Source organism: Diorhabda sublineata, chromosome 7 (genome assembly GCF_026230105.1).
Source record: "Diorhabda sublineata isolate icDioSubl1.1 chromosome 7, icDioSubl1.1, whole genome shotgun sequence".
NCBI lineage: Eukaryota > Metazoa > Arthropoda > Insecta > Coleoptera > Chrysomelidae > Diorhabda > Diorhabda sublineata.
In genome coordinates, this window is record NC_079480.1 from 24,461,757 (window position 1) to 25,558,725 (window position 1,096,969).

Below are 1,096,969 nucleotides of genomic sequence, written 5' to 3' on the forward strand. Positions count from 1 at the left end.
CACAATTTTTATCTGTTAAAAAGCATGTCTTGTGAAGCATACTTCAAACAAATATGGTAAAGAAATCTTTTTTATCTAATATTCAAACAATATTTTTATGAGTGTACAAGTTCGACTTGTAATTACTTCCTAGAACACATTTTCCAAGATATACTCGAGGTTCTCAACTTCGTTGGGATGTATTGCCTCGTTAAGAAGTTACAAAGAAGCTCCACACAATTAACTAGATTAGATGTAATGCTAGAATTTACTAGAGTTCACTTTGTAAATTATAATTTGTCAATCAAGTAGTTGATATATTATTTTTTAGACAGTCAACTGGATTATTTTATTGAATTAGTTGTGAAATATGATGTTTTATATAATAAACAACAATTTGTAAACATTTGCACTTTATACTGAAACCTAATTTTGTTTAAAACTTATCCTTTTGGATTTCTTTTCAGTATAATTTCCTGAGGAACATCCTTGGACTTTTGTCTCGAATTTGGAATTCCATATTTCTTTCAGGCCTTACGTGTGCAAAATGTTCCTTATAATGTGCCCTTTCATGAATGAATTTGTCATAAATACAAATTTACAGACTCGTTTCAAGGATATAGCTTCAATTTATTCTGGTTCGAGAATTCACAAACACATTTAAAAATACTTTTTTCAAACGGTATAATCTACATCTCTCGATATGAAAATGTATCTGCCACGAAATCCGTATAATATAAAAAACATTGAAAACGTATAAATGAGAAAGAAATATCCATGAAAATACAGATTTTAATGGAAAATGGCTTTTTTCAAATAATAAAACACGTAAAGTCTTCGTTATAATATAATTGTAGGCAGGAACGATTTATATTGTCGGTCGTCCGCGTGCAAAGATCTAATGTTTCATTTTTACTATTAACGTCTAAGAACAAAGATAAAAATGTAGATGAAATTTGATAATAATAGTGAAGAAATACTGAAAAATATATATTTTATAATTAAAAATAGGAAATAATAGTATTTACTCACTAAATATAATCTTATATAATAAAAAAATTGATGATTTCCATTCCGAGTCCGTTCAGGCGTTCTACCCAACCGATTTGCTTAATTTTTTTTTAATGAAAGGTATTGATGCACAGATCAGCCATAAACCATCGAATGCGATTTCCCCCTGTACATTACTTATGGGAGTTTTTCACATACACACGTTCTATCCTTAATATCTCAGGTTCTATTCAAGATAGAGATTTTGTTTTGGTTTAAGAACACTCGCTGGAATATCCTCTTTCTTTTGAGTTTTTGAACACGTAAATCGGTTGAGTTGGAGAGGAGCTAGGCGCGGACATTCAATGTGGAGTTATGGATTTTTGTAGGTTTTTGGCAATTTTTCTACATTCAAAGATCTATATCTCAAGTTCTAATATAGCTGCAGAGTTAGTTTTGGCTTAAGAACACTCGCTGAAACACCTTGCTTTTGAGTTTTTGAACACTTAAATTGGTTGAGTTGGAGAGGGGCTAGGCGTGGACATTCAATGTGGAGTTATGGATTTTTGTGGGTTTTTGGCAATTTTTTTACATTCAAAGATCTATATCTCAGATTCTAATATAGCTACAGAGTTAGTTTTGGTTTGAGAACACTCGCTGAAACACCTTCTTTCTTTTTAGTTTTTGAACACTTAAATTGGTTGAGTTGGAAAGGGGCTAGGCGTGGACATTCAATGTGGAGTTATGGATTTTTGTAGGTTTTTGGCAATTTTTCTACATTCAAAGATCTATATCTCAAGTTCTAATATAGCTGCAGAGTTAGTTTTGGCTTAAGAACACTCGCTGAAACACCTTGCTTTTGAGTTTTTGAACACTTAAATTGGTTGAGTTGGAGAGGGGCTAGGCGTGGACATTCAATGTGGAGTTATGGATTTTTGTAGGTTTTTGGCAATTTTTCTACATTCAAAGATCTATATCTCAAGTTCTAATATAGCTGCAGAGTTAGTTTTGGCTTAAGAACACTCGCTGAAACACCTTGCTTTTGAGTTTTTGAACACTTAAATTGGTTGAGTTGGAGAGGGGCTAGGCGTGGACATTCAATGTGGAGTTATGGATTTTTGTGGGTTTTTGGCAATTTTTTTACATTCAAAGATCTATATCTCAGATTCTAATATAGCTACAGAGTTAGTTTTGGTTTGAGAACACTCGCTGAAACACCTTCTTTCTTTTTAGTTTTTGAACACTTAAATTGGTTGAGTTGGAAAGGGGCTAGGCGTGGACATTCAATGTGGAGTTATGGATTTTTGTAGGTTTTTGGCAATTTTTCTACATTCAAAGATCTATATCTCAAGTTCTAATATAGCTACAGAGTTAGTTTTGGCTTAAGAACACTCGCTGAAACACCTTCTTTCTTTTTAGTTTTTGAACACTTAAATTGGTTGAGTTGGAGAGGGGCTAGGCGTGAACATTCAATGTGGAGTTATGGATTTTTGTGGGTTTTTGGCAATTTTTTTACATTCAAAGATCTATATCTCAGATTCTAATATAGCTACAGAGTTAGTTTTGGTTTGAGAACACTCGCTGAAACACCTTCTTTCTTTTTAGTTTTTGAACACTTAAATTGGTTGAGTTGGAGAGGGGCTAGGCGTGGACATTCAATGTGGAGTTATGGATTTTTGTAGGTTTTTGGCAATTTTTCTACATTCAAAGATCTATATCTCAAGTTCTAATATAGCTACAGAGTTAGTTTTGGCTTAAGAACACTCGCTGAAACACCTTCTTTCTTTTTAGTTTTTGAACACTTAAATTGGTTGAGTTGGAGAGGGGCTAGGCGTGAACATTCAATGTGGAGTTATGGATTTTTGTGGGTTTTTGGCAATTTTTTTACATTCAAAGATCTATATCTCAGATTCTAATATAGCTACAGAGTTAGTTTTGGTTTGAGAACACTCGCTGAAACACCTTCTTTCTTTTTAGTTTTTGAACACTTAAATTGGTTGAGTTGGACATTCAATGTGGAGTTATGGATTTTTGTGGGTTTTTGGCAATTTTTTTACATTTAAAGATCTATATCTCAGATTCTAATATAGCTACAGAGTTAGTTTTGATTTGAGAACACTCGCTGAAACACCTTCTTTCTTTTTAGTTTTTGAACACTTAAATTGGTTGAGTTGGAAAGCAGCTAGACGCGGACATTCAATGTGGAGTTATGGATTTTTGTAGGTTTTTGGCAATTTTTCTACATTCAAAGATCTATATCTCAAGTTCTAATATAGCTACAGAGTTAGTTTTGGCTCAAGAACACTCGCTGAAACACCTTCTTTCTTTTTAGTTTTGGAAGACTTAAATTGGTTGAGTTGGAGAGGGGCTAGGCGTGGACATTCAATGTGGAGTTATGGATTTTTGTGGGTTTTTGGCAATTTTTTTACATTCAAAGATCTATATCTCAGATTCTAATATAGCTACAGAGTTAGTTTTGGTTTGAGAACACTCGCTGAAACATCTTCTTTCTTTTTAGTTTTTGAACACTTAAATTGGTTGAGTTGGAAAGGGGCTAGGCGTGGACATTCAATGTGGAGTTACGGATTTTTGTGGGTTTTTGGCAATTTTTTTACATTCAAAGATCTATATCTCAGATTCTAATATAGCTACAGAGTTAGTTTTGGTTTGAGAACACTCGCTGAAACACCTTCTTTCTTTTTAGTTTTGGAAGACTTAAATTGGTTGAGTTGGAGAGGGGCTAGGCGTGGACATTCAATGTGGAGTTATGGATTTTTGTGGGTTTTTGGCAATTTTTTTACATTCAAAGATCTATATCTCAGATTCTAATATAGCTACAGAGTTAGTTTTGGTTTGAGAATACTCGCTGAAACATCTTCTTTCTTTTTAGTTTTTGAACACTTAAATTGGTTGAGTTGGAAAGGGGCTAGGCGTGGACATTCAATGTGGAGTTACGGATTTTTGTGGGTTTTTGGCAATTTTTTTACATTTAAAGATCTATATCTCAGGTTCTAATATAGCTACAGTCTTCGTTCTTCTCTTTTATAATGATTTCTGATACTTAAGAATTATACAGAGTTGTACTTAATATAATAAGCGAATATAATTTCAGTAAAATAAAATGCAAAGATGAATTTGTTCCTTCAAAGTTTTTCTTTGTAATTTAAAAATTAGAGTAAACGTTTTTTTGAAAATAAAGCTGAAAATATTTTTCAGGAAAAGTTGTTAAGACTATTTTTTGTTTTTGTTGCCATAATATAAATGCAATAACGTAAAAACAGTAAAATCATAGTGGAAAATAACTTTTTAACTTCATATTTATGACATTTTCTTGGAAAATTCTAGCTTATCAAGTTTTTTCTGTAAAAATTTTTTGTCAACGTACCATTGTTTTGCAGAACATAAGATGGCTGAAATTAGTAATTAGTTTGTAGTATTTCAAATTAAAATACAATTTGAGTAATTTTCTTATGCATTTGAGGAAATTTACTAAGATGAAATGTATTTTTAAAATCTTAGTTGAATAGTAGTTATACGAAAATGTTAATCATTTTTAAACATCAATCTGAAGATTCACAAAATTCTTAGTATTTTAATTTACTATGTTTTATTTTAAAATGACGATAAAATTTTGTGTCACTATAGAAACACTGAATAGATGGCGCTTGCTATGCCGTTTGCATTTATGCTTGAGTCTAGCACACTTTTTTTCATTGAAGTATATCAAAACAAGATCATTCTGCCCAAAACATTATCTTAAGCGAGACAGAAGAGAAGTGCAATTCCCATATGAATCCGGTATTATAAAAAAAATTTTATTGAATATTCAAAGTGAAAGTGTGATGTTAATATCATCTCTGACAGGCATTTCTAATTAAGATATACATATAATCTTGTTAAGAATGTTTTGATGTAACTTTATCTTTCTAATGGTTACTGTTGGCAACAACGCTAATGACCAGGTGATTCCTTTGTTAGTTATTATCGTCAAAGTCAAAGCAAATTAATAGGCGCGCTTATCAGGGATATCGTTAACGCCACAACAACCGTGTGAATTATTTAGACTAAAGAAAATAATCCTTTGGCATATAAAGATGAAATGTTGGAAGTATTGAATACGAGGGGTGCTTAAGAACTTTCCAACTTAACAAAGACTAAGGAACACGATATGTTTTTCATCGTTTCTATTTTTCAAACCTATACACTTAGTTCAGTCGTGCTCTAACCTTTTTAACCCTTTAAGCGCATGTGAAAATATATTTTTTTGAACTTATAGTCCTGACATCTTGTCTTCAGCAATTTGTCGTGGAGGAAATTTAGTGAAGGATTCGTGGTAACTTTTTTGAAATCACCATCTAGCTCGTAATGGTTCATTTGGTTAATGGACTGTCATAAATAGAGTCGATTTTATCAAAATTGCCGTTTGGATAATTTCCTAATATTCTATCAGTTACCTTGCTAGCTTTTAACTGAACAAAGTAAAGAGAAATCTGTATCTAGTTTCTTTTGAAGTGGTGTATGATAATTCTCAAGTTTGACTGTTAATGAAGTTCATCTGAAATTTGATTGAAAAATAATATCGTTGTAACCAAAAACTATTGAAACTCCTCATCTGCATCCCTGAATTTTAATAATTTCGGAAATCATTTTTTATTAGATCTACGAAGATATATTGGAGAATTCTTAGCCTACTATATAACTAAACAAAATTTCAATGTTAAAATATTTTATTACTCAACATATTTTCCTCTTAATTGGATATATTTATTACAGCGAACTTGCAAAAAAAATGTTTCTTCCTGCTCTGCAAAACCAGACCTCCACAGCTTTTATTACCTCCTCACTTTTTTTCAGTTGAGGAAAAGATGATAGTCGGACGGAGTCAAATCTGGTGAATAAGGGGAGTGTTCTAGTAATTCAAACCCCAAATTTTTTGCGTGGCAATATGAGATTTGTGTGCAGGGGCGTTGTCCTGCAAAAACAAAAGCCTTTAGATAGCTTTCCGCGTCTTTTACCTTTAATTTTTTCCCGTAGAGTGGTCAATAATGTCGAATAGTAATCACCAATTATTGTTCTACCCTTATCCAAAAAATCAAACATGATTACTCCATGGCAATCCCAAAAAACTCAAGCAAGAGCTTTTCCAGCAGATTTTTGGACACGAAACTTCTGAGGTCTTGGAGAACCATAGTGTCGCCATTCCATCGATTATTGCTTTGTTTCTGGATCGTAGAAACGTACCCAAGTTTCATCCATAGTAACAATTCGGTTTAAGAAGTCTACATCGTTTTCAAATCGAGCACAGATCGAACGCGATGCTTCTACCCTTGCACGCTTATGGTCAACATTCAAACATTTGGATATCTAGTTTATAGCAATTTTTCTCATGTCGAAATTGACTTGAACTATATGATAAACGCGTTCGTATGAAATATTCAGTGGTTCAGATATCCGTTTTAGCCCAATTCGACGGTCAGATAAAATCATGTCATGAAATGCATCGATATTTTCGGGGACTTAACAGAAACTGGCCTGGCGAACGGTTGTCAACTTCAATAGAAACTTTACCTCTTTTGAAGCTTGCATTCCAATTTTTCACGGTCGCATACGAAGGACATTGATCACCAAGGGTATTAAGCATATCTTCGTAAATTTGTTTACCCCTTAACTCTTTTAAAACAGGTACATAGTTGATGATGGCTCGATACTCCAATTTCACAATTTCGGTGGACATCTTTTTTCTTTTAATTTATTGTGTAACTCCAGTTTACTTTTTTGACGTCAAACTTTGCACTGACACTTCTAATAATTTATTGTTCGTTGCTATGGTAACGCAATATTTTGTTTATGCATGGAACTGGACTGGGCTAACTAGATATCTAGCTAATACATCCTTGTACATGATAAGCACTGTATATTGATATTTCCGAAATATAAACTGAATAGACTATTCACATAAACTTTTATTTTTTTTTAATTCCACAGAAAAGACAGAAAACTTATGAAACAGTGTTTTGGCACTGTGGAGTCCTTAATTTTTAAATTTGTTCCACATGCAAACAAAGGAACAGAATAATGTGTGGATTAGTTTTATTAGTTTAGTATTATTAATTTCTCAGTTTTTATGTTTTCTAGTCTAATGAAATTTTAAATCATAGTGAAATCGCAACAATTTTAGACCCATCCTCAGTTTTACGTGACGGATGGGTTCCGATCAAATTCGTGCTAAGCGAAATACGCGTATAACAAAGCCAATGAAATAACAAGCAATATTCATTACAAATTACTTTTATTCCCTAAAAACTTGTGGATTTTTTCTTGCGCTCAAATAATAATTTTCTTTTCGTGGCAATTAACACCGTTTTCTATGGATTGCTGCAGATATAAAACACGGTTGATATCTCTGTCCAAACTTTCCAACATCTCAAGACCAGAATATATTTTTGAAAGAGCCTCGATGATACTTTCTTTCCTCTGACGGTTCTTTTTCGTTTATTTGCATTGCCAATAATTCTTCATCGCTCAAAGGCGCGCTATCCGGTTGCTACGTATTCTCCGAGCTCTACGACCGCAATACTTCAAAGCTCAGACCTTTCCATCATATCTTCAACCACTTGTCTTATAGTATCTTGAACTCGCAACTGTCTGCTTGGTGAATCTACCACATCAGGCCAGAGGTTTTTTCAAACTCCGTTCATACATCTCTGCTTCACTTCATTCTCCAAACTGCAACAATTTTTTGTACAGTATTCATAATGTTATAGGACTTTCAACAATCACGAATAGATTGTTAATAGTAAGCCTTGAAATTTGTTGTAGACCCCTGGTATGAAGGCTGTGGCATTGAGGTGGTATTGGGTGGCAAAACCATCACCTCTACTTCAAAACCTCGCGGTGACCTCAATATTGGTGGATAACTAGGTGCCTTGTTAAGAACTAAAAAACTTTTGGAGGCAGTCCATCACGATTGCAGTACTCTTTGACATTTGGACAAACGCTGTTTGTTTACCGGTCGGAAAAACCTCTATTGTTACCCAGGCTTTTCCATTGGATCGCCAAATAACTGGTGAGCTATTTGTATCAGTGCCGCGTATACCGCGAGATGTTTCCGACTGATATACCATCCAAAGCTTCAATTTGAAGTTTCTAGTTGCATTTCCCCTAGAAAGAAGATCTAATCGATCTTTGGTTGCTTTATAACCACTTGCCGGCTTTTCTTCTTTGGAAATAAAAGTTCAGAATGGCATCTTTTTCCAATAAAGACCGATTTCATCTACATTGAAGACGAGGGGAAAAGGACATTTTTTTCGCAGTATATAATTGTATAGCTGGGTAGGCAATTGGAACGCAGCTGCTGTATCTGCGCTTGCTGTTTCGCCAGCTATACAAATGTTAAGCAAATTCAATGCACTCATTTTTCAATCCAGCCTTTGCTTGCAACGAAAGATGGAGCATCACCTTATTGCTGTTTAAGGTTGCCATATAAAGAAATCGCTTTACATTAAATTTTAGATCAAGATTTCTCTCCAAATTGTCTCGCACAATTTTTTCTCGAGCTCTAGTGACCATTAAACCACGTAACAGAAATAATAATAATCTTCTGCACATATCGGCCCCTTTGAAAGACTGGACTTTCAAAACGAGCTAATAAATTAGCAACAGTTTGTATACTTCAAATATCTTCATTCTAAATATGGAGTAAGCAAATTTTTGTCACTGAACGTTCAAAATTCCATTGGAAGAATTTACATTCACAACCCTAATGTTTTCGTAGTTACAGGGGTGTATTATTCCCATGGGCCAGCTGAGACGTGAATATTGTTGCTTTCTACTACTACCTACTTCTATTATGGATAGATGAACTTCAATTCTGATCTAGCTTGTAAAGTCTGGTTTCCAACGGTTCCAAAAATGTTAGATTATCTGTTGAAGTCGTTGATAATGAGACAGTCTTCCTGTTCGTATTTGAATCATGTCTTGTTGAGGTTTGCTGTTCAGAACGTCTCCATTTAAATCTTTGAATGTAAGGTACGCATTGCCAACGATTCTTTTCATATATTTGACAAGCTTGACAGCTGCCTCCAGCTACCTTAGGCTCTTTGACATTTCGAATCAACAAATTTTTTTTAGTTCATTATTGGTTCCCAAAAAGTAACTACAGATATTGAGTAAGATTGTGTTACAAATTCCACGTCTATAAATTCGTTACAATAAAGGAAACACACATATGCAAATTAAAATATGCAAATCATTTACTTAAAATACGCACAAAAATGTTAAAAATATGTAAAATATTTGGGTTTCCCTAATTATAATAATATCCGCACGCCTATGGATCGTCGATTTCCTTTCCCCTCTGACCCGAAACGGTCGACGTTAATGAGTCGCACTCTGAACTTTGTTGTCAAGAGATCTGGCTTAACTATTTCAATTTGATGTAATTTTCTTTCATATTATCACATGCATATTTTGAATAGCAATGGTAATTGCAATCTCAATTGGAAATAAATTATTTCCATTGCATTTTCCACACATAAAAATAGCTAATAACTGTACAGAGCGCAGCTAAAATACACTGGTAGACAAAAAAAATCTTCTAGTTTTAACATAAAGCGTACGAGGATGGTTTTAGAAGTACCTGGTCTAACCTAGGGATGGCGGTAGTTGTTTGAAAAAACCACTGTATTAGAGAGTTTTAAGTTTGAAGATGCCACGTTGTTTAGTATTTGTTTGGTAGCCATCAATAGTGAATGTCTTCAGTGAATTTGTTTACATGGAAAAATTGGTCAACGTTATGTGAGATGTTTCATCATCACTTTACACTCGAAACAAGAACAATCAAAAAAATGGACGGAAAAGGGAGAACCGGCTCCAAAGAAGGCAAAGACCTTTCCATCTGTAGGTAAGGTCAGAGCGTCGGTTTTTTTGGATGCGTGTGAGATAATTTCCATTGACTATCTTGAAAAATAAAAAATTATGAATGGCGAATATTATGCGAACTTATTGTAAGGTTAGAGCGAAGAAATCAAACAAAAAACGGCCGCATTTGGGTAAGAAAAAAATGATGTTTCATCAAGACAATGCACCAGCTCACCAAATTAACCTACGAAGATGCTCAGAAATCTATTAGTTAGTACATTAAATATTAGGAAAACAAAATTTTTTTATCTCTATCTCATTTTATATTATTATTATGGATTAAATCTTCCCTATCAAAAACCAAATTGCCCATCATACCTAGATCCTATCATCTTTGGTACTGAATTTCCAGTGTTCTGATGTCTTGAGGAAACCTTCTATCTTGATCGCCATTGACAGCTCCCAAATTCACACTTACGAACGAGTTCCAGATTCTCATGTTGGGTGAGCTTTTCGATAAAATTAGTCCAGCAAATTTTAATTTGTAGCCCCATAAAAGTATTATCAACTTAACTAAGGAAAAACTTGTACTCTTTACCTAAATCCTTCACAAAATCTTTCATAGTACAAATTTGAAAGGAAGCGGAGGCAAAAGGTCATTTTTTAGTCGAATTTTTTGAAGAAAAATTAGACTATTACGGTAGGCATGACTAGAAGAAACATGAGGGGCACATCATTTTTCCCATGTTTTGAGACCTCCTGAACACGATTATGATGGTTTTTCGAATGTCTGTAGTTTATATATATACCTGTTTAAGCTACAATTCTTATTTTCGTCTCTCGAGCAATTGCTATGGGTCCGATTTGGTTCAAAATTAGCATACATGGCTTTTTTGGCGGCGGATTGATGTTATTAGAGTTTGGTTGAAAACAAATGAATATTTGGAGGGGTCGCAGTGCAAAAAAAGTGGTTTTTGACCTTTGCTCACCTCTGCAGGTCAAACGAAAAGCGACTGAAAAATGAAATTTCACATGTAGGTTCAATTAGTTGCGAGATGATTTCCTGTCTAAGGTCGAAACTTTCCATCTCCACCCCTCTCCATTTTATGGTCATTTTTGTTATATTTTCTAATTTTTTGGCCAGAAAAAGTTTAACTAGAGGGTTCGAACTTCGAATGCAAGTAGGGGTGATGTTGAAGAATTGTCTTTCTCAAGTTCAAAGTTTTCTTCTTCAGTTCTTCTAGCACAAAACGCCCGAAATCATTTTGATCGTTGTAATTGTTGAACTGGACCGCTTCCTATTTAATGAATAATACGAGTATGATCGTTGCTAGGGTGATTTTTTTTACTTCCCATTTTCGAAAGTTCTTGTCTGTCTTCTTCTTCTTCTTCTTGTAGTAGGACGAGGTCCTGTCATGTCTGTCATCTGCCCTCTTGTGACGCCGATGTCCAGCTATCGTACCAGCGTTTTGGGGGCCTACCGATTGGGCGTCTTGTGTCTGGTTTCTATGTTTTGGCCCATTTGGCAATCCGTTCTGGAGCCATTCGTTCTACATGGTCTCTCCATTGTCGGCGTCTTGCTCTTACCCATCTAACGACATCTTGTACTCCCAGTTCTCTTAAGGTATCTGTGTTGGATATTCTATCGTGGAGTGTGGTACCCTTTATTGTTCGTAATATCTTCATCTCTGCTGTTCTCATTTTTCTCTTTGTTTGTGTTGTGTCTGCCCTTGTTTCTGCGGCATAGGTTAGTATGGGTCTGATACAGGTCTTGTAGATTCGCGTCTTACTTTCTATGCTCATATATTCATTTCTCCATATAATGTCCCGTACTTCGATATTCTAGTTGCTTTCTTGATCTGCTTATCTACCTCGTCCGTTATATTTCTGCTGCTCGTTGTTTCTACGCCCAAGTAGTTGAAATTCATTACTTGCTTTATAATGCGCTCATTTACTACCAACTTGCATTTTATTGGGTCTTTGGATATTACCATGCTTTGTGTTTTCTCGCATGAGATTTGCATGTTAAGTCTCTGTGCCGTCAGGTTAAATTTATGAAGGAGGCGTTGTAGATCGTCTTCATTTTCAGCTATAAGTATAGCGTCATCTGCGTAGCAAAGGATTCTCAGGCGACGGTTATTCATTTCGAATCCTGCATTAACTTCGTTTACGCTCTCAATTATTTGGTCCATTATTACGTTGAAAAGGCATGGGCTGAGGGTATCTCCCTGTCTTATGCCGGATGAGACTTTGAGTTCTCTTGTTAGCCCACAGTCTGTTTTTATTCTTGTTTTGGTGTTGATGTTAAGTTGCCTTACTAGATTTGTATAATGCTTCTTGACGCCTTTTTGGTTTAGTCGGTGGATTACAACGATGTTCTTGTCTGTATGACAATTTTTTCTTTCTTGTCAATTGGAATTGAACAAGAGGGTTCGAGACCACCGGGTCTATTGAAATTATGAATTTTCATTCGAGAGAGAGAGGTAACTTGTGAAATGAAAAGTTATTGAGGAATAGCAAATATTCCATATAAAGAAATAAGATTGAGAATTGATATCATTTCCAAGAAATTCATTTTATGGAAAGATTTGTTTGTGTATTAGTTAAATTCTTCATTCGACGAAAAATTCGACTTTCGTGATGGAGCTCTCCTGCTCACGGCTTTTTTTGTATTTACATTTTGATATCAAAGTTGAAATTCTGATATTTTCGACCAAATTTGCTTCACTGCAAAACAAACAAAGCAAACTGATGTTTGTTAAACCCTCTCTAAAATCCCTCTCAAATGTTCTAGGTTTGCGATCAGGTGATTGATGATCTACCTCATCCTAGTTGATAGTTCCCGAAAAACTTTATAATTTTAAAGATATCAATTCCCCAAATACAAAATCTTTATTAATACCTGCTTTTTTTTAAATATGCAATTGTAAATAAAATCTATGTATCTGATTGAGAAAAAGTACTACAAAGTATAATTCATATCACATTTATTGATCAAAATATCGAGTCTACTATAACATAAAATAAATTACAGCTGCCAGTCTTCAGAACAAATAAAAATAGAATACAGATAAAAAACATTGAGTTTTAGGTTAATACACAATAATACATTTTATATTTTTTCATATCTAAATCAGTATTCTCTACCACGTGTCTTATTATCATCACAAATATAATAATAGCGAAGCAAAAATTCAGTCCCATTGTTACGACGTTATCTTTAAAAACTCTTGCGGTTTTTTGACAGCAGATCAATTTTCCATCCATTGTTCTGAAACAAAAAGTTTCACTTTAATAATGATCAAAAAGAATTTAGTGAACGCCATGTTTTAAACGAAACTTTTCCCTGTTTTAAGGTTATGTTTCTTATAAGTTATAAAAACTCAACGAATCAAAATTTACTTTACTTCAAACGACGTTTAAAATCACCTTTTTCAACGTTATGAAGATGTAAGAAGAAGACTTCTCGTATATTATCAAGTTTCAAGTATTTACAGATGATATTATGACAGTTACAATTACAATACTAACCTATATCTCAGAAAAACAAACTAGAAAATAATGCGTCAAGTTTGAAATAGTATAAAGTCACTTTTCTCTGATTCTTTGATTTTTAGTTGGTCACTAGGGCTGATCAAAACGATCTTGCACGACTGTGCACGATTGTATTCTAATTCTAGAAGAATCTAGAATCATTTACAATGATCTAATAATTCGAACTATTTTAGTTATTATAGTAGAATTGGAAGTGGCTATTTGAATCTACATTTATTATTATTTCCTAAAAAAGAAGCAGAAAGTAATGTTTCTAGCTTCGTTTACAATGCAAAAAGAATTCAAGGAAGCGACTCGATAAACCCCTCTGATTGACGTTTCTCATGATGTTAGGTTAGGTTCATAGTCATATTAATTTGATTTAATTGTTTCAACTTCGGGAATATAAATTTTTAAACAATCTTTATTCATAACTTACATAAATTACTTATATATTAATTAGTTTCTCTTGATTATTCTTCATTATCGTTGTGCTATACTCGGGTGAGGTTTTTTCGAATGTCATACCTGAGATAGCTAGAATTGTTGCATAAAAAGCTGCATCATGCTGCAATTATTTGTCCCTGATTCTTTGATAAAAATGGTTTCATTGAATGAGAATAGATGAGATAGATTTAGAAGACATTTAGTTTCAGCAAGATAATACAACGGCAAACACTCCTGTTTGGAGGAAACACTTCTCAGAACGTTTCATCTCAATTAACTCGATCGCCCGATTTGTTCCCTTGTGTTTATTTTTATATGAGATTTATTGAAATCCCGTGTTTATGTGAATCGTCCAAAGGTCCTTTAATATTTGAAGAACAGCATCCAGGAAGAAATCAACAACATAACCACTTGATATACTCGAAAGAATCATTACAAATTGTGTCTAGATTTTGGGACGTCATTTATGTTGTTTTTCCTTTCAAAACTATATAAAACTAAACTTTAGATGTGTACCTACATCGTGAAAACAGAATTAAAACTTTCTAATTCATACGAGATGATTCTGGAAGTACCTGGGCTCAACTAAAGATTTCGTTAGTTGTTTGAAAGGCTCCAAAGAAGACAGAGACCGTTCCATCTGCAGGCAAAGTCATGGCTTTTGATCTTTTTGGATACGTGTGAGATAATTTTCATTGGCTATCAACGACGAGTAAAAACGCAGCATTTGGCGAATAAGAAAATTTTTCATCAAGACGATTGACCAGCTCACACATTCGTTATTGAAATGCTCAAAATTAATTAATTAAAATTTGAATTGCTACCTCATGCACCCTGTTCGCCAGATTTAGCCCCCTAGGATTATTTTCTGCTCACACTCTTAAAAAAATGACACGGTGGTCAAAGATTTTTCAACAATGAAAAGGTGATGACGGTAGTTAATAGCTATTTTGAGAAGCTTAATTATTCTTATTATAAAAATGGAGAACGTTTTCTTTGTTGGGCAAGGTACTAAAATAGGAAGTGCCTAGGATCGGCCAATAGACTGAAAAGATTCTGAGTAACGATGTTAGTAAACAAATTCTCCCATTCTCCAATAATTTTTTCAAATTAAACAGTTTTTTAGTACGATTTTTGTTTCTATTTTTGAAAATTCATTTATCTCGGTAAACATATCAAAGTGATAATCTGAAATAGCAAAATAAAAATATAGAAATCATTGACTGAGTATCTGTATTGTATTTTTTTATGGCTCAGTTCCTTTTTCCTGTGATAAATCCAACAGCAATTTTCCTTATACAGTACATCAACCTCACTCAGTATGCCAAGCTGTAAAATATTTTTACTGAATAAATTTTTTTCCCTTATTATTATGAATTAAATTGAATAGAATACAAAAAAAGAAATTTTCCAAGAAAGCTTCTTCAATATTTGAAACAAAATAAAATGTTTCGTATTTATATTGTTTCATAGAAATCGTTATATTAGTAACGTTGTTTTTGAGCACACTGTATCTATCAGTAGTTTGTTTGGGGTAATATCTTGCATAATTGAAATGAGTATTACTTTAAATGTCGTAATGCAATAAATAATGCCATTAATTTTATTTTTCATGATTATGTATAGTACACAAACTACTTTATGTATATAATTAAGATAAAATATATAATTGTTAATGCAAATGTTATTAAACCTTCAAACACTTTTTACTATCTAAATGCCACTTTATAAATAAATATAGTGAATAAAAAAAATTATAGAACGAATATATAAATATTTGAAATATCTACATACGATGTCACTTAACGGAAAATTTGAATAAAAAAAAATTAAGTACACAAAACTTTTTTTCAAGAAGACGCTTACTCTGAATTGAAAGAAACTAATGCAGGGGTACCACAAGGAAGTATACTGGGACCGGTCCTATACCTTTTGCGAATGACACTGCATGTCACTGAGTTTCTAATGATTAACCATGATAATTAGTAAATAAAAAAACAACTTTTCTTCAAAAATAATAAAATATTAATAATATTTTTGGAAAATAGAATCGACAAAATGAAGCATTTAATCACCTCACATTAAACACCAAATAAGCCGATCAAGAAAGCAACTAGAATATCGGGATATTTACGGGACATTATATGGAGAAATAAACATATGAGCATAGAAAGTAAGACGCGAATCTACAAGACCTGTATCAGACCCATACTAACCTATGCCGCAGAAACAAGGGCAGACACAACACAAACAAAGAGAAAAATGAGAACAGCAGAGATGAAGATATTACGAACAATAAAGGGTACCACACTCCACGATAGAATACCCAACACAGATACCTTAAGAGAACTGGGTGTCGTTAGATGGGTAAGAGCAAGACGCCGACAATGGAGAGACCATGTAGAACGAATGGCTCCAGAACGAATTGCCAAATGGGCCAAAACACAGAAACCAGATACAAGACGCCCAATCGGTAGGCCCCCAAAACGCTGGTACGATAGCTGGACATCGGCGTCACAAGAGGGCAGATGACAGACCTGACAGGACCTCGTCCTACTACAAGAAGAAGAAGAAGAAAAAGACATTAAACACCAATCAGAAAAGCGCGACGTCACACCTCGCGAAAAGTTATATTGTAACTGTAATTTTCGTATAAAGTGACCAGGTTATTTCGAGTTTTCAGCAATTATTGTTGAATTACTAAAGTTAGTTTTTAGTTTAATCTTGAAATACAAGTATATTTTGTCACGAAATCAGGATTTAACAAAGTAAACTGCAGTAAATTTATTAAAAATAAAATAAAATTATTTAATTAGCAGTTACCAATCAGAGAGTCGCATTTACCCACTGTGGAATGAAAATACTTAACTGATTTTGAGGTTAGCGAATACAAAGTTTAATTACTTTGTACTTTCACATTTGGGCACTACACAATATTTATAATACGAGGAATTCATCAAGACGCCATGACAGTCTTGGCCTTTTTCGCGGTCAATTTCAAATTCATTTCTAAAAACTCAAAATACTAACGTAAAAAACCTATTTTTGAAAAAATAATATATTTTTGGGGTGAAATAGATGCTAAGCTATGTTTTTCTAATTACCAAATTTTATCAACTAGCCTATTTTGGCAGTAGGTAATGACCATAATGAAACGACAAGAAACCTGCAGGTCTCTGTTCCCAAAATTAACAAATGGACAAAACAGTGGAAAATAAAACAAACTTAACGAAGCAAAATCTGTCCATGTGAACCTTAAAAAAATGAGGAATCAACACATTCCCATTAGCTTAACTAATACCCAAATACCATATTCTAATACAACAAAATATCTGGGTATTACTTCCGATGCTGAGCTATGCTGGAAGAAGAAAAGAGAAGAACTGGATATAAAATTTAGAAAAATATATTGGCTGCTCTGACCATAAACAATAAAGTGCTCTTGTACAAACAAATACTTAAGCCAATTTGGACATATGGCTTACAACTTTGGGGATGTGCCAAAAAGAATAACTTAGACATAATACAAAGTTTCCAGATTAAAGTGCTGGGGAGCTTAATAAATTCCTCTTGGTACTACAGTAACAGTGATCTCCCCAGGGACTTGGACTTAGAAACTGTTAGTGAAACCATCAAAAGGTTCGAAGGAACCCACTAACAACGACTTCTACACCACACCAACGTTGAGGTAATCCAGCTCTTGGACAATGTGAACCTGAACAGAAAACTTAAGAGGACCAAACGGAAATGATTGTTAGAACCTAAGTATTGCTAAAGAGACCTTAGTTAAGTTTACAAGTAGTAATTAAGCTAGAATCAAATTACTCATTGATATATTTTGATCGAATTGTAGTAAAATATCCCTTGAAGGAATAATTTTATATATAATAAAAACATTTCTTTTTGGAAACTTCGCTTTGTTTGTAATTTCATGAAAATTAAAAAAATTGGGTGAATCTTGGTACAATTGGCATTTAGGAATGATTTACAAAATGTTATCCATAAGTTCTTGGCTTCATATAGTAAATAAATTGTGCGTATTCTAACTTACTAAGACCGCTGTGTGAAAAAAATATCAAAAAAAGTGTGCTAACTCGATGCAATTAAACAAGCGGGGTATAAACATTTTGAAGAATCAAATATTTGCTTTTGGAGTGAAAAATTTCTTAATAAACTTTTTACCGAAAAAATTAAATATGTAGGTTATGGTGCAAAAATAAATAAAAAAAAATATGTAAAAATTATTAGTTCAAGAACGAAATTTTGTTCTAGTAAATCATAAAGTTTTATTTTATCATATATTTCAAGCACCCTGTATTTCAATAATATTGTATCTGAAATTACTTGGTAAATGTTCTACAAAAAACTTTTCTTTATTGAACTGATTCCAGTAATAATTTAAAAAACTTCATTACTTTTTTTCGCAACAAAATTTGGGGTTTGATTAAATGTTTTAACATATTAATCTTGTTTAATCACCACAACATTTGAAAAAGTTTTAATGAGGATTTTATTAATAAATTAATCTGCTTTAACAATATTTTATATTTATTTTCAGTTTTCCGCATGGAATTGTACAAATTGCAAATTTGTAAAATTCTATTGGTAAATTTAAAAATATAGGACCATAAAAAACATATGTGTTTGAATTATTTTGAAAAAAAAACCTGCAACCACTATAAATTCATTGATAATTGATCTTGAAAATGGGGTAGTGGAAATCGCAAACATTATTACTTCGAAGTACAGGGCGTTTCAATAATAGGACTCAATAAAAATATCCGAATTAAATATTTGAAAATACAAATATGTTTAACAATGTCAATATTTATATATAAACTATAATTATAATATAACCATGTAAGTCAAATTGTACTATTGGAAGAAAAGGAAAGAACATCGATTTACCACTCTCTATTTCAGTCTACTCGCCACTAAAATCAAAACTTATTATTCTCCTTCTTTGCCGTTCATATCACTGCACTGGACACTTCATTTTGACACAATTGAAATAGATTAGAGAGAAACAGAAAATGGTATACCGATGATTTTTCTGACTCTATCGCCAGTTCGGGGCCAGCTCATCAACATCAAGTTGTGAGTGAGATTATTGAGTGTTTCAAACAAGTTTTACGAAGACAATTCTCAGAAGGAACCAACTGTAAACAAATGGTTTCAAAACTTCCGAGAAGAAGTTAAATAAAAACGCCCGTCGACATCGAGTTCCAATGAAAATCTTGTGGATTGCGGGCTTGTGTTTTTAAGACCGTAGATTGATAGTCTGAATGATAGTTGACGAACTGTCAATCTATTTAACTCATCTTAATTCTGATACAAAAAATTGAAATGAAAAAATTATGTACGAAAACCGTACCGAAGCTCTTGACTCAAGAACAAAAAGGTTGAATGCTGTGAGTATTAGCTGGATTAGCTGGAAGCAGAGGAAAGAGGGGACTTTTTCAACCGAGTCATCACAGGAGATAAATCCTGGTTTTACAGATTCAATGTGGAGCACAAAAGACAGTGAACGGAAATGTTTACGCTAAAGTTTTATGACGTTTCAGAGGTCGTGTGGCCCTAGTTCGACCGGATCTATCGTGAGGAGACGAATGGATTCTTCACCCACCTTATTCGCCAGATTTAGCCCCTTGTGACTTCTTCTTTTTCCCGAAATGTAAATTTGTGTGTTGGAGGCAGCACTTGGGAGATGTGAAAGTCATCAAGACAGAAACGACACGGAACTCAACAGCTTCGCAACTAAAGACTTTCAACAATTTTATCAACAGTTAAAACGGCGTCGACAGAAGTGCATCTTCCTTAGGAAAACATATTGTAATACCTGAATAATTGTAAAAATGAAGTTGTTATTCAGCTTTTCGACTTATTTTCCAGATAAACCTCAATATTAGTTAAAAGTATCAGCAGAAACTGGAACTCCCATAATAAACATTTTAATATAAAAAATTGGACAATTAAGAAAAATAAAATTGAAAGCAACAAGGTAGATAGTGGTGGAATACCAAAAAAAGGAAGGAAAAGGAATATTGCGAAGAAATGGACTATCAAGATAGTAACGACACATTAAGGAAAAATATTCATAAGATAAGATTCCGTAGAATAAAAAATGATCATCAAAATGTAATTGAACTGGAATCCAATCGAGTTTCAAGCAAAGGAACCAAGAAAAATCTTGGTTATGTAACCATTTGCTATACCAGACTTAACGATCATCATGAACGAAATTGTTTTTTTTGACTCCAACAAAGAGCATTAAAACAAAGTCTAAACACACTATCCAGTATCCAAACTAGTCTTTGATCAACAGATCAATCCTACCTGTGCCAAAGCCTTCAAATCGATTAGAAAGTTGGGATTCTAAAACGGAACTTGTTCTAAGTCAGTACGATAAGGTATCTGAAGATAGTGGTGCAAGTTATGAACCATCCATTTCAAAATTGACATAATTTACATGATGACTTTGATTTAAACGATTTAGTAGGTGATTTGAATATGTATAAAAAAACATGCTGAGTTTTGGGGTCTAAATTTAACGAATGGATTTAACTTGCATACATAAAAAGATCTTATAAATGAACTTCAAATATCATATGAAGCTTTAGGGTATAATATGTCTTCAAGAATACATATCCTGGACATCTGGACTTCCTTTGGTGCTAAGAGTGACGAACAATACGAGGTTCCATCAGGACATGTAATGGAGAAGCGCTCTCAAGGGAAATTGGGTTCAGGAATTCTAGCAAATTATTATTATTTTTCTGAAGTCAAGTATTCACGAAAACTATAAGTATTTTCATTCACATGTTATTGTTTGATGGTCCTAGTACATTCAAAATTTGATATAGGTTTTCCTGTGACAAAAAAGTTAAGCAGTGTGGTTGTCGTATTTTTGATTTTCAATTGAGCTTTTTGGAAACATCGTTCACTATTTATTTTATACCAATATTATTATTATGTTATTGAGGGTAGAAGGTCAATAATAGATTTCTCATAAACATCTATAAATTTCTTAGTGTTTTATGACTAGCTATATCCTATAGGTTCCGGAAGCATTATGACAGGAGGATGTTTTCGTTTTATGTTAATCTTTTTTTTATTCCGAAAAAATACTCGTCCTTTTTTCGTTTACTGATTCATTTCCGCGCAGTTAAATACGACGTTACGAGGAAAAAATAACTAGAAAAACTCAATTGTTGATGATGATTCGTTACTTTGAAAGTCATGTAAACATAACAACGTTTCGAGCAAAAAACAAATTTCGATGCGTAGGATGATGGTAAATTCGTACTATTAATTGGAACAAATATAAAACAAAATAAAAGCTCAAATAACCGACATCTAAATTGATCTATTAAATCTTTTTAATTCTACCTGAACGTTTTTTATTTGTAAGTTCATAGTACAGATAAAAACTATTTCGAGATAAATATGTTGAATTCGTAAATCACCAAATGACGTTTAAACTAAAGTTTGTCAGTACACGCCATCTATGAATCGGGAAACGAAATCTGTAGCTTAAGCCGACGTTCGACGTTTAAACCAAAGTTTATGAATACACGCCATTTATGAATCGTAAAACGAAATCTGTAGCTTAAACCAACGTTTGACGTTTAAACTAAAGTTTGTCAGTACACGCCATCTATGAATCGGGAAACGAAATCTGTAGCTTAAACCAACGTTCGACGTTTAAACTAAAGTTTGTAAGTACACGCCATCTATGAATCGTGAAACGAAATCTGTAGCTTGAACCGACGTTTGACGTTTAAACCAAAGTTTGTAAGTACACGCAATCTCTGAATCGTGAAACGAAATCTGTAGTTTAAACCGACGTTTGACGTTTAAACTAAAGTTTGTCAGTACACGCCCTCTATGAATCGTGAAACGAAATCTGTAGTTTAACCGGCGTTTGACGTTTAAACTCTACTTCAAATTGGTTTTTGCAATCTCGGAGCTGCAGTGCATCTTTTATGAATAGTGAAATTATTGTTGTGAATGAATAATATGTTTGAATTTATAAACATTACAGAAAACGAATCACTTGAAAATTGCAAGCCCTTGCACAAAACTAAATACATTTAAGCTTTAAATACAAAAAAAAAATATATAAAATTATAACTTACCTCAGAAGCATTATTGTTAATTTAACGTTATTCTATAAATAAATTTATGTGGAAATGTGATTGTACAATGTTTTTCCGGTACTAAGTAAAATTCTGTTTCAATGTTAATAACCTTGGGTCACTCAAAGGAAGTCGTGCGGCTACTAACAGTATAAACGGAATAGAACGCGTGTGTAAATATTAATATGAAATTGCATACTTTCACCGATTCCATAATCTATTACTCAACTTATGATAAATAAGAAAGTATGATGTTTATTATATTGTGCTACTTAAATATTTATTGTTTACTAAATTTGAACAAAACAATACTAATACACTATTATTTTTTGGTATTAATTACAATATCTACATTTTTATCAAATGGATCACCATATATATTTTGTGCTGTTAAAAATCCTCAGTTACAGTAAAAAGTTTAACGAAAATAGTGCAGGAAAATATTTATCCAAATCATGGTGCAGAAAACTTGATATAACTGAAAACAAATCTTTAAATTCATTTCAATACAACAAGCCAAGCGATTTTTAAAACTTTGCAATCCATTTTGCAGCATTCCTGACTGCTCAGCTCTGTGGTAAGTGACCTCAAAAAAAATAGTCGAAAGGAATCATGTCGGGTGATCGTGGGGGCCATTCTATAAAACCACGCCTTCCAATCCATCTTCTGGGAATCAAATTATTGCCTCACCACATACGCTTAGTGAGGTGGGGAACCATCTTGAAGTAATAGCAAAGCTCATTATTATTCCGGAAAAGGAGAGGTCTGACAACAATGTAGATACCACCATAATACCAGTATTTTAAATTTATAAAAATCGTTCAAGCCGTTTCTGCGATAATTGAGGCGTTCCATATATAAAACTTACTCTGTATAAAGCATTCGATTTCAAGCACCAGCAGCTGCAAGGTTTTGAATTATGGTGTCACGAAGATTGCGTACAATTAGAATTTAGCATGGGTTGCGTACAGCCCACCAAGTTCATGTTTGACGAGGGTGAGACCCATTACGTAGCGGAATTTGAAAGACCAAACTGTTAACTAGAAATATTTGAATCAATCAATAAATCAGTTCTTATTTACATAAAAATTACTAACTATATAAAGTAGTGTTTTCATTAACAACTAGTACTTTCAGCAGTTACAACATTTCAATAATATATAGCCCACATATGTTTTTAATTAGGTTAGGGTTAAGTTTTCTTCGCCCGTCACATTTTACTGCCTGTGCTGTACGCAATCTTAGTTAAATTCTAGCTGTAACAAATCTTTACTGTACGAAATTTTCGTTTTTTAATTATATCTATAATTTAATTATATCTATAATTGCACGGTATTTGACTGTTCTTTTTAGTTTTGCAGAGCCCTTTTTAGAGGAGGCCCAGTCCCTAAATACTGTCACCTTCTTGTTCACTAGCCATTAGTAACTCGTGATTTTAACGTGCTACCAAACATTTAATATGATTCAAAATAAATCTTTCTTTGTCATTTCTAGAAGATGTCTACTCCATTTTAACAACCCAACAAAATTTTTAATCCAACAACATAATATAAAAATAGTCATACCAAAAGAAAGCTTTAATATTCGAATTATAGCCCATCGTATTCTATGGATCTATCCCAATGATTGGCAAGGTCTTACAGACCTTGGTAGAACCATTATTCGAACTGTTATCTGATGATGCAAGCTCCGGACTAATTACTGGATACAAAAGGAGTTCACTATCAAGTTCTTTGATCTTGTTCCACGTAACTGAACCTAGATATTTCCCATATAAAATATTATATATTCCCATCAATTGTCCACTATATACCTCGACATTGATAGCTCGACCATCTGGAATTATTTCGAAGACACACAATAAGAATTGTAGCTTGATAACTATGTAGTGTACCTTTAGAAACATATCGACGACTTATAAATGACTATGAGTCATTGAAAAGCATTTTTTTTTTATTTTACACCCCTCAAATTAGTTTACACGTCAAAAATTCTTGAATGGTCGTTAACCCGTTCGAACGAATTGTTTTTCTACTTTTTTATAACGATTTTTCATTATCATTCTCAACTGATTCATTTCTTCTGTTAAATCCTTCACAGCACTCGTAAATAATCTTCAAAGTTACAAATTCTCAACTAGATTATTGCGTTTTTAAAGATACTAGAGACTGTTACAAAAATCCTGCTCAAACCTACTCTATTCGCAAAATGCGTAAATATCATTAATTGATTATACGAAATCGAACAATAGGTGGCGTTAATTAGTATTTACGAATATTAATGTTTGTTATTTTTTGTTCAAAACCAGTGGCAATTGAAAAATTAAATGTTGATGTTGTTGAAGTTTGTTCTAAAATGGAAATCACTCTTAAAGGTTCACGTTGGGTGATTTTTTATGATTATAAAGAGACTTTACAATCGCTTCGGGCAACTTTTAGTGATGAAGCACCATCAGAAAAGACCTTTTATAATTAGTTTGCAGATAAATGTCGAGAAGATCAAGTTGTCATTCCAAAACACATCGATGCTGCGCCCAACATGATTAGAGAAGATCGAAACGTAACTTACAGGCATTTCTTAGGATATAGCAGACTGCAATTCAATCGATTTTGGATGTGAGAAATATTATAGATGGATTCCGCATAAAACGAATCAAACAATTAAATAATTCAATGGGTAAAACATCGAGTTAATGTTTCGTTGCCCGTATTTACCCAATTTATCGCCTAATGACTTTTTCTTTGTACACCACTGTCAAACAAAAGATACACGATCATCGAATTCCATCACTTCAGGAAGAAGATTTTCAAAACCATATTTCTACAATTTTGGTTTCAGAGTTGGAAAAATGTCTTTAGAATTGGTTTGAGCGTATACAAAAATTTATATTTCGAATATTTCGAAAAGCAATTTGTTTCGAACTTGTTATTTTCATGATTTATTACTTCACGTGCTTTCCAAATGATATTTAAGTAAGTCCACCGCTTTTGTAATAGCTTGCTCATAATCAAAACATCACCCTGTGTTAAAAAATAATTCAAAAATCCAAATGATTATAGCATGATAAATAAAATTATCAATAAAATAATAATACCAAGTACGATCCTTATATTATTTCAAGAATTGCCTAATTGCCTTACCGATTTGTATTGCCACCATAAAAACCGAAAAAGGAACAGTTTCGAACTGAAACGAAGCACTTCAGCTTTTCAGGAGGTAAACTACTGTAACTCGACCGCGGTTTTATCGCTATCTCTACATCTCTATCTAGATCTAAATGTGTAACAACGGTCGGCGTCGGATATTGAGGTTAGTATACATTTTATTAAAGGATACACAGTGACGTTCCTTTTTTTTATTTACAATTTATAACCTAGCGAAGTTTGGTTTCCAAAAATAATTCTACATAATGTTCTTCGCGGTCTATTTTGATGAATGAGAGAGTGATAGAATGATGAAGAATTCGTACTCCATAGGCGTATCATTCCTTTCAGTTAAATAAATTAATTCACAACTTTGTAAAAACTATTTATTAACAGTGGTTTCCATAGCTATAATTAATTATATTTATGTGTGTCACGTCTCACCAATAAAATAAGAAATTTGATAAGTTAATGGAACTTCAAGTATCTAAAGGACATGTGGAATCGCTTAAGTAAGACATTGAGGACGGTCAGTATACAATATTGTATAACTTAATTTATGATTAACAGATCTTAAATGGTTCCCATCAGGAGTGGTAAGATAATTAGTTGAAGGTGAAAAAGCAAATGATAGAAAAGACAGACAAACATAGTTTTTATTGACTTCAGAAGTGCTTTCGATTCAATAAAAAGAGAGAAAATAACAGAAGAACTAGAAAGACAAGGAATTCTAGAGAAAAAATTGAGAAAAATAGTAGAAATAATACTAAATAAGAGGAGATTACAAGGCATAACATCAGAAAAGACATACACAAATAAAGGCGATCAATAAGAAGCAAGCAATTACGGAGTGGAAATAAATGAGGAAAAAACAAAATGTATGAAAATAGGGGAAAAACCAGAAGATAGATCAAACCAACTGAAAACGAAATAATTAAAATATGAAACAGTATCGACGTTTGACTATTTAGGAATAACGTTGTGACAAACAGCCAGAAACAGGATAAGGGAAAGGATACAAGAAGAATATCAAGCCTATGTAAGGAACAAAAAAATAATAAAAAACATAATCAAACAAAACAAAATAAAAATGTACAAAGTCCCTAATAAGACTAATAATCAATTATACGATGGAAACAACAGTAATCAACAAAAGGGATGAAGAAGAACTTAAAAGAACCGAGAGAAAAATAATGAGAACTATAACAGGTCCGAACACAAAACAGGGTGGAGAGAGAAAAACGAAGAAATAGAGAAGGAGCCGAAGGTACAAGACCTTAACTGGGTTGAGCATATAATGAGAAGAAAACCAACTTAAATGTTACAAAGAATAACGCAATGGACCCCATTGTGGCCAAGGAGAAGAGGCAGGCAGAGAAAGACTTAAAGAATCGAAATAAAGGAGAACATAAGAACACTCAATATAGAGAACTGGTGGGCAAATTCCGGAACCGAAAAGAATTGAAATTAATAACAAAAGCAGCCAAGACAAACGCTAAACCATAATGAAAACAAAAATAGAAAACGTGGAATAATCCACGTCAAAAAAGGATTTTAAAGCGCTATAAGCGATAGGATTGAAAGGCTTGATGATGATGTTGATGATAAGACGTTACCCACCTGAAGACGATAACTTTGTTATTGAAACGCAGGTCAGACAGTGTAATTGTGAGGAATATTTATGTCAAGTTTTCTTGAAACCCAAGATTTTCCATCCCTAATTGTGCTATAGTATTTGATATGCAAGCTTCCATAGCACAATTATCAATTTGTTTTGATATTCCATTCGAAATTTGAACAATGTTATCATTATACCGAATCTAATGTAGTGACTTATAATGACATGATCATGTTTTGACCTATTTTCAAAAATTTTTCTACAGTTATAGTGACATTTTCCATTGATACTCAATGACGTTAGGCGCTAGCCATCACTAGTTGTACTAAAACACTTGATATGGATGTTTGAACAATTTTTTTCACTATTTAATGTTACAAAATTTTGTATACTGAACACACTGTTTACATTACCACTACACCAACATTCACAACTACACTGTTTGATGTACGTTTCGATCACTAAGTAAACAGTGTGTTCACTTTGAATATCAACAACGGTTACAGAAATTCCAAATTGGTACAAAATGAATGTCTTGCATAAGAACATTTAATTCAATCTCAAACTGAAAAAGCCAAGTAAATAAACGTATAATAGAATTTCATCGTACCTCCCGAACTTCTTAGAGCTCATAAAACAGTGACAAAGTTCATAAAAAAATCCATCTTATCTTATATCCTTAACATTGTTACGATTTGAGTAGAAATTTATAGTCAAGAAAAAGCTATTCACTTGTTATATCATAATTCAAAAGATTGAAGGGTTTATTTATCAAAAATGCAACGATCACGTAGAGAATTTCGAGACGCTCAGAAGTGAAAGTTTGAAAGATAATTTCATCTATTTAATAAGATATTTCAGCCTTAACAAAGAAACTAATGACTAGTATAGAAGATACTTAATGACTTTTATATTTACGTACACAGTGAATAATAATTTAGATACAATCAATAATTATTTACCACGTCGTAGAACAAACTTTCATGCAAATCTATGCAGGTTCATGAAGCACACCTCATTTCCTTGGTACCCTGGATTATGTGTAGCACCCAATGGTAATATTTATTTTTACATGAAGTTGATCACGCAAAATGGAATTTATTGTTGCGGAGCACCAAGAATCAATTGATCAATTGCATTCATCTGGGATATTCTCAAATCAAACATCTCACTTTCATCAATGTTACCAGTAATTACTTAAGAGCAAAGTCTATCAGCACCAAGCTATATCCGTTCTTAATACCAGGTGCTCGTGAATGAGCCTTGTAACCGTTCAAGACTGTTCTAGACATAACCGGAAGAACAGTTTAGTTCATAGCACCGAAGAATAAATATTTTGAAAATGTTTCAGATTTATCCGTATTATTTCTATCCCATCTTCCTGCTGGGTCCTTTACAGGCTCGAAGTGGTTCGTGCACGGACTATTTTTATTGGATTTGGCTTATTTAGTTTCGAATTCATATGCATAAATCCGTGATTCGTTGCTTGTTACTATCTTAAGACTACATGACATGATGCAAGACAACGCTCAAGAAATTACATGCAATTGACATTATGCAAGCTTCTTTGCCATCGCAACATGGTTGCCACCAATCAAAATCCCATAAGTAATAGTAAACAATTTCCTAACCTCATTTTTTATTTAATATTATGTGATCGGATTAAAATGAAGATAACAAAACTAGGAAAAGTAAACAACAAGGGCACTCAGACGATGGTGAGACAGGCCCTGGAATTAAATGAGAAAATAAAATTTTTTGATAGAAACATTTGAAAAATTCCAAAAGAAAATAAAACATAAGATAACAAACCGATATTAGATTACATTACACGTTGTCTTACATCATGTCCAGCAGCCTTTATAGACGTCTTTTGAAGTATATCTTTGCACCAATCTATACCAGATTTTTTTGAGCCATTGACCAATTATGCTGTACCCTACGCAAATAAATCTTTTTGACATTCAAATCTTCAATCTCACGGTATGTCACATGACAATCTTGCAATATCGATTTTGGACGATCTTCACGGAATTCATCCTGTAGCAAAGTACGACCACGATCAAATTCGGACAACCAGACAAACACTGTAGCTCGAGATGGAGCTTCATCACCAAAAGTTGAAGGGAGTTAATCGGCACAATTTTGGCGGTTTAGTCCATGTCGAAAGTCATAGAAAATCATCGCACGAAAATGTTCGAGATTTAATTCCATTTTTTGACCAAAATAAACGTTTCAAGTCAACAACTCAAATAACTTAATAGCAACCCTCGTAATACTGCTCGAACCTGGCCAAACTACTGATTCATATATTTACTATCAACAACTCGTCGGATTACCATTCCTTCCAGTCTCTACAAAATACTTTAAAGCTGATGATTGAAGAAATCACTGAAATTCAAAATGATTAAATTGCTCTGTCATCAAACGTAATGTAATTGTAATTAAATTCTTTCCATTCGACTTGTCGACTTGTTGAATTTTGTAATTTAATTTTATTTGAAGCCAAGCTACAAAAAATAATGAATTTAAAAGAAAAGATTATAAAGTATTGTGGTTTTTTATTTTGGACGAGTCAAATTTTCAAAATAAAAATTATGTTGAAGCTAAAGCTTTTACATTCTCTTTAACCACTTATCTATTTGCTTTTTGTCGTTCAAAGCGTCCATTTTTGAAAGCTACTGTTCATCAGAAGCTGTACAGCATATGTGGTACCTCTGTTCTTTGTACAGTTTCACCTTGAAATGGGGCTTAATGGCATAACATCTAAGAGTTGTGGCTTTTAAGTAACTACAGAAAAAGTACGCATGCTCTAAATGCTAGCGACTATTAGCTGTTTAGCTTGAAACCTACTCTTTCACCGCGATATCTACCGTGTCAGTAGACAAACCAGTATAGCCGTGCCTTCGTTTATACAAAGGGTGTTTTTTTCGTAATAAAAATGTTTTGGTCCATATTTGGTCTAAGGTCCACCCATATTCATCCAAAAACGTCTAATAATTCATGAGATATTTGTAAAAATCTGCATCTATTCAGTATTTCCCACCTTGTATTCGTTTATCTGGTTATATCTGATACAAATTGAATATTATGATAACAAAAGCTTCGTAAGCCTTCAAACGATATTGTGAATAAATGTAACCAATACAAACTTTTATTCTTTTAATGATTGGTAAACATTTATACAATACATGTTATTTGAAAAATCATTATTCATGAACAAACGTAGTGAATGGAGAATTTTACGGGATAAATTATGGATTTATTACACGGGTTATGAATACATAGATTCGTTCTCGTGAATTTGATCCCGAGATGAAATTTGTATCATTAATTTTATGTAATTCTATGAAGTTGCGAATACAATCGAACTTGATTACATAACGTAGAAACCGGGGAAAGAAATAAATTAGATACAATTTAAATATATCGCAATAAAGTGCATGGAACTTCTTGTAAGGTCAAAATATTGTATCTGATAATTCATGTCCGTTTTTCTTTTTACTTAATGCAGTGCTTTATATTATAACTATCAATACCCATAATTAACCTACAAGATATCTTATCCATTCCTGGTTTCGATAGAATACATTGGGAGAAGAAATAATAAACAGCTCTAATGTCTTGAGCGACGTCCTCTTAATGTTACTGCTACTGGTACTCAAGTTTTCAGATATGGCAACACTGATGTAATTATGTCAAATCTGACGTTGTCAATTTAAACGGTGTCATGTGTCAGTGCTCTTTAAGTTGTTTATAGTTACTTGAAACATCAATCTTGATAAAAAAATGGAATTGAATCATTAACTTTTCGTACGATGATTTTGGATTGAAAAGCAGTGTGTCGATGAACCAGAGATACCAGATGGTTAGAAGCTAAAATCGTGAGAAACCGCGAAATTCCAAGGAAAAACTCCTGAAGTGGAAAGAAAGTAAATAATACAAACATGAACATAGCCCAAGTGAAAAAACTCTGAATAATGTATGAAAGAGACCCATATAGGACTTAAAAATGGGCCCAGTATAGGCTCAAACTTGGACCAAGTATGTACAGCTCTAGCCCTAGCTTGGAAGCCATTATTGGCCCAGGCTTGCAAGCCTGGACCAGGCCTGGTTGCTTGTGAAAATAGATTTTCAATAAATGGCTGAGGTCGGGTTACTCAGAATTCTGCCAAGCCTGGCTGACACTATAGGATGGTCAAGGTCGCGTTACCCACAGTTCAGCCAGGCTTGGATGAATATTGGATAGCCGAGGTAAGGTTACATAGAGTTCTGCCAGGCCTGGATGACTATAGAATGGCCTGGGCTAAATTGCCTAGACTTCAACCAGGCTTAGGCCATTATTGGTTTGCCAAGACCGGGTTTCCTAGAGCTGGCCCAAGCTAAGCCTCGTCGTTAAAGTCCGGGGGCTCCCACATCCCATAAAATAAATTTGTTCAGTCCGAATCTGAATAAAATTTTGAAATACATTGCTATGGAACTTAATTTATTTGTTAAATATGTAAAGACGGTCAATTTGTAGCAATGACCTTGAGATTTGTTGAGAGGAACCCCTCAAACGTTGTGGTTTTAAAGCAATTTCTCAACTAAGCTGTGAAAACATTCTTTCGGTATTAGCACTGGACTACGTTGAAGTTCAACTTCAAAATATTATGATGTTATTTGGTACTATTCCTATGGTTGAATCTAGTGACCGCATTTCCTACGTGATCTGTAATATTCGTTTTCTTTTAGACAATGTAACGATAGTTCGCTTCATCTCTCGTAGTTCACCAATCACCCTGTTTCCTCAACTCATGAATAGGCCCTATGGACTCTCGGATACTGAATTTGCCTGGCATCCCTGCAATAAATTCACCTCATGTTTCACTGGTTTTCCGAATTAAATCGTGATCGCACTTCGCGACGGGAAGATCGTTCTAAATCGGCAGTTGTGCCAGAAAACATCGATAATGTGCGTCATGTGACATACCGAGAGATTGAGACATACTTGGGCCTAAGTTCCACTCGCTTACATTAAATATAGCATGAAAATTTGCTCGTGCTGGATACCGTATAATTTGAAAATCGCTTGAAAAAAGCTCGTTTAGATTGGAGCAAAGAAATGCTGAGCAGATTCAATTGCGGTACTTCAAAAGACGTCTATAAGATCATGGCAGGCAACGAACTCGATGCTAGGCAACGAACTCGATGCTAGGCAACAATGTGATTCGCATTTTCGAAAAGGATGCAAATTGCTAATACAATGTAAAGATTTCTGGAGCTGCTTGGCATAATGAACTATTTTCATTACCTATTCCCAATTTGGCTAATGAGACATTATCAATTTCTCGCCTGGCACGGCCGGGAGTAACTTTTGGAGTCAGTAGCGAGAAAACCAAATCTGCTAGGACGGATCAGAGTTGACTTACGCAGCTCAAATAGATTCAAGAACAGAAGGAAAATTACATGAGCCCAGGAAGTTATGAATACTACGTCCATGAGTGTTTTCAGAATAAGATAAACTTGGATGAATGTGACAAGAATATGAAAATGGTTTAGGTGCCAGATGAAGGATTGGCTCTTTTTGTTGATGCCAAATTGACAACAAGAGTTAGTAGCAAAAAATAAGAATAGAAGCGAAGTTAAAATACCAAAAGTTAGATTCAAATCCCTTCCCGATCATACTACTAAAAAAAATATGGAAACATAAGCGGATGCTTTCGACGTTACTCCCCTTGATATGTCTCCCTATTTAGTATAGGGTTGCGCTGGAAGTACCATACATAGCGTGTACAAACCTTGCTGGCCGCCTTGGGCACTCAAACAATAAACTTTTGACATGAATTGACTGAATTTTTGTACACTTTTTACAGTCCTTCAAATGAGAATGCATTAATTTTTGTAAAAGTCAGTAATTTGGGACATTTTTTTCCCATTCGTTAGTCTATAGTACCTCTGTAACATATATGAACTAGAGACTCTTCCTAGAGAAGTGGTATTAGGTTTCATTTGAAGGTTAAACTGATATTCAGCAACAAAAAAATAAAGACCAATAATTATATTTCGGGAGTTTCAGATTTCATTTAAAATGAATTTGTTTCAAATCAAGAATTAACCTTTGAAAAGAATCATACTGTATAATAATAGTTTATCATCCCTTTTATATATTAAAATAACAAAAACATCGTTATTAATGTGTGTTGATTCAAGAACATCACAGAATTGATTTTCTATTTTATATGCTTAGGTAATTCAACAGTTCTTATTAAACGTTGTTGAGTTATAGATCGATTCAAAATGTCGAGAATCTATCCTATTAAGTTTTTGGATAATAAAAACTTCAACAACGCTGATGTTCAATTCATACGTAAGCTTCATTAATATTTATTATTCTATTAACTCAACTAGATAAATATTTATAGTTCAACAACCATTCGTTTATCTTTTACTTGTTCACCTTTTAAGACTTATCGTAATTTCCTCCCAAGCTATTCACATTCGCGTCTTTGTCTCTTGTTTGTTCCATAATGTCGATGCAAACCCTTCTCACCTTTTGGACCAGTAGATGACCTCTTTTCATCTTCGGCTACTGACAACAACTAACTCCCGAACTAACTTCTCTTTCTCAATGGTTCCAGTATTACCATAAAGTAACATCTGGTGTATGAACAAAACAGGGACCTCGAAGAGGTTATAAACTTAAGGTGTGAGCTGCTACAGAATCAAATTTGAAGTCATCTTCCCTGATAAGTGAGATTGGGAAGAGGAATCTTTTAATTTCCTAACCTAAAGGACCAGTTTGGTGCATAGATGGGTACAAGACACAATTGGGAGTAGAAAGAGTTTTTTGTAACATTTCTGAAGCTCGGTACACTAACCACAATGCTTTTAGTAGAGATTCATGCAATAACAAATTCTCGATTCAATCGGTACGTGGTACAAAACTATATCAAGCATGTATATATGCTGGTGTCCAAGGAAATTGAAGTACGCTATCCGGTTTCCCTAATACTCTAAATTTAATGGAGTTTTCCGAATTGGTGACTGGAGCCCACCGGCATGCCACACACCAAAACGTTCTTCGGAGGTTCATGACGAACATTCTCTTCCAACTAGAAAGAAAGCCTGATTATTGAGTCGATTACTGAGCATTGGTGCTCTAGTATAGGTCAAAGCACCTCTAGACCATAAGCAACACGCAAAACGCTCGGTATCCAATATGCAACGACGATGAGGAAGCGCAAATAAAAGCAGCCAAAGAGTCGGATGTTCAGTAGTTTTACATAGCAACATATTCTAATTTGTTTCAGATTTGTTGTATAAAATCGGGAACGTTCTAGGCCTCACACCAATAGTAACTAAAAGAAAAACTAAGTCAATCGTATTTAAATATATTTATACAGCTATCCTGATGACAACGTTGCAAGTGCTGCTCATATATACTTTCTACAGAAAGGCCAAAAGATATGACAATTTTTCACTACATAGGATCATCATCAATGGTAACGTATGTTTTCGTTTAGAATTTGCTACTCGCGTAAGTTTTTCAACATTTTTAAGTTATGAACATGGAAAACAGGTTATCTAAATGAAATAAAGCGATTTTCTCTTCACTTACAATCCTGAAGCCTGCGTCAATCATCTGTTGAAATCTGTATTATCTAAAAATAGTTGGGTAATGCAGTAACCGTCAGTTTTTAAGAACAAAGTCAATTGCATTACAAAAAACAAAAATTAGAGTAACCTGGTGCACCGAGCAGTAACTCTGGAGCCAGAGCTACTACACAGATAGATTCTTCACCACGAAAATGAACTAACCCATTTGTCGTTAAAGAGACTAGTCGTTTTTGACCAGTAGACATACTGGAACCTCGATACCACCCAGATATAGCTCTGGTGGACTTCTTCTGGCTAAATATAAATTTTCTTGCAAGGTTAGTAGCAATGGATAAGTCATGGATCCATCACTTGACCAAAATACAGAGTAGAAACATCGAGGCTCTCCTTTGCCAAAGAAACTCAAGGTGTATCTTGGTAACCGTCAGTTTTCAAGAACCAAGTCAATTGCATTACAAAAAACAAAAATTCGAGTAACCTGGTGCATCGAGCAGTAACTCTGGAGCCAGAGCTACTACACAGATAGATTCTTCACCAAGATAACGAACTAACGCATTTGTCGTTAAAGGGACTAGTCGTTTTTGACCAGTAGACATACTGGAACCTCGATACCACCCAGATATAGCTCTGGTGGACTTCTTCTGGCTAAATATAAATTTTCTTGCAAGGTTAGTAGCAATTGATAGGTCATGGATCTATAACTTGACCAAAATGCAGAGTAGAAACATCGAGTTTCTCCATTGCCAAAGAAACTCGAGGTGTATCTTGGTAACCGTCAGTTTTTAAGAACCAAGTTAATTGCATTACAAAAAACAAAAATTCGAGTTAGCTAGTGCACCAAGCGCATAAATCCGTTCGACTTCCTGCTAGAATTTCGCGTTTGCAGCCAGAGCTACTACACAGATAGATTCTTCACCACGATAACGAACTAACGCATTTGTCGTTGAAGAAATCAGAAGTTTTTGACCAGAAGATATACTGGAACCTCGATACAAGGTTAGTAGCAATGGATAAGTCATGGATCCATCACTTGACCAAAATACAGAGTAGAGCTGCTACGACGAAAGATTCTTCACCACAAAAACGCGCCATCTCATTTATCGTTAAAGAGTCCAACGTTTTTTGACCAGTAGAGACACTGCAACGTTGCCGATTTCTCCGTACAACCAATATCAACCTCCGGTGAACTTCTGTCTATTTCTCACTATAAAAAAACGTTCACTATTGCCGAAGATACAACTTTAAACATGAAAGTTTAGTATATTTAATGCCTGATTTTGTAAAACTACTTGCAAAATGTAGTCACTGCTTATCATATCAAAGGACTCTCCGGAAATTTTGATCTGAATGTGCGGAAACTAACCCGGATCACGTTCATTGTTGTTCGGAAACTGATCGAGTCAATCAGGTAATCATATGATAGGTACTTTTCTATCCTGGTAGAACAATGGGTGAATGCGATCACCTGAGATTTGGAGTTTTCAAGATAAAAATAGTTTACTGGTATTAAACTTTAGTGCAGTGGGTAAATCGTTGATAACTGCTCTGTCTATAAGAATTATTAAACATCTAGAATCTATGAAACAACTAAATAAATATCATGGAAGAAATGACAGGCGAGAAAGTTCTTGTAAATCATGTTTTAAATTTGAAATTTCCACCGCAAATTGAATGAGACGTTCGGAAACTGTAATCTTAATCTGGTTCTGGGTTAGGATCCGCAATCAGCTGACAATCGGTGGGGAAAATGTGTTAACCATAATAGAAACTATACCGAATAATCACATGAATTTTTGTGTTAATTTGTTATTATAAACCAGTCAACGTTGAAGTGAATCATGCTTTAGTCTTCTTCTTATGATCAATTTAATAAAAATGTTTTGTTTGTATTTCCAGGTGCTTTATCCGTTTCAGAGGTTTGCTTCGTTTTTAGAAGTATACTCGGAAGCGTCAAACTTCACCCGGATCATTGGAAAAACTTCTTCAATTCATTAAGAAAAATAGACGAAATCATTCCTTCTGACATATATCCAATAAAACCTAACAGATTTCTACTATTATCGATAAAAGTTACCTTTTACCACGTGATATTTTTACTAACCATAACTTACGAAGCATACACCACAACATCGTCCGTTGTTTGCTTCGTTGCTTGCAGAACGATACTTTATCTGGAATTCTTCGAACTTATCTTCATAAATAACATATGCGCCATATTGAAAACCAGATACGTCGCGTTAACTAAAATTGTTGAAGATATATTCGATATTAATACACGTAGAAGCGAAGAAACGCGCAAAATAGCTCTAAAAAAAGTTTTTTCCGCTTACCAATATTTATACAAAGTATCCGAAGAGTTCGAAGAAATATTCGGGTGGCAGATATTTTTGATATTATTATACACCGTCATTGCCCTTCTTAATCACGCGAACCGAATATTAATTTTAATAAAAGAAACGAACCAAGTGGAAAATCTACAATATAAATATATAACACATGGATTCATTCATCCTGTTATATCTATAGTGAGTATTATACAGTGTGGGAATAAAATGTAATTTTCTTCGAGACGTTTTATATCGATTTCACACAATTTTGTTTTTCTATATATAAATAGTTAGATTATTTAGATCCTACTAGGCAATTAGAGGTCATTAGGCCAATATACGCAGTTAATATCTTCAATGTGTAAACAGCGTCTTAAGCATTATATAAGACAGACATCTCAATATTTACAAAATAGATTAAAAAGTCATCAAAAAAACAAAATAACATATCCAATTCAGTCAATCAATCTCTTTTATGCCAAATATGCCATACAGAAGTCGATATAAGTCAAAAGAAAAAAATGCAGCCTCAAAATGAATTTGTTAAACGTAATTACAAAAGGGATTCGAAAAACGGTTACTGTAAGTTCTAATTGCGCAAAAAATTTAGTATTGTAATAGTAGCTGTATACTTTCTGTCTATATTTGAAATAAAGGGGGGCGCACCTACCACTATATTGCGATATTAAAGAGATATTTGACTCCAGAGAATCAAGAATAGCGAATACGAGAACTTTGATCTCGCAAAACGGAGCGACCTAACACACATCAAACGACTCTATGGCGGCTGTGTGACAGATGTTTCCTGCAAGACTAATTTCCAACAGAGGTAATAATATCCCTTGACCTCCACGTAGCCCTGACTTGACGCCTTTTGATTTTTTCTATGGGGACACCTCAAACATAAAATCTACATGAACAATCCGAGGGAAATCAGTGAGCTAAAGGAAAGTATCCAACAGGAAATGGTGGCAATCACCCCAGATTAATTAACAAGAGTTTTCACAAATCTGCGTTCACGTTTAGAGGAGTGCCGTCTTCAAGAGGGCCGTCATAAAATTTCTGCATTTATCCATCAACTGAGATAGGCAACCCTATCGACCACAACATATCTAAAAAAATTCCAAACGTTGGTTTGTTTATCAAATCTGCATGAAAAACAAAAAACTAATATTGTATCAATTATATACAACGTAAAAGATTAGTTAGGTGTGTAGATGTAGTTAAACCGAAACAAGATATACCTCATCTAATTGACTGGATTATTTTGTTTTGTTCTCGAATGACAATGAAAGTGATCCGGATTACTTTCCGAACATTGAGATCATGATCCGGTTAACCTTCATAGTTTCCAAAAAGTCGTTAAAACTATGATTGTTTCTATACAAATTCGTAGGTCATTTTTTCTGTAATCTTTTTATTGTACGTTTTCTCGACTGTCTAGTTAATAATTTACCACGAATAGAAATATATTCCGGCGTCGTGCTTTCTATTTATAGTTCGAAGAAGTATCCTATCATTTGTCAAACTCACAACTCAAACTCATTCTTTATCAACTATTGGAGACAACCACATTGCCACCATTTTACTTCTAACCTCTTCGTTTAAAGATGTTTGTTTTTAGGTGACAACGCTGGTTTTAGTCATGTCATGCGATATGGTAGAAAAGAGCTCTGCTAGTGTTATAATCACGTGCCATAGGCAATTGATGCACTTAGAGAAATCCCCATTGCGACACGACCTTCAATTAATAACTAAATACATGGAAAAACTTAAACCTTCGTTCACGGCTGCTGGATTTTTCGAAATAAATCAAATGATACTAGCGAGCGTATTCACATCTGTAACAACTTACTTGATTATCATGATTCAATTCCAGTAGATACGAGTTTCATAATTGATATCACTTTTCCTCAATTTCCATAATACTCTAGAAATATGGCAACATACGCATTTTAAATTTTTATAGTGTACCAAAGACTTATAAATGATAAAATTTGAGAATACTGTAAAATAAATTCAAACCAAAATGCATTGATGATAATTTCAATTTCATATACTCTGAAACAACAATGTTGCCAAATTTTTATTAATTTTATTTAATTACATTTTATCACACGTGAAATAACGTACATGAGTACAACGTACATCCACCAGGAGCTTTGGCGAAAATGTAAAACGAAAAACCAGAACTACTGAAAACAAACTTATTACACTGACAAGTCCAAGAACAACAAAAAAGAAGAAGAGGAAGACCAAAGAAAACAAGGAACAACGTGATAAGAAAAGTTTTGAAGAAGAAAAAGTTGACGTGTACGAAAATTGTATACAATTAATTTATCAAATTTGGTATATGTAAATTGTTGTTTCTCTATAACCTACACCTAGGGTGTAAAATAAAATGATTTTTACCAGACGGGTTTTTCAATCCAGGTGGGAGGACATCTAAAAATATTTGCCTTGAAGAATTTATGGATTCATCAACCCAAATAACAGCTCAGATCATTGGATCTAGGAATATGCCTTTGAGTACTTCTACAGTGAAAAGGAGATTGGAAGAAGTTGGCAGTGAAGACGTCAAAATAAAATTAAAAGGCTGCAGCGGTGATGAATCAAAATTTGAGGTTTTTGGGTCCAAGAGAAGGGCGTTTGTTAGTGAGTCAAAAAAAGAACGGATATTAAATCCATGCGTAGTCCTGACTGTAAAACACGTCGGAGGCTTGGTGATGGTTTTTGGAAGGCGACTGGATACCTGGTAAACATTGAAGGAACTTTGAACAAAGAAGACTATAAAAAATATTGAAGAAAAATGTAGTACCTACGTTCTGGCCAGCTCTTGATCGACAAAAAATTTATTTTTCACCATGATACCGATCCCAAGCATTCCTCGAAGATGTGCAAAGAGTATTTAAAAGATTTGGAAAGGAAAAATGTACTAAAAGTAATTATTTAGTGGCCCGACTCCAACCTGATTATTGTGGGGGACAAAATGAGCAGGAAATTAGAAAGCAGTGTCCTGCTTCCACTTCTTATCTTTGGAATATCCTAAGAAACGAATAGAACCAAATAGACGACGATTATTTGTCCAAATTCTTACTGAGAATGTCAAAAATTTATACTTTCATTATTACTTATCTGAATATGTTACTTCAAATGAAAATATCAAAATCGATCATTTTTTTTTGTTATTTGTTGTGTGACACGCAAACTACAGGGCGGACAAAAACTTTTGACTAGTAGTGTATATAAAATAAGTACTTCTACAATATTCAGCCTTTTGTGTTTATATGACAACGTTGCTTTAATCGTAATTGTTGAGATCAGTGAAAGAGAACAGTAGATTACAGTTACCGTAAGGTAAAGAGAGATATTTATTAGTCAGTGTAATTTCCAGTAGCGTATCGTTATGGTAAACAAGAAAAAGTTAATACGAACTTTTAAATAAAATGAAAATATATAATAATATATTTAATTAATATTCTACATAACAAAGAAAAGCAAATGAATCCTATTTGGTTATTAAAAATATTCCCATAGTTTCGGTTTATATTACTGTCAAAGACTTGATTGAAAGTATAGTTCTGTGGTGATAAATTGTTTGAATGATTAGAATGTGATTTCTTCTTTCTTATACAAGGTCTGGCTATTAAAAACGAAACCTCTATCCACATTATCTCGAAGTCTTACACTAAGAACTCCAGAGCACTACACCTAGGAACGCTTGAAATAGAAGAAGATCTCTGGCAATCACAGCCTTCCCATATTCTATACTTTTTAAAAGCAGTGGGATCAATGGATCTCATATTTGTTGAGGTTATACTCAATTGACAGTTGTGAAAGCTGAATATTCAAAGTTTCTATTCTTTTATTGATTTGATTTAAAAATATAATTTTGCTTCAAAATTCAATTGGTGCTCAAATTGATATAAATCGATAGATTTTTTTTCTCTACCCCATTTACATTTTGTTTGCGTAGAAAAGGAAACGAACAAAGTAATATAACTTGCATCAACGAAATACAATCTTATGTATCCATCTCATACATATAAATTACATTTTTAGTGTCAATACGTAATGAAACAATATAAGTAATCAAACTTTATAATTTCGGTTTGATGGTGGGATAAAATTGTTTTAAACCATTTCCAAATATAGGATCGTATCGGTTTTACAGGTTATTTCAATATAATAACACAGTCTAAATTGATAAATCTGTATAAATAATTATTAAAATAATATTATAATCAGTTTACGTACCTTCAAAATATCTGAGGTTAACGTTAAATTAGAGAAGTTAAATAAGAAAAAGAATTGGATGTACCAAATTTGAGTTAAGATTCACCTTGAAACTCTAAATGTAAATGATGTGTAAATGAAGTTTGTTGCCACGAGCGCTATCGAGTGGCATAAATCACCGAGTGAATAATAACTCTTTATACGCGGGTAATAAGTCGTGTGACTGACACATAGGTAGCGCTGGCATTGACAAATCGATATGACGTTTATGAAGTACCAACTTTCAAAAGACTATGTGTTAAATTTTATGACATTTCGGTTACTCATAAAAAAGTGACAACCAATTGCTATTGGTTTGCTGAATTTATCCGTGGGCTTACAGACACCGATGATGGGGAACGTTCTGGTCGCGACAGAAAATGGGATGGGATGCGAAAACAAATAAATTTATGAAGCTCCAGATACCGATTATTTATTTGATGATGAAAGTGGCGATAATTGTTATAACGCAGTTATTATGAATTAGGAGATTCGTTGCTAATACATATTTCGGAAACGAAAACCAACGTCTAGTGTAGTTTTTGTATCAAACTACATCAGTTATTTCTGCAAATCTGCTGCATTACGCTCTCCCAGCACTTCTAATTGACTATTTTTTGTAAATAACGTGCACTATCCAGCCAGTTGGAATAAACACGTTTGGTAAAATGCCGGTCGACATTACTTCCTATTTAAAATCATCCGAAGCTCTTTACTGGTCACTGCTTTCGAAGATAGCGTCTTTAATTGTGAATTCAGGAGTGGATATGACGAAGGTCAAACGATATGGAGGATGGAGGTCATCAGCGTTTGATGAGGAGTACATTGAAGATCCATTAGAAATAACAATAAAATTGTTTCCAATCTATGTGATGAGTTTCCTGTTGCATCAGCAGTTGTACATCTTCAAATAGCGATAAACAACACTCTGAACTGGTATCATGTTCAAGTAGCAATAATACATGTCAAGATGCTTTGAAAAATCCGTTATCTTTCCAAGAAATCTGCATACGCAACTGTTCTAGTTTTTAATCGTGTCAGCTTAAATTATAAATGTCATTCTCAAGATCGGTTTTATAAAAAGTATATTTTTTCTTATGTTATTTGTGCTATTTGCCTTTTTGTCACAATGTGACTTGTTAACATTTTGAATCAAATAGAATAAAGAGAACAGAGCCTAATAATTTTCAATTTAATTTTAATAATACAATTTTCTTGGACTTTGCGATGCAATTCCACTGAAAATATAATTACTTTAAATCCTTACTCGGTTGATAATGTCGTTAACAAAGCCAGTTCATATATGCTGGTGGGTATTTTGATCTTCAAATAAACCTGCTTTGTAATATCGCAGGCAATGCGGCCAAGTTGAAATGAAACTCACGTAGTTGCACTTGCTCCACATACTTATTAAAGATCAATGCAACGCTAGCACTGAAATGATAATGTAATATTCCAAAATAACATCTAAATGAGTCAGTAATGAAACAAATCAAACACATAATCTGTGTATTCAAATATTTTTTAAAACACAAACATGTAAAACTAAAAAAACATGCTAATGCTGTAAGATATATTTAAATAAACCGCCAAAATCTAAAATCACAAGTCATTATTGTGAATGACGACAACAGAACAAACTTAAAGCTACATTACACTACAGTACACTATAGAACGCGTATCATAGATAACATATATTATACGATAAAAACTGTTTATCTCCATATTAAAATTTTTGTAACTTCCCTAAAAAGAGTTTGGCATTTGTGTTGCTTTTCTAGGTTATTCATACTCCCTAGAATATTTAATTACTGCGTAATCATATGGGCGAAGGCTAGGAAAGAAGAATAACCTAGCCTTACTAAAACAAAACACAAACCGGAAGACTTTAAGTTTTATCTATATCCAGGTAGAGTAGCTACCGCCCTCTAACTACAGGGGGGCCCATGTAAAAGTTCTTAAAATAGTACCCACAATATCACAGAAACTCGGTCACTTCTTCTCTTGATACAGAAAAGTTTTCGATACAGAAGCAAAGATATTTTTTTCATGAATTAGGGGTTGGATCGAGGTATAATTTTAAAGTGATATTACACATAAACCCCTTTATTTTACAACAAACAAAACAAAGAAAGAAAAAACATGGTAAAATTCCGATATTCGGGAATTCCATTACTTTAAAAAATTATTACTCATAAAATTCAAAGTTTTCCGTTTGTAGTAACAACTAAAAGTTAAAAGAAGTTTTTTTAAATTGAAACATCGAAGGACCTCTGTTGGTCAAGAATATCAACCCCAGATTGTTTATCGGTAGCAACGACTTTGCAATGTGAGCTCTTTATCTCGGGACTATGTAGCTTACCTCTTCTGGCTCATGTTACAAAGGAGCAAGAAAAAAAAGAGCCTCACGACAAGGGGATATTTTAGAGCTAATATCATACCAAACTTCACGAAATAATAGTCTCAAATCATTGATAACAAATCAAGTTTCTTTCGACAAATTTTTAGCTCTCGAAATGCGATTGTTGCAATAGTTTTACTTAATAGTTTCGATAGTTCATACATTAATCTATAGTTATTGATAGTTTTGTTTTTCTTCTTCATTTATACCATTATATTCGTAGGGTAAATTAATAGCCACTGTCTCTTACGTTCTTAATTTATTTGTACACAATACACTACACTAACTTATAATAATTCACTTTTCACTATCACTTAACTAACTTGAATAATTGATTTAAATTTTCGATTAATTTACTAATTCGTCTTGCTGAAATAAAGGAACAAAACAAATAAATAAATAGATCTTTCTAGAAATTATTCAAAAGAAACAATGTAAATAAACCGATTGCTATAAAAACAGATGTAGAAAAACTAAACATCAAACGAATTCCGCGGTTTATAAAAAGTCGAAGAGCCTTCACCAAATTTTAGAATTTCAATACATCTAGGCAGGGCCGGCTCTAGAGCGGAGACACATTCGTGATAATATAGTCCTAGAGCAAGCTACCCCCATGTCTGTATCCTACATTGTAAAGTCGTAGAATTGTTTTATATAGTTACTTTTATTTTTAATTTGTTACTTATTGCACATTTTATATGTTTGAATAGAAAAATAATCAAAATACTAAGTGGATAAAACTATATTACATATTGCAATGATTTTCAGCATTCAAACATCACAATAAATAAAAAAAAAGCACAAACATTTTCAAAATTTTATGTTAATACAATTATTATAATGTTAATATCAAAACTGAAAAGAAATAATAAATATGTATAATCAAATGCACATTTTTATTTTCAAGACTCAACTCTGCTGCTGTTGTTGCTGGGCAACTTTCATTTCAGCAATTTCTACTACAGCGTCTCTGATCTTGCTTTTTTCCAAACCTAACCACTGAATTTTTTCCATCTGCTCTGTAACAAATTTCACTTTTCTTTGGAAATAATCTTTAGCACCTTCAACATCCTGTAACAATTTTGCGTAAAAATACGAGTTTTTAGAAAAATAAATCAATACACTTACCTTTTCTACATAATACCTTGTTCCTATATCAATAATAACATTATTAGTATCATGAAGTTTACCAGGGACATACATCTAAGAATACTAAATTAAGAAAAATATTTTTATTAAAAAAAAGATTGGTAACTAAACGTATAAATTTTACATAAAAGGATACAGATCCAGTTAATGGAACTAAAATTTCTTGTCCCTCAGATTGTGGTGTAATTTTCTCCAAAGCTTCCCCGGAATTTTGATATTTCCCTTGTGCCATTTTTAATGACGCCAAAGATTCTTGAAACAAATTCAATTCCTGAAAATTATATTGATATATAAAACCATACTTAACATAATTATATTCTTACTTGATCCAATTGTTGTTTCAGTTGATACAATTGTTGTATATTTAATGTTGTAAGATCGATCTGTTGCATTCCTTTTTGTTCTGTTGCCGATATTTGGGCCATATTTATATTTATAAATTAGTAACGAATTTGTTAGAATTATATTTGAAAGAATTGAAATTTAGTATAACCTAAAATTCAACGAAGCGCAATATTCTTCTTCTCTTCATCATAAATAGAGCTACTCTTTAGTATTACTACTAGTCAATACAAAAAAATGAAAAATTGAAAAAGTTCCACAATTCAAACTATTTTTAAAAAGAATTAAGTAGATAATTTATTAAAATCAAACCATGTAATTATTAAATATATATGAATTAAACGTTAGTGATTAAAAACGAAAGTTGAAGGTTTTTGTATCTATGATTGTCATTTGGGTTAAATAAAAGAAGAAGTAGTTGTCGATATTATATTTCTACAAATCATATTAATAAAAATATTTGAAAATGTTAATTTCTCGTGGCCTAACGACTATAAAAACTCTTAAAAATTTGAGAACAAATCCAGTTAATCAAATAGTACGTCATGGAGGTCATAGGTATTTTACACACTATACTTAGTATTCATAAACATTTAAGAACGTTATGTAATTTTGTTATTTTACTACATTAAAATATTTTTAGTGTTAACTACCGATCGGGTGCTCCACCAGCTTCTAAAAATTTAATTTATGTAGCAGAAGGTGTTCAAGGTTTTATGTGGTGGTGGATATTGTGGCATTTATGGACTGAACCCGATCATATTTTGGTAAGTATAGTATAAATTTAAAATCAGTATTCTCATAATTAGGGAATATCGTTTTTTAGGGCGAATTTCCTTATCCGGATCCCACCAAGTGGACTAATGAAGAATTAGGAATTCCTAGCGAATAAAAAATATTTTGTTATAGTTTGATTTAGTAAAAATATAATTTTATTACCATTCGTTGATTTTTATGGGTTACTACCTGTGCTGTACAAAAAGTATTTTGGGAATTATACCAACTAAAATTGATAAACTCCCCCTGGACCTAAAATTTTGTTTTTACACTTCATATGAGGTGTGGATCCAAGGAAATTAAAAAAAAAATTTATTTGAACAAAAAATACGAAAAAATGTTTTGTGTGCGGTCCAAGAAAAGTTTATTGCTAAATGCTTCCACGGGGTCCAGAGCATGATGTGTTAAGGATTTCTACAAAGTATGCTGATAACGACAGTCAGCATTGAGTGGTTGCACAGCCTCAAGTTTTCGACTATAACAAAGGCAAACCTTCTATAGATCCATCTCATCAAATGGCAAGTTACAACACTTCTTTGAGAAGGATGAATGTCCAGATTCTTTATAAAAGAATAACAAAAGTTTTCAATTTAAAAGCAAAATTTACTAAAGATAGGTACAGGTAACGTGGACGTAGCAAAAATAAAAAATACTCATATATAACTTGAATTGTGTTGAAAAAAAAAAAAAATATATATATATATATATATAAAGGTTTTTTGTTTTACAATTGAAGATCTTGAAAAAAAATCAAATTGTAGGATAATTTTTCAAGGACTCAGAACGGTCCAACAAAACTGTAAAACACTTGAATATGGTCTCTGGGATGGTGTGGAAGGTTTAAAATAAAATACCTTGTGTGGTCCATAGGCTGGGCTGTCGAGAAAGTTCATTTACGGGCCTATGGACCGCACCGGGGCTCAATGTGTTAAACATGTGAGGTATGAACAGATCAAATTGTTGGTTTAAGTGAGAAAAAATCGGTAAATATGAATTCTAAGTACACTATACGTTTCTAATGTTTCAAAGTTATTTCTTTTTATTTTATGTAGCATTTGAAAGTGTGCATTATGAATTCTAACATTGTATTGGCTTTCTTAGAACAAGAGTTCATGATACAGAATTTTTAGAAATTTGAGAATCAGATGTTTCTTTCAAACTATGATTAAAGGCTGTTAAAACCTGGTATCTACCTGATGATGTTTGGTTTCCTCATGTATATGTTGATATACATTCAAATCACCTGCACATCGAGAATTTACTAAATTTGAACCGGCGTTATATATTGTTGATACAGATATTAAACAATAACAGGGTTCAAGTAAGTAATGCCTGATATAACCTTCGTAAGTTTTGAACAAAATTGTCGGACAGTAACAGTCAGTACGATTAGTTAACAGTATTGAAACATAATAGCTTAACATGTAAAATAAATATATTTTTATATGTGTAGAATTATCAAAATATGACAAATAAAACAACTAAATTCCAGTACAAATTTAAACTTTTTCACTTTTGCGTCATTTTTGCCAACTTGATGCCTTTTTATGTCAACTTTTACGTTGACATTTGTAATGAAAGTATGTGTATAATAAAGTGTTAGTGGAATCATTATTTGTGTATCAGGGGAAATTAGATTCTAAGCGTTGGTAATCATGTGGAATTGATGTAAGATGTATAAAATAAAACAGAACACATTCTTTAGAACCACGCTAGTGCACGTTCTTAATCACCAAACATACAGAACTCATAAAACAAACAAAAAAAGGTAATTTGAATATCTTAGCTAAATGTTGTAATACAAGGAAAAACAAGGTTAGAAGAAGAATGTAGAAGAGCAGCCTAAAGGGATGATACAGCTGCAAATCAAAGATAAAAATATGAAAAAAAATACCAAATAACCAACTTTATTACATAATTTTACAAGAATTACTACAATGTTAGGCACGTTCTATCTAGGGCACATAGCATGTCTACCACCATCAACAGGAACAGTAGCTCCAGTGATAAAACTAGAATCCTCGCTAGCCAAAAAAATAATTGTTCTAGCAACTTCCTCAGGCTTACCGGGTCTACCTAAAGCATGAGTTTCTTGAGTTTTTTTCAAGAAAGCCTCATACTGTTCTTGGTTCATTCCTCCTGCAAAATCAAATGAGACATGCCAATTAAAAATTGGAAGATTCACTTACCTCGTTTATGAAGATTAGTTATAGTAACACCTGGATTTACACAATTCACCCGAACTTGCTTTGGCGCTAATTCTAAAGCAACACATCTAGTAAACTGATCCACTGCAGCTTTAGACATACAGTATGCTAATACTCCTGGAAATGCTCTTAGACCATTAACACTACTGACGTTAACGATACTGCCTTTTGATTTAATAAGGTGTGGTACAGCAAGCATAGAAAGGTGATACATTGATCTTACGTTGGTGTTCATCAATCTATCATACTGATCGAGAGTGGTGGTTTCAATGGTACCTACAAGTTTTTCTTTTGATGATTTCCTTATCATAATTTGGTTTACGAATATATTTATTTATTACAAACATTCACCTGTTTCAAGAATACCAGCGTTGTTGATTAGAACATCTAGTTTTCCAAAATGTTCAATAGTTTTATCTACGATTGCTTTTGTATCTTTTTCATTGGTTAATTCCCCAGTTAGTAATAATGGAATAGATTTTGTAGAACAATCGGAAGCAACTTGTTTCAAGTTATCCATGTTTCTACCGGCTAGTGCGAGTGTCGCACCTAGACCAGCAAATTGCTTAGCGGTAGCGGCACCGATTCCTGAACTAGCACCTGTTATTAAAATTACTTTTCCTGCGAATGCCATTTTGAACCGATAGTAATAATAATTTGATATACGATCAAATGTTATTGACAAATATTGGTTATATTGGTGAGTTCAATAAGTTTTATCTTGTCACACTTGTTGATTAACTGTTCGTTTGTGCTTTCACAAAAAAATATAAAAGCTGGCTTTGAAAAATATTTGATTTCAGATTAATGAAAAAATTTGTGAATTTGTTTTTTTTATTCGTAGTGTACTAAAGTGATATAAAGGTTATCAGATTACGAAATGCCTAAATCTCCGTTAACGGGTTTCTAATAAGATATGGTTAGAATCAAATATTGTTTATTTGGTAATGTAAAATTGAACATATTCAGGAATAGTTTAAGACAAAAAAAATATGAATAAATTTCATAACATTTTGATTTGCGCATATCAATATATAGTCACCGGCATAAAAAGTGAACACGAAATTGTATTTTTCTCAGTAAAAGTAGTAAAACCACCCTTTTTATATTAATTAGGGGTATCTGACTATTATAAACGCTTATCTACCTGATCCATCACTTATCAGTTAACCAACGTCAACGGGTATACATTTCCGTTAAAAACAAACAAGAATTCTACCTGAAACGGACACAACAGTGATAAAGCTACTCAAACGGTCACACAAGGCCAGAGTTTACCATCGTTATCAAGAAACTGGTAACATCCATTGAAGATGCGGTTCTGGAAGACAAAGGTGAACACCCGAGAAATATGGCCGATTAATTGTCAGCACATTGCTAAGAAATTGTGCCGTCATTGATATTTAAGTTCAACAGAAGCTCAGAGAAACCCGAAGAGTGTCTGTGAGTGGCTAGACAATCAGAAGGAGACTTAAAGCAGCTAACATTGAGCCAAAAGGCCAGTTACTGGCCCCAAATTAACCCCAACCCACTGAGCAGTCCGTCTACGATTTGCCAGAGAATACGTTAATTGGACTGACGAACAACAAAGAAGAAATTCCGATAGCGAGCTATATATATTCAATTTAGCATTTTAAACCAAATAAACGTATTTTTGTATCTACAATCCATAAATTAGAGATTGGAAATTTTTGATAAGTCGTTCTATACATTTAGAATTTTCACGGTAGCGGCAATGTTGATACTGATATGTATTATGGGCTGCCAATAATCAACCTCAAAGTATACTAACCTACGAAAGTGAACACCATAATACATCATTTTCAAAGTTTCTTATTTTGTGGTTATATTCTAGTGTATTTTAAAATATTGTGCTAAATGAACGTTTTAATATGCCTTCCAAAGGGCCATTGGTTTGTTTAAAATGTGAAACAAATGAATCACCTCTCTGGAAGAACGCCGAGAATCTAGGAGCTATTTGTTTAGATTGTATTAATGAAGCAAAAGACAATTTAAAAACTGAATTAGAAAACGATGACGAACCGGACACGAAAATAAGTAAACGGAAATTGAGAGCTACAAGATCTTATAGGACGAGATTAAATCCTTTCGCTGTTCCAAAAATATCTGCGCCCAAAACAAGAGGTCGAAGAGCATTGTTAAAAAAAACACCTGTTAAAGCTCCAACGGCAGTAGCAACGACCGTTACAAGTGAATGGGTCTTTTATAAAGTGAGTGTTTATATTTTTAAGTTATTGTTGCAAAATTTCAACTGTTTGTAGGGACATTACATTCAAGTTGGAGATATTGTTTCTCTTAAAGATTCAGAAGGCGATAAATATTATGCTCAAATAAAAGCTTTGATGACTGATCAGTATTGTAATAAAAGTGCCGTTATAACGTGGTTACTTCCAACTCAAGAAAGTCCTCCACCAAATGAAACATTTGATGCTGCTACTTATATCATAGGTAATTGAAACATTATTGAAATAATTGTATTATTCAAGAAACATCGTCTGTAAAGCCCTAAAATCTCTATTTTTTCAATAGGCCCCGAAGAAGATATATCAAGAAATTTAGAGTCTATGGAATTTGTTATGCATGCTCCCTCGGATTATTATAAATCAAGAAACACTCCGTATCCTTCTCCATATGCAACAGCTGAACCTGGGTATATTTGGGCTTCAATTGACTCTTTAAAATCAATTGGATGAGTTTTATGGTGGTTTATATCATTTGTGTGATTCTTTATTATATTAATTTTTCTTACAAGGGGTATCAAATATGAAAATATTTTTATTGTATATTAATTTTATTAATAATTGGTATGAAGATTTAATATTTTTTTATTTCCACTAAAACTGACTTGAAAAATTAATAATAATTCAATTTTAAACATTTTAATTTGTTTTAAAATAAATAGAAATATAATAATTTACTATTTATTAATTAGGCGAAAATAAAATTTAAATCATTGAAAAATATATTTTCAAGCTTAAGATATCATGCAAAAACAATTAAAATACTTTATGTTTATTTAATATTGTTTATATACAGCAGCTATGTTGTAAAACTTTTCAAATATTTATGAAGAAAACATGTTTTATTAAATTAATGGGTACATATTATGAAAAACAATATATAATCAAATTTCACCAAAAAAATGAAATCATTTATCACTATAATGGGTAGAATTATCAAAATATCACTAATAAAACAACTAAAATGCAGTACAAATTTAAACTTTTATCACTTTCACGAATTATGGCACTCATTTTTTATCACTTTCACGAATTATGGCACTCATTTTCAAGAACCCCATATAGAAGAAGCTGACGACACTATAAAAATTCGCTTATCATAACAATATGTATAAATAAAAAGGACATGTTAGTTAGTCAGTCATTTAGTTGTCATATAATTAAACGTAAATTTTATTGTTGGGAATTTCTAAATGTAAAGTAGTAAATAAAGTTTTTAAAAGTGATTTTCCACCTTTGGTGATTTATTTGGCGCAGTCAGTAGGATATTTCGGGCCGAACATTCGATTTCATATTAACGATTTACCGAAATAAATCGAACACTTAGCTACATTGTTGAATTATTGTGGAGGATATTTGTGCAGTGAATTACCATATCTTTGGACTCCCCCGTCCACTGAGGACCTGTTCAAGCCGCTACCAACTATTAAACGAGATCTGGGACCCATATTGCCCAAAATCTGCGAGAATCCAGTTGAGTTCTCATAGCTAATAAGGCATGTTTAAAATCATCCTTTATGTTCTGTAAGTACAATTTATGAATTCTGAAGTAACTCGAGCATGCAATAATTTATTATTAGAAACCACTAGTGACTCTAACCCGAGAAATTCAAGTGGTACAGTAAGTAATCAAATAGATATGGTGGTACAATCTTTCAAATGGGAATATTCAAATTGTATTCCTGATTTTGACGGAAATCCAAATGACTTGAATAGTTTATTTGTTGAACTCTATAATAGCAAAAATAAAGGGTAAAGCTTAGACAGTAATTAATATTCAAACATGTAATACTTGGAACGAATTGAAAGATGTCTTGATGAGAAACTTCTCGGATCATTGAGATGAAGTATGTCTAAATAGGGATCTCGTAATGCTAAGACAAAGTTCTAATGAAAGCCCACAATCATTTTACGATAAGTGCTAGCAAATTTTGAATTTACTTTGCAGTTATGTAAATTTACACGAAACTACAGAAGAAGGTAAACATTTGAAACGACTATTATATCAAAATTTAACTTTCTGGGTTTAAAGAAACTACAATACGTTGTATGAAACCAACTTCGTTAAGCGAAGCAATGCAATTTGTTTTACAAGAGGAAAACGCGCACTATTTACAAAATTCATCGAGAAATAATCATAGAACACAACATTTTAAACATAACTCGAGACCAATGTATGATTTCAAACCTAATTATTAACCACCTATTCAAAATCAGTATAGAAATTTTAATTCGCCCAGTTCCAATTCACAAACATTCAATTCTCAAACTCCGAATAATTTCCCTTCACAACCAATCCCAATTAATTCAAGAACTACACATAAAAATTTTTCTAGAGCCTCACAAGTTTTCAACAGGCACAATCAAAATGTAAACGTCTTCAGGCCAAATCCGAACGCAAACTTACCCATGTCCATTAGCGCACAAGCTACCGCTCCAAATATCCAAAATCAACCAATATATAAAAGGCCGCCGCCATCTACAAATAATTTTATACAATGTAAAGGGCCGAAATGTACTTCTGAAGAATTATATCTTCTTCTTCTTCCTGCTGTGTATAGGCATCATTGCTTGTTTTTCTTCACGTCATTGCCTCTGTTCAGTCACCTGGGAGGTTGTCACTCCATCTTTTCCTAGGTCTTCCAAGGCGGCTTCTTTGTCCTGCTGGTGATTTGTCCCTTGATATTTTCACAATTCGTTCTTTCGTCATGCGGTCAATGTGCTCATTCCATTTTATCTATCCATTAGTGTTCTTCCCGCTATTCTTCGAACTATTTTCATTTCTGTAGTCTCCAATATCCGTTTCGTTTTAGAGGTCTCAGGTCGAGTCTCTGCTGCATAGGATAATATAGGTCTGATTGCGGTCTTGTATATGCGGGCTTTTGCTTCAGTTCGAATGTATTTATTTCGCCAGATTGTGTCATTTAGGTATGCTGCTGCTCTTGAGGCTCTTGTAGCTTGGTTTCTTACTTCCGTCTCCACGTCCCCGTGTCCAGATATTTCGATTCCCAGATATTTAAATTTCATTTCCTCAAAATGAAGAATTATATAACGTCGATATTCAAGAAAACTATGATCCCGAAGATTGGGAATATTTTAATAATAATTACGATGATTCTGATTATACTACTTATCAACTTGATAGAGTAAATAGAAACGAAAATTTTCGTTAAGTGCCTCGGAAAATTTGCCTATAAATAACAGTCCTAAAATACACTGGATATCGTTTATAACAACCTCGGTTATAACGACGTATCGGTTATAGCTACCATATTTTCCGGACCCGTGATTCTACAAGCCTTAGCAACGCATTTTTGATCGGAAATAACGACCTCGGTTATAACAACTCATTTTGGTAAGACCCACCAAATTAAAAGATCGGTTTTAGCGACGCCGTGGTCCGAATCCTTAGAACTGCCAACCTTAATAAATAAAGATGTCTTAGCAGACTATGCAAAAATTGACGAGGGTCTCCACACGGAACAAGATATTAGTGATGAGGTCCTTATCAATGAACTTGACGCCGATATTGAAACCGACAATGGAGAAGAGGATGAAGAAGAACAACTTGACATCCCACCGTTAACCGACGCATTGAGGGCGGCACAACTTTTGAAGAAATTTGTGATGTGTGACAATCAATTTTGTACTCAGAATATAAAATCTGGACTTGATAAAATCGAAAAAAAAAATTTCGCGCGAGTTTTATCTAAAAAAATGTAAAAAACAAAAAGTTATTACCGATTACTTTTCAGCTCGAAATTGATTTTCCTTTTATTTATGTTAATTATTTTAAAAAATTAAGTTTTATATCATTATCAATAAAAAATTCTATTATTATTATGTTGACAATGTGTAATTGATTTAACAAAATTCCTATTTCACATTTGCTTAATGTAGATGTCATGATCGATTATAACGACGATCGGCTATAGCGACCAAATGTGCCTGGTCCATTGAAGGTCGTTATAAACGATATCCAGTGTAATACCTTTTAATAACGTCAAATCAATTGAATTACCTTATATCATTTTACCCGAATATAATCTAAAATTTCTCATAGATACCAGATCTAGTCGATCATTTATAAATCCCGACATGGCTTTTAAATACTATTCTAGCAAAATTAAAAATGATCCTTTCGTAGTAACAACAGTATTCCAAAAGTCTGCCAATAAATATAGAGCCGACATTCCGGCCTCAAACATATTTAACCTCTTGAATCCAATAAAATTAAAATTTTAACTTTTTAAATTTCATAATGTTGTTGGACTTATTGAATTAGATAATTTAAAGATATTACAAGCAAAACTAAATTTCCAAGAAGGATTTCTTGTCACTCCTTGGATATGTTCTAACACAGGGGTGTCCAACTTGTAAGGCACCAAGGGCCAAAACTTAAACCTTTGATGTGGTTGCGGGCCATATAATAATTTTGTTAAAGTAATAACAAAATAATGTAAGGTATAAAAATAATTAAAACATAAAAAGAGTATTATATCTTTTATTGCTCATCGAGTACGTTTTTGTAAATGAATGGAAAATTTATAATATTTTTTTTTGAGAGCTAAGAGAAACATTGCAATAATAATGAAAAGTTATATCTAATGTGAAGACTGTGGTCGATCGGCTTCATCCACCAATGAGGAAATGTCTACCTCCAGTTCAGTTGTAGACAGTCTCATGAGACGACGTAAGGAAGAATCGGTGAGGTTGCTTCTGTTGTGGTTTTTAATGTATTTCATGGAGGAAAAGGCACTTTCACATCTATATGTGCTTCCGAACATTGATGTAATCTTCAGTCCAAAATCTCGAAGATTTGGAAATTTCTCTTTAGACAGTAATTTGAAAAATTCATGTCCCTTTTCTTGTCTGGTGATTAGGAACATGTCAGCTTGAAGGTCACATAACTCAATTTGTAAGTCGGGTGGTTGATATTCAATGATTGCTCCAAAAGGATTATTATAAAGCAGTAAACTGCTTTTGAGACTTTCGATTACTTCAAATCTTGTATTGAATTCAACAATAACTTGTTGAATTTGTGAACTGCAGCATGAAAACTCAATATTTTCCTCACTATTGAATTCTTCTGCTAGTTGCAGACAGCTAGGGAAGTATGTCAGGTTGTTCTTTTCCAAAGCATGTTTAAACACGCTCAGCTTATTCCGAAATCCGTTTATTTTTCGAATTAAATCTGAAACCGTCTGGTTTCTTCCTTGAAGACTCAAGTATAAACTGTTAAGATGATTAGTTAGATCTGTTAAAAAAGCTAAATGTCTTAAGAATTCTGGATCCTTAAGCTTTCTTTCCAGTTCAGTTGTGTCCGATAAAACGTATTCATTGAGGAATGCAGGAATTTCCTTCTTTAAGGCAAAAAACCGTTCAATGCATTTTCCTGCACTCAGCCACCTTACATGGTTGTACATTAGCAAGTCTCCATACTCAGCCTCTGTTTCCATTAAACACTGCCTAAGTTGCCTGAGTAGAAGGGATCGATTTCCATCTCTAATCTTATTTATAATCTTACTCACGGTTTGAAAAACTTGACTGATTTTCCACATAAAGCTCCCCGATGTATAATACAATGGATTGCAGGACAAGTAACACCATTCTCTCGAAGCAGACCAACTAATCCAGTTTTTTCACCTGTCATTGATGGGGCCCTGTCTGTTGCTATGGCTGAACTTTTATCGAAACCTCCAATTCTATCAACTGCTTTCTTCACAGCCTCATAGATGTCTTTTCCTTTAGTCGTTCCATAAAGAGGGCAGATATCAAAAAACTCCTCTTTAAAATCGTCAAAAGTAGTCCGCACAAATATTAGGAGTTGACTAACATCTGATTGATCAGTGCTTTCATCCAGTCAAAGTGAGAAATATGAACTTTTTTTAACTAGGCTAGGCAAAGACTTCTACTTGCTCACCCATAGCAACTATCCTTCTTTGTATGGTTTGATGAGAAAGTGGCACTGATTGAAATTTCTCCGCCATTTTAGAATCTTCAAAAGCTTTGGCCATTTCAACGGCACACTTTTTAATTAAATTAACATCAGTAAAAGGTTTTTTTGCCTTTGCTAGCTCAAGCGACACGGCATTTTCATGTTGTAATGTACGTAAGGATAAAGAAAATATAATCCTCTCCGTAAAACATTTCGCGGGCCACAACGAATGGCATCGCGGGCGGGATGCGGCCTGCGGGCCGCCTGTTGGACAACGCTGCTCTAACAACAATATTAAATAAATCTGACAGTACCGTATCATTAGATTTTTCAGAACCATTTCAAGTAGAAAGCTTTGACGAAAACGAATTACAAAACATTGCCCTAAATAATATTGACTCATACAATACACCATTAGACCTCAAGAAAAAAAGGAAAAAATATTAAAGAGGGCGAACCACTATCATTTACAAATAAAATTAAACATAACATACGTACAACAGATGAAATACCCGTATATTCAAAAACTTATTGGTAACCTTTTGTACATAAGCAAGAAGTTGCTAATCAAATTAAAAAAATGCTAAATTCTAATATCACAAGGCCTTCAAATTCACCCTAGTCTTCCCCTATATGGGTCGTAAGCAAAAAATTAGATGCCAGTAATCAACAAAAATGGAGGGTAGTCATCGACTTAATAAATTGAGCAATTGTCAATACTTCTCTACAATTGACCTAGCTAGTAGGTTCAAATCGAGATGAAAGAAAAGGATATTGAAAAAACAACAGTCAACACTGGAAATGGCCATTGGGAGTTTTTACGCATGCCTTTTTTGGATTGAAAAATGCGTCAGCAACGTTCCAGCGTGTTGCCTACAATATACTAAGAGGTATACAAAACGACATTATTGTGTATTCAACCTCCTTACAAGAACATTTATAAAGCTTAAAGACGGTTTTCCAGAGACTCAGAGAAGCAAACTTTAAAGTACAACTGGATAAATCGGAGTTTCTAAGGAAAGAAGTCGCTTAGCTAGGCCACGTGATTACATCAGACGGAGTTAAGCCGAACCTTGAAAAAAATCAAGAAATATTTGACTATCCAATTCCTAAAACACCCAAGCAGCTAAAAGGATTCTTAGGATTGCTTGGATACTACAGACTTTGTACGACTAACCAAACCTTTCACGAAATGTTTAAAAAATGGTGGAAAAATTGAACTTAACAACGAATACTTGACGTGTTTCGAGACTTGTAAAACTCTATTGACTAACGAACCAATATTACAATATCCAGACTTCAAAAAAACCTTTAATCTTACTACCGACGCTTCTAATGTAGCACTAGGTGCTATCTTATCACAAGATCTCCCTATAGCGTATGCTTCAAGAACACTCAACGACTCTACAATTGAGAAGGAGCTGCTATTGTTTGGGCAACAAAATAATTTCGTCCATATTTATATGGCAGTCAGTTCAATATAATAACAGATCATAAACCTCTCGTGTGGTTGAACCAAATTCCAAATTACTTCGTTGGAGAATTAAATTAGAAGAATTTGACTATAAAATTTTCTATAGAAAAGGCAAATCAAATAATGTAGATTGTTTATCGCGAATAGAACTCCATACTAAAGATACCAATTCATTTTGGAACGATAAGACATTTTGGAGAGATGTCGATGAAATTTTAGGCGGAACATCAAATTATTACAATAACCCTAGTACGTCCGAACAAGTGAATCAAACCTTAAATATCCCTTCACCAACTACCATTAAACTAATAAACGACACCACGATAGACAATACAATATAAGACAATGACGATTTTTCAATGATAGTCAACATTGAAGAAACAATTGCAGAAGACGACATTCAGAAAAACTCTAGCGACCAAAAAAGATGTAACTGATAGCAGAGATACAATAAATTCGAATTATGATGTATAATTTCACTAATCCGGCACTTCGATAGATCGGCATGTCCAATAATCCGACACCCTTTGCCCACGCCTCCCTCACCCCTCTATACTTGAGCACTTTGGTCACTTCGTCGTCGATTAGCAGTCTAACCCCAAAACTTATCACGTGCACGTGCTAACGTATTTGTTTTTATAGTTAAAAATGTCAAATAAACGCAAACACAAAACACTAGATTTGAATGATAAAATGGAAATTTAAAAAAAGTTATATAGTGGACAAAATATGTGTAAATTGGGAAAAGAATATGGTGTTGGGCGTGCTACTATACACGATCTTAAGAAGAAAAGGCAAAAGATAGTAGACCACGTTAAGACAATGGAATCAGGGCCAGGAAAGCGTAAAACACTAAAAGTTGGCGATTGTCCAAAGATGGAAAACGCTCTTTACTTATGGTTCATACATCGGCGTTCTAAACACACTCGTATATCTGGAGAAATTCTGAAAGCCAAAGCAATCGAATTCTATAAAAAAATTACCCAAAAAGATGATTTTCGTGCGAGCGATGGATGGCTGGATAAATTTAAAAAACGATTTGGTATCCGTCTATTAACCATATCGGGTGAAAAATTATCAAGCAACGAATCTGCAGTACAGCCTTTTGTCGAGCATTTTAAAAACAAAGTAGAAGAACTGGGTCTTCTTCCTGACCAAATCTATAACGCAGACGAGAGTGGTCTGTTCTGGAGACTGTTGCCCAATAAAACGTTCGTATCTGCTGAAGAAGCAAGTGCACCAGGTCGTAAAGTGAGTAAAGATAGAATCACATTCATGCCGTGTTCAAATGCTACTGGAACACTGGAGTTTTCAAGAACATTTGTCTGCCAGTCTGCTACAAGAATGGTTTCATAAAGACGTTGTCCCAGAGGTCAAGAAGTTTATGAAAAGATCAAACTTGCCTATAAAAGCTTTACTCGTACTTGACAATGCTCCAGGCCACCCAAATGAACAAGAACTTCAATCAAGTGATGGGAATATCCAAGCCATCTTCCTACAACCAAACTGCACACGTTTACTGCAGCCGAAAGATAAAAATGTTATCCAAAAAATAAAGTCTTTGTATAAAAATAAATTGCTGATCCATATTATATCTCACGATGGTGATGTAACGCAGAGCCTTAAAGGATTGAATTTGAAGGTTGATGCCTGGAAGTCTGTTTCTCTTAACTTAATCCAATCTTCATGGAAAAAGTTGTGGCCTACTATGATTGATGTATCAGAAACAGAAGAAACAAATGAATGGGATACTGAGGATGATGTGCCTATTGCCGATTGGGTTCAAAATCTATCAGAAAAAGGATTGGAGACAAGTGAAGAAAATTTGAATTCTTGGTTTGAAGGAATCGAAGGAACAGAGGAAATTATGACTGATGAAGAAATTGTATGTGAAGCAGTACAAGAAGAAAGCTCTGTAGAAATATTGGAGCCACCAACTACTACAACTGTTGTAAGAGTTAAACCAGATGAAGCATTGATTTGTTTCAATACCTGCATAACATGGGCAGAAGAAAACGGTATATCTGCCAAAGATATTACAATTCTTCGCAACAAGCGAGAAAAGGTTTTTAAAGCAAGGACTACAAGTTGCACAAAAGCAGACCTCAATTAAGAATTATTTCAAATCTAGTTAATTACATGTGTACTTACATGCCAATTTAAAACATTACATACATTTATTCTCTCTATGAAATGCTTTATTTTATTTATTACCTATGACTTTTTCTGTACAACCCAGTAATCCGAATATTCCAATAATCCGGCACCCTCCGGTTTTCAATAGTGCCGGATTAGTGAGATTACACTGTATAGGCATACCGTCGATTGAATGTGCTGTTAATTATGGCAAAAATCAAATATTCCTTAAATCAGTTTTACATTCACCCACAAAATTAAAAAGAATCGTTTTATTTGGCAATAAAAAACGGTTCTTGGTTCAGTTATCTAAAAATAATTTTGAAAACGATGTAATCAATCTTATTAAAGAATATATAGTTCCAGATATTCAATATTATCTATACGAACCATTCTCAGCTTGCTTGCAAAAATATTTCATTTCATCCATAAAATTGAAAAAATGTTCCATAATATTACTAGATGTCACAAACAAGGACGATATCAAAGAAATAATAAAAAATTATCACAAAAGTAAATGAAACCACCGTGGAATTAATGAAACCCTTCAAAGAATCAAAGAAAAGTATTATTGGCCGGAAATGAAAAAATCTATTCAAACATTTATTAACGAGTGTGAAATATGCCAACAGTGCAATATGATAGGCATTACGTAAATTTGAAAATGAATTTGACACCGACCGCAAATAAACCATTCGAAATCGTTCACATAGATTCCTTCACTTTTGAAAATTCAAAATGTTTAACGATAGTTGATAGTTTTTCTAAATATGCTCAAGCACACCATTTAAATGCACTTTCTGGCACAGAAATAACGAACAAATTGATAAAATACTTTTCCCATCACGGTATACCAAATCAAATTATTTGCGATAATGGCACGGAATTTGAAAATAAAGTCATTACAGAATTACTAAGATTACACAAAATTAAAATTCATTTTTGCTCCCCTGATCACCCTCAATCGAACGGAATTATAGAACGATTTCATTCAACGATAATAGAGCATTTGAGACTATTTAACTCAGAAGGATTCTTCAACACACCTATCTTCTTCTTCTTTTTCTTCTTCTTCTTCTTCTTCATCTTCTTCTTACGTTAGGACTAGGTCCTGTATTTTCATCGAGGGTTTACCAGGAGTAGTTGGGATGCCGAGGACCAGCTTTCATACCACCTTATAGGTGGTCGTCCAGGAGGTCGAGTTGCAATTTTTGCTAACCGTTCATTTGGCATTCTATCAACATGGTCTCTCCATTCTCTTCTGCGGCTCCTTGCCCATCTTACCACATCCTGAATATCGCACATGTCCCTTATTTCTTCATTTTTCTTCCGATCGAGTAACGTATGTCCTGTTATTGATCTCAGAGTCCGCATTTCTGTTGTTCTTAGGAGCCGTTTAGTGGTTGTGTTCTCCGCTCTAGTTTCTATTGCATATGTCATGACCGGCCTTACGCAAGTTTTATATATTCTAATTTTAAATTTTGTGCTCATGTATTTATTTCGCCAAATTAAATCTCTAAGGTATCCTGATATTAATACTGCCTTCGTTGTTTGTGCTTTTACTTCTTTCTTTAGATTTCTATCGCTTGTTATGTTTGTCCCTAGATATTTGAAGGACATCACTTGTTCTACACTCTGATCGTAGATCGCTAGTTTACATCTTCTCGGTTCTTTAGATATTTTGTTTTTTTTTTTTTGTGGATATTTGCATGTTGTACGTGCTATTGTTGGAATTTATATAGGAGCTTCTGTAGGTTATATTCGTCTTCCGAGATGATTACTGCGTCATCAGCATAGTATATTATTTTTATCTCTTTGTCTCCCATTCGGTATCCTCTCCCGGCTTGCTTTACTCTGCCTGTGATATCGCTGGGTGGACTGAGTAGCTCAGTGGTTTCATAGCCGGTCCCAAGCCCGGATAAAAGAGGAGGGTTCCAAGTGAGGCTAGCGACCTGCTTGGGTAAAACAAAACAAAGTGCTCAGAAATCCAACGGTTTAGCCTCGCCATTTTTTGAGATAAATGATCGGATGTTTATTTCATTATAAAGAAGAAGGTATGCCATTAATAATGGAGCACAACATCAGCCAAATGGACGCCACGACTGCGCTTACAGGACCATATCCTTTTCATGAAATTTTCCGTAAACAAATTGCAAAGCGTCTGCCCTATGTCCTCGATAGCCTCACGAATTTCATCTTTGAGGTCTTGAATCGATGCTGGACTGTTGGCGTAGACCTTATCTTTCACGTGGCCCCAAAGAAAAAAGTCGCAAGGTGTTAAATCACAAGATCTCGGTGGCCAATTGCGATCACCTCTTCGAGAGATAACACGGTCCGGAAATTTTTCCCGTAAAAGATCGATGGTTTCGTTGCTTGTGTGCGCCGTCTTGTTGAAAGTAAACGTTGTCCAAATCAATACCATCCAATTGCGGCCATAAAAAATCATTAATCATCTCTCGATAGCGCAATCCATTCACCGTAACTGTTGCTCCAGCCTCATTTTCGAAAAAGTAAAGTCCAATGACACCGCCACACCATAAACCGCACCAAACAGTCACGCGTTGAGGATGGAGAGGATTTTCAATAATAACTCTTGTGTTTTCCGAGCCCCAGATTCGACAATTTTGTTTATTGACGTAAACAGCAAAGACACGACGTTTTTGATGATCGGACGGCTTGAGTTCTTGTGCTAACTGAACTTTAAGACCCAAGTCTTTATGCAAAATACGGTGTAATGACGTTTGTAGAATGGCTAATTCCAAAGAACGACGAGGAAAGGACAAACCTCGGTTTTCTTCAACACTTTGAGCTACAGCCGCAATATTCTCAGTTGTTCTTGAGCGACGTGCACGGGTTTTATTCTTCACATCACTAACTTGTCCCAACAGCTCAATTTCTGTATGCGGTCCGAGAAGGTGCTTCACGACGACCCAAAAATGTTTTAGTTTCACGAACCGTCTCTGCCAAACTTTCACCTTTTTTATAGTGAATTTTAATAATTTCAATGCGTTGTTGAAGCGTGTATCGTTCAATTTTCATTAATGGCGTAGTTTCTACTTGTCAAATGTCAAAAAATGACAGCTTCAAAAGTGACATTTACCGAAATAGCGGGCTGTTCAAAATAACACCTCTTATTAGAAAACCCTTTACATTACATTCGGTTACAAAATTAAAACCATTACTGACAATGATTCATTCAATATCGCGATCGATAAACTTCTAATCAATGATTATGTTAATAAACATAAAGAACGTTCTAAATTATTGTATGCCAAAATCAATGCTGATTTATCTAATCAAAAAGACAATCGTTTAGAAATCATAAATAAAAATCGAGAAATATTTGTAGCAAAAAAATTTTTCAAAAAAAAAAGCAATTTTCATAAGCCGGTTAGTATCAAATTAGTAAATACCAAGCCCAAAGTACTCACGACGACAAAACACGGAAAAATTCACATGAGTATGCCTTTAAAAAGAATATATTCATTAGACACGCAATTATCATTTCAGGTTACCCGGAATGCTCGGATTCAAAGAAATAATTACACTTAGAAACCTCCAAGATAATTCTGGTCTACTACCCGCGAAACTTGGCACCGTAAAAGTAACCGAATACTAACACTCAATATTTTATTATTATGATATAAATCCCATAGTTATACAATTTCAAAATTTAAAAAATAAGCAAATACAAATTTTTGATACTGCAATCAGAAACAAAATTTGTCAAAAGGAAATAACTAATCACAAACATTTCTTAAGCTTTGCGGAAAGAAAAATAGAAACAAAAGTAGCAGAATTACTACCTCTTGAAAACAGAACCAAACGAGGGTCAATCAATGGCCTCGGTTCAATTTTCAAAACTATTAGTGGAAACTTAGACAACGTCAACAAAACCAAAATCAATTAAGTGATAAAATAAAAACCCAAAATTCCGTAGCAATATCTCTAATAGACAACTTTAGTAAGAGTATTCAACAAATAAACCAAAATCAATTTATACTGCAACGCAAATTGGAAACAATCGATTCATATATAGGAAATCAATCCAACTTTGACACCAATACCTTCCAAATCTTGAATTTATACGAATTATTAAATTCGATATTACAAAATATAGCAAATTCGGTATCATTTGCAAAAGCTGGGATCATACACCCAAGTATAATAAAACCTCGTGAGTTGTTCAAACTTTTAGAAAGACTATACAGTAATGTCAATAAAGATCGAGTGCCTATAAAACTAAAAATAAACAATTTCCCATTTGTGAAAATTCAATAAAAGTCTCTTATTACATAAAAAACAACAAAATCACATATATTTTACATGTACCTGTAACCTATGCTTTTGATTTCGAACTTTATCATTTGTATCCCATACCAATTCAGAGTGAGAGTCAGTTGAAGGTTATTATTCCTCAAAATAAATTTCTATTAAAAAATGAATTGTAACACAAACTTTTGGATGAACCATGCGTAAAATTAGCTAGACAAGAATATATGTATCAAGAGCTGAGCCTACAACGAGTTGACTCCAACAGTCCATGCGAAGTTCAACTTCTAGATCTCAAGACCTCTTCCACCGGCTGTCAGATGCTCCTAAGTAACTCTCAAATATTATCGTCGTCCTTCCCAAGAACACAAACATTAGATTAAGCTGTCATCAACAAGAAGAAATCCTCAACTTCATTGGCACCTACCTAGTCACTATCCCGGCATCCTGTCAAATTATCACGGACTCCTAAGCTATAATAAATAACAGCCCCATAGAAGCTGAACGCCAACACATTTTTATCCCGAGATTGTACATACCCAATCATGAATATGTCATTAACGAGATTCCTAATTTTAGCCTTCCAAAAATAGACCTGGATGACCTCAACACCCCCCAAGAAAGAATTTTCAGGAATACTCCAATTTTTAAGACTTATACACCTCCCTATATTCCAAGCACTTGGACGATAATAATTTACTGTCTCCTAATCGTTCTATGTTTATACTGGGCCCTTAAAATAATTCGACGCCAGAAACCAATCCAAGAAAATCAATCCGAAGATGTTCACCTTCCTTAGCTGCACCCCACGGAAGCTGAAACTTCAGGAGGGAGGAATTATGGCACCACAATTTTCAAGAACCCCATATAGAAGAAGCTGACGACATTATAAAATGTAGTGTAAAGTAGTAAATAAAGTTTTTAAAAGTGATTTTCCACCTTCGGTGTTTTATTTCGCGACATTGTTGCCGGCTTGATACCTTATTATGTCATCTTTTACATTGACATTTGCAATGAAAGTACGTGTATAATAAAGTGTAAGTGGAATCATTGTTCGTGTCTCAGGGGAAATTAGATTCTAAGCGTTGGTTACCATGTGAAATCAGTGTTGAAGATTTATTATTATTAGAATTTCTTATTTTAGCCTTTATCGTATTTCATTTGAATTTAACAAATAATCGATTCATCTGTATCGATTTTATCACAAGTTAAAAATAAAAACTTCAGTCACTGAATAAAATCTAAATATTCAAAGTGTAAAGTTATCAGGGGAATTACATTTTAAGCGTTGGTAACCGTGTAGAATCGGTGTCGTAAGATTATTGATATCATAATTTTTCATTCCCGCCTTTATTGTTTTTCTTTTGAATTTTATAAGTAATTGGGTATCGATTTTTTCACAATTAACTTCAAACTTGATTTTGAAAAATACATACTAACAAATGGAAAACATCTTTAACATGGCAACGATGTAAAACAACTGTTATGCTATTTGTTTTTCATTTAATTATTTAAAAACAATTATTTTGGAACCCAAATCGGTATAATTATCGATTATCGATCGAATAATGATATTTTTTGAACATATGATTGTATTCGAATACATAGATAGTTATTAATTCATAGGTGAGTTTGAAACATTTTTGATAGATGGCGGCAGGTACACTGTTTGCAATAATACTTGAGTCAACACCAGTTGAGGTTCTTATTTTTCAAACAAACATCAATAATATATCGACATAATGGGGAGAGATTTATACAATTAAAATTGAAATATTAATTGTAACTCGTAATATCTTCAAAATTAAAGAATTTCATCTTGTTGGCAAAAAGAATAGTTTGTAATACAAAGGATCGTTTGACCTAAATACGTTTTTATTTGTTATAAAAATCTTACTCATACACCGTTTACTATCAATTGTTCGAATTGGCGTGTAATTTGGACCTCCTGTACAGATAATAGCAATGAAAAAAATTTCTGTGACGGATTTTTAAATCGGTAATTAGAAAACAGTTGTTTAAAGTATTATTTGTTCTCGACACCCGTTTTTAAAGTTAATTCCTTCCTATAGCAATAACGATTATCAAGTAATGTTTTATTCATATTAATTTCACAAACAGATAATAAGGCCAAGTTATAAATCTTTAACACATATGGTTTTCGAAAGGTTTAATCATACAGGTGTCTTGTAAAAAGTTTCTGCTGTTAAAATTATAAAACAAATGATTTTATATACAGGTTCTGTTAGAATTATTTGTTTTATAGTCTTTGGTAATTATTCACTTTCATAGTCACCTGGTTTTTTGGCTCTAGAAAATCGAAAAATGGATGGATTTTAATGATCTTGGTCTCAAAATGTTCCATTTTACGGCGGATTTATAAAAAAAATTAGTAGAAATAGCTGGAATGAAAAGTTCTCATAGTTTTACTGTTTTAAATCGTAAAGAAAACGGTTTTGCAAAATGATCCTTTACAAAAAATTATCTCATTATCAGATAAAGTTCTTATATTTTTTTTGTATTCTACATAAATTAATAAACAATTTAAAAAAAAATCCAAAAAGAATGATTTTTTCAGTTTTTATAGCTTAAAATGAAATCGATGAAAAACAATCAATTTTCGTGAATAGTTTCGTACTATATTTTTCAATGTTAATAGTTTTTGGACCATTAAAAATCGAAAAATAGATAAATTTTATAATTTTGGTCTCAAAATGTTCCATTTTACGACGAATTTATGAAAAACACGGGGGTAGAGGTTGAATTCGCGGTTTTTAATAGTTTTAAACCTTAAATAGTAGAAAAACTTTTTTTTTTCAAAATATTCATTTTTTTATGTAAATTGCGAAAAAAAATATACGAACTTGATTCCACGACGTCAGAAACAGTTACGAAGGATTATATGTAGAAAGTCATTTTTTTTGCATTTAAAATCATGAAACTGTAAAAAATATTTATTTTTTTTTTATTTTCGTATTTTTTTTATAAATCTGCCGTAAAATGGAACATTTTGAGACCAAGATCATTAAAATCCATCCATTTTTCGATTTTCTAGAGCCAAAAAACCAGGTGACCGCGAAAGTGTATAATTACCATAATTTTTTGTAAAGGATTATTTTGCAAAACCGCTTATTTTTACGATTTAAAACAGTAAAACTATGAGAAATTTTCATTCCAGCTATTTCTACTAATTTTTTTTATAAATCTGCCGTAAAACGGAACATTTTCAGACCAAGATCATTAAAATTCATCCATTTTTCGATTTTCTAGAGCCAAAAAACCAGGTGACCGTGAAAGTGTATAATTAATTAGTCTTTTAGTAATGTATATGAAATTTTCTTGAAATATAATTGTATTGAACAAAAAATTGATTTTTTATTATTGTTTGACCTTGAAAATCCTATTAAGCCAGTGGCGCTACAAGGACATGTGCCCATTGTCAACAACCGTACAAACAGAAAATTCATTTGCAGGTAATTTATTATACAGGGTTGTTGAAAAATTAAAAACAGCGTTTTCATCACTTATATGGATTTATTTTAAAATCACTTTTATAATTAAATTATAATATGTATATAAGATACATATGGGCTTGACCACTACTAGGAGTGCCACTTTGTAGTATTTGCATACTATTTACGTTATGAAATATTTATTACAATATATGATACGGTATTAACATATTTTTTTCTTTGCGTATCATAATATTATACTTGAGGAATTATTTTACTAATATTACACAAAATCACATTTTTCTTTTTGAATTTTTATGTACACAATTATATAGGGTGTTGTCAGCATTGAATTATGAGTGAAAAAATGTTAACTACCTTCTGTAAACACGGACAGCAAGCAAAAGGAAAGAAGTCAATTTAAACATCCAAGTATGACTCGTTCTATTTTGGTTGTTGCATTCTTTATTAGAACCTATTGGGTCGTACGGTACCTCTCATAGCCAATTCCTGATAACCACATAATTTATATTCTATATATAGGGTGACCATAAATGTCCTAGCCTGGACCGGGACATTGCGGGGGGGAGGGGGAATCCTGTGTAGTCCGAAAACGAAAACCTATAAGGTAAACCGGTACCACCCTAAATGCAGTCACCTACCTAATACCGTCGTTGATCTTTGATTCTTATTTGTACAAAGTAAAAAGCTATATAAATATTTCTCAGTCTGCATCTTATTCCAAAAAACAAATTTCATACATTAAAATATTTGGCGGAGGCTATTATATGGACAAAATAAGAATTTAAAATCAATGGTGTTAGGTAGATGATCGTAATTAATTAGGGCGGTTTACCTTAGACTTTTTGGGAATGGGTTGAGTTTGTTGTTGAATCAAAACTAGAGTTATTTATTTTCTTCCAATTTATTGTTCCCACTGTAGATAAAACATATAGTTTGCTTTTAATTATTTAGTAATATTTGTAACTTTGGCTACACATAGAGAGTCTGTTGAGTTAAAAACTTTGTTTGTCTGTTGGACCCCCTAGTCTGTTTGAGGGTCCAGCCTGCTCATCAACTTTATCTTTATCATACCAAAAGTACTTTTGGGAAGAACTTATCTGTCTCAATACATTTTTGTTTTTCAGAAGCATCTCGTAAAACTGGTCACAAGTGTATTTAAAATTTACTCGAAGACGTGATTTTTCAGATGTCCACAAATTGTTTATAATAGAAAAAACTCTTTCTACGGGAGCACTGGTTCCTGGCAAACACATTGCAAATTCAACTACTGTCAAAATAGCATCATATGCAATGTCCTCACTATTAAGCTTTGAAAATATTTGCTTCCATCTCTCGTCAACAGGAGTTTTAGCCTTTGTTTTGTCCAGTCTGTTCCATTCCTTTATGTTTTCAGACACAATCTCTTTTACACACTGCCACTGGTCAAAGAGTTTGGTTTCTTCAGCTTGATCCTCAGATATTTCCTTTATCTGCTTAGCATTTAGATTAGACAGGCTGGTCTGGATATCACTCCATGACGGAACTGTTTGTAGTAAAATCCACTGCAAGTTTTGTACGCCACCGAAGCTCGATTCCCATTTGTCAACACATGTTTTGTAAAACTTTCTCACAGTTGTTTTAAAGTCTTGGACATTCAGTTCTCCTTTCTTCTCTAAGTCTAATATTAGTGTTGGAATAAATTCCTCTTCCTCTCTAGATTTCATCACACTTTTGAGTGAGCTTATGCGCCAAGCAACTTCAGTAGCTGAGATATTATCTTTCCCTATCTTCAAAATGGTATCTTCGAAAGTTGAAATCTGGGATGTCACAAACATCAGCCATGGCTTAAAACATGGAATTTCAAAAAGCTGGCTTATAAAGTATGGACATTTGTCCTGGGAGAAAAAGTAGGACTTCAGGCCTACAAATATCTTCAGAATGCGTGTAATAGCTGGGCCAAGGGACAGAAAACGAGTGTTTCCATGCTCCAGTAACTTTGAGTATTCCACTTCAACAAACTGACAAAATTCTTTCAGCTCTTCTGTTCTAACGGTATAAATGTGAAAGTATTTATACACTTTAACGGTGAAGCATTCAATATCAAACAGCAGAGTGTCGACAGCTGTTTGAATGCAGTTGTGGACTGTATGGGCACCGCACCCTACTCCGATTATCTCTTTCCCTACACTTTGTTGAAGGTGTCGCCACACATTATTCTTCCCTTTTCTAGCGGCCCCGCCAAAATTTGTATTAGTGTTGTCAGCACACATAGCCATCAATTTTTCATTGAGATTTTTTTTCTTCACTAGTTCCTCAAGCACTAGTCTCAGATTGTTCATTAGGCAGTGACGAAAATGAAATAATTTTAACGTGGACTCCAGATAATGGCAAAAAATAACGAACAAGTACAGGAAAACATTTTTCTGCTTTTTTGTTTGAGGCGTCTATGCTGAGAGAAACAGACCCACAAGAACTCATCTCTTGGTTCACTTCATCAATGGATAACGGCGCCAAGACATTACACACGATTGCCTCACTTTTGGTCTTTCCGGATGAATATTTTGGCTCATAAAGCTTTTTAATCAGTTTGGAAAGACAGTCATTTGACCTAAAACTGTGTCCATGAACAACTGTATGATAAGCAAACATGCCTTCTTGTGCAGAAATTTTATCATCGGTGTCCTTTTTCAATATAAAATGTTGCAAAGTAGAAGAACTTCTGGCAGCTTTGTCAGCATCTTTATGTTTTTTCGTTTTTGTATGTTGAGTAATATTATTTCTTCCTCTATGAGCGACAGAAAAATGGACACCACAGGCTTGGCACACTACTTTTGATCTGTCATTGAAAACACGTAACCGTTTTTGCTGTTTTGAGAGAGACATTATTCACATTACTATATGACACTTACAAACCACAAGTTTACACAGACGAAGTTCACAAAACCGAGCACACGTATACGACTGTACTTGTACACACAGAGTTAATACATCAGACCAGACTGGCGACTGCTGGTGAGTAGCGAGAACTCTTGACTGGCAATGGCGGCTGTCACCGACTTACGCAGGCGCGGCGGTACAGTCAGTAAGAAAAGCTATGCTCTTGGCGAAGTACAGTCGCTGCACGCAAATATGCCCGAAGCAGCACAGAAACTAGTACAGTTTTTAATACAGTACTGACTGTATTCCAATTGCTGTAAGCTTTTATAAGATACGATGAAACTGTTGATAAGTAAGTTATTTCTTAGATTTGTAAAAATATTTATTTTTAGCATTATTTCATTGAAACCGGGACATTGTAGATTATTTTCGGAAACCGACGGGACTGCCAAAAAAGTGGTCTAAAACGGGACTGTCCTGGCCAAACCGGGACGTATGGCCAGCCTGTCTATATACTTTTTTATTAACAGCATTTAAAGCGTTTAAAAAATGGTAGAAAGGATTTTGGGCGTCATTTTATAAATGTAGATGAGAATTTGGTCTACTACCACGAACCTGATTGAAAGAAAGAGGTTATGTGTGCTCCAAAGCTGGCTAGAGTTAAGGAATCGGGCAAAAAGTGTTTTCATCAATTTTTGGTAATACAAAAGTAATTTTTCTTGTGGATTACCCCCCACACTGGTAAAAAAATAAAAGCATATTATTATTTTAATATGTTGAATCAACTGAATGTGAAGATTGTTCCAAAAAAGACGTGGTTTGAAAAAGAAAAAAATTTTCAACAAATTTGATTCTCCTTGATTTTTAGATGTATGCATATAAAACAAATTATCAAAAGAAAGGTTACAGCAAGCGTCTCTTTCAAATTGTTACTTTCTGAGATGGAATTCTCAAAGTAGATCACTCGAATAATTATAAAATAATTCAGTGGAAGTAAATTGAACTATAATATATCTTTCAAGTCATAAAATCACCTTTTATTTTATCAGATGACAAAGATTATTGCATAACTCATATGGTTTTCTTCGATTCTTTGTTTCTAACCATTATTTTCAATAGAATCTTGTACATTTTCATTATTTAACAAATCTACTCTGCTTATATTGGTTTCTTAAACAGTTTGTGTGGAAAGGTGTCGTGGAAAAACCAGTTTTCGCCATTCCAAAGAAGCTTTTATTAATAGCTATGGAGGGTAGAGGTAAGGAGAACCAGGGTCTGTATACTGGAATAGGAGAAGCTCAGGGCGATTTTCAACGCCATCTATGTTGCCGGTTTATATCTAAAAGCTTACTTTTTGGTGTTTTATTTTTGAATGTTTGTCAATCTGGATTCTGAAACTAAGTTGCAATCATGCATCGAGAAAGAACCAAGATTATTGAATGAACAACGTCCATCTTACAAAGTGTATAAAATCTTTGCAAAGGTGTTTGATATTGTTTGTTTATTAGCTATTTGCATTTTTGTGCATTGGAAAGTTATTATTTGTTGCGAATTGTGCTGTCGTGTTTATTTAGTCAATGGGAGGTGTGAATAAAAACGAGTACGACGAGTATTTACTTACTAGTAAAGTGTAACGAGTATTTAAACTCCAAGTAAACCGATGTGAATAAAGCGTCGAGTTTACTTGTGACCATGACAACTGAATTCACAAGAAAGGCAAGTAAATACTTGTAGCGCCACACAGACTACGCATCATTTCCTGTTGTGACTTGTTCTGTTTTCGCCGCTAAACTAACTTTGACTCCCCGTCATTACTCACAAGTCATGTGTCGTTCCCGTTTGTTTTTGTCCTCTTGCAGCTATATGGATGAAAGTAGTGTGACTTCCGGTTGTGATAATAGAGCTATTTTTGTAGCGTTATTGAATGAATTTAGTGTTGTGCTAAATAAATCTATGTTGCCTAAAGTTGCATCTGCTAAAGAGAAGGCATGGGGATGTTTAGCCGACCAGTTTTCGAAAAACGTTAGGAAGCAAACTAGTGTTGGACAGTTAAAAAAGCTATTGAACAATATGAAAACCGCAGTCAAGAAAAAACTGATGTCAACGCAACTGGAAATAAACCAATAAAATTGTTGTCATGGGAGGCAGATTTCCTAAAAATTTGCGATTCAAACGAGAACCCAGTTTATTGCAAAATACCTGGGGCTTCATGCGTTGGATTGGGAGCAAGTTCTACGTCGCCATTGCCTGAACTCAATGAGGAGAATGAGAATAGGGAAGACGAAGATGACCCCGTTGACATGTTAGCATCAAACCAGCCCATTACACCAGTGACTTGCATACGTAAGAGTGATGCGTCGAAGTTGAAAAAAGATAAGAAATTGAAGTTGAACCTAAGAGCTGCACAACACAGACGAACAGAGTCCGTTGAACAACGCGTTGTGGTTGAAGAAGACGATGTCTTAAAAGAATTTTTGTTGTTGAAATAAATTGTATCCTTGTATCCTGTTTCCTTTCCTGAAATATTCCTTTTCCCTAAAAAAAAAAAAATATGAGTAAACAAGTAAAGGCTTGTTGTGTACTAGAATACACGAATAAGCATAAGCATAAGCGATAAGGTAAAAGTAATATTATTACTATTTATAAACATAAAAATATTTAAATTTTGAAATCTAAACGAGAATAACTCTTTTCTTTCTAGCTTCATTAATTTGTATTTAGGAAATCTTTTTGTTGAATGGTTAAGTATGTTGAATGATTTTATCTTTATTTTACTATTTTATAGACATTTGCAGAATTTGGTTGCAAAGAATAAATAACCCCAAATTAATGCGTGCAGATACAGTATTATCATCACATAGAATATGTAATATTCATTTTGAACCAATTTATAGAATCTCCAATGGCAGGTTAAAAAAACTTTCACTTCCAACTCTACATTTACCTGGTAAGTACTTATATTTACTGTGACAAAAAACCTCTTATGAATCCTAGTGAAAAATGATGCAGAGGAAAAGAATGGCCATTTCTGTTAATAGTTTACGAAAAAGGTGAAAATGATATTTTTTGGGTACATTTTCAACTCCAAAAAAGGTGTTATGAATTGTAGTATATTATTTCCACAAAAATCTGCCTGTTAATTCTTCTAGTCATGTAATCAAGATGCTAAATTGTTTGAATCATTGTACATTTTGGGTATAGGCATGACTCAACCACTTATGGCAGTTATAATCAGGTAGTTATTTGAAAACAAAGAGAAATGGATTGATGTGTTTAACATCTGGGGAGCAGGCTCCATGTTTCTATTTCATATTAATAACCAAAAGGCTTATTCAATAATAATTTTCTATAATGTAGTTGTCCAATTGTTTATTTTTGCTTAGTGATTTCCTTTTTCTATTGAGATTAATTGAGACATTTTTTAGAATCAATTGCAAGGACTAGTTCCTCTATCAGCACCTTTACTGGTAGGTAACAATCCAATAGAGGGAACAAAAAAAACCTGTTAAGGTGTACACAAGGAAGCGATTATTTCAAGCCCCTGTTGAAGAACCTTGTAAGTATGAATTCAAAATGGCAATATTTTTATAAATAATTGTAATAGTTGTAGACACAACTATTGATACTGTCCACATAATAAATTTGAATTGAACCTGAAGTCATGAATTTAAATAATTTATAGGTAGCTCCTCGAGTATCCTGTATGAACCATCAATATCGACTAATATGGAAACAAATAAACTTGAAGGCCACTCGACTGCGACAGGTGAGTATAGTCATATCCTTTCAGATCGAAATCAACCGAGGAAACTTAATAAGAGACGTAGCCCCTATCCTGGGAACATTAATATTTTGCGACGCAAAGTCAGTCGGTGGAAATCAGGTGTTTTTCTGATAAAATTTTCGAAAGATTGTCCCAGTTAATCAATCCGTTAGGCATAAAGAAACAAATATTTCGTTTGGAGGATTTGCCAGACATTTCCTCAATATTTTGTTCGGATCACAAGGATTATGTAAATATGTTATTAGTTTTAACATATGCATCTTTCATTACATAGGTATTATTAATAAAATTTTGAAGAGCAAAGATCAACAATATAAAGACTATGATGTTGTGATGAATATGGCATATGTTAAATATAAGAAAGACAACGGTAATTATTAATTAACCACGGTTATAAAATCAGTTTTTTATATACCATTGTATGTACCATGTACAAACAGAAATATTTTTTAAACACGCCAACATCTCACTTTTGTTTGTGGATATAGTTATAAAATGTCAAAAACAAAATAAAAATTATAATAATCATCCTGTGTTTGAATATTCCATCTACCTATATCTTATATAAACCATTTAATTGTGAAATTTAGATGGTGAGACTTGGTTGTCACATAAATTGTAAATGAAACTAAAATATTTCACAAAATACTTCATTTAAACAGCATTTTAATTTCAGGTATTTATATTTTCTTGTAAACAACAATATTTGAATTTGATATGTTAGCGAAATGAAAGTATTTCCTATAATACTTTTGTTTCATTCTCAATTTGAAGCGACAACTAGCTTCGAGCATTTAAAATTACTCGAGTTATTTTTAAATTTCCCGCGAAATTAGCATGGATATGAACCTTAGATCAAATCTTTTTTCTTGGTACGAAGCCAGTTCGAGAGATGTCGCTAGGATCGAACTTTGTCATCAAATTTTTATACAATGGCAGATCCATCTCTGTGCTACAGAAAGTGTCCATCAAATTCTTTACGTTAGGGAGGCGTTACTATCGCATGAGTGTAAATTTTAACTAAAGCGCGAAATTCAAGAATAAGGACAGAGAAAGAAATAAGTGATAATTGACACTTTCTTTCTAGAACTTCACAATAATTAACATTCAGCGTTATCTCAAAGTAGCTTTTCTAGGTTATTTGTTGTACTACGTGAATAGTTTAGATTTTGTATACCAATATTTAATTAGCAACTCTAGTTATTTAAAATGTTTTAACACAGTATACTACACACACACACACACTTGCGCGTGAAAAAGCCCGTCCCTCTAAGCATCCACCCCCGGATAAATCCAAGAGTGGGTGCGAAGAAGGACATTCCACCACCCCCTGTTATTTCGAAAGGTCCTCATCCTCTTTCGCGTCGCAGTTTCGCGCGTAGACTCCTTCCTCTCCCCTGAGTTCTATGGGAGATTCTTGGATGTCTATCTTTTTATTAAGAGATTAGCCTGTTGGCTATACTCTCTTGGCTTCTTGGTCTGGACGTCTTAATGTGTGTGTGTGTGTGTGTGTTTCGCTGCCTCGGGTAAACCTCTTCCAACCTTCTTCGGCAAGAAAAGATCTAATCCGAGTGGTCCTTCGCCTTCTCTATAGCTGTCCCCGATGTATAACTCTACACTTGCTTATGAAATGCGGAGTTACCGTGTCGGGGGGTGTCCTCTTGTGGGTTGTCTCTGAAAACCTAGGATTGTGGATAGAAAATTTTTTTTGTGTTTTTGTTTTTTGTATTTTTTTTTGGTTTTTTTTTATACTAACCTAACCTACTACTACTACTAACCTAACTTAACCTACTTTACCTATCCATCCAATTGTCTTCTGGGCCTCTTGTGTTTCTCATATTCTTCTTTAGTGTAGCTTATGAGTTTCCTCAATTCTTCGTTGGGATGCGTTGCCTCGAATAGCTTTACTGCCCTTTGGTCCATAATGTCCAATACTTTTTCAGGTCCCGTTTCTCGGTATATTTCCTCGCTACTTGTTGTCCAGTGAACATTTAGTGCTTGTCTCAGCGTTATGTTTTGTTGAGCCTGTATTCTTCCTGTTTGTTTTGCACGTGTGTCCCCAGGCAACAGAGGCGTACGTTATAATCGGTATTATTATACTCCTGATAAATCTGAGTTTTGTTTCCGTCTTTAACTTGCTTTTTCTATCGATTAATCCGCATAGTCTTGCTCTCGCTTGTCTCACTTTGTCGACAGTGTTTTCCACGTGTTATTTGGCCTTTTTTGTCCACTGGATTTCTTCATTGTTAATTTTTATTTTCCGGTCGGGCTGGTGGCTTCTTTTTTTCTTGAAGAGAACTGCTTGGCTTTTCTCGCAGTTGACTTGTATTTTCCATATTTGGACCATTCGTCAATCTCTTTTGCAGCGTTTTGGAGTCTTTTCGTGATGTTTTTCACCTTAACGCACCTCGTTGCTATTGCGGTGTCGTCCGCATATAGCGCTGACAAGGTGTTCTCCGATTTCGGGATGTCTGCTGTGTATATTATACAGCATTGGTGATAGTACCGCTCCTTGCGGTACTCCCATACAGTATACCTCACTCGATTTGAGAGAGGTCATTCAAATAAGACGGACGGAAGACTGAACTAAAGGATCATATGCTATCTTGTCCGACAGGAGCGCCATTCTGGTCAAATTTTGAATTATAATTTACCGTCTACAAGTGGACAGTTTTTAAGCTATTAAGCCCCCATATGAGATGGTCCTCCTTACCTCTACCCTCCATATTAATAACCTTTCTTATGCTTAACTTCAAAAACTTTCTTACTGCCATCTATGGAGCAATCCATCTATTTCTCAGCTGTGGCGACAAGAAGATTCCGTACTAACCACAACAAACTAACTCATAGTTACATTTCCGTATTAGTTAAGCCCATTCAACCGACTGCAAACAATAGTCCACCATATAGCAGCAATTTGTGTTGAAGCTCAATCTTAAAAAACATTTATTTACCTTACAGTAATCAAGAAAGTGTTGAGATTTCCTGAAATATGGCCCAAGGTACTCTCAAAATGCTTTTTGGCATTCCAAAATAGTGTAGATTTAACGCAGTTTATTTTTTGCCACGTTATTTAATTGAATACAAACAGGTAGACGAAAAGCGAGATGTTTAGAATTCTGTTACGAGATTTTTGATTCATTTGATATTAAACCAAAAAAAAAATTTGGTTCTCATATAAAAATAATCTGTGACATGATCTTCGATTCAATTTATCTTTTATGTATGGCATATTTATTATTTTATCATACACAATAACAATTTTTTCTTCCCATAACCTTCTGCGCGGACAAAATCCTACCCGAATCTGTTCCACATAACCAATTACAGCAGCGAAAGGCACCATATGGTTGTCACATTGTTTTACGTAATTCACTGCAATGGATTCGAATTTGGTCGAAAGAATTTAATGAGAAAAATAAATGTATGTTTGTTTACTTCTCAGCGAACAAATTGTAACGTTTCGTGAAGCAATATTTCTAAGTATAGTAGTGTGAAAGAATGCAGACCAGTCTATGAAAAATAAAAAAAATTATATGACGACATTTTTCAAATACGTAGTAAAAATTAACACTCGGTTCATTTAAAAAATATGTCAAATTATAAAAAGATTATAGATGTTACTACTCATTGTTTTTTTTTATACAGTATATACAGGGTAATTCGTTCTACTTTATTTTTGTTCATATATTATTTACGTTTACGGACGGGTATTTTAGTTTCATAAAAATACACAATGGTCAAAAATATACAGGTTAGGTCAAGAGCTACCGTGTAATAGTACTTTTAGATGTAACATACAAAGATCTGGTAAAAATATTTATTTACAAATAAACTTTATTAGGAGTTTTTTGATAATTTCACAGATTTCTGTAGTTTAATTTAATCAAACACGAGACATGTGTTCTTCGGATGCAAATTGGTGGCATTTGCAGCAATCTCACCTGTAAGAATTATTTCGATTTCTTGAAAATATGCTGCAACGTCCCACATAATTTTCCCCTGAAAATTTTCCATAAGTTGTTGAGTTTCTTCAAGACACATTTGATCTACTAAGTCTACGCCTATTTTAGTTTTATTGTCGAAGATTAGGTAATTATCTAGATTAGGTTACACCCCTCCGATTTCGTTAAAATTTTAGTATGAAATTTCAGTTAGAAAATTACGCTCAACAAGAATATATATATATATATATATATATATATATATATATATATATATATATATATATATATATATATATTCTTCGCAAGATCTGTGAAGTTTACGGACAAAACATAATGAGTGATGGAATTGTAAGGAAATGGGTGAGAGCATTTAAAGATGGCCGCACAAATGTGCATGATGAAGAACGGAGTGGGCGTACTTCGGTCGTTAATGAAGATTTGGTGCAGAAAGTGGACGAAAAGGTGAGAGAAACCAGACACTTTACAATTTCATCATTGTGCCACTACTTAATATTCTCGTAGTCTTTTGTGTTGCATTGTGACCGAGAGCTTAAAATACCGGAAATTGTGTTCACGTTGGGTTCCAAAAATTTTGACGGATTTGTACAAAACCCAACGTGGTACCGTTGAGCGGTACCACGATGAAGGTGAAGATTTTTTAGACCAAATTGTTACTGGTGACGAAACATGGGTGGCCTACGTCACACCAGAATCGAAACAACAAACGATGGAATGGCGACATTCATCATCACCCAAAAAAGTGAAGTTTAAACAAACAATTTCTTTCTGGAAAATCATGTGCACAGTTTGTTGGGACAGAAAAGGAGTATTGCTAGTGGAGTTTCGGCCTCGTAATGAGACAATCAATGCAGCGTCTTATTGTGAACAATCTGCGTCGTGCAATCCAGAACAAAAGACGTGGCAAGTTGAGTAAGGGTATCGTTTTGCTGCATGACAATGCCCGTCCACATGTGACTAATCGGACCAAAGATCTCATAAAATCTTTTCAATGGGAAACTCTAGATCATCCTCCCTACAGTCCTGATCTGGCGCACAGCGACTACCATTTGTTCCTGTACTTGAAGAAACACTTGGGCGGTCAGCGTCTTCAAGACGATAACGAAGTCAAAACAGTTGTGATACAGTGGTTAACAACTAACGGGGCAGAATTTTATAACGAAGGTATTCAAAACCTGGTTCCACGTTATGACAAGTGCCTCAATATTCACGGAAATTTTGTAGAAAAGTAGATTAAGGTACAGGCTTTCATATAAACATAAAATTATTGCGATATCTTTGCACTTCTTTTTTTAATTCCAAAACGGTACTTACTTAAAAAATATGCCTCGTACACTGTTTTACACCAAGGGACTCGAAAGTATAGATGAAATGGCTTCAATAATTTTCAAGCGAATGAAAGAATCTGGAGAATTGAAGAATTTGAAGAGGATCCACTGGAAATTGAATAAAATGTATTAAACAAAAATGATCAAAAATCAAACAGGGAAAAAGGCTACTAAGTGACTATTATAAAAATTATCACTGAATCAACTAATATATACATATATACAGAAAATTCAGCATCTAAAGATAGGAACTCCAAGAAGCTCCAGAAAAAATGCTGCCCAGATCGGGATAATTCAAAAGGTAGTGGCATTGAGACTTGTTACCTTTAAATGAGTGATATATATATATATATATATATATATATATATATATATATATATATATATATATGTGTAAAGAAAAATATAATTTTCTTTTGCGTGTTATTTTGCCGAACGTCACATAAAGTCCGTTTGTGACAGATGATCTGTCACTGTCATCGATGGGAAGCAGGGCATAACCTCGAATGTCGTGTTGTGTGATTGTGTGCTGGAAAACAATTTCATTTTTAAGTTTATTTTAATTTGTGATCTTGGAACAGACATTGTTAATAATAACATCAAATGTCGTTTCTTTTCTTACAGGTATGAAATATTTGTTTAGTACTAAATAGGTGCATACTTTTGTTTCATGTAATTTTTAGTTTACATGTTAATAACAATAAATTTCTTTTCTTACAGAGAAACACAATTGTGTTTGATTGACTGTGTCACCAAAACCACAGATATATTGGAAATTGTCTTATAAAACGACATTTATTGTCAACAAAATGGAAAAGTTGAAGTTTACTTTTCAAGTGAAACCAACAACAGACGGAAAGTCAAACTATATCGCCATAACCGCAATTGTGACTGAAGATGAAAAATATTTCCTCATTCCTGAAGAATTCCAAGCTATTTCACAGCACACATATATTCAAACTTCGAAAACTTTTATCACAGTGAAAAATACATTAAAAAAAAGACATCAAACTAGAAGTGTTTGGATAAAAACAACAGAGGATATATTAAAAACATATGTTGATGAGGATGGCAATATGATTTTTCAGAACCAATTTCTAGAGGAAACTACCAAAGAACAATTGACTGTCGTAAGCAAAACGTGTTCAGAAGATCCTATAGCCAAAATTTTAGAGAAATTAATAGAAAACCAGGAGAAAAAAGAAAAACAAAGCATAAAGAAGCTAGCTGACAAGTTTGTAATTGAAAAATTTGATGGAAAGAGTTCAAATGCAAATCAGTGGATGGAAGTATTTGAAAAAGAATGTGAAAGGTTCAATGTATTAAAAGACGAAGAAAGAATTGAAATCTTTAGATTATTTCTTGAAAAATCGTGCACTGATTGGTATTCTTCCATGATAATCAAACTTACCTTACATTCCGAGTGGTTACAATGGAAATCGAGCTTTATACAGACTTATGCAAATAAAGGTTGGACTACTAGCAAGTATGCTTTATCGTTCAAATATCAATATGGATCTTTATTAGAATATGCAGTTAAAAAAGAAAAACTTTTACTAGAAGTAAGAAAAACAATAGATGAAGGGACACTTATTGATATAATTGCCGCCGGCTTACCAGATTTTATAACTGATCGAATCAACAAGGAAGAAATTTTACATACTAAAGACTTGTTTAGTGAACTTGGAAAATTAGAACATTTGGTTGCAAAGAAAAAAAATAATAATAAAAAAAATATTAAAAAAAAAGACGATACCAAGCAAGTAAAAGAAAAATGTAGTATTTGTGAAAAATTAAAAAAGGGTGTACGCTATCATTCAGAAGATTCCTGTTGGTTTAGAACAAAATCAGATACAGAAAAGGATAAAAAGCAAATAAAGCTCGTTAACAATTCAGAATTGGAATGTGAATTGCAGTGTGAAGATCAAAAAAACTAATAGTGCCGCCATTGATCAAAGTCAAATTAGTACTCAATAAGAATGTTAAAGTTTTTGGGATCTATGACTCAGGCTCTAATGTCTCATTGATAAATTCAAGATTGTTAAAAATAAATAATAAGGAAACCAGTCTCTACAACAATACTAATTTGAAAACGATTAATGGCGTTAAAAAGGCAAATGGCATAATTACAATAGATATAGCCATTTTTGATGTGGAAAAGAAAATGAATGTTTTTGTAATAGACAAGGAAAATTTCGATTATGACTTCTTAGTGGGACTAGATTGTATAAAAGAGTTTTACCTAGTTCAAAATGCAAACTTAGAAATTAGTCAGAAAATACCCATACAAAGAAGTGGAACAGTTTCTAAGGAAACAGATTCAGATATAATTTCTATAAAAATAAAATCTGATAATTTAATAAACTTCAATGAAGGCATATGTGGAAAAGACTTTCAAATTTGTATTAATCATCTAGACTTTGAAAAACAGGCATAGATTGATGAATTAATATCAAAAAATAAGTCAGTATTTGCAAAGGACAAATTTGACATAGGAAAGGTAACGGATTATGAAGCACACATAGACCTGTTAACAGAAAAATATTGTAGTAAACGTCCATATCGTTGCACAATTGAAGACAAGAAAGAAATTGAGAATCAAATTGCAAAATTATTGGAAAAAAATATAATAGAAGAATCATATAGCCCATTCGCAGCTCCGGTCACATTAGCATATAAAAGAGAAGAAGATAAAAAATCAAGATTGTGCATTGATTTTCGAGACTTAAATAAAATAGTTGTGCCTCAGTCACAGCCATTCCCTCTTATTGAAGACCTAATATTAAAGACAAGGGACTGCAAGTTTTTCTCAACACTAGACCTAAATTCAGCGTTTTGGTCTATACCTTTGCGTGTAACTGACAGATACAAAACTGCATTTGTGACACAGGAGGGGCACTACCAATGGACCTGCTTACCATTTGGATTAAAAACATCTCCAGCTATATTCCAGAGAATAATGTGCAATATCATACGGAAGCACAAGCTGGAAGAATGTACGGTATGTTTTATCGATGATATTTTGCTATTTTCAAAATCATTTTCGGATCATGTAAGGCATCTAGAACAACTCTTTCAAGCAATTAAAAGTGAAGGTTTGAAACTAAAATTCTATAAATGCACATTTGCAGCGGATACAGTCAAATACTTGGGTCATGTGATACAAAATAATTCAGTTAGACCATTGAAAGACAATTTAATATCAATAAAAAATTTCGCGATTTCAAAGAATCAGAAAAATGTGAGGCAATTCCTGGGAAAGATAAACTTTTATCATAAGTATGTGCCAAATATAGCAATAAAGTTGGAACCATTACATAACCTTTTAAGAAAAGGACAAACCTTTAACTGGACCGAAGCATGCCAAGAGTCATTTGATGAAATGAAACAAATATTATGTTCTCAACGGGTATTGACAATCTTTGATCCAAACCTACCTATTCACATATACACAGATGCCAGTATACTAGGAGTAGGAGCAATACTAAAACAGCCACAAGGAAATAATGAAGAAAAACCAGTAGCATATTTTTCTAAAAAGTTAAATGAAGTCCAAAAAAGAAAGAAAGCTATATATCTGGAATGCCTGGCAGTCAAAGAATGTGTAAAGTATTGGCAACATCTATTAATGGGTAGGAAATTCATTGTCTTTTCAGATCACAAGCCATTAGAGAACATGAACATAAGGTCTAGAACTGACGAAGAACTAGGCGATTTAACATATTACTTATCACAATATGATTTCCAAATTAAATATTCTCCAGGAAGATACAACACTGAAGCTGATTGCCTGAGCAGGAACCCAGTGCTTGATCCAAATGAAAACCTAGAGGATCAGTTGAAAGTAGTGAATACAATAACACTAGAAGATATCTTAAAAGATCAAATTAAAAATGAATATATACAATGCAGAAAAGGAAAGTTAGTAAAAAGAAATAATGTTTACTACAAGCAAGTAAAGAAAAAGGAAAAAATCATTATATCAGAGGAATTGAGCATAGAACTCATGAAAAATGTACATACAGATCTAGGCCACATAGGAATTAAACAGATGCAGAAAATGATTAACTCAGTGTATGCAGCAGAAAATATGACTAAAAACATAAAATTAATCTGCGAGGGTTGTATAGTATGTTTAAAGAATAAATCAAGAGGACATAATAAATATGGACTGATGTCTCATTTGGGTCTTGCTACAAAACCTTTTCAAATATGCTCTATTGACACCATAGAAGGTTTCGGAGGTTCCAGATCAACGAAGAGATATTTACACCTTTTATCAGATCATTTCACCCGATATGCATATATTCTAACATCAAGTACCCAAAATGCAAATGACTTCATAAAGCTGATAAAGAATTGTGCAGAGAGTGATAACATTGAATTGTTATTATCAGACCAATACCCAGGTATCAACTCTAAGGAATTCAAGAGATTCTTGGATGAAAATAATATTCCCATAATTTTTACAGCAGTGAACTCTCCTTTCTCAAACGGCTTAAACGAGAGATTAAATCAAACATTGGTCAATAAAATAAGGTGCAGGATGAACGAACGTGACAAGAAAAAAGCATGGACATCTGTAGCTCACAGTTGTGTACAAAAATACAATGAAACGGAACACACTGTTACTGGATATGCTCCAAAGTACCTACTTTATGGCACAGATGTCACGATTTTGCCAAATGAGCTGAAACAAAAGAAGTCTGACTACGATTTAATACAGGCCAGAGAAAAGGCACTAAAAAATACAATCAAATCACATAATTACAACAAGACAATTTATGACAAAAACAGAAAAAATATAGACCTCAAAGTTGGTGATACTGTTTTTGTAGAAAATGGAAACAAACTCAATAGGAAGAAGCTAGATGAATTGAGACTTGGACCCTACAAAATCATAGAAAAAATTTCAAACTCAATCTTCAAGATAAGCACTGACCATAGAAGATCAGAGTCAAACTTTTTCCACATCTCGAAGCTAACGCCAGCTCCTGCCTACTTTTGAAGACATGCATGTGAAAATATAGTCACCTATCTTCGCTGGGAGGGGAGATGTAAAGAAAAATATAATTTTCTTTTGCGTGTTATTTTACCGTACGTCACATAAAGTCCGTTTGTGACAGATGATCCGTCACTGTCATCGATGGGAAGCAGGGCATAACCTCGAATGTCGTGTTGTGTGATTGTGTGCTGGAAAACAATTTCATTTTTAAGTTTATTTTAATTTGTGATTTTGGAACAGACATTGTTAATAAAAACATTAAATGTCGTTTCTTTTCTTACAGGTATGAAATATTTGTTTAGTACTAAATAGGTGCATACTTTTGTTTCATGTAATTTTTAGTTTACATGTTAATAACAATGAATCTCTTTTCTTACAGAGAAACACAATTGTGTTTGATTGACTGTGTCACCAAAACCACAGATATATTGGATATTGTCTTATATATATATATATATATATATATATATATATATATATATATATATATATATATATATATATATAGGGCGCGGAAATCATCCCTTCGGGTACTTTTATGCGTTTAAAGAATCGAATAATTGTAATGATTTTTCAGTGATTGTAATATTTAAATTAATCGTTGTAACCTAACCTAACCGTGTGGTGTAATTAGGCAATAAGTGCATTAAATGGCACTTAGTTTAATCAAATTCGAATAGATATACAAACTGTATGTAGAATCATCGCTTATTTTATTTATTGTCGACCATCTCATCAAGAAAAAATCATAGAAGATAACAGCAACCCCAGCTTGTGATTGGATTTCATTTTGTATAGAAGTAGGTAGGTTAGGTTAGGTAAGGTTAGGTTAGGTTAGGTTAGGTTAGGTTAGGTTAGGTTAGGTTGTTGAGTTTCTTCAAAACCTCAAAGAACAGTTGCACGTTTCCTATATTCCACAGCCAGTTCTTTCAATGTTTATCTAAATTGTATTTGTGGGCGTATTAGCAAAAGATGCGATAAATTCTCGTCTTATTGTTTTATTTGCATTGTAAACACATAAGGCATTTATCAGAGATGTTCAACAAATCGTAGAAAATTACTATAGGCCATCGTCTGGAGTTGCTTGCACCATGATAACTTCAACACATTTGATCTACTAAGTCTACGCCTATTTTAGTTTAATTGTAGGAGATTATCATTTCCGGTTTTACCCTTTCTACCGATTCTGGATCAATTACATCGTCGTGGTGCATACTTACGCAATTAACACAATATGACTCTAAAGTTATTTCGAGCTAAAATCCAAAAATAGAACTTTTCTTCAAGGTACAAAGTTTTACAAAGTTTCAATCAGTGGGATACTTGTAAACGAATTGTCCGTCGTAATGTTTCAGTTGGTGACTTGGACTGGCTGAACGAGTCTGCGTCAACCAGCGCGAATATCTTTAGAACGTACTTAACTTGTTTGTTGGGAATGTACTATCGGAACGATCAACGACCTCTAAGATATTCGCTTGCAATAAAGTTGTTTTGGAAATTTGCTAGAAACAGCTCAAGGATTTACCTTATTGGTGCGAGTTTATCAGTTGCTTTTCTTGTCAATTATATTATCAAATCTTATCACTCATTTAAAGGTAACAAGTATCAATGCCACTACCTTTTGAATTATCCAGATCTGAGCAGCATTTTTTCTGGAGCTTCTTGGATTTCCTATCTTTAGATGCTGAATTTTCTGTATGTATGTATATATTAGTTGATTCAGTGATAATTTTTATAATAGTCACTTAGTAGCCTTTTTTCCTGTTTGATTTCTTCTCCAGATTCTTTCATTCGCTTGAAAATTATTGAAGCCATTTCATCCACACTTTCGAGTCCCTTGGTGTAAAACAGTGTACAAGGCATATTTTTTAAGTAAGTACCGTTTTGGAATTAAAAAAAGAAGTGCAAAGATATAGCAATAATTTTATTTTTACATGAAAGCCTGTACCTTAATCTACTTTTCTACATAATTTCCGTGAATATTGAGGCACTTGTCATAACATGGCACCAGTTAATAAATACCATCCTCATAAAATTCTGCCGCCTGACTTGTTAACTACTGTTTTGACTTCGTTATCGTCTTGAAGACGCTGACCGCCCAAGTGTTTCTTCAAGTGCAGGAACAAATGGTAGTCGCTGTGCGCCAGATCAGGACTGTAGGGAGGATGATCTAGAGTTTCCCATTGAAAAGATTTTATGAGATCTTTGGTCCGATTAGTCACATGTGGACGGGCATTGTCATGCAGCAAAACGATACCCTTACTCAACTTGCCACGTCTTTTGTTCTGGATTGCACGACGCAGATTGTCCACAATAAGACGCTGCATTGATTGTCTCATTACGAGGCCGAAACTCCACTAGCAATACTCCTTTTCTGTCCCAACAAATTGTGCACATGATTTTCCGGGCAGAAATTGTTTACTTAAACTTCACTTTTTTGGGTGATGATGAATGTGGCCTTTCCATCTTATGTTGTTTCGATTCTGGTGTAACGTAGGCCACCCATGTTTCATCACCAGTAACAATTTGGTCTAAAAAATCTTCACCTTCATCGTGGTGCCGCTCAACGGTACCACGTTGGGTTTTGTGCAAATCCGTCAACATTTTTGGAACCCAACGTGAACACAATTTCCGGTATTTTAAGTTCTCGGTCTCAATGCAACGCAACACAAAACATTACGAGAATATTGAGGAAAGTAGTGGCACAATGATGAAATTGTAAAGTGTCTGGTTTCTCTCACCTTTTCGTCCACTTTCTGCACCAAATCTTCATTAACGACCGAAGGACGCCCACTCCGTTCTTCATCATGCACATTTGTGCGGCCATCTTTAAATGCTCTCACCCATTTCCTTACCATTCCATCACTCATAATGTTTTGTCCGTAAACTTTACAGATCTCGCGATGAATATCGATCGGTTTTTACGCCTTTAGCACTAAGAAATCGTATAACAGCCCGTACGTCACAATCGGCGGGACTCACGATTTTCGGAAGCATCTTAAACACTCAATAAACAACGTACACAATGAAGAATCAGACTGTAATGGCGTCAGTACGTAGACAAGAGATGTAGGTAACCAGCGCGCATGTGTGGAACGCCGACCTTGGGGTTGCGGCGGCGGAATCGCAAAACGGTACTTACTTAAAAAATATGCCTCGTATTTAGAACAGTTACAGAGAAGTAAGTGACTGTGCGCGTCATCTCTTAGGAAAGGCGTTAATTAAAAACTCACTGGTCTACGATCGTAGACCGCGCGTCTAACGAATGGTAATAAACAGGGTTAAAAACAGATTGAAGAAAATGTAGGAGAGTACGAAGGAGGTTTTAAAGCAGGGATATTGCATAGAAATAAGCATATATATGTAATATGGTAATCAAGAAGATTATTAAAGAAGTCGAAGAAAGGGAAATAGTGAAACGAATAGAAAAAGACAGTAAAGCAGCAGGAACAGTGACATCTCAGGAGTATTGTACACACATTTGGAGTTCGGCTTCCAAGCATACTCTGAGGATACTCGACTCAATACAGTAGAGAGCAATTCCACTTACCGGGATCCAGAGACAGCTTAAAGCATTGTATAAAGGTCGCTAGCTTGACACTGTTTTACCGATACTACCACGACAATTGCCACAAATCCCACTTAGAGCAGTATTTGCATGATCTACTCAACAGGTAGACGTGGTTCATGAACACCGAGTTCGCCTGCAGATGCTCAGAATCAAATCAATTTATCGTTGTTTGGAGAAGCGCAAGCCTATGGAATAAGCTACCAAGGCACGTATTTCTCGAACACTATAACATAAAGAAGTTCAATATCCATATCCACAGGCATCTCCACACGACAAGCGCTACTAAAACTACTCGAGTATGTACTAAATGGACCCAGAAACTAACACCGTCATGTGAAACCTGGACAATGAAGAAGAAGAAGAAACAGAAAACAAATATTACATTGTAGCTTTGTTATGAGTAGTTTTTCTTCTTTATCTTCTCACTCGATTTGCTAAAACATCTATAACAAAACCTGTTATTGTGACTAACAGATACTGAAGAAAGAGTGATATTATTCAAAATTTATTTTTCTTATTCTATAAAATCTTAACTGGCGTATTTTAATGTATGATGTCGACCGACTAACCGAGATTAATTTAAATGGGAAGAAAGGACTCGACGACTGGAGTTGTCATTTACAATGAATGACTTCTCACTTTGATAATGACAGATGTTGCTGCTGAAATCCAGTAGATATGGAAGTGACTACATTAGCCTCGCTTATAAGAGGTTGAAGCGTGACTTGATAACCACCATCATCTGTAACCAGAGAGGACCCTAACTGCGACTGATTCAACTACTTTCAATTACGGTCAGCATGTATACTAGTCACTAGTTATTCCACAAAAGTTACATACTTCTTGGGTATCAGAATAGCAATTGGCTGGTTGATGAAACGTCGACCCGTTTTGCTAATTCCTCTAGAATGTTTCGGCTTCTTGGTTGAATAGATTCTCCACTTCACTTCACTTCACTTGACGACGATGAACACTTGAAGGAATAGAAGCAGACTTGATATACCTTTCCAGAGTTCGAGTTATTTTTGTCAGGATAACTAGGAACTTTCTTCCCTTCTTACATAAGTCGGAAATTCTTGTAAACATATTGACATTGTCCTAGTTCAGGTCTGAACGATAGCAATTTATCGGGCTGATTTCGTTCATAAATTTTGGATTTTTAAAGGTTATCCTGGTCGTTGGCGTATGTCTGCACAGATTGCTCGACTTTAACTGACAGGTATTGCACACAACTAAATTGACCGAGAAGGAAAACTCGACGCCTGGAATTGAATCTGTTAGAATACCTGGTATTACAAAGATTTAATCTTCAATATTTATGAAGAAAAAGGAAAAACGATAACTTGTCGATTTTATACTGATGTGTTTTCGCGTTTGTTGGCGTCTGCTAATCCTTAAGCTAGAAAAATTATCCTGACTGTATTACTTTAATCACCATCAGATATCGGAAAAAAAGAAAGAAGTCGCAGGGCTGTGGTAACATATCTTTTATTGGTCTTGGATCATTTGGTGATATCCTCTGTTGATTCTGGTGCTTTTTTCAGGATCGGATTGAAAAAATCATTTTTCAGAGGTTTTATATTGCGAAATCTTTAAGTTGGGTACATACTGCGAGCTGTCAGTACACACCTTGACCGGTCTACCTTCTAGGGCTTCGTTTTTCACCTCTTCACGCACTTTTTGAATATTTTCCAAATAATAAGTTTTAGTCACTAAATAGCTAAATTTCCCACCTGAGTTGAAACTAGAGACTTCGATTCTAATCCTGTAGGGTACTAAAAATGTGGAATGGAAATTATAACAATTGAATTCCATAAATTTTATCCAATATTGTATCTGCTATCTGTTTTTATTATAGTTTCCAATCCCCTTGTATACCGATTTTTCTTTATGTGGAACTTGTCGTTGACCAACTAGATTATGACCCACAGAGCGCCTCATAGACTTTCCAAGAAGGTTACACAAATGGTTCCTATATCAAATGACATATAAGGAAAAGGTCCACTCATAATATGTAGCCCACAAGCATCTCGTTCATGTCCCAATAGAGATCTCACGAGATCGAACCGAGCCGTGAATGTTGATGTCCAGTAACAGTTGACTTGTACCAGTCCGATCCGATTGGCAAGATAATTCTCGGTGGTCAACGGCGAGTTTAGTGCGAGGAAGTGTTGAAGATGGGGTGTGGGGCCGTTACTACGATTTTTATTATTACTTGTTTTATTTATTTAACTGATTCTGTTTTATTGGATGCAGGTAAGATTTTTTTTCGTGTGAAATTTTCGATAATTAATAACATTGATCTAAAAAAAAACCAAATTTCCTGTTAGACTTCTTTATAGACTTAATTTAAGGTATTTTTTTATGGAAAATTTGTTTCAAAAAAAAGTAAAAAGTGAAGTTTTGATATATTTCGGTCTTTATAAAAATATGAATATTTAATATAAAAATATGTGGTTACCACAAAACATAATTTTTCTTTAGTTGTTACATTCCTAGAATATGTAGCAGACATCAATTAAATTATTCGTAATTGCTTTAAATTTTTTAAATTGAAACTATCAATTTTACTCAAATTATTTAGATCTTTCTATCATTATCATGTGTGGTAACCGTTTCTAAATTTTTTTTTCTTGAATTCTATAACTGAATTCATACTCTTTTTGATATTTCATGATTTGTTAATGCAGTTTTATTTTTTTATCCTATTTATGATCTTTTAATCTATTTTCTAAATTCAGATATGTCTGTCCTATATAAGTAGCGCCACAATCATTACAAGGTAATTGATATGTAATATTATTTCTTGTGTTTTTGGGCTTTTAGATTGTAGTTTAGTAAAATATTTTGATTATGCATTAGGTCCTTCATTACTCATATTAATTTATTTATTGAAATAATTCAATAGTTGTTGAGAAAGTCCTTTTACATATGAAAATATGTTTTGATGTTTAGTTTCTGTTTGGTCAGAATCTATTTATCCTTTTTTTTTAGTATATATTATTATATATTTTCAGGATAATAATTCTATTTTCATGTGGTTTTTCCTATTTATATAGCTAAGTATCAAAATTCAGGTTGACATAGGATGTTTTTTGAAATTAATTTCTTATTAAAAATGACCTGAAATCAAGTCTATTTATCAAGAAAAAAAAAATGTTCTGCAGTTTGTTATTTTCGACACATGAAAATTTATTATAAAATTGTTATTATTATTGTATGGCAGTGGGAAATCTGCCATAAAAATCACCGAAATTATTAAAAAATTGAAATGAAATAATTATATTCTATACCTTTGCATTCTTCTCGTTTTTTGGTTCTAGAAAATTTAAAAATCAACGTTTTTGAGTGTTTTATTTGTAAATATTTATTTGGCGATGGATTTTTGGAAAAATAATCTAACTTTAAGATTAATTAAGTGGTTTTATGGTTTTATAAATATTATCATAAACGCATTTCTTTCAATAATTTATAAATTTTTTGGAAAGCGTCAATCGAAATTCATATATTTTTCAGTTCATCTAGACATAAAATAAACATTTTGAAAAAAAAATCATTTGATATGTTTATTTATTGATTTTTAGCGATTTGATTGAATTTTATCAATATTTTTAAATATGTTATACCATTTTTATAAGACCTTTTCATCGGCGCAAAAGTTCTGTTCATCGAGCATCTTCTTGATGTCCGAAAATAGGAAAAAGTCGTTTATTTTCCCGAGGCAAAGTCCTAATTATATTTATCGATACCCTCAAAGGTATTTTTTGAGCTTTATTAACATTTGAAATTCATACGGATTTAATATCTATGCGACAGCCTATGAACTTTTCAGCACACCTAATATTTCCTTGAATCACTCGAAAAAATGAAAATTCACAAAAAAATTATACACAATTGATTTTTGTTAATGTTAATTATCTTGAATATTTTCAATAATATATCTTAAGCCAAAACTAACTCTGTAGCTATATTAGAATCTGAGATATAGATCTTTGAATGTAAAAAAATTGCCAAAAACCCACAAAAATCCATAACTCCACATTGAATGTCCACGCCTAGCCCCTCTCCAACTCAACCAATTTAAGTGTTCAAAACTAAAAAGAAAGAAGGTGTTTCAGCGAGTGTTCTCAAACCAAAACTAACTCTGTAGCTATATTAGAATCTGAGATATAGATCTTTGAATGTAAAAAAATTGCCAAAAACCCACAAAAATCCATAACTCCACATTGAATGTCCACGCCTAGCCCCTCTCCAACTCAACCAATTTAAGTGTTCAAAACTAAAAAGAAAGAAGGTGTTTCAGCGAGTGTTCTCAAACCAAAACTAACTCTGTAGCTATATTAGAATCTGAGATATAGATCTTTGAATGTAAAAAAATTGCCAAAAACCCACAAAAATCCATAACTCCACATTGAATGTCCGCGTCTAGCTCCTCTCCAGCTCAACCGATTTAAGTGTTCAAAAACTCAAAAGAAAAAAGGTGTTTCAGCGAGTGTTTTTAAACCAAAACGAAGTCTCTATCCTGAATAGAACCTGAGATATTGAGGATAGAACGTGTGTATGTGAAAAACTCCCATAAGTAATGTACAGGGGGAAATCGCATTTGAGTATAATTTGAGAATGGTGAAAATTAGATGGAATCCGATGGTTGATGGCTGATCTGTACATCAATACCTTTCATTGAAACAAAAAATTAAGCAAATCGGTTGGATAGAACGCCTGAACGGACTCGGAATGGAAATCATCAATTTTTTTAATATATAAGATTTAATAATATTTAAGAACTTTAACCGCTTATTTGAAATTCAGAAAAAAAACTTTAAATCAATTCTTTTACAACTACGCGGGTTGAAAGTGACTTATACTGACAAATCAGCTTTTGAGGACCCATTTTCTTGGACTAGTATCACTTTTCGACGTTTATTTTTAACTTTAAAATTATAGGAATTGCACTCGGTTGTAAAGTGATATCATAGCTCAAACCATTAAATAAATTGGATCATAGTCCGGTTCACAACAAGTTTACAATAAAAAAAACCGTCAATATTAAATAAATATTTGAAAAGTCCTTAAATTTTACACGAGAATCTCGGTAAAGGTCTAGCAGATGGAAAATACTAAGTGAATTTTATTGGAACCTGTTTTTTAAAGCTGTATAATACTGAGTAGCCTGCTAGCTTTCTTTAATATTGGCGCGTGTATCTACTACTATTATCCTAGAATCCTAGAACAAAACAACTACAAGAGAAAACATGCTACATTGCGAATGGTTATTGCATCAATCAATCCGTTAATTGCTAACCGAAATCAAGTGGATGAACAGCTTTTTATGAGCTTTCAGACAACTCGAAATCAAATGCTATCAAAAACATTACTAAAAAACAATTTGTATTTATACCGTTGATTTTATTTTGGATCCTCGGTATAATTTACCAGCTTTTGACGCTATCATTTGGAGTAAAGATTTGAAGACAATAAGTCAATAAAAATTTGAAAATATACGTATTGCAATGCATGAACTCCTGTCCTAACATAGAGGGAAAGGTAATAAATAGAAAAAAACTTTATTTTCACACATTTTCCAAACGTCTGACGCAAGTGCATTTGCAACAGTCGCTGTTAAATATTTCACACTTGGCGTTCAGCTTTGCGAACAAAAAATAATCCAACGGGGACCAGATCAAGGCTATATGGTGGATGTTCAATATCTGTGTACAGTAGCTTTGGAAATCGAAGCAGTGTGGACTGAAGCATTATCTTGGAGCGCAAGCGCACATCTCGGCTGATTTTGCCGCGCGTTTTTTTGTTAATTTTTTGACGTAACTGCCTCAATAAGTCAGAGTAATATGGAATGCTCACGGTTGTATTTGATTCCTTAAAGTCAGTCGCAGTTCCAAAATATAGTAGTCATCATTTTTTTTGCACTTTTCGTTACCTTTGCTTTTGATTGGATTACACATTCTTGGTTCTCGTTGCAAAGCGATGTTGGTTTTGCACTACGCTGTGAATTCGAAGCGACCATCTTGCACTAATTTTTGTCATATGTAAATGCTCATTTAGGATTCTTAGAGGACTTGTTTTGAAAATTCCAGTCTGTGTGTCAATATCTTTTGTTTTTAGGCGCCGGTCACTTATAATTATTTCTTCCAATAACTGGAGTCTTCTGGAGTAGTCACCGTCACGTGGGTCACCTTCTAGTTTTTCATTGTTGAACAAAATGAACACAAGTCCACAAGTGAACAGCTTCTATTCTGTTTTTGAATTGTGTCGGTGTTAATCCTTCTTTAGTCAATATTAGCGCAATTGTCTATTTGAGACATTCTTCTTCTTGTAGTAGGACGAGGTCCTGTCAGGTCTGTCATCTGCCCTCTTGTGACGCCGATGTCCAGCTATCGTACCAGCGTTTTGGGGGCCTACCGATTGGGCGTCTTGTATCTGGTTTCTGTGTTTTGGCCCATTTGGCAATCCGTTCTGGAGCCATTCGTTCTACATGGTCTCTCCATTGGCGGCGTCTTGCTCTTACCCATCTAACGACATCTTGTACTCCCAGTTCTCTTAAGGTATCTGTGTTGGGTATTCTATCGTGGAGTGTGGTACCCTTTATTGTTCGTAATATCTTCATCTCTGCTGTTCTCATTTTTCTCTTTGTTTGTGTTGTGTCTGCCCTTGTTTCTGCGGCATAGGTTAGTATGGGTCTGATACAGGTCTTGTAGATTCGCGTCTTACTTTCTATGCTCATATGTTTATTTCTCCATATAATGTCCCGTAAATATCCCGATATTCTAGTTGCTTTCTTGATCTGCTTATCTACCTCGTCCGTTATGTTTCTGCTTCTCGTTGTTTCTACGCCCAAGTAGTTGAAATTCATTACTTGCTCTATAATGCGCTCATTTACTACCAACTTGCATCTTATTGGGTCTTTGGATATTACCATGCTTTGTGTTTTCTCGCATGAGATTTGCATGTTAAGTGTCTGTGCCGTCAGGTTAAATTTATGAAGGAGGCGTTGTAGATCGTCTTCATTTTCAGCTATAAGTATAGCGTCATCTGCGTAGCAAAGGATTCTCAGGCGACGGTTATTCATTTCGAATCCTGCATTAACTTCGTTTACGCTCTCAATTATTTGGTCCATTATTACGTTGAAAAGGCATGGGCTGAGGCTATCTTCCTGTCTTATGCCGGATGAGACTTTGAGTTCTCTTGTTAGCCCACAGTCTGTTTTTATTCTTGTTTTGGTGTTGATGTTAAGTTGCCTTACTAGATTTGTATAATGCTTCTTGACGCCTTTTTGGTTTAGTCGGTGGATTACATCGTTGAGTTTTACTCTATCGAATGCTTGCTTTAGATCTACGAAGCATGTGTACATGGGTTTATTGTATTCTATGGATTTCTCTATCAACTGGCGTAATATAAATATTGCGTCTATAGTGGATCTGTTTGGGCGGAAACCTTGTTGCTCTTCTGAGATGCCTACCTTAGCAGTTATCTTATTTGCAAGTATCTTGGTAAATAACTTTAACACACTACTAAGTAGCGTTATGCCTCTGTAATTCTTCGGATCTAATTTTAAACCTTTCTTGTATATAGGTATAGTTATACTAGTTCTCCATTCTTCGGGTATTACTCCAGTTCTTTCTATTTTATTGTACAGTTTTATTAATTCTTTTTCGATTTCAGGGCCCCCGTTCTTCAGTAGTTCATTTGGGATATTGGCTGTACCTGGTGATTTTCTATTCTTTAGTTTCTTTATGGTTGTTTGTACTTCTTCTAATGTGATGGTTTCTTTATTTGAGACATTGTTCAAAACAATTTGACTGCGTCATCGTTCGAGCTGTACTAAAATAAAATTGATCCAAGCAGCAAGTTGAAACTTTGTGTAAAGCTTGTTGAGATTTGTCACATTTATCTGAAAAATCTGCTATTGACTAAAGTTAAAATAGTGAAATAAGAAAAAGAGTGAAAGAACAACTGGTAAGAAGGCAAAATATACAACATTTGTTCCTAGTATACTATAGTTGTGGACTCTCAGTTTTCCATCTTGAGACGCGATGGCGAGGTATTTCCTCAGTATGCAACCCACCGGCATCAAGGATTGTGCCAGGCTTTTATGTTTAAATGACTGAGTTGAAAATGGAAATATTGTTGGAACAGTTAGATAAAGATAATTATTACTACCAAAGTATCAGAAAATAATAGTCTCGTGGACCTTTTATGTTTTTAATTTAAATTCAGAAAATTTTCTATATCCATAACAGAAAAATTGCTTTTCTAGCCAGTAAACTCCCTACAAAGCATTGAACGAATTTTTCCACACATTGCAGCCTTATAAGAAGTTTCCTTGGAGGCTCGTCTTCATCTGTAGCTGGATATTCTGCAGAGATTCCCAGACTTCTTTAAAATATTAAAAATCATCTTTGAATTCGTAAGCACGCTTCTCCAATTTCCACTTAGGAACGCGGAGCACAACCTTTACCTACCTACTCAACGTTCAGAATTAGTTAAGACCTCAATATTTTACAATGCAAAAATATGCACAATCACTTGCCATTTCAAATCAAATCTTTATAATCTTTTCCCACCTTTCGCAATAATTTGCGGGCAGATTTACTGGAAAGTGCCTTCTACTTTGTAAACGACTATTCTAATAATAATATTTGATTCCGTGCATGTTGCATATTGGTTTAATTTTGCTATAGACTTCCTCTTTGAATAATTGGAATTTCATACAGCCGTGGTTTGATTAGATTCTTCACGAGCATCTGCAAATATCTCTTGGAGAGTTTCGAATTTTCTCCATCAAAAGGTACAAAGGCAGAATTCATCAAATGTATCTGTACCCTCTTTGGCAGAGTTCTTGTCATTTTGTTTTATTTCTTCGGGTTCACTAGCAGTCAGTTTATCAACAAAGTCATCATCTTCAATAACAGAGTAGGGGTCGAAGTCACTGTCATCATAGATTTAAATTAAGAAGTTAAGAAATACAATAAAACTCACACATAAACAAAAATATATGAGACTGGTAACCAGAAGACCCCAAGGGAGGTTGTTTACTTTCTATACAGGACCTAACAGACCGGTTAATGGTGTCAATAGTGTAAACACATTACAGGAATACCAACTGAATTCATATACGAACGAAATGTCCCTAAAAACTGTTTTATCTAAGTATCTGGTTAATAACTGAGATATAAGTGAAATGTTATCTATTATACCATAATACGAGGGTGTAGTCTGTAGTCTGTAACTTAATAATTATTCGTTCGACTTTTTTTGCGAGGCAAGACAAGATTTTTAAGTAGGCAATATTAGTTTCAACGTCCGGCCTAAACGCCGAGGTGCAACTTTACGAAAATAGCAGTTTATTTCTGTCAATCTTATAATAAATAAGAACAACTGTAAATTGAGTTTTTATTACACACATCCGGATATGTGAGAACTAAAATTACCTATGCGTTGATTCATTTATTAAGTATATAAAATTGTGAAGCAATTAAAAATAATAGCTATCAACACTACAAAGTTGACTCACCGAAAAACAAAACAGTCTAGTTCAAAGAAAAAAAAATGAATCAATGCCAAAGACTAGAATAGATACGCTTTTCTCCACCCAAAGACTTTTAAGTTGATATTTAGGTCATGATATATTTTTAAAAACGATTGATTATGCAATTTTCCTCTACAACTCGATGACAAAATTCATATACATATTTTGAAGTAATGGATATTTAATATAAGGTTTTTTATACGCAATTAAACAGACATTTTGTGTTTTGTCGACTGTGCACAATACGTAGTCTGCTTACAACTACTGTATCTCTTAGGCCGGATTTCTTCACTTCCTAATAAAGTACCTACTAACTATTATTTACCGAATAACCAAAAATTCGGTTTCTTCACCTTCTGATAAATCAAACCTCCGAATAAATCGAGTTATTTTCCAAATAAGTTATTGGGTAGTAACAACTGTCGATTAAAGAGTTTAGTAGAAACTTTACCTAAAATATTATACATCAAAAATGGTTTGTTGATGAGGTATTGATTGAGGAAATTCCAAAAGAACGAGTTTATTATTTATTATTTTTTGACCGTTTTCTTTTTCCTTTCTTATTAATTATCTTCAATATAAACTATAATTTTCAAACCGACACATATTTCTCCAACTAGCGACTACTTCAACATAACCTTAACAAAACATGTGCAAATTTAACTAAGCATAGATAGTTGTCATAAACACAGATTATAGAAACGTTTTTTTGCTTATTTCTTTCCTTATTCAATACATGGACGATTGCTATATAGGCATCTTTCATAGTGTTACCAACCTATTTGTTGAGTACATAATAAATCGACAAATACTTATTAGTTAGTTCGGATTTAAACAAAACAAATTTAAAGAAACTGTGGACATTTATTCGACAATTAAAAGTTCTTACTAAAGTTATGCGGCTAATAACTATTTGGCACTTTATTAGAACGGACTTGGCACCTATAGGCACCTTAGACTATACTTGGCACCTCTTTAAACTAAGTTGGAATTTCAGGAACCGTTTCGATAACCAAGTTATCGTCTTCAGAGACTGAAGCTAAACAGTTCACCTGAAGGTATAGTTCTTCCAATATCAATTGCAGATTATAAAAATCCTCACCGAACATTTTGTTTGGTTTATCTAACATAGACGTAGACACCTCATTTTAAAAATTTATTATTTTTATAAATACTTCGTATTCTTTAAAATGTAATCGAATCATTATAATAGATAGATGCATTTAATTGTAGTTTTACTTGGAACTTGGAAAAAAATCATTATCATACCTTGCTACAAATGAATATTAAATTATAAAACGTGAATAGACGAGTAAAATGTAACTGTCCGTAAGGGAGTTTGGTTTAAATGGGATACCAGTGAATTGGGCCGATTTTGTACCCCATCCATCCGTTTTTTCTTGAGAAAAACGAAATTTCAAAGCAAAAATCATAGAAGAAAATAAATTCTTTGCCAATAAAACAAAAAACATTTCAATTCCAAAGTATCTTTAAAAATAATCATGGTAGTTAGAAGAGTCACCATTTGATTGAATTATGTTGGATTGTAAAGAGATACCACATACTAATCTTCTTCTTTGATAACATATTCAACACAGTTTCTCTAAAATTCTTGGCGGTCTGCTGCTAGAACTTTCTTTACGAGTTCTACAACCTCTTTAGTCATTACTCGAGACTGGTTACATTATAATTTTACGTTTGCCCATATTAACTCTATAGGGTTAAATATACAATACTAAAAAGGTAATTTGAGAATAGTATAACCCTGCTCTTTGCACAACAATATAATAAATTAGTCGTTTATGGAACGTCTTATTAATTTATCATGTCATAGTGTGCATTGCGTCGCTATGGATATTATCTACCGAAGATTCTTCTACAGTTTGATTCAAAAGTTGATAAGAGGTATCTAGAATAAAGTATTGGTAACCCCAAAATTACCAAGACTGTCAACACAGTCATGAACATCTTGTCGCCAAGGGAAAGAGAGTCTAGATCAGACGTTTCCACCGTTTTTCTTCATAGTTTCAGTACATCTCCTTCTGATGCGTTTCTGTTATGTTCTCAAAAGGCGTCAAAAGATATGAAGATCAGATCTAATTGATAGACATTTACTTATAGGCTTATCGAGTCTACAATGCATCCTTGGAGATTCACCTGGACCACTTTAGGAATTATTGAATTAGAGCTGACAAGATTGAACATAATCCTTCTCTATAGGCGTTAGACAACTATGGTAGAGTATTGGAATATTTAGACCGAGTTTAGAACCAAAGTTTACTGGTTTGAAATGAGCGATTCGGTTATTAAAGAATAGATTGATAGGATGAATTGAAGCACCTGGTTTTCTGTGATGTAACACGTGCAAAAATGCTCATCACATGTGAAGCAACTTCATATATCTAATCAATATTTTGTGTAATTGAATTTGAAAAATTTTGAACCAAGTAATAATATATTTTCTAATGAAATTCTCATCTTTGTTTACAGGAAAAACCAAAGAACTAGAAGGTGTGATAAACGATGACCAATTCATAGTATCCTTAAGGCATATAAAACCGAGAAAGAGATCCAGGGGTTTGCTGGAAACTCTATTCGCAGTTGACTTTCCGAATAGTAACAACAAATTTGCTCTTCTTTTAGATAGGAAAGTTAAAAAAGGTAGTAAAATGAATCATTCCGTAAAATTAATAATCATAACATAATTAAATCGGTTTTAGTGATTGTTGAAACTTTAGAAGATGGCCGAAAAAGATCACAACATTTTACGGTAGATCCTCTAGACGAAGATACAATTATCAAATCTCTTATATTAGAAATTAATCAAATACAACCTGGGGCACACGCCACTTTATATTTAGATTGCGATTCTTACGGTATGGTAGCTTTACCTAAAACGTTAAAGGAGATGCACCAAACACACAATCATCCCAAATTAGAAGTTGTAAGTGGAAAAACTAATATTTTATATTCAAATAACTATATAAAATAAGTCGGGTTTTCCTTCCTGACGCTATAACTCCAGAACGCACGAACCGATTTCCACGGTTTAGCATTCGTTGGAAAGGTCTCGGGCTCCGTGAGGTTTATAGCAAAGAAAATTCAGGAAAAATTCCAACAGAAAAGCGGGAAAATCTTTTTTCACATACAGTTTTATCTCTGATACATAGCATGTACTACAAACCAATATAACCAATATAAGTCGATCAAGATGTGACATAGCTTTGGCGGCGTTAGCATCATCTGGAATTGCGGCGACTCTTCTAGATGGCGGTAGTACTGCACATTCTGCGCTTAAGTTGCCACTCAATTTAAACACAATTGGTACTCCAACGTGCAATACTTCCCGATCCAGTGCAACGGGAAAATTGTTGATGCAATGCACAATGGCACATAAGAAATCACTTGAAGCACTTAACTTCACACTTGTCATTGCGAACGCAAGGCGAACTGGAAATTGCAATCGTTTGAAATCAAACGGAAGATCAGTCGGAATCATTCGAGGAATACATACATTTTCACCTGCGTACTTTCCGTTAATAATGGTTGCCTCAATCAAATTCGGCATAAGTCTTTTACCGAAAGTCGAGTACCTTTGCAAAGTCGCGGTGGATTCAAATAACGCAATATCACAATAACTGTACCAACTTTGAGTTGCAAGTTATGTGGTGGAAATCCTGGTAACTCCAGAGAATTCAAAAACTCAGTTGGATAATTTATGGAATCAACAGATTTGTATGTCACCAAATAGTCAGCAATTTTTGATTGAATGGTGAAATTCGGTGCGTGTACATCAGTATTCTCTGCTGCAAGAATTGCTCGTTGACTTAACCAAGCTTAATTCTGATAATTCTCACTAATGTTTGGGAAAACATTTTCAATAAGAGCTAATTGAGAGTCTACAAATCGGCAAAAGTCGTTGGTAAGAGTAATTAATCCAGATGTCGCATCAACTGGAACTTTTCCATTTCCAACAGCTAACAATTGTTTGGAAAATTGTGCAGCATTTTGATCATTTTGAAGTTGAACTCTCATATTAGTGGTTAGCGATAATGTTTTTACGTTATTCCACAAAGGTGATGCCTTCAGGCAAGCATTCAATTCATCTGCAGGCGTTCCACGGGGAATTACTGGCAACATCTGCCTGAAATCGTCTGCCAACAATATCATCAAGCCGCTAAAGATGTTGTTATTTCGCCGAAGATCCTTCAGTGTGGAGTTAAGTGCTTCAAGTGATTTCTTATGTGCCATTGTGCACTCATCCCAAACAATGAGCTTGCATTGCATCAACAATTTTTCCATTGCACTGGATCGGGAAATATTGCATGTTGGAGTATCAATTGTGTTTGAATTGAGTGGCAACTTAAGCGCAGAATGTGCAGAACGACCGCTATCGAGAAGAGTCGCCGCTATTTCAGATGATGCTAACGCCAAAGCTATGTCACATCTTGATCGAATAGTGGCCAAAATCAATGAAATGACAAATGTTTTCCCTGTTCCTCCAGGTGCGACCAGGAAGAATAGACCACCAGTATTATTGTCCACCGCTTGCATTAATGTTTCGTATCCTTTTTTTGCTGTTCATTCAGCAACTGCACATTATTTCGAACGAATTCCTGCAATGTATCAACATTGTATTGCAGCTCTCGATTTAATTCTTGGTTGAATGCATCGTGCATCGATCTATTTGGCGCAATCATTCCTACTTCATTCAGTAGCTTGTTTGCAATAGTCAAGCATTGATCCTCAATCAGTATCAATCCGTCATTGTAGATTTCATCGGTTATTTGGATGTCAGGATTATCCGTTTGAATACGCAAGCGATACAAGATATGTTCACATATGTCGACTTTGTATTTGTTCCATAACTGAATTGGTTGTGAAGGAAAACATGTAGTGATGATAATTGCGAAGAGCGTTCGTATTTTTTACACAGTTCAACTTACCACCTTAAAGACAATTGCCTGCTGTTGAAATTGAATAAAAATTTGCCTAATACACGTGATTGATTTGATGGTTTCCAATTTCACAGTGAACACAATACCGGTTTGTCACATGAAATTAACTGAGCAGAGAACAATGAGTAGCTGTCAAACAATGTATCACGCACCGGCACCATCTATTTAAAATATTGGTTTGTAGTACATGCTATGTATCAGAGATGGCGTTGTATGTGAAAAAATATTTTCCCGCTTCTCTGTTTAATTTTTTCCTGAATTTTCTTTGCTATAAACCTCACGGAGCCCGAGACCTTTCCAACGAATGCAAAACCGTGGAAATCGGTTCGTGCGTTCTGGAGTTATAGCGTCAGGAAGGAAAACCCGACTTATTTTTATATAGTAGATTGTATCTCATGCTCATAAAATTAATTTCATTTGACGTTTTGTTTCAGTATCACGAAAGAAAATATCAAATAGAAATCGATGGCCATCATCGGGACTTACGCATGGTATTAAATAGAAATGAATGTCCAGTTTCCATACAAAGCAATCTGAGCAAAAATTACGAAAATTATCTCAACGATAACGATCTTAGTGATGATCCCAACGTTCAGGCACAGGAACCAGATTATGATCAATATAGAAGAGGAGGAGAGGATCCATACAGGAGGAGATCCGAGGATCCTCAAAGGGGAGATATTCCGTTGATATCCCAGCTCGAAGATTGTAAGTTTGTAATTTTTTTTTTAACTGTTTATCCAATTTTGGATAACATAATTGTTTAGTTGTCGTTTTCAATTACCTCATGTTGGGTAACATATAGAATGAAATATGAGCAAGATTTAGTATTGAAATTAACGCAAAATGCTTTAAGGTATGAAAAATTTTTTGATGACAATTAATGACAATAAAATTTTCAGTTCTGCTCTTATAACAACAGTCAGCAATCTGCGCAGATCATCCCAAATCTCAAAGTAATTATGCCCGATTTTCCACTGTTTCTTAGCCTTACTTAACACGTCCCAAATATGTTCAATTTCTTCTTAATAACAACAATAACTTGTTCATTATTTTGATGTTATGGCGTCCCTACATAGAGTTATGACGACGGGCAAGCTGAGAAATGTTGGCATAGACATTTCCTAAGCTTCTTGGCGACTTGAAGACTGATTATTTCAATTCTTGAGCGTTCAAAATATACTACTTGATATAGGAAAAATTGACAATTTTTTGGTGATATTCAGCCGCAATTTGAACAAGAACCGATCATGCAGCATAAAAAACCTTACAGGTGCAGGTAAACGTGCACCAAAGTTTTTATTAGCAGTCGTTTTGGATTTCTAGCAGCACTGCACCTATATCTAAAAACATATTTTTTGCATCTCAATATTCTACCTTCAAATATATAGAATCCTCGCAGAGGATGCTACTTTCTTTTCCAAGATGTTAGCTCTACTCCATTGAGGTACCTAAGACTTTTGCTGAAATGAACAGGACATTTGCAGAGCAGATGATGCTACTTTTGTTTGCAGAATCTACAATCGCCTTTCTCTGCCTATAGTTTTAAGGTGATATATGACCTGTCATCAGTTTAATGTTGTTACGGAGCAGCTCTAAAAGTTCCACAGGCTTCTTAGTTGGTGTGGAGTATTTCTCCAGTAAGACACCATCTAATCTTTTAGCCATACGTTCAGCTCGTCTTTGATATGACACCACATACCTAAGGCTCTGATTCTAAGTATGTCCTCATTGCCTGGTACACCCTGGTAGCCTTTTCGCCATATTGGTTAGCTCTGTTTTAACTATAGGGTAAAAAGGAGGAAAGTTCAGCAGCGCCTCTAAGAGAGAAACATGTTAATTGACATATTGATAATTGGAGTAACATAATGGTCATGGTAGAGAAGAGAATAAGAAGGAGTAACATTTTTTGGTTCTGTACCTTATAGAGTACGTTTAGAACTATCTTTATATATCGAAATATCGAAAAACGCTACTAACTAATCTTCACCACCTACAACACCTGTTCACTACAAAATCGAACAATTCGTATGAATTAACGAATTTTTTTTGTTACAGCTGGAATTTTGGATCGTCTGAACCTACTCATCGAACGCGTTAATTTTGAAGTGAAAAGGTGCGAAGCTACAACTCAAGCAATTGATAATCTACGTCGTCTAATCGAACAATGCGAATTGTGCAAACCTCAACCTATAAAAGTACCAACTTGCGAAACACATCCGCCGAATTGTTTCCAAGGGGTTAGATGTTATAATACCGAGCAAGGACCTAGGTGTGGACCGTGTCCAAGAGGTTATGTAGGTGACGGTGAGTAAACCACTTGTTTCCTAAGTAAACGTTCTTTTAAAGCTAAAAAGACGAATTGAGGTTAACAATTTCCCTAGTTGGGACTCCAGATATATCTGATCGTTAGCAAATACTTGATGGTGTCTTGTTGACTTCTCTAATGCAATGTTATGCAATCTAATCCTTCAAAGACATCTCTAAATTTGGTAGAGCTATTTGTTTCCTTTAAAACACCTCGATGAAGAATATAGTATGTAACATTGTTTGTATTCTGCACACATCGCCTACATCTTCATACTTTTTCATGGTTTTTTTGTATTCTCATTAAATTTTGGTTATCTTATGTACTCTCTTTCTTATATCTTAATTGATCATCGTTTTATTATGCCTATACTTTTATTCGAAAGACTTTAGTCCAACAAGTTGAACTAGATTCTAATCTGGATGAGACTACCCCTTCGTTATCAACAGTAAAATATTGGAAAAACGAGTTTAAACGAAGCCGTACGACCTGCGAAGACCAGTATCGCAGTGGTCGACCAAATGAGGTTACGACTCCAGAAATGTTGAGTTTCTGAGACCATCATCGTATATTGTAATTTTTCTGTTAACATTCTTCTTTTATCACTGCTTCCAAGCTCCAAAATGCCCGCATTTGACGCCGAATCTAAAGCTTGTTTCACACGAGTCCGATAATCAGTGATCGGTCTTTAACATGTTAACCATAGCAAATTTTCGAAATTTTCGGCGGAAGGAAAACTAGATATGACAGAATGACAGACACTACTTGCAGTTGCTGATAAGAGAATAATAGATACTCTCACTTGTATCTGTAGAAGACTTTTCTAAAAGCATTTTGAAGATTTCTAAAAGTTTTGGTTATGTTAGGTTAGTTTCTATGATACGTGACATTTTATTTTCGAATTTAAGGTAAATATATTTTATTTTCAGGATATACTTGCACTCCAGGACGTACTTGCGCGGATAATCCTTGCGCTCCTAACGTACAATGTACGGATACAATTCGAGGAGCTCAATGTGGACGTTGTCCGCCGGGTTTCGAAGGGGATGGCTTCACGTGTACGAGAATCAACCCTTGCCAGTATAATCCATGTGCTCCAGGTAAAAAATAGTTTGAAATTTTTCGCTTTTTTATATACTTCGTATTAAATTTAATCAAAAATTTTGCGAATGTAAAAAACATGATTCTAATTTGATAATAAATTGTGGCTTTTTAATTCAAAATTTAGTTTTATTTAAACGGCAAGTCGTGAATTGATATTTATTTGCATGATTTTTAATCGTTATTTTCATTGATTCTCTTCTAAAATAATCTGCTAGTTTGACCAATATACATTTTAGAAAAATGTACTTCCATATAATTTGAAATATCACAATTCAAACACATATACATGGAACTACAGTTTATTCATGTCAGAATTCAGATTTCTAGATATTTGAGGTTATGAATACACTTTATTACGTTTGAGGTTATGTACAGAAGATTTGTTTTTACTACAAGAGGCGCTGGTGTTGAGTAAAGCCTACAAAATGTCAGATGTCACTGAAAATCTGTTTTCACGCACAAACCTATTCTCGGAGACAAACAATTGAAAAATTGATACTATAATATTAGTTTTTATATTTGATTTTAGGGTATTTTCAAAAATGGTACGATGAGAAAAAAATTTGTGTGAATCCCCCGTCGCATATAGTGAATGTACTTGCATCCGCTTTATAACATTATATAATTACTAAACTTACCTACATTTTTTTATTATACAATATGTGGGTAAAAAATCATGCCTTCAAAAATTGCCCCCGAAAAGTCCAAGGGTACCCATAATTAATACCATAAACCAATGCCCTTCCTCCCATGGTATATTCGCAAATTTCAAGGGTAGTTTAGCGGTTTCGTACCCTTCGAGACTATTATTCAGCTTGCTTTAGACTATAATTGTGCCATGTTAAAAAAAATTGCTCGAAACCCAATTTTCACGAAGATTGAACTGGTTTTTGTATATTGAGAACCACAAGGAGAAAGTCTGTCAATACTATTAGTCTTCCCACGGTTAAACTGTCATTTTGAAGCCTTGCAGAGGAATAATTCCTATATCAGAGCCCACACCAACAAATCCTCCTCCTTATCCTACCAAATTTAACCAACGAATCTCTCTGTCTCTCTATCTAGGATGTGTAAAGTTGTACATAACTGCCAATTGTCAAATTTCTATTCCACATTCAAACAAAATGATAATAAGCAAGTTAACAAAATCAAGGACTTCCTGTATATATTTATATTTTTACGTCACGTGTTTTTGAGACGTTGATTAACATTTTCTTTTATTTTGGAATAGGTTGTGCTCCTGTATGGAACAGACCTCGTCAATGAAGGAACTTAGAGAGGATATCCTTGAAATCTTTGGATGCAGATAACAGAAATAATTTTTTAAAAAAATTAACTAACAGCACCTTGCACGTTTAAGTACAACTAAATGTATAGATTTTAAGCTAATTTGCTTGAACTAACACCACATTTTAATACACGTTTGAGATAATTTGTACGTTGGAAGATACGTTGATTTATAATTCTCGTGCTGAGCGCAATACTTCTTCATTTTCATATCCCTGGACATTTTAGATATAAATTTTTTCTAGTTTTCACTTCCGTAATTGATAGTTATCAGCAATACTGTTACTAGATTTAGAGCTAGACACTATTAAAGGTATGTTGAAGTATAGCTTTCAAGCACTTTGTCAGGAACTAGCTCTCACTCTATAACCTTGTAATTATACAGTTACTGCAACAAATAATGTCCAGTGGTGAAAATAAACATTGTGGGTTGCATTTGTGTAGGTATGTTACACAATATAGGAAAATAATATGCATAATTGTAATGTCAAGGTAAATGCAAATCCACTATCAATACGAAAAGGCGTTCCTTTCGTTTTAGGAAAGGATGTTTTGTTTACAAATTAATTATTAATCATCAAGGTTATAAGATTGTACACAGTGTGTCTATGAATAATTTTCACTATACATATTTCGATATTTTTATAAATTATTGTATTATCGCTAGTTGAATTTAATACTTGAAAGTAATTTACATAAATTAAATATATATTAAACTCTTAAAAACAAAATTAAAATTACCTGAATATTTCGCGCCCACTCTTCTTTTTCGTTCATCTGTCTCATTCATTATCCACCATATGATCAATCTGGAGAGTACGTGGTCTCGTTTATGAGAGAGACCAGCCAATCCAATCGTTTCCAATTTATACGTGTAAAATTGTATTTTTCCTAAGTAATAGTTCTTCAGTTGATATATCTCAATTCTACAGGTGTTTGAAGCGCAATTTGAGCCCAAACAACATTTATTTGATATTTGCGGGGTGAAGGGAAACGTAACTATGCTTGACACACAATTCTCAAAAACGAAAATTTGAAACTTGCGTTTAAAGCATGTCGTCCACATACATTTTGGTACAGCAAATAGATTAGGTTATTTCGTGATTAAAAACATCGAAATATTGTCGTAATTGACATTTGTGTATGGAGATTTAATTGCTTTGTTATTTATGAATATCATTGGCTATAAAAATGGATATAAAACAACTTTATTAATAATAATTTTAATGTAAATAACGCAATATTTGTTCTCTATGACAATATGGCGGCTAGCTGCGTTTTCAACCTAAAATGACCTATACCTGAACTTTTGATTCACAGTTCTCAATCTAGATGGGATTGTTAGTCATCTATATAACATATCTGAATAAATATTGAATCGTTTTGCTCTTTTATTCCATTTTATTCCGAAAGTTTTTAAACTCATAGATATATTTTCTTTACACATTGTTTTCAATAGTTGAATAAAATTAACTTAGATCAATTTAGGGCACTTTGTATAAAAAGTATAGAGTTTCAAAAATTCTATCTAAACTGTATCATACTTCATTTGTGAATTATTAACATATTGATGTGGTCAAACTACCGGACTACGGCAGCTTAGTCACTGCGGTAGTTCAAAACGTTTCATTTTCTGTCATTTTGTTTGACAAACAAACTAAAATAGTTCCCGCTATGAGACGAACATTATAAGAGAAAATAAACCGAACTGGAAAATGTATTTTCATTTTTCATCACCATGACTAGATTTGTCTATAATTCACGAACGAGGTATTAATATGTTTCAAAAGCAGTGGTTTTTTCTGGAATATAATTTATTAATAAAATATTTGAACTATTGAAAACACCTGATTTTTTTAAATATTTCTAAATAACAGTTTAAATATAAAATATCTGGTAATAAGAAATCTGTAACTGCTTTATCTCTATCTTTATCTCTTACTAGCAACATTCATTTCAGTAAATTTCGAAAAAAAATATTGTCAATTATTCTCTTATTACCCTAAGTTTGTTCTTAGTGGACAAAAATTGATGAACGAATTTCAGAAGAATCCACTGATTATATACTCAAAAATTGATAATTTTGATATTTATTTTAATTAGTGATATTATACAGGGTCGGTTTTAGTTTATAATTGCAATTAACTGATTTTATATGTGTCAATATTATTCAATAAAAATATTTTTTAAAGATGACATAGATTTTTTTTTACAATTCGTAGGAATAATATCAAAATTTTTAAGAAAATTTCTTCTCAAATTCACACCCAAATTTCTCGAAGATGTTTCTATATTTATTGAAGAACTTAAAATTTTGATGATGATCAAAATACACTCAATGGAGAATTTTGAATGCTGAAAAAGAAATAATAAAAACAAGTTACATTTTTTTTGTTTCTAGGATCTATCTGTGTGCCTGTTGAAGAGAGTCCTTACTACCAATGCCAAGGTTGTCCTCCTGGTTTTACAGGGAACGGTACTAAGTGTCAAGATATAGATGAAGTAAGCGTCATAAATCAAAATCTTTCTTTTTATTTTTCGTTCATCTTTTTTGTATTTGTTCTAGCTCCTATTTGTAAATTTTTGTTATTTTACAGCTCATATTTTTCAAAATTTATTTTTTGCTCAATACACTCGTGAGCGAAAAAATCGACTCAAGTCATATGCTTGTGGTCAAAAGTTTCCTAACAAAAAATCTGTAGCTTCCATTTTTTTTCTCAGTTGTGTTATTTGTTTGGTTAAGAAAAAATATCAAACGAAAACGAAATGATAAAGAGATATAATTAACGGTAAAAAAATATTAGCTTAAATTCGACAAAATGATAATTTATTTGAAATTAACCGAACAATATTTAGTGCACCCTCCCCTGGCCCTAATAACAACTTCCAATCGTTTTTTCATGGATTGAATAAGTTTGATCTAGTGCGATGCTCTACCATTCTGCAATGAGAGCCATTTTGCGGTCAGATTTCGTGGCGGGTGCACGACTTCTAGCCCAAACTTTTCTCTTAAGTTCATCCCATAAATGCTCGAAGGGATTCAAGTCCAAGCTACGCGCTGGTCAATCCATAGCGACAATTTCGACATCTTGTAAAGTACGTACGTAACCTGCAGTACGTAGACGGGCATTGTCCTGTACTAGGATGAAATTTTCGCCGATGAAACTAGTACATGGAACGACGTAATTCTTAAAAATTTCTTCTATGTATCTGTTCGACCTGCTCCACCACTAGATTTAATAAGAACCAACTCGATATTTGCTTATATTGAAATGCCCGTCCAAACCCACCATGAACTTCCTTCAAAAGCTAAGTTTCCTTTTATGCAATCCTACGCGAATCTTTCTACTAGTTTTCTTCTGCTTTATGGTTCAAAGTTGGCTGCCTTTAGTCTTCTTCTGACTATTCACCCACTCATATCGATTCCACGTGGTTCTCTGAGCTCTTGTTGATCTTTAGCACCAGTGAGAGCCCGATTCGGTCATCTCTCTTTCGGAAAATTCGACTTTGTTCTATTTTGTTATTAACCTCTAATATTAATGATTTATTTTAATAATTATAAGTGCGACTTAGTTCAACCGTGCGATCCACGTGTCAGTTGTCATAATTTGCGCCCAGGATACAGATGCGACCCGTGCCCTCCTGGTTTCCGGACGGAATCTGATAGTCAAGGTATAGGAATCGAAGAAGCGCAAAGAAGAAGACAAGTATGCATCGATATAGATGAATGTTTAGAAGGAAGAGTATGCGTACCACATTCTGAATGTATCAATACAGAGGTAAGTAACATATTTTTAACAATTCTATTTTGTGTGTGTTTTTATACGGTGTGCTCAATAATCTGTTTTCTGTAGGGTTCTTACCACTGCGGTCCTTGCGAATACGGATTTATTGGTAATCAAACCATTGGTTGCGTTCAAGGAGAAGGCTATTGTCCTAGTGGGGATAGATGTGATATTAACGCCGCCTGTCATAGCTTGGGTTGGAATTCATACGCTTGTATATGTAATACAGGTTTCGCTGGAAACGGTGTATATTGTGCCAAAGATACGGATCTTGATAGATGGCCCGATATAGAACTACCATGTAATGATAAATTCTGTCAAATGGTAAGTGATTGAATAATCAATTGATCATTTGTAGAAAGTTTTTTTTTTCCTTTATAAATAATTTCAATTGATATCTTTTCCATGAAGGATAATTGCAAGTATACACCCAATTCTGGACAAGAAGACACTGATGGTGATAGAATTGGCGATGCTTGTGACGATGATCCTGATAATGACGGTGTTAAAAATCAGGTAAATCTAAATTTTGAGTATTCAAAATTTCTTTAACTATTAGTCTGTGAGTTACTTGCTGAATTCTTCACGTCTGTGATTCCTTTTTTACCCTCTTTGACACGTGGGGAATTTATTCAATCAAAATATACACAGCAGAAAATTAATTACGTAACAGATTAAAAGCAAAAGTCATTCGTGTCTGGTGGTAGACTTACTATTAACTGGTCTCCCGCTACCCCTTCTTTGAATATAAAGCGAGCAGATCCGGCATTATCCCTAAATGATTGGTTCGTTATAATTCTTAATTTCTTCTCTACTCTTAATCTTCAGTCATCTTCTCCTAGTCAGAATTCACTATTCAAAGAGATAAAACATTACAAGGCATCCTTCATCTTGGAAGACAATACTTTGTAACTTTTCTTCACCTTTTTTGTGATACTGCAATGTTAGCTTCCTCGTATTTTCTCTGTTTTCTTTTCCACTTATTTCCTGATTTAGTCCACGTTAGTTCCAATATCAATCTTCACCTTTTTAACTGTCATTCTTCTCTTTTTTTTAAATGGAAATTTCTTGGTTTCTTCTATTAAACAGTCGTCATTAGATATACATAGTCTTACTGTCCATATTCCTTATTATCTTATTCATCGTAAGTTTTACTTCACTTTTTGATTCCTATTATCTCTAACTCATCAATTCTAATAAATTTTATTCTTTCTTCACCCTTTTTAAGTTACTTGAGTTCACCTTTTGAAGAGTCAGGTACAATTTTTCTTCAATTTTTTTCTGATTTAATCCTCGTTAGTTCCAATATCAATCTTCACCTTTTTAACTGTCATTCTTCTCTTTTTTTAATGGAAATTTCTTGGTTTCTTCTATTAAACAGTCGTCATTAGATCTACTCTTACTGTCCATATTCCTTATTATCTTTTTCCTCATAAGTTTTACTTCACTTTTTGAATCATATTATCTCTAATTCATCAATTCTAATAAATTTTATTCTTTCTTTACCCTTTTAAAGTTACTAGAAACTTTACCTTTTTAAGAGTCAAAATACAATAATTTTCCACTTCTTTCCAACTTTCCTTTTTCAGTCCACGTTATTGCCAGTCTCGATCTTCACCCTTTTAACCGATATTCTTCTCTTTTGTTATGTAAAATCTCTTCGTTTTTTCTATTAAACAATCGTCATTAGATCTATTTCCATTTTCCTTATTTCTCTTATTCACTTTTTGAATCTTATAAACTCTCATTCATCAGCTCTGGTAAATTTCATTCTTTCTTCACCCTTTTTAAGTTACTAGACTTTACCTTTTGAAGAGTCAGATACAATTTTTCTTCAATTTTTCTCTGATTTAATCCACGTTAGCTCCACTCCCTATCTTCACCCTTTCAACTGTCATTCTTTTCTTTTGTTAAGTAAAATTTCTTCGTTTTTTCTATTAAACAATCGTTATTAGATCTATTTCCATTTTCCTTATTTCTCTTATTCACTTTTTGAATCTTATAAACTCTCATTCATCAGCTCTGGTAAATTTCATTCTTTCTTCACCCTTTTTAAGTTACTTGAGTTCACCTTTTGAAGAGTCAGATACAATTTTTCTTCAATTTTTCTCTGATTTAATCCACGTTAGCTCCACTCCCTATCTTCACCCTTTCAACTGTCATTCTTTTCTTTTGTTAAGTAAAATTTCTTCGTTTTTTTCTATTAAACAATCGTTATTAGATCTATTTCCATTTTCCTTATTTCTCTTATTCACTTTTTGAATCTTATAAACTCTCATTAATCAGCTCTGGTAAATTTCATTCTTTCTTCACCCTTTTTAAGTTACTTGAGTTCACCTTTTGAAGAGTCAGATACAATTTTTCTTCAATTTTTCTCTGATTTAATCCACGTTAGCTCCACTCCCTATCTTCACCCTTTCAACTGTCATTCTTTTCTTTTGTTATGTAAAATCTCTTCGTTTTTTCTATTAAACAATCGTTATTAGATCTATTTCCATTTTCCTTATTTCTCTTATTCACTTTTTGAATCTTATAAACTCTCATTCATCAGCTCTGGTAAATTTCATTCTTTCTTCACCCTTTTTAAGTTACTTGAGTTCACCTTTTGAAGAGTCAGATACAATTTTTCTTCAATTTTTCTCTGATTTAATCCACGTTAGTTCCACTCCCTATCTTCACCCTTTCAACTGTCATTCTTTTCTTTTGTTAAGTAAAATTTCTTCGTTTCTTCTTTTAGCTGTCGTCATCATTTTCTTATAATTTTTTCTTATCAATATTACTCCTTATTCATTATTTGAATTCTAGACTTTCTTATTCATCAGTTTTCGTTAATTTTCTTCACTTTTTTCATCCTTTTGAATTGGATTCTTCTTTTTTTGGATAGTAAAAGTTATTTACTCCTTCTCTCAAAATAGATGTTTCTTAAAATTCGTCTATCAATATCCTAAAAAAATTTTTTTTCCATCCATTTGTAACTAATTTGATCTTTTTTCAATTTCTCATTATTTTTTAATAATCTTTCACCATTTATATACAGTGTATTCCACAATTAATTAACTTATATATTATATTAGGATAACTGTCCATTGATAGCAAATCCGGATCAAAAAGACACCGATTACGACGGTGGAGATAGCATAGGAGACGTTTGTGACAATTGTCCTTACGTAAAAAATCCAGATCAAAGCGATATTGACGGCGATGGCAAAGGTGATGCTTGCGATGAAGATATAGATAACGATAGAATCATTAACGAGAGAGACAACTGCGTTAGAATACCGAATTACGATCAAGCCGATAGAGATGGAGACGGAGTAGGTGATGTTTGTGATAACTGTCCTTCAGCCTACAATCCGGGACAGGAAGACATAGATGAGAATAACGTTGGAGATGTTTGTGATTCTCCCATAGATACTGATAAGTAAGTGAAATGATTAAATTAAACTATTTGATTACTTGTTTACATTCGAAAGTAAAAAAATTGTCTCAAATAACTCATGACACATGAAAACATAGAATAAGCTATGGATTGACCATCGTATAGCCCGGAATTGAATCCTATCGAGTATATATGAGGCGCTCATTTAAGAAAGGGATAGCATCGAACAAGATTCAGTGAAGAAACTTTCTTTAATATTAATTATAAACCTCTTTCATTGTTAATGATTCCTTTTGATCGTTAGCAAGCGATTTGAGTCGTTTTTTTTTCTCACGAGTGTATAAATGCTTCGTAAACTTTAGTCTAGTTATAGTATCTCATTTGCTTTCAACTTTTGCTTCCTTTCATCTTCAACGGCACTAATTAGCACCAAAAGTCTTTCTTTTACCTATCCTTATTATAATTTTAACTTTATTGCTTTTTAATTTGTGTTGTTCATATTTTTTATTGTTTTGTATATATGTTGACTTGTGGATTTTGTTTTCCTTTCGTCAGTTTCTTTTTCTATCTAATTTCAAGTCTGATTATTCTTCTTTACTCTCACTGACACTGTGTGATTTCTAAATTCTTCTTTCATGATGTTAGTGCCATTATTATCGCTACATATTGAACCAATTTTTGTGCCGGACATCAATAGATAACGACAGCTGATTAAACTATTTGATTATAGAGATGGAATACCAGATAATCACGATAATTGCAAACATATAGCAAACCCTAATCAGTTAGATACAGATAGAGATGGAAAGGGGGACGCTTGTGATAATGATATTGATGAAGATGGAGTACCAAATAACATGGATAACTGTGTTTACGTTTACAATCCGGATCAATTAGATTCTAATAGTGAGTGTATAAACCACTAAACCCAAAAAAATATATTTAAATCTTTAAACTAGTATTTATTTGATTCTAGAAAACGGACGTGGAGATAAGTGCGATAACGACACGGACGCTGACCACGTACCTGACATAACGGACGTGTGTCCTACGAATTCATTGATTTACCAGACTGATTTCAGTAAATACCAAACGGTCGTATTGGATCCTGAAGGTGAAACTCAAACTGATCCGATCTGGGAAATATACAATCAAGGAGCTGAAATCGTACAAACGATCAACAGCGATCCAGGATTAGCTGTGGGACACGATACTTTCACAGGAGTAGATTTCGAAGGAACTTTCTTTGTAGATTCTGATGAAGACGACGATTACGTCGGATTTATCTTCAGGTAATATTGATCGAATTATTATTATTATTATTAAAAAAAATGTATTTTTGTTTTTGTAGTTACCAAAGTAATAGGAAATTCTACGCGGTTATGTGGAAGAAACATCCTCAATTATATTGGGAGGCCGAGCCGTTTAGAGCGTTCGCCGAACCTGGTATTCAGATAAAAGTGATTGATTCCGAAACAGGCCCGGGAGAAGTACTTAGAAATTCATTATGGCACACAGGAGACACTCCCAATCAAGTAAAACTCCTTTGGAAGGACCCGAGAAATGAAGGATGGAAAGAAAAGACTTCATATAGATGGTTCTTGATACACAGACCAGTTATTGGACTTATTAGATTGAAAATATTCGATGGGGAAAATATGGTTGTAGACTCTGGTAATTTGTTCGATACAACTCATAAAGGAGGAAGGTTAGGAGTTCTTTGTTTCTCGCAACAAATGATTATTTGGTCCGATTTGGCGTACAGATGTAATGGTGAGTAATGTACAATTACTTCGTTTTTTAGACTTTTTACAGATTATATTTAACCAATTGAACCACTATATCAAATCGAATATAAATTTTCACTTTGTTATGTGGAAAGACGGCAAATTCCAACCTCATCTCATCTTATTATTGCATATTTTGAAACTATATTTGATCAAACCAAATTGTAGAAATTTTCGTTTCTTCAGTTTATAATGATTACATAAAATTAGGTTATTTGCTGTAACCAGTCTGAAATTGCTTTCATCACAGAACGTATTGTTTATTTTAAGGCGTATTTTCATGAGTCTATTTAAATTAAACAATTCGAATCGTTTGATTTGACTGGATTTCTCGATCGTTAGTTTTTATAAGCTGAACGGCCAATCCGGAATTTGATTCACATATTCAATTTTCTATCGATTCAGTAATCGATCTGTGGAATTGTGCCTTCATTGTGACTGATCGACTAAGCCCTGATGGGATTTATTATAATAACATCTGGTGAAATCATACTAGGTTAGGTTATTTACTATAACCAGTCTAAACTGCTTTTATCACAGAACATATTCTTTGTTTTAAGGCGTATTTTCACGAGTCTATTTAAATTAAACATTTCGAATCGTTCGATCTGCGTTAAAAGCGTTTTTCAATAATTAGTTTTTATAAGTTGGTCATATTGAAGTGAAATGCTGATTAGTAATGTGATTTTGATATTTATTTTTCTATCGGTTCAGTTATCGATCTATGGAATTGCGTCTTCATAGTGACTGATCGATTAAACCCTGAATCTGATGTATTATAATAACATCTGGTGAAATCATATTAGGTTAGGTTATTTACTATAACCAGTCTAAACTGCTTTTATCACAGAACATATTGTTTGTTTTAAGGCGTATTTTCACGAGTCTATTTAAATTAAACATTTCGAATCGTTCGATCTGCGTTAAAAGCATTTTTCAATAATTAGTTTTTATAAGTTGGTCATATTGAAGTGAAATGCTGATTAGTAATGTGATTTTAATATTTATTTTTCTATCGATTCAGTAATCGATCTGTGGAATTGTGCCGTCATTGTGACTGATCGATTAAGCCCTGATGGGATTTATTATAATAACATCTGGTGAAATCATACTAGGTTAGGTTATTTACTATAACCAGTCTAAACTGCTTTTATCACAGAACATATTCTTTGTTTTAAGGCGTATTTTCACGAGTCTATTTAAATTAAACAATTCGAATCGTTCGATCTGCGTTAAAAGCGTTTTTTTATGATTTCACCAGATGTTATTATCACTATAAGTCTTGTTGCTCATAAATTTTCTTCCTAAGTAACCTTTGAAGTACAAATCAATTTATTTGCTCCTATGATAAATAGTGCGATACATATTCCGAAACAAACTATTCCGATTTTTTCACAAAATTACCTCATATATTCCAATATTGGATTTCTTCCTTATTTTCCAGATAACGTTAAAGAAGAAGTATGGAGAGAACTATCGCCAAGACAACAAAATAAGGTTAAAATTGACAACGTTGGTGCGTACAGCATTAAAGCTCCGGAATTATAATTTCATATTCAATTTTTTGTTAACCATTCAAATTTTTAAAATAAATTAACAAATTTTTTGTTGAATCGAATATCAATTTATACTTAATCAAATTGTTCGTTTTATTTAATTCCTCTATAGAAAATAGTTCATAGTAGAATCGTGGGTGGTCAAAGGACTTTCTTGACATGATCAAAAGCCGATGACTTCGAAAAGCTGATTAACGAATTATAAAATGATTCCCGACTAGCTGAAGGGTCAGAAAATCCCGTGGTTTGATTCCACTGCCAGATAAAGACCGCACGAAGGCTTCAGTTTACGCGTCAATGAAATACAGCAGCTGAAAATGGTATCGGGTTGTCCCTCTCGACTCGCGGCCAGCTGCAGGTATGATAGTCCCTTCGCGTAGCCCTACAGCGGGTGCAATGTTACTGCCACCAACTCGTTTTTCGATAGGCGCAGCACCGAGGTACTAACAGGATTCTTAAAGTTATAAACCTTGTGAGGAGGAGAGCTGGAGGTCGAGGCAACCTGAGGATCCGGGGCCGTTACACCTTGAAGCGTCCCGACAGTTTTGAAATTTCTTCTTTTTTGTTCCTCTATGCCATGTGTCAACGTTTGAAAAAGCAGGGATCGATGTTTTGACATCGGTAGAAACCGATACTTTGGGGGTAGTGAGTTCAATGAACCGTGTTTGCTCAGTACTCTCGGGGTGAAGAGAAGGATTTGTCATGGTCCCTGTTCTTGAAGGACCTTTGATATTACTCCTGACAGGAAGACTAAAAACTGATAAATATTTTGTGTGGAAAGATAAAAAAGATGAAAGATAAAATGATTTGTAATTTGCGTCCTTTCAGGGATGAAACTGGCGTTATAAAGGTGGAAACCAAGATTGCTGAAAGGGTTGATTGAAGTCATTCTCGACACTAATTCAACTTCTCTACAATCTTCTTGATAAGGGATCGAATTAATTTAACTTCCCCCCATTAACCCCATAAAAATGAACCGTCCTTTACACCGACACCCTCCTATTGCCCACGTAGGCGCACCCGAGGCATACGACCGGGATTCCTCACAACCGTCAATGTCCAACGGCTCCTTGAATGGGAAAAATGAAGTTGAACACGTAAATAACTGAGAGCTGACCTCGACTTTGACAGTCTCCAGAATATACTAGAACGTCCAGAAGGCTTCAGATGGGACTATGGATTCTTCGAAAAGTACTTGAGATATTTTAGAGAAAAAAAAAACAGAAAATCAAAATTATGAATTCTTTAGAGTGTTTGCTTGAAGATGCATTAGATCAAACCACTAACTGACTTGAAAATCATCCTTCGACATTAGTTGAAGTTAAAGATATTGTGAATGACAGCTCCAATCTTAGAGTCTTCCCTCTAAGTCTTAATTTCAATCAATTTATTTGGTCTAAAAGAACAAGCTCTGACTTTAAAAGAAAGAAAAAATGACTTTAATTCATAACATTGATACATATACATAAGTATTCGAAAAAATGAGCGAAAACATTTATATATTTGTCATTTTGTGTGTCATTTGTCAAAAACAAGAGAACATTCATTCGACTGAATCGAAGTGTGAACCATTTGATATCACCTTAAATAACAGTTCCAGCTCCATTGGTCACATTCTCCCCTCTCGATCAGTTCAATCGTGCGCAGCATCTAAGAAAACTGTTGATCTACGCCAAAATGGCGAACGTGGGGTAGACAATCGATTTTCTTTTCTTGTTTTTTTTTTCCGGTAATGAGAGTTGTTTTGTATTGTTTGTGTGGTGATAAGAGTAATATTTATGTCTGTTTCTGATACAGCTGAAACTGAGTATTTTTGCAGTTTTTTCCTTATTAATTCTGCAAGTAAGATTTTCACTGAGGCGCTCAAGTTTATCAAACATAAATGAGTACGAGTACTTTTCAAGATTACAAAGTGATAATCCAGTGGTAGCTGAAAGACACAAAGACGAATTTGAAGCTTGAGGTGGAGTTCATTAGATGAAAACTGCTCTTCATTCCAATTTACTTGCTTTTCAGACTATATTCACCTCTTATCTAGTCACGTTTCAGGGAGGAACTTTCGCACTTTTTTAAGTAGCAACTCTTCAAGAATAATTTACCCCACGGCGGCCATTTCTAAATTGGCATCAGCTGATTTTAACAATTCGTTGGATTGCTCTATTGCAGAATCTCTGTATCATACATCGGGTGAAATATGTCACTACAATTAACACTCAGAAGGGGAGCACAGTTTCCAAATTAATATGAAGTACTGAAATCAATTTAAAAAGTTGAACTCTTGACTTATGTAAGTTAAAAGTAAAGGAAGTTATGGGAAGTAGACTGGGGTGATATCTAGTGGCGGTCTAACTAAATAAATTAGACATCTATAGTTATTAATATGAATTGAAATAAAACACTTTGTCAAAAAACAGTTTTATTTATCTATAAAATAAATATTAAATTACAATACTACGTTTATAAACTTGAATTTAAAAATTTGATTTATGAATTTCTGTTAGATAACCATCAAAATAACTCAAATCAATGGGATATTTACATGAAGTGAGATGGGAACTTGACTTCGATTGAAAAATAATAAATATTACTTAAGTTATTAAATAATTTTGTTTATAGAACTTTTAACTATAATAAATAAACATTTTTCTTAGAATTTGCGTAAAAAAAAGGAAATTGTTGAATGTTTTGTCGATTTTGAATGAAAAATCTGCATTACAGTTATGACAAGATACCTTGTAACGAAATGAATTTAATTTCTTGTATTTCATTCTATAAAAAAATACTGATTGATAAGTGGATATTTTTTTCAAATATACTAATTAATTTTATACAAAAGTAACGATTTTCTGTAGTAAAAGATTTAAAATACGTAGATTTACGTAAAAAACGTTGAGTTGACAACGCTGTTTGGACGTACAACCTCGCAGTTTTAAATTCCTATGGCTTCGTTTATAAATTTCATTTTGATGATTTTTAATTGTGAGAATGAGTGTCATATTAAATAAAAAAAATTTGTTTATAATTCAAAATATGAGCAGTTAAATTCGATAGGAACGTGAATAAATTATTGCAAATATTGATAATGTATCTTAAGTTATAAGGACTAGAAAAACCGCTCCACTTAATTACGAATGATAAAATGGCTGTTTAAATATTTTGTAAAATATCAGTCAAAAGACGTTTTTGGTTGATTATTGTTTTTCAAGTACTTAAATAACGACGTTATCGGTTTTCGAAATTTCTACCATTTCTTGTGGTTGTGTATTTATGTTATCAGAATCTGGTAAAGTGCCTAATTCTCCAACACTCAAGTAATCCACCAATTGGGCACCCAAACAATCGCACATCACGTTAATAGTAGTCCTGAATCTATCACTGAAAATCAATATAAATATCCTTCAACATTCTCTTAAATGGATTCCAATCAAATTAAAAATAACCTCAAAATAACTTTTTTTTCGCATATTTTTCTATTATTTAAATGATTATTAGTTTAATTAGGATGTCAGATATACATTCAATTAATAAATTGATACTCACAGAAGCCAATCTACTGCTATGATGTTAATTACTTCCTCAGAAGGGAGACCAACTGTGTCAAGTACCATCACCATAGTGACGAGACCAGCTTGTGGGATGCCGGCAGCTCCGATACTCGCAGCTGTAGCCGTCACACTATAAGTGAATTTTTCGCGATTATATATGATTTATATCATCTAGATGTTATATAGGGTGCCTAATAAATAATGTCTATATCCAATTTTCACTTTTTTTATTAAATCGAACGAAGAAGTTCAACAAGCTCTTCGAGACCTTGGTGAAACCATTCTTTCGGCTCAGATGGCATGGATCTGAATAAATATATTTTAATCTGACGGTACAAGGTCTGGATTAAATGCTGCTTTTGTTTGATTTAGTTTATAATTAATAATCATAATGAACAACAACATAAAAAAATAAAAACATTACACAACTAACTTACCAAACAGCAACCGTTTTCCCAAAAGTTAAAGGAATATTTTTAAGTTGAGCTATGAAAATAGCAGCTACTGCTTCATATAAAGCAGTACCGTCCATATTTATTGTAGCTCCAATTGGGATAACGAATCTGGTTACTCTCGGATCAACGCCCATTTTATCCATAGTTTGGATACTAATCGGCATCGTTGCTGAACTAAATATAATTTATACTCAATTAGTGTTTCGTAGAAGTTCACGTCTTGAATAAATCAGAAATTTGTGATTGGAGAATGTGTGAGTGTGAAACAAGATGTTTTGGAAGCAGTTCCATGCTTAAAAGGCGAAAGAGGTTTAAAAATAGTGAGTAGTTTTGTTCAACAAGTAACTGCAACAAATTGTTTGTTTTGTGAATGAGGTTGCTGCATCCAAAAAAAAATGATTAAGATGAACAGGCTGATGATTGTATGATACTCAGCTTGGCAAAATGGCCGGGATATCTCCCACGACTATTCACTATAAATATAGTTTGGAGGTAAATGGAAGGTAGGATGAATTTGAGGACAGTTTGTTTTACTTTAGGTTTCACTGAAGTTAAAAAGTGACTATCAGAACTTAAAACAGAATACTTTTAAATAGAATGTAATATATCGAAAGTTTCCAGCAAAAAACGTCATACAAAAGTCGGCATAAGATAACAAAGAGATTCGAAAAAGGGTTCAAATTTATTTACGGCAACGTTTCTCAATCGAGAGGCAGGTCAATTTGTCCGCGAAAAGTTTTAAATTATTCTTCAACTGCAATTCGAAGGTCGGGAAGGGAACGTGGCCTTCCCGCAAAAACGCTGTCCTTGAGAAGACCCTACAGGAAGAAATCACAAGGTGTCAGTTCACATGAGCGTGCGGGCCCTCAATGAATCCTTTTCTGCATATCCATTCTCCAAAATTAACATTAAAAGGTACCTCCGCACACATAACGCGTAGTGTGGCTAAGCTCCATCCTGTATGAAATGATGATATCCATTTGCCCACGTAAATCTTCGAGCATTTCCGGACAAAAAAGTATGGACCCGTGAGACTTCCCGCATGGATACCTGCCCATACACACACCCCAGAAAAGTTAAATTATTCTTCAATGAAGACGTAAAGATTCAGGCCCTTCCAGTAAACGCAGTTAAGCCGATGGCCGTACCGTTCATCTTGAAGGTTGCTTCATCCGATTACAAAATGAAACGCTGGAGCTACAGATTATCCTGACTGCAATAGCAAAATTCCAACGCCACCACCACTGTTTCTATATTTTTGTTAGTGGTTACAGATACCGGTAGTCCAAAACGTGGTGTGTCGACAACAGAGCCCTTTTGTTAGAATTTCTTGTACGTATTCATTCTGAAAATGCGTCTACTCGACGTGTACGTGTTATCATGACGCAGAACCACTGTCAGCATGATAATGCTTCGTTTTTATCTTAGTTGAAAGCGTTGCTAGACGATTTTTCGTTACCTGGCTTATGCCGACCTCTGTATTCTAGTTACCGATAAGTTTTATTATATACGTTTTTAAAAATGGCGATCATACCTGGAAGCTGTTCCGAACGCAGTAACCAACACCTGACTGAGCTGTACAATGGTTTTGAAAGGTAGTTTTCTTACAGCAACGAAATAAATTATGGAAAGACTGCCGAAACCGTGTAAAAATAATCCAGTCAAAACTGTCGCGAAGTATAATCCAAGTCTACCAACGAGATCAGCGAAACTTACAATTTCTAAAACTTTGGCAGCTACTAGGAAATATACTCCGATTGGCGAAATCCTAAAACATATATTGATCGATCAAAGTTTTTTATTTATAATACATGCCATGAGTAGAAAAACAGTATAGATTGTATTTTTAACTTTAATCGACCCGTTTCTCTCTAAACGCAAGCAATAACAGAAGCCGAAAGAAAATATTAATTAGTTTCTTAGACAGCTGCTTGCTACAAGTATAAGTGGCGTTTCCAAGTGTGTGGATGAAGCTGGATTTTTTATTACCCATTAAGGTACACATCTGATATCAACGTGATATCATTACCTCATGCGTTGGGTATACATACAGATTCTTCAGCAACGTCTCCTTTGTTTAGCTTTCTTTTTGGTAATGAGGTCATTCATAACGATAAAAACACACAGAAAAGGATACAAATAGTAAATTTCCTTCGCTAATTTGCATACATACACATACACCACTGTGTGCTGCAACGTTCGTTGAGAGAACTGCCGGATAGCGTGCTTCGTGTGTGTCAAAAATTTTTGCTTACTACGTCACTACGTCTAGACATAAATCATGTGCGTCGTAAAAAATTTGAGATGTGGACCCGACTTTAAGACTCATCATCTCCACTGTTTACCAATGAAAACATCGAAACGAAAACATGAAATATTTCTGCTAGACAGTCTGCGATAAGCAGTGGCTTCGCTTGGTGAGATTTATTTAATTCATAAACTTCTTTAAATTAATAGAAATATGGCGTTGTTTAGACCATGGGTGAATTAAGACAATGAAATTGCACAGTGTAGTGTAGTTTTGTCAAAATGTGGTTTTAAACAAAAAATAAACTGAATAAATGGATGGCAATTACCGAATCGTCAAGGATAATTCGATGGCGACAAGATAATTTGCGTCATATAAAAGACTACCGAAGGTCTAATAGACGAATGGGGTACAAAAAAGGCTCAGTTCATGTCTAGTACCCTGTTTAAGCCAAACGCACTTACAAACAGGTACATTTTACTCGTCTATTTACGTTTTATAAAAGTATTTATAAAAATATTATATATATAAAAGGTGATTCTACGCTTAAGGTAGATGAAACTTTGAGGTTTTTCTTTGGCAGGTCAAAATTACTCAAAATAGCGCAATAGATTGACACTGTGGTGAAAATTTTGTTTCTATTGCTTTGAAAGGATGACTTGTAGAAGTGCCTTTCATAAGAATTTAAGAGGTATTTGAAAATGTTTGATTTTAACTCATACCAAAATACAAAATCCTCGACGAAATCCGGTATTTTTAGCCAAATTTTCTGGTCTGTACAAGCATGAACGAAAGCAAAATCATGATGAGTATTCCTTTGACTTATACCATAGAACCCGATCGATCGCTTAGAATACTGGCGATTATCTGCGATACGAAATAGCTTTTTTCTACGACCGTGCGTTTTAACCCACTTTCCCGCACGCATTTTAGTTTTGAAAGTAAAATTATGCAAATTTTGACCTTATTAGATAGTTTTTTACTTCTTCTTCAATCTTCTTCTAAATTAAACCACATTAAACCAAATAACTCCGCTGGACCGACAATTCTTACTAGTCTACAGAATGCAACAAATTGTGTTTTCAATATTAATATTTATAATAATTAGTAGTTTTTAGTTGAAGTTTTGTATATTATTATGTTTGTTGGAATAAGATAATTTTTGAAAAATGGGTCGTTGTATATACGGTCGTAGAAAAAATAATGTTCCCAACTCATGCGTAAAGTGTCTTTCCCTCACTTGACCGCTTGCCCGAACAACTGCAGTCGCGTGCGGAAAAGTATCACTTTCCGCACTTGTTAGGAAAATAACTATAGTCGAAAAACCTACTATCGAGCTTAGCAGAAACATCTACTTGCACTATGAGATCATGTGACAGGGTAGTAAAAACAAACGCAGCTCATTAATCTTCAGTTGTGGAGTGAGGATTTCGGTTGCTGTTCATGTAGCACTAAATATTTTCTTATTCCCCCTACTTCATTCTCGGTCTACCAGTTCTACACTTATATTCTATTTCCAAAACTTATTAGAAATAAATAAATAAATGTAGATACCTGAGCTAATATAAAATAGTTATTTTCCCAACAAGTGCGTCTGCAGTTGTCCCGGTCAAGTGCGGGAAAGACAATTTACGCATGAGTTAGGAATATTATTTTTTCTACGACCGTATATACAAAAAAGTATACCAACCCATTTTTCTAAAATTATTTTATTCCAACAAACATAATAATATACAAAACTTTAACTAAAAACTACTAATTATTATAAATATTAATATTGAAAACACAATTTGTTGTATTCTGTATACTAGTAAGAATTGTCGGTCCAGTGGAGTTATTTGATTTCAACTGGAAGGTAGATGACGTCGATGAGGATGGCGTCGGCTGCAGGTCGCATGAATATGACGATGACGGTGACGGCAACGGTTTTAAGTCATTTGGCAGGTAACAGCTCGGAATTAGTTTCATTTGCAGCCTTCAAAATGCCTTCGGAAAGTTCTTCGTCGGATAAATCCATTAATATTATTGTATCGGATTCGGTGGTTTAATTTAGAAGAAGATTGCACTTATTCGGTCACTTCCAAGACGTTTTGATCAACTTTGACGTTTTAGTGACAATTACATGGTTATATAAAAAATATCTGTATTATTTTATATTTTCAAAAAATTAAAAATGCTACAAAAAACTAGAAAAGGTTTAAATTTTATTTGATGGACTATTTCGTAAATATTTATTTACCTGTAGTAACAATAGTTATAATCTCAGAAGTAAAAAACTATCTAATAAGGTCAAAATTTGCATAATTTTACTTTCCCGCACTAGTGCGGGAAAGTGGGTTAAAATGCACGGTCGTAGAAAAAACTTTTATTGGTCTTTCATAACCATAAGCTGTACAGAACAATAGAAAAATGTTTGGAGTGGTTAAAAACCCTGGTATTAAAAACGAAAGCTAGAAATTTCAATTCCAAGAGTCTCTTCCCGATCAATTTCGCCACGAAGATACGATTTTACGTTTTTCCCGTGTTAACTTTAAAAAAGAAACAAGCAAAAATAATACAGGTTTATATCTATACATCTTACCAAATTACCCAACTAGTAATTGTCATCATGGTCTCGCTGAGTACGCTGAAAAAGTCCAACAAAATTTTCGCTCTATCGCCCATTTTACCTAGGGCAATTCCGAAAGTGATCGAAAAAACAACCAAACCCAAAACGTTCGTTGTGGGTTCATAACGTTCTTCGAATCTCCAGTATTCGTGTCCCATGTTCTTTACTTAAAAATTTCGTATTCATTTTCAATAGTTTCTTAAAATTTATCTTACTTACCAGTGTCGTTTTTGGGAAGTGTCAGGAACGTTTGAGACTGAAATCCAATAAAAAATTTCAAAATCCAAATGAAACAATGTATTTCATCCATTTACGTTAAATTCTGCCGGTCAAAAGTTTTTGTCCACCCTATAGTTTATGTGATATAAAACAAATAATAAAACTGTAATTTTGACATATTCCAATTTTTGATTCATCGATGTAAATCCCTTTTACTTTTATTGTTTCCGTGTACAATTAATGCATTTTCTATAACAATATGCTTTTCAGGATATTCCTAAGATAAAAAGTGGAAATAGGACACTGCTTTCTAATTTCCATGTCCATTTTACCCCACTGTGATAATTTTTTCCTACATTCTTCCTTTCCAATTCCAAAAGAATGCTTGGGATCGTTACCATACTAGAAGAAAATTTCACCGCCATCAGGAGCTGGCCTTAACGTACTTCATATCGTTATAGCCTTTTTTTCTTCAAAATACCTTCAATTTTTACCAGGTCTCCAGTCGTCCTTCCTCCAAAACATCCTTAAATCATCACCGGGCCTCCGCCTTATGTTTTACAGTCGGGATTACTTCTAACATCCATTCTTCCTTTAATATGTCACAAGCCTTCTTCTCTTAAACTCCAGAACTTTAAACTTTGATTCGCGACTCCATAAAACTCTATTCTACTGTACATGCATCCAATTTTTATGCTGCACTGCAGGTTAGTCTCCTTCAATCTCCTCTTCACGGTAGACGTACTCAAAGGTAGATCTCTAGATTCATTGATCTGAGCTTCTACATCTGGGGCCATGAATGATAGATCACGTTTACTGATCAAAAGGTTTATCTTCAGCTATTGTGGTTTTTCGAGGCCGTCTTCAACGTTTCCTATTAGCTCCTGGTGGATGCATATTTTTTCACGTCGTAGTCCACGGTACGTCAAAGTATTTTTAATTGGTGCGATCACATTTGCCTAGACTATGAAGACTTGAAATTACTGCACGTGCTTCAACCGATAATTTTTGGTTTTACCCATTTTAAAATTTAAAAGTCTGAATTTTCGAGAACGAAAATAATTCATATACTTACGAATTTCACACCAAACCACTTGGACCTTCACTTGATAATATGAAAGAGACATTTGTTAAATTATCATTTTGAAATTAAATGAATTTATTTTAAGGTGAACTAAAACTTTTAACCGGTAGTGTGAATCATAAAGCCGGTTCTGTTTTAATATGTTACCGAAGCTAAATGCTGGCGGATGTGCCGGGTATTTTCTGTTTTTTTTTCTTAGATCTGCTCACCTTCTTTGTGAGTGTGTGTTTTTTTAAACAATAACTAAAAACGCCTTTTTGTTTGTTTACTAGAGATTTCCAGAAATCAAAGGTTCTAGAATGTGTTTATAATATATAAAGCGAAAGTCTAGCAGTCGTACTTGTGTAAACTAACTTCAGTCTCTGAAGACGATAACTTGGTTATCGAAACGCGTGTCAGACAATGTGTTGTTGTAGTGGTAGTGTAAGCAGTATTCAGTAAGAATATCGCCAACGGTTCCAGAAATTTTAACTTATTCGTACTTGTATATAATTTATAAACATGCGTTTTAAAGATCTTTATATTGCTTTATATGTTGATATTCTATTTTTTTAATTGTTCCTGTAGACCCCATTTGTGATAAAAAGGTTTCTCAATGTCATACGTCAAACATACAGTTTTTTTTGTATTTATGGTAAACAGTAATAAATTGGCCAAAAGTTGAGATCATAAAATTATTTACAAAAACGGTCCATATACTTTTTTCGCGGAGATATCGCAATGTAGTAAATACTTCATCAATCCGACACTATTTGAAGCTATCTTAAGTAAGGTATATCGCAAATGCGATGAGATATCGCAATTTAGTAGATACTTCTTCAGTCCGACACTATTTGAAGTAAGATATATCGCCATTGCGCTGATATATCGCAATTTAGTAAATACTTCTTCATTCTGACACTATTTGAAGTAAGATATATCGCAATTGCGTTGAAATATCGCAATTTAGTAAATACTTCTTCAGTCCAAAACTATTTGAAGCTATTTGAAGTAAGATATATAGCAATTGCGCTGAGATATCGCAATTTAGTAAATATTTCTTAAGTCCGACACTGTTTGAAGCTACTTGAAGTAAGGTATATCGCAATTGCGCTGAGATATCGCAATTTAGTAAATATTTCTTCAGTCCAAAACTATTTGAAGCTATTTGAAGTAAGATATATAGCAATTGCGCTGAGATATCGCAATTTAGTAAATATTTCTTAAGTCCGACACTGTTTGAAGCTACTTGAAGTAAGGTATATCGCAATTGCGCTGAGATATCGCAATTTAGTAAATATTTCTTCAGTCAGAAACTATTTGAAGTAAGGTATATCGCAAGTGCGGTGAGATATCGCAATTTAGTAAATATTTCTTCAGTCCGAAACTATTTGAAGTAAGATATATCGCCATTGCGCTGATATATCGCAATTTAGTAAATACTTCTTCAGTCTGACACTATTTGAAGTAAGATATATCGCAATTGCGCTGAAATATCGCAATTTAGTAAATACTTCTTCAGTCCGACACTATTTGAAGCTATTTGAAGTAAGATATATCGCAATTGCGCTGAGATATCGCAATTTAGTAAATATTTCTTCAGTCTGACACTATTTGAAGTAAAATATATCGCAATTGCGCTGAGATATCGCAATTTAGTAAATACTTCTTCAGTCCGACACTATTTGAAGCTATTTGAAGTAAGATATATCGTAATTGCGCTGAGGTATCACAATTTAGTAGATACTTCTTCAGTCCGACACTATTTGAAGTAAGGTATATCGCAAATGCGCTGATATATCGCAATTTAGTAAATATTTCTTAAGTCCGACACTGTTTGAAGCTACTTGAAGTAAGGTATATCGCAATTGCGCTGAGATATCGCAATTTAGTAAATATTTCTTCAGTCAGAAACTATTTGAAGTAAGGTATATCGCAAGTGCGGTGAGATATCGCAATTTAGTAAATATTTCTTCAGTCCGAAACTATTTGAAGTAAGATATATCGCCATTGCGCTGATATATCGCAATTTAGTAAATACTTCTTCAGTCTGACACTATTTGAAGTAAGATATATCGCAATTGCGCTGAAATATCGCAATTTAGTAAATACTTCTTCAGTCCGACACTATTTGAAGCTATTTGAAGTAAGATATATCGCAATTGCGCTGAGATATCGCAATTTAGTAAATATTTCTTCAGTCTGACACTATTTGAAGTAAAATATATCGCAATTGCGCTGAGATATCGCAATTTAGTAAATACTTCTTCAGTCCGACACTATTTGAAGCTATTTGAAGTAAGATATATCGTAATTGCGCTGAGGTATCACAATTTAGTAGATACTTCTTCAGTCCGACACTATTTGAAGTAAGGTATATCGCAATTGCGCTGAGATATCGCAATTTAGTAAATACTTCTTCAGTCCGACACTATTTGAAGCTATTTGAAGTAAGATATATCGCAATTGCGCTGAGATATCGCAATTTAGTAAATACTTCATCAGTCCGGCACTATTTGAAATAGGGTTTCAGCGTAGTTCAGCATGAAATAACTTCGAATCCCTAGACCACCATTTAGAGACAAAATTAAGTAGTCTTTGAAGAAGTTTCCCGATAGAAAATTCTATTTTAGTTAGTCACAAGAAGAGTACGTTTTCCGGGTAGAATGTTTTTATCCAATTACGTGATTTTGGAAGTAAAACTATCCTTTTAATGATATAAATAGTTTTGGTATTTAAATATTTGTTGACTTACCTGTGAAATGCATGCTTGTACAATATTAGGAGGAAACAAATTCCTGAAAAATAGAGATAAAATCATTATCATTGATAGCTCATATAAAATCGTCAGAATGATGGGAAGAGAAACTGTTGAACTTCGAGAAAAAATTCTTGCTGTTGCAAGACTGTCGCCTCTTGCTGATGTTATTTAAAAGCGAATCTTCACTACAGAGGAAAGATGAATAAGCTTATGTATACTTTATTCTGGATTGGCGGATTACCGTACGTTGACTTGGATCACTGAATGAAGCCTTCGTAAGTCAAAAACACCTTCATCGAGGTAGAGGAGTTTGTGCGCTTATTGCTGTCTAAGATGCCCAAAGAATTCCTCGATACTGACATGAGAAAGTTTCAGGAGAGGTGGCAAAAACATCAAAAGAATTACCTAGGAAAATTTTTATAAATATTTCCGATAATTCGAGCGTTAAAACTAACATTAAAAAGTGAAATTTACATCAACAAATCAATAACTGGTCGCGAAATAAGTCGAGGCCAAAGAGCAATAAAAGATCCGGAAAAAATTGATATTTTTTTCGTTATAATAACTTTAGCAAAGCAAGACACCCTGGTCCTATAAACATAGAAACTAAATGAAAAATATAATCAGGGAAACCACAGAAAACTAGCGACATCTAGGAGCAACTTCTGTGGTGCTCGGACGTCACCAGTCTTCACGACTTCGTTGAACCCGAACAAAAAGGTTTGAATCAAATCGCGGAGTTTGATTATTCTCAACCATCAACATCCATCAGAACTAGTGAAACAAACAATAAATCAATAGATTTCACATCCGATGAAAGTGATAAAGCTGCAAGATCATCATCAAGCAGTCCCATTCCCGGTGAAGCCGAATGTAAAGATGAGAGCAAAGAGGAAGAGGGCTCTGCTCAAGTAGCACTAGATGATTCAGGTACTTGGCCTAGCATTTTAACAAAAAAAATATATTGATTTATTGGTAGAATACGTTCCCAAACAAGTTGCAGATTTCAAATTTTCGATTGATGATAGTGGCAGAAAATTTTGCTGTTCATATTATAACAAAATTTTAGTAAACGGGAAATTGTATTTTTTGTTTTGCATGTAAATTATTCAGTAGAGATAGTTTAACACAACTTGTAAGTACTGGCTTTTCTGATAGGCGTCAATAAGCATGAAAATACTCTAAAACACGTTAACTCTATAAGATCAAGTATATTACTTACCTAATAAGATCCAATAGAGTATCCTGAGTGAGTACGTGTCTAGTAACTTTCTCCGATGCATCTCCGGTCCATGGAGTGGCTCCTACTCCGGGTCTTATCGTCAATACCAAACATATTCCTAACACTACAGCGAAAACCGTGGTTGTCGCGTAATATAATATAGATCTGATGGCTATTTTTTTCGATAAACTCAAATCTAAAGAGCCAATCGCTTGTATAACCGACGACGATAAAAGCGGTATTATGAGACATTTCAACATCCGAAGGAAAATTTCCCCGGGAAAAGCTAGATACATAACGTCCCTTTTGCTCCAATGGTTGCCAGTTGTAGCTCTGATTATAACGCCGGTCAAAGTCCCTCCTACCACTCCTGCTACCGTTAAGATTGTGAGCAAATTTCGACGGATAAATAATTTTTTACCCATTTCTGAAACAAAAAATTTTAATAAGAAATAGTTTATTCCACAAGTGAAAAGATAAATCGTGTGACTAATTAAGAAAAACACATTTTTTTGTCAACAATCGATTTTATTCATCAATTTAAACTCCTTCAAGAGAAATACAATCATTCCAACGCTTCTCTAACTTCTCGATGCCGTGCTTGTAGAAGGATTTGTCTTTTGCTTCAGTTTTAGCAATTGCTTCTGCATTTGAGCTGAATGTCTTACCGGTGAGGATTTTCTTGAGGTCAGCGAATAACCAGTAGCCAGATCTGGACTATACGGTGGATTAGAAAGCACTTCGAGGTGTAATTCGTTCAATTTAACCATCGTTGCCATCGACTTGTGAATCGGTGCATTGTCTTGGTGAAACAGTAGATTTTTCTTTAACATATGAGACTGTTTTTTCTTGATTTTCACATTCAAACGATCCAACAGCTCTATGTAGAACTAGCTATTGATTGTTTCTCCTTTTTGGAAGTCGATGAATAATATTCGATGCGCATCCCAACTTCCCAGTTGACTGTTGTACCTTCGGACGCTTCGAACGTGGTTCACCGGCGGCAGTCCACTAAGATGAAGATCGTTTTGATTCCGGAGTGAGGCGATGAATCCATGTTTCATCCATTGTCACATATCGACGTAAAAAATTTAATTTATTACGTGTAAACACGGTCAAACACTGCTCTGAAGGTTGTGGTTTTGATCGACTGTGAGTAAACGCGGCTCCCACTTTAAAAAAAGCTTTCTCATGGTTAAATTCATGCATAATCACAAACACACTGCCTTCTGATATCTTTACGGCCTCAGTTATCTCACGCAATTTCAATTTACGATTAGATAGAACCAATTTGTAAACTTTTCTATGTTTTCTGTAGTAACCACCTCAATTGGACAACCAGAACGTTCACCATCATCGATGTCTTTACGAGCACATTTAAATTCAATAAACCAATAACAAATGGTTCTTTTCGATGGAGAAAAGTCCGGATAACACTTTTAAAGCAATTGCTGAGCTTGTATAGTGTTTTTTTCATCAAGAAGCAATGATAGATTAACACACGAGATTGTTTTGTTCAAAAGTAGCTTCACTTAATGGCTGTCACTTTTTTGACCAATCAAAATGTCATGAAACTTCTCACATAGTTTTTTGAAAGTTGGTATTTCATAAACGTCATATGTTTTTACAATGGCAGTGCCATCTGTGTGTCAGTCACACGACTTATTGAGTGGTGATATTTTACGCCAAAGCAACATCGGATCTAGATCATTCTGAAAGCATTGTGGTATTTTTGGAATATTTTTAGACTATTTACTTGATTTATCGAAAAGATAGACACCATAGAATATGGCTTATCAAGGAGTAGCTTATTTAGTACTAAGTCACGAACGTATACAAGGTAAGATGAAACGTTGGTGGCAAAAAACAGCTTAATAGACGTTTGAAGAAAAATTCTCGACATCTACGCATATTTTAAGATACTAAGAATTGTTATTAATAAAATTTTTATACGGTTATTCGGTTTAGATCGAGGATATATTTGAATATAACAACTTTTATCCTTATGTTCTAAATTATTAGATAAACAATGGACAATTGGTCCAATTTTCGTATTATCTTTTTCAAGTAGTTATTGTCCTTGTTTCTTCAATGAATTGAAACGAATTTATTGACTTTAAGAAGGGTTCGAAAATTGTGTAATACTAATAAAGTCTTCAGTTTTATGTACAAAAGAGTAATAAAACTTAATTAATAATCCAAATCTTAATAGATTGATTTCAAATATTATTACAGAATTTTCTAAATATTTCCTAAAATTTTCACACATTTCGGTCTTTTTTGTTCTTTTATAATCATAAGTTGTACATAACAATAGAAAAATGTTTGGGGTGGTTAAAATCCCTGGTATTAACAACAAAAGTTAGAAATTTCAATTCCAAGAGTCTCTTCCCGAAAAATTTCTCCCCGAAAATACGATTTTCATTAGTCTTTCACAACCATAAGTCGTACAGAACAATAGAAAAATGTTTGTTGTGGCTAAAATCCCTGGTATTAAAAACAAAAGTTAGAAATTTCAATTCCAAGAGTCTCTTCCCGAAAAATTTCTCCCCGAAAATACGATTTTCATTAGTCTTTTATAACCATAAGTCGTACAGAACAATAGAAAAATGTTTGGAGTGGTTAAAATCCCTGGTATTAAAAACAAAAGTTAGAAATTTCAATTCCAAGAGTCTCTTCTTCTATTGTTCTGTACAAGTCGTACAGAACAATAGAAAAATGTTTGGAGTGGTCAAAAGCGCTGGTATTAAAGATTGCATTGCCGTATTAAAATATTTATAAGTACTTATTTGCCAATAAAAAATGATCGCGATTTAAAATAGATCTTTTTTATGTTTCAGAAATTATAAAGTTATTCGATCGACAAAAAATTGAAAATGTCTACTTGTTTCAATTTCTGACAGCTTTTCAAAATATTTCCATATTTTTTCAATGAATTCAAAATAAAAAAACTAATAAAATTGTTCTTTAAGTTTTACTGAACAATTTTTGAGGTTATATAAAAAATCAATAAACAAACTTTTTTCATTTAAACCGAAAATTGCGAAAAAATGCCTCTCCATCCCTTTCAACCCCCCAACATTCAGGTATTGGACTTTATTTCTCAAAGTTCTTGAATCATTTTTCTACCATTTTTCCCGCTGAGTTTCCCTTGTTAAGAATTTTTTTAACACATGGTATAACGTGATTTTAACTTCCATATTTTTCTATAATCATCACACTTCAACAAATTCTTCTAACTACCAAATATTAGATTCAAATTATCATGTATATATCAAATTTTCGCTCTAAATATCATTTCAAACCGGTGTTTAATATTTCACGACCTGTATAAAGGTTCATTTTTCAGACCTAATTTATTTTTATTGGAAATTTCCTGTAGAGCGCTGGTATTATATTCAATATTAGCTATGCAGAAAACTAAGAGATAATAAATTAACAAAGTGTACATCGACGATAAAAAAATGGCTTGCATATTTTTATTCGCCATTTGCTTTTTGTACAACTTACATCATTCCATTAATCTACTGTTATCTCATTTAAATATATTCATTAGTCAACAGTAATTAGTAAAATAATATCCTAATTTATAGTAAATATCAGTCCAGTCAGAATGAATTAGCAACATCGCCAAATATATCTTATTAAAAAAATAGCTTTTAAAATTCAAAGAATATTTGAGGTTATGTATGTAAGCTTGAACCTAGACAGTGTTTGAAGAATGGAGACTATTATTATTAAATTATAAAATACAGAAAGGAATGACTCTATGAAATTTTTTTAACAAAATTATTATTCGGATATCTGCTTGTACTTAAAATTCTCCATAAATTGTTTCAAAAATATGATAAATTCGATATGATTACTTATTTCGATTTATAACGCTTCCTTCAATTTCCGCTGTTGCCGAACGTTTTTTCTCTCAAATTGAATTATCTGTCACCAGATATTGAAAATAACATTTTATTGAGTAAATTAAATAAAACAGCATAAAAAATTTGTAATATGCTGCAAGTTACAGGATGTAATTTTCGATAATGTCCAAAATGGGTTATTTTATTACTTGAAAATGTTAATATAATTAACCGCATAAAATCAAATGTCAATTGCCAAGAAATGAGTCATCTTTATACCTGTGTCGTAAATATTTATAAACATTCAAAAATATGAAAAAATGTCTATAAATATGAATAAACATGAAATATAACTAATTGGGAATTAATATGTATAAATATAAGTGAATATGAATTAATACGAATAAACATAAATAAATGCGAAAAATTATGAATTAATATTAGTAAAAATGAAAAAATATGAATGACTATGAAAAACATGTATAAAAATCAATAGATTTGAATCGACATGAATAAATATGAGTAAATATTAAGAAATATGACTGAATATAAATAAATATAGATGAATGTGAATAAATATGAGTGAATATGAATAGATATGAATGAACATGTATAAAAAAACAAATACGAATAAATATAAAGAAATATGAATAATAATGAATAAACATCGATAAACATGAATTAATGTGATTGAAGTGAATAAATCTGAGTGAATATGGATTAATTAACATGTATAGAAATAAATTAATACAAAGAATTATGGCTAAAAATGAATAAATATGGTTTTATATTGATGAATATTAATAAGTGAATTCGAAGGAATATGACTCAATACGAATAATACGAATAAACATAAATAAATAGGAAAAAATATGTGTTAATATAAGTAAAAATAAAAAATATGAATTAGTATGAAAAAACATGTATAAAAATCAATAGATGTGAATCGACATGAATAAATATGAGTAAATATTAAGAAATATGACTAAACATAAATAAATATAGATGAATGTGAATAAATATGAGTGAATATGAATGGATATGAATAAACATGTAAAAAAATGAATAAATATAAAGAAATACGAATAATAATGAATAAACATTAATAAATATAGATAAATGTGATTGAAGTGAATAAATATGAGTCAATATGAATGAATTAACATGTATAAAAAAGAATAAATATGGATAAATATTAAGAAATATGACTGATTATTAATAAATATAGATGAATGTGAATAAATATGAGTGAAAATGAATGGATATGAATAAACATGTATAAAAAAGAATAAATATGGATAAATATTAAGAAATATGACTGATTATCAATAAATATAGATGAATGTGAATAAATATGAGTGAAAATGAATAGATATGAATGAACATGTATAAAAAAACCAAATACGAATAAATATAAAGAAATATGAATAATAATGAATAAACATCGATAAATATGAATTAATGTGATTGAAGTGAATAAATCTGAGTGAATATAGATGAATTAACATGTATAGAAATAAATTAATACGAAGAATTATGACTAAAAATGAATAAATGTGGTTTTATATCGATGAATATTAATAAGTGAAGTCGAAGGAATATGAATCGATACGAATAATACGAATAAACATAAATAAATAGGAAAAAATATGTGTTAATATAAGTAAAAATGAAAAATATGAATTAGTATGAAAAAACATGTATAAAAATCAATAGATGTGAATCGACATGAATAAATATGAGTAAATATTAAGAAATATGACTAAACATAAATAAATATAGATGAATGTGAATAAATATGAGTGAATATGAATGGATATGAATAAACATGTAAAAAAATGAATAAATATAAAGAAATACGAATAATAATGAATAAACATTAATAAATATAGATAAATGTGATTGAAGTGAATAAATATGAGTCAATATGAATGAATTAACATGTATAAAAAAGAATAAATATGGATAAATATTAAGAAATATGACTGATTATTAATAAATATAGATGAATGTGAATAAATATGAGTGAAAATGAATGGATATGAATAAACATGTATAAAAAAGAATAAATATGGATAAATATTAAGAAATATGACTGATTATCAATAAATATAGATGAATGTGAATAAATATGAGTGAAAATGAATAGATATGAATGAACATGTATAAAAAAACCAAATACGAATAAATATAAAGAAATATGAATAATAATGAATAAACATCGATAAATATGAATTAATGTGATTGAAGTGAATAAATCTGAGTGAATATAGATGAATTAACATGTATAGAAATAAATTAATACGAAGAATTATGACTAAAAATGAATAAATGTGGTTTTATATCGATGAATATTAATAAGTGAAGTCGAAGGAATATGAATCGATACGAATAATACGAATAAACATAAATAAATAGGAAAAAATATGTGTTAATATAAGTAAAAATGAAAAATATGAATTAGTATGAAAAAACATGTATAAAAATCAATAGATGTGAATCGACATGAATAAATATGAGTAAATATTAAGAAATATGACTAAACATAAATAAATATAGATGAATGTGAATAAATATGAGTGAATATGAATGGATATGAATAAACATGTATAAAAATGAACAAAAATGAATAAATATAAAGAAATACGAATAATAATGAAGAAACATGAATAAATATGGATAAATGTGATTGAAGTGAATAAATATGAGTGAATATGAATGAATTAACATGTATAAAAAAGAATAAATATGGATAAATATTAAGAAATATGACTGATTATTAATAAATATAGATGAATGTGAATAAATATGAGTGTATATGAATGAATATGAATAAATATGTATAAAAATGAACAAATATGAATAAATATTAAAAAATATGAATATGAAAGAATAAACATATATAAAAATAAAAAAATACGAAGAATTATGATTAAAGATGAATGAATACATAAAAATGTGTGGAGTATAATAAATATGCGATATAGATGTGAGTGAATATCAAATGAATGTAAATCAACTTGTATGTATATGGCTTAAAATGAATATGAATAATCCGAATTCGGAAGAGAAGAAGTAAGCAGGATGTAAATCAAAGAAAGGCGTTGTTTGCGTCGTGAAAATTTTTATAATCATAATTTTCGCAAACAAGCAACAACAATACGAGGTGTGAACCAAAAATGTATTAAGATTTATTTTATTAAAAACGAAAACGAATAATTTGAACTAATCAAAGCAAAGTACTACCCTTGGTCAACAATTTACTTTCCCCAACGTTGAATCATTGAGGTTTCTTTCGAAATAGCTTTTATCTGATCTGTTTGTTTTTTGGAAAAAACAGAAGCCGCATACTGATAGGAACACTTTTGTGGGCCAAAATCTCGCGATTGGAAAGATGCTTTCGACTTATTTCTTAAAATAATACATAATTTGTTCTATTTTGCATATTTTCTAATTCTTCACTGACCCTCTACTATGTAATCGGTCATGTCACTAGTAAATCTTTACTAGATTATCGCCGTAGAGGTATTTTGACATTTAGTGGATTCCTTTAGACTTTTTTTAACTTTAAATCAAACTTTAGTAACTTATAGAAATGCGTTCACTGTATTTTTTATAATACCTCGTATAAGTGATTTATTTTGTAGATTCGAATTTATTTTTTTTTTCCTTTTGTTATTATATGTAAAATCAAAATTAGTTGAATTTGTTGTTAACAATGTTGTTAGGAATAGGAATAACAACAGAGATTCATTTCGTTGAATGTGTTAAAAATGAACGTTAGTAATGAAAAAAATTTACCTAACCTAACCAATCTCAATATGAAATTGCTATAACTCTCTGATAAAGACCGTTAAATATTTATTTCCATTGTATATTAATCGTCTGAAGTGCAAACGATGTGAAAAAAAAACCATAAACAACATTCATTAAAATGATTCTTGTGAAAAAAGTTACCAGCTTTAGAAAAATTAACATAAATCATCAAAAATTAAATTCAAAGTTTCTTTCATGCGAGAAAATACGTGAAATTTATACAAATACAAATCCATATAACTATTCAATAACTTCGACCAAACCAATTTTGTTAAATTAAAAGTTTGTTTGATTCAAATCACAATTTGTATTTAAAAAAAAACTGATTATAAAAATTCAAACTCACTTAATCCAAAGTATTTCCGGTGGGCAATTGGGAGCAATTAGATCTGGAGGGAGTACTTCTGGAAGGGAACAGGATCACACATCAACTGTTATCACATACGCAAAACGAACCCCCGCCAAACATGCACAAACCGGCTTGCGAACTGCGCTTGGATTAATGCCGTAAGTGGCGGAGATGGCGAACAAATTTACAATTGGCGTTATTGTGATCCCACCAAATCTTGCAACATGAAATTAAAATGGGGGGATTCATTATTATTATTATTATTACTATTCCGCAGGATTTACCAGTCATTTATACTGTTGATCGGTTTTCAAGTTACAGGATGTTACACGTATTTTCGTTTTAAAAATTTTTTTTTAATTGAATGAATGTAATAACGAAAATTTGATTTAAAAGGTGAAATAATAACATTCAAAATAATTCATAAAAAATGTTACTATTACTATTATCAAAATTTATAAAATGTAAACAAATCAGCTAGGATGTAGTTTTATTAAATATTATATAATAAACATTTTGAAATAAAAGCTTTATCCGAAATATTCGCAAAAAATATATTTCAAAGATCTATCCATTTAAACACTATACAGGATGATTTCGTTCGTTTTGTTAATGCCGTACAGATCGGATCAGTTTGTGCATCGCTACTTTACGTCAACTGATTTGAGATATGTCAAATTATTACGATTCATAGATAGTTCTATGAAACATGTAATATTGATACGGCTAATAAATATCTAATAGCATACAAATTTATTCATCTCATCGTCAATATGTTCTTAGTCATATATTATATTTCGATTATAATTTCAAAGTTTTATTTTTCGTCAAATTTAATTATTGAACACTTAACTTATTCTATAAAAGACCAACAGGAATAGAAGAATACGACTTTTGGTTGACGTTATAAATTGTCATGTATAAACTCATCTGTCATTTGTTTTTTTGGAAAACATCAACATAGAGAAATAATACGATTAATTGATAAAATGCCCAAAGTTCGGAGAAGCAAAAAGCCTCCACCTGAAGGTTGGGAACTGATAGAACCGACTTTAGATGAATTAGAACAAAAAATGAGAGAAGGTAATTAATTTTTTTATAATATATTTCATTGGTGATGTTATTTCGATGTTTCAGCTGAAACAGAATCTCACGAAGGAAAACGAAAAAACGAATCATTATGGCCAATTTTCAAGATTCATCACCAAAAATCAAGATATATATTCGATTTATTTTATAGACGGAAAGCTATTAGTAGAGAATTATATGAATATTGTTTAATGGAGAATATAGCAGATAAAAATTTAATAGCTAAATGGAAGAAGCAAGGATATGAAAGTCTATGCTGTCTAAGATGCATCCAAACAAGAGATACCAATTTTGGAACAAATTGTATTTGTCGTGTTCCCAAATCTAAATTGGAAGAAGGTAGAATTGTAGAATGCGTTCATTGCGGTTGTAGAGGTTGTTCAGGATAGAGAACTAAGCGAAATCTTGGGTAAAATATGTTATTTTATACATAGCAGTACAGTTAAAAACAGTCTTTTTCTAGTAACTAAGTATCCTTAAGTTCTTATTAACGTATTGTATTTGAGTGTATGTTTATTCCACTAATGCTAATCATTGTGAAAATTTTTGAATAAAACATACTTTATCAGCTTGGTTTTTGATTTGTGTAAAATCTCTAATAATCTACAGGAAATAGATGCTTTGAATCCAGATGAAATAGAGGCTTTCTTAGTATCAATTTGGGAAAAATAATCTTCCAGATTGAGCAATGATGCCCTTAAATCTATTTTGTCCTAGTTTTGAAACTCACCTTCCAGTAGCACCTTTTTAATTAACCCCATTATATCTCAACTCCTCTCAAACAGTGTCAATAGTCAAAAAACAAACTATCAAGTGTTTTTTTTTGGCAACAGTACCGTTTAAGAAAATCTGGAAGGAAATACAGCTTGTTTATGCTAAAAATCAAATATATGTTGGATTTAGAAGTTACAATAGATCTTCTTGGACGTGATCTAATCCAAGTAGGTACTACCAGATTAATTCTCTTTTAGTTTCTTCCATAACAACCTTTTTATACAAGAATTTTACTGTTAAAATTATATTCAAGTCCATGTTGTAATGTCTTCGTTATAGATTCAGAAATAAGGATCTTGGCAATAAAAAATATATTTAGATGGATCTGGCATTAGATTCAAAAATAAATAAATCTGATATAAATAAAACAGCAAGAGATGGACCAACATAAAGGGGTTTTTTTCCTTCTGGCAGGCTTGAAACATTTTGTCTCTATGTTGTAGTGTCTGTTATAGATTCAGAACTAAGACCCTCAACAATAAAAAATATATTTAGATGGATCTATCCGTGAAGTCTTCTGAGAATTGACGAGTTTTCCAAACGGCATTGCCAAGTGGAAATACATCAAAAGGTGTATTTTCATTGCAGTGTTGATATTGTTTCACGACTTCAACAGTCCTAGGATGGAATCTGGCATACAGGAAATCTGACCATACATTAACAGTTTCTTCTAAATTATAGTTTTTAGTCAAAACTTTAGTAGATTGTACGGGATCTTGCAAATCGCGTTGAAATTTGTTTTTAATTTTACTCGGTGGAGAGATGGACCAACATAAAGGGGTTTTTTTCCTTCTGGCAGGCTTGAAACATTTTGTCTCTATGTTGTAGTGTCTGTTATAGATTCAGAACTAAGACCCTCAACAATAAAAAATATATTTAGATGGATCTGGCATTAGATTCAAGAAGAATCAAACCAAATAGATGAATCTCACAAGCATTTGGAAAAATAGCAAGAAATGAATCAACAGAGAGTTTTAAACTTTTTCCTTGTGATAGGCTTTTCAGAACTACAATAACTCATAGAAAAAGTGAATTTTTAAAATATAACAATCAAATTTTGTCAAAAATTTATTTAAATTATATTTATAATCTTTACATTTCCAGTATATTGAAATTCCTCTTAATTATTTGTTAGTCAGTCAATTACAATAAATAATTATCTTCGTAATTTTCTCTTAAAGTAAATAAATTATCCAAACACTCTTCATAATCATCTTTATCAATTCCACCGCTCGAAAACTGATTAAATTTCGCTATTTTGATTTTTCTCGCTTCGGTATGTAAAGATTCCAACATATCCCCAATTTCAGATCCGTTATGTATCCCCGCAAGAAGTGGTATACTCTCTATTGCTGAAAAAAATTTAATAACAAGAATTTTTCTCACTGTAATTTAGACTTACGGAAATTTTCTTGCTTGTTGCTACCATTATTATTAAAAAATTTAGGAAACGGTGTTTTAACACTTAAAGGACTGTGCACAACCGTTACATTATTGGCAGTAGCTTCTGTTGTGTAAGATAAATATAAAGATAACATTTCTTCTATCGTATTACATCTATATGCTGGCAATTCTATTTGTTTACCAACTTTTTCCATTGGTTTCTTCAATTTTTCCTCTTTTATACCTCTTAATGTTATATGTTGCATCAAACGACGAATACCTAAAAAAGAAAATAGTATAACATTGAATACCATGATAATTTTTTTTTAAAACTCACCCAAGTTACAACTAGGTGTAATACTTTGGTACAAAGGTCCGTTCCAGTTATCCAAACATTCGAGAAGGTCACTATTTTCTTCAATTTGGAACGGAATTTGTATACTAGCTGCACTTGCTTTCCTTTCGTTTATAGTCAGATCTGCAATAAGGTCTCTTAAAGTAAATGATGAATTTTTTACTCTATGTTTCAATGTTATAGTATCCAAAGCAGCTGCTAGAATTGCACTAGAATGATATGGTAGTGTATGCTAAAAATATTTTATTAAAAAAAATTATAAAAGAAATTGTTCAATCTCACATTATACTTCAAATTGTTGAATTTCCGTTCAGGTCCTGGTTGTCTCCAGCCCTTACTACCAACACTCAAAGGCACAAACATTGAAGAGTACATATCAAATTGATTAAAACTCAAAGCTAAATTAATTACTCTAACTGAGTCATTTAATATTGATTGTGATTTTTCTATTTGATCATTTATATTTGGATAACTTGATGGTAAAACTGGAAAAACTAAAACTGATTTTCTATCATATTCGTCTCTAATATACTCTAAGCAAGATGAGGTCATGCCAGAGAAAGCATTGGTACAATCTGTAAGAAAATGGAAACCCTGAAAATATAAAATTACTGAGGGACAGTAAGAAAAAAAATACACTACCAAGCAAAAGAAATGTACAAAGGTAGTTTGGAATAAAATGTAAAAAACAATGAAAGGGCTAATTTTAATGGCATCATTACCCCTTGGTATTAAGCAAACCTTCCATTCACCCTCCCATATACTGGGTCATGATTATTAATGCCAAATAGGCAAATTTGAGTGCATCTAAGAAAATTGTATTCATTCATTTGTCATTTTCCTAGTACAAACTTTAATTATTGTCTTAAATGTACTGGGATTTATTGAGATCCAGTTATAGAAACTGGGCCTCAAATCAAACTCTCTGAGTAGTTTTTTTGTTGATAAAGCCACGTAAAATTTTGCTGAAGTGAAGTAAACACAAATAAACTTTATCTTAAAAGCCTCAAGTTCTGGTTTCCATTAGTTTCATATCTATGGCCTACCAAACCTGGGACATGCCTCAGGGTAAAATAACAAAAAAGTTTAGCTTCGATGGAAAATTCACCCAAATACTAAGCTGTAGAAGTAAAAGAAATGTACACAAACAACTCTATAACAGCAGACAGAAGTGGAACAGGAGTGGTAACATACCATATTTTGTGCAGAAATGTATGCAATTGAAAAATGACCTACTAATACTAACAGGAGTCCTAAAGGGACACTTTTGCCTCAATGGACACATAAAGATGCTAGACTTAGCAGATAATGTGGTGGTGTGAAAGATGATTTTTGACATGTAAATTAAGTTACAGGGCTTACTACACTTACTGAGAGCATTTCCTGTATTTAGACAAATTTTCCTAGAGTTTGTTTATAAAAATTTCTACCCAGACAACAAATTACACATTAATTTTGCTTGGGTGTGTGTAAACTGAACAAAAAACTAATTTTAGGATAAATGATAAAGTTATTCAATTTTATATAGTTTGAGAGAAGTGTACAAAGAACCTTCAATTTAGTACAGAAAACATAAAACTGTAAAATATCAATTTCAGTCATTTAAAATGAATAAATTTGAGATTAGTTTATACAATAAATATAATAATGGAAGTATACACAGATATACAATACTTACTTGGAAATTATCACATTCCTCTATGTAATTTCTGATTTTATCCGTGAAGTCTTCTGAGAATTGACGAGTTTTCCAAACGGCATTGCCAAGTGGAAATACATCAAAAGGTGTATTTTCATTGCAGTGTTGATATTGTTTCACGACTTCAACAGTCCTAGGATGGAATCTGGCATACAGGAAATCTGACCATACATTAACAGTTTCTTCTAAATTATAGTTTTTAGTCAAAACTTTAGTAGATTGTACGGGATCTTGCAAATCGCGTTGAAATTTGTTTTTAATTTTACTCGGTCCCGCCTGAACTTCAATCGAATTTTCTTCCCAAATAACATTTTCTTTAGAACAATCAGGTATTGGTTCATACAAGTCCCCTTGTTCAGGTAATGATCCTAAACTGTTTTGTAAATCCACCAATAACAATCTAGGAGTGAACGTGACTTCTCGCTAAAATGTCCATTAGTGAAATGAATCAATAAAGATAAAGTAAATAGAAATATAGGATCCTTTCAGTTTCAATTAATCATTTCACCTTGTTCGTAATCCCTTCGCGATATAGTACATCATGGTTAATTTCTGATGGATTATCTGAACCGTATTGAAAACTTAATTCCTGAATATTCCACAAATGTGCTCCTACGAAGTTTGAATAGTGACCTAATTGTAAAGTTAGAATCTCGCTTCCCATTATATGGCAAATATATTAACTACTAAGATATATTTATATTTGAAATAATTTGTAACAATAACAAAGCTAGAGGTTATGTGATTACAAAGAAAACATGTGCTTTCCCAACCATAGAACTACACTTAGGCTCCTAAGGAAATATGCACTATAAAAGTTTGCGGATCGATGACTTTTCCCACCCACGAATGACACTTTTGAAAGGGCCATAGCGACACTAAACTGATTCGGAATCACACCCACGAAAAGCTAATGTAAAAAAAATAAATACTATTAAATAATTGGTGTGAAATACATATTTTTAATAATGAAAGCCAATAAAAATCTAATGGTTATATGGGGAATCAGGAAAATATTGATAATTCGATTCTTAATAAAGATCACTCTTAGGATACATTAAATTAAAATGGCTAAGTATATATAACAATATACACATAAAAATGATCAAAAATCTAGAAAATTACCATTTGTTATAATCAAATACGTGATTTACCGGTGAACTGGGTCTAATAGAAAATGTAATGAGATTCACATTTTTTGCTTATTACTTTCACATTTAAAATATAATGTAAGCTATTTCAAATGTTTTTATCATATGGTAATTTAATAAAACGATATTGTTTTCCAGACCATAGACTTAAATTTGTTTATACTATTCTGTTTGTTCTATGGTCTTCAACCCCACCATAGCGAAGCGGATGTACATTTTGTTACATTGGTAACAGTGTTATTGAAGCTTTCATCGAAGGCGAAGATAGTTGGTCGTCAAAGCTAACCTTCATTTTTTGCTGTACTCGCTTACACGTTTTTATATTTTGTGACGAAGTAATTAATATAAGCCCAAAAGTAAGTTATGTTTTTGTTTATTTACTTTACTCGATATTATATTTAATACTTTTTGATATATTAGGGGTTTATAAACTGATCTAATGTTTTTGGGTCCGTAAGCGGCGTTTTGCCTCGTGGGTTCAGAAAATATATTTAGGATCAAATAATGTTTCAACATAAGAAATATATATTTAGTTTATTGTGTAGTGTCGTGTGTAGAGATTTTTTGATATAGAAAAGTTAAAAATAATTTTTATATTAATTTTACTTAGGTGTTTCTGATTTACTTTAAGATATTCCATATTTCAATAGACCCGAATGCATTGTCTTTCTTATTTTCAGAAATGACTGACGTTGCACCAAAAACTCCTAATAAAAGGAAAAGTCAAGGTGGTAAGTCGGAGTCTCCGAAAAAAATTAAATTAGAAAATGGGCAGACACCATCTCAAAAAGTTGGATCAGCTAAGAAACAAAAGGGACAGACACCAAAAGTGCAACATCCCAATAATACACCTAAGTCTTCTCCAAAACCACAAAAGTTGAAGAATACGCCTAAAATTGGAAAAAATGAGGATACACCCAAACAGATGAAGAAACAACAAAAACAAGATACACCTATGCCCCAAAAGGGTAAACAATCACCAAAACAGCTCAAAAATAAGCAGTCTCAGCCTCAAAACCAAGTTATTGTTGAACAAATACAGATAAATCAGCAAAAGATTAAAACTGAAGTAGTTACTGATAAAAGCAAAAAACAGAAGAAAGGTGAACAGTCCAAGGTAGCTCCGTTCAAGGGTACATCACAAATAGAGCAGCCAAAAAAGAAATTCAACAAGAAATCCATAAAACCTGAAGATAAATCAGATTCTCCTAACAAAAAATCAATGAAAACAGCAGACAAATCAGGTTCTCCAAAAAAAAGAAAATCTATGTTCTATAGTATTAAACAAAAAATGCATTCAACGGATGCTAATGATAAACAAGAAGCTATTAAAATCATAGAAAATAAGCTTAAAACTATGGAGGGAAGAGAAAATCTTTCTAAATCAGCAATGCGTAAAATAAAGGTGTTGAAGAAATTTAAAAGGATAGCACAAGGTGATTCTGTGAAACCAGAACAATCAGAAACGAAGAATGCTCATCCTAAATCAGATGCAACAAAAAGAAGGGAAAGGAAAAAGAACGCTAAAACAGCTACAGAAGCAAATGTTAAAGCTAAATCAGAATCTGTAGTATCTAAAAAGAAACCACTAGTCCTTAAACCTGAACCTATGGATGGTGATGATGATGACGACAGTGAAGAAGAAGTGCTTGTAAATAAGAAAATGAAAGCTGAAAATAAAGGTAATGAAAGTGAAGAAGAAAGTGATGATGATGAAGAAGATGGTGAAAATGATGAAGAAAGTGGAGAAGAAGATGAGGATGACAAAGAAAGTGGAGACGAAGGGGAAGAGGAAACTGATGATAGTGAAGATGATTCTGATTAATTTTTATCAGATATACTTATTATATAAGTAAAATCAAAATAAAATGTATTTGCCATTAATTGATTTGGCTTATATTATATGTTTTTATGTGAATTACATTTTTTTGATAGGTTATTTATTGTTTCATTTCCAATATTGACCATTTCCACATAATGCTCAATGACTATTTGGTTTTGGGAAAATTGTCTTTAAGAAAATATATTCATTTTGCAGTTTTATAGTCATTTTAATTCGATTTAATTCACGTTCAAGGTGTATATGCAGGGTTGTAACTTTTATTATTTTCATTTTTTTGGGAGTAACAGCATATTCAATGTTTCAGGTATGAGTAATTCGAAAGCAAAAAACCTTCAAAAGACGAAAAATTTTGGAAATTCTACAAAAAAGCGTAGAAATTTTGGCTCTATCAAAAAGAACAAGCAAAATAGTTCAAAGAAAAGGATAAATGCCCAAAAAAAATTCAAAAAAGCCAAAGAAACATTGTTAAGTGATGTAAAATTAAATATGGAAACAGGAAAAACTGATCAACAACCACAGACAGTTGATAGTCAACAAGTAGGGGTGAAAAAGTCAAAAAAAGATCAGTTTTTTCTCTTGAAACAAAAAATTAACTCCTCAAATGATGGGGATAAACAAGAGGCTATTGAATTAATTGAAAAAGGTCTGAAGGCTATCGAAAGTAGAAAGGAATTAACTAAAACGGCGAAAAGGAAAATGAGACAGTTAAAAAAAATTAAAAAATCCGCTGAAGGAGAAGTGACACCAGTTCCCTCAAAGAACATCAACGCCAAATCAAAATCGACTAAACGACGAGAAAGAAGAATTGCAGCTGCAAAACAAAAAGCCGAGAATGAAATCAAAACAGAAACCGGTAATGAAATGGAAAAAAAATAAACTTTTTATTTTTTAATGTAATTAATTCAGGATTAAACTTTAAATAAAATAAAACATTAAATGGCACATTTTATTTAGGGAGTTAATTTATCACTTTAAAAGGGTGTTGTACTATCCAGTGTTAAGTGTCTCTAAAAAGGATAGCTCCTATGAGGAAAATCAAGCTTTAGAACATTAAAATTTGCCCCAAAATATGTTTTAATTAATAAAATACGAAATAACTTTGATTTGATAAAAAAGACCAGTAACGAATAGATATTTTCTCACCTCAAATCTTATACGATTCTTCAAGACTACAGAGAACCCTCTTTAACACGGTTTTGTTAACCACTAGCATTCTATTTCATTTATATAACTCGAAACCGGTCGAAAATAACATTTTAAAAGTTTTTATTAAAATATGAAATCTACTGACTGATTTTGATTTAAAAATGCCCGGTCAAATGTAAAAAATTGCTCATCATTCGCAAATATAAAAAAAACCGATTGTGAACTTGTTGTTTTGGTTATCTACCTCCCAGGAAAATGACAAAAAATTGTGAAGAACAACAACAACAAACAATTTACAAATAAAAGGAAAAATCATAATTGGGATTCGTGTTTCGGCTTTCAAGAAGGTAACACGTTGGTAAGAAAATGAAGTATATTAAGTGCAACCAAGTGCCATTTTAGAAGGATAATTGGTAAGTGAGCTTATACTAATATAAACCTTTGTATAGAACAACCTTCATTCCTCCATTTCTTTTCCATCTTAAAAATTTTTGTTCTTTTTTTAATATATTTAACAGGGATAAACAGGGCCGGATTAAGATTTATAAGGCCCGGAGCTAAAATAATGACGGGGCCCCCTTAAGGAATTCGAAAACCCGGAAAAATTCACAAAATAATATCAATACGTTAGATTTATGGTATCAACACATCAAAAAATACAGAATGATTTCCAAATGATGGGGCCCTCTTGGACCTGGGGCCCGGGGCTATAGCCCCCCCAAGCCCCTAGCTTATAATGGCCCTGGGGATAATATAAATTAACAGTCAAGGGAAGCAATGGGAGAAAAATGAAAGGTATAAAAATCGCGAAAACGTAATACAAATGAATGCAGAAGAAATTGATATCGATTGTCAAGAACCGGCAGGTTCGAAAAAAGACAAACAAAATATAAAAACTAGTGATAAATACTCGTATTTAGACAAAGCACCGTTCGAAGTTTATATTGAGGCAGGTTCGGAAAATAAAAATATTTGAAACTATAATTATCTCACAATTGCTAGAGCAATCTTTGATTAAAAAATAAATAATGTTAAAAAATAAATAAAAAAAGGAAAAACTGGATCAGTGTAGAATTTTCAAAATATACCGATGCTAATGAATTTTTGATAAATCAAGAAAAAACATTTCATGTGAAGGAATAGTCAAATACATAGACACATCAATTTCGGATGAAATATTAAATAAATATTCACAAGTAAATGATGGGGCTATAAAAGTTTTAGAAGCAAAGCGATTTCCAAGGAAAAAGAAATTCATAGACCGGGTAGATTTAAGGACGAAAACAACAAATAATTCGAAGGATGGTGACGAAGAAACTAATAAGGTAGAATTAGTGCCAAAAGAGACTATAAGATATACGTTTTCGGGAACAACCCTGCCGACAAGTGTGAAGTTATGCGGAATAGAACACAGAGTACTACCATACATTATGCCAATTTTACAATTTACTATTTAAACTGCGGACATATAAAAAAACACTGTAAAAACAAAAAGAAAAAATGCTTGAATTGTGGAGAAACACACTTAGAGGAAGAAATGATTTCCCAAAAGAAATCCAAAGAGAAATACACAAGAGAGATTTATAAGAAGATACGACGAATTCCCGGAACTGTCTGGCAATCCGACAAAACAAGACAACGGAATCACAATAAGCGAGAGAAGAAGCATATATAACAATCAAAACACTTCTAAAAGAAACACTTTCACATAAATAGTAAAAACCAAAAAAAGGAAACCCATTCACCAGGTTACGATAAGGAAGCTCATCAAGGGGCCTTGATAACTCCCAATGGACTAATAATATATCATCAGAAAGAGACTAACCAACAACAATCCCCAGCATCAACATACTACATACCACCCTCGATGGTAGATAGTGAAGATGAAGCAGATACTAAAACATTAAGTGAAAATCCAGATATGTTACATGAAATTATGAATACGGCTAACAAACTTAATAAATACGATAGGGAATATACGTTCCAATTTATGGCAAGGCTACTGAACAAACCAGGAAACAGAATCTTCAACAATGAATCACAACGGAAGCACGAAGGAGATGATAAAAACCGAGACCAAGACGGAAATCAAAACTTCAAAATAGTACAGTGAAACATTAGAAGAACCAGAGCAAATTATGATCAATTAAAATTTTTACTATATGAACTAAAACTACATGTCATTTTATTGAACGAAACATGGATGAACGACAACTATCTTTTTAATATCAAAAAGACAAGGCAGAACCGACGAATATGGAGGAATTTGCACCCTTTTGCACCCTCATTAAAAAGGGTATAGACCATCGTATCATCAAAAAGCAATATTTCTAAAACTCTACAGGTAATAACAATTACGGTACCATCATTAAAAATTAATATAACTAACGTATACAATCCAGCAGAACAAAAATTAAACGTAAACTTAAATTTAATGCTCATGACAGCATGTGGGGATGCAATGGTAATGATGCTAATGGCAAAAGAATTAAAGAACTACTAGAACGCGAAAATTTGATAGTACTAAATAATGGCAAGTACACACTTATGGGGGAGCACAATGGCAACCCATCGGCACTAGATTTAACCATTGTATCTAATAATATCGCAAAAAAAGCAATTGGAAAGTATTTGAAGGCCCAGGTGATAGTGACCAATTCCCCACCATCTGTGAGTTTTCTAATGGAACGAACTTTATGAAGGAGGTGATATACGAAAGAAATTTAAAAAAAGCCGACTGGATCTCATTCAACCAAGTAATAACAGATAAATTGACAGAAAAAGAGGAAAATTTGGACTACAACGATTTTTATGACACCCTAAACGTAGCAGCAAACGAAACTATACCTATGAGTAAGATAAGAATGAACCAATCAAAATATGCAGCTTGGTGGGACGAGGAATGTTTCGAACTAATCAAAAAACGTAAAGAAAACATCAACAAATTCATAAATTCACCTAGCTTGGAAAATAAGATTGAACTCAAAAGGATAAAAGCATATGTAAAACTAAAATTAAAAAATAAAAAGAAACAATAATTTTGAGAATTTAGCAGTACTATCAATAGAGAGACAGCGACCAATAAAATTTGGAAAATAATGAAAGGCTTCAAAAATTATTCTCAGAACAATTACACTAACTAATCTTCCGAACCATCAAATAGCAGAGAAAATTTTAGAAAGCCTAACTATTTGTAATATCAACCCAGAATTCAGTCTAGCAACTTGTAATGACAAGTTTGAACCGATAACATATAACGAATTCAACAACATAATTTGAAGGAAAAAAGACAAAGCAATTGGGAAAGATGGAATCGCCTACTCGATAATTAAAAATCTAGACCAAAACACAAAACAAACTGATTCCGATAGAATGGAAAGAAACCCTAATACTACCATTTCTGAAGCCCGGAAAAAATGCAGAAAACGACAACAGTTACAGACCTATTGCTATATCATTATTAACACATTCTGTCTTAAAAGCATTCACCGAAAAAAAGCTCCTACTAGCAGTATTCGTTGACTTAAAGGCAGCCTATGACAGTGTCGGCCTACATATGCTATACAACATAATGAGTGAAATTAAGATAAGAAACTTTATATTTAATTTATTCTGCAACAGAAATTTATATGTAAAAGATACAGAAGGGAATCAAATAGGACCAAAAAACAACAGTCAAGGCTTAACCCAAGGCTCACCCCTGAGCCCAGTCCTTTTCAACATCTACACCAAATCAGTACATGATATTAACAAAATATTCAGGATAATACGCCGACGATATGGTAATTACACTAGAAGGAACGGATCGTCAAAAAATGATCAAAGAAATGAATAAATATCTGGTTGAATTTCATCACTGGACTAACAGGCATAACTTTCAAATATCCACTGACAAATACGCGGCAATAATTTTCAGAAACAATAGAAGAAACTGGGCAATAAGTGAAAATATTAAAATAAACGGCAAGGAAATTGACTTCAAGGACAATATTAAATATTTAGGGGTAATAATGAACAAACTCTTAAATTGAGGATCATACATTCAACACATTGAAAACAAAGTAAACAAGGAGCTGTTTGTGGAACATACTGGGGAGCAGATCCAGTTACATACTACTATATAAAGGATTAATAAGATCTCATCTAAATTATGCTTCTACTACACTTAAGCCATACAATAAAAAACACTTGATTAAACTAGATCAAAACCAATGTAAGGGACTGAGAATCATAACTGGAACCATGAAATCTACTCCAACTAATAGTCTTTTAGCAGAAATGGCGTTAGAATACCGTAAAAAATTATTAAGTACTAAATACTAAATATACACAGAAGATCAAAATCCTTTAAAAGAATTAACTGACAAACTTTGGGAAAAGTGTAGAGAAAAAACAGGGTACTGGAAAAACAAAAAATGGCCGTACCTAATTCTTAATGTACCAGCCGAAAGTTTTAAAATAGATAAAGAAGACATTTGTATACATTTTAAAGAACAAATTAAAACAGAACACTGGAAAAACTTATTTGCAAACAGAGGAAAATGGTTCAATTCGATTCAACACGAGTTCCCGAAAACACCTTTCTTCTAAAAAATTCCATTTATAGATAGAAGGCATCTAACAATAATAAGCAAACTCAGAACTTAGAATTGGATTTGCTACTGATCCATACTGTATCTGTGGACAAACGGAAGATCTAAACTACATTTTTTTCGGATGCCCCAGTATCGAACCCCCAATTTTGATTTATATAACAAGCTAATTGAACTAAAAATACCTACACCAATTACGTTATCCAACATTTTAACCAGAGAAAACTACAACATTATAAATCTAATCATGAAATTTATCAAAATATACAAAATTGAAATATAAACAAAAATAATAATTATAATACAAACAAAAATAATAATTATAATACACATATACATTTAAAACTAAATATGAAAATAAGTCAAAAGAGAATCCTTCCTATTAAGATCCGGGTCCTAAGCGAGGCTACATCCCAAATGTGAGAAATGCTCGGCCGTTGCTCCTGAGCTAGAAGAGTTTTAACCTTGTTGTGATTGTCTTTTTTTAACATGTCTAGCTCACAAGAAGAACAGAAGATATTAAAAAAGAAACAGAAAAAGTATAAGCTTTGCAATTTTGCATAGTTGTTTGAATATTTTGGAAAATAACACTGTGATATTTGATCTTTTAATTGTATTGTATTTTGTTTCATCATTAAAAGTAATTCTTCATAATCTCTTCTTATATTCAACTTATTTAATGTATCAACACGTCGGTTATAATTCTTATATTCATTTAATTACTAAAAATTTCACCTATACAGTTCTAGTCACTGTAAATGTAGTATTATGAGTCACCTCTTAAAATTATAACTGAATATATTACCTCAGTCTGGTCCTTCGAGCCGGATATGATCCAGTAACGTATGGGAGACCATAAGGACCGATTCCAAGACTCCTATTATCCGTAACGGCGTTTTATAGACATATTTATTTCAGGAATAGGTGATTCGTTTTGAAAAATGCGTTTTGGTTATTGAAGGGAAGGTAAACTAGAAAGTTTATTTTTGCTTCTTTTTATTAAAACAATGCCCCGATAATTATCATTTATTTTATAAATAAATCTTTGTACATTTTACTTTCGAATTGTACCTCTAGTGAATTGCTTTTATTTCTTAAAATAGTGATTGAAAACTTAGGCAATATTTTTTTAAGGAAAAAAATCATGTTACACGACAAAACAACATCCACTCTTTTAAGAAACAAAATTGAAATATTTACATCAAACAGGATAGAAAAAAAACGAACAATGTAAACATATAATAAATTTATATATATATCTATATATACACACACGTTTTCATTTTGAAAAAAAAAACAAAAAAAATCTGATTCTGTGTATCAATATTTTCATATTTCAGACGATAAAAAATAGAATGACGATGGTGAAATTCGTAAAAAACAAATTAAGAATCTAGTTTTGAATGATTAATTTCATCCAACAACGTTATGTGGCCATGGGGGGCCAAGAACATATGGGAACGAAGCCATAGGAACATACTGATACGAATTAACTTACCAGGTTTTCTTTAAGGTATACACCAAATAATGGAACATTCTGAAGAAATGTACATTGACAGATGAAATAAGTACGACATGTACAGGTAACTCAAATTTTTGTGATTTTACCCCCAGAAAAGTTAGAAAGATCGTCAAGGTATACCTCTTTGCCTTCATTCATGGTACTTTTTAAAAATGGAATAAATGAAAATTGTCTACATTAAATGACCGATTATTCTATATAAATGTACATTGATAGATAAAATATGTACTACATATGTAAGAAACTCAACTTTCCATAAATTTAACCCCATGAATGTTTATAAAGATTGCCTTCGCTCATGGTATTTTCCATAAATTGAACAAATAGAGTATGAAGCTGAAAATCGTAAACAGTAATTAAAAATATTGTATAACAAAACATGTAGTACAAACTAAGACTATTGGAATATCAGTACCAACATGGACTATCAGTATCCACGGATTTGATCTGAAAAATCTGAATCAGCAAACAACCTTGGTTTAATTATTATAGAGTAATACAACCACCATATGAGAGTAAACTTTTAATGTGATTTATTCAAATCCAAAAACTTCTTCCACAAAGATAGATAGATGTAAACAAAATCTTAATTCAAAAAATTAATAACCGAATATATAAAAAAAAATTATTGTCAGAATGCAATCTGATCTAAATGAATTATAAACAAGCAAAAGAATAGAAGGGATAGGAGGTATAAAGAACTGCGGAAAATCTAGACGAAAAGTTTGAACATAAAAAATTGAGAACTTAGTACAAACAACAAGTATATTTTTTATGATTCCTGTATTTGTTCTTACCGTCAGAAATATTTAAATAATAATAAATCCTTATAGTAAAAAAAACACAAAACTCAACAGTTCGACTATGCTATAAAATAAACTACTTATATCAAAACCCACCCCTGAAGTTTCCTCGGAAATTGTTACCTCCTCTTGGAAAAAATCCTCTGTTACCCCTGTTATTCCCTCCTCGATTACCCCAATGTCCTCTGAAGTTACCTCTGAAATTTTCTTGGTGAAAATTCTGTCCTTGGCCGCCTCGACCTCGTCCTAGATAACATAAACAAATAGAAAAACGTTCATGATGAAGAAACTGAAAAATTTACCTCTTTTAATGAAGAATCCTCTATTTCCTCTACCTCGAAATCCGGGACTACCTCCAGGATGTATCATAGGATGACCCATCCAATGAAGCTGTTGAGGATCCATATCTGACGGAAACGTTTCGTCTGACCAATTATTCTCATCGGTATTTCCTTGACTATTTACGGACATAAGATCTAATTCCTCGTCGCGCATCCACGGATTCGGATGCGGTACAAGTCCCGATTGACCCATCATCATAGGAGGCGGTTGTAAAGGCGGTGGCGGAGGTAACGACGAATTCATTGGTGGCGGCATTAATGGAGGACCTACCAATTCATTGAAATTCATCATGGGAGGAGGCGGTAAAAGCATAGACGTATTTAGAGATTCTAAAAATATAATTATATTTATATTTAAATTCGCGTATTCAGCTTAAATCTACCTTCTAAATTTTCCATGTTTCCAAAATCGCCGCTTACATCGGTATTGAGATCATCGAGGAAATTATTAGTATCAACGTCATCGAGTAGCTCCGGTAAAGGTGGAGGCGGTTCCAACAAGAACGACTGATCGTCACTTTTTGTACCGTCAATGATCACCTACAAAATAATAACACGATATAATGAAGCACGAATATACAAAAACAATAAAGGAAAATTGAAGAGGAGCTGAACAGAAGAAATGAATATAGCAGGGAAACAACGAGGAATAAGATAACAGGAATTAAGAAGAAAGACCCGGGATAGGAAAGAATGGAAACAGCTGTGGGAAAGGGGGCCCACGTAATGACTCATCTCCAACAAGTTTTACAATTGAAAAGGTAGAAAGGTATCAGGATAGAGGTAAGGATAAATAATTAGAAGGTGATTACAGTTAATCACAAAGTCTAAATAACAATAATAACTAAAAATGTGACTAGAAGTAGGTAGGAAACGATTATAATTAAAAGTGTCCAGAATTTATTATGGCCATAAAAAAGTGTCTAGAAAGAAATTTTGGCCATAAAAGTGTCTAAGAGTGATTGGGGAAATTAAAAATGTGTCTAGGAAACTAATAATTAATTGTGAAATTAGTTATCAAAAAGTATCTAAAAAATTATATTAATTCATAAAAACATATCTAGAAATAAATAAGATACAATAACAATTAGAAAAATGTTAATAAAGCGATTGTGGTCATAAAAACTGGCTAGAAAGTGATATTAATCATAAAAAATTGTCAAAAAAGTCATTGTAACCATAAAAAGTTTTTAGAAAGTGATTGTAGCTATAGAAAATGTCAATAAAGCTATTGTGGACATAAAAAAGTGTCTATAAAGTGATTGTGGCGATAAAAAGTGTCTAAAAAGGTAATGTAATCATAAAAACTTTCTAGAAAGTGATTGTAGCCTTGTGGAAAGTGTCTACAAAGTGATATTGGTTATATAAGTGATTGACGCCATAAAAAATGTCTATAAAGTAATTGTGAGCAGTAGAAACGTGTCTAGGAAACTATAATATTTAATTGTGGAAGTAGTTATCTAGAAAGTACCTAAAAATTATATTACTTAAAAAAACATCTAGGAAATGATGATTATTGAAAAAAATAATTAGAAGGTGATTCCAGTTGTTCACAAAGTCTCCAGATAACAATAATAACTAAACAGTGCCTAGAAGTAGGCAGAAAACAATAATAATTGGGGAAATTTCTATAAAGTTATTGTGGTCACAAAAATTGTTTAGAAAGTAATTATAGCTTTTAAAAATTGTGTAGAAAGTGACATTGGTCATAAAAAAGTGTCCAGGAAATGATTGTGATCATAAAAAAGTGCCTAGAAAGTGATAGTGGCCACAAAAAAACTGTCTAGAAAGTGATATTGGTCATAAGTGTCTAAGACGTGATTGTGGCCATAAACACTGTCTAGAAAATGATTATAGCCATAAAAAGTGTCTAGAAGTGTCTAGAAAACGAAAATAATGTTAGTGGTTATTGGTTATCTAAAAAATAATATTAAAAAAAATCAATAAAAAAATAGTTAGAAGGTGATTGGGGATAAATAAAATATATTTCACCTTCAAGTTGTCGTGTTTGTGCCTGCCTTCGTCGTCGCTCATATCCATATCGACATTCTCCGGTGAGGAAACTTGCGGCGGCGAAATCGATTTTTCTACGGGTAAAAGAGACGGCGGTTCGTGATGATCTTGAAATTTCGTAGGTGGCGGAGGCGGCGGTGGAAGTTTTAATTGATCCAAATTGAAACCTAACCTATAATCTTGATCCCTATTTCTATGAGATTGAACCATCGGTGGGGGTATCCTATAATCCTATTAAAAATATTCATAAATGATTCAAATTAGTTTCATTGTCAGCTTAATCCAAAGCTCTCAATTTTCATTCTTGCAATCAGAGTAGTCTTATTAGCTTGTTGATATCGCACAAAACCGTTTACAAACAATATAAAGTAACGAATTGTTTGATTGGAGTTTGTGCTAAAAAAGGGTAAAATGGTACGTAACCTACCTGGTCTGTTTGATTCCACACATCATCTGGTAGAGAAGTTTGGGAATTCGATTGACCAGGTGATCCCGTCAGACTTATAAGATTTCGATGATCCACATCTTTAGTTCCAAGACTACCCATAGAATCTTCTGGAAAGTAAATATAGGATTTTAGAAGTTAAACCAAAAATTGGAAGGAAAAATATGTCTGTACAGTTTTAGTAGTAGTTTCGAAAGTATTGCATTCTTTTTAAACTTGATAACAATGTTGATTCCTGAGTTTTTGTCTGTTCACATTTGCTTTAGTCACCAGATTTAGCTCCACGAGAATTCTATCTAAAAGATAAAACGTTTTGACACCATTCCTATCAGAACCGATGACAATCATTCCAGATATGCTTTATTAATTCCATTTGATATCATATGATAAATTCGTCATGATAACTTACCCAGTTCGTTAGTTATTCCAGGAAGAACTCTATGATCTACATCTAGCACGCCACGTGGTATTATAGCATCATGATACTCGATAGGATTATTGTAACCTTCTTTTTCGAACATCGGGGGACTTTCTGGTGTATCTAATAAAAGATATAAGGATCTTACATTTCTCAACTTCTTTTTTTTTCAAGTGTCTAATAATTAAATGAAACAATTCATTTAAATAAACTGAATAGAAGAGTAAAAGTCTGTATAGGATTTCGATGAAGTTTGGCGTAAGAGGCTGAAGTATAAAATAGAAGATGTACTTGCATATACAGTTCTTCGACATCTTAGAATCTCACAAAGTCACTTCAGAATTAAACAAGAGGAAGCCTATTTTGGTCTTGAGAAAATTGGTGCAGGAATGCCACTGGGCAGTGTTTCGAGACCTCTTGTAGATAAATAGTACATGAATAAATTAGAAAATGAAACTTTAAGCTACCTGTGTAGACAACTGTAGGAACTTCACCAATAGAGCTCAACAATACATATTTATATACTTAGATATAACTTTCGATGCTGTATAAAAAATGTATTGGCTGATCTGAAGGAATTCCACTCTGCCTGTACACAACAAGATTATGGGTTATAAACCTACCGTCATACCCATCTGGTCTTATGCTATTCATCTATGGGGCTGTGCTATTCAAAGTAGTCTACATATCATCCAAAAATTCCAGAACAATGTACTAGGGAACAACTTGGTAGTCTCCACAAGGTTCTGGATATAGACACTGTTCACCAAATTGTAGTCATGAACTACGACTTCATCACCATACCGATATCGATACTGAAGGAATAGAGAGGAGGATTAAAGCTTTAGTGTTGGTGAAGTGAATCTGTTTAAAGCAGAGTGTGTGTGTGTTGAGGTTAAGTTAATTAGTGCACAAAATGTATCAGAAATTTAAGAATGCTTGTAGCTAGCTACACAGTAGCAATTTAAATTAGCTATAAATTGCTGATTGATCTTGAAATCAGATTGTAATGTAAATACAATGCCGCCGTGCAAGGTTAATTCTACATTCCTTCCATCATCCTGCTCTACTGTCTGCTATTTCTTGATATCGGAATTTTTTCTGTTGTCTTCAGTAGATTTAAAAAAAATCGAACTACAGTTTTAAACTTGTGCTTTTTTTACCTCCCGGTAAAGATTTCTAATTTCTTTATGCACATACTTTTCTTCCATTGCTTCTAGTTTATCATCCTATATGTTCTTTTCCGCAATCTGCTTATGCCTGTTTTTTTTTTGAATCACATTTTGTTTTGTTGCTATCTGTATTTTGATTAATTAGTCCGGTTCCTCTTCTCTAACATCAATCTCAAACATCAATTGATCGTCAAACCAATCCTTTCTTGTGCTTCTTTTTGCCTGACCTACACATTCTTGCAGGGTTTCTATCAGTGTGGATTTTATTGTTTCCATTCTTCTATATCTGGATTTTTATTCAGCTTTGTTGTTACTGGGTTTTCTTTATCCCTTCCTATTACTTCACTTATTCATAACCTTTAAACCATTGCTTCCAATTTCTCATCCCCATTTTCTTTTATTACTATACATTCTTGCACGGTTTCTATTAGTGGTGATTTTATTTGTTTTTATTTCTTTATTTCTTGCTTTTTACTTTACTTTTCAGTTTGCTCCTATTAAATTTATTCATAACCTTAATTTTTGGTTTTTTGATGTTTGGTATCTTCTGCTTTATTTTAGTTGTAACCAGAACACGATCTGAGTCTGCACCAGCCCCCCTGAAACCACAATAAGCACATGGCCTGTTTTTGTATTTCCTTATGGTTCCTGCTTTTGATGTCCATTTTGTTTTCATAGTTCAAACTAATGACCATCTTTCCATTTTCATTGCTAACCTGGTGTTTACTTTTTCCCCCTGTTACATACTTGAATTTTTCTTATTTGCCTACCTTTGTATTCATATGTTATTTTAATATTAAAAGATGCTGTAAATAAGAGTTTGTCATTGGAAGTAACTGCACAACTAACACTGGAGGCTGTTTTAAATTTTTTTTGTGGAATTATAATAAATACTCTCTTTGTAAGTTTGTGGTAATTGGAGAGGAGCTTAGGTCCAACAAATTCTGGTAGTTTTTGACCCCATCAGAAAGCTCAGGTTTACAAATTTTTCAGAGAAACATCCCCATTGCTATAAATATTGACTCAATATTGTGGTATTGAAAAATGTCAAAGGTGCTACATTTAAAAGAAAAAAGGATGCGAAGAACTTTTTGAAACCATCAAATTATGGTATTTTTTTGAAAATTAAAAACACTAATACCCCCATATTAATTTTAACCAAAGAATAATTCACACAATTGACAGGACCTTGAAAAAAGTGTACATAGAAGACTTTTAATTATATATACGGTGTGTGTTCATAAAGTAACTCAACATTTATTAATAGTTTTCAAAAATTCAATGAAGAAACTAAATAATTAGTCAACAGACCTGTATCTGGAACTGCCGGTATGCCATTCCAACTAGGATCTGGTTCCCACGTAGAAACTTCATCTTCGGGATTGTATTCTTCACTGGGAGGGTAGGGGTTAGCGCCGATGGGTGGTTCGAATATATCTTCACCAAAATTTTCTTCAGTCGTGTAATTAACAACGTTTGTTGTGTCATATGAGGGAGTCGTATATGTATTACCTACAATGAAAAGTCAATAAATAGTATAAAAATCGATTATTTATAATAAAAAACTTATTATATTCATTTTTATGTTTACCATATGAGTTCGAGTCTGTCGTGGTTGTACCGTAGCTGCCTGAATTACCGAAAGAAACTTCAGATTTTGAAAAAGGTGGCATCGGAGGTGGCAATAAAGGTATATGGCTAGTATCGTAATTGAAAGACTGTTGAGTCGATGGTGTTTCGACTTGCACGGGAATAATTTGTGTTGCCTTCGTTACAGGAGACGTAAACTCGTTTTCCAAACTAGAATCGTTTGTACTATTAAAGTTGCTGACATTACTAAAAAGACTACTGCTGAAATTCTGCAAAAAATTTAATAAAAAATCAATAAATATCGTTATAAATGGATAACGGTGCTCGAACTTACTTCTAAGTTGAAAGTTTCTGATCCTATAAAACTTGAAAAGCCGTTGGTACTCAAAAAACTGCTGGACGCATCAGCACTGGTATTGGCAGTAGTCGTTGGAACTGGAGTGTAATATCCAGCATTAAATTGTAATTCCGCCTTTGGATTATACAATGCAGGAATAACTAAAATTAAAATCATATTTTGGTGAAAAAAATCTGCTCATAAACCACAAGTAGCCAGTATAAATGAATTTTTTTGTGGTTTCAAAAGATTTGTAATCACAATCTGATGTAAAAGGAAATTAATGTTATTAACAGAGTTTAATAGTTTGTATTAATAAAAATATTTCAAAGAACTGTAATGTAGGATTCTTACAATGAAAATTGTGAAAGTACGAATTACCTTCTTTCACATTCGATATTATTTCTTCTGTTGTTTCCTCAGGCAAATCTAAATCAGAATCTGGACTAGGAGATGGGGCATTTACATCTGGAGAAGGTATAGGACTAGTTAATGTTTCTTTATGTTCTTCCAATTTCCTCTGGAAGGTTTTGACTCTGGTACCAAACATTTTATATGCCTATAATCAAAAAATTTACATTCAAAGTCATTTATAAATATATAAATAATAATGTAAGTTCAGTTTAGATCAGACAAAGAGCTGGATGAAATGAAAAAGTAATAAACTCACATTTGCTACTACTTTGACATCTTTTCTGTCGGCCTCTAGTTGTGACTCCGCTTGCTTCAATACACTAATTAGTGTTATCCTATTTTTTATTTCCAATTTCAACGCATTCATATATTCTTCCATATGTGTAATATACACTTCTATTTCTTTCTCTACATCATCCATGTGAGCACGATCTTAAATTAAAATGATTATTAACAAAGTTTTATTCTAAAGCTTCCAAATGGTTTCATTGTAAATTACCTTTCAACGATGTTATAAGCCCGTCGTCTAATTGAATCTTGGGATTATGTTCTTTAAGTAGCTTCAATTTTGTGTCTGTATCTTTCTCCAGTTTAGCACAGTTCTTAATTTTATTTATCACATAGTTTGGCTAAAGTAGAATATCGATACAAATAAAATTAAACTATGTATGTTTATGTTATAAATAAATTAGATATAGTATAAAAAATAAATATAAAGCTGCCCCCTAGCAAACTCCCAAGGTCCCTGCAAGAACTTACTACCCTTAGTTTCTACTGGTATCGTAGCTCCAGCCAGTGTAAAAAAAGGAGAAGACCAAAGCTGCTGAGAGCTCAGTGCTTAATGGTTCCTGATCCTAGGGTTGCCTCGACCTCCCACCCTACTCCACCTAATGCTTTCAGCGCGGAAGTCCGGGTAAAACCTGTTAAGAGGCCAAGAGCCCCTATTTCCATGCCTATCAAACAAAGAATTGGATCCAAGCTGTAATATTGGATCTGTTATAGTAGATGATTGAATCTGTAGTAAGCTGTGAGTTGAGCGAGACAATGGCTTCATGAAAGAACAGCTACTGGATTTCATTTGGCTGGTTAGGAATCATATCCTAATTCATCAAGTGTCTAATCGATTTTTCAAAGGACTTCGCCCTTTGGTATTTCAAGTGGGGCCTATGTGCTTAACAACCCTTGGCTGCCCACTATTTTACCATGAAGTAAAAGTCTTTCACAAGAAAAGGAAAAACCAATTAGGCAATAGAAAAGCTCTATTGCATTTTATATTGGTATATTGTAATTAAGTTGGTTAAAGATTTGATATGTACCTCAAAATATTTTCCTATACTGTAAACCCTATACAATGAGAACTAACAAATTATGACATTCACATTTTGTCTAATGAGCAACTTCTCATCCAAATAAACAGAAAAGTGATAACAGATGAAAAAATTTTAGTTTTGTTATGAGAAAGCAACATAAACAAGATATTACCTTATGTTTAGCACATATCTTTGATAAGAGGAAAGATAATAACAAAAAGACTGATCATGCAAAATAAAAAGCCAGAATAATTATTTACATTTAATTGGTTTAAGATCTTGTGCTACCTTAGAATTTTCAACAATCAATTTTATTATAATGGTACCCTAGGACATTAAAATTCATGTTCCAACAGATTATGGAGGGGAAAAACCTTTAAGTACTCGATTTTCAGCATCACAGATCAAGGATAACTTATTCATGATTTTTTACTACCAAAAACTTTTGACACGATCATCAAAATACTGCTTTTTTTGGGATAGTTGGATTCATAGCTCAGACAATTTTCAACCAATTGACTTGAAATTTTGATATATATTGGAAAATATATTATTTTTGAAAGTACATAGGATTTTTTCTTTATATTGCATAGTTCATATGTTATTAACAATTATCTGACGATTTTTTAGGGAAGTTTTTCAAATTACAAGTGTGCCAATATATCCCAAAAATCCTATGTACTTCTATAGCAGTTATTATAGATAATCAAAAAAATTCATTGGCTCATGATGATATTTTTTAAACCAAAGTTTATAATATTAATAGCAAAACAATTGTTAAAAAGGAATTAAACTTAACAAAGAAGGCATATTAGTTTGCAATACATCATTTTTGTATTAGTTTTTAGTTGGCTTACCTGAAATTCATGTGGCTCGTCATTTTTAGGAGCACTAGGTAAAACACTAAGTAATCCACACAAATCTGATATGAACTCTTCATTATAAACACATCTTTGTTCCCAGATTTTAAATATCCTAAGTATTTTGTGTTTAACCTTTTCATCCCTTGAAAACATATGATACTCAGTGAAGCAATTCTCTTTTCAGTTTAATTATCATATAAAACAACTAAAACCTACCTAACCATTGTTGTTGCTTTTTGTAAAGCGATGCCCCAGCTCTCGACGAATTCCAAATTTCGTCTTTTGGAATATTGAACAACATCGTTGGCTAAATAAAACAGAATAAGTCTTTGTTCAACTTTAACTCGTTTTAAAACGTTTAGCCAAGCATTGACAATTTTTTTGTGATGAACTCTGTTTTGTAAACACCACTGACAACAATTATTAATAGCCTCTTGAGAATCCTTCAAAGTGGTCAGTTGCTTTTCAAACTGTAAGACGTTAAATTCGCCTTCTAATAATGTTTGAGTCCCCATTAGAAATACATTTATCTCGAAAGTTCAATGTTTCTCAAACATTCTACAAATGTTTTACTAGTTATAATACCATAATGCTATTTGTATGGTATAGTTTTATTAATCTAAAGATCATATCAACTAATGTATCCTCAAAAACTACACGTTACACCAAATTGGTATGGACGCCGACTTTTCTGTTTACAGTGCTTCTGTCAGAACAATTTTGAGAATTTACTTATAAAAAACTGTTTATATCAGCATGTATTCACTCAAAAGTAGTTTGAATAATATTTGTATTTCTTTATAATAGCAATCAATTTTACAAAATTAGTTTTGCTGTCAAAATACAAATGCATCCATTTATCAAAATTTTTGCAGCTGGTACACTGCTACCAATTTCTCTTGAAATCAACCAATAAGAAAATCTTAGAATATTCACTGTACTATGATTAGCTGAAAATTTTTAGATGACATTTGTATTTTTTATTATGTGTTACATGTGAAGCTACATTAAAGTAATGGAAATAGCGGAAGATTTTTAGCGTTCAGTTTTGTATGTTCCACGTTTTCAAATTTGACACTTGACACAAGTATAGAAATTTGTTCCAATTGATTCTTGTGTGCCAAGCTCATGAGCGTCGAGCCCATGAGTTTCGTGCTCAAAGTGCTTAATAAATTGAAAAGCAACTATAGTGTTTGGTTTCCGAAAAGCCCTATTTAGAACGGATGACTTGTAGATAAGGGAATCTAATTATCTCTATAAAGTGGGCAGTGATTATAAAAAATGGATGTTTTTTAGTTTTGATAAAATAGAAGAAGAAAAAAAGTTATTTTCTACTATTTTCATTAAGATGCGAAATTTTCGATATTTGTGAATAAAATATGGAATCCGGTACAAATAGAAAGAAAAGGGAAGATAAAGACCTATTAGAAGCAGTTAATTCAAAAAATTTAGACGAAGTATTGGAAAAAGTGAAAGCAATTGATTTTCGATGCCCGTTTCAAAAATGTAAAAATAAAACTAAAGATTTTTCCATTGACTGCAAATTTTGTAAGTGTAGATTTTGTATTAGTCATGGTTTACCAGAAATTCATGGATGTGGAGAGGCAGTTAAAAGGGAAGAAAGAGCGAAAATGGTACATCCCGTACGACAAGTTTCGCAACAAAAATCTTCAGAAAACGCAGCAAAATTAACAAAAAAATTGAAACAATTACAATTAGAGAGAAAAAGTAAAGGCCCAAAGAAAAAATAACAATTTACTATTTTAAAAAATTACCATTGTATTCGAAAGTTATGTTGATAGTGACTAATAGTCAATTACTATTCTGAATTTTATTTTTTATGCTATTAACCATTGGTAAAAAATCATTTTTATGCTGCATTTGGTGCATTTGGTAACTATTCTGTATATGATGTAACAAAAAGAAAACTACAATTGATATACAAAAATTTAATCATTATTTCTCTTACATAAACTGATATATTCATAATAATATAAAACATACAAATAAAGTACTTCAATATTAATAATAGATATTTCTCCAAATGATCCTTCCCTATTTCCCCATTCCCACTAAAGCTTCATCCATCAATTCGTCGTCAGTTATGCCCGGAGAAGCAGATAAAGGACTTCTATTAATCAACGGACTCGGCGCTGGTGATTTTACTATATGAACACTAACGGAAGGAGACTGAGGTATAGGTTGTTGCGGCTTAGCGCTAAAATCCAATACTTCTTCGTTTTTTCTTACATCTTTACGTTCATCTCTAGGCGCCGGTGCAATAAACTTCGATGAAGTAAAATCTATATTTTTTAATAATGTCGACGAAAATCCCATTGGATCTGGATATAATTTTGATGTCGATTCCATTCTGTTGTTATCTTCCTTGCTGCCTGTAAAGGTAACCGAAGATTACACATCATGGAGGAATGGAGAAAAAATACAAAGTGAATTGAAACCAAACAGTAACAGAAACTTACACCTCATGGAAGAATTGAGGGAAAATACAATGTGAAATGAAACCAAACCTTCAAGACAACACTAGAAGCCTTCAACATGTGGGCATACCGCCGCTAATCTGACCCATTAAGGGCTGCAGCTTTCAAAGTCAAAATAGCTATGAATATGGTACAAGAAGAATCTCACTAGTACTATATGGATCTGATGAGAAGGTAGAAGTATAGAATTCATTTATTTAAAAAGTGTAATTGTTTTTATTACATGAATGTTTGGAAGTTCATTTGGGAGTATATCAAGTAAATAAAAAGAACCTCCAAAAAATTTGTCAATGGAGGAGGCGATGCGAGCATTGACTTTCCTGAATGAAGGATATTCAATGTGATAAGTTGCTGATTTGTTAGGAAGACATTAATCCAGCATTGGTCGCATAGAGAAATGGGTTCGTACCATCGAAGACCATGAGAGGGGTGCAAACGTTGCACTAATAAAATTTATGATAGTTTTTTGAGACAACATGCAGGAAAGTCATCAGGAATCTGCTAAAAAATGGAATTATCAGACGTTCGAAATATCGAACGGTTAGAAGACGTTTACATGAAGCAACAAAGTAATCTTTGCTTACCAGAGAACACAATGTTCAGATATTAAATTTTTTAAGACTACATCAGAATTGGACTATAAATGTTTCTGTTCTTCGATGAAACTAGATTTAGCCTTCAAGCTCCAGACCGACGTGAGTGTATCCGGCGAATGCAAGGAGAAAGATTTGCCAGCTGTAATATCCCTCCTAAAGTTTCTTTTGGTGGTAGTTTTAAAATTTTTTGGGGAGCAATTTGCTTCGATGCTCTTACGAGGTCTACAAATGCCCAATATTACTTAGACAACATTTGCCTTTTGCTGGGCCTAATTTTTGATTCATCTCTACGTGGCTATACAGGCTACTTATATGACGTCAATATCCCTTTATTAGAGTGACTACCTAACAGTCCGGATATGAATCCTATAGAATATCTATGGGACTATCTCAAAAAGCGGATTTGAAGTCATGGCCCCCATGTTTCAAATCACAACCAACTCATAGAGGTCACTATTGAATTTACCGGAAGTTTTTGTTAAACGTTTGATATTAGGTATACCACGACGCATGGATGTAGCGATAAGAAGTAGAGGAGGGCCTACGTGGTATTAGGTTGACCCATATGCATTTATTATCTTTTACTAATTTTTTTTTTCAATTTGGTGTTTGATGTATTTCCAACAAAAAACTTTTATGGATAAAATTGAGGTTATGTTAAGGTCATACTCGATTAATTTGTAGATATTCATTATTAAAGTGGTGCGTTAATTTTGTGCAGGAATTTATAAAGATGATACCATTATAACATACACTCACCTTGGATAGTGGATAAATTATGAGGAACCTCCTTTTTCCCTTGATTATCTTCATTAATTTCCTGTAAATTATTTCTAACTGCTGAGTTATCAAATAATTGATTTCCGATGAGATATTTCGAATCGTTTTTCGAAATTGTATCGTATACTTTTTGATCAATTTTATCCCTATTTGTTATATTGGTACCGTCGTTTCTGATCGATTTCTTTTCGTCTGATATCCTAGCAGACAATTTGGGAATTTGAAAATTTTTATCCAACGTTTTGATTCTACCTTCCATAAGGGTGGATTGGGATATTTTGTATACGTTATCTGCTTCTTCTCTACTCAAAATCGGACTAGATTTTCTACTTTCGCGTAACGATGATAAAAGAGATTTTTCCGAATTAGTTTTACCGAATTTTATTTTATCTTTCGATCGATTCAGTTCAATCGATGAATTTAATTTTGGCGAGCTTGTTAATTTCGAATTCGATTTTGATAAATTTGTGCTGTTACTGTTGCATGATGATACCGATGAACTTTTCGAATAGTTGGTCGAGGTTGATTTGGCACTGGGAGAAAAAGTTTTAGAGCTACTACCACTACCGGCAGTGTTGCTACTGGAATTCATCGTTGGGATAGGAGAATATGAGTTTGTTGATTTTTGGACTTGCGGTTTCTTTGAAGCTGGTCCACTGTTAACACCTGGTTTCAAACCGGTGTGTGTTTTCGGTGAATTGGTACTATTGGCTGTAAATAGAAAAACAAAATGATTTATTTATAAAAATTAAGGTAGATGAAAGGAAAAAATGTAAAGCAAAATAATTTACTACAGAATAAATTGATGTTTTCCAAATAATAAGCGAATAGTGTTTCAAGATTTAAGAGAAATTATTAGAAAGTGTAAAAATAGATTCTAGATTATATAATATAGAATATATGCAGATAATCAGGGTCTGTTCTGAAGTAGAACCTGATAGTAGAACCCTACTTTTTTTTAATATTATTTAATAAAAATAGTAAAAACGATTAAATTTTTTTCAAATTAGCACTCTTTCGCTTCTATTTACTGCTGCTTTCAGTTTTTGTACGCCTGTACCGGAATGTTGTTGCGTCACGGCTTGTTGAACCGCCTCTACCGAGTCGTGACAACATGAAATAATGAAAGATTGCGATAGAATTGCATGTACAAGCATATTCAAGTTATTACAAAAAAATTCTAATAATAGTAGCGTTCCTTTTGCATGAAATCTCACATAATTTGAACTCATTTAAGTGTAGCTCAATCAATTCAACATCCCTTTCAATTTTACTCAAATCAGATTCACCTCCCCCATTACCAATGCAACATAACTTTTGTTTTACAGAAATAACTCAAAATCAGTTCAGTTATTTGACGAATGATTGAAAATTTTGAGGTTAGATTTACTTGTTTCTTCATTAGAGCCCAGTGATTCACAATGTCGTTAAGATTTGTGAATTTATATTTATCTCACTTTTTTATCGACTAGTACATTTTGGTTTAGAATACAATGAACTCTCAGTTTGTCATTACATTTGACCCAGCATATCAAAGTGCTGATATTAACTCAATTTGAAATAAATCAGATCATTTGCAAAAGGAAGGCAATGAATAGCCGCTTTCCATTTACATTTAAGTGAACTGAGACACTCAGTTATGCGAGTATCTTATAACCGAATAATGAAGTCACTACTCAGTAAATAAAAGGAACACGTAATGTTAATTAATATTCGGTCTCAAGCTTGCGCAGATGGCGGGTAAAAACTCAGTTAGGTCTTAATTACGACATCTCAAGTGAGAATAATCTGATTTTTGATGGAAACGGAAAACAGCTATCGATTTAAAAACATGTAGATAAAGTGGAAATGATATTTTTCGATGTTATACCGATTTTAAAAATATAGTAAATCAATTTCCGCTTACCTTTATTTACTAAAGCCAAACCGGATTGTTTACCCGACGAATTATCTTTACTTCTAGTTTTATTTATGGTAATTTTCATTCCATCCGAACTAGGTTTGACCATATATTCGGAATTTTTAACGTCTCCAATTTTAACTATACCCTTACCGGATTCGCTCAATTTACTTATAGTTCTATCTTTATTACCGCTCGATTTGCCGGTTAAATCCGATGCGTTATCGCAATGTTGAGCATTCACTTTCAACTTATCGACGATGGCAGATAAAGATCCTTTCCGATTTATCCGAAGTTGATTCGAATTTATTTTAGAAGGATCGACGTTGCTATTCGGAGATGACGAATTATCGATTGCCATTTCGCTTACGTTCGATTCTAACGATTTTGATTTGTTCGAGGACGTTTTGATTTTTTGATTGAGAATGTTAATGGCGTTGGACGTTTTTTTATCTTTGTCGCGTGAACTGTCTTTGGGGCATTTGGATTTCGAATCGGTACCGCTTTTACCGGAAGGTGAATTAGCGGCGTTTTTTAACGCGGACATACTGGGTTTACCGCTACCGGTTACCGATGGATGTTTAGGGGAACTACCCAGATGTTTGGGACTGGAAAGCTCGGTTAGATTTTGTTTTGGACTGCTCGGTATGTGAGCCGGGGAATGTTTGGGACTGTGATGCGAAGAGCTCGATTTGATACTGGATGATTTCATCATGTTAGGACTTAATTTTCCACTTAAAGAGCTCGGTCGATTCGGTACCGGTGGACTGAATTTTCTAGCTGCACTTGGTGAAGAAGGAGTCGAGGCTGGAGGTGATTCTGTCGATTTTAAAGATATTCCGATAGGTTTTGCACTGAATTCTTGTTTGTGGGGAACTTTTTCTGGCGGTCCCATCGGACTTTCGTCGCGTTTTCTCTTCCTTTTCTTCTCCAATTTATTTTTTTCGTCTCTCAACGATTTACTTTTCCTATCCCTCGTTTTTTCTTCGGGATTTTTAATTGAATTCATTACTGGCGTGATAGTAAGAGTATCTGTAACGACTAGTGGATCCGATGTTGGTCTTTTTTCTTTTACCGATGTTATAGGAGTTATACTTATTCCGTGTATCGTTTCTTCCACGTCATTCGGTAAATTCAAAGTCGTTTCTTCGTTTTCTCCTTTAAAATCTTTCGTTGATATTTCCTCCAGATCTAAATCGTCCAAATTTTCGAAAGCTTCATGTTTATCGGTTACATTCAATAAATCCATCGGATCTAAACTAGATAATTCAAGGTCGGTATGAAACCCCAAAATAGAGTTTGGTGTTCTGATTTCCGTTTCTTGTGACACTGGGGTACTTCTCGATGTCGAATCGCAGCTCGACGATTCTAATATATCAGATTCTTCGGTTCCCACCTTCCGTTTGCCACTTTTGTTGCTATCGTCGTGCTTTCGCTTTTGACGCTTGGAATCTTTATCCACATTTTCTAAAAACAGAACAAACATTAACACAAGACAATATTTAATACAATTTACAATTCAAAATAAGAAAAATATCACAAACAATGGGATATTGAAATATTTTAAATAGTTAAAAATAAATATTTTCATCGACACTATTATTCTTTAAACTAGAAAAATTGCATACCTTTTTCTGAAATAGATTCAATCAGGATTTATGATTTTTTATATGACTGTATACAGATTGTTTCACTTAATAACGCATGGCTATAATGGAAACATAAGAAATAGTCACATGTAAACAAAAATGCATATTTGAGAAAATTATAAACAAATTATAGATAATTTTCACTGAAAACAGTCTTTTTCACTTTTCCCTTCGTTGTCTTTTGTAACGTTATCAATTCCAATTCATAACAGCCTGTATAAAAATTAAAAATGAAGAAATTGATCCCCTTGTAAATTATATCAAATTATCAATGTTGCTGTTGTACAGTGAGAGATAAAAGAAATTATCTTATTAGCCTGGTATAATTTGCAAATTTTTTTGTTATGAAAGAAATTTTTTATGCTGCTAAAAACAAAAAAAGTATGCAGTTGCAACTTCTAACAAAAAGTATTGCTTCAAATGTAGTTTTAGCTGACTTTCTTTTATACTTTGAATCATTTCTATGAGGTGTTTATAGTTTTTTTTTTCAAATTTGTAGGGAGAAAAAACAAGCTGAGGTATCCAAAAGTCACATTCTTTTTTATATGGTCTCCCAGTAAACTAACTAAAGGGTGTTAATAAATAGTTCTACCTTTTCACAAGCCAAATTTCTTGAGGTACTTTTCAGTATCAAGGGGGAAAAATCAATTTTTGGTACCCAAAAGTTACATTGGAAACCTATATAGGCTTCCAGTAAACAAACTAAGGGGTATTGATATTGATACAAACTACCTGGTTACCATTGGATTTTTTTGGTATTCTTAAATATCAAGGATAAAAATAAGTTGTTAGTACTCGTAAGTTACATTGGAACTCTATATAGGCTCACCGTAAACTAACTAAAAGGTGTTAATAGTTTCTACCTTGAACAAGTCAAATTTCTTGTGGTATTCTTCAGTATCAAGAGGGAAAAATCAATTTTTGGTACTCAAAAGTTACAATGGAACCCTATATATACAAACAGTAAACAAACTAAGGGGTGTTAATAGCTTCTACCTTGTCACAGATCAAATTTCTCTGGTAGTTTTCAGTATCAAGAGCCTCACAACTTGCCCAATGACATTAAAGGGTCTGAGGCTTCTCCAAGGTCATCTCCCTTTGGTAACATCAAGTGGAGCCTGACGCCTATGTTCTCAAGAGCCGTCTACAATTAACTATGAATAACTTCTGAGAAATTTTAAAAGTAATCAAAATTTGATTTATTTGGATTTTTTTACAAAAACATCAAACTGCCACAGATTTAGCCCGTCAGAGATCTGGAGTTAAATGATTAGAGTCATTGAAAAGACAAATTCTCCAATGATACATCTACATAATCAAATTCAAGTTTTGATTAAAAAAAAAAAAGAAAGAAAATGTGTGCTACGCCCCTGACAATATCTGAATAAATTGTTGGCATAATTGAAAATTAGGTTAAGTTTTCAATTTATTCAGTTGGAAAATTAATCCCGAAAGGTGACTTTTTACCGGGAACATTGTAGAATCTTCAATACGAGATACGAAATGTTTTAGTAAAAAAAAAGAATAGTTTTTTATCTGTTTCAAATTGGTTAACTCACCAGAAAGAATGTTAGTAAGTTCCAAAGTCGTCAGTACCCCATCGGAAGGTGGGAAATTTGGAAAATTTGAGCTCATCATAGTTTCGTTTAAAAACATATCTTGACTTGCTTGCATCATCATATTGTGACCAGAATTTCCTGAAGATTCTTGCTTGATTTTATCGTTTAATCCCCCGAATTCAACTAAATTGGTGCCAGTTGGATCTTTAGGTCCTCCCGGATCACCAGAACCGAGAGGTAAATTAAAATTTTCGTGTCCCCCGTAATGATTCCTTTTCATCGATTGCTGTTCCCATAATTTTATCACAGATCGAAGGGTTATAGGAACTGATAAAGATTTATTCAATATTTTTGAACTTAATTCGGTGGCTATGTCGGGAGGAGGGTGGACAGGAGACGACGAACTGGGACTGTGTATTCGGCAAATAACGTTAGAAATATCAGACAAATCTATCTCTGCGGTCGCCATACTTTCCTCGACTGGATGCTCCAAAGAAATGGAAATGTGAACTGACGAAAGGGCGCTTACTTCAAACATTGTCATATTTTCAAAATCTAAAAATATTTAATTATCATTAAGGTATTTTATTAATTACTAATTACCTTGTTTGCTGTTAGGTCGAACACAACTACTAATAATTGTGTTGAATAGAGCTTGTTCTCTTAATATCATCAAAATACTAGCGACGTTGGCAGGATGTGTGAAAGGAATTGTGGTTACCAAAACCCCTTCCATATTTTTACTTTCTGTCATAAAATAGCAGTGATTTTGATCTGGCAGTGTCTAAAAATAAAAAAAAAACTGCATCAGATAGCAACAAAGGGATGTTGTACTTAATAAAATAAATGTTGAAACTTACAACAAACAGTCCTTTATTGTTGGCAGATTGCATTTTATTGTTACTACATTCGCTTACAATAAGATTAAGCATCGGTTGTACTGGAGCGCTATCTACTTCAGTCCAAGGATATATTTGCTGGATTTTTCTTATCAAAGAAAGACACATCGGGAGTGGTTTATTCAATTTCAATAAAAAACATGCCGGAATTACAGCACTATTCTGACTATTCACAGGTGCGTAAGACGGTGTACTGAAATAATACATTTGAACTACTGAATTATTGTTTTGTATTCAAATAATCCTACATGATATGGAAAATGAGTCAAAAAAGGTCCAGAACTATCAGGTGACCCTAATCAACATAAGATCACCAAGAACTCCTAAAGTATAGTTTTGTTTCCGATAAATCCTATATAATAGAGAAAGATCCAGAAATATCAGGTGACCCAAAAGAGTACTAAATGATCAAAATTAGACCACTGAAAACAATGAAATTGACAAGATACTAAAAACAGAAAACATAGTAAGAAATAATAAATGGTACAAACCCTTGTACAAGTAGAAAGACATCAAGACAGTTTACTGAAATGGTACGTTTGAACTACTAAAGTATTATTTTGCTTCCAACAAATCCTACATGATATGGAAAGGTCCAGAAATATCAAGTGACCCAAAAGAGAACTAAAGGATCAAAATAAGACCATTGAGAACAATGAAATTGACAAGATACTAAAAAGAGAAAACAGTAAGAAATAATAAATGGTAGAAACCCTTGTACAAGGAGGAAAGTAAGAAAATGGAAACATGCCGGAATTACAGCACCATTTTGGCTATTCAAAAATTCGTAAGACGGTGTACTGATATAGTACATTTGAACTACTAAAGTATTATTTTGTTTCCAATAAATCTTACATGATATGGACGGTGTACTGGAATAATAAATTTGAACTACTAAAGTATCAGGAAAACAGATAACCCATATTCAAGAAATTAACAAAATACTAAGGGTAGGAAATTAAAAAAGAAAAACTAAATGATACAGACCCGTATACAGAAAGTTGAGACAGAAAAAAGAAGCAATCAAGAAAATGAAAGTAAAAAACTAGAAAAGCCACAAAGAAAATAAAAAAGAATGGATAAAAGTTTGGAACAGTTTTCAAAATACAAATTATATACACAACAATGGTATCTGATAGATAATAAAATGGCAAATAAGAGCCTTGAAGAAAACAAGGAAGTAACCACAAAGAACTGATTTGATACTACTGAATTACAAGACAAAAATTAAAATTCGAAGAACAAATAGAATTACCACCTGAAGGAAAAAAAAAATAGAGAGAAAAGTTATTGCGAAAGCATGAACATAGACAAGGACCTATAAAAAAACACACAAACGGTTTCTATTTCAGTTTATACACGCATCTGTATTTAAAACAAAATGAATTAAAAATTTTTATATTTTATATTATGATTTCTTACCTTTTACCATTTATATTTTTGTTGACTGTTATCAAAGTTGTTGTTTGTAATTTGTGAGCTGCGGATCCTTCCATACACACAGTCACACTGTATCCCAAATTTTTATTAATTATTGAATCAATATTAATTGGCTCGATTTCATTCTTCTCTATATTCAATAAATCGTAAGGAGATACAAAGTAGGTTAACTTCATAGGATGACCACCTTTCCTTTTTTCCAATATACCAACAGGAGATTTGTGTATTAAATTGAAGGGTTCTTTTATGAACGTTTGCAGTTGTGATAGTGTTATCAAATCTGCTTCTAACGATTCCAAAGCTGTGAAAGCTTTGCATTTAATCTTCTTTTCTGCATTCAATTGGTAAATCGAAGTGAAACCTTCCAATTGAGCTGTAAAATCGCTGAAATCGCCCTTAGAAAGACAATTTACTAATTCGGTGCAGCTTTGTTGTTCCTTTTTACCTTCGTGATGAATTTTTACATCTTCTACTGAACCGGTTGCACCCAGTACTATTTCCAAGTAGAACATATCTGATGAAATGAAAACACCTGAAGGTTCTACTACAAATTTTAATCTACAAAATATGAAATCTAGGTTTAAAAAAAAATCAATTTAAAGTATGTAATTTGAAAATACTGTTATAATGATAATTATTATGACTTGTAGAAAACTAAACAAATAGCTAAATAAAGAAAAACTGGTCAATTTTCAAAGACTAAGAGTTTTTTTAATTTCCTTTATTTTCTAAACATGTTTGTGTGATTATAACAAAAAGTTGTGTTTAAGAATCGGTCTAAAAATGACGAAAATTGAAGTAACCCTTTTTAACATAATGGAATATATTGGAGTTGGAAGCAGACCAGCAGTTTCTAATGAGGAACATAAAGTATTATGTGGACTAGAAGGAGCAAATTCAAAAACTATTAAAAGTTTGTGTCTAGAGATGCCAAGTCTAACTTCCCAGCCTCATGAGATAACAATTAATCTGAGTGATGTAGTTAAAGATTGGAAATGCATTTATTTATGTAAGTACTGGAGGAAGAAATTTGAATATTCCCACGAAACTACCAAAAAGGGACACAAGAGTTTTATAGGCCTCGAGAATACGATTTTAACAACTAGTACATTTGTAGCGCTAGAACTTTTACCAGTGCATGGGTAGTTGTTTTCATCTCGGAAAAGCACTTGTATATTACTTCACTATTTAGACTCAAATTTCAAATATCATTTATAAAACAACAAAATTAATTCGTATTGTGGCTTTGTTGTTCATATATATTGAAGTTTGAAAGAAAATTAACAAATTAGCCGGCAGTTGATTATATGAGTGAGATGGAATTGCATTTATTTATCATATAACTAAGTTAGAAAGTAGGAAAAGTTGTATTTTCAATTATTGTCAAAAAATGTCAAATAGTCCATGAAAATTAAATTTTTTGGAAAACCATATTTTTGATCCGGGCACTAAAACAGTTTTTAGATCTTTCAGAAAAAATATATAATTTTCAATGGTTTTACATATACTTTAGTTATAAATGTGTATTTTCAGCAATTAAGTCAAAAAATCCAAAAATTTGACAAGCGTGTATAAAAAATACTATATTTCCAAAAACCATTTGATATCAGAGATATTACTTTTTTTGTTTTTATTGGGTCCTTCCAGTTTCATATTTCTAAGAAATATACAGGGTGACAGTTGGAATAATTTTTTTTTTTTCGAAAAATTACTCTATATAAATTTATAGTACCTACAATTGTCAAAAGACAATGTTATAATACAGGAATATCGGAAAAAGATATTATCATGGAAAAAATACAACAGCTTTTTTGTGATTATACAATCGTAATTTTTAGATTTTTCAAAAAAATGTATAATATACAATGGTTTTACACATACTTTCACTATAGAAGTATATTTTTGACTATTACGTCAAATAATACAAAAATTTAACAGAACATTTTGATACCAATCAATTGAGAAAACATGTGCCTAAATCATAAAATTTGGATTTTCTGAAAAACTATAGGTTTGATCCAAAAACTAACATGATTTTTACATTTTTGAGACAAAAATATAAAATAATCCACGATTTTTTCTGATACTTTTGCTTTTAATAAATCTAGTTCATAAAATAAAAAATAACAAGTATATTTTAGTTATTAAAAAATAAAACGTAGATTTAAAAACTTCTTTCAACATGTGGATAAAGTAAAAATAATGTATTTCCAACAACTTAAAAAGAGTATGGAAAAAATACAGTTGTAACACTAGTGATTGAAGAAGGAACATTTATTCTGGCATATTTAAACTACAAGACTTTCCAAGCATTTCTCACAAACCAATTGCATTGAATTTCCATTTTATACTCACCCTAACTGTCTTGTTAAACTTTCCAATCTTTCCACCATGCTCTGTAATGAAGTAACTTTAATACAATGTTGTAAAGTGTCTAAACATTTTTGATGTTGACTTTTTTCAACACTATCAGAGGCATATCTCTTTTCCTACAAAAACAAATTATTATAAACGTATTTTACATATTACTTATACAGGCCCTACAAGTAAAGTCATTCTAACATTTTTTGATATTTCTTGTAGACTTTTGCATTGAGAAGCTTTCGATCTCAATTTTTCCATCAATATTTCCAATTGCCAGTCTTTTGCTTTGTCTTTATGCTCATTTTTAATTCCATTGGCTGAAAATAATATGAAAACTAATATTGTAATTCTTTGCATTTTTTTAATAAACTCACCGCTCTGTATTCGATTCATCGTTGGATTTAGTACATTCAAACGTTTTTAATTGCTTTTATTATTTTTAAGTATATCATTTTTTGCACCATGCTCTAAGCACAGGTTTTTTCTACTAAATTCACATCAATAGATTAAAATACCTCCATTATGTTTGCAGTTTATGTATTTATCTCAGTTTCTGTATCGTATATCTGTCACACAGAATAAACGATTAGTAGTAGAATACAAATGATAAACAAAATATAGTTAAGCAATAATACGTGGCGCCACTCAAGTCCCGAAGGCACCTACATAAACTAATTATGTATTAGTATTTCTGAAATTGTCCATCACATAAACTGAGAATTAAATTTATCTATGTCCACAAATATCACTTCACTTAATTTTTTATAAATGTTTCACTCAATGAAAATCAACCACAAAGCTGGTTGCTCTACGAAAGTGGCTCAATCGATATAACATAATTTCACTTTTCTAGGTTATATTCATGACGTCACTAGGTGCCCTAACAGTTTTACTTACATTAGGATTTTAAATATTTTTAGATAGTTATTATTAAAAACTTTATGTACGTTTATTTTTCATTTATTTTTTTTGTAATGTAGTTCGAAATGACTGTTTTTGGCAGTTTTTTGATCCTTTTTTAATAATTTTCAAAAAACCAAGCTATAATAGAGGCTTTTAAAATTCAATAAAATATAGCAAGAAGCACAAGAAAAGCCACCATAATAAAAAATTATGCTGAAATCACACATGAGAAACACATGTATGGAATTAATGGATTCTCATTGACTTTTTATGTACAATTTAAATATCCCAACATTATAGTAAATGTCACTGGATTTTGCATTGTGATAATTCTGAGAAAACTAAGAAAGATTAATGCAACTATAATCATATTAAAACATTTTTAATAAGTCATTTATAATTCACTTGTTGAATCTAATTTAACTGCTAATTCAGTAACAAAAAAAATATACTGACCCATACTTTCCTCGAACATATTCTATGATATAAAGTACCTTTTTCAACCGCTAGGGGATTATTATGACGTACAATGTCAGTTGTTAGTATACAAGGCCGAAAAGGGAAGGGTATTGAGTTTTTAATTGGTACAAAACAATAAGAATAAGTGAAGAGATTTCTGTTTAAAATAAAATGGCTAAGAGCCCCCAAGAAGTAGTTTTCGAAGGATGGCTTACTAAATCGCCCCCAACGAAAAGAATATGGAGAGCTGTAAGTTTAATTATTTACACATACTTTTATCTATAATTCGATATTTTAAATTGATGATTCATATATTATAACAATGCAGTAATTAGGAGTTTTTATAAAGATACGATCTCGTATCATTTTTCCTCAGAATATATTTAAATATTCGGAAAATGATTTCAGTTGGTTCAACTTTAAATTGTATATAGCATATCTTAAAAACCTTTTGAGTAATTTCTAACTGAATATAACAGTACAGGATAAAGTCTGCCGAATTAAAATGAAAATGCATTGATACTCATTACACAAGAACACATTATTTTATATTTTTCATATTATATTTTATAATTATTGCAGGTTACTTTACATATATTAAATTTCAAAATAATACACTACAACAAATTTTTTTTTCATATTGTCAAGTGAAGGTCGAAATGATGTCTTACAAACTAAAAATAATAGTGTCTGCTATTTGTTTACTTTATAAGAGCATATGTTTACATTTTGTCAGTGAGTGTGACAAGGTAAAACTTGCAAGCACCTGCTGATTTGTTTCTTATTCTTTAACTGCAAATTATTCAGTGATTATGATTGTAGCTTAGTCCCAAAACATCTTATTATGAAATTCGTTTATAAAATGTTTTAGTTCTTGCAAATTCTGACTTGTAAGTTTTAAAATACGTCAAACCAAGGAACTATCATTTGAAACAGCATTAATTGCATGTCTTCATAGTTTAGCTAAAAGTAGCTGTATCATTGCGGCCGAATTAAAAATCTGTCGACGTACCGTGGACTACAATGTGAAAAACTATGCAGCTTTGGCTTTGGCGATAAAAAACATCAGTAAAGGTGATCGATGATTCATGGGCTTAGAGATAGCAGCTCAGATCAATGAATCTAGAGATCTGCATTTGAGTCATTCTAGAGTGGGCAAGAAGAGTGGGAGATAGTTTTATGTAGAGATAAGTCAATTTTTGAGATTTTTGGGTCATTTTTGGACAGAAAATGTATCTTTCAGCAAGACAACGATCCCAAGCATTCCTTGAAGTTGTGCAAAGAGAATTTAACAGAATTGGGAAGGAAGGATGTACATTATAGTGCCACAATCCAATGGAGTTGTTGTGGGACAAATGGGTCAGGGAAGCCAGAAAGTAGTTTTCTAGTTCCATTTCACTTCCCTTGAATATCCTGAAAAGCAAATGGAATCAAATAGATAACAATTATTGGTCAAAATTGTTACCCAGAAGGCCAAAATCGTGCACTGAAATAATAAAAGCACAATTACAAAATGTATTTTTATTATTACTAAATTCTAATCTATATATGTTCTTTAAAATATAAATATCTTTTGACTAGTAGATTTAGCATTCCATGAAAATTATTTATTAGATTTTCTTGTGAAAATTATCCTTATATCTCCAGCAGAAGTTTTTTCTAACCCTGTATGTTGACTTTTCTCCTTATACTACTAATCAAATGCAGTGTAAAGTTTTCATAATTGTTCATAGTTTTTGAATTTTATAAAGAGGGATATAATATTACACCATTTTAGAGATGGAGAAGAAGATGGTTTTTACTTACACATTCTGGAGAGCTCCCCGGTCAGTATATTCTCACTTACTACACAGATAGGAATTGTAGAAAGCTGAAAGGAGTCATTCACCTGGACCAATGTGAACAAGTTGATTTAGGACTAAAATTAGATGAAAGAAAATTGAAATTCGATCATGTTTTTGACATAAAAACGCCAACTCGCACATATTACTTAGCAGCAGACACAGACAACGAAATGAGGTCATGGGTGACTTATATTTGTAAAGTTTGCAGTTTAAAACCTACTAATGAAGATGATGGTGAGTCTAACTCAATTTTAACGAATATTCTATCTAAATTAATTAAAATAACTCTTCGGGAGAGTTATGGGAGTGTGGAATGAACATGCATTTTCATTTCACAGCATTAAGCGTGGGTCTTGAAGGATTCTGTCCGTCAACGCAACTACAAACTACTTGCCCTGAAGTAGAAATAACTGAAGAATATTGTGACAGGGTGAAAGTAATGGATCATTTTAATCAGACACCACCTGTAACACCAATCAGTTCTAGTCCTTATATTCCCATTTCGGAATGTATTACAGGGAAATCACCTGTTTTTAATACTGAGGTGAGTTGTTCAATCCATCATTTGAGTTTATAAATTTTTTCTTTTACCTTTGGGATTAGTAAACACCTGTGCGAGTTTGATGTAATAAGAAGCACTTACTATTTATTTATAATAGTTATTGTAAAAATTTTACTATTAACAAATTTTATTTTTATATATGCATATAATACAAAATCAGACAGTCGTTAATAGAGTGAAAGTCATAGAAAAAACTAATATTAAGGTGACAATATGTTTCAATATATTTTTTTTTCATTTCAGGATCTTAAGAAATTGTTAAATTACAGTAAGAATGATTATTTTAATAAAGACCAAGGTGCCTATTATAACGACGAAGAGTTTATAAGTAGAGATTATTTAAATTGTAAAAATGTACAGGAAACTGTAAAATTTTATGATTGTCCAAGGAAATTAGCACCACAATGCCCTCAGTTGTATATAGATAAAGTTGAATCTTGTAGTGAAAAACATGGGTCTCCTTTACAAAGCCCTACTGACTCTGACAGTGTTTTTACTGATGAATATTGGTGTCATAATACACCTTATGAATTGGGTAAGTGAAATATTTTTAATCATTTTATTTTTTTCCTAAAACGTCACCTATTACCTCTTTATTCTTCTTTCACTTACTTACTCTTTATGTCTGTATACTGCGGGAGTGTAAAATTAGAATATTTTTAATTTCAGTTTTCAGAAATATTTTGTTTGTTTCGTGCATTTTTTCCTAAATGTTAAGACAGTATGTAGAAATGTAGATATTTCAGATACATCAAAATCCAAAAAGTCGGAAAGTTCGGATGAAGATGGAAATTTCACTGTAACTAAAAAGTTTACTAAAGCAAATGCACCAAACGACAACATATTGAGACAACCACCACCTAGACCTCCGAAACCTACGCACATTTCCACTAGTATCCCATGTAGTAGTACAACGGTGTAAGTATATTCTTCATGTATATTTATTTTGATCATAAGGGAAAACGATACAATTTGAAATATTATACTTTAGTTTTCCAGCATTAAAAGCTATTTTAATACAGTTTTTATCCAGGTGATTACAAATTCTGCATTATATCTTAAAATTCATACCATACTAAAGTAAAGATTGTTGTCTTTATAATTCTTTTTGCAACTTAGCCTTACAAAGAAGTTCTTCTACAAATTACCTGTTTTCTAGAAGGGGTATTTTCACTACAAAAGCCTTTCATTAAGGGTATGCTTCTATTTTTTAGTATAAAAAGCCAGTTAATACATATGTAGTTGTGATAATAGTTCATTTTGCTAAAATTTTTCTGTCGCGGTGATTAAAATGTGTAATTCATACAGAAATTGATGTTTAAAATTTTAGAAAAGAACCAGAAGTAGTACCCCAGCAAAAAGTGTTAACAGATGATATGTATGACTTTCCAAGATCACATCACGTAGAAACAGAAACCACCACAATGAAAAAAAGACATTGTTATAATAATGCTGCCCCTTCGCAATGTCCAGAGGGTATCATTTTTAGATACGATATCTCCCCAAAGGCAGAAACTTCAACAGCAGTAAGTGTATCAATATCACAATTATTATATAATTATTATATAATATTTATTGTTTTAGGTGTTCCAATATGAAATAGAAGATCAAGAAGAACCTCCATCTCCTGCACACTCTCATTCTTCATCGGCTCCCACTTACTCCAATTTACCCAGTCCTTCGTTAAGTGTCAACCAAACCATGCTACCACCAACTGTAAACAGGGAATTGAAACCCAAAAGAAAATCGTCCGATTCTCATTCGGTTGCTTCCAATCCAGAACCATCTTCTCCTAGAAACGTCCCATCAGTAGATAGAAAATTAAAACCACCGACACCTTTGCAGGTTAGTCCATTTATTTTTTTTTATTTAATGCTAATTGCTTATATTGTTGATTTTAATTTGTGTATGATTCTTCAGGAGGCTCATATGAGGAAACCTTTCCATTCGGAAGAAGAGCAAAGGAAACATCGTGCAGCACCAAGTCCAACTCCAACGCCACTTAATATACATCGATCTCACGATAGTTTATTATCTCAAAACGACGATGAACAAATGTATCATTATCTTTCGGGTAAAATGCAATATTTGGATCTAGATCTCGATGGTGCTAACTCGAGTTTTAGTGGTACCAGTACGGTACCGACAACTAAATCACAAGAAGACACCGTTTACAAAAAAGTCGATTTTATGAAAACTGAGGCGTTTAATCTCACGAGAAATATATTAGAGAAGGAACGACAGGTAAAAAAATAAAAGTTTTTGTATATACAGGGTGATTTACAACCATCTATTAATCTATTATTACGAAAGAAATTATTTTATTGTAGATATTTTTTTCTATAAGGTTTTTTTTATACTTAAAGTGTTTTTGATTTTATAGTTTTGAATGATTGAATTTTCTTTTATAAGTAGATTCGATAGATTTCTATATATTGTACAATTTATGACATATCGCCTACAATTTTTAAATTTTTATAAATCTTTTTCTAATTACATTTTTTTTTTCAATTGTAATAGTTTTAGAATGTTTAAAACTGAAAAATTCTGAATATTTTTATCATTTGTTGGAAAATATCATTTGAAAACAATTTTTTTAGTAGATTTTGTAAATTTTTCGAATCATTCCGGGGTTTTTCAAAATTTTATACATAAATATCTGACAGGATCTCATTCAATATACTAATATTCAATTTTATATACTAAAATTTAGTGAAATAGCTTTTTATAGTTATATGGGGGCCGTATAGACCTAATTACATATTTTTAAATAATAATAATCAATTTGAAAAAAAAAGAATATACTTTTTCAATTAGTCGTCTTAAATTAATTAAAATTGTTTGATTACGTCACTAACCATGAAAAAAGCTATCATAACATACATTATCATACCTATCATAACATACATTATCATACTTATCATAACATACATTATCATACCTATCATAGCATACATTATCATACATATCATAACATTTTGCTGTTTTATAATATGTTTTTCTTTTATATTGATATACTTACACTACATACACTAAACTATTCGCTATTCACTGAATTATCCACTAAAACTTGACTATTCACTAATCTATTTAAATTCGACGTTTACTGAACTATAGTTAAGTAATTCAAAGTGGACCTTATCACAGTGCCGCACCATTATCAATTACTTATTTATGTTTTTCTTTTATATTGATATACTTACACTAGATACACTAAACTACTCGCTATTCACCGAATTATCCATTAAAACTTAACTATTCACTAATCTATTTAAATCCGTAGTTTACTGAACTATAGTTAAGTAATTCAAAGTAGCCCTTATCACAGTGCTACACCATTATCAATTACTTATTTATTACTATAAAGTCTAACCTCATTGAGTTTATCATCATGATAAATTGTTTGTATTTCATATTTATGTCAGTTTTATGGACTGTCAACTTTAACCCCATTTAGGTATCATCTTTAATTATTTATTTTATATTAATGTGACTGTACTCAACCACATCTGCTGATTTTATTTATTCATAATTATAATTGCATGAAATAAGAATCAGTATTTAAGGAAGTTTGTATACTAATACTGTGTTCTTGATAGTTTGATATTCGTAGAGTACGCCAGTCAGATTATTGAAACCAAATGTAACTTTAATTTATTATTAAATTCTCAGTTTGCTAAATAAATTGTTTTTTAAGAATTGATTTATTTAATTCTATTACAACGCGTCAAAAACTCATTTTTGGTCAGTTAACTTTAACAGAACGCTTTGTTTATCGGTTTGTGACGTAGATCATTATCAAGTAACACTTTTAACTGTTTTATTGGAGATTTTGAAAACTATTTTCATTGTTATGTTTTTTTAAACATAATTTATCATATTTTTTGTACAATGATTATGTTATTGTTTATATAGGGTATATCTTACCTTACCAGGATATTTTTCTTCTGCTAAGTAAAGATGAGATGCTAGTTTTTAATTATTTTTATAAAAGTTCTTTATATTTTCAAGTCTGTCATATCAAAATTATAAGGCAATAATTGAAATATATTATAGTTTAATGAGAATGTTTTTTATTGCAAACACCTTTAATTTTCGAAATTATTTGAATTTGCACTAAAATAATTTCTCTATATTTTGTTCCTTCAATAATTTCAATTATCAACAAAATTTGGCGAATTAATTTAAAAACAATTTAGTTCAATTAGTTCAAAAAATGTCGATTAATTTCTAAAACTATGTTCAAAAATAAAGCCACTCGATTATATAACTATTTGTCTTTATTTTTACCTTTCCAGGTGCCAGATAACGGTGCTCCTTATTCCCATTCCTTTCACTATCTTCTGCCTTAATTTCTCTAAAATTTTTCCTTTTTATTCCTTCAATTTCTTTCGTTTTTATTTGCTATCTCAATTATTTTCTCGTCAATCTATCTGTCTTCATTCTTTCAATATTTCCACACCAATTCATCTGTTTCTTGTTGATTTTTTATTTTATTGCTTTTTATTCTGTTAATTTTCATTTTCAGGTGTCTGGTGGAGGTTTCGATCCTTCTTCTACCCATTTCTTTGTTATTTTACCATATTTTTAATTCCTTTAGTGCCTTCCCTTTTCTTGTGTTCAAGTTATTCTAGAATTTTATTGCTTTTTGATGTGTTAATTTTCATTTTCATGTTTTAGATCCTTCTTGTACCCTTTACTTCATTCGCTTACCATATTTTTTAATTCTCTATTCTATTTTCTACTCAAAGTACTCTTGTGATCCGATAGATATCACCATTTTGAAAGCATTTACTGTAACCCTTACTATCCTACCATAAAATTACTTCGTATTCATATAGGGTAAGGTAGGTGATGACATGAAATGCCTTATAAAACATATGGGCACCCTAATGGAACCTGTTTGGAAGATATTTGAGGAAATACTCTCAGTTTAGACATACCTTTAGCTCTAGAAATAATTCTGGAACACCTTGTGTATTATATCAGAATCATACCAAATTTATTAGTTTTGCTGGTATTTCCAGGACTTCTCATTTGGGCTTCCTACATCAAATACTGTCAAAAGCTTTTTTAAAATCAACAAAAAGGATATTTAGATCAATAATTGAAGTCACAACAATTATCGATAATTTTTCTTACCAAAATACACTGCCCTAATATATATTTTTTTTCAATTAAAAATGTTTTTGAGAATTTCCATTCTAGCTCAATCACTTAATTGATCTGTAATAGCATTTTTATCACATTTTCCACCTCGGTTGGTACTTTGTACTGTTGTTGAGTATTTTTTCTCAATTTCCAATAGTTATGGCATTTCTTCAATAAATGAAATATACCCCCCAGGCAAAATTCATTTCAAAAAGGCTCTATTGGAATTAGATCGGGGCTATTAGCTGGCCGTATCATTTTACACATTTTGTTCCTTCTCCTGTGCCCTAGGAGAAATCGATAAATGCCAAATGGGCAAAATCTGAACACACCTGTGAACATAATATTCCAATACTGGTAGTTCAAATGATCCCAGTAAACTGTAGTCAGGATATAAGGTGCATTTGTAGTTGCAGGACAAAATTGAACTTAAAGCAGTGCAACGCTGTTGGAAGGATATAAAGCAAAATAGAAGGAGACATCTGTGACTACTGGTAATTTAAATGATCCCCAGCAAACTGTAGTCAGGATTTGCAAAGTGCTTGAGTTGAAGAATATCTAGTTGCGGGAATAAATTGAACCTCAAGCAGTGATACGCAGTTTGAAGGATATAAAGCAAAATAGACGGACACTTGTGTGACTACTAATAGTTCAAATGATCCCCAATAAACTGTACGGATACAAAATAAAATGAATGGACACGTTTGTGAACATAACATTCGACTACTGGTAGTTCAACTGATCTCCAGTAAACTGTAGTCAGGATCTTTGATATTCTAGTGTTAAATGAGGTCTAGTTGCAGGATCAAATTGAATTTCGAGTAATGAAGTAAAGTGAATGAATACTCTTTCAGAAGAAAGTGGCATTTGGCCCCATTTAAAATTTATTCAACAGATGGTGTCAACAATTAATATAATATTGGACGCTATCAGTTTTTTAACGAAATATAATTTACAAATAAAAAAAAAGAGCTAAACACATTTCATATAAAAAATAATTTCAAATGGTAAACAATATTCTCTAACAGATAGGCAAAATCTTGATATGAAGTGGGGAATTCCCAGAAAATTTTTGTTTTGTTTTTAAAGTGCTTATACAACAGAAATTGCACAGGTTGATTTATTGAATATAAAAGATTTTTATGAAAAAACGTAAAAGGTCGATTGGAATGTTGAAAAAATTTTGTCTTAACTTTTTTAGTGCTAAAAATCGGTTTTCTAATTATGTTTGACTTATTCCCATGTCTTAGAAATGTCTGGAAATCAAATATTGTGCCATTTTTACTTATAAAAGTCTACGATGAATGCAATAGCTGCAGTACACTCATCGGGTTAAGCATATTTATATGTTGGGCAGTGTATTTATAATGGTAGTGGAACTAAATGGCAATAATTAATAATAATTTTCTCGTTTATTAACAATCATTAAATTTAAAACCAACAACACATGGACATATTTAATGTAAAAAGTATTCACAATAAATTAAAACAAATAAAAATAAAGCATGTATTCCTTATACATATAATTTAACTACAAATGTATCTGTCATGGGCATTTAATTATCGAAATTCAGTTGCAAATCATTCAACTGATTTGGACTGGGTGATGCCATTTTGATTGTGATAGGAGTCCTTTGCAGTGATTTAGCGGTAAGGGTTTGTTGTTGTTGTTGTTGGACAGTCGTCTGTTGAGTTCTTGATCTTTGTAGCGGTGTTATCAATTGGAAAGATTGTCCACTTTGAGCTATTGACACGGTCTGTGAAGGGGACGATGTTCGAATGCCTTGTGAAGTTACAGCTTTTACTCCGGAAGTTACTAATTGCGCTAAAAAAATATTTTCCACTAAAAATATTCAACTACAATTCAAACAGCAATATAAATGCCAATTTTTGATACTCTAAATTTCCTCTGTGCCTCTTTCACCCCATAAATAATAATACTGGATGTCCCAATAAGAATTTTCAAAATTTCATATGAGTGTACTTGATAATTGCTATAATTGATGAAGGTATCGATTTTCAATTGATGGGTCAATGGTAATGGGAATTGGGACCCTCAGTCATTACATAACCCAAAATTCACAAACGAAGTTCTCCAAAACAAACGAGGAGGCATAGTGATTTAACACCGACCAAGCCCCTAGTTACTTTCTCATCTTCCTTGAACTGAAGCATTGCTTCCAAACTGAAGCTCTTGAGCTCAAAGAAACTTGCTTCCTATTAAGAGGGGAAAAATCAAATATGTAGAGAGCTTTTGGTTATAAAATCTTCAAGGCCCATTGGACGTTGAAGAAAAAAACAGTTCTCGTATACACCGAAGTAACGATAGTATAACAGAAGTGGAAATGGAAAAGTAGATTAGATGCGGATTCCACCAGGAGAGCTGATGGATATGTGTGAATTGAGTGAGACGTCGCCATCAGTAGCCTCCGTTTCTCCGGCCGTGGTCCGTTAAGCGGCTCAAAGATACTGTCCTATCGGTCGCTTTTTGAGCTTCTTCCGAATGTGGGGCCCAGGAAAACATCTTCGTATCTAAGGTCACTCCCAAATAGTTTATTTCGAATCTAGACTTTATTTCGTCTGACCCGATCTCAGTGGGCTGTCTTGTCTGTATCCGTTTCCTTGTGAGAAGCATCAGCTTAGTTTTTTCCGTAGCGAGTTTAAGTTCGGGATCTGTCATCTATCCCCATACTCCTCTCAATGTCTGAGTAGATTATCAACGGTACTAGTGATATTAGAGGTTATGTTATTGTTATTTAGAGGTATTAATGTTACAAGTTTATCATAAGTTCGGTATTAGCACGTTTTGGTCCCTAGATCGGAGTTTGGTTCTCTTCTATTTAAAACAATCTTCTCACATTTATTCCTTGACTACTAAACAATAGAGTGATCTGTAAGGAGTTTAAGTTAAATAGGGACAAAGGGTCAATTCCTTATAGCCCACTCTATAGTTTAGTAGTTTAAATGTGAAGATTCCAGCCAATGAGGTGCTCCCGCCGGAATTAATTTTCGCGGGAGAAGGTTGATTGGAGGGAATATTTGGTATAAAACAGGTCAAGTCAAGTTATTAGGTTTTAGTTTACCTTCAGTTTCTGAAGAAGGTAACTTGGTTATCGAAACGCGCTTCAGACAGTGTAATTGTGAGTATTGGTGTAGTGGTGGTGTAAACTCACCCAAATTTGAATTGCCGGAATTTGTCAACATAACGGTCTGAGGATTTATACCAACACTATTAACTCCACTAACGTTACTAGTTACAGCTGCTTGGGTAACCGAATTAGAAGTCTGTGTCGTGGTGGTCGGCAGGGTTACTATCAAACTCGCGGGATGCGCTTGTATATTACCGGCGGATGAAACGTTAAGCGAAAGCGAAATTGGTTGTGAGAAACCGGGTAATTGTACTTGTATACCGGGTATGCCGTGTAACTGCGCGATATTTAAACCTTGAACGTTTATTGTACCGCTCGTTTGTGGCGGGGGACTAGATATCGAATTAAGTACGGTAGTATTCCCTTTAGGGGGCTGAACCATGTATTGCTGATTCGGCTTTGAACTTTGAATGTAATGAGTTTGTTGTACGTTATTGGGTCCTAATTTTTCTAGTAATAACGAATTTGTATTGGGTCCTATTATATCCGGTCTGTCCGCCGCCGGAGTACCTACTAACAACGCCGACAGAGCGGATTTATTATCACCAGAATTATTTCCTATTAGTCTTTGGTTAGTTACTTGTTGTTTTATTGGCACCGTAGTTAAATTCGATAAATTGTTTGTATTAACCGAAGCCAACGTTATAGTCTGTTGACCCAAATCTTGCAAATTTAACCGAGAACTATTCAAAGTTATCAAATTATTGTGACTCAAAACTCTGGCGTTAGCCACGCTCGGAATTGTCATTTTACGAGAAACTATTTTTTGATTAACCGCTTGAAGTTGAGGTATTATTTGGGAATTGTTTATGGCGTTCACTACCGCGTCGGTATTTATATTCGAAGCCGGTGAACTGTTTAATAAATTTAATATGGCGGTGTTGCCGGATAATCTGGATTGTTGTTGTTGAGGTGGTTCTTGTAACTGATGTTGGGACGACAGTTGTTGCGGTTGTTGTTGTTGTTGTTCTTTTTTTGCGGATTCTGTAAAAAGGCAACTTTTAAGTGGCGCAATCTTTGGGATCGCATGTATTTCAATTTTTTTAACAAAATTCACTTAAAAAGACAAACGTCGGTTTGTTTTTGGAAAAAAGCCAATTTTTAAAGACAAGTGTCAGTATATTTTTGGAAAAGGCAGTATTACAAGAAATACGTCGGTAAGTTTTTGAAAAAAGCCAATGTACAAAGACACATTGATTAGTTTTTGAAAAAAAAAGACAGTTTTCAGAGACAAATGTCGGTTATTTTTCGTAAAAAGACAATTTTCGAAGCCAATTAGAGGCAATTATTCAAAAAGGCCAATTTTCAAAGACATATTGGTTAGGTTTTGAAAAAAAGGCAGTTTTCAGAGACAAATGTCGGTTATTTTTCGGAAAAAGGCAATTTTCGAAGCCAATTAGAGGCAAATTTTGGAAAAGGCCAATTTTCAAAGACATATTGGTTAGTTTTTGAAAAGAAAAAGCAGTTTTCAAAGACAAATATCGGATTACGTTTGAAAAAATCCCCTTTTTAAGAAACAAATGCTAGTTTTTCTGAAAAATCTATTTTTCGAGACAAACAACGACTAATTTTGAAAAACCATTTTTCAAACGCAGTTTCAATCCAACAACCTAAAAAGCTGATCGAACGTAAAATATAAATTGAAATTATGAAATTATGGAAATGCGGAAACGAATTAAAAAAATTGAAAGAAGTTATTGATGAGTAAAAGATAAAGAGGGCGATGAAAATTTCTAATACTACATACCTGCTTGAAATTGCTGAGCGGAATTCATCAATTTAGTAGCCAAAGCACTTATGGCCAGCTCCTGAGTAGAGGGTTTCGCAGATCCCTGTAAATGACTTTTCTAAAAACATATAAAAAGTATACCGGTATTAACAATTCCAAATAACATGTCATTATATATTAAAGTTAATGATAAAACTGATACGACAAATTACATTTATTCTAGTAGAAAAAATAAACGAGAAATAATTGATTTGGTATATACAGTTACATGGACTGCTACTTTTACTTAGAAACCGGCAAAACATCCAACGGGACTAATATATTCCATATTCCCATGAATGCCTTTATCCAGTTACACGGTCTGCTGATTCTTCCTAACAGAAGGGATAGTTGATATTTTCCATACGCTTTTTTAGAAAATCGAATTAAATTTTTTTCAAAATCCCCTCATCGGTTGACAATAGTCCTAATCGATGTTTTACTATTTTTTTTGTCGGGGAGAATTGGAGCAGGGACAGTCCATGTAACTATTGATTTTTGGTATGGATACATCGTAAGAATAAAGTTGAACTAATGGATGCTAGAATTACCATTAAAAAAAGAAATAGGAGACCAAGAAAGAAATAATAGTGACAAATAAACGGAATGGGGAGGAGGAGCGAGCTATTTCTAAATTGTTTCCAGTGAGGTATATAATAATTTTGAGATATTCCAATTTATTTCAAGGTTTCTTTCTAGTTTTTTGAGTGATTCTAGAATATTTTCTGTTGTTTTAACTCGTTTTGTTATTATAGATTTGTTTTATTTGTTTCAGTGATTCCTAGTATATTTTGAGTTATTTCTGGTAATTTTGAGCTACTCCAATTTCTTATTATTCTGATATATTGGAAGATTTTTTGAGTTATTTTTCAGTTATTTCCAGTAATTTCAAATAATTTTGGGTTATTCCTCTTCCTTTTGTATTTATTAGTGATTCTAATACATTTAAAGAAATTTTGAGTTATTCCTTAGCGATTTTCAATAATTTCAAATAATTTTCAGTTACTTCAATTTATTGGAAGTATTTTCTCAAGTTTATTTGAGCGATTCTAGTATATTCTTAATTGTTTTAACTATGTTAGGAGTTAATTCATGTTTTTTTTTATTTGTTTGAGTTACTTCTGGTACATTTTAATTAGTTACTAGCAATTTTGAGTCATTCCAATTCAGTTTGAGGATTTGTTTTAGATTTTTGAGTGATTCCTAGTATATTTTGAGTTATTTTTCAGTTATTTCCAATAATTTCAAATCATTTTGACTTAATCCTCTTCCTTTTTGAATTTCTTAGTGATTCTGATACATTTAAAAAAAATTTTGAGTTATTCCTTAGCGATTTCCAGTAATTAAAACAATTTTGAGTTATTCCAATTTATTGTGAGTCTTTATTCTAATTTTTTGGGGTGATTCTAGTATATTTTCAATTGCTTTAACTAGGTTACGAGTTGATTCAGGTTTTTTTACTTGTTTCAGTTATTTCTAGTATATTTTAATAAGCTACTAGTAATTATGAGTTGTTTCAATTTAGTTTGAGGTTTTCTTTAGTTTTTTAAACGATTCTAATATATTTCGAGTTATTGTTCAGTTTTTTCCAGTAATTTCAAATAATTTTGAGTTATTCCTCTTCATTTTAGGATTTTTAATTAGGTTAGGAGTTATTTCAGTTTTTTTTATTTGTTTGAGTTTTCCTAGTACATTTTGATTAGTTACTAGTAGTTTTGAGTAATTCCAATTAATTTTCAAATGTTTGGGATGATTCTAATATATTTTGAGATATCTTTGACATATTTCAATTAATTTTAATTTTTTTACGGCGATTCTAATCTACTTGAAGATATTTTGAGTTATTTTTTAGTTATTTCCAGTCGGTTCTAATAATTTTGATTTAATCCAATTAATATTAACTTTTTTAGAGTCATTCTAATATATTTGGAAATTTTTTGAGTTATTCTTTAGTTGTTTCTACTAATTTTGAATTATTCCTCTTCATTTTTGGATATTTTCAAGGATTGTAATAACATTTAAATATAACACGAGTTATTTTTTAGGCGTTTCCAATAATTTCATATAATTTCGAGTTATTCCACGTTTTTTTGAGCGTTACTAGAAATTTCAAGTTATTCCAAATCATTTTAAACTTTTTAAACAAACAAAATGTCCTAATAAATAAAATTTATGGTAGAATCACAACTAAAGTATCGACAGGATATCGAGACTATTTCTCTATAATACATTTATCTGTATAAACTAGCTAAAAAGGTGGATCATATTCACTTAAATCTACTTTAATTTTTATTATTTTTTGTAGATATTAAATTCAAATTATTTTGACACTTTTTTGTTGACCCAACTTTGATACAGATTGATTGATTCATAACTCATACTAGTAGATTGTAACCAAGAAGATTTTATGTTGAAATTCCTATTTTACATATTACTTTCTATATACAGTACGTAAAAAATTTACTTACCAATATCGTAACATTAGAAGCTTCTTGATTTGGTGTATTTAAAGAATTAACAACTGTACCATTCATCGCGACCGCCGCCGTCAATTGTTGTAAATGTTGTTGAGGTAAGTTGGTATTTTGAATGGTATTTTGTAATTGAACTTGTGCCTGCGCTTGAGCTATCCTCTCTTTATACCCCGGACTCAACCTATAACTTATCCTAACCGATTTTCTTCCGCTTTCAGTGAAAATTTCCGTAAATTGGTGGATGTATCTGTTGGCGTTCATACGAGATCCGAGCGAAAACATACAAGCCACGCCGTTCTGTTCGTTCTTTTTATGATCCCTATCTAAATAGAGTTCACCGAGGTATTCTGAATCTGACGGTCTTTGTAATATTGATAATTTAATATGATACACTCTCGGACTACCTTTTTCTTTTGAAGGCATATCCGTTTCAAGGATATATTCTTCTATTAATTGTGGCATGCAATCGTTCGTCTCTTTCGGTCTTTGATAAGGTTTAAATTCGTTTATATTAATTTCTTGAGGTGGGGTTAATATGGGAGAATCTAAATTTGGCACTGGTATATCTTTTTTAATATTGGTTCCTGTAATTTTTGAGGTTATGGAGGAGTTAGCGTTCGATTTAGTTTTGTTCCTCGTTCTAGTAAGAAACTCGTAAAATTCTAAACCGGGTCTATAAGTGAATTGGTCTAATTTCCTTTTGCGATTAACTGTTACTTGTGAAAACTTCTTAGCCATTCGTCGGAATTTGTATGTGTTCCACATTTTTCTCCTATTGTACACTTCTGTTACTTCTTCGCCTATCGTATGGTCAGGATCTAAACACAATCCCGGTGAGTTCGCCATCAAAAGCTGGCTCTCCAACTGTTCCTTTTCTTCGTTACTCCACTCGGGTTTTTCTTCCATTATATTATGTATATCTGCCATAACGCTCTACAAAAAATTATTTATAAATATGAAATATATATTAGATAACGTTTAGGTTTACCCTTTGTGTAGGCTTTAGGAGAACATGGTGGCTATCACATTTAAAATGAGGGTACGCCTGTCTATAGTCTTTAACTTCTGCTATTATACATCCGTTATAAAAAAGGTAACTAAACTGTGGTTCTAAAAGATCCAAAATAAATGGTGGAAGTTCTTCGTTATCAACATATCGAAGGAGATCATCCTCTTCATAAGGCCACGGTTTGGTTTCTATCATATTGGCAGTATCTTCAGTGTAGTTGGGGTCAGAACGAGATAAAGTTCTAAATGCCAGTGAGTAACCTTTATTGCCGGGATAAAGGTTTAAAATCAATGTGTTCAGTCTTTCTTTAGCTACTAATTTTTCTAATAGGAGAGAGTAGTACTTTACATTCTAAAATAAATACTTTCATAAGAACATTCAATAAAATATTATTTATATGATAGTATAAATACTAACAAAAAATCTACAGAGCTTATGGCAGTGAACATTACAAAAAAATTAGGAAAATTGAGAATATTTGAGATAAAAGTTATCATAAGATTATATGGAGGAATTAGAATGAACAAATTAGACTGAAGAATCTGAAATAATAGAGAAATCGATGATATACTATGTAATAACATCATCCAAATCATTAAAACCCAAAGGTTGTAGATGATTTTGCTACATTCAAAGAATGGAGGACAGAAGAAATACGAGTGCCAAAATATACAGCAGGAGGAAAAGAAGCAGACTCCGTAACAGATGGACTGATCAAGTTTACAAAGACTTACAATGATTGTGAGAGGATGTGAACATTACACAATTATAATGCCATAAAAGAATGAGGATTTTATGAAATTTACAAATAAGCCAAACAAAACCAAAGACATGTAAATAGAATAAATAAGAAATGGGAATTAAAAGATTGATAAACCTGTGAAGGTCAATAATCAAAGATAAAAATTTTAAAAAAGGCCAAATTCTTGAGGACAGAATTGATAATACTGTAAAAAGTAGTTTGGTCACTTAAAGGTCCAAAAAGAATTAAAAATTGATGATTTAAACATTAGAATAGCTAAAAAGATTATTAATCAATGACAAGAATTTTAAAAAAGACAAAAAACACTCAGGAACCATTGGATTGGAGAGATTGTTAAGGACACAATAGGCAATACAATAAAATGTAATTTGATCATGAAAGCAAAGGAAATAAACAAGAGATGAGGAAATAAAAGATAAACGGAAGGTCTAAAGGCACAAAAATAATTAAAAATTGGAGATTTAAACATTAGAATAGCTAAAAACATGATTAATCAATGTTAAAAATTTTAAAAAAGACCAAAAACATTCAGAAACAATTGAATCGGGGAAATTCTTAGTGACAATTGATAATACTGTAAAAAGTAGTTTGATACATGAGAAACAATTGAGAGATAAGGAAATAAAAAATAAATAGGTTTAAGAGTGCAAAAAGGTCCATATATAAGTGTAATGCTTTCTATATTCAACTATCAATATTGTTAGGTCTCTTCTGATTTTGAACAACCCTATATATTTTAAAAATATCCAATTATTTACTTCCAAATCGTTTTCCTCTTCCTCCTTAAATTTTTTGTCTTTTTCACAACATTCCTCTTTATGCAATTCTAAAAGTTTCTCAAAAATATCAATAGGAGGCTTTCCAGATGGATTTTCAGTTATTTCTTGTGAAGCAGCATTCACTGCCGTGAACTGTTCTTGATTATTCAGTTGAGATAATTGCGTTTGACTTGTTTTATACCTCTTTACGGAATTCTGTAAAACATCAAAATTTATTAACCAATAATTTATTTTGTGAGTTTTCTATTAACAAAAACAATTAATATAATAAATACTTACATCTCCCTCATCACAAGTTGTTTCTAAGCTTTGCATTTTTATTACAACAAACTTTTATCAACATTGAGATGACCACATAGTCCACAAGTCACCAAAAAATTGTCCTATACCTACAACATATGATAAATCACCTGTAAAATGTGCGTATTTAATTTTAAAAATTAATTAGTTGGGAAATGAAATTCAAAATACTTACTTGGACAGTATATCTATGGAATTTGTAATTTTGGACATGATCCATTGAGTGTTTCATCAAACTTGTGTGAAAGTAGGTCTGTTGATTGCTTGAGCTTGTTTTGTAAGATATTCTTATTTTCAGAATTAAAATTATTTCATTTTTTTTTCAACTTAAATTGGTACTATTTACATAATGACGAAAAAGAGAAAGTTATACTATAGTTTTAACTGAATCGCTATAATTATGATGTTAGTTTTATCTATGCAGACTTTTCAATTTATGATAATTAAAAGTATGAAACGTTTGATCCAATTTAATTATTAAATAAAACTAGCTGGTGAAATATGTATCTATAGCTGAAAAAAAACTTTAAAGGTAAATTTCAAATGTTGTGATGTCTACTGTGTTGTGTATTGTGATAGAAATAATAAATTAATTCAAAATCTAATATAACAAACATAGTTAGTAAAATTGGCAATGAATTTAATGTTACTATCTTATGTTTACAATAGTGTTAACCTAACCCTTCAATAATACAACAATAACAGGTAAAAACATAAATACCTGGTTCAACAAATAGTACTTCTATTTATTCATTTATTGGCAGGAACAAATTATTTCCGTATTTTTATTTTATTTAAAATCTGTAGAGTATTGAATATAGATGATTCCAAATTATAAACATAGCACCATTAATCTGACAACACTGCTGTAAAAAGTGAAGATACCTTGTATCATATGCAGATAGATTGGGATCATAGTTGGGATGATACTACGGTAACATGATCAAATACCTGTTCGTTTAGAACAGGTTTATGACAATTTAAGGAAAGTAATCTTCATCGAAGAACAGCTACTATACTATAAAAAAATGTCTGTTTACATTTTCAATACAATAAAGTTATTCTAAAGTTGTTCTCTCTATTTTTTTTCATAATTGAAACAAACATCAATTGGCTACAGCTATAGCACCTTTCAGTGTAAAATACACTTAACGAGGTATACTGTCATTTAATAGGTAAAACGTCACTTGTCAATGACTCTGACATGACAAATATACTATTTTGTTTGCTTACCAGATGGCCAAAATAATTGAAGTATAGCTGTCAAAATTTGTAACTACGCGCGTTAATAGAGTTTAAATATAAATTAATTTCTTGTAACATTAGAAAAAGAGAAAATATCGATCATGCCTAAGTGTTATGTAGTTCCGTTTTGTATGGAAAAATGTCAAATTTTTAGACTGTAAAATTTAATACCTGACCTGATATTGCTATACTAGTTGTTATTTTGGAGACCACACTCTATATTAGCGCCTTTAGTAGTGAATTTAAGAACGGTGCCCTTCATTTGATAGTCAAAAGGCTTGGAAAACAGTGAAATAATTTCACAAAAATATATGTCAATATGTGAATATCCAAAAGAAACAATTCAAATTTTTAAATTAGAACATTTGGAAGTACGCAAACAAAATTATTTTTCACTAACGAAATGACATAAATAAAAAAAGAAGTGCGCTCTTCTTATATTTTTGTCAAAATGGTCTATTTCTATTGAGTATGTAGCATTTTGATATAACCAATTATTTCATACCACACGAAAGAAATTACATCATTATGACGCTCATAACTAGTGTCATTTTAATTAAGTAAATTTTTGATTGTTAACTGTACATATTTATTAGCAATTGAAAAACTATCTTCAATATGATTGGTCAATTAAATGAAATCTGCGTCAAAACATCAGTTAAATAGTCACTCCTAATAAAAGTGAATGAAACCGGTATTTCTATCTCTTTCCTTCTTTTAATATTGAGGAGTGTTGTAGAAATGGCAGCAGGGGTAATTTTGACAATTTTTTTCAAAATCTACATCTTATTTAATCAATCATTTGCTTGCAATATATTTTTTCAATTGTTAGATTGATACATTTCGCTAATAATATTATATTTTTTTTAGACTCTCTATACTTATCCCGATAACTTTCGGGCTGCCAAAACTCTTATTGCAGCTCAATATGCAAAAGCTGATATCAAAATTGCTCCAAATTTTGTTTTTGGAGAAACTAATAAAACCAGCGATTTTTTAAAGAAATTTCCTACTGGAAAGGTAAGTGCAAATAAACTTCTTTTATTCAAGTATAGAATTAGCTTACGTAAATTCTTTTAGGTTCCAGCTTTTGAGTCAAAGGATGGTAAATACCTACAAGATACTAACGCAATTGCATATTACGTTGCGAATGATGAATTAAGAGGTAAAAATGATTACGATAGAGCACAAATATTGCAATGGATTGGTTTTGCCGAAGGAGAAATTTTACCAGTTGTATGTGCTTGGGTATTTCCTGTCTTAGGAATTTTAAAGAACGATTCTGCAAAAGACGTACGTGTTACAACTTAATTTGTTTCAGCAAGCAATCAAAAGTTGTTTTTTTCAGTCTTTCCAGAGGGTGAAGGATGATATTAAAATTCCATTAACAATTCTCAACAGCCATTTACTAACAAGAACTTATTTAGTTGGAGAAAGAATAACTTTGGCTGATATCGTAATTGCTTGCAATCTCCTTAACGCCTATAAATATGTACTCGATCCGAGTTTCAGGAAACCTTTCGTTGCTCTCAACAGATGGTTTACAACTTTAATTAACCAACCACAATTCAAAGCAGTGCTCGGTGATGTAGTATTCTGCGATAAAGTTGCTCAACTTGGAAATTTGGATGTATCAGCTCAATCGCAAGGTAAGTGAAAAAAAATTTAATTTTGAATAACTAGAAAATTGCAAAAACGAAATATATTTCAAGTAGACATATTAATTTTAAGTTGCAATAACAAATTCAAAAGATTTTTGTGGAAAAAACCTTGAAAATGTATCACTACTTTGGGCTGATAAGGTTCCAACTTACTACTTGTTATTTTTGAGAAAAACCTCAAAATTTTGAATCGTTTTATCTCCATTATTATAAAGAATTGATTATTCATTTTTGGCACATAGACTAGTGACATTATTACTTGGAGTGAAATTTTATTTTTTATATATTTTTATCAGTTACAAGGTAAAAAGTTGAACTTATATATTTCCTTACTGTACTCGCAGTACCATTGCTCTCCCTTCCAACTATGGTTTCTTTGTCCACAGAGCATTATAGATCTTGTTTTGTGTCTTTTTACAATATAAATTGAGTTATATTCTGATTGAAGTATACAGATGAATCAACATTACTGATATACATACTTTATTAACTGAATTAATTGTTATTGTTGGTTATTTATTGCGGAACATTTGTCTAATCCTACTAATGGATATCTTTGATACAAATTTGTTCTGTCACAATAATTTCCTATTTAAAATTAGGCAACATTATATGAATGTAACCCAGACAGAGATACAGCCTCTTGTGTTGGGAACCACTAGGATAGAATTTGATACAAAGTGTCCCTTATTTTACTTAATTTTTGTTTTACCGCTCCTAATGGGAACCAAAGTAATAGTTAAGCGATTCCAAGTGTCCCTTAGACACTTGTAGTTCCATTAACGTATCAAATTACTTACTTTCGTTTTATATTGGTGACCATAAATATAATCAAATTCTAACTTTTGTGTACAATAGGATTTAAGTATTTAAAGTGGTTTGTAAACAGATACGAGATTCTTGATAGTTTTGGAATCTGCCGAATACGGTAGTCAGATTATTAAAACCAAGTTTAATTATTTTCTTGCATAATAATAGATTTTTTACAAAGTAGTTTTAATGCTTTAATACAAAGAATATGGACAACCATCATTGGTTAGCCCGAAGATAAATTATAAAACTGACAAATTTCAAAACCACAATTTGATTGTTATAGTTATTTGTTATTTATACATAATTACCAAGTTTTGAAGGCTTCTTCACGGGAATTACAGTATAAAGAGAATTTTTCTTTAATATTTAAGAAAATCATGTATGAACAATGCTTCGTTTGATTAGGTAAGAGCAAAAAGAAGGAAGCTAAGAAACAAGAACCGAAATCAGAAAAGAAACAAACTCCCAAAAAAGAAAAGGAACCTGAAGAAGAACTAGATGCTGCTGATGCCGTTCTAGCAGCTGAACCTCCAAGCAAAGACCCGTTTGCCGAATTACCAAAAGGGTAACTAAATATTTAAATAATTTGTACTATTTGTTAATCATATATTTTTTAAGAACTTTCATTATGGACGATTTCAAACGCGTTTATTCCAATGAAGAAGAAAGCAAATCAATCCCGTATTTCTGGGAAAAATTCGATCCAGAATGTTATTCAATTTGGTATAGCGAATACAAATATCCCAAAGAACTCACTAAAGTATTCATGAGTTGTAATTTGATTACTGGAATGCAACAGAGATTGGACAAGATGCGAAAACAAACTTTTGCATCCGTGTGTTTATTTGGCACTGACAATGACAGTACCATCTCTGGTATTTGGGTGTGGAGAGGTCAAGACTTGGCTTTCACGGTAAGTCACATCAAAATCATACAGTGACATTCCAATTTAATTTCAATACTACTTTCAAAGTTTGGCAACAGTGTTCAAAAATGATCTATGACATGCAATTTTATCTATTCAATTCAGAAATCAGAGTAATATTTAAAATTTTTCTAAAGTTTCTTCTTTCCTGTTATGTTTAATTATTATAGACAAATATTAGATTAGATATAAATTTTTCTGTCTATTTTTTCTTTCCTGTTATGTTTGGTTATTGTAGACAAATTGAGACATTAGATTAGATTAGATCTAAATTTTTTGTCGATATTTCATTCTTTCCTGTCATGTATAATATTATAGACAAATTGAGACATTAGATCGAAATTTTCCTCTCATATTCCAGGTCCTATTATTTCCATTACTGCTCACTGTTACTTCCGTTACAATTACCCTGCTGGTCCTTAAAGCCTTGCTGATTCAAATCTGGCTTGAAGGACCAGACAATAATTGTTAATGTAGAGTGATTTTGTTTATACAAATTAATTTTAGTTATCACCCGATTGGCAAATAGATTATGAAAGCTATGAATGGAAAAAACTGGATCCCAAATCCGAGGAAACGAAAAAACTCGTAGAACAATACTTTTCATGGACTGGTACTGATAAAGAAGGCAGAAAATTCAACCAAGGAAAAATTTTCAAGTGATTGGAAAATCGATATATGAAAAGAAGTCATGTTTTGTTTCATCCTATTAATTTTTATTTTTACTTAATGAAACTTTTATGAAGTCTACGTTTGTGTTTTATTTTCCTCTCTTTTTAATTCAACCAATACTTGAGAAATTGAATCTTTAAGGTTTTTATTTGATTAAACATTATTTAATCACAAACGGGTGCGATAAATTTAAACACACGCTATATCGTGCTTATCATTTACACACTAACTATTCGCCAACACTTACACGCATACACTTAACATCTAATTTACTTATACAAATATACAGTTTTGTTCACTTTTGTATTGACTTGTCACTGTTCTGATGTATCCACTATGTCATCAATGCCCTATCCTCTCTATATATTGAAATCATTTTCTGGAAGATTCTTGAAATTTCTCGGTTGTAAACATAGCTAAAAAATATCCTTAACTCTACCCAAACCTTAGCTTCGATGGTACAACAGGACTGGCTTCCGGTCTATATCAATGGACGATATTGTAACAATATAAATACAGAATGAGTCAACAATATCTCAGTTTATTTCACACTTGCGTCTGGAACTTAAATATGTTTTAGATTTTTAATATTGTTATAAAATCGAAATCTAACCTTAAAACGCTATTTTAATTATTTATTTCATACATAGAATTTGAAAACTTTTTTTCTTAAACTTCTCTTCCCTCCTATTGTGCGCTGATTTATAGTCAAACAGACAAAAAATTCTCGTAGGGATGACTGCGTAATCATATAGGCAAAGGCCGCATTACAGAAAGAAAAAGAAGACTAACCTAATAATAAATTTTATTATTATTAAAAAATAAATAATTCAATTATTAATACCAAATTTTAATAATAAAGATATACAGAGAAGTGTGACAGTTGTCTCCAAAATCAATTTAATTAGATGAATAATTATTTAATATGATCCTAAAACACCGCTTGAACTGCTTCTGAAAAAGATGTTTTACATAGTTGCTAAGTTGTAATTATTTTCGTACAATTGTTGGCATAAAATAATTGAAAGTAGATAATGGTTACATTACATAAAATAATCATAAGAAAACTATGGAAAGAGGAAATTCTTTGTTACATCTTATAATGGTTTAATTAACATTACCACTAAAATGGGCACGGCACACCAATAAAATACATAGAGATATTTAATTTGCCCAATTTAAATAAAGTCTAAAGTCATTGATCGTGATGAGTCGAAGACTGTATTAAAATAATCTTCGCCGTATGGTTTCATAAAATTTAAAGATCAGATATTTGTTATGGATCTCGATATAGATAAAACAAATCGCCTCTTGTAAATCTCATTAAGATACTGTGCGAAATAATTTATAATGAGCGTAAAAAATGGCTAATCGTCTGTTATTTATAGCTGACAAATATTTTATGAAGGAACTTACAGTTTTAAGTAAACACAAGCTTTTTGAAAACTTGAATATATTAAATTTTATTGAGTAGCAAAAAATAGCTGATGAGCATGACTTACGATTTAAAATATGATATAATAGAATGTATCTTATGCAATTAAAAAGATTTTATTGAAAAGCCGGAAGTAATATTAGTATACGTACTGTTTTTTTATGTATTTGTACTAATTTATTAATAAAGAATTGTTAAATAAAGTGTTTTATCTAATTCTAATTGAGTTTTGGTCCTTCAGAGTATTCCATCTTGATTACGTACTGATAAACTGAATTTATTCTTCAAATTATGTGCACTACTGATAAATAATGTTGACCTAATGGAATGCAATGAAAAATTTTGATTGATACAATAGGACTAAATTTTTAGTTATAATGATAATTAATTAACCTTGCAAAATTAATTTCACAAATAAAATATAAAAGACTACCAAAGAATTCTCTGTATACAATGTCCCTATAAATATATTTTTATTGAATATTACTTGGGAAATATACAATTGTTTTCATTGCACTAGATTTTGTTTATCAACAGTATTGCAGGAAAGATCTTATTCTGTTTAAATTCACGTTCTGACACGAAATATAATCAACGCGCATGCGCCATTAGACAGAGACAGCAATACATAAATTATTCCCTCTCTCTTTCTATCGGCCAGAAGCTCCCAATTGTATGGGCGCCTATAGCATGCCTACTCTATCCGTAATATATCTATGATAAAATACGAAGTTACAAAATATTTTCCTGAAAATGAAAGCAGCACCATCTGTCGGGATGAACTGAAATTATAATGAAATACTTTAAAAGCTCGTAGCGCAGTCTGCCGGATTCAACGTGAAACTTTCTAAGATCAACAATTTATTATTAATTAAATAAATAAACATTATCCATTGGTCCGAATTGTGAATCTCAACTATTCTCGAGACATTAATAGGACATAACAAACAAAACAAAGCAATCGTTGCCACGTTGTAATTTTTTTCTCACAACAGTTGGCATAAAATAATCGAAAGTAGATTATGGTTACATTACGTAAAATGATTGTGAGTAGACAAAGTGAATTATTCATTAAAATTTAATTTTTGTTGCATACGGTGGTAATATCAATATCTCAATAAAACAGATATGACACACTGATAAAATTTTTCACTTTCACATTATTTTATTTTTATTCAATATGACATTGTGAAATTTCTTAAACTGTTTCTAAAAGATTTTGATTACAAGTTCATAAATTTTGTATGTTTGTATTCAAGTTTAAAACTAAATTTCAACTTTCGACGCTCTCTATTGAATAATTATGAAAACAATTGACATAATCACCTGATTTTGACAATAACAAATTTGCCAAATTTTTTGGTTAACTACTATAGAATGGAATTTACATAATAAAATTTGACACTATTGTAACTTGAACAACTAAGCTAATAATTTAGTTTGTAAACTGATTCCGAATCAGCTTAGGTACCAATCGCATGCGCACATACTAAAAATTGTTATTCGCGGTCATAGCATTAAATGTATTTTGAACTACAAAAATTTGGAAAAAATTGAATAACCTCAAGCATAACCTTAAAAACAATAAATATTTTTGCTAATTCTTATATGCTTAGAAATATCGAATAGAAGTGTATAATTGGATTTTCAATTTTTTGTTTCTTAAATAAATTTTTTGATTAATTATAAAGTGTATTTTATTTGTAATTCATTATTACGTTCAGTAGACTATAGTGTATTGTGTGTTGCCTGCATACTGCAATTTCTCTACCGAAACCTTGAACTCCCTGCAAAATAGGGAGTATTCCAAATTGCAATTATCGAGTATGCGCTTTAAAGCTTCTCTTTAGAATATTAGTTATATAAAAAATACAGTAAAAGCTATGTGAAGTAAGTGAGAGAATAAAACTTTATCATTTGTTTGCAATTCTTAATGAAAATATCATGAATATTCACCGAATCACAAGCAAATAAGTAAGTAATAAGTTTTAATTAAATTATGTAAATTAAAGTGATAATATCAGTTTAAGTATTTTTTATAACTTTTATTTATTACTTTAACATAATGAAAACTTCTAATGATTTTTTAATAAAATTTTACCAAATATGGTAATTGTTTTGTGGTTCCGTATTATCCGCCAGAGTTGAGTTATCGATCGAGTCCGTTCTTTTGCTTACGTATTTATTTGGATAAAGTATACGCGCAATTAAGTGATAAGGTGCTTAAAAATGCTTATTCGTCAATAATTTATTTAGTAAGTATACATAATTAACAGAGAATTTAATTTTAGTCACCTAACAATCGAGCTAATTAAATCCATTCGTAAATAATACCAAATTGAACAATTTTTGCCTGAAAAATTACAGAAAAATATTTTTATTTAATAATTTTTGATAAAAATAAGTCAAATCAATGTATTATTCGTAAATTATTGATTCTGATTTAGTTTCTGATAGTTTTCACTTACACGATTGTTTTATCTTTTCGAGGTCAGGGTCTTTCTTCTACTATAGCGATCAATTTATATAAAATTCAATTCAATATACAGTTTTACATTTTGTAATCTATTCTATAATATCTTATTTTTCTTCAATAAAGGTTTTTATGCCATTACAAGCATGAGAATATTTGGATCGAATTCATAAGACGTAACGAAAATCCACAAAAATTTTTTTTTAAAAACAATTATACAGGAGGTTATTTCAATACTATCTACATATACAATCCCCCAAATAACACAATACGGTATAAGTAAATTCTAATATAAGTTCTTTAAATTTATTTTATTACTTTATATAACTATTGTTATGTAATTTAACTACCTCGTATAATTCAGGCTGTGAGTATTGAAAACACTATTTTTTCTATTAATCATTCAATTATTTTATGTTTATATGAATTATCAGGTGATGGATGCACCCGCATTTGAATATAAGATGCAATTTTTTTAAAGGATGTGGACCTACTGTTTCGATATCTGACTGAAATATCATTAAAATCATTAAAAATAAATCCTACATGACCTCCAGCATAACTATTATCTAGAATTGTCAGTCCAACGTAAGTTATAGTTGTGGGATTGTGTCAATCAAACACTCTTTTTAAAATATATTGCGAGCTTTCGATTACTTATGTATTTCATCATCGGGGACTGATTTACGGTCATAGTAAAATGTAAAAATATGTAGAAAAGAATAACGATATGAAAAAATAGCTTACTTCGATCAATTCAGAATTGTGTTGAAGTTTTTTTTCTGTAAAAAATTATCAAAATCATACGAATAAATAATCAAAATGACACGTGACATGAATATGGAGTTTATTGATTTTTTTCTAGCTATTGAAATTGTTTTCTTAATACGTCAATTTTAGGATAGGTTCGGTTAAATAGTTGTGAATGAGAGTGAATTTTTATTGGTTAGATTATTAATGACATTGAGTTTTTTATAGGTTATGAATGATGTTGAATTTTATAGGTAAGGTTAGTTGGTTATTCGATTCATATAAGTTTTTTTTATTGATGTACGAAACGATTCTGTTTTGTGTTCCAACCGACTTAAGTATCGTTTATGGACGATATTATCGAATATCATTGGAACGCTTCCAATAATCGTTTCAATGACGGTTCAGTTTAGCAAGTTGGAACCTGAACCGTAAACACTAAACAATACAATGTTTACACGCTTACTATGAACTGACGTCATTGCATCGCCATATTGGTAATAGGCGTTTCAGCGAGAAGTTTAAACCGAAAACTCAAAAATTCGATTTTGTGATAATAATATAAAAAAAATATCATAATTTTGTATGTCAAATTTATTGGTATGATATATCATTTAAACTACTTTTTCAAAATATGTCAAATAGCCTATCGGACAACGTTATACCTAAGAAGGTTTTTTTTTCAAAATGAGATACTTACGTCCATGATCCGCTATCCACGACAGTTTAATTTTTTCATTATTCTGAATATATTCTGGATATGTTCTGAACCTACATTCCTCCAAGAACAATTTATGAACATCTAAAATTATACTATGGATTCAAAACTAGCTAGAAGAATGAAATGTATTTAATTAATCAGTCGATATTTGCGAATTTAAAGTTAACTACCACGTTTTTTAAATATAATTACGTAGAAAACCACATCGATTAGAGGTTATTTCGTGGTAAGTATTACAAAAAAGATGAATGTACATACGCCATATTAAAAATCCTTCCCCATGTCCGAGCGTAATCAGAACACGTTCGGAATTAGATATCTGTGCTCCACGACCACAGAACTTTAAATACTGAACATGTTTTATTAGCAGCGCGAACGTACAATTTTACACTGCGCATGAATCTGGTGACGGAACATGTTCAGGATGTCTATCTTGAACAAATCTATTATATAACTTGATACAGCGATAAAATATAACCTTAGAAGGTTACCAAGGTTAGTTGAAAACATTAAATACGAATGAATTGTTTCATTATCACTAAATTTTCTTTTTGCTTTTCATTAAATGTATCACAACATTTTTAATGGAATGCGGATGCTCGATACTCAATCAACGCCACAGGAACATAGTAATCTCAAACTGCTCTGATAGTAGAGCTGCCATAGAAGCTATAACGGCTGAAAAAGTGTACTCTAGTCTAGTGCTGGAGTGCAAGAGAGTTCTATAGAATCTGGCGAGTGATGGCTGCAAACTACAGCTTGTTTGGGTGCCGGTCAGTGACGAAGCGCCTCACTCGCCAAACTGGGATCGGCAAACCCATCAATGGGACCTGAACCCGTCCTTGACATATGGCATGAGACAAGTGAAGGCCCATAAAGTGACATAACTTCTAGCCGGACACTACCAGTAAGACGCCATCTCCATTCATGGAGGAGGACGAAACCACAGACTAAGTCATCTGCGAGTGCCCTGCACTCACTCGAGCGCGGGGGGTCTATGTGCTCAACGGCTCCATAGTAGCCCACAACTATGAACTATGAACATATTTGATTATACTGTATGTTTGGAAATTAAACTTTTAGTCAGTTGTTTAAGTATTCCGTCATCAGTTCCATTTGACGTATCCTTTTTTTACATTTTATTTTTTCGTTATTGAATCTCAGTCATATGTAATGAATCGTAGTTCTTCTATTGACTTTTTTGTTTAAAATAAGGTTTGATATTATTACGAATAATTAGATAATTTATTTTCTTCAATTGTAAATCAAATAAATGGCAAAAATTTCTTGTTTGTATACTTAATTTGAAATCATTATGATGCAAATATCGCCACATTTGTTAAAATAGTAGTTATTGCCCGCATAACGATAAGAAACTGTTATCGTGATTAATTCCGGTGAATTTCTATATTTATCAACGTAATTCTAGTTTGAATTTAGGTAGTTGTGATACGTTGACTTAAATATTATAATAAAAAGAAAGAAAAAGTATTATTGAATGCTAAAAGTGTTAAAACATGCTTATAACTATTGAATTTTACGGTAAGTCAAAGAGATGTAACGTCTAGTTGTGGAGATATATATAAGTCAATGCTACGTTAATTAAAATTTCCAAAAAACAAATTTGTTCTCTCTAACAATCATAATAAAATGAGTCATACTTGGATGTTTAAAATGGATGTTTCCGTCGTACTGGCTGTTAATGTAAACTTTGAATTCGCTTGAGCAATCTAACCAAATGTCAAAATCCATTTAAAAATGACAGCCGTAGGATAAACAAATGCTTTTGTTGTAAAATATAAAACAACCGAACTACTAGAAAGTTGATTGTTAACCCCACGGCCGTCATCGTAGATCAGCTGTTTGTATAATGATCCTAACTACAGATCAATACATTTAGATAGAGCATGACATTTTTGTTTGATCTAACCGAAATAGCGCCATCTTGGAGAATAAACCTTAACTACCATACTAAATAATGGTAAATTTAAATTTAAATGTTATTTTACTGCAGCTTGAGAGTATTTGAAATCACTTGAGCTTTTAAATGCTTCCATTTTTGTCTCAGTGTTGAAATTGATTGTAGGAAATAAGTATGCTACAATGTCCATATTGGAAGCTATTGAAAAATGAAAAAGCTCTTGCCATTTATTTAAAAGGGGCCAACTGAACTGTAAGTTTGTTCTTATACTTTTCAGCTGCCACTGGGTTATAACTTTGCGACCTTAAAAAGTATCTACGCATGTTTGATGAACTTAATAGATAATTTTTAACGTACCCATTGACAAATAATGCTACAAAAATTATCGTGTTTTACACACCAAATGAATGGAAGCGTTTTAAATTTGGTAAATTACTTGAAAGCTTACTTGCAGACTGACTAAAAATAATTCAGAAATACTAACTTCACTAAAATAGAAAAAAAGTATTTATGGAGTTCTTTAAACGTCAGAAAACGAAAAAAAAAATACAAAACAGCTCGGGTAAATACGAGGAAATCGATAGTTTACTCCACGACCACCATTTTGACGTAAATCAGCTTTTTGCTAAGATTGGCCAATTGTTGATATCGAGTCGCCATCTTGTGAAACGTTTCAAATCATTATAAGGAAAGGAAAAAAAAAATGCATTATTGCAAAGTAAAACTTGATAACTTAACCAAACGAATTATTTTTATAATCCATTTGCTTAGGTCAAATGATACAATAGTTGCAAAAAAAGCTTGACAGACGCCTGGTCAATTTAAAAATCTCCTTGTTTGACATTACGATATGTTTGTTGTAGGTTAAATGACCGTTGATATTTAAAATCATCGTTGTATGGATTTGATAGATAGGTGACCCTTCCAAAACAGACAAAATGTTTGTGGATGTTGAGAGGCAGCTAATATGCCCTCGACTAATAGATTACCTGACTATAGTCGGGGTACGATACAGCAATAGTATTTCTAGACAAAATACTGGGGCACATGTGCAGGTACTATAAAATAATAATCAAATTTGAAAACAAAAACTCTTCGATATATTATATTAATATATATATTTATAGATTCCAGAGCTTCTTCGGAGATATCCCATTCAAGATCACAAAGATTTTCCTATGCCTTTAGACATGGTTTATTTTTGTCAACCTGAAGGTTGTTCTTCGGTAGGACCTCGAAGGACAGCGCTTAAGGAAGCTTCTTCATTCGTATTTACGTTAACTGATAAAGATTCCGGGAAGACTCGTTATGGAATTTGCGTTAATTTTTATAGACCTATAGAAAAATTACCGACTAATTTAACTGTAGGTAAAGGAAAAGGTAATACAACTTTACGGAGGGATTCTTGGAGAAAAAGCATGGAGAAGAGTTCCGATTCTGCTTTCTCGAGGTAATAACGAAACTAGTATATTTTTAAATTATTTTAATTACCGAATTCTCATTATTGATTTGAAATAACCACTTTTTATCGATCCTACATATACTTTGGACCATGTATTATATCTTGTAGTGAAATTTTTGTAACTGGAATCACTTTTCACACTACCACTACACCAACACCCACAATTACTCTGTCTGACGCGCGTTTCGACATCAAAGTTATCGTCTTCAGCGACTGAAGGTGATTTAAATATCACCAACGCTTCCAGAAATTCCATCTTAGTTGGAATATAATAACAGTCCCCAGGAGTAGTGATTTTTATAGTCAACAAGATAATAAATAAGAAACTAGGCGTAAATACGATTAACATTTAATAGACAGGGCAATTGAGACTTGAAAGTTGGTACTACTTCACGATGTTGTTTAGGTTAGTTTCAGTTTCTCAGGCATCAATTTCGGAATTAAAGTGTTCTATGTAGCGGATGGGCAACTAAAGACGGCCGCCGACCATATCCAGGAACAGAGCTTCAGTAAAAAACATTATAACAGAAGTGGCCCCGGTATGTGCTACACTTAAATGAGTTCAAATCTTCTACGAGGATGGTTCGAGAAGTACCTGGCCTGATACCGAGAATCTTAACTTAGCTACACAGTGTTCCCGGGTCAATTGAGGAGTAGTTTAAGATAATCTGCAGCATTTCTCATAATATTTCTTACATTTTGTGAAGTTACTTTTACATTTCGAGCATCAACTCTTCAACTCTTGTTTAATCTGTTTTGCCGTTGCATGTCTTCTTTCTAAATCTTACCACATCAAACGTATTATTTCTGCTTCATCGACTTCAGTATGTTGATTTCATTATCTTATGCTGCAAATATTAAGAAACGATGAAGACGTACATCAATTAACATTTTAGCGACTACAGAAGTAGCAATTTAGGTCCTAGTGACTCTGAAAAAGATTGTCCAAGCAGAAGAGATTCTGAACCAATAACAACTAACCTTCCTCGATTGGGCGTTATACCAGCTAATGATTCTGAAAGCGGAGGAAGTCATTCGCCATCTCCTAGAGCTAGTCGTCGACGACAAGTAAATAATTTTTGTATCCATAAAGTTTTAATACCGAATTGTAATGGTATTTTCAGAGATTGCGAAATTTATCGTTAACATCATTATGTATTCTATCGCATCATCCATTTTTCACGATGTTTCGAGAATGTTTATTCATCCTCAAGAAATTAATTGATGCTTGTAATGAATCTTCGAACCCAAGAAGAGTTGGCGGTTCTAAACAGCTGTTAAGGTAAATACATTATATAATTATCAATTTTTATTCATCTTCTTATTTATAGGGATACTGTTTGGAGTGTACTGACAGGTCATGCTACAGATACAACATCTTCGATTGTCATTCATGATGTGAAAGAAATTGAAACGTGGATATTAAGATTACTTTCTTCACCTGTACCAATACCTGGTAAAACTAGGTATACTATAAGAATAGTCATTCAATATCAAAAATTTTATACTATAATTTGATTTTTAGAGTTGAAATTGAAATATTATCAACAAGTTTATATGATCCACTGGTGTTTGCGCTACCAAATCATACAAGGTTTAGTTTGATAGATTTTCCTTTACATTTGCCCTTGGAACTATTGGGTGATTATATTACAATCTAATTCTGAATCTTTTGGTAATTTTTCAAATGTTTTTGCAGGTGTGGAGACATGTTTAAAAGTAATGACAATAATTTTATTGGAACATAAAGTAGTTTTTCAGTCGAGGGACTATAATGCTTTGTCGATGTCTGTCATGGCATTTGTAGCAATGATATACCCTCTCGAGTACATGTTTCCCGTCATTCCCTTGTTACCAACTTGCATGAGTTGTGCTGAACAGGTAATTTCCAACAATACATTTATTATACAATTCTAATCTTTTTTTTAGCTTTTATTAGCTCCAACACCATTCGTTATTGGACTTCCTGCTAGTTTTTTAATGTATAAAAAGAATTTCAAGTAAGTATATACACAATGGAATATGATAAGCTCGAAAAAATAACTTTTTAGGTTCATTCATTAATATTAAGCTGTTCAATGTTCTTTATTCTATATTTGTTAAAGTTTTTTGTCTTTTCTGTACTTTGGGTTTCTATTCTACTATATCTAGGATTCTGGTATCTTCTTCAGTTTGGTTTGTCCAGGTATTTTGGTCTGCCTCTGCCTCTTGGCCATAGAGGTATCTTCCTCACTATTTCTGTGGGTTTCCTTCTCATGATGTATTCCGTCCAGTTTAGTTTTTGTGCTTTTATATTCTTCTTTTTCTTTATTTTTCTTGAATCTTCTCTCTCCATCTTCTGTAATATTTAGTCAAAGTATTTTTCTCTCGATTATATTCAGATCTTCTTCCTTTTTATTTATGACTGTTGTTTGCATGGCGTACGCAGTCACTGGTCTTATTAATACTTGATATATTTTCAAACTTTTCAGGTTACCCGATGATATTTGGCTGGTAGATTTGGATTCTAATAAACTGATATTTCCATCCGAGGTTCCTCCATTGCCAGAGCCAGAGGGTACCATCTTGAAAAACCATTTAAAGCAAGTAAGTCGATTCATTTCTTCGTTTCTTGGTAAATGGGATGCATATTAAAATGATTGGAGTTTCTCCTATATTTTATTGAACAGTTAGGATATTGAAATATTGGAAAAGTTGAAAAAATGTCGAAATGAGATGTGGACGTTGGTTTCCAACTATATATCAAATAAAATAGGTTCTAAATGGTTATGGTGATTTGTCTTCCATCTTCAATTTCCTCAAGCATTATTGGAGACAATTTAGACACCTTTGGATATTTTGTAATGTGCTAGTGGTATATCATAAGCGCCTAGGATAGTTCCCTGCGGCAATCCTCAAATAATTTTCATTTGAAATCTTCTGTCTAGTTTCCGAAAACATCAATAAAATAATAATAGACAACAAGATCTTAGATATGAAAAAATAGAAAAAGAAACACTTGAAGTAAAAACAAAAGGGGAAATCATGGAAAAAGAGACCCAAACCAACACCTCGTACCTAAAAAGTAAAAAGAAAAGACTGAGAAGAAGTTTGGTTCCATAAACTTATTGGATAGTTTATGCTTTCCACTACCGATTTATACTTGCGTATATAGAAATCAGCGCACTGTTAACTTTTGACTTTAACTATTTTATTTTTTTCTCAATACTCATCGGATTAAAAAATATGCTGTTTGAGAGACAATTTAATATGCTTTAATGGTTACAAGGTTACAAGAGGAGCAATAGCAAGCCAATCTAGTACCAACTCCTTTGGACTTTCTAAAGATACCGTACATCACCATTTGAAATTATAACCTAACCCAACCAACCCGAACATGGAAAATCAGTAATTAGATAAAGGACGTCGCAAAGAGAGGCCGAATCGAGCGGAAAGTCTTGTATGTTTGGTGGAATTATGAAGGTTTGATATGCTATCAAATAATTCCAGATGGTCGAGCTATCAATGCTGCGGTATGTAATAGACAATTAATGATGCATGAGGTTTTATCGGAGAAATATCTAGGTTTAATTAACCTAAAGTGGGTTCTCCCACAACAAGACAATGCTAAACCACATACTGCAAAAGTTACATAGATCATTCAGTCTGGATATTGCACCGTTGCACGTATTTTGCGTGGGAAAAATGTTGATTTCAAAGTAGATTTTGAAAATCTAAGCCCAAAAATGGTTTTACCAAGATTAGCGTTAAGATTTTTATTATTAACATAAATAGAGTTATTGACAATTTATAACTTAACACTCAACTTCTTAATAATGGGTATAACCTCCTCTTGTACCAATCTCTCATACGATTAGGCCTAGGTCTAATCAAGTTAGCTTTTATTTCTTGTGGGATGCTAAGTAACTTTTCTTCTCCCGAAACAATAAGCTCTGGGATAGAGTTTGGGGTAGGAAGTGGAGGAAATGTTCTATTAGATTTAAGTCAGGACTGTATGCTGGTCACTCCATAATCCGAAAACCGACTTCTGCATTGTAATCTTGCACAATTCTAGCGGTGTGCGGCCTTGCATTGTCATGCAATAGTCGACGTAAGGTAGGTACCACATGAATTGCTAAAATCTCCTCGACATATCTATCAGCGGTTGAACCTATTCTACCTTGAACACGATCTTCCCGAATGGACACTGTCGGTTCGTGCTCCTACAGAAGTTGCAACCCAGATCATGCAGGAACCACCTCCATAAGCACTGTCTCTTGGTCTTCGGTACTTTTTCCTTCTTTGGTGGCTACCATTGAGGCATATTTTGGCATTGTTACAACATCCAATTAAGACGAACCTGTGCAAAAAGCAGGCGTGCTTGCCGATGAGTGGAGTAAGCTTTGGACCAATCGCAGGTGTTTTAGGGGTCAGGTATTTTCCTGCAGTCTTAGTCTTACTACCCACTGACTAGTAGTTACTTCTCGCACATCACGGAGCTGTCGCTGTCGGACTATTTGTCAATGTTGTTGACACAATAAAGCGGTCATCAGGAGCTGTTGTAAATCGCTTTCTGCCTGTTCCAGGTCGCCTATGAAAGGATCCAGTTTCCTCAAAGCACACTCTTCGAACTTCTGCGTGGGTCATAGACAATTGTCTAGCAACTGATTACCAACCAAGTCCATTTTCGATTAAAGCATATTTCTATTTGTGATCTGATGAATTATTTGATAAAAAATATGTAGTTGAAGTCAAAAGTTTACATTGGACCGAGTTCTATGAACGCAAGTGTAGATTTCTTGTGGTAGATCTACTAAAGGTTTAAGACTTATCATCCAAAGTGAAAGTAGTAAGGAAACTGAGTACAATAGACAGCACAATAGATTTTCCAGGTCTCAGTGAATTATCTTCCAATCAAGCAAACATATATACATAAAAATCTTGATTGTATTCTCAATTTTTGATACGATTATTATTGTCATTAATATTAGTAATTTCTTTACTAAAATTTAGATTAGTGTATATATTAGACAACTTCGTATGTAGGTAAAAATAAAAATTTAAAACTATTCAAGAAATTTAATGGTATTTATTGAGGTTGCGGTATATTGCAGGCTATAATAAATTTATCAGCTCCGTCTACAGCAGCTCAACAACTGCAGTCTTCTCAAAGAGAAAGTACATATTTACAAAATACTTTTAGGTAAGTGTAGTGAAAGAAATTGAATGAAATGTGATAAATAATTAATATTTTTTGTTTATAGTATATCGAAAAGTAGAATGTCAGATCCGGAAGATATTCATCAACAACAATCACCACATATTCCAACGGTTCGTCCTCCTTCACCTTCGACTGGTTTCAGTCCTTTCGTTTATGGAAATGATGTTGATTCTGTCGATGTAGCAACTAGAATAGCAATGGTAAGCAGAGAATTTATTTTCTTGTATTTTCATAATACGAAGTTTTGAATCATTATTTTGATCTCTCATTACAATTACAGTTTCAGTTCATATAATACTAATGGAATATCAGATGTTTACTCCAAATTGTTTTAAAAATATTAGTTTTAATCCCAATTTCTCCTCAAACACTAGCTTGAAGGTAATGTGGCTGTAGAACGGAAATAAATCTACTTTTTTGCTGGTTTTGACATGAAAGGAACTTTTTGCTTTGCCCACTTGGGCTATAACTTGGTTACACAAAATATTGCTGTTTCATTTGCGAAAAGGACAGTCGAGACAGGAAAAGTCACTGCACAAAGAAAGCATGGCCCAAGCGTGGATTACCTATGTCTAAAGATGACGGCGGATTCTTATACCTTGAAGAGAAATTTTCCAAATTGAGCTAGGCAAAAATTGTACTGGAACTTGTAGTTTAAAATTTCCATTAATTACAAAGACTTAACCAGTGATCTTTCCTTATTTTTAGGTACGTTTCTTCAATTCTCAAAATCTATTAGCTAATTTCTCAGAACATACACGAACTCTTCGTCTTTATCCACGTCCCGTTGTGGCGTTTCAAATCAATAGTTTCCTTCGATCCCGTCCAAGAACTTCAAATTTTCTCAACAAATTTTCGAGAACCCAAGCAGTGGAATTTTTCGCCGAATGGTCGTTAACACCGACGAATGTCGCTTTCCAAAGGGTTCAAACAGGAGTTTTGGATCCTTCTTTGATAGGAGATAAACCCAAGTGGTACATGCATACTTTGGAACCGATAAAATTCATAGTATGGGACGATAACAGTTCGTTGAATAGTAAGTATGATAAAGATCTACTGGGTGTATTTACAAGTTATACCAATTTATAGGTGCCTTGAGGAGTATGCAAACTGTGGAACATCAACCAACAGACGAAAGCGGTTCTGATTCTGAAGAAGGAGAAAGTACAAGTTCTAGTTATTCATCGTTGAGTGATTTTGTTTCTGAGATGGTATCGTCGGATTTATCACCAGGTTATACTTCTTGTCAAGAATATAGGAAAGCGAACGCACAAACATTCCATTTTTCTTCTAGTATTGACGTTGAAACAGTTTATAATCCTCCATCTCAGCTTCAATATCCTGAAGGTACGTTGTGGCTACTTCTACATTCCCGTGTGCCCAAATGTTTAAACGCATATCATAGAAAGCTTCGTGGTTTTTGAAAAATGACAATTGACAGAGAAGATTCAATTGAATTCCAAGTATCGATGGTCACCATATATTTTCAATGCTATAGGGTTATAAGGAATCTAAAAGAATGTTTGTTGTTACTTAAAAGACAGTTATGCGCATTGTTGTACACGTCTGGGATGAGCTTTTAATTTTTAGGTAACTGACTTTGTATCTGGAGGCTTTTTTGAGATTAATTCAGTTGAAATTTGGCTTTTCTAAGTTTAAATTAGTCAAAAAATAGTTATTTTAAGTTTAGTTTGGTTCATGGGTGACTTCTGAATTTTATTTGATCGAAAAGGGGTTTCTGATTTAGTTATGGTCAGAAATTGGCTTTTCTGGGTTTAATTTGGTCAAAAGATTGTTACTATCAATCATGTTTAGTGGAAAATTGGCCTTTACGAGTTTAATTTAGCAAAAAATTGGCTTTTTGAATTTCAATTTGATCAAAAAAGAGCTACTATGAATTTACTTTGGTCAGAGAGTTATTTTTTAGTTTAATTTGGTTAAATCTATCTTTTTCTGCATTAGGTTTGGTCAAAAATTGGCTTCTGAGTTTGATTTGATCGAACAAGTGCTTTTAAATTTAGTACTGGTCAGAAATTGTCTTTTCTGGATTTAATTTGATCAAAAAATTGTTACTATATATCATGTTTAGTTGAAAATTGGCATTCCCGAGGTTAATTTAGCCAAAAACTGGTATTTGAATTTTAATTTGATTACAATAGAACTACTATGAATTTACTTTGGTCAAAGAGTTATTTTTTAGTTTAATTTGGTTGAATCTGTGCTTTTCTGCATTAGGTATGGTCAAAAATTGGTTTCTGAATTTGATTTGATCGAATAAGTGCTTTTAAATTTAGTGCTGGTCAGAAATTGTCTTTTCTGGATTTAATTTGATCAAAAAATTGTTACTACATATCATGTTTGGTTGAAAATTGGCATTCCCGAGTTTAATTTAGCCAAAAACTGTTTTTTTGATTTGTAATTTGATTACAATAGAGCTACTATGAATTTACTTTGGCTAAAGAGTTATTTTTTAGTTTAATTTGGTTGAATCTGTGCTTTTCTGCATTAGGTATGGTCAAAAATTGGTTTCTGAATTTGATTTGATCGAACAAGTGCTTTTAAATTTATTGCTGGTCAGAAATTGTCTTTTCTGGATTTAATTTGATCAAAAAATTGTTACTATATATCATGTTTGGTTAAAAATTGACATTCCCGAGTTTAATTTAGCCAAAAACTGTTTTTTTGATTTGTAATTTGATCAAAAAAGAGCTACTATGAATTTACTTTGGTCAGAGAGTTATTTTTTAGTTTAATTTGGTTGAATCTAAGCTTTGCTGCATTAGGTATGGTCAGAAATTGGCTTCTGAATTTGATTTGATCGAACAAGTGCTTTTAAGTTTAGTGCTGGTCAGAAATTGTCTTTTCTGGATTTAATTTGGTCAAAAAATTTTTGCTATATATCATGTTTGGTTGAAAATTGGCATTCCCGAGGTTAATTTAGCCAAAAACTGGTTTTTTGAATTTTAATTTGATTACAATAGAGCTACTATGAATTTACTTTGGTCAAATAGTTATTTTTTAGTTTAATTTGGTTGAATCTGTGCTTTTCTGCATTAGGTATGGTCAAAAATTGGCTTCTGAGTTTGATTTGATCGAACAAGTGCTTTTAAATTTAGTACTGGTCAGAAATTGTCTTTTCTGGATTTAATTTGATCAAAAAATTGTTACTATATATCATGTTTGGTTGAAAATTGACATTCCCTAGTTTAATTTAGCCAAAAAGTGGCTTTTTGAATTTTAATTTGATCAAAAAAGAGCTAATAGGAATTCACTTTGGTCAAAGAGTTATTTTTTAGTTTAATTTGGTTAAATCTGTGCTTTTCTGCATTAGGTATGGTTAGGTATGGCTTCTGAATTTGATTTGATCGAACAAGGGCTTTAAAATTTAGTACTGGTCAGAAATTATCTTTTCTAGATTTAATTTATGCAAAGCAGCTTTTTGTTTTAACATTTGCTTTTCTGGAAAAATTTTGAATGTAGTATATTCAAGAATGTGTTTTTTGAAGTTTATTTTGATTAAAAATAGTTTCTATATTTTTCATTTTGTGTAAAATTGACTTTTTTGGCCTTAATCTGCGCAAAAATTCGTTTTTTGTATTCATCGAGCCAAAAATTGTCCCATAAAAGTTCAATTGGGTGAAAAACATGAATTGAATCCATGAAAAATTGGATTTTAAAATATAAATTCCATAAAAAAATAGTTGTTATGAGCCAAGTTCAATCTCAAAAGTTTAATATAGTCAAAAATTGACTTTTATTTGGTTAACAAATAGTTTCTATAAGTTTAGTTTGGTCAATTTTCACAAAAATTCGTTTTTCTGAGTCAGAGAGAAATTTTTTTTTTTCAATTTGATCAAAAATTGACTTTTAAAAGTTTGATTTGATCAAAATATAGTCAATATGAGTCAAGTTTCATCACAAATTGGATTCTACAAGCTCAATCTGTTCAAAAAATAGGTTCAGTTTCCTTTAAAAGGGCTGTTTTCAGCTTAATTTGTTTAAAAACTTCTTTTTCTTGAATGAATTTAGACAAAAAATTGGCCATCGACCTTTGTGTCGACATCGATATCCCTAAATGTTCGCAATTGTTGACCAGTTTCGAAGTACTTGCGTCTCTTCAGAGCGGCGTAGACATTTATCTATATATTAAGAATTTTTTTTTTGTAGGTGAAATTCCAGTCACAAGATCAGATTCTCCCCGTTCCACATCTAGTAGCGAATCTGACGTGAGTTCCCTTTCGTTCAATAGAGACTCAGAACTAGAATTTGGTCATAGACTTAAAGAAGAGGCCGTAACATCTTCGAAAATCGATAGAGACGAAACAGGAAGTAATGAAAATGAATCTGATTCTAATTCTACTACAACACCCAAAACTGTTGTCAGCGCAAATAACGCTAGATCCATATCACCTACCAGTGAATTAGATAAATCTAGTAGTTCGAGGAAAACGAGAAGAACAGTAACGCCGGTAAGTTTATCATCACTTGGAGCTCCAAACACTCTTAGCAATAATTTTTCGTTAGGTTCCTCCAATAGGTCCAATGTTGCAAAAACAACCCAGCGTCGGTAACGTTTTGGCGAGAACTGGTAGCTTCAGTTCATCCGGTAATGTGAGTCCAGTTCCTTTTTCATCAACCAGTAGCATGGTAACTAGACAAAACTCTCAAGGATCAATTTTTGAACATTTCACTTCCCAAGCCAAAGAACTAGTCAAAGAAACTACTAGACAGAGTAGTCAAGACGGAATTCTTGCTCAAATGGATAAGGTACCACTCTCCATTATATTCAATTTATATACATTCTTTCATTTAATGTATCAGTTAGTTTAGGTAAGATCAATATGAGTTTGGATGTCTCAATGGTGATTTCAAAGTTCGTTTGTAAATTGGTAAAAGAAATTATGCAGTACAATTGAAGATCGGTACATTAATGTGGATTGTAGATTGTCTATTACTATGATTCGTAAATTAAACAAGTAGATCACTTGAAAGTATTGTGATGTAACTGAATTGCTGTCAGCTTTTTTACCAAGAAATCTTCTAAGAAATCAATTGGTTGAAATTGGGATTTTGGGATTCGAGAAGAGGTAGTTGATTTGAGTTTATGTATCTTTGCAGTGAAGATGCTTGAAAGGCTTTAGTGACTGCCTCTTTCTAAATGGATGGATAAAAACATTTAAATTCATTTATAACATTCTTAAAGTGATTCCTTAACTAAAATGAGTTTGATCATATAAAAATATCAATATATCTATCATTGAACATATCATGGACTGGTTTTGCTTTGATTGTTTCTTAGTCTTAACCTAAAAAAGTCGAAAATTTTGCGATGAAGCTGAGTTGCTGTCAGATGTGTCGTGAGGTGGAATCAACTGGTTGGGATTCAAGAAGAGATGATTAATTTGAGGTTATGCGGTTCTGTAGTGAAGATGCTAGCAAGATTCTTCTAATTCACTTTCTCCGATTGTTTCTTCTTAGTCTTAAACTAAAGACGCAAATCACTCAATATTTTGAGATGTAGCTAAATTGCTCTGAGCTTTGTTACCACGAAATCTTAGAAGAAATCAATTGGTTAAGATTGGGATTTTGGGATTCGAGAAGAGGTAGTTGATTTGAGGTTATGAAGTTCCGTAGTTAAAATGATTGCAAGGAACTAGAGCTGCTGCTGGTTATTGCAGAGTTTCTTAAAGACTTCATGCAGTGGATTCTTGAAGATCAGTATATCTAGAACACCTTAAATCACACAAAATGGTTTCTAACTACCACTGATAGTGCTATTGTGAACTGATTTTGTGACGGAAGTGTTTTTTGCTACAAGCAGTGTTTCTTAGTCTTCGATAACTTATATGATTTTCTAGTTTACGTCACAAGCGAAAAAAGCAGCTGAAGAAGCTACGAAAAGTGTACAAGTAGCAGGAAAAAGCGCGATAGAAGCAAGTAAAACCGCAACCGCTATGAGTAAAACGACTCTAGATGATCTGACTTACGTTGGAAAATCGACATTGGGGGATTTGACGAAAAGTGCAAAAGAAGCAGTTACGAAGAAAGGTTTATTGAGGGTAATATACACAAATATACTACCAGGCTTGTTTTATTTTAGTGTTTTACATATTTCTAGACTGATTCGTTCACAAAACAAGATCCGGGCTTAAGTAACACCGCATTAGCTACCTCGAATGTCATAACAGGAGCCGGTAGAGATTTTTTCTCTAATATAAGTTCAGATATAAATGGTTTGGCCGTTTCGACGACCAACATGTTTTCTGATTTATTTGGTAGTAAAAAAGAACAAACCAAAGTTGTAGAACAAAGACAGAGCGTTTCGAAGCCTAAAGAATCAACGAAAAGTATGTTCGGACCGTTTAATAGAGGCCCCAAGGGGTTAGCCGAGAAAAGTCCTTTGATAAAACATACTTCCAGAGGACAGGATGAATTGCAGTGGAAACAAGTGGCTGACAAAACTACTACTAATACCGAGAACCAAGCTTTTCTTAAAGATGTAAGTGTACACTATAAAAAATATTTTATTCGACCTTCTTTTTAGTATTTTTTGTAAGTTATAAATCTGGTATCATAATTGTAGGTCATTACAAATGTTTTGGATGGCGAAGGAATCGGTTGGCTCAAGCTGAACCGATTAAAAAAGTTGATGGAGGACGAATCCTATAGAAACTTTGTTTTGAGTAAACTGAACAAGACTATAGATAAAAAAATAGGACCTGATGATCATATAGATGATGTGGTGAGTCATATTTTGATATCTAAATTTAAATTGAATAGTTTATTAACACGTAAGTGAAGTACAGAGCAAACTACTACAAACTCGAATTTCTTAAATTAAGTTGACGATGAAAATCCTTTGAAAGAACTGGAAAATTTGTTCTGGTAGATTCTATAAGTTTTTTTTAAATAGTTTTTCCCAATTAAGTGTTGAATCAAATTTTATACTACTCTATATATAATAATTTTTTTCAACTATAAGTCCTTGGAAACTATTTTTGGATCATATGAACACCAACCGGTTCCAATCTACTAGTATTCAAATAGAATAATGAACTTTTCCACTGGATTTCCACTCTACTCTAAGTATTCCAATGTTTCCTGTAACTTTATCACAACATAAAACGATTAGTATCAAAACAAGAGCGATTAAGTGGATCCCAATCCACAAAAATGATCTGCTTCTAATTTCTTCCATAATAGTTCTTCGATATCTTCGATTGTCACTTCTTTGTCGACCTCTATTACGTGTTCCAATTGCATTCCACTTTATATTGGATTCATTGTTTTTTACGCTGTGATGTTTTCGATTCTTTCCTGGTTTAATAGTGTTGTTTCCGAGATCCGCCTGAGAATTTTTCTTTCTGTGGTGTCCAAAAGTTTCTGGTCTTGTTTCTGATGTAAAGGTCTGATTGTCGTTTTATAAATTTGTGGTTTTGCTTCTTATCTTAGGTTAGTTCCGCCATATTACTTTCTGAAAACATCCCGCGCACTCTATTTGCTCTGGATACGTCTCCATAACTGGTTATGTCAACTCCAAAGTACTTCAATTCAATTGAAAAAATTATTTTTGTGACAAATAATTTGAACTAAAAAAAAGTGTTTGCTATAAGATCTTGGAAGTAAAATGCATTAAAAAGTAATTATAAAGATGAACTTTATGATAATTAAACAAAATTTAAAGGATTGGATTAATCCACATTTTTCAATTAAAAATTGTTTAATAATCTATTATACAGCTCCCCATTGAAGCTAATACTGTAATTATATATTTATCTCCCATATTTTATTTATTTTTGATCAATTATTAATTAATTGTCGAGCCTACTAACTGCGCCAATTATAATTTTCAATTAAAGATTGTTTGATAATCTATTATACAGAAAATTAATGAGATTATATGAAATTATATCACAAACTTGCATTATTCTTCTTCTTAATCATTTGGAACTAAATCTGGTGATTTCGGAGGACACTTAATAGAACCACCACCTCCTATTTATGTTTTTTTTTTTTTAATTTTGAATCACAACTTCAGTTTGATGTAATTCATTTCAAAGTTATATTCAATATACCACTTCTAGAATGTATTTAATTTTGTTATATCATTCAACATTGATATTTTCATATTCTGAGTAGTATTTTTCCAGTACAGTTGGACTAATTAGATCTTATAAATCACGAATTTTTTAGTGCGTGTCCAAACCTGTTTGGAAAGGAACTTTGAAAATATTATTGGCAATAGTTCATGGATTAGAAGTGACTTATAGCAATTTCGGATTGGGTGGAATGGCTTCAGTTTTTCAATTGTGTGAAATAGCCCATACGCATTATTGGTCGAAAGATATGACCGAGAATGTTCATGATATGACACAGGTGAGAATTTAAAACAAATATTTGAACAAATACGTAAATATTCATCGAAGAAGGGCAACTATTGTATTGTCCCTTTCCATGATAGTTTACACTGAATTCCAATTTTTGTCCATTAATAGCTTTACATCTGTAGAGAGCGTCCAAAACATTTTAAGTTCCTCTTTTTTACTCTAAACTAAATTTTTCACTTCTCCTAATGAATCTACCTTCCAAGGACCATATAGATGCTCTAACTGAACCAATGCTATCACGAAATGCTTTATAATATATTTAGAGAGCTATCGGTACTTTCAGGGTCAATTAAACATCATTTACTCCTTTTATTTTTGTCAATTCGGCTTCTAATTTCCATAACATTCATTGTGATGACTACTTCGTTATCTATTCGTAAATCGTAGACATCATAAACCAGAACTACTTTGTCTGTAGAATTAGGTGTGACAATATATCATCATTGATGGTAGGCTAATATATATTAATTGATATTTTCAGAGTTCCAGCCCAAGATCTCCACAAAGCCCAAGATATTCTTTACAATCTTCGGATTGGGATGCTTCGAGGAAATCCTCGCAAGCAGGTAATAGTTCACAACTGTTTATCTTTTTTATTCAATTGTCGATTAATTGTTGAACCTATTGACTGCGCCAGTTATAATTTTCATAATCTAGTAAGCTTTCAGCTTCCTATTGAAGCTAATATTATAATTATATGTTAATCTCCCATATTTTATTTATTTTTATTCAATTGTCTATTAATTGTTGAACCTACTCACTGCGCCAGTTATAATTTGAGAGCCAGTTCGAGTATCATTCCTCCGTAGTGATGCGAATATACTAATACGTCGTGAAGTTGGCCGCGAGTGAGAATGTTCATTTTAAGTTTCTGTCTAGTTGGCATTAGGTTATAACAATATTAATAGAGAAAAGATAATAATTAACTTGAATAAAACATAGTAGAGTTTCATTTCAGTAATGAAACTGAAACAAAAGAAGAAATAATCACAGAAATGACAGACTTCGAAGTTTAGGGATGAGATACTTGATTTGGTTCAATGTAGCAAATTTTTTGGGTTTTATTTTATCTTATTTTATATAACACCCCCAATTTTTGTAATTATTAACAGGTGTTTTATTTTTGTACATTTAAAAGGGGTTACTTGTCTTCTTCTTTTTTTCAGACATCAATCTCTCTTTTGAAAATTTAAAAGGGGTTACTTGTCTTCTCCTTTTTTTAAACATCAATCTCTTTTGTACATTTAAAAGGGGTTACTTGTCTTCTTTTTTTGGAAATCAATCTCTTTTGAACATTTAAAAGGGGTTACTTGTCTTCTTCTTTCTTATTAGACATCAATCTCATACTATAATAGGATCACTGATCTAATAAATCTTTTTTTCTTTATAAACTATTACCTCTATTCTCAACATTAGATAACTTAAAAAAATTTGGAATATATATAAAAAATAAGGAACACTAGAAATAATGAAACAATTAGAATAATCAGAGAGAAACAGCGAGAAAACTAGAAGAATTTGAAATATAAGACAAACTGGAAAAATTAGAAAAAAATTGTAAAACTAGAATTCAAAAAAACAAGTTTTATTTATTTAAATACAGAACCCCCAGAAGTGCGTTTAATTCAAGGCGACGATTCCGACAAAGAGCAATCAACAAGTGAGGTTTTCAAAGACATGCTTACCCAAAAGAAAAATCTACTGTTGAGTAAACTGACGTCTTTCGATTCAGACGTAAGTATAATTCACTATATATTTGTTTTTTCAAATTTCGTCACCTATTTATATGTTCATTTGCAAAAAATATGTACTTAACTTACTTATTAATTGATTATCTAGCTTATAATTTCATCTTAGAGCTTAAAAATGTAAGCAATCGATTATAAATGAAAAATTTATAGTCACAGAAAACAGAATGGAACGAATTTGAAGCAATAATAATTTTTTTCTGTCAGGTTTTGTAGTATATAACATTTTTTTTTGGATATCGTGACATAATTTTTGCAATAGAACATTTATATGTCCTTGGTTTGATGTGTGTTAGGGTGAGAGCACTGTGCATGGTTCTGGAGGTACTCTATCTCCTTCCGCTGGTTCTATAACCATGGGACCCGCTTGCAATCTTAATAGAGGCGGTAATCAGGCTTCGTTTCGATCCACAGTTTCCGATACTGAAGTGGAAACTTTACAGGTAAGTTTCTATACGAATTTTGACAGAAAGTTACATAGAAATAAAGAACTTTATAACTTAACAAGAAGAGATAGAGTGTATTGTATTTATCTAAATCCAATCCAATCGGTGGTTTAAAGAGATTGAAACTGAGAAGTTAAGATCAACTATTAAGAATTTTCCGGAATCCCGATGATGATCTGAAACTAACCGGGGTCACTGATTGAGTTAATTGTATAGGTTACTAAGACGTCAGGTTTTTTATCATTTTAACAAATAAATATATGAATCACCTGGTGCCTGACATCTACGTCGTCTACTGTAGCTGTGTGGAAATTCGTTATGCAATTGGCCGAATATATATCCTGGAGGTTTTCGATATCTTTGAACACGAATGTCACGACGGCGATTACCTGCAAGGTCACTAGTACTCTGGGTAGCTGGTTTATACGTCATCTCTTGGTGCCCCGTGGATATTCGTTATAAAATTGGCCGAATGTCACGACGGCTTGATAAGAGTTTATTTAAAGAGTTTATTTAAAAGTGAACACGAGGTTTTCGGGGAGTTATACTTGCAATCCTCAATAATTAGAACCTGGTAAGCTCTTGTCGTGATAATCGTGTTCAGCAACCTCGAAAACCCTTAGGATAGGGCCGATTTGGCCAATTATACAACGAATTTCCACAAAATTCCAGGAGATGACGTATAAATCAGCCTTAGGTACCAAGAGTGATGAAAATCTGGTTCTGGGCTAGAATCCGGAATCAGCTGATAGATGATCTACTCGATCTCAGATCTTTCCGAAAAGCCCTTCAGGTCTACGTTCTGTTTATTATTATTTATAGCCGTGATTTCCAAATTAATTAGACCTACAGCAATAGAAAAATATTTCTCAGCGCCCCTGTATATATATTTATATATATATTTTTAATTTATACAACAATTAAACAGTATTAATGTTTTCACCCTTTTTAAAAATTGTAGTGAGAAAAGGAGAGGGAAGTAATTGTTAAACTTGAAATAGAAAGAAAATAAAACAGAAGTAAAAGTTTCAAAATCATCGTAATGGAAAGTCTTTTCTTTTGCAGCCAAAATTAATTGTAATCGCTTTCGAAGTTGAATCAATATTTTCCCTTTCTTATTTTATGTTATAACCACTTCCTTACCCTTCAAATTAACTTATATCCTTTCTTGAACCGCTATAGCACGTGAGCATCCACCTGGAAATCAATAATTTAAAGGTATCACATTCATTTTCATATACTTTTGTTGAATGTCTTCAAATATTTTTTCTTATATCTGTAGTTTAGTATTCTCAATAATTGTTTGTTTCCCAGATAACTCAGTTGGGCACTTAGGAAAATAGAAGCATTAAAGCTAAATGTGGATTTATGATACAGGTGTATCCAAAAAGTTACTTGTAATAAACAACTTAATACAGAAAAAATAAAATGAAGAACCAGTGCTTCCGACTGAATGAAGAAGAAACATTTTAAGAAGAGAGCAAAAATTAACAAAAAAAGGCAAGATATAGATAAAGAATTCAATTTGTTGGACAAACTGCAAAAAAAGAATCTCTGTATCTTGCTAGAGGTAGAAGATCTCAGAGGAGACTAGTGGAAGACATTAAAGAGATTTTTGGTGTATTGAATTTGGAGCTTCACATCAAGAAAATGTTGAGGCAACGATGGAAGTAATTCCAAATCGAAAACTATCGAGGAGAATGGTGAAATCGATGATGGAGATCCTTGGAGTTTTTGAATTTGGTATTTTTTGCAAATTTTCTTCCTCCTAATTTGAAATTTATATATGGTACAAGTGAATTCACTTTACTGTAGATACTAAAAAATGAAAAGTCTGGAAATTGAGCAAAGGAAGTTTGAGAAAAACCTTAAAAATGTGAGATAAACCAACAGATTGAGATAAACAAAATGTGTAATAGATTGTGATGTGACTCAATGAAGGAGTGAGCAAAAAAAAAAATAGAAAAACTGGCAATGATAGCGATAGAGAAGATAATAAAGATAAATAATTCACTTGAGCTAAAAAATTTGAGCAATGAATATCAAAAACTTGTCAAAAAGAGTTAAGGGGACCATAGGACAGATGTTCCTTGAAATTTTGATTTTGACCAGTTTATCGTTTATCTTCCATTTAAGTAATTCCAAATTAGAAAATATGTCAGAGACAATGAAATTTATTATATTGCAGTTTACAAAGATACCAAAACAGCGTACCTCCAGTGTATGGTCGAGTAAATCCTCGTTGAGCACTGGATTTAGATATCACGGTGGAAATATAATCAACACTGCTTCATCTCCGAGTCCAGATGGTGTAAGAACTTATTTATTCGAGGGTTTTTTAGCAAAAGACAGATCGACTCTTTGGGATCAGATGCAATTTTGGGAAGATGCGTTCTTAGATGCTGTTTCTCAAGAAAGAGACATGATAGGAATGGATCAGGTAATAATTTCAACCGCTTCTTCATATTTTGATGATAAAAATTGATTTATTTTCATCAGGGACCGCAAGAGATGATGGAGCGCTATAAAAGCTTGAGCGATACCGAAAGGAAGAGGCTGGAACACGAAGAAGATAAACTATTAGCTACGCAACTGTACAATCTAGTTGCAATATTGGTGATGTTGAATTGTAATAAAGAAGAAATCAAAAGGAAAATCAGGAGATTACTAGGAAAGAGCCATATTGGTTTGGTATACAGCCAAGAAGTTAACCAACTGTTAGACCAGATTACACATTTGGTGAGTTTTATTTATTAAAATATTTATTAAAATTTTCAATGGCAATTTGATGCCAATGTTTCTCGGTACTTCTTTCTAGCTGTGCTAGAAGATGAGGTATATTTATTTAATGTTTATATAGCATGGAAATGATATAGACTTGAAGCCTTTGGGGTCGAGACTTCTTCATCGGCAAAGTTTTACAGTTCATCATGGCACCGACTGTACTGGAGATCTTAGGTGAGTGAAAAAAATATATTGATATGCGGCTCATTATTTACTAATCATTTGAACACTTTAGAAATAATTTAATATGTAGTTTGACATTTCCATACTTCCAAACTGAACATTGCGCTCTTTATATTGGAAATTGACATTCTAGACGTTGTTGTATCTATTTTTATATTAGTGTACTACGATACTGTGATCCAAAGGATCTATATTTTCTTGCTGGAGATCTTCTTATCTCTTAGAAAGTGTGGGATTACTTTAGCAAGCAGAGATCTTCGTCTTCTCTTTCGTATTCTCCCAGTATAGTGCTCTGGAGTTTTGTAGTGTATCACACTCCGAGAGAATGTGGATAGAAGCTTCGTCCTCTGCGCAAAACAATCTGCATGGTGTCTTTTCTGTTAAGTTTAGGATCTTAGAATGTCTATTGAGTCGACATCGCAGCGTCCCGACAGGATTACTGCTATACTTAGTTTGATACATTCAGCAGATCTTTTCTGGTTATAGTTTCCCAAAAGGGTTTTTGCCTGTTTAAACCTCTGTAAGTTGTCCCAGTATTTTACAGTGCTTTTTCTATTGTTCTGTAGCTTTTACCACAAAGGTGCTCAGGTCCAATGAAGGGATTATCTGGCGTTATTTTAGCGAGTCTCTCTGATATTTCGTTTCCTTCCACTCCTGCGTGTCCTGGAATGTATTGAAGGCAAACTTCATTCTTGTTGTCCAAGCATTCCCAAACTATTTTGAATGATGATGATGATGATCTCCTGTTTGTGATGATTCCTTTCTAGATTGAACTACACACATTTTCCGATTGCATATATTTCTGAAAAGTGCTTGTTGTGTTGCCCAGTTTTTCTCTGTACAGTACAATTTTTTTGAATTTAATTAGTATTGGACTCGATATCGAATAAACCAAAGCTAAAAAAAAGTTTTTATGAATAAATATTCTTAAATTCAAATTTTTATTTAGGTTTATGGAAGTGAGGGATGACGGTCTAGTATTAAGGTCAGTTAATGGTGTTATTATAGAACGATGGTGGTTCGAAAGATTGGTAAATATGACGTACAGTCCCAAAAATAAAGTTCTGTGTCTTTGGAGGAGGAATGGTCAACAGACGCAGCTACATAAATATTATACAAAAAAGGTATGCTTTAAATTTTGATTTTAGGTAAAGATATTTTTGATAAAAAGATCTGCATGTTCTGAAATCTGGAATACAATAATGCACTTTTTCAGTTGTATACGAGGTTTGTGAAAAAATATGAATTTAAATACAGTAGAAATTTTTTTAAATGGCTTTGATTGCATATTTGAAAGTAATTTTTAGTTCTAATCAACTTTTTATTATCAATATTATTAAATATACTCAGAAAACATTATTTTCTTTTAGTATTATTTGTTATATACTCATAAATTCAGCAATAGGATAAAGCTTCTTCATTTCCACAACCCTCTAGGCATAGTCATGATGAGTTGTTCAATAGTTTCTTCTTCCATACCCCCTCGTATCTCATGGCAACAAGCCATCGGCGTTTGAGGAAGATGTAAATGTCTCACATATTCAAAATTGGGTATTTTTGGAATAAAAGATGAATTTAGAAGTAATGCAATGTTAATCTGACTGTATGTGACCAAGTTGGATTATGAATTTTTCTGAGGTAGGGAATCAGATAAAATTCTTGGAATTATCAATGAAGACTAAAGGTGATTTTGCGCCAAAAGCAATACCACCCTTTATCATAACTCTATCATATAACCAGGTGATGAGATCATGCCCAACAGCTGCACTAGAAGTGATACTAAATCTCCTACCTTCATGCTTAAGGAAGAAATCCCAAAAAAGTTAAGCTTTGTGAATAAATTTCAATACTAAGCTGTAGAAGCAAGCGGGATCAGAACACCAGACGAGAAATGTTATTAAATGGTTAAAGGATTGCTCTAAAACAAAACTAGAATAGGAGTGTACGAGCCTATAACCAAACATTCTGGAAGTGGAAATGGGTCCAGTTCAATCTAGATAGAAACTATCGCAATCAGGACATCATCCTGTCCGATATCCAAAAAGCCATTAAGCTCTAAGCTTCATAATCATAAAATCCAAAATAGTTTGAGAATATCTGGACAATTTAAACGAGTAAGGCAAGAAAAATAAAGTTAAATTGCTATGGATGGGAGTGGAGGGGAACGAAATAGCTGATAGACTTGTTAAAGTAAGAGCAGGCAAACACTTAATAGGGTCTTAGCCCTTCTGTGGTATCAGCTACAAAACAATGGAGAAAGCATTGAAAATAATGTAGATAGGAGTAAAACCAGTAACTGGAATAATCTACAGGGAGTGAAGACTCTCCTGGGAAACTATAACCAGGGAAGATCTACTGAATGTATCTACGTGGGGGGCAACAGCAGCCTACGAATACTACTAGGAGTCTTGTCGAGATATGATCTTCTCGATGAACATCTAGACTTAGCAGATAATGCAACGTGTAGATTCAGTTGCGCAGTGGACGAAACCTCTCTTGGAGGGAGACGCTACGGAATTCCAGAGCTCTAGACCTGGGAGTGTATGAAATAAAAAACGAAGATCTGTGGCAGTTACAGCCATCCCACAACCTGAAATTTATAAAAGGATTGGGATTACTAGATCAGCTGGAAACACTGTGTCCCATAGTCCCATGGGATAAAATAGATATTTTGGGTCGCGATGTCCATGGTATCCGAATAAACATATATACTTATATCCCCTAACTGAAATATTGTGATATACATACCATTCAACAAAAATTTAGGGTAGCTTTTAACTCTCTTCTGTACATAATACACATCTAGGCAGAACTAGAATTAATCCTTACAGATATACTGTTTTATCTCGCAAATATACATGAAGTATTTTAAAAATAATATAAAATAATATTTACTGGCTGTTCAGGTTCTTATATTATATATTTCACTCCTAATTCGAATTAATATTCTTGACAAACCCACTAGGCATATGATGTTTTATATAAAGTCATACATAAAGAAATTCATCCAATATTCGAACAATTGAATAAATATTAGGGTAGTTCTCTTAAAAAAACTAAAGTAGGGATCAACTTCCGAAATAACTGAAAGTCGTAGGCAACTGAAAACATTTGGATAGAATGATCCTTTCTATACAAATTAAAAAAAATATATATTTGTAGTTTTCAATATACGACGATCGTCCCAGAAGGCCTGATCAGGATTATGTGATAGTTACAAATAAACATACAGATGGTTCCTTCGACAAAATTACTGTGATAAAATATAATGGAAACTCCTCGAATCAAGAATGTTTATATACTTTTCCCATTTTCTCCAAGTATTAATATTTTTTCCAGAAAACTTTATGTAAAACTTTGTCGAGGTTTCCCGTTTTACTAATTGTGTTGACGTCGTAGAAATACAATAAAATTTTCGCTATTTCAACAGATATCTTCGTAAAAATTGATATAAGTGCCTCTCTACGAGGATGGTGCCAGCAGTACCTAGCCTGACCTAGAGATGGCGGTTGTTGCCTTAAAAAATACCACTATATTAAAGAATATACAATCTATACAGCATATGTTTCAAATTTGAAGACTACAGGCTGTTTAGTATTTGACAGCCATCAATAGTCAACGAATTAACTGAAAATTTAGACATGAGAAAGATGTGCACAGGATGGGTGCCGCGTTTGCCAACAATATCACAATGGAACAAAGACAGCGTCGTTTCCATCGAGCGTGTGGCAATATTTCGAAGAAATAAAGCTTATTCGTAGCCATGGACGAAACGTGGGTCCATCACACACACAAAATAAAGCTTTAAAGAAGGCAAGATCGTTCCAGCTGCAGTCAAGGTCATGTTGTCGGTTTTTTTGGGATGCGCGTGGGATAATCTTTATTGCAACGTTTGAGCAAAGAAATCAAGCAAAACGACTGCATTTGGCCAAGAAAAAAGTGTTGTTTCATCAAGACAATGCATCAGCTCACATATCCGTTATTGCAATGGCCAAAATTAATGAATTCAAGTTTGAATTGCTACTTCATGCACCCTATTCGCCAGATTTAGACCCCTCGGATTATTTTTTGTTCCCAGACTTGAAAATGAACAATTGAGAGGAGATGTATTCAGTTAATAGCTATTTTGCCGATTTTTATTTTAAAAAGGGTTTCGAACTTATTGAACATCGCTGGGAAAAGCTTTTTTTTCTAAAATTTGTGTGTTTTGTTTGTTGGGTCAGGAACTTCTGGGACCATTCTCGTATATCTCGTCTCAGCCCATCATATACCAAGAACAAAATCATCACGAAATTAAATATATTTTTTAGTGTAAGCAGCTCTATTACTGTATAAAAGATGCAATGGAAAAAGGAGGTGTTGCAGGTACTGCTCCTGAATTGGGAGGGGAGTTTCCCGTTCAGGATATGAGTACCGGGGAGGGCGGTTTATTGCAGGTTTGCATGGAAGGAGTAGGGTTACTTTTTGCAAACAGCAAGGTATTTGTACAGTTTCACTATATCATTCGTAGTAATAATTATATTGTTGTTTTTAGAATTTGGTGCTCATTGATTAGAGCAATATTGAAAAAAAATGTGTAAAAACATGAATATATTGACAATTTTTGTGAATAATAATTGAAAAAAAGGTAAAATGATCATGAGTTTACTGAAAATTTCATAATACTTGAACTTATTAGTTCTTAGACCTTTTTTATTTATTTTTATTGATAGATCATATTGATTTTAGGATTTTTCTTTTTTAAAATTAATTTTTGAGACATATTTTGATGTCGATGGTGATTTTTTAAAAATATTTATTATAATAATAGTTTTTTTTATATAAATAATATCTATGAGCACCAATTTTATCATTTAATATGTCCTTAAAAATATGAAGATTAAAGTACACTCCGTATTTTGATTTTCATGGTTTTTGTTAAATTTTGTTACGTGTCGTTTGATGCGCTAATGTGCATTTGTTTGCAAGGACCACTCAAACTTTCCTATTTGCTCTTGCCACTCGCTCGGTCGCTTTATTTTCATTTTTCTTTCAACATATAATCGATTGGGTAACAAAGTTTTTTTTTCAGATCTCACGTATATCTAAAATCAAACAGTATATTAATGAAGTGTTCAGTAGTTTATAGAAAAAAATGACATTTGAATGTGTTTGTCTTGATTAATAATTGTGCTATTATTTTCCAGCATACAAATTGTAGTATCGATTTTAAAATTCTGGGTTCTAACCTCCACTTTCTAACTATGGTCCAAATTAATACTTATTTTTTCTCAATACTTCTATATTATCAAAAATACCTATTCTGGGGTAAATAATTACCTAGTAGTTTCTTTAGTATACATGGTACAACTTACTAAATAATTCATATTATAAATTCATTTGTATACCATCCTGAAGCTTTAAAATTCTAGATAGTTCGACGTTTAAAGTGAATTTTCTTTTATATGATTAATATTAAGGAGCCTAATGATAATAATTGTTTAAATATTGTGATTTAATTCATATATGATCTTGGAAACAATCCGAGGCTACGATTGAAGAGATCCTCAACGCAAACTTCTATTTAGAAATCATCAATACTTCTTTTCTTGATTTTTTTTTGATATTATATCGATAGTTCTCCTTTATCTGAATTTCTGTTAATTTTTTTTACCCCTACATATTTTTGATTATCCCTATAACATACTTCCTATGCCATAATGATACCACTCATGGAAGCAATTTGATTGTTCTAATTTCTAATGTCAAATTGTTGTTTTTTATATAATTTAATAAAAACCGTGTGTATAACATCTGTCGAAAGCTGGCAACACTGTTGATAGCCCAGTGTCTGTATAACGATGCTTGATACGCCATAGCTTTGTGATTCATGTATGTCTATTTTCAAAAAATGCAGCGTCATTTATTCTATTTAATCATTTTAATTATCTTGTTTTATAATTCAATATCTCAGACAATCATTTGTGCTTTTTTATTTCGAACTATCAACTTTTTTCTTTTTTGAATTCATTGGCAGAAATTTGACGCATACTGAAATTTGACAACATGACAACATAAAGTTGGCGGCGCTGGTGACAGCTGACAGCCTAGAGTCTGTATGACGATGCTTGATACGCCATAGCTTTGTGATTCATGTATGTCTATTTTCAAAAAATGCAGCGACATTTATTCTATTTAATCATTTTAATTATCTTGTTTTATAATTCAATATTTCAGACAATAATTTAGGCTTTTTTATTTCAAACTATCAACTTTTTTCAATTCATTTGCAGATATTTTACGCATATTGAAATTTTGTACGCATGACATAAAGTTGGCGGCGCTGGTGACAGCTGACAGCCTAGAGTCTGTATGACGATACTTGATGTGCCATAGCATTATAAAATAAAATAATTAAACAGAATAAATGTCACTGCATTTTTTGAATATATGCATATATGAATCACAATGCTATTGCGCATCAAGCAGCGTCATACAGTCTCTGGGCTGTCACCAGTGCTGCCAACTTTATGTCAAGCGCACAAAATCTCAGTATGCATCAAATTTCTGCGAATGAGTCCAAAAAAGTTGTTGGTTTGAAAAATAAAAAGCACAAATTATTAGTATTGTTTGAGATATACAGACACTGGGCTCAGATAATTTGTCATTTTTTATTTCAAAATATCAACTTTTTTGGAATCATTTGCTGAAATTTTTACACTCAAATTTTGTGAGCTTGAATGATTCAACACAATAATTGTCACTAAATATACAATGTATGAATTACAACGTGCAATAAGCATCTTCATACAGACTTGTGACTATGACCGGTGTTGCCAAATTTATGGTTTCAACAGAAAATATACACCATATCTTAGAAACGTTAATTAATATAAAAGTATGAGTACATGGTATCATTAAAATGACTAGATACTTTGGGAGAAACATTTATAGTGATATTTGAAATGAAATATATTTCGACATATTCATGCTTTGTGTAATTTTTTTTCACGCACACTTTGTTCTGAAAATTTAGATAATAACTGACAATCTTGTTGATTTTATTGAAGCCGCAGAAATTTATATAAATTCTTGTAAAGAACTTTCCAAATAACAATTTAACGTTCGGTTTCTAAAAAAGTGAATCTTAATCTTTTACTTTGGGCCACTCTGTATGATGAATTAGTTAAAATATCTCTAATATAGATTAATGGATACTGCACTTGGTTCATTCAAGATTTTTGATCTGTGAAAAAAAGTTTATTTTGTTTACATCGTTTTTGGAAATACAGGAAAAGTTTTTTTGTCTTGATTCTCACTAAAAAATTATTTTTTTCACCGTTACTTTTGAAAGGAAACTTTTTTATCCAAATACTTGGCATATTTTACTGCTGGATTTCACTAAATGTCATAGGTGGGGCTCATAAATACGAGGTCGGCTGAAATATAAACCGAAATTTTGCTTTAAAAAACTTATTCAGTTGAAAGAGCTGGAATTTTACACTTTTTCTAGATACCACCTTTCCGGAAGCATCCGAAAGCTTTTTTCGTAAAAACCTTACGGCTTGTCACGTAAATATTCACGAAGGATTCAACCCCAACATTGCTTTCGAATCGTAGCCCGCCAAGTGACTATTTCAATTAATCAAATAAATGAAAGTCACATGGCGATAAATCGGGACTAGAAGGAGGATGTACGTGTCTTGCAGCAATATCTCACTACGGATTGGAATATTGCGTCGTTTTTATTTGTAGAAAGATTTGAACGTGTTTTTTAGAAAGTTATTGTAATACTTCGCGTTTATCGTTCGTTATTCAGTGAAAAAATCCACCGCAATGTGTCCTTTCATGTCTCAAAACACAGTATAACCTTCGATTTAACTGACACGCCATCTACTTCCTTTCTCAACTCCATAGACGCGCGTTTACTCTCCGGAATAAAGTCCTGTGCTCAAGTTTCGTCCATAGGGAAAATCTTCTTCTTTCTGTTCATAGGAGATGCGTACAAACTTCCAAGTGTGTTGATTTCTGCTCAAAACTCAGAAGTCTTGGCATCCTTCTGGATGGAGTTTTGTGGTAATCGAGCCGTTCATGAATCATTGCCATCACTTTTCGGCCTTTTCATACTCTATTGTATTTGAGAGGTACTCATCCCCAAATTCCACAGGTAATTTTGGAAATTTTGACCAAATAACGAATAATGATGCGTTGCACAACAGACACTGGTACATCCTTTTGGCTATTGGCTATAAGTAAACTAAAAAGCGAGATTATGCGATCCCTGCTAATATCTACGCTTCGTAACAAACCAGTTTAACTTCCAGTGCACAAAATTTTTTGCACGTTTATTCAAAAATTCCGGTTTATAATCCGCCAGTATAAAATCATTTTCAATTAATATTGTCTTCGTAGAACTGGGATTATGTTGGTACGAGGTAAAAGTACAGTCATTTGATAAGGCTTTGTCTCACTAATGTAGAATTAGCCCCTTGAAAAATACAAGATGGGATCAAATCAACATGAGAGGATTTATTATTTTGCTAATATATCAATTAAATAGGATTTGTGAGGTATCTGGATAAAGTTGAAGTGAAATATTGGTTTTTGGTAATCAAGACTACTACAAAATAGTTTGGTTTCACGTGCTGTGGAAATGAAAGTGACAAGCATGAATATGTCATTAGAAGGAAGTTTTTTTAAATACAAAATATAAATCTTTAAATGGAACCATATTTTTTGTTTTGTTTATCATGCGATTTTCTATTTTGCATGCTGCTAGATGTGATCTTTTAGCTGTATTAATATTTTAAGTATATCTTCTTGAATGCTGAATGTTTGGTTTTTGATATCATCCTTTATCTATTTCTATCAACTTAATGTTCGACTGAGTGGTCATTATTGCCGATACATATTCGGCAGGAGTTGTCTTATTGAGAAAACTTAGCTTAATAGGAACTTTTGAGATGGTCCTTTTTTGTCAAGTACAGTACTAATTGTTTATTATTATTTTTTTCTCTCTCTCCATATGTCCACGTCGATACGTTGCTGCTGCTTGCAGGACTTTGAGGTATATACATAAATAAATCTAGAGTTATTTATAGTTAGTCTTAGTCGATAGTCTTTGTTTAGATTAGTTGCTTTCCTGTAGATTTCAGCTATTGCATCCTTCCGATTTGTTCACAAACGGCACCGGATTTCCTTAACAGACACGTTTTAAATATTCAATCAGTTTTTCTGCTTGAATTTGATTGAATTGACATCTAATTGGTGTCCCAAAATTAACGCAACATTTGATTTACATAGAAAACACAGTTTTTAGTCTATTGATTGTAATTTTTTTATTGAATCATAAAATACATAAATGTTGCCGAATTTCGTCAATGCAACGTCGAATCTCTTCCTTTAATAAACGCGTGGTTGTGGCCTCGTTTACGTGATTCCAAATAATCTCACAAAAATAAATCTAATGGTGTTAAATCACACGATATAGTTGGCCAATTCTAGTCTCTGAAACAAGAGATACATGGAACCATTTATTGGCCCCATCAATATCATCCAATTTCAGCCAAAGTAACAGTAACTGCTTGATCAGACTCATTTTCAAAAAAGTATGTCTCCAGTCCAAAATTCACCTCAAACATTGTGGCTGCATTTATTTCTCGTCAATCACTTGTGGGTTTTCAGACCCCCAAAAGCGGCAATTTTGGCAATTAACAAACGTATAAAGGTGAAAAATCAGCATTTGTTGATGCTCAATAATCCATTCAAAAAATTTTCTTCACTGTGCATGGTCATCAGGCTTCAGTTGTTATGTTGATTGAATTTAGTAAGCATGGAAATGTGAGTACACGCCGTAGAGAACTTCTTGAACTTCAAAATTCTTGTCCACGATGTCGAATTGACGTTCCTGGATTTTATCGATACTTTCACGCATTGCTTCAATTTGCCATTTAAACGATTTATTTCTAAACCTGTGACCCGGAATTTTTCAATGAATCTCTTCACGTTCGACGATGTTAGAACCGACTATATTTTTGCCAAGTTTTCATTATTTTTGAAATATTGTTCAATAATGAAGACATTTTGTTTTATCCTGTAACGCTCCATTTTTAATAACCCCAAACTGTCAGCTGTCGATTTGATTTTTTTAGTGTTGTCAGCACTTTACTGCATAAATGGCGGCAAATTTAAATCTTGCGTTAATTTTAGCTGAATAAACCACTGACTTTGGATAAAATATTTTTTTGATATATAAAGGGATCAATATGAAAATATTCACTTTACTATTATTCATACAATTCCATAAACGTTTTATAAGATCATCTTTACAAACTAGAATTGAGTACTAGTCACAACTAATTTCATATAGAACTTGGAAAATTATCATAATTTCACTATAAAACACTTTCATCACCATATTATCACGATAACCATTGATTTTACCATGAAATATTGAAAATTGCATTTACACTCATAAAGATACTTAACTCAGATAACCAAATATTTTAAACTAACGAATTTACGTACTACTGTTCAATTACTAACATTTGCAATTTATTGTAATGATTGTTATCAATTTAAATTGATAATTGTGAAAGTATCGACGTTTTTCTTCGCGTGTGTCAGTTTTTTACGTCTTGTAGTTGCAAATGGCTGATCACGAAATTCAACAAACTTCTTCTTCTTCTTTTTTATTGTGGGTGTGGACTAGATTAAAAAAACTATTAACGATGTTAAAGCCAATATTCAAAACTAGAAAACAATATTTATGATATTGTAAAGTTAAAAGAAGAATAAAAAATTGAAAACACTGGATTTTTTTGTAGCTATTAATTAATTGAAATGAAGTTGAGACGGATAAACAAATCTAGATAATATGATACTGAAATTACATAACAAAAAAATATTTTATTGAATAGTGGCCTATATAAATGAATAGATTTAGTCGTAAAACGTGTCGTGAAACCTTTTTTGGTTATCTCACTTAATTTAGTTTTATATATAAATTATTAATGAACCAAGACAAATTAGTGCTGCGCATATTTGTAGCCAACGTAGCTGCTTATTTTTGCGGATGACCTACCGCATGGTAACTAACACTTAAATTGTTGCACAATTTTTTTTAAAACACCGTTTCGACACTAATACACGTCATATACACTCTAATTAGGTACAAAAAACGTAGAATCATATCAACATTATCAAACCATCTCTAAAGTTGCCTAAGGCTCTAAGCACGATCGCTTTTGCGCATGTATATTATGCTTTATTTGTTTACAACAATTTATATTTACAACTTCGACTGAATTTTAACGAGTTCTAGCATGAATTTTGAAAATTTTTCGACAAAAAAATTAAGTTTGATTTTGATTTTACAGTTTTTCGTACGGATAGTCCACATAAGGAAATGTTTCACCCAGAAATCGAATATATTTGTTATAGAAGAATTTAGTAAGTTAATAATAAATATTCGGTGGTTGATTATGACAGATAAATTATTTATTAACATTTTTTTCTATCTTACAGATCCAAAAACTCGACATATTATCCAAAGAAAGTACAAGTCACCAATGGTGAGTAGTATCACATCATTTCTTATGTTAACCGTTCATTGTACCTATTTTTCTCGTTATACACTGTGTTATCACATTTTCACAAAGGTAAAACAATTATTGGTTTCATTTTGTCTATCGGAATTTTCTTTATTTCTCAAATTCATCGCTTTTTCACTTCTGAGCTTTCACTTTCATACTAGTAGTGGCTTTATCGACTTTATCTAAAAGTAGACGACTTTGCACTTATTTTATATGGTGATGCTTTCAGCACTGCCGTTTCAGATACTTCGATGCCATAAATTTCTTTCGAAAATTGTTTTTAGGAATAATTTCTCACTGAAAATATGAATTGATAATTATACAATAGACGTTTAGGCAATTGAATGAAAATGTTATATTTAGAAAACAAACGAGGTACTTTTGTTTTTCAACCTCCGATCGCTCCGTGCAGAAGAGGTCTGGAATACGCTGTAGGTGACTGCGAAGCTCTTGCTTTACACACTCCGCCATTGTTGACATTCGACGTCAGTCGGCGTTGTGCTACAGCCACGTAAACATGTCCGCCATTATTGATGTGTGATTCGTTTTCTACAGGCGGAAAGCCGAAGTTCTGCAAAAATCGATCGGAGAATGAGTAGTTTGTATGAGGCAAACTTCATGATTGATGGTCTAGTGCATGAATGGTGTCAAAAGTTTAGATATAGCCGTAATGATGTGTATGATGAAGGGGACTGAGGACGCAAATCTGTCGTTTCAGATAACTACCGATCTTTTGGTAATGAAATTACTGATTAATACGAAATTGTCTTTTATTTATAGCCTATCGGAGGTTGAAAAAAAAACGGCCGTCGTTTGTTTAGATCCTTAGATGATATTTTCTTGTGTAATTCTTTTCCAAATTGGAATTTTAATGAATTTATTAAGATATAATTCCTTCTATTCACTGTTTTTGCAATAACTTTCTACAATAAATTCTTGAAAACAGAAGAGAAGATATTAGAAAAAACTTATCAGGAAACAGGATTTACTAAAAGGCACTGCGTTCGGTGAGCTGGCAGGAAGGACGGAAATCCGCGACTACAGATAAACACAAGACAAAAAAATCAATTAATTTTTGTTTTATTTAATATACTGAAAATTTTATTGAAAATGACGAGAAAATAGTGTACAAATTGGAGCTCTCAAAGATGACGAATCGCAAATTTCAATTTCCCATTTCAATGATATTTGAACTTCTGTCTCTAAAGTTGGACGAGAAATTTTTTAATCAATCAGAGTGTATTCTTATAAAAAATTTAGAGCTCTACAAAAAAGCTCTCCGACAATTTTTTCATACATTCACCCATTCAAAAGTTATTCAAGGTAAAAGTTGGATTCATATCAAATTTCAACATTCTTTAATTTGCAACCATCAACCAGCGATAGTGGTATCAACAAATCTTGAACGTCAAATATAACCCCGTGTAAGGGATTGCCTTTAGGGCGTTATTCTTCCGAAATCTCCAAATCGGAAATTTTGTTGATTAGAATATAATTTCTAATGGAGGAATCGAAAGAAAACTATCAAAGAGTTATTTGAAATGCCAACGTTCCGATCTTTTATTTGATCTTCATCGAGGCTAAAAATATATTGTACATTATAACTCAAACGTTGATGAAGATGAACAAGTAACCAAAAAATTGTGAAATTAGAAGTTAAACAATAATTAGATAGTTTAACAGTACAAAAATGAATAGGACAAACTGTATATAAGACAAAAATTTAGACTAGTTTAGTGGTTAGTTTTACTTCTAATTACACAATTTTTCGTTTACTTGTTCATCTTCATCAATGTTTGAGTTATAATGTACAATATATTATTAGCCTTGATGAAGATCAAATAAAAGATTGAAACGTTGGCATTTAAAAAAATTGGACAGTTTTATTTTGAGTCCTCAACCCGCAACATCATTCGAAATTACATAAAAATAATGTCGCTGAGAATGTCGATCGGCGGATCCATTCAGATTATTTTCAAATAAAATGTTTTATTTTATAACGTCTTTGGTCGCATGCCATTTTTTTCAAATTTCACCTAAATTAATGTTTTAGTTTGCATGAATTTTTTTTGTTGATTGTAGGCTAGCCATATCTTGCATAATTTCCACAGGATATTATCTATTTGCATGGCACAACAATTAGCCGCCGAATTAAAAAGTAAGAAACTTTTTGTTGGATAATAATTATTTATACTATAATAATTTTTCGTATACCAAGACCTTCAGTTTAGTAAGTAATGTTATTTACATTTATCGATATATTCTCTATTTTTCAGGCTGACCAAATCTGTTACTCGGTATTGTGTGTCTTTTCGTACGTAGCCGCTGGAACTGATAAGTCTAAAACCGTCAAAAAACCAGTAGACGTATCGCAGTTCGATATGACTGCTAGTCTAAAAGTATCCAGTCCAGTAGAAGCTCCTCCTGTATTGACACACATTACCGCCGTGCCTCCACCGCCGAGTCCCGAACCAGGATCCGTTGCACCAATCGGAGGTCCACCGAAATATCCTCCACCGGCGTTACCTCCGGGTGTAGCTCCGCCTGCTCCACCACCTGGCGTTAAAACGATTCATTCTCAATTGTCGTTACCTTCTAGTAAACCTCCTCCTATTCCCAGTAGAAGTATGCAGTCCAGACAAATGACCATCTCTTCTCAACCACCTCAACCTCCTCCTCGACCAAAGTGACATTATAAACGATACTCCTTACCGTTTATTTATGGGGCTGATTGTAAAGGGCCGTCTTGTCTTCCTTGGGTGTGATCTCCGTTTTAGTTTTAGAATTGAGGCTAGAAACATATTCGTTTTTTTGATTTTGATAATTTTTATTTCCTGATACAGAAAATGTAGGAAAAATATATGTAATAACAGGAAATGGATCGGAAAGATTTTTATTTATATATCGAATATTTGATTAATTTTTTTGGGTATATAAAAAGAATTCTCTTAAATAAACACTTTTGTATTTCACTATTTGTATTTCTTTCACAAGTAATTAACAGGAAAATTTTCCAGAGTCGATGGAAAAATATTTTTTGACAACCACTTTGATACATAAATTCCTTCACAAGAAAAAATAGGTCAAAATAATTGAGAAATTCGGTCTCAAAGTTTGTAGTACCGAAAATTAGACGATTCATTTTAATTCCTCTTTGGTCCAGGATTAAAATTTTTAAATGGGAAAAGGGACTATAACATTGAGTAATATTTTAGTGCATCGTAATTTTCTATAAGTTTTCATTTGAAATAATCTGTTAATAAAAATATAAAAACCAAACCTAACCTTTTTTCCCTTTAGATTTGAGGTGGAGGTTAATGTCTGATTCAAGGCTCGCCTGTAAAGTTGTTTTGGAGTTGTGTAGGGTTCACACCTCATTCACACCCTCCTCGTTTTAAAGGAAAGTTGGAAAAATGCTCCTCCTTCTATTATACCACAATGGACCTCAGACAACCAATCTAGATCGAGTTTATCCGTACTAATCTAACCTAACTTAGTTTATCTTGACTATTCCTACTATTTCCTTCTTAATTCCTCTGTGGTCTCTATCCTTGAGCTCTTTTTTTCATTAGTATCAAAACGTAATTGTACGTCATCCTTTTTTCGATCGAACTTAACCTAATCTAATCTTACAAACCCAATTTAATCTAACGTAACCTTTTATAACCTAACTTAATCTAACCTTTTTTTTGGTCCTGAGGTGGGGTGGAAGCTAATGTCGTCCTCACAGCGGGCGGGTGCAATGCTGTGAGTTTGTGTGGGACTCTCACCCACTAAACCACCCTCTTCCTTCCTAAATCTTTGGGAGTTGCGAACGCCGGGAGGACAACAAGTTGTTACTACATAAGCGTAACATAATCTAACCTAAGCTGATTTGATTAAACGTAAACTATCATAACCTCACTGAATCTAACCCAACCTAACCTAATCTAACCTATTCTAACCTAACCTTTTTTTGTCGAAAGGGAATTTGTTGGAGAAGCAATCTTTATAGACACCCGATTTAACCATTTTTTTTCTGATTCTGAACCTCAACTCTGTATGCATTTTCCCATTCTTGTTTATTCCTTACTTCACTGCCTATGAACTATGTCTGTTTACAAGGCCTAACCTAGCCCAACCTAACCTAATGTTACCTAACCTAACTTTAACCTAATCTAATCGAATCGAACCTAACCTACTATCCTAATCCTAATCTTTTACGAGACGGTTCTTCCTATTCTTTAAGAGGATATCCGGAGGCAATTTGTATTTGCAACGATCCTCTTCTTCATTTTTATGTTCTTTCCAATATTCTGAGCTCCCTATATAGTTGTTACCTTTTTTACCAATGCTGGGAGCTTATCTATTTTTTTCTCAATACTTTCTCCCTTGCTCTTCCCAATAACCACGTTCATCCTAGGTCATTTCAGCTACCAGCTAAGTCATCAGCTGTCCTCTTCATTTCCTTGACTTGTGAAGAGTTGCGGGGCTTAGAGAATCATCTACTTCATAGATGAAGCACTTCTTGCTACCATGACGGCAACTGGCGGATCGCTGGAGATTCTTCCTCTGAATCGCTATCAATTTTATCTATCGCATTGGTTTTTGTTTTTTATTTTGTTTCTAAAAACTTACGTAACATATAAGATCACACTCCTTACTAAAGCTTATTAAAGTCTCCCCAGATCCTGTTAAGTTGGTCATATTCTAAACACACTGTTTACACTACTACAACAACAAACAAAATTCTAATGTTTGACGCGTGTCTCTGAAGATGATGATTTGGTAATGGAAACGCGCGTCAGATAGTGTAATTATGAGTGTTGGTGTAGTGGTATTGAATTCAGTATAATCCTTTTAAGCTAATTCAGCTCTGGTTTTGCTGCTATTGGAATTTCATTATTTCTTGTCCACTACAACTAGTTGGGAGTACGCATCATTTTAGAATCAGCCCCCGCGAAACTTACCTATCGGTAAATACATTTTGAGATCGAATTTTCTAACGCCCCCCTTCCTAGAAATTCTAAAAGATATTTTATTCTTTAGACACTAAGAAATTTTTTGTAATTTTTTTAAGTTCTAATAATTTCTTACATACTTTTAGGGAAAGAAAGTTTTTTTTGAATTCCATCATATCGTAAACGAGAATTTTTAAAATTTATGATCGTTTTTTGGGTAGTTTAGATCCTACGAATAAATTTAAACAAATTCGAGTGAGCAAATTGTATATCGTAATAACTATTGTGCCTCAATTATAGTTTTATGTATAGAAGTGTTCTGTATATATATATGAATTTATTTATTTGTAAAAAAAAACATGATTTTAGTGAGCAATACTAGTCACTTTTGTTGTTGAATTATTTAACAGAAATGCTTGGAATGTATGACGTTTTACATGTTAATAAAATTAAGAAAAACATTTGTTTTTTACTTACAAAACTCCCCATCATTCCGGAACTTTAACGACGCAGGAATATCACACCAAACGTATTGGTTATGTCAGCAACTACTTGAACTTTCGCCCCACTAATAGCTATTAAATAACGAGACTACTGATATTTTTATATTATTGTAATATTTTTCTTATTTATTTATATGATTTCTATTCGTTGGGTGAATTAATAAATACGGTCTCTCACGTTCTTAATTCAATTAAAAACTATACACTACACTAACTTATAATAGTTCACTTATCATTATCACTTTACTAACTTAAATAATTTACACAAATTCTTCAATCACTTTCTATTTCGGTTTGTTCAGTACGACTATTTATTATAAACTAAACTAAACAGCGCGAAACAAACTCCCTATATATATATATATATATATAGAATTCTTAAAATTTCAGAAATTAAGAAAACTAAACAAATAAAACAATAGACTGTCCTAGAAATCATTCAAAAGAAACATTGTAAATAAATCGCCTGCTATAATAAAAACTTATATGGATTCAGCGGTTCATAAAAAATATGACAAAGGCGTCGCGCGGCGTCGATCAATACATACCCCTCCTCTACCACTGTATTGCTCCATGGGAATCTTCCATCTTTCGAAATATCGCAGTCTTTTTCTGTGAGTTCCAAGAGGACGCCGGCCCGCTTTTTCTTTCACAGCTTCCATAGATTCAAATCTTGTTCCTTGCAATGCCGATTTGATCTTATGAAATAGGTAGGAGTCGCACGTTGCAAAATCCGGCAAATAAGCTGGGTGGTCTAACAGCGGGGTACTACAATCGACTAGAAAACGTTTGAGCGACAAAATTCAAGAGGGGATTGCTCGTATAAAATTAAGATGGGTGTTTCCTATAACAAAATTTAAAACGTGATGACTAAAATTGAGTTTTTATTCGTTTTTCCTACAAATTCAGTGAAGCTAGAAACATGGAATTCTGTAATGTTTGTGTATTCGCAAAGGACTAACCAAGGGTATTTTCTCACTATTCCTTTTACATTATACGGGACTGCAATTAGCAGCCCTTAATTTATTTGGAATCAAAACTTTTTTTTTAGATAAAGTTTTATGAAATAGAATTATTACTTAGAACACCCTGTAGATTTAGTAGTCGTACGAATGCTTAGAAGTGAAAGGGCGATCCGAACGTGAATCATCTTATCAAAAACACGTGGACAAACATTCACATTGCCTTACACTTGTTTCAAGTTTAATGTGAAATTGCACAAAAATCTGTCGCTTTATTCCAACGTCGATCATTTTTACGGCAAAATAAGAAAAAACGTAGGGCACGACTACACTGGTTTGTCTACAGACACGGTAGGTATCGTATTTGAAAGAGTAGGCTTCAGGCCTAGACAGCTGACAGTTGTGAAACTTTGGCGTATGCGTTCTTTTGCTGTAGCAGCGCTAGTTTCGTTGCTCTACACCTTGTAAGACCGTTAAAGAAAAAAAAAATGAAACGCATGTCTCCAGCATTGTAGATCCACTAAGATACATAGAGATTGGAGTAAAATTGAATTTAACAAGAATTCCCTTGAATTTTTGATACAACTGACATTACAATGACAGTTTTTAGATTGTAAGCAATTTATTTCGTTCTGTTGCTTGATTTTCAACCACAGCTCGTTTTGATCTACCAATATTTCATCGGCGAAATGACCGAAACGCTCAAGACTATCCCTGACATTAGGTGAGGTGATAAAAAAGGATGTTAACAAACAATTATACTGGGCCTTAAGTTGTCGAATGAGTTTTGACGATGCGAAACACCGAATTCATTGAGTACGTTCTATTTAACCTTGACAATGATCTCGTCAGTAACCACTGAAATATTCGTTCCACTAACATTAAAAGATCATGAACGTTGTGAATGGGACTGAAACGCACCTCTTCAGCACTCTCCCACAGCTAAGAACATAGCAAGAAGTGGTCGAAAGATTATGATAATGCAAAAATAGGACATCAAACGCATCGGGTACGTTCCGTTCAATGTTAGCTATGCTCTCGTCAGCAACCACTGAAATGTTCATTCCACTAGCATTGGAAAACCATGAAGTTTGTGTACGGGAGTGAAACGCACGTCTTCAGCACTATAGACCTCATGATTGTACGTGCAGTTTGGGGTAAAACTGGATTTAACATGAATTCACGAGAAATTGTTTGAGTTTTCGACGGAATTGAAGCAGAACATTTGTTTTTTATTTAAAAAACTCTCCCACAGCTAAGAACATAGCAAGAAGTGGTCGAAAGATTTTTATAATGCACAAATAGGACATCAAATGCATTGGGTACGTTCCGTTCAATGTTAGCTATGCTCTCGACAGCAACCACTGAAATGTTCATTCCACTAGAATTAGAAAACCATGAAGTTTGTGTATGGGAGTGAAACGCACGTCTTCAACACTCTCCCACAGCTAAGAACATAGCAAGAAGTGGTCGAAAGATTTTGAAATGCAAAAATAGGACATCAAATGCATTGGGTACGTTCCGTTCAATGTTAGCTATGCTCTCGACAGCAACCACTGAAATGTTCATTCCACTAGCATTAGAAAACCATGAAGTTTGTGTATGGGAGTGAAACACACGTCTTCAACACTCTCCCACAGCTAAGAACATAGCAAGAAGTGGTCGAAAGATTTTGAAATGCAAAAATAGGACATCAAATGCATTGGGTATGTTCCGTTCAATGTTAGCTATGCTCTCGACAGCAACCACTGAAATGTTCATTCCACTAGCACTGGAAAACCATGAAGTTTGTGTACGGGAGTGAAACGCACGTCTTCAGCACTATAGACCTCATGATTGTACGCGCAGTTTGGGGTAAAACTGGATTTAACATGAATTCACGAGAAATTGTTTGAGTTTTCGACTGAATTGAAGCAGAACATTTGTTTTTTATTTAAAAAACTCTCCCACAGCTAAGAACATAGCAAGAAGTGGTCGAAAGATTTTTATAATACACAAATAGGACATCAAATGCATTGGGTACGTTCCGTTCAATGTTAGCTATGCTCTCGTCAGCAACCACTGAAATATTCGTTCGAAAGTCCAAGCGAGTTGATCGTTGGTTTAATCCACATTCGAAACTATCTTACAAAAATGTTTTAATTTCATTTTTTGACCAAGATTGATAATTCAAGTAACTATATACAACTCAAATAGCAAAGTATAGTATTCAACACATAACTTTTTATTATGAATGATCAAGTTTACTTGCGTGAGTTATGGCCTACATTACAGCTCTATATATTATAAAAAACAACAATGAAAGTGAACAATATTTTTAATAAACTCGTTCGGGTGTATTATAAGCACGTTTTAGTAAAGGTTCATGCAATCACCAGGATAAACACATAAAATGTTCTAAAGAATGTCGCTAGTAGAATAATATAATGAATTATATGAGCGAAATTTATGGAATATTCTCGATTATTTTATAACAAATATATAAATTGAAAAGGTTTCATATGGCGCACTGCTTGAAGCTCAACTCCGCAGCAACGTTGGCGGCTAGAGATCGTTCAGTTTACCGCCAACTTCATAACAAACAGGACCTACTGTTCGATATATCCGGGATAATATCAACCGAATTTCGTTATTACGTTCAATTTTTTCGTATTAATTTTGTTTACGGAGATTAATACGAGCGCGTTTTGACTTTTTTTCTCAATTTTAGAAATTCATTCATGTTATAATAGTGCTGTTTACGAAATATCAGACAGACAATTGTTTAAATCTCAGTAAGCACATTCTCAAGGTATGATTTTTCATGAATTTGTTTCCATAGAAATTTTTCTCGCTACAATACTTATTACCCAATACACATTCAATTTTATTTGTATCATAAAATGATAGACGCTTGATATCGTTATAAAACGTCAGATAGGAACAGAAATCTAAAGGAACAAAATCAGGCGATCTCAAATACTGCATCGAGGGAACTCCTAACAGCAATTCTACATTTGTTTATAATATTACATATATAGTAATATTTACATCAGCTGGAATAGATTAAAACTACCCTTTTCTTTGTTCTTTGAAGCTTTTGCAACGTTTATAACAATGAACGGCTTGCTGACTATCTCGGTGATTAACAGCAGTCTACCATCAAGCGATTTTGATAACTTATTAGTATCATTCTCATATCCTGGCTTATGACCAAATAACATCTTTCATATTGTCTAAGAATTAAAAAAGAAGAATCCCAAACTCGTCATGAATCCAACAAAAACTGTCAACTATAATCGCGAGTCAACAGGAATTGTAAAATGAGGTTAGTTAGTCAAAACATCAGTTTATGGAGGGTAGAGGTGAGCAGAATCATCTCTGTTTAATGTTTAAATAAAGTTTTAAAGCTTAAAAATCATGGAGAAGTAGAAAAAACGGAAGTATAAGTTCTATTGTCTTCATAATAGTGGGGATTGTGCGAAAGTTTTCAGTCCTGTGGGCTTAGAATATGACAACTTGATGAAAACGAATAAATATGTCATATGGATTAAAAAAAAATTGAACTGAGCACGAATTTCCGTAAATTTACGGCTGCGATTTGAATAAAACTGAATGCAATTTCACTGAAACGTCAGTGAAAGTGAAATTTATTTCGACGCATTGTTGAATTAGCGCCATATTTTGATGAAAGTTACGTAGCGGTACGAACGACGTTAAGTGGAACGTACCTAATATAGCAGCGCTACCAACTTCATTTATGTCTATTAAATCTAGTGGTTTTTTACGTCAACTGTCATTCCATGAAATTCTTCTATACTTTCCCTTTACTTCAGTAGGTAGCAGATTCATTTGTGGTGATGCATTTAGATTTCATCAAAAATACGCGATGTAAGTGTACATAGAATTGTCAATATTATTCAATTGACAAGAATAAGAACTGTCATTAATTAGTCAATATTCTCTTTGTTAAATATAGTTTACGTGATACATAACAAATATGAACAATACGATCGATTTTGATATTAATATGTTAAAGAACATACAGATGAGTTGATATTATCATAAATGTACTGTCTGTAATTTACATTTTTAGATTTTTGATTTATAGATGTAGCCCTATTTTGCTATTATTATTTTGGTGCCCAATGCGTTCTTTGTAATCATTTCTATTACAAATAATCGATATCTATTTGATTCCATTCTTTACTCAAAATATTCCTCAAGATTACTCAAGATGTAAAGTAGAAGAAGGAGAAGATTGCTTCTCAAAATTTCCTATCCTTTGTCTCACAACAACTCAATCGGGTTGAGGGCGACTGTGGCAGCCAAATCATTACTTTCAGTACGTTCTTCCATTCCAATTCTGTCAAATACAGCTTCGAGGAGTACTTGGGATCGTTGCCAATCTAGAAGATAAATTATTTTTTATTATTATTAAAGTAGTATTAGAACTGATCTCATAAAAACAGGAAAAAGCAATGTCCTGTAGAAGATGGAACACTTATAGACAGTACCAGAAACATTCCACATTTGTATGACAAAAAAGGGCCTATACAGGGAATTTCTATTGGTTTACCAGTAATTTATAATTATCCTTAATTTACTGCATAAATCACTAAATTACCACCAAGAGTTTAGTTTAATGTTAATTTTAATTTTGACTGCATAAACCAAGCTTAAGTTAACCTAACCTTACTTAACCAAAAATGGATCCATTCCTGCTTAATATGCGTTAAGAGACAATTCCCAAACGTTGAATAAATACAACCGCCAACAACAATTATTAGCATTTATTCACTCACTCACCCTCTAGATCCAACTTGCAAGGCACTAAATGCCAAAACTAAAACCTTTGATGTGGTTGCGGGCCATATAATAATTTTGTTAAAGTAATAACAAAATAATGTAAGGTATAAAAATAAATAAAACAAAAAAAGAGTATTATATCTTTTATTGCTCATCGAGTACGTTTTTGTAAATGAAGGGAAAATTTATAATATTTTTTTTGAGAGCTAAGAGGAACATATGCAATAATAATAAGAAGTTATATCTAATGTGAAGACTGTGGTCGATCGGCTTCATCCACCAATGAGGAAATGTCCACCTCCAGTTCAGTTGTAGACAGTCTCATGAGATCACGTAAGGAAGAATCGGTGAGGTTGCTTCTGTTGTGGTTTTTAATGTATTTCATGGAGGAAAAGGCACTTTCACATCTATATGTGCTTCCGAACATTGATGTAATCTTCAGTCCAAAATCTCGAAGATTTGGAAATTTCTCTTTAGACAGTAATTTGAAAAATTCAGGTCCCTTTTCTTGTCTGGTGATTAGGAACATGTCAGCTTGAAGGTCACATAACTCAATTTGTAAGTCGAGGGGTTGATCTTCAATGATTGCTCCAAAAGGATTATTATAAAGCAGTAAACTGCTTTTGAGACTTTCGATTTCTTCAAATATTGTATTGAATTCATCACAATAATTTGTGAACTGCAGCAAGTAAGCTCAATATTTGCCTCACTATTGAATTCTTCTGCTAGTTGTAGACAGCTAGGGAAGTATGTCAGGTTGTTATTTTCCAAAGTATGTTTAAACACGCTCAGCTTATTCCGAAATCCGTTTATATTTCCGATTAAATCTGAAACCGCCTGGTTTCTTCCTTGAAGACTCAAGTATAAACTGTTAAGATGATTAGTCAGATCTGTTAAAAAAGCTAACTGTCTTAAGAATTCTTGATCCCTAAGCTTTCTTTCCAGTTCAGTTGTGTCCATGAAACGTATTCATTGAGGAATGCAGGGATTTCCTTCCTTATGGCAAACAAACCGTTGCATGTACTTTCCTGCACTCAGCCACCTTACATGGTTATACATTAGCAAGTCTCCGTACACAGCCTCTGTTTCCACAAAAACTGCCTAAGTTGCCTGTGTAGAAGGGATCGATTTCCAGCTCTAATCTTATTTATAATCTTACTCACAGTTTGAAAAACTTGACTGATTTTCCACATAAAGCTCCCCGATGTATAATACAATGGATTGCAGGACAAGTAACACCATTCTCTCGAAGCAGACCCACTAATCCAGTTTTTTTACCTGTCATTGATGGGGCCCCGTCTGTTGCTATTGCTAAACATTTATCGAAACCTCCAATTCTATCAACTGCTTTCTTCACAGCCTCATAGATGTCTTTTCCTTTAGTCGTTCCATAAAGAGGGCAGATATCAAATAACTCCTCTTTAAAATCGTCAAAAGTAGTCCGCACAAATATTAGGAGCTGACTAACATCTGATTGATCAGTGCTTTCATCCAGACAAAGTGAGAAATATGAACTTTTTTTAACTAGGCTAGGCAAAGACTTTTCTACTTGCTCACCCATAGCAACTATCCTTCTTTGTATGGTTTGATGAGAAAGTGGCACTGATTGAAATTTCTCCGCCATTTTAGAATCTTCAAAAGCTTTGGCCATTTCAACGGCACACTTTTCAATTAAATTGCCATCAGTAAAAGGTTTTTTTGCCTTTGCTAGCTCAAGCGACATTTTCATGTTGTATGGTATGTAAGGATAAAGAAAATATAATCCTCTCCGTAAAACATTTCGCGGGCCACAAAGAATGGCATCCGGGCCGCCAGTTGGACAACGCTGCTCTAGATAAAACCTTCCGTTCAATTCATAAATCAAGTCCAAAAAGTCGAATCGGAAGTTCACCAATGCAATAAATTGGCAAAATAGAAAATACTACATCTAGGACATAGATAAATGGATTCTACGATTTCGAAAAACGCTAAACTAATATATTTTTTTTAATATATTTTATAATTTGTCTTTAATATTTTTTATAGCCTCCTTTTTTCAAAACCTGTTCAAAAATTACCAGGTCTCTAGTCGTTTTTCTTTCAAAACATGCCTCACTATACTGATCAATAAAATACTTTCACCAGTTCTGGTTTTTCGAGGCCGCTCTGATCATTTTCTATGGCCAAAGCTCCTGGTGGATGCATATTTTTTCACGTTGTAGTCCAAGGAACGTCGAGGTATTTTCAATTCGGCGGCATTGATACAGTTACTTTTGCCTATGCGATTAATGCATAAGATTCGAATACAAAAAATATGTCTTATGGACTAAACTAAATCACAAACACTAAATGACTAATAACAGTTGGAGAAAACTCAACAAATGCGCTCGTATAAAGTATACAAATAACTATTTCGATCTTGCTTTGACAAAATGATATAGTTATATGTATGACAAAGACTAAAGAATATGAATAATAGAAAATCATAAACATTTTATTTATTTAACAATATAATGTACTTAATAATATTTGCAACGTCAATATTAATTTATTAATTATCTGCAAAAAGATATGTTGATTGTACCTCCAGGACAATTATTAATATTTATTGGATTGGATGCAGATGGAATATGTATCTCTATTAAATGTTAATGGATTCGAGTAACTCTTCATCGCTGATGTATTTTTTTTCATCATCATTAATTGTTATTCATTAATTTAGATAAAACGAATAATTTCAAAAAATTAAAAATTAAAGGTTATGCAAAATCATCGAAATGAAACTGTCAACTGTCAACATTGAAGTGGCTTGAGTGACGTTTGAGGAAGTTAGAGTTGTTTACTCCAGGGCGTCCCGAAAGTGTTTTGCAGTACGGAACTGTCACTTTCACTACATGGAACACTCAAAACGCAACTTTCGGTATGTAAATGAATACATAACGAACAACTTTCAGATGGCGTTGTCTAAAAAAGAAATTTGTTAAACTGAATTATTTTGAAATGTAACCAATTGATTCAAGCAGAAAATTCTGACTGGATTATGTGATAGTTGCAGACACAGAATACAGATCGTTTCCCTTACTAATAATTACTGTGATAAAATATAATGGAAACTCCTCGAATTAAGACTGTTTATATAATTTTCCCATTTCCTCCTAGTATTAATATTTATTCCAGAAAACTTTATGTAAAACATTGTCGAGGTTTCCTGTTTTACTAATTGTGTTGACGTCGTAGAAATAAAATGTTTTGTCAGTAGTAGAGTCATGCATCATATTATGTTAAACAAACACATCATTTAGTGGATATAATAGGTAACATGAATGTATATATACATACCAATATATAGGTCGATTGTAATCAGGATAAATTGTAATTTTCATATATAACGACAATAAATTAAAACGCGACATATACTTAACTTATGTCTCGCATCAATTACAGATAAACTGGACAAATACTCGTAAGTTTTTCTACTTTTTCTAACCGATCAATATTTCTTTTTGATATTAGGGACTTATGTCAGAAAATATGTTTCATTTGGATTAGACATTTTTGCTACCTCAACAGATATCTTCATATATAATATAAATATAAATCTTCAGAAGTACCTGACCTGACTTAGAGATGACGGTTGTTGCTCGAAAAATCCCACTGTGTTAGAAAGTACACAATGCTGTTTAGTATTTGTTTGTTAGCCATCAATAGTAAATGATTTGTAAACATGGAAAAAATTGGTCATTTTTAATTGACTCAATACTTTTATTTAGAGGGCGTTAGCCCAACCAATGTGAAAGCTGAACTAGATTATATTTTGGGTGAGACTGCTCCTTCGTTATCAACAGTAAAATATTGGATAGCAAAATTTAAACAAGGCCGTACGTCCTGCGAAGACCAGCATCGTAGTGGTCGACCAAATGAAGTGACCACTCCAGAAATGTTGAAGAAAATCGTCAAAACGCTACTAGATTATCGTCGACTGAAAATACGCAAATTTTTGGGATGCACGTAGGATAAATTTCATTGAATATCTTGAAAAAACTATCAACGAGAATTATACAAACTTATTGCAACGTTTGAATCAATAAATCAAGCAAAAACGACTAAGAAGAAATTGACAATGCACCAGCCCACACATCCGTTATGGCAATGGTCAAAATGAATGATTTAAAGTTTGAATTGCTACCTCATGCACCCTATTCACCAGATTTAGACCCCTCAGATTATTTTCTGTTCCCAGACTTGAAAAAATGGCTGAGTCGTCATAGATTTTCCAGCAATGGAGAGGTGATATGGTCAGTTTTAGGAGCTGATGATTTTTATTATAAAAACGGTATCGAAGTTATTGAAAATTACTGTGAAAAGTGTTTAAATCGTCTTGGGATTGAACTCTAATATTCTTCTTTATGCAGACGATCTAAAGCTTCATCATTTGATATCAAACATTGGCGATTGTTACTTTAATCTGATCTAGATACAATTTGTGAGTAGTGCAGTTCCTCTGAACATTTCAAAATGTAAAACCTTATTTGATTTCCAATAATGTGCTTAAAAGTTCTACAGTAAACTAAATTTTGTTGAGAATATTAATATTATCCTTGGTGGAGCTTTTAGAAAGCTGTGGTGAAAGTTTGACAAGTTTTATCCACTACTTCAAAGCACACTGTTACAACGTTTTAACCTAAACGAATCTTCAAATTTAATTATTAACTTCTATGTATGTTTTTTCCACTTTTAAATTGGGTCTTGGGCTGTGGAGTAGTGTGAATAAATGAATAAATAAAAGAGAGGAGCAATTAAAGTAATAAAATGATTCATATCATCGATCGAAAATCCAATTTTCTTAGTAAATGCTTCTACGAAGTCCTATTTGTCCCACCTTACCGCATTTGCTTCATTTTTCACTTAAATGATTTGTTTAGCTATAGATTTATGTATAATTCATGATAGCATTATATATGAAGTCGGTAAAGATATCCCATGACAATGGTGGAAGCGGATCCAGTGAAAGCCACATAGAAAAATTTACAGCTGACCTGGTACGTTCATTAATCAATGGGCTGTTTTGTTGAGATGAAAAGCGCCTCCTTTATCTTCTGTTTCGTGAATCGTTAGACCGATACAATATTCTCTTACAAATTCATTGTATTGTTTTCTTGTTTTTTAGAGATTAATACATTTGACTGTTGTTTTTTGAAAATAATCGAACGTGTTATATATTTAAAAAAAAATTTGTCAATAGAAAGTTTTTGAATGAGAACAGAGACGCTTTGTGAGATTCTCTACAGAATTAAAAACCCTTTTAATTTGTTTTACTGCATTCAATCTTCTGATTAGTTTACATTGTTCATTAGTAGCTTCCATTTTGATGGAAATAGTGGTTTATATCTCTTAGATAAGAGATTTCCAGCTGTTTGAGCGAAAAGATAATATAAAATAAGAGAATTTTCTTTATTTTACTAAATTTATTAGTCAGTTAAATTGGTTTAGTGTGCAAAGCATTATGTCCTTTGTGTTATTTTTTCACAAAAATTTCGAATGAAATTTAAGACTCGTTTTTAGAATTGGAATACGTTTTAAATTGTTTTACTTTCTCAAAAATTTTGATTAGTTCTTATTGTTTATTAATAACTTTCATTTTTCGAAATAGAAATCTACTTTTTAGTGTGACTTTTTTAATATTTATTAAGAGGAAAATAGGGAGAAAAATAATAAGACGAATATTTGACACTGGCGTAAGTAACGTTTTCTTTTAAGTATCGTTTCGTCTTTAATCTCTCCGCTCCACCGTCAGTTTCAATACAAGCCAATTTTGTTGAGTATTCCATTGAAATATTCGCCCAGACCATCCAGGAACCTCGTCTAAAAGCCACGTTTTCTTTCTGCGTGAATCTACCTTAAGTTTCCAATCCAATTAAAGTGTTCTCTGGCAAATCGTAGAGGGGCTACTCGGTTAATTTAGGGCTGGGCTGGAACTGTTCACCTATTCACAGCGACTCCTCGCGTTTCTCTGAGTTCTTGTTGAACTTGAGCACCAGTAAGTGTGCGATGTGCTAACAATGAATCGATCATCTTTCTCGAATGTGCACGTTTTCTATTTTCGGAACCACGTCTTCGACTGATTCATGTTCAGTAAACTGGCCACTTCTCGCTGACTCTGGCTTTGTCGTAATAAAGTGACCGCTTGAGTTGCTTCATCACAATTGTAAACAAGCATATCGATGACTGTATAAGTTTGAAGATTTCACTGATTAATTTTGAGTTAGTGACTTGCGATTGTGTGTAATGGAAGAAAAAATAGGAATAGGATGAGAAATGAGATGATGAGGTATAGAGAAGCTCAAACAGAAACCAACAGGAAACAAAATAGTTGGAATCTGTTTAAACTGGTACAAATACATGGAAAGAAGCCTGAGAAGAGAAGTGACAAAAGCAAAAAAAAGGAAGAGGAAAGGAAGACCCAGGAAACCTTGGTTACAACAAGTGGCACTGGAAGTGGAAGACAAGGGAAGGATCAGAAAGAGTGGAAACAAAATAGTTGAAATATATTTGAACTGGTACAAACATACGGAGAGAAGCCTAAGAAGAGAAGTGATAGAAGCAAAAAATAGGAAGATAAGGAGAGGAAGACCCAGGAAACCTTGGTTACAACAAGCAGCACAGGAAGGGGAAGACAAGGGAAGGATCGAAAAGAGTGGAAACAAAATAGTTGAAATATATTTGAACTGGTACAAACATACGGAGAAAAGCCTAAGAAGAGAAGTGATAGAAGCAAAAAATAGGAAGATAAGGAGAGGAAGACCCAGGAAACCTTGGTTATAACAAGCGGCACTGGAAGGGGAAGACAAGGAAAAGATCGAAAAGAGTGGAAACAAAATAGTTGAAATATATTTGAACTGGTACAAACATACGGAGAAAAGCCTAAGAAGAGAAGTGATAGAAGCAAAAAATAGGAAGATAAGGAGAGGAAGAACCAGGAAACCTTGGTTACAACAAGCAGCACTGGAAGGGGAAGACAAGGGAAGGATCGGAAAGAGTGGAAACAAAATAGTTGAAATATATTTGAACTGGTACAAACATACGGAGAAAAGCCTAAGAAGAGAAGTGATAGAAGCAAAAAATAGGAAGATAAGGAGAGGAAGACCCAGGAAACCTTGGTTATAACAAGCGGCACTGGAAGGGGAAGACAAGGGAAGGATCGGAAAGAGTGGAAACAAAATAGTTGAAATATATTTGAACTGGTACAAACACACGGAGAAAAGCCTAGGAAGACAGATTACAGAAGCAAAAAAAAACAGGAAGAGAAGGAGAGGGAGACCCAGGAAACCTTGGTTGCAACAAGCAGCACAGGAAGGAGAAGACAAGGAAAAGATCGAAAAGAGTGGAAACAAAATAGTTGAAATATATTTGAACTGGTACAAACATACGGAGAGAAGCCTAAGAAGAGAAGTGATAGAAGCAAAAAACTGGAATATAAGGAAAGGAAGACCCAGGAAACCTTGGTTACAACTAGTGGCACTGGAAGTGGAAGACAAAGGAAGGATCGGAAAGAGTGGAAACAAAATAGTTGAAATATATTTGAACTGGTACAAACATACGGAGAGAAGCCTAAGAAGAGAAGTGATAGAAGCAAAAAATAGGAAGATAAGGAGAGGAAGAACCAGGAAACCTTGGTTACAACAAGCAGCACTGGAAGGGGAAGACAAGGGAAGGATCGGAAAGAGTGGAAACAAAATAGTTGAAATATATTTGAACTGGTACAAACATACGGAGAAAAGCCTAAGAAGAGAAGTGATAGAAGCAAAAAATAGGAAGATAAGGAGAGGAAGACCCAGGAAACCTTGGTTATAACAAGCGGCACTGGAAGGGGAAGACAAGGGAAGGATCGGAAAGAGTGGAAACAAAATAGTTGAAATATATTTGAACTGGTACAAACACACGGAGAAAAGCCTAGGAAGACAGATTACAGAAGCAAAAAAAAACAGGAAGAGAAGGAGAGGGAGACCCAGGAAACCTTGGTTACAACAAGCAGCACAGGAAGGAGAAGACAAGGAAAAGATCGAAAAGAGTGGAAACAAAATAGTTGAAATATATTTGAACTGGTACAAACATACGGAGAGAAGCCTAAGAAGAGAAGTGATAGAAGCAAAAAATAGGAAGATAAGGAGAGGAAGAACCAGGAAACCTTGGTTATAACAAACAGCACAGGAAGGGGAAGACAAGGGAAAGATCGAAAAGAGTGGAAACAACGAATAAAAGAAGAATGTAAACTAAAATTCAAATACTCTGGCGTTCGAAAAGGTATAAAGAGTTCTAGACATTCGATAATTACCAAAAGCCTGTTTGTTAGTTTTTTTGAACTAAGTATAATATATTGGGAGAATAATTTCTCACTAATATTGTCAATTTCAATAAACGAGGCAAAGCGAGCGTTGAATTTAAGGAAAAAATGCATTTTCATACAACGGTAATTATTACCGTGAAGTTATATGATGAATTACCACATTTACTGGGTAAGTTACTTCAGAGATCAAAAGAAACTCATAAACTACCTGAAAGATTCGCGAACTAACCAACAACATCTAGATTACATGTATATTGTGATCCCGGAGGTATTAAACCTCAATTACTCATTATGTGGTAGATCCGAAAAGAAAGATCTTGATTTGTTTTTTGTCTGGAGGCCTATACCTAGGGAAATTGTTTTTCCACCATTAAGCCTCGTTATGCTTATTTTCTTTAAGTCATCACTGCGAAGAGTAAGACCGTTACACTATTTTATGCGTGCTAAAATTTTCGAACGATCTAAGCTTAGTTTTTTATTACATATTTTTGTATAAATGGACATTTATTTAAAAAAATACAAGTGCTTGTTGATTTTTATGAGCCAAAATATAATTATTATGGCATTTCGGTAGGGTCAGATTAAAAAATATCTCACTAAAGACAGATTTGAGGAGGAAATTTATTAGGAAACTTTGTCGTTTTCATGCCGCAGATGATACTCGATTCTTTTATATACTCCCACGAAATTCTCTAACAATATAGGTCAAACGTAATATAAAACTCAAGGGTCATATAGATCCGTACAAGATACAGACGTAAATTTCTTCGAGACGTCAGAAATTTTATTTGATATCTCTCTACCTGTCTCACTCCATATGTATAAGAGAGTTGAGTTCGATAAATGTAGTCCTACTATTTATTAATTTTGTGATGGGAATTGATGTTCCAATTACCCTGTTTGAATTAGTTTTGGTTTCAATGCTAATTAGAAAATATCCAAGCTTTATTTAGGACAAGGTTGTTCAATTTCAAGTACTACTTTATAAATATAGTTTGTGGAAATTGCAATATAGAATAATTCGTATACAACGATATTAGTTTTCATCAACTGATGCATTAATGTTAAGTTTGATGCAGTTTCTTAGCTAAATTTTGATTCTTTTATTAAGCACGTCTTTCCCTTTTTGTTTCTTTGGACTATTTTGCAAAAGAATTAATATCACGTAATAAGTCGTGTGACTTACTAATAAAAAAACATTTTTTGCCAAAAATTGATTTTATTCATCGATGTAATCTCAAAATAGGCTAGTCAGTCACTAGGAGCCATTTTTGGACTATAATGTGGATGAGGAGACAATTCGAAATGTAATTCGTTCAATTAAACCTTCGTTGCCATCGACTTGTGAAAAAGTGGTTTTTTTTCCGACTTATGAGGCCGCTTTTCATTGCTTTTTGTGTTCACACGATCAAACAACTCTATGCGGTATTTGCTTCTGCTTGTCTTTCCCTTTTGGATAGTCCATGAACAATATTCTATATACATTCCAAAATACTGAAGCCATAACCTTCCTGACTGACTGTTGTGCCTTTTAACGATTCGGACATGGTTTAACGGCTGCAGTTCACTCAGATAATGATCTGGAATAAAATAAGCGATCCATTTTTCATCCATTGTTAAATATCGATGCAGAAAATCTGATTTATTACATGTTAACATAGCCAAACATTGATCTGAATCATCAACACTTCGTTGTTTTTGATCTACTCTGAGTAAACGCCTTACCCACTTTGAAAAAAGGTTTTTAATGGTTCATCAAAATTGTAGAAACACTGCCTTCTGATAACTTTATGGCCTCAGCTATTTCACCCAATTCCAATTAACGATTAGATATAATCAATTTGTGGACCTTTTTGATGTTTTCTGGAGTAACCACCTCAATTGGAGGACCAGAACGTTAACCATCATCGGTGTCTGTAAGACCACGTTTAAATTCAGCAAATGGTTCTCTTTGATGGAGCAGAGTCCGGATAACACCGTATAAAAATGATAAGTTGCTTTCCAACTACAGCATAAGCACTCCTTTGAAACTTACAATAAAATTAATAGCCAAGCATTGTTAGTAGATAACTAACAAGGATTCAAATGGGGTAGATACAGAAGCAAATAGTGGTTGTTGAGAATAAAAACGATCTACCTGTTGTATCAATTTAATTCCTCTACCATATCACGCAATTTGATGAAATTACCACGAAAACGAAATTCATAACATCAAAAACATTACTTAGATGAAAACTAGAATTTTTAACGAAGTTTATTCCGCAGGAAATGAAATTTAAGTGAAAAGAAATAAAAATAACAGACGTCGAGGAGAAGGTTAATTATTATAAACTCGATATTCGTTATTTTTCTTTTACTATGGTTATTTGCTTTTGTAGTACGTATTTCTTCCGCGAGACGCTAATCAACCGTCCGAATATACAAAAATTTGAAATCTTGTACTAGTGAATATTGAACAAGTATTAGAGAATGATGAGTTATCTAGGAGCTCGCTTCCGAGGATTTGAGAACGGAAAGGGTTGCTTCGAAATTTGTTCCTGCAGCTTTATCTAATAAACAGAAAGAAGATCGAGTTGAAATATGTCTCATTCTGAAAGAACGGCTAAAAACTGATCCAGATTTCTTGTTAAAGGTGGATAGTCATGATGCTATGGCACAAAATTAAAAAAAGAACACAGTATAATGGTTGAGTAAGGCGCCATTAATTTGCTCAAAAAAGTCAAATCGAAAATAAAATCCAACCGGATTTGCTTCTTTCTTGACAAGAGTGTAAGACGTAAGACTAGGCATTGTTATGTCCTCATGAGTTAAATATTTTTACCACATGCTCACTAAAAATGTTTGATGGGTTTTTGAAATTTTGGCGAAAACGCAGTTGTGGATTCACCATTTTTTCAAATAAAATCTATGCTATTTGTTAATATCATTTTCGATTCTCTTTTATTGAATAATGATTTTTAATAATTAAATTTTAGATAATTTTTTTTGTGATATTTCATTACGTGTTAACTTGCGAACAACCTCTGTTAAAAAGAAAGATCGTTGGGCTTATTTATAGGTTAACAGAAATCGAATATTTCGGAATAGCCCTGATACAGTTGTAGGGCGATGTTTTATGTAATAGTAATAGAAAATAGACTTTAATTGAGCTAAATCAACATGAATTAATGTAATAGACGTCAATTGATATCAAAATATATCAATCGATGTCAATTGAAATCAAAATATATCAATCGACGTCAATCGATATCAATCGACTTTAATAGACATCAATCGACATAAATTAACAAAAATATATTTCAATTGACCTGAATTGACATTAACTGATATCAATCGATATCATTCGACGTTAATAGACATCAATAAAGATCAATTGACAATCGACTTCAATGGACGTCAATCGACATAAATTGATAAAAATAGATTTCAATTGACCTAAATTGACATGAATCAATATCAATCAACATCATTTGACAATCGACATGAATCAATTGATAATCGACATGAATTGATAAAAATATACTTCAATTGATATAAATCAAATGACCTCAAATGTCTTAGATTGTCATCAATCGACATTAATCGACGTTAATAGACATCAATTGACAATCGACATCCATCAACTACAATGGACGTCAATAGACATGAATTGTCAATAATATATTTCAATTGACCTAAATCGAATTACCTCAATGACTTAGATCGTCATGAATCGACATTAATCGACGTTAATAGACATCAATTGACAATCGACATCCATCAACTACAATGGACGTCAATAGACATGAATTGTCAATAATATATTTCAATTGACCTAAATCGAATTACCTCAATGACTTAGATCGTCATGAATCGACATTAATCGATGTTAATAAACATCAATTGACAATCGACATCAATCGACATAAATCGACTTCAATGGACATCAATCGACATGAGTTGACAAAAAAATACTTCAATTGACTTGAATCAAATGACCTCAAATGACTTAGATTGTTATGAATCGACATAAATCGTCATGAATTGACAAAAATATACTTCAATTGACCTAAATCAAATGATCTCAAATGGCTTAGATTTTCATGAATCGACATTAATCAACGTTAATAAACATCAATTGACAATCGACATCAATCGACATAAATCGACTTCAATGGACATCAATCGACATGAGTTGACAAAAAAATACTTCAATTGACTTGAATCAAATGACCTCAAATGACTTAGATTGTCATGAATCGACATAAATCGTCATGAATTGACAAAAATATACTTCAATTGACCTAAATCAAATGATCTCAAATGGCTTAGATTTTCATGAATCGACATTAATCAACGTTAATAAACATCAATTGACAATCGACATCAATCGACATAAATCGACTTCAATGGACATCAATCGACATGAGTTGACAAAAAAATACTTCAATTGACTTGAATCAAATGACCTCAAATGACTTAGATTGTTATGAATCGACATAAATCGTCATGAATTGACAAAAATATACTTCAATTGACCTAAATCAAATGATCTCAAATGGCTTAGATTTTCATGAATCGACATTAATCAACGTTAATAAACATCAATTGACAATCGACATCAATCGACATAAATCGACTTCAATGGACATCAATCGACATGAGTTGACAAAAAAATACTTCAATTGACTTGAATCAAATGACCTCAAATGACTTAGATTGTCATGAATCGACATAAATCGTCATGAATTGACAAAAATATACTTCAATTGACCTAAATCAAATGATCTCAAATGGCTTAGATTTTCATGAATCGACATTAATCAACGTTAATGAACATCAATTGACAATCGACATCAATCGACATAAATCGACTTCATTGGACATCAATCGACATGAGTTGACAAAAAAATACTTCAATTGACTTGAATCAAATGACCTCAAATGACTTAGATTGTCATGAATCGACATAAATCGTCATGAATCAACATAAATCGTCTTGAATTGACAAAAATCAAATGACTTAGATTGTCATAAATCAATATCAAGCGACATCAATCGATGCCAATAAACAACAAAAGACATCAATCAACATCAATTGACAATCGATATTAATGTGAATCTACATCAAATGACCTCAATTGATATGAATAGATGTCAGTCGACATCAATAGACAGCAATTAACATTAAATTACAATCGACTCCCATTGACGTCAATCGATATGAATTGACAAAAAATAGAATTCAATTGACATGTATGGCGTCAGTCGATGTAAATAGACATCATGTATTATTGCTTGTCGTCAACATTTTGTTGATTAAGATGTTCATGAGGTTGCAGGAAAACCGCAAATATCGAAGAGCAACTTATTTGTATCAGTGATGCACGTTTATTTATGTTTGTAGTACATTTCTTCTTTCTTCATTTTTTATTATGATGCAAAAGTAACAACAGTTGAATAAAAAATATTTCTATTGAATATTTTATGTACAATAAGATCCCTTCCACATTTTACGAACTCATGAAACGACTTACAAATTTCATTAGCTCGAAAGTTCAGTTGTTCTTCAAGTTCCTTAAGAAATCTCACATCTTGTGCAATCTAAAACTTGTTGCTCCGCACTTCTTCAAGATAGCTTCAAATGACGCTAGAGAAATATGTAATAAAAAGTTTTTACGCTTTTTTATAATCAAACGAGAGTTTGAAAAATCCTTTTCTTGTGAGGAGCAGATTCAAATCTACAAGCTGCGGTTGATAGTTCGCGATGAATATCTAGGTTCAAGACTTGGAATAGCCAATTTATTTCTTTTTCATACTTTAATCCACGAATACTGTCAATAAATAAAAGTAATAGATACAATAATAAGGAAAAAACTCATATACTCATGCATAAAAAATTCTTACAAATTTGGAGAACAGATCATCAAAGTTTATTTCTTCCACGCACGAAACGAATAATTTTACACAGATGCAACACTTCCATATGGCACAAATAAAATCAAACACACTCTATTATAGTACATTGTTATTAAGTTTATGTTATCTTGAAGTAGACAGTTCGGAAAACCGCGACAAAATTTACCATTCTAAGGATTATCCTGTATTGAATACAGCGAACTACTCCAGTTGTACACGCTACTGTATTAAGCCGCCGTGGTTCATCGTAGGTTATGGAAAGAGCGCGTAGAGCACTTCAAAGAGTTGTTCATTACAAGATCACTAAATTATTTTTACCAAAAAACAAAGTAATTTAGTGTTGTAGCTTCTAATGGTTAGTTCGTGAGATGATTAGTTGTAACAACTTCTTTCATTTCTTCAGCTTATCCATTGATAATTTTCTGTGCTTATCATGAAGAAAGTATAGAATTTTCATCTGATTTCAATTTTTCTGCATATGATACGTTTAATAATTTGATGTTATTGTGAAAATATTTTTGTTGGGTTTAAAACTAGCTATGAAAAAATACTAGTTACGTTTGATGTTACGTTTTACATGTTTTGTAAGCCCTTTTGTACAATTACTGTAAACATACACAAAAAAACAAAGGGAAATTATGACCTTTGTCTATGTTAATGTGTTGGTAGAGCATAAACTTTCAGTGTCAGGTCGACGTTTACCCAAGAGTTGGATGGTTCACAAAATCAATACCACGAACACTGTTGTAGCATTCCGTATTATCATGGTATCTTGATTTCGGTACCTCGTTTTTTACAAAAGGTGACGCATTTTTAATTCCGATTCTCTAAAATTATTTCTCTTAAGGTACTAATGGTTTGGATTCTTAATAGTAATGAAACTATATCCTTCTCATGAAATGATTTGATTAGAATACTATTACTGTAGTCTTCTTAACCCATTAACGCCCAAAAATTTTGTTTAAATAGCAATATGCTATGTCAAAATTTTATTTTGAAGAAAATGAAAAGACTTATTCCAATTTGTGATTCATACATAAGGTACAGTTGCTTATCAGGATTTATAAATTCACCATAATCGTGAATAGCGGCCATAAACATTTTGGCCACCCACGAAGCGGTTGTATGTTTGAAAAAGCAGCTTGGGGTCATTAATTATTGACTTTTCTCAGATTAACGTTTCACTTCGCCTAAAGGCTCTGCTTTATCATAATCCGTTTCCATGGTAACCACATTATTGTCTTGATTTTATAAAACCCACGTTCTTCTTTTTTGAAAAGTTTTGTCGTCTTGTACATTCTTCTTTGTGTTCTCATAATTCATAATTCGCGAAACAGTTATCGAAGGAAACCTCAAAGAAGTTTCTGGTAGAAAGATCTTAGACAGAGAACTTAATTCTCTAGGTAGTCACCGAATCGGACATATTTGGCACTATGATGATTCTTGCATCATCAATCGATAGCTTGATATGAAAAATTCTTTATTGCTTCAACTTTTGATGGAGAAAAGATATATGTTTCTTGACATTAATACAGGGATAAGTATAACATGAAGATCTTATATCAATATAGAAACTATAATCGTTGTTTTGTGCCGAGAACAGATTTGATTGTTCCACAATTAAACTAACAATATCATCATTAACAATTTTATTAAATACTTCAGCAAGATTTAGATCTTCTTACTTACTTCCGACTATTCATATTCATAGTTCTTTAGGCTTCTGTTGGGAAATAATCGTACTGAAAGAAAAACGTCATCTTCAAAAGCATCGTCACTGCTTTAACATCGTCTTCAACGTGGCCAGGAATATCAGGAAGTGACTTTTATTTGATTTGACAATCGACTGCAGAAGGAAGACTTACGAAATGAAGATCACCAGTGCGTTCAGACAAATCTATATCAGCGATGGCTGCAGATACTATATACTATATGAATATAAGAATGTACAGGAACTGGAAATATTTTTCCGTTTTCTGTGTAAAAAGCAAGCTCAAGAGGGTAAACCTCAAAACATTTAATAAGTGATTCGAGTGATGTCTGCAGCCTGGAGATGCCTGTTGATATTGAACTTCTGTATTTGGCCACGTGACCATGCCAGGACATACTGCTCCCAAATTCAACACCCAACAAATAATGTCGCAGTGCTAAGCCTGGGTATTTGCTGCATTAAACTCAATCAGATTGCTTGTACTCTACTGCAGAAAGTTTTCAAAACCGGCGAAGCTGTAGATCGAGTTTGCAGTTCTGTGAAGTAGATCGTTGATGTACAGAAAAAAGGGAGTCGGTGATTGGGGGACACCAGTGTTGACCACAAACCTTTCTGAGGTACAAACATCAATAACGACTTGGTACTATCTTAATTTATTTAGAACGATGACAGGCAAAATCCTGAAAATACTTCGCTATGTCCAGAGATTCCGAATATTTCTTTATAACTTCAGTCTATACATAGACCAGGAAATCCTCAGTTGATTTATGTTAATGAGTCGTATTGAGGGACGCTGATGATGTTAGTCAATGGCTGGGACTAAAGTAATCGGATAGTACTTTCTGGGAACCGTCATTTTTTCCTTATTTTTTGGATGGGTTGAGACCGATCAAGTTACCAATTTGCAGGGTACGATGAGGTCAAATGGGTTAAGAGATACTTAGAATTCAAAGTCGTTAACATGTTGTGGGGAAATAGCTGTTATGCTCAATAGTCGAATTGCTGTTTTTTTTTTATTTCGAAACTATATTTTTCATATAATTCTCAAAGATATTTAACATACTGACATTTTTATTACACAATATAATGTCAGAATGAAAATTCTGCAGTTTGCTAATGTAAGTAGCTTTATTGATAGTATATTATCTAAATGATAGTTATCAATTATCACTTTGTTACTTTTACAGCTAGTATATATAAAATTTGTCCGTAATAGTACATTTTTCCCCACCGAATACGAATTTAAAGGTGAGCCGTCTTATTTCGTTTATAAAAAACGCGTCACGTAAAACGGAATCAGTAAAAAGTTAGTTTTATAGCTGAAACTGCGGCGGCCCAGCACTGAAAAATTAATATCGTACAACAGAGTTGTCGCACATAAAAATAAACTAAGGGTCGCACGCTTCTTGCCATTATATTCAAGTGTTTAATGACTATCACTTTAAGGGAAATTGGAGTAAGACGGGCAAGTTCAGAGCATAATAAATTAAAGACTTGTATAGTGAATATAAAGCAAAAGGACCAGTACTAATATTGACCAATATTCCCAGCTTCAGCTTTATCAGTTTTAAAAGGGTTAAGTTTTCATTTTTATAGCTAACTGATATGCCAAATATTTCGAATTTTACAAATTTTCTTCATCTACTTATTGTTTCCGAGACAAAATGCAGAAGCGTTTTTGATTGCTAGGAGATGTAATTTAATAGATCTCCAATAGTTATTTAATATAAAGTTTCCTCCAATTTCAATAAAATAACCTAGACATCATCGCCTCATTGACAAAAATCTTCGTTGAATAAGAACTTTGAAATCTAATGAAATGATTGGAAAGCTCATCACATGGTTTTGTTCAAAAAATAATTTAAAGTTAATTAGTCTAAGCGAATTGCAAATTCGACAGAGATGCTTTAGAACCGCAAACGACTGATGGGAAATATTCGTAGGATGATGGGTATTCAGCTTATAAACGTCCGTAGTCAGCGTCGCATCGACAATTTTAAATTGGAGTCATTTGGGATGTTGCCAAATTTTTATTTGAATTATATTTATTCAGTTTTTGAAAGATAAAGTTGAATTATTTTATTGCCAACAAAGTAACGAAGTAACATAAGTAATTTTCTAACACAGAAAGAGTTTTTTATCAATTTCCGAACGTCGCATTATATTTTTACAGTGGAAATTTTAAATTTGAAACTTATGAAAATCTTTCATTTTTATTATTAGTTTTGTGAAACAGTATCTAGCAGTTTATGAGAAGAAAGCAGTTAAAGAGAACGAGCCCTTGGGATATAGAGAGAAAATTTGTTACGGGAAAAAAAAGAAAGCACGGGAAACACAAAAAAAAACGTTTAGAATTGGTACAATGAAACAAAAGAAACAGGAAGGAGAAATATTTGCTGAGCAGTTGCCAGAATGATGTAGATACTCGAAAATTCCAGACAAAGAAAAAAATATTGAACCAAAGTAAAAAAGAACTTGAAGCAGTCAAAAATATAAATAATTAATTAAAAATTTCAATGATAATGAAAACAGAAAATATCACAAAGTAAGCAAAGAGCAAGTGGAAGATGCAAGCCGTAAACTTCTAGCTTGATTAGGAGTGCTACAATAACTGTAGATAAAACAGATCTTCCCCACTAATATAAAAGTTGAACGACAAATCTCCATTGGTTGTAACCCCCAAGGTAGCCTGAGCTTCTTGGAGTTGTAATCTTCATCTGTGTCATGCGTGTCTGGGAGCTGCTTTGATGTTGCGTTTTTCTTACTAAGGCTGGTAATGCAAACTTTTGGCGCGTGACCTTTTTTTGAACAGAGTTTGTAGAAAAGCTTCTTTCGATCTATATAGCAATCGTTTGATCTATTGGAGGCCGAGGCACAGTTGAAACAAAGACCGTGAATACCTAACGCGCGATTTTTCGTTGCTGACTCTGAGGTTGCTGACTTTTTTTTGTCGGATGGAGAACGGTAGTTATGGCATGGCATGTTATATGTGGCATTTCCAAGAGTTAAGCTAAAAACTACGTTGAAAGTTATTCCAAATGAAAATTCTAGACAAATCCCGCTATATAGTATGGAAGGAAATATTAGATTAAGTACGGATAGTCTTTGTTGACTAGTTATAACAAATATCAAAAAATTGGAACTTGCAGCAAATTTTGGAAAGATCCAAGGTTTCGGGAAGTGTTTTCCCCATCATCAGGGTAACTCCAGTATAAGTGGAGAAGTAAATAAAAATCAAACATTGTATATAACACGAAATATATTTTGAAGTCAACTAACGTTCAATTTGAGGATGAATTCCTAGGTGTTGGGTTAGGTTAGTAGTAACTCCGTGTTAAAGGAGTTAAAACTATCTGTATACGGCATAATAACTAAATAGTAAAATCATGAAAATTTCTACGTTTGGGTTTCCGAATACGATCTTTTTAACTAAAACATTGTCAAAGATGCAGATAGACCACGATCGAATCCCCAACAATTTGAAGGTATTCGGTTCACTTTAAGCAAAAGTTAATCGAATTAAACCATTTGTGACAATTATAAGATGTGCTAAAAAATTTTATTGAAAATTAAAGGCCAAAGAAAAATGTTTATTTATAATTTCATTAGTCTTGAGACAACATGGGCCAACAAGAGATATAGGGGGACAAACAGATATTATACCGAATCTTATTTAACAAAGTTTATACGACAATAGTAATATATGAAGGAAAATAAACTATATTCCGCCTTATTTTCCACCATTACTTTGACTTTTTAAGTGTTTTATTTTATGATTCGTTTCAAAAATTTTAGTTGTAGATTGACAGCAATTAAAAATCGCCGTAACTGCGATGCGGTTAATAACAAACAAAATCCACGATTTTTTTTTTGATATCCTCCTCGTAAACAAACAAATTATTTCTAAATTAGTTGAATCGATAGTCATATATATTAGTTGAATGATAAATGATTTGAGTTACTAATAATAAACAAAACAACTAAGAGTTCTCAGAAATGTTTTAAAGTAAATGTTCAAAATTTTCGGCATAGATTCAAATACGTCTGAACCTGAAAGTATACATGGATTTGCCTTATTTTTCATCCCTGGATGCATTAAAATAGAAAAAACCGGGTGGTTCTGTTTAAAAAAATGAAGAAATTTGATATTTATAAAGTTAAAGTTTGAACACTTTTTATACACACCCTGTATATAATGCAAAATTTTTCAACATAGATTGAGATACGGCTGACTTTGCTTAAAGCAACTGAACTGAAACCATTTTCATATCTTTAAGGATATCTCGTAAAAAATAATTTATAAAGATCTGCAACGGTCAAATTTCTTACAAAAAATAAATAACTCAAAAAGTATGCATTTTTCGAAAAAAGTTTGTAGACAAAAATATACTAAAATTTTACATCGATTTCAAAAATGTATTAATATACAGGATGTTCTATTTAAAATAATAAAGTTCCGGTTCTACCGGATGCAGGCTATCTTTGAAAATATTTCAGTTAAAAAGATCGTATCCAAAAACTCAAACGTAGAAATTTTCATGATTTTACTTCAAGTATTTTGCCATATACAGATAGTATTAACTCGTCGTGTATAAACCAAAACAAAAACTTGGAGCATATTTTGGAAAGTGAGAACTCTTTATTATTCAAATCACCAATTCATGCTTTTTATTATTTTGTGAAAAATATTATTTATTTTCCATCATTTGATCAGTATTTGAATATAATTTCTAAAAAACTCAATTTACCAAAAAATTGTGTGTGTCAGCTCCGACGCACGACTGGAGTTTACTCCTTAATTTCGATAGTCTAACCAGACGCAAAAAGAGTTTATTTAACTTAAAAAAGATTGGTTGATTGCCAAAATATTTTGGGCTTCCTTCATTAGTTTTTTTTAATCTGTAAGCTCGCTGTCTCTCGGCTGGAGTTTTTGGAGGTTTAGATTTTTTCCTAGTCAAAAAATATAAAAAAAATTAGAAAATTTATAAATGCATAATTATAAAAATTTTAACCGACTTTAAGAAAATTGATAAAAAAAGGTTTTTATAAACATTTTTTTTTAATTATTATATTCAATTTTTTATTTAAAATATAATATTATCTTAATAATTAACAAAAATGGTTATAAAAAGATAATTATGTCACTAAATCTTTCACATACAATAATAAATAGTACATGAAAATTATTTAAATAAGCTAAAAAATAACTTTTCGAAAGAAAATTATATAATGAAAAAATATTGTCGATTTTTCTGATAATATTATCGAATTATTGACTACAGTTGTTAATATTTAAAAATTATTTATAAATTAAATCATAATAATGTGGAAGAATTTATAGACATCGACAAAAAAATTAATTTTTGGTTAGGTTAGAAATTTTCTATTTTATGTGGATGTGCTCGATAATTCATATTGGGTTGATTATCTAATTTTATGTGTTGTTTTCAAATATATATTTATATGAACTACATCGATAGTTATTAAAATATTTAATAAATACAAATTGCACATGCTCATACATATAATACATATAATACATACGTACCTTGCAACCACGTGTTTGTTAGATGTTCCGGCAATATCATCTACACCTCTTTCTGCCATAGTTATTTGAAAATACTTTCAGTCCACTTTAACGGAACACAATGATAATAAAACTTCACAATGACAGCAATATAAGTATGTTGACACTGACAAATTAGAAAGTTGCGCATCATAGGGTGCGCACCAAAAACGTAACGAGGTCATTCATCGATAGATTTTACTCCTCACATTTTTCTCATACCGGGCCCCTTATATATGCAAATCGATTCTTAAGGAGTAAACTCCAAGAAGACCTAGCAAATCTTTTCCAACCAGGTACTAGTACTTATAGATACAATTTCAAAAAAACGTTAATGATCCAAAATCGTCAGCATTTATTGAATGAACGATTCTATTTTGCAGATCCTTATGGTCGTTGATACTTTATATACAGGGAATTTCTAATTCCATACCTATCATTATAATCAGGGTGAATATTTCCCATTTAAATTATTGAAAACAAAACAATTATCCGACCGAAATTTGAATTTTAGATACATTTAGTATTAGTTGTTAAAGAAAATTAGGAATTTAGTTGAATAGATTGCGTGTATTTAACTTTATACATGTCATGATACAAACAGACTTCACGATTGAATAATACCAGAAATCATAAAACTGCCTTAACATTTTCGTCCCACTTTCAAATTTATCGTTACCGTTATATGTCATGCCATTTACTTCCGAGATACTAGAAACTAAAATAGTAACAACACAAATTTACAAATTCCGTTTCGACTAATTTGAATGAAAATAAAAATAGAAATAAAAAAATCAATGTAAACAAACATATAAATAAGTCTATAATTGAAATCTATATTTATATATAGACAAAAAGAAAGTACACGCAGCAAAAAAAACTGTGCATATACACCCTAACTATAAGACCTGTTTCACACGTATGCGCTTCCATTCGGCTCGGTTCGTTTTCCGTTGAATACATAACCTCATAAATGTATTTTGGCGTTGAAGACGGCTCCTATCTTCACATGGAATTCATGAAATGATTTGGTCAAAATCCTGAAGTATTTAAAAAATTTATTAGCTTCGGAAAAATAGTAAAAATGCTCCAAATTTTTACTGCAAAGTGATTAAAGGATACACCCAATGAATTCCTATCTTTCTCATTGGTGTTTTCATTCTTCTACATTGTACAAACATGGCCATAACTTGCCTTCTCTGCACGATTACTATACCATGATGCACTTAGCTTGATAGTTTATTTTGTTTTTTATTAGTTTTTTTATGAGACGTGTTTTTGCATTTTATTTCCATTACTGTCTATTACTCTTTCGAATGCGATGTCTACCTTTTGAGCAGACAAACCAGTGTAGCAGTAGCCTTCGTTTGTATTGGTGCTAATAGAGCAACGGATTGTTGTGAAATTTCCCATTAAACGTAGAAAAACTGTAACTGAAACTTATATTTTATCGAAACAAGTGTATGGTACGTGTTTTTAAGGGGTTCAAGGCTTCTAAAGATGGCCGACAAGTTGCTTCACGTTCGAGTCGCCTTTTCACGACAAAAACTAATCAAAACATAAAAAAATTCTTGCATGAGCATTCGGGTATACGAAAGTTGTGTTCGCTGTAGCTGCTTCGTAAGCTTATAATCGACCAAAAACAACAAATATGTTTTAGAGCAGCTTTTGGAGATACTGAAACGTAATAAGCCGAATTTTTGCATCGACATGTTTAAACGACGAAATCACCGACAGACAGCCCAATTTATATAAGTACTATAATAAAACTGACAAAATTTTATGAATTGAACTTTGAATTTCTTCCGTATCCATCATATTCAGATCTTACCCCTAGCGAATTTTTCCAGTTCTCAGACCTCAAGAAAATGCTCGAGGGATATAAAATTGGCGCTAATTAGAGGTTATAGTTGCAACTGAAGCTTATTTTGAGGCAAAAGATAAATAGTACCATGAAAATGATATAAAAAAATTGTATGAACATTATATTGTCCTCGAAGGGGAATATATTGATAAAAAAATCAAATTCTTTATGAAAACAGACGTTTTCTATAATAACCTACGTACTTTTTAAGCTCTTTATAAAAAAAACGGTGTTATATAAATAATCAATTAATAAATTTTCTTTCAATATATTTACTACAAACAGCCCCATCTTCCTAATTCTCACTGAAGTATTTTCTCACTGACATCTAGTGTCGGCGTCCCGAATTCAAAGTTTCGATGTGATCGTGCACAAAAGTGTATAAATGAAAAGTTTTATTTCCAAGGAGTTCGCAAGAGGTCGCAGTAGTAGAAAGGGAGTTTATTTCTTAATTATTGATTGAAAATTTGTAGGATTTCCGGGTGAAAAGGGCGTGTATTAAATAGCTTCATGTAATTATTAAAAGCCGATATAGAATAATACTTCGTAATATATGGCTGCGGGAAATCATTAAAGGAAATTGAATTTATTAACTATGGAAATCGATTATTTGAAAAGTTGTTTACATTTTTCGAAATGCTAGTTTACTAATTTACGTCATTAGCCTTTCTCTTTTTGATTTAATATTCGAATAATCGATTTAAATATGTCATTTAACCTTAACCATATGATATAAAATAGAATATGCATGAATCTACAGGGTGTGATATTCTTTACGATGTATTCGTGAAGTAACTTACTAACCAAACTATCGGAGCTAAAACATATTTGTTTTTTATTTAATTTCCGATATTTATTACTAAATGTAAGTTACAATAAATTTTCTACCTTGATGATAAAGGTATAAGTGATATCAGTGAACAAGCTTGACAAACCCTTTACACAAATTGTATTCACCAATGATTGGAAGTGAATTGTGAATTGACATCGACGTCAGTTTGGAAGCGCCGTTCTCCAAGTCACTGCTTCAGTTCAAGGAAAACATGGAAATCACTCAGTGCTAAGTCGGAACGGTATGGTGGGCGTTCGAAAATGTCCCATTGAAATTGCTGAAAGAGTCGTTGGGTTACTCAAGGGCTATGATGACAGGCATTGGAACAGAAGTCATGTCTCTTTGTTACTTTTAAATAGATTTCCTTAAGTTTCACAATATGAATCGACATTAATTGTTGTTCCAGGCTGCATAAACTCCACAAGACTTATTACAACTCATTTTGAGCTTAAAAAAAGTTGTCATAACAGAATTTTACGGCTGTTGATTGTTCGTGCGAATTTTGTGGGACTCTTTGGAGAGTTTTTGGGCATCCATAGTTGTAATTATCGTTTCGTGTCGGGCGTGGCATACAGATTTCAGAAAATCTTCTCCATCAATATAGTAATGGTGAAGAAACTCCAAAGCTGCACCGATTCGGCGAGTTTTGTGGTTTTCATTTAACATTGTTGAACTCAACTCAACTAGAAATTACGTGCTGGACTCTTCAGTGATAGAGTGTTTGAGTGCAGTTGTCTAGTGAGCAAACCAATCACCTGCTGCATTCCTGGTCATCATAGAGTGCATTCGGAGGTTGTAGAAGACATTCTGGATTACACTTTGGTATTTTTACAATCTTGATGGAGCCTACGAATCATTTAGATGATACTTTTGCGTAGTAGATGTTAAATGTTTCAATTGAAATAAAACGTGGAGATACTCAGAATTACAGTCTACGAACTGTCCGATTCTACATAGTGAAAATATCTTTCGGGCTATTTATGCCTCTAAAGTAATTCCCATACAGAAAAAATGATGTTGCTAAATTTACAGCAATCGGGACCGTCTACCTGTATAGTATAGCTGGGAAAAGCTTTGTGTTGGTCGTCGATAATTACCTAGGTAATCATAAAGCAGCAAATTATGAAGAAATGGTGGAAAATATGCTGAGAAACTTTCAGACTTTAGGAGCAAATATGAGGATTAACCATCTAGATAAATTTGCGGATAATTTAGGAAATTATAGAGAAGAACAGGGAGTGCGGTTCCACCAAGGGAAGAGATCAGGGTCGATGTCGAAAAAACATATAAAAGGAAAAATAAAATATATTTTTGACAAAAAAATTGAACTGAACCTTATAGAAGCATTGTTAATTTTATGAATTCTGTGCATATATACACCCCAAAATCATTTTTATATCTAGGGTATAGTGAAATTTTCTTTATAATTATTTATTCTAGAGTATAATATTTTCACACTAATATACAGGGTGTCCCACGACGAGTTAAAACTATCTGTACATGGTAAAATCATGAAAATTTCTACGTTTGGTTTTTCGGATACGATCTTTTTGAGTGAAATATTTTGGCCGACTTCCAGTTCTACCGGGAGACGACTGTAATTTTGTTATTTTAAAAAGAACACCCTATATATTAATACATTTTTGAAATATAAGTAAAATTTTAGTATACTTTTGCTTAAAAACTTTCTGAGTTATTAATTTTTTTGTAACAAATTTGACCATTGCAGACCCTTTTTACGAAGAAATCTTCAAATATATTAAAACGGTTTCCATTCAGTTGTTTTAAGTAATGTCAGAGGTATTTGAATCTATGTTAAAAATTTTTCATTTTATACAGGGTTTGTATGAAAAGTGTTTAAAGTTTAACTTCATAAATATCAAATATCTTTATTTTTTTTTAATTGAACCACCTGGTTTTTTCAATGTTAATGCATTCAGTGTTAAAAATAAGACAATTTCATGTATACTTTCCCATAACTAAACCTTACCGTTATCCAGATATTGAATGTATTCTGTAAATTTCTAGAGATGGAGGTGCAGGTCAATAACTGGTTTAATTGGAACTTTTGCTTCAAATAAACCGAATAGCTTCAAATTTTTGAGGATTCTTTCATTGAATAATGACAGTTAAATAAGTGTCATTTATTATACAGCCTACTAAAAGTATACACAATAAATTAAAACGTGTTCAAAAATATAATAATAATTAAAAATCTCAAATATCTCGAAAACGACTAAAAGTTGGAATAGGATTATTAAATTTGACTTGATTTTTTTCACAAACCTTCACAAGATAAAGAAAAATACTTTTTTATTTTTTAATACTTGTATCAACGCGTCAAAATAAAATTTAGACCACACCTGCATCTCTAAAAATTTACAGAAACTATTTAATATCTGGATAACGGTAAGGTTTAGGTAAAGTATACATGGATTTACCTTATTTTTTATCCCTGAATGCATTAAAATAGAAAAAACCGGGTGGTTCTGTTTAAAAAAATGAAGAAATTTGATATTTATGAAGTTAAACTTTGAACACTTTTTATACACACTCTGTATATAATGCAAAATTTTTCAACATAGATTAAGATACGGCTGACTTTGCTTAAAGCAACCGATTAGAAACCATTTTCATATCTCTAAGGGTATCCTCGTAAAAAAATAATTTATAAGAGACTGCAACGGTCAAATTTTTTACAAAAAAATTGAAAACAAAAAAGTATGCATTTTTCGAAGAAAGTTTTGAGACAAAAGTATATTAAAATTTCACGTAAATTTCAAAAATGTATTAATTAGCACGGATTCTTCTTCTTGTAAACTAACGTGTGACTCGAGCTTAATCCACGGTATATATCTAGAATTCGTTTAGCTTCATATTGCTAGGATATCAGCCATTATTGATCATATTGTGTCATTAGTTTCCCCTTCGTGATGTAAACACGCTGGGGAAAACAAATATCACTAACCCTTCCGGTGTTGGTCATCCAGATTGTTTAATGCACCACCATAGAACAAACGCGTCGTAATTTCGGGTCAAATGTATCGAATTTTGTACTGAAATGATTATTTTTATCTCAGCGGAATCGACATCTCGTTATCTACATGTCCATTATGGAAAATATACTGATTAAATAGAGAAGATCTTTTTAAAATATTAATGGACATGGAGCTAAAAGGAAATATACAAACAACCAGGTTTTATCATTTTACGTTTCTAATACACATTCTCGTTTCACTAGTAAACACCGAAATGATTTTTATTCATGTTGGTTTATTCTCATTAACAATATATGATATTTTTTTTAATCACGTTCAGTTATTTTGTCTGGGAACAGAAAATAATATGAGGGGGCTAAATCTGGCGAATAGGGTGCATGAGGTAGCAACTCAAACTTTAACTTATTAATTTTGGCCATTGCAATAACGGATGTGTGAACTGGTGAAACAACACTTTCTTCTAAGCCAAATGCGGCCGTTTTAGCTCGATTTTTATTCCACGCCCATCAAAAAAAACGACGCCATTATCTTGCCTGCAGATGAAACGGTCTTTGCCTTTTTTGGAGTCTGTAAAGTGATGGTTATGAAACGGCGCAAAAATTTGTCTTTATTTCTTTGAAACATTGCAAAACACTCGATGGATACATCTTCACGGCGCTGTTTTTGTTCTATTGTGAGCAAATATGGCACCCAACTTGCGCACAGCTCTGTCATGTCCAAATTTTCAGTTAATATGGGATGTATTGCACTTTTTGAAATACTATATTTGCTAGCTAGTGCCCGTTTAGTCGACTCGACAATCATCCAGCACTGAACATACCTCCTTCTCTTTCCATTATCCTCCAAAGGATGAAGTGACACCATTTATACTTAATACAGCAGTTTTTTCCATGCTTGCCTATCCTGTACAATCTTTTCGGCATGATGCAGTCTCATATTTATTAAGGGTTTTGTTTGGTCTACCCATCTAATTGGACATCTACCTCTTGGACGCTTGCCTTCTACTTTCCCTTCTATAATTAATCGTTCCATTGTTTCTGATCTTCTAGCTATACGTCCCAGGTATTGCAGATACATACGGTTTATCCCGAATAGCAGTCTTGTACATGGACCAATTTCTTATAATACGGTTACGTTGGTTCGGTGTTTTATCCATGATGATATTCTATAAACCCACATTTCGAAAACTCTATTAGGTTGCAATTGGGAATATAAGAACATCAACTAGACGGAGTTTCGTTGTTTTCTTGATAGATTTGTCTTTTCATATTTTATTTAACTTGGTAATCGCTGATCATAGTAAGACGACGGCGTATTTCGCTTTCGCATTTCCCAGTTTGGTAATTAGGGAACCGAGATAGTTAAAATTGTTTACCAATTCGTAGCCTGCAATTTCTGATGTTTGTGGAGAATTGTTGTCCGACAACTGCAGATGCGCGTGAGATAATTTTCATCAACTATATTTGAAAAAGGGAAAACTATCAACTGCGAGTATCATGCGAATTTATTGCAAAGTTTAAGCGAAGAATACAAGCAAAAATGGCCTTATTTGGTTAAGAAGAAAGTGTTTTTTCATCACTAGCTCACTTAACCATTATTGGTTAACCAGTATTGGTTTGTTGTGCCAGGCCTTTTGGAATCGTGCTAGAGGCTCTCTGCTTTATAAGATTATCGCCCTAACGAGATAATCATCTACTTAGTATTTTTGAAATATAATTAACTATCAATTTTTTTAACAAATATTCTTGATTATAGGTCCAGGAATAACTGCATGTACTTCTTTATTTTGGTTAAACCCTTGTACTAAAGTTTTACTCACTTGTATAATTCTTGCTATTTTATTTTTGCTCTCGACGGATTCTTCTACATATTTTTGAGTCACTGATGAACTCTTCTATTCACCATGCCGTTTTAAAACGTTGATATCAGCCCCAGCGTTGGCCAACAGCAGCGTTGACGAAGTCTATCTGACACAATGTTCGGTATACTTTTCTGGATTCTCAAGATTTGAGGAAACGTATCCTCTACATCGTCTACTTCTAAATTATAAATGTCTTCCCTTCGAAAACCTCCAGCATTGCCAATTAATAAGATAACTTTCATCAGTAAATAGTCTTTGTTGGGGGCGTCCCTTATAAATGTTTCAACTTCTTCTAGGTGTTACTTTCGCATTTCAAAATGGAAATTTATGACAAAAATTGGGAAATAAATGTATTAAACTAGTTTACATAGTTTTTTCTCGAAAATTTTTTAAAATCAAAATGTGAAGAACCAATTACGTCACAAACATATCCTAGAAATGTTAAAATTTTCAATATCGATTGAGCTTGTTAAATGGAATTATCTTCAGAAGTGCTCAAGAAAACATCTGCTTCTGATTGCATCAATTCAAATTTCATGTTATTTGGATACAGAAACATTTTGGAGGGTAGAAGATTATAAAATTAATCGAATAATATTACTGAGTTGAATATTTCAACTATGTTAGTGAAAAAAAGGTGATTATATTCTCTTAGGTTTGGTTAATAAGCAGAAATGATTTCCCAAATGGAAATTATAGGTATATACGCAACTCCTTTTCTCCTGATTACGAATATAAATACTTCTGTTGAGAAACTATTTTTACTTATGAAAAAATACAAAATATGTGTACAAATGGCCTAGAAATATTGTGCCTTGGTGTGCAATAAACAGTGCCAACTAAACAAACTGCTCGATTTTTCCCGAAGTTGAACTATTTGGGAAGCAATATTATGGTTCAGATTTAGTTTATCAATCATTATTCTAATTTTGTTTTCATTAATCTCGAAAGTTTCAGTATCATAAAAATAAATTTATTCATTTAGGTACGGCCACAATAAAGTGTAGATAAACACATCGTTGGACGATAACTTGGTTGTCGTAAGACAAACAGATTAATTTTGAGTTTTAGTGTTGTGATACCAGTAGGTTCAGTAGAACACGGTTCCGCCAAAAACTCCATCACCGCTGGCAATAACTTTTCTAAATATTTTCTCGTGAAATTAAAAAATATATGCTTAACAATCTCATTAAAAACCAATGGTTCCCCAAACGTTAACAATTTAAATGGTTTTTCTTATACTTTCCTTTTGTTTACAAGAGTATGATTATTTTTTCTGTTGATTATTTCTGCTGTAGAAAGTGGTGAATGAACCATTCGTATTGAAAAATGAGGGTATTCTTTCCGTCTTTGTAGCACATGTTGATGTCTTTACCGGTTCTTTTTGAATTATTTGACAACGAATTTCAAATTCACGTGATGCTTCTTCTTAACATTTTTTCCAATTTTTTGAAATCATTTTCTTGTTTTATGAAAATGTGCGGTTGATTTCAAATATAATAACGTTAAATTCCACATTTGATTCAAATCAATGCAAAGTTTCCGATTATTAATTCTCATTTCATTTCAATCTCTCTCCTGAAACTCTCATGCGGTTTAAAAAATAATCATTTTGCATCACAACTCTATTCTCATGTAAAGGTGTAACGTCTTGGTGAAATAAGAGATAACCTACAGAGTATATGGTATATGTTATCAATTTATATTATATCTATAAGAGAAGGATCCATCGTGTATAGTTATATTATGAGATGTTTCTTTGTTTTTTATGAAAAAAAATGACTAAAAACTAAGATGTCACACGTTTGACTTAAGTGTAGTTGGATATGTGTTCCATGTTATAATTTAGGATTTTTGTGAGAATGGTACCGCAGTAGATGTGTCGATATTCTCGGCAGCATTTACAAAAAGAAAGATCCATCCAATACACAAGTATTGAATAAAAATTTGATTTAGAATTCATAAATCATAATCTTATAAAACTGTAGCTAGATGTCTGGGTCATCTCCAATCATATTCTGTATAGATTAAATTGCTATAATACAGTTGTGCTACATTCTTACTTGAAGTGGCCTGTTTGATATGGTAGGGGCAAAGAATTTACTACTTGTTTCATTTCTATCAGATTTTCATGTTTTCCACGCACACATTAAATTTAATTTCACATATCATTGCTGATGAGGAAAGGAAATCAAAACATTAACACCTATGGATGAAAATTTTTGAAAAAAAAGTATTGAGAACATATTCTCAAATAGAAGTTTTTTATTTTAGTAAACCTGTCGCAGAAATTTTGGAGAAAAGTTTTTTGTTACAGCAGTAAAGCAGTAAAGTTGTGCGTATATCGGCTACAATATCACGGGTTTGGTTATAGTGGAGAAAAATTAAAATATAAGAAAATAAGGCATACCTATATTCTTACCTCCAAGCTGTACAATCTAGCACTATCTTTAACCTCTTTTAATGCAGCCTGCATGTCGTAGTCTCTAATATCCATATCCATAACATCTTCGATTGGTTTGGATGGTAGTCTACACTTTGTTTTTTTTGAAAAACTGGTAACTTAGAATAATGGGAAATGTTGACATTCTCATTAACCATAATCATTGATTTGACTATCGAGTATTTAGACCATTATGAAGAGTTATCCAATGTTTTTGACTGAAAATTTAAAGTTTGAGAAGAATGCTTCTGAAAAACAACTGTTCTTACCACATCAACATCAGCACTTTTTACGTGCTTTTGTCTGCCTTTATTTATAATGTTACCTCAGAGACTTTTGTCAATTTTTATTTTTTTAAATAATGAGAGAATAATTAAAAGGGCCATTTTTCAATAAGATTTGCAAATATCACATTTCATATTTCAATATAATTTTGTTATAAGTCCGCGAAGTGAATTAGTACGAGATAGATGTTTATGGACGAGGCGACGAAGGAGCCGAGTCATGAATATCTAATCGAGTACCGTAATAATAACTTTTTGGTTTTAACTAAAAAGCATAATTATATTAAAATATGAAATGTTATATTTGACAATTTTACTGAAAAATAGCTCCTTTGATTATTCTCTTATTATTTGAAAAATTAAAAGTTAATAGAAGTTACTGAGATAACATTGTAGACAAAGATTTTTTATTTCTAATCGATTCAAATGGGATTTGGAGACTGTAAGAGTACTGTAAAGTACAAGATTACCGTAAAGTGTCATTTTCCGACTCAAATCAATACTGTATAGTCGACTTTACAGTACAGTATGAACAAAACATATTACGATATCCGTGAAGTTATTATTATAGTACTCGATTAGATATTCTTGACTCGGCTGCTTCGTCGCCTCGTCCATAAACATCTATCTCGTATCGTACTGAATTACTTCCCCGACTTATAACGTAAATAACTAATTCTGATATCGAAAACCAACTAATAGTCGGAGAGCTGGTCGCAACTTCCATTAAGGTACTTTCACAAGGCTGAAATTTTTTCTATATGTTATTCAATATATTTATGTAAGTAAAAAAACAACTTCTGACAGGGCTAACGCAGTTGCACTGTTTTTTGCATATTGCAAATTTTTTATTTCAAAATTTTGAGTATAAAAAAATTACCAGATGATTTGCCCGGTTACACGTATCTGTAAAAGTGATCGAAAGCTGCTAATCACAAAAAAATTTTTTAACTTTAAGTTTGTCAGTTGCACCGCTGCTTATTTCGGAGCAAGTTGACTTAGTCTACTTTACTAAGGAAATATTCAAAAAATGTATTTTTATACTATTTTTGGATACTTGATTATTCAATATCCGTTTTTAGAATCAGTTTTCTTATATTTTTTTCATATCTCAGCTACATTATTGTGATCAGTTGTTGTGCGTAATAATTTTCTATAATTAACAAAAGAGAAAAATATACTTGTTTTCATCAATTATGGGAGTGCAAGAAATAATCTCTGTGTTTTGTTATGAAAAAATAATAATAAATTGGTTAAAATTGAACCTCAGATTTGAGATATAAATATAGTTATATTGTTTTACCTGATGAAATAAACTATCATAGTGAAGTTTTCTGCAATAATGACAAAATATTCGTCGGCCACCGAGCAAATCATCCGGCAATTTTTTTTATACTCAAAATTGTCTAATTAGATACATTTTTTTAATTAAAAAATGAATCCGATCAATTTAGACATTCGAAGTTACATAAATTCCCATCAAGCTGAAAATCAGTAAAATTGTTGAAATTGAACATAGAATTTGAATGTTCTCAATCATTTCTGTGTATAGAAAAAATTTTATTCAAGGTAAAAGGTCAAAAAAATGAGTTTTAAGCAAAACGGTGAGTTTTATCATAAAAATAATTCAGACAAAAATTGTAGATTATAAAATTATCTACAAAAAACGTATTAGTACTTTTTTTCCTGCAAGCCACTGTTTCTGAGATATAATGATTCAAAAAGTTGTAAAAGTTTTCGTATTAAATAGTTGCACCGATATATTTTCAGCAGTAAACTTTTCTTACAACATTGAAATGAACCGAGACTTGTTGTGAGTATTTGTTACAAATTTCTGTTGACTGGCTGGAATTGTTATAAGTTCATCAAATAAATTATCAATTGACGAAGATGTTGCTAAAGCTCGACGATGTTGTTCTGTAGCTTTGGTATTTCTCGTGCAATTATTATAACCATTAAATACGACAAGTGAAACGTTATAACTTTTACAACTTTTTGAATCGTTATATCTCAGAAACGATGGCTCGTAGGAAAAAAGTATATATATGTTTTTTGTAGAAAATTTTATGATCTACAATTTTTGTCGAAGGTATTGTTATGATAAAACTTACTATTTTGCTGATAATCGCGATAATCTTTGACCTTGAATAAAATGTTTTCCATACACGGAATTGATGGGGAACATTCAAATTTTATTTTCGATTGTATTTTAAACAATTTTACTGTTTTCAGCTTAATGGGAATTTATGTAACTTCACTCTTATTTTTTAGTCTAATTTGACCGGACTAAATTTGCAATATGTAAATAACAGTAGTTATTGTTGCAACCGCGTTAACCCTACCAGAAGTTGATTTTTCTATCTTAAATATATCAAATAACATATAGAAAAAGTTTCAGTCTTGTGAACGTAACTTAGTCGAATTAGCGACCAGCTCTTAGACTACAAATAGAATAACATCTTATTAAGGACACCACTACGACAGATGAATGATTACCTCAAAATCGATAAATTACCGTAGTTTGCGAAACTTTGTTGTTATTATTAATAAATTTCCGTATTTGATAATAATTTGTATTCAAAATGTTTTATAACAAACTGATGATGTTCTAGAACGAAAACATCCCATTGGACCGCCAATATTCAAACATTTATTCTTCTAGTTTTATGAGGATAAAATGCCATTAGTAACAGAAAATTTACGATTATTATGTCGGCTGTAAAAACTCACCAGAACTGATGCTATAAAATTGTCGTAAAAATGCTTTATTCCATTAATTTCTCTATTTTGAATTGTTCTAGATATATTCATTAAAACTTCCGTCTATATAAAATAATGTGAAGAACGTAATTGGTTTGAATATTTCCATTTAAAAGCGACGATATATTCAAAAAGAATTATTTTTGAAATTCTAGTAATTTGATGAATACCGAACTCCAACAATCTTCACCATACCCGTTTAGTTCCAGTACTTATTTCATTTTATAAATAATTTATTGTGTGTAATTTGTGCGGTCTTTTAGTATCCACCCGCTCTCATTCATTATCCTAATCTAGTCAATAGAAGGAAACTCAACAAGGATTTACAGGGTCGCTCTTTTTACGCTTAGGTGCTCATCAAAGCGACGTTGACAAGACAAATAGAAAACGGTTAGAAAGGGGATGGATGCTCTGCTATATTACGGGAGAATAAGTTTATTGTTGCTGAGAGGTACTATAGAAAGAAGTTATTAAATATTTTTCATAAATTTTGAGTGACTTAAGATGACAATTAACGTTGAGGTTACCGTTGTAATAATAACAGTAATTACTACTAGTAGAGAACGATTTTGCGAATCAAGTTCGAGACTAGTGAATTTACTTATTACCTGGGAAGTGTGAAGCAAAATTTATTCTTGGTTTTTTATTTAATTTAATTCAATACGTTAAGGGGGTCCTCTAGTTTCTAGGTTGTTTTCTTCGGCCTTTTCAACAATTTTTTACGAATGAACCATTGGAATAATGGTTTTTGCTTAATCTTTATTGACATTTGAATAAGCTTCACAATTTTTTTAAGTCGGAATATATAAAATAAGTTATAGAGGTCAACAAGAAGACCTCAATTCGGAGAGGTGCTTGACGGTCATCAATATTGGGGCTGTTTTGCTTATACGAAATCAAAACACCGAACGGCATTTTAATCTTCATATTTATAAATGAAGTGTTTCTCTCTTAGAATGAAAACTATCGTAGCAATCGTAATAATCTTCGCTGGCTCATGACATAGTGAAGATAGTATATAAATTTGAACAAGATCGAAACAGTAGTTTATAAAATATCGTGGTTACCGTTGCGAAAAAAGCGTTTGAAAGGTCGCTTGTGATTTATACTAAAAGTTTCATTTCAATGTCAAACTGTCCCCTACAAATAAGAGTACAAAGAAATCTGTTAAACGTTCACTTCAGAATTTTTATTTTGACCAAGTTTTTCCGCTGACATCGATGTAAACGAACTGTCTTGTTCAAAAGTGTGCTAGTTCTATGCGAATAATCGCTTTTTAGCTAGATCTTCACATCCTTTCATCAACATGTTGAAAATTATTTTCAACATGTTGATGAAAATAACCGACGCTTCACGGCGTCTGTCAACGGCTCCCGCTCCCCTTTACTTAGGCCTGATTCACAAAAACTTCCGGTAGTAGTTAGATTTAGAAATATCAGTACGAGTACAATCGTCAGCTCGCCCCGTTCCAGGGTTATAACTTGTGAACCACTTCGAATACCAAAAAATCCTTTGGCATCCATTTTCCCTTAACGTGACATTTGAACACGTGTTCTTTCTCTGTGTGAAAGTAATATTGTTTGACGTTTCTTCATTTATTGTAGAGCGGGATTGTTTGAGGTAGATGTTTGAGGTAGATGAAGATGGCATACATATTAATTTGCAGTGTCCGAGATGCTGCAGCTGGGTCTTGGTGAGAGGATAGGACAGCAGTGTCTTCTGCATATTTCGGATCCTAGGCTCATGAATAACTCAATATTATTCTAGAGGCGCGTTTCGATAACCAAACTAACGTCTTCGGAGATTAAAACCTATTAACCTATTTCATATTAAATTTTCCCACCCATGAACCGTCCACTGCGAAAAATAAAGGGAAAACGGGCAAATTTCTTCGGCGGGAATCTTCACATTTATTCTTTGATTACTAACTATAAAGTGAGCTGTGAGGAATAGGCCCTTTGTTCCTATATAAACTGCTCCACGTTTAACAATTTCAATGCTTTCAAATGCATCCAACAATTTAATACTGGATGAATTTTTTAAAAATTTTACATTATTTATATTTATTTTATGATTATGTGCTCTTTAATCCGGACATTAACGGATCTCTTAGTTTGCCCAACATACTCTTTTAGCTGATTGTGATTGTGACGGGAATTATGCTGGAGATGTCAGTATTGTAGATAAAATTTTAGAATAAAAAAATATTTATGTAGTTTTTTCTAATATTATGTGGTAAATAATTATGTCATATATTGTCAAAGGCTTGTGTTATGTCCATAAAGGCAGTGGAAAATGGGTGAATTTGTTCTAGGGTACTGTGCTGTGATATAAAGCCAAGCTGGTGGTTAGATATTGATAACTTATTCCCCACGTTTCTCCAGCAGTAATTTTTGAAGTAGTTTGGACATGTTTGGTGGAAGACTTCACTTTTTCAGTTGCTTTTCCCGTCTTTGGTATCAGATGACTACATTCCATGATAGTGGAAAGTTGCCATCTGCATTAAATATCCGTTTTAACAAAGTTTTTCTCAGTATAAAGTTTTTTTAAAATGTATTTCTTTAAAAATGGGATATATTTTTCCGTTTTTAGCAATAACTAACTCTGTGTTTCTCTGTGTTTTCAAACTACTTTTTTTGATACGCGAATTTAATATATACAGACGTGTTGATTGTTGTATCTCGATTATGTACGTCTAGAACTGCGCGCTTACGTAGTTCTCACACTAACTCTATTTTTCCTACTCTCGTGCAAAGGATATAAGAAAATTCAATGGCAAACCTAATCAGGATAATCAGACATTTTGATAGAATTATGGTATCGTCGTTAGTCTTTGAGAACTATGCGGAGGTTAGTTTGAATCTCAACCTTGAAAATAGGGCGAAATCGGCGTCAAGAAGTCAGTTCCAAACATACAAACACAGGTGGAGTTAATGGAAGCACGTTCAAACGCCAATTTTAACTTGGTTTGTTCTATATGCTTCATAATTTTCCAATAATTCCACTATCCAGTCTTGTCTTTCTTTATCGCTAATTGTGTTGGTCAATATTTCGTAAGATTTCGTTGCATTTCGGGTTCTTTTACCTAAATATGTCCGAATTATATTATTACGAACGCGTCTCCACCTTGGAGTCGCTCCTAACTAGATGAAGTGGAATTTTAAAAGTCGGTAACGGCGTGCGGAGCCTTTTACATACTTTTTATAAATCACGGAATTCCTTTGATGTTTGTTTTATATAAGTAGTTATATTATATGTGGTTTATTCACATTGTTTCTTTAGAATAATTTCTAATAAGGTTCATTTGTTTTGCTTCTCTATTTTCTAGAACTTTTAAAAATTCTTTTCGGATATATATCAAGAGTTTGTGTAGCGCAGTGTAGTTAGTTTATAATAAATAGTCATAGTGAACACAACGAAATAGTAAATTAAGGGAAGAATTTAAATAAAATAGTATTACTGATGAGTTAATTATTATTAAGTTTGTTGAGTGTAATGGAAAGTACTTACATAAATTAAGAATGTAAAAGGCAATTTTTTATAAACTCACTCCACGAATAGAAAGAGTGTAAATAATTAATAAAAATATTTCAATATATAAGTTTATGGCTTTTAAGTTTGGTGATATAATAGATGCAAAAGCAAAGAGACGTTCACATTTTAAGTAACATTTCCTCACAGACAATTCGTGTTTGACTAATTTTATCATCGTATAAATATTGGTATTGACATTGACATTGACACTGACACTGACATTGACATTGACATTGACATTGACATTGACATTGACATTGACATTGACATTGACATTGACATTGACATTGACATTGACATTGACATTGACATTGACATTGACATTGACATTGACATTGACATTGACATTGACATTGACATTGACATTGACATTGACATTGACATTGACATTGACATTGACATTGACATTGACATTGACATTGACATTGACATTGACATTGACATTGAAGTTGACGTTGACATTGACATTGACATTGCATTGACATTGACATTGAAGTTGACATTGAAGTTGACGTTGACATTGACATTGCATTGACATTGACATTGACATTGTCATTGTCATTGTCATTGTCATTGTCATTGACATTGACATTGACATTGACATTGACATTGACATTGACATTGACATTGACATTGACATTGACATTGACATTGACATTGACATTGACATTGACATTGAAGTTGACATTGAAGTTGACGTTGACATTGACATTGCATTGACATTGCATTGACATTGACATTGACATTGTCATTGTCATTGTCATTGTCATTGTCATTGTCATTGTCATTGTCATTGACAGACATTGACATTGACATTGTCATTGACATTGACATTGACATTGACTAATTTTATTCAATTATTTTACCTCTCCTGACCCCTCCACTAACTCTTCATAATATTATATAAGGTATAACAGTGTTGTTTTTAGACTATTTCGGCAATTTTTAAAATTTTTCTTTCCGTAAGGACCTTTCTTGTACTTCAAGTAATATTATAAAAAAAAGAATTAGCGAGATCCGTTGAGCAGTTCTGAAAATTTGCTCTTAGCAACATATTCAGCGATTAATTTTTATATTATATATTAACATTTAACTTCGGTATATGTTCGTTAGCCCACCCAGTATAGTATTGATTTCCAGCTTTGTTATTCATCTGAAATTGCTTCAATTTGCTTTATATTATAGCAAAGTCAAGGCTGATTTTACTCTACTTGTACGGTTTCTCGGTTGACGAGAATCGTCGAACGGTTTAAATTTCAAAGTGTGCACCCACATGAAATTCTAACTTCGAATATATGTAAATAGGAGAGAATTTACGAACATCTGGAATGACTTGACGAAAGTAAACTTCTTCAACTCTAAATCTAAGCAACCGTCACTGCGGCAGTCCAGAAACCACAAACCACTACAGATTACATATTCCTCAGTTTCCAGAAGCGAAAAGTTTCCGAACTTTGCTGCAGATATTTCATGCATTTATATTTATCATTATGATAAAGATATTCTTTGAACTATTTTCAGTTTATTCTCATTTCTATACGTACGGATAACTAATAGGGGTCACAGTCTTTTGGATGTTTTCCGTAGCTCAAAAATGTGAAGCCTACCAATGTCTTGATACTTGTTTACAAACATCTTACCTTTAATAAACAAGTATGTTACAACGGCTTCATATATCTAGTAAATAAGTTTTAGTTCTTTGGATATTTTAGAAATATTAGATTGGATTTTTCATAAAAGTTATTCACTTATTTTATCAAAAAAGTAATCCTCTTGTAAATACGTCAGATAGTATATTGTTTATGCCCGAAGTAGAACCAGTAGATGGCACGTGAAGTTTCTTAACAAGCTGCATTGTTTAACTTCTGGAATATTATTGAGAAAACTTTTTAAATAAACTGAGTTACCTGTAAAGTTCGAAAGGCACCCGAGGTTATGTCGGATAAATACTGACAAAATGCTGTTTTCTGGAATACATTTTCGAGATTACTTCAAAGGCTTATAAGCTGTTTTTATATTTTTACCGACTTTAATAAAAAGTTGGTCGATGAAAGGACGATTAGACGTACTTCATTGGAGAAAAACGTGATTGAGAAAATACTCTTATTTCTATCATAGAATTTTTTTTTTCGACACAGTATTCTTCAAAATGAAAAAAAAAGTGTCTCATACAGATATTTTTGAGTACGACAAACAAGATTCTAAAAAATATATTTCAATAATATTTTTCTCAGCAGTTTTTAGGTTATGTAGAAGATCTAACTAAGTAAGCTAGAGATTTTTTAATATCTCACAATTCATCTTCGGTATCTGAAGACGATAACTTGATTATGATCTTTTGGTTAGGTGATTTCATCCAGAGAGATTTGGGATGAAATATTTGTACATATACAGATTTTAGGGTGTTAATTCATAATCAAAAACAACTGAATATCACTTAAATATCATAAAAATATGAGTAAGAAAAATTGAATAGTACAGATATATATACGTAGATCTATATTATTAAAATGGAAATTCATAAAGCTGCCGATTATACGAATTGAAACCTAACCTAACTTAGCCTGTATTACTTTTTGGCCGAATTTACCAATGAATTTAAAACGATATTTGTAAAACCCTAGGTCGAATTTACATCCTCCGGAGCAACAGTTGATTTTATTTATTGATAAAACAATAAAATATAAGTTAAAATACAATACAAAATAGTTATTTTTAATTATACTGCAAGAAAATTAATATTTCTTTCATAAATATCTCTAAGCTTTCTAAATTTGGTGCTCAATAATGGTTTGGCGAGATTGTCATTCAATTAATCCACCGAACAGCAGTATTTAGTCCATTATTATTTTGTTCAAAGGACCAGATTTTATCAAATTATTGCATTCTATTGATTTATCAATATACCAAATACATTTCGGAGATTTGTTAATTTTGTTTCAAATATTTTTAATTATTCTTTCTGCTCGCAAAATTCTGCAGTAGAAATCTTTTCTGTTTCTGCAGTAAACAGTTTATACTTGATTGATACTCAGAGTTACAATGTATTTCAAAAATGAGTTCATTTGACTTTAATGAGGGAAAAAATATAATAATATTCTGAGCTTTTAAATAGGATGACGTTAGTTTAACATTGAGTAAGGTACAAAGTCGAGTTTTTCACTCAAGTTTTATCATTATCTAAATTGTTATTTTCTAGTATTATTGGTGTTTGGTTTACGGCCAGTCATGTTTTCTTTGAGACATGAGTCTTCTTCCATTGGTTTAGTTTCTCTTTTTCAATTTTGTTAATAAAGTTTTAAGATTCCTTGAGGCTTTATCGATAAAAAATCCATTATTTCCATGAATAGCTTGATAATGAGCTTTTCTTGCCATACTTTTTTTTGATAAAACGTTTGTACTTTAAAATTTTGTTGACCAACTATAGGAAATAATACTTAATGATTTAATTTCGTCAATTGAACTGAAAATGTCATCAAAGTTCAAACTTTCATCTTTCTGTTTACATTTTTTAACAATTTCTAATTCATATATTACATGGCAATTGGATTAATCAGTTTTTTATTCATTTGAGTTGAAGTCGTAGATGATACAAAGTAATAAATTTGCGGTTATTGTTGTAACTCAACTGATCAGTTGCAACAAACTTCATCTGAGTGACTTATGCCTTGTCACGTTTCGTAAACAAATAAATATTCAAAATACTCTTATAAATGTTGAACAAGTTCAATAAAATTTGATTGAAACGACTGGTTATAATTAAAAAATATTAACCTTCATATCTAAATTAATACGCACGTACAATTTATTTATTTAGGCATTTGAAATACGTACTTCATTTCGGGGCGTAAAAATTATACGTTCTAATAAACTCCATCCCTTAAAGTTTATTATAACGTCATAAAGTTATGACGCATATAATGTCATGAAAGTTCTCGACAACCAATCCACACCATTTTTGATTTCTAATAGCTGCTATTTTCTCTTATAAAGGGAGCCGAAAATATATTGCTCAAACATAAATAAAAATATTTAATAGGTTTTGTGAAGCAATATTACTGAAATGGGATTTTTGTGTCTCTTTAGTCCTACGGAGACATATTTGCGGTCTTTCAAACTACACTTTAAGATACTTTCAATATACAGTGTATCTCTTGTGTACACACGGACTTCTCCGGATAAAAAAATACAATGATAAAGGGTGATAAAGGCAATAACAAGGTTATAGATTATTACAAGAGACTACTCTGTATATTTTGAGATGCCATGACGAGCTAGGGCTGGCAACATTGCATTTTTGATTACCTTAATTTGACTTCCACCTGAAGAAATTGATAAATGAAGAGAATTCATTAATTGTTTGAGAGTAAAGATCGACTGACCTCAAGCTGTTAATTTGTGGAAACTACAGTTGAAAAAGAAGTCTTCAAAATTGGATTAATGCAGACGAGAATGAATATTGAATGTACTATACAACTCTCAATATTTTATCAAAGAACATGGTTTAGGATATTTATTGATGCAACGTTAATTACAGGTGCTTCAGCTGCATATTTTCCATATTTTTCTCCTTTGAGTGCTTCAGTTTTTAAAACCTTCATTTTATCGTGGTGCAAGAAAAATTGAAGGACGAAAATTCAGGAATCTTGAAACTAATAAAAGCTGGAAATTGATTATCGATCTTGAGGCACTAAATCATGACTTGTTTTATGTGCTTAAAATCAAATTACAAATCAATGAACTTCCAGGTAGTGCTTAACAATGACCCTTATCACAAAAAAGTTTTTGGTTAAACCCTTCAATATTTCATTGACTAATTATTTGCTACAACAACAGTTATATGCTTACTATTACCAAGAATAGAGAGGCCTATGTACAACATTTATAATATCACTGGTCTCTTCAGCATTTGTCCTTGGTGGCTGTCCAAAGCTAGAGAATGCTCGAGGCGCCGCTGGATTTGAATTTAAATTTGTCTTCTTGTGTTGATAAGTGCTTGACTGCAGATAATATCTGTTCTAGTTGTTTCTTCAGTCCATAGAACAAGTTGATTTATTATGGATTGAACATAGATAAAGTCATGTAAATAAAAACCAGTAGTAGTTTTCATGTATCTTCTGGTGTACCGCGTTAAACTATTACTGCGCCGAAGAAAATTCATCATTTTAAATCTCATTATGAGAGACGTGAGGAATCGTTTTATGAAGAAATTGATCCCATAGTATTTATATGCATCAATTATCGAAAATCATTAATGGTAGATCTAATATCTAGGTCTAAAATTCTAAAAAAAAATGAAATAGGTGTAAGGAAAACAGAAGGACGATTGTCTATACAATGAAACTAACAAATGGAGCAACAAAGAAAATTCAGGAATCTTCGAACCAACTAATAAAAACTGAAGTTTGTTTAACGATCTTGAGGTAGTAAACATGACTTGTTTTTTGTGTATGAAATCAAATTACAAATTAATAGATTATGTATATATATGAACTAGAACTTCCAGATAGTGTTTTTACGCTTAACAATGATCCTTATCACAAAAAAGTTTTTGGTGAAGTCCTTCAACATTTCATTGACTATTTTATTCCCAGGATTTGTCTTCTTGTATTGATAATAATGGTTAATACATCAACTTCTCAGATTTATCATAGTTTTTTTGATATCACAGCTAGAATGGTTCAATGAAGTTCACATAAAAATTTGGATCAAACTTCTAAAGCGGGACATATTGCTGTCCCCACGCTAAATCTGGAATAATTTGCCAAAACCGAAACGTTTATGCACCTCAAATATATGCTAATTTACTATTACCAAGAATAGAGAGGCCTATGTACAACATTTATAATATCACTGGTCTCTTCAGCATTTGTCCTTGGTGGCTGTCCAAAGCTAGAGAATGCTCGAGGCGCCGCTGGATTTGAATTTAAATTTGTCTTCTTGTGTTGATAAGTGCTTGACTGCAGAGAATATCTGTTCTAGTTGTTTCTTCAGTCCATAGAACAAGTTGATTTATTATGGATTGAACATAGATAAAGTCATGTAAATAAAAACCAGTAGTAGTTTTCATGTATCTTCTGGTGTACCGCGTTAAACTATTACTGCGCCGAAGAAAATTCATCATTTTAAATCTCATTATGAGAGACGTGAGGAATCGTTTTATGAAGAAATTGATCCCATAGTATTTATATGCATCAATTATCGAAAATCATTAATGGTAGATCTAATATCTAGGTCTAAAATTCTAAAAAAAAATGAAATAGGTGTAAGGAAAACAGAAGGACGATTGTCTATACAATGAAACTAACAAATGGAGCAACAAAGAAAATTCAGGAATCTTCGAACCAACTAATAAAAACTGAAGTTTGTTTAACGATCTTGAGGTAGTAAACATGACTTGTTTTTTGTGTATGAAATCAAATTACAAATTAATAGATTATGTATATATATGAACTAGAACTTCCAGATAGTGTTTTTACGCTTAACAATGATCCTTATCACAAAAAAGTTTTTGGTGAAGTCCTTCAACATTTCATTGACTATTTTATTCCCAGGATTTGTCTTCTTGTATTGATAATAATGGTTAATACATCAACTTCTCAGATTTATCATAGTTTTTTTGATATCACAGCTAGAATGGTTCAATGAAGTTCACATAAAAATTTGGATCAAACTTCTAAAGCGGGACATATTGCTGTCCCCACGCTAAATCTGGAATAATTTGCCAAAACCGAAACGTTTATGCACCTCAAATATATGCTAATTTACTTTTAGCAAGAATAGAGAGGCCTTCTCAGTCCTAATTGCCTATGTAAAACTTTTATAATATCACTGGTCTCTTCACCGTTTGCCCTAGGAAGCTGCCCAAAGCTAGAGAATCCTCGAGGCACCGCTGACTTTGAAGTGAGGCTATTCAGTTAGGTCAAAGCCCGGGATTTTCCTTTCTGTGTTGATAAGAGCTTCACAGCAAAGAATATCTGTTCAAGTTCCGTGTTTATTCCTTAGAATCAGTTGATTTACTATGAAATTTAATACAGAACCTCGTTTTGAACATATAAAAACAAAACAACACTGAAAAAAGTACAGTCTACGTCAAAAATATTATATTTCCTGTGTTTAAAAGTCTAAAAACCACAAATTCATCTAATGGATAAGAAGAGAAGTCACATAAAGAAGGAACTCACCAAAATGATAAAATGTTTGCTGTTTATCTCTGAAACGAGACAAAAAAGACTTCAAAACAGCAACAAATAACTGTCGTAAAAAATATATTAGGAGACGAGTCTACCAACCTATAATTTACCAAAGGAATACTTACTCCTTCTTATTTCATAGAAAACTTTCTAAATGTTGATTTGAATTATTAAAATTCTATCGAAAAACATTTTTTTCATCCTCAAAATTAACGGTGATAATTGGTATGTCAAAAAGTAAAGTAAAGTTGGTGTGTAAAGAAACAAACTTCAAGCAGTAGTGCGGAAAAAATGTTTTATTAAGGACTCCGTAGTGTAGTGGCTAGAATACAAGGCTCATAAGCGGGAGGTCCCAGGTTCAAGTCGAGCTGATGCCATTTTTTATGTTTCTACTTTTGTAGAGAGAAAAGTTGACAAAACTAATTGTTGATTTGTTCTAATCTTGATTCAAATAGTCAAAATATTAAAAAAACTATAATATATTTTATAACGGAAATTACCATGAACTTCCGTATTTTGATAAAATTTTCAATAGTAGAATAAAAATTGTATGTTATTCGTATGTAAAGGCCTTTCTTAGACGATTGTGAATTTTATCATAAGAACTGCCGTCGAGAAAAGGCTATTTTACACACTTGTTACATAAATAACGTTTTTTTAAAACGGCTAGAATGATTAAATGAAGCTTAAGCAAGTATATTTTTATTTCCAGATGAATGTACCAGAAATGTGATCTTTTATTCGTAACATCGAAAAAAACTTGAACCCATGTCGGGAATCAGAAGAAAAAGAAGTCTAGAATGGCAAGACAGATGTTACAGTTCAAGCGAAGAAGAAATGCCTGCTAGGACAATTGATACTCATGTATTCGCTTCTCTTTTGGCTAAAGCACAACAAGAATATTCAGGTTAGTCTTATTTCGAGCTTATTATTTATATTAATACAATATCAAATGAATTATTTTGATATGTATAGTAGTTGTAGTATAAAATCTATGCTAGAGTTAAGTAATCCAAAACAACCCTTTTCACAGCGGCGCATCATTATCAATTACTTATTTATTATTATGAACTCTAACCTCATTAAGTTATCGTTGCTATAAATGTGTCTATGTTTAGTCTGTCTGTCAGTTTTATAGATTCCACTTCAACCCCATCAAAGTATCGTCTTCAATTATTTATTATTAATGTGACTATAATGAACCATAAATATATTTATCTAATTTTGTGATTATTATTCTATAAGATAAGAACTAATACAAGTAAAAAGAAGTCTGTAAAACTAATACTTCGTTCATTCAATTTGATATTCGTTTAGTACGCCAGTCAGATTAATGTAACTAATTGCAACTTTAAATTATTAAATCCTCAATTTGCTAAATAAATTGTTTTTTTTTTGGAGTTTACTCCTTAAGAATCGATTTGCATATATAAGGGGACCGGTATGAGAAAAATGTGAGGAGTAAAATCTATCGATGAATGACCTCGTTACGTTTTTGGTGCGCATCCTATGATGCGCAACTTTCTAATTTGTCAGCGTCAACATACTTATATTGCTGTCATTGTGAAGTTTTATTATCATTGTGTTCCGCTAAAGTGGACTGAAAGTATTTCCAAATAACTATGGCAGAAAGAGGTGTTGATGATATTGCTGGAACATCTAACAAACGCGTGGTTGCAAGGTACGTTATAATTCATGTATTATATGTATGAGCATGTACAATTTGTATTTATTAAATATTTTAATAATTATCGATGTAGTTCATATAAATATATATTTGACATAAAATTAGATAATCAACCCAATATGGATTATCGAGCGCATCCACATAAAATAGAAAATTTCTAACCTAACCAAAAATTAATTTTTTTGTCGATGTCTATAAATTCTTCCACGTTATTATGATTTATTTTATAAATAATTTTTAAATATTAACAACTGTAGTCAATAATTCGATGATATTATCAGAAAAATCGACAATATTTTTTCATTATAATAATGTTTTTATATAATTTTCTTTCGAAAAGTTATTTTTTAGCTTATTTAAATAATTTTCATGTACTATTTATTATTGTATGTGAAAGATTTAGTGACATAATTATCTTTTTATAACCATTTTTGTTAATTATTAAGATAATATTATATTTTAAATAAAAAATTAATTATAATAATTTTAAAAAAATGTTTATAAAAACCTTTTTTTATCAATTTTCTTAAAGTCGATTAAAATTTTTATAATAATGCATTTATAAATTTTCTAATTTTTTTTTATATTTTTTGACTAGGAAAAAATCTAAACCTCCAAAAACTCCAGCCGAGAGACAGCGAGCTTACAGATTAAGAAAAAAATTAATGAAGGAAGCCCAAAATATTCTGGCAATCAACCAATCTTTTTTAAGTTAAATAAACTCTTTTTGCGTCTGGTTAGACTATCGGAGCTGACACACACAAACAATTTTTTTAAAAAGCAAGTTGATGAATTGAGTTATTTAATTCCAGTATAAGAAGCGACTTCTACTGAGACAAGAAGCTCCCAATAGAATTTGAGGTATATAGGTAAAACACCGCTACTTACAGGTATATCCCGGTTGATTGTTTCCACTGTATGCAACATAATATGGCCAATTTCCATTTCCTGGTACATCGTCAAATTCATTTTTTACTCAAGATTAAAAGATACAATGAGAAAAGAACTCAGCGGTTTTGATAAGATAATTGTATATAGGTTCGTGAAATCTCTCTCTGAAACCATCTTTTTATCAAAATCATAATGAAAAACACGAGTAATTTCCTCTGGTACTTTTCAGTCTTATTTATACAAAAGGAATTGAGAGGAATTTTCAACAGAGTTCGCTCAAAATTGGTTTATAAATTCAGCAATCCATTAAAACAATTAATGTGTGACGATCTGTAATAATTGTGACAGGAAGTATATTGGGCAGACTCAGAGACGCGTTAATATTAGATTTAAAGAGCATATGGCTCGTTTAAAACATAATTGGACCAAAAAATCGGGTATTGCTCATCACGCCGCCAGTAATAATCATGAAATAAGTAAAAACAATGTATAATTCTTATAAAGTTCATCCGACAATAGGTTGAATAGGTTTTAGTTTGATGCCTGAAGGCGACAACTTGGTTATCGAAACGCGCGTCAGACAGTGTCGGTGTTGGTATAATGAGACGAAAAATATGCTTTTTTTACAGATTTGATTTCTGAGACATTTATTTGAAATAGATATGAGACTTTTTTGATTTAATCACTTAAATCATTGAACAACAGCAATTGTTTATTTAGCATTCCTTATATTTATGTTTCAACTGCTAATAAAAACTTCAATTGAAAAAATGTAGAACAATACGACACAAATATGCATATGAAAGTAACTTATATGGGAAATGTGGGTTGTTATACCATAAATTACGTTTTCTAGCCAAACGAACAATTTAAATGGAACTATTCGGTGGCACGTTATATTCGTTTCATGAATACGCTTTTTTTTCGTTTAAATTCTTGTGAGCTACAATAAATTAACAGTTATCTCATTATGATAATGGATATATTTCATGTCAACTCGTAATAGTGATGTTAGAAAGTGATACCTCTTGTTTATTTTACTTTAAACTTTTCAAAAACGATACTTCCTAAAAGAGATGGCATACTTTCATTCATTTATTAACGATGAGAACGTTTATAAACAAAATCGACCATCTTATTATTAGGCAGGCTGAAAAATTTCATAGGTTTACATCTAGATGGCGCTATCTGCATTGAATCCATATGATTTTCATTCAGTCTCAGCCTTCAGAAAATACGTGTATAGATTTGACAGTTTCAGTACTGTCAGTTTGTGAGTTGTAGCAGTTTGAGTGAAGCAGCTTTTGTTGGTTTTAGAAAATTTATAAAAAAAGAACATCATGTGTTAATAAAGCTTTGCTGTTTTGTAAAAAAAGACTATAGAAGTCACCACTTGTATTGATTATTAGGACTTCACCCTAGAAAAATCAACCGTTAAGACGTGGTTTGCTTTAAGTTTAAACGAAACGAGTACCGAGGACGATGCACGCAGAGGACGCCTCAAAAAGCTGTGACCAATAAAAACCTAAAAAATGGTCAAAAAATAAATTTTCGATAACCGTCAGATTAAACTCATTGAGATAGCGAAAATTCTACAGATATCAATGTGTTGGATATAACTTGAATTTGAGGTATTAAATCGTGAAAAATCTCTAGTGGCAATGAATGAAACATTTCATATTGGAGTCCAATCGACAGTCAGTCAAGTGAGCTGCATTGAGTCAATCGCCCCAAAGCAAGGAAAGACGCAAAAATTGGCTGTCAAAGATATGACATAAGTATTTAGGGATACGAATCATATAATAATCATCATCAACAATAAAAAAAATCCTTAAAAAGCGACTATTTTTAAGCGTTATTGGAGCTTCTGAAGAACGAAGTTAAGAGTAACGAAACGGTATCATTTGAGAAAGAAAGAAAGAGTTGTTTCAGCAACTTAATGCGCAATGTCACAAATCAACGGTTCAAAACAACAGCCGAAAACCTTATATGCAAATATCTGAAGAGAAAAAAACAGAATTAATTAGCAGGAGATCCTACAAGATTTAAACTAGCTGTGAACAACTGATCCATTCACCAAATATAACTTGAATTGGGTATGTGAAAGGTCTATGCGAAGTAGGTGCTACGCAAAGTCACTATCGATCAAAAACAATATGAATTTATGATTCTGGGCAGTGTTTTGAGCTATTAAATCGTGGAAAATCTCTACTATTGACGTCGATATGTAGCAATGAATGAAACATTTCATATTGGAGTCCAATTGACAGTCAGTCAAGTAACCTGTTCTTAATCGACCGACTCCAAAGCGAGGAAAGACGCAAAACTTGGCTGTCAAAGATATGACATAAGTATTTAGGGATACGCATGGTATAATATTCATCATCAACAATGAAAAAGAAGAGACTATTCCAAAGCGTTATTGGAGTTTTTGAAGAACGAAGTTAAGAAAAACGAAACGGTACCTTTTGAGAAATAAAAAAAAATATTGTTTCATCAACTCAATGCACAGTGTCACAAATCAATAATGAGATTGCACAAATTGGGTCCAAATTGCTTCCACATCTATCGTATTTTCCAAATTTGTATACCAGCAACTTTTTTCTGTTCCCCGATCTTAAGAGGATACTCGCCGGACTAAAATTACGCGCTGATGAAGAAGTTATCGCCGAAACTGATGCCTATTTTAGAGTAAAAGAAAAGTCGTATTATAAAAAGATTTTCTAGTCTACAAACTTGATGATGATGATATTTAATGATCAATAGAAATATCTAATATATTTTTTGCATATATTTATTCATTTCAAAACATACAAGATGTTAGGTTAGGTTAAGTTAGATTAGGTTAGGTTATTTTAAATAAGTTTCATTGACAATAGTTACATAAAATGCTTTTAATTAAACAAGATGTTAAAAACAATGAATTTCATATTCTTTATCTGAATAAAACTCACTGGCTCGTTTTCAAATTTCATACCATGATGATATCTTGATTCACACAAACGCAATACCTCTTTTCCTCAATCAATTTTCTCAACTTTTGATTCTTAACATCTTAACATGTTAAAGTAACCAGTGATTGTCGAACCAAGTTAAGATTGTTCATGATAATCTGATAATCGTCATTCGTTAACTTTCAAGTCAAAGAATATATACAGTGCTTTTCAGATGAAAGTATCCACCTTTAATAACTTTTGTAATACTGGTATTTAGAAAAAATCTAAAAACAAGTCAATTTATGTTGGAAGGGGCAAGCATTATGGCTTATTTAAACTTACTGGAAAAGCCACCCCCTCGCCCCTAGCAGCATCCCCTTTATTTTTTTAAATTACATTTCATATTTTTTATGTAAAATTTGGATACTCCTCTTTGAGCTGATTTCAAAAATGTATAATACTTGTAGGTTAAAGTGGTTAGTTTATGAGATAAACAATTTTTCTTTTAAGAGCACAAGTTTTACTTATTATTTACTTTCACCTTATTTGCCTGTACTAAAATGGGTTGTACAACAGTTCAAACTCTTTAGTCTTTTTAACTGTGCTATTTATTCTACTTAAAAAATCCAAACAACAAAAAACTCTACTTTTTATTAAAGTTTGACATTGTCAACTAGAATTTGTAGTCACTATTGATAGTGTAATTTGATACATTATTTATTTTGTTTCTCTGAAATGGTTTACTCTTTGCAAGAAAGAATTGAAATTGTAGGTTTATACTACCAAAATAATAATTGTGCAAGAGCTGCTGCTAGAATATTTAACGAATTACATGACGGAAGACATGCAACTCATAAGTATGTAATTCAACTGATGGAGAAATTTACCACAACAGGGTCTGTTTGCAATAAAGTGCATAAGCGAGAGGGACTCGTAAATAACGAAGCAATCCAAGTGGCAATTTTAGGGCAAGTCAGCTTAGAGGCTCAACAACCCCAATCGTTGTCAACAATAAGTAGAGCGATCGGTGTTCCATCTTCTACAGTTTTCCGAGTTCTACATAAATTCAAGTACCACTCATACAAAGTTAAGTTGGTGCACGAGTTGAATGAAGATGATTTTGATCGTCGTCTAGAGTTTTGCGAATCAATGACGCAAATTATCAATAACAATCCACAATTGTTAAACAATATTTTCTTTTCAGATGAATGCTCATGGTCATTAAATGGCTTAGTAAATAGGCATAATTGTAGATATTTGGCTGAAAGTGATCCACATATTATGCGTGAATTCCATACACAACATCCCCAAAAGTTAAACGTTTGGTGTGGTATCCTAGGTGACCACATTGTCGGACCTTTCTTCATCAACGGAAATTTAAATGGTGAATCATATCTTGAGTTACTCAGGGAAGGGGTTGACCCACGTATTACAACAATAATAGAAAATGATGATAACCTTTCCGAAGATTTACTGGTATTTCAACAAGACGGAACTCCCCCACACTATGCTATGCCTGTCCGACAATTTTTAAACGAAACATTCCCCGCTCGTTGGATAGGTAGAAGGGGGCAGATGATGGAGTGGCCACCTAGGTCACCGGATTTAACACCCCTAGACTTCTTTTTATGGGGGTATTTAAAAACAAAAGTTTATGCTACCCAACCAGAATCTGTCGACAATTAAATCCAGCCGTATTAAGCAATGTCAGAGAGGCATTTCAAAATAGATTATACCATTGTATGGAAGTGAATGGTACTCATTTTGAACACTTATTGTAACTTCATAATAAATAGCACAGTTAAAAAGATTAAAGAGTTTGAACTGTTGTACAACCCATTTTAGTACAGGCAAATAAGGTGAAAGTAAATAATAAGTAAAATTTGTGCTCTTAAAAGAAAAATTGTTTATCTCATAAACTGACCACTTTAACCTACAAGTATTATACATTTTTGAAATCAGCTCAAAGAGGAGTATCCAAATTTTACATAAAAAATATGAAAAGTAATTTAAAAAAATAAAGGGGATGCTGCTAGGGGCGAGGGGGTGGCTTTTCCAGTAAGTTTAAATAAGCCATAATGCTTGCCCCTTCCAACATAAATTGACGTGTTTTTGGATTTTTTCTAAATACCAGTATTACAAAAGTTATTAAAGGTGGATACTTTTATCTGAAAAGCACTGTATATTTACCACGTTTATCTGGCTAGGATTTTGTTTGGACAATTGAGATGTCCTTCTTCAAGTCTTTGATGGTCAATTGAGGGAGAATCAAGTGCTAAACGTAACTAGTAGAATTTAAGAAAGACACAACAACTGGTTTTGTAATATTTACGTAAATTGGCTAGTAACGGAATCGTTGTTCTATATATTTGAAGCCCTCCAATCTTTTTTCTATATGATAATTTTGTTTCCTTCAAACTTCAGATTCGTATCCATATTTTAGAGGATGTTATGAATTTCATGATCAATTTTTATATGAATCCATAAATCGTATTTTTCTCTCAAAAGGTAAATAATACGTGCCCACCTCGACATTCGCATCAGAATGTAACATTCGTGAAGACCTTTTCGCAAACGCAAAAACTTGGAATAAGTATATGCCTGAACGGCTTCATTTCATTCAAATATATTCAAAAATAACATTCCTATCCTTCCGTATTCCTTTTATTATGCCGGTATAACAGATAGAACAGAACTGGATATTGTTTGCATCAAAGAAAAAGTTTGCAATATGAACGTTCCAAAAAAAGGATAAAAATTCAATAAGGTTATTTTCATTTGTTACAATATTTGCACGATTTGTTCTTGGCACAAGATTGAATTATGGCAGTTAACTATAATTGAATAGATTAAATACATAAAAGTAATAGAAAAGCCCAATAAAAGCAGCAAAACTCAACAGAGGTTTACCATAACCTCTAATACTGACAGGAATTCGACGAGGTGATAGTCTGGACCCATTCTTGTTAGCGTAAAAGAAGTTTCTGGAGAATAAAAGATGAGACGATGATCAATAAAGATATGATGCTACATCGACGACCCTAAAACGAGGATGACCTGCAGCGTTTGATATAACGATTCAAAACAACAGCCAAAAACCTTATACGCAAATATCTCCAAAAAAAAAAACAGAATCAATTAGCGGGAGATCCTACAAGATATAAACTAGCTGTGAACAACTGGTCCATTCACCAAATATAACTTGAATTGGGTATGTGAAAGGTCTCTGCGAAGTAGGTGCCACGCAAAGTCACTATCGATCAAAAACAATATGAATTGATGATTATAAGCAGTGTTTTGAGGTATTAAATCGTGAAAAATCTCTAGTGGCAATGAATGAAACATTTCATATTGGAGTCCAATCGACAGTCAGTCAAGTGAACTGCATTGAGTCAATCGCCCCAAAGCAAGGAAAGACGCAAAAATTGGCTGTCAAAGATATGACATAAGTATTTAGGGATACGAATCATATAATAATCATCATCAACAATAAAAAAAATCCTTAAAAAGCGACTATTTTTAAGCGTTATTGGAGCTTCTGAAGAACGAAGTTAAGAGTAACGAAACGGTATCATTTGAGAAAGAAAGAAAGAGTTGTTTCAGCAACTTAATGCGCAATGTCACAAATCAACGCTTCAAAACAACAGCCGAAAACCTTATATGCAAATATCTGAAGAGAAAAAAACAGAATTAATTAGCAGGAGATCCTACAAGATTTAAACTAGCTGTGAACAACTGATCCATTCACCAAATATAACTTGAATTGGGTATGTGAAAGGTCTATGCGAAGTAGGTGCTACGCAAAGTCACTATCGATCAAAAACAATATGAATTGATGATTCTGAGCAGTGTTTTGAGCTATTAAATCGTGAAAATCTCTACTATTGGCGTCGATATGTGGCAATGAATAAAACATTTCATATTGGAGTCCAATCGACAGTCAGTCAAGTGAACTGCACTTAATCAATCGACCCCAAAGCAAGGAAAGACGCAAAACTTGGCTATCAAAGATATGACATAAGTATTTAGGGATACGAATGATATAATATTCATCATCAACAATAAAAAAAATCCTTAAAAAGCGACTATTTTTAAGCGTTATTGGAGCTTCTGAAGAACGAAGTTAAGAGTAACGAAACGGTATCATTTGAGAAAGAAAGAAAGAGTTGTTTCAGCAACTTAATGCGCAATGTCACAAATCAACGGTTCAAAACAATAGCCGAAAACCTTATATGCAAATATCTGCAGAAAAAAAACAGAATTAATTAGCAGGAGATCCTACAAGATGTAAACTAGCTGGGAACAACTGGTCCATTCACCAGTGTATCCAATGTACATACTTAAGAGATTTCAAGGGCTAGCAACTCACAATAGAAGTAAATAAGGTTCCAAGGATTTTTGGTTATCCGCGAGACCTCATATGTAACAACAAATATATGTCCACTGATATTATATATGCAGGAGAAACTTAAGAAACTTGATACAACAAAAACGAAAATCGTGATGATTGCAAAAGAGATTAAAACATTGAGTACTATTGAAGGAGCGAGCCTTAGAGATCAAATAAGAGACAAAACTATGAGAGAAAATCTGATAATTCAGGATATGGTACAATTTAGGAGAATGAGACGACGATATTGGACAGACCACGTCGACAGAATGATAAATATACAAATAAAAAAAGTGTTTTAGTGATTATCCCTTATAAAAAGCACGTACGCTTTTAGACGTATGTATAATATATAGTTTCATGTATTTTTATGAGTTATAAGATTCGTATTTTTAATGGTGGTCGTAGATAATGGATTTTTATGTAACATGTGCGCAAAGTAGACTTTTTTCGACCAATGTGGATATTGTTTGCTTCGAAGTTCGAAGAAGGTGGACAATTCAATATCATCTCATCTCAATTTTGTTATATAAACTATTTTCGGTAATTATTTAGTTTAAGTTGCATATGCCCGATTTCCTTTAAATTTGAGTATGTTATATAATTTTTTCTTCAATAAATACTTCATTTCTAAATAAATATGAATAATGTGTTTTAAATAGAAATTCACCAAAATACTGACGATAATGAGATCTAGTTCTTCTATTACAAGGTATGTTGTCACGGATATCTCGCCAAAGTCTTACAATATTTTGAGTATGAGCCTAACCTAACCTAGCCTCACCTAACCTAACCTTACCTAACCTAACCTATCTAAATTTTCAACCTCGAAAAAGTATGTGAAGGAATAATTTCCGCGCCATATATATTAAATTAATCAGCATAATTTTCTCCACAACTTACTAAAATTTCAAGGAAATCGGGCGTATGGAACCCAAACTAAATAATTATGGATGGATGGATGTAATGCTGCCCCATGCATTGACTAGAAGAGTTACAGGTTTTTTCTTGAAAAAGTGAGCGGTATCAATCACATCTTGAATAAATTTATTGATATTATCCCATGATAAAGCTTTCCTTAGCATCCCACGCTGTTCTTATTTACGAGCGAGACTCTAAACAAATATTTTCCTTAACAATCAATGTATTTTTTTCAATATATACACTTTATAACATAGGAGGTTTCATTATTTTTGGTTTTTACTGAAAATAGCACATTTTCAGAAACTTTTTCTACACGTTTTACATTCACGAAAACGGTCATATTCATGATGGTAACATATTAAATACTATCACATTCGCTTCCTCAGTTATATCTGATTAAGTATCACTATCATAATCAAGATCCAGCATTTTGAAAATAACTTGAAATAGGAGCAACTGCCACCAAACACAGACAAACCGCTTTTAGAGTAACCGCAAAGAATGATCAATGGATGCTTGGAAATTGTATTGAAAGAATTGATAACATCAATGATAACATGTATGAAAATGACGAATATTCAATTCAACAGTTGCTTAAAAGGACAGAAAGCCATGTAAAATTGTATTGGAAATATTCATTTTCGATATATTCCAAACGATGTAAATTCATATTCATAGTTGTACAAAAAATATTATTCGTATCTCGTGTTTTTTTAGTAGATTTGAGAAGATATTTGGCCTGAACCTGCACACTCTAATGTGCCAATTTACGCACTGAATACAAAAAAAGCAGTTTTATAAAGAACAAGACTCGAAAATTGAAACATCTCGTTCTAATTTTCCACAATTCAAAGATTTTCTATATTTATATTCTAAAATATCCTTTTCGCTTTCCCTTTTTCACTTTCCTCTACTGAATTCCTGTTTACAATCGCGCATACTTATGAGTTCATAAAAATCACACTCATAACAAAATTTCCGTATCTATCTTGAATCTCAATCTGCAAGTTATTTTACCGATTTTTCCTCAAGTTGTTACCACTTTTCGACGCTTCATTGCACATCACCCTCTTGCGGAAAGTTGTTTCCCCTTCATATAAGAAATATTCGTCAATTCTGTAATCAAAGGACATCTTCTCTTACTGGGTTCAAGTTCGTTACCACTTTGAAGCAAAAATTAGAACAATATAACTTCTTCAAATAATTTCATTTGGTATATACAAGATGTCTCAAGTCAACAGTATGCTACGGAATGTTCAAGGTTTATTGATAAATTGAAGTGAGAGGCGATTTGTTTAAGCAATTTTTTGATTTATACCGAGAAACAAAAAAAAATTAGCGACGTGAAACAATTGCCAAGAACCAAATAAAGATTTGAAGAAATCGTTTACGGTTAATCACACTGTGAGAATGAGAATATCCAGACAAACAAAAAACAAAGAAAAATGCCACAAAAGAGAAGATAAGCTTTGGTTCAAGCAGGTTATAGAAAACTGGAAGCGAAAATCGACACCCAAATATTCTGAGATGCAACAAATCAAAACCTAGAAGTATCAGTGACAACGAGCTTTCTCTCGCTAAAGTATTAGAAATCTTTATCGAGCTTTATTTTACTTTTGACAGGACAGTAACGGCGATAATGAGACTTATTATTCTCAGAAATAAATTCAAGAGTGTGTTTCAAAAGACGCAACAAGTTCATCGTACATTTATCCTTCTGGAAATTCTGTAATCTCCAAAATTTATGGGAAAGAGTTTGTGAAGGTGTGGTTTCGTTTTATAATGGAAACAGTTTTGTTGTCGCGGCTCGTCTCTATTGTCTAAAACAATTCGTGACGCGAGCGCCATTGCTTTCTCTTTGACCGCGCTCTAATTTACTGAGAATAGTGTAGAAGTATAGTAGTCCACAAATTGGATATTGGTAGATCAGTAGCGTGATTTCCTCTCTTATGGAAAGTAATAACCTCATATTATCATCATCTAATATAATCAATGCACCTAAATTTTGCATTATATTTTCTCGGATCTTTGTTTTCACATCAATTTCAAAAAAACGACTGTCAAAACTCATATGTAGACTTTTCAACAAAAGCATATGACTGGCAGTCCGTCGCTGCCGGACCGCGAACGCTTAACGTCTCAATGAAATTATAACTTTAGATTCAGATTATTGCAGCTCATAAAGAAAAAGCATAACAAAAGAAATTTTGTGTTTGGTCGGATATAGTAACTGGTCAATATGCAAAGGACGTTGTGGAAGCTTTTGCGGAAGTGAATATTTTGTTCACTTGGGGATGTTCTTAACGTACCTTAACTGAAGCCAATTGAACGATTTTGGTGAAATTTGAAACGTTTATTCTGAAGGTTGGGAAGCAACTACATATGAAGAATTAGAAGAAAAATTGAGTATTTTATAATTCAAAATTTAACAACAAGTGTTACAAACAAGTTAGCGAAATGGTTCCTTAAGCCGGCCCTGTCCGGCTATTATAGAATTTTAAAATTCGGCGAAAGCGTACCTTTGATGTACGATTAAAATATCAGGAATTCTAAAATACAGCGGCCCCCTTCCTTCGATATTTGATTTCTATATAACTTTTTATTATAAGTGGTGGTTTGTATACATTATTCCTTTTGAATAATTCCTAGGAATGTCCCTTTAAATATTTGTTTTGTTCCTTTATTTTAGAAGTTTTTAGAATTCTTTTGGGATATATAAGATGTTTGTGCAGCGCAGTTTAGTTAGTATATAATAAATAGTCGTTGTGAACAGAACTAATTAGCAAAGTAAATAAATTATTTAATTTAGTTAAGTGATTGTGATAAGGGAATTATATCATAAGTTACTGTACTATAAAGTATTTTAATAAATTTAGAACGTAGAAGACAGTGTTTGTTGATTCATCCCACGATTAGAAAGAATGTAAATTAATATGAAAAATCATTAGTAACAAATAGTAACCTTTATTTTATACAGTAAAGTGCTAATAATTAAATTAAAGCAAACAGTTGGTACAGTTTTTCCCCCACACCATTATTCTACAATTTGGTCATTAGTTCTTTCTTCGCCTCTATACTTAGTTATGTTAAAGAATGTCGCTTCACTTCAGTTTCGTTCGTTCTATATTTTTGTCACCCGGAGGTTCCTGTTATTAACTTGCTCTTTATCCATCCATGATACTAACACTCAAGAAGCCTTTTCAGCTCTCAGATTTTACTGTCTGTCTTGGTTTGATTATTGCCTTATAAATTGTGATCTTCGTTTTTGTTTTGGCTTGCTCAATTGATGGGTAGATTGAGCGGCTTGCTGGTCATATTGGCACCGGAAATTCTACCATGAAATAATAGAATTTCGAAAAGAAAATCATGAAATCAACAGTATATTAGATTATTGATAATGCAGATTTTTCTCGCGAATTGCTTGTGAATACTAATATTTCCAATATAATAATAATTTTCCATACTTAGATAAAGAGAAACCTTTAAAACGAAAATTTATCCATTTCTATATCCAAGAGTCACTGAACTTAATAATATTTGAGGTTTTATATTTATAATTGTAGTCCTGGTGGTGAATAAAAGAATAAAGGAGAAATATTATGCAAAATAATCATCGAAATGCACAGCGAGTGTATTATTTTGCGTTACCTTGTTAAAACGGAATTTCATTGTGAATCTTTTCTGCTCGACAAAGCTTAAAAATAAACGTCGGGCGTTTTAGTAGCAACAAGTGACATGATTAGGCATAACAGAGTTAAATTGCAGACCCTACCGACAGTTAGCTGTGCATTTCCCAGATTCAACGTGTCTGGAATTTGCATTCCCTCATAATTTGGAGTCTGGACGCATATAACTAGCATGCCAATTATGACCTGAACCCCAGCCTCCCTTGGTGCCGTTAAATACCAACAAATTCAACTGTTTACTATACGTAGTGTCTCGAAATAATGTGCAAAATGAATAATTCCAATAGTACTTTTGAACTTTGATAAAAAAAGTAGATAAACAGATTGTTATTTACTTTGTCGTTCTTTGAGTTGAAATATCTGTCAATATTCCTTTTAATTCAAATTTTCACTTCATAGAAACTTCCGGTTAATTTTTTTTTGTTCTATATTTTCAATCATAGGAAGTTGTTAATGGATAATTCACTGTCCATTTTATTGTTGTCTTCCTCTTCTTAATCAAGCTGTCTATCTATTTCTGTCTTTCTAGACGTCAGTTCTCTAATTCTTTATTGCTTCATCGACATTATCTCACCAAGATTTTCTCGGTTTTCTTCGTTTCTTTCTACCCATGAGACTCCATGCTTTTTATCCATCTGGTATTTAAGATCTTCTTGTATCTCATGTATCCGGAAAACATTTGCTCTAATTCCATTCAGATCAATCTTTATTTATTTATGAATTATATTGGGATGAGATGGATATTAGTTTAAAGATCACCAGATTTCCAATGCAATGAAAATTTAGAAATGGTAGAAAAATATCTAAGCCTGAACTTGTTTCTCCGAGATCAAAAGTGAAGTGGAGATTCATTCCCGAATATGATAGCATTAATTGCTTATACAAGACACCAAAAGAATATTATGAACCTATTAGAATTTTTAGATACTAACATACCAGAAGAAGAAATCTTGTTGATAAATAATCAGAAAAAAATTATAAAAAATTTTCTCATTCTTCATTGAACAATTTAAGAGCTATTACAAATTTTATTTAAGGAAAAAGCTGATAATAATTGGACCTTCGCCTTCAGTTTTGATGAACGACTGATATTGCAAGTAATTTTAAATTTCTGTGCCATGGAATCTTCAGTAATACTTTAGGGTTGCTTCACACCCATATATTTGTACGAAAATTCATTTCAATACTGTTTTTGACATATGATATGTAGCCTCGTCTTGTCAAAATCCTTTTCCGAGTTCGAAGTTTTTTGTATTATGTGTAACAAATATTTTTAAGAAGATAAAAATATTTCCCCGACAACTTTGGTTGACTTAGACCCCCACATTATAACAAATGTTAAAAATTCAACTTTTCTTTTGAGATAAAATTGATAAAAGTCTCATTTCGTTCACGGACCCCGTAACTTCGTTGCCACCTATACAGATATCAATTCCAAACTCATCACTCCAATGTATTTTATTTCACTGTTCTCTTAACCATTTCAATATTCTGTGTTGAGGTCAATAATGGTTCTATATCGTGAAGAAAAAGGTATTTAACGATAAAAATTAGTATTAAAGAGATTCCAAATTGTATTACCCAAGTTCAAATTTCTTAACTCCTCGACCACATTGGGATCTTTAGGTATGTCTTCTTAGTCTTTACACTAAGTGACCCTAATTAGAAACCCTATAATTATATATTTCAAAGTTTTTTCTTCGTATTATGGGGTTTTGAAGTTGGTTTCAAAAATCTCGGTTAACCTACATCGGTTGGAATCAAATTGCATCAATAGGATTTGTATTGAACTTTGGAAAATGAGTCTACAACTGTAAGGAAAAATCGCAATCAAAAAGTACAAGTTGTGATGTGTACACCAGAGTCATTTTCGGTGCTAAATAAAGGAAAGGAAAGGTTACAGCAGGCTCAATTCATTTTCTATCGTTTACATAAAATCAAAATAATGCAGAATATTTTGATTCGTTTTTTGTACAAAATATAATTCCATTAATTTTATAGTACAACGTAGCTAGAGTCCCGTAGATTGTATTATTGAATTGATGTATCCATTTTCCTCAGTAGCATTTTACTGTTTTTTTTATATTGTTTGTAAACATTTGATTATAATTGGTTTCATTATTTATAACATCAACACTAGACTAGTGGGGGCGCAAGAAAATATTAATAGCGTTATCCTGAGTGAATCCCAAAGCTGTCCAGTTGAACTTGATGATGATGAGGTGAACCAGATCTCAATGGGAGATACTCTATAAGAGTTTGAGCAAATTTCGAATGTTAAATCATAATATTTGTTGACGATATTTGAGAATACAAATACTACTAGTAGTTTCTTTGAATGATAGCGACGATTACTATGGTTTTGATTGGATAACATCTAATTGTTTTGTACTTAGATTTGAACTAAATAAATCGAAATTTCATTCTACGCTTTTATTAGGAAATTAATTGTGCTCTTGTAAACTTTTGTTAAAAATATCATGTAACATACATTGAAGTTAACTTAACAAACCTCACTGATAAGCCACTACACTAAACATTTAGTAGCTAATTATAGTAGAAGATTCGTTAGCTTTGTAACCGAGCGACGTCTCTGGTAATTAGGTGGTCTTCGCAACATTGTTATAATTGACATTTACCGGATCCAACGGCGGCGGTGATATTGGAGAATAGCCATTTGGTTGCACGGTGTGCACATTGCGCGCTGTTGCCGTTAATGAATTGGGTGTCGTGTTCTAACGGTTGCATACTCATTTTGCGACAATGTATTTCGACCCCTGTACTGGTGATGAAATTTGTGCGCTTTAGGTTTGGGTCATTATCATTTTTAAGGTGGTAGCAATTAATTATCTCATGGTGGTTTTCGGTAACAGTGGATACAAAAATATTTGGAAGTTTATTCAGCGGAAAAATCGTTCATTGAATAATTTTCATTTTTTTTTCTGATATCTATTTTACAAGAGCTATTTAATAAAACAAAATACGAAAAATATCGAGAGTTTCAATGAGATATAGATATTTATGATGTGAATGAAATAAAGTCACTTTCAACATAAATGCCACACAACTTTTTTTGTTCAACTACCTTATTTTGATAATAAAATAGGCAAATTTGGAATGACATTAGACTAGAATTAAACATTTTATAAACCCAAAAAAAAACACAAGGCTGTTGTGAATGCTAAAACGTTGCCAGCTATGGATATTTACAAATACAAAAGATGCTATCATTTAGATTGAGCTCTTGTCCAATTGTTGTTTCTGGTTCGTGACTACTTAATATGTTTTTCGACATTGGAATAACTCATAAAAGTGTTGATTTGGTTGTATATTGAAGAGTTTTCAAGAAGAGCATCTTTTGGACACCTAACCTAAAAATCAGATCAGCAATACGATATTACTTATACTAATTTCCTGACTTGGTGTAAACTGAAAATTATGAGAAGGGATATTAGTGAATCTGTTTTGGGCATACTTACAAGAAAAATCAAAAATATAGAGCTCATCAACTTTGTGAAACAAATTTTCATTAATCGAATCAAGCGCCTTTATTGAAAATGGTGTTGATGATGGTAAATATTTCATGGTAATGGCATATATAAATAAGAATAAAGAAAGACATCGACTCAAAAATCAAAAGTTCTCACCCATGAACAAGATAAGATGTTTATAAGTGAAATGATCTATTTAGGTTAAGGTTGCAACTGTTTCCGGATTATTCCGAGTCTGTCAGCGTGAAGAGTTTATAACTTATAATAAATCATTGATTATACAACTTCCAAACAAAAAAATTAAACTTATACGTTCTTTATATATTATCAGAAAGTATGCTGGAGATGAAAATACATATTAGATTGAAGTCAACGACGATCATTCCATTGCTTATAGAAATGGCATTGCAAAACAAATTTTTTAACTTCTACCAACTCAGCAGATAATATTGTACTTCCGGTTTCTACTAGTTATGATGGTACTGGGGATTCTATTAATGTATTGCCCTAAAGTTAGTGTTCGTAAACAATTATTGATTTGCAATTCAAAAAATTATTTTTATATTTCGAAATGATTATAGAGATGGGAGCTGGAAGGCTGAGCTGACGTTCCAGCGAGGAAACGTATTTGATGAAGGCACTTTAAAATTACTATTCCAAGGAGTAAAACAGAAACTCATTTGTGGTCACTACTCAAAATATTGACGGTGTCAATCCTTTTGACCTCCTCAAAAAGTATAGAAATATTAGATTTCCAGCTTTCAGGTACGACAAATTTTTTGAGCGATATTATATTGGAAAATGTGGCATACAACTTACGGGCATGAATTGGAAAATTATCAGCTGGAAATAAATCAGCACGGAGGATGGAAATTCAACAGTGTAGCCAACAGCTGCAGATGAAATTAACATTAGACAAAAAGTGCAAGAGGATATTCACCCAGAAAATGTACTAACTTCAAATAAATGTGTCAGTTTTCACAGTAATTGATAATTCGAAACTTAAACAATAATATGAAGCTTTACATAACTACTTTTCATAACTGATATATGAAGGTTATGAAAAGTGACGTTTCCTAGTGTCAAGGAGTGACTTGGAGTGTCACATTTGATAGCAGAATTCAGTAAATACTAAACATAGATGAAAAATAGTATACGCACCACGAGAGAAAAGTAGGGTTTCCTCCCCCGCGATTTTTGTCACCCTACTACTCTCCCTAGGTGCGTAATGTTGTTTGTCATTGAAATTTCCACTTTTATTGGCAGTTGTACAAAATGAGCTTTGTTCTATCATCCGTTAGTCTGCAATTATTGCAGAAAAACTAACCGCATTGTTTCTCATACACTTTTTATGCATCCTGTCATGAAGCTTAAAATGATGAAAGATAAGTGCTACTCATTGATTAGTTTTCAGTAAGTGAAAAAAATTTAAAAACGTCGTAGGAAGTACCCTAGGTTTTATTATAGTGTGTAAGCATTTTTATATTTTAATTCGAATTTAGCGCTTTAGAGAGGGAATTTTTTGACAAGTTAAGTTGGTAACACTGATCGAGACTTGGGTCAGACAGATGTAAACAGAATAAAAATAAAGATCATTTTGAAAAAGTTTTTTTTTAATTCATTCTGGCCATCCAAGAAGGATGTTTACAAGTGAAATTAGTTTTTTAGTCGGTGATTTTAATCTCACATCAAGAATTATTTCTCATTTTTTAGTTTTGGTTACCAAAATCCTGTTAGATTGACATATCATTATTTTTGAAGTGCATTTTTCGCGAAAAATCCATTTTAAACGTCCGTTCGTCTGTCTGTAACAGCAATATCTACTCACAGGAAGCATATAGCCTAAATTTTTTGCATTTAATACCTGTATAGTTGGAGATGTGCAGAGACGGAATAAATTATTAGGAAACAATTAATTAAATTTACCAAAATGTGATCCCATTAGCCAAATGGCGTGAATCGATGTCAATGGACATCAAATGGCTTGAAATTCATGCCATTTGAGGTCATTATCCATCTCTAAAACAAATTATTATAATTAATTATAATAATTATAAATATTGATATTTTTCTTCATGGAAACTTCGTTGTATAAGTTGTTCTTAATATTTAGTGCTAACGGTCAAAATTGGGCTATAGTCTTTGGCGCCTAGAGTGCGCTGACTTTTTTACTTGTTTTATAAGTGATGATTTTCGTAATATAAACAAAAATTCTCTAAAAATCCCTTATACAGTAATCAAATTCACAATAGGTACTCTGGTAAGGATTCATTTAGAAGAAAATAAACTGTCCCTTTCCAAATGTTAAATACTACGCTTCTTTCTTTCCCATTTCGAATTAATTCTCTTCACATTCCAAATACCTCGCATTCGCTTAGTTTGTTAAACATATATAGGTAAAACATTTCGCTTAATTGCTCGACAGGAAGTATTTTTGAGTTTTGATTAATTATGCTTGGGGCGGTAATGTGTGGCCGAATGGAATTATGAGTGGTCGTTAGAAATGAGACGAGTGGCTACCGTTCGAAGTCGAAATGAATTATTAAGTTCCAGAGGTAACGAAAACAGCAGTAACGGTAGGTAGGGCGAGGCGTATTGTTTCAACTTTACGCTCGAATGGTTTCTGCAAGGTAGCGTATTGTAAATTACATTTCGTGCCGTAGTTTTCAATATAATGTTCTATTTACTAATATCATATTGGAGAGATAGAATGCAGTGCAAGTGGATTTTGTTATATAGTGAATTTAGAAAATCACATTAATGAACAAAACCAGATTAAAACTGGTCTCTCACAAATGTAGAAAAAGCAACACGTTTACAGAATATTTAGCTAAAGTTTTCATCCCACTTCTATCAAATAATCAAATAATAGATTTCGAGATAGAATATGCCAACCAATTATCACCTCTCCTAAGAGCAATTACCCCATCAGAAGTGTACAGAGAAATTCAGTTACAGCTCATACAGACCTATTAGTTTACTACCACAAATATCTAAACTCTTCGAAAAAATCTATCATAGATTAGGGAATAATATCAAGCAAGCACTAGAACAAAAGGAATCATGTGTATCAGCATTTTTAGACATCCAGCAGGCTTTCGACAAAGTATTGCACCAAGAACTACTGTTCAAAATAAAACAAAAATTACCAATTATCAAAGTCCAAACCTCCTTATCCAATTATCAATCCATAAAATCAGGCGTTGCCCAAGGAAGTGTCCTTAGCCCTTATCTGTACCTTATGTATATTGCTGATATTCCAACTACCGATGATACTCTAATCGCTACTTTTGCAGATGATACTGTAATAATGTCTTCAGATAGAGACCCTAGAAAAGCTACAATACAACCCGAATGTTCTACAAGAATGGCTACATCAGTGGAGAATGAAAATCAACACTTACAAATCGAAACAAATCACGATCACTACAAAACGAGGTGTCTGCCCGCATGTGATCATCAACTATATGCCGATTCCAGTGAAAAGAGAAGTCAAATACCTCGGACTACACTTGGACCAAAAGTTAACTTGGAAGAAGCACATACAAGCTAAAAAAACACAACTGAGAACTTCAAAATAAGATACTTATGTACAAAATCATCATAAAACCAATATGGATATATGGTATAGAGCTATGAGGTTGCAGTAAACCATCAAACACCAAGATACTGCAAACTTTTCGATTCATAATAGCTAATGCTCCATGGTTTGAAGCAACCACACACTATACACAGACTTCGATATTCCAACCATCAATGAAGTGCGATAAGAAACAAAAACCGCAACGAAAACCATCAAAATCCACTAATATCTGAGCTTTACATTGATTCAATGGAACAGAGAAGATTGAAAAGACGCTGGCCAGAAGACCTCATAGAGTGATCTACGGAGACCCATCAATGGATGGTGCCTGCCTCAAGTCATTTAGCAAGAAACCATATCATTTACTTATTACTCCGTATTTTTTTTGAGTAAGATTGTAAATTTGCAATTGAATTAAAAAAAAATGTACAAAAAACAACATTGCAAATAATTCAGTCAGAACATACAGGAGAAATAATACAAATTGACATAATTGAAGAAACAGAAATAAAAAATTAGTGAAGAAAAGAGCTGAAGAATGGAAAAGCACCAGGATATGACAAAGTAACTTTAGAAATGATGAAAAATATGAGTTTAAGAGGAAAAGACATGCTGTTAGACATTTTCAATAGAGCCAATGAAGATGAGGCACTTCCAAAAGACTAGCAGAAGGAATTGATACTACCAATATCTAAAAATGATGAAAAAATATTGAGGAAAACAATTAAATTAACAGTATACCAGGTTGCGACAAAGTAACTTTAGAAATGATGAACAATATGGGTCAAAGAGGAAAAGACATCCTGTTATATATTTTCGATAAATCCATAGAAGATAAGACCCTTCCAAAAGACTAGCAGAAGGAATTGATACTACCAATATTTAAAAATGATGAAAAAATATTGAGGAAAACAATTAAATTAACAGTATACCAGGTTGCGACAAAGTAACTTTAGAAATGATGAACAATATGGGTCAAAGAGGAAAAGACATGCTGTTATATATTTTCGATAAATCCATAGAAGATAAGACCCTTCCAAAAGACTAGCAGAAGGAATTGATACTACCAATATTTAAAAATGATGAAAAAATATTGGGAGAAAGAATTAGTTAAACAGTAGAAGATATACTTGAAGAATCTCATAGAGGATTATGAATGGAAACAAGCACCCAAGATCATGTATTGTACTATAAAACACATAACAGAAAAAATAATATAAGAAAAGAAGAAATTGTATGTGGCCTTCTTAGATCTTGGAAAACCTTTGATAGAGGACCTAGAGAGGAAAATACTAGTCGAAATAGGGGTCAATGTGAAGATATAACAAAATATTTGTGAGAACAATGAGAGTGCTGTCATAAAAAATAACAAAATCTTTAAAGGAATCACTATAAATAAAGGATTAAGACCAAGGGGAAGCTTATGTCTATTATTATCCATCATATTTATTGACGAAATAATAAAGATGTGCACGAGGTTGAGTAAGAAAATATCTGTAGGGCATTAGCAACCACAAAGAATTGAATAAGCGAGGGAATATTTGCAGAGGAAGTCATGCTAATAGCAAAGTACAAAAAATAATGATAAGAAAATATTGAGGTGTGGAACCAAGCAGTAATTAACATAGGCATGAAAATAAACAAAAACATGACAGAAGTAATGATTATTGGACAAGGAGAGACCAAGATAAATTTGAGAATTGATACAGAAACACTGGCACAAGATAAACACACTAACAATACCTAGGAACCAAGAAAGACGAAAATGGGACACAAGATGCAAATATAAATAACATATTTGCAAAAACCAATAAACTATATAACGCCATGAACACTAAATTGATAAAAAATATCCAGAGTCACCAAACTGAAGATATTCAAAACAATATTTAGACCAATTCTAGCATTTGGATGTGATTCTTGGGTATTGGCAGAACGACAGAAAAGTAAAATTCAGGGTACAGAAATGAAACACCTAAGAAGAGTGGAAGGAGTGATAAATTAAGAAGAAATAAGAAACATAGATACAAGAAAAGACCGAAATATACAATCTACATTAGATTATATAGAGGAAATACAACTAAAATTGTGGACACACTTACAACTTATAAATAAAAAATGAGCTGTTAAAAGAATATGAAAAGCTAAAATTGGAAAAAACAAAAAGAGAATGAAGGAGGAATAGATTGTAAAGAAAGGACTAGTTCCTAACAGGGAAAAATGGAAGAATCATAACCATTAATACCCTACACCACTAAGTGGTAGAAGGGCTTCCATGTAAAATAACTTTAAGGAAAAACCAGTATTTCACATTGCATCATTTTCCCCACAATATTACTATTTTCTCACTGTAATAATAGATGTTGAAGCTTTCTTTTTGACGTTATTTAAGCATGAAACAAATTTTGAATTGAAGAAGAATAAGAATTATATTCTTAATATATAGAATTGATAATATCCCTTCTTTTACCAGCTTTTCTCAAAGAACTTGGAAACCTAAACTTTTTTCATATAATTCACATTATTAGACCAAGTTCAATGTCCAGTATCACTTTTAATAGATCAATTGACGTATGTCTCAATAGTTTTGTCACAAAATATATTTTGTGATAAGTATCTTGAATGATATTTTCTTCTTCCACTTATTGTAGGACTTGCCCCGTATTCTCAAATTTTTTCAGTTTCAATCTGTGGAAGTTTATATCAATGATTCGGCCCATCTCTTTGAAGGTCTATGAGCTGATCTTCTGGAGGTTGGCTCCTCCTTGGATGCTTTTTCCACCAGCCGACCCTTCATCATTCTGTAGAGATGCGCCTTCCGCGTCTTCTCCGTACCCATTTGCTGCATTTTCTGGTTATTGATTTAAGGGTTTCCATCTCTTTTCTTCGTAAAAGCTGTTCTGTCCTGCTTGTATCCGATTTCAAACTTGAAAGCTTGAGGCCAGTCTTTTCTGATTAAAGAAGAACTATAAATCCTAGATGGTCAAATCAGACGAAAAGAGTGAATGTTCAAAGACTGAATTACGATATGATATTTGACAGCTATTTTAGCTACAGGTATACAATATGATCTGCTTATCCTGATGTCTAGTATTGAAGGAATTCACACTAACAAGGGAAACACAAGCTGTGCTTTTACATACTTTCATATCTGATCAAAAATCAAAAATTTGGGACGTTTTTGACTGAGTATTATCTCTGAGTCTACGACCACGTGCCTCACCACCAAGCCATATCCTTCTTCTTTTAAATTTTCTATCCCAGCGAGACTCAGTTTCAATTTATTCAAAAATGCAGTACTGCCAGTTCTAGCTACTCCAGTTTCGATGCATCTCAAGCACAGTTTGTGGGCCTAGTATTTTTAATAATGTATATACTAACGGAATTATATAAGCAGCTTTGCTATGAGTTTATGACAATTCTTAATCGCTGGAAACGTAATACGGGATGTTTTTTTATGTGTTTGATACAGAAACTTGAGATTCGATTTGAAGATCTATAGATTTGATCGAGACAATCCGTATAACTTAAATTTCACCGTTTGTATACCAAAAACAACTTCAAAATAATCGATATTTAACACGAAGAAATATCGAAAATACTTATAAAAACCGTATTTACACCAAACATAATATACAGTACAACACTCTCGCTATTAAATATCGTTCCGCCCGCTCGATGTATTGGCTTCTGTTTGTGTTGTGTCGGTTATGGTCTATAGAGGGAAACGGGTGTAAGGAAGGTACTTTGATTGATAGACGTTTCCTATAATAAAACCAATCAATCCTTTTCACCCTTCTAAGTTCGTGGTCTTCTTTAATCACCAAACGCGCCGACCGACGAAGCGTTTGAAGGGTAGAAAATAAAAAGGTATTTGGAAAAGTATATTTTCTGTAAATATGTCGGTAAATACTTATTAGAATGAAATTACGATTATTACCAAAGAAAAAATAGAAACGCACAGGAAAGCGTTATATACAAGGTCGGTAATACCGTACAGATACTAATCGAAGACCACCAGATCAATTTTCTGCAATAATAGTGGATGGATAGGAAGTTTCTTCTAAAAATGTTGTATAATCACAAATTTGGTAGTTTTTTTTTTGATTTTAAAATCAAGACGTGTCAAAAAATCAGCATAATATTGGTCAATTATCATCTTTTCTTTTTCTAAATAATCAAAAATGATTTAACCTTTAAAATGGTATTTCATTGTTAGAAAAATGTTCTATTCTATGTTCTATTAAGTGTATTTTCATTTCTGAAGTACCTTAGCTTCATCTTCTATGATGTATTGTTGGTAAACATCATTTAGTCCAATCAAATTTTCTCAACGGTTTCAAAAATTACAATTTAGCTTAAAATTGAATCCAGAAGCTTCCATTTGATGGAGACAGTTCGCTTTATTATTAAAATGAGTCCTTTACCAATGGTGAAAAGAGCATTTAGATTTATTTGAACAATTTTTTCCGCCTTTTTCACAAAGTTGGTATGAGATGCTTTAATCTTCTAGCAAATGTCGGTTTTGCGTTTTGCAGTTGATATCATCACAAGTTATCTTACGTTTGCCTTCTTTGAAGATATTTATATAAAGTGAAAAAGTGAATCAAGAAAGTATACAATGAACAAAACATTCAGCTTGGTGACCTAGCTTGGAATATAGATATTCTAAAAAATTATTAGGTATCCATTAATATGGTCACCCATGTCAGTTCTTCCAAATTAGGCTTTATCAAAAACTATGATATGATGACTTAAATTGACCAGACTAACATTATTTGGTACATATTAAAACAATTTTATATCAAATTGGTGTGAATTCGCGTGGAGTTGATTCTTTTGTTCAAGTTTCTTGATCATTTGGGCTTTCGAGATCCAGGTTTTCCACTCCGTACAGCAGTACTGACCAGACATAACATTCCATGAATCCTATTCTGACGTTTGACCACTTTTATGTCCAAATTGACTGTACTAACATTATTTGGTACATATTAAAACAATTTTATATCAAATTTGTGTGAATTCGCGTGGAGGTTGATTCTTTTGTTCAAGTTTCTTGATCATTTGGGCTTTCGAGGTCCACGTTTTCAACTCCGTATACCAGTACTGATCACACAAAACATTCCATGAATCCTATTCTGACGTTTGACCACTTTTATGTCCAAATTTACAGGACCAACATTATTTCGTACATATTAACACAATATTATATCAAATTTGTGTGAATTCGCGTGGAGGTTGATTCTTTTGTTCAAGTTTCTTGATCATTTGGGCTTTCGAGGTCCACGTTTTCAACTCCGTATACCAGTACTGATCACACAAAACATTCCATGAATCCTATTCTGACGTTTGACCACTTTTATGTCCAAATTTACTGGAATAACATTATTTCGTACATATTAAACCAAATTTATATGAATTCGCGTGGAGGTTGATTCTCTTGTTCAAGTTTCTTGATCATTTGGGCTTTCGAGGTCCAGGTTTTCCACTCCGTACAGCAGTACTGACCAGACATAACATTCCATGAATCCTATTCTGACGTTTGACCACTTTTATGTCCAAATTGACTGTACTAACATTATTTGGTACATATTAAAACAAGTTTATATCAAATTTGTGTGAATTCGAGTTGAGGTTGATTCTTTTGTTCAAGTTTCTTGATCATTTGGGTTTTCGAGGTCCAGGTTTTCCACTCCGTACAACAGTACTGACCAGACATAACATTCCATGAATCCTATTCTGACGTTTGACCACTTTTATGTCAAAATTGACTGTACTAACATTATTTGGTACATATTAAAACAATTTTATATCAAATTTCTGAGAATTTGCGTCGATTTTTGGATATTATCCATATTTATCCTTCGAATTTAACATTATTTTGAATATAAACATATGAATCATTTTTAGAGTTGAAATATAATCTAATTTTCTAAAAATTATGAAACATAAAACGATGTCGTATCTCGTTCTTAATAAATAATTATTTGTTAGTTCAGTATTTTCTTCGTCGTATAATCAAGAACATAATTTATACCGAAAATAGATACAAATTGTTGTTTTAATTTGAGTTGAATGTAGCAATCGGGATCTCATTATGCCTTAATACTAAACAACGCCCAACTTTGAAATCTCAATCCAATAATAGTAAATGTTTAACAGCATCATTTCCTTCTCGCATTACGTATTTCTGGTACATTTGATCATTTGATTTAACAATTAAAGGAAAGATCTAGCACAAATTTATTATGTCTGCGTGTTATTACAGTTTCAATTACATTTTCGTTCAGTAAATTAGTTCATTACAACCGCAATTTAGAAACTATAATGGATGCGAAATATCCCGTGACAATATAATAAAACGCACACTTGAAGTAGTTGATGAAGAGGTAGCAAAACAATTAAATCGACTGAAACAGTACAGATGTAATTGTAATTAGAATGGAATTTAATTATTTAGTACATAGTTATAAATTTACCTTCTATTTAAATTTATTTTCAATTTATTCGTAAATATTTTATACTAAATAATAGGAAGGAAACTTCAGAGACCTCGGAAGTTAGTTTTAGTGTAGTGGTAGTGTAAATAGTGTAGTGGTTGTGTATAAAGTGTGTTCAGTCTGAATATCACCAACGCTTCCAAATTCCAACGTAATACGCCATTTAAACGAACTAAATTTATATTGTTCATGATTAATTTCCTATCCAAAGTAAAATATCAGGTTATAGGAATGCAATTACATCTATAAATATGAAATGAGGTAGTGTTAGTTATACTATTTATAACTAAAGATCGGCCGAACCAATATGGCTGAAAATTGGTGGGAAGGTAGCTTAGAATCCCGATTCCGTGCGACGGGACATAAAACCTGGTATAACAAAATGCAACAGAGGGAGAAATGTAAAATTTATCTGTAAAAATATCAGTCTAACCGTTCATTTATTTAAAATGGTATAGCAAAACGCAACTGAAAGCTAAACGAATTGTTACGAACAAGCTCGCGAAATGGGTATTTCGGCCGGCCCTGTCCAGCTACAATGAAATTTTAAAATTCGGCGAACCCGTCACATTTTTTATAAATGGCGGAAGCGCCTTTTGATGTTTCCTTTTAGAAGTAAAATATTATAGCGGGCGGTTTATTTGTACTGTTTCTCTTCAATATTTTCTAAGAAGGTCTATTTATTTATTTCTTTTTGTTCTAGAAATTTGTAGAATTTCATTTAGGTATATAAATGTTTCATGTAAACGAATTAGTGAAAGTAATCGCAGAAATTGCTTAAGTGATATTTATAAGTAAATTATTGTAAGTTAAGTGTATTGTTTAGTGTGTAAATAAATTAAGAACGTAAAAGACAGTGTCTATTAATTAACCTCACAAATATAAAGAACATAAATAGACACGAAAAACGTTACAGTATTATTATCTATGGATAAGTATGAAGTTGACTTGTGGATGTCTTTATTAGCTTATCGAGTCAATATTATCATTAACAATGCCGCCACAATGACGACAACATTTTTCCTGCCAAAGCCGTAATACAAATAGAATCAATCTTAAGAGAGATAATGACGCAGCTCGCAAAACGGTTCGGTTGGGTTTGAAATGTATGAAGTACTGATTTGAATCAGTTGAAAAGTAACATGCTGCCATCAGCCATTGCATTTATTGCTTTGTGGTGAAACATTCGATTAAAGAAATTGTCTAGCAAACAATCAAAAATACAACAGTTGTTATTAATTTGAGTAAGATATAATAAAAAAAACAGAATTTACTTCGACATTCAAGGTATTTGGTTTACCTGTACACAATTTAAGGCTCTGGTTTGTACGTTTTATGGACAGGCTGATCCTAGCAGTAGGATTTTGTTTTTGTTTAGTTTTGGAATACTATGATGATGATATTATGAAAGAAATAGTATTAGATCAAGGCACTCAGACTCTTATAAAGTTGTTTAATTCAATAAACAGAGAATTAAAGAAAGTGAAGCAATTGTACTCTTCGGAGAATTAGACTAGTCTTAATAAATTTGAATTGAAACATAGAATTTTTCTCAAATGAAAACCAACATAACTTATTAGACACCCTCGGTAATATCAGCCGTAGAAAAGGGGGCAACTTAGTAGTAGAAAGACAGATTCGAAAAAAAATCAATGTGATTTGTCATTGCAGCATGATTTTCACAGTTTCAAATTTCTTGCATCTTTTGAAGATCTCTTTTATTTGAAATATATAGAAAAAAACTTTCCAGACACGTTTTGAAACATTTCTCTAGTACATTATCTTTCCACTTCGTCATACTCAGAAAAATGTCAACGAAAGTGTTGATGTGATAGATGAGATTTACCGAGTCGACATTTTGGTCTCCAGTAACGATAACATGAAACCCTCTCTCTCTTCTTTCAAGAACTTTCATGCCTAATGTGTCACGTTCACGATTTGTGTTGAAGGAAATCACCGGACTGTTGAACCGATCGAACAACACCCTCGAGAACACGTTACTGGATGTTATTACAGTTGTTTTGTTTCTAGAGAAACGCACCAGCCCTTTTTATTAGCGTTCTCTTAGAATAACGATCGGACGGCAAAACTTAGAGGATTTGTCGAGTGGAAAGTTTGATTTTCATCACCTCAATATTTTATTAACTACGTGGTCGTCAATTACCTTGCATACTATAACGGTTCTTCGAATATATACTAAACTTACAAGAGTTAAATCAACATTAAAACGTATCTTTATCGTCACACGAGTTAAATAACTTAATTCACATCTTTGTAAAAACAATTGACATAAAATATAAATAAAAAAGTTTCTGACTACTCGTACTCGTTGGAAGTCAAAACTATTAAGAACACACTATGTGTGTATTTGCTCTTTTAAATACTAATCCTACTGTATACAAAAGCTATAATTAATTATATTTATGTTTCTAAATGTTCTTGATTTTAGGTCCCTTCTGTTTTAAAATTGGTTTTTTTATAATTTTTGAAAGACAAAATACAAAAATAAGGTTAAGTAATTTGATGTTAACGGAACCTCAAGTGTCAAAGGGACATATGGAATCGGTCAACTAAGACGTTGGTTCCCGTCAGGGTATGATCAGTTTACAATAAATCTTAACGAATACAATAGTAACTAAAAATTCTTCACAATCACATCAATATAGGACAATAATTAGGAAATCCGAGACGATACGTTAATGGGGAATAAAAAATTATGTCAGGAGATCTACAGGGAATTGCACGTGGCCCGATCCTCTGTCTTATGTACCCAGCTGATATTCCCACATACAACAACGTAACTACCGCAATATTTGGAGACGACATTGCTGCTTAGAGAATAAAAGTGAATGAAAATAAATCTGTTTATGTTACCTACACCCAACGGAGAAGGACCTGTCCTGAATATTAAACGGGAATCTTCTGTATCAAAAAGAGAATGCAAAATATTTTGGGATTCAAATAGACCACCGACTAACCTGGAGCATTAACCAAGATAAAGCAATTGAGACTAAAACTCAGCAAACTGTTTTGGTTAATAGGTCGTAGACCCTAACTAAAACTCAACAACAAGCTGCCAATATACTAAGTTATACTAAAACCCATGTGGAGTTATGGTATTCAAATATAGGGCACTGCATCCAACTCAAATATAACAAAAAGTACTCAGAACTATTGTAAATGCTTCTTGGTTTATGTCTAACAACTTTAGTGTTTGTGACCTTCAAATTAAGTCAGATAAAGAAGAAATATCTCCCTTCTCTTAAAAATATTCTCACAGCATTGGAACCCATCCCAACCAATTGGCTCTTCAACCTCTAACTAGACCTCTTACCCAGCGAAGGTTTAGAAGGTATATTCCGTGTGATTTGCCTGACAGATTTCAATATCATAGTGATATCTTGTGAAGTTATCATCAATCAAACTATTTTTTTAAGCAATTTTCACTGTGTAATCTTCCTATAAGATAATAGAGATATTGATCTCGAAAAGGACTACGACACGGCGCCGTTGAAAATTTTTTTATAGAAAGTCAAAAGGTGTACTCAAGTTCAGAAATACTCTATCAAAACCATTTTTGTATTCGAAAGGCTTGAGACAAGGGTGCAGTATTCAGGAATCCCTGAGTAGTTGGAGAACTGGAACAAAAACAAAATTTCTGCCAGTAGGAAGTAAACAAGGAGTTCCCGATATGCTAACGAAGAAGATTAGACGATAAAGACAATTCAAATGCCTAGAAAGCATAACTTCGGAAGATGGAACAACAGAAGACGAAATAAGATATTGAGAAAAAGCTACACAAACTCTGAAAGAACACAAAAATGAGAATATAAAAAGTAATAGTGGAGCCCAGTGCTGGAGAGGAGAACATTATTGAGGCTACTTGAGATGTCCAGAACGAAATGGAGATATACGACGAAGAACAGGTCGAGTATAAACGACTTCAAAGAGAATACAGACTAATCAACTGCTCTGGTATGGACATGTGAGGAGGATGGAGCAGAACAGGTGGCTGAAGAAACTATACAGAATAGAAGGAGACAATGAAGACACCCAAGAACCTGAAAGATGGAAGCTACTGCTCTGGTACGGACATGTGATGAGGATGGATCAGAACAGATGGCCGATGAAAGCTTTGATTTATCAACCGCAGAATAGAAGGAGACGAGGAAGACACTCAAGAGCCGGGAAGGAAGGAATTGAACAAAATATGGAAGATAAAAATATATATTCGGACGCACGCAAAATAACCTCCAGAACTAACTAGATGTTTGTCATTAAATTATTGTTTCAACTTAATGTCAAAAAAAATAATTTTATTAGCATGTATGACGTTCTATGCGGTTATGGGTTAATTGACGATAGTTTCAATATGTTGGTAACAAGAATTTTGAAATAAAGATCAAAATATTCTGATTCATTTCGACATAACATAAATATTGTATTCACCTGTCTGTACGATTGTATCATTTAAATCACTTTCATATCCTAACTGTACATTTATTATAGCAATAGCAAAGAGAAAGTAAAAATACTGGAACGAAAGAAAATTCGAAAGAAATGTAACTTTCATTATTACCGGGTAGACTTGTACGAGAAAATCGAACAAGTTGAAGCGAGTCTAGCGTTCTCCCTCGGGCGAACAACTCAAGATTGAATATGAAAATTTAATCAGGTAATTTCATAGGGGATGATGCTTTCGGGCGCTACGAAATTGTATTTGTAGCTGCTCCTTTACTTACTCCTATGCTTCAAAACTCCACCTTTAGAACACGACCTTAGTCGGTTTAAAATGTAATTATCGATAAACTAGCTTATCACCCAATTCATTCTCTACTCCAATCGTGAACCAATTATGGCGGAAAGAAGTTTTATGAAGTAGATGGATTAGCAACTTACAAGCGTTATGAATTTTTAACATGTTGTCGTCGCTGCTAAACTTTTTTCATTATATAATTTATGATAAATATAACTGATAGATGCAAGGAATTGATCATAGCTACTGCGTGGCAACGTGAACTTACAGGCGCGTACAGGTGAAACCTGTATATACAGGTACGCTAATGGCCGTTGTTGACGGAAGCTCACAACACGTGCTTGTTTACATGAGATTACTTACTTAGTTACAACTGTCTTTATCAGTTATTAATAAAATGTGATTAAATAATTATTGCACTGAAAAATTCGTTCATTAGCGACTCATGTCTATCATGCAGGACACAATATGAATTATGGATCTGTGAAAGTTTTGACAACTGACAAAAACTACATAAAACGTTTATTATTAGAAACAACGTATATCACCCGAAATGATCAATGAATCAATAAAAAACTAATTCAAATAATCTTAGTGCAATTTATGCATATCTTTTAGATTAAAAAAAAACAAATTCTATAACAATTCAACGTCATCAACAACCAACCAACCTCACCTAACCTATAAATTTCGGCTTTACTTATAACGACTTAACCTATAAAATTTATTGACATTTATATTCTAACCAATAAATATTCAGAGAAATTTACGATGAGATTAAAATTAACATGAGAGTTGCACAGAAAAATTATACCTATAACAGTCACTGCTACGATCGATTCACAAATAAAACCAAAAAAAAAATTGTGTGTGTATGTCAGCTCCAACGCACGACTGGAGTTTACTCCTTAAGTTCGATAGTCTAACCAGACGCAAAAAGAGTTTATTTAACTTAAAAAATATTGGTTGATTATCAGAATATTTTGGGCTTCCTTCATTAATTTTTTTTTAATCTGTAAGCTCGCTGTCTCTCGGCTGGAGTTTTTGGAGGTTTAGATTTTTTCCTAGTCAATAAATATAAAAAAAAAAATAGAAAATTTATAAATGCATAATTATAAAAATTTTAAACGACTTTAAGAAAATTGATAAGAAAATGTTTTTATAAACGTTTTTATAAAAATGGTTATAAAAAGATAATTATGTCACTAAATCTTTTACATACAATAATAAATAGTACATGAAAATTATTTAAATAAGCTAAAAAATAACTTTTCGAAAGAAAATTATATAAAAACATTATTATAATGAAAAAATATTGTCGATTTTTCTGATATTATCGAATTATTGGCTATAGTTGTTAATATTTAAAAATTATTTATAAAATAAATCATAATAATGTGGAAGAATTTATAGACATCGACAAAAAAATTAATTTTTGGTTAGGTTAGAAATTTTCTATTTTAAGTGGATGCGCTCGATAATTCATATTGGGTTGATTATCTAATTTTATGCCTTGTTTTCAAATATATATTTATATGAACGACATCGATAATTATTAAAATATTTAATAAATACAAATTGCACATGTTCATACATATAATACATGAATTATAACGTACCTTGCAACCACGCGTTTGTTAGATGTTCCGGCAATATCACCTACACCTCTTTCTGCCATAGTTATTTGAAAATACTTTCAGTCCACTTTAGCGGAACACAATGATAATAAAACTTCACAATGGCAGCAATATAAGTATGTTGACACTGACAAATTAGAAAGTTGCGCATCATAGGATGCGCACCAAAAACGTAACGAGGTCATTCATCGATAGATTTTACTCCTCACATTTTTCTCATACCGGGCCCCTTATATATGCAAATCGATTCTTAAGGAGTAAACTCCAAAAAAAAGTGTATAGTGATGTTTTCTAAATGAGACATCTGGCGGGGAAAACTGATCGATTGATAATTGATTGGTTATGGCCCGACTAAGGCGGAAGATCAAATTTAATTGAGAAAAAAATCACAATTAAAGCAAATTATTAAAAATACAACAATTGCGATGGAAAAATAGGGGTTTGTAGTAGAGTAATATAATATTTTTTATGTCATAAAAAATGTAAATCCAAAAAAATTAAAGTTTATAATAATTAACAAATAAAAAATAGGAGTTGATAGTAGAGGGTTGAAAATTTTGGGTTGTATGCATCATAAATGAATAAGAACAAAAAATTTAGTTGTGGACTACCCTTAACATTTAGGGGGATGAAAAATAAGTTGTTCGATTCTCAGACCTACCCAATATGCACACAAAATTTCATGAGAATCGGTCAAGCCGTTTCGGAGAATTTTAATTACAAACACCGCGACACGAGAATTTTATATATTAGATATATTTCAAAAATACCTCGTATTGGATATGTGATTTTTATCAGGTAAGTGATCCAATTGATGAATTCACAAACACGAAAAATATCATTACCTATAAAATTTCGTTTATACAAATGAAACATAAAAATATCTAACATATATTTTTAGGGTGAATTGATTTCTAACTTTACATATATCATCCACATTCACAACTTCTGAAAGAATTGGGTCCCATATTCCATTTAAGGACGTGATATATCTAATAAATTTACATATAGTATCTGATAGAAACCTATAAAAATCCAAAATCCCTTTTTATACGATGTGTCCCTTTCATAAACATATTTATATTAACTATTTCGCGTAGAAAACTCAGGATTTCAGAAGAAATTTGATAAATTGACCAAGATGATTGCATGTCGAGAATTGGCTAAAACAACTGAAGAGTTTGGTCACATAAACTGTGAGTCTAATAAATTTGGCAAGGTGATAGTTTGCAAAGTTCACAAACTCTTATTTGTAGGTAAATTGGTCACTATTTTGAGCGGTTATTCTTCTCTGTTCACGATTCTACAACTAATTTGTTAAATAAAACAACATCAGGGTTCAAATCAAAATAATGCTGCAGGCAGAGCACTGAGGAATTGGTGCGAAAGCTGGACTTCATAATCCCAGAAATGAAGCTTAGAAGAAGCTTCAAAATAAAGCTATGTCGTGAAAGAATAGCCAGAAGAAGAAGATTGTCTAAAGTTGGTCTTAGAAAGTATCGAAGATTTAAAATTGTTGAAACTTTTTCCAAAACAAAAAGAAGACCACAGATAGACCACCGAGTAATTGGTCCCCAGGAATAAATTCTTGTAGTATCTTCAAATCAGAATTGTGTTCCAAAAGGAGAAGATTCGCATCAATGTAGGAAAGAGAACAGAACGAAAAATTAGAATGTCCAACTGGACTACACAAACATTAGGAAGAAAGCCTATCAATTGCTTCAAAACAGAGCTATATTTCTCGAACATAGAGCAAAGGAAGAAAATGTTACAACTATAGTGACAGAAGAGTGTGAGTAAGAATTTTCATCAACTTAATTAAGACTAATTACAAATATACCAACGAAGAATTGGTCCGAAAGATTGACTTTAAAGACCCAAGAACGAGGCCTAGTAGTAGGCTTGAGTAACTAAAAAAAGAGATAGAAGAATAATGTGATGATACACATGGTCACATAAGAGATAGGAAGAATTGATATCATCTTTGAAATCATTATATACTGATTTGAAATTATATTCTGAATAACGTTTTCCAATAAATCTATATAAAAAATGAAATTTGATGTAACTTACGAAATTATGGATGTTTTATTATTTGAAATCCGACATACTATATATTATTGGAAAGAGAAAATACTCATTCGATAGAGAAGTTAAATTTGTCTTTCAGTTTTGAAATTTGTAGACCTGTTGGTATTAATACGTTGAAAGGTACATGAATTTTTAAACTGCCGCTAGATATAGCTTCCTACATTTTACAACACAAGATTTTCTTTTGCTTTCGAACAACCGTTAGAAAAACTGATCTTGAAGGATATAATTTTGTGAAGATGTTGAATAATTGCTGCTCTTATTTTCCCAGACTGAAAAGTTGGAATTGACGTTATTTATTTAAGAAAATTGTCTCAGCAATTTAAACTTTTTTGGTAGTACAGTCCACATTTGATGATGCCATTTACTTATTTTTGAAATTTAAGCATTACGAGATAGAGTTATCAAAAATTCTGATAAACATTATTTTTAAATTTCCACCATAAGCACAAAACTGTTCTAAATTTCCAAATTAAAGAACCTTCATCCGTACAAATTTCTGTCTTTTTTTAGTATCCAGTTACGTTTAAAAAATTCTTCTTTTCAAATTAAATGATTAGAGCTTCAGTAGTTTCTTCTTGAAACGTCCAAGGATGGATACTGAACGGGGTATTCAATTACCCTCTGTCTGCGAGGTCTGTAGAAGATTCTTTTCGTGAAGGGTTAACTTCGGTGGCTCTAAATACTTGTCATTGTATTGTATTCGTATTACTGCCTGGAGTGAAACTTTCTTAACCTTCTTCAAGAAGTTAAGCTTTTATCCGAAAGATCCTTCGCCTTATCTCCTTCTGTCCTTGATCAACAACTCATCTTCTGCTTATCAAGCAAGGTTTCAAGTAATATTCTTATACAGAAACTCAGTCACAACATCTTTTCTATACTATGACAGAGATACGAAGATGGTCCAAGAAGTACTTGACACAACAAAGAAAACACAAACATTTTGGGAAAAATTAAATTATTTTTCAACGGTATCTTCTATTAGCTCTATACACCGCGATGTTCAATACCCTTTTAATAGCAAGAATAGTCAAACTCTTCAAAATAACCATCAACTCTTCATTGTTGATACATCTTTGACCACCAAGCCAATAATTTAAGTCTGGTATCAGAAAATAATTCGAGGGTATTAAATCTGGCGAAAAAGGTGTACGAGGACGCAAATCAAACTTTAATTCATTTTTGGCCAATGCAATAAGGATGTGTGAGCTGGTGCATTGTCTTAATGAAACAACATATTCTTTTTTGTACAATTGTGAGCAAAAGATGTCTCATATCCAAAATCTCAGTTAATATTCGGTGTACCGCAATTTTTGAATTGCCTGCTATGTCTGCTAACTCGCGTACTTTAAGTCGACGATCATCCAGTACCGCTTTGTGTATCTGGAGTCGTCACTCATTTGATCGACCAATGCAATGCAGGTCGTACGGCCTCGTTTGAATTCTTTTGACCAATATTACACTGTTGATGTCGAAGGACCAGTTTAAAAATTCACTAAAAACGTTGATGGCTGCCAAACGAATACTAATCAACGTGGCGTCTTCAAACCTGAAACTAATGATGTATAGATTGTGTACTTTCTAATACAGTAGTTTTTTTCAAGCAACCATAGCCATCTTTAGGTTATACCAGGTATTTCTGGGACCATCCTTGTAGTTCTGCTCCAGACAAGATGCTATTCCATTTATTCAGTCACTATGGAGCAATATGAATTACACTTGTTTATCTATGACAGCTAGAAGAATCTTGGTCCAAGAAGATGTTAAGAAGATGATAGGAAATTAACTATACACAAATAGAATAAAAGAAAAAGTTTAAACATTTAGGTTTAATGATATCAATAGATGGAAAATGAGAAGTTGAAATAAAGGAACGGGAACCAGCGGGAGAACGATTGTTCGATGATAGAAAAAATACAATTCCTTTAGAAAAAAAGGGATTGAGTTGATGAGAAAGTACTTCAAGGAATAATTAAATGTAATGCAGAAATCGAAGACAATAAGATGAGTAGTAAAACAAAAACTCAATATGAATATAATGGAATTTGTTAGAAGCATTGAAAACAGTCAATAGAGGAAAGAAAATTAAGAAGGACTTCGAATAGAATAATGAATAGTACACAAGAAAATTATTCAAATGTTGGAGCTAATGAGAAAAAAATAAAAAAAATGGAAAGAAATAGAAAGGTCAGAAATGATTGGATATTGAGAAATGGGAAATATTATGATTAGTTTCCTCATTAACTCGATGATTTTCTGAAACAAATCTTTCGAAAACATGAAGAATATTCATGCGGTTATATTCAATAAACACGCTTAAGGATATAACGCAGAATGTACGGCATTAATATTCATTTCTTCTTCATTATTTCGTGTATAAAAATTAAGGTGGATAGATAATTATTTCGAACTTTCTAATGAGAAACCTGTGGCGATATGGAAAACAGCATCAGTCATTTGAATAAAATGAAATCGTATACTTTGAAAACAATAAGAGAATAATAAATATCATAATAAAAATAAACCGCATATTGGAATTTAAAAAGGAATAAAATCTCATTATTATACTGAAATTTATTTAATGATTAAATATAATTTGGAAAAATAAGCCGAATTGTTAATGTGAATGAAAAAAAAATTGATACGTCAGGTTTCTTTACGGCATCAAAGCATATACTTTCTTAGAAAGTGCAAACATCAGCTGCATTGAGAGAAATTATTGCTCAATATAGGGAAAATATTTATGATTTTCATAAGCATTTGGCTCCAGGAAAGTTTTCAACAATAATCTTAAGGACCGTTTCTCTTGATTGCGCTTTATCATTAAGAAAATATTCTGATGAAACCTCTCGCCTTGTTCGCCACTTAAAACACCTCAATTAGTCGAAAAGAAAACCAGCTGAGAGTCCAGCATATGTATTTTTGAGAATATATTACACTCCAAAGCTTTATATGACATTAAAAGTTCATTTATTTTGTAATTTATTTTTCAGATATGAAAATGTATAAGATTTATAATCTTGGTGATATTCTATGTCTTTTTGGGAAATTTTTAAAAAGTTTTAAAACCTTCCTAAAAATTTTTAAGAATTTCTTTATAGTTCTAGTGACTTTATGAGTCTCTTCAAAAAAATTGAGTCCGTTTTTGAAAGCTTTTTAATTAATTTTTATCATTCTTATCATTTTTCACAATCTTAGTGATGTTCTATGTCTTTTTGGAAAATATGAGCCTTTGCTTAAAAGTTTTGAAGCCTTTCTAAAAGAGTTTAAGAGTTTCTTCATAGTTCAAGTGACATTATGGGTCTCTTTAAAAAATTTTAGTCCGTTTTCAAAAGCTTTGAAGCTTTTTTAAACAACTCTAATCATTTTTCACAATCTTGGTGATGTTCTATGGTCTTTTTGGGAAATTTGAGCCTTTTCTTAAAAGTTTTGAAGCCTTTCTAAGAATGCTTGAGAATTTCTTTACAGTTCTAGTGACATTCTGAGTCTCTTTATGAAATTTGAGTCCGTTATCGAAAGCTTTAGAGCTAAATAATTTTAATAATTTTTTTACAATCTTGGTGATATTCTATGTCTTTTTGGGAAATTTGAGCCTTTTCTCAAAAGTTTTGGAACCTTTCTAAAAATGTTTAAGAGTTTTTTTATAATTCAAGTGACATTTTGAGTCTTTTTAAGAAATTTGTATCCGTTATCGGAAGTTTGAAAGCCTTTATAAACAATTTTAATCATTTTTCTACAATTGGTGATATTCTATGTCTTTTTGGGAAATTTTTTATAAGTTTTGAAACCTTTCTAAAAATGTTGAGTCTCTTAAAAAATTTGAGTCCGTTTTCGAAAGCTTTGAAGCTTTTTAAACAATTCTAATCATTTTTTACAACCTTGGTGATGTTCTATGTGTTTTTGGAAAATTTAAGCTTTTTCTTGAAAGTTTTGAAGCCTTTCTAGAAATGGTTCAGGAGTTCTAGTGACATTCTAGGTCTCTTTAAGATATTTGAATCCGTTTTCGGAAGCTTTGAAGCTTTTTTAAACAATTCTAATTATTTTTTATCAAAAATTATGTCATCGTGGTACATCATTTTTAGCATTTCCATGGCCTGGAGTGAGGTTCTACATGCCAGCAATTGTTTTTAAATTATTTGTTTCTCGAACAGGCCCTGGTAGTTGTATTTTTTCTTCTTGCAAACGTTACGAACAAAACCAAATTTTCATCATTTGCTACCATCTTTTGCATAATAATATAAACGTCTATCCTTTTCTAGTTCAGTATATACTTCTGCTTCGGCATCACTTTATTAGGTCCCTCTACTACCAATGTCTTTGTCTGAATTCTATAAGATCTGAGTTCGATACGGAACTATCTGAATCTTCAGCTCCTTCTTCGAATATTTTCATAAAGGGTTTTAGACGTTCAACATTCCTTTCATATAGATCCATTTCAATTAACACCAACATAAAACGTGAAAAAGTTTAGTCAATTATATTTCTATGTGAAAACCGACAGAGATCTGGATCAGGCTTATCATAAATGATCCATATCATGATTACCTTGTATGTTTCTGATCAGGATTAATTCACATTGTTTCAAATACTTTCTGGTCAGGGTATTGATCAGATTATCCTTGTATGCATGGAGTCCCTTTTTAGTTTGTATGGGGGGTTAAAACAAGCAGATTGATCATGGATATTCATCAGGTTAACCATAGATATTCGATGCAGGATAGTCTGAAGAACCTTGAATAGGATTATATTGATGTTATCCTAGCGTGAACCTTGTCAGGATAGGCCTAATAAGGTTAACCTTGAATTAGGTCTTCATGATGTTTCAAGATAATAAAGAATCGGGTACATGGTGTTGCGTGAGTTAATCGTGAGTACAAAAACCCATGTAACTCAAAAATTCATAATTTTTTCTCTGTACAATCTGAGCTGTAATGGTAGGAACGTATATAGGAGATGAATATTCCATTATCATCAACGAAAATGTTTATATACAACGTTATACAGTGTTGAGAGTAAGGTTGGACTATTTCGTCCAAAATTTTAATTAACAAGTTTTCAAACTTTGATATTTACTAAAAAAAATTAGAATATCTATCCTCTTCTTGAAATTTTGTAATGAAAATATTAGAAAAGGTGAAATCCTTGGATTGAAATCATACTTAAGTCTCCTTTCTTTGGTAGTGCATCTTATAGCTAAAGTGATCTAAACTTTTCCGTTTCCATCTATTTTTCACTTGGAAAAATTATAAAAACTCCATTTACAGTATAAATTTATATTTTATAAGACATGACGACCCTGTAGTCGAAGGAAAAGCCCACGATTCGCTTCCTATGACCTCTCAACCAACTCCATTTTTATGTGTCGTTTCAGGTATAGAAAGGTCGTACAGATCGGACGATACAGAAGACGCCGCGACAACTGATAATCCGACAACCCCTTTCCCGACACCCCCTCCGACGTTAGCGTCACCCAGATCGCCCATTCCTCTTCATCGGCAGGCTTCACCTTTCCCTTTGGAGAACACCAACTCAAGAAGGATGCATTATCAGACACCGCAAGATAGACTGAGGGGAAATAACGGTAAGTGAAACGTTATTAATACACAGAATACGACGATCTATTGGAGATAAAGAATCCGGAGTTAAGATAAAAAGGGAAGCAATGCCATACGGGGTGACATATATAAACTATTCAATAGAAAAAAAAATAATTTTTAATAGTTTTAATAGTTTTTTAATAACCAATCTAAGAAAGTGCCTCTACTATTCACTATAGAAATCCATATAAAATTCGATAAGACCCAAAAGTCGTTAATTTATGGCTATTTATTGGGAGGGCTTTGTGCAGGGCTGCACTATTATATTAAAATTACTAGTAATTTTCTTTATCGTTTGAAAAGAGATTTGAATTTTAGATAGACAAATAAAAACAAATATCTTTAATTGTATATTGCTTTATTATTTTCCAAAATATCCTCCATTGAGATCAATACACTTCTGCATGTGTTTGAACAAATTGTTGAAGCATTTCTTCCATTCCGATTGAGGCACCTCCAAAATATGTGATTTTAACGCATCAACCGTTTCTTCAGGAGAAAGCAAACCGATCATTAGATGCTAAACAAGGACTGTACGGCAGATTAATCATCATTTCGATGTATTGACAGTTTAAAAAACGTTTTTGTTCGAACTGATGTGCGAGAGCTCGCATTGTCATTCTCTACAATGTCTTCTGCGATAGTTTCTACGATTTTTTCGGCAAAAAGCCGTTGAACCATTCAGAATTGACCGTTCTACGTTGCTCTAATGAAACGGTAGCGAAATGTCCAATTATTCCGAAAAAATAGGCGAACATTTGCTTCGAAGTACTTTCTTGGATTTGGTATGTCTTGAAAGATCCGTTGCGGCAAATAAAGTCTTCTTGACAGAAATTAATGCACTTTGGTACACCAAGGTTTTTTCTGTTATTCTGGAAGCTATATACAATCTGGTAATATTCTGTCTTTGTCTGTCTGGGAAATTTTTCAAAAGTTTGAAACCTTTCTAAAGGTGTTTAAGAGTTTCTTCATAGTTCTAGTGACATTATACTCCAAAGCTTTATATGACATTATAAGTTCATTTATTTTGTAATTTATTTTTCAGATATGAAAATGTTTAAGTTTTACAATCTTGGTGATATTCTATGTCTTTTTGGGAAATTTTTAAAAAGTTTTGAAACCTTTCTAAAAATTTTTAAGAATTTTTTTTTAGTTCTAGTGACATTCTGAGTCTCTTCAAAAAAATTGAGTCCGTTTTTGAAAGCTTTTTAATTAATTTTTACCATTCTTATCATTTTTTACAATCTTAGTGATGTTCTATGTCTTTTTGGAAAATATGAGCCTTTGCTTAAAAGTTTTGAAGCCTTTCTAAAAATGTTTAAGAGTTTCTTTATAGTTCTAGTGACATTGTGAGTTTCTTTAGAAAATTTCGAAAGCCTTGAAGCTTTTTCAAACAATTCTAATAATTTTTAACAATCTTTGTGATGTTCTATGTCTTTTTGGGAAATTTCAGCTTTTCCTTAAAAGTTTTGAGGCCCTTCTAAAAATGTTTAAGAGTTTCTTTATAGTTCTAGTGACATTATAAGTCTCTTTTAGAAATTTCGAAAGCTTTGAAGCTTTTTCAAACAATTCTAATAATTTTTCACAATCTTTGTAATGTTCTCTGTCTTTTTGGGAAATTTGAGCTTTTCCTTAAAAGTTTTGAAGACTTTCTAAGGATGTTTAAGAGTTTCTTTATAGTTCAAGTGACATTATAAGTCTCTTTTAGAAATTTCCAAAGCTTTGAAGCTTTTCCAAACAATTCTAATAATTTTTCACAATGTTTGTGATGTTCTATGTCTTTTTGGGAAATTTGAGCTTTTCCTTAAAAGTTTTGAAGCCTTTCTAAAAATGTTTAAGAGTTTCTTCATAGTTCTAGTGACATTATAAGTTTCTTTTAGAAATTTCGAAAGCTTTTAAGCTTTTTCAAACAATTCTAATAATTTTTAACAATCTCTGTGATGTTCTATGTCTTTTTGGGAAATTTGAGCTTTTCCTTAAAAGTTTTGAAGCCTTTCTAAAGACGTTTAAGAGTTTCTTTATAGTTCGAGTAACATTTTGAGTCTCTTTAAGAAATTTGATTTCGTTTCGAAATATTTAAAGCATTTATAAGCAATTTACATCATTTTTTACAATCTTTGTGATATTCTATGTCTTTTTGGGAAATGTTTGAAAGTTTTGGGAGCTTTGTGCGAGAACTCGTATTGTAGTAGTGGAGAAAGATTCGTCTTTTACGATTAGTTTCCACGATTTTTTTCGGCAAACAAATGCCAATGTACTATTCAAAATTTACCATTCTACGTTGCTCTAATAAAACGGTAGCGAAATGTCCAATTATTCCGAAAAAACAGGCGAACATTTGCTTCGAAGTCCTTTATTGGATTTGGTTCTTGAAAGATCCGTTGCGGCAAAAGTGTTCTTGAAAGAAATCAATACACCATGGTATTTTAGTGTTATTTTAGAAGCTTTATACATATTTCAAAATTTTTATATCGCATATAATCGAGTAGTCATAGATAGTATTTTAGAACAAACCTTGTACTTCTTTTTCCTAGGCATTTTATCTTACTAGTTCACCGTTTTGGTCCTCCATATTTCCCTTCAATTCCCATCTTAAAATCGGTCGTCTTTTAAGTCCTTAAAGGCTTCCTTCCTTATTTTTCAGAGCTCTCCTTAATGAGAATTAATTATGCTGTCGGTTCTTGTAATTTGTAGGCACCTTCTCCTATAATCCAATTCGACCAAACTTATTTTGTTTCTTATTGTTGTTGTAATTGTCCATATTTTTCACCAATAGAGATGTAGTTAACGAAGAAAACTTTTCTACCGAATGGTTATGAAATATTTTGCATGACAATACCACAAAACCATAATTTGGAGATACTATGCAGATTTGCTAACGTGATTTGATGCGGAATGGAAGGCAAAACGACTGCATTTGTGAAAAAAAGGAGATTTCCTTTTTCACCACAAAAGAGCCTGCGCATTAATCCGTTATTGTTGCAGAAAAATCAGCTGAAAATGGTTCAATGCAAAGTAATATCAGACAAATGAAGAGGTGACTGCAAAGATCTACTAAAACTTCCAATAGGATATTTTTTGGAAACTCCGAATGAAACTATTCAAGAATATTATTTAATAACAAACACTACAGTGTTTGTAGTAGTAGATTCATAAGCCTAAACGGCTTCAATCTAGTCACTGGTCTTCTGAACACATAAGGTTATTCGTTGAGTGTTTTTTTTTCATATTTCAGGTGATATGATCTATGCTCAAAGTAATAAAATGAGCAACTCTGTACTGGGGGTATCAGGAGGAAACATAACATCCAGTAGTAGTGGAACTTCTTGTAACAGTTGTAGTGATAACGTGATGGTTTCGAACGGTGACATCCCCTATCACGAGAACAACCAACAACAAAGGATGTCTTTGAATAATGGTAAGAATTTGTTCAAGTTTCATAATTGGTAATAGTAATTATTAAATTTAAGTATCTTGCACATGAGAAGCAGGTTTACTAAGTATCGTGGTGCTTATGAATTCATGTGGCAAAGTCTTCCCCATATTAAATTATGATAAATCTTCTCATACAAAATTTTATCACTATTACAAGGTCGTAGGTGGAAATGTTTATTTGATATGAATATTCTTGTTGATAATTCAAATGATCACCAGAAGTTTTCTGGTTAATTCTTAATTATATTTATCTGGTCGTCAGCAAATGATTTCAATAGAAAGAAAGTTGGATTTGAAAAAATCTAATAAATAAATGAGTAATTAATCGAATTTGTCGGTTTGAGTTATGATAAATATTTAATAAGATTACTTTATAGCGTCTCCAATTTCTGTATAGGTGAATACTGATTCGGCTCTTTTATCTTATAAAAGTAGAGAGAGAGAGAGGGAAATTGTTTATTGTCAAAAAATTGTTACAATTTGTAGACAAAAGCTTGTAAAAACTAAAAAACAACCATAAAAATAACTAAATAAAGTCGTTTACAGAGTAGAAGGAATTTCAATTAGCAAGTGATTGGGCAATTTTTTGCATTGTAAAATATTGAGCCCTCAACTAATTTTGAACGTAGAGTAGGTAGGTAAAGGTCGTGATCCGCGTTCCTAAGATGATAACCGTGCTTACGAATTAGGCAAACGGATTTAAAGATTGATAAGGAAGGAAGAGTCAGAATTTATAAACTTTCAATGAGCCCCGCTGTTTATTCCGAGTGAATATCTAACAGCTCTCCTTTGTAGTTTGAAGATTCACTCAAATTGAGTCGCACCACACGTACCCCAGAAGGAAAGGGCTTATCGTAGATGCGACTCAAGGTGGTGGATAATTTTGGTTCTTTGGAAACTGAACTAAGTGCAAAATGGGAGGGTATATAAAGCTTCCAATAGATGATGGTTAGTTTGAGTTAATGGTTTGTCTTAGACACGTTTTTGTGTCGACTCTGTTAACCATTTTCTTATAAAGTAGTTTTGGTCTGCGCCAGATTACTGTTGATTAAAAATCAGGTACAACAATTTGTGATTCATATACTTTTTTAGCAAATAGATACGAGGCAAGCTAGAAGATTTTTAGTACTTTTATTTTGAATACAGTCACGTTATATTCCAAATCAGAAAAAAAATAATGGAAAATAGTGTTGTTATGTTATGTAGATGATGGAATATTAGTGACAGAGAATGAGGATTATATACATTGCCTACTACATAGGATAAAGACCAACGTAATAAATATAATATAACTAAGAATTTTCAAAAAATGATCATAAAGAGTCTACAAAAGAGCCTAAATATTAACGAGTACGACTGGACTGATGAAAATGCTAAGAAAAATCAAGGAGGCGAATCTCTGCGATAGAATGACCAGTCAGGAATTGCGGATAGAGCTAAGATGAGTTTGAGAAAGTTGAAGAGGCTGGAGAGATCATATTGAAAGAATATCAGAAGATAGATGGGAGGAATGGGAAGAAATCAAACGCATTGAAACCACTAGATGGATTAACAAAAATTTGGTATGAAAACTGGAGGCCAGCATCTCAAGGAAAACTCAGTATGAGGATTAAAATTTGGAATTAAACAGGACATCGTTTTATTAGAGGAAAAAAACAAAAGGATGTAAAATATATAACTTTATATAAATTTTAAAAATAATTTTTTTTCACAATCCCAATTATATCAACTGGTCTATTATGGGGAAATGGAAATGATCATTTCCATTTTCTCGATTACTATTTTCGAACGGTTTTATGCAATTCAATTAGCAAATGTTATTAATTCAATTTTGAGCATATTAACAAAAATACGGTGTTCATTAAAATATGCATAAATGAAATCTAATCTGGATAAATTTGCATATTTTATGAGTTATATGAATTTTATGTAAATGCCATAGTTTACTATATTTCTAAATTTGCTTCAGTGTACGCGTTAATGTAGCAGTTTATACAAAAAAATTCTAATTCGAGGAAAGAAATATTTCTTGAGAGAAAATCATTGTAAGTTATTCAGATTGAAATGTATAATACATGTATATATTTCAATGAGAATTGTGATAATGACAGTACTATTTTGGACAGTAATTACTGATAGGTCGTTTTGCTTCATTAAATTTGAGATAAATAAGTCCACTTGTTGAAGTTGAAGTTGACGAGGCAACATACGGAGCTTCTACAGCATTTTTTTATTCTGATTTTTGATATTTAAATTGTGTCGATAAAGGCTGCAATAAAATTATTGGATTTCCAATTTCTATGAATTCTAAGAGTTAAAACATTTGCCCATGCATTAGTTGGGATACTTTGAGAATCAATGGCGTGTATATAATTTCGGATTCGATAATCCCGAAAATTTCAGCTACCGCTTTTGTTGTAGCGCCAAATATATTTTTCCCAAGGGTTCTTCTGGTACAATTGGTATTTTGGTAATTTAAAAACACCGTGTAAGCTTGAAGCTTTATATTTTCTTTAACCATTGACGTAAAATTTTTATGAATTTTGATTTGAATTGACATCTTTCATGCTAGAAATTTTCAATTTCCAAAGTCCTTCACAACGGAATGTTCTTGTAAGATCAATTGCTGAAATAATCTGAAATTAAAGCTGAAAATACAATCTTCCATGAGATTTATGAAGCTTACCTTCACCAGCAAATACTCATCAGGTGAATCTTTTCAAAATTATTGAATTTGTTTTTGACTGTATAAATCTATATAGACTATAAATATTTAATATCTATAGTCTCCTCTCTATTCAATTTGGCTTTTGTAGATTTGAATCAGCTCTGGAACCTTTTATTTCTTCTAGTACCTTATCCTTAGCTCTCTTTATATTTCATTCTGATCTTTCAAGCTGTTTATTCTTGATTTATTCATGTAACCTTCTCAAAGAGGTTATTTTCCCTTCTGGTTCCTATTGGACGAGTTGTGTATCTATGATATCTTGTATAATTTTTTCGCTGATCCTTTACTTTGTAATCTCGCTATTCTAAGTTTCTCCAGTTTTATATACAAGCAATTCTTCACTTTCACCACTCTTTTCAACTGTACGAAGATGGTCCCAGATATACATGACACAACAAAGAAATTTTAGAGTGAAGAATATTTATTTCAGCTCCTCGAAATAGCCATAAACTGCCGACATCACCTATTCATTGCTGGAAAATCTTTGAATACCGAGCCATTTTGTCAAATCTGAGAACAGAAAATAGTCCGAGGGGGCTAAATTTAGCGAATAGGTTGCCCATTTTGCGCGTCTGTATAGATTGTGTACTTTTTAATACAGTGGTTGTTTCAATCAACTAACGCCATCTCTAGGTCAGACCTGGCACTTCTGGAACCATTCTGGTATGTTATGATTATCGTTTTATTGTCCAAAATCTCTTCTATTTATGGAGTTAATCAAAGATATTGCCTTCATCCCAGAAGCACAGATCAATTGGTTATCCCTGTATTATTGTGTATGTATGTCACCTTTCTGCGAAATTAGAGTAATCAGAGTTTATGGAAAACTGTACAAAGTTAGTTATTAACATCTTTGAAACAATCAAAGATTCACAGTCATCCGAGAAATAAACTAGAATAGATGGTAAATGATTACCGTAATGGGATTAACCAATAACATTTAAAGTATGGTAATGAATGTCGACTTCTAATTAACTTAGATCTAGATAGGTGGCGGCAGTAGTACAAGTATCTCGCATCTACTAACGAGATTACGTCGTTATCTCGAGGTATCCACCCGCATGCAATAGGGAATTCAACTGAAAATGACAGAGTTTTCTCATTACTCTTTTTAATTTCTCTTTTGTATTTGACGTGACGAAATAGAATTAAAAAGAATTCACCCAACTTGGAATTGAATCAATGTCGTGATTCGTTTGTCTGTTCAAAATTTCAACGGATTAGAATAAAATGGAAAGGTTTTTACATAATTTCATTCTGAATATTGGAAACGAATACTGACATTAGTAGAAATAAGATCAAATTTTGTGAACGTGTTTCACACCTACAGTCGACCAAATTAATCTTTAGTTAAAGGACACTAATAGCCAAAAGACCACTTCAAGTTGATTATTCATAAGGAATTATTATATTCTCCTTTGATTGCAATTCGAACACTTTTGGTGGAGATATGAATAGTAACAAGTTTGATAGATTACACTTAGACAACAAAAATGTTAACAAAAATAATTTTTGACCGAACTGAATACAAAATAAGAATATTTTTGGGCAAATTATGGGTGAGGAAGCTCATATTCTGATAGATACCACTCAAATAACTCAAATCTCACCAAACTAGATTTACGAGATCAATTTTTGACCAAAGTAGAATCTAAGAATCATGTAATTGAAGGAAATAACACATTTTGAGGAAAAACTTGAATTTTTTAACATATTATGGATTGATAGATCCTTTTTTGATGTACTTAAAATCGGAAAAGCAGAATATTACAAAAATTAACTAGGAAAACCGTTTGCTAAGAAATAAAGAATTGAAAGTATATTTTTAAGCAAATGATGGATAAGAAAACTCATATTCTAATAGATTCCACTCAGAAAACCCAAATTTCGCTAAACTAGATTCACAAGTTCAATATTTGACCAAATTAGAATCTAAAAATCATGTAATTGAAGGAAAAAACACATTTTTTGAGGAAAAACTTGAATTTTTGAACATATTATGGATTGATAGATCCTTTTTGATGTATTTAAAATCGGAAAAGCTGAATATTACAAAAATTAACTAAGAAAAACCATTTGCTAAGAAATAAAGAATTGAAAGTATATTTTTGAGCAAATGATGGATGAGAAAACTCATATTCTGATAGATTACACTTAGAAAAACCAGGATTTTGCCAAATTATATTTACAAGAATAATTTTTGACCATATTAGAAACTAAAAATCATGTTTTTACCAAATTATTGGGAAAAAACACATTTTTTGAGGAAAAACTTGAATTTTTGAACATATTATGGATTGATAGATCCTTTTTTGATGTACTTAAAATCGGAAAAGCAGAATATTACAAAAATTAACTAAGAAAAACCGTTTGCTAAGAAATAAAGAATTAAAAGTATATTTTAGAGTAAATGATGGATGAGAAAACTCATATTCTGATAGATCACACTCAGAAAACCCAAATTTCGCTAAACTAGATTCACAAGATCAATTTTTGACCAAACTAGAATCTAAAAATCGTGTAATTGAAGGAAAAAACACATTTTTTGAGGAAAAACTTGAATTTTTAGACATATTATAGATTCTTTTTTGATGAATTTAAAATCAGAAGACCAAATATCTCCAAAATAAACTGAGAAAAGCCGTTTGCTTCCAAAGAAAGAATTGAAAGTTTATTTTTGAGCAAATGATGGATGGGAAAACTCGTATTCTAACAGATTACACTCAGAAAACCAGAATCTCGCCAAATTAGTTTTACAAAAATAATTTTTGAACAAATTACGAACTAACAATCATGTTTCCACCAAATTATTAGAAAAAACACATTTTTTGAGGAAAAACTTGAATTTTTGAACATATTATGGATTGATAGATCCTTTTCTGATGAACTTAAAATAGGAAAAGCAAAATATTACGAAAATTAACTAAGAAAAACAGTTTGCTACGAAATAAAGAATTGAAAGTATATTTTTGAGCAAATGATGGATAAGAAAACTCATATTCTGATTACACTTAGAAAAACCACAATCTCGCCAAATTAGATTTACAAGGATGATTTTTGACTTAATTAGAAACTAAAAATCATGGTTTTTACCAAATTATTGGGAAAAAACACTTTTTTTGAGGAAACACTTGATTTTTTGAACAATAAACTAAAGAAAGTCATTTGCTACCAAAGAAAGAATTCAAAATATAGTTTAGAGCAAATTATTAATGGAAAAACTCTGATATTTAACACTCATAAAATCCAAATCCTGCCAAACTAGATTCACTATATCACCATTGTAATTTTTTAAACTGCTCACACTCCAATTAACATGAATGAAGATTTGTGAAAATTTAAGAATAACGAGAACGTTAGAGACTGGATGGTATGAATAGAATCACCATCACGATGTAGAAGCTTGAGACATTCTCAAAAACAAAGGATCGACAATCCATCTGTACACCAGGCCGACTGACAACGAGAAAGAAGCTTATATAAAAGAGTAAAAATATTTTTATGAGATGAAATATTTATTAATCATTTAGAAGCAAATCAATTTTAATCTAAAGACACGTAATACATAACAGATTGTATAACCCCACGTATCCACTGATGTTGCAATTAATTCCAATAACTATTTAATTTTTTATTACTGGCATTCATATACATCATATGAATGGATAAAATTTTTTTTCAGATATGGATGAAGAATCTCCTCCTGAACCAGCTCCACCAGAAGTTCCTCCAAGAGGTCAATCTTTACACGCTGCATCTCTGAGACGTCTAACCGAGTTCAGTATACCAGGAGAAGTCAAACCAATCAACCAGGAGTCGCATTTCTTCAGCCAAACAGGTGAGATTCTTACGAATAATTCATACGATGGAATTTATTATACTTGTTTCATATAATTCACAAAATTTTGATTATGTTTGACGTAATGAAAATTTCCGGAATAACTTCTTTGACCTACCAAACATTCTGTATATTTATCTAACTAAAAATCCGTAATTTCGGCAACAATTCTGGCGATTTTTTCTGAAAATTACGTAAAAGATAAAAACAAATAGTTATATCTTGTTACCTACTTACATATTTATGTGAAATGAGGAAAAAATCCTTTGTCCCTTATACATACAAACACATGTCTCCGCCGTGTATTTCTAGAGAAACTTATGAGAAACGGCGTTCTCAGAAATAAGACGTTCAATAGTTCTTAATAAAGGAAAAGGGACGTTGTAAAAACACATGGTTGTTCCCTATACGAATTTTTGAAAATGAAGGCTTTCATAAAATTCTCTCCCTGCTCATATTTTGTGAAAAAAAATTTGAAACATGAATGGAATGGTATTTTGTTATTAATGCTACACATTAGAAGGAAAAATATAAGAACTATATACGTGAATTGGTAGCTTTGTACAGCCCGAAAGTTTTTCGGCCAGAATCGATCTTATGATCCACTTGTAAATTGAAATCACATTTTACTTTGTACTGTGATGTACTGTATCCATTTTTTTTTCAGTTCAGATTTTTTCAGATGTTCTCGTTGGATGTGTTTTTTCTGCAATCGATTTATTACAACTACAAACAACGTAAAGCTCGATATTCTAATAAAAAGCATGTAGCAGCACTCTGTCTAATATAAATTCTAACATGCCATTCGACTTATTACGTTTTTCTTCGAAAATTTTGAATATTCCTTTGTTATTGTGGCACAGAAGTCAGTTCTGATTTATTTATTCGAGTTTGTGAAGTAATTAATTTGTTATCGGCATCCAACTCCAATCGAGAAATTCAATAAAACCTCGGATTGCACTCAAAATCGTCCTCTACCTACCTACACTCCAGTGTTTAAATCAAAGTAAATTTCAGTAAATTTGTGGTGATTATATCATTTATATTCGCTGGTAAGTTTTTCAAATGCCTTCTTAACTTTGCTTTTTTATTATAGTGCTCGCAAAAAGCTCCAGTTATCTTCATTAATTTCCTTTTGTTCGAAGAAAATTTTTTATAAAAGTTTTTATGTGAATTGGTATTTTCTATTTATTTATGCAACAGAACGAATAGAATGAAACATATTCCTGTTTAGTTATATTTTAAAAAAATATAAATTCAGTTTTTCTTATGCTAGATCAGAAGCAGTACTTTTTGTGAGCACTGTGATAAAGAAGCAAAGCTAAAAAGATATGTGAATAAGTTAATATGAACAATAATATTCTCACAAATTCACTGAAATTTACTTTGATTTAAACACTGGAGTGTAGGTAGTTAGAGGACGATTTTGAATATATTCCGAGGTTTTATTTCTCGAATGTTAGAATGTTCTAAGAAGAACGTAACAAGCCGAATGGCATGTTAGAGAATTCTTCTTTGTGTCTATACTGTTACTCTTTCATCAGTTCTCCAAAGGTGCTACGATCCAACAAACATTCGATTTTTCTGTAAACTCACAAAATTAAACAACCAAACAGTTCATTGAAAGGTTCAAGTTCTTCCAATCTTTTCCTGGCGTTGTTTTCCATAATCTCTTGATTTTTGTCCTACTCACTATAGAGCTACTGGATATTGATCTACAAAATGGCTTCCACCACTTGCCTCAGTCTAATATTCTGCTAGACTTGGAGCTTTTTTCGGTAGCTTCAGGCCGTGATTTCCTAAGTTACGTGATAGAGATAGATTCCGCGATTTGATCTTTGATCCTAGTACCACTTGTTTTTTTTTTCCGTTTCTCCACTTGATAGTAGATATAGAATAATAATGGTTTCTACAGAGTAACTACTTTTAAGCGTGATCTTCTAGTATCTAATTGTGAAGATAGGGAACTTCTGTGTAGATATCAGTAAACTAACAGTTGAATTAGGGGCTTAAAATAGTACAGAATGCAAAAAAACAAAAAATGGATGGTAAGTTGAGTTTACTTGAATTTATGGAGTAATTAGTACCACAACAAGAAATTCAAGGATTTTTCTCGAAGGTCAAAAAGTAGATTGAATAACTTAGATATATTCTATTTGATTGTAAATCAGCGCTCTTGATTCTCACTTCTTTTTTCTGTTTATGAATTCTTTATAATATACTCTATTATAACTTTAATGATATTTGGAATAATGCAAAGAATAGAATTTTCATCTATTTTTTAACCTTTACCAAATCCTAATGTTCCAAATCAAGGTCTATCGTCTCTTAGAAAGTTTCTTATCCAATTTTGATTTGTTCCGGAAACTCAAGACAGTACATTAAATGTAAACAATCCTTGTTAATACGTTAGGACATCTTTTTAAATCAAAAAACTTTTATTTTCGAATGATTATGAACAAAATTTGCAAGAAACGAGTTAATGAACTGAATGGAGGCATATTAACTTAGAATTCCATATCTTCTTTCGTGGATTAGGCGTAGTTGCCTGTTTTATCTTCGACATCCTTGCCACCTATCCTGCTTCAAGGTTGTCGCTCCACCTTTTTCTGGGTCTATAGAACCCATTCGTTGACGTCATCTATTTTGCACAATCTTCTGATGTTCTCACTTCTTTCCCTCTCCAGTAGGGTTTTTCTGGCTATCCTGCGTAGAACTTTCATCTCATCATTAACCCAATCGAGGCAGAGAGAAGCGTGAACACCATTTGGAAAAAGATAGAATTCCATATGTAAAACAAAATCTACAAGATTTTTATAATTTTATAATCATTATCTACTCCCATTTCTCTAATAATTCTAGCAATTCACGACTTTAGTTCAAATATTTTAGAGAACCAGCATTTTAGTGTTAACAATGTTTTGATTATCAACGTTGGGGTAGGAAAATCTGTTTTACTACCTGTTACTTTAACGGGATAATCGACAGGACGAATTATGTAAGCTTATCCTACACATTATTGCACTCTACAGGATGCAATAATCGTAATCATCATCATGTTTAATCGATTATTACAAAGTGCTGGAAGTGATAGTGCTAAAGTAGACAAACAAAATCGTTATGATACAGTAAATTTAGATTTCTCCTTAAGGTACAATCAATCTTGTTCAACATTATCGATTAAAGCGTAGTAAATAGCTGAAATATTCCCGATACACCGGGAGTTGAAATAAGATAATCCAATGTACCAGTGATAAGTTCAAACCAAGACACAAAAAGTCATCCTAGGCTCCCTCTTAAATATCAGATAACACTCTTTTTATCCTAATGAATGCTTCCTATTGTAAGGAATCCTTTCGTCCAAACCCCAATCAGTATTTTTGTCTATTGCAGTATAACATTAAATCACATGAACTTTTCTGATAAACTGGTGCCCATTCATACTTCACTTAATCCTGATGCCTTTTCAGGTGTAAGGTTTGTTGAAGTTGAGTCTAACATAGCTCCCTTTTACCCTGTGTTCTTATTTTATTTACTGCCACTTTATTTCTCCATTTTCTTCTATCATCTTAATTTCTTCTGTTCAATTCTTTTCTTTTTCGTTCGTGCTACATTTATCTTTCGTATTCATCTTTCCTCATCCTCACGACATGGCCTAACCATTTAGAAAACTTCTTTTTGTACTTCATATTTTGATTTTTTGTTTCTTCGATTTATATGTCAATATAGCCGTGGCTACTTTTTTAGGTATTTTCTATTTGGCTAGATACTGTGTCTTAATAGCTTTTGCCTAATCTTCCAGTTTTCTCGTTTATCTCTTGTTCCAATCTTCCATCTTGTGTTAGTGTCCTGCTAAGGTATTTACAGCTCTATACCTGCCCTATTTTTGCTTCTTCTAATTTACTCCAATGTTTCTTTATTTTCGGCTTTTTATAATCGTCTTATCCTTGAGTTCTTTTATTTTCATATTCATTTTCTGTAAACTGTCGTAGCATACTTCAATATTTTCCCATATTCTGCTATTATCACCAAATCATCTGCTCATAGTATCTCTGATATTTAAATATCTCTCAGTTTCCAGTGTCTGATTTTACACTGATTTTTTTCTAGATTTTCTTTAGTATTGCTTCTATTATTATTGAGTATATGTTTCTGAATGCACTCAGTAACGTGATTCCTCTATAATTGTTATAGTTTATCGTGTTTCCTTTCTTGTATATTTTCCAATATTCCGGATCTTTGGTGTCATATATTTGATACAAAATGATTTGTGATATCTCTGTTATTTTCATTTCTGCCGCTTATATCATGTGTTAGCTTTTCTTATTTGGTCAATTCCTCGTGCGTTTCCTAGTTTCAGTTCGTGTATTGCCTAATGTAAATCTTTTGTTGTTTGGGTTTCTGCTACTGCTACTTATTCTTCAGTCTCTTTTTGGTTTTTGAAATAAACGTAAAAGAATTTGGAGTTTGATATAGGGACCTAAATATCGCAACGTATTTATCTACATCCTTTCTATTCATGGTGGGAATTGATAAACACTGAGTCTTACGTTATTAATTTATATACACACTATACAATACACTTAATTCATAATAATTTACTTATAAATATTACTTTTACTAGTTTCTTCTTTTTACTACGACTTTTCGTTTAAAATTAACTAACTGCGCTACATTATGTACTTATATACCCATTTCAAAAGAATTCTCTAGATTTAGAACATAAAGAAACAAAGCAATTAAATAGATTTACTTGCAAATTATTTAGAAGAAATACTATAAATAAACCGCCCGCTATAATTAAAAGTTCTAAAAGGAGCTATCAAAGGCACTTCCGCCTTTTGTAAAAACGTGAAAGACGCCGCGCGAATTCACCTAATTCTCGAATTTCCATAGAAGCTGAACAGGGCCGGCGTAGAGAGCTTATTTCAATAACTTTCTTTCGTATAAGCTATATAAATTGGACGATTTGCGAATACTTAATTCTACTTTAACTGAAATATGGTGTTTAATCAAACAGGACTGGACCTTAAGACATGGGAATTTAAATCGAGAACTTATCATGGTATTTTGTTGTAACCCTGTATACTTCTCGTATAAATAAGAAATCGATATAAAAATTTTGAAAATTATTGTTGGATATTGTTATTGTGATGTTGGTAGAATTTTTTTGTATTTTTCTTCTTGTATTGTCGAACAAATCAAGAAAATATATAATGTTGTCAAACACCATCTTTTCTTCCAATATATCCAATTCTTTCGCCATCAAATAAAGTAATTTTTCGCAAGAGGCAACGGTAATCTTTTCCTCTTGAAAACGATAATGGTCCGAGCATTATATCTCACCTTGTCAATGGCAGTGTCCCCTCAAGACATGAGTTGTAGACGTTATTAAAATGAACGGAAGCTGCAAATCAAGTTCACAATAGCTCAGTCGGAGAGCGTAGCACGCTTTATGAGATCATTAGTTCAATTTGCAACGAAAGGGCGGTCAAAGTACGGTAAACCTTTGGCACTGATACAGAGTGAGACTTTGGAGAGTATGAGATACCTAATCTGCATATAAACGTAGAAAATCGATTTTCTACGAATTTTCTCACTGACTAATACAAATAAGTTTTGATATAATAGTTATTTATGTAACAACTGTAAAAAGTAGCACTTTTTCGACGAATGTAATTATTTTCGACAGTCACATGAGTCGAAAAAAGGCCTTTAAATACGAATTGCATACAATATTTTGTCTACTAGTGAGAATTTTATCAAAATACACAAGTTCCATAGTAATTTTCCTTATAAAATATATTAATAATAATATTTCTTGCCAACTAGAATTTTTGTAATGGGAACGTGGCAAATTAAACACAAAAGTGTACTAGTTTTTTCGAGCTTTCGCATACTTTTAAACTGTGTAGTTTCTTGTAAAAACATGGATTCCAAAATTCAATATTCAAATTGACGCTTCATAGATTTAATTGTGTGAAATATTGATTCTGGTTGCTATAGAATCATTATTTTCATTGGTTGGCTTATGAATGACGTTGAATTTTTATAGGTTAGACAAGTTTAGGTTGTTGTGAATGATTTTGAATACTGATTGGTTAGTTTATGAATGACAACAAATTTTATGGGGTATGGCGTTGAATTTTTTATAGACTTTGTTTTTAAAAATTTGAAAGATATTGGCCTGAATTTGGTATTGAACCCACAATTACTAAAGATATTTCGAATAAAACTTTCTTAGTGAATTATGTCTTGCACACAAAATGAACAAGTAAGAAATGTCGTTGTAGCCAAAACAAACAACATTTTAACGAGCCATATTCATAAACCCAAACAATTTTCTATATTTAGAGATCTATATATCCAATCAAAAGAAATTTTTGGAAGGAAATCCAAATTTCCAAATCCAAATAGTCATACCATCTGAGAAAGGTAATGTCACAATCATTTTTAAAGAAATAACAATATTTAGATTTATCCAAAGAACTAATCTACAATAATACATCATACAAAGAATTTACTAATGATGCAACGTTCAAAACAACTAATAATTTTAATAAATTAATAAAATCATCTAGAAGCAATGATAAACTAAGACCAGAAACACCAGCTTCACTTTTTTCAGACTAATCGAATTATCACGAAATTCTACACATAGCCTTCTGAAAGTTGATACTTCATAAACGTCATATGGATTTGGATATGGAAAATCAGTGGTTAGACAGAAGATAAATACCAGAAGCCGTCACAAAGAGAGATCGATTCTATTGGAAAGTCTTGAAAGACCATTCTAGATGGTCGAACTATAAATGATGGACAGCCAGCTCTTGTACAATAAGACAATGCTAAGCCATAAACTGTCGAAGTTACGTGAAATAGAATCGAAGAAATCGATGGTATTGAATTCCTACTACATCCAGTATTTAGTCCGGACTTGGCACAGTCAGATTACTATTTATTCATTACAAATTTTTTGGGTAGGAAAAATTTTAATCCAAAGGAGGTGTTGAAAATGCAGAAAATTTTTTTAGTGTAAACCTAAAGAATAGTTTCACCAAGGACTTAAAGAGATTTCTGTATTCGAATATTAAGGCTTTTTTGTTATATGATCATTTAATAACCAAAGAAATCGAAATTATTCATGAGACACTCTATAAATTCAAAACAATCATCAATTTCATTCTAGTTTTGAGAAATATATATCGAAGAGTTCACCATATACATATTCCTGTGATGAATACTAATTCGTGTACTCTTTGAAGGTTGTTACCTCTTAGCGAAGCATTAGAACTGATTGCGAACCTTGTCGTGTTCACCTCATTGTAGTGATTAGTTTCGCCATTTGTCGAAGTGGGTGAATTAAAAAAGGATTTCAGATTGGAACTGCGTAGTTTTTTACCTCGTCGGAGGGGTATGTCATTTTATTAATGCTTTTTTGTAATGGTAGAATAATGTCCGACAGGGAATGCGAACGCGGCCCTAGTTTAGAATTCCATTCGAGTTACTAGCTTTACGTTTAGTGCATGAATAATTTTATGAGGATATACGACGTGTTTTACAAGAAACTTTCAAAATGTTTCGAAATATATTTATTTCTATATGGATAATATATAAAGACGTTTCAGAAGCAGTCGCAGAATTCTTTTTAAAATGTATTCATTAATGGAAGAGTATTAAAATAATAGTGCATTTGCAATCCATAGACGTATCACTTTTTTCAGTAGAGAAGTTGAAACATTTTTTCAAGTTATACATAAGAGTATTTTCGTATGAAATAATGAATGCACTATTATATTTTTATCTTATTAACCTGCCTATCTTATATATTAAAAAAATTGATGATTTCCATTCCGAGTCTGTTCAGGCATTCTACCCAACCAATTTGCTTAATTTTTTTTTTCAATGAAAGGTATTGATGCACAGATCAGTCATCAACCATCGGATTTCATCTAATTTTCACCATTCGCAAGTTATACTCAAATGCGATTTCCCCCTGTACATTACTTATGGGAGTTTTTCACATACAAACGTTCTATCCTCAATATCTCAGGTTATATCCAAGATAGAGACTTCGTTTTGGTTTAAAAACACTGGCTGAAACACCTTCTTTCTTTTGAGTTTTTGAACACTTAAATCGGTTGAGTTGGAGAGGAGCTAGACGCGGACATTCAATGTGGAGTTATGGATTTTTGTAGGTTTTTGGCAATTTTTCTACATTCAAAGATCTATATCTCAGGTTCTAATATAGCTACAGATTTCGTTTTGGCTTAAGAACACTCGCTGAAACACCTTCTTTCTTTTGAGTTTTGAACACTTAAATCGGTTGAGTTGGAGAGGAGCTAGGAGTGGACATTCAATGTGGAGTTATGGATTTTTGTAGGTTTTTGGCAATTTTTCTACATTCAACGATCTATATCTCAGGTTCTAATATAGCTACAGAGTTCGTTTTGGTTTAAGAACACTCGCTGAAACACCTTCTTTCTTTTGAGTTTTTGAACACTTAAATCGGTTGAGTTGGAGAGGAGCTAGGCGTGGACATTCAATGTGGAGTTATGGATTTTTGTAGGTTTTTGGCAATTTTTCTACATTCAACGATCTATATCTCAGGTTCTAATATAGCTACAGAGTTCGTTTTGGTTTAAGAACACTCGCTGAAACACCTTCTTTCTTTTGAGTTTTTGAACACTTAAATCGGTTGAGTTGGAGAGGAGCTAGGCGTGGACATTCAATGTGGAGTTATGGATTTTTGTAGGTTTTTGGCAATTTTTCTACATTCAACGATCTATATCTCAGGTTCTAATATAGCTACAGAGTTCGTTTTGGTTTAAGAACACTTGCTGAAATACCTTCTTTCTTTTGAGTTTTTGAACACTTAAATCGGTTGAGTTGGAGAGGAGCTAGGCGCGGACATTCAATGTGGAGTTATGGATTTTTGTAGGTTTTTGGCAATTTTTCTACATTCAACGATCTATATCTCAGGTTCTAATATAGCTACAGAGTTCGTTTTGATTTAAGAACACTCGCTGAAACACCTTCTTTCTTTTGAGTTTTGAACACTTAAATCGGTTGAGTTGGAGAGGAGCTAGGCGTGGACATTCAATGTGGAGTTATGGATTTTTGTAGGTTTTTGGCAATTTTTCTACATTCAACGATCTATATCTCAGATTCTAATATAGCTACAGAGTTCGTTTTGGTTTAAGAACACTTGCTGAAATACCTTCTTTCTTTTGAGTTTTTGAACACTTAAATCGGTTGAGTTGGAGAGGAGCTAGGCGCGGACATTCAATGTGGAGTTATGGATACTTGTAGGTTTTTGGCAATTTTTCTACATTCAAAGATATATATCTCAAGTTCTAATATAGCTACAGAGTTGTATGTAGCCCTATCACGTGGGAAATCGTTCAAAAATGTCAAGGTAAATATTAAACCAAAGGGTAGTCTATTGTTTTATGAACAATGTAGAAATGATGGCTGATTTTTTGACCGTGCCTCGATACTTTTTGTATACCTTTGACAACATTCAACAAGTATTGATTGATTTTATGACGAAGCTATAATTATACACATAGTCACTGCTGCGGAGCAGTATGGGTCCGGACTAGTTACTTTTAAATAAAATAAGGTGAAGAAGTGCATATTTTTTAAAAAAGGTTTCGTTTTTTCACAAAATATCTCAAGAACGTTGTGTCCCTCTCGTTATATAGGCATGTGGGTTCAAACTTTGACTCTTAAACAACGTTACGTGCATAATTAATGACTTTGATATGAAAATTCACCAGTATGAGAAGAGCTTCTTCTAAATTGGAATCTGTCTTGCCCCGTTATCAGGCTCCACATTATTTACATTCTCTTAAAACAACTGTTAAACATCAATAATTTTGAAAGAACCATTTTCTCTTCAAATCTCTTCCTCTGTATGTACGCAAACCAGTTCAATAGGGTTCAGTTTTCAATGAAAGATTTTCTGAAATTCAATTTTTCTGTAATTTCTCTTTAATTTTATATTTTCTCTCATAGAATTGAAATGAAACTGAATATTGTTCGATTAGGCAATTCTGTGAATCTTTTTTCAACCACTTGGTTATCTGAGGGTTTTCTTAAAATTCCGAACTATAACTTGCATCATCCATCACTTTGACTAAGTTCTGAGAAAGAAAATTTATCATTTGCTCTTTCCCTTGAAAGTTCTTCCTCTGTTAGTGCGCAAACCAGTTCAATCGGGTTCAGTCTCCAATGAACGATTTTCTGAAATTTAATTTTTCTGTAATTTCTCTTTATTTTAATATTTTCTCTCCTAGAATTGAAATGAAACTGAATATTGTTCGATTAGGCAATTCTGTGAATCTTTTTTTAACCACTTGGTTATCTTATCTGAGAGTTTTCTTAAAATTCCGAATTATAATTTGCATTATCCATCACTTTCTTTCAGTTCTGAGAAAGAAAATCCATCATTCGGCCTTTCTCTTGAAAGTTCTTCCTCTGTTTGGGCGTAAACCAGTTCAATCGGGTTCAGTTTCCAATGAAAGATTTTCTGAAATTTGATTTTTCTGTAATTTCTCTTTATTTTAATATTTTCTTCCCCAGAATTGAAATGAAACTGAATATTGTTCGATTAGGCAGTTCTGTGAATCTTTTTTAACCACTTAGTTATCGGCGAAATTTTTTTAAAATTCCGAATTATAATTTGCATTATCCATCACTTTCATTCAGTTCTGAGAGAGAAAATCATCATTTGATTGAACTATTCTTCGAAGATATCTGCATTCAAGTCCTCAAGGAAGTGAACGGAACGATTAGTTAATAAACCACCATCTACTGCGCCACTTTCCTGATGGTGGAATCAAACCACTAGATGAATCTGTTTTCGATTTGCAGCAGTCGCTTCTTTCTATATAAAATAGATTTTCTGGAATTCTTTTTCCAGCTAGAATTTATTTCTTTCAAAATTTTCCATAATGTGCTTCGACTCATTTCCTTATCGTTATCATCTCGAACAATGGTAAGGACGTTATCCACTGTCCACCACTATGTTCTTCAAAGTCTTCCTTCCGAATAATTTTCTAGTGAATCATATATTTCCCAATACCAAGCGGACCACTAATTCCACTTTTACATAATATGTTATATAATGTATTGTATATGTTATATAAAAATACAAGGGCGCTAGTCTTACTGGCGAGGAGGTAAATTGTTTTTCTCCTGAAAGCGTATCATGTATATAAGGCAGGATTAATTTAATTGTATTTGCTATTAGGACATGAACAAAGTTACTTGGAATATCCTGGTCAGGTATCGGTAAGTCAGATGTGGAGGGATTAACGTTTTATAAAGGAAGTTTGTTGGGAGAAATAAATTATGAAAATTCAAAAATTTTTTAAACGGAATCAGTAATAAGATAGAGAATGTCGAGAAATGAGTTGCATACATAAGAACTAGAAGTCTGTCAAAAATAACATAAACAGTAAAATTTATAGTTCTATTTCAGAAATTTAATAGAATTAAATAATAAATAATTCAATTGATAAGATCTAACAACTGAGGAAAAATGATTTTTTGAGGGTGAAACAGATTTTAATTTCAATATTCATGAGACGATTCATCAAGAGGAACATATAAAAGACGAATTAGGAAGTTGAAGGAATTTCTCCAGTTAGTGTTACCTTAGGACTGTTTCCTCGCCTTTACTGGGCTCTCCGTCTTTTATTTTCAATTAGGGATGGAGCAATGGGGTGAAAAAAGAAGGAATCCAAGTACAGTAGGTGATGATCTTCACAACGACTCAATTCGTGACCTAAATTCTAAATCTATTAGATACGTGTTCGATATTGAATCAATACAAAATTTCTAGTACTGAGCTGGAAAGACTCACACACAACTGAGCCTTGGAACGTTCCACAGTAACTGAATTCGATTTACGGAATACGTGCTGGTTATTTTTAGTAGTGGAATCGATTTTAAATTATGCTTTTAATAATTTAAAAGAAAATTACTCCTAATACTCTTTTGACCTCTTTAACTGGCTTTCAAAATTTCCTCATCAAGATCCTTAATGCAAAGTTTTCATCCAGCTTTATTATATTTACATTTTTGTTTATTGCCTCATATTTCAATTGAAAAAAGGAAGTCCTTTTCTATACACATCGTTGCATAATCGTTACATTTACATAGAATCGATGAGTGACGATGTGAGCTTTAAGGATTAAAGTTTTGAAAGAAATCGTGAAGGGAGGAGACCGGAAAGTAGGGTGAAAGTTGTACAAAGTGCCTCACTTTAGTAAAGAGCACCGATTCATCATAAACAGTCTAACTTACATAACCCCTGTAGTAGTTTGATTGTTTAGAGATCCTAACAAATAAGTGAAATAAATTACGCGTTTCAATAAATGTGATTTCTCCATATTGGGATCAATATGTCCATTAATATCCAATATTATTACATTACAAATATTATTAATTCAATCAGCACTGTATCTTTTATTTTACTTAACTAATAAAACTTCCAGCGAGTCGGTCGTGAGCTCATACTTATACAGGATGAGGCATGAGGAACTTTACATACTTTCACCATATGTAGAGCCTCTCTGGGAGGATATGATGTGGTTACTAAAGAGTGTAAACTCCTTTTTTTTAATTATGTATAGAGTTTTTCCAGAAATTGACAATAAATTCCAATTGGCTTCAGTGTTTACACAGCTCATTTAGCTGAACTACTAGGAGCAACCCCTATCAATCTCAAATTTCTCGTTAAATTGAAGAAAACTCCGACTGAGTGCTATAAATTGTTGCAAGATGCCTATGGAGACAATTCTTTATCTCTTGCGCATGTTTTTGAGTGGTGTAAGCGCTTTAGTAAGCACTGAAGATGACCAGCGCCCAGGTCGTCCTGTGACTGTTTCAACTCCGGAAACAGTGACCAAAATCAACCGAATTGTTCGTGCAGATCGTCGAATGAACATCCGGATGATTTCTGAGGCTGTAATCGTCGATAAAGAAACATTTTACACGAGGAATTACACATGACAAAAGTCTGTGTAAAATTGGTGCCAAAATATCTGACTCCTGACCAAAAGATCTGGCGTCAACGGTTCTGCTCAGATTTACTTGAAAGGTTAGAAAAATATCTGCTTTGGAAGGGACTCGATTTCAGTCGATGGAAGCGGTAAAGCAAAAAATAGCAGAGCTCCTGAAGGCCATCACCAAAGAAGACTTCCAGCACTGCTTCGATCAATGGAAAATTCGTATGGGAAGGTGGCGAGGGGAGGGCAGTATATTGAAGGGGAGCATTCGAATAAAGAATAATTTTTATAGTAAAACCCTTTTTCGTAACCAATTCGGTTATTTAATAACCAGACTTTGTAAATTCCAGATCCGACTTTGGAAAAATCAATTAGAGGATTCGTATTCAATATTGAGTCCTATAAAATATTTTTTACAAATTCAAAATAATGATTTTTGAACTAACAAATAACCAATAAAAACAACATGGCGATAAAGCTGTCGCATTTTCATTCAATTTTCAGTCTAAGATCAAATGATGTAGTTATTAAATCACTTATTGCATTGAAAAATATTATACAAGATACAATTTTCAATCTGAACCCCTAAATTGATTTGTCCACAACTGGTCCTGAAATTTTAGCTAATACCAGTCGAATGCTTGATAGTAGTGAGGAGCATGATGGAAAAAATTTTGAATTAATATAAATTAATAAAAGAGATGTTGACACGTTTTAGTAGCTTCCCCGAGCTTTTTTCCTTGATTTAACATTGGTCTGTATTGAGTAGGTCCGTCGAGCTAGTCGATTAGCGAGTGGGTGATTATTTTTTACCATGATACATCCATTGGTTCACGTCATTTTGAAAGATTCAACAACATAACACTGCGACATGAAGTGGAGAAATTGAATACTATTGAGGAAATAAGTAGACTTAAAAAAATATGACTTTGCTAGGAAATATTCCATTTTATACTCCATAGATTCATGATATAATTCATAAAAACCGTGAGCTACAGTTAGGAAATATATAGAGCAGGCTTTGCTTTTTCCTAATAGCTTTTTGCAAATATTAGTAATTATTAATATCAGCTCTAAAGTACAATGACTTTTACTTAATCCTTATTTATTTCACGTAATTGTATATTTTTTGGTATTACATCATTTGTTAATGTTCTATTTTTTTTTATCGTTTTGATGAGCTTTAAATTTATTTTCTGAATTACTTTTTTCACTTTTGTGTGATTGAGAATTGAGTTAAATAAATATGGTGATAAATTTTTCATATTTTGATGTATTATTCCTTAATTAATTATAGTACCTGCTTATCGTTTTCTTCATGTCATTGTTCATTTTTGAGGACAAATATTTTCTTTCGATGCAGTTTTTGTTGCTTGTTGTGGTGAGGTAAAATTATCGAGAGATGTTCAAGAAGGTTAGATGTGTGTAATCAAAAACAGAGTATTTGTAGGTCTCACAGTATTGAAAAAAATCATACACGCCAAAATAACAAGAGTTTTGAGCTGAAATTCTAGGGTGGTGTATATGAAGGTACGTAGAAAATCCAGGACTATGCCCATTGAGCCTATCATTTGATATGGATGCTCCCATAGCTTAACCATCAATTTTTTCATATATTTCATTTCCAAATTTAAAGTACTACTAGCTTTTACCCGCGGCCTCGCTCGCATCGAATCCATTAAATAAGTATCAGAAATAATAGAAAAGAACGAACTTTGTAGCTATATTAGAACCTGAGATATAGATTTAAGATATAGATTTAAGTGTTCAAAAACTCAAAAGAAAGAAGGTGTTTCCGAGAGTGTTCTTAAACCAAAACGAACTCTAAGGCTATATTAGAACCTTAGATATAGATCTTTAAATGTAGAAAAATTGCCAAAAATCCATAACTCCACATTGAATGTCCACGCCTAGCTCCTCTCAAACTCAACCGATTTATATGTTCAAAAACTCAAAAGGAAGAAGGTGTTTCAGCGAGTGTTCTTAAACCAAAACGAACTCTGTAGCTATATTAGAACCTGACATATAGATCTTTGAATGTAGAAAAATTGCCAAAAACCTACAAAAATCCATAACTCCACATTGAATGTCCTCGCCTAGCTCCTCTCCAACTCAACCAATTTAAGTATTCAAAAACTCAAAAGGAAGAAGGTGTTTCAGAGAGTGTTCTCAAACCAAAACGAACTCTGAGGCTGTATTAGAACCTGAGATATAGATCTTTGAATGTAGAAAAATTGCCAAAAATCCATAACTCCACATTGAATGTCCACGCCTAGCTCCTCTCCAACTCAACCGATTTAAGTGTTCAAAAACTCAAAAGAAAGAGGGTTTAGAGAGTGTTCTCAAATCAAAGCTATATTAGAATCTGAGATATAGATCTTTGAATTTATAAAAATTCCCAAAAACCTACAAAAATCCATAACTCCACATTGAATGTCCGCGCCTAGGTCCTCTCTTACTCAACACCGATTTAAGTGTTCAAAAACTCAAAAGAAAGAAGGTGTTTCAGCCAGTGTTCTTAAACCAAAACGAAGTCTCTATCTTGAATATAACCTGAGATATTGAGGATAGAACGTGTGCATGTGAAAAACTCCCATAAGTAATGTACAGGGGGAAATCGCATTTGAGTATAACTTGAGAATGGTGAAAATTAGATGAAATCCGATAGTTGATGGCTGATCTGTGCATCAATATTTTCATTGAGAAAAAAATTAAGCAAATCGGTTGGATAGAACGCCTGAACGGACTCGGAATGGAAATCATCAATTTTTTTAATATATAAGATATTCAGTAAATCGGTAATTGTCTCATATGAACTTTCTGGTCCATTTAGATCCATTTTTTTCTATATAGAATAGATTCTCAACTCATCAACAGTAAAAAGTGATCATTTTCGTTTAAAAATCTCCAATTTACTCCCAAAGTTGAATTTTAACAGGACTTACTAAAGTTATTTAGTTCTAATATACAAAGCAACTATGAATGTCTGAATTTCGTTTTAACGAAATTAGTAGTGGCAGATAATTCATGATGAAAGGAGGAGTTAGAAAGCCTGAGTTTTCTTACCTTGTTTAAATGAAATTAGAAAATTTTTTGGTGAATCTAGTAATTGATTCGAATTATTTTCCATAAGAAATAAATTGATGGAACCTGAGCATCTGCGACATTACTTTCTTCTTTTTCAATTGCTATAATTTACATTTAATTCGTTTACAATGGAATAGGGTGAAGCGAAATGCGGAGATCTGCACTACAGTCCCGAATGTTAGCACATTTGTACCCATAATTTTGTACATACACATCAAATGATTGATAATTATTATATACAAGAAAGAAGAAGAAATTAAATTGCAGCTTTATTCTTGTTAAATTTTCAGGTCACTTGCTTTATGGTATAATAGCATCTAGTGTTGGTTTTCCTTATCTAAAACCTTTTTCGTATTTCCCTATTTTTAATTCCACTAATTTTTTCACTCTTTCATTTATTATTGTTGTTAGTATTGAAGGTATTCCTCTCTAATTGCTTCATATCGTCGATTTAGGAATAGTTCTTAGTTTTTACTGATTCTTTTCTTGCTGTTCATCCCTTTTTTCCGAATTTCCTCCACCGTCTCAAAGAGAGCCATCGTTTGAAGATGACGAATCACTAATTTGTGAAGAGTAGCTTGCATCATCAATGTTATCAATAGCTGCAGAAGATTAATTAAGATTAATCAATTACGTTCTTCAATTATTGAGCAACTATCATTGATTTCTGTGCAATTTATGGCTTCAACAATGAATGGTTTGTGGTCTCAGAGCCAACCTCCATCAAGCAGTAAACATCCCAACATTGAAAAAGCATGGCCAAACAAATAAGAGCTGCTGTCAGTTCAGTTTTGGAGTTTTGCTTCGTAGGGTAAGTGTTTATGGTAAAAGATGTCATCTTGCTAGGGGCTGCAACAAGTATCAGCTGCATGGTGATTACTATTGTGAGGAAGAGAAGCTTCATCAATTACTGCTCTTGAGATTGGACAACTGAAGCAAGATTTCTTTGATGGTTATGTTGGTGGTCCGTACTCATGTCCTCTGCTGAGAGATTCTCTTCTAGATAAAATGTTTTTCATTTAAGATGCACGAGCTTCTAACCTCGACCTCCGTTCATTTGCGCTTGGAGAATAGGTTCAAATTAGGGGATATGTAATTATTATGTGGTCAAGAGGATTCTTCATGTCTGCAACAGGTATTCAAAAAGAAAGAACAAAATAAAGATACCTAATTTCAACCTTTAGACGAGATAATACAAGAACAAACATAGTTTTTTAGGTAAACAATTAACCTTCATAGAAGAGGTCAAGATGAAGACTGAAGTGCAAGATGTTATATTTGACGAAAGAAGCTCTAACGTCAGAAATGAAAAACTCTCTTCCACATAATTCTTCATGTCATTTTGAATTAATTGGTGTTATTATCGAAAAAATAACATCCTTTCGAAATATCGTGGTCTTCCACCAATCCAGTAGACTATTCTCCAGGCACTGTTTTTGATTCCCATACAATTTCCATGTGAAAATTCTGTGTCTCAGGTTAGTTCTTCTTCGAATGAAAACGTTGTTATATAACCTCAAAATAATGTTTCTGTCTCAAATTACTATCAAATATAAATCGTTTCAGTAAATCAATTCAGGCCACGTATCACCATCCTACATTCTAGCCCTAATCACGAGATGATCACAAATTTACCAAGCGAATGAAAAAAAATTAGCATCGGTGCGAAGTCGGTGGATATATTTCCGGTACTAATGTAGGATAATTTATCAAGCAGTGATATTGAATTTGACGAATGGATCTGCTAATGGCATTTTTAAGAAAATTATTTTAGATAGCTTTCAGAGATGAACGTCGTTTCCGTTTTTCTGATGGTTTTCAGATGTAGAGATATTTAGATGCAAGGAACTTACAGAGTCGTAGTTATAAGAACTACTCGAAGCCTATTTCGTTATTTTTTGTGTTGTTTTGTATTACTCGGTGAGTAGAATCCCTTAAAGTGAGCTCCATTTGATTGGATAACACTTTTTGTTAGTAACTGTAGTCCTGGAAGTCACTTTTAAAGTTCTTTCAAGTGAATTCACTGCATTGGCTTCAATCATCTTTTTGTCATGGAAACAATTTTTAATTCGGGAAAAATCCAGTAGTCGAAAGACTCATATAGATTGGGAGGCTTTGCAACTAGGTACCTTAGATACTCCTATACGAGGTTAGAATTAATTAATTAATTAATCAATCTTGTCCACTATATTTCACTATCAGGACAAAACTTTATTAAAAATAAAACAGTCAATATTTATGTCGTGGTTTTTTTTGATCTTAGTATTTTGGAATACAGTGAATATTGTAGTTTTTTCTTTGTATTAGGGAACACTTTTTGGAAAAAAATTGTGACTCTATGTTAATTTTTTTCATTGATACAAAATTGAGAAACCGACTTCAATGTTTGTGTACCACAATCCATTGAATTAAACAGTTTTCTTCCATAATGGGGAGTAAAATTTTGAAAAATGGACATTCTAGGCGTCCTTCTAGTAGGAAGAGTTGTCGTGGAAAAGGGGGAGATGGCACAACGTAGTAATCATAGGGTAAATATCCCTTTCAAGTCCACACGTCGACAGATAATACACAAATTGGAATGCATTGTGCAGGTATCGTGTAACTATTTTGGACATTTGATAAATTGAACTTAGTCTACTTTCAGTATTGTTCTGTTATACTGCTCAAAACATTCTACGCATCGGCTGTCTGAGTTCGGGTAGCCATCATCAACTCTGGCTGAATTTGATGAGATTTATTCATCACTATTGTCATAGTTTGCTTTCTTATTCGACTTTGATAATGGTGCAACTTTCCGTTTTCGTTTTCTTCGTATTTCTCAGCTGTCATTTATTAATTTATATGTGCGAAATCTCTTTGTGGTAATATTGAAACATTGGTCTTAGTTTCTGCAACATTTTACCTGGTGTAATATCAGAAACAGTTGGCTCAGAGCTTAAAGTAATAGAGCTGTGGCAAAGAACTCAGTTTCTTCCCCCGAATTCCAGAGAGATCGTTGCTTACCCAGTAATTTTTTTGAACAATACTTTGCTTAGCTATGTCTTAAACAACAGTTCTTCGAAACCTACAATTGGATTTGCGCGTTTATCAGCATGAATCCACGCTTTCCACTAGATTTCGCCTGCGTCAAGTATGGTCCATCATTCAAATTCTGGCTTCTTGATTCCAATACGTCTTGAGGAAATAAAAAAAAGTAAAGTTTTAGTAGTAGTAGTTTTATTCTGCTATCTCTAGTCTGTCTACAATTACCAAGGTTTTTTAACTGGGTTCCTATAATATGAACTGCTCTTTAAGCAATTTTTATTTTAACCTAACTAAAGATACCAACATCAGTACTGTCAAGTACCCACTCACTGATTAAGATCGAGTAGTCGGTCCTTTTCTATTATAATGATCTATGTTTAAGTTTGGCGGATGCGCGGAGCAGTTTTAGTTAGACCTGTTTACCTATTTTTTGAAACCTGTTTACCTTGTAATTGTTTGTGTGGTGTACAATTTCTTAGAAGGTTTGTTTATTTCGTGTCAGTGACTCAGTAATTATCAATACATAAAAATAAAGTTGAAATGAGAGTGTTAAATTCTTAAATCATGAGCTCCAAATTCAGCAAGTTGAGTGGTGAAGGTATGTATGAAGGCAAGGTAAAAATCTATAGCGTACAAGATGATACAATGGAATTTCGGTGGTAATAAAAGATGCAGTATGTTTCGTACAAAATGATTCAAAGAGGTGGAAGGTATATGGGGACTAATCCACCCCAGAAAGGGTGAGTATTTACAATTTCATCACGCACACATCCGACATAATATAAAAGTTGGTATTGGGCACTGTCTGTTGACACACCCTTTGGAATTTTTTTGAAATCGCAATTAGAAATATGAATAGACGTGTTTTCCCAACCGCTTTCATTTTTTAACAAATTTATTCCATTCCAAGTACTTTTGATAAAAGTTTCGAATAGAATAAAATATATACATTATTCTTTTATTTTTTGAACGAAAAACTAATTCAGGTCAGGTAGGTTTTGACTAAGTTAAAATGAAGTTTTACCGTCTTGGCGAATCCATATTGTGCATTAGGAACACGTACAATATGGAATACGGAAAAGTCACCCTAACCGATTTGACCGTTCTGATTTTTAAACCGAATCATCAAAGATGACCAACTCGTATATAGCAAATATGGTTCGAAGTCATTTGGGATTTCCCTTTAGGGCTTCCACACTTACTTCTCTTTTAATTTTCAAGACGTTACGTTTCATTTTCTACAGGGTTATTCGTCACAAAGTACCTATCCCTTTTACGTTGTCTACTCCACATGGAAGCTTTTATTAACAATTAGAATATTTTTTACATTGTACGGGTTAATTTGCGAGTGCTAGATAATTTAACATCTATAATGTATTGGTGATGCAACCTCATATTAGGTCTATTGATCAGCTTTCCACTTTTTTTCAGTCTGGAGTTGCTGCATTGAAATTGACAATCTGAACTGATCTTTTGGATGAGTAAAGATTAACCAAACATTCTAGAAGTCAGGGTTAGCATCAAGTAATTCTAATCTAAATCCAAAAGAGTTTTTCATGTTCACAATACAAATCTACGCGGATTTTTCTGGATAGGAGCAGATTAACCATACTGTCCAGACTTAGCCCTGGATGATTTTAATACTTTTTCCGCTATGCAAAAAAGTTTTCCTGCACACTCAAAATCTGAACAGATTTTTTGGTTAAAAATACATCGTACAGTGCAGACTTAGCGCTGAGGTATTTTGACTTCTTCCGCTATTCAAAAGAGTTTCTGGGTGACAAATCAGGTGGAAAAAAACAGTTCAATACTGGTTACCCTCACAGACAGCAGGGATCTACAATTTAGGCATGTATAAACTTGTAAAAACACAGATACATGGATGGAATGCAAACTTTTGAAAAATCTTGAATATTTCATGATTCATAAGTAATTGCCCTCAGTTTTTAAATTTGTCCCTTTCTCATTCATTAGGATATCAATTAATCATAATTTAATAATCCACATATGATACTTTATACTTTCGTTTATAATTTTGTAACCCAGTTTCATAAATTTGAAACAAAAGCACTCAAAAAATTATTACTCATCTAGTTAGCAGCTGTCATGAACCAAATTTCTGTTTTTTCCATGTAATAGGCCAGGCTAGTGATGTTCTTACAAAAAAAATTAGCAGGAAAACTTTTGTCCAGTTTTATAAAAGACGAATTAATATTTGTTTTGTTGAGAAAGATAATTCGTAGATAACGAAAATATATAGAAATGAGACTACAATCTTATAATCAGAGAAAATTTGGCGTTATTTCGAAAAATCATAGCTTGGAAAAAACTTCATTTAAATAATTTCTAGCTGTACTTGTAAAATGCGGTGGAGCTAGTTATAGATCGATCTGATTTGGATGATTAAGAGGTTATCAAAGAATCTAGATAAACCTCACCATTAACTGTGCCCTCAAAAAATAAGTGCCAATAATTTTATTGTTAATGATACTAGTCCAAACGTTCACTTTCTTAGGATATTGAATGTGAACCTTATATATCCAGTGACGATTTTCTCTGCTCCAATATCTACAGTTCTGTTTGTTAAACTTCATCAAAAAAAATTATTTTGCTTATTAAATCTGCGTTCATTCTGTTCATCAATGATATTAAATATTTCGAAAGCTCTAAATCAAAAGATTTACTGAAGTAACAACGCTCTGAAGAAGTAAATCCGATTAATCCACAGCACCTGCCTTTTGGAGATATAAAACTAACTCTTTTGCAGAATTTCGGAGTATCAAATCTTAAATGACTTATATACAAAATAAACGCAATATTCTAGTCCAAAATATATTTTTTGGGCACAATAACGAAGTTTTGAATCGCTACAGTTTGGCCTATAACCTTGTCGACATTTAAACGAAATAGCCGTTAAAAAAGTTTGAACATCAAACGAGATTAACTGTATAATTTAGGGGCGAAATGATATTAAATATGTACGCTGTGAAATATTAACTAACTTATGCTTGTACGCGAAAAAAGTCTTTACGTCCATCTTACTTGATTACAAAAAATATTTTATATGATATACTGATTATATGATAAATTGTTTCCATTGTATTACAGCAAATATCAAGATTAAAACGAAACATTTCACAATGAATAACCGATACAACAACTATTTCGGAAATCGCCGGACTACCAAATTATTCAACATTGTGAAAGACGTAACAGAAATTCTTGAAAACGGGCTCTGTTGTCGACGCGCCGCTTTTTGACCGATCGCTGGAGTTAGTTGAGAAGCTGAATCAATTTGCAGTACGGCTATCGTGTACTGGAACTACCAGAATCCTCACGTCTTTATTGAAGAATAATCAAACCTGTTTGAGGTGTGTGTTTGTGGAAGGTGTCAACACAAAGTTATCTAGAACTCCTCGAAGATCTGTGTGGGTAAATGGACAACGATTAAATACTGATGAACCTTCGTCATTCGTTGAGTGTCTCGACAACCCGTGATTTTTTCCTGTTGGGTCTTCTCAAGGAACGCGTTTTTGAAGAGGGCCAGGCATCCTTCTCGACTTCCGAATTGCAATTGAGTAGGCCGGACCCTACGTTGAGAAATAGTTGCCCTAAAAGCATTGATCAGAATTGGCATCAATTTGAACACTCATAGTTACCATTTTTTTGTAATATATCCATTTGGACGCTGCATTTTTGTCACTTAATCCAAATGCCCACTTGGCTACTGTTGTATTTCAGCTTTTTGACTATTTGGAATAGAAATATGTCCATTGTAGTGACCATGGAAAAGTGTCATCTATGACAAAAATTGATTGATATTCTAAACGTTGCTGAAAAGATTTAAAACACACTTTGAAGCAATAGATGTCGAAGATCGTGTTATTTTCCTTCAAAAATCAGCTATTGCTTCTTTATATGATTCGGTTCTTTAGCCTGTTGATGCTTCAAAGTATGTCAAAATACCTCCAAAGCGTAGCGAGTGTTTGTGATTGTTAAAAAAAATCAAACTTTCTTAAATTTACATTTTGTGTTTGTTTTCTATTTTCATCAATTTATAATTTTGAATCTGGCAACAACGATATTTGTAACTAAGGGTAGGAATCGATTCTATGGTTTTACATTTAGATTATTCCCTAGAAAATATTTATATTGACACGAAAATCTACAAAGTCCGTAAGACTTTTGATAATTTGCTAAAATATTACAATTATTCATAACATTAAACAGTGTACGGTAAGTGGCGCCCTCGTCTATTTCCAAGCAAACCATAGCTTGATATTGAGCGATGCTGTCCCTCTTCCTGTCTCTTTTCGCTCCCACTTGTTGTCTCCCTTCTGCGCCAGTGAAACACGAATTTACGGATCGACATTTGCCGGCATTTTCATTTTCAGACGATTCTTTATAATCTTGCATGCTCTTTTGAATAATAAAATGCCTTCCATTCTACTCACTCTACGTATATTTGGAACTAATGGTAGCGAGAATGATTTTAAAAAAAATTATATAAGAGTATCGATAGAATGCTAAAACAATATTTGTATCAATAGAATTTTGTTTTTCGTTCCACAGAAAGGTAAACATAAAAAGGCACGATGATAACTGTTTAGTAGGATATGAAAGATAAACTATTCTTAAATCAGTTGTAGTTGATTGATCCAAAATCTTATATAAATTTATTTATCTGAAGACTTAAAGAATGAAAAATGTCAATTTGAAACAATTATCATAAACAAAAACGAACTTTTGACTTTAGAAAGTCATAACAACCAATTCTTTTGTAGGTGGTTATATGAATAATTGTATTCACATAGCATAAGTCAAAGATTGTAGCTTACTAGTTTTCTTTTTGTGACATAGAAGTCAAAGGACTACTAGCTCAGTACAAGTGGTTTCCATCTTAACAATCAGGGGCAGTTAATATTACTAGCGTTGAAAAAATAGTCTAAGGTAGGCATTATTATTTTGTTTATTATTGGAAATAACCTTAATTCACACTTTGAATCACTGGGTTAGTTTTTCAGGATTAGGAAAAGAATGAGATCTGAATGTGCTGAATCTGGCAAAAAAGTCAAGTTATCAATTCAAACTTCAATCCATTAATTTTCGTTAACGGATTTTTGAGCTAGTGAATTGTATTCATGAAACAATATCTTCACTTTAACCAAATATATTTGCTGGAAACTCTCATAATACTCATCTCATTCATAATTGATAATTTCTCTTTGGTTTTACCTTCTCAATCTAATATTTTGAATCTTCATTTGACTCCAGTGCAGAATGATAGACCTACAGTATGAAATATTGTAAAAATTCTGCTTTCTTGCTTTGAAAGTTTGCTAATTACTAAATTAGAACGCTGCCTCTGATGGAATTGAAATAAACGCTGCAACCATCCTTATTTTGACATATTTTCAGATAATATGCGATGTCCTGTACTTTTTTTAAAGCCCACCATGTGTATACTGAATACACTGGAGACAATAACTTGGTTGTCAAAACCGCGCATCAGTTTACTTTCAGTCTCTGAAGACGATAACTGGGTTATCGAAACGCACGTCGGACAGTGTGATCATGAATGTAGTGGATTCAGTATGAGCTGCTATACAATATTCCATCGTTGTAAATGAAAGTTGAGACTATTCAGAGTAAAAATTTTCGTAAATTTATTGAAAAAGTTTGATATTCATAGTTAGCAAGGAAATATTACAAAAAGTGGAGCTTTTATATTTGTAACACACTGGGTCATAATGGTCTAACGTCCTTTCGTCGCTACGTGTCGGTTTGATGCCAAAGTTTAGATATTGGGCTCCTCGAGTGCCTTTTTTATCGTGATATACTCCGGGTAGCTAAAGACAGTTGAAAAGATTTTACTTAAATATAATAAACACAGACCTCGGTGGCTAGCCTGAGCGGTCTTTGGCGGCTGTTGCAGGCAGTATTACTGACCTACCTCTCCCAAATCAATGACTTTTAACAGTTTACATGGGTTTCTTCCACTTCAGTTCGGACGAACTGGTGCAAAATCCCTAACAAGCTTCTTTCCCGGTTGCTGGTTCTCCAAGAACTAGCTTTGCTCATCTAGAATTTTTTTGGTATTTTTCTTGGTTACACATTTAAAATTTTTGTGTTAAAAAATGAGGGAAATATGAATTAACATGTAAAATTGACAATCTCCTTCCTTGGTACTCTTATAATGGGTACTTATGAGACCTATCAGGTAAAAGATCAAATTCACCAGAATGTAATACAAGTTAAAAACAAGTTGCCTCCGTCTTTTGGTCAGTAGAAAGGAATTTGAATATTTACTGTTACTTTTCGTTAATTTTTTGATATAGTGTCTGTTTATTATTGAACAAATATTTTATGGTAGTGAACAACGTTTGATTTTTTGTTAAGTTTGTATCAATTTCAATCGACTTGTGGTATATTTTGGGAATTAATTCAGTAGATTTGAGAAAACTATTGGTAACATCTCCGAGTTCATATTATAGATATCACTTGGGAGATAATCCAATATTCGACAGTCAATCTCCTACTTAGAAATTAGATATGGAATTTTATATGTTTACATTTACTTTTAAAGTTACACTTTGTATGAAAATAAACGAGGACGTCAGTTATCCCCTGTTGGAAATCTGGGAGTCATAAAAATACTTTTACCAAAAGTTTACGTTTATGGCGGAATACTTTTTCGTCCGGTATCTTTGCCTTCTCGCACTTTCTCTGATACGATGTACTAAATGAAAAATGTTCTACAGCAAGTTTTTTAAACTCAGTATTTTCACCTTTTAATCTGTGATACCGTGAAAAATGAATTGAATTCACCCTTCGTTTAATTTTTTGAAAGTGAAATATATCCTTATTTTTTTTAAGTGAAAGTGTGAAAACTCTCAAGTGTGGTAATTGATTTTCACAATAAATGAAAATAAGGCGGTAAGGATCAATAAAGATGTCATTACACATTCTTTCTGACTGCGTTTAAAAGACTTGGAATCAGTATTTTACCTATAGCGATTTAATTCGTTATTTAGTTATCAAAAATTCAAATTATCATTACAAAGCATCAGTTTTCAATCGATTTCTCACTATACACTTAACTATGATCTATTTAGCTTCTTCTGTGCCCCTATAGTATCCCAAGTTTCTTGGTTTTATGACATTGTTGATAATAATATTCACAAATTGGAATTTTTTCAACCGTACGTATGTTATGATGACTGATTAATCTGTTTTCTAAATATTGAGATGACTGTCCTATGTTAACAACAATTGAATTATTCTGAGTTGCCTCATATTCATTTTTTTCTATTTTACTTTAGTGGAACATTTTGATTTTGATTGTTTTATAAGTATTTTCACCATAATTAGTTTTCTGAATAGAATTCATGATTTGATAAATGGATGACATGATTTCAAGTTGAAATATCTTGAGTTGGTTCTTGTCATTCCGTTTTAACGGGAGTGACCATTAAAGGGGGATAGGGAGTAAGATCTAGCCTCACCAAATGTCTCGAAGGCGTGAGAGAAGATTTTGGCAAATGTGTTGTATTTGCTATGAAATTGTTAAGAGATTAGGTTAATTTGGTTTGAATCATGTCCATAATTTAATGTATATTGAAATCTTTTATGGGAATAGAAACTAATCTTACTTTATCTCTGTGTTCTCCACAACACTAGCTATGCAATAGATGACAAGTTTTTCATAACATTTATTGAATATTTTGTTCATATTTTCAACAGTAATGAAAAATAGAACTTCAAATTGAGTTTATTCAAGATCTGCTATCACTAATAGGTCGTTTCGAGTAACGTAATTTGAGATATTGGCCGTATTATCGTGATGGACAAAGACTTTATTTCATTTGTGTATGAAAAATTGATTGTTCCGAGTGTTCTCTTAATTGAAATAAATATCTTGTCCAAAAAACACGAAAATGAAACACAGGGCTGTTTTTTTCAACCTCCGATACCCTATGATAAGAGAAAAGTTCATATAAAACAATATTTTTATTACCAGAAGATAGGGTTCAATACCCTCTTCAAAGAAAGTTGCCGCCAATGTAGCCAAGCCGTTGAGAATACAAAATAGACCTTGAAACTTCTGGAAATTCCGTAGACAAAGCAGTAATGGTGAATCTGCGGTTTTCTTTAACCATACTGTCAACTTGTTGAACCAGGTCATCTGAAACGACAGATTTGCATCCTTGGCCCCCTTCATCATGACGGCCATCACGAATTACACTTAGCGGAAGCTGTAGCACAACGCCGACTGATGCCTGAATGTCACAACAATGGCAGAGTGTGTAGTGTGAGAGCTTCGCAGTCGAGGGTGGTTAAAATATAGAGCGGAATTTAATGTCGTGAAAGTGGCTGCACTGAGAACGTAAGCGCTGTAGAAAAACTCATTTCGAGAGACCGACGTAGTATTGTACGAGATATGGTTGAAAAATTGGGCATTATTTTGGGTAGTATTGAGCAACCAATTAGAAAACGGATCAGTTACCGCAAAATCTCAGCCAAATGGGTGCCGACGAAAAAAGACTGCGCGCCAGTTTAAACAAACATCATACTGTCAGCGAGGAAGGTGTTTTGGAATACGCGATTAATTTTCCTGCTGAACAACGAACTGTGAACCCGCAGTACTATAGTAACCTCCTAGAAAACATGGCAAAACTTATTTACAGATCATAACGACGATTTATTCTAATCCCTAGTGCCATATTGCTGCAAGACAACGTCTAATCGCATATAGCAACAACAAACAAGTTAAAACACCTCTCTTATAGTTCCCATTTGTCGCAACGCGACTATTATTTATTTGGTCCATTGAAAGAGGCACTTGGAGGATAGCGATTCGGAAGCAATGGTTACTTAACTTAATAATAAATTTTTTATAGCGAAATTCCAATATATATTCCAACCACCCTCATATAATGGGACAAGAAAAAAACTTAATGTTATTTTTACTTGTGATATTTCATCGCTAATTGTGCTATAATATTTGGCCCAGCACCTTCTTCAAATTGAATATATATTTAAATCTTAATGGCTGGTTTTTTGATTTGTGTCCCAGTTTATTTTATTCTGTTCTATTGGTAACATTTTTACGAAGTTAGAAGTTAAAAATGTTTTTATTTGATGATAAATAGTACCGTTTTAGCCGTATGTTCATGTCAGGTTTTATTATTTTCCTTGTACACCCTTTGATGTTATACTTAGTTTTTATATAACCACTATTTGTTTGTGGTACTTTATTCATTATCACAATTCGTGTCTCTGTTCTTGAAGTTGCTAGTGCACTGCTTTTAATTTAGATATGATACCTACCTAGAACTTGCCTCTTTACAAATTTATTTCTATAAGATTTTTCAATTGATGTCCTTATCTTTTTACTCTCAAATTGGATTGAATTCATCTTTGCCTTGACATCATTATCAGTAAACGTTAATAAACAATCCATTATCTACTGATAGTACTGAAACACATTCTCTTCTTCTTATTTATATTTCATGTTGTTAGTTTTTCTCCACCGTCTTCTATATTCTGTATCTGTTTTTACTTCATTACAATCTTTTACTAAGTTGATGTCATTAACGTTTGTATGATGAAACTAACAGATATTAAATTTTCATTCTAACAATAAAGTTTTTGATTACTCTGCATCGTACGTTAGTAAAGAAATTATGTTCTAATTTATCATGTCCTGGAATATGCTCAACAAACATATTTTTTTAGAATGTGTAGAAAAAATAACTAGTGAAAGGTGATAACTTTTATCTAAATTCAATAATACCTCTCTCTAAAGGACGATTAGTGATTCCCGAATTGTTCACAGCATCGAATAGTAACGGTTCTTCCGACGTCCATTGCATTATAGTTGCTACATTTAAACTGATAATTGATGTTCAACGCCAGATTCTCCGGAAATCTACCCTTAACCCTGAAATGAGAACTAAGCCTCTACATTGGGGTAAACGCAAGCTGAATATCTAATGTTCTGGAATCGTCTTGTACGAAATTACCACTTTTTTAAGAACGCAGCTCCAATTCCACATGTGGGAAGTTGACATTAGTGCTTGGTGTGTACCATAATATCATCATAGTTATATATATATATATATATATATATATATATATATATATATATATATATTTTCTCCATTATCAAGAAGGAAAACGGTTTTAGTATTTTGTACCTCTTCTGGATACAGATTTCCCACAAGAAAAAATTCTGTTGAACAAAAATGTAATCCATAATCAACGTTGATTATTTCGAGACAAATAAAATATCATAATTATAACAACCCCAAACAATGAGAAATAAGATTGCCATAAAACTATCTAAAATATACCCAAATGTTTCTTATTGATGGAGATATTCCTATAACTCATATTTTTGCACAGAACAAGATAATTTGGATTCATGCTTTATTCAACGAACACAAATCTTCGGGTTTTTGAAAAAATTGTTATGTATTTGACTTCAAAAACCACTGAATAATAAGCTAAAACTAATTTTGGACAAACTTTATACATTACGGTTTATGCAATTTGTACTGTCACAAAGAATGGTTCTGCAGGAACTATATGAAGAAATCTTCGAGTGCATGGTCCCCTTTTTTTTGTACCATAACCTTGTATTGTAGTCTTTTCTTTTAAGATGTTTGTCCAACGACAGATCTGATGTCTATATTGAGATATAGGTACTATACTATTGCTGAATGTCGATTGGCAATGAACTTTCTTTTTATATGAAGCTTAAAATCTTCTTTAATGATGGATTCTGAGTGATATTCGACACCCTATGGCTAGAAACAACGTTAAAAGATTTTTTAATAGAATTCAGTTCGCTCTGAATCTCTTGTCTGAAGTAAATCTCTTGGATGTCAATATCTTTCCATGAATGGTAAGTTTGGAATCAGAACTTAGTAATAAAGAACAAAGTTAAATGCTGGAGATGCCTGTGGATCTTGTACTTATGTAGATAGTAGTGTTCGAGAAAGGTGTCTTGGTAGCTGATTTCATAAGCTTGCTCTTCTCTAAAGAAAAATTGCCGTCCGCCTGTCAAGTGGGCCTTCCAAATACTGCTCTAGATTAGACTAATTTGGACAACACGGAAGAGCATCAGCCGTCGTAGTATCGGTGAAACAAAGTCAGGTTGGGGACCTTTCTTTCATACTTTAAGCTGTCGAATTGCTCTTTTTTGTATTGAGTCGAGCAATCACAGACTTACCAGCAATGTACAAGCAATACTCTAAAGATATATGAATCTGAGCCTTGCAGATAATTAAAGGTAGTTTTTTGGTATCAAAGAGAGCAACAAGTTTCTGTGAATCTGCCTCAACTAATTTAGTCACGTGACTATGCCAGGACATTATGCTTGCAACCTCGACACCCAATAAGGGAATTTGCGGTAATGGTGATATTTTATGTCCAAATCCAGAACCGCATTGCCAGTCATCTTCGCAAAAACAGTATCTAGAGTCTTTGCTGGATTAAACTTATTTGGATTGCTTCCAATCCACTCCAAAATGTTTTTAGTATTGATTATAGTGATCTGTTGCTATCTCAGAATCTAGATGCTAGCCGGGCTTATTGGGGCGGCTGATTTGACCGCTATAGATAAAGTTTGCTGTTTTGTCGAGAAGATTATTGATTCTTCGAACTTTTGTGCCATAGGGCTAGATGGATTTGTCTGTAAGAAACCTACTAAGCCAGTAAGCTAAGTAAACACGACAAACCGTAAAATCTAAAAAATCTATTTAGAAGTTTGGAACGGCATAGATCGTTGAATAGAAAAAACAGTTTGAAAATGGTATATAGTTTTTGTTGCTTACTAAATACTTAACAAAAGTCACACACAACAAACTTAAGTAGCCCAACTTTTACTGTGATAACCAACTTTGCATAATCTAGACGGGAAAATTGGTATTTTAGATTCTAAAAAATATGTTCTGGGGTTTATAATATATAATATGAATTCAATATTTTGTTTTAAAAAAATTATACGTTGCAGGACTTTTTTTCTAAGTTATTTTTTGTTGTTATTTATTATTTGCTAGTATGTCGAAATACGTAATTGAAGTTTATGATTTTGTTATATTTTGTCAATAAAAAGAGCGTCAACTTTAAGCTTAACATGCAATTTAAGTTAATTTAAATTTTAATTTTAATAGATATTGACACCTAATAATTCCAGATAAACATACACTATATTTACCATCCTGACAATATGATACAAATATAATCCTATACTTTCTTTATGGTGTGTATCAACTTTTATATTGTAAGCGTCGATATGGAAAAGGATTTTCTATGTTAAATCGAAAGAAAATGTTGATTTAACCAGCTGAAAAATGCGATAAACTTGACGTTTCGAACACGTCAAACCTAGAAATAATCAACTTGATGTTTTGATGAGTTTTTATTGCTGCGAATTTCTTCATTTGATATGATTATTCGTTCATCCAGAATCTAAATCGAAGTTTCAGCAGGCGTATTTCAACTGGACGCGATGCGGATACCGTCGCCGTCATTGGACTTATCGCAACTGCATTGGAATGGTAATTCAATGATTAACTGATATTATTGTAGTCATCTGTACGGATAGAAAATTACTTTAGTGATATATAATTTCATATTCGGCAATGTCGGTTGAAATTTACGAGGTCTGTGTCCTTAAATTCTCATTACATTACATGCTGTACCCAATAAAAAAACAATTCCAGTTTTTTGAGTCTAACGTTGAAATAATCTCAAGAAATTATTCAATTTATTTGATACTTTCACATGGAAGCAGACTCTGGTTCTCAGAAGATAGAAAAAAATTAAAATCATGTTTTTGGAGACCAAAAAGTTTTTATTTTGCCAATACGAAAAATAATTTACCAGAAAAAAGTTATTAATAAAAAAAAAACAGCGATTGATGCGAGTAAAGTCTCGATTGTGTTATTAGAAGTGGAAATCACAATAAACATGACTCGCACTAAATGATTAGATACTCTACAGCTGGAAAAATCTGGTTATAACTTCATAGATTATATTTTCTATTGGAGCTATTGAAGACAGAATATATGTATACTTTTTGTATGAAGTTCTCTAGCTTCCGGAAAGATATTAATATGGTCACACACTATTGAATAATTTGTAAATTAGTTCTTAAATACTTTAAATAGTCGAAACATTACCAGAAAATAATTTTTCATTCATATCGAGTCAACTGTGTACTATTGAAAAAGTGTTGTTGAATAGAGATGACAATCTAGAAGTTTTTGTACCAAACGGCAATCAGTCCAGAGGTAATGGCTGAAAATCAAAGCAGAAAAAGTGCAATTATTTTCATTTCACTGGACACCGTGAAGCTATATAACAAATGAAAAGCAGATAGACAACCACCTAAACCAAATAAAACACACATAAGCAATGGAAACAAATTTGCAAACATCAATGAATCAAAGTATGAATTGTTACAAATTGTGATTACCACAGATACCTTAAAAATGGTTCAACTAGTCATATTTGTAACAGAAAAGAATTTCGAGAAGCTTTTAAGTCTTTTAATGAAGATAATCTAGTGACTACACAAATTGTGATGTTTCAAAAGTTTGAGAAAGATGATCCTATCCTGGTAGTGTATGGAAAAACAACTAATAAATACAAAATAAAAGATGTGTGACATATTTCTCTAATTCTATTCTTTGATATGAACAGTACAACACGAAAATGCACAGAGGGTTCATTTTCTCAAAAGATTTATTATTTAACGATAGAAAATTCAATTGGAACATGTTTTAGGTGAGAAATATTTCAGCAGACCAAAACCAGATGTAAAAAGTACACAAATAGGCAAATTTATCACGAGAGGTGGTCGAATAGATATTTAGAAAGTAGGATGCAGGGAGCAGATTGCTGATCTAATGACCCAAATTCTAATTCCGACCGAGTTTAGATCCCGAGAAGCCTAATGGGCTAATATTCATCTAGGCATAATGTTAAGTTTTCCAATGCCAAGTTTCATTGATAAGAAAATGTAATTTTCTTGATTATACATCATAGTACTTTAGGCTCTCAAGGCCGATGGCTAAATATTTTTACAATTAAGAAATTCACAAAATATCTATTTAAAAATCTTAAAATCATTAAACTATGTTTTTAGTTCTTTGTCTACTTTTCTTACTATATCTCTTCATCCGTTTCAGTTCTCTGTTCTCTCTCTGCAATCAGTTATTCCCAGTGTTCTTAAATTTGATGTTACTTCTCTCATCCATTTCTTTCCTGCCTCTTCTTCTCCTAATTTCCTCTCCCTCCGTTTGTGCTCTTTTGACAATTTTTTTGTGCATTCCCTCTACAGATATGTCTATGACACTTTGGACTCTGACTTGGCGTATTTTATATTTTCTTTCAGCTCAGTATTTTTCCTTCTTCTGCCTTACTTATTTTTCGTTTTCACAACCACCAAGTATTTTCCAGCATTTTTCTGGACTCACACCCATAAAGATCAGTCGGTCTAATCACTGTTTTGTACAATCTTATCTCTGTTGCTTTGGAGATGGATTTTGCTTTGAAAATATTTTTCAAGAACTCCATTGCTATTCCGTTTTTCTAGCTCTAGTCGACGGATTGAACCTTTTCAAAATGATATTCCACGTTTCCGCCCTGAAGGGTCTATTTTTCCCTCGATTCTTCTTTTGTCGTTGCATTTTCATCTATTTAGTCTATTCGCTATTTATCCTGAGGGCAAATCTTTTTCATTCCTTTTCCAATCTACTATAGACTTTCTCCAATTTCCCCAGAGATCTCGCTCTGATGATTCCGTGATAGATCACTTCTAATGTAAGGTTGAAAGATGGAGTGGTTAAGAGGTCCAACTGTTTCAGGTCTCTTTTTACTTGAAAACTTTTTGATAGCTGATCTTAGTTCTATTCAAATTCAACTTCACCATTCTGATTAATTTTCTGAGGATACACCTACAAGTGGGGAGCTGGAGCTGCTTCAATCTACAACAGCTGTGAATTTAGTCTAGCATTAGTGATGGATAGAGTCCCTTATGGTTCAGTATTAGGACCACTTAGTTTCTGATATATTTTAAATATTTTAACATCTCTCAAATATCGATTAGTTTTGCTTGCCGACGATGAGGTATTTCTAATAAAAAGGGTTGAAAACATCAGCATCGAGAATCTAGATCTTGGTTTGATTCAATTTGAAATTGAATGAAGCAAAAACTGAAAAAATATCATTCAGCTGTGCAAAAAGAGACACCAGTGGGAATCACATTAGACCCCGGTATCAATTGGGGAGAGAATATGCTCAAAAATATCATCACAGCTTTTTGCAATGAGAAAATTGAGCTCCTCTATTGGCAGTAATTGCGTTATACGCAGGATTTAAATTGATTTGATCTACATTCACTTGGCTTATGGTATCTCTCTATGGGACAACTCTAGCAGAGTCCAAAAAGTCTTCAGAAGACTTTTTGGACTCTGCTAGAACAATTTTGTGTATTTATAGGGGTGTATGAGGTAAGGTGATATACCACCAGAGATGCAGGTGCACTCATTGTACTATTTTCTAGGCTACATCAAAAATAATATGACAAACTTGACTTTAGACTGTATAACAAGTTTCTAGCTTTGCATTCTGATCAAAATTCGCTGCGCTTGGTCCCTCACTAAAGCCTCCTTGATATTTACTGAATAGTTCCCAGTTTGATCATAATCAATTCACCAACACCTCTTGCATTTATTCTTGATAATGCACGTTCTTCACAAGATGGCGATACAGTTCTATCCAGCTTTTGTGGAATATGAAGGAAGCCTATCCAATTTGAACCGTTCTTAATGAACTGTGTAGCATCTACCGATGTGATAAGAAATGAATCATCGAAAGAAAATGATAACGAACTTCTAAGTACATTTATTTATACAACGCCACCATTTGCTTGTGAATGTTTGACAAAGAACAAACTAATGTTGTTTTTTTTTTTATTTTGAAACATTCAAACTCCGATTTTTTCTACCTCTATCAATTGTTTTGGTAGAGATAAATATATAACTGTGGTTAGTTCATGAAATTTCAACAGTGAACCTCATGTAGGTAAATAATTATCTCGAAAACAAAGTTATATTAAAAGAATGGTCTAACGATAAATATCCTATATACAGTTTATAATGAAATTGTATTTGGCCCCAAGAAAGAAATATAAATGTTCAGAGGAGAAAAAACAAAATAAATGAATTCAAGTTTTGGTATACACAGCAGTATGGAGCGACAACTGGACTAATTTGTGTTTTTTAATTTACCAATGGAATAATCTGTTTCTTTTAGGAAAACAGAGAAACCGTTAGCTCGAGTCAAAGTAATTTACGTTCAGAAAAGGTAAGTCAATAAAATTTTAATTAGAGCGAAAAAAAAAACAAAAGGGAAGCAACATTTCGATTAAGGATTAATTGTATCCTTTACAGGCATCCAACGGTGAAGTAAATTGGCTTTAAATGCGTCAACTTGTCTACGTCAATATAGTAGTAATTAATCATGTGAAAATTTATTCATGATATCTGCATTCGATGTTAGTAGAAGAGGTATTTACGAAACAATATTTATTTGTGAATACTGGCGGTTTTTAGTTGGAATAGAAAGTGTTTTCTCGTTTAGTTCGCTGAATTTGAATTGATGGTTTTCCAGTTTAATTCTCTCCCTTTTTTGCCTACATCTGCTTAGTACCTTTTTGATATTTCTTGCAGTTGATGTGAGACATTCATACATATTGACACCAAAACGTTTTAATATGTTTAAGATGTCATTTATCAAATGTCAACAATGTTTTTTCGATTCTGAAGCTGTAAATCAAATCAGTTTTTCTACAACTTAATTTCAGAGCCACATATTGCTCATACTGTGAGAAATATTATTTCTCACAGCACTTTGTCCACACCACATACATTTATATGGAGAATCAACAAAAATCGATGAAAGTTGGCTATTGTCAAATTTAGACGTTCTTCGGCAACAATTGCAGGAGGTTACACATTAGCCTTGAAGCGCCATGGAGGATGGAAATCCAGTACCTTGGAATAGTCCATTAAAAAAATCGTTGCTAATAAAATCTCATATACATTGTATATGACCGATCAACCCTCAACATCTAAAATGGACATAACAGAAAATTTGATAAAAAGAAATTACGTTCTGGATTTAACTGAAAAATTGAAATGAAAAATTATAGAAAGTTCACTAAAATTATAATTTTAAATAATATTATTTAACAGTTAAGTATTATTTTGATTTTACTAATCATAAAAATGAACATTAAGTTCCATTACTTTTATTCTTTCAATATGTACAGTTGTAGGAAAAGTATAGTGTGCAACATGTGGGAAAAGTACTTTTCTCCCTCGCGCGTTTACGACACTCGCTCTTCAAGTTCGTGTCACAATTTTTCACACTCGCGAGAAAAGTTTTTATTGTCCTGTAGCTTTTTTCAAAGAAGATTTCATCCACCCCTTCTTCAGCAAATCTGTCTGCTATTCACTTTTCTTTCACTCTAGTGTTTTTTTATGTAAAAAGCAAGCAAAACAGAATAAATCCCTTTTATACTTGAGTAGTTCGAGTGCTGCTTACCGTGTGAAGATGTTGATCTCAAGCCTCTGTAGGTTGTAATGTTCGGAAAAGCCTTGGTAGCTGATTCTACAGGCTTGAACTTCTCCAAAGAAATGAGTGTTTATGAATTGACGTTCTGAACGTCAGTAGACGAACTCGGTGTTCATGAGCCAAGTCTGCTCATAGAGTAGATCTCGTAATTACTTCCCTGAGATTATGCTAGATATAAGAGCATCTGCCATGATAGTATCGGCAATACAGAATCAGCTAAGTGACCTTTCTTGTATGCTTTAAGCTGTCCAAAATTCTGGTTAACTCTGGATTGCATATAAGTCGAATTGTTCGCTTCTGTATTGAGTATTCTCAGGATATTTTTGGAAGCCAAGTTCAAATGTGCGAGCAATTCTTCAAAGATTCTGGGCATTGTAGAAGATTAGAAGCTGTCTCGGAGCTTTTTGAGGTTCAAGTTTTTATAAGACTGCCTTAGCTAATTCAGCAACGTGACTATGGTAGGACATGTTGCCTCCAAACACAACATCCAGCAAGCGAATTTGTAGTGATGATGTAATTTTATGTCCAGACAGCACCAAATGCTCAGCTGTAGTGTCAGCAGTAACATATAAATTAGCAGCTTGGGTATTTGTTGCTTTAAACTTGATCAGATTACTTCCACCCCAATTGAGAATGTTTCTAAGATCGGTATTGATAGTGGTGTGGTGATCTGTTGTTGCTTACGGATTTGTGTGTTTTTGCGGCGGCTGATTTTAACGACGACACTGGTATGCTATTGTCGGTGAAGCTATAGATGGGGGTTGTAGTTTTGGAACCCATTTAACTGTAACTTTGTGTCTACACAGCTTTTTGTCTAGGTATGCTCAAACCTCCACACTTTCCAATAATATATGGAGTATTGGAAGTTTTATAATCACTACTAATGTAGCCGTTGGGCATGTTCTCATGCCAATAAATATGATTTCTTATGTCGTCTGTCTACTAAAACAATAATTTAGGGAGTTGATGCTTGAGGCAAAGAGTTGATTGGGAAATTATTATAATGATTCTTCCGCAAATAAACATCCAAAATGGTTTGAATTTGAATGACTACGTTCAGAAACATCAACCATTTGTTGTCGTATACGAGTCCCATTCACGTTTTTTTGTGATTCAATAAATAAATATATCGATATCGATTTATCAAATCTCTTAATCTTTTCCTGTACTAGTATAATTATTTGATTTATCGTGTGTTTTCTTATATCTGCTATTTGTTCGTTCTATGTTTTCCTTGGTCTGCTCATTTTCCTTCTTTCTATGCTTGTCGTTTCCCATATTCGTTTTGTAAATCTATCTTATTCCATTCTATCCAAACTAGATCAAGATTCTTATTTATTTCTTCTTTGATTTTTTCTTGATGTTAGTTGTTTCTCATAATTCCAATTCTTATTCCTTCCATTTTTGTAGATACTTCATTTCGATTGCGTTTACTCTACTATCTATTTTATTATCATTTACCAACGATCCACTTCCATATGTCAGTGTCATTGTATTGAATATGCTCAGTTTTACTTTCTTTAATATCTTCGACTATTTCATGCACATTATATATTCGTTGCTATTTTTATTTTGATTTTAACCTCCGCTTCCATTGTGATTTGTTCTATTTCTTTTGCTATTAATCAGACTTTAGTCGGTCAGCAGAGTGAAAATATTAGAACGAATACCATCAAATGAAAATCTCGATCTTAACGTCCATTTGAATGTCAGTGCCTCCGTCATTGACATACTCGAAGAAGATTCGCGGTCCAGGGGAAAAAAGCTAATGTAGTAGCTGGAAAAAGCATTTCAATCGGCGATAAAAACAATCAGTTGCGGGTCCTAGTGGTGGCTTCCAAAAAAACTGTGATGATATCCAGTGACTTCGACAGCTCTGTTAATATTTCCCTTCAATCGGAGGGAGACCAGGACTTCAGAGAACCTGAAAGTTATAACCAGACTTACAAGAAAATACAAGAATTGGATGTAACGAAGAACTTAAAATCGAAAAGTTTATTCTGTTTTTATTTGAGATAAAGATTTATCCTGGAAAGATCGTGGTTATTATTCAGAAAAATGTGGAGCAATATAAAATAAAATCTCTTGCACCTAGTGGACTGTTTCAGTGAAAATGGCCCAAGCAAAAGAAGAGATTTTGCAGATTATAGAGGAGCCTATTCCATCCAAGAGAGGTTTCTTCTAAATACCGGAAATTGAAAAATACTCCTCCTAAGCTAGTTTGGGATTATTTTTTCCAAGGAATGTTCTATTCTACAATTGAAATCATCATAAAACATTTTGTTCCTACAATCATTGTTATACTTATATGCCTAAAAGCCTGAATAATAACACAAACCTATTTGGCAATCATAACCATGGCCAGAGTCCCCTATATCCCTGCGTGTTCTCACGTTTCCTAGATAAAGCAATGTGTGGCCAAAGTAACCTAATTTGTCTATCTGACTTTGGCACCCCAATTTAAAAAAAATGGATTTGGATATCCTTCAGCTTTTTGCCAATTTCCAAGTTGAAAGTATTAATATTGACCCACAAAATAAAACTAAGAACAAGTATTTATAATATTAGTTCGAAAATTATGACAATGTATAGTTTAAAAATGGACCAGAGTGACCCAAAATCAATATTGTTTGTTCCAATTGCCACTGTGTACCACAGCAAGTGCTGTTTTATTTCATTTACTTGGCGTGTTATACCAAACACAAGATATAACGCAAAATACAGAAAATTGGAAGATACTACCCAATTAAGTCCCCTGACAAAATATTACTGCAATCTAAACATAATTCCGAAGGAATTATGCCGAGTTTTCTCTGCCGAGAACAAATAGAACAATTCATTAAAAGATGGGAAAGTTTGTTAAGTGATAAAGTACTAGGAAAGCTGACAATTTAGCCGTCGAGTTTCTTTGGGGGTGAAAATCCTACGGAACATTTATAGAGACCGTGCACATATTGGCGAAGGCCAGAAAAACAACAGCCGTTTTCTGATAAAATATTAATTCAAAAATTTCGTTAGTGCTAACGATCGATCCATATATTTTCCCAAGCAACTGTTCCAGTGAAAATTTTCTCAGGAATGAATAATGAATCTACGAGGTATTTCAAAATATTTCCTACGTCGATTAGAGTAAATATGACTTAGTAGTCTGGAAGAATCGGTAGGTGTAGGAATTGAATCAGGGTTACGTAGAGGCTAACTTGTATCGTTTCTACTGGGGATTGTATCGTTGAGGAAAATTTAATGTTAACTAGACACAGACGTATTGTGATGTTCGAACTTTGCTCTGCAATTAGAGCCACATAATGGCGTTAAGAAATTATCTAACATTTTCATATAATGTTCTCATTTATTGTAATGGAATACCAACCAACTTTTTCGAACACCTCGCTCCAATATCGCAATTTTATGAATTAAAATTTTCACTTGAGACACCCGGTAGTGGCGGAAGCTTTCCTTATTCACGTGACCGTTAAGAGACATGTCTTGGTATTAAATTACTAATGGTTGTTTTATACATGGAGGGATTTAAAAACTCGTTTCATTCATATTAACATTAGATATCTTCATTTTATTATGATTTAAATATAATGGAACCTCAAAAAACATCCCTTATATTTCGATACAATTTTTATATGATAGTCACATCACCAGCAAACCATAGGACTTGCATTTTAAATTAATCTAGATTGTTTTCGATGCCTTTCTATACATAATATATTCCCTATTCAAAAAATAAGGGAAAATAAAAAGAAAATATTCTTCAAAATCTCATTATGTATACTATCGGTTGTATTTTAAGAGCTCTTAGACTAATTTTTTGTGGTGAGTCAATCCATGCTTTAATCAGTTTTCATTTTTAAGCTGAAGTTCCTTGCATATATTTGATTTTTCCGCTATTTTTCTGCATTTTCCACTTCTAGCTTTTACTTTACCATCCGCGGACTCCCATTTTGTTCAGATTATTTGTTACTTGATTTTTCCATTGGTTTTTTGGTCTTCCTTTGGGCCGGTTTCCTAATAGCTTCCATTCTTTCTTTTTGTCTATAATCACCATTATTTTTTATTCGTTTCATGGGTTTCAGCCATTGTATTTGCCTTGATTTCATTAATCCGGTGATAGTTTCTTTATTTAATATTTCTCTAATTTCAGCGTGTTCGATAAACACCTCAATTGAAATCTCATAAATATCAGACTATTTTCTGTAGTCCACTCTGTATAACCTCCAATACAGTTGATATATTTGTTATGAAACACTCACCTCATAATGGGTTATTTTGAAATAATGAAGTAAAAATGAATCAATAGCTAATTTTACTTTGGTTTCACGTCGATTCCTGTCTTTAAACTCATGTATTTACAGATTTGATTCTCAAATCAGTTGAAATATTTCCATTTATCAAATAGTAGACATTACTTCAAAATCGTTGCCGATTCCATCTTCTAATATTTAAAATGGTGCTTGGGAAAAGTTCCAATTATAAGTAATCGTATTTCATCACTTCCTAATTAAGATTATAAGATGTGGACTGATAAACAATCAGCAAAACTTTTAAGAACTTGGCGCAATTAAAAAGTCAAGTTGATTAAGTCGAGATACCGTCCGCATTGAGGGCATTTCAAATTAGAGTGAACTAGTGAAAAATAAGCGAAAAGTTATACTAAAACGAACTCGATAATACTCAAGAAAATTTTTAAAAACGATTGCCTATTGTGAAATACTAGTGGTAGTTTTGCATGTGTGATATGAAAATTTTGTTATAGAAATATTGCTAGCTTACAGATGGTTGAAAAAGTCTTAGTTTTTGTCATTTCTGTACAGTATTTTCTCTTGAAGAAGCTAAAACATCTAAACCATAATAAAACTCATGTGTCTGTCTGCGATACTGGAGATACTGGAGAACACAGTTTCCAGAATGCGGGATGGCTGTGCACCAGCTTAACCAGCGATGACGGTGGGTTGTAGTCGAATAAAGGAAAACACCAAATGCTTAAATTTGATGATATAGTATAGAAACGGATCTATCTTCTTTTTCAAATCATTGATCAATAATTTGATGCTGTCGTAGATTCAATCCTGAAAGCGTCGATTCTGAATAACATTTCCATAAGCGTACACTGTAATTAGGTCTAAATCGCTAGCACAAGTAGACGAACACGTGATATACGTATTATTTGGTTCCCATGAATAGATACTAATTATAAAAGATGAATTATTTGTACCTCATTTGTAACTATGAAAAAAATATGCTATTTTTTTATATATTGACTTTTTACTCTTTGTTACAAAAGTTTTGGTACAAAATATTCAACAATATATCATTTTGATAATATCTTGATAAGTATTTTTGCCATCCTTCATCATACACATGATAAAATTTCCGAAAAATCTTCATTTGTCTGGGATTAAGGTAAATTAGCTTTGATGTAGAATGTATGCTATTTTTTTATCTAGTCAATTTTCAATTACCCTGTATAAAGTCTTGGATACCCCTCTTGTCGCATACTAGACCAGAACTTTACCAGCGAATTTGGTTTTTTCTTTGTATTTCAAATTGTTGTCTTCTATATTGTCCGTATGTAAATAATCGGTTCCTTTGATATCCCTAGGCCGGCCCTGTACAGCTACTATGGAATTTTGCAAATTCAGCGAATTGGCGCGGCCTTTTTCACATATATTTGTGTACAATTTTTTCAGTAGCAGACGGTTTATTCACTGTATTTCTTCTAAATAATTTCTAAGAAAGTTTATTCATTTATCATGTTTCTTTTTGTTCTAGAACTCTGTAGAATTTTATTTAGATATATGATATACACAATGATTTGTGTAAATGCAGTTAGTTTAGTTTTAAATAAATAGTCGTAATGAGAAAAACGAGTTAGTAGAAATAATCGAAGAAATTATAAGTAAATTATTACAAGATAAGTGTATTGTATAGTGTGTAAACAAAGACCGTAAGAGATAGTGTTTATTAATTTATCCCACGAACAGAAAGAATATGAATGAATAAAAAAACGTCACAATAACAATGACTTTTTCTTTCTTCCAAATTTTTTGATATTTTTGAACATTTCTTGCTAATTCTAGCGATAGGGTACCCTTTGAAATACGTGCTAATCCCGACTGTGTCTTGCTTTTCTCACCAATCTTTCTGCTATTTCTCGAGTAAAAGTTCTTGATTTTTTTCGTTATGGGTAGTTTAGACATGATATATCTTTTTCACATTCATATACAGCTTCAAAATAAATGAATTATACCAGACTTAGGATCTGTCAATCAAATTAATGTATGTTTTGTCTCATTTACAAATTTGAGTGTTAGAAAAATGAATAATTTTTTGATTTTATTTTGCTATAATTTATCTTCAAACTCATTAATTCTATGCTAAAACTATTCCGACATAGGTTAGTTCAACGGAATTGTTGCTTAAAGATGATTTTAGCTCTGTTGAAAAATATCATGTGAATGTAAATAAGTTCAGTTACGAATTGCAATTTATCTTTTCATGTTTTCCTAACGTCATCTATTTTTCTTGAAATCTACTGAAAATCAAATTATTTGTAATTAATTTTGAACAATAAAAAAGAAATAATTATGTGAAATTTCCCCAGTTTCCTATCTTCAATCTTCAGCGAGACAAAGCGTATTGAATGTCACCTAGGTCGCAATAAATCGTGCTCAAAGTGTCACTACGAACGAAAAAGTAGACCTTCGGGTATTTGAGGCGTTTGCTTTGGTACATTCATTGTATACAGATGAACAATATTTTAAAACTATTATATGTGCTTACGATTATTTTTACAGTCTCATTGTTGTTGAACTATAGAAAGGTTAAACAGAATGAAATGAAACAAATGATTGAAGCCAGGTTTCTTCACGTTCAAATAAAGTGCCAAGCTAACTGATAAGTATTTGTCACTTTATTATGTGCTTAACAAATTGTATCGTTGAATATATAGCATTCGCCCGTAGAAGGATAAGAATAAGAAAAGAAATAAGCAAAATAAAAACGATCTGTTCAGGGTTTCCTATGATTTGTGTTTGTGACAACGATCTGTGCTTAATTCTATTGGTAAATGTTTTGGTAACGTTTGATGTTGAAGTAGCCGCTTGAGTTTGAAAATAAACACTCAACATCGCAGACAAAGATGATTTTAATAATAAAAATATTATCCTAATTAGTATGACGTAATTTTAGAAACCTAAAAAAACCAGGATAAATAGTCAACAACTTCTTTACGTCGAAGCAAAATAAAAAGTTGCAAGTGTCGAAAAACAGACTCATGCGATAAATTTTCGAAAATGAGCATTCTCGAAAGGAGTTGGTGGAAATCCAGCTTGCTATTGCAAGAAAAGGAAAGACATTTTAAGAAGAGAAGCCAGCTTAGAAAGATAGAGAGCGAAAGAGTAACATATAAAAAATGCTTTTATTATGAAAAAAAATTGAACTTGTAGGGTCAGAATTTAGAATGGGAATACAAAATAAACGATGTGAATAATGAGAGGTTACTTAAATAATTTTTTTTTGTTCATAATTTATTCATTGCGCATTTCTACGATAATCAACAAATTTTTATTGTGTTGTCGATTATTATAAATTTCAAAATTCTCTTGGGTTATTTCCTGGTGTATTGTCAGGATCGTTAAAACAACAGAAGGACATTTTTAAACCACGTATATCCTGATAATAATCAATTGTCTGTCTACTAGCTTACTAGCTTATTAAATACGAAGATGGCCCCAGAAGTACCTGGCCCAAAAAAGAAAAAAAAAAAAATTTCGAAAAAAATAAATATTTTCAACGTAATCTCCTTTTAGCTCTAAACCGTCTTTGAATTCTGTTTTCATTCGATTGTTTTCATTGTTTTTTTGTTTCGGGTATGAAGTGATGGATCCACGCTTCGTCCATGGTTATGAAACAGCGCAAAAATCTGGTTTTATTTCTATGAATCTTTGTCAAATACTCGAAGCAAACATTTTCATGACGATGTTTTTATTCTATTGTGAGTAAACAGGTCACCCATCAGGCACACAGCTTTTTCATGACCAAATTTTCAGTTAATATTCGATGTACCGCACTTTTTCAAATGGCTTCTATGTCTATTAGCTCGTGCACTTTCAGTCGACAATCATCCAGTGCCGCTTTGTGGATTTGGTCGACCAACTACGATGCTGGGCGTACAGCCTCGTTTAAACTCTGCTACCCAATATTCTACTGTTAATAACTATGGAGCAATCCCACACAGAGTAGAAGCTAGTTCAGTTTTTATGTTGGTTGGGCTAACTTGTTTCAAATAAAATTAAACGATGACAATATTTTCCATGCTTACAAATCAACGTTAACTATTAATGGCTGCCACACAAATACTAAACAGCCTGATTGAAAGTGGTACTTTTCAAACAACTACCGCTATCTCTAGGTCATGCCAGGTACTTCTAGACCATACAATAAATATATGAGTCGAATGAATCCTAGTCTGTAAAGTTAATGTAATGGTGTTAGTAAATATTTTATATCTGCTTCCTGTATTTGTGATTCGTAATACAAATTTTCCCATTCTTCACGTGGATATGAAAATGGAGTTGAAAGATAAGGGCGAAGGGGATATCTATTATCTCCATCTTATTTAGCCAACTTCAAACCTCATTTTTATTTGTGCCTCATCAAAAATCTGACTATCAGAGCTGCTCCTGGCTAACTTGCCATAATAGTTGAAAATTTAGGCTTAGCATCACAATTAAATGAATTGAAAATGAAGATTTTCTGTTTCTAAACGTTTCAGCTCGATTTTGTTCTAAAGTTAGTCTGAAGAAACAAAAATAAGATATGTAAGAATCATCATCGGACCAAACATTTGTGATGATCAATTTAATGGCAATTGGAATAAGCTCGTTGATCTGGCGTTCCCTGTATTTTTTCAATCAATTTCTCATCAAACAAATCTTCTAAATCTTATATTAAATATTCAATTATTTGTTTGACGAATATTTCGAAAAATTGGTATAATAAATAAACAAACCACTTCTGATGTAAGATGTAGTTTCTACTGAACTCTTAATTGTCAGCTGCGACTGGCACATAGCTCAAATTATTCGAATGCTCATTAATCAGGACGTGAATAAACGAAGCCTAAGACATCTAAATAAATAAGAATTCATTGGTTATAAGATCAAAACAATGATAAAATCATTAAACGTCTGTTATTCTGTATCATTTCCTTCCAGAAAATTATTAGTTGTAATTCGGTTTGGGTGAGATATAAAAATCGTCAAGCTGGATGGTTTTGAAAATAATACGTGCATGCGAGTGTGTGTATGTGGGGTGACCAACGGTACATGAAATATGAACTCCATGTACTATTGCGAGATCAAGCCCCGAGACCTTCCCCCGACTTGTTCGACGCATCCGGCGGACGATGCGACGGGGTTGATAGCATGTAACCAGTGGTGATACACTATCCCCTATCTTCCATTCTACACAGTCAATGGCGTACAAAATGGTTTTAAAGGGAAATGAAAAATTATTGTTTTAGTAGAACTTCCAAGGAATTCAGTATTGTGTATAAAAACTCAAAGTCGTAGGTACTAATTTCGTATCGATTTGAGATACATTACCGATCAAAGTTTTTGTCCATTCCATAATCCAATAACCGAACTTCAAAATAATACACTCTAACAAATTTATCTTTCATATTGTCAAGGGTAGGTTTATAAAGGCGCATGTTTTTCGATGAGTTCAATCAATTAAAACCTTCAAGTACCAACTAATTTGTTTATTATTCTCTACCTGCGAATTATTTCTTCGGTGTTTATGATTGTAGTTTAGTCCCTGTGGAAGGATGACAGTGATGAAATGTCTCTCAAGACGTCATAATAAAATTAATATGTTGCAGTGGGCTGAAGAAAATGAAAAAGAAGAACGGGTTCATGTGAAATCTTTACTGTAAAACATTGCGGAGATTCGGTGATGATTTGGAGATGTCTTAGAGGAAGGTTGATTGAGGAGCTAGTAAAAATTGGAGAAAATTTGAGGAAAGAAGAATTTATCTTCCAGCATGACATTTCTCGAAGCTATGATATGATTTCACCATTACAGTCCTAGTCTCAAACTGATAAATTTTTTGTGGGACAAATTGGACAGGGAAGTCAGAAAGCAGTGTCCTGTCTCTTCATATTTGTGGAATATCCTTAAAACCAAATGGAACCAAATAGACGTTGATTATTTGTCAAAATTGTTGCAGAGAATGCCGGAATGTGTAATAGCAAAAGGCAAAACTATAGGGTAGGAAAAACCATTTGACCGATAGTGTTGATAACGTGAAGTGTATTATTTTTTTGATTATTTTTTCAAACTAATTTTTGGGATTCAGTATTTGCCGCAATGTGGATCACATTGTAGAAGAATAGCTTCTAAAACTCATTTAGATTATTTCTGTTTCTTTATCCTAATTGGCCGTCGAAGACTGAAGGCACAAAGAAGGAAATTATAGCAGTCTTTATGAAGTTTCGAAGTCGGAAATCATCTATATTCTCTAAATTGACATAACCTCAATAGAATCCTATTTGTTACCAATTATTTTCTTAGATTGCACATCAATTTCGTTTGATTCAAAGAACTAAAATTGTTTAACAAATAAGAAAAAGTTGTGGCACATCTACATTATATTTTAATTATAATATTAATTTCAGTTCTAGTTTTTTTTTCTTTTTTCATTATTTTCCCGCTTGCTTTTGTATTTACACAGATTTCCAATTCCGTAATTCAGGTCGTTTTCAAATTTTGCTGATTTTTTTGTATAATTGAGTGAAAATATCTTTTTACTTATACATGCTGGTTACTCATTATACGTAGATGGTCCCAAAAGTACCTGTCTTGACCTAGAGATGTTGATAGTTGCTTGAAAGTACCACTTAGAAAATACACGATATATACAGCATATGTTTCAAGTTGAAGACGCCACGTTGTTAAGTATTTGTCGACCAAATTAAATGGCGACTCCAAAAAATGCTGTGCGCAAGATGGGTGGCTTGCTCACAATGGAACAAAAACAATGTCGTTAAGATGTTTCCATCGCGTGTTTGGTAATGTTTCACAGAAATAAAGCCGATTGAACATCCCTGGGTACAGTGTATGAAACTAAGAGGAGATTATTTTGAAAAATAAATGTATTTATTTTTTCAAAATTTTTGTTTTTTTTTGTTGTGCCATATGGAAATGATCAATGAAAAATTTGAAAATATTATCTCAAAATAATATCTAGTTCACGAAAAAACAAAAAAATTTCATTTGTAACACTAATATATCAAAAAAACTACAAAAATGATTTTTGTACCAAATTTTGAATTTGTTTGTTACGACACTGCACAAACTTCCATTTCTAAGGCTCCTAAATTGGACCTGAACAGGGGAGAATCGTGATTTGGATTTCTACGTAGTTCTTTGATGAATACCTATTAAATGGGACATTAATAAGGGTTCCTTTTTAGTATGTTGACCCTAAAAAGCTACATATTACTTTATTGATTCAGTCAAAGGGCTTTAATATTTTCCAAACTCGCTTTTCCAATCTCAAATTGTTAACGTTGTAGTGGCTATATAATTATACGTAATAATTATAAATTTTGTTATCGCGCGGTAATTTGAAATTGAAAAAGGCGAGACATTCGAGAACGTTAAGTGACTGATAAGAGTTGGTGACAGATTTATTATTGAAACACATGCAATATTTTATGTCACTAAAATTATAAAATCATATGTCAATGGACTTTGACTCTTAACATACAATTTTTTCCAAGTTTCATGCCAGTCATTTGGGCGGAAATAAATTGTAAATATTTTTAAGACAATGAGGAATTCCAAAGATATGAGCTCGGATTTAACTGTATACGAGTATTCGTACATAATTTCTCTTTTAAAAATATTTCTTCCCATTTCTTACAATTATTATATCATTCCTACAACTTTTTTTTGATGGTTTATTAATGTTTGTTCTAAATTTGGCTACAGTAAAATTATTTTAATAGAGAAAATACATTAGCTTTTTATTTAAACGTCATGTAAGTATAATGTCCAATTACCCAAGAGAGAAATTACAAAAATTTTGGGAGAAAAATATATTTATTATTCAGCGTAATCTCTTTTTGCTTCACAGACTTTTTCCAACGATGTTCAAGTTCGATACCTTTCTTTTAATAAGAATCGTAAAGTTCCTCAAAATAATCATTACCTCTTCATTGCTGAAAAATCTTGACCACCGAGCTATTTTTTTAATTCTAATAAACATAAAAATATCCGAGGAGATTGAATCTGGCAAATAGGATGGATGAGGTAGCAATTCAACTTTAATTCATTTATTTTCGTCATTTCAATAACGGATGTGTGAGCTAGTTCATTGTCTTGATGAAACAATACTTTCTTCTTAGCCAAATGCGGCCGTTTTTGCTTGATTTCTTCTTTTGAACGTTGCAATGAGTTCGCTTAATTCTCGTAGTTGATAGTTTTTCATTTTTCAAGATATTCATTGAAAATAATCCCTATACTCATATTAAAAATCCGACGCTATGAACTTGCCTGCAGATGGAACCATATTTGCCTTCTTTGGAGCCGATTCTCTCATTTTAGTCCATTGTTTTGATTGTTTATTTTATTTCAGGTGTGAAGTTATGGATCCACATTCAATCTATCGTTATAAAATGTTGCAAAAATTGACTTTATTTCTGTAAAACATTGCCAAATACTCAATAGAAACATCATTGTGTACTGATATTGAGTACTTATTTTTGGATTTTATTCAACATTTCTGGAGTAGTCTGGTCGACCACATCGACAATTACTAAACAACATGGCGTCTTCAAACTTAAAACATATGCTGTATAGATTGTGTACTTTCTAATACAAAGGTATTTTTCAAGCAATTACCGCTATCTCTAGATCAGGTCAGGTACTTCTGGGATCATTCTCATCTCATAATTATAGCGTCTTCGTTTGGCATTGTTAATCAATATCAGTTTTATTTTCCTTTAGACTTCAAGACTTTTTATATATTTGTCAAATCTATGCTACAATTATCATGAATTCTCAATTTTTCACGAGACATACAAAGTTCAAATCGATAATTTATATGTTTTATTTTTCCAAACCATGTGAAATTGAAAGTATAGACCATTAGTGGAATGAAATTACACGTTTCTTTGTGTCATTCGACATTACACATCATTCGTTTATGTATACAGTGGATATACACTGCCTCAACAAATTAACGTATCAATGGTGAACAAATGGAAAAACTATATAGAGAGATAATCGTTGCAATCTTCGACATTCATCTTGAATTACCAAGTTCGAAGAGTTAAATCTAATGGTGGATTTGGAACATATTCAGTAATTATTTTAATAAAAAATAATTGTCTAAAAGTAGAAAACTACATATAGATTTTCCATTATAAATAACTCATTTCCGGATGTATTTATTCAAATATAAATAGGAAAATTTCAGGTAAACTAACTATTAACAGAATTGGTTCTCGATGCATTCGCTCCCAAATGATATTTTTCACAATAGCATCGTGATATATCGTATAATTTATAGTTTTGAAAACAACGATTTTATCAGCATAACTCATCAATCATCTGGAAAATTAAAAAAGCTGATGAGTCACTCTGCAATAAATGGGTACAACAAGTGTTTCTCATTACCACATGTTGGTACAATCGATCTCGGCTGTCAAACTAACGTGGAAAGCTGCTCATTTCATACAAAACATATTATTGGGTCCAAAATATATGTGTCATAAACACAATACGTAGTTAAATCTCATGTTTTGTATTATGTTTGACGTTATCAAGGGTGGCTGCTAGAAACATTTCAACTGGTAATTTCTTGGAAGTGAGGGAGCAGATATTGAATTTGAAATGTGGTATTTACACTTGACGACAAAAAAAGTACGACACCTCTTGATATTATGTAAACAAGGTTTTTAATCACAAAATTTCCTCGAGTTTTTATTTATTTTCTCTCAAATTTCCGTAATGCTAGAAGAAGACATCGCACTAAATATCAGACAAAACATGTGGTTTATGCACTATGGTGGTTCAGTACACTTAATTAGGATTGCTAGCTAACATTTAGATGCAACACATCCCCAACCGTTGGATTGGTTGAGAAGGGCCCCAGAATTGACCTTCTCGATTTCCAGTGTTAAATTCTTGTGATTTCTGTTTATTAGTTAACCTTGAAACCAGGTATTTTGGCTAGAGATGGATATTTCCAGCAGGTACATCTTTGCTGTTTTCTACTCAATTTATTCAAAGATTATTATTATCTCATGAAACTTAACTTGAAAAATCGTGGTAAGTCTTTGCAGAGTTTCAATTTTCTAGCTTCACTGAAAAAAAAACTTTTAGTTTCTACTTTTTAAGGTTGGGCCACATATCATCTATATTTAGATGGATTACGACTATGTTATTTGTTCTAACCAAATAGACATCGACTGAGGATCTGAGCTTGAATAACTAATATAACATCCTCAATAAAATACTGGCAAATTTGAATTTTATTTATGACGCGTGATTTAAATTATTCGACATAGTTCATACTGTTATCTTACCACTAATAAACTGTTTTTTTGATAATATTTCTCAGAATGGGACATTTTCAATATATTGTATCACAAAAGTTGAAATTTTGAAAACTATTATGAACAAAAAAGATAAATTTGAAAATTGTGAAAGCACTTTTTTCCTTACTTAAAGAAAATTTAGACTAATCGTGTTTCGGAAGTGATATCAATTATGATAATAATCTAAACAGAATGTCTTGTTATTTATTAATTAATTAAAATATAACGTATCAAATACTTAATACCTAATTTTAATAAATATCATCACTGTTATGTACCCTGTATATATCGGCCACTCAGATATTCTTTAACACATTCCTTGATAGAAATAAAACACTCGTATACTTCGCTAGTAGTCCACAAGTTCTCCCTTCTATCATTCCCGAATGACTGACTTGTGTTTGATAATCTTTATTCACAAACATGATTATGCAACAACTTGATAACAAATAATTAGTAATATACAAAGCGATACGTCACAATCACTTCATACCAAATCCCTTGCGTCTAATTTATTATTCTTCATAGTCGACAGCCATATTAAAACATTTTAAGTCCTTATGAGGATTTGGGAACAAATGCATTACATTAATCGAATTAACAATAACTGACATTATACATAATCAAAAAGACACAAAAACACGACCTAAACATCAAGTTATGCTGGCAGATCCATCTAGGGCCCCGAACTTCAATTACCAAAATGATTAAACCATCTAGAAGCTTCTATATGGACAGTTTTTATAAGTGGAAGCTGTTCCGACTAAACAAGACAGAATAGCAACAATTTAACTATCCTTCGAGGTTCCAGCTCGGTTCTGAGCATTCTCAAGCATGCGCAGTAAAGATAAAGTGTCTCGAACATTGAGTCATCTGTGCGAAACGTCTATAAAAGTAGTTTGTGAGGTGTGTTGAGGAAATTTTGTTATGGGCAAGACCCGTCTTAATTTCATTCGAGCAATCCCCTCCCGAATTTTGTCGCACGAATTTTCAAACACCCTGTGTATTTCGTTGTAAAAACTGTTATAGGTGTATCAATAAGAATTATTATTTGCTATATATGAGAAATTTTTTATTAGAAATTGTTCACAAAATAAGTAATTTACAATATTAATCTAAGCATTGAGACAATAATCTTTTTTCGTTTCAGATGTTGTTGCAGTATCCTAAAATTTACAAAAATCACATCTAACTTCTTTTCTATCCAAAAATATTTTGTAACCGAAACCTCACCTAAAGCCTACACTAAACATGATATACGTGGTGTGGCTATCAAGTAACCTAACAGACTAGATTTGCTAAAGAAAAAGTACTCATGCGCCAAACGTTAACCACTGTCAGTTGTTTAGCCGGAAGCGTACTCTTTCGTATGTGATATTTACTGTGTCTGTTGTCAAATCTGCGTAGCCGTTGCCTCGAAATTTCACATGACACTTGGAGAATCTACAGCTGAAACTTAAAATTCACGGAAACAAATATATGGCAATGAATATTTTTCGCGTGTACGTGTTTTAGCGTCTTCAAGATGGCCGAAAAGATGTTGAAGATGGTTCACGTCTAAAACGTACGAAAATATCGGAAAAGTCAGTTATATTGTTCGATCTGACAACGGCTAAGTATTCATTAGATTTCTCAATCTATAAGAACTGAGAAAGAATATGTGCGACAAGCATACTCTTTCGAATACGATATCTACCGTGTTTGTTGTCAAACCAGTGTAGCCGTGGTCTTGAAACTTCACATTAAACTTGGCAAAACTACAACTGAATCTTAAAATTCACGAAAACAAGTTTATGGTAATAAATGATTGTCGCGTGTACTTGTTTCAGCGTTTTCAAGATGGCCGAAAAGATGTTAAAGATGGTTCACGCCTAAAAAAGATGAAAATATATTGTTCGATTTGACTGCGTATTCGTGCGATTTCTTAATCTTTAAGAACTGACAAAGAATAAGTGCGACAAGCGTACTCTTTCGAATACGATATCTACCGTGTCTGTTGTCAAACCAGTGTAGCCGTTCCCTTAGTTTGTATAAGTTTGTATAGGGGCTGTTTTTTTGTTTTACCATAAAAACAGAGCAACGGATTGTTATTAAAGTTCACATGACACTTGGAAAAACTTATAAATAACGGAAACAAAAGTATGGTGATGAATGTTTGTCGCGTGTACGTGTTTCAGTGTGCGATTGTTTAATCTATAGATGAGTGTTTGCAAGACTAGTGACTAAAATCCTTACATTTGGACAACAAGAAACTCGCGAAAACATTCGTTTTGTCGTTTTGAATGCAATTGAATATCAGATCTTACATCGCACGATTACTACATGTTTCCTAAGATCAATAAAAATCTTATTAGGATTTAATCAGTATAATCATAGATGTGTGGGATGAAAATATTAGGACTTCCACATATATTTATATTAATATTTGTTTGTAAATACCGAGATCTGGAATGTCTTCATTTCATGAGTGATAAATTTCATGAAAACAAATAGAAAATATGAATAAATATAAGAAAAAAAAGGTTCATAACTTATAAAATTACTGCTGACTGAATATTTATCTAAATACTGTTAAATAGTTGATATTATATATGTATTTTGAGTTGATGAACGATTATATCAAATTGAGTTCACAAAACTCATTTTAAATAGGACAACCAGGATTTATTGCTCTACATTTAACATACATTAGATTAGATATGTCGTTTCCGACGATAATAAATAGAAATACATGCAGTACAAATGGCCCCTGTCAAATTAATCTTTGCTAAATTATTAATTTGAGTATTTCTTGTAACAATATCTGGATTTACGTCACTATTTCAATTGAAAATTTGTAAATACAGTCATAAATTTGAATTATTACCGCAATGTTATGAATTTGATACTAGACGTGGTAACGATGAATATTTTGTACTTCATTTTGTTTGAAAAGGTTTTCTGCATGTTAACTTATGGAGATGTTTTCTCGAACCTCCTAACACCTCGCTGGTTTGGCCGATCTCGATCTAAATAAGTCAGCATTTTGGAATATTTTCACTTATTAAGCCACTTTAAACTGATGATTGCTGTTCTGTAAATTTCAAGATACTTGTAATTCATTCCTTGTTGTATTATTTTGGTTTCTAGTTCTAATTTGTATCTAACATAATCTCCAATTTTCTGATTTTCCAACTTCACAAAGCGAATTGTTTACTAAATTCCAGGTCTTTTCACTATTATCAACTTGGTAAGGGCCGTCAGGCTGTTTCTCCACGTATATTTCCAAGTTGTAAGTTTAATAAGTTCTTGCATCCACTACGGATAAGATCTTTATGCCTTACTTAGACGGTTTGGATGATATAAATTGACGAAATGGACACTTGTCCAGGAATATTCGAAAACTCAATAGTTTTTCTGACAATTTACAAAAAAACTCAACTATTTGTCTGATAGGAGCAGGTTTACCTATGGCTTTTCTTTCATTTCTGGTGTCTTTGTCGCAAAAACTGTGTAAGAAAAAATCAAATCATTTACGTGACCTAGTAATTCGAAAAAGTTCTATACCAGAACCGTCAGTGATCCAATGATCCTCAGTATTTATTCTGCTATTTCTATGAAATCCTGCCATGTAAAAAAGGCCTACAAAAGCTTTCATTTCCTCCAAATATACTTATTAGTAGGATTGACAATAGAAATTTAGATCTAATCAGTGAAAAACAAACCCTAACATACCGAATCGGACTATGCAAGTTTCCCTGTGCCCTTAACGCCGCCGGTTAAATGACTAACAATGTTATGTGAACATGTTCTTACCTTCTAAGCAGGGGCATCTAACCTCCATTTAGTTGTCCCATCTCTTCCGAATACAATCTTAGCGTGACATTATAAATCATCTTGATTTTCTTCTCCATCGCCACTCGTATTTTCTTGTTGTTCCTCTAAATAGTCTTCTTCGCCTTCATTGGTATCGTTTGCCTCTGAACATTCTTGATCCATTCCAATACCATCTTCTGCAAGAAGAACGTGAATGCATACATTCACCTGTTAAAGATGTAACCGGTTGAGCTAATTCAACTTTTAATGCCTTTCTGTAGGTTTAAATTGAGTTTCTGGTGTAGACCGTAGAGATAGAAAACAGAACAAGTCTATAAAATGAAGATCTTAAAAGCTGTAAAACGGACCTTCAAAAAATAGTAACAATCATTTTTTGAGCATCAAAATTCACGTATGATCTTTTCGCATAAAAGAAGAAAAAAACGAAAAAGAAGTTTAATATTAGGGCATCAGTCAAATTAACTTTTGAATATAGTTTTCCTATAATTATCAAGCCTCTATTAACAACCACTCCAACACAGCTGTTTGGACGACGTCGTCATGGCGGTCTTAGCAGAAGTCTTCAAACGGTGATGATAATCAGCGAGCGCATCCAATCCAAAGCTGTTGTGAGAACTTTGATTCATGCCCATATAGGATTTCACGATGGGTCCAGTATATGCCCAGACTTGGGCCAAGTCTGCAAAACTCTTTCATCAAGAGGATCATACTTCTTTTTGTACACCTGTGATTATAAATATTATTGTATATATATGTTATTCCAAAGAAATTTCAATATAAATAAAACTCGCCTTTGTGCAAACATAGACATAGATCAAATTACAATAAAATTTATGTAATAAAAATATGAAGTTTCGAAACAGAAGGCTCAGTTTTCAAATTATAGCTCGTAATTTTTCAACGTGTGTACATGAACTGTGACCAATAGCTCTAAGCAGTCTTCAGTCTAAATATGAAGGAGCTGTTGAATTGTTTGCAACCGGTATCGGATAAAGGAGGTTCCCTGGCGTTTTGTAGACGCCACGTGAGCAACGGAGGGTTAATGAATCTGTCACTAGAAGTACCTGTAATATCTTCGTCCCGAGTTCGCGTATCCTTATCTTAACGGATTAAAAATCCTCACGAGCTGTACCTATACATTCAAATAACATTTGGTACAAAAGTAATTAATAACTTTTCTAATATGAATACCACTGAACATTACAAATATTTTTTGTTTTTTATAATTTAATGAAACTTTTGTAGAAGTTTTTAGTCTATTTTCGATTAATATTTGGTATTAACACTAAACGAAAAATATAAGTGTCGTTGAGAAAATACAATAGAAACGGTAATACAAATTTAATCACCATTTTTCACCGATAAATGTAACCGTTACACGAAAGTTACGATCTTCGAACGAATTTCAATGTAGTTTATATTCAAATGCACCATTCTTGAAGCTCGAGCTTGTTACAATTCGTGGTTTTTGATTACTTTAATATTTATTTTACTGCACCAATTTTAGAGCAGATATCTCTTGAATCTTATACTTAAACGACACGACATTATTTCGTATGAGACAGAAATAAAACTGAACAATGTTATTTTAATAAATATAGCCATAAATCTACACTAAACTAGGTAACTGGCAATAACAATTAAAAATACCATACGGCCCATACTCTACATCAAAAGTTCCCAAACTTTTTTTCCATGGAAGCCAACTTCGAAATACCTACTCGTCAAAAAATAGATCTTACTATGGAAATTCAAGAAAATTGCTGTTGAAGAGATTCCCGTGGATCCCTGGGGGTTCACCTAGACTAATTTGGGAATTACTGTTCTACAGTAACTTCTGAATTTAAACATAAGAATAATTTAATATTCCCACAAACTCACTAAAACTGAACACCGAAACATTAAATGTCTTTTTACTGCATGTGTTCTGTATGAACACTTGATCAAGACTAATGCGCTTTGTTATATCTTACCATAAATAAACCATACCTTAGGCTTCTTCCTAATGTTCATGTGCTTGTTCCTTTCTTTCGTCCTTCCATAGTTTCAGTTTTGTCAAAAGAAAAGGAGAAAAACCAACAAAATTATTGAAGTAGTAGAAATAATAGAGGTTTCTAAGAAGTAAAAAAATCGTTCCAAAATATCAAAACAATAAAGTAAAAATAGTAATAAGATGGTTTATATTAAAATTTTTAGTAACACTGATTGTTTCAGATCATCACCAACATTTCCAGTCACATCTTCAATAGCTTAAAGTTACTTCTTGTGTTGTGTTTTTAGGAATATAAAGTATATTTTGGTTGATAAACTAAACCTTCTGTAGTAATGCATTGTTAGAGTTCGTTAATTTGCTTAGACGATTTTAATCTAATGTAGTTAGTACTGTGCATTCTGGCAAATGAAGATAAAAGCAACTTTCTCATAATCTCACTACATCGGCAACCACACCGACATATCAAGCTTTCTATTTAATTTTAACCGAGTCTGGAGTAATCCAAGTGCATTTCTTAAGTACTGGAATTCACAAATGTGCTCGTAGAGCTTCTGTTTGTTTCAGTTCCCATTAACATTAAGTCGAAGTCCCCAGTGGTGGGACATTCTTTCATTTAAAATAACGAATGAATGCATTGTTACACAATGTTTAAAAATAATATCTTATATTTGAGGAGCTCTCTTATATGATAAAATTCTGTCCATATCATTTTTTGAATCGTCTATATTTGATTCAAAGCTTTACAAATATTATTGATGATATAAATAGTCGGTGGAAGTGTTGGTTTGGAAGCCTTTTAAAGACGCAATAGAAGTATCACGCAGACCTCAAATTGAAAGAATTGAAAACACCATTCACACAGATACCGGTCAAGTCTATGAGGTTTTCCAATATAGAACGCACTGCTTTCAGCAGCGTTCAATATGAATGAGCTATTTGTGGAGGTTACCGACAAATAGCTATCGAATCTCTTATAAACAAGGAAAGGAGTGAAACTGTTTATTTATATAAGAAATACAACAACAATTTGAAGGTAGACATTATTCTTGGAAATGTATCTGTCTCCAGGTTGCATCAATAGTACATGAGGATGACAACGACGAAAATGACAGAGCCAACCAAAGTAGATACCAAAAATAAAATATATTTTGAGAAACACTTTGAGCTATGAAAATTCACTGTACTTTGATAAAACCATCATGAATGTTCAAACATATCTATGGAACGGAATTTTTATCTAACGACGTATAGTAAGTATAGATTATTAATAACAGAGATAATTCCGCCTTGGAATACTTGGCTAGTAATCGATTATCCTGTAGACATATTGAATTCTACAAGAAGCTAGTTCTTCATTGTTATAAAAACTACCAATCTTGACCAGAATAATAATTTTGTTGCCAAATTGTGATTCCCAGTATAGCATTTAACATAAATAGAAAATTACTTCTGATGAAAAAAAATTCTAGGAAATTCCCCTATGGAACAGATCATATACATACTGATTGTTTCCCCTATGGAATATTCTATCTGCCAGACAGAACGTCTAACTTGTCTACGGATAATTTTACATGCACTATAGGACCACATAAATACCTGAGAACATTATATTTTGACCAAGAAACAGTTTACTAGCCTAAAGAATATTTTACATGCATTATAGAATAACTCACATACCTCAAAAATATTTTTCCATTGGCTATAAAATAACTCTTATGTCTATAGAACGTTTTCTGATCATAATGGAACAACTAACATACCTATAGAATATTTGACATGCAATACGAAATATCTCACTTGTCTATGGACCATTTTAAAAGTATTATAGAACCATTTAAATGCTTGTAGAGCATTATATATTGAATATGAAACAACTCACTCACCTAGGAACATTATAAAACAGCTATAGAATAACCCTCATGCCTATGGAACATTCTGTCACCTGTCTATAGATTATTTTACATGCGTGGTAGAACAACTTAGATGCTTGTAGAACATTATATATTAACTATGGAAAAACCTACATGTTTATAGACTATTTTTTGTTAGCTATGGAGTGACTAACATACTTATAGAATATTTTATAAGTACTTTAGAACCACTGAAATGCCTGTAGAACATTATATATTGATTATGAAACAACTCACATGTCTATAGAACATTTTCAATTCTCGATGGAACATCTAACATACTTATGGAATATTTTACATGCAATGCGGAGCATCTCACTTATCTATGGATCATTTTACATGTACTATAGAACCATTAAAATGCATGTAAAACATTATATATTGACTATGGAACAACTCACTTACCTAGGAAATATTATAAAACAGCTTACATGTCTATAGAACAACCCTCATGCCTATAGAACATTTGCTATTTATGATGGAACATCTAACATACTTATAGAATATTTTACAAGTACTATAGTACTAGAGAACTATTAAAATGCCTGTAGAGCATTATATATTGATTACGGAACAACTCACTTACCCAGGGAACAGCTTATATGCCTATAGAATGACCCTTATGACTATAGAACATTTTGTCATCTGTCTATAGATCATTTTACATGCACCGTAGAACAACTTAAATGCCTGTAGAACATTATGTATTGACTATGGAACAACTCACTTACCTAGAAAATATTATAAAATAGCTTACATGTCTATAGAACAACCCTCTTGCCTATAGAACATTTGCTATTTATGATGGAACATCTAACATACTTATAGAATATTTTACAAGTACTATAGTACTAGAGAACTATTAAAATGCCTGTAGAGCATTATATATTGATTACGGAACAACTCACTTACCCAGGGAACAGCTTATATGCCTATAGAATGACCCTTATGACTATAGAACATTTTGTCATCTATCTATAGATCATTTTACATGCACCGTAGAACAACTTAAATGCCTGTAGAATATTATATATTGACTATGGAACAACTTACATGGCTATAGACTATCTTTTATCAGCTATTGAATAATTCTCTCCACGATGGAACATACCTGTGGAATAATTTACCTGTCTATAGATCATTTTACATGCACTCTAGAACAACTTAAATGCTTGTAGAACATTGTTTATTGACTATGGAACAACTCACCCGCGTTTGGAATATTTTACATTCAATATTCATATCTAGCGTGAATATACAACTTTTTATGTACCCATGGAATCACTCACATCCCCACAGAATATTTTATATTCAATCTAATGACAATAAACGTGTCTATGGAATATCTTACATAATTGTGGAATATTTTATATACACTAAAGGACACCTTATATGTGATTGGAGCATTTCATATGCTCTATAGAATATTTCATATGTACTATGGAAGATTACATGTGTGCATAAACTATAGAATGTTTTGTGGGCTTATTTCCTATGAATAAAATAAGATAAAATCAGAGCTTCAACTTAAATAGGAGAAAATGTGGTTAACTTGGTTTGAACAGTCAACAAAAAATTCAATTTGAACTAGTTGATGTTAAAGGAACAAAGGATGTTTTCTATTATGGAAGATTAAAAAATAATCAAAAGCATTTATATATATATATATATATATATATATATATATATATATATATATATATATTATATAGAAATTACATAGAAATCCCTTTAAATAAACTGGAAATTAGTTGCATCATTACATCATACTTTTATTTGAGTATTGATAAAATCGATATAAACATCTGTCATTAATTACGAAAATTAATGAATGGATTTGTTTAGCACCCGTCTGAAAATCATCACTTGAGATGTTCTTTTGTATTATTTCACGTTTTCATGTCCCCACATTTAACGTAACAAACCAAGCATAACACTTGACCATTATGTTCATGAGCTTGAGACTCCGACACTTAAGAGGGGCTTCGATGAACGCTCTTTCTGAATACAGATCGACTAATATTGAAGTTGGAATGTAACCCAGTTTGAGAATTCTTTTCATTAGGAAGTGAATGATGATTGTTATTTATGTAGCCTGTCTCGGATGTTATATCTTGTGATGGCTTAATTTACTGTGTAAGATTTTTGAATGAAAATTGGGTTATTCGTGGGATTTTTGAAAATGATCAATCAAAATATATGATACGAAATATTTAATATATTCATACGTTTTTGAAATGGGAGGTATATTGATATATAAAATTATCAATACTAAATCGGCTTGATTTTTAACAATGAATTTCGAATTTGAAGAGACCTTGAATAAAGACGATTTATGAGCAAGGCATATTGAAATATTTAAGTAATATGAAATGAGATAACATTATAATTTTATTCTTTAATACTAAATGAAAAAGCCGCATAGTTTGATAATCATTTTCAACGGATTTTCTGAAATATTCTTAATATTAAGCTACAATTTGAATTATATATCGTTTGACACAATTTTCAACAATATTGCTTACTACATAAGTTGAATGGAAGTGAAATATTCGTTGGACCTCAAATTTTGGGAGCTCAACATCACCAAGTTCTTCCTAGGAAAAAAATTGAATATTTGGGAGATATAATCACTAAGAAGGATACATATTGAAAAGGACAAACCAAGAAATAAAGAGTCTGTACGACGAAGAAAAATTTATGATATCCTGAATACTAGAATGGCTGGAACACTTAGAAAGAATGCCGGAATCAATAATGGAAAATATAATGATCAAGTCAAGAACAGAAAAAAAATGAAAGAAAATTACTATCACGCTATGGTTCTAGATGGTGTGTGTAGCACTATATAAAAATAAGTATATAAATTGGATGGAGGCCTTTGCCACCAAAGTGTAGTACTTCTAATATATCACCTAGCTTTCAAATGTATTCATTATCGGGGAATTGATTAATTGAGAATTGTGGTGTATTTCATTATTTTTTCTGAAAACATAAAATTCAATAATCAAAATGACCTACATTGGAAACATTTCTATGATAGATGAAGATGAAGGGCCAGTTAGTTTCTGTCTTCTTGCTAGCTAGCTAATGTTAATTGACGAGTTATTCGTTTCTTTGGTAAAATCAATACCTACAGAAACGGACTTCATCTAATAATTATTATAAAAAAGTAGGATTGGATAAACTATACAGAAAATTAATGAGAATACGAGAAATTAATTAAATATTATCCAGATAAATAAGATCCTTCATTTTTATAATGACCACCAAAATAAAAAAAAACATCAACACAGGAATATAACAAGATATGACAGCAAAATCTAAACTAGGGATTTCAGGAGAGACTAAAGCACAGTACACGACTGTTTATAGTAGTAAAGTATAGCCAATGGCTAGCGAGCAATTCCAACGTTAAACAATACCAATGACAAACGTTTGTTCTTCAAATACATTGCATTTCGACAAGGAAATAAGCTAATTGTCATGGAAAATATATAAAACTAACCCTCACTTAATAAGTTGTGTGACTAATTAAGACAAACAATTTTTTTCGTCAAAAATCGATTTTATTTATCACTTTACTGTCTTTCAAGGGCAATACAATCATTCCAACGCTTCTCTAACTTCTCGATGGGCTTGAAGGATTTGTATTTTACCTAAATATAGGCTTCATTTTCTGCAATTACTTCTTCATTTGAGCTGAATTTCTTACCGGGTACCATTTTTTTGGGATTAGCGAATAGCCAGTAGTCACTGGGGGAAAGATCTGGACTATAGGGTGGATGAGGAAGCGATTCGAAGAGTAATCCGTTCAATTTAACCATCGTTGCCATCCACTTGTGAATCTGTGCATTGTCTTGGTGAAACAGTGCGTTTCTTTCTTCGACACATGAGGCCGTTTTTCCTTTGATTTTTGCATTCAAACGATCCAACAACTCTATGTGGCATTCGCTATTGATTTACTCTGGCATAAAATTTGATTTATTACGAGCAAAAATGGCCAAAAACTGGTCTGAATCATCAATACGTTATTGTTTTTGATTGACCGCGAGTAAACGCGGCACCCACTTTGAAATAAGGTTTCTCATGGTTAAATTCATGCATTATCGTAAAGACACTACCTTCTGCTATCTTTACGGCCTCAGATATCTCAGGTAATTTCAATTTACGATTAAATATAACCAATTTGTGATTTCTTAAAATGTTTTCTGGAGTAACCATCTCAATTGGGCGACCACAACGTTCACCATATTGTCTGTATGTTCACGTTTAAATTCAGCAAACCAATAACAAATGGTTATTTTCGATGTAACAGAGTCCGGATAATAATTTTGAAGCCATTGCTGAGCTTGTACAGTCTTTTTTTCATCTATAAGCAATGATAAATTAACACACGAAATTGTTTTTAAAATAACAAAAGTAGCTTCACTTAAATGGATGTCACTTTTTTCTGACTAATCGAAATTTCATGAAACTTCTCACATAGTTCTTTGGTTAGGTAAGTTGGTACTTCATAAACGTCGTATGGATTTGACAATGGCAACGCCATCTGTGTGTCAGTCACACGATTTGAAAAGTGTATGTGTGTTATGTATCATACGTGATTAAGTAACAACAAATTGACGTCAGATTTCAGACGTTAAATGATTTTTTGATTTCAGTTCATGAAAACAGCTACTACCATTATTGTGGAAGTACTATTTGTTGGATTTGTAATGTTTGAATGGTCCATATGTTACTAGTTATATTTTTCACATATGTCAAAAATATACAAACTGTATTTACGTAGTGAACTCCACCTAGGCCAGTATCGATTGTTTGGATTGTACGAATCCGACAGTGCCAATCTTGTCGAATAGAGGATTGTGTAAATACAATTAGATTAAGTGTCAGTCGTTTCGGCACAATACATTCATTGTTATTGTTATAGTCCGAACGAAACTGAGCTGAATAGATATAATTTGTTAAAGCGAAACCGACAATGACTAGGATTATTCCAAGCTGAAAGCCAGAGATTTAGATTTTGAGGAAATAATTTTTAAAAGCATCGCGTTTCCTTCGGTCTAGACTGGATATTTTCTGGAATTCAATTAATGTATCGGTTCTCCTACTTATTCATAAAATCAAATATCTTTTAACGACCCGTCTGCTAGTTTCAGATCGTTGGGTTCATTATTTCATACTCGATTTAATTAAAATCGATTTTGGTGAATAGTTAAATTGTTTACACGGCGATACGTAGCAACTAAAATACCAATCAATTTCGGTTTTGTATTGTTTGTATTTTTTCCAGCTGTGGAGAAACTCATTTGGCTTCTAGAGGTATACAAGCACATAACATAGCAAATTACAAAACGAAATTGGTCATTAAAACGATTTATTCGCCTTCTGCTCATATGAAATTTTCTGCAATTATCATATAATTGAGGCTAGGATTTATATGCTCAAATTTTTGGAAATATCTCGAAATATGCAATAATAAATATATGCGCATAAAATAAAAAAATTGATACGGGAAATTTATGTACTTAATACTTATACTTATTTAGAAAGATTTCTTTCTTATTAAACCTCTTCTATAGGGTTTTGTTGATCAATTATCTTACACATAATGATTATAATAGAAATTCATCTTAACAAGAAAGATAAATTTTTCCTTAACTTTTACATCTCAAAAATGTAGCAGTTGTCTATCATATTATTTGTAGTTAGATTAAGATTTATGAAACGAAACTAGAAATTTAAGTTATTTTGGCCTTTTTATCATTAGCTTCTCCATTTTTATGTATATGAACCAATTCTAAAAATTCCCTTTTCCATGTATTTGATTCCGTTTCAAGAATTTTTGAATCTTCATAATTGAATTGTGTGTTTTTTTGATATTCCGTGGTTCGTTAATAAAGTTTTATTTTTTCTTCATATTGATGACTGTTTAGTCAATTCTCTAAATACTGATCATATCATATTTATTGAAATAATTCGATAGTTGTTGAGAAAGTCCTTGTTCATATGGTAAGGAAAAATGTTTTGTTTTGATGTTCAGTTTCTGTGTTCTATTTTCACACATAACAGTTTTTACTTTTTGAATAGCCAAGTATTCAAATTCAGAATCTGATAGTTGGATAGATCTATCAACCAAACTTATCATGTGATGTTACTATTAAATATTAACGCTGTTACCAGAACGAGTGGATCTAGGTCTAGATTTCTAAAAAAATCTTTCATCATCCTTTGGAGGTGTGAAATTATTGCATTGGAAAAGCACTTTCATGGCACTTTAATGGAACCCACACTTCTTCTTTGAACCCAAATTTGTTTAGCGTTCCAGTGATGATTCAATTGATTCGAATTTTTTCCTTGGAGTATTGGTTCAGGTTATGAAGCAGTCTGTATTCGATCTTTACTACTAATTCAATTCACGGAATTTGATAATTAGTTTTCAAGGTGCTTGTGTTTATACCAAAATACAGAGGCTATAAACTTGCCAGCCAATTTTTGCATTCAAGCTCACTTTGGACGTCTTTGACTGGGTCCAGTTTGCACGGATGACTGTCATTATGATTTGGATCTAGTAAAATACATGAATTCTATATAGAAACACAAATTGACGTGTAAATTCTTTCTTAGTTTATTCAAACAACTTCAAACAGTGCTCGGAATCACTAATACGTTTATGCGTTTGTTCAGTATCATTTGGAAATAAGCTTTTCTCGCTTGAATCCCTATGTAAAATGTTATGAATACATCTATATGATATCGAAGCGATTTCTACCATCATTTTCGTTTTCACTAAGTGGTTTTCCTTTACAGTAAGACATCGATGATGTCATGTAATTATAATTAAAAAGCCCAGTGAACAGAAAAGGACGTTATATCTCAAAATAAATTATATTAAACATTATTTTCCTTGGCTTTATACTTTTCATACCTTTCTATGTGTTTTTCGTGATAATTTGTCTTGATTCTAGTTCTCTTCTCTACGAAAATCACTTAAAAATAAAATTAAATTAACATTAAATTGAAAATTGACGTTACGACCAACTTCGGAAATATATTTTGAAAAATTATCACGTTAAACATAATTCTGATATTTCCTCGTACTTATTATATGATTAAGAAGTACTTAAAGCCACTAAATCTTATCGGTGCTCGATTTTTTTTATAAATTTCTAAACTTATTCAATATTAATAGTTAATTTTCTACATCTGATTGATGAATTATGTCAGTTTACTTGATATGCAGGGTGTTCCAAAATTTAATGCAAAAAATTCGAAAGTGAGTGGATGATATGGATATAATGCTGTGACTAACAAAAAACTTTCTCATACGACCCCTAGTTTCTGAGTTATAGGTCTTTGAAGTTGCGAAATCAGAACTTATATTTAAGAATATTTCCAAAATTATGCTCAATAGTTATCAATCCGTAACTTTTACATACTACATAGACATAGACAAATGATTAAATTATGAAATATTCTTGCATTCCGCAACCTTCGAAACCTATAACTTAAAATTGAGTGGTTTTATGACTCGCGATTTTTTTGCATCAAGTCCCGGAACACCCTGATCTTATTACTAGATAAATTTCAAAATGAATCAAAATGAAATTACATATCAACGTTTAAGTATCAGAGATTGTGGTTTGAAACAATTTCTGAAACGTTAATTATGAATTAATTCATAGAATGTATTATGTATGTAAACACCACCATTGCTTGTTTAATATTTCAGATGTACATAAATTGTATTTTTCTAGCAAAATTCTCTCCCTTTCAGCTGCTGGTAAAGCTTATTCAAATAACAACCATTGAATTTAATTTTGTTGTATTTGTGTTAGCGTTACCTTACGTTCGCTATATCTGGCACTTGGATAGGGGACTATTATCCCCAGGACAGTGTTTAGTGTATACAGTTTAACATGATTCCATATGTACATTTTAGACATATGTGGTAAATATAATTACGTGATTCTTTTATAATGTTGGGGATTTCTTTTCGTTTACACATATTGATATTTGTAATAGTTATTGATAATATTGATTATTTTATAGTTGAAACTCGCTAGGATTGTCAGTAACCTTTCAGTCAATCTAATACTTTTAACCAATTTTCAAAATTTAGAACACTCGTATTTATTTTTTGCTCAAAATACGGTCGTAATAACCGTTAAACCTCCAGGTGAAACTCATTAGAAAAAAAAGAACGTTAGTTAGAATCCTTCTACAAGTTTCCGATATGTTTGATTCTAAAAAAAAAACAACAACGCTACGTTCGTAAAGAGGAAATTTTATACTGTTTCTAGTGAAAACTCTTCAAGAAGCCACAAACACATGTGGTTTCAACTCGATGGAGCATCTGTTCATTTTGCTGCAGCGGTAAGAAATTACTTAAACAGACGTTTTAGATAAAAATGGATTGGTTGGGATGGACCCAATTTTTTGCCTCCAGGATCACCTGACTTAAATCCTATCGATTTTTCATGCGGGGCTATATGAAGTCCTTAATGTACGAAACAATCATCGAATCTAAACAAGATCTGATAACTAGAATTCAAGCTGTGGCAGAAATCATTCAATCCCATCCAGATTTATTCTGAAAGACACGTTTTTCAATGAAAAAACGTTGTATTAAGTGTATTGAAGTATTGTTGTAATACAGTGTTGTTTAAATTTGATTTATGCTATTATTATTTTTATTTTATTACCAATTTGGTATTATTTAAATATAGTTTTGTTTGAAAATGAGATTATGAATAATTTTTATTTGTTTTGAACTACTTGAATAATTAATTTGTAAATTACTTACGTACTAGCAGACTTTTGTTTAGAGGTAAATTTATACAACATACAACCCCGTTCATTTTAGCTTCATAAAAGGTTATTAGTTTTTTCAACTAAAATGTAATTTAGAACAAAATTGAAAAAAAGAATTTGCATATTTGTCACCAAATTTGAAAAAAAAATTAAAGCTGTTCTTGATTTATGAATTTTTAATTTAAAATTTTGAACACCCTATATCTCAACAACTAGGCCTCGTAAAGGTTCGTATTTCTATATCAAAATGAATCATTTATTGAGATCTCTTTGTGGTAGAGCATTGTCGGTCGAATATAGAAACACCCTGTCTATACATTCATTTAGATTGTCGTAGTTAGACCAACTCCACTAAGATATGGCTCATAATCACATTCTCTAATATCCTATGCATATACAGTATTCTGTTCGGCAGTCGATGAACTAGTGAAATAAAAAAAAACGAATAAACGGAAAAAGTAACAGGGTTAAAAGCACCGCATTACCATAGCGAAGTAACGCTTTCATAAGCAAATATAACGGTTCTGCAAGCATTTTTCTGCGTCGACTAAAATGGTAATCTCTTTGAGACAATGTTGGACGTGACATTCGAGCAATTACGGTTTTGTCACGGTCTCCGAAGCTGGTATGAAACTGGGTTTGAAACAACACACGTCAGAGCAGGAATTTGCAATAACCAAAAGCTCCATCAAGTGGCTGCTAAGTGTTTCAGTAGCGTATCGCTTTATTGGAAATTCAATTTTCTCAAATTGAATTTGAATATAAACCACTAATATTTTTTCCATAGTACATTTAAAGCGAATATTTTATAAATATAAAATTTAGGGTAAACAAGAACACGACCCGCTCTTGGAATATTTTGATACTGTTGTTATTTTTTAATTACCACTGTATTATGGAGAGTAGAGGAAAGGAGACTAATCTGTGCATATGAAAAGTGTTAATTGATGGTGTAAATATTTTCATATTATATTTACTATACAATTTTGTATAACTGCTTGAGTCGAAAACGGTTTAACATTTTTTAACTCGGTACACTTCAATTCATCTACAATTACTACATTTATCCCTTTGTCTACATCAGCACTAGTCCGAAAGGTTTTCGAATGTTATTTAACGTATACAGCTGGGAGCTTTTTCAACTTTTCTCCCTTCCTCATTCACTCTACCCACCATACACTGTATACATACGTTACCAAGTGTTTTTAAAGAGACATTTATAGTGAAACTTTGTACAAATACATTCATTGAAATGAATTAGTCTTCTCAGGTAAAAAAATCAACGTTATTATCTATGTCAATTTGTTCCTGAATTGATTCATAAAATTCTTCTAGAATATTCACTACATGTGAGTGCAATGTTGCCATATCATGTTTGAAGTATCTGTTTGTACAAAATGCTGATAGAAGTGTTGAAATTGGACGTTTCAGCGGTGTTTTCACTTTCTTGTTACCCCATGATAAACAGGGTTATAATATTTTCAATAGCAGATGGTTACAGATGATCAAATATGAGTTTCTCCAGGAATGAATTCATGAAATAGCAGCTCACGAAATTGCTAGGGAACGTTGGGTTAAAACGATCAATCTCAGACTGAAAAATCGAAGGTACTGTGTTGTAGAATACTCAGAGGATGTTATCCACGAGGTTTTATGAGACTGACAAAACAATAAGCCGAATAGAAGCAAACTTTTGCCTGTCTAAGCAAAATCCAAGATTGAAACGTTTTGTAGAAATAATTTTCTTACATTCCCGATTTAGTTCGTAGTGACTACGGTATTATCGGTATCTGAATTAATATAGTTATGAACAAGGTCATCAGAATTATTTGAAGATGAAAGTTAAAAGCCAATTGGACGGTACGGATAAATCTCCCAATTATATCAAGGAATAAACTGAAGTAAATGATTGCTACTTAAGTTTTGAGATAGACAAATTACGATCGAGGTGATTTGGAATCGTCAACCGTTCTTCAGGTAAATAAAAACGTTGATCTCGCAGGTTATTTTTGATCTGCGAAAATAAGGAGAAATCAATAGGTGTCAAATAAGGACTGTACAGCGGATGATTAATGAATTCGGTGTTTTGAGTGTTCAAAAACGTTTTGGTTTGAACTGACTTTTGAGAGCTGTGGTGGAGATTGATTGGTCTTCCAGAAGCAATTGCATTTTTTCAAGATTTATTTGTACTAATCGTCACAAGCTTTGTTCATGTTTAATGTTCATGCAATATTGAATGTATCCGTGTGGAAATGATGCCGGAATATGCCTTCTCACGGTATGTCACAGGACGATCCTGCAATATCAGTTTACGTACAGCATTGATGTTTTGTGGTACAACAACCGATTTTGGACGACTTTCGCACGAAAATGTTGGCAATTTTTTCTATGTCTAATTTATTTCCTGGTCCAGTATACAATTATCTTCACTTGTAATCAATAATCCATCAAAATCGGAAATTTTTCTTATTTGTCTCGATCTTTCACTTAGTGATTTTTATCTACGTAGTGCAGTGCTTTCATTAGTGGTTAATTTGGTTACAATGCAGATAACATAAATTCAAGTCGCTCTTTCAGATCTAGATATAACATTTTCCTCGCACTTAAGTTTTTCTCGTACTCCGAAGCCTTCTCCATTTTTTGAGTAGCCTTCGTATTATGACTTTTTACCGCATTGTTGAGGAAACGTTTGATGTTTTATTTTTATACAAGACGAATTATGGTTTGATTATCTTTTAGTTGAAGTTATTTCGCAGTTCATAATTAGCTTCTTCGATGTATAAATGTTTTAATTATATTTTTGAAACGTAAAGATAAAAACAAAACAATTTCCCTTCATAATCATAACACATTCCGAGTTCTTATCTGAAAAAAGTTCACTAACAAAATTACACGAAATTCTATTCACGAGTAAAATTTAATAATAACCTGAGGACATTTTCAGACATAATTAGAGGTCAGGACGAAGCTCTCCACTTCTCCAGTTCTCCTTCATTTTTGCGTCGTTTTTCCCTGCTCTCGCTATTCCGATTTTCATATTTGAACGCAATATGAATATTAGATTTCCAAGTTTTACGTTTTGTAAAGACCTTATTGAATTCATGCCATATTGCCACAAATTGACGAAAGCAAAGAAAAAAGAAGTTGCTCTTTGGTACATGCTCATTTTGGAGTTACATCATTGTTCGATTTCAATATGGAATTAATTGAAAGCAAATTATAACGAACCCACAATTACTTATAATGATACGATGTAATTGCAAGCTCTGTGAACTAAGTTAACGTTTGAAAAATAAAGCAAAATGTTGTACCATATATTGAACTCTTAAAATCGAAGTATTTATGAAATTAAAAAAATAAACTCAATAATTTTGTCCATACAACCCCATTAAAATGAACGATAAAAAACGGTTATATGATTTAGAAGTAAAGTTATGGTAACCATAATCATTTGGTGTGAATCTTATTAATTACCAGAAGCGTGATCTTATCAACAACCAAGATATAATCCAGTTAATATAATAAGTTCACCTCGGAATTCGAGATATCCAGCTGTAAGTCTGTAAATACTTGTATATTGACACCCTAAAAGTTGTCTCAATACCTACATACGGTAGGGTGTACGCAACTATTAAATTTCAAGGTCAAAGGTCACAAAAATCGGTTTCTTGCGCTTTTTTTGTAAATATCTCATTTCCTATGGGTTTTTTGCCAATTGTATCTATTATCAATATTTTAGAATACAAAATTATCTACCAATTTTGTTGGAAAAAATTTTTCATACGGTGAATCGTTTTCGAGGTAGAGGGCGGAGAAAGCGCGGTCACAGGATCACTTTAGGTCAACTGGTGCCTCCGGTCGAAAACGGATCATATATAGTTGTTGAACTATCGATAAATCAGTGGTTATAAATATTTGTCAATTTTTATTAACTATTATATTATATTTTATCAGTTTTTGCCTAGCCTATCCACTTTTCTTTCAGTATTAATTTATCTAACAACACTTACCTGCCCATGTAATTGCAGAATTGTTAATGAGTTATTATTCTTCTTACATGATGAAAAAAAATTATGAATTAATCTTTTTATTAAAAAATATCATTCAATACATTTATTTTCATTAAAAGTAAAAAAATGGGATACAAAAAGGTACAAAAACTACAATTTATAATTTTAATCATCTTTTTCCTCTTCATCGTCGTCTTCCGGCCGCTGGTAAATTTCAAACTGGACTCCATTATCGTCTTCAACGGCATTTCTCTCAAGTTCTTCCATGATTTCGGGGTCAAAGATTCCATCTTCGTTAATGTCGCTCTGATATGGTAGAGCATTGACACAAGCTTGCCCATTACATTGGCCACAAGCATTGCAAGCCCGCTTTCCTGTATCCGCATCGCCAACCACAACCACTCTTGCAGCTGAAGAAAATTGTATTTAGCAAATCTTCTAGAGCAGGTGGTGAAATTGTCATGATAGGTTCCAGAAAATCGTTTCGCATTGCCCAATCCCATACCTGGGGGTCCAAATCATGCCCTAACCAAGTTTGAGCTTGATACTATACACGTTTGAAATGTTGATGAGCAGCTGCACTTGTTGGGGGAATATTTGAAAGCTGCACAGGTTTATTGAGTTTTGTAGACTTGACGTAATGCATATAACGAAGATGATCGAGATTTTTCACAGATTTCGGATCATTGTAGATTGCCAATAAGGTTTGAGTTCCACTCTTTAATAATCTCTGGACCTAACATTTTTCTTCCTCAAATTTGTCAGTTTCTCAACAATTTTTTAAAATGATTTTTTCCCTTTTTAAAAAGCGCAGAAGTTGTGTCATAGCCACTTAATGCGTGCAGAAATAAAACATGTATTCTGGAATGAGGATTATTATCAAAACTTTTAGTCGAGTATATCTCCGTTTTTACATTTGCTTTCCCAACTTTTTTAAAGAAAATTTCTTGTTCGTAAGAAAGTGTACGTCCAATTAAAATGACAAGTGAATCAATATCTTGTCCTATTATAACTGCGGTTTTATCAGACTTTGATTCTTCAATTGCAGTTTCAAAAATAAAAATATCCGCATCATCTATGGCTTGTTTAGTAGTAATATTTGCCGTTTGTAATTTTTCAATTAACATATTATTGAGCATATCTTTGTTATTTCGATTTGATAAGAATTTTTCTTGAGTAACTGGTACAACCAACCATAATATGGCGCGTTTTCGACCGGAGGCACCGGTTGATCTGAAGTGATGCTGTGACCAGGCGCTCTCCGCCCTGTATCTCGAAAACGGTTCACCGTATGAAAAATATTTTTAAACAAAATTTGTAGAGAATTTTGTTTTCTACAATATTGGTGAGAAATACAAATAGCAAAAAATGAGATATTTACAAAAAAAGCGCAAAAAACCGATTTTTGTGACCTTGAAATTTAATAGTTGCGTACACCCTACCATATGTAGGTTTTGAGACAACTTTTAGGGTGTCAATATACAAGAATTTACAGATTCATAGCTGAGTATCTCGAATTCCGAGATTCTTACCTAATTTAAGCTTAAATGACTGGACTAATAGTTAAAGTGACATTTTACATGAAGTCAATAGTTGAATTCCAGAGTTGGTTGAGTAAATCACTCATATAATTGAATTGTTCATTCCCGTTAACTTTTTTTGGATAATTTTGGGTTTTCCTGTGAGTGTGCTTTGCTTGGAAGCGGTTTTTTGCAGTTCTTATACAAGTTATAGGAACATATTGATCATTTCACATCACTATTATCAAGTTAACGTAATCTGAAACGAACGCACAAAGTACATTTCATTTCACATAACTCTCTCGTAGGAGATATATAAAGAGCAAAAATATACTACTCCGCTTTTGGTAAATTGAAAATACGCCATAAAATGTCGAAGATTACAACTCTCCCCTAAACTCAATTCGGAAATAGTTGTTGGCCAGAAAAGAGGATTATTTTTTATATCTAAATGTCACATATGTCCGTATACTGTTATCAGACTGTTATTTTGCAGTGAGATTTTCCCTTTCCGCGTTTTTCCGTTTTGAAACACTGTCGAGTTGTCGGATAAAATCTCACGTCAAGCGGATATTTCGAATGAGATTTACAATTAACTTGAAATAATCTATTTTTTAGGATTTGTATTTTGCCTCTGAATTTTTAACCACGTTCAAAAGAGATTTTCAAAAATAAATGTCTCATTTATCTCTATTATAATCCTTGTCCTTAAAAAATATATAAAGATGTATAAACTATCGAATAGTTGAATGTATTTTCTTGTATACCAATCTTCCACATATATATGGATGTACACCTCTTACGAAGTTGAGTTGTGTAAAACTTTCTGTTTATTTTTGCATGATGGATCAATTCTGAATGTCCATTGTTTCTATTTCTTCTTTAATACTTTTTTCTCTACCCTTTGAATCCCGCTAAAGCTCGTTTCGTTGAGCTACGCATGCGCCAACTCAGGACGAGTTATTTCAGGTAAAAGAAAAGGTAGTCCGAGTACATAATACAACTCGTGACGGATTCGTTAGAAGTATTACTGGGAATTTAGTACCAATCCACTTTGTAAAGCTGGAATACCCAAACATTGAATCCTAGAATTTCTAAATTTTTTAAATTATTTTTAAATTTTTCGAGAACCGTAATTTGTAAAATTCCAGGGCATGGTTAAGTTAGATTAAGTTGGGATACAAAATGTGATATTTTGTTTTTTTATTTGTTTTGTTATGTGTTTAGAAAGTAAAATATCTTTTACTGAGATACATTGTGAACATATATTTTATTATTTCATAATTAAAACCCTGAACTGCATAATGTTCCATCACAAGTTGTCTAATCTTCATGACAATCACAATCACGAGTTGGCACATTGTAATAGAAGTTAAAATTTTATGGCGAGTGTTAAAGTCGCGAGTTTGCGTACGCTCGATTTCCATTCGACTCAGGTCTCCTTTTAACCAATTCGATATGGCTTTTCTCCTCATTCTTCTACCTCTTGGATCTCATTGTAGTATCGAAGACTTTTATACCTTCAGCCGCTTCTCACAGATGTAATTATATCTTCCTGTTCCAATTTCCACTTTATTTCATAATTCATACGTAGTCTGTATTTATTTTATCAATATTAATTGTTCCTATTATTGTTCTTATTATCTTTCTGTACATTATTCTCCACTTCTTCTCTTCTTCTTTTGTCATTGTCATTATCATGTTATTCTCATATTTGAAAGTTTCTACTTCTTCGAATTCATGATCTCCCACTTTTATTGTTTTATTTTTGTTAGTTATTTCCCTTTAACTGCCGTAACGTTCTTCCGTGTAATGATCTAGTCTTTTCCAACGTTTCTTTTCTTCTGATTCATTTTTAGCATCTTTATTTCAGTGGATAAAAATGCTCCTTCCAGATTTCTTTAATTTGTTTCTCGTTTTTCATCACTTCTCGACTTTTATTATTAGTTCATGTATTTCAACTCTATACTTAGTTATTTCCCTATAACTTTCTTTCGTGTTATGATCTAGTCTTCTCCAACGTTTCTTTTCTTCTGATTCATTTATAACATCTTTATTTCAGTGGATAAAAATGCTCCTTTCAGATTTCTTTAATTTGTTTCTCGTTTTTCATCACTTCTCGACTTTTATTATTAGTTCCTTGTATTTCAACTCTATACTTAGTTATTTCCCTATAACTTCCTTTCGTGTTATGATCTAGTCTTCTCCAACGTTTCTCTTTTTGTTTATCTATTATTTTATTACTGTTTACTGTAAACGCTTAATATTTCTTTTGTTTCTACCCATATGAATACTGCCATCTCGTTTATTTTTATATCTTGTGGTTGTTTTCCATTGTACTATTTTTTTTTATCTTCTCTCTACTCCAAATTATTAATGCACTGCTTTTAGTAGATATTACTCAATATTTTTTCATTCTTCTTCAATATGTGGAATATAATCAATGTACGAGAGCCATTTTTGGAGTGAAAACTTTTATTGCATAATGGGAATGCTCTAAATATTATATACATTTGAAAGATCAACTGATATCAATTTTTTTTCCAAAAACATGCAATGTACGTTCTAAAATTGACAAACAATGAAACGAACAGAATTAATGTTCCCCTTGTCATTTAAAACATACAAAATTGATAGAGAAACTGTTTCCTTCATAGGAAGAGGATTTTTCTGCATTTCGTATAATTCCTCTTCCCCTTTTTTTTCTCTGTTGATTATCAAAAATAATTAATATAATCTCTATATACAGCTACCCTTCAGTAAAACTAATTATTTTATTAAGGTCTTACTGTTTCCATTAACCTTTTTTGTATAGTTGTTACTCGAAATCCGCTTAGTCTACACCAGTATCCACACTCGTACGATATGAGGGTGTCTGCAAGCATTAACACAACGTGGTTTGACGGTGTTTCCGATGCCGGGATGCTATACGGTTACCTATAGAAACCACATATTGTCTTAAGTCGAACTTTGGGAATCGACTTTAATGAGAACTAATGTATCTAATTGAAGCCAATATCGCCACCTAATTAGTAGGGACTTACTCGAGTTGGTATCTGATAAATTAGTCAAATGACGGGGCTCACAATATAACGTGTTATAACATAATAAGTTAATTAAATCAATAAATATAATCAATCATTATTAAAATGATATTAATTAATATATTAATTAGTTTTCGCGTACTAACGGCTCTTTTATGGCAATGGCTTTATCGAAAATTTTTTATAGGCTTGACATGTTTTTTTCCCTCTGCTATCCCAAATACAAATCAAGCAAGAGTTGTTTGCGTTTTCACATTCTTCTTCTTCCTCTTCTAATAAGACCAACTCCTGTTCAATCTTGTACGTTTGGCCTTTTTCCTGGATCTTCCTGGACCTTTTTGGTGGTCTGTCTACAGGTCTGCGTGTTTTAGCCCTTTTTGCCCATCTGTCTTCTGGCACTCTTTCTACGTAATCCTTCCAGAATCTTGACCTATCCTACCACATCCTGTACGCTCAATTCTTCTCTTATGTCTTCACACCTTATTCGGTTGCTGAGGGTGGCTTTTTGTTGTTGATGTCTCGGCTCTGATTTCTGAGGCATATGTGATAATAGGTCTCAGACACGTTTTATAGATTCTGGTCTTGCTCTGTGAGCTCATCGCTTTGTTTTTCCACACTATATCTCTCAGACAGCCGCTGACTTTTGATGCTTTCATCGCTTGTGTTCGTGCCTCCTCTGTCAGGTTTCTTTCACTAGATATATTCACTTCCAGATAATTGTTTGTTGTTTTCACTTTGTTGTTAAGAATCAACCATTTTGAGAGAATTGCTGTGAAGAATTTGGCTAATTAATTTTGAAACGTAAATAGTCACATTTCACAGACTGTAAGTCTGGATATGTCCACAGTTGATTTTGATTAAAGTCTTCAGCATCTACTACGCAAGTTTGTTATCATCTGAAAATTTCTCATAATAAAGTTTTTTTGAGTGTAATTGAAAATACTTACTTGGATTTGGAAATATCCCATCCAACTCAGGTATAATACTATTTTCCAATAAATCTAAATACGCCTGACCATTTAAGTTACCCTCAATGAAAAAGGGATCAATTATTTTGTTGTAATTCGAGTCCATACATCCAGTTTTTCAGGATATTGGGTGTGGGATTCACGCCTCCAACAAGGATTGGTACGTGACCAGTATCTACAATTATCCCGATTTATCTTTCCATTAGTTTAAAAAGTAGTCTCATCGCAGAACATAACATCACTTAAAAAATTTCTCTTCGCGTCTATCAAAATCGTCATCTGCCAACTCTTGAACCAACGTTACTTTGTATGGATGGAATTTATTACCACGTTAAATTTTCATTAAGGATGTTTGCGAAATATCAAGTTCCCTGGATATTTGTTTAGTACTCAAGTGTGGATCGTCTTCTAACAGGACACAAATATCTTGTTTTCAGCCCATGCAGTTGTTCTGCGTCTTGATTTGAATAAATCTTTTACTGAACCAGTTCCGTTAAACTTTTTACTAATTTACAGTAGAGCTTGTTATGGGATTTCGGTTAGGATATAAATTATTAAAGATATTATTCGTTTCTTGTTGGCTTCGTTCTTTTCCAGATAAACGATCTATTGAGACTTTCAATAAACTTCAAAAATAATAATTTATCGAAACGTCAAATTTGTTATTATAGCAGTCATAGCCACCTAAATGTATTATTTTAACTTCGGCGAGGAACATTAGATGAAAAATAAGGATTTCGGAAAGTGAAAAATATACAGGGCTATCCTTTGAAATAACAAATTTCATTTAATACCGGCCGTATCACAAGACCTTTTTCGAAGTTAATTGAGGCGATCCATACACAAAACTCACTCTGTATTTTTAATATGGGCATAAATATTTGAGACAACAGAAAACAATTTTTTTTCTAGAGCGCTGTAAAATCTAACCTCACCTAACCTTCTTGAGTATCCAGAAGATTAAGGAAACAGGTGGAGCTGCTTGAGGGTTTTTATTAAACCCATATTAAAGAGAGTTAAATAAAAAGTACTTTGATGTTTTTTTTCTTACAAAGAATGTTGTATTATGAGAAACAATTACAAAGTAATATATTTAATATGAACATATATATATACGTACACTTTTCTAGAAAATAGAATGGAAACCTGATTATTATTTTTCTTGATATTATATCCGAAAAAAAAAGAACAAAACATGAAACGAGTTTATATATAAAGAAAGCATATTATTCAGCTTTTTGTACAATTGAACAATTCTTTGTGCATAACATGCTTATTAGGTAAAGTAAATGAAGTTTTCAATGCTACAATGGTTATTACGAAATGTCAGAAACAAATGTTTTTCAAGTTTATCAAACTATTATCAGATTTTCCTTATCTACTTTGAACTTTGTTCAGCAGACTGAGCAACTGAATGTAGGAGGATATCGTCTTTGAATTTTACGCTTCTCATAACTTCAGGTTATCCTTAATATGCGTTTAACGTTAAGTTCTTCCTTTGAAAGAAACTAGGATTATATCTGATTACGTTTGCAAATTTGAGATTTAATTTTCTAGATAATGACAATTAATTTTCCACAGTTTCTGATTATACAGACGTAAGTTTTAGCTTTAACAATTTCATGGCACAATTTTATACACTATGTTGATTATGATAGGGCCTTTGAGACGTATTTAGAATCACTAATCTTGACACAGATTAGGAAATATATCTGTCATTAACTTCGATTTAACAAGGACAAGATTGAAGATTGAATTGAATGTATTTTCGTAAACAGTACATCCTGTATGTATTTTTAGCTCTTCATAAGTCTTATTATTCATTTCATCATAATTATCAGTTTTTTTCTCGTATGTAATGATTGTGATATATGTCTTTGTCGAAAAATAAATCATAATGCATCTGTATGATTTCGATTTTACGTCTCTTCTGTTTTAAAATTAATTTTTGGAAGATAAAATTTGACGTTTTGACTTTTCTTTTGATAAAGACCTAAAGAAAAGTCGAAACATCAAATTTCATCTTCCAAAAATTATTAAAAAAACTAATTTTAAAACAAAATAGATCTAAAATCAAGAACATTTAGATGCATTAATATATCAAAAGGTCTAAGAAATAAGATGGAAAAAATAAATTATTATTCGATGATTCTTCAAAAATTTACTTTATAAATGTTACCAAAAACCACCTCTACTCTTCACCGAAGTTTTAACTTTAAATCTCTTTTGCTTTTATTGAATTTCAAGAGACTTTGCTAAATTTCAATTTTCGAAAATGGCCTGAACTATTGTTGGGAAATCATAAGACTAAAGCGGAGTTTCTATAGATATTTGAATAGATTTTTTGCTTGTGTCAGTAAATTACAAGAGAGATTTTATTTGGTGTCAACCTGAGTCATACACTATATTCTTCAGGATCTCGAAAAGTAGTTTTTTTAAAATATCAGTAGATGCAAATCTGGTAGTTCTTACATAACCAAACCAAAATGTTCTGCATAGCAATATATATAGTAAAAATAATGATCTTTTTTCAAATTAATTCTCAAATTTTCTTCTGTATTGTTTGGAGATTCTTTTAAATGTCAAAGAATTTTTTAGATGCTTACTTAAAACTGCATCTATTCTAGATAAAAGGCGTTCATCATCTTCGCTGAGTGTCAATTCAAAATTTGATACATTGAGTAGTCTCTCTGATTTTCGAAAAATTCTCAGTTATTTTTGTTGCCCACCATTTTAAACATATTAAATCCAAATCAAATACAATAAAAATCGTTGATTTGGTCAATTTAATATCGAAAAAGTATCCCAAACATCATTTCGTCTTGGTTAGCTGATGATATTTAAAGAGCTGTTGAATATTCACGTACATGACACTGTCACAAACCGAACGCCGTTAAAAGCACGAACATCGAAAACAAATCTTCAACGATAGGATTGGAATCAACACGAAAATTTGATTACTGGATTAAAGAAATTATGGTTCTTCCAACTACACTGGTAAATCATTTTTCGTTATTGTTTCAATAACTTCAAACCACGTACCCATTTTGAATAATAAAACTGAATTTGTTTTTCGAGCTTAAAGATGATTCTCTTTTATATTAAATTAGTATTAGATATTTTAAATATATTTCAGGGTAGGTTGATGTGAATATCAGCAAACAACTCAACAAAGAACCAAGGAAAAATTTATTAATAACCAATTTCAACGTCTTCTTGACTATTATTTTCTTCTACGCTGGGATTTAAGTCTCCTCTGTAGCAATTATGATATTTGCATGCAGGAGGGATACAAGTATGGTGTTTGGTCTGATGTTATTGATGTATGTATAGGGTAGCTCTTAAGGGGAGAGTTAAGTCTTAGAACTGTACAATTTATCCGAAAATATGCTTGAAATTGGGTTTGAATTAATAAGATGTCAAATTAGTTTTGAATCTGAAAAATAACTGGTAACGAATATAGATTTACTCACCTCAGATCATATTCAGTTCGTTAGAACTTCAGAGAGCTTCTTCAAGACAGGTTCGTTAATCATCAGCAGTATTTTTATTTCATATCATAAAATCGTCGAAAATCCGTTCTAAAAATGCTCCTACTAGCTCGAAATTCACAGGTAGAGATCAATATCTTCCATTCCCGAACATATAACTAGTTACGAGCTTGTGATTTTGGTTGTCTACGTCACAGAAAAAGAATCAAACTATGAATATGTATTGAATAGAAATCTGACAGACGGTGAAATATTTTTTCAACAGTTAGTGCACAGTTATTTACATAAATTTTTAACGTATTCTACTCAAAGCTTCTTTCTTGTTTTTTATCTCTACTTTCTTTTTTATTTTATGAATACTAGAGCACGTTTTGTCTCAAATATCTGCTGATATTTGTCAGAGGTTAAACCATATGGTGTTTTTTTGGTTTGGCATTCATTTTTGCATTTGAGGGAATGTGACCACATTAGAAATAGTGAAAATGAAGTACCATCCTTCTGAATCTTGGAAATAAAATTAATTTTGCACTACGCTTTGGTCCAAAGTAGACGTACAAGTAAATGAAACAGCAATACTAATATAGAATAATTTTCATTTAGCTGCCATTCCAATTTTTCATTAAGTATATGTACTGGACTTGATCCTGTATAAGAGCTTTGCAGTTGTGGTCTGGAATCAAGAAATTCGTTGTGTCCAATAGTTGAAAATCATAAATGTGTAATTATGTACTGTCCTATTCCCTACGCAAATTATATTACAAAAGTTATATTATATTCGACAATATTTCATGGTAATCTGATAAAATAAGAAGAATTAATTCAAGATATCACAGTGCATATCAATAAGTCAACAGGTAAAAGATTTAAGCCGTTATGGTTCCAAAGTTACCTAGAATAAAAGTTGTGGACAATGATAAAGCCAGTAAAAAACTACTGTGACTTTCCAATGTTACAAAATCCTCGAAGTTTAGTCAACATCATAGACATTGAAACCATTTGATCAGAAATTTTGCAAAATATCCAACACCAAAATAAAATCAAAATATAAAGAATGGAAAATACAAGAACAAATTACAGATATTGGATATAAAACATAATAATAAAGAAGTTCAACTGGATAATAAATAAATGGAATGAATTTTGAAAATATTGTATGAAAGCGCATCCAACTACCTCTAATTGCATTGATAAATATTCCTATGTCAATAAAGCTACCTAGATGTTCACCGACTTCTTTTGGTCTCCGCTTGTTTCTTATTATCCTGATCAAAACTTTGTGGATCACATCCAGAATTGTTATACCCCTGTAGCAGCAGTTCTTGTCACCTTGCTTATAGGTAACCGCCCTTATTCGCAAATTTTTCTTATCAATATGCAGATTCTCTCACCCACCCATTCTTAAAATCTCCACTATTTTCTCCTCCACTCTTATTGTTTTTTATTTGCCACATTCCACGTTCTATCTCTGTATCTAAACATTCTTCTACTTCCCTCGCATCTTCCTGATTTGCTGCTTGAGATTTCTCTATTATCTTTCTCGGCCACCTCTTTAATATCAAGTGCTGGTGTGATCTCCTCTGTTTTTTACCTTGTGCTTTTTTCATCTCCTAGTGAAGATTTCTCATTTCATTATCCACATTCTTTTCTTTATCTGGCATTCTACTTTTCCCTTTTTTTCTTTTCACATCACATTTTCTATTGTTGCTATCTGTATTTTGATGTATTAGTCTGAGTTTTTTTTTCTAGCATCTATATTGTCAAATAAATCCTTTTCTATGTCCTTTTTCGCCTGATCTAGAAATTCTTACATGGTCTCTATCAGTGATAATTCTATTTGCTTTTATTCCCACATAAACAACCTCTATTTCTGGCTTTTCATTCCGCTTCCTTGTTACTGTGTCTTCTACATCCTTTTCTATTACTTCATTTTTCAGTTTGTTGATATTAAACTTATTCGTCAATTATAATAATGAATTTTATGAATGATTAAGTTTAGATATAAAATAATTAGATGTATTTATGTCAAAATTATACGAAGGCGATTTTTTTTTGAGATGCGGTTTGTTATAGTAATTTTGACGAACATTTCTCTTGAAACTAACGATGCATAATGAATGATTTTATGAAGTAAGCACTCAGCGACCGGGAGTCAGTGGTAGCACCGGAACGAAAAGGGTGGTCAGGTGAATTGCTAAACTACTCGTTTCTATGGTAATAAGAGTTGATTACAGCACTAGAGTGGATAAAGTCGCCAATTAGAAAGGGTTGAAAAGCGTCAGGATTAATAAAAGTTCGAGTCGGTGCCAAAAAGGACGAACTTCTTACGCTTTTAAACAATAATTATTCACGCTGGAAACGAGTTTTGGATCGTTTTTGATAAAAGCATTGTCCGTTGCAATGAGTACGAGCACGAGGAACTTTGTCCGCGGCTCTAATACTCATATTATGATTCAGCTAAATCATTTAGATATATTGTGTGTATCGTAAACTTTATACAACAATATGTCGTTATACAGGATGTCTCGCATAAAAACCAAAATCAGATGCTTAGAATATGATGATTGGGGGCAATTTTAGTCTGTACCAAATTGAATCCTTTAGGAGTTATAGAGCCTTCAAATAGAGCCCAGGATTTCGAAAACATCAATTTCTTCGCAACCCTTCAACTGAAAAATATCGAATTGAGTAATGTTAAGAAGAAGGCGATTCAACCATTCTGGAGAGGTAATTAGAGGTATTAACCTCAAAATTATTATCGACCAGTAATTTCACCAAAGAAAGTTAATTGAAGTTTTCCCAAAATATTCTTTCAAATTAAAACATTGGTTTATGCATTCTGGAACTCCACCTAATTTGTTATAGGGTTAAAGGACCTTCAAATAGAGCCCAAGGTTTTGAAAACATCAATTTCTTCGCAACCCTTCAACTGAAAAATATCGAATTGAGTATTGCTAAGTAAGAGGCGATCTAACCATTCTGGAAAGTTGATTAGAGGTATTAACCTTCAAATTATTATCGACCAGTGATTTCACCAAAGAAAGTTAATTGAGGTTTTTCCAAAATATTATTTCAGATGGAAAGAGTCTGTTTATTCTTCTCCAGTTGATTCTCAAAAAGAATTGCAAAACTCCATTATAGACAAATGAAATTTGATAAAAAATCATTATCAGTCATCAGTAATTAGCCAGACTCGACTCGATTTTCAGTAATTTTTTTAAATCATAAATATTCAAGTTCTCTTCACAATGGTATTAATTTATTTTACATTAAATTGTTCTGAATGGAATGTATCTTTCAATTTGTTGAATCTGAAATAAACTCTATATTCAACGTAATGTACAAATAATATTTTTTTCAAATCAACTGAAGAGTTTGAAATGAAATTATCCTTAGTATAAAATTCATCAAATATTATTTTGTCCACAATTCGTAATTAATTTCATTACGAACAAAAAAAACAAATATACTGTACTGAAGTGGCAAAATATGTCAAAACTGTAGTGTAAAGTTGATGAAAAATAATTTTATTCTTGGAATATTACCCTATATTGATGTTATTTAAAAAGTATTTGTGTTTTCAATATGTTTCTCTGATCAGTTTCACTAATTTTTATAATTATTCAGGTATTATAATAAGTCTCCTTCAAAGTACTCTCTCTGAGACTTTGCCAATTTTGATTACATTGCTGAAAGTCCTCAGTTGTTACGCTGTTTATTTGCCGTGTCGTTTCTGCCTTGATGACTTCCTCATCTCCCCCGAAGCACCATGTCGCATGTCAGGAACAAGAAGAAGCCACAAGGAGCTATAACGGGTGGTCTGTCACGGTGATTGAGTTTCGCATCACAAATTTACGCACAACGAGCAACGTGTGAGCAAGCGCATTGTCGTGATGAAGAATCCACTTGCCTCCTTGTGCCAAATCCTGTCACACTAGGGCCACACGAGCACTCAAACGTGGCAAAACTTCACTCACTGACGGTAAGGGATAATAACAATCAACATCGTCTTCATATTGGACTTTGATTTGCTCAATTTTTAGTTCTCGGTTTTTCTGTTAGATTCCATTCCTTGTTTTGAGATTTGAGCTCCACATCGAATACTTAAAACCAGTACTCGTCTCCAATGGTTAAGAAAGTCTCATCTTTTCTCTACTTCGGTACGATTTTCGTACACAATTTCTTCACCCCAAGTTTTTGTGTGTATGAACGATTATTTTGGGGATTGAAAGTTCGTCAACTATCTGACGATCTTCAAACATCCCGTCCTGGGGAAGGCTCCTTTCACTCCCTCTCGACCTTCCAGGAACTTTTTTAATTGCTTGTTCACAGTTGACTTCTTCATAAAATTGTCTCCGTAAACTTGTTTCAAGCAATCAAAACTCTCTCGGCTAGATTTGTGAGAAACTTTATGCTGATGCGTTCCAAATGAACAATGGTGACTTTGAACAAACAGCCATTCACTCATACTTACACGCAGAGCGCTCCAACTCAAACTGAGCTTGAATGGGATTGGTTACCTGTGAAAAGTTATTATTCAACTTTAATACGTATATGTTCGTAACCGAACATGATTGTCAAGTACAAACAGTCAGGGATTGTTGATAATACACTATTTCAATAATTTTATCCGATTTTTGTATCAGATGAATCAGAAATTAACAATTTCCCACCTGAGAAACTATTCACTATTTACCATGACGTTAATAGAAAAAGTAAAAATTGTTAAGTATCAGTCGTGAATAAAATGCAATAATGTACCATATATCATTCTGTATATAATTAAGTATTAGTCTGGATAAGTTTATGTAGTAGCATTTATGGTACGGTGTATAGGAAGCAGAAGTCAAAATTAACGATCAAAGATTAATGTAACGATGGAATATTAGATGAAAGGATTGGATTGCGAATTGATACATAACATGAACTATAAAAGCGTGTTTACCAGTATTTTTTCAAATCCTAATGTATCTTCCTCTTTCAGGACAAATAAACAATGAAGATACATAATTGAATTATTGATTGCGTTCGTATTTTACATTTAGTTGGGGTGTATCATGATGCATAGAATTGACGATCTGTTCGTTACTTCGTCAATAGTATTTTTGTGAGATGAAAACGGACTTTAATTAAAATATATTGTTCATCGTGATAAAAGATAAAAAGGACTTACCGGTTACACTACAGTGGATATTATTTATAATTAATTGTTTCGACCATAACAAGCTAATATGGTTTACCCGAAATTCTGCTTTCACGATATGTGCACGAGTTCATAAAGGGAATATTATAATAATGTTTCTGTGTGAAAATAAGGCTGAATAGAAAATTCGAAGCGAATAATTCATGCGGATGTGTTTCGGACGAGTATACAATTAAGTTTGGGTTTCCAGTAAAGAGATAAATAGAATCATCCTATACAAATTCAAAACGCAAACGGGTGGAAACTAAAAATATAACAAGATGAAGTCTAATTATATATCTCGACATGCCGTATCTTTTTTTTAAAGTCAAAACGATTCTGTTTTAAATATTATCGCAGTGTCCTAGAAGAAGTCTTGGTCAGAACATTCCGGAATCTACTACTGCTTAATCATATAATCAAAGGGATACAAAAGGAAAAAGGGTAACCTAGTGAATTAAAAATATATCACAACATTTTCTTGGATCAAATTATATATTTTTTCTAATGCAAGTGAGGTATAAAGCTTTCTAAATTCTTTTAAAGTCAACGTATTCCATCATATTCTTCAATATCAATTTCGTCTTCCTGCCAAATATCTCCGTCCGATATCAGTTTGATTTGAATCCAATTTCTTGAATACTGCTCACATGTATGGCTTTTCAACATTTTCGCTTTTATATCTGACCACCTGTTGATAATAAGTGCTTAGAAGTATAGATTAGTAACAGAAAATAGTGGATAAGGTATTCCAAATTCACGATACTAAAAAATTGTGCCACCTGGTGCACGGATGATTCCAAATGGCTCCGGACGACACAAAGTATCTGCTATGATAGAATGTGAGGTTGATTCTCTCGCCAGAAAGATCAGCAAAACTCGCAGACCCAGAGCGAATTTTTAGTTTACTAGCTGAAAGATCAACTATTAAATCTTTGAAACACATGACATGAGATGAGAGATAAGCTAAGGTTCATATAGATAAGCCTTCTATCTATCTTTCCGCTTAAGTAGGCACGAAATAGGACTGGTCTTTCGACTTTGATTTCTATGGATCGGAATGTCGCTAATGCAACAATCAAATGTACAAAGTTGAAATACTTGTCCAGAAGCCTTATAGTTTCGCCAGGTTCAAACCAAAATACCTAATCAACCTTTCCAGTGACATCCGTTTCTGTGAGGTTACGAAAGGCCTAATTGAACGCCAACTATGAACTAGGACTGCAAGAAATGCGAATAGGAGTGTACGAGGATTGCTACTTAGGTTTTGAGATAGACAAATATTTATAAGTGTATATTGTTTAACAAGATATTCTCTACTTAGATCAATACACTTTTGCATGGGTTTAACCCAATGATTCGCCTTCTGCGATTGGTTTCCCTGATCTTTGTCCTTCTTCTCGAAAACAAATGCTAGTGCACTTTTCAGAATTATTCGTTCTACGTGGCTCTAATGGGAGGTGGCAACATGTACCGAAAAAAACAGGCGACTGTTATAGATGCATAGATCCAAGTTTCGTCGCCAGTGATGATCTTACAGATGTCTTTTGAAACACCACGATTGAATTTATTCATCTCTATTTTGCACCAATCGATATGAGCTTTTTTTGAGCGATTTTTGATTATATTGTTCAAATCTGAAAGCACGTATATTGACGCAATGTTTCCCTCTGTTTCTATATTTTATTTTTTAATTGATCCAATTGCTTCCAGTTGCTTTAGTAACTTGATTATCCTTGCTTGTTAATGTTTGTCTCATTTGCTTGTATTTAATTACTCTCTTTTTTTATTCTTGTTAGGTTTTGTTGAATATACTTTTTGAGGTTATCATTAAACTTTAATTAAATCAAAAATGAATCGATTTGATCATGTGAATACAAATGTAATTATTGGCAGCGAATAGTATAAAAACGAGGAACAGTGAAATTTATGCGGAAAACTTTCATCTATATCCAATAAATCGAGCGGAAGTTTGTTCTAGAGCTTGTTCCTCGCCTCCGTATCAACTTTTGATGAGATTATTCTCAATTTTTATTTTTGCTTGTAAGGATCGCTGTTCAACACTATAGTTAAACAAATATGTAAAGCTGTACGTGATTTATCTCCTAATATCGTCAATATTTGCCAGAGTCATAAGTGCAAATACCAGAAGAATTTTCAAGTATAAGTAGTAGCAAATATGGGCTTTTGTTATTTGGAAAATAATCTTTTAGTGTTGTTATTATAACTATATAAAAACGAATTTCTAAGAAAATTCTCCAATAGATCAATTACATTATTAGAATCATTCATGATTATATATTATTAAACATATTAATTCTGGTCGTAGTTCCGGGAGGGTAACTGAGAATGGCAGTTGATTATATTTCAGGAGAAAAAAAAATTGAAAAAGTGGCCACAAAGAACAAATAAACTTCATTTGGTTTGAGAGAACTTTTGTCCAATAATATCAAATATTTGAATTTCAAGCAATTTAACTAGCAACGTGAATGCTAGAGAGCATGTTTCATATATTTCAAATACTGCTAAATAAAAAAGATACCACATAACGATATCTTTTTTATGTCCCGAGATATCTTAAGAAATGCATCTAACAGCGATGTCAACATGTTGATGAAGTCTTTTCTCGTGTCTTTTGGGTAAATTATATATCATTCGATAGTTTCTTGTATTCACCATCAAGAGCACCAGCTTCCATTTGCTTTTTTAGCACAAGTTCTTTATGTGAATAAAGCATAAACCTATGAACCAAAACATTTTTCGACATCTGTTTTCAAATTTTTCACTCTCTTTCTTGAGCATAAGGTTTCCAGTAGAGCTTCACATAGTGCGTTGTTGGCATATTATATTGTTAAAGTTGACATTCACAGATTTTGCTCCATTTCTTCTGATTTCTTAGTCCAAATAATTGGAAGTTGTTCATAATTTTTCAATTGCTTCTTCACTATTTTTCACTGCTTCTGTTATAGCTGTAATCTCAGTAAATTGATAATAGCTTCTATCTTCTGATTCCCATCAAGAATACTGTAACGATTTTACTAGAAGATATATCTGATTGATACAGCTTCCATAGTTATCATCTGACTTTAATATTTGCTTGTATAGAAGAACTTCTTTATGTGAATATAGCAGGGAGTTTCTCCCTATGGACCAATACATTTTCCTATGTCTGTTTCCAAATTTTTCTCTCTTTCTTCAGCATGAGGTTTCCAGTATAGCTTCACATTGAGCGTTGTTGACATACTGTATCGTTAAAGCTGACATTCACAGATTTTGCTGAATTTTTTCCGATTTCTTAGACCATTTAATTGGAAGTTAAATTTCAGTTGCTTCTTCACAATTTTATACTGCTGCTATCATAGATGTATCGTCAGTAAATTGATAATAGATTGTTCGATATCTTCAGATCCCACTCAAGAATACTATCACGAACATACCAGGAGACATATCTGATTGTTCTTCTTCCATAGTTATAAGATCATCTGACTTCAATATTTGCTTGTATAGCAGAAGTTCTTTATGTGAAGATAGAATGGAGAATAGATAAGTAAAGAGGTACAGATTCCGACTCAAGACTCTAGATTCACTAGGTTTCATTTCTGGATATACTTTTTCTCGTTTCTTCTCAAAATATCTTTCCCAGGTGTATATATGAATGTGTGATTGCACAGTTCTGTTTCATCTTTGGTTCAATATCATGTCAAATGCTTGAGCTACATCCATAAATATTGTATATCATGCAATTTTTTCTTCTAGACATTTTCAAGTATATCTGGTATAACGTATAACTTGTTTATTGTAGAATGTTCATTCATCCAAATCCAAATTAGCGATTGATGATAAATTCTTTAACTTTATCATGGATTTTAATCTTTTTAGTATAAGTTTCTCGAACAATTCTGATAACAGCTTGAGAACTAAAGAAAATGAAGAAAAAATGATTATTCTCCGCAAAAAATGGAATGAAAATCAAACTCAAGGATTGAATTCAAAATAACTATAAGAATTGGAACGAGTTCTTAATGTCTTTCTTATCGAAAATATTCCCTATCTGCGGGCATTATTTAAAAAAAAAACTAACATATTGAGATATAAAATTTGAATTCAGAATAATTGAACCGAATTAACATTTAGACATGCATTGAATCGTTTTGTGTCCGGCTCTGAGTACCAAAAACTAGGGCAATCGATATAGAGGAACACCCGTAGAGCAAATCCGTCGCATCTCGCCCGCTTTCAAAGTGCGTGCCGACTGTCAAATAACGTGAATTCCTTATTCGAAAAACACAACAATCCGTGAGTTTTGTTCAAAGTTCGTTTTGCGGCATCTGTAGGTCTTCTCTTGAAACTCACATGCATTCTAGAAGTGTGAAGAAGGATCGGAATATGGTGGAGTACGTCGATAGGATTGGTGAGTTGGTAGAAATGACATTTGTTGAGATTTAAAATGTGTGTCATATGTTTATCGGCATGTCCAGTTTTCTTCAATAGATATAAAAATGACAAAAATGATATAACAAGGATATGTTCGAAGCAGTTTCTCATTTTTCTACAGGGAAAATTATATATTTCATTTTTCATTTACAAAATATGAATACCATCACTTGATTTGACATGTGAACGATATTTTTCTAATATTTATCAGTTCTGTTTGGATTTTATTTGCTCAAAGTGAAAATTCGAATCTATAGTACGTATTCTAAAAACTTCATTGTATACTGAATGATTTTAAAATAAACAGGAGTAAACATATTTCTTTCCATCACACACACTTAATTTTCACTAGCTTAGTTCATTCACAATTAAAATCTGATCACTATGACCAATATTGCCAATATTGACCAATGATGAAGTTGATGTCGATAGTATTTGAAAATTAAAACTAAGATTTACTTAGCAACGTCTCAAATTCTATGGTATTGCATTACTCGTGTACTTACAAGCTTTCTTTTGATCTGAGATCATCAATCAAAGAGCTTGATCTTGTTTCTTATAGCCCAGCAGAGTTAAGGAACTGGATGGCCTCAGTACTAACATGGTGATTGACTCTTGGTTGATTATTTGATGGACTGGTCAATAGTCCAATATCCTTTTCCAGGTCCCTATAGAGATTACTATTATATTCATTAGTTCTTTGCTTCGGAATCTTTGGATGATTGCTAAATTACTTTTTTCATTGCAAACTCGCTTGTTGAATGTTGAGGTTGGAGGCAATATATCCAATAAGTTGGTGTTCTTTTTAAGATCAAAAAGCCCTATATACCTCACAACAGCTTCTAATTCTCTACAAAAGCTCAGATTAGTCCATCTTTAGAGAAATTCGACTTAAAGGCTATCCAAAGTTGACCAAAAAGATCGCTAGCCTGTTTTTTTTTTGATCGATACTACCAGGGCAAATACTCTTTCGAGCTTTCCATCATAATCCTCCTAGAGACAAGCAGACGTGGGTCATAAATACAAAGTTTGTTTGCAGATGCCCAAAACGTCAATGTATCTGGAAAGAGTGGAGGTTCCTCCATGCTAGTATATTTTTCTATATTTAAAACGAAGTTTACTTTCCAACATGCACTTTCCATTGAAATTTGGTATCTAAGGAAAATATTTTTATATGTTTATGCGCGGAATCAGGTTATAATTCATTCTGACATGGATATGATTCATAATTTAGTTTATAAAATCAATTTGAACTGATTTGGTTTCATTAAATTTGATAGATAAGTATCAGTAACTTGTTGATTGCTTCTTCATTGCTCTTTCCCACTGCTTGCATGGTAGGTTGGCTATGGGATGGTTTTCCAATTTCGAAATGTATCTACATCTAAGTATAAGTACACTACCGCGTGGTATTCCAGCTGCAATTTCTAGAAGTTCGGAGAAGGCTACTTGCTTGATTCTCAAATATCTTTTCCATGTATGAATTTTGTTCATTGTTTTGGAAAAAAAGCTGGAACTTCTGTATCAAACGATAAGGCCATATTAAGAGAAAATCTAGTAAAAATGTTTTTGTTTTCTCAATATTTTTAAACATCGTTATTTCTAAATTGAACATTGGTGATTATGGATAATTTATGGTTTTAGTGTCATGACTAAGTGTGTTTCAAATAGTTTAGATATGACAGCAATAAGATGTGTACCTAAGATGATGCTGCATGTGGTGGTTCCCTTGGTCACCAATTCTATTAGTGCGCTTAGGTAAGCAGATGGTCGGGCTATCAATGCCAGGGTATAAAGTGGACAGCAAATGCGAATATATGAGGTTTTATCTGAGAAATATCCAGGTTTCCTTAGCCGAAAGCAAACTCACTCAAAACAAAATAATGCTATACCATAAACTAGGAAAGTTGGTGGTATTAAACACCTACCACTTCTACCATTCAGATTACTATTTATTTAGATCCATGGTGAAATTATTGTGTGGCAAAAATTTTGACTCCAAGCGAGATGTTGAAAATGCAGTGCAATATTTTTTTGCATCTAAGAATAATAAAACCATGGTCTCAAAGAGCTTGTTGAACATAAGATTTATATAAGATATATATTTATATTATATTATATTATATTATATTTATATTGAAGTAAAAAAAAATTGATATCATAATTTTCTTAGACTGATGACATATGATTCAGAGCACTACCAAATGTCTCCGTATACCTGAGCATAAGATATTCATATTGTTATAAACGCATTTCCGCACATACGCTACCCTTATTAATTTTTTCCGCATCCATATAATCAAAAATTCACCAGCATTCAAGAAATTTTGTAGAACTCCGTTTGGATTTTATCTCATTTGAAAAGTGGCAGTGAGAAGCGTTGTAAGAAGCAACGCAGTACATTCATTTCTATTCAATTCCCAATGGCAATTATTCGCTGTCTAACTGACACTGATGGACTTTGGATTCGGAGGAACTTGACAAATTCTGATAAAATATTGTACGGAGGGATGAAGGGTTGTTACAAACAACTTGTTTATTTCCTAGCTAGTTCGATTGGACCTACAGTGGAAATGAAAAGGTGGGGTTGGTAGATTTAATTGGTTAACTTGAAGAGTTCATAAATATAACCATTTTTTAATCCTGATAAATTTATAATAACCACGAATATCGATAGTACTGGAATATGTTGGTCAAAAATATATTTTAGATTCCAGTATTTAATATCTTCTTGGGATATTTTAATGCAAATTAAATAGCTATCTCAGACAGAGTGGGCGGTATTGTCGGTAAAGTTAACGATTGATATCAAGTCATGCCTTACCAACAGAAGTCAGCTTGTGAGGGTTCATACAACGATGTCCCCTTGCAAGTCAATAGAATGTGGAGTGCCCCAAGGCTCAGTACTTGGTCCTATTTTTTTCTGTTTATAAACGACATCGCGGTATAGTATATCTATTTGCAGACGACAGTAGTTTCTTTTGGAGCAACCTTGATCTCACGGCACTTCATAGAACTATATACAGTGACCTAATCAACCTTAAATAATGGAGCGATTCTAATCTTCTGTATCCTAACGTTCTTAAAACCAAAATTTAATTAGATAAAAATACATTGCAGCCTTCTTTATTAAATAACTGCTCTTCCCTTCTGGGGTACATGTGGTGCGACTCAATTTGAGCGAATCTTCAAACTACAAAAGAGAGCTGTTAGATATTTATTCGGACTAAACATCAGGGCTCACTGCATGGAATTATTTAACTAATTAAAAATTCTGACTTTTCACGGCTATCTACTTAGGAACGGATAGTACGACTTTTACCTCCCTACTCCACGTTTAGAATTAGTTAAGTGCTCAATATTTACAATGCAAAAATATGCACAATCACTTGCCAATTGAAATTTTGCTTTCGACTTATATAGTAATTATTACCTATTACTATTACCTGTAATTTTGTTACTCATTGTGATTTTCTTGTATTTGTATCTATATTTAGTTATTTTTATGTTTGTGTTTTAGTTTTCACAAACTTTTGTCTACAAATTGTCACAATAAAGCATTTCTCTCTCATATATCACGCAGAATAAATTTCGTTAGAAATCATACCCAGTGAAATCTCGATCACTGACAGAAAGTTTCATTCATGTAACGAGATCAATTTTCTCGCAATTACATCCTTATATTTACTAGAAATGTCGCATTGAACAAGCCCGACAGGCATTTTTGACGATTCGAAGAGTGCTTACTTGTCCCGATTCTGATCTTAACATACGACTGAGGTTCGTGAAGTGCTACGTTTAGTCGGTGCTTCTCTACAGCATGGAAGGCTGGACATTGAAGCCGACTGCGATTAACCAGTTTGGAATCTCTCGAGATGTGGCTGTACTGCAGAATCTATCCTTGGACGGCTTGATGGAAAAACAAAGAAATTCTGAGACGAATCGGCAAACAACATGATTCATTTGAATTAATTGAGAAGAGAAAAAGGGCGTACCTAGGGCATATTATGCAAAATAAGAAATAACAATTTTTGCACCTATTGATCAAAGGTAAAATTGGAGGAGAGAGAGGGATCGGAAGGTAGGAAATATTTTGGCTGCGAAACATCAGGCAGTCGAGAGGACTACACGATATAAAATCCTTAATACACACCGCAAGAAATAGAGAAGCGATGAAAAATCGGGTACATCCATTAGTAGATATGCATTGAAAGAAGAAGATTTAGTAATATTCTTCATTTCTCAGTTTTATTAACCATAAAATCATATCTAATAGTTCTTTTTTGCTATTAATAATCATTCTTTCATGACTTTTGCATCCTTTTCAAGTTATTTTTAACGGATTAATTTAACGGTTTTTCTCTTGAATATAAATTGGTAATATGAATTTTTTCACCACAACAATCTACAATGAATTTTTAGACGACGCCAACTGAAAGTTGTTCGTTCTGTATTCATTTAAATACCAAAAGTTGCGTTTTGATTGCTCCATGTAGTAAAAATGACAGTTCCGTACTGAAAAACACTTTCGGGACGCTCTGGAGTAGACAACTTTAACTTGCTTAAACGTGACTCTAGCCACGTCAATGTTGACAGTTGACAGTTTCATTTCGATGATTTTGCATAACCTTAAATTTTCAATTTTCTGAAATTATTTGTTTTATCCGAAGTTTTATCTTATGCGTCGTTTAAAAAATGTTGTGTACGCCGCGGCTGAAATACTACTCGTCTGTTGCTCGCCTCGCTTCGCTCGTCTCGTCAGACTCGTCCAGCAAAGTAGTACTTTCAGTCCTTGGCATACAAATAACTAATGATGTGAGTGAGCGTTGGATATAATTAGTTTTATCACTATAACTTAATCCCCAGACAGTCGGAAATATTGAACAATTTGTTTCTTATCAAACTCAACTACTAATAAATTGTTATGTAGAAATTCTGTAATGCTAGGGAGTTGTTATACAAAGTTACGAACTTATAATGACTAGAAATCGATATCCATTCTCTATCAAATTCAAACCGTCTCCGAGAATTCTTATTAAGAATATCATATTCCTCCAAAAACAAAACTAATCAAGTTTTTAATTCAGCATGAATCGATACCCTTCGTTCCTATCGAAGTAAACATATTTCCTCCCTTGACAGGCGATATCAACTTCGAGATATTAATTCCACTGCACCAGTTTCTCAGAATTTTTGCATATCCTTAGCAAGACAGATTTACTTGTTATCTACCCTAAGCTATATTTCACAGATGACTGAATTCAAGAAAGATCAGTGCCGCGTTTGTGTCTCGAGAAAGAGATAGGTAGTTGATCACTGTCGCTCGGCAACCAACTCAAATGGCAATTAGCAATTAACTCACTCGCTCTGTATGTATGTGTGAATCAACACCCCATGGCTTTGAGTAATGTTACCCTCTCTGCTCTATTACTGGACTTTCACCGTTGCGTTTACAAGATAAACAAGTCTCTTATATAGTCCAGGTACTTTGAAATTAAATATTTTCTTCTTGTAGAAAACATTGATAAAAATAGGTTATTTGGGTCAATTGAGGTAACTTCAAACCCTAAAATTTTTCATACCTATATCGATTTCGAATCAAAACTGTCGGTATATTGAATTTTCTCAAGTTAATTCGTGTAAAACCCAATTATAGAGGTTCTATTAATACGTGAAATTGTTAAAAATTGGTTCTGTTCATCGACTTTCTCAATGATTTGTCTCTATGCCTCTAATATATAATATGTCGAAATGTACCAAATACTTTCAGTTTGTAAGATTACCTTGTAATGTGTGAGTTATTTAAATATTATTCCAGGTGTTCTGAGAACACTGTGAAGCCGGTCGTGTTCGGTTATGATTGAGGTCTAAAAATTAATGAGTTCGCAGCGTACCAACACCTGTACGAATCGCAGCTGAAGAACCGAAGTACGAAGAGGTTCTTCAAGAGTACGAGATAGACCTTCCCTGATTTGTTCGATTCTCTTATCCAGCACCAAAGAACTTGATGGAATGTTTGTGGATTAACCCTTTAGAAAACCTTAGTACAAGCCTTGACTGCTGCTCTTGAATTTGATACAGCCGCGAAAGCTTCGGAATATAACGAGAATGGAACTATACAAGAAGAAGGTGACGAGACTGAACCAGATCATCAACTTGTTGAAAGGTACGGTTAACAAGAAGCCGAAAAAAAGCAAATGTCGGAATTGTGGTGAGACGAGGCATGTACGCAGTTCATGTAAGCGTTCCGAAACTTCCGCAAACAACAAAATCCAGTTACAGGGAAAACAATAACAAGTCGCTTACAAGAAGGCTCATAACTTTGTTTTCCACTACTATAGTCACCGAAAGGCCGGCACCATGTCTGGACATCCGTACCCAGCATCTACATGCGGTCAACAGCAGAGAATTAATTAATTTTCGCATTTGTTTTCGGTTGTAACGTAGTTTGTTTGAATAAAAATAAATTTTTGTTGTTGAAAGTTCATTAAGAGTAATCAAAATTGCATGATTTGAATCACATTCTGCGGAAGACTGTCCCATTCGTGTACCAGTATATCGTGAAACTCTTTAGAATTTATAGGAGCTGGCACATGTTTCAGTAAAACGTCTCCCTATCTTATTCCAAATGTGTTCAATGGGATTGAAATCTGGACTGCACGCAGATCAAATAAATCCATGGTGAAGAGATATCGATTCGAGTGAAAAATATTTTCGTGTGTCTGCTGAAATTATGTATGTCAGTATACTTCAAAATTGTTATACACGTTCAGTTAACCTAAATCATGTTCTCTTCTCATATTTTTTCCAAATTTTCGAGTCGCTTTTCTATGTGCTCCGTTTTTTTTATATCATAATTATAATAGAAGTTTTATGTGGTGTTTAAAACTTGTATCTTCTGTAGTTGCTACATTATAGGTTAATTTCCGTTTCAAATATTGGAATCAATTGTCCAATATTAGGTATTGACCCTTATTTATTCAATCAGTTTATAGATTTTTCTTAATAGTTCACATTTTCCTTTTATATACAAGTTCAGTTCGTTTGGTGCCGTTCCTCTTCACTTGTCAAATTTTAAAACTATACAATCACTCACAAATCCATTTCAGGATAATGATTTTCTCCCAAGCTACTCTTTTGAATGCGATATAACGTAGTGTAGACAAACCAGTGTAGCTGTGTCTTATATTTGTATAGAGACTGTTTTTTTTTGTTTTGCTGTAAAAATGATCGTAAAAACAGAACAACGGATTGTTGTCAAATTTCACGTAAAAATTTGGTAAAACTTCAACTGAAATTTATAATTTATGGAAGTAAGTGTATAGCAATGGATATTTGTCGAGTTCACGTGAACGTGTCGCCTCTCCACGTCAAAAAATGATGAAAATATCGAACAACAAGGCAAATGACTCATTAGGAGAGTTAAGAATGTATGACGAATCAATCATGCATCAAAATAAAGCAGATTTGAGTTTATTGAGGCTGTATCAAAATAAAATGTTTCATATCACCAGCCTCGTTATTTAATACCCAATCCTCGTATTTTGAAATTAATTATTTCATATGAAAAAGGCTAGAAAAAACTACCAATAATAAATTAGAATAAAAATAAAATTTATTATAGAAGTGTTTAAGTGACGTAACTTTTGTGTTATGTCTTTATCAAGATGAGATTCGACGAATAAATATTCTGATCATTTTTCACGGCAATATTCTCCATTTCCCATAAATTCTGTAGTATGATACATCAACAGCACTTTACTATTACAAACTCGATTTAAATCTCATTTTCCTCCTGATTTTCGACTTACATCTAAGTCGTAAAGTTTAGAATCCCATTGGAAAGTGTCACATGTAATTCCAAGAACACGACTAGATGATAGAGATGTACAGTTAATTTAGGAAGTGTTGAGAGGTAGGAAAAAACAAGAAAACTCGAAGCGGTTTCGGACAGTAATCTAAATTGAGCAGGGTTAAATTGAGTGCTGGGGCGCTCCAGAGCCGGTACAGTGAAGATAATGAATGTTTATCGAATTGAATCTCAGCATTTGCTATTAAAATAGAGAATGTCTGGTATCTGCAATTCTTTTATGAGGAAATTATTTCCACGAAATAGATGGCTTCTAATATTTCACTTCCTATATAGTAATAAAATTTTAACGAAAAAATATTTTTAGTTCGTAAATAGTTGCTTCAAATATTTCTACTTCTTTTTCCAATTTCATTGATTTCTCGTATTCTCTTTCTTATTATGAACATGGTTGTTGATCTTTCAAAGTTTTGTTATTTCTTTTATCTCTCTTCATATTTCAAAAGGGTTTCTGTATAGCACCAGCTCGCAATCTACCTGACTCTACCACCGATCTCACAAAAAACGTCACGTCTGGCTTACTTTAAATTTTGTGTTGTGATTGAGATGAAAAGTTTCTGAGATAGTCAACTGAATGTCAAAATTCGTACTACTACGAGTTGATAACTGAGGTTGTAGACCCACATTTTATATTTACAATATTCACCATAAAATTTTGCATGCGTTGAAACCAAATGTCGAAGTATTTTTTCCGATTGAGAAACCTCCGAAACAAGTGATTTGGAAACATCAACTTCTTCAGGTATAGAAAAACGTTGCCTTCGCAATTTATTTTTAATATTTCTAATATCTGTAAACAACTCAAATAACAATCGAATGACAACACGTTCTAAATACGTTCACTATTAAAAATGTCAAATTTCATTATGGTGATGTCAGATTTGACATCAGTGTTGCCATATGTCCAAGCTTAGTAGCAGCCCTTGTATACCGAGCAGGCGACTTAGAACGGGAATTTGTTATATTAAGTCTTCGGGAAAATTATAACAAAATTGGTCCTGAGAGTCAGGTCGAAATTATTTACAGAATTATAGATCCACCACTTGAGAAAATATCAAATTATATAAACAGACATTAACCAATTGCAAATTTGAGAAGAAGCTTGAAAGTTCAAGTATATTTTTTGAAAGTTAATAAAATTGACATCAAAATAGTGAAAACACCATGTCAATATCTTTTTGATTTCCCGAGTTATCTTGAAAAACGGCTACATTCGAATGCTCCCCTTCAATATACTCCCCATCACTCGCCACACACCTTTCCATACGTTTTTTCCATTGATCGAAGCAGTGCTGGAAGTCTTCTTTGGTGAGGGCCTTTATGAGCTCTGCCGTTTATTGCTTTACCGCTTCCATCAACTCAAATCGGATCCCTGACCAAGCAGATCTTTTTCTAATCTTTCAAGGAAATCTGAGTAGACCCGTTGACGCAAGAGCTTTTGGTCAAGAGTCAGATTTTTTGGCACAAACTTCCCACAGACTTTTGTCATATGTAATTCCTCGTGTGAAGTTTTTCCAACCGTTTCTTTATCGGCGTTTATAGCCTTGGCAATCATCCAGATGCTCATTCGACGATCTGCACGCACAATTTGTTTGATTTTGGTCACTGCTTTAGGGATTGAAACAGTCACAGGGCAACCTGGGCGCTGGTCATCTTCAGTGCTTTCTCGGCCCTCACTAAAGCGCTTACACCACTCAAAAACTTATGCACGAGATATAAAATTGTCTCCATAGGCCTCATGTAACAATTTAGAGCACTCAGTCGCAGTTTTTTTTTAATTTAACAAACCGCTACTGTACAAATACCATAATAGTGACGGAAACGTGTTTTGGGATGTGCAAAGACAAGATATCTGGACACCCAATGCACTAATCGTTTTTTACCTCACATGTCTAGGGTGCCATCTAGGCACGCAGTATCGTTATTTAATAGTCAGACCTCGTAGGCTCTTTAAAACTTTTCAATTATCTTCGCAAAGATTTAGTTGTATCGTTGAACATACTTCTACATCGACAATTATAAACTAATACAAAAGTCGGAATACATAATCACAACGCGATCAACATTACACGCGAGAGTGTATACATGTATATATCTGTTATAATATATGTTGGACCCCATTATCTTTGCTATGAAAAGCTGAAATCAAACAAGTAATGGTACATACGACAAAATATGGTATACATACTAACTACAGGATACTTCATCCATCCATAACAATAAGAAAAAACTAGAGTTTTTGGAGGTTTAGATTTTTTCCTAGTCAAAAAATATAAAAAAAAATTAGAAAATTAATAAACGCATAATTATAAAAATTTTAACCGACTTTTAACCGAATTGATAAAAAAAGGTTTTTATTAACATTTTTTTTTAAATTATTAAAATTAATTTTTTATTTTAAATATAATATTATCTTAATAATTAACAAAAATGGTTATAAAAAGATAATTATGTCACTAAATCTTTTACATACAATATTAAATAGTATATGAAAATTATTTAAATAAGCTGAAAAATAACTTTTCGAAAGAAAATTATATAAAAACATTATTATAATGAAAAAATATTGTCGATTTTTCTGATAATATTATCGAATTATTGACTACAGTTGTTAATATTTAAAAATTATTTATAAAATAAATCATAATAACGTGGAAGAATTTATAGACATCGACAAAAAAATTAATTTTTGGTTAGGCTAGAAATTTTCTATTTTATGTGGATGTGCTCGATAATTCATATTGGGTTGATTATCTAATTTTATGTGTTGTTTTCAAATATATATTTATATGAACTACATCGATAATTATTAAAATATTTAATAAATACAAATTGCACATGCTCATACATATAATACATGAATTATAACGTACCTTGCAACCACGCGTTTGTTAGATGTTCCGGCAATATCATCTACACCTCTTTCTGCCATAGTTATTTGAAAATACTTTCAGTCCACTTTAGCGGAACACAATGATAATAAAACTTCACAATGACAGCAATATAAGTATGTTGACACTGACAAATTAGAAAGTTGCGCATCATAGGAAGCGCATCAAAAACGTAACGAGGTCATTCATCGATAGATTTTACTCCTCACATTTTTCTCATACTGGGCCCCTTATATATGCAAATCTATTCTTAAGGAGTAAACTCCAAAAACAGCTAAAAATCCTAAGAGCAAATAGTAGCAAGTAAAAACTCAAATTGAAGTTGGATTTACCACGAGGTCGAAATGATTAGTATTACGGAAGTCAGCTGATCTGAGACGGTTGACTGTTAAGTCAAAAGTAACACAAATTGTAACTTCTGTGAGATCTTGTATGAAACAACCATCTAGCATGCTTTTGATCAAGAAGAATTGCGTTTTGTATTGCATCGCACGTTTTCTTGCATCATACCAAGCTAGCTTAAGTTTCTGCCAACGTTCGACGGAGTATGAAGAGCTTTTGGAGCTTAAAAATCATATTTCAAACTCTTTGAGTTGCTTGGAAGGAAATGTACAACATATAAATTTATTTTTGGAATTTACAAACAAATCCTTTGGATTCATCAAAATAATATGAAAATAAGTATTTCAGATACCTCAAACTTGTTTATAGATTTTACTATATTTCTCGCGAGTTTTTGAAAATAAATTAAATATGTTCCAGTTCCGCTAGATAATTAATGTAATTATATAGCATAAAAACTCTTCCCCTTCAAAGTAAATGATGTTGACGATTCTATAAGGGCTTAATATATACGATGATTAGTTTTCATATTGATATCTTCAATATTGAATACACTTATGATATCAATTTATTCTTGTCTATCGAGAAATAATTTTATAGTAACAACTTTACATTGAAAGATGCAAATATTAGTACCTTTGGTACTCTGATTAAAGGACTAGCTCGTATGCTTTTACATCTACTAATAAATTGAGTTTTCTGAAAGGCAGCGAGATTCAAAAGGTATGAATCAATTAGGCGAACGACATGACAAAGTGAATTTATTCTTATTGGGTAAGGTAGAAGCTAATATGCAATATCACTGAGAAGTGGAGTGAACAAAGCGAAGTTTTCTTGAAAGAAAAACGAATTTTTCTCTTGAATATGATTTAGATTGAAGAACTTGCTACGGAAACAATTTTAATTTTCATTTGAAAATTTAAAATTCATCACGTAGATATCCCGATATTCGTATTCTTCCTTATGGTTATTATAATGTTATCGTTAGAATTGAATAAATATCACTCTTGATATGATATTAAAATCATACAAAATATGAAATTATTCGAGACAAGTTAAAACAAGTTTTATTTCAAAAATTTAACATTCTACGATTAAAACCATGAATATATCTTTCATTTTTATACTGTTACGCTTTCTTTTAATCAAAGAAATCACCTCTGATTGCCACTAATTTTTTAACTTCACGTGGCATCATTTTTCTAACACACTTTTTAGTATATTATTCCAAGAAGTTTGAAGAGCTTTCCAAAGATCATCCAAAGAACTGGGATTCAATTTTCAAGCTTTCTGATCCAGTTCATTGCGCAATAATTCTATTGGATTTAGATCTGGAGATTGTGGAGGCCATTTGATTATTTTTAGCTCACCAGTATCTTCTTTATTTTTTAAATAGCTGAGACAAAGTTTAGACGTGTGCTTTGGGTCATTATCTGGCTGAAACGCATACCCACGATCAATTAGGTGCATCGCAGAAGGGTTAGCATGCGTTTTTAATATGTAAAGAGAACCATTTCTGCTCAGGGTTCCTTTAATTCTTTAGATATCCCCCACACCATCATAGAGCCTTCATGTTTAACAGTTAGAGACGAAATTAACAATGAAAAAAATGATTTTTTTCTACTGAATATCAATAACTTACAATTTCCGGAGCAACACTGATGAGCAGATGTTTTTTAAAAGTTTTCAAATTTGTAATTAGCTGACAGGTATACTGGACTAAATTTTTTTTGTGAAACAGTTCAAACAATTATCTTTCAACTAATAGAAAAAATATTGATACCACTTCTGAATATGTTTTCTAGATCCTTGTTTGTTCACAGGTAAAGTTGGGGGCTAATAAATTCCCTAAGTAGAAAGATTTCATATTCTTTCATTTAGTTAACATTTGAGTTTCGAAGTAAATGGTTATGTGGTTTTTTTAACGACAAAAATGGTAAGCTGCGACAATTTTCCTGTCAATTCTGCACAAATAAAAAAGAATTTGTGCAGAATTCCTTTTCCACCTTTCTTACAACGTTGTACAATTTTTCACAACAACTTTAGAAATCGAAGTAACTGCATCTTGATCTACAATAATTCCTTCCTATTGTAGATCAAAATCAGTCATCAGGAACAAAATAATGTACCTAACTTTATATAGCGTTCTCAATTCACTAGAATATTACAATGTTTATTTTTTTCAATGGTTACTTAACGGCGGGGTTTATTCATATACACGATCTTCCTTGAAAATAATTTATTGATAAACAAACTCAACTATGCACTATACGCTAAAATATTCACTAACACTTATTATTAAACTATTCACTAATTTATTTAAATGCATCGTTTGATTTACTTTCCATTAACCCAATGACATCAATTGTTAACTGACTTTCCGGCTTTTATAGACTCGGTTATATACACTATCTCATTTTCCAAATTGTACGGTTTTTTAGAAATCTTGAATTTGGCTTAAAAAAATGAAAAGGCTTTTAAATTGTATTTATAAAAACAGTTACAACATAACGTGAACAGCTCATAATTGCCGCTACATTCGAAGTAGCTAAAAAGTAATTGAAATTGTCAAACTTTAGTAACGATTAACGAACTGGATCGGCTGCACGGTCTGTGTTAGTGGACGAGTTTGATAATAATAATTGAAGTTATTTTCAAACGCCTTTATATTTGTTTATAGACAATTCATGCAATAAATTTTGTGAATTTGCTACGTGGTAATTCGTCTCAAATCATTTTTTTTCAACACAAAATTTTCACTCATTTCGTAATAACTTAATAGGAAAAAAGTCACATTACTTTCCATAATAACAATTATGGAAAAGAGATATTTTTTGAATTTTGAAGGGACAACCTAAACGTATATTCTTTGGGGTAAAAGAAAAAAGTATTTGTAATAATACTTTTTTTGTACCTTCAAAAACAACTATAAAATCAACTTTTTAGTACGTTTAATTTGATTGGACTACAAAATCGCTCTACAATATGAGTAAATTCTACGATTGAGGGATTCAACTGTAGTGAGTTATAGTAGTGAGTTATTATAACCCATATTTGTTTATGGATCAATATTAGTTGCCTAATGCAGTTGGATAATTAATAGATGAATTAATAGAATTGAATAAATTTATTTAATAGTTCAAGTAAACATTACAAATATTTTGTAATCATTAATACTGATGAAAACTGAAACGTAATCTGTTGATAGGCATTTTCATTTATTTTACGTTGTGCTATAGAGGATTTTAATGTTTTTAAACGGTACATTTGCTTTATCTGTTTTTTATGTTTCCAAACGCGCTAATTTATACTCTAAATGGCTTTTTTCATTTTATAGACGTCTTAAATTGATGGAGCGTCCCTCATCTTTTCGAAATATACATAAATGCTTTTATTCGTTATAAAATGGTTAGTTGATAATAAGGTTTGTGAACAAGCTTAAACTTGCCACATAAAATTAACGAAGGATCCAATCGTATATTATTTCAGTAGAATGTTTTTACGAATCACAAATATTGAAGATAATTTTGTTATCTACTTTACAGTTATTATTCAGTGATTCGTATAGTTGATAATATTTTTCTATACAGACTTGCAAATTATACTCGAATAAATCCCTTCATACCGCTCAGAATAAATCAAAACAAATACGAAGGTCGATACTTAAGTTTCGATATAGACACATTAAAACAAATATTTATTATTGGATATGGCTTTATTGATTATCATAATATTTTCCATTAATATCAATACACTTTTGCATGCTTTTGAACATGTTGTCGAAGCATTTCTTCCATTGCGATTCAACATGTGTTTTGAACCCATCTCCCGTTTCTCAGGTGTAGAACAACGTTGAACTTGCTATTCTTTTTTTGATCTGCGGAATCATTGGGTACCAAACATAGACTATACGGTGGATGACTCATCATTTCGATGATTTGACTGTTTAAAAGTGGTAGAGCTTGCATCGTCGTGGAGGAGAATAATTCCTGTTCTGAGATTGATTCCCCTGAATTTTACAAAAACTTCCAGCAAACAACCATACAAAATTTGACAGTTATAAAAGAGTTAATTGCCTACTAGCGACATGTTGAGCATTTACTTCGAAGTGCTTCGAGCGTGAATAAATTTTGTTGGACTTGGCTCGTCTCTAGACACCAGCACAGTCAATTGATGTTTAGTTTTGATTTCTTATGCATAAATCCATGATTCATCGTTGTCACAATATTATAGCCGTCTTTTGATATGATTTTTCCAGCACTAATCGACACCAGCCCTTTTTGAGCGATTGTCAAATTATGCGGTATCCAAATGCAGTATTGAATGTATGCGAGTTGAACTGATGCCTAAGTATGCATTAATCTCACGATATGCATGATTTTGGACGATCTTGATTGAATTCGGAAAACCCACGGTAGCTGGACTTGGTGCTTCATGGCCAAAAGTCGATGCAGCTGCTGCTATTGGTTTAATCTACGTTAAATTTTTTACTAAGGTGAATGTATTAAGGAGCTATATTTCACAGATGACTGAATTCAAGAAAGATCAGTGCCGCGTTTGGGTTTCGAGAAAGAGATAGGTAGTTGATCACTGTCGCTCGGCAACCAACTCAAATGGCAATTAGCAATTAACTCACTCGCTCTGTATGTATGTGTGAATCAACATCCCTTGGCTTTGAGTAATGTTACCCTCTCTCCTCTATTACTGGACTTTCACCGTTGCGTTTACAAGGTAAACATGTCTCTTTGAAATTAAATATCTTCTTCTTGTGGAAAACATTGATAAAAATAGGTTATTTGGGTCAATTGAGGTAACTTCAAACCTTAAAATTTTTCATACCTATATCGATTTCGAATCATCAAAACTGTCGGTATATATGGAATTTCCTCAAGTTAATTCGTGTAAAATCCAATTATCGAGCTCCTATTAATACGTAAAATTGTTAAAAATTGGTTCCGTTCATCGACTTTCTCAATGATTTTTCTCTATCCTCTAATATGATGATGCCTAAGTATACATCAATCTCATGGTATTTATTATTTTGAGCGACCTTCACTCTTCACTCTTCCTGTAGCGAATTGCGACCGTGATTGAATTCGGAAAACCCACGGTAGGTGGACTTGGTACTTTATCACCAAAAGTCGATGCAGCTGCTGCTATTGGTTTAATCTACGTTACATTTTTTACTAAGATGAATGTTTCAAGGACCTGTAAACAATTCTAATAGCATTCGTATGACAACATGTTCTGAGTACGTTCGGCTTTGAAAATGGCAAGCTTTATGATACCAATGTCAAATTTGACATATTCATATTAGTGTTGCTATATCTGCTCTAAAAACTGAAACTGAAAAATATGAACCTGTTGAAGAATACCTACTGTAAATTTCCCAATTCGAGTATCGTAATGAATCATGTACAGTGATTAAATACTTGCTTTCAAAAGAGTTTTTGATTAGGAGAATCTGGATGATCATATGACATATGGAATGGACAATGACGTGAGTTTGAATGTAGTAGACAGTCGTGTATAATGATGATGTCACAATCGTTATTACCAGAAAGAGTTGCTAGCTAAAAATCATTGAAGATTCGACTATATTGTGAGTGTGTTAATTGGGTTAATGTGAAGGAATCAGCCATTAATATGAAATTAGCTGCATTAACAGTTAATACAAATATTCGAATTCAATGGTCATTGGTTAACCTTTCCAAATATTCGAAAATGATACGAACCTTATTACCATCATCATTCAGAAATTCACTCTTTAGAGTTTATGGACCCAATTCTTGTTTTTTTGATTGAGGTTATAAACCATAGAGCTTCATTCTTCTGAAAGATAGTGCAAGCAATGAGGTCAGCTGTACTTTATATCTGATCGCTGGATCAACCACAAAGACAGGATTTGTTTACTATGGTCTCCATAGTCACTAGATCCGACGCCATCAGTTTCTTATTTTAGAAGCTTATGACTATCAACACACCTTCCAAAATTATTAACAAGCAGCTACTACAATAATAAGTAGAGAAGCACTGATTAATATTTGTCATTTGCATTCGTAATGCGCTACAAATTATTTTGAATTTTTGAATATTTGAAGATTTTGAGAAGCTCGAACATCAGACTTTTTGGATTAAATGATTTTATTTATTGTTGACGCTATCTTACCGTTATCTATGGTCCATTTGGAAATTTATCTATTGTTATTTTTATCAGTCTATCGTCAGTCATTCGTCTTAAATGTCCCGAGATCCTCCTGAGAAGAGACACTTTTGATGTTCCATGCATAAAATTTTTCCAGTATATATAGTTATATGATACTGTTCACTTGTGAGATTGAAGATATCCAATAATCTTTGAAAATCAACTCCCTTTTCGGCACATATCTCATGGCGTTATCAGCATAGCAAAAGATTTTGATATTTCTGTCACCCATTTCGTATTTTTGCTTAGCCGCACCTCTTTTATGATCCCATCCATATTGATGTTGCATAACGTCTTCTTGAATGTTACCGCTGTTGACTGCTGCTTTTGTTTACCTGAACTTTCTTACCTGAGTTTTCGATGGTCTGGATAATATTGATAGATATGTCAATGAAGCAAAGTAATGCTGGTAAATAATGCGTCTAATCTGAATCCTTGCTGTTGATCTTCTAGTGTTTTGATCGAGTTAATTTTGTTGGTGATAATTTTTGGAACGACTTTGAATGTTGTATCTAGTAAATTCATTTTCCTGTAGTTTATCTTCTTTTTTTAAACATGTTTATAATTGTACTGGGAGATTTTTTTCGTGGGAGATGATGGCCAGCGTAATTTAGTAGTTCATTATGGACTCCATCCTGTCCTGGAAATTTTCTGCTTTTTCAGCCAGTCCACATTATGCGGTTTGTCGCTTTTTTTATTATTACCTTCTCCTTTAAAAATTTCGTATTCAAATAATCATTTTAAAACACTTGTTATGACAAAATAAGATCATTTTTCCTCATTAATATCAATAAAAAAACTTCCATGATTCTAATGATATTCATTTTATTGATTTTAAGTTGGAATCGGGATAGGATCGCTTATGAATACAGAACATTTGTTTGAAGTATTATTCCCATGATACCGAAGGCAGATACTTGGGGGAGACGCAATTGTCAACTCTGCACCCATCAGAAGTTATGGCCGTTATTTTTCTTATTCTATTTTGATACACGTTTTTCAAGCGTGCCGTTGTAATATGCTGATTAAATTTAAATTCTTAAAATATTGCGTGTCTAGAGGAAGGCCAGAAAGATATGTTTACAATGAAGAACTACTGAAAGTGGATGATATATCATTGCAACTGTGGTTATAAGAAAATGGGTATCATTAGCATATCTTTGAAAGCATTCTTTAGGTTTTTGCTTTACATTCATAATCGAAATTGGATCATGAGGTGATACTGAAAATTTATAATGAAAATCATCTATATCAAATGCTGCTGACAGAAGCTTTTTCATACACGTCGATTCTTCTCCCGCTCTCTGTATAAAGCATGTTGAATGGTGTTTTAACACAGAGTGACTCAAAGTTTAATAAAAAACACAAATTAGAAAATAATTCTTGGCGTAAGAATAAAATTATAACTACGGGTATGACTAAATTTGTACATTGTAATCATTAGATCTGAATCTGTAAGTACCGGGACTGTCTGATTGATTTTTTCTACTGAATGTCTTATATGTCAAGAGTTATTTTTCACTTTTTGGTATAACTTACTCTACTGTATCTTATTTTTTCTTCGTCAGTTGGATTTTGAACCTGTCTTCAATATGTGCAGATCTGTTGATGGTTGCATCTCGATAGCTGTTGAAAAATTAGTTACATTCGCTCAGGTGAAACTATTGAAACTATTGAAAATTATGTGTCCTTTTTGTCCATTTTGTCTATAATATTTACAAAAATACCCATATTAAAACAACGTGGCTTGTTTTCTGTATCACGAGGTAGTAGTAAATAAGTACTTTTGGAAATCGACTCGCCATCTACTTTATTGCTATTTTTTTTGTATTGTTAGTCTTTCTGGTTCATTGTCACTTGGGGGATTTGATTGATTCTGTGGAAATATAAAACATTTTTTACAGCTGATTCAATGTTTATCTGTTTCTGAGATGTTTTTTACGCTGATTTTATATCTGCTTTTCGTTTCATCACGTCTATATTTTGTACAATTTCATAATATAATTTCTCTCGACTGTGACATGTATTTTATGAAAAGAAACACGATTTTTTATAAATGAACAATAAAGTATTTTTGTTTCCAATATTAGTTTACATGCACAGAGATGTATGAATGAAAATAAATAGTTGTACAGAATGATTTTTTAATTCATTTTAAAAAAATCATGGAGGCATTTTGAAACACGGAAAATTGGATAAGATAGTAACGTAAAAGTATCTAAGTTTAGCTTTTGAAATTTCTTTTTTTTTTATTTCCTGCATACTCTTAGGTGTCTTAACAATTCCTCTTGAGATTTCACCAGTAGTCCGCCATCATATTTTTATTCCACCTACCTTGGTACCCTTTTTCCATTTCTTCTATGTCTTAATAGAACCGTTCACTATGCTTTTTACTATAACGTACATCATTCCTATTAAATTTCTGTACTCGAAATCTTTATTGTTACCCAGAAAACCGTACACAAGTTCATCCAAGCTAGTTTTTCTTTCTGATTCATACTTTATCCAAAATTTGCGCCTTCCATTAAAATTCGATTTTGTTGACCCAAGAGTATTCCTGCTGGATTTTTTCTGACTAATGCGGGAAAATTTGTATGAAAGATACTTGAGACAGGCACCTCCTTTTGATCAAACGGTCACAAATTGCTCCATCAATCAGAGCTTTTTGTGCAGCGGTGGTAGCAAAATATTTTTAGGGTCATGCAGGATACTTTTCATAGCAAGTACAAAATTTTGTCGTTTGAGCCAGAATTTGTGAGTATCTGATTAATTAGTAGCCGGGAACGAATTACCACGATAAAAATTATCCATTTGTAAGTTAACCAGACGTGGTAGAGATAAAAAACGAATTACATTTTTGAAATAATGATAGAAAATTGTTCGAATAAGATCTATTTCCATTTCGTTATAGATTTTGATGCAGGAATGTGTATCATCCATTTAATCTACTGAATTATCTCATCTTTGTTATGCCTAACTGCATATATCGTTGCGCAGCCTGGAATTTTTTCATGAATTATTTTTCCAGTGACTATTCACAGCTTTAGGTAGCTAGTCTAAACTTTGCTTCTTCAGTTGGAGTTGAATTATACACGTGATATCATTTCTTATGAATTCTTGTCATACCAATTTCATCTATTATTTCACATAATTAACAAATTCGTCAGTGGTAGGTTATATTATGATGAAGATGTAAATAAATGCGATCAAGAAAGATACTTGAAATTGAGATAATTTTCTGAGACACCCGTATATGTCTGGGATAGAATACCACGATATTAATATATCATAACAAAGATTGCTTACCCTACGAAATGATTAACAATTTAAACGTAGTAATTAGTCTGTATGTGGTTAGCTTACTCTTACCGTCGAAAATTCTCATTAATTGTAAATATGTAAATTCTGTTTCAGAGTATGTGCTTAGCGGAAGCCCCAGGGCGTCTGCATTTCCGGCCAGATCGCCAGTGGCAACAAATTCTGCAGCTACTACTACGAATTCTCAACTCAGGTAAGATAAAATTTTAACAAGCTATTTATCAGGCTATTCAGGATTTCAAGTTAAATACTCGAACATACTGTTTAACATATTATATTAACACAGTGTATTTGTGTAGAACAAGTTGAAAAAAGAAACTAGTGGGAATATAATAATAGAGAAGCTGATGAAATATTGATTCGTTTGATATGCAAATTAAGAAAAAAATAATAAAACATGAAATACGTTTCGTAATTGCACACTGAATAGTATAAATGTAAGAAAAATTCTGTACGATAACTTGGGATAAAAAGAAAACATTATCCAAATTTTATATCAAATATTCTAAAATAGTGACGTGATTCAGTTCAGTTTCGACCCGAGGTTTGGACCTCAAAAATAATCACAAATTTCACAAGTAACGACACTTATTCTGTGAAATATCACAACAATTCTTGTTTGCGAGAGTTTCGTCTCGTCTGGTCCCGCTTTCAAGACCAGGCGAGACGCTAGATCTTCCTTGCGAGATAAGACGAGAGAAAGAAGTTTTAATTATGATTGATGTTATTGAAACATATTTTTTGAGACGCACAATAGCGAGCAGCCTTTTCCGAGATACTGCCATTTGTACTACTATTATACTAGAATTATTTCTTCGGATAATTTTAAATCTTATATATTAAAAAAATTGATGATTTCCATTCCGAGTCCGTTCAGGCGTTCTATCCAATCGATTTGCTTAATTTTTTTTTCAATGAAAGGTATTGATGCACAGATCAGCCATCAACCATCGGATTTCATCTAATTTTCACCATTCTCAAGTTATACTCAAATGCGATTTCCCCCTGTACATTACTTATGGGAGTTTTTCACATACACACGTTCTATCCTCAATATCTCAGGTTATATTCAAGATAGAGACTTCGTTTTGGTTTAAGAACACTGGCTGAAACACCTTCTTTCTTTTGAGCTTTTGAACACTTAAATCGGTTGAGTTGGAGAGGAGCTAGGCGCGGACATTCAATGTGTAGTTATGGATTTTTGTAGGTTTTGGCAAATTTTCTACATTCAAAGATCTATATCTCAGGTTCTGATATAGCTACAGAGTTCGTTTTGGCTTAAGAACACTCACTGAAACACCTTCGTTCTTTTGAGTTTTGAATACTTAAATCGGTTAAGGTGGAGAGGAGCTAGGCGCGGACATTCAATGTGTAGTTATGGATTTTTGTAGGTTTTTGGCAATTTTTCTACATTCAAAGATCTATATCACAGGTTCTAATATAGCTACAGAGTTCGTTTTAGTTTAAGAACACTCGCTGAAATACCTTCTTTCTTTTGAGCTTTTGAACATTTAAATCTGTTGAGTTGGAGAGGAGCTAGGCGCGGACATTCAATGTGTACTTACGGGTTTTTGTAGGTTTTTGGCAATTTTTCTACATTCAAAGATCTATATATCAGGTTCTAATATAGCTGCAGAGTTCGTTATTTTCCGTTATAATGATTTCTGATACTTATTTAATGGATTCGATGCGAGGGAAGCCGCGGGTAAAAGCTAGTTGAAAATTAAAATATTGTCCTATACGTCAGATAAATAATTTATATTGGGAAAACATCTATCCTATTTAAACTTTCTAGTACCGTACACCAAAGATAAAAACATTATATATGACCCCAATTCACTCATTTTCTAATAACTTCCCCATGAATGTTAACATTTCCACCATCCGTAGTCGAATCTTGGTTGGTAGATTTTTCTTGGAGTTTATCAGATCGGGTCTTATTATGGTTCTAGTTGGTCCAATGCCTACCTGCAAAGAATATTTCTTCCCATTCACTTTTCCATCCACATATACACTGTAACTGCGACATCTGACAAAAACTCTCAGTATGAGAGAGTCTTTCGAATAATCCTGGGTCGGATCCGACCCTTTCTAGTTCTTCATGTGCGGGAGTACTTCGTACATGCTTTAGCTCTCCACAATTCCAGCATCGAATTATTAGAAAGTTTCTATTAGATGAAAATACACTTCATTATTGATCTCATGGTCATTCCAAACTCAAAAGTATGAAAAGAACTGATATTTTACCATATATTTATTCTTCTTCGCATACCGTGACCATTATCGATTGTTGACTGCCATGTTGGCTATCATATTGACTATAATTGCTTCATTCGCTACAGCAGGGAATAGCTGAGCCCTTAACGATTGACGACGATTATCTAATCACGATGTTGTGTATTACTAAGTAAAGACCACGTCTTTGGAATGTTTAAGATGTTAACAGTAATAAGGAACATCAAGGAAAAAGCAGCAGAAACATTATAAATCAAAAATATAACCTATTCGATCATAATCGTGCTTAATAAGTGAAATTAAACATTTAATTACGGTGACAAAGTTATTAAAACCCTTTTTATTCAAGTACCAGATATTTAGATCTCAACCGTATCAATTTTCACGGCTTTTCTTCAACTAGATTAATTATTTCCATTTCCTTTAGACACTCTTTATATTATAACAATTATAAAATGAAATTTATATTCATTATGTTGTAAATCATTAATTTCTTTTTTCTGGAAACCATTCAAAGCGTATTATATTCCGTTATAAGTAATAACGAGCGAACCTCTTGTTAAGGGTTTAACTTAAATATGCAAAGTCCTCAGTTTCAACCACACGCACGTTTGAATTTCTCCCGTTTTCACGTTTTCTTATGAATTGCTAGCGAAACAAGAGAGATCAATAGGTAGAAATTACATAAAGACGATCCGACACCTACGAGTATTGGATTTAAAGTAGTTCAAAGAAGTGATTCAAATATGAATCCATAGTATAAATATTCGATACGATTTTTATAGAAATTGATCTTTTGATTTGTAATCTAAGTTGGAATTTCTAAAGACGTTGTTGTATCACGTGAGTTTCCATAACCAAGTTATCATCTTCAGAGAACGAAGGTCAAATGTTTTACTTCTGGAGATAATAACTTCGTTATGAGAACGTGCTTCGGATGGTATAATTGTATGTCGGTGTAGTAGTATCCTGGAAGAAGTCAATTCAAATTAAAAAGTTTCGAAATAATCTCGAAGTGCGCAGTTTTCACCCGAAAAAAGTATAATCCAGACCCTTGACTTTTTTTGACTATATTATCAGTTATATGATCAAATTCTTACGATACTTTTGGATGCAACTTTCAGTGCCTTAACACATACAGCTACATTAAGGGGCTGCAGTAAATGATTGAATTTGAGTAGGCACCGAAATTAGACGAGTGGAGAGTTCAATGTGATGCATAGACATCCAAAAACAGTATAACTCGTTCTCTAGTCAAGTATTGAAGACATTTTATACGTATTTATGACATGTAGCTACATATATCATCTGCAAATGCTTTTCCAGAAGTGTATAAATGGTGAAGCGCTACCCCAAGAGTGGAAAACATCTTATATGACTACCGTATATAAAAAAGGGGGCAGAGAAAATTGCGACAACTACCGAGGACTTACAGTGCAGTGTATAATATCCAGAATTTATGGAAAAATCATAAAAAATAAAATCGAACAGGAATATTGCAACATGGAGGCAGAAGAACAGGCAGGCTTCAGAGCGGGGAGGTCGACTATTGATCATTTATTTACGATTTCGCAAATAATTGATAAGAAAACCGCCAAAAATCAAGAACTACACCTTTTGTATGTTGACCTTAAAAAAGCATATGACAGCGTACCGCAAACAAAACTATGGGATGCCTTGGAAAGAACAAATATAAATGCGGCCCTAATAAAAGCAGTACAAAAGCTTTATGAAAACAGTAAATCGCAAGTAAAAATAGGAAACAAGGTCTCAAAAGGATTCTCCATCAATAAGGGGTTAAAACAAGGATGCTGTCTGTCGCCCACACTCTTCAAGATATACCTGGAATACGCACTAGTACACTAGAAAAGGAAATGTAAGAACATGGGCATCCCACTAATCGATTCCACACTATATACCCTGTGTTTTGCAGATGACCAAATAATCTTGGCACAGGACTACGAAAACTTAGAATATATGACAAGAAAGCTAGTAGAGGAATACAGGAAATGGGGTCTAGGAGTAAATTTTAGTAAAACGGAATATATGTGTATTGGAGAAGAGCAACAAAATTTAATACTTGAAGAAACACAACAAAAAATAAGTCATTGTACAAAATACAAATACCTAGGCATGATCATCACTAATGATGGAAGATTAGATGAAGCAATAATACAAAGAAATAATCAAGGAAGACAAGCAATAAGACAACTAAATAGTGTATTGTGGGACAAACAAATATCCAAGGAAAACAAACATCGAATTTACAATAGCATAATAAAAAGTATAACAACATATAATAGCGAAGTCTGGCCTCTAAAAGAAAAAACAGTCAAAATGCTTGAAGCCACAGAAATGGATTATTGGAGACGCGCGGCAGGAATATCAAGACTGGAAAAAATAAGAAACGACAGAATCAGGGAAATCATGAAAGTGCAACATACGATTACGGAAGAAATTAGGGTGAATCAGTTAAGATGGTACGGACATGTCCAAAGAATGCCTGAAGACCGCATACCCAAACAAATTTTAAATTGGGCACCACAAGGAAGAAGAAAGAGAGGAAGACCAAGATTGAACTGGAGAGAAGGTATCGAGAAGGATATTCGAGGGAGAGGATTGGAAGAAGATCTTTGGGAAGATCGAGAAAAATGGAAACTGGGAATCGGAAGACGGCGAAGAACGTTTAACCCGATTAATATATATATATATATATATATATATATATATATATATATATATATATATATATATATATATATATATATATATATATATATATATAGCTACATATATTCACCCACTGAAGTTCCGATACCCAATTTAGCAAGTGACTTGAAGCAAAGTGTACAAGATCTTGCTTGTGAGGAAAAACAATCATTCATATTTTCATCACCAGAGGCTATGTATAATTTGGAAATAAATCAAAAAATCCTCTTCTGATTGGATCGCTCCGGATCAAAAATACTCTTGCTCTATCAAGTAACATTTTACTTCTTCAAAGCAGATCCTGATTTGTTTTTAAGACATACTTGCTCTTCTTGTGAGTTTGGTAAATTTTCTTTACCATTTGATACTTCCTCAATTATTGTTATGAGAAGTTTTTGACTTGATTCATCCATTATTTTTTGAACTGATTGGAATAATTGAGCTTTTGTCATTAGGAAATGTTTTTTAGACATTGACAACTTAATTAATATTGTTACTGCATCTGTAGTGAGTGTAGTAGCAGGACCAGAAAGATAAAAGACTGATGATTTTCTTTGTATAATGTTGATTATGCAGTTCTTCAAAATCCGTACATCCTGTTGCCTAGAAATTGCCTTAAAACTAAGTTTTCACAGCTCTAGAGAAAATTCTGTCGTGCGATTTTTCTAATTTACTGAAAGATCATGATTTTTAAAACTCTGTAATTTTTGCGAATACAGGATTATTCCCATATTATAATCTATAATTCCCACTATTAACTACTCAAGCTACAGTTTCATCCTACTGCTTATCTTCCAGAGCCGGACCATTTTTTGGGGTGATAGGTTCTTCTAATTGGGCTCATGTCTCTAAAAAAGCAAAAATCTCATGTCTAAGTAGAGACACAGAGTAAAAATTGGTGAAAACGTGGCCCTAATATGATTAAAGAGATTTTAATTTCGACAAAAATGATAAACAATATATTTTTCTAAATTTTGGAACAGACGAAAAATATCATTTCCTAAGTGTTCCAACGTAGATCAGAAAACTAGAAGGAAATTATCCAAAACAAAGTAATAAGGGAACGTGTAATTTCAACGATGTTAATTCTGATGAGAAAGGGGAAATCGTGAAAACAAGAAGATACAAATGAAGTTAAAGTTTTTTCATTTTTTGAGTTTGTTTCTACTTAAATCGTTTCATAAACTATAAATTATCTCTTTCTTTCGCTTTTCTTCTTATAATCAAATAAATTATCATATCCTCAATGTTTTACTCATATTGAGAAGCCATTTTAGGGAGAGGTGAGTCACTGACCTCCCAGAGTTATGGGAGACTTTATTTTAATTTTAATTATATTAATCTTCAGTATCAATTTTGATGATAAAGTCTCCATGCAACGATTTTCTTTTTGACTCAAAAAATAATCATAACGTTGTCTCAAAAAGACAGATTTGAACATTTAGAAAGTTTCTTTGGCACTTTTTTGAACTTGAAACAAAACTCAATGTAAATGATTTTTATTACATGATAGACAAGTGATTATAGTATCAAATTGACAAGCCGAAACAAGTTCTTGATTACTTGAAGATTACAGAAATTCATTCATAACGTTTCTTATTACACCTCGTAGTATTTTTGTTTCAAATTTATAGTGTGAGATGGAGCTATAATCCTTCTTTATGATGAATAAATAGAAATCCTTCAATCCCGAACGTTAATACTATGAAAATAAGTACATCCCTTTCATTTCTTCTTCTTAACAGAGACGACTTTCGAATTTAGTCTCGAAATACCTTATCAAGTTATTCTCTATTCCACGATTGTTCAATGCAATTTCCACTGATAAATATCAGAAGGAATTTATTTAATTAAGGCAGTATCGATCGATATACATTTTTTATTAAATTTAGTGTTCTCTGTTTTATTACTTGTAATAATTCCTTATTGTCAACTGAAGTGATAAGAAAATGTCATTATTGTTATGTGAAATAAATAGAAAGAATGGTCGCTGAACGGCTTTGTTTGATTTTAATTAATTCCGAATGCATTACGTCGTCCCGACGTCTTGGAGTACATCAAATTTTCGATGATATTATATTTGCGCCTCAAGCAAACTAGTTTAGTTAAGTAATTGAATACATAGTGGAGAAATGTTATATGAAAAATTGGCTATTTGTGACTTTATTAATTGATTATTCCAACACTTTTATAAGAGCCCTTCTAGAATATCCGATAAACAACAGAAAATAAGTTCGAATAATCGCAAAATGCAGTTAATTGCGATAACTGAGAGAATATTTTGGGTATTCGAAAGCTCTGTTCAAAGTGGGCGCCATGTCAGCTCAAAATCAACCAAAAACTCTAACGAATTGATGATTATCAGCAATATTTGGAGCTGTGAACGTGATGAACCCAAATTTTAACGTTGATATGTGAAAACATACCTCTAATATTTCACAAAGGAGTTCAATCTACCGGCCGCCGAGTGGACTGAACATGATAAATCGCCTTAATAGCGGTTGGTAAAGTTGTAGCAATATTATTTTGGGATCTACATCATACAATATTCATCAACTATCTTAAAAAAGCAAAATTGTAGACAGCAACTATAACATTGAGCTATTGGGGCATTTGGAAGAGATGATCGCGGAAAACCAGTTCCATTTGGAGAAAATAGAACTGCTCCATCAAGACAAGTTTTAAACTGCTATCACATCCACCATATTTTCCAAATCTGGTCTCCAGTACCTTATATTCTGTCCTCAAATTTCACTCCGAGAAAGAGGCTATTGTCGAAACATATTGAGTATAATAGAAACTGAATGTATTACAAAATATATATGAAGTTCTCCACATAGGTACTAGCTAGTAGAGGTGCAATTGGAAACGATATAATCAATAATTTGGTTAGAATTTAAACTTCTAAAATCAGAAACAGTCAATTTGAAATAACAACGTAGCAAGTTCTAGCTTTCAATTTAGATAAATATCTCTAGAGAATGAGAATTAAAAGCAGCGACGATGAAGATTTCGTGGTGGTAAAAATAAAATACAAGAACCCTTATAATATGTTTTTTTGTGAAATTGGAGATTGAAACTGCTAGCGTACTCCAAGAGACCATTTATCAGTAGTAACATCAACTTGCATCTTGACTGTTCACTCGCATACTTACCACGTGGTTAACATGGTATAAAACAATGTCTTCAATTCATTAGAAGCATTTTTTTAACAGATAACATAATAATAATAACAATAATAATGTATAACAATAATACTGGGACTTACTATATACACTTAAATATAAATAATTGATATTTGATACAAGCAATGAAAAATGCTTGGAAATTATAATGTAATCAAGATCGATTGTGTCTTATGATACTGATTGTCTCATAAACCATTTCACCCTCTGGACCTATACGAAGAGCTTAATTCGCAGCTCTCGACTTCAGTTCATAGACAAACTTTCAAAATTTCACAATATTTGGTTATAAGGAACAGACATTTTTATACGAAAAGTATGATTGTCAATTTGAAGATTGTAGAATATTCTTCCTAAGCCCGGAGCTGTACCAATTTAGCTAAACACTTTCTTATGACCCAGTTCCAACAAATAAATTAGGAATTTTCTCTTCTCATTGTTTCTTTCATCTTTGATCCCTTTGAGCCTTTAAATAAAACGAATAATTCAAGTGTAAGTTTTGTAAGTCTTAATTTTTCCGCTTTCTTTCAGTCATCACTTTGTAAAAAATTGCTCAATTTATCTTTTTGTTCAAAATTTGAAAAGAAGCGCCGAAGATTCATCAGATATATCAGACATTAAAATGGGTGGCAAACTGTTTCATTGGTAAGTATTATTAGATCACTATTTCCATTAAATACCAAATTAGTTTTGAATAAAATCTATTCAAAAGTAATTACAAAAACTTGATCTACAAAACATTCACTGTTAATTAAAATTCCAGCACTTGGCGATCAGATACAAAAAGAAAACAAAATAATGAAATACCTACTTACTTAGGTGAAGATGTCATAAAGCTGTACAAGAGTTTTTTGAAATGCCAACCAATCTTTTATTTGATCTTTATCAAGACTAAAAACTATAACTCAATCATTTGAGTTAAGATGTATTCAGCACGCAACACTATTCGAAATTATCTACTTACTTCTAAGCATTTTGTACCTCCACGGAGTTTAATAACCACTAGCAATCGTCGAGGGAAACTAGTTATCATATTTAAGGTGTTTTATGAATGATCTTCCAAACAAATATTTTTTGAACATTCAAAAACTCTCTTGAACTTTAGCCAAAGCTGAGTTCGTATTGTATATACCTAACGTTATAATTCTGCATCAATACACCTTGGACGAATAGGAAGCAGCTCTGTGTCTATCTCAAAACAAATTCCTTCGAGAACTAACAACAAATGATTCCTTTGGATTTGGATTTAGTTCTACTCTAAACTCTTTCACGATTAGGTGGTTAAGACACACTCAAAAGTTACATGAATGAAACTTTTTGAAAACAAAATCTTGTAATAACTGAAAAACAAACATAAAAATAACGGAATAAAGATAAAAATAGAATAAAATTTCAATATACAATGAGTAACAAAATTATATCAAATATTATTATTAGAATAGTCGTTTACAAAGTAGAAGGCACTTTCCAGTAAATTTGCCCGCAAATTATTGCGAAAGGTGGGAAAAGATTATATAGATTTGATTTCAAATGGCAAGTGATTGTGCATATTTTTGCATTGTAAAATATTGAGCCCTCAACTAATTCTGAACGTAGAATAGGTAAGTAAAGATCGTGCTCCGCGTTCCTAAGTGCAACGATCTTTCTGAAATTGGAGAAGCGTGTTTACGAATTAGGCAAACAGATTCAAAGATAAATAAGGAAGAAAGAGTCAGAATTTTAAATCTTTTAAAGAAGTCCCTGCAGTGAGACCAGCTCTCTTTTAAAGTTTGAGGATTCGCTCAAATTGAATCGCACCATACGTTTCCCAGAAGGGAAGGACATATCGGAGATGCGACTCAATAAGGACATAATAAACTGTTAATGAGGTGGATGAGTTCAGTTCCTTGGAAACTGATCTTAGCGCAAAACGGGAGGAACCTGCTGTGATCTACTGTTGAGCTGGTATATCTTCTATTAGCCTTTTCCTAGATAATTTATCAAGTTAATAATTCATATATGGAAAAAAGAATATTCAGTAGACATCTTTAGTGTTTGGTGAAAGTGATTGTAGTTGTTAGATTCTCAGACGCCGAACCATATCAGCTTTATCCCAAGAATCACCTTCACATTTATTGTTCGAAAATAAATTCATGATACAAATTCACGTACTAGAAGGTAAATTTTCCTTCTAAACTTTGTGGTATTTTTTTGAAATTAGAATTAAATTCTATTTCTAATACAGAAAGGAAGGTCATAACTAATATTACTTCCACATACGAATATCTGACTGAAGCTTCAATGCTACTACGGAAATATGATGCATCTTTTAAGTCAAAATGTTTGTACAGTTTCAATAAAATCAATAAAAAAGTTATCCTCGCATTCCCAATATCTTGTAGCAATATTTTTTCCATACCTTTCGTGACCTTCACGTTTTTGACACGGGTTATCTTTTACGATGTCTCTCCATGGAATTTTGTTGGGTTCATCACTTATCACAATTGATAGGATTACACTTCCTTGGTCATCGCGGCTACGCCCAAAAATCGCTCAAAACCCAAAGTTAACGTTATTTTTGAACTGCGCTAAGAATTCGAAACATCCTCCTGCACTAATTTTTGCCTTGTATAAATTGCTCATCTAGGATCCTTAGAACACTTGTTCAGGACATGTTGATCTGTACTGCATTTTTTTTGCTCTTAGGCTCCGGTCACTTAGGACAATTTATTCCACTAATATATTGTTTTCTGGAGTAGTTACCATATAGGATCTCCTGCACGAGTGATTTTCGTCCTCGGGGAAACACCTTAGACCAATTTATAATTATTAAAAATGATGTCTATTTTGTTTTTGATTTGTACTGGCGTTAATCCTTCTTCAATCAAAAATTTTATACCAGCACTAAACTTAATTTGACACATTTTCCAAAAAAACTTGAGTGATCTTTCGAGCTCTACTACCAATAATAAAATGAATCGAAGCAGCAACTTGAAACTTTGTGTAAATCTTATTGAGACTTGACGCTGACACGTGACAAGTTTTTGCTAGATAAGTTTATTAATAAGATTCGTCTGAGGTAATTTCTGAACTTAGTGATATTTTATTTAGGTCCTAAAATTCCAGATATTCCTTCGAGTGGTAGATTTGATGATGATCTATCCGCGTTAACAGATGGACCCTCTAACATTATGTGTTTTGTTGTCAATTTGCAATTGCAGTAGCTATTAGTCAGTCACGTATGACCTAGACGGAGACGCGTTAGAAGAACTTCATTTCGATGAAGTTTACGCACTCCGCATTATCATCATTTACAGTTTTCTCGGCGACCAGGTCTGCTCCTTTGTTTCCTTTTATTCCAGTTTGTGAGAACATCCAACAATATGCATTGTTTTTTGTAGTTATCTTATATATATTGCAGTTGGTGATCAATTTTTGAGTATGAAGTGATTAAGTACGTCTGATCAATTAGTGATGTATGTAGCTCAATATATTGCATATAATTCAGCAGAGAAAGTGAATGGAGCTGGAGGAGTTCTTAGCATATATTTGAAACTTGGTACAATAACATCGATACCCGTAGCATCTTGAAATTTCGATGCGTCTGCGTAAATATGTACAAAGTTATTGTAATCATCAAGTATATTAACAAAGTGTCTTTTGCTTAGTGAATGGTTGGTGTGATTTTTGACGAATGCGGTCAGCATGCTAAATAATTTGATGCTTATTATTGTCCGTAGTGTAGTCGTAGAATATTCGATAAGAAGACATTCAAGAAGGAAGAAATTTGATCCCTCTAGAAAGATTCTAGTTATAGTATAGGACGGTTTAGTGGTTCTAGTTTTATGTGAAAAACGATTTTGGAGTTTCTTTTGAAAAGTAGAGCTGAATCCTTTTATTTTATTTGGGCTCAATTACATTCCTTTGTTTCCTGAAAATGGTTCTCTTTATTAGTAGTTCAGACTCTCGACTGGTGTTGTTTGAATGTAACTGTTATCAAATGCAAGGCTCAATTGTGGAAGCTGTCGAGTCTGGTCGATATTTTCTTGGTAAATATCGATATTAAAAGTGAGTGACACGTTTTAATTTTGAACTGAAGTATAGTTAAACCTGTACAAACACGTTCAACTATCGTTTGTTACTTGTACGAAGCACGTTCGCAGATGAAATTTAAAAATGAAAGCTTAAATATAAACACTAATTCCGAGGTTATAAAAGACCCTTTCATGAATATTCACTTGATATATCCACCGCCATCACTTTGTACTAAGCTTGAATGATTTATCGTCATTATGGAGGACGTAATATTAATGTTTTATAGCAGCACATGTTTGAACACGCCATTATAAATTGTTTATATTGGAAAATTAAACACAAATACGGAGAAATAACAAAATTCGAATTACACATTGACGTTATTATTAATTAATTATTCTAAAAAGTTATACAAAAAGATTACACAGACGTTAATCAAATCGACCGAATAATTGACACCGAGTGTTTGTATTCGCGCACAATTAATGGATGTTTTGTTTGTCGAAGGTTCAATTCGTATAGATTTGTATGTATAAAGGTTTTTTTTTCGGAAAACTCCATTTCATCGATTCGTACTAATTACATCGACAATTTAATACATACAACAATTTATATTTCAACTATTTCAATTGCGTCGCAATGACAATATATAGATATCGAAGAAAATGTATTAATCATTTCAATTCTTCCCAACTTTCAATTAGTTCGATACCTTTTTTATAATAAGAATCGTACAACTCCTCAAAATACCCGTTTGAAATGATATCTCATGTACCCTATTCGCCAGATATAGCCCCTCAGATTATTTTTTTCCAAGACGTGTTGAGATTTTCTAAGAATGAAGAAGTGATATCCGCAGTTAATAGCTTGACGATACTTATTATAAAAAGGGTATCTTATTGAACAGCGTTCTGTACATTTAATTTGATCGTAGAAATACAACATCTACTGATGTTAAGCCTAATGTGGCATTATTTATAAGCCACATCCCTTGAACCATCTAAAATTCAATGCAACACGAGATTTTCAACAGGTGGATGTCGATACCTGGTGCTAGGATGATTTTTATTACTTAAACGTATTACACATGGAAAGAAGGAAAGTTTCATCACCATCAGTATAAACGAGGAGCTCAAGCAATTCAATTGAGACTATCAAAATCCTGATGACCGCGAAACATTGATTAACAATATTTTTTATTTTGATATAGCTACAAATGGTTTGAACAGAGAAATTATTTATAAATTTGAGTCTACAACTCATTGATATTGAATCAGATTTGGTGAGAAATCATCTGGTTTATCAAATACACTGATTTTATTATTTTGATATGTTAGCTTTGCAATTTGAACGTTTTTGTCTACAACAATTAACTAATTGAAGAGTTGTAGCTTGACTCTTCGAAATAATTAGAATTTCCACTTTTCAGATCTTGTTTCTTTTTGATTGATTTTAATGTTGTATAATGAGCTTCAAAACAACAGGTTATAATGAACGTTCCCGTGTATTTAGGTTTCTTATGCGATAACCAATAATTTAATTGATGACTTGTACATAATTTTCTCATTTTCAATGTTTTCTAATGATAAAACCATCAAAACAAATGTTTTTTATACTATTTATAGATAGAAATATAAACAGTATGAAAATCCATATAGTTTAGGAGAAATTAGAGTTGAAATAAATTGAATACGCCCGAATATAACGTGGCACATAATCAATGGAAAAAATTTCTGATGATTTTAATCAGTAGTTACTCATCTTTTGAATTCCATAAATCAACAAAGAAAAACGACAAAAATCCGTTGCGAGGGTGGCTACGTATTTCGCAGGGCTCATTGTTTATGAGAACAGAAGACTCCTGAATAAGAAGTCGGCATCTGGATGTCCGCAGAATTTTCTCAGCTAAAATAATAGCGGTGCCCTTCTCGTTTTCTCTTCACGAAGGTGACGGCGTTCCAACCTCTCTAAGAATGCCATAAATTCTCCAACCTCCGACTGCCTGACAAACAGAAAACGTCCCAGTTATTTCCCTTATCAATTTTATGGAGTCTACCCGTTTCTTTTGACGGGCCTCTATTTCTGTTTAAGACTAAAAGTATACGAAAGCAGGAGAATTTTTTCTGATATTTCATATTTTTTGCGAGGCACATTTCACTGAATGGAATTTCATATTCAAATCGACCGGATTATCCAATTTAATACTGAGGGCTTCCAGTTCTAAATGAATTAAAAGCACAATGTTGGGTTAATTTGATTTTTAATCTTACTGGATATCAATTAATTGATAAGAAAAGTATTTTCATTAATATTATATAGAAACAACCTATCAAAATTTATTATGAGTGTTTGAAAACAGTGTGCTTTTTGACAAAAATAGAGAACTTATCCCTTTGCCGTATACATCTCACGCATTTATAGAAGAAAATTTTAAATAGTTCAGTCAATGTAGTAAAACTTTGAATTTAGGTTCTACTAGTCCTTTATTTTCTCTACCAGACGTGGAATTTTACTTGGAAGTGGATGCATATTTGAAAACAAATTGACTTTTGTCAATTGATATTTCATTTATTGAAGAAATTATGAGTTTTCAGGGAAAAAATAACATTTACAGACAGTTTCTCGTAAATAACTGGAAACATATGCATTTAATTGACAAATATGTGAAAAACAAAATAAAGTCTATTAAAAAACAGAAATAATTGTGTTTTTATGATGCACTCAGGTCCTATAGAACTGATATTATTGCTTGTCCAAAGTTAATTGGTATTTTCCAACGCCAAAATAGAAAGTTTCTACGTACAATAAACAAAAATCAATACATTTTTCTTAAATTACGTCTATTCACCTTTGTTCTTATTTTCTTTTTAAATCCTATCATCAAAACTAAGCGAGTTATGAAGAGAATAATGTTTATTCGTATTTTCTCTTCGATAAAAAAATATTCTTATCCGCTCTTGAACAAAATTGTTGCCAATCATTCTTATACGTTTTGAGTGTTGGACCAGTATAAAGTATTTATTTCTCAAAATTGAAATTAATTGAAAAACTATTATTGATTAATTTTATGGTTATTTTATGAGCTAGAAATTAACTTATAGATCTTAAAAAAACCCACGAAAAGGTTTTTACAAGGACTTTATTGCTTAAAAACTGAGCGACGGAGGGATCAAAATCACACCTTTGTAGAAATTAGAATACAGTTTAAACTCTTTCAAACGTCATTGACTGGACTAAAAAGATATTTCCATGTTTCTATATAAAAACAATTATTATGGAAGTGTATATGCAAAAAGAGAAAATGGGGAAGACTAGATGAATGATAGAATAGACAAAGATAAAAAATAGATATGGAGGCGGCGAGCTTGTAGAAAAAATCAATCAAATAAACTATGCTCTAAACGAGATAATAATTAGATAAAACGAAATAGGAGAAAACTAAAAACAGAGAGTTATTTTGACAGTTTTCTCTATTTGATACAGTTTTCAGGAGAAACAGATTAGAAGAAAACATAAAGTATACCAGCAAATGTAAGTCAACCAAATAGCCTATTAATATAAGAAACAGAAACAATAATTGGGAAGGGAAACTTAGAAAAAAAGAAAGAAAAGAAAGAAAAGAAAGAAAAGAAAGAAAAGAAAGAAAAGAAAGAAAAGAAAGAAAAGAAAGAAAAGAAAGAAAAGAAAGAAAAGAAAGAAAAGAAAGAAATGAAAGAAAAGAAAGAAAAGAAAGAAATGAAAGAAAAGAAAGAAAAGAAAGAAAAGAAAGAAAAGAAAGAAAAGAAAGAAATGAAAGAAAAGAAAGAAAAGAAAGAAAAGAAAGAAAAGAAAGAAATGAAAGAAAAGAAAGAAAAGAAAGAAAAGAAAGAAAAGAAAGAAAAGAAAGAATAGAAAGAAAAGAAAGAAAAGAAAGAAAAGAAAGAAAAGAAAGAAAAGAAAGAAAAGAAAGAAAAGAAAGAAAAGAAAGAAAAGAAAGAAAAGAAAGAAAAGAAAGAAAAGAAAGAAAAGAAAGAAAAGAAAGAAAAGAAAGAAAAGAAAGAATAGAAAGAAAAGAAAGAAAAGAAAGAAAAGAAAGAAAAGAAAGAAAAGAAAGAAAAGAAAGAAAAGAAAGAAAAGAAAGAAAAGAAAGAAAAGAAAGAATAGAAAGAAAAGAAAGAAAAGAAAGAAAAGAAAGAAAAGAAAGAAAAGAAAGAAAAGAAAGAAAAGAAAGAAAAGAAAGAAAAGAAAGAAAAGAAAGAAAAGAAAGAAAAGAAAGAAAAGAAAGAAAAGAGAGTTAAAATTAAAGCTACAATGCAATACAATGTTGTTGGAAAGAAGAAGATAACTTCTAGGGAATATTATTTTCGTCAAGTTTACAACAGTTTACAACGCAGATGTTCTTTGACTATTGGCAAAAGCTGGAGAACTAAATTTGGAGAGTAGAGCAAATTTTCAATTAATTTTGAGCTATTGCTATTGCGGTTGTCATAATGGGGAACATGTGATGGGATAAGTTCCTAATGCGACATATACCGCATTTGTATTTGATCGTTCCTAATAATTTTGTAGGTAGATAAATTTTTTTATCCTTACTGGTTTCTACGTATCGAGTAGAGTGGGCGAGGTAATTACTAGGCCCAGTATTTGTTTGGACTTAATTTGCCCCAGTACTCGACCACAAATCTACACGCATCACAAATCAGACCACGCCTGGAAGTTCTAGTTATAACGTTGTGAGATTATATCAATGATTCGCTAGGAGTTCAAAGCCCTTGTATTTTGAGAGAGCCTATGAGGTTATATAAGAAGTACTACATGAAGTTTTACGAGAATTAATAAACAAAGAACGTAAAGCATGGGTAAAAAACAAGAGAAATTCTAGAGGCGTTCTCTCTTTTGCTACGCGAAGATGTGAAAGAGTGATAATCTGTGTTAAGGACGACACCCCAAATATTTGAGTCACTTTAAGATATGATATGATATGATATGATATGAAACCCAAAAAAACAATGAACTACAGGACAAACTCTTCATCTAACCTTCAGACTGAATAGAGAACAGGCAAATTGTGGTGGAGGGGGTAGCTATTGGGCCGACAGCTCGTTTCCCAGTCAGACCACTGGACTTGCCGATTTGTCTTCATCAAGCGAGTAGGCGGACGAATGTCAAGTCGGATACTCGCCCACATGTACTGGGAATTGCTGAAAGGAATTGGTTCATTCATTAAGATATGTTATGCATATACTTTTCAATTAAATGAATTAACTATAGAAAATGATAACAAAATAAAAAGAAGTCGAGGTGAATTTAGCTAAAGTGTATTAAAAGATGAGGGCTTCTTGGTATTGGTATTATGATCTAACTTTGATATTTTGTTTGGTGACATGAGTTTTTCTTTTCAAGATCACTATATTGTGGGTTTTTTTCCAATTCATTTCAATTAGATTAAATGTTTTCCTGGTGAGTCTATTTGCGTTTATAGTAGTTATTATTTTCATGTAATTATTCTAATTACAGTGACGACATCGAATGCAACGATAGATTACATTCCAAACGGCACCGGTATGTCTGAGAATATATATTCGAAGTAAATCACGAACACACAGAAAGAAAAAAGTCATATTGTGTGTATTTATTGTGAAATATTTTTCTACAGAATCGTACTCATATTTCCAAAGTTATATAATCCATTTTTTCTTTCTCTGATGTTTTTCATGCTGCGTTGTCTTCTTTTCACCACTATTTCAAAACATTTCACTGCTAAAAATTGACCTCTTACAAAACGACATTGTTTTTAATTCCACTCGACAATACCAACGAAATATATAAAGTATTCAATGCCTGGAATTATTCTACAGAACCTTTCTAGAAATTAGATTGTGTGATGAAGTTTTCCATCTGATCCATCTTTTTAACTAGACTTTATTGGACGTTCCACGCAAGATCCTTTTCCATACCTAGCCCACTAAAACATAGTCTTCGTAGTGTTTTATACATTCTTCCTGATAGAACTTTTGGTACTCTTCAGTTGGCCCACTATTATCTCTAGAAATTCACGGTTTTAGTAGGAGATATGATGTAAGGTTGAGGAAGAAGCATTTAATAAATGACGTTCCTGACAATATCTTCGTGTTTGGGGACTCTGTGTTGATCCCATTTTTAATGTCACAGATGCTACTCAGTCTATGATAATTGATTTGAGCAAGTGAATCTTCTCGGGCGTATCACAGTTCTTGAACAAATTTTTGCTATTATTTGAAGTTTCTATGGGTTTGATTCACAAATTATGAACCGAATCTGATAATTCGTGGTAAACAATTCTTTTAATAGTGACATTAATAACAGAGTAACACTTTTTTAAACTCTTAGACATCAAAATGACAGTGAAATAATCGTCTTCAGAGACTGAAGGTGAGCTGTTTACTAATTACCTTGATGTAGTAGTGGTATAAACAGTGTGTTCAGTATGAATGTCTCTAACGGTTCCAGAAACTCCAGCTTAGATGATAGTAAAAGACTGGACAATTTTTATCAAGTAAACCACTGGACCTCAGGTAAGTCAGAGTGCTTATAGATCAAGTCAAACAGTTGATTTAACATAAAGGTATATCCAGGAATCCATGTGAAAAATAATATGATTCTATATTATTGGTATAATGAACCAACCATAGTAATTAGATCGAAACAAATCCTTGTGAACTTTTTTGTTTCAAATAGCTCTAAACAATTCCATCAAGTAAATGGGTATCAAGCTATAGTCTTTATTGGCTAGGGGATTTGAAAATTTACATTAGATAGAACGAAAAACCGAAATTTCGATCAGAGAAATAATGAGCGTTTTGTAATATATATGATATATTATACCATGGAAAAGGCGAGTTAAACCTGCCATGTCATAAGATCTATGAGCACGGATGAGAAAATATTCGAACGGACTATCATACATGCATGATCGAATTCGTTTTAAATGATAATAATATACTATTTTAAAACAGTGATCGAAAGTGTGAGAAGTTCCAAAATTGCAATTATATGTTTCTAGAAAATGTGATATATATGGATGTATAAATAGATTTGGGGTCTCGTATACACTGCCACTCAAAAGATGTATTGTGTCCCCATTTCTTGCTGCGATACTGAGGATGCCAGTGTTTACATCTGATCCCACTCCTTCTATAAAGTCTAGAATATGGGATGACTTGAATTCCTAAAGATCTCCGTCTTCTAGTTTAAGCGCTCCCAGGTGTAGGGCTCTGGAGTTTCTTAGTCTTTCACACTTCGAGCACATGTGGATAGAGGTTTCGTCCTCTGTGTAACAAAACCTGCACGGCGCATTATCTGTTGTGATAGTGACAAAATAATAATTTTTTTCTACATCATAACTGGAAAGTTGCATAGTTTTACTTCAGAACACCTCAAATTACTAGTTCTTAGGTAAACTCATTATTTTCAAACAGCTTCAGCTAGATTTCTTGTCAATTGGGGATGTGATACATGTATTTTGAAGCAACGTGGAAAATAAAAATCTTCGATTACTGTTCAAGGATACGCAAAGAAAATTATCAATCATGGTATTCAAGTATTTCATATCAAGAGCTATTATCTTAGATAGATCGTATTCCTACCTGAAAAATACGATGTTATGAGCTAAAAACGAATCATCTGGTTCATCATTTGGTTTACTAGCTAAGTATTTCATTACAAATAATAAAAAAAAAGGTAGTTCAACAATTAGTCACAATTTAAATATTGATGACACTAATTCACAAAATTATTGTCTGTTGCCGTGAATTTTGTGGTTAATAATATTGTTCACTTATCACTTGTTTTTGTCGGATTTACCGTTAAAATTTTTTGAACAACTTGAGATACTTGGTTTCAAGCATACGAGGGGGTACTCAAAAATAACCGGAATTATTTTTTAAATGCTATATATTCACAATTATTTACAAAAAAACCTCATCCCCTTCAAAATACTCTCCATTACAAGTAATACATTTGTCCCAGCGGTGCTTCCATTGTTCGAAACATTGTTTGAAGTCATCTTTAGAGATGGCTGCACAAGCTCCTGTCTCGTTCCTTTCTTGATCTATTCAATGTTCTCAAATCGCCGTTCTTTCATGCCCCTTTTCATGCGTGGAACCAAGAAAAAGTCGCACGGAGCCAGGTTAGGCGAGTAAGGTGACTGGGGCAGCGAAACCATGTTATTTTTAACCAAAAACTGGCTAACCGTGATAGCTGAGTGTGCAGATGCGTTGTCATGGTGGAAGAACTAGTCATCTGTTTGCTAAACCGAGCTCCAAGATATTCCACTTATTTCAGACAGTTGATCAATTGTTTGTCGACGGTCTGTGCGCACAAGATCTCGAATTCTTTCAACATTTTCATCGATTTGGGCAGTTGATGGACGTCCAGAGTGAGGTTTGTCATAAATCGACATGTCGCCATTTTTAAATCGAGAAAGCCACTCATACACTTGAGTTTTCTCAATAGCCTCATCTTCGTAAGCAGTTTTCAACAATAAAACAGTTTCAGCAGCGTTCTTACCGAGTAGAAAACAAAATTTCATATCGGCACGTTGTTCACTTAAACAGCACTAGCAAAAACGGTCACTAGTGACGAACACAACGTGGCAGGACAACGGCCCTCGTGGCACTGAACTGGCGACTAGTTGCGCTAGGCAAGCCGTAGCGGCAGAAATCAGTACTACAAATGGAGCTTGTCCTATTAAATACATGTTTTTCCTTGTTTTATATATAAAATTTCTTCGTAAACATGTGATGTCAACTAGTGTAAATAAATAATTCAATGCGATGTCCATCGTACCACCGTTTAAGATTTAAATGGTACACAAAATTATTAAAGAAAAAGCATAAATCAAGAATAGTTTGCTGGGCTCCCTGCAGCTATATCAGTACCAATTTCCAAATCTCGAAAAAAGTGAAGATTAGATCTATCTATGGAAACTTGCGTAGTGGTTAGTTTCAACGACGAATTAACAGTTTTCGACACAATAAGGCTGGAATTTATTCCTACATAGGGTTAATTATTTCATAATAAAATCAATTGAACAAATTTGCGGATATCATATTTACTCTTTTAAAATTTACAGTGACTCACAGCAAAAGAACCAATCAATAGGGAATATGCATGTTATTTTTCATATTTCTAATTCACTCTTCACATACGTATAACTCAATAAAAAATATATATTCTGTAGAAAAAGTTAAGATAAATTTTTAAGCTAATATTTGAAGTATCGGTTAAATTTGCATTGTTTTAAATGCCTTTATTTTTCGCGGGCTTTGATGACTTCAATTATTGCTACATCCAATATTTGTTTACTTCAACTGTGACAGTTATAGTACCGATAAAAGTCATCGAACAGGTTGAAACATCGTTTTATAGGTATCGTATTGTACCTGAGAGTTCAATGACGTGAGGAAACAAAAATGAAATATTTGTATTGCTGATCATTTTAATTCTTCACACCTTTGACCTCAGCCAATGTAAAATATGCAGTCATCATGGATGCCAGAATGTCAGAACAATTAACAGAATCCATAAACGCTTCTGGAGCACAAAAATGAAAAGAATTTTTGTTCCGAACACAACCAACACACTGTTTGAACTTCAATAAATCCGGGACCTGTCAAATCACGTCACGATAAATAATGATGCGTTTATTAAATTTGAATTGCGTTGTACTATTTAATAATAATACTATACAATTGAGAACAAATCAATTGAGGAATGAATGATTTCATGATAATATCCTAGTTATTTAAGAGCTGTAAAATTTGCTTGAGGTTTGTGAGGAATAACGCAAATAAATTCTAATGGACCCTCGCTTACGATTGTAGACCCCTATTTCTTGTCACGCGCAATTTCTATTATTCACAATGAATCCAATCGAAATAATTGATATTAATATGAATAATTAAAAACTGAAATGGGTAATACAATTTAAAAACGTTACTATATCTAGTATGATAATAAAGGATTAAGATTATTGTAACTCTTGGATGTTTCAAATTCAGAAAAAGCAATAAAAGTTTATATTATGCATTTGGTTTGAGAACCGTCTCTGTATATCGTGTCTAGTCAAATCTACCACACGAACACAGCTCAAACATGACTGACTCATATTTTGATGTATGCAAATTATGCTATTCGGATGTTTTTTGCGATTTCTACTTTCATATTCCTTTGAAATATGATGTATGTGCAAACCCTCGAAATTCTTCGTTATGGATAAGGGCTTCGCGCTTTGGCTTCTCACATGCTAATGTCTTGTTATGTTCTTGTCTTACAAGACACTGTTGGAATTTTTAATAAAGCAGAAAATGAAATGCTAAAATTCTCTTTTCTTATATTTCCCAGTTTCCTAGTACCAGCAGTTTCTACAACGGCACTGTATGATATTCCGCAGATATTTCATAATTTGTTCCGGCTATTCACGCGGGAGATATGAAATCGAATAAACTACTTCAAGAATTTCATATGTTAAAGAAAATGTTTTACATTTTTACGAAAACCATGAAGCTAGATGGTTGAAATGTAGAAAAGTTGAAACTATACGAGGGTCATTCTTGAAGAAAGAAGCGATTGCACAACGTGTATGTGTATTTTGTATCTTTTCCATTCTCTTTCTACGTCGACATTACCAGATATTGGTGGCATGGCTTGACATTTAATAATGCCCCCAACAATTAACCATTGTTAATAAATTATGTAAGATGAAGAAGAAATGTTAACAATTGAGAGTAATTTGGACAGTTTCATAAATAGAGATGTCAAACAAAGACTTCCTGAATGCCTAATAACCCTAAAGGGGCTCTTAGATTTCCTGAAGCTATAAATTAGTAACTGTCGGCTTTGGAAAATTGAAAAAACTGTTTCTCACTGTCTCAATAGTCAGGCGACATATTTTTTTAAAAGGTCTTTAGCGAACTCATTCTGATTTCAATGTATCATTTAATAATTATCTTATCAATAGCCCTTGTAGTAGTTCAACATAAAACAAAACTCAATGTCATCGCGTTGATTGAAATCTACGTTCTATGAAAGACATTACAAACATTATATTAATGACTATATTGACTAGATAGAACGAGTTTAAACGTGTTTAAACGTGTTTCAACATTGAAATACATGCATAATTCTTCACTAAGCTCAAGAAAAGTCAATTAGTTTGAAGGATCCTGTTTGTTCGTGTTCTAAATATTTTTATCTGTTTTTGATGTTCAAGTATCGTTTTTCCCCCTGTATTGACACATCATAGATTTATTTCGATTCGTCACAATTAAACATAACTTAAAGAGATCGAGTTGATCAAAATCCAAGTTCCACGAGACACTTTACAAACATCGTGTTACTAAGTATACTGACTAGCTAGACCGAGTTTAAACGTGTCACTGCTTGTTTCAACATTGAAATACGTGCATTGTTGGTACTCATAGAAATATATTCATCGTTTTTTGACTGTATAGAATTGAATAGAAAAAGTACAGATGATCTTTTAATGCATTTGAATCAATATTAAGATCTCTGCTGAATGATTAAAATCCTTTGAGTTTCCCACTGAAAACGTGTAACTTCTCAAATCAATTTATTACATGAATTTGTTTCCCCTTAACCGTAACCTCAATGGTGTGGTTATAAATTTATTCACCCCCATAATATTATTTTATTTTATGACTACAAAATTATATGTTTTGATTCTTGGCAGCTTTAAACATAACAAATTTCCCTAATTATTTTTGACCTAATTGATTATTCTATACTATTCCATAAACGTTACCGTTATTTTTATTTAAACCAATAATAGACATTGACTTAAAAAAACCAATTAAAAGAAACTTAAGTAACGATTCGCAACTATTATCAGAAAATTCCAATTATTTATGGTTATTATGATGGAATTGGATGAAAATCACTGGCTCTCATCTAGCCATGACAAAAATAGAACACATTGTTTTGAAATAAAAGTTATTAGACATGAATGGAAAATTATTTAGACGTCTCAGGCTGACAAACCTAGACCTTGATTACTAGAAAACAGCGCCGGGTAAATTACTCAAAGTTTGACGATTGTTCTCCTTTAGTTACAGTTCTGATCTTGGTTTATCCATGTAGACTAGACTAGACTTTTGATAGGAAAGATATCTCTCCATTGATGGAAAATCTTCGATCACCGTCAGCCATTTTTTCAAGTCTGGTAACAGAAAATAATCCGAGTAGTCTAAATCTGGCGAATAGGATGCATGAAGTAGCAATTACAACTACAATTAATCAATTTTCTACCATTACAATAAAGGATGTGTGTGCTGGTGCATTGTTTTGATGAAACAATACGTTCTTCTTAGCCAATTGCGGCAGTTTTACTTGTTTTCTTCGCTGAAACGTTGCAATAAGTACGCATCATCCCACGCGCATCCCAAAAAACCAACGCCATAACCTTGCCTGTAGATGGAACGGTCTTTGGAACTGGTTCTCCTTTTTCAGTCCATTGTTTTGATTGTTCTCTGCTTCGGGTGTGATGTGATGGACCCACGTTTAATCCATGGTTACAAAACGGGTTAATTCCACAACTTTCATACATCTCAACTAATGATTTCGAATTGCGATGTATGGTATCTTTAGAAGTTTGATAATCGCTTTGGCCCACGTAGGTGGATGAACACCAAAGTTGTATCAACCGCTCATTAAGAATTGTGAATGGATTGTAAGAAGTTGTTAAACCATCTGAATAAGATGAATCAGTCTGTGGATTCAACTACTTGCCACGGCGGTTGCTAGACTGCTTAATGAGATATCAAAGCATCTGGAATATTCTAAAACTTTCTTCATTTAGAAATGGAGAAGGGGTTACAACATTTATCTGATACGGATATAGATGGGGATGATTCTGTAGATGTTGTAGATGAATCTGTCTTTAGCGGATTCAACTACTTGCCTCGGGGATTGTAATACCATTAAATAAGATATAGAAGTATCTGGAATATTCTCCAATCGTCTTCAGTCAGCTTAATTAAGAAACTAAAATTGGGTTACAACATTCATCTGATACGGATACTATGATGACGATATTTGTATCTAATTTGTTTCAACTCTTATTAAATAAGTTGTTTGATCATTTGATTGTGAAAAATCTGTCTTTAGTGGCTACTAAGGTGGTGAAATTCCTACTAAATAAGGTATGGAATCTTCTATAATTTTTCCAATCTTCGTGAAGAATGCGTTGAAAATTTTCGTTTGATATAGATACGATGTGTGTGACTTAATTTTCTATGAGTAAAGCTTCATATTCTTAAGGAAATATAAAGAACGTTAACGATCAAATATTCGTTTTTGCATACGGGGCTAATCAATAACGGGTTTGTTTGTAATTGATTCCATTAGAAAGTGATTTATTACTAAAAAAAAACGACCTCTGAGCAATAACTATCTAATCGATTTAATAATTTCCTCATGCAAAGTGAAATAAAGTTCGACGGTCATTTCCGGAGCAACTCATGGCAAGAATAAATGATAATTAGTACCTATAGTTGAAATATAATAAAAACAGAATGTCAACTTCGAGTTATAGGTTGATACAATAGATTATTTTTAGATTAATATGAATTTGTCAAAATCTGAATTTAAGTAAGTTATCATGAAAAACATTCTTCTTAAAACAAAAATAGAATGATCAGTATTTACTAACCAGTTAAATAATGGTGAATTAGAGCCTGTATGATACTGAGTTGAGGTATGTTGACCCTAAGCAATTACAAATTCTTGTTTATCAAATTTATGTCCAAATTTACGGAAGGGACCCTATAGAATTTAGAGCAAGTAGTAGCTCTTTCTAAATTACATTATAGAGGAACTATGAGAGGAAAAACAAATATTCAAGTTCTGTTGTGTTGTAATCTATCATATTTATCAAAGTATTGTAATAACTTTATTTTTTCAAATAGTATTGAGACTGGTAGCAATTAGAAGTAAATCAATACTTTTAATTGGGCGAATACTAAGAAAAGAAGAAGATTCGAGTCGGATTTCTAGTCACTGAAACTTCTAAATTCATTTTCTCCCTTGCACTATATATTCTCATTTACTGAATTTTATATCTCGATAAAATAAATAAAAGAATGAATGTTATGTTACTATAGGATTTAGTCACGGTTTGTTAACAAACAAAAAATTTATGAGAAAGTATGAATTTTCCTTTGAACATTTTATGAATCATTACTCTACAGAATATGAAGATTGAGTTTACGTAAATTTTCGGTAGAATTTTTCAATGAATATGGACTCTAACCACAAATCAAATTTGGAACACGTTATTTGCTAGGAGAAAAGCAATGTGAGAGATCAAAGTCTAGAGATAAAGAAGTCGAAGATACGAAAACAATTGCATATCATAACACGAGATTTTTCAGCTCTCGAATCACTTGTATGTACAAGTACATTTTTATCTGTTTTTAATGATGAATAATGTTTTGAAATTATAGAGCGAAATTTGGAATAAAAATTAACAATGTTGAAGATATCGAAATCCAATTAGTTTGATTATCTGATCCACAGATTTGTGATGTTATGGAAGTTCCTCTCTTTGCTTTGCTTCAAAGCCATTCAAAAAGAGTTTTTAAGAAATAGAAAAAAAAAAGAAATAATTAAGATATTATTGTTAACTTATTGGAAGAGTTTCACAATTGGCCTCTAAACAAAATAAGTAAAGCAGTATTAATCAAGGGTTAACTTCAATCTCTTTGAAATATAAATATATAGTAGACATTTATTAAAGCTGATGAAGGATCAATTGATATAGAAAATAACGATACGTGAAAAAAAATTCCAAAACACGTTTGATCCAGTTTAATTCGTTTCTGCTCGATTGGATTGGAAACATATTGACTCATAATCATAATCATACAGCTTCAGTGGTTTGTGGTATTGTAAAACAAAATGAAGAAATCATTTGATTTATAGAGCACTGAATATTCAGTTACAATCTTTTGTTGTTAAATCACCTTTTCTGTTTAAGCAAATTTGAGTCGTAATTTTCTGCTGGAATAACAAGTTTAATGAAATTCGAAGATCAAACTAATATATGCTTATGAAACGTGAGAAAATGGAGTCTGTGGAAGTTTAATTGGAAGATGTCAAAAAAGGTTCTAAAACTAAATTAATAAAGTAGTAACAACCAAGGGAGTTGACTCCAATATCTTTGAGATATGTATATACATTGGGGGGGTAAATTTTTTGAGAAGTTGAAAGATCATGGGGAGTAAAAAATTAATTTCTTGACCAGATTAATCTTTAGAACAGTGAAAAAATAGGACAACAACACTACGTTCATCCAATTTCAAGCGTTTTTGTTCAATTGAAAACTTAATGACTTACCCCAATCTCAAAGTATTTATCCATATTCTATTATCAATTATTAATCTTCAGTAATTTTCACGGGTTTGAACTTCTACGTGCATTTTCAAACAGAATAAAGAAATCATTTGAAACGGTCTATACTGAACACCAAATTCTCGATAGCAATATGTCTTAGGTTGAATGTTGTTTTTAAATTAAATTTTTCTTTGATTAAATCTTATGCAACATTTCAAATCGTGTCATTAATTATTCATAACATACATTCAATCCTGAAGCATCTCCTTTTCGAGTTTAAAGTATGCTGTTGAGTCATTTTTCACAGCAAATTCCTTTCTTTCTTATCCTGTGCCTTTGTTTTGTTTCTTGTCGTATTATACCTCGATTTTCTTGATTTCTTCTTTCCATCTTCTCCTTTTTATGTCTTGCTATATATCATCCGTATTAATAGTTCTTCTATTCTCAAAAGATAATTAAACCATCTTAATTGTACCTATTCAACTTTGTTTTAAATTAATATTGAATCCAAATTTTCTCTGATGATTTTATACTTTTTTCGTCGATTCATGATTTATTATCTAATTTTCTCATAAATCTCATTTCTGTACTTTGTATTTTGAATTTTTGTTGCTGTGTGAATGTGCATGTATCTGATTCGTATGACAATATGGTTTTGGCTACTATTTTGTATATTTCCATTTAAATTTGTTCTGGTATTTCCTTTTTGACTAAAAATGTGTTATAATTGCGTCTCATCATAACTCAACTGTTTCAGTTTTTCCGTTTATCTCTTGTTTCAATCTTCTATCTTGTGTTAATGTCATGCCGAGGTATTTGAAGCTTTTGACCTGTTCCATGTTTGATCCTTCTAGTTCTATCTTATGTGTCTTCTCCTTCTTCTCCATAGTTCATCGTCTGTTTTTATTTGTAACATTACACATTCATTGGGACGAATCATTGGAGTATAGTAGGTCAGATTTCAGGTTGAATCAGTTTAACAAAAAATATTTTGAAAGGACAATCTTCTATATGTGTAGGTAAACACAGATTTAACAGGAAAAATTGAATAAACTTGTTTTTCCCAGTTTTCGGCAATTAATGATGTGAGACTTAAAAAAAATTTATCAAATTGATAAGTTTCTGCAGACACTTATTAAAAACCTCCAAATAAGGTTTATAGCTAAAGTAATTAGTCTCCGCCACTGCCGCTCTGGATATAAAAAGGCGTTTCGGCGTGTTTTTTTATTACTTGTTTGAGAAAAAAGATAAAAATTAATGGCATTGGAAAACGAAATATGATAAGGTGATAATAAACACGAAAATAAAACCATATGGTGGTCGTAACTCCTTTTACTTCTCCCAGAAAATCGTTCAAGCATTGCTCTAATATATTTGCATTGCAGAGAAACTCTCGTGAAGAAATATTCGTTTTGATAATCTTTATAGCTACAGATTGAACTAAATTTTATTGTGCTGAAATAGATGCAACATATTTCAATAAAATTCATTCAAACGCGATAAATATACTCAAGTAATAAGACTTTATGACCTTATAGTGTGAAAATAGATATCATAATCATATATTTTTTGTAAATGCACATTTCTGAAAATATATAAAATGGTAACAAATTGATTACACTGCTTTATATGCGCTGCTATTTTATAATTAAATATTCGTTTTGCTTTGCGTGATAAATCTTCGACAGACATTTGTTAAGTTGTTTCATATCTATAATCGGATCCGCACATCACATATTAGTGCATGGTCTAAGTTATGTACTAAGAGGATGGTCCCATAAGAACCTGGCTTGACCAAAAGATTGCGGTAGCTGCTTGCATATCATAATACGAGATTTTTCAGCTCTTGAATCACTTGTAAGTACATTTTTATCTGTTCTTAAGGATTAATTATGTTTTGAAATTATAGAGCGAAATTTGGAATAAAAATTAACAATGTTAAAGATATCGAAATATTATAAGCCATTCAAAAAGTGTTTTTAAGAAATAAATAAAAAAGAAATAATGAATATTATTGTTAACTTATTGAAAGAGTTTCAGAAAGAAATGGTTATGTTGTTTAACATCCATTTCCTGACTCATATTTGAATTTTTTTCTGATAACATAGTGAAGAAAGAAGGGGATTTTGATGAAATATGCGCATATATATACACAGAAAAATAAAAAAAGCACCAATAGTATTAGTATATATTTTGTATTCACAAAAATACAATTCCTTTCAATTTATTTAAAAAAACCTACGTATAGAACATTTGTATTAATGTGTTGTGGCAGAGCCGCCATCTGTTGATTGAAGGTGAGGGTTCTCCAATCCATATTTTCAAAATCAGTCGTATTTTTTCAATTAACACGATCACTAACAACTTACAGTAATCTAATATTTCCTGACTTTCCTGAAATATTCTGATAAATCTTTTTCCAGTGATTGAATGAACGGTAGGCAAAAATTAATTACTCGAAAAGTATGCATTTTTCTAAACAAATTTTCAGGCAAAAGTATATTAAAATTTTAAGTAGATTTCAAAAATGTATTGATATACAGGGTGTTCTTTCTAAATTTCCAGTCGACTCCCGATAGAACCAGTAGTCGGCCATCTTTGGAAATAATTTAGTTAGAAAGATCGTATTAGAAAACCCAAACGTAGCAATTTTCATGATTTTACTATAAGTATTTTGTCATATACAGATAGTTTTAACTCGTCGTGGGACGCCCTGAATATAAACTAAATTATCATTCAAATATCGAAAATCGAAATTACATGTTGAGCTGGAACGAGTGTCCTCCCACGCTCCTCTCTGTAGGAACCTAAAGTTACCCGGACTCAAGGGTGTTTTCTACGCTTTGAGAGATCGTGGGTGGTACCCTCGGTATTGGTGGTAGTTTCCTGGACTTCTCGTCTAATGGTTGGGGTAGAGGCCGTTCGCCGGGTATCGGGATGTTGAGGAACATTTTGTTGAATAGTAAAAAGGAATAACGAAATACGAAACGAAATAAAGCAAACGAAAAATTATAGTGTGATTGTACAATTTTAGATTCCACCCATCACTAACAACTTACAGTAATCTAATATTTCCTGACTTTCCTGAAATATTCTGATAAATCTTTTTCCAGTGATTGAATGAACGGTAGACAAAAATTCTTGATGATTATGCTTCAAGGAATCTGCTAATAATAAATATTAATCATATATTTTCTACATATTCCGTAGAATTTACAGTACAAGATCTGAATGCCTCTATTTCACTGAAAAGCTAGAAGGACATTGAAATTGTATTTAGTCCCTTCTCAATTCTTTGAGTCTTCATTGTCTAAATCTTCTATTTGTGTTCCAAGGTGTTTGATTGTGCTCATCGTTTCAATCCTGTATTCTTCTATTTCTTTATTTATTGTTTGTTATTTTAGTGCTATAGCTTCAGTCGTTATTTTCATATCAAACTGATCTAATGTGTTGTTAGAGGATTTTTTCTGAACATCTTGGAATTTTAATCCGAGTTTTCACTCTGTACAAGTACAAGTTATATCTAACTAACAATTTTTGAGTTGAAGTTGTAGATATTCATTATATGGTCAACGAATATGTCAAAAAGCAATGGACTCAAGATTGTCTTACACTTTTTATGGAGCAAAATAGAATGATTTCTGATCAACCGTATTATGGTTATTGAAGCGTTAATTTACAACATAGAAGTTTTACTGAATATCATAGAATTGTGAAGTTATATTAATTCCCTCGCTATTGTCGTCAACAGTCTATTCAACAGTTTATGCTTAAACCGACTGCTGCAAACTTTTACCGATGCAAGTATGAAACATCTACTTCGACATTATTGATCAAATTCGTCAATTTACTGATCTACTATTTTTGTTTGTCGTTGCGTCGGTTGTTCCCGTTGCGGACATGTTGTTAATTAAACTATAAATTACAAATTCACGAAAACTGATACATAATTAATATCAATTGCATATGAGATTAAAATATGTATAAAGGGAAAAAGGGAATTACCGTGACGGGGTTTGCGCTAACGAAGTTACTGTAATTGCATTCTGTATGTTAGTTCGGGTTTGTTTTTCACAATAAATTGAAAACCTACTCGCTATAATATAGAGTGCATATACATAAAGTCACGTATGTATTAATTATACACGAAAAATCAAAAATTATTTGGTTAAATTTATTCACGATGCTATAATACTTCATTCATAAGTTTCTATTAACGAGACTAGAGCTGCTACAAAAAAAAATAGAGAGGGAAACAGGGATAAGTTTTATCGTCACAAAAAAATTCTACAATCTTATGAACATATTCTTCTGAGCAAACCCCAAATATTTTTCAGTTTTTTATCTATCATAAGAAACGGTATAACCTTTTTTTAAGCATCCTGTATAAAACAGTTATTGAGATCACGAAATTAGTAAATTTTAGTTTATTATCTTCATCGTATCAAGTGGAAAAACATTTATTCAATCAAATTTCAGCTTCTAATTTTCTCTAGATGGGTCCTTCATATATACCCACTTGGGTCTTTCTAATTTATTAACCAAATAGTTATTTGATCGTCAAACGAACAGCTAATAAAACAGATTTGATTGGCGGACTGAATGTAATTCCCCATTGCGATATTTAAATTAGATCTCTATTGTCTACTGACGGAATCATTGAATTTTGTTTTCATTTCTGTTGATGATTGAATGGAAAAATGTAAATTTGGTTGATTCCACATCTATCCAATCAATGAGGCAATCAACTATTATGTGTGCAAGAAGTTGGATATTCGTGGAATGACTGGCATTATTTATATCTGTGTTAAATGTCGTTTTCAACGTTTGAAAATTGACAAAATTTTATCTTTTACAATATCCATAACATGAATGTAATAACCAAGATAATACGAGTGTAATGTTTTTTTTATAGAGCTATCTTATTTGAATAAATAAAGAAAATTTTATGTGAAACGTATTTCGTCAAAGCGATTGGTCGATTTGCTATTCCTCTTTAACTTGGGACCGGAGGCTTTTATTGCGCATAATTTATTGCTCATCCTTTTTTACTGTACTGGGATTAAAGCAAATTCGAAACAACCTGATAAAAAATTGATACAATAAAAAGTGATTTTATAGAGGTTTCACAAATTTCGCTAATCATTGTGTTTCAATTAAAAATATGAAGTTAAGTAGGTTATTCGCTTCGTGAAATATAATATAAATACCGTAGTTTTATTTCGCGTATAAATATGATTTGATAAAGATTATTTGTTACGTATACAAAAGTATTTCAAATCGACAACTTTCCAAGTATGAATCAAAATATTTCAACAAATTGAATCGAAATAATAAAATTTATGGCGAATAGTATTAATTCATGACTATAAATCATTTAATTTCAAAACAATATTCATATCAAAGTAAAAAACCAAAGTTTTGAATGTGTGACTGAATATAATTACCTAGGAGTCATATTTGATGGTTCATTGGGTTTGACAAAGTTGGCAGAAGTATAAAATAAATAGAACTCATATTACAAGAATAATTGCTTTTATTTCAAGTCGATAGGATTAGTATTAACAGACTTAAACAGTTTGGGAGTTTGGATATATGTTATATCGCCCGAGATCCGTTTCAAATAGGTAATACGTCATCAGCGCCGATTGTGTAGGAGAGCGGCCGGCCTATTTGACAAAAGCTACTGGCTAAAGTGCTATTTTGACGACAAAGAGTTGATCTATTGCTAAAAATGGAGCAGAGGTTTTGTCGTAGTTCTTCAGACAACTTGCTTCAAATTGATTCCCTTGAAACAGCGGAATAAACCAGATGAACAGATGATACAATGATGTAATCTTAATTTTAAGGTACCAAATGTTATATAACTAGTTAAAGGTGTCAACTAACTTAAATTTTTTCATAAAAAAATATGCCCGTCGATGTGCATATGCGATTGATTTAGATTCCACATATTTCTCTATAGATTCACTCCATACGTTAGTGACATAGACCTGATAGTTCCTAGTTTATCTATGGAAGCCGTATTGATGATCCTAATATTGTTAGCAGACTCAAGATTTGCTGATTAACGACTCCATGACCTTGGCACTGGCTGGGACTGAAGAAATCGGATGGTAGTTATTGAGAACCGTCTTTTTCCCTTTTTTTAGTATGGATTGAATCTGATCAACGTCAATTCAACCCATGTTCAACTTACCTCATCTATGGGATATGTTGATCATACTTGACTTTCTGTATTCAAACAGCTGAAGCTCTCACATTTAAAAAATAATAACGATAAATTCGTAATCTCACCATAAGGGTAATGTATTGTTGAGAAAAAAAAGTTCTGGGTTTTAATGTTTTAATTAGACACAGTGTATATCATAACCGTCGTAATACTAAATGAATATTCAGCTAAAATTTGATAAAAATAAATGTTTCTCAATTAAGTGAGATAAATGAAAAAAAGTATAGAAGGTACATGAATTCGATTTAAAAGAATCTCTCTCCTGGCTAGCGTTCGCTATCCTATTACAAGTTCCAGACTTCAAAGGGATGGAAATTTGCGAAATGAAATTATTGGTACACTTCACAAAGGTGATCATTATAAAAGTTCCTGCGATCAGATTAAATTCGTTATCTCAGACATTTTGTTACATACAGAGAAATTAATAATGAAAATTGACTAACGAAAAAGGTACGATGTATTAAAAAAGAGTCAATATTCCGTAATCATCCCACTTGTGACATAAATCATAGGAAAAACGAAAGATTATGTGTCAGAAAAATGTAATAATTTCAAAATTCTCATTTGTGTATAGCTAGTTCGTTTCCTTCATCAACTTTATGTTTTATGATTTATTGGTTAACTGAACCTGGATATTTTTTCGATTATTCCTCATATATTTGTCCACTTGATACCTCGGGATTGAGAGCTCGATCATCTGGAACGATTTCAAAGTACACTAAACCTTCATAATTCTACCAGATATCAAACATGACTCTCTACTCGAATCTCTTCAAATAACAGGTAGGGAAAAGTGGGCACCTTGTTAAGGATAAATGCCTGTAAGTCCGGTTCTGCTCAACCGACTTTTTTTAAACTCGATGTGGTTTGTGAGAGTTTTTGGCGAACGATACAAAATATATGAATTATTAGCAATGTGATTACAGAAGGAATTGTTTCATATATTCTACATATTGTTATTTCTCTTCACAAATTTTTAGATAGAACACTCTGTATATTAATACATTTTTGAAATCTACGTAAAATTTTATTATACTTTTGTCTACAAACTTTTTTCGAAAAATGCATACTTTTTGAGTTATCAATTTTTTTGTAAAAATTTGACCGTTGCAGACCCTTATAAATTATTTTTACGGGAATACACTTAAAGATATAAAAATGGTTTCTGTTCGGTTGCTTGAAGCAAAGTCAGACGTATTTGAATCTATGTTGGAAAATTGTTCATTATATACAGGGTGTGTATAAAAAGTAATCAAAGTTTATAAATATCAAATTTCTTCATTATTTAAATAGAACCACCCAGTTTCTTCTATTTTAATGCATTCAGGGGTGAAAATAGGGCAAATTCATTTTTACATTTTCATATCTTTTAGGGTATCCCCAAAAAATAATTTATAAGGGCTTCCGACGGTCAAATTTCTTACAAAAAAATTAACTACTCGAAAAGTATGCATTTTTCGAAACAAATTTTCAGACAAAAGTATATTAAAATTTTAAGTAGATTTCAAAAATGTATTGATGTACAGGGTGTTCTTTCTAAAGTTACAGCCGACTCCCGATAGAACCAGTAGCCGGCCATCTTTGAAAATAATTTAGTTAGAAAGATCGTATTAAAAAACTCAAACGTAGGAATTTTGAGTATTTTGTCATATACAGATAATTTTAACTCGTCGTGGGACACCTTGTATATAAACTGAATTATCATTCAAATATCGAAAATCGAAATTACATGTTGAGCTAGAACGAATGTCCTCCCACGCGCCTCTCTGTAGGAACCTAAAGTTACCTGGACTCAGGGGTGTTTTCTACGCTTTGAGAGATCGTGGGTGGTACCCTCGGTATTGGTGGTAGTTTCCTGGACTTCTCGTCTAATGTTTGGGGTAGAGGTCGTTCGCTGGTTATCGGGATGTTGAGGAACGTTCTGTTGAATAATAAAAAGTAATAATATTTTGCAAACGAAAAATTATAGTTGTCATTGTACTATTTTAAATTTCACCCATATCATACGATCCTACATTAGAGTCTATATGTTCGAGATTTTGATATAAGGCTGAATCATTAAATCTGGTTATTACATTTGATACATGACGATCCTAAAATACATTCACGAATTATGTGTACAGATTAGACTACGACTCATAGTAATGGTAGAGTAAACTGCCATAATATGTAAGAGTGGGAAATAAATCCCCGTCCGAACTAGGAGATCCAACATCAAGGTCCTTGGTCTGTATATGTCTGGTGCAGAATTCTAGGCGCACAAATAATTGGACCATTTTCTCCATTGAAAAATCAATGAAGAGAGATATTTAGACTTTTTGAAAGAAACGAATTGCTACTTCTTGTTGAAGATATAACCTCAGCCATTCATCTTGACATAGAGGACTTTATTTCATATAGGTTCGGTATTTTTTGGATCATATCCTGATAGGTGGATAGAACATAGAAGTTGGGAGGTGGATTGAAGATGGAAATTTATTTATTTGGAAACCCAAAATCTACATACCTACAAACTTGCTTAGAATTTTATTTGTAGCGCCGCATAAAAGATCTCGTTTACACCAATGGACCCACGATAAGACACATTCAATTCATTTCATCCAATCACGTGATGAAATTAAGACTGCTGCCCTATCCACCCTGCAACGACTGATGTCATGTATAGAAAATGATGGACCATAATTCAAACACTCAAGCTATTAATATATATATATATATATATATATATATATATATATATATATATATATATATATATATATATATATATATATACATTTATTAAAATATCTCCGAAAGATATCGGCGCTGCTAATCAAATTGCTTATAAAATTGAAGATCAACTTTAACAAATTGCATGTTTGAATTGAATACAGACATTACTTTTGAGATTCCCTCTGTAATAAACTGTTGTATTGCAATAGTCTTTTTTAGACAACGCCATTTACATACCGAAAGTTGCTTTTTGAGTGTTCCATGTAGGGAAAGTGACAGTCACGTACTGCAAAACACTTTCGGGACGCTCTGGAGCAGACAACTTCAAATGTGACTCTAGCCACTTCTTCAATGTTGATAGTTGACAAGTTCACGATGTTGACACGATGATTTTGCATAACCTCAAATTTTTAATTTTCTGAAATTATTTGTAGTATCCGTAGTTTTGTTTAACTTAATGAATAACAATTAATGATGATGAAAAAGAAAACATCAGCGATGAAGAGTTACTTGAATCCACGCCACCCGATCTCACCGAAGAAAGCAATGCTGCCGTTCTTAATTCGTTGCCGGATAAATTTCGTGCAAGGTACGGAAAACAGTACGAACTCTTTATTGGGTGGTATTACCAGAAAAAAGCGAAAAACACAACGGAAAACGTAGTGCTTGCTTATTTTTCAGAAAAATCTGAAATCTGGACAAGTTCTACTTTATAGTCTACAAATATCCAAAACTCATCAATTTCCTGAAGAACCAAAACAAAGGCTGCACTGCAAAAGAATCAAAAACTTTGACAAGATAAAATATATTGAAATTCTTGTTACACTCTTATGCGTCGTCTAAAAAATGTTGTGTACGCCGCGGCTGAAATACTACTTTGTTGGACTCATCTGTTGCTGGCCTCGTTTCGCTCGTCTCGCCATTTTCAGACTAGTTCAACAAATTAGCACTTTCAGTCCTTGGCATACAAATAACTATTGATAAATGTGTAAAATTTTAACGATGTAAAAACGTATTTTTCGTCTGGCACAAGTTAAAAATTGTATTTATCGTATGCGCGGCTAGCCACGTGATAAAATATATCATTTGCCAAAGTATCGCAGTCAACCCTTTCGAATAAAGTATGAGAGAGGAAAGGATTAAATTACTATTACAGATTCCTACGGTATCAGCAGATGTTGAGTCTGTACGGAAAGTGCTTACGCACACTTCTGCCGGCACTTGAGACAAGAATTGATATGGCTTAGTTACCATCGAACCATTAGATACAGTTTCCCGATGCTTAGGTGAGTAATTTTGCCAATTAAGGTGGAATAATTTTCAATTAGTGGGATAATTACTTTTGAGCGTCTACGATTTGGCGGTAAACCCCGGTTTGTATTCAAAAACGATCTATTTTCACTGCATTCGAATCGATTGCTTCGCAGAATTTATTATACCGATTAAAAAAATTTCATATTAGAAATTCAGAGAAGTTTGCATGAAAATTGATGAAAGGTTACTAGTATTAAAACAAACTAAAGAATATTGGAACCGATTAGAGTTGGTGAATATGAAAAAAAAATGAAATGGGAGCAAATCCATCAGCCACAGTATCCTTAATGAAATTTACCAATAGATCTAAAGTATCTATCACCTGGAGTCCTGGAGAAAAGAATAAAAAACTTTGGGTAAAATATATATCTAGCAAAATATGAAAGATCATTATTCTTTGTTTCGAAAGAAATATCTTGATATAATAATAGGATATAAACAAGCCAGAAAAGGCCATGGGAGAATAATCTGTTGTCAAAAGAATCATAGTATTTACTTAACATCATCACAAGAAATAATATACACCAGCGGTTAAAAGTTTTTGCCCGGCCAATAGTTAAAATGATACACAATAAGTAAAAACAAGTCGATCGATTTTGATATTTATATTTCAAATAATATATATAGACACGAGTGTAGTAAAGGAGAGGATTTTGGGGGTTAAACACCCCCTCCCCCTCCCGAAATAAGCAGAATATTAACTAATATTATACCGAAAAAATAGGAGGAGTGAAGAGAGTTAAATTATTACATTTGAATAAATATATTAGCGTCTAGCGCAATTTTTTGACGAGAGGCAGACGCAGTTGCAGCCGAACTAGTGGACGTTGCGCATAGTAACGCCATCTCTAGTCAAGTAGCTGACCTATTTTGTATTGTAAGGAAACTTTGCGTTGCTTCTCGATTATTCGCCACGCTCCTCGGTCGGAATGAGCGGAGATTTGTAGAAGTTTCTGGACGGGTGCTGGGCCCATGTCGTAATTTTTCTCATGAATCTATAGATATTAAATTTCATGTAAGTATATTTTTGTTGTTTTATTTACTTCAAACAAAACTGTCCCTCCCAAAACTAAATCCTGGCTACGCCCGTGTTTATAGATGAGAATATAACAATCACAAAACTACAGCCTTTAATTGTTACATTTTTTTTATTCATCGAAGGACACTTTGGGAAATACAAGAATGAATGTGAAATATCCGCGCTCTTCAATACGCGTTACTACATGATGGTAGTAGGGATTAGTACGGTCCCTCAAGTAGGTATACTTGACTACTATTGTCAGTTCTATTGTGTCTGTTAGATAGACTTTCATTGTTTTGACTGGATACCGAGATAGGATATATGTTTTATTCAGGGGTACAGAATTTAGGACTTTGTTATCCGAATACATTCTCATTTTAACTTCGTTGCCCTCTCGTACGGTTCTCGATAACTAGGAAACTATTTTCTGACTTTCCTGTCTAATTTATCCCTAAAAAATTCAATCGGGTTGAGTTACGGTGACTGAGACGGCCAAATAATTTCTTTCAGTACATTCTCCCTTACCAATTCTTTCGAGGAATGCTTGGGATCGTTGTTGTGCTGAAAGATATATTTTCTGCCAACCTGGCGCTATGGAGAACCTATTACATATTCCTTCAAGATGTTTTATAGTTATATAGTTTCAAAATCAATTTTATCAAGTCCCGACGCTCTTGTTCAAAAACATCCCCAAGACATCACCGAGCCTCTCCAGAAGTTGTGTTAATGCACCACATTTTAACACCATAAAGACCCCGAATAAATTGCTTACAGCTGCGTTGATCATACTTTTGTCCTAATATGGGTTGTTTTCAGGTTGGAAGTAAGTGAAGAGATTCTATTTCCGGATTTCCAAATCTAAATGAGTAGCAAAGTGAATAAAATGTGAAATTTTCAATAAACGATCTCTGCGCATAAAGTTGATGATGATAACAAGTCCATTTTTCATGTATCGTCCATACTAAGAATAAGTATGCCTATAAAACACCGGATTCTGTCTATAGAAACTTTTGGATCAGAAAAATTTTCACACAACGTCTTTTACGATGTCTTCTCAATTATCGTACATAGAACATTCATTAAATTCGACGATTTTACGATGATGGGTCGAGAATCTTCTGGTTTATCATTTCATTAATTTTGCTGTTCTCTGAAAGTTCAATTTCGACTGGTACTGAAAGTTAAGCATCTAAATCGTTTTTCACAAAACTACCTCCATCTTTGTACCACTAATATCTGGTCAACGTTCTTGCTATAAGTAATTTCTAGAGATTTTTTTAGTTAAGTCTGCGCGACTAAATGGTAACGGACTGATAACACCTGGCAGGACTATTACACCGTATTTTGTAGCTCTAGCATAATTAATAATATATCGAATCCGTATCTATAACTTAACGACTAACATTCACAATATTTTCAAAATAAAATGGAACTTCTTTGAACTAACAAAAAGTATCGGGTAAACAACGCTCGTACTTGCTTGATACCCGGTCTATACCATATAGTTTTGTTTTGTTTGCTTTTTTCATTTATCTTAAATGAAAAACTCAACTCTCGTTGATATGCCATGAAATAAGACTGTAGAAAGTAGATATGGGTTAGTGGGTTAACAATGGGACCTGGCTGAAGACGGCAGAAACCTTTGTTACTTGTTTCCTTGGCCGTATTTTCTGTTTGATTTACAATGAACATTTTTCTCGATAAATCCAATCTTTTCGTATTTTCTCGTTCACAGAAACTACTAAAAGTATTTTTGATACTGGAATTAGCAAGATTTACACAAATTTTACAATTATGTAAGTGATTGGTACATTTTTCCATTTCTACAATGTCTATATGTCTTCTACAATATATATAATACACCCTTTTGTCTTTTCCTTTCCCCTCATCTAGTTCTTTCTTCGTTTTGATTACCAACGGGCTTGCGGAGTATATTTGTTTTAAACCGTTTATAGAGCTCAGAGAATCGGAAAGGATAATAAAGTTTGGAGAGTTTGAGGTGTTGACATATTATACCGTTCCGTATATTCCGTGAAGTTTGGCTAAGAAAATGGAGAGAAGTAGAGAGTAAGAGTAGTCGGGAATTTGTCAATTGAGTTAGACGTGGGTGTTACAAATGCTGCATCCTTCAATAATTTCCGTGGTAATTTGAGTAACATTTCTTTATTATTCAACAGATACAAGAGAAGTATATCTGAAAATTGGTTTTTCTCATATATAATTCCAAAATAAGATTGTAAGCTCCAATTTTAATCCGAAAAAAAGATATTTCGCAGGAAATTTCCATCTGAATTGATAAATATGACGATTGAAAACTCTGGAGAAAAAAATTTGATAGAGGACGGGCTAGCAAAAGTAATTCCAGAGGCTCTCTCAACATCACAAAAAAAAATGCGCGCATTTCTCCACAAATAAACCTTCTCTAAAAATATATTATTGGATACATTTTTTAACAATTTTACATTATTTTGCGGTCAGTCCATATTTCAAATGAGCTTTGTGCACTTTAAACCGGACAATAACGGATCTTAGCCTGCCCAATATACTTATCCTTAGGATAGAATACCAAATTTAAAAAATAGTGGTATATATGAAATAAGCTGTGGTGATTGTGGCGGAAAGTATATTGGGCAGACTAAAAGATCCGTTATTGTCCGGTTTCAGGAGCACAAAGTTCATTTGAATTATGGACGGACCGGAAAATCAGGTATTGCCGATCATGGTATAAATATTGATAATGTAAAATTGTTGAATAATGTATCCAATAATAAATTGTTGGATGAATTTGAAAGCATCGAAATTGCTAGATGTATTGTTTATTGGTGAGAAAATTAATTATAAAACAGTTAGGTTAAGTTATTAGATTTTAGTTTAACTTCAGTCTCTGAAGACGATAACTTGGTTATCGAAACGCGCGTCAGACAGTGTAATTATGAGTGTTGGTGTAGTGGTGGTGTAAACAGTGTATTCAGTTTGAAAATAGTTGAGTACTTCTATTGTAAAATAGGGAAATACAATGTTTAGTCTCCTACTTAATACTTAATGCTCAGTTTTTTATGACATTATTATGCTTTTCCTGACAATAGACAGGATCAAGAGCTTGTTAATTATTATATTACTTCTACAATTTTTTTTATGAAGCTAAGTCTACAAAGAATATTTCTCATAGTTTCATAGTTTATAAAAGTTTTGTATCACCCTATATTTAGAAAGCTAAAAGTTATTTTTCCCTAATATTTTTTGAGAAAAACTATTTTTAGTTTGATATTTATTGACGGATACGTTGATTATATTAGTTTATCTCAATCAATTCAATTAACTTTTTTTATAGCATTTGTCCATTATCCAAACTGTGCCTGGTAGATTTTATTGGTTATAATTAAGTTTGTAGGGTTCATTTAAAAGCACTAGCTTTGTAGAGCGGCGGCAAAGGGGTAGTATAAATGGATCTTATCTATAAACACACATCCATCCTGCCAGTTCAAGCGCATCTATTCGAAGTACAACAAACCCATTTAACTGCTTGCAATACAGTTAATTAAAGCCAGACGGAAACTGTGTAGGTAACCTTATGTGTACACATATATTGTTTGACCATATTATAATATTGTGAAGAATCAATCTCTCATGGGGAGAATAAAGAGACATTGTAAAATCTAATTAAACGTCTAGGGTTGGCTGAAATCACATAGAATGCTTAACGGGTGATAATAAGAGCTAAATAATGAAACAGGCCAACAAAAAACTTATTGCGAAAACTTTTAGTTATAGTTAAGAAGAGATATTCATACATTTTTTTGAATAGCTCTTAATTATTTTCATGTTGATACAAACAAGCCATCGAAATGGGTCTTTAGCCCGGCCCTGTCCAGCTACAATGGAATTTTGAAATTCGGCGAATTCGCGGCACTTTTCATCTGGTTTTTTTATAAATGGCGGAAGCGGCTTTGATGATTTTTTCATAGAAGGCAGTATTTCTTTTGAACCCATTTTTAAACAGTCCCCATCGAAGGAAAAATCCATATCCAAACGGTGCGCGATTTTCCTTCCAAAAACAAGTATCCCGCACACGCTATTCTAAAACATGTACAATTCAGCTGAAATTTTGACAGTACAAAAACATACTAAATAATGGGAAATTGCTTTCGCCTGACTAGTACTATCGAGCGGTGAAGCATACATTGTAAGATTCATAACCTAGCTTTGCAGTCACCTTGAAACAAAATGCTTTTGAGAAGTTTTATGCAGTTGATTTGTTCAATAATATTGTCACTAGATCTCGCTTTGCTTTGTTTAGCTATCACTCCCGTTGTTTCAAGATTCAAGAATCATTTTGATCTTTCAAATGGAAAAGTAATTAATACTTTAATTTCGACAGAAACGGTGCTACTTTTAATAATAGAAGTAACAAACAAACTACCTCCACTTAAATGAAGCCAATAAAGGTATTATTCGGTTGTCTCATTTATTTATTTTGCTCTAATGTCTCCCCTAAACAAACTATCCCGGTTATTTTTTGTAATAATTATTGCTTGGAACCATGATTACCCTTTCCGTTTAAATATTCCTGTTCTTTTTTGTTTTTTATTTCATTTCATTAACTCTTATTTGTTAATTTGGTCATGGGTGCAAACCATTTTAACTTTCTGTCTCATATATCGTTATTTTCTTGCTGATTTCTTTATTGCCTATAAATGATCTTGAATATATGCAAGATACAATTTCGAAGCACTAGATAATCTTTCATTCATTTCTTTATCTTACATTTCTTCTCTGTGTATTGTCACCATTAGATATATAATCATTTTCATTAGTTGCATCGTTATGTTCATCTGTTTATTTTCTTCTTGTATGTGTATTATTTTTCGCTTTCCATCATCAATATTAAAATTCTTCAATCCCATATCTTGCTGTTATCAATTGAGTCGCTTTTTAGATGTCACTCTTCAAAATAAAAACTTCAAAAATAGCCTTATAGGTTCTGTTCATTGTGGATAATCATCATTTTTTTATATTTCTAAATCTTCTTGATTTTAGTTCTCTTCTATATATTTTCATATAAAGACTTAAAGAAAAATCGAAACGTAAATTTAATCTTTCAAAAATTATTGACAAAAACTAATTTTGATACAGAAGAGACCTAAAATCAAGAAGATTTAGGAGCATAAACGTATTAAAACGTCTAAGAAATAAGAAATTAAAGAAATTTAAACATCGTTTTATAATAAAATCTTAAGTTTCTAAATAAGAAAATAAAACTTTAATCTACTTAGAAATAAATTCACTAATTTAATGCTGCTCTATAGGCACTTATTTCACACAATGTATACGCAATTTAAACAAAAATAGTGTTCGTACAAAATGATTAACTTCAATCATCGACATATTGACATAAATTGCATTGAATTTTGTATGAAACTAGCCAATCTCTACGTATTTAACGTTGTGTTTATTAGCTGCAATTTATGCTGAAACTATTTAAATTCAAAATAACTTAATATAACATAATCAGATTTAGAATCCCTGGAGATGTTCTTGTCCCTGAATAATATTAACATTCAGCTGGGGTGACGACACCCGGCTACGACGACACGACGGGTATCACTGAAAGGGTAGGTAGGGATAGTAAAACGAAGGCACGTTACTAAACATTGCACTCCAAAACTAAATTGAGTTTTATATCAGATTATGCATTATGTGTCTCATTATTCCAACTAGACAAAAGATATTGAAGTATTTCTACTTTAAGATTCGGATTTTTAGAATAGGATGAAAAACAATCGTATGCCGTGACTGTTATCGATCATTTAATAAGTTGCGTATCATGACTGAAATATTCCAATTTGAAGTGCTTCATAGGCTTTATAGTGTGGACTATTTCTATTTAAGAAACTTCTTTGCAACCCTATCGAGCCATATTATCTTTATCTATCCAATATCGTACGAATCTCAGACAAAGATCAGGGTTAACTTCATCCCCAGGGAAAGGGTTCCATATTTGGAGAGATGAGCTGTTTTGGGAGTATGTCTGTTGGAAATAAATGAGAACAAAATTGAGTGACTGCGGAAGACGCTTTCGCGTTGACAATTCATCTCTAGGCTATCTCCACGCTAGGATCTCTTTTACCAGGACCTTATATCTATTTAGTCTCCTTTGTATTAAGTTTCAGTCTGTAGTATTCAATTAACCACACACTTTATCACAACCTCAATCTATATGTGAATTTTTCGTAATGTCTAGCATCTTATAATGTCTTCAACATTAAAACAATTATTATCAGTATAATTTTTTCGATTCCATAATATCACAATAATATATTCATGGCAAATATTTGAACATTTATATTTTCCTTTCAATTCATCCATTTTTTAACGTTTCTCATAACTACTCAAGAAGGGGAAGTCAAATCACTCTCGATATACAATTTCAATTCTGTTTCGAGGGCTGCTAACGTATTTAAATGATACGGAGACCATTAATTAGACTGTCGGTGACAAGGGCAGCGGAGAAATTGAAATTCACGTATAAAACATGCTTCAGTCTCAAAAGTTGAGAAACAAAGCGCATACGGTGTCGCTTTTGTACGGGGGATTATAACCCCTGTTGAAAAAAATTGAACGCTGCCATATCAACCGAGGAAACGAAGTCGATTTCATTTTTTTCTTTTAGTATAACACATGTCCCACGTTATACAAACTGAGGAGGATGAAAATTGGAATTTTTAGTGATAAATAGTATTTTTACTGCTAAGAGAGAAGCCCTTATAAATTTTAAATTAAAATAAGTGAAGGTTTCATTGTCTTGAAGCTAATTGCCGCTAAATTAATATAAAAAGAAGAATGTAGATGAAAAACTTCAATGTTAGAGTAAAATATCCAGATTCCACCAGAATCTGGTTTGTAACAATTAATTTGGAGCAACACAATAATAGATAAAATCACGAAGACCTGGGAAAGATAAATACGAGGAAGACGTCAATAACACGTCCCGTCTGATGAAGGAATTGACGAAAATGTATATAAATACATAAACCATACTGAAGAGAAGAGAAAAATAGAAAAGAATATGCTGCAAAAAGAGGAGAGATAATATCAATTGTAATCACTTGACTTAAACAAGATGAGGATGAATCTAGAAAATTTGAGTCCGAATCAAATTCATTGCAACGCACTAAAAAGTCACAAAGATGAATGGAAGGGTTTGCTTTTAATGTCTAACAAATGATTGGATAGATATTTTTGACGATATTGATTCTCGAACTTTCTCGACAAAATTATCAGGTGCTACAAAACAGCATTTCCTCATCCATCGCCCTCGTAAAACCAATCATCATAAATCGTGGACTGCGAAAGGAGCACGTACTTTATCCAAGAATGTGAGATCATTCTTGTACATGAAAAAGTTCACAGATAATCCTCACATACTCAACTATATCAATAATTATACAACATTGTATCGGAAAACTATCAAAACTATGAAGCAAAACTATTACTACAATCGCTTGATCTGTTATCAATAATTTGCGAAACAAATCGAGATCAAGAAACATTATCGACCAGATGAATTTAACAATTATTCCGTTAGTAAGAATATTAGCTCTAAAATATCCACATGTCGAGATGCTCTTGTCTTGATCCTTCTATAAGAATCACTGACTATCTTTTCCTCATACTTGTACATGGATCTGAGCTAGACCAAACCATACTCAGCATCCAAAACAAGGCATCCTGCGGCATCGATGAATGTTATTTCTGGGTTTTCCGGAAGTAATGATTGACGTTTTATGTTTTCTAATAAACGAATCCTTTGAAAAGGGCTTTTCCCGAGCTGTCTAAAAGCAGCTATAATAGTTTCTCTGCACAAGGATGGCTAAAAAAATAACACTTAAAATAATCGTCCTATCGCATTATTACCAATCCTATAGAAGATAATTAAACAACTAATGAAAAACCGTCTATTACCCTTTCTTTTAAAACATAAAATCCTGACAGCAAACAATTTGGTTTCCTATCTAATAAAGGCACTAATGACGCTACGTTTGCTGTTCTCAACGAAATATATACTTCACTTAACAATAAATTTTATACGGCTCCGGTTTTTTGTGATTTCACTAAAGCCTTCGATTGTGTTGATCATAAGATTCTGATTAACAAACTAGAATATTATGGCATCCGAGGTTTCAAGTAATTTCCCAATTTGCAGTGGTGTGCTTCAGGGCTCAGTTGTGGATCCAGATATTTTTTAGATTCTCATCAATAATCTCACTACGGATCAATGGTCAATTCACTTTATTCTTGGATGACACCAGTATAACTTGCAGTAGTCCAGATATACAAGCTCTACATTCGACCATGGGCAATGATCCAATAACTATTAAGTCCTGGTCTGACGCGAAAGGTCTCTGTTTAGACACTGATAGAACTTTAGTTTTATTCTATAAAGGAGCTTTACCTAGTACGTCTCTAGTTTGAAGTTAGTGGGAGAAAGTGAGAGTAAGAATACTAAAAAGCTAATTCAGAATCTAACCAATAGTGAGAAAGCTAAAACATATTTGGATATGAATTGGAATCCAATACTATACAGAATAATTAATCCATATTGAATTATTGATAAACATTACTATACCTCGATGTTTTGTGCAGGTTATTGTTATCTATAATTTCCAATTACTGGAGAAACAATAACGTGTCCCAGCAATAGGCTGCAAACATAGGGTTTAATATAAATGCTAATGCTATAAGAATGGAATCGATTGCTTATATCGGTATGGCTCCACACAATATTGTATATTCATAATGACATACTAAAAAGTAACAATAGACGCTCTTGAAATTGGTTACTGTTTTGTTTCTTTTATCGGGATCCTTTCAACTGAAAGTGAATAGAATGAAGTACAAATTACCGGGATAATTTATAATCAGTATATGAATATGCTTTTTGTTACAAAATTTATCCGATATTATTATAATTGAATTTTGAACAGCGATGGATTTATTAATCAGAAACTCCTCTCTAGTAGTTTTTAATAAATTAAAACGTAAAAATCCTCCGTCAAAAATGGAAAATACGACATCTTTTGACAAAGTTTAAAGCTTGATATAAAAACATTCAACTGAAATCCGTTTTGTATCCAATATTTTTGAAGCTAACGTCTAAATCGATTCACCATCGTTATCCTTCTGCTTTTTATCTCAAAAAACCAAAAGTTTTGGTAACACTCAAAACTTCACACGTTTCTATTTTTTCTATTGACCTCGATTATCTGAGATATCAAGGAAGATGTTAAAGATGTTCTTATTCTCCTATATATTCAGATGTACGTGAAACCAAGGAAGACACTGCATCTGACTTAATCGTATCATTCTAAAATCACATTCAGATAAAATTCTTGATCCTTGTATTTGTACTATAGTTGATTCAAGCATAACCGATCCCTCCGCAACCATTTTTGATATACCTCTGGACATAAAACAAAAAAATTAAACAACATAAATTTTGATACTTATATAGGCCTCAAGGAGAACTGAAAAGTATATAATGAAACAGTCTTCAAGGATTAAACTCGCATGATACAACAACTGATTGATACTGCTGGATGACTGATGGGTTAGTAAAATCAACTAACACAATGAAGGACCTCTACAATAAATATGAAATATCCTGAAATTCACAAAGCAGAATACATAAACTACAAAAAACTCTTAGACTGACTAATATAAGAAACAAACGAAAATACTACATTAAAAAAATTGATGAAAGTAGCAATCATTCGAAAAACTTGTGGAGCATCATAAAAAATCGTTCGAAACTCGTAAGATACAACAACTGATTGATACTGTTGGAGAAATTGTTGAAAAACATAACGAAGAAAATAGATATCAAAAGGGAGTAGGTAAAAACAAAATGCTGGATGACTGATGGGTTAGTAGAACCTGCTAATACAAAAAAGAACCTCTACATTAAATATAAAAACAGAAATCAAACGGGAGTAGCTAAAATCAAAATGCTGTATGTCTGATGTGTTAGTAGAATCAATTAACACAAAGAAGGACCTCTACATTAAATATAAAACATCCTGAATTGCAGAAAGCAAAATACATACAACAAGCTATTAAGCTGACTAATATAAGAAAAAAAAACGAAAATACCACATAAAAAAAATTGATGAAAGTAGCAACTTGTGGAGCAATATGAAAAATCTTTCGAAATCGGACAATCCAGGAGATGACATTAAGAAACTATTACCAGATGAAAACTATGTCGACCAACACAAGGCAGAAATTTTCAATAATTATTTTTCGGAAATTGGAATTAAATTGACCGGAAAGACCAAACGGACCACTCCCAAAATGAAAGCTACATACTCAATATTTTTCCTCAGACCTACTACACTTACAGAAGTAATAAGTAATATACAAATCCTGAAGAGAATTTTCCGGGTACGATGGTATTATCGCTGAAACTTTTGATATAATTGGGAAGAAATTTGCATATTTCGCCATCATAATAAATTAAATTTATAAATATAACACATGCTCGGATGAGTTAGGACAGACTAACTGACTTTTTGGAAAAATTTGAACTGATATCTAATTAAACATTTCGGATTTCGTGACGGAATATCCACTCAGGTTGCGATTACAAACATCAAAACTCCACAGTACAATAGAAGAGGAAAAGCCCTTCCTGTGTGCATTCCTAGATCTGTCGAAAGCATTTGATACCGTTCATTATTATTGGATAAATTAGAGGACGCAGGAGCGGGAGAAACTACCTGGAAACTATTCAATAGCTTTCGAATGTTAAAAATTACTTATGGTTCTTAGAGCTCTTAAATATTTAGGTATTACATTTAACAGACACTAAGATGTCAGATGGGATTGGCATATTCACAACATAACCAAAAAACTGAGGCGAATGGTACATAAATTTAAGTTTTATAATAAAATCTCGCTTTTTTAAAATATACAGTGTGAGTAAACTTTTACGGAATCCGCCCTACTGGGCCAAGATTTTCCATATTAGGCTGTGCATCACACCAGACTATACAAGCGCAGTTTTTGAAATCCAACAGCTTGCCAAGGACATCAGTATTGCTTCTTGACAATATGTCATCCTGGGGAAGATGAACTTGAAAATAAGGATATAAATGCAATGTTTTAGAGACAATGAAAAGGATTTATCTTTAATGGACCAAGAAGAACATATGGTGAACAAATTGTGTTGCTTACTACGTGGTTCAGTCACGGGCGATATTGGAGCAGGCACCATTTCTAATTCTTGGAAAGTGAAAATCAAGAATCTCCAGGTGGAGAAAATTCACAGAAGGATACTGAAGCCTGATTCAATTGATATAAAAAGTGCCGGGTTGCGCGGACGCAACAGGATGTGAGTGAGTGATTGGCTCAAGATGAACAGTATGAAGTGACAGATGAAGAAATAGTGATTGTGGTGAACGGAAAAGGAGAAGAAGGCGATGAAGATGATATGGTGCTAGAAGACAGTGCACAGAAAGAACGCAAAGCTTTATAAATAGCAGTAAAGTATGCGGAGCAGCTGGACGAAACATCTACGGAGCTTTTGCTTCTGAGGAGACTGCGAGATATAGTCTAAACACTCTTAATGATGTAGTTATTGAATCCAGACTAACCTGGATGGGGTGGTGAGGTCAAAAGTCAACTAAAAAAATTGTTACACACAAATTATTTTTAAAAATGATTTACAAAACGAAATACGACAGAATAACTTTATAAAGAGTGTGGGTGCCTGATCTTAAGCGATTATTTTTCTACAATATCGTTATCATGGTGTACCAAAACAGACATCAATTGAATTTTCTTAAACATGGATATCATACTAGATAAGAATAAAGTCGGTACTGCTATACTTACTTACAACCCAAAGCATACTGAATATGATAATGAAAAACTTACTATTGTAATTTTCTTTCCACAAGTGTAGTGTTGGAGGTTTCATCTAGTTATGAATTCACCCAAAAAATTCTACTCATTCTGCTGAAACTGCATCGATAAAGCCTAGAATATATTCAATCGAATACATTCTTCAGTCAGATGTGTTTTTTTGGTACTCCGACGGTCTCTTCTATCTCTCTAACTTCAATCAAATAGTGGTCTAATACCCTTCCGATGTTATCGCTGATTGTCCTACTTGTTGGCCGTCTTGAACGCTCGTCTTCTTCCACGCCAAAACAGCCACGTTCGAATTCAGCTGCTCCAAATTTTACGGTCGTAAATGAGTTTTCGTACACTTTGTGTCGAACTTGTTTTACAAAAACATATCATTCAGGACATTCCCATTTTCAGAAAGATCTCCACTGATACGATAGTCAAATAGAAACTAATTGTCCAAAATTATATTAAGATAATCACAACGCAACTGCTGACATCTCTTAGTGAAATTCCTTACTGAATGGAGCTTGTAATATCCAATTTTCCTTCATTACAATTTTCCAGAGTTCCTCATTTCCATTTATCTTTTGTAATAATACAAAGTCTTCAATTTTTGTTCGTCCTAATACCAATGAGTTATTGGCAATGAACAATTTTTCCGATTTCACATTGAGCAGCTAAAAAATTGTAGATCATGATTCTTCTAAGTCCTTTCATAGAAATGATACACTGTTTACTCATGTTTTTATTTATATTAATCCTTTTTGTATTGTAGTATTCAAGCGAATTCACAAAATAGTTATAACTGTTGATGTCTTATAGATTTGACCTTAATTTCATGTTAATGGGCGAACTTACCATTAAGAATATTTACTCTTGAAACATCTCTCCTCAAACATTTCATGTTTTGAGCTAAGAACATATTATTGTATTATTCGAGGTCTCAATTCAGTTGTATAGGTTTATGTAATAAATCTCTTTTAACAATTTCAAATATATAGAGCTTACTTTGCAATTTTCTACTAAATAAACAATTGCACAGGTTTCTAAGCATGGCATAAAATTATGTGCTAATCCCATAATCCCCTTTTATGAATATCTGAGGAGTTGGAATCATGTGTTTTGTCATCGATCACTGTAACTCTACATTCCCTTTATAAAAAGAAACCTTTTATTGTTAATTCTCTCGATGCGCCACTCTTTGAGATAATTTTTGATTTTCAGAGAAGGTTCAGATATGGTATTCCGTCCTCATATTAGTATATCTATCTCTATAGTTGTGAAATATTTTGATTTTGCATTGTATGTCAGGTTGAGAGATTTGTCCAAACGAATTATAATTGGTTCTTCCCATTTCCAAATTAACTGAACTGATATCAAAAAAATAACGTGATGTTTTTGTTTTGATATTGTTATATTATAATATATATATATATAAAATTGAATTTCAAACGTGATACATAAAAATTAAAACCAGCAAACAAGTTAAATGCCTCTCTCGCATTTTTAATTTTGATTTAGTCAACGTCATTTCGAGTTCAAATATTTCAACTTCTCATAGTATGAATCAGTATAAGCATCATTTTAAATGATATATTTTTTTTCAATTTTCTTCTCAAATCACGAGAACTAATCAGTTTATTCATGATAATAACGCTTGTGTTTCACGGTGAAGGTGGTAAAAATTGTTGGTTGCTGGGGTGAAAATGTATGCCGACAAGACAGATGGGTAAATATGTTAACTGCCTCATAAAATATCATGCGCGCGTTGAAGCGATGCTACGTTTTGAAAGCCGTGCTTCTCCTTATTATGTAATATACCATCATAAAATTTTTAGCTTCGCTGAAAACATAGGATCTTCTATATATTTGCATATTTTCTAATTGTTTATTAGCAGGTCATAAAAGATATACCAACAACAATTTTTCTCATTTCAAAACAAGAGCTATGAAATATTGATCGAATTTGACCCGGACTGGTGCATATTAACTGCACGTATGAAATTATTTGCCTAACTAAAAGATTTTTCTTATTAATATTTCAGTAACAAAGACACATCAATAAACAAGCTATTTGATTGATTGATCGATTTCATTTGGTTTATGATCCAGAAACACTATTGGACGCGTCTGAAGGACGTTGTCTGATGATAGTTTTAATATTACATCGTGCTGTGTGCCTGGTCGTGATGATTTGAATATAAACATTCGGAGTAAAATTGATGGGCAGATACCAGATAAATGAAGTAGTCAAGTGTCCAACTGAACTTCTGAATTCATCAGATTTGCAAGGATAACCACCACATAATTTGCAGTTCAAGGTTGGCTCGCTGATGATTCACCAGTCGATAAAAAAATAATTGTAACACGTAAGGATTTTTTGTTACATTTATGGAACCATATTCATTGGTAAAATATTTAATATTTATTAAAAAAATAATTTTACGTTTTTTAAATCGTATATATTGAGACACATCTATTAAAAACGAAAACTTTGAATAAAAATACACTCTAAATATCAATTAGCTCGATTTTTTCTTTTTATGAGGGGTTGCCCTTGTCCTTGATACCGAATTTCCATTGTTCTAATTGTTCTAATATCTTGGCGGAACCTATCACTATGCTCATCACTGATAGCTCCCAAATTATCGGGAAAAAATCTCAGATGGCAATGGAGGAAATGAATGTTCAATGACATTAGCACCAAGGGATTTATAGGCGTCTAGAAGTTCATCAACCAACTGTTTGTACTTTGGATCTATATCGTTGCCTAAAAATCTCCTCACTACACTAACAAATGCCTTCCATGCCGTAAGTTTTTTTCCCATTCATCAACTGCACCAATGATATGCTACAACTAACACAACAGGTGTATGGGCCCACTGCTTGTCTTGGTCTCCAATTAAAGTACCAAAATATTTGAAATTGGCTTTTTTCACATTTTCGGAAAATGGCCTGGCTTGATATTTCAACATAAATTCTCCACAAATATAGCAAAATTTATTAAAAGTGTCGCACTGCGGCGCGTTTGACTCGACATTTTCGTCTTTAAAATCACTTTTTGCATTATAAACAGAGAACTACTTACCACGAAACTCAACAGAATACTAATTTTTAATGTTATTTTTATGTTTTTCATTCTGAATAATACAGTTCAGGTATTTTTTCGGCCATAAACAAACAGGGATAATTAAGCTATTGAAAAATGATACGTGTTAGGGCTTAATAAATATTTTTTCTGTTAGTGGACGGGTATCCATTTTAAAAATAAAGATCTCGCTTGTGTTACGAAAATCTTGTCGGCCAGTGATAATTATTTCACGAAATCTGAATAAACCAAAACGGTACAACGGAACAAGACTCGCTGTTGAACAATTATGAAGATTTAATTTAGTTATAAAAAAGTTCAAAGGCAAAGATGTGGTTATTTCAAGAAAACCACTATTGCCAACTGATTTTCTCCCCGAATTCAACCGTGTTCAGTTTCTACTACTCCTTGGCCAATCGTCAGAATGAACCTTGTTTTGCCATTTTTTCCGCTTGGGCAATTGTACGATGCGTGCGAGTCGGCAAACCATTGACCCTATATGTCTTTTCTCCAAAAGGTAAAACCAAAAATATTGTACACTTATATTAATCGGAATGAATTTTCAACTGTGTAAATTTACTCGACATTTGTTGCCATGTTTACCATTATTAAAATTTTTGTTATGTCATACTTATTAACCTTTTTCGTCCAGCTGACTTGAGTGAATCCTTACCATCCAAACCCATTTGTTCATTACAAAGTATGCTTGAGAATTATAGTGGAGTATCTTCATTTCTTCTTCTTAGCGTGCCGTATGAAGTCCCTTTGACGTTAGCGATCAGCATGGCAAAATTCTCTCTATCTTGAGCTAGTCTAAATACTTATTCTGCTTCTCCTCTTCAACCAAGAGACTTGTTTCATTCCAATTCCTCAAGGACCTTCAACTTTACCCATCATAATCAACCAGAGGATAATAAACCGGCTACCACGAGTTATGTGTCCCAAATAAGCTATTGTCCTGCATTTAATGTTATCCACCAAATCACGAACCGCATTTGGTCTGTTAAGGACTGCATCGTTTGTTTGCATAGCTGTTCACGGTATCTTGAGCATGATCTGAAGACTACTGAAGCGTCCATCACTCACTAATACTAAAAAATTTCTTTTTACCGTTGTATCTATCGATTTCGAAGAGTTTGAGTTGGTTAAAAACTGTATTTTTTGGGCATGAGGAAAAATGTGCTTAGTGATCTACAATGAAACAAAAAAGGTAAAACAATGAGGTCTTCCGATGTTATTACCAAACAGAGCTACAGAATGAAAATATATGAACAAATGTTACTGGTTCCTGTACTGGAAGGATCAAAACAACTTCTCCAGACCTGTTATATCATAGATCAAGATATAAGTGAATAACTTTTAGAAGATTCCATGTAATACTAATGATGAAACACTAGACAATAGATAATTGACTAGGAGAAAATATTTGTTAGTAACTAATTAATACTTTTCAATAAATTTTATCAATTTTCTTAACATGGAGTGAAATAAATTCCAACAAATATTTCCATCCAAATTCATGTTATTGTTATGGCTTCTCATAACTCTTCTTGATTTCGAGGACGGAAATTCTTTTTGTAATTACGATACTTATAATAAAGTGCAAATAGCACTCTGGATTGCTTACAATCATTTTAAACCAATGCTTTTTAAGTACCTGAACAGTTTTTCATATCCGAAACTTTATTCGTCCACATGCCGTAGTACGGAATCCTGGAAAGTTTGTTGCATATGAAACACTAGTAGCCAATTCAAAGCCATGCTCTCTTAAAAAATTAATCAATGCAACATCTTGTGTGTTATTTGAAATTCACTTCCCTTCCGACCTAACATCTCGGTGCAAGGTCCCATCTTTTTTTCATCGCTTCTTAACTGGCTAAAGTATTCGCATTAAGACTTAGGTGAGTTGCCAGTCTTCCCATAGATCAGCCATCTATCAATATTGCAATTATTACAGCTTTACGAATTTCACTTACCTGAGGAGGTATTTAGTACATTCTTACTTCAACTGAACCCAAATAATTGAATTATCTGTCACTGACAACGATAGTGACACAATTAGTCATGAAATATTTCAATTCATTGACAATTGAATGTATTCCAATATTTGTCAATGGACAAATTACGAGGGCTGTTTTTTTTTCGACCTCCGATCGCTCCATGCAGACGCTACACGGGCAGAAGAAAGCGAATATGTGCTGAAGGCTACTGCGAAGCTTTAGCTCTACACACTCTGCCATTGTTGACATTCAGCCGTCAGTCGGCGTTGTGCTACAGCTCCCACCAAATATGATTCGTGATGGTTAAAGAAAACCGCAGATTCACAATTACTGCTTTGTCTATGGAATTTTTAGAAGTTTGAAGGTCTGTTTTGTACTGTGTACTAATCTTTTGATAATACAATTATTGTTTTATATGAACTTGTCTTTTATTTACAGCCTATCAGAAGTTGAAAAAGATAACGGCTTCCGTAATAAAATGAATATATATTTTTTCAATATATGGTCCCATTGAAAACAGAAGTTATAATCAATTTTTTTAATATTGTCGTAAAACAAAGTCTTTTTTGAATTCAGAAAATAAAGTGGAGCTAAGTTCGCCAGTACAGCTAGTTGAAATATTAATTTCAATATTAATTGTTCTAAATAAATGAAATTCTCATTGATAATTCCTCTTCCTTATTTCTTTGAATAATACATTTATATCAATTTAGCTCGCAGTAAATCAGAATTCACTTCATTTTAAAACGAACATCTACTGCATATTTCTGACCAATTATTTATTCATTCGAACGTAGTAAATCTCAAAAATATTCAATTTTTTTTTAATCGTGAGATGTCTAATCTGCGGATGACAAATCGGGCAAGTTAATCAAATATGCATGTTACATTTGATTCGATGGCATCGCCCATCAATATCCATTACTGTGAAGTGGACTATATGCATGTTTGTGTAATTCGCATGAGGTTTGGTCTTTTTAATGCGAGTTTCACACTGAAATGGACTTTGTGCGTGTTAGACAGCAGTCACTGTGGGAAAAAGACTGTTGGTCTATTCCTATTTGGAATAAAAAAAATAGAGTACACGACATAGTTTATGGAATAAGTAAATGGAATGGATTGAAACTTTAATGGTTTTTGAAATGTACTGTGGTGTATAAATGAACTTCTCTATCCCTAGAATGCCTTCTACGTATCCATATATCAGTTCATTTGATGCTCGATCAACAGATCTGTCTATCATTTGTGATTCTATATTTATTATAGAAATAGTTGTGAATCACTTACTATTTTATGATTGAATACATGACTTAAAGCGATTCTAAAGAGTAGTTATATAATTGGAAAATAGGTTTAATGGATGGGAATAAAGATAATACCATTGAAACACACGGTTTAACAAAAAAATATTGATTTTTTTTTTATTAGAACATGCCGTTTCCTCGTCTTAAAATTAACCTCATATTCAGGTTTTTTCTACATTTACCCAGTACAATGTCTAATGTGACCAAAAATCACCAGATATTGATCCATCTATTGTATTTTCGAACTTAATTTCTTGATCAGCAATGACGTTAACTATATAATACATTTTCTTCAAATGGCAATTCAAGGTAGTCCTTAACTGAAATCGAGAATACCCATGATATGCTATTGCTGTATCAATTGATGTTATTCCATGACCATAGAAGTAATTGAGCAGATGTTAATTACTTTCAAGGCCGGTTTAGAGATGTGTAAAGAGAAAACAGTTGGAGTACCATGATAATAGGAAACTATAGTTGGCCACTTCACTTTTCCGCGAATTTATGAGAAAATCTGCACGGAAAACTTCAAAGCAAAAAGATAGATAAATTATAGACAAATAAAGAGGTTTTTACTATAAAATTGTAACGTTTTTCATATTTATTTACACTTGGGGTGTATTATTTACACGTGGGGTGAATTAAGAAACACTGTCTTTTGGAAATTTCTGCGATTACTTTTACTAATTCGTTCTTCTCACTACAACTATTTACTTAAAACTAACTTACTGCGCTACATAAACTTATTTATATACCACAAATAGAATTCAACAATGTTCTAGAACAAAAAGAAGCACAAGAAATAAATAAACTCTCCTAAAAATTATGTAACGAGTTTCAATGTGGTCGTACGTCGGTTTTCATAGGGTACCTCCAAGTGTCTCGGACACGACTACCACAGAGGATAATGTAGAAAAAATCCACAATCTCGTTGCTGTTACAATAGATAATTGAAAATATCGTGTGGGCTATATTTACATGAATTTTTGACCATGCGGAAGCTGTGGGTGCTTCAGACTACAAGTGTGAACATAATATTACTTAAGCGTCGTTTCGCAACGGTTAATGAATTTATTGGATTTAGTGGAACAGTGAAAACTGTGAACTTCACCTGACGAACGTTGTCCAAAGAATGCGCAGACTCTTCTATGGCCAGGTAAGCTGCCAGCCACATTTTGTGGTATTCACAAGACGTAATTTATAACGACTCCCCCGACCACAAATTTGGGAAAATCACTCGCCGGGCAAAAATTTCAATCGAGGGTGGGTTGAAGAAGTTGGCGCATCACTGGGCAAAGTGTTACAACTCCTAAACACATAAGTTTGAGAGAAAAATGAAGTATCGTAGGGAAACACACAAATAAAGCCAGATATGACGAGTTCTGTCCTAAGAAGTCTTTTTTGAATGATTATTTAGAGCCTTTTTCATTTCTGGTATGATGTGGGGTTTATGTAAAGTATTTGATTAAGAAATTTACATTTTTTAGAATTACGATCTAGGTATTATGAGTCCTAGTACGAACTAAGGAATAAGTGAACGCATCAAATTCAAAAAATGAATGTATTTTCCAACAAAATTTCGCTGCTTATCATACGGATAAAGAAAATTGAAAATTGGATATGAGAAAACAATATTCTTGCTTTGAAATGGACGTGCATATCCTTATCTTTTCTCGAGTTAAATTTGTGGCATAAAAGCTCAGATGAAGTCTTGTAAAAACAGTTCTAAAATTTCGAATCTATCTCAAAGGAATTTGTAACTTTTTTACACCACATTTCACACCAATCTTTAGTTGGTACTACACCAAATAAAAGGCCATGCAGAACAGCGGTTATTTTTTTTTTTTTTTCACAGGCTTCGTGTGTATTTTCTCCCTTTCGATATTTCCATTATAAAATATTTTCTCGTAGACTGCGAGTGTAGCTCACAAATCGTATATTACATAGTTCAAAATGGATGTTCTTGAAGTATTATTGATCAAAGTGTATATATACATTACTAATTGAATGCATTGTGTACGAACAGCTGTCAATTATTCAAGAACAACTAGCTAAATACGCACAGAGGAATTATTACATTGGGATCATTATATAATCCATCACATAATTAGGCCACTGTCAAGCCTGATGTACTTCATAATCCAAAAGATTAATTTTCTAAGCAATTAAGTTACATATGGAATGAATAAATAATCTTCAATGATTTCAAAGTAGCTTCAGCTCAAGAAGTTGATTATCATTATCATTCTTTAGATTCAAGAGAATGCAGAAAATATTCTTGAAACATATTAATTATTCAATTCAAAATGAAAGTATAGACAGGTTCGATCAGTTGAGTAAAAAGCTCTCAAAACGCTCAAAAAACTTACATTCGCCCTTTACATTCATTGCACCAATTGAACTCGATAATGTCTCAAGAAACAAGCATGAATGTAGGACTAAGTGACATTGCACGTTTTTAGGTTTTTCACAGAGATCATTGGTTGAAGTGTTTGGAAACAGAGTTCCAACAGCATCTGCTACAAGTTGGAATTTTAAAATTAGAATGGTTAAAACCGCATATAGAAACTGGGAATCCCTTTATATCGTGTATAAGTAAAGTACAATCTGATCCTCATCATATGATTATTGTATCATACCATTCTCACTTTTTCATCATGTATTTTCTATCGTATAATGCCTCATATAAATATTCCATATCTGAATATTTCATTTCACTTAATTCCGTAATTCGAACACCTAGCAAATATTTTTAGTATTTTTTTAATATTTTTATTGGAAATTTCTATCACGTTAAACTGTGCCAGAAGCAAATATGCTAGATAGAGAAAAAAATAGAACTAGAATGAAAGGTAGACATGAAAAAATACTCCTTAACCCAGACAACCTATAACAGCAGAATATGTAATTGGAGCAATGAATGAAAATACAAAAGAATATAAAATTTATACCGATAGTACAGTATTCAACACAGTTATTAGAAGGCAGATACAGCTTCATACGAAATAAATTTCACGAACGATAAGTATCCGAAAGAACTTTAAGAGAATCAAGAGATTCACCTTTGATTCATGGATTTTCAGTGGGCTTTCGATAAGATGAGAATGTGTTGTTTGGATGTTATAGAAAATAAAGAATTGAACGACGTTGAATGGAATTAGGAGACAATATGGGAAGATGACGATGCTATAAGAACAAAACAGGAAATATCAAAAACATATTCAGCACTGTTCCTCTCGGTTGATTTTGATGAAAGTATAGAAGAAACAAGAACCAAATAACAAGAGATCGTACTAACAAAATTCAAGGAATATGAAATGCAAGCTATGAGAACACCAGTTTGATGAGAAGAAAACAAAGAAAACAAAGATAAGCACCAACAAATAAGTATGTGATATATGACGGGATAGAACAAAACTGAAATAGGTGTAAAACTTCAAATTCTAGGGTCAAGAATAACGGAAAAACATGTATAACAAAACAAAGACAATTAAATAGGATGCAGAGCATGAAGATGGGATATCTATGGAACATAAAGGGTGAAATGATATTGAAATCAATACATACAAAATTTATTAAGAAACAAAATCAAGTGAAATAGAAGAAACGCAGTTACAAGGATAGTAAAGGACAGAATGCCAATATCAACAAGAAAGAAAAAGGAAGGAAAACCAAGATAAGCGTGCAATAAGATATCAGCAGCATAAAGAAAGATCCCATGGAATATGAAAGATGGAAAGTAATGGATAGATACGAATATAGAAGAAGTGATACGGCATTGTACATACACGTTTTACGTCCGCAAGGGTGGAAAGTTTTAGGTCCAATCCAGTCCGAAATAAGTTATTTCTAGACTGATGAATTCTACTAGGAAAACGGAACTATAACATCACGATGATTGGAATTGAGTGTGAAGAAACATACATTCCAATGTGTATGTACCAATATTATGATTAGAGAAGGTTTAATTCTCATCATGGATAGAGCTAAAAACCGTTCAAACCGGCTTATAAATTCTTTTAGGAGTGGAGAGGAAGTAACAACATAGATCATGATTTATGAAAAGAAAATGGCTAGTATGGTTACTTAGTTGAATATTTGTACAGAAACACGCTTCTCATTCAGTTGCTTTTTATTTATAAGCAGAAGCATTTTGAATAGACACTTAGAGAGATTAAGGGAGGTTAGTAGAGGTATGATGAAGGAACAACTTTCTTCAGTAGCTCACACAAGTTTGAGCTTCACACAAAGTTCCTTGACAACTAGAAAGAAATTTTGTGGTGAGGAGAAAGTTCAATTGAACCAATAATTTGTTCGAAGAGAGACCAATTTACTGACAAAAATCCCTCACTTGTATGGTACGAATGTAGTTATGATTATTTTCTAGTTTATTGATCGGGAATTCGTTTACTCGAGGTGAGAAACCGAAAATAAACATGAATATTTGAAAACGCAATTCAAGTTTTGAGCAGAATCAGCATCAGGGTGAAAAGCCGCATAACTAAAGCAAGATTAAAATACATTATATGCAAATTTGAAGGTGATATCAGAGGAGTCAACATAAAAAGGGTTGTCTTGGGAGCACGGCACGTCGGTTGGCGTGCGGGAATGCTATGAGAGGCGCTGAATCATTAACATTCATTGTTAAATACAATATTTGTTCTAGTCGCCTTCGCTTTCAGCTTCAAGCTAATATTTGCCATTAATTTGGCTAAAACGCGGAAATATTTCAAATTTTGTTCGGCCTGAAATTCATACTGTAAAATAAGAGAGAATGTATTACTGTATTTGATATAAGCGAAATTGAATAAATTATCATTCATTGTAAGCAAATATATACTTTATATATAGGTACTATTATAAAATAAGTAAGTAAAAGCAAACGCAAGAGGAGAAACCCATTCGAGTGATTCAAATGGTGCCTTCTGTGTGGAGATGCGTGTGGATATTTATATTGAACCAGGTTCTAATGCTCAGGAAAGACGTTTCTTGGTAGCTGATTCCACAAGCTTGCACTAAATTGACTTCTGAGTTTGTGCAGGCGAACTCGGTGTTCATGAGCCACGTCTGCCTGTTGCGAAGGTCTTGCGAAAACTGCTCGGAATTATGTTAGACAGCTTGTGAGGGCATTAGATGTGGGATTATTTGTAAAACAAAGTCAGATCGGCGACTTTTTTCTATGATCTAAGCTGTTTAACTTTCTGATCGCCTTTGAGTCGAATTTCTCTCTTCTATATTGAGTCGACCACCTTCAGCATATGCTTGCTAGTCGAGCTCCTAATATACGAGAAATATTCTGAAGAGGGACGAATCTAAGCCTTGTAGAAGATTAGAAGGTGTCGCGGGGTATATAGTTTTTTGGTCTTAAAGAGGGCTCGAAGTGTTTGCGAAGCTATCTTAGCTAAATCAGCTTCGTGACTTTGCCGAACATATTTCTTTTACTTACTTATACTTCAACACCAAACAAGCCAATTTGTGGTAATATTTTATGTCCAGGCACTACCAAACCCTGAGCTGCACTGTCAACCTTCTTTGAAAAAACAGTAGCATTGGTCTTTCCTGCATTAAACTTAGATTGCTTCCACCACATTGTAAATATTTCCAACAGTTTTATCTATTTTGAAGAGATTTTAAATAATGTGGAAATGATTTTCGATAGACTACAAAAATACGTATCAAAAAATTGGAGAAACCATCATTCACACTACACCAGATTAATTCCAGTGTGTTTGGTTATGTATAGTTTATAGTTTTTAGAGATAGCGTTCTACTCACTTTACATATTTTGCCACCCCTCCAGAAGCTTTTTAATGCTTTTTTTTAAATTATAACGTAATCATTCGTGCATGAAGGATTCTACCAATTGCTTTCGATTCGCAGTCCACCAAGTAACTCTTTCAATGAACCAAATAAATAACAGTCGCATGGTGACAAATCGGGACTATAATGAGGGTGTTCCAGTGTTTCTCAACCCAATTCGTTAAGGTTTCCATCGTAATCAGAGCTGTATGCGGCCTGGGGTGGTCCTGCAGGGATATCGTACTACGGATTGGAATATTTTCAGATTACTATAATACTGTGCGTTCACAGTTCGTTGGTCAGTGAAAAAAACAAACGCAACTACTCCTTTCATGGTCAAAAACACGGTACACAACACCTTATACAGCGCTGACGTTGTTATCGTGTTACCATTTAGTGCCGCGAATGTGGCAAGTTTCCCACGATTTTTCGGCCTTTTCAGAAGGCAGAATATCATTCATACAGTTGATTCTTGGAGATGTACTTTTCTACGAATTGCTAAAGTAATTATCAATGAATTTCCACTTATTTTGATTTATCTTTGACCAAAAAACTAATATTGATGCGTTGCGTCATAGATACTGATACATGCTTCTTGTTCATGGCGATAAGTACACTAAAAAGTGAGGTTACGCGATACCGGCTGCTCTCTACGCTTTGTGACAGATCTGTCTAGCATCTAGTGCAGCCACTTTGACAACATTAAATTTTTTGGCGCGTTGTTTAAAATATTCTGGTTTATATTTGAATTCTTTTATGTAAAGCTGTTCACTCATTCGGAATTGTCAAGCAGGATCCTGTTTGCTAACCTAGGTTCATCTACTAACATTAATGTCGTTGTGATTCTACTTATTGGGAGACTATATTTGGAGGTTTCCATGGAAACACCTAAATACTTATAAGAAAAAGTAACAGCATGTAATTTCAAATCATTCACCATTTTTAAATGAAAAAAATATTTTTCTATGGCTTCATTCTTATTTGGAAATAAGGACCATAAATTTTCAATAATATCGTTTTCCTGTACAAAAAAGCGAACAATTTTTTTACTACTTACGAACTGAATTATTCGAAATTTCATGTTTTAAAGTCAAAGTCGATTATTATGTTGACACGTGTTATAGAAATTAGAAATGAGAATTCTGCAATACCAATATTACTGACTAAAGTAGGTACTGGTATGAAATAATCGGAAAACTTTCCAATATCAGTGAAAAGTACTCATTGAATATACGCCACAGATTACTATCAACTCTCAACTTTCTACGTCGAGAAAGCAATCTGATGGAACAAATAAATTGTAATCAAGTGTTTTCAACTGAGTTATTACAGTCCCCTAGCAACGGAATCATAATATACAGAGGGAGATTCCTAATTATCAGAAATTCCTTCCTAAATACTTGAGAGATTTTCCATTACAGTACATTTGATTCTTAGTGACGCTCCAATGGGAAGATACCATTCAGTTGAAAATTGAAACTTGACCGAATCCATTAAATGTTATTTCCAACGGTGAAATTAACGGATTGTTCGAAATGATTGGGAGCTTAGATTAGATTATGTTAATTAAAAATTAGTTTTTTTCAAGAAATCATAATATATGAAGTTGTAATAAATGAACTTGCAGTTTATTTTTTTATAATTTTTACAACACTGCTGCCCGTTTTTCTTTGCTTGCTTTGACTGTTATCGATGATTTTCCTCTTTGTTGGCTATAATACTGATTATCATTGTTTCATTCAACTGCGTTTCAAGAACTTAAGGAAAGCTTAAAATTTCCTCAATGGGTCTGTTATACCTACTAACCATTAAGTGAGGGATGGCTAAACGTGGTTGTGGTGGCTCAATTGCTACAAAAGATTGCCGCTTCCAAGCTCCCCAGATAAGTTACATTTACATGAAAAATATCTAATATTTACTCGATACTGTGGAAAAAATTCATGAAACATCCATTAACACATCTTAAAATACTTGAATGGTCACTTTTCTATAACTGTACTGTCCATCAATTCGATATTCAAAAACATTTTTGTTTGAACTGATGTGTGAGAGCTGGAATTGTCGTGGTGAAGAATGATTCGTCTTCTGTGATTGGCTCCCCTCATGGCGAGCATTTGCTTCGAAGTGCTTCGTGCGCGAACAACTTTTGTTGAATTTGGCTCATCTTGAAAGACCCATACAGTCGATTGTTGTTCAGTTCAGATACATAAGATCGACTGTCTGGATCTTATAAACTTATCGAAATACCGCGACTGAATTTTTTAAGCATTTCTTCACACCATTTGACTCGATTTTTTTCTGATTGTCAAATCATACGGTATTTATCGCGAACAAATCTTCTTGACAGTCGATTTTTCATGCAATATTGAACGTGGATCTAATGCCAATGTATGCCTCAATCTCACGGTATGTCACTTGTAATAACAATTTACGCACAGAATTGGATTTCTTGCAAAACAGTTTTTTACGAAATTCATCCTGTACCGAAGTGCGACCAAGATTGGATTGATTGGATTGGAAATTCATATAAAATTCAATTTAATTCCGTTTTTTGACCAAAATGAATGTTTCAAGTACCAGTAAGCAACTCAAACAGCACCTAGGTATATGACAAGACGTTCTGAGTACGTTGAGCATTAAAATTTTGACATATCTCAAAACTTCAGTAGCATCATATGTATTAATTTGCTACGATTTGCTTGTTGACTTTTTTCAAGGTATCACTGTGAATGTGCTGTGAATGTGAGTCCCATAATGTTTTCTTAATCGGCAACACTCTCCTTGTGATATTTTTTAATCAAATTTTGTAGTTTTTTTAGAAGTATAGTCGCACAAACCTTTCAGTTATTTCCTTTGTGTCATCTGGTGATTTCCAGGTGTAATGTCGCCTATTAGGCTGACTGTAACATGAGTATGGAACAATCTTTTTATTTTCCTGAAAAAATCTGACACAACGGTCACTCAGCTCGTTTCTTACGCTCAGGTTAATATCTCTAATAATTGGCTCGACGTTTCCTTTACTTACTTTGCTCTCTATTGAAACATTGATATCAAGATTTAAGTTGGTTTATTCGATTTGTAAATAACAATATTGGACAGAAAGTTTCAGCATTTTACATCAATATTATGAAGCAGTTAAAATGACACTAAAATTAGCAGAGCAATATGAGTGACAGCAAAAATAATATGCGAAAAATCAAATGCTAATTGAGTTTTTGAGCAATTGGCTCTTCTAATAACTTTAGAAAGAAGTGAGTAAAGAAATGCAAGTTAAAAGTGCAAAATCAATAGATAATTAGAGTAGAATTCTTCCATAATTTAATGATCGGTTGTTCAATGATTTGAAAGAAATTTTTTGAAAAAATAATTTTCCTATTGTTGGACGTCATGGAAAATGACTATTTCGTATTTTTCTCAGCAGAAAACTGTCATTGGTGAAGAGTTATAGAGTCTTGTAGCTAGAGTTGAGGCCTGTAGAATCAAATGCTCGACTAATGTTAAGTCATTTTTTCGTGACGTCTCCAAAAATTTCATTTTTTCCGCAGCATTTAATTATACAGGCCCTAACGAGGACAAAAGAGATTGTGATTCTTCACCTATGATAGTTTTTTGTTGAGGAAACTCGCAAAAGTCATCAAATCCTGATGTCCAAGAATAGAAGAAATTCTTTTGCTCAAATTTTTGTTTTCTATCATTGAACAACGTATCATTCAATTATGGAAGCATTTTACTTCAATTATCTATTGATTTTGCATATTTAACCTGAATTGCTTTATCAAATATTTTCTCAAAAACTATCACAGCAGCAAATTTCGTAATATGGCTTTTAATTAGCATTCAATTTGCACTTAATTTTCTGCTCATATTGCTCTACTAACTTCAGTGACTGTCCTTAACAAGTTGATTAGTTTATTATTTATAGTTCAACTCTCAAATTCGTCCACAACAGTATATTCATTTACTGAATTAGTTTCCATATAAAGGAAACTCAAATTACAGTTTTTGGTTCTTTGAAAATGACTTGAAGGCAAATCTAATATTAACAGATGATTTATGTTAAAAAAAAATAAGAATTTTGTTTAATTTCGAAGCAATTTTTTGATTGATTGGGTACAATGTTGAACTTTTTTCCATTGTTCTTATTCTGATTTATTGTTACCCGTAATATATAAATTTCAGCTCACGCTATACAAAATAGAGCTACATAAACTGTGTACGTGATCATAAGTTGTACTGCCGCAAATAGTCTACTTCTAATTTAACACCTTCTCTAAACGCCCTTTATTATGAAGGAATTTACAAGTATACCATTACACATGGGTGTTTTAAGTACATTTCCTTAACTGTAATCGATGCTTTCACCCCAGACGAAGCACCGTACCTAGTTTCTTACATTTTGCGACTACTGCCGTTTTCAAGTAATTCAGAATACACTGCAGACAACAATCAACTGTTCCAAACTTCATTATAGTTACACCCTTGGAGACAAACAAGACTAAACCATTCCTTTGTGACGCTGATTGCAGGACTTTTGACTACTAGTACTACTGCGGTATAATTTTATTTCAACTGATACTGGTCATTCGAAATGTTACGAAGTATCTTTAGAATAATTTATCAGTCTGGAATAAACTCTGTGTGATGTGTAATCACTCACAGTCTGGATTTGCGCTAAAGATATTTCAAGTTATTAGATTTAAGATTTGTGTTCAGAGAATCTGTGATAGTCCGAGAGATTTGTAGCCTCGATATCGTGTATCTGAATCGCGTTATGTAAAACTTTATTTTCCACTAATAAAGAATAATTTAGAGAATATGATGGAGTGAAGATTTTCAGTAACCAACTACAGTTTTCATTTTTGCGGTAGTTACGGAAGGTTTCGTGTCAAGCATGTACGACATAAAAGAATTATTCATCTAGCATGAAGAATTGAATATACAAGTTGGTTATTTCAGAGCTTAAGTGACATATATCTCTGTACTTGAAACCTCCTCCATTCTCTTAACGACCGTTCCCATCTGCTCCCATTTATACACCAGAGAACCTTTTGTCGATTTGGAAATCACGAGTGTCATTTTTCTATTGGAGAAAATTACTAAATTTGGTTCTGATACTGTAAAAGTTCTGTACACCCAAAGGTTAGAATATCTTCGATTTTTTTAACATATACTTATATTATTCCAGAACATGAATAGCCCAGACAGAATCTTTCTGCTGCCTCAATTTTTTCAATGATATTAAAAACTTTTTACAAATGCAGAACTTTTCAAGTAATGTCTTGTGCATGAGTAATAAATCACGGATTCAGATATTCAGCAGGTTCGGTGGATATTGAGGAAATAATAATCATTTCCATTAATCGATTGAATCATTTTTTTTGAGTATTTGAAACGAAATAAGCACGTTGCATTCTCCAAGATTTTGATACATCTTATTTTTATGAACAATTTAATAGTAAATAGTTAGTTTTCTTATATTTTATTGAAATACCTGTTCAAATGCAATATTGATAATGATTTAAATAAGAAACTCATTAATTGATTTTTGAAAGGGGTTGCATAGGAAAATCTGGATATTTCGCTTCAGGTAGAAGTTTTTCAATTTATCTTGTTATACTTTAATCTATACAATTTTCATGTGGATAATGTCGTTTCCATCATTGAGTAAATAAACCAAAGACGATTCTAATGTTTTGTATATACAATATGAGGATGGTCATAGAAGTACATGGCCTAACAATGGAAAAATTTTGGGAAAAACTATATTTATTTTTCAACGTGATGTCCTTTGGAGCTCCATACACCATCACCAGCGATGTTTAATAAGTTCGAGGCATTGTTTCAGATCTAGGAACAAAAAATGATACGAGAGGGCTAAATCTGGTGAATAGAGTGCAGAAGGTAGCAGTTAAATTCTTGATTCATTGATTTTGGCCATTGTAATAACTGATGTGTGAGCTGCTGCATTGACTTGACGAAACAACACTGCTCTCATAGCCAAATGCGGCCGTTTTTGATTGATATCTTCGCTCAAATATTGCAATAAATTCGCATAATACTCGCTGCTGATAGTTTTTATTTTTCAAAATAGTCAATTCAAAGAATTATTCCGGACGCCATGGCCTTGCCTGTAGTTGAAACAGTCTTAGCATTCTTGGGAGCCCGTTCTTCCCTTTCAGTCCATTGTTTTTATTTTTTTTTATTTGTTTTTGTTTTGAAGTGATCGACCTACAATTCATACATCCCACTTTCCCAAACACTCGATGGAAACATCTTCAAGATGCTATTTTTGATCCATTGTGAGTAAAAGCGGCATCCATCTTGCGCACAGCTCAATCAAGTCCAAATTTTCAGTTAATATGCGATGTACCGGGCTTTTTGAAATGCCTGCTATGTCTACTGGCTCGCGCACTTTTGGTCGACGATTATCCAGTACCGTTTTGTGAATATTCTTCATCATTTCTGGAGTCTAGGTTCCCCAGTCGTATTTAAATGGTGCATTACCATTCCATTGCCAGAAGTATTTCGAAAAATATAGAAATAAATCGCAGAAGACAAATAATTCTCTACTACGAATAGCTTACGTCAAAATATCGATTATCAGCTACGTTTCAGTGATTTGAGCAGCCAAAAATTGAAATATTAAAAAAATCTGTTGTATTTCTACTGCAGTTTCGATTCTGTAAGAGATTAAAATGCTTTTAGTTTTTACAGATCTTCCTCCTCCTCCACAATCAGTCAAAAAATTCTTTGTTGAATTTAGATTTAAAAGAAATAGTGCAGTAATTTTCGTAATGGACATAAATTTCTATAAACTGTTGACTTATTTTAGGCTACAGCTCGACTTATTCGAAATATATAAGAAACAGAAGAAAATTCGAAGTAACGGATATACCTTATTTACTTACTAATGATAATAAAGATACAGTCTCGTCCAGAGTAGAATCTAGCTCAGCTTTTATATTGGTTGTGCTAGGACCTTTCAAATAAAAGTATTGGATCACACAACGATGAATAATTTTTTCCATGTCCAAACTTGAAACATTATAGATTGTGTACTTTCTAATACAGTGATATTTTTGAAGCAACTGCCTCTATCTCTAGGTCAAGCAAAACTTTTCACGAAATTTTCGTCGATCTAATTCAAGATACATTAACAAATCGTATAGTATAATTTCAAACTTTTGAAAATGTCATTCCAAATGAAATATTTCGAAATCAATTCTTATTGTTATATCTCGTACATCGCAGTAACCAAAATAGTGATTGTAAATCCGGAGAACCATTTGATTTTACTACTGAATATAATCGCTTAAAACATTACGCATAATTTTTGGTGTCCTCTGTATATAAATCATGACTCGATATCAATTTTCGTTTCAACTAACAGTCTGTCACACACAAATACGTGCTTTGTGAAAGCCTAAACTATATATTTTATTTTACGTCGGAAAAAAATGCAAATTTCCATGAGAGGTGGCAAGATATATATGGTTCACTTAATGAAACGAAACCGTAAAGTCAGTTCTTATATAAAACGCGATGAATAATCTAAAAATAACAAATCCGCTAAAATTAACTTCTTCGTTCTCTTAATGCAGTGATATCATGCATGTGAATAATTTTTTATTACCACGAATAGTTTTTTGACACTGCTTTTGCTTGCAGACTTTTTAATAAAAATATAAACGAGATTCAATGAACTTGATGATTAATAAAAAATACCAGACTGGCAACTGAAAGAAAAGAAAAACGTTAGGTTTAATGAAATCTATAGTCATTTCTATGAATTCTTCTAAATGATAAATGACATTAACTAACATAGATAATCTATAATTACACTTGGTTAACATAAATTTCGATTCACAAATTTCCTTTGAAACAGATTCCACAACAGGAAATCCGCTGGAGTTAAAACTCTTGTAGATCTAATCATAAGGCAAAGTTGATTATCAGTAGTAATACCCTAAGGGGCTTGATAATTGTTAAAAAAAAGTGTATAACACATTTCGAAAGCTTGTTGCTTGGAACCAGATTGAAGCCGTAGACGGAGGTCTGTTTTCTATAAGCGACAAGCTTGAGAAAATTGTTATAAAATTTTCGAGCATCTCTCAATGTTTGAGGATAATTAGTCAGTGAAGCAAGCAGCACCTTCCCCACCTCACCAAGCTTATTCTATCGTCTCTATGCTTTCATTTCTTCATATTTTTTTGTAACAATTCACGGTTTTGACAGTAGTTTCCTTAAACTCATCACAGCCTAATCTTTTAAGACCAACTCCACTTCTTCCGTCATACGCTTTCTGTTTAATTTATATTTTCTATCCTTGCATAAGCCCATAAATGCTTTTGATGCAATTTTTTTTATGTAATCGGTATTGTATGGCATGTTTGATTCTATAATTTCATCTACTGTCCTGTCAACAACCAAATCGTGACATTTTGCATTCATTCCATTCATGGCAATGTGATAAAGTGGAAACAGCCCATGGTATCTTTTTTTAGTATAACGTTGTACTGTTTTTTTGTCTTCAATAGTATTAGACACAAGAAGGAAACTTAACCCAATGAAGAAGCTTTGTTTTTAAGTCGTTCAAAAGGTTTCTCAATTTTGAAGAGACTTAATCGGCTAAGGAGACTGCGAAAGGATTGATGAAGCAATTGGTACCCACGAAGCATCTCCATTTATATAGTAAATGGGTGGTAATTATCCCCTGAAAAGAGTTTAGAGGGTTCAAATAAAGTGAACTAGATGTCTTTTATAGCATTGTTTTTTGTCTACTCATCCAACGATGAGGAAACGTTTCTTCTAAAAACAATCGTGGCTAGAGACAGTAAAATGGACGTGCTCTATTTGGATGGAATGATAAGAACGCTTATAACAAAATTGTATCATCATAATCGTCAAATGGCTCCCAGTGGAGCAAATGGTACCAGTCGGTATTCCAGCAGCTGTGCTAAGACGAAGAGCTCCGTCCAATTTGGTTGACGAGGACTCTCCATTTTCTTTTTTTTTTTTATTAAATCTATTAAATTAATCTGTTGCAGTTTATTCTCGATAGTTCTTTTGCATATTTGTTTAGGTCTGCCTCTTTTTCTTTAGAATGTTGTATTATAGTTTGAGGCCTGCCTTCTCAATACTTCAATTTTCTTTCCCTTAGTTTTTTCCAAAGATTTTCAATTACTCTGGACAAAAAATGTGGCATATATTCTTTTTATTCTAATCTTAATTTTAATTTAATTATTCTTATACCTAACTAAAATAATATTGAATAATTATAAAAAAATAGATTTTCTCTCAGTATTGCGCCCCAATTATTTGTGGAAGAGTCCCAATTATTTGTGGAAGGAGTGATTATCATTCTGATTATTCTGGTTCTTCAAATGCAAAATGGTTTGTATGGCAAGCTCAATTACTCATGTCACCAAACATCAGTAAACAAACAGATACCTCGTTATCCTTGGAAGAAAGTAGAATGATTTTTGGTGTTTTTTGAGGAGAAAATGAGTACCAGGTAGTTATTCAATGGAAACAGCAAATCATATAATATTGTGTTTAAGAAGATATAAATTGATTTCAAGATTATACCACCTACACAAAATCTACAATCAAAACATTGAATTTCAGTTGAGGACAACGGTCCTGAAACAGCAAGTAATATTTTTTGCTAATAATTCACTGGCCACATTATTTTGGAAATGATATGCTGATTTCCTGATCCGTCTTAATGCTTAACTTGACAAAAAAACATTTGATGCGAAAAAATAGCCATGTTATGATTCCTTCTATTCCTTGAGTTGTGTATCATATTTAGCTGAAGAGGCTGCCTTCTAACTCAACTAATGCAGTATCATCAATTTTAATATAGTAAATGAAAGATTTCACTTTTATTTTGAAGGTACGGAAAGCTTTCCAAGTGTAAGGATTTATGTGTGAACAATTTTTTAGAATTTTGATCGTCCTTTTGTTAAAATTGAAAGGAAAAGCCTAACTGAATGTGTCAATCTTCATATTTACTGACTCTAACAGTATTGCTACGAACTCGTCCACTGATCGTGTTCTACTACGTTAATAGAATCTAGAGTTTGGCAGATGTGCCATAAACTTTTTTATATGCCGGCAATTTATTTACATCTTACGTGTCCACTTTTCATAAAGACAATTCTGAACGGACTTTTTGTTCGTTTACATTCTAGAATCCGAATTATCGAGACATGCGCTTTGTATAAATAGGCGCTTGTTTATAAGTGAACAGTTACTAAATGATCTTATATCATTTCGAGCACATCGGGACAAACATATAAACGGTTTGTTTAAATGATTTAGTATGTTAAGAATTCGATAAGTCGTAAGTTAATGTATAGTTTGTTGCATAGTGAATAGTTTATTGTATTTAGTTTTAATGTATAAATAAAGTGGATAAGTAAATGAACATTGTGTAGAAATTCATCCTTCCGTACAGAAACTCTTTAAATAAATAGGAAAAACATCACAGTTTCACCATGTTTCGATATGATTCTATGATATAAATGCAATCAGCTTTAAATTATTTGGGATATTATTCCAGAATGCAATATCTAATCCAAATTATACATCAAGATATGTAATCCTTTGAGCTTCTTGATATTTTCAACACAATCACTGCTACTTAGTTTATTTACTTAGTTAGAAGTCTGTGAATTGAATATCAATGATATTTTGTTTTTCATCAACGTTTTTTGAAATATTTTGAACCCGGTGCAAACAGTCCGCTCCATTTTTTGCTAGTTCGGATCATTTTCAATAGCAAGAATTTTCTGAAACATGAAAAAAATTGTAAAATAGCCGGTGGTGGATATTCTATGAATTCTCTCAACTGAAAAACCATTTGAATATTACTCTTTTTTAAAAATAATGTATCTACCTAGTATGTTATAATGGATGCTTACATGCATGAGGAAACCGTTGTAATTTCCGGACTGGTACAATTTCCAGTTGTATATCAGTAGATCGGAACGTTAATAGTGAAAAAAAAGTTGAAATAGAATGCTTCACTACTAATCCACACAGTTGTTGCGTTCCAAGCAGCAGTGGTGTGCTTTATGTGATTATATTTCTAAATTATGAGTTCTTAGTAGGTCTCAGATGAAATATTTCAAAATGACGAACATAAAAATGGTGATAATAAGGATAACTAAAATTTGATTGCAAATAATACTAGTGCAAATCTTCAGCCAATGTTTAATTATTGTGGTGTGGAAAAGATAATATGGTAGGTTAACAAAAATGAGGGAGATCCTCCTACATCAATAGAAATTCCAAATTTACAACATGACAAACAAATTGGTAGATTATCTCAAGATATGTATTTAGTTGTATAATAGATTATATATGTTTGATAATACGGCGTTGCGCCTGCAGAAGGAGACATTCCAGCTCTTCATTAGTGATGTAAAGCTGTACAAACGGAGACCCTACCGAAAGTGGTTTAAAATTAATACTAATATGAGTAGTTAACGAGACAGATACAATATTTTTTCCTATACTTCACTTTTTGAACTAAAATATACCAAAAAAATGTGGTTATGTCTTGCGTCGTGTTCATATAGGCATATTTCATATTGGGTAAGGGTAATAAATATGTCATATTGTTTTCTGAAACCTGCGTAGGTCAAAATAAGAATACCCATGTCATAATGTTTATGATTAAGATATAATTCTTTCTACCATTTCAGTGGTGGTCATAAATTTCCAAATCCTGGGCATACTAGGATAGAATGTGATACGGACCATTCTTCAATGGAAAAACATAACAAAAAGTATGATCAGCGCATTGACCATCCTGAAAATTCGTATTTATATTTATTTATTATATATATTATCATTTATATTTATATTGCCGACTATTTTTATAGAAATTTCTGACAGTTAAAGATGTGGAGGTCTTCCTAGCGGATATAAAGAAAGAATTACTTGAGGAGCTTCAGAACGTTACAAGTTATTTCCTTTTGTGTTAAATGATTGTTTTTTGATAACATTGAATACAAAAAATAAATTTATTCTCCGAGAAAAACATGGTTTCACTAGACAAGTTTTTTCTATAAATACTACTATCAAAATATTTGAAAAATTTCAATGGCTGTTTTCTCAAAAGAAGTATTTTTGAAATGTCTCTTTCTGCACGCACACAAGCAAATTGTTATCCAGTTATTAACTATTCACCCCTTTAAATGATTTTTGCATCAAAATTAAATATTAATCAGCTATTTTCATGCCAGTGTTCCAAAAAGTATAAAAAGTAGACAGTCACTTAAGAATTTGAAGTTCAAAAAACCATAGACAAATAAAACAATCCGTCAGCTGATCTCATTTATCCACCGATCTAGTAGCAGAAAGGATCATAACGTGATCCGTTTTAGTTTCCGAACATTCAGATCATGATCAAGTTAACCCGATCATAGTTTCCAAAAAGTCCTTCAGTTATAGTAATCTGTAGTGGTCAAAAAATCTGCATAGATAAACATTTGTGCATTATCAATACTTTTCCTATAATTCTTTTTTCTATAAATAATAACTTATAGTGCTATCAAATTTCATAAATTCTTCACCTTCACGTGCTAATTTATTCTTTGTTTGAAAATTTTAATTATAAATCTATCTGTCGACTATATTTCGCACTAGATTAATTTGAACAGAACTCCAGTATAATATACTGTAAATGGGAAAACTTCCTTTACAAACAACTAGAAATTGAAAACTTTCAGTAGCATTTTGCTTCTTCGTTTTAACTTTCCTATATTAGGATACATTTAAAGAAGCGACACGAAAAAAAATGTTAAGAATATACAAGAAATGCTTTAATGGAAATCAAGAAATTCAATTAATATAATACAAGCTAGGGCTAACAAATAACGTAAATATATGTGCAAAAAACAAGGTTTTGATGAACGAAACACTATAACTAGTAGGGGTTAAATATCAAGAACTGATAAAAATTCTAAGATATCCATAATTTATACTACATGAATTGATAAATGATTAGCTTAGCATTACTAACATGTAAAAAAAGTGTGCTAAATTTGTTATTAATCGCCTTTCTTGGTCAAGAGTTTTTGATCAAATTTATCATTCTATTTTGGAACAAACTTCTACGGATCTTGAGACTTGTGATTTTCCTATTACTGCTCTATCCACTTAAACCCTTCGGCTTGAATTTTTTTTCGCCTCATGGAACTTTACCACTCTTGAAATCGCCATCTTAAATGATACGAGTTTTCCAAGTTATTAGCTGTCCCTACATTTTTATTAGTTTTTCATATCTTTTTCATTATTTTGTTATATATTTTCCACCTTTCTTTTTGTGTGTACAACATTTGCTCAATTAAGTTATCTGGTCTTATCGTTGATCTCATTGGTTCCTAATAGTGAAGGTGATAACAAGTAAATATGTATTATTTCAGAATAAACAGTTTTACAACGACATCCCGTATGTTGCTCAACAATTATGGAATAATTATTAAAAAATTGAAATGGCTAGAATCTAGTAATATCTAGATGAAATATCACTGAAATTTTTGAAAAACCTCGGTCAATACTTCTACTAGGTTTTTACAAAAAGTGAAACAGAAAGAAACAATTCTGAAGTAAAGTGTTTCAGTCTTTTTCAAAATATTCACTCTTAAGGTTTAGATATTTTCATGCTTTTCTACCAACCCAAAACTAATATCGGTGAAACTTAGTTCTCAATAGCTTCTTCAAGTGATAAAAATCGCTATCCGCACCCTCTTTGTTTGGCAGTGGGTGACAATAAAAAGTCATTAATCGATAAATCGTGTGAATAAGGACAAAGAGGTATTAAATTCGATGTTTTTCTTCCTCAACCAATCACTCCTTTAATTTGCTTTAAGGAGCATAAGGAAGTATTTTGAAATATATCTCTTAGCCTAATTTCAATCTTATTTAACTATGCTGCTCAGAGCATCAAGGTTTGGCCTACCTTCTCGACATTTATCACTAACGGACACACCAGTATGACGCAATTCTGCACACCAATTGGTATAAACAGTTTTGTCTGATTTTACTAAGTCAATTTTTGAAGTACCACCGGCTTTACAAAGTCAAACGTTGTTTTACACAAACAACAGCAATGGTGTCACAACTCATTAACTCATTAACCATGTATTGTTGTAAAAACTTGTCAGGCAATCCTCGTAGAAAATTTAGAACACTTGTTTCAACCTATTTGAACTGAAATTTTGGGTATTTGTCAATCTATTTCTTTGTCAGAGCTGCAGATTTTATGCAGCTTCCATGTAATCTGGTCAGTAACTTTATTAAAAATATCTAAACTTAACCGCAACAAAATACAAAGCAAGCCTCTCTTTCTTTTCGGATGTAAGTATGTAATATTCGTATAGTGTAGTGTACAATATACCAAATTTTCCTGATATTTTTTATCAATTTCCATAGTTTAGATAATGATAACTTTATTCACAAGTGAATAACAACTGTAATGAAATAGATGCTGAATGATCAAGGAAAGATAAACTGGCAAAATATTAACCGATGACTGTTTTTTCTTGTTTTCGTGATTTTCTATCATTTATACCTCAAGTAAGGTTTTAGGAAATTTTTTTTTTTTTCAATATTTGAACTATGTTTCAATGAGGTATCTTATATGATAAATTGCCGGTTTGGGGATACTGAAATTTATAGTTATTTAGCTAAAAATATCTAAAATTCAGCTGAAATCGCGTCTTTTGTTTTCTTTTCTCACATTTAGATAGTCTTTCTAATTTTTTTTAAATTGCCATACAAAGATGACATATTCTCTCTGTCGGCTCAGATAATTATGAATAATTGTTGTATAATATATTAAATTTAGATATTAATTAGTTTTGATTGCTTTTGTTATATATGATTTGTGTTTAAACAAGGCCCATGGCCATTCAATCATATCAGTTAGATGAGAGCAATAAATTAGACAATAACGTATCTTAGCTCAAAATAATCTTATTAGAGATAACAATTTATATATATTATGATACACAAAATAATAATAAAACTAAATTTTAAGAATGGGCATCGAAGAAACGATTTAGTTATCAGAATCGTACAAAGCATCAAATATGATACTTTCAGAAAATGCATTTTCTAAAATAGAAAATCAGTTACCACGATTTTTCCATTCCATAATTGCATACTAAGCTAAGACAATTCACTGCACTCCAAAAATCAATATTCCAATAAACAACCTTTTTAGGATGAGACGTCATTTCACTGATGAGATGTGACTTACTGAAGGTTTTTGTTGATAAATGTTGTTATAACTTTCGTTGAACGTGAAAACATGTGACTAACACATCCACAATGAAATTCCCTTGCCCTGAGAAAAGGAACCAGGTCCAATTGTTTATCGCCGAATTTTAAAAAAATTATTGTATGCCCCTTTCAATTGTGTCGCCACCTTTAGTTCATCATATTAAAGCTGTACAAATAATTGTTCAGAATATATGATTTTGTTGCTACCAAGGCTATTATGACAAGGAAGAAGTCATAATTTTATGATAATACAGTTATAATTTAATTGAAAAATAGCCTAAAATCACTTCAGATTATGTTCTCCAATATATCGTTATTATAGGAGTTTTTGTTCTCTTTTTGTAAAAGTTTATGTTTGTATATGATGTTTCTGTCTTGCAATTTCAAGAAATTGTATTCTTAAATCATAAACTAGAATAATATTTATATTGCCGCGTATATCAGCATGGTTTATATAATGCCAGTCATCAGCCATATTTTACTTCCAACAATTACATTGTTAGGCAAATATTTTCGAGAAAAACACACCATTATTTCTGGATCGAGGACTGTCAAAATATTAAAACCGTTTCGTTCTAGCATATTCCAACATTGTTTTCATAATATTAACATAAAGCTTGTTGATATAACAATGTATAACTTTTACTGTAACAAAAATTGGGTGAGGTTTTTAGAGATAATATCATTTCGCCACTTATGTGGTGATTCTTGACGGTATATAATTTCAATGTCGAAGTTAGCTTCACATTATTTTTCTCACTCAACTTCGTCATTTATTTGCGAGGAACTTCGCAGTATAGTTTTATTAAATTTTGATGGATGTATGTTAACTTTGTAGTATAAAAATAAAAAAAAAACCTCACAAAATCATCATAATAATCACTATAATCGCCAAAAGAAAATTGACATTTGTGTACAAATACATACTTTTGAGGCTTGGTGTAATGCCTTTTACCAGTATAGTCTCCTAAATCTCCTTTTACCTCCATACACTTTTTCCAGCGATATTCAATAAATTCGATACCCTTTTTATAATAAGAATAATCAGGCTCCTCAAAATAGCCACAAACTGCCGATGTTTTCTTTTAATACCGACTTATCGCACTTCCACAGCAAATAGTTTTGCTGGGAAACTTTCACCTCCACTGCGGGTTCCTGCGTCGCGGTGGGGCTCGGACGGATTGTATGTCCTCTGTTAGTCGCTTTTATCTGAACTCCGCTCTTTAGTCATTATAGCACCATTAACAAATATTTCTTCATAGTGATGAGCTGCCTTTCTTGTGATTCCTTCTTTTCTATTTTGCTCCCTATGTCTCCCTTCCCCTGCTGCATGTAGGGATGAGGAGTTCGGGTCTATCTATTATCTTCTAATGTTGCTGTGTGTTTGGACCTCTCTGTCTACTGTCCTGTTCCTTTCTTTTTATAATTTTTCCACCATACTCTCAACAGCTTTCCATTTAAAATCTGCTTCCATCATGATCTGCACTATATTTTCTGGTCGTAACTCAGCTCTTACTGTTATTTCAGACAAGTTTCTAATATCCGCCCACGCAGGACATCTGAAAATTGTGTGCTCTGCATTATCTATCTCCGAGCTACAGTATAGGCAGAGGTCATTTTCAGCTTTACCTATTCTCCTAACATAACTTTGGAAGGAGCCATGGGCTGTCATTGTTTGGGTCAAATAGTATCCAATTCCACCACAGGATCTCTGATACCACGGCGTAATATCTGGTAGCAGTTTGTGAAGCCACACGTCCTTCTCGCTTGCGTTCCATCCATTTTGCCATTTCTGTACCGTTTCTTTTCGAAGAGCCTTTTTCTCACCTGCTGTCATTCCTATCGCTCTCGATCTTTCTTCAACTAGAAGATCTATAGGTATTATTCGTGCAAGTACTCTTGCAGCCTCGGTTGAGATAGTACGATAGCCCCTGCATATTCTCAGCGCTACTCTTCTTTGTACTCGGCTGGCTACGGTGTTATATTTGTTAATCTCTAGAACACTACCCCAGATTGGAGCTGCGTATAAAAGTATAGATACCGCCACGCACCCCAGAATCCTCCTTTTTGCTTCACATGGGCCTCCCATATTAGGAATTAAACGACGAGCAGAAACTGTAACGTTCGCCTTGTTACTCACATATCTGAGGTGTTCAGTGAACTTGAGCCTTCTGTCTATGATTATACCTAGGTATTTCACCTTGTTCTTTGGGTGAATGGCGAGACCTCCGATCTTAAGTTCTATTGGGCCATGACGTTTCTTCCCAACTATCATCACAGCTTCTGTTTTCTCGGGAGCTATCTTAAGTCCAACTGACCTCATCCAAGCTTCTATTTCTTCCAGAGCATCATTACACCTTTCCATTAGACCTTGTTCTGTTTTGGCTTTGATCATGACTGCGAGATCATCTGCATAGGCCACTGTCGATACTCCTTCCATTAGTCCAAAATTTAAAACCCCATCATAGATAATGTTCCACAGCAAAACTGCCGATGTTACTTCTTCATTGTTGGGAAGTCTTTGACCACCAAGCTATTTTTTCAAGTTTGGGAACAAAAAATAACATATGTGTGAGTTGATGGATTGGCTTAATTAAATAGCACTTTCTACTTTCGCTCAATTGTTGCAATAAGTACGGATTATAATGGTCGTTGATAGTATGATCTTACCTGCAGATGGAACGATCTTTGCCTTCTTAGGAGCCGGTTCTCCCTTTTCAGTCCATTGTTTTGATTATTGTTTTATTTTGGATATGAAGATGGAAACATCTTTGCGACGCTGTTTTCGTTTTATTGTAAGCAAACGCGGCATCCATTTTGCGCACATCTTTCTCATGTTCAAATTTTCCGTTATACGCGATGTACCTCACTCTTTGAAATACCTAGTATATTTGCACTTTCAGTCGATGATCATCCAGAACCGCTTTGTAAATTTTCTTCAACATTTCTGGAGGCGTTACCTCATTTGATCGACCACTGCGATACAGGTCGTAACGCCTCGTTATTTCACTGTTTATAACGAAGGAGTAGTCTCACTGAGAGTTGAATCTAGTTAAGCTCTTATTTTTGTTGGGTTAATGCCTTTCAAATGAAACGACGACCAATTTTTTCCATGATTGCAAATTCACTGAAAATGTTCACTACTGATGGCTGCCAAACAAATACTAAACAACGTGGCGTCTTCAAACTTGAAGCATACGCTCTATAGAATATGTACTTTCCAATAGAGTGATATTTTTCAAGCAACTACTGCCATCCCTAGATTGGACCAGATACTTCTGGGAACATACTAGTATATTTGAAATTTGATATACATAACATATTCAAAATTGATCTCTCTCTATTTTCTATTTAATTCAATCAATATTCTGAATGGCAGCAAATGTTTAAAAAAAGATCTAACCATCAAGAATGCTGTAAATCTAAAGCTGTGGATCGTTAATATCAAATTTGTCTTTAGTTTATGATAAAATTTAACAAACCATTATTTCCATATTATATCGAAAGACACTTTTTAAATGATAATAATGGTAAGTGGAATCAGAGATTTTTTGGACCAGAGATTCATTTTCCAAAAAGATTTATTACATCAGATCACTATAGGCAATTATTCTAGAAATCGTTTCTCTGCAAAACACTTATCGGTTTGACATTTTTTTGGTTGACTGACTGAGTAAACTTGAAATCATATCGAATGAATACCATAATTAATCACAATCACGTGAACTGTATGTATTATTAGAATGTCATGTACACTACGATCCAAAGGATCTATTTGGTCCCCTTGTCTTCTTGTTCTAGCTGCGGCACTGGGAATCTCAGTGTTCACAGCTGAACTATCAATCCTACTCCTCTCAGAAAGTTTGAAATGTGAGAATGCTTTAACTGCCAGAAATTTTCGTTGTCTATTTCAACGCTCCTTAGTGCAATGCTCTAGAGCTCTCTAGTCTCTCACACTTGGGTATATAACTTGCTTCTTCTACGTAACAGAATCTGCACTTCATATTTTTTGCTAAACCTAGAATCTTCAAATGTCTATTGAGGTTATAATACCCGACAAAACTCCTGGTGATATTCGTAGGCTGCTGTTACCTACGTTAAATCATGCAGCAGATCTTTTCTGGTTATAGTTTCTCAGAAGTATTTTTGCCTCTCTCAATCCCAGTAGATAGCTTCAGGAACTGGTTCCATCTATCTACCTTCCTTTCCAATGCTTTTTCTATTTTTCTGTAGCTGATACCACTGTATCGAGTCTGCCATTTGTTTCCCTCCACTCCAACATGTCCTGGAACCCATTGTATAGTAATTACAGTCTTTTCACGTAGCTGAGTGCGCTAGTGAGCTCAGAACTCTAATGATTGCTTGACTATTGGACAAGATGATGATTTCCTCTATTTGGTTCTAGGCCCGTACACCATTCCAGTTTTCTCTGCCATTCTGGGATCATTCATATACAATTTCATCGCCGTTAACGCAAATTAAAATTTACAATATATTAAATTCAATCTGTTGCGTGAACCTGATGCCTTTTTCACTAGGTATGATGTTGAAGAAGTGTTAAGGTAACCTTTGAATACCGTCTATCTATGTTGAGTTGAAACTAGAGCTGATAGCTATGGTTGAACTTCTACTTGAGCCCCTCTTCTCTTGTGATGGTGATTAACTCTCTTCCATCATTCTATTTGCTTTCTACAAAGCACTTTTATTGGAAGGATTCATTATTGCCTATTTTTTTTTATAAAACTCTTGTGCGTGAGTGACATATGAAAAATTAACATTATCCTGATATGATTAATTGAAGTTGTGGAGTTAATAATCTTGTCGACTTTCACAATTAGTTTTTGTTAGTTTGTAAACCTTTTCATCTCTATTTCTATCACCTCAATTCACTTATTTATATTCTGATTTCGATAATTATTTGTTAAAATGAGTACAAAAACATCTGCTCCCGAAGTTTGTAAAGTGAATTCTAAAAAGACTTATGTCGAATATAAAAACTGCTATTTTTAAGAATCAGAAAACTCCATGTTAATGCTTTCCACAAACTCAGCATAAATTTCTGTAACAAAAAAGTTTAATACTGTAATTAGTAGAAGTTCAAGTTAATGTAGAAAATTTGTGCACTTTTAATTCCCGAGAATTTTTCAGGAAACGTGGCAGAAGGAAAACTGAAAGCTTAATCCTGCCTCTTTGTTCTTTCGCGACATTACACAGCATTTCAGGCTAAAAAGGCAGAAAATGTTTTTTTGTTAAAGAATTTAATGAGTGCAACGTATTCGAAAATGTGATAAAATGATAAATAATTCGATAGCCACTCCATGTATTTGTCGTTTTTAACATCATCATCCGGAATAAAACGTAGTTTCATTATAAAGATCCCTATATAATATTAGATATAATGAAAAATGAACGAAATTTTCTTATACTCTCTTAAAAGTTTCCAAATCAGTCGTAAATTTATTTTTTCTTAGCTGCTTTTGATTATTTGTGAGCTAATATGCTGCTCAAACATGTTCGATCGAACATAACAATACTAGTATCTTAATTTGAGAGTGATCCATTAGCAAAATTCCTTTTGCATTCCAAGCCGAAATACCAGGTTCATATCTTTACTTAGCCTCTTTGTGTCAACATTTTAAGATCCTAAATAACAAAACATGATTTGAACACACCAATATGAAAAACTACTGTATTTATACCGGGCAGGGAACTACGGACGACCATTAGCAATATCTCAAAAAGGGATTAAATTATAGCTCCAGGAAAAAAAAAAGATTAACAGAAGTGGCTTCGAGAATCACGTGGAAATAATTTTCAGAATTCCAGGTCCAAGTTTTAGTCTATCTTTTTAAATAAGAGGTGGGGCATGTTTTCACAACAAGGTATCCACTCTTCCACATCTCATATTTGAAGAGATAATCCAAAACTTATTGGGTGGAAAATGTGTAGAAGATGCTGAGGAATCTAATTATGGTATATAAAATGCCACTTAAAGAGTTGAATTTGAAAAAAAATGGTTTTTTCATTCAAGTCTTTCAAATACGCTCTCTAGTGGTGGACTTTAAATGCTGGAAATAATTTCCACGTGTTTCTCAGAACAACTTTTGTTATAATCTTTTTTCCTGGAGCTGGAATATAATCCGTTCGTGAATTGTGATCAACTTCGTTGCTTAGGCAATTCCTCGAAATAGGAATTGCGTATTTCCACCTAATCTAAAAAATTAAGTTCCTCCTGTTTTGCGCTGAGATCAGTTTCCAAAGAACTGAATTTGTCTGCCTCCTTAACCGTTTATTAAGCCCTCATTGAGTCGCATCTCCAATATGCCCTCTCCAAAAGAAACCTGTTAGATATTTACTCGGACTAAACAGCAGCCAATTGAAATCAACTCGATATAATATTTTTCCTGCATTCCGGAATAATTTGAGGGCATATTTACTACATCTTTTTTCACAAATAACTTCAATAACCAAAGGTAAACGCAAACTCAACAAATCCTGTATACATATATACAACGGAATTGTCTCTGAGTGAGGTTAGGTTAGTACGGTTAGTGATCTATATTGGTCGTAATTCACTCAGAAGCCCGAAACCCCTTTGTTTTCCACAATATGAGAACTTAGTAAAGTATCTAAGAACCTCCTCACTCCACGTTCAGAATTAGATAAGGGCTTAATACTTTACAATGCAATAAAATGCACAATCACTTTCCAACGGAGTTCAAATCTTTTCCCGCATTTGGCAATAATTTGAGGGATGAGGAACTTATATACTAATTATTACCTATAATTTTGTTACTTACTATGGTTTTCTTCTGTATTTAAAATTTTATCTTATTTGTATATTTATCTAGTTATTTGTATGTTTGATCATAAGTTTTTACAAGCTTTTGTTGACAAATTGTAACAATTTTTTGACAATAAAGCATTTCATTCTCTGTTAGTCTCCCACCCGATACTATTCAAAGATTTTTAAATGAAAGTTTTCGTAACATTTTTATCGAAGCACCGTGTATATTTCATACTTATTTTATTCGTGTAGTCTTTTTGATCTATTTTAGCCTGATTTCGAAAGCACTAGGCGATTATTTCCTCGACTCAGTCATGTGAATATTGATGCAATTTTCACTTGAATCGTAATTTCTCGCACCAATATATAAATTAATTATTCCAGAATAGTGCAGTACATCCAATTATTAATATTGAAATTCTGATATGAACAAATAAGCGAGCTTATCACCTTTTCTACCTAAATATCATACTAATTGTTGATTTTGAATTTGAAACCAATAATTATCATCATGTTTTAATGGCTAGATCAACACTATGGGATTTGAACAATATTTGAAATATGAATTGAACTAAAACTCAATTCACTATACTTTCGAAGATGAATTTGGAATAGTTCCATTTTATATTTATGCTAGAACTCAACAAAAAAGAACCATCAAATAACTGCGTTCATGTTTTCCTTAAAAGTATCCGCCTGAGAACTAACACAATTGTTTGTCTACTTTGCTCAGAGAAATATTTTTAAATTCTTATCAAAAACGAACATGGTTCAATTTTTAATGTAAAGTGATAAAAATAAAGAAAATCTGTTCATATAAATAGACGACATTGCTGTTTCTAAATAGTATCGAGCTGGATTGAATTCTAAATGTTCACAGAAATGAGTGTCCGAAAGCTATTTCATCATGGTTTAGAGGCTTTAAGTCTTTAATCGGATTCATTTTTTTCCCAATTATATCTAGAATATATGGTGAGTAGGTATTCAACCTTTAAACTGTCTCTATTTTTTCGCGATTAATGCAGCTAACAGTTCTACATATTAGAACATCTATGAAATGATGCCTCCGCTATCATTATATTCTATATAGTGCTGGTAAACGTGGCAGATAAAGTAACACTTAGAATGTTCAGGAACTGAATCATCCAAGAAAACCCGTTCCTAAATAATGACCATGCCAACCCGTTCCTAAATAATGACCATGCCTCAAGAAGTTGCTTCAGAGATATTCAGCGTTTCGAAAAACTTCACCTCAATAATAAACTGTAGAAGCAGGTTCAACCAAAACACCATAAAAGAAATCAAAAGATATAAAATTCTTATCGCACGAAATACATCTGTCAACACAGATTTGTTGCTGAGCCAATTCACCTAAAACTAAACTACGAGAACAAACCACGTCGGTCAGACCTTGGTGCAACTGAAAATGGTATAGATGCATTGTAAGTTCCCCCAGTAGAGCGTTATTTCAGAAACTGTAGCAAAACCATGTTTTCCGCTGTTTTCTTGCGTCGATCGACTAACAATAATTGGTGAAATATTTCAGAATACTGGAAGTTTTGTTCTATAATATATTTTATATATCACTTGAGATCCATTAACCTTCAAATCTTAGATCATCTTTTATGTGAACAATCATTTTTTAAAGTGAAGTTTTCAAGCATAACAATATTCATTCATATATTATCAGTTTTGCTCAATCATTCTTATGAAATTTTCTTCTTATCACATTAATTTAGTTTCTGGTAGACTCATGGTAATGCCGCACCCTGTATGTTAGATTCCTAGTCAAACTACGAGAATAACTCTTTTATAGTACTACCTTGATCCTTCATGATATATAGATATATTTTTTAGGTCTAACTCTCTTTTTTTGTAATTTAAAGATAAATTTCAAGTGGGTTGAAACTTTCGTCGTGGTTCTGGATTCCGTCTCGTTTTAAAGAGGCTTACCGGCTAAGTATTTAACATGATATTGTGTTCCTGTCCTATGCAGAACTCAGTTATCAGCGTTCGCTTTGTCTCAAAAACCCTCTACGGTAATCTCGACCCATTGTGAAAACTCTTCCTTTCAGATTTGTCAAGATAACTGCTGCTGCTACAGCCCCTCGCAACGTATGACGTCCGTGTTTACCGCTGTTTACAACGCCACTTATTATTTTCAAAATTAATTTGGTATTGTAGATATGGCAAAAAATATATTCATTAATCTTGAGAAGAAAGCAATGTTGTATTTAAAGTATATCCAAATCAATTAAATATATAATTATTAGAAATTTATTTATTCTTTCAAAAAAATTTTTAAACGTGGCAAATCTGCTGAAAAGTTTTAATTTATTCGTAGAGAATCTATGGTTAGTCCCAAACCACATTTTTTAAAGAAAATACGTGAAGTTACTAACTGAAGAGACGAAAATAAAACGTTAAAAAATAGATATGCGGCGTTTTTACATTTTACCATATGGATAATTCGTTATGGGACAATCATGCAATGAAGTGAATTTGGTCTCAAAAATCCGGAATCTCAAATTATTATTTATTTGTCTCTTGTACACCAAAAAGTAAGAGAGCGAGAGAAATGCTTTATTGTCAAAAAGTTATCACAATTTGTAGACAAAAGCTTGTAAAAACTAAAAAACAAACATAAAAATAAATTTAAGAATAAAAATAAAATTGAATTCCAATATATAGATTAAAACCACAATGATTAACAAAATTATAGGTAATAATAGTATACAGCATGACCGGAATTATTATTAGAATAGAAGTCGTTTATAGAATAGAAATAATTTTCCAGTATAAATGCCCTTAAATCATTGCGGAATACGGCAAAAGATGAGAACCATTTGATTTCAATTGGCAAGTGATTGTGCATATTTTTGCATTGTAAAATATTGAGCCCTCAACTAATTCTGAACGTGGAGTAGGTAGGTAAAGGTCGTTCTCCGCGTTCCTGAGTAGATAACCGTGTAATGAGAACCGTGCTTACGAATTAGGCAAACGAAGTCAAAGATGAATAAGGAAAGAAGAGTCCTTTTGAATACACGTTGAACTTGGAATGATGGAAAGCCTTGTGAAGGCTCTAGATATAGAGAGTGATGAATAAAATACCCAAGACAAGTCTTCAGCACTTAAAGATGAAAGCTTTGAACTGTGCGTAAATATCGTGATTGGGATTTTTGGGCAAATTACCTAAAACTGGTTACAACAAAGTTACAACAATGAATACTAGATACTGAGGATAATGGGTGGTTACTGCTGGTTTTTGAAGAAGATAGAAGATAGATAGGCATAGATAAGCCATTTTCGTATTGAAATAGATTCATTCTCCTGTAATATGCTATTAATCATGTCCCAGCACGATTTTTCTTGTCTACCAATGCAGTTACTTCTTATCTTATATGAATGGCTCAGTACATTGTGAATTAATATGTACGGAGGTCGTTTTTTCTCTTGACGAATAAAGAATTTGTTATATCTGTGAACAAGATTTGCAATATAATTTCATAAAATGTAGTCGCCAATAGCAAGTGCGTTGTGACAATTTTTTTTGAGATCCACGACAGTTTGTAGGAGCCGCTTTCCAAGTCTACTTCAATTTAGGAAAAAGGTGAGAATCACTTAGTGCTAGGTCAGGACAGTATCAATGTCCCATTGAAATTGCCTTTGGGTTAGACGGGTGTTGTGTGTGAATCAAAACCAACAAGTTTTGTAGTTGTCAGCGTTGGGACCCAGCAAGCGTAATTTTTTTCTCTAGCGTAACTGTTTAGTGGTAAAAAGGTACAAGGTAGATCTTGATACTTCAGGTATTGCATCGATAATTCACTAATGGGGAACATTAGAGCTTCTGTAAGAGCTTGTTCAACTTGTTGAACAATCTTCGTCTTCAAATTTTCGGTAACAATCACTAACAACGCCATAACCTATAAGTTCTCTCCATACAGTCGACTAATTTTTTGATGAAATTCCACTGCACTTTTCCATTTTTCCTATAAGAAAAGAATCACAGCTCGCAATCCACACTTGGCGGGAGAATTAATAGCGACAGCCATGTTTATCTGACTACATTTCAACAGGAAATCATCTGTCGGAATTGCCAGTGACAGAGCGTTTGAGCTGGGAAGATGCTCAGTTACCTACTACACACAACAATTGCTTGCTGCATTTCTGGTCATTATACTGTACAATTAAGATTGAAAAGAATCCTCGTGAATAACTGTCGCAAGAGTAATATTTTTTTGTTATTAAATCTATTTTTTAAAAGCGTTTCATGTGGAAATCATTTCTTAAAGCATGTACCTTCATACGTATCATTTGTGAAATTATTAATACCACCTTGTATAGCTTTTTTAGTTAACGAACAGTTGGTAATTTTTCATTATTTATGGAAAAAAGTTTTGTATCTTTAACACCCATATAAAACCCTTGTACGACTATATTTTCCAGATTTGGAATAAACATTGTTTGAAATTTCAATTTTTCATTATTCCCGGACGAGTTTAATATTATTTCAAGCTCGTGTAGAATTCAGAATATTCAAATACTCTTTTAACAACGATAAGGAAAAGTTATCTCCCGGTTTATTATTCTTAAATAATTTAGAACATTTACTGAAGAAAATTTCCACGATGTTATGGAATTAATGAAAGGTTAAACTGCCACCAATTAATCTTTACTTATAACGCGGCGTAATAATTTTTCCTCGAGATAAATAGGTCTATTTTTTCAGTACATTTTTTTATTAAAAATAATCTACAGTCACTCCATGTTGGATCATCGATTTCTTTTTGTATATGAGTCAAGCACTGTAATAAGATGATTGATGCCGTGTAAAGTGAAGAGTGGAGACCCACTATACGTAAAAAAGCAACAAAGTGTGCACAATGGAGATAATGAAGGAAAGCTGACAAACAAAAAATATATCGAATGCGCTAAGGTGTATACGGGTGATTTTACAGAAAAAATGTCGTTTTTGTCATAATTGTCATAATGCAACAGCATATTTAAGATTAATCATTGTTCATAATCCAAATATTCACATTATTGAGTCTTTATTAAGAGATAATATCTCTCTAAGTGTAGGTATTGTTTGTACTTATTGTGAAAAGATTTGTTTTGATGTCACAAGAAAACGCAACGTGTCAATTTTCCTTCTTCGGTGACCCCAATACATTCAAAATTTGATGGAAATTTTTTTGTGATAAGAAAATCTGAAAACAGTGTCATTGGAGTTGCTTCGTCAACATGGTAAACATAGTATTAAGTTCATATACGAGGATGATCCCAGAAGTATCTGGCTTGACCTAGAGATAGTAGTAGCTTGAAAGTTTGAAGACGCCACGTCGTTTAGTATTTGTTTGGCAGCCATAAATAGTGGATGTTTTCAGGGAATAGGTAAACATGGGAAAAATAAGGTGACAACTTCAGAAGTGTTCTGCGGCTCTGGATGATTGTCACAATGGAAAACAAACATCGTCGTGAAGATGTTCGTCCTTTTCTTATTTAAGACAAAGAAGTTTTGTTGTCCCACTATGTTATAAAATTGACTTTCTATTACAAAATTTTGAGGTATTTATTTTTAACAGAAATATTTCAATTATTTAGCAAATAAGCAACCAATTTAACATATTTTAATCTAAATACAATACCTACATGAACCATGGTTTCGTTTCTTTCTATATTTGGCTTTGCTACTCCGGTTTTCAATTTTTAATTCCTTTGTACCTTCTTTCATGTACATGTACCATGACTTTAATCTTCTTACGACGTTTTATGTCATGTGTATCTTGTTTATATATCTCATTTTGGGTCTACTTCTTTTATTTTGCCTCCAGTTCTTTTATACGGATCTGCTTCTCCAGTTTTTGGTTTTTGTACCTTTCACCACTTGTATCACTTATTTGACTAACTGCGTTTATCTTTCTTTCCCTTTTGGTTCCATATTATGTCTACCTTTTCTTACCTACATGAGCCATGGTTTCGTTCTTCTTACCTCGTTCCTTTATATATTTGGCTGTGCTACTATGGTTTTCAATATTAAGTTCACTTGTACCTTCTTCAATCAACATTGTTTTAATTTTCTTATATCGTTTCGTTATATATTGAGTTTTGTTTCTCCAGTTTTTGGGTTTTAGTTCATTTTTACCTTGTCTAATTGTCTTAATTAGAACCTACTTCTTCTATTTTGCCCCCTATTTCACACCCGAAGCAAAAGAACAATCAAAATAATGGAGTGAGGAGGGTTCCAAAGAAGGCAAAGACCATTCCATTTGCAGACAAGGTCTTGGCGTCAGTTTTTTAAGATGCGCGTGGGATAATATTCATTGACTATTTTGAAAAAGGAAAAACCATCAACGGCGAATATCATGCGAACTTATCACAACGTTTGAGCGAAGAAATCATCCAAAACGACCGCATTTGGCTAAGAACCCTATTTAGATTCAACCCACTAGGATAATTCACTGTTCCCAGACTCGGTGGTCAAAGATTTTCCAACAATGAAGAGGTTATGTCAGCAGTTAATGACTATTTTAAGGTTCTTGACGATTCTTCTTCTATAAAAAAGGTAACGAACTTATTGAAAATCGCTGGGAAAAGTGTATAGACTTGAAAGGAGATTACGTTGAAAAATAAATATATTTTTGTATTTTCTCTCTTGGACAAGGTATTTCTGGGACCATCCAGGTATAACATGTACCAGGTTGATTTGAATTATCATATATTAAAGGAGAAAATTATTTATTAATATTTATATATTGATAATCGTTTATACATCCCTATAGGAATAGAAAGCGTTGAATCAAGAGCTCTTTGACTCTTTTTCTATGGTGAGTCAATTTATATTTCAACCAATTTTCTCTTTTGAACTTGATTGAACTGAAGTTCATTACATGTTTTTGCTTTTTATGTTAAATTGTTAACCCCCTCGTATTTCACTATCGCCATATTCTAATGTTTATCACCAGCAAAAAATGGAAACTCGCTGGTTTAGGTGTGTATATTTAGAGGAGTTTATATTGAAAAATAGCAATAAAGCAATTGGGAAGTCAAACCCTCATTGATAAGAGAAATTATTATTTCTTTTCTTCATATTTTCCCTGTGATTAAACTAAAATAGATTTCACCACAATAAATAACAACTTGTCCTCATGTCACCACCCCAGTAGGTAGCCTAGGAAAAAAGTAATCGAAACATATTGTTCAGATTTTTTAATAGAGGAACGTGCTCCCTGATAATACTTCCACTATATAAAAGCTGCATAAAGTAGGTAGCAATAATAAATCATATAAAAAATAAAGGGACATACTATAGGGATCGTGTGGCACCGTTTTTATTAACTAACTCATGGGCTCCAATACGTAACGGTCTTCGGATGACTAAACTACAATAGAATGGATTATTTATGACGTAACATTTTACCCTTCAGGTATGATTATTTCGTCTTGGAAAACACACTCTCCTTTATGAATGATGATCCCTATTTTGATTTTAGCGTTATAATTCTTTTTCTAATTGTAGGGAATACATAACATATTGGAATTCAATGCAGCATGCTTGTCAACGTTAGTTAGACAATATTATCAATAATCAGATCATTATATCAGACTTGCTTCGTTTTCGGATGACCAAATTTCAATAGAATAGATTATTTATGACGTAACATGTTTCGGGTTTCATTATTTAATCTTGGAAAACACTCTGTTAAGCTGATACTACACGATGTGTCCAGCGTTTGTGCCAACATTCGCGTTCCAACATACAGCTGAACATTGGAAGAAAGACTGGATGTAGTGCGGCAACTACATTATGCATCCAACGTGACAAAAAAATGATGGTCGACATACAACATATATTAATCATTTACAAATAAACTGCATGGTGCTGGGAACTTTGTTCATACAAAACACGTTCCATTGACACCAAGAGGACAAGAAGTGTGTGTAGTTGTACCACAAGTGTTGGTTCCAACTTCGTTCCAATGTTGGGTACAGCTTTGACGCGTGTCACAAAATAAATGAAAAAAATAATTATATAAGGTGGGTAAGCAGTGCTTGAAATAAAGCAAATAATTGAACTTTTATAGTCATAGTTATTTGTAGACCGACATATGAGTATGAAACAAACAGAATAGAATCATAACCAAATAAATTGAAATATATATTCAGATACGTTGTTTATATACACTAGAATATAACCCAAAACTAAAAATCACATTTTTTTCAGAAACAATTATCAAAAATATTGCCTGATGTCTACATATACATACATATAAGTACAACTTTCTACTTAGACTTAAACAAAAAATGATAGCTAGGTACAATAGAAAAACAAAAAATATTTATTGTAGTGGCGATATTTCTGAGACTGGTTGCAAATCCATTAATTACTTGTCTGAAATTTCTCGTTCAATTGCTCAGACAATCTTTATTGAAGCATTATTGATCTAAAATAATTTTTAGTGATTCTCAACTTTGAAAAAGATCGCTCGTCAGAAGCTACAGATACAGGCAATGTCAGAAGAATTTTCACTGAAATGTTTACATTTGGAAGGGTGCAAATTAAATTGTTTTAAAATATATGATATATTGTATGATACTTGAAGTAATGAACACAACTTTGACGCTTCCAATTCATTAAACAAATCATTGTACTCTATATCCTTATTATCCTGGTCTGTCAGTCGTTCTTCAAGGACAGATCAACGTTTTAAGAGATCGCTGTCATATAAATTGAATATGTCGCTGAAAATCCAAAAATCGTATCCTACTCATTTAATGAGTAGAATTGGTTTTTTAGGAAGCTTAAAGGTTGATCTATTCTTAAGAATAAATTAATTTTTAAGGCGGTTTTCGAACCCTTAGGGCTCTCATCCCGGTATTCATAGTGAAACAGAATTGGTATAAAATTCCTCCTGACTGTTGGTAATGGCGAAAAGTTTTCCTCAATTTCGAGAAATGATGTACAAGAATTTCTTGGTCAGATTTATATTGCTGGAAGTGATCATCTAGACTTTTTAGGTAGGTTTGACATACTTCAATATTAATTTTAGCAATTTGTATTTGTTTGTTGTGAGTATTTATATGAAATTGAACATCATATTAAATAATAATCCCACAAATAAATTTTGTACAGACCTCAAGAAGGAGCTCGCTTTATGTCTTGCATAAATGTGAAAGTTATTAGCTTTAGCTACTTCTAGAAGAGTTTGATGAATTAAATAAAGTTTGATTAAAGATTGATAAAGTTTATTGTAGCATCTGCCACTTTAGAAGCGTCATTTACAGTTCAAAACAAGGTACAAAATGTGTCTATTACTTATACTTAGATACGGATTAACTTCTTCGAAATATTCCTGCGTCTGTGATGAACATTGGCGTGACTGGGTGAGATTAATTTAATTAATAATTTTTTTTCAAATAAATAGAAATATGGCATTCTTCAGAACACGGGCTAATTAAGATAATGAAATTGCACAGTGTAGTGAGGTGGTAGAATGGTATGGTATGAATTTAATAATAAAGATTTTCATATACAAATATGAATTTTCCATTTATCGAGTAGTCATGAAAGGGATTTCCGTGGATCATTCCAGAACCGAAAAACATGTAAAAAAAACTTAAATTAGTTGACAAAGCTACTCAAGATTTCATACGTAGGACATTTTATGGTTTATTTATAGAAACATTGCGTCAAGTTTTGTCAGCTTATGGTTTTAAACACAAAAAACTGAATAAACGGATGGCAATAACAGAATCGCCAAGGATAGTACGATGGTGACAAGATTATTTGAGTCAGATAAAAGACTACCGAAGTTCTAATAGACGAATAGGGTACTTAAAGGGCTCAGTTTACGCCTGGTACCCTGTTTAAACCAAACTCCTTCACCGGTGGGTACATTTTACTTGTCTATTTATAATTCGTTTTATAATTTGATAGTTGTAGCAAGTTAACGAGGTATAATAATGATTTTTCTGTATTTAGGACTACATTTAAGTGCATCTGTTTGAGGGATCTACGCCTATGGTAGATCAAACAAAATTGTTGGCAAGGGTTTTTAAAATCTGCAATTGATATTGGAAGAACTGTAAAACAACCATTATCATTTGGTTTCTAAGTTTCTAACTTGATTTGGCATGAGTTTGTAGACGTATTTTCAACTTAATAAAATTAATCGTTCAGCTATTAACCTTCAAAGATGCCCAGTTTCTATAAGAGAAAACTGAAATATTTTGTTGGTTAAAAATTAGGTATACAAAATTTTAATGTCCTTTAATTCAGAACTATCATTATCTACGATATATTTTATATAATCTCTCTATTATAATTATAGTTTTCAGTACTTAATCATTATTCTAAATGAGGGGTTTATTCGCAGATAAAGGTTTGCATACTGGGATAAACAAGCACTTCAAACTTACCCTCTGGAAATGACACAATGCAGGAATACAATACTTGTTTCCTACAAGTACCTAAGGTCTAATCCCTCTATTATATTCAAGGTCGTATTCCGATTTTTCTCGTTCGTTTTGATATCACCGACATCAGAGTGGGATTATATTTACCGTTTTATCATGGACGTCGTCATAACTACGAAACGCACCCTTGTAGCGGTACAAAATATTAAACTACTCGTTATAACCAGGGAGGTGTGAGATTTGATTAAGTCTTCTTATTTATTCTCGCTATTTGAAATATTTTTCCTAATCAATAAACGAGACTTGTTCGAAAAACTGGGAGGTAAATGTATTTTTTTAGACATCGGCTCACAATATTCGATTATTACCATTAGCATCTTAATTTCTGTACTATCTCTTATAATGGTTTATAAAATTTGTCAAAAATATCAAGTGTTGAAATTTCTCTCTGGATAATCAATAACTTTAGTTGACCTTGTATAGATCTTACCTTTGGCATTTAACATTCGATTGATTCTCAATCTGTTAGTTATTACTGATTTATCATTATTTTATGAATTATATCTTTTTTCTTTCCTAATTTCCATTGTTCACAATTACTTTCGGGTATTTAGATGCATTATTTCATTTCCAGACCTTCACATATACTAGATTTATATACAGGGTGTTTCGGAATAGCCCTCCAATCTCTCGGGAAATGATTTGGAGTAAAATAACTTCGTTAAATGCCTAATAAATGCATCAAACTTTCAAATAAAACTTCAATTCTGAAGAGAATGATGTGTACAATCACGATAAAAAGTGAATGCAAGTTGGAAATATCTTTATTTTACTGAATGAAAATCAGAACAAAAATGAGCAAATTGGTGTAACTTTTTATTGAGGATATACGCATCATTCTCTTCAGAATTGAATTTTCTGCAAGAATTTCTCGAAGTTTAATGCATTTATTGGCTATTTAACGAAGTTATTTCACTCCAAACGCAAAAAAATTTATTTTGGAGTTGAGTTTTTTGTATTTTACGTCAATTAACGTAAAAACTATTACAGTTACAGATCTGAGATCTAATATATTAAATTTTTCAAGTCAAAATACGTATAGACCAAAAAAATTTGAATGACAATTTCAGACCAGAGACATTAAATATGGATTCCTATTATTGGTGGATCAGGAATCCGGGGGAAATCTATCGCTCACTGTAACTCTCTTACGAAGCGTTTTTTGAAGTTTTGTTGTAACAACTTGTTTCCTTATATTTATCTATAGAATCATTCCCTTAGAGGTTGGAGTGGTATTCCGAAACACCTTGTATATATATATATATATATATATATATATATATATATATATATATATATATATATATATATATATATATATATATATATATATAAACTCATTATCAAAGATCTCTGCTTTATCTCTAATCTAATTAGTCTTGAAGACAATTTACTCTGGGTTTCTGATCACAAAAATAACTAGTAATAAATTCAATTACCATTTTTTTCACAACTCGGAAGATTTCATATCATTTATTTCTCCAATCAAGAGAAATTCATTTTAAAATGATCGGTTATCATTAAGGAAACAAAAAAAAACTTTTATAGATGGGAAATGCAATTATCAATCCATTTTATTGACCTTATTATCAAGAAGAAGTTTATCGTCTGCCAAATTATATTTCGTAGCTCAGCATTATCCATAGATTAGATAATCATAGATTCTATTCAACGACAAAACTGAAAATATCTATCTACTCATTACATCCTTATATTCAATTTTGGCCAAAAAATTGATTACATTTCTAGAAGGAATCAGTCCATATGACAAACTTCTTTGTTTTAGACTATGTTTATATTTTTCGCTTTAGGAACAACCAATTGTTACCAGAAGCAAAATCTAGGGAAATGCGTGGTTGAAGGTATCCTTATTTTCACCATATTCACACCCTTGCGTTTCTTTCTTGTCCAAATATTGGCTGATAAACCAACCTCAACGTTGTATCAACTCATGAAATCCATAGTAATAAATACTGTTTGGTCTCTGGTGTATTCTGATTGATCCATGGTTATGGATTAATTAAAAAATCATTCTTAATTCAAATATTCATTCAATCGATTTAATAAGCTGCAGAAATATTCGTTATTCCTTGTTTTTCCATTTTCAACGTTGCCACTGTGGGTCCTAAAGTGTGCTAGTCATCATCACGTGATAAAACAACTTTATGGTTGAATCAACCCATGAAATCCATGGTTATAAATACTGTTTGATCTCTGGTGTATTCTGGTTAATATATGGTTGGGTTATTATTCAAAAACTACATTGTATTGCGATTGAAAGATGATAAATTGTTTTGCTGAGACACTAGAATTTCTTTCGAATAAACGAAGTGTAAATCTTGTTCAAGTGATCTTTCAAAATAAATTCTACTGAATTATGTAAGTAGAGAGCTCGAATAATTGATTTCTACAGTCGCATTGGACATTCATTTTGTTTCAAAGTTAATGAAACTGCAATTATAAGATTACTGCAAATATTAATGAAATATATCTTTCCAATTTTGCTCAATGTTTTTGTTGTTCCTGTTCATAAGTATCTTATTTGTATGATTCTGTTATTTTTAACCAACACATAATTATGAATTAAGTCCTGACATCCTCGAAAATAATTTAGCAGGCTACGCTAATGGGATTAAATTGTTCGCTCGACATATTTAGCGAGTGTTATTATCTGCGATCAAAGTTGGGACACATCATGGTTTACACTTCATTTCTCTATCTGAATCTCGTCCTTTTCACCCCGTATTGATTCTTTTATGTCTAGATGGAGTAATAAAGTTTAGGAAAAAGCTTAATATAATCGGGGCATTCACTTCTCGAGTACACTTACGGTTGCAAAAATTTTTGAAGTGGATGGCCTATTCACATTTTTTGTTGTCGCGTAATTTGTTTCCGACGTTTTTGCCGGGATGCTCCTCGTGGGGATTATAATTTTTCTATTTCGAAGAATGATGATAATCGTATAAAAAAGTCCTACAAAGAGAAAAAATGTCATAGAAAAGAGGAATGTTATTGTAACTGTATATAGTACTTTGAGTCAAAGCATTTCATTAAGGACAAGGAATTTTAAATCTACTTTTGTTTAGGATGTTGTTTTTTAATACACAAGCATTTACGAATTTAGTGCAATGTTGATATTAAATGTGTTAAAATTAATATCTAAATAATCTGGAATGTTTTGGTTTAGTAACAATTAACGAGAGATTTAAATTTACCGCTATTTATGCAGTCAAGTAATAACAACCCTAAAAAAATAAATCGACAGCTGACAGTTTGAACTTAGTAAACATGGAGCACTACTCAATAGACCAACGGGTCTCCATTATAGAACAATATTTCAAAAATAATGAAATTTTGGCGGTTACAATTCGAAAATTCCAAACAAAGTTTGGTCGGAATAGAAATCTAACTTTGTCAACTATCAACTAAAAAATTTCGGAAAACAGGATTGGTTAGAGATGCCAAACATACTGTCAGCCAAAAACAAATTGTTCAAATGTAAATTTCGAAACAGTGCGTGTGAGTGTCGGTGACAACCTAAGAATCTCAATTGGACATCGTTTACAACAAATGCAGATATCAAAAAGCTCTCTATAGCGGATACTCAGTAAAGATCTACATCTGAATGTTTAAAAGAGTCAGTCAACAAAACAACTGATGCCTAATGACCAAAGACATCGAAAAGGGTTTGTTGAATACATTATTGAGCTTCAACAAAAGAAGTTTCACTTTGATGAATTTGTTAATCGTCAGAATTACCGCTTTCAAGGTTCTGAGAACACACATGAGATTGTCCACAACGTGTTAATGTCAATTTGGGGGAGGAGGCATAATTGTACCATATTTTATTGAAAATGAGTCTGGTCAAGCAGTGACTGTTACTTTTGCTCAATATCGAGAAATGATAGCAGCGTTCTTTTTGCCGAAATTGGTGGATATGGCCAATATGTGCCACATGCCAAACAGCCCGTGAAACACTTCATTTTCTGCATGAAACATTTCCAGGTCATGTTTCAGGTGATAGGTCGTGTGATTTAACACCATAAGTTTTTATTCTATAGGGTTATTGAAAATCACAGTCTACTTCAACAAGCTCACAATCAGGCGTGTTTCAAAGGAAGAGATTCAACATTGCATTGAGGAAATTCAGCCAGTAAGTGTATACAAAGCCGTACGTACACCACGTAATTCAAATTTTGGGACACCCAATATATATTTGAAAATTATTAGGGAGATATTAAAGACAACATATTGCCCGAAATGTTGGAATGAAGCATGTAAGTACAAATATAATCATGAGCAAAATCAAAAATAAAAGGAGCTAGTGATCACCGAATTTCCAAGAGAACGAAGGTCAAATACTTCGATTGGAGGAAAAGAAAATGCCGAAAAGTTTAATTCAATATTTAGGTGAGTGGACTAATTGGAAGACCTCGGAAAAGAAAACGCAATCCGTCTTCCAAAGATACACAATTGGAAGAGGCCAACTATGAACAGAACCATTTAGGAAGGTCAAGGGTCGTAGCGGTCTCTAGCACTACAGAAAAAAAAGAATGGAGTTGGATAGTTGATTGGTTTATAAAGAAAAAAGAAAGAATGTATTATCACATCCCATTATCTCTGGCAATAAAGTAAAACTATCCTTCAACAGTCTTATTATTTTGCGACAAAGTTTTTTAAATCACTGTAGGGAAAAGCTTTCAAGACGTGCTCGCTTCAGTGTCCCGAGAAAGAGTGAACATACAATTCGATCCAACGTCTTCCGTGGGTGCGTGTGAAAGGTAGATGTATATTAGTATACTGGTTTTATCTAAAACGTGCTACTAGGTATATTGAACAAAATCATGTTAATTATTAGGTTATGAAAGAAGAGTGGCTTGGAATTCCTAAAAGAGGTAACTTAGACTTCCCTGAGTCAAGAATCAGTCAGTCAGGAGTCGAAGAGGTACTGTTTTGTTAAAGGAATTATCAGCGGAAACCTCCGCAATATTCTATATTACTCCCTTGGATGTGCATCCGTAGTAATCATTAATTACTTTGTATTTAAATATATTAACTGATTCATGAGCAGCAAATATATAGAATCATCAAAAAAACTTGATTTATTTTCCTTTGGAATAATGATGTAATGATAGACACAAAAAATGGATTGTATTATTGTTTCCGCATGACATACCAATTGGACTAATTGTTCAATACATTCTTCATAAAATTCCTCTCCGCGGATTTCTCATAACCGTATTATTTGTACTTCGAGCTGGAAATCGTCAATTTACTTCGGATAGTACATCCAACCAGAAACTAATATGGCATTTCCTCTTATTTCATTAAGACTTTATGACTGTAGGTTATGCTCCGAGGCCTCTCTCATCCCTTCGAACGAAGGCAATAACACTATGAAACCACCATCGATTTCCCCTTTCAAGTAATGTAAGAGGAAAAATGAAGATTCGATACAGTACGTTTGTCAACGGATAAAAACTAAGTAATGCGTAACTACGTTTACTTACACTGTTAAAAATATTTACTATATAAAATGTGTTTTCTACTATATCGGTTGTGATAAATGGAAAATCAATATTTTAGTTTAATTTTATGTGAGAATATGAACGTTAATTCGATGTTACTTTAAAATCACCGTTTAATTACATCAATAATCATTAGATTAAGAAAAAACAACAACTGCCGTGCAGCTTGAGGTTCAGCTATGGACTATGTATGTAGATATTGGAATATTAAATACACCACGACTCTAATAATATTTTATGTCCCCATTTCTAGCTGCGATACTCGGAAACCCAGCTGATCTGTTAATCCCACTCCTCTTAGGAAGTCCAGAATGTGGACTGGCTGTAGCTGCCAGAGATTTTCGTCTTCTATATCAAGAGCTCACAGTCCCGATAGGACTTCTGTTAGTATTCGTAGATTGTTCTTACTTAGGTTGACTTATTTTTTGCTTCTATCTATCTTCTTCACCAATGCTTTTTCTATTTATCTATAGCTCATACAACAGAATGTAGTTGAATGGTAGTTGAAGATTTATCACAACTTGGTGGTAAACAGATACTCAAAGAAATTGAGGATATTCGAACTTGAAATTTAATTATATGTCTGGTATAAATTTCTGACTGTTGAATGCCATGAATGTAACAAAGAACTTAGAATACAGCATTGGAAGAATTCATGAAGAAGTTTGATGAAATAGAATATCTAGATAATAGTCAAGGAATCACTGCAGTAACTCTTAACATACTTTGAATCAACCAATAAATTTTGTGCGATTCATTCCCAAACTTATGAAAGAAGATTATTTCTAAGCTCTTCTATAGTTTGTGGTTGTGGATTGTAATCATTTATGGTTCTTCATAACTAATTTCAAGCATTCTCTATTTGATTCAGATTGGGTCGAAACGGTAGATGTAGACAAGCCTTATTTTTTATTAATACTAAAACCATTGCAGATCGATAAAGTCTTACATACTTATCATGTTTCCATCCAGTACAATCAACTCAATATGATCATTCTAGAAAGGTGTGGATTCCTTGAATACGATATTGATGCGAAAGCGTCAATAAATTGTAGCTTATACGTAGGTGTGAATAAATTTGTCTGGATAACGAATTCCTCTAATCATTGTTGAAAGTTTTAGGTAAATAGATCTAGGATTGATAGCTCATTTGGCACTTAAGCAAAAGCATTATTGAAATGACACTTTGCGACACATTTAGTCGATTTTCAGTATAGCAAGTAATTTTGCCCGTTTGCAAATTTTTCTTCGGACATGAAAACTCATGAAGAAGCACCACAATTGAAACACCACAAACATTGAATAATTATTTTTCCTCATGAGTACAGTGTCAAACAAATTTATGGTCACGCTTTGTATACAAATATATTAGTAAATGAATTTATCTCTATTTAATTCCGTAGAAAACTGGTGTCTGGTTGGTGAGTTGAGAATGAACCAGTCGACCATATCGAGATAGAAATTCAACAGGTTAATTAAATTATGTAAATTCTGCTTCACAACTAGATGACATGAATATGTAAACGTATATTTATAAGGAATGCATCGATATAAAAACTAATTTGCAGCAATGGAATTATGCATACATATTATCCTCTTTATTACATCTAATATTTCTCATATTATGATTGTGTTGAATAGTAGAAATATTACTCTATATATTCCAATTAAAACAAAACAAACAATTATTTAATCATTTATAATAAAACATGTGAAAGTTTCCGAGTAAGTGTTAGTTTATTGAATAATCTTGTAAATAAAATATGCGAGAATACAGAGATTTTGAGCTTTCTATGATTTGTAGTGAGTTGTAATTGTGTGGTAATGATCCAGATTGATAATAATTGTATATTTTCTTCTTGTTGCTTAAAAAATGTAACTTTCAAAATCTCTAGGCTCTCTTTCATTATTCATCCTCCGCTCTTTTTATTACACCTCTCCATCGGTTTACGTCCACTGCTGTTTCTCTCCACTCATTTATTCCCACTCTTCTCAAATCTTGTTACCGTTCCCATCCATTTCTTTTTCGGCCTACCTCTTCTCCTTCTAATTCCCTCTCCCTTCATTTGTGCTCTCGTGGCAACTCTGTTTGCATTTAATCTGCACACATGTCTCAACTACCTGACTCTTTGGGCTCCGACTATTTACGTGCTTAGCTTATATTCTTCTCCATGACTCAATGTTCATTTTCATAATCCCCAGTATTGTTCTGAGTACTTTCCTCATCCACCTTCTACCTTTTCTGTACTCTTTTGTGTTAGCACCCAGAACTCACAACCATACAATATAGTCTACATAATCATTGTTCTGTACAATTATATTTTTGTTGCTTTGAAGATTACTTTTGCCTTGGGAATATTGGTTAAGAGCCCCATTGTTTACTACCCTTTGCGGATTTTCTAATTCTTTCGTCTCATCATCAGTATTTGTAATCAACACTCCTAGGTAGTCGAAGAAAGAAGAAAAAACACATGGAGGAGAAACTGGAAGCGATAGAAGAAAATATATGATTGAAGAAATAAGAAATATTCACCAGAAGGTGAGAAGTGCACAAGGTAAAAACCTAGAGCAGTCTAGATGAGCTAACAATCATCGAGATCAGAGCTTGAGATTTGGAAGGTGGATCGATTATTTTGATAATATACTAAACAATAACAAAGTAAACTCCAATATTATGGAACAACAGGCGGTAGAGCAGGATGATTTGAGGGAAGTAGAGGAGCCTTTAGACACGGAGATAGAAAATGGGTATGCTAGATCTGCATAAAAAAATCTGCAGATTGATAAGAGAAATTTGGAAAGAAGAGCGGTTGGCGGATGATTACAACAATGATGTGATATGTCTTATCTATAAGGAAGGCGACAAAACTTAACACGAAAACCACAGGGGCATATGCCCTTTGTCTATCCCAGAGGGGATATGACCAACAAAGTTTGGACCAAAATAATAAGAAGCAAGGGGGCTTTAGAAATGAGCTAAAAACAGCGTACCAAATCCTAACCCAAATAACAATAAAGAGCAATAATTAAGACCAATATTCAGAGCTACATCTACTGTTCATAGATTATAAACAAGGTTACGATACAATAGAGAAGACAAAGTTGTATGAGAAATCCAGAAAACTAGTAAGAATGGTGAATCTAGCCTTGAATAGAATTGAGATTAAAGTATTGTGTGAATGAAGGCTAAAAAGAGAGCTGAAGCAGAGAGACCTCTTATTCATGTTTATAACCTCACATTGGATGTAATAATTAGGAAAATGTGAATTGATTTATCACCGGAAGCATCAAATTTCATCATATGCAAACGATATTGGATTGCTAGCTAGATTCCAAGGGAATTGGAAAAAGTCTATAGTAAATTGGAGAAGCAATCAAAAAAATTTAGCGTCAGAGTGAAAGACAAAATACGTGGATATGCTACGGCAAAGGAAAAATTAGTGAAAAAACATACCTTCCAGAATAGGAAATGGGAAATATCATTTTGAAAATGTTGCTTATGGTGTAATTTAAAAATTTGTACAAATTGTGTCATGGTAGTTATCAATATTTGGAGAATACTAGTCTCTTTCCTAATGTAATTTTCGATAGCTTTTTCCATCGTCTTGAGTAACAATAGTCCAAAGAATGTGATATCCCTATTTCCAACTTTTGTTATGAAAGATACTTCAGCTCTTCTCTAGAGCTCTGGTATATATGCCAATTCTATAATCGAATGTGACAAAATGTTTTCTACTTAATTATTATATCACTTTTTTTCTGAAAAACTCCAATTGCTCTATGGTGATCCAAATCATATGTGAATTAACACAAATATCACCAAGTTAAATATTGAATAAACAATTAGAAATATAACCGATTGTATTAGAATAATTTTTATTAGTGTATAATTCAATGTATCATTCGATTTATTATGAGTTAGTTATTAGCTGGGGTTTTATAAAACTCTTCACCCTTTTTACAAGGGTGACGTATCGAGGGTTACGAAGTTTAGATTTTCAAACTTGGTTATGACAGGAGATTTAATTTCTTTGATTTTTTTTTTCATTCAATCTTACGTTGATCTGTTAATTATAGCTCGGCGATATGAACAAGAAAGAAACTTAATTATTCAATTATGAACAACTTGTTCTGTATGACATAACTGTCAGTTAATTGAGCGTGAAGTTAATTTGATTCATAATCGAATTCTGTCGACAAGAATTGGAAGGATTAGCAGCAGCACGTGATTTTTGGTTTGTACATTAGATCCTTTTCTATAATTTGCTCCATTGTTTGTTAGTTTGTTTCTGAATATATTTGCAATCCAGAGACCCAATTTTTATTTTAAGAAATTAAATCCTTTCCATACTCAGAATACTTATTTCGAAGGATGTTTTCTTTTTGTTTTTATGTTCTATTTTGATTGAAGGAACCACCACATAATTATTGGAATGAACACTATAATTTTCACATGAAAATGAGTTTTTTCGCAAAATATATATAACCAGTTTGAAGTGAGGTAGATTGAAACACGTGGACCAATAGTGTGGCCAACCATACTACCTGATCTTACCTCAACTTGATTTTTTTTGTGAGGAGATTTGAAAAGTCAAATCTACGTTAACCGATGAGATAATCAAGAAGACTTAATAGATTAGACATCAAATAACTCGTGTAAATCAGGTCTACCATCATCCTGACCTGTATGAGCTGATGATCGGTATGCAGTTTGAACAATTCCCGTGAGAAATACTTTTGGTTTAGAGGACTGCCTAATTAGTTTTATGTCGATTATTATCAATTTTTTCGTTTTTTCCTCTCAAGCTTTATCAAATATTGTGAAAAAACTCAGTTTTGATTTTTTTTGCAAAACAAACAGCAACATATATTCCTCTTTCTAGATCATATGGGCTAAATTCGTTTTTAAGTTCAGGTACACATTTGCCTACTTCTGCCTCTTCATCGATTACTTCCAAAGTGTCTTCTTCTTCATCATCTTGAATATTGGCTTCGGTTAGTGTACGCTGACTTCTCTTTGTACATTTCAATGTTTTTTCTCCAATTTCATTTTCGTCTTTTTCATTTTCTTCGTAACTAGAACCTCAAATCTCAAGGTTTCATTTTTTATGTCTTTTCCTTTCCTTTTGTTGAAGTTTAACCCTAATTACTTATTCGTTTATTGAGATCACACAAAGAGATATTGTCAATCTTTCCCACAACATGTTATCCAAATCTTTTATTTCGCATCTTTTTCAAAACTTCATGAGGATAGAATGGAAAAATTTCTAACGCTCTCTGGTATAAGCTTTTTGGCATCAGTTTGTATTTTCCCATTAATTGCTATTATGAACACAATTAATTGTCGACTCTTTTGATTTTGTATCTGTCAATAGGGACCTCGAAGGCTGCTACATTGGACTGAATAGACCAACATCGAACAGTTAGGTAATTCGGTGGCAGCAATACAAATATGATGTTTAGTCTTTGATAGGCTTGAAGAATATCAACATTGATGTGTGAAGATGAATTGTGTCCAATAACCACTTTGGGACAATTTTGTCTTTTCTGCCCAAGGTACACTTATCTGCTGGAGCCAGTCTTCGAAAGCGCCTGAGGCAAGCCACTTGTTTTTATTGTAAACTATTTGTGGTAGTCCTCCAGACAGACCATAAATTGAAAACAAATATGAATATCTTCACATTCTCTCTTCATGTTAACATATTTTTCAAAAAGTCTGTTGAATATTTCAACTGTTAGCTCACTCTTCAGCTTTAGGAACAAAAAATAATCGGATTCGTTAAGGCTGTACAGTGGGTGTTCAATCTATGTGAAGCCACATTCGTGTACAGTAGCATTCGAAATCGAAGCGGTGTTGACTGGAGCAATGTCATGAAACAAGCGCACATCTCGGCTGATTTTGCTGCTTTATTTTGACTTAAATGTCTTAGTATCATCGTAGAAGACAATAGTTTCATAAACCGTTACAATTGATTAGATTTCACTTTTGGTAAAGCTCTAAAAATCGCTCACATTTTACTCGACGCTACTTTTGCACTCTACTCAGAGTTCGAGGCACCTACTTCGCACTAAATCCTTGGAACTCTTGTTTCGGAAATGCTGATCGATGCTGCAAATCAGGGATATATGGTGGCTGTTCAATCCCTGTGAGGTCACATTTTTGAACAGAAACTTTGGAAAACGAAGCAGTGCGGATTGTAGTAACCATCGAAGGAAATCCCGCACGTGGATAATCTTCTGATTATTTTCGTTCCCAGAAAAAATAATGGATACAAGTCGATGTACACAGCCTCTATTCTGTTTTTGAGTTGTGTTGGAATTATTTCTTCTTTAGTCAAGCGTTTTATAACTCAATTGGAGAAGTTTTTCGAAGCAACTTTATTGAGTGGTCGTTGGAGCTCTTCTAAAGTAAATTGGATTAAAGCAGCAAGATGAAACTTTGTGTAAAAATTGTTGAAATATATCACTGACGCGCGAGTAAAGATTTTCGCTAACGTACTTCGTAAATGGTTTCAATTTCTGTTGAACTTTATGCCTGTTATTTTATATTCCTAAAAATTTATTTTCCTATAAAAAAATCTTAGTACGGTCCTGGACCATCAACATACCTTCCCAACTATGCTAATGAGTAGTTGCGATGGACTGTCGCGCCGCTCCCTTTTTCGGCGTGAGTCAATCTGGGATACGCACTGTGAAGTTCGTTTATTCAGTAGGCTATTGCAATTTGCAGGGGATCTGCATGGTTTGCGTCTTACTTGTATTTCGTCCTCAGCACTCGGTGTATCTAATAGTGTTAGCGTTACGAATTTTACCAATTTCTTCACCCTATATGATATTTCGAATATATGAACGGGGAACATAAAACTGCACTCGATCGATAAAACCGAATTAATATACGCATTTTTTACTTTACGAATACGAGGAATGTAAAGCGAAATAATATCTTTTGTTGCAGAAATTTTGTTTTGTTTGAGCAAGAGGAAACTTGGTTGTTGTTTGCTAAAAATTGAAGAAGAAGAAGAAGAATCAAGAAGAACCCATCAAAAAGATCGTAATTGAATCATTTTTTACCTTAAAACCGATTTTTGGCTTTTTGGGACAATGTTTTAGCTTGGTTGGAGTTTGAGATACTTGGGCTTGGGCTCTAGAGCGGTACACAGAATAAAAAGGACCATGGAGCGCTCTAGATGTTGATATGTCGAAGCTAGTTGAATTTGTTGAGAAACCTCGATAATGCACAAAATAACTGTGCCTGTACGCGCTCGTGACTTCGAAATTAACCAAATTTTTACGCGATGAACGTTAAAAACATACACTCACATTTCATGGACAGTTTGTGGTTGCACGTGGTAATATAATATTCAGTAGAAGGCTCATCGATTTGTTATAGAATAGAAATAATTTCTCTAACAGTCAATTTTCGCATTTGAAAACTCCATGACATCTAACTCCCTGATCCAATCAACACTCAAAATGGGTAATTTTATACTCTCGCTGTCCCCTGGTTTTTTGGATCTAGAAAATCGAAAAATCATACGATTTCGATGAAATTTTTTCAAAATCTTCGTTTTTACGGTGGATTTACGAAAAAAAATGGCAAAAAAAATGAAAACTTATATTGGTGTCAGGATTTTAAATGTTCATGAAAATGCACTCATTCACGTATAATTGTTGATAACTTTTTTCCAAATAATCAAATGAAGTTGTTATATTTTTTTTTCATAATCTACACAAAAAAACGAACGAAATTGGAAAAAAATTCATACAAAAATGTTGATTCATCATTTTTTTGCCATTAAAATCTTTTTTATTAAGTAATCATTAAAATTATATGAACAAAAACATCAACAACAATCAAGTGTACAATATAAAAAGTTGACTTTGAAAAATTGAAAATTTTCACCATTAAAAAAATGGTACCTTACTAAGGTTAACTGTTGGAGATAAAAAATGAATAAAAACAAAGATTTTTCAATTTGTTTCCGAAAATGTTCGTTTTTTTTTGTGGAGATAAAAAAAAATATATAAACTGCGTTTCTGATCACATTTAAAGTCATAAAACTATATGAAATCTCCAGGTGAGATATTAATCATAAATCCGCCGTAAAACCGGAGAATTTAAAACAAATTCGTCGAAGTCCGATGATTTTTCGATTTTCTACAGCCAAAAAAAACGAGAGGACCGCGAAAGTATCAAATTACCTGAAAATGTACAGATTTTCTTATTGAATATTAGGGAGATACACATCCTGAAGTGTATCCACACTACAAGGGAAAAGAGGAAGGAGAAGACCACGAGGAAGCTGAACAGAAAATCTATGGCAGGATAGAGATAGATTGAGGTTAGAAATAGAAAAACATAGGATATTAATGCCTCAATCTGCCTACTGTGCTTAAAATCGAGAATACCGTGGACACTAACAATATTTCTGCTAGTCTGGAACTTGTAAATACATGGGATCTATTAGCGGTTTATGTCTTTTGGTATGGCATGGAAAGTATGTTATTAGAGAGATGGGTAATCAATGTGTGAAGTTTGTCTTCTCGGATAGATCTCGAGGAAATTTTATTATTATTAGTACTAGAACTGGCTGAATTGGCATCTGAGAAAGGTGGATGAAAAAGATGTCTCAAAGTCGACGGTAATCTCTGGTTATCGTCCATTATATTCTAGCAGTTTCGCATTTTGCTATCTCGATAGCTTCTCGAATTATTCTGGATTTAAGAGATTCGAGAGCAAAGTGGTAAGATGGATTCTATTATATCTACGTTGGAATTCCAAGGAGGAAGCAGAGGCCTTGTAGTTAAGCAAAAAGAGGCGAATCATTACGTGAAATAGACAGATTGAGACCACGGAGTTAATTCATTCATCGTTCATCAATGAGCAGTCAATCTTCTTATCAATGGCTTCAAACATCGTGAATTTTAAATATGATCTTAACGAATCTTATTATATAAATCTTATAATACAAATATATTCGATTGAGCGATAATTTTGAATGTCTCAGTGCAGTCTTTGTCACCCCCAAGATATTGCCCTACGCACAATAATGTACAAAGAATGTACCGGCGCAGGGAGCTCTATAAAATTTCATTAGTTGTTTGATCTAATTGAAATGCAGTTTTGGATTTAAATCATACGATAGGCGACACCTCCCCCATACATTCCATTTAGAAAGGGCGCCGTAATTTACTATACTATAAAGTTGCTTACGCCATTGTCGTACAGATTTAATTAAATTTCTCTTTATTTCTTTCGATACGGTTTCCGATATTTTTTTTACAATCGTTGGCATTTCGTCATTAATGTGGTGGAATATCAACAACGTTGCGTTTTTTTTACGAACCGGAACAAAATCTAACGAGGATTTACAACCGGAAGTTCTTTGTAAAATTTATTCACAAAAGTTGGTTCGTAAGTGAGTTTTATCAATATTAAGCATAAAATTTGATATAAAATAACGTGCGACTTCAATTATTGTCAATTACTTCGTCAATACTAGATGAATCCCTATTGTAGTGTTTCTATTAAAGTAATTTGATTTTCAAATTGAACCTACAACGACCCAAGTCTCAATTAATTAATACCGTTGCTGTTAAGATACAACTATGACATGACATATATAGGTGATAACTTTTAGTACAGAACCTAGGAGCAGAGGTTCTAGTGAAAATATCAGCCACCAATTTCCAACCAACGATATTGCATTAATCGATTATATGTATATAGACAAACTTATTGGAATACTTGAATCTCATCTGCTAGTTGTTGAGCTTAAATTGCTTGTAATACATGCTGAAAGTAAAAGCGAAGAACGCTGTTTCAACAAACATCATAAGCGACAAAGTGATGAAGATTACAAAACCATGCTCAATAACTTTATCCTACAACTGTTGGGTAGATTGGAACAGAACATGAAGTTCTAATGAAATCGAGGTGTGGGTATTAATAAACGAGACTAGCGCTGCTACAGACGAAGTACGCATGCGCCAAAGCTAGCGTCTGTTTAGTCTAGAGTCTACTATTGCTATTGCGATATCTACCGTGTGTGTAGACAAATTAGTGTAGCCCTTGTTGGTAGAAAGTAACAAATTGTTGGAAATTTTCACATGAAACTTATGATTTGTTGATTGATTTAGGACCTTCCAAGATGAAGATGAAGATGATTCACGTTTAGGTCGCTTTTCCATCTCAAAAACGTACGCTAAGTATTAATATCAATGCTAAATCTATGGGAATTTTCAAAGATACACACATTCTTTGTCAATGTGCAAACTCCAAATAAAAATATCAACACGCGAAGATTGTATGCGAAACCGGTACTTCATTCCGCAGTTTTGGTCAAGAGGTTTCTAGCCGAGTGAGACATCCCAGTGCTAGACTACCTACTTAATTCGACGGATCATGCACCATAAGTAGAAACTCAATCTGGATCTGTTGAAGGAGTGGAAAAGAAACGGCTCGCGTTCTGAAAGAACTGACGGAAAAACATGCAATAAAACATTCGCATGAAGCGATGTTGAGATGGAGAATTAAATATTGAAGGTGATATATCAAGATAAAATATTTTATACTGTACGAGCTACAATTGAAATGATGAGACCAAATCAGAATGAATTAATCTCTTTCTGTTGTGATTCACACTGGTATGAGTTTTTTGACGAGCTTATGACAACAAGACTTGGAGAAGTAGCCATTCGGTCTTCCTTGGTCTCAATATGGCTAATTCATGTAATGATTCACTACGTTTGATTGATTTCAATGCCTCAGGCTGCTTTGCTTACTCCTTGGAATTTCAAACTGAAATTTCGGTGCATTACTTCTCGTGTTTTCTTTCTCCGTCTTTCTATAAACTTTAATGACTTTTTTTGTTATTCGTGTCTCCTAATACTGCATATTTGTATTTTTGTCTTCTCTTACTTAGTCTTTGCATTTCATTCTTGGTCTTTCTCTTTAATATGGAATCCAGCTCTGATTCAGTCAAATTGTCATCAATTATGGTCGATATAGTTTTTTCTAGTCAATAGAAACTAATTAAATAGTAAATGAATACAATCCAGAAGCGGAACTGGAGTTTTCCATTCATCAAAGAAATTACAGAAGAGAATATCAAGTAGCAAATTTTGCGCAACATGTGTGAATAAAAACAAATAATAAATTTTATTTGCTCCAAATTCTCAATCACAAAATTTCTCTTATTATTAAATAAAGTTATTCATATGAATACATTACATAAATACTCAAAATATATGTTCATGGAATATACTAGATTTGCCTGTGTTGCATGGTTTGAGAATAAAATAGTTTTGAATAGTTTATCTACAATTTTTATTATAATTTCAAAATAAAAATTTAAAATTTCTATAAATTCAAAAATTTTGTAGGCAGTTTAAACATTTTAGTAAGGACAACATGTTGTGTGACGTCATAAGTATAAAATAAACACTGAACATATGATATAAAGTGAATACGACAGTTATTATCTGGGTTATTCTAAAATAAGCGTTATTATTAAACTTTGATCGATCTGAAAAATAGTATATAAATAGTGTTTTGTGCCAAAATGTAAGAATACCACGACTTAAACACCTATTAAAGTTTTTTTATGATACCAAGAAAAATCGAGTATACAACAAAAATGGTTAGGTTAGTCGTTTTGACGATCCTGCGAGATGTCATTAATTCTAAGATTCAAATTCAACTTATTTTATTATTTTATAGTGATTGAATTTATTATGCTTCTAATTTTTAACGTGATTATGTAATAATGTAAGAAGTTAATCACTTTATTATTCTGTATATGGAAGCATGTTTTATGTGATGTCTGATAATCAAGCTGACAACTGTTCAATGTTTTTTGAAGTGAAAACCAATGAGAATCGTTTTCTTATGTAGTTAAAAATTTTTGCTATTTCAATTAACCTTCCATTAGTCGCGCGTGTATCTACGAGATACATGGCTAACTTTTTGCTAAATATTTATTTATGTAATAGCTCTACAAAATGGAGATTTGCAGTAGTTCTCGGCAGATGTATCTCGAAGTCTTTCCTAGAAGTACAATCGGCTGATTTCACTTTTACAACCCCTGGCCACCCTAAACCCGTTCGACCGCCGGATTTGTATCTGCTAGATACAGCGCGACCAAAAGCGGTAGTTTATATTCAGATTTAGTTGGGATAAGTTCTCGTTCATTTTGACGTTTTGTAATTATTCAAACGTAAATTTTATTGTTTTTAAGTGTTTATTTGTTTATTTCGATATACAAAAAATGAAAAGTTGGTTTCATATGTCCCGAAAAAAGGAAAAACCGTAGTCCTTATTTCCAGTTTGCATGTGGCGTCGAACGAAGTGGAAGATGCTTCAAAAAAGCCAGAAATAATATCATTTTATAACAACACAAAATCCGGCGTTGATGTGGTCGACAAGCTTTGCGCTGCTTATAATGTTGCTAGATCAACTAAGAGGTTGCCTATGGTAATTTTTTACCATTTACTGAACATAGCTGGAATCAACTCGCGGGTGATATTTCTTGGAAACAAAAATACGTTTGTCATAAGAGGAGAATATTTGAAAAAATTAGGAGTAGCCTTGCTAGACGAACAACTAAAAGTGAGGGCCCAAATAAAAAGTCTTCCACGACAAACCAAAGATTTGCTCAAAAATTACAAAACCTTGGAAGCACAACAAGAAGTTCAAAAGGCAACACCTGGACCAAGTAAAAGAAAGCGATGCAAACCATGCTATGTAGAAAATAAGAAAACGTCAGTGTCTGCATATTATTGTAAAAAATGTGGAATTCATTTATGTATAAAACTCCATACAAATATGATTTGTAATAAATGTTATAATAAAGAAGTTGAAGAGGGTGATTACTCCGATTAATTTTATAAGTTTGTAAAATATTTTGAATAAATAATGTAACTTTAAACCTAGTTCTGGCGATAATCTAAATAAAATTTACACATTTTACATATAAAATAATTATTTTCTTTTACTTGCAAAAATGTTAAATTAAAAGTGCAGGAAAGAAGTATTCATATAAAATTTGCTGTATTAATATATTAAAAATAATAATAACAAAAAAAAATTATTTAATTTATGTATCTGCTAGATACAACGCGACCAAATACGTTAGAAATACCCGCGCGCCTAATGGAAGGTTGAAGATATAATTTTTTTACTTTTAAATGAATAGTTCACTTCCCGACACAAAAATTAAGAAGAATAAATTAATACTTTTTGAAAAATACAAATACCCTATTCCACACTTGATATAGCACTTTTTATACTGAAATAAAGTCTCAAGCAATTTTATTCCATAAGTGGTTTCCACACAGTATGCCAAATACATTAGTTATCATTTATCATCAATATATTCCGACATATTCCGTAAAATGTCATTAACCTAATTCCTCTAAACGTCTATTCCTATCCTCCCTTGTTGCTGCCACTGGTAGCAAACTTTACTTTGTCTCAAATTACATCAATTTTGGATCAATATCAAAATAGTATCCCAGTAGAATGTTCGAGGATGATGCGTTTATCTTTCTGATAGCTTCCAACGGAGCGACTGGTTCGACTACCGTGCCAAATACTATTTTCCTTCTATTCGCCTTGCAATATTATGTTGGTAGGAGTCGAATTTTTTGCGAGAAAAGAATTTGCACAACAATATCCGGCGAAAAAACCTTATTGAATAGCTTATTTCCAGATGAACTGCATCATTCATATCGACATGCCTTTGATACTATTATCATTTAAAATAAAATTTCGTATTATTCAGAATAGAGTATATACAATAGGAGAGGTCTTCTTTTTGCACATACACATTTTTTTCCATAAAAAAACGTTGTCAAATTATTTCACCTGAAATATTTAACCATTTTGTTCAGAGCTGAACTTAAATATGGAGAGAGAAATATGAAAAACTATTAGAATTATTATACATGGTGATTGATTAGTGTGATAAGTTCAGTGCCTCATTTTTACTTAGAGATATCAATTGGAAAATTTGAGAAAGTCTAGTGATAATTAGTCTTCACATTGCAATCCACAATTGCAATGCAGATTTGCATAAATATTGTAACAAGTTCAATACCTTGTCCAATGTACAAATTAATGTTTTGCTGGCAATTGCTGAAAATCCACATACACGTGTCAGAAGTATTTACAGCAAACATGAACTCAGCTCCTACAGTATACAAAGAATTCTTGAAAAAAAAAAATAAAATGCACCCTAACCACATTCACTTGCGACAGGAATTGACTGAAGTTTGTTTTGAATGAAAACTAGCATTCTTTAGTCGGGCTTTAGAAAAAATTAATCAACTCTCTGACTTTTTCGACTATGTTCTATTTTGGAGATTGAGCTACGTTTAATAAAAATGATTGTGTTAACTAATTAAAACCACGTAGCAACACCCGACGAACTAAACGGTTTGTTGAATGTGTGGGGAGGTATTGATGGTGAATATTTCGTAATACAATATTTTCAGAGAAACACTTGAATGCTAATATATATTTAGATTTTCCATAAACCAATTACCTCTTTTATTGCACAAAGTCAAATTTCATACACGTGAAAAGATGCGGTTTTTGCACGATGATGCGCCTGCTGACGCCAATCAATTTATCGTAAACTGAATGAACTACTTTCAGGGAGATGAATTGGAAAAAATGGTCTAGTGCAGTGGCCACCAAGGTCAGCATATTTCAATAAAATGGACCCATTCGTCTGTAACCACATCAAGAGTTAATTATACAAATTACCTCCAACAAAAAAAGGGATGACATCATCCTTTTGATAAACTAAACCTTCAAGAATTGCATAACTACTTTTTTTTGTCCAAACTTTAATTTCGTACACTTCAAAGGATGCGGCTTTTGCAAGATGGTGCGCCAGCTCAAGCCAATCAATTGATTAATCAAAATGAATGAACTTTTTTCTGGAAGATATCTTGGAAAAAATGGTCTAGTAGAGGGGCTACCAAGGTCAACAAATTTCAATAGAATGGATACTTCATCTGTGGCCATATCAAGAATAAATTGTACAAATCACCTCCAACAAAAAAGGGGGATGACATCATTCTTTTGCTAAACTAAACGTTCAAGAATTGCATAACTACCTTTTTTGTCCAAACTTTAATTTCGTACACGTCAAATGATGCGGCTTTTGCAAGATGGTGCGCCTGCTCAAGCCAATCAATTAATTAATCAAACTGAATGAACTTTTTTCTGGAAGATATCTTGGAAGAAATGGTCTAGTACAGTGGCTACCAAGGTCAACAAATTTCAATAGAATGGACACTTCATCTGTGGCCATATCAAGAATAAATTGTACAAATTACCTCCAGCAGAAAAGGGGGATGACATTATCCTTTTGCTGAACTGAACTTTCAAGAATTGTATAAAGTACTTTTTCTCGGCCTAAATTCAAATAATGCATCCTAGCGCTACCTTCAGGACTCTCTCGCATGCTTAAACTCTTGTTCCAAATGAAAGTGAATAATTCTGTTCCCAATTAATCCCACCTCTCCCATCTCGTCGCTGTTATAAATATATCATTTGAATTATTTTTAGAACCATATATACCCAAAATCTTTAATTCAATTGAACCACTTGATAACAACTCAAACATCAGAAAAATATTTGTAAAGCTTATCTCCACATACTTCGAATAAAATTTAATGTATATATGTTGTATACCCTCAATATTTTCAAAAGCTTTTGTCAAATAATATAACAGAAATCGAAAAATTACTGAAAAATCCACCGTATCAAGTCCCTCTCTTATCTCCTTTCTTTCGACCTCATCTTTTGTCCTCGCCTGAAATATTTTTTGTAGAAGATAAATAAAATCAATGATCCATCCATCAATGGTAAAATTACGGAGATTGATTCTGAAGACGCTTATGTGATAAACCCACAACTTCTGAAATATTGCGTTTGAAGGCTTCAAGTAGATCCATCATTTTGCTATATTAAAATACCTTCGAGGTAAACGCAAATTACCTTTTAGAGCTGCCCTAATTGCATATTCAGAGCAATTCATTGTTTACGGTTATAATAGCTCTAGCTTCGAATATACTGAGACATAAATAATTTACAATGTAAGGAGAAGATGGATAATATTCGTAGGTGCATTTTAATTATTATTCATCATATTATATATATATATATATATATATATATATATATATATATATGCGATGAAAAAACCTCCCAAATATCTACAAGATTCTGCTAATATGCATTACTGACCATATTTGACAGTATACGACTTCCGACTATTCTCGAGATCATAAGAAGCTGAAGGAGGAACATTTTGGCAGCTATTCCAGTTGCGGATTCGACGTTGTTATTCCAGGGCAGTACTTTGAGGACTATTCAAGTTCTATGTTCTGTTTTCACTATATTTTCAAAAACACAGAGAACTTTTATAATTGTTAGAAAATAGAAAGAAAGAAGAGTTACCACCATTAGATATCATTTTTACAATGTTTATATTAGCTTCACCTGTATGTGGGTTCGTTTGTTTATTTCTTTAGACTGAAGCCGGGTCCACACTCTACATAAATTATTGTTTTACGTAGCATTCGGCAAAATTTTTGCCACGTACATGATTTATAATTAGTGACACGCACATTTCCTACGAAAAAACTTTTGCCACATTTTTGCGACACATAATGATGTATTTGTGGACGTATTAACTACCGTCACGCAATTTCGTGAAGGAAATTTACTATTTGTGTCGGGTGGGATTTCCAAGTTTGGTTTTTCTTGCTCTGTGCTGTACTTCTTGTTGTGTCCGATGGCTGAATTGAAATTAAAGAAAAAAGTACCGTTTTTATCATTGTCAAAAAGACGGTTAAGCAAAGGAGACGTTGTTGAATAAAGAATCTGAATGTGAATAGCAATGAGTGTAATGGAAACCATATACTAAATATATTATCCCTGGTTGAAAGTACTCGTCATTTTCGAAATTTCTTAGGCCGGTATAGACTTTGATGCTCTAATAAATTTGTTTATAATAAATTATCCTCTGCCTACTCAATTCTCTCTTTATCTGCTTGCACAAATACGTTGTGGTCTTCAACACAATCAAAATATTGTCAGCTATAAATGGGACGTACAGGCTGAGCATGTGTGAAATGGCTAATAGAATAATTATTGCAACCGCATGTACATGGAATATTTTGCGTAATCATATTTGAAAATAAAAGAAATATATTGGTTTTATACAGCAATTAGAACTATATACTAATATTTGTATTGGTACTATCGTGAAAACATATGGTAAAACAACAAGCAAAAAGAACTTTGCGATAATACAGATGATGGTAGTGTTGAAAATCTTAGTAACTTTTTAAAATACCTGCACAAGTAGCACTAGAAGCAATCCTTAGCCTGCAGCCTATACAGTTCAGGTTTAGTCTTGACAGGTGCTCACAACTATCCTCCAGGAAATGGGTAAATCACGAACAGAAACGAAACAGGATGAAATATTCATCATAAGAGAAAAAGAAATCTCAAATCTTCAATCTTTTCGTACGTAATCTAGGAAAGTTTTCTAGCCGGAATTGTTTTAGTTGGGATAAATTGGAAATTATCATATTATGTAAAGTAAGAGCAGATATTTTTTTTAGTAACCAAACTTTTCCAATGAAAAATTACCATGAACTCCAAAGCTCTCACATTAACATATTTTAATTAATAAAAATATCATGAATAGTCAAAAAATCAAACAAATATTGACGTAATATCCGTTTTCCAAAAAGTAAACACATTTTCAATAGTTAATGTGTTGTATTCCATATATTTACCTCAATTTATTTCTGATCGGAATGTATTTAACTGGATATGCCTGTTTTTTTCCGTTTTATATTTAGTTAATAAAAATTGTATACATTTGTTGAAAGGCTTCGAAGTTCGTTTCAAATGCAATACGATTCAATTTATATAATCGATAACATCATACCCGGTTACATTACATTTTCTTCTTTTTCGCCAACAAAGAGAATAGATTTTGAAATGGAATAACTGAGATTATTCAATAGCGATGCATTCATACCAACGTTAATATCAGTTTACTAAAGTGTGTGATCCACTTATACAATCAATTCCAAATATCCAATTCAATATTTTGACCTTCAATACATTGTACAGTGAATTCTAATAGTTGATGGTATCAATTAAGTGACGTCTGGATTCAAGAAACTAAATTATGTTTAATAAGCAAAAAGTCAATAATGAAAGTAAAAATTAGATTGAACATCCATATTTAGACAAAAATTTAGAATTTTGTTGTCAATTTTAATTAAAATATTATAGATTTTCAACTCTTTAAAGACTAAAAAAGAAGAACTGGAAAAAACTCATCACAGTATCCGTACACCATAAAGATATTTACTGGATAGTCGAGTTTTGAAAGTAACCATTAGAACAGTATAAGGGTTATATATCCTCAAAGTATTGAGGGTTGGAGTAACTGGTCTTATCATTTTGATAGGCAGTAACCAAATAACGCCAGACAAAGGATTCCAAAACCGCTATAATGAATAATAGTATGAATATCTTGGCCAAGGCAGGCTTCGCGGAGGTCTTGAGGAATACACTTTCGTTTTCTAAGCAGAACTGTAACTTAAATCTTCTCAGACAGCAGAGGTAATATGAAATCCTTAACAGTTGTACTGATGAGCTCTAGGTTTATGCTGGAGTTGAAATAAGTTCTATATCGCATCTCCAGGAAATCAACTAACCATATAGTCTCTACGTAGATTGATCGAAAGATCTTACATGAGATAAGTTGAAGTACACATAAATGGGCCTTCTGTCTGGCTCTTTCAACTTTAAGTGCCCTTTGGCGATGAGGAATATTCGGAATATCGCTTGTACTTGGAGGAGAATTAAACTGCTAAGACTTCATTGATGGTGGGTTCTAGAGCTCAAACATTCCTACTTCTAGAAATATTAGGAATTCCTCTTTTGCTCGCAGAAGAAAAAACTGTCAACCACGTATCAATGAATGAATGCCCGGCGTGTGCCAAGGTGTGTAGTTAGCTTATTGGGGACATCGACCTTTGATAGTTATTAGTGAGACTCCAAACAACATAAGCTTCCTATTTTTGAGAATGTTTTTTATCTTCTATTCTGTCGTTAGAGAGAGAGGGAGAGAGAGAAATGCTTTATTGTTATTATAATTATAAGTAATGGTAATAGGTAATAATTAGGATTTAAATCCATAGCAAAAATTAAATCAGTATGCAGCATGCTTTGAATTACATATTATTTCCAGTAAAAGTAAATATGCCCTCAACTTATTACGGAATGCGGGGGAAGATGATAAGGATTTGATTTAAATTGGCGAGTGATTGTGCATTTTTTTGCATTGTGAAATATTGAGCACTCAAATCTTTTTAAACGCCTAACTAAGTGCATCGTCCTTTCTGAAATTGGAGGAACGTGCTCACGAATTACGTAAATAGATTTAAAGATGAATAAAGGGGGAAGAGTCAGAGTTTTTGATCTTCCATAACCTCAAAACCTCAAAACCTCTGTAATGAGCCGTGTTGTATAGTCCGAATAGTAATCTAACAGCTTTCTTTTGTAGTTGGAAGATTCGCTCAAATTGAGTCGCATCAAATGTACCCCAGAAGGGAAGGGCATATTGAAGATGCGACTCAATAAAGACAATCAATACTTTTTATTAGTCTTGCTGTCATTTTTTCCAAATTCCTAAAAATTTATTTTATTATTGATTTGGAAGTGATGTGATTTGAAATATTGACCTGTCTTATAATTCCTGTTCTGTTAAAGTCTTAATCTATTGGATTGAGTTGAGATTGAGTTCTTCTCATACAATTATTTGAAGCATTTCGGTTAATGCCTCTTTCTAATGCTTCTCTTTTGGTTTCTTGGAATGTCTTCCATTTCATTGATGATAAGGAGCTGCTAAATACACCAGACCTTGACCATTTTCCTCGAAGATATTTTTGATTATATCTACTGTGAAATTCGATTTGAATATAAAATTAGAAACAGATATTTACATACATTGCAGAGATCACAAAACAAAAAAAATGGGAAGAGCTCTATAAAAGTGTGACTCATGATACTCAGTTTTCGAGTGAGTTGAAGAGACTGTTTCTACTCATACACCAGAAAAATCAATTTTTACAATTCCTTTTGAATATAGGTCTCAAAAATACTTTTCCACAATCCACAATTCCAATTATATAGTTTTTGCAAATTATTAGTGATTCCAAGAGGCTTAACTTTTACAATGAGAAATTTTAAGGTTAATTTTTTTTTTCGATTCATGCTGTGATATTAAAATAACACACCAGAGATAATTCAACGCGAGACTCCCAATTAATTTGATGAATACAAACCTGGAGTGCAATTATTATAAAGAGATGTTATAAAATTTCAAAAGATCTTTCATTCTTTACGTTTGCTAATTCATTTTACCTGTAAAACGGATCAATAGCAAGAAGCTCTAAATTTTCTCTATAATGATCGGAAGTCAGAAGCACAAATAAAACCATCTTAGTATCTTTATTGTATACGGTAACGTATATAATGAAAGAAAAGAGGTTTAATGTTGGCATCCTGCGCTATAATAAAAAAGATAACTTTATAACTCTCAAGACAAAATTTGTCGGAGCAGTTTTCTTTATAATTGGTGCTGTTTCTTGCATTCTCATTTTTCATTTTGTTAACGTACAGCTCTTGAAACTAAGTATTCCTGCGAGTCATAAAGTGAAACGTGAACTTCACTTGAAATGAAGGAAAACAGAAAATACTATTATTAAAATCAGTATCATTTAAATAAATTTTTTGTGCAAAACTCAGATTAAATGAGATAACTATATCTGTAGATCGATTAACATATATAAATAGAAATAAATAAGCCATTATTTACCAGAGAATACAGAACAAGACTTATCTTATATCAGCCGAGAAATTAAATAACATGAACAAAAATGTGCTAGTGGACAAGGAATGCTAGCGACCATTCCTATCCATTTCGATAGTATTCTCATAGATAACATGCTCTTTTCGCCCTTTATGATATGTCCTTTCAACGTAGCATCTTTCACTCGGTATAATATGCCTTTTTGACATCAACATTTTGTGATATGTCTCAATGTTTTTAAATGGATTCATGTCTGAACTGTCACGTGACTGGAACACACAGATCGAACCACATCATGCCTTCTTGATATCCTATTTACACTTCGTAATTTTTCAATATACCTTTCGATGTTGACTAACTGGCTGCGGTTAGGCGCGATAAGTGGTGATGCCACGGTGTACTTTGAATGGCGAACTATGGAGACAGTTAGAGTGCTACTGCTATTGAAATAGGAATTGGAGCCGAACATCAAGGTTTATAGTCAAATAGAAGTGGTTGTACGATGTCGAAAGCGACTTGGCCAAAAACTAGCGAAGAATAAAACATTAAAGATAATAAGAGTTACGAAAAAATGATATATAAAACTTTTAGAATGACAATTGGTCCCTGTACTATTGATACAGGACTCCAGAAATGGGTAGTGACAACGAACATAAATTACAAAAAGTGTAATAGAGAAGAAGACGACTTAGCTGCTCTGCCTTGACAGAAAAACGAATACTGGAGGACGAATCACTTCGAAAACATAGCGGAAATAGACATAGAAGTGAGAAACAACAATCTGAGTTGATAATTCTAAAGGTATAAAACAGAAAAGGTTGAGAGGGTAATTAGATATTTAACTAATTTTCCAAATTGTGAAAACAAGGAGTCGTCGGACTTCCGAGTGAACTACGACCAATCTAGATCGATTTTATCCCGTACTAATCTAATCTAACCTAACCCTCACTTTGGAATTCTTTCCCGCTTGAGACAGTTTCTCGGCTTAAAAACGTTGTATATATATATATACGGGACTTGTTAAGTTTACATTTGGTTATCAAAATTATGTGTGAGAAAAATAAATAAGGAAGAAAGAGTCAAAATATTTTAAAGATGTCCTGCAGTGAGCCCTGGTGTTTAGTCAGAGTAAATATCTATCAGCTCTCTTTTGTAGTTTGAAGATTCGCTCAAAATGAGTCGTACCCCAGAAGGGAAGGGCATATCGAAGATGCGACTCAATAAAGACATAATAAGCTGTTAAGGAGGTGGATAAGTTCACAACAAACCCTAAGAATTTTGAGGCGTCATTTGCGGTGTTATGTAATAAAAAAGGCAGCGATGTATTTTTATATTATAAAATTGTAGTTTTAGAAACGTTGAGACAGAGAAGATTAGAATCACACCATGATTTAAGGATGATTAGGTCACAAGATATGGTCCTATGAAGTGCCGTGAGATCAGGGTGGCTTCAAGAGAAACTAGTATCGTCTGCAAATAGACATATTTTACCACTGATAGGCGATGTCGTTTATAAACCGAAGAAACAAAATAGGAGCTAGTACTGAGCCTTGGTGCACTCCACATTCTACTAGGTTGCAAGAAGACATCGTTGTATCAACCCTTAGAAGCTAACTTCAGTTGGTAAACTATGACTTAAACCATACGAGAGGTGCTTCCCTGAAGCCGTAGTACTACAATTTGTTAATTAAAATGTTATGATTAAGACAATCAAACGCTATAGAAAAATCACAAAAAGTTGTTACAGTTGAGTGATGGCTGTTTAGGCAAATGTATTTCAACGATTCAATTGATTTGAAATGACATTAATATTACATATTATCCAATTAAAATTCTATTTAACACGTGAAATCAATACTTGATCCAAATTTAAGTAAAATCAAAAATTCATTGCTCTTTCCCACTATTATAGTAGTTCATGTCTGGACATTAATGCTAATGAATCTAATGGACACTATATTAAACACCGGCATGTGGTTTGGACTCACATTATCAGATTTATGAGGTTTTAATCTTCCTGACGACGGTTTCGGGTGCAAGCTAGTGAATTGAATTATACCTTTCGGCTATTTGTTATCAAGAACTTTAATTATAAGTCTATTGTAGATCTATAAATCAAATAATTCGATTTTATTCTGAAAAATTGCAAAATAAAATATGAAAATGATTCGTATACAAAAAATAAGTAATCAAAAACTATCACGTTCAATAGAAATGTTTATAAACTTAACATGAGGAAATCTTCGAATACAACTTATTCTTTAGTTGCGAATATTCAATTGAGTTTGTACTAATTGATAGATCTCTATCTCTGGCTGTAGCCTCACAATTATAATAACAATCAACTGCAATCACGATCTACTAACATTTGTTTTGATCCATTCCACTCACCTCTTGGATCCTGAATTTCAAAGAAATTCAGATCTTTCAGGAAACTTTTCCTACATCTGAGTTTGAGCCTGCTTGGTGGACTGCAATAAACGGAGGATCTCCATTATCTGGGATGCTTGGCAAGCTGACTAGGATCTGATAAGAAGCGAGGTGATCTACTTATCCCAGCAGTAACGCGGGACACAAATGAAACATGACGTTAGACTCATAAGGTGATTAGGCAATTACGCCGTTGAGTCTTAAAGGCACATGGTGAAGTGAACTTCTAAACGGGCACGGACAATTCAACGCATGTATACATCGTATGAAAATGTTGGAGATTTTTGTTTGGGTGTATTGCCCAGGAGCTGCGGGCGTCAGCTGCGGTGGCAAAATAAAGATGGACCGGAGAATATTAATCCATGGATGTTTACAACTAAGTTAATCAAGGAACTTGAGATAGAAGTTTGGAGAATTTTCACTACATGGAAGTAATACTCACGCACTCATGCAAACAAAGTTCTAAAAACGGCTTTTTCAGTAGAGTGGATACGTTATAGTATTTCACATTTGCAATTAAATGTCAAAACGAGACTACTTGTCTTTTTCCAGTTTTGGAGGTGAATAGCCCCACATGAAAATAGATTTTTGAGCAATCGTTTCATTGAATATGTTCGTTAAATTAATTCAATTCGAATACAAATTCAATCACCTGCAAAAAAATTATAAAATTATGTCAGACACACAATTTCACATGAAAATGTTTATTCCAAAGTGAGCTTCTTGATCAAAATAGAGTGTGGGTCTAACAAGTTTTAAAGTACCTCAAAATCTAAAAAAAATTATGTAACAAAATGGAGGACTCGCTCAAAAACAAACCAAGGAGTAAAATGAAGACAAGAATGTGTAGAATCAAAACAACTAATTACTGATTCATCTATAAATATGTGAGCTGTAGTTGCAGTAGATTCTAATAATAATAATAATTAACTGAAAAATCAAATTTTATATTCATTACACTCATTGCTACGCTGTACGCTCCTCGTTGGAGTTTTTTTTTAAATTTCTCCTTGTTCGCGGCGATGTTCGCAACGACGTTCACTCTATTGCAAGTGGAAACGCACCTTAAAACGTATCCAGAATAGAGGTCCAGTTCCATCGACAACTATGAGCTCAATGTTTTTTTTTAAATTAAACTTTGTAAATGATCTTCTCCTTAAATATCAACGTTATGTAAAGTACAGGAAAAAGTTTGATGTAGCTCGGATTTATGATAAAACAGTAATAAATTTTGGGCAATTCGCTATTCGCAATTCTCTATGATACGAGCTAAACATGAATTCGAAAACTGCGAGAAATAAAGCTGAAATTTAGTATACACGTATTTTTTATAATATTCAGAAATATCGGTGAAGATTCTCTACTTCAGAAGTTTATCTCTCCTCTAGAATCCAAAAGCACAATATTGTAATGAAAATTCCCAAAGAGAGAGAGAGAACGTAATAATCGAGTGAGTTTCCTGATCAACACAATCGAAAGCATTAGCGAAATCACAAAAAATCGAAGCTGTAAAAAATTTATTATTAACTTAGGATATATATTTCGTTAAGAGCATCCAGTTGATCCCCAAATTATGAACGTCTTTATGTAACTTCCTGCATTATGTTTCCTGGAAAACTGGTCTTTGACTCCATATTCAAATGAATTCTCGTAATGAACTTTTTTTAACGAATAAACTCTCTGCATACAAAAACAATAAATTTGGAATATCCGGTCCCGTGTCACTCCAGGTTGGAATATCCAAAAACAACCTTATCATCATGTAAGAATTGATAATAGGAAACTTTATATCACAATATTAAAATGACTATGCAAATTCTGTGACACTTGGTATAAAGAGGAGGAAATAGCTTCACATACCGAAGGGAATTAAATGATAAATTATGCCGAAATATTCACCCAGCTTCGACTCTGATTAGACGCGAATTTGAGAGAAATTCGTCTAAACAAGTTTGAGTTAGTTTTTAAATTACGTCCTTACTGATTGATTAATATTTGTTTTAGTAGCTGCATTTAAAAATACAAAGTAGACTCAATCATACAAGGTTTTTTGCAGAAATAAATCGTTTCTGTACTAAATTTGGTAAAAATCTTCTTATGTCACAAACATACTGTTACTTTTCGGACATAAAACTGTTACGCACTCATTTCCGCTCCAGCCGGTTCAGCTTGGATATAGTAAAATTCTAAAATTCGGCGAAAGATGAAATATACAGAATTCGTTTGATCTTTTTGGATAATTTCTAGGCGACTATTATTTGTGTCAAAATACAGGATTTCTACTATTCACCTCTGAAATAATTTCAAAATCCCATATTTCTAAAATGAATTCTGCTGATCTTCAATAGAGAAAACAACTACTTTCCTGGCTAATGCCTCGACGAACATTGCATTACAACTATTTTGAAGGAGTGATGTCATTCGAACCTTTTGTCGATATTAACATCCCTAATGGCTCGCAACTGCAAGGAGAGGTTGTAATTACTGACTAGTTTCGACGTCATTACGTCTCATCAGAGCAATTTAACAAACCTTGTTCAGGCTTGAGACCCGAACTGAAGAGGAGTTGTAATTCAATATTTGTCGAGGCATTAGCCTGGAAAGTAGTTGTTTTCTCCTTTGAAGGAAGGCAGAATTCATTATCAAAATATTCAATTTCTGAAATATTTCATATATATTTCATATATATATATATATATATATATATATATATATATATATATATATATATATATATATATTTGATTTTAGGTCTCTTCTGTTTCAAAATTAGTTTTTTTAAAATTTTTTAAGAGATAAAAATTGACGTTTCGACTTTTCTTTAATTTGCAAATTGTCAGTGTGATATCATATTTCGATAGACTTAAAGAAAGGTCAAAATGTCAATTTTCATCTTTATTTTAAAACATTATCAAAAACAACTAATTTTGAAATAGAAGAGACCCAAAATCAAGAAAATTCAGAAACAAGTGATATAATAAATAAAGAAATTATTTAAGTTAGTCAAGCGATAGTGATAAGTGAATTATTATAAGTTAGTGTAGTGTATAGTTGTTCAATAAATTAAGAACGTAAGAGATATATTTAATATAGAAAAAACACTTTTGTTGAAAAAACTATAATTTTCGAAAGAATACTTTATTATCATTATTATTGCTTCAATTCTTACTATATTACTGGTACTATAATTGACTCAAACAGAAGTAAAATTTGTTCTATCACCTGCACCGAACGTCAATCTAAAACTCGATTTGAAGGGACCTTCATTTTATCTAAACGGAACTTTAACATGCAACGATGATTAAGTATCCTAAACGGTTTTCGTTTAATTTGACTCAGGAATAAAATATGATGATCGGGTATAATGAGAGCTGCAACTGTAAGTCACTTCAATAACCACGAATTTGTTTCAACTAATACTATTATATATTCAACTAACTTTTTCGAAAAAATTTTCAAAATTAAACAGAGATCGTTAAACTTTTCATTTAATGTACTTATGGAATATATGAAACAACAAACAATCTTTCTTTGACAAGCTACTATGCTATGATAAAAATGATAAGTGATTCAAAATCTACCCCTCTTTAAATAAAAAAATCACTAATTTTATTTAGAAAAAAGGGTTAGTTGTTCTGTATTGAAGAATAAATGCAAAAGGCGTAGCTACCGACATCTATAACGATTTTCTTATTATTATATTAATAATTATTTATGACTCACAACTCACTATTTTGTAGAAAAACTTATCACTATATTCTCAGAACCTGTCTTACCACCAATTCGGTTGCAAAACACTTCACAACTCAACAATTCCACAGGATAATTAACAAATAAAAAAACCTTAGAAGAAAACAGGTTAGTTCTGGAGTATTTGTCGACATACAGAAGCAGTTCGACAGAGTCTGTCATGATAATCTCCTCTACAAAATGAAACTGCATTTAACGGAAGAACTATTTCACCGACCGCTACTTTCAAGTTGAAATTAGAGATACCTACTCAAATTTACCATAAGATAGAATCTGGAGTACTTCAGGGTAGCGTTCTAGGCCCATGGTAATAGATGGGGCAATAGAATTAGAGTAGAAAAAGTACAAAATCATCTAAATTTGTTACAAAACTGGAAAAGTAACGTCAATACAAGTAAATCAGATCAAATAACATTCTGATAAAACCAGTTGTCAAATACTTGCATTTAGATGGAAAACTTACATGGAAAACACGAGGAAACAGTTAGATTTGGAATACAAAAATATGCACTGGCTACTCAAAAGAAGGTTTCGAATAAGACTCGAAATGCTCATTTAGAAAACCATATTCATACCAATCTGGTCGTATGGAATGAAACTATGGGGTAGTAAACCTGAATACAAAGATACTTTAAACATACTTCAAAACACTCCGTATGTAGAGTAGAGCCCCCCGGTACCTTACTTACCAAACAATTCATAACGATCTGAACATCCCACTAAGCAAAGATGTGATAAAAAACTATACCACAAGATACAACATTCGATCCAATGACCACAACAATTAATTGATGAATAATCGATTCAACCAGTCAATAGCAAAGAGAAGATTGAAGAGAATATTGCCAGAAGATCTTCCACATTAAATACTCTCAGAGTACCGTCAATGGATGGATCCTGACTTTAGTAACTTATCATTCTGTTCATGGAGTAGATGGTAAAAAAGCTGTATTTTGATAAAAATAAAATTTTGAATTCGTATACAATGTCCAAATCCAAAATATTTCGTTTTCGTTGTAAGACAATGTGTTTTTGATCATGTCCAATATCACTACAATCAGGGCCGGATTAAGCTAAGGGCTTGGGGGGCTATAGCCCATATCCAAGAGGTCTCTATCATTCGGAAAAAGTCTTAATAGGGCCCCGTTATTATTTTAGTCCCGGGCTATAAATTTTAATCCGAGCCTGACTATATTTAATCCTCATAACCTAACCTAACCACATAACACTTTATAGGACTAGATTTCAGATTAGAAATACTAACTATGTGTCGAATGCGACAATTTTACGAAATTTTATATTGATACTGATTTTATCAAAAGTAAAAGCAAGTAAATTCGGCTTTCAAAAAATCGTGATTATTTTAACAATAATTGTTTATTTTTGCCATCACTTTAATGAAACCAGTATCATCAATAGAACAAAAATTATTTCATTTTGACCATAAAAGAGTATAGATGCCAAAGTGTATAATCAATACAAACAAACCTGTAGTTTGTCGCTTATATTTTATGTTGATTGCTAATAAGAACAAATATCTAATAGATTCTCTCTGGAATAATTTTATCCTATGTTCATCTCGACAGAAATGAGTTTGTAACTCAAAGGAAACGTAGGCGAACCGCAACAAGGAAATGAAATATTTTCTCCGAGATCTAAAAATAACCACATGTTCGCGGAAAAACGGTAACCACCTGGCAACGCTCGTAGTTCTGTTTAGCTAAACGGGGGTGAGTTGAACTCGCAGCTGCGTTTGCGCTTTAGCCCTCTATCGTTCGCGCCCCAAAGTCAGTATACCGCATCGAAATCAACCCCACTTGAGAACAAACTGTTGAGCAAGCGGGATACCATCGCGGTATATCGTGCGTGATATTTAGCTTTGCGGACCGCCTGTAATTTTTTTTTCTCCCGATAGTAATCGCGACTCGAAATTCATGTTAACATGGTGTTTTTTATTTAATTATTGTTTTTCCAGTGTAGCGTGAGATTAGGATCTCAGGTGACGTTAAAGTGATTTTTTGACGTTTAAGAGGTGGGCCTTTAGCACAGGTAAGTGATGACATGTTCTCAACGACAAATTTGATACGCGATGAAATTGCATAACAACCCTCATTTTAGAGTCAGCAGGTTTTTCCGTTACGGAAATACTACTACTAATTGACATATATGAGTTAGCGAAAAAGCTAGCAAGGTAAAATTTTACTTAAAACGTCGAAGGAAATTTCATTCATATTCATTTTGATTCGATATTTGTTATTTTTTAAAGAAATATGTTTTGAACAATGAAAAATTGATATATTTAGATTCAGACACAATAAAAACAGTTGAACTAGTAACTAAAAAGTCTGCTGGACTCTATTATTTTACAGGCAAAATGTAGGTTACAAAAATTGAAACAATTTTATTTTATAATGAGAAATATTTCATAGTGTAGAAGCAATTATCCATTTTCACTTTATCCACTTTTAAATTAAAACAACTAAACTGTCTTTGAAGTTTAAATTACATTAAACATCAAAGGACAAAAGGATCAAAGCTTGGTCGGATGACTTTAAGATGCGTAAACCTCCAGTTCCTCTAAACTGTTACCGAGATTTTGAGCATTTAGTTAGTTACGAGAGAAATATCAATTGCACCAAGATATGACCAACGTACAATCTAATTGTTTATTTGTTTTACATAAACCACAATTTCTCAATTTCTGCGATCTAAAACCGTTTTATACTTCATTCTATTACATTTCAAGCAGCTGTAGTATTGTTAATTGATGTAATTAGATGTTTATAGCGGCCATATTCAGAAGTGTCTATGTAATTACAAGCAGCCCGCATTTTCTCTGTTATAATTACAACTATAAATGTTAACAAGAGAGGTTTTCCATGTAAATATATCAAACGCGATAATTTGAAATGATTTACGATGGTCAAGTTGCTGAAAATTTCCCATTATTGTACAAAAATGATATTAATTAATAATAAATATCAGTTGTGAAAATATCAAGATGTTAAATGAAAAAGACTACATATATTAACGTTTCCGAAGTTCTTCACTATATTTTCCTCTAAATATGATATTGGGGTTATAATCACGCTTAAAATAGTGCGAAAAAGTCTTTCTAGTTGTATAGATTGTTTATTATAATCTTTTCAAATTACATGAACATATAGTTTTAAGAATTCCAAGAATCAGAGAGATTGCTCAATCAATTGTCTCAATTTCAATGACCTCTAATGCAAAATACAAAAAAAAATTGAAATATTTCGTTATATTTATTACAATTTTCGTTATTAAGGGTGCAAAGAGAGAAAATCAGTATAAACTGTTTGTTTTAATTCAATTTTTTTCACTTTACTCCTCCAGTCGGTTCGGTTTTGTTTGCTCAGAATTCTCTTTACTTATTGTCTATGTGTAATCACTTCCCAAGCTTCAGAAAACATGATTCGTCTCAAATTTCATCGAAAACGTTCAATTGAGGCAAATTGGAAACAGATAACAGTTGCTATAACCTCAAGGTTGCTTTTTCTACATTAATCTACCACTCTTTTTCATATATTTTGGCAGCTATAGAATTAACAGAAAGAAAAATGTGTTCTGAAGAACGACCACGAAAAGATATCGTCAACCATACCAGCACTTTCGACTCTTTATGTCTTTGGAAATACACTTCTGAATTTACTTCGCTTTCCATGTCTTAGGAAGCACCCCTCGCTTTTATAATAGTGACATTGATTTAATTATTATGTCAAAGACTGTATTTTTCAGTTTTTCTGAATTGAATCTTATTTTCTTCTTCTAAGTTCAATTTGCTATTCTTGCAGCACGAATATTTTAGAAACTCTCAAACAATCATCAAATATACCTAGGTTTGTATCTTCAAATATTCTCACGAGTTACTTCCTAATGATTAAAAAATGTTCTTGCTCTGTACATGGTTGTCCTTCAAAATCCTAAGAACTTCATCAGGTAGAATGTATATATCTTATATATTCCATCTCCAATACTTTTAATTAACATTGCAGTATTCAAGCTTTCAAATTCAAGACTTGTCCTCTGAAAATTAGACTCTTTCAACATCGACTTTCGAGATCTATGTACTCTTTACATATCTTTCCAGTCATGGTAGCTTCTTGAAAATATATTAATCTTTGATGGTATTCGTATTCAAACCGTTGGTCATTGTTGATAGCAAATTATTCTGTGTGCTATCCTCAAATGCTATACTTGCATTTAGTATTATCTAATTTGGTTCACACTACATAGAAATATGCCCATATTCGTTACATTTAAAACAAAGTGGATTTTTTACTGTATTACGAGGTGATGAAGTACTTGCCAGCAACTTTCTGCTATTTTTTTGGTGTTCTTCAACTATCATTACTTTCCTAAACGTTATTCTACATTTTGTTTTGCTCTATTTTTTGCATTCTACCTCTAGATTTTCCATTTATAACAAACTGTAGGTATTTATCTTCGGTGTTGTATTTTGTTTTCGATCTTGATAAAACTGCGAATATTTTGTAATAAGGTATCTATAGTAAAATATCTTTTAGCCTGAAAATCATGAGACATAGATTTTGAATCAAGCCCAAATATACAAAGTTTCACGTTTTCGAGAAACTATAAACTAAGATTCCCATTTTAAACTTTTTGAATTTCACTTCCCAGCTTGATTTCGGGGAAAACGTAGTGGAAAATCCTGCCACGTGGGAATTCCATATCATTTGATCAAGTACCAGCGCGGTCTATTGATACAGTTCTTGCTGTCTCAAGTATATAGTTGTCTGGTATCTTAAAAGACACTTCGAACAAACTTCATTGTTATTTAGTTCATTTATACTTATTTCATTCGCTTTTATCATTATGTTAAACATGTTCTCGACTGATCTTGGTGCTGCTGGTTATTCATTATTCATTTATTTGATCAGAAAACATCCATTGACACGTTTTTGGATATTGCAGACTGATCTTGGTACTTGTGGTTACTCATTATTCATTTATTAGATCAAGACACTACCATTGACACGTTTTTAGCTATTATAAACTGATCTTGGACTCCTGGTCACTAATTATTCATTTATTTGATCAGGTCATTCTCTTTGGTACATTTTTGGCTATTGCAGACTGATATTGTTACTCCTGGTTACACATTAATCATTTATTTGACCAGGAAACATCCTTTGACACGTTTTTAGCTATTATAAACTGATCTTGGACTCCTGGTCACTCATTATTCATTTATTTGATCAGGTCATTCTCTTTGATATATTTTTGGCTATTGCAGACTGATATTGTTACTCCTGGTTACACATTAATCATTTATTTGACCAGGAAATATCCATTGACACATTTTTGGCTGTTATGGACTGATCTTGGTACACCTGGTAACTCATTATCCATTTATTTGACCAGGAAACATCCATTGACACGTTTTTGGCTATTATAGACTGATCGCACTTCTGAAAACTAAGGATTCTCTGGTTAAGGTTGTTTGCACTGTTTTTGTTTATTTTATAGAGTTGTGGACTCATTTTTGTTATTCTATTTTAACAAAAACTTATAAAAATAACAACATTCTCTACTTCCCTTCATCTATTGGCAAGCGGCAATTGACTCTCATTCTTTTTTCTAAATCTTACTTCAATTTTTTTAGCAATTCGTCGTTAAAATTCATTCATACGCGATAAAGGTATTCTATAGATTGAAATTGATCTTGTTTTTTTCCATTAAATCAAGCTGTGTATATTTCAGAATTTTGAATTTGTGATAAAATTTCATATCATTTTACATAACTAAGGCTGAAATTTTGAACAGTTTGTATCTCAGCAACGGTATCATCTGATAAACTAGAAAGTATTGTCTCTTATCTTTGTAGTAGTGACTAAAATGGTTGATTGTCGTGGACATGAAGATGCATAATTGGCTAATAAACTCTTAACAAGGACGATTGAGCGTATGTCGGTTGTTGAATTTTATTATTTAATCGACCGAAAAATTGTGAGATTTAATTTAATATCTCTTATTACATTTGTAAAGATACAATTATTATATTGTTTTTATACATAAAATGCTTCATTGTATCATTCACTTGTCATTAGAATCAAAAGAAATTGAACATTCTTCGGAATGTGGCTAAATTAGACACCAAAGTGTACTATCCCTAATATATTCCAAGCTTTCGAATACTTATATATTCATCGCTTAGGATTGAAAATTTTTTAATGTTTGTTGTTTGTTTTTACACATTTCCACAACAAAAATGCTCTTATATGGTCTACTTCACAATTATAATACATAATAAAAAAACTAAAACTATGTAAATACTCAAAATAACATTTTCTGAGTTTCTATGATCGAGTTAACATCTCATTTCTAACCATTTTTCTAATAGTTTTCTAATCGTTAGAATGATCTAAGAAGGATATTTATGCTATTTGTGTTTCTATGAACCATAAGTTCTAATTATATAACTATTTTCATGAATTTGTCATTCAAAACTTGTCTTATATTGTCTTCAGACGTAGATGTCTTAGTACGGATTTTGCTTAAGGTTTAAACTTTGACTAATCCTCCAATATAGTATAATCATCAATTAACAATGTATGAACGACATAAAAATGTCGTAAAAATGTAAAATACGCGACGTTTTCTATGACTCATTGTGATAAAAACAGCATTTTGAACTTTGATTCATACACGAAAGTTAATGCAAAACAAGGCCTACAGATTTCTTTTATTCAAGTATTGCTAAGTACCTACTTTTCTATAATGGGTGATTTTTTTTCGTATACCCCGAGCAACTGGAATTTAGCAGCTTACTAACCGTTTTAAAAAAATAAAATTTTCTGGAATCTTGAATGTAATCAGTTTATCACAAGTTTCTTTTGAAATTATCTGAAATTAATTCTCGCAAAATCAGTTTACGTGGAAATTCCTCTCTCTTTGGAATATATTACGTTTTAAATGAAATATTTTTTGTAGATAATTTCAGTTGAACTTCGTAGTGTACTCGACAGAAGAATGAACTCTACCTTGCACGTTCGTCGTTAAAAAGTAAGATATCTCTGAAATAATGGATAGCTACCAACCCCGTCCGCCTCCATTACCGAGGAGAGTAAGAAACATTTATGCAGAACCTTTCTCCCATGAACCAAGGTAATAATCGTATATATTAATTATCGCTGAGAAAACTCTGGTTATATAAATTCAAATTACTGTATATTTTGGGTTTTACTCCTGAATACGCTAATAAAACCGAAAGTTATTTATAGGAAAAATATTCAGTTTCATTATTTGAATCATTTTTAAGGAAAATTTCGCTAGTATAGACCAAAGAACTATTTTAAGAAATAGTTTTATGGATATAGATTATCCCGAAATAATAAGATCTAGATTCTGGCTTGAGGACAAGTTAAATATCCAAACCCATCTTAAACGAATGGTCTTAAGATTGAAGAAGTAGCCAATGATGTTCCGAAAATGATGGAACAGATTATGACAAAGGATGTATATCAAATGGAGCAGTGATTTCAAAAATAGTGTGTGGGTCATCAATACGGGTTAATACCTGAATATTGAGAATCTCCGGAGATAGTGGAAAGAAAAATGCCACTAATAACCTGTTTTTCTTTTCCTATCATAGCCCAAAAACGTACAGCCAGCGAATTTCCAAAATATTTGTTAATATTGGCAGAAATTTTTGTCTCTAAAAAGAAGTATGAAGCACTAATCTTTATCTTTAACATACACACATTACTACAACGGAACAACTGCGATGACAAGAGTGTGTAGCTACTAAAGCTACCCCGGTAACAAGAAGAGAAGACCTCTCTGAAGCTCGTTTAGAACTAGAAAATGGGACGGAGAATACGTGATAAACCGATGAGGACCTAGCGAAAGAATAGGAGGTGGTGTATGTCTTTCAAAAATACGCACAACTATACTCGTAAATAGAACCCACAACATTCGTATGAAGCATCAAATAAATTCATGGTTCTCGGCATACGATATGAGGAATATGGGTATTGTACATAAACAAAACAAAAGTACAAGAAATACGGAATAGTCTTCACTCCAGATAACATAGTATATAACAAGAGGTGGAAATATATTTTCGCGAAATATATGGAGAAGGTAATTGGAAGAAAAGAACCAGATAAACAGCTTACTCGGAAAATAGGAAAATTTTAGTCATTGCGAGGCCTCCATCGATAGTTTCGATGCTGGGTACAAAAAGAACAACGTGAGGTTCGATTTGTAGGCAAAAATTACTTACATAGAGAGCTCTGACTACTACACGATCCTCATGAAAAAAGTACCTTTCTGGTGACGTAGTCAAATTTTATGTTAGTCTATATGTAATACTACGATAAATTATACTTGATTTTTTTTGATAATCAATATAAATATAAGCAACATTATCAGAAGTACCGAAAGTGATTTTCGTTGTAAACAATTGTGAGCTGTCGCGGGATACCTGGTAGATGTAGAAAATGAAAATTGATCTGTATAAGTAATTTCAAAGAAATAAAATACAAGGAATAAAATGAATTTTAATATATTGTTATCATTTCATCTAAAATTGGTTCATTTATCTTTCCTCTTATTAAGATAATTTTGTAGACGTTGATTCCTTTTCGCTTTACGTTGTCAATTTTTTAATTCTATGCTCCTTCTGTTGCTGTTTACATTATTTGAAGAGAAATTATTTGGATTTATTATTCCCTGGAATGTATTTTGTCCATGTTTCTGCCGAAGCCAATAACCTTTGACAAATATCAGCTGTTATTTCTTCATCATTGAATTTTCACTGTCCCGTTCTCTCTGTTGCGATCCTCTTCATTTGGAGATATTTTCTTTATTTTGCCTATTCCTTTGAATGTACTAGGTTTATGTTTCTGTCAAGGCAAATAACCTATGTCAAATAGCAATTAATTTTTACTATCCTGCACTCTCTGTTGCTGTTCTTCAGCTCTTCATCCCACTCAATTGAAGACTTTTTCTTTAGTTCAGTTATTCCTTTCAATGTATGTAGTTTATGTTTCTACGAAGACAAGTAACCTTTAATAAATAGCAACTGCTTTTTTTAATTATTCTATTTCGAATGTTCATTTGGATGGCGCTCTTCTTGAAATGTTCGAAGTTTATGTTTCTCATAAGGCAATTGAACTTTGACAAATAGCCAAATAACAGCATTCATTCTTCGTTTTTCAATTTTATTATTATCCTTATATGGGTGAAAGGTCAGGGCGGTCTTATAGGTAAGGAGAAGGTAGATCATGTGGTAAAAGAAGCTTGAAAATTATGAGAGTACCTTCTAAAAGTTTTCTTGAGCTGTCAAGCTGATGTAAACAGCAAGCATAGAGAATCAAACTCAGGATAGAAGCTTACAGTGAACTTAGCAAAACATCCGAGGTCTCTATTTACAGCTGCCAAAATCTATCAATTATATTTTCTAGAGTCAAAGAAAAATGACGATATGTTTCCTAATAAATATTAGCTTTCTCTTGGCATATACAAACAAAGCTACTTTAAATACTATAATAAACTTCATTAAGGAAACAAGTATAGTTATTTATATCATGCATTCTGTGGCCAAAAGCCTCAGTATGAGGTCATCCATACTCCCACACACACAACAATGGGAGTAGAAATAATTTCATCACCCCGACTGACAGTCATTTGTGAATAATACTTTTTTAAAAATATTTTATTTCAAACTAAGTAATTCTGAATAGTTGGTGATTAGAACAAAGACTGGTTTTTTCTAGAATTGTTAAACAAATAAAAAGGAAGCAAGTATGCTGAATAAAGTAAAATAACATGTAATATATGATAACTATCGTGTTAACAGAATGTCTACACATGTCTGCTGATAATATAAAAAATGTTTTCAAACACCTGAACGCAAATAATGTGGGAACTGTCCTATCAGCACTTACCTCGTACGACCTCGTAGCTTCGGCTTCAATATGGATTGGGGTGATTCTATTGGTTCGCCCTGGAAATTTTTCGATTTTCGGTTTTGCTGAAATATTTCCTGTACAAATATAACAACAGTGAAATTATCAAAACGAAAAATATAAATGCTGTTATTCCTAAATGATTTTGATGAACTTCAATGGGCAGCAATTTTGAATCTTGAAACTGGGATTTCAGCTTGGTTGGATCGTCTAAGTGTAGATTCTTGATAGAAAATGTATCTATTCACAACACAGGGTGTACTTTACTACAGACAGTATCCTGTTCGCAGCGCCAGTTAAATTTCACAAGTAAAAATTTACTTCTGAACAGTTGGGGATTAGAAGGAACAAAGACTGGACACTTGAAGGCAAATAATGAGGGAACTGTCCTGTTAGCACTCACAATAATATTTTTTTATAATTATGTCGTTGTCTCTTTATGACTCGCTGGTTATTCGATCTCAACCGACGAATCTGCAAACGAAGAAAAGAAAATTTCGATACAGAAGCAGATTTAATTATAAAAACAGATTAATGGATAAAACATCAACTTCTCTCACTCCTTTCATTATGTGCTTTAGACCAGATGCACAGTGGGGCAAGAGAAAGAAAAGCTCGCCAAAAGTATTTAAAACGATTGAGTTGAAATATGGAATGCGGAGGCTTTTCGGATCGCTGATTAAGAATTTGGCATTGGTTTTATCACCATTAAAATAGCGTCTTGAAAATGGAGAGGAAAAGTAGTGAAATGAACTCCGATTGCCACGAAACTTGGTATTTGGGAATGATTACGTTGGGATTGGTTATTAAAAAAAAAATGAGACTATAAAATGACCGAAAGTAATGAAAACTCCTATTGCCGCTAAATTTGGTATCTGAGAGTTTTTACCAGTAAAAAATTCGAAAATCTAAATTCGATTTGTCGACTTTCAGCCAGCTTTTCAACATTTTGCCCCACTGTGGAATATAAACAAAAGTAGAATACACTACACTGGCAGAAGTTTGGGATCTTTGCACTGCGCGCTGTGAAGAAATCTCAAAATTTATCAATAATATTTATACGAGTATGCCAATATCATAAAATATAACTTTGAGGTGCTGTACATTATATATTTTCAATGACCTCTACATAATACTTGATACTAAGCTCTAAGAATACGTTAAAATCTTTTTTTTTGCGAAGAACGTTTTTCTAACAATGACTTTATCAAAATCAAAACTGGTTTATGAATCTAAACATTAAATACTTTGTTTAGATTACCAGAAAAAGCATATTTCGTTTCTTTGTATGTCCAAATCAAAACTTCAGATGTTGTTACATCAAAATTCTTAGCATTGCACAAAAAAGAGGAGAATGGAATCAAAAGAAAAATGTTTTTGCCATTTTTGTGCCATTAAAAGTAATATTATAAAATAAAAATAAAACCTCAACATTTTTATTACTGTGGATATTAAAATGTATCATCTGAAACCATAAAAAATTCCTTTTGGTATACCAAAAAGATATCTGCAAAGAGCTCCTTCTCCATTTAGTTGGACGAACTTCAAAGACAACTACAGAGACATTCATTTCAAAGCTCTTCGTTTGTTTTCCGTTTCATAAAAAAACAATTCACGTCACCTGATATTTTTCACATGATATTATTTTTACGAAACCTCCTGGATTTGTATATATTTGGGGTCGTTGTGATACACGTTAGAAATCCCATATAAAAAAATTGGATTTATCGGATATATGTGAGTTATATCAACTATATTGGAAAAGTTAATAACTCCCAAAACGAGGAATCATGAGAGTTTACAGATTTTTTCCCTTTCCGTTTGTGCCTTTTCACCTCCGTCGCTTCGAGAAGATTAGGATTGACTAAGTTTGTACTTTTTCCTACTTATACAAGTGAGTCTCTATTTTCCTGTATCTCTCTAAAAACATCTCTTGAAGTTTTAAGTGTATGCTAAAAGCGTTCTCGCAAGATACAGGAAAACATCCTAGGATGTTATTCCCGATTGGGTATGATTTTATCCTCTCTGTTTGTTTTCATGATGCGCTTTTTGTGTGGGGAATTTATATATCCTTGGCTTTGGTTTTTGATCGACGGGAATCTTTCTTGAAATCATAGAATCAAAATTGACAGTTCACTCTAAAGAGATAAGTACTTTTTCTATACGGTATTTATTTAAAAGAAGTTGATATTTAGCTTTAAAACACTGTGGGTTTAATTTTCGTGATAAGTTTATGTCTAATTTGATAACTGATTTCTCTCAGCGACTCTTGTATAAAATTTGTAATTTAGTTGAGAGTAAAGGGCGTTCTATGAACCAAAACTGATGAGATGGGATCCGATTATATTTTCTATGAGTTGTAGCCATTTGAACTTCAATTTTTTGAATATTTTCAACAATATAAGGAAAAAAAAAGATAGGCCTGCAAGAACAAAGCTCCATCTTGGATTATAATGACCTCTGCTACCTTCTATATCAGTAATACATATTTTTCCCAAAAAGATTTGTTGATCACGTGTTCTAGTTCAACTATTGCTTTTTTATAAACTACCTCATAACTTAATCAATAATTATATCAAATACAACAGCATCTTTATGATATAATCTCTTCTATGATTTCTGTAAAATATATAAGATGAATCTTCTTGTTCCACTCCACTCCTCGGTCAATATTATCATCATCTCCACTTAGCTGGAAAGTAGATATCTTGTAGATATTTAACAAATTTATCATCATTTTGTTGATTAATTTTTTAGTTAATCACTTTTTCATTCAATTCTTTGATTATTTAGCAGAGTTTGAATGAGGCGACAACTCCAGAAATGTTGAAAAAAATCCACTAAGCTATGATCCTAAACTGGGAGTGTGTGAGCTAGCAGACACAGTAGGCATTCCAAAAAGTGCGGTGCATCGCATATTAACAGCTGTGAACAAGATGAGTGCCGCCTTGGCTCAAAATTGAACAAAAAAAGAATGTTTTCATTGAGTGTTTTGTATTGTTTCCCAGAAATAAAGCGTGGTCACTTCACAAAACAAAAGCACAATCAAAACAATGGACTGAAAAGGAAGAACCAGTTCCAAAGAAGGCAAAGACCGTTCCATCTGAAGGCAAGTTCATGGAGTTCCATTAAGCATCTTGAAAAAGGGCGAAACTATCAACAACGAGTGTTTGCGAACTTATTGAAACGTTTGTGCACAGAAATCAAGCAAAAACCGCCACATTTGTTTATGAAGAAAGTGTTGTTACATCAAAACAATGTACCAGCTTAAACATCCGTTATTCCAATGGCCAAAATTAATTAATTAAAGTTTGAAATGGAGCTAGGTATTTCTGGAACCATCCCTGTACTCTTACCCGTTTTTTTATGTAGTTAGTTTCTCAAGAATAAAATTTTTTCGGCTAGTTGTTTCCTTTGGTTGTCTGTGTAATAATAGGGGTACTATTCCACCCTTAATGTAAAACATAAGAAAATACAGTATTTAATCCCTAGCATTTGCCTTGTAATTTCCAAACCGTTCAAACGGACACGTTGTATAATGAAACAAATTCATTTATTTTGGTCAAATAGCCCTATCTCCAGAATAGTAAACCTCAAATGTAGATAACAACCGGGATCCCAGGTCCCATTTTAATCAAGATCCTATATTTTATCTGTGATTTACACATTTTCTGAAGTTGTTATTTTCCGTTTTACTAAATATAGATTCTCCGCTTCCGATGTCAGAGAAAGAGGATACATTAGGACCGAAATGACAGGAAATAATAAACAACTCCTCCTCGCGCTAATTTGCATACAACAGTACTGCAACCCTAAGTTCATAATAAGAACGTTGTGTGTTACTTTCGTGTGAATTATTAACATCCATTATAAACTTGTGTTTTATTATATGCCAAATGACTCTACGTACACTCATAAAAATGTACAAATATTAATTTATATCCCAACATATTCTCAGATACAGGGTAAGAATAAATTTTATTATACCACATATTATGTGAAAATATGAAAAGAGGTGAATACAAAAAAAAATCCCACACGTGCGGCGTGGAAAATTTTTATTACTAATTTAAAATTCAGCGAGAACGGTTCATGAAACATAAAATCTGCTATCTACAGAATCAAAGGGGAAGTATCAACCTACATAAAAGAATTTTTTAAATCAGCAACGAAAAAAATAATAATAAACAAGAAGTACAAATCGTCCTGACTATGGGTTATCCATCTTAAGAATTACCTGAATTATTCACTTTAATATCCAGTTCATCGACCAGAAAGAGCCAGGGCTTCTACATCAAGAGAACTGAATAAAGAACCACCAGATCATCTTGAGTGCAATAAGAGCCTAACCGAGTTAGATTAAAGATATAAAAGATTACAAAGAACCTATTAATAGTCAATACACCTGTCATCAAAACAAAAACATATTGATCGTTTCCTGTGTTATATCTATATGATCACATACACTGTCTTTGCTCTGGATTTACACGTACAATACGCATAATTTATTGTTTCTTCCTTTTTATTTCCATCATCGTACTGGATGATAATTCTATAAACCCTACTTTAATTTTTTTTCTCATTCTACTGAAACTTTATAATGATCTTATCAGGTTAAAACAGAATTTAAGTTCAAACAAAACTGACGAGGTCCATGCTAGGAGTGCATCAGGATAACCCTATTTGAAATGAATAAATTTTCCATCAGGTTTCCCTGATCATGTCCAAGGAACCTCTCAGGAATATCTTATTGATGAGCAAAATATTTCTTATCAGGTTATCCTAACAAGGTCCACACTAGGATCACATTAGGTTGACTATATTGGAAATAGATTATTTTTTATTAGGTTTACCTTATTGGAAAATAATATTTTTCGGAGAAAATTTGGATCAGTTCTAGAAATTACTTATTCATTTGTCTATGGAATTGGATATCATATGAGAGAGGTAGTACGTTGATGTTATAAATCTAAACCAGATCTAAATCTTTGCGTGAATAGAAATTTCTTAACTTAGTCAACATGATAATATATCGCTTCTATTAGTTCATCATTGTTTATATTGGAAGCATTCGGATCTAAAGAACGTTCTCTCTCATTTGTTTACATCCAGATGTATGACATTACCACTGTCAAATGTTGTAATAATTTTCCTATTTATTTTAGAGTGGAAGTGTTTTGTTAGTGGTTTCTCAAACCATTACATAGGTTTCCATGTGATACTTAAGTATTGGAAATGAGGGAAATACCCTAAAGACACATTGAAATAAATAAAAAAATAACATTTGAGTGTAGTAATGCATCAACAAAGTTACTGTTTCATGATTTTGAGAATTATTTATTATTTGAACTTTTGAAAGAAAAAAGAGTGTTAATCATTTGTTTGAATGTTTTTTATAATATGAATTTTTCAAATGAAATTTATGGTGGATATGAACTTCTATGATCAATAGAGTATTTTCAGAAATGTGCCAACCTCTTACTCCCATGTATTATGTAATCGTGATTAGAACAAACCAAGACAATACTGATCAGGACCTCATTAGTGATCAGCGTTACATCCTCAACAAGTCCTTGTCACGTTAGCCTATACCCTACCAGGCTGCAGAATTACCTGAAGTTCTTTTCGTGTCCTCACAAAAAACGTCATAGCTTTCTACTTAAAAAACATACTTGTTCAAAATTATGAGTATTGTATCTTGAGCTTAGCCTGGCTCATTCGTACTTGATACGTCTCCAAAGTCTTGAATCTTAAGTATTCCATGTTGGGATAAAGGAATTCATGGTCATGTATTCAATGTCATTTTTCATGTTCACATGTTAGTAATAACTATTAATCATACTAGGTTCTCACCTGAAATCCATTTACGTTTTTCTGTTATATATCCAGCGTGGTTGAGCAAGTTCTTTGTTTTTGTATGGGCATGGTTTGGTTTGAATTGAATTCTGTCAACAGTTATTTTGGTTATTTCTTTTCTTTAGAGTGTATTTTTGTATCTACTATAATTTTGGAAACGCCCTGTAGACTCATCTTTCTCTTTACGACATAAATTGATGTCTTCAATGTATAGCTCAGACATATTACATTTGAAAACTTACAAATTAGTAATCACAAGCGGAATGGTTTTTTTAGGCATAAAATGGAATACCCCAATTTCAAAACGATCTGTAGTCGATTCCAAAGTGTGAGAAGACTGTCAAGGCTATCACCAATCATCAATTTTTTTTAGAAAGAAGAAAACGATGAACATAGGATATTACATAATTTTACGAACTCATCTTCATCCTGGAGCCAGTCCAGTTCTCCTTGGATATAATAGAACTATAAAATCGGTGAAGGCGGCGCATTCCACGAAATACCCGGAATTCCTTCATTATTTGTTTTTATACAACTTTTTAACAAGAGTTTTCTTTACCTTGTTCCTTATGAATAATTTTTAAGAAGGTCTATTGATTTATTAGTTTTTTATTTTTCTAGACCTTTTGGGATATATATATATATATATATATATATATATATATATATATATATATATATATATATATATATTCAGTTTAGTTTATAATAAATAGTCGTAGTGAACAGAAGTAATCGAAAAATTTAAGTTGGTGGTAAGTGAATTATTATAAGTTAGTTAACTGTAGTGTACAATATTAAATAAATTAAGAACGTAAGAGACAGTGTTTATCAATTCGCCCGACGAAAAGAGATAGTATGAATAGAGAGGATGAAGGATGAAGTTGAAACGGCCTTGTTTGAATAGGAACGTGCTGTTTAATAAAGACATTCTAGGAATCAATGAGAAGATTGGCAAAATTGCATGAATTGGGTCTTAAATTTTTTCAACATCCACTATATTCTTCAGATCTCATCCTAGTCAGTTATTTCTGTTATCAGATCACAAAAGGATGTTCGTTGGACAAAAATTGTTTAACCGTTTTAATGTATCCCCCTCGAAGGCAACTTCTAACAAAAAATTATTTTTTCTTTATTATCTCACGTGTTGGTATCAGAAATATTTATTTTTCCACGCTGTATAAAATAGTGCCTCACAATATCAGTTTCTGATTATGATTTTGTCGTTACATTTCCATTTGTCACTATGTTTAACGCAATATATGATAACTACCGCATTATGTCTAATTATTGAAATGGTTTTGTTATGGTGCGTTGGATTTACCATTAAATAATTTATTATAACCAAACCCCAAACTACATTAATTTTATGATTGGTTCGGGTGATATTTCTGACTATTCGAATTATGATGACACTTTTTTTGCTTTATTAATATCGATAAACTCATATTTCATTATAATTTATTTCCGTGTCATATTCAGTAGTCATGAAACCTGAGTTTAGTCAATCTAATCATATTAGCAAAAGTGATATTGGGGCCCACTATCCTTGTAGAACGAAATCTATAAAAATTACACTGTGAAAATCATTAATGTAATATACAAAAAAATAATGATAAGGTATTGTTTCACCTGAAAAAACTGCCGCACAAGTTGTTGCACTTTTTGTGGAAACTATATATGAACTTCTTAAACAGGTTCCTCTTTAGTCCAGTTATCAATGGTTTGCTTGAAATTTTAACAGTAGGTGGTGTGGTATTTTTTTGTTGAAACTAACCATATAAATCGATATAAAAAACATTCTAAGAGTTTTGTCGAGAAATCTATACTTTTTGACTTATTCTTAATTGAAATTTTGAGTTTTTGTTCCAAAAATCGCGTATTTCTAATCAATTATTCAAGAATAACTCAGAAACTTTAGATTTTATATAAAAAACTGCAAGGAAGTTGAATGTACCTTCTGAAAAAATAGAAATAATGTTTTTTTTTTGGTTATAGACCTAATACAAACCGAGTTGTCATTTATTAAGGGTGGAACTTATTCAATTTATTGAAGATTCTGAAGAAGTGAAAATTGTATGGATGGCAAACGGTCAATTTTACGAAAAAAATGTATCGAATCGTTTTCTTTCCTTTTAGAAACCATTTAAATGAGACAGACCTTATAAGACTTCGTAATACATAAAATAAGGGAGTAATGACGAAACTAACATAGAATCTCATCATTTCATGGAATAAAACGTCATTTCTACCCTTGACATTGCCACCCCAATTGAAATAAAATGTTATTAATTTGCAAGTCACTTCAAATGAATAGAAATAATATGATCTAGTAGACTGAATGGTTTAAAGAGCTTGATTTTGAAAAGTATTATAGTTACAATAGAGAACGCTTTTTTATTTTAATTAAAAATAATTTGAAATTATGTAAAAGACCATATAGAACAAATAGTATAGAGTTTTTTAATGAAAATTTTGTTTTAATTCAATTTTTCTCAACTTTAGAATTAACCCAGATATAATCTTCCAAAGTAGCGTGTAACTGATACCGTTTTGGGGGCATTTGAACGTTATTCTTCTAAAAAATTAAGGGTTCATTGTTTTCTAAAGTTTTTTAATCTAATACAAGATGAATTTTCCTACAGCATGATTTTTCAATCGATTATATACCTTAAATATTAGGAGAGTTGTATCTAAACCAAACTGATACATTTTTTGGCCGAGACATCTAATTAACTGCATATGGAATTCATGATGATAGTACTACAAAGAATGAGAAAAAAGTGTAAACTGGAGGGTCCCGAAATAAGGACATGAAATGCCTGCTTCGGACCATGCCGTTATCTTTATTTCTTTTTGGATATATGTTTCACATCATTGGGACAATTTTTTACGTCATCCGCGTCAAACTCGTGATTGCCTCCAATTTTTAAACTGCCCTTTAGTATATTTTAGACTATTCTTCCCTACTGAATATACTGCTTACACTACCACTACACCAACACTCACAATTACACTGAAGGTGAACAACTTCAGTCTCTGAAGACGATAACTTGGTTATCGAAACGCGCTTCAGACAGTGTAATTGTGAGTGTTGATGTGATGATGGTGTGTATTCGTATCCTCTTTCTCTTCAGTTCTCGACTGATGGTCAAGTAAGAAACCCTAAATCGGCGATCAAACCTTCGAGTTGAAGTTCCTAATTCATTTTAAGCTTACTCATTGCATTCCTTGCTCATGTCAATCCGCTGTCTAAATATATTCAAAATGTCAGTTTTTGACAACCGTCCAACTAAACTGTAAATATGTTTTGACAATTGGAACATTATAAAATCTGTGTGCAACTAAATCAACCGTATCCCAATTTAATGAAAACGATGGTATGAGTTGGACTTCAAATGCCTACTGTAATCACCGCATTTTCTAGATCTATCTCCTTTTACCTGTTTCCAGACTTCAAGGAAAACTTGGTGAATAGAAATTTTGCTCCAATTAATGGGTTAGCGGAAAGTGAAACTTTTCAGCTCACCTGTTATATAATTGCTGTTAACTTTCAACTAAAATTTCATAGGTTCGTTATTTCCATGAAAAATTTAATAGAAATCATTGATACAAATATATAGAAATAACTATTCCATGAATAATACCTTCCATGTATAAAAAGTATCACTTGGCGCTCAAGATTTTCCAATCTATAACATTTCGTCACTTCAACAGTTCATGAAGACCTTTTTATCCACCCCATATTATAAATTATGTTACCAACACCACATATATATCAAAATGCCCCTTTTTAGTATGGTAACCTAGCGTGAAATCATTTTGACTTCCGATTATATTCATTAGAAACTTTTGTACGAGACCGTTCTACCAAATCAAATCGATTTCTGTTTGTGCTCGATATATTATTAACATTATGCAAAATTTTGCACTTTGTGTTCAAGATAATGACCAAGAATATGAAATTTTTGATAATTGTGGGTAACTGTAGCAGAAGTTATAACGGAAAAGAAGTTATCTGGAGAAAGGATAACGTTGACCGAACTGACTTAGAATAGAGAAAACAGCTATTAGAGATTTATATACTTTTGAATCGGTTCTTGTTAGTTTCGGGACTATTTCTGGTATCTATACTGGTCACTTTAGCAATAATATGAACTTATTTTATGATGAAAGACATTTGTATAGTTTCACAATTTAGTTAACAAGAGAAATTTTTATTTCTAGTAGTATTTTAGTCCAACGGTTGTGGCAATTGTCTTCATATCATCGACATTTAGATATTAAATCAAACTGAGTATACAGAGACTTACAATGACAAAATCTTCAATTCTAGATATATTTATAAGTATAGTAAATTGAAGATCTTTGGAGGTACCAGAGTTTTCAATCTAAATATGGAAGGAAAGTCAAAAGGTTTTGCCTTTTTACCCCATAATCAATTCATTATATTCCAAAATAATTCCCTAGAATAAATTTAACTTTCATATTGGCATTCGAAGGTTGAATCGAAAATAATAGTGTTAGTGAGTGCGAAAAGTTTATGATTGTACTTTAGTTCCAGTTAGCCCCGCTGATTTTTGACCAAGACATATTTTTGAAACGTTCATGTACGATTTTTTTTCGTTCTCGCAAATTCAGTTTTAAAATAGATGAAAGCAAGGAATTAGGCTAGCAGTCACGCATTAATCGCAAGTCTTCATAGTCTTGACAGTACAACGTGGAAAAATATGCATCCACAAGAAGCTTTGATAATGGAAAACTTTCAGGGTGGCCTCAAAAATCCACAACCTCCAAAAATAAACGTATTGTTTGAATCATTGAACGTGATCGATGACTCACGTGCTAAGATATAGCAGCTCAAATTATTGAATCTAGGGATCTGCTTTTGATTACTTCTATAGTGAAAAGGAAACGAAAACCTTTTTGGAAAGGTGGCAGTGAAGAGAGATCAAAATCAAATTAAGAGGTTGCTGCGGACTGTACAACATGGAAATTGAACGCATCAAGAGTGGATGATATTTTTATGGAGTGAAGAGTCAAATTTTAAGGTCTGTAGGTCTAAAAGGGGAATGTTTTTCGTAGATGAAATGAAGAACGGATGGTAGATCCATGTGTAAAAAACGGCGGAAGCACTGTGATGGTTTGGGGATGTTTTGGAAGAAGATCAACTGGATACCTAGTAAAAATTGATTGAAGCTCGATGAAAGAAGGCTATAAAAAGTCATTAAAAGAAAATATAATACGCTTGATTGGTAGAAAATTTGTATTCTAGCATGGCACAACGAACTCAAGCATTTCTCGAAGCAGCGCAGAGTTTTTGAATGAATTGGAAAGATAGAATATACTAACAGTAATGATTTAGAGTTCGTTACATATTTTATTAATCCACCAGCTAATACATTAATTAACATTTTTCGGCGTAGAGGCCAAATTAATGTTAAAATTGTGAGCCTCAAGCTGCAATTTTGTTGGATTTAAACTCCCAATAGTTGTCGATAAGGAACGCATTGTTACTATTATCTTTTCATTTTCAACCATAGTGTTGACAGAATTCTATACATACTTTCCATATAAGTTTTGTATGAATAGATTTTTATATACTCCATTAAATTGATTGTAGTGAAATGTCAAATTTAATAGAAAGCAAGCTAGGGTAGGAACAGCTGTCACGATTCAAAATATAATTTCAAAAATTAATGCGAAAAGCGAGAAAAATGAGAAACTCTCCTAAACAGTAAGCGAAATAGGAGGACGATGTGAGAGAAGATAATCAAGCTGATTCAGCAGTTTTGATAACAAAAGATAACGGTAAATCAAAGAATGAAACTCACTGAGAGAAAAGAGACTGTTTTGGGATTATAAAAAAGGAGAATTATGGAAAAGAAATTACATTTCGAGAAGGGTTGGATGGATTTCTTGATCGTTTTTCTTTCTGCATAAACTCTAAAGGATATTTTTATATGTCGTAACAAATCACGCGATATGCATTTCGTCTAATGGATGCTGTCGGCGTTTAACCAGCTCAGACGTATTAATAATTTTTATTGTACACTGCCCCAAGGAAAATGCACATTTCAATAGAATATATACCCATATATTCAATGTCTAATTTATTTAAATTTTCCGGAACAACCATTACAAAATGGAATTAGGCAGAATTCCATTTACCGTAATAAAATCATTCAGTTTTATGAGCACATCATTAAAAATTATGTTCCCTATACTAGATTGCTGCATGTCTGACCCATGATATTCATTTTAGCTTCGATGATAGAACTGTTAATATCACTGTTTAATTTATTTTGATGGAAAAAGTCATAACTTGTATTATTTTTATCATTTTCGCATAATAGTTTTGTTTTTCTGACTCATTTTTTAGTTATCAAATAAAATCTGTGATTTTAGGTAATCCTACATAATTATAAGGAAATACACCCTTTGGAAAAAAACGTGAACGAACTATATATTTAACGACAGAAGACCCCAGTTGATATCAATTTCTAACTAAACAGCTCACAAATAACTGAATACAAGATTAAAAAACATTATATAATAAAAAAATAATAAATTGATTGGCCTCTTCAGAAATACTAAAACTTATAGATGAAATGGGCATCACAGCACTACACAAAGTGTTAAACACTATCACTAACAGTAGCTGTGTTCAATTTTGATCCCCCTACCTAAGAAGACCAAAGTAAAAAAATCCGATTAATCTGATGAGTCATACCTTGAAAATCATACACCAAAGAATTTACGAATTTAAGAATTAGTACAGAATTGCCATGACTCAAATAACTCGTCATGGATCAGAACATTTGATGCATTGAAATCTTATTTTAGAATCAAAGAGCACACATAAAACTAAATAAAATCTCCACCATAAAAATCCAAAAGGGATTAAGACAAAGAATTGTGAAGTCTCCACTCTTGTTTAATTTATTTTCGGAGGCGATTTTTTAAGAGGCTCTTGAAGATCTGTTGATGGACGTTGAGGTTAATGAAGTGTGGATTAATAATATAAGATATGCTGCTGTTGACACGGTTTTAATCACTGATAACATGTCTGACCTGAAGCAATTTTATCAACAAACTAAGAAAACAAAACAAATCAATGCGTTTAAATATAAACAAAAAAAAAATAAATGAGAATATCTAGAAACCGCAAGGAAATTCCAGCTTCTAAGGACTGGATATCAGACAGAAAATAAAATGCAGCATTGAACACGCACGACAGGGAATTCTTAAACTTTTGTTTACCTATTTTGACTTTGACCTCAATCTACGATTAAGATTCATCGTGCTTTACTATGACATGGAAGCTTGGAGATTGATGAAATCTGGAATTAATGAATTATGGCCGTTCCTAATGTGAATACGCGGTCTGGCTATTAAATAACGAGACTAGTTACGGACAAGAATTTTACTATAAAAATTATTCTACATTCGAATACTTCCCTTCAATATACTGGCCTCAAACCTTTCCATTGATCGAAGCAGTGCTGGAAGTCTCCTTTGGTGAGGGCTTTTAAGAGCTCCGCCGTTTTTTGCTTTACCGCTTTCATCGACTCTAATCGGGTCGCTTTCAAAGGAGATCTTCAAATAACCTTGCAAGGAAATCTGAGCAGACTCGTTGATGCAAGAGCTTTTGGTCAAGAGTCAGATTTTTTGGTACCAGCTTCGCACAGACTTTTTTTACGTATAATTCCTAAAATTTTTCTAATCGTTTCTTTATCGGCGTTTACAGCCACGGCTATCATCAGAATGCTCATTCGACGATCTGCACGCACAAGGTTCGAAGGTCGGGAAGAGATTAGGAAAAAGAAATATTGGCTGAGAAATATCAGACAAGAAGATGAGAACTGGATTACGCAACGTTGGATAATTAAAAGCCGAATGTTTGATGATGAGCACATTTAAAATGGCCTCGTGCTTATTGTTTTTTTACTTAAAGTTTGTTTTTGTATCTTTCAGCTCCCACCAGGTTATCAGTTTGCAAAGTATTCACTAGTGTTCGATTAACTTGAACGTAACACTGAATAGTAATGTTCGAAAAACTGTTATTAAAGCACAAAACATATACAAGTGTACAAGTGCTAGGAATTTGATAAATTACTTGAGAGCTTACTTACAGATTGAATAAAAAAACTTCAAGTATACTCAGTTCCAGCTGAAGTAGTTTCATTTAAACATATCCAAAAAGTAACACCATACAATAAAAAACAAAACAGCTCTTACTTTCAAAAAAAAGTAAGATGGGTAGCTATGAGGAAAATTATTATTCACCCTAAATTGACCTAAATCAGTTTTTTTTTTTAGATTGACCACTAAGTTATGCTTTGCTTAGAGCTCTCTTAAGGCTGCTTGATATGAAGTAAGAGAACTTGCAAGAAATTGCTCGTAATTCCTTGCAAGATCAAAATATTTCATAGATTAATATTTCACGTTATTTGACATTATGTCAGTCTCTTATCACTACATCATGGTTGCCACTTATGAAAATTCCAAAAGTAAAAGTACACAATCTCCTAACCTCAAACTATAATTAAAGTTAATTCTCTCTCAGTTTAAATTTCTACTACTTCTTCTTCTTCTTCTTCTTATTTTAAGACTATGTCTTGTGTTTTCAAAGAGGCAGCCTAAAATGTGACTCCAAGGACCAGCTCTCATACCAGCACTTTGGTGGTCTTCCAGGCGGTCTACTTGTATTGGGTCTCTCTTCCTTTGCGATTTTCGCCAGTCGATCGTCGTTCATTCTATTGACATGATCTCTCCATGCTCTTCTTCTAGCTCTGGCCCATCTCACTATATCCGGAACGTCACACATTCTTCTGATTTCATTGCTCCTTATTCTGTCTCTTAGTGTTTTCTCTGTGATTGAGCGTCTTCATCTCGGTTGTTCTAAGAATCCGTTTAGTAGTTGCAGTCTCCGCCCTCGTTTCTATGGCGTATGTCATTACTGGTCTGACACAAGTTTTATATATCCGTGTTTTGCTTCCGATACTTAAAAATTTATTCCTCCATATCACGGTTCGAAGGAATCGTGATATCCTGGATGCTGCTGTTGTTTGCGTTTTGACTTCTTGTTTCAAGTTCCTATTGCTCGTGATGTTAACCCCTAAATTTTTAAAAGACATAACCTGCTCTACACTTTTATTATAAATTACCAGTTTGCATCTTCTTGGTTCTCTCGCTATTGTCAAGGATTGTGTCTTTTGTGGCGATATGATCATATTGAATTTTCCTGCAACTGTTTCAAATCTGTGTAGCAGTTTTTGCAGATTATCCTCATCTTCGGATATCACAACCGCGTCATCAGCGTAGCAAACTTAAACTCATGTTTTCCCATTCTGTATCCTCTGCCTGCCGTTTAAATTTGGAAGATTAAATTGTTTTAAAATCTCCAGCTATTTTGAATTACAAAATTCACTCTATATATTAAGGAACTAATATAACTTAAGAAGGATGGTATTTTTTATTCATTTGTTCAGTTTTTTTAACAAGAAAAAGATCATCAACTGGTTTAACAAGTTTCTCCTTGTAACAGAAAACCAAAAGACGGAATGCTCAGAATTTTCTCATCAAATGCTACAAAAACATTAAATTTATCTTGCGAAAACATTTGAAAAAAAATGTAGATAATTTAGTAAGACTTTTATATGAACCTTTTTTATTTATTTCCACATGCAACAAAGTTAGAAAGTGGCCAATTATAGCGATAAACTATTTTGTAAATATTACTCCAAACTTAACTCTCTGTATCTCGAGAATAATGCATTAGTTGGATGATATTTATTGTGCAACTGATTATTGTACTGCTACGCTTTTTGGATGAGATGTAATTGTTTTCGTATGCGAAAGCACGAAATCCGAATTAAACGAAGACTCATTGCCCAATATTACAGCCGGGATCCAATTATATATTTAATTTCATAAAGTTTGCATTCACGAGCTTCATATTTCGTCGAGGGCTATGATGGGGTTGGATAGAATTTCAGAGTAAAGTGGTGGGAACCGATTCCAGGCATGCTGATGTTTTTGTCAACTAACCCTTTATGTGGTGGTTCGGCATCAAAGGATTACGACAATGCCCCTATATACATACATTTTCTACTGAGTGCTGACAGAATATAAATTTAACTTCGGTTTCGAAACGAATAGTAGGAGGTATTGATAATTTATTAATTTTTTTTTTTTTCACTCTGTACAGCTGAATTTTTAACCCGTTCCACTTCTCGTGGATTTAAAACTTCAAATCAGATGAGTAAGATAATATACAGTAGTTGCCATTATTGATTCAGTTGCTTTTTGATTCTATTTCTTGAAGTTTAGTCTCCTTAAGAAAAATGCAATGCATTTAGACTTCATCTAAATCCATTTAACAGATTTTGTAACCAATATTAGTTTAACTAGTCATATTATAGTGAAATAGACAAGAAATATGTCGAATAATCATAATATGTTATCTTTTTTATCTTGTTAAATGTTTTTCGTGAGGACTTGATCTTGATTTTGGATCTCTGTCGATAAAAAGTCAAATCCAAAAAGGAAGTGAAAATCTGACGTTTTGGTCTATATCACAACAGACTTTCCATCAAATGATCTTTAATTAAAAAATTAATCACCGCGTTTCTTACTTTTACCTCAACTATCTCTCACCATTTCTTGTAATATTTGGTCGGAGTATAGTTCTTAGTATTTTTCTTTCCATAATTTGTAAATCTTCTTATCCTTTTTTTATATTTGACAGTTATTTCCATGGCTCCACTTCTTTTGATCGGTAGCAACTTCTCTCCATCCAATCCTTCCTAAATCATCTATATTCCTCTTGACTCCTTTTAGCCATTTTTTCTTTGGGCGCAGCTTTCTTCTTTCTCCTCATTCTCGTCCCTTCAGCACCAATCTCACAATTCTCTGCTGCGGATATCTGGCAATTTGTCTTAACATTCTGATCTTTGTGTGTAAACTAATTGTATTATTATGGGCGTTCTGTACATCATCATCAGTTCTTTGTTTCTAGGGCCTCTACAATTTTCACATATATTTTAATGCGGAATTTTTCTTTTCCCTATGTTTAGTATATTCTTATTTTCTTATCATCTTTCATGTTTCTGGTGTATATAGGTCACCTCTGCGTACTATCTTCTCCTTGGCGGCGATCTGCTTCCCCAAAACTAGAAATCATACAAAGATCATAAAATGATGTCCTTAGAATTTTACGCTATATGGTACGTGCTCAATTCTGTCATAGCTCTTTCTATGACAGACACATTCGCACCATGAAAAGTGAAGTACAACGCTGCAGTGAGAGGTATACAGATAAGATTAAATCTCATCCAAATGTGCTCGCGAGTGAGTTATTTAACACGACAGGTGGATTATGTCTCCTAAGACTTTTCAAAGCAGCAGACTTTTTCACTTGGCTTCATTTATCCATTTAGTTAAAGCAGAAGAATATTGCTTAAGAGTGGAGATATTTCATTGAAAATATTTCCTACATGTCAAATTTACTTAATGTTCGTATTTTCAATGGAGTTAAATAAGAAAAATATATCTAGCTTCTAATCTTCAGCTTTGTTAAGAATGCACGTTTCACTTCCGTAGGTCATCTTATTATTGCTTTGTATAGATGTTTTATGCATTAGGCATCAAATTTAAACCGATGTTGAGTAACCGTAATGTTTCCTTTTACCTTTCGGTATAGAATGGTCAAATGTTATGTACGGTCTATTTTACTGTACGCCTTGGAAACATGGACATTGAAGATATCGTCCATTAAAAGACTAGAAGCATTTGAAATGTGGACCTTTCGAAGAATGTTGCGTATACCATGGACAGACAGAGTGAGGAACGAGCGGGGACTGAGAGAGAGTTGATCAATTTGATTAAGGTGCGAAAAGTTGGATACTTGGGTCACGTTCTTAGAGGAGAAATATATTCAATCCCCAATTGATCATACAAGGAAAGATCGAAGGAAAGAGAGGCACATGCCGAAAACAAATGTCATGGCTAGGCAATATGAAACACTGGACCGGCATAAATAACATATGTATGTGTCATGCTGATATAAATGTCTAACCATAAGATAATCGACAACGCATTATAGATGCAAGGGAGTAGAAGAAGATAGATGTATCGTTTACTTTCCTCCGTCATCTTTGCTTCTAGATATTCTACCTTGTCATTGTCTTCCTTAATAACCGCCCCAAGATATACGTAACTTTGAACTTGCTCTAAGTTCATTGTCTTTTCTTCGTTCAGTTGTTTTCCGATGTTGTAAAGATTATTACATTGCCTGCGATATATGATTTTTTTTGTTTTCATGTCATTAAAAAATTGCGATAATTCTCAATAATAGACACAAATAGAAGAATAATAAGTTGAACTCAAAACGTGTTATTTTATCCGATTTGAAGCTTGTATTATGCAACGCGTCTAATCGTGATAAGGCTCCGCTGATGGAAGCGAAATATTTTCGCTACTCGTTAAAAAAAAATTAGCATTTCGGAGTTGCTAGAGATAAAGCTTTATCGTTGGAAAAATACGAATGTGTTAATTTTATCCTATTACAAATTTACAATGACAATAATGCAAATGTTCGTATCCGGCTCATTCGTTTTCAATGTTTCTTCTACAAATAAGTGAAACAGCGGATATTCACAAATATAATTAAATTCACCCCCCGGAATTGTTAGTCTATATAGGAAATGGAAATCGAATAAGAGATGCGAACGGTTCTATATATTGAAAGAAAAAATTTAAATTGCAAACGCACCAACGCGACTGAAATAAAGCAGATATCTTATTCTTCATAGCAGCTGGAACAGCTAAAAGGCCTTAATATAAAATAATAATAACCTTAACGCTTTCAATTTACTCGCTTTTACATGCTTCAAATAACCAAATGCGTTGGTTAGTTTCATTTTACTATTTTCTCTCAAAAGTATCGATCTACACATTGAAGTTTCTTATCGGGTAAGTGACATACTTCGAATATGTATTTGGTAATACGTTCCCAGAGGTGTTTCCACTTTTTGAACCATCCCTAAAAATATCTTTGCCATCTCAATGAGCTCCACTTAGGGTTATCCGAAATTATTTTTTGGAGTTTTTGATGTTTTCGTTACCTCTTTGAGGCGTCCACTACGTGCATCGTTTTCGGTGGTCGTTGATATTTCTGGAACAAAGTCCAAATAATATTTATCAAGTTTAGCCTTGGTTTTATCAGCTGCTTCACAAAATAACAGCTGTTAATTTATACACGTGTCTTTTAAAGGTTGAGGCTAGCTGAAAATTATTATTTATTTGGATTCAATTCAAATAGCACCATCTATGAGATTGTTTATATATTAACCTGTGAGTTACAAGGTAACTTTCCTTAAGAACCTCATTCTCATTGGATTGATAAAATAATGAATTTTCCGTTATTTAAGTTCATTCAAATCTCTACACTTTCCATATATTCTCACAAAAATGTTACAAAGAACAACGGAAATTTTGGAAAAATGAATACTATCCTCACTTCTTACTTCGATTCCGTTGAGATGTTCTAAATTCTTCAATTCGTCTAAACCAAACAACTTTTTTTGGGGAGTACGCAAAGCAGGTATTCATGGCGGTAATCATTCGACTCAATTTCCTCTTATTGTTCCAATAATTCAGCATACCACAGCCGTGTTACCATTATCCAGATGGATGACGTCGATTTTCCTATGAAACGGTGGCTGTAGTACAAGAAAATCAATGCTGAAGTGAAACGACGCGGAAAAAACTTTGAAGTGTATTGTACTTCTCTAAAGTCATCTCACGGTTACGCTTGTTGTCTGAAGTGAACACACACAGCACTTCGACAGCTTTTTCATGTCAAACATGTCATGATTCAGGCGATTGAAATGTCTGTTGTCTCAGCTTTCTGGCACATTTCAATCGACAATCTGTGAGGTAGCTTCTTTAAGGGCACCTGGGCGTGGCTCATGAAATATGATCGTGTGATCACGTGGAAACTCGCTAAATCCTATATTGATGGTCGCGATCGAAGAAGAAGAGTCATCATAATCAGCATCTAGACGCTGTTTGATTTCATTGCGCTATCTCTCTCCCTAAAAGAAGAATTATTAACCGAGACTGCTCGGTTTCAAAATCCATGGACACGACACGCGGTCAAAACAAAACAACGCCTCCAATCTGGATGAAATATCGAGAAAAACCATCTACTAGAATATACTATATTGTGGATTGTTCTAAAAATACTGACGCCATCACCAACGTGTGATGATACTGCCCTCATATCGACTATAGGACTCTCCTTGTATGGTGATGCTCGTTTCTAATGGGAGCAGGGTTATTTGGATATATCTGTGATTTTTGGAAGATATTTTATCACCCCGGAAGATGGTTCAGTTAAGAACAAGTCCATAACATGGGCCGTGAAGCCAGTCCTATCTGGTTATAATGGCATTTTAAAATATGGCGCTTTTTTCTAAATTGTTGAAGAATTCGTTTTGGGTATATAAAGGAGCTTGTTTATCGGAGTTATTTTATGATTAAAACTTATAATAAAAGAAACGGCATAGAAAATTGATCGATAAATTTAAATAAACTATACTCAACAATAAAAAAACCGGACACTAATAATTTTGGTAAATATATTAGTTTATGGTAAGAATTGGTTCATTTATAGGTTATTTAAGCAAAATCTTCCAAAAGTAAATAATTTTTACTGATTATTGAAAAAAAATACATAATAAAGGATAATTTATAGATCAACACATTTTTAAAACAACCTTTTTCTTGATTTTTATTAGGTTTTCTAGCAGTTTATGTAATTCTAATGACGGGTATTACACCCTCTGCTACGGAGAAGGTATCTTACCCTGTCAGACTTCAAAGAATTGAAATTCTGTACGTTCTCCACCGGCATACCATCTCATTCTTCTCGAAGAGCAATTTGGAGCTGATTTAAGTAACTAGGAGAAGGTTGACGACGTCTTACACGCCTCTGTGTATTACGATGCTCGCAGCTTTATTGAGCTTCTCGTTTCCAGGAGTTTACACTAGTTCATTCAGGATGCGAATGCAACATATACAACTTGACCAACTTTCACATTTATTCATGAAGAAACACTATTCTATGAAATATTACAATAATTGTAAATAATAAACTTTCTAAAGGTAGAGTAACGATATATTTGATTAAATTAAACTTAAACATGTGGTTCTTTCTGTGTCTGTCTCTGTTCTCTCTCCTAAGCACACCTTTTAGTTTTTAGCTGCTGTTCGGAAAAGCAACGTTGCCGTTAGTACCTTTCTATTATAATATCTAAAGAATATGAGAGCGAACGCAACACAGCGGCCTCCCTTGAAATCTCGTAGTTTCAAGAAAAATAAAATGAAACCAAAATTTACAAACATATAACAACTTAACTAAAATATCAATTAATTATAAACCTTGACTTTGTCGGCTACGAGACTCAACCTGATTAAACATACATTGAAATGTTCGAATATGCATTACATTGAAAAAAAAATCTTAATCTAATATTCTACAAATTAATAAGTCATAAATCAGTTTATATATAATAATCACTGCATTAGGATTGATCATAAATAGGCAAAACACTGATTTTAGTGACAGGACGTTTAAATATAGCGTTTTTCACTTTAACAGTTACCACTCGAATGTGCCCATCAGCACCAGGATGCTCATTCATTATTCTTCCAATCTTCCAGGCTAATGGAGCAGCATCATCATGTAACACGATGCATTGACCGACCTTATAAATGTCATTTGCAACTTGCCATTTGGGGCGTTATTGAAGAGTCTGTAGATAACTGCGAGACCAGCTCCTCCAAAACTGTTCAAATAAAGCTCGCAATTGTTTATAGCGACAACTTAACCTAGAATGTTTAACGTCTAATGAGTTTTCTGGTAAGAAAGTTAGAGGAGCACCAATTATAAAATGTCCAGATGTTAAAACTTCCGAGTCGTCTGGATCTTCACTAAGCGGAGTCAGAGGGCGTGAGTTTACTATAGATTCAATTTGAACCAATAAAGAATAGAAATTCTCGTAAGTTAGAAGAGTGTTCTGTAAAACTCGCTTTAAATGATATTTTGTGAGTCGTACAGCGCTTTCCCACAATCCGCCATGATGTGGAGATCGCGGTGGTATGAAATGCCAAATAATGCGATTGTCAATTAGAAAATTTTGGAATACGTCATCTTTGATTTCGTTTATAAGATTGGACGCACCGACAAAATTGGACCCATTGTCCGAATAGATTTCCGAAGGAAAACCTCTGCGAGCGATTAGCCTTTTAAACGCATTCAAGAAACTATTAGTTGATAGTTCAGTTACCAGTTCGATATGTATGGCCTTAGAAGCAAAACATATAAAAATACATATCCATGCCTTTATCGATTTGGTCTACTCCAAGTACAGAAAATATTCTAGAAGGTTGTACTCGGGTTGACGGTAGATCACCCATTTTTTGAAGGCCTGCAGAAGGTGATACTTTAAAACAAATAACGCATTTTCTTAAAATTCCTCTAACTGAATTTCGACCTTGCATAGGCCAATAATTTTGTCTAATAACAGATAATAGAGTTTGTGGTTAGGTTAGGTTAGCTTAAATTATCCTACGAATGCTCTATAGGATTCATGAGATGAGATCGTGCAGGCCAGTCCAGAACTGAGATTCCCACTTGCTCCAAGTATTCAGTAACAATTCTGGCGGTATGTGGACAAGAATTTTCCTGCATTAATATTAATTGCTCAACAATAAATGGAGTAAATGGGATAACAGCCTCTAGGAGACTTCCTCGATGTACCTCCGAGTAGTCAGAGCCCCATTATTTATGAAAATACGTTCTGTCCGGGCGTGGGAAGTAATTCCATCCCAAATCATAACTGATCTCCTTTTAAAATACCGTAATTTACGAATGGTACATTGAGCAAATCGTTCCGCTGGTCGTCCCCATACTCTGTCTCGATCATCTGAGCGGTATAGATCAAATCGAGACTCATCTGTGAATTTCCTCATTACTCCAGAGTGCAATGAGAATATTCATCGGCAAATAATCGCTTTTCTCTTCGATGCCTTTCCAGGAGTTGAGGCTCTGTCGTGGGTCGCCTTGATACAATTTCAGGCTCCCTCAGTCTCCGTGGCACTGCGTCTGCACTTACACGTGTATTTTGAGCCACTTTAAGTCTTTCTTTAACCTCAGGGGCCGTTAAAACTCCGTCTCTCAATAAATATATGTAATAAATCGATCAACAACTCCTGTTGTTGCCGTTGGATGCCCATTGCCGGCCCTCTTATCGTAGCTACCAGTCTCCTGGAGAAAACATTACATTTTAATGTATTCTTGATTGATACGATATAAAAGAAAATCTTATTTTGCTCATTATAAAGATCTGAACCAGAAATTGATTTTGAAAATTTTGTAGCTGATTTTGTATTGTTATTGTAAGGTGCTTTTATAATTAATAAAAATAATACTCAGCGATTTGACGCGGCCATTTTCCTACCAATAATTTAGCTGGAAAGGTAGTAAGCCGCTTACTTTATTTATATGGTTTTTGTAGCGAATAATAAACGTCGTATATACCGTAAAATACAGGAAATAACACTTCTAACTTTTTTAAATTAGTATACGCCGTAAATCAAAGAAATTCAAGCGATTCGGATAAAAAGAAATACACGTTCGTGTTGGCACATTTTATACGACATCCAAGTGAAATTCAATGTTTACCGACAACAAAACAGTTAAATTTGAAGATATTATCAAGAGGAGGAATTTAAAAGGGGCCGCTCAGAGCGTCATCTACGTTACACGAAAGCAACGTTTCATGTAAACATCATATTCATGCTGAAATGATGCAGATTTACATATATTGTTTACCTCCACCATTTTTATGCTGTTGTAAAACCAGTTCTCAACTGAACAAACAGAAAAATATAAGAACGAATCGTTTCCTACACGAAACAGTTACTTACATACAGCAATGTAATAAATATTTGTCTCATACATATTTATGATATGCATTAGTTGTTTCAATACGAAAATAAGTGTGATTTTAGAAAGCTTTTTCAACAATTTCCATTCTACAAAATAATTTGGGCAGTCAAATAATCCATTATTTTCCACATACTATATGTTAATAAGTCAGCTGAATAAATTGTATTTGAATTAATGCTAAAGAAATTAATCTCATATACAAACTATGATATCAAGTTAATAAAGTTTGCACAAAAAATCGAAATGTTTTTGTTATTTTATCATAGAATAGTATATTGTGCAACAAGTAGGAAAAGTTCATATTCAGCCAGAACGGCGAGTGAGGTAAGTACTATTTCCACATGTTGCACATTATACTTTTTCTACAGCACAAATTAAAATAAAAGCAATGTAACTCAATTTTTATTTTCATGATTGGTGAAACCAAAATAATACTCAAGAATCCTTTCAACTATTAGATAATATTTAATTATTAGCAACGTTAATTTTATTTGGCGCTTCAAGGTTAATATGCCCCCTCCTGTATTTACTAAAATTGTTGGCGAAGAACGTCTGAAGCAGTGACCTGTGGAGGTGTTCTAATTTTCCAAAAATTGCAATTGGCTTAGACATATTACCGAATTTGTTAATGCCTATCATATTTTCCGTGATAGTAATTCAAAAAGAAACGTTTTTCTCTCAAATCAATCGGTCGAAGAGCAGCATATTTTTTATATATCTCATAAAATTCTCCCGTCACAATGAACGTTTTTGGATTTTTTGTTTTCGTGTTATTTAATTTCACAAGTAAAGCTGAATTTGAATCCTCTAAATTATCTAAATATTAAAATTTTACAAACAAAATTTTGTCTCACGAGAGTTTTGAACTAGGAACTACTGAGTTCCAAGCGGACAAATTCTCCACTGCACCATTGACCATAGATTCAGATGTATTGATTAAAAATATAAATATCTATCCACCTAACCTAACCTAACTTAACCTAACCTAACCTAACCTAACCTAACCTAACCTAACCTAACCTAACCATAACCATATTTGATTCTTTCATCTACTGAAAAACCCACTAATTAGAAAAATCTCTGTTAATTAAAGCAAAAATAAAATCAAATTCTAAAAATAGTGCTTTCTAAATAAATTTTCTTCTATGAGTAGATATTGCGTGGAGCTTCGTTTAAAAATTTCTGCAATTGGTCTACTGTCAATATGTTTGATTTTTTGGGGATGTAATTGTGGGACTTTCTTTTCAAAAATGAATATTTTCTTTCTTGAAATTTCCGGCAACAAATCTAAAGTTACTTTTGCTGCTTTTTTCGATATCTCTGGCAAAGTATCATCGAATTCGTCACTACTGTCAGTATCCATATTATATGTTATAAATTGGTATAATTGAGTCCTAATTAAACAATATTTAATGGAAATTGGGATTTTCATCAAACCACAAATGTAAACTACCTTAAGAATTCAAAAAACTTCTATAAACCGACAGTTGTGTTAACTATTTAAGTTTTCATGGATTTTTATTGATTCTCCATATAAATGTATGTGCTGTGGGGAAAGTGCTATGAGAAGTAATATCTCTCACAGTATGAGCAATATGTAGTTTTGAAATTAGTTAACAATGAGAAATCGTCACTCTCCATAGCAGTTGTAGAAAAACTAAATTTAAATATTATAATGTCGGAAGGATATTTGAACTGATAGTAAAAACTAACAGTATTATTGGCAGTTGGACATAAGGAAGCTTCATTTTATGCTATTATTTTTTATTGGTAAAATAGATTCGCAATATTGAATTAAATTTTTGTTAATTAGCATCGACTAATGCTTCATTTTTCTTCACTAAATTTCTCCATCTGATCTTGTCCTGTACCTCTTCTTTCCATATTTCCATGCCAAAATATGTTTCATTTACTCTTTTGTCCATTTCTTCGTTGGTCTTCCTCCTCACTTTTTTCCTAATTCTTCTGTACTCAATAACTATTTCTATATTCTACAATTATCCATCGATCAGAGTTTGTGGAAAGGATTTTGAAGATTTTCAGTTCCTCAAAACTCCAATATAAATTATGATGCGAGATTGAGATACAATCAGTCAACGAATCAAAATGAAAAAGAGAATACGATGAGTATATGGAATTTTTTAAAAAAAATTGTGTTGAAATTTGTTTCTAAATCTTCTGATCGTAAATAAACAACAAAATGTACTAGAAAGAGAAATCACGACGTACAAATAAACTAAGTAGAAAAATTAACGTACCTGGGACCGTGGTAAACAATAAATGGGATTCTAGACTGGAAATAAAAATAGCTAAAGCAAGAGGAAGTTTCATAAAACATTTGCAGCTATCTTTACCTTTAACTGCGTATGAGGATTGTATAATGTCATGTCTTTCTAGACCTCGTGTATGGTGGAGATGCACAGACTCTCAAACGTTCGAGATGTGGGTTTATCGCCGTATATTAAAAGTTGGGTTGGTAGAGTTGAAATCACCGAGCATATAAACATTACTTTAAAAAGAATCGACGCTATAAAGAGACGTAAGTTACAATAATTTAGTGATACGCAGCCCTGTAAAGTACGATCCTCTTTATTTACTGATGCAAAATAAAATAATGGAATGACTCACAACATCGTGAATAGAATATCTTCGTCAATTGTTGGGGAAATCAAAAACTCATCTAGTCTCTACAATAAATAAAGCAATGGTAGTCAATATGATAGACAACGTAAGAGACATTATCGAGCCCGGTATACGAATAATAATACTAATGTCTAATGGCCTAAATTTAAGTTATATAATGTACGAGCTTTATTCAAATGATGAGTTTCAATAACAGATAAAAGCGATATGGGATTTTATCACTTCCGTGACCGCATTCTGTTAAACATGGGAAATTATTTTTCAAAAAACTGAAAATAATACTGTTCATAATTGCGTAAATAGTTTCAGTTCCAAAGGAAAAACAAAGGAAAAGACCTGGAAAATCTTCCTTCTTCATTTTAACAAAAACAACAATCACAATTGGTCACAAAATACATCGTTTGATAATTTTTGCGCACGTCACTGGTTGAATCGCTGCAACAGAGGATATACTTATCTTTTTAATTTCCTCAACTAAGTTTGAACAAACGTTGGTGTGTATTTTCTCGCGACTGAAATTCAAATAAATAAACTGAAAAACAAGCTTTTATAGCACATGAAACCGAAAAGTTGAAGATAATTTTCAAAATATGCTTAAAAAACAATAACAAGAGCTTTTTTCTTAGTTTTTCTATACATTTGATTGATACCACCCTCGTATAATATCCATCGTAGCTTGTATATAGCCATAACGGTGTAGTTGGTATAGATTTTCCAATATCAATTGCAGAAGACAGTTATGCGAGGAACAATCAATATTTCATAAACACGCAGGGCACTCATACCAAATTAAGAAATGAAAAATAATGTTTAGTCCCCGTACAAACCGTCAGTCCACGTGGACTCATCATCTCCACTGTTTGTTGTCGAAGTGCATAATTTCTAACACGGAGATCGGAGGTTCGAATCCTGTGTCGAGCGAAATCTTTATTGAATAAGTCACTTGCTCTTAGTTGAAACAAACCCACATACAGGTGAAGTGTGAATTCGCAATTTTTCAATTTTTGTGAGCTTTGAATAAACTATGATAATTGAATTGAAGATTTTTTGTGTGTATTACATACTTTGTTGATAATTTATCCAACTGATATAAGATTTTTGTGGTAATTTATGAGTAGATGATGAATATTATGATTATATCAGTTTACTCAAACTGCATTCACCACTTTCTTATATCTCTCCCCTTGGTTATGAATAAAACATTTCAATACAGATGATTTCTCGATAGCAATTTAACAATACGTCATATTATATATATGTATATCATATCATTCCGCGAGTTTTCAACCGTGAAATTGTATTTTGAAGCAAAACGTTTCAGCTGGTGCTTCAATCCATATGATGTATCGTTTTCGTAACTTAATGTTCAATGTACCGTATTCAAGATTCAGAGATGAATATTTGTTCAAATTAGGAAAAAAGATATATCACAAACATATCCAATGCAGTTTTGATTGTTTTCGTATTTTATAAAACTGATTCTATGTCTTTTACATTTAACATAATATTAGGATTAATTTTATTTGGATAACGTTTTCCATTTAAATAGTTTTCTTCCTTCACAACCATGTAATATTAATACATTACTATTAAATATTGTATTGAAGAATGATATACAATTCTACACCTTATGGTGTTCAATTTGGAATCCGAAGCGCCGTATTCTCACGAACAAGTTCACAAAATTATTCCCTAGGCCGGCCATGTCCCACTACAATAAAATATTGAAAATTTGGCGAATTCGCGCGGTGCTTTTCGGACAGCGTCTTTCACATTTTTTATAAATGACGGAACTTGTTTGATGTTTATTTGTATATATATATTTTTTAATAGCAGACGGTTTATTTGTTTCTTTTTGCTCTAGAATTCTGTAGAATTAATTTAGGTATATAAATTAATTGTATAAACGCAGTTAGGTGGTTTTGAATAAATAGTCGTAGCGAAATGAACGAATTAGTAAAAGTAATCGCAGCAATTATTCAAGTGATATATATCAGTAAATTATTATAAGTTAAGTGTATTGTATAGTGTGAAAAAGAGTAAGTGAATAAGAACAACGTTACAGTATTTTCAGAGTTTGTGGGCTTTGTTCGAATTCACATTCTAAAACGTAAAATATTAGTTGCTGATATCTGGCAATATAATTTCATATGATTCTTTTAAAAATTATTTTCAATAGCGGGGAAAGTGATTATAATAATGAATGCTCTACGCTGCAGGATTCGTGGAAATTATAAGCATCCATCAAGAAAACACTGATAAACAATAGAGTTTCCATGGAATGCAGAAATATCAATAAAGTGACTTCTTTAGAGACGTTCCGTGGAAAAGAAACCTTGTGGAATATAAAATCTAATCAAAGAAGTAGATTGAAATTGAATATTCACTTAATAATACGTTTTTCTACCCCTGTGAGTGTGAAACGTATGTGGAGTCAAGCTACAATGTAATTTCACCTCTTCTAAGCTTTCTCATTTTATTCTATCAATTATTTCTCGTCGTATTCTATTGCATTCAAAATTTCTTTTTTCTTACCACTATATTAATTCTTGATTTTCTCATACCATGTTTTTTGGTCTTTTTTTTTCATTTGTTTTTAACTGTTCTTAGTCCGTATACTCTATTTCCTCTTCTTCCATTCTTGTAACATAGCCAAATCATTTTAGCTGCGCTGCTTCTTTAATATCTACAGGTTATCTTCCTGGATTATTCCTGTATGTGTCTCGTTCTTCTTCTATCTTCCTTAGATATCCAATCTCCATGCTGTGTGCCTTTGTCTTTGCGTAGCTTCAAAACATTTACTCCACAAGAAATAAATGAATCAAATTGGCATTGGCGTGAAATTGATGAAGTGTTAATCGGAAATATATCTTTCATAATATAAGAAAAAAATAAATGAAAACGAAAATTGGAAATACTTTTATATGAGATATTCAGAGAATTTTATTAATGTGTCTATAAGCTTCCGATATTTTCCTGTGACAATATATTTCATTGGAATGCCGCCTTTCTTTTCGCATTATCATCGAAAGGAAGAAATTCTTCGTCTCCCAACCGGATATCCGATTTTTATAGTAAAAGGTTTAATCGAGAGGCTGGATATCGGAATATTTGTCGGAATTGTATGTATACACCGATGATTCCTACTTTTTCATCCACTTCGGGATTTTTATATGTTTATTCTTAACGTAAAGGATCACTGAGCCGTGAATTTGAGAATGACAGGCTGATAGATTAATGCATTTTTTCATAATAAACTATAGTAACTAAATATATACAATGATTACATAGGTAATATTAAACATATAATAATATTTAGGGTGTCTGAACCGACACAAAGCTGAAGCTTAGAGGGAAGCCCAAAATATGACGATTGGTAAGTGGAAGGTCATTTAACCATTCTAGGAGCTTTAGTAAAAGTAACCTAGTTTCACAGAAGTTTTTTCTAACAGTTGATTCAAGAAATTTCATATTCATACCATGGATAATTCCATTCTAAAACTCATTTCACCGCTGTAATTTTATTTGGTTTGATAAATATCATTCGCACTTAGCGGTGGTTATAGCTGTTATTTTGGATTTAAAAAATTAATAGGTACTTATTTATAAACAATTTGATAAAAAAATTAATGGTTTTGTAGAAAAAGTATAAACATTTATAATTTGTAGAAATGGCTGAAAATAATCATCATTTTCCCTTAGACACAAAATGATTCCTCATTGAAAATTGAAGTCGATTCTGGCCAGTAGATGATGACCATTTTGTATAACATGACATTGCGATTCCATAATTTTTCTCGGGAATAAACTGAAAAAGAATAAACAGACTCCTCTAGCAACCCCCTTCTCTAAAGAAAATATATTTATTGAGGTCTGATGAGCGGGAGGTTATTATTTCCTCGTTCAATCCACTTTATGAATATTGTTTATTCAAAAAGTCTCTTAAATTGATAATCAAATTAGCGGTGCCCCAACATGCATAAACTGATGGTTCAATATCAATCGTAATGGCAAATCAAATGAATACAAAAAAGTATTTTGGAGAAACTCTAAATAAATTTCGACTAGACAAAGCTCTAGTTCTAATATACTTTTTAAATAACATCGAAAAAATCAATTTAAGGAAAATTAGTGGAGTGGAAAAAGCTTTTGAATTAAATTATAAATTGTTTTAAAATGGAATTTTTTGAATCACGTAACAGATAAAAAGTTTCTGTGGAGTTTTGAGGTTAATTCAACCCTAATTAACCTACCAGATTGGTTCAATCGCCTTCTGCTTAACATTGCTTAATACCCTTAAAAGTCTCATAAAGTATACCAAATTTGGGTAATTTTTAGTTTAGTTATTACAAAAAAAATGCTTTTTTCATAATTTTGGCCTCTACTTTAAGGCTCTATAACTCTATAACTGTCACTTTTTATGCGGGACAGCCTGTATATCATGGAATACAAATGAGCATAGATATTTAATAGATATATGGACATAGGACTCACACAAATTCCAACTACTTCAGAAATAAATTAAAAAATTGTAGTCACCCTCTTGATAAAAATATTATTTTGTTAATTATAAATATCGAAAAAAATTAATTTTGTTTTTGATGGTAAAATGGAACAAAAAACACATACACAAGCACAGTCTCATAAGTACTAAGCCCAACAAAAAAAATTTTGGAAAAAAAATTATTTATTTTTTAACGTGATCTCCTTTTAGATCCATAGACTTTTTCAAGCGATGTTCAATAAGTTCGATACCCTTTTTAATAATGAGAAACGTCAAGATCTTCAAAATACTCATAATTGGTTTCGGCAACCCCTCAAATCTATCATCAGGTCTAAAATTTTGAAATTATAGAAAATATAAGTGAAAATTTCTTACGTCAACATTTTTGCACTGATGATGACTAGAAGAGGTAGTCAAAACAAATCTACAAGTTATTATTTGGAGATTTTATTAATTTGTTTTGAAATTATAACTCATTCATTAGCTCCGTTGAATATGAAACAGTTAATTATGATTTCGCATCGTCAATAATTTTTATATCAAATATTGCTACTAAAATCACTCACTATCATCAAGCCAAATCATATATTCCTTGTGTCTGTCTTCCTCTCATTTCATTTTTGCCTCTTCTATTAATACTTCTCCATATACTCATCTCTCTTTTTCTTCTTCTTCTTCCAATATACTTTCACTTACTAGAATTTGAATTAGGACTATACTGAAATGAACTACTGATAAATAAACATTCTATTCCCTTTTTCTCACATTCATGTCACCTAAGTCCACGTAACTTCGGAAAAAAGTCACCAAATAAGCCGCACTGACTAAATTCTAGTCTGCACTGTCATGAGTAAATCTGCAAGTTTCCATTTCCGTTCCTATTCTTTGGGAGACATTTCGCTTGCGAGCCACTGCTGAATTTCTGAATACGCCCGATAAAAGTGTTGCTTCAAAACTTGCCTGGTTTATTTTGGAACCAATCGATAGGTGATTTCAGATTTCAGTTTACCTTACACTCCAAATCACCAGTAATAAAAAAGTTTCCAATATATTAACGACCTCATTGTACAATACAATTGAGGTGATTATTTTTTTCAATTCTACTTGGTACGAACCATGTATTCAACGACATCTATGAGAGTCTGATATAAAAACAAATTCTTGGGATTTCTCATGTTTCGAAACATATTCGTATGAAATAAAATTACAATGTTGCCAGTAGCTTCAGCGAAATCGTAAAAAATGTACATATTTTTTCCTTCAACTCTCTTTCATAAATATCAGTGGCGTTAAGTGAATTTTTTTTGACTAACTCATATTTCTTCAGGTTTCTTACTATCCCAGAGACAGGATCCCTTTTTTGAAAACATCCTGTATAATAAGTTATCGTCAAATTGGAACTACAGCTGGTGCAAATGGTAGTGGTGGTAGGAGACATTCGATAATCTGGGTGTGTCTTGAGTGGCCGATTCTCATCCTTCTTACAATGGTTAAGTCTTGTCTGATGAGGTTTGAAAAGTTACTGGGTTGCGGGTGATTGTATAGAGTGTTCAAATTTTCTGTCATGTTATTCTGGTTTTTCGTTTAGAGTGATATTCTAAGTCCTTAAGGAAAATTATATTGTCGGTAATGGTTTGAGTAAAAGCACCTTTTGCTTGGTGGTCTGCTAATTCGTAGCCTACGATTCCAATGTGGGAAGGTAACCAGATGATAGTAACCGTTATTTTATAGGATATGAGAGATTGGTAGGAGTTATGTATACACTGGAAAATGGCTTGTAGAATGCTAAATAGTTCACCTGTATGAATGCTGCAAGTTTGTGGAATAGAGATGATTTGATTGGAAATTTCTCCTGCTTCATTCTTGGAAGCATTTCTTGTTTGTCGTATCTCGTAAGGGATGTATTGAATTTATGATGGTCAGTGGTGCATGGTAGGGTTGTGGGAAGAGGAAAATGGCTTGTTTGTGAGAGGTTTCTGCCGTCGAGAAGCTGTGATGAAATAAATGGTGAAATAGTTGATGGTTGGAATGAATTATTGATGGTGGTTATGAATAGATGGTAGACAGAACTGAAGAGGGAAGATAATACAGAGGCAGCATAAGAAAGAAGTAGTTTAGTTGCTGTCGTCTGATAGAAAGTGAAGATTTATTAGCTTCATATTTAAGGCTTTCTTTGGGGCTAGATAGAAATTATTTGAACGAAAAAAATTTTAATTAGTTTATTTCATATAATGAACAATTTTATTAGTAACGAACCTAATTATTTTTATATGAATAATTAAAAGAAACAGGACACTAGAAAACCTCAATTTCAGTTGATAAACGATGAAATAAAAAGTAAGTAAAGTTTCTAAATTGCTCCGGAGAGTGCTAAAAATGCTAATACTTTCACAAACTAAGCATTAATTGAAATTTAAATATTCATATTTCATGATATAAAAATACATATTTCGATTGAATTAGAAATGCTTTTTTTATATATTTCAATTCAAATTTATTCAATTTCGTGGAACAATAAGCTGCAGAAAAAATGTGTAGAATGAAAAGTTGTTTGTGGACTTTATCAAAGTCGCAAGAAAAATTAAGAAAAAGTTTATTACATTGAAATATGAATTTCTTCGTAATTTGGATGAATTGTGTTATAAAATGTTCAATCAAAATTAAATTACACAGAATTTTTAACGAATAGACATTATGAAATAAATGGAAGTTGAAATAATTGTTATACAAAGTAAGTTTTATATATGGAACACTTCAACTATCTCGGAAATGGCTTGTACAATCTTTATAAATTTTTGAACTCTCTTATTTCCAATAGATAGCCCTATATATTTTGTGTTTTCGGAAATCCGTTAGAAATATTAGTTCTAGTTACATTTAAAGTATCTCTACCAAAGTTACAATGAATTTTAGATAGCTACGATTGAATAAACTTAATTTGAATATTCTTTAATACTTTATAACCTTATACTAGTCTCGTAACAAGGTCTATGGTCAGTTGTTAAAAAGTTTAACGAAACATACTAGCACTGAAGACAAATCTTTAAATGTTTATGTCATGTTAGAAGTAGATCCACATTTGTGAAGCAGGAAAATTACGAATTTTAGAAAACATATCGTGAAAGCTATTACAGCAGATGCTCAAAACAACAAGTCACAGGATTTTTAAAACGTAAGCCAAATGGCGGCGAGAGCTCTAGTGATCTAACAGATCACTAGAGTTATTAGTTCTCTTTCGTTCTCTGAAAAATTCCAATAAGTAGTTCTATTGAAAAGTCCGTCAATAAATAATGGTCCAATAATATGATAACCTCAATCATTCATTTCTGAAAAGTTTTGTGTATGGTTTCTCTATTTTTTTACAAAATTTGAGCCGACTTATAATCCTTGTTTAATTCCTACTCTCATTTCACTTCATAAGGAGGGAAATTTGTGGTATATCAAATTTTTTCAATACAATTTGCTGATATATCACATTTTCGAGATAATATTCTGATAGATTGTGGACAGTTAATTTATGAATGTCTCAATATGGCCATGTATTTATTTCTCATTGGATGTTATCCTTCAGAATTTTTGTCTCGGAAGACACTGATATCTAATGTTTTTTTTTTGGGTGCTTGTTAATAAACCTATTATCCTTATCGTTATTACATTGATAATGTCCTTGGTATACCTTCACCACTTCAATTCATCTGTCCGTAGAATATTTCATTTTCATAAGCATTGACAATAATTTATCTAATCAATCAGTCACTGACAATTCAAGAAGTAACTCGATATTGGTACTACTATCTTTTTATATTTTAAAGACTAGTGGTGATAAAAGTTCTAGATATGAAAACTCTACTCCCTTCCAACGTGATCTTTGTATTTCAAAATAATCCTTGGTGTCCAGGTGTTTGTGAAGGTCAAGTTCCAGTTTGATACCGTGGAAATTGAGTAATACATCTCCAATATTCAATTAACTGAATTTCGTAAGATCCTGCCTCATATAAGCTCTTGGAATAATTGTTTCACCAAAACTATCTAGAACCATAGTTACCCAATAATAGATAGAGTCACCCACTACATTGAATTCTAGCCGGCGACGTTACATGCCGTGCGGATGTGTACCCGTCACACTATAGTTTACACTACATTAAATTATGACAGGCTTCTTCATGAGCTGCGTCTCTGTCTAATACGTCAAGTCAAAATGACACAGTAAGCATATAAAAGAATGAAACAGAACAGAAAACTTATTCGACAAGTTTCTCAACAGTTTACTCTATTTTCAGACTTACTCCGGCTCTGCAACAAACGCAACTATCGCAGGCCATACCAACGGGACCTCCCGGTACATTACAGGCAACTGTTCCCGGTACCCAAACTTCAAATTTGGTGATGCCTGTATTTCCGTTGGTACGACCAGCTCCACAAACAAGTTCCTCATCGCATTACTCGCCGTATTCACCGTCCAGATTTCACATCGACAAAAGGTGTCAGCACAGATGCTCTTGGAAATGTCTAAGTATCGGACTGATCTTATTGGCAGTTGGATTATCGGCAATGTTGGCGTATTTTGCAGGTGAGAAATAATAAAAGAAGTCGTTTCCTAATTGTTGTATTTGATTCGAAACAATAAATTTTGATGGTAATATACTGACACACATAGATAATAACAAATTACGATGTTATTTAGTCATAATTCGCAATATGGCAACACTGCATCACTTCGTTAAAATCCAGGTGCTTTCCCTTCAGATTACTTTGAATTGATAGTAGGATTCTGTTTTGTACATATATTTATAGAAAGAAATTGAAAATAGTTGACTTATAAAAAAACTTTGCTCATCAAATTTCCGGAAAAATTTCTTGTAAATTGCAGCTAATATTGGCAAAAACACGTGTTTGTGCATGATCCTAGTAGTTAAAAGAGAGGCATGGATCAGTAGAAGACATGGAGAGCTCCTGGAAAGGTTTCTGATAAGATCGTGCCAAAAGTTCTCGGTTAAGAAAAAAAAACAAATTAGTAACCTCAATAGACTTGTCATAAGAGTCAAATAATGAATTGTAATGAAACTTGTATATTTGAGTATGACCCTAAGACCCCTAAACCAAGTGAGCAGAGAGTTGCAATGAGTGGGAAACGTCCACCACCATCGAATAAAGGCAATGCTGCTCATTTTTTTTTATATTCATCACATCGTTCGTCATAAATATGTTTCTTTCCACCAAACTCTTACTGTATATTTCTATGTTAGTCTCCTGGAGTGGTTGAAGGCATGTGTGACTCGAACTCGCCAAACCAAGCTAGATATTACAACACAACTTACCAAGACAGAGTTTGGAAACATCAATCATTTACAAAGTTGAATTTAATACATAATTAAGGTTTGTATCAAGTTCAATTTGCTGGTTTTTTATTGGTGAAAGGAATAAAATATTATCAAAATTTCAATGTGAATGAATTTGATATCTAACTAGAAGGGATTAGAGGAATTCAGATGATTCAATCGAAACATCTTCAAATTCAAGTTTTTAACTGCCAGTTCACATCAACACAGAGTTTCAACGGAATGATTAGAAGAATGTGATAAATTTGAATGGCTCAGATGTGGCTTTCTCAGTATCAAAAATGATGTGAGAACCTCTCCATTTTGATTAAGAATCATGAATTGAGAGTATCATAGCGCAATTTTCATCAATTTGAGCATTTTGGAGTACGAAGGACATATCGACCGTTTCTCGTCTTCAACTCATTCATTTCTACTTGTAAATCACTCATACTATTTATAAACATCTTCAAACTTACTACACTATCATTGAAGAGTGATTTGAATTTTTTTTGAGCTTCTTCAGCCTTTTGTCCAAACGAAGGACCTTAATCCTAATGCGTTGTTCAAAATCAGTGCCTAAGGACAGCTTTAAAGTGTTTGTTTCCGTGGTCATTTTACCTAGGAAAATAAACTGTCGAAGAAAATGATTTCTGTCTGAAGTGATGTATTAGAAATAAATGAAACGAGAAGTTATCTGTATAAATAGACACGATAGTTTTTAAGATGGTTGCGTCCTTGTGACGTGATAGAAAAGAATCTTCCTGATAACAATTCATCGTCTACATATGTGAACTAAAAATGATAAAAATATAATTATTCATCTTAGAAACCTATCTTAATACAAACAAATTCAATAGAAATGAACCATACCCATTTGAATATTTTATTCGAATGAAATGAATTGATTTAGCACTGGTTGCATACTCGTTATTATAATTAATAATAAATTGAAAGAGTGCACAACTTATTATTACTATTATCTCTTATTAACTGTCAAATTTCTCTAACAGTATTTTTGTCAGAAAAATATCTTGGACAGGGAAAAAAACTTCACCTAAAACATTTGCATGTACACGTCGTACGCGGCCTGGGAGACATTTCAAAAATTTTGTTTTGGCTCGTGCTTAAAAGTATTTGCCCAACCCTGGGCTAGATATATACTAATCGCTGCGAATAAAAATTGTTAATACGATTGAATATATCATTGAATTGTTTGAATCTAAATTTGAGGTTATGAATATGTTGAAATTTTATCATCAACCTCGTTTCCTAAAGCCTTATTTTTTGTTGCAGCAGTGAGCACCATGAAAACAAACATAGACTCTTCGAATTGCATTTTGGTTCAGGATGTCAAAGATGTTACGAATGATCAAATTATTATGGGCTCATCGACTTTACCATCAACCGAAGGTAAGTTTAGTCCAAGTGAGTAATTCTATTATTCATCAGACGTACTTCCTGTTACCTTAAAATTATATGAAAAAATATTATTAAAAATATTGAAAACCATCATCAAAAACATCACATCAATTTGGATTTAGAAAAAACTATTAAAGTATAGATCATACTCATAGAATAACTAATATCATTGTGGTATTCCTAGGAGAAAAAAATGTAAGGGTTAGGTTAGGTCTACTGTCTTTATTGGCGTAGTGGAAGCTTTTGACAAAGTTTGAAACTATCAGACTGGTACAAGTAAGGAAGATTTCTTAGAATTGAACAAGAAGCAGTATACTAAAACATTAAAGAAATTAAGGCAGCAGTACCTAAGAAAGTGTATTATGACCTTGTATCTATTATACACTAGTAATATTCGTGAGTTAGAGATAAAATCGAAGAAATATTTGGACCAATCGTTGGAGTATTGAATTCAATGAAAATAAAGCTGAAGGTGTTGATTATACTAACAAAAGCAATCGGTATACACCAGTTAAAATAATACTCAACTTCCGTATGCAAACTCTGCAAAATATTTCTGCTACTTTAAATGCGAGACTAAGCTGGAAAGTCCATGTCACAAAGAAACGAGAAACGCTTAACAATAAGTTTTAGAAAATGTTTGAGCTGCTTGAAAGACATTCTAATAATGTTATATTAGCAAATATTGGTACCGATGTGGGCATATGGTATTCAGCTTTGAGAATTAGCCAGTCAAAGTAACTTATAATAAAAAAAAATTAGGGAAAAGATTAAGGAATGTAGTCAACGCTTCTTGGTTGAATAGACTACATATTATCGAATTTGCAGTTATGAGAAACTTTAACAACATTTAAATGTTGTTTAGACAACAACCATGTAATAAGAAGACTCAAAAGGAGAAGTTTCTTTGAGTTGGTGTAAGTGTAACCTTGTAGAATTTAGTTATTCAAGTCTCCCACATCAATTTAGTTTAGACCTGTAGAGGTAATTTCAAGAAAAAATAATAATATCGCTTATAAATAAGTGATAATAATCTGAAATTCTAATGAAGACGTAATTGAAAAACAATGAAGTAATTGAAAGGTGCCTTTGAATTTCTAAAAGCAATTGTAGTTTCATGTGGATAGAAAATTATATAATAACCTCACGATGAAAGCAGATATTTCAATTCCGTCGACCACAATTTTTATTTTAATAATACAACACCTCCTTATCGTAACAGAATGAAATGTGAAAATATCCTTTTGTAGGTGATTACTCGCTACAAACATGTTTTTCGAGCGTGAAACGAATAATATTTAAAGTTTAATTACAAAAGCCAGAAAAAAACATCGGACAAAGGGTTGAATACATTAAGCACTTTATTCAACGCCTGTATAAACCGAACGCCACACCCCGAATGTCAAAGTTAAATGGAACAAACGTACAATTTACAATTTCATTAGATATTCCTAAACTAAACGTTAGAATTCCAGAAAGGTTCGAAAATAAAATACGTTATAAGTTTGTTTCAAACGGAAATACGAGAATACAAAGTTTACAGTATATTATATAAATTGTGTATTATCATAAACTAAAAGAAATATCCTTGATTGACCTATATATGCAGAGGATTTTCTAGGTACTCGCAATTCGCACCCCTATTTCGATAGTGCTATAAGCTCACGGATGCTCATTTTACAGGAAAACCAAAACAAAAACGATTATGAATGGAATGTTTTCTGAAACAGTTCGTTTGGTACACATTTTATCATATATTTTTGAAGCATCGACTATTATTTCCCATTTCTTTCAGTCCTGCTTCTGTTTGCTCCACTCACATACTCCCAGATTTTGCATATCTTGCCCAATTTGATCTTCTCATCTACTTTTTGGTCTTCCAAGCAAGATTTTCTAGTTTAGTCTCCATTCTGTAATATTCAATATTAATGTCCCGAGTTATGAGACAATTTGACATGCACGAGAGGGCATTTTGGCAGACTATTTCCTGAGAAAAATTTAATTTAAAATAAACTTAATTCTGTGTTTAAAATTTGTTATTCTTTAAATTATACCGTAGTTGACGATCATCATATTGGCATTGAATTGGTATCTACGGTAACTTATTGACAACAGTTTTGTTCGTGAAAAAATATTTCAAAATGAGTTTACGTTTTGGGCAGAATTCCACGCAAGTAATAGACGCCGCAGTGGATAAACTAACTCCACTGAATACGAAAAAGTCGAGAGATTCTGCGTGGCGACAGTTTCAACAATTTTGTGATGAACGAAAATACACTTTGAACAAGGAAACTTCTGTCGCATAGCTGGCCGTAATTCTAAGAGATTTCGCTTTCAACATGAGACGTAGTGATGGGGAAGAATATAAAGAAGGTGTTGTCAAAACACTTTGGAATACAGTAGCGAAAATTTTGCAACAAAAATGTTATGACGAGTTTAACATTATTTTCGATCCTTTTAAAGATGTAACGTTTGAATGCGCCAGAACTGCGAGAGATGCAAAAAGGAAGCAGTTGCAAAAGTGTCCTGAAAAAAGAAAAACAAGTGCATCTAACTTATCAGGACAAGATATTGATAAAATGTGTGCCATTTGGGACGAGTCGACTCCGGACGGACTTCAACGCAAGTTCTTTCATATTGCTTCATATGAACTGGCGTGGAGAGGAGGAGAAGCATGTAATTGCCTTTTGAGTTACTTTAAAGAAGAATTTGACAACTACGGCAACCCTACAGGACGCATAGCTTATAATCCTATTTTTTCTAAGACAGCGCAAGGAGGGAGTCATAGGTTAACAGAAAAAAGATGGTTAGTCCAAAACACCACCGAGCCTGATAAATGCCCAATAAGGTATTTAATGTAAAGCATGATATCAAACAATCTATCATTATAATTTTGCAGGCTTTTTAAAATGTTGAAAGAAAAAAGAGGAAAACATATTACGGTCGATCGTCTTTTCTTAACTGTAAACCCATCATGGATGAAAGAAACATCAAAAGGTTTTTTTAAAAATTTCAAAGTGCACAAGAGATGCAGCGGAAGCTATAGGAATTGACACGAAAAGAATAAAAGTGACAAATCACTCGAACCGTGCTGCGGCAGTTACTGCCAAGGTTGGGGTTTCAGTAAATCAAATTATGAAGGTTACTGGACACTCAAATCAGAGTTACCTCCAAGTAAATAGTGAACACCACGAGGAAATTGTACAAAAAATGCGAAATGACATTAGCGAAGTAACAATAAGAAGTGGTGGAAGCAGCATAGAAACACCATCGTCGGCCTCCAGTAAAGTTGTATATTCTAATTGCATTTTCAATAATTGTTCCTTTTCTTAAAATGTAGAATTGAAACCAAATGATGTTTATTAATCCTAGACGAAAATTTGGCACTAGTGCAAATTATCGATAATTTGCACTAGTGCAGTATTATCGCTGAAATTTGATCGTTGCTAGGTAAACATAAAATATTACAACTTTTTGGTTGGCTTAAATTTTTCGAAGGAAATAGTCCTTATATCCTGACGTTTTTCACATTTTGAATATGTCTCTACCATTATGTTTTTTCTGTTGTAACTGTATTTTCTACTATATTCTTCATTTCATACTTCATAAGTCCTCTATACTCATTATTAGTATGAATTTTTCTAATTATTCTTTTCTCACATAACCTCAGTTGTTCTTCATTAGTCTTATAGTTGCTATGCATTATAATTTTGACATTTTTGTTGCTTAGTAAGCAACTAAGTACTTAAAGGTATAGACTACTTCAAAGATGAGGTCATTTCCATTTATTTGGTTATTTTCTGTTTCATTTTCAATCCTCTTCCCTGCCTCTCTTACGTTCCCTTGCGTCCATCTTTGTATAGAGTGGGGTCAAAACCAATTCAATGTCATTTTTTCTTCCTCTTTTCCTTGTGACCACCTTTTGAGAATCGTTACTCTCATAAGAGGTTCTAACTTGGAAGGAAAAGGGTTTTTTCTCCTTGTATCTCACGGCTTTCATATTTGACGATAAAATTCACAAGGGTTGTACCATAACCTAAAACAGCTTCGGTTTTTGTAACCTCACTCGAAGAAATGACATGACATACTGCATCAATTATGTGCGCAAAGTCGCGAGTAACTCATTGTAATAGTGACACTTGGCATCTCATGTGGAGACTTTTGGTAGTAGTTACAGTAAATTCATTAAAAATTGATGAAATACCAGCAGCTGGATCTTCTTGCTCGCGAATACATGTAGTATCGGGATTGTCAACCCTCAAAGTTGATAGAAAGAGGAAACACAATTTTCGGCTCAGTATTGTTCGAAATATATCACAATCTATCGCAAAAAGAGTTTGTTTATTGTCATCATCAAATCAATAGCGCATAAAACGTTTTTGGTTCCAACAAATGACATTCGCTTATATCATTCGAATCTTTTCATACCCAATGCTTATTTGAGTAAATTTGTAGTTGGTTCTTCAAGCATTTTTACCTTTTCTCCGATGAGAATCAGAATTTCCACTACAATATTATGTTTTCTAGTGCGAGATGAATGACGACCTTCCATTCAGCATATAGGTTATATATAAAGGTTTTTGTCGTATCTCACGACTTTCATGTTTGAATGAATTTATAGTGAAAACGTCAAGAATACGATTCATTGAACTTTTGGCACGTTTCTAGTTCACTGTATCAACTCCACCTTCATTGCAGTTGAAGTAGGCAATAATTTTTTGCTTTCGCGTTTATTCTAGGAATTCCGCATTTTTACTATTTTCGTTCTCTAAATTGTTCGAGGTCCTGTTTTCACAGACAGTGTCCTCTTCCCCGTTTTCTGAAACTTCAGAGGTACTGTCATGCTCGAATATCAAACGTTCACTATTGATGGCTGCCAAACAAATAACAAATAACGTGGCGTCTTGGTTGCTAGAATCCACTCAATTTTTAATAAACTACTTGTATAATTACAAATCCTGAAACAGGTATGGACCTAAGGGATTCAGCTTTGGTGATGTGTCAGACAAAGCAACACCATTTCAAAATAAAGTGCTAAGGAGCATCGTTAATGCACCCTGGTACTTTTGAAATAACGATCCTAATCGGCACCTGGAAATAGACACAGTAAGGCAGGTATCAACTGAATTTCAAACATGTAAACATCGAAACAGTTGAGCTCCTTGATAATACCAACCTAGAGAGAATAATAAAGAGAACGAAGCCTTTTTGAGTTAGTTAATTAAGTGCTTAGTTTAAAACAGCAAAGTGCGGAATTTTACATGCTAGTGATAACTAGAATAATTGTAGTTATGATAAAAGAAGGAGCTTCTACTGAGTTAGATTCCAGACATTCATAGTAATTTAGGATTGGATAAAATTATTCATTTATCGTTATTATGATCAGATTACATAATAAGGAAACATTTCAGGTTTTCTTTTCATGACAAAAAGGAAAACTATGTCTCTTACGCCAGCTCTTACAATTTTTCTTTTTTAACATAAGTATCAATCTTCTCAGCTTCACAGAAGTTTCGCTTCTATCCATTTCGCTATTACTGTCCAGTTTTTATTATTATCAATGATAATATTCAGAAGTGAAACCTGGTGGACTTCGTAAAGACTTAATTCAACAATAGAAAATGACAGTTAAGTACTGTGTCATAGTAACTACATCTGACTAGAAGAGTTTGCCGACGAAAATTGTCCGAAGGCGAAAAATTCATTCAGAAAATATGGATTCTAATGAAAAAAATAGTTAACAAGTATCATTTAAAGCAACATTATGGACTAATAAAGATTCATAATATCGAAAACTAGGAAAATGACTTTTCATATTTCAATATTAAATTCGCATCGCTAGTTTTTCTCAAACGACGTATGTAGTAATTAAAGTACCTGGTTTGTTATAGCAAAAACGATACTGTGACAAGGTTTCTTCGTAAACTAGCGCACGTCTAAGAAGCAATTAACAAAACATCCAATTTTGAAAACATAATAGAACATCAACTACTTTAATTTTCTCAATTTCACAGTTTGAACAGGAACTTTTACCTATTTAAATCACGGAAAGTTCGTTAATGTAAAGAGTTTGCCGTTAACTCGTTAACTACTGACAATGACATACAATAATTACCCTCTCATCTCCATAAAACTCGTAGTGCTTTTCTTCCCGAAGTTCAAATTCTCATCTCTAAAATAACAGTAAAAAGGAGATGAATAATACTAATAGTTCGGGAACTGATTAAGAAATGAATGTTAATTCACGCTTAAAAACCAAATACCTGTTATTATTTACTTTTATAATTCATTTAATTAATTAATTCCTGTAAAATATTTCACGTACAGGAGACTGAAAATTTTTGTAGTTTCAAAATCTACGAGAGTTGCTGCTTAAATATAAAATATGGCAACACTGATTGAATATGTCAAAACTGACATTGTTGTCATAAAGTTTGACATTTGTAATGATGAACGTCTTCAAAATATTTTCGTGCGATGATTTTTTATGACTGTCAACGTGGATTAAACCAACATTTAACTTTTGGTGGAGAAACACCATCTTAAGTTACGCTGGTTTACCGAATTACATCGTTTGCTACAGTATAAATTTCCTGAAAGTCATCAAAATTGGCTATTGTGCCACGTCGATGCTGTGTCTAAACTGATATTACAAGATCTTCATGTGGCATACCATGAGATTGAGGCATACTTGGGTATTAATTCCACTCGGTGGTGCTCCAAAATACGTCTATAAAATGGTGGATATGCATATTAACTCAAAACAAAATAAAACAACCATCGTTTTAAGTCAAATCCAACAAAAGTTATTCACGCACGAAGCACTTCGAAGCAAATGCTCGCCTGTTCTTTTTTTGGAATAACTGTATTTTTCTCCATTATTAGAACAACGTAAAACGTTAAATTCTAAATGGTACAGTAGTATTTATTTACCAAAAAAAATCAAGGAAACCAATCTCAGAAGACGAATCTTTCTCCAATACCACAATGCGAGCTCTCACACCTCAGCTCAAACAAAAACGTTTTCGAATAGTCAAAACATCGAATTGAGGGTTCAACCGCCATGCAACACACAATGATTTTTCCTTATTCCCGCATATGAAAAATAAATTGGAAGTTCAACGTTTTTCTACATCTAAAAAATCACATGTTTTGGAGTTACTTCAATCGGAACGTAAAAAAATATTGTGATGATCTTAGTGATGATCTCAATAGAGAATATTTTGAAAAACAAACACGCCATATCCAATCTCAAAACTTGAGTAGCAACCCTCGTAATTACTATAATTTTTCCAAGCTATAATGACGTTAATGTATAAATCCAATTGATTGCATATCACATTGAATAATTCGAGAAACTTCACTAAATGTTTATACGATTGATTAAGCCGAAACTTGCTTCTCTTCTCTTCATACTTTATTCAATATAAAAAAATTAGTTTAAGCAAATTAGGCAAAGTAAACTAGTTGAATTCATAGGAACGAGATACTTCTATCCTTGTTGAAAAGAGGCTATGGAAAACGTCCTTTCATACACTGTACGTAATGGAATTAACCATTAGAGCGTTGTTGAAATTTGCCGCGTAAAAAGAAACATGAATTGCATAATAATGTGGAAAATTGGAGTGCGAGCGCTGGAGGAATTACAGCTTCGCTTACTTCTTGTTCCTTTATGTTGAAGAGATTTATTTGGTGTGTGTTAAAATAGTACAATTAGTTAATCTAAGAAAAGATTCTATATAAATAATAGCGAACCATTCAATCCGAAATAGAAAATGAGTTACAGATGAACAGATTAATTGCCATATAATCATCGAAAAAAGGTCGAGATATTTATTCTGAATAACAACAAATGATATATACCCCGTATGAAACGAATAGAAGCTCAAAGGCATTCGAAATTGGTTGTGGTGTGACCTGAGAGTTGATACTATATCACAGTGATTTCTTGGTTTTACTGAAGCTGTTAAACTTCTTCATAGATGAGTTATTTGAGCTTCAAGCTCAAATTGTGAAATGATTCATGAAACAACCTGATATACTAGCCATCTAAGATGTCATTCATTGTACTCTGACATTGTTTGTCAGTTTTCAAGACTATAAAAGCATCTCTTTAATTATGTTCTATGTTAATTTGAAATAATTCAACGTTATATGTCTTTTGTAGAAATGGCTTCCTGCTTTGACTAGATTTTTATAGTTCGACGACGATATAATAATGTAGAGGAGATAATAGTCACTAAGGGATTAGTTCTAACAACTTTTAGATATATCTTCCAGAATTTAGTTCTATAACCAAATTTCTAATGGAATATGGCGACTCGGTGGATAATTTCTATTTAATACTACACAAAATGATCAAAATGAAAAACGTTAGCTGCTAAAGAATAAGTGTATGTGATGAATCAATATATTTTTTTCTTTTCAGAGTCGTTACCAACGAGTACGGCCGAGCATTCGGCGAGCGCTACAACAGCTCACAGTTCCATCCAACATCAACAGCCTTCACAGCAGCAGCAACAGCAGCAGCCACAAACGCAGTGGCCTCCGTTGCCGTTACTCGAACAAACCGAATTGGACACCGTACATACAGCAACGATTCCACCTTACCAATTTTGGAACAGCGAATTTCGAAATAAACAACCCGCTTTTATAAATTTTAATTTCACGTTACCGTGGGGTGCGAATTTCGCAGTTTACGGCAGAAGGAACGTTGCTCCTAGTGTAACGCAATACGATTTCGTGGAATTCGTCAAAGGAGGAAGGGTTGACCATAGATTGCGGAGGAAACGAGATATAAACGGAGGTGAGTTGGATAATTGTTTCATTAGAAAATTCTTTTGTAGCTTTGCAACAAATAATCAAATTGAACCATAAATCGAGCGGCATAAAAAAACTTCAACTGAAGTTAACAACTAAACTTCAGCTCTACTTATTCATATATTGAGAAGTTTCAGTTCTCAGAAGAACGTTCAGTGGCCATAATATGATCAAAGAATAATGTTCTTTGTAAGATCATATAATACAATCATTTCCTACAACTTTCTCTTCATCCTAATCCGAATTTTTAGCTGATGTTCCACATTTTTAAAAGTTATTTCTGTTGTTCTTAGTTGTATCACTTTTTTCTTATCATCCTTCTTACATTGACAAATTAGATTGAACACATTTTCCCATATCTACCGAAATTATTTCTTCGACTTCCATTAGATCACTCCATTTCCTGTTCCTCCATAATTCCATCATTGGAACTGAGTGCTCGCATCATTGGTATGACGACCTGCATTCAATCAGCTTTTCTATCGCGAGAGTAAATGCCTAAATAAAGCGAAAGTTCCCCCTAATTAAGAGAAATTGCTCTAAAAAAAACTTCATAAATTCATTCATGGAACATTACATGTAGTGGAAATAATTTCCTTTTGTATAACATTTTCGTAACATAGAAAACATGCTGTTGCAATAATTTCCACGATCTTCAATATCCATATAACTGGATGTGTGTGATAAAAGTTCACACCAAAGAAGAGGCGAACAGAGAAAAATCATACCAAAGTTATTGACACATGATATGAAACCTCAACCAAGGAAATAAAGACTTACCATTTTATTTCGCGGATAGATATCTGCATTAAGCGCCCCCATGAAGAAGTAGCTCACACATAAGTTCTTTGTAGACGGATGCTTCAGGAACTAACTTCATGGTTTCAAACATCAAAATTTCTTGGAGGACTTAGATTTAAGGAAGCTAACGAAAGTTCAGATACGTCTTGTATAGTTCTTCGTATCTGGCAATCCACAAATATAGGAAAAGTTAGGGCAGGAAGTATGGTGGAAGTAATAATGTCATCAGAGAACGCCTGGATAGCAGCGAGAATATTTTTCGGCAGAGGTTCTGAAAGAACTTCGTATTGAAGAAGAATAAGGAGAACAAGAAGAAGAAGAAATATGATATAGCATTGTTTTCACAGGGTACACAGATACCATAAGCGGAGAAGGAGATCTTTTAGTCAGTATTGAAAAATATTCCGGATATGCCAAGCAAAACACAAAGTCTTGCCGATACACGAAAGTAGTTGTCACCGAATATCAACTCAAAAAACAAACAATAGGGCAAAGCGAACTCTCCAAGAATGCTCCAATTAAAGAACGATTCATTTCGGGAAGAAATTCTCACCTAACCTTCCTCATCTTATCAGATGTAGTTATCTGTCGTCTTTGTTGCACGCTCTTCTTCATCCTATGAGTTCATAGGTGATTTTCTTCATATCTTGAAGATTGTGCCATCTTCTTGTTGGGTATACGTTGTTACTCGAGATCCTACTTATCTTCAAAAGTTTTAATGCCCTTTAATAGATGAATGATGTTGTGGTGGAGATATTTTCTTGGTATTTAATACCTGGTGTATTCTTCCATATACTATTCCTTCATCTCACTCTCATGAATGCTGGGGAGGCTTATTAGCTCCTCCTATCGTCTTCTATTGGTGTATTCTACAATACCTCGTCCTGTCTTATGGTCCAGCTGTCGGCGGATCTGGTGAAAGTGCTATATATAACACGGGACGTTGGACAGATTTTCTGAACTTATAACTTCTTGTGATCACTTTCAGCAGTGCATCTTTACTATTTGTAACTTTGCAGCTCTTTTCTACGCCTAGTATACTTAGCGTAGTATTTCCAGGCTCACGTCAGCTTCCTCAACTAAATGTTGGATTGCATCCTTAGCCCTCCTAATATTCTTCCGGCAAAATATTTCGAACTTTATTCTGAAGGCTCCGTAGATCTGGTGGTTACTTATGTACCTTGGGACGTGGAGTGCTAGATTCAGACTAATTTTCTAGGCTCATCATTCACTACGATGAATTTTTTAAGTGTCTAACGAAGCTGACATGGAGCTTGGCATTCAGTTGCAGTTTTTATAATCTTTCGATGTATCTATAATTATATTCCATTGAGGAGAATGGTCAAAACTAAAAATCAAAATGTTGGTTGAATGATCTCTATTCAAGATCTACTTTTATAAATAACTTGTCTCTTTTTCCTATTATTCCATTATAATAACATAACAGCCTCATTTGAATTCAAAGAAACATTGGAAAGAGATACGTTTCTCGTTATAACTTCTTGTGATACAATTGAGCAAAAGGTATCATTTAAATTCAGTATGAGCAGTAATATCAAATAGGGTAAACATTCTTTCAAACAATGTGATATTAAATTACTGAGTTAGGAAGAATTAGTTTCCACATGAAACTTCGACAAGAACAACAATCGAATCAAATTTTAGACTGGGAAATGTTACAAATAGCCTGCAGTAGTACAGGAAAGTTTTCCTTTACAAACAGCTTTGTGCCAGTGTGTATGTGTGTGTGTTTGTGTGTGTCTGTGTGTGTGAGTGAGTATCTGTATGCCTATGTGTATGTGAGTGTGCGTGAACTCTCTCTCGTATCATAGCAGAGACGCATTTAGGACTCGCAATCGGACTGATTCAGTTTATTCATACTTCACCAAATACTATACTTTTTTTTCATGTTTCCTGTACAGCATATTTTATCTCTAGTTCGTCACTTCAGTTTAGATCCTTTACTATACTGAAGTGACACTCCAATATTTGTATATACATGTTTTTTTTATCATTTATCAAATTTGAACATCTTCTTTTCTTGTAGCACCTTCAACTTTGGCTATCTTCTTGATCAATTTTGTTGAATTGATATCTATATTATATTGAATAATTATTTCAATTTCTTATATTTGGTAGTCATTATATTTGCGACTTGAATGTGATATTTGACACTTGTCTTGATGATATGATGAGAACACAAAGCAATATAAGAGAATAGAAAACATTCTCGACAATGCAAAGGAAATGGCAGCCCAAGTATCAACAATCAAATTTGAATGATGATGATATTATAAGAGCACAAAGCAATATAAGAGGATAGAAAACATTCTGGACAATGCAAAGGAAATGATAGCCAAAATATCAACTGCAAAATTTGATTATCTTCTTCTTCTCTCTGTGCCGTACCTTTCTCCAACCGTGGGCTATTTCCGTGACCAATTTCGTTGGATTGGCTTTGTTCAATTGGTATATATCTGTCGGTACTTGGAATACTAATTTCCAATATTTGGTAGTCACTATAGGTTTTTGCGACTTGAGAATGTGATATTTGATGCCTGTCTTGATGATATGATGAATATGATGAGTAAGACTGAAATGTGAACGATAGGAACTAGGAACTTAGAATGTACTGATATGAGCTAAACAACATGGGTAGGAAGTTAATGTCGATAAAAACAAAAGAATCATTAGACATACCAAAAGATGGTATTAGAGCTGCAGCTGATAGTCTGAAGAAGAGCTCAGAATAGAGATATATATTGGGAATTAATTAATAGATTCCCAACTTTTTCTTATCTTCAATATCTTTTATCTAACAATCAAACAATAATACCTTGAAACCTTCGACAAATGCGTAAGACAAAAGCAACATATCTAGTCCCAATACAGTATTTGTCAAGTAAGTGATGTGGAACAAAATATTTATTATATTTATCTCAGTCCGGTCCTGTTATACTTCTTTCTTTCTTTGAATAGGCGACGCGACCCTTCACCCCGTGGCCTTTTCCAAACTTTACAAAGTCATACCAAGTGATGGCTTTTCTGTAAATTGATGGATGGCGTAGATTTTACGAACATGGCATTTTACGACCTTCCTCAGCTATTAAAGGAATTAAATTTCTGCAGTGCTAGAATTTTGATGCGTCTTTTGAAACGACTATTGTTTGGTTAATTGCTGATAGCTAACTTTCGGAATTCCATCTGTTTCTCAAAACTACTTTGATACAATTTTTAAATGCAACGAGAAATCAATCAGGCATAAAATGTGTTATTTAATGGAAATACTGAAGGTTTTTTTGGTCGATTGTGTTGAAATATTTGGAGTTAACCCTTTATTCTTAAATATAATTACTTTGAAAGTAACAAGAGAAAAAGTTATTCAATACTCTAGTACTTGATATCTTTTAAATCCACTCTGTATATTTAGATGAACCCCGAAACTAGAAAAGGAAGAAGGGAAGTATATTTACACAGTTACTGTTCGAAACATTGAAAGAATGAGATGTGTGCTCGAAAAAGATCTAGATTACGACTATCAAGTGATAGATATGACCATTCAAGTTTTTCTTTGATAATATTCACTTCCGTGTAGGTAAAAACATCGACTCATTTAATATTTTCAATTAACGAAGAAAGTAGATCAGGCAATTCAAGTTCTAGTATGGCTGAATTTGATTGTTTTGAATTCATTAATGATTCCAGCTTATTTTAAATTCACTAAAGTGTCTTTATTATCTAGATGAATATCTGTTTCACACCTAACCTAACCACTTACATCGTATATGGTGTCTGAATAATCTAAGAGTTGACCCCAACGGAAAGTCATGGTGGTTTGATGGGTGACAGTTGGTGTGACCAAACAACTTGATGAACGTTAAGTTGGAGATATAAAATACTTCGAACATTAAGGTCTTCTTTTTATATGATTATTTGATGAACAAGTGAACATTAAAAACCAAATTTATTTGTGAGACACCCTCTATATATTCCGAAATATCCAATTGCTTAAATGAGTGTACAGTAATTTAACAATAAAAAAAGTGGATAATCAATTAATTCGCTATTTAATACGAGATAGAAATAAATTTTATGAAATTTCATCAAATTTATATCATTATAGATCTGATATGGCAAATTAAAACGAACCCACCATCTAATACGGATTGAAAGACATTATAAAATCGGGTGAATTATCGATACTAACGATTTGAAGGAAATTTAAAGCGATATTGTTAAGAAAAAAAATACAATTTGCTTTCAAATTCTAACCGAATCCACTGGGAATGATACAATCATTTCCTTTTTCATTAGGATTAAAACTCTGTTACTCCAATAACAGTAGGGAGAGAAAAACGCTGACTGTCGAGAGAACAGGAAGATGATCTTTCTTCGTCTTTCCCTGTCGAAAATGTACCTTGATCCTGCCTCGATTATTATACCCTTGTGTAGCTAACAAAGCAACATTGTCTCGCAATTTCCGACTAATTATAGTCGAAATTCACAATAAATTTTGAAATAGTAAACTTGTTCAAATCAGGGTGCTGTCAAGAGATGATAAATGATATGTAGTCAAAGAAGTGACAAGGATAATATTTCCGAAAGACGATAATCTACGAATTTATATCCTGTTTTGCAAATTTACCATCATGTAAAGATATCTTGCTGTAAATTAGGTCATAGAAAACGAACCGTGGGGGATAAAAACCAAAAATTTGTATTTCAACATTTTCCTACTGATTGTAACGCTCTTCCGTCGCTACGTGACGGTTAGACGCCAAAGCTCAGGTATCAGAATGCTTCGGGCGCCATTTTTTTAACGTGGTGTGCTCCACTTACTCCGAGCAGCGTCAGTGGAGAAAAGAAAATAGTCCAGGAGTCAGAATAGTGATAACGGAAACGCTAAAGCCAGTTGAACAGATTTAACTTGCCCTCCTGGATTGGTAACTTGGGTATTTCCTGCTAGTGTTACTTACGAAACTTCTGACACACGGAGTCGTATAAGAAAACTTCACAATTGTTAAACATAACTCCCTTTATTGTAAACTAGAATAAAACTAAACGGTGAGACAAAGCGAAAGAAAATTACCACTTTTATCAATTCCGGTAACGACTTTTCGAAATGCTTTCCTACTCGATTGCCTGAAGGAACTAACACAACTACTGGAGTGTAAATACTCAGCGCATCGAGTACCAGTTTCCATACCCTTGGTATAATCGGTTGGCTGAATGCCCTAACACGAGCTCCACTGAAATGTGAATACTCAGCGTCCTCAATAGCAGTTTCGTGACTCCTATTGGAGTATCAATACTCAGCTACTCCAGTGGCAGTTTCTTCACTATCGGTAAAATCGGTTGACTGAATGCCCTAAAACGAACCCTACTAAGATGTGAATACTCAGCGTCCTCAATGGCAGGTTTCGTGATTTCTCCTGGAGTGTGAATAATCAGCTCCTCTATTAGCAATTTTCTTACCCTCGCTATGATCGATTGGCTGAAGGTCCTATCACGACCGCCACCTAGATGTGGATACTCAGAACTCTCATTGGCAGGTTACACGAAACCCAAGGCTCGGCGGTTGAGATCAGCAATCCCATAAATGCTAAACACAAACTTACCTCGGATTTTAACCTGATCGGTCAGGTGCGTTCTTCGAAGGTTGTTGCAGAAACTAATGCTGCTTTTTACCTAAAGTTTCGGGTCTTGTCTTCGCTGTAGATTTTATAGTAAATGGACTGCTGGTTCTTCGAGAACTGGCTTTTCTCTTCCATATATTAAGACGGCTACTGGTGTCTCCCATTACACAATCAATTAATTAGATATACTCATTTGACGAAAAATATTTGGTTGCAGATTCTTCAGACTCGTCGTCAGATTTGAAACTCACCTACGACTATAGGACGACTCACAAGTCTGACGTATTGGACTCAATTTCGAGCTCCTATGAAGGTACCAAAAAAATTCTAGCGGATTCCGAACCTCGAGGTCCTTTTTATATACCTCACAGTATAAAAATTGATTTTGAAGGACCATTACCTGATGATCATTATCGAAACGAGTTCAGTACGGATTTACCTCATCCTACTTTGGACATTGGAATCGAACGGGACGAACTGGATCACGTGATTGCGAAAAGGGAAACGGAAATTGAACCGATGATGGTTAATGTTAGTTTGCTGCATTATCTAGATACTGGAAGATGGTTTTTATCGGTAAGTGAATTGATTTTCATTAAAGTTTATATTGAGGTCACTTAACAAATACTTTGTGTTATTTCGTCGCCCCAAATTTACATGGTTGTATGTAACAAGGTTCTAGGTTTCATAAGCTTTATTCTGCTACTCTCACATAGATGATAGCACGTATACAAACCTCTAAAATTACAAAATTTCAAAGTTGTATGTTTTCAAACATTACGATTGAGTTAACAGAGTTGTATGTTAAACTTTCAAGTTCTTAAGACAGAGTTTTAACGAAATTGTTTTGGTGTATGTTATAAAAAACAACTATGTAATATTCTCTCAGGTAGTTTAAGGTTATATTAAAACGTTTCATGTGTTGAGTGAGGAAGAAATTGAAAAATTAAATCAAAATTAAAGGAAAAGAAGGTACAGTGTGTGAAGATGAAAGAAAAGAATATGAATTCCACATAACCGAAAAAGAGAGCGTGAGGAATGAACGAAAAAACGATAGAGATAGACAGCTATTTGTCTTTTGATCTACAGAACGTCCTCACATGTCCAAAAGCTCATATAATAATCTTCTTTTATAAAAGTAAACTAAATGTTTATAATATGACGGCCCATTTATAAATAGGGAAAAAAGTATATTACGTAGTATGGCCGAAGACTTTGCAAGGAAGAGCTGTAAATGACATTGCAAGTTCATTTTATAAAATTCTAAATAAAGTCTTTACTGATCATCTTGATATAACAAAGTTAGTGCTTTGGAGTGATAGTTGCGTGCCATAGAATGGAAACAGTTTATCAGTTACGCAGTTGCTCAAATCATACAAACATATAAAATTGTGGTAAAAGTTAAAATGAAATTTTCTGTCCCTGGTCATTCTTGCAAACAAGAAGTAGACGCAGTACACAGCTGCATAGGAAGGAGTTTACGGAAAATGGAATATTTTTCTTCAATTCCACCTGTACTTTGTTCAAGTTATGCAGATGCAACCAGTGTACTTCTTTGACTTCCAAGCAGGTGCACGCCTCTGGAATTATAGCTAAGTACCATATTCTAAAGTTTGCATGCTCCAATTTAACAAAGATCATGCCATTAAAATATAAAACTTCTTTCACCCAACAAGATTAGACCGTTGCCCACGTTCGACATACCTTGCTTAAAAAGACAGAAATTACACAGAGACCCGAGAAGTCAATGAAACTGCAAACATTAAAAAATACAAAGGTATTTCTAGTTGAAAATAATATAGATACGTTGCGCAGCATGATAAAATGGATGCCAGCTGTGGATAAACAATATTATGACACCATTATTTGTTCAACTGCTACAGCAAATGAAGAAAAAGAAAAAATAACAATTTTATAGTATTCTGTTGTTACTCAATTAATTGTCTTATAGGAACCCTGCTTATGTTTAAAAACATAAATGTTTAAAAAATTTATTTTGAAAATATTTTACAAGGGTTTTCGAATTTTTCTTATTTACACTAAATGTACTCAGACGTAAGCTATTTTTTATTCTATAGTTTTTTTACATTGATAAAGTAATAAATACTTTTATTTTTTGTTAAGTAAAGTGTTTTTCATGTTGTTGTTCAAAGGTATATGAAACGTTTATAAAATACAAACACACTATACAAGAATCTCAAAGTTGTATGTTTTCAAAAAAATATTATTTGTTTCAAGCAACGAGAATACTTATAGAAAACTTTTAATTTAGTTCATTATGAAATATTCCAATGCTAAAACTAATTAGATTTATCATCATTTTTTTATTTATATCTACAGTTTTGTGGGTTGTTGTATTTTAAAACTGCTTTTTCTCGAATCTACGAGTACAATAATGTTATTTAGAACACTGTAATTTTGGGGCGACGATTTGTTCGATTTTTTTTGCTAGTTAAAATTAAATTGGTATTAACTATACTAGATGATAATAATTATTTCGATATTTTGTTTATAAAATAACCAAGAAGTTTTAAGAGATTCCAAAATAAAATTTAACTGCTCACATTTTATTATAGATTCAGAAATAGGCTATTGAAATTTGACCAACTTCTTGAAAACATTTATCAATACATTTCCTACTTGCCCCATTGGAATTGAGAGCGATACAAGCTTTCGTTTTCGATCTCCTTCTTTCGTGTGCCTTGTCCAGTCTCCCTGATGTAGACAATCACCATATCAAAAATTGTAGGATCCTCTGCCAAGCGAAAAAGTTCACCAACCCTTTTTATGCCAGGTCAATTCCTGAATCCAGCTTATAACCAAGATTTAATGTCTTTCGGCAATTTATGGTCGTCATTTGTTGCATTTTAACTTTCTCGTTTCTTCCTGTTATTTAATGGTCCCGACCTTTAGAGTCTACGTCTCTACTTCATACAGCAAAACCGACCATATATAGTTTTAAACATGCGTGGTTTTAACCTATATTTTTATGAAAATTATAGAATTTGCTTCCGATTGAGCTGAGCGCTAATAAATTTATTTATTGTGCACTATAAAGTCATGCGTTGAGAATCAGATTTCAGAAAACTACTCCTTGTGTTAAGCGGAGAAGCTTTCTTATATCTGTTTTCTTGATTTCGATGTGTGCACCTTCCAAGATGTCTTCTTAAACATAGGACAGCACTTGTTGGATATTAATCGTGATGGTCGTGTTCTTGATATGCTTTGTCGTATACCAGTGGAAAGTAATCAATGGACTATCAGCCTAGTATCTTGGATAGCCATCTGAAGAATATTTTAGTGTGTCGCATACCATTGTTTATAAATAACTTCATTAGAAAGATGTCGCCTTCACTTTTGTTCATTAGATTATTGAAGAAATCATTGGATGCAAGAATTGAGGAGACCGATAACTTTTTTTGTCAACCCTAAACAATCAGGACTCAAGCATTTACCAATAATGATAACTTCCATTGTACCTGAAATAAATGATTAGATTGCAATGTTTTTACAAATAATACCAATTCGGGTAGGAAGAATTCATATATAAATATTATAGTCCCATCAGATTTCAGTTTATTCCCCATTTTATTTCAGATCAAATCACGCAAAAATAAGGCTGTTTTGTGTGTATATATATATAGCTTTTCGATGTTTCCTTTCTCACAATAAAAAGTTCCGAGGTAACGTAACGGTAAATACATCGAAAGTTTGCAGAAAACGTAGACGTAGTTGAAGTGGTTTGATTGAATTAGAACCTCCCTAAGATATAAACAGAAAAAGGTTTCGTTATTAAATTAGAACCTTCCCTCTAGAAACTACTTTCTAATATGCGGTAGATAGGTGGTTTCAATTACTGAATGCTGTTTGATTTCATTGAAAGGAATCTTTGATTTCTTAAGATATTTTCAGGTGATTAATCGTAATGGAATTCTGTTACATGAAAGAAAATCTATCATGGTCGTCACTAGAAATATCAGACTCCATATTCATCATAATTTCACTCTAATGTAGCCAAACATTTAAATTAATTAGTATTGTACTTGAAAATATTTGAATAAACTGATTTTGGAAGAACCATTTTTGATTTTCAATACGTAAAATGGAATAGACTGAACAAAAAAAAAAACGTTTCTCCGTAATTTCATACAAATATTTATTGTTGCCTCACAAATAAGGCTTTATTTGGTAAATATAAGTATGACATAGAATTTTAGCACGTTCTTCAAATATTTTTGAATTTTGTAGAGAGATAATAGTTACAGGGAGTCAAATCTCTCGGATACGGTGGTTGATTGAAGATTTTTAATTCGCGTTTGACCAGAAAACCTCTCACAATTATGCTATAATGTGATGGCGCATTATACTGGTGGACAATAATTTTATTTTCTCTCCCTAAATCGTCTGTTTTATGGCAAATTGCTTCTAGTAGACGCCTTACAAAGGTTAAGTAGTACGCCGTTTAACTCTCTGTTTAACTCTCTCTCCACGAATTCATGGTGAGCTCCACTCCACGGTGATCCAAGAAAACGATTAACTTTGTTTTTCGACCGACTTTGAAGTGGATGTTTCGGTTTTCGATATTCACAAACCCATGTCTCGTCGCTAGTAATGATGTATTTCATAAATGTAGAGCGTTGAGCTACTTATGTGTAAAAGATTCAGGTTTTTGGTACGACACGATTCATACCAAAAACATTAACCAATGTACGTTGAGTCAATCCATAAGAGATCTTGAGAGCTTTTACTATCTCTCGGAAGTCGATATGACAAGTTTACTTTTTCGCAATTTTTTTTGATGTTATCTTCATTAACAAACTTGGATGGGACAGGATTCGGAGGATTTCATGATCTTCACTGAATGCTTTCACTCAAATAATTGAGTTTGCTATATAGCAGACCCACAGAAACAAGTTTGTAAGCTTTTAAAAGATTCCGTAAACGAACAGACTTTAATTCAAATAAGAAGTATAAATTTGGGAAAAGATAATTTCACATTTGATCAGACTATTTGTTATTTCTACTTTTCCATTCAAATTGGTCTCATTATTTTAGAATAATTTCAAGCAAATTTATCTGTTTGCAGGTGTACAATGACGAGCTCCAGCCGCACGTCGTGTCTTTAATAATATCGGAAGCCGAAGGAGTTAGTGCAACGTGTCCTAATGATTGTTCAGGACGAGGATCATGCTATTTAGGGAAATGTGACTGCATCGATGGGTTCCAAGGAATAGATTGTTCTAAAAGTGAGTATTTTTTGATGAACAATTGCTTTATTTATCATATAATTATGAGGTAATAATATTCTTCAATAAGATGACTCTATCAATCCAGTGTTCTGATAATTTCAGCAAAAAATTTATATTTTTACTCAACAAAATTAGCATAATGAAGTCGTCAAGCAGTAAGTTATTTGTAAACAATTTTGAAGTATATCCATTAATTAAACTAAAAAATTTTGTAGCTATCCTAGAAATATTCATAAGACAGACTTTTTGACGAAATAATATTGTCATAGAAACAACTAATACTTGTAGTGAATAATTTTTAAAATTTCTCAAAGCACCTTTGAGTGTTCAACTAAAATTCGGAGGGTGCATATCATAATCGTATCTCACCCGACCAGCTCTTTCTTTCAACGGTTTATTGGTAAATAAAAACTTCAAACAGCTTCAAGCTATAAAACAGAGGTTATCAAAACAACTTGTCCCAACCTGATTTATGTTTTATACATTTTTATATCCCGTACTTTTATAAGTCATTTCGCAAACATCGTATAAATTCCAACTATATACGACTATAGTTGATTTGATTCCCAACTTAATTCCTATGTGTTGTATATAAAATATATCGGGAAATAGCGACTTTTTATAGTAATTTTTTATATCTAAAATTACAGTTGTAAAAGTTCAACAGTTTAATGCGTGAAGAAATTACCAATTTATTGTAGTAAACTATGTCATCATTGAATTCAAATCGAATATGACATTGATTTTGATGAAAAATTTCACATCTTTGAAATAAAAACGCGTAACTGCACGTTATTAAGAACTTATGAGATATTTATAACAGAAATTGATAATTACGTGAACAACACCAGATGACATAACCTCACAATAATACAAAAACCATTGACAAGTTTGACGATATGACAACGTTGACAAAATGTGACGCGTAATAGTATTTTTATACTTCAGTTTATGATTGTTTTGAGCACCAAGCAAGTCAAAGAGGATAAACCTACGATTTAAAGAGAAAAAAATGCCTTGGTAGTTGATTCCTCAAGCTTGTACTTCTCCAAAAAAATAAATCCCGATAAATTGAAGTTCTGAGTGTCTGCAGGCGAACTCGGTGTTCATAAGCCCCGTCTGCCTGTCGAATAGGTTTTGAAAATACTGCTTTAGGCTAAACAGCTCGGAAGGGTACCTGCCCTAGTCAGGTCAGCAACCTTTGTTCTATGCTGAACGCACTGTTTACACCACTACTACACCAACACTCATAGTAACACTGCCTGACACGCGTTTCTTTAAACAAGTTATCGTCTTCAGAGACTGAAGGTAAACCTATATCACCAACGGTTCCAGAAAATCCAACTTATTTGTTCTATGCACTAGGCTGTCCAACTTTCCGGTCAACTCTGAATCGCGCAGCAATACTCCAAAGATGGAAGAATCTGGATCTTTCAGAAAATTACTAGATGTAAAGCCGTTTCGTATAAAAGAGGTTGAAGAAGTTTTTGTTGCCCTGTCCCAATGAATTCACCCAACAAACGTCTTTAAGGTATTGGTGATATTATATGTCCAAAATTTGAAAAAAACGGCAGCCTGAGTCTTTACTGCATTCAACTCGATCAGATCTATTTCTGTCTGCAGATTTGAACGACTACACCAGTGTGTTATCGTCGGCGAAGCTATAGATCAGGTTTGCAGTTTTGTCGATTACTTCGTTGATGTACTGGAAAAAGAGAATAGGGGACAGGTTACATCCCTGAAAAACTGCAGCGTTGACCTCAAACCTTTTTTAGTTGTCCACCGATAGCTACCTAGATGTATCGGATTTTGAGAAAGCTACTAAGCTTGTCGATAAGTGAGAAGACAAACAATACCTAATTTATTTAGAAGGTTCGGATGCCAGAACCTGCCAAAAGCCTTAGATAGGTCCTATGGAATTGTTCTGGATTCCTCAACTTTCTCTATAGCTTGAGTTTAGACGCTAGTGACATAGGCCAGGAGATCCCCGGTTGATCTATGTTTATGAAAGTCGTATTGATGGTCACTGATGATGTAGGTAGACTCAAAATATGTCAATATTTGATGGTTAACGACCTTAGCAATAACAAAGAATGAAGAAGATATTCATCTTTGGCTCCAATAGGATTGTATTGGTGGTAATCATCACAAGTTGTGAACTACTACACAAATATACATTATAATAAGACTTTCTTTCAACCAGAAACTGTAATACTCTTTTTGTTTTTCAAATTATATGAATTGAGGATTTGAATTTACATTTAGCTTACTGACAATGTGAAACTTTTGTATCTAACAATCGAATCTGATTTTTATATTTTATTTGCACCACGTTTTTTATTATAGTGAATTTTTCTTGAAAAAGTTATATAAGTGAATGTGTTGAGAGTGGACAACATTATTGAGTACAACTGTTTATTGCTTTTACTAGTTCTTCCTGTTGAACTCTTAAAATATCTTTAATTACAGCATCATTACCTTTCAAAATGAAGAACTTTCTTTCATTTTAACTTCCTAATTTTTCGGTTTTCTTTGTTTGTTTATATATGAATGAATCCAGTGAAGCACATTGATCCACTTTCCGATTAAAAGAAGTGGTTTTTAAATAGTGGATCTTATGGAAACGTGTATTTTTTCACATAAACTTGAGTTCAATAGCAATCATATTCGGTTGTTGAACATAGACCCTCTACTATTAATCCTAAAAGTACGAAATTTGACATACGTCCTTCTATTCCTTTTGCTTCGTTGCTTGTAAGTGAATTCGAAATACCTCGAATCCTTTCCGTCCTTGAAATACTTCAAACGGATGTTTTTTTTTTCGATTCTAATATTCTATTCTGATTTAAAAAGATTACTTCAACCACAACAATTCATTGAAATAAGCAGTATAAGGCCCAAGGAATACTTAATACATGTCATGCGCTTAGGATAATTTTTTTTAATAAATTCATGCAATTTTTATTTGTCTATGGGAAAAATATTTCACAATTTACTTTTAGAATTATATTGAACCTTCTTATGATGACAGCTTTTGCTGTAAATCCAAATATTATGTATATAGAATAAGATGAAACATCATTGGATATTTTCCTTCTATACCAGTTATTCCAAACTTCATTAACGATGCAAGACAAGATGAGCGAAGTTGTGATCCTTGGAGTATAGTCGTATAAAATGACTATCGTAAGTACAAAGATTGTGATATTCAACATCCAATTATTTCCTTTCAATTTTACAGTTAAATTGTAACCTTACGATTGTTAAATTTGTATCCTTTGTATAATTCCACGCCATTTTTCTTTTTTCAAACAAATAAGTAACTTTGCAATTTGCTTATATTTATATTTGGTAAACAGTACGAAACAAATTGAAAAATTAAACAAACTGGACGTGCTTGAACGAGAAAAGTACAATTTGAGAGTTAATCAAAATTATTTATTTCAAACCTCACAAAACTACAGAAATATTTTGAGATTTTGAGTGAAATAATTTATTGCTTACACATAAAACAATAAAAAGCTCTAAATTCTTATTAAATTTTTTATTAAAAAATCCATTTTTCTATAATTAAATTCAAATAATTGATGTTGAAGTATATTTTCACCTCAATATCAGATGACATATTACTAATTCTCTTATTTATATAAATAGGGTCTACTTTGAACTATCTCAATTCTATTTACGGCTTCTAGGAAATATATTTCTCTAAAAGTGAGTGTCTTTTCTTATCAGTGTGCTTCATATACTTTAGTGGAGTCTCAGTTGCTCTTTTCAGTAAATCTCTTTTGGCAGAAACCTGCCCTCGAAATAAGCCCTACTTTTACATGTCGATAAAACAATTCTGAGAAACGAACGTTTTAGTTATAGCAAAATTGAATATATTTCATAACCTTTTCAAAGTTTTTACTTCGAGAAATTAAACGAACTTTCCTTATTATATATGTAACATCAAATACAGTGATGGAATGCCTCAATTATATCGGAAACAGGTTGTTAATAATGTTAATGTTAATTTTTATGAATACACATTATTTAATAACCAGAATATCCCCGTCTATCTATACATCGAAGAGGAAGTCTGTAGGGGCTGTACGTTGTTCTATGTTGTTCGAAACATATCTCGAGTTCAAAAGCTTCCCTGACTAATTGTGAGTTTTCCAAAAGAATGAATAAATATATTTGCAGTGTCACTAAGTTTATTTCAAATAGATAGTTCCAAAGAACTCTTTAGGTACAATATGAAAAAATGCCTGTGATCAATAGCCTAAGTCTGAGGCTATCCGTATCTTCTATAAACACACACAAGTTGTGAAGAAACTCAAGAAATATTAAGCTCTGTCTATATTGATGATTTAGTAACTTTCAAAAGTGTTCATAACTAATTTGAACAATTTGAAAATGGACATAAGGTAGTTAAGGACAAGAAACGTTGTGAATATCCTTCCATCTCAAACATAGAATGGAATTAGCTGGAGAAGGAAAAACTTGTTCATTTTTCTTAAAAATAGCGAGTGTAATTTAGACCACAAGACTGAAGTGAGACTTCTTCAGCTCCAGCTATAATTAAGTGGTTATCTTCTTGTTTGATGCGGTGTATTACAACTTGCTGCTAAAAGTTTTCCTAATTCTACATCTGCTCTACTCATTGAGCAAAAACAACGAACCACAAAAATCAAGTGAAACATCGTCAGCTCCAGCTACAAGTATATTTAATCATAGATTTTTTATTTTTATTCATTATTTTTATTATCAAAATCATCACTAATTACAGTGGATAGTTTGAGAACTCAGATACAAATGTTTTAGTGATCTGCATCGATTATTGTTCAATGTCTTATGGTACTATCAATTCGGTTATTATTAATTTGTTGTTCAAATTCATCTTGAAGAGAGTTTCCTGAGAGTTTTCCACCTCCAGACATCGAAATCTTCTGCCAAAATTAATTGCAACATACAATAAGTATAGTCTTATACAAAATATATTCTAGTTATAGCTATAGGAGGGATGAAAAGCGAAAACGATAACTCCAAATAATCTACAATCTAATGGCAAATATATGATATGATCAACTATCTTATTGGCAAAATGTGAATAACTACAATTATGATTCACCAATATGGATATCACAAAGGTATTGTGGTAAAATTGAATAACTATCTCGCAATCACCCACACGGTCCAACTTTTCGTAATGCTCTCAACACTCATGAATCAGCTTATTCCCAAAGTGAAGCGTACATAAAGAAGTTTTACTTCATAAATGTGCTTATATTGTTTCAATAGCATCCTTGATATTTAGAAAGCCACGACAAATCAGACGGAAAGATAAGGGCAACTTTAACCAAAAGCAATCCATAATTTGGTTTTTCTCCTACTTTCATCAAACTCTCATAACTTGACTGTGAACTCAACAGTTTACCTCTGAAGATGATAACTTGGTTCTGGCCAGCTCTTTCTCCTTGAAAAATTCCTCATGGACTGTTTTCTGACAGTTTCACCATTCTTGTTAGTTTATTTGGGACACCGCGTGCTCTAAAGTCTTCTCGATATTCACCGACTACTAGGTTATGATTCAATTTTTATTCATTTGAAGACATCAAAAGTCACACATTAAAATCAGTTTCAACTGTTGATTAGTGTGTATGAAACGACTGCAGTTTGATGATTTCTCTACAAAGCAAAATGAGACGCTGTCGTGTCTTTGGCATTTTCACCCTTTCTCCCTGGTTTTCCGCTAGGACGCTTCCAAACAAAAGCACGCATTTGAAAATTTAATGTAACGTGAAATTTCACCTTGGCAATAAATAACTCTTGATAAGACTCATAAGCATTAATAACAGGATAATATTCCTTCGAAGGAAAACATTTAGGATTTCCGATAACTTAATGTTATAGGCGTGTTTGTATTTGAAGCGAAGCAATAAAATGTCTATTTCCAAGATTTCGAGAAAGAGAATTCCAACGAAGGATCAATACTTTATTATTTATAAACGGAAAGTGAGAATATACAAGCATTCATGTATGTATTTATGTAATGAACTATCCTTCCACATCTTTAATTCAATTGAGATATACACCAATTCCATAAGAAATTCGAAGAAAAGGAATAGTAGAGTGCAATAAAATCCATGTGCTCATTTATATATGTGATTATATTATATATAACTAATCCTTTTGAGTTATACTCACCTTCAAACAAAGGTTTTTGTTGCTTATTTCAAGGTTTCAAATTGAGAGTAAAATTTTATTGTCTCCTCATTGAAGAAAATTAAGATTCTAAATTTGTAGAAATCACTAAATATAATTCACGAAAAAGACAACAATTTAAATGAATTCAGTAAATGATTTGTATATTCATAAGCAGTCGAGATGATTTTTTTTATTTTTTTCATCCACAAACGTCTCTAACTCAACTTCGACAGTACCTAGAAACAATCACAATCTGTGAAGGAGTTACAATAAAAAATGTTACAATCAACAGGATATGTTCAATTTTTCATAAATTATTGAATTGAGTATTGGTGTATATATTACGTCCCAAGCCCGATCTTGTACGGAATCGAGCTTCGTACAATGAATTTGTACGAAGTCCGATCTGTACAAGCCATTTTGTATGGAGTCGAGATTGGCGGTCTTCGGACAGAGATGATTATACGAAGTCGACTCTGTACAACGCTGGTTGTACGGAGTCGGAGCATCGATACTCACTCGGTAATGAGCGCGTTATTCCGAAGTAGTACACGCAACCTAACCTAACCTAACCTAACCTAACATAACAATAGATGGTAGCCAACTAGCCGGAGAACATACTTTCAATCACAATAACTACGTTTGTGTTTACTAACATCTTAATAGCGCGCTCATCAATATCAACAGGATATGTTCAATTTTTCATAAATTATTGAATTGAGTATTGGTGTATATGTTACGTCCCAAGCCCGATCTTGTACGGAATCGAGCTTCGTACAATGAATTTGTACGAAGTCCGATCTGTACAAGCCATTTTGTATGGAGTCTATTGTTAGGTTAGGTTAGGTTAGGTTAGGTTAGGTTAGGTTAGGTTAGGTTAGGTTGCGTGTACTACTTCGGAATAACGCGCTCATTACCGAGTGAGTATCGACGCTCCGACTCCGTACAATCATCTCTGTCCGAAGTCCGCCAATCTCGGCTTCGTACAAAATGGCTTGTACAGATCGGACTTCGTACAAATTCATTGTACGAAGCTCGACTCCGTACAAGATCGGGCTTGGGACGTAACATATATAATGCCCATTACTAAATTCATGAGTTTTCTCAAGTAGAACTAATTTCTCGAGTAATTTGAATATGGTTGATAGAATACTAATCGACTAATATGACTTGATTTTCTCAGTTGATTTTTCCATCTTTGTTATAAGTATGACTTCAACTACCTAGAGGAATACAGACCGTTTTCAGGACCGCATTATATAGTTGCGTCAAATATTAGACCCTCTTTCTAGGAGGTTCTTGCAACTACCATGTCGTATATATCCTGGAGATGTTTTTCTTTACATTGGATCAAATATCGTACTTGTTTATTTGTGAACTTCTGAATAAGTAGCTTTAGTTGATATATTGTTTCCAGGAACTGTCTTATATCTGCTGTAATGTCGAAATTATTTACAGATAAAATTTGGAGACAACTATGAAGTGTTTGGGAGACTTTTTAATCCTTTTTGCCTACAGTCCATTCCACTATTTACTTTTTTGCTGCTTCCAAAAGTGAAAAATCGCTTGTTTGTATGACCGACAGGTTTTTGAGATAGTTCTGTACTTCTTTTGTGGTGGTCAAGTGGATTTTTGAAGTCTATCATTTCCTGATTTAAATTTTATTTTCTGGGGCTCCAACCCTTTGCCATATTTCGCTTTCGTTTGTCTGCAATACATTTTTTGCTTCATGAACGACGGCATTTCTTGTTGCTTACGTTATACTCCATTCTTAGGTGTTCTTGTCGATGCTACTTCATGAATAGACGTTGAAGATGTTTCTTATAAGTGAAATGTCAAGATTCAGCGTTCCGTCAAGTATCTTTCAGAATAACAACAGATACCAAAAAAATATTTAATTTTTTGTTATAGTGTGAAGACCGCCTCTCTACGTGTATGATATTGAACTTATTTCAAATAAAAACTTTGCGTATATTTTGCGAAAAAATTAATAAAGAAGTATGTAAATATGGTAAATCATTTTGGTTTCTTCTTTCGGTATCATTCATTCATTTCTTTCTTGATCTGTACTATATCTTTAGGTTTTGGTCATTATTGCTTGACCCTCCTGTCCTTCTGCAAGATTCGTACATTATTCTTGAAACTAAAACTTCTCCGTAATCACAGTTTATTCAACTGACTCTGTTAAATTGTTCGACTATTTAAATGGAAGTTCGTAATAAAATTTTAACTTACTCTTAATCAATATATTGACTCGAAATTTCACATTTTTTCTTTGTTTAATAAAAATACATGGATCAATAGAAGAACTTTGACGCGTGAAAATAGGAAAAAGTCGCTAGGGAGTAGATCTGGTTAATATTGTGGGAGGTTAAACAATTTGAAAGGAGTGGCTGATGTGGTAAGATGTGTTAACCTTTTTCTTCAAATGCGGTCATATTTTTGCATTTTCTTTCTTCTTTCAATTTTAGTTGTAATAGCTTCCCCTTATGTTATCTATATTCTTTCACATTTTCATATTATTTTCAAAGTTGAAAATATTCCATATCACTTCATTTCATCAACTTACTGAGACTGTAGCTAAAGTTGCAGAATGACATTTTGAAATGGTTTATTTCTGTATGTCTTGATCGAACCTCGTATTCATGACGACAAGAGAAATAATTGACAGGTAAAAAGCGGAAAATAAGGATTTATTACATAGAATCAAACATTCGATAATTGAAAAAAAAAAGATTGACTTATTGGATTAATGATGTCCATCAATCATTGTGGAGCAAAAATAATATCCAAATAACCTGGAGCAATATCATCGCGTTAATTATTGGAGAGACCACTCAAAAACAGGTAGAAGTTTTAAATGATAACGTGAAAATGGTTGTTCCATCAACTACCCTCATTATTCACGTTTCATATGATCTCGATTTTAATCAATTCCAAACTCAACGGACCGGGTTTTACAATGATAGGAAAACTTGTTAATTAAAGGACAGAAATATAGGCATTGATATATTTTGTAAGCGATACAAAAAAATATGTTAATTGAAACAGAAAAATTTGCCAATATAAAACAAATATTGATGCCCTTCTTGAATTACAAGCTATACTAACTAGTCAAAAACGTTTGCTGTGAACAAATTTATAGTATACATTTACGGGATTCCTTATAGGAAAATAATTCATACTACGCTTACAAAGTGTATTTATTGAAGCTTTTACAAATTCAATCCTTTCACTTACTATATCTAGAAAAATTTAATTACGATCAAACAATGGCTGTTGAATTATCGTTAACAAAAACTTTGTGATTGAGAAAACATGCTTTGATTTCAGTTCATTGCTTGATAAAAGTTTCTTCAAACACTGCAGCTTATTCGTATAGGTCAATTGAGAGTATACAGGATTTATTTTCACTATAGAATAACCTATTTACCTGGGACACAATGCGCTTGTCAGAAGGTGCACTAACTGTGCACTAGAAGTATTACACGGTATATATTTGTTTTTGTGGAGTGAGACACCTTCAGAACATATCTCAGCTGTTGAAATTTCAAGACTGTCATCCACCTTTCTCAACATAATCACCAGAAGGTTTAACATCATCATACATCTTGGTATATCTACTAGACCTTTTTGGGTTCCATTTATAATTTTTGTACCATGAACCCTATTTTTTCAAGACAGTAAGTTCAGTAAGTTTCCAATTTGTTGTATGGTTGTTCCACATTTTTTCTGTCATCTTTGACATGCAAAAAAATATTGTTCTGTTATGTCTTCCATGTTAGGACAGTGATGATAAGCTAGTAAGTGAATAATATCAAAGAAGCCATGAAACTTATGTGATCTGTGAGAAAAGATGAACCAAATATTCGGAATTAATCTTTTTGTTCAGCTACCTCTTTTTATCTTACCGGCATATCAACTTTGGTGGATATTATCTTCTCTTTTCCATATTGTTTTCGCTATAGATCAAACTTCTTTCTCTATCAGTAAATCTGTGGGAATTGAGTCAGCAAGTAGCTCTGCTCTAATTGATACTGTTCGAAATGTGCTGCAGATTGTAGTGACTTGTTTGCTTTACTTTTAGAATTAGATCAACACAGACGGGATTGAATAAGTGACTACTTTTGAGTGGACATGCCCAAAAGTTTTTAGGGGCTCTTCTGATTCACCAAGTAATGGAAGTGAAACTTTACCATTGAAACAGCACATTCCAACAGTTTCATCTTTCCATTTAAGAGCATCTGAATAGTGACATTTTTTATTCATTGAACCAATGACAATCAAAGGATGCTTATGATATTCAATTGAAGGGTCATATTGAAACCAAGTACCATTGAAAACCGACAAGTCCCAACGCATGAAATTTCGACGGCACTTGGTCTGCATTTCTGCATTATGAATTCTTCTCGCCTGCGATTGTTCTGGAGTTTCTATCGCTCTTCTAGCTACCTGTAGCGTAGCTTGTCTTTCTGAACAAACTCGTACATGAAGAGGAGTTTCAGCTGCTTTCAAAACACTTTGTCGCTCTATTTGCTGTTGTTTTCTCAACATGAACCGAGAATTCTGCAACTTTAATTTGCATTTTTAAAGGTCAACAAAGTAAGAATTAAGACCAACGAGTTAGATCTAAAGCAAAGAATAGCATCTAACCTCCGAAATTACGTCTAACCTAAGAAATGCAAATAGTTTTATACTGAATATATAATAACAGAAAAAAATAACAATAAATATAGAAAAATTCCAAACAGCTGAAACTATAGTCAATTGGATTGGATATTGACGTGACCGTCGGTAATACTTTTCCGTTTATGGACTGTTAGTTGGCGTTTAAGAAACTAGATTTTGAGATATTTTACGTTAAAAATAATTTGTTTTTTCATAAAAAGTTACTTCTTATACACCCAAGAATATGTGTACAAAGTTTCATGAAGATCGGTCAAGTAATTTTTGCGTGAATTTATAATATTAGTATAATATTGATGGAAAATTTGGAAAAAAAAATTCCTATATCATCGATAAATAAGCTATAATTTGCTTGTTTGTGTATCCCAAAATTTGCAGTCTATAGATTCCAACATATACAAAACTACCAACTAAATTCCGAATTATCCTCTCAAATTAAAAAAAAAATGATATTGTAATTTGTAATAGTGATAAACGGCCAAATCTCTATCCATTATATAAGGAATCGACGTGGTGATTAAAGATCTTAATAAAGGATCCATTGTTAGAGAGATTTGAATATTTCAAGCTGTCGATGACAGAGAGAGATTTCTACAAATTATAGAGCGGACATTTTTCTTCACTTTGTGTAGTATTCGGAGAATGAAGCGGTCTGTGAGATTAGAGAACTGTAAGTACACGGCGAATCTGATTCGAAATCACACTGTCTCTGTAATACACAATCTCCGACCCCAATGAAAGGGACCAAACGATAAGTTGTCTGTAATTAATGCTGAAGGCTCTTGATGTTGTATCGGGTTTCAGTATAACAGGTAATTAAATGAATGGAAGGTTTTCAATTGAATCACGGATTAAGACATAATCATTATGTTTTATAAAAAAAATAGCATTGATTCAACTTGTCCAACAAATTTTGCTGGTGAACCAGACAAATATTGCAATACATATATTATCGGAGTGTATGAAAAAAATGAATCTGAAACTCGCGGAAGAGAAGACCGAAGCGGTAGTCATGGTCGACCGTAGGACAGTTAGGCAGGTGACTATAGAAGTGAAGAACACACACTTCAAAACTAAACCAGAATAATAGTTCCTCGGATTTTGCATAGACCAGAGATCTTTTATGAAAAGACATATTTTGAACACCTTCAAAAAGCGCAGTCATCTGCGATCATCATCATTCAGATTAATTGTTATCTCGTGTGGTTGGGGGAAGTTAGACCTGATTTCCATAGACCACGATATATCTACACTTGTACAGTAAAAGTTGGTGAAAATCCGGGCATTGTTATTTCTTCATCAACTCCAAAGTATGTCAATGAAAGGAAGAGTTACACTTCCAATTCTTTGACTCATCTGCAAGACTTAACAATAAAGTTTTTAAAGGCTCTTCTGGTTCACCAAGTAATGGAAGTGGAACTTCACCACTGAAACAGTACATTCCAACAGTTTCATGTTTCCATTTGAGTATATCGCAACAATGACATTTTTTATTCATTGAGCCAATGAAAATCAAAGGATAATTGAAGGATAATATCGAAACCAGTACAATTGAAAGTCATCTGCGATAGCCTTAAACCGCTCAACGCCAAATCTCAATGTTCCTACTTCTGTAAAACGAAAACTCTCAAGCGCATTTTGAACGGAGCCAACGGAATCAGTAGGACTTGATACCAATAGACTTACTCGTAAGGGAAATAATTTCCACGTATGGTGAAAGAGATATCCTTGGAAGGCTACCAAATACAATGGGCCAGTATGACAGACAGAGGTTGCTAGTCAGAAAGATTAATTCCAAATATTTGAGTTTGGCTCAATAGAAAACACGGATGTACAAATATCACCTGACGCAGCTATTCACAGGGCATGGATGTTAAGATCACAAACTCACCATCTTGTCTTAACTGTCATAATGTGGAAGATACTGCAGAGCACACCTTTTTTGTCTATCAGAGAATGCAGAAAGATCACTGAATAACCATACAAGAACTTGGAAGCGTTGTCCTTGAAATGACAGCTAGCATGAAAGCCTGGAAAACCATATCTGATATGGTGACAAAGATAGTTACCCAATAACAAAAAGATCTAGTAGATAGACCAAGATGAGTCCAAGCAGTATTATGAAGTGATACCTTCTGGTAGTTCCGTTGTACTCTCTGTTGATTGAAGGGGAGTTTTAATGGGTAAAAATCCCACATAACCTCGTAATTCCAACTACTACATAGTGGTGTGTGGTATAAGTTTACAGTTATGTATTCTTTTTTGGTAAGGACGGTTATTTTTGCTTCTTCCTTTCTTTGTACATTTCGCTTTAGATCTCCTTTTTTTGTTTTGACCTACTTTCGCTTCCCACACTCTCTTCATTGGTCTTGACTCCTCCACTCTTTGTAAATGATACCAACAACTCAGTTGTCTTTGTTCAATGAATTCATTTGTTAACCTATCATTTCTTGTTAATCTCTCACGTATAATTTGGCGTATACTATCTAAGATATAATGTGAATAATTCGATTGAATTGTCTATAAGATAAACAACATAAGCTTTAGACATTGTTGGTTATTGGTACCTTATGTTATTAGTTATGGTTCTTATTTTTTGACATTTTGTTTACAAAATTTCGTTCCAAGTAATAGCTTATTAATTATTTGAAATATGACGCTACTGCAGGAAACAACTAAACCGTAATATCAAAAAATATATTTTTAAAATAACTTTATTTCCCGAGATACTTTTTAAACGTTTATTTTTCAATAAAGCGACTTTCTAATCTTCTCCTCTTCCTTTGAACTTTTCTTCCAATCTAATAAAAATCTATCTTTTTTCGCACGTTCCTTTTATGGCCTTGCTAGAGCGTTTATTGTTTTATCCAAGCCCCTTCTGATAGTGAACTTCAAAAGATATTGGAATTAAAAAACTTTTGCTTCCTGCACATTCTATATAGAGTTTTTCTTTTTTCATGAAAAACTCGTCGGTATCAATACAATCAGAGAAATCTTTCAACTTCGTCTTGTTGTTGCTTTTCTACCGAACAAAATACTTCGGTTTCAATTAAGAAGTCTTCTTGAACAATAAACTTGAGTGTATTTATTAATCAAGTTCAAGAAAAAAGTTTTGTATCAACAAATCAATTATACAATTAAGTTAAAACAACATAAAAGTTATGAAAAACTGAATAATAAAGATAAACATCGAATTAAAAATTCATCTTTGATAAATGTCAATTAGAAAGTTAACATATTGCCCAACAGATCTGAAGGATATCCTTGATATTATTGATTTTCTTATAATTAGGAATATATCCTCAAATATGTGAACGTAGAAGAGGATTGGAATGTAAACTTGCTCATACTTCTACACTGGGTGATAGTACCTTCTTCTTTTTCTCTTTTTTTTCCTTTTTACCTTTCTCTTTTTCTCCTTTTTCTTCTTTCTAACACAGATCACAGCATCCTCATTATCATACAGGTGTTTCTTCCTTGTGGATTTTTCATTTCTGCGTTTTTAGGGTATTTTGTCTTCCAACGAAATATGTAAATACGAAGTGAAGTAATGACAACAGGAAATCTCTATTTAAGATCAGAAATCTTGGAAATATTGAGAAAAAAGCATCTAAATCATAGATTAATTAACCTAATACAAGATATCAATACCCAGTGTAAAACAAAGATCAGAGTGGGATTCACAACAACAGAAGATATAAATCTAAACACAGAAGACTCACTCAATCCCTTTGATAATGAATGAAATAAAAGAAATTCTGCCCAAAACAGCGGGATTCGAAATGAGAAATGCTTTCTTACTTATCGTCTGCTATGTTGACGATACTGAAGATAATAACCAAAGGCTACCACGAGGTCTGGCTATGAAATAATGAGACTGGTTACTAAAAAGGGTTTTATCATGAAAATTATTCTACATTTGAATGCTCCCTTCAATTTACTCTCTTTCCCTCGACCCACACCTTTCCATACGTTTTTTGCATTGATCGTAGCAGTGCTGGAAGTCTTCTTCGGCGAGTGCCTTTAGGAGCTCTGCCGTTTTTTGCTTTATCACTTCTATCGACTCGAATTGGGTCCCTTCCTAGACAGGTCTTTTTCTAACCTCATAAGAAAATCTGAGCAGACCTGTTGACGCAAGAGCTTTTGATCAAGAGTCAGATTTTTTAGCACCAACTTTGTCATCTTTCATTACTCGTGTAAAATTTTTCTAACCGTTGCTTTACATCTTACATCTTACATCTTCAGCAATCATCCGGATACTCATTCAACTATCTGCACGCACAACTTGGTTGATTTTGGTCATTGTTCACGGAGTTGAAATAGTCACAGGGCGACCTGGGCGCTTGTCATCTTCAGTGTTCTCTCGGTACTTACTAAAGCGCTTACAACATTCAAAAACACGCCCACAAGATAGAGAATTGTCTCCATAGGCATCTTTCAACAATTTATAGCACTCAGTAGGAGTTTTTCCAATTTAACGAGAAATTTGAGATTGATACATTGTTCGTGAGAAGTTCAAATGCCTAGCGATGTCCAAAAGACCAATATGATAAAAGTTGGAAATCGACTCTAAAATTATCAAACAAGAGCATCATTTTGAATAACTGAGAGCAGAAATAATGAGTTATGGAAACCTTTATAATGAAGTAATGAAGAACCTTCAATGGAAGTTGCTCGAATTTTGAGATACCTGACAGATAGAGCTTGGAAATACCTAAGTACAGATATATAAAACGACTATGAGACATATTATTACATACGCAGCAGAAAGAAGATCAGATACAAATATGAAACTACAGACAATGAGAGTAGTTGAAATGATAATACTAAAAAGTATATAGAGACAAAACTCTACACGAAAGTATGCGAAAAGAAGTGGAAAATAAGACAGGAGGATGAGATGGAAGTTATGGAACAAACATATGAAAATAATGGAAAACAGACATTGATAGTACTTATAACACAAAAAATTGCACGGAAACTTGTAAATAACAGAAATAATTGGCTAAACTTGAAATTAGTCGTGAGCAGGAAATTGATTGTCAATGCAAACGATTATATCATAAAATAAAATGTTATGTAACAAATAATCAGCTAGCAGTTTGGAAAAACACCTCTACAATTGAATGAGAAATAATAGGGAATAATTTCCCCGAAATTATGAAACTATCAACCAGGACAACGATAATTAGAAGAAAATGACAGCAAACCAAAGCAACAGCTGAAAAAACAACTTCAAATAATTGAACTTGAACGCGAAATGATTCAATTGCTGAATAACTGAGTTAATTAACTTGATAACGATACGATTGGTAATATAGAGGGAAGCTGAGGAAAAAATAATATGCAAAAGGCAAACACATTCCCGGTCCTTCTAGAAAAAACCTTCCAGACATCTGAACAGGAGGTTTTATTTCACTAAGAGAAGTTTCTACGGAAATTATGACAAGCATAACTCCTAAAAAAGCTTCTGAATTTGATCTCACAACCGAGGAAAACTGAAGCATAAAGCAATTAGTCAAATTAATCGACCTTATTAAAGCGTTATGCCTGAACCACGTTAACTTTCCCAGGAAGTTCCATTCTACCGGTTTATCTTTGTTTGGGAGTTATCTCTTTAATCTCATTCTACAAAAAATTGTTCCTTAATAGACTGAAGCATATAATAGATAAAAAGAACGTCATCCCGTCTCCTCAGATTTTCGAGAGCAGAACTCATTCATGGACCAATTTCGTAGAATTACAAACGTACATTTAAAGTCACTAAAAAGAAACAAATCTACTATTTAAGGTCTAAATTACAAGTTAAGTATGTCACTAGCCCACCAATATTCAAAACTACTTAATTCTTATATTTCGGGCAAATATTTTAGAGTTGAATAGAAGGAGGGATACTCTTAGGCAGGAGCACCTCATGATAGTGTACTTTACTTACTGTATACCAAAGTGCAGTCATTAAAGCTTGTGAAAAGTAATATTCAATTGATATAAAGTTTTCCAAATAAACTATTGGGGAACATCGGTCATGTACCTTGGTATCAATAATCTCAATAGAGAGCTCGATGTAGAAATTGTTGACCAGACAAAAGCCAAAATCAATAATTGCGAGGAAAAACGAATACTACGACACGGAAACGTCGAGGATATCCAGCACCTCGACAATGCTAATTTAGAAAGAAGGCCCAATAAGATCAAGCTGTTTGAGTCAGTGAACTAGTTTGAATATTGGTGTTAATAGAAGCCGATACACGTTAACAGAGGTGTTGTTGACATTTTTCTATATTAGCGTAAACCAAATGAATAGGACCGAGGCATTTGAGAGTTTCCACGTTGTCAGTCGATTTAGGTTAGAAAATAATGAACAGAACAATTCCTTCAAGAGGTATTTCTTTCAGAAACGGAAATATTCATCTGGTACAATAGAGAATTAAATATTTCTCGGTACGACATTGTTTCAAAATTTAAATTGAAACTGTAAGGTAATTCGGATAATCTCAGAAAAATTGCGGCTTACATTCAAAGGTTACTGCAACTTTAAGGAAAGTTTTTTAATCTGAATGCCTTTGAAGTTTTTCCTGGCATCACTAAACAATAAATACTTATGATAAGAAGAGTACAAAGCTTTTAAACCTTTTAGAATTAATATCCCGAGATAAATGAAAATACCAAAATGACAGAAGAAAACTAGAAATTTTATCGTTAATTATTTTCGGTTGGGTTATAGTAATTGGATTTTCTCATAGAAATCATCAGAAAAAGATGAACTTTTGAACTATTTATTCAAAAAAGTCATGTAATGAGTTTATAGAAAAAATTATACTCGCTATCGATGGTCATAGAAAGATTTGAGATCAACGATGTACTCAACAAAACTACAGACCAGATCTTCAACTTCGCTAACGATAAGACACTAATGTCAACGTTCAAATCAGCCGCTCCTAAATCATCCCCATCAATACCGATCTTCAAAACATTCTGAAAAAGCGTGGAAGCAATCTGATTGAGTTTAATGCAGCAATGACCCAGACTGCTGTGTTATAAAAGAAGACTAAAACTCGGACTCAGGATTTCGTTTTTTCTGAATACAAAACACCACCATGAATCACGATAAATTTGCTTGTTGGGTGTTGGGATTGATAGCGATATGTCCTGGCATACTCACGTGGCCGAATTAGCTAGGACAACTTCACAAAAACTGGAACCGTCTTTCTAGAAATAAAGATAATCTTTGTAAAAATTATTTGCAGATTTTAGACCCACCCCTATTTGAGAACATAAAATTAAAAAAGCAAAATTAACCCAATTAACTGGTACTTTATTCATGATAAGCGAAGTTTTCAACAAAATCTGCGTTATTTTTCACCCCACTAGTCCCTTTCTGTCTTGAAATAATGGTTGGGAGAGAGTGGGAACCTTGTTATTAAAAAATGCCTGTAAGTTCGGTTCTGTTTAGCCGATTTTTATAAACTTCTTGTTGTTTGAACGAGCATTTGTTCAGCAATACAAAATATATAAACTACAAGCGATTCAATTAGCAACGTGAATGATAGAGGGAGTTGTTTACATATATATTCCAGATATTGTCCTCTGGACAAATTTAGCTAGAAGCAGAAATATTTAAGTCGGCTTTTCGGAAGTAAACTAAATTGACATTAGAATGAAAAGAACCGCTTGTTGATATCTTTTTTCTGTCTTATATTAAGAAACGACTTCAGACGTCTATTGGTTCACAGAAACGGAAATTGAAAATTGATTCTGCACAGAAAGTTCTTACATAATCATTCACTACTTATACTATACTAATTAAATAATTTTAGATTGCATGCATATCCGTATGTTTGAGATTTTTATATCGGGATGGATTATTGCATTTGGCTATTAAAATGATACACGACGATCCTAGAAAACTTTCAGTTATTATATAATGAGATAAGAATCACAATATCTTAAATATATGAAACAACGCCCTTTATCTTTTTGCTTATAAATTGCATATAATTGATATAAAATAAAGTGAAGATTGCTAATTTCACCCCCGTATAATGTAACAGGTTAGGTTAGCTCCAAGAAGAAGCTATTTTTTAGTAACTGCAAAAAATAGCACTTAGTAGTTAACAAAAAAATGAAAATCAAAAGATCGGACGGAAAAGACGCCTTCAGCTCATAGATGATAGAACAACAAAGAAAAAATACGAAGAAGAACTGGAGAGAGCTCTAGCAGAGCAACGGAGCTATAATATTAATGAAGAACTGAAACATTTAGAGAAAACCATGAAGAAGGCGGCAAGCCAAATAATACCACAGAAAATGGAGCAGGGAAAAGGGACTGATGCCAAATGTGAAGAAGAAATTGAGAAGAGGAAACGAGCCAAGCAGAAAAATGTTACAGACCGAAATAGATAAAGCTGAAAAACTGTATGAAGTGCAAAGAAAAACAATGAAAAAAACATGAAGAGCAAAGAATAACAGCGAAAAAAGCATGTAGAGCAAATAAACGCAAAGGAACGGAGAGCAGAATTAGACGCATTGAAGAAAGTTTTCTAAACAAAGAAGTGAAGAATTTCTATGAAGAAATAAAATACAATAAAGGGTAAGCTGAGCAAAATACTTTTTATATGAAAAATCAGAAAGAGGAAATAATAATAGATGAGACCCAAATGAACCATGAAAGATGAGAAGAGCATTTCAAAGAAACATTAAACGCAGAAAACGAGGTGGACAATGGGAGGGGCTTACAACACAAGATCGGAATAATATCAAAAATATATTGCCACTAATAAAGGAGGAGAAACTAAAAATAATTCTGGAGCTAAAAAACGGCAAGTCCACAGGAGAGGATGAAATAGAGCCAGAATCAATCAAGTATGGTGGAACTGCATTGAAGACGAGAATATATCATTTGATAAGCAGAAAATAGGAACAAGGGACGATACCAGAAACGTGGAAAATTGCAATAATGGTACAAATACACTAGAAAGAAAAAGAAATGAATTAGATACAACCTACAAAGTTTTGACTAATGGCATAGATATACTTGTTGGGAGACTACCAATGCGGGCTTAGATCTGGAAAATTAGTCAAAGACCACATTCTCACTCTAAGGCAAGCGTAAATAATGGGGTATGCGAATTAATTTACTCAGTCTTCATTGATTTTCAAAAAGCCTAAGATACTGTGAACAGAAACCATTTGTACAGCATTTTGAACGATCTTAGTATTCTAAAAAAGCTTATAAGTTACGAAAATGACACTCGAATATACAGAAACGAAGGTGAAGGCAAATCAAAGAATATCAGAATGTGTCCAGAACAACATAGAACTGAAACAAGGTGATCCTTTACCCATTACGTTGTTCGATACAATATTAGAATGGAAAGTACGTGAAATCGGTGTGAACTGAACAAGGATACTAAAAACAAGGACAACGCTATTACTGCGATACGCAGATGATGTAGTAATCCTTTCAACATCGAATAACGAGCTTATGTAAACCTGCAGAACCTTCATAGAAATAGGAGAGACAGTGAATCTACGAGTCAACGGAAAAAACAATGAGAAGTTTGTCAATACCACTGAACGAAGAAAATGCAATGAACTTAGAACAAGTTCAAAGTTATGTATATCTTGGGTTGGTTATCAAAGACGAAGGTGACGAAGGAGAAAATCTGGAAGCGAGGATGACAAGGGCAAGTGAACAATTTGGGAGTGGTGAATGCCATAATAAGAACCAAAATAGTCTCCAGAAAAGCAAAGCTACATCCATACAAAACAATAATAAAACCAACAGTGAGCTACGGAGGTGAAACGTGGATTCTTAATAAAACAGAGAAAGAGAAGTTAGATATATGGGAAAGAAGGATACTAGGAGGTGAAAAGGAGGAAAAATTAATGCTGAGGAGAACAAATATTAAAATGAGGAATCTAAAGAAAACAATAAAGTGGCTGGGTCTCATATAGAGAATGTCAGATCTTAGAGCAACAAAAACAATGATGGACATAGAATAAGGAAGAACAAAAAATAAAGAAAGACCAAGGAAAAGATGGATACGCAGAGGTGATGAGAGACCTAGGAGAGAAAGGGAGAGGAATTCAGGACTGGAAAACGAAAGCAAAATGTAGAAGAGTGCAAGGAAACACTTCCACACACACAAGCTATGGGTTTAAAAGTCCTGTGTATAAAATTGAATAAATTCGATACAATGAGAGATACGGATGTCTTCATAGCATCAATCGATTGAGAAAACTTCCAACTTACTCAACAGTCTCATCGCAATACTCCAATCTCATACATACGCGTATTATACAGGATGAATGTTGAGATTAATTTATTTCTCAAAAAAATCCACATAAAAATTCATATTATCCACAGATTGGAAACTGAAATATTGTAATTCGTCATTTCAAAGGAATGTGTGGAATGAAAATGGGGAAAAAAAACTTTTGTCTCCGGTTTTCACCAAATTCTGCACATGGGGTTCAAATGGTATGGAGATTTGATAAAAGTCGTCAGTTTTGGAGGAAACAAATTATGACGAGGGGAAAATTCTGGAAAATTCATGAAAATTTGATTTTTGTGAAAACTACATGTCCGGGTCAAAAACTGATATATTTTCTAGAATCTCTGGCGAAAACTATATGATATCTGATCATTTTTCACATACTTTTAATGAGAAACCATAATTTCAAGATTTTGGAACAAAATCGAGAAATTTTCGGAATATTGTTGTCATACCTGTGTATAAAATTGAATAAATTCAATACTACAATAATATAATCTTATACATAAGCGTATTATACAGGGTGAAAGTTGAGACAAATTTATTTCTCAAAAAAATCCACATGAAAATTCATATTATCTACAGATTAGAAACTGAAACATTATAATGTGCAAAAATTAGAACAAAAAAATAGGTACTATCATAGAAAAAATATACCTTCTTCTCCATGGTTTGCAAAGCGAGTTATAAAGCTTTGAATTTGAGCATTCGGAACGAAATTCGATATTTCAAAGGGGTAGAAAATGGAAAAAAAAACCTTTTTGTCTCCGTTTTCTACCAAATTCCGCACATGGCGGTCAAATGATATGGGGATTTCAGAAAAGTTCCCAGTTTTCAGAAAAAAAAAATTATGACGAGTAGAAAATTCGGTAAAATCCATGACAATTTTATTTGCAGGAAAACCATATGTCTGATTCAAGAACTGATATGTTTTTCAGCATCTCCGGCGACGAATGCTTGATAACTGATTATTTTCCCTATGCTTGCAATACGAACCCATATTTTCAATATTTTGGCACTAAACGGTGAAAAATAGGAATTTTGTAATAGAAAAGAGCCATCTCAATTTCATACGAACAATCACTTCCTGAATTTTGTCACATGCATTTAAAAACACTCTTTATATAATCACAATTTTAGAATAAGGAAGTGATAAGTGAAAAGGAGATAGAATTAACGACCCTTTGTGTTGTATACTTTGAAAAAAATCGAAATTTCATCGAAATCTGATAAATACTGTCGAATATCCGATCGGACTGTGACACCACAACCAAATATTTTAAATTACTATAAAATCAATTGATGAAGCTTTAAAAGAATACATTTATTGGTTGTCAGTTGGAATAGTGGTATACGGAAGATTTAAAAAACAAAACTAAAAGTTTCTACTGTTTTAATTGTATGGCCGTATCACTACGGATTTAATTTGGTAGAATTAATCTGGGTTAGCTTTAATAAAAGTTAAATGGGACGTGAAAATTCGACAATTTAGTTGATGCCTATATACAACGCGGTTGGGAGTTCTATGGACAAAAGTTAATACTCTATAAATAAAAATGAACAGTTTAATGGTTTTGTAACAATAAAAAAGTTTTATGTTTCGTTTATAAAAATTATCACGGTTTCCAATTTACGCATATTGCATTTCTATAATATGAATTTTGAGACATTGATATTAAAGACATTGCAAATTGAAACCTTTAAGAAAACTTTGAAAGGAATAGTTCGATTCATAGTGATACTCGTACAGAGGCATATTCAATCTATTGGTAATGGGGCGTGAATTCAAAAACGACTATAATCCAAGCTATAGAAATAAGAGACAAAAAAAAGTACAAATCTATTTCTAGGTATAGAAATTGTAACCTATTTCAATGTTATTATCACAATTTTGCTTCAATGTTCATTCTATTATTATAATTTTGAGATAAATATGAGTCAAGATAATTTATTTTTTTTTTCCTGTTTCTAATTTCTTGGGTTGGTAGGTTGCTTGTATAAAATAGTAACATTTCGATGAAATATCACATTTATATGTATAACTTAACTATTAATATATGATGAATAAAATATTTGTAAAATAGATAAAATCATATTAGTAGGTATCTCAAAAACATTGTTAAAATTAATATTAGAATCAGTGTATTTAGCTCGAAATTTCAATAAAACAATATTATACCAGGAAGTTTGAAATAAACTAATTAATCAATTTATGGTAAATTTGGTTGAGGTTTTTTATATCTAGTCTATCATTCACAGAACATTCATCTTGCTTCATGTGTATGATTTCTTTGATTAATAATTTTTGTTAGTTCGTGTCTTGAGCTAAGATTTTTGTTTTTTTTTTAAATCAAATTGATGATGTTCATTTTTTTCATGTTTATGTAGAGCAGTCGATGCATTTTTGGTATATTTGTGACCATTTATTCTGTTCTTTAAATATTTGTAGTCATTCCTATATATTTTTTAGGACAATTCAAACATGGTATGGAATATATAATATTTAATTTCTTAGCGTCTTTAGTTTTGTTTTTTAGTGTAGTGAAAAGTGGGGATAATGTGTTGTGTGATCTATGACTTATATTGATGTTATGTTTCGATAAAATGTATTTTAATTTTTCTGATAGTTGGTATGTATAGGGGTGTGCTATCTATCTATATATATATATATATATATATATATATATATATATATATATATATTCCTTTATTTATTTATATATATTTCAGATTGTTGTTATTGTTCAATTTGTATGTACGTTGACGGATGATTCTATTGATCTGATTTTCTGGATATTAATTATTCTTCGAAGTATACACCCCACAAAAATTATCGCATCACTCATTATTTTTAAAATATTTTAAATGTATTGCCTGCTTTTCGAATTTTATTATCATTACGAATTAAAACACCAATAGATACGCTTGTTTCAACATTTATTTTGTATCAGTTTAATCTACAGAGGACAAGAAGTTGGATTTATCAAAACATAGAGAATATCAAAAAAATTGTATAAAACATCTATACAAAAAAATGAATGGTGCTTAAACTTAAACCAGCCAATGAATTTCTAATAGCGTGTGTTGCCGCCCCTCGCTCTAATTACAGCTTCCATTCGTCTTGGAAGGCTTCTAAACAGGTTCTGGACGTATTCTTGCGGCATGTTTTCCCAGATGTTACAAAGAATATTTTGAAGATCATCTAGTGTTCTTATTGATGCTGGATATTGCTGAATTTGCCATCCTAGATAGTCCCAGACATGCTCTATTGGGTTAAGGTCCGGGCTACGTGCAGGCCAATTCAGGATGGGTATCTCGACCTCTTCTATGTACTGCCGAACCACTCTAGCAGCGTGTGGACGAGCATTATCGTGCATTAGCACATAGTTGTCACCGATATGAAGCATATACCACTACATGGGATTCGAGGATATTGGTTATGTACCTGTCAGCATTTAGTCTTCCATCATTCACTAGTACTAACTCCGTGCAACCCTCGAAATAAATTCCTCCCCAAACGATGATACAGCCACCAACAAAGCTTTCAGTTTGACAAAAATTAATCTGATCGTGCCGTTCAACACGTCGCTTATAAACTGGTACACGCTTATCTAATGAATACAGGCAAAATCTTGATTCATCTGTGAATAAAATATTGGACCAATCTTGAATATTCCAATTTGCGTGTTCTCGAGCAAATTCCAATCTTACTACTCGATGTTCTCTGGTAAGACGTGGACCTCTAGCTGGCACTTTGGCTCGTATAACAGCTTCTCTCAGCCTATTTTGAACTGTTTGTAGGCTTATTCGGACATTACGAGCAGCCAGGGTGGTATGCCTAATTCTTAACGCCGTTAACCTCAAATAACGATCATCTACTACCGAAGTTACCCTTCCGCGGTCTTATCCGGATCTTCTGGTTAGCTGGCCTGTGGATATGTGGATATGATGGATATGGTGCTTTGTTGAACTGCAATTACCCCGGCGACGTATCTTTGACTGCGGCCATCTTGTATGAATGCGATGATTCTAGTGGCTTCTTCATTCGTCACATGTCTTGTTAAACGTTGAGGCACATCCATTATTAACAAAATAAATTCAAATTTTCACTATAGAATAACACAATTTGTTTAGAAAGTTCTCGATCTCAATGCATTCTCCAAGAGAGAAATGATTTACTCCAGCATTTTTGCTTCCAAAGAAATTTGTAAGAAATTGTGATATTTTATTGCCCATGATAAGAAACCAGAAATATCTATTAAGTGGATACATATACAGATTGTCCCAAAAAACTAAAATTAAGCATTAAAAATATCCTAAAATACCAGTGATGCGAAAATTTTTGTGGGTTTTTTTATTACTTCATGGTGATATTTTGGAGAAGTTAATTTTAATGCTCAATCTGTTAATCGACGTTGTTTTTTGTGATTTGGGATGGCTTGAAATAAAATTAAGATATTTTCCATATTATGTTTCTTTCGTATAATATTAATTTTTTATTGTGTCGTGTCTATGAAATTAATTTTGTTGTTGTTTTCAATTTCTAAAGTAAATTGGATACTTGGGTTAAATTCATTGAAGTTATCAAGAAATGTATTGCATTTGTTACGAGGAATTACCGCTAAACAGTCGTCAACGTATCTTCTGGAAAACACTACATCAATATCCATATCATCCAGTATTTTCTCTTCTACATATACCATAACAATTTGCGGTATACTCAAGGAAATTGAAGATCCCGTTTGTACATCCGTTTAGTTGCTGGAAAAAGTTATTCTTATATTGGCAATATTACAAGATATATCACTTTATATAATATACAGGATGTTCGAAACAAGAGGGTTTTATTATTGAAAACATGTCGTACCAAGAAGAAGGGTGAGATTTTTTATTATTTTGTGAAGATCACTGACAACACTGTCCGTACTATAGAGGTTCAGTTACATGAAAAATTAGAATTCAACGTTATTTTAATGAAATCATAGATAATCTTTGATCATTTGGATTAATTAATAAGAATTGAGGATACTACGGATTGAATTCAATTCTTTCCTAGATTCTCAATCTTCATTTCAATTTTTGTCTTGTGAGTTTTTCAAATTGATAATTTTATCATCACTTCAGAAAAGCATCCATTATTGTTTCATAATTTTAAACTTAAAATATTCCAAAAACTGTGCACAGTATCCAGTTACACCAGGAATCCCTCTTTGGTTTAAAAAGTAATGTTTAAGAGATGTATCAAGTCCCAAAATATATTCGTATAAAAAGTTGCCAGTAGTTTAGGCAAAATCCTAAAAAATGCATTATACAAAAATTTTTTACTGAGCATACCCCTATTATTTGCCAGCTGTCTACCTATCCTAAAGACTGTGTCACCTTTTATTGGACACGCTATATAATAATCACGTAGAAACCATATTTGATTTTCTCTGTGACATCTAAAATATCTTCTTTAAATATAAAAAAAAAACGCTTAAAAATTCTGGTTAACAATTCATCATTTTCCTGTTAAACGGCATTTTTTGTGTTATATAAAAAGAAGCATTTAACTGAAACGTTTCAACATACTTAATGTTTATACAGGAAAGTTTCTACCTTTCGTAAAATCAATTTTTCAATTTTCAATAGAAAGATAGGAAATTGGTTGTCAGAGTCAATTCAAAAAAGTATATAACATATTAAAAGAAATTCAGAATGTTATATCCGGAAGATAAATTGATGTTAACGACGATTTTGGACACAATATGTAACGTCTAATCCTAGGGATTCTGATTCGAGTTGATAAATCAGATTTCAAAGTTTTCTATAATTAATTTCGAGTTTGGGGATACAAAATACAAAAAATTAAAGTTATTATTCCATTAAAGTTCTATTAAATCTTGAATAGATATAAAAGTAATAATAAAATAGTTACAGATTACATGAAGGTATCTTCAGAATCTAAAAAAAATTATCTAGATAGATAGATAGCTTTGCAGCTTACGTTGATGTTTCCCTAGGCCTTTGAAAAAGTTTGCCGGAAAGGTCTTCCGTACAAAATGAAAATTAATTCACTTAGTATTGATGAAATCTTGGGTACCACAAGGCATCGCGCTAGAACCAATTCTATATCAGTTTTACACAGTTGATATTCCTACAACAGGCGTCACTACTCTAGTCTAGTTTGTAGATGTTATAAAAACACTTTCTCTGGACTATTATTACGATTAACAACTATTGATTACCCCAATAAGATGTGAAATAACTCTATCAATGCCGGAGCCTAACTTAGAGTAGATAAATATGGCTAAAGAGATTAGAGTTTGTATGCAAAATCATCATAACTCCTTTTTGGAGTCCAACAAACAATACGAACATCATTAAGATACAGTTTTGCAATCTAAATTACTCAGATCGATGTCTTCATGGCTTATTACCTCACGTACTTACATAGCTGTAGACAATCTTATATATTGAAAAAATTGATGATTTCCATTCCGAGTCCGTTCAGGCATTCTACCCAACCGATTTGCTTAATTTTTTTCTTTCAATGAAAGGTATTGATTCACAGATCGGTCATCAACCATCGGATTTCATCTAATTTTCACCATTCTCAAGTTATACTCAAATGCGATTTCCCCCTGTACAGTTCTTATGGGAGTTTTTCACATACACACGTTCTATCCTCAATATCTCAGGTTCTAATATATCTACAGAGTTCGTTTTAGTTCAAAAACACTCGCTGAAATACCTTCTTTCTTTTGAGTTTTTGAACACTTAAATCGGATGAGTTGGAGAGGAGCTAGGCGTGGACATTCAATGTGGAGTTATGGATTTTTGTAGGTTTTTGGCAATTTTTCTACATTCAAAGATCTATATCTCAGGTTCTAATATAGCTACAGAGTTCGTTCTTGTCTATTATAATGATTTCTGATACTTATTTAATGGATTCGGTGCGAGCGAAGCGCGGGTAAAAGCTAGTTAGATAATAAAAAATATGAGAATATCAAGAAGCGGTAATTCTATGTTATTTATCAATTTGTCAAATCAAATTATTGATAATGTTGAAAGAGGCAGATACAAAATGAAAAAATGGATGTTCTATTGCAAAATCTTTCAAAAAGTATCAAAATTTTTTCAACCCTTTTTATAATAAAAAAAACAAAGTGGAACGGGGGAGTGTTTTGAGTGGAGATCATAATCCTAAAAACGATCATGACAATGAGATGAATTAATCAAAATGTATTGATATAAATCCTTCAGAAGTGTTCCAAGTTTCAGTTCAATGCGACGCCGACGTTATAAAGTATATTAAAATCACAATAAAAGATCCCGTGAGTAAAATTTCAAAAGTAAATATTTACTTTTTTAAAAATTTTATTTACTCGATGACTACAACAATAGGTGGTAGAATGAAGACTGACTGTATCTATGAATTAACAAATATTAAATAAATGGAAAGATGCTGAATACAGTAGAGTGTAATTAAATGATAGTTATTATATTAACAGGATGTCCACATACTTGTTAACAGGATGTTTTTACACATGTTTGCTGATAACTTTAGAAAATTATGATCAAGTTTCACTACGAGAAAATAAGTTGTATGAACTGCACTGTCATCACTTTATTATATTGAATTATAGAATTCTACAAGTCTCTATATGACTCGTTCTTAAGCAGGTACTTTTAAAAATGGCGGTTGGTAATGGTATCCGCCATATTTTGAAATTTATAACAAATGTGAATCTATGTGAATCTATGTGAATATAGCTAAAATCACGGTAACTGAATAACTGTTCACTGTATAAACAATGAATTATTAATATTTGGATATAAGTGGAGACGTATTTGTGGTATCGTTGATTTAATTCGTACTAAATAAACTATTCACTATCACAACATATACACATACTAACAATATACTACTTGACGTGTGTTTCTCTAACCAAGTTATCATCTTCAGTGACCTATTATGAACTTAACCTTCCATTAGTCGCGCGTGTATTGCTAAATATTTATTTATGTAATATCTCTAGAAAATGGAGATTTGCAGTAGTTCTCGGCAGATGTATCTCGAAGCCTTTCCTAGAAGTACAATCGGCTGATTTCACTTTTACAACCCCTGGTTACCCTAAACCCGTTCGACCGCCGGATTTGTATCTGCTAGATACAGCGCGACCAAAAGCGGCAGTTTATATTCAGATTTAGTTGGGATAAGTTCTCGTTCATTTCGACGTTTTTTAATTATTCAAACGTAAATTTTATTGTTTTTAAGTGTTTATTTGTTTATTTGGATATACAAAAAATTAAAAGTTAGTTTCATATGTCCCGAAAAAAGGAAAAACCGTAGTCCTTATTTCCAGTTTGCATGTGGCGTCGAACGAAGTGGAAGAAGATGCTTCAAAAAAGCCAAATCATTTTATAACAACACAAAATCCGATGTTGATGTGGTCGACAAGCTTTGCGCTACTTATAATGTTGCTAAATCAACTAAGAGGTGGCCTATGGTAATTTTTTACCATTTACTGAACGTAGCTGGAATCAACTCGCCGGTGATATTTCTTGGAAATAAAAATACGTTTGTCACAAGAAGAAAATATTTGAAAAAATTAGGACTAGCCTTGCTAGACGAACAACTAAAAGTGAGGGCCCAAATAAAAAGTCTTCCACGACAAACCAAAGATTTGCTCAAAAATTACAAAACCTTGGAAGCACAACAAGAAGCTCAAGATGCAACACCTGGACCAAGTAAAAGAAAGGGATGCGAACCATGCTATGTAGAAAATAAGAAAACGTCAGTGTCTGCATATTGTTTTAAAAAATGTGGAATTCATTTATGTATAAATCTCCATACAAATAAGATTTGTAATAAATGTTATAATGAAGAAGCTGAAGAGGGTGATTACTCCGATTAATTTTATAAGTTTGTAAAATATTTTGAATAAATCAACTTTAAACCTAGTTCTGGCGATAACCTAATTAAAATTTTACACATTTTACATATAAAATAATTATTTTTTTTACTTGCAGAAATGTTGAATTAAATGTGGAGAAAAGAAGTATTCATATAAAATTTGCTGTATCAATATATTAAAAATAATAATAACAAGAAAAAATTTATTTGTTATATGTATCTGCTAGATACAACGCGACCAAATACGTTAGAAATACCCGCGCGCCTAATGGAAGGTTAACAACTTTATTGGTGCTTCTATTCATATTGGAGCCTCAGATCGCCTCAGTCCAAATTTTTTATCGATAATTTTATCAACCACTCTATTATCTGAATTTTATCACTCATTGGCTTACTCTTGAACTATGAGAAATATACTTTTTGATAAATGGAATTAACGTTTAAAAATTAAATATATTTCTTTCCAAAATTTTTATGTTTTCTTTGTTGGGCCAGGTACTTCTGGAACCATCCTCGTATGTGCCAATGATAACCACTTCTTTTTGTATTTAAGATACAGTGAAATGTATATTTTCTTCGACAGTCAATGTGTCATCACAGAAGTGATGTATTGTATTGTTTGAACTAACCTATTTCGGATTCTAGTTCCTAGAGTAAGTATCACTCTATTAATGAACACTAACATCAATTGAAGCAATAAATTTCCCTTGTATTATCAGTAGGCTTCGATACTTGTAATGATTTTTTAAGGGATTTGTTTTGATAATCCTCAATTGAATGCTTTTGTCAAATATATAAATAGTTAATCATCCAACAAGTGGAAAAAGTAGTACTTTTTTCACGGGTAGGACGGCAATTCCTACAAGTGAAAAAAGTTACTGCACTCACGAGTTTCACACAAATTTTTTGTACATCCGTAGACTTAAGAAAATTGGACAAAACTTTTATCAATTTTCATTTTGTAATAGTAATATCCAAAGTACAACTGAGAGCATCATTAATTTAAAGTGAAGAAGAATATACATTACTATTAGTACTTGAATTGGCAACATTTAACGAGTTCAAAGAAATAACATGGTTTATAGTTGTAATAGTGTTTAATGAATTATTGGTAAGGTCGCGAACATTTTCAATGTTGCTTGAAGTTGTTTCCGTTAAAATTGTCACAGCGAAATCCATTTTGTTTTTTATTGAGTCGTTTACTCAACCCTCTGCAATTGTGTTGGATTTTCACCCACCGTGCTTCTTTAGTTGAATTATATCACCACCGGAATCCACTAATAGAGACTCCGAAGAGCGGCGAAATGTCTGCCCAGTGTAGTTTTTTGGATTAGGTAAATTCAAATATGTTGCGATAAGCGAGGGAATTTTCAAAATGTATTGATACCTACAACTTGTGTTTTGCATTTTCCATTTCTATATTGCAAAAAGGGTAATTTTATACTTTCGCAGTCCCCTCGTTTACGAAAATCGAAAAATCATCGGATTTCGATGAATTTTTTTTAAAATATGGAAATGAAACCTTATATTGGTTAGCTTAGGTTGGGTTAGGGGGTGTTAGGTGGATTTTTCCATTAATGAAAATTTTAAATTTTTCAAAGTTAACTTCTGATATTGTACACTTAATTACAATAAGTGATTTTAAGAATGTTTTTGTTCACATAACTTGAATGATTACTTAATAAAAAAGGTATAAACTATTATTCGTGAGAAAAGGTCAATTTTTAAAGAAATTGTTATTATTTTTAATTGTAAAAACATAATAAATCAACATTTTTATATAAATTTTTTTTCAATCTATTCTTTTTTTGTGTAGATTATTAAAAAAATATAGAAAAATTTCATTTGATTATTTGGGAAAAGTTATCATCATTTATACATGAATGAGTGCATTTTCATGAACATTTAAAGCCCTGAAACCAATATTTTTCCATTTTTTTTATTCTTATAATTTGTTCCGTAAATAATCCGTCGTGACACGAAGACATCCATATTTTTTACTTTGTTCCAAAGTAAGATAGTAACACTTCTTCTTTGAAGCTGTTTATGCCTTTTTTAGTACGCCACTCCATAAAAGAATTATATTCCATTAAATACTGTTCCCTGGATTTCTCAGGGAGATGATTCATAATCGCTGTTGTTGCCGATTCAACAACATCTTCTGGTGTGCAGTTTAAACTTTCTTCTATTACTCCATCACTAATAATAATACTACACTCTTTCTAATTAGACACAAAACGGCTTTTCTTCAAAGAATATCAAAAACATATTATCAGAGAAACCAATTGACAATTTTTATAAAACAATTTCATAATCGTGTTGAAAAATAACACGTTACGGCACTTTTTTTAAGCAAAAGCGTAAAAAAAATGAACCGCTACGGTACTTTTTTGACACTTTTTGACCAATTTAGAAATTACATTCTTTATGAATCCAAATGAATGAAAAAAAACCGTGATTAATATAACGGACGTAGAAAAAACCCATTAGAAGCACAGAAATATAAATTTTTAAACGATTTTATGAACTTGTTTGTTCATTTTCAATATTTGCTTCTTGTTTCGTCAAACAACTTTTCGGTTCAACGTAAAAACATAAAATGAAAACTGAAGTATTTATCTATCCTCCCTTTCGCGTGTAATTTAAAGACATGGTTGAAAAGGCGCAGCGCCACTCCTTCCTCCTACTCCTTTATAAATTAATCCTCAGAAGATAAGTGAGTTTGAAATTAGTTTTTCCTTACCTTCTCTGGCCTTATGCCGGAATCGTGTTAAGAAAAATACCGCAGCATAACTTTGTAGGCACTCCGCCAAGACAAATACTTTTAAATTAGAATCAAGTAGTTATCGGAAACAATTACGAAGTTTCGAAAAGGTTTAAAGCTTATTCCTTAGCTGGTTGGGGTTATAGCCATTTTTTTCTCGCTTCTGCAAACAACTACAAGTTTAAATTAAAAAATAATTAATTTTGAGGAGATATTTCAATTACACAAAATGAGAGAATCGTTTTGAGACAGTATCCTTTGTAGCCTTACAATGGTTGTCGCGTCGTAATCAAACCAGAAACCTAAAAAAATCATTAATTGAGACTTTCCATACTAGTTAATAAGGAGTTTTGAGAAAATATGAGTAGTGGAGAGCGATATATTCCAGAAACAACAGTATACAAGGATTTATCAACTGAAAAAATACCAAAATTGCTTCATCGTAAAGTTTGATGCACTCCAATAACGGTTTATTTGATTTTAAACTTGATACCAATTATCCTGATTTCCAAATATAATTTTTTATTCCTTTTAGCTTTTTATAACAACCTCCATTTATTTAAAATAAAATAAAAAGTTAATTTGCTCACAAGATAATCAATATATACATATATAGCGTGGGTTCTACAGCTTCCATTTTATATTTTGTACGACACACTTTTCTATCTATCCTCTATCTTTCATAATCTGTTCAATTTCTTCACTCGAGGTTCTTGATGGTCTTCATCGTCTTTTTGTATTCTGCGGTTGATACATCAAAGCTTCCTTCGGCCACCTTTTTTGATCCATCATTATCACCGTACCAGAGCAGTTGCTTAGTCTATATTCTCTTTGAACTTGTGTTTACTCGACCTGTTCTTCGTCGTATATCTCCAATTAGTTCTGGACATCCTACACGATCTTCTCAAGTAGTCCATTTCCACAGCCTCAATAATTTTCTCCTCTCCAGCACTGGGCTCCACTATGAGGTGTAAATTGTCATTTTTGTGTTGAGTTTGAATTTTTTTAAAAAAGCAGTATAAGTTAGTTCATTATAATTATTTAAAGCTACGTTTCAATTTAAATTGAATGAAATTCTAAGGCAGCTTTCTCATTATACTCATGATTCCAGAGGATATAACTTTGTACCACTAGAAATCAAGTTTTATTAGTTAGAAGCACACATTGAAACGTGAAATTGTTTAAATAGCTTATTCGAAAACTGTTTGTTTTAGCATATTAAATATTCAAAATGTTCTAACAATAACTTGTTTGCGATTACCTAAAAGTTTCATCCAACTTTATATAAAGCTTGAGGTTATTTTGTGTATTTAGTCAAATGTTCTCTGTATAATAACCACTACAATAGATTATGGTGAGCAATTTGGCGTCTAGACAATTGCTTCTGAATATTCTAATAATACAATCACAGTTTTCAGCTCAATTTTTCTAGCATGATACGAACAAAATTAGCTAATGTAAAATCACTAGAATTGGAACTCAAAATACATACTACTTGATATTGTAAAAGCAAAACTATACACTCTATATATAAAAATTGTCTTCACAATAGCAAAACCACGTTAAGGATAAAACTAACTTCCTTTTCTAACATTCTAAAGGACATAGAGACACATTTATTCCCTTTTTTCTGCTTGATTTGAGTTTTATTGTGATTTAACTCTTCCTCAATGGTCTTTCCAACATTTAGGTGATTGTCTTCAGTAGAATTTGTTACCATAAGAGGGTTTTCAAGGTTTTTATAACAGAAGTAAGAATTTTTTTGGTCCTTTCAAACAATTGTTCGATATATAATTGAATATAACAAGTAGTGGCGTTTAATTTTTCTTCGTGTTCTAACTGTAATAAAAGTTAATAGAACCTCCAGTAGCATCGTTAATCTTTCAAATCTTGGACTTCCTACCTTATTTCTTGTTGATACATATATTTTGAATCTATATTTCAAGCGTTACAATCGACAATACACAATTCTTGCTAAAAATCAATCTATATCTGGAATAGTTTTGTTTAAACACTTTTTCCAGTAAATTTATCAGGTACTTCCAGTTTATAGATCCACGTGTGACCTAACAGATTTTGCTAGATTCAGCTCGTACCTTTTTTAAAAATAAACAATTTTCCTAAAAGAAAATAAGTTTCTGACAATGTTTTTGACATTGAGAAATCCATAAAAAAGCGAATGAGTGCGTGCCTATCAAGGGCATTCATTTTTCCTCTTTGTCATTTACCTTTCACTAATTTATAAAAATTGAACAAATAAATTGGAGAGGAAATGGAGAATTAGAAAATTGTACAATTAGTACAATCACTGATAATTGAGATATTCACTTTGTTTGTTTTTATAAGATATTTTTGTTTTGTTTTTATGCAACAAGCATTTACTATAATCATGAAAATTTCTCAATTTTTTATTTCTAACATTATTTTTATCAAAAACGTCCACTTTTTCCCCATAAAAAGACATATGTCGTCAAATATAGTCGTGATTTGATACTGTATTGTTTTAAGTGGTTCTCCTACAACATAAGACATTTTAGTAGCGAATAAGTTCAATAAAGCTGTTTAACAATAAAAGAATTTCTTAGAACTTTTGATATATTAATGCATCTAAATGTTCTTGATTTTAGGTCTCTTCTATTCTAAAATTAGTATTTTCAATAGTTTTTGGAAGAATGATCGAATTTGAAGTTTTGACTTTTCTTTAAGTCTTTGTCAAAATACGATATTGACATTATGAACATCAAAATAAGAATAAAATCAAAATAGAAAATGTTCTACTAGGAATAGTTATTTTCCTAACAAGTGCAGAAAGTTATACTTTCCCGCACGCGACTGCAGTTGTCCCGAACGACTCGGAGCGGAGTTCGGGCAAGCGGTCAAGTGCGGGAAAGACAATTTACGCATGAGTTAGGAACATTATTTTTTTTTACGACCGTATATACAAAAAAAGTATACCAACCCGTTTTTCAAAAATTATTTTATTCCAACAAACATAATAATATACAAAACTTTAACTAAAAACTACTAATTATTATAAATATTAATATTGAAAACACAATTTGTTGTATTCTGTAGACCGGTAAGAATTGCCGGTCCAGTGGAGTTATTTGGTTTCAACTGGAAGGTAGATGACGTCGATGAGGATGGCATCGGTTGCAGGTCGCATAAAGATGACGATGACGGCAACGGTTTTAAGTCATTTGGCAGGTAACAGCTCGGAATTAGTTTCATTTGCAGCCTTCAAAATAGCTTCGGGAAGTTCTTCGTCGAATGAATCCATTAATATTATTGTATCGGATTTGGTTTAATGTGGTTTAATTTACAAGAAGATTTCACATATTCGGTCACTTTCAAGACGTTTTGAACAACTTTGACGTTTTAGTAACAATTACAAGGTTATATAAAAAATATCTGTATTATTTCATATTTTCAAAAAATTAAAAATGCTACAAAAAGCTAGAAAAAGTTTAAATTTTATTTGATGGACTATTTCGTAAATATTTATTTACCTGTAGTAACAATAGTTATAATCTCAGAAGTAAAAAACTATCTAATAAGGTCAAAATTTGTATAATTTTACTTTCCCGCACTAGTGCGGGAAAGTGAAACTCAAAACTAAAATGCGTGTGGGAAAGTGGGTTAAAACGCACGGTCGTAGAAAAAATTATTTTCTTCTTTAGTCCTTACATCTCAAATATGTAGCAGTACTTAATCAATCAAATTCTTTGTAGTATTATTAGAATTTACAAAGTAGAGCTATGAATTTTACCTAAATTATTTAAGTCTTTTTATTATTCATAAGAACGAAAAAGCTATAGATCATTTGATTGATTAAGTACTGCTACATATTTGAACTGAGGACTAAGGAAGAATTGATTTTTCTTGGTAGAACATTTTCTATTTTGATTTTACTCTTATTTTGATGTTCATAATGTCAATATCATATTTTGATAAAGACTTAAAGAAAAGTAGAAACATCAAATTTCATCTTTCTTCCAAAATATATTGAAAAACTAATTTTAAAAATAAGAGACTTAAAACAAAAACATTTAGACGCATTAATACAATGAAAGAGTATACATTGCTACAAATTATTCCAACATAATGCAAAAAATAATTGATAATTTCTGTGATTTAAATAAACGGGGACTAAACAAAAATATTTCACATAGTGACATAAATACTTTTGTTGACTCTTTGTTCTCTATTAACCCGTCAATATTTTGTTCATAATCAGATTGGCATTTTATAGTCTTGAACATCATTTAAAACCGTCTTCAATGTTTCTACAACCACATAACATGCAATTCAAGATTCAAGATTCAAGATTCCTGTAGTTACAGCTATAATTAAACAAGAAAGGCATTCTTGTAATATGAAAAAATATTTGTACGTTTATTATTATGATGTGAATTTCTAGAAATGATTCACAAACATAGAATCAAGAAACCCATAAATCAAAAATGATCAAAAAATTTCTGCATGGCTTAATAATTCATCAAGTTTGAGGTTACGTTAGGGTTAATTGCTACAAACGGCGTAAAACTTTTATAGAAATTGTTGTTCAAAAATTTAAAAGTTATACAAAAATTATACCAAGGTTATTTGAATCAATTTTTTCATTGATATACTTATAATCCCGAACAGGCTTGTTTGGTAATTTTTTTAAATATTATTTCTTTAGCAGATTTGGTATCCATGTAATATCCTACATAAAAACTCAACGTCTTCTCCAATTTGCCCAATTGATACTTCAAAAATGAGATAATATCGACATAAATTGTTTTTTGAAACATATGTATTTAATAAATAGTAATATCGAAATTCTATATCAATTAACATGAGTCATTTTTCAATATTCCTTCATATTATATTATTGTTGGCGACAAAGTAATGTAGTATGAAATAAAACACTTCTTCAGTTTTGCACAATCACCTTTTGCCATCTTCCTTTCAGCTTCATGATTCCGCGCCCATATATAACTGGTCCTTATAGCAAAAAACTGCACCAGGTGCGATTGAAGGTCAACGTCATTTGTGAAAATTTGACTATTCAAAGAATTCTGCAAACTTCGAAATGAATAGTGATCAGATGGTGCCAGGTCAGGGTTGTATGGGGTATGTGCCAAGCTCCAATAGTTTCCCACGAGTTGCGAAAGATGTGTGAGGCCTCGTGGTGGAGCACTAAACTAACTAAAATAATCAGAATTGTTCGTTTGGTTCCTTATAAGCAGCTCAAAACACACAACAACTTTGAAATCCCACTCTACTGACTGCATGAGCTTTTTTTGTTGTTTTTAGCTTTCGATGTGATTTGTGGTGGTTCATCCTATTTGCTCCATGATCTTTTTCGAACTAAGTTAATGTACAGGGCTCATTTTTCATCTCCAGAGATGATTATTTTCAATAAAGAATCGGTTTGTGTTGAAAATTTCTTTCAATTACCCCAAAGTACCCAAATATCAGGCTTCGTAACTAGCCCAAGACATTTTAAGTCTTTTTCAATTATTGTTTGCTATACATGTAGCCTCTTTGTAACCTCTTGAATAGTTACATGATGATTCTATTCAATTATTCAACTTCTGTAGGCCAACCAGAACCTTCATCTTTGAGGGCAAAATCTCCAGAACGGAATACCAATTCTGAAACGTGCGGTTGTTAAGCAATCAGCACAATAAAATTCCCATATTACTTGCTCGACAAACGGCAAAGTACAGTACTAACATAATTTATTAGAAAAATAAAGCAAAGCTTTCTATCATCGAGAAGAGAACGTTACCAACCTAATATTCTAGATAAATCGTCTTGATTCAATGCCTCTTATGATAAAAAGTAGGAAAATATTGGCATTCCTAACTTTTTCGGTCTCTATTAGAATATGACCTAATTTAACCAGTCAATATATCGAAATTTCAATTTTTCTTGTTCTTGTTCTTTCAACAATTTCTTTTTTCGAAAATGGAATGAAATCAAGACGATACATCAAAAAAACATATATAAAGGTTTAGAATATATAAGAATATATTAAAAAAATTCAGTTTAATATTTTATTACCACGAACTGATAACCACCTTCTACTTTTTCTTTTCACGAATCAACTTCACTCACTCTTATTTATTTTTTGTCATAGTTATTATTTGATGCTAGGTTTTCCTTATTTTTCCCAATATTTTTCTTGATACCAAGTTTCCTATGGTCTACCTCTCTGTTATTTGATACTTCTTCTCATATAGCTTCAGCTGGTCTCATACTCAACAATCCACCTACTATAAAACCTTGTAACGTATTGTTTGTTATAGTTATTGTATAATTTTGTGTTCGTTACTCCATTTTCTTCAAGTACTTCATCTCTTGTTCTGTTTTTCAGAACTAGCTTTCAGTTCCATATGTTAATATTGGTGGATATAGTGTTGTAATACCGTCATTATGGTTTTCCTCCTAATTTATGATGTGTGATCTATTGATTGATAGAACTCTGTACAAGAGGGTATTACATTTTGAAAAGCTGTAAATAAATAAAACGGACCTAAAACGATGAATTATCAACAAAATAGTGAAGTATTTCTGAACAAATCGTTGCCTATTTTCTCGGAATAATTGGACATGTCGCCTCCGTTACATTAGTGCAACAATAAACGTTCAATTCTGAATATTGCACCAGTATTTGTTTACCAGAAGTATTAGAAAATCAGGGAAACCTTGAATGACTCTCCACTACGTTAATGTGAGCTCTCACATATCAAATCAAACAAAACCGTTTGTGAACAGTGAAAACATCGAATTGATGCGTCATCCGCCGTACTTTTTGGCCCCTTGGCCTCCAATGATTTTTTCTTATTCCCGCATGGGCAGTTCCACTCGCATACATTTGATATTGCATGAAAATTGGACTGCCAAATAGATTTATTAGCGTTGGATACCGTATAATTCGACAATCATTCAAAAAAAAGCTCGTGTCGATTGGTGCGAAGAAATCCTGATAAAAATTAATCACGGTACTTCAATAGACGTCTTAAACATCGTAACAGGCGACGAGTCATGGATATTAATCCAAAACTAAACAACAATGGACTCTATGAAGCTTCCAAGACGAGCCAAATCCAATAAAAGTTGTTCGAGCTCGAAGCACTTCGAAGCAAATGGTGCATGCGGCTCCCACAGTACAGTACAGTCCTTTTTGGCACTCTAAAATTTCTTATTATTCAGATCAAATATAAATTGCGAAGTCAACGTTTTCCTACACCTGAAGAAGTGGTTAATACGTTCAAATAACATGTTTGGAGGTACCTCAATCGCAATTGGTTCAAACGAATGCAAAAGTTTATTCATCTCAATGCGAAATATTTTGAAAAACAATATCCAATTATGAATATTTGTTTTCAATTATCTATATATAAATTTAAATAGCAGCCCTCGTACCATCATCTTTCAAAATGACCAATGCAACGTTCTCTATATAATTTCATAGATTTGGTTATTGATTAGTTTTGTTGTTTACTATATAATATTTAGAAATGAACAATAACAGATATTACTTTTACCTATTTTCACATTGCAAATAAACTTTTTCTATTCAAACAAACAAACTAAACTCCACGTTATTTCCAGGTGTTTGTCCGGTGTTATGTTCGGGGCACGGGCAATACGGCGGCGGGCTCTGCCACTGCGAACAGAGCTGGAAGGGGCCAGAATGCGATATCCCCGAGACAGACTGCCGCATCGCAGACTGTTCGGGTCACGGGCAGTGCGTGAGGGGCTCCTGTCACTGCAAACCCGGATGGAAAGGTAAGAGAACGAGATTTATAGGTAGCCATTCGTGTAAATTGAGGCCTCTAGCCTCCGAATAAAAACCAAAAGGTTTTTAGTAAGGGTGGCGATAGGCGAGGAACGAAAGTCATTTATTTTGAAAAATAAATCTACACGATTTAAGATACACGCGCAAGTGAGCCGGCACGTCTCGCAAACAACAAACATATATGATTGCGGTCAATTCGAGGCTTATGAGCTACTATAAAGTAACGTTTTATATTAATATTGTTCCTGAAAATTGATTAAACATATATTTCCGCAATGGCTATCTTTTCCTCGAGTTATATTTTAAAAAAGAAGCATTTTATTACATCATATGAATGAATTTGACTTATTCTTGTCTATTGTCAATTGTAAACTCTTGAAAACGTTCTCTAGAATCTTCCAAAAAATTCTAAAACACATCAGAATAATGTACTCAATCGAAATGTCCAGCATTCTTTTCTGTTGTATAATCTTATATTATACATTTCCTTAAAATTAATCATCAGAAAAAGAGAATTAGTTGGATGTTAAGGAAACAAAATATGATTGTCTAAATAAACTTGATATAATGGTATCAAAAACATAGGAGTGAAAAGTATCTCAATAGATTTCCCTTGCAGTAATCAAAGCATGACATCTGTTAGGCAAGCTGATAATGATTTCAACGATTTCCAGTTGGTTAATGATGGTTCAGAGATTAGAAATACATTCAAATGTTTCGTATGAAATGATCCTTCAGAAGACTGCGCAGGTCATGGTGAAACATTAAGTCACGTATTTTTGTAGACGATCATTATCTTGTCTGAGGTGGATTTTTGGGCTGAGTAGTGAGATATAAGGGATCCCAGAATGTCACTATAACTGGCAGTATACAAATAGCCCTCCAGTAGATAGAGGTTAGTTCTCAATACGAATACCACCTCCTAGACAGTGTCAAGACGTTTCAGATTTCTAAATCGTCTACACACATGAGTTAGATGTTTACCAGGATGAAAACAAGGAGACACTTCTCGGAGAATAGTACAAAATGTTAATATTGATGTCTTCAGTTCAAGTATTCGTGTTCCCATACTAATTTTATACTGCAATTGCTTTTAGTTGATAGAGGTACCCAAAACGATCTACGACCTGTTCCTCACACTTATACGGTGTAGCTCACTTACCGAAAATTCACCCGTTCTCTGATATTCAATCTGCTCCTTTTTTATTAATAAGGTTTTGGCGACACTTAAGCTTTTTTAGACGAGATATGACGAGAAAAACGCGATCAGAAGCTTCTGTACAATTCCCATAGTCCAGGATATTTGTCCGTTATTTATACATGCAGCCAAAATTTTAATGTCATCATTAGTGCTAAGCTCGTGTAGCTGGTCTTAACTTTCGTTTCATCAAATGGATTTATGATCCATAGTGATATTTCTATCGACAGAATATCTTCAAATCAATGTTAATCGTACGTATGAATATCTTCATCAAAGCATTTGACTTGCACTTGTGACTAGTTTGAAAATTGTAAAAATTTCAATTTACAAAGGAAAACTGAATTGACTCTCTTCGTTTTCATCAAATTGAGGCTGTCCCCTTATAATTGTAAGTTGAGGATATTAAATTTCTTAAACACATCTGTTATAAACGCGATGTTTGCTTTAAAATTGATCTTGTTTCCTTTTCAATCGGCATCTTCACTTTCCAGAAACTCTAAGACTGAGTCAAAAAGTAAATAAAATCTCCATAAACATGCACCGACCACCAAATTACTTCGGTATGTATCAGCAATAGTTGGAAGTCTTCATCATTTTCATCACACAATTGTGCTGCATCAAATGCATTGCTTCTTATTTTGTCACAAATTGAATCGATTGGTGCAATCTATCACTCAAATTTTTTGCTTCTAAATGTTGACGGTGGATAACACACTGAATGGCAATTCTTTTAAGATGGCTTATGGTATATGGTTTTTTTGCTATAAGTAATAATATATTGTAGGCCATCATCGTTACTTTTAGACGTTGAAGTGGTGGGTTTCTTTCCATATTTTTCCTTCAATGATTGTAAATCTTCCAAATCTTCTCCTATTTTATCAGCATGACACTTTATTAAGCGATATTTCAGCTTTGATAGTTTCATAGAGTCATTGCTTGAAATTTTGGGAATCGCGAGGTTAAAGCTAATCTGGAAGACAATATTGTCTTCTTAAGGATAAAGTTAACGCATTAGCTTTACTAAACACCAAAATACAAAGGTAGAGCCGATGAGCAGTGTTGTGTAAAGATTCTGATAAGTTAGTGTAAGACTTGAAAGCAACCATATATATGAAACAATGTCATCAGCCAAAAAAAAAAATAAGAACTGGAGGAAATTGAGCTTGATAATACAAATATTGATCAAATTTTGTAGTACGGTCAATCCAGTTTATCCAGAGACATTTTACCGTACATTTACAAGCTCTAAGAATAGTTACTGAAGTACAGCGAATCATTTTAATTAACCAGATAAATCTTATTTAACACCGAGGTGGTTTTTTGTTTATATATGTAGAGAAGTTGAAAATAAATTTCGAAAATATCCTTTACACTGTTTAGTATATGTAAATATGTATTTGATAAAACGAAACTATGTGGTTCTGGTATTGAGAGAAACGATATAAGCATTATTGATACGGAAATTTTTTCTTATTTTCCATTGGGGACACCGTCTGGAATGAAAACATCTAGGAGACAAATTCAATTTTCAATGTTTGAAAAAGCATCCTCAAGCTCGTAATTTATCTCTAGAATAGTCTAGAGTATGCCCGTGAATATTTTAGGAAGAGCTACAATAAACAGTAATCTACATTCTACCTCGTCATAAAATTCTAGTTTAGGTTTAGGATAGCATTCAACTGAAAATGAGATCTAATTATCCCCTCGGAGTTGGGTTTATTTTATCTTTGTTTTCCTTGTAAGTTTATTATTTCCCGTCATGGGAGTCGGAAGTTAGACATAACAGAATTATTATTCTAGGAGTAGGAACGAGTCGGGTGTTTTCTTTGACTGAGGGTGTATAATGAGGAAAAGAGAGACCGAATAGTACGATTGTTATTGTTGATGTTCGAAAGGAAAATCAAGGTATTTTCAATAACATTCACTGTCCAGCCCTCAAACCTCAGAAGGAAACAATTATTTAAATTGTGACATTTTGGGAAAATTAATTGTCTTAAGTATGTTTTTTTTTCTTATTTTCGTGTATAAGTCTTGATACGTATCAGTATAACTGTTATTTACCATAGAAGCTAAAAAAAATAGTACATTATGTTACTAGGAATAGAAGGCTATCATTACTGTTGAGCCCAGATCCTTGGGCAAACTGGTCGAAACATATAATGGATCTTCTACTTCGAGTGACTTATAGATACTATTTTTTCTTTACAATACACTTTTCAAAACTGACAGACATCAAATTGAATAAAAATAAATTCCTGCCTACTTGGTTACCACGCCCATAATAAGACGTTGCTATCATTTCTCATTATTTTGTTACCAGTACAATAATGAGCGTCCATTATTTTACTAGTGAAATAATAGGTTATTTCCACGATCTGTCTTTCCGAAAATAATTAATATCAGATATTAATATTAGATGGAAGAAAAAAATATTTTTTCTGCTGCTGGGCGTAAAGTACTTTAGTTACATTTTCACTTTAGACACACAAGTGCCTGAAACTTTACGCAGTAGTGCGTAAATAAAATTATCATCAAGATGTCCGTAGCGTAATGGCTAGAGTACAAAGCTCATATACGGAAGGTCCCAGGTTCAAGTCGCGCTCATTTCAATGTTTGAATTTTTAGTAGGCAAATTTTATAAATTTACTTCAATATTAACATTGTTACCAATTGAATTAATCTACTGTTTTGTTAATTCTTTCTTGACTGAATGTGCAAAATATCAAAAAATATTGTAGTCATTTCGTATGTGAAGGCATTTTTTCGACTCATGTCCCATTCGCCTGTGGCTTATACTCATTCTTATTCGTCGAAAAAAGGGTTGTTTATACACTTGTTATATAAATAACTATTTTTCCATCACCATAGTTTTTGCTAATACAATAATTGGTGAAATATGTCACCACTGTAATAATTGTCGATTTAATCAGTGTAATGTTCGAATCGATTCTTTCCTGAAAGTAGAAAGGCAGCTGCTGTTACCAATGCCAAAATGGCATCGGGGTTATTCGTTACCCTTTGAGTGAAGAAAAATAGGCTGTTGGTCCCAGCGGAAAGGAAATCTTTATGGTGTCACTAAGTTTACTACAAAAGCGCTGTGGTTCCCAAGGGCAAGGCCTGGTCGAGGTGCTCGGTGTACCACGTTGAGAATCTCCGTTTTTATCTGCACCTATTTCATCATCGGCAGCTGGATAGTTTACCCTTCAAAAAAAGTGTGCCTAGGCTAGAGAGGAATAAGAACTATATTGTAGTAATAGAAGAATAAATGAAATTACAATTGAGTCAAAATAATTGGAATAAAAACGAGATATGAAATTTTAATAATAGCAAAATATGAATTCAATATTCAAAAATTTTATTTATCTTGAATTGAATTTTACAACCAGTCCGTTAGGGGCAGAATCGCAATTTTCTATATAAATATATAACATGGATCAAACTCCTCATTGCGCAACAAACATTTAACTAGATCAGTTTTCACTTTAAAACTAAAATAAATTCATATTTAGCACAGATTAAAATTATTTGTTTAACAACTAGAAATTATTCATATTCCGATTATTACTTTTATTTGAGAAGTCTTAGCTCTTCGTTATTAACAGTAAAATATTGGGTAGCAAAGTTTATATGAGGCTGTACGACCTGCGAAGACCAGTATCGGCAGTGGTCGACCAAATGATGTGACAACTCCAGAAATGTTTAAGAAAATCTTGGTTGGATGGGTTCCTCCTTTGCTCACAATCAATGGAACAAAAACTTTGCTGAAGAGAACGATGGACAATGACACTGGAAATTGTTGGAAAATAACAAGGATTTATCTCTGGAAGTTACGAATACTACAATACAACTAAAAGGGGGCCACGAGAACATTCACAGAGGCCACACTAGAAGTCATTCTAAAGCTTCGATCTCTCCACATATTATTGGAATTTGTGACCAAAAACTACAATTTAGAATGCTCACAGTAGGAGTCATCAGGAATAAGCTGGAACTTCCTCTAGAAACTTCAACAATTCTGGGACATTCCAAGATGTAAGAAGCCCAAACTTTTCTTGGTTGCCAATATCAAGACTAAAGTGAAGTTCGTAAGCCTGTATCACAAGAAGAGTGAAATAATTTGAAAATATAGTATAGGATTCAGAAAACTTACTGGTGATTTACGATTGAACCTCACTTCATATTAAAACACATTACAAAGAAATAAAACTTCTCATGGCACATTTGCCATGTTTATCAGCAATTAGAACGAAACGTCAGAATTATTATCTCCTAAAAAATCCATTATTTATCAGAAGAGACCTAAAATCATGTTAATTTATTCATGAGAGGGTTGAGAATGAATTGATATCTTCATAAAAAAAACGTCTCTCCCTTAATTTAAGAATCATGCACCAGCATCTCCTTATAACCATATGAATACTACCTAATAATGGAATGAACTTATCCAAAACTTATAATCAAATGTATTGAATGAAAACATTACTTTTTTTTCAGGAGAAGGATGTGAAGAGCCCGATTGTGAGGATCCTACTTGTTCAGAACACGGCGCTTGTGTACATGGACAATGTTACTGCAAAGCGGGTTGGAAAGGGACTCATTGCAACATTATCGATGAACAAGTTCATAAGTGTTTGCCTACGTGCTCTGATCATGGAGTCTACGATTTAGAAGCGGCAAAATGTGTTTGTAACAGGCACTGGACCGGACCAGATTGCTCTCAAGGTAAAAGACCGTGTTTTTATTGTTTACCCTCGTGATAATAGAACGTTCTTTTTTCTCTAAATTCCCAATAAACGTATAGATAATATGATTATCAAATATAATCACTTATCTAGAAAAGAAGAGGAATACATTTTTAAATTAATTCGTGATTAGGCTCAACTTTTTTTGAAAATCTGAAATAAAACTCGAATTCGTTTTAATCAGTTAACATAGAGTGAAACCTTTAGGAGTAATCAGTTTTTTATAATTAGTTTTGTAATAATTCCTTTCTAATTCAAAGTATTGAGAAGTAAGAAGAAAATAAAGTTTCAAGTTGTCATAGCCATGGGCTCGCCATGTGGTGGTGTACATTACTACATTACTACATTACTACATTACTACATTATTACATTACTACATTACTACATTACTACATTACTACATTACTACATTACTACATTACTACATTACTACATTACTACATTACTACATTACTACATTACTACATTACTACATTACTACATTACTACATTACTACATTACTACATTACTACATTACTACATTACTACATTACTACATTACTACATTACTACATTACTACATTACTACATTACTACATTACTACATTACTACATTACTACATTACTACATTACTACATTACTACATTACTACATTACTACATTACTACATTACTACATTACTACATTACTACATTACTACATTACTACATTACTACATTACTACATTACTACATTACTACATTACTACATTACTACATTACTACATTACTACATTACTACATTACTACATTACTACATTACTACATTACTACATTACTACATTACTACATTACTACATTACTACATTATTACATTACTACATTACTACATTACTACATTACTACATTACTACATTACTACATTACTACATTACTACATTACTACATTACTACATTACTACATTACTACATTACTACATTACTACATTACTACATTACTACATTACTACATTACTACATTACTACATTACTACATTACTACATTACTACATTACTACATTACTACATTACTACATTACTACATTACTACATTACTACATTACTACATTACTACATTACTACATTACTACATTACTACATTACTACATTACTACATTACTACATTACTACATTACTACATTACTACATTACTACATTACTACATTACTACATTACTACATTACTACATTACTACATTACTACATTACTACATTACTACATTTTTATTTCAATTATGAACTCGATTAGATTCTTATATAGTCTATTCTTGCAAAAACCCGTACTTTGGTAAAATTGTTTCCCATCCCTATTCAGACATAGTTCACCCCCTGTTGTTATATAAATATTATTTTAAGTGTGAATTAGAATTTGACATTTTACTTCACACCTACGAATGATATTAATCTTATTGTTTATGTCAGCTCTTTGTAATTTGGATTGCGGACCTCATGGTAAATGTGATACCGGAAAATGTCGGTGTGATCCAGGTTGGACGGGTCCCAAATGCGAACAATTACCTTGTGACGTTCGATGTCAAGAACACGGTCAATGCAGAAACGGTACTTGTGTGTGTTCTCAAGGATGGAATGGACGCCACTGCACTTTACGTGAGCATTCTTTTTTGTTTTTATATATCTATTCATATTTAGAAAAGTTCTTCGCACTTAATACTGAAATCTAGTTTGTTCTTAATATAAATAATAGTGTATTATACACCAGGATAGTGCTGACTATCATTTTTGACCAACCACCTAGATTAGGGTGCGAGATCTATGAATGTCTTCACCATCTTGGTAGCAAGTGGAAATTCATTTACTTTTCACAAAAATATTATAAATAGGCAACCTGTCATTTGAACAGAATATTTTTCACTTGATGTTTTCTGATAATGAGTTAACTTTTAACTCCGATAAAATCACATAATTTGGACATTAGCACCTTTGATACTTTAAAAAACTGGTATGACAATAAAAATTTACCTGTGATTCATAACACCAAGAAATTTCCAGTTTGTGTTCTCATTATTCCATATTGAGAACCATGCATTTGCTGAGAGAACATCGACAATTAAAAATTTCTCAAATTAGTAAGTTATCTCTAACAGGCTCAATGCCAATTACAAACCTGAGAAGTCTTCTGTGGAGGATATCATAACATTTTTAAGACAATCGTTGTTATTATTATTAGAACTAACAAAACTTGCCCATCACGAAAATTTGTGATTATGGACCCTCTATGGATACAAAAAATTAAAATATATTTATATATATTATATATTAGTTTGACGTCTACTATTTGTTTGTATATGTATGTTATTTACTGGTAACATAAATTAACAATTCCACCTGTTCATGATATGGGATACCCTCTTCTTTTTTGTCAACAGCGTATAGAGTAAAGAGCCCTGAGTATTCTATACTAGATGTCTGTGCTTTATAAAAAGATAGTAGTAGTACTAATAATAATAGAAAAAGCACGGGAAAAGGAGGTGAATAGGAGAAAAACCAATTATTGGGACAACCTACATGGTCTGAGACAGGTAAAGACTCTTCTGGGAAACTATAACCAGAGTAGATCTGCTGAATGTATCAACCTAAGTAAGAACAATCTACGAATACTAACACTAACACTAGCACCTGAAGACACTACACCTAGCAGATAATACGACGTGCAGATTTTGTTGCAAAAGGACGAAACCTATATCCACATTCTCTCGAGGTGTGAAACCCTAAGAAACTCCAGAGCACTACACCTAGGTGCGTATGAAATAGAAGACGAAGATCTCTGGCAATTAGAACCATCCCACATTCTAGATGTTTTGAAAACAGTGGGATTAATGGATCAGCTGTAAAAACTGGGTTCTCCAGTATCGCAGCAACAAAGGGGGGGGACACAATAGATCCTTTGGGTCACAGTCTATACGATATCCCAAATCCATACATTATACTAAATTATTATTTTCCTCCATAACAGATTCTTTATAGTTGTTTGAATTTTTTTTTCTGATATTAAAATTTCCAATCTTCCAAAATTTTAACGAAAAGATGTTTCTTTTTCGATTATCAAGTTTTTTCACCAAATTGTTTTCACATTGTTGATTTTGGTTTCCTCGTATTAGACGATATTAAGTTATTTACCTTCACTTTTATTTCTTCCAGACTATCTTTTCCAAGCACGCAACGTTTCCTTACCACAAACGAAAGTTTAATAAGATTTCAAAATTTGTCAAGACAGCGTCAAAAGAAAAGTCATGTTATGTCTACATCATTTTATTGATTATGTCAAAAACTATTTTTTCTAGTTATTATTCACAGTATAGAATTTTCGTGCCAAATCTCCCACGAGTAAATTATCTCCTAGTAACGAATTTTTCACGAAAATTTCCCTAGTAAATTTCCAAAAAATTCGCAGTTCGAAAACATTTTCGGAAATAATTCAAGCCCAATAAATAGAAATTGAACTCATCGATATTTCTGTCGCCTCGTTTTTTCTTATATTTTTGTATGTTGAATATTTGATTTCGAGATGGATCCTAAAAATGTTTGAGGTCTATTTAAAGCAATATATTCGATTTGTTAAAACCTACAATATTCAATTAAACAGCATGGAATACAACCAAATTATTAATTCGCTAAATAAAGAGGAGATAAACATAAAATAACGTGACAAAATATTCTTATTTAAGATGGTGATAGGTACCTTAATGAAGCAGTCTTCTTCTTAATAATTTATTTATGCCTCAACTTATTCTTGAGGTTTCCAAGTATTTGTTTTGTTAAATAAAACATTTGGTCAATTTATTCTGATATTATGTACAAAAGGGCGTCATATAAAACATAGTTTCACATCCCTTCAAGCTGTCTCCAAATAGCGACATTTTTTATCAATCCGACTTCCCCCAGATTAAATAGTTTGTTTGGATTGCTCTGGACGTAAGCAGAAATACACCAAACCAAATTCTAATTACATTTTTTTGTGTTCTGTGCGGAATGAAACAGTACAAATAACCACGGAAAGAAAAAAAAATGTTTTCATCTCACCGTCAGCAACTTCTTTTTATGAACAAAACCACCGAGATGACTCACTAATAGTTTTTCGCATTTATCTCTTTAACGGCTATTCCGAGGACAGACATAGAAAAACCCTATGCGATGTTTTATTTCCTTGGAAACAAAAAAAAGATACATTTATATTTATTTAGTGTAGACATTAATTATAGTAGATAGTAACGTTTATTCGCATACAAAACTATTTATGAAAAATCCACTTATGAATTTATTTATTTTAAGAATGTTTATCTTCACATTGTCGTATTATTTATTTATTTTGAAACGTTGACCATTCTGGATGATTCCTGATTACCCCAGAGTAAATCTCATATCGATTGTCGAAATTTGTACATAATGAAACTTCACACAAGATTGATTGCGTGAACAAAGACCTGACTTGACCTAGAGATGTGAAAAATACCTTTGTATTAGAAAGTACACAATCTATACAGCATATGTTTCAAGTTTGAAGACGCCATGTTGTTTATGTGGGCCACATAAGTTTATGGAGTCTTTGTGGAAATATGATATAATCATCTTTGTAGCTTATTAATGACTAATCAGCACTAAAAAAATAATATTTTATGTATAATTATAATACAATCACTTTTGGGTCTAGGCTTCGGCCTAGGCATCGATTAAAAATGACTATGATGTTTAAATACGAAGAAATTTCGTTCACGATTCAATTTTGAAAAGTATTAAATTATTTAATCACATTTTCTATTTTCTTCTTCGCTTTTATTAGATACCAAATTCTTAACGCCAAAGTAGAAAACTTCAACATTTGCCGAACCTAGTAAAACTTAATTTTATTCCTTTGCCCCGAAATTTTTAGCTCGACGGATGTGAAAGTTTTCACCAAAACTTACAAAACTCGATTTCTCTGAAAGCCACGTCAAATTTTACCCCCGGTAGTTTGTTATAATTAATATTCTATTAGCGAAGCGAGCTCTCTCCGTAAACTCTCTACAGATTTTTCCGTTGCATAAATATTTAGCGATCGATTTTATTTAAAATTCGTTGAGGTATATCGGTTTTCGACGCAATACAGCCATTCTGTAATTTTTTATGGTATTTTATCGGAAATTTTGATCTTAGATTCTATATAAAGTGGAGGATATGAGTGAATTTAGAGCAGGGCATATTTTATAAAATATATGTCAATATTTTCGATATATTTGAAAGGGGTTTCCAAGACCCTTTGACTGGAGCAGTTGGAACATTTCCTATTACAATTCCAGGTAGGCTTGTCTTCAAACATAAGCTAATTTTTAAAGATAAATATTGGCGCAATTATTAAATTACAATTCATGACTGAGTTGATACTAATTTAATCTCGAAGCATGGATATAAGACAGAAAAACAAAGTCTTGAGAACTCAATATATTGAAAGTTATCGAAGAAATTATTCAACGGGTTTTACAATCTAAAAATGTATACGTCGACGTTGCTGCAATTTTTTTAATTCGATATAATAGAGAGAAATGTTTTATTGTCAAAAAATTGTTACAATTTGTGGAGAAAATCTTGTAAAAACTAGAAAACAAACAATGCCCAATTATGTCTCAATCTCACGGTATGTCACATGACGATCTTACAATATCAGTTTACGCACAGCATCAGTGTTTTCGGACACAATAGCGAATTTTGGAAATTCATCTTGATGACCACGATTGAATTCAGAAAACCAGCGAAACACGGTAGCTAGAGATGCTTTATCACCAAAAGTCGAAACGAGTTGATCGGCACAATGTTGTTGGTTTAATTCTCTTCGAATGTTATATCAAATCGTCGCACGAAAATGTTTTTACCAAGATGAATGTTTCAAGTAACTGTAAATAACTCAAATAGCAATCGTATGACATCTCGTTCTAAGTACGATCAGTATCAAAAATGTTGGCTTGACATATTCACATCAATATTGTCTTATCACAAAACTTAAGGAACAACCCTCGTATACATTATTTCTCATTTTAAATCACTGTAATTCATTGACATTATGTCTTAATATCAACTGCTTTTGTGTGTGATACTGATTCAACTATTTTATTTACAGCTGGTTGCGAAAACGGCTGCTCTGGACATGGACAATGTACCCTCGAAGAAGGTTTATACAAATGCGTTTGTATACCTGGTTGGGCAGGTTCTGACTGTAGTATACCACTTGAACAAGATTGCCATGACGATTTAGACAACGATCATGGTAAGTACCTTCAAAAGATAATTGAAATCCTTTACAATTGAGGAGAGAGAGAAACGCTTTATTCTCAAAAAATTGTCACAATTTGTAGACAAAAGCTTGTAAAAACCGAAAAACAAACATAAAAATAAGTAACTAAATTATAGGTAATAATTTGTAAATAAGTCCATAGCAAAAATTATTAGTAATAGATTAGGAAGGAATAATTCCAACTCTCTATAACCAATGACATTAAAGTTGCATATGTATTTATAGAAATTCTTAATGCTTTTAAATGCTCTTGATATTACGTCTCTTCTGCTTTAAAACTAGTTTTTTTCTAATAATTTTTGAAATATTGATAAAAAAATTGACGCTTCGACTTAACATTTAGAAGCATTAGTATATCAAAAGTTCTAAGAAATAAGGAATAGGAGAAATTTATAAATTCTAGGTTATGTCAAGTCTTCTGAACATACTCGGTAGACCTCGGTAGAGTTATCATTCACTTATTTTGCTTCCAAACAAATGAAACTGCAGCAAATTTAGAATCTACGCAAAAAATAGGAAGTAATAAGTAAATGATGGTTTCTTGATAAGTGACTTGAGGTGGGTACCATCCACTGATTGGTCTCCGTAGATCACTCTATGAGGTCTTATAGCCAGCGTATTTTCAACTTTCCCTGTTCCATTGGATCAGGTTGGATTTTGGTGGATTTTGATGGCTTTCGTTGCGGTTTTTGTTTCTCATCGCTGATTTCTGAATAACTTCATTGATGGTTGGAATACCGAAGTCTGTGTGTAATGTGTGGTTGCTTCTAAACCTTGGAGCATTAGCTATTATGCGAAGTATTTTATATTGCAATATCTTGGTGTTCGATGGTTTACTGCAACCCCATAGCTCTATGCCATATGTCCATCCATGGTTTTAGAAGGATTTTGCATAAAAGTATTTTATTTTCCATTGCTAAATGCGATCATCTGCCTATTAGCCAGTTCATTTTTTGAAGTTTTAGCTTTAGTAGTGTTTCTTCCAAGTAAACTTTTGGTCACATGTGGATAAATACCTCGTTTTGAGGTGAACGGGAGTTGTTTGGATTTGTCAGTGTTTATTTTCATAAAATAGCGATTAGAGTATCGTTGGTAGTAGGAATATCAGCAGTATATATAAGGAACAGATAAGGACCAAGGGGACTTCCTTGGGGAACGTCTGATTTTATGGTTTGATAATTGGATAAGGAAGTTTGGACTCCAGAAAATTTAATCTTAAAATTGAACCTTACCCTAATAGGAAAACTTTTCAAAACATTGGTGATTGTACATGAACACATTTCACAGCCACAAAGCTAAATGTTAACCATAAAATATGCATAAGACTCTAAAGTAAGCTTCTAAGAGAATTGAGGTTAAAAAAATTTAATGATGGAAAAGAACCAGTTGAAACTTCACAACAGTCGCGGAGACTGTACTGGTGCCGATGCTTACTGTTTAGTATAAATGTCGAGGTGTTAATCAAGAGCTGCTAAAACTTGACTAAAATGATAATCCGGCTATCTACTATCATCAATATATGCAGGGAATGAGAAACAATTGATTTGATCAATAGAAAAAGACTCAATATTGATAATTTCTTGTTTGAATGCTTTGATGCTTTTACTGTGGAGCTTAGTCTTGATGGTGCAAAGCTTTGGAAAATCATCTGGTTTTGTTTTATTCCTAGAAACTTTTTTACTATAAATAATGAGTTAATCTATTTCTTCGAATTTAAGATAATTGTTTTGAAATCAAGTTCCAATGTTTTGATTTTTTTCTCCAGATGGTATGACCGACTGTTCGGATAGTGAATGTTGTTCGCATCCAAGTTGTTCAGATCATATAATGTGCATATCAAGCAACGATCCCGTCGAGGTATTACTTCGCAAACAACCCCCTTCCGTGACGGCATCATTTTATCAACGCGTCAAATTTTTGATTGAAGAGAATTCGGTCCAATCTTATGCACATATGGATGAGTACACAGAAAGGTAAGAATTCATTTAAAGTTCAATGGTATATTAGTGCTTTCAATACAGGGCTTAGTACTGGTATTTCAATTTAAGAAATATATCACTCATACTTCCGTAATAATAGTTTAAATCATTATTATCATTTAATCGTGAAATTTATTTAGATGCAGTCTCAAATTTGATTAGAATTAGATTAGATATCTCTTACCATTTCCATTTCGAGACAGCCTGTAGAAAAGTTGCTACATAAAGATTTAGATATTGTTGGAATTCCATTAGGGTTCTGTATAGACTTGAAATCAAAAGATATGAATATGGGAATTGAAGAATAGTGAGGATATGATATATTTCTTATTTTGATTTATACAAAATGGGCTAAAATAGCCACGCTGTCGATCTACTTTCGCGCTATACACAGGATTTCAGCTCTGCACGTTTGAGTGGAGGTTGGGGAGTTATTTTTCTCCCTAATTTTTTGCTCGGGCATAGCACTCCTTTAGCGGAGCTCTATCCTTTTTTTTACCTTTACGCCCTACCTTCCCACCCTCCTATCGCCATATCTACTTTTATTCGTACAATTATTCATAAATATGGAAAGTATGAATTAATTTAGATTTGGTGGTTTGGGAATTCATTGTGTCTCGTTTACAATATCCCTGTGTTCGTCTAAACCTTATCCTTAGCCCGAGCTGTCGCTCAGAAATGCGGATTCATCCCTATAAAAATAATGGCCTTCAAATATCCCGCTGTTATTAATTTTATGTGATTTCCTTACTTATAACTAACTAAATCAGTAGTTTAGATTTGATTGAACAACTGGAATTTCGTAAACAATTTGGTTAAGAGATATTTTTTAGCCAAAAATTGACGTATCCATACCAGTGAGGAAACATTTAGTAAAAACACATTTTAAATCAGATTAATGAAAAAAGATGGATTTAAAAATAATGTGAATATTTACTTAGGGCTTATAATTACTGCTTTTTAATCTTATTTTTAGGCTTGAATAAACCATTAAGGATTTCTTGAAGAGCGGTAGCCAAATAACATTGAAAAAAGTCTCTGTGAATTCCAAGCTTCAGATTAGGCTGGTTTGAGTAATAAAATTCTACTAAATTCATCTATTAGTTTATTATGTTTTACAACAAATTTTTGTTGTAATTTCCACATAAAATTAATTTTGTCTATTAGCAGTGAGAGAGAGTGGAAACCTTTTTATAGAAATTTAGTTTATTCAATAATTTCAACTGAAATTTCTGAGCTGTTGATATAATATTGTCTCATAATACATGTAGTCTTCTATTTGATCTTATCGAAAGTAAAATTGTCGAAGTAATAACTAAATTGAGCGGAAATATAATTGAATGATATACGGACGAAGCAGACAGAACCGGAATGGGAATGTGGAGGACCAGAAACATCACTTTGGAAGCCTGGGCAACACACCAAGCATTTTCCAAGCAAAATTTTACGCAAATGAAAAATGAATCAAGTAAAGAGGAACTATCGTCTGATAGTCAAGCAGCTATTAGAGCTTTGAGCTCCAATACCATAAAATCCAAACTCGTTTGGGATTGCCTAGAAAAATTAAACGAGCTAGGCAATAAAAATTAAGTTATCCAAGAATGGTGTACCGATGTGCGAGGAGATGAAGACAAGCCATTCATGGGACCTGAACCCTATACCTGGAAAACTATAACCAAAGAAGATCTGCTGCGTCCTATTGTGGCAGTGTCGCCTCAAGGGACACCTGAAGACGCTAGTCTCAGCATATAATCCGACAGATTTTATGGATGAAACCTCTACCCACATTCTCTCTGGCAGCTGCAGTCATTCCACATTCTAGATTTTCTAAAAGGACTGGAATTAACAGATCAGCTGTAAATGCTGGTTTCCGCAGTATCGCAACGAGAAAGATTCTTTGAGTCACAGTGTATATAACACCTCAATATCTATCTAACTATAACGATTAAATATATAATTAATCCGTTTAGAAGAGTATACGCTTTATTTAGCTATAGTTATAGGTAATATGTTAAAGTGAGGATGAAAAAGGATAAAGAAAAAGAATTGAGAGCTTGATCAGCTTCAACATTGTTCGGTTCAAAATGTATTATTGGTATACAGAACTTGGTTCTCTTCGAAAATGAATTTTTCTGTTTAGATTTATTTATTCATTTGTCTATTCTGTTTTTCTCATTAATTCCAAATTTTTATCGTACTTATGAACTAATACTAGAATTGACCATCCCAGTTTTATATTAAATTGAAAATAAGATAAAGAATAGTGATAAAAAACCAAATTAAATCAGGATTTATTTCATATTTACTCAATTCAAAATTATGTTTGTTTATTATGTTTGTTTTGGGAAATTTTTCTTAGTGTACAAATAAAAAAACAATTTGGTTTTCTCGAGGTGTATAAAAAGTGTGAATGAACATTATTTACTTAAATTAATTTTAATGAGAATTATTTAAATTCTTATACTTATTTCATATTTTAATACAAATTTCAAAATTCTGATTTCAATACTCTAGATCCTCATCTAAAAAATCTGCTTTCTGAAAATATAACTGGCCTTCGTCCAAATCACTTCCCAAATTTTATTATAAACTAAAAAAAACGTTGTTTTTCGAATTTTATAGCATTTTCTGAGTGAAAATCATTATCCTGGAAACTACAGATCTCATTTTGAGATTAAATAATAAATAAAGAGGTCAAAATGTCTTAGAAGTCTACCATCAGAAAGCTTCATCGGCTTACTTTAAACCGTTTTTTCCATTTTAAGGTATTTCTCAGCTCAATATATTCAGAAACTTTGCGGTAAAAACTTTGAATAGAAGCATGAATTTTGTACAAATTTTTTCTGAATGAGTAAGCGATAAATGAGAATTTTGTTAATTTCAAAGTCACAGTTAATAATCCTCATAATTTATAATAACAACTTTTCAAAAATACTCTCCAAAGGACGTGTAATATTTTCGTAAACTTGTATATTATTTAATTTGTTTTAAAAATTATTAGCCACGTATTTTTGTAACTATGAATTTATAGATAGGTTTAATTATCAGGATTTTTTCATTACTGTCTGTAAGAATTTAAGAATTATACAAAACTGGGTGAGTAAAGTCACGTGCAATAGCTAGTTAATAAAATAATCAATTATATTAGCAATAGGAAACAATATCAAATGAGCCTTCGAAATCTCTAAATCAATCTAAAGTTATAACTTTGTTTATATATCGCCCTGTAGTTACTTATGTTTCCACTCTCCTTACATATAGTTTGAAAGTACAGATGGAGTTTTTTATATTAAATATGGACAAAATCTCCCTCAATTCACAATTAAACAATTTTATTTCCTTATGAGGTTTTGTGATAACTTATTGGGACATTCTGTATATAGCGCGATACATAAAGTTCATTATTTGCATTCTAAATATCAAACAAATCATTTTTAAATATTTGTAAAACGAAAAACAAACAACTGCATGAATAAATCAGCTATAGATTATAGTAAGGAATAGGATTTTCGATCCTTATTCGGATTATACTGATGATAAACATCCTTAATTTTGGTATAATCCCTTTACCTGGTTTAAACTGGCCCTAAGAGTGGTGAGAAGCTTTAACTTGGGAACGACTGTTAGTAATACAATGGTAAAACTAATTACATGGTAAAATGTGTAAAACATTTGTCATATCTTTTTTGTTAATGTAACTAGTTTTTGTTATTGAAATAATATTCATTCAAAGATTTTATTGAAAAATGCAATTTTTTCAAGCTTCAAATTTTAAGAATATATATTTGGAATTCAATCGCGTTTTCAGAAAAATCTTGTCCAATTTCTTTCAATGGTCGATTATTGATACAATAATTGAAATGTTTATGATACAATTTGAGAATAACTTTAGTAATTGTTGAAAATTGAACAAATTCCTATGAACTGCTCCATAACCCATAGTATTATCTCTGTTACCATAAGAAATGAGTTGATGTTGATCTAAAAACATTTTATTGATTGATTTTTATAGAAGAAACGTTAGGAAACCTGTGAAAATAATTTAATAAACAATCCTAGATAATATATAATAATAATAAACTTATCCTAATTTTAATTCTAATTATTTCACTTTCCTGAGCCTCCTGACTCAAAATCTGAGATATAGTTTAAAGTGAATATATAGAATTTGTTTCTCTCTAAACTTCAAAAGTTAAAATATCGAATTTTGATAAAATGTAGTATCACCAAAGGTATACAAAGGGCAATTAAGGTTTTTTTCCTTCTTATACTATATGCTATTAACTTTTTAGTAAAATTTTTTCGATCCTGAAATATTTTTCATATAAATAATACCCTTCTTATCGATTTCATCAAGATTTTACGGGAGATTTTCAGTTATTTACGAAGTTACAGTACTGTGTAAGTTGATTATAGTTCGATGATATTGCATATAATTAACAATTAAAACATTATCATTTATTGTGTATAACTAAAACAATAAACTCAATATAAAGTGATGATGATGAAGGCCATTCGTTATCGAAGATGCCACGAAACTAGAGAAGCATTTCAGCTTTACATGACATCAACCTTAAATTGATTGCAGTTGAGTCAAGAAACAATATAATCTAAATGATTTTAAGATTGTTTTAAGTCAACAACAAAATATTGTTTGATTGAAGTCCTCCGCCAGCTTCCACTAGAGTTGCTAGTTTCGCTGGTACAGCTTAGATTAGTGAAGATCAAGCAATACAAACAATGGCGAGAAACTGGAGTCAAGAAAATCATGTACGTACATGGTACAAGATTAGAGGATAGCAGTTGAGCTCACAGGTTTATGTTTTCACGTTAACATCTACAATATCCGCTCGATTTGGATATGTGTAATTTGTAGTTATTCTTTAACCTGAAGAAAATTTACGTGACATAAAATTCTGGGATAATAAATTTCTCCATTTATACTTCTTTGGTAGGTATAATAAATTACGAAAATGTATGAAAAGATATCCCATAATAATGAAGCCGAATTTATACTTTGACTCAAAATAATCTGTATTTCGGATCAGATTATTAAGTTCAAAATTTACTTCATAAAATATTCACAGTTATTAATGAATCTTCCCGTATAAAGAGTATTTATGTTGAGTATTATAGTTAAAGAAACGATAAAAATTCAAAAAAATTCTATACTAGCATATTGATGTGAAAACTGGATGGATATGAAAAGTTGTCATAAGTTTTTTGTTCTCAAAACTTTTGGTGAGTACTAACATTTTTGTGGTGAGACGTTTTCGAAACATTACGAAATTCCAGTTGTTTTCAAAGTAGATATGGTATTTTATTATAATCAACTATAGACTCGGATAATCCACATTACATTGAATAATAGACGTCGTATTTTAGGTAATACTACAAACATTTGATTCTGTTTGGGTTACAAAAGTGATCCGATTATTTATTTGCTGATAATATTGCACAAAACTGTGCTAACTAGCATCAGAATTTACTAAGTAAATGGGTAAACGAGAAATTTTTAAATAAATTTATGAATCACACATTTATCCACAGTTTTGATTCAAAACATCAGAAAGACACTCCCCTTATGTTTCCTCTCATACTTTTATCTTGTACTATAATTAGATCTCATGAAAGTTTAGCGTTGAACTGAAAACCAGTTTATGTAAAAACCGGATCACAAGTGACGAAGTAAGTACCATAACATAAAATGATCGTATAATGAATGGAATATACGGTATATTCAATGACAATAAGTTTACAAAAACAATGAGGGACGCTGATATCAGCTGTGTTATATATTTTTTAGGTCTTGAAAACTTGTTATGTATAAGAAAGAAAAACTAACATTTTAAAAATAATTCACTCACTCAAGAACTCAAATCCTTAGTAATGTTTCCATTGTGAATTAGAATAAACAAAAAGAACAAGCCGACTTTGTGAGATTTTTGAAAAGTCATGATAACTACATCAATCTTAGAATGAAAAACAAAACATTGAAAAACAATATAAACTGACGGGGATCTATCAATTAATGACTTCAACCAGTGGAATTTAGCTTAAAAATAACCATCATCAAATTATGGTTATAATTAGAAAACATTAATACGAACAACTTAATGCTCGAAATTGTTGACAATTTTCCAGAAATGAGTGCAGCAAAAAAATTTGATTTTTAACGATTTAACAGTTTCGTTGAACATTTAAATCAGTACAGTGATTATAAATGGCATGGAACGTGTATGTGGCTTATGATCCTCAACATTTTATAATACAAACAACTCTCGGTGTTTTGCTATAACTTAGTACATAATCTGTTTCTTTTCTTGCTCTGAAACGATGGTAAAACTCAACGCCAAAACAAACTATTCTCACTTCAGCAATAATAACAACTGTACAATATTGTATTTGCAGGATTGCACACAAACACGTGTGCAAAGTCCTGCAGAAATAAGAAATCTTATATCGAGACCATAAAAAATACAAAACCAAATTCAAATGAGCAGAAACATTAAAATATAGAAATCCATCGGCCATCTATTTATCATACTGTGGAGAGTCATTCTCCAAGATCATCTGAAACACATTCTTCTTGATTCATACATTTGAAGGTAGTCAAATCTCAGATTACAACATTAGTTCTTTTTTCAAAGTTAGAAGTAGGTTCATCGAGGTTTCTTTATCTGAACATATACAGAAAACATGGCCATAAGGAATTGGAGCGCGACATTTTCAATATCCTTGAAAAAACTACTAGTTTAGTGTATAAGTTCAAATAGATATTGAATCAATGTAATATTATTAAAATTGTTTAGATTCGTTTAGGTGTAAGGAATTTTAGACGATTGAAAACCTTCAAAAGCTTTTAGTTTTTTGCTTGTAGCTTGTAAAGTAAAAATGTTTCCAAGTTTTCAAAAATATAACCTCGAAATTGAAAAAAAAGAGTAACAACATTTTCTCATATTATCGTTTTTATGAGAATAAAAGACATTTATCTACTTAAAAAATATTTTTCCTCTATTCATAAACATATTTGATTTTTTTAAAAAAAATACGAGGGCTGCTAATTAAGTTTTAAAATATGGCAACACTGACGTGAATGTTATTTGAGTTATTTACAGATACTTGAAACCCCGATGTTGTACATAAAATATCGTCATGTGACATACGTATTGATCTTTTGATTGAGTATATTTTGAAAAACAATGAAGCAATATTCAATTATAAATATTCATATATATATCAAAACTTAAATAACAATCCTAGTAGATGCTGCACATTTTTTTCAAAGAATTCATAATTGATTATTATGTCGGAAGAATATCTGGAAAAGGTTCTAAAACATTAATATAAATCTTCAGATGTCATTTTCGATTCATCAGATATTCTACATGTAAAATAGATTACCCTTCATTTCAATTATGATGTCTTACTATCAGAAATATGATGCTCAACTTCCAGACAAATAAAATATGATGGTAGCTAGTAATATCAATCCGTCAGATATATTTTCTCGATTTTTCTGCTAGTCTATCCAATTTTTCTTCATTGTACCTACCTATACTTCAGACGTGGAGAACGATGACCCTTCAAACCATATTGTTTTATCGAAACTACGATCTGTACCGCTGATTCTAAAATTGATTTTTCCTTTCGTTCTTTCTAGTTTCTATATTTCCTCCAATTTCGTAATTTCCCCAAGAGATTCGTAGAAATAATACACAGTGTTTCAGGAAAATCATAAATTAGGATATACGAAGATGGTTTGAAAACTCTATCTGTCTGTGAAGTTTTAGGGTTAGGCCACTCCTAATTAACTTCTCAGAATTAATCGATTTGATATTTCAGGGGTTATAAAAAAATTGGAAATTTGCGACCCCATAACTTGTTAAAGAAGTAAATTGCCCCCTATCGTAATATTCTGAGCTCCACTATCCTGTATATTAATATTTATCATGCCTTACAATTAATATTACAAAATTAACTTCGATTACAGAAAGAGCTCAACAAAAATTGGAATTACATAAACTTTTTGTCAATCAAAATACAGGGTGCTTCATTTGATAGTAGGAAGAAAACGGGAGGTTTGGATTTCTATCCACCCAGTGAATTAATATCTAATATGGAATACGAAGATATTGCGTAATACCTCAAAAATCTGTTGGGTTGAGTGAATTTTTTTTCTTCCCCATACAGGACGAAACAACGAGTTTTTTTACATTTACTATCTCTTAAATGACTCTGTATAACTGGACACAACTTCGTATCAAATGCTTCGAAAAAGCTAAGCAAACTGAATTCGAATATTATACAGAGATTTTTTATAAAACTAGAATAAATAACAAAATTATCTGTTGTGTAAATGTATTGTGGTATTTTTCTAAATCATGGAAAATGTGTGCTTCAACTGTTTCTCGTTTACCCAATATAGTGATTTCAAATTTTCCAATTTTCGAAATTTCATGAAGAGTGAACTCTTAAAAAATATATGATTCAATAAACAAACTAATTAAAATGTGATATATCAAATGTGATAAGACTCAATTATCACATTTCAAAAATCAAGTATCTAGTTGAAATCACATAAAACATATCGAAAGGCCCGAATATTTATAATGAAAATCATTTCTAATATGATAGAAATGACATATTTAGTTATAGATAGTTAAAAACTTATTTCTAGGTATGTATTAACAAGACATGGTGGACACAAGTTGAGCATGCTACCTACATGATGTTTCACAAACGTTCGACACTGTTCCTTAGTATTTATTTCGCCATACCCTATAAAATGCTTTAACCGAGATCAATTGATTAGCAAGGCTCAGAAATATTGATAATCATATTTAATATGTAATTTTTTATATTATAAAACAAAACAATTCTTTGTCAAACAGTTTAATTTCAATTGTAGATAACTTTTTTATTATAAAAATGAACTTAGTGTATTCGACTTGCATACATTTGAGTATGAAACATTCTTTTAAATTTAAATTCATAATGTCTTTCTACATTCTTGTTGTGGCAATCCAAATCTTCCCATCTAACAGTATTTACTGAATCTTCTGATTAGGTTTCGTATATTTGAGCTGTCTCCAAATTAATCGTTTCTCAACCTCCCCGTTTAAACAGTTCCAAGAGATTCCTACCAACTTCTTATATTGTTTATTTACAAATATCATCTTTGAATATTGCTACAGAAGATCGCCTACGCTCGTGTTTTATAAAAAAAACCTGCTTGTATGCTTAAAAAACGGATGACATTGTATAATATCAGTCATTTATTCTACAAACAGTACCGGATGTAATTAATCAAATTATACTTTGTAGTATCCACTATTCACAAAATCAAATTAAAACAATTAATCTCGTTACAAGTACATAACAATGTCATTTACATTCAGACGAATACGTTAACATAGTGTCAGTTTATGGTGAATATAAGATTAAATATATACAAGGGGACACGTGAGAGAACCCATACTATTAAACATCCACCCCTGGACAATGTCCACGAGCCGATGTGAAATAAAACACTCCACCCCATTTCATTCCGATAGGACATTATAGTAATTAGCGTTTCGCTTTTCTCTTTATAGCTCTGGGGTATATTTTGGGATGTCTTATTTATTCTGAAGAGTAGCGCTGTGTGTTTACTGTCTCAGAAAGATTTATCCTTCAGTAAAAGAAGCTCTAAGCTATACATCGTCCTCAGCGCTTGCTTATTAATGTGTCCTTTAGCTTCTAGATTTTTCTCATTTTTTTGTTGTATTTGCTATTGTTCGCAGGACCCTTATTCTTGCTCCCATTATTTCTAGCACTTTCTCTATTCCTAGCTCTTTGCATAAGACTTCTTTCCCGGAGTACTAGTGACGTTTGTTGAGATCGTACATATAGATCTTAATTTCGTGTTTTTGGTACTATTCTACGGTACTTTTTTTCGTTTATAGTGGATATTAGAGACTTTGTTTCATTTCTGTTCTTGGTATTTCATTTCTTTAGTTCCTCGTTTTCTGTACAAGACGATTTGGCTTCGATCTTGGAATTTTTCTAAAATAAATAGTTAGTGGTAGCTCTATATTCTCAAATGTCCTATATACGATACGTATAATTAGCACCTCCACATTCGGTATAATCGATATCAGTGAGAAATTGCATTGAAATGAACCTTCGAGATAGAAACTAAAACCTGGAAGTTATCTGGATAACAGTAATTATTAAATAGTTTCGTTCCCTAACAAGAACTGCTCAAAAACGATACAATTAGAATATTCACTGATTTGTATCAGGTTACACTTTATCTCATAATTGCCATATTTGGAATTATAGCATTCAACTTCCTGAAATGTTTCCATTAATTTGGAAAGTTCTCTCATTATAGTTATATTGGTAGTATTGCTCTCATTTAGTACATAAAATCAAATGTAACGTATATTTGAAGACAAATATATATTGTTCTAAATTTGAGATAATTATATATTAGAATATATTACAGATATCTTCAAAAAGTGTATCTTCCTTCCTATAATCGCTATTTTTTGGATTGTACCTTATTGAAAAAATCACAGAAACTTATGACTTGATGACTGATTTTGCTGAAACTGTACCTCATCTGTGGAAGGTAACTGTATCTTCTTTTACATTTCGCAGTCTGCGGTAGAAACAAGATAAGTTTGTATATAAAAAGAGATGTCGACCGATAATTATTACTCAGTAAATTGTGCTTTGATAGCTAGAAAATAGCAACAAACTAGCAGTAGTGGTGAACGGTAATATTATCGGAAGTAATTGAATAAAAGAATCTCAAACTTTTGCCACAAAGAATAAATCTGAAGACGAATCAGCAGGAAACGTTTTTGAGGAACAACGTAATACAGCAATAAGTTTTACAGTGTACTCAGCAAAATTTGTTTTTGTATTTGGAGACAATTGTCAATCCCTGTATTCCAATTTTTGAAAGTAAATTATGAGAAAGAAGAAAATTGTTTGAAGGGGATTATCTCATGAGCTATAACTGCTCAAAATTAAATGGTAGAAATGACATTATTGCTGTGAATTTCATGTTTCAATCCAAAAATCTCCGGCCGATACGATTTATCGCTTTGCAGAGTTTCAATTACTCGAGAAATTGAATTTAAAATACCAGCGAATCAGAACACATGAAATATGTTCTAACGTCAGACAAAATGACAGCACTGAATGTCACAACCAGAGTTACCAACGACTCATAACGAATAACAGAGTTTCCACAGACAGTCGCTACAAAAATAACCGTAAAGTCGATATTCTCCTACAAATATTACTAAAAAATAACTAAAAAATGTCGACTAGTCTTTTAGTCAATGCTGTACATATACAATCTTTAGCATGATCCACTTTCCAATTTTAAAAATTTGTCTTCTTCCAATTTCCACAATAACTTTGTTGTAAACTATGTCATTCTTTACCAACGGCATAATTTGCTGCAAAAGATAGATAATTCTGCGAATTATTATTTTTTCAAATATATCTACTGATCCTTTGGAAATCGAAGGTTTATTTATTGTATTTCGTGTAATCATTTTTAGCATATTGAAACCAATTACTCGTACCTACCCTCTATTAAAGACGACTAAAGGGTATATTAAAATCATCTTGTTCTTTCTTAGCGTTCATAAGCTTGTACACATTGTTAACTATATTACAATGTGAATTACTCATCGTTGACTGTAAGTGAGGTTAGGTAGGTATGAGTAACCTCGACCTAATTAGCTAACTTTATAAGTACTTAGTTAACTTCCCATCCACCTATTTAGCTCATTTTCAACCATTTCAACCCATTATTTTCCTCACTTTTTCTATTTCTAATTTTGCTACATCTTCAAAACAATATATTATGTCATCTCCTAGAGATTGACCTCGATTCTCCGTCAAGGCATGCCAACAGCAGAGTAGATCTCCATTCGTTTCTTCTATTTTCATCACACTATTAGCAAGAATTGTTTGTTATCAGTTCCCATAACTATAGTTTTGTGCAATGTTCAGTAGACACAATTTTATTTGTTGTTTTCGTTATCCACTTTCGTTCCACTTCTTGTAAGCCTATCTGCTCTAGAGTTGTAGAGTTTCCTTCTCCATAGAAGTATCCAGGTAGCAGGACCTTACTTTAGTAAGGTCCGGCTTAAGTTTAAAGTTCAATTAAATGTTTATTGAAAGCATACAATAATCGTCCTATGAAAAATGAGAATTTAACTGTACTAATTTGCTGTACTTTCTATTTGGCAAAGATATTTTGAAACACGAAGTATAAATTCAATTAACTGTTTGTATTGACTTTATTTAGAAAAGAGTGAGATCAAATATACAATACAAAATCAAATATTTACCTGAAAATTGCATTTGGTCTCGGTTATAGAAGTAATTTTGAGCCTACGAAACCTTTTCATTCCTGTGTTTGCATAAAATAGAAAGCCATCTTTCCATTATTTATTTTGTTTGCAAGTAGAATTTTTTGCCTAACTTGTGTCTGTCACTGTCTGTAGCTAACGTTTTTTTGTTCACTTGTTTTGTTTATTATTTAATTTTTTTGTTGTGTGTCCGTCATATTTTGTCTCGTCACAAATTGAGATTGAAGAATGAGACGTTTGGGTGGATGATTAAAGCAACATGTCGATCTTAATAATTTCAAAGCGTATCTAATAAAAAGAGTTCTTGATAACCTTCAAATTGAAATATAAATACTATATATTATGAATATTAAAATAGGAGCTCATGGTTCAAAAATAAATCATTTTGCAGTTGTAGATTCACTCTATACTCCAAAATATTGAGAACAGTCCAATTGCTTATAACCCAGGATGGAAATGAATTGATTTTACACAATTAATTATATCCGAAATCGTCTTGTTTAAATGGTACAATGCGGTAAAAATTATTCAAAAATATTTGCTACAAAAAGAGTTTGACTGAGATCTATTTTCATAATATTCATTATAACGGCTTCTGTCACATTTTGAAGTAACTTGATAATAATTATCTTGTCGTCGATTTTGGTGACAATGTGTTTTTTTTTTTAATTTTGGGATTTATTCTATAGAAAATTCAAATATTTCTGCTACGGTTCTAATTCTAGTCTAAAAATTCTTTTTTTGCTTATTTTCCTTCAACAACCTTGTGTCCTAGGTCCTTTAAAACGTTGATTTTATGAGTACCTCTCACAGAATGTTCTCATCCATATCCGGATTACAAAATGCGCGAAACCGTCCATCGAATGACTTAAAACACCTATTTGCTCAAAGAAGTTTCTGAATTCTTGCGAATTTCACAAGATCTGGCTCTAAATGATTAAGAAACTTTTTTGATATATTCTCACACTTCTACATTTATTTCTCGCGAAAACAATAAGAATATTTTGCAGCTAGGATTGATAAACTTAACTTGACCTAACCTAACCTAATCTAACCTAACAAGAAACTGGGAAATGCATAGGATGCGGCTAATTGGAAAATATTCTTTTGCGGATGAATCTTCAAAATTAGAGAAAAGTTATAATGATATAGAAAATAGTTACTCCAAATATTGTACAGCAAAATGATTGTTCGAAATATCAAAAATGCATCTAGAAAAGTTTCCTCACGTCATAATGGCATACCAAAAATGATGAAAATCAAATCAAGCTTGTGAACAGAATTTTTTGAAAAACCAACGCGCTTTGAAAAGGGTGCCTTGGATAAAACGCAAAAAGATTAACATATAATCAGATTATACATATTATTCAGTATAATTATTATCCATTGTGATCGTTTCCGACGATTTGGATGTATTTCTACTATACATTTCGGAAAATTGACAATTAAAACTTACAATTAATTTGAAACATAATTATTTATTAATCCATTCAAATTTGGATGAATAATGAATTATTGTCAAAATGATTGATAAATAAATCAATCACACAACCTGGATTGAATTTATATATCTCTAAAACAAAAGAAAACAATACCAGCGGATTAACTTCAAGCAGCTTAAGCGGTGTTTGTTGAAAATATGACTTAGTAGATGATATTTTCTCTAAATTGTATATAACCAATCCCTCATGAGAAGTTTCCTAGATTGCGCTAAACTTTTTGCTTCGACCAGTGACCTCCTCTTCTTTTTTAAGACTTTCCTAGTGTCCCATGTTACTCGTCGTCTCCTTCTCTTTCTTTTTTCTGGAATTTCATGCCAAATTCTCTTAACTGTCATTGTACTATCTATCCTTTGTACGTGAAAATTGCTTCCTGTTTATGAATTCAACTTTTAAATTTTCTTTTATACGCTAGTTTTTAAGTTTATCATTTCTAGGTAGTCCTTCAACTCTTTTAAAGGTATTTCATCTCTGTAGCTCTTACTCTTGTCCCTCTTTGTCTTTCATTTTCAGTTTATGATACCTCTGCATATCGTATAATAAACCTTGTTCGCCTTCTTTCTTCCTTATACTTTTCAATTCTTCATCCTATCTTTGTTTTTATTACAATATGATTTCTAACTATTCAAAGTTCTTTGTCCCATAAGTTCCTTCCCAGCTATAATTCCAATTTTTCCTATCACATAACTTTTTTTTATTCTCGTTCATTTTCATTCCGTTTCCTATAAATATTGGTCTGTCCAGTTGTTCCACATGAAGTGGATTCCTCTAATTTTCTGTCATAATCATTGTATCGTTTGATATATTAACGCTTTCTCGTTATCGCAATCCCATTTGAAATGATTTAATTTTCTTTTCTGTGTTTCTAATTAATTCATCCGTGAAATCTCTAAATTATAATGAGCCCAGATTGTCACCTTGCACTCCTTTTTGTCTTGTGAAAATCTCTGATTTCATGTTTACGGGTATTTTCTCTGATTTGTATTTTTTTCAGTTTTCATATAATCCCAAAACAAATATACCACTAAGATATGTTATGAGACTAAAGTAATGAAATTCTATATCTTTCAACCAAAATCGTCATCTCATAAGATGTCTTTCTCCAGAAGCTTGAGGTTCTGGGTGCTCTGAATACGATAGCTCTGACACCTCAATACTTTCATAGATTTTTATCAGGTTCATAATTAGTTTCTCTTGACTTTGGTTCAAGGGGTTTGAAAATTGTTCTTAAGTTTCATATTTCTACAACTAATATACTCAAATTTTCTCCAGCTCTAATTTATCTTTTCGTATATAGTTTCATACGTTTGCTTTGTGGAATCCAACATAATTCAACTTACGGAAACAAAAAGTTAGAACAGAATATTTAGAAATAGATAAACTCGATAAGAACATAAGATTTTTGTGAATTTAAAGGAAAAGATCCAAAAAACTGTTGTTGTACAGTAGCAACACACTATTTTCTTCACTGCAAGTGACAAATACCAGAAAAACTACCTCGAAATTACCACTAGATGTATTAGTGCAACGTGAGATCACGAAAATGTCACTAGAGCCCAAATACTTGTTTATTTTGTAAATATATAAAAATTGTTGTGAATATTGTCCAATACTTCATGAATTGTGGTAGTCGCCATTCTTCGGATAACTCATAATCTTATTTCACAAACTTTCGAATGTTCTGGAAAGTATAGTTGTTCCCAATAATGACTTATTCAAGAAAATTTTATCTCAATTAACGTACCTATGAATGAATATTCATAAAAACTATCGATAAAATCATTCCAATGTCAAATTGAAATTCCCTGTGTAATTAGATTGCACTGAGTTGAATTTTATACGATCTATTGAGTTACCTATATCACATTTTTCCGCCTGGCGTGTAGAGATGCCTGTGGATATTGATCTTGAAACTTCTGTAGTTTGTATCGGCTCGGAAGAACCCCCATCTGCATGTCGAGTAGGTCTTGCAAAAACTGCTCTAGGTCGGATTATGTTAGAAAGCTTTGAAAAGCATTTGTCGTGGTAATATCGGTAAAACAAAATCAGCTCACCGACCTTTCTTCTATGCTCTAAGCTGTTCAAGTTTGAGTCAAGCATCTTCAGGTTATGCTTAAGAAAATCGAGCTTCAAATGTGCGAGCAGCAATATTTTAAAGACGAATCTGAGTCTTGTAGAGGATTAGAACCTGTAGCGGATTATAAATAGGTCTTAAAGAGAGCTTCAAGTTTTTGTGAATCGGCCTCCAACCTCAACAGCCAACAAGCGAATTTACACTTTCATCTTCTTCAAATGGGGCAGTTCTTCTGCACCGATTCATCACGTACCGTCCATTCTGTCGAGGCTGCCTGTCGAATGATCCCAGTGTGAAATGACAGAGCCATATTTTATTTTTACCCAAAACTTCAGGTAAGATTGATATCTTTGGGATCTCAATTATACCCCAATCAATTTCATTTTACGATTATCCGAAATTATTTCATGAACCTTTCCGATGTTACTATTAATTGAACTATTAGATTGTCAAATTTATACACGTGTATGTTGAAGGTCATGAGAACTGAGAATCATATGGATTTAATACTAGCTGCGCCATCTATGTGTTAGTCTACCTAGCAGTTTATTTCCCTGATATAGTCTGTTTTTTAAGAGCATTATTACTCAGATTAAAGTGAATCTATTATTATTTTTATGTAGAAAAACGAAGTTTTATTTCCAGAAGTGAAAGCTCATGTAGATAAAATTGAAATGACAATTATTAAATAATTTTTTATTTAAGAGTAACAAAAATAGTTTTCAAGAACTCTTTTTCTTGCGGTACGCGAGTTGCTTAGTGGTACATGAGCAGAAGTTGCACTTTGCGATTAAATTGAATACGAGAGTAACTTTTAAACGGTTATTTGTTGAGCAAAAGTGCGTCTGCTCATTGTATTGCAGTGTGGTTAGTAATTTGTCCTGTCTTCTGTGTTCCCTATGTCGCTGCTGCTGCAACCTCGAAATGTAGCGAGTTTTGGAACTCCTTTACACCGCGGTAAGTGGCAGCATCACCCCTTGTTTGTATACTGTCTGTCTGTTCGTCAATTCGTGTGCTGCCTGTTATTTGACAATAACTATTTACAGCCTGAAGCAACATGCTGAAATAAAAAGTATCATTTTCATCGTAGAAAACTCGGTTGTTCAAGAGAGGTTTCACGCAATCCAAAATAATTACATATTAATCAACTAAAGAAATTTATTTGTATAACAAAAGCCTAAACTCAAAAGCTAATAATTTATATCTTAAAACATTTCATATTACCTGTGAATTAGGGGGTTTCTCCGGAAAATCTGTTTATATTTAAGCACGAATAGTATACGAGGTGCGTATTATAGTACAAGTAAATCAAGATTCAAATTGCTATTAAAAAGACAAACCGGTATTTTTTTAATAAAGGTTAATTTCAGCATACGAAGTTTCTTCATTCAAATTTTTGAAATCGTTTGTGATATCTTTAATCATGACTTTATTAACGAATAATACCTCATCAATCACAATTACTGAGTTCACCGTCAGTCTCTAAAGACGTCATCTTGATTGTCAAAACGCCTGTGAAACAGTGTAATTGTGATATTTGTCAAAATATCTCAAGAACGTAAAGAGGTATGAAAAAAGTTTCCAAACAAAAAATGTGAGAGATATTCGCATGAAATATGAAATGATCAAAATGATCAACCGTACGGTAACTTTTTGGTCAATTTATTTATATATTAAGGTTATTCAGTGGATATCTACAGCAAGAGCTTGAAGATAGGCTAGACACCTACGCAGACGGTAGAAAATCAGTCTGTGTTATAAATGTGAGACTTATCGAAAATTTTGATCAGTTTAACCCAGATCACATTCATTGTTCGGAAACGGATCGAGTTAATCGGGATGTAATCATGGTAGGATCCTTTTTACACTGTTAGACCAGTTGGTAAATGCGATCAGCCTGTGGATTATTTCATTTGTTTTTGTTTTTTGAAATTTCAAAAATTATTTATATATAAACATATATATAAAGAAATAGCTTATTAGGTTCAAACTTTATTACAAAATTCGTGAGATTGAGTTAATCCTTGACAAACTTTTTAAACATCTAGAATCAATTATATTTTATTCCTGATAATTTGTGTCTTGACTGTAGGTTTCTTATCTATGAAAATCAGTTTAAAATAGCATGAAACTTGACACTAACAACTTTCGCAATTATATTAATAGATAGATCACCTACATCAAGAAAATCAAAATAAGAATAAAATTAATTTAGAATCTGTTCTAACGAGAAAAACTGATTTTTCCTTGCTTTTCACATGTTAAAAATATGATGCGCTCATCAATCAAATAATTCGTGGTTTTAGACAATTTATAAATAGAACTACAAAAATTACTTTAATTATTTAGGACTTTATTATCATTGATAGCTTTGTCGTTCATTTGTATGTGAACCATTTATAAAAATAGAATCCATTATACAACTTAATAAATATCATGGATGAATTAAAGTATAAAAGAGGTAATACAAATGAAAGTTCTTGTAGATCACGTTTTGAATTTGAAATTTTCATCAATAATTCAACGCGACGTTCGGAAACTGTGATCTAAATCTCGTTCTGGGTTAGGATACGTGATCAACTGATCGGTGATCCACCTGATTCCTTCAAAAAATGATCGTATCATCTGGATTTCGCGTTTTATCAAAGAAACCAGAAACCCAGAGAATGAATCATAATTTATGAACTTGAATGATATTTCATAGCTGAAAATTGTTTTTGCGCTTAAATGCCCGCGCGGGTCGTAATGTGTACGGGTATAAAGTAATTCATTATATAGATGGTATCTAAAACATAATATTATACTTATATAACATAAAAGTTGAAATATCTTCAATTTCTATACTTTCAAATGTATACTTATATGGGAATACAAATGTCTAGAATTTTGTAAAATGTTAAGTGAAGCTAGATTGGGGAAAATTCTGATTTTGGTAAGAAAACTTTTAAAAATCACAAATATACACAACTCTTGAGTGAGTGTACATAAAACTATATCGCTGATATTATTCGCTAGACTTTTTACATGTGATTTAGACAAAAAAACTGTATTGTAAATATCTCGCATTCTATTGCAAATGCGTGAAATTTCGTAGAGAATTTCATTCCCTACATATTTGTATATAATTATTCAGTATTAAGTAACACTTCCAAAGTAGTTTCCGATTATTTTTTAATTAATTAGTTCTTAACTAAACATCCTTCTCATATCTGCTAGAATCAACTTCTGATTTTGGTAAGAAAACGTTCAAAAATCACAAATACTCAAAACTCTTGAATAGTGGACATAAAACTAGATCGCTAATATTATTTACTAGACTTTTTACATGTGATTTAGTCAAAAAAAAATGTACTGTAAATATTTCGCTTTCTATTGCAAAGACGTAAAATTTTCTAAAAAACTTTCAGTCCATACATATTTGCATATAATTATTCAGTATTGAGTAACACTTTCAAAGTAGTTTCCGATTATTCTTTAATTTATTAGTAATTAATTATTCTCATATTTTCTAGAATCAGCTTATATTGAAAAAATGGAAATTTGCCTGATTTGAATTCTGATTTTACCGAATTATTTTCCACATTATCATTGTGAAACACTATTACTTACCTTCAGACTTCAGTTTATCCCGATAAATTTAGTTGATTTAAATAGTGTTTAGTTGTTACTAAGACTTATAGATTACCTAACTTAACCACAATGGTAATTAGTTTGGGGTTTTAGAATTCTGGGCACTAGTTAACATGTATTAAACATCTTTACTCCAAAGTTTGCTACTAATTACATAAAGTTTTATACAGAATTATCAAGTTGATAATTATCTTAATACAATATTCATTAATGAATAGACTCTGTAACAGAAATCTTCTAAACTACTTTCACATAGCGTGTCATGTATTCTGGATCCAGTTTCTCGGACATCGATAACTCAAACTGATATAAAAAAAGATGTTAAGAAAAATATCAAATATGTGTAGAAATAAATCTTGATGGATATGTAACATTAAATATAATTCTACTAAATAAATTATAGATTCTTTAATTGCAAATTAACTATTCTAATAAATACGACGAAAAATTGTGATCACATGGGAGAGTTTTCGTTTTTTACATGGCAGTGACTACCACCCCATTACAATTTTTTTAACACACCAAATGAGAACAAATGTAGAAACAGCTAATTCTAAGTTGAATATAAGTAGCTCAACTGCACCGAAAGCACCTTCTTAGCAATTATAACAAAAGCCGTAAATGAATAAGTAAAACAAAGAGAGATTCTCAAAGTTAATAAGTTATTCCTATGGTGAACACCTAAATACAAACTAGTTACAAACACATATAAAGCCTGTCACTACTCAATGATATAAATTCTTCTTCAAGCACGTTTTTAGCAATTATAACAGACGCCGTAAATAAAAATACGACAATAACCGATATTCTTGAAGATCATAAGCGATTTCCATGGTGAACACCTGAATTCAAACGAGTTACTACTCAAAATTAAGATGATTCGTCTACAAAAATTACAAATATCACAAATTTAAACTTAAATTGTTAGTTAACCCAAGATTTCCTGCTAAATGACTGTTGCATATTTCAAAATAATTTCAAATTAAAAATAAATATTTCGAGTGAAATGGAAATTTTGACTAGCCTCGTATACTATTTTGAAAAATGAATATCTGATAATATCATATCAAATATTGAACCATGCATAACATTTTATTGAGAATAATTTTGAGTAATGTGAAGTCCATCCTATTTTGGTAATCAAAATTGAAATGATTGATATTTTAAATAAAGTTTTTCTTTCTGTTTTTATTATAAATAAAAATGAAATTTGCGCAATATTACGAAGAAAACATGAAGTATGAAGCAAGGGAATTCTAACCTAACCTAAAAAACTTTTAATAATTTGTAAAAATTGTTCAAATTACGATATTCAATTGTTTTCTATTCAAATTTTTCGTTTTTGTCTGTAATTACTGAAAAAATACAACATTCGTGGAAAGAAAAAAATTGAGTACACTTTTCTGAAGAAAATCAGGGAATTTAGATTTTTTTATTAACTCAAAAAAGAGTTGATATTTCCGTTTTCAAACTAGAAAAATAAACGAAATAAATACAAAAATGATCAAGAATATTGAATTTTAGATTTTTTATGATCAAAAATAGGGTGAACTCCATTTTTATATAACCAATAATAGAATATATTTCCATTATATGGTTCTAGCACTATACAGGGTTAATCAGGGATTTGATGCAAAAATTCGAGAGTGAATAGATGACATGAGAATAATGCTGTGACATATTTTCTGAATTATACATTTGAAGATTATTAATTTTTAATAGATGATTAAGTATGTCCCTGTAGTGTGTTGGACGTAATGAATAATTCTACACTACCATCTGAAGGCCAGTGACGGTTCATGCCCAATGGTTAACAATCGTCTACAGGGTACAATCTAAAGATAGCAAAAATGAAACTTTCAATCGATTTTTTGAAAACGAAGTATTCTTCGATAAAATTTATGCTTCAGGATATATGTAGATTTTTAGATCGTTGTACATGCCAAGGAAATCGTTCGCCATAAAGAGACATTCTGAAGAAAATTATCATAAATTTTGATTATTAATAGGAAATAATAAAACAAAATCAAACATATCCAATTGAACTACATCTTGTCCAACAACAACAACAACTTACTTAAGGAAAAAATTGAAATGTAGAAAAATTTAGTTAGTTAATAGCTAACCGCTAATAAATGATGGAAGTGAGCACCTTGCACTTCTATACAATTCCGGAGTCTACAGAGGATATTTCTTTGAACTTGGAAGAGCATTCCAAGATTCTGCCTAATAACCTCACAATGGAAGTTCATTCTATCGATCAATTCGTTCTTTATGTTGACCGGTATTGCATATACCAAGATTTCAAGATATCCCCAAAAAAATTAATCCATTTTATTCAATTCAGGTGATGGCCATGTAAATGGACCTCCTCGACCAATCCACCTATTGGAAAAATGTTATTTTTTATATTTTAATTATTTATGACTTTCAAGTTTTTCCTTATGCCAGTAATATTTTTTTCGATAGTATGTAGTGCAAATATTATGTTATGTTTTGATAATTAAAATTTATGATAATTTTTTTCAGAATGTCTCTTAATGGCGAACAGTTTTCTTGGCATGTACAACGATCCAAAAATCTACATAAACCATAAATTTTATGGGGTTAAACAAAGAGTTCATTCAAAAAATTTATCTGAAGCAATGTTATATATTAAATCGATTTCCTGGTGAAGCGTTGAACATATTTTGTACTAATTCTGGGCTATTGGTCGAGTTGGTAGTTAAACTAACGAAATTTTCGATTGTAGAGGCTGAACTTCATAATTTTTACATAATATATTCTACATATTTCATCATAAACAGAATACCTCTCAAGAACTAACTAGCATTTGTTATACAAATATCTTATACAAGACCACGGAAACGATCCAAAACCATTTGGAGTTGTCTAGCTTTTAACATAAACTTCGCATTTAATACTGATCCGAACATGCAATAAAGTTTGACCCTAAGTTCGGAACATCTCAATTTTAAGAAGGTTATTAGAATTATATTTTAATTTCCGTTAAATCCCATGATTTCATTTAATTCTATAGGAAATGTCCCTTGAACAACCAGACTTTCACATCCTCATATGTTTGTTCATACATATTATGTACTGTTTATCTATGTTGTTCATTTAAGTTCATGCTTTTCTATTTCTTTGAATCCTCTTACAAATATTTTTTATGGAAAAAAATCGATTCATATAACATTTTTTGTAATAAAGTATATTAAGCTACAATCTATGTAGATTAGTTAAAAATCTTGTACAAATTCAAGAGAATATGAATCAATTGAAATAAAATACCAAGAAGTGTATGAACCGTTTTTTAAGGATGAATTAACATTAGTTGAGGATCACCTAAGTTACCTCACTGAGACATTTAAATGATAAATTGAATCAATGTTGAACTAAAATTGAAAATATAGATATAAAACTAAATACCAAACCAAACATAAAGTAATGAATTTTTTCACGATATCCATCAAAACTTCTTTTGAAATTTCAATTAATTGGATTCTTAGTTTGACAATTGTTGTACTTTCTCTTTTTATCTCGGTCACCATGACTCTCTTATGATGATCTTCAGTGAATAGACGAAAATGTGACTCGTCAATAAACAGTCGTTAACGTTTGTTAATGGCAAAACTTAGAGAGTTGTGACTCTATATGAAATAGTACTTCATTTTTAAGCATTTGACTAGCGTCCAATTATTGTTCTCAAATATATTTTTCATTTTACAAAATATACACAAATTTTCCGGCAAATCATATCTTTCCATCACATTTTCATCATCAGTGTCGTTGTAATCATTCTTTTTTCATAACTCTCCATTCCAGCTGATTAATGATTGAGTCACGGTTGCGATACAAAAAATACGTATCGTGAAACAAGTGCAAAAAGCTGAAATTGTAATGAGTAGACTTCACTTTCTTATTTGCAAACTCACCACAAATAAAACAAACTTCTACTATATGAACGAAACCTAAGATCAATATCAAAATAGGCATCATCAGTTTATCACACAATTTGCACTCCACACTCCAATCATACCCACTGTCAATGACTTTAGACCAAAAAACTTCTATTTGGTTCGCTAATTACATAGTTTGGTTGAAAAATTTCCACACTTAATATCCCAATCATGGTTAATAAAAGCTCTCACAAACAAATAAGAATTATAATCAATTCCTATTTTTAAGCTGCTTTTCAGGCGAAATATTATGAGAGTTACTACTGTATAGTGTTATTGTACACGTACTAAATTGGTAGATATTGCCTTACAAGCAAAGAGCCACCAGATTATCTGTAGATGCACGCAAACCATCAAAGGATCACCAGAACTTCGGCCAAAAATACTTCTATGTATATCTAGTAGATTATTTGCTATTAGGGAATGGAACAGTTAACGAAGACATTTTTAATAATAATAGTAACAAATTATTGAAAGTTGTCTAGCAGGAGATTCTTGTTGTGTTGAAAATGAAATTATTGAAAATGAAACAATCAACGAATTGAATAAAAATGTTAAAAATCATTTGTAAGAGGATTCGATTATGTTTAGTTTGCTGTGAATGTTCATGTGCTCTTTCTATTATCATATCAACATTCATTTCCATATAATTAACAATAACCTACATACTAAATAACGAAACAGAGTACATCAACCAAATAGCGATTTTGAAAATTTTTTTTCAGAAGGAAAACGTTAAGTTGTTTACCGTTTTATGTTGTAAAGTTGTTATAAAGTAAAGTATATAGCTATCAGTTATACCCAACGTAAGTATGCTTTAATTATATGTGAAATTATCTTCTGTATATTATTCTTCAGCAATTACATTATGGAGAGAAATGAAAGCTGGTTATTAACAATAACCAGTAAATAAATGATGAAAGTAAGAAAGTTCCATCCTAGCTTATAGACAATTCTGTTTAAGCAATACGAAATTGACTAATACAAAACTTTTATTATTAAATCTATTTCTACTAAAATAAAAGATAGAACACCAATCAGTGAATTGCCTAGCTTGGTGTGTGAATTTCTCGTTTAAATTATGGCAAAAATTACATCGGTAAGTCGAAGAGGTCACTCACCAATCGGATAACCTCTCACAAGAGTGATAGCTTATTATATCCTGACAGATATTCATTAGCGACATTAGCGACACATGTCTACCATGAAGGACAGAATATGGATTACGAATCTGTCAAAATTTTGAGTTTGACTGAGAAAAACTACAAAAAAAATCTATTTTTAGAAACAATATATATCGGATCACGGTTATCAACTGATTAAAATAACCTTAGTGTAAACTATGCACATCTTTTAAATTTTGAAATTCCTAACCTATAAAAGTTTAATGTCGTCCATAAGAACCTAACCTCATCTAACCTATGAAATTTTTATTTATAATTTAACCAATGAAAATTAATAACGATTTCTGCGTTAACCAGAATCAATATTTCAAACAATTAATTCTATCAAGCGTTAATTTGAATAATGAATTTTGAAATCCATGAGTTTAATGTTTTTATACAATTTGCAGCAAGTGAATTTTATTATTTATACATATTTCTTATATTGTATTTGACCATACTTTCAGTTCCAGACGATGAATACATAAGTATTCGAAAGCTCTGGATATATTAAAATTTTGGTTTTATTTTGCCATATTCTCACTTTTAAAACTCTTAATAATTTGATTTTGATAATATGAACAAAAGAACTAGGTTCTCGGATTGGACCAAGTTGGAATTTTGAAAATTCTTGACGTTTCGGCTCCCGCTTTGGAGCCATTATCAATAGAAGAGTGGGTTTGTTATTGATTCATTGGTAAGAGGTGATCGGATTCCGTGGTTTAAATCCACCTACTCCGCCTCTTTTTTGGTTGATTCCAAGGCCTTAATCTGCCCACTCCTTGGAATTTCAGCGAGGAAATAAATAGCTGAAACAAAAAAATATAAAATGATTGAAATAGGATTGTCTTGATTTTAGGTCTCATCTATTATGAAATCAGGTAAAAATTTTGACGTTACGACTAGTTTGAGTGTTTATCAAAATTTTGCGCTTCTTCTAGAGCTTCTTCATATCTTGTCATTAGTGCTATGTCATCTGCATATGTCACTGAATGTTTATACAAAGGCCTTTTTGATTGTAACTTATTTTAGTGCTCATTCGAAATATGTATCGAATAACGTCTCCTATATTTCCTTGGAATGATGTTTGCCATAATTTTAACACTCCTTCAGTTTGAGCAAACGAGATTTCAGAAGTCTGTATGGAAGCCTAAATTCCTTACTCATTCAAAGGCTTCACCGACAACAATCCGTGGTTTGATAAAAACTGCACTAGAGCAGTCCACAACAAAAATTTTGCTTGATCTGAAGTAAAACCAGCCAGCTAAGTCAAAAATTCCACCACCGTTGTCTGAAGAAGATGTGACCGGAAAAGAGCCTGCCTAGAAATGGTATTTATGCCTGAAATTGAAAATCATAACTGACATTATTGACATTTTCTTTTCCTTAAATTGATGCGGTAAAGATCGCTTAATTTTTTATAACTAATGTTACCGCAACTGAAAATTATTCTTAGTGATAGTAGATTCTTAAATATTCCTCAATGAAATTCATTCAATTCAAAGCTTTATCTACTTGTATTAAATCTGTGTTGTTTTCAATTATTTTTAATTTGTATATATTTGCATTTTTAATAATTTCCAGTACTTCATTTTCTTTTATTCGCGTTCCTTCATTATGCCGAATGATTCAGACATTTGCATTAACATAACTTAATAACTGTGACAAAAATGGAGACTTTTTTTAAACAGGGACATAAACTCCAAAGGGATAAGTCGATAGCTGTAACAAGCGGACGGGTAACACATTTTAAACCTCTTATTTAAGAGTAAATGTGACGAAAAGATTTTGTTCGTTCCACGTTTCTGCTGTTATAGAGATTCATGTCATTTTTTGGAATTTTCGACGATACGTGATGCATATAATATAGACACTGAATTATTGTTATCAGTCGGGAAATATATAACCCGTTCAAAATGTATACACATATATTTTGTCTCTTATTTTTAGTTTCACCTATGAGCTCTATAAATTACCGGAGAAATTTTCTCAGATGCTGTGTTCGCAAAACAAGAAAAATGTTACTTTCAGCATCCTAAGGAAACATATGTCATTTATTTCAACAGAGTCATTCAGGGGATGCACAATATACAGAAGCGTGACAATAACTTTCTGAGTGGGGTTCCACATGCATTTTATACAAGAAACACAACTTGATATTCGGCGTCCTATCTATAAGACTCATAACATAAAAAGAAATATGCTGCTTGAAAGACAATTTAATATGCTTCAATGCAAGTAAAAATTCATAAGCAAGGCTTATCGTTTATATACGTAGCAACCGTATTTATGTGATGATTGCAACGGAAATAACAAACTTAATGCGGCTCCCTAAACTCGAAATCAATTCAAGAATTGAGCAAGCGCGAAAAATTCTGAACAACATGAGGACACTTCTGGCAAATCGCAACCTCAGCCTGGAACTCCGGACCAGAATGTTTCGCGGTTACATCTTTCCTGTTCTTCTATACAGATGCGAAAGTTGGACCATGGATGCGGCCACAGAGAAGAAAATTGATGCGTTCCAAATGTACATCTCGACTAATGTAGCTTGAGACTCCAAATTCGCAGGCAGAGAAGAGAGACATCAAACGAAAAATAATGATAACAATTTTATGCATGCGAGCTGGCTGATTCTGATAGCGGGTAGACTTACAGCGTCGTCCCATTGGTACTTTTGTAGGAAGGTTTGAAGACGAACACTCTGTGAATTTATATCAAACATTATTGAACATCAAAATATCGACGAAAGGTAAATATGTGTGGTTCGGTGCGAAACAAATTGTTTTTTGGGGATGGAGTCAACAAAAAAGAATATAAATGTGCAGATTCCTTCTATTTTACTTAAAGATAAATCTGAAATCATCTTAATTGGATGTTGGGAACAAATTCTGTTCTCAGATGAGAGTGTAGCGAAGATTTGTAGATTGCTGCTTCGAGCGGAGTGCTCATGGAGGTGGTTCCTGCATGGTATAGGTTGCAATTTCCATAGGAGCACAAACCGACTCTGTATTCATTCGTAGGGGTGACCGTGTTCACGGAAAAAGAGGTTCAACGGCCAGAATCTTGCGATATTACATTTCAGAAGACGATTTTCGGGTTAAGGACTGACCAGCATACAGTCCTGACCTAAATCTGATAGAACCTTTATGGGATGTGCTAAAAAGAAGAGTTCGAGCTAGACTTCGTACCGCAAATTCAATCCCAGAGCTTATTGTTGCAGTAGAAGATGAGTGGCTTAACATCCCACAAGAAACAATAACTGTCTTGATCAGATCCATGCCCAATCGTGTGAGAGATGTTATTAGGGCAATAGGAGGTCATAACCATTATTAAGAAACTAAGTTTTCGGGTTTAAATTGCCATTAACTCTATTTATGTTGATAAAATAAAGCTTAATTCACTATGTTAAATATAGGAAGTCCAAATAAGTTTTCATGAATTTATACTCACATCAAAGCATATTAAATAATCTTTCAAACAGCATATTTACTTTCGTCTTATGAATAATTTAAAAGAAAAACATAATTAAAGTCAAAAGTTTACAGACACAGAGAAATTATTTAATGTTAAACAATCTTCAATTATGATACTAATTTTCCACAAAGTTTTCATAAAATTGTAGGCAATCGTTTTAGAATGCTTTCTTTATATAAGGTTGTTACTTGTGTTTTGAACCATGTAATATTTAGCACGTCATAATCGTTTAAAAGTTGACCACCAAGTGAGATTTTTAGTGTGAAAAGAAATGAAATTTACTAGAAGCGAAGTCGGGGATGTGCGGAGGATGATAAAACACGTCCCACGCCTATATCCTATAGGATTTTTGTATCACGTTTGCAATGTGAGGATGGGCATTATCGTGCAAAAAACAACACCTTTTGACAGTAATCCTTGGTAATCAATAATCAAAATTCCTATTCTGTCAGAAGATTTGTTAAGCTCAGCTCAAGTTAAGACGAAGTGTCCTTCATCTCATCTATTGACGTTTAGTTTCTGGGTTTCGTGCTTGTGCCTGTGACTATCTAAAAAATAACAATCACTGTCTTCATTTTTTGTGTCAAAAACTGAAGTGAACTGCCCATCCGTGATCTATCACTGACATTGAGTTATAATTAACGTTAGTTTTTTGGAATTCAGTTCAACGTGATTATATAGACAATGGAAAGTTACTGGAAACTATAAGCAAATCGTGGAAAATTTAGAATATATCTATATAAAGAGACAGATTCGCACGAAGACAGCTTATCTTTATTTTGTCTAAAGAGCGCTCCTAATAATTAATTATTTGTTTAATTCCATTGTGAGTAGATACGGCACCGACTTGGAAATAAGCTTTTGCATATTCATATGCTCAGGTAAACATTTTCATAAAATATGTTTGCGATTTCTAAAATTTGTTTCAATTACATTCTGCGATTTTCCCTCGCGGTTTACAGGATCTCTTCTTTTACACGCTCTGATAGTTTGAATTTCATCGAGAAAATAAATTCAATTCGTAAAGGGTGAACGTATTGTTTTTGAAAAAGAGACGTTGTTACACCACTGATCAAAATAGCGGAATATACACCATCTCATCTCCTCACATGATGGGATTGAATACAAAAAGTGATTTTCTCAGCGGTGTTGAGAAATTAGGTCAATGTACGCTAAGATACGCTCGGTTTTAGATGTTTAAAGTAGGATTTTTCCAAGTGTATTAAGGGTGGATTAGCAAGCTACGTTGTCTTTCAACGTAATCCAGTCGTTGAAGTATATTGAAGACAGATATTGAAATATTATATGGATTAATCAAGTGTTTTATAAGATCTATCAGTAAGGAATACAATTTTTCATCAAAAGACATATATATCAAGATAAGGACCGTTAGTTTTTGTTAACAGTGTAGTTGATAAGTAGATTGTGAACAAGCATTATATTTTTTAATAAAAGTGATATTATATAATAAATATATAATATATATAATAAAAGTTGATTTCAGGGCAACTAGCTCTCTGTATTAGCTTTAGTAAATATCGATGGTTCACCTTTAAGTTTAGATTTTAAATATGACAATGTGTGACAATGACAATATGCAATTTCCTCACTATAAACTTTACGGTTTCGTGACATTATGTGAAAATCGTAAAAATTATCTCGACACAGCAATTATGGATATCGCACGTGCACAACACAATACCTTCACAATCACTACCTCGCAGTACAATTAAAGTCCTTCTCCAACCTTATCGTTTCGATAACTCGACTCAACTGACTCACGTCGCGCCGACGCATTCGTTTTATATGATTAAGGAAGGTTCTAGTCTAGACTCGAAGCAAGTGATAGATTCTATCGTTCTAGATAAAAATAATAGCTTATTTCCACTTGCTGCTAAGAGATAGCGATACTGTTTTTCTATCTCGCTTGTCTAGGCACGCGTTACCCTTGAAATTACTTATAAATATCCGTAGACTTGAGAGTACGAATATTTAAAACATCTGTAGACGAATCAAATGAAGTCTAAAAGCTCTAAAAAACATGATTTTTCTTTCTGTGACATATTGCAATCGCGGGCCTTATTGATACGGCCCAAGAGCCGGAAGCTGCCCGCGGTCCGTATCTTTGACATCACTGCTAGAGTTATTGAAATGATTTACCTTCCATCTGTGTCAAATGAGATTATAGTGCAAATATTATTTCTGTGAATGTATAACCAAGAGAAAATTTTTAATAAATACGTACACCACACCTGACACCAATGTAATGTTCTTCTTATTTATTTGAACGATAATTATACAATTTATACACAATGTTTCTCACTCACATAATTTATTAATAAACTAATACACTTAACTAGTCACTATTCACTAAACTATACACTAAGATTTATTACTAAACACTTATCTATTTCTTAACTAATTTATTTGAATACAACGTTAACATGTCCATCCCTATGTATTTGTGATCATGTCAGATTATTTACTGACTACAGTGACTGTCAGAAACTCGTTTAAATATATTTTAATCTCTATATCTCTAATTCAGAGCCAACAAATACAAAGGCTTTCTTAGGGATTGAAATGACCACAATATACTGTAAATAAGTAATGAAAACAATATAAAAAAATTACCGCATAATGTAAAAAAAATATTATGTAAATGGTCCGTCAGAGGACGAATTTGTGAAAATTCTGAAGTTAAACTCAAAAATAAGGAAATTACTAAGTGTAATTGGTACATTATTAGCAAATTTAACCCTAAATGAAGTTGATTTTCAATATTTAGATTCTATTATATAGGTTGGCAAATTTAAAACGTCCACTGATCGAAAAATTGAACATACTCAAAGCCACATTAAACTTATTTTTAAATAAATACTTTTCGAGGGTGAACATATCTCGTAATATCTCCAATACTATATTTTAAATGTCGCTTAACTACATTTTTAAAACTTCTCTACCTTTTTTACAGGTAGTTTTAGAAACGTTAAGTGAAATTTTGAAAAAATTTTATGTGCTAAAATCAATATAACGTACCTCATTTCATAAAATTTTTGAAATGTTTATAATTTTTTAATAGTGATAAAGTCTGGTTTTAAGTCCTTTCTCAAATTTCGAAAAACCGCTTTCCCGATTTCTCTACACACTATGATTATAAAATTCCCAAATTTCGAAATTGAATTTTACGAAAAATCGATATTAAACTCTCTTAAAAATTAAGGCGTTAAATTAGACTTATCAGGATTTCCCTGAATGAATAAAGGTCCTGAAATACCATTTTTATTAGATGATTTCTATGGCCTTGTCTAAAAAGAAAGGTCACTCCAGGAGAGATAATTTCATTTGCTCATATTTATCGAAATCTGTTGAAGAATAATATCAGAACGATGAAAAACAATTTTGGTTAACAGACTTATGTTTTGAAATTCGCGTATAAGATTTGTTTGATGTACATGTACATTCAAAAATCTGGCAACTTAAACGGAAGACACAAAAAACACGATATGCAGCAAGATCTTTAATGTATATTATGACGGCTCGGCCGAAATTCTCCTTCCTTTGTCTACGTGTCATATGCCAAATTGTTTTTACCTTTGTACGACCTTTATCCCTGAAACCTATTAACAATAAAACCTTTTTGCATTTTTTGCATTGTGAGATCGATTCACTTATACACCATTTTCAGTTAAATTCATTGTGGAACGCTGAATTATTTATGAGATTTTTTTCGGAATTTGGTATTCGAACTATTAAGGGTTACTTTAATGAAAAAAAAACTTTTTTTAAAACAATGTACGTCTTTTTTTGGTTTGTTTTTCCTGATAGAGAACTTCAAATGAATTCAAGAGATTTATTTTAAGCAGACCAATGGTAAGTAGTACTAATTTTAATGAATGTAGTTTTAAAAAAATTGTTCATTCTATTGTACCTTGAAAAAATTCTGCAGCTTTCACTAATGAAGTGTATATAAGTAATTTTCTAACCATAAGCACAGTTCATATTGAAATAACTCTTTCACGTGGGCATGTTCTTCATGAAATTTTTTGTAACAATATAAAGAATTATAATTTCGCATTGGAAAAAGTTCTCATGCCCCAAAAATATTTCCCTATATAACAATTTCTCAAATATTTTCCATTGAAAGTTCAAAATATGAAAAATTTTATTAGTACAAGAATTTTTTTTTCATTAGTTGTGTTTATTTAACAACTATCCTTAGCTACGGAGATAGGCAAGCAAAGGTATATATAGATGACCTTTTTCTCCAAATCAGTGACTTTACTTATACAGGAACAAAACACAACTGATGACTGGTTCTTTAGCGTCCATACTGTAGTCATCATTGGTAATTCAAATTGTCGTTAAGGCATCAAGCAGAAACTGCAGACCACGTAATCGGTGAGTCCCCAGCACTCGCACGTGGCGTTATAGTTCACTTATATAACTATGAACTATTCCAGATCTATCTTGTCAAAAATGTGTATATTATTCCACCCATAATAAAAAAGCTGCTCTCATAGCTCTCATAGAGAATCCTCTCAAGTTATTACATAATTGCAGCCTTTCCGTATTCATCCAACTGCTACATTGTGGCCTAGTTTTGTCTACTCGTTTCCCTCATATCAATTTTTTTTTCGCTCCATTAAGACTAAATCCGTATACACCTTGTCTCACGTTTATTCTATTCACAATTGGTTTTCACTGTGTTATCTTCTTCTTCAGTGTATCTTCTTCTGTGAATGTGCATATACCGTCCCAGTCTACGTGCTCATATGAATTTAACTAGTCTCTCTATGTCTCTATTGTTGTTATAATTGATTTTTCTCCTCGATTACTATCTACTCGTGTGGTTGTCATCTTCAGAAGTTGCTTGCTAATTTTGATCATCAGAATGGTACCTTGAGGAAAAGACAACTGTCAGAATCAGTCTTAGCAATATGGAACTTTTGAAAAATCTAATCGTATGATTTGCTAAATTGTAAAGTAGCAACGGCGGCCGCTATAACTTCACACAATTAATCCTTGGTTATTTCCTTATTTTTTTTTCTAGATTCGCTATCTCTGTATCATAGACCACCAACGGTTTTATCGCTGCCTCATATATTTCAATTTCAAGAAATCGATGCTTTCATTCTATTCCCTTATTAATTTTTGGAGTTCTGTGTCGTTATTTTCAATCTAATCTGAAAACTTGTTACTACTGCTCAATCGTGTTCTTCTATCTCAGTTATTCGTAGCTGAGCATTTGATCTATATAATTCATCATTGATTCAAGTCACCTTTTAAGCTCCAATTTTATATAAAAGTTTTCCAGTTCTTCTCGTCCTTGAAATTGGAGCTGTTACGTTTTAATCAGTTCAAATTTGTGTCTATATTGTTTTTATGATTCTTTCAACAACCAGAAGTGATAATAATGGTTGTATACGATTGTTTAAATCACTCTTAAATTTGAATTATTTTGTTAGTCCTTCTGTCATTACTCTTGCTTCAGCGTCGTGTATAACATTAATTCGTGAATCTTTTTAATCATTTCTCCATTTATACTATTGATATGAATTGGATCTGTAGCTGACTTTCTCCTCCCAAATCCTTATAATCACCTATTCGTCCTTATATCTGTTGTAAAAATTGCGTAGGCCAAGTTTGAAAAGGCAATTGACAAATTGAAGCGGATCTCTTTTCTCACGAATAGCATAAATGTTTTTTACCTTTATTCCTTTTGCATCTTCTCTTTTTTTCAATATTACTCGGAGTTAATCAAAAATGAGTCCTTTGAATTTAGTGTCTCCTTTTCCCAATAGTTCGTATCCTTCTGTTGCTTCAATCTCTTCTTCTCTCTCTTGCTTTATATCTCAATCTTTGTCGTGAATCTTTTTTTTTTCGTTTTAGTGTCTCTACTGATTCTTTCCTTGATTCTTCTGTAAATCCAAGATCTTACTGGCTCATGTTCTATGTTTATTAATTCTGTCACATTTTGTCCAATTCGATCATACTTTCTTGTATTTTTTGTTTTATTTACGTTCGTATTTACTCAACGATATCTTTCTCAACTCTTAGTCCCGTATTCTTCCATAAAGTCAGGCTGGAGGATCACAATCGAACTTGATAGGAAACGCAAGTTATGTAGTAACTACAAATCTTATATTCGCACATTGATTCATGTTCGCTAGTCTTCTCTTTTGGCACTAACTTATGGCGGTGGAACCATAGCAGGCGCCACCTCAGTGGTATCAAAAACAGTTTGAACTGATACACAGTTTTATGTAATGAGTATTATGAAGCGTTAAACCTTTTATAACACACAGTATCCTAGATGATTCTAAGTTTACCACATTATCTCATTCTGTTCATAAAATTCCAGTTTTTGTGTAAAGTTGATATAAAGGATTTGCATTTTTGTGGTTTCCATAACCAAAACATGCAAAAAGTTTTACGACTCTGCCCTTGAACAATATTTTTATTTCACAAAACATCGAATGCGTAGCCTCTAAACTGGGTCAGATATCGATGTAACTGAACTTTGCATCGGAGAATTGGAAGAAATTTTTGAAATCATCAAGAAATAGACTTAATATTTTTGTTTGGGTTTCTAATTACGTTTATTTCAATGAATCATTGACCTAGAAATCAATAAATCAGAACAATAGCTGCATTTCCCACGTTTTTTTTATCAACCCTAGTTATAAGTTTTCAACTACTACTATCCGAATGCTACCGAATCGATATAAGATCAAATACCGATGAAATAAGGTCATTTTCTTTCCTTATTCCTTTTTGAACATAAAAATAGGTTATGACACAACACGAATTTGGTAGGAGTTCAATCACTAATGCCTCAGTGATCCATAGTACTTCTAAATATTAATTATTTACGTCTTGATTGTTTCTTCTGACTCCTCGGGTATTTCTGAATGAATTATTAAGAAGCGGATCAATATAAATTAGTTTTCTCAAAACTCAACAAAAGCTTCAATACAACATTCAGTAGTAGAAATAAATATCAGTGCACATCAAAATTCAACAATTCCACGTGTTGAGAATTAAATAGAATAATTGACGGAAGCCATAGATTTCGAAAGTCCGAAAACAATTTCATATCGCATTTCCAGTATAATCCCGTTTATCAAACTACTGTTTTCTTCTCATTCTTATGTTTTCTTGGGGCTTATGAATCTGTTCAATACATAAAAAAGTTAAAATGTTAAAATTATTGTTAATGACCGATGAGAATGCTTCACAAACAAAACCCATTGTTGATACGATTCTTGATAGTAATTTAACACCCAGGTTATTGTAGTCTGTCATTTTTTGTATTCTGTTAACACCCAAAACATTATTATACGTATTCAAATAGATAGAAAGGTTGTTATTGAAGTAGCTTGAGGTCTATTTCTGAATCTATTGAGTCTTTTAAATATTGATGACATTTTCTAACCTTCCTATTCTCATGCTATTAGCTTATAAACTGAAATGACAACATTCATGTCAAGGCGCCTCTGTCTCTTCCAACAATATCTCACATTCCAACATAAACGACTTGCACAAATTCTCAAAATCTAGAATTGAGTTCTTCTAGTGCTGCTTTACCATCTCTAAATATAGCAGTTGAATGCTTTCTTCTTTACTGTCTTTTTATTCCTTGCATATTCTAGTAGTTTCTGTCATTATTTATTCGAAGTCTTTCGACGTATTGGAGCCTTAAGTTTATTGGATAGCGTCCTCCAATATAGATCCTCACCTCTCTGGGATTCCCTACCTAATACAGTTGATTTAAACATTTCTTTGAAGCTATATCCTTAAGCTCTAACATCAGTGAGTTGTCTTTGTCCTGTCCGCTTTTATTTTTGCTTCTGCAATTAGCTTCAATACCATGCGTTTGCTTAAAAAATATGTTCTTTATAGATGTAATCGCGCTTTATATAAAAATTTGGCATTACATTCACCAAAATCTCCATTGCAGCTTTGGTAGAAAGCATTGGTTGCAAATTGACACTTTTCCAAAAGAGGGTGTCTCGATTGATAGACATTCTGGGTATCTGCAGACAAACTCATCGGTCACGTCCACCTATCGAATCAATCTTAGATATAGAGCTATACATGAGATTATGTTGAGTAACTTGGATGAAGATCCATCTTGATTGTATTTGTAAAGCATCAAAAAAGTCAAATCAGCGACTTCCCTTCTATACTCCAAGCTGTCCAATGTCCAACTGTTAATCACCTTTAAGTAAAGTTGCTCTTTTTTGTATTGAGCATATTCGAGGTTTGCTTGGGAGATAATCTCCATTTATGTAAGCAATACTCCAAGGATAGCTGAATCTGGACCTCACGGATTATACAGCTTTTTGGTTTTAAAGAGGTCTTTCCTGAATTAAACTCAATCAGACTACTTTTGCCCCGTTACAGAATGTTTCCAAGACCTATTGTTGGCCACAAGACTGGTTGTTAGCGGAGTTTATTGGAACGGCTGATTTAAATGCAACACAAATTGTTAACTTCACCGATAAAACGAAATGAATGAACCACGTCGTCAAGCCTACGAGGATGGTTCCAGAAGTACCTAGCCCAACAAAGAAAACACAAAAATTTTGAAAAAAAAAAATATATTAATTTTTCTTTTAAGCTTAATAGACGTTCCCAGCGATGTTCGATAAGTTCGATATTCATTTTATAATAATAATCGTCAAGCTCTTCACAATAGCAATTAACTGTCGACATCACCTCTTCATTGTTGCAACATCTTTGACCATAGAGCAACTTTTTTCTTATCTGGGAACAGAAAATAATCCAAGAAGACTAAATCTGGAGAATAAGATGCATGGGGTAGCCATTCAAATTTAAATTCATAATTTTGGCCATTGGAATAACATATGTGATCTGGTGCGTTGTCTTGATGAAAAAACCCTTTCTTCTTAACCAAATGCGGCCGTTTTTACCTGATATCTTCACTCAAACGTTGTAATAAGTTCACATAATACTCGCTGTTAACAGTTTTTTCTTTTTCAAGATAGTCAATGGAAATTATCACACGCGCATCCCAAAAAACCGACGCCATGACCTTTTGTGCAGACGGTCTTTGCCTTATTTGGAGCCAATTTTCCATTTTAAGTTCATTATTTTGATTTTTCGTGCTTCGAGTGTGAAGTAACGGACTCACGTTTCATCCATGCTTATCAAGCGGTGCAATTTAGCTGTATTTCTGTAAAACATGTCTGCTAACTTGCGCACTTTCAGCCGTCGATCATCCAGTACCGCTTTGTGGATTTTCTTCAACAATTTCTGGAGTCATCATCTCAATTGGTCGACCACTACGAAGCTGGTATTCTCAGGTCTTGGTTTAAACTCTGCTACCCAATATTTCACCGTTAATTATGAAGAAGGAGTAAAATCTGTTTCAGCTTTTACATTGGTTGTTCTAAAGCCTTTCAAATAATATATATTGTATCACATAACGATGACCAATTTTTTCCTTCTTTACAAATCACTGAAAACGTTCACTATCGATGGCTTCCAAACAATTACTAAACAACGTGGCATCTTCAAACTTTGAATAATCACTTATTCACACGCTGTATCAATTCGTTAATCATAGTTCCAGTAGGATTTTGATTATATATTATAACCGTGTCTTTTAGAAAATTACTGTACACATCAATTCCGAAACTATTGTGGAAATTGTTTAGTTTACGTTGAAAATAGTTCATCGTTTCCACCAGAATGAATTTAATATACTCACATCTTAGATGTTATAATGATTTTATTGAATATAACGTAACGCACATACATTTCGTTGCAAAAATGGACCGTATTATAATCACGTTGTTATTAAGTGTGTTCAATAATAATTTTTTTCAATTATATACCTTGTTTGAATTGAATAAACAAAAAAGAAACGAGAACGTGCATTTTTGCAACATTTTGCAGCTTACATATTACAGCTTTGGTAACTGGTGCATGGGACATATTTTTAATTAAATTTTAATATACGCAAAATATTTCTCTTCTATTTCGATTGAATTTGCGATCTATTTAATTGCTAAAATATAAACTTGTTTGTTGCTAAAAATATTCATTTAAACAATCAATACGTTTATTAACATTCGTTTACATTTGGGCTGGTTTTTTATAAAAGAAAAAGCGTTAGGATAACTGAAAATACATGATCAAATATTTACCAAATGCGAAACATATTTTGTACCATGAAAATTGATTTAGTCACAGAACTAAAATAAGCGAACTAAGCAGTTGAAAATTTCTTTTAGAATGTTTATTTTGGAGAAAGGTTTATAATTCAATGGAATCATAACAATTAAATTTCGAAATATTGTCGGGTGTATTCACATAAAAACTATGTTGTATCATATTCTAAACTGTGAGAACAAAATATCAAATTTTCTTCCGTCTATTTCTTTCTTCAATTTTTTTTAACTATATAACAATATGAGCAGCATTCTAGTTAAAATATAGGTAAATATTAACAAAAACTTAACTGCTTTAAATTTTCAGTTTGTGGTTCAAACTTTTCAACACCTTCTGAATATTATCAATTTATTCCAAGATCTACAAATGAAATTAAGTGGATCTGTAGTATCCAACAATTTGAACTTTCTACGTAATTTCCTGAGTTGAATTCTCAATTTTTATATTAGAATGAGTATTTTTAGCCACAAACAATTTTATAACGCCAAATCCAAAATATAAAAGCTTATTTTGAATATACTGTACAAAATTTTTGGTATTAAACACTTTAGAAGAAAATAACGATGATGTAGCTAGGGTAATATTAAATGTCAAACTTATTTGAAGTATTGTATGAAGAAATACTATACATCTAATAGTTGCTTTTCAATGTACTAAGAACTTTGTGCACGAAACCCATGTGCTCGACGCTCTTGAGTTTGGCACAGAAGAATCGATTGGAACAAACTTCGTGTCAAATTTGAAGACATTTCAAAAATTATTTGTTCATTTGTGGCGTGTTCAAATACAAAATTGAATATGAAATAACAATACTATTTGCACTTCACTTATATGGTGTTTTGAGAACAGATCTTAAAAACGACAATTTGAAAAGTTGGTTTGAAGCATTGCGCACCCTTTTGCTCGATTGGAAGCTCAAATTGTGTAATTGGAAAGCGACTAATGATTCATCGCGTTCAGCCTAAAAAATTAATTTGCATCGAATTAAGCGTCGTTTACTCGAACGCTATCTAATTTAAATTAACGATAAAAAAATTGAGGTTAGCATAACAGATGGGTTAATTATATCGAAAAGGTATTCAATCAAAGTAAAAAAACCAAAATATCTAAACGATTATGTGAAAATAATATATAAGCGTATGATAACGTATCAAATTACGTATCGTACGTCGATTTCTCAATTAAATATCATATCTCAATAAATTCGATTCATACACTGAAAAAACTGTTTTTGTACAAATGTCAGAACAACTTGACATTTCTGTATCTCTTTTGATGCGTGAAAAAATATTCCTCTCACTGCAAAAACAAATCACAAATAGTTATTTATGCAATTAGTGAGTGAAGTAATATTTTTTTTTCACGAGTAAAACGGTTTGGCAATTCCTACGAGTTAAAAAAAGTTACTTTTCTCGCGAGTTTCACACAAACATTTTTCTACGTCCGTAGACTTGCAAAAATTCGACAAAACTCTCATCAATTATTATTTTGTAATGGTAATAATGAAACTAGAATTGTGAGCATTATTAATTTGAAGTGAAGAACAAGTTACATTACTATTGGTACTTGAATTGGCAACATTTAACGAGTTCAAAGAAATAACATCGTCTATAGTTGTATTAGTACTCATTGGATTGTTGATAGGATCGTGAACATTCACAATGTTGCTTGAAGTCGAACTAGTTTTTCCCGTTGAACTTGTTAAACTTTACACTGCGGAATCCATTTTGGTTTGTATTGAGTCGTCTACGTAACCCTCCGCAACTGTGTTGGATTTCCACCCACCATGCTTCTTTGGTTGAATTATATCACCACCGGAATCCACTAATAGAGACACCAAAGAGCATCGAAATGTGTACTCAGTGTAGTTTTTTGGATAAGGTAAATTCAAATATGCTGCGATAAGCGAAGGAGTTTAATCTATTGTAATGTATTTCACCAAGTAAATCGACGTTGTGATAATTAAATATTTTCGGTATGAATAATATCGTTACACTTCGTTTTATTCCTTCCTCCACAGAACTCTTGCGATTCCGAATATTATATCTTATGCATGAGATAATAAACGTCTGGAGCTTGCAACAGAAACTTATTAATTGATTTATTTTTCAAATATATAATGAGTCTCGAGTATTTATTGATATCTACGTCGTATTTGCTATTAGGGTGCTTTTCAGCTTTGAATAAGTTGACCAAAGTGTTGAAGACTTCCACATTTTATAAGCTAGTAACACTCTTTCTGTGAAGCTTTTTATGCCTTTTTTCGCCACTCCATAAAAGAATTATATTCCTTTAAATACTGTTCCCTGGATTTCTCAGGGAGATGATTTATAGTCGCTGCAGTTGCCGATTCAACATCTTCTGGTGTGCAGTTTAAACTTTCTTCCTTATTACTCTCCATCACTAATAATAATACCACACTCCTTTTAATTAGACACAAAACGGATTTTCTTGAACGAATATCAAGGAATAAAAGTAAAAACGGTTTATCGGAGATACAAATTGACATGAGAAAGAATGCCTTCACAGTACACTATTTTAATATAACAATTTTATAATTGCGTTAAGAAATGACACATTACGGCACTTTTTTTCAAGCTTTTTGACCGATTCAGAAATTACATTCTTTATAAATATAAATGAATGAAAAAAAAACGTGTATATTATAACGGACGTAGGAAAATAAACATGAAATTACTTTTTGAAGTTGTTATTACCAACAGAGTCAATCATCAATTAATTATCCGTCATAAAACTATTCCAATCCATGCTGCTGGTGATGAAAAACGTTAGATATTTCTTGAATAGTTGATTCCACCATTTTAAATTGTTTGAAAGACAATGGACAATTTAATATTTTATCAGAAATCTCAATTTTATTATTCCAGCTATCTTTTATATATGCTATTTCTAAGGAAATAGATTTGACGTTATATATATATGCAATGTTGCCCCCCCCTGCTTTGACCAGAAAAAATACAGAGCTTCTCTTAAAACAACGGCCTGTATAGCTCTTGAACATGTTTTTTCCTAACCCATTCTGCAATCATGCAGGCAACTTCTCTTGTATTCTTATAATCTTATATCTCAATATAATCAAAATTTGAAACAGTAAACGTTATTGCACAATAGGTCTTCGTATAAAGCAGTTCAATAATCAATATAGAACCATCATCTCCAATTGCATCCATAGTTATGCGTAATAATTCTTCACGACGACAGGCACTCAAAATTAGGATTATCTACAAATGAAATATATTGAAATTACTGCTAATTATGTACCTACTAAAGTAAATTTGTTTCGTTATCAGCATCTTGTATAAATTCATCTATATCATCCCTTGACAAAACTTTAGATTTCATTCCCTATTTGAGTTTGAAATTGTGCATTCGCGGTGCTAATAAAACATTCTGTGTTCTTGGAGGACAAATTTCTAATTCTGAATGTGTTCTGAATACGTCCAATGTATCTTGGGTAAGGATTTTCAATCTGACACATGTGCATTCATCATTTTTGTGATATTTACCACGAAATAACCTCTACCCAAATTGGTTTTTCTTCGTAATTGTATTTAAAAAGGCGTGGTAGTTGACTTTGCACCCACAAATACAAAGAATAAACCTTCGGCCAATTAATTATATACATTTTATTCTCCTAGCAAGTTTTGAATTCAAATGATAACTTGGGATATTCACAAATCGTTCGTGGAGGTTCAAAACATATTTTAAACAAAGCATACGCATTTGACATGTCCACAAGATATTCAAAATACATTAGAATTGCGTCAAAATTACTTAACGCGAACGAAGATTTTATTTACTTACTTGGTTTTTTTAAGACAACAGTCTTGAATTGATGTGTGTGTGTAGATGTATTGAAAGTATTTATTTTTATTACATTTCAGACGATTCAAATTCACATTCACATTCACAGTTGTACAAAAAATGTTGTTCGTATTTCGTGTATAAAATTCGTTTTTTCACGGCACATTCGAGTGAATTTAGAACTGCAGTCATAAAAAATGATATGAAAATTATTCATTATAATGACTAACGAATAAAACCCTAAGAAAGGAACTGCTAATCATCACAAATAGACGCGGGAATTAATTTAATCGAATTAAATTTTGCGAAAATATTTGAGATACTGGAATGAGATTAGATCAAGCTTTAAGGAAAGCAATTATAAAAAATATCATCCTCTGGTATAAATGATTTAGAAAAAAATTATAAAAAGAAATATAACCTCAAAATATTGAATGAAACAATCAGAATATGATAAATAAAGTAAAATATATGCTACCCGCGATGAAAGGGGTTTTATCCAACCGAATCATCCGCTTTTCCAGTGCCTCAGAAAATTTTCCTTTTCCATGTTATCTTTGGAGCGTCTATACAAAAACTAGTGGAATTTTGAAACTGAATATTAAGGTTGTCGAGTTCTCTACTAATGATGATAGATGACCTGTTTGTCAAAGATCAACAAGGTAATTGTGAAATAATTTAAAGCGACACCCCTTTTCAAAAACTTATTTAATGACATCAATCTTGTTTGTGTTTATTCATACTGAATGGAGCTCAAGTTTCAAAGCTTGATATCAATTAATGAACATATTAGAGAATCTTCTTTATTAGCTGCTTGAAGTGATCTCCTTTTACTTCTCAATATTGTTAATTCTAATGGGGTAAGTTTTCTTCTTAATATACTGTTACCGAAAAAAATCCAAACGTGTAAGGTACTGTGATCGAGGTGGTTATTCTACCGAATATCGCCTTCAAACACCGTCTTATAGCAACGAATAGTGTAAAAGAGTACTAACCTGCTATAACCTATTCACCAGTTCTGTTTAAATAATCACCAGGTGAATTAGTATTAAAAATAGCACCATATGAAAATGGATTTTCCGTACTCTTCTCTTTCAATACGTGAGTTAAATAAATTGAGTTTTTGTGTGACATTATCAGAAAATTTATTGATAATTCTGTGTTCCTAGAAGTGCACAAATGTGAAGTAATAATTACCTCAAATCTTCAATTAAACCATAAAGCTTCATTGTCATTGTTCAAGTGATACGTTGCGCAACGTATTGTCACTCGTTTTTTGGTGTAAGAAGACATTAAAAACACGGAAATTCATCGGAATTTACGAAACCAAATGGGTAGTGAGTCCTTGAGTCTGCTCTATTTAAATTGTCCTAATCTTTCAGAGATGTCTGCGAAATGAACTGCATGATCGTGAACCGTGAATTAGCATCGCACCAGACAACATTCGTCGCGTAGAACTCATTTTGGAGAATCGTAGTAGGAATTTCGGCAGATCTCGGCATTAGTATTGATAGTTTAAAGTCTATCCACGAATATCTTAATATCGTAAGATAACAGCGCGATGGATTCCTCTACTTTTAAACTTAGAGCAAAAATTCATATGGTTGAAAGTTTACCGAGGCAATTACGAGGCGGAGAGATATGGTTTTTTAACGCAAATCTACATTACAGACAAAACTTGAGTAGACTGTTATACGGAAAGTGAGGGGAAGGAAGAAGAGGCGCCTGTCAAAACGAAGATAACCAGGTCCGCAGAACAACATTCTATGAATGCTTCATATTAGCCTTGCATTCATTTTTCTCCAGGATTCTCGCACTCATACCACGCGTCTCACGCTTAATTCACTATCAGAACTGGGGTGAAAGGTACTCCTATAGTTCGGACTTACCACTCTGCGACTACAATATGTTTGGACTACTGAATAAGATCCTCGGTTTGCCCAAGGAATTCTTCGATTCCAGCATGAAAAAGCTTCCAGAGAGGTGGCAAAAATTGAAATTAGTGAAGGGAATTACCAAGAAAAACATATGTCTTCCTTATAAGTGAGTTTTTTAAGTTTGAGAATGATTTGATGCATTTTGGTACCGCAAAATATTCACTCAAAAATAAACAAACAAACATAGTGATAAAAATAATGTAAAAGCAGAGTTTTTCCAGGTTACCTTCTCAAATATTCACCTCCTCGTGAAACTGTACCTTTATTTCAAGGAATAGATTCTATTCAGATATAAAATATCTTAATCTCCCCAGTCTTCGGATCTGATGGTATATGATTTGATTCAATTGTATGGGTAGAATTTGTTTTTGTTTTCTGTACTGAAGTTTGACTGTTTTCACAAGTAGAATTCACTATAACTTCTGATAGTATATCAATCCTCTTTCTCGTCTGAAATTTGTAGTTTGTCGTAGTGTTTTGCATTATTACTTCACTGTTGCTCCACAACCTAAAGCAACTACCTCTTTGAAGCAGTCAAATTAGAGAGACTCGCAAAAAAATTAAATCATTTGACATCTTTCCAGAGCTGGAACTTGAATTTCACATTTTAATTTCAGTACAATAAATATAAAAAAAATTGTGATTTATAATTAATATTAGGAAATATTACACCCCTTACCAGTCAGTTTACATATTTCTCTAGTTTGTTATTATAGTTTCAAAGATAAAAAAGGATTTGAAAAGTTCTGAATATCAACTTATGATGTCTTCATATTCACTTACACTGTTAATTATATTAATACAACGAAAATAATATTGAATAAAAATAATGATGATTGAAAATAGAAAATTGTTAATTCTGAGAAAATGATCATATAGAAAGTTGTAAGCAACGTTATTTTTTGTCTGTTTTCATTCAGTTTCACTACAAACTATTTCTCCAATATTCATAAACGTGGCCAAACAAATAAAAATACTCAACGTCTTTTGAACACGCAACAACTTATGTCGATATCGTTGAATTGCCAAGCAACTTTTCTAATAAAAAGTTTTCTAATTTTCTAACATAGTTAGAAACATTATTAAAAGCTAGAAAAACAAAGATAAAAATAGGTAAATACTGCAAAATAATATTTTCATTAAAAAAAAGCATTAAATAGTTGATGTGACCAGAAGTTTTGTACTGTATATTTGTCTCTCAATTCATAATTTGTTATCAACGATTTTAATTGATTTCTAATTTTATTTTCTATTAATTAGTCGAGTTGCAGTTATGAGGGGCCAAGTTGTTACTCCGCAAGGCTTAGGAATTATCGGAATTCGAGTCTCAGTTGACCGAGAATCCAGATTTGGATTCACACTAACCAGACAAGGAGGATGGTGAGTATCATTTTCATCATCATTCAAATGAACTTTATTGAATAAATTTATTATTTGACAATAAACATTTATCCACCGTTTATACTTCATATGATATCTATGGTATATTGTCAGATCTCCATTGGCACTACAAATTATTGGATTCAACTTATGAAGACAATATTTACTGTTTCATATTTACTGTGGTGTTTCAGTTTCAATACTGACAGTTCTACTGACTTTCAGTCGTTTGTCTAATCTAGAATCAAAGGAAAATCTGAGCCTTCGCCATAATTTATACAACCGAAATGTTCTATTCGATATACAGGGTGTTCCGGGAATGAGAAGATGACTTGAAAATAATGCTGTGACATAAGAAAACTTCCTGATTCGAGCTATGGGTCTTGAAAGTTGCGAAATAAGAATTTATATCTAAAAATATTTTCTAAATTATACATTCGAACGTTATGAATTTTCAATGGGTGAATGCGTATATCCATGTGGTGGGTTTCACAGAATAAATCATTCTACACTACTATTTGAAGGTCAGAAGTGGTTAACAATCGGTAACTTTCACAAGAAAAACCTATATTTTCAACAAAAAGGTTGTTTTTGGTTAACTTGATAAAATTTATGGCTTAGGAGATACATAGACTTTTAGATCGTTCTGCATGCCAAGGAGACCGTTCGCATAAAGTGACATTCTGAAGAAAATTATCATGAATTTTTATTATTTATCATTTCTAATCGATTGGTTAGCCTACGACTCATCAAATTAAAAAAAATACTACCAATGCTGAAGAGAACAATTTTCTTTAGAGTTGGTATTTTTTTTTAATAAAAAATTCATATACTGCGTGACGATTTACCTTTTTGCTGAAATTATCAAATTTAATCTATTTTTTTCCTTTAGTCTCAGCCTTCGAAGTTTCAATATCGATTATTTCATCTTTTGTATTAATTATATTGTACACACTAACTTCGGAAACTTTTGTCAAAACATCATACTTATATTTATATTTCATTCTTTGACTTCAATTTCTTTCAAACACATTTCTGATCAAAGTTTTTTCTTTGGGTGTTGAATTGTGACGTTTCCGATATAATCACATCGATTTGTCAAAATTCTCTTAATGATCCATGGTGAAAAAACTTTTGAAAAGAAGTAAAGTAGGTTAGAGCTGGAGTGTAAATAAAATCACACCTAGTATCTATAGCTCACGTTCAATAGGAGAAATTATGTTCTTGGATAATCTAGAAAAATATTCTTCCTTAGGACTTCCAAAAAGTTGAGATACTACTTTCAATTTCATTTCAATCAAATGAGAATCTTTACTAGAAACACAGAAGTTTTCGAATTTTTAATTAATATTGTTTATACATTTCACGTACTTTGTACGAAAAAGGGGAAAATAAAATAAGAGAGTGATCATGTCGCCAACGGGGATTAAAGGCGAACATTATAAAGCACAAAGCCGTGACGAGTCGGTCTAGGGTTCTCTTAATTATTGGTAAATTGTTTGACAACAACAAACCTAATTAGAAAATGCCCTAAGAAAAGAACAAAAATACCAAAAAAACAAAAAGTTTGCATGCGACAAGCTGAATAAAATCGAAAAAAGGGAACTTTGAAATTCGATGCTTTGATTTAGGTAATCTTTACTTGTTGTTCATAATGAAAGGTTTGATTATTTTCCAAATCCAACATTCATAAGTACGAGGTGAGAACACAAAATACGATGAATAAGTTATTTCCACTGTAACGTCTTGAAGACAAATTTGAACCTGTTTTAGCAGTTTCTGTTATGTAACATAATTTATGTTTGTTTTGAGATGGAAAAATGCACCTAATGAGCTATCTTTTGGGCTATAATAATGTTGAATACTGCTAGTATGAGTAGTATGACCAATTTACAACTGAAAATGTGTCAATAAATAATGTAGAACTGTTGGGACGTTCCTTGACCAAGAAAACTGATAAAATATGCAAAAACTTAACAAAAATGTTCGTTAAAATAGACGAATTAGTAATGAAGAGCTTACTGAAAAATTTCAAATCTTGTACGGGCCAGTAGCTTTTTTTCTCAACATGACTTTGAGTTGTGTCATCTCCAAAATGTCCAAAAGGTATTCTACACTAAATAAAAGCTTTTAAAATAGTTTTTCCAAATATTACCAAGTCCATCCAAGAATGCTTGCCTTGAGAATTATATGAAAAAGTCCACCCAAACTTTATCCTTAGTATGTCCAACCCGTGTTTGATCCAGATAGTAATATTTCTATTTTCTTCACGAAATTTATCATTTTTTCCAAGGTATTCCCGTCTACTACAGTTTTCTAATAAGGAACTGTTCCTTTCTCGTTTATTGTATTGAAATCCCATCACTTTTGATTGATTATAAAATTATGATCTCTTGAAATCCGGCAAGTCCTTATCTTCATTAACATCTCAGAACTCAGAACTTTATCCACTGTAGGTAACTAATTTTGAAAGAAAAAATTGAGCACAATTGTTCTGATGACGCTTCCTTGATGGATACTTTTTTGAATTAGCCACTGAATGATTAGCTCTGTACTCACGAAGGAATCGGTAGATATTTGAAAAAGATACGGAGGAGATTCAACATTGCATCAATGAAATTCATCCACATTGATTCAGAATGGTCATGAAAAATTTCGTCAAACGAGTGTGTATGTGTATGCAAAGCCGTAGAGACCATTTGTCTAATGTGTTATTTCATAAATATTCCTGTCCTATGTACTTAATAATTCAATAAAAAATTACAATCAAAAGACTACAAACTGTGTTTCCTGTTTAATTCAAATCTTGCGTTAATTTTGACACATTCATTATAATGATTGCAGCTACATTGTTGTCAGGTCTTCCAATATTCAAGTATTGAAACTTGTTTTCGCTTGCCTATTTCCATAATTTTCCAACTGAATATTCTCTTTCCTACATAATGCTACAATCCCGAATCTTTCTTTCAATTAATTTTCAACCAATCAAAACGTTCATATTAGTTATGTTACCATTATACGAGGGCAGCTTCACGAAGTAGTGACTTGACAGATATTGACAACACTTTCTCTATCGTGATTATATGGTGAGTTTCCGCTATATATCTTATGTCATCTGTCAAAATGTCACATGAATCTGGTAGATAGATTAGTTTTTCACGTAGAAGAAAACTTATCTGAAAAACCGGGAAAAGTTGAGAGAATATTATTTTGGAAGTCCTTCGTCTTATGAAATGATTTGTAATTGGGTCTCTGCTTTTAAAAGTGGACATATGAACACGGATGATGCTCAACGTCTCAAACTATCTTCAAAAGGTACACATTATAGATAGTTAGCTCACCTTAGTCACCGACATGACAGCCACGGGGTTCATTATTCATACGTATCAAGTACAGTAAGTGACTTTATATATTCAAATTCTGGTACCTAAACTACTTTCTGCAGCATTATCTGATTTATAAAGAATGTGTTTCGATATAATCCATTGAAGAAAAGGCTTAAATCATAAGAAATCATCCAACATAAACCTTCTAGATTGCCATTGGCTTTGCAATATCAAACGTCAATGCTCACAAATACAGTGTTGCCACAAGTCTTTAACGCCATTATTCGATTGTAGAAACTTAAAAGGCAACCTTCTTATATAATTGAAGCACGAAGAGTGAGAAAGGTAGAACAACAGAAGATAGATAAGTAAATCGAAGGTGAAAAAAGAGGAGGAAGCCCAAAGGAAAAGTAGTTTCAAAAAGTTAGAAGAGATTTGAAAAAGTTGGGAGTGAGGGACTGACAAAATTAAAATAAAAAGTGAAATATTTCGAAGCCTATAGAGAAATATATTGAAATAACTTGGATAGTTAAATATTGATTAGGATATCGGTATTATTAGAGGATTCTCAGATACTTAATTTAGAGTTTAATGAGCTAGCTACGGCATTTATTTGAATATCATTAAAGCTTTTATCATTGGAAATGAAACCATGATGGTAGCTCTTTATCCTATCATCGGAATTATGATATTTTCTATTCATTTATTCTACTAAATATCGTAATCTATAACCTCAAAGATAAACGGTGTGATAAATTTCAACGATGGAATATATCAGTTGTGAAATCGTGTCAATGGATCGAGTCAGATTTACTCTATCGCGGAGTTTTAAAATACAACTTCGTTTGAATATATTGCAAAGAACTTTCGAGAATTGTATAAAACATCCGGTATAGAACTAACTCAACAGCTACTTTACCTAACATCAATTACCAACTTCGACTAACGCTCAGAATCGACTTATTTCAGAATAGTGTTCTCGCAGGAAATCAGTTCCTAAATATAAGATGAAACTTTTAGATTTACTCCAGAAAGTTTAAATGATATTCTCCACATGAAAGTTTCGTTACGTAACGTCACCCGTAACTGCATAAATTTAATTATTTTAGCAATATTGGACAATTAAAAATACAAAACGAATACGAGAAAGTGAATTTAATTACAACTTTTGGTACGAACATACGCAAAACAAGACTGTGAATAGTTTTTATACAAAATATTGACTAAGTTGGACTTTCTGGAACGATTGGTGATATTAATACTGAATATACTGTTTACATCACCACTACACCAACTGTTTACTTTGTGGTGATGTAAACAGTGTGTTCAGCATAGAACAAAGGTCACTGACCTGACATAATCCAACTTAAAGCAGCATTTGCAAGACCTATTCGACAGGCAAAGGAGGCTCATGAACACCGAAATCGTCTGCAGATACCCTGAGCTTCAGTTTATCGGGACTTTTATCGAAACGCGCGTGAGACAGTGTTATTGTGAGTGTTGTGAGACAGTATATTCAGTAACAAAGTAACTTATCATAATTAACGGCTTAATATTATTACCTTGAACTAAATGGAGGCGCCTCGGCTCGTCTGCGAACGTCTCTCATAAGGTTTTGATTTCATGAACATCTGTTCCGCATAATTTTGTTAAAATTCTACACTGTAATTCTCCCTTATTTTCCGTTTGTCATTTTCCATCATAAATTTTGCGAGATAAAAGTGCCCAAAAGTCTTAAATCTGACGATCTTGGGGTATGTATGTGTGTGAAAGGCTTGAGAACAACGACAGAATTTTTCGATGATTCTAAATATTTATTTTAATATCCTCGATAGAATTTACCGTTTGTTCGTTATGTCTGCTTAAAGGGTGTGTGAGGTTCAAAAGTAACAGGTCTTTATTCTAAGTATACTTGCTGAGTGAAATTTTGAAGTTGTGTATAATTTGAGATCCGTGAAGCGGAATCCCAGGGTTTTTGCCAGAATACGTACATTTTATCTTTCAATGAATTAATCGCATCTTTTCCTGTATATACGTGAGAAAAAACTCCTTAAAGTACTGAATCTTGTGCTAATCAATCAGCATTTTCATCACCATCTATTCCAATACTTCCTTTAACTCAAATAAATGGTCAAACTCAAATTAAATAATATAGGACATTTCACTTTTTTCGAAATTAGTTATAGCATACAGTGCTGATCTAGAGTCAAATAGAATCACTCCTGTCTGTTTCATTTGACTTCAACCACGAAAGACCGTCAAAGACAGCATACAGCTCTGTAGAACATACGCTAGATATACAGGATAATCTAATTCGTGAATATTGCTTTGTATTCATTCAACTCCATCCCTCGTCATAGATCCATCAGTGGATCCATTCTCTTCCCAGCAATTTTTGAACAAGATTGAGTTAATCCGAGTAAATTAGGGATTATGATCTTGTGGACTTCAGATACTGCTTATAAGGAATATTAAATATTGATAAATTTCTGTTGACTTTGTATATATTGTTGAATTTATTGGTTTGAATGAAGGCTTGAGGTAAATTGGGGTGATTATCTTGTTTGATCGTTTTTAACGCGATGTTAATGTACGAAATCTACTGATTTAATGAGCAGTTGTTGATAAACCTAATCTATAGGTCCTTCTCTTACTACTTGATTTCTAAATTGGCAAGTTTTAATTATATTTAACAATGATTCCTTCATCCGAAAAATTATCCAAATCAGTTGATGAGACTATCTTAGTATACGGGCTCTAAATATTTTTAATAATTTTTTGCTAATTGTCGCGACAAGGTACTCTTTGAAGTATGATATTGAAGTACCTATTTTCTTACGAAACCTTGATTCTAGCTTTTGCCCTTTTTACCAGTTGCTCTGCTTTTTCTCGGCTAAAAATTAGTAGAAATCCTCCCTAAATGTGACATTTACCAGTATCATAATTTCAACTAATTGTTACGTAAGCTGGAATAAAATAAAGATGAAATTTTCCTCTGATTTTACTCAAAACTGAGATTAACAGTGGAAGCTGATGAACTGAACTTCCACAGCTTTGCTCTATTCTAGTTCAAGTGGCGCTGCGCTGGAAGCTGATCCTACTACACTTCTTTGACATTTTTCAATAAAAAATTACCTTATTTCTGAAGTTGGAAAAAAATTGGAGAGTGATTTAAAGTTTATTAGTATTTAAGATAAACCACGTGAAAAAAAAATCTATACAAATTGTTTTCGATATTGCCCAAAAGGGCCCTAGTTAAACGGTTACGGGTTAAACGGTTACGGGTTAAACGGTGAAGTAATTTTAAGGTTAGATTCATCTACATTTCATTCTACATCAAATTTTGGAATGGAAAAGTGCCATTTATTAACGATCAGTCAACAATAATGAGCTTTTTGATACCGTGTTTTCAGTTTTTAATAAAAAAAACCGGTATATCTATTATTTACTATTCATAAGTTACCAAGTAAAAATAATTTAGAGACACTGAATGACGTTTTCAAGGAACTAGAAATGTGAAACCAAAAAACTTGAATTCTGATAGACCACAAGAGCAACAAGATTAATTAATGAAGGAATCATTTTGAATTTAGTTGATCAAGATTCAAAAGTTAGCGTGAGGAATATGACAAAGCAAACAAATATATCTACTTCAAGTTCATGGAGGATACTGAAAGAGCAGCAGGTACATCGTTATCATTACAGACAAGTCCAAAAGCTCTTGCTGGAAGATATACCAGCTAGAGTGGATTTTTATCATTACAAGAAATGACAGACCTCAATTCATATTTTTTGAAATGTATTTTTCCACGAAACAAGGTACGTTAGTGTTATGAGAATCAGCAAATCAAAAGAGTATCTCATTACTAACATTTATCTGAAGTTAAAGTTGGGTAACAAATTGATGAGCTATCACATTCTACCTAGAAACAGTGTTATGTACTCGTACCTAGAGTCGAGATATTAGAAGATTCAAGATCTTCCTTCTTCATTCCTGATCGAGCTCCCCCGCTCTTTAAAGGAAGATGTTGTAACCACTTTCTCAATCGATGGATTGGCCTCCTTGGTCAAGCGACTATAATTCTTTGAGCTACATGATCTAGCCGTATCTCAAGGAAACAGTCTATGCTATAGGGGAAAATTCACGAATTAAAAGGTAGAATTTAACGTGAATAATGATCTCATAGCAGATCTCACAACATAACCGAAATTTTCACCAATAAATCTAATTTTAAATAAGTTATGGTCAATACTGATACGAGCCGTGTAACTGGCGCCCTCTATGAGGATCAGATATGAGAGCAAATTCATAAGATGTATCAACTTACAAAACATATTTGCATATAATGTATCAGTAGTTTTGGCAAAATCTCGAAAAATCTATCTTTCCTAGAGTCTCCCTTTTTTAAACATAAATTAATAGGGAAGATAAAGTAATTCATTGGTAGAAAATTTCATGATCAAATGAGACAATATAGTTGGAGGCGTACAGTTTAATTTGCAATTAAAACAGCTGCCAAATGAATAAATTATTAAATGGAGGAGGAAAAAACATCTAGACCGGAGATTTATACTATCTGGCGACTTTTCTCGTCGAGATGTCTTCTCCAATTTTAGAATTTTTTTCTCAAAAGCTCGTCAAATCAATTGAACTCCATAAGTCGTGTCATTAACAAATAATTTAAACGGCAATTATTCTAGAAATCTAATTAGGATTATTATATAATTATAATACAAAAAACGTGACGCTACTGTTGAGTAAGCATTATTTATCCATTCAGCATGTTAAGTCCCGGGAGGTCAACGAACTACCAGTTGTAAATTTTCCTGTTTATTGCGGAATATTGCACCAGGAACATGGCATTACGTGTATTACCTTAAAGCACTGTCTACTATTTAACTGTACAATATGCTCTTTTCAGTTGATGTGTGTATGCTTTGAATATTAGTCTTGAGGGAACTGAATTGTTTTATGTTGAGATATGATCATGTGCTTGTAATTTAATATGATTCGGATTTCGTACCAGTGAAGTACACCAATAACAAATAGACTGATGTATTTTGGAAAGTTTTTATCCAAACGCCATTAGAACAAGACATTCTTCAATAAAAGTCTGAGATGAGACTTTTTGACATCGATTTTGCCCTACTTTGAGCAATCAAGGATCAGGATTAATAAATGTCTTTGTGCATCCTTTAAATGCGCAGTCCGAGATTTGCAAAATTGAGATGCAATGATGAACACATCTGTACATTAAATACTAATAGTAAATTGAAATATAAAGCTTAAAATGGAATACGCTTCAATAACTATGCGAAACACGAGTTAGTAATAAAAGAAAATGAGTTTTCATGAAACACAGTTTAAAAACACTAAGAAAAACGCTGGAATAGAGTATGCCGCTTATTATTATTGTACTTCCATCAATTTTTACAAAAAAGCTAGCGAAATGGGTCCTTAGGCCAACCCTGTTCAGCTAGAATGGAATTATAAAATTCGGCGAACTCGTGCGCGCGCCTTATGTATTTTATAAATGGCGGACGCGCCTTTGAAGAACTTTTTATCACAGTATTTCTTTTGAATAATTTCTAAAAAACTGTATTTATTCATTTCTTGTTATTCTTTTCCTTCTAAAACTTTGTAGAATTCTATTTGTGATATATAAATTAGTTAAAGTTATGAGTTGATTCCAATATTGTTGTAAGCCCCTTTCTTCATATTCTTCATTCCACAGTTTCTAAGTTATTTTTTCCAGACTCAATGGATATGAGAATGTCTTGTTGGTATTGGTATCTTGAATATAAAAATCAAATAGTAATACTTGATCTGAGCTCCCATTAGTCGATTTCTCGTCCATATCAATATTACAGAATGAAGTTGGTCAGATAATCTGACTGTGTGATAATCTCGAGCATTTCCCTAGTCCATTGAAATGTTATATGGGCCGAACATTTTTTAGAGGACGCAATTTTATCTATGGAACATATAGAGGAGGTCAATACAACCTTAACCCTAAGTTTTTGGGGTTGCCATCCTTGTTCTCTGGCCGACATCTTGGAAAAATGTGTAAAAACACGTTTTTCGCGATATCTCGGAAACTATCAATCTTTAAAAAAATTTATGCAGATATATTTTGTAGCAAATTGCTTTGCCTACAATTATATTTATGTAACTTCTTGTCATAAATCCAAAACTCAAAAAGTTATGAGCAAAAAAGTGAAAACATTTCATCAAAAATTTCCTTTTTTGAGTTATAGCTTTTTACTATTGATTTTACCATAAAATTTTGTGAAAACAATATTGTAACGGATCTCTCCACGAAGACTTTCTTCCACAATTTTTTCAAATTCCATCCATTTTAAACGCTTCTCCAGCGCTCCAAAGTTATCCGGGTTCGTCAATGGTCGTGACAACCCGGTCAAAACGAAATGTTCACCTGACTGTTTTTTTTATTGTTAACCTATTTTTGATATTTTTTTTTCCAATCCCTACAATTTAACTTATTTTTTACTAACTCTGTTGAGATAATCTTCGAAATAATTATATTATCAATCAGTTATTAGCTATTCTATTCTACTCTTCTTCTTTGGTCTAGGCTGTAGCTAAAATCTAATTCAAGGTTTGGGGAATGACATGAATTGAAGCTAAAGTCATCGTTGCCAGTTCTTCTTCAAATTCTTTTTGTTCCATTGAATTTGGTTATTTCTATAATGTTGGTACAGGTTTCTCCAGAACAATTGAGGCCTGCTTTCTCACATACAAATGTTTCCGTGCTTTTTCCAGCCCCAATCTTCAGATTTATAGTATTTTCCAAACCAAGATTGGACCTGAAACAGTTGAACCTTCGAGTTAATTTGTCCCCAAACGGTAACTCGGCTCGTTTCTACCTTCTTAACATTCTTGAAAACGTACACTCTTCTTAGCAATTATTGTAATAAATAATAATTCTCTAATTTCTGTAGTAAGGAAAAGAGTGAAATTGAAGAATATGAAAACAAAATACGAAAATAGGTTTACAAGAAAAAACCGGGTTGTCATGAGCATTGACGAACCCGGTCAACTTTGAAGTGCTGTAACAGCGTTTCAATTGTATGGATTTAGAAAAAAATTATAGAGGAAAATCTTCATGAAGAGATCCTCTACAAAATTGTTCTGTTATATTTATTTTGTAAAATCGATAGAAAAAAATTTTTGGTGAAGTTTTTTCGCTCACAACTTTTTAAATTTTGGATTTATAGCTCAAAGTTGTAAAATATGTCTGTACAAATTTTTTGTAAGATTTATAGTTTCCGATGAATCGCGAAAAATGTGTTTCCACCCACCAGACAGTGACTGGGGGACAAGAGCGGCAACCCCACAAGCTTGGGGTGAAGCTTGTATTGACCTCCCTAGATATCCCGTAAATAAAATTGCGTCCTCTAAAAAATGTACAGTTTGGCCCTCATTTCAATGGACTATATTACGTAAAGCTAAGCTACCAAATATTGTTTTGCATATAAATACGCAAAAAACTTCGATTTCTTTTACTGGATTTGTTTATTCAGGTTTTAGATAAAAATATGGGATTGAGGACTATATTATGCTGTGATAAACTTTTGTAAATTACGTATAATAATATAAATGCGAAATAAGAGCGTATAAAGATTATTTTTGTTGAAATATTTGAGTGAAATAGCGTGGGCGAGGAATATTGAACAACGAGTAGCTTCTGAGATTTTTGAATGTACAAAATTTACTTTTACATACAATAGACTAAAATTAAATTGTATTGTGATGGTAAATAAACCTTGCAATAATATTTACCTAGATATAGAACCGCTATTAGTGAAATCCCTTCTACGATGTGTTGTAATTGGAGCTATTGAAAAATTTATATGAAATTTAATTGAACATAATGTGAATCGGCTTTTATTCGATAAAATACCTGCTTCTTTTCTATCAAATAGATTTTTGTAGCACTGAGAACCATTATTGTTACGAAATAACACACTGTATGAAATATGGAAACCCAATACATTGGTGTCATATTTGTCTCTAGCTCCTTTTCATATTCATCATCGAAATATAATGCTCCATATCCACAGTTCCTTATTATTGATGAAAATTATGTTGAAAATTAGAATAAAGAATATTTATAATAATAAAATTATTAGAGAAACTTGATTTTCTTTTTTGTTTTTGGAACGAAAAATAACTCTTCTTTTCTGTATCCGACACCAATGTAAATTTCTTTTTAACATTTATCAGTTGGATAAATTTAATCACACAGTGCATTTTTCATCCTAATTCATCCACACTTCACTAAACACTATACAAAATTGCGTAATTTAATCTTTAGAATCTGCACTATTCACTAATTTAATTTCACTTATTATTTTTCCCCCTAAACACGCTAATTTCGTTGGGAAAACAGAAATCCATATAAAATTCTTATATCTCAAAATACCTCAAAAAAATAATTATTAGAAATAGTATTGTTTGCATATTCCAAAACATATTATATAAACAATTTCTTTCTAGGTTCGACGTCTTGGTTAATGGAGGTGGCGCCGTCACGCTACAATTTCAGAGATCTCCATTTAGACCTAGAACTATTACGGTTTTCGTCCCATGGAATCAGATAATCGTTCTGCCTCCAGTCCATATGCAATTAAGTGAAGACACGGAAGTATCTCATATTCCACAAAAAAGGTTAGTAATACATATATGTCAAATATACAGTGTGAACATTAAAAACTTTTTTGTTATAATCAGATATGGGACGAGTTAATATTTAGATGGCAGAATTAAAATTTAATGGTATTGTTGATTGAAATTATCAATTTTTAATTGTTAACTCATCTTGTGTCACGGCTAAAATGTTAAAGAAATAAAAATTAAAACGATACGTATTTTGTGAGAAAATAACGAGATATTAGTTTGTACATGTAAGTACTTAAAACCCGCACTAAGGACAAATCTTTTCTAAGAATACGACAGGTATGCTTAGAAATTAAAATTCACCGTAGAGGATCAAAAGTGGATCAGTTTATGAGCTTCAAGTATCTCGATGTCAATGTTATCAGTAGCAGAAACTCATCAAAAAAACTTAGGAGCTGGGTGACAAAGGAAACTATAATATAGGGTTTTCTAAGTTGAAAAACTTGTAGAAACTAGCATATATCAATTAAGAGTAGAGTATGAATCTAAGAAATTTATGTTAAACCTATCATGACGTAAGCTGATAAGAACAACCGTCGTTACTAACAATAACAGCAATGTTTTGCTAAACAACCAGAGAAGCAACGATATAACACAAATCGAAGACGTTATTAGTTGGGTCAATAATAAAAGAAGAGTCTGGAGAAATCATGACACGAAATGATTCAATGGACAGGATTGTCAACGACTTTCTTGTAGCAACAGGAATGTATCCAAGTGGTCCAACAAGATGATAAAACAGAAGGACTTCAGGAATCAGACCTAGTTGTTATGGTTTACGAAATAACCAGAGAACCAACGATATAACACAAATTGAAGACGTTAGTAGTTGGGTTTATGGTGGAAGAAAAATCTGGAGAAATCATGACACGAGATGATTCAATAGACAGGATTGTCAAAGATTTTCTTGCAGTAACAGGAATGTATCCAAGTGCTCCGCCAAGAAAATAATAAAACAGATGGACTTCAGGAATCAGACCTAGTTGTTATGGTTTACGAAACAACCAGAGAAGCAATGATATAAAATAAATCGAAGACGTTATTAGTTGGGTCAATGGTAAAAGAAATGTTTGGAGAAATCATGACACGAAATAATTCAATAGACAGGATTGTCAACGATTTTCTTGTAGTAAGGAATGTAACCATGTGGTCCACCAAGAATATAATAAAACAGGTGGAATCAGATCTAGTTGTTGCTATGTCTCAAAAAAAGGAAAAAGAAGTTTTCATCATCATCGTCATATAGGAGATTAAAAGGCATCTGTCGGTGTTTCAGAAGCTGTGGTTGTGTGAAATGATAAGATCCTCGTACATCGTTTTGTTATTTCCATCTAATTTTGTTGCCAAGAGCTCTTCGTGTTAAGTTCTTCTATTGCAGGTCTTTCTCGATAGTTGATATAGGTCTTCCTGATTTTTTTTTAGTCTCTTCTTTTATAATTTAATACATGTCTGCTTATGTTTATTGCTGCTTTTTGCCTATTATATTTTCTTCAGTTTTTTCAAGTGTTCAATGCTTATCTGTTTTACTCTAAAAATTTCGCATATAACTCTTAGGCGTCAGTGGATGAATCCCTGAATTATCTAGAACAACGTTCTGATATATTTCCAAGTTTTGGACCCTATTATAAACTAATTCTGTCTGTTTAAGTAGTAGTTATTCCAAGAATTATCCATAAATGAAACTTCCATTGCCATCCATTGATGATACATGGTGTTTTGTAATTCATAGCTTGAAATGTTTTAAAACTATAATATGTCATAGCTATGTTATTAATATGAATATTTTTTGGGAATTCGAATGGTCTCTATTTGGAAAAATTCCAAATTCAGTAGCGTAAAAACTTCATATGAATATGAATAAATGTAGCTCTAAAATAAACATTTGACATTTTGTTTAGTAGTAGAGTTTTCAATCGCTTGAAACCTTTAGCTTTCACATGTATCTCTTCAATCGAAATTAATGACACCGTTTATAAGTGAAACAATTCTTAAATTCCGAATTCTAGTTGTGAAAAAATATATATCTACATCCATTCGTTTCAAATATACTTACTTATCAATTTTTTTATGATTATACCTACAGAATCGATCACAAGAATACCTAATATCCAAAGGGTGATTCACATAATAATTAATTATGTAGTACTCTCAAAATTAATAGATAATTTGCAATGTACCATCAAACCCTAATCATTTGTCAAGGAGTTCACTAATCAATGAAATTATTAACTAGTATTAAGATGAATATCACTATGTATCTATACAATATCCATATTATCCCTTGGAAGCGTCAACTAAAATGTCGGTTGAAAAATTAAAGTGACTTATTTTAGACGTAAACATTATCTTAATAATGATCTACTACTCTATCACTTCACTTCAAAATGTCTTTGACTATTTTTTAAGAGGTTACCACATATAGTTTGTGTATCAGTAATGAAATTAATGACAAAGAGATAGATTAATTAATTATGAAACCACTTAATATGATCCCAATATACGTAGAAGGCTTATCATATGCAGACGACGTTATAGTTGTTGAAAAAAATCACAATAAATTTGGATGGAATAGATAGAAAAGCTTCAAATGGAAATTAACATAGAAAAAGGAGATATAAAGTCTGATATTATAAGAAAAGCAACAAATATATATTTAGTTTAGGATAGAACGGTATTCAATAAAGAGGAAATAAGAAGGAATTGACACTAAGGTAGATAACTAACAATAAAATGGAAAGTAAAGTAAACGCAATCGATATGAAGTAACTACGTCAAAATGGATAGAAAAATCTTAAACTGGTTTGGACATTTAACAAGGATGCAACTAGATAGATTAAAAAAACGAATTTGTAAATCAGAAACTAAGAAAGAGGAGGAGGGACAGACCAGGAAAAACATGAAACGACAAATAGCAGATATATGAAAACAAAGGCAGCAGACAATAAATCAAATGATAATTTCTGGCAGATGGCAGAAAAAGATGAAGGAAATGGGCAAATGGATAATGAATAGAGGCCCTGGAGAGGGGGCAAAGAGGAAAAACAAGGAGGGAGTACTTCACTGTAGATTCTCCATTAGACCCTGAACACCTTATATATGTTGTTTATTTAAAATAAGGATCCCTGTACTCTGTTATTTGGTTTTTAGACTTATATATAAAAAGTTATTGCACTGCATTCTTAACACCTCCTTTGGATTCAAATTTTGTCTCACACAAAAATGTCGCCATGGATCTGAAAAAATAGTAATCTGACAATGCAAGATCCGAACTAAATAGGCACTGGATACCCTAGGAATTCAATACCACCAAGTTCTTCGATCCAATTTCACGTAACTTTCGCGTAACTCATACATTTAGGTACATCAGATGTCCAATATATACCTTCGCATTCATAGTTCGATCATCTGGAATGATTTCGATGGACCCTAAACCTCTATAATTCCACCAGACAAGACTTTCCGCTAGAGTTGATCTCTCTTTGCAACGAACTCCTTTGTCTAACCACAGATTTCCTATGTTAGGTTGATTTCATCCAATAAAATAGCGACGCTTTTTGGAATCTGCTGCTAGGTTTGTTTTTAATCCCTTGTAACCTCAATATCACAAGCGGGTGGACAACTTGAACGCGCACTATCTTCAAGTATCAAATCTCCACTATTCAAACGATTAGACCAACAAGATCAGTCGTGGAAGATTATAAAACATTTTCAATATCATTTTTCTACTTTAAATAGATAAACTTTACAGTAGAAGTAAAACGTGAAAGCGTTTTTCTGTCTTCTTCTTCTAACTGTTAGAAATAATATAAAAACAATTTCTTTTATGCATTTTTTTATTATCGGGAAGAATCAGAAGTCATATGTTGCCAAATCTGGTGTGTAAGATTGCTAGAATCAACAGTGATGTAAAATATGCTGTGTTGTTATGAAGAAAATATTTTGAGTTCGAAAAACGACTTTAACTGACTCATTTCTACTTTCAAAGTGTAAATATCACAGTCTTCAAAGCTTCTAAAATATAACCATAGATATATTTCGATATTTTCGACAGTTTTCCACTTAAAACTAATTTCTTTGTTCTAGATTCAAATCATTGTTTATATTTTAGCTTAATAATTGAAATGGGTGCTATAAATGATAAATAAAGATTGTTTTTCCATCATAACTGATAGAAATAACTCTCTAACTTGCGACCTTAAAACTAGACCATGAAGAGAAAGAGGTTCTAGTTTACTATCAGCAACTTGAGACTCATTTGTATAAAGATTCTGTAATCTGTAAACTGTAATATCTCAAATAATTTCTTTTCTTACAACACATCACAAACTGTATTTTATTATCAAGAAATTGTACAAATTCTGCTAATAATTTTGAATCTTACTCCTAATTCTAGTTTTCTGGCACGAAACCCGGCCCTTAACTTTCCCGGCGTATCCAGGAATTTCTTTGGTCAAAACGGGGCCCTACCTCTTACCTGCGAAGAACATGACGCCGAATTACTCACTCCAATCATAACTGGAACGTGGATGCCTGAGGCAGTCGGCGGTATGCAAGGCAAAAGTGTCGTTTTTGCCGAAACACAAATAATTCAAGAATCGATCACTATACCGGGCTCCGATTTGCACCTTCTCTACCAAAGCTGCCAAGCCACGGGATACTTAAGTGTCATCTACATGAAATTAACCGGACCAAAAATACCAAGTTCTTTAACGCATGTACACGTCAGGTAAGTTTCGGAATATATAATTTTTCTATCATTATATTCATCATTAAAATTTTTAGAGTCGAAGTAGAAGGTTCACTACATACGAAAACTTATGAAGCTGATCCAAATCTACTACATACGTTTGCATGGAACAAACGTAACGTCTACAAACAAAAAGTATATGGAATCGTGCAAGCGAAAGTTTCCATAGGATATCAACATAGTACTTGCTTAGAACCAGTATGGGAAACGCAAACAGTTGATATAAAAGGATTCGATGTCGATATATCAGACATAGGTGGTTGGGGATTGGATATCCATCACCATTACAATTTCCATGAAGGTAAAAAAGTTTTATTGGTACAGAAACACTTGTCAAATCATAGCTTCTGTTAATTACTCATTTACGAAAAATTATGTCCGGCAAGTGATTTCCATTTTGGGCAATACATTGTTGTAGCCTTTGACGGAAACTGGCCTTAATTCTTTGCAGCATGTCTACATCAATCTGGGTGACGTGTCGACGATTTGTGATCTTTAGGTTCTCCAAAGTACGCGCTTTATTGTTATACACACGCGATTTCAAAAACCCCCACAGAAAAAAATCACAAATACTCAAGTCGGGAGACCGAGGGAACCAAGGAATGTCAACGAATCTGGAAAAGATCCGTTTCGGGAACAAATCACGGAGAACAGCCATTATTGCCCTCGCTGTGTGCGCTGTGGCCCCATCCTGTTAGAATATTAAATGTGGAAAATCAATTCCTCGGTTTCGTAACTCGGGGATGAAAAACTTATTGAACATTGCAATGTAGGGCAGCGTAATTTACTTAAAAAAAAACGATCCAAGTAAACCAATTTTTCCTACTGTCACCTTTGGGCTATGAAGTGATCTATCGTGAAGCTGATGTGGGTTTCTTTCTGCCAAATACCGGAAATTTTGTTTGTCGATGAAGCCATTCAGATGAAAATGGGCTTCGTTACTAACAATATCAAATTTTCTTCAAAAACGGTAAGCATTTGTCGACAAAATTGTAATCGCTGCTGGAAATTTCGCTCTTTCAACTGCTGCACGACGGCAAAAATAAACCTATATATTAAAAAATGGAGATTTAGAATATGAAAACGGATATGAGAAGGATAAATTTTAATTAATATGACCCAATGTAGGGTGTTTAGAAGAGTAGGTAATGAGAAAAAACTTTATCAACCAGCAAGATAAGACTTTGAATACCTGGGAATGACAAGTAAACGGGACGAATACGAATTGGAAGAATTCTACAAGAGATTGGCAAGAAGCAATGAAACAATTGGAGCTCTAGAAAATCTATTAATGTTCAAAGATATCTCAAGGATAGCGAAGCTAAGAAGTCACAAGAAAGTTATACAAACTACGGTGTTGTGATATAGTGAATGCTGGGTCGTGGATAAGAAAAAGGAAAACAGGCTAAATGCATGGGGAAAGAATAAAGGGATGCGAGTGGAACAGGATATGCGGATATTTAAGGCTATATGGTCAGGCAGAGCTCGGATAAAGTAGTAAAGACAAAAAGATTGCGTTGATTGGGGCATGTAGCCAGAATGGAAGAGAAAAGTTGAGTGGAAAGAGCCTTAACAAGTGAAAAAGTCACAAAGAAAAGAATATCCAATTTTTTTCTTCTAGTGGTAACTCAGTTGAATTGTGAAAGTGTTTCGGACAGAATCTCTTTTATTGGTCATCAAGAAAATAATCTAGGCTTGGGAAAACGGACTAAGACATATGCGAGATAACATACAAGAGATTATTCAATGAAGTTCTGTACATCAGACCCTTGTAACATTATAGAAAAACGTACGATTCAATAACTCAAGAAAACAATAATTTTGGTTCAATTCATATGAAAAGTAACTTACTCATTAAAAAATGACTCTGCTTTGATATTTGAGATTCCATAAGGTTACATTTCCCTTTTTCAATTGTACAAAAGGAAAACTAAATCCAGGTTTATCAACATTTCATATTTATATGGTGATGAGTACTTAAATCAACATGATAATTAGAACTGGTTTATTTAATTACATTCTGGAAACTTCTATCTTGAAGAAGGACCTCTATCAATCAATATCAAACAACATTGGAAGTATATTGTATGTCATGAGCTACTTGAATTTGACGAAACAGTCTTCGTCAACAACTGATACGTTGAAGCTGCAAACAACCAGAATTGATCAATAGGAAAAGCGTTCTGAACACACTACACCAACACTAACAGTTATACTGTCTGACGTTTAAATAGTTTACTTCCAGTGTCTGAAGATGATAACTTGGATGTCGAAACGCGCGTCACTTATAGTAGTGGTATGAACGATGTGTTCAGTAGGAATATCACCAACGGTTCCAGAAATTCCAACTTGGGAAATACGATGTATTTCTGAGAAATTAGTTGAGTAGTTTCGAGTCAACCATCTTATAGCCCCGACTGATTTATCACCTTATCATTTACTTCATATTCTGCAAAATTCTCTTAATTATGCAAAGCTTCAAAATAGAGTTACGAAAATCACTTCAATTGGTTCAGTTTTACGCTCTTAAATCTAGAAGTCGACATACAAAAATCATACAAAGATAAAGCCCCGATTATCGATATCCCACGCAGGTGGATGACCTATGCGCGTACGATCTTCAAGCGTCATTCACTTTGAATCAACGATGCGTCGTTTGATCATTTACTTTGTCATTTGCTCGATTCAATTTTACATTTATCGTACTCCATACTATTTATTATAAAAACATACTGTCGTATGATGCCGTCAATAAACAAAGAGAATTATTGGAAGGCAGTGAAACCATTTTACTTTCCATGGAATCAGAGAGTAGTCTTAACAATTTACGTTTAAATTGATGCGTAGGAATTCTCACATAATAAAACATTGTGTAATTCATAGAACGTAAAAAAAGTATTGTACAACCAAATATTTCAGACCAAGAAGATGAAAAATAGAAATTGATTACCACCAAATTGAGAATTGCAAAAAAAACGTGAAAGTAGTATGATATTTACTTTCAAATCGATAATTCTTTAATTCTATATTTTCCTTTCATAATCTGTCAATTTCATGTAGTTGAAACTATATAATCTCCAATTGTCAGGTATCTTACAAAAGGGAGACGGCTCCACTTTACATTTCAAACAATACCCTCGCATGGTACGAGTGATCATGGGAACAGGCCTCCAGAGAGCGCTGAATTGCCCGAGTCAATGCGGGGGTCCGGCCAAAGATGCAAAACTCTTAACACCGGGATCACTGGCGACCGGCCCTGACGGCAGTATCTACGTTGGAGATTTCAATTTGGTCAGGAGGATCACTCCCGAGGGCAATGTATATACGGTGTTGCAATTAAGGTAAGATGTATACGTTTTTGTACGCGATGACAGGTTTATGTAGTCACTAGGGAAGGAAGAGGTTAAGTTTAGGGATTAAATTCTTAGAGTCGCATTTCGGAATAAAGACATAAACTATTATATGAGTTATTAATGAACATCGTGCGGGAGATTTTCATGAATAAATTAATATCGAAAGAAGCTGAGCTTTTTAATGCATTTTAAATCACTGTAACTAGAAAATATTATCGGAATATTTGTACTGGGTCTTCTATATTTATTGATAGGGTGTTCTAATAAACACCAATCTCTCTAAAAATTGAAAAAAAAAGTAGAATACGTCTACTTTGATTTCAAATGGGATACATGTTATCATATGACTTGTTTACGTATTTCTCTTCAAATTTAGTATAGATAACGTCTTCGTCTGATGAGAATCATTCTTCTGAAAGCAAAACTTAAAGAATGGGCAACAGGGATAGGTCGCTATGTGCACTATCTGGTAAATACGATGGGTGGTCAATCAGTTTACAATGTTCTGAAAGAAAAGCACTTTCAGTGTTACAATTTCTTATGTTTACCTCATGAAGTATTAATACGTAATTATCTCTTGAAATCTATGAAATCATCTTTGCCTTTTCGGAGCAGATTCGCGCTTCGGGAGTGTAATAATATAGTCCGAGCCCAAGCGCACTCTTTTTCGAAGTCTTTGAATCATTACAAAATGTATTTCAAATATTAATATATGATTTTTCCGAAAAATCCTTTATCATAACTAGAGTTTCATTTCAAAATATGTATCTTCTAAGATTCCTATGATTTCTGATACAGTTATCATCCAGCTAGCTTAAGAAGCACTCCAGTATCATTGTGAATATTTCGTAATAAAAAAAGGAAGTTTAGGAATGTTAACCATATTCCTAAACTCTATAAATATTTTTTACAGGGCTACACAGGTTGCGTATCAGTATTACTTAACAGTATCTCCTGCAGATGGACGACTTTATGTGTCAGACCCAGAGAAACATCAAATTTTGAAAGTTCTAATGTTGGAACCGGTGCAAGATCCTAGTATAAATAGCGAACCGGTGAGTACCTTATGAAAAGAAAGTGCAATAAAGAATAATACGAAGGCTGCTACCAAAGTCTGAGATAGACAAATAAAAACAAAGATTTATATATTGATATGGCAAATAATTGATATAACAATTATCGAAACATTTTTTCCATTCAGATTGTGTGATTTGTGATTTGGTATAGAAAAACCTTGACCTCGCAATTTTTGATCTGCGGGAATAAGAAATAATTGTTTTGAATGTTCAAAAACCTTTTTGTTTGAACTGATGTGTAAGAACTCGCATTTTAACGGTGGAGAATGATTCGTCTTCTGCGATTAGTTTCCCTGATATTTTTTCGAACAAATCTTTTTGACAGACGAATGTTCATGCAATATTGAATGTATGCGAGTGAAACTAATGCCCAAGTATGTCACAATATTACTATTACAATCTTGCAATATCAATTCACATTTACATTCGTGAAATTTATCCTGGAGCGAAGTGCGACCATAATTGAATTGAGAAAAGCTGAGACTCCATCCCCATTCCCCAGCATTTATTTCAAATTCCTCATATGGTCCGTTTTTTGTTATATAATTTTCCTCTATTGTATTAACTTTTGGGTTACTTGGGTTTTTTTATGTCCTCGTCGAAGTAGATGAATAGCATTTATATACTAATGTTGTATCATAGCTTTTTTCGATCACTCGGGAGACTAAGCTCGATATATTTAGAAGAATATAGAGTATTTAACTGATAATCTTCTATATTGAGTGAATTATAACCAAGTAAGATAAGATGATGTATATAGTCCGTCATAAAGAAGTCACTTGTGTAATAACTATCTGAGAGTTATTCATTGTTATTTTAATGAATTGGTCAGGGTTTTCATATAATACAAATTGTCTTTCCATTAAGTATACATTTTCTTAAATATTTTTTTTTGCCATAATTGGCGACGAGGGAGAAAATTGCACTGTTTAATGTCAAGTAACGATCGGAAAGTACATTTAATGATGATGGAAATCCCTACAAACGTGAAATATGAGAAGCAAATTTACTATACAAGATAATGAGTAGAAGAAATAGTGAAAGGAAGAGACGATTATAGAAAAAAATTTAAAAAATGTTGTATAAAGGTTCAGTCGAATGGTAATTTCAATATAGCTGATTTTTATCCTTGTCTATCACTATAATTTTAACTTGGAAGTAATTAATTAATTTGAGAAAGCTTTCTTTATAAAAGTTGTAGGTGTTGTGTTAATGAAAATATCTTTTTTGTATCCATTTCTCAGTTCATTTTAACATTATATGAAAAAATTATCGAACGTATCGTCTGGCTTAATCCATTAGTTTCAGAAATAGTTTTAGTTTGAGGATATAAATGCAAAAGGTATCTCACTAAAGTTTTTTCAAAATTTCAAACCAATATATCAAAAACAAGTGAAGAAATTAACAGTAACTACTAGAAAACAAAAATAATATCAAGTGCGATACGTTATTTCGCTTAAAACATAAAATGTTGTAGCCCAGTTGGACTATGAATTATAAGTTGAAATAAAATTTTTTTCCCCACGTTTATTTAGTAGTAAACACATTTTTCAGTGATCTTTCTCTCATGTCGTTCAAATATTCTCATTAAAACATCTATTTCCAAGTATCCTCAAGTGTAAATAATTTTATTTTGCAACGTATGAAAATACATTTCGATAACCACATTTCCCTCTATAAAGAAAATTCCTTTTGAGCTATTGCTCTTAATTCAAACCCACCCATTCACGTCCTCTGATCATCCCAGTGAATACAACGTTAATTTCGCATCACCAAAGTTAATTTTGATTAGAAAAAAGCTTTTATTTCTTCCGTTTCTTATAAAATTCCAAACTAGGATCGATATCATCCATAACATATAATCATGAAAGAAAGAATGGTCTGATTACCACTCCTTTTTGGATTGCATTGTTTATACGAATACAATTTCTATAAAGCACCATTTTGAAAATTTTAATATTCAAGCAAATTTTACAAACCAAGTACTCATTTCAGTTGGATGTGACAGAGACAATTTCTTAAGCCTTCTTCTATGTTACAGATTGTAGGTAATGGTGAAAGATGTATTCCAGGAGATGAATCAGCTTGTGGTGATGAAGGTCCTGCAAAAAATGCTAGATTAGCTCATCCGAAAGGTATAGCAATCGCAGTTGACGGCACCATGTATATTGCTGATGGTACAAACATAAGAGCAGTTGATCCTAAAGGTATCATCCACACTTTAATAGGAAATCATGGACATCACAACAGATGGACGCCTATTCCTTGTAAAGGAGCCGTCGAAGCGACACAGGTATGACATTATAATAAGTTCAGTGATTACCCTCCATAACTAAACACAGATCTTGTAAACATATGGAAAATTTGCAAGAAATCTTTTAATAGTTTGGAGTTCAAAATCCGTTACGCTTCTTTGGATATCGGAAATGTCATGAATCATATTCAATTTAAACTAGTTTGAGGCGTGTGATAGGGAGAAACCTGGAGATTGAAATCTAATGTATAAGACGGATGCACAATTTGTTGCCTACAGCCTTATTGGTTAAGTGATGGCGAGAATTACCATGAACCGAAAAACCATTAACCTTCCAGCTTAATTGTATCAGAGGTGGATTTTGATTGTTTTTAGTTTGGCATCCAGCTTTTTGTACGTATTTCAATTTATATACGTTATTTTAGGTTCAACTTCAATGGCCGACAGGTCTTGCTCTCAGTCCATTAGACGGTTCGTTACATTTTATCGATGACAGATTAATTTTTAAACTAACAGTGGATTTGAAAGTGAAGGTAGTAGCAGGAACACCATTACATTGTCATCGAGAAGATAACAGTACTAAATTAACAGAAAACGTATTGGGAAGTGTTTTAGCATTAGCATTCGCTCCAAATGGAGATATTTACATCGCAGAATCTGATACGCATAGTGTTTATTATATAAGACTCATAGATACTGCAGGTAAATAACGAAATATTTTTTTAAATAAAAACCACTCTGTATATCAACACTTTTTTCAGGTAAAATAACTCATTTCGCTGGAAAAATTCCTGAAAAACCTAAAAAGAATTGCGACTGTGCTCTGAATATAACAACAGCTAATCCTTTGGGAAGATCTCAAGACGTTCCGCCATGTTTATGTGCAAACGCCGAAGAGACGACTAGCAATGCTGAAACTCTGTTGTCGTCTAATGCCCGTTTCCAAGCAATTTCCGCTTTAGCTGTTTCTCCTGGAGGAGTTCTGTATGTAGCCGATCAAGGATCATTACACATATTGTCTCTGGAACATTATCTTCCAGCGCATGATGAAAACGGGGAATTTAGGATCCCATATCCTGCAGGTATGTCTCGATTTAATGAGTAATTCAACCAAAGATCTATATTAGTACCACGGAATGTTGAATAGTTATAATTATATCATGAGATACGTGAATTTATTTATCTAACTATTGATATGGTGTGTTTAAAAATTGATATCCCGAATATTAATCAAATTAAATGCGATTTATTTGGAATAATTTTATGAATATATCTTTGTATTTTTTATAACATATTTTATAACAATAGATAATAAAGAAATATACGCGCTCTCTAGAATAAACTAGTACGGTCTAGTCTAAACCAATTTAGCAGTCGAAAGTAATTGAGCAAACATGTACATACGGGAGTTAGATTTGTAATTTTGAACGCATTTTGTGTCCAGTTCCCAGCCGTGTGTAACGTATTTAGTTAATAACTGCAGCTTAAATTTAAAAGTTTACATATTAAACCACATTAGGTTTTCTCCTTTTTCAATTTGGATGAACCTAGTTAAGTCGACAAGCTATAATCATAAACAATGAAGAGAAAAGAATTTTGACAAAGTGAACGTGAAAAGTCTTGTCATTATTATCTGTTATCAATGAAATTTGATTGAGTTAAGTTAGGTTAGGTTAGGTTAGGTCAGATTAGGTTAGGTTATATTAGGTTAGATTATGATAGGTTAGGCTAGGTTCAGTAAAAAGAGCAGAGGGAAAGGACCATAGAAGAATGGCAGAGGGAATGGGAAAGTAACCAGATAAAAGCACAACGGACAAAAGTGCTGATCCCGTCACTCAAAGAATGGGTACACTGCAAGCACAGGCAGATAATTTATTGGTTTTCCCAATGCTTGGCAGGACATGGATCTTTCAACTCATATTTACAAAGAATCGGGAAGAGACAGAAATGATTTTAGCGCATGTATTAGGGACGGACACTCTATTTTTGAATGTAGCAGATTTTACAAAAAAAAAGTATACTTAGGGATAGATATTGGGGACACTTTCACAGAAGAGAATGTAATAGGTAAAATGGTGGAGAGCGAGGCAAATTATCGTAAGATTTTAAAGTATATTACTGAAATGGTAAGAACCTGACGAAAACTAGCAAGGAGGAGGAGGAGGTGGAATGGAATAGCTTAGGGCATTTGGTTCTCCTACACGTGCATAAATCCACTTCAACCACCTCCCAAAAAAAAGATTAGGTTAGGTTAATTTAGGCAATGATACTCTGCAATTACTGCTGCTGATATAATTATCGCTATAATTAAAAAAACACTTATTATTTATTATAGTATGATTGTTTGTATTACCAATTATCCATAGCTTTTAACGACGTATCATTATTGTTTTAATAGAATGATTATTTTTCCAATTACGGAGTATTTTATGCAGTTCATCTACTTATTTTGACGCCTAAGCCGTATTAGTTTATTCCGGAGTGTGCGTATTCATATCAGGATCAACTAGTTTAGACAAGGTTAAACTGGTTTATCCTATCGGGCTAAGGATAAATTAGCTTGGACTATCGCGTATATGAATAACTAAGCCTAGGCAAAACTAGTTCGTCCTGAAATGAGGTTTGGCCGGTAAGGTATCTAATAAGCCTGACACACTCGAGAAACTTTAGTTTCTAAAGGAATGTGATATGTAATTCTTTAGAAAAACTGGAAAGAAATATTTAAATTTTCAGCTGGTGAAGTGTACGTATTCAATCGATACGGTCAACACGTTGCAACGAAGGACCTCGCTTCGGATAAAACGAGATATACATTCCTATATTCTAAAAATACAAGCTTCGGTAAACTATCTACTGTAACTGATAGCTCGGGTAATAAAATTCAATTCTTAAGAGACTACAGTAACGCCGTTAGTTCTATTGAAAACACTCAAGATCACAAATCTGAACTTAAGATTTCTGGAGTTGGTTATTTGGTTAAATTGAGCGAAAAAGGTAGAGCTGATATCGAACTGGATTATGATATGAATACGGGATTGCTTTCCAGTCGTTCTAGGGTAAGTAAAATAAATTACATTCTACAAATTGTACTATGAAAATCGATTACTTTGGAGTATTCTCACGATTAATACTTCCTTTGTTTTTTATCTTATTTCGATTGATTTCTTTCAACTTCTGTGTATTTGTATTGTGATTTGGCTAATTTTCTTCCATCTTTTGTTTTTGTATCATATTCGGAAAATTTAATTATCAGAAGAAAATTCTTTCTATATGTAGAGGTCTGCATAAGTCATGCAGCAAATTTGGATCAACAGAAATAAAAGCAGCGTCAAAATGAATTTTTTGGAAGAAATAAAAAAGGCAAACGTTTCTCAACAGAGAGACAGGACCAGCGAAGCATGTAAAACAATCCGCGAATTGTTTCAAATTTCAAAGGTGCGTGGTCCTCTTGCAAAAACGCGGCCGTATAGGAAGAAATCCAGAATGTCAGTCATACTACTCAACGAATCCTATCCATTCTCCAAAATGAACATAACGAGTAGTGCGACGAAGCTCCATCCTGCATGAAATGAAGGATGCGAGGTTTGGATCGTTGTCCATTTGCCCACGTAAATCTTCGAGCATTTATAGATAACTAGACCCATACGTAATCCTTAAAAAAGTACTTCCATGATACCTGTCCACACACACACACACACACACACACACACACACACACACACACCTCAGGCAGGTTCAATTCTTCTTTAATTGAGATGTGAGGATTCTGTTCGTTCCAGTATACGCAATTATATCGATTGACCGTACTGTTCAGTTTGAAGGTTGCTTCATCCGATAACAAAATGGAATGTTGAATCTGCGGATCATCGTGACTGAATCCGAGGTACCAATCGTAAAATTCCAATCTGCGATCAAAATGATCCTTTTCAATGCTTGAAAGAAACGCGGACGGTAAACTTGATAGTGCATGCATTTGAACAATAATCGTGAAGAACGATCAGATAATTGAAGTTCTTCCGATAGCCGCACTGCAGATTGGTTCGGCTTCTCAACTAACACCAGCGCCACTATTTCCTTATTCTCGTTAGTTGTTACAGACACCGATCGTCCAGAACACATCGCGTCGGCAACAAAGCCCGTTTTTAAGAATTATTCATTCTGAAAATGCGGCTACTCGGCGAGCACATGCTTCGCCAAGTCAATATCAAGCCAAATTGATTCTTAATGAAATGAGAATTATAAATATTCTCCGGTATTGATTCACCATATTTTCTTCAAAAGTTTGTGTCATGGATCTTTGAAAACGTCTTCATGTAGCTTTGTCGTACAATCAGCTAACCATAATTAGTATTCCCATTTTGCTTTATTAACAATTTTCTAAATATGCTTTGAATCAAATTAAAATTTTAGTATATGTGCTTAAAGAAACTGAACAATATAGTTTTGTATCGATTTTTAGGGAAGTGAAACCGTTATTTACAATTACGATTGGTTGGGAAGAAGTACAGGAGTTATCCTTCCTAGTGGAGAAACATTCCAGTTAACCTCTAAAATTTCAGACAATGGAAACTTGGAAATATTCGTTAGCAAACCAACAAACGTCCTAAGTATCAGTGGGAAAGTTCACAAACACGTTTTGAACATTGACAGTATGTTTTTGATGAAATAAAAAACATATTATTATTAATTAAACTAAATTTTTAGGAAAAGAAGTTACCGAAATAGTAACGTTAAACAACTCCACAGTAGCTGTTAAATCGGCTTATGAAGGTTCGTTAAAAGTATGCGCAATAGCACGTCATCCTCTATTGGAAGCTTCCTTACCAGTCGAAGCTGAACTACTCCCCGTTTGGTCTGAACAAACCACCACGTTCGGCGATAACATCCAAAATGTGATGAAAACATCGTTTAGCCTAGTAGGAGATGTGAGAAATCCGCAACAAACTTTGTATAGAGAAATTTTCGTTAACCACACTAAGATATTAGGCATTGAATTCGATCAATTCACCAGTAAAGAAACTTTCTTTGACGTAGATAAACTTCCTCTTCTAACTATAAGTTACGATCCAGCGGGATTACCTCTCTTATACACCCCTTACAACGGTGGAGATGTTTTAAATATTACCTACGATCACTTTAATCGAATAGATAGTTGGAAATGGGGAGTATCTGAATTGAAATATAATTACGATCGCCACGGGTTACTATCTGAAGTCACAAGTCCGTTAGACGGTACCCAGATTTTCGCCTACGACGATACCAATATGTTATCAAAAATAACTTTGGCAAGTCAAAGAAGTTTTTCGTTGAGTTACGATGATAACGGTGGTCTTAGACACGTTACTTTACCTAGCGGTACTAAACATTCTTTCAGTTTACAACCTACCTTAGGTTTCTTACGAGCTACTTACACACCACCAGGAAGTAACAAGTCGTATCTACAACATTTTTCTAATTCCGGTAGACTTTTACAAACTGTATTCCCCGGTGAAGGAGCTAGAATAGTTTATAGATACTTCGATAATGGTAAACTAAAAGAAGTCGTTCATGGTGATGGGAAAACTGTTTATCATTATTCTGAAACTTCTGGTTTACCTAGTCAGGTAAATCACGTCGAAGCCGATATCGAATATAGATGGGATTATCAGTATACAGGCGGTCTACTAATGGAAGAACGTATAGATTTCGGTGCCAAAACTGGTTTGAGCAACGCCAAATTTACCTACGATTACGATAACAATTATAGACTCGTTACTGCTCAAGGTAGAATTGGTGGACAAAATTTACCTCCGCATAATTTAGGTTATAACTATAAGACTGGTTCTCTAGAAATGATCGGACCTTTCAAAATCATTAAACTGAAAATAAACGAAACCAACGTGTACGATGGCACAGCGCTATTTTCCAGTACCATCAATTCAAGATTCCTGGAAACCAAGCTCGCTTTAACTATTCACGGAATGGAAGTTTTTAGAATGGAGTTTAGCCACGATATTCATGGGTAAGTCGTTGGTAATTCAAATTCAATGTTACCAGTTTTCCATCCTAGAAATTGAAATATTAACTAGACTTGAAAGTTCGTTATTGGAGCGTTTTAAGGACGATATCGTGAAAAATCGACAGCATTTGAAGAAGAAGAAAGTGTTGTTTCAAGACAATGCATCCACTTTATCCTTAAGATATGATAAAGTAGTTATTGCCGAAACTTAAACCTATTTTGGGACTGAGGACATTTGTTTATTTAAGTATTTAAATTGGACTTATGATTCTCGTGATTAATAATCAGCAGTAGTACTCAATTTTCTTTGAAAGAGCTAAATCTTGGTGGTATCACTCTTGATTGTTAATCAATCCAATGTCACCCAAAAGACCGAAGAAGAAGATCCAGAGATAGAGAACGATTAAGCAGTACAGCAGATTTCCAAGATCGTCACTTGAGGTTATTCACTCCAAGTGATCTAGAGTACAGTAGAAGTCTAAAAAATCGTTTTTCATCGACCAAGACCATAGCAAATTAGTAATTTGCAGAATATGGAATATATTCAATACATAGAAAAGAGAGTTTCAATTTTTTCCATGCCGATATCTAAAACAAAAGAAGGAATCGACCCAAGTAGTTCCCAGAACGGCTGTAGTGGAATCAAGAATCGTATGCAGTGATGTAATCCGATTCTGCATTGACTTGCATGATCAGGATAAGAAGGAATCGAATGAATGTCGTATTCCTGAATTTTTGGTTCATCTGCAAAAAATACCAATGTACATTAAGACATTGAAGAAATAATGGATCTTAGTATGATCTTAGAACATGGAAGGTTAACAAATCATTCTCATAAAAATTAGTGTATAGATATTGAAACTAGATGTATTCAAGTTAAGTATGAAACCAAAATATATCAATTTTGTTTATAGATTATTCACTCTTTGTTTCATTTAAAATGCGTTTGTATTCAATATTTCATTGTTAATATTATTATTTTGAATTCTAGGAGGATTTCTCAGACACGAACTTACACCAAAAATGTTGGAGTAAACACCTACACCAACGTCAAAAATTACACGTGGGATTGCGACGGTCAACTGCTTGGAGTGGAAGCTCAAGAACCATGGGGATTTAGATACGACGACAATGGAAATATGTTATCCCTGACTTACAGGTACTGATATTATAAAAAAAAATAATTAACTATATTATATGCTGGAATATTTGTGCATAGAGCTATTGTAACTCAAAAAACCGAAAATAGTGCATTTCCACCATCTCCACGGATATCCAGAAGGTTTTCGATCAGGTGTGACGCACCGAAAGCTTCTGATTCATTGGCTACCACATACGATAATAAAATTGATATATACAAGTCTCACTGGCCGCTCCAATAATGTCAAAGTTAGTTATTGCTTATCTTAACCATTTACTATCCTAATTGGCGTTCCACAAGCTCTTCTTCTATTCATCATATCTATCTTATCAACCCTTGGAAAAGTCTATTTATACATGGACAATAGCGTACTAATTGCTTCCGCCCCAGGCAGGCATACGCTCTCTCAGCTTACGTTCCAAAATCTCTGGAATGAATTCTCAGATAGGAGATAGAGGGTGACTCTCAATTCTCAGAAAACCCAAGCCATCGTCTTCAAACATCCCAATACCCGAAGCGTGCGGCTTTTACCTCAAAATGTCCACTCAAGACTTTGAGAAGAAAGTTTTGAGATCCGCAGAGTAGCCCTCTATTTAGCTGTGAGATTCACTCACACTCTCAGTTGGTCGGCGTCGGATTTGACAGTACTCGGTACAGACTAAGGAGACGCGTCTGTCTCATCAAAGCGCTTAAGAGAAAAATTCTAACGAATCCACCCTCTTACCACTATCTCTTAATCGAATATAGCAAATGCCTATTGCACATTACCCAACCAACTTCTCAAAAAGATTTTGTCTTGCGTCAATTCTCACGTACTACTGACTCAGTCCCAGTAGTACAGTTGACATAACACCCGTTCTGAGCTGTCTAACTAATAAAAGAAAACCGATACATGATTCGCATTATCCAATAAAACAATTGCCAAATTTGCCAAAAACACCCTGGTAAACCCCTATATCATTAATAGATGGTCGTTTTTCTCAAAGCACAAGAAGAAATTTTCTTCTTCCCCTCTTCAGCTGCTAGCGACGGCCTACGAAGAAATTTTTCCCTCATCGTCATTAGGTGAAACCCTGTTGCAGATTTCACTTCGTCGATCGTGGGTATTTAGGTTTTCCGCGATTTTCCAGTAGGTGATGAATGTCGTTTTTTTGTCGAGTCATTCTTTTCTTCTTCTTTCTTACATTTTTTGCTCTTTTTATCTTTTAAGTTCAGTTTCAGTTCAGTTAACACCACTATAAATTCACTAATTTTCCAGTCCTACAGAGGAAAATGTTCCTATATCAGGGCCATATCTAAAACATATCCCCACCCTACATGATTCATGTCCCCATCTCATTCACAAACTACCCATCGAATCTCTCCACTGACTCATTTATATATATAATAATGAATATTTCAAAAAAAAAATGTTAGGAAATTTGTGTTTTTCTATCAAAACATAAAGTTTTGGAGTAAAAATAAAAATTACACTCTATAATTATAACTTTAAGGGTGGAACTTCAGCCCTCGATTGTTGTCGTAGCATATTTGCACACCTTCTTTGAATGACGTACTTCTTTACTTTAAAAGTAGTCTATAACTTATTCATTTGGAAGGAAATTATTTTTTTATATTGAAAATACTAAATTTACCAGAAATCCTGAGTAGCGAATTTAAATGACACCAGAATCCAGACACTTGATTTCTATATTGAAAATCCTTGTATATAAATTGATTTTGCAACCTTCTTAACTAATCTACTAAAAATCGACCATAAAAATTGTCTTTTCCTATAAATTGGTTAAGTTTCTCTTTACTGGACGACAGAAAATAATTTACTTATTTCTGACAGTAGGCATTAGAAGCAATGTTAGTTGAACCGTTTATTTGTTTCAGGGGAAACACTATTCCCATGGAATACAACCCAATGGACAGGATAATTAAATTCGGCGAAGGACAATATAAATACGACAACAGAGGATTAGTTGTACAGAATGCTAGGGAAGAGAAATTTCATTTTAATTCCAAGGGGTTGCTTGTAAGAGCAACAAAGAGAGGCAGATTTGATGTTAGATATTATTATGACCATATGGACAGGTGAATATTTGTTTTTATTATAATATTATAAATAATGGAATTTGTGGACAGAATTCAAACATACAGTAATCCAAGAAAAATTGTCTAACTAATTGGTGTGTTCTTATCAGTGAAAAGGGAGAAGAATGCTCTACAAAGACACGTGGAAATTTGATACGCATAAAAATTCTATAAATGAGCTTTCACTATATGTGGAGTAGAACAAAAATAATTGCTTATTAATTTAAATTTACATTTGTTTAGTTCAATAGCAGTTCAATAGTATACAAAGTTCATAAAAGTGCTTCTACTAGATATTCAGCAGCTTTTACTAGGTATAAAGTTGAAAAAACACAATTACAGATACTTCACCAATTGAAACTCCAGTTTCTTTGGTTCGGTTTCCAGAATAAAGTTGGAATTTTAGTAAATGACAAGGAAAAAGCTCTATTAAGACTTGGAGGAATTCCAAAGTTCATAAACCTACTTCTACTAAATGTGAAGTAGAAAAAAGCATAATCGCAGATGCTTCACCAATTCAAACTCAAATTTCTTTGGTTCGGTTTCCAGAATAAAATTGGAATTTTAGTAAATGACAAGGAAAAAGTTCTATTAAGACTTGGAGGAGTTCCAAAGTTCATAAACCTACTTCTACTAAATGTGAAGTAGAAAAATCATAATCGCAGATGCTTCACCAATTCAAACTCAAATTTCTTTGGCTCGGTTTCCAGAATTAAGTTAGGATTTTAGTAAAGAGCAAGGAGAAAGATCTATTAAGACTTGGAGGAATTCCACTAGTGTTCATAAAAGTGCTTCTTCTAAATGTGAAGTAGAAAAAAGCATAATTGCAGATGTTTCACCAATTCAAACTCAAATTTCTTTGGTTCGGCTTCCAGAATGAAGTTGGGATTCTAGTAAAGAGCAAGGACAAAGATTTATTAAGACTTGGAGGAATTCCAATAGTGTTCAATGTTCATAAAAGTGCTTCTTCTAAATGTGAAGTAGAAAAAAGCATAATTGCAGATGTTTCACCAATTCAAACTCAAATTTCTTTGGTTCGGCTTCCAGAATAAAGTTGGGATTCTAGTAAAGAGCAAGGAGAAAGATTTATTAAGACTTGGAGGAATTCCAATAGTGTTCAATGTTCATAAAAGTGCTTCTTCTAGATGTGAAGTAGAAAAATCACAATTACAGTTGCTTCACCTATTCAAACTCAAATTTCTTTGGCTCGGTTCCCAGAATAAAGTTGGGATTTTAGTAAAGAGCAGGGAGAAAGACTTAGACAAATTCTCTTGGGATTCAAAATTCACAAATATGCGTCTAGTATATGTGAAGTGAAGAAAAAATATAATTACAGATGCTTTATCAACTTAAGCTTATATTCCTCTGGTTCACTTCCCACCGAAATTTAGAGATTTTAGTAGAAATAAAATAAAACGAAGACTTACGGAATTTTGAAAAAAATTATAGTTTAGAAGAGTGGTTTAACTATACGTGAAGTATAAAAACTACAATTCCTTCATAAATGAAAATAGTCAAAGTTTATTGCTCTTCAAAGACAGAAAAGTGTTTTCATGATAACTAAATTATGAAAAGGATAATTAACTTTGATTTCTATTTGTTTTTATAGAACGTTTCTCAAGACTTATGTTAACTTATTCTGTGCAATTTTTCCATTGTAGTAATAATTTAAAAATCATCTTTTTTTCAGATTGTCTGCAAGAAAAGACAATTTCGGAAACGTGACGCAATTTTTCTACAACAATATCCTAAGACCCAGAGAGGTTAGTCAGATTTATTCGCCAAGAGATGGTAAACTTATGTCGCTCATATATGATAATAGAGGACATTTGATATATTCCCAAGTCTATCGACATAAATATTACGTAGCTACGGATCAGTGCGGAACGCCCGTCATGATTTTCAATCAATATGGAGAGGGAATACGAGAAATAATGAGATCTCCCTACGGACACATTGTTTACGATTCAAATCCATACCTATATCTTCCGATTGATTTCTGCGGAGGAATTCTAGATCAGGTAATTTTACTTTTATTTTTACATCAAGGAATGTACCATATAGTGTATGTATAAGATACGCCATATTTTCTTGATTATGGCAGATATTTTCAAAAAAAAAATTTAACTTGTAGCCAAGAAAACAGTTTCGACGTTCAGAAAACGAAAATAATATATTCATTGAAAACAGTAGGTCTAAATATGTTCCTTAGTGAGATACATGATGTTCAAATTACAATTTTTTTCGAAATTATTAGTGTTATCCCCGTTCTAAATTGTTTTCAATCTCAAATAATGAAGATAACAATTTTTTTAAGAACTCCATTGATTTTTTAAGAAAATGATTAAGTCATATTAAAGAGAGAAAATACACGATCTATAAAGCATATGTTTCAAGTTTGGCAGCCATCAATAGTGAACGTTTTCAGTGAATTTGTAAACATGGAAAAAATTGATCATCGCTATGTAATACAAAAACTTTTTTTTAAAAGGCTCAACCAATATAAAAGCTGAGCTATATTCTACTTTGGGCGAAACTGTTCCTTCTTTATCAACAGTAAAATATTGGACTGTAGAGTTTAAACGAGGCCGTTCGACCTACGTCGCATTGTCAACCAAATGAGGTGATGACTCCTGAAATGTTAAAGAAACTCCACAAAGCGGTACTGGATGATCGTCGACTTAAAGTGCCCGAGATAGCAGACATAGTAGGCATTTCAAAAGTGCGGTATATCGCGTATTAACTGAAAATTTGAACTTGAGATGTGTGCCTCGTTTACTCACTATGATACAAAAACAGCGTCGTCAAGATGTTGTCCATCGAGTGTTTGGCAATGAAGCCGAATTTTTTCGCCGTTTCATAATATGTCAACCATGGCCTTCGTAATGTGAGCTTCTGTAAAACGCAAGAAAGTTTGTGAATAGCTGTTATAATACGGACCAACCAGCTAACTTTGTTCGGTTGGGTTAGTAAAAAGATGGAATCGTAAGTTAGAATGTGATAGACAGTTTTGTACAGACAAACTTTCAAGTAGAATACCCAATAAAACACAACAATTCACCTATATTGTTGTAGTCACCAAAGGTTTCAGACATTTCGGACAAATTTTTCTTTAGAAATTACGAAGTCTACAACAAAATCAAGCAACTATATAGTTTGTGATTAATATCTCCTGAGGTTTGGAAATAAGAAAAGTTTCATTATGTGGTATTGTTCTTCATGTAGGAGGAACAGGATACAGAACCTTCAAAATATGTCTTATTTTTAGGTGACGTCCTTGGTTCATATGAGTAACGGAAAAGTTTATGATCCCCTTATCGGTCAATGGATGTCGCCACTTTGGGAAAACGTATTGGAACGTATTCCTACACCAACTCATCTCCATTTATACAGATTCAACGGAAACGATCCAATCAACGTTGAATTGGACAGAGCAAGACCTCAAGGTATTCGATACTTTAATTTCAAATTGTTTTTGTTTGTAATTCAATAATATTTCAGATCATCTAGATTGGCTAAAGAAAATCAGTATAAATTTGAAAAACTTAGCTCCACAACTCTACCCAGACGATCTTCCTGGCGGTAAGATGCCTCCGTTTCTATCGCATCCTCCGACTTTCTGGAATCCGTCCAAGAATGGTATCAGCAGCCAATTGAATAATCAACCGTCTTCCGTTGAAATTCATTCGGGATTTTTAGCGCACGTCAATTCAAGAAAAATGTTAACGGCCGAAGAACTGTCTGTATTTTCTAAATCGGCATTGAAAGTTAACGTTATCGATTTGGTGCCAAAGAAAATAGGATCGGCGTCTGATCCGCCCTTCGGACGAGGAATTTTGGTGTCTCAGACTGAATCTGGTCAAGCTATCGTATCTAGTGTACCAGCAGCGAACGCTATTTATAGAGACGTTTACACTTCGGTGTTCAATAGATCGTATTTACTGCCGTTTACTTTCATCGTACATAACGCTCAGCAAGACGCCTTCCACTTTGTTAAAGATGAAACGTGGAAAGCGAATGAGGATAAAGGTAAGAATACAATTCATAATCACTATAACATTCGATATATAGGGTCTAGAATAAAAACCAACGCGTAGGGGAGCTCAAAATATGACGATTAGGGGCATATAACAAGTTGCATCCCTGAGAAATTATAGAGCCTCAAAATTATAAATTTGATGTATGAATTCATAGCTCTTAGTTCTTTTTGAATAACATTGTTCAGAACATGTCTTTGGTTATTCGACTTCATTGGAAATGACAAAGTTTTATGAATACTTCACAAGTAAAAAAAGGTTTAGAATCAAATTATCCATGGTATGAAAATAAAATATTAACAATATGAGCAGATTATTTCAAGGATTTAATAATTTAACAAAGCACAGAAGAGGACGAGGAAAAGGAAGAAGGAGGAGAAAAGGAAAAGCACCTGGTAAAGACAAGCATAGAGCTGATAAAGTTTGGAGGAAACTTTATAGAAAAACATACCAACTAAATAGGGGGATTTGTTTTAAGAAAAAGATGTCAAAAAAATGGAAACTCGGAAAAATTATCACACCAGAAAGATGACCAAGACCAATTCAGTAACCGTGAAGTATTAAACTTTGCATGTCAACAGTAATCCAGAAACAACTAGCTAGTAACTCTCCAGAAATATTTGGACAATACCAATGCTGCCTCACATGGGGTAGATCTGAAACTGATGCATATAGACATAGAGATACTCTTCCTCGATTTCAACAGGTCTTTGACTCTGAAGAAACCACATATTAACAGCACTGAAAGAGCAAGATGTATACGCAAAATTGCATGGGTTCAAAATTAAATAAAAACAAAAATAATGAGATTTGGATAGCAATGCCAAGGAGGCCAGTATGAATTTACGGAAGTACAAAGTTTTAAGTATATAAGCGTTATGATTAATAATAGACAACATTGAGATAAAATAATTAATATGAATAGAGGTTTCCGTGCTAACAGAAAATTATTGGAGAAGTAAACTACTTACAAAACGAACAAAGTTCAATTTATATAAAACGATGATTAAACCAGTAATCGAACGCAAGAAAGTGTGAAGATCATAGGCTAATTAGCCTTATGAGCCACTCTCTAAAAATATTTCTAAAAATAATACATCAGAGATTATATAGAAAATGTGATAATAATATAAGCGACTCGCAATTTGGATTTAGACAGGGGTTAGGTACAAGAGAGGCAATAGTCGCAACAATGGAGTCTGGGTCAACAACATACGTTATGCCGATGACACAGTACTGATTACAGATAATATAGATGACCTACAACAACTAATTAATATAGTAGGCGGACATAGCCAAAACATGGGATTAAATATCAACATCAAAAAAACTAAATTCATGATTCATCATGAATCTAGGGAAGCGAATACGTTTAGAAAATCTGGAGTAACATATAATGGAAAACCTATAGAACGGGTAGAAAAATTTAAATATCTAGGAACATGGCTCTATGAAGAATGGTCGTCGGACGGTGAAATAAAATGCCGATTTGAACAAGCTCGAAGTACATTTATAAAATTTAAAAATGTATTTACATGTACCGACTTTGATCTTGATCTTAGACTGAGACTTGTGCGGTGCTACGTTTGGTCAGTGCTTTTTACGGGATGGAGGGTTGGACCCTTAAAGTAAAAAACATCAACAAATTAGAGGCATTCGAAATGTGGGTATATCGTAGAATCCTGAAGATACCATGGACTGCCAAAGTGAGGAATGAGGATATTCTCAGGCGTATCAATAAAGACCGTGAACTCTTTAACATCGTGAAGAAACGAAAGATCGCATATCTTGGCCATATAATGCGAGGCCATAAATATCAATTCCTTCAGCTGATAGTCGAGGGCAAGATTGAAGGTAAGAGAGGATTGGGACGGAAGTGGATGTCATGGTTACGGAACGTGAGGCAGTGGACGGGTATACAAGATATTCAGACATTAATCCATACCGCTAGAGATAGAGAAGCCATGAAAAATGTGGTCGCGAACATCCATTAATGGATAAGCTTTACAAGAAGAAAAAAGAAGACCAGTAATGGTGTACACAGCTGAAACAATGACACTAACAATAAATGATGAAGAAAAATTGAGAAGAACGAGAGAAGATATTATGAGAACAGTAATGGGACCGGTAAGAATTATGAAGGGGCATATAGATAAGAACCAAGAAATAACTGACTAACTCAACGGCAAAGATGTAAAATAATCAAAGCTCGGCGATTTAGTAGTTAAAAATGGTTGATAGAGGAAGATGATGAACCTAGCAAAGTAAGAACTAGGAACTGGAGGGAAAAGTTGTTGTAGGAAGCAAGAAGACTTATGGGGAATGATTCACCTCAATAATAGAATCCAGAGAACATTTTTGCGGCGCAACTCCGTTATTATAATATGATATGAAAATAAAAATTCTCAAATCAACGAAAAGATAAATTTCTGTGAACTTTTAAGGTTAGGTCACCCCTAATTATCCCCCCATAATGATTCGATCTCCTTCTACTTACCATTACTTAATGCAATCAAAAGTCTCCTACAGTATTTATGTTGTAAAGAAATTATTTTTTTTTCCAAAATTCGGCACTACTTTGAATCTCTATAACTTCACAGGGATGAAACTTGATATAGATGTAAATTACCCCAATTGTTATATGTTTGGCCCTGTATACGCCTCTGATTTGCATTGGTTCTTATGCGGGACACCCTATATATAAATGAACACTAACAATGACACTAATGCACCTTTCGATAATTAATTGTTGTGTTTGGAAACAGTTTACACAGGGCGCTAAATTCTATGTACAAAGAGTAACTGAATTCTTTCGCATGAATTTTCAAATACCCTGTATATTTTTTCACGAAAATGTATGCAGTAAATGTAAATTTAAATCTACAGGACAACTGAAACGACTTCAGGGTCAAGTCAATACAACTTTCCACGAAATAGCCAAAGAAAACGGAAGCGGCACCAACTACTTTGACGTGAAAATTCATGGATCGAATGTGGTTATCAATTTACGTTACGGTACAACAGTGGAAAAAGAAAAACAGAGATTATTGCATCACGCCAAATTATCGGTTATCAGAAAAGCTTGGCACAAAGAAAAAGAATGTTACAAGAATGGTTTTACTTGTAGTGTTGATTGGAGCATAAGCGAATTGGAGGAGCTCTCGAAACTAGGTTACGTTAATAATTTCGAAGGTGAATATATACACGATGTCCAACAATATCCGGAATTAGCCGAAGATCCTTACAACATCAAATTTGTGAAGAAGCAAGTGGAATCGACGAAGAAACGTCGAAGGAAAAGAGATCTGAGGAAAACATGCAGAGACCGTTGGTGGTTCGACTTTTCCGAAATATGCTAGTGAAAAAAAAAATACACGAAAGTGGATCATTTCAATTAACTAAGTGTGATGTACCAAAAAGAAAAAAAAAGCTTACAAAGTAAGCCTTTTTATACCAAAGTCTATTTGTGTAAGAATTTCAAAGATGCCAAAAAAAATGTATATTATTTATTTAAAATATGTTACCTATATGTATGTGATTTAGACGTTTAAAATGGGTTTTGCTCAATCAAACTCTTTTTATAATTTTTGACATGACTGACTATTGATTCGCAAAATCCATTTCAGACTGACTTTGTATATATTTTGCATAATTATAGAGAAGACAAATGAAAATGTGTAAGTCTTACAATTTTCAAGAAACATTTTCAAACAATATAACCAGGTATCTAAGGAATAATTATCCATTTATAAACATTGCTCTTTCGGTAGTATTTATCGTTATAAATTTCTTTAATTTCTTATTTGTTAGACTTTTTGATATGTTTCTAAATGTTCTTGATTTTTTTTTAAGATTGATGAACATTTGAAAATTCGACTTCTTCTAGTCTTCATCAAATATCAGAGTTAAAATAAGTTTATTTTATAATTTTTTAAAGACAGATGAAAATTTAACGTTTCGACTATTTATCAAAATGCGTCAGTATCAATATCTGACATTTGATGAAGACTAAAAGAAGTCGAAATGTTAAATTTTGTGAAGAGACCTAAAACAAGAATATTTATAATTACATAAATTTATCATTTTATTATCTAAATTACATATTAACTCGAACAAGATAATTTAAAGATTATGTCATAAACCATACAAATACATTTACCACTACTTTGTCCTCGAAAGTAGCCGAAAATCTAATTTAAATTGTTTTATAAGGATCTGAAAAGATTTTTATTTTGTTCCAAAGAATCTTGATAGGTTAAGTTACGTAATTAACTACCAACCTCCCATCTTTTACCATTTTAATGAAGATGCTCATCTCTTCTCCTCCAAATTCTTTGCAATACTCACCTGTTATCACTCCCTATTTATAGAGACTTGTACGTACAGTATAATGTCATCATCCGTTATTTTTTTTTTGTTTTATCTTGACCAAATCGCTCTGGATATTATGCAACCACTTCTGTGTCGATAGCATCCAACTATTTGTTCCCTTCCACTTCATGGTGTCCAAGTATCTAGCAGAGGCTCAAATCAGTGTCATGAATCAAAAAGAGTATCTCGCCGTAGCACATTACCATTTCTTAAGGTTTCCTGGCTCTCTGTATATCTGCTTCAGTCACCACCTTCCATTAATAGTCTGGTAACTTGTATATTGCGTAGAGGTCTGTGTATCTCTATGACATCTTCATTTCTTTAAATTATCTGTTGATTTATTGTTTGAATTTTTCTCGTCTTAAGAAGACAAATCAAAAATTCTGACTTCTGTCCTAATAGATGTTTGGCAATTTTACTTATCCTAAAAGGATTAGGTGAAGTAGCAGCAAGATTCTCCTTTTTATTGCCTTTTAGAATTTTATTTTGAAGATAGATACTTCCTTGCAGACCAGACCACAAGGTAGTTTCCTAACAGCAATTATATCTATACATGCTGATAAAGCAACTAGCAGCAAACCTACTGGGAAATATCTTAAAAGGATGGTAGGAAACAACAAATAAAAAGTGGAGAATGAATATTGAAATAAAAATTACAGTAATCCACAAATTCGGATAGGATAACTAGATCAGAACGTTTTTCCAAAATGTCGACTACTTAAGATGGAGTAGGTGATGTGGTGAGAAGATTTATTATACAGGATGGCCAATCAAATGAAGCACAAAAAGTATTTGTCGCAAAAATGCGAAATGAAAAAATTATGACTAATGAAGCCTAAAGAAGATACTGTAAGTTTTAAATTTCCAAAATGGTTTTCGCATTCTTGAAATTTGATTGCCATTTTTTGAAAAGTATTAACTAGCATTGACATTGCTCTAAGCTCACGTAAATTCGATTCTTTTTCGAATCTATATTTAGACCATGATCGAGAAAGTGGCAAGAATTACTAATATCAAAATCAAAACTATGTATGATGCCCTTGGCTGCTTTTAATATTTTCGATTATTGTAATTCCAATTATCGATTTTATCAATTTCTAAAAAAAGAAGCAGAAAGTAATATTTCTATCTTCTTCTAATACTGGAAATGAATGAAGTGCAATCGCTTTCTGGAAAATCAGTTATTTTCATTTTGAGAAAGGAAATCGAATATTTCCGCTAGTTGACATTAGCTCCTTCATTTTTGCTGTCGAGGTTAGGAGAAGTAATAATCTATGTAACTGGTCTATGGCGCATCTTTATAAAAATATTTATTAAAAAGTAATACTAATAGGTTATAAACAACGTCCTCTTTTCAACCAAAGACAAGTGGCATTTGACACAGTGTTAAGTTTTACCAGCTATTGATTTTTATATTAAAACTTCGATTTGTAAGCAGAACGGTCGTGTTAAATTACATTACATTACATATATCTAAAAATTAAATTCTGAATCTAAAAACAGTAACAAGGAATATTGATACAACTAATTTATTACTATATAAAAGTTGTTTCTAATGAAGTTTCACTGATATACTTGATTCAATCGCTAAAAAACTGCTACAAATGAAAAATTTACTACAAAAATTAACAGTTGGTAGCACTTAACCTCAAATTTCTCATTTATCAAATGTCACTTGTCCGTATTCAAAATGTCGGCGGGAATTCTATGAGTATTGAAAAAGAGTTGACATTTTATTTTCTCTAAGTAATATTTTAGGTTAGGGGAGAGATATTGCCATGCCGTAGTAATAAAAGTCGTCATTGTATCCAATTTTTTTGAGAAAATCCATTTTATTTGTAGTTGTCGCTAATTGCTCTCTTATTGCGGTACAAGCAATCTAAATGAATCCGCTCGAATTAAAGTTGATAAACCACAAAAACACCATTAAAGGTCATAAAATTTGTTTAAATCCGTTCGACTATTTTGAAGTTACTGATATTTATTTCCAAAAAGGTCGAACACTCCCTACTACTTTCCCTTCTAAACAACACAATGTTTGTTAAAATCTATTCAGCCATTTTGAAATTACTGACACTTATTACCGAAAATTTTCGGATATCCCCCACCACTCCTCGTTTAAACATTCCCAAGTTTGTTAAAATCGATTTATAGATGTTAAAGAGAAGATGGAGCATCTCTAATGGAGGAAAAGTGAAAAGTTGAAAAGGACGCAGCTGTATATATGACAGAATTGAAGTTACAGAATTAAATATCAGAGCTCATTACTGAAAATTTCAACAGCTTGCGATGTACAAAAAGGTGGAAAATTGTCCAAGGCATGAATAATATTTGGTTAGGTTAGGTTAGGTTACCATGATACTAATATGGCGCCATATTTATCTTATTTATTTTCAGATTATTTTTCTATCTGCCGTTCATAAATTCATCAAGTAATTTTGAAATTACAAACAATTATTTCCGAAAATGTTTAGACACTCCCCGCCATTTTCATTTTAGAAATGAAGCAGAGAGAATATAATGAACTAAGTTGGAATTTCTGGAAACGTTGATCATATTCATACTGAACACACTGTTTACACTACACTACACCAACACTAACAATTATACTGTCTGGCACGCGTTTCGATAACCAAGTTATCGTCTTCAGAGACTGAAGTGAAGTTCCATCTTAATTATCGATTTTTATGAAAACCATAGAGTGTTGGTGTAAACAGTGTGTTCAGTATATAATGAAAATTGATGGAACTGATCACTTTAAAACAGTGTCCGCTTTAGCTAACTCTATCATAGGAATATGTGTTAAAAAAACAGGATTTAGAACTGAAGAATGTGATTGAGAAAACATTTTATATTGGCAATTCTAGCTATAAAATTTTAGCGATATTTAATTTTCGTGATAATGCTAAATTCACTCAGTATAAAGCGAATTCTTGAACCTTTTACTGATAAGATATTTGGTTATATTTATCTCTCCCATATACGAATTCTCGCTATTAAATAACGAGGCTGGTAACGAAACAGGGTTTCGAATGCTCCTCTTCAATATACTCCCCTTCCCTCGCCACACACATTTCCATACGTTTTTTCCATTGATCGAAGTAGTGCTGGAAGTCTTCTCTGGTGAGGATCTTTAGGAGCTCTGCCGTTTTATGCTTTACCGATTTAAATCGGGTCCCATTCAAATCAGATTTTATCTTCGGAAACAAAGAAAAGTCGCACGGTGCCAAATTTGGTGAGTACAACGAATGCTCGAGAACTGGAGTACGCTTACTGGCCAAATACTGCTTCACAGATAGAGCCTTATGGGCAGATGCGTTGTCCTGGTGCAAAATCGGGTCGTTTTTTACGAACTCGTTCTCGCAGTTGCTCGCCAAAACTGACAAATAGTAAGTCTGGTTGACAATCTGACCCTTTGGAACCCATTCAGTCGTCAATGTCGAAAAAAATTATCAACATTGCCTTGAATTTTGCTTTGCTCTCTCGGCCCTCGCTAAAGCGCTTACACCACTCAAAAATACGCGCACGAGATAGAGACTGGTCCCCGTAGGCCTCATGCAACAATTTATAGCACTCAGTCGGAGGTTTTTTCAATTTAACGGGAAATTTGAGATCGATACGTTGCTCCTATTTTTCGTCACGAGAAAAAAACACATTCGTTTCAAACCGCTACTGCATAAATACTATAATAGTGACGGAAGCGTGTTTTGGGACGTGACAAGAGAAGATATCTAGACAACCAACGCACTACTAGTTTTTCGCCCGTCTAGGGCGCCCTCTAGGCGTGCAGTCTCGTTATTTAATAGCCAGACCTCGTAAACTCATTTCCCTCGTATTTCGTAGCATGTTTCAACCAGTGTTTTCACTCTATTAGACGAGTGTTGCTGAATTTTGTTTCTTGAAAATGCAAAGTCATTATAGCGCTACATTTATATTTAGTGAAAAAATAATTGAGCTACACGATTGAAAAACGAAATGAAATTTAGAGGTATCAAAAAATTGTAAATATAGTCCAGTTAAAACTTTTTAATAATTTAAAATTGAAAGAACGAATTTATATTAGGTAGGGTGATTAAAAAAAAACTATTAATCGTATATGTTGTATTGCTTTTACGGATTACTTACAAAAAAAATATATCATTGTGACTGATCTGTGTTGAACGATATCCATACCTATCTACTACCGTTTACCTTGCCATTTCGTAACACCTCAAATTTTTATTTTGTTTACGCGATATATCAAAAAGTATATGATACAAATATCTATATATTTTCACTTTTTAAACGCGCGCCTGCCACATAGTATATCCATATTCTGTGTGCTCCTTGTTGATATATAATTACTTTAGAAAATAGCACGTTTCAAGTAATGTCATTGCAATTTTGTTTCTTTGGATTTGTATTGATACACAAAATATTAACTGTAATATTAAGCAATCCAAACATCCAACTAAACCCACTTGAATTTTTTTTTTGTATAACTTGTACCAGACATCTTATTGAAGGAAAAAATCAAGTTTTATAACTTTTTTTTTGAAATTTAGACATTCTTCTTCTAAAATAAACAACTTCTATCAACCATAACATTCTAGAATAATAGATCACTTTATATTAACACGTTAACTGCCAACTACCAAATAATTAACTTCTCCGATGTGATTTTGGCTCCTACCTTTCAGTGATAACTTTGTATTTAATCAGTATTTTCACTGCCATTAAATAAAATTGTGAAAATGGCCTTGGCATTCAACGTGTTAATATAAGCAAAAATCGACAAAAGAAAGTAAAACCAATCTAGACTTGTTACAATATATTTATGTTGAGACCGATTTCATGAGAAATACTTTTCAAACCTACAAATTAACCAACCTATTATCTTCGCTGGTCTCTCAAGGCAAGACTTAACTGCGATTAGAAGAGTAAGAATTGGCCAATCAAGACTTACTCATGGATATCTTATGACTACTACTGCCAGACCATTTTGCTCCAGCTGCAACTCGTACCTAACCATGAAGCATATTTTGACCGAGTGTCGCAAATATACCGTCGAAAGACAACAGTTTCGGCTTAGCCAGAACTACAATGAAGTCCTTAACAACTCGGAACAAATTACCTCTCTACTTCAGTTTCTCAAAGATGTACAGCTGAACCACCAACTATAGAACAATTGTGTTACTGTGTATTCATATTGTATACTTGTATCAATGAACCATTTCATATTTAATGTATTGTAACCGCTCCCGTGCAAGTGGCCATAGTAGCCGAGCACGTTAATTTTAAATAAAAAAAAAACCTACAAATATTACTGCAATAATTTGTAACTACAATAAATTCGGGTTGTACTGCGCGAAACGGTTTCGCGAAAATGACTTCGGTCGACTGGACGAAACGCTTCGGGTTCCAGGCGAAACACGGTGAAGAATACGAAAGAAAAATTATCAAAAGAGTATATGGAGGAATTAGAATGACTGAAGCAGCCATCGTCCGATTCATTAAAGCCAATAGGCTGAGATGGTTTGGAGAGCAAGCGGATGTCTAAGAGGATCATGAATATACAGCAGTAGAAAAAGAAGCCGACACCGTATCAGATGGACTGATCAAGTTCACAAAAACTTACAAACAACGAATGTGAGAGGATGGAGAAGATGAGGAACTTTGGTGAAGAGCGTACCAGTTGTGAGGCGAATTGTCGAGGAGGCCAAGGCTTATACCGAGCTGTAGTGTTAATTGGGAAATGGCGTCTGATTTTACTCATCAATAAATAATCTTACTGATACTAAGTCCTACAAAGCATGATCGATTTGAAACTAGAAATGAACAAAAAACAGAACAATAATTTAAACAAACCATGAATAGTATTTACAAGCCTTATAAAAGAAATCATAGAAAGTGTTGTTTGTTGCAGAAAAATTTTGTTTTGGATTTTATTGTTGTTGAAAATACGAATTTGGATTTGGGAATAATTTCGTTGATTAAAATTTGTCTCATCTTTTTATTTAAATGAAAATCAATCAAATTAACATATACATTTGGAAAATTTGACATTTAGAAGTTAATAAAAGGATTGGAAACTACATCAAGATCTCTTCAATCAGAACATTCGGATTCATGCAGCGTTTGGATTGTAGCACAATCTATAGGGTACATCGTAGTCTTAATTCGCAAATTTCGTAATTTCAATAAAGACTTAACCTGTTTTTTTTAATAAGGATAGACATAGAGGCCAGATATTATATTTCGAGAAAATAATTGAAGAAATATAATACAAGTAAATTAACACGGACTGTCGTTAGCTTTAAACAAAATGGGGATCTGGAATTGCGAAGTTTTTTATTGTATCGGATTTTTTTGAGCCTTCACGAGTTTTTCTGTTAATAGATGCTTTTATGAATTATGTATCTAATAGTATCAAAATGTTTATATAAGAAAAAAAACTTTGTCTCGTAACTAACGTAAAGTAATTTTCTGGTCAACCCATATATATTAAAATTTAAGGCAGAAACCGCGATTCAATTAGTAATGCTTCTTATTTCATCATCAGTAAGAGTTTTAGTTTCATTTAGGTCAGCATTGTTTAATAAAAAGCTATTAATTTCAGCTTCAGAAAAACATCTCTCAACGGAGTCTCATCTTCAGTTTTAAAGTCATCGTCTGTATATTCTTCAATATTTAATTGAGACCACAAGGGAGTCCAAGATTTTATTATTGAGTTCACATTCAATTGATGTTAATTTTTAGAAACTTGAAGCAAAAATGTTTTCTCATAATTCACCTTTATATTTTTTTATCTAGAAGCAAGATCGCTTTCAGTGATACGTTTTTCTTAGATAGAAATGTTTCAACTTCAGGGATAAAGTATCCTTTGAACCACTCTTGAAATATAGGTCTCGTCACCCATGTAATGTACTGGTAGCTTTCGTACAGATGCACGTGTCTTTTGTACTTTGCGAATTGCTAACAAAGACAGGTTTTGCGTCCCAGCAGCTTTCACACAGGGCATGAAAGTTATGTCTTTATTTGGAAACTTTAGAACCTAGGGCTCTCTAACTTCTAAGACAGATGACAGCGTTTCGTCTGATATCGTTTTCCAATACCAACCAGATTTACTCTGCGGATAAATCTCTCTTCTAGATAATATCCATGAATATGTCATGAAAATTTTTAACAGCATATTCGTTGTATGCTAACGTTGAAAGGAAGACATTCGTCGAATGACCACTCGATGCGTCTAATCATACCAGCGTTCAACGTTGGAAGCATTGGACGCATCGTGTGGTATCGGCTTCGGATTAAAGAGGTCCTGCTGTACAATCCTGGGTTGGATAGATCAACTATCGGGATATATTATACAAGATATAACAATAGGGAGATCACATATTTTCTCGAAACATCCTTATCGCTGAAACCTTAGTTGCTGCTATTGCTAAAAGGATAGTTTAAAAAATATTCCGTTGGTAGTTATTTCGATACTAGATTTGCTACTAGAGAAAAAAATATATTCGTAATTTAGAAAAAAGATGTCTGGGAGCCAACAGAACCGACATTACTTGAAAACTTCCTCCATTTTCTATAAAATACTCATAGTTTGAATGTTATATATGTTGTCAACAGATCGCTGGTAATAATTGTTTATAATGGGATATGATGTTCATTCTATTTATGTAATTCAAATGTTTATTTATTTGTACAGTTCTTTTTGTTTATATACATTTTACGCTAAATAAATTTATTATTTTACTAAAAGTATGCATAAGTATTATGAATGTTTTTTGAAATAAAGAAATTGTTTTTTAATTATTGTTTATTTTCAATAACACCTTCTACTCAAAAAGAAATTGTTTCTATTTTAATCGAGGATTTTTTTTATATTATATTATACAAACTCTCTAATTGGGAATTAATGTGATACCAAATTGGTTTGCTATGGGTCCGAGTTGGTTCAAAATTAGCATACATGGCTTTTTTGGCGGCGGATTGATGTTATTAGAGTTTGGTTGAAAACAAATGAATATTTCGAGGGGTATCAGTGCAAAAAAAGTGGTTTTTGACCTTTGCTCACCTCTGCAGGTCAAACGAAAAGCGACTGAAAAATGAAATTTCACATGTAGGTTCAATTAGTTGCGAGATGATTTCCTGTCTAAGGTCGAAACTTTCCCTCTCCATTTTATGGTCATTTTTGTTATATTTTCTCATTTTTTGGCCAGAAAAAATTTAACTAGAGGGTTCGAACTACGCATGCAAGTAGGGGTGATGTTGAAGAATTGTCTTTCTGAAGTTCAAAGTTTTCTTCTTCAGTTCTTCTAGCACAAAACGCCCGAAATCATTTTGATCGTTGTAATTGTTGAACTGGACCGCCTCCTATTTATTGAATAATACGAGTATGATCGTTGCTAGGGTGATTTTTTTTACTTCCCATTTTCGAAATTTCTTGTCATTATGACAATTTTTTCTTTGTTGTCAATTGGAATTGAACAAGAGGGTTCGAGACCACCGAGTCTATTGAAATTATGAATTTTCATTCGAGAGAGAGAGTTAACTTATGAAATGGAAAGTTATTGAGGAATAGCAAATTTTCCACATAAAGAAATAAGATTGAGAATTGATATCATTACCAAGAAATTCATTTTATGGAAAGATTTGTTTGTGTATTAGTTAAATTCTTCATTCGACGAAAAATTCGACTTTCGTGATGGAGCTCTACTGCTCACGGCTTTATTTGTTATTTTATATTATATTACTCTCTAATTGGGAATTAATGTGATACCAAATTGGTAATTTATGGAATACGGGTTGTTTGAGAAAGGTTCAAGACGGATAGATCTTTCCAAGATGATTCAAGGGGTCATTAAAAATTATATTCAAAAAGGTTTCATAAATTATGAAAATTTGCTTATAGACTCTGTAGAACTTTTAGATATTATTTTTTTTTTAGATAAAAAGTCAATTATTTTTTTCTAATAATAGTAATTTTCATGTATTTTCAATATTTTTTCTTATCAATGATTTTATTTCATTCCATTCCATAATTTAATGTATACAGGTTGTTTACCAGAGGTTGGAGAGAACTATGTATATATATTTTTTAAATATCTGAAGTAGGATTTTGAAAGAAAAGTCAATTATTTGATTACAAATTATAATTGTTCCTCAATTTTCTAGTTGGGATTAAAAAGAGATTTTTTTCTATCTAATCTTTTTTCTTCTCGTATTCGTATTCCATCTTATTGTTATTCTATTCAGACTGTCCCCACGACGTTTAGAAATCTGTTTATAATTTTCATGGACTTTTCTTTGGAAATTTGCCACTTAATATAGAGAAAATTTTGTTATTTTATGGAATATTTTCTATAATTTGACGTACAAGAGTAGTTTGGGAAAGTTATAACCAACAATAAATATTTTCAGAATATATATAAAGTAGAATTTAAAAAAAAAATTCAAATATTTCATTACAAATTATAATTATTATTTTTCAACTTTCAATTGCAAAGTCCTCGTGTCAAGTTGAGCTTATAAAAAAGATTTGTTTCTATACTTATAAAGGATTCCATTTTATTTTTATTCTCATTATATACATAGTGTCCCCACGACGTTTGGAGATCTGTTTATACATTTCGTGCACTTTTTTTGAAAATTTGCTGCTTAATATATAGAAAATTCGGTTATTTTATAGAATATTTTCTATAATTTGACATACAAGGAGAGTTTTAACTAACAATAAATATTTTCAGAATATATATATAAAGTAGAATTTAAAAAAAAAAATTCAAATATTTCATTACAAATTATAATTATTATTTTTCAACTTTCAATTGCAAAGTCCTCGTATCTAGTTGAGCTTATAAAAAAGATTTGTTTCTATACTTATAATGGATTCCATTTTATTTTTATTCTTATTATATACATAGTGTCCCCACGACGTTTGGAGATCTGTTTATACATTTCGTGCACTTTTTTTGAAAATTTGCTGCTTAATATATAGAAAATTCTGTTATTTTATAGAATATTTTCTATAATTTGACGTACAAGGAGAGTTTTAACTAACAATAAATATTTTCAGAATATATATCAAGTAGAATTTAAAAAAAAAATTCAAATATTTCATTACAAATTATAATTATTATTTTTCAACTTTCAATTGCAAAGTCCTCGTGTCTAGTTGAGCTTATAAAAAAGATTTGTTTCTATACTTATAAAGGATTCCATTTTATTTTTATTCTCATTATATACATAGTGTCCCCACGACGTTTGGAGATCTGTTTATACATTTCGTGCACTTTTTTTGAAAATTTGCTGCTTAATATATAGAAAATTCGGTTATTTTATAGAATATTTTCTATAATTTGACATACAAGGAGAGTTTTAACTAACAATAAATATTTTCAGAATATATATAAAGTAGAATTTAAAAAAAAAATTCAAATATTTCATTACAAATTATAATTATTATTTTTCAACTTTCAATTGCAAAGTCCTCGTATCTAGTTGAACTTATGAAAGAGATTTGTTTCTATACTTATAAAGGATTCCATTTTATTTTTATTCTTATTATATACATAGTGTCCCCACGACGTTTGGAGGTCTGTTTATACATTTCGTGCACTTTTTTTGAAAATTTGCTGCTTAATATATAGAAAATTCTGTTATTTTATAGAATATTTTCTATAATTTGACGTACAAGGAGAGTTTTAACTAACAATAAATATTTTCAGAATATATATAAAGTAGAATTTAAAAAAAAAATTCAAATATTTCATTACAAATTATAATTATTATTTTTCAACTTTCAATTGCAAAGTCCTCGTATCTAGTTGAGCTTATAAAAAAGATTTGTTTCTATACTTATAATGGATTCCATTTTATTTTTATTCTTATTATATACATAGTGTCCCCACGACGTTTGGAGGTCTGTTTATACATTTCGTGCACTTTTTTTGAAAATTTGCTGCTTAATATATAGAAAATTCTGTTATTTTATAGAATATTTTCTATAATTTGACGTACAAGGAGAGTTTTAACTAACAATAAATATTTTCAGAATATATATAAAGTAGAATTTAAAAAAAAAATTCAAATATTTCATTACAAATTATAATTATTATTTTTCAACTTTCAATTGCAAAGTCCTCGTGTCAAGTTGAGCTTATAAAAAAGATTTGTTTCTATACTTATAAAGGATTCCATTTTATTTTTATTCTCATTATATACATAGTGTCCCCACGACGTTTGGAGATCTGTTTATACATTTCGTGCACTTTTTTTGAAAATTTGCTGCTTAATATATAGAAAATTCGGTTATTTTATAGAATATTTTCTATAATTTGACATACAAGGAGAGTTTTAACTAACAATAAATATTTTCAGAATATATATATAAAGTAGAATTTAAAAAAAAAAATTCAAATATTTCATTACAAATTATAATTATTATTTTTCAACTTTCAATTGCAAAGTCCTCGTGTCTAGTTGAGCTTATAAAAAAGATTTGTTTCTATACTTATAAAGGATTCCATTTTATTTTTATTCTCATTATATACATAGTGTCCCCACGACGTTTGGAGGTCTGTTTATACATTTCGTGGTCTTTTTTTGAAAATTTGCCGCTTAATATATAGAAAATTCTGTTATTTTATAGAATATTTTCTATAATTTGACATACAAGGAGAGTTTTAACTAACAATAAATATTTTCAGAATATATATAAAGTAGAATTTAAAAAAAAAAAAATCAAATATTTCATTACAAATTATAATTATTATTTTTCAACTTTCAATTGCAAAGTCCTCGTATCTAGTTGAGCTTATAAAAAAGATTTGTTTCTATACTTATAATGGATTCCATTTTATTTTTATTCTTATTATATACATAGTGTCCCCACGACGTTTGGAGATCTGTTTATACATTTCGTGCACTTTTTTTGAAAATTTGCTGCTTAATATATAGAAAATTCTGTTATTTTATAGAATATTTTCTATAATTTGACATACAAGGAGAGTTTTAACTAACAATAAATATTTTCAGAATATATATAAAGTAGAATTTAAAAAAAAAAAATCAAATATTTCATTACAAATTATAATTATTATTTTTCAACTTTCAATTGCAAAGTCCTCGTATCTAGTTGAGCTTATAAAAAAGATTTGTTTCTATACTTATAATGGATTCCATTTTATTTTTATTCTTATTATATACATAGTGTCCCCACGACGTTTGGAGATCTGTTTATACATTTCGTGCACTTTTTTTGAAAATTTGCTGCTTAATATATAGAAAATTCTGTTATTTTATAGAATATTTTCTATAATTTGACGTACAAGGAGAGTTTTAACTAACAATAAATATTTTCAGAATATATATCAAGTAGAATTTAAAAAAAAAATTCAAATATTTCATTACAAATTATAATTATTATTTTTCAACTTTCAATTGCAAAGTCCTCGTGTCTAGTTGAGCTTATAAAAAAGATTTGTTTCTATACTTATAAAGGATTCCATTTTATTTTTATTCTTATTATATACATAGTGTCCCCACGACGTTTGAAGATCTGTTTATACATTTCGTGGACTTTTTTTTAAAAATTTGCCGCTTAATATATAGAAAATTCTGTTATTTTATAGAATATTTTCTATAATTTGACGTACAAGGAGAGTTTTAACTAACAATAAATATTTTCAGAATGTATATAAAGTAGGATTTTTAGAAAAATATCAAATATTTCATTACAAAATATAATAATTATTTTTCAACTTTCAATTGCAAAGTCCTTTTCTCAAATTAGGCTTAACAAAGAGATTTTTTGCTATTCTTATCATGGATTCCATCTTATTTTTATTATATACAGACTGTCCCCACGACGTTTAGAAATCTGTTCATACATTTCTTGGACTTTTTTTGGAAATTTGCCGCTTATTATAGAGAAAATTTTGTTATTTTATGGAATATTTTATAATTTGACATACACAAGTTGTTAAAAAAAATGAACCAACTATAGATACTTTTAGGATATTTAAAGAAAGATTTTCACAAAAAAGTTAATTAATTTATTACAAATTATAATAATTTTTTCAATTTCCATGAGCGGTCTTTTTTTCTAGTTGAGCTTAAAAATACACGTTTTTCTATCCTTTTCCCGGATTATACTTTATTTCCATTGGTATTTATATACAGACTGTCCCACGACGTTTAAATATCTGCTTGTATACATTATATGTATATATTATATTATATAAATGTTTTTGATAAACCCTCTAACAATATGAAACAAACTTTATGTTTTTTCAAATATCTTTCAAAATTTAATACGTAAAGGTTGTCTTAATAAAATTTGAGACCTTTCGAAATATTTTAAAGCAGAATTTTGTGAAAAAAATCAATTATCACCAGATATATTTGTTTTTTAATTCCTACGTATTCATAATTGTCAAAAATCCTTCACGAATTGGGCTTAGAACGAGATTTCTTCATATATTAATCAAGGATTGTACTTTATTTCAACTTGCATCATATACAGACTGTCCCAAGACGTTTAGAAACAGAAAATTTCTGATCATTATAGAGCAAACTTTGTAACTTATCCGATTTTTTCTATTATTTAACATATTTGAGACAACTAGTCATTTTTTTTTTTCGGAATTTTTGTGAAAAAAATGGTTTTTGAATTTTTATTTATTTATAATTATCAAATACCTTTCTATGGTTGAGCTTAAAAACAAAGTTTTCCTATCATAAATTTCAATTCATTTGTATACAGACTGTCCCACGATGTTTTGAAATCCGCTCAATTTATACATTTTGGGAAAAATAATTACTTATCAATATGGGACAAACTATATTTTTTTGAAAAATATTTCATTAATTGACATATACAGTTCATTCAAAGAACATTTGAGCTACCGGAATTTTTTTTAAGAATTTTAAAGGCAGATAATTATTTTTTAATTTATTTTCAATAGCTTCTTCAGGTTAAAAATATATTTTTCCTATTTTTGAATTTATTCGGATAGTTTTTGTATGCAGACTGTCAAGACAGATAAATTTATTTCGAAAACTCAATCTCTTACCATAATTAACGTATACAGATTGTTCTAAGAAGTGTAGAACCAACTATATTATTTTCAGGATCTTTAAGGCAAGATAATTGAGAAAAAAAAACAAAAAATTCAATTATTTTATTACAAAATGATAATTGGCTTTTCAGTGAAAATTTTATGTACAAAAGTTGTTAAAAACAGAATTAAATTATTATCACTAATATGCAATGGACTTTGTTAATAGTATTCAGCCTCTTTATCGAAATAAAATCTACCCGATTAGAACAGCTTCTTCGAAAAATGAAACACCTACACTAGCAAATTTAAAGGAAAAGAAACTTTCATGAATTTTCATGTGAATAAATTACTATTAAATGAAAATTTGATAATGGCAAGATAACAAATTTTACAGGTGGAGCATGAATAAGAAACCTTCAATGATTAAGTGAGAAAATAATTATTTATGTAACTAGTTATGAAACTAGCGATATTGTTCAATAAGCATAATATTTGCCGAAACGAGCTCCATAAAATATTAATTCGGAGTCAAATGGTGTTAGAAACATTGTTACTATCGAAGCAAACAACTATTTTTCAAAATAAGTAGATAGTGTTCTTACTTTACTATACTTTTATAATATTGATTTTAATATGATTTAGGAAATAAAGTTTTCTACTAAAAATAAAGAAAAAAAGATTTTCGAGCTACAGGTCATAAAACCAGGTATAGGTTTATGTATACAATTAATAATAAAATCCAAAAATGTATTGAGGTTAGGAAGTAGATAGTTCAGTTCTCTCCGATCCTTAACATTGTAAGGACATACCTCCGAAACTTTAAGAAAAATAAAATAATCTTCCAATTGATAACGTATTTAGTTTTTTTTTTTCATAAATACACCGTTACCTTATCCATAATCACAACATATTCCCATAGAAAATATTGTTTTCAATGTTAATAAATCTTAAAATACTATTGGATTGAAACAATGAATTAATAGTCGGTTTAAATAATGAAATAAGTTATGAAAAATGTGACCTAATGTGAGGTAGTGACTTAAAGTGTCACATTTGACAGCGAAATTGGATAAAAAAATAATCAGAGAGCTTGTAGAGAACTTCGGAAAACATTTCCAAATTGAGTTGGACTATTTCACTTACGCGCATACTACAAAAGATTTTCCTATACAGATATTCAATGGAAAATAGAGTGAATTATATAAAAAGTTAGTACTTCAAGTATGTATGTATGAGATAATGCTTTAAATTTGCCGGTGTCTTTTACAACGTTGATATAAATTTTTTTTCTATCAAATTTGTATCATTGCATATAAAAAAAAGGATCCAATATTTATAATTATACATTATTAATAACTAAAATTGTGATATATACATTAAAATGACGAACTTAGTCTAAATAAGGTAATTTTTATATTTAAAAAATTATAATATCATTGTTTTTTTTGTTATATTTGATTAGAAACCTATGAAAAAAATTGGAGCTACCATATTTTTCCCCTGTCAGTCCTGCCACTGTTTTAGTATATTAAATCTGTATTACGTGTCAATTCTCGATAATTTTTAGACGTTCATGGTATATTCTAGATAGATCGGATTCGTTTTCATGTAATAAACAACATTTCAATTACATTTTGAAGCTTTTTAGATCATTCCTGAAATGTTTAGAAGTATCTAAAATAGTCTAGACCCTTTAGGATCAAGTTTATGTAATAAACATTTCAATTGCATTTTATTGCTTTTTAGATCATTACCTAAATCGTTAAACCATCTAGAACAATTTAAAATTGTTTTTTACCAATTTAAAACTCTCTGAACTCAGTTTAAAGCTTGTAATAAACAACATTCAATTACATTTTGTTGCCTTTTAGATCATCATCTAAAATGTTAGAACCATCTAGAATAATTTAAAATCATTTTTTACCAATTTAAAAATCTCTAAACTCAGTTTGAAGCTTTTTATGTGATAAACAACATTTCAATTATATTTTGAAGCTTTTTAGATCACTTCTGAAATGTTTAGAAGTATCCAAAATAATCTCGATCCTTTAGGGTCAAGTTTCTGTAATAAACAACATTTCAATTACATTTTGATGTACTTGACGGAAAAACAAGCCCATAAGGTAAGGTCTGGGGTCAATTATGGTGGTTAGATGGGATAATAGATCATAAAAATTGCAGACAACAATGGAGAATTTATGGAAAATGTTAGGGAAAAAGGTAGGACATTAAAATAAAGCTAAAAGAGTGATTTATTGATTTTGGTAATGTTATATCATAATCTTCAATGACTTTGTGGACCACATCTTTCTAAATTCTCTTTTCACAAAACAAATACTTCTTTCGAGAAGTTCTAAGGTATCTAGAATGTTTTCTTCCATTTACAGATTACAGATAGTCCACAACTCACATAAAATGGTTTGAAGCTTCCATTTTCACAAAGATATCATTCAATTCTTGCAAATATCTTATAATTCGACGCCAGATGATTGAAAAATTTTTCTTGGTACATATTCTGAAGCTTCTTTGACAATTTCCTCCACAGTTGGATGTAGAAGTTGCTTTCAATAACCTTGTGGATCGCATCTTTCTAAATTTTTTTTTCACAAAACAAATACTTCTTTCGGGAAGTTCTTCTAAGATATCTAGAATGTTTTCTTAATGAAAAGCATGAATTTATTCGATCATCGGTACCTCTGCACCTTCGAAAAGACTCTTATCTGATCGCTACACCCAGAAATCGTTCAATATTGTTAAGAATCACTACAAAACCTGCCTTTCTGCGTATAATCCTTTGTATGTATAATAATTATACCAATACTTATTACTGTTTTTAAAATTTATTTTAAATTTTATGATAAAAAATGTAAGTAACGATCCTTTTCTATCGATACCTGATTATTATCGGTTTATTCTTATACATTCATCCATCAGAGTTATTGAAAAGACATTAGAGTGACTAAGAAAACGTTCAATTGTGGCATGGAATTATTCATGATAAAAATTGAAATATCATCCTTAATAATTTTTAAAATAAACTGATGTTTGTAGAATTAATCCCAGGATATTTTCAAAATACTACAATTCTATTCAATTTTTTGAACTTCTTTTAAAGTTATGTAACAACGAAAGAGTTATTGCATTCTCTTGTACAAAGTACAATGTCTTTTTTACCCTGTCTATTTTTATGTATGTCATTTTTCTTTGTGTTTTAAGGCTCATACAATAAATATTCACAATATAAACTAATCGTTATCAATTTTCTCTTTTTTTAAAATACATTTATTAATTTTTAATGATTATATCATCATTTTTTAAGAATATAGGAAAATTGAATCATGAGAATAAATATTTATGTATAAATATAATTTTTTGTAGAATATATTCTCTAATTACCCTAACTTCAGTCCACATAGAATATTTGTATATATTTTTTGGGTAATGATAAGAAAAAAACAATAAACTCCCCATAGTTTGATTACTAGGAGCCGATAAAGAGCTGAAAAGTAACTTTTGGGGACTACAACTCAATTTTCTCCAAGAGAATTACAAAAATGCAAATTTGAGCTTTAGTATGTTGCCAGATAACTATCGGAACTTAAAATCGAAGTACAGAAGGATATCAGTTGAAACTAAATTTAAACGAATCCTTATTTTGATAGAAATTGTTAACTGTTTTTTATAGTACGAAAAGAAACTGAAAAAAGATGTTAAATAAAAATAAGAATTTGTAAATTACAACAGGTTCATAAGATATTTTATCACACACTTTACGACATTTATAATTCGATATTATACATTTTATACAGGCTACTTTGAATTAGAATTAATAACTTTACTGAATATAAATGAGTGCTAATGACGGAGTTCAAATAAACTACTCCTCAACGTTGATAGGTTTCTATAAACAAACAAAGTACTTTGAAACATTAGAGCTTATAGAGTCGAATGAGCTACTGGTAAATGTTATAATTATAGTAACAAATGGATTGCTTTGAAACGCCAAAGTCAAAGTTTTGGTTGAGAAAAAAACCGATTAAAACACCAAATATAGCAAAGTAATTAAAAAAATTTAAATAAAATTCAACTTCGAGGATATGCTGATGACAGAGTAAGAATGAACTACTATTCAACGTTGATAAGCTTCTAGAAAATTGTACTACTATTCAACGTTGATATGCTTCTAGAGAATTGAACTACTTTGTAATGTCGATGACTATATTATTAAATGAAGTACTGGAAAAGTTAGTGTTTATGAGTTTTAGTTTTCAGTAAAAACAAACAAAAATGTAATTTATTTGAATATTGAAGGAAAAAAATCGATAACAAAATCGAAAGATTGCAAAAAAATAAAAACAATTGAATTAAAATTAATCTCGAGGATAACGGGGTACAAATGAACTACTTTTGAACGTCAAAGATAGTGTTTACAGGGCAATAAACAAATGAAGTACTTTGAAACATACAAGTTCAGAGTCGAATGAACTACTTCTAAAAGTGATAATTATACAAACAAATGAACTACTTTGAAAAGTCAAAGATACTGTTTACAAGTCAAAGTTTTGATTTCCAGATAGACAAAAAAATATGTTATTTATTTAGGTACTGGATAAAAACTTATCAACACCGAAATATTGAAAAGACCTTCGAGGATATGCTGATAACAGGGTACAAATGAACTACTCATCAGCTTTGATAGGCTTCTAGACACAAATGAACTACTTTGGAACGTCAAAAACTATACACACTCAATTGAAGTGTTAGAAAAATTTCTTTTCGCAAGTCAAAGTTTTGATTTTCAGAGAAAACAGGAAAAAAATTTCATTAATTTAAATACGAAAAAAGAAAAATCGACATTAAAACCGAAATATTGCAAAATTAAATTAAATTTCGAGGATATGTTGATGACGGGTACATATGAACTTCCTTTCAACGTTGATTGGCTTCTAACGAAAAATGTACTACTTTGGGACATTCAAACTTATGAGTCGAATGAACTACTCGTAAACGTCATAATTATAGAAATAAATGAACTACTTTGAAACATCAAAGTCAAATGAGCCTCATGCCATCATTAATATATCACAAGAATATTATTTTTTTTTTTGACAGTACACTAAGAAAAACTTCGAATACATAGAAATTTTTAGTTGATATTGTACATCAAATATTAAATCACACTCAATATACACCTAGTATATAAAAAAATATATTTTCAGTTCTGTTATTTCTCGAAAATCGATATAATTTTTGAATTTGGTGAAATACTAAATACGGGGATGTTAATAAACAAAATAATTGTAATAGTTGTAAGCTGCCACAAACATCTGTACGTGCAAATAAGTTGAAGCTATAAAAAATACGTGTAATATAGCAAATCTCAAATAATCTTGTACTACAGCCCGACGCGGACCTACACACTTCTTACTATTAAAATCACAAGTAAATGTACCGGTCCGATAGTAGGAATCTAACATTTTTTCTTTCTCCGACCACCTATCGAACACCCATTTAGTAAGATTTTCTGAATCCTGAGGTAGGTCTTTGCAGGGGTATAATCGGTAAAACATAATTGTTTCACAAGCTTCACGATGTCCAAATACTATATGGCTCAGATCTACAGGCCAACCGTTAGGATATGCGATCGTTATATCGAGGACCCATTCGATTTTTGGAATTTCTGTTTTATCACCTGAAAATAAATACAATTACATTTTTATAAAACCACCCCATATTTGCAAATCAATTTCTAAAATAAAATAATATATACGTATTGAATTAGTTATATAAAATAAATAAAATTAATTTGAAAATAAATTGTGGACTCACTATTTTCAGAATTGGAATTATTATTTATGGCGCTCTTTTGACTCAAAGTATCCATTATAACTTGCATAGCTCCAACTCTTGGTAAAGTAACATGTTCAAATTTGGGTAAATTCATTTTTTCGGCATATCTTTGAGATATAGCTTTCCGTTTCCTTAAAAATCCACCTTCGGGAAACAATACCAACCATTTCCTTTTAAGGGGGATGTAATAATTCAACAAATGTTTTCTGAATTCTTGGAGAGATTTTTCACGCTTTGCTTTACCCTGAAATTTGTTTTTATTCATTTGATAACTAAAAATTGTTGTTTAAACAATGAAAAGTAGCAAAACAACTTAATCATCTATCCAATAGAACCTACAAAGCTCACAATTTCAAATCAATTAAAAAATAAACAAAGATAATAGTGGAAAGCTCATAATTAAACTAATAATTTCAAAATTAGCGAAGGAACTGTCTTGAAAAGATTTGGCATTATCTACATAAATTCCAGTTATATAAATCGAGAGAAAAAATAGAGTGCGCTCCCCCTTGAAAAAGTCTCAATAAACAACATAGGAGAGCACATGAGACAACAAACCAGCTCATAAAACGGTAGAAGAGGTTTGCTGATGTTATTAATATAAATTCCAGATAATTTGAAGACACCAACAACTGAAAAATGACTACGTAATGGTTGGAAAACCTAGAGAAAAAATACAGTAGCATTTACCACCGAAGAAGTCTCATCATACTAAATAGGATAGCATATGGGGCTACAAACCAGCTCATAAAACGGCTGAGGAGGTTTGGCAATGTTAGTAACATAAATTCCAGTTATTTTGAAGAGACCAACAACTGCAGATTAACAAGATAATGGTTGGAAAGCCTAGAGAAAAAATACAGTAGCATTTACCACCGAAGAAGTCTTATCATACTGAATAGAAGAGCACATGTGGTTACAAACCAGCTTATAAAACGGTTGAAGAGGTTTAACAATGTTAGTAACATAAATTCCAGTAATTATAAGAGTCCAACAACTGAAGATAAATCCTAGTTAGAGTATGGTAATGGTTGGAAAACCCACAGAAAAAATAGAGCAACATTTCCCTTCAAAAAAGTCTTATCTTGCTACATAGGACACATGGGACTACAAAATAGCTTATAAAACGGCAAAAAAGGTTTGACAATGTTATCTACATAAACTAAGGTAATGGTTGGAGAACTTGAGGAAAAAATAGAGCAGAGTTTCCAACTGAAGAAGTCTCATTAATGTCGCATAAGAGCAAAAATGGGGTAAAAAACTAGCTTTTAAAACTAGATTCTGATAACTATTATCATTAAATAAAATATTAGTACTAATCATTTGAAACCTATTAGATACTATGGAATTGATACTTAAATTTCAAGATTTCTTTTATTGGTTCCACAATCAACTGAAAACATCTGGTTCTGCAGAATTTATGCCTCAAAGAAAAAATGTAAGAATTGATAATTGCCCTATAAAATTAAAATTTATACTAAAAATCAATAAAAACCCTTTTAATATCGAAAAAGTTGCAGAACATTCAAATATGATACAAAAGGGTCAAACACTCACCGACATTATAAAAAAATCCTTGTGCAAGACACTAACAACTCCAAAATTTGTATATTTGAAGACACTGTCCATGATCCACATTATATTTGGTATAATTTGTTTCCTCGGATTGAAACAAGCAAATAATAAAGGCACATCAGCTGTAGATTGATGATTTGCTATTACAAGTGTCCGATCATCTAAACATTCCGTAAGATCATCTCCTAATTCCACAACTGGAAATTTCTGAATAAAAATCTCCAAAATCTTCAAATATTTCAACTTACTGTTATAACCTGCCGAATAACTCCATAATGAAACCATGGCTAAAAGCCAATGGAAAAAATATCCTTCGATCTTCCAATAAACCTCTGGGTTAACTTTTCTGAGTGGTAACAAGAGGAACATCCACATCACATACGTTGGTATTGAATATAAATTATTTATTAAAATAAAGCACAGCCTTAGTATACCTTTTGGTATTTTGTACCAGTCTCTGGAAATCGAAGAAGAAATCATACATATTCTGTATATAATTGAAATTTACTGTTTTTAAAAAAATTATGTATAAAGTTCAAAATATTTCGATAAATTTGAATAGACATAGGTCTCTCCGATCATGAATAATGAATGAATTTGAATTCAGCTTATCACATCAGTCATTCTTCCATCTAGTACTTCTTCCACACTTTAACAACTTTGCCTATCAAAGTTGCAATTAATAAATTTCATATTTATTATGAAAATAAGATTTTTAAACGAAAACCCACCCTTTTAACTGAAGCTATATTCCAAAATCTTCATTTTAAACTTTGACCAAAGCATAATTTCTTACTTTACATTAAAGGATATTTTCGAAAATAGTTATTAAGTAAACTAGGTTGAAATGAATTATATATTAAAATGTAGTTACACTGCTAGGAGGACGTTTTGATAATCAAGTTATTATCTTCAGACATATAACATCACTCAATAAGTCGTGTGAATGACTCACAGATGACGCTGCTATTGTCAAATCCATTTGACGTTTATGGAGTACCAACTTTCTAAAAACTATGTGTGAAGTTTCATGACATTTTAATTAATCAGAAAAAAGTGACAGCCATTTAAGTGAAGATATTTTTGTTATTTTCAAAACAATCGATTCAAAACAATTTCGTATGTTAATTTATAATTGCTTCTCGATGAAAAAAAAAATACTGTACAAGCTCAGCATTGGTTATTTGTTTGCTGAATTTAAACGTGGTCGTACAGACACCGATGATGGTGAACGTTCTGGTCGTCCAATTGAGATGGTTACTCCAGAAAACATCAAAAAAGTCCACAAATTGGTTACAACTCATCGTAAATTGGATTTGCGTGAGGTAGCTGAGGCCGTAAAGATATTAGAAGGCAGTGTTTTTACAATTATGCATGAATTTTGACCATGAGAAAGCTTTTTTTCAAAGTGGGTATCGCGTTTACTCATGATCAAAAACAACAAAGTGTTGATGATTCAGAGCATTGTTTAACCACGTTTACACGTAATGAATCAGATTTTTTGTGTCGATATGTGACAATGGATGAAACATGGATTCCTCACTTCACTCCGGAATCAAAACAATCATCATTTGAGTGCACTGCAGCCGGTGAATCACATCCGAACCGTCCAAAGGCATAACAGTCAGCTAGGAAGGTTATGGCTTCAATACTTAGGGATACGTATAGACTATTTCCAAAAGGGAAACAATCAATAGCGAATATTACATAGATTTGTTGGTTCGTTTGAATGCAAAATTCAAAAAAACGGCCTCATATTTCAAAGAAAAAATCACCTTTTTACCAAGACAACGATGGTTAAATTGAACGAGTTACACTTCGAATTGCTTCCTCATCCAATGTAGGGTCCAGATCTGGCCCCCAATGCCTACTGACTATTCGCTGATCTCAAAAAAATGCTCGGTAAGAAGTTCAGCTCAAATGAAGAAGCAATTGTAGAAACTGAAGCCTATTTTGAGGCAAGAGACAAATCTTTCTACAAGCACGGCATCAAGAAGTTAAAGATGAATTGAAATGATTGTATTGTTCTTGAAGGAGATTAAATTGATGAATAAAATCGATTTTTGACAAAAAATGTGTTTTCTTAGTTAATCAAACGACTTATTGAATGATGTGAATAAAATAAAAGTCGTATCAAAGTTAAAACTTATTTTTAAAATCTTATACCTACTGATTGTATGTAAATACTGAATTATAAAAACAGAATGAACTTTTCGACATTATCTAGTACTCAAAATTGACCTTCGGCGACTTTTAATGGTGTCATGGAAAAGGTCGATATAACAAAGATTAACATAATAATAAAGTTTATCAACGTAACACTACAACTGTTAGTTAATGGAATCAAAACATTATTATGATCACTAAAAAGAACAGTTTTATTTATTTATATCTGTACTTCAAAAACCACAATTTTCAGATGAAACAATTACAAAAATTCTCATTAACCATGAGTAACAACAATTTAAAATGTAAACATTTTTTCTATCTTCAGGTTTGTAAGGAATTCAGTACGTTTTATGAAATAACAATTGCCTAGTTTATTGAAAAATTTAAATTAAATTAATGTCCAACAATTATTTGAAGTATTTAGAATATTGATTATACTGGTAAACACTATTTATGTCACACGAACTTTGTGAAGATTTTTATATATTCTCATTTAAAAAAAATTATTATTTTGTTTCAATCACGACCAGTTTTTTATGATAGCTATTTTCTGACCTCATTTACGTGTTTTTGATTAAATAACTTAATTTAGGTGTCTGTATAACGATTGCATTTATCTAAGTTAGGTTTGTTACATTGTAAATAAAGTATTCTAATAACCCAGTAGTTTTTGTTATGTGAATTAACATCTTTTTTACATCATGTTGTATAACATCTGTGACACTTGGGCTAAACAAGAATCTGCCTTTTAGTATAACAATAATTTGAACGGAACCAAAAGATTACATAAGTGATTGATTCAAACAAAAGGCGTCCAAACATACTGTTCAGTGGCAAAACGTCCTGTACTAAATCAAGGATTCTGTCCCTAGTCCGAAGTTTGTTCTTAGTCAACCTGATATGGTATTTCATGAGAGTGACCCAAGTTATGAACCACTTTCATTGATACAAAGTACTTTAAACGATTTAGTACATAATTTGAATTTGTCTAAACAACAAGCTGAACTTTTGGTGCCTAGATTAAACCATACAGATGATTTAGTCTATTGTAAAAACATTCCTGTAGTGATAAATTTACAAGAAAATGAAGTTCCTTTTTGAAAAGATTGAATACAGTGAAAATATTTGGAAAAATTGTGGAGATTTTAAAGTCATTGCTCATTTGCTTGGGCTACATTTCACAAAATATTTACAGAAAAAGTCATTACACAAAGAAAGTATGGCACAAGCTTAGATAACTTACTCCAGGACAGAAGAATGTTAAAAATGATCCTTCAGTGAATTCTGACAATATATTTTTACCACCGTTGCTTATAAAGTTTGGCCTGATGAAAAATTTTGTAAAAGCTATGCCTAAAGATGGAAGTGGATGCTTATACTTAAAAGACAATCTCAGAGAGGCAAAAATTGAAGGAGTATTTATTTGTTAACAAATACGGGAGCCAATGAAGGATATAAACTTCAAAGAAAAGCTGCATGATTTGGAAAAAATCGCCTGAAAATATTTTGTGAATGTTATCTAGAATTTCCTAAGAAACCATGGAGTAGAAAATTACAGACTTAATTAATGAGCTTTGGGATGTGATATTCTTTGAAAATACATATCCTGCACCTTCATTTGGATTTCTTCCTCAAGAATTTGGGTTCTGGAGTGACAAACAAGGCCATCAGAACATTTCCTTAATAGAAAAACGTTATCAAGGGAAAAAAAGTCCAACTGTTGGAGGCTTAAAAGAGACGCACCAGAAGCCAAACACTCATGAAAATCACGAGTTATTTATTGTATATATGTCTTGATATCACAAAGAGACTTGTTGTTTGGAGGCCATAGTACATTCAAAATTTGGTATAAGTTTTCGTGTGACAAAAAAATTTTGTTGTTGAACTTTCTTAAAATGATAATTAACTAATAGTTTCACATGCATGATTTTTTATTAGAAAAATTTCATGAAATTTCTCAATTATCAATACTGCAGAATTTTTTTTTCTTTTTTATTATTTCATAAAAGTTCCAATATATGTTGTTTTGGAATGAATGAGCCAACAGATGGATTTTTATCAGTTTTATCTCTACTTTTTTCGCCCAATTTAAACTATGATAACATTTTATAATTTTAATAGCACTGGAAATGACTAATTATTGATAGCTAAATTGTTTTATCAAATATAGCCTATACATTATACAAATTATATAAAAATCATTATGGAAAAATGTCTTTTTTCTATTTGTTTAGAAAAGTGTGTTCCAATTTGCAACTTCAGTAAAAGTACACCCATGATTAAATCCTTTGGACCCCCCTCTTAGAATGTAATACAAAATTATATCAGCCTTTTTAATTTCATAAAATCCACACTTGAGGAATTCACATTTTTGATGAAGTGGTGAAATTGAGCAAGAAGTTATCTGCTTTTATTCCACCATTCGTTGAACTTTGTTCATAAGTTTTAAATTACAAAACAAACAGTATAATCAAGTTGGAATTTCTGGAACCGTTAGTGATATTCAAACTGAATACACTGTTTACACCACCACTCACAATTACACCGTTTAACGTGTGTTTTGATAACCAAGTTATCTTCTTCAGAGACTGAAGTGAAGTTCCATCTTAACTATCCATTTGAAACTATAGACAACAATCGTTGAATTTGTAATGTATATCGGTGATAGTGAATTGAATTTTTGAATATATACTTATGAGAATCAATAGCTGAATTGTAGATTTTTTTCTTAATTAATTTATTTTTACGCTCTTAAGCCTTTATAGTGCGTTATAACATTTGATATATTTTGATATAATTAACTTATTGAACATTGTCTAAATGACCTAAACATTAGATTGGTGTACTAACAAATCTATTTTTAGGAGTCCATTGTTTGTTAAATGGACCTTATATGTGAATTATTAACAATTTTAACTAATTTAACCAATTGTAGTGGTATATAACATTTTTTTATTGCATAATTAATAATAATTACGTCCATATAACGTTTATTTATTTTACAAATTATTTATATATAAACAAAAATAAAAGTGGACTTACCTAATTGAATTTCGAACATCCATTTTATATTAATTTTTCACTTTTTACTAAAGTTCATTCCTTAATAATTACGTCACCAGAGCATAAATAAAAGTTTTTCAACAAATTATAACCTGACTTTTGACATCGTTCCTCAAAATAATCGATAATACTATATAAATATGTGTCTCTTATCTTAATTAGATATAATTTGGAACTGAAAAGTGGAATACTACATCAGAATATTTGAATGAAATGATATCCTTGAGAGTAACAACTAGGTATGTTATCAATCATTTAACAAATAACTGTGATGTTAATGAATACAAACTATCACGTACCACACGTTAGAAAATGTATCATAAAATTTTACATCACTCTTATACACAAATACTTAAAACTAATGTACCCGGTTAATACAATCACTCAATTTGACTTGAAAAAGTTAATCCTAAAATATGATAACAACTAAATTCTGTCAAGTGTCTTTTATATAAAATGTCAAATGTCAAAGGAAAAAATCATGCCAAAAGTACATAAAGGATGCATTCCACTAAGCACTCACGACAATCACGTTCACAACGACGTAAACCGACGTAAATTGGAATGGCTAGGGAGGCGTTTTGAGTGTTGAAATAGATATTAACGAATGGCAAAACAGAAAAAATAAAGCAAACAATCAATTGCAACTCGAGATTTATTCTATTTTTAGAACGCCACAGAATTATATTAGTATTAATTCTGTGACGCCACATATAATTCTGTGGCAGCGCTCATAGTGGATGAACTAGTAAATATATTTGAAGTCTCCGTCGGTAATGAAAATTTTTAGATTATATTATTAGTTCCATAGAAAAATAATCACGAAGTGAATGGTATTAAAAAATCTACCTTCAAAATCAAATGCAATTATGGCTATCGAATAAATGAATCAATATAATTTGATTCCTTGAATAGTGTCAGAATTATAGTTATTTTAAAACTATGTTAAAGCAACAATACAATTATATTAGAAATATCTTTTATACACCTCATTTTTTTGAAATCATCATGGTAACATTACATACTATTTGATTGAAAAAAATTTGATCAATTATAAAAAAAAAATAAAATTGTATCATGTTACAAGTTAGGTGATTTGATTCCGAACATATCTTGGCTCTATAAGATGATTGATGAAATTGACATTTATCATTGATGACAGTTTATAACAGTGACGTGCTGAGCACGGGGTGACGACGTGTTTTTCAAAAGATCTATTTGTCCAAAATATAGTAAAGATGCTGGATTTATTTACTATTTTTAGTAAAGGTGGCATAGTATTATGGTGTTTTCAAAGTACAAATCAAATTTTCACTCCTTCTGTGAATGCTTTAATAAAAAATGTGATTTTACAGGTAATTATCCAATATTTCATACAAAATATGTTATTTATTGTCCAAATTTTAATATACCATATGTCTTTCAAATAAGGAATAAAATATTTTGGATTATTTTGAATTTTATTTTCGCGTACATTATTTACTGGATATATTTACTAGAATCTTTATTTATTACAATTTCAAAACAAATTATAATAATTATATATTTAGTAGATGTCTATTAAAATATTTGTAAATTAAAAACGATATGAAACGAAATATGATTGAACTTTGATCTTATTGAAAGCGGAAATAATTAAAAATATTGATTTGTGAGTTCAATATTTAGTATTGAGTTATTTAAAATGATAAGTCCTATGCATACATTTAAAATACATTTCAAGCTGTTGCTGTATATTTTACTCAATTTATTGTAAATATTTGCTTATAGCTATAAAAATATATATTTTAGGAAAGAACAGGTGTCAACTTGTTCGATCATAATGGTTTACAATTGCAATACAAATTAGATAATGAATTTGATTTGGTATTCGTAGTAGCCTATCAAAAGATATTGCAGCTGTCCTATGTTGACAAATTTTTAAACGATATTCACCTAGAATTTAGAGACAAGTACAAAAATGAACTTACCGAGAAGCTGTACTTTCAAGATTTCAATTTTATGGATATTTACAATATGACACTTAGATCCGCAGAAAATTGGGGTAGAACTCAGTTGAAGCAACCTAAACAAATGAGAACTTTTGAGGAGTCTGTTAAATCTAAAAAGACTGTATCTTCAATGATAGAAAGAAAAGGAGAGGAGAAGCCACAGAAACCTAGTAAAAAGAAAGAAGTGAATTTCAGTGAAGGTAAATATACAAAAATATTTATGCAATACATTTCTTATCAATGATAACTGGTATTTATAATTTAATTGAACCTAAAATTCTATTCTTTTCATATCTACTTTATTATATTTGTAAAAAAGTAAATTATTAGTAAACTTGCTAAATTACTGCAAAATGATAATCCCTGGCAATCATTTCAATTCATGGGAAAAAGAAGCTCTCATACAGATTTTCTCCAAGTGGCTGGGGTTGTAGTTATTTGTTTGTGATTTCTGAAAAAATAAAAAAACGAATGACCCTATTGGAATTGCTGAAAAATAAAAAACGACCCTACTGGGATTTGAAGAAAGGAGAAGAAAGGGAACGCTCCCGCCTAAAAAACGATTCTTTCCAGGTTTTGGGATGTATTTGGACAAGGTGCTCTATGTTCTAAGCTAAAATTCTCCATATTTGTCATGAATGATTATTTTCACTTACTTTCTAATAGGATTTTGATTATTACAATGGTGCTCTCAAGATTTTGCATACTTATGTTTTGTATTCAGAATTTTTGTGTTTCCTTTTTTCAATTTTCTACTTTTTAGCAATTTACAATTATATATATTGTAATTTCCCACAAAAAAAAATTTTTCACTTTTTATTTGGATAAAAGTAATTCATGTATTTTAGAAAAAATATTGGCTCCCCCGTCTCCAAAACCTCAAACGAACGGTTTGATTGATGAAGACACATTAGCAGCTAACAGAGCTAAATTAGCTAAAAAAATGCAGAAGAAGAAGCCGGATGTAAAGTAAGTTTTTGTTATATTTCTCAGGTTAAAGTTTTTTAATTATTCATATTTTCTAGAAAAAGTCCCAAAAGTCCACCAATGGAAAAAGCTGGTAAAAAACCGAGAATTTGGGATTTGGGTGGAACCAACAAAGATTTGGAAACATTGGAAAGAACCACAGATCGACCTGAAGATGCCAGAAGTAATTATACTCCAGATGTAGAGGTAACCAAACATCCTTCTTCTCGATAGATTATATAAACTGAATGCTCGATTTTAGATGGTTGGTCAAATGAAAGGGGTAATCAAAGATCTAGAAGTTGAATCATCTGAAGACGAAGATTACGAAGAAGAAATAGAAAATGTACCAATCTCACAAAATAAAACCAGTAAAGGTGGAATGTTTTCCATATTCAGAGGATTAGTTGGATCAAAGAATCTTACGAAATCCGACATGGAACCGGTGTTGGAAAAAATGAAAGATCATCTAATATCCAAAAATGTTGCTGCTGATATCGCTGTGAAATTATGCGATTCAGTTGCTACTAAATTAGAAGGAAAAGTATTGGGTACATTCGATAGTGTAGCTACGACAGTAAAAAATACCCTAATCGAATCTTTGGTACAGATCTTGAGTCCTAAAAGAAGGGTAGATATCCTTAGAGATTGCCTAGAAGCACAAAAAGCTAATCGACCATATGTGATGACATTTTGTGGGGTAATATACTACAATCATTTTTTAATCATTTTTAAATTTATAAATTTCTAGGTGAACGGTGTAGGTAAATCAACTAACCTTGCTAAAATTTGTTTTTGGTTAATTGAAAATAACATGAGAGTTCTAATAGCAGCTTGTGATACATTCAGAGCTGGTGCAGTGGAACAACTTCGAACTCACATGAAATACCTGAATGTCCTTCATCCGCCGGAAAAACACGGTGGGAGACAAATGGTGCAGTTGTATGAAAAAGGATATGGAAAGGACGCCGCTGGTATCGCAATGGAAGCTATCAAATTCGCAAGAGATTCTAAAATTGATGTTGTATTAATCGATACAGCTGGTAGAATGCAGGTAAATATTGATTTTAATAATTTTTGTGTTAGACTCCACGTAGATACAGAAATATGTTTCAAAATAATGTATTTAAGTGGTTTCAAATATTGTTTGAGAGGTTGGAAATTGTTGGTACATTTTTACTTTATAATTTAAAAAAAAATTAGCTCCAAGAAACTTTCCTTCTATAATAAATTTGCCTTATGCTACCTAAAAAATTTTCTAACGAATCTCTCTCTTTCTCTTATGTTTAGGGTTCACGCCAGCATGGCGACATAGCGACAATTGTCGCCAAATCATCAAGAAATGTCGCCAAAATCATACACATCGACGACAAATTTGTCGCCCAAAATATTTTTAAAAAAACCTATGGTTTATATTTACTGTACTGTTTTTGCATAAAAGAATTTATATATGCCGTAAAAATATGTATAAAAGTGTGTGTAGCATGCATATGTTAATTTTTTTACTTTTGTCTACCACGATATATTTTTGGACCACTAAATCATAACTTAGGTGGTCCTTTTGGATCACCAAATTTTCATTGCTAGTGTAAACCCTACTTATGTTACTAACCACTACGGTGTATTTATATTAATCGTTAAAAAAAATTCAATATTTTATTCTTGGCGTAATTTTTTAAGTTAAAAAAGCTAGTTGTGGGTGTATTCAATTAATTTATTATCTTTATTATCATTTTTTAAACTTCAGCCATCACCCCATTATCAACCAGGTCCCCGAGTACCCGCAGTACTAGTATATAGAAACTAAATTGAAAATGATTTTTATAAATGAATGCGACGTTGTACCAAACTTACCTAAAGTGCAAGCTGAGTTGATGTTTGTACTCATCTTCCTCAATTTCTATAGTATTTTACAGCCCCCCAGATTCTTTATCATTTTTTAAAAATATAAAATTTTCCCCATTCGAAAAATTATTCATAAACATTTATTTACATACACAAACTGCAAATTTTACACATAATTATAGAACTAACCTAACCTAACCTGAAATCTGAACAGTTTTTCAAATAATCTTTTAATATTTAACTTTCTTTACTAAAGTCTGAACTTTTCAGGATAAATGAACTTGTTTCGTATATTATTCAATCTCTTACTTGATTCCACTCACTCAATGAAATTAAAGTTGGGTTGTTGTGTTTTGGAGGGAAATCAACTTTTTGTAAAATCCCCATACTTTTCATCCTCCCCTAAAAGTCGAGTTATATTTAAATACAATACTTGTAATATTTTCAGTTGTTGGATGTGGGTTTGGCATCTACCTCAATTTAGTTTGTTCTTTGTCCGAATTCAGTTTTTCTTCTTCGAATTTCACACAGAATCATAAAACTAATCAATTTTCATCTAAAATCAATTATTTTAAGATATTAAGAAGTATTTTGTTTGTATTTTTTTGTGATATAAACTAGTGTTTCCAACTTTTTGGTGCTTGTATTGAACTTTTTATGTTATTTTGTGTATTTTACTTCTAGGTATGTCCTTTTCCATATTTTTCTGTAAATACCATGTCAAATGCTGATTTGAAATCAATCAATAGTAGATACAATTAAGTCTCTATCACTATTGTTATTTTTATTCCAAATAGTCAAGTGTCTTTCACAAAAAATTTTCTTTTGTCTGCATATATTTACATTTTTGGATTTTTTAGTTGGAGATTCAATCACTTTTCTATTTATATACATATTTTTTCTAATATGGAAAAAGAAAATTTCGATACAACTGTGGTTTAAAGTAGTTCTTATTTTAGGATAACGAACCTTTGATGAGGGCATTAACTAAATTAATTAAAGTGAATGAACCAGATCTAGTACTTTTTGTTGGAGAAGCATTAGTTGGAAATGAAGCCGTAGATCAATTGGTAAAATTCAATCAAGCATTAGCAGATTATTCTTCAAGTACAAATCCCCATATCATAGATGGAATTGTGTTGACCAAATTTGATACAATCGATGACAAGGTAATCAAATTATCATTGTTTAATATGAAGTGTGATGAAAAAGTATGGCAAATCATTTTATTGATAACAAGAGTAACATAAAATTTGAATTGATCTTTCAATGTACACAGTTCTTAGTTTCCATTGCGCTTATATTAATTTTGAAATTTGTAACCTCTTTCCGAATAACTATCATATATTCTACTATGAATCAAGAGGTACTTTGTAATGATGAAGAAGAATATTTTTGATTCATCTAGGCTCTTAAGAACAAATAAAACACTAATTTTTTATGGAAGACTCTAATTTTTTATGGAAATTACTAATTTTCTAAGGAAATCACTAATTTTGTATGGAAAACACTAATTATCTATGAAAAAACACTAATTTTCTCTTGAAAACATTTCTGGTGAACAAAAAATTTTTTATGGAAAATGTTAATTTTCTGTTGGAAAACGCTTATTTTCTATTGGAATCTCTAATTTTCCATGGAAAAACATAACTTCCAATGGAAAACACCACTTTACTATGGAAAACGCTAATTTTCTATGGAAATACACCAAGTTATTGACGAAATATCAATTTTTTAGTGGTTTTTCCGATGGTTTTCCCCGTTTTGCATGGTAGCTGGCGCGTATGACAATTTTTTTTTAAATATTTCTCAAAAACTACTCAAAAATCATTACTATCGGTTTTAATCAAATTTAGGTACATCTCCTGGACTATTTATCGCGACACCTAATTTGAAATCAAATGAAAAAAAAACATTTTTAGAATAGAAATCGTGGAATGTCACTATTTTTTATATATCTACATGATAAAAATTTCAAAAAACTAATTATTGATGGTGTTGTCGTTTTTCAGGTTGGGGCAGCAATATCGATGACTTACATAACAGGACAACCGATAGTTTTCGTTGGAACAGGACAAACTTATACGGATTTGAAAGCCTTAAATGCTAATACTGTAGTACATTCTCTCATGAAATAGAAATTTTAAAAGTTGCCTTATTAACCGTAAATTGGAATATAAGTATTTTTTTTTAATTCATAAAATTGTGGCATTTTTAACACGTTGAAGTGGTGATCGTCTTTAGGTTTCGTTCTTGTTCAGCTAGTGCATTTTTTAAAACTATTATTATTTATTTTCTTATTATGTTTACATTCGTAGTAAATTTCAAAAATTTTTGAAAATAAATTGTATATTTAAAGTTTTAAATAACTAATTCATAGTAATTTTTAATTAGAGTAATATTTCAATTAAAATTTATACATTTTTTCATTTCAAACCGATAATTGGTCGAAAACTTAGTTTTGTGAGTTTTTACTTTTTCTATTTTTTATTATTATTACTTAATGTTTTTATCCTTTATTACTAAATATATAAAAATCAATTATTGAAATATTAATTACTCTAATGTATTGATTAAATCGCATCTTTTTTAAAAAATAAAAAATTTATTGTTGAAAGTTCCATTTTTAAAACTTAATTCGGGTGTTTTTGTTAAATGTATTTCTTAATGTTTTTTTTTTCAATTGTTTATCAAATCATGCTCATTGTATATAATGTGGTGATATTTTTGTAACAAACAAATATTTTCGGTTTAAAGTATAAAAAAATTGTTTTCCCAAATTTGCTTTTCATTGCTTCCTTATTCAACCCTTTGGAAGTATATTCGTATGGAAAGTTGAAAATTAACCAAAAGATGAAATTATAAAATAATTAAATGACGGTATCACAAATTGTTTGAAATAAAATTCTATACAAACCTGTTAAGATTTCGGATTTCCTTTTTTTATAACCTCTTTGTTGCAGTTTTCTTTCTGCTGCTTTTGGAAACTGCTTCAATATTTCGACATCTGTAAAACTACGTCCTGCTCAAAAATTACCAAATATTATTTGCTGAAAACTTTTCAGGTAGCTGAAGACTCTCGAGCTTATTGTATACCTGCAGTCTGTAAATTTTTGGCGATGCAAGTGTAGTCCAAATTTTATTTTGACCCGTTGATACAATCACTAAGAAATAAAAAAGTATTTTTCTTTATCTTGTTAAGGTTTGTATAAAAAATCAAATAAAATTGTATTTACTAATCCTATTCCAACTTTTAGTCGTTTCCAAAATATTTGAGCTTTTAAATTATTATTGTATTTTTCAACAAGTTTTAATTTGTATACTTTTAGTAGGCTTTGTAATAAATGACACTTATTTAACTGTCATTAGTCAATTGTTGATACTTTCGAAAATCGTTATCAATTTAATAATGAATAAATAAAATTTAGACCACACCTGCGTCTCTAAAAATTTATAGAAAACATTTAATATCTGCATAACGGTAAGGTTTAGGTAGGTAGGTAGGAAAGTATACATGAATTTGCCTTATTTTTTACCCCTGAACGCATTTAAATAGAAAAAAACGGGTGGTTCTATTCAAAAAGAAATTTGATATTCACGAACTTAAACTTCGAACACTTTCTATATGCACCCTGTATAAAATGAAAAAATTTTTTACATATATTCAAATGCGTCTGATCTTGCTAAAAGCAACTGAACAGCAACCATTTTCATATCTTTAAGGGTATCATCGTAAAAAAATAATTTATAAGAGTTCGCAATGGTCAAATTTTTTTACAAAAAAATAATTCAAAAAGTATGCATTTTTCGAAAAAAAGTTTTTGTACAAAAGTATACTGAAATTTTCCGTAGATTTGAAAAATGTATTAATATACAGGGTGTTCCATTTAAAATAACAAAGTTAAAGTCTACTTATGGTCGAACTGATTTTATTATAAGTATTTTGCCATATACAGATAGTTTCACTTCATCGTGGGATACCCTGTATAGATTCTGAATGGCTTTTACAAGCTCTTGGATGACTTTTTCTAATTTCGTGATGGGTACGTTATCGTAAGCTTTAAGTCAATGAATAATAGATGTGTTGTCCCATTTCTTTCTAGTTTCCTCTCTATGATTTGTTTTTTAGGCAGAAAACATTATCCGTGCAAGATATTCCCGCACGAAAGCCACGTTCTTGGTGTTTATATTTCGTTTCTATAAGATATTTTATTATTCTTCCATAAATTGTACTTATGGTATTAGTTACAGATGAGCCTCTATAACTGTTACAGTCTAATTGTTGCCTTTCTTGTGTATCGATATTATGAAGGCCATTTTCTACTCTTCTAAACCCAACCTAACTCTTCTGGTATATTTTCATCGCTGGAGCTTTTTGTAAACTGATAAGCCAGCGAAGAATACAGCTTTGCAGTTCAATTTTTAAGTAGTTTAATCGCTTATCCCTCTGGTCCCGGTGATTTTCCCTTTTTCAGATGTTTAATTGCATTTATTACTATATTTTGATCTTACATTAGATTAAAACCCTCAAGGTATATGTTCCACAGTTTCAAGTTATGTGTATTTTTAGTTATTTAGCTTTCGTCCTGTCAAAAGATTGAAAAAGAAGAAGAGAGGACAGTGAAAAAAACATAGTAGCTTGCAAACCTGATAATGCAAGTATGTACTAATAAATAAAATTACTAGTAAAAAATATAGTTTTAATAAAACATATAAAAAAAAGTAATTCAACAATAAACAAACGAAACGGTATTTTCCTACATTTGTCAATAAAAGAATTAAAAAAGCTTCAATGTGGCAAATGCGCCAACCATCTCCGGTCCCACCTAACTTCAATAAGTTCGGTATTGAATATTCCTCAAGTACATGATGAATGTTACAAAAAAGGTGTCACCTTCTGCTCGAAATGACTTCCTTAATGTTTAAAAATATAATTTAATCATTTTATGAACAAGAAACTTTTATAATCACGAATTTAACCTAAATCAGGATATTAAGAAATAAATTACGAAATCGTGGACTAAATATCTGTTCAAGGACACTCTTGTCGTATTCGATGTGTACTCAAAACCGTTCTTTTTCATTTTAAGTGGCAAGTCGAGGTTCACGTCTGCCGATTGATTTCGGTTCAGACAGGATAAGTTAATTACCAGTCAATTTCTGCTGAAACATCGAATCTATCGCTCGATAATCCGCTAAATCGAACGTTTTGGGTGTATTTGGAATCCCTCGTCTAACTCCATTTGAGGGCCGGATATAAATCTAAATTGTGAAACAATTTACTCTTTGGAATATTATACAGTGCGTTTCAAAAAAAAGTGTCTAGGATAGATATAAAACTGAAAAATATTTGTGATTTGCTTAGTAAAAAGATTTCGTTACGCCTTCAATATTCAAGATAAAATTCGTTAAAAAAAATATAAAAATTTTTTACGATTTTCACGCAACTACTGGCAACATTGCAGTACAATTTTATACGAATTTGTTTTGGAAGCTGATACATCCAATGAATTTGTTTTTATGTCTGACTCTCATAGAGGGCGCTAGTTACACGGTTCGTACCAAGTAATATTAAACATTACATAATACAATATTAGATTTATTCATTTATTATTAGTTTATTATTATTATTAGTTTATTCATATCATATTTTAACACTTATAATGTATCAAAACACTAACATATTATATATTTTTTAATGGTACTAATTGGTATTAACATTCTTCAATTATCTTTAATAGAAGTTTGCAAACATAAACATTATTGATAATATAAAAACAACATATTAGTTCACTTCCTTTCAAAGTATTACGTATAAGTTTCGTATGTATAAGTTCTAGTTTACAAAATAAATTATTATACACTCGGGAGCAAAAAAATTGACTCGGGCGACATCCGTGCAATCGCAGTTTCTGGCAAAAAAAACTGGAAACGAAATTTTCTTTTCTTGGCTGCAAGATGATATAAAATAAAGAAGAAGAAGACTTAAGCCAGCTACTGGACTCAAATTAACCCTAGCTCACCAAGCAGCCACTATTTGCCAGACACCACTGTAATTGAACTAACAAACAATGGGGTTCCGTTCTTTATTCAGGCGAAAGCAAAGTACGCGGGCGTGGTAGAGATAAAAGAGGGCGAGTCTACAGAAAAATTCGCGCAGTGTTGTACAAATGAAAATGTAGCTGTTGGAGGAAATTCCTGGATAGTTTGAGTCGGAATTTCAATAGAAGCGAAAACCGAATTGGTTTGTATTGAAACTGACGGTAGATCGGCGGGATTAACGTAAACCGATACATAGAAGATATTTTACGGCAGTTCCATCAGCGACCTCTTCATCCTACTGCAGGAAATACCGCTCCACATAATGCAGGTTTCGTATTTCAGTATTTACAGGATGTTGGAATTGCCGCTATGGATGGAATGGTGTATAGTCCGGACTTTAATCTTATTGGGTATTTATGGGATAGACGGATCACTTGTTTGTGTACTGCGAAGCAATTGCTGATCCAGTTCAGTTCAAAAAACAGTGTTAAAGTTTCTTTCAAAAAACGTTTTTGCTTCTATTCTGGTCGGCAATTCAGTTGAAGAAAATCTATACAAAACAAAAAGTTAAGGTCTTCCCTTGGGTCAGATGTCTGGATTTACTAAATTTGCATATTTCCCATGTGAGAGGGAATAGTAGGAACCGAGAATAGCGTTGGACAAGAATAGACTGACTACTTTAACACCTGGAAGTCTTGATTTTCAAACAGTTTTATTTTTATCAGATCAAACTCATTAAATTTATTGAGTCGTTCAATAAGGAAAGGTAGTAGAGTAGAATATTCATTTTATTTCTTCATATTAACATTGCTCTATACAAGTTTGCCCAAATTGCAGAAAACTTTGCCAGCGGTAGTTCATGGATAGAAGAAAACCATTTGCGATTTTGATTATTATTCCTCCTTGTCCAGGTCTTCGTTAGTTCGTAACCGTCTCAAGATGTCAGTGACCTGGAGATCGTTTATTGGATCACGTCTCAGCAGCGTGCCCACTTGAACTTATGTAACGCTAGAAATCAACAAAATAAGCAGAACAACAAAAATTGTCATCAATGAAAGCTACTCCACTAAGTTGTTGGGTGCAGTTAAAAACTGATTCTGTTAAGTGTGGCTTGCATTCAAATATTGTTGTCAAGTAATAGATGTTTGTACAGAGAGGAATAAAAAGTGATAGACGCACTTATTATGAAAGAATAGGCATAAAAAAACTATATAAACATATATAACTAGATCTAGAAAAACGTATTCTAGTATTTACTTAAGTGATCAGAAAATTAATCGTCCAAATTTTTACACCAGTCCGCAAAGTGTATTCCAACGTTTGTCTTACTAATTAGCATATAAAAACTTCTCGTCTAGCACTCGTTGCAAATTAACCAGAATGAAATTTATTAAAACATTATCAGTGGGTCTCACATTGGTTGTCACAATATCTCTTTACGCGGAGATTCCAGAAGTTTTGTTCACAAAACTATTTTACGTGCTAAGTTATAAGAATAATTTTTCCGCTGGAACGGGATACATTTTCATTATTTTTTTATTTTGGATAAAGTTTTTAATAAATAAAATTTACGAGCCACCAGGGAAAGTGGAAGAAGGAATATAATTAGGAGTTTTAATGGACACCGTGCAGGAAGAAAACAGGTGAGTTGCTTTATGTTAATTCGGGCGAAAGTATAGGGTCATTTACAATGTTTTGAACCCCTACAACACATTTAGTACCGCTTGATATTGAAATAAATATTTCAAATTTGGTAGTAGAATGTCCCGGGAATTATATACCTACGATTAATGATCCTTTTGCTCCGCTATAAATCGAATAAATTATTTAACATCACGTCAAACTGTAACTCATAGAGTCACACTACAAACTGACAAGTATGAGCTTTTGGAATAGTAGAAACCCGAATTCGAGAGAGTTACATGACAGTACCACAGTGAATCGTGTCGAGCAATGCGCGGTGATTAGATATTCATGTTTAAAATAGTTTCATCCGACTCAAATTCATAAAGAGTTAATAGATATCATTGAAGAATCTGTAATCACATATCATATAGTGAAAATGTGGTCTTTTGAGTTTGTGGTATACAGTCCGATACCAACGATCATGTAAATGAAGTAAATGATGTAAAAAATTGCCTGTACGATAGGTACCACGAATATTAACAAATGTACACAAGCAAACTTGAAGAGACATCTGATTCCGTCTTTCAACTCTGTATAGACAAGATGAATGACATCTTTTTGAAAGTTTCCATCATTATGATGCAGAGACCAAATTGCAAATACCTTCATTACAGTGCAATAGTTCTAAGTCATATATTTATTATCAAATATATGATGATATGGGTATGATGAAGAAATATTATGTAAAATATTATAAAAAATGTTTTGCCATTTACACTGTCATATTAATTTTTTTTTTTTTTCGTGATTGTTTGAGCTCTATAATGACTATTTGTTTATCGTTATGTAAACAACATCAAAGAAATACAAGGAAAAGATTGTAGGTTAGACAGAGAGTATCCAGACGTGAGCAGTTGGAAATTCAAACCATCTATTTAAATAATATTTAAGTTAAGATCTAAAACATTACGGGAACTATTCAAGAATTGATAAAACTTTTTATTTTGTGGCGTAAAAAGTCCATAAATTGATTTGAAGGAAAAATCCTCATTTGAGTAACAGTATAAGCGCGAAAACATTTTTTTAAAGAATGAAGAACGAATTGACTGAGAAATAATTAATCGTTTGTTTCTTGTAGTCACCATTTTTGATAAAATAGCATTTTGATTGGAAATATCGTAATATGTTCTCTCCAGGAGATCAGAAGCTAGTTGATCCATTATACTCTAATATTTTTCATGGGATATTTGATAATAAATATATGACACAGAATTATTATAGTGTGATACAGGCCAAAGTGAGGAATTCGAGGAATCTAACCACCACAAAAAAAAATCAGGATGCAACATTCAGCAGGTCAAGTAATGATAACTGTATTATTGGACGAGAAAGGCCCAAAATATCTGCAAAATTGAGAAGTTCTGCGACTCTGTTAACTTTAAAAGCGATTATATAACAAAATAAAAATAATATCTTATCAATTTTTTATAGTCAGTGAAACGAAGACGGAGCAAAGGGATCAGTCCTCTTACAGTTACAGTACTTTGAACGAAATTGTTGTTGTTAACCAAACCACTCATTCAAGCTATCAAATTATTTGAATCAAGATACATTTTGCTAACTTTCATCTTATTTCCAGCCTCTCCTCTTCACTGAGTCCAATTGTAGAAAACGATGCATTTTCATTACCTGCATCTCCACAATTACCGACCCTGCAGTCAACAGGATCTCAGGTTTATCAATCTTCAACTGCTCCTCAAGTATCTCAAATAATAAACGATTTTATGAATTCTTCAAATAGAGCAGCACCTGAACAAATGACAGATAGCACTAATAATTCAAGAAGTAATTCTCGAAGAGCTTCGGTAATAATTCAAGCACTCCGAAGACCATCACAAGCTGTAGCTCTGTCGGCTGCACAAATTGTTATGTCACAAAGGCGATATATATTGGGGTGAGTGTATGATCGAAACATTTACATTAAGTTTTCTCCAACGCCCATGGTCTTGAAATTGAATGCGTATCAGTTATGTCAAAATTATGGAAGTGCCAACTGAAAATGTAGATTTAAATGTAATAGTAAAGTGAAAGTTCACAGTATTGGTTCAAATATTGATTTAGTATTATAAGTCAGTATCTTCAGGTGTATCGGCAATCAATCCTGTATTTTTGAAATCGTTGCGGATACGTAGAAAGTTAGCGGGGCGAGTTGACAAGGTTACCGTTATTTTCCCCACCTCAAAGCATATCAGGGGGCATGGAACAGTGTCGAAAACAACACCGAGCGTTTGCTACGAGAGCGTTTCACCAAACCAGTAGCTATGTAGCAGATCAGCGTCGTTTTCGTACTTATTCTTATAAGTTATTGCGATCAGCCTGTGCCTAGTGAAAATTTAATAAAATTGTGTGAGACAAATTTTGAAAATATCGGTGCAAACGAGCTCCAGAGAATGTTGAACGCGTGAGAGTTGATGTAGCGATCTTGAAATCAGATTTGTACCATCATTCTTACAAAATTCAAGTGTTTTAGGTATTCAATGAAAACGATTTTACTGATCCACGGAAATTCTGCGAAACGTTTTGGGGCATGTGAACCCACATTAACTTCCCCACTCAGCCAAGGTAAGAGTTTGGTGTGCCATGTCCTCATCGGGAATCGTGAACCTCAACTTTACTGATCATACTTGATTCCAACAAGACGGAGTCACAAGCTCCACGTGTGAGCATGAATTTTGTTAATGAGATTTTCCCAAATCGTGTGATATCTCGAAAAGGAGCGATCCTTGGTTTTCATTTTTTCTATTGAAGAATCTCATAAACTTGTAAGTTTATGTACATCCAGCTAATATTATTATTCAATTCTACGAGGTATAACTCAAAAATAATTTGAAAAAAAATTTAATTTCATATTAAAAAAGGAAAAAACGTTATCCCATTCTAAATATCCTCCATTACAACTGATACATTTGTTCCACTGATCGGAACATTTTTTTGTACTCATTTGTAGAAATAACTGACGGATTCTTCTTCATTTATTTCTTGACTTCTTTTATTGTGATGGAATAGGTGATGTTTCTTTTTATTCGTGAAAATAAGAAATCTTGTCTGCCAACACTCAATTTTTTGCTCAATCTTCTTAACATTTCCAAATAATATAAGGTAATGAGTTACACCTTTAAAAGCTCCGTCCACATTTATGCAGAGAGTTATTGGGTGAACAATATATCTTTTATGAGCTGTATGTTGAAATTAATGCATATAATTAATCATTTTTAGCATTGGTTTCTTAAAAAATAGCTGATTTTATTGGTAATTGCTGCAAAGCTAATTTCTTTCCTCAAAAATTTTGAGCATTAATAATAGGTATATAGACTGGCTGTTCTATGAAAAGAGTTAGATACACATCCACGAGAACAGACAATCTTCTATCAATACAAATAGCAAAAACTTGAGATTTTAGTGAAAGTGCCTTGGTCCACGATGAGGTCCATAAAGAGGGCTTCAAATCTTCATATGCACATTTAAAATTTCCAATATGTAATTTTAACATCATCAGTCCTTGGTAGAATTACTAGGACTACTACAACATACAAAAAAATATTTAGATTTAATCCTCTAAACCACTGATAACACCATGATAATAAAATAATTCCATAAATTTGTACAATTATCCTTGTAAGATCAGTAATTTGCATATAATGAGACCTTCTGACTCTTTTTTTGATTCACTTCAAATAATAATATAAATTCCAAATTCGATATTCTCATTTCAAATTGGCGCGGTCACACAACAGTACAAAGCCACCATAAGAAAAGTGATAGAAGCACAAAGAAGTAAGGGAATACCCACGAAGAGTTGGGCTAGAACAAGTTGCACAGGTAGAATGTAGAAAGGATATTCTCATTTCAAACTGGCGCGGTCACACAACATTATAAAGCCACCATAAGAAAAGTGACAGAAGCACAAAGAAGTAAGGGAATACCCACGAAGACTTGGGCTAGAACAAGTTGCACAGGTAGGAGGTAGAAAGGAAAAAACAATACGAATGACGTAAAAACGGACCGGAAAGAGTGGAAATAGATAAAAGGAGAGTGAAAAATTAATCCTTAATACTTTGATGCTTGAAAGGCAATAGAGAGACCTAGAGAAGACGTATTTTTATTAAGGAACGATGAAAATACAATCATTGTCTGATTTCGTTTTTATGATCATTTCAAATGATATTATGGATACAATATATTTTCATTTTTAATAAGTAAGATGATAATATAATAATTTCACAATTTCAAACCATTACCCTTGTCAGGATCACAAATATAGTGGATAAAATCTTGTACTATAAATATAGTAGGTGAAGGAATTTTAGTCCATTTTAAATAATACATTCAAAATTGAGAATTCTTACTAAGAACAAATGATAATGTGATAACACAAAAATATACAAAGCACTCCTCAATTCTAGTGATAAAAATGTGACATAATTAACAGCTTTTACGTTAGATTTATTCAAAAATTGTTTTGGTTTAAATGTTGTCGTTTGTTCAAATAATAGAAATTGAATATTATTTCACTGACGTCAAAAAAAATATTTTTTTATGTGAGTATCACTGAAATTTTCCAGCATATTTCGTTCACTAGCTGGACGAAGGACGTAGACGAAATTATTCAGTGACAATAGATTAAATAAACAATTAATTGCAGATTAGATTTTATACGTCATTTATCCATTTCAATAATACAATTTGGTGTGAAAACATGTTCGTAGAACTTATGTAGTGTGATGGACCCTAAATTTGACATAGTAAAATTCTTAGAGTGAGTGAAGAATCAATATAATTAAACTCGATATTTTACGAACGATCAAGGATCGTTAATCACTAGATAAACCATAAAGTCACTTGTTAGAACAATCTAGAACGTTTAGAGTGCTGAGAGAAATCAAACAACATAAGTGATAAACTCATTACAACACTACTACAACTATTTCTTTTTCAGCATTATCGTATTTTAATAATTTGTATTTCAGGCTTTTCAACGATTCTTCAGATTTATCAAAAAAAGAAGACATGGAAAACAAAGAACTGCAGAAATTGAAGCACAACAGGAAAATTGGGGAGTATGTATATATAACTGAATAATAAACAATTTAACATATCAATGTACATCACTCAATAAGTCGTTTTACTAGCTAAGAGACACATTTTTTGTCAAAAATCAATTTTATTCATCAATTTAATCTTCTTCAAGAGGAATAAAATCATTCCAACGCTTTTATAAATTCTCGTTGCCGTGCCGTGCTTACCGTACTTCTTCATTTGAGATACATTTCTTACCAGGGAGCATTTTTTGAGATCAACGAATAGCCAGTAGTTTCTGGGACTAAACGGTGGATGAGGAAGCAATTCGATAATTTTACTATCTAGTATGAGTCCTAGATATTTCCCCTCTGTTTTCCACTCATTGGCGTCTAGCTTGATGGGCTCGAGGCTGAGTTTTTTCTTCCCAGTAAGCGAAATTAGGTAGGTCTTACTCGTGTTGACGTTCAGCCCCACCGATCCATACCACCTTTTTGTATAGTTGGGTACTATGATCGATGACTATATCGTCTGCGTATCCTTGACTTAGCATGTCAAATTCAGTCAGCCCGCATAAGAGTTCGCCTACTACCAAGCTTCACTTGAGTGGGGATGCGACTCCCGCTTGTGGACATCCCCTGTTAGCAGTAACAATAATTGAAACGTTGTGCCATCCTTTCTTCGTATAAGTTTTCGTAAAATCTTTTGGTAATTATTAAGTTGCAAACAACATACATAAAATCACATGGAAACACCCTATTATAGTACATATACTGTAATTCAATTCCAATCGTCCTAACAGTTTGGAGAGTCGCGAAAAAAGCGCTAACCACTGTATTACTCGTTGCGCTGGTCTAAATACAGCGACTATAACGTGGATCATAACAGCGTGAATCGAAAGTTATGTGGATTATTCACTGGTACAATAAAATAAGGCGAACTATTTGATGTTTTTTTAGAACTTCGCAGCATTAATGTCGTGCTAGTAATCGTTAACGTACTTTGATTAGAACAGCAATAAGGCATCGTCTACCCAACAGTGTTCTGGTTCTATGTGTAGGATAATTGAACGTCCTCTTTTACAGGAAGAATGTTTTAGTCTGGTGGTAATCCAGTTTCGTTTATTCCAAAATTCATTATCGTCAAGCTACGATATCATTTCTTTTTAATAACACTTTCCGTTTCCTATTTTAAATCTAAAAAAATGTAACGTAAGTATATGTCTGTTTTTTGAGGATAATTTTCATTACCTAACATTCAATTGCTTTACTAAGAAGTACAAGGAGAAGCTTTAAGTATTTGACAAATCTTTATACTTGATAATTTTCAATAGGGTTCACTCTAGTGACATTATAAAAAATATATATGATCCTTCCCGTAGAAGTTTTCACTTCTTGAGAAACATTGAAGTAATTTCTTGTTATCAGTCACTGAGATTAAAATTTTTCGCTAACCTCCTAGTGTTAATCGCTGAGTATATGAGGGCAAAAAGAGATTCCAAAGTATAATTTTATCAAAAAAATAATTTCAATTTCAAATTTGTTCCTAAAAATGGCCAACTAAAAGTAACTTCTTTCAAGTCTAAAATCATCAAAAATCACTTTTAAAGCCTAAAAATACCTTTCAAGTTTGAATTAGATCTCAAAAACCAAAATATGGAGTAGGGTCTAATATCATCTATAAACACTTTTCAATTTCTAAATTTTCAAAAAAAGGCCTTTGAATGTCTAAAAATGGCCATCAAGGTCGAATTAGATCTGAAAACACCTTTAAAGATGTAATTTCGTCTAAAAACACCTTTCAAGTTTAAATTAGATCTAAAAACACAAAACTATGGGATTTAGAGGTCTAATGTCGTCGAAAAACACCTTTTAAGTTTAAATTAGATCTAAAAACACCAAAATATGGGATTTAAAGGTCTAATATCATGTATAAACGCTTTTCAATTTCTAAATTTTCAAAAAAGGCCTTTGAATGTCTAAAGATGGCTTTCAAGGTCGAATTAGATCTAAAACAACTTTAAAGATCTAATTTTGTCTAAAAACACCTTTCAAGTTTAAATTAGATCTAAAAACACGAAATTATGGGATTTAGAGATCTAATGTCGTCGAAAAACACCTTTAAAGGTCTAATTTCGTCGAAAAGTTGTTTGTAGCATACGCATTAAGTGAAACAGCAGATAATTTAGACAAATACTGGAATTATTGATGATAAATAACAAATAGAAACTGCTTCTTCTATACTAGACTTGTGTGTGAAATTAAAGTCTCAATTAACTAATTTTGAAAATTTACTTTCTAGAGATGCTTTGTCAATAATCCTATCTGCACTTTATGCCAAACTGATCGTCGTACTTGGTATAGCATTTCCCACATTAGAAGTTATCACTAACGCGAAAACATTTTTCTATCAAGGTTTTTATTTGTATTTGTATATTGGAAGTATATTATTTGTTGTATACATGTACGCTACTCTACTTAAAGAAAAGGCGCTCGTTGAAATGATAAACAATTACAGTAAGTATAATTTGATAGAAAGTATATAGAATTCATAGAGATATATTTCCTTCTCTGATTGACTTCTTTGTGAAACGATTGTAGTTCTATTATACAATAAACAGGTCTCCTTTGGAATGTCGAATTTTAAGCAATGACAGCTGTATTTACGAGGATGTGCCAACTCGTGATCGTGGTTGTCATGAAGATTAGACAACTCGTGACGGATTCTAATTATGAAATGAAAACCAAAAATAAAATATATATTTACAACGTATTTCTGTCAAAAATATTTTACACCCTAAACACATAATAAACTAAAAAAAAAATAAAAAAAAATATTACATTTTGTATCTATAAGAGACCTGTTTCACAAATTCATACGCTATTATTTTATTCCACTAACCTAACCTGACCTTCTGAGGTGGGGTGGAAACTAATGCCTTCCTCGCAGCGGGCTATGCAATGCTGAAATCACCTCACTAAAACACCCTCCTCGTTGTGCTCCTTGGGAGTTACGTACGCCAAAAGGACAACAAATTGTCATATCATCGGGGAACTTAACCTAACCTAACCTAACCTAACCAATTGCAAGTGTGCATTATGATGCATGTCATTTTACAAATTACGGCTTGCGCAAATTTTGAAAATTCATATCTCTATTGTATATTGTTAAGTACTCACCTAATAGTAAAATTCAAAGGATTTGGAAATTATAGGTAGTAATTTTGGGATTTCCCAGCTTTACTAAGTGAATTAGGTACCAAATTCCAGATGATACTATTAATGAATCTGTCACGAGTTGTATTATGTACTCGAACTACCCTTTTTATTGTTTTTTTGTGTAGTTAAGTGAATAATTCGTAATGAATTCTAATTTCCCACTCATACTCGTGGAGAATGACTATCATCTCTTGGTCGTTGAAAAATATACTATACTTATATATCGATTTCGTTTTCACAAAAAAATATATTTATAAAAGTTTTTTCAAGTAATTATGGCCATCACCATAAATCGTTTTATAAGGTGGTTGTTTACTGTTTAATTTAATTGTTCAACAAAGTATTTGGAGATAGCTCACTTCAACAGGGAGTTTTACTGGTGGCTGATGTTTTCAAAAAGGCTGGAATGAGATTTTAATTGATATTTGTAGATCGAGGAAAGTCGGGAGTACTTCAAAAAACGTCACGTGTCGCCCCTAAATATGGAAGTTTCTACTTGAGGTTAGGAGCAATAGGTATGTAATTAACTATCATATAAAAATTATATTCATTTCTTTTAATAGAGCTATGTATTCATTCCAAATTTCTATTGCCTCTAAATCGTCAATTGAGGCCGCTTTACATGATACATCTTGCAATGCAATGTATATTTCTTGATCAAATAAGCTACGAAACCTCCTTCATAGACACCTGCCTACACACACCCCCCAGGTAGGTTTAACTATTCTTAAATGGAGACGTGTTTCTGGTCATTCCAGTACGCGCAGTTATGTCGATTGGCCTCACAGTTCAGCTTAAAGGTTGTTTCTTCCGACCACTAAATGAAATGAGATCATCCCGACTGTATCTGAGTTACCATTCGCAAAATTCCAATCTGCGATCGAAATCATCCTCGTGAATTGTGTGAAGAACTCTCGATAGTGTATGCGTTTCAGTATTCGTCGTAAAGAACCATTGAATAGTTGAGGTTCTCAAATTGGTTGGCCAGCGGTACTGGTTCCATATTTTCGTTGGTTGTCACAGATACCGATCGCCCAGAACGTGACACGTCGACAACATAGCTCGTTTTTAAGAATCTCTGGTACGTCTTCCAAACTGTTGAACGATTTGGCAGAGACGAGTTCGGAAATTATTGTTGAAATTCGGTAAATATAGTTTCGTAATCTGCTTTCGTATGCAGATACCTCGGAACGAAGAAACTCTTTCTTGAAGCGTGAACTTGTATCGGTTTTTCTTTCTGAAAACGCGTCTTCTCGACGAGCACGTATTATCATGACTCAGACACAACTGTCTGAATCACGAACATGCTTCGTTTAAATCTTTTTCGAAAGCGTTGCCAGACTTATGCCGTGCTAGTTGCAATTCTGGAGAGTAATCTAATTACATACTTTTAATTATGGAATTTTGGTTAGTGGCAGCCAAGATGCAATGACAAGAGACTTGTAATATTCATGCAAATATTACATGCTTATCATTGTTGTTTTTCTAGTCGCTGCTCCTTTATATACATGCCCATAATTGCTTTAAAAGAATTATGTCTTTTGGAAACTTATGTCTTCTTTGATAATAGCTTCGAGTAATAAGATTATATTTAAATTGGATTTTAGCGTCCCTAAAGCTTTAATTTTTTTCATTTCAACGATATTTCTTTCAATAAATTATAATATAATTATAATTTTTTAGTGAGTAATTGACTTTATACAACCGTAACTCACGCTTGAGATTGCATTAGCCCATATACGACTATACGCTATCCGCGCTCTATCTCAAAAATGGTTGGTTGTATGGAAAAAAAGTTCAAACAAAAGCTGTAGAAAATTTCATACTCTACAACTTTTATAATGAATACAAATCTTATTTTAGCAATAGGAACCGAGATATTCACAAAAAACCGATTTTAATGACCTTTGACCTTCAGTATCTTAAGACGCGGACACGGCAGCAATGGTGAATTTTGAGGCAATATTTAGAACGACGAAACAAAGGTTCATACCAATTTTCAGCTTATTAATTTTTATTCCGATGTTGACTCCTTTTTTTACCAAATATGACTGGACTATAACTCACCATATTCGTAGAAACTTGAGCTTACCCAAACTCAATTTATTTTTAATACTTATAGCAGATTACGAAGTATTAATGTATAGATGAGTCCAAATATTGTTTTAAAAAATTAATCAGAAAATCTAGTGATAATTTAACAAATTAAAAATGTCAAAATATTTCATTTTTTGGGATAATGGAAGTGCCACGGACAGACGCACATATTGTTAAGCCGCTACTGTTTAAAAATGATTTTTATGCGTGTGATAAAACTATATTTCATCACTTCACTCGACAATTTGAATAACGTAAAATGTTTTCCTTTATCATATTTCTGTCAAACTATTTTCATATAAGTATAGTTCAAATTGATAAGTATACGGAATCAAATTTCATACGTTTATCAATGAATAATTAGTATGACCACAATGAAGTTGTATATCGAGCTGAAGCTATAACGCCTAATATACTATATTAATCAATTGGGATTATTATTTCCAACAAACAATAATAATTGTTGTAAATCGCACTAACTGCATTTCCATTGCAATTTCGCAACAGCCCTATGTAATAATCCAGCAATTTATCCAGTAATTAAACGTTGTGAACGCAGTTAAACTCTATCGATTGACTGGGAATCCCCTATAAAGGATTGCGTTAAAAATTGTTTGCATGGTTTAGAAAGTTTGCTGTCCTTTATTGTTTACCGTAAGTAACAATTCATTCTTTCAAAGGAACGGGAACATTATTAAATATTTACATTTCTGTCCGATATATATTCGAGAATGTTCCCAGAAGGACCTGGACTAACCTAGAGATGGCGATAGTAGCTGCTTGGAACGTACTACTGTATTAGAAAGTACAAAATTTATACAACATATGTTTCAAGTTTCAAGACATCACGTTGTTTAGTATTTGTTTGGCAGCCATCAATACTGAAAGTTATCATTGAATTTGTATAGAAAAAATTGGTCATCGATATTTGGGCCTTAGCCCAACTATTATAAAAGCTGAGCTAGATTCTACTTTGGGCGAGACTGCTTCTTCGTTATCAACAGTAAAATATCTGATAGCAGAGTTTAAACGAATGAAACCGTATGACTTACGAAGACCAGCATCGCAGTGCTCGACCAAATGATGTGACGATTCCAGAAATGTTGAAGAAAATCCACGAGACGGTACTAGATGATCGTCGACCGAAAATGCGCGAGCTAGCATAGTAGGCATTTCAAAAAGTGCGTTACATCACATATTATCTGAAAATTTAGACATGAGAAAGCTGTACGCACAGAGTCAAGAGGATGTTTGCATCGAGTGTTTGGCACTGTTGCACCGAATGTTTGTACCTTTTCGTTACCATGAATGAATCGTGGGTTCAACACTTTACACTCGAAAAGAACAATGAAAACAATAGACTGAAAAAGGAGGATCGGCTCCAAAGAAAGCAAAGAGCGTTTCATCTGCAGGTATGGTCAAGGATTGGGATGCGCGTGGGATAATTTTTCTTAAATATCAAAAATAAAAAAAGGGAATATTATGAAATTGATTCATCAAAGTTTGAATTGCTACCTCATGCACCATTTTCGCCGGATTTGGCCCTCTTTTCCCATTTTTGTAGAAATGGCACGGTGGTCAGAGATTTTTAAAAAATTAAGAGGTGATATCAGCAGTTAATGGCTACTTTGAGGACCTTGACGGTTTATCATAAAAATATTGTAGCCATTTGTAAGCAGCACATTTATTTACAAAGATATTATGTCCTTTTTGCCACAGTATACCAATGTTTTTTTGAAATTTGATGTATTAATTGTTGAATATAAGAAGATAATCTTCAAAATATTTTATGCGAAATTACATAATTGAACAAGGTCAGAAACAGTGGAAACGAATCAACTCTTGGAGACCACCGAAACGAAAATTATCAAGCGAATCTCGGGTATAGCACTATAGAGCTAGAAAGAAGCGGAAACATCAGATCATATGACGTAGATAACATTAATGAATGGATGTGTGAGAAGTAATGGAACCAACATATGAGTCGAATGGAACTGACTGGTAAAAAGACATAAATCTCCAATTGGAACATTTAGTAGAGGTCGATCGGAAAGAGGTGGAGTGACAATATAGAACCAGGATGCAGAAAGGTATTGCTGAAGGTACCAGCGAGATATCTAGAAGAAGAAGAAGAAGAAGAAGAAGAAGAAGAAGAAGAGGTAACTAACATGTATAAAGGTCCAGTATTAGTTATTATGGATGTCAAAAATAGTATCCCTACAAAATTCACTCATATCAACAGTTCAACGATGATGATCCCGATCACCGTATGTAGATTTATCATATTTTGCAAAATTTAATCAACCACAATCCTCGTTTTAATAAACAAATAATGTATTCTGATGAGGCAACATTTGTCTAAATAGTTCAGTTAATAGTCAACATTGCAAAAATTATAGTCAGGATAATCTTTAATAGATGATTAAAGGTTATATCAACGACAAATATGTCAAAGATAATGTCCATCGGAGCTTCTATATTTCACTCGATTCCTCCACGGAAGTTTTGAAAGGGCAGCGAGTGCCTATACGAGCATTTGATAACAGAATATAAACTCGATTGGAATATATTCGCTATATAGTTGCTAAACTACGGATGGCGGTTCATTTAAAACAGAAAACATCAGGGAATTTTACTTTTTACATCGGGAATTATTGACATTCAAATATTCGAAAATTGACCAAGTAATGCAATTTTGTAAGGAGTAGAGTTCAGGTACAGTTCAGCCAGATTTTAGAAGATTTGGATGAAAAGTTTTCTGATGTCTATGTTTCACCGATATTCGGCAAAGTCGATGCATAGTTTTAAAAGCATTTTTTGATCGCACCTTTTTGGTAAATATGAATAAATACTCGACTGATATGGATGTGAAGTTACTGGGTAAAAATCTCATTCTAAAATGTAATTAACTGAGGCTGTGAAAAAATCAGGTAAAAAATCAACTGTCGGATCATTTTTCTCATTTAAGATAATCCAATCACGCATTATGAGCATGATGTACGCAAGATTTTGAACCCGTGTTTTCTTGGGAGGTGAAGACCAATACAGTGTCTCCAAGACCCCCAAACATCACGACTCAACATTTTTTCCTATGATGTTATCTAAAATAAAAGATGTATGTCGATAAATCCCATAATTCACAGATGCTGCATGATTGAATTGGGACAAAGTTAATAAATTAATCTCAAAAATCTCAAAACTGTTGACGTTATTAGAAAGCTCATTTTTAACTAGAAGTAAACCCCGAAAAATTGAATTTGTTCCATAATTTAACCGCGCTTTCTATTTCAGTTTTAATTTCAGTTTGTTTCCAGCAATTTCTTATCTTAAATGTTTTTTTCTTTGGTCTCCTTTCTTATTTCTCAATCCTTTTCCAATTTCTTTGAGTGTTCACTTATGATTTTTAAATGTTTTCTGTAATTATTATTATGCTAAGTTCTTCATATTTTTCATATACTTCTTCAGATCTTCTATTTTCTTTTTTGCGCCACCATTTCTTCCTTTTATTTACTAGTTTATATTTTATTAGTTTCGTCTATTTTATCTATAATTTGATTACCTTCTTCAATCTTATTATCATTCACGTTCTTTAAGGCCATCCATAAATTAAGTCACACGTTAAGGGAGTGGGATCGACGAAGTGTGACATTGTGTGACAAAGCGTTGCAAGTGATCTTAAATTTCGTGGCATTACATTTCAAATTATTATCTAAATATTAAAACATGAACTTTAAACTATTACTTTACGAAAATCTCAAAAACCTATGATATCAATCGTTTTGTCAACCACTCGATCTACTAGAGTTATGTGCCAACCGCTTAGGCGCCCATTTGATAAATTCTGTCAAGCACATTGTGTCTAGCAGTGACTATATTTTTGCAATAGAAGCCATGAATCAACACAAACAATTACATAATATGCGCGTTTTCAAAAAATTGCTGCTATAAGTGCCAGAAAACTTGTTTGTGCAGATGATGACGAAGATGCTGTAAGGTTCGATGAAACAGATGTTGATACAACTAATGTTCCTGGAAACAACCCAAACGAGAACGAAGTAGCTGCTGAGCTATTTTTGTTTTTGTTAATCTAATTAATATATTTTCTCATTTTTTGTTTTGTTAATTGTGCAATTTGATTTTATTAAAAACTACTTTAAATGGAAATAAAAATAATTTCTGAACCGTTGTTTTCATTTAATAATTTCTAAATGTAATTTGCAAAATATGTGACATCACTGACATTTTGACGCATGGATACACGTTATAATATAAAAATCGAATATATCATTTTATTTTTTTTTTACTTCAAACTATAATTTTGATATCCTGTATTAGATATATTGTTCTCTATTTCAGCTTTCGGAATTGGAAGTATGGTATATTCCGGATTGGAGTTTGGACGATACTTTGAGCTTAAGAATAATCTAGAATGCAATTCTAATATCCTTCATGCCATAACTCCTGTTACTAGAATGGTACTTACTTTAGTTCAGGTGCAATTCATATTTCTTAATAGCAAGGTAAAGTTTATTGTTCTTGTTTAATTTCCAAACTTACTGTTTCGGATATTGTTGGATATTGGTAGTTATCTAAATATCTGACTAATTTCTAATACTAACATCAATGTATATTGACGTTTCATTTTACTAGAAGTTAGAGAATCGGAAAATTGTTCAATCAATCGCTAGTAATAATATAAAATATAAATTAAGCACTTGAATTGATGAGATTACTTTACATAGTTAATGTTCCGATAAGAGTGAATTTCGGTTATACGAGGTGTGGCTATTAAGTAAACTAGAGTTGCTATAGAAAACGTACTCATGCGCCAAAGGATAACATCTTGGATAACTTATTTTTTTAGTGTTTATTATTCGCAGCCACGTAATGTTTGACAATTCATAGGTTGAATTATGTTGTGTCTTCTAATTTTTTGTTTATCAAATTATGTATCCTTGTTGCCGAGACATCAACAACAAAAAGGATAATGAGAACCACATAGATGAAAATACTGCAAACCATCAAGGGAGTGACCCTCAGGGACCAAATAAGGAGTGATGACATAAGAGAAGAATTGAGTGTACAGGATGTGGTGAGATGAGTCAAGATTCTGGAGGGATCACGTAGAAAGAATGCCAGAAGACAGATGGGCAAAGTGGGCTAAAACTCAGACACCGAGCACAAACAGACCACCAAAAGGTGGTACGACAGTTGGAGTTCAGCTTCTCAGGAAGATCCAGGAAGAGGGCCAAACGTACAAGATTGAACAGGACCTGATCCTATTGAAAAAAGAAAAATAAGAAGAAGTATCCTTGTAGCCTCATTTTTTTTTCAATCATTCGTCTTTCGCCTCTAAGTATTCAAACTTTATCGATTTCTACAATGCTGTCCATAATTATTTCCATTTAACTATACTAAGTGACAGAAATTCGAAGTCCCAGTATTATTGAATTTACTAGTTTAAGTCAGATCTAGAGGAATATTACCATCTCATCAGGATAATACTTCAACAAATCATAATTTTTTTCTCTAAATGTTGATTGATATATATCTTAGACACATAATTAATCACTCAATACGTCGTGTGACTAACTAAGAAAAACACATTTTATTTTTTTTTGAGATCAACGAATAGCCAGTAGTCACTGGGGGTCAGATCTAGACTATACGGTGAATGGGGAAAGCAATTCGAAGTTTAATTCGTTCAATTTAACCATAGTTGCTATCGACTTGTGAATATGTGCATTGTCTTGTGGAAACAGAGGCTTTTTCTTCGATATATGAGGCCGTTTTTTCTTGATTCTTGCTTTCAAACTATCCAACAACTCTATTCAGTATTCGCTATTGATTGTCTCTTTCTTTTGGAGATAGTCGATGAACAATATTCAATGCGTATCCCAAAATACTGAAGCCATAACCTTCCCAGATTACTGTTGTGCCTGTGGACGTGGTTAGGTTAGGTTAGGTTAGGATTCCGGAGTGAAATGATATCGACGCAAAAAATCTGATTTATCACAAGCAGCGATGATAAATTAACACTTGAAATTGTTTTGAAAATAACAAAAGAGGCTTCACTTAAATGGCTTTCACTTCTTTCTGACTTATCGAAATGTCATGAAATTTTACATATAGTCTTTTGAAAATTGGTACTTCATACACGTCAAATAGATTTAACAATAGCAGCGCCATCTGTGAGTCAGTCATACGACTTATTGAGTGATATAATATATGCAAAAAATTGTTGAAAAAGAATGCGTGATACTGGGTGATCTGTTTTATATGCCTCAATGTATATTACGACGATTTACTTTTCAAATTATTTCAGAATATAGATTTCAATGATCACAAAACTATCGCTAGATTTGGTATAATGCATATGATAGCAACCAATTTATCGGAATGGTTGTACGTGTTGGTAGCTGAGACTAAGCACGAAATCATCCATCTATCAGGTGGGTTAAAAAAGGTCTTTATAATTACAAAACTAACTTTTATTGTGAATATATAGAAAATCGACATGCAGTAGAAACAGTAGACAAATTTTGTCAAGATGGACTAATAATGGGATCATTAGTTGCGAATGCCAGTCCATTTTTGTTTCCATGTACTATTGAGTACAGTCTTATCTGTGCAGTGATACTTTTTGAAATGTGGAAGAAGATCAAAATGGAACCGAAGCATAAAAATGTGGAAAAAGATAAAAACGTTAGATTTCAACCTGAACAGAATAAAGTAATGACGCATTTTCAGTTTGGTGAGTGTTTATCATTATAAACATTACGTAAAACGTACTTCGATTATTATATTAATACAAAGTGATCCAGAATTATGTACAATCGAATATACAACTTCACCACTCACTTCATCCTGTTTGAATTCACAAAAAGGTGTCATTTTAATAATTTCAACGTTTACGCTTTATTCTACTAAACATTTTCAAAAAATATGTGAAGTAATAGCCAATTCAATTAAGTCGTGTTTGCATACAGGGTGGATTTCATCATTTGTTACCATTTCCACCATTCCTGGAGGGTTACCCATGACTCTTAACCGTTAACGAGTAACAATTTCTTTCACATAAAGATGATTATCCAACACCAAGAGCTGTTTCAATCGCTTGATAGGTATACTATGGATTTCATTCGATCGTATGCCTCACTTTCTCAGTGTTTCCAACAGAACTTGAAGAACAGTGCCTACTAACACGTACTTCATTACCAAGTCATATCCTCCTCTTTTTGTGATATGTCAATCGCTTTGTTACGTTTTACATGAAATATTTTTCATATTATTTCTTTCGCTTGTTGTGGATCAGTAGTTACTTCTGTTTTAGTATCACGTTCTTGAAGACATCAATTTTTTGTCAACCTTCTACTACATTCAAAACATTGTATAATATTTCTCCAAAACGTCCTCTATCTACCTCCTATAACCACTACTAAAGGTTAAATCTTGTCTACTTATTGTGGATCAGTAGTTACTTATATTATATTATCACGTTCTTAAAGACATTAATTTTTTGTCGACCTTCTACTACATTCAAAAAATTCAATGAAATCTTTCTAAAACGTCCTCTATCTACATTATATAACCACTACTAAAGGTTAAATTGAATGTAAATTTGAGGCGACAAATTTGTATCTATTTGCTGTTCTACAGATGCCAAGTTAGAGTTTAGCGGCAATCAAGGATGTAGCATCCTTATTACTTATAAACATCTTTTCGGTAACTTGAAGTTCAGTTGAGGACTGCAACCTTTCCGTAGATAAGACCCAATTCTTTTTAACATATATTAGTGTGAGTTGTTTTCAACATATCAATGCTTAGCTTCCACTAGAACGCAGCTGATTATTAAGGATTTACATCACCAAATGTGTGTTGCAGCCATTGAAGACTGGCAAATTTTATTCTGTAATAGCAGCGACTCAACTATAGTCAGAGCTTACTATTTGAGGATTAAAAATGTAGTGTTGCCAGCTTCTAATCCTCTAGTTTCGTGGCATCTGGAATATACAAAAGTTGTATAGGATCTCTTTAATAGTTCTAAAAATATGCTCTCTTTGGGGAATTGTATTTTTCTTCTTCTGCAGTTGAAAAAGTGTGTAAGAAGCAGTAGCCTTATTACGTATTATTTGGACGTACTAGAAATTAATATACATAGATCTGAATCACCTCGTATTAAGTATATATAAGGTTCGTTTCAACAAGGCAGTTACCGCTATACGAACGATCCTTATTTGTGTTCCGACTGAAGTATCGTTTGTGAACCGTTTCCGGGAGGATCTTTTCGATGCTGGGTTGGTAGCAAGTACAGTTACAAGAACCGTGCATAAGCAGAGATTCCGCAGAAAATATCATTTAAACGCTTCCATGACCGTTCCAAGAACGATCTAGACTAGCAGGTTGGAACAAACCTAGAGTAATGAAGTTCTTAGAAGAATCCAGTACCATGATTTAATTTCAATTGTAATTTACAGAAATACATATATTAGTTTCTTCTAACAATGAATATTTCTATTTCTATTCTTTCTATTTTTAGATCAATTTGGAGGTAAAGTTATAAATCCGAATCACCATTTTACTATCGATTGCTCCAATGCGCACAAAGGTCTGTTTGCAGGCATATTAGTGAGTATATTATATATCGTTTCACTTGGTTAGTACAGTTTTCAGAACGAGGTGTAGCTGGTGGAGAACCTACCAGCTACGTTATGCTCAAGTCTATGGGAGACAGAAAAATTTAATATCTAGCTACGTAACTATTTTGTTATAAACAACTTGCATCAATATGCGCAAATTCAAGTTGTTGAAAGAAGTTGTTCAACCAATCTCATTTCTGAAAATAGATGCCATGTTTTTATATTAGGACGACGAACCACATTGAATTGTTTGTCTACCCACCGTATTCACCTGAACTGACCTTTATTGATTTTGTCCTATTTCCCAACCTTAAATATTCACTTGTAGGATTATTTGGAAGGAGTCTATAAATGAGTGCGCGGGAAAATTATTGTTTCTTTGTTGTGCCGGAAATTTCTTAGAAAATCCTCCAATTTCAGGACTCACATCTATTGCTACATGGAGTAGTAATTTTCTTTGTAGACGCATTAGTAACTTACGCTGTGATTTCTGTATTTTAGGTGATTGTATTAACCATCATTTCACTAATAATGTTCTTTGTTCTGACAAATACCAAACGACAAAACGAAAAAGTTGCTATATTCGAGGTTAACGTCGTAGAATTATCTTTGTATGTTGTAACTACTTTGGCTGTTATCGTGGCAATGATAAAGATGCGACACTTCAAATACGACCGGAAAAATGGTAAGTTTTGGATAGAAGTATCCCTGCTTCAATTTAAATATTATAGAATAATTATTTCGCTAGTAGAAGCGATTGAAAACATATTATTAGGCAGTTATTTGTTGCATCACCAGAGCGGTGTTCCTTGTGTAAAATTCTTAACTATGTAGAGTGGTTTTTTCATAAAATTTCATAATAACTTTGGCGATTTGGAATTTGTAGACGTTTGAGTGGTATCTGATTTTATGGTATTAATATACCTACTAACCAATCAATCCTTTCAGCTGATTTCAATGCCTCAGTATGCCCACTTTTTGGTATTCTATGGAGAAAAGGGAGGTATTAATATGATAATTGGAATGAACAAAAAAATGTTAACCATCAACAACACTGTGAACATGAACGAAACATCATAGGCTTGGTTTTTTCTGAGGATGGCTTGACAAGAAACAAATAATGAATCTTGCACTTTGTTTTTCATTATGTAATGTTTTTGTCACTGCATAATGAGTCCTACTATCTGAAATCAATCTTTTATCTATTTCCATTTACTCTGTAGAGTACTTTACAGCCACGAGGAAATGAAACAAATGAAAAACTTACCGGAAAATTAGGAATCAACAAAAACATTAATTTAATAAAAGTGCTTCACTCAATCATCAGATCTTACCGACATTATTTGGTCGTTAGAACCAAAATCACTAAAGAATAACTAGATGTCTCTTAACTCTAATCTGGTATGATGTGTGGACAATAAACAAGGTCAGTGACAATAGTATGGACAATGGAAACGAAATAGCAGACGATATGGCCAAAGAAGCTGAGTCTAGGCCAGGACCAGAGCAGAACAACAAACGAAGCGATCGAAAAAAAATCGGCGGGACACAACTTTTTGCTATGGTGGAATAAATCTGCAGATTAAGGACAAGCAGTGGAGTTCATATTAGATCAATAGCCAAAATTCACAACAAAACTGATAAATAGAGACAGGAAAACGTTTAAAGCTATAGGTTGTTGATTGTATAAGTTCTACCAATCATAAAAAGAAATATACTGCTATAGTTTGACAAGCAAATAACTGTGACATCAATAATTTAGTCCCTAAATCGACAAATTTCATAATAAGAATACAACTGAACTAAATTTGATAAGAGATATGAATATCAATGAAACCCATTCACTATCTCCATAAAATAGTAATTTATATGCTTGAATTATTAGTCCTTTTTCAAGATTTAATGATAAATTTTCGTAATTTCCTATTTTTTCAATGGTATTTAAGTCTCAATTTATACTGTGGAAACTTGATTTTAATCACAAAAAGCTGCTGGTTTATTTATTTCGTTGGTTGTTAATTCAATTAGAAGATGCGCCCTTGCAAGTGAGGCAAAATATGTTTTTTAAACTAGTTGATTGTACAGCATATTTATCAAGGAATGGAGGGAACTATAATTTCTAGATTGAACCTAATCTCCAGATCTTATCTATTTCGATTTTATCCACAGGGTCGGTTAAGAGTAATCTTACCAATAACGGCGATATGTAAGTAAGGATGTAAGGGGTCATCCGCAATCGATCTTATCTCTATAAAATCTTCTTTCATATTACAAGAACTGATTTTAGTTGCAAGATTATCAAAATTTCTGTGTTGTGATGTTTTTCTTATTTAATTACAGTTTCTAACGGTGTGGTGAATTCATAAACACGTTGTTTCTTACTTACTTAAATAATTTATTCATATATCAACATTAAATACACTTAACTATTCCCCATTCACCAAACTATGCACTAAGATTAATTACTAAACACTTATCTAATTCTTAACATACTAATTCATTTAAATACGCTAATCCTATGTGTTTACTACGACTTATATACTGAATCATCGGCTGCTCATATCCTATAATTTTTTTCCTAGAAATCTCTAGTTTGTAGACAAAATAATTTCTTGGAAATTGACTTCATAAAAATAGCCACAACATACTATAAGCAGGTTGTAAGAAAAATATAGAAAAATTGTCGCCGTATGTAATAAAACATAATGTAAAAGAGAATCGTATCCCTCCAAATTTTAGATTCTATCAACATGATATATCAGGACCGGCTCAACTGTCTATATCCCATGGTTATTTACACTATTTAGCGTATGGTGTCGTGGCGACATAAACAATAGACCACTTTGCAAATTTTTAGTTTTGACTATCATTCTTAAATCCCGTTCTACTTCTTTCGGCCTTTTAGATCTGATTCTTTCTTTTCCAGCTTCTAATTTCCACTGCAACTATCTCGCGTTGTTCTCATTTAAAAAAATTTTTCACTGTATCAACTTCATAGGTCCTAGAATTGTTATTATATTACGAGGATGTATTGATATCTAGTTAGCCTAGACCAGTTCCATGCATAAACAAATATTGCGTTACCATAGCGACGAACAATAACTTATTAGAAGTGTCAGTGAAAAGTTTGACGTTAAAAAAGTAAACCAGAGTTACGCATAAATTAAAAGAAAAAAGATGTCCACCGAAATTGTGAAAATAAAGTACCTGTATTTATAAGGGTTAAGAGGTAAGCAGATTTACGAAGATATGCTTTATACCCTTGGTGATCAATGTCCTTCGTATGCGACCGTGAAAAATTGGATTCCAAGCTTCAAAAGAGGTAAGTTTTCCGTTGAAGATGATGACCTATCGGGAAAGCCAGGTTCTGTGTCAGTCCCCGAAAATATCGATGCAGCTCATAACATGATTTTATCAGATAGAATTGGGTTAAAACGGATATCTGAAGCACTGAATATTTCATACGAACGCGTTCATCATATAGTTCACGTCAATTTGGACATGAGAAAAATTGCTGCAAAATGGATCCATCTCCAAATGTTTGAATGTTGACCAAAAGCGTGCAAGGGTAGAAGCATCGCGTTCGATCTGTGCTCGATTTAAAAACGATAAAGACTTCTTAAACCTAATTGTTACTATGGATGAGACTTGGGTACATTTCTACGATCTAGAAACAAAGAAACAATTGATGGAATGGGGTCACTCTGGTTCTCCAAGATCTAAGAAGTTTCGTGTTCAAAAATCTGCTGGAAAATTTCTTGCTTCAGTTTTTTGGGATTGTCATGGAGTAATCATGATTTATTTTTTGGATACGGGTAGAATAATAACTGGAGATCACTATTCGACATTACTGACCACTCTATGGGAAAAAATTAAAGAGAAAAGACGCGGAAAGCTATCCAAAGGTGTTTTGTTTTTGCAAGACAATGTCCCTGCACACAAATCTCATGTTGCCATGCAAAAAATTCATGATTTAGGATTTGAATCACTAGAACACTCCCCTTATTCGCCAAATTTGGATCCATCCGACTATCATCTCTTGCCTCAACTGAAAAAAAGTTTAAAAGGTCGTAAATTTTCTTCCAACTAGGAGGTAATGAAAGCAGTGGAGGTCTAGTTTGCAGCAACGTCTAGAGACGTTGCAGGTTCGTTCTTATAAATATATCCAATTAAGAGAAGAATATGTTGAGTATTTTTACATTGAAATTTGTTTGGTTCTATAGTAGGCTAAGTATTTTTCAATATATCCTCGTAATTAGTTTTTTCAATTGGAAAAATATACATAATTTTCTTATTTATTTGTATTGATATTCTATAGGTCAAGAAGGCAACAGCTCGGGAATTGGTTTGGACTGCATTTTGCTGGTGGTGGCTCAAACTGGCATGTTTATTTATTGCGTATTTTCCGTAATTGGTTGTTGCTTCACGTACGACGCTAACAACGAAATCGAAGTCGCAGTCGAGATCTTTTCATTCATACAAACTTGTATCCAAACAATTTTCATTTTGGATGCGTGGTGGAGAAGATGCAGAAACATTGAACAATTCAAATGTAAACCTGGAAAAGAAATTATAACTTTTCTAATAGTTGCAAACATGGCGATGTGGGCGATAAATACTTTGGAAAAGAACAGAGCGGAGTTTAGGCCTAGTCATTTGGATTTTTTCGGCGATTGGGCTTGGACTATCATAACGCACATTTCTATGCCTTTGGCTATTTTCTACCGGTTTCATTCTACTATATGTTTATTCGAAATTTGGAAAACTGTTTATAAAATTAAAACTAAATATGATACGAATTCGGTACCCCTAATGTAATTCATCTGTCATTTTTTTGGTGGTTGAGGACTATGAGAAAATAAATGAATTATTATATATCTATAAGATGAATCAGATTGAAATATCCTGACGTTAAAAAATTATCAAGTATTTTATGATAAGATAAGATTATTGAATCAGTTATTTACTTACCATCCAATTTCTAAAACAGACATGACTAGATCTTTTCTATTATTGGGAAGCTTAAGAAACTGATCTAATCATCATTATTTGAGGGATAAGAAGAAGAGCGCTCTGTCTTTGTATAATTCAGATCTGGATTCAAAATGAATTATTCTAAAAAAAAACTGAAATTAGATGAAACTAAGTTGAATTTCACAATTATAATTAATTAGTTGATTTGTATTAAATTCATATTTTATTTGTAAGATACTTAATGTTTTTGCTAGAATAAATTTTATAAATGAAGTTGTGTTTTACTCAAACCTATGGTCAAGTACGTAGTGGCAAATTATTATTTTAAAATATATCCGGAAGCGTCGCTGACATTTATTTTATATATAAACTACCGGTAAACCAACACTCACGAATTTATTATCTGGTCTTTCGAGCCGGATATGTGCCAAGGACCTATGGAAGGACCACATAGTGTTGTCGGGGGTGTTGGTGTAGTCAAAGCAAACAATATATTCCGTACTAAAAGAGATTTTTGATATTGTTGGTCTACAAACCACGTTCTCTATGTTTATGTGAAATCTAGCTAACGTTTTCCATATATACGGTCTACAACATATTTCGACTCATTTTCTACTGGATAACATGAAGGCCTAATTTAGAAGCTTGAACTTTCCTTCCGAAACAATATTCAGATAATATACTTCAATCAAACATATCGTAAATATATTTTAGAATCGAGCAAGAACAGGCCTATTCCAACTTGAAGATATTGACGGTGGAATACAGAATTTGATATTTCAGAGCTAGAAAACAATATTATAGCCTCCTAAGCTGAAATCACTGCTGTTTTAACCACAGGCAAGAGTAATTAAGAAGCAACCATCAATCTACAAATAGCTGTCCACCGGATATAGGACTAGACGAAGAGATGGAAAATTAAATTTAATGGAATCAAATAAGTTCATGTCAAATTCATAAGCAATAAGATAATATTCCATTCAGAAACAACAACCTGACTCCTCACTTAAACATTGCAAAATACTTAGTACCTTAGATTCCAAACTTCGATGGAATGGATTTTCATGTTAAAAGGAAATAACAAGAACTGAAATATGGGAAAATGTATTGGCTAATTGAAAGAAATTCCATTCTTTACACAGTCAGCTTATGATTTATAAGTCTGTATAGACTTAATGTAAGCAACTATTGAGATGCACCAAAGCAAACTTAGCAATCATTCAAAGATTCCAAAACAAAGTACTTTCGCATTACCTCCATAGGGACACTGTTGACCAAACCAACAAGAACAAGACTCCATCATCATGTTAATGTCGAGGTTAATCAGCTTCTTGACAATATTAGGTTAGAAAGAATACTTAAGAGGATCAAGGTCGTTGAAATAGTTTATTATATTTAATATGAGCAGAACTTATGTGTGCACGTTAAACTCTTAAATTTCAAGCTTTGGGTCGATATCAAACCAGTTTCAACATAACTTTACAGAAAAGTATTCGCTTTCTTGAATTAAAAGTAAAAGTTTATATTCTCAATGGATAAGTAATTAACTACACTTTCAACAACATTCTGCCATCTAGTGTGCAAATGTTCAATGCCAAACCGATCAAAATTATCATTTTGAACAGCATCCAAATTTTTGCCACTAAGGAAATGTTTCCCTTGGTTCGTCTTGCACCAGCACGGTCTTACTTCATCCTTCTGCAGAATAAAACCTTTTCTAGTGATAATCAAATAATCGATTCTTTCCGATTAGAGATCTAATTGTTTGCAAATGCCTAAGTTTCAGCGATTCTAAATGGATAATGTTGCGTATACTCTATAAAATTTATAGAATCTAGGACTTCATGGTGATTTATTTGAAGAGAGTCACTTGCGTTTTGCAAATCATATAGATCCAAATTTTCGTCTCCAGTGATCAAAAAACGGTTCTATATGATGTCACTAAATCAATACGTTGCATATGAATGATCGGATAGCTTCGATCCCTTCTGACAACTTGTTGCAAATATTCTTAGATTGTAAATAAGTTGGTTAAGGGTATTTTTCGAGTAAATTGATTGTTTGACATAGATTTGCGTCCATTTCTTCTCTTAACATATCTTCTTATTCAATAGGAATCAGTTGAATTATCGAATTTGAGATTAGAGAACATTTACGCAGGTCTAATTCACTTCTGACACTTATATGTCTTCTGAACACTTTCAATTTCATCCACAAGCTGAAGATCAATTTTTTTATTATCTCATATGTGTTTGTCCTGGATGTCGAGGTGTGCTTGTTTTCACTAACGTTTATTTGGCTTATTGTCTACGTGGTATCTCCACGATCTCTCTGTTTCTTATCCAATTCACCGAGTCTTCTATTCCGTATATTTCTCTTGAAACCTTTGCATGAATGGTATAGGTGATTTAAAAGTGGAAGTGAGTTATTGACATGATTTTCATGAGTTGACAAATGACAACCAAATATCGACATGCGCAGAAACGATATTACCAAGTTAGAAATATTTTTACATTGGACTTAATTGCTTTAGTTGTGGTAAAAAAAATATTTCGCTAACATCAAGAGAATATTGAATACCGAGAGTATTTTCTGTCGAATCTGTAGGATATAGGAATTATTAATATATTAATTATAATACAATCTAGCTTGAAAGAATGTGATTTTTAAATTGGAAAAGATTTGCATTGTAAGTTTATGCTACCAATCTTTTTGTTAACACAAAAATCAACATTTTCGAATGAATTGTGATATTATATCTTAAAGATTTCAAAATTCTGTCCATTCGCATGTCAATGAAAATGCGACACGTTTTTACATTTTGCTTAACAAGTTAATATCGAGTGACCGTGTAAACAATCCTACCGATTTGTTTACCTTAGATGTAATTAACACACTAAAACAATAATGGAGATTCCACAAGTCCAATTAACTCTACGGTCAGCTCATGTAACGTCATTATACTCTAGTGAGCTCATTAAAATCAGTTAATGGATTATTTTAACCGAAAAATTATCTATAATTACCAAATTCGGGATGTCAATGTAATTTCCCACCATTAATATATCCAGTAAATGAATAAAACTTAAAAAAAAGGGTTTAATTTGAGTTATGATGAACAATTTCTCAAAAATATTGTTTTTAATATATTAATAGTAATCAGAGTTTAAAAGATTTGGTTGCAAACATTGAATGTTGTCTAATATTCTCAGAACATTTTGTTGTTAGCTCTATAAACCCAATATATGTTTAAGATTTTCTGTGAGAGTCCATTCATCTTCGCTGTATGAGTTTTCTCTATTTGTTATCCTTATACGCCGGTGAGGGTTAAAATTGTGCGTATATATGCATTTTTCTAATGTTATAGATTCAATAAATCATCTAAAACATGTGAGAAAGATGTGTGTAAAAGTTTTCCATGTGCCAACGCTGGCTTTTGCATCGAATTTGTTAGTACAGCGTTACCTGGACCTAGATTTTATCGTGGACCTAGAACTGATTCCTCAACAGATAATTTATCGATCAGGCGGTCGGAAACAGAGACTTGAAACAATAATGAACTTTTCTTCCAAAGAATTTTCATTCTAATGCGAAAGTTTTTGAAATCGCCAAATTTCCTGACGTGATGAAATTCAACTAAGAACTCGAGTCTATTATCAAAGTGATGGATGCTATGGGACTCAGTAATAGTTCAAGAATTTGTCTATCGTCACATGATTATTGGCTCGAAGATGATTCTATGGTTCAGAATTAACTGTTTGATTTAATATTGATTTAATATTAATTATAACTGTTTTTCTGTAGAAACTGCTACCATTCATACAACTTCTTCAGTAAATGGATAACTACAAAAAGATTAATTGGAAAATGTACTTCTTCACTTGCAAGTAGAACTTTGAGTTGAGATGTAGTTCTTCCTTTGATTTCGGATAAAAAAGAAAGACGAAAATCTTGGCAAAAGTGGAGCACTTTTTAACAGGCTTTTATTAGTTTCACCTGTATGTTTGTTACAGACTTTTTGGCTTCTACAATTAGCGATCAAATTTAATTTAGAGTTTGCACTTTACATAAATCTCGAAACGAAGGCACTTGAAGGTTTTATTTCGAAGCCTTCGAAGGATTTTAATGTTGAGTTACTTGCAGTACCCCAGAGTTGAATCCAATATGGGGCTTAAAAGAGGATCAGCTAATTTCCAATGTTTAATCGTGAGCTACTGCTGATTAGCTCACTGAGTTGTTTCCTTTTTGTGAAAATATGTTACTCTATGTTAATTTCTTATCTAGGTAAACACCCAGATATTTTGTCCCCCTTTTGTTTGTTTTAGCTGAATATTTCTTAGTGTCACTGGTTGGTATGTGTCTTTGCGTGAGTATATGTTACCAGAGTTGAATTATACATGTAAGGCTGGAATTTCTACTTGTTCACACATATTTAAGTGCGGTTTGAGGATTTACAAGAATTGCTGGGTCAACAGCAAACGTTGTTATTTCTGTTTTCCTGGTGCTTGGTTTAGATTAGAAGTATAAATTAGATCCTGAGTTGACTGACAAAGAAATTTCAATGTTCAAAATTCAATTTTGATAAGGTAAAACTGACATGGGAGCTTATTTTGTATAACAACCTTTCGTGCTTAACCTTATTAAATGCGTGGCTGATATCTAGAAACGCTGCTGAAGTAAATATTGTTCTTCAATGGATTCATTTATATTTTCCACCAATGTATGAATTTGCTCTATTGCTAACGGAAACCAAATTGATGGTTAGGGATTATTTTTTGGTTTTAATCGATTACATAACAGTTTGGGATTTTTCGCAGTATTTAAAACCATTATTATTTGGGTAACCTCCCATTGGAGAGGATAATGTATTAGCCTAAAGGCTGCGTTGCAGATAAGTGAATCCCTTAATTGATATTCCTTATAATAAAGTTCCTGTTATAAGTTAGTACCCAGGACTTTCTTTGGGTTTGTCTTTCGTAGGATCATTCGTTTGATTTCAGCGGATGAGAAGTTTTTATAGGCTTATCTAACTGCCGCTATGCCTCTAAGCAGATTTAACACAGCAAATTGAATTGAAAAACATATACAATACAGTTTAAAAACACCGAGTGACACGCTTTTATAGTGAGTTATACCATAAAGTTGAAACTGAATTATAGTTTAAATAAACTGAGAAACACGTTTTTAAATTTAATTATACTAAAAAGTGAATTTGGTCAAATATTTATAAATAAATGGATTAAATACTTTGTTTTATTTACAAAGTTCATAAAATCATAATTTAAAGAACTACTTTTGGATTTATAATTCAATATTTCAGTTTTATTTACTTCTCTGGTGTTTTGTTTAACTGATTTTATCACATCGCGTTCAGACGCGTCGTCTACAATTTTTGTGAATTTGCAAAGTCAATACCTCGTTATTGTGTACAATTTTAATTTGTTATGTTGGTACTTTCGATTACGATGTTTGATTTTCGTCTAATTTTCACTTTGGTGTAAATTTTTTATGTATTTATTCAGTGCATCTGAAAGAGTACTTAGATATAAAGCTTTTTTTTTCTTATTTTGTTCGTTTCATTTGATTTTCATTAAACGAATACTGGATACATCGGAAAATAATTATTGTTACCAAGTGTATGTGCCATCATAAACAACATATATTTTCACATAACAAACCTTCAAATGTCATTGAATTAGTATAATATGATTAGAAATGAAGATTCATAGGAAAAATTACATGCATACCATTTAAAATAATGATTATAATGATGAAGGAAAGAATAAGAAACAAGATTGAAATGACAATTAGACAATAAAGTGAGAAATTGATTTGATAAAGATGAAGAAATTTATTTAATTTTCATATATTTGTAGAAACTCACTAAGCAACTAGGGAGAGAAGATTTATTCAAAGTACTTAAAAACCGTGATGTACAAAGTGTTCCGGAAACGTGGTGGCCTTGCAAATGGACCTCCTCTCCCAATCGATAAAATGTTATCAAGATGAAGAATAATTATTAATCTCTTTCAAGTTTTTCCTTATGCCAGTAATATGGTCTTTGATTGTGTGTAGTACAAATGTTTATTTATTTATCCATTACATCTCCAAGAAATTTTTGACTGTGTTTTAATATCCTCCGTAAGTATTTTCAATAAATAATCACAATTTATGATAATTTTCTTCATAATGTCTCTTTATGGCGAACGGTTCCCGTGACATGTGCAACGATCTAAAAATCTACATATCTCCTAAACCATAAATTTTATCGAGCTGAACAAAGAGTATCTTTTCGTTGAAAAATCGATTGAAAAATTCATTTTCGCTATTTTTAGATTGTACAGGTTGACCCTGTAAAAATTTTTAACCATTAGGCATAAGCCGCCCCTGGTCTTCCGATGGTAATGTAGAGTTATTTATTCTATAAAACAGATTACATGGACATGCGTAATCATCCATTGGAAATTCATAATATAATTTGGAAAATATACTTAAAAAAAGTTTTTATTTCACAGCTTTGAATGCCTATAATTCAGAAACCAGAGGTCATTCTCTTATGACACAGCATTATTTTCATGTCATCTACTCATTCCCAAATTTTTTGCATCAAGTCCTGAAACACATTGTAGATCTGAAGACAATAGCAATGACAAAAGCAATGTACATAAGAACTAATAACGAAGAATTAAAAAACTTTACAATAAGGTGTTAAGCAAGGATGTGTCGTCTACCAATGTTCTAATAGTAATAGATGAAACAATAAAATGAGCAAACAATTGGACGAAAAATTCGATATAGGGGCTTGGAGGATGGAATCAACGTAAATAACTGAATTGATATTTTATTGATTTTTATATTATTATTATAACTTTTAAATACGAAAATGATTAAAACGAATACTAAATACTTCTTCTTCTTCTTCTTATTTTAAGACTATGTCTTGTGTTTTCAAAGAGGCAGCCTAAGTTGTGACTCCAAGGACCAGCTCTCATACCAGCGCTTTGGTGGTATTCCAGGCGGTCTACTTGTATTGGGTGTCTCTTCCTTTGCGATTTTCGCCAGTCGATCGTCGTCCATTCTATTGACATGATCTCTCCATGCTCTTTTTCTAGTTCTGGCCCATCTCACTATATCCGGAACGTCACACATTCTTCTAATTTCATTGCTCCTTATTCTGTCTCTTAATGTTTTCCCTGTGATTGAGCGTAATGTCTTCATCTCGGTCGTTCTAAGAATCCGCTTAGTTTTATATATTCGTGTTTTGCTTTCGATACTTAAAAATTTATTCTTCCATATCACGGTTCGAAGGAATCCTGATATCCTAGATGCTGCTGTTGTTTGCGTTTTGACTTCTTGTTTCAAGTTCCTATTGCTCGTGATGTTAACCCCTAAATATTTAAAAGACATAACCTGCTCTACACTTTTATTATAAATTGCCAGTTTGCATCTTCTTGGTTCTCTCGCTATTGTCAAGGATTGTGTCTTTTGTGTCGATATGATCATATTGAATTTTCCTGCAACTGTTTCAAATCTTTGTAGCAGTTTTTGCAGATTATTCTCAACTTCGGATATCACAACCGCGTCATCAGCTTAGCAAACTATCTTAAACTCATGTTTTCCCATTCTGTATCCCCTGCCTGCCGTTTTGACTTCTTTTATGATTTCGTCCATTATAATGTTGAAGAGTATTGGGCTTAGACTATCTCCTTGTCTGATCCCTGTTGATACTGGCATTTTACTGGAGAGTTCGTTGGTTACTCTTACATATGTGCTATTTCCGTTGTTCATGTCCCGAATGATGTCTATTGTCCTTTATGCCTCGTTCTTTTAGTAGTTCAATGACGTCATGTAATCTCACTCTGTCAAATGCTTTTGTTAAGTCTGGTTTTATTGTACTCTATGGCCTTTTCGGCAATCTGTCTTAAGATGAATATAGCGTCTATGGTTGATCTATTTTGTCTAAATCCCTGGCTCATGCCGCTACTTGAGATTTCTTCTGCAATAATTTTTGTTAATACTAAATACAAAAAAAAATCACATGGACCGTGAACCCGGTTCTGTTCGACTATGTTGGAAGAATCTAATGATTAGCGAATGTGGCAATTTTCAGATAGGCTATTTACATGTTTTCATACGACAGCGACTTTTTTATATTGTTTTGATACACAAAATGTTTCTCACTTACTTAATTTATTTATACACTCACTTTAGAAACAATTACATATGCACTAAACACTCAACTACTCTCTATTCATAATAATTATCCACTAATACTATTCACTATACTTTATTTGAATCCACCGTTTCACTTTTTTCAATCCGCTCACTATTACATTCAATTATTTACTGATAAGCGGCTATTTATACAAAAAGAATTTCTCGATAATTTCATTCTAGAAAGTAGATAAACAAAAAGGTATTCTTAGGAATTGATTATATAAAAACAATATAAACAAATCGTCGCCGTACATCAAAACTTGTAGATAGGATTTCTGATTATTTCCGCATTCGTCAAACTTTAGATTATTTTATTATAACCGAGCAGGATCGGCTTCATGCTCCATGTCGTGTCAATACCTAAGAACAGTAATATAAAGTAATGGCGAACTAGAACAGGAAATAGATGAAAATCTATATGGAGTTAATGAGCTATTCAATACTTAACTATTCACTAACTCATACTTTATTTGAATCCACCGTTTTACTTTTTAGATCCGCTCAATATGACATTCAAACATTCACTGGCTTCCTCGCTGATAAAGCAGCGACTATTTATACAAAAAGATTCTCTCGATAATTCGGTTCCAGAAAGTAGACAAACAAAAAGGCCCTCTTAAAAACTGATTTTATAAAAACAATATAAACCAATCGTCGCCGTTTATCAAAACGCATTCGTACAAACTTTTGATTCCTTTAACATAATCGAAAAGGACCGGCTGCATGGTCCATGTCGTGGACGAGTTTGTGTCAATATCTAGGAGTAATAGTACATAGTAATGGCGGACTAGAGCAAGATATAGATGAAAACTTTTATAATGTTAAGGAACTATTCAATATAATGGAAGCATCATTCTTTGAGAAAAAGAAGTAACAAATACAACAAAAAAAAAAAGAAAAATAGAAATTATGTAAAGACATGGAGATTGAATCTAAATCAAATAGTCTATATAAATGCAATGGAAATGAGATTCCTCAAGAAACAAAAACGTAATATCAGAAATATATTAGGTAAAACTAAGAAAAGAACCAATTAGAGATAAAATATATGACCGAAAACAGAGTTTCCAAGAGACCGTTCGAATCCAAAATGACAAGTGAAAATTATAGAGGAGGGCAAAAGGCACGAACTGAAATAGTAAAAGAAGCAGCAAAGGCAAAGGAGATAAAATGGAAGGGAAAAGGAATTAAAATAAAAGACAGTAAGACATAGTAAAAAAGTATATGACTTAACCCCAAATCAATTATAGGGTTAATGAATGAGGAACTAAATTTGATTGAAAATAAAAAATCACAAACTTCCCTTTATTGCTTTCAACGCAGCAGATGTTTTCCACCCTTTACTTAGTACGCTACCAGGTAACGGAAAAGCCCGTCTGTGATATTTCAGATAGCTTCAGCCTGATGTTACCATTAGATGGTTCAATATATTAGACATTCTAGAGGAAAATAATGTAATGGTATTAACTTTGAGTATCTTGGTGGTCACTGATTCCAATGTTCCTCAAATATTTCGTTGAGATTATCTCTCATGATAACATTGAGATGCTTCGTTCTGTTGACACTATAGTGTTTCACTGGAGATATCTGTTGAGAAATATATCTACTATTGATTCAAATATGCAAAAGTCGAGTTGGGTTTCCGTCAAAAAGTATGTACCTAACAAGTATAGCTCAAAGCATCATATTTACTCGTATTGTCTATTCTGCTGATTCACTTGATCCACGAATCTCACCCCTTTCAGAAAGTTTAGGATGTGGAATGACTCTAGCCTCCAAAGATAGCAAGTATAATGCTCTGAATAGAAATGTGTTTCGTCATTTACGTCCTCTGCTTTATCTAGGTATCCATTGAAGCGGAAATACTCCGACAAGGCAAAATTTGGTTCTCTATTGTCCTGTAGTCATTTCTCCAGACAGGCTTAGTTCTTATAAAGGGGTTTATCCATTCCTACTTTAGCAAGTCTGTCCTCTAGTCTAGTGCATCTTGGAAGCCATGTCGGAACTTTATTCTTTTGGTAGGTGATTAAACGTGTGTAAGTATTTCCGAATCAGGTTGGATCTTATTAAAGCTCAAGGCTTAAAGGATGCATATATTTTGTATGCTTTTCTTGGACCATCCGGGTACTTCTGCTCTAATTTGGTATTCTGATCTAATACTACAGTTTAGTTTTGAGGTTATGATTCTCTAGAAGTTTTTTGGTGCTAGCCCTGAGAATTTATATAAGTTATATTTACATACAGGATTCAACAAATTTTCGTATTAAACTTTAAATAGCTCATTGTTAAGTACTCCAAAGAATCATTATTTGATATATCAAATACGTTCAACTTTACAAGTTGACATAACAATGCGAATGATGCTGAATGATTGAAATCTGTTATTTGTATTAAAATTATCGGGCAAGTACGATTCGCGAAAATAGGTTCGATTATATTTTCTGAAACTAGTACTGATTTAACCTTACGATGGAAAACAGGTAATGTGGAGTTTAATTTTCTCTGTAAGACAAACTGAAGTGATATAATTTGGGGGATATTGTGAGGGTAATCAAATTACACAGTATTTAGTTTCGATACGTGTGGATATATTGAGGTGAGAATTATAGTCACTGCAAATAGATTTTCTGTTTTAATTTGATGCAGTGTGCATAAAAAGTAATGTGACGGCATGCGTGATTTATTCTGTGTCGATTGAGAAATCTATACAGAACGTCTCGTTTTGAACATAAAAAAAGCAGATGTGAGTTGCTTTTATTTCCAATTTAGAAGTGATGGGAAATGTTATTTTGATATTAGAGATATGCAAAAATCATTCATATTTTATTTATGAGAAAAAGGGCATTTGTGGAATGCTTAAACGACATTACGTCATGATTAATATGTTATTTGATTTTCGTATCGTTTTATTGTTACAAAATTGTTCAAAAAGTTATTTAAAATTGAAAAATCAGTCAATTTAATTGGCTTTACACCTTTTAAAAATCATGGGCTATACTAGAAAACATCTTCTAGGTAAGTGTAGAGATCAAATTATTACCAAATTACCAACAATATATCGAAATGGCTTTACTTCAAAGTAAAACATATATAAATCAATATTTAACGTTAAATTTATCAGTTTTGATAAACTTTTATATATCGTAAGCTGGGAAAGCTTTGCAGCTTTGGTATTACTTAGGGAAAAATTATATTTTATCTTTTAAACATGTTGAATCTGAAAAGGTGACTAATTCTGATCCCGAATCCTCTTTATATGGGACTTATTTGTAAAAATGTGAAATTTAGCAATATGACATCCGTTTTGACAGCACCTAGTGTTTTAACTGCTAATATGTGAACAGGTAAAGTGTGTAAGCTTTCTGCTGGGTAGAAAAAACTAGTTAAAACATCTAAATTTGGTAAGTACATTTTAGTAAGTAGAAATAAGTTTTTGTAGAGAATAATTGAAAAACTCATCCACAATATAATTTCATTCAAGTAACAAATATTAACATATGAAGGTAACTTTGGTACATGTTCGAAAATCAGATTCTAGTACCCCACAATTTTCTGTTTATTTTTTCAGATATAATGCCTAATCGTCAACTGTTGTGTCCAGTGACAAAATATTAAGTGAAGAACAACATGAAAATTTATTTCATTTCGTGATGCGGAGCTGTGAGGGATCCTGTAAGCTAATATTTACAATCCAATCGATGATCCAGGAAAATCAGAAATTATTACAAAATCATGGGATCAAATATTCAGAAAAATTTTCCTTATACTTTGTGAAAATATAGAGGGTGAGCTTGCTTCAGTATATATTTATTACCAAGTCTAAAATTTATGATTAACCTAAATGGAAGGCGGCGGTTTTTAAATGCACTTTTTTACCTTACCGGTAATGGATGTTTGGATTTCCAAGTTATTGAGGATTGGATCATCAATTTAATGCTCACCCGAAGAGGCAAGAGTGTCTTAAAATTGTAATCCCAGTTCACATATTATTATGGAGCAAATCGGATAGTGTGAATTAAATAACATAAGATTTATTACATCACTCTACAACACTATACATTACCACCAACCCCATAAAAATACATTGGAGTCGAATACTCAATTATTGGAAGAATACCACCGGAGGATGTCGTTTTGATTGAGGTATCGAAGGCGCAGAAAATTACCGAAGGCGCAGAAGATGCGGTAATCACCCTTGCTTACTGTTTTAGTTTGTAGTTAACAACTTTTGAATCCCATGGTTTTCCACTTTTTCAAGTTTACCTATACGTTTTTGTAGCTATAAGAGTGAAAAATATTGTTTAATAGTAATAAAAGTTTGAAAATAAATCTTTGGTGCTTTTTTTCTATCAATTTTGAAGTAAAACCATGACAAAGTATATTTGTTTGAGCTGCAATGTCTATGACCAAGACAAAGGTTAATAATGTTGGAATATTCATATAAAAAGTCACCCCAAATGACATAGTCACGTTAAGACACTTTTAGAACTCAATATCTCCTTAAATATCAATCGCAGAAGAAGATCGCAGAACAAAAACGTTTTCGAACATTTAAAAAATCGAATTGAGGGATCATCCACCGTAAGTCCTTGTTTGACACCCAATGATTTCCGCAATTCCCGTAAATCTGAAGAAGCGGTTCATACGTTAAAATCACATTCTTTGGAACCTCAATCGGAATGGAAAAAATGCTTCGACAATTGGTTCAAATGTATGCCAAAGTGTATTGATCTTAATGGAGAATATTTCGAAAAATAATAAATATTTGAATTAAGTTGTTTATTTCAAAACTTTAGTAGCAGTGCTTAAAAACAGATAACGGTTTTTGAACCAAGTTTGAATTAAAGAGGCCTAAAAACATGACAATTTATTAACAAAACTATATAAAAAAAGGTCTAGGTAAGAAATTGGAGAAATGATGATCATTATATTGCCAAAATTATATGTACATTTCTAATATCTTAATTTTTATATATTCTAGATTACATCATTCTTTGCCGACATTAGATATTGAATATCCACGCGAAAAGAATCAAAAGCATCAGCATCAGAAGAAAAAGAAAGGAAGACAACTAGAAGAGTGAGTGCAAACATTTAGTTTTATGAAATAGTCTCAGTTACAAAGTAGATTATGTATTTTCTGTTTCCATCCTTACTATATATTTTATATAATATAAATGTGAAAGCGTGGATGTTTGTTACGCTTCCACGCAAAAACTACTTGACGAATCATCATGAAACTTTGTACACATATTCAGGGAGGTACTAGAAGTAACATAGTATATTTTTTACAAAAATAAAATAAAATTATCAACATTTTGCTACTTCAGCGCCATCTAACATACAGTAATGAAATTCAAACCTCCAGTTCCATTGACTATAGTTTCAGCTGTTTGGAATTTTTGCGGTTAGGTACCATTGGTATTTTCAGCTGTCACTGAAAGCGTATGTCTAAAAAATGCCTCGGAAGCGTAAATCTACATTATCTAAAAAATCTTCACGGGCCCATGCAGCAAAAAAATCTTCGGTTCATGCAGAGCTGAGAAGACCACAGCAAGCAAGGCGACAAAGTGATTTGAGAGCTGCTGAAACACCTCTTCAGACCCAACGTCGTTAAGAAAGACATGCTCAGCAGCGGGTAGCTAGAAGAGCGATAGAAACTCCAGATCAATCACAGGCTAGGAGAATTGTTCGAGCAGAAATAGATACCACGCGCCGTCGAAATTTAATGTGCAAGGAGTTGTCCATATTCAATGATACTGGATTTCATTATGACTCTACAATGGAATATCACAATCATCCTTTAATTGTTATTGAATTAGTCCCTCAATTACTTCCAGAGCAAAATTATGTTTTCCATCAATTTTTACGTAGAATAGACTCCGGCAATGGTGGAAATGACCTGAAAATAGCAGTTGCCGTAGCTTACAGAAAAATATATTTTAACATTTGTTATTGTATTTCAATAAATCATGTTTTGAAACGTCATTGTATGTAGTAATTTTTAAAAATTGAAAATACTAATCAAGCAATAAAATCAAATAATTCTCTAATTATCAGTTAATTCGGATTAATTTTTTTAGTGAAATCTTAACATACGTACTTTCGGCATTTTATGCGAAAATATTGGTATTGATAGGAATAGCATTTTCTATAACACGATCTATTACAGAGAAAGGAGGCGTACAACATGATGTGAGTATTTGAATAAATAAATTGGTCACTATCGTAGGAATCATCTATAAATTACATCATACCTAAAGTAGGGTAGGGTAGTAGTAAAGAAATTAAAGGGCTTATTGGCTTTGTAATGTCATATGTAAAAGTCTAAATTAGTATTACACATAACCTCAATTTAAAAAAAAACAAAAATAAATTATCTGTTTGATGAGTGCTACTTCGACTAGTTTTGCACGTATAAGCAGACTTTCAAATATCAAATTATATTAGTTTCAAGACTGCTGTACATTTAACGTACTTTAAACTAGCGGACAAATTTTTTCAAAAATGATTTTTCATTATCTCAACAATTGCCGTTTTTTTGCCGTGAAATTCCAAGAAATTGCCTTTAGTTATTTAAAAAAACCTCTGGTCCGCTATCTTAACACATAAGCTAGCGTACGGCAATTGTATTTGAATACATAAATGATTGCCGCTCAATTTGCCGTTCAAGAAATCATCGTTGATTTATCCGGACCACATCGGGATCGAGCAAAGTCGGAAAATAGCAATTTCTCATATAAAATTAGCGAGCCACACCCTGAAAAACCGCTTAATTCATTATTTTAATGGTTAAAATAATTTAAAAAACCGCTTCCCTAGGTACGGCAGTTAAATTTGAACCTATTGATAAATTATATAGGATATAGGAAAAGACGTGGTATTTTATTAACTAAAATACATATTGTTCGCTATCTTAACGCATTAATCAGCGGGATACCCCCTAGAAAAAAGTGCTTCCCAACGTGCGGCTATGGCATTTGAATGCATCAATAATTACCGCTCAATTTGCCGTACAAAAAATGCCATTGCATCACTGTAAATGTTTCGGCATCAACTTTAAAACGTAAACGTAAATTTCCCTTATGAGAGCAATGAAATATTTGTAATATTGAACTTTCTCTAGGATGAACACGTGATTACATCTATGTTTTTTCAATTCATGTATACTTACTGTTCAAGAATGCATCGGTATCAGAGATTGAATCTAAAAATCAAAAGTTCTTCAAGAACATGTTTTAAATTTAAGATTTCACTAAATATAAATCTCGTTCTTTGCTAGAATCCGCAATCAGCTGATCGCTGACCTACCCGAATCCAGGTTATAGTTTCCAAAAGCTCATAAATTGAAGATTGATGTGGAAACTTTAAATTTGTTATAGGAAAGGTCATTCAACTTGGTTTGAGCTTTAACACAATTAGATTTCTATGAAATAGTTATTTTCCTAACAAGTGCGGAAAGTGATACTTTCCCGCACGCGACTGCAGTTGTCCCGAACGACAGTAATATTTACAAGCTCGGATCTGCGGAGAGCGCCAACCAGTGCAAAAATGGTACTCACTTTAATCATCAGGTATACCTCATCGGGAGCTAGCATAACCCTGGATATATCTTCTTCAGTAAAAACTAAAAACTTGCGCTTTCTATGCTCGAAAACCAATGTTTTTTTGTTTAAGAAACGACGTTAGCTTATGGAAGTTTCCTATACCCAAATTATGTTTTATTTTTACTAAACTTTTTACCATCGAATAGCGGGACCATAATGTATTAGATTTCAAAACCTTACTAAGGTCTGAAAAATACGGCAGAACTACCTCTTCATTATAAGTTTTGGACCCTTTCTCCTTATACCATGTAACAAAATGGTCGTATTGCTTCTCATACCTTAGTCTAGATTTAGCAGGTAACAGCTCGGAATTAGCTTCATTTGCAGCCTTCAAAATTATTCTATTCCAACATAACATAATAATATACAAAACTTTAACTAAAAACTACTAATTATTATAAATATTAATATTGAAAACACAATTTGTTGCATTCTGTAGACTAGTAAGAATTGCCGGTCCAGTGGAGTTATTTGGTTTCAACTGGAAGGAAGATGACGTCGATGAGGATTGCATCGGTTGCAGGTCGCATAAAGATGACGATGATGGTGACGGCAACGGTTTTAAGTCATTTGTAGTACAGAGAATTTTATTTGATATTTTTTTCTTCTGATTCTCGGAGTCCTACAAATAGCCCTCAGCGACAATAGTATACTTCCAGCCACCGAGGCGCTTTAGGTTGGTTATTTCTTCGCCGGAGTCTGCTAGGAACGTTGCCGAAGAACATCTGAAACTGTGTCCTGTATAACGTTCTGAATTAGGTAGGCGTAAATATGCAGCATCTTACCAAAAGTGTTTACGCCAACGCATTGAACTGAGCATTTTCCATTCTTATAATGAATAAAAAATCGGCGGTGTGGCGTGGTAGGTGGTCGTAAATCTGCCTAGTTTTTGTACAGCGTCAAATAGGTTCCATCATTTATTTCTTCAGATAAAACAAATGATCTTGACGAATGATTTTTGGAATCAGAAATTTTCACAACAATTAGGTTGCCTTTATCTTGAATGTCGTCGACAGTGATATTTACAAGCTCGGATCTGCGGAGAGTGCCAGCCAAAATAGTACACACTTTAATCATCAGGTATACCTCATCGTGATCTAGCATAACCCTGGATATATCTTCTTTGGTAAAAACTTCTGCTTTCTGTGCTCGAAAACCAATATTTTTTGGTTTAAGAAACAACGTTAGCTTATGGAAATTTCCTATATCCAAATTTTGTTTTATTTTTACTAAACTTTTTACCATCGAATAGCGGGACCATAATGTATTAGATTTCAAAACCTTACTAAAGTCTGAAAAATACGGCAGAACTACCTCTTCATTATAAGTTTTTGACCCTTTCTCCTTATACCATGTAACAAAATGGTCGTATTGCTTCTCATACGTTAGTCTAGATTTAGCAGGTAACAGCTCGGAATTAGCTTCATTTGCAGCCTTCAAAATGGCTTCGGGAAGTTCTTCGTCGAATGAATTGTATCGGATTCGGTTTAATGTGGTGTAATTTAGAAGAAGATTGTTCTTATTTGGTCACTTCCAAGACGTTTTGAACAACTTTGAAGTTTTAGTAACAATTACACGCTTGGGTTGTCATAGCAACGATATCAAACCCGGGTGGTTTGATAGTTGTTTCTCCTTTGAAGAATGTCACTTTCCCGCACTAGTGCGGGAAAGTGACACTTTCAAAACTAAAATGCGTGCGGGAAAGTGGGTTAAAACGCACGGTCGTAGAAAAAATTCATTTTATCACTTAGTTCACTCAGAAACTAGGAATAAAAGACCAAAAAGCGTAAGAAATTTTTGTGAGATTTGACATGGAATTTAGTGCATAATTAAATTCGTCTGAAGTACTGATAAAAAAATGTACAGTTAACGTTCAACTTGCCGTATACGATAAGAACTGCATTTTTTATATATCAGTTGTTTTACTTATATTAAAGAAAATTACATTCAAATGGCCTTGACAACATATTATTAGATAAGATCAGACGATGAGGTAGTTTATAAGAATATTTATGCCAAATTGATTCAACATATTATTAGATAAGACCAGACGATGAGGTGGTTTATAAGAATATTTATGCCAAATTGATTGAAATAACGATCTGAAAATTGAGTAACAAAAAAATATTTTGTTGAAAAGTATTATCGCAAATTATTGCAAGTTTATATGGAAAATTGTTATTTCCCAACTTGCACCCGACTCCGATGTGCTCCAAGAAATCATCGTTGATTTACCAACGATGATTTCTTGAACGGCGAATTAAGCGGCAGTTATTTTTATGTTCAAATATAATTGCCGTACGTAGGGAACACAGGCCGTGGCTCGCTAACTTATGTGTTAAGATGTTTCAAATAACTAACGGCAAATTCGTAGAATTTCACGGCAAAAAACGGCAATTATTAAGCCAATCAAAAGTAATTTTTTAAAAATTAGGCTAGGTCAACGTATTTGTACATTTATTGATAGGAATAGAAAGTTTAGATGAAAGTTGTTACGAAAATATCACTCCATCACTAATTCTATGCTTTAAAACTCTCGATCTTCTGAAATGAGACATTTCACATGTGATTCCAATTGTATTTCCTAATCTAAAATTATGTGTGACTAACGTATCTAAATAATTTTCATTTTTGATTCTCAGATTTTACCAGAAGTACCTGGCCCAAAACTAAAAACTGGAAAAAAATATATTTATTTTTCAAAGTAATCTCCTTTTATCTCTAAACACTTTTCCCAGCCATGTTCAATAAGTTCAATACCCTTTTCATAATAAGAATCGTCAAGTTCCTCAAAATAGCTATCAACAGCCGACATGACCTCTTAATTGTTGGAAAATCTTTGACCACCGAAGTCTGGCAACAGAAAATAATCCGAGGGCATTGAATCTGGCAAATAGGGTGCATGAGGTAGCTATTCATCAATTTTCATTCATTTCAGAACGGATTTGTGAGCTGGGATATTGTCTTGATGAAACAACACTTTCTCCATAGCCGAATGAGGTCCTTTTTACTTGATTTCTTCGCTCAAACGTTGCAATAACTTATCGAAACGCGTCAGCCAGTGTAATTGTGTGTATTGCTGTAGTAGTAGCTTAAAAAGTGTGTATCAATGTTCCCAACGCTACCAGAAATTCCTTAGGTCCTCTCCGATTTTTTGTAATTATTGGTACAACATTCTCTAGTATTATTTCCAGTACGTGATTATTATCATACAATGAGATCTGTTCCTCGTCCATTCTTCTTCTATAATATTAATTACTTGCAGTATGTTTTCTTTTTGTTACCACAGTATAAGTCCGCCTCAATTTCTGCTGGGAATATTTCGCAGTTGATTTCGGTTGATTTGTAGTTGTTTGTTCGATTTCTAACAATTTTTTACCTATCATCCGGTACTGTATCGTGTTTATAAGTGCTTCCTTTTTCTCTTTTGCCAATTCCCCTATTTCATCTTGGCGTTTCTATATCTATTTCTGTCCACTTCTCTCACTCCCATAGTTTTTGTCGAACTTTGTTTTATATTTGTCTATTTCTATATCAACGTTCTCTATAATCTCTTCTGCGTTATCTTCTCTTTGCATACATACGAATTCTGTACCTAGTGGACTTTGAGGTATCTAAAAACTATTTAAAACACTTAAAAACACAAATACGTGATAAAAGTTCACTACCATAAATTTTTTAAAAAGTTTCAGTTGCGTTTCTTCAAAGTTTTACTCAATTTTCTCAAAAAAACATTCCGCGTTTATTAAATTTACACTTTTCCGGCGAAATAAAAAAGAAATCTGATGCGAATAAAGACTATGGCTACACCGATTTGTTGTTGGCACCATTTTGAGCTGAATCATTATCAATAATAATAATGATAATATAATTTTTTTTAACTAGACCGAAATATTTCCATTTGCAGATATATTATATATATTTATACACGGGTAGTATCATGTTTTTACTTTACATGTACCTGATCCATTCGAGAACCAAATCGGTACTTCAAGGTATCTACAATGGAATTAACAGGCAGTCGAATGAATTGATGGACATCTTTAAAAAACAATCTTATGTTAGATATGGAAGTTTTTATTACAGAATGGGAATCATAGGTAAGTTAATACTATAACAACTAGAGGGACTTCCTGTTTCCTACATCTTCCTTATCAGCCTTTCTACATCTACTTCTATACATAGACTCCACTTTTCATCATTCATCTATGTTTCTATCTAATTCATCTCAGTTACGATCCGCTATTTATATAAGATCGTCCATCTTTTAGAGACTTTCATACCTTTATAAAGTTTTGGTTTGAGTCGTAAACTTCATGCCGATCTTTTATCTAAATGAAGTTAAGCTCGATATTTCTTAGTTAACACTACCTACCCTCCTAAAACTACCAGAATCCTACGAAACTGACCGTAAATTTTTGACGTCTCTGGGTAAACAATAAGACTTGAAACTTACACGTGAGTGGGCGCTGAGAATTCACTGATGACGTGATATGCAGTTTCTTCCTTTACCATGCATCAGCAGCAACCCCGTGATGACCGTAGCAAAGAGGTGACTGTTAACAGTTGAAAGACCAATCACCAATTTTAATTCGCACCTGTTTGAACAGAGCAGCTGATTGGTAAGACAGCCTATCCAAGTATGCCTTAGCGTGTGATATCTTATAAGTAGCATGCTCCGTGATGTGTTGGGTACCAAGAATGGGCTCTGGTTGGACTGGTGGCCTTATCGATCTGTATTCCGCAAGCCACATATCCAAATTGGTGATGGGAGAACCACCTCCATTCAATCTTCGTAGAATTAGTTTTCCAAATAGTATGAAGATAACTGGAAATAAAATCATTGGGCATTTTGTGATGTTTCCTATTGGGTTTATGTATCATCATTATCTTATCTATGGTTTTGGTTAACTATCCATTTTTAGCAATAATTTCAGCATTTTTTCAACTTTTTTTGGAATCTCCTCTTGTACCTATTTGGGTGACATATATTGTATGGCATATACATGTGAGGCTAAGTCAGCTTCAGGTTATACATTGTCAAACGACCAATTAAGTTCTGAATATCTTTTCGATAGAAGAAAAACTATTTAGAAACAGATCTATTTAGACTAAGTCAAGTATATATTTCGATTTTTAACTGTTTTCTTGACGTAGTTTTGTGGTTATCCTCTCGTTTATTGGAGTTGAATTGATCCTTTTATTAGAAGTTCATTGGAACTCTTTTTACACAAAGAGGTCATTGAACGAGTCTACAGTGCGAAATGTCCACAATTTGCAAATACAATTAGTATATCAACAAAATTTCAAATATATCAACACAAATTTTGGGCAGCGTGAGTCATTTCTCGACAAATTATGAGTATAATGTATATTGAAACAATATATCAAGAAAGATAACCACATCAATGTTTTTTACAATTCTATTTAAGAAGGATGTTCCGACTTTTCAGGTTTTGGAGTTGGTTCATTGATTTACGCAACATTGAGATTTGGAGAGTATTTTGAATACGATTCTAATGGAAATTGTGCATCGATTTTAAGAGCCGTCAAGCCAGCAACACGAGTAGCTTTTATTTTATTACAAATGCTCTTCATTTTCTCATTTAGCAATGTAAGTATGATTTTATTATCAAATTCATAGAATCCCATTTCATTTTAATAACCTCACCAACAAATCTACGCCTTTAGGAGCTCTGCCGTTTTTTGTTTTACCGCTTCCATCGACTCAAATCGGGTCCTTTTCAAAGCAGATCTTTTTCTAATCTTTCCAACCTTTCAAGAAAATCTGAGCAGACCCGTTGACGCAAGAGCTTTTGGTCAGGAATAAGATTTTTTGGCACCAACTTCGCACAAACTTTTGTCATGTGTAATTCTTCGTGTAAAATTCTAACCGTTTCTTTATGGCGTTCACAGCTTCGGTAATTATCTGGATGCACATTCGACGATCTGCACGCACAATTTGGTTGATTTTGGTCACTGTTTTCGGAGTTGAAGCAGTCACAAGGCGACCTAGGCGCTGGTCATCTTTAGTGCTCTTTCGACCTTCTCTAAAGCGCATACACCACTCAAAAACATACGCACGAGATAGATAATTGTTCCCATAGGCTTCTTGCAACAATTTATTGCACTCAGACGGAGTTTTTTCAATTTAACGGGAAATTTTGTGATTGATGATTTTCGGCACAAGAAAAAAACACGTTCGTTTCAAACGCACTTCTCGTTTTTTACCCCACCCATCTAGGGCGCCCTCTAGACGCGCAGTCTCGTTATTCAATAGCCAGTCCTCGTATATTAGATAACTATATTCACCATCTTCAACCAAAGTTTTTAGCAGTGCAGAAGAGCCAACTTATAGCAAAATTTGGACTTATGCATCTGATAGCGACAAACGTCAGTGATTGGTTCCAAGTTTTAACAGAAGAAACTGTTCACGATTTATGGGAATCTATTTTAACCAAGCACAAACTCGACAATAATAATTCAACCACTTCACTTGTAGAAGAAAAAAATAGTAGAATTTTACAAATAGTGCAAATTAAAAACGATCAATATAATCATTGTTTGAAAATACGTATTATATCGCCTATTTTACAAAGAATCGAACCCCATCTAGCTTCGTGTGCCGTGGAATATAATCTATTATGTACGATGATTTTATTGCTGATGTGGAAGAACAGCACTTCACAAAACAAAGGTAGGTAATTTGTATTTCCAATTATTTAGATAATTATTATTATACTATCCATATTAACGTATTTCTATTCACACTTCAACTTCTACACAGGGATTACAGTCTGGTTTTTGAACCGTTTTGTGACATTCTGTCCATCCATCAACAACCTCTGTTAGAGTAAAAATATATTATTCAAGAATTTACGTTTCATTTAACGCATTATCTCCAATAAATAAAGTAACTATAGATCAGGGGTGCTCAAACGGTCAATAGCGATCGACCAGTCGATCGCGAGTGCTTTTTGAGTAGATCTCGAGAAGAAAAAAAATTATAATAAGTAGGTAGGTAACTAAACTACAAAAATGTATTACGTAATAAAATAACACTGCTTGCGGCAAAAGGCGGCTTTATCAAAGGAACGCGCGGCACTTGTCAAAGAAAACCCGCGTTGTTTCTAGACTAGACTGTACTGTCTAGTTTCGGGCAGCGCGTTTGACGGGAACATTCGAGACTTTCTTTCACGCCGATATAAATGTTGCGCCTGCATGAATTGGAGTCATTCTGAATTGTAACTTGATAGCGATACTACGTCGATACAAAGTTTATTATTAAATAGTGGAAAATGAGTGCAGTGAGGAAATCTAAAACGTATCATTTTAATAAGGATTGGGAGGAAGAATTTTTCTTTCGTATGGTGAAGGATAAGTGCATTTGTGTTATTTGTCGTGCGTCAGTTGCAATACCTAAGCGTGGTAACTTAGAGAGGCATCATAAAACGGTTCATAAAAACTATCAAAAGGATTTTCCGCCACAGAGTGAATTAAGAAAACGAAAAATAAGTGATTTTATATCTTGTTTGAAAAAAGAACAAACCATGTTCACAAGACCAGCCAAACAATCAAAAGCTGCTACGATCGCGTCATTTAAAATATCTCATATATTGGCGAAACACAAGAAACCATTCGAAGATGGATCGGTGGTGAAGGAAGCATTTATTGAAGCGGGTGAGACTTTATTTGGAGATTTTAAAAATGAAACAGAAATCATGTCTGCTATTAGAGAACTTCAGTTATCTCGTCCGACTGTCAAAAAGCGTATTGAAGTCATGAGTCAGTACATCGCAGATAAACTAAAACATGATATCATGGAATGTACATACTTTTCTTTACAGTTCGACGAATCCACCGATATGACAGACACTGCCCAGCTGTGTATTTTTATTCGGATGGTATTCAATGACACGTCGCCTAAGGAATAATTTTAGACAATCATTCCTCTGAAGAGGAAGACCCGTGGCAAAGATATATATGAAGTTTTCTTTAATTTTGTAAAAAACTACGAGCTACCAATATATAAATTAGTGTGCATTACAACCGATGGAGCACCAGCAATAACTGGAAACAAAAACGGTTTTGTGGCATTGTGTCGAGCTAATGAAGAATTCCCTTCATTTTTTTCATTCCATTGCATTATACATCAACAAGTTTTGTGTTCCAAAGTTTTAAACACGGAGGAAATTATGGGCATTGCAACATAAATTGTGAATTCCATCCGTGCACGTAGCTTGCAACGGCGGCTCTTTCAGTTGCAGTTGGAAGATAGGGAGTCAGTGGAACACACTGATTTAGTTCTTCACACAGACGTCAGGTGGTTGAGTCGCGGAAAGTTCCTACAAAGGTTTCAAGAATTATTGCCCGAAATAACAGCTTTTCTAGGCGAAAGAGGTGATGACACTCAGATTTTGAAAAACGAAAAATGGCTGACTGATTTGGCATTTTTGACTGACATCACAATGCACTTAAACATCGTTAACTTGGAGCAGTAAACGCATTCAAAAGTAAATTGCAACTTATGATAGATCAACTGAAAAGAAAGGATCTGAAACATTTTCCGTCTTTGAAAGCAATGATTCCTCAGTTCAATTATGATACGTATGAGGCTGAATTATCAAATATTTTGGGACAATTCGAAATGCGTTTATATGATTGCAGTAAATTGGAAAATATAGCATCATTTATGAGTTATCCTTTTTCATGTGAAAACATTGAGGAATTAGCTACTGAAATAGCAAGTCAGTTTAATATGAACTCATGTTCTGTTCAAAATGAGTTGGTGCAGATTATATCAGATATACATCTCAAAGCTACAGAATCTGATACAAATTTCTGGTGTTTTATATCTGAAGATAAATATCCGAATCTAAGGCAAATCGCCCTTCAACTGACGGCAACTTACTTGTGCGAGTCTGCATTTTCTGAAATGAAGATAATTAAGTCAAAATATCGCAATCGACTAACTGACGATCATATGTCATCATGCTTGCGATTAGCACTCAGTGGTTACGTACCATCTTATGAAAAGTATGCTGAGGACATGCAGTGCCACGCTTCAGCATCCAAAGCCACTCTTTAGTTAGCCTCTCAGAGTCGATCGTAAGTAGTCTAAAAATATTGATGTAGATCGCCAGCAGTTCAAGTTTGAGCACCCCTGCAATAGATTATAACTTCATTGCTTTAAGCCCACCTCGCAAATCTTTATTGAACATTGATTATGTCGCGTTAGTTTGGTACATATAATTTCTTACTACAAAAGCAGCACTGACAATTAAACATAACAAACATAAGAGTGTATCGTGTATTAGAATGTGGAACAGATAACCATGTAGTTACGGCAAATGTAGTAGTTGAGTATAGAAGAGTTAGAAGAGAAGTGGATCCAACAAGGTAAATTAAATGAAACTAAATATAATCTAGACTGCCTGAAACAAGAATCAACTCAATTCCTTTATAAAGTTAGATTAGCTAATAAATTATAGAACACAAAATGCGAGAGCAGAACATTTGTACGGACAGATAAAGAGATACATGCAGGAAGCTGATGAAGAATCTCTAGGATACCAAGAGACATAGAATACAAAAAATCAGGAATGTCAAATAAAAACAATAAAAGAGCCAATACAAAAGAAAAAGAAAGCTTAAAGTATATACCTTAATTCATATAAATCAGACGACAGAAAACAGTATATATACTGGAACAAATAATTGAGAAAAGAAGTCATAAAAAGTAAAAATAAAACATGAGAAACGAAATGTGAAGAGATTGGTAATTGTATTGGTGAAAAGAAGGTAGCAATGACGTGGAAAACAATAAGAAACACGAGAAAGGAAAAAAACAACAATATAATTTTTAATCCAATAGACATAAGTAAATGGAAGGATCATTAAGAACAACTGCAGATGGAAAAGAGAACATAGTTTGAATTACTTATTATGATATCAAAATTAATAACCAAGAAGTAGAAACGCTAAATTCGGAAAGCTTTACAACAAAAAATGAAAAGAGCTGGAAACGCAAATATTCCCATTAAGCTGGTGAAACATGGACCGAAAATATGGTTGGTTGGAAAGGTTGTATGGCAAAGTATTGAAAAAAAATTGTGTGTGTCAGCTCCGACGCACGACTGGAGTTTACTCCTTAAGTTCGATAGTCTAACCAGACGCAAAAAGAGTTTATTTAACTTAAAAAATATTGATACTGTATAAAAGGGTAAAATTGTTAATTAATGAAAATAATATACATATATAAATATATATTTATTCAATTTATTCATTTCATATACATTTATTATAACTAATCGACGAAATATTTTACATTAAACTTTTTACAATAGTCAATTTCAGATGTGTATAAATATATAATTAGGAATGTTGATAAATTATGTAATTATTATTATAAGACTATTATCATTTTTTTTTTAATATTAATTAAATCAACATTGTCTGCATTATTAATTACAGTGACAAGTGGTTTATGGTAACTAAAGTAAGACACATGGATGTTCGTAGATACGTGGTTCACGAATCTTGAAAATACCGCATCAATGGTTGTACCATACCTCGTTGTACCCATTGCTCTATCAAAAACAATGTCTAAATTCAGATTTTAAAAATTTTATTAATGTCAATCCATCATCTTTGTTAAAATCGACATTAAAATCGCCACTCAGTACAGTTGTTAATATTTAAAAATTATTTATAAAATAAATCATAACAACGTGGAAGAATTTATAGACATCAACAAAAAAATTAATTTTTGGTTAGGCTAGAAATTTTCTATTTTATGTGGATGCGCTCGATGATTCATATTGGGTTGATTATCTAATTTTATGTGTTGTTTTCAAATATATATTTATATGAACTACATATAATTATATAATACATGAATTATAACGTACCTTGCAACCACGTGTTTGTTAGATGTTCCGGCAATATCATCTACACCTCTTTCTGCCATAGTTATTTGAAAATACTTTCAGTTCACTTTAGCGGAACACAATGATAAAATTAAAACTTCACAATAACAACATTAATTATTGACATTTATAATAAAAAGAGCAATGACACTGACAAATTAGAAAGTTGCGCAGCATAGGGTGCGCACCAAAAAACGTAACGAGGTCATTCATCGATAGATTTTACTCCTCACATTTTTCTCATACCGGGCCCCTTATATATGCAAATCGATTCTTAAGGAGTAAACTCCAAAAATACAATAGAACGGTTTTCGTGCGGGATGTTCATGTATTGATAATACATACAGCAAATACTAGAGAAACGTAACGCCAGAATTTGAGCGACACGGTGCCGTTGAAAACGTTTTTTGATATATTGATGAAATCTGACCCCAGCAATGTTTAAGTTCGAGCTATTCAGAACTCATACAGAAAGTCAAAAGGTTTAGTCAATACCCTATCGAAATCATTTTCGTATTCAAAAGGTTTGAGACAAGGGTGCAGTTAACCACCAACATAATTTAAAATAAACATTCAGGAAACCCTGAAATGTAAGAATGGGAACTATTTTTTCGCTCAACTATCAAGTTATTATAGCTTACGAAGAGGACGATATAGATTATATGCTTGAGAAAGTTGGAGGACGAATATACAAAATGGGATTTGAATATGAATATGTCAAAAACAAAATATCTGCCGGTAGGAATCACACAAGACTCCGAATTTCAAATAAATAGGGTTAGACAATGTAGACAATACCTAGGAAGCATTATTTCGGAAGATGGAACAACAAAAGACGATATAAGAAATAGAATAATACAAAAACATACACAAACTCTGAACTTATTGCTGAGGTAAGAAAAAATTACACAAACTCATAGCGGAACATATTTTAATGTTTGTTTAAGAAGATGTGGAAACGTCACTACTTAAGAAGATCGTGGAGGATATTCAGAACAGCATATACGGAATGAAGATACACGACTTCAGAGAGAATACAGACTAATCAACTGCTCTGGTATAGACATGTGATGAGCATGGAGCAAAACAGATGGCCGAAGATAGCATTGATGTATCAACCTCAGAATAGAAGAAGACGATGACTTGAAAGGAAGAAATTAAAAAAAAATTGAAAGACGGAGCTATCCAGGAAAACGTGTGGATAGTTAGAAACGTGTGGCGTACGAAATGCGGGATGCTGTCAAAAAAGCTGTAATTTCCTCCCTACAGTATAATTTATTCTATAAATCCCTACTAAATATCAGGAAAGTATTCTCAAACATTTATAGTTGTAATCAACGCAGCACTGAGAGCTCCCATTGTCAAAAGTCGAAGCCAGACTAAGTATTTTTTTCATTTTTTAATCTGAACGTTTCTAGACGTTCAGGTTATTGAGGGGAACTTTGATTCCTCACTGTAGCTATTATTAATATGTGAACTATTTTTTTGTGTAAATGGGTATTGAAAGCGCTTTATAAAAACTTGCTGCGACATATCAGTTTTGAACTTAGGACTCGTTATTACTTTTTATAGTTCTCTAAGTAGAAATAGATACACTCTACATACGTGCTTTGAATTGAATAAATAATATTCTTATTTCGAGTGATTTTATCACAAATTGCTCCCGTATATGCACTGGATGTTACGAGAAGTGATAATTAACAGTGTAATGCCCTCTCTGTTTTGTCTGTGTTCAAAAATTTATTATTTCTAACATAAACATGTATAAATATGGACTAATTGATGTAAATTTGTGACCAAATTATATTTCAAATCTTCCACTTCCACTCATTTTCTCCCATTCTAAAATGGACGTGTACTACAATATTCGAATAATCTCATTTAATACAATATAATTAACTTTATCGAAGTGCATATTGAATAGGGCCTATCAGCAACATTTGTTTTAGCTTTTAACTTCTATTTTGATTTGAGGGTACACGGAAAACCTAAATTTTGTTTACCTTTTGAATCTAATTTTCAGAAGCTTCTAGAGACCTTTCAACCGAAATATCAAGACAAAGTGGTTCTAACGTAATTTATGGCAGGAGTCAAAATCAATTTTCAGTCGATTGCGCTCAAACACAAAGAGGGCTGTTCAGTGGAATATTGGTACTAGCTGCGACAATCATCAGCCTTATTTTGTTTTTCGAGCTCATACCACATACGAGTGATGTTGCTTTATTACAGGTAAATCATCATAAATTATTTTTTAAATAATAACTAGCTGAACCGGCAAACGTTGCTCTGCCATATAAATTATATCTACGAAATATTTTTCTTGTTCAATAAAAAATACTAACTTACTACAAGTGTATAGAGATGTACTTATAATCGAAAGCGTTATATAGACAATGGAAGTAAGCTTTGTTTAGATTAATAAATTATTTTTTATTAAAGTAACGAATATATTTCAAATTAAAATTCTTGATAGCTGTCTAGACATTAAAAATAATTATTCATATTTTCACTATTAATTGCGCGAAAATATGCCACATATAGTTATCCAATAATCACTTTGAAATGAGCCTAATATTCTACATCAGGTTGATACTGGAATGCTAGTAGAAGAAATAAATCTGATGTTATTTCTCGAAGAACTTGTTGCCATTGTAAGTCAATTCCTTTACGTTTGTTTACTATTAATCTACGCGTTTCTTCCCGTTCTAATTGTCTCACACGCACATCTGCATTGTTTTGTTCGCCTGATGTTCGTGCTCTAATATGCATGAGATTTGATTGTTCGACGACTCAAATTGGTCCCTTTAATTCTTGTTGGCAATGCTGAATGTACATATAACCTGTAAATAAATCAAGTTAAAATACTTATTTGTGAGAAACAGTAACTCAATATTGTAGTCGTTTGCTTATTATTTGACTTACCTTTCACAATAAAAGAAAAGGTATATTTATTAAACACGTACATGTTTCGGTTTTGATTTAAAACTATTTTCAAAAAATGTTAAGTAAAATATGTACAGGTACGATAACAGCCATTGTTAGTGGGAGCTCACCACACGTGTTTATTTACATGAGAGTAAAACTGACTTTTCAGTTATTAATAAATAATTATTGCACTGGAACTCAATGATAAATTTACGATGAGAGTAAAATTAACAAGGGAGCAAGGAAAAATCAAAATGATATGTAAACAGTCACTGCTACGATCGATACAAAAGGGAAATTGAAATTATAAATAAGCGTTTATCGCACTATACTTATTATATTCCATTGCTATCTTGCAATCCTATTGCGGATCTGAATCTCGTGGAATGACACAATAAAAACATGAAAATTATAATAAAAAAGAAGCTTGGTAGAGCTATTCAAGAGACAAAACATTGAAAACTTTCAATGAATACGAAATATAGAGATAAAAAGTTGAAAACAATGTTGATAAAAAGAGCAAAAAGTTACATATGAGAAACCGTTTGAATGTAAACGGAACACAGATGCAATAGGAAGTAAGGTTAAACTAATAGATATAACAAATGGATAAACAGAAATAACAAGAAGTGATTGAGTAAATAGAAGAAGTTAATGAGTACCCTTCTGCCATCATAAAGTTTGACATTTTTAATAGTGGACGTACTCATAACGTGTCATGCGAGTGCTATTTGAGTTACTTGAAACTTTCGTCTTGGTCAAAAAATATAATTAAATCGTACGGCAACTGTACGTGTGATGATGTTCTATAACATTCGACGTGGATTAAATTAACAGCAGTGTGCCGATCAACTCGCTTCGATTTTTGGTGTTTTCCCAATTCAATCGTTTTCACTTTTCGCTAATTGTGGCAGAATAAATCGATGCTGGCCGTCAACTGATATTGTAAGATCATCATGTGACATACCGTGAGATTGAAGCGTACTTGAGCATCAGTTCTACTTGCATACACTCAATATTGCATGAACATTTGACTGTTGGTGCAAAGAAATGCTCAAACATGTAATCACTGTACTCTAAAAGACATCTATAAGATCGCATTCCGAAGCAAATGGTCGCCTGTTTTTCGGAATAACTAGATTTGTCTCCCCGTTGCATTAGAGCTATGGTACACCAGCATTTGTTCGCCAGAAGTACTCGAAAAAAAAAACAGGGACGTCTTGCTCTTACCCATCTAACGACATCTTGTACTCCCAGTTCTCTTAAGGAATCTGTGTTGGGTATTCTATCGTGGAGTGTGGTACCCTTTATTGTTCGTAATATCTTCATCTCTGCTGTTCCCATTTTTCTCTTTGTTTGTGTTGTGTCTGCCCTTGTTTCTGCGGCATAGGTTAGTATGGGTCTGATACAGGTCTTGTAGATTCGCGTCTTACTTTCTATGCTCATATGTTTATTTCTCCATATAATGTCCCGTAAATATCCCGATATTCTAGTTGCTTTCTTGATCTGCTTATCTACCTCGTCCGTTATGTTTCTGCTGCTCGTTGTTTCTACGCCCAAGTAGTTGAAGTTCATTACTTGCTCTATGATGCGCTCATTTACTACCAACTTGCATCTTATTGGGTCTTTGGATATTACCATGCTTTGTGTTTTCTCGCATGAGATTTGCATGTTAAGTCTCTGTGCCGTCAGGTTAAATTTATGAAGGAGGCGTTGTAGATCGTCTTCATTTTCAGCTATAAGTATAGCGTCATCTGCGTAGCAAAGGATTCTCAGGCGACGGTTATTCATTTCGAATCCTGCATTAACTTCGTTTACGCTCTCAATTATTTGGTCCATTATTACGTTGAAAAGGCATGGGCTAAGGCTATCTCCCTGTCTTATGCCGGATGAGACTTTGAGTTCTCTTGTTAGCCCACAGTCTGTTTTTATTCTTGTTTTGGTGTTGATGTTAAGTTGCCTTACTAGATTTGTATAATGCTTCTTGACGCCTTTTTGGTTTAGTCGGTGGATTACATCGTTGAGTTTTACTCTATCGAATGCTTGCTTTAGATCTACGAAACATGTGTACATGGGTTTATTGTATTCTATGGATTTCTCTATCAACTGGCGTAATATAAATATTGCGTCTATAGTGGATCTGTTTGGGCGGAAGCCTTGTTGCTCTTCTGAGATGCCTATCTTAGCAGTTATCTTATTTGCAAGTATCTTGGTAAATAACTTTAATAATAGCGTTATGCCTCTGTAATTCTTCGGATCTGATTTTAAACCTTTCTTGTATATATAGTATACTATATATAGTATAGTTATACTAGTTCTCCATTCTTCGGGTATTACTCCAGTTCTTTCTATTTTATTGTACAGTTTTATTAATTCTTTTTCGATTTCTGGGCCCCCGTTCTTCAGTAGTTCATTTGGGATATTGTCTGTACCTGGTGATTTTCTATTCTTTAGTTTCTTTATGGTTGTTTGTACTTCTTCTAATGTGATGGTTTCTTCCTGTTCGTTTGGGGATGGCGGGTTTGCGACTTCTTCTTCGTCCCTGCTTCCGTTGTTATCATATAGGATCTCAAAATGTGCTGCCCATGTTTCCTGATTTATAACATTTATCACTACCTCCTCGTTGATTGGTTTCTTCCTTTTTCGTATCATGTTCCATATTTTTTTCTGGCCTCCATACAAATCATGTTCCATTTCCACTGAGAAATTTTCCCAGTATGTTTTTTTCAGTTCTTTTATTGTGTTGGTTGTTCTATTTCTCACTCTTTTATAGACTCCTAGGAAGGTCTATTTATTTATTTGTTTTGTTTCTTTATTTTCTGCAACTTTTGAGAATTTCATTTGGATATAGAAACGAGCTTGTTTGGCGCAGTTTAGTTAGTTTATAATCAATTGTCATAGTGAACAGAATGAAACAGGAAGTAAACGAGAAATTTAAATAAATCATATAAGTGTTAGTCATAAGTTAATTATTAGAAGTTAGTTAAGTGTAGGCGGAGTACTAATCCCGATGTTACGCAAAATTTGTGATAACATCGATTGCTTCAGCTACATATAGAGTAAATCAATATCGAATGAATATATCACAGGGCAAAAACTAAAAATAGTAATAAGAATATTGTTTTAGATGAGTACTTGGGAAGCGATAATTTTCGTCACGTCGACTGTTGTTACAATAATGTGTACGATACGGTTGAGAGATATGAAAATAAGTCAATTTAGAATAGAACTTCAACTGGAACATTTACTTTTGTTAGTGACACAGTTTGGCGTGTTCATTTATTTCATATTTCAAATAATGAGCGGATTTCTAATGGGATATACCAGAACAGAAGGAAAAATGAGGTAAATTTATTTTATGTTGATATATTGAATTTTTTACAAACGAAATTATAATAAGTACGATCATTATTTGATCTCATTCAACTAAACAAGTTTCCTAAGATGTGATATTGTCATTTCTTTCCAATAGAATTCGGATTGTATCCCTTTCTTCAAGATTTTTAAGATACTTTATCTTCTGTATTCAGTTTCTGATATCTGTGACTCTTTGATTCCTCAACGTTGTATTTCTTCATATTCATACTTCGGTTTTACTGCATTTTTTTTCTAGTTATTGTGATTTAATTGTCACCTGAAAATACCTGAAATTATTTCTAGTTATTTGAGTTGGAGATTTCTACTATTTATGAAGTCTCACTGGAGAAACACTCCAGGCCTCTAAGACAATCAACAATATTTCTAGCTATATCAGAAAAGAAGTCTGAGGAACTTCTCGTGAAATCAAAAACAACAACTAACTGACCGTCGGTTTTCTGATTGGTCATTGCCCCATCAAATACCACCTTAAGACGATAGGTATGGTAGAGTTGCAGATTCTGCGAGCACGTCAACGTATTTTGGAAAAAGAACTCTAATATCTCTAGATATAGAGTACCAAATATCGTTTAACCACCGAACACATTTTACAAATCAACAATCTACAAATCCACAGAAATTTTGTTCATACACATCTCTCTTTTTATTGGGTATTTCGCCAGCATTTGTGAATTACTTTATTTATTTGGTCGAACAACATTTCACAAATATTGAAGAAAGTTTACCATTGCATTATATCATATTAAACTATGATAATGATATGGTATATTGTCGTTATAGAGAGGTCAGACAACACTCGAAAAATCAAGTATTGCTCATAAATCTGGAAACGCTGTTGAAAAAGATTAAAACGAAGCATGCTCGAGCTTTAGACACTTGTGTCTGTGTGCTCTTCGAGTAGATGCATTTTCATAATGAATAACTTCATGTTTCAGGAGAGAGTTTTTTTGTAACGTCATATCTGCATAGGAAATTATGTTTACCGAATTTCAACAATAATTTCCAAATTTGCCGCTACAAAATTGTTCAACGGTGTGGAAGACGTACCAAAAATTCTTAAAAACGGGCTCTGTTACCGACGCACCGCGTTCTGGACGAAAATGTGGAAACATTGGCGCTGTCATATTTCTCGTGGAATGAATTCTAAATGCTCAATTATCTTATAAGGAGTTCCTCTCACTATTCTTTTTTATTTAATGACAAGGTCTCTATGAGTGATGAGATTGCTTGTAACTTCTTCTGACAATGAAATATTGTCCTGAAACAATTTTTTTAGCTGCTTTTGATGTATGACATATGTAGCTTCAGTTTGTTGGGATTAAGAAGTTCTTCCATTCGGGGTAAAAAACATTCGTTAAGAAAAGCTGACGATTTATAAGTATTGAGAATACCATCAACATCAACTCCTATATATAACTGATATCGCAGTTCCAGACAATATGGATGATATGTCTCATTACCTTCAGACCTACTTATGGATCCAGTATATTTTGTTTAATTTTTTCTTATTTCAATTATTCTGGTCTCTAATCCATTTGAATAAATTTGTATGTTATCTAAGTGTTTTTTATCCTGGGAGGAAAATAATCAACAATTAAATCAGTAATTTTACATTTGTCATGTTGTAAGGATTTTAGAATTCCTGTGGATCTTGAAATACGTTTTTCTGCAGCATTACTCCATACTACACTCAACTGGGTATTTCTGCTTCTTTGTGAACTTCTGCTTCTTATTCTCATTCTTATTATTTTTCTCTATTAATTATTTTTTTCCATATTTTCTTTTAAAACGTTTGTTTTTACGTTTAATCAGATACAAAATCGGTTTTCGCTACAAGTTTGTCCTTTTCACAATATTTGTTTTCTTGATGTATATTTTTCTCACTTCACCGACTTCTCGGTGAAGTGATTTAACCTTATTCCGTTCCAACTCTCTATGACACTATTGTAAAATATAAGAATGGACAAAAATGTTGATAAAACAAAGATTATATATTGCAGAATCATAGCTCCTTTTATGGGCGTAATTCAGAGCTTTTGTCAAACAGCATTTATTTTGGATGCGTGGCGTAGACAATGTGCTACAGAATGTCAAATAAGAAGAAAACCCGGAAAGCAGCTGATAACATTTTTACTTCTAATCAACGTATCTTTGTGGGTAAGTTATTTTTTAAAGATATAACTTCAATATTTCACTCATAGAATCTACTCTATAAGTACAGTAAATTAAACAGTCTATAAGTCACCAAATAAGTTAAGAGCCATTCATTGACGGTACTCTGAGAGTTTTTGATGTGAAAAATCTTCTTGCTATAGTCTCTACTAAGTTCTTCTAATATCTAGCTGATAGATCAATTATATATTCATTATTGTGGTCGTTAGATAGATTCTTATGGAAGAATGGTTCTTCATTAAATCTTTGGTTAGTGAAATGTTAATATCGTTATTAATTATTTGGTTAGAAATTTCTGTTTCTTTGAAACTATATAAAGTTGTATCCATATGAATCGTTGTAAGGAATAGTTTTAGAAGCAGCTCCACCGTGTGGTTTGATTTGACGTATCCAATATATTATCAATGATTTGTCTAATAAATGTTGTCGATGAGAAAGTAATATACTATAACAAAGAGCAATTTGAGTTTGTTTAGAATAAATACAGTCCAAATGGCGGAGATCTTTCATCACGCCAGCATCAATATTCATCTGAACCAAATAAAAATTTTTGTGTACTTAATAGAAATAATTGTTATGACTAATATTCCAAAGGTCAGCTTCTTATGAATTGGTAATTTAAAAATAAATTCAGTTTCTTAACTGTTTGTATTTTATTCATTTGTTGAATATCAGCATATTTAGCAGAACTCTTTTGATATAAATATCGTTAACCTGGATGAATGGGTTACAAAATCCAAAATTAATTTTATCGTCCTACCAAGAACTTAATTTATTTTCTTTGGCATATATCTATGCTTCATCTTCAAATATATAATTTGTCTCTATATTTTCGAAGAAAAAATTTACTTTGGTTAGCAATATATTCTCCCTCTATTGATGTTCTTTTATTGTCTTTCTTTTAATATTTAAATATCAAATGTTTCGATAACATCAAGAAAGAAATACTTTGGATAAGAAGATTTTTCTCATTTTTCAATTCGTTATCTATGTTTTTGACAGTAACAATAAAAAAACCAAAACTACTTACTCTTTTCAATAACTAACCAGCTGAAGTAACAATTTTTTTATTAGCGTAGACATAAATTATTTCTCTATGAAAGTAAAATCAACAAAAGAGTCAGAACCTCTATGATGAAACTTATAACCAGTTTATCAAGAATATAAGATACCACACTATAAGCAACTGGTGAAAAATCATACGGCATTCAGGATGTTCCGAGACGTGATTTAAAAAAATCGGACATGAGAAGATAACGTGAAAATATTGCTGTGACATGAAAAATTTTTCTTCTACTACGCCTCGTTTCTGAGTTATAGTTGCTAAATTAGAACTTATATTTAAGTATATTTTCTAAATCACACATTTGAACATTATGAGTTCTACACAACTATTTGAAGGCCAAGGGCGGCTCATGCCCAATGGTTGAAAGCCCGTAACTTTTACAGGGACAACCTGTACAATCTAAAGATAGCAGGAATAGATTTCTCAATCGATTACCTTTTTCCTTAACTCGATAAAATGTATGGCTTAGAAGATATGTAGACTTTTCGATCGTTGTACCAAGGGAACCGTTTGCCATAAAGTGGCGTTCTGAAGAAATTGTAATTATTTATTGAAAGTAATTACGGAACAATTAAACATTTGTTGGAGAAATAATGAATATATAAATAAACATTCGTGCTACATAGTATCGAAGATCATAGGCGGAATGATACCCAACTATTAGAAATTTTGTTAGTGTTGCTTAAGCAAAGTTGTTCTACATGAATTAAGTAAACTAGTTTTCTAGAAAATGATATTTTAGGAAGTGTCCAACCAAAAAAAAAGAAGACGTACATCAGCTCTAGAGCAAAATGCATTAGATGCAATTGATGCGGATCCCTTAACTAACATACTTGAAATATCACTACAATTTAACGTATCGACGACAACTATTCATAGGATTTTCAAGGTGCAGCTTCTTCACCTCGTTCACATCCAGAAAGTGCATGCCATGGAAGTACAGATTTATCCAGCAAGACGCTCGTTTTTTTTAGATAAACAACGAGTTTATAATAAATTTGCTGGAAAAGTACTGTTTACACCACACGAAACTGCTCTATTAATTCCCGTGATTTACTATGTTGCACAAATGTTGGCCTTTATGGGCAGATGAAAATCTTTACGGTACAGTTCAAACGGAACGAAATGATCGTTAGAATAAATTTCTATTGGGACGGTATAAGGTAGAATCTTGGAATGCTCTTCCAAGGAATGTTCTCCTTTTTCTTATGTGAGTAACACGATGTTCGAAACTATGCAGTTCAATTAGAAATGTTTGATAGTATTTTCAATAAATAATTACAATTTATGATGATTTTCTTCATAATGTTTCTTTATGGCGAACGGTTCCCTTGAAATGTACAACGATCTAAAAATTTCCTAAGCCATACATTTTATCGAGTTAAAGAAAAAGGTAGTCGATTGAAAAATCCATACAGGCTATCTTTAGATTGTACAGGTTGTCCCTGTAAAAGTTACGGGTTTTCAACCATTGGGCATGAGCCGCCCTTCACCTTCAAATAGTTGTGTAGAACTCATAATGTTCAAATGTATGATTTAGAAAATATACTTAAATATAAGTTCTTTAAACACGTATAAATGAGAACCGAGAGGTCATATGAGAAGTTTTGTTTTATTTTCACGTCATTCGCTCATTCTCGTATTTTTTGCATCGAACACTCTATAGATAATACGACATGTACGATGATACCACGAGTTTTTAAATTCACGGTCACTGGCTATTATTGATCACTCGTGTATTGTCATGAATGTAATGTTTACAATATAATTCTCGAAACTTTAAATTGCTTCTCGATCGAATGATCCATGAATGAAAATAGACAAATCATGGGATATAATGCAACCTAATATGCTGAGCAATACCAGGAATCATTAAAGTTACTACCGTGTTGGAAATTATCAACTTGTATATCTGATTTTTTTACAAAGTTACTAAAAAATATTTAGCATCAAATTCAAATAGATATGTTTAAACATAGTTTTTAGGATGTTTGTAGATGTCAAGATTATTCACTGTGTGACAAGACAAATATGAACTTGTATAGATTATTTTAGAGCAACTCTACATTAGACAAATTTGTTAATATTTCCATTGTTTGATTGTATCGAACGTGATAAATTTAGTACTAGCAACTACAACACGTTCGCGTGTATAATTGTACATAAACTTACTCAACCACCTATCCGCAGCAACACGGATTCGTGCCTAGCACATACAAGATTTGTTAGCAGGAAGGATCAGGGTAAACAGTTATTTTGTAAAGACTACACTGGTGACTTTTTGAAAGTGACTTTATTGTAGCATTATCCCTCCAACGATGAAACAAAGGTATTAGAATAATGAAGAAGGGCAATTCAGTAAGAAAATTTGAAGAAGAAACCCAACTAATACAGATGAGCACCAGCGACAAATCAAGAACAAAACACTGCCCACAGTAATATTGTAAACTAGGTTGCTTACAATATATAAAATTTGAAGAAATTTTTTAAAATACTTATTAACAATATTTCTGCGAATTATATATTTAATAAAAGTGTGGGGACAGAAAAACCGTTCATTCTTAGATAGCTTAGCAAGTGAAGTAGAGGATTAGAAATATTATTAATTTTTTCTCAAATTTTCCAAGTACAAATATTACGTTTCTGTTGTAGTTTCAAGTAACGAAAATCTAACAGAAAACGAGCGACGTCAAATAATTATGATTAAAATCAACATCTGGAGAATTCCTTTGCGGTTAATCACTTTGTAAGAATTGGAATAACCAGACAAACAATTTTCGATATCTATCGTCGTGTTGAGATAGGTATTGAATCGTAATTCAAAGGAAAACAGAACCAGGTAGAAAAGCCGATAAAAAATACCAAAAAAAGAAGAGAGAAGCTTTGGTTAAAGCGGCTTACAGGAAATAGAGAGTGAAAATTTGGCAGAAATTTCGAAATCGATAAGAAATATGTAAGCAACATTCTAAAGAAACACAGTGTGTTTCTGAAAAATTGAAAAATCGACACTCAAACATTCATAGAAACAACAAATCAACAAAAATCACCATAATTTCGCCCGCTGAAGGTTTGGGCATTATTATCGATAACCAGACATATTTTATAATTAGAGTTACTATTATCAGAAAGTCGATAAAGTAAAATAAGAAGTGTATTGCAAAATATACAAAAAACTTCAACTCGAAACTGTTAATACAGTTGGCGATATCCCGTGGTCGTTCTTCAGCCACATTTGACCTTCTGGAAATTCTATGACTGCCAAAATATATGAAAAAGAGTGTGTTAGCAGTTCATAAAGAAAAAGCATCCTGAGGAAGTTTTGTATCCATATGAAACGTTGTAAGGTATAGTTTTAGAAGCAACTCCAAAATGGAGTTTCATTTGACGTATCCATTATATTCTCAATGATTTGTCTGACAAATGTGATCAATTAGAAAGCAATATACTATAATCAACAGCAATTTGGGTTTGTCTAGAATAAATACAGTCCAAATGGCGGAGGTCTTCCATCACGTCAGCATCAATATTCATCTGAATCAAATCAAAATTTCTGTGTACTTAGTAGAAAAAATCGTTATGACCAATATTCCAAAGGTCGGTTTCTTATGAATTGGTAATTAAAAAATAAATTCAGCTTTCTTAACGGTTTGTATTTTATTTATTTGGTAAACATCAGCATATTTAGCAAAACTCTTTGGATATAAATATCGATTAGCTGGATGAAAAAAAGTCGAAACTGTTAATATACTTGGCGATATCTCGAGGTCGTTCTTCAGCACACATTTGACCTTCTGGAAATTCTATGACCGACAAAATATATGAAAAAGAGTGTGTTAGCGGTTCATAAAGAAAAAGCATCCTGAGGAAATTTTGTATTTTGATTAATTGCTCATAATACTGAGGACGTTGTGGGATCGTTTGCATAATTGAATATTCGGTAACTAAGTTGAGACGAACTGTAAGGTTTTGTAGTATTAACTCAATAAATTTTTCTTAAAAAATGCAGGGTTATAGTGTCAAAGAACAAAAAGAACACACACATCACCTGCACAAAACATTTGAAGCCTTTTTCTTTGAATGACTCGTTGCAATTTATGTCAACTGTTTCACCACGTGGAAGAAAGTCGTTAAGAATAATGCCATCAATTCCTTGATTGCCGCTTGGTTTCCTCATCAGTATTTTATTTTTTACTATTCTCAAAGGTACAAGTCAGGTCTAAGAAATAATTATGAACTTTGCTCACATCAAATAAGAGGTTGATTACTTTAGCTTTCCACATTTATGTTAATCTTGAATAGCACAGACATTCCAGTGAATATTTTTCTTCAGTGTTAACAACCTCACTTATTTCACGTATATAAATTTATGGAAAGTGATAATTAAATTGGCAAGGGGTCACTTGTTGTTTAATTTAGGCGATAATAAAATATTAACAAGTTTTTTATTCCTAGGCTACTATTATTACGAATGTACGTGAATAAATATTATTCAATTAGGGATGTTTGAATAATTAACAGTTCAAATTTCTCCAACTGGTACGAATTGTATGAAGGAAATAGTGCTAAAATCTGAAATAAATCGAATATATTTATCAGTAATAATAAATAATGAACTAATAATTTTTTGATTAAAGCCACAGACAAACAATAAGCTACTGTATCTTTTTGACTCGACCCACCAAACATCTTGTATTTGTGAATATATACAGTGTAGCCCACACCTAAATTTGTTGAAAAGAAATACCTGAAATTCGCCAAAAGTTGTCTTACTACTATATATCAGATTTGTTTCTTGACGCATAAATTCTAAACCAACTTTTACCGTACTAATATAAGGTGGAATCACATCACAAAATTTAAGAATGTTTGAATCGCAACATAATATTTTGATTTGTTTGTAGTTTGAATAGCTTGTACTTAGTAAATATTATTTTTAAACAGGCTCAGCTTTCATTGTCCCATCTAATTTATATACTTTTCTTCCGTTTCAGGTCATTAATAGGGTGAAAAACAATCGATCTGCGTTTCATCCGAACCAAATGAATTTTTATGGTATACTTACCTGGAATATAATAACCCACGTTTCCATGCCACTCGTAGTCTCCTACAGATTCCAAGCCACCGTTTGTTTTTACGAAATATGGAAACAAGTATACAAACAACCCATTAAACATACTTCAACGGATTTATATGAACTTGAAGAAATGATTTAAAGTATTTTCTATAAATTTGAATCCCCTCTCAAAAAGATTCAAATAAACATATGAATGAAGATATTATCCGATTCAATGATTATGATATAGCCATCGAATCTACAGTGGAAATTATTCAAAAAGCAACGGTTAAGCATATCACATAATATGATTTTTTTATATTGAAATCTAGAATTTTTTATTTATTTAGAGCATTAAATCATCTACACAACGATGCGTGATTGAATTCAGTCCTTCCTGAACCTTCCTTTCTAATATTATATGGTAGTCAGTTATGTAATTGAAAATGGTAATATAACATGAACGAGTTGTAACTGGATAAGTTCTACGATCAATACTCTAAAAAACATTGTTATCTTTATTAGAGAAATGATATTATTGATCCTATCTTTTTAAATAGAATATTACACTAAACTCTACAAAGAGAAGGTATAAAACACATTTAAAACCGCAAATTCGACAAAAAGTTGATAAATATTCATTTTTCAGATATGTTTTCTTTCTTCATAAAACGCTTAAACTTCAACTAGTTCTAATTCTCTTATAAATTTTCGCGCCATTTGCTAGATTGATGGGCAATTTTGATTCATAAACCCACCCCTCGTCACTAGAAATGTTGCGTTTGATGGATTTAAGGTCCCCTATTTAGTGCTTAGTATTTCTTTTGCGACTTTCACTGAAACAGATGTTGAGCTTTTTAGTTCAAATTGCTATTTTGAACCCATCTTTAATATGTACAGATGTGTTGATGGTTCCAACTCAAACTAGGGCAAAATAGGGACTTAAAAACGTGATAAAAATGCTATAATTTGATTTAGTCCGAATACACCTGTCCGGGACTAATCTGATTAGATTTTCTATTATTCATGAACGTATTATATGATATATTTCTAAATTCCTTCAACTTAATTGACCCTAGAATACTATTAATTCGTTAAATTTACCGTGGTTGGTCATTTTCACTAAATTTTTGGTTCTAATGACGAACCGGCCATTTCGAGATTTTCAGTGCCTTCCTGACTGGTCGTGACCTATACGTGAACGTTGGTCAAGGTGTATAATTGAGTGATTTTGGAAAAGTATCATCGATTTTACGTTAACGTGTATACTTGGAGAATGATAGTTTCAGATGAACACCCTGTCAATTTTTAATAGAAATTATTTTTGGAGAAATAACAAATCTTTCAATAAATTGTCAGCCAGAATACCTTTAGTCAAACTAGAGTTGCAAAGAAAAGTTCAAAGAATAATGAATGAGGAAGAAAGTATTTCAGAACCAGTGGATAATAGCGGGAAGAAGATAATTTGGATAGGTCGAAGAGTCTGATTTAGATGACCATGATAGCAGTGGGCTTGACGAAGTTGAAGTACCTTCGCGCCATGATTTACCAGGTGCATCTACACAGGGAATTTGTAATTTTGTCAAAGATGTTACTGAGGCGCGCATATCAATACAAAACGTTGCACAAGAAAATGACAGTTGTTCGGTAAAATATCATCTTCATTTGTCTTAGGACAAGCTTAAGAGTATATCACTGTTCAGGATCATCTCTTGCATTTCATTTTTGATGACATGGTCGATAAAATACTCGAACACACCAATAAAGAAATTACGAGTCATTGTGTGAAGTATGCTAAGAGGTAATCATCTCATCTCAGACTCATTTTATAAAGCTTGCATGTGTTATGAACGTTTGAACTTACTTTTTAGTTAATTGTCTCAGATTTGATGATAAAGAGATAGAGAAGAGAGGAAAAAAGTTGATCTATCTGAAATCTTCATTCATACCTGCAGAACGTTGTAAACACTATCATCTTATCTTACCATAGACAAGCAGCTCCAAGGATTTCGTGGTAGATGTCCATTCGAAATTTATATGCCTAAAAAGCCATCTAATTGTATTGCTATGTGATTATTCATCGAAATACTTAATTGACGGCTGTCCATATTTAGACAAAGGAACAAAAACGGATGATCTACCAGTAGCAAATCATCTTGTTAAAGAACTGACAAAATCTGTTTACGATAGCAAAAGAAATGTTACGATGGACAATTGATGCAATTCGGTGGGACTTGCCGATGAACTTTTATGAGTGTGATATAAACTTATAATCTTAGGAAGAATAAGAAAAAATAAGAGAGAGATACGTCCAGAGTTATTAAAGTACGAAAGGCAAGAGTACTAAATGTTTTGACAAAAATAAAACTCAGGTTTCGTACATGCCAAGAAAAAATAAAACTGTATTATCGCTTTCCACATTACATGAATGGGGTGGAAATTTCAGAAGAAAACTTATAATCAAACCAAAGGAGCCATTTTGGGTGTTTTTCCGAATGGTAAATTCTGCTAGTTTAATTAATATGTTATATTTTGCTACAATTTGAAAGGGATGGAAATCCTGAGAAGAATTGGCCCCTCGCTTAGCAAAGCCATTAATAGAATAAAGAATATGCATTCCAAGTTTGCGTCGAAATCTACGCCAAAATATTTGCAAAATACTCAAGGTAGATTCGATAGATTAAGATGCCGTTCTTCACGAGAAAAATTGTTGTATTATTATTTCTGTTACGAAATATATAAGTAGGAAATTTTTGATTATGTACCTTTTTAAAAATAAAATGAATTTTGTATGTTATGGTTTTTCAAATTAGTACTAGGATTGAAATTGTTAAGATTTTCCATAAAAATAATTTTATTCATATGAATAGTAAGAAAAAACCCTAAAAAATGAGTACAGATGGTTATTTAACTTAATACTGGTAATATAATTATTAAGTGAGGATATTTGTTGTGTAGATCCTAGGTATTGCAGGTTTCGTCGACAACGAACCAGTTAAAAATCGGTTACGATGTCTCGAAACCCGTAACTTCTAAGATTTCTCTGAGATCTCATCGAATCCATCAAATCTCCATAGTTTTCTTATTCTTTTTGTCTTACACTTACTCGTTCAGCGTCACCACTCGTTGGGTCTTTTCCCCCATTTTTATTTATAGTGATTTTACACTCTTTTACGGCTAAGCTTCAGTTACTACAGATAAAAACATTTATTTGTAATGTACAGTGAAAATTCACAAGTATTCTTCAAAATATCAATTACAGTTGTAGATGAAAAACAATTGTTGTCCCTTTGTAACCTAATTCTTTATTTTTAGAAATTATTCGATAGAACACATCTTTCTAAATGAATATTCAGAAAGCTGGTGATCCCACATTCTTAGTTGTTTCCTTTCTATGAATTTTTGTGTATGAATTCTGGTGCTTCAATTTAACCCTTGTTCTTTTCTGTTAATACTTAACAATCGCAATTATATGTGAGAATTTGCCTTGTAAATTTCTTTGTACACTATCATTTTTCTTTGTATTGAGATTTTTTTTGTTTATAAGCATATTATACATTGTTAGACTTCTCTATCCCATTGTTCAATTCTTAATACTGTCTTCTTGTTTCTTCCAACATGTTTCCTGGTTACTAAAAGCTACTTTTGTAACCCTAACATCAATTTTTTCTTCCATATTTGCCACTACCATAACTGCGACTTTCTTTATATATAAAACAGAAACTCAAACAACAACAAAGAAAAATATAAAAATTGTTTTATGATATATCTTGAACAAATCTTCAAAAATACAACTCAGAAATATGAGAAGTGAATACAGTCACCGTAATAAACCGATGTAAAAATAGAATGGATTCCGATTATACTAACTGACAAAAAGTGAACACCCAAATCTTAATCTTAATCTTAATATTGCTTCCTACGTGAAAAATGATCAGATTTTCTTTTCCATTACATAACTCACGGAGAAATTTCGACCAATTATGAATCCTTGAGTACTCGTTCCTCTCTACCCCGGTGTGTGTGTGTGTGTGTGTGTGGTGCTTCAGAATGGTGTGTGAAACCATCTCTATTTCCTTTACTGTCCACTTTCTCGGTATACGTCAATTGCCTAGTGGTATGTTTGACTTTTTTATCTCATCTGTTGTTACCTTTCCTTTATTTCCATGATTTTGCTAATGTATTTAATTATTGTTCTAGCTGAAGTCTTGGTCCTATCTAACGAAGGAATTCAAATATCGAATGTTCTGGAGTATCTTGTTTAATAAAGTATATAGATTCATCCGTCGGCGTCTTGTAGTTTTTTTTGTATTACTGCCGAATGTACCAAGTGTCAAAAAGTATTCAGTGAGTCGGTATTTACAGACTACTCCTTTTTTATATCATCTATTATACTCCTGGTCCATTTGGTATTTTCTTGTTGTTGCTTTCACCGGTTTTGGCATTTATGTAGTGTAAATACTTTTTCCTCCTCCTTTGTTGTGCTCTTCGTTCCATCCCTTCTCCAATAGTCTACGTTTCCAACATTAAAATACCCAGATTTAGTTTCGATTAGATATGGATATCTTCTTGTGGTATTTCCTTCCAAACCTCCTAAGAAAGAGCTGCTAAAGTCTTTGAAGATTGCAATCAATTCAACAGCTGGAGACATTTGATAGAAATCGGGGATATTGGTAACCAGCACTTATAAATTCTCGTAGCTTTGCTATTGAATTTTTGAGATATGAAAACATGATGATGTGAATATGTCAAATCTGACATTGGCGATGACAACGATGTTTAACTGTTGATGGTAGCAGCTGCTGTAGACAATAATAAAAAGCCTAAATAGACAATTTTGTCGTTCTCTGGTCACTTTATGACCTGCAACATCAGCACGTTTTTATTGAAACCAAACTCTTTGGCAGTGTATACTAGTGCGTGAAGATCCAAAGTTTCCATTGAAACTGAAACTGAATTTATATATTGATATTTTCATTTTCTAACTTATTCAACGTAAACTACTGATTATGAAAAATAATCTTGGAACAAATAATGAATTTAAAAGAATTTTTAATTTAGTATTTTCTATTTATTTATTTCCAGCCACTTGCTCCTTTACATTCATATTTAATGATTTGAATACTTCATTCTAGAATAACTGCAAATCGTAAATAAAATATTTATTTCTAAAGTTTGGTTTCCAAGCTGTTTCGCGTACATTTGAATTTAGTAAATTGCATAAGTTGAAGGGTTGCACCATTTAAAAATAGGTAGTTATAAAAAAACAAAGTGGTACATTCCCTCGTAAAAATCTGGAGTTAATTATTATTATTAAATAAGATTTTCAGTTATTTCGAAATATTAATTTCATACATTGGAGAGCAAGATTGATGCTTCATGTACCTTTCATATTTGAGTCCCGTTTCTTCAAAATACTCCAGCTGATGAAAAGGGAACCTCACACCTCGTGAAGGTTATCATGAATGCTGATAAGTACCTATAAATTTTTCATCATAACTAGCAAATATCAAAATGAAAACAAGCAATTAAATAATATTAAATGTATTTCCCAACTGGATGATGCTGTTGGTTTTGAATATTGGATATCCTAAAACAAAATTTTTAGTGTTTTTTAATGATCACTCACCGCTCAACACTTGCAAAACCATTAGAGAACTGTCAACCTGTCTTTAAGCTCTACAGTTTTATTGTACATGACTCAAAAAGCGCTGTATGGTTGAGAGAGAAAAAACAACTATCCTTCAGTGAAGAAGAAAAAAAAATGTATTGTATATTAGCACTAAATGGAAGCAAGTACAGTATGAAAATAAGAATAGACACAAGAGAAAAGAATCAAATCTCAATGTTTATAGAAAATGTCAACACAAAAAATGTAACAGGAGCCGGTGTGTATTTCTAGCATCCCCACCGTGTGCATTCCTACTGGACGTTTCTCCGACCAATTACCTTAATAAAACAATATTTCTTTGCCATTCAACTGACCGACGTCTCACCAAGGAATTCCAAATTGCTTCCTTTTGGGAGAATCAAATTTCCTTTCTTTCATAACCATCTCGATTTCCTAACGGCATGCAATTAACCTCATTCCCTCCAATATACCTTGTAGTACGTTTCAGGAAAAATCAACATATCTGTCTACTGCTTTGAAGCATATCAAACTCAACTTTAGCTGAGATACACTGCTCCTAGAGAATATGCCAGCACGAAGGACATCGTTTAAGTTTAATTTCGCACTTTGTACACATATTCAAAAGAACAAAATATCTAGAAGACGGACAACTAAAACCTGAGTGTTGTATCATTCAAACAATATCAAAAACTTAAGCGCAACAATCATGTAAAGTAAGCTTCTGCTGGGTACCTGCAGTAGATGGGATAGTTTAACAAAAATTGTAATGAAAGAAGATACGGCCGAAAAGACAGTAACATTTCTACAACCGATGGAATTGATGATGGTACTTTCGAGTAAAATAAACGATGGAGTATCTGCTCCTCCATTAACCTGTGTTGACAACATCAAGTACAAGAATGCAACTTGATAGATTGTCTAAGAAATAATAGAAAAATTAGAAACAGAAAGATCAAAAAATCTTCATTATGGACAGGAAATGTTTAGAAATGAACTATAGAAGATGGTCAACTAAGTTGAACCATATTTAATCCAGATTTAGGTTGCACCTAACCCAATCTACACCACATAACTGCTAAATATTATTTGATGGTACGCCAAGACTAATAGAAGCAGTAATAAATCGAAAACGTGAAGTAAAACAGACGATCCAGAGTCGATTGGGAACTTGGACAACTTAGAGCGTAGAAGATTCTGTTTTACTGACACTACTGCAGATGCTCTTCAGAGCTGTCCAATTCCATCTATAGCAGTATTTGCAAGATCTACTAGACAGGCGTACATGGCTCAAGAGCACCGAGTTCGTCTGCAGAGGACGTTAATTCATTGAGACTCTTTTCTTTGGAGAAGTACAAGCATGTGGAACCAGATACCAAATACGTCTCTCAATATGGAAAAAATGATTGAAAGTAAAAATTCGATATTTTTATCAAAAGCGAATGAAGGTTTTATTTGTAGTCTAAAATACATGATAGTTTCCAATTTATTTCACCAATAGGTAAATTCTCTTAAAAAATATAGTTTTCATAGCTGAGTTAACTCGATTGAGATAGCGTTTGATGACATAGTCCATAGTTTAATGGGGGAAACTGCTTGAAAAAAGTCTGATTTCTTCTACTTTAATTATCTCTCTTGCTATTTCGGTAGGTTGAAGGCTCCTTCTCCAAAGAGGACCAATTCTATCTTGAGCAGTATTTTCAAGATCTACTCGATAGTCCTAAGTGGTTCATGAGCAACGAGTTCGCCTGCAAATGCGAGGACGTCAATTTTTTGAGACTCTTTTCTTTGGAGAAGTACAAGCATGTGGAATCAGCTACCAAATACGTCTCTCAATATAAAAAAAATGATTGAAAATAATAAATATAGTTCTCATAGCTGAGCCAACTTCAATGAAATAGCGCTTGAATAAACCCGTGAGAATATAGTCCATAGTTTCATTTGGGGAACTGCTTGTAAAAAAGTCTTATTTCTACTACTTTCATTATATCTTTTTTCTGTTGCTATTTCGTTAGGTTGCAAAATTCCTCCAAAGAGGACCGATTTTTGCATGTTGTTTATAGCTTGCTTGACCTTCCTCTTTTTTCTAGTAAATGGGATTTTTATGACTGTCATTTCAAGAGTTCTTGAATGTCTGTAAGTTCATCTGAGTATGAGATATATATATATATACATATTTTTGTAACTCCCTTTTCAAATAATGAACAAGTTTATTTTATAATTTTTTATCATTGGGGTTACTAGAAGATTGACATTTCTTTCTAACATTTTTTTTTTCTATAATTAGTTCAAAAAATTTGTTTCTTAAATACTTCAAATCGTTTTAATTTCTTGCGCAAATTCTAGTTGCTCTATTGTTCTCAATGAGACATTGTACTCTATTCTATTTTCATTTAATTTAATTTCAGTTTGTTGTTTTGTTTGTTCATTGTGTTTTGAATTTTTTAATAATTATATTTTTACTCAGTAATATTATTCGAAATGAGATACTTGGAGTGAAATTATTGGCGAATCAGTTGTTCATTTGATATATAAGTTTATTATCACAATCATCGAGATAACAATGGAATTATATATAAAATTTTTAAACTTTTCCACTTGAAATTGCTACCACAAAGTATCAAAGAAAGTCTTTATTTTCAGTGCATGAATTAATTTATTTCTGTCAAACAGCAAATAAATAAAATTTACCTATTGGCGTAGAGCGAAGTAATTATATCATGAATCATCTTAGTAATCAATTATTTCAACAATTTCTCTTACTGCAGTTATCTTGCATAACATTTTTTTACATTTAACTGGTTAATCTCCCAGGATTCTAAGCTTACTTTTTTATCACAAGAACTTTTTATCACTTTATTAATTTGAAAAACATTATCATAGATTTTTTAATTTGTAAGTTTTTTTGATCACCAATTATTGTTATATACAAAATATAAACTTTGTGACCCAAATTCTCTACCTTTGAACACTTAAGTGCACAATTTCGACGATAGTTTCAAAATGAATTTTGAAATTACATTATGTTTATAGGAGTGTATTGATACACATACTCTCCATTAGGTATATAGTTAACTAAATCATATACATCAAACGAAATTGAATGATCTAATTATGAACAATATGTCCCCACACAACAACAACCGCACGTTAATTGCATGTTCTATCAAATATAAAGTACTCCCCTTATTTATTGTATGAAATCCAACGAACACTAATAGAAGGTATAGTGTCTAATAAAAATTATACGGGGGAACGTGTTATTTGATAAAGCTAATTAGAAATACGGCATTGTACAGGGTGCTACTCATTCTTATGCATGAATATTTTACCAAGAAAATAGATACAGGAAAATTTGTTATACTTTCCCCAATATTATTGGATATTTTCCTATCTTACGAGGATGGTCCCAGATGTACTTGCCCTGACCTAGAGATGGTGGTAGTTGCTTAAAAAATACCACTGAATTAGAAAGTATACAATCTATATGTCATGATATTTGTTTGACAACCCTCAATAGTGAACGTTTTCATTGAATTTGTAAACTTGGAAAAAATTAGTCATCGTTATGTGATACAAGACTTTTATTTGGAAGGCATTAGAGCAACATTTATAAAAACTGAACTTGATACTATTCTGCGTGAGACTGCTGCTTCGTTATTAAAAGTAAAATATCAGGTAGTAGAGTTTAAGTACTACCTGCCAGGACCAGCATCGCAGTGGTCGACCAAATGAGGTGACGACTCCAGAAATCCACAAAGCGGTACTGGATGACCGTTGACTGAAAGTGCGCGAGATAGCAGACATAGTAGGCATTTCAAAAAATGCAGTACATCGCATATTAACTGAAAATTTGGAAATGAGAACGCTATGTGCAGGATGAGAGCCGCGTTTGCTCACAATGGAACAAAAACAGCACTCTGAAGATGTTTCCATCGAGTGTTTGGTGATGTTTTACAGAATTTTTTCATCTTTTTATAACCATTGATGAAAGAACGGACTGAAAAGGCAAAGACCGCTCCATCTATGGGAAAGATTTTTTTGTGATATGCGTGGGACAATTTTCATCGACTTTCATCTTAAAAAAGGAAATACTATAAACAGCCAACTTATTGCAGCTTTTAATCGGAAAAATCAACTAAGAAGAAAGTATAGTTTCATCAAGACGATCCACCAGACTTAAGAAAGGGGTGTTTCTGCAAAGATTTTTCATCAATGAAGACGTAATGTAGGTAGTTGATGGCTGCTTGACCATTCTTATATAAAAAGGAGATCGAACTCATTGAACTTCGCTGGGAAAAGCGTATAGAGCTAAAAGGAGACAACGTTGGAAAATAAATATATTTTTTCCCAAAATTTTTTGTTTTCTTTGTTAGGCCAGGTATTTCTGCGATCCCAGCTATTTTCTACGCTCCTTAACAAACCAGTCTAACATCCGGTGCAGCCACGACACAAGCGCGTTTATTTGAAAAATCAGGTTCATACTGGATCCAACCTATTTAATATCTCATTTTCACACTTATTAACGATTGGAAGTGGTCTCATCGGTAGCGAGAAGATATCCATTGTTAATAAATACTGAGTAGGTGAAATGACTTGTGATAATTGATTTTTATTATGATACTTTGATTTAAATCTTGAAATATTGTATGTGAAATATATAAATAAATATATTATAACCTTGAAATAAATACAAGAAACAGTAAGTGCTCACCCTGCTATGCTTGTATTACATCTTACGACACAACAAAGAGCTACTGAAAGTAGGCTCAAATTTCCTACTATATATCCACAATTTTAAATTGTATATTTAAGAAACTTGAGCTATTCTATCACCTCATGAATTGAGAATAAATTGGGAAAGTAACAGAGCTCCAGAATCTATGCTCAATATTCTGAAAACATAAATTGCAATATGATAACTTTGGAGAGTACAAAAAAATTGTTTTCAGCTCTTCCATCCCGGTTAAAATCGAGTTGAAACGAATAATAATATGCAATCGTATCGAAGTCATTAAAGATTTAATTACATGCTTTAGTTATATTTTGGGGTGAACATGACTCATAACTTCCATATTATTTAATTTACGTTAGTCATTTTCCCTAACCGTACTAATGGTTGAAACGCAGTGGGGTACGAGGATTTGAACGTAATTATAAAATAAATGCCGGGGGGCAGGCGAATATCTGATTACCAAGATGCGGCGACGATGGACTATTTCAGCTTCGTCGCTTCAAAATTTAGTTATCCAAGACAGTAATTAACGAAATATAACCTGAATATTTGCGGGAAACTCGGGAGAAGAGAGGCATCATAATAATTTTGTCTTGAGATAACATTGAATTGTTCTTTTTTACAATTCATTTGGTTAAAATGAAAAAAGATATTTCGTCTTGACTCCAAGAATATTTACCACAAGTAATACTTGAGTAGCAATTTCCATTAATTCATCACGTACTGCTATGATGATTGATGATATATATTTATACATAAACATGAATTAATTATAATGAAATGATGTTGCTTTGTTGCGTTTTTGTGACGTTAAATTGACTTTCTTAATAAAATAGCAGTAGTTACCTATCATTGCTGGTTTACAATAACTTTGACATCGAGTTCCTAGAGATCTAATGTCTTGATGGAATCTTTCTCCTTATTAATCCATGTTAAAACTGATAAAGCTCTTCTATGTTTTCTAAAAAACTTTCAATTACTTTCACAAATTATTTCCAAGCTTCACATATCTGTTGAATCAGATTTTCTTGGAAATTACAGCAGCAAATCAATTTTCGAAAATAAGGTCCAATGAAAATTGCTCTCTTTAAGGTTGAGTCGGCTTAAATATTTTTATTTGCCACATTTTGTGTCCAAAGCCTTTTAAAAATTTTTTAAAGCTACAACTTAATGCAAAGAGAGCATAGAAGTTCTTTCTAGCTCCAGGTTGAAAGAATGTTACGAGATATGGCAACACCGATTGAATATATCGAATCTGACATCGCTATAATTAAGTTTGACATTTTCCAGCATTAGTTTGCTAAATATGTTTGGAAAAATAAGGAAAACTAATCGCCAAAGACGAATAATTCTCCACAACGATAACGCGAGCTCCCACACATCATTCCGAACAAAAACATTTTTGAACAGTGACAACATCGAATTGATGGGTCATCTACCGTACATCCTTTGTTCGACATCCAATGATTTCTTGTTATTCTCGCAGATCAAAAATAAATTGCGAGTTTAACGTTTTTCTACATCTTAAGAAGCGGTTGATTGAAATCACATATTTTGGAGGTAGCCAAATATAAATATTTGTTTTCGTTAGTCTGTCTTAAAACATTTGTAGCAACCCTCGTATTACGTTTAAAGTCAATCTTTCTTTTTTCATTTACCTGAAGTAAATACCATGAAAAGTTTTCCAAGCAAGAGAAACTCCGAAAAGCACGAAATAATTGTTAACTACCTGAGTCTGCTAGAACTTCCACAATGTTTCAACCAACTGAAAACTTATCTGGTTACTTTTCAAAGTTTCTGGTTTCTATATAACGGACAAGTAGAAGATTAATGCTGGGTTTTTAAATTAGCCATAAGATGACAATATACTAACCAATTATTGCGAATGGTATGCCAGAATATTGAACCTGGAGTAAAGAAATAATTCAAGAGGTTCCTACGAACGAAAAAGCTTGTACTAAAACAAATATTGTTTTTTAAATTCTCAGTATTAATAGAATACGTTGTAATAAATTTAGAAATAGGGTATATTCCCTTCACAGAATTTCTTCCCAAATAAGGAACTACTCTTAATTTGTTTTTATGAGGTGATTTACATAAACAGAGAATTGCTTCAAGTTTCAAGTCAATATGAGCTCATTTTTGAGCTTTACTACAAGTATGAAGTTAATGACACGTTTGGCTTCTGTTTTGGCTCCATTTTCCTCGATAAATGTTTTGAAGATGTCATGAATATGATCGATTTCCAATTAAATCCGACGAATGACCCTCGTAAATCCTTCAAGAGGTTTGTCTTCTTCTTAAAGTGCCATCTTCGGACGAAAATTAGCGACCATGATGACTATTTCTATTTTATAACAGCTACTCTGAACAATTGGTTATATGTGGAGTTAAGCCACCAAGACGTTTATGAGTGAGTAAAATACGCTCCACGTGAAGGAACTTCCAAAACAGGAGCTGGATTTGTCAGATAGTTACTAGATATGTACCAGGATCAGACCTAGATCCGTAATAGATCAGAAATATCCAACAAACCTCACTGAAGGAAATGTTCATTGTTTTAATCAATATCGTTGGTGAACATGAATCTGTCTAACAAAAAATTACTAAACAGTTCTAGTTTAGTGCCCTGGAGTGGTTGAAGCTTTATACAACAATACTTACTGGCACTTCTTCTACTTCCCTCGATTTAAAACAACTCGTGTCGACGAAGAAAAGGTCAGAGAACAAGTAACTATTTCCATAGTGCTAACAACATTTTCTTTTCTATATCATTTGTCTATTTTTCTTGATAAATTCCCAGTATCTATTTGCTACACTCTGTTTATAATAGTTAATTGTTCTTAAATTTTCAAAAAATGGATAGATAAAAGCTCTATAATAAACAAAGGATGGAAAAGCAACAGAATTCGATGAAATACCAATTGAATTTTTGAAGTTATCAATGAGGACAATCTGAATATTGTGTTCAATCTGTTTAATAAGATACCGGACAAATTCTATCCGACTGGTTGAATTCTACGTTTATAACACTCACCAAAAAGCAAATTCCAAAAAGTATAACGAATATGGCCTGATAAGCTTAATGAGCCACACCCTGAAGGTATTCTTAAGAATAATTCATTCCAGAATACGCATACACAGTTTGGATTTGGATTTAGATGCTGCTCTGGGACACGGGAGCCCCTCTTTGCGATGAAGGTCTTGATTAAAAAATGCCTGGATCAACAAAAAGATGTTTATGGTTGCTTTACCTATTACGAGAAATCCTTTGACACCACGACGAACTATTATATCGTTCGGGACTCGACATCAAGGATATTAACATTATAAAAAATCTGTATTGGATTCGAATAGCACATATTCAATATGGAGACATGAAAAGTCAAGACATAGGCATTGCAAGGGAAGTTAGACAGCGTTGCATTCTAACGCCGTTGCTGTTCAACTTGTGCGCAGAGCAAATATTTGTAGAGGCACCGGAAGAATGTTATAAGGGCATCAACATTAACGGTGTACAATCTCCACTATGCGGATGATACTGTTTTATTGGCAGATAACGTCGAAGATCTACAGATGATTCTCTATAGAGTAACTACAATAGGCGACAAAGCTGGTCTCAATATCAACAAAAAGAAAACCAAATTTATGGTAATTAGTAAGAGAAAAATACAAAATGTGTATCTGAATATAGAGTATAACGCTTCAAATACTTGGGATATACAATAAATGATGAATGGAACCCTGATCTATAGATTAAGATTAGAATTGAAAAGATTTAGAATTGCTTGTAACTATTAAGAAAAAAAAAGCGTCCTATCTAGGCCATATATTTCGGAATGAAAAATACGGCTTGCTACAGCTTATCGTGGAAGGCAAGATAGCAGGTAGGAGAGGGTTAGGTAGAAAAAAAAATCTTGGCTGAAAAACCTAAGTTAATGGTTCCAAATACTAAAAGCTTCGAATATAATTCATGCAGCGCAAAATAGAGAAGTCTATCAAATGATGGTCGCTAACAATCCAAGAAGGATAGAAAAAAAAGGATGAGGAAAGTATGTGATCACGAGAATGGCAAGAAATGAAAATGGATGCAACTATGAACAGTTTTGGAGAAATTAGAAGAGAGAAAAAGGGTACAAAATATAGTGAGCGATTAATAATAACAAAAATATGGAATGAAAACAAAGGCTTTGGATAAAAAGTTTTCATAAAAGAGAACGAAGTAGTTATTATTATATATAAGTATTGTAATGAAAGTAGCAGACAAAATGCACGTAAAATATCCAAAATCAAAGTTAGAAAAGTTGAATTATCTGTAGGTTAGCAAGAAAGAATGAAAATAATAATATCTGATTATCAAAACCAAGCCAATCAATCTTATTCGTCTATATGTAAGCTTTTTCGTCAACAACTTTCAAAGCTGTGATGAGGAGGTTTTGAAGATTGATAGCTCCTGGACTATGAACTTAAAGGATCTTATGGTCATTTTATAGAATGTGATATTGAAAATAAATCATTATTTCTATGTTTGGATATTATTTCTATCAAATTTTTAGAACACTGACATTATAATGAACGTGTCAATTTCAATTTTCATAATATTCGTAGCTTACGGATCGGAGTTACTCTTAATGTTTATATTTCGGATGTCAATTATTAAAAATTGAGATGCTTTTGCGAAACATGCAGTTAGAAAAATGTTCTGTTAATTACAATGCTGGAAAACTTTGTCAATTCATCTCGTCTCTATAACGGAGTTTTTACAAACTTTTTACATTCAGTAATAAATTTGTTTTCTATAATGAAAGTCTGATTTTTGTTGGTAATAACTTCTTCATCTCCAATTTTTCTTGGAAGGATAGACTTTTGAAGTCTAAGAGAGAGATTTTCATGCTGATTTTACAAGTTTTAACGTGAAACGCAAATTGCTATAGGTATGATTTAAATTTCTGAAATTTGACAATAACCAAAAATAAGTAAAACGAAAATAGAATTCAAAAACGATTGTGATAATTGATAACGTAAACTCAGAATCAGATGGTGCGAATAACAAGCTTGGTTTATCAACTTAAACAGGCGACTATATACAGTGATCTCTTGTCGTAAGAAACGATTGTCCACGACGACTACTGCCTAGTTTCTAATAGTAGTTTTTAGTTCAACTCACATACACTGAGAACTCGAAAGAAGATTATACACAGGGTGTTAAAAAAGGTTTCTAGGATAGGATTACTCAGTAATAAATTTTATACATTTTTTACAATTTTGCCGCAATTACTGGCAATATTGAAATTTTAAATATATGTTTTGGAAGCTGACATAACCAAAGAATTTGTTTTATATCTGACTCTCATAGAAATTACACGGTTCGTACCAAGTAGTATTGAACATAACTCTTTAAATATTAGATTTATTAAGCAAAATTTAAAGTGAACCTACCGTTTAATTTTACACCAAAAATATACATCTTGATAAAACTCGATACTGTGTACCGTTTTTCGAATATTTTGGAGAGGTGCTATTGGATAAAACTGGATATAAGAGGTTAAAAACTATATGGGAGATTAACTAGCTCATAGAGTTTTCTGATATTTTGGAACCCCTTAGAAGTCTACTTTACTGTTAAGAAAAATTTATTCAGGAGTGATATGAAGTGTGTTGATACCTCTCCTACCTACACCTCTTGTATATATCTTATATATATATATATATATATATATCTTAACTGATAAATTAAAAATGATCCTTAGCCATATTAGCAGAAAGAAAATATTAACAAACTAAAGGATTCAAACAAAACCATAGACAAATGGGATAAAAGTTAAAGATTTAAATATTTGAATCTATAGAAAACAAATTTCTTCAATAAATACTGCCGGATACTTAGGTTTTAACATTGATGTTTAGCTTAGCTGGAAAGCTCTTATTGAAAAGAGAATGATACAATTTCAAATTGAATATAACAGAGGGTATTGGTCTTTGTCTATTATAAGTATATAATTTTAGTTGCTGAATTATTTTGATTTAAAGCCTTTTCTGATTGAAAATTAACCTATTACAAACTATTTCAATATTCAATGATTAGAAATATTATTGATAGACCAAAATATGTCTAATTGTCAATTTTGTCCAGTTTTAAGTTCTAATTATCAATCAAAAAAGGTCTAAAATAACGATAACTTAGCAAAAAGTTGTAAAAGGGACTCATTTGGTCGTATTTTCTACAATAAGGGGGCTGTGCTAGTGAAGTAGTAGTAGATTTTAGAACATAATACTAAAGATACACCTTGATATAATCGAAACACAACTTGGATGGATACAGTTGACCAAACTATGGTCACTTGTGCTGGTAATCTAGTTCCTTGATACTCCAGGAATACCGAGAAGACTCAAGAGGATTAAACCTTTCGAGTTCTTCTTCTTCCTGCTGTGTATAGGCACCATTTCCTTGTTTCTTTTTCACATCATTGCCTCTGCTCGGTCACCTAGGAGGTTGTCACTCCATCTTTTCCTAGGTCTTCCAAGGCTTCTTTATATCCAGTACCCAGTCATTGATGTTATCTATCCCGCATGTTCGTCTTATGTTTTCACTCCTTTCTCTATCCATTAGTGTTATTCCCGGTATTCTTCGAACTATTTTCATTTCTGTAGTCTCCAATATCCGTTTCGTTTTAGAGGTCTCAGGTTGGGTGTCTGCTGCATAGGATAATATAGGTCTGATTGCGGTCTTTTATATGCGGGCTTTTGCTTCAGTTCGAATGTATTTATTTCGCCAGATTGTGTCATTTAGGTATGCTGCTGCTCTTGAGGCTCTTGTAGCTTGGTTTCTTACTTTCGTCTCTACGTCCCCGTGTCCAGATATTTCGATTCCCAGATATTCAAATTTCATTTCCTGATGTATTATTTTGTTATCCACCACAAGCTTACATCTGATCGGTGTCTTGGAAGTAACCATTGATTTTGTCTTTGCCGCTGATATTATCATATTGAACTTTTTTGCTGTTTTATTAAATTGGTACAGTAGCCTTTGCAGATCGTCCTCGTTCTCCACCAACTGTACCGCATCGTCTGCATAGCACAGGATTTTGACGTTTTATGATTTCATCCATCACTATGTTAAATAGGAGCGGACTGAGAGAGTCCCCTTGCCTAATGCTCCTATTTGCAGGTATCTGTTCAGTTAAGTCATCATTTATTTTTGCTTGGATCGTATTTTTTGAGTATATATTTTCGATTATTTTAATGACATTATATGATATCTGTCTATCATAGAGAAGGTGTATTATATCTTTGCAGGATCTTCCCGATCTGAAACCCTGTTGTTCATCTGCTAGTGAGATACATTCATTTATTTTATTTGTTATTATCTTTGTGGTTAATTTCAGCGTTGTGCATAGTAGATTTATTCCTCTATAGTTCTCGGGCATTTTTTTATCTCCCTTTTTAAATAGTGGAATCGACCTTTCGAGTTGGTGGAATGAATATCAAAAACAGGTTGATGTGCGAGATAAATGATATAAAAATGTATCAGAAATCTAAAGATGTTGTTAAGTAAGATCTTACAGAGTAGTATTTCAAATTACCTACTGTAATATTATAAGAAATGAAAAATATCTAATCATTCATGAAATTACTGATAACAAAACTTCGTGACTCGACAGAATAATTTTTCTTTTGCTATTATTTCCAACGTAAATGAAGCTTTAATTATTATTTATAATTTCCCTCATTATTCCAGTTCCTTATCCCATTTCAACTGGAAGGGATTATAAAATTATACGGAGTTTAATTGAAACAAATATTTTTCTGCATTAAAGTAAAAAGTCGGTATAAATATTGAGATAATATGATTCAACAAGCTCATAGTTGAAAAGTAAATTAAAAACAAAAACGATGGAAACTTTTCAAATTATGTTTAATCATAAATTTGTTCTTGCTGAATTTGAAGGAACAGATTTATAAAACTATTGTGATATGTGAAATCATGAAATTTTGGTAAATATCCTGAAAGAGGTAACAGAATAAAATATTTTAGTAACTTTCTCTCGTCTTCACTCAACTTTCACATACGAAGCAAAGAATGATTGCAGACATTTTCCAATATCAAAGAATATATTATTAACGACCTTGGAAATTATTTGAAACGAATTTTTTGGTTGAACAAGATGTTGAGGTTCACTTTTACATAGATAAAAACTAACAATAAGCATTACTATCAAGTTGATTAATGGAAATGAACCAAAATTTTCTATATAAAATAAAATTCAGTAGAACCTCTACGAAACGAACTTCTATATAACGAAAAATAACAAAGAAATTCTTCAATATAACGAATTAAAATGCTCTGAGAAAAAAGTAATTTTTATTATTAAAATTACAGTGGACAAAAGGAGTCACCATAAAAGAACCCACCAGCTATCGGCGAGCTAATGTTTGCCACAGCTGGTGGCTATGCATTCCCACATTGACAGTACTGGCTGGGCTCGTCGGTGGCTCTGATTTCTCAGTATAGACGCATTGAGAACAGAGCATTCGCGATGTCTAAATGGAAGGCTTTAAGTGTAGCAGTTAAAATTAACATTTCAAAGGGAAACAGAAGAAACTTATAGTACAAAGTATGAAATTCCTCCAAGCACTTTCTCAACAGCAATAAAAAATAAGGATGCGATTTTGAAGTATCAGTATAAGAATTTTAATTTTCATAATAGCTTAGAGCACCATGATTTCTTATATATTACTCAATACCCTCAAAGTATCTCATTCCTTATCAGATCTATTTATCTAACCTCCTACTGATTAAGTCTCAAACATGTGCAATTGGGACGAATCTTAGATCTTGGCGTTCGAAGTGGAAGGTAAATTTGACATTGGTGGAAGTAGTTCAAGTTTTATCTGATTATGTAGATATTTCTGAATGTTATACTACTGAAAATTTTGGATTTGGAGTATCTTCTATCAGGCTACGACCCTCACTTTGTATTATCCCAATATTAAGCTTGGCTAAATAGCCACTACTCTGGTCCTTGTCGTTGGGAATGTTCACTGGATCTTATAAGCTAGTCGATGATCTTGTCCTTATATTATTCTGTACCTCTGGTTCTTTTTATTCCTACTTCTAGGTACAATATCTAATAAAATTTGATAAAAGTATATACTTTTGGAAAAGACAGTCTAGTTTCCCGAAGAACTAATTCTACTTTCCTGGAATAATATGCGGTTATCTCAATTCACATTTTTGAAAAACAACGCTTGAAAACACAGATATAATATTTACTGGGTGTTTGTTTTTTGTGTTACTCAGTAAATTACTTCTCCGATATATCCAATTCAACCATTCAATTTAGAAATCAATGAACAGTTAAGATTTGATGTATAAATGTGATCAGGGAGCTCGTGAAAATTGTAGGATTTATAAATGAATTATTCCTAAATCGATTGTGTATACGTGAAAACCTGTTAGTTTGATTACTTTGACGATATGTGGACAATTAAGTATATAATTATATAAACAATCCGAATTTGTTTTTGATAATTGATGCAATATCATTAGTTCTAGACATTTGTATATACTATGAATTAAAAGAAGACTAATTACTAATTATTGTTATACAGGATTTGGTTTGATGTATATCAAAAATAACACACTGTACACTTTTTTAGAAATTATCAATGTATGAAGCTTATGAAGGTCATATACGTGGGTTGCTACTTAAGTTTTGAGATATAGCAACAACGATGTGAATATGTCAAATAATCAAGTTTGATTTTTTTAATATTGAACGTATTCCAAACGTGTTGTCATATAAGTGCTATTTCAGTTGTTTACAGATATTTGAAACGTTCATTTTGGTTAAAAAATGGAACTAAATCGTTAACAGTATTAATTTAATATTGCATAAACATTTAGCTGTCGAATAGATTCGTTCGCGTTAATACCGCATAATTTAACAATAGCTCAAAAGAAGCTCATGTCGATTGGCGCAAATAAATGCCTTAAAAATCAAACGGTGCTACAAAAGATGTCTATGGGATCGTGACAGGCAAGGAATCATGGATCTATCCATATGAACTTGAAATTAAATAACCAACAACCATCGTTTTAAGTCAAATTCAACAATAGTTGTTCACGCACGAAGCACTTCGTAGCCTGTTTTTTCGGATCAACTGGACATGTTTCCTCAGAGCAACATAGAACGGTCAATACTGAATGGTTTTAGAAGTTTTAGAAAAAAAAAAGGGGAACCAATCGCAGAAGACGAATCATTCTCCACCAATACAAAGCGTGCTCTCACACATCAGTTCAAACAAAAAAGGTTTTGAACATTCAAAGCATCGAACCGATTAATCACCTGCTGTACAGTCCTTGGCACATAATGATGTTCCGCAGATCAAAAATGAATTGCGAGATTGAGGTTTGTACACCTGAAGAAGCGGTTAATGCGTCCGAATCACATGTTTTTGAGGTACCTCATACGGAATGGAAAAAATGCTTCGATAATTGGCTCAAACGCATGTAGAAGTGATCATTCTCCATTGATCTGAATGGAGAATATTTCGAAAAATCATAAAGCTGTATCCAGTTATAAATTGTCTATCTTAAAACTCAAGTAGCAACCCTTGTAGTTCCACTATGTGTCAATATTGACACAAATGGTTTCCTCATCAAAATAAACTTGATGTATAATAAAATGTATCCATTCATATACATTGAATATTTTCCTAAGTAAACTTCTCATAATTTTAAGTTGAACGTAATAAATCATTGTCCAGAGTATTTTTTTATATCTAACGTAATTGAATATCAAATTACTCATTCATTTCAAAGCTTTTCCACGAAATAAGTAGAAGTGTGTTTTACGCTAATTACATCAGACATGTGGATCTCCTGTTATAATTTGTATAGTTAAAACAAACACTATTTCACTCCTATTCCATTCTGTATGAAAAAGAGATGTGTAGAGATTGGAAAAATATTTCATTTCTTATATCCCATGTGCTATAAACTATTATAATTTTCATCACATTATTCATAAGTTCTTAGAAGAATTAATTGATATCAATTAATATTGAAATTATTTCAAATAAAAAAATACGAAATGCCCTCATGATATTATATAAATTAAGATGAACATCACTAGAAGTTATTCGAAGTATTTATTATAAAATAAAATGTATGCATGAGAGAGTTGACTTACATGGTATTTGTGAACCTCGTGTTGGTATATGTTGATCTATCAGGATGAGGATTGAGGCCCTTCCTAACACCACGACGTCACTCACAGTACTAAACTCGATATGGAAAGAGTCTAAAGGATCCAGCTTCGGGCGCGTCGCGATGTTCACCGTCGAGATGCTCTGGCGCCTGTCCATTCCATCCCCTAAAGGTAAACTTATTTGGGTTTATCTCCGCCCTCTCGCCTTTTTCGATCAACCCGGAAATGTATGTACAACATTGGCCAAAATAAACATAATCAGAAAGTTATATTCAACTCTACTATTTTTGTATGGATATTTTATTGTAATTAGTATCATCATTAAAATCACTTAATGATTGGTTGTGAATCGTAATGAGTTTCGAGGCTGTAGCTATTGGAAAGCGAGAGTTAATCTTGGAAACATATTTTCTTTCGGAACTTCTTCGGGTTAAAGAAGACGAGAAGGAGCTGTAAATTGAGTGACAAAGTTGAACTTGAATATAAAATTGATTAGTATACAATGGATGAACTGCTGAAGCACAAAAACTACTTGGAATTTAAGACTTGAATTTTTAATTCATTTCAATGGTCCTTATGATTTTGCACTCATATTATTACGTCCATTTAACCGTTGAACTTCTCGTTACATTTATATCAAGGTGCGTTAACCTTGAAGACTATTTTCTGTAATCAATGACTATTTTAAAAAATAAATAGTCAAATTATACAAAAAGATGTCGAAGAATCTCTACTTATTGTAATTTGTTAACCTCCTTCAATTAATGCAGTATTAAATATTTAAAAAAAAACAGTTATATTTCAAATTAACATTTTTGTTCAATTCGAATTGAGATTTATGTCAATCTACACAGTGTTTCAAAAAAGGTGATCTCGTCTCTAAGATAGATAGGAAACTGAAAATATTTGGGGTTTTTTTACGATTTTGCCGCAACTACTGGCAATATTGTATTGAAATTTTATACGAATATGAAGCTAATACATCCAATGAATTTGATTTTATGTCTGATTCTCATAGAGGATGCTATTTACACAGTTCGTGCCAATTAGTATTCAACATAACTTTTTCAATATTAGATTTGTTAATCAAAAAGTGAACTTAAACATAATTAATATTCACACCAAAAAGGTTCTCATGATAAAACTTGATTTTCTTCCTTCAGCGCCCCTTATCTTAAATACGGATGGCGTTACGATTTTTTTTTACTGAGCAAACCCCAAATATTTGTCAGTTTTCCATCTATCAGTTTTGCTAATCTATTTGTCTTGATAAATGCACTTGCCACCAAGTTTTTTCTGTTTTTTGCTCAATGAGAATTAAATAGTTTCTACATTTTCACTATAACTATTTTTTGCTCTAATAGTGCATATAGTGATTGATATTTTGATATTTGTTCGGTTGCTAAATTTTTCTATCTTAGATTTAAAGGCAGTTCTTGGGCATCTGTCAGAATTAGATGAATTAGTGGAAAATTATTATGTAAATAGGAATCCTATATATGTGAGCGTATGTAATCAGCCTTTCACTAGTTTTTATTTTTTTGTGGTTAATGTAATGCATTGATAAAGTCAGTCGCTTGAATCTGTCGGAGGTTCAAATACACATTAAATTCCAGAGGATCAGTTATATAAAGAATGAAAAAGATCAAATTCAAAACACTTCCCTTAACTTATTTGGTTCTAAAATATCTATCAGTTAAGATATCTGGATATATTTGTAAGGAATAGATAATAAAATACTTGGGTAACGTCTAACAATGTCCTTGAGTAAAATCTGATCCATTCTTAGACGTCTTAATCACCTACAAGACCGTTTATTGCGACAATCATCGTTTTCATTCCCCTTTCTTCGAGACCCAAGATAAAATTGATCTTCGACTATTATCCGGAGACACCCCATAACGTCAAGTCCCTATAACAAACCCCCAGATGGTGTCCTTTGTAACTTGGCGAATTTATTCATAAGACAAATTGCGATTAGAGGATAATGCAAACGTATCTGTACCCGAATTTTCATCTACTCGCCAAATAGTTTGTTTAAAAAAAGGAGTGGAGCTCAAATAAGTGGAACCACCCCATTAAAAACTCCATAATCTGATAATCATATCTCATTGTATTCCAATTCACCTATTTTCGTTATTCAATTTAGTATGGATGACTTGTTTTCAAAAGAAACTATATTCCAAAGTATTCAGCTCATATTGATCCTAAGGGCCTTCTTCTTCTTTCCCTTTACTTAAAACTTAATCTTGTTTCTTCTACTGATCAGTTTCTTGAGAAATAGGTGTCTTATTTCCGTATCGTCTTTTAGGATGTCACCCGGGAGGTCTTTTTGAAGTTGGTTTATCATGCTTGGTCCATTTAGTCCATCGATCTTCTATCATTCTGTCGACGTCCAATATCGTCGTATCGATCTCGTGAATCCTACTATATCCTGAATTGTCAGATCTTCTTTTATATTTTTTCTTCTTATTTGATCTCTCAGGCTCACTCCTCTTGTAATTCTCGATGATTTCATTTCTGTTGACCTCATCACATTCGTCTTTTTTTGTGTCCGCTCTAGTTTGACCTGCATGTGTTAAGTCTTACGAGCGTTTTGACTTTACTAGAGGACATATATTCGTTTTTCAATATGAGGTCTCGCATATAGTCAAAGATTCTTGAGGTCTTATTTTTTTTTAATTGGATTCGTACCTCTTGTTGTAAGTTTCAGGCGCTCGACATCTAAGTATGTACATACATTGGTGAATGGGGTTAACGTTCACAGCTGGTTTACATCTTATATAATATATTGCTATTTCTTCTACAATTATCTGCATCTTGAGGTTTTCGGTTGTTGTTTGGAACCGATACAGCAAACGACGCAGGTCAACATCGTTTTCGGCTATCAAAATCGTCGTCTTTATTCATTTTCGTCCCATCTTAGATTCTCTAGAAACTTCTTCTACGTTATTAATTATTTTATCCATAATTAAAGTGAACAAGAATGGACTCAGGCAGTCACCTTGTCAAATTTCTGTTAGTATTAGAGCTTGTTCAGTAAGCTCCTGTTATGCTTTGATCTGTGTTCAAACTTGTACGTGAAAACAGTAAAAAGGTGTGTTACTCCAAGTTATCTGAATAGATAACTTGATTATAGTTCGTTTTAGCACCAAGAAATTGATAACTACTCCTATCTGCAGTATCCTAGTCAAATTTTTTATAAACGTGAATATTTTATCTAGATACAATAATTATATAAGATGTTGGACTATATTTAAATGAATCAATTAGAGCTAAACGAATAATCAGAACTTACGGAAACAATTTTCAGAAAGATGTAGGTATTATCCCTATTACTACCTAAATTATATCTGATAGCTGAAACCAAAATGTAGGATTTATGGTATACGAAGGGAACTTGTCTCCCTCAGGGATTCTCTAACTATGCCATTGATCTTCGGTCTATCCGACGTTTTGTTGTGTCACTACAGGTGGTCTGCTCATTAGCCCAGATATCGCTACCAGAAATCACAATTCAACTCGGATTCATTTCACTAAACTAAACAAGCATCGGTTACTATCTCTAGTTGATATTTATACGCGAAATATTTGAAATATGATTTTTTCGAAAAGGTTGAATTGAAAATATGGATTTTACGGGTATTAGCTTCCTCCCTATGTTCCAGTGCCAAATGACCCTCATTAAAACATTGTTATATCTAAATTTTCTAATTTATATTGACATTTATCTTGAGATGATCGTGATTGTAAGATGAAGGTTTGCGAAATCAAAATGCAAAATATAAAAGAAGCCACGTTCATGATAAATAGTACAGTTAATATCCACAATTGTGGATATAATCGTTAAGCTAATTCTATATAGATGCGGGAAGTGTCTTCGAAAGATGAAATTTGAGCAGGTATTATCATTATCACCATATATAGATGAGAAGACGCTTAAATTCGTTGATTTGCTTATTTATTTTTTTAAGATCTGGCTACTGGTCATTTTCAAATTTGTCGATAAAGCTCCAGAGAAAGTCGAGTTGGTTGACCATTCCCATTTTTACAAAATCTGGTTTCCAGCGTATTGTTCCTGTTTCCTAGCCTTGAAATTTCAATTGCAAGAGAGATATTTTCATAATAGGATGTCTATTTTGAGCAGAAAAACGGGAACTATTATCTAGAAGGATAAAGGAGGAGCAGCTGTCGCTTTTGATCTGTTTCTAATATTGAGATAAATGTTAGAATGACCAATAGAATTTTTGAATCTAGAAGGTGATGCGGCGAATACATATAAAATACAAATACATAGAATAGACAGGTATGAGGTATAAGAAACGAGCAATAGTTGGCAAAAAGGAAATTTCAGACCTTTCTTACCTTTATGAACAAAAATATTGCTATTCGTTAAAATATATCTGAGGCATTATTCTAGTGCATACAAAACCAGGTGACCTTCACCCACCTTCTGACTAGGATACACTTACCTGTATTCGAAGAAAAAAAAGTGGAAATTTATAGTTAACGCGCTTACCTGTATTTGGAGAAGTTAAAGTTTCAAGGGAATAGTTATTTTTCTCCGATTCGTTTCCTATGTTTTAATTATATTTTCTATGATTTGTCTTGTACGTGCTATATGAAAAAAAAAATTGATAGAGAAAACAATTAATTCCATTATTTATTTCTTAAATATTCTAAATATGAAAAATTTAATGGGAAATACATAGATTAAGGTATAACGTTCTTATGGAGTATCTTATAGCGTACACTCGGGTTGCTCGTCTTCAAAATGGCTGTCAAACTTTCTAACAGTTAGAGGCTAGACAACCATTTTTTTTTTCTAAAAATTGTAAGTTCAAGCTTCCATTTGATACCAAAATCATGGTTTAACTAATAAGCTAAGCAAATATACCAAAATTCAAGAAATCAAAAAATGGTTCCACAGTTAAGTGACTGACTTTAAATCCTATATTATTATTTTCGTCTATTTGAGTACTACCTTTTCCAATAATATATGTCCTTTAACCAATAAGGTGCTTTTTTGAAATATTAACTCAAAATATTTTGGGCAACAAACTGAAATTAAATTTTATAAATGAAACTTGTTTTTTTTACTCAATAGAAGACTTACTGATTAATGTTGGAAATGTAGGTATATACTTCGACATTTTGAAAAAAAAAAGAATAGAGATTCTACTATAAAGACTAATTTGTATGTTATTGCAAGTCATAATAACTTGTGAGTCAAAATTATTTAGAGGTTAATTTTTATCTGAAAAAATTGTTGATATGCAGCATGATATGATTATACCTTTCTTTGAATCAAAGTTTTTATATTTATAGACATCTCTAATGGTTTCTGCAATAGAAAACGCAATAGATGACGATCCTAATAACATTTGTCCTCAGCAGGATTTCAATTCACCAAGACAGGTGTATTGGAAGCGATAGCACAATAAAGTGGTCTGCCAGATTTATCATATTCATATTTTTTTGTTTAATAAGTTATTTTTTCCTGTTATTTTCTATTGCAAGAGAGTAGTTTCAATTTCAAAAATTTCTGAATATTTTTTCGAATAGTTTTACAATTTTTCCAATTTAAAAATGTTATATGAATACAAAAATATTTTTAATTTTGGCTTGTGAATTCTGTATGCACTAAAATTAGATTTGCCATTTACAATATAATAAAATTTTGCAATAAAAGCTCTCATCCGGCTTTAATTAATTTTATCCCTAACCAAATTTATTCATTACAGTTAGCGCTTTGTTGTTGGTTGTAAAATATCTGGCATATGTATCTTTAACGATATGATAATATCTAATAATAGTTCGGTATACTTAAGTTATAAATAAATGATAAACTAGGAAGGAATATCGTATACAGTGCTTTTCAGATAAAAGTATCCACCTTTAATAACTTTTGTAATACTGGTATTTAGAAAAAATCCAAAAACACGTCAATTTATGTTGGAAGGGGCAAGCATTATGGCTTATTTAAACTTACTGGAAAAGCCACCCCCTCACCCCTAGCAGCATCCCCTTTATTTTTTTAAATTACTTTTCATATTTTTTATGTAAAATTTGGATACTCCTCTTTGAGCTGATTTCAAAAATGTATAATACTTGTAGGTTAAAGTGGTTAGTTTATGAGATAAACAATTTTTCTTTTAAGAGCACAAATTTTACTTATTATTTACTTTCACCTTATTTGCCTGTACTAAAATGGGTTGTACAACAGTTCAAACTCTTTAATCTTTTTAACTGTGCTATTTATTCTACTTAAAAAATCCAAACAACAAAAAACTCTACTTTTTATTAAAGTTTGACATTGTCAACTAGAATTTGTAGTCACTATTGATGGTGTAATTTGATACATTATTTATTTTGTTTCTCTGAAATGGTTTACTCTTTGCAAGAAAGAATTGAAATTGTAGGTTTATACTACCAAAATAATAATTGTGCAAGAGCTGCTGCTAGAATATTTAACAAATTACATGACAGAAGACATGCAACTCATAAGTATGTAATTCAACTGATGGAGAAATTTACCACAACAGGGTCTGTTTGCAATAAAGTGCATAAGCGAGAGGGACTCGTAAATAACGAAGCAATCCAAGTGGCAATTTTAGGGCAAGTCAGCTTAGAGGCTCAACAACCCCAATCGTTGTCAACAATGAGTAGAGCGATCGGTGTTTCATCTTCTACAGTTTTCCGAGTTCTACATAAATTCAAGTACCACCCATACAAAGTTAAGTTGGTGCACGAGTTGAATGAAGATGATTTTGATCGTCGTCTAGAGTTTTGCGAATCAATGACGCAAATTATCAATAACAATCCCCAATTGTTGAACAATATTTGCTTTTCTGATGAATGCTCATGGTCATTAAATGGCTTAGTAAGTAGGCATAATTGTAGATATTGGGCTGAAAGTGATCCACATATTATGCGTGAATTCCATACACAACATCCCCAAAAGTTAAACGTTTGGTGTTGTATCCTAGGTAACCACATTGTCGGACCTTTCTTCATCAACGGAAATTTAAATGGTGAATCATATCTTGAGTTACTCAGGGAAGGGGTTGACCCACGTATTACAACAATAATAGAAAATGATGATAACCTTTCCGAAGATTTACTAGTATTTCAACAAGACGGAGCTCCCCCACACTATGCTTTGCCTGTCCGACAATTTTTAAACGAAACATTCCCCACTCGTTGGATAGGTAGAAGGGGGCAGATGATGGAGTGGCCACCTAGGTCACCGGATTTAACACCCCTAGACTTCTTTTTATGGGGGTATTTAAAAACAAAAGTTTATGCTACCCAACCAGAATCTCTGGATGATTTACGAGAGAGGATAGACAATGAATGTCGACAATTAAATCCAGCCGTATTAAGCAATGTCAGAGAGGCACTTCAAAATAGATTATACCATTGTATGGAAGTGAATGGTACTCATTTTGAACACTTATTGTAACTTCATAATAAATAGCACAGTTAAAAAGATTAAAGAGTTTGAACTGTTGTACAACCCATTTTAGTACAGGCAAATAAGGTGAAAGTAAATAATAAATAAAATTTGTGCATTTAAAAGAAAAATTGTTTATCTCATAAACTAACCACTTTAACCTACAAGTATTATACATTTTTGAAATCAGCTCAAAGAGGAGTATCCAAATTTTACATAGAAAATATGACAAGTAATTTAAAAAAATAAAGGTGATGCTGCTAGGGGTGAGGGGGTGGCTTTTTCAGTAAGTTTAAATAAGCCAAAATGCTTGCCTCTTCCAACATAAATTGACGTGTTTTTGGTTTTTGTGTAAATACCAGTATTACAAAAGTTATTAAAGGTGGATACTTTTATCTGAAAAACACTGTATATTAAACCCAATAACATTACTAAGCAAATTATTAACAAAAAAGATAACTGGTCAATGAAGCTGTATTTCAATTTTGTTCGAAAACAGAAAGAGCTTCTTTAAGTAAAAAAATATCTAGTATCATCTCACTTTGTTTCATAGAGATTTGCAGAAAAAGAAACTGAATCATAATTTAGAAGTAATAAAACAAATTACTTGTCACCTGGTAGCGATTTTAATTCCAAAGACTTCATAAATAGAAGAAATTTATTGCAACTTAATTTTTTCAAAAGTTTAGCAAGCAAAAAAGATTTCCAACCCAATTTCGAGATGATACACTTCGTCTATTGCTTTTCAAACCTATCCATGGCATTTTCATGCTGAGATTTATCTTTGGCTCCAGAATAGGATTTGTTCCCAGCAAAAACTTTCTTATTTGATTGATGTTACAGCCAGCAGTCACCAGCTGTTTAATGAAACGATGTGTAAGCAATTAGAAGTTAACTTCTCTCTTCAATAGTCTCGCCAATTCTCGAAATCTACAAATGATATTTAAGATGAGTAGCCACACCTATATTGACATACGGATTAGAGACATTGACAGTCACACAGAAACAAAAAGGGAAAATAACAGGTACGGAAATGATATTTCTAAGATACATAGAGAAAAAATCAAATAAAGTTATGAGATAAAATTCAAAATGAAAGTCGAGTCAAAACAAAACTGAAGAAGGAAAATTAAGATGGTTTTGCCATGTTATGCGAAAAGGAGAAAAACGATTAATACGAAAGATATATGAAGTATGAATTTACAAGCAAAAACTGAACATAAGAAATTAAGATGGCAGGGATTAAGATAAAAAGGGAAGAATAGAAACTGCTGCGGTAGAGTGAACCCGCGTAATGATTCCAGCATGCCTTATATCCGAAAAGGTAAAAAAGCTTCAGAATTAAGTAAGTAAGTAAGTAAGTAAGAAAGAAAGTAAGTTAGTAAGTAAGTAAGCAAGTAAGTAAGAAAGTGAGTAAGTTAGTAAGTAAGTATTTTAATGTCTGTGAGCACTAGAGGGAATTTCTGGAGCAAGCAAATTCATTTGAAACTTTTAGTTCTAAATAGTGCTTCTTAATATTCGTTCCAAGTAATTATCTTATTTAAATATAGAAGACCATTTAAGGAAAAATAATTTGAAATGTATTTAGAATTATGGAATGTACATCAGCGCATTGCAAATATTTTGACAAATAAATTATTAAAATTAACAGAATCATTTCAAATATTAGGAAATATCACAAAATGGTCTTTAAGCTCTTGGAGTACTGTTTCATCATTAGAGAAGAACATTCTTCGCATACTATCAAAAAATTTTTCACTTTTTTGAAAATAAATTGTTTTGGTTTTCTTTACATACGAGAACGAATTGCTAGAATATTAAATTAAATTAAAATGACCTAGCTGGTTTTTGAATGGACAAAAACTTAAATAATGACATGTTTATCAGAAATTTTTATATTTGTAAACAAACAAATTCAATGTCAATTATTTTTTTTTTCTAATTCATAGAGGAGACGTGTAAGAAGTAGATATCTACAATTAAACATTCAAAAATGATCTAATTGGATATGGAACATAAACTGATCCTTCTAAAAAAAAAGCATAAAGAAAAAATGTAATCAAACTGAGAATGATCTTAATTAGACCTATGAAGGTTATGGATGGAAAATTTCATGATAAAATTGTGTTCGAAAATTATTAATATGTATTAAATTCAATTTTAAAGCTGAAACATAAACACCTAATAATATTTTTTCACAACTTATATTTCTATAACTTGTTGAATGCCCAATACAGATCATAAAATCTTTTTCCCTATGTTATAATTATTAAAATTAAAATACAGTGGCAAAAAAGCTGATAAAATAAAATATATCAAGTAGAATTTTCAAACATCAGCTAATATATTGTAGGTGTCACAGCAGCACAACTTCTTGGAATATTTACAACCAATAAATTAACTAAGATTTCTGCCCAAACTTAGTGAAAATATTTGTAACCGTTTGTAGGTTTCTGGCCGTAGACTGTAGCCCGCAATTACCTCAAACATGCTTCATTGGATTTAGTTCAAATAACTTGGTTGGAAGCAGCAGATGAAGAAAAACGTTTCAATTTCTTCTAAAATTACCCCAAAAATAAATTTGAGGCCTATAGCCGTAGATTACATTAGTATGTGGGCTACCTAGCACTTGATCCCTTTAACTGTTTCCTACAAACGAGTGAATATCTTGGATGTCAAGGGACTTATCCAAATTTTTTCTCATATATTACATAGTAACTATCCATAAATTCGTTTTTTATCTCATTACGTTAGTTTTGGTGTTTTTATGCCCAAGCTAATCTTCGTTGTCTATTCGCGGGTCTCAAAAGTTGTAAAGTAGCCTAAATTTCAAATTAGCGTTACGTATTCTTCTCCTTATTAAGATCAATACAGAAACATTAGAAACTTCATTTTCCAGGATTCTACAGGTATAACTACCATTTCTAAGAGCTGTAAATCATTAATCATTAATATTGATTATTATTAGCAGTTGTTATCCTGGGTTTGCTAGTTCTTCATCTTTCGGCAACAGTTTCAAATTCCTGGAAGCAATTAAGTATCCTGGAAATGATACTTTGGGATACAACTAGTCAATTTGCAATATCAGATTGTGTTGCATCGCTATAACTAATTTAATGACCCTAGAAGACTGTTCATAATTAGTTTTCTTCTTCAAATTATTAAGTAAACTCTCTAAAAATCTTATAAATTTGGATAGTGGAACAGTTGAAAATAATGTAAAGTCCTTGATGAAAAAATTTACAAAATATTGGTAAGGTAATTACCAAGTCAAGAAATAGAGGCAATGAAAATACTATATAATATTGATATAGTAGAATTTATTCAAAATCCTCTTCAAACGGATCCCAATCACTCTCCAACAGCGATATACCGTGAAGCGTGACCTCATCAGCATACTTAACTTTCGAAATTAGTTTTTAGTCGAGTACTTACACACTCACTAGTGTCCTTTAGAAAATATGAATCGGGATTTAATCCAGAAAATCAGAATACTCAAGCATAACGAAAATTCATTTCAGGTGTGATTTAACGGAAAATCTCTACTAACGCCGGCTTTCAGATAGACTAATTGGGGTGTGCATATCACGAACACGTGCACTAGGCACATCAAGATGGCCACCGACGATTGTGAACGGTAAAGGTGTTTGCATTGATCAGTAGCGTAACTTAATTCAATTCAAGTCTATGTTATTATATTATTCAAAATATTTTTCATTCATAAACACTTGTAACTGCTTTTTAAAAAGTGTCTGGATTTTACTGATGATCACCTCTTGAGACACTTCCTTTTTAATAACCGAGTGGTATACTACTGTCAAACAAACAATCACAGTCCATAAAACCACAGAATCATGTCTGTACTTGACTCGATTCCGATACAGGTTTGTACTTGTTTACGCTCATCACTTTCTCAAAACTATTGCCATATGTTGAAAATGAATACAAAATTATTAAAAAAATACAGTGCATCTAACTTTTGACTAACTGTTAAAATATTATTATTGTTATTTTCTTATATGCTTAGACACACTATGGTTTGATTATATTCTCAATAATTTGTAAGGTCTTAAAAACCTACATTCTTCTTTTATGAGTTGTTTTCTTCTTTAATGATGATTGTAGAAGATGATTTCTTGAAATCTTCTACATTTTGATGGTATTATCATTTACTGATTGTTATAAGGTGAAATTTGATCTTCGTGCAAATTTATTTCGTTGTGATTTGAGTTCATTTCTCGTCCAATTTATACGAAACTTAATGACGGCTCTAGTATAGCATAACCAAGAAGTCACTTAGTAACGATGTATCAGGAATCGAGCTAAACTATTATGAAAAACATAATTTCTCAATTAGTATTCATAGCAATTTTATAGATTATTATTACTCAAAAAAAAGACTTCTTGGACACCAGCAATCCTAAATCATTTTTTATCAAATTGGGTTGCGCAGGATCTATTGTTGGGATTGTTTCGGGTGATGAGATTCATTATTCCGCAAATTGCTATCATTTTTGAATGATTTTATCTTTTTCATAGTCTATTAAGTGGAAATATCACCTTTGCTATTATCTGTATCAGTATGTTAGGCTATTTCTAAACCTCTCAATTCGCTGTGAGAAAAAGTAAACTTAAATAGCGGAAAAATCAAACAGAATATGACGTATCCTTTGATAAAAAAATATTCAATCGAAAGACACGTTCGTACTGGTTCGAACAAAACCTCGTCTTATAGTAGCCTGCATAATTTAATCAACAACCGATGCTAGTAGCCTTATAAAAAATATTCAACCATATTTTGTAAAAGCAAATAGCTTATGCCGCTGGTTTGATGTAATTCAGCCTTCAGAAGATCCTCATAGAAACTTTTATAAACCAGAGATAAGAAGGTGCAGTATTCGGGATTTATGTCTTCTCAACTTCTTAACACAAGCCCTCACAGGCCATTAATACTTTCGCAGGTAACTTTATACCAAGGAGAGATTAGACACTCCTAAATACGATCTTCCACTGCTCCAGATGGAAAGTAGTGAGAAATTTGTACTTCCAGAAACGTGGACGAAGTTTCAATATTGCCAAAGTGATGGAATGCTTGTTAGAATCAGAAGAGTCCTGGAAGTACACCTATGAAGCGATTCGGGATATAATAAAAACCAAAGAGAAAGAAAGTAGAAACTAGCCAAAACAATAGACAACCTTTGCAACGATACAATGCGAGAGTGGATACTATTGCAAAGTTGTGGTAGTTTAAAGATGGTTTAATCGGAAAGAGTCCGAAACTATGGGTGTCTATGAGGATTCCCTCTCCTACAGGAGAAAAAAATAAGATTCAGAATTGCATTTTGGATAGACCATATCTGATCTATGAATTATTAGAAAAAAATTTTGTTTATAAAGCTTCAGATGGACGTAAACGTGCTTGGTTAAAACATGTTAAAAGGGTGATAGTGGTATTAAATATTTGAAAGTATGACCGCTACCTATGTTTGAAAGGTTTTAACTTAGTTTATGATGATATGAGACTCAGATTGACAAGATTTGATCTATTAATAGTCTTCATTCTGTATATGCTGCTAGATTTTCAAATTATATAATTAGTAGAGATTTGCGTCGCATCTTTCACAATTTCCCAGGAAAAATATCAATAAGGTAAGTTTTTACCATCATATCTCCCTCAACCTGGAAATCAATAATATTGTTTTGCTATAAATATGTCATTTCTTAACACGTTTATATTAGTTCCAACTGTATGTGTGTTTGTGAGATAGTTAGTTTAAAACTCTCTTTGTGGCTTATTATTGTTAGTATATCCCACCACTACAATTGCATTAATTAGCTGAGCGGACTAAGGCGTTAACATCTGGATTCGCCGATCGTGGGCTCAAATCCCGTTCACGCTCCAAAAAAATTAGTTTTTCGGCAAATTATTAAGGAAAATAGGATGTGGAACTGAAAAGTGAGAAATAAATATAGCTTAGAAAGTCTAAAAAATAAATATATATAAAATAATTTTTTTAAAAATAAGCTTAAAACAATAATGATGAAAAATATAGTATTATTGTGAAATAAGCGTCTAGCGCTTAATGTATGAGAAATATGGAACAAAGCGCCCCCGCCCATTGTTTTAATATCATTTAAAAAAATCTGTTCGAATTTCTTTGTTAGCATTGAATCAGAATGACGCCACTGTCCAGATTGTTGATATGTTTTAAGGGTTTAATGAAACACTCCGTGCCACCCACATCACAAGCCCTGCACCATTTGCAGACCTGATGAACGAACATGCATTTTTCAATATAAAACCTCAGTCAGTGGCCGATATATCTTCACCTTAATCTTAGCTGCACCTGTATGTGTGTTTGAAAGCTTGTTTGGCTTATTACTGTTAGTATATCCCACCACTTTAATTGCGTTCATTAGCCAAGCGGGCTAAGGTGTCAACTTGTGGATTCGCCGGTCGTGGCTTTGAATCCCGTTTACGCTTAAATAAAATGTTTCGGCAAATTTCTACCAGATATTATCACAGTAAATTTTCTTTTTATATCAAAACCAATTTTATAACTCTCTGCCTTCTGTTGGAGATCTAATACATTACTGGATCAGTGTTACTTTAGAATTTAACATCTTGAGTTTATTATGCTGTTTCAGACGAATGACTGGAACTTATTTTTGACAATAAATCGAACTAGAAAGTGGAAAATAGATGTAGTTAAAAAAATTAAAATAAAGTACGATTTTAAAACACATCAAACTAGAAATTTAGAAATAATTTCTTTGTCATTGTGAGAAAAGTGTGACCGCTTTTCAACTTTTATTTCGATGTGCTTTAACAGCGAGTTTTTTCAAACTATATTTACCATTTTTGTTACCCGCTCGTTTTTTTTACTTAGTGGTCAATTCTACCGATCACTTTCACCTCATAAAATTCTTTCACCTGCTTCGTTCTCTGCCACTGACGTAGATAGGTAATTGCGAACACGCGTTCTATACATACAAATAGGGCGCTGATTGTCCTCACATCGCTTCGCCAATTTTATACTTGATTTTCAAAGAAAATTCGAATCAAATTGCTACACTAAGCATCTACATCCACCATTTCCCATTTTCTCTCAGTTTCAACTTATACTATATATACATGTATATGATGCAAATGAAAACATTCAGGGTTGGAATTAGTGAACGAAGCGAAGCGTGTCCTAAACGAATTGATCAAACAATATCGATAAATTATTGGAATATTAGATCATAAAAATATAATGGTTTGGATTTCACAGTTTTATGAGTATTAGTGTCGTTATCGTCTTTGTTTTTATTCTTCTCAGAAAACATTCAATTCATCATGCAACTACTAACGGACATTCCCTATTATATTTTCAATATTCTTTTTACTTGTACATTTTTCCCGTTTTGTTCTCAATCAAATTCTCTATGTATTTGATATGATTTTTTTTGTCTGATTTGAGAGGAGACTACGGCGGAATTCATCAGTCATCAGAGAGACGACTATTAGCTTAAATAACAACAACTACCACTGAAGTCGTATGAATCTTATTAAGAAATAATCTTGTAATAGATTTGGAAATGAATACTCAAAACTGAAATTATTAATAGCTGGTTTATTATCAAAACAAAGTACAGAAGCGATATTTGCAGACAACAATTTTGTGGTGGCAGTTGATAAAACTGAAGAATAGGCTCATCAAAAATCCAGACAAGCATGTACTGAGATCATTCTTGTGTTATAAGATAGTATATTGAATTGAATAAGACTAAATCATTCCGTATCCATGACATAGTATTTCTTAAATGAACATAAGTATCTAGGCATGAAATAGATGCGTACATTAAGGAGAAAAGAGATGACCTGGTTCTTCTTTTCCTATTACTCAGAACTACTTTTGTTTTTTGCCAGAGTATTGCATTTTTAGTTTTAACGCTTCTTTAATCCATTTTCAACTATTTCCGATCTTTCCCTACTTCTTTCATTTGTTGTGTTGCTTTCATTTTTCTTCCTTCTTCTTGTGCTACTTGTTGTTGCCAAGTTTTACTAGGTCTTCCTTTCCTTCTTTTCTTATGTCTTCTTTGCTTTCGTCACTTGTCTTATTAAGTCTTTGCAGTGCTCTTCTTTCCACATACCGTACGTTTTATACTTTCATTTTCATATCCCAGGTATGAGGTTATTCAATCTACTTTTGATCTATTCTTCCCTTCTTTGGTTTACGGCCATACTTTTTGATGTCAACACTAGGTGTTTTTCAGTATTTCATAACAAAGTATGGAAGTGTTGCCAATGCTATTTGGTAGAAACAGCAATCATCACAGAAAGTAAGTATAAAAACATATTGGCAATCCGATAACGTGAAGTATTGTATTGTGTAATTTCACCAAGAAAAACCCAAACCACTCACAATATAGCTAAGTCTCCAGTATACGTTATTGTTTATGTTTTTCTTCCTTATGGGATTTTAGATCCTTATCAATATCAACCATAATAAGGGTGATAATACTTATTCCAAAACGTTTATAGCTCTTAACAGAAACATTGATTCACAGAATTCTTCTCACAAAAATGTAATTGAATCAGACTAGACTACCCTCATCTGGACTACCCAGGCTACTGTTTTTACAAAGAAGACTAGTACTGTAGCTCTGGATTTGGTCTTTTGAGGTGTGGAGGTTTAGAGCAATATTTTCTGGCACACTAACATCGCCGAATTAGTTAAAGTAGCTTCACAAAAGCTAGGAGCCCCAAAAAGCTATATACATCGCAACAGCTTTTAATCTTCTACAAGCCCCAGATTCGTTCATCTTTGGAGTATTGATCGCACATTCGGAGTTCGGATATAAAATCCTGAGGATGCTAAATACAGAAAAGAACAAATCAATTTAGTTTTTATCAGAAGCTTGGACACCTCAATCAATCACAATCCCGCCTTGAGCAGTTTTTGCAAGACCTACTCCACAGGCAGATGTGACTCACGAATACTGAGTTCGCCTGCAGAAAACTAGAACTTATGGGGATACCTTTTTTTGGAAAAGTGTAACCCATGGAATGAGCTACCAAAATACATTTTACACTATAAAAATAATATCGACACCATCCGAAAAGATTGTTTATATAATTTATTATTTTTATTATTAAAAATTTAGCTTATCTATGATGTTTAGCTCCAGCACGCTATGAATTTTTGAAAATTCAACTATCCTAAATTTATTTCAAGGACAAATTTTGAGGAATTCCTCACCTGGTATGCAGCTCGATCATATTATAATACTAAAGATAAGAAGTAATCATAGCTTATTTCAACTTAACGACGATGAAATCTTTTGTACTGCAGTTAAATATATTACGTGGATTTTCATGATTCGTCAGCATTATGAAACATGAAATGGAAACTTAGAGATAAGCGTGGTTAGGACAACAATGAGTCTAAGTCTGCTTCTTAGTGAGATAGGGGATGTTAAATTAATAGAATGAGTTAAATTTCTGATAATAAAACTGGTACTATTCGCGATAATTTGGAAATTGAGTATGAATTAGTTTCAGTAAGAAACTGTTAAAGGGTTTGAGTAGGGATCGACAAACAAATTAAATAAGAGTTGCTACAGAACGGCTTTTTTTAGTAATATATTTCATATACTAATTTCAACATCATGCGAAAGCACTTTCCTAGTTTTTATATTTGAATCTGTCATTTATGTTTGAGCGACAAATTTTTGATAAAATAATATGTAATATAAAGACTTTTCGGAAACTACAATCCGAGTTCAGGTAGATCACTTATCAGCTGATCACGGATCCTAGCTCGAACGAGGGTTAGATCACAGTTTCCGAACGTCGTGTTCAAATTTCGATGGAAATTTCAAATTTACACATGATCTGTGAGAACTTTTTTGAGCGTCAATTCTTTCATGATTTAATTTCAATCATAATATTCTATTTCTTTTTAATATTTCTCATAATATGTATAACATTTATACATATTTAATACATAACATTTATTTCATTTAATGAAAACAGAGTGAAATATTCATGTTTGTTCAAGATAGTTTCCTCAAGATCTTCCATTACTAATTGTTGTAACATTCATAGTGATAATCAAGATACGTACGTCTTCGTTTTAGATCTTGTCCAATGCTAGTATTAATTTGACTTAACATAAGATATATCTTATTCGTTGAGTAACGTATTTTGTTGCAACGTAAATTTTTATCAGTTTTCGGTTCACTCTCACAATTTAATGCATGTTTTGAGAACTTATATGGAATTTTTGTGAATATATATGCATTTTACCAGATTTTCGTGCAGTTTTTGAAACATATGCATTTTTAAAATTTATATGTACTCTTGAGAATCTATACGTATGAAAAAATATGAATTAATATTCATGTACATATATGTATTAATATACATTTATATGAATTAATATTAATTTTTTAATAATATATATAATATATTATATTTTTGTCAAAGCATCTGCAATTTTTGATAATATAGATGGATTTTAATAAATTAAGATTCATATCTATGAATTTAGATGTATTTTGTTCAATTTATATGACATTTTCATGAATTAATATACATTTATATGAGTTAATATGGATTTATATGAATTAATATGCATTTTTTATTAATTAATATATATTTTTGTTAATGTATCGGCAATTTTTAATGAAATAGATGCATTTTTTCAATGTATATGAATTTTCATGAGCTCATATGCATCTTTAAAAATCTATATATGAATTAATATTCATTTTTGAATAGTATATATATATATATATATATATATATATATATATATATATATATATATATATATATATGTATATATATTTGTTGAAGCATCTGCAACTTTTAATAATATAGATGCATTTTAATAAATTAAGATGCATATCTATGAATTTAGATGCATTTTGCGCAATTTATATAACTTTTTCGTGAATTAATATGCATTTATATGAATTAATATGCATTTTTATGAATTAATATATATTTTTTATCAGTTAATATATATTTTTGTTAAAACATCCGCAATTTTCAATAATATAGATGCATTTTAATAAATCGAGATGCATATCTATGAATTTAGATGATTTTTATGAATAATATGTATTTTTCATATCTAACCACTCGACTGAATTGCGTACACTTTGTACTATTCGATATCGTATTTCTAAAATGGTCGCCAAAATGCCATAACCATAATGAAGTTATATGCACTCTTGAGAATCTATAGGTATGAATTAATATGAATTAATATGCATTTTTTATCAATTAATATATATTTTGTAATATATATTAATAATATAGATTCATTTTAATAAATTAAGATGCATATCTATGAATTAAGATGCATTTTATTCAATTTATATAACTTTTACTTGGATTAATAAGCATTTATATGAATTAATACGCATTTGTATGAATTAATATGCATATTTCATTAATTAATATGTATTATTCATATCTAAACTCTCAACTGGTTTGCATACACTTTGTACTATTCGATATGGTATATCTAAAATGATCACCAAAAACCCATAACCACAATGAACTCAAATAGTTAATACTAATAAAAATTAATGATTAATTATTGAGCTCCATTTCTATTTTTTCTAGCATAGTGTATTTACAGATTTGATTATCTCCTACACACCTGTACCGAAAATTCCTTTGTTCTAATGAAGAAATTCCAAAATCAGTTATACTCGGATAAACCGAAACCTTTTAGTTAAACCGTTAAGCACAACCTCGTCACCTATTGCTTCACCAAGCACGTCGCTTATTTCTTTCCACAATGGTATTATCACAACATAAAAGTAATACGTATAGTCTGGTCTGTGGATATAGAACCGACTTCCACTCGACTGATTCTAAAACAACTTTGTTTCAGCTCGTTTAAAACCAAAACTAATACTCTTGTAAGGGTATTTCATCTATAAAATCACATCAGTATATTATCGACCATTCGAACTCTCCTGTATATAGTTGTATATATGTATAGAGTAGAAGGCAGCGTTGTCCACATAAAATCTGCGAAAAGGCGGCTGTGATCTGCGAGGCGTTGTTAAAGCATAAACATCAAGTGTGCCTTGTTCCGGTACATCGACCGACTGGAAAATTATCGCTACCAAATATATACGAGAGCGGATTCACGAGATGACACATATCCCCCGATGGTTCGAAAAATTTGTTGGCAAGTAGCTTCGCCTCATAAAACAAAATTTTTAACTCTAAATTGAGTTATCGTTTATCAAAATACTGCTTTTATTATTGTTATTAATTAATAAGAAATATTTATGTTATCAATGGAATAATTACATTAAGTTTATATTCTTTATATAGTCCGGTGAAGTTAAGAGAAAGTTCGATGTGTTTAAAGTATTTTAAAAGAATACTTTTATTATTATAAAAAAGTGAATCGATTAGAATTTAATTTTTTGGAAGAGAAAGAGAAAGAGAAAAAGAGGAAAAGATAAAAAGAGAAGAAAGGGAAGAAAAGGAAAAGGGAGAAAGAGAAAAATTCTTATTTGATTTCCATTAAAACAATTTTTTTCGGAAACGGGATTTTACATATATTCCCTTTCACTGTTTTCATTTAGGTATATCGGTATCCAGTGTTTCGGTTCAAGTTTCCAGTGTTTAGTTTTCAGTTTTTATTATTTCGTTTTTAAGGTTTTGCTTCCAGTTTTCAGTAATTCGTTTCCAGTTTTCAGTGTTTCGATTTCAGTTTTCATTGTTTTGATTGCAGTTTTAGTGTTTAGTGTTTCAATTCCAGTTCTCAGTGTTTTGGTTTCTGTTTTGAATGCTTCGGTTCAGGTTTTCACTGTTTCGATTTCAGTTTTCATTGTATCGTTTTTAGTGCTACGGTTCCAGTTTTCAGTGTTTTTATTCCAGTTTTCAGTGTTTCGGTTACAGCTTTAGTGTTTAGTGTTTCAATTCCAGTTCTCAATGTTTTGGTTTCTGTTTTGAATGCTTCGGTTCAGGTTTTCAGTGTTTCGATTTCAGTTTTCATTGTTTCGTTTTTAGTGCTATGGTTCCAGTTTTCAGTGTTTTGATTCCAGTTTTCAGTGTTTCGGTTGCAATTTTAGTGTTTAGTGCTTCGATTCCAGTTCTCAGTGTTTTGGTTTCTGTTTTGAATGCTTCGGTTCAGGTTTTTAGTGTTTCGATTTCAGTTTCCAGTGTTCTGGGTCCAGTTTTCAATATTTTTGTTGCAGTTTCCAATGTTTCGGTTTCAGTTTCAGTGTTCAATGTTTCGATTCCAGTGTTTCATATTCAGTTTTCATTGTTTCGAGATTCGTTTTTACTGTTTCAGTTCAAGTTTTGAATATTCCAGTTACAGTTTTAAATGTTTCGGTTTCAATGACCAGTGTTTCGGTTACAGTTTTCAGTGTTTCGATTCCAGTTTTCAGTGTTGAGGTCCCAATTTTTAGTGTTTCATGGTTTTGGTGTTTCAGTGTTTCGGTTCCAGTTTTCAATGTTTCGGTTTCAGTTTCAAGTGTTTCGATTCCAGTTTCTAGTGTTTCGGTTTCAGTTCTCATTGTTTTGGTTTCAGTTTTAAGTGCTTCGGTTCCGGTTTTCAGTATTTCGGTTTCAGTTTTTAGTGTTTCCGTTCCAGTTCCCAGTATCTCGGTGTCAGTTTTCAGTGCTTCGGTTTCAATTTCCTTTTTTAATGTTATTATTGTGGGACTTGGACGGTAACTATTTGCAAACTTATACAGTTAATTCACTGAGTATGAAATTATACGCATGCAACATTAACAGAAAATAAGTGAAAAAAGAAATATTTTCTTGGAATTTACGGCCAAAATTACAGATGAAATATTTTTTCTGTATTCGATAATGTTATATACCAAAAAAAAATTAGTTTGTTGCAAAGAAAATGGCTATCTATAAACAAAATACCTCAAAATACGAGGATTGCTACTTCAGTTTTGAGATAGGCAGATAAAACAAATATTGATAATTGGATATGGCTTTATTATTTTTCAAAATATTCTGCACTAAAATCAATACACTTTTGCATACGTTTGAACCAACTGCAATTGATGTATCTCATGCGATCTTTAACTTCATCAGGTGTAGAAAAACGTTAAAATCTTAATTCATTTTTTATCAGAGGGAATAAGAAGAAATAATTGTGTATAAAAGAAGGACTGTGCAGTAAATGACACAACAATTTAACTGTTCAAAATTTGTCCTGTAGCGAAGTGCGACCACCAATGAATTCAAATAGAATAAGAATAGCACTTATATGACAACACGTTCTGAGTACGTTCACTATCAAAAATTTTAAACTTTATGATGGCGATGTCAGATTTGACATGTTCACATCAGTGTTGTCATGTCTCAAAACTTAAGTAGCAACCCTCGTATGCCTTAATATCGTTGATTTTCAGATTTTAGTAAAGCTTAGGTGAACCTGGAAGCCGAAGGACAAGTGACAAAGGATTGAAACAACCCTCATCAAAATACTTCTCAAGGAATTTCTGAAAAACTAAATAGGAAAATCCTTCGCAAATTCGTAAGCGTCAAGGTAATGAGATATCAAGATTATGTTAACTTCAACTTTATGCCTTGTTATTATTATTATTAAATAGAAAAACGACGAAAAGATTGTTGATTAAGTCGAGGGCTGTTTGGGTCGCTTCGGTGTGATAATACTTACATAGTTATCCATTGTAAAAATTAGAGTAGTTGAAGGAAATAGTTATGGAAATTGTGTACAGAGGTAACATCCAATTTCATGAGCAATCGACTTTTTTTCTTTTCCATTAGATCAATTATAAGTACCAATTATTTGATGATTATAATAAATTCTTAAGCTATAAAGACTTTATATTCTTTTATGAAGACAGATAAAACAGAAACTGAATTGGATTTAGTTTATATATGGATACCTACGCTAAATCCCCTGAGTTCTATAACGGACAATGAGCTTTCAAATAATTGATTCTGGTACACGGCTCGCTACAGCTACTCGCAAATATAAAGAGGCTATTAAAGGAACAATATTGGAAATTCTTTTCTTAATAACAACCTCCGTCATTTATTTTGACAAAATGTGGGGTTGGTTTGTTTTTCTTCGTCCTACACTGAACGACAAGACAAAAATTTGAAATCAAAATTTCATAATCAATCCAATAATCTTCTTAATATTTATAGTGTATATGTTACGGCGAAACACCAAAATCTGGACAATGTCGACTTTCACTTGTGAATGTAAACATTCAGCATGCAGTAATTCAACCTCCGATAAGTTCTAAATAAATAAAAAACAAGTTCATACAATAAAAAATAATTTTATCACTAAAAGATTGGTACATTATCTGTGGACAAGCTTTTCAATACTCTCTTCAAAGAAAATTGCGCTAATGAATTCAAGTCAAGTACAAAACAGACTCTGAAAATTCTGGAAACTCCGTAGACAAAGCAGAAATGATGAATCTGCTGTTTTCTTTAACCATTTCTATCAATTCGTTGAACCAGGTCATCTGAAACGACATATTTGCGTCCTTGGCCGCTTTCATCATGCACATCATTACGGCCATCTTTAAACTTTCGATACCATTGACGCACAACACCTTCACTCATAAAGTTTACCCCATACAAACGACTTATTCTCCGATGGATTTCTACACCACTATGGCCTGTAGAAAACGAATCACACTTCGCAATTCACACTTGGTGGGAGTATTAATAATGGCGGACACGTTTACGTAGCTGTAGCACAACGCCGACTGACGTCTGAATATGAACAACATCGGAATGTATAATGCGAGAGCTTCGCAGTCACCTACAGAGCATGCCCGCTTTTTTCTGCCAGTATAGCTTTTGCACGGAGCGATCGAAAGTTGAAGAAAAACGACTCTCGTATTATGAATTTATTTGTGGAACACACTATCTTTTGCAATGGTTGCTTGTATAGCCTTGCTTCTTAAATTATCTGCAGCTACTTTTCCAAACGAAATATCTAGGAAATAAATTTCGTGTATGGAAAATAATTTCTCTTCACAAATTACGTGTTAAGTGTGTAAAGCAGCTTGGTATTTCTGGTTTTCAGTCTGAGCTTGATGTGAAGACGTGGCAAATCAAAATATTTCTCTTTGGAATATGATTTTCGGTATGACTACCAATTAATTTTTTTTACCAGTTTATTGAAGCTCTTCGGTTTTGAAAGTATTGTTCGCTAAGCAAAAAAGATGCTATACCTCTTATCGCTTTCATGACAAACATGGCTTCATAAGGCGTATTCCTTCGTGATTTGTAGTATTCTTGGCAAATTGAAAGCCTTATGTTTGACTGTGACGAAGCTTTCCATGAACCATCACGATATCTTTCCACATAGTGCATATTTCGGATTTGCTTTGACTAGTGATTTCTCTACCATAGATGATGTTGATACACCATTATGAACTCATATTCGGTATCTCTGTTCGACTGCAGATCTATAAGATAAACTTGAAACCTTGAACCAAAAACTTAGGTGCATACCATTGACTGCATTTACATTGAGCATATTATCGGTTACTACTATATCTACAATGACATAAGATTTTTAAACAAATTTGAGCACACGTGACCTCTGTTTTATTTATTTCTGAGAACATTATTCACACTACCACTACATCAACACATAATTATATTGTTTGACGCGCGTATCGATATTATTATCTTCATAGAATGACGGTAAACTAAAACCTATTAACCTGACCCACCTTTTTTGCACCAACTTTTCCCACCAATGAATAGGCTCGTTATCCCCATTCAAACTATTCTTCAAAATGCATTGAAGAATTTATCATTGAATATATTTTTTGACAATTATTCATTATATGGTTTCCATGGTAATAACCCACTTGGTGCTCGGCAATATTTAAGTTTTCAGTCCTTTCCTATTTCAAATGAGCTATGTGCTCATTAAACCTAAACATAAACAGACTTCCTAATCTGCCCAACATACTTATTGTCACAATCAATAAAATCAGTTGCAGAAATGCCGCTCTTTTCAAATCTGGTATTTTATCCATGGGATCACTGAAAAATTGTTTTAATGTGCCATGTTTTAATAAAAATTAATTTCCGAAAAAAATATTTTTTTCATGTAAATAGTTTCAAGCAGTACGCCGAGATAACCCCTAAACAAAATTGAATTTATTTTTTTATGAGGATTATTTGGGTGTGGGTGCTTTATAAAAATATCGTCGACGGTTACAAATGTAAATGTAAGTGAGTGGTAATCATACCGAACATAACGTCTACTCTACAATAACTGAATTTAAAAATTTCGTCTTCAAAAACAATTTATACAACAAAGTGAGAATTGAATAATAAATTACTAATTAATAAGTTACTTTTGGTATCAATAATATAGCTAGCGTATTCGACGAATATCAAACTATCAAAAACACAATAGCTGTGTACAAACTGCCATAAATATTAAATCTTCTTGTATACAATAACAATTATAAATAATTATAGAACCAGAAGATAATGATATTTAGGATGGATTACAGTTATATTTATATAAGATAATTGAAGATAAACAATGTATTGAGGTTAGAGTTCAAAGTTATAAATAAGTAATAGATAATGATGCATTACTATTATAAGGGACACTTTGAATCACTATTAGATGAATTATCACACTCAGCAAACGAATTCACTTCTGAAGATAAACTTGATCTCTGAAGACGACAATTTGGTTATCGAAACACAGGTCAGAGTGTCATTGTGAGTGTTGTTGAAGTGGTAACATTAAACAGTTCTTTATTGTACTGCATTATATGATTTAGATAAGCATTTTCGGTTATATTAAACAGGTAATTATGAATCAACAATATTCAATATAAAAGTAATTACTGTCATTTTTTATCGTAGCGATCTAATAAAAATGTTAGCTTCTATCAGCCACTTCATGATTGGATCGAGAACCGAGTCAAGTCAACGAAAGTCTATTATAAAATCGACACAAACTAGAGTGCTCTTCACGTCACCCTACTGTTCAATTACTTGTTTTCTATCACCTTTCGTGAAAGGCGTTTCTAGAAAATCTGCCGTTTGCACCATTATACTAATCCATTAGAATACGAATATAAAAATACGATATTTTCGAATGAGTTATTTGAAAATCGTTCTTTCCTCATTTCACACACATTGCAGTAGTATATCGTGAACTTTCTAATATATAGTTCTAATAGTTTTGGCAAAAACTATTTAATCATATAATTTTGTGAAAAATATATTCAATGAATTTTTTATAATTTGCTACAATTAACGGCTTAGTAACTAGCAAAGTTCGTAACTCGAACTAAATGCTGAAACCCGTGATTGTTCCTAATTTTCAGTTTCTATTATAAACTTGGAGAGATTAAAGTGACCAAAAATCCTCAATTAAACGGACCTGAGGTAAATTGAAGGGGGTATCTTGATTTCGTACACAAGGTATATTATTTTTATGTAGCCTTTGCATAATGGAAGGATTTTCAAACTCCTAAATTTTCTACCAAAACGATTGTGACATTCGTTAGTTGTATTTTGCTGAGACAACCAATTTACTTCAATGTTAATAAAGTTTTTATGAAATTATGTTTGAAATTAGTATACTAAATAAACTGTTTCCCTCTTATTTCTTTTTACACCAATTAAGAATAAGCCCCACATTATAATAAATCAATATTTATGTTGTACATCCTCATTTCTTTTTTTATCAGTATGACTTTTTGATAAATTATCTCAATAGTCCACAAACGCTTATACACATTAAAGTGCTGAATAGAGAAAACCGCACACAATTTTGAAAAGTTTCAAAGACGTTTCTAGGTTTTGAACAAACCGTTCCAATGTTGTTGTCGTAGAACAATTTATTCTGGGAATAGATTCTTGATTTAACATGAAATAAAAATGAAATTTATTTCTTCGGATTCCCAAATACATGAATATCAGGTCACTTTACGATTAAAAAGTTTTCTGCTCATATAAGGGTATAGATTAAAAGAATTTCGTTTCGTTATTCTTTTACCATCATTTTCCCAAATCAAATTAACTGCACTTCATCACATCACATGTAAATATTCATCTTGCTATTCTTTTATCCACCTATAGGAGTCTTATATAGTACTAAATTAGTACAAATTTAATCAATTTGTACATACACAATTTTCTTTCATATATATCAACATATAATGTGGAAACGGCAGTGAAATTGTTGCAAATGTGTTTTGGGAAGTTGAATTTATCACGAACGCAAATATATAAGTGACAAAGAAATAAATCAGAGAAGTTTTCGAAAACTTGCCTGATGCTAGTCGCCCATTCTCAACGACCATAACATCAACAAAGCTGGAAAAAATCATCATGGGTTATCTGGAGGCTCTCAACATCCGTTATCGATCGACTCAACATATTTTGGTTGATGTTTTGAGAATGAAGCGGGTTAATACTAAACTGATACCAATAGACCTGAATCTTTTGGAAAAGAACATTAGTAGAGGTCGCAAAAAATTCTTAGCAACTCAGCCGATGACCTTACATTTATTAAATGCATCATTACTGGTAAAGAGAAGTAAAGAAAGTGCTTCGCAATCTAGCAAATGTTTCTGCTTATCATTTTCTATAATTACCTTAGTGTGGTTGACCACGAATTCATTTTAAAAGATCAAAACGTCAAGAAAAAGTACTAATTGACTATTTTAAGGTGTTAACGTGGAGCAATTCGTTGTAAACGACCGGATATGTGAGAAAACAATTAATGGATTTCTACTACGACAATGCACAGTCACATTTTATAGTTTGTGGCGGATTTCCTGGCTAAACACGAAACGAGAGAGAGCCACCGTATTCACCAGATTTGACTTATTAACCTTTTTTTCTATTCTCAATTCTCAAATGTCTGCTTCGGAGAATTGATAGTTATCTATGTTCAATATGTAAAAAAGTAAAATAAAAATATGTATAAATAACTGAGCGATATAAGTGGATGGACAACAAGTCGAGAATGTCTTGAATAGAACGAAATTAGAAAATTTCTCAAATTTGGAAAAGGGAGTATCAGTGACAAGATCAATATTATTTGGAATCGTTGAATTTGATCAAGAAACATATGAAGAAGATACGAATCATATTCTTATAAATTTACGGAACTGCATTATTAATAAGAAAACTAAATTAACAGATAAAGTCGAAAGAGAACAACTACAGCATGGCGTATATAATAGTTTACAGATATGGTGCAAACAATCTTTGCTGTCGTGTTTTCTCTTTTCGGTTGATTCTGTCTCAATTATTAGCCATTCAATGGAAAAATAAAAGTAGCGTTAATAAGAAAAAGGATGTACGAATCAATGTGATTGAGATTCAATCAATTTATTTATCTTTGTAGGCGTTGTATTTACTTGAAATATTTAAATAATTAAAAAAATATTTGAAGGTAACTTCACGATTTTAATTTGATAAAATTTCTTAAATTGCAAGATATCGGTAGATTGAAAAGCTAAATGGAATTTTTTTACAACTAAATCCAGAATTTATGCCAAAAATTTTAGTTTTTAGTGGTTTTATTTTTGTTTTGTTTGTTTTATGAAACTAAAAGTTGACAAGTTTTCCCAATAAAACATTTTTCTTCATGTCTCTAATGAGATATGAGATTCATTCCACCAACTATGGTATTACAAGCAACTTTCACGAACCACTGAGGTACAGAGAAGCCATTTTACATCAAAAACTTCATTTAACTAACCTAACCTCATCTAACCTTACCTAACATTACCTAATGCTCAAAGAGTCGGTAAATGTAGACCTTAATGCCGTGCCAAGAAATGGCACGAAAATTGGACATCTACTTGTGGCTGAATAGTAGAAGAAACAAGATTAAATCTTAAGAAAAGTAGACGTAGCAAAGAGGCATTACTATATTAATTAATGTTCCTCAGAAAAAAAGGTGAGGGTATTCGTTGAGAATCAACTAGCGAAGCCCAAAGTGGGTTTAGTAAATTTTACATTACCACGTATTCACAAAGAAGCAACTAATAGAGAAAATTAGGAGAACATTGACAGTTTGGGAAGCTTGAATCAGTGAAGCAAACAAGAAGTACAACATCTCAGTCCTACACAGAGGGTGATACGGCCGGTATTATGGTGGTATTTAAATTTCCAATGGATCACCCTGTAGATTTTTCGCTTTTCGAAATCCTTAGGAATAACTTTCTTTCATCTAATGATTTCTTTACCTAAATGCCTAAATTTCGGAGTCATAGCTACATTTGCGTTATCTCTGCCAAAGTGAAAATAATACATTTTGGTGACTATAACTGCTACAACAAATTTGATATTTAAATGATATTTGGTTATGGTGATAGGCGTAGAAGTCAACAAGAAGCGTGTTATATATTTAATAATTTATATCCTAACCGAAATCCCATAACAAGATCTGCTGTCATTATTATCTATATCTATAAAAAAAGGATGTTTTGACTGACTAGCTGACTGATTCAATCACTTTTCAACGCCCAGCCAAAGCTATTAAAGATAGAGACATGAAATTTTGAGGGTATGTTTGTATCGGTGTGTAGAGGTGCGCTAACAAAGGATTTTGCGAAATTTCGATTTTAAAGGGGTAAAACGGGGTATGTTTGCAAATTCGATTTCTTCGTTTTTCTCGGCCGCCAATTGAGAGGTCGACTTCGTTTTTCCACTAAAACATTCTCCGTACAAATATCTAAACACCAATTTCTGCTATTTTCAAAATTCGACTTGGAAAGGGTTCAAAGAGTTGAAAAAAAATTTTTATTACGGAACCATATATTTAGCAATTCTTCATGACGAAATAAGATATCAAAGCGATTCTTTTTTAGAAATAGGTGTCGTGTGAATATCTACAAACTAATTTCTCCGTTTTATCACAAGGTCAATCTTTGGAAGTGTCAGGAATCGATTCGAGAGGGAATTGTTTCTCCCATGGTCAATTTTATGTAGACTGTTCACGAGTAAGTTCTCCGCCAAGGTTAGTTATTTTAGCAAAAGATGGCAAAACAACTAATGTGGAGTATTGACATAAATTATATATGATACAATATTTTGTTTTGCGTTTTTGTAATCATTGTTACTTCAATACTTAATCTTTTATTTAATATCTTTATGTATGTATGTATTTGTTATATTATTCATCGTATAAATAATAAATGTGTGCAATTTTCAAATGATATTGTGTCTTTTCTTTATAACACTTCCAAATTGAATTAATGCATAGAATACATAAGACGTGAAGAGTTTGCAGGTCTAATGATGGAAATTTTACAATCAAAACGATCCAAATTTTTAAAGTAATGTTATGTTTTGCAATAGGGTCACTTTTTGTATCAATAGAAACGTAAATAGTCATAATTGTGGATACTGGTCACGTAACAATCCTCGTTGGATGCGTGAATCCCACACCTAATATTGCGTGAAAACTGAATGTATGGGCTAGAATAATAGGCGACATAATAATTGGTCCCCTTTTCATTGAGTGTAACTTAATTGATCCAGCGTATTTAAATTTATTAGAAAATAGTATTATACCTGAGTTGGCTCAGATATTTCCAAATGCAAGTAAGTATTTTCAATTACATTTAAAAAAAACTTCATTACTAGAAATTTTCAGACAAAATATATAGGGTGATTCATTTGAAAGAACAAAGTTCATTATTTTTCCGGAAAAAGGAAAGATCTGGCAATAATGTAGATACCAATATAATACCGGTCGTATTACAAAAACTTTGCGCACACAAATTTATAGAAATCGTACGTTTTCGAGATAAGTGAAGCGGTCTATACATAAAACTCACTCTGTATATGTTTCACGTGAACCCTTCACATGTGCAGAGGTTGGTATTAATATCAAAAATATAAGTTTAAACATTGACATTTTCTTAGCCTTATTATAAATGGGTTAACGGGGGGATTAGATTAAATATAGACTTTGTCGATTTGAGCATTTTTACATTGATGAATTATTATTTTATCTGATTCATTTACTTTATCGACAAGTTTATAATTGAATAGTTTTTATTGAAATACATTTTTCATAATACAAAGTGAGTGATATATTGAAGCTTAAGGTACATTTGGGATTTTACAGCTTCTATTCTATAGGAGTTATGCAATAGGTCATCGCCAACATTTCAGCTTGCAATTCATTTTTGTATAAAAGCACTGAGCCGGATCTCTCACATATCCTCCTTTTCAGACTTATTGTACACCTTTTTCCTCTCAAAATCTCCAACAGAAATAATTGAACTTTGATCAATATCGTTAGAGCTACAGATAATCTGTTCCAAAACGAGATTGTTGAAATCGGAAAAGGGAAATCTGATATTATTATACCAAAAATCCTAAATTAATCAATAGTAAGTTTAACTATTTGTTTAGTTAAAATTGGTTCGGAGTTTGTTCAAACATTTTGAAAAACTTAATTTAGCCACAATTTTAAATTCTCTAGGTGAATATAGAACTAGTTACATTTCTAATTTCTAATAAATACAATAGAACAAAACAATTTATATATTACGTTTAAACAACGTTACATAATAGAATTTACGAGGTAGAATTCTCAATTTAATGCCCAAGCATCGACGGAAATTCGCAGAAAACATTAAAACAATAAGCCTGTAGATTACATTGTTGTCGTCGTATTCCCCCAAACCGCCAAAGCTCTGACATCCCCACTGCCTTCGACACAATCGTATACGACACCAGTACGACAAACTTGCTGTTGATAACTTCATTCGCTATTACTGCAGCATTTATTCATTGCCACGGTGTATGCTAACAGAATCGTATTTAACTAATTTTCTTATTTGATATAAAAGAAAAAATATCTTGAAGTGTTGTATCCATTTCAAGACGTTCCATGTAGATTTTGAGCTAATAAATAAGTCCAGTACCAACCCGCAACAATATGTATATTAATCTTTGATAATGTTGTAAAAATGAGAAATAGATAAGATAAAGTGAAAGACCACAAGCAAGAAACAAAGAAAAATTCATAGATGTGAGTTTTAAGTGTGTTTAAAGAACCAAGCGGTTTTAAATAACTAACTTGATCATATTACACCACGTGTATCTATTCTAAAAGTTCAAAACTGCCAGGTTAGGTTCCTCATCTCGTATGATACAAACACTGGCCTCAGCCCCCCATAAATGTTTAGCCAATTAATTGTAAGTTATGAATTGTTAATTGTCTCGTTTATGGTGTTTGGAGCTGGTCTCCAGCATGCGTAAGGTGGAAGCTTTTGAAATGTGGCTCTTTTGACGGATCGTTAAAAAACCATGGACGGATCGGGTGACCAACGACGAGGTGCTAGGACGAATGAACAGAGAACGAGAACTATTAACCATTGTAAAGAGATGGAAAGCTTCCTACTTTGGCCACATTTCTAGAAATCATAAATGTGCCTTGTTACAGCTGATCATGGAAGGGGAGATAGAAGGCAGGCGCGGCCTGGGTAGAAAAAGATTTTCATGGCTGAAAAACCTTCGAGATTGGTTCCATGAACGTGATGCCGTAATCTGATATGCATGACTGAAGATCGTGAGGAATTCCAAAGGATGATTGCCAACTTTCATTAGAATGAAGCAGGCATTGGAAGAAGAAGAAAATTGTCTCGTATATAGATGGCGGCAGTGCTATTATATTAAATTCACAATTGATGATCTATACAAGTGTTGAAGAACTTCAATTGCATACTTAGTGAAGATATGAGCAGTGATTGGAGCAATTGGTGAAAATAAAAAAAATATTGAAGAGCAAAAAAATGAAAATGTGCAAATAACTTTATATATTTGAAAGGAAAATGAGACTCATCATGACTGATACTGCAGAAGCAATTATTGTTACAAAGAAAGAGGACGAAATGATTCTGGGAATGGAAATAAAAATCATTATTACTATAAAACTAACAAACAAGAAATAAAAGATGTTCTGAAGTTAGAAAATAGGTTAATGATAATAAAGCAAGATTAATATGTTTGGAATATATGTTGGGAGCTGGGGAAATAATAATGGTAGAGTGTACACCAGATGGGAGAGGAAAATCGAGATCGAAATGGTTGGATAAGGTAAAGATGGATTTGGAAAGAAAGGAAAAGAAAATCTGGTAACAAATAGCTATATATGATATACCGATATTGAGAAGACTAGTTAACAAGATGAAGATGTGAAGAAATGGGGACAAAGCCTCCCTTGAAAACGACAAAAGACTTTTTTAATGTTTATAAATTCAATTGACAGCAAAGTGATATTATACGGTGAAAATAGCGAAATATATAGGATTGTAGCCTACACTGCTAGAGGGAAACTTTTCTCAAACATGGAATTTTCAGTGCATGTACTTCATCCTGGCAGCATCACCATGTGGTGTATGATTACGTTGAAAGATGACACTTACGTCTCATGCCAACTCCAATGATTAATGTAATTAAAGACTAACGCCCAATAGGGAATACAGGGTGGACAATGCACGACATCTAGATCACACACTAAATAATAATTTACAGTCAAATTCAATACATATATATATATATATATATATATATATATATATATATATATATATATATATGTATTAATCACAAGTATCAACTATATACATTACTTCTATATACAGAATGTTTGTTTGCATGAATTCGTAAACTAACTTTCATTTTTTAAATAAAATTACGGACGTGATTTTGATTTCTATCAACCTTGTCCTCGTGTCGGTTAATTTAGTTCATATTGGCTTTTTATAATTACAACTACCACACACCTTATTTTATATAGCCTCTTTTCAGAGGTCGATCTGGTCATGTAGCTGGTCTTCTTTTACTTATCCAACTTTCGGATAAGTTAATAATTGTGAATAAGGACCGTGTGATAAACTGGAGTACAATAGTGCGAAAATAATATTCTTTGGTCAATATTAAATGGAAAATTTTATAGTAATAGTCAAAATACTATCAAAAAAATCAAAATAGACATCGTGACAAAGAACTATTCAACTTTCAATTTGTGTATTTTGCATACCTATAAAGAAAGTGTCTAATCAGATATTTGTGTTTTGTTCTAATTTCACTAAACTGTAAAATAAACGAGAGATATTTCGTATCTATATGCATTATGTCTAATCGTAAATATTTATTTCCATGTTTGTTTTGAATGAAAAGTTTTCCAAGCGTCGCTTTAGGGAATTCGGGAATAAACATTTACATCTGTTGGTTTTGTAATTTCATTGGTACACTCTCTATATTGATCATATTAATCATTACACAATCTTCTACCTAATTAAGAAGTATATTTGTATTGTTAACATACTTCGCTAAGTTCGGTCCTGTTTCTTTGAGAGCATTCATAAGCTGTATTATGCGTCGACACTAACATGTTGACTGGTTTGCAATGGTTCCAGATTGTATCAATTACAAACAATGATGTCGGTTAGAATGACAACACTGCCGTTAGTTGAATCGACCAAAGCGAAGGGTGTAAACGTGTATAGGTTTATGGATATCATTGTTTACAGTTTTTATATTTATCCAAAATCTTGTAGAAACTGAAATAATCAATATGAAAATTACGTTGGATTAGTTAAATTCTACGTTCTCCATAATCTAAACGGATCAAATGAGTTTTATCGGGCTTAGAGAAATAGCCGATGGAACCAATATCAATAAAGTAAGAACACATAATGTTCTACAGAATTAAGGATGAAAATGGACTTTAACAAAGATGTGTGAGAAGCCGTTTACTAATTAACACTTCAATGAAGTATTAAGGGTCAATTAAAATGAAACATGAATTACTTAACACTATTAGAAACTCGATGATATAATACAGAAACTGAGAACACAATCTACATAAAGTGTAGTGAGAAAACACGATATTGAAAGAATGTAACTATGTTTTTGAAGAAGAAAGACACAAGACGAAAATTTAAAAGCTATAAATAAAGCACGTATCTTTAAATCGATATTACAACCTTTGTGCCTTCTAATATCTAATTTTCGAAAACGGTTGTAGTCGAAGAAGTTTCCTACCAATCCGTTAATAAAGCTCTTGATGCGTATTTTTTGAGCTTCAGAAAAAAGGGTAAAATCGTAGCTTAATACGTCTAGGGGAGGACATAAGGATGTTCTCCGTGCCTTTTTGTAGTATCTTATTCCTCCTTATTCTATTTTCAGTTTATCTGCGTCTATGGAGCTGTAAATTGTACAATTCCTCAATTATATATACTGTTAAACCGTCAGTCTATGGAAAGTGATGCAAGCTAGATACTCATATTCGACACATTTTGGATGTATTTAATTCTGTTGACTGCGTCAGCTTTCTTAGAGAAAATCCATAATTCTACGTGCATTATGTAGGGATGCTGCCATACTATAAAATAAATTGTGGACGCTGATGTAGATATGACAGTGAAATAATTTGTAGAACATTTCTAACAAAACTAACAGCTGTCACATTGCTTCCAACAAACTTAAGTTATGATGGGTTAGTCCCCAAATTATTACTTCCACAGTCCAGTCTACACGCTTTTCAACATCAAACCCAATACCAAGTTGCTATTGATAACAGATACTAAAGAGAATTAGAATTCAAGTAAATCGTAAAGTTCGTAAGCGTTCCAATGTCATTTTATTACTTTCAGAGTAAATGTTACATGTTGTTTGTAACTCAATATCATGGTTATAAACTATTTTTTATATGAGACAACGGCGAAGACATTCCATCAGACATAGTTTTTCCAAGAACTACATCCAGATCATCTAATTGTAATAGAATTTGCCAGAAAGAAAGGTCTTTCGTAGAAATGAGTTTTTTGTTTACGATATTTTTTATACTGTCAAATGGATTTACACTTCTTCTCCAAGTAGTTTCTCACTATAATTTAAAGTAGTAGTAGTTACCCATAACTTTCTTAACTTTCGTTTTACGCCTTTGTTAATCAGTTGGATTGCTTATTTGTCGTCTTTTCCCAGCTTATGACAACTGATTTTGATTTATTCGAATTTAGAAAAGAATGATTGAGAATAAGGTCAAATATAGCCAAAGATTAGAAGATCAGAAATTATTTCTTCTGAGCCTACCGGTACTAATATCACTGAGTATATGTCAGCAAATAATTTCGTTTTTGTATGCGTAAAATTTGAATCAAAGTCGAGGTAAGAAATGATTCGATACTGTCTGATTGCAAACTAATTAAGATATAATCAATTGCATTCATAATCATAATTATGATTTAATAAATCATGCAATTCGGTTATTACCAGCATAAATGAAAATTTTACATATTTAGAGATACCTTGCAATTATAAAGGTACAACTTGAACAATTTTAATGAACGGTCAATGTTGCATAACCATTTAAAAAATTTCTCAAGTATTATCCTGTAGCAGCATAATTTCCTGCAATAAAAAATCACATGCTCCTTACTATGGGGTCGAGCTTTGACGCAAAAAAACCCAACTTCCTTCGTAAGTCGTTCCTCTCCGGAAATTTCGATGGGTTTCCGATATTATTCGGTAGTAATTCACCGAAAAAGTCCAGTAAACGTACATGTAGCTCTTCTTAGCCCAATGGGTACAGTTATTAGAATAAGAACAAAATCTCTTCGGTGGATCACATATTTATTATTTCCTCTTGTTCTGTCACTCTTTCATGAACAAGGCTTCATGACTTATTAAGAAATCTATTCAACAATAAAATGAGTTGCCTTGTTTTCCTTTGCCAAGTGAAGAGATTATTTATTTCAGGGCATTCCAGTTTGCCTATGTACTCACATCAAAATTATATTATTAAATGCTCCCACTGCACTGCATCCATTCTCATACTAGCTTTGAGTCAATTTTTTGTAGGACTGATCTCTTTTCTGATTGATTGAACATCTCAGCATTACGATAGTGCAACAGGCTGCGCATATATTTGGAAGGTTCTGAACTCACCTCCTCTTCACTTGATTTCTTCTGTTCAACTATTTCTGGGTTTTTTCCGTATTCTTCTCACTCAGATATACTATCCAAAGCAGTTGTCTATCTATTTAATGTGTGGCTTCCATTATGATCTCATCGTTTATTAGCTGCTTCGTCTTAAATCTTTCCTCTTGTCTCCGCTGGAAATTCATTACCGTAGCTTTCAAAATATTATTTTTTCTTACTTTCTACGTCCATACCTCTGAACTATAGACTGTCTATAATTATGAGGTAGACAGTGTTTTGAATGAAGAGATACTGAATGAAATGAAAATTGTACGAAAGGAGTGGTTGAGCCGTCAATACTATAGAAAAGTTAACAATTAAAGAACCTAGGCTGGTTAGGATGTTTGAGAAAATGGATAGAAATAGACTATTGAGATACTAACTATTTGATTGTAATGGATAAATATTGAATTATTATTATTAGTTATTATTCAATCTATAGGATCGGAAAAAAAAACAATTATTGGTATCACTGCCTTAAGTCACTATGGATAAACGAATTTAAGCTGGAATATTTCTAATTGAATCATCAATAACAACAAAAAAATCTTAACCAAAACTAATCTTAAAGTTCGGTGTTTCACCTCTCACTTCTTTCCAGTAAAAAGTGTCAGGGGATATAAAATCAAGCCTAAATTCAATTTCTGCAGTAAGTCAACATCCCTTTTATACCTAATAATTCTCCTTCGACTCGATCAATATTACGATGATAGAAAATATTTCTATTGGATCAGGTTGTTACTTGAAATTTGTATACAAGGACAGTTTGAATGAGAAAAATTGCTCCATAGTAAATAAGTTCATGTTTTAAAATGATATTTTCAATATTTTCAAATTATTCACTATCTGGTAGTCTCTGCCGCCATCTCTTTATTTGTCAGAGAACCATTTTTTTCATTTAGAAACATCAAGTTATCGTAGTTATAAGGATAACAATCATTTGGATAACATTTAAAGATATCTAAATATTAGTTTCAATTTTTGAATGAGAAGTTTTAATCAGCATTCATAAATTGAAGCACCCACTTTGCCGATAACGTTTTCATATATAAATTCGACGATTGAATATAAGAACACGGATTTAATGCACTTTTTTTGAAAAATTTACAGTAAAAGAGGGTCTGGGAGTATTATTCCTATTCATGTGATAAAAGCAGGTCACAATTTACTAATAACTCTATGCAATTAGATAATTCTAGATTGATATTTACGTGACTTTTCTTTGGTTTCTTCAATTGGTCCCTCACAAAATAATGTTTAATTAGTCAGAGGTTCAAATTTCTTTAAATTTAGTCTACAACAGCAACAAATGGGTATCAAAACCAGTCTTTCTGTCAGATTGGAATGAAATTTTGACAGATACCATCAGAAAAATGAATGACAGAAACTAATAATGAAATCACCGTAGCGAATCAACGTCATTTCATATATATATATGGGAAGTAGACATAATTTTTTTACGATTAATTGTTAATCACAATGATTCAATTGAAGCTGTAAATAACACTACTAAAGAGCAGCGATAGTGACCATGAGAACAAAAGTATACTAAAATGTTTTTTTTTTGAAATCTTGTACCTATCAAATACACTACTACTTGGAATTTGAAACTTCTATTTATGATAGTATATGATAGTGTTGTATATCCCATCGTATTTCATGGTTTTCAGTAATATCTTTGAGGCCTTGTTAAAACAATTCTCTGGGCTGAGGTGTATTAAATTGTCGCATAATTTAAACTTCTTCTTTGGATTCAAATAGTAATCTGATGGTGTGAGATCTGGACTAAATGCTGGAACCCACTTTCGCCACATCTATTTTAGCAACTATCCACTGTATATCTCGGCATTAATAGCTCAAGCATCTAGAATGATTTCGATTAATCTTTATAATTCCACCAGAAACATAAGATTTCCCGCTCAAATCGACCTCATTTGCGACAAATTCTCGTAATCATCCTTTTCCCAAGCACTTATTTTCCATGTTCAGATTGTTTCCATATTTTAATGCATGAGTAATGCAATTGATAAAACAATCAGAGCAGAGACGTTTCACTATTCGACAATTTTTATGAATCTTAATTATGGATTTTAAAAGTGATGTATTATAATATCTTCAAAAGATCTAAGGGAGTCCGACAGTTCATCGGCTCGTGTTGGTACTAGGTTGGTTTTCCATTGCTTTCCTTTTAACCTCAATATCTCACGCAAAAAGATGATCAAACAATCATCAAGCGTCAATATTAAAACGATTAAACCAACGCTGTGCCATCATTAACTATGTCTTTCCAATTTTCAACATTCAATTTTGTAAATAGCAACGACGGCTTCGAACTTTTTTTTTTCAATAAGTAAATGATTATTAGGTATACATAATAATAAATTGTGATAATTACGTAAGTGATTCATGATGTTATACGTTTTTGAAAACCGTATTATATTTCTGAAAGCCTGTAGGTATCCATATTGATCTTTTTATTAAGAACTTGTATCTATCTGTCAAATATCGGTAAATAGACGAAAAATATAACATAAAACTAATACCAAATGCCCAGAAGCACCGTCGTGAAACTCCTAGCGAGGATTTCGAATATCTGACGTTGGCTACGGATCACCAGCTAACTTTCTATCGTGTTCTTACTGTGTTTTAATGCCGAGTATTTTTCTGTTCCACGATAAAACACTCATCATTCATTTTTCCTTTGAAATCCGTCTTGAATCTATTTTCATCTCACTAGCGTGGACTGGATGTAGAATGTACGCAAGAAAAGTGAAAATCAGAGATATGAGGGTATTTGTGGAAAAATTTAAAAATACGATCTTGACATGTCCTGTATTTATATAAATCATAAGGAAACATGTGTATATTTTAAGACATTTATAAACGAAAATTTCTTCTTTAAGATACAACAGTGGTTGAAATCTCACGGTTTTTATGTTAAATTACATAGTTTAAATGTGTACGACAACATCTGTATGAAAAAAAAACTTTCAAATCAATATCAACAATTTAAATAATCCTGAATATATACAGAAAGGAATGAGAAATAATATGGGTAAAAGGAATGAAAAATCCTCACAGATTGTTTGTTTTAATTCAATTACACTGGCCGACAAGATTTTCGTAATACAGGCGAGCCATCTAATATTTATTAAGCCCTAACACGTACCACTTTTGAATAGCTTAATTATCCCTGTTTACACTAGCAAGTAGGCAATTTTATAAAGGGGCGGTTGATATTCGTAAATTTTATGGTCGAAAAATACCTGAACTGTATTATTCAGGATAAAATAACATTAAAAACGTCAAACGCGCCGCAGTTGCAAAGCTTCTCCTGACAAATTTGTAAAAAGCCTTTTTCAAATATTTTGGAACTTTAATTGGGGACCAAGACAAGCAGTGGGCCCCCCACGCGTGCTGTGTTAGTTGTAGCATGTCAATGCTGCAGTAGATGAATGGGAAGATGCTTTTTGCAATTTCACTGGTATGACGGGAACCTACCAACCATTTTGACGACTGTTATTTTTGTCTAACAAAGACTGAAGATTATTCTAAGAAAGGAAAGCACAAGATCGAGTACCCAAATTTGCCGTCTGCTATACAACCTGTTCCCCATAACGAAGATTTACCAGTACCGATTGAGCCTTTAGCTCCTTAAGAGTTTAGTTTAAGAAGATACTGGAGACAACGTATCATCAGGAAGCTCCGAAGAACAATGCACCGACCATATTTATACTCCAAGTATCAGCTCCGGCGAGCCATACTTGATTATTCAAAATGAATGATTTAGCACGTGATTTGGGGTTATCAAATAACAGTCTGAACTTCTTGCATCCCGTCTTAAGGAATGAAACTTGTTAGATAAAGAGACAAAAATTACGACCTTTAGAAAAAGAAACTATATTCTGTGCATTCTACAGTATGAAAAATTCTGTGCGTATATGGATATTGATGGTCTAATGAAGGAACTTGATCAAGGAAACCAGCTTAAACGTTCACTTTTTTAGGATATTGAGTGGGAGCCTCCCATTTCAAGTGAGGATTTTCTCTGCTCCAATATCCTGTTTGTTAGCCGTTTCGTTTAAATGAAACTCTATAAATAGATGATTTATTGACATTATGTCGGTGGCAAGTTCTCGAATTGTCTTCAACATTTAGGAGTAAATTGATAATTTCTACCTGGTTTTTCAAATTTTCAGCTTTCTATACACTCCAAAGTATAAAGAGTGATCTAATCATGAAGTACGATGTTAATAATAAGCCACAACTCAACGTCATGTCCTACGCACAATTTCAACTGAAACTTTTTGACAAATTCACTATGGAAAGGTCCGCAATCGAGCAACGTGTTGAAATTGAAGTTTTCTTTTTTTGAAAATCGTTAAAGCAAATCACATTTCGTGAACTTTGTGAAGCATAATCGAACAAATATGTCTACAACGAAGAAAAGTATACGCAAAAACTGATGGATATACAAAACAGCAGAATAACATCTTGATTTTGAATATTCTAATATTGATTCATAATATATGAAAATATTTCTCTTCATTCACTCTAACACTATCGATTGGTTTAAACAGCATGAGAATCGGTTCAGCAGTTTCCGAGTTATTTACTAATATATACAAAGAGCATAGGCACGTAGATCTTTGGTTTCAAATTTGTGTTGAATCTTGATATCTTTAAACCATATCATTTGCGGGAGATTTGAGAATACCTGTGAATGCTCACCCAATTCGTTCGGTGCTGTAGATGATTGTGGAGCAAAGGAGCTGTCAATTTCGTATCGCTGATCGACTTCAGGACATCACTGATGTAAATATCGAATAGTGACTTAATTGTACATGTTTCAAAGGTTTGATCTACTGGTAAACTGATCATTTCAAGTGTCGTTTATATGCTGAATGTTTTGTGAAACATACAAAAGTGAATGATGATTTTACTTTGCGATGATGAACCCTCTCATCTCAGTGGATTCCTCAATAAGCAGAATGTCTGTATTTGAATAAATGAATATCCACGACGCATTGTTATGAAGTCAATGTATTTACGAAGATTTATTGCTCTCCTTGTCTGAAAATGGGGTGGGACATGTATCCACCCTATCACGTAAGAACATTTTCTATATACGTCATGAAACCAAACAGTATGGTAGAAAATATATTGTAGTGCTTATATTTCTTGTTGATATTAAATCTTAACTAAAGCGTAAATAGATAATGAAACATGAATATAGAGCAGAAAATATTGACATTGATATGAGACAATTTAAAAAGAAAAGACGCTATTGAGCACGTAGTAGCAATATGGTTCTTAAATTTGAGTTTATCATTATTAATATAAATTCTTTCCAAATCCGTGGAGTAAATCAATATATATAGTAGTTTTTTCACTATTAAAACTCAAGCTATTTATTTTAGGATTCATTCAATTTTCTGTTCATCATCTATACATATAATTGTAGATAAACAATATTCCTTAGTGAGATCTGTTAATTTCCTTTCTTTACAAGTTTATACGCTTCAACACAATACGTATTGTTTTGGATATATCATTGTTTGGACAAAATTTCTGGCATATTCCATTACTTTATCTCCCTTTACCAGCGATGAGACGTTACATATGAATCTCACAATGATCTCCAAGAATCAAAGTTAATAATTAGTATGGGATGATTGATAATTATGGGAATCTTCAACCTAAGGAATAATTAGTTCATTTCGAGACATGAAATATTTTGTTTTGTATAAATCAAGTAATCGACATTATTCAGAGATTTGACGACGTCGTAAGAACCAACCGAAGTTCATCGCGGACTCAAATTGTATGTTTTAGATGAAATGGTAATTAATTTTGCTGCATTTTGAGAAAAAAATATCAATTTCGTTGTATTATATTTATCATGCGAATTATTTGAATAATACCAACTTACCGATATCGATGGAATGAAATATCGAACGCACGCTAAAATAAACAATTTTCTAGCGAAATCGAAAGATGACCGTGCGGGAAAACGTCGAGTAAAGCGAGGGTCCAGAGCAAGGGCACTGATGGGATTTACTGGAACCGGCGTTCACTTTGAGAAGAACCAAACTGCGATGATGGAAGTGCATGAATTGGAAGTGAATCAAGTAATTACGTTTGCCGAACCATATGAGTTGGTGTCACGCCCTTGTCGCTCAAGCATATCTCCTCTATTTTAGCCAATGGTTAACTCCCCCAGCGTGAAAAAGCTCTCTTATTCTAAATTATATCTACATTATGAAACTTTAATATCAGATAAATTGAGATGTGAATATATTTTTCACTAAAAGAAAAAGTACCTGGAGAGAATAAAGTTTGAGTTTTACACATATTAGTTACACATATAGTTAGTAAACTTGTAATATGAGCATGAATTTGTTAATGTACTGCGTCTATAACTTAATCCGTGCGGTTTGATAAGAGATGGCGTAACTTGTATAATATTACATCGTTCCAATACTCCGAACCTGGAAAGCTACTGTTATTGTACGTCTTTTCAGTACATCTCATTCATTTGAAGCGTTAACGACCATAATTTTTTTCACTCAAATATGTCGAACTTTGTTCCCGAAAAAGTGTTTTTCTTCATTACTTTAATATGAAGAAAAATGCTGCCGAAATTCATCGTATTTTGGTGGAATTTTATGGCGAACATGCTCTAGCTGAGTGGTTTGCACGATTTAAAAGTGGTGACTTTGGCTTGGAAGACGATGAACGTCGTGAGCAGCCAAAAAAGTTTGAAGATGAAGAACTGAAAGCCGAACACAAGAAGAGCTCGCAAAATCTTCGGGTATCACTCAAGCAGTTATTTCAAAACGTTTAAAAGCAGCTGGATATGTACAGAAGCAAGAAAATGAACTCAAGCCGACAGACGTCGAAAGGCGGTTTTGCATGTTCGAAATGCTGCTGGAACTCCACAGAAGTAAGTCATTTTTACATCGAATTATTACTGGTGATGAAAAATCGATCCATTACGAAAACCCCAAACGCAAAAAATCATATGTGAAATCCGGCCACCAGCCAATTCAATGACAAAGCCGAATATCCATGGCGCGAAGGTGATGCTCTCTATTTGGTGGAATCAGAAGGGGGTGCTGTCTTATGAGCTGCTAAATCTGGGTGAAACTATCAATGGAGAACGCCACCGAACACAATTAATCAGTTTGAGGGGAGCCCGGAATATGCAACCAGACACGACGCAATAATTTTCCATCATGACGACGCTCGGCACTACGTTGCTAATCCGGTTAAGAACTATTTGGAAGAAAGTGGATGGAAAGTTTTACCTCACTCGCCTTATAGCCCAGACCTTGCTCCTTCTGACTACCATTTGTTCCAATCGATGTAGAACGCCCTCACTGTAAAACGGTTTATATCAGAGCAAGATATCAAAAATCGGCTTGATTCATTCTTGGCTGCCAAGCCGACGCAGTTCTTTTGGGATGGGATCCACAAATTACAGAAAGATGAGAAAAGATCATAGCTTCAGATGGGCAATACTTTGAATAATAATATTGTACATGTTTTTCTCAAATAAACGTTCAAATTTTGAAAAAATAACGCACGAATTAAGTTATAGACCATATAATATGATAATGAAGTTCGTAGGATTTATCCATAAATTATCACTGTGAATTCTATTATCAGTCTACAAAATAAATTAAACAACCATCACCATAAAATTCTCTACGATTCAAACTACTATATTCACATCTTTTAACCTCTTCTTCGCCACTAAGAGTTTCTTTGATGTGTAATTTAATCTTGAGAAATAAAAAAGTTGCAGAGGGGAGTATCGAATCGTAATTATTCTTTGCATTTATTTGCGTTCATGAATGAGATAGCTTGATATCATTTTTGTGTAAATCTTTCGCATGTTTGAATTCATTGGAATTGAATTGGTCGAAATTCCTGTTGATATTAGTCGTAACTTAGCCCACCTCATGTTCTACTGATTCATGTCCTTCTTTGAACTATTCAAATGCGTGTTTCTGAGATAAATTTCTCTACAACAATTTGCGAAATATGTCTAAATATTGTTCGCTAAATATTATTAAAAATCGAGTTACTTACTTCCGTTAAAACAATTTCTTAAGAAAAATACGAACTTGTGCAATTACATAAGCCGTGAAGCCAGTCCTTTTCAATTATATCAATAAAATCTAGAATTTGGTGAATGCGTGTCTCATAAATTCCATAAAATAAGCGTAGACCATACATCTTTAGCCCAAGAAGATATATATGACATAATTGAACTATTGAGAAAACAAAATAGTTCAACAACTATTATTCATGCTCACGTTGGTATTATAGGTAACAGAAAAGTCGATTGCCTCGTAAAAGAAGCTACTCCTCTCACCTCCATGACTATTCTTCAAATATCTGGAGATGTAAAAATCTAAATACTGTACGTGACGTTCAGCCAATAGTTAATAAATCAACTGAGTTTGATTTATCCAGACGAAATATGACTGTCATTCGCAGATTACGTATTGCCCACACTCGCATCACATCTGATGTCAGGATCTCCTCCGCCAAATTGCCACATGAAGCTGACAGTAAAACATATTTCCTCTGAGTGTCCAAACTACGCTATGAGACTTCATCGGCTTGGTATAAAATCGAACTTCCATTTAACTTTAAATTCAGCATGTGAAATGATTAATGTGATTCAATTCCTGGAAGAAGAACAGCTTATTTCTAAAATATAATATCTAGTCATTAGACGTTAGATATATAATAAAAAACGAATTTTATTATATATTTTTTATAGGTTATCAACATCGTGTTGTGACCATTTTTATAGAGTCAGTTTCTAAGGAGACCTTTTTATTTTTTACGGCAAATTAGATATTGCCAACATTCTGTATATGATTATAATGCTTATAAATGAGCTGTGGCAGTTAGTAAACTAATCGGATATCATGTTATTGCGAACCAATTTAAATAAATCATAAAGTATTTAGTATTAAGTTTAGTGAATATTATTTAGTCATAGTGATACTGTATTAATGAGTTAATTAGAAATAGTTTAAATAAATAAGAAAAACATTACATTACACTATCGGCTCAACATTTGACATCAGTTTTCTTTGGCGTAGTGCATAGTAATATTTATTGTAATTTGATTAATCCAAATATAGTGAGCCATAACTTTGATTTTGAGAACCCTTGTAATTTGGACTGCTTTCATCATCTGATGCGAAAGAATTTCGATAAGGGATAAATCACGATTGCTGATACACCTCGTGAAGACCTACACCACCGATTTCGAGAGCCTAACCTCACTTTGGAGGCAATTGTTAGGACATCTCACTTCAATAATCGCTAGTACATACCTCAAACCTAGATTCACCATTCTGGTTAAATGGAACCCAATTTTAGTACTATTTTACCTAAAAAAATCGCTTCATTCTTGGTTTTTCTGTACCAAATGGTTTCTCTTTCGGCTGAATTGATAAAATGTGTGTCTTTTTCATTTTTTTAATGTTTATTACATTGGCCATTGGTTTTGGTAATTGGTAGTTCTTGAAAAAAAATTGTACCTATTGGTCAAACGATTTACCTAACCTCGTTGGACCAAATTAGATGCAACTCTTCCAATATACAGAGAACTGTGAAAAAAGGAAAGGAAAACTTATGTTTAAATTGGACTTATAAACCTGATGAGATAGATGCACTTGTAGAACAATCCCATCTTTTATGGTACTCTTTGAAGCACGGTCTAATTTAACTTTCATTCGAAATTTTATTAGAATTGCGAAATCATTTCTCACAGTTTCTTGAGGAATATTTCAAATATGACATCTGAACTACCACTGGAACAATGGAAAACGTCCAAGTTTTGGATATACTGTTAGAGCTTTGATATATTAGTATATGAGGACAACAAAGCAGTAATAGCTTTTGTCTTGGAACATTTTGATCGTAGCTCATAAATCTTAAATTATAGCTTTAAAAACGAGACTTGATAATTATATATATTTTGAGTTTTTTTTCTGTTTATATGCAAAATTCAAGTTAACTAGCACTGTCTTCTTACTAATCCTATTTTTGCATTTTAAATTTAGAAAAACAGGGGGAATTGACGATTTTCCTATTCTGATCCACATCCCAATTTTACAACAGTTTCCTCGTTCTACCCCTTGTACTCCCCGCACGATTCTCTTCCTTCCGTTAACTAATTTATCTACCGTAAACATATTCACCTATAGATAAAGTCCGATCATTAGGATGTTTCCGTTCAGTTCAAACACAAATTCGGATCAAATTAAATCTGCTACATAATCTCATTATATAGCGATTATTTCCGAATCTAAATCACGTGAACTGGATACCTAAAATTTTTTAAACCTGGGCGAATTTAATCGATTCAACTATTTCGATAGCTCATTTCATCTTGAAAGGTTTGTGGGTCTATAAAGCAAAATTGAGCGATTATAGCATATGAGTGATTTTTGGAAATATCATTCACTATATTATCTAGTTCAATATTGACTTAATCATGCTACCACAAGATCTACTGTCAGTATATTAGTTAAAATGTTTAACGAAACTGGTTCAGTAAAAGATTGATTCCAAACTGGTGCGCAAAAAAACTGCATCAACTGATATCAAATCCATACAAAGTTACGTCGGTTCAAGAGTTATCAGATGACGTTTTTGACAGATGTGCAGAGTTTGCAGACCTAATGATGGAAAAATCAAAATTGAAACGATCCAAATTTTTTGGATGTGAGGTCACTTTTTGTATTAATGGAAACGTAAATCGGCATAATTGTATATACTGATCACGTAACAATCCTTGTTGGATGTGTGAATCCCATATACAATATCTGGAATAATAGGCGACAAAATAATTGGTCCCTTCTTCATTGAGTGTAACTTAATTGATCCAGCGTATTAAGATTTATTGGAAAACATCCCAAACGACAATATTTTGTTACACAAGATGATGCCCCGCATAACTATGCGTGTATGGTAAAGCAAAACCGTAATAATATGTTTTCCAGAAGTTGGACTGGAAGGCTTGGTTTCATCGGATGGCCCACTTAAAGAACATCGTTTATAAAACAAAAACTGCTAATATTCAGGAATTAAAAGATAGGATTACCACAGAGATATGAAGAATTGAGCAGTCAGGGATGTTGCAAAATGTATTGCAAAGTTTTAAAAATCGCATGGCTTGAGGTATTGAAGTAAGTGGACAAAATTTTGAGTATCTGTTGTAATGTTTCCACTTCACAAATGTACATCTACTTCTAACTGACACAAACATTTAAAAATTTGTCTTCAGTTATTGTAGGTTTTCTGCGCCGTGATTTGGATAATTTTTTACTGCAACAGTTTCGTTAAACTTTTCACCAACTTACTGACACTAGACCTTGTTACGAGATTTGTATTAGCACATAAATTATTAAAGTATATTCGAATTGAACGAGTTTATAATAATAATAATAAATAATTGTCCAACATGAGACGGATCCTGATATCTGTTCTTCATTACTTTATGTTCACTCCGGACACTATCGAGGTTTCTCCTAGAGGCTCTTGACACAAGTCTTAGAGAATGCAGGCAGTAGGAATACTAATCATTCACACTCTAGATTTCTTCAGCTGCTCTCTAAATCATCAGCATGTTTATAAATTGGATACGCTGGTATTTGCGGCTCCCCGCGTAACCTCGTAAATAGTCTGTTTATTCAGATCCTAGTGAAAGCGTTGTCTTGGTTCTTCACTATCGCATCTTCAATCTTGAACCTTGTTGACATGTTATATATAGTTTCTTGATCATTTCATGCTTTGTATATATCTATATAAAATCTTTCCTAGACTCAATTTCAGTCTTAAATATGAAAAAACTTTTCTTTCGTCGCGGTATTTGGGAGTCATCAAGTATTCCACTCTTCAATTGATATGGACCAATCCTAGGACATGTTCATTAAATGTTTTTAAAAAATTTTCCGGCGTCGAAGAACAGTTTTTTCAATATAAGCAAGGCAGTATTATTACGGATCAGCCTGATCTAAAAATTGATATTGCAAAAGATGCTAATTGCTACATTTTTTCCTATTTTTTGAACACCTATCGCTGTTGACTTAATTTTCTGTAGTAACCGAATTATCAGTATCATAATTCATCTACCCATGTGAAAGTAATTGATTATTATTTCCAGTTAATAGATAGTCACAAACAGTGATAAAAATATTCTTCTACGTCTTGTTTTGAAATAACTCATCGAATCATACTTCCTAAGTTCTCTAAAAAAAAACTCAAATTTTAGTACAGAGCTTTAATCTTCAATAACGTATCTATCACTATATATTTAACATTTTTCAATAAGTCAATCTCTTCTTCATAGTTTTCAGTTTCCATATTTCCTAAAAACTCTTCGACAAACTTTTAAAATGAGTTCCAAGTAGCTTTTCTACTGGGCACTGACAAATAAGACTCTCATAACTTCACGGACCTGTGACCCAATTTTCTCTTTCTTTGGCTATTCTCTGGTAATATTTGGACTTGTCACTGATGTTTCTTCCCGATGCAATCTCGTTTTGATAAGGTCTCTCTTTTCTTATATGATGGTGCATTCTAGCTCTGTTGTCCCATAGACATAGAAAACAGAAATATTTGATAAATTCACCTTCTAAACTTTGACATTCAAGGAGCTACACACTTTCCAAATAGTCCTGTGCCTTGCTTATACAAATTAAATCTTAATTATTGTTTACTTTGTAACTATTCAAACCAGGACACTGCAGCTAAGAAATATGAGCCGGCAAATGGAAGATGTTACCACTTGAATAAAAAAAAAGTAGTGAACCAAAACAATGATCGGTGCGTGATCAGCACGTGAACATCTCGGGCGAAACGAAGCGAGGCATCGCGTTATTGGACCAAATCGGTAGCATCATAATATACTATAAATAAAAAGCTGTTGAGAAGGGCGAGCAACACATCGTTGTAGAAGTCGTTAGATCAGATGTAGGACAGGGACGGCTTCATATGATCGTACAGAAGTAAGATTGTTTACATTAGTCTGCTGCGAATTTTCTTAAACATGTCTGCCACGAAGACAGATTAACTATACTGCGCCTAGGAAGAGAGCTAAAAAGCTTCAAAAAAAATTATGACAAGACTGTTGATGACTTTATACGACATATATTTCGGGAGTATCTTCTACAAATGTCTACTGAATCGTTCGTTTGTACCAATTAATCATTCAGTATCTGACAAACAAAAAAGTATTCATCAAGAAGAAAACTAACAATTCAATTGATGATTTCGATAGATAAAGTTCTAGTAGTAGTTAATGAAGATAAGGACTCGCCAGATTTCAAAAATTAATATTTTACAATTTATTAAATGAAATGCGATTTTAATACAAAGAGAGAGAAAGGATCAGTTTATTATTAGGAAAAGCACAAATAATTTGGTGCAGGCGAGAATAATAGAAAAAATAAAGAGACTTTTCGTGAAGAAAATAGGAAAATTTAATACCTGGATGAAACATAGGTAAACGCTGATAGTCAAAATGAGAGAATTTGAAATAATTAATTTAAACATTTGATCATTTTCGCTTTGGATGTTTTAGTATCCCACCCGCCCAGTCTCGTCAATTTTTTTAGAGTGCCTACTGTATTTCTATAATAGAAAACTGGATTTTGGCATTCTCATGTTCAAAAAGACAAATGATATATTTGTGATAAATGAGGAGATTATTGTCAGAAATCGAAGCAAACTATTTGAAAACAAATAAACTACATTACTTTCCATATTGTTACGTTCGTTACATTGGGTCTTTTGGCATTTCCAGCTGCGACGGAATTTTAAAATTCGGCGAAATCGCGCGTTGTCTTTCATCTGCTTTTTATATATGGCGAACTCACCTTTGATGTTTCCTTTTAGAACTTTTTATTATGGTAGGCGGTTAATTTACAGTATTTATTTTAAATAAGTTCTAGGAAGGTCTACTTATTAATTTGTTTTGTTTCTTTTTGTAATAAATCTAGATAAATCTTTAAGGATAGTTCAGTTTTAAATAAATAGTCGATTTAGTAAAAGTAAATGCAGAAATTATTTAAGTGATATTTATAAGTAAATAATTATTATAAGTTTGTATAGTGTGTAAATAAATTTAAGAACGAAAGAGACACTGTTTATTAATTCACCCCACGAATAGAAAGAGTGTAAATAAATACGAAAAACTTTACATTCTCTTTTATTATAAATTCAGGCAAATCCTGTATTTTAATTCAAGTGATTGAAAGGATGGATTGTGATTGAAGTATTCCATATGAGAATATTTTTTTATCTATTTAATTCACCTATAATGAACTTCCATTATGTGCGTTTTAATTGAAGATATCGATGGAATAGAGAATAATGGACGTAAATTCAATAATCGTAAATCGCACTCTAGAGCAACTAACAATTAATTGAAACGAATGAACAACCCAACGAATTGACTACAAATCCAACGGTCCACGTCGAAGCGCACTATTTATTTAAATTTTTGTATTCGATTCATTATTGGAAATTGAATCTAGGATCGGTCTGCAAAACGGATATGTTTAGATCGTCGTTTTATGAATACACCTCACAAAAACTTTTGTATGAACTTCAACTAACCTTCGGATGAATCGGTGGTACGCTAGAATGGTCGAATGAACTCGCTATATTGTATTTCATCACTCGTGTATGAGTGGGTGGATGTGCATCAATATGCTGCAATCGCTTGCGTCCTTTTTTCCATTTTCTTTCGATAAACTAGTACAGGAAAGCAACATTTTGTTTATTTTTCCAAATTTTTGTAAATATTTGAACTTATTGATAAACGTTGTTACTGAAGATAGAGATGATTACAATCAAAGAATTAGCTCCGAAATACAAATTGTAGGTGAAGGAATACCTTCAGATCAAAATGCAGTACAAATGCAAATAAACATCTGAAACATGGCAAAGCAGTCGGACCAGGGGAGATAACTGCAGAACTGTTTGAAAATGGAGCTGAAAAAATATATTCTTCTCTGGCTCCTCTGTTTACAAAATGCGCCATTGGTGAAAATTATTTAGCTGTACTCAATCGAATCCAATATTTAATTGGCTACGCTGATTTTATTTTGTTATGATTCGTCAATATTGTGGCAGGACTACGACAAAAGCAGTGACCGGTATAAATTGGAATTTGGAAGATTTAAGTGAGCAACAAATCCTTAATCTATTATTTTCAAATATGCTTATTCCTACCTTTCGTTTGTCGCATTTTCTGTTTACTTAATTTATAAAAAAAAAAAGAATTCATACATTTTTTGGATGAGGAGTCATGTACTTCTGGCAATTTTAATTCATTTTCCGGAAATAGTGAATTTCCGTATTGTTTTTGTATCACTACCAAGAGGGTTGTTTTAACTTCTAACTGGTGCAGCTCATGCGCTCTACAAGTACCCGTAATACCAAAAATACATACATAATTGTTATTTTTCATAGTCACATTGAAAAACTAAGACTTACTTTGAAATATAAATATCTGATGTCAGGGGTTTTTTTGATAAATTTATTTATTTTATTTTCAGGCTGATACCCTTCAACTTTTTTCATAAAATGCATGTAATTCCGAATATTTGTATATGTCCATTTTATGTTTCATAGATAATGTAGATTTTAAAATTAAATATATCCATAGCTTCGGGGTTTCAATTTTTTCTATAACTCATGAAAATAAATAATTACGACGTTTTCTGAAGAACTCCTATTTTTGCCCTTGTATTCCATAAACCGAGAGAGAAATTTTTCGTAAACTTTTGCTGATTTTACGAGCAATAAATTATTCACGAATCTTGAGTCATAATCTATAATTTTTCGTGTAGTTAAATTCTTAACTCAGATATGCCTGAAATTTTTTTTTGATCTTATTTTGTTCTTTCTTATTGTAAGTAGTTGTTTTTATGTCTCTGAAACATAATCATTTGGAAATTTTCGATTCCCATCTGTAGTTTTCTCAAAAATGACTGTCCTTCTAGAAGGACTGTAGGCACTTGAATACTATAATTTTATTTTCTATAAAAGTAAAATTTTATTTAAAACAAAGTAACATAAATTTATTCAAAAAATGTATAGAAAAAAAAATAAAGTTTGATTAGATTTCTTTCACATGGTAAGGCTTAAAACATACAACATGTAATGCAGCATCACACTTCTCACACTTGGTGGAGACTTTTTTGTGGCACATGCGACACCTGGTTTGCTTCCCTTGTGTCACAATTAAGTGATCAATACGATCATATCTCATCTCACAGTTATGTGATTGTGACAACTTCGATCTCTTCGCAAATTTTCGTTGGTTTCCTTCTAAAATGGTCATGACTATTCTCCTTCGAAATCCTAGATGATCCAGTTTTCCATTTTGTTCCCTGTGAAGTTGCCATGCATTTTGAACCGCAAGATCTAACATGTGAAATATAAGAGGAATGTACCTCTCAAACCTATTCTGTAGAGACTTATATTTTGATCTGCCCTGTCAACGCCTCCCATATATTTGTTATAAGTAAATATATTATGAGGTTGGTCTACCTTAATTTTCTTTTTTTCTTTGAGAGAATAACGACTAACTGAATGAGTAGGGTGAACAGGCAAGGCATTGGATGCTAAAGTGACAACGTTATTGCCATGCCATTAAACAACTACAGTGTTTTCTCCGTTAGTTTTGTATTCAATAAAACCTCTACTTTTTTTCTTGAACTGGGATTTATTTGCCAGTGGACATTTTGACGTGCGATTTTCTCTTATGGTTCCTGTTATCTTCAAATTTCTCCTAGTCATTTCACTCAGAAGTGGTATAGTCGTAAAGAAATTGTCGCAAAAAATGTGATAGGGAAAGCTTTGAATAGAATTGATTATGTCGGTATATTGCAGAATCACAGATGGTCCTAAACCCAGTTCCTTATAACAGGGCTTTATTTCTGATTTGGCACCTTAGTACGGCTCTACCCAAATAACATACCCTTTGCTGGTACAACCTGTCCATAATTTGTACCCATAACGTATGGGTTTACCACGTATGAATATTGCTTACAGCCATGGCGACCATAATAAGGTACCATGGCTTCATTCACACTGTGATTTTCAGTTACTGGTGCATACTGTTGGAATAAACTGTTCATTTTATTTATCAATAATCGTACTTTGGCAAATCTGTCTGTCTTGTCTAAATTCGTGTTATCACAGCAATGTAAATTACTGAAAATATACTCAAAACGATCTCTAGATAACGAATTTATAACAAGCTGATTTTGCGTGTCAGAAGAATTTTCCCAATACATTCTACGTCTGGGTAATTTTTGATAACCAGACAGTAGTAGGATGGCGAAAAAATTTTTCATTTCTTCTTTTGTTATGTTTCCAACCCTATTTTTGCTTGTAGCGTACATATTAGAATAGTAGACAAATAAATCTATAACTTCGTCACCCCAAAATAACGAAAACAATTCAATAACCGAATTTTCATTTTGAACAATTTGTGGTTTTGGAACTTCTATATTATTAAGTGTTAAGTCTTGGTTTCTCCAAGCATAATTTTTCTTCACATATATATGTTGGGAGTTTTTCAGAAGACGTTTTACATCCGACAATGGCAGATTTTCTTCATTATCATCACTACATGAATCGCTTGGTAAAGAAATATTAACATCTTCTTCAACATTAGGTTCAAAAATTTCTGCCTCGGCTAGAAGTTGCGATCCAGGCAAATTGTTAATATCTAAATGATCTTCATCGCCTGAATCTTCATCAGTAACTTCCTCGCAAGAATTTTTGGGCGGCATAATTGTATATGATATCTGTACTGTATCTCAAAAAATTTAACAAAGATTCCTGTAATATTCAGTGTCCTTTTGGTAGGACAGTAGGCAAATCTGAGTTAATATCACTTTAACTATCGGACGTTTTTACAGATTTTTAAGCGCCAACACTAATACGATTTTTAATCGTTTAAGGATGTTCCAACTCAAGACGGCGATATTTCAGGTAAACAAAAAGGTAGATTAAAACTCGTGACGGATTCGGAGTATTACCTGAAATCTAATGCCTAAACCACTTGTGGGAAATCTGGGAAATCCAAACAATAGAAGTTCTAAATCCTTTAAATTGCAATTTAACAATAAGTAGGTACTAAACAATATGTATGCATGCAATTGGTTGAAATTCTATCCCTAATATTGCCGATGATGCCCCGTTCTTCATGTTTCATGCTCGGTTGAGTTAATTTATTTTTATTACATAATGCATAATATCCTGACAAGAGTTGTCTAATCTTCGTGACCATCACGATCACGAGTTGGCACATTGTAATTGGAGTTAAAATTTTATAACGCGTATTAAAATCACGAGTTGGCGCACGCTCGGTAAACTTTTGTTACAATTTTTCAAGATTGATAAATCACAGATACGTCAGGTAATAGTTGATGTCCAAATATTATGCAATGCCGCATTTGTATTGATTATAAATTTCTGTATTTTAATGAATGGTAGTAGTACTTATTAAAAAAATAATAGTATAGGAATAGAAGAAAATTATTATGAATCGTTCGAAGCGTTTTAAGTTATGACTATGGAGGCATAAAATACTAGATTAGTCAGTCTAAAATTTTAAAATGAGATAGAAATGGAAATCTTGTCCAGATTTTTTGATTATAACAAAGTTTTATATCACGTAATATCTAACAAGTATTTGTTGTCTGTTTTAAGGCTTGAAACAATACGAAGTAAAGTTTCTTGTCTCAAATTCAAGACATGTATCAAAATTAGAAGTTCCTCGAAATGGGAACAATGCCACTATATATCTCAGTTACGTAAAAACTTACGTGTCATGTAAGATGATTTATATATATTTGGTAGCTTACTGTTTGTTATAAGTTTAGCCCAAATATTTTATAAATTTGAATAGTGGCATTTTCAATTGTAACTTAACTATGAAAACCAAAGAATTTTAATACAAAAACGATGATAAAATCTGTTGTGATTCTATTGATTTTTTAATTCATTCAAAATGTTTCTATTAGAACTACAGAATACATAAACGACATTATAAATATATACATTTCTCCATAGTTTTTTTTTGTTGAATTCTCATTATATATATATATTATTGAATTTTTTCAAAGTGTACCCATAATCCTCCTATTGCGTGTCGCATGATAAAATAAGGATCTAATTTCAATGGTAACTTGGTCTTAGAGCTAACCTTCAATCTAAAATTCTTGATTATATTTGCAATACCAACTTTTATTTGAGTTTGTGCGAATCTTTGCCCTAAAAAAAAGAATAAGTTAAAGTAGAATTTACAAGAGTAGATGACATGAGAATAATGCTGCGACATGAGACAAGTTTTCTCATACGACCCCTTGTTTCTGAGTTATAGGCATATAAATTGGCTCAATCAGAATGTATGCCCAATGGTTTACAATCCGCAACTTTTACCTGTACAATCTAAAGATAGCAAAAATGAATTTTTACATGGTTATTTTAACAAAAAAGTACTCTTTGTTCTATTCGATAAAATTTATGGCTTAGGAAATATGTAGATTTTTACATAATAAGGAGATATTTAAAAATATATATATCATCAGTTCGAAAATGGCCACTGAAGAAAGCAGACGCGTGCTTTTCAATGAGTTGGTGTCTTCGAAAAGTTCAAACAGGTTCATTTTACTAACGAACAGAGAAAAGTTGCAATAAGTCACATGGGTAAGAAATCCTAAAATCAATATCGATATTTGAAGAGTTGAGAAGCTAATTGCTTGTTTATATAGCATAAAAAATTACGTTGCAAACATCAAAATGTTTGATATTTTCCCACATTTTGAAAAAATGAAAAATTTATCGCAAGACATTATTAAGTTATACCTGCGCTCATGTGAAGAGCGTCAAATAAAACTAAAATTTGTCAAAAAATGACTTGCTTAATTGACTATTCAAATACGTGTTTTGAAATAAAAGAGGACGGAGGAAGTTGCTAGGAACCTGATAGACAAATTTGGTATTTTGGCCCCCCTTGTATACTACAATCGGACAATAACCGGAAGTTTGCGAACTGTGCCCTTGAAGAGGTATGTTTCATCTGGAGGGGCACCGCCAGTTGCAAGTCAGCGTGGACAGGTCAAATCAAGATATACAAAATACGCTCATAATGTGAATGGAAGATGAAAGCTACGGGCGATGGTCAGATGGAAGGAGGGAAACAAATACGAATAACTATGAAAGATACACTCGTAAAATGGTCGAAATGGAGAAGTTTATGAAAAGGATTAACAACCTCAGCTTTAGTTATGAAAATCGAATCTCTTCATTGGCAACAAAAGTTCTTTGATAATGACGTTACTACTTTATTAATCGAGTAGATTGGTAGATTTCATAAAACGTTGAAGCTTATTTAGGCCGAATTGAACACGTTTTGTTCACGGATTTCACAAAAAAAATCGAAAAATTTTGTTGTTCATTATCACATCTCTCACCTAAACACACCCGTTGCCCATCTCCAAATGGAAGATACGTGGATCTGTTATAACTAATTGGACCAAGAAACCTTTCTGGTTTGAATTTTTGCGGTTCATCGAAATATTTAGGATCCATCTGTAGTCCGGTTAGAGGCACTACAACCGATTCTCCAGCTTTGATTTTTACTGTTATATTTTTGAAATCGGGATTTGTTGGAGTATACGTGTAATCTTCGGTACAAATTTTGTTCAAGTTGTGTACGATCGAATTTTTTCGGAGGCTTTCTACAATTTAACAGAAAACAACAATAGGCCAGTAGTTGCTGGGAAAATTGGAAAGATAAAAATCATTAATGATCTATGAAGGTAATATATTAATACTAATCAGACAATCTACTTCCCACTCACCACTTAAGCAAGCATCTAAATATTTCATATTTTGAATAACTTCATAATTTAAACTGTTATCGTTATTTTCTAAGACTGTGTTAATTTCATTGCGAAGTTTGTCTTGAATATCAGGATTTGCAGCCAACTCAAAAACTAAAAAAGCCATGACCTAAAAAAATTGTTGCACTTTAATTTGTAATAACACACTTATGAAAATTTTTTATAATATCAAATACCATCCAGATTATCAATTATATAGAAACGTTTTGATGCTTTAAATCGAGCGTTTCTTCTAACTCCATTAGGCTAGAAGAACTAAGGTGTGAAGGTCATGAATGTACCTTTGTATACTGATCTATTTTTCTACCTAGGACTATTCACCAATCAGGTATTAAAGACTCTTCAAAGTGTCTGGGAATTTTGCTGCTTATCTCTTCTGATTCTAGAAGTCTTTCTTGATGAATATCAGACAGTATGCTGTGTGCATACCAGTCACTCTTCTTATTTCGTTTCTACCTAACGAAAGAAGTTTTTGTATTGAAGTTATAAGTATGAGAAACAATTCTTCTCAAGATGAACAGCTTCTTCACTCAGTAATGTGTTTAGTAACCACAACAAAGTTTTTACGTTGTTTAGTGAGTTCAAATACTGGGCGCATTCTCGAACCAGCTTCGAATCAATTGTACAAGAGTCAAGTACGTGGAAGGCTGCTACGCTGTCTGATAATATGAATATCCGTGCATTGCAGTTTCCACTTCCAAAATCGAAAATTCCGGATCCGTTGGGAGAGCTTACTTAATTCTAAAGACCTACTTGTATATCTTCTATTTCCGAGCCAACTTTGTATTATGTCGAAGGGACTCGTGGAAACAAAATTTTTACATTTGCCCATTGCTTTCCACTTGATATTTTGATTTTACAGTTTTTGTTAAAGGATTATCTGGAGCCGTAGTTTAGTACTTTTCCAATGCTGTTAATTACAGCAATGGAAAAAAATCATGATTGAGCATTTGCACACTGCATGTTTGCACGTTAACGATGCTGCAGCTTGCAACTGGATGAAAAAAATGGGTTGAACATTACTCCATTAATATCAGATAATGATGTGAAAAGCTGAATACTGAAAGCTTTTAGAACAGACGACTTGTAAGCAAGGATTAAATAGAAAAATCAAACAAACTATATTACAAATTGAAATCTAGTTTAATCTAAGGTAAATGGAATAAGAAAAAAATTACAAGGAAGAACAGTGAACGAACATAATGAATAATTAAAAAAGTAGCAATATCAAGGAGAAAAAATCACGAAGAAAATCGCGAGGAATTGAAAAAATCAATTGGATACATTTTAAAGGAACATAAAGAGACGTAGTCAGAAATCAAGATTCTAGCTAGTAAAAACCAATCAGTGTACTCAATTCCCAATCTCAAATGTATGGAATGAATGAAATCTAATGGAACTTACCCGTGAACTTGTTTCGTAGCCATCCCCAAAAAAACTTGCAGCATTTGCCACAATATCTACACTGGTAAATAAACCGTCTTCCTTTTGTAAACTACTCACTGCATCTAGAAAGTCATTTCTAACAATATTATTATCCCTTCTATACTTTAATGAACTCTTAACAATTTCCATTAGTTTATCTTCAACATCCTTTGGTACCAATCTGAATGAATGTAAACAGACATTGGAAATTGGCATTACTTGTTAATTTGGTTTTTTGTATTTATAATCTTATCTCTATTACATTCTGATACTTGAGTAAGACTTTTTCAAAGCAAACTTGCAAATTATGGTACTCAAAAGTGATTCGAGGCATCTCATATAAGGTGAACAAAAAGTAAGTTCTCGATTTCATAACCTCCATACATTGTAATAAAATTCGTATGAAAATATACATCAAATATATAAACATAAAGTACGAAACTCTGAATTCCTTGTTCATAATAAAAATTATTTCAATACACTTATTCAAGTTGTGTTTTACTTTTTGAACTCCGTACCTATGAGAATCTAAAAGACTGTCGGAATCGATTTACAAGGCTGATATTTACGTTGTTTCCTTTAATGGAGAACATTTTCCATGATTTGCTGAGATGTAAGAACAGTAATTGCCAAGTTGAATACTGCAACAGTTCATCTTTTAATTCATTGATATTTTCGATAGCTTCTGGAGCTAGGCGAGAGTGTGATAAATTTTTTTATGAAGAAACTCTCCCTTTGTCACTAACTATCACATACAGTTTATCCAAAAGATTACAATAATACTTTTATTGTGTTTTTTCCAGAAAATAACACATCACTCAATAAGTCTATGTATAATATTCGCTATTGATTGTTTCTCCCTTTTAGAGATAACCGATGAACAATATTCGATGCACATCCCAAAATATTGAAGCCATAACCATCCCAGCTGATAGTTGTGCCTTTGGACGCGGTTCACCGGTTTCAGCGCACTGAGCTGATGATCGGATTAACATCGCTCCATAACCTCTTATTTTGATTAATAAGTATGATGGCAGACCTAAATTTCCTCTAAAGTTGTAATATGAAGCAATGATTGCTTCCTATATTTTCTAAAATGTCCCAAAGTTGTCGCATATTTATATATTTATAGTATGTTTCATAGATCTTCTTGTAAATGAAATCAGAACATTGCTTAAAACGCTTGATGAGACGCTTAGGGCTTCTACCAAACTCTTTTTGGTTGACCGATGATCTCATATTATAGAATCCTTTGATCTTTTATGTTTATACACTTTTTGGACATCTTTTAATTGGATCGTATTTGGGACAACTTTCAAATACGGCAGCTTATCTTATACCTATACTTTTAATAAGCGTTAGAATATTTACATTGCTACTACACTTTCCGAAACTAAGAATTTAACTACATCTTGTTAAGCAAATCAACTTTACACTTTGGGAAAGCTAAAACAACCAACTCAATAACACAATCTCTATTAAATAACAGAACTTATTGAACAACCAGTCATTTGTTCAAGTACTGTACATATGACTAGAGTATCGATAAATAGACTTTTTCAAAAAAAATATCGTCAATTTAATCAACTACCCCGTATTTTTATTTATCTTACTCAGAAATTTTTCAGATTTCTCATCCACATAATGTCATTTCATTGAAAGTTAATGATGTCTTTTTGTTGAGTCATCCTATATATCCCGCTGATAAATATGAAGGTGACATCGAGTTAATAATGCTGACTAAAATCACTTGTATTTCATTATAATGATCGAAAGAAGAAATTGGTTATCCTGGGATATTATTTGAAGAGCTATGGGTCAGTTTTTAAGATGACTAGGGAAAATGGAATATTTCATGTTAAAGTTATTTTTAATATTAAAAAAAATTATCGAGATTTAAAAATATGTTTCTCTAATTATTTACAAAGACCTCTTCATCTAGTAGAACTGAATCTTATCAACATTGTTGTCTCGCATGTCAGCTTAATGAGAAATCATGAGCAATCAAAGTTTGTATCGATTGTTGTGATTTCAAATATTTTTTGCAATAAGTAGAACTAGTGTTTACCAAATCTAGCTATGTGCAGAGATACTTAGATGCATGTCTTCTCCACTGAATTTCATCAATTTTCTTTTAGATCACAAAAATAATATTTCACAATCAACAATAATGAAGCTTTCTCATGTCGCAATTCAAATACTCTTAAATCGTTATTATCAAATTAAAATTCAGTTTCTAGTGAAAAACAATTAGGTCATTTCCTTTATATTGTTTTTCCAATTTTATAGTACTATGAAGTGCTTATAGTTCAGTGAAGTATAAGGTTTGTTATAACATAATATTCGGTTTGTTACGTTTTTCTTCAAAAATTTTGAATAATCATTGGTTCACGTATCGCAGCACAGTAGTCACTTCTGATTTATTTATTCTAACATTCGAGTTTTTGAAGAAATTAATTTGTTATCGACCGCTTATTCCATCCAAGAAATTCAATAAAACCTCGGAATGTATTCTAAATCATCCTCTACCTATCTAAACTCATGTGTACAAATCAAGGTAAATTTGGTGAAATTTTTGTTGATATTATCTTCTATATTCGCTGGTAAGTTTTTCTAATTATTTACAAACACCTGTTCATCTCGTAGAACTGAATATTATCAACATTTTTGTCTCTTTATTGATTTCCTTTTGTTTGAAGCAAATTTTGTATAATAATATCGGTGTAAGTTTGGAGAACAGAACGAATAGTATAGAGCAGATTCCTGTTCAGTCAGTGTCAGTTTTTTGAAATGTTAGAGCATAACCTTCTTTTTATTCAAATCTATTCTACCTATTTATTCCGTCTTCAGCAACTTCAATCTGTGTTCCCGTCACTTCCTTTTTTTTTGCTTGCAGCCATCAACTGAATTCCCAGTTGTTGGATTGGAGTTGAATTTGTTGTTTGTGATGTACCGTATAGAACCTTTAGGTGTGGTTGAGCTCTCAACTTCGCGTTAGAAAAAATTAAATAAGGAAAGAAACGAGAACGTAGATGGAAATTACTAAGAGAGTAATGAGTAGGTAGAACAGATTTGAATTAAAAGGAGCTTATGCTCTAACATAAAAATAAGCTGGATTCATATTTTTTTCTAAAATATAATGAAACAGAGATCTGTTCTATTCGTTCTGTACTACAAATAATTCGAAGAGACGAATTTCGAGAGAGAAGAAAGTTCACAACTTACTATTCTGCTACAATACGTGAACAAAAAAAATAATCAAAATGCTAGCCGAATGGCATGTTGTATAGTATCAATTTCAGCAATATTTGTTTTAATGAGTAAGAACTTTTTTGTTTTTCATATAAAATGAAAAGTAACAATTCGTCTGTTCTTGACAATAGGTCTTATATCGGAGTCAGATTGTAATCCTTTGGAAAAAAGCAAAAATTTGTAGCACTGTAGTTTATAGCTTGAATCACAATATGTAAAGGTTATTTCTCAAAAAGGTCAATTTGGAATATAACTATTCGACGCCCTAGTAGAACCAATAATGTATATTCCATGGTAATTTTGCTAGAAATTTTGGTAGACGTCAATAATGAAGCAGACTGATTAGTTTTATATATAATGTGGAATTGATTGCATATTTATCACCCGATATGAATCTCTTGAACAGTAATTCTGTTTTTCCAACAAAATATAAGCAAAATTCAATTATTCTAACTGACTTATACAATTTTAAGTTGCATGAGGTGGCATTTGTGTTTATGAAGATGATGAAGCAATTCGCAAATCCATTGCTTTCCCGATGGATCCACGATATGGAAAGACAAAACTCATTTTCAAAAATAGAACGATTTTATAGAAGACTTACTTAAATTTCATTTTTTTGAAAAAACTGGGACATAAAACAAACAACAAGCCAATAATTTTATTCCTTATACCATCAGGTGATATGAAATTATCAGCTAACTCTCTGAATTGCGAATATGGCTCATCAAATGACTTTCCTTCTAACCCAAAAGCACAAGCAGCCACATTGTCCAGAGCGAATCTGACACAAATTTCTCTCGCTTCAAATTCATTTGATGACTTCGTTTCGTCTTCTATGTATTGAACCATGCGATTAGAGGATCTTAAAAGAAATTGGTACATTCCTTTAATCTACAAAAGAATTAATTTGAGAAATATCTGATGGAAATTCGTCTGATATGGAAAGTGATAAGAAAAGAAAACGATATATTTTATTTATCTTCACAAATTTAACAGTAATTGACATGGGGCATAGCCATGGGACCAGATGAATTCACAAATATCTCAAGAAATATGAATTATGTCAATTCCTCACCTTTCCTGATGTGAACAATGTTGTTAATTGAGCTCTCTTACTTTTCCATTCGTCTCCTTTCATAACAAATGGATTCCTGCCAAAGATGGGGTCTACTTCTTTGTCAATTTCAATATCATTGTCGTGGAAGTGTTTGAAGTCTCTAACAAAAATATTCTTGACGAAATCTGGATCTCTGACCAATAACACTGGAGAAGTAGCCCTATATATTCCAACAAATGGATAACCTTCATATTTACTACAAAAATGATGTTCATTTGATGATTTTGTTCTCATTGTATAATGAAAAAAATTAACAACATATGTGTGGTAAAATACTCTTTGCTTAACTCGATAAAATTTAAGGTTTAAGAAATATGTAAATTTTCAGAACGTTGTACATGCCAAGGGAACCGTTCTCCATAAAGAGACATTCTAAAGAAAATTATCATAAATTGTAATTATTGAAAATACTTAAAGGAGGTATTGAAATAAAATTTTGTTTATGTCACATTATTTTCACGTCATCTACCCACTGTATAGTATTTTATCAAAAAATTTACTTTTCTTTGTGGATTCTTTATCGAGAGGAAAAGGAAGAAAATTTTTTTCAAATTCCTTCTTTTTGTTATTGTAATATCAGTACAGATTTTCTTTTATATCCTGTTGTTTTTTTCCTTCCCTCACTTCTAATAAACAAGTATTTTTATAAATACCTAATTAAGTAAGCATACTTAAAAATAGTAAGCTAGGATTTGTTGAATATATTAAATTTAAATGATTATTGAGTAATTTATATGCTTTTACTTGTAAATTTCGGTAATAATTTCTCCAGCGGATATTTTTCCCACAAAATTCCTATAAAAATTACCAGCTATCGGTATTGGTTTTGGCCCAGGTATCCCATTTCTTTCCCAGTAACTATATTGTCTTTTAATACAAATTAAGACAAGAGTTATCACTAATACCAATAGAACTAACCACATTTTACCATTGCCAATGAATGACTGTTGGTAAGTGCGTTGTTCATGACGCTTTAGTAACTAAATTAATCAACACATTTTTGGTATTGACAAATTCCTCTTACTTTATCAAATAACTTCATAACTTTGATTTTTCTGTAGTATTTTTAAAAATAGATAGTTGTGATGATACCAGTCAATATCTGCTTCAAATTTTTCTTCTCACATTAATAACTATTGATACTTGCACTGAAATAAGTTATTCATTGTTTCAAGCAACAGTAACATTACTTCCTCAACAGGAGTCTCTTTATCAGTAAGTGGTATCCAGCCTCAGCTGAAGTATATAAATAACTGGTACTCAGATGGGGTGAACAATTAATATTAAACTGGACGTCACCAACTTCTCAACCAACTAAGTTAAAATTGAATGAAACAAGCTGCGAAATCTGAAAACACCTTGCGGATTAAATTGATAAAAAACAAAACCACCCTCGGAAACGATTGAAAAAAATAATAAATTGGGAATAACTACGTTTATAAAACAGCACAATGAAAAAAAGCTGTTATAAATTAAAAACAACTTATATATAAACAAGATAAGACTGGGACTTATCTATACAAATCTGAGGTGGTTGCAACCCTCAACTAAATTCCCAGAAGTTTTATTTGTTGGTTTGTTGAGGTGCACTGGTTGAATCCTTTGTTGAACTCCCAACCTGGCAGCTGTGGACTTACAGGAAACGGGAACACATATGGAAATTACTAAAGGAAGAGTAGGTCTAACAGATTTGAATAAAAAGGAGCTTATGCTCTAATTAACAAATAAACTGATTTCATATTTTTTCTGAAATATAATGATACAGGGATCTATTCTATTCGTTCTGTTTATTAAATAAATAGTAAATACGTATTTACACGGAAACTATTATACAAGATAATTGGAATTTTTTGTAAGCACTATAATGGAGAAAACAAAGTTAAAAAGGTATTTGTAAAACTTACTAGCGAATATAAAAATAATATCACCACAAACTTTCCAGAATTTACTTTAATTTGAACACTTGATTGTAGATAGATAGAGGACGATTTAGAATACATTCCGAGGCTTTTTTGAATTTCTCAAATGGCGTGGGAGATCGATAACAAATTAATTTCCTCAACAACTGGAATCATAGAATAAATGAATTAGAAATGAATACTGCGCCACAATACGTAAACAAAGGAATATTCAAAATGTTCGTAGAAAAACATAACAAGCCTAATGTAATGTTACTATAATGAAATGGAGTACAATTTTTTCTAACATTAATCTGCTCTGTTTATGCTAGTGCGATTTATATAATTCTATTCGTTGATTAGATACAAATATATCTTCGCTTTCTCTTCTTCATTTCTGTAGTTTCACTATACATCTCTTGTTGTTACCTTTCAACCCCTAGTTCCAAGGACACTAATATATTTTATTATATAGTCCTACTATTCACAGCGCAAGGATCGAGAGCCGTGGCTTTGGCAGTACGCAGTTTTTCTGGAATTTGCGAGTATACTCATCTCTGGAGTAGTATAGCGTGATGCGATATGTGTTTTGTGATGAAAAACAAACCATAATGTTTCACTACCACTAAACCAACACTCACAATTCATTGTTCGACCCACGTTTCGATAACCTAGTTATCGACTTCAGAGAATGAGACAGTTTACTTCTAGTCTCTGAAGACGATAATTTGCTTATCGAAACGCGGGTCAAACAATGAATTGTGAGTGTTGGTGTAGTGGTAGTGTAAGCAGTGTGTTTAGTGTGAATATCACCAACGGTTCCAACTCCAACTTAACTATTTATTGCTTTTGCGGACGTATTCGGCTGATAAAAGGCGTGTCTGATAGGCAACCATGCTAGGTTTTGTAATCTACCAAATATATATTTGAAGATTAGTTTTATAATTTTTACTAAAATACTAGCATATGTCTAGAGCAGAAATTCCTAAGGGGTTGACATAAACGAAAACTGTTTTTGGGGGTCGACGACATTTGAAAATCGGCCCGTATTAACTAACTCGAATTCTTATTTAAGGAGAAGTTCAACCAAAGCTATCAGATATTATGGTTGCAACGCAACATTGAAACATAGTATCCTGCATTGTGGAACATTGGTGAAAAATACCTTATCGCTTTTCCATCTCGTCGAAAAAGGCTTCAGTGAGTGTGGTTACAAACATTTTGACAAAACAAAAGTACCTTCCGTTTGAAAATTAAAGAACGTGGCGATTTAAGGCTGCAACTCACCAATATTGAACCTAAATTCGGTTCAGATTGGCTAGATTGGTAGAAAGTCACCAGATTCATCCATCGCACTGAATTTCTCACTTTTTTATCTTCACTTTGCGATTTGAATGTTTTTCCAAAAAATAATTCCTACTCAAGTATTCTTACGTAACTTGTATTAATAATTATTAATTATACTTGATACTCTTCTGAGTTTAATGGATTTATTTTGATAAATTTTGATGACTAAAGAATGTTACGTTCACTCACTTAACCAACTGCAAAGTTTCCAAACTGGTAAGTGTTTTGTATCAATAGAAAAAAAAATAGAGAAAGATTTTTTTAATTAATTGTAAAGTAAATACGGGAGTCTGAGATATCAATTCAGTTAGGAAAAGGGGTCTCTTGCCTAAAATGGTTTGGGAATCCCTGGTCTAGAGGATAACATATTCATTTTGAGTTTGACCGGTAAAATGTTTTTCGCAAAATCGAGTCGTTTCAACGGTTCACAAGCATTGGTTTTCTATTTTGTGTAGAGTATCTAATAATTCAGCGTTTTTATACCAATTATCTACATATAAGATGTATCCGTCGTCTACTTAGAGGCCAATTAAAGTCAGAACGATACTTTTCGCTGTGCCAATGTCTAAAATCTTTTACATCACCTGTGTATTTTCCATTACATTCAAGTTTTGTTGGCGGAAATTTAAAAAAAAAATCATTCTACATTTGCAAATTTGTCTGTATTCAATTGCGATGAAAGCGGCTCATATTATTGGTTATTGACATCGCTTCTAGTTAGAATTTATCCCACTATCAGATTAGATATAATTCATAAATACACCGTAAAATGCAAAAAAAACACCTAAAAACGGTCTAAGGCGTACTGCTTTCGCGAAAGGTCTTGTATCAGTTGTCTAGCAGCGTTGCCACCACAGTAAATTTTTTGCTGCACTCTTAGAATTTATTTTGCTGGAACAGTGAGATCCTATCTAAATTTGGAAAGCGAGTTATCTCGATTCGAGCAGTATATTCATCACTGAGAATATTCGTTTTAAGTAATGAAAGGTTCATTAGTTTCTCTATCAAAAAGTGTTTCGATAAGACTTTGAGCTTTTATTCAAATGTTCCACTTTTTATGTTCTTCGTTTGTTTATATTGTAATGTGTTCTTATTTCCTAATTAATGCTATTTCTATCGTTGGATTAAATTTATAAACATTGTCTCTCATTTATTCAAAACACTTGCACAAGACTTAACTAACTTATATAATTTAATTGAATTCATCGGCTAGTTTTCTATTTCGTTTTGTTCTCTTTGACTGTTTATTATGAACTAACTAACTCCACTAAACATAATCGATTTTATATCAGATACGAAATTTCTAGAATTCTAGAAAGTGAAGAAGTAAAAACAAATAAATAAAAATACCTTCCTAGAAATTAATTCTAAAAAAACATTTCAACTTTCATTATAAGAGGAAAGGGCCGGCTTCACGGCCCACTTCGGGGACGGGCTTGTAACAATATACTTCATTGTTGAATTATATCACTTACCATAGGTTAATACACTCGTGGTCAAAAATAACGCACCCCCCGATTTCAGAAAATATTTTTTTGTTGCATAAATTTAAATTAATATTGCTATTGTTTAACTTCTTTTCAATCATTTTGACGCAATTATAAAAAATGTGTAGTAATTTTGAGGGATTTTTAATGAGTAAAAAAATAAAAATAAAAACATTACAATAAAACAATAACTAACTCTATTTGGATGTAGTTGCTGCTAATATTCTCCTGGATATGCTTTCAATTAGGTGCTGCATCAATTCTTGAGGTATGTTCTCCCATTCCACTAATGCCGCTTCTTCAAGCTCATTTAAATTTTGAGGAGATGGATTTCGACGACGAATGTGGCGTTTTAAAATATTCCAGACATACTCGATAGGATTCATATATGGACTTCTTGGTGGACAGTCCAGTATATGAATTCCTAATTCGTTTAGGTAATTCGGAACATCTGCCGCAACGTATGGTCTAGCATTTTCATGCATTAAACGAAAATCATCACCAATAAATGGCCCAAGGAACGACGTGATTTTCAAGAAAGTCAGGTATGTATCTTGCTGCGTTAAGGGCAGGTCTAGGAAGAGACTCTATTTCTATGCGGGCATCAAAACAAATTCCTCCCCAAAACATGATAGACCCTCCTTGGAACGGCTCCCTGGGAATGATACAAGACTACGCGAATCTTCTCTTCACCGTCTTCGAATTTGATTACGTCCATCTGGACTTCTTAGACTGATTCTTGTCTCATCAGTAAATAAGACTTGGCACCAATTTTCAAAATTCCAGTCTAAATGTTGCCTTGCAAATTTTAGTCAAGTAACGCAATGCTACCGGGTTAGCAAAGGTGTCTAGAGAGCTCTTTTGCTGTATAGACCAGCATTCTGAAGGTGTCGTCTTATTGATATATCAGAGATATTTACATTTTGGACTTCTCGTAAAAGGATGTTGAGCTTGTCATTGACCGATTTCTTAATGAATTTAATTGCAAAAAACGGTCATCTCGAGGAGTTAAAACTGAAGAACGTCCTTGTCCAGGTCTCCTAGAATGTGAACCTATCCCTCGAAATCTTTGCATCAATCTGCCAATGGTTGTGGGATGTACGCCAAACAGATTTGCCACTTCACGATAACTTTATCACTGTCCAACTAACTCGGCTATTCTTTCAGTTTCGCGGTCAGTTATAACTGCCTAATTCTATTCATTTTTTGTTTAACTAGTCTCGACTTTAACACACCTTGATTGATTTAAATCAATGCTGTCCACAAGTTGGTAGAACAATAGAATGAAACTTTAAAATATGCATAAAATTAAAATTTTAAAAAACCACAAAAACAGTTATTTGCTGATAAGAAATTTTACTACATTTGATCGCTAACATTTAAGATACTTTAACTTTTTGTGATGGAAAAAAATCCAAAAAATTAACATTTTAGGTTGTGATATTGAAATAAAGGGTGGTGCCTTATTCATGGCCACAAGTTTATATTCTTATCAGTGTTTTCCGTTCCATATGCTTCAATAGTTGTTTGTTATGTTAGTAATGATTTAGTAATTTGTGCAATGCACATCAGCAACTATTTCTATTTTGAATTATTTACCTATTCCACTACAAATGCCATTGTTATATAACCAAAAGGTATGTGGTTGTACTAACAAGACCATAAGAGTTATTCCACTGATTTTTATCGCTTTCTTGTTTCTTGATAATCAGGGCAGTTTACTGATGCTTTTATGAATTAAAGTAATGTCGTTGTAATATAACTCCAAGGTCATTTCAATGAAGTCCCCCAGAATATAAGCAATACTTAACTGAGTATATATTTCTATTTGATTCGTAACTGAGCTTTGATACCATAAATCCTAATGAATTTAATCATCATTTAATCACATTATTCATCTCATTTTGTACAGTTTTTTTTATTTGTGAAACTGCAGCCTCACTACACATTCTAACTTTTAGATTTTCAAGTACTTCATATATTTTTAAAACTTATTAAAGTTGATGTATGTTGTTCATGATATCCATTTTAATTGAAAGAATTCGGTGCGACCTTAATAAATAATCAAGTATTATCATTTCTACGTGAAATGAGTATTTTTTACACTTAATATAGGTATATCATGTTCAAGAATAATTTTACCTGAGTGACTCAGTGATCTAGTATTTATTTATGGAGGGCTACTAATGTTCACATTAGATTCACTTTGAAATTTTAGTAAAACCATTCTTTTGGCTTAGATGCGAGGATTTCTCACACTACATTTTCAACATTTTTGAATTCAAATTTTTCCCAAGCAAGAATTTTGCGAAGGATTTGAATGAATAGTAATATGATTGTGCAAGATCTGGAATAAACGCTGGATATGGCAGGAGTTCAATGCTACTTTCGCAGTATTTGGCTTAGCATTGTCTTGTTCCAAGAAAATCTGCACTCGGTTAACTAAACAAAATGTTTTTTTAATGAACCCCATACATTTACATCAGCTGTCTAGTATATACCTCGGCATTGATGGTTCGAATAAGTCTGAAGTATATTAAACCTTCATAAATCAACCAAACATGCAAGATTGTTCTCGATTTATCCAAAAATAAGCTGTCAGTGTTTATTCAATTATTGTACAAATTTCAAGATAGTGAACGATCCTCTACGAGGATGGTTCCAGACGAACAAGTCCCAACAACAAGAAAATACAATATTTCGTCAAAAAACATATTTATTTTTCAACGTTATCTCCTGCTAGCTCAATACACTTTTCCCAGCGATGTTCAATAAGTTCTATACTCTTTTTATAATCAGAGTCATCAAGTTCCTCAAAATAGTTATTAACTACCGACATCATTTCATCATTGATGAGGAATCTTTGATCACCGAGCTATTTTTTCAAAACTAGGAATAGAAAATAATACCAACGGGCTAAGTCTGGAGAATAGGGTGCTTAAGGTAGCAATTTAAATTTCAATTAATTATTTTTGGTCATTGCAATAACGGATGAGTGAGCTGGTGCATAGTCTTAGTCTTTCTTCTTAACCATATGGGGCCGTTTTTGCTTGAATTCTTAGCTCAAATGTTTGCATAATACTCACCGTTGCGTTGATAGTTTTGTCTTTTTCAAAATATTCAATGAGAAATATCCCCTGCGGTTCTCCTTTTTCAGTCTGTTATTTTAATTGCACTTTGCTTCGAGTGTGAAGTGATGGACCCATGTTTCATCCACGGTTATAAAACACCTTGAAAATTCGACTTTATTTCTGTGAAACATTGCTGAACATTCGATGGAAACATGTTCACGACGCTGTTTTTGTTCGATTGTGTGCAAACGAAGCACCCATCTTTCGCACATGTCCAAATTTTTAGTTAATATGCGATGTGTCGCCCTTTTTGAAATGCCTACTATGTCTGTTAGCTCGTGCATTACCAGCCGACAATAATCCAGTACCGCTTTGTGGATCTTTAACGTTTCTAGAGTCGTCACCTCATTTTGTCGGCCACTGGGAACCGAGAAACCTTTTTTGATGATCTAGGTCACATAAATAGTGTACTAAGATCATAAGAGAAGTAATCAGACTAAGAAATCTTTTGATAGTAGCTCTGGGCTCCTCGAAACTCAAACGTTTTTATGGAAATTTGATGTACATGATGGTACTGTCGAAAGTATTCAGTTTAGACTGAGGTAAGAGAACGCGTCTCGGTTCTCATTTATTTTATTACAATCCTAGTCTTGTTAGTTGTAAGAAAAAATATCATGATTCGATTATTTATTTTTCATTAAATTCAATCTTGAAACATTGAGAAAATTATAACTCTGTTAGTGTCCTGACGGTTCATAAGCAAACTTCCAAATATCGCACAAACAAACAGACGAATGGAATCTGTAAAACATCATTAAAGGTAAACACATATGTCCTAAGATAGTCCATAATTCTTTTCCAAAGTAATCGTATCTATGGTCTTCAAGTCCGTGGGCTTTAACTTCAAAAGTGCTAAATAACCATAGCGAAACATTAGCAATTATTAAGAAGGTAACTAATTCTCTGCCAGGTTTAATCATTCGAAGTCTCTTCGTGTTGCTTGAACGTCTCACACCGTCCAACATAAAAACGGTTTGAACTAGAACTTGAACGATCTAAAATATAAAATAATTGAGTTCATATACTACATTTCTATATTCCAATCATATTTATAAATACAATATATTCATTTCATAGAAATAACTGAGTGAAGTAACATTATTGATAATTTTTAAAGGATCTTCTGAAAGAATTTAATTCCTTTCCATTTCCATTGATATTCAACTTTAAGTTGTAGTATATCTAGCATTTAACATTGAATTAATGGAAGAAATTGCTCCAAGTGAGCGGAGCCTAATAACAAAAGAAATTGCAGCGGAGAACGGCGTTTCCAGAACAAGGTTCCTACATGAGCATTTAAATATGACAAAAATTATTATTAGATGAATGTTTGGAATTCTCAGCGCAATTTAAAAGCGGCGACGACTGAATAAATTTGTCGCGAGGACCAGCGTGATGCTATGCGTATGATCCAACATCCCAAAGTGATTCCTTGGAGTGGTATGATTTAACAGCAATAATACAATTAAACAGACAGTGTACATTTCGACTCCAAACATAGCAGATAGTTTCTAGTCAGACTTTTTGAAGAAAATTGGCGAAGAAATAGATTGGTCTGATTAAATATTCTGCATTGAAACAAACTAATTATTCATGGTATAAATTGTATGATGATTATGATTTTCGAATCACAATATTTGGGATTATTAAAATATCTTTTTACGAAGACTCTAGAAAAACTATTCAATACCTTACTGTGTTGTAGTTTTATATTCGTATCTCGGAAAAAGAACTCAAAAATGATGTATTACTTGATTAATATTGTATAAAGACTTTCATTTACCTCAAGTGGAATTGAAACCAACATCCACACGTTGATATTAACAATAGCAGGAATAATGGTAAAGATACCGTTCAGAAAAAACGCAGGAATGCATATAAACAACAATATGTCATCTAGTAGATTATGATGAACCGAATTAAGATCCAGTTTGGTTATTTGTTTATAAGCCACAAGAGATGCAATAAGCATTGTGCTCAAAATTATAATTGCTGTTATCCTGTTAACCATTAATCCATTTTCTGAATTCCTGCGAAGAAAAATAATCATGAGTTCAGGTCCATCTATTGAGAATTGAGAAATGCGATACACTGTAAATTCAAACATATATGTAATGATTGATTGTGGTACTTACTCGGTACTGGCATAAATAAACGAGAAAAATAATATGCAGCTAATTATTGTTAGTAGCAAGATTGCAAAACCACCAAACAATCCCTTGTTGCTAGCATGACAATTGGCATAAATTACTGTATTTCCTCTTCCATTGTCAATGTTTTCGATTGGTTTTTTACATTTTAATGTAGAGTTATCCTCGCTGTCGTTTTCAGAGTGACATTTTTTTATATTACTCCATACTAAATAGAGTACGCCAACTGAAAAATATCTAAAGTGAGATATTACTTTGCAAAAAATGCAGAAACATTTATATAATTCGCCAGACCATATAAACAGTTCCAAACAACGTATTCAGTGAAGATAGAATAATAGATTTGATCCCCAACACAAAGATAACGTCTTGAGGAATGAATTATTGACAACATAATAACAAATTTCTTCAATTTCTTAGATGCATTAATATAAAAAGGTCTAAGAAATAAGAAATTAAAGAAATTGATGCCGGCATGGATGAAATAATGCCTACCTATCATAACATTGAACTTACATATGGAGCTGAAGCCAAATAGAATCTGAAAAATTGCCAAAATATCTTCCACAAAATTGCAAAACTGAAAAACTGAAGAATCTACTCAGATGCAAAAAAGATAAGTTGATACCTACATTTCTAAATTTAAAATTATGCCATATAAAATTTACAAACAGTCGCCTACAGCATGAATATCAAAAATTTTAGAATTAACTATTCAAATAAGAAAAAAGTGATTTAAAAAACATAACATTTAAAATATATGAAGTAATTCTTATTACTATTTTCCAAAAATTTAAGGAAAAATGCCGAGAAAGAACTGAATCACTTTTTAATAAATGCAAAGAAAAAAATATTAAGAAAATTGATTAGCTAATATTAAAACAACAACCTATTGCTTAAAATACAAATGAAATAAAATCAAAAAGGATCGAGAATTTAACTCATACTGTCATACCAGATGAAGTGGAAGAAGTTTTATCTTTAGATCCCAATTTTGGACAAAATATTTTTAGTGATAAAGAATTACCTGTGACAAATATCTTATATAATATCGAATGCAACACCAATCATCTAAATAACGAAATTCAAAATAAAATAAGATCTGATACTTGTAATATTATCACTTATTTCAAAAATAAATTGAAAAACAAACAAACATCAAACCTCAAAATATAACTAAAACCAAAGAATTTATAAATAAAAATAGAAATTTCAAAATTTCGAGAGCAGATAAATCTAATGAAACTGTAAAATCAGTAGATTATTATAATAAAATAATGAAATTATTAAACGATAAGACAACTTACAAAGAAATTAACCAAGACCCTCCGAATTCTTATCGAAAACAAAATAATGATCTAATTTGATATTGGGAAGAGCAGCTTTTTATTTCGCCATCAGACGCAAAAAAATTGGAAATTTACAATGCCTTATCCCCTAAAATATATCGTTTACCAAAACTGCACAAGCCTGACATTCCCCTTCGACCGATTGTTTGAAGTATTCAAACTACTCTCACACCATTATCTAATTATTTGAAAAAATTTTATATCAAAACACATGGGTTTCCAAAGAAAAAATTTAAATTATCAAAATTCCTAATAAATATGTATTTATTTCGTTAGATGTAGTTTCTTTATATACAAATATTCCTATTACCATTGTGAAAAATATATTAATGAGAAGAAAACGTCAAAATTTATCTTTCTTTCAAAAATTATCAAAAAACAACTAATTTTAAAACAGAAGAGACCTAAAATTAAGAACATTTAGATGCATATAATAACAAATAGAAATATGAATCCTAGAAAAAAAGCTAAGAGGCCAGTGCTAAAACGAAACCTATGTTGGGATGATCATGTATACAAATACCACCATTTCATACCAGATTTGACGAACTAATAAGCAAATTTGGGATAAAATCCTTTGAAATAAGCCATTAGACGCACCGAAAAAGCATGTAAACTACAACGAATAACTAAAACCTTGGTTTAAACAAGTTTATTCGATGATGAGAGAAGAAAACACCATTAGAAATACTGTCCAATGATTGAAGTACAATAAGAATGAAACTGGGATTGATAGGATCAACAGAAAAATTTGGAGGAATGAAAGGTATTGTCCAACGAGAAAGCAAAAATATGTCTGAAAAATAATAATAGAACTAATAAAAAAATGGAAAAAATATTTTTAGAATCGTTCATATAGAGAAAAAAAACACCCAATAGATCAATTCTATAAATAAAATACAGAAAATAAGAGCCAAATTAACAAATTGATTGAAGAGATTATCAAAAATGGATGTGATATATTTGTAACTGATTTGGAGAATTGGCATAAAAAACGACTGACTAAGAAGTATATATCAACTGAAATCTATATTCAAACATTAATACTGACTCCAAATTACTACAGCTGAACGGGACATGGAAACTACAGCTCTTAGTACAATACAAGAAAAGTTATCGATGCTCTTCTTTGAGATATTTTTAGGGAGAACAATTAAACAGTATACCGTCAAAGTTCCAGTAAAAATTTTTGGGGCGTTACGACTGAGGTCTATTTATTTGTTAAACTTTTCGCGAAAAAGTTTCCAAGGAACAGTTTTGGAAGTTCCCAATCGAGTAATCGGATAGGGTTTCCTTTCTTTTCAATTCCTCTTCTGTTCGTTTACCTTCTGGAAACAGAAAAGTTTTGGTCTAAGCCATCTTTTCCATCAAATTATTCTTTTTTTTATGCCTCAATGTGCTGGCCCGAGATTAGAAGAAACTTGTTCAGTTTTTTCATTGTTTTCAGATATTCCTTGAATCAATTATCTACAAATTGACCACTATTATGTCTATTTCACCACCGAATATGAGCTCTGTATCTCTTTTTGAGATTGAGCTGCTCTCACGTTCCAATAGTTTGACATTCCACCATGAAGATGGTCTTTGGCTCATTTACATCTATTGCCATTTCAACGGCGACTTTGGACGCATTGGTATACTATGTCATGGTATTATTTCTTATTAATTTAGCTGCAACATCTTTCTAAATCCTTTTGTTGGTAACAATTTTAGGTAAAAAAGCAAATGTAAGAAATTATTAGAGCATCGGCTGAATAAGTGCTGCACAAAACCTGCTACAGAGGAAATAAAGCCAAGTGGAAATTGTTAACCACAGCAAGTATGTAGACTTAGAAGACATGTTTTTCTTGGGAGAACTAGCCTGGAAAACCCCGGAGAAAATAGTTTCGTTTCATTGAACTCACAAGGTATTTGATAGAGTACATATATGTTTATATGTAGGGATAAGCAGTATAGAAAATTTTTTGAAAGCGTTGTCAACGATTCAGAGAGAGGAAACGTTTTCAGTGATCAGGTACCAAGACGTACAGTTAGTATAATTTAATACACAGAATAACAAAAAACTTGAGAATTTAGTTTTTTCCATGTATTTTCATTCTAAGAAAGATGTTTAACAAATCCATATCCACTTACCAATTAGAATACTGAATTCCACGCTAAAGGGATACAAATATGGTGAAAATATATTAAATATATTTTTCCAAGTTCCCGAATAATCACAAACTTGCGTGAATCTACGAAATGTCATAACCGGATCTGAAATAGTAAAATATTCAAATTGATTTCTACAATCGATTGAATAAACAATTATAAAGGCATCTACCTGCGGGATACGCTGGTTGTTTCCCTTAACATATGTTTTGATTTGATAAATTACTGGATTTCATATTAAATCAGTTATATTCACATAAACGCGGCTTTTGAGGTATCTCCTGAGGTGAAGCCACCGTGAAGATCATTCATTATCGCCCTCTGTAAATAATCCGATGACGGTATCTATGCTTTGTAACTCTACAGGTACAAGTGAATGAATATACTGCTTGAGAAGAAATTTGTTTACTTTGTGATTTTTTTGGAAGCTGATTTCGTAGGCTTTAGCAACGGATTTGGAATGAAATCCAGCAAATTCCTCTAGCATTAGATCACTATAGCTTCTAGTATTTATGTTAGAACATGTTCAGATTAATGTGTGCTTGACATGTGTTTCATAAAAAACACCATTATTGTCTTTTGAATAAATCGATTGAAATTTTATTATTTGGAAGAGGAGAGCTGCTTCAGTCTAGTCTCTACATTTTCTATTTTCTATGTACATATATAGTAAACTTTAGTATTAATCAACAATTTATAAAATGTGTTACAATCAACCGAGTGCAGACGTTGTAAACTGTTTGTGTTATTTATGTATACAAAGGGAGAAGTCTGATTGTAAGATTCACGAGAATGGTCCCAGAAGTACCTGGCCTAACAAAAAAAGCCCAAAATAATAATAATGGATATATATTCTCTTCATCGTAATTTCTTTTCAGCTCCTTACACTTTTCACAACGATGTTCAGTAACTTCGATACTCTTTTCATAACGGGAATCGTCAAGATCCTCAAAGTAGCTTTAATTTGACGACATCATCTGAAAAATTTTTAACCAACGAGCCTAGAAACAAAAAATACTCAGGGAGGTACATGAGACAGCAATTCAAACTTTAATTTATTGATTTTGGCCATTGCAATAACGGATGAGTGAGCTGGTGCATTATCTTGATGAAACACTTTTTTCTTAACTAAATGCGGCCGTTTTTGCTAAATTTCTTCTCTCAAACGTTGCAATAAGTGTGCTGTTGATAGTTTTACCTTTTTTCAAGATGCTCAATGTAAATTCTCCCACGAGTATTCCAAAAAACCGATGACACGACCTTGCCTGCATATGGAACGGTCTTTGCCCTTTTTAGAGCCTTTATTGATTTGATTATTCTCTTGTTTTTAATGTGAAATTATGGAAGCACGTTTCATTCATAGTTATTTTAGTTTTATTCCAGTGAAAGTTGCCAAACACTCGATGAAAACATATTCACCACGCAGTTTTTGATTCATTGTGAGCAAACTTCGCACCCCATGTTGAAATTTTCCCCTGATATAGGATGTACCGCACTTTTTGAAATACCTATTATGTCTGCTAGCGAGCGCACTATCAGTCGATGATCATTCAGTACCGCTTTGTGGATTTTCTTCAACATTTCTGGAGTCGTCTTCCCATTTGGTTGACTACTGCGATGCTGGACTTCGTAGTTTCTACGTCCTCGTTCAATCTCTGATATCCAATATTTTACTATTGATAACGAAGGAGCAGTCTCCCCTAGAGTAGAATCTAGTTCAGCTTTAAATAAAAGTTTTGTATCACATAACGATGACCAATTTGTTCCATGTTTACAAATTCATTAAGATCGTTCGCTATTGGTGTCTGCCAAACAAATACTAAACAACAAACAACAAACTCAAAACATATGCTGTATAGATTGTGTGCATTCCAATGTATTGTTATTTTTCAAGTAACTACTACCATCTCTAGGTTAGGCCAGGTACTTCTGGGACCATCCTTGAAGAGACTAGTGAAGACAATCTATCAACGGTTTACCATCAATAAACTCATGGATGACATCCCCCAAATCGTCATTCAGGAAAATAGTTTCGTCAACTTTTTTCGTTGAGCCCCAGCTATAGTCTAAAAGCTTTTGTCTAGTATTAGATCTATTTGATACATCTCTCATTGTCTCCAATAATACGTCGATACGTTGTCGATGTTTAATTATTTGATATTTGAAAAAATAATAATAAAATTGGCGAACAACCAAAGGCTGTATTTCTAAACAAAATAAGTCAAAATGTATTAGTCAATATTCTCAGTTGGAAAAATTATATGTATACTCACCTTCAACAGAATTTGTAGTTGTTGTTTCGGTGCTAGTTTCTTTTGAACTAAGGGCTTCTAAAACCTCCCTGGCGATAGTCCATAGCCAAAAACATATACTTGACGACAAGCAATGCATGATGCCAAAACGACACAATACAGTTGATTTATTTATAATTACCTACAATTTCAATAAGCTTTGATAATAATAATGATCTAAATGAGTGATTCCCAAAGTGGTTAAAGTACACCCCCAGGGGTCCACGGAAAGCTCTGCAATGCTGCATTCTCATTTTTTGACGAGTTGGTAATATGGTGTGAATGTATCAACTAAAACTAGTAATCACTATATTAATAAAAAATAGAGTTTTCGTAAGAGGATTGTGTCAAAATTGAGCACCAAAGTGTACTTTGTCTAATATATTTCCGAACATTCGAATACGTATGTATCTATCGCGTGGAAATTATTTAATTGAGAATTGCGGATTTCAACTTTTGTTGATTTTCTTAAAAAACATCAAATTCATCGATTTCAAAAAGCAATAATGATGTTTGATCAAGCGCAATTCTCAACTGAGTAATTAATTCCCAAACGATGAATATATAAGTATTCGAAAATTATCCTAATCTAGCTGCTAAAGACTTTGTTCCAATTCACATATTAGTATATTGTTTATAACGGATTTATTGAAGTTACTGACTAATCAACATCCCCTAAGGTTTCACAAAAAAGCAGTACATGCGGTGATTTAATAGTTAAGTTGTTTTAGGTATGGTCACAACAGTTGAAAGTGTAAATTTAGTCATGCATTCTAATGAATTGTTATCTTCAAAGGCAAGTGATACCTCTACAAAGTATTTAATTGAAAATATTTAATAAAATATCTGAACGGGCTTGACAGATTGGGATCAGTAAATCCACCAATATGCCTAGAGCCTATTCTTCGTGAAACTGAAGCTAAGGTATACATAGATGGATCTTCTGCCTATCTCACTAAGCAACTACTTCGCTCAGTGAAAATTCGTTGAAAAATACGAAAATTGGACTTTTATTCAAAAATTGAGGAGTGAAAACATATTTCAGTTAAATCGGATATAAATCCAACGTCAAAATTCCAGAAAATTTTAAAAAAATAACCAGTCTCATCTGAAATATTTCTTATAGAAGGATTCCAATTCAATTTTTTCATTTCCTTCTTGAAGTTCTAAAATGTTTTTACTACCCCCACAGTTTTGTACGTATTTTTCCAATGAGGACTATGTTGTTTCAGCCATTTCTGCCAGAAACCCAAGTCTTAAATCTCTTTGACTAGACTAATTATAAGTGCAGATAAACCAAATAATAACAAGAATAGCATTGCTGCAGGAGGAATTTTGTGGACGCGAAACAATTTAGTGCCGTTTGTAGTTTCTTGTGACTTGTTCTCTACATCGGCAGTGAATTTTTTGCTAGCGCTACTACTGTTTTTACATGCCAAACTCAAGTGAATAATGTGCAGCTTCGAAATTTGATTTTAAATTGGCGACGGTACATTAGAAGCTGGTTTTACCACTATTATAATGCAACTGCACAAAGAGATTTTTACTTTATTGGCATAGTTACGCCCCTTACTCGCCTGACTTGGCACCGTGTGACTTTTCCAAGGAAGGAGCTATCAGCCATGTTTATGAATGAGTAATAAGAATGTTTCAAACAGTGATGGGCAGCATTTTGAAACGTTATTATGTAGAAAGTTATCAATTTTTTATTTGTTTCATAACAATTCAGATTATTTTTGGTTTTTTTCATATATATGGTATCTTGTACTTACATTAGAGTATTTGAAAATGAAAAACAACATCAAAAACGAGTAAAATGGATAAACGAAGTTGATAGCCACTAAGTAATCTGAAACGCAATCGTAAATTTCCGCATCATCACTGAATAAATAAACAAGTTGATAACCAGCCGATAACCCAAGATGTATGAGATGCCCCAGGCAAAAAGCTGAAATTTACAAAATCTGATTAAAATTTACTCCAATCTCCAAACATTCAACAAAAGGCGATGCAATACGCATCAATGAGTATTAGGTTTAAGTTTTGTATACATTTTCTATACAGTTCGTTCAATTTTACTTTTCGTTCATGTGAAGTACTTAGTCCGAATTTCTTCCTGTTTATCCCTAAATAAAGATGAAATAAGATTCTTGATTCAGTCAAAAGTTTCATCCATAAACATTGATTGATATTTATTTTAAGGACTATTGAAGAATAAAAATGATTATGGAAAAAAATGACACATAAATTTCGTACTTACACATTTTTTTTGTCATTTTCGAGCGATATAATTAGAACAAAGTGAAATGTCATGCATTCAATAATTTTTTGTAAAATTTCACATATTTTTGGTAGATTTTCAATATTTTTGAAAGCAGATATATACATTTATAGGGCAATACTTGGAGAGGCTTAAGATATTTTTTCCATGAATCGTTCTTAGCTGATATATCTCAAAATATAGATTTGAAATTTCAACTCAAAATTCCTACTAGTTCAAAAGTTATAAGTACAGCGCCCGAAAACGTGACAATCACAATTTATCTCGGAATGATTTATTGGAAAGATGTTTACGTTGTCATACTCAAATTGATAATGAAACTTTCAATTGAACTGTTTGGCGTATGGCTTCAAGATATTCGCATTGAGCCTAAAAAAATATTGAAATCGTTGCTTACTTGGCTGCTTGCTTGTTCAATAAAAGCAGTCCAAATGTTTCATTATTGATGAACGAACTAGATCTCATAATTTGTGGATTGTAGATTGACTCTATGAGTCGCTTTGGCTTTGCAGCAACTCTGCACTTAAGCTTAGAAGATATTTTGTACAAAACTCTACATCTTATTGTTCTGCTTCCAAAATACATAGACTCCTTCTAATGGAGGCTATTTATTGGGTTGTATCTCACTTCCCCAATTGTTAGTACTGCTTCTTCAAGGTACTTAAGTCTTTTAGCGAAATGGGCAGGACATGCTCTGCTGTTCATATGGCTTGCTCCCAGAATCTGCAGCTGTCGTCCTGCTATGTCCATCGTCTTAAGGTGGTATTTGACCTTACCACCACCACCACCACCATTTTCATCTGGTTTCTGGTTATCACGGAAAGTTTTTCAGACTTCTTAGCTGATATAATTATGGTTCTTTTGGATTTTCTTAGGCCTGGAGTGTTTCTTCAATAAAACTTTCTGTTTATTTGGTCATTCATTCAGTTCGTTATTGATGTGGCATTTCGTGAGGCCACAGTAGGGCTGTAGTCCAAGGCTGCCCTTTTTTTGGAAAGGCTGTCTGCTTTCTCATTTCCTGGTATATCCTGGTGGCCTGGAAGCTACATTAGAATTACTTTCTTTTTGGTAGCTAGTGCCTTTAGAATTTGTTTACCGGGAGAATGTATATGTGCTTTTTAGAGAGGTTTCTATCCAAACGCTCCTGAACATATTTGTTTATTGCCAGTAACTCTACCTAAAAAGTGGTAAGTGATGTTCCTAGACGTATGGAGAGCTTACATTTTGGTCTAAAAATGTACAGTCCAACTCCTTTCGTTAGCTTTGAACCGTTTGTGTACAAGCGGGATACATTTAGAGCTTGCGAAAAATTTTTTTCTACCAATGATTGGCAGTTGTTAATTACCATTTCGAATTCTAGCTTTATTAGCTTTAGAATCCTTAGGTGACATAACAGATTTCCTGGCTTAAGTTTCACTGTCAGGATTAGCCTGTGGGCGTCGCTATAGTTTGCAGAGTTGGTAACAGAAGCTTCAGTCATCACAACAATACCACCGTCTACGCGTAGTTTGATAGAATTGACAGTAAAAAAGCCCGAAAAGTTCGAAATCTGTAAGTACGAGTTCAAAATGAAGCATATGAAGCTGAATAAGAATTGAAGAAGCTGGAATATCTGATTAGTTGGTAAGTTGTTTTAATTAGTTCAATAAAACTTCACATTTGTACAAAATTCTGTTCATTTGCTGCAACTTACGTATAAAACATATTTATCTATATCTATTTGCACCCAGTAGTCAATAAAATTATGGAATATAATAATTGCTACAAATTTTTCACACATTCCATTTGATACTTACCAGCTGCGCCAATTTTCAGATAAAAATTCGTACTGTGTCTATCGTAATTGAAGCAGTAATCGTGCCTCAACTTGTTTTTCAACATCACAACATCAGGTATAATAAAATTATATTGGAAATCTCCACCTGGTAATTCAGTAACGTCTACATTGTTATCCGCCATTCTTTTATCGATCTCTTGTTGCAATTTTTGTTGTTTATAGGCAAACCACGAAATATCAGCGATCAAATATGAAATGAATATACAAGAAATTGATACTAGTAATAAGCTGAACATCTAAAATGTACATAAGATGGCATATATCGATAAAAACTTTGATTAAGAGGGTCTTACCTCCGATTGTTCATGAGATCCGTCAATAACATCGGCTACAATCAAAGCTAATCCAACGGTTACATTGAACAAAGCGTAAAATAGACTACAAGTGTTTACCAATATATCACTGAAACAATTTTTTCATACGGTATCGCATTGATTTTATTTTATAAATAGTTTATGTTGATATTAATTTCAGTCTAGAGTTTTAGATGGATCTGCCAAAAGAAATTGACATCAATTTGAAAAAAAATCACTAGAGCGGTTCAAAAATTTCTCTATGATCATTTTTATTTGTTAACATAGTCTCCTCATAGTTCATACACTTAATTCCTTGTCTTCTTACTACTTAAAATCTCTCACCTAAAAGTGAAACTTTGAGGTTAAGAAGCAGAAACATGTCACTGGGATCCCGCTCTGGTCCATATGGTGGGTGGTCAATCAATCAAGTAAAATTCGTGAATTGTATACATGACGATCACAGAACTATGAGGAAATACATTGTTTTTTACAATGTATCTCTTATCAAGCAATGATGTGAAGTATTCTTATATTATTGTTTTATTTTTGGGAAGAAAGTGAATGACAATTCTATGATTATCACAAAAAACTTCACTTGGGGCAGTTTCTTTCTTTGCTTTTGAGGTGTGAGCAAACACCTTTTTTGGATTTGGCTCGTCTCGAAGGCCAATACAGTCGATTGTTTTTCTAATTCGGGTTCATATGCATAGATTCTTAATCCTTATAAACGTCTTTGAGGCACAGAGATTGTTTTTTTTTCAGCATTTCACAGCACCTGTAGACATGCCATTGTCTAATTATGCGTATCCAACGCGAACAAAACTTTTTGACTGCTAAATTGAAATTATGCTAGTGGAACTATTGCCCAGGTATGCTTCAACATCACGGTATGTCATATGACCAGCTTGCAATATCAGTTTCCTTACAGCATGGATGTTTTCTGGCACCGCAGCCAATATTGGACGAATTTCACAAAATTCGCTGGCTCTATATGGTGGTGCCCCTTCACCAAAAGTTGAACAAGTTTGATATTCAGTATTTATCTTATATAATGAACTTAATGCTCAAAATTTACATATTTCGTCATTTCTAGGCACTATACAGTATAATAAATATTTCTATATCTGTATGCATCATTTACATGTTTGGTTTACTATTTCCAAATTGTCCGATATACATTTTCGAAATTATGGCATATGACGATTTTGCACCCGAATACAAAAGGGCATTGAGGGTGAGAGGGTAAATGTGCGCACGAAAATAATGGCTATGAATTTCAGTAATTACACTTCGCTCAGGAAATGGCATTAAATTTGAAATCACAATTGTATATTGTTGATGTGAGATTGATGTCGAGATTCCAACTAATTGGTTGGTATTTTATTATGGTTTACATTCATGGATTCGGGAATTTGAATTTGCTTCTAACACAAAATTGAAACATTATAACATATTTTTTCTATGACTTTTTCATATCATCATTTTGAAGTTAAGTTAAAAATCATGATTCTTGTTGTTTGAACAAAAAAAGAGACTTAACCAAATTTATTTTTATGTATCCATAGAGAAACCATTAGCATTCAAACTATACTATTTCATTTCGTTGAAAGTTGGAACAAAAATAAACAAATTTTAATAATCCAGTCTCAATAGTTTTGACAACTGTACGTACGGACATTCTAAATATAATTGAATTACTTATAAATATCCAAAATTTCAATCTGTGAAATAACTTTTTGCGACACTAATATATTTAATTACTTTAACAACCATTTTGTAGTAGTTGTATAAAGTGAAACTTACGAAAAAGCTTCTTTCTTTTTCTCAGGCGGTGTTGGTGTATCGGCATGAGGAATACTAATAACAGATCCTAAAGCTTCAGAGCCTTGTGACAAAGGTGTTTGAGGTACTTTCACATCTGTAAAAAAATATAAATAATTGAAGGGTAACAAAAATCTGTCTCAAGGAATAAAACAGACAAATCAGGAAAAGTGTATTCCAGTCCAAATTACATACAACAAAGTTGAATAGACTTTTTTTTCAATATCATATAAATAAAAATCGACAATAATGGATAGGAAAAACCTAATGTCATGGAAGAAACAATGCATTCTCTTAAAAATGGAAAGGCAATAGGGAATAACGGTAATCCAGAAGGCTAATACAAACACATACATTTCTTTCAATAAAAATATTCAATCTATTTGTTAATAACATCTTGAATGATCAAAAAATCAGGAAACGCAATCAAACTACCAGAAAAAGGAAACTAATCTTATTGTGAAAACTGGCGACGCATCACGTTATTGAACATAGTAAGATCATCGCTAGAGTTATTCTGGAAAGAACTGCTAACCGTTAAACTACCTAGAAGCCCAGATGGATTCAATAATGGTGAATCTTGTATTGACCATATTGTGTAAGTGAGAATAATACTGAAGAAAACAAAGAAATAAAATTAATTGCATAAACTCAGAAAAGCCCTTGACAGTTTTTATCAAAATTAACGAAATATTTTTATATTTCGAGATATTACGAATGTAGAAGATATATAACTAGTAAAATTGAATTAGTATACTACTATAAAGTAGTAAACTATAACTGTGATTGAATCACTGTTAATATAGAGTGAAGACTAATTGACACTATGTATATCTGGTTTCTCCAATCAATTTGTAGCACCTATGATCTACTATGATTCCGAGATCGAATTAAGTGAAAGATAAAGTTCTGAACGATTGAAAGCGCAATTACTGACGACAATCCTATACCAAGAACTGTACTTTAGAAGTACCGAATTTTAGAAAAGCAATTAAGATGAAGCTGAACATACAGTAACAGAAAACTGGTGCACCACAAAATGTTCATTTGTAGTCAATATTCAGTTTTTCATACTGTATTGTGAAGAAAACTTTTCAGAACTAATTTGAGTCCGGAAAATGGCACTTTACGGCTTCCTTCTACTTCACAGTACTCTTAAATTCTCCCAATCCCGTTTGAAATAATTTGAAATAGAAAATCAATTGACATCAATAACTAAACTTTTATTCTAATTTTTGATTATTAATGGTGCAACTACTGTTACTAGAAACATTTATTGAAGGAATTATTGGATGTATTTCTTTATTTTCAATAATGCTGGAAGATGCGTGGTTTTGGTTTAACACTTGTACTCACGCCGAAAAGTGAGATGAAGCAACCCATCAATTTTTTGGGAGCATTCTCAAAGATGACAGGCTTCAAGCTTTCAAGTTGTGGAAGCTTCGACACATTGATGAAGTGGTGATTACTTCGAATATAGCAAAAAAACATTTTCCACTTCTACATTAATGAATCAAAAGTCTTGCGTCAAATTGATCCTGATAAATTGTTAGAATCGAGCTATTTCGTAATATTCTTATTTCTTTCAAATTTTGTTAAAGTTTTAAGCTTTCAGTGCAATAGGAAAACTTCCCAATCTTATTGAAATTCCCGTGACAAACAACAATATTTGTTTAGCTCTAAATGTACTTGTTGTAATAACAAATTTGATAAAGACACTTGAAGGAATAACTCCACTAATTTCATTTTATATTTCCAACTATCAGTAACAAATTTCTCTCACCTAATGAATTTTGTGCTGAAACTCCAAAGAAACTGCCATTCCCAATAGGTGTATTTGGATAAGTGTTATTTCTTGGTAATATTAATTGTAAGACCGTACTATCAGATTTCTGGAAAATAGAATCATTCATTCTCATTAAAAATTGAAAAAATAGTAGTTTATAGTAGTTTTCTTAAAGCACCTGATGAAGATATTGCATTGGCTGAGATTGATTATTTTAGATACTTGTCATATCCGACAAGACGGCAAGAGGTCTATAATAGTGAGAAATTTTTATTTTGTCACAAAATTGAGTGAGTTGTGACCATGGGTTTCAGCGAAAAAATATGGTTTTCTGGTAAATATCATTAAAAAATATGTCTTAGAGTTAATAACCATTCACGATACACATAAACTTGTATGCTGACACATGCGCGAGGGCATGACGTCACGCTGGAATCAGAATGTTTTCTTGGTCATCAAGATTATGTTGGAGTTGTACGTATTTACTGAGTATTTATCTTTGTTATATTTTTTTGTGATTAGCGTCTATTATAGAGTTGAACTAATTCTTATTACTTTCTTTCAAAAGATTGTACTTTCTTTTATGATATATGTAAAAGCACTAAAAGAAATACCAATAAAACAGATATTATATACTTAAAATACTTGATTTGAAAAAAACAGACTTGGGGAAGCGGTGGATAGGACCTTGTGATCGGTAGGATAAAATTAATTTGGAATAACGTTAATGGATGTCGTACATCACAAAATAACATTTCTATTTTTTTCCAATAATTATACTTATTTTCTGTTATTGTGGTTTCACTTGTAGAATTATTAACAAAAATGGTTTCAGTTTGGTTGCAATTATTTAGATTCGATACCACTTATTAGTGTGTTATTTTAATTTAATTTTAATTTTAGCTCGTGTTTGTTCCATTTAATGCAAAGTTTCTAGGTTTAAAACATTGTTTATATATGATTCCCTGAAATAAATGAATAAAATATATCAGAAATAATATTATTAAATTGAATAATTCCATAATTTTGCTAATCATATTTTAAATTTCAAAGAACAGGCAGGAAATTATATTCCTTGTAAACCCCACGAGGTCTTAAGAACGCGAAATTTAACCTTTATATTCAATAACCACATAACCAATACATATATAGACATATCTTTGCATCAAATATTACTTTTGGGATCCAAAAAAAACTTTATAATAGGTTTAGACTCAGATCATAGATTATACTTCACATTTTGATTCCAACGTGACGTCACATTGTGCGAGATAGATGGCGCACGCCTGGGCATAAGCATGTGTATCCTGTTTACAATGAACTTTAAGTCAAGAAAAGCTGAATCTTGTTTTAGTTCTTTTATACATAGAATCAGCTCACGATATGGTGAAGTACCTGATTTTTCTTTTCTTTGCATGAATTCCAGTTATTCAAGTTTGTCAAGCATATTTCTGTGCTTATTTTTCAATATAAAACAAACTTGTTCATACTTTTCCTACATTAAGTGATAATCGACCTCAATTAACTTCAATATATGTAAAAAAAATATCTGACAAAAGTAAACGCCAATTCACACAAATATATAAGAATTGATGTGTTTGGAGTTCAATCGGCGTCAAAACACATCGAAAATCTTCAATCAACATAACAATCGGCTTCAATCGTTAATTTCCACAGTTGTTTCGGGAAATTCCATTTTGTCTATTTGGTTTTTCCTACATATTCCAGTATGCGCAACTTTTGTTTATGTCAGCGTAAGTTGATAAATGGTAGATCAACTTTCATGATTGTTCTCTAACCAGATTTCTGACAATTTCGTTTTTACTTTGTGGAAAACGACAGTAATACCACCGGTATAGTTCATTTATATTCAAAATAGTTCAATCCATAGCTTTTGAAGATATTATAAAGTCACACTACCATGTACAAGACTATAATTCAACCTCTTTAGTTTGTACATAACAAAACAGGTAAATTTACTCTAGAAGATATTTCCTAACACATTTCAAACACCTCAATTATAGATTTTCAACTATGCGAAGGATGAAAAGATTCGGAATTTGAACTTACCTTAATACCATTTTTTGAAGGAACTCCAGTTTGAAGATTTGTCGTAGAATTTGCTTCTCTATGAGTTACGTGGAAACTTGGAGTTATTGTAGCAGATAGAATAGATCCTGGTCTTTCTCCTCTTGAATGTGAAACCACATCAGAACTACAAACGGACACGTTGTCCTTTGTTTCTCGAACTTGTACTGGGTTGGATGTCGGTGATACCTTGTAGAATAAAGAATAGTTCAACATAAATTGGGTGACTTTATTTGAGCAAACTTCTATGAAAAATTAGTAAATATATTGAAAGAATACTTTTATTGTAGCATATATACTCCCTTGTTATTTTTATTTCACATCAAGATATCTTATACTATAAACTGTAGCAATAACAATGAAAATCTATGAGCCTAAGCCCGAAATTTTTGAAACAAATACGAGATGTGAGTATAAGTCCAAATGATTCCTGGACATAACTGTCTTTGTAACTGTGCCAAATGTTGAACGTTTTTTCTTTACCGAATCTACAACTATGTGTGATCCAAGCAGTATCTACTATCGTCTTTCAACTCTTGTAGTTCTATTTCCTACTGCTACTCCAATTCTAGATGAGTGTACTACATTTGAAGGACCTGCTTTCCTATTGATCATTGACCACCTTAACATATACTATTACTATGAATTTGGGGTCATTTATTCTCACCATATGTCATGTCACAAACTTCTATTTTGTTAATTTGTTTTTTGGAATGCTAATATTATCATGAGAAACTTTAATTTCCGTTTTGTAAAAGCCCATATTGAACAAATATCACCAATGCAGTAGGTCATGAAACAAAAAGCAAAGGATTATGTTCCGATATCATCTAGCATCAAGACAAAAGAGCAAATAGTAGCAAAAGAAAAATAAAGGTCAGAAATGAAAATATTAATAGAAAAAATTTAATCAGAAGTGTTTATATTGAAAAAAACTGTGTATCATGAATAACTCCTTAAAATCCTAAAGTGATAATGGACCTCATTGATGAGAAGTTTATGAATGATATTAATTCAATAAATCACTTACTTCAGTTTTTTCTTCTTTATTAACATTTTCAACTTTAATTTCATTCTCTGTTCCGGACATTATTTTTCGGTGCGAAGTTCCTTCTGGAATTAGACAGTTTCTAAATGTGTCATAAGAAAAACATATCAACAAATTATTTTATGACACGATATATAAGGAGTAAGCTACTTTATCATAGGTTGTAAATCAAAAACATCATTTTTCTCAATTATCAGTTAATTTACTGCTCCTAGATATTCCCTTGACATTCCATTAAATTATAATCAAATTTCTTTCTTCGATTAATTTGTAGAAATTTTTTATTGCATTTTATCAAATTCGCCTTTAGCATTAAACCAATTATAAAATTTATTATAGACGATGTCATAAATACGTAAACATTTTCTCGACATTGGAATTATATTGATGAATTTATTATAATGCAAAAAGCGAAAAACAATTATGAAATGATAGATAGGATAAAAAGAATTCGTGATATTTCGCGTTATTATGTTCAACAAGTAAATAGGAAACAATATTATGAATATTATTTTAATAATAAACAAAAAGCTTTGAATAACTATTTGTGGTTCTCAAAAAAAAATATTAGAAACTATATTTGTCCGAGGTGATAACACACGTGCGAACTGCGCTCCTTTTGTTAAATAATTCATCATTTACATACCAGGTGTATTTAATTTACGTCAAAATATTTTCAATATATTTAACCCATCTGAATAATACGTTATCTCTAGATCTGAAAAATAGGTTTCCGTAGAGGCGATGGGCCTCCTCATTCGATTCAAACTTTTGTTTGGAAACGCAAACGAAATAGCACGGATTCAAATCTAGAGAATAACGTCAATGAAGAAGCAGTTTTTTTCCTTTCTACACCAAATGGAGCTGGTTTTTCTTCGAATCGGCCCAGTAATTCGGTATAGTACAACTCACAATTTAGCCCTTCTTCTGATGGTCGATTTGAATCCCAGAAAACGGTGGACATCACCTTTCTAGCCGATAGGACAGTCTTCGGCTGCTTTGGAGCACGCTCTCCGAGTGAATTACACTGTTTTGACTGTTCGTTGGTGTCTGGTCTGTATCAGTGAATCGCCGTTTCGTTGTCTGCCACGAAATGACGTGAAAACCCCTTTTAAAGCATCGAATAATGCACGCGTCGATTGCTTGCTCATTCCCGAAATTTCAAAGATTCGCGTGATCGTTTGGAATGCTTACTATCTAGCGCACCTTCAATTGGCGGGACGAAATGCCCAACGATGTTTTCTTGACATATCATTTTCAGTGATAGTCTCATTAAATACTCACTTGCGACCACATTGAAGCTCGTTAAACGATTGGTTGATGGTCGCTATCCAAACAGAAGAGTCACGAAAGACAGCATCAAACTCTCTGTGATTTCGCGGCGTGATTTACCTTTCACAGACAAGAACCGAGTTACCCATCGAAACTGCTCACGATCCTTTTTCTAAAATTCGTGAACACCTGCTACCATAATCTTTTTATGATACTTTCATGATAAGTAGTGATGGAAATTGAATTATTTTTATCCAGAAATGATTCCAAGAAAGCAAAGTTCATTTATAAAACTGCATTCATAAATTTTTGTATGAAAATATAATATTTTTATTATATTTTACCCATCATCCACTTATCTGTACTTTTATATATATATTTTTTTAATGTTACAAGCGTTTAAAATTATTTACATTTAACTTCTTCCATCTATTTAAAATAATCTTCTGCATAGAAATGTGCAGAGCCATCTATACGTATACTCATCAAATTTTCATCGGTCATTTTTATAGGTTTCTATAATGAACACAGTACTTTATCTATTTTTCACTAGATGGCGGAAAAATCACATTTTTTTATATGAAGTTTATATTGCAAAATGAGAAAATGAGATTATAACTACACATTTCGTATATATTGAATAACTATGTTCATTTATTTTGTTATGAATATGATGAAATCAAAATATTTGACATATACAATATTGATTAAATATCCTCGGTAGTGAAGAGTTCTATATGTCAAATCGTATCATAGCAGTTTTCTGTAACTTAGTACTTTTTATTCTTGAGATATTTCGAATATTTCAGTAGATGCCGCTGTAGATTTTGCATTGAATCCATTCTAAATACAACCAAAATAAACAACAAAAGTGATATTCACTGGAATGTTTAGTTTAGTATAAAATTGAATATTGAACTTAAGTTGACTTGACCTCATACTGTGATTCTTATGTTTATTTGAACGCCAAACATAATCAAATAAGTAAAAATAAAGAAGAATCAGTGAGGATAGATGATTACTAAGAAGTGTTGAATGGAAGTTTATTGGATTGAAAATTTGAGTGTAGCTCTTTGTAAAGATCGCGAGGCCTTCACATTAATCGTTGCCCATGTCTTAAGATTAGAGGAATTTCTCAAAAACTCATACTCATCGCTCCACAGTTTTTCTAAGGAATTTTTCGCTTTGATTTTATCTCTATATGCGATCTCAAATCCCCATCCACTTTATCTAGGGAATCATTCAATTTCCTCATTTGTTTTACCATTTCGCAACCAGAACGACTATTCACAAAGTATTTTTCGTCTTTTTCTCAATCAACATCCTTTCCTATTTTACAATACTATTCGTGCTTGATATCAATGAACTTATTCATCAAAATTTATTGACTACTTACATTTAAATAGCTTCTTAACTTAAGATAACTGGTAACCAAAAATCCAATCGCCTCGCAGACCAAAGTATTCACATTTGTAGCAAATTTGTAGCAAGCAATCTTTAGATATGAAATCGTTATAAGGTGGCTATTGTCTTCTTGCTCAAGGTTAACTAAGGTCTGCTTCCACTCAAACGACATGCTATTCTAGCAATAATTTCAATTCAAACACATACATAAGAGATTCCTACTATTTGCAGTCAAAGACCCTTTTTGTATAAACATACATAATCGATTTTTGATAGATTGGATTCTATATGATAAATCGAAACGTAATAGATAGTGACTAAATCTAAGTATATCAACACAAAGTACTGCAAAGCTGGGTTTACATCTCAAAAGGTGCTTCTATGTGTTTGGTTCAGTATAAGAATTATTCATTTTGAAGTTTCGAAACCTAAAAACTTTGATGTCTATATCAACGACAATTATTCGGTTGAGAGAAGCTTTTTTTGCTTGAAAACAGTGAAGAACCAATCACGACCGATTTTAAGTCAAGAAAACCTGAATTCTTTAGCTCTTTTATGCATATATTCACACCGAATGAACAAGATTTCAAACGATATAATTGATGCTCTTGCGATTTAAAAGACCATCAAAAAATTATTTAATTGTTTTTTTTTCATAATCATGTTGAACATGATAAAAATTATTTTTTTTTTCAAATAATGTATTTCGACTATTCTCTGCCTGAAAATAGTATCTTAGTTCTCATATTATGAAGCTGAAATTTCACTGTAAACAATTTAGTTTAAATAATTGTGTACTAAAGTATAAAATTTCAGAGGTCAGTAGAAGCGGCCAAAGATGGATAGCCTCTAGGTGGCGAATATATTAAAAAATAATCACAGTTTTTGTTATTTATGACCTTCTTTTTATGTTAGGTAAGAATTCTTTCAACAAAATCAATTCGTATCCCTCAGTTTATCAATTTTACCTTTAGCTAATTTCACCAACGGATCGTAATGTAATAGATGGAAAGTATAACTAAAAATAATATTAATCCTGATTGGTCTTGACCCAATATTCCAAATATAGTGTACATTCAGTGGTAGTCACCTTGGTTGTTTTCACAATAATCGATACGTATCCATCTCGTTCAGCTACTTTGCACAAATAATTGATACAGTCAAGAATGTTGTTTAGTATTCCATTAGCGTTGGGGAGTCTAAAGTGACGTTATGACACGTGTTTGTCTTGATGTAACATAAGCTGTAAGGGAGAGCAAATAAGTTACATGTCATAGTAAACAAGGGTGTGTACGGGCCGAGATTATGCAGTCAAATGAGATTTTGGAATATGCATGAAAGCCACCGTGGGACCGTAGCACACCTGGATGTATTTACGTACGATCATGGAGAGATGTTGATATATCAATCAGAGACGTATTAAAGTTTATTTAACGTAACCTTACACTGAGCAAAAACTACAGGGTTTATAATCACACACATCTTTAAAGATATATTCCTTCAAATAATTAGAGAAATATATCTTGCGTTCTATGAATATTATTTGATACAACTTTTGAAATAGATAAAAAAGATGCATTGAAAATTATATCTTTATTTGGTTAGCATATATTATAGATGTGTATCATAGTGCTCAAGGGTGGATTATGACAAGATAGGCGTTGAGGGCTAACTACGATATCACTAATTTTCATTAACTCTAGTCTTTGAGTTTCAGCTATGTAGATACAAGTCATAAGTCAGATGTCTGTGTCGTGATAACACGTGCGTGTCGAGTAATGAATGACCGATACAAGTTCGCGCTTCAAGTTTCTGTTACGTCGTATATGCGTACGAACGCGGATTTCGAAACTATGTTTACGGAATTTCAACAACAATTTCCGAACTCGATGCTAAAAAATCGTTTTATAAATCGAAGACGTACCAGAAACTAAAATATGGAAACAGTGAGCAGCCACGTGCATTTGACGCACTTCACGAGAATAATTTCGATCTCAAATTGAAATTTTGCCAGTGGTATCTCGGTATATGCAGTGAAGATTATCCGCAGCTTCAGAAGTCCATTTTGTGATCGGATGAAGTAACCTTCAAGCTAAACGGTACGGTCAATTGGTACAACTGCGTGTACTGAAACGACCAGAATCCTCACGTCTTCATTTAAGAAAAATTAAACCTGCCTGGTGTGTGTGTGTGTGTGTGTGTGAGCAAGTATTCATGCGGGAGGTCTCGTGTGTCCGTACTTTTTTGAGGGTCACGTGAAGAGTCAAAGTTAGCGGGAAATGCTCGAAGATTTACGTGGGCAAATAGACAACGATCCAAGAATCGCGAACATCCATCATTTCAGAATGGAGTTTCGCTGCACTACGCGTTATATGTGCGAGAGTACCTTGATTTTAATTTTGGACTGTAATTGAAGAAGAATTTGAAACTCTTCGGTGATATATTGACATGCATCTCTTGGAGAAACGTTGCCATCAAGATGGGCATCATTTTGAACACTTTTTCGAATTCCTTCCGTAATTTCTTTTAATAAATTAATTTCCATGCTACATTCCTTTCTCTTATTGCAACTTTGTTGCCTTATTTATGTCGACCTTTATTAGAAGAGAAAATAACACAGAAGCTCTTGTACAAGCTCAGTATAATTTTCTGATTTTTAATTTCCGAAAAAATTCTTCATACCAGACATGAAAGTCTCAAATTCTAATTCAGTTATAGAATTTCCAGATTGATAATTTTCCGTAAGTTGTCTAATGTGAGCTTCATAATAATTCCCAGAGTGAACGAAGGAAATTTTTCCTAAATGTAAGGAATTGTGAGTAATTTATAATGAATTCTGAACTATATTTTTTTCCCACTAACATATTTTATTTCAAGGATCAGTTTGTTCTTAATCAACGTTCTTGCTTAGCTCTGTCCCAAAGACATGCAAAACATTGTAACCACTTTGTTCATCGAAAAGAATACTTACCATTTATAAACTGACACGAATTTGACACTTAAGGTCATTATATTTTTTCTTTTAGCTTTATACTGTGTGCAATAGGTACCTCAGCTTATTAATTTCCATTAAACGCCAATCGTTTATCTGAAGAAAAGCTATTACCGTTTACTTCGGAAAAATAACGTTGTAGTTCAACATCTCTTTCACGATAAAAACTAATTTTAGTGTTTGAGGAAGGTAAATTTTTTTCTTTCAGTCTTGCAGTTGACTACATGTGTAGGATAATAAATAGTGTAGTTTTCTATCTAAGGATATTGGAGCGAGAAATGATCTGATTCTATAAACCAAGTAAGGCACAAAAGTACAGAAGAATTTTCCTAAAATCTTTGGCATTGACTGTGATGAAAACGAATTTAATTTTAGCACAAATATCCAGATATTGTCGGCTTAATTATCAGAATGCGTAACTCCTCGTGGGTGAACATTATAGGAGTAAGTAAAAACTATTCATTTTTACTATAGATGAAAATAATTCAAATGTGATTCAAATTATGAATCTAGTAGTGATAGAAATAATGAAATTTAATTTTCCTAAACTTGCAAATCACATTATTAAGAAAATGGATTTTTCTATGATGCAGAATTCAATCTTATTTGGAGTAGAGTTAGGACTTTTTATTATTTTTATTCATAACTTGACTTGAGTAATAATTTTGTGACAAAAGTCAAGAGTAATTTCACAAAATCTAGTTATTCACAAAGAGCAACATGTTAATCACAATGTCTGAAATAAAAACTAACAATAAATAAGTACAACTCATAGTATTATTGTTTATTTAGGCACAACCTTCAGTTTGCAATATTTCTTATTATAATTATCTTATGAAGTGAGAAACAGAGAGAGAAATGCTTTATTTTTGAGAAAATTGTTACAATTTGTTGAAAAAAGCTTGTGAAAACTAAAAAACAAACATGAAAATAGATAAATGAAGATACAAATAAAATAGAATTTCAATATATAGAACAAAACCACAATGAGTAACAAAATTATAGGTAATGGTAATAATTAGTACACAAGTCGATAGCAAAATTTGAAGTTTGTAGAATCGCTAAAATTGAGTCGCACCACACGTACCCCAGAAGGGAAGGGAATATCATAGATGCAACTCAATTAGGGCATAATAAACTGTTAAAGAGGTGGATAATTTCAGTTCTTTGAAAACTGATTTCAGCGCAAAATCAGGTCACTAGATATGGTCCTATGAAGTACTGTGAGATCAGGGTTGCTCCAAGAGAAACAAGTGTCGTCCGCAAATAGACAAATTTTTTAATAAATAGAAGAAACAAAATAGGGCCTAGTACTGAGCTCTGGGGCACTACACATTGTATTGGCTTGCAAGGAGACATCGTTGTATCAAACCTCATAAGTACTGTAAACTTTTGTCTTCAAGTTCCTCTGCTATTTGTGCTTCATGGCCAAAAATCAATAAACTAGGCTTACTTGGATTGATTTTTAATACATGTTATTTGAAACTGAAAGTAATTTCAGAGAGGTCTTGATTTAGTTTGTCTGAAGTGTATTAGGAAGTTTGAATGAGTAATAAATCTGGGTGTCGTCGGCATACATATGATATTTACAATGTGTAAGGTAAATATGAAAGTTGGAAGTGTATAATGTATATAAGAGGGGACCTAATATTATAACAAGTATTAGAAACGAGGTGAATAGGCATAAAATATGCGATAATCTTTTTCCTACTTATCTTTCCAGGTAATAAATGCAAATATTTCTGTTATTTTATTTTTAGACTTGCCGAAAATAATTGAGGAATATTATACCAAGGAATGGCACATATTTTTTCATTCTGGTTGAGAACTCTTCTCACTCATTATTTGTGTGTATCAATTTGTAAATAATCTTTGAATCAAGTGTATACTTCAGAGTTCTCAGTGTCAGAGCACCTGCCCTTTTTCCGTGTATGATAGACTTGGAAAAGCCAATGCTGTCTCAAAATGTTTGAAGAAATGATGATAAAGATGTTGGACTTCTTTGTGTCTCTCTTTATAACAGAGGGCATGCTATCACATTTGTGTGTGCTCTTTCTATAGGAATTTTTGAATAATAGTTACCACAGGCAGCATGCTAAAATTGAGTGAAATATCAGTTCTTGATCATCCTATCGAACTCTATACAGAGAAATTTATAATAGAAAACTCGTCACTTATTAGGTTTTCTTTACATTTATTCTAGATGTAACAAACCTTTGTTTCGTTTGACATCTTATGGGTGAAATTATGTCTTATAAGTTTTATTTCATAATAAAGATCTTAAGAATACTGACTGCAAGTCCATGGTAAAAACTTCGTTTGAGACTGTGACATTTACTGCACACGAGCTTCATTACTTACAGACATCGCACAACTTCCTTTTTGACTGTGTCAAATCAAGTTCTCAAAAAAATCTTTACTAAAACTTGAAATGCTCATGGTTATATCTTTTTCTCGTTGACATAATTCGTCGTTAAACCGATAACCAAAACGCGTTTTTGTCGACCATGTGCTCTGAATATGAGAACATCTTCAGCATCAATGAAGTTTTGCAATTGAGCTGTTTTGCCATAATTATAAGGACTAATAAGGTGATAAATTATTATGTTTTAAAAATAATATATGTTTGGCGTTAATGAAAGTAAAGAAAATTTTCCATAATACAATTTTCTAACATTTATATAAAGAAAATACCATTAACGTGGAGAAAACTTGATGATCTAAACTTTACGACAAATGTCTGCTCAAGGGAAATTACACAGCTTACCCGCTGGAAGGTTAACATGAAATAATTGTGTTGTAAACGTTAAATTATTAATTAGGAATAAAGCACTGAGCAAATACTTATAAACAATGAATCCTCAGATGCCCGTACTTTCAATTTAAGAAAATCTAGTTATGATTGTACCAAAATAGGTCGAGTGCATTTGCTAGACAAATAATAAACAAATCATTTAATTTCAGTACACGTATTGACGTTACTAAAATCTCTTGAAAATATGGTAATATTCGAAACGTGAGATGATTACAGCCATACTAGAACTGTTGAAACTTTTAATCTTATGCTCAGCGCACTTCGTCGACGGTTAGCTTTACTTGCATAGCGGCACAGAGTTTGCTTGTGTATTTGTAAAACAATTTGGCTTTGGCCCAGATTCTTTGCAATGTTACACAACATTAGTTTAATTTGAGATACACATATTCTCAATATTTACAACTTTGTTTGTCTACTCTTGTGACGAGGATAACAAATATCTTCTTAATATCCCACCGCGTTCACTATAACTTCTTACGTTCACTCGATTCATAGATTTGTTCAAGTCTCTGTTTTCCTTGTGTGTATGCTGAACATAATATAATCAGATATTTATGATGTCTTTGTAATATTACATTAGACTTGTAACGTTTTTCTTCAAACATTTTGAATATACCTTTGTTCACTTATTGTGAAACAATAGTCACTTCGGATTCAATTATTCTAACATTCGAGCTTTTGTTATCGACCTCCCACCCCATTAGAGAAATTCAATGAAACCTCGAAATTGATTCGAATTCCTCCTCTACTTATCAAAATAAATTTTAGTAAATTTGTGGTGATTTTGTTCTTTATATTCGACGTTCCACGGCTGCCAGATTGGGAGTTTCTATCACCAAGGATCCTACCTCCAGACTACAAATTAAAAATTATAAGATAGAAGCACAAATTATGAAAAACCCGGTATATTAAAAATAACGGTTTTAAAAGTAGAACAATTTATTTAAAGAAACGGTAAATATTTCCTAAAGGTGCGTTCATACGTGCGAGTTTTTCACTATTGAGAGTAACCGATTTACTCTCGAGAGTAAAACTCGCAAGTATAAAGGGTCCTGTGAGTTCTCGCCGGAAGTAGAGGGGGAACTCTCTTCTTTTTTGTCACAGTATCAGGTGTAAACGCTTCTGAGAACTACTCTCAGAAATTCAATTTAAGTTTGACTCTCTGAGAATACTGTCACAACACAAAACATTTTTCCTTGCCATGTGTACAAGGACCTTCCCAACAATTATCAAATTATTTTAATAAATATGATATTAGTATAGGTCATAAAGGACGTAATACGTTATCCAAATATTTCACTACATTAAAATTAAAAGCACCAAGTGCCTTGTACTAATGGTGGCGCTGTCTACATAGGGCAAACCTCTTAATATGTAGAAAATAGACTAAAAGGTCATCAATATGATAAAAAAGTAAAACTAGTTCAAAGAACCATGAAATATCAAAAAAACATGAATTCAATTATAAAGATTCAAACATTCTTGGAACGGAATCTAATACAGGAAAAAGAGAATTTTTAGAAATGGTTCACAAGTCGTAAAAATTATTGAAAGAAACAAATTTTAAAACATAAGAGATCTTAAATCAAGAACATTTAGAACATTGATCAATTTTATATGAGTTATAATTTTTTCAGTCCTTATTTTTTGTCAGCTCTACAACATAGCAGCGCTTATGCAATAGCAATCCCTGTGATCATAGAACAATTTTGATCCTCTTTACATAATTTTTATAATAATCAGTTTACATATACATCGATGTAAAGTGTAGAACATTCTGTAGTACTGTGTATTACTATTCTTAATCCAGGAGTCATTTTTCTTAAATACTCAATTTATTTTTTCATTTTTCGTTAAAAATGATTTTGAAACATTCTAAATCAATAAATTGATAGAAATGAGTTATTGATTTAAATATCAGTACTTTATATATCAAATGAGCGGGTAATAAGGGATATAAACCGCATATTGGCATATTAAAAACGAATATGATACGTAACATCCGCATCGAAGTATCATTTAATCCATTTGTAAAAATAAACAATTCATAATCACGTTCTGTTGTTTGTTGTTTTTAGCATTTTCATAAATATCATCTGTTAAAATTCCATATTGGTTTTATTTTCATTTTCGGGAAGTTTTGTTAGTTTTAGTGAGATTCAATATATGACCTATTCAAACAAAAATACGAAATGTACTTCGAAAAATAATGTTTCATACTTTTTGTTAAAATATACGAGGATGGTCCCAGAAGTATCGTCAAACTTCTCAAAATAACCATTAACTGAGACATCCCCTCTTCAATGCTGGAAAATCTAGGAACAGAAAATAGTCCGAGAGAGTAAATCTGGCGAATAAACTGCTTCAGGTAGCAATTCAAATATTAATTCATTCATTTTGGCCATTTCAATAACGGATTTGTGAGATGGTGCATTGTCTTAATGAGACAACACTTTCTTCTTAGCCAAATGCGACCGTTTTTGCTTGATTTCTTTGCTCAAACGTTGCGATAAGTTCGCATAATACTTGTCGTCGATAGTTTTTCCTTTTTCAAGATAGTCAATAAAAATTATCCCACGCGCATAACAAAAAACTGACGCCGTTACTTTGTCTGCAGATGGAACGGTCTTTGCCTCCTCTGGAGCCGGTTCTCCTTTTTAGTCCATTATTTATTTCCGTGAAACATTGCCAAACACTCGTTGGAAAGATCTTTACGACACACAGCTTTCTTATGTCCATATCTTCAGTTAATATGCGATGTACCGCATTTTTCCAAATACATACTATAGTTCTTTAACATTTCTGGAGTCATAATTTCATTTGGTCGATCGTTCCGATGCTGGTCTTCGCAGATCGTACGGCATCGTTTAAACTCTGCTACCCAATATTTTACTGTTGGTAAGGAAGGAACAGTCTCATCTAGAGTAGAATCTAGTTCAGCTTCTATATTGGTTGGGCTTATGCCTTTCAACTAAATGTATTGTATCACATAACGATGACGAATTTTTTCCATGTGTACAAATAAATACTAAACAACGTGGCGTCTTCAAACTCGCTGTGTACTTTCTAATACAGTGGTATTTTTCAAGCAACTATCGCCATCTCTAGGTCAGGCCAGATACTTCCTCGTAATAGGTAGTGCTAATTCGATCTTTCTGTGTTTTATAATCTTTGTTTTGATAGATTATTATAGTTTTACATTGTAATATTATTGAAATACTCTTTTCATTGGAAATGTATTCATCGAATACTTTAGTAGGACGTTGTTCACTTTCTGATAAAACAATTTGTTACCAAGAGCCTTTTCTATAATGGGCGACCACCATTGTCACCAACACTACGCACTACACACTACGCACTACGCACTACGCACTACGCACTACGCACTACGCACTACGCACTTCGCACTACTCACTACGCACTACGCACTACACACTACATACTACGCACTACGCATTACGCAATTAAAGAATACAATATCTCTACATACATTACATTTGTGGTTTTTTGAAGAAAACCTATGCTATATACGTACAAATCAATGGCGAAATACCTCAAATGAAAAATAGGACAATGTTTTATTTAATGAAGGATTTAAATATATATATATATATATATATATATATATATATATATATATATATATATATATGCTAAAACTGAAGTTACGACGGCAATAAAAAATGATATGATCACAGCAAGTCCGGCAGTGTTTTTGGCGACATCTCCTGCCAAATCAAATGTCGTAAAAACCTTTGATAGATAGCTTTGAGTCTTGATCGTATTTCAGTACTTTTTTCTTGTTAAAACTGTTTGAGTTTGAGCCCATGTCGGACATTTCAGTCGCATGTTTTCTGGGGCACCTGGAATACATAAACATCGAATTGGGGAGATCACCATCAATCGTCAAAGACCAATATACGTATAGAGATGCACGATAAAGCCAAGAAGGTGAGACTAGCAGTGAACATGGAAAAACCGAAAGTATGAATAAAAGCCCGTACTACCAGAATGCTTCAGAACGTTACAATAGGAGATGTTAATTTTCCAGGATTAACAGATTTCACATACAACTTACCAACGTTGGAAACAAAAGCACAGGGATCAGAAGAAAAATCAACAAGGCAACAAAGACATACTTTGCATTCTTGCACATGATCAAATCTATAACGCACGACTGTCAAACGTGGGTCTTAATACAAAAAATGGCAGATTGCATCAACAATTTTTAAAGAAGATATTATGGAAAATATATGGCCCGATGTGTGAGAATGAAGTGTAGAAATCCGGATATAATCCTAAATTAATTCAAAAATACAAGGAACCACAGATTCCGGAATTTGTCAGAGTACGGAGACTACGATGGGCAAGTCATATAATAAGAATGAATGAGCAGATAATCCCAAGAAAAGTATTTGAATCCAATTTTAAAGTCGTAGGCCAATTGGAAGACCTCGGAAAACTTGGCAGAAAAAAGGCGCAGAGGGTGCAATCACTCTTCTAACTAAATGCAATTGGAAGAGGGCAGAGAGAAAATTTAGGTAGTTGAAGGCCTGTAGCAGGTAGTAGCATCATAGAAGAAATACGAAATATTATTGAGTGATGTAAAAAATTAGTTAGGTAAAATTCCTCGATTAGGTTTCTTCTCATGTAATATTTCATTGGTGAGTCATTAAGAAATTGAAATATAGTTCGGGATAGAACAAAGTGCGACTCTACGATTTTTGTTTTTTGAATATTTGTTTTTAAGGGGTCGAAAAAAACGATTGATTTTAAGAATATGTAGATTGAACTTACAGAAAGGGATAGCGGAGCTTCACCTAAAGGAGGTGTTATCTGCTATATTTATTTCAAAGGGTTTTGTTTTTTTTAATATGGGAAAAGGGTAATGATTCATCCCTCTGGAAGTATTATTAAAATATCATTTAAATTTATGTGGAGGAAAAAATCAATTCTAAGTATAAGAACAAAAAATTTTGAAATTGTTGATATGTATTATAGTTTGCATTTAGATAACTGTGATATAATGAGATATTTTGATGATTGAGTGCCTATCAAGAAAAGATTTCTTATTATAGTGACAAACTGTCAGACAATCTATCACCCATTTTTCGTTTCGTGAGAAATCTGAAACTTTTTTGGCTTTATTCGGGCGCGGGCATCTGGCAATGCTAGATGGATAAGTGTACACCGAGGAAAATAATCAAAAAGGAGGAGAAGATACTAGAAAACACCACGAACTTCTCCTGGACTAACAAGGTATGATACCTGTAAATCATCCAAAAACAGGTACAACGATCACGTCGACTACAGTCAGATTTGAAGATCCATAGATAGGAAACTTTATTGGAGATAGTAATATGTAAGAATGTAAATATCCATCGAAATTCAATTAAATTATTGTGGTTCAATTATTATAATTTATTGTATTGTATATCGATATTATCATTTTTCAAAGGTATTCAAAGCATCTTTGGATTATTAGTTTCTGTTATTGGTAGGGCTAAAAATACTGATTCAGGTTTATATTCAATATCATCAAAGGTTAGTCAACTCATATCTTCTGTAAACACCGTAATAACTGATCACCAGGGTAACTTCAACTGCCAAATAATTAACCTCAGGCGCTTCCTTGATCAATTTTTCGATATGGTCGGATGCTTTTGGTCATTATTCTGTTAAATATCGTTTCGAAAGGTCTTGTGTAAGTCTGAAGTTCTTTACCAGACATTCCGCTAATAAGATGACTTTTTTTCTGACTTGAGCAAACTTTTAAATTCAAATATATAGGTCGACTGTCATACATGGATCGGTGCTACCAACCGACCACCTACGTTACGGTGTCTTAATGTAAATTTTCAACAAATTTTCTATGAATGAATAGAGGCTGAAACAGAGAAAATAGTATAAAACACTCGTAGCTACTCCGGAGGTTATGTTGTGTTGAGCCTTGCACTTAATGATTTAGGACGCCATTTGGCAGAATGTTTCCTGGAAACTTAAGATACAATCTGAAGGTTTTTGCCACTTGCTCCGTCCATCCGTGGCTTCCTACCTTGCTGGCGCATTATATAATTATGATAATCGGTCAAGTAGCTAATTGTTTTGGGTAAATTTGTTGTATTTACCTAAATTACGTTCCATAATGTGTATTTTTTTAATGTAAGAACTGAATTTTTCTACGGTTTTGTTGCTATTATTGTATGAAAATACCGTTTTTCATACTTTTATGTCAATAATATCGACACTTTCAGGTTCAAAGAAAAACAGTCTGTTAGAAACGTCCTGCAGAAACAAGAAAGACTTACTTTAATAGCAACCTTGTGTTTAGCAAACTGTTTTGAACAAAATCTAATAATACAACGCAAGTTAGAAAAAAATTACAATGGGTTGTCTTCGCTTCAAGATTTAGTTGTTTTCCGGATCGCAATATTCACACGCGCAAATTCAGTACAAGGCAACTTAGTTTTGTACCAGCTGCACCGAGCAACACTTTTTTGTTTACATCCCCATTTTACTAATATAGCAAGCGAATCTTTTTTTGTATCACGATGAGACACTGTCCCCAAACTTGTCCTCTCTGGTTGCTCGAAGGATGTGTTGCTTCAAAGCTTCTCTTAATGGTAGATGAGCCTCCAGTGGTATTCTTTCCTTTGTAAGGAGCACTATTAGGAACTTATAGACGGAAGTTCAGCCATGAAGGGTCATAACAAGACTTTCAATAACAGACATACCACGTTCCAAATCTCCCTTACCAATGGCCAGAGATTGCTTCTGGACATACCAGCCACGTCTCGAAATTAGTCTTTTTGTCTTTCTTGGCAAACGATGAGATGACATCACAGCATGTTACAGTGCGAAAAATAGAAAGTGCTGCACACTTATTGGCGCCTGAGAAAAAAATACTAGATGTAATCTTTGCACGATTGAAGAAGCAATGTGCAGGTATCTGTTATCTTTCTATCAAAGAAAGCAGTATAAATATATTCATGTGATGTAGTTTGGAGGATATAACATTTAACAATTCTTAATCTGCTTGTATTAAGTATATATCAAATTAAGTAGGACATAGTAAATGAAAAGTACTCATACATGCAAATGATTAGAAACAATGCATGTATTGAGTTGTCTGTTTGGTTTTCGTTTGAGAGCAGCCACATAATCGAATCAAGAGACTTACTAAACTACAGACGAGAGAGCTTAGGAAAACTTTCCGGCTACTCTTCTCTACCATTATATCGGTAATTCCTTGTTGAACAACACAGAAATGGACTCACTTGAAGTATTTTAAAACACCACTGGAATTTTCATCATAGAATAGTAACGAATATTTTGATGTATTGAAATGAATGAATTGAAATAACATGAAAATAAATTCATATATAGCGTGAGTAGATGACATAAAAAAATTCTCATACAAATATACGCCATTGAAGTTGCAAAACCAGACCTTATATTTTAGTATATTTTATATATTATATATTCGAACATTATGAATTTTTAATGGATAATTGACATCTGAGCCATCATGCCAAATGGATGAATTTTAGGGTTTTTCAATCAATTTTGCAACAAAAAGGTACTCAATAAAATTTATGGCTTAGGAAATATGTAGATTTTTAGATCTTTGTACATGCCAAGAAAACCGTTTGCTGTAAAGAGATATTTGAAGAAATATTATCATAAATTGTAATTATATATTGAAAATACTTGGAATACAATCAAACATGATCTTCATCTGGCAACCAAGACACTTTCATTAGCGTTCTGTAATATGTCTTTAAAATTGAGATAGAATGCACCCGCCGCTTAATACTCTTTTTATTTTTACTTCAGGGAAACTTTTGTGAGCTCTAGCGCAAGTAGAAATAAGCAATAATTTGTATACCTTCATCATCTATTGAATTTCAAGCATTTTGTCATGCCTCACTATATCGAACGCTTTTTCAAAATCGAAAGTACATATATTATATTGTTATGAACAAGTTCGCGAAATGGGTTCTTAGGCCGGCCCTGTCCAGCTACAATGGAATTTTAAAATTCGGCGAATTCGCGCGGCGTTTTTCATCTGTTTTTTTAAATGGCGGACGCGCCTTTGATGTTTCCTTTTAAAACTTTTTATTTTTACAGTAAATTGAGAACGTAAGAGAAAAGTGTTTATCAATTCATCCCACGAATAGAAAGAATGTAAATAAATACCAAAAACATTACCAGCACTTAAGTTGTAAACGATACTTCACACTGCAATACAACTTCTTTTCCAATAATAGGTTTGAGTTGTTTTATGTATTTTCAAAAATTTTGAAGCAACTGATATCAGACAAAAGTCGTCTTGATGATCTTTCCACTTGTTTTATTCTAAATATTGGGTTCAATATGTTTCACTAGTGCTTTTCTGAAGACATTCAAGAATATGTCAGGTCATAAACAGCTGCTTTTTGTGTTAATGCTCCACTTTTCTTCGCTCGCTAAAAACTTATATTTATTATAATAATTTTTGTTGCAAAAGCCTCGAATGTTAATTTTTCACTAGTTATCCAATCTCATAAACAGTCTTTGTCCATTGAATTTTATAATTTTATTTTTTTTATCTCAATCAAATATGATTATTTATTCCTTTATATTTAATAAAGATATACATTTGGGGCGCTACAGCCCTGCTTTATTTCTATGGTCCCTCTCATAGAAATGATATTCTAGGATATTGTGAAGTTGACCAAGGATAGATTTTTCTTACTCAATTATTGGTTTTAGCTTGCTGTAGTGCTTAAATATACTTCGTATTTCTACCATCAATTTTTAAATAAATTTGGATTTCCATAAATATCGAATTAAATATTTATTATTGTATCGTTTCAAATTTATAGTCACAAGAGTATTATAAAAAATATAGTTATACATTATTATATCGATTCAAATGAATTTAATCCAACAATACCTAGCATATGCCGACAATATGAAACATTTTGTTTAGTGTAGATTTTCATAGTCTGTGTGAATATATTACTGAGATCTAATGACTTTGATTTAGAAAAGAAACACTTTCCAAAAAATCACAGAAAAATATTTGCTATATCAGGGCTACTCCTAAAATATATTTTATACAAAAATGCTCCTATTCCACTCAAAAAATAATCCAACAGGTCTCTAGCTCTCTCTCTTTTTCTGTCTCTATCTCTTTCTCGGTCTGTCTGTCTGTCTGTCTCTGAGAATGCGTTTTATTATCACAGAATAACGGATTTGCAGCTCATTATAATATATATAATGAACCCCTATAGGTATATCTGACGAACGGCTTCTAGATTTTTCATTCTATCTTTCCATTTTTTTCTATTTTAACCTCATTTTACCAGTCTCTTACTCCCACTGTTCTATTTTAATATTATCCAATTATTTCTTCCTTGGTCTTACTCTTCTTCTCTCTCCACTTTTTTCACCTTTCAGTGCTAATTTCACACAGCTATTTCTCTCATTTAACCTATGTGTTCCAGCAATCCCGTTTCTATGCTTAAATTTTTTGAGTGTTTTGGTTTTTTCAGCCCTATAGCCAAATTCTTTTATTCTATCTTTCCATTTTTTTGTTTTACCTCATTTTGCCAATCTCTTACTGTTACTTACTCCCTTTTAATCTCCTCCTATTATTTTTTCCTTGGTCTTACTCTTCTTTTGTTTCCACCTTCTCCACCATTTAGTACTAATTTTATCCATCTATCTTCTCCCATTTCACCTATATATTCCAACCATCTTGCTTTCTGTGTTTAAATTATATGGGGTATGCTTTTTCGGCCCTATAGACATATCTCACCATCGGCTTTTACATCTTTCATTCTACGTTTTCATTATTTTTTTGTTTTTACAGCTTTCTGTGCTTCAATTATATGGGTTATACTTGGTTGCTCATACAATTCTTATAGTTTTTTGTTTGTTTTTCGTCTAAGCACTTCATCTTCAATTCTTCCGTAAATCTTTCTGATCATTAACGCTCCCATATTTCTAGATAATGTTTTCTTGGTCCATTTTTATTCAAGCTTTTTGCGTGTTATATCATTTGAGTTAAATATTTCTTATATTATTTCCATTATAATTCATTGTAATATCACATTGTCTTCCATTACCATGTATTTTGTTTTATTCTAGTTTATCACGAAGTCATATCCTCTTGCTTGCCTTGCAATAGCTTTTCTGGAACTTGTTATGAGTACTATATCGTCCGCTTATTCTAGGTATTGATGTTTATTTTTATAAATTTAACATCAGATTTCTGAAGAAGAAGCTTTTAGTCTCTTTGACTTATACTTTTCGTTAGGTCAGCCAAAGTTAGTTTGATCTCTCGGTTTTTCGAATCGCTATTTCTTCATTTATCATATTCATTCCATTTTTTTCTTCTGCTGGTATCATACGCCTATCTAATATCGATGAACAGCAAATGCAGACTTAGATTTTATTGGTAAGCATTCTTTTGAATTAGTTTCTTGTCGATCTTCCTGGTTTGAAGCCTCCTTAATACTTTCCCACATTTTCATTGTGGTATTTGTCCAAACTATTTTTGTCAGAACTTAGTATGTTCCAATAATTGCGTCAAAAAAGCCAGATCTTTTTAGTTAATTGTTCACCTCGTTATTACAAAGTAATAATTTATTTAACACAAACTTTCCTTAATATTTCTGTACTTATATGTACACAATATACTTTTACAACTTTGTTTTCATCAATATCTATTGTTTGAATGATCTTTATATTTTAGCAAATTCTGACCATAGAAATTGTCAACGCAGTGCAATCGTATACTTTATGCATGATCAAAAAAGAAAGGATCCATCTGTTTCCAATTTCCAATCTCCTCACAGGAAGGGAGCAATGTCCTATCATGTATTCCTACCAATATTTGTCTATTTAATGTACTAAATTTTCTCCCAAAAATTTGTAGTGAGAGACGGTAAGAATATTTCAACATATTTTGGTACGTCAACGTATATTAGGGTTTTACCCCTGACTCATTCCACAATATTCTACTATTTTCGCATGGGTGAATATTTCCAAAATCAGATTCCACCAAAATCTCTAGTGATTATAATGGAAATATTTTTCTTGTTTCATTAATTCAAACTTGTCAAAAAATGTGAAAGTTTTGTTCCAATTCTATAACTTTGTTTCTCAAATTAGATCAACAGGCTCAACCAAACTCAAACTACTACACCAACACTTACAATTATCCAGAAGACTGAGAGTGTTTCGGACCAATTCATCATCTTCAGGGTTATACAGCTTGTGTTGGTAAAGATGAAGTTTGCATTGATTACACACACTATTTGCTTGAAACTCGATTCAATTTTACCAGAAGAACCTCAACCGATCCAGCCACTAATCTAAATTTTATCGAATGTTATTTCCACGTAAGAATTGATATGATATATTTTCAATCTAATTGAAATTTTCATAAATTCAGATTTATATTAATTTCCTTTTCAATTTTCTCATTGTATGTTTGCTTGGATAATATTTTATCCTAACATAATTTGATTCCAATCTGTGTGACTTATCTTTACATTACAATAGACTATCGATATATTCGTAGTAGTCTAAACACAATCGGGAAAATGATTGATGTCATATTGTAGAGCTTGGAGTCAACTAAGATAGTAAATAGGTCTTCCCACTGTTATGATATGTCCGATATTCGTGATAAGTATATACTGACTATACTATGTATTTAATCGTCCGGTGTTTAACAAATAATTACGAAACGAAAATATACTTTTACCCGATATCTATACATTACACAACAAATGGAATTGCTCCAGTAGATCTTTCTTATAGTTTACATCTGTTGCTTTGGATATGAATTTATATATTTTTTTAAGTACAAGCTAAGGCTTTTGTGTCTTTCGCTTCTTTATCAAATCAGTTGTTATGACGCTTATAGATGTCATTCGATTCTCATCCATGTACAGAATGCTCTGCAGAATTGCAACGTAGATCTGAATGAATTGTCCACAATATATGTTTACTTTTATTTATTAAATGTTGATTCTAATTTATAAGATGTTTTTCTAGAAGTTCACATCTTCTCAGTTGGCAACATGTTTTTGTTTGACAAACCGTTTGCACTGAAGAAGCTGAAGTCGCTGCACAAGGAACCATTAGAGAGGATGAAAACAAATCAATACGTCGCCGCTCTCAACATTTGGGGTTGGGTTTTCAGAAGATTTAACATCTTCTTAAGAGATTTCAAGATTGAAGATGTCATTTGTATCTTTTATCAGCGCCGCCATTAGGACGAATTGGTTAAAGCACAAATTAATATTGTTATTGAATCAAATCAAATTTGTTTTCTTCATTGAAGCTAATTTTTCGATCCACGATCAAGAGAATTGACAAAAAATCAATTTTTGATGCGCTTTTTCTAAAAATACATCTGCATGTGGTGAAATAGAAGTAAATACAGAAATATACAGAAGAATCCATATGAGACAATATAAAAAACTCCATTCTCACCAAGAGAGTTGAGTGAAAATGAAATTTTTAATGTTAATAATATTGAATTCTTGAATGATGATGTTGAAGATGATAAAAATGCAGATTCTTCTGTTGGCAATTAATTGAAAGTTGATAGAATGAACTGATATCAAGTGAGAATGAAAGTAATTAAAACGGATTGTGAAGCTTATTTTTTTTATCTGAAAATATTGGTCAGTTGGATAAATCATTTTTTATACATACCTTGGATAACATAGTTTGGTCGTATCTTGAAGAACAAGTTTATGCTACAGAGGTAACTTCACCTCAAGAATTGAAAGACAAAACTCAACGTTAGTTTAAAAACTTTTGAATTCTATTCTATTTTATGTTATTAGCCTTTTTTTAAATTTTCATCTTGTGATTTGTTGTTTAATTAATACATTGATCATTACTTCATACCAGTATCAAAATTAAATGATGCGTTGCGAAAATTTTTTTTTGAGCAAACAACAAATATTTTCAGTTTTCTATCAATTCTAGAGACGGGTCACCTTTTTTGAAACATTTTGTATAGTCCTTGTACGCTTTATCCTAGTTTGTAGTATGGCCTCGCTATAGCATACATGATTGAACTCATCATAAATTCATATCGTCGATTATATATGGTTTTATTTGCGGTTGTGGTGAAAATCTAAGTTGACGCCTATCCTAATTGGATGGAATCCAAAGGATTTAATGGTACTTGATATGAATAGAAGTAATCAGAAGTGCACAAACATTCAATACTATTCCAATAGTAATTATCGAATCAATATGAACGCTATTTAATATGGTGTATTCGTACTTATTCATTTTTATGGAAAAACGTCATTACTTTTTTGGTTTACACAATTTATAATAGGCCCATGCGTTATATATAACGATTTATTTGCGAAAATTTTTGATAATGAAGTTTGCAGAATAATTTTATGTGAAGTTATACATATTCAACTATAATCGCTGAGAATTCAGTTCAGTATTAAAAATTTTTATCGTAAAAAATGTTTTTAAATTCAAAATATTCAAAACCTGTTTTGTGGAATGATTTTTAGTTTTCTATGGTCAGACTCAATAATACTGGAAGATTTCCATAAAAGTACGAGGATAGTCTCAGAAGTACCTGGCCCAACCAAAGAAAAACAGGAACGTTTTGGAATTATTTTTCAACGTAATCTCCTTTTAGCTTCATAAATTTTTCTCAGTGATGTTCAATAAGTTCGTCAAGCTCGTCAAAATAGCCATTAGCTTCCAACATCACCCATTCTTGGATCACCCAGCCATTTTTTCGAGTCTGGGAACAGAAAATAATCCCAGAAGGCTAAATCTGGGTAATAGGGTTCATGAGGTAGCAATTCAAACTTTAATTCATTAGTTTTGGCCATTCCAAAGTTATACATATTCAACTATAATCGCTGAGAATTCAGTTAAGTATTAAAAATTTTCATCGTAAAAAAATGTTTTTAAATTCAAAATATTCAAAAACTGTTTTCTGGAATGATTTTTAGTTTTCTATGGTCTGACTCAATAATACTGGAAGATTTCCATAAAAGTACGAGGATAGTCTCAGAAGTACCTGGCCCAACAAAAAAATAACAGGAACGTTTTGGAATTATTTTTAACGTAATCTCCTTTTAGCTTCATAAACTTTTCTCAGTGATGTTCAATAAGTTCGTCAAGCTCGTCAAAATAGCCATTAGCTTCCAACATCACCCATTGTTGGACCACCCAGCCATTTTGTCGAGTCTGGGAACAGAAAATAATCCCAGAAGGCTAAATCTGGCTAATAGGGTTCATGAGGTAGCAATTCAAAATTCAATTCATTAGTTTTGGCCATTCCAATAACGGATTTGGGAGTTGGTGCAACGTCTTGATGATACAACATTTTCTTCTTAGCCAAATGCGGCCGTTTGTGTTTGATTGATTTCTTCGCACGAACGTTGCAATCCCAAAAAACCGACGCCATGTCATTGCATGCAGATGAAACGGTCTTTGTTTTCTTTGAAGCTGGTTGTCCCTTTCCAGTCCATTGTCCTGATTTTTATTTTGTTTCGTGTGTGAAGGATAGACCCATGTTCCATCCATGACTATGAAACGGCGCAAAAATTGACTTTATTGTAATAGCGTAATAGGCTTCCAACTCGTGTAACGTACTATACTTTTTCCACGCCCATTCATAGCATGATACTTAAGAAAACGTGTCCTATTTTTAAAGAAATTGCATAATGTGCTGCCTACATTTAGGGGCATCACTCTTTCAATCCTAAATATATCTCGCTAGTGCTAAGTTTTTATGTTTTTGATTTGTCCAAATTTGTATAAATAGACCAAATAAAGTCTTACGTGAATAAAAATTTGATTGTTATTCAATTAAACCAAGAATTTTAAGTTTTCTTGTTCACAGTGCGATTTTTGACATTTGCATCGACGTTGAAAAAAGTACTTTACAATAGGATGAATCAAGAAATTCTAAATTCATTGATTGGAAAGTAGTGCTACAACTTTGGAAGTGTCTATTATTTATTAATTGATAGAATTATTATTATATTCTTTATCTTAAAGAATAATTGATAATACAAGTAAAGTGGTAACCAAAAAAATATGATTCATCTACCGCAACGGTATAGTTTTTTTTAAATACTTTAATATTTAAAAGAAAAAATGAACTCAGTGCTAGCCTCTAGGCAAATTCAATTTGTACTGAATATTGAAATAATTCATTCCATAATCAATCGGATATAGCTACGCATTTTTATTTATTAAAAATTGTATCAATATTCATTAGTCTTTGAGCATCTATGAACCCCAGATTGCGCCTGTTTCAAAACATGCGAATAGATTCGATGAATTGATGCGAAATGTCATCGCATATAATAAATATTGACAGATAACTTCATATTTGACGTACAATAATTCTATAATGGATATTTATTGGTATCATATTGTTATTCACATAATTAAAATATATTTCAGAATAAAGCTGACTTTTAACAAAATTGTTTGTATTATTTGGTATCCAAATTCAATAATTGCATAATTTAATAATGATATTCGATGCTGGAGATACTGCAAATAATCAGATTATTTTATAAATAAAATATTTTAGATCATATTCATTTCACAGAGGGTTATTAACATTCAAAACAATAAACAAAACAAAGTTCCAGTTTTTGATATTAGAAGAAAAATATATTTAACATAATTATGTTGGTCAATAGTCTTGGGAAGTTAAGTCAACAAAACAGCCTAAGATTTACTACTCCTCAGATTTTTATGTCAACTAATATAACCATTAGAAATTTTTAGTAACATTCTCATATATCCGAATGAAGGAACATTTCAAGACATAAAAGAAAAAATTCTGCCTTCCGTTCTAACATCTGAAAAGTGGCTGGAGCTTGCGGAGCAAGTGAAGCTTCAAAAAGTACAATCAAATATTGAAGATATTCACCCCAACGAAATTGGCAAAGAAAAAAAATTGTCAGATAACAATAAGATCTTGTTACTGAGTCTAATGAAGTAAACAATATTTATATTATTGTCAAATACAAAGATCGATAATTTTTCCCGGGAACAATCAGAAATCGAAAGAAGAATAAAATATTACTTAATGCAATGGAAAGTTGTGGAAACGACTGGAGATGGACTGAAAGAAACGACGAAATTTTGTATGATGAAGTTGATATTATTGAGAAAACTTAACCCCTCGCAGAAAAATTAAGAGGTTACTTTTCTATTACTATTATGGATGAAATAATAGATCTCACCGTCTCTGTCTTTTATTTTCGAAATCATCAAGACCAGTATGTCCATAAATGGTACAAGAGGATTATTTTTACAGACTCACTTTTATCGGAAAGCCACAAATTTCACATATTTGTCTTACGTCTACGCGTAAATTGTTTAAGCAAAATGAGCATGATTTTCTGCTCAATTTTTAATTATAGATGAAATCTGTATCTACCTATACAATTTTGAAAAGTGAGGTGAATTGCAAAGGGCGACCTTGCTCAGAAAAAAGGCAAAGACTGTTTCATCGACCAGAAAAAAGTTACGACAGTTTGTTTGAGATATTCATGGGATTGTTATCATCGACTAGCCTCAAACAACAACATGAACATATAACGCATCATTTTTCATAAAGAAGAAGAAGAAAGTGTTTTTCCAGTAGAATACCAGATATTCTCAGACTTCGGTAATCGTTGTGGGCGAAATTTCACGAATTAAACTTAATTGACAACCCGTTTCCTCCAGATCAGATTTTGTTTAGTTTCTTCTTATTAGATTTCGTGTCTTAGCTATGGTGACTATGCTGAAAAATAAAAATGATTATAGGAAAATATGTCTTATTTCTTTGTTAGATTGGTTGATACAACTCCTTTAGATTAGATATAACGATAAGAAACGCGTGTGGAAGTGGTGGGAAAAGTAAAAGTTTCGATTCACTGAAAGTTAACGACAAAATGGAGCAAATAAAGTTTTATTTTTTCTTTCTTTTGAGAAAGTTGATGACTTAAAGCAAATATCCTCGGGATAATTCTAAACGACTACATTTTCACAACTAATTCTCTCTAATTTAAGTGAGTAGATCCGGAAAGACAAAAGAAACGTCTTTCTCGGTCATCTGCATACATATGACCGTCATTTCCTACGTCTCCGGATTTCCACTTCGAAAAGCCAAAGACATTAAGGAAAATTGAAAATCACTTTTAATGAGAATTGTCCAAAAGTTTTTCATTTTAATTGACCGAAAGTTTATAGTTAGAACGGTAATAAGGCCAAAGAAGGCTTCTTGGAAGAGAAAATCTCATGAAACATTGCCTCGTCTTCGAACCGACAGAGAAATATTAATTGAGTTGCATCTAGGTACTTTGAATTCTTAAGTACATAATTAAGTAGTTTGCAGAAAAATCGCTAATTGCTTTTTTCTACAACTTTTACGGAAAGTGGAGTGTTACTCGTAGCTTATTTAATTTCCATATATTTATGTACAAATATAGAAAATATGACGCTCTTCGATCGATGGATTTACCAGAAAAATGTCAAACTACCAGCACGTAAAATGTACAAGACAGGTGATTGGCTAAAAAAAATCTGTAGTATTGCAAAAACAATTACACATTTTAAAAAATTGAAAAACTTCCATCTATATATAGGTCAGTGATTCAAATATTCTTCCGCAATTATTTTAGTAAAGGCAGAAAGGGATATATTGACATTGAAGTGCCATAAAAGATGAGAATTTAGGCACGTTTTAGAATGAATTCAATAAAAATAAAATTACCAATACATACCAAAGAATTCACAGAAAGGAAAAGACATTGACTATAAAAAATTGTGCAAATTACACGATAAAAATAACGATAAATGTATAAACGGAATTAATAAAGTCAAAGATATCAACGTACGGCCAATGAGAAGACAGCGGCTAGCTCCAAATTTAAACTGTAAATCGGTCACTATTTAAATCCATGGTCGCCATCGCCAAAGGCCGACTATCAACCATTGGGTTTTGATTAAAACTCAAAGTATTACATACACACATTTAGGAGTCAAATAGAAGAGAAGAATTGATGATCACGGTTGATATAAAAAATGTTTCCATCACTGTCAGACGGGACTTCATTTTGGAGATTCTTCATAGAATGGATAACTACAGAGGATGGTACTTTATGGGCAAAATTATCAAGTAAAGAAACAACCTAAGGGATAAAGTCACATATTTAACAATTTTATAGCAATAGAGGAATATTTGGCTGAAATAATTGTGGCAAAGTACCTAAACTTTCCTTTTTATATGTTCCACGAGACGATTTGTAGGTACTGATTACCAGCAGAAAACAAGTAGAACTATAAAGTTGCAAATTTATCAGATCCCAATACTTAGGAGTGGTGATTAATACCAGATAGAACTTCCAAATGCAGGCCAAGCTCGAGAGCGCAAAAGCCCCCCGTGTGAAAAACTTAGTTTATGCAGAACTTAAAAGATTCGTAATATTGGAAAGCCATATTAACATCTGTGTATTCCCATTTGAGTATGTGCATTAGAGAAGCTGGAATCAGAGCTGAGATTCATATTAGTTTATCGATTGGGTGCCCTATAAGTTGCTAGTGCATTCCACCCACGAACTGAGGACGCAGTATGTGTATTCTGCGGAAAGCTGCAAATTGGAGTATTAACGAAGGAACAAAGATCCTTTCACCTGTAGAGAAGATCGACCTTGGAACGACAAACTTATTTCTCGGGTACAGAATACCTTTATGAACAAGAATATGAAGATCCCCTGAAGTGCCTAACCTGAACCAACGAAAATGTGATGCATGTATTCTTCATATGTCTTTGAAGAAGGAAATATGTTAGAGGTTATGCCTCCATACAACGAGCTTGTCCGTCACTGAGTTATTCAAGAAACTTTGTTCTAAAGAGACTAAGTGGAGGAGTACAGCTAAATTCTGTACTCGCGAAGTAATGTTTAGCGGCGGTCCCGCGGAGGAAATAGGGAAAGTTTTTAGCCAGTTTGTGGGAACTGTTTCAAGTCACACATATTAGACACAACACAAAGCCTAGGAGGTACCCAAACTACATACAATTAGTACCAAACCCGCTCTGTCCAGAATCCTCACTTCACTTCCATGAATTTGATAAAAGTGTTCAATCTTTCTTTTCTACATTCAAAGTCTTCTGTTTGGCAATGTCGTTAGGCATCTGTTTATAATAGCCTCTACAATGGTCAAATTTTTAAGAGGCTTGTCTTAACTGAAAACAATCTTGGAGAGAGAACTCAGTTTCTAAAGCTGTTCTCCCCTGCCAATCTCCCTGGATTGGTAAATCTTTAAATAAATGGTCCCCTTCTTCCTTTCTTCTTTTTGACTCCACTACTAATCATAGTATAGTTATTCTCTCGGCCTTGGATGCCTGATTCAGTCTATCACCTGGATGTTGTGGTGAGTCATTAACTTTTGGAACCTTAGTAGTGTATCTTCACGATGCACTTGCATACTACATGATAACGCTTAGAATAGTCCTGATGAGTGAGGCTTGGCCTTCACTTTTTCAGATGAGTCCTACCAGTTGTTCTCTCCCCTTTCTAATCTTATTCACTAGTTAGTCGATGACGTCATTTAAGATCAGTCCTTGGTACAAGTTGTTTCACTATAGTTATTCAAGTGATTTCTTTTTCCAGATATATGAATATTCTGGAAAAGATTTACAACGTGGAGAATAGAAACTGTGCAATTATCAGTAAAAGTATGAAATAATTTGGCTGTTTCTTTATACTATTATCTCATGACCAATACGTTAAAAAAACTTATATTCTATTTGCATAACATTAGAAAGATTATTATTTCAGAAAAGTTGAGGAAATTACTGCTACATGTCTTGTAATTTCTTATACAAAACAAACGAGTTCGTAAAAAAGAATGACTTAAAAGTTTCTGCACAAACAATTTCTCAGTTCTCAATTAAATGTTATTACAACAACAAAGAACTAAGAAATTCGTTTTGTGTGGGTAAGCTACACCGGCAAACAATTATATTTCCACAAAGAATTGATGTCACAGAGGTATTATATTCATTGTACAATTCCGGGAAAATATTACTTCTGAAATCGGTTCAAAATTGCTTCTGGTCCGAAATAATCCTCGACAGGTAATCCGCATCAAAAAAAGCACCTTTTAAGATAACACGCCATAAACCTGAAAGTACAATGAGAGATGAAACTGGGATTAAAAACAGAATTATTGATAATAAACTTTGTAAAAAATACGGTTCGTAATCAATTACCTTGAAATAGTTATTTGAACATGTGGATCAGTTAACTAAATTGCAAAAGTTCACTTCATATAAGTTAAATAATGAATCTTATTAATTCTAAACATGTTGTTGATAAAGATGTGTAAACATTTCTATTGATGTTAAGAAAATGCTTGTAGTATTCAAATATAGAGAGTGTCTCATAAGTAATATCAGTTTTCACTTGGGAAAATTTCCTACGTCGTTATGTAAACATGTCGTAACTTGTCTCTAATTCTATGAAGATTGCAGCTGCTTTACTTTCTTCTAATGATTTTCTCTATGTTTAGTGACAAAGCAATACGAATTGATGATAAATGGGTTGCAATATATATGAATTTCGTATATTGTCAAGACATTACCGACACAGTTGATGAACGAACGGCACAGCGTTGGTTTAATCAATCGAATAGTGGATATATAGCTGCCGCAGTGTTATAGCCTAACATAACCTCAAAAATTTGTAAGCGATAAAAATAACACTAGTTTTTCTCATTGCTAATATGAAACAGACCTTCTTATACACAGATAAAGACTTACTATTCTTCTATGAGTAGTGAAAATAATTAACTACGAAGCTGTGCATTCTACAAGTTCTAAAAGATAGACTTATATTGCCATGCTACCTTAACGCAGCCTGTATTCTTAGATAGTAAGTAAATTCAAATTTTGGAGTGGAAAAATGTTGTAAAATGACTAATTGTATGCAAAAAATGCAGGAGATCATTTTTGTACTGAATTCAATTAACTTTTGTTATGTAGGAAATTTTTTTTTTGTATTTGGGTATTCGAAGTATGATTAAAAAGTGTATTTTTTCACCTTCTGTCACGCATTTTTTGGCAAACAATGTTTTTCCTTAAAATACATCGTGACAAGAAAGTATGTGTCAATTCTCAACGTGTTACCACACTTCTGGCCAATTTTGGCCTTTGCTCCTCATACTAAGGATGTTAGAGAAAGTTATACTCAAACACTCAAGTCGTGTAACTGCCACTCAGATGGTGCTGCCATTGTCAAATCCATATTACGTTTATAAAGTACTTTCACTTTCAACAGACCATTTGTAAAATTTCAAAACATTTCGATTAGTCAGAAAAAATTAAAGCCATTTAAGTGAAGCTACTTTTGATATTTTCAAAACATTGCTTCTTGATGAAAAAAAATTCTATACAACCTTAGCAATGGCTTCAAAAGTGTTATTTGGATGCTACTCCATCGAAAAAAATCATTTGCTATTGGTTGATGATTTAGAGCTGTGTTTGGCCATGTTTTTACATAATAAATCAGATTCTCTACGTCGATATATGACAATGGAATTCGGTATCGACAAGATCATCCATCATCTGAGTGGACTGCCGCCAATGAACCACGTTCGAAGCGTCCAAAGGCACAACTTTCAGCTGGGATGGTTATGGCTTCAATATTTTGGGATGTGCATTGATCCAAAACGGAGAGACAATACGTCGAAGAAAAATCTGTTTCACCAAGACAATGCACCGTTTCACAAGTCGATGGCAACGATAGTTAAATTGAACGAATTAAACTTTGAATTGCTTCCTCACTTAGCATATAGTCCAGATCTGACCTCTAGTGACTACTGGCTATCTATAAACAGTAAGAAATTCAGCTCAAATGAAGAATGTTCTTGAAGGAGATTATTTTTGACAGAAAAATGTGCTTTTCTTAGTTACTCACACGACTTATTGAGTTACTTTTCATGGAATAATCTTGAAATGATTCAGTGAAACTTTAAATAGCAAAATAATAATATATAAGTATATATAACCGACATCAAAAGTAACGAATAAAGTTCGTGTGTAAAAAATACAGATGTTGAATAAATGATTTGGGTATCGAATGAATATTTGATTTCAATAATTAGATTTTAGTCTACCAATAGAGAAACACACACGATATATAGAAAATAATCCTTGAGGTTTGATAGGTGAACTTTTCAATTTGTTCTGTTATCCATTTTTTAGATCCGTTTTTTGTACTTTTTTCCAAGGTTATTTATTCATATACTAGTATATCCCAGCTCCGGTTCTTAAATTTTTTCAAAAAGGGTGCAAAAACAAAAAAAACTTGTCCTTTATTGCCAGTAATTTCAACTTATCTCAACTTATTTCAACTACACAAAAACACGACTCGGCAGTCGCAAGTAACTGTTAAAGAAACTGAATACGAAATTATTGAAGCCACAACTCAAGAAGATGTTATAATCGGTAACCCTTTTTATGCTTATTTATCATTAGTGATAATTAGGAGGACAAAAACAGTTTGTAAAATATTTAAACTAATGGTATTATCTTCAAAATTTTATAAATGTTTCTTGCTCTCACAGTCTGGCAATATGATTGATAACCACCCTTTTACTGTACACCTTTACCTACCACTATCAGTTAGCTATTAAACGTCAACCTGAATATGGACAGAACAAGTGATAAAGCTGCTCGAGCGGTCATCCTTTTGCGCCAAGGCCAGAGTCACTGTCGTTAACAAGAGACTTCTTTTGGAGATTTGGTACCGGAAGAATAAATGCGCACAGTAAAATTAATAAGCTTATACAGGGAACATGTAGTATATAAAACCTAATTAACCTTATTAATCAAATGTTGTGTTTTTTAATTATCATCATTGTTTGAAATTAACCATCAACCTGTCCAAATTATTGAATCAGTTTTTCAGAGTTTCCATATTTTAATTAACGTGGTAAAACTAGAAGCTAAATCAAAATATGTTTAACGTGGAAATGGAAATACTAAATTGGAATAAAGTTGTACTCGTTCGAATATCATGCATTAACACTAACAAGTGGAATTTATTTGTGATCTCTGATAATCTCAATAATAAAAATTCAACATTCGGGTCGAGTATGCAGTGTTTTTTGAATATATACCGCTACCAAACACAAAGTTGTATCAGTGATAAATAATTGAATGTGTAGTTATTCAATTATTATTCAATGGAAATTAGAAAAACAAACGGTGAATTAGTAACTTTGACATGCTCATAATCTTAAAGTATCACTGGTTGTTCATAGAATATGATAGCTTTTGGCAGATAAATATAATATTGAGAATTTGAGCTAAGAAAACTCGAACCAATTCAAGTACCTTAAAGTAACATCTTCAAGTTAAAGGGATTTAGAAGAGGAATGTAAAGACAAAATTAATATTAAAAAAAATTACGAAAGGGATTAAAAAAGGGTTACTGTAAGAGTTCAAATTGATCTTGATCAATGCAATTCGGAGTTCGGGAAGAGTGCGTGGTCTTCTTGCAAAAACGCGATCCTTGAGAAGGCCCTACAGGAAGTACTCTGGGTGTCAGGTTACATGATCATGCGGGCCACCCAACGAATCCTATCCATTGTCCCAAATGAACATTAAGGTACTCCCCCACACATAACTCGTAGTGCGGTGAAGTTGCATCCTGCAGGAAATGACGGTTGTTCACGAGTGTTGGATCGTTGTCTATTTGCTCACATAAATCTTCGAGTATTTCCAGATAATTTCGGACCGTTATGTGACTCTCAAAATGACTGCAAATAACATGTTAAGAGAAATTGAAGGCTTGGAAATCAGAGATAGAATGAGAAATCAGGATATTAAAGAATAAATAGGAATTCATAATATGGTGGATGCTTAAAAGACGGTAAACAAGATTGGAGATATCGTTTTTAAATGCCAGGAAACAGATCCAGAAACCAGGAACCAAAAAACAGGAAGATCACTTGGCAGACTACCAAATAGTATAAGAGTTGGAGTCCAGCGTCTCAAGAGAAACTATTAAAATGAAATAAGAGTGTTTGTTGAATCACAAATAAATACAGAAGTAGAATTTTGGTAACAAATGGTAACCCGAATGTCTTTGGAGGCCAAAATGAGTTTCTCACTGTCGATTGAGCTGAATAAAGATAAGAAGGAAAAGCTGTGAGTAATTTTCAAAACGATAAACAGAGTTGTTTTTTTTCTTCATGTAGTTTGAGCTATTTATATTTATGGTGGATACTTCTACATCTACATCTACATATTTTACCGCCTCTTCAAAGTATCTAAGTTAAATTAAATTAAGTATTCCAAAAAATTCTGTATCCATATATTTTAACATTATTTCAAGGAATGAATACCACTTATAAATAACGCATGAAATGATAATAACACAATAAAGGGTATCAACTTAAACATAAAAGCATGCGCAAAAATAACAAATTGTCATTAACACATTGCATAATCAAAACAAAGATCCAAATTGCTTCAAATCATCAGCAGGAAACACTTGCTCCAAAACCTTAACTATCTATGATAGTATTTCTTTTAAATGTGGTTCATACCAATGCTACATCGTGTGCGTCTATGCTGTCTTCATCTTTTGTTCTTTTGTTGTTGTCATCTTCCCTTTCACAGTATCATGTTTTATCAACGCAGACATATATTCTAATGTATCTGGTTTCCTTCGTACGTGCTTTGCTTAGCATTCATAATTTTGTGAGAATCAGAAAATAATCACATTTATTGGTACAATTCAAAAATATGAAACAAAGAATAGCAGGATTCCAATTATCCTGAAAATAATGATGAAATAAACATGCTAGTCCCCACTATTTCTAACGGCTTCTGGTGCAAAATATAGTTCAGTCAAGTCCCGTACATAGCTGATTTTTTACTTCTAAGTTTCTCTAAATATTAGAATCGGTTTTATAATGTTCTACTTCATATAATGTTAGACCTCAATGCTCTATGTCAAACCAGTCTACAGCCAATTGAGCTGTCGATTTTTCTATTTATTCCACTCTTAAAGCTTCTTTATCTTACCCCTGGTTTGAACTTGATGATTCATTGTCCCAGTGTCATATTAGCCTTTCTCTCCAAATTATTAAAGACATCTACAGACTTCTATTATTGAATTTCAATCCATTATTTTGTTATACGCAATCCCCTCAATTCATTTTTACTTTCAACGACCATAAAGTTGATGATTTTATTGTTATATTCATAGTCGATATTGAGTAAAATGGTTGAAGGTTCGGAAAAAAACAGTTTGTTGTTTTTTTGCAAATATGGTACTGGCCAAAAATTAGAAACTACAAATCTTATATTGTTTGATACAGATCAAAAAAGAGAACTAGAGCTGCTTCAAGAACTTTAACTTTTGCGTGGCAAACTGGTATAGTCAATTAAATCTGGATTTCAAAACTTAGCAATTTTGGATTCTCGTTTTTAAGAAATAAGGAAGAGGGTAACATTATTATAATCTATAAATAAAACGAAGTTTGTTAAAACGACAAGATGCTATTACAAATAATAATTGGAGTATAACAACACCAAATCGGTTCTAGAATATACAGGGTCCTTCACGACGAGCTGAATCGATATGTATATGGGAAAGTACAGCGACAGTGTTCTGAAAATTTGCTTGCAGCTAAAATAATTTCAGTTTTCTGAAACTTCCAGTTATACCAGAAGTGAACCCAAACTTCATTATTATAAATGGAATACTTTGGTTTTTAGTAAATTTTTTGAATCTACGCTAAATTTCAATATAACTTTATTCAAGGCATCGTATGCCTAAAGTCCACCATTTTTTAATTATTCCACATTTTCGAAATTTTTGGACACACGCAGCCATCCACCAAAAAAGTTATATTTCTAAGTTTAAGTGAGACACATCTAATATTTTTGGGATTTGGACAAATAATACTTACAGCTTTCAAAATATGTGAAAACCTTGAGAAAAATTTATGTAGGGTGTTCAGAATATGGTGCCGAATTTCGCTATCTAAAAACCTCGAAAAGTTAATTTGTTCAAATTTCAAACAACCCCCATTTTTAGTTTTGTTCTTCTCCTCCTAGTGTAGCGTTTTTAAATATTTTTAATTGACTAAAGTATTTAAGTTTCACGTTAATACGTTATTCGCCATCGGCAGGTGACAATTAAAAACCATGAAAATTTCAGTTTTTTCAGATATATGAATTTGCTAACGAAGTCCCCTTAATTGAAAGCGTAGAATCAAATGGTAAAGAGAACAATGGGGGTTGTCATTTGGAAAAATTAAGTTTTCGAAGTTTTTAGATAGCGAATTTCGGCACCATTTTCTGAACACCCTATATAAATTTTTTATAAAGTTTAAAAGCTGTAAGTGTTATCAGTCCAAATCCCAAAAATATCAGACCTGACTAACTTAGATGTGTCTCACTTAAACTTGAAAATATAATTTTTTTAGTGGAGGGCTGCATGTGTCCAAAAACGCAGTTTGGGTCCACTTCTGGTATAACCGGAAGTTTCAGTAAACTAAAACGAGCATTTCGGAAGAAAATTTTCAGATCACTAGTCCCAGTACTTTCCCATATGCTCGTCGTGAAGGACCCTGTACATCGTAAAACGACAAACAAAAAGATTATTTGGTGTCACCTAAATCAACATGGAGAATTGAATACAGAAGCTGGTACAGTAGGGTCCTTCACTTCCATGGTGCAGTCACGACAAAAAATGACAAACAGAAGGTGGTATATGTCATAAATGCTTCTTCATTGTATTCGATAATTTTTAACTTTCTAACTTTCTGAAATGAAAATTTTGTCAACATTCTCGAGTAAAGAGCTTTGATGCCGAAAGTATTTTATTTGAAATTAAAATGTTGTGGTATAATGAGGATTAAACATTACGATCTTACACTTTAGAATGTGGTAAGTGCAACTCTTGGTGCTTTGTAAGTAATACTATACGAGAATAGATTTTCATTACAAAATAATAAAATTCTTTCAAATCAATTTCCTGCTACGAAATAACATATTTTGAACTGAACTCATCGCAGATCACCAAAACTTTCAGTTCATAAATATACCTGCGGCATTTTCTTTGTTAACTAAAATGAATGCGCTGCAATACGAAGTGACATTTGAATAAGCAAGCGGCAGCGATGTATTTGTATTATAAAACATTATGATTCGACCAAACAGAGATAGATAACATTTAGTGGAAACCATTTATCAAATCGCTCATGCAGTCAATGATAGGGTGCTTTTAAATGGCACATAGAAATGTTTTTTTCATAGTTATAGTACGGCCGCTTCGAACTTATTTTATTGGTGGAAAGTTTAATTTAATTATTATATCAAAATTATGTCATCTAATTGAACAAATTGAAATGAACGTCGCTATAGTTTTCGCTCAAAATGTAAGAGTTTGAAAATAGGTGATAATACAATATCTTTATAACTTTGCACGCTAGAAATTGTTTATTTTTTTCCATTTTCTTAACCGTTTTTAAGGCATTTGCTTTAAAATGTCTAAGTTGGAAATAAGAAAAAGCATTTACGAGGATTGTCCCAGAAGCACTTGGCCAAAAATATATTCATTTTTCAACGTAACTTCGTTTAAAATAAGAATAATAAATTGAGCTCTTCGAAATAGCCATTAAAAGTCGACATCACCTTTCCGTTGTTGGAAAATCTTCGACCACCAAGCCGTTTTTATCAAATCTGGAAACAAAAAATAATCCGAAGGGGCTCTATGTTTTCTAAGCATACATTAACTTAATTCACCCATGAAATGTTTCCCAATCTTATCGTGTTTAGTAACTATTCATCTGTGGGATAGTTAAGATATTACTCAGGATTTTCCGATATAAACATCATACATAACTTCGTAATGAACCCGAAAAACTGGGTATCGGCCTTAGGAAAACAAAAAGTAAGCAACATTGAAACTAAACAGATGCAGGACAGTAGAGGAAGTGAAAAGACAAAGAAATAACAGCACACAAGATATAGTTAACAAAGGAAATAAATAAATGGATGTAGGTCGAATTGAGGAAATATAATGAGCTTATAAACAAAATGGGTCGACGAAATTTGCAAACATATGCAAAAATGAAAAACTATAACAAAATATTATCTGGAAGGCAACCGAAACGATCCGTTCACGAATGTACGGTCATAGTTCTTCTAATATCAATTGCAGAAGACACTTAGGCGAGGAACAATCAATATTTCATAACTACACACGGCATACATACCAAATTAAGAAATGAAAAATAATGTTTACTCCCCATATATAATTTGGTACATATTGCAAACCGTCAGTTCTCGTGGATCCATCTCCACTGTTTACCAATGAAAACATCGAATCGTAAACATAAGTGCATTTCTATTGGCCGAAGCTGTCGGAAGACGTATGTATACAATTTCTTTGAAATATAACTAACACAGCAAGTTATTTTGAATATATTCGAATGTTTGAAGAAGGAAAATATTCAGCAATCTGATAATGCAATCTTAATAAGATTGCTAAATTAACTAGAGTATTTTTAATTAATCGAATAGTCACGAAAGAAGTTGCTGTGGATCATTCACAATAGGTGAAGAAAAACTGAAATCAGTTGACAAAGCTATTCAAGATTTCATACGAAGGACAATTTATTTATAGTTTATATAAAGGAGAAAAGGGCTGCAACATTAGAAGTAATACAGCAAAAGATAGCAGATTATCCGGAATACAATTGTATCAGTTTAGAAACATTGCGTTAAGTATTGTTGGCATGTGGTTTTAAACACAAAAAACTGAATAGACGGTTCGATGGTGACAAAATTATAAGTGTCAGATAAAAGACTACCGAAGTTCTAATATACGAATGAGATACAAAAAGAGGTCAGTTCACGTCTGGTACCCTGTTTAAGCCAATCTCCCTCAGGCAGTTAAATTTTACTCGTACATTTACGTTTTAAAATTTGGTTCCCTCTTTCCCCTACCTCTTATTTGGAGACTAAAACTAAGACTAAAACTTGTGAAATGAAAAATGCGCAGAATTTGTTGAAGAATTCGGTTATTGTATGAAAAGTGCCGCTTAATTGAGTAAATTTCAAAAAAATTCGCTTTTTAATTTCATATTTTCAAATATACCCTGTAGCGGTGGACGTGTGGTGATAAAAATAATTTTGTTCCCTGGCCTTTCTTAGTTGCCCAACCGCTGTATTCATTCAAGTTTTCAACAAAAAAAAAGAACAAATATAAATAAATTTGCGTCGACTTCTCGGCGACAAGACTAAGCAATCGATGAAACGTTTATTTACGGCAAATTATCTTATCATTTGTCATACCTAATATAACGTTTTGCTTTAGCCTGCTGACAAAATCTTGATCGGAAATTAAGTGACACAATCGGTGACTCTATGTAAAAGTCATTTCATCGGAATAACGTCAAAAGCGAATATCAACAACGAAGATGTATAGGAGAAAATGAGTTTTCCGGGCTGATTTTCACAAAAAGACTGCATACAAAGTTATATTTTCAAGCGAAAACGTATCCGCTTAAATCACGAAAATTTACTACAGATTGTACCAAAAGAGTTGCTATTAAGTATTGGGATACCAGATTCATTTTAGATTAAGAGTTTTACAAAACCGAATATCAAAGGCCTCATTTTATAGAGACTAGTTCAACCCCATGGACTCTTTCACAAGCGATATGACGATCTACTTCCATTAACCCCACACAATCCAACAGAAAACGTGAAACCATCCTATGAAAGCTTTCGTCTTGGTAACATTCACAAGAATAAGGGTCCTAAATAATGCAATCAAATCTTATTCTTTCTGCTTGTATGGCAGGTTTAAAACTCGGTTTCAGCCTCCTGGATCCAGATTTTCACACCATCTCTTTTTCGGTCGACTAATACTTCTTCTGACTGTTGGTGATTTATCCCTTGCGATACGCACTAGTCTTTCGCTTGTCATTCTGCAAATGTGACTATTCCATTCTTGTTTTCGTTTTAGTACCCAGTCAATTACATTTTTACCTTGCACGTATTTCTTATGTTTTCACTTCTTTCTCTGTCTAAAAGTGTTTTCCCTGCTATTTTCCTAAGTACTTTAATTTCCGTAGTTTTTTTGTCTTAGTTGTATCGGGTCTTGACTCTGCTGTGTATGTCATTATAGGTCTAATTGTTGTTTTATATATTCTGCTTTTTGTTTCTTTTGTAAGATGTTTATTTTTCCAAATTGTGCTATCGAGGCATCCTGCTTCTTTATTTGTTTTGACGACCTGCTGTCACACCTCGTTTTCGACATCTCCATAGCCCGTTATGTCTATTCCTAAATATCTAAATTTTAGTACCTGTTGTATTACATAACCATCAATTTCTATTTTGCAGCGTATAGGTTCCTTAGACGTTGTCATGCATTTTGTTTGCTCAGCTGAAATTTTCATATTGTATTGTTAACCTACTGTGTTGAAGATGTGTACTAGTCTCTAGTACTAGTTGTTTGTTACCCATCTGGTACACTTTGCCCTATCCTACGTTTTTTATAACTTCGTCACCTTGTTTGATGCCGCTATTCACGGGTACAGCATTTGTCAACTTGTTAATTAATTTTGGCTTGGACTTGGTTACGGGAATAGATGTTCTCGATGGTATGAACTATCTTATTTTATTTCTGATATACATATACGTAAAAAAATTGCAATCAAATAATAATCAAAATCCATTAATATGTTGAGTGAGTTATTATCCTTCAGGATTTTTCCTAAAAGAGTATGTGATCTTTTTGTTATTATATTCTATATATATTCCACATATATGTACATCTGTATTTCATATGTTAACATCTTTATAAATGAATATATAATACACCCCACACTCCCTTGTCTATGTTGATTGTATGCATTTTCTTTATTTCTGCAGGGCAATCCAAAGCCATGGTTTGCATAACACTAACATGGTCGCTGGACGACAAACAACATGTTTAGCGATATTGTGACCACTAGGTTTTGCAACTATATGTAGTTTATTATTAAAAGACATCGTTTATTGTTTCGGTAAAAAGTGTTGTGACTTTTTGTGTTTATATTCCAAATCTACATCGCATATTCTGGTAATCCATAGAACTGTGTGAGAATGAATTTCCATGGGTTCCAATGAACCTACAATAATTTCAAAAAAAGCTTCGCCTGAAAGGATAAATTTAAATGATGTTCTAATAAGAGCTAACTTAGTTAAAGCATCAGATGAGTCTTCTAATGATACATCTATATGCACTTCTTGAGTACATACACATGGACATTCTCATGGAACTTTTTTTGTACTTGTTCTTGGTTGTATCTTCTAGTGAAACATGAATTATATTTTATATGGAAAAATAATATTGAATTACATTCTGTCCATTTTCTACATTATGATGTAGATTATGATGTTTTGTACCTTTTAACGTTTTTCCCATTTTTGTATCTTTTTTTTGCATGGATGAAGGTTTCACATATTTTATAGTTATAAATTTGGGACCCAATAAGGTTTTAATGTATCCCTCAGATGTACTTATAATTTGTTTTCTGGTTATCTGGACTGCTGTATCTAACTAACATATATTATGAGGAATAATTTTCCTAGGCTGCTGTGAAGCACAGCTTACTAATAAAGTGATTGCAGCATACACTTACATATCCCACTTTTTCTACTCTTTTCATAACATATAACTATCGTTTTCTATTTTCCTTGGACAGCTGGATAGGTAAGAGCCAATCTCTTGACGAACTCTTTAATTTTGTCTCCTTTACTTGGTACCGTCCCTGGTATACAAACTCTTGTATTTTATAGAACCGGTAGTCCTTGTTTTGCTTTGTTGTGATTTTTAATTGGTTGTCACTTGGTATTATGTTCGTTGGCACGCGGGTCATATATTTTTGCTGTCTTTTCAAACAGTAAAAACATTTTTTGTAGTTCCTATTTTGTTTTGGTTGATAATGATGAGCACTACGTCATCTGCATATAGCAGGATTTGCCTTTTTCCATATTTTAAATCATTTCTTGGGATTGTTATTCACTTTCCCTGAGAATCAACTCTTTTTTGTTTCAAATTTTTCGGATGATCTTTCTCTTACGACAAAGAGTTCTATCTGCTATGTTTTCGGTGTTGTTCAGTGTCATTTTCACCGATCGTATCAATTTATTAAGTATTCCAAGTTTTGCTAGAGCTTGGTACAGCTGTTTTCTTGATATTGAATCACATTCCTGCTTAAAGCAGATTAATAATAGCTCAAAATTCAGTCCCTGCTAATAGCTTTCATTCTGTATTGTTTTAAACAGAATTTTAACGCTGGTCGATATATTTTTTTAACCCGCCTTGCTTGTCCAAGTATTTTGTTTGATATGCTTCGTATGATTCTCCCTAGTACTTTATACACAACATCCAGTGAGGTGATTCCTCTGTAATTACCTTCTTTCTTATGTATGAGGAAAATGAGATGAATGAATTTTGAATAGTGTAAATAATTTCGCATTTTTATTTCCATAAATAATAAATAAACACCTTCCATTATATCGCAACTCACTTATTAATTCTTAAAATAATTTGCCCCAATTAATTAATTGATATCGGTGGCTGGCAATCGCAATTAAGTCAGAATAATTGGTCAATCTCCGTTTATTATTATTTCATCTATTGCTGTAAAATTCAATTAACCCAGTTTATTGCTTGATAAATGAACCAAAAGCAAAATGCTGCTTAAACGAAAATCATACCATTAATTTTATTTGGTCATAGGTACATATACGAGGATGTTCTCAGAAATACCTGACCCCACAAAGAAAACAAAAAAATATATTCATTTTTCAACGTAATTACTTCAAGCACCATACACTTTTTCCATTGATGTTTAATAAATTCGACATCCCACATCTTCACGACGTTTTTGTTCCGTTGTGAGCAAACGTGGCAATGTTCAAATTTTGAGTAAATATGCAATGTAACACACTTTTTAAAATGCCTATTATGTCTGCTAGCTAACGTACTTTCGGTTGATGATCATCCAGTACATGCTTGGCCATGCTTGTGATTTCCTAGCTTGGGGCCAAGACTGGCAAGCCTACTGAAGGGCTTACAAGCTTGGCCTAGTCTAGAACAAACAAGCAAGGCAGAGCCTTGGCAGTGATACTTAGACCAATGGTAGTAACCGAACCTGACACCCTGTTACCATTACAGACATTTACCAGGGCTGGGCCAAAGTTGCACAGCCTTGCGCTAAGCTTGGCCCATATTTGGCCCCGTTGTTTCTTCTTGTATGGGTGGTTTTAAATTATCAAAATGATCCACACCACAAAATTTGATTAGGATTCCGATCAATTATTTTTTGAGATACTTCACTGATGCCATTGTCAAAAGTTATATTTTAGCTGTATTGAGTTAAAACTCATGATGTATAAAGTAGTTTATGAACCAATCATTACACGTCCGTAGATATCATATTACCAGATCACTAACAACATCTGTTGTCTCATTCCTCCAAATTGTTGCAAATTTACATTTTTTAATCCGTAGTAAACACGAAATATGACGATTCTCTAATTTCAATACACTTAAATGTGACAATATGAAATATTGACTGAGTTTTATGCTACATACTTACAAAAACAAACGACTACGTTATAGAAAATGGTAGAAATCTCGCTTATCTTTTAATAAACTACCGAACTCATTGATTTAGGGTAGCATTTATATTTCAAATACACCTGCGCATGGTTATAATTAAATTAAATAGAATTAATAACCCATTCCATTATACCTTTATTGAATATCGGCTACTAACCCAACTAGTTTATTCAATACTAATAACCTAATTAAGTGAATGAAGCAGTAATGTTGTTCATGACAAACATGAGTTAGATTGCCGCAAAAGTGGTCTGTTAGCCCGAAGGTATACTATTCCAGCTCTTTGGATTTCGAACGGAATTTCCACTGTTCCATCCACTGCTCTAATAAACACGCAAATATTTGCATTGCCAATGTAGTGATAGAGGTTTGATAAAAAACGGTTTCAATGCTTTGTGTTGAACAAAACAAAAATGATCGAATGTTGGTATATAAAATAATATAAAATATTAATAATATGTTTTAAAATAGTACGTAAATACGATTTTCTATTACATTATACGAGGGTTGTTTTGAGATAATTAAAAATTGGATTTGATTTTATTGTTTTCCCAAAATATTCTCCATTCAGATCAATCGTTTTTTCTAATTTCCTTTGAAGTACCTCCTAAACATATGATTCGGAAGCATCAACCGCTTCTTCAGGTGTGGAAAAACGTTGACCTTTCAATATATTTTTAATCTGCGGAAATGAAAGGAAATAATTGAGAGAAGGTTTTTGTTTGAGCTGATGTGTAGTGGAGAATAGTTCGTCATCTTCCTGATTTTTTCGAACATTTCTGGCAAACAAATGCTGGTGGACCATTTAGTGTAGAATTGTGTCTATTGTTATATCTGGGCCAACCAGTGGTTCTTTTATTCTGTGGACCTCTTCTCTATCATCATCAAATGAATCTTTCATATAATCTTTCCACCTAGCTAGCTTTCCCTCTATATCTAAGATGATTTGTTCGTTCTTATCTGCAAGATTGCTATACCCACTAAACTTCCGTGAGCCTATGATTTCTTTGATTTTCTTATGAAGATGAAATACGTCGTGTCTGTCGAAACTGGGCCAGCCAGGCTAATTAGTCTTCTAAAAAGAGAGAGAGAGATTCGTTGAATAATTTTTAGGAAAATAAGGGAATTTTTATAATAGGGGGAAGATTTGTTGGAGTTGGTCTTGAAATAGGAGTTGCTTCTCTGCAGGAAGACTTATGAAGAAAAAATCTTGGGGCTAACACATTTCTTGTATGAGAATTTTGATTATTGTATGTAAAAGTGACATTTGATTAGATAAACCTTAGAAAATTTAATTTTTTCATTTTATTTTTATATATTGTGCTGGACTTGACATTTTAAAAATAATGTCCACGTGGTTCTCGAGGTTACTTCTGTTTTTCCCCCTGAAACTGTAATATAATAAGTTCCTGAGGTTCATAGTTGCCCACCCGCTACAAAAAACTTCCTATTCCTTTAAACCATCTTCTTAAAACGGACTTTGGACCATCCTGTTTATCAGAATAAAAAATTGCTTCTCGTAACAATATATTCTCATAAAACAAATCGGCAAATCCTTCAGTTAAGTAAATTATTAACTAAAATTAGAAGAAGCATAATTTACTATAGACACAAAGACAATTTCCCGAATCCCTTGTGAAATCTGTAAAGTGTCCCCGTTTCGGCTTACTCAGGCCTACTACCTAACATAAGCGTAACCCTCTATGTTCTAGAATGTACGATACTCCACGGTCGATTTAACTACCGCGGTTTCTAGTATATCACGCTTCTCTGACTTCGCAACATTATGCTTTCTGATAGTTACTAATTGAATCTCAGAAACTCTGTGACGAACGCGTCGGACTCATCTCAAACTTGTACTAAATTCACCCAAAAAGTAATCATTCAGTTACATCAGAATCTCGTATTATATACACGTCAGTATGATTTATGTTTTATAAATGAAAAAATATAAGTGTCTTTTTCACTTAACACAAAAAGTATACGTTCATCGATATCTTCATTTTATTTCTGTTGCCTTGAAACGTTCAAAAAACCTCTCTAAACATGCATAACGCGATTTGGAGTCGAAATCAATCAAGTCTATTTGAAAGGCTTAGCAGTTGAATCGGAGAACTTAATCTAAATGCTTCGACTTGTTGTGATATATATGGCGAACCACGAACGGTCTATTTCGCACATGTCAGATAATTCTGAGAGAGCCATAAACTACTGGAACGTGATACATTGTTGATCAGGTAACACCTCGCCGAATACAAAAGTTAAATTGTAATATTTTTGAAAAGTATACAGGTGGTTTGACGTATTAGTGACTTTTTTGCAGTTTCCGCCATGTTTCTAATGTCATATATCAAATTTTTTTCATAAATCTTATAGTTAAATTAATTCTAATAAAGAGCATGTTGTTCAAATCAATATAAGGTATTTTTAAACAAAAAAAAAATTGATTTTAAAACAGTCATTGTTCACTACATTAAATTTACTTTTTAAGAAAAACAGTTTTGACTTCAATTTGAGCCCAAAGGCGGGGTCAAAACTCATGCAAACATAAAATGCACTGACACCAGAACTGCACTCGTCATGAGCCCAATCTTGGTAACTGTACCCATTCTTCTCTTGGAAGACTGAATAAGACTGAGCAAACACTAGACAAAAATAATCATTCTCCTAGGTGTTTTCTTTAAATTTTTTGTCTTCTTATCGATAACCTTTTTATTATTCTTTCACAAAGTAATTCTCTTCACCAGAATCTGAGTAGATTCATTTCCATTGATAGATAACTCTGAGCCATCAGATTCTGGATCACAATCAGAGTCTACATTATCACTATCCTCAAAGCAACTGCTGTCGCTTCCATAATGAGGAACTGGACTACTTTTTGGTCCTTTACTCATCTGTAAAAAAATTACGAAAAATTTATGGTGAGCCATCAAACATAATATGATGTTTCAAATATGATATCAACCGAAAAATACCAATTTTTATAAAAGTTTTCAATATTTTGTCTTAGAAACAGAATTAGAGAAATTGGATCAGACAGACTTTATAGAGGCAGGGCCAGATAAAACAAAAAATTATGTTGGCGGACAACCAAAAATTATAAACGATGAACTTCATATTTGATTTTCACATCACACACAACTTATTTATGCTAAAATGGTAAGAGATAGGCCAAGAAGTTACGAAAATTTTTTAGAAAATAATTGAAGTGTAGGCGAGAGATGAAACTGTGTCAGAGCTTCTAAAAGTTGTTCGTTAATCTGGTAGAAATTAGGATGAGCCGATTCGTAGAAATGAAGATGAATTGTCGTCAGTCAATCAATTTCTAATGCTGTTTTTGAGGAGCAGATGCAAATTGCGCAATTATTTTCTGAATGTCAGGTTTCTGGTTTGGCAAACTCGATTTTGATAGGGTCTTGTTGAATTCAATTTGAGAAATAATTGCTTCAATTCAGAATTACATTGCAAGTCAATAAGTCGAGTTGCAATTCTGGTTTGACTGTAATTCACATTAAACGGCATGCTGAATATGTTAAAATCTTGTTCGATAACTTTAAAGTCTTTAAATCTTCATTCATATTCTTCATTTCACAATTTTCTCATAGCTCTCAAGTTTGTGTTCCACAACTGCAATAGTTTTTAATCTCCAAAAATGACTAAAGTCATTCTTGATTAGTTGTTTGGGAAAAAGAACGATTTGAAATCTTGACCCCAAATATCTTCCCTAAAATTTAAAGGAACGAGAAGATTTGTGGAAAAAATTTGTAAAAATGAAAGGGGGGAAGCTGGGCAATATTTTTCAAATGTTCACACTGATCCAATCCTTTTTTTTCCACGAAAGAGATTATTTCGTCTTTTAGATCCCAAACATGGAATTGTCCATGATTGAGTGCTCGTGATCTAATGCTATTAACAAGTCTAATATCAACATCTAGTATAAGTCCCATGTTTGGTGCAAATTTACTCAGAGCTTCCTGATTTATGACATAATGAAGTAACATAACTCCATTTCACGTCATCTTTAGTGCTCCATCAGTAGTAATGGTACAGATACCTCGCTTATTTTTGACAGATGTTATGAGACAAACTGTTTATCAATAACTTTCATTCTAGAAGTAATTGTTTTTCGAGGCAAACTTTCTGTCTCAAAATCTTTTGTTTCCTCAGTACATAAAATGTCACACAAAGTTTCTACAAATTTTCTATCGGAAATGATTTGTTAGTTCTCGCTTTTTTGTACGCTACAATTTAACTGGTTTGTGTAGTTAGCTTTTGAGAACTGCTTTGCTTTTCACAAATACTGTGAGAGCTGATATAGTTTTTCGTTAGAACTCTGGTATTTTCCTTCCATTCTTCCTCAGTCATAATTTCATAAGCTGCGTTGTTGTGTTTTGTCATGAAGTGTCGTGAAAGGTTGAATTCCTTGAATACAGCTACAGCTTAATTGCAAATTAAGCACACAAGTTTACCCTTTATAGGAGTGAAAAAAACTGTTTTCAAGTCCATTCATCTTTGAAAACTAGACATTTTAAATCAACTGTACGTTTTTTACTTGTCATTGGAACGATCAAAAGCAGCACTGTACTGGCCCGAGGGCTGCATTTCGCCCGCGGGCTCTACATTGCCAATAACTGAATTATATGAACCAAAAAATTGTGTAACAATATTTATTTCATAACAACTTACCCTTTATTAGTTTTTTAACCTACCGTGTAATAAACACTACAGTGTTTTGGCTGCAGTTTTCAGATATTCCTTTAGATGTTATTGTAAGTGAGATTTTTTTATATAGTCATGAAGAAGTTATAATTTTCTACTTGCATATAATGGATGATTACAACATTTGTCTGAGGCTCGTGTCGTAATTTTCGACATAGTGAATAATAGACAGCATTATACGCTCGGTGTAGAATATGCTTTTCGTTAATAGGTAAATATGTCTAAGTCTTAATTGAACAATTATTTTTACATACACAAACAATTGGAGAAACCGAGGAAAAGTTACATGAATATGATCAATTTAATGTAGCTGGAATTTAGTGCTAATAGATTACAAGATGTTTATTTGTTACAAGTTTCCTGGCTAACAAACTTAATTAAAAATATAGTAGATATATTAGAGTTAACTCGCTACAACTGCTAAAGCAAAACTTGCAGTTCGTAAAGAAGAATTATTAAAAAGTGTCGAAAGTATCTTACTCCGAAAAGGATTTTAATAATGTTTTCCTTCCAAAAAGTTCAAACTTCTTGATCTCATAACGAATTTTTTATTAGATAACTTTCGCAAAACAGTATGCAGCTGTTAGATTATAATATTCCTGCTCAAGTATAAGATTCCTGGCATAAAATATCTACTACACTTGGAAAATGCCGGTTCATAATACGAAAGGTTGAAAACTTTCAATTGGCCTATCACACTTCGAACCCATTCACTAGTTTTTAAAATTTTCTTCGTCGACGTAACGTGTTGAAAGTAAAAACAAAAAGTTGGTGCGTCTATCCATTATCAATAACTTAGATATTACTTATATTAATAGAATTGTGTTAAAAGATCTCAATCGAATACAAAAATTTGCAATTTTTACCTAAATATACACTTGTTTGAACGATATTTCTAAATTATCCTACTTTCCAAAGTGTTCATTAGAGAAAAAATGAATTTTATTTCGGAAAAATTGGAATTTGAAACATTGAATGAAACTTTTGAAGACTAGCTAATTTTGATGATTCTAAGAAAAAAAATCAACTATTGAAGAGGCTTCTTGTTTTATTGGCTCACTCGAAGAGGGTTCAGCACAGACGGATATTTGAAATCAACTAAAAATGTTTTTTCTGGAATGCTTAATCGACTCCAGGAAACTGGAACTGTTGGCAGGAGACGGAGAACTGATGGATATAGAGTAAAAATCGCTATTCAGGATCGTTACCTTGATTTTCGAGCTCAAAAAATCCTAAAAACTAGATTTTTCCATGCTAGACGTGTTTGTGTGGCAATCTGAAAATAGCAAGAGGCATCCGTAAAATATTTATGACAAATCATTGTAAATCAGGAAAAACTAAATACTAAGAGGTTCTTATTTGAATACGTACAAGTATGATAACCCAATACAATACAGAAAAAAATTGGATGAGCAATTCCTACAGGATTTGCCAGTGATGCTCGGTCATTCGAGCAACAAGGAAGATTCGTTCGACATATTGTTCAAGCAAATCGACCAATTGGTTCAGATCCCATTCTGGATGTAGCCAGAAGTGTAGATATTACATTTCTCAGTCGTCTACTTGCAAATCAAACTACAAAGATGAATGTAAGCACCTGACATGAGGTACACATAGATGGACCTTCTGCTTCTCCTACAAATCAACCGTTAAACATGAAGGAAATACGACTGGCGACTTGTTTTTCAACCGGACACAGTCATCTACAACGTTATCTTCATGTAATATGCAGAATGCCGCTGATGCATGGCGGAGAAGATACTGCAGACCACGTACTCACACGTGCGAGGATCTAGCGCTATGTCAAATTTTACCGTTGGCCTAGGGTTATTTAAAGGTTTAATCCAAAGTACTTGTCTATTACAAAATAAAACTGATTCAGTGAAGTTCATAACACCCCCGTTTTATTTGCAATCTGTTGAATTAACAATGATGCAAATCACTAAAATCCGTCAGGTAAATCACACGGACGATGACTTCTAAACCTTCAATGGGTGAGAGGTCTCATTAGAGGTTCATCCCAATATGGATGAGTTTCAATGCGGTGAGAATGCAGAACTCTGCATAAGTCAGGCAATACTCTCAAATAATCAGGATAAGTTTGGCAACGCTCATCCAGTCTGGTAATGCTGTCTGAAAAAGCAGTGCCCCATAGTTGAATATCATAAATCCAGAAGGGTTCACTTTGACTTTGTATATTAACAGCTTCTTGTTAATTGTTAGTTTACTGAGTTCTAGACCCATTTGCTTTCTCTTGATTAATACGTGCGGGTTCCAGATTATTCGTCGGTCCAAATGGATTCCAAGGTATTTTGCACTTTCTTTTCAATGCAAAATATATCCGCTTAACATTACCTACCTTCTACTACTAAATTTCCTATTTATACGATACCAGGCGTCAATAACTTCATTTACTTCAATATGTTCTTTGACTCGCGTCCGAAAAACCAAGCGGAGCAATGGATAGGCCAGGTGAGAGAAAGCGAGAGGCTAGTTCACGTTCTCCCAAACGCGTTCCTTCTGGCTTTATTAATAAAAGAAATATTCATAATCCTCAATTATTGGTCTCTAAAGGATAGCAGCTCACGTTTCTTAAATAATTCCAGATTCGAGATTCAGTCTTGTCTCAAGTATGAAAAAATACAGAAAGGATTGTTGACTACTTTAATCAATCTATGGGTTTAAGGATATCCATTTGATATCCAGATATCATGGCTCAAGGTAAACAACCCGCCGTTTTGAAAATTGACCCAAAAGATGAGATTCCATTGCAACAAATTTTCTAATAAAAAAGGCGAGGGTTTAAATTTTAGTTTGCCGTGATACTTACCTGATAAACCCTTCAAGATTTATGTCGAAATTATCTTTTGGTTTGAATCTATTCCACAAATGATCATCCAATGTTTTATATTTGAATCGAATTAAAAGATTCCAATATCGGTAAACTGATACAGTTGGAACTAAAATAGAGTTTATCAAAGAAAGAAGCGCCCATTTAGATTTTGCGACGTAATCAATATCGGCGAGTCAAGCAATGTGGAAATTACAATAAATCACTATTAGATAGTAAGTGTATATATATCAAGAGAACTCGGTCCACTATCGGCTAGTTGTCCCCAAATGTATTACCCCTGTATCTCTTTGAATGCCGCTATAATCTATTAAATGACATTCAGATGTTTAATTAGGTAATTAATCTTTGTATACTATGCGTCACTTAGTGTTTGGAATAATTCGAAATTACTAATTTGCTTATAAAGAGATAAACGGAATTGTTAGGATTATTCACAATATTTTAATTGTTTGTTTGTCGATAAGCTTCTATTTTACATTCATTTGTCTGTTCATACTTTATTTAAATTCGTTTCTTAACTTAATGTTTCATATTTTTACTACTTCTTAACAATGAGATAAGCTCATCTACTCGGTTAAAAATTGAACATAAAAAATATGCAAATAATATTTAAAAACCAAGAAAATTCGGAGTCGGTAGAGATGATTGGCTAAATCTGTAAGCTTTTCATACGTCATACTATACTAGTTTATAAGATTTAACTTTTTGTCTGTTGCCACGAATCTGTAGTAAAAATTTTTTGAACGTATGGACTTTATTTGTTTTAGATGTTTATCACTTAAGCATACAAGTATATATTGAAAAATTCTTAGTCTACTATAGAACCAAACAAAATTTCAATGTCAAAATATTTTATTGCTCAACATATTCTCCTCTTAATTGGATACATTTATTACAGCGAACCTGCAACGTCTCTAGACCTTTTTAAAAAAAATGCTCTTGCTCTGCAAACCAAACCTCCACAGCTTTTATTACTTCCTCGTTGGAAGAGAATATACGACCTTTTAAACTTTTTTTCAGTTGAGGAAAGAGATGATAGTAGGACGGAGCCAAATCTGGTGAATAAGGGGGGTGTTCTAGTGATTCAAACACCTTTGGATAGCGTTCCGCGTCTTTTCTCTTTAATTATCTTACCCCCAGCAATAACATTTCCAGCAGATTTTTGGACACGAAACTTCTTAGGTCTTGAAGAACCAGAGTGTCGCCATTCCATCGATTGTTGCTTTGTTTCTGGATTGTAGAAATGTACCCAAGTCTCATCCATAGTAACAATTCGATTTAAGAAGTCTACATCGTTTTCAAATCGAGCACAAATCGATCGCAATGTTTTTATCCTTGCACGCTTTTGGTCAACATTTAAGCATTTGGGGATCCATTTTACAGCAATTTTTCTCATGTCCAAATTGACATGAACTATATGATGAAAGCATTCGAATGAAATATTCAGTGGTTCAGATATCCGATTTAGCCCAATTCGACGGTCTGATAAAATCATGTCATTAACTGCATCGATATTTTCGGGGATTGACACAGAAACTGGCCTTCCCGATCGGTCATCATCTTCAATGGAAAATTTACCTCTTTTAAAGCTTGCATTCCAATTTTTCCAGGAGCATACGAAGGACATTGATCACTAAGGGTATTAAGCATATCTTTGTAAATCTGCTTAGCTCTTATCTCTTTTAAATACAGGTACTTGATGATGGCTCGAATTTCCAATTTTTCGATTTTCACTATTTGGGTGAATATCTTTTTTCTTCTAGTTTATTGCGTAACTCTGGTTTACTTTTTTGACATCAAATTTTACACTGTAATTTCCAATAATTTATTGTTCGTTGCTATGGTAACGCAATATTTTGTTTATGCATGGAACTGGTCTAGGCTAACTAGATATCAATACATCCTCGTACATAAGAAAGTGACGTTGTTTGAACAATATTTTTACCATATATATGGAGAGTAGGTGTTTAAAGATTGTAGGAAAATTATATCAGAATTGGTGGGAGATATATCTGAAGAACAAGACATTGCAGGACCAAACTCATCACAAAATGACACTAATTTTGAAGATATGACAAATGAACTAAAATACTTATTCCAAAATGAGTCAGATGATCTTGTTTGAGATGAATATCATTCTAAACAACCTTCAGACATGTTAGCATGTAGACTGAAAGAGAAAAAGTTTTTTTCCTCGTACATTAAAATAAGATTTATCGTGAAGAAAATTGGGCTGGGTACCTATCGAAGAAAATCCTACCGTAAGAGGAAGATTTGTGTCGATTTAATAACGGGGGCACGCTACAACTCGTGACGATTTTCGATCCGTTGAAATAAGGATGCGCCAGCTTGGAACTCGGGGATATTTCAGGTAAACGAAAAGGTACATAATATAACTCATTCATGATTCATTGAGAATATTATCTGGAATTTAGTAATCCACTTTGTAAGGAATTTATAAATATTTTAGATTAGGTTATATTCCATTCGGAAAGAATGTAGAGTAATAAATCAATCCCTCTCCTGGCCACCATAGCCGTAGACACATTTAAGAACAATTTATTATTTCATCAAACCTTAGCAAAATAATCCAACATTTAGTTTAAATTTCCAACTATGTTTACTTATCGGCCAAAACAATTCCTTTGGGGTATTTTAAGAAAGGACTGATGTTGACAGGTAAATATTTCACGCCCTTTATAGTATATACCTATATCAGACAGGTTAATTTGAAAACGATTTGTAAAATAAAAGATTAAAATATGAGGTATACTTAAATGGTTATTGACAAGAAAAAGTTCTATTAAAGAAAATTCCCAATACACAACTGCATTTCTAGCGCAGTGTTTGTCACAGAAACGTTTACAAAACTTTAGTGAATATGCAATATGTGGACCTTTAAAAACTATACTCCAATACATAAAGTGAAGACGCATGCTCTCTCTGTTAACGAGAAAGCCACTGTTTTAAATGTATATGGTGCATTAAAATATCAGTTCCCTTCAGTGAGTGTGGATGATGTAACAAGTTGACAGGTCTATGAAAATCAACGATCTACTGTGATGTGTTCAAAATGTAGAATATTTTTTTCTGGAATTCACTGTAAATATATATTTCATTTTTGTTTTTCATTTCACGAAAAAAATCCCGTGAGGACCACGATTACGAGTTGACACATTGTAACAGAAGCTAGAATTCTATGGTGGGTATTAAAATCATCAGCAATGTTGAACATTCTTCTAGGTCGACAAAGTGATCACAGAGCTAAACAATAGCATGGGATAAGAAGAAACTGGCCCTTGAGAGAAAAATATGGTTCAGAATTCATTAGTAGCTAGTAACAAAATTACCCAACAGTATATTTGAAACTGGGCATCATGAAACCTTTTCTTACATTTGCCAAAAATTTTCTCATCTGAATATGGTATTATTGATATCTCCGTAATAAGACAACCTAGGAAAGATATTCAATTTAGACGGGTTAAAATTAAAGGCTTGAACATTTTGGACAGCTTTTGTCTTTGATACAGTATTTAATCAGAAGTGAAAAAACTGAGAATTATTTTTAAATTGTGGAAGGAAGACTCAGACAATAAAGATGCTAAAAATCTTGAAGTTCATTTTAGGAAAAAATCATATCATATATAGTCAGCAACAGTTAAAATTTCTTTGGCAACAGATTCATTGTAAGCTAGAGTTAAGTTTGACTATCACAATATATTAAAATGCTAATTATACTAAAGAAATATCGATTTATTCATTTTCAAGAAACAGCAATATTTTTTAGACAAGTTGTAATCTATTACAAAGAGAACGGAATTCTGAAAAAGTAATGAAACCATCTTTATTAACATCAGCTTCTTCCATCATTTCAGCAATATCACTATCTGTTGTTTTCTCTCCAATTCTATTCATAACAATTTTTAGATCTTCGGCAGTTACTCGACCTGAAATAGCAATCATTACCAAAATTATATAACGTATTAACATCTCGTATATTGGTATTTATAACTATGATAATGTTTTTAAAGTAGTAGAAAATTCTAATAAATTTTCTTGTAATACCAATACCATTGTATAAAGAATAGAATAGTAGGTTAACCTTATGAGGATATCATTTGACGAGGTGGACGCCACCAATAGATGGCAGTGGAGAGTTGGCGTCCACAGCACGTCTTCTCTTACTGTACGTCGTAGCTTTGGTTGCCGAATTACCCCAAAAACAGATGGCGCCAAAATTATTTAAAATATTATTTTCAACCCTTAAGATGTGCTGTAAAGTTTCTTATTTTGGGTGCCCATTGCAAAGTTGCAATTTCAGTTCATTATTGTATTGTGTTCGTTGTGTTATTGTTGAGTTTCGTTGGTTGTGCATTTGGATTATTTTTTTATTTGAGAATCTTTGAACTTGGATATATATTTCATTTTTAAGATAAGTGGATATTATTACAATTAATATACAGCTTATAATTTCGAAAAAAATGTATATTTAGCGAACTACTTACTAAATGTATTTATATAACAAATAATCAATTCTTCTTTTCAATTTTTTAGGAATGGCTGGCTGGTTTATTTTAAATGTGGACTAAGTAATAGATCAGATCCTACAATTAAAATGTACCGATTTCCGGTGAATGACCATACCACATGACAAAAATGGATCTTACACTCGGGTGAGTTATTCTTACGACAATTATTTTGCATAAAGGAATAAAAAATAGTGAATGTGAATAAATGACTGTTTACATATGTTCAATACTAAACATAAATAGGTATTCAGTTATCGTCAAATATAAGATAATTCGTCCAATAGTTTTTTCTGGTAATGAGTTTATTTGTATTATGGTCGCATTGCATATTATACGAGTATAATGATTTACTACAAATTCCAAATCAATTCAATCTTATAAACTTATCAAAAGTACCTGATTCATATCTAAATTTAAACTTAGAAGCCACCTTTATAGTAATAGAATAGAATAAAACATTTTTGAAAATATTTCAAACTTATACATAAACAAACTAACCGAATACAACATTAATATTTTACAAAAATTGAAATAGCATTTTTTATGTTTATGAACTAAGCACATAATAATAAGGTAGTGTGTCTGTGTGTTCATATTTGGAAATTATCCTGTCAATGAGGCAAAAATTTCACCCGTTTAAATGTATATAGACTGTTTTTTTTTATCACATATTATAATATGGTTATAATACTATGTTCTATGCCATAACAGATTGACAAAATAATAACAATAATAATAATTTCCTCCAATCTCAAATTATACATGAAAATTATGCTTTCGTTTTATCCAGCATGGAATGTTTGAATGAAATAATATCAAATACTAGTTTTATTTGAATACAAATTTACTATAGACATGTACAAACAAATCTTCGATACGACGTTTCGTGCCTTCACGAGGCAAACATATAGGTTTTTAATGAGGATATGCTTATTTATTATAATTATTAGTCAATTTAAGCGATATAGCACACTTTTATCTCGAATAACTAACATCACTAATGATTATTCTTTAATACGTTTCTGTCGTAGATACTTGTTATGATTTTGTCAAAAAATGTACTGAGAGCTTTACTTTAAACATTACCTGGTGTTTTCGACATAAAAAAGAACTTTTTTAACCAATGTAATGTCCCTCGATAATATAATCACCATTTTTGTCCATTGTTCATTTTTGCCCTCGTATCTATTAAGGGTATAGTAGTACCATATACCAACTTAGGATTGTTGAATACTTTCAATAAAAATGAATTTTATTATATGTATTGCAAAAAACACATTTAACAAGAGATAATTTTATTTGCTAGTAAGTACCCGCTTTAATGACCATACATACTTGGTTCAGATAAGTAGACCTTTTGCCTGCTTTTATTGTACCATTGAACAAACAGATGGTTTTGTAAGCATTTATGGTCTCATTGTAAAATATAATTTCTGAAAGTTGAAGGTAGCAACAAGGTCCTCAAGTACATTTTTCCAGTCGCACATTATGAATGAATTTATTTTACCAGCAATATTAACAGTGAAATCATGGGTTGTCAATTTCTGTTGTAAATCTGGATTCAATAAAAAAATTTTTATGCACTGATACGATGCTGCCTTACGAGAAGAAATGTATTCTGATGTTCGGCGAAATGTCTATTAAGAGGAATCTTGAGTACAACAGGAAAACATATTTAATTGAGGGTTTCGAAGATCTGGGCGAATTTGGAAGAAAGCCTTTCCTGCCAGTGAAGCTCTATTTCTCATAATCAGAGGAATCTATAGCAACTGGAAAATTCCTATTGCCTACTTTGTATCAAATGGTGGGGTGTCATATGCTTCTTTATGGTGTATAATCACCAAGGCATTGGAAAAACTTGACACTATAGGCATAGTATGTGATTTATCAACTACCAATCAGAGACTCATGAAGCATTTGGGGGTTAACAAAAACCAACCTTATTTTTTTATAATGGGTTAGAAATAATTTTTTGAACAATAGTTTCATATTTAATGTGCAGTTCATATGTTTTTCTGACATTCGAAAATTTTATGATCTTGATAAAAGGAGTAAAACAGGAAAGGCCTTATTGAAACTGACTGAGAAGCACATCAATCCAAATTCTTTCGAAAAAATGAAGGTTAAATTAGCTGCGCAATTGTTGAGTCACAGTGTTTATTCTGCCATAATGACATTTTTGGAAACTGATGAACTTATTTCAAGTATAGCTACAAAAACGGTTAACTTTGTTCTAACCATGAACAATTTATTTGATGCCCTGAATAGTACACGTTTACATTCAACAAAACCCTGTAATCGTATTCTGAGCTATACGAATCCAGAAGTGTTAGAAGCTTTAAGCTCACGATATGATTTATTGGAAAATCTATATAAAGTTGGGAAAAAATTGAAATTTGACCAGACCTGATAGCTTTGATGGTTTTTTTCTCACCATTACATTCCTTTAAACAATTTGCAAGTGATCAAAAAAATGAAGGTTTCAATTATTTATTCACAGACAGACTAATTCAAGATCCACTTAAAAATCAATTTTCTGTTTATCGTCAAAGAGGAGGGTATAACAGAAACCCAACAGTGAAAGCATTTCGAGCTGCATTTAAAATAAATATTGTCGCCAATTTAATGAGGCCACCTGCTAATGCAGTCAGTCAACTGGATGATGATGATAAGACACTGCTTTTACCTACAGATGACAATGAAGCACTCGCTTCATTAAATGTTGAAGAAGAATCATCATCCGAACAAACGGATTCATCCACCAATTCAATTTCATCCGAGGTACATTCAAATGATATTGCGACGTTAGAAAATTGTTCTGTAGTTTATTTTGGGGGTTATTCAATTAAAAAATGTTTAGATCGCTTTAATTGCAAATACTGAAAAGTCATTTTAGAAGCTTCTGATGACATAAACAGTGGACAAAAGCTTCTTATATTCTATAAGAATTATTATTTAAATGATAAGGGTGCATTGAAAACACCAACAATATTATTGAAAAATTTCAGATAATAAAATAATATTAAATTTGAAAAATAAAATTGTTGGAAAAATAGCAAAAAATCTTCTTGAGTGGTATGCAACAAATGCAATCTGTTGTAGTCATAGGCAATACATTTTCAATTTATTGTTCCGAACTCAGATTTTCAAATATTGTAAAACTTTTTCAAGTTCATTGAAAGCTAGACAAACTAAAAAACATTATAAATTATCAATAATTCAGCATAACTGAACAACCAATATATTTTGTATGTTTCTTATGGTATATTATGGTATACTCGTTCTGTTTTTTTTTTCAATACACAATCTTTTTTATGTCAACGTTTCCGTATCGTTGATCCAGCTACCGTTATGAATAATAATGTTTTATAAAATTGTTGGTCCCTAGCTGTCATTAATGAAAAAATTCGAAAACTAGAACATCAATAATATTATATATTATTATATATAATAAGATGGTTTAAAACTGCTGCAAAAAATTGTCGTAAATTTTCGATAAAAGATGATTATTGAAATATTTGTGTGGATTGCGGTTTGATTTCCAATATTTAACAACAAAAAGAAAAATGAATAACCAATAATAATCAACGTTTTTATTTATAGTAGGTGTTTCAATAGTAAATGTGATTTCTTGACCCAAGAATATCTAGATGTCATCGCGAGTAGATTCTACATGTACTACATTTTTGGGTTTTACAGTCTTCTTAACGGAGTAGATTTTGTCAATTTCTTCCTTTGGTCAAAATTGAGAGCTACTTTGGATATATTTTCTTGATAACACCATTTTATAGTCCAAATGGGTCGTGTACTGGTTATAAAAGAAATAATGTCCAGAAAACAAAAATATTGGAATGTGAATAGTTTTCCGAAGCAACACAATATCATACTTTTTAACAAACATTTTGAGAATTTGAAAAAGTTTTAAAATTACAATACATTTATTCAATTTATACAGGACCGTACTACCTGTAGTTTCTGATAAGTTTTTCAAACGCTCAGTCTATAATTATTATAATTTTATATCAACAATTTCATGAAAAGTGTAGTTATTATTGTTACTTTATTAATATTTCTGTTCGATATTTTCTAATAAATTCATTTACTAAAACTTTGAGTGTTTTATTTAGTTATTTAATATGAAGGATGCAATTACCCCAGAGCAAAAATCCGTGATTCCTGATGTTTATGCCAAAATCTAACATTTTTTTTATGTACATTCATTTATTTCAATTTATTCATAATGTACTTCATAACTTCACGTTGTATTGAAAATACAAAATTTTAACTTATCCTACTCTATTTATATTGAAATCCGTTTACAATTTAACTGAAAGTCAAAGCATTAGGTAATGCCATAAGATGTTTATTATCATCTAGGTATCTTCAGAATTATAAGCAACAAATAGATTTAGTAAGTTCAAAAATATCGACGACGGCATTTCTTCAAGAAAGGACATATTGCACAATTAAAGAATTCTACAATGTCATTAATTGAATTACTAGTACGATATTGTATTATGATACATTTAGTATATTTCATTTCGTTACGTTTAAAATATTAGTATAGTTAAAACTTTTTACAAATTTAATAATTTTTATTTTATCAAATATATTAATACAGTACGAAAGCGGAACAAAATCAAAAATATGTTTCCCAGGAAGAAAGGGGAAATGGATAAATCACAAAAATCAACTGAAAGTTCAAAAAAAAACATACAATATAGCCAGGACTTATTTTTTCGCCTCTTCAAAATATCATCAAAATATGAATGTTTCAAAAATACATTCATGACCTAGGTTCTGAAATCGCAAATTCATATTATTTCAGTCACCAAAGGAAAGTATATATATTTTATATACCTTTGTACAAGGATCCTTCTTTCTATCCTAAATTTTAGTGATTAACAGATTAATGAAAAATTATTTGTTTCATTTGCTAGTGCTACACTCATTACAAGAATCTTTTGGTTAGGTTGGTTTGAAATTGGTGACAAATAATTAGTACTGAGATTAAGTTTATTTTCGGTTCGAGATGAATACATGCTATAACATTATTAGAAACATGATATTTCAAAATACACCCACTTTCGTAATAAAAAGTAAAATCGGCAACAATGTACTGTCGGTTCGAATTTCGAAGATAAAGAAAACTTTTAGTTGGGATCTTCCCAGAAAAATTTAGTTGTTGAAAATAATGCTGTTTATTTTAGATAGCACTAAGCTACGGGTCATTTTTATGAAGAACGAGCGTGAAAGTAACTAGATGGCGTGCAAAATTGCCTCAAATGATTTTAACATTGTCACTGTTCTACTATCCTATTCTTTATACAATGCCAATACTATATAACTAATTTATATATAAATATACCTGTTTTTCTGATATCGAATACTTCATACATTTGTCGAATCTCTTCTTCTCTATCTGCAACCATCTCAATCCTTTTCATCATTATTAAGAATTCACCAAAATCTATTACACCGTCATTATCTATATCGACTTCAGAGATCATTTCCAAAAGATCCGATCTATAAAATAATTAAAATATTATCGATGGTGGTCTCTCTGCTAAACAAACCAATAAGAATAGAAGTCTGGGTATGAATTGGATTAATTATAATTGACTATCTAGCCCAGCGAACTTTCTTCCACCTTAGAAGCAATAAATGATTATCTTTTGGATTTTATTAAGTTCATTTTTCCATTTAGATAATAAATCTGTTGGAATCATGGTCATCCTCGCAATGAGAACTTCCTCACCTTCGAATTTTCATCTAAGTATCATCGCGTGAATCATATTTTTCATCAATTTACTTACCACCGTTCCATTGTACAATTTTGGTTTGTTTATGTATCGAAACGTGATTAATACCATGCCAACCTTTAGTCTTAAAGAGTGTGGCGGCAAGCCAATACACATCCAAATAAATAAATACCTTGGATATCGGATTAAATCCTCGTTCTTTGATGTCTGTCACAAATTAGGTCATTTAGAAACAACAATTCCATTTTTGAGTACTTTGCTAGGAAAGAACCAATGTATGCACTGACTCATGTTGCGTAGTTAATAAGGACAATTTCACTGTCCCATGAAGGTAGCAGAATCCTGGCGTTTTTTCGAAATATAACGACCTTTCAAAACAGAACAAGAATTTCTTTTTGTCCATTGAAAATTATCTAGTTGTTGATCTGTAATGTTTGCTCGACAATTTCGTATTGCCAAACGAACTATTTCCTGGGCTACTTAGCTTTGCTATTACGATTGATAAGCACGAAGAACAAGACATTTTTAAACTTACATCATAATAAACTAAAGTTTTTTACACAAAATTAGTTTATAAAATAGTAAAAAGGAATTAATAAGTAATAGTATTGAATCTACTAACTGTTGCATTGGTTGGTTAAGTTTTTTCATAATTGTTTGCAATTCTTTCACAGATATATGTCCATCTCGGTTTTCGTCGAAAAGATTAAACGCATCTTGCATTTCTTGGAGTCGAGTTTTTGAGAACGTGAGTGTAACTACTTTTTGTTTAGATTTTTTTGCGCCCATTTCATCGAAAATTTAATATTCACATCAAAAAATAATATTTTAAACTATCAATCTGACTTTTCTCGCTGTCAAAATAACATTTCAGTGATTAACTTCTAAGCGATGCACAGAATGAACGCGATCAGGTTCCTTGGTTAACATAACCTCAAATGTGCATGTATATGAAGAAATTTTGAGCAGTGATCAAAGATTTTGAATTATTTATAATGTATTATATAGTTTAATTTCTTATTTGTTAGACCTTTTGATATATTATATATAAAAAGTGACATTTGGTGGGTGAGAACCCTCAATTTGAATAGAAATATCTACTTACTTTACTACAATATATTTTGAAATGAACGAAATAGATTCAGTCAAATTTTTTAAAAATAGAAGAATGAATCAGGATTAACATGATCAATTTTTGTAATTATTGAGCAGAGACTCGATTAGATCAGGAAGTTGATCACTGGTTTTGTCATGGAATTTTTAAATAGAAAAATGATTCTCAATATTCTACCAAATTTTTGTTTTCTTATATCCACCCGATACTCATGAGCACGTACAAATTCTATCAGCCTTTTACTGAGATAAGTTAAGTTATCAGGGTATCTTCAACTACAAACTATACTAGAAAAGTGAGGTTATGTTTTTGACGTTCAGTTGACAGTAAAAAGTAGGTAATATATGTAATAATACTGTATGAACAGTTTCAATATAACCGGTTTTCTTCACTTCCTAATAAAGTCCCTATTAACTATTATTTACCGAGTAACCAAAAATTCGGTTTCTTCACCTTCTAATAAAGTAAACCTCCGAGTAAATCGAGTTATTTGCCAAATAAGTTATTCAGCAATCACAAGTGTCAAGTAAAGAGTTTAGTAGAAACTTAACCTTTAATATACATCAAAAGTGGTTTGTTTGTTTATTTAAGGGTTGCCAACCGTCCTGCTTTCCCAGGACTTGTCCTAGTTTTTGTAGTGTCCTGGGACGTCCTGAATAGTTTTTAAGCAGCGTCCTGGGTTTTCAAATTTTAAAATTCGCGCGCCTCTTCTCAAATCTTGCATTAGACATACGGAGCTATACAGTCAGAATACTATTTAGTTGTAACTATATGTTATAGTATCTAATATCTAATAGTTATATAACTTACCTAAGTTTCAAAAATTTGTTACAAACTAAAGTGTTTGTTTTATATTTGATAACTATTTAATTTTATTCAAATATTTTCATTAAAAATTGTTATTATTCTAATTATTTGAATTTTATTTCATCTGTTTTCACTAGATATTCATTTAACTATTGCAACTCTATTCATGCGTCCTGTTTTTTAACTGAATTGTCCTGGTTTTTCTAGCTTCAAATCCTGGATTTTGGTCGAGGCTGGCAGCCCCAGTTTATTATACTTATATTTGATTAGTTCATTTTTGGAAATATTCGACTTACAAATAAATAATTAAATATTTAATATCGATGCTTTTCAAGATTTGTTTGATGAAGAATTGATTGAGGAAATACAGAAAATTTCAGATCGAGCTTATTCCGTTTGTCATAAAATTGATCAGTACAATTTTTTGTCCGATGGTGAAATTTTTTTACCATTTTCTTTTTTCTTTCCTATCAATTATTTTCAATATAAACTATAGTTTTAGACCAACACATCTTTCTCCAACTAGCTACTACTTCAGCATTAACCTTAAAAACACACGTGCAAATATAATTACGCACAGATCATTATCACCAACGTCAATCGAAGAATGTTTTTTCGTTTATTTCTTTCCTTATTCAATACATGGAGGATTGCTATATAGACATCTTCCATAGTTTTACCAACAGTAGACTATTTGTTGAATACATAATAAAGTGACTTATCATATGGAGTGTAGAGAAGGAGGAACGTCTTTGGGTTAAAAAATGTGAGCTGATTTTTGATGGGTAAATAGGTGGCGCTGATTATAGAGGGTATTCGCTTGAATTTTACGCGCTGATTTTAAAATAACTGTATAGTAATGCTTTAAATAATGCACCGTGATAACGAAATTAGTAGTATTAAAATAATGAAACGATTAACAAAACAGAATATCGTTAAATTAACTTTATTATTTAGCTATTTATTTGGTTTAGATAATACATATATTCTAATATGAAAAAAAAGTAGAATCATGTAACAATAATGAAATAGTATAAAAAAAAACATTTTGGTTGATTAAAATAAAATATTGAATTTTATCCGTAACTAATATAATAATTATAGCGATATAATTAGATCAATAAAAATAATAGAATAATAAAAAAATATTTCGGTTCATAAAAATAAAATATTGAACTTCATTAGCAACTAATATAATAGTTATAGTCATATAAAAATATCAATAGGAATAATAAAATAATTGAAAATAAAACATTTTGGTTCATAGAAATAAAATACTGAACTCTATCCGCAACAAATATAATAATTATAGTTTTGTTAAAAAATCATTGGTAATTAGCTTATGCAAGCAGGTACAGAAATATATCAAGTTCTTAATAAAAAATAAAAATCTAATAAGATATTAAGAATTGCACAGCTTTTCACGTGAATATAATCAAACGTGAGTCACAACTTTGATAATTTCTTATACAGTAAGTGTTTAACTTCAGATCTCAATTCCATAGTACAATCAGCACCACGTATTATCCCTACAGAATTCAGACCATATTTTAAACGTACCGTCCATAAGAGACGTTCCTCTTTCTCTACATTCCATAACTTATCAGTTAGTTCGGTTTTAAACCAACTAGGGTGAAAAAACGGTAAACATTTATTCGACATTTAACCTTCCATTAGGCGCGCGGGTATTTCTAACGTATTTGGTCGCGTTGTATCTAGCAGATACATATATCAAATACTTTTTTTTTGTTATTATTATTTTTAATATATTAATACAGCAAATTTTATATGAATACTTCTTTTCTCCACAATTTTTTCAAATATTCTCTTCTTGTGACAAACGTATTTTAGTTTCCAAGAAATATCACCCGGCGAGTTGATTCCAGCTTGTCGACCACATCAACGTCGGATTTTGTGTAGTTATAAAATGATATTATTTTTGGCTTTTTTGAAGCATCTTCTTCCACTTCGTTCGACGCCACATGCAAACTGGAAATGAGGACTACGGTTTTTCCTTTTTTCGGGACATATGAAACTAACGTTTCATTTTTTGTATATCCAAATAAAAAAATAAATACTTAAAAACAATAAAATTTACGTTTAAATAATTACAAAACGTCGAAATGAACGAGAACTTATCCCAACTAAATCTGAATATAAACTGCCGCTTTTAGTCGCGCTGTATCTAGCAGATACAAATCCGGCGGTCGGACGGGTTTAGGGTGGCCAGGGGTTGTAAAAGTGAAATCAGCCGATTGTAGTTCTAGGAAAGGCTTCGAGATACATCTGCCGAGAACTACTGCAAATCTACATTTTCTAGAGCTATTACATAAATAAATATTTAGCAAAAAGTTAGCCATGTATCTCGTAGATACACGCGCGACTAATGGAAGGTTAAAAGCTCCTACTAAAGTAACGTGGTTAATACTTATTTGGCACTTTATTAGAACGTGAAGAAAGCGATCCTAAGTGATACAAATAGTATATCGTTCTCTCTCTCTCTCTCTCTCTTCTCCGGGTGCTTCAGTTAGTTCTGCGCAGTGTACATTTTTTCCCATAAGAACTGTCCATATAGGAGTATTACATATATGGGTTAATTTCGACGTCTAGAGCGCGTTCAAGAGTGATCATTGTGTACGTTATCACATTTTCTCAACAAGTTGAACTAACTTTGACATTTATGAACGTCTAGAGACCGTCGTGCTCGCGTTCATTCTGTTTACCGCTTTACACACAATAAGGTTGTTTAGATATTTTGGTAAAAGCTTATGATTGAAACTAATTTCATATTAAACGGCTTTGTGTTATTTGTGTAATTAAATATAGTTTAACATGGTGGCTACAAAACTGGAAAACATCAAAAACCTTGAAACGTCAGGGAATTTTCAATTTACTGGAAAAGTCAGGGAGAAGTCAGGGAATTTCTCTAAGAATCTGGAAAAAATGAAAATTTTCGATTAGGATTATTTAAAATTATTCAACTACTAGAATTTTTTCGTTTCCTTCGAATGAGATTGAAAAATTGGCGCGCATGCGATTTTCATACCATCTAGCGTCTTCTTCTTCTTCTTGTAGTAGGACGAGGTCCTGTCAGGTCTGTCATCTGCCCTCTTGTGACGCCGATGTCCAGATATCGTACCAGCGTTTTGGGGGCCTACCGATTGGGCGTTTTGTGTCTGGTTTCTGTGTTTTGGCCCATTTGGCAATCCGTTCTGGAGCCATTCGTTCTACATGGTCTCTCCATTGTCGGCGTCTTGCTCTTACCCATCTAACGACATCTTGTACTCCCAGTTCTCTTAAGGTATCTGTGTTGGGTATTCTATCGTGGAGGTGGTACCCTTTATTGTTCGTAATATCTTCATCTCTGCGGTTCTCATTTTTCTCTTTGTTTGTGTTGTGTCTGCCCTTGTTTCTGCGGCATAGGTTAGTATGGGTCTGATACAGGTCTTGTAGATTCGCGTCTTACTTTCTATGCTCATATATTTATTTCTCCATATAATGTCCCGTAAATATCCCGATATTCTAGTTGCTTTCTTGATCTGCTTATCTACCTCGTCCGTTATATTTCTGCTGCTCGTTGTTTCTACGCCCAAGTAGTTGAAATTCATTACTTGCTTTATAATGCGCTCATTTACTACCAACTTGCATCTTATTGGGTCTTTGGATATTATCATGCTTTGTGTTTTCTCGCATGAGATTTGCATGCTAAGTCTCTGTGCCGTCAGGTTAAATTTATGAAGGAGGCGTTGTAGATCGTCTTCATTTTCAGCTATAAGTATAGCGTCATCTGCGTAGCAAAGGATTCTCAGGCGACGGTTATTCATTTCGAATCCTGCATTAACTTCGTTTACGCTCTCAATTATTTGGTCCATTATTACGTTGAAAAGGCATGGGCTGAGGCTATATCCCTGTCTTATGCCGGATGAGACTTTGAGTTCTCTTGTTAGCCCACAGTATGTTTTTATTCTTGTTTTGGTGTTTATGTTAAGTTGCCTTACTAGATTTGTATAATGCTTCTTGACGCCTTTTTGGTTTAGTCGGTGGATTACATCGTTGAGTTTTACTCTATCGAATGCTTGCTTTAGATCTACGAAACATGGCGTAATATGAATATTGCGTCTATAGTGGATCTGTTTGGGCGGAAGCCTTGTTGCTCTTCTGAGATGCCTACCTTAGCAGTTATCTTATTTGCAAGTATCTTGGTAGATAACTTTAACACACTACTAAGTAGCGTTATGCCTCTGTAATTCTTCGGATCTGATTTTAAACCTTTCTTGTATATAGGTATAGTTATACTAGTTTTCCATTCTTCGGGTATTACTCCAGTTCTTTCTATTTTATTGTACAGTTTAATTAATTCTTTTTCGATTTCTGGGCCCCCGTTCTTCAGTAGTTCATTTGGGATATTGTCTGTACCTGGTGATTTTCTATTCTTCAGTTTCTTTATGGTTGTTTGTACTTCTTCTAATGTGATGGTTTCTTCCTGTTCGTTTGGGGATGGCGGGTTTGCGACTTCTTCTTCGTCCCTGCTTCCGTTGTTATCATATAGGATTTCAAAATGTGCTGCCCATGTTTCCTGATTTATAACATTTATCTCTACCTCCTCGTTGATTGGTTTCTTCCTTTTTCGTATCATGTTCCATATTTTTTTCTGGCCTCCGTACAAATCATGTTCCATTTCCACTGAGAAATTTTCCCAGTATGTTTTTTTCAGTTCTTTTATTGTGTTGGTTGTTCTATTTCTCACTCTTTTATAGACGTAACCTAACCTAACCATCTAGCGTAATTTTTATTATTATTTATTGAGAGAAACAGTAATTGAAAAATTTTTTAATAAAATGAAAACTCTAGTCGTAACTAGTCGTCGAGTTATTTCATCCATAGATAATGAAATTATTAAATTAAAAAATAAATGATTAATTTTAAGATAAAAAAAGAGTATATATATGCTATTTTTTTGCGCTAAAAGTATTAATTTTTCATATTTATTTAATAAATATAAATGAAATAAAAGTGTTATGGTAAGTTTTTACTTACTACACTTTTCCTAAGTTATATTCTTCAAATACAGTTATCTATTAATCATACATATAATCGAATATTTTTCAACTTAGTCAGGGAATTTCAAAATTAGATCTCTGGAAAACATGGAAAAGTCAGGGAATTGTATTTTAAAAACTCTGTGGTCACCGTGTTTAATTCGATGGAGTATACATCTCTAGACTATAGCACATTTTATTACAATTAGCAATTAGTGGATATTAACAAAAATCTTGATTTAAAAAGGAAAATGTCCATGAAAAATAAAACGAGTGGTATATCAATAATTGCATTTATTTAATAATATTCTCATAATAATAGTTGATTAATAAAATGAAAAATATGATTCACAAATAAAAGTTTTAACAAAAGCCACATTTTTATTAATTTAATTAATTCTTTCCTTATAATGCTCAAAATTTCTTTCCTTTCGGCACATCAACGGCAATACAGGAATAAAATGCAATAAACGGAGCTCCTTACATCCTCCTCCTGTGAGGATGTAGGCATGATATCCATGCTACAGACAGACAGACGGACGGACGAACAAAATAAATTATATTTAAGTTTTAATACCAGATTAAATAAATTTTGATTTTTCCAAGTGATTCAATAAATCATATTTAATTTTAAAACTAAATAAATAATTTCAATTCTTCGAAATTTTACAGGGTGATGCTTTGAATGGGATTTAATTATAAAATGGGACGAAAATATAATAAATAAATCATTTTTTTGTACCAAAAAAAATATTTTCTGTGTAAAAACATCTTACCCATGAATGGTATTCGTAATTTGTAATGTAGGAAAGGGATGTAGCGGATTCTCTCATCATTATGCCTTCCATCACCTCTACTTTCCATCTTTTCCTTGGTCTTCCTCCTTGTTGGCATTCTCTGTAACTTTGATCTTATTATTTTGCTTAGTTCTGCTTCTAGATTCGTTATTCCATTATTTCTTTTTCAAAGCCATAATTTACCCTCCTTTGTACCCCCAAGTATCTGAGTATTGTCCTTCCTCATATATCTAGGTTCTCATCCTCGCTTCCCGATTTCCTCCTTCGGTACCGTGCTCCTTGATAATTACCCCAAGATATACATTACTTTGTTCTAAAGTCTTTGCTTGTTTTCATTCAGTTGTATTGACAAATTTCTGATTGCTCTTTTCCTTTGTGATTACAATTAGAAAATTAGATATATAATCTTGCGAGTTTATGTTATTAATTCAAGGTAACATACAAATTTCCACTGATTATTTTCGAATTATTTCCAATCCGAACAATGTCTCTGAAGAATGTATGACGAATAAATGACTATGTAAAAACTCTTTGCAATGCAATGGAGTTGGATAAGACCACTATCCAACTTCTATGTGTAATTTTCAAACTTTGAAAACTATATTAAGAATTGAAAATACCTTAGATGGAAAATGGAAGTATCAAGTGGACTAAAGGCTCCCTAAAATTCAATCAGAAGCATTCGACATCAAACTTCTAAATTACGTTCATATTTCATGATATCCACGTGAATTTGACGAGCAAAAACTATTTCAAAGTTCAAAGACATAAACATGGAAAAGCACCATAAAGGAAAAAATGATTTTAGTCCTCCGTTGTTCGTGGAATAAAAAAAAGTTCCTTATTTTTCTACTATTGTTGGTTAAATTTGATTCGTTTTATAGCGTAGCATTTACCTATTTACAATCAAATAATGTAATAATTGATAATACTTCTAAGTGGTAAACGAAATCAGAGACAAGATAAATTTCTGTCTCTGAAAATAAAAGACAAGTTCTTATAAATCAATTACAACAATTACCAAAAGATTGAAGGACATGTTTACGTGGCTGTAGCACAACGCCGACTGTCAACAATGGCGGAGTGTGTAGTGCGAGAGCTTCACAGTCACCTACAGCGTATGCCTGCTTTCTTCTGCCAGCGTAGCGACTGCACGGAGCGATCGGAGGCTGAAAAAAAGCGGTCCTCGTATATCTCTTTGCGTGCGATACTAGTTTGTCTTGGAATAACCCTGATCTAACGGCACTTCATAGGATTACATCTATTGACTTAACCACCCTTAAATCAATGTGTGATTCTAATTTTCTGTGCCTCAACGTTTCTAGAACTGAAATTTTATCATATTAAAATACATTGCAGCCTTTTTATTGAATAATACCACAATTGACTTTGTTGAATCTGTAAAATTCTTGAAGCTTGTTGTAGACAATTCTTTGAGTTACATATCACAAATTTAATTGAAAATGTTTTGCGCCAAAATCAGTTTCCAAGGAACTAAACTGTAAAATAAACATGAATCATCAATCATCAATAACGGAGGACATGTCTACGTGGCTGTAGCACAACGCCGACTGACAACTGAATCAACAACAACGGAGTGTGTAGTGCGAGAGCTTCGCAGTCGCCTACAGCGCATGCCTGCTTTCTTCTGCCCGCGTAGTGACTGCACGGAACAATAGGATGTAGAAAAAACGGCCCTTGTAGATAAAATGGCTTAAAATATGTTTCAAGTGGGATTTGGTTGAATTGCAATGCCCTGATATGGAATTCTATCATTTACAGAGCTTGTGCTGTAGTGGTGTTCGAATGGAATTGTTTCGCAAAGTGATAAGGAAAAACACCGAACAAGTATAAAACAAATTATAGGATATAAATATACAGCTAGAATACGAAACCTACTAGCTGGAAAAGAATAATCAGAAAATAATGACAGCAAAACATAACGCATAATAGACATTTGAAAACATATCAACCGTTAATATTTTATTATAATTTTCAAAAACCACACTTTATTAAGGTTTAAATGTGCACTAAAATGACGAAAATAAGGACAGGACAGGGATCGTAGCGTACAAGGTTGGTGCATATGATGTCAGAAGTTGGTAATAATAGATTAAAAGAAAAATAACTAAAAATAAAATAACAATACCGAAATTTGGGCGCCTCATGCGATCATATGAAATTTATATTTATATATTATATTTCTTCAATTTCTTAGACCTTTTGATATGTTTCTAGATCTTCTCGATTTTAGGTATCTTATTTTTAAAAAAACTTATTTTGAAACAGAAGAGACGTAAAATCAAGAAGATTTAGAAACACAAATATGTATGTTACTAGCGCCATCTATTGTTGAAAACACGAACAATCTTGTTTATATGAAATATTAACTTAATTACCACTAATTGATCAATCGATTGTATTATTATTGTTAGTTAGTTAATTATTTATCATAAAATTCGTACCATACACACAAACAGCGTGAATTTAATAGAGTGTGGTGAAAATACTGATTACCGATTACTAAATAGCAAAGACAAAATCTTCTCAAGACAATTTTTCACATGAAATAATGTGAAAGACCTCACATAAACTCTATTTTTCTACTACACTGCATGTGGTCCGGAAGTAGATCGGAAATATAAAAAATTAAAAAAAAGTAAGTAACAGATTCCGCTTCCATAATTTCCTCGATCCATCGTTAAAATTCAGGTCCAGCATGTCACGTTTACCGCAGTTCTGCTACAACAACGATTGAAGGCCACTCTAGCAACCTTACAACGTTTCAGGGGCGGCTTCTCAAAGTGAAAATAATTTGACTATTCCTTTTAATTATATATTAATTTTTTCAACTGCTTTTTTACAATTGATAGTATCTATTGATAAACAATATGAATTATAATTCACTACGAAAATTGAAGATCACAAAAGATCTCTAATGATCTTTATACCTGTCACCAAAACAAAGCGGAGCTAAGAGGGAGGAGATAAGTTCAAATACTGAGCCACGTGACGGTTAAGAGGGGATAAGAGAAAAGCTACGTAGATTTTTTCAGATGAAATTTTGTTAAAGAAAATGATTTTATTCGGCACACAAATACAAATTTTTAGAAAGAGTCTATTGCTTAAAAAATATTAACGTGTTAATATTTTCTCCATAAATATGTAATAGAAAACATAAAATATTGTGGAACAGCATCGGTAGAAGGGGAGGAGGTTATGGAAAAGGCTACGTGCAGGTAGCGATGGGTGCCAAAAGGACAACAATTTGACCACGTGGTTTATGGACGCTCCCCTAGATGGCTTACCGTGTCAGGTGAATTTTACGAAATTTGTAGAAAATATATTCCACTGTGATCACTTTTTGCTCTATCAATCTGCTTATTTTTAAATTTCGAAAATGGTAAATGTAACTTACAAAAGTTTGCTACTAAGAGCAAACAAGTTGAGCCGTTTTAGAAACTGAAAGGTCTTCAATGTTATAGGGGTCATAAGTTGCCGAAAAAAGCATCGACGACAACATAAATAACAAGTTGCAAAGAGGAAAAAGAGCGTTCTCAATGGAACAATAAAAAATATCATTTTCAAAAGAAGTGGCGTGTTTTAGAAATCAAAAACACATATGTGTGTATTAAATACTCATTTTTATTAATATAATTAATTCATTCAGACAGTTATTAAATACACAATATACTAAGTTATAAATTGTTTAGTGTAGTCTACTGATACCAGAATTTCATACTCTGATATTCGCACATGTAAATTTTCATTTTGATCTTTCTTGTCCGAGCCTTGAATTTGAGCTCGGATAATTTTTTTAGCAGAGCATCATTCTATCATCAAGCCACGATTGTTTTCTATTAGACCACTGGTTGTTATAAGAGCCCATAATAGTTTTAAAAAGAATGGTTACAATTTTATTCTAGTAGATATACATACATTGCTGTATACTCCTTGCAGTGTGAAGATTGTGATTATTTCTAGATCTTTTTTGCAGGATTGATCAATCTCCTACTCAATCGTTAATTATACTTTATAGAGTTCTGTCTTTGGTCCTAAGTTTGTATCGTTCAATTTCCATTCTAATAAGGTCTTTTAATTCTAACCAGATTGATCTGGTTCTTTTCATTCTTTCACTACCTTCTCAATCCCACTGTAGCATTGAAATAATCAAAAAAAGTATTATTGTAATAGACATAGCTGCATACTAGAGTGGAGCTCAATTATAATAAAGAAATCAAAATCTTTGTTTTGACTTGTAAAATGAAATTGACACCACAAAGGTGTCAAGAAAATATAGAAACTTAAAAAACGCAGATCTTTGTTTCTAATAAGGGAAATATCAACCAGAAGTTAGCACGAAGAGGCGGATGCGTATTGACTAATTATATATGTCTAGTTTATCGGCTTATAATCTTTTTTGTTTTCAAACTTTGGCATAATATTTCGTGATTTTAGTTGTCCTAAATAGAATGTATAGCTTCATATGTTGATATAGCTAGTGCGACTTTGGTGACAATTTTGACACATATCTCCGTTGCCTGGGAATAACAAAGAAATTGTGGAAAATCCGTGGCATTTCTTAAGTGCTTTTCAAATTAATTAGATCAACGACGTCTCTATACTGTTTCTCGAGATACCTAGTATATTTGACGATTTTCCACAAATGGATAGCTCAATCCTTGCTATAGGATTTGATGTTAAGTAACATCTAACTATAAATCTTAGCAAATACGGCAAGATTCATAAGAGTTTCCAGTCGATAATCAGCGAGAATGAACAACTGTTCTTTGTTTTTTTTTTACCATGTTCAAAGTAAAATTATTTGCATGTAGTAAACATATTATCCATTGCAAGGGTTTTCTCAGTTTCTAATAGTTTAATGATTCCATATTTATGGCCTGTATTGGCCCGTCCCACGTATAAACGTGCCACTCCCGAGCTGAGTACATTATTGGGAACCAAGGTCAAACAATTAGGCTGTCTGCCGTTTGAAAATAGAACACTATACTTTTTTGGGTAATGTTTCTTAATATGTGAATTGCTCGATGAAATACGGTGGTTTTGCGGCACAACTAGATTTCATTTTGAAATTAAAACATATTTTCGTTAAGTGAATGGGAAAATGAACAAAGCTCTCATTATTATAGAATAATATTCGAAACTTCGTTTTAAAGTTTCACCCTACTGTACACACCTTCTGTATTAAGTCATGCAATTATTTCTAGATCTTTTTCCATTGTGGATCAATCCCCTACTCAATCGTTGATTATTCCTCTTGTAGACTTTACTTTGCATCGTTAAATTTCCATTCTAATCAGGTCTTCTTCTACTTTTTCCAACCACTTCGATCTGTGTCTGTGCCTAATTTCTAGATCCTTTAAGCAGGGTGGATGAATATCTTTTTATTCCAGTCAATCGTTATTTATTCCTCATCCACTTTGTCTTTACTTTCCAGTTGTATAAAATCTTTTTTTTACTTTTTTAGACCACTTTGATCTCGGCGCTTCCATTCTTCTTATACATTCTTACTAACCAATAAAGTATTGATATGATCATTTAAAAAAGTTTTGTTGTCGTCTAGCTTTAGACCATTTACTAAATTTGTCACATTTTACAGTTTATTAGATTTTTTTGCACATAATTCAACTTCTCTTGTGTATAAACCACCCTACTATAAATGAAACTGTTTTATATAACGTGTATTCAATGTAACGTACTACAAAATGTTTTCTTGTTTATATGCTTCCATAACAAAATTTATTTGAATATATTTGAAATGAAGAATTACAACTGCTAGTACAGTTCTGCCCTTTTTTTATGTTTCCTTTCTGTTATCTTTTCCGCAGACAGACGTTTATTGTTTTTATGCACGTATTTGTATAGTAAGCCACCGGGTTACATTTTTTGTTGATTCTTTATACAGAGAAGTTACTCCTTGTTTGAAGAGTAATAAACTATTTTGGAGAATGTTCTTCTACACATTTTTTTATTTTCATTAGGGTTTTCCAAAACAACTAGTAAATGCAAAAATGTCCAAAATTATTGAAGTGAAAAACAAAAACTTCAACTGATGCTCATTTAGTACGAGGGATGCTACTCAGATTTTGAGATAGACAAAGAAAATCAAATATCTATAATCTGGCAAATAAATGCTTGTTTAAAGGGTAATAAACTATTTTGGAAGATGTTTTTATATACGTATTTTTTATTTTCATTACGGTTTCCCAAATTAATAACTGGTAAAGACAAGAAGTGAAAGACGAAAACATTAGTTCAACTGAGAGGCTTGGAGGAAGAGGGTAATAAGCCCCTAAATCACCTAATTAAGTAATTTCAAAATCTACATTTCAAGTAAATCTTGAAATGTAATTATTAATCATACACAAACATTTTTTTGCAGTATTATATTTATTTATAAATGTATCAAAACAATCAAACAATCCAAAAAAATATTACTAGATAACATAAAACTTATTTTTGGAAAAAAAAATTTTATATGTAAAATGTCTTGAATACAAATATAACTGCCGTTTTCTCTCATCACCCACTATAAAAACAACTATTTTAGCAGGAAAAAGTTGTCTCGTCTCAAAATCCATCAGTACTATGCCAACAGGCATACCACTTCTTTGAAAATCTCTTCTCCATCTTATTAATGTCTTGATGGAACTGTTCTCCGTGTTCATCGGTTACAGCTACTAAATTTTCAGGGAAGAAGTCCAGGTATGAGGAACGGAAGTGTAAGAGAGATTCTACATCCCATGGCCTTGTACGCTAACAGCAATTCCTCGACATAATCATCACTTTTGTGTTCACCGAAAAATTTTCATCACACGTTTTGGAATACAGTCCAAGCAGATTTTTCTTTCTTATTTAGGTGTAAAATATTTTACGTGTAATACATGATGAACTTGTCGACGCCATGTTAAATCACATGTGGACTGTCCCTTTCTTGACCAATGGCTAGACGCAAGAACGAATCTTTTACGCAGCGTTGCCAAATGTTGATAGATTTACGTAATAAGGAGTCTTGGGCTTGTTACCCTATTTCCAAGCCCCTCAACTCATGCTCATTTAGTTCGAGGGTTGCTTCTCAGATTTTGAGATAGACAAATAAAAATAAGCATTTATAATAGGATATGGCGTTTTTCCTTTTTTCTGGATATTCTTCATTAAGATCAATACACGTGTTTGAACCAATTGTCGCAGCAGTAACTTTTTATTTGAACTTATATGTGAGAGCTCGCATTGTGGTGGTGGAGAGCGTCTTCTGCGATTGGTTTCACTGATTTTCTTCTGACAAACAAACGCGAATGTACGTTCTACGTTGCCCCAATGCAACGGTCGCGACATGTCCAGTTATTCGGGAAAAACAAGCAACCATTTGCTTCGAGTGCTTCGTGTGCGAACAACTTTTGTTGGATTGGACTCGTCTTGAAAAAACCATACAGTAGATTGTTGTTTATCTTAGATTTTATACGCATAGTTTCATGATTCGTGACCTGTCACTTTCCAAACAAAGTCCTAACTGCTTTGACGATCGTATATATGTAAAAAATAGCTTCTGGCATAAAACACATTACCATCTTATTCAACAGTAAACTAATTAAATACACACAACCTCACAACTTTGTTTGGAAAGTGAACTATAACAATATGACGGCCGTAAAGTCACGCTCCGGCTTTTTTTATTAAAACTCAGTTTGTTTTTAGCGGTTACGTATGCTTCTCTTTTATAAACGAAAACTTTAACAATTATACTCCTCGTTCTCCTAATATTTCTGTTTTTAATGAAGACACTCGCAATAGGAATGTCTCACGCTCTATTGAAACTGTCAAATATATCTAGATGAAATAAGTTCTATTTATCTTCGATAATCTGAAAAGGGAATACGACGAAGAGTTTTCGTAATGTTCTCCGCCATCGAATGAGTACCGCGATATGCAAATATTGCGTTGTAGTCCACAATGGAAAAGCACAAAGCCAAAACGACATTAAACGACACGAAGGCATAATACGTTTCGAGATTATCAACTCGAACATATATATAAAGACGAGTCTTTACAAATCATATGTTGCGGATTGAAAATGGAAATGTCCGACTTGATATTACAGTCAAACAGAATACAAATATTGTTAGGGATTACAACATTATATAAAAATAGTAATAGACACAAATATTATATTCTTGCATTTTCCTTCTTTCCCTTTCGTTATCAATAAGTGAATGATGGAAAGCATACATTATTCTGATGGTTTAAGACTATGTATAATACTAAAAAAAAAGTGTGATCTAACCATTCTCTTCTTTTATTATTAAGTTTATTGATTTAAGGTAGTGGTCGGCGAACTTATTAGCCAAAAAGCCAAAATCTGAACATTACAACAATTTAAAAAAAATTAGAGCCAAATCTGCTTGTTTAATTAACTTTGTTACACTAAATAAAACTAAGTTTAGTTTGATTAAGTCAGGTTTGTATTGTGTTGTTTTTAATGTCATGATTGCAATTTTTCATCAATAAGACCATTTCTCAGTCTACTCTTGGTAATATTTATGATTGAAAAAAACGATTGTTCGCATATATATCTGAAATCAAAAAGGGAAAGAACAGCGAACGTTAGCTTTTTCAGTTAATCGTAAGAGTCCGGAATACTATTCCAAGCGTTGAAAATGTTCATGTCTTCCTTTTCCAGGTCATTAAAAACAAACCACTTGTGTTGTGAACTAAGATCACATTTTTCCTTCTCCAATATTTCCATTTCAACACAAAAGCATTCGTATTTAGAATGCCATAATTCCTTATTTTAAAATCCATCTGTCAATTTCGAGATAAGAAAATTTCAACTCGTTGTTGTAGCATTTAGAGTATTTTTGACAAATACTAAAGTTGCTTTGCTGTTTTCAAATTCCTGAAACCTGCTGGGAAATGCCTCCTCATATTCAAAATTATTGTTTTAAAATGGTGTTTAACAATAGAGAAATTATTTTCTTGGGTATTTTTCAGCACGATGAGAGAGTGAAACAATGCTTCATTTCAAAATCCTGAGCAAAATGGATAATTTCTCCTCGAATGTTATTACTTCTTCTAGCACTAAAAACATTAAGTTTCATTTAGTAGTACTTTTTAACTCGAAGAAAAAATTACGTATATTCTCGATTTATAGATGAATTTCGATTCATCAAAATAAGATGTAATTTTGTTCTTAGCAAGTTTTTTTGTTGTTGATGTTCATTTTTACAGGGTATTCCGCGTCTTGAGGGAGTCAAAAAAGTTATAACTATAAGGAAGCTAGTTCTTTCTACATCATTTGATAAAGCTTGTTTTTCTGCATTATAAACAATATATTAAGATATGCAAATAAACATTTTTTCAAATTTTTTCCTTCTTAACCGGTTTTATATGTTTTTATATTTATTGAGGTCTATTTTCTATGAAAATATGTTCAAAATAACAAGTAAAACTTCATCATTATCTATCGTTATCAAGACAAATCATCATGAAGAAATAAATCTAATTATAGTAGTACCTGCAACACGCTAATAACGATTAAAACAACGATGTCTACTTGCAAGCTAACTGAATGTGGAGTGCTTCAAGGCTCAGTATGAGGTCCTATTTTGTTTATTCTGTTTGTGAAAGACAATGGCTATGTAGTCATAAGCGGTAAAATACGAGGGCCATTTTTTTTCAGCCTCCGGTAGGCTATAAATAGAAGGTAATTTCATATAAAACAATAATTATATCACCAAAGATTGGGTACACTTTTCAATACCCTCTTCAAAGAAAGTTGCCGCCAATGTAGCTTAACCGTTGAGTAACAATAAAGTACAAAACAGAACTTGAAATTTCTGAAAATTTCGTAGACAAAGCAGTAATGGTGAATCTGCGGTTTTCTTTAACCATTTTGTCAACTCGTTAAACCAAGTCATCTGAAACGACATATTTGCGTGCTTGGCCACCTTCATCATGCACATCATGACGGCCATCTTTAAACTTTCGACAGCATTCACGCACAACACCATCACTCATGAAGTTTTCCACATATAGACGACTTATTCTCCGATGGATTTCTGCAGTTCTATACTATAGAAAACGAACCACACTTCGCAATTCACACTTTGGGAGAACATCAATAATGGCGATTGACGCCTGAATGTCAACAATGGCGGAGTGTGTAGTGGGAGAGCTTCGCAGTCGCCTACAGCGCATGCCCGACTTCTTCTGCCCGCGTGGCGTCTGCACGGAGCTATCGGAGGTTGAAAACAAAAACGGCCCTCCTATGTCTCTTTGCGGACGATACTAGTTTCTCTTGGTACAACTCTGATGTGACGGCACTTCATAGGACTACTTCTATTGACTTAACAACCTTTAAATCATGATGCGATTCTAATTTTCTGTGCCTCAACGTTTCTAAAACTAAAGTTTCATCATATAAAAACACATTGCAGCCTTTTTTATTAAATAAAACCACAATTGACGTCGATTAAATCTGAAAAATTCTTGAAGCTTGTTGTAGACAATTCGTTGAGTTACATATCGCCGATTTAATTGAAAAAGTTTTGCCTGTTTTGCGCCAAGATCTAAAGGAACTTATCAATCTCCATAATAGTTTATTATGTGTTTTTTGAGTCGTATCTCTGATATGCCCTTTCCTTTTGGCTCTCTTTTTTTATTAATATTTGAATTCGTTTTCCAATTCGTAAGCACACTACTCCTATTCTAGAAAGTTCATTTCGCAGCTATCCATTTAGGAACGGGGAGCTTGATCTTTATCTATCTACTCTATGTTCAGAGTTAGTTAAATGCTCAATACTGCCTAATGCCAAAAAATGCACAATCATTTTCCAATTGAAATCAAATATGTAATATCTTTTCCCGCATATCGCAAGAATTTAAAGACATATTTACTCAAAAATGCCTTCCACGTTGTAAACGACTTGTATTCCGATACTTAATTTTGAACATTATTCGCATTAGTTTTATAATAATATTGATTCTTAAAATGAATCTTTGCAATTTTAGGATTTATATTAATTAATTAATTTTATTTTGTTTTGAAATAGTATACACGTTATATTAATTAGATACACATAAAAGTTTGACATTGTACAATTTCCATAATCTGAATTGGACGAGTAAATAAGCATTCTAAAAATTTAATTCATTACTTTATTATAACTTTGTATTTCAATGTTTTCCTTATTTTGTCAAACAGTTTTCAAAACGGTAAAATTCAACACACGATGTATCTTACATACCTATTATTATTCATACACTAACACTTACACTAAACTATTCACTAACACTATTACTAAGAGACGAATAACCGGCATATTCATTTAACTTGCAGTTTCTTCGAAAGTCAGAATATTGCATGGATGAATATTGTACATCGCTTCCAACAATATGCGTGACTCATACCACTGCACAACTGTCACTAACAAAATTCCATAAGTAAAAAATTAACAATTTCCTAACCTAACCCCACATTTTATTTCATATTTTGTGACCGTGTTAACAAAAAAAAGCTAAGTAAGCTCGGAAAAAAGTATAACTGGCATTAATTATATCTACTGCTGCGTTCCTTTTGAAGCCTGATGGACAGATTGGTTGTTAATTTAAAACTAACTAAATTTCTCCATAGAATTGCAACTTGCACGTAATAAAAGTAGCAGCAATCATCCGAACTTCATCTACACATGCTTTAAATCAAGAAATATTGCGTCTTGGATTCCATTGCACTGTTATATTGCATCATGTCAAGCGGCGTTTATACGAGGGTGACGCTAATATAGAAGGGATTTACAGTTATTTGTCGTAACGGTAACAATCGATGTTTTTAAATAAACCTACTTAAATATGATATGTTCAAAAGACGTTTTTGTATCGTTAATCAATGGTATATTACGGTCGCCAGATAAGAGCAGCACTTGAAACCGTGTCTTTGTTGAAAAAAAAAAAAATCATCATATTTGTTTGGATCCGTTTTGAATGTCAAATTCCTGATATTGAATGTTTGATTAAAATTTAGTATCAAGGACGAATAAATATTTATAGTTTCAGTTTCTCTATGTTTTATTGGTCAAAATATTTATCAGCGTTAAACAGAATAAAAATTTATTTACAATACAAAGTAATTTATATTACATGCCATTTAATAAGTTTTCGCATAAAATATATGACGTTATAATGTTCATTGGCTAATTTAGTTTTTCGTGTATACTTTGGTCTTCTTTATTAACATTTAGTCCAATAAAATGGATACTGGAATGGATAAAACCTGTATTATAAAATAAAAAATGTAGTATTTCACTTGGAAAATAATTAAAAACTACCCCAGATAGCATTCAATTTTCAATATAATATGTAGAAAAAACAAATTTTCTATGAAAAATTATCTCAAATAATTTTTAATTTAAATAAAATAGTAATTTTCAGATCAAAAAGTTTTATACTCCACAACAGCTTCTAGTCTTCTGCAAGTCCCCGATTGGAAAAGATTTAAATGATGATGAGGTATATGAAAGAACAAGGTGGAGATGACTAATCAGCTTCAGAAAAGAGGCTTGTATTAGTACTAAAGTGGAAGACACTAAAACAAAGGCGTGGCGTGCTGTTATGAACAGAATTAAGCAGTTTTAGTTATAGTTATAGTTACAGTTTTACATTTTAAATCCTTACTCACTTTTTAACAATAATGGGAATCAGTTTGATGGACCTTGTGAGAAATTTTATGCTCTTCGGAAAGTTTTTTTTAAAACTTGCACTGGATTATCAATAGGAGTCGTTGAAGCACAGTTTGTGGAAAAAAAATTACTCCGTTTTTAAATTTTTAATGGTGAAACTTTATATTTAAATTGTAGTATTTTTTTCCTATATGAACCACCGTAGACTACCCATACAGATGAGGATTTTTCTATACAATTTCGCCGGTAGCTGATGGTTTAAATTGTGTTTAGTCTCTCTAGGCAGTAGGTCTAAAGTTCATGCATATGGCATTTCCAATCGAATTGAGGGTTAAATTTTATGCTGAGGATTCTATACTGATTCAGAACAAATGAAGAGATGTTATTGAAGGAAATT

General features: G+C 32.4%; 28 protein-coding genes and 1 long non-coding RNA gene across 42 annotated transcripts; 16 read left to right on the forward strand and 13 right to left on the reverse strand.

Moving 5' to 3' along the window:
* Positions 1–44,037: 44,037 nt before the first annotated feature.
* LOC130446515 (prefoldin subunit 5) lies at positions 44,038–44,981 on the reverse strand. The gene is made up of 4 exons (XM_056782826.1): positions 44,783–44,981; positions 44,596–44,730; positions 44,439–44,513; positions 44,038–44,381 (listed from the first exon to the last, which is right to left on the reverse strand). Exons 1-4 carry the CDS (start codon positions 44,882–44,884, stop codon positions 44,220–44,222), a joined length of 474 nt encoding a protein of 157 aa, XP_056638804.1. The 5' UTR covers positions 44,885–44,981; the 3' UTR covers positions 44,038–44,219.
* A 211-nt stretch (positions 44,982–45,192) lies between these two features.
* Positions 45,193–45,742, forward strand: LOC130446604 (NADH dehydrogenase [ubiquinone] 1 beta subcomplex subunit 2, mitochondrial-like). Its single transcript, XM_056782968.1, has 3 exons — positions 45,193–45,359; positions 45,445–45,568; positions 45,628–45,742. The coding sequence occupies exons 1-3, from the start codon at positions 45,268–45,270 to the stop codon at positions 45,691–45,693; spliced, it is 282 nt and encodes a 93-aa protein (XP_056638946.1). The 5' UTR covers positions 45,193–45,267; the 3' UTR covers positions 45,694–45,742.
* Positions 45,743–47,422: 1,680 nt separating this feature from the next.
* Positions 47,423–48,666, reverse strand: LOC130446733 (3-oxoacyl-[acyl-carrier-protein] reductase FabG-like). Its single transcript, XM_056783134.1, has 3 exons — positions 48,137–48,666; positions 47,768–48,061; positions 47,423–47,717 (listed from the first exon to the last, which is right to left on the reverse strand). Exons 1-3 carry the CDS (start codon positions 48,417–48,419, stop codon positions 47,530–47,532), a joined length of 765 nt encoding a protein of 254 aa, XP_056639112.1. The 5' UTR covers positions 48,420–48,666; the 3' UTR covers positions 47,423–47,529.
* Positions 48,667–49,552: 886 nt separating this feature from the next.
* On the forward strand, positions 49,553–51,272 carry LOC130446442 (GATA zinc finger domain-containing protein 1). Its single transcript, XM_056782710.1, has 3 exons — positions 49,553–50,016; positions 50,068–50,254; positions 50,336–51,272. Exons 1-3 carry the CDS (start codon positions 49,678–49,680, stop codon positions 50,497–50,499), a joined length of 690 nt encoding a protein of 229 aa, XP_056638688.1. The 5' UTR covers positions 49,553–49,677; the 3' UTR covers positions 50,500–51,272.
* A 3,378-nt stretch (positions 51,273–54,650) lies between these two features.
* On the reverse strand, positions 54,651–56,063 carry LOC130447107 (general transcription factor II-I repeat domain-containing protein 2A-like). Its single transcript, XM_056783763.1, has 3 exons — positions 55,970–56,063; positions 55,578–55,833; positions 54,651–55,524 (listed from the first exon to the last, which is right to left on the reverse strand). The coding sequence occupies exons 1-3, from the start codon at positions 56,061–56,063 to the stop codon at positions 54,651–54,653; spliced, it is 1,224 nt and encodes a 407-aa protein (XP_056639741.1).
* A 2,124-nt stretch (positions 56,064–58,187) lies between these two features.
* Positions 58,188–58,814, forward strand: LOC130447108 (jerky protein homolog-like). Its single transcript, XM_056783764.1, has one exon. It carries the CDS (start codon positions 58,188–58,190, stop codon positions 58,812–58,814), a length of 627 nt encoding a protein of 208 aa, XP_056639742.1.
* A 28-nt stretch (positions 58,815–58,842) lies between these two features.
* LOC130447109 (jerky protein homolog-like) lies at positions 58,843–59,571 on the forward strand. The gene has a single exon (XM_056783766.1). The coding sequence runs from the start codon at positions 58,843–58,845 to the stop codon at positions 59,569–59,571; it is 729 nt and encodes a 242-aa protein (XP_056639744.1).
* A 30,294-nt stretch (positions 59,572–89,865) lies between these two features.
* On the forward strand, positions 89,866–117,643 carry LOC130446295 (cartilage oligomeric matrix protein). The gene is made up of 15 exons (XM_056782454.1): positions 89,866–90,107; positions 99,886–100,056; positions 100,116–100,339; positions 102,788–103,061; positions 104,412–104,660; positions 105,591–105,761; positions 109,454–109,554; positions 110,616–110,831; positions 110,907–111,161; positions 111,249–111,353; positions 113,912–114,258; positions 114,947–115,122; positions 115,193–115,508; positions 115,568–115,989; positions 117,448–117,643. The coding sequence occupies exons 1-15, from the start codon at positions 90,029–90,031 to the stop codon at positions 117,549–117,551; spliced, it is 3,210 nt and encodes a 1,069-aa protein (XP_056638432.1). The 5' UTR covers positions 89,866–90,028; the 3' UTR covers positions 117,552–117,643.
* Positions 117,644–119,958: 2,315 nt separating this feature from the next.
* On the reverse strand, positions 119,959–139,902 carry LOC130446296 (excitatory amino acid transporter 3-like). Its single transcript, XM_056782455.1, has 9 exons — positions 139,697–139,902; positions 131,681–132,107; positions 130,453–130,495; positions 126,635–126,671; positions 126,389–126,581; positions 123,094–123,327; positions 121,542–121,733; positions 121,100–121,234; positions 119,959–120,934 (listed from the first exon to the last, which is right to left on the reverse strand). Exons 2-9 carry the CDS (start codon positions 132,103–132,105, stop codon positions 120,769–120,771), a joined length of 1,425 nt encoding a protein of 474 aa, XP_056638433.1. The 5' UTR covers positions 132,106–132,107; positions 139,697–139,902; the 3' UTR covers positions 119,959–120,768.
* Positions 139,903–140,630: 728 nt separating this feature from the next.
* Positions 140,631–141,357, forward strand: LOC130446542 (protein BUD31 homolog). The gene is made up of 2 exons (XM_056782862.1): positions 140,631–140,782; positions 140,837–141,357. Exons 1-2 carry the CDS (start codon positions 140,689–140,691, stop codon positions 141,175–141,177), a joined length of 435 nt encoding a protein of 144 aa, XP_056638840.1. The 5' UTR covers positions 140,631–140,688; the 3' UTR covers positions 141,178–141,357.
* A 1,260-nt stretch (positions 141,358–142,617) lies between these two features.
* Positions 142,618–145,853, reverse strand: LOC130446563 (protein misato). The gene is made up of 6 exons (XM_056782899.1): positions 145,508–145,853; positions 144,979–145,422; positions 143,583–143,894; positions 143,283–143,532; positions 142,965–143,225; positions 142,618–142,914 (listed from the first exon to the last, which is right to left on the reverse strand). The coding sequence occupies exons 1-6, from the start codon at positions 145,661–145,663 to the stop codon at positions 142,706–142,708; spliced, it is 1,632 nt and encodes a 543-aa protein (XP_056638877.1). The 5' UTR covers positions 145,664–145,853; the 3' UTR covers positions 142,618–142,705.
* Positions 145,854–146,369: 516 nt separating this feature from the next.
* Positions 146,370–148,089, forward strand: LOC130446564 (glutamic acid-rich protein-like). The gene is made up of 2 exons (XM_056782900.1): positions 146,370–146,506; positions 146,831–148,089. The coding sequence occupies exon 2, from the start codon at positions 146,833–146,835 to the stop codon at positions 147,973–147,975; it is 1,143 nt and encodes a 380-aa protein (XP_056638878.1). The 5' UTR covers positions 146,370–146,506; positions 146,831–146,832; the 3' UTR covers positions 147,976–148,089.
* A 6,660-nt stretch (positions 148,090–154,749) lies between these two features.
* LOC130446371 (regulation of nuclear pre-mRNA domain-containing protein 2) lies at positions 154,750–165,836 on the reverse strand. Of its 2 annotated transcripts, XM_056782592.1 has the most exons (14): positions 165,176–165,836; positions 164,954–165,101; positions 163,286–163,415; positions 163,043–163,218; positions 162,754–162,931; positions 162,370–162,533; positions 162,037–162,304; positions 161,757–161,957; positions 159,265–159,396; positions 158,838–158,965; positions 158,390–158,641; positions 156,781–156,937; positions 156,359–156,727; positions 154,750–156,302 (listed from the first exon to the last, which is right to left on the reverse strand). In XM_056782592.1, exons 1-14 carry the CDS (start codon positions 165,472–165,474, stop codon positions 156,142–156,144), a joined length of 2,763 nt encoding a protein of 920 aa, XP_056638570.1. In that variant the 5' UTR covers positions 165,475–165,836; the 3' UTR covers positions 154,750–156,141. The 2 variants fall into 2 exon arrangements, with proteins under 2 accessions (XP_056638570.1, XP_056638571.1); XM_056782593.1 differs by lacking the exon at positions 159,265–159,396 and having other exon boundaries at positions 165,176–165,830.
* A 190-nt stretch (positions 165,837–166,026) lies between these two features.
* LOC130446750 (DNA-binding protein SMUBP-2) lies at positions 166,027–166,985 on the forward strand. The gene has a single exon (XM_056783169.1). It carries the CDS (start codon positions 166,339–166,341, stop codon positions 166,708–166,710), a length of 372 nt encoding a protein of 123 aa, XP_056639147.1. The 5' UTR covers positions 166,027–166,338; the 3' UTR covers positions 166,711–166,985.
* LOC130446749 (mediator of RNA polymerase II transcription subunit 1) lies at positions 166,898–179,301 on the reverse strand. The gene is made up of 10 exons (XM_056783168.1): positions 179,019–179,301; positions 178,825–178,961; positions 178,636–178,769; positions 176,263–176,838; positions 174,802–175,033; positions 174,545–174,725; positions 173,942–174,496; positions 170,740–172,200; positions 168,813–169,544; positions 166,898–167,352 (listed from the first exon to the last, which is right to left on the reverse strand). Exons 1-10 carry the CDS (start codon positions 179,035–179,037, stop codon positions 167,015–167,017), a joined length of 4,365 nt encoding a protein of 1,454 aa, XP_056639146.1. The 5' UTR covers positions 179,038–179,301; the 3' UTR covers positions 166,898–167,014.
* A 765-nt stretch (positions 179,302–180,066) lies between these two features.
* Positions 180,067–186,476, forward strand: LOC130446730 (GRB2-associated-binding protein 1). Its single transcript, XM_056783125.1, has 8 exons — positions 180,067–180,255; positions 181,784–182,084; positions 182,189–182,394; positions 182,656–182,947; positions 183,159–183,330; positions 183,743–183,938; positions 183,997–184,257; positions 184,333–186,476. Exons 1-8 carry the CDS (start codon positions 180,178–180,180, stop codon positions 184,666–184,668), a joined length of 1,842 nt encoding a protein of 613 aa, XP_056639103.1. The 5' UTR covers positions 180,067–180,177; the 3' UTR covers positions 184,669–186,476.
* Positions 186,477–188,956: 2,480 nt separating this feature from the next.
* On the reverse strand, positions 188,957–198,968 carry LOC130446784 (transcription factor SPT20 homolog). Of its 4 annotated transcripts, none has more exons than XM_056783243.1 (9): positions 198,527–198,968; positions 197,981–198,318; positions 197,785–197,894; positions 197,485–197,700; positions 195,943–196,314; positions 194,949–195,887; positions 192,460–192,559; positions 190,737–191,696; positions 188,957–189,388 (listed from the first exon to the last, which is right to left on the reverse strand). In XM_056783243.1, exons 3-9 carry the CDS (start codon positions 197,818–197,820, stop codon positions 189,120–189,122), a joined length of 2,892 nt encoding a protein of 963 aa, XP_056639221.1. In that variant the 5' UTR covers positions 197,821–197,894; positions 197,981–198,318; positions 198,527–198,968; the 3' UTR covers positions 188,957–189,119. The 4 variants fall into 4 exon arrangements, with proteins under 4 accessions (XP_056639221.1, XP_056639220.1, XP_056639222.1 ...); XM_056783244.1 differs by having other exon boundaries at positions 188,977–189,388; positions 197,981–198,092; positions 198,527–198,944; XM_056783245.1 differs by having other exon boundaries at positions 188,977–189,388; positions 197,981–198,074; positions 198,527–198,923.
* Positions 198,969–199,593: 625 nt separating this feature from the next.
* Positions 199,594–203,199, forward strand: LOC130446676 (elongation factor 1-gamma). Its single transcript, XM_056783057.1, has 7 exons — positions 199,594–199,803; positions 199,921–200,070; positions 200,131–200,343; positions 200,399–200,699; positions 201,930–202,089; positions 202,143–202,437; positions 202,957–203,199. Exons 1-7 carry the CDS (start codon positions 199,792–199,794, stop codon positions 203,110–203,112), a joined length of 1,287 nt encoding a protein of 428 aa, XP_056639035.1. The 5' UTR covers positions 199,594–199,791; the 3' UTR covers positions 203,113–203,199.
* A 3,213-nt stretch (positions 203,200–206,412) lies between these two features.
* On the forward strand, positions 206,413–247,603 carry LOC130446748 (MAP kinase-activating death domain protein). The gene is made up of 31 exons (XM_056783166.1): positions 206,413–206,530; positions 211,285–211,476; positions 211,549–211,871; positions 212,780–212,951; positions 213,008–213,165; positions 213,215–213,349; positions 213,409–213,524; positions 213,583–213,764; positions 213,813–213,883; positions 214,355–214,469; positions 216,977–217,065; positions 217,127–217,283; positions 217,792–218,119; positions 218,173–218,430; positions 221,251–221,552; positions 221,608–221,850; positions 222,942–223,142; positions 223,202–223,582; positions 223,667–223,825; positions 225,277–225,459; positions 225,952–226,036; positions 227,074–227,204; positions 227,515–227,661; positions 229,853–230,104; positions 230,164–230,403; positions 230,525–230,622; positions 231,581–231,755; positions 234,942–235,109; positions 241,989–242,061; positions 242,137–242,183; positions 244,481–247,603. Exons 2-31 carry the CDS (start codon positions 211,360–211,362, stop codon positions 244,892–244,894), a joined length of 5,520 nt encoding a protein of 1,839 aa, XP_056639144.1. The 5' UTR covers positions 206,413–206,530; positions 211,285–211,359; the 3' UTR covers positions 244,895–247,603.
* Positions 247,604–251,166: 3,563 nt separating this feature from the next.
* LOC130446940 (teneurin-a) lies at positions 251,167–807,585 on the forward strand. Of its 9 annotated transcripts, XM_056783483.1 has the most exons (34): positions 251,167–251,400; positions 299,378–299,572; positions 340,609–340,818; positions 344,070–344,252; positions 350,680–350,835; positions 462,143–462,239; positions 635,395–635,684; positions 637,729–637,845; positions 646,283–646,660; positions 653,329–653,687; positions 658,198–658,357; positions 698,787–698,963; positions 704,669–704,896; positions 706,336–706,521; positions 711,023–711,169; positions 712,962–713,169; positions 758,589–758,708; positions 770,556–770,726; positions 775,129–775,461; positions 775,518–775,783; positions 778,571–778,823; positions 779,749–779,890; positions 781,953–782,204; positions 782,591–782,867; positions 782,927–783,247; positions 784,899–785,221; positions 786,625–786,814; positions 786,870–788,166; positions 789,155–789,322; positions 791,183–791,383; positions 793,074–793,404; positions 794,652–794,829; positions 794,885–795,412; positions 798,307–807,585. In XM_056783483.1, the coding sequence occupies exons 2-34, from the start codon at positions 299,434–299,436 to the stop codon at positions 798,777–798,779; spliced, it is 8,859 nt and encodes a 2,952-aa protein (XP_056639461.1). In that variant the 5' UTR covers positions 251,167–251,400; positions 299,378–299,433; the 3' UTR covers positions 798,780–807,585. The 9 variants fall into 9 exon arrangements, with proteins under 9 accessions (XP_056639461.1, XP_056639462.1, XP_056639465.1 ...); XM_056783484.1 differs by lacking the exons at positions 251,167–251,400; positions 299,378–299,572; positions 340,609–340,818; ... (1 more) ...; positions 350,680–350,835; positions 462,143–462,239 and adding exons at positions 491,204–491,415; positions 514,796–515,119; positions 592,106–592,179; positions 597,109–597,282; XM_056783487.1 differs by lacking the exons at positions 251,167–251,400; positions 299,378–299,572; positions 340,609–340,818; ... (1 more) ...; positions 350,680–350,835; positions 462,143–462,239 and adding exons at positions 491,204–491,415; positions 514,796–515,119; positions 592,106–592,179; positions 597,109–597,282 and having other exon boundaries at positions 637,732–637,845.
* On the reverse strand, positions 252,879–255,120 carry LOC130447110 (SCAN domain-containing protein 3-like). Its single transcript, XM_056783767.1, has 2 exons — positions 254,676–255,120; positions 252,879–252,997 (listed from the first exon to the last, which is right to left on the reverse strand). The coding sequence occupies exons 1-2, from the start codon at positions 255,118–255,120 to the stop codon at positions 252,879–252,881; spliced, it is 564 nt and encodes a 187-aa protein (XP_056639745.1).
* Positions 807,586–818,760: 11,175 nt separating the features above from the next.
* Positions 818,761–827,059, reverse strand: LOC130446679 (acyl-CoA:lysophosphatidylglycerol acyltransferase 1-like). Its single transcript, XM_056783061.1, has 6 exons — positions 826,796–827,059; positions 826,476–826,671; positions 821,513–821,721; positions 821,247–821,461; positions 819,669–819,933; positions 818,761–819,531 (listed from the first exon to the last, which is right to left on the reverse strand). Exons 2-6 carry the CDS (start codon positions 826,496–826,498, stop codon positions 819,122–819,124), a joined length of 1,122 nt encoding a protein of 373 aa, XP_056639039.1. The 5' UTR covers positions 826,499–826,671; positions 826,796–827,059; the 3' UTR covers positions 818,761–819,121.
* Positions 827,060–827,647: 588 nt separating this feature from the next.
* On the forward strand, positions 827,648–834,078 carry LOC130447007 (signal recognition particle receptor subunit alpha homolog). Its single transcript, XM_056783596.1, has 8 exons — positions 827,648–827,851; positions 828,288–828,687; positions 829,336–829,456; positions 829,513–829,660; positions 829,716–830,153; positions 830,205–830,507; positions 832,258–832,467; positions 833,311–834,078. The coding sequence occupies exons 1-8, from the start codon at positions 827,735–827,737 to the stop codon at positions 833,434–833,436; spliced, it is 1,863 nt and encodes a 620-aa protein (XP_056639574.1). The 5' UTR covers positions 827,648–827,734; the 3' UTR covers positions 833,437–834,078.
* Positions 834,079–837,353: 3,275 nt separating this feature from the next.
* LOC130446398 (proton channel OtopLc-like) lies at positions 837,354–863,243 on the forward strand. 2 transcript variants are annotated; one of them, XM_056782643.1, is made up of 11 exons: positions 837,354–838,983; positions 840,606–840,920; positions 843,994–844,083; positions 846,344–846,558; positions 847,692–847,775; positions 853,714–853,877; positions 855,683–855,809; positions 855,866–856,111; positions 857,897–857,985; positions 858,498–858,681; positions 862,315–863,243. In XM_056782643.1, exons 1-11 carry the CDS (start codon positions 838,958–838,960, stop codon positions 862,812–862,814), a joined length of 2,040 nt encoding a protein of 679 aa, XP_056638621.1. In that variant the 5' UTR covers positions 837,354–838,957; the 3' UTR covers positions 862,815–863,243. The 2 variants fall into 2 exon arrangements, with proteins under 2 accessions (XP_056638621.1, XP_056638622.1); XM_056782644.1 differs by lacking the exons at positions 837,354–838,983; positions 840,606–840,920 and adding an exon at positions 843,695–843,782.
* Positions 863,244–873,570: 10,327 nt separating this feature from the next.
* On the forward strand, positions 873,571–904,687 carry LOC130446558 (proton channel OtopLc-like). The gene is made up of 10 exons (XM_056782892.1): positions 873,571–873,667; positions 876,169–876,267; positions 877,271–877,382; positions 882,702–882,894; positions 884,248–884,408; positions 885,122–885,491; positions 891,746–891,951; positions 895,775–895,992; positions 898,026–898,182; positions 904,255–904,687. Exons 1-10 carry the CDS (start codon positions 873,657–873,659, stop codon positions 904,474–904,476), a joined length of 1,749 nt encoding a protein of 582 aa, XP_056638870.1. The 5' UTR covers positions 873,571–873,656; the 3' UTR covers positions 904,477–904,687.
* A 46,283-nt stretch (positions 904,688–950,970) lies between these two features.
* On the forward strand, positions 950,971–951,941 carry LOC130446695 (uncharacterized). Its single transcript, XR_008910177.1, has 2 exons — positions 950,971–951,175; positions 951,234–951,941. It is a non-coding gene; the product is annotated as an uncharacterized LOC130446695 (long non-coding RNA).
* Positions 951,942–979,348: 27,407 nt separating this feature from the next.
* Positions 979,349–980,185, reverse strand: LOC130447111 (piggyBac transposable element-derived protein 3-like). The gene has a single exon (XM_056783768.1). It carries the CDS (start codon positions 980,183–980,185, stop codon positions 979,349–979,351), a length of 837 nt encoding a protein of 278 aa, XP_056639746.1.
* Positions 980,186–980,530: 345 nt separating this feature from the next.
* On the reverse strand, positions 980,531–990,042 carry LOC130446333 (probable cytochrome P450 6a20). The gene is made up of 7 exons (XM_056782528.1): positions 989,847–990,042; positions 989,061–989,298; positions 988,587–988,876; positions 984,710–984,911; positions 983,264–983,414; positions 982,874–983,140; positions 980,531–981,671 (listed from the first exon to the last, which is right to left on the reverse strand). Exons 1-7 carry the CDS (start codon positions 990,023–990,025, stop codon positions 981,505–981,507), a joined length of 1,494 nt encoding a protein of 497 aa, XP_056638506.1. The 5' UTR covers positions 990,026–990,042; the 3' UTR covers positions 980,531–981,504.
* A 7,535-nt stretch (positions 990,043–997,577) lies between these two features.
* On the reverse strand, positions 997,578–1,016,319 carry LOC130446728 (proton channel OtopLc-like). The gene is made up of 12 exons (XM_056783123.1): positions 1,016,046–1,016,319; positions 1,014,998–1,015,204; positions 1,012,925–1,013,033; positions 1,011,124–1,011,238; positions 1,009,318–1,009,426; positions 1,008,984–1,009,260; positions 1,006,679–1,006,854; positions 1,004,889–1,005,048; positions 1,002,598–1,002,720; positions 999,101–999,341; positions 998,749–998,995; positions 997,578–997,960 (listed from the first exon to the last, which is right to left on the reverse strand). Exons 1-12 carry the CDS (start codon positions 1,016,103–1,016,105, stop codon positions 997,643–997,645), a joined length of 2,142 nt encoding a protein of 713 aa, XP_056639101.1. The 5' UTR covers positions 1,016,106–1,016,319; the 3' UTR covers positions 997,578–997,642.
* Positions 1,016,320–1,096,969: the final 80,650 nt, after the last annotated feature.

Bases quoted from the DNA above. Each gene is read 5' to 3' on its own strand.
- LOC130446515 (XM_056782826.1), bottom strand. From the start codon at position 44,884: ATGGCCCAAATATCGGCAACAGAACAAAAAGGAATGCAACAGATCGAT. The intron at 44,731-44,782 runs GTAAGAATATAA...TATAATTTTCAG, and splicing joins TGAAACAACAATTGGATCAA to GAATTGAATTTGTTTCAAGA. The intron at 44,514-44,595 runs GTATCCTTTTAT...TAGTATTCTTAG, and splicing joins TAGTTCCATTAACTGGATCT to ATGTATGTCCCTGGTAAACT.
- LOC130446604 (XM_056782968.1), top strand. From the start codon at position 45,268: ATGTTAATTTCTCGTGGCCTAACGACTATAAAAACTCTTAAAAATTTG. The intron at 45,360-45,444 runs GTATTTTACACA...AAATATTTTTAG, and splicing joins GTACGTCATGGAGGTCATAG to TGTTAACTACCGATCGGGTG. The intron at 45,569-45,627 runs GTAAGTATAGTA...ATCGTTTTTTAG, and splicing joins CTGAACCCGATCATATTTTG to GGCGAATTTCCTTATCCGGA.
- LOC130446733 (XM_056783134.1), bottom strand. From the start codon at position 48,419: ATGGCATTCGCAGGAAAAGTAATTTTAATAACAGGTGCTAGTTCAGGA. The intron at 48,062-48,136 runs GTGAATGTTTGT...AAAAACTTGTAG, and splicing joins CGCTGGTATTCTTGAAACAG to GTACCATTGAAACCACCACT. The intron at 47,718-47,767 runs GTAAGTGAATCT...TTGATTTTGCAG, and splicing joins AACTAATCTTCATAAACGAG to GAGGAATGAACCAAGAACAG.
- LOC130446442 (XM_056782710.1), top strand. From the start codon at position 49,678: ATGCCTTCCAAAGGGCCATTGGTTTGTTTAAAATGTGAAACAAATGAA. The intron at 50,017-50,067 runs GTGAGTGTTTAT...AACTGTTTGTAG, and splicing joins GTGAATGGGTCTTTTATAAA to GGACATTACATTCAAGTTGG. The intron at 50,255-50,335 runs GTAATTGAAACA...TTTTTTCAATAG, and splicing joins TGCTGCTACTTATATCATAG to GCCCCGAAGAAGATATATCA.
- LOC130447107 (XM_056783763.1), bottom strand. From the start codon at position 56,063: ATGGCCAAAGCTTTTGAAGATTCTAAAATGGCGGAGAAATTTCAATCA. The intron at 55,834-55,969 runs GTGAGCAAGTAG...ACGATTTTAAAG, and splicing joins AAGAAGGATAGTTGCTATGG to AGGAGTTTTTTGATATCTGC. The intron at 55,525-55,577 runs GTGAGTAAGATT...CCTTCTACTCAG, and splicing joins TCAGTCAAGTTTTTCAAACC to GCAACTTAGGCAGTGTTTAA.
- LOC130447108 (XM_056783764.1), top strand. From the start codon at position 58,188: ATGTGTAAATTGGGAAAAGAATATGGTGTTGGGCGTGCTACTATACAC.
- LOC130447109 (XM_056783766.1), top strand. From the start codon at position 58,843: ATGAAAAGATCAAACTTGCCTATAAAAGCTTTACTCGTACTTGACAAT.
- LOC130446295 (XM_056782454.1), top strand. From the start codon at position 90,029: ATGGGGTGTGGGGCCGTTACTACGATTTTTATTATTACTTGTTTTATT. The intron at 110,832-110,906 runs GTAAGTAACATA...TGTTTTCTGTAG, and splicing joins CTGAATGTATCAATACAGAG to GGTTCTTACCACTGCGGTCC. The intron at 115,990-117,447 runs GTGAGTAATGTA...CTTATTTTCCAG, and splicing joins TTTGGCGTACAGATGTAATG to ATAACGTTAAAGAAGAAGTA.
- LOC130446296 (XM_056782455.1), bottom strand. From the start codon at position 132,105: ATGGGTAAAAAATTATTTATCCGTCGAAATTTGCTCACAATCTTAACG. The intron at 123,328-126,388 runs GTAAGATGTATA...TATATGTTTTAG, and splicing joins ATTACTAGTTGGGTAATTTG to GATTTCGCCAATCGGAGTAT. The intron at 120,935-121,099 runs GTGAGTATCAAT...ATTGATTTTCAG, and splicing joins ATAGCAGTAGATTGGCTTCT to TGATAGATTCAGGACTACTA.
- LOC130446542 (XM_056782862.1), top strand. From the start codon at position 140,689: ATGCCCAAAGTTCGGAGAAGCAAAAAGCCTCCACCTGAAGGTTGGGAA. The intron at 140,783-140,836 runs GTAATTAATTTT...TCGATGTTTCAG, and splicing joins AGAACAAAAAATGAGAGAAG to CTGAAACAGAATCTCACGAA.
- LOC130446563 (XM_056782899.1), bottom strand. From the start codon at position 145,663: ATGGGAAGCGAGATTCTAACTTTACAATTAGGTCACTATTCAAACTTC. The intron at 143,895-144,978 runs GTAAGTATTGTA...TTATATTTTCAG, and splicing joins AGGAATGTGATAATTTCCAA to GGTTTCCATTTTCTTACAGA. The intron at 143,226-143,282 runs GTGAGTTTTAAA...TTTCTTTTTTAG, and splicing joins TACACCTAGTTGTAACTTGG to GTATTCGTCGTTTGATGCAA.
- LOC130446564 (XM_056782900.1), top strand. From the start codon at position 146,833: ATGACTGACGTTGCACCAAAAACTCCTAATAAAAGGAAAAGTCAAGGT.
- LOC130446371 (XM_056782592.1), bottom strand. From the start codon at position 165,474: ATGGGGACTCAAACATTATTAGAAGGCGAATTTAACGTCTTACAGTTT. The intron at 165,102-165,175 runs GTAGGTTTTAGT...TATGTTTTCAAG, and splicing joins AAAGCAACAACAATGGTTAG to GGATGAAAAGGTTAAACACA. The intron at 158,966-159,264 runs GTAAGTTATCAT...TTTACTTTCCAG, and splicing joins TGGAATAACTAACGAACTGG to AAGATTCTATGGGTAGTCTT.
- LOC130446750 (XM_056783169.1), top strand. From the start codon at position 166,339: ATGGAATCCGGTACAAATAGAAAGAAAAGGGAAGATAAAGACCTATTA.
- LOC130446749 (XM_056783168.1), bottom strand. The intron at 175,034-176,262 runs GTAAGAAATCAT...GTATTATTTCAG, and splicing joins AAAAATATAAATGGTAAAAG to TACACCGTCTTACGCACCTG. The intron at 169,545-170,739 runs GTAAGCGGAAAT...TTCTATTTACAG, and splicing joins TTTGGCTTTAGTAAATAAAG to CCAATAGTACCAATTCACCG.
- LOC130446730 (XM_056783125.1), top strand. From the start codon at position 180,178: ATGGCTAAGAGCCCCCAAGAAGTAGTTTTCGAAGGATGGCTTACTAAA. The intron at 182,395-182,655 runs GTGAGTTGTTCA...TTTTCATTTCAG, and splicing joins CACCTGTTTTTAATACTGAG to GATCTTAAGAAATTGTTAAA. The intron at 184,258-184,332 runs GTTAGTCCATTT...ATGATTCTTCAG, and splicing joins AACCACCGACACCTTTGCAG to GAGGCTCATATGAGGAAACC.
- LOC130446784 (XM_056783243.1), bottom strand. From the start codon at position 197,820: ATGCAAAGCTTAGAAACAACTTGTGATGAGGGAGAT. The intron at 196,315-197,484 runs GTAAATAATTGG...TATTTATTTTAG, and splicing joins AAGAGGAAAACGATTTGGAA to AATGTAAAGTACTACTCTCT. The intron at 195,888-195,942 runs GTAAACCTAAAC...AATTTTTTGTAG, and splicing joins TCCTAAAGCCTACACAAAGG to AGCGTTATGGCAGATATACA.
- LOC130446676 (XM_056783057.1), top strand. The intron at 200,700-201,929 runs GTAAGTGAAAAA...TCGTTTGATTAG, and splicing joins TGTATCAGCTCAATCGCAAG to GTAAGAGCAAAAAGAAGGAA. The intron at 202,438-202,956 runs GTAAGTCACATC...AATTAATTTTAG, and splicing joins GTCAAGACTTGGCTTTCACG to TTATCACCCGATTGGCAAAT.
- LOC130446748 (XM_056783166.1), top strand. From the start codon at position 211,360: ATGTTTGTGGATGTTGAGAGGCAGCTAATATGCCCTCGACTAATAGAT. The intron at 213,166-213,214 runs GTAAATACATTA...TCTTATTTATAG, and splicing joins GGTTCTAAACAGCTGTTAAG to GGATACTGTTTGGAGTGTAC. The intron at 213,525-213,582 runs GTGATTATATTA...ATGTTTTTGCAG, and splicing joins TTTGCCCTTGGAACTATTGG to GTGTGGAGACATGTTTAAAA.
- LOC130447110 (XM_056783767.1), bottom strand. From the start codon at position 255,120: ATGTCGCTTGAGCTAGCAAAGGCAAAAAAACCTTTTACTGATGGCAAT. The intron at 252,998-254,675 runs GTAAAAAAACTG...TTTATCTTCTAG, and splicing joins CGGGGCCCCATCAATGACAG to ATTGGCAACGATCCCAAGTA.
- LOC130446940 (XM_056783483.1), top strand. From the start codon at position 299,434: ATGTCGGGAATCAGAAGAAAAAGAAGTCTAGAATGGCAAGACAGATGT. The intron at 344,253-350,679 runs GTAAGAATTTGT...ATTTTTTTTCAG, and splicing joins AAGGATGTCTTTGAATAATG to ATATGGATGAAGAATCTCCT. The intron at 698,964-704,668 runs GTAAGAGAACGA...CTTTTTTTTCAG, and splicing joins CTGCAAACCCGGATGGAAAG to GAGAAGGATGTGAAGAGCCC.
- LOC130446679 (XM_056783061.1), bottom strand. From the start codon at position 826,498: ATGGATGTTCGAAATTCAATTAG. The intron at 821,722-826,475 runs GTAAGTCCACTT...TTCGATTTCCAG, and splicing joins GATGTTCGAAATTCAATTAG to AGACTGGTACAAAATACCAA. The intron at 819,934-821,246 runs GTGAGTGTTTGA...AACAAATTTCAG, and splicing joins AGGATTTTTTTATAATGTCG to GGTAAAGCAAAGCGTGAAAA.
- LOC130447007 (XM_056783596.1), top strand. From the start codon at position 827,735: ATGCTGGATTTATTTACTATTTTTAGTAAAGGTGGCATAGTATTATGG. The intron at 830,154-830,204 runs GTAATATACTAC...ATAAATTTCTAG, and splicing joins ATGTGATGACATTTTGTGGG to GTGAACGGTGTAGGTAAATC. The intron at 832,468-833,310 runs GTAATCAAATTA...GTCGTTTTTCAG, and splicing joins TTGATACAATCGATGACAAG to GTTGGGGCAGCAATATCGAT.
- LOC130446398 (XM_056782643.1), top strand. From the start codon at position 838,958: ATGGACACCGTGCAGGAAGAAAACAG. The intron at 857,986-858,497 runs GTGAGTATATTA...TCTGTATTTTAG, and splicing joins GTCTGTTTGCAGGCATATTA to GTGATTGTATTAACCATCAT. The intron at 858,682-862,314 runs GTAAGTTTTGGA...GATATTCTATAG, and splicing joins CAAATACGACCGGAAAAATG to GTCAAGAAGGCAACAGCTCG.
- LOC130446558 (XM_056782892.1), top strand. The intron at 877,383-882,701 runs GTGAGTATTTGA...TTCCATTTGCAG, and splicing joins AAGGAGGCGTACAACATGAT to ATATATTATATATATTTATA. The intron at 895,993-898,025 runs GTAAATTTATTT...TATATATTGCAG, and splicing joins AGAACAGAAGGAAAAATGAG to AATCATAGCTCCTTTTATGG.
- LOC130447111 (XM_056783768.1), bottom strand. From the start codon at position 980,185: ATGCCGCCCAAAAATTCTTGCGAGGAAGTTACTGATGAAGATTCAGGC.
- LOC130446333 (XM_056782528.1), bottom strand. From the start codon at position 990,025: ATGTGGTTAGTTCTATTGGTATTAGTGATAACTCTTGTCTTAATTTGT. The intron at 983,141-983,263 runs GTGAGTGGGAAG...GTTAAATTGTAG, and splicing joins TTTAGATGCTTGCTTAAGTG to AAAGCCTCCGAAAAAATTCG. The intron at 981,672-982,873 runs GTGAGAGATGTG...TCTTTTTTTTAG, and splicing joins TGGGCAACGGGTGTGTTTAG to GGCAAAGATTCGCACAAACT.
- LOC130446728 (XM_056783123.1), bottom strand. From the start codon at position 1,016,105: ATGTCCGGAACAGAGAATGAAATTAAAGTTGAAAATGTTAATAAAGAA. The intron at 1,006,855-1,008,983 runs GTAAGTATCAAA...TGTAAATTTCAG, and splicing joins TCTGAAAATTGGCGCAGCTG to CTTTTTGCCTGGGGCATCTC. The intron at 998,996-999,100 runs GTAAGTACCACA...TTTTCTTCGCAG, and splicing joins TTTATTTATGCCAGTACCGA to GAATTCAGAAAATGGATTAA.